The sequence below is a fragment of the Aquarana catesbeiana genome, linkage group LG01, assembly GCF_042186555.1.
Source record: "Aquarana catesbeiana isolate 2022-GZ linkage group LG01, ASM4218655v1, whole genome shotgun sequence".
Taxonomy (NCBI): Eukaryota; Metazoa; Chordata; class Amphibia; order Anura; family Ranidae; genus Aquarana; species Aquarana catesbeiana.
In genome coordinates this window covers 834,591,064-835,744,496 of record NC_133324.1, presented here as the reverse complement: position 1 = coordinate 835,744,496, position 1,153,433 = coordinate 834,591,064, and the positions used below count along the sequence as shown (strand labels likewise).

Sequence of the window (1,153,433 nt, the reverse complement as noted above, 5' to 3'; positions counted from 1 at the left end):
CGCCAAAGAAAGAATCGTTGCAGATTTTTTGTTGCTGCTATACTGATGTTCTATAATGAGACAAAGTCACACATCAAATTCATATTCAAGGTAAAAGGAATGAGCATTGTTGAAGCCAAGTAAAAACAAACGTACCAGTCATTCAGAGAGCATGCAAAAAAACCTGCCACATATGGTGTTGCTAAAGGTAGAAACAAGCACGGCTGCTACAGAAAGGTCAGGGTGGGTGCAAGACCTAAGAAAATGTTAATCCTCAAAAAGAAAAAAAAGAGGAAGCATTTTGAAGAAATGATAGGCGGAAAAAAGCGCTATTGCACCCACAATGGAGACCCAAACAATGCTGCTGTGTAATGATGGTATCAACCAGTGCCCCTAGGGGAAAACGAAGACCCTAAGAGAAAACAAATATATTTCATAAATATAATGCCTGCAGGTATATGACCATATAATAAGCCATATTTTATATGAATACATTTCTATGTCTTTTTCATCAATTGGTTAGTTGCCTCAAAAGTCCCTTGGTATTTCTCCTTGGGGGGTACTCTTGATAATATTGTTCAATTTGGGATGTTGGCAAATGGCAACATATGGGTCTTCTCGGTTGGATTTCTATAAACTAGAAAAAGAGACTAGGCTCTAATCATTGTGAGGTCTAAAGTCATCACTTATGCTGTGTACACATGACCAGACTTTGACAGCAAAGGTCCGACGGAACGAATCCGACGGACAATTCGATCGTGTGTGGGCTTCATTGGGCCTTTGCTGTCGAAAAATCAGACGGACTTTAGAAATAGAACATGTTTCAAATCTTTCCGACAGACTCGAGTCCATTTGAAAAATCCATTCGTCTGTATGCTAGTCCGACAGACGAACAACGACGCAAGGGCAGTTATTGGCTACTGGCTATGAACTTCCTTATTCTAGTCCGGTCGTACGTCATCCTGTTTGAATCAGTCGGACATTGGTGCGATTGTGTGTAGGCGCGTCAAAAGTCCGTCAAAAAGTCTTTCGAAGTTCAGTCCGTTGAAAGTCCGCTCGTGTGTACACGGCATTAAAGTGGATCTGCTCCCTCAAAAGAAAAGTCCCTCCTCTCCACCCCTCTCTCTGCTGCACAAAGATCACTCTTTTTTTTTACCTTTTTTCTATTAAAAGGTCCGATCCTGCCCCCCCCCCCCCCCCCCCATCATTAGCAAATGACATGCACTGTGTCTCCTGTGCCAGCTGGGATTTGCACATCACATATCCCAAGAGCCATTATCTATGATTCACAAAAGGAGGAGGGAGTGGCGGTTCTAGCGTTGCATCATCAGGAGGCCCACCGGCTGACCCCGGAAGAGCCAGCAGCCTCTTGATGATGTCACAAGGAAGATGACGGCGTGGGACTCGATCAGTGGAGGAAGAGAAGAGGTCTGCTGGGTGGGTGAGTATCTGAACTGTTTAAAGACTGCAACCTGGTATGCAGGGGTAAAAAAAAAAAAAAAAAAAAAAAACACACCCACACCCCCACACCCACACACCCACACCCACACACACGAGGGGAAGAGTAAAGATCCGCTTCAAACATGAAGCTATTTTTTTTTTTTTTTTTTAACGGCCATGCGTTCCATAAAAAAAAAACTTAACATGCCAATGTTAATGTACAACTAAAGGCTCCTGTATGGCAATCTAAAATGTACAAAATCCAGGTACTATGTGAAGCACAAGCCTCATAAAGTTGTCAAAAACACTTCCTTTACCTTCCCCTACTGAGACAAATTCTCCTTTATTTGTGTCTCAGATGCCCCTCCCAGATACTGCAGCACACAGTGGGGGCATTTCAGCAACAGAGCAATGCTATCAATCCAAAAAGCAGTGGGCAGAACTAAGCGTGGAAAAGATCTAAATGGCAAACTACAGATGTGTGAATAAGCAGCAACATCTTCTCATCCCACTGTAGTGCAAGAAGGGACTGCCTGCATGAGAGTGGCAACTCTGCTATGAATTTCGGCGCAGTGCAGCATCGTTGCCACACCAAGGAAGCTGCATCAGGTTGCAGGGAAACTACAAGTAAACTAAGTGCAGCACATATTTTTTAATGGGAGACCATAACTCTACCTTAACTATAAGGAGGGTGCCATTTTCTTTAATTGTCACTGTGACATCATACTAGCATGACTAATATATTCTTTGTACTTGACAGGAGCCCATTTTATCCCTCCCATAGGGGCCTACCAAAACCATACTGGGGTCATCTGGGCTGCTGTGACATCACTGGTCCTACCACTGTATATTTATCCTCATAGTATGTTCTCACAAAGTGAATATATCCACTAAAAGAAAATTTGAGTGTATGTGGCAATAGGAATTAATTCACTGTTTTTCTCAATATCATTTTTTTATCCAGATTACACGTAGGAGTAGGATATTTGGTTAATGGGAACTCTGTCAAACAGCATGATGTAGTCGATGCCTATGGACACATAAGTGACTCTTCTCACCAATACAATGCTGTCCCATCTATAACACTGCTCTCCTCTCTTCCTGGTCTCACCGGAGACACTAAGGACTACTGTTGTCAGTCAAACTACTCTGAGGAGGGAGCTAGGGTGTGGCTTATCAGCACTGTGTGTGTGTCTATGGCCACATCCCGGCTCAGCAGCACACATGCATGGGTGCCCCCATAGCACCCAGCTTGCTAAAGAGGCACCTAGAGAAAGGAGGAGTGAAAGCGCCAAATGGGGAGACTGCTAAAGAGGAGGTAAAGGACCACTCTTCACCTGCCCTGGTTCACATTGCAGCGATTTGGCATGCGATTTGACATATCAACTCACATGCCAAATCGGTGCATTTGTAGGGCCTCACTGATTTCCAGAAGTAAATTTCTGTACTACTTATCGTGACTTCGGGGTGCGATTTTAATAGACATCTGTTCAGAACCCGCACTGAAATCGCCCCCGAAGTCGGGACTGATGTGGGGGAATGAAATTTGTGCGAGTTCAGCTGAACTCACATGATTTCATTCCCGCTGTCAGTGTGAACCTAGGCTTAGTATCACTTTAATCTCAGAACTTTTTATATTCAGGGTATAAAGAGTCTACATATTCAAAACTGCATGTCAATCCCTACTTTCTGATGATGCAGTGACAGTGTACAGCAAGGAGACCAAACGGCTGATTTTTTTTTTTACTTCCTAGTTTCTACTTCCTAGGATTATATGTTTCTGGAATTTCCTTAAGCCAACAAAACTGCAGAGACATACAGTGCACTAAAAACCAAAAAAATTCAATGCTTGGAATGAAAAGCAATATGCTGCAAAAATAGATTTTTAATGCGGTCTGTAATACAGTATAACTTTGTATATATACTTTCCAGCTGCCCGTACTTTGATGGCATATTTCATTTAGGTACAATAGGTTCTGTGTGGGAGGTATTGCCATAGATGTGTGCTGTTCCATCAAATTATAAGGCTAAATGGTTCTGGGTGGAAGGTATATGAATTATAGGAGGGTTCAATTTAGGATTGTTGGTGGGTGTGTCATTTGAGGACTGCATGATAGACAAAACTGAGATAAACACTAGAAAAAGAAAGGACTTTGAACATCCCTACATAAATATTGTTTGCAATGTCTTATTTTCCCATGGATGCATTAGTCATAAATATGCTAAAGTTCTAATGTAAAAAAAAGTTTTGTTTTACATTTAAAAATTCTGGTCTATGGCAAGTCACTTTGTCAGTTTCCTCTGCAGCAGTTGTTTTTGTAAGCTTAACAAAGCACAGACAATTTAGTCCTCATGCACACGGACGTTTTTACAGCTGCTTTTTTGAGCTTTTTTTGCAGCTTAAAAAGGCCTGTCTATGTTAGTCTATGGCTTCATGCCCACCTAGGCGTTTTTGAGCTGCAAGTGGCATAGGCGTTTTTAAGCTGTAAAAAAAAACCAGGACCAGTGGGTTCTGAGAGACGTTTTTCAGCTGTAAAAACGCTCTAACGCTGAAAAACGCTCAAAAACGTAATTCACCAACGTTTTTTAGCGTTTTTGATCCATTGAAAAAAAAAAAAAAAAAAAAACGCTCAAGAACGCTAATGCGGAAAAACGCTCAAAAACGCTATTGCAAAAACGCTGAAAAAAGTTAAAAAAAAATCACTGCAAAGATACTGGCATTTTCATAACGTTTTTTTAACAGCCTGTGTGCATGAGGCTTAAAGCCTTTTCAGAATTTAATCAAAGCACATAAAATATCTAAGAACAATGCTACAAAGCGAACTACATTGTGCTATTGATTTTTTTATGCCACATGAAAATTTACATTGAACCATACAGAAAAAAAAAAATTCAAGGACTCATGACCTACCTTGTTGACATTATACATTTTGTGCCCCAAAGGACTAAAAGGTCATGACTCGGGTGAGACTGACACTGAGAAGTGCAGAAGGCTGATTCTTACAGTCATGTGAAAAAATAAGTACACCCCACGGAATTGGTTGACTTTTTTTTTACATTTTTAATCAAGCAAACATCAGATCTTCATTCAAACAGTGTCTACAGATAAAGGCGATATACTTAAATAAAAAAATAAGAAAAAAAATTGCCTTTTCAATTTTTTTTTTTAGGAAAAATATCAATAGATGTAACTGTGTGTTGCAGAAAAAGTAAGAATACCCTTGACCCTAGAAGCAGGTATTGCACTCTTTAGCATAAATTACTGTATAACTGTTCACCAATCTCTGACATCAAGACTGGGAAAATTTAGACCACTTCTCATAAAAATTCCTTCAGTCACAAGAGGTTTGTTGGGTTCCTTACCTAAACTGCCTGTTTCAATTCTATCCATAATATGTCAATGGGATTCAAATCAGGACATTGACTAGGGCAGTCCATAACCCTCCAATCCTTCCTTTTGAACCATTTCTTGATGGATTTGCAAGTATGATTTGGGCCAATATTGCACTGAAATATTAATTTCTAGTTCAACTTCAACTTTCTGACAGATAGCCTTAAATTAGCCTTAAAAAGTAAACTTTGACCTGTTGCAGAACTCATAGTTGACTAAATGACTGCAAGCTACTCTGGTCTTGAAGCAACAAAGTAACCTCAAACCATAAAATTTCCACCACCATGCTTCACAGCTTGTATTAGGCTTTTTTCCTGAAATGGTGTTTTTGGTTTGTACCAAATATATTTAACTGTTAATGTGGCCAGGAAACTATTTTTAATTCATCGGTCCACAGCACATGGTTTCAGAAATCATTGGTCTCCAAACTGCGACCCAGGGGCCGGATACACCCATTTGCTGTATTTTACCTGACCCGTGAGGCATTATTCCCCCCACTGTCAGCAAAAGTGGGGCATAGTTCCTGCCACTGACATCGAAAATGGGGCACTACTCCTCCCACTGGCACTATTCCTCCCATTGATTTCAACGATAGGGCACTATTCCTCTCACTGACACAAATGACGGGGCACTATTTCTTTGGAACATTTTCTTCTCCCACGGACCACAGTCCGGCCCCTTTGGAAGGACAGTAAACTGGCCCTTTGCTTAGAAAGTTTGGAGACCACTGGTCTAAATGTTTAATGGCAAACTCTGGTCTTGCTCTAATGGTCTTCTTGGCCAGCAAATACTTTAACCTGACACACCTCTCTTGTGGGTTAAATTGGTCCAGTCTCTTTCTGGTTGTAGATGCATGCAGTTTGACACTTTTTATTTAAAAAGGGCTGTGTGTTTGTCTCGAGCATTTGCACAGCCATCATGAATAATCTATATAATATGTGTATTATGTTTACTTCTTGCGACTCTCAGCTTTAACTAGTTGACATTTTCCTGAAATACCCCAATCAAGAAAATGCAACATTACAGCCACTATTTAGAGCTGACTATCATAGGAAGAAAACATATCATTCAAATTACAGGACTATTTGAGACAGCTGCACAGCATTTTTTTTATAAGTATGCCCCTAACTGTTGCAAGAACCATCTGCAAAGTCTGCAATTAAAGCGGAACCAAACCCTCCTATTGTTGTCAGCCAAGAAGGCTGCCATTTGTCTTCTGTTTAATCTTCAACTGCCATGGTGATGAACAGGTGATCATTTATGAACCAGTTATTTGATGGTTTGACAGTTTGGCTGTGTCATGAACGCACTGCTCATAGTCCTGCAACTGGTCTGAGGCACACAGGTTCACAGAGGCGAAGTCCGGCTAACAGGCATCCAGCGGTGAACAGACGTGCACGTGCGTGCGCAGATCGCACACAGTGACTTTGCCTTGGCACCCAGTGGCCTTTAAAAGGGCTCCAGCTGCATTAGTTCCTTTCTGTTGATATGCAGCTTTGTCTGACCCTTGGCTTACTTGACCTTGCTCTGTTTACTTGTCTGCCTGATCCTCCGCTACCAACCCAGCCTGAACTCTGACCATTCCTTGACCGATCCGCTGTGTATTACCTTAGCTTATCTGACCTTGCTCCTGCCTGCTGTCTTGCATCTGTGTGCATCTGCATCCGCTGCCCCTCAGCGTACCTGAATCTACTGACCTGCAGCCTCAGCACACCTGCATCTGCTAACCTGCATCCGCAGCACAGCTGCATCCTGTATTCTGCATCTACAGCACCTAAGTTGGTTCCTGTCTCTGTCAGCTGCCATCATCTCCAGCCAAGAGAACTCTGCAGGCACTCATACCTCACTGTGCTCCTACGGTCACTGTCTCAACTCCAGTGACTCTGGAGCCAGGGCTGTACGAGAGGTCTCCCTCTGCATGTCAGGCTCACCTCCAAGGTAAGTGTCAGGCTGACAGCACAACCAATGTGACAGTTACATTCCTGGCATGTAACTGTTTTTTGACACTGTCAAATCGATGGGTTTAGTGCCGCTTTAAATGCTAGAGTTCTTGGAGACTTTTAAAGTATAAAATAGTCAACTCTTGGGCTGAATTTTCTGGGTCGGTCAGTTCTAAACAAATTAAGTGGACATTTGAAATCTGCACCAATTAAAGTGGAACTTTATCCATAACAACTTGATAAAAAATAATGTTGTTTAGCAAGGAACATACATTCCACATTAATAATTATGCTACCAAAATTAGTGCGTGCTGTAAATTGCCTCCAGTGTTGTTACTGTTTATTTTTCCTGGAGGCTACCATTTTGCATCTGGAGCCCAGAACCCCTGAACAGCAGTAAATCATAAACTGGAACCAAACCCATCGATTTAACAGTTTAAAAAAACAGTTACATTTTTTTCAAATGCCGGGATTGCTAACTGTCACATTTGCTTGTGTCCTCAACCAAACTTTCAAACCATCCAATGGCTGGTGTCCTAATTGATCACATCTGTAGCACCATGGCAGTTGCAGCTTAAACAGAATCAGCTTCCATGGCTGTAAAGGATAGGAGGGTTTGATTTCTCTTTAAGGCTGTCAGCAGATCTCGGCAGTGCCTAAAAATGGTGAGCAACTGAGCATGTGCAGAGCAGGGTAAAACTGTGTATTATTGGATTTCATACAGTATAGACACTTATTGTTTATGTTTTACCTAGCTATACCTGCAAAAGGGGCCAGCCTGAAGTGATTTAATAGGAGTTTATTTTTTGCCTAAAGCTCCACTTTAAAAATCTGGCAATTGTAATGGCATTTGTTTCAAATATCATCTTTATTATATTTCCTATTGATAGTGACATTGCATTTTTATATCTTCAGTCAATTTCATATAAACCCCCATCAAGTCTAAATCCCATTTAGCCAAGGATAATCAAGCCCACCTTTCAACTATACCAACACCTATTACTAAAACCACAAACCTGTCATGATATAAGGATTTGGACAATTTGGATGTGCGGCTCTTTTACATAATGCAGCGTACACATAGTCAGACTTTCCGGCAGGAAAAGTCCGACGGAATCTTTTCAGCGGACATTCCATTCGTGTGTGGGCCTCATTGGACTTTTATTTTTGAAAATTCTGACGGACCTAGAAATAGAACATGTTTCAAATCTTTCCGACAGAATCAGTTCGTATCGGGAAAACCGCTCATCCGTATGCTGTTCCGACAGACCAGAAACGACGCATGCTCTGAAGCAAGAACGAGACGGAAGCTATTGGCTACTCGCTATTGAACTTTCTTTTTCTAGTCCCGTCGTACGTCACCGCGTTCTGGACGGTCAGACTTTGGTGTGACCGTGTGTATGCAAGACCGCTTGAGCGGAATTCCGTCAGAAAAACCTTTCATTCGGACAGAAAAAAACGGTCGTGTGTACGTGACATAAGTATCTTGGGCTGTGTTATGTCTAGGTCAGGTTGCACTGGCTATGGTTTTTTGAGGCTCTCCTGTGCCTCTGTATCTGTTCACATTTTTTTAAACTTATTTTACCAATAAACGTACTTAACTTGGCTTAATAGCAAACACTGGGGCTTATTAACCAACACTGGCTGCAGTTGGATTGAACTACATCATGTGTACTGATTATTTTGTGTCCATTACATAGAGAATACCTGAGGAATGTCACAGCCAAAAACAAATGTGCTGCTGCAGAGCAATGAAGCTCATTTCAATCTGACAGGTAGATGGCGACCCTAATATACTGCCTCTCAGATCAGAGTCAAGGGAAGTCTTATGCCAGGAATGGCGCTGGTCCCTGGGAACTAGAGAACCAGCACAAGGCTCCGCCTAGCAAGTACTGCCAAAAAACTAGATGTGGCTATGTAAAGCAGCAATTGAAGGGTTTGGCGGGCTTGGGGGGTCATGTGAAGGGGTTCTTGCAGGCAGGAGGGAGGTGAAAGGGCAGCGAGAGGTCAGGGCAATTAGTACAGCAGAGTGCCTGCTGTAATGACAGCAATTTAGTGACGGGGTAGCAAAATTATAAGTAGGATAAGCAGTTTTCTGCTGCAGGTGTGTGTGTGTGTGTGTGTGTGTGTGTGTGTGTGTGTGTGTGTGTGTGTGTGTGTGTGTGTGTGTGTGTGTGTGTGTGTGTGTGTGTATTTTGAAATCCAATCAAATCTTATTTTGTAAACAGCAGTAACAATCAATTACAGAATGCACTCTGCATTGCCTACTTCTGACCTCTGCACTCTGCATTAAATACTACTGACCCCTGCCCTTTTCAGTACTTAATCGTGATCTTTGCATTGTCCATTTCTAACTACTGACCTCTGCACTCTGCAATATTAACTACTGACCCCTGCACTTTTCATCATTACACCTGATCCCTGAACTCTGCATTACATACTACTGACTCTGCTTTCTGCCTTACTTAGTCCCGATACCTGTACTCTGTGTTAATACTACTGACATCTGCATTACTTACTATGACTCCTGCAAACTGCGTTACATACTACTGTCCTCTACATTACTTACTTCTCACATCCGCACTCTGCGTTACAAACTTCTAGCATCCGTCTGTCCCTTCCCCCTCTTTTTACTTACTCCTGACCCATGCACTCTGCCTTACTTACTACTGACCTCTATACTTTACGTCACCTACTACTGAACTCTGAATTGCTTATTACAGACCCCTTCAAACACACAACTCTTCAAACCTTCCCTACATTTTAATAGGGTCTTGCTAGGTCATCTCCTTAGATTAAAAGATGTTGCACACTGGGGAGCTTTGATTCCTTCCATGTTTTGCAGGTAGATCCCCACCTCTACAGGGTTGCCCTGATCTACCATGTAAAGTACAGTGTGGACAGGAAAAAGATCATTTTCTGTTAAAGGGACAAAATATTTTGGAGCATTTAATTGTCTTCCAGGTAATTGATTGGCTGGATTCTACTTGAAGCTTTTTTTTTTTTCCTATAGTTTTTTTTTAAAAATACAGAATGTATTTCTCCTTAGCCTCCTATTATTTATATATAAGTTAGAGTCAGTTCTGAATTATGAATTCATTGTTGTTGGGGGCAAAAGTGTAACAGCTAATTATGAAGTGCTTTAAGTGAGCAGATGATTTGCTGTTACTTTGCCAAATCATTCTAGTAGCCTCTCTAATGAAGGGAAGGAAAATTTAATGAGTTTGTTTCAGAGTGAAATTAATGTTGTCTTATTAAATCAGGAGAATTAATCTTTCAAGTGCACAGACCCAACATGAAAGAGAATGTGAACCGTGCTTTCTCCTTCACGTTACACTTCTGCTAATTGTTGTGGGTAAAACCACTTCATGATATATAAATATTCTACTTTGTTCTCTCCCTATAGACAGTACAAACAATACCCTGGATATTGGTCTGCATGTGCAGCCTGTGTCACTCCCAATGAGTCTAATGACCCAGCACATTGGGGTGCACACTATACATCTCTCAAAGTTAACCATTAACCATTTAAGCCCAGGACCATTTGGCTGCCCAAAGACCAGAGCACTTTTTGTGATTCGGCACTGGGTCACTTTAACTGCGCGGTCGTGCAACGTGGCTCTCAAACAAAATTGACGTCCTTTTTTCCCCACAAATAGAGCTTTCTTTTGGTGGTATTTACCTCTGTGGTTTATTTTTTGTGCTATAAAACAAAAAAATAGCGACAATTTTGAAATGATGTTTTACTTTTTGCTATAATAAATATCCCCAAAAAGGTTTTTAAAAAACAAATTTCTTCTTCAGTTTAGGCCTATACGTATTCTTCTACATATTTTTGGTAAAGAAAATCACAATAAGAGTTTATTGATTGGTTTGCGCAAAAGTTATAGCGTCTACAAAATAGGGGATCGTTTTTATGGCATTTTTATTAATAATTTTTTTTTTTTTTTTTTTTTTTTTTTACTAGTAATGGCAGCGATCAGAGTTTTTTATCGTGACTGCGACATTATGGCGGACAGATTGGACACTTTTGGGGCAATTTTGGGACCATTCTCATTTATACAGCAATCAGTGCAATTAAAAATGCATTGATTACTGTGTAAATGTGACTGGCAGTGAAGGGGTTAACCACTAGGGGGCAGTGAAGGGGTTAAGTGTGTCCTAGGGAGTGATTCTAAGTGTGGGGGGAGGGGCTATGTGTGACACGACACTGATCACCGCTCCTGATTACAGGGAGCTGTGATCAGTGTCCTGTCACTAGGCAGAACGGGGAAATGCTTGTTTACATCAGCATTTCCCGTTCTTCCTCTCCGTGAGACGATCACAGGTATCCCTACGGACATAGAGTCCACAGGAGCTGTGATCACACTCACAGAGCTCGCGGCGGGCGCCCGCAAACCGCTTCTTAAAGGGCAACGTACAGGTACATTAATTTGCCTGTACGTGCCCTTCTGCCGACGTATATCAGCATGAGTTGGTCAGCAAGAGGTTAAAATATAACTAAAGGCAAAACTTTTTTTTCTTCTTAGTTCTGGATGGAGTGGAGAAGGATTAGAACACCTGTCAGTTTTTATTGCTGTCTGTGCCCCACCTGACCTCCGGAAGATTTACCCCCCTTCCTGAACAGGCCCTCTTTTGTGATACGGCACTGCGTTACTTTAACTGACAATTGCGCGGTTGCGCAACACTGTACCCAAATTAAATGTTTGCCCTTTTTCCCCACAAATAGAGCTTTCTTTTGGTGATATTTGATCACGGTTTTATTTTTTTTTGCACTATAAACAAAAAAAACGACAGACAATTTTGAAAAAAAAAAAAAAATAATAAATTTTACTTTCTGCTATAAAACGTATACCATTAAAAAAAAAAAAAAAAAAAAAAAAAAAAAAACACACCATTTAAAAAACCTAATTTCTTCATCAGTTTAGGCCAATATGTATTCTGCTACATATTTTGGGTTAAAAAAATCCCAATAAGCGTATATTGATTGGTTTGCGCAAAAGTTTATATTGTCTACAAACTATGGGATATATTTATGGAGTTTTTAATTTATGTATTTTTTTTACTAGTCGCAATCCGCGACTTATAGCGGGACTGTGAAATTGCAGCGGACAAAATGGACACTAACTGACACTTTTCTGGGGACCAACACTAATACAGTGATCAGTGCTAAATATATGCACTGTCACTGTACTAGTGATACTGGCTGGGAAGGGGTTAACATCAGGGGCGATCAAAGGGTTAACTGTGTGCCTAGCCAGTGTTTGATTGTAGTGGGGAAGGCGTTTGTACTAGGGCAAGGCAGAAATCCTGCTTTGCAGGGACACAGGATCCATGCCTTCCTTACTCACAGAACGGCGATCTGCCCTGTTTACACAGGCAGATCGGCGTTCTGCCTGTATCCTGAATGATTAGCGGGTGCCGGACTACATCGGGTAGGGATGCCACCTTTTCTTCAAGCCAAACTCAAACTCTTTAGTGGCGCACAGCAATTTTATTTTAAAGGGGGAACACTGTGGACTCTGGTGTAAAGGGGAACTTTGATGTAGAGGAGTTACTAGTCACCAAACCTCCAACTTACATCAGAGTTTCCAGCATTCCCCTTTAAATTAGGGTCCTTAAAGCTACCCTTACATCAGAATCCACAGGGCACCCCTTACCTTAGTGTACTCCCTTGCTTGGAGACAGGAGAGAGAAAGGAGGGAGGGGGGATTCTTCAGTTAAAGACATTGGATGGTGAGCTCACTCACCCGAGGATGGAGGCTCAGGCATCAACACCTTCCACCTTTCATCAGCTCATGTATCTGAGCTGAGTTGCTGAGCTTCAAACTTCCAGGCCACACATTCCTTTCCTGAGGCACTGAACACTGGGGATTGGAGTGTGGGTGGGCAGACAGAGGGGTAGGGGTGGAAAGGGGAGGAGCAGATCAAGCCCTCTCTCCTGTCTGTGTATAGGGGTGTGGCCCCCGTGTGCACTTGGCATTTGTGGTACTTGATTACTTGGGGAGCCACAGTCCATTCTGAATATTGTGTCCGGGTTTCAGATGATCTGAAACCCGGACACATGATTCAAAACCCGAACTGTTCGGGTGAATCCCGGACAGGTGGCAACCCTAACATCGGGCCCGCTATGCCACAGCGGGAGTGAGCCTCCGGCGGCGTGCACTCACACCCAATACCCGGAGATGCAGTATCAATAAATTATATATATATATATATATATATCTCTATATCTCTATCTATCTATCCTGTGGAGTACGGCTGCCCTTTAGCAGTAAAAGTGATATAGGGCTATCGGCAACAGGTTAAGAAGATTCACCCTCTCCATTTGTTCTGTTTATCATTGAAAATGAGAAAAAAGAATCCTAAATTTTCCTCACTTCCTGTTTGGCTATGGGACAGGAACCGAAGGGCAATCTCAGCAATAAGACACAGATGGTGAAAAAAAAAAAAAAAAAATCTGAAAGGGGTTACAAGTTATAACTCTCCCTTGCTCTATCCAAAAAGGGAAAAAAAAAATTTTGGTTACTTTAAACTGTTACTAAACCCAGGACCCTGCATTCACCATATCTGGTCTACCACAGTACACATAACATGGAAATGCAATTATTTTCATAAATATAAACTGCTAAATATCTTTTTCTCATCAGCAGTAAATAGCAGTCTTGTGACTTCTATCAGTGTCTGACCGAGAACTGGTTAAAGCTTGTAGGAAAGATACCCATCCACTATTCTCTCTATATTTCTTGCTGCTTGTGAAGGAAAAACACCAGGTTATCTCTCTTCATGATAAACAGAGGTAAAAAAAAAAAAGATTGACAATGGATTACAAATACTCCCATTACAAATGTTATACACAATAGGTTTAACCCCTTCTGCTTTTCTGGTTAATCAGGCCATCGGCTCTTGAAACTTAAACTGGTTCATATACAATCTTTGTGCAATCTCCTTTAGATTTACTAAAACTATTTAATACGAGAACAAATCTAAATAATATATTCAGTTTATATCAAATCATGCAGGTCCTTATACTACATAGTTGATGGTAAATTTAAAGCAGATTGTACAATCAGATTGTATAGGTCACATTTACACTGACACAATGTAATGTTAGTGTCACTACAAAGGAGATTGAAAAAAAAAAAAAAAAAACAATATTGTGATATAATGGCTCTAACTTCCTTAGGAGGCATGGTTTGGATTCTGGAGAAAAGTTGGGTCAGACATCAGGAAATTTAAAGGAAGTGAACATAATATGTGCAGAATTTGCAAGACGATATATCAGATTCACACACACAGATCAGGTTGTTTAGGTAAGAAATCAGTTACTGTTGAGAAGTAAATCTTTGTAAAGGACAATATTAGAATGTTTTTCCTCCAATAACTGAGTCCTCTATTTTCTCATTTGGTTAACAAAGTAAATTTACACTCAATGATGAGGAGATTCAACTTTTTAAAGGAAACCTATACTGAGAAAATACTAATATATATATATATATATATATATATATATATATATATATATATATATATATATATATATATATATATATATATATATATATATATATATATACTGCCATTAATGAGCCCTCCTTTTTTTAAAAACATGAATGCCCTTGGCTGTTATGCCAATCCAATCGGTGACTGTCCGGCAACAAGTGCGCAGATCAGGAGTTTGGACTTGTTCTAGAAATCTCTCTAGGAGGCTAGCAATGGCATTCTCCATGTTTCTGACAGTACAGGTGTTCTTTAGGAAAAATACATTTTAATAAAACTTGTAAATTAGTGTCTATCCCAACAATGAATGATGCTAGAGACGGAACTTACATTTGGATGATGGAAATAAGTTCTCTGCTCAAAGCTGCTCTCCGAATCCCCCCAACTGCCACTCAAACTGCCCTCACTCATTAAAATTGGCCATAGGTGATGCTTTAAAAGCCTCAACAGATTAGGAGTTAATCATGAATTATGGCACTAGAATTATTACACTTAGGTCCCTTTCACACGGGCTTGTCTGTGTACAGACTCCGCTTTGCTCAGCAGGGGGATCGAGCCGTTGATCCCCGCTGAGCAGACGGATGACAGGTCTGTCTCCGCTTACTGTGTAGGGACGGACGTGTCAGAGCCCTGCTCTCCTCTATGGGGGATCAGATGAAAACGGACTGCTTGTCCGTTTTCATCTGATCCGATCCATCAGACAGATGGAAAATAGGGTTTTTATCCATCTGCATTTAGCGGATCAGAGGGCATCGGATGTCAGCGGACATGTCATCGCTGACATCCGTCGCTCCACAGACATACATGGAGCATCCGTTCATGTCCACCTAAAAAAAAAAAAACCTGACAGGCGGACCTGAGCGGTCCGCTTGTGTGAAAGGGGCCTTGTTCTGACGTTTGTTGTGATATCTCATCAATGTTTACATACAGTGTGTGTGGAAGACCTACACGTGGTTTTATATTTTTATTTAAATAATTTTTTTTTTTTTACTTCATTTACATTTATTTTACTTTTTTTTTTTTTTAACACTTTTTGGATTTATTTTCTTTTATTTAACTGTATTGCTATAACAACACGCCAGCCCCGTGTGATCGCTTTGGACAGTGACAGGTCCTCTTTATGGAATTATCAGAGGCACACTAGACCCCTGATGTTTCCCCTGCATGCTCTCTTTCGACCCTGCACTGTAAACGGTTTTTCATTAAATTGTTTCTTACTGTGTTTTTCTGTCTCCTTGTACCCTCCTTCGTGAACTCTGAAATCTGTTTTTTCCCCCCCCAATCACTTCCATTTGTTTTCAAACAAGCAGGGCTGGATTTACATCTCAGGAGCCTATAGGCAGAAAATTCTGAAGCACAACTGATTTTTTTTTTTTTCTGGATAAAATATTTTTATAGTAATATTTTTATATATGTAAAGGGGAATGCTGCGGACTGTGATGTAAAGGGGAACTCTGATGTTAGGTGGTCTCTAGTCACCAGACTACAGTGCCTAATGAGAAATCTGTCCTTGGGAACATGCAGTGCATGTTAGTCCATAGTCCATCTCAGGAGCAAGCAAAAGAGGGTGGCTACATTCCTACTGTACATACAGTGGAACCATGGAGAGCAAACGTAGGCACCCTCTACCAGAAAGTCAGATCACTGCATTGAAAAATAAGGAATTTGGAGAATTTGAGGAGGGTGAGAACAATACATAATCATTTTTTGACTTAAGAATACATACTTGAATAGTATTATTATAAACCAGAGTTTAGTGTCACTTTAGAAGCCATTTACAGGCTATAAGTAAAAAGTCTGTGAGGTTAAGAGGAATGATTTAGATCTCCGGTTTATTTACTAGCTTCCATAATATTATCTATACAAAAACATTTCCTTTCCCTTCACATTTCACCTTCTCTTTTATTATCCTTCTGAGCCTCAAATATTTGTTTTATTATTCATACAGAAAAATACATTTATGTTGTACCACAATAACAATAAGCTCCTCAGGGCAGAGTGGAACGTTTGTTAGCTGATCTATGAGGGGATCCATGTATCTGAGCTTCTCTAGGCCTAGGCCTAGATGCAAAATCTAGGACACTGCAACATATTTTGATAAGCCTAGGGCTTGCGCTTTACATCTAGGCATTCTTCTAACATTCATTGGCAGTCCATTTATAATGGAGAGCAGACAGGGCCGGATTTGCCACAAGGCCACCGAGGCCAGGCCTCGGGGCGGCAGTGGTGCAGGGGCTGCTCGTTAAAGTTGATTAAGGGCACCGGTGCCCTTGGAAAAGATGGGCGCGAGCCGCCCACTACTGCGCAGTTCTGAAGCGGCCGGGCTCAGGAGAGCTCGTATGCGCTCGGCCGGGCGGCGCATGCGCAGTAGCGTGATTTCGCCGCCCGGCGCCATTTTTGAAAAGATTAAAGATTAAGAAGTAATGTCAGCGGTGCGGCGGCGGGGGGAGAGAGATGACATCTCTCATTGCCAGCACCGCTGTTCCGCCCTCCTTCATCTGGTGGCAGACAGGCAGCGTGGCAAGTGACATCCCCATCTGGTGGCAGCGTGGCAAGTGACATCCCCATCTGGTGGCAGCGTGGCAAGTGACATCCCCATCTGGTGGCAGCGTGGCAAGTGACATCCCCATCTGGTGGCAGCGTGGCAAGTGACATCCCCATCTGGTGGCAGCGTGGCAAGTGACATCCCCATCTGGTGGCAGCGTGGCAAGTGACATCCCCATCTGGTGGCAGCGTGGCAAGTGACATCCCCATCTGGTGGCAGCGTGGCAAGTGACATCCCCATCTGGTGGCAGCGTGGCAAGTGACATCCCCATCTGGTGGCAGTGTGGCAAGTGACATCCCCATCTGGTGGCAGTGTGGCAAGTGACATCTCCATCTGGTGGCAGCCAGGCAGTGTGGCAAGTGACATCCCCATCTGGTGGCAGCCAGGCAGTGTGGCAAGTGACATCTCCATCTGGTGGCAGCCAGGCAAGTGACATCTCCATCTGGTGGCAGCCAGGCAAGTGACATCCCCATCTGGTGGCAGGCAGAGTGGCAAGTGACATCTCCATCTGGTGGCAGGCAGAGTGGCAAGTGACATCCCCATCTGGTGGCAGGCAGAGTGGCAAGTGACATCCCCATCTGGTGGCAGGCAGAGTGGCAAGTGACATCCCCATCTGGTGGCAGGCAGAGTGGCAAGTGACATCCCCATCTGGTGGCAGGCAGAGTGGCAAGTGACATCCCCATCTGGTGGCAGGCAGAGTGGCAAGTGACATCCCCATCTGGTGGCAGGCAGAGTGGCAAGTGACATCCCCATCTGGTGGCAGGCAGAGTGGCAAGTGACATCCCCATCTGGTGGCAGGCAGAGTGGCAAGTGACATCCCCATCTGGTGGCAGGCAGAGTGGCAAGTGACATCCCCATCTGGTGGCAGGCAGAGTGGCAAGTGACATCCCCATCTGGTGGCTGGCAGAGTGGCAAGTGACATCCCCATCTGGTGGCAGGCAGAGTGGCAAGTGACATCCCCATCTGGTGGCAGGCAGAGTGGCAAGTGACATCCCCATCTGGTGGCAGGCAGAGTGGCAAGTGACATCCCCATCTGGTGGCAGGCAGAGTGGCAAGTGACATCCCCATCTGGTGGCAGGCAGAGTGGCAAGTGACATCTCCATCTGGTGGCAGCCAGGCAGAGTGGCAAGTGACATCTCCATCTGGTGGCAGCCAGGCAGAGTGGCAAGTGACATCTCCATCTGGTGGCAGCCAGGCAGAGTGGCAAGTGACATCTCCATCTGGTGGCAGCCAGGCAGTGTGGCAAGTGACATCTCCATCTGGTGGCAGCCAGGCAGTGTGGCAAGTGACATCTCCATCTGGTGGCAGCCAGGCAGTGTGGCAAGTGACATCTCCATCTGGTGGCAGCATGGCAAGTGACATCCCCATCTGGTGGCAGGCTGAGTGGCAAGTGACATCCCCATCTGGTGGCAGGCAGCGTGGCAAGTGACATCCCCATCTGGTGGCAGGCAGCGTGGCAAGTGACATCCCCATCTGGTGGCAGCATGGCAAGTGACATCTCCATCTGGTGGCAGGCATAGTGTCAAGTGACAAGCGATGGTGGCAAGTGACACACTCGGGGCTCCCAATGATTCTGCATTATGGTGAGTTGAACTATTTCATTTTACATTACAATGTAATGATAGAAATAATGTGTTTCAATCATCCTGACACCATACCAACCATGGTGCCGGGGATGATTGAGGCACTAACACCAGCAATTGCCCTGAAAAATTGCCCGCGAAAAATTGTTACCCCGCGCGCTTACCCTGAAGTACAATTAAAGCCAGTTGTTTTCAGTGTTCTCGTGTGTGGAGATATGTTTTTAATTGATCTATTGTAGCAGTCATCGATAAAGGACGAGAATGGTGGTGTGTGTGTGTGTGTGTGTGTGTGTGTGTGTGTGTGTGTGTGTGTGTGTGTGTGTGTGTGTGTGTGTGTGTGTGTGTGTGTGTGTGGCATTGAAGGACCCGGCCTTGGGGCGGCAAAGGGAGTAAATCCGGGCCTGAGAGCAGATACCACTATTTGCACCTTACAGGACACTGCTGTGTTTAGTCCACGCTGGGCCTACATTTTACGAGTCATTAAAAAAAAAAATATACAGATGCAATGTGGATCCCGTGATATCTCATGGGAATGGTCACAGTAAGGCTATACCACAGCTTTATAAATGGAATCCCAGTTGTTCACATTTCATGTGGAATGGGCAGAAGCAGCTCTACACAAAGAATCTAAGGTGAAAACATTCTACGATACCTAATAAACATTTATACATATCCTATCTTCCCCAACTAAACAAAATGAATAACCTGCTTTGGTTTAACAAACTGGTACTGGAGAGGACTAGTTACTAATGTCCCCCCAGTTGTCCTCTCCTAAATATTCATAACTTGGATTCAAATGACATACTATATGTGCTCTGCATTTGCTGCTAAATTATAGTATATAATTGCCTGCCAACCACCCCTCCATATACTGTATGTACAGTATTACACTATGGTTTGCATTATATTATGCTGTGCACTTTGCATAGTATTAGACAGTGTAATGTAGAACATATTTTTAAATGCTTTATTTCACTCTCTAAAATCTTATTTTAAGTATAGGCCTGGAGCTGAAGCGCAGCATAAGTGTAGGGCCTACATGATGGGCTTTTCCCTAAAAGGCTATAGCAAGGTGGGGGTTGTTTAAAAATGGATACAACTAAAAAGGAGGGATTATAATTAGGAGGGATATGATTAACATTACCCCATTGGAGGATATTAGGGTGTGGCTGGGTGGTCCTAAGGGGTTGCTAGGTGGGTGTTGGTCTTCCAGCATCACTTGGACTTTGGGACAGCAACTGACAAGATTCTCCCACCCTCCCTCACTCTTTTTTGTAAGGTAGTTGGCAATGGATGTTATTTATTTCAGTTGTGTTAGTGGCATCTTTGCCAGGATTGCACAGTGTCGTAGCAGCTGACAGAGGTCGTAGGGTTTTTGAAGGCGGGGATGATTAAGTTCTTTGGAGAACGATGGGTTGGGCCCATCTCTGGTATGGATGTACCTGCCCTAAAAGGATGGGTTGGGCCCATCTCTGGTATGGATGTACCTGCCCTAAAAGGGGCGGAAGTAATAGTTGGCTGTATTGGCTTGTGAATTTGCCAAAAATTGTCCCAGAGCTGGCGTACATCACGGCTGGGGGCCGTAAAAGGTAAGGTGGTGCCAGAAACAGAGATTTGATCAGTCAAGGGTGCCTTCAAAAATCCTATGCAGTTTTCATTTCAGTCAGATAGGTTATGATATTTTTGCTGTGTATTACCATTTCTTATTATTATGTTTAAAGTGTTTTGTTATGGTTGTGTTTGTGTAATAAAATAGGCTGCTATGGCCATTTTAAACCCAAAACAAGTTTGTCTGGCTTAATTATTGGGATAAGGTAAGGTAGTAATTGGGTATTTGGATAATGGCATACAGCCAATACCCCAGGCATGACCCACAAGGCAGTGCTAAAAATATCACATGATTGAGAATAATATGCTGAAACAGGGGCATAGCTAGAAACCTCAGGGCCCCATAACAAAAATGTTAATGTGACTCCAACAGAAAAAAACCCAATAATTACTATGGCAAGTGACAAAGGCCTGAAGAGGACACAGCAGTGATATTGAGATAGGTACAGGTCTGTGGTGGTGGTGGTGATGGAGAGGGTCTTATTTAGGCAGGGGGGTAGAAAAAAGGTTGTGCACAATGTTTAATAGTACACGTGTTCTTCAAAGCAACCCTCTCACTAACCTAACATAACGACGCTAAGAATGAAGCAGTGTGTAATAGGGAACATACAGCATGTAATATGAAATGAGGCACTATGGAATTGAGAATATACCTTATGGCCTATGGGAAAAGGCACTGTAGAACAGGGAACATACAGCATGGTATATGAAATGAGGAATTAGAGAACATACAGCATGGTATATGAAATGAGACATTAGAGAACAAGGAACATACAGTATGGCAGGGATATGCAATTAGCGGACCTCCAGCTGTTGCAAAACTACAAGTCCCATCATGCCTCTGCCTCTGGGTGTCATGCTTGTGGCTGTCATTGTCTTGCTATGCCTCATGGGACTTGTAGTTCTGGAACAGCTGGAGGTCCGCTAATTGCATATCCTTGCAGTATGGTATATGAAATGAAACATTAGAGAATGGGGAACATACAGCATGGTATATGAAATGAGGCACTGTGGATTAGGGAACGTACAGCTTGACTTAAGGAATGAGGCACTGCAGGGTAGAGAATGTACAGCATGGTGTATGGAATAAGGTATTGCAAAATAAAGAAAGTAAAGCACGTTGCAGAAGTGTTAATGTACAGCATAGCATTTGGGATATAACGATTTGACAGCGTAGTATGCAGAATGAGCTCACACCATCCACCCACCCCTACCATATACTCTATGGTTACACTGAATAAGCACGCTACCAATACTTTTCAGAATCAGCAATATTGCTTGCAGCTTTATGGATTGCCAGTTACCATCACCACATAGATTACACCAATTGTGAGCCCTCTCACTCCTATAGGCCTACCTAAATATTGTCCCCTTACAGTCCTCAGCTTATAGCCTAGCTATTCCCACTACAAGCTTCATCTCAGATTTTGACTGGTGTGTCAGCATGTTTTCAGGTAGTCACACTGCCACAAACTAAACCATGACTTTGTATATTTTCTTTAAGCTTTCTCTTTATTGGCCGACTTCATTATTGACCTTTGGACATTTTACTGTAAACTGTTATTCAGGAAAATTCATGCCTACCTGAGTTGTCAGTGCTTCTATTGGTTCATGTTGATGGAGGTCTATATGGAGAATGATGAGGTGCCCCCCACGTCTCTACTCTGCGGCCTTTACTGGGCCCTTCTCCCCAGGTCCAGGCCCCATGGAAGCCATATGGGTTGCTATGGCGGTAGCTCCACCAGTGTGCTAAATGTAATTTACATTACATGAACACAAGGAACCATGAGTCCTATAACAGTTGCTGCCGCTAGCAGTTTTGCAATTTGGACTGGTTCTCCCATACCGATTGGGTACCAGTGCACTTTGACTTTTAGCTTTCTCTGTGTGACTACTTTTTGTTTACATCAGGTAGTTTTCTTTCCTTACATGTTCTGTACATTTTACATCTTTATTACAGAGAAAAAAAACTTTATCAAGATATTTGTCATAAAGAACAGAAAAAAAGAGCAAAATAAACAAGTCCATCTAAAGTATTACTAAACCCATAACTGTAAATTCAGTCTGTATATGCAGTAAAGCATGCTTGTTATACTCACTGTGAAACCTAAGAGGTTAATCCTCTGCATTGTGTAAAAAGGCTGTTTGATCTGGTCTTCTCTGATTATCCCTTTCTTCTACTGTCCCTTGATAATTTCCTGATAACACAGAGCCTATGGAGTCTGGCTGCACATACTTAGTTTGGTGTGTATTGCTAGAGAGGTTTTTATTCTTGGGAGAGTGCATGTGATCAGCACAGGACCAATCAGCACCGTCCAGACAGAAAGTCAGGAGTCTTGCAGTCTCATATAACAGTCAGAAAACTCCTCCTACAAGCTTTAAGCAGCGCTTGGCTGAAAACTGATAGAAGTCACAAGACTGCTCTAACTGCTGGAAAACAAAAAAAAACAAAAAAACAAAAAAAAAAAACAAAAAAAAAAAAAAAAAAAGTATTTAGCAGTTTATATTTACTAAAATAAATTGCATTTCCATGTTCTGTGTACTGTGGGAGACCAGATATAGTGAATGCAGGGTCCTGGGTTTAGAAACACTTTAATGAGTTGATGTAACTGTTATGTCCTGTACACACGGTCGGATTTTCCAACGGAAAATGTGCGTTTGGAGCTTGTCGGAAATTCTGACCGTGTGTGGGCTCCATTGGACTTTTTCCCATCGGAATTTCCGACACACAAAGTTTGGGAGCTGGCTCTGAAATTTTCCTACAACAAAATCCGTTCGTGTAAATGCCGATTGTGTGTAGACAATTCTGACGCACAAAGTGCCACGCATGCTCAGAATCATAGGTGTGCGCAGCCTATTGCATTAGGGTGTGCACCACAAAGCTCCAACACATATGCGTTTGACATATTTACTGGCCTCTTCCCCGCTCTCCATCCTGAAACAATGGGGGGAAGGGGGAGCAAGGGAGCACATGGGGGATCCAGGCAATAGAAGGAAGAGGAACAGGGAAAGGAGGGGTGGCATATATTAGTACCGATCCCCTATATTTTCCTCCTGTGGCAACTGAATGTTATCAAAAGGGAGAGGAGGAGAAGCCTACTTTCAGCTGCTGCAGGAGGAAAATACAGATCAGTTCCACAAAATTCCACCCCCGCCACCTCTCCTGTCCAGGTTCTGAGGGTCGGCAAGGAAGAATTGCGGTTTACCTATCAGCTGCCCACCACTAACAGATTGCCAACCCCAGGATTAGGGTGTGCCCAGGCACACCTGGCACACCCCTTGTGCACGCCTATGCTCAGAATCAAGCAGAAGAGTCGCACTGGCTATTGAACTTCATTTTTCTCGGCTCGTTGTACGTGTTGTACGTCACCGTGTTCTTGAAGTTCGGAATTTTTGGCCAACTTTGTGTGACCGCGTGTATGCAAGACAAGTTTGAGCCAACATCCTTCGGGGGGGAAAAAAAAAAAAAAAAAAAAAAAAAAAAAAAAAATATCGGATGGATTTTGTTGTCGGAATGTGCGATCGTGTGTACAGGGCATAAGGCTTCATGCACACTATTTGTTTTGCAGCTTCCTCTAGGGGCGTCAGGTGTTTTTTTTTCCTGCCTCCAAATGCCTCTGTATGTTAGCCTACATGTCAATGCACACAGAGGCCTTTAGCAGTGTTTGGTGGCAGGGGCTTTAAGAGGCAGGAAAAAACCCCCACTGCCAGTGCCTCCAGGAGCGGCACAGTTTTGGCAAAAAAAATGCAAGCAATTGGGGGGGGGGGGGGGGGGGGGTGTAGTGTGGGGTGGCAGGCAGGAACAGGGAGAGGTCTGTAGTCAGGTCTGTCTGCTGCCCCCCAACTGATGGAGCACCAGCTGCCACTGCTATCAGCATTTCTTTGGAGTGTTGGAGGAAACCCACTTAGGCAAAGGGAGAACATGCAAACTATTTTTCTGCCAAAACTCTGCTGCCAGCAGGAAAGGTTTCTAGGAGAGTTTGTAAAATGTCCTGTGTACATGGGGCCTAAACGTTGCTCTTTAGCTCTTGGGCCTCAAGCTCACTGAGTGTTAAAAACTCTGTCTGGTGTTTTTTTTTTGTCCTGCCACTAAACGCCCCACCATGTTAGCCTGTGTGTCCATGACACATAAAGTAGGCGTTTATAGGCAGGAAAACAAATCCCATTGCCAGCGCGTCCAGGTGCAGCAGTGTTTTGGCATAAAAAACACTTGACGTATGTAAATGCATCTAAACCTGTGTTAACGCTAGGTGCATCAAGCGTTTGAGTGTTAATTCATTTCAATGGCCAAAGTTATTATTATTCAGGATTTATATAGCGCAACTAACACCAAAGCACACTCATCAGCCATTTTTTCTGCCAAAACGCTGCTGGCAGGAGGAAAAGCGTTTAGGAGAAATGGTCAAACGCCCTGCGTGCATGGGACCTTATGAAAATTTTACAAAAATGTGTAAATGTAGTGAAATTTCACTTTTCAGAGAATACCCAATCACGTCCAAGGTAAATAAAAAAACCAGCATTTTTGCTTGGACATGTTTGGATGATGGAAGTCATTCACCAAGCTCTGGGGAAATTTCCCTTACAACGTGCAACTTCAATTGCAAAGTGAATAGTCTAGTATGTTTTAGTAAATCAACCCCTCTGATACTGGAATACTGCATATAGATCATTATTTATTTGAAAGACCACCCCCACCCCCATGCAAAAAAATATTAGCTAGAGATTAGAGCAAACAGTTACATTTTGAAGCAGATTCTCAGGATGACTGGAGAACTTTTTTACATTTTTTTTATTTATAACAAGAGTTCATGCTATATACTTTAAATGTGTTTACAAGTCTGAGAATAAAATTGGCTATGTGCCCTCCCCATTCAAAAAATGAAACACTTGTCTCCATGACATTGTTAATTAAACATATTTATCTTTCATAAGATGCACTGAGAACAAGTACAGAGAACATAATAGGGCAATATTTTCCGTTGATGTACTTTTTTTTATCTCACAAGGAAAGGTAAGACAAACAAAATTTACTCAACAAGTTGACGCTGCCTTTCTTAGTGGAATTTAGAAGTCCTTGTTCTTCTTGTAGTATTTTGTTACACCATGGTTGCCCCATGAAAGTTATGGTATGAAAGTGTTGTAATCACAATGATTAGGCAGTTACAAAACAAAAGACTATTCAATAATATCAGGGAAATAAAACAGGATGAGACTTCCTCAAAAAGAAAAGCAAAAGTGATAAAAAGGGCAGACTAGACTGATTAAATTGGTTGCATGACGAGTAATACTGCAGTGGTACGAAGGTTACCTATTGACCAGGAGAAGACACCCAAAAGCAGCAATAGCCTAATTGTTGAGTTTTTCAGTATGCTGTAAATATACAATATATGACAATTATACAGCACAAGGGGCACATCAGATTAATAGTAAGCCAAGTCTCTTGTGCTGATTTTTTTTAAAATCTTAACCACTTAGGCCCCTTTCACACTGGGGAGGTGGGGGCGTCGGCGGTAAAACAGCGCTATTTTTAGCGCTGCTTTACCGTCATTTTTGCGGCGGTATTCGGCCGCTAGCGGTGCGGTTTTAACCAGCCGAAAAAGGGTTAAAACCGCTCGCATAGCGCCGCTATAGCCGCGCTGCCCCATTGATTTCAATGGACAGGAGCAGTGAAGGAGCGGTGAATACACCGTTCCTTCACCGCTCCAAAAGATGCGGTTTGCAGGAGTTTTTTTTTTCTCCTGCCAGCGCACCACTTCAGTGTGAAAGCCCTCAGGCTTTCACACTGAAGAAACAGTAGAGCCAGTTTTAGGTCGGTTTGCAGGCACTATTTTTAGTGCAATAACACCTGCAAACCGCCCCAGTGTGAAAGGGCTCTTAAGGACCAGCCTCATTTTGGATTTTAGGTGTTTACATGTTTGAGGCTGGGTTCACACTGGTCCGACAAACGCTCCGACATTGGGAGCTCATGTCGCATGACGTGTGAAATTCAATGTTTGCCTATGGGAGCTGTCCTAACTGGTCCGACACAAGTCGTTCCGACTTTAGAAATGCTCCCTGTACTACTTTGGTCCGACTTTGATCCTACTTCAGCCTATTGACTATCATTGAACTCGGATCAAAGTCGGATCGTCGTCTCGCATGATCCGACTTCGGCACCCGACTTGTGCTCAGATGATCTAGAGAGGGAACTCCGCGCCAAATTTTAAATAAAAAACCGGCATGGGTTCCCCCTCCAGGAGCATACCAGTCCCTTGGATCTGGTATGGACCTTAAGGGGAACCCCCTACGCCGAAAAAAACGGCGTGAGGGTCCCCCCCCCCAAATCCATACCAGACCCTTATCCGAGCACGCAGCCCGGCCGGACAGGAATGGGGGTGGGGACGAGCGAGCGCCCCCCCTCCTGAACCGTACCAGGCCGCATGCCCTCAACATGGGGGGGTTGGTGCCTTGGGGGAGGGGGGCGTGCTGCGGGCCCCCCCACCCCAAAGCACCTTGTCCCCATGTTGATGAGGACAAGGGCCTCTTCCCGACAACCCTGGCCATTCGTTGTCGGGGTCTGCGGGCGGAGGGCTTATCGGAATCCCGGAGCCCCCTTTAATAAGGTGGCCCCCAGATCCTGGCCCCCCCCAGCCTATGTGAATGAGTATGGGGTACATGGTACCCCTACCCATTCACCTAAGGAAAAGTGTCAATTAAAAAGACCCACAGTACACAGGTTTTAAGATTAATTTATTAGGCAGCTCCGGGATCTTGTTCCGACTCCGGGGGGGGGGTCTTCTTCCGACTTCTCCCGAGCCCCCCTGCTATCTTCTTCCAGCTCTTTTGCCAGCGGGGGGGGCCCGGTCTGCTGCCGCTGTCTTGTCGCTTCTTCTCTTCATCTTCATCTCCGGCTGGAATGCTGTGTGCGAGCTGCGGAGCCATTTATATAGGCGTGACCCCGCCCCTTGTGACGTCATGGTCCCAGCATGCGCAGGGACTCTGGCGTCATAAGGGGGCGTGACCCCAGAGTCCCTGCACATGCTGGGACCGTGATGTCACAAGTGGGCGGGGTCACCGCCTATATAAATGTCTCCGCAGCTCACACACAGCATTCCAGCCGGAGAGAGCGTCATGTCAACATCGGAAGAAGAGATGAAGAGAAGAAGCGGCGACAAGACAGCGGCAGCAGACCGGGCCCCCCACTGGCAAAAGAGCTGGAAGATAGCGGAGGGTCTGGGAGAAGAGGTGGAACACCGGGAGAAGTTGGAAGAAGACCCCCCCCCCCCCCCGAAGTCGGAAGAAGATCCCGGAGCTGCCTAATAATCTTAAAACCTGTGTACTGTGGGTTTCTTTTATTGACACTTTTCCCTAGGTGAATGGGTAGGGGTACCATGTACCCCATACTCATTCACATAGGGTGGGGGGGCCGGGATCTGGGGGCCCCCTTATTAAAGGGGGCTCCCGGATTCCGATAAGCCCTCCGCCCACAGACCCCGACAACCAACGGCCAGGGTTGTCGGGAAGAGGCCCTTGTCCTCAACATGGGGACAAGGTGCTTTGGGGTGGGGGGGCCCGCAGCGCGCCCCCCTCCCCCAAGGCACCAACCCCCCCATGTTGAGGGCATGCGGCCTGGTACGGTTTGGGGGGGGTATAGCACACGCAGCGCACATGCTCGGAGACGCGTAGCACTCCGGTGACGTCATCTCTCCCCCCTGCGTGTCAAGCCGCATTCTGGACTCCCTCGCCGTGTAGCTGGTGTTCAGCTCGTCCCCACCCCCATTCCTGTCCAGCCGGGCTGCGTGCTCAGATAAGGGTCTGGTATGGATTTGGGGGGGACCCCCACGCCGTTTTTTTCGGCGTAGGGGGTTCCCCTTAAGGTCCATACCAGACCCAAGGGCCTGGTATGCTCTTGGAGGGGGAACCCATGCCGTTTTTTTTATTTAAAATTTGGCGCGGAGTTCCCCCTAAAGATTTATACCAAACACAGTGCCGGGCATTGGCGGGGATCCAAGTCGGATCCCCGTTCATTGAAAGTCGGACACATGCCGGCTTCATGTCGCAGGGCAGGGCAAGTCGGATCCAAAGTAGGACGGCTGTCGTGTCGCACCAGTGTGAACCCAGCCTTAAACAGGTTTTTTTGCTAGAAAAAAACATATATAATGTTTGGGGGTTCTAACACCCTAGAGGATAAAATGGCGGTCGTTGCAATACTTTTTTTGCACCGTATTTCGCACTTTTTTTTTTGGAAAAAAATTCACGTTTTTGAATAAAAAAAATAAGACAACAGTAAAGTTAGCCCAATTTTTTTTTTATATTGTGAAATATAATGTTACGCCAAGTAAATTGATACCCAACATGTCACGCTTCAATTGCGTCCGCTCGTGGAATGGCGTCAAACTTTTACCCTCAAAAATCTCCATAGGCGATGTTTAAAAAATTCTACAGGTTGAATGTTTTGCGTTACAGACGAGGTCCAAAGCTATAATTATTGCTCTCGCTCTACCGGTCGCGGCAATACCTCACATGTGTGGTTTGACCACCGTTTTCATATGCAGGCACTACTCACGTATGCGTTCGCATCTGCGCGAGAGCTCGTCGGGATGGGGGGGGGGGGTTTAAAATTTTTTTTTTATTATTTATTTTACATTATTTAAAAAAAAAAAAAAAAAAAAAAAAGTGTCACTTTTATTCCTATTACAAGGAATGTAAACATCCCTTGTAATAGAAAAAAAAAGCATGACAGGACCTCTTAAATAAGAGATTTGGGGTCAAAAAGACCTCAGATCTCATATTTACACTAAAATGCAATAAAAAAAAAAAAAAAAAAAAGTCATTAAAAAAATTACCATGAAAAAAATATGCCTTTAAGAGGCGTGTGCGGAAGTGACGTTTTGATGTCGCTTCCGTCCAGCAGTGTCATGGAGACGAGTGGGCGCCATCTTAGCCTCACTCGTCTCCAGGCACAGAAGGGAGACGGACGCGATCACCTCCGCCTCTACTGACGGCTCCGGTAAGCAGCGGAGGGCACCGGATCGCGGCGGGAGGGCCTCTCCCGCCACAGATAAAAGTGATCTTGCGGCAAATCCGCCGCAGGGACCACTTTTATCAGAAAGCGGACCGCCGCATAAAAACGGGGATACCGGGGTTATGGCAGCTAACCGCTGCCATAACAACAATATCCCCCTTCAAAGTTTGGCCGTACATCGGCGTGCGGCGGTCCGGAAGTGGTTAAATAAACGTAGGTTGTAAAGCAGAACTAAACCATCCTATCCTTTACAGCCAAGGAAGCTGCCATCTTAGCCTCTGTTTGGTCTGCAGTTGCTATGGTGCTGCACATGTGATCAGTTATGACAATAGCCATTCATACCTCCCAATTTGTTGAGATGGGGACGAGGGATACCCATTAGCACGGGGAAACAGTTTATGAAAGATAAATAGTGCATTTTTATACAACTATATAGATCAGACCAAATTGAGGGACAAAGGAGGAGGAAAGAGGGACAGAAGGACTTTGTACCAAATCAGGGACAGTCCCTCAAAATCAGGGATAGTTGGGAGGTATGGGCCCATTTGATGGCTTGACAGTTCAGTTGAGAATCCTTGAATGTAACTATTCAAAGAAACAGTCAAAGTGTTACTAAACCCACAACAGTAAAATCAGTCTGTATATGCCGTAAAGCAAGGTTTCTCAACTTCTGTCCTCAAGTACCCCCAACAGGTCATGTTTTCAGGATTTCGCTCAGATGAAACGGCTGTGGTAATAACTAAGGCAGTGAAACTGATCAAATCACCTGTGCAAAATAATGGTTAGCCTGAAAACATGACCTGTTGGGGGCACTTGAGGACTGGAGTTGAGAAACATTGCCGTAAAACATGCTTGTTATACTAACTGTGGTACCTAGGGGGTTAATCCTCTGTATTGTGTAAAAAAGCCTGTTTGATCCTATCTTCTCTGAACCTCCCCTTCTTCCTCAGTGCCCAATCCATCTCCTGATAGAACATAGCCTTGGGGGCAAGCTGCAAATGCTCAGTTTGGTGTGTATTGCTGGAGATATGGATATATTTTTTTTCTTGGGAGAGTGCATGTGATCAGCACAGGGCCAATCAACGCTGTCTAAACAGAGGGTCAGGAGTCCCGCAGCCTCATAGGACAAACAAGACTGCTATATATCGCTGATGAGAAAAGGTATTTATCAGTTTATATTTACTAAAATAATTGTATTTCCATGTTCTGTGTACTGTGCGATACCAGATATAGTGAATGCAGAGCCCTGGGTTTAGTAACACTTTAAAAAAAACATGTGACAGTCATATCCTGCTCTTAATGCCTCCTGCTCAGAGCTGGTCTTAAAGTGGAACTAAAGGGAGGATACTCACTTTCCCAATGCTTCCTCACCATCTTCTCTTGTGTGCTGGGTTTCGACCATCTTCATTGGCTAGAGCAGGATGACGTCACTCCTGCGCATGCACAAGAGCTAGTTATCCCAGCACACAGGATCAGCCCGGCCACTGTGAGCTGAACTGCACATGTGCAGATCAGTTTACAGTCTGGGGATTGCGGTGAGCAGGCAGTTAGGCGTTTTCCGCTCACAGTATACAGTTACACTTTAATTACCACCAGTTTCCCAATCTGCGAACTGGTGATAATTCTTTAAAAGTCTGTTGCTGCCAAAGCGACAGATTTTTAACCAGTTCCCTGCTCGCTCACAGTTCATTTACTGTGGATGGGCAGCGAGGGCAGGCTGGATGACATGCATGCAGGGGCGGATCCAGAGTCTAGTTTTGGGAGGGGCACTGCCAGAAAATAAGATTTATTGCAGGCAATTTATCGTGGACATGGCTGGTGTTAGCGCTTCAATCATCATGGCACCATGGTTGTTATGGTGTCAGGGTGATTGAAGCGCACTATTTCTATTATTACATTGAATATAAAATAAAATAGTTCAACTCACCCTAATGCAGAATCAGTGGGAGCCCTGATTGTGTCACTTTCCACTGTCACCTGCCACCAGATGCAGGTTGTCACTTGCCACACGCTGTGGATTGTCACTTGCCACGTCACCTGCTACACATTGCGGATTGTCACTTACTGTGTTACTTGCCTGCTACACGGTGCGGATTGTCACTTGCCACGTCACCTGCCATACGTTGCAGATTGTCACTTGCTGTGTCACTTGCCACCAGATGCAGATTATCACTTGCTATATCTCAGCTTGAAGGCAGGCAGCAGAGAGATGATGTATTCTCTCTGCTGCCTATGGCTGCACAGTGAGGGCAGGAGAGCGGTGATGCAGGGTGGGCGGTGAGAGATGATGTCATCTCTCTGCTCCTCCGCTCACCTGCCGACTGGCCGGTTCAGCCGCTCACCAGCCAGCCCACTAACTGATCCGCCAGCTCACCCGCCGGCCCCGCTAACTGATCAACCCGCCTGCCTGTCACTAAAATCTGGGGGGGGGGGGGGGGGGCAATTGCCCATTCCCCCCCTGCGTACATGTACTTCATCCAGCCTGTTCCAGGTTTGGGGCGTGCATGCGTGTGCCCCCTTCTAACTCGAGCTGTCACTGGCTACAGAGGGATTTTGTCAGCAGGTCCCAGCCAATGCAATGCTGTCTAGTGGCCTAGGCCAACAAGGCTCAGGCCTAGGGCGGCACTTTGGGGGGGGGGGGGGGGGGGGGGGGCGCGACAAAAAAGTCACCCCCCCACAAAAAAAAGCACCTGCACCATCCTCCCGGCTCCCGCACACAGGGCCGCCATCAGGGGAGTACAGCTGAAGAGAGCAGTGGCGCTGCTATGGGGGTGCAGGGTGACACCAGGAAGCAGTTTTAGTGGGTGCTGTCGAACCCCCATTGGTAAAGCGGTGACAGGGAGAGGAGAGCTGAGTTCTGTCTGTGTATCTTCCTCCCCCGCTCGCCCCCTCCCCTTTCTCCTGTCAGTCAAAGAGAGAGAGCAGCTCTAATGGGGTTCGCCGCGACGCTGCCCAGCTTCCTGCTAGCTCTGTTTCCCTCCCCATTGCCCACAGCAGAGGGCCAATCAGAAGACACAGGGGGCATCATGGGAAATGAAGATTGGCGGGCGGGCGGCCCTAGTGTGTCCACAGACAGCATGTTACAGCCCCCAGCATGCACTCTGCAGGGGGGGGGGGGGGGGTTGGAGAGCCTGGAACCCAGCAAAAAGCAAAAAAAGAGTTGAGTGCTACAGGAGAAGAGGAAAAATAGAGTACTGTGCTGGGGGAAGCCAGAGAGCCACGCTGTACCCGCACCATCTGAGAGCCACACTGTATCCACACAGAGAGAGAGCCACGCTGTACCCGCACCACCAGAGGAGAGCCACGCTGTACCCGCACCACCAGAGGAGAGCCACGCTGTACCCGCACCACCAGAGGAGAGCCACGCTGTACCCGCACCACCAGAGGAGAGCCACGCTGTACCCGCACCACCAGAGGAGAGCCACGCTGTACCCGCACCACCAGAGGAGAGCCACGCTGTACCCGCACCACCAGAGGAGAGCCACGCTGTACCCGCACCACCAGAGGAGAGCCACGCTGTACCCGCACCACCAGAGGAGAGCCACGCTGTACCCGCACCACCAGAGGAGAGCCACGCTGTACCCGCACCACCAGAGAGCCACGCTGTATCCACACCAGAGAGCCACATTGTACCTGCACCACCAGAGGGAGAGCCACCCTATATATATCTGCACCAGAAAGGGAGCCACACTGTACCTACACCACCAGAGAGGGAGCCACGACCTACCCACACCACCAGAGAGGGAGCCACGACCTACCCACACCACCAGAGAGGGAGCCACAACCTACCCACACCACCAGAGAGGGAGCCACAACCTACCCACACCACCAGAGAGGGAGCCACAACCTACCCACACCACCAGAGAGGGAGCCACAACCTACCCACACCACCAGAGAGGGAGCCACAACCTACCCACACCACCAGAGAGGGAGCCACAACCTACCCACACCACCAGAGAGGGAGCCACAACCTACCCACACCACCAGAGAGGGAGCCACAACCTACCCACACCACCAGAGAGGGAGCCACAACCTACCCACACCACCAGAGAGGGAGCCACAACCTACCCACACCACCAGAGAGGGAGCCACAACCTACCCACACCACCAGAGAGGGAGCCACAACCTACCCACACCACCAGAGAGGGAGCCACAACCTACCCACACCACCAGAGAGGGAGCCACAACCTACCCACACCAGAGAGAGAGCCACCCTGTAATCGCACCAAAGGGGGAGAAAGACTGAGCCACTGTCAGGGTACAAGCATGCTACACTACTGACTAGAGTCGTTCCGGCACTAAGCTCCGGTAACTGGCCAGACAGGGGAGCACTAGCGTGGGCACCCAGGACATCTGCCGTCCGGGGTCCCGCAAGCGGCGATCAGCTTTCCGTAGCAGCTGTCACCTCTCTCCCCATTCACAGCCACACACACACTCCTCAGTTCCTCCTTGGCTCCAATGTTCTAGTGTACACAGCCAGGTGGAGGAGGAGCCACAGAGAAGGCACACAACTTCAGTGCAAGTGCCACGCTGCTGGTCTGAGATCTGTGTATAGTTTACAGTGGAGGGGGACGCAGATAACAGATGCACACATGGAGTGATGGGGGCGGTAAGGGGATATGTGCTGGGTGCTTTGGGAGGTGAGAGGACATATGCTAGTGGGGGGGGGTGTCTGATCCCCCCCACCACTAGCACATGTCCTCTACCCTCCCAAGGTACCCAGGACATATCCCCTTCCCCCCCCCCCAAATTGAAAGATGCCATGTCCCTCTCTGTCCTCCTCCCATGAAGATAGCAAGGCGGGTATTAAAAAGGAAGGGGTGTGGCCTTGATAGGAAGGGGTGGGTCATATATAAATGACGGGGTGCATGAGTTTAGTCAGGCCTAGGGCAGCACAAAACCTAAATACACCACTGATTAGTATAAAGTATAGACATCATTTCCCCCATGAGTTTCCTTACACATGCTGTTGTGTATTGGGTTTTCATACAGACCATAGAGTCTTTGAGACAAGGTAGGTATCTATGTGATCATTTTTGAGGATATGGGGATATAGTTATTTTGATTTAATGACATCACTGTGCATGACGTGCTGATATCATTGGATGTTATAATAGCTTGTGTATCTAATAACTTCACCAAGTTTATGCAGCTGTAATTATGTGCTTGCAACTAAAATCAAAAGAAAATAGTTATCTCATGATGAACAAATGTAATGTCTTGATCTTATCCCCCCATTTCTCCTGTGATTAATCCAGTCTGGTGTCACTTAACATAAAAGTGTAATACTTTGGGCTTTATTTTTAGGCGAAAGTTTTAAGAGAAAAACTATCACTCATTAATCCTGATCTAACTATGCAACACCAATACATACATTTCCTGTAAGTACCACTCTGCTCAGTCACAGATTAGCAGGTAATGCTCATTACAAGGAAACAGCTACATTTATCAACAGGTCATGAGATGATAGGCTGCCAGGACCCAAATCTGAACCTGCTGTCTGGTAGTATCCCTTCTTGCTAAGCCACCTGAGATGCTGGACAGCTCCCTGCCTGATTTCTTAGAAAACTTTGCCTTTGTCTTGTTTCTCTTTAACCTTGAACCCTTTGCTACTCCCATGAACTTCCTATGTAAGCCATGTCTCTGAACTTCCTGTTTGCCAGCTTATTGTGCTCTCTCCAGCTATTATTTCGTTCTTGTCACTCCTGCTTTTGTCCGTATCTTCGTAACTGCTTGTTACTGAAAGCGGGGTTCCAACCAAATTTCGAACAATATCTGTATGTATATGTATGTAAAAAAATATCATATTTTTGCATTGTGTCACTGTCATTCTGATTTGTGTCAGCAAATTTATTTATTTTTAAGGTCTGTTTTATTCAAGCAGTCATTGCTACCGGATTCACTGTTTCACAATTACCTTTCATACATTATGCTTTGTTTGCCTGTAATACTATATGTATATTTATGTTGACCAGCAATTTTGAACTGCATTCTCAATACGTTTTCTGGCATTTAGAGCCCACTAGTGTATTTGCCCCTCTTTTAGTTCACTCTGTCACATTGGTCTTTTTTGTAGCCCCTCCCTTATTTCCCCTCCCCCACTGTCCCTTTATCACAGCGCAACCACCATCTTTCCTCACTTTAGCCCCATTTGTATCAGTACTTAGGTGTTGCAGCAGTGTCCTTTAGCGTAGGCCCTCCCTGACAGCGCAGGAGTTCTCACGTTTACATTGCTTGTTACTGACCTTTGGCTTGTTCCTCGCCTACGCTTCTGCCTGATCCCAACCCACGATGATCACTTGTTACCAACCTTTGGCTTGTTGACTACGCTCCTGCTACATTTGTTACCGGACCCCGGCCTGCTCACCTCCTGGTGGTGCGATTCTGAGGACTGCAACCTGGTACTAACACGCAGCAAAACACATCTCCACCATCAGGAGTTCTGGTGAATATCAGTTAGGGCTTAGGCCCACAACTCAGGTGAACATGTGTCATCCACTAGGGTGATCTGCGTGTATAGCTATCCTGCTGGTTGGTGGGAGCCTCTCTACTGCTATAGCTACTATTTTCTGAGCCTGACCCCTGACAGTGACATAGGCAGTGTTTACTGTAATATTTATTATACAGGGTTTGGCCAAGAAAGAGGCAAAAAGGGTAGCTGCAAGGGTGCAATAGCAGGGTTTCTCAATCAGGGTTCCTCCAAAGGTTGCTAGGGGTTCCTTGAGCAACGAGCAATATCTGTCTCTCAAATATGTTCCCACTGACACCATGGATCTTTTCAGCTATCTTTAGCTTCAACATGTTGACCCAAAACATAGTCCGATGTTATGGAGTACTTTCTTGCTCAATGATGATATAAGATCATAGTGCTGAGGATTATAATAACAAAACGGAAAGCCACTGCTTGCTGACCCAGCTCCTTGATAATAATAAAAACAATGCATAAAACAAAACAAAAAAAAAAAAAAAAAAATGGAATGATAAATGAATCAATAAAGTACAATAAATAAATACAAAATAAAAAAGCAGTTCCCAATTAATCCCTAGGTACAGTATTTAAATACATTGGATGCTGATGATGACGACGACATTTGCACTTACTGCATGTGTGCTAAACACTGCAAGTGTTCATTATCATTTAGAATTTTTCCCAGATCTTTTTATCTGGCACCTCTGTGTTAATTCCTGTCTACACAAACCTGATCTCATCTTTGTTATACTAACGATTGAGGCAACTTTTTGTATTTGTTGCAATATACCATTAAAACTGGAAACAAAATCTCCCCTAAATTACTAAGAGAACTTTGAGTGTTGTTAAAAACATGATGTGATATGAGCCTGAACAAGGTGCCGACGCCCCACATTACATATATAGAATAAAAAAACAGTGTTTGGATATATGGGACTTTCACGGTACCACCATTCACAAGCCTTTTCTTTTTATATAAAATGTCAAAACTTTTATTTTTCCAGAATTAAAACAAATATATCTTTTAACTCTGGAATAATAACAGTTTTGACATTTTATATAAAAAGAAAAAAAAAAAAAAAACCTTGTGGATAGTGGTGCCTTGAAAGTCCCATATATCCAAAACATTGTGGGGGGGATTTACTAAAACTGGAGCACTAAGAATCTGGTGTAGCTGTGCAAGGTAGCCAATAAGCTTCTAACTTCAGCTTGTTCAATTAAGCTTTGAAAAAAAAAAAAACTGGAAGCTGATTGGTTTCTATGCAGAGCTGCACCAGATATTGCACTCTCTAGTTTCAGTTAAAAGGGTCAATTCACCTTTGTACACTTTTTTTTTTTCTAAATCCCAGCTCCCCTATGCACCAATATAGCATTCATGTACCTTTTTTGCAAAAATATCAAAGCTTTCCATTAAATCTACAGTCACTTACTTTTCATGTCCTAATCCACATTTCCATTAGTAATGTCTTCTTCCTGATCAGACTTTAGGTCATAACACAGGAAGGAGTTGACCAGCTGATCTCATTAGTACACACCCTGCATCATCCACCCACCCATTCCCAGGTGCATGTTTTTTAAATGAAATGCAATCAGTGATCGCCCTTCTCACTAAATACACAATCAGATTGCATAGTGTATGGCCATCTTTATACAAGTACATAGGAGGGACTGGACAGAAACACTCTGCATAGTGGGAACTCTTATTCCCACATGTGTTTTTTATTTATTTTTTTTGCGAGGCGGGAGGCGTTTTGGAGCATTTTCACACATAGCGCAGCCCTTCCACCTGAATGGGCCGCCCTACACACAGCATTCGTCCCAAAGAAGCTTCAGAACTTTTTTTAGAGTGGAGCTTGGTGCGTTTTTTACTGCAATTTTTGGTGCATTTTCTGAAATGCAAGGAAACACACAGATGTGAATGGAGCCTCGTTGTTCTTGTGTTATCACACCAATTTCACTTTCAGGCCCCATTCACATCTAGCATAGTGGCAGCACACATTTTATGTCTTGTATTTCTTGTGCCACGCATAGGGCAACTTGTGGATTTCAATTGGCTGCACTACATGTGGTTAATGGGACATGTTGGTGTTTTGTGGGTTGTGTGTTTATTACTGTGAATTATGCAGCATTTGCCCCTCATTTTTTCACATGGCAAAATGTGTGTTTGCTTCTGTGTTTGGTGTGCTGTTAACAATTAATGGTACTGAAAGTGCAACTAGTAATTTTAGGTGCATAAACATGGCCATACACTATGCAAACTGATTGTATATTTAGTGAGAAGGGTGATCACTGATTGATTGCATTCCATTTAAAAAACGTGCATCTGGGAGTGGGTGGGTGGATGGAAAGGAAATATTTCTGATTGCAAATAACATAAAGGTTGTGCTGGGAAATAATATAGTAAAATGCTGTCAAATTACAAATCTATAGAAAATATATGTATGTGAATATGCTCTAAAATGAAAGCACTACCTTTCAATAAAAAGTTGTGTAGAAAGTTGTGTAGAAAAGGATAGAGTACAAAAACAGATATTACAAGGTACGGTATGGAAACATCCTGGAAACTAATATTAAAATGATGGGTAAGGGAAAAGGAGGTAAATCATTCCACATGATATTTTGATCTTTTACGTCCTAGTCATGTCCAAAAAACTGTCACAGTAAACTAGTTATTTAAAATTAGATTACATGGTAAAGCTGCATCTCAGCCCAAGAACACAAATGTATATTTTGCAGGTTACCAGTTATTATATTTGGTGGTTTAATTTGTTTTTGAGACCTTTTTTCTTTTTTTTCAACTAGTAATCCTGCCAGTAATACACTTTGTGTCCTACAGTGACACTGTTCTCTCTACTGGATCTATGGAGGCGCAGCGTTGTCACCCTATGCTGCTCCCTCTTGATTTGGACTTCAGAACATCTCCACATTTCCTTATCTTCATACATGGGGGGGAGGCTGGTTTTGTGTAGTCTGCAGAAGTAAACTGAGCAGGGTGGATAACACTGTCTGAGAGATCAGTGCCACACAGGGACAGTGCACAAGAACTTAATTCTCGCAATTGATTTCTGGCAGGATCATCTGGTATTTTTCTGCACATGCAGTATTCATGAAGAGGAACTTCACTCTGAAAAAAAAAATGAAGTCAGCAGCTACAAATACTGTATCCGCTGACTTTAAATAAACATTCACTTTCCAGTCTGGAAATCCAGTTCTGTCCTCAACTGGACCAGTTCTTCACAGGTCTTCGGGGCCCCGGCACCACCATCTTGGTGTATAGAAGAGATATACTGATTTTTATTTTATTTTACCTTGACATACATTTTAAAAGGTTTGATGTGTCTGCACAATCTGTCCCAGAGCTGCCTCCTTTGTTGTGACTACATCAGCTGGCTTAACTTTGAAATTAAAACTGTAGTAATTGACTTGCTGACTAACTTGAGCTAAATTGGTTTAGACAGATTAACATACTAACAGCGAGAGGTAATCATTCAGTAAAGCTAAATACAATTTTCAGTTCTTAGTTACTAAAAAAAAAAAAATATCAGTTACAAGCAGTCTCTCTGTTATGAACAAGATTCTGTAGGTTTGTTCTTAAGCTGTATCTGTTTGTAAGTTGGAACAGGCACATTTTTTAAGTGTAACTCCAGCCAAAAAAATATTTTTACGTTTTGGATAGCATAGGGAAGGGTTAACTGGCCATGCAGTGATGTGGGATTGCTGACAAGTCTGCTGAACAGTAGGTGGCAGCATGCCGTGAGCAGCAAGAAGGCCACCGGGAGGTTTCTGGGACCAGCATGACATCACGCTGCCTCTGTTCTTAGACCCCTTTCACACTAGGGCACTTTGCAGGCGCTACAGCGCTAAAAATAGCGCATGCAAAGCGCCCTGAAATAGCCTGTCTCTTCAGTGTGAAAGCCCCAGGCCTTTCACACTGGAGTGGTGGAGCGGTGCGCTGGCAGGACACTGAAAAAAGTCCTGCTAGCAGCATCTTTGGAGCGGTGAAGGAGAGGTGTGTATACTGCTCCTCCACCGCTCTTGCCCATTGAAATCAATGTGGCAACGCGGCTATACGGGTGGTTTTAACCCTTTTTCGGCCGCTAGCGGGGGTTAAAAGCACCCCGCTAGCGGCCAAATACCCCCCGCAAATACGACGGTAAAGGGCCGCTAAAAATAGTGGCGCTTTACCGGAAATGCCGCCCCAGTGTGAAAGGGGCCTTAAAGCAGACCTTCACCCAAAAGGGGAAGTTCCACTTGTTTGCACCCCCCCTCCACTGCATGTTTGGGTGAGGGGGAAGTGGGTACCTGACAGGTATCTGCTCCCACTTCCAGGTCAGAACGCCACGGCAATCTGTGTGGATGTTCTGCCCCCTCCTCCTTTCCCCCACAGCCTTCTGAGACCATTCACAAAATGCAACACCGCTCAGGCATGCACAGTAGGAAACCAGCTGTGATTCAATTACGGTTACCCTTACCTAAGATGCCGGCGCCTGCACCCGAAGAATCGGCTATGGGTGTTAACCAGTAGTGTATTTAGGTTTTGTGCTGCCCTAGGCCTGACTAAACTCGTGCACCCCCTAATTTAAATATGACCCACTCCTTCCTGTCAAGGCCACACCCCTTGCTGTTTAAGACCCGCCCAGAAATTTTCGAGTGGGGACACTAGTTCTGAGGGCCTGGGGGGGGACACAATGGATTCCCTTAAATTGCATAGATTTCATCTCACTTCCTGTTTGGCTATGGGGCAGGAAGTGAAGGAAAATATCTGCAATGGGACAGAGATGGTAAAAATTAAACTGACAGGGGCTATAACCCTCCCTTATTCTATCCAAAATGAAAAAAAAAAAGTGTTGCCTATAGTTCTAGTTTAAGCACAAATCTGTGATAATTTTATGGAGAGGACTAAGAAGATTTAACCATGTCAATGAAGCAGCAGAAAACATATAACACAGTGAGGAAGGTTTGTGGTCCAGGATGATAGGACAGTCAAAAATACAAAGCGGCACCCCCCCCCACAGTTGCGGAATGCCGGCTGCCCGCATACTAGTGTGGCCGCTTTATGGGGGTGTTAGACTAATTTGCCTCTCAGCCCAGTCCGCCCCATAAGACTGGCGCTACACTAATGCCCTGTACACACGATAGGATTTTCCGATTGGAAAATGTGTAATAGGACCTTGCTGTCGGAAATTCCGACCGTGTGTAGGCTCCATCACACATTTTCCATAGGAATTCCGACACACAAAGTTTGAGAGCTTGATATAAAATTTTCCGACAACAAAATCCGTTGTCGGAAATTCCGATCGTGTGTACACAAATCCGACACACAAAGTGCCATGCATGCTCAGAATAAATTAAGAAACGAAAGCTATTGGCTACTGCCCCGTTTATAGTCCCGACGTACGTGTTTTACGTCACCACGTTCAGAACGATCGTATTTTCCGACAACTTTGTGTAACCATGTGTATGCAAGACAAGTTTGAGCCAACATCCGTAGGAAAAAATCCATGGATTTTGTTGTCGGAATTCCTGATCAATGTCCGACCGTGTGTACAGGGCATAACAGTGTAACGCAAGCCGGCGGGGACTCTTTCCGTGCTGCCCCCCTGCAAAGTGCTGCCCTAGGCCTGGGCTTTGTCGGCCTAGGCCAGGATACAGCATTGATACTAATACTCTTTTTGTTAAAGGTGATTGGCTGGTATGGATAATATTTGTGTTAATGATGGTCATTTATGAGTCTCAATGTAACAGCTCTATCTCTATAGGATCTTTTTATATGACAGAGTGACAGGACACAATGTTCCATGTATTCAATCCTATTTGTACACGTCTTAGTCTGCTTAAATGTTCCACAGGTTGGTGCTGAAAAGGAGTGGCTTGATGTTATTCCAGCAAGTTTTTGTTCTTTCTTAAGTCTTGACCTTTCCAGAGAATGCGTAGCAACTGGCAATGTAAGGTAGTGTGTAAAACAGACATGCACTAGTAAATACAACAATATTTAACCTATATGCCTCTTCCAAATGTGATTTTAAATAAAAATCACTTCATACATATAAATCCAACTGTCTTCAGGCCAATCACGTGACATTACAGGCCCTTTCTTCTTTGGCAGCAGGGGTATGTGGTCCTTACTCCTGAACAAAATGGTGCTCATGTAATGATGGGCGAGTACTGTTCTGTCCAGTAGTGCTGTGGGCCTCATTTGGTGTGATAATGCACCCGTAAGGGGTGTGGCCACGATAGACTGAAAAAAGGTTGAATGACGCTTGGCAGTAAGTTTGTTGGGGGGGGGGGGGCAGCAATGGAGAGGAGGGGAGTATTGCAGTAAAGGCTTTTTTAAAAAAAAAATCTGCTGGGCATTTTATTTTTCATTTAAAAATGGTGGATTGGACTCTTGGGGAACCCCGTTATGTGATACCTGCCCAACGTAACAAATGGTTGTGTTTTTTGGAAACTACACTGGGGTTGTTACATTACCAATTTAGATGTAAATGGTGCTTAGAGAAATTACTCTTATACCACTTCAGCCCCGGAAGGATTTACCCCCTTAATGACCAGGCCATTTTTTGCGATACAGCACTGCGTCGCTTTACCTGACAATTGTGTGGTCATGTGACCCTCTAGCCAAACAAAATTGATATCCCTTTTTTCCTTCAAATAGAGCTTTCTTTTGGTGGTATTTGATCACCTCTGCGTTTTTGTATTTTTTGCACTATAAACAAAAAAGCCCGACAAGGTTGAAAAAAAAAAAAACCAATATGTTCTACTTTTTGCTATAATAAATATCCAAAAATTAAAAAAAAAGAAAAAAAAATTCTTCATCAGTTTAGGCCAATATGTATTCTTCTACATATTTTTGGTAAAAAAAATCACAATAAGCATATATTGATTGGTTTGTGCAAATGTTTTAGTGTCTACAAATAGGGGGTAGATTTATGGCATTTTTATTATCAATTTCTTTTCTTGCTAGTAATGGCGGTGATCAGCGATTTTTAGTGGGACTGCGACATTTTTACAGTGATCAGAGCTAAAAATATCCACTGATTACTGTATAAATGACACTTGCAGAGAAGGGGTTACCACTAGGGGTGATCAAGGGGTTAAGTGTGTCCTAGGGAGGTGTTTCTAACTGTGGGGGGGGGGTGGACTGACTGACTGACTGATCACTAGGAACAGACGATCTCTCTCTACTCTCCTGACAGAATAGGGATCTGCTTTGTTTACAGTGGCAAATCCCTGTTCTGGCTCTCTGTGGAGCGATTGTGGGTTGCCGGCAGAAATCGCAGGCAACGGGTCACGTGCATTGGCACCTGCAACGCGCCTGCTAAACCTATTGCATGGAGCGCCGTACCGGTACTGCGATTTGCACAATAGAGCCGCCCTGCCGCAGTATATCTGTGGTTCACAAAAAAACAAACATACATACCTAAATGATGCAGCATTGCTGCACCACTGGATCTAAGTCCAAGAACTGTGATCACATTACCGCTGACTGATCAGTTCTTAGTCTTCCCAGAGCTCTCTGTTCTGTCCCTTCAGGGCACTTTTTACAGGGTCACTACCATACACATGGGGTACCTTTACTTGAGCCATGCTCACAACCCAGACAGATGACTGAACATGAACAAACTCTACTAAACTCTCTTGATGTCATATACACCAACATGGTCACTTGTGCATTTAGGAGGGGCACGCAAAGCCATTGCCTTCTCCACCTGTCCAGCGTATCACAGCTACTTCACTCCCACCGGGCACCTAACGTGGGCTTCATTTGTGCACTTCACTTTATTTAACTCTTTTTCTCTTCCGCACCTGTGTACAGGATGGGGGCCACATCAATACAGATCTGCTCCTGTTTCTATGGGAGATAGATAGCGGTCAAAAGAGTGCCAGCAACACCTCCCTCGCTCACCTTCCACATGTACACACTTAACCACTTATTCTTCACTGGCTCAGAAAACACTCTATTGTTTATTTTAAGTTTCTTTTTTATTAGAACAATAACTTGGATGGGGATAGACAGCATGGGATATGCCTAGTGAACTGCAACTGGCACAACCTGAGGACTCCTCAACTTCTCGCTCTTCTTTACACTCTGCTGGCTGAACTTGTGACTGCTATCCACACACTGCTGGCTGCACTTTATTGTCTCATAGGGTTCCTAATATTGATATGGACCTGTACTCCCTCGGGAAGTTATAAGCTACACACCGTCACTTCTCCTTGGGGAAGGTTGGGGGAGGGGTCGTTTACTCATTTAGCTATAGGATCGCCGGTTGCCTCCTGATGATATCCATGGGCTCTTCCTAGTGAGGGAGATGAAGACTCACATCATCGCAGGGCAGCTGGACTTCTTCCTGTCAGGTCACCTGAGTCCAGGTGACAGATGCACCCCGTGGGGGCCTGGAGTGCACAGCTAGGTAGTGGACCCTATGGCTGACTGTTGTAGATGGGTGGTTCAGGAAAGTAGGCACTCTGGAGCACCAACACGGATCACACTGGGAGCTAGAGCATGAGATTTCCCAGGGTGCGGAATCTAAGAGCCAGCGGGTGTTCACCAGGGCCCCTGATGGTGGGGATGGACTTTGCTGCAGTCTGGCTCCAGGTCGCGGCCCCCAGGGTCTCCCAGCTCACGCTCACAGTAGAGTACATGATGGTAGAGAGGAAGCAGCAGACTGTGACAACAAAGGATAGTCAGGTGATAAGCCAAAAGGTCAGGGCAACAAGCAGATAGGGATAGTCAAAAAACACGCCAAAGGTCAGGATATGAAGCAGGCAAGGACAGTCAAGAACAAGCCAAGGTCAGTAAACAGGATCAGACGTAGGACACAGAGCAATGAGCACATGGAAGCCAAAACACATAATATTGATCAGCAGAGCAATGCAAGGTTAATATAGAGTTCCCTGATAGGGGCTGGGGTGGAGCCATGCTTTGAGGAGAGATTACTTAAGCAGCCAGGTGAGAGTGACTGGCCTCTTAATCTGAACACACGGAGAGGTAAGCTGACAGACAAACATTACTGCATAACCATGACACTTCCCACCAACTTCCTTCTGACTCTCTCCAGTGAGCCTCCTTCTGATCCAGCTCAATCCCTAGACAAAGGATCTTCGGAAGGCTGCCCCAGCTAAGCCTAGCTGGGACCTTGATGTCTTCACTTTAGCTTCTCTAGCTCTCCTGCCCCAGTAGCAAAGCCCCTGCACAGGTGTCACCTGCTACAAGACTTGGCCTAGGAGCTCTGCACCCTGCTGCCTAGGCCTCAGGCTACTTATTGGCTCTTCCTCCACCTTCTGGGAACACCTCCCCAGGGATTGGTTGGATTCCCACAAATATTTAGGCTGTCAATTCTGCTCTGCCTCCCACTAAACTTTGAAGCTTCTGGAAGACAGGAGGGAGTAGCAGAACAGCAGCCTGTGAATCACTGTGAATCATTGAGCAGTCCTGAGCAATCAACCCCTGCTCCACAGTTTACAGAGGAGCCAAACTAAATTTTCATAGCAGCCTACTCTAAACTAGGAAAGTGCTACATTTATAACCACTTTAACTGCAGCCAGTTTGTATGGGGCCAGAAACGCTGCTCTGGATGCAAACTGTCTTTGTTCAGAGCCAGTCAGAGGTCCTATTCGTATGTAACGGAGGAGGAGTGGTTACGTGTGACCAGCAGTGGCGCCAGCCATTGATTTGTATAGGGTTCAATTCTGGCCATGCTGCTGCTGATCGTAGCCATTCACAAACATTGTGTGAATTGAGATAGTTTCCACGATAGCCAGAACTGAACACTGTCAATTTCAGTTAACCTTTATTTGCTGGATGCTTGTTTCAGGTCCCCGGAGCAGAATTTATTGAAGTCAGAAGATCATCGTGACTGCCAAGCAACTAGTATTTTTAGATGGAGCTCACCAATGGCAAACTTTATATTTATCTCAGCCCAAGCCACATTTAATCATTGCAGGGGACAGCAGGGAACTCTGGAAAAAAATGAAATCACTGAAAGGGTGTGTGCTCCGCCTGTGTAGCTACGATTGTACCTTTCGGAGTGTAAACAGAGGATGTTTGTCATGTACCAGGAACTAATGACATGTGACGTGTCAGAATATATCTCTTACAGGTTAATGCAGTTTCTTTAGTCTAACTTTTCCTTAGGTTTAAACCTGGAGCGAGAGAGGTGATAAAAGAGACATAGGGGAGACATTATATTTTATATTTTAGGCCTTTTGGGCATACTAGTTGACACATACAAGCAGCAGGTTGACTTAATAAAAAGAGAACACCTCATGCTAGGAATTAAAGTTCATAAAACGCAAAAGGTACAAAAGCTCCCCATTTTTTCCTTATAGTAAAAAAAAAAAACAAAGCAATTGTGTTTGTACCTCTGAGAGCAGTCACTATGCTGGAGAAAAAAATTCTGTCCGTTTAAAACCACCAATGGCTCCTGCTGCTTCTCGAATGCTGTGTGAAGAGGAATAGATGCAGCCTTGCACAGTGCTGATCTCTTCTCCCCCCTCTTACTCTTCACTCAGGGGAAGGGGGGCACAGGTAATTTGAAAAAGTTTTTTACCTTAAAGTGGTTGTAAACCCTGTTACACCACTTTTACCTACAGGTAAGCCTATAACAAGGCTTACCTGTAGGTACCTTGAGTATCTCCTGAACTTGCACAGTTGAGGAGATATTCAGTATATGCGCTGCTGCCGACATTATCGGCGCATGCGCACTGAAGAAACGGGCTGCTGGTGCCGTTTTTTCAGGAGTCGTGCCATGACCGGCGGCTCCCACGCGCATGCATGGGAATGACGTCATCCCAGAAGTAACTCTGGTGGAAAATGTCCGCACTTTACTCGGAGGGCCGACGCCGATCCAGGGCATCATTCTAAGGTAAGTATTTCATAATGAGCTAGTATGCGATGCATACTAGCTCATTATGCCTTTATCTTGCAGGGTTTGTTGTTGTTTTTTTCCCGAGATTTACAACCTCTTTAATGCAAACAATACTTTAAGGTAAAAAACGTTTTTAGGTTTAGTAACACTTTAAATAACATTAAAAAAATCTATACATATGTAAATTACGCACTTGATGGAATAAAGGTAGGAACTGAAAATCCTTTGAAACTGTACAGATGTGACAAATCTTTCATCTCCATCAGACAACTGGGTTCTTTTACAAATATGTTAGTTCATATATGTATCTAAGTATCATAGAGTCTGGTAATGTAGTAACAAAGACAACTTTCTATAAAAATAGATACAGCAGTGCAAAGATTGATATACTGCAGACACAGGCATCATATATTAGATATTTCATAATTTCATATGTAAATTTAGACATTACTGGCTGACCAGATCTTAAAAAAAGTTTAATCTGTCACTATAAGTGAATATATTCAATGAAATACGCACAGCTGATGTTAAATTCTAATTAACATATTGTAAAGCAAGCTCTAAAAGGGTTACTTTGTATTCATATTTTGTTCTGTATTTGGAGGGATTAAACATTTTAGCATGGAAGGTCCCCCATGGTTACAAAAGATTAAATCCAGGTTTGACCTTTATCCTGTTTGCAGGAGAAAGTCCAAATCCGACAAAGTTATGTATTATAAAAAGTTCAGGTGAAATAGTTCACCCAGTTTCAAGTCGGTTAATAAATGTCTGTGGTTCAGAGAGATTTCTGATCCATTACTCAAACAATCACTTATTGTAGAAATGTTAACGCCAACACTTGTTTTCTGTGTACCACGAATAACATGTTTGCACTCGGCACTGCTTAGAAGATTTAGTCTGATCACCAGTTTAATTGCTAAGTAACCTAACTGAAAGATGATAATAATGAGAAAAAGAAGTCAACTTAGACAGTTTATTAAATTATGAATGTCACGACATATAGAGTAGTCTCATAAACATTAAAAAAGCTTACTTGCTTTTGCTTTTTTAGACTGCTGTCTGTTCAGATTTTTCTATTTATTTTTTGTTAAAATGAGAGGCACAATGCAGTAGGTTATCATTTTTATTTGACAGTAATGGCCTTCTGGGAGCCCATATGTTCATTTTCCAGGACCTTTGTTTTGTCCATGCCTGTTAGAAATAGGGTGAGTTATAGGCAGGCCACATAATAAAATGGAAAATGGTTTGGCAATGTCAGAAAACGACTGTTATGGACCATCAGTCTTGTGGGAAGAGTGGAAAGGCCAAGCTTGATTTTTTTTTTGTTTGCCAGTATTCTTGTTTACCAGGTACAGAGCATTGGGTACCCCCATCACACCTGCATGGTAAATAAGATTTTCTGCAACCACAAGATGGTGAAGTTCTGACCATAATCTTCTGTCTATGTCTAATAATAAAGTATTTTCAATTATAGATGAAGGGGGCTGTTCAATAGGGATGGGCGAACGGTTCGGCCCAAGCATAAGTTCAGGCCGAACTTTAGCTCTTCAGACGTTCGACGAACAGCTGAACAAACATGTCGTTCAACCGTTTTTTCGCCCCCCCGAACCGACCACAATGCATTGCGGAGCTGAACAGTGCATTGCAAGCCCTGATTGGCTGAAGCAGTGGAAGCTTCAGCCAATCAGGGTACAGAGCACTGTCAGAGTCATGATTGGACACTGTCATCATGACTTTATCCAATCATGGCTCATTCCTGCCCCACAGTATAAAAGTATTCTTTCAATGGCAGCCATTTTCAATGTGATTTTGGTATGGAGAGAGATAGAACAGGGCTCTGTTCAGTGCTATTAGTTAGTTAGTGTGCTATACTGTGCTATTTTGCTTCAATTGTCAGTGTAGAATATTAGTTTAGTGTCAGTCTAGGGATAGTGTGAGTGTAGTGAGGAGGATCATCATTCAGCTTTGCATAGTGTGCAGCTAGATTAGGGACAGCTCAGATAGTTTCACTGTAGTGTAGTGAGACTGAGTCATTCATACATACATTAGTGTAGAGTAGGGACAGTTCAGATCTGGACTGGATTTCTGTGTACCAGATGTGGTGAGCTGAATCATCTGTGGTTATCTCAACACTGACCCAGTTAATACAATAGAGACTGCTCCTTAACAGCCCATCTACCATCCATTGCACACTCTCAAAGAGCCAGCTTCATGTGCACCACCTTATAGAAAGGCCCCAACGATAGTCAGCTAATACTAATAATTAGGCGCCAGGTACTCTATAGCCCCATCCAGGGGTGCCCCTTTGTCAGGCATGCATACACCTACTCACTATTTATTATTTATTTATTACAGGTATATATAGCACCAACAATTATGCCATGCTTTTGGGGCTGTATGCGTAGTGTACACACAAGGATATTTTTGGGGTTAGTTAATGCCAACATGTTTTAACCCTGTTTGCATCAGTTAAAGTTTGGTTTAACTTTATTGTAGTTAGTCAACTACCAAATTATAGGCTAGTGTTCACCTTAACCAGTACAGCTTCTTTAAACATATTCAGTTGTCTGTTTACTGATTCCTGTATTGTTTAACTGCCTTGCTATAATACATCTATTAAATTTAGCATTCAGTTACTTTTGGCCTATTTTCTGTGTACTGTGATAGAGTGGTAGCAGTAGAGCTCTGCTGTATTTGGGATCGCCAAACTTTTTAGTATTAAGGCCACATCGTATATATTACAAATATTAGCAGGTCGAAAAATATCATATATACATTTTATAAATTAATGAGTTCCTCCTTACATCAGGGTCTCCATCACAGTCTGCCCTTACGTCAGGGTCTCCATCAGAGTCCACCCTTACATCAGTGTCCCCATCAGAGTGCCCTTTACCAATGTAAAGCATCCCATACATTATGCTTTTTTTTTTTCGTTCAACCAGCAGGTTGAAAGACAAAAATGCCTTGATTCCCCCTTCCACACACTCTATGGGTATGGGGGGGGGGATCCCTCCTGCTGTGGTATTTTATTCTGGCAGTGGGGAGCCTTCCCTGTCTTCAGAATACAATGATCAGTGTTGCCAACTATAGCCGACGGCACTGATCATTCGAGAAAAAGCCCAACACAACAGGCTGCTTGCACACAAGTCGATCAATAGATTAACTTATGTACAACCAATCTGCCCATACATGGATCAAAATTCAGCCAGTCCCTGCTAATCCGGCCAAATTTCGATCCATGTATGGCCAGCTTAATGCTTCCATCTTCCTTTGAATTCTGGAGCAAGCGCATCATTGTTTGGATGATGTGACAGTGCAGTGTGAGGGGGCGAGGGATTGTCCTGCACTGGAAACTGCAAGATAATGAGGGGGTTGGGGGAACACAGGAATCATGGCAGCCTCTTCTGTCCTGAATCACAATCTATGGTCAGATTCAAGCGTATCTAAACCCCAAAACAAAAATTTTGTATTTTGCAGCTACCCAATCCTTAGATGTGGTGTGTTCATTTTCTTTGTTAGTTTCTTTTTGCTATATTTGTTATATTGTGATATTCTTTTTGCTAAGCTTGACCTCATATTATACAGTTTTCATAAATCTAAAGGAAAATTGTACAAAAAAATTGTATATAGCATGGTCAGCCTTAGATTACATGTAACTAACAAATTACAGCTGAACCCCAGCTAACACTTTATAAGCAGTTACAGCAACAGATTTTTTTTTCTTTTGGAAATAAAGATTTTACATAAATAAATAAAAGTTGACCATTGTGAGTGCTCCGTCGGTGTTAAATGGTTTGTCTCAACCTTCTGACACTATTGCTGGACAGCTTGGTCTGTTAAAGGAAGATGAAAAAATAACAAGATGATCAACAGGTAAAGAAACTAGGTCAGTAACAAAAAACTGGCCACTGCCCCCACCTATAACTGGCCTTCACAGCAAGGAGCACATGGAGGGCCATATACATGTAAGACAAAAACAATTCCATAGCTCAACTCACCAATCAGTCTGCTGACCAACCAAATTAACCTGTCTAACCGTCTGTTAAAAGCAGTGGTTTCGTTAGCACACATTTGCAAACGCATGTGAAAGCTGCAAGCCCTCGTCACGGCACCCTGCTCTTGCTGGGTGTCCAGTGTGCTCCTGTTCCTTTAAGGGGGATTGGGCTGCCTCCAGGCCCACCTGCCCCACATCTATCCATTCCATGCATGTGCTTCCACTGTGGAGACACTTATAAATTTGTAGTGTTAGGACTGCAAGCAACACAGGGTGCCGTGACAAGGCCTTGCAGCTTTCACATGCATTTGCAAATGTGTGCTAACTAAACCCCTGATTTTAACAGACGGTTAGACAGGTTAATTTGGTTGGTCAGCAGATTGGTTGGTGAGTTGAGCTATGGAAATATTTTTGTCTTACATGTATATGGCCCTCCATGTGCTCTTTGCTGTGAAGGCCAGTTATAGGTGGGGGCAGTGGCCAGTTTTTTGTTACTGTTCGTATATATGGTCCGGGGACACACTGGGCACCTTCGCTGCCATTGTGCTCTTGCTGGGTGTCCAGTGTGCTCCTGTTCCTTTAAGGGGGCCTGGGCTGCCTCCAGACTCACCTGCCCCACATCTATCCATTCCATGCATGTGCTTCCACTGTGGAGACACTTATAAATTTGTATTGTTAGGAATGCAAGCAACACAAGGTGCCTTGATGAGGCCTTGCAGCTTTCACATGCGTTTGCAAATGTGTGCTAACTAAACCCCTGCTTTTAAGATACGGTTAGACAGGTTAATTTGGTTGGTCAGCAGACTGGTTGGTGATTGGAGCTATGAAATTGTTTTTGTCTTACAAAGAAACTAGATCACACTGGGACCCAGAAAAACAAAGACTGCTTTGATAATGCTAGTGAATGACTAAATTATATATTGGTTTTTGATTTTTCCTTTAGTACCATTTTAAGGCTGAGCACTTTCCATCATCCCAAGGCTGACCTAACAAGGATTCAGGGTTGACTTAACCACAGCAGTAGACTTTACCCACAAAATCTCTGCTTTTCATATATGCCCACATCATCAGGTTATGGTCAGACCAAAATGAGGTCCTTACAGTGTAAAACAACCAAGAGAAATTTTAATTGGAATCCCAGTGGAACATAAACCAGCTTCTTACTAAGTCTAAAATCAAATTGCTCTCATCAATACATGAGATACTTATTGACCTATTATTGACAATTAATGCAGTCTTGGCCAATAGCATGGAGGGAACGCTTAGATGGACCCAAGCCCGATACTATTAATTATGAACCAAACCTGATAAATGGCTATCAGCTAAACTCAAATCACACAAAAGGTACACATTTTTAGCCTTTTACCAGAAATTGAGTGACTCGCTCCATAACCCCTGACAATACTCAGTGAAGAAATTTTGACTTAAACCCAACTAGTCCCCACTCTTATCCCTCAAGCTTCCTGGGGAGTTATTCCTTAACTTAGTGACTGAGGTGAAGCTCTGCTGACATCCATCATCCTAATATGAGCAAAAATAGTGTTAGACTGTGTAAAAAATACAGAGGTGCTTTCTCTCCACATCTAGCCAGTTGATTGGACAGTAAAGTGGCAGCAACAGACAAATAGGGTAATACCTCTGCTCATTACTTCTATCCGCATGTAGATTGTCAGCCCATTTGCATGCAGCACACCTTTTGGCTCCCAGACCGATTTCTTCCTCTTTCGGTCTGAGTGCTGCTATACAGGAGATTGCAAAAAGCTGAGATCAAGTCGAATTCAGGTACTTGCACTGGCTGCATATAAAAATATAAATGTAATTTATTTACTTTTTATCAATACAGAGATGTATTCATTTCTGTCTTTCATATGTGCCTCCAGATTAGCTTTGAAAGTCAATTTTTTTTAAGGTATAATGTGTCAGGTTTTATAGCAATCTGTGGAAAGATTTCTCTTCACTTCCTGTCATGGAATCAAAACAGAAAAGGAGAATAAATTCCTCCAGCGTGAAGGAATCCCTGGTTATCATCAGGGTGACCAGAACTAGTGTTTTCCTGGGGATTTTTGTTTTTCTGTCACTCTCAGTGATATTGGTATAAAGGACAAAAAGAGATGCAGGTGTTCTAATCCCTTGTTGGATAGGGATCCCTAATCCCTATCCAAAAAAAAATAATAAAATACAATTATATATTATATTATATTATATATATAATCTTCATTTATATTTTAAATAATGCTGGATACAAATGTAATCAGAATTGGTCACTTTAAGAAAGCTTGGCAGTCATAGGGTTATATTGATGTCACAGGACTAAGACAAAGCATACAACTAAACACAAAACTCTTTTCGTTTATGCAATAACAATTGTAGTATTTTGCCAATAAACGTAGTCTCTTCAGACCTTCTTAAAGGATGTTTCAAACTGTTTTTGGTATACAGTCTTCTGGTATTTTTTGTGTTTTAACGTAGTCCTGCATTGTATTTGGGTTTCTAGATTCTAAATTCACTTTTTTTTTAATGTCCCCTGTGTAGCATAAATGGCAGACCTTATCACCTAATTACAAAACCAAAACTCAAACTTTTGTAATTAAAACTGTATGGATTTGCTAATGCTGAGGATGCTCTTGTCAACAGACCCAATAATTAGAATTGCATTATTTGTTTTAAAGCGATTTTAAACTCAAAAATAAAAATCTAATATACTGTAGTTTATCAATCTTATGCCCTGTACACACGATATGATTTTCCAATGGAAGATGTGTGATAGGATCTTGTTGTCGGAAATTCCGACTGTGTGTAGGCTCCATCACACATTTTCCATAGGAATTTCCGACACACAAAGTTTGAGAGCAGGATATAAAATTTTCCGACAACAAAATCGGTTGTCGGAAATTCCGATCGTGTGTACACAATTCCGATGCACAAAGTGCCACCTATGCTCAGAATCAAGCAGAAGAGCAGCACTGGCTATTGAATTAAAATTTTCTCGGCTCGTCGTACATGTTGTACGTCACCGCGTTCTTGACATTCGTAATTTCCGACCAACTTTGTGTGACCATGTGTATGCAAGACAAGTTTGAGCCAACATCCGTCGGAAAAAATCCCATGGATTTTGTTGTCGGAAAATCCTATCGTGTGTACAGGGCATTAGAGTGATGGCTGCATTTGTTTTCTTTTCTCAGGCTTTTTTCCCCCTATTTCATTAGTCAGTAACACTTTCCTGAGTGCCCTGCCAGCAGTGGCTCCTGTCCTCTTCCCTACTGACCCCTGTCCCCTGCCTTGCGGACCCCTGTACACTGCCCTACTGACCCCTGTCCTCTGCCCTGCTGACCCCTATCCCTGGCTCTGCTGACCCCTGTACACTACCCTGCTGACCCCTGTCCTTGGCTCTGCTGACCCCTGTACACTACCCTGCTGACCCCTGTCCTCTGCACTGCTGACCCCTGTCCTTTGCCCTGCTGATCCCCTTACACTGCCCTGCTGACCCCTGTCTTCTGCCTTGCTTGCCTCTGTTCTTCGCCATGCTGCCCCTGACCTCTGTCCAGCTGACCCATGTCCTCTTCCCTACTCACCCCCTGTACACTGCTGTACTGACTCCTGTACACTCACCTTCTGACCTTCATCCTCTGCCATCCTGACCCCCCCCCCGTCTTACTGACTACCTGCACACTGCCCTGGTGCCCCTTTGCTTCTGCCCAGCTGAACTCTGTACAATGCCCTGCTAACTGCTAACTCTTGTTCTCTGTTTTGCTGAACCCTACCCTCTGCCCTGCTTACCCCGTTTACACTGTCCTGATGACCTCCCATCCTCTGCCCTCTGACATTTTTTTACTACACCTTCACATAAGACAGGTTAGATACAGCCCTGTATGGTCTCCTTGCAGTTTCTGACCACTTTCTTTAACATTACATTCACTTAATTGTATGTGCAGCTCTTTGGTGTTGCCAGGGGCCACACTTGAGGCACACATGTGCACACACGTGGAGCATGGACCATACCCTATTACCCTTGTCAAAGCTTATTTTTTAGTGTAGGTGATACCACTTAATATTAAATAAAAATGTGGAATGGTTGATTTAATCCTTGACAAATTAAATTAACACAATTTTTTTTAGGTAATGTTTGAAGGTCACTATGTAAATGTTTATAACTCTGGAGCAGGGGTAGGCAACCCCCAGCACTGGTGCCGCAAGTGGCATGCCAAGCCTCTTTTGCCGGCACTCAACTCCCTCCCCATCAGCAGAGCGGCGCAGGGAAGTTCCAGTGAGACACTAATGCATTCTAATTTCACAATTCCCCACACTGCACCTGCACTGAGGGGGAGGCACTGTGCCCCCGCACATTGTAAAAGATGGGAAACATTGTTTGGTTCTCTAACTTTGCTGTATATTCGATTGTCAGCTTTTGTGATGGGGAAGAGATTCGGTGCAGTTCTGCTGGGGGGGGGGGGGTCCCTGTTTCCAGGAGGAGGGGGACTGTCGTTGGCCACTGCTAAACCCAATCACAGTCCTGCTAGCCCCGTCCACCACCTGGAGGAAGATGACTCACTTGGTTGCCACTACCAATCTCAGAAAGAAGGGACTTCACTGATTGAGAAAACCACAATCAGGTGACAGTTTGTGGAATTACTGTTGAGCTTCTGGGAACTTTGTTGAAATTATTCCTGAACCTTTGCGTCACTTACTACTGATCTCCTGCACTCTGTGTCCCTTTAAGCCACAGTCAGTATTCAGAGCAATGAAAATCACACCACTTTTTCTCAGCTGTGGGAGCCCAACCTATGCTCCTTCACACAGGCCCACTGCTTTCAGAAAATGCCCCTGACATGAGCTCATCATTGCGCATCCATTCCAGATGCTTGTATGTGACATCCCATACATCACATACATCCCTTACATCACATACATAACATACAAGCACGTGGGCTGGATGCGAGTGGTGGATCAGCAGGATAAGTGTGCCAGGGCAGGTAGATGTGTCTCATCTCTGATTCCTTTCACCACTCTGCATATCATGCATATCATAGATGAGAAGAGGTTAAAGCGGTGGGGCAGATGTGCAGGGAGGTAAAGTGGTGGAAGAGATGAGAAGGGGGTTCAGCAGTGGGACAGAAGAGCAGGGGGGTACAGTGATGGGCCAGATGAGCAGGGAGGTTCAGTATTGGGCCAGATGAGCAGGGGGCTACAGTGGTGGGGCAGGAGAGCAGGGGTAACTGTGGTGAGGCAGGAGAGCAGGGGAAACAGAGGTAGGGCCAAAGAGGAGGGGGGTACAGAGGTAAGACAGATGTGCAGGAGGTACATTGGTGGGGCAGATGAGAAAGCGGGTTACAGTGGTGCGGCAGATGAGCAGATGGGTTCAGTGTTAGGACAGATGAGAAGGTGATTCAGTAGTGAGACAGAAGAGCATGGGGATACAGCAGTGGAGCACATGTGCAGGGAGGTACAGTGGTGGGGCAGATGAGAAAAGGGGTAAATTGATAGGGCAGATGAGCAGGGGGGTTACAGTGGTATGACAGAAGAGCAAGGGGGTACAGTGGTGGGGCAGATGTGCAGGAGGTACAGTGGTGGGAGGGATGAGAAGGGGATTCAGCGGTGGGACAGAAAAGCAGGGGGTACAGTGGTGGGACAGATGAGCAGGGAGGGTTCAGTGTTGGGCCAGATGAGAAGGGGGTTACAGTGGTGGAAAAGATGAGCAGGGAGGGTTCAGTGTTTTGGCAGAGGAGAAAGGAGGTACATTGGTGGGACAGATGAGCAGGGGGTTACAGTGGTGGGACAGAGGAGCAGGGGGTTACAGTGGTGGGACAGATGAGCAGGGGGTTACAGTGGTGGGACAGAGGAGCAGGGGGTATAGAGGTGTGGAAGATGTACAGAGGGGTGCAGATAAGAAAGGAGGTACATCAGTTACAGTGGTGGGGCAGAAGAACAGGGGGAACAGAGGTGGGACAGATGTGCAGGAGGTACAGTCGTGAGTCAGATGAGAAAGGGGGTTACAGTGGTGGGGCAGATGAGCAGATAAGTTCAGTGTTAGGACAGATGAGAAGATTGTTCAGTGGTGGAAGGATGTACATGGAGGTACAGTGTTGGGGCATATGAGAAAGGGGGAACACTGGTGGAGCAGATGAGCAGGGGTTACAGTGGTGGGACAGAAGAGCAGGGGGTACAGTGGTGGAGCCGCAATGTCGCAGTACCGCTAAAAATCGCAGATCACTGCAATTGCTAGTAAAAAAAAAAAAAAAATAATAAAAATGCCATAAAGCTTTCCCATAGTTTGTAGACGCTATAACTTTTGCACATACCAATCAATATACGCTTATTGCAATTTTGTTTACCAAAAATATGCAGAATATATATTGGCCTAAACTGAGGAAGAAATTTGTTTTTTAAAAACATTTTTGGGGATATTTATTACAGCAAAAAGTAAAAAATATAGTTTTCTTTTCAAAATTGTCGCTCTTTTTTTGTTTATAGCGCAAAAAATTAAAAACGCAGAGGAGATCAAATACCACCAAAAGAAAGCTCTATTTGTGGAAAAATTTTTGTTTTTGTACAGCGCGCACGACCATGCAATTGTCAGTTAAAACGTTGCAGCGCCGTATCGCAAAAAATGGTCTGGTCATTAAGCAGCCAAATCTTCTGGTCTGTAAGTGGTTAAAAAAAAGGGTAATAAAAAGCATCTCTTATGGGGCATACACACGGTCGGACTTTTCAGCTACAAAAGTCCAACAGCCTGTCCGACAGACTTTTGACGGACTTTTGGCGGACTTTCTAACAACCGGATTTGCCTACACACGATCACACCAAAGTCCAATGGATTCGTACGTGATGACGTACACCGGACTAAAATAAGGAAGTTAATAGCCAGTAGCCAATCGCTGCCCTAGCGTCGGTTTTTGTCCGTCGGCCTAGCATACAGACGAGCGGATTTCTGGGTCCGGTGGAGCTACGACGTAAAGATTTGAAGCAAGTTCCAAATCTAAAGTCCGTCAGATTTGCGACTGGAAAAGCCTGCTGAAAGTCCAGGGAAGCCCACACACGATCGGATTGTCCGCCGGATTTGGTCCGTCGGCGTCCGTCGGACTTTTGTAGCCGAAAAGTCCAACCGTGTGTACACCCCATTAGAATAGATTTAGCAGCTAAAATACTATTGGATTTATTATTTTTCATTTACATCAAACAGCCTTGTTTACCTTGATTACCTTGTTACAATGGTATCTGAAAGTCAGTAGGATATATTAGGCAGCAAGTAAACATGTTGTCCATGAAGTTTATGTGTCGAAAACAGAAAAAATGGCATCGCAGTTTGTAGTTGTTGGGGCTGCAGAATTGCAGGCCGGTCAGGGTGTCCATGCTGACCCGTATCCACAGCAGGGCAAAAGTGTCTACAATGGGCACGTGAGCATCAGAACTGTACCTCCGAGCAATGGAAGAAGATGGCCTGGTGTGATGAATCATGTTTTCTTTTACATCCTGTGGATGGCCGGGTGTGTGTGCCACATTTACCTGAGGAATAGACGGCACCAGGATGCAGTATAGAAGAAGGCAAGCCGGCTGAGGCAGTGTGATACTTTGGGCAATGTTCTGCTGGGAAGCCTTGGATCCTTCCATTCATGTGGATGTTACTTTGACACGTATCACCTACCTAAACATTGTTGCTGACCAAGCATATCCCTTTACAGAAACAGTGTTCCCTGGTGGCAGTGGTCTCTTTCAGCAAGATAATGTGCCCTGCTGGCTGCCACACTGCAAAAATGGTTTGAGGAACACAACACGTTTGTGGTGTTGATTGGTCTCCAAATTCTGCAGATCTCAATCCATTCAGGCATCTTTGGGATGTGCTGGAAAACCAAGTCTAATCCATGGAGCCTCACTTCACAATTTACAGGACTTAAAGGATCTGCTACTGATGGCTTGGTGACAGATACCACATCACACCTTCAGAGTCCTAGTGGAGTCCATGCCTCTATGGGTCAGGGCTGTTTTGGTGGCAAAATGGGACACCTACTCAATATTAAGTGGGTGGTCATAAAGTTATGGCTGATTTGTGTACTTTTTTTTTTTTTTCTCTCTGAAAAGGTGGAAGCATCATGGAGGCTATAGCAAGGACAATAATTTTTGCATTCAAAACTGTATGCCTATTACATTTCAGAAATATGAAAAGTCTGATTATCCAGTTCTACCCCTGGTAATAGCAGACATGAAGGCAGTCTGAGATCTGGGGATCAGACACAGAGACAGGGGATCCCCAAGAGGTGTGAGAAGCTAATTGGTGACTGACCCCATTGCCAACACCGAAAAACAAAAATATTAATTTGGATGGACTGAACCTAAAATCTGTGTTGGCTATATAAAGCTAAAGAATTATGCAGGCATTTCATGTAGCAGCTGCTAGCATTGGTCTCTGGTATGAGGAAATAAGTACTACTTTTAACAATGCGTAGATAGATTTTCCCTTGGGCATTGACTTGCAATCAATAGACCAATAGTAGAGCTACCAGCAGCTGAAATATAAGTATATTTTAACACTAAATTCACGTGGTTAGTCAAATTGTAACAGCATTTTTGCTGCATTTCATTGTATAAATTTGTCCAAATGGATGACTGAGCAAATCAACCTAACTTAACCACTTCAGCCCCGGAAGAATTTACCTCTTCCTGACCAGAGCATTTTTTGCTATTCGGCACTGCGTCACTTTAACTGACAATTGCGCGGTCATGCTAAGTTGCACCCAAACAAAATTGATGTCCTTTTTTCCCCACAAATAGAGCTTTCTTTTGATGGTATTTGATCATCTCTGCGGTTTTTATTTTTTGCGCTATGAACAAAAAAAGAACGACAATTTTGAAAAAAAAAAACACAATATTTTGTACTTTTTGCTATAATAAATATCCCCATTTTTTTTTTAAAAAAGCTAATTTTTTCTCAGTTTAGGCTGATATGTATTCTTCTACATATCTGTGGTAAAATAAATTGCAATAAGCGTACATTGATTGGTTTGCTCAAAAAGTTATAGCGTCTACAAAATAGGGGATAGATTTATAGCATTTTTATTATTATTATTATTATTATTATTATTTTTACTAGTAATGGCGGCGATCTGCAATTCTTATTGTGACTGCGACATTATGGTGGACACATCGGACAATTTTGACACATTTTTTGGACCATTGGCTTTAATACAGCGATCAATGCTGTAAAAATGCATTGATTACTGTAAAAATATCACTGGCAGTGAAGAGGTTAACACTAGGGGGCGCTCGAGGGGTTAACTGTGTTCCCTGGGAGGTGATTCTAACTGAAGGGGAAGGGGTCTGACTAGAGGAAGTGACAGATCATGGTTCCTAGCTAATAGGAACACACGATCTGTCACTCCTGTCAGAACAGAACAGGGAAGTGTGTGTTTACACACACTCGCCCCTGTTCTGTGTCTCCTGCTCACGATCGTTCGTGGCTGGTGGTCATCGCGCCCGTCGGCCACGAACATCGGCACCCCCGCTGTGCAGCGGGTGGCGTGCGCCTGCTATTCCGACCCTGCGAGCCAACGTATAGCTATGACGTATCGCGCAGGGGAGCCAACCAGTGCAGCGGTTGGTCAGGAAGCGATTAAAATAACATTATATCCTTTATTCTCCAAATATATTTTATAAACATCCACTATTTATTTAATAGCCCTGTAATCTCTGTTCCAGAACCTCTGCTTTCCCCCCTCACTTCCCTTTTTTTGGGAGGAGAAGTGCAGGTTAGCTGAGATCATGTGCACTTTTCTATGCACATAACAAATCCTATAGTCCATAGTCAATAGTCCATCCTGGGAGCAAGCAAGAGAGGGTGGCTATACTCCTACATACAGTGGGACCATGTAGAAGGAACCTAGACACCCTCTAACATTTTATGTTATGATGAATGCAACAGAAACATTCAGAAATGTAGTGATGGCCATAAAAAATCCAAGAAAAGACATCAATAGCACATATATTTGCGTCAAATCCATGCCTCAATCCAATTAATCTAAACTGGAAAAATAGAAGAGAACCAAGTGACAGCTTGCGGTCCCCTAATGAAGTCGATGACGAAACACATAGGAAGAAGTGCTGCACATTCGCAATGTTACAAAGAAGAGAGCTTGTTCTCGCAGCAGCTCAGCTTAGCTACATGAGATCCTGAGCTCTCAGTCTGATCGAACCAGAGCGGTCAGCCATTGGAAATTACCCTGCTCCTCTGTACTCTCACTGAAGAGGTGTTTTTATTCTAAATGGGTTTTAAATAAATAATTTGGTCTCAAGAGATATACAGACAGCATTATGTTCAGTTTTTTCTCTTCTTGAGTTGCAATGCTGTATAATTTTCACCGAGTTGGCTTTAATGAAGGGAAGAATTTGAATCCCCCAGTGCAGGTTATCCTGGCTGATTTAGGGGAACTTACCCATTTAACATTTTAAAAGCTAAAGATCCAACTAAGGAGGTGGGAGCTTGTCCTTTTGACCTCATGGTGGTGAAGTGAACACTTTCTCTTTGCAACAATCATTCTCCATGTGCTTTTGATGGATGGATTCAGTATTTATCACCACCAAAGATTTCTCAATGGATTAGATTATAGTAAAACCCTGGATTGCGAGTAACTTGGTATGCAAGTGTTTTACAAGACGAGGAATTTTTTAAAATAAATTTTAACTTGATAAACGAGCGAGGTCTTGCAATACAAGTAGCATCCCGTCACAACCGAGACTCCAAGTTGTGTGACATGTGAAATCCCATTTTAGTCAATGAGAACTGTCTTAATTAGAAAAGGTTCCTGTACTACTTCAAGGCGACTTGTATCCGACTTGTGCCCATAGACTTTAATGGAAGTTGCCTCCAAGTTGGATCCTTATCTTAATTGATATGATTTGGATCCGACATTACAGGAAGATTACCCAGGCATTCCCTGAAGTTGCCTCTAAGTTGCTTCGAAGATGCCTGGCAAAATCATGCCGACTTTCAGGTTGTGGCAGTGTTAATTGCCTCTCATCTCTTTTATACTCTGTAGCTCCTTTAGTACAGGTTAATTTGTTTTATTTTTACAGTACACTTTATACTGTATTTTGTATCGCTGTAATCGTTTTTATATGAATAAATGGTTGTGGAACGAATCATCTGAGTTTCCATTATTTCTTATGGGGAAATTCCCTTTGATATAGGAGTGCTTTCATTTCCGGAAAGAATTATGCTCGCAATCCAATGCTTTAGGGCCGGTTCACACTGGGACGACTTGTCAGGCGACTTAGCTGCCTGACAATTAGCGTTCCGTTCTGTACAATGGAACCGTTCTAAACGGAGCGACGCAAGTCTCTCCGACTTAGAAAAAGGTTCCTGTACGACTTTGGGGGCGACTTGAGACGACTTGCATTGACTTCTATACAGAAGTTGTTTTGCAAGTCGCCACTCCTGTCAAGTCCAGGTCGCCTGAGGCAGTCGCACTGCAAGTCGTGCTGCCTCAGTGTGAATCGACACTTACTGTATTATTTATTCTAATTTTGTAAACGTTTGCACTGAATTTATGAGTTGGAGTGAGGCATGGATTTGATGTGTTGTAACTTTATATTACTGGGCACATGTAGTAGGTTGATGCAGTTAGTATCAACAGTATAGTGCAGTATAGAATTTTCTTGTGTTTGTGAGAACGTTTTTTAAGAACTTTAAGTTGCAACTTTGTATTTTATCACTGTTGTGGTGAGTGCGAAATTAGTTTTTGTATATTCATATACAGAGCCTTGAAAAAGTATTCATACCCCTTTAAATTTTCCACATTTTGTCATGTTACAACCAAAAAACATAAATGTATTTTATTGGGATATTATGTGATAGACCAACACAAAGTGGCACATAATTGAGTATGAAGTGAAAGGAAAATGATAAATGGTTTTCAATTTTTTTTTTATGAATAAATATGAGTGTTGTGCATTTGTATTCAGCCCCCTTTACTCTGATACCCCTAACTAAAATCTAGTGTAATTAATCGCCTTCAGTCCACCTGTGTGTAATTTAATCTCACTACAAATACAGCTGTTCTGTAAAGCCCTCAGAGGTTTGTTAGAGAACCGTAGTGAACAAACCGCATCATGAAGGCCAAGAAACACACCAGACAGGTCAGGGATAAAGTTGTGGAGAAGTTTAAAGCAGGATTAGGTTATAAAAAAATATCCCAAGCTTTGAACATCTCACAGAGCACTGTTCAATCCATCATCTGAAAATGGAAAGAGTATGGCACAACTGCACACCTACCAAGACATGGCTGTCCACCTAAATTGACAAACCAGGCAAGGAGAGCATTAATCAGAGAACCAGCCAAGAGGGCCATGGTAACTATGGAGGAGCTGCAGAGATCCACAGCTGAGGTGAGAGAATCTGTCCACAGGACAAATATTAGTAGTGCACTCCACAAATCTGGCCTTTATGGAAGAGTGGCAAGAAGAAAGTCATTGTTGAAAGAAAGCCATAAGAAGTCCTGTTTGCAGTTTGTGAGAAGCCATGTGGGAGACACAGCAAACATGTGGAAGAAGGTGCCACATGACATGATGAGACCAAAATGTAACTTTTTGGTCTACAAATAAAACGCTATGTGTGGTGGAAAACTAACACTGCACATCACCCAGAACACACCATCCCTATAGTAAAACATGGTGGTGGCAGCATCATGTTGTGGAGATGTTTTTCTTCAGCAGGGACAGGGAAGCTGTTCAGAGCTGATGGGAAGATGGATGGAGACAAATACAGGGCAATCTAATGGGGTGTACACACGGTCGGACTTTTCAGCTACAAAAGTCTGACAGCCTGTCCGACAGACTTTCGACGGACTTTTAGCGGACTTTTGGCGGACTTTCTAACGACCGGACGTGCCTACACACGATCACACCAAAGTCCGATGGATTCGTACGTGATGACGTACACCGGACTAAAATAAGGAAGTTGATAGCCAGTAGCCAATAGCTGCCCTAGCGTCGGTTTTTGTCCGTTGGACTAGCATACAGACAAACGGATTTCTGGGTCCGGAGGAGTAACGACGTAAAGATTTGAAGCAAGTTCCAAATCTAAAGTCCGTCAGATTTGCGACTGGAAAAGTCCGCTGAAAGTCCGGGGAAGCCCACACACGATCGGATTGTCCGCCGGATTTGGTCCGTCGTCGTCCCTCTGACTTTTGTAGCCGAAAAGTCAGACCGTGTGTACGCCCCATTAGAAGAACACCTGTCTGCAAAAGACTTGAGATTGGGGAGGAGGTTCACCTTCCAGCAGGACAACGACCCTAAACATACAGCCAGAGCTACAATAGAATGGTTTAGATCAAAGCATATTCATGTGTTATAATGGCCCAGTCAAAGTGCAGACCTAAATTCAACTGAGAATCTGTAGCAAGACATGAAAATTGCTGTTCACAGGCGCTTGCCATCCAATCTGACAAAGATGCGAAGAAGAATGGGCAAAAATGTCATTCTCTAGATGTGTAAAGCTGGTAGAGACATCCCCCAAAAAGACTGGCAGCTGTAATTGCAGTGAAAGGCGGTTCTACAAAGTATTGACTCAGGGCGGCTGAATACAAATGCACGCCACAATTTTCAGATATTTATTCGTAAAAAATTTTGAAAACTATTTATCATTTTCCTTCCACTTCACAATTATGTGCCACTTTGTGTTCGTCTATCACATAAAATCCCAATAAAATACATTTACGTTTTTGGTTGTAACATGACAAAATGTGGAAATCTTCAAGGGGTATGAATACTTTTTCAAGGCACTGTATAAATGTCATTGCTCCACCAGTTGTAGAAAATGTTATAATGTATACAAAAGTGATTGGTAGGCTTTGTAGGCTAGATCTGATGTACAGAATCAGTCAGGTGCTGATATGCCCTGTTACTTTATCACTGATGCCTGACCAAAATAAACGTATATTTTTTGTATTCGTTTAGCATGGTGATTTATTGGAAACGCCTCATCATATCGCACAAGCATGCCATCGTTTTCCTGGTTGGTTTTATTAGCAATCAGATTAGCCTCAGCTATTTCATGCAATAACACAGTGGTTTGTTTAAGCTGCTCCATCAGCATAGTTTTTTTATTATTATTTTTAAGGGGCAGTGCAGGGATATTTATTTTTAATTTAATGCAATGGACTTTCATTCTTTCCAAATTGAAAAACAGTGCTGCCATCTTGTGGATGACTGCCAGAGGTAACTGGGAAACAGTTGCTGAGTCATGCTCTGATTTGATAATTTGTTAGTTCCGCAAGTAGAAAACAGGTGTGGTCTGATAAGATATGCCAAAGCAGTACAGTGACACTATTGAGTAAAAATATAAAGTGATCCTATTGGTTATCTAAACATAGCCGCCATCAGCCTAAAGGTGTCAATCAGTTTAGAAGAGACATTGGACATGCAGAGATAATCAGATCACTCTGAGAGATACTAGTTAGCTGCAGCAAGCATTTATGTGTAAGCTTATGCATAGGGAGAAAGGATGGGCTGCCTGATGCTAATGGCATTTCTTATTTTGGTGTGGGTGTGTATGTGTTTGTGTTAATACCATTAAAGATAAGGTGACCAGATTTTCAAAATGAAATCCTGGGATATATTTTTTTTTTTATTGGCAAATGGTAAACTATTTTCCTCAAATTATATATGCAGTATATGTGGTATGTGTTTATGGAATGATTGTATGATATACTGTAAACAATATTTCTCACATTTCATCCATGAGATTAACCACATGCCGACCGGGCCACAGCCGAAAGACGGCTACAGTGCGGTCAGCTTATTCTGGGAGGGCGTCCATGGACCTCCTCCCAGAATCTTGCTCCCGCGCGCCCCCTGGTAGCAGCCGTTTACCACGTGATCTCTCTTTCAAATGACGGAGCGATCACATGTAAACAAACCGGCGTCATGTCTGGTTCCTCTCTCCCCTCCTCGCACCGATCGATACAGAGAGGGGAGAGATCAAGTGCTGCAGCGCTGTGGGCTAGATGTGCAGTGCCCACAGCGCTGATATGTGCCCACTCCAGCACTAATCCATCCATACCAACAATACTCATCCATCCCAGCAATACTCATCCATCCCAGCAATACTCAATACTCTTCCATCCCAGCAATACTCTTCCATCCCAGCAATACTCTTCCATCCCAGCAATACTCATTCATCCAAGCAATACTCATCAATACTCATCCATTCCAGCAATACTCATCAATACTCATCCATCCCAGCAATACTCATCCATCCCAGCAATACTCATCCATCCCAGCAATACTCATCAATACTCATCCATCCACAATCATCCATACTCAACAATACTCATCCATCCATACTCAGCAATACTCATCCATCCATCCATACTCAGCAATACTAATCCATCCATCCATGCTCAGCAATACTAATCCATCTATGCATACTCAGCAATACTAATCCATCCATCCATGCTCAGCAATACTCATCCATCCATCCATGCTCAGCCATCCATACTCATCCATGCTCAGCAATACTCATCCATCCACCCATACTCATCCATCCACCCATACTCATCCATCCTCAGCAATACTCATCCATCCATCCATACTCAGCAATACTCATCCATCCCATCCATACCCAGCCTCAGCAATACCCGACCCAGCCATCCCATCCATACCCAGTCATACTCAGCCATTCCATCCACACTCAGCCATATCCACCCAGCCATACCAACCCAGCCATACCCAGCCATACCCACTCAGCCATACTCAGCCATCCCATCCATACTTAGCCATACCCAGCCATCCACAGTCATGGCTTAACCATGCTTAGCCATCCCCATCCATGGCTCATCCATGCCACTACAGTGCCTCAAAGTGTAATAGGTAGTCAAATTAGATTTGAAATGTATGCCCCTACAACGCCTGATGGTGCTCCCTGCATGTTGGACCTCTGTATGTGGCCAGGCTGTGTAAAAGTCTAACACATGTGGTATCGTTATACTCAGGACGAGTAGGAGAATCTATTTTGGGGTGTAATTTTTGGTATGTACATGCTACCTGTTAGAAATATTGTAAAAATGGACAACTTTGTGTAAAAAAAAAAAAAAAAAAAAATGCGTTTTCATTTTCTTTCCACATTTTCCAAAAACTTGTAGAAAAAAAATGACATGTTCAAAAGACTCGATATGCCTTATAGATTATACGTTGGAGTGTTTTCTTTCCATAATGGGGTCATTTTTGGGGCGTTTTTATTGTCCTGGTGCTCCAGGGCCTTCAAAAGTGCAGGAGGTAGTCAAGAAATTAGATGTGTAATTTATGCTCCTAGAACGCCTGATGGCGCTCCCTACATGTTGGGCCTCTGTATGTGGCCACACTGTGTAAAAGTCTCACACGTGTGGTATCACTGTACTCAGGAGGAATAGTAGAATGTGTTTTGGGGTGTAATTTGTGGTATGCATATGCTGTGTGTGAGAAATAACCTGATAATATGACACTTTTGTGAAAAAAGAAAAAAATCTTGATTTTGCAAAGAATTGTGGGAAAAAATTACAACTTCAAAAAACTCACCATGCCTCTTTCTAAATACATTTGAATGTCTACTTTCCAAAAAGGGGTCATTTGGGGGGTATTTGTACTGTCCTTGCTTATTATGGTCTCAAGAAATGAGATAGGCCGTCAGTACTTCAGGTGTGATCAATTTTCAGTGATTGGCACCATAGCTTGTAAACTCTATAACTTTCACAAAGACCAAATAATATACACCAATTTGGATTATTTTTTTTATTTTTTTTAACACTGTTTATTGTTCATTCAAGTTGGATTACACGTTGCAGTACACATTCTCGATACATAAGAAAGATGGTACAGGCTGAGATAATCACAGTAGTACAGTGTAAGAGGTACAGTATTCAATTATGATCAAACAGCATTGCAACTTTGTATGAGTCAAGTTTAAGGAAAATAAGAAATCCTAAATATATAACCAATAACTCAACAGGGGCATTTAGCCCTATATGAAACTAAATGGAGAAAACATTGTACGGATTCATCAATAGGTATGTGTATTATCTGTGACTAAATATCTTGATACTTTCAATAGAATTTATTAACCAGTTTATGCGAATCTGAACCTGTGGGTTGTTTTTGCCTAGAGCACATATTCGGGGAACGTGGGCCGGTAGAAAATATGACGGTAATAGCGGGAGTGTGTGGACTCAATGTTAGGGGTGAAGAAATGGGAGGTAGTCAATTGGGGTTGTTGTTGTTGTTGTTGTTGTGTGTTTGCACGAGGGTGGTGACTGTCACCTGTCTCTATTGAAGTGATGTCTCAAGAGTCAGCTGATGTTCTGACTACGGGATACTAGCCAACCTTACAAGAAGTTAGACTGGCTATCGGATAGTATGAGTGAGACGGGGACTTGTAGCAAGTGGTTTTATGAATAAGAGTGGAAGAGGAAATGGTTCGGAGAGGGTGGAGGTTTTGTGGTTGCAGGGGTTGTGTGACGACCTATTTTGTGGTATGATGTTGGTTAATCTGATTTTTCGGTGTGTGCAGGAGTATAAAGTGAAGGTTGTGAGAGGTGGATTGTGTCTTCTTCTCTTTGTTATCATCTTCTTGGGGCGTTGCCTACTCTTTGGAGAGAAGATGCGAGTATTCATCTGTTGTCTGGTAGTGTTGCCAACAGGACCAGATTTTCCTGAAATTTGTAGGTGTATCTTTGGATTGGTGTATTAATTCCTCCATTTCCGCTATTTTTGCTATACGTTTAAGCCAATCAGCGGTGGTAGGGGGCTTGGGGGACTTCCAGAGGGTCGGTATGCACATCTTTGCAGCGTTCAGTAAGTGTAGAGCTAGGGAGCGCTGGTAGTGTCGTTTTGGGATAGAGGAGTGGTGTAAGAGCATTTGTGCAGGTGTAAATTCTATCTGGTAGGTGGTGATGTTAGAGGTGATGCGATGCACTTCCTTCCAGAATGTTTGGATAAGTGGGCATGACCACCAAATGTGAAGTAGAGTACCTTCTACATCAGAGCATCTCCAACAGTTGGAAGGTATAGCAGGGGAGATTTTATGTAGGTTCGCCGGGGTTTTATACCATTTGGAGAAGATTTTAAAGCTATTCTCTTGTGCGGACACATTGATCGAACCCTTATGAATATATGAGTAAATATTTTCCCAATCTTCTTCCGATAAGTCAATTGACAGTTCTCTTTCCCAGCTGCGGGTTGCTTTATTAGACTTAGGAGTGTGGTCAGAGAATAAGAGAGAGTATATATCTGAGATCAAGTGTCGCTGTGGTTCTGTTTTGGTACATAATTGTTCAAAAGGTGTGAGTCGTCTGGCGTATGCGGAACGTTTGTGGGGGTGGTTGAGAAAATGTCTAATTTGGAGATATGTCCATCTCGGAAATGGTCGGTCATTCGTTTGTGTAGGTAAATTGGTGAGAGATAGAAAGGTATCTCCAGGGAAGAAGTGGTCAGCGCGTATGTCAGTGTGAGGCCAGACATCTTTAAGGAATGTATCGGTCATGCCGGTTGGGAATTCCGGGTTGTTTCGGAGTGGCGTCAGCGGGCCTGGCGTAGAGGAGATGTGTTGGTTTCTGCATGTCCTCTGAAAGGTTTGGAGAGTGCATCCTATTAAGGGGTGCTGCCTGCAAACCGGGGGGATATTGTTTGGGGAGATCCAGGGTAGCTGTTGTACTGGGATCTGGGAGAATGTGTTTTCAATTGTAACCCAGGCTTTCGTAGAAGAGTGGACACACCAGTCCACTATTCTAGTCAATTGACATGCCCCGTGGTATTTAGCAATATCTGGTAGACCAATGCCACTTTTAAGTTTAGGTAGGGTCAGTCGGTCAAAGCTCAGCCTGGGACGGTCTTTGCCCCATAGGAAGTCACTACATGCTCTACGATACGATGTAAAGAAGGCTTGTGGTAGTTTTATGGGGATGGTTTGTAAAATGTATAATATCCTCGGGAGTACATTCATTTTAAGTATTGCTGCCCTTCCGAACCACGAGAATATGCCTGTCGACCACGCCTTTAGGTCCTTCTGAATTTTTTGAAGGATAGGAAGGTAGTTTTTAGAATATAGGTCGGATAGTTGGGATGGTAAATTGATTCCTAGATAAGTGATGGTGTTTTGGGTCCATTTAAATGGGAAATTGGCTTGACATAGCGTTAGAGTCTCTTTACTTAGTGAAATGTTTAGAGCTTCTGATTTCGTGAAGTTGATTTGTAGGTTTGACAGGGTGTTGAACGTGGCAAAATCTCTAAGTAGGTTAGGTAACGTGATGTGCGGGTCTGTCAGAAATAGGAGAATGTCGTCTGCGAAGGCAGAGAGCTTGTGTGTAGTATTTGATACGGACACTCCTTTGATGTCCGGGTTGGACCGTAAACGTTGGAGTAGAGGTTCTAGGGTAAGGACGAATATTAAGGGTGATAGCGGGCAGCCTTGACGAGTCCCATTGAATATGGAGAAGGCGCCCGACAGGTGGCCATTGACCCTGACTCTTGCGGTGGGAGAAGAGTACAGGGCCATAATGAATTGGAGCATACGGTCACGTATTCCCACCACTTTAAGCACTTCAGTCATATAGTCCCAGGCCACCCTGTCGAACGCCTTCTCCGCATCCAGGGATAGGAAGAATCCCTGTTGCTGGGAGGAGGTCATCCACTTATGAATGTTAATGGCTTTGATCGTGTTGTCTCTTGCCTCTCTACCTGGTATAAAGCCTACTTGATCTAATGAGACGAGATTGGGTAATAGAGGCAAGAGACGATTGGCTAGGATTTTGGCGTAAATTTTGAGGTCTACATTTAGCAGTGAGATCGGGCGGTAGTTAGTCACTAAGGACGCGTCTTTGTTTGGTTTAGGGATCACCGTGATGTGTGCAGTGAGTAGGTCTCGTGGAGGTGGATTGTCGGTGGAGAGGGAGTTAAAGGCGGACAAAAAGTGAGGCTTAAGCGTGCTTATGAAAGTTTTGTAATAACGTCAGTCCATCAGGCCCGGGGCTTTTGCCGGGTTTCAATTGTTTAAGAACCATATCCATTTCTGTGGACGAGATAGGTTGTTCCAGATCGTTGGCCGATTCAGCCGATAGGGGAGCAGGAGAATATTTACTGAGGAAGTCTCTAATTAGTAGTAGTCTACTGGTATTGTCGGTCTGAGGGTCAACCGGATGTAAGTTGTACAGATGGGAATAGTAGCTAATAAACTGGTCGGCTATTTGGTCGTTGGAAACTAGTTTTTGTCCCTTAGCATCTGTAAGTGAGTGGATAGTCATGGAGGCTTTCTTAGCTTGTAGAGCCCTTGCCAAAAGTTTACTGGACTTGTTGCCGTATTCGTAGAAAGTTTTTTGGGAGAGTATATAGTTTCTTTTTATACGTTTGTTAAGTGTCTCTAATAATTCATTCCTAGCTTGAATCAGTTCTGGGAGGGTTTCTACTGCTAGGGAGTTTTTGTGCTTTCGTTCTAATTCTTGAATACGGGTTGTCAGATTTGTAATATAAGCATTTCTTTTTTTTCTGCGTGTGGCTGAGATAGCTATGAGTTCACCACGTATAGTACTTTTGTGTGCCTCCCATCTTATCATAGGAGATATGTCAGGGGATTTGTTTTCTTGAAAATATAGTGCCAGTCGTTCGTCTATTCTAGATGCGATGGATGCATCTGTAAGGAGAGAGGGATCTAGACGCCAGATTGGTGTTGTGGGAGGAGCGTCTGTGAGTTCTAACGTCATGGAGATGGGATGGTGATCCGATAGATACATGGGATCAATGGATGCCGCGGTCAGACATGGTAGGTCTTTTTGTGTGAGGAAAAGATAGTCAAGTCTCGAGTGTCGGTTGTGGGTTGTTGAATAGAAGGTATAATCTTTCACGTCCGGATAAAGTGTGCGCCACGAGTCGTGCAACGATAATTCCTGTATCTTTGATTTAATTGCCCTTAGTGCTTTATATGGCATGGTGGAGATGCCTGTTGAGGTATCCTGTAGGGGATTAAGGGAGACATTAAAATCTCCTCCTAGAATGAGAAGGCCTTCCTGGAACGAGGAGAGTTTTTGCAGTGTGGTTCTGAGGAATGATACTTGTCCGGTATTGGGGGCATATATATTGGCAAGGGTAACTCGTTTGCCATATAGGATGCCTTTTACAAAGATGAACCTTGCTTCCCCCTCTATGTAAGTATCGTTAATTTGAAATTGGCAATGTTTGGCAATGAGGATAGAAACCCCTTTCGTTTTTGCTGTGTGATTAGTTGCATGAAGTGCTGTTGGAAAGCGCTGGTTGGAGAGTTTTGGAATGGAGTTTGTTTTGAAATGTGTCTCTTGGATGAAAACAATATCGGCTTTGTTTCTGTGTAGTGAGTGGAGAACCTGAGAGCGTTTTTCTGGGATATTAAGTCCTCGTGCGTTGAGGGAAATAATTTTAGTTTTAGATTTGTTTGGTTTGTTTGTTGTTCGTGACATGTTATGGTGGCGTTTCCGATCGTAATGTAGCAGAGAAAGGAAAGGGAGCCGTTAGCGATATTTGTTGTGAATAAGAGTAGGGGCTTCGAGGGAAGAGGAGTAGGGTTAAGAGGAGGACGAGTTGGCGTTGTCTTTGGAGAGTATGTTAGCGACTTGATAAGAAAAAAAAAAAAGGGGGGGGGTATGAGGGGAGATGGCTGTGAAAGAGATCTTGTAAGTGTGTTGCTTGAGAGGAATCCGTAGCAATGAAAGAGGGAGGGGTTTCTGTCTATAGGTGGTCGATTTCGGAGATTAGCAAGAACCTGCTTGCTAATCCAAGGATACCTTGAGTCTGTGTCCAGAAATAACCGAAAGAAGTCAGTGGTGGTTACTGAAGGAGGAAGTGTCAGTCAGAAGGACCAATGTGCGAAGATAACCACTGAGTGGGGAGTATCTAGAGACGACGGAGAGTGTAGCGGTAGGATGGGTAATTACTACCCGCCGTACAGAGAGAGAAGCATGGTAGTGTGGGAGGGGGAGGTCAAAGGAGCATATTGAATGCTTTGCGGACTATGTTTAGGGCTAGTGGACAGATGGACGTATTATGAGGGTTAATAATTCAGGAGGTTGTTAGAATGGGAAGGTATGGGCATCTCCAGGATGGGTAGTATGTCTATAGTGAAAAGAAGGAGTATTCTGTGTTCTCTCTTAGTGTATGTGCGTGAGGTGCAGGGGTGAAGAAGAGATCCGTTGGAGAGTTTAAACTAACGCGGGAAGATCTCAATGTGGATGTATAACCTTGAAAAACGGAGTATGCTCATAAGAATGGAGGTACTCATTAAGAAAAACCCAATGACATTAACTCTCTATGAACATTCTCTAGAACAACTTATCTTTAATCCTAGGATTGAGCTGTGGCGTGTCTTCTTAGCCTGCTGTATTCGCTGCTTAGCGTGTTTGGTATAAGGGAAGTACGAACCAGGACATGTCGTCAGATGCTCAGTCGAATCCCCTCTGGATCGTGCAGGATAGTAAAGAGGAGGTTTAGCTAATGTGAGCGTTAGCAGTGGGGGGGGGGAGGTGAAGGAATCCAAAACAAAAAAAAAAAAAAACGTCAGGGAAATGTACTAGGGTGGGTTTGGGACTTCTATGCCACAGCGACTATAGAGACTAGCCATTGATAGTCTAATAACTCAGTGTCTGTGTGTAAGTTATAGGTCTATCCATGTCAAAGAGCACGGAGGGTTGCTCGAGGATGAAACAGTGTAAGGCAAGCATGGGATTGTGGGGTTCCTTCAATTTGATCTCTAGAAATTTTGATGGCTGTTGAGTGCGCTGTATCCATGTAGCATAAATGTGTAGCCAAGGATCTGTATTGTGTGTGTTGCGTCTCCTTTTCTCCCTTATCCCTCCTGATTGATATATCGGTGGGCTCAGGATCCATGGCATTCTTATCAGAATAACCTGCGACCTGGTGGGAGGGAAAGGTCCTGAGCATATATGAAAGTTCGTGGTATGGTACTCGGTAGACATGAAATAGCGTAAAAATACAATGTGTGTGAATAGTAACAACCATGTTCAGGTCTTTGTTAAATACATTACCAGACTGGGGGTTGGAAACTTAGGGTATTCCGTGGTCCTGCGATTATATCGAAGAAGCTTAATTATACATGGAGGACACTAAGTGTTATAAAATACAGGTTTACATTGTGTTTTTACATTTGCATTTGGTTTCAAGAGTCCCATAAGCACATTGTTCAAGTAGTGGTGAGGTGATGATCCATTGCGGCCACTCTGGTAAGCTCCCTACCTACGGGGGTTTGGAAGGGAAATGTTGAGTGAGTTTATGGCAGAGTAAGGAGGGAGATCATATATGGAATGGATCTAGCGTGATGTAATCTGGCATATGGTCCACCACACGATCCTGTATGCATGGTTGGTGGACCTAATTTCTTTAGGATCGACATGTAGGCAGGGCTATCTTTATAGAAAGAGTTGAAGAATTTCAAGTTGCCGTATGGATCATCATCCCAGCCGCATCTAAGTGAGATTGACTAGAAAGTTGTCATATATACTCATAAATTTATCATCAGCGGAGAGATTGCAGAGGTAAGCATTAGGATAGGCATATATTTAAATATGAAAATACTTAGTGATAAAAAAAAAAAAGAGGGGAGGGCAGGAGGGAGAGGGCAGGATGGAGGGGGGGAGGGAGAGGGGGGAGTGCGGGAGTGGGGGGGGAGGGTAGGTAGGAGAGAGGGGGGGGGGCAGGAAGTAGGGGGAGGAGGGCTAGACCGTTATAGGAGGAGAGTGCAAAACCCAGAGAGGCCTTTTTTTTTTTTTTTTTTTTTCTTAGGAGGGTAGAAGGGATTACAAGAAAGCATGAGAGTTGTTTGTTGCAGCCAATGCTAAAAGGTCAGAGGGATAGCGTTTGTAGAGACACTCGGCATGCAGTGGTGGCATACGACCTACATGTGTGTACCTGACGAGATAGCACCGAGTTCGAGTAAGCAAGCAGCATGCAACCCGAGCGGGTGTGAGAATGACCAGCAGATAGAAAAAGCAAGCTGTGTGGAGGAGCAGGCGAAGCACATCCCGGGAAAAAAGAAAAAAAAAAAAGCAGAAAAGAAAAAAAAGAACATGAGAACCATGGTTAACTTAGCTGAGGGTGGTGAGTCGCTGACTTTCTCTTAACGGTCGCGACGAGCTCTCCTGGGTTGAGGTGCTTTCGACGGGCTGGATCTGTGATTCTGACCTGGGGCTGAGTGGCGATCCCTGGGTTCGGATGGTGATCTTTGCCTCCTGAGAAGATGGGCTTGGGTTTCCATGGGCTCGCTGCGCTGTGTGGCTTTGTTGGCGGGGGGTCGATACTCGGCGTACCATTCGGGAACTTCCGTGTAGGGAATATCCAGAGTCTCACAGAAATGATGTAGATCTTCCGGCACTCGGAGCAGTGCAGAGCGCCCATGAGTGGAGGCTGACAAGCCGAAGGGGAACTTCCATCGATATGGGATTCCGTTGGTGTGCAGAACTTCCAGTAGAGGGCGCAGTTCTCTCCTTCGCTGTAACGTTATGGTAGAAAGGTCCTGGAAGAGACTAATTTCTATGCCGTTGTGCGACAGTGGAGTATTATTACGGGCATTCCGCAGGATCTCTTCCTTTAGTTGAAAGTCAATCACAAAACAGATCACGTCTCAGGGAGGGTCAGAATCTCTCCCCCGTGGACGAAGGGCGCGATGTATGCGTTCCATCCCAATTGGTGTGGTGGCGGGTTTCCCCAACAGGGTATTAAACAAGCCTGTCACTTCTGCTTGAAGGTGTTCTGCGTCAACTGATTCCGGTAGTCCTCTTATGCGTAGGTTGTGGCGTCGACCGCGATTGTCCAAGTCCTCCATGTGACGATTAAGATCGCGTAGTTGCAGGGTGTGTGTGTCTAACACTTGGCACGAGCGGCGGAGTACAGATGAATGTGTAGCCGTGACCTTTTCTACCTCATGAACTCTGCCTGCGATCGATTGAATGTCAATCTTTAGGTCTGAGATTGCGGCTGTGAGGGCTGCCGTAAAGGTGTTTTTTATGTCCGTCGCTACAGAGTGGAGATCATGGAGGCTCGGTTGCGGTTGTGGTGAGAGGACTATCCCGGCATTGTCTGAGGGGATCTGCGAGTTGGGGTTAGATGGTAGCCCTGGAGTGTGGGGTAGGCCGCGGGAAGCCGCCATGTTGTTTGCCTGAGTGCGGAACATTTCCGGGATGTTCTGGCTTACCCGTCCCGTTAAATCACGGGGAGATCTGGAGCGGGAAGTAGAGGAGCTTCGGGAAGAGGTTCCCATAGCGTTTGGGGGTGGCAGTGAGTTGGAAACCTCCTTTTTAGTCAGTTGAATCTCTCTGTCAGCGGGAGCTATCGAATTAAGCTGCCATTCTCCGTCGAGTTCAGGCCACGCCCCCCCAATTTGGATTATTTTTACCAAAGATATGTAGCAATATAAAATTTGGCCAAAATGTAATATGAAAAATTACTAATTTGCCAAATTTTATAACAGAAACAAAGAAAATAGTATTTTTTTTACCAAATTTTCGGACTTTTCATTTATAGCGCAAAAAATAAAAATCCCAGCAGTTAAATACCACCAAAGTAGAGCTCTATTTGTGTGGAAAAAAAGGACAAAAATGTCATATGGGTACAGTGTTGCATGACTGAGTAATTGTCATTCAAAGTGTGAGAGCACATAAAGCTGAAAATTGGTCTGGTTAGGAAGGGGGTTTAAGTGCCCAGTGGTCAAGTGGTTAAAAAAATATATAATTCTTAGAATTTTTGGGGATATGGCTACCAAATGTTAAGAAGATAAGATAGAGAAAAAAACTTTTCAATGCATATTTTGTATTTTATTCTTACCAAAGAATTTTGGTTCAACAATAACAATATAAATTAACAATTCAGAACAGTAAAAGATTGCATGGTAACAACACCTTTGAACATAAATAATAAAATATTAATAGCTAACTGTTATAAGACTACAAATGTTAAAGGAACAAAAGCAACATTAAATACTGGTGGAATTTGGCAATATTTTGCGCCTATGGGCAGGCATCCCCTCAGATCATCATCCAGAGCACTGTGTATATTACAGGCCTTCCCTCAGACCACCATCCAGAGCATGGTGTACATTACAGACCTCCTCTCATACCACCATTCAGAGCACTGTGTACATTACAGGCCTCCCCTCATATCACGGTCCAGAGCACTGTGTACATTACAGGCCTTCCCTCATACCACGGTCCAGAGCACTGTGTGCATAACAGGCCTCCCCTCAGACCACCATCTAGAGCACTGTGTACATTACAGGCCTCTCATACCACGGTCCAGAGCACTGTGTACTTTACAGGCTTTCCCTCATACCACGGTCCAGAGCACTGTGTACATTACAGGCCTTCCCTCATACCATGGTCCAGAGCACTGTGTACATTACAGGCCTCCCCTCAGACCACCGTCCAGAGCACTGTGTATATTACAGGCCTTCCCTCAGACCCTCATCCAGAGCACTGTGTACATTACAGACCTCCTCTCATACCACCATCCAGAGCACTATGTACATTACAGGCCTCCCCTCATACCATTCCAGAGCACTGTGTACATTACAGGCCTCCCCTCAGACCACCGTCCAGAGCACTGTGTACATTACAGTCCTCTCATACCACCGTCCAGAGCACTGTGTACATTACAAGCATCCCCTCATACCACTGTCCAAAACACTTTGTACATTACAGGCCTCCCCCCAGACCACTGTCCAGTACACTGTGTACATTACAGGCCTCTCATACCACCGTCCAGAGCACTGTGTACATTACAGACCTCCCCTCATATCACGGTCCAGAGCACTGTGTACATTACAGGCCTTCCCTCATACCACGGTCCAGAGCACTGTGTACATTACAGGCCTTCCCTCATACCATGGTCCAGAGCACTGTGTGCATAACAGGCCTCCCCGCAGACCACCATCAAGATCACTGTGTACATTTCAGCCCTCTCATACCACCGTCCAGAGCACTGTGTACATTACAGGCCTTCCCTCATACCACGGTCCAGAGCACTGTGTGCATTACAGGCCTTCCCTCACTCATACCATGGTCCAGAGCACTGTGCACATTACAGGCCTTCCCTCATACCACGGTCCAGAGCACTGTGTGCATTACAGGCCTTCCCTCACTCATACCATGGTCCAGAGCACTGTGTATATTACAGGCCTCCCCTCAGACCACTGTCCGGAGCACTGTGTACATTTCAGGCCTCTCATACCAACGTCCAGAGCACTGTGTACATTACAGGCCTCCCATCATACCATGGTCCAGAGCACTGTGTATATTACAGGCCTCCTCTCATACCATGGTCCAGAGCACTGCGTGCATTACAGGCCTCCCCTCAGACCACCGTCCAGAGCACTGTGTACATTACAGGCCTCTCATACAACCATCCACAGCACTATATAGCCCCCCGGTCTGTACAATCCCCCCTAGTTCGTACAATCCCCACTAGTCTGCAGTTCTTACAATCCCCCCTCCCCCCAGTCCGCACAACCCCCCCCCCCAGTCTGCGCAATCCCCCCTCCCCCCAGTCTGCACAATTCCCCCTCCCTCCGGTCTGCACAGGGGGAGAACGAAATGAGAAGGAAATAAAGAGCTAAAGCAAAAAGGTCGGGGGAGAGAGAAGGGTTGTTCAGGGAGACAGATTTGGTCCGGGGACAGTGTCCTTAATCCGGGGACTGTCCCTGGAAAACGGGGACCTCTGGTCACCCTAATTAAAGTTGAAAGCAGTCTGCTCACATAACTTGTAATAAAAACATTTTTGCCATTCTGATGCTTCCCTCCAACCACTTTGCATATTATTTTATATATATACTGTGATTCTGTACTTGCCAAATATGCTGCAGAAATCTAACTCCACTTAGTCTGGCTGCAGCCATTTTAACCGTGGGCAGCTGAAGCTGCTGCCTGTTGACTTCCTGGATTTACACAGACACACAGAGGCACACCTCCAGCTCTGCAGTCCTGATGCTCTCATTGGCCCTCTTATGACTCACCCCCCTTCCTTTTACTATCCAAAGTTAAAACAACAATGGCAGAAGATTTAATAGATGGAAAGTTGAAAAAATGACTGAAGGTCAGCTTTAATTAACTTTTTCAGAATCTCCCTATTCAAACCTTCTTGCACACAACCATACTGGGCACAAGTCAAGTGTTTGCACATTAAAAAAATTAAATTTCCGAATAAACTCATACAAGAGTTTACAGGCTTAGAGCAAGTTAAAGTGATACTTAAGTCTCTTTTTTTGGGGGGTTAAAAATAACATACATGTCATACTTCTCTGCTCTGTGCAGTGGTTTATCACAGAGCAGCCCAGATACTCCTCCTCTCAGGTCCCTCGCCGGTGCTCCTGGCCCCTCCCTCCTGCTGGGTGCCCCCACAGCAAGCAGCTTGCTATGAGGGCATCATACTGTAAAACGCTGTTTCTGTTTATCCTTTTGGAAACTAAAGACTATTGCTTTTACCAGCATGTCTGGCTGGTGATCCTGGGCTCCTAGATATCACAACACTAACAGACATCCATTGGAAATTGCGCATTTAATAAAAAGTCTAAGGAGATGTTAAAAGTCATCGTCCTTCCATTACCTGAGGCAGGATACAGGTGATGCAGCTGGTACAGGTGGCACTGTTGCGTACCTTGCAGCTGAGCCTGACGTGCAGAAGGTGGCTTTTCATACAACCCTCGCTCGGGGACCATTGATGTTGCGACAGTGGCCGCAAGAGCATGGTGAGATATGAGTGCCTGTGTAGTCTTCCACTGGAAGTAGTGATGTGTAGCAGGTGCATCACCAGAGTTAGCCGGATAGCTGGAACAGCAGACCCTGGGCTGGTAGACAGCAGGCAGCAGTAGACAGCAGCTGATAGCAGGTGCAGGAAGACTGGTGGACCAAAGTAGAGGAAGCTCCAGGGGAAGCTAGGCAGGTGCAAGCAGGGCAGATGAACAACTGGATGCGTGGTCAGACAAGCCAGGTCAGCAACAGACAGTCAGATAGAGGCTATGACGGCAAGCAGAGAATTGTCAGGATACAGGCAAAGGTTGGTAACACCAGATTAGCCAGATGGGTGGAAGGCAGTGCAAAGTCCACAGACAAGGCAAGGCCAGGGCAGGTAGCATTCAAGCGAAGTCAGGAGAAGCAGGTCATACACCAATGGACTGGTGCAGCTGCTGCACTTATATAGCCCATTTTCTGCCAGTGTCAATGGTGAATGTGCATGTGCATAAGCGTGTGCATCTGTGTGCGCCTGTGCCCAGTAAGTCAGGCACTCGCAAGGCCGCGCCTGCACACTTGCATTCGCCTTGGAACTTCAGCTGCGCTATGGCCAGCACATTCCTGACAGGCACCCTCGTTACTGAGTAGTATGCATTGCCTGAGCAAAAAAGTAAATAACATTTTAGAGGAAGTATTACCTTTCTCAAGCCAATAGCACAGTGTGTAAGTCACAGCTATAAACAGCCATAGTGTATGGTCAGGACACAGATACTTCAGCCAGAGTAAATAGTGGGCAAGTATACAATACTGTGAAAAAATATTGTGTCCCCTTTCTGATTTTTTTTTTTTTTGCATATTTGTCACACTTAAACTGACTGTTGGCATGATGTTCTTTTTATGAAATGCTGTATTAGTTTTATGGCAGATGTTAGGGGAAGCACACCTTACAAAAAGTTTTTTTGTCTCATCAGTCCACAGAATATTTGCCTAAAAGTCTTGGGGATAGTCAAGATGTTTTTTGGTAAATGAGATGAGCCTTTGGGTTCTTTTTGGTCAGCAGTGGCTTTGGCCTTGGAACTCTCCCATGGATGCCATTTTTGGCCAGTCTCTTTATTCTTGTTGAATCATGAACACTGATCTTACCTGAGGCAAGTGAGGCCTGCAGTTCTTTAGATGTTGTTCTGGGTTCTTTTATGACCTCTTGGATGAGTCGTCGTTGTGCTCTTGGAGTCATTTTGGTTGGCCGGCCACTCCTGATAAGATTCACCACAAGTTTTCTCCATTTGTGGATAATGGCTCTCACCGTGGTTCGCTGGCGTCCCAAAGCCTTAGAAATGGCTTTGTAATCCTTTCCAGACTGACACATGTCAATGACTTTGTTTATAATCTGTTCTTGAATTTCTTTAGATCATGGCATGATGTGTGGCTTTTTGAGATCTTTTAGCGTGCTTCACTTTGTCAGACAGCTTCTATTTAAGTTATTTTTTTTGATTCAACAGGTCTGGTAGTAAACAGACCTGGGTGTGGCAAGTGAAATTTATGATGACCCTCAGTGGAGAAGCAGTACTCCACACACTCCAGCAGGGCCGTAGAGCGGCCGAGGATTACGTTTCAGATTTCAGGCGCTGGAGCGCCAACACCAATTGGAACGATGTGGCTCTCCGTTGCCAGTTCTGCATGGGTCTCTCAGAAGCCTTGAGGGATGAGCTCAAAATATTTTACAGCGCACACATACAAGAATGACATTTCCTGCAAGGCTAGTTAAAAACACCTGAACATATTAAAAAAATACGGGGGTTTGGTCACACTATATGGTCATATAGTGCTAAGCCCACTTACTGTGACAAAGTACCCCGAATTAGTGGGTCCTACTCTAGTAATAGAATGGAAGATCCTTTGTCTCAACCATGGGAGCTAAACTCCTCTATGTGGGAGAACTGAAGGGGATACATCCTATACACTGGTGGCCACTAAATTAGAGGTAATGAGGAGGGGGAGGGGTGCTCCAGCCCAAAAAACCTGGTCAGGGTCTTTTCCAATATACAAGTACATATTTGGGGGGCACACCCTACAATGTGTTTAAATTCAAGATGGTGCTGCTATAAGACCTACAAACAGTACAAAATATTTTTACAGCGCACACATACAAGAATGACATTTCCTGCAAGGCTAGTTAAAAACACCTGAACATATTCAAAAAATACGGGGGGTTTGGTCACACTATATGGTCATATAGTGCTAAGCCCACTTACTGCGACAAAGTACCCCGAATTAGTGGGTCCTACTCTAGTAATAGAATGGAAGATCCTTTGTCTCAACAATGGGAGCTAAACTCCTCTATGTGGGAGAACTGAAGGGGATACATCCTATACACTGCTGGCCACTAAATAAGAGGTAATGAGGAGAAACCCCCGTATTTTTTGAATATGTTCAGGTGTTTTTAACTAGCCTTGCAGGAAATGTCATTCTTGTATGTGTGCGCTGTAAAATATTTTGTACTGTTTGTAGGTCTTATAGCAGCACCATCTTGAATTTAAACGCATTGTAGGGTGTGCCCCCCAAATATGTACTTGTATATTGGAATAGACCCTGACCAGGTTTTTTTGGGCTGGAGCACCCCTCCCCCTCCTCATTACCTCTTATTTAGTGGCCACCAGTGTATAGGATGTATCCCCTTCAGTTCTCCCACATAGAGGAGTTAGCTTAGATGTCATTGCCTCACCCTTGTTCCCCATTATACTAGGCATGCCTTGGCTGCAGGCACACAACTCGCACATCAATTGGGTTACACAGGAGATCCAGTTTCATTCACCCTACTGCTATCAACATTGCCTACCGGAATCACTATGTCCCACACCATCCTTGCTATGTATGGACTCTGACCCTGAAGCAGGCACATCTGTTCCCGCTACATATAGGGATTTTCTGGACGTTTTTAGTAAGAAATGGGCAGAGACTCTTCCTCCTCATAGATCTTACAATTGCCCAATTGAGTTATTCCCGGGGGCTGAGGTGCCCTTTGGAAGAATTTTTTCCTTATCTGAACTAGAAATCACAGTTCTGAAAGACTACATTGATAAGAGTTCGAAGAAGGGATTCATTCATCCATCTACCTCTCCAGTTGGAGCAGGCATTTTCTTTGTGGAGAAAAAGGACCATTCTCTTCGACCTTGTGTCGACTACCATGAGCTCAATATGGTCACAGTCAAGAACAAGTACCCCCTACCTCTGGTACCTGAACTTTTCCAAAGGCTTAGGTCAGCAACGGTCTTCACAAAACTAGATCTCCAAGGGGCATACAATCTGGTCCACATACGGGCCGGGGATGAATGGAAAACAGCATCCCGTATGAGATTTGGGCATTTTGAATACCTGGTGATACCCTTTGCAACGCCCCTGCTACATTCCAGCATTCCAGCATTTTCTGAGATTTTTTAGACCTTTTTGTTATCGTCTACTTGGACAATATTCTGATTTTTGTCCCTTCACTAGAGATTCATCATTGACATGTGAAAAAGATGCTGACCCGACTGAGACAACATGGCTTATATGCAAAACCGGAAAAATGTGAGTTTGAGCATCAGAGCATCCAGTTCCTGGGATTAATAATCTCTACAGAGGGCATAAAGATGGATCCCCAAAAAGCCACTGCCATTTTGGATTGGCAGGCTCCCACAGATAAAAAAGGAATACAGCGTTTAGTAGGATTCACAAACTTCTATTGGAAGTTCTTCAAGGGATTCTCAACCATCATTTCTTCCATCACCCAACTGACCAAGCACAGCAACTGGTTTTCCTGGACATCCGAAGCCCAGTCTGCTTTCGAAAACCTTAAAAGAGTTGTTCACTTCTACATCTATTCTAAGGCATCATGGCCCAGCTCTACCATACATGTTGGAGGTTGACGCATCAGAATCAGCAGTAGGGGCTGTGCTCTCGCAACACCAGGGGGCCAAGGCCCTTCTACACCCAGTTGCATTCTTCTCTCGTAAACTTTCATCGGCAGAGAGGAATTACGATGTGTTAGATCGTGAACTTCTTGCAATAAAGGCTGCACTAGAAGAGTGGAGATATCTCCTGGAAGGGGAAGCTCACCCAATACTCATTTTCACTGACCATAAGAACCTTGAATACTTGAGGACAGCAAAACATTTGAGGCCACGTCAAGCCAGGTGGGCATTGTTCTTTTCAAGGTTTTCTTTCCACATAACATACAGGCCCGGGTCAAAAAAATACTAAACACTTCCACCTGTTGCAAGAAGATTTAATCTCTCAAATCAAACAAGCCTCTGTGAGAGTTCTCTCACTTCCTGAGACATCCTTACAAATTAAGGATGGACTATTATGGCACCACGATAACATTTTTGTACCAAAAGAAATACATTTTTTGTCCTGAGCTTGTGCCACAACCATGCATTAGCAGGACACTTTGGGGCCAGTAAAACAACTAAGTTAGTTATACGTACATTTTGGTGGCCCCATCTGGAGAAAGACTGCAGGAAATATGTGGAGGCATGTACCACATGTATCTGAAATAAAAGTAACATGACCAAAGCATGTGGTCTGCTTAAACAGCTACCAATCCCAAACAGGTCATGGAAGATGATTTCAATGGATTTCATTGTCAAACGTCCCAGAAGACTGTATGGCCATTTATGTAGTAGTTGATCAGCTGTCAAAAATGGCACATTTTCTACCCATGAAAGGCACACCATCTGCTCTGGAAACAGGACAGATTTTCATCAAAGTGAGGCTGCATGGGATACCAGCTAACATTGTATCTGACCGGGGGGGGTGAAATTCACCTCAAGATTTTGGAAATCTCTCTCAGAGACCCTAAAAATCAAATTATCCTTTTCTTCAGCCTACCACCACCCCCAAACTAACGGTCAAACAATAAGGACCAACCAGACCCTGGAGCAATATCTACATTGTTTTTCTTCTTTTTATCAGAATGACTGGGTATCATTACTTCCACTAGCTGAAATTGCATACAATTCCAAACAATCCACCACCAAGCAATCTCCATTTCCAACTATGGCTTTCATCCATCATTCCTACCAAATACAATTTCTGAATGCTCCATTCCAGCTGTGGTAGAAACAGTAACCTTCTTGGAATCTAACAACGAAATGTTGCAGGAGGCAATCACCAAGGCGCAGGAATACAATAAAAGAGTTTTTGACAGGAAAAGACGGGAATTAATTGTGGAATCCGGTGATCAGGTATGGCTATCCACAACTAACCTGAAATGATGCTATCCATCAAGCAAACTGGGGCCAAAGTTTGTGGGGCCATTCCTGTTGAAAAGGAAGATCAATGATGTGGCTTATGAATTGGAATTACCAGCCTTCTTTAAAATCCACCTGTTTTTTTATGGGACCCTACTAAAACCTGCCATTTCTGATAATTTACCCGAGTGGAATGCATGCCCACCCGAGCCAATTTTGGTGGATGGGGAAGAGGAGTATGAGGTTGAGGCATTAATAGATTGCAGAAAAAGGAGGACTCAGACCCAGTACCTAATCGAGTGGAAAGGGTATGGTCCTGAAGAAAATTCTTGGGAACCTGAAAACAACATCCACGCCAGAAGACTTATCCAAGCATTCAACCAGGCCCAGCCAGAAAAGATGGCCCAATTGGGCACCCGAGGCTGCCCATTGGGAGGGGGCAATGTCAGGAAGGCTCTGTCAGAGGACAGAATAATAGCCACAGAAGAATCCCTGTTCCCCGAATGCCTGGAAGAAGAGGAGCGTTAGCGCGTGCAAACGCATAGGAGCGAAAATGCGACCATGCGTAGACATGTGTGCATGCGTGAATGTGCGCGGCACATTCTGTGACAGATAAGGGCAGCAAATGGGCTATTTAAGCTGGATCCGCACCCAGGATCAGTGCTGTCTCGTCTACAGCGTTCTGTGAGTATCCTGTTTTCTGTATCTGTTCTTGAAGTATTGATCCGGCTTGTTTCCGATTATTCCTGTTTCCACCTGCATCAACCCTGGCTTGTCCTCTGCATCTGTACTTGATCTGATCGTTTTGTGTATGACCCGGCTTGTCTGATTCTGCTTAAGTTCCAGCCCCTCCAGAGCTACCAAGTTGCTAGCATCTGTCCAGCTACCTTTGGGACCTGCTAATTACCAACCTGTTCTTGCCATTGGAGACCCGCTGCTATCTGGCAAATTACTGGATCAGCAGCCCAACAGCAAGCACATTTAACCGGCAATCGTGCGACTCTGCACTCCTGGCTACCTATAGCCAGGGGCCCTGAGTCAGAGGTGCAAGAGAGGCCTTCCTCTGAATAACCAGGCTCTACCAACTAGGTACGTAAGACTAGGGCTGTATAATGTCATGGTAGGGCAGTATAGTGAAAAATTAGTATAATGTTAGGCTAGGGCAGTATTGTGATAGGCTAGGGCAGTATTGTGATAGGCTAGGGCAGTATAGTGTAAGGTTAGGTTAGTATAATGTTAGGCTAGGGCAGTATATTGACAGGTTAGGACAGTATTGTGACAGGCTAGGGCAGTATATTGTCAGGCTAGGGCAGTATATTGTCAGGCTAGGGCAGTATAGTAACAAGCTAGGGAAGTATAAAGTCAGGCTAGGGCAGTATAATGTCAGGCTAGGACAGTATAGTGACAGGCTAGGGAAATATAATGTCAGGCTAGGCCAGTATAGTGTCAGGTTAGGGAAGTATAATGTCAGGCTAGGGCAGTATAGTGTCAGGCTAGGGCATTATAGTGTCAGGCTAGGGCAGTATAATGTCAGGCTAGGGCAGTATAGTGTCAGGCTAGGGCAGTATAATGTCAAGCTAGGGCAGTATAGTGTCAGGCTAGGACTATAGGACTATATTTTCAGGCTAAGACAGTATAGTGTCAGATTAGAGTAGTATAGTGGCAAGCTAGGGAAGTATAGTGACAGGCTATGGCACCATAATGTCAGGCAAGAGTAGTTTAGTAAAACAGTCTAAAAGATCAAGGAAACCAAGATCTTCTTCTAGTATAGTGCTGCTAAATAATGTATTGTATTGATTATTATTAGAAATGTAATGTATAGATTTATTTATTATTTTTGTGTTAGCATTGAGTCACTTTCCTAATGTGCAGATGGGTTGAGTACTGATTTTTTTAGGACAATATAGTAACAGACTAGGCCAGTATATTGGCAGGCTAGGGCAATATCTAGTGACAGGGCACTCAGCCACTTACAGCATGGCTGGCAATCAAAGGCCCCCAGGCCTGCTATCCCCGTTCCTCCTCCTCCCAATCTTCAGCAGAGGGATCAGCCAGAATGATGCAGCCATCAGTGGGAGGAGTGGAGGAGGCAACCACACCCCCCCATTCCCACCCATAAACTCCGGCAACTTGGGGAGATATTGAAGCTCCCCAAGAGACCACGTAACCTACTAAGAGGCAGGGGAGAGCTATAGGTAGCCTGCCTGCGGGACTGGAATCTCGGGACACAACCCGGGACAAAGCAGTGTCAGAACAGCTGGAGGCAGGACTGTCCCGCCAAATCCGGGACTGTTGGCAAGTATGCATAATAATGGAGATATAGAAACATAACTGGTAATATCGGTGCTGAGAATCTGGTATAACAGTACTGGCATAAAATAAAGATGGGATAACTAATGTATAAAACGCTAAGATGAATAACGATATGAGAGTGATTGATAAATTGTTTAAATGAGCTACTGTATATAGTAAAGAAAAAAGTGGTAAAACAGCAGAAACATAACTCAAAAATCAGTACTGTGATAAGTTTTAGGAATTAGGAAATTATAAAAAAAAAAAAAACCCTGAAAAGTAAATGTCTATATACAAATTCTGTATATAAAAAGAACACATTTTATGCTGGCTGCTGTCCACTAGATGGAGCTACAGTGTATATTATACATGAAAAGTGCATATTAAAACATAGCATGTTAGTGCACAGAGGGCAGCTCTTGAAGGTACAGTTCACCTTTGTATCACCCTTTTACATACTAATGAAGATGAAACTTCAGTTTGTTTCATATATTCTTGCACTTTTGTGCAGCGGGTGTATTGTGTGCATGAACTTTAGCAGAAATATGACACTGTGCAAAGTATGGCATAGGACAAGGTAAATTAAAGTGACCCTATCAATACAACCTGTAATAAAAGAGGATCTATACTTATGTTTTTGGTGGCCTGTCTGTTGAAACACTACCACCATAGCAGTGCTTGCCAACCTCTGCATATATTCCGCAACTTCCAGGTATGTGGGATACCTGCTCTCCACTGCATGCCGTGGTTTCTCCCGCCAGCTCATAAATTACAATTGGAGGTACGAACTGGCAGGATGAACTATTTCATGTGGTGGGGTAAACAGGTAATCAATCCCTTCTGGCCAATCAAATACCTGCAGCAGCAAGAAAGCGCCTAAGAGGCAGTGATTTAACAAATGGGCCACCGGAGAGGGCTATAAAGTCTCTTTTATTACAGTTGTTAGGATCAGTTTAAGGCTAGGTTCGCACTACTGCAATGCAATTTTGACTGATTTCAGTGCAACTTTGCAGTGTAACTTTGTTGCAACTTTGTTGCTTTTGGATGTGGTTTGTATATTCTGTGGGGCCACATCGCACTGTAAATTGCACCAAAGTACTACAGGAACCTTTTCTAAAATCGTGCTGCACTGAGTGGCATTGATGCGAATGGGCACCATTGAAAATAATGTGATTTATTATTATTATAAAAGATTTATGTAGCGCCAACAGTTTGCGCAGGGATTAGTCATACTGTTGTGTGCTTGAAGTTGCATCTGAAATCACACCAGTGTGAACCAGGCCTTAACCATATCCGTAGAATAAAGATAAAATAAACAAAATACATAAAACACTAGGGAGGAAGTATACAACAAATGTGAACTTGCTAGTATTGGGTTGGACCCCCTTTTGCCTTCAGAACTGCCTTCATTCTACCTGGCATAGATTCAACAGGATGTTGGAAACATTCCTCAGAGATTTTGGTCCATTTTGACTTCATAGCATCACGCAGTTGCTGCAGATTAGTCGGCTGCACATCCATGATACGAATCTCACGTTCCACCACATCCCAAAGGTGCTCTATTAGATTGAGATCTGGTGACTGTGGATGTCATTGGAGTACAGGGAACTCATTGTCATCTTCAAGAAACCAGTTTGAGATGATTTGAGCTTTGTGACATGGTGCATTATCCTGCTGGAAGTAGTCATCAGAAGATGGGTACATTGTAGTCATGGAGGGATGGACATGGTCAGCAACAATACTCAGGTAATCCACGGTGTTTAATCGATGCTCAATTGGTACTAAGGGGCCCAAAGTGTGCCAAGAAAATATCCCCCCACACTATTACACTACCACCACCAGCCTGAACCTTTGATACAAGGCAGGATGGATCCATGCTTTCATGTTGTTTACGCTAAATTCTGACCTTACCATCTGAATGCTGCAGCTGAAATTGAGAGTCATCAGACCAGGCAACATTTCCAATTTTTTATTGTCTAATTTTTGTGAACCTGTGCGAATTGTAGCCTCAGTTTCCTGTTCTTAGCTGACAAGAGTGGCATCTGGTGTGGTCTTCGATGCCCACTCCACCGCCAGACCCGAAAAAAAGCTCCGCCTACGATGAAGGCTAACCGCAGAATGCCTACTCTGCCAAGTGACAGTTCTTAAATAGGTAAGGGGCAGGGTCACCTGGTGACATCACCTGGTGGACCCACTCCCTTGTGACAGCGCCGACTGGTGATGGCACCAACCAGTCAGCCTTCATCATGAGCTGGGCTTTTTTTTTTCTTTTTCCGGGTCTGCCGGTGCAGTGGGCATCGTGAGCGGACGATCGAGCTACATATTTTTTCTACATAAAGTCAACCAATAAAAATGAAAAATTCCTTTAAATATAGTGCCTGGGGGTCCCCTTAGTATGCCTATAAAGTGGCACATCTGTACTATGTATAGAACCTGCTGGAGCAAAAATTCAATTTCTAAAAAAAAAAATCATATTTACTATTATAATTGCGGTTGCAATTGTCGTCTCGGCTATTTAAAAAAAAAACGGGCCTTTGGGTCTGGTATGGGTCTTAAGGGGAACCCCACCCCAAAATTTAAAAAAAACAAAGGCTTAGAGTTCCCCCAAAATCCACACCAGACCCTTATCCAAGCACGCAGGTAAAGGAAGAAGGGGAAACAGGGGGACAAGCGACCATCCTCCCCCCCTCCTGAACCATACCAGGCCACATGCCCTCAACATTGGTGGGTGGGTGCCTTGGGGCACGGGGGCTCTGCCCCCCCCCCGCCCCAAAGCACCTTGGGGACAAGGGCCTCTTTCTGACAACCCTGGGTGGTGGTTGTGGGGGTCTGCAGGCAGGGGGCTTATCAGAATCTGGAAGGGGTACAATGTACCCCATACTCATTCACCAAAAAAAGTATCAAAAATAAAGAAAAACAGCAGACGGTTTTTGACAAGTCCTTTATTAAAAAATGTTAAGTGTAGATCCATCGTCAATCATAAAACCGTCGCCACCACTGGACCTAGAAAAAAAAAAAAGCTCTATGATGTCACCAGGTGGACCCGCCCTGCCCCTACCTATTTAAGAACTGTCAAACAGCGGAGCCTGCAGTAGGCAGTTAGCCTTCGTTGACCTCACCCTATAAGGCTACCTGTTATGGTCATTTACATATCTTTTATGATTTAAAATAAAGATTACGTTTTAGATAAGTGGTCTTTGGTGCGTAGGGATGCACACCCTCATTTAGTTCTAGTTAATTTTTTGCCACAGTTATTATCACTATTGGCTTTTGTATATTTGTAGCTGTAGAATGTGCAGTTCCTTTGTGCAGATTTCCCACATATAAGACTTTGCCGTTGGAATTTAAAACTAGAAATTTGTGGTAAATGATTTGGCACTTTCCTGTTGGGGTGGTTTCACTATGTAACGTGAAGATCACACTATGGGTGTGAGTAGAGGCTGTACACTTTGCAAAGTGAATGTTTGCAGTAAGGTAAAAGTATGCTAGCACATGATTATTTGATTAAAGTGAACACAGCTATGCCTTATTTACAAATGTTTAACATTCACTTTGAGAAGACAACAGCCTCTACAACTTTAGTAAATGAATCCCTATGGGTCCAAAGGTACGGGAATACATTTTCCCTAGTTGTAGAAGATCTTTCTTTAAAATAGATTCATCCCAAGCATGTATTTTACAATATATATCAACAAATTATGTAATTCAAGATGAATCCACTAAAGGGCGTGCAATCATCAATGATTTTTGCAGAGCAGGTTTTGTACACTAATGTGTAAATGCAAACTGAAAAAAGTTCAAGTTTTAATCCTAATTGGGATTGTGGGGCTAAGAGAAAGGATAGATTTACATGTGACAGGATTAGAGAAAGCACATGGTAACTTTTTTTTTGTTATATAGTAGCAAAATCTGAATGTCATTGGAACGCTAGCAGCAGATTAAAACAGTATTAAAAAGAGAACATTTATTATACTGCAACTTCCCAGTTCTTATATGTAGCAGCTGCATTAGTTCACTTCTTTAGGCTTTCTTTCTATTTTCACCTGGTGATCCTGACAGTAAGTCTGTTGTTTTTCAACAGAACAAGCTGTCCTGTATATATAGTTAGATGTTTGCGACAAACCATTTAATACTGACAGGGGTGCTTACAATCAGGGCTGAAACGGGGGGGGGGGGGGGCGGTGCCCTGGGAGGAGAGTAGGAGGGGGCGGCAGGTTGTTAGAATGCAGAAGAGTATACTTATCCTATGCTCCATGTTGCCGTTACAGCCTTCAACAAAAGAGAGAGGAAGATGCACCCTTCCTGATTACCGAACTCCTCTCTGAGGCAGCAAGTCACGCCCCTTTTTAGAAAGGGAACACTCCCTTTCCCCGGCTCTCTCCTTGGGTTCCTGTTAGTGTGTCTGGCTGAGTTGGGGCTTTCACAGCACGTGCTCCAGTACAGGTGGGCGGAGCTAGAAGAGAAAATTACACAGGAGCCCCGATCACTGCTTCCTGCCCAGCGCACACAGCCGCTCTCCCTGGGGCAGAAAGAAGATCTCACAGGAGAGATGTCAGATGCTGTCTGTAAACCTGCCCTGCACCTTTCATTGCAGGTTTACTAAGAGAGAAAGTAACTTTCTTGAATAGGTTAGGAATATACTGGGACTTCTGAAGTGCTACATTGATGTATTCCGCAGACACATCTTTTTTAATAGGATATAATGAATACATATATGTAGCAGCTCAAAGTCCCAGTATATTCCTAACCTATTTAAAAATCTGAACATAAACAGCAAGGAAAGTGATTGCATTATAGAGCCAACTTCAGGAAAGTAAAAAAAAAAAAAAGTCCATCCTTTCAGTGTATGTGTTTGGGGGGAGAAATCGCCTCTTTCACTTACCTTATTCCATGTTCCAGCCAACTCCAGTGCTCTCTTCCTCCACACAAAGCCTTGACATCACATACCATACAGGGACATTAACCCTGTATAGTATGATGAGGAGGCCGGAGAGTGACCACAGCCAGTAACTTACCTAGAAGCTAAAGGGAACAAGTCATAGTGCTGGAGGGAGCCTACAGGAGTAAGGTAAAGCTGGGTACACACATGTTAAGATTTCTCCAGGTCAGCTGGGACTGGCTGAATTTCAGTCTGTGTGCAGCCCTCCCTGTTAGACAGAAGCAGATCGTTAGATCAGCTTCGATTGAACAGGACTGCTGGAAAACCTTGTTCAATCAGCAGCTTGCAGCCAATATAGAATACGTTAATCAGTGTATTCTGACAGTGGGGAGTATTATAATACAGTGTCTAATAAGGGGGGATTCCTGTATCCAAATGCCTTGTGTACATGCAAGAATCTGTCAGCTAGCAAGCTGAACAAAAAAAAAAAAAACGTGCACCTGTATCAACTTAAGAGGATGAATTCACCTTTTAGAACATGTTACATGTTACGACAATATTAAGGTTGTGACATGTTCTAGTTGCCCCCCCCTCAGCATTCCCCCTTAGTGTGACAGCAGGCAGAGGTTCTTCTCCCCTCACCTTTGGTCATATTTTAAAAGCACCCTAGCTATGCAGGCAGTGGTGGCTGGTGAAGTTTTAGGATGGGGGGGTGCCAGACCCCGCTCTTCCTTTTTGACCCCTCCCACTTCTCATAAGCCCCAGCACTTAAAGAATCCACCATAGAATCCACCCACTCCATCCCCTCCATTCCACTTGCTTCCACCCATAGTGTCAGGAGTATACAGCCCCAGAATCACAGGACAGAGTATACAGCCCCAGAATCACAGGACAGAGTATACAGCCCCAGAATCACAGGACAGAATATACAGCCCCAGAATCACAGGACAGAGTATAAAGCTCAGCATCACAGGACAGAGTATATAGCTCAGACTCACAGATCACACAGCCTCAAAGATACCCTCATCACAGATCAGGGTATATACAACTCAGCCTCACAGATCAGGGTATATACAGCTCAGCCTCAAAGAATTGTCATGTGTACCAGTTTATCACTGCCTCTGTGTTCACATTAGTAAATATCCACCCAAAAACCTACATAAACCGCTCAGGCCGTACGTTCCATCCACGGATCCGCGACATCACTTCCGGTTTCACACTGGCACAGAGAAACTGGAGGTGACGCCACGGCTCCAACACCAAGGAAATGACTGCAATATGTGAGTGTTGTTAAAGGGATAAATGTGGCGCTAACCAAAGGTGATAAACAATGGTAAGCCTTAGGAGATACCACCACAGGTAAATCCTAAGCAACAAAAAGCGATCTTTAATTAATGTCTCCTCAACATTGTAAAGCCAAAATATTGAGACCAATGCTAAACAATTAATGAGAATCTTAACCTCCAACTAAGCAGCAAACAGGAGTACAAATGGTTAAGAGTAATAAGGGGAAGATAATACCTCCTAGTACCCAAACAGGTGAAGCATATAAACGTGAAAATCAAGCATTATGGGCTAAAAATGCATAGAAAAGAATGGCATGTGAAGGCAGAATAATTTAATAAATAATAAAAAACAGAAACAAAATGATAAAAAAAATATTAACTAAATAAAGTACAACAAGTCATATCTACATAAGACTAAGAGGTGCAAAATATGCAGATACATGTGCAAAAAAATGCAGAGGAGTGAAGTAATGGTGATAGTCCAAATAATTAAGGTAGAATTTGAGGTAGAATATGCAATAAATAATACTGTGCAAAATATAGCAATCAGTGCAATGATGACAAATACAAAGTACTGTCACAAATTGACATAGTGAAAAAGATTATAGAACAATGAAAAAGATTATAAAACGAGTTAAAGATTATAAAACGAGTCTAAAGAATAGTCCAATAAGGTGCTTAATAATCAAATGGTGAACAAATCCAATAAATTGTTGATAGAGATCCCATACACAATGTGATCCGATTGTGGCAATCTCCCTCAATAAAAGAGATTCATCCAAATACGTCAGTGACACCGTGCAGCTACTCTCCAATGTGCATGAACAAATAGTTCCCCCAGCCTCTCACCTTATGTAAAGGCAAAATGAGCCTAAATGACAGGACACACTGGCCGATCCACTCCTGATCCCCCTTACTGACACCACTCCTATGGCTTTTCCGTTCAGGCCGCCAGATCAATATCCCAGGTGCCACAAACTCTCAGTCAGATAACATAAGGTAGTAATGAAGAGGAAAGGTAGGACTGCATAGTGTAGTAATTAGTATAAAACCATGTTTAATAAAAGTATTGCACTTACAATTAGAATGTTCATAAACAGCGTTTCACATGAGCAGTTTCATGATCTTGGCCGTGACCGGAAACACAGCGTCAACCGACTCTCTTACCTGACACGTTGCGTCACTGATCACGTGACTTTCTCAAAGGGTATAGAGTCGGGTGTACGGAGGTGACTTAATAAAGCAGAGCTGTTGCCATGGTGATCCTCATTAGAAGAACTAAGCTTACAATTAATTAAAATCAATATCAATCTGTATAAATAAATAATACTGATTGACAAGATAAATTAGACTTGATTAAAAAATAACTTTAAAAAGTTAAAACCGCCATAATTGCACAGCGACACCTGCTGGACGATTTAAGATAGAACTCTAATCTACAATAACTACATATAATCCTTATTGCATCAGGCAAACCAATAAAAGCAATGGTGTGCCATCTAGTGGATGTCTCAAGAAATAGCAGTCTCAATTCAAAACTCTTAAAATAATATCTTCATAAAACAATTATTAAAAAGCAATTGATAATGGGATCAGATACAGTACTAAAATAGCTAAATAGAAACAAATAAAGCACTAGTGGAGCAATAACTAAAAGAAACGGAGCTAGTTCACAAGACCAATAATTAATAGAAATATATATCAAAGAACTAAAATGAAGGGACCAATTAAATGGGAATTCAAAAATTGGAAATAAAACAATTCAGATCGAATTCCACGTTGTGTCCCAATGGTGCTAATGTACAGAGCTCATATATCCACCGAGATTCAGAATGACTCAATTTAATGACTTTATTGTCACTCCTCCAGTGTGGTTTGTATTTTTCAATCCCCCATACCATTAACGAAGAGGGGTCTCTGTTGTGGAACTGATCATAATGTCTGGACAAGCTATGTTTTGGAAAACCATTCTTTATGTTTTGTGTGGGTTCCCTCAATCTTTTCCAGAGTTCCCTTCTAGTTCTTCCAACATACTGGATTCGGCATGGACATTCCAAGAGCTAGACCACCCCTTCCGTTCTACATGATATGAAGTCTTTTATTTGATACTCCCTATCAGTTACGGTTGATTTGAAACTGAGTTTTTTCTTTTTGCTTTCTTTCGTATGCCTACAAGTATAGCATGTTTTACATGGAAAGAACTCCTTACCTTCAAAGAAAGAAAACTTCCTTTGAGGCGGGGGGTCCAGTATGTTCTTTGCAAAGAGGTCCCTCAAAGTAGGTGCTCAACAATACGTAAATCTGGGCTTTTCTGGTAATATTTCCCCTAAATGACGGTCGGCTTTTAGAATATTCCAATATGTTTTACATATTTTTGCTATTTGCCTAGGCTGCATGTTATAGTCCATAACAAATGGTACACCACTCATAGCTTCTTGGTTTCCAGTCGAATCTTCAATCAATTTCTTCCTATCAATGGCACCGGCTTCCTGTATTTTTTCTTTAATAAAATTCTATTGGTATTCCTTTTGAATAAATCTATCACCAATAAATTCGGCTTGTTTCATAAATACTTCCTGCTTCGTACAATTCCTTCTCAGCCTAATAAGTTGGGCTTTAGGTATGTTCTTCAGCCACAGTGTATAATGACAGCTATCCAATGGGAGGTAGCTGTTCCTATCAACCTGCTTAAAATGTGTTAGTGTTGACAAACAGCTACCTTCCCTTGAAATTTCGAGATCTAGTAAATGAATGCTTTGATCGCTAATTTCCCACGTCAATTTTATATTCTTGTTGTACGTATTCAAGTCAAAACCAAAATCCAACAAGCTTTCTCTATCACCTGCCCAAATGACGATAATATCGTCAATGAATCTCTTATATAGGAGGAGTTGCTGAGGTTTATTGTTGTATAATGCATCCTCCTCCCATTCCGCCATATACAGATTAGCTACGCTGAGCGCAAACTTAGCACCCATTGCTATTCCACAAATCTGTTTATAATAGTTGTTCTCATGCCAGAAATAGTTATGGTCTAAGCTATATTTCAGGCACTCCACAAAAAATTTCCTCTGTACGGCCTTCAATCCACTGAATTCTTTTAAGGCCCACTTAGTAGCTTGTATTTCTTCTCCATGATTAATAATGGTATACAACGACGCCACATCTGCTGTTGCCAAGTATACTGGTTTGTCATCAAGTTTAATAGTATCCAGCAATTGTATCAAATGTTTAGTGTCTCTTAGATAAGACTTGGTTTTCCTTACTAATGGCTGTAAGAACCAGTCTATATACTCCCCTATTCTAGCTCCAACCGAGTTTATCCCATTGACTATAGGTCTTCACGGTGGTTTTTCCTTGTTTTTGTAAATCTTCGGGAGAGTATAAATTACAGGAATACGACATCCCATTGGCTGGAGATATTTCCCTTCTTTTTTATTTAGTAGACCTTTAACCATCCCTTTTTCTATTAAATTGGCAAGGTCATCCTTATAAGCTACTATTGGGTTACTTAATAGTTTCTGATAGACATCTTTACCACTTAATTGTCGATTCAATTCATCTTGGTAATCTTTCTTTGATCGAACCACTTTGGCTCCTCCTTTGTGAGCTTGTCTGACCACAACATTATTCCTCTCTTCGAGTATTTTAATACCATTCTTTATATTGCCTGGATCATGAATCTTCTTCACCTTTAAGTCTTGAAAATCTTTTAAAACCATTCTTCGAAATACTTCAATATGTCCTTCTGTCCCTATAGGGGGATTAAACACCGATTTATTTTTCAGATCACTAAACTTGATCCCATTTTCTTCGGTGCTTATTCTTGTTATGTTCTCTCCTGGTTTATTGAGCATATATTTTTTAATGTGTAGACTCCTGGCAAACTTGTTAATGTCAACCTAGGCATTAAGTTTATTCAAATTTCTTTTAGGTGCAAACTTCAGGCTCTTATCTAGTACTCTAATTTCATCTTTTGTAAGCTCCACTCCGCTAATATTTATTATTCCCTCTCCTATCACCCTCTTCTTCTGTTTCTTTGCTCCTGCTCGGCATCCACGCCTTGATTTGTGCTTCTTCCAGATGGATTTTCTGAACCTCTTCTCTGAGATCTCCTTCCTTTCATTTCCCTGCCTTGGTCTTTTAATGAATCCCGGTTTCTTACTTCCCTCCTCAAATCTTTCTTTGATCTGTGATCTGGGCTCCTCCTGCTTGATCTTGGGGGTCCATTCTCCAATTGATGACGTCTGGGAGAATTCCGGCGTCTCATTTCTAAAAAACGCACCGGACTACTATCCCGTCTTTCATACTGATAGTTTGGTGTTCTCCCTCTTTCATAATGTTCTCTGGGTGTTCTCCCTCCCTCATCGATTCTTCTCAATTGTTCGTAGTAATTGTATGTTGGAATATTGTATCGATTCTCATAGGGTACTTGTTCCCATCTTCCATCATAATCATAAGGCCTGTTATTTCTAATTTCATTTTCATATCTTTGGCTTACATCTTGTCTCACAAGGTTTCTCCATGGTGGTGTCTGCGACTCTCTTCTATAAAGTGGCTGATGAGGAGGCCTTGATGGGTAATAAGCATTATTATTCTGCCAATTATTTTTCCAAAAAGGTTTTCTCCAATTGTTATTACCATTCATTTTTTGTCTCTGATTTGGGGTACTATAGTTGGTGCGATTTCCCTCTGAGGTATTATTAGATTGATTTTTTATTTTTTCTGAGATATCATTCATTTTCACCTCTTTCTCTGGGGAACTATTATTGGATTCTATCGTAGATTCTTCTAGTTTATTTTGCCATTTATAGAACAGATCATCCTCATAGTCTTTCATGTCTCTTTGATATTTTCTTTTCTTCCTTGCTGATGTTTCTTTATCCTTTTGTTCCATATCCCTCTGCAATTGCTTTGATAGGGCCTCGAATTTTGCATTGCTTTCTTTTAATTAGAAGATCAAGTAGTTCAAGACCCTTATCATTAAAGAATTGGATCCACTCATCAGTGGATTCTCTATCCAATAATCCATCATTGATGGGAACATCCCATTTAAATCTTGGTACCAGTCTATCCTTAATATATTTTTCATGCGTAGCTATATCCCACCAAGAAATAATCTTTGGTTAGCGCCACATTTATCCCTTTAACATTATTGCCTTTGGTGTGAGAACACTTTGATGTTGGCAGCTGCCCTGTTTTTTCTTTCTCTGTGGTTTGCGCATTAGTCTCCCCATTTGTTCACAATATGTGAGTGTTGCAGTGCATTGCTTTGTGCCACATGGTCTCCCAAAAGCAGCCAAATGAATCACGTGATTGCATAGACGTCACGCTGCCCATAGTGCACTGTGTCTGGCACCTGTACATAATGCATTTAAAGGACTTCTTTTTAATTAATTTATTTAAAGGAACATATATATATTCTCGGCCACCGTGAAGTCCATGCACAGCAGATGGATGAAGCAGTAGGAGAGCAGCCAAGTGGACAGAGCCAGGCTGCGGCATGCTCCAACGACAGACATTGCCATTTTTCTTCTCCCAGCTCAGGCTGCACGGCAACTCTGCCTCTGCACATGTCACCGCCGGGGACTCCACACTCCTTGGCTGCCACCAGCTCCCCCCACCTCCTCGTCTGCTCCTCTACACCTCTTCCCCACTGCTCATCTGCTCCAACCACCACTGCACACATCAGCCCACCCTTTTTGAAGCCAATTAGAGCCTCGGGCTTCTGAAAAAATAACCCATTGAAATCCATGTGTCCAGCGCCCTAAATGGAGATTAGGGGACGGGCGCATAGATTAGGGGGACAGCGCCCCTGCGCCACTAATAAGCGGGCTGCCACTGGTTTATAAGCTATGCATTAAATCAGGGGTCTCCAAACTTTCTAAACAAGGGCAAGTTTACTGTCCTTCAGTCTTTAGGGGGGCTGGACTGTGGTCATTCGGAGTAAAAAAGGTCTCGATCGCAGTGGGGAAAAAAACAAAGCCCCATCATAGTTATCAGTGGGAGGAATTGTGTTCCATCATTGGTGTCATTGGGACCCATTGTTGGTATCATTGGGAGGAATTGTGTCCCATTATTGCGATTGCTGGACCCTATTGTTAGTGTCATTGGGAAAAAATGTGCCCCATCATTAGTGTCATTTGGAGGAATTGTGTCCAATCATTGGTATCATTGGTCGTGATTTTTGGTGTCATTGGTAGAAATTATGTCCCATCATTGATGTCATTGAGAAGAATTGTGCCCCGTCGTTGGTGTCATTAGGAGGAATTGTGCCCCTTCATTGGTGTCAGTGCAGGGAATTATGCCCTATTGTTGGTATCAGTTATTGAAATAGTGGCCCAAGGGCCAAATAAGAGCAAGCAAAGGGCCACATCTGGTCACAGTTTGGAGACCACTGCATTAAAGTAAAAGCATAGTATAATTCTAGTGAGCATATATTTTTATTATTTTTGCAGTGATTTTCTTTTTTAAATGTTGTCTCTTTCATATTTTTGTTGTATTAAATGTGGACATTTCTAAATTAAGCATTAGAGGGAGCTCATACTCAAGTCTGCTTTACTATCATGAAATGATTCTACCAGATTGTACGGATAGTATCTTAAGCCTTGTACACACAGGTCGAAAATGGGTGACTTTTGGGCTGTGTGTGCAGCTGTCTGTTTTTACGACCAGCTTTTGTAGAGTTTTGGCATGCTGGAAAACAATTGTGTTCTGGTGGGGGGGGGGGCAGTCTCCCTGTCAAAATACAATAGCACAGTGGAAAAGATAGCTCCGCCAACATCGCTTGTGTTAGTATGGCAATCCTCTTTTTTTTGTTCAGGCCACTGGGTTGAACTAAATAAAAAACTTCTAGTGTGTACCCAGCTTTAGTGCCATGTATCCAATTATGTAGGCCAGAGAAGCTGGGCCAAGCTGTTCTGGTAATTCCTTACTCACTTTGCGAGAGCCATATGTTATAGAATATATTAGCATAACCTGGTGACCCAATGCAAATACAGAACCCATACCCTCCTCTGGAGGACCTGTGAAAAGAACTGTATTTGACTGTATGAGTGCAACATGCATTAGAAGATCTTGTACCCACTGTGCTTTAGCAGAAGGAATGTTATCTAGTTCTACTTTAAAATGCAAAACCACATACCCCATGGTTTTGCACTACAAAGTATATAATCAGGCCCCAATGGCATATACAGTATAGTCCAGCTCAATGTATACTGGCCAAAGTCTAGCAGTAATTTGAAGTATAAACACTAATCTTTTCATAAAACAACAGAAATCATACAACTCAGGGAAAGCCTACGTCAGGTGAAGGCCACAGGCCAAATTCATACATAGGTTGCCTGTATATTGTGCTCTGCAAATACTTGTGCATAGTTGTCACTTGCTCCCCCCCATTGTTTTGTATGTTACCTGCCTGTCCCTTATTTTTTTCAACATCATTCCCACCTCTGTGGGGTTTCCATTCTCATCTTTGATCAGTTTCTATGTTCTCAACTCCTGACTTTTGTCACCCAAGTATCTGCTTTGTTTAGTATTATTCCCATGGTAACATTTGGTTTACATCTCTATCATGTTCACAGTCCAGCTTGCTGTGATGTTTGCTCTCTTATCTGCTTACATCCTCTCCTATGAGATTGCTCTGTGATTGTCATTTTTGCACCTCTGCTCCGTTCCATCTCAGAATGCTCCCTTTATTAAACCTCAGTGGGATTCACTTCTTTGTAGTCCTCCTTGTCTAGCTTTACTTTGTATTAGACTGTACTCCGAGACCAAACATTCTCAACCAGGATTCCTCCAGAGATTGCTAGGTGTTCTCTGATCTGTGGCTGATTAACCTTTCATTTGATGGTGCCTGCATAATTCAGGCTTCAAAGCCACTTGGCAGAGCAAGCAGCCAGCAAATATGCCAATAATATTTTTAACTGGTTGTAAGGGTGACATTCCGACCACCAGTAAAGAAGGGCATTTTGTCTACTGACTACCAATGTAAGGGGCATTCTTTCCCCTGCACTCCGACAAGTTAAAGTAGTTGTAAACCTCAGACATGACATATAAACAAAGCATATCCCTTTATAGTGTGTACCTGCCCCAATTAAGAGCACTAAGTGTATTTTTTGTCTGCTGCTTCCTTCCTCTGCTATTAACATGAATTACTTCTGACAAGTTTTCCTGACACCAAGAGAAAAAAGGTGACAGGGAGGGAGTTCCGGCTAATTGACAGCCTCAGCTCTGGGCAGACAGGGTCTCTGCAGTGTGACTTCAGCTCTCCACGCCCTTTTTTGGACAGCTCAAACCAGCTTTATAAATTCTGAACTGATGTAAAGAAGAAAATAACTGAAGATAAACAGGTACAACTTATGTAAGAGGATTTGTTTCTTCTCTGTGTATCACCTGAGGCCAGTAACTTCTCTGGGTACAGTGCCTTGAAAAAGTATTCATACCCCTTGAAATTTTCCACATTTTGGCATTTTACAACCAAAAACATAAATGTATTTTATTGGGATTTTATGTGATAGACCAACACAAAGTGGCACATAATTGTGAAGTGAAAAAAAATGATAAATGGTTTTCAAAATTTTTTTACAAATAAATATCTGAAAAGTATGGCGAGCATTTGTATTCAGCCCCCTTTTCTCTGATACCCCTAAAATCGTGGAACCAATTGCCTTCAGAAGTCACCTAATTAGTTAATAGAGTCCACCTGTGTGTAATCTCAGTATAACTAAAAGTCGTGCACTCCACAAATCTGGCCTTTATGGAAGAGTGGCAAGAAGAAAGCCATTGTTAAAAGACAGCCATAAGAAGACCCATTTGCAGTTTGCAAGAAGCTTTGTGGGGGACACAGGCAATATGTGGAAGAAGGTGCTCTGGTCAGCTGAGACCAAAATGGAACTTTTTGGCATAAAAGCAAAACGCTATGTGGGGGAAAACTAACATTGCACATAATCCTGAACACAACATCTCCACCGTGAATCATGGTGGTGGCAGCATCATGTTGTGGGGATGCTTTTCTTCAGCAGAGACAGGGAAGCTGGTCAGAGTTGATGAGAAGATGGATGGAGCCAAATACAGGGCAATTTTAGAAGCAATTAAAGTCTGCAAAAGACTTGAGACTAGGGCGTAGGTTCACCTTCCAGCAGGACAACGACTCTAAACATACAGCCAGAGCTACAATGAAATGGTTTAGATCAAAGAATATTCATGTGTTATGCCCTGTACACACGGTCGGACTTTCCGACGGAATATGTGCGATTGGAGCTTGTTGTCGGAAATTCCGACCGTGTGTGGGTTCCATCAGACTTTTTCCATCGGAATTTCCGACACACAAAGTTTGAGAGCATGCTATAAAATTTTCCAACAACAAAATCCGATCCTTTAAATTCCGATCGTGTGTAAACAAATCCGACGGACAAAGTGCCACGCATGCTCAGAATAAATTAAAAAACGAAAGCTATTGGCTATTGCCCCGTTTATAGTCCCGACGTACGTGTTTTACGTCACCACGTTCAGAACGATCGGATTTTCCGACAACTTTGTGTGACCGTGTGTATGCAAGACAAGTTTGAGCCAACATCCGTCAGAAAAAATCCATGGATTTTGTTGTCGGAATGTCCGATCAATGTCCGATCGTGTGTACGGGGCATATGAATGGCCCAGTCAAAGTCCAGACCTAAATCCAATTGAGAATCTGTAGCAAGACTTGAAAATAGCTGTTCACAGACACTCTCCATCCAATTTGACAGAGCTTGAGCTATTTTGCAAAGAGGAATGGGCAAAAATGTCACTCTTCAGATGTGCAAAGCTGGTAGAGACATCCCCGAAAAGTCTTGCAGCTGTAATTGCAGCGAAAGATGGTTCTACAAAGTATTGACTCAGGGGGGCTGAATACAAATCCATGCCACACTTTTCAGATATTTATTTGTAAAAAGATTTGAAAACCATTCAAATCCCAATAAAATACATTTACATTTTTGGTTGCAACATGACAAAATGTGGAAAATTTTAAGGAGTATGAATACTTTTTCAAGGCACTGTATATGTTAGGGATGTACCGAAATTTTGTCCAAGAATGTTGTGTTTTCAGAATGTTGGCAAATGTTTGTTTTCAGAATGTTGGCAAAAGAAAAAAAATGCAGATAATTGCACCGATAATCTTGCATGCACAGTAGCGGTGGTCGCACCGCCAGATGCCGCCCATTGCGGAGTGTCATCCCGGTCAAGATCCTGTCTTCCCCACCCTCCGCCTCCTCCCCTCCTCCTCTCATTGCAGAGCCGCGATCTCTGTGTGTCAGGGAGCTGAATTGTCCAGGCCATAGTAACAATGTCCCGCCTCCTGTGATAGACGGTACACTGATCAAATGGCGGGACGTTGAATCAGTGTGTCGAGATCACAAGATGCGGGACATTGTTTCTGCGGCCCGGACAATTCAAATCCAGCTCCATGACACACGAGATCGCCGCTCTGATCCGAACACAGGCAGGCTGCATCCACAGGCACTGATGAGGCTGCATGATGGGCACAGGTAGGCTGCTGCATTTGATGGGCACAGGCACTGGTGAGGCTGCATGATGGGGGCAGGCAGGCTGCTGCATCTGATGGGCACAGGAATTGGTGAGGCTGCATGATGGGCACAGGCAGGCTGCTGCATCTGATGGGAACAGGCACTGGTGAGGCTGCAGGATGGGTACAGGCAGGCTGCTGCATCTGCTGGGCACTGGCACTGGTGAGGCTGCTGCATCTGATGGGCACAGGCACTGGTGAGACTGCATGATGGGCACAGGCAGGCTGCATCTGACTGGTAGGCTGCATCTGACAGGCACTGGTGAGGCTGCATTGATCTCTTGTATCATGTGTGCAGTCTCTGACCGTCTCCTGTATCATGTCTACTAGAGGTGCACCGAATGAAAATTTTGTTAATTCTATTAGCAGTGTGTTTAGGTTTAAGTAAGAGATTGCAGACATGATACAAGTGATGGTAGGAGGCTGGGAACTAGGGATGAGCTTGATGTTTGGGTGGAACGTGAGTTTGACTCGAACATCGGGAGTTCGCTCGTTCACCGAATATCGAACAATATGGGGCGTTCGCAGGAAATTCGAGCGCCAGAGTAATGCCCCATAATGCACTGCGAGGTCGCAGTGCATTGCTTTATGATGATTGGCCAAAGCATGCACCTGACCTGCATGCTTTGGCTAATCCCAGCGCCCTATGCCATAATTGGCCAAAAACAGGGTGCCTTTGGCCAATCATGGCTCAGGGGGACTATGTATAAGGCTGCCTGCATGGCGGCCCTGTGTAGTGTTGTTGGCGTGGACGGAGACATAGCTTGATTTAGATTGAGCAGGCAAGTTATTCAGTTAGTGGTGGTGTATTTAATATATATATATCTATATATATATATATATATATAGATATATATATATATTATATCTATATATACAGTCAGTCTAGTGTGTATATATAGATATATATATATATATATATATATATATATATATATATATATACACAGTGGGGACGGAAAGTATTCAGACTCCCTTAAATTTTTCACTCTTTGTTATATTGCAGCCATTTGCTAAAATCATTTAAGTTAATTTTTTTCCTCATTAATGTACACACAGCACCCCATATTGACAGAAAAACACAGAATTGTTGACATTTTTGCAGATTTATTCAAAAATAAAAACTGAAATATCACATGGTCCTAAGTATTCAGACCCTTTTGCTCAGTATTTAGTAGAAGCACCCTTTTGATCTAATACAGCCATGAGTCTTTTTGGGAAAGATGCAACAAGTTTTTCCACACCTGGATTTGGGAATCCTCTGCCATTGCTCCTTGCAGATGCTCTCCAGTTCTGTCAGGTTGTATGGTAAACGTTGGTGGACAGCCATTTTTAGGTCTCTCCAGAGATGCTCAATTGGGTTTATGTCAGGGCTCTGGCTGGGCCATTCAAGAACAGTCACGGAGTTGTTGTGAAGCCACTCCTTCGTTATTTTAGCTGTGTGCTTAGGGTCATTGTCTTGTTGGAAGGTAAACCTTCGGCCCAGTCCGAGGTCCTGAGCACTCTGGAGAAGGTTTTCATCCAGGATACCCCTGTACTTTACTTGGCTGCATTCATCTTTCCCTCGATTGCAACCAGTCATCCTGTCCCTGCACACCCCCACAGCATGTTGCTGCCACCACCATGCTTCATTGTTGGGACTGTATTGGACAGGTGATGAGCAGTGCCTTTTTTTCTCCACACATACCGCTTAGAATTAAGGCCAAAAAGTTATATCTTGGTCTCATCAGACTAAAGAATCTTATTTCTCACCATCTTGGAGTCATTCAAGTGTTTTTTTAGCAAACTCCATGCTGGCTTTCATGTGTCTTGCACTGAGGAGAGGCTTCCGTCGGGCCACTCTGCCATAAAGCCCTGACTGGTGGAGGGCTGCAGTAATGGTTGACTTTCTACAACTTTCTCCCATCTCCCGACTGCATCTCTGGAGCTCAGCCACAATGATCTTTGGGTTCTTCTTTACCTCTCTCACCAAGGCTCTTCTCCCCCAATAGCTCAGAAGGCCAGCTCTAGGAAGGGTTCTGGTCGTCCCAAACGTCTTCTATTTAAGGATTATGGAGGCCACTGTGCTATTAGGAACCTTAAGTGCAGCAGAATTTTTTTTGTAACCTTGGCCAGATCTGTGCCTTGCCACAATTCTGTCTCTGAGTTCTTCAGGCAGTTCCTTTGACCTCATGATTCTCATTTGCTCTGATATGCACTGTAAGCTGTATGGTCTTATATAGACAGGTGTGTGGCTTTCCTAATCAAGTCCAATCAGTATAATCAAACACAGCTGGACTCAAATGAAGGTGTAGAACCATCTCAAGGATGATCAGAAGAAATGGACAGCATATTGGAGTCAAATATATGAGTGTCACAGCAAAGGGTCTGAATACTTAGGACCATGTGATATTTCAGTTTTTCTTTTTTAATAAATCTGCAAAAATGTCAACAATTCTGTGTTTTTCTGTCAATATGGGGTGCTGTGTGTACATTAATGGGGAAAAAAATGAACTTAAATGATTTTAGCAAATGGCTGCAATATAACAAAGAGTGAAAAATTTAAGGGGGTCTGAATACTTTCCGTCCCCACTGTATATATTTATATATACTCTGCAGCATCCATTCAGTGTAGCCTAGAGATCTACATTCTACAGTGCATCCCGTGGGGTACTATTTCTAATCTCCTTCAGGCAGTGTATTTGAAATATATATACAGTCAGTCTAGTATGTGTATATATATATATATATATATATATATATATATATATATATATATATATATACACTCTGCAGCATCCAGTGTAGCGTATATCTACAGTGCATTCTGTGGTGTACTGTTTCTACTACTTTTCTGGTGGTGTACACAGCACACAAAACAGTGCAACCATAGTGCAGTTTCTCCTACTTTTCTGGTGGTGTACACAGCACACAAAACAGTGCAACCATAGTGTAGTTGCTTCTACTTTTCTGGTGGTGTACACAGCACACAAAACAGTGCAACCGTAGTGCAGTTGCTACTACTTTACTGGTGGTGTACACATTACTTAATACACTGCAGCCATAGTGCAGTTGCTACTACTTTTCTGGTGGTGTACACATTACTTAATACACTGCAGCCATAGTGCACTTGCTCCTACTTTTCTGGTGGTGTACACAGCACATAAAACAGTGCAACCGTAGTGCAGTTGCTCCTACTTTTCTGGTGGTGTGCACAGCACACAAAACAGTACAACCGTAGTGGAGTTGCTACTACTTTTCTGGCGGTGTACACATTACTTAATACACTGCAGCCGTAGTGCAGTTGCTCCAACTTTTCTGGTGGTGTATACAGCACACAAAACAGTGCAACCATAGTGCAGTTGCTCCTACTTTTCTGGTGGTGTACACAGAACACAAAACAGTGCAACCATAGTGCAGTTGCTCCTACTTTTCTGGTGGTGTACACTGCACACATAACAGTGCAACTGTAGTGCAGTTGCTTCTACTTTTCTGGTGATGTACACAGCACACAAAACAGTGCAACTGTAGTGCAGTTGCTCCTACTTTTCTGGTGGTGTACACAGCACACAAAAACAGTGCAACCATAGTGCAGCTGCTCCTACTTTTCTGGTGGTGTACACAGCACACAAAACAGTGCAACCGTAGTGCAGTTGCTCCTACTTTCCTGGTGGTGTATACAGCACACAAAACTGTGCAACCGTAGTGCAGTTGCTACTACTTTTCTGGTGGTGTACACATTACTTAATACACTGCAGCCATAGAGCACTTGCTCCTACTTTTCTGGTGGTGTACATAGCACACAAAACAGTGCAACCGTAGTGCAGTTGCTCCTACTTTTCTGGTGGTGTACACAGCACACAAAACAGTACAACCTGCTACGTACCTCGTAGTAGAGCCTTACTTGTAGGATGAGACCTCTCTTACAGCCCTGGTTCAGGAGCTACTGGAGTAGGGACAGCGGACCCGTGAGCGCAGTGGGGTAGGAGTGCCTGTGGAAGTTGCAGCGGCTGGCATAGCAGCAGGATGATGACCCTCCAGGGATGGCTGGAACTGCAGATGACAGCAGAGGCAGGAACAGGTCAGCGACCTGATGAGCTGGTGAATGCAGGATCAACAGCAAGCTGGAGCTGGGTAAGACAAACCAGGTGAGTACAGGCATACACAGAGCAAGACAGCAGGCAGTAGCGGAGTCAGACAAGCCGGGTCAGAGCAGGTAATCAGGCAGGTAATACAGCAGGCAGATAAAAAACAAAAAATTAACCCTGCGCTTGCTCAACAATTCAGCAGCTCACACAACAAACAGAATATTTTGTTCAAGGTAACAGGTATATAAAAGTGTAGCGCTATTGCGCCAAATAACCATATAGACAAAAAATATATTATTACATGCACAAATGTGATGAAGAAAATATATATATATAAAAAATGCAAAATAAAATCTCTGGTGATCCTCAAGTGTCACTTATGTACAATGATTGTTCATAGTCCAAACTTGAATGAAACGGTCCTGTTCACCACGTGAGTAACCAATATAGAAAACTAATGTGATGGGACCACCACCCAGATAAAATGCAGGCTTACCAAAAGGGTTGGACTCAAAAGAACATATGCTCTCTGAGTCAGACGGGCTTATATTGCCAACCGGCAATGGAGGAAGGACCTTTAAAGTCAATGAAGATGGAACTCCAGAGGCATCGAAGCTTTAAGAGAATCTTCTTCTTATAGGTGGTTAATCACGTCTCAAGAGAATGGCCCATAAAAAATAAAAAGGGGCTACATAGCATAATTCCGTAAGTAAAACACATTTATTGATAAAAAGTAAAACACTTACATTTTATGCAGTAAAAAAGCACTTAGTATAAAATCGTGGCGGCAGTGGAGTCTCATGACGCGTTTCGTCTCACTAGACTTCGTCTGGGGTGCTCATCCACTGCTGCCGTGCTCCCTAATAAAGATACTGTGACCCCGATGATGGGAATCCAGCTCGTACCAAGTTCATCCAAAATGGCAGACCCGCGTGCGTTCCAAGCCTCACTATTACATCCTGTTTTGCGTTCCAGCACCTTAAATGTATTTCTTATATTTCCCTGTATATATTACTTTGCTGAATCATGCATAATATTTGTCCAAAATCACAAATTAAGACACCGCCTAATAAGTAAAGTTTAAAAGCTAAGAGAAAGCTGTCCCTCTCTAATTCCGGCGAGTTCCGGGCTTGCCGTCTTGCAATATGCAAGACGGCGTGCATTCCGTATCAAGACCTCCTGACTAAGCTTATGTCACAACGTCAGGGTCAGACCTGCGCTTCACACGAAGTGGAGCGCATAACAAAGCTTCCAATAGTGGCATGCGTTCCACATCTCTATGTGACGGTCGAACGTGCGTTGTGGCGTCATGACAGGCTATACGTATCGAAGCGTCACTGGGATTGGCAGATGTGACACCCTTACGTAATGCAAAAAATGGACCGCTAGGCAGATATGTCCATCTGCGAACAACAGGGTTGACCAAAATAGTACGTATTATATGAGTGGCCACCCATATCACATCTCGCTACCTTCTGAACCATAAGAAAATAAACAAATTAAACAAGGTGTGATCATTAAAAATGTGATCAAAAAAATAATGTGATCAAAAAATATTCACAATATACATCCCGTCGTTATACAAAAATATTATTATATAAATAAATATAAGTACATCCTAGTGTCTATGTGACTTATAAATAAATTAAATCATATGAATAAGATTTTATATGTGGTGTGTGCCAAAAGACATAAAAAATGTATTCTAGAAAACTCTAGAATTCCCGACAGGGAAATAAATAAGTTAGAAAAGTATAATGAATATAAAAAAAGGAGAAAATGTTTTCTTAGAAAAATTTGTTTAGAAACATTCTTTATATACTTAAATTGTCACTATAAAGGTCCGAGATGGGTTCTCTGTGGGTCTCACTGAATATAGACAAAAGAAATTAAATATCATATATGTATGAAATGGTATATGCACTAAATATATCCCGACCAAAACAGTCTGGATTACAGTTTAGGAATGTAGCTCCCGCAGTTAAAATCTTTAGAGACCTCATCCTTGAGGACCTTGCAAAACAACCTGAGAAACCCCATTCGACATCCACCATTGTCAAAAGAGGGATTACAATCTTTATGCGCACGGAAGAATTTAGTTGTCCGCCCGGCCAACAAGGGGGATGGCATAGTGGTTTTAGATAAAAGCCAATATGAGGAGGAGATGTATCGTATCCTGAGCGAACCAGATACATACATGGAACTCCCCAATAACCCTACCAACACATATAAAAAACAGCTCCAGAAACTTCTATCTAAGGGTTATGATTTAAAAATTTTAAACAAAAAAGAGAAAGCATTTTTGATACCTAACGCACCTAGAATCCTTACCATTTATTATTTACCGAAAATAAATAAAAATCCGGTGTGCCCTCCAGGCAGGCCCATCATGAGTGGCATTAATTCCATCACCTCACGAGTAGGTAAATATATAGATTTTTATTTGCAACCCTTAGTTAAGAAAACACCTTCTTTTTTGAAAGATACCAGCTCTACGATTAGACTCCTCGAAAACGTTGAATTACAGGATGGCAATATCAAGGCCACGGCTGATGTGGCATCATTATATACTTGTATACCACACGAAAGAGGTATAGAGGCGGTTAGATACTTTTTAGACCACGAACAATCTTTGGCATCCTTTCAATGTGAATATCTGATAGAGCTTCTTGAATTAGCAACCAAACATAATTATTTTTGGTTCAATTAGCGTTATTACCTCCAACAACGTGGAGTGGCGATGGGAGCGAAATTCTCTCCAAGCTTTGCAAATCTCTTTATGGCCAAGTGGGAGGAGGATGTCGTCTTGGTACTGTGGGTGAGGTACATAGACGACATCCTCCTCCTATAGAGCGGGACTTCAGAGACATTGAGGCAATTCTTTGAGCACCTCAACTCCAATGACAGAGGTATTTCTCTGACATATGAAGCCAGTGAAACCAAAATCCATTTTCTTGACTTAGAAATCAAAATTGTGGACAAACAGTTCAAATTTAACACATATTTCAAACCAACAGACCGAAATAGTTTCATTCCTATTGATAGCTGCCACCACAGATCCTGGCTTAGTGCAGTTCCATGCAGTCAGTTCCTTAGACTCCGTAGGAACTGTACTGACACAGATATATTTATCACACAAGCAGAAATTTTGAAACAAAGATTTTTGGACAAAGGATATGACAATGCCAGTCTAGACTTTGAACTCCAGAGAGCTACCAACATAGATAGGGAGTCCCTACTTATGACCAAACCAGAAAGAGAACCAAACACCACATTTAAATGGGCTATGTTGACCTCATTCTCAATACAGCATAAGCAAATTAAAAATATCATGAGGAAACATTGGGATGTTCTCAGACATGACAACATTCTAGGGAAGACGTTGCCCGAACAGGCTAAAGTCATCTTTAAAGGAGCACTATCCCTGCAGGGCCGTATAGCACCCAATGTTATTAATTCTCCAGTGCGTCCCTCCTTTCTCCATGACTGGATGGGTTTTTTTCCATGTAGGAAATGTGTAGTTTGCCAACATAACACACTAGAGAGACGTAAAGTGACGGAGTTTGTATCCACAGCCACGGGAAGGAGATACACTATTAAACCATTTTGCACATGTAGTTCGAGATATGTAGTGTATTTAATTACTTGTCCTTGTGGTAAACAATATGTTGGCCGTACAACAAGGACATTCTCTATAAGAGTGGGCTAACACATTGCTCTAATCAAGGGCAGGGATTCGAAACATAGTGTCCCTAGACACTATAAAGAATTGCATAACAGCATTCCAATGGGCCACAGGGTATGAATGTGGAATTGGATATTAATGCCTTTATTAATGATTCCTAAGCTGTAATCCAGACTGTTTTGGTAGGGATATATTTAGTGCATATACCATTTCATACATATCTGATATTTCATTTCTTTTGTCTATATTCAGTGCGACCCAGAGAGAACCCATCTCGGACCTTTATAGTGACAATTTAAGTATATAAAGAATTTTTCTAAACAGATTTTTCTAAGAAAAACTTTTCTCCTTTTTTATATTCATTATACTTTTCTAACTTATTTATTTCCCTTTCGGGAATTCTAGAATTTTCTAGAATACATTTTTTATGTCTTTTGGCACACACCACATATAAAATCTTATTCATATGATTTAATTTATTTATAAGTCACATAGACACTAGGATGTACTTATATTTATTTATATAATAATATTTTTGTATAACGACGGGATGTATATTGTGAATATTTTTTGATCACATTATTTTTTTGATCACATTTTTAATGATCACACCTTGTTTAATTTGTTTATTTTCTTATGGTTCGGAAGGTAACGAGATGTGATATGGGTGACCACCCACATAATACGTATTATTTTGGTCAACCCTGTTGTTCGCAGATGGACATATCTGCCTATCGGTCCATTTTTTGCATTACGTAAGGGTGTCACATCTGCCGATCCCAGTGACGCTTCGATAAGTATAGCCTGTCATGACGCCACGACGCACGTTCGACCGTCACATAGAGACGTGGAACGCACGCCACTATTGGAAGCTTTGTTATGCGCTCCACTTTGTGTGAAGTGCAGGTTCGACCCTGACGTTGTGACGTAAGCTTAGTCAGGAGGTCTCGATACAGAATGCACGCCGTCTTGCATATTGCAAGACGGCAAGCCCAGTACTCGCCGAAATTAGAGAGGGACAGCTTTCTCTTAGCTTTTAATCTTTACTCATTAGGCGGTGTCTTAATTTGTGATTTTGGACAAATATTATGTATGATTCAGCAAACTAATATATACAGGGAAATATAAGAAAAACATTTAAGGTGCTGGAACGCAAAACAAGATGCAATAGTGAGGCTTGGAACGCACGCAGGTCCGCCATTTTGGATGAACCCGGAAGTGCATGATTGAACTTGGTACGAACTGGATTCTGATCATGGGGGTCACAGTACCTTTATTAGGGAGCACGGCAGCAGTGGATGAGCACCCCAGACGAAGTCTAGTGAGACGAAACGCGTCATGAGACTCCACTGCCGCCACGATTTTATACTAAGCGCTTTTTTACTTTTTTTATCAATAAATGTGTTTTACTTACGGAATTATGCTATGTGGCCCCTTTTTATTTTTTATGGGCCGTTCTCTTGAGATGGGTAACCACCTATAAGAAGAAGATTCTCTTAAAGCTTCGATGCCTCTGGAGTTCCATCGTCATTGACTTTAAAGGTCCTTCCTCCATTGCCGGTTGACAATATAAGCCCGTCTGACTCATAGAACATATGTTCTTTTGAGTCCAACCCTTTTGGTAAGCCTGCATTTCATCGGGGTGGTGGTCCCATCACATTAGTTTTCTATATTGGTTACTCACGTGGTGAACAGGACCGTTTCATTCAAGTTTGGACTATGAACAATCATTGTACATAAGTGACCCTTGAGGATCACCAGAGACTTTATTTTGTATTTTTTATATATATTTTTTCTTCATCACATTTGTGCATGTAATAATATATTTTTTGTCTATATGGTTATTTGGCACAATAGCGCTACACCTTTATATACCTAATACAGCAGGCAGAACTAGGGTCAGATAAACAGGCAGAGGTCGGGCAACGGGTAACATGCAGGTGGTATCGGCAGGGTCAGACAAGCGGGGGTCGGGATTGGAGATAGCGGGTAGGTTAGTCAAGTCGGGTTGGTACAGATGATCAGCTGGCAGAACACAGATTACTAGGCACAGAGCTGCAGATTAAACAGCACTGCACAAGTGCAGCTGCTGTTCCTTTGAAGGCCTCTTGGCGCCAAGCAGCGCTAACCTGCACGTGCGCGCACCCGTTGAGCATGTGCATGCACCCGCGGCGCTCGCTGGCGCACCTGAGGTGCACACAGGCGCACCTGGGCAAACAGGCACCATTGTTCAGCCTGAACAAGAATGCATGCGCGCATGGGTGCACGCACATACCCCTGTTCTGTCCTAGCAGGTCCCTGACACAACCGTAGTGCATTTGCTACTACTTTTCTGGTGGTGTACACAGCACACAAAACAGTGCAACTGTAGTGCAGTTGCTCCTACTTTTCTGGTGGAGTACACAGCACACAAAACAGTGCAACTGTAGTGCAGTTGCTCCTACTTTTCTGGTGGTGTACACATTACTTAATACACTGCAGCCATAGTGCACTTACTCCTACTTTTCTGGTGGTGTACACAGCACGCAAAACAGTGCAACCGTAGTGCAGTTGCTCCTACTTTTCTGGTGGTGTACACAGCACGCAAAACTGTGCAACCGTAGTGCAGTTGCTCCTACTTTTCTGGTGGTGTACACAGCACACAAAACAGTGCAACCGTAGTGCAGTTGCTACTACTTTTCTGGTGTACACATTACTTAATATACTGCAGCCGTAGTGCAGTTGCTCCTACTTTTCTGGTGGAGTACACAGCACACAAAACAGGGCAACCTGTTACGTACCTTGTAGTAGAGCCTGACTTGTAGGATGAGACCTCTCTTACAGCCCTGGTTCAGGAGCCACTGGAGTAGGGACAGTGGACTCGTGAGCGCAGTGGGGTAGGAGTGCCCGTGGAAGTTGCAGAGGCTGGCACAGCAGCAGGATGATGACCCTCCAGGGATGGCTGGAACTGCAGATGACAGCAGAGGCAGGAACAGGTCAGCGACCTGATGAGCTGGTGGATGCAGGATCAACAGCAGGCTGGAGCTGGGTGAGACAAGCCGGGTGAGTACAAACATACACAGAGGAAGACAGCAGGCAGTAGCGGAGTCAGACAAGCCGGGTCAGAGCAGGTTATCAGGCAGGTAATAGAGCAGATGTGTGCTGGCGCACCTGAGGCGCACACTGGCGCACCTGGGCAAACAGGTGCCATTGTTCAGCCTGAACAGGAATGCGCATGTGCATGGGTGCACACGCACGTACACCCGTTCTGTCCTGGCAGGTCCCTGAAATTGCCCCCTGCCAAAGGGCAGCCTCCGGATGCCTAACCGGTATCTCTTCCCAGGATGGGCAAGAAAAAAGTCACGGATTAACCTCTTAGCATGAATGTTGCTATCGGGTTCCCAGGAGTTGTCCTCCGGACCATACCCCCTCAATTTAATCAGGAAATGTAATTGCCCTCGCCGTTTCCTGCAATCAAGAATGGCCTCCACCTCGTATTCCTCACTTCCGTCAACTAAAACAGGTTCTGGCTCCTCTATCAGAAAAAGGGATCAGGTACTGCAGGTTTTAACAATGAGACATGAAATACTGGGTGAATATTTAAAGAGTCAGGTAAGGATAATTTGTACGACACCTCATTAATCTTTCTTCTCACTGGAAAAGGTCCCATGAACCTGGTTGCAGAATTCATCCTGCCTTCGCAGAGGGAGCAGAGGATGAAACATCTTCAGGAGGCCATGAAAAAAGGTTTGTGCAATGCGTTTCCAGAGCCTGGGAGGTTACAATTTCCTGGTGCTGGACAACGTGTTACTGAGGCTTCGGTCAGTCAGAAGAAGAGCAGTGGAAAAGGTGGCCGGCTGACTGATGCCTTTAGACAATTTTTTAGTCCTCAGCGCCAAGGTCTGATAGGTTCAAGCAACCATCCCCAACGTCTGCATTACATGGTGCAGGAATATCTTGGGGCAAGAGCAGACTTGGAGACCTTTCCAACAGACCATCCACTGGGTTACTGGGTCTTGAGGATGGACCACTGGCCAGAACTTGCTCAATATGCAATTGAGCTACTGGCCTGTCCTGTACACAGCATTCTTTCTGAACGCACATTCAGTGCTGCTGGAGGGTTTGTAACAGATCATAGAGTACGCCTGTCCACAGACTCCGTTGATAGACTCACATTCATAAAAATGAATCAGTCTTGGATCAGCAGCAGCTATCAAGCACCTGATGCTGATGTAACTGATTGATTTTTGTATTGATGTGGGATCCCATGAAGACTGCCTATGCTGAGTGACTATCCTACTCCTCCTCAATCTTGATGATGCTAGCTGACCAACAATATTTCTGGTTTAGGGCACCACCACTGCCTAAGGCTCAATTTTTCTGCCCCTGTTTGACAGGGGCATGTAATTACAATTTTTGATCAAATATTTCACAGCAGGGCCCGTTCCTGCGCCTAACAAGCGTAACTGTGAGGGGTTACAGTGTTGTGGCACCACCACCACTGCCTAAGGTCCAATTTTTCTGCCCCTGTTTAACAGGAGCATGTAATTACAATTTTTGATCAAATATTTCATAGCAGTTCCCATTCCTGCGCTCAACAAGCGTAACTGTGAGGGGTTACAGTGTTGTGGCACCACCACTACCACCACTGGCTAAGGCCCAATTTTTCTGCCCCTGTTTAACAGGGGCATGTAATTACAATTTTTGATCAAATATTTCACAGCAGGGCCCGTTCCTGCTTCCACCAAGTGTAACTGTGAGGGGATACAGTGTTGTGGCACCACCACCCAAGGCCCAATTTTGTTGCCCCTGTTTAACAGGGGCATGTAATTACAATTTTTGATCAAATATTTCATAGCAAGGCCCGTTCCTGCGCCCAACAAGCGTAACTGTGAGGGGTTACAGTGTTCTGGCACCACCACCAAAGCCTAAGGCCCAATTTTTCTGCCCCTGTTTAACAGGGGCATGTAATTACAATTCTTGATATAATATTTCACAGCAGGGCCCGTTCCTGCGCCCACCAAGAGTAACTGTGAGGGCTTACAGTGTTGTGGCACCACCACCCAAGGCCCAATTTGGCTGCCCCTGTTGAACAGGGGCATGTAATTACAATTTTTGATCAAATATTTCATAGCAGGGCCCGTTCCAGCGCCCAACAAGCGTAACTGTGAGGGGTTACAGTGTTCTGGCACTACCAACACCTAAGGCCCAATTTTCTGTAGAGTATTTAGGGCAGGCCGTATAGTATATATACTTCTGTTCAGAGTATAGAGCGCCTGGGGGCCCCCCACGCCATTTTCTTTTTTAAATTTGGGTGTGGGGTTCCCCTTAATATCCATACCAGACCCAAAGATCCTTGTAATGGGCTGGGGGGGGACCCATGCTGTTTTTCTCAATGATTTTCATGTATATTGCTGGGATCCGACAATACATTACAGCCGCAAGCAGTTTTAAATTACTTTTTTTCCTTTAGAAATGTCATTTTGCTGTGGTATTGTTCTAAACATGGGAAAACTGCACCAATTTAAAGGCATACTATAGACACCCCCCAGGCACGATATTTAAAGGAATAATTCATTTTTATTGTTTCACTTTAAACATCATTAAAATCATTGCTCCCGAAAAAACAGACGTTTTTTAAAACTTTTTTTGCATTGATACATGTCCCCTGGGGCAGGACCCGGTCCCCAAACACTTTTTAGGGCAAAAACTTGCATATAAGCCTTTAAAATTAACACTTTTGATTTTTCATGTTTGTGTCCCATAGACTTTAACAGTGTTCGCATGTTCGAACAAACTTTTTGGCATGTTCGGATGTTCTGGTGCGAACCGAACCGGGTGTGTTTGGCTCATTCCTACTGGGGACACGATACAAGAGATGATTAGAGACTGTGGACATGATACAAGTGATGTTTACAGACCATGGACATGATACAAGAGATGGTTAGAGATTGTGGACATGATACGAGAGATGGTTAGAGACTGGTGACATGATAGAAAAGATGGTTAGAGACTGTGGACATGATACAAGAGATGGTTAGAGACTGCAGACTGCATTTTTCTTGAGCTTTTCTTGCGCTAAAGGTGCCAATAATGGCCAACTATAAATTCATATTAATTGAAATTGATGATATTAATTAAAAAGTCGAACATAATATAGGAGTCGACCGATATATCGGTTGTTTTGTAATTTTTTAATTAACCAGCATCGGCCGATTGTGCTGCAAATTAGGATGATTAATTTATGCACTAGATCCAACTTGCGGGGCTACTCAGCGCGACTTTAGCGCGGTTCTGTAATAGAAGTCAATGCAAGTTGCCTGAAGTCTCCCTGTCAGAGCGACTTAAAGCGGAGTTCCACCCTAAAGTGGAACTTCCGCTCACCGGATTCCTCCCCCCCTCCGGTGCCACAATTGGCACCTTTCAGGGGGGAGGGGGGTGCAGATACCTGTATAATACAGGTATCTGCACCCACTTCCGGGAATACCTAGCCGCAGATAGCCGCAAATGCCCGCCCCCCCTCCCGTTGTGTTCTGGGAAACACACAGTTCCCAGAACACAACGGGGACCAGTGAAGCCGCAACGCTTCACTTCCTGATTCCCTGACCGAGGATGGCAGTGGGGGCAGCCGAGAGACGAGCGATCGATCGGCTTCGGCTGCCGACATCGCTGGACCCTGGGACGGGTAAGTGTCCATTTATTAAAAGTCAGCAGCTGCAGTATTTGTAGCTGCTGGCTTTTAATAATTTTTTTTTTTAAGGTGGAGCTCCGCTTTAAGTCTCTCCTATCTGGGCAGCCTGCAAAGTCTGAGAACAAGAAGCAAAGAGATGCAATGTTTCTACTTATCAAAGGAATGAACTCCTGTGTGTAGAAGATCTGTTTAACCATTTAAAGACTAAATCTTTTCTGACCCGTGTTGCTTAAAAGTAAAAATCCAGTATTTTCTGCTAGAAAATCACTTAGAACCCCCAAACATTATACATTTTTTTTTTAGCAGAGACCCTAGAGAATAAAATGGAGGTTGTTGCACTAGAGGTTGTTGCAATATTTATGTCACACGGTATTTGCGCAGTTTTTTTGGAAAAAATACACTTTAATGGATTAAAAAAAAAAAAAAAAACGAAACAGTAAAGTTAGCCAATTTTTTTTCATCCAAAAGTTTTGATTACCTGTTTTTGTGTATTTTAATATTTAAGATACATAGTTTTTTTTAATCTAAATTATAAATACAAGTGCACTGATTGGAGGCTTGTTGTATTTAATAAATATTTAATTTAAGAAATTATCTGTATCATTTCTTATTACTTAACTGTTAGATTTTCATGAGATGAAGGGAAAATAAAGAAAAAAAAAATCGGCCTAACATATCGGCCCAAAAAATCGACATCATCAGCCATCGGCCGCCGCGATTTCTAAATATCGGCTTTGGCCAGAGAAAAACACATATCGGTCAACCTCTAATATAATACAATTATATATAAAACTATAAATATTAAAAAAAAACTGTCATTTTTGGTTTTGTGCCTAGTGCATCCTTCATTTTCGGTTTTGGCACCAAAATTTCTATTCGATGCACCACTAGTATATGTAAGGATTTTTGTTATTCTTTGAGTAATAAAATGTGAATTTATTATAGTCCAGTGTAATGTTATACATTCTATAAAGTTCTTTGGTGGTTGAGTTTAAATCAAGTTTTTTAACTTAGTCTTTCCAGTTGTATATGCACCGATATACTCCCACCGTTTAGAGCTATTTATCTCCATTATAACCTTTGTAGGTGATTTTTTGGGTTGAATTTTGTGTCAATCTTGGAACGCCTATTTTAGTATTTATTCTCAGGTTGTCTTTTGGTGGACATGGTTCTCCATTCAGGCACTCAGATTGTTCTCATTAAGAGATATTGTTGAGATATATTTTTTAGCAGAAGAAAAAAAAGGGGGGGGGGGGGTCTACTTTCCTTTCTCTTTTTTTTGTTGCCTTCTTTGTCTCCCTCTCAAATGGATCCCCAAGCTTTTGAAGAGAAGTTTAGTAAAAACTCCAAATGCAACAGAATAGGTTGCTTTTCAATTTGAAGGACCTCTATGAGAGAAAGTATCAAGAGTATGATGGACTGTCTAGAATATTTATCCAAAGGGTTTGAAAATCCAGATTTTTCCAAAAATTTGAGAAGTGACCACTGATTTTAAGACAAAATGGGAAAATAACCTACAGCAATGTACACGAAATATGATTGTACTATTAGCGGGTTTTTATGAACAGCAGTTATCTCAGATAAACAAGGAAATTCAGGAAATTCTGGCTTCTCTAACCCCATTTAGGTAGAGACCCACTTGTATCAAGAAAGAAAAGGACATCTACTTTTCAACTGAGAAAATGAATAAAGAAATAGTTAATTCTAAGAACATTACCTATAATGTGGGTAGACAAAGAGGTAACCGTAGAAATCACAACACTAATGATGACAGTACTCTGAATCGGAACCAATGCAGGAAGGCAGATCTGGTCCCCTGAGGAAGAGGAAGGGGAGGGGCCAGAATAGACACAACAAATATAAGGAATCAAACACTTATGAGAGAAAGAGTATAGTTTTGGAGGATATAGATGGTGTTTATACCTCACAATCAGAAGATGGGGGGACGACAGGAAAATAGTGCATCAAAAAACGAAGTGGGACCCCCACAGAAGGAGGTGCAGAAGGAGGCAGCGCAAACGGGGGTCTCCCACAAACCACATCACAATGAACCCGCCATCCCCTCATGTCCACAACACACAAGCATTGCCCACACCCATGTTGAAGAAGTATGGAGTGGATCAATACCTGATCCCCAAGGGGGATGTAGCGCCCTCTACCTTTAGGTAGGTGCTTTATGGCATTTTTTTTGATAGAGTAGGATATCGAGACAGGTAAATTTGTCCAGGCCTGTGTTCTTTGCTAGGCCTGGATGGTAATTCTGGGTTGGAAGTGTCAGAATAGAAGGGGGTGTGGCCGCCTACATTTGGGCTCAGGAAAGCCTTCTCTGCTTGACGGTGGATTTTGCTGGAGAGAGAGAATGGGCTGAGACCTGTGTGGCAGGAAACCCATGTGAGAGGATTGACCAATGGTTAATTTCTTCGGTCAAGGGGAGGTCTCACATAAAAGGGGGGTCACATGCTCTGGGAGGGGTTCGCAGATTCAGTTCAGGATTCAGAGTCCACAAGTTAGGCCTAGCGGCCCGGGAGTTCAGAGATCTTGGAGCCTGGTGCCGGAAGAAGATCCGGGGGGGGGGGCCGAGAGCCTAGGCCAGGGATAAGGAGTCAGCATGTAGTCGACAAAGAACCACTGGACACTCTCATGCGGGGAGGTGCCGGTCAAGATCGACTTTTTGTGAGTAGAACATGGACTGTTGATTGGGAGAGAGAGCAAAGGGAGTGCAAACCCAGAGGAGCTGAGAGAGGAACTTATATTGTAAATTCAATGACCACAATTTCTAATACGTTCAAGTACCTAAAGGGTGTTGGTATGCGGGTCATAAGGAAGGTGGTGTAGGTATTGACATTAAAGAACCAATATCCCAAAGGAAGCATATCGAGTTAAGCGGAGGAGCTATTCAGAGTAGTAAATCCTACAGCAAAATGTCTCTCTTGTAATGTCCCAAACTGTAAGGAACCAACTTCTCCGTAGTCCCCGGCAACGCCACCCCCTGTGTCCATGTTTCCCAGGGCAACAGCAACATCCACAAGCCCCATCCACATTCTTACTGTGTTAGCAGGACAAATTATTGCAGTGAGTGGTGGTCAGCGTTGTACCCACGCCGGACACCTGTAATTGAATGGCACGATGCTGCTGTGATTGCTGAGGGATTTGTTCCACACATTGGCATCTTTTGAAGGAGGATCACTCTGTTGGCAAATTCATTTTGGGATACCCACAGATGGTGTACAGGAGGGCCCGCTCTTTAAACAACCTCCTTGTGCACAGTGATATCTTCTGGAAACCGATGGGTCATTCTACCAATGCAGGTATGACCAAATGCGGATATCTGCCCATATATAATAGAGGGTGACACTTTGGAATTGCCAATGGGTAGAATCCTCAAATGTAGACAGAGAGCCTATTGTGATACCATGGGAGTTATACAGTATCTCACAAAAGTGAGTACACCCCTCACATTTTTGTAAATATTTTATTATATCTTTTCATGTAACAACACTGAAGAAATGACACTTAGCTACAATGAAAAGTGTACAGCTTGTATAACAGTGTACATTTGCTGTCCCCTCAAAATAACTCAACACACAGTCATTAATGTCTAAACCCCTGGCAACAAAAGTGAGTACACCCCTAAGTGAAAATTTCCAAATTGGGTCCAAAATGTCAATATTTTGTGTGGCCAAAATTATTTTCCAGCACTGCCTTAACCCACGTGGCCATGGAGTTCACCAGAGCTTCACAGGTTGCCACTGGAGTCCTCTTCCACTCTTCCATGATGACATCATGGAGCTGGTGGATTTTAGAGACCTTGCGCTCCTCTACCTTTCGTTTGAGGATGCCCCACAGATGCTTAATAGGGTTTAGGTCTGGAGACATGCTTAGCCAGTCCATCACCTTTACCCTCAGCTTCTTTAGCAAGGCAGCGGAGGTGTGTTTGGGGTCATTATCATGTTGGAATACTGCCCTGCGGCCCAGTCTCCGAAGGGAGGGGATCATGCTCTGCTTCAGTATGTCACAGTACATGTTGGCATTCTCGGTTCCCTCAATGAACTGTAGCTCCCCAGTGCCGGCAGCACTCATGCAGCTCCAGGCCATGACACTCCCACCACCATGCTTGACTGTAGGCAAGACACACTTGTCTTTGTACTCCTCACCTGGTTGCCACCACACACGCTTGACACCATATGAACCAAATAAGTTTATCTTGGTCTCATCAGACCACATAACATGGTTCCAGTAATCCATGTCCTTAGTCTGCTTGTCTTCAGCTAACTGTTTGCGGGCTTTCTTGTGCATCATCTTTAGAAGAGGCTTCCTTCTGGGATGACAGCCATGCAAACCAATTTGTGTGGCGTATGGTATGAGCACTGACAGACTGACCTCCCACCCCTTCAACCTCTGCAGCAATACTGGCAACACTCATACGTCTATTTCCCAAAGACAACCTCTGGATATGACACTGAGCACGTGCGCTCAACTTCTTTGGTCGACCATGGCGAGGCCTGTTCTGAGTGGAACCTGTCCTGTTAAACCGCTGTATGGTCTTGGCCACCATGCTGCAGCTCAGTTTCAGGGTCTTGGCAATCTTCTTATAGCATAGGCCATCTTTATGTAGAGCAACAATTCCTTTTTTCAGATCCTCAGAGAGTTCTTTGCCATGAAGTGCCATGTTGAACTTCCAGTGACCAGTATGAAAGAGTGACAGCGATAACACCAAATTTAACACACCTGCTCCCCATTCACACCTGAGACCTTGTAACACTAACGAGTCACGTGACCACGGGGAGGGAAAATGGCTAATTGGGCCCAATTTGGACATTTTCACTTAGGGGTGTACTCACTTTGTTGCCAACGGTTTAAACATTAATGGCTGTGTGTTGAGTTATTTTGAGGGGATAGCAAATTTACAAGTCCGGAGCTTTTATAGAGACTTGGGAGGAATAAAGTGTCCAATCCTGGGTCAAGTCCACCAGATTCTGGTGGTGTGTGCAGAGCTTTTACCAGAGACATTACCAGGCCCGGACTGGCCATAGGGCAGACCGGGCATTTGCCCGGTGGGCTGGGACCTCCAGCTCCATAGCCTGTTGATGATCAGGCCGCACAGCGGGAGGTAAGCGGCGCCCGCGGCCTGGATAGGGTTAACACAGGCCACGGCCGCCGCTCACCCACCGCTATGCGGCCGTGCCTGTGTCATCTCTGGGCTCCGGCGCAACTACGATAGCGGCTGATTGGCTGAGCGGCTGAGCTGTGTGTCTCTCTCACACACAGCTTAGCCAACGCTGACAGTTCTATCTGCTCCGCCCATACCCCTGTGTCTGCCCCGCCCATACCCCCTGTGTCTGCCCCGCCCACACCCCCTGCGTCTGCCCCGCCCACACCCCCTGCGTCTGCCCCGCCCACACCCCCTGCGTCTGCCCCGCCCACACATCTATGGGGTGAAGGAAGAAAAGATTTAAAAGCTGCAGGCAGCCCGCTCCTGAGCCTCATCCTGGGGTGAGTAAGCTCACCCTCTCTCCAGCCTTCCAATGTGTATAGAAAACTAATTTAAGGGGTGTTCTGTGGACTCTGATACAAGAGGGGGACTTTGGTGAGCAGAGACCCCCTTAAATCAGTGTTCCCCTTTACATTAGAGTCCACAGAGCTCCCCCTTACAGTAAGTGGGGGCTCAGTGCGGACTCTGATGTAAGGGGGCTCAGTGTGGAATCTGATGTAATGGGGGTCAGTGCGGACTCTGATGTAAAGGGGCTGAGTGCGGACTCTGATGTAAGGGGGCTCAGTGCGGACTCTGATGTAAGGGGGCTCAGTGCGGACTCTGATGTAAAGGGGCTGAGTGCGGACTCTGATGTAAGGGGGCTCAGTGCGGACTCTGATGTAAGGGGGCTCAGTGTGGACTCTGATGTAAAGGGGCTCAGTGCGGACTCGGATGTAAAGGGGCTCAGTGCGGACTCTGATGTAAAGGGGCTGAGTGCGGACTCTGATGTAATGGGGCTCAGTGCGGAATCTGATGTAATGGGGCTCAGTGCGGACTCTGATGTAAAGGGGCTGAGTGCGGACTCTGATGTAAGGGGGCTCAGTGCGGACTCTGATGTAAGGGGGCTCAGTGCGGACTCTGATGTAAAGGGGCTCAGTGCGGACTCTGATGTAAGGGGGCTCAGTGTGGACTCTGATGTAAGGGGGCTAAGTGTGGAATCTGATGTAAGGGGGCTCAGTGCGGAATCTGATGTAAGGGGGCTCAGTGCGGACTCTGATGTAAGGGGGCTCAGTGCGGACTCTGATGTAAGGGGGCTCAGTGTGGACTCTGATGTAAAGGGGCTCAGTGCGGACTCGGATGTAAAGGGGCTCAGTGCGGACTCTGATGTAAAGGGGCTGAGTGCGGACTCTGATGTAATGGGGCTCAGTGCGGAATCTGATGTAATGGGGCTCAGTGCGGACTCTGATGTAATGGGGCTCAGTGCGGACTCTGATGTAATGGGGCTCAGTGCGGACTCTGATGTAATGGGGCTCAGTGCGGACTCTGATGTAATGGGGCTCAGTGCGGACTCTGATGTGAGGGGGCTCAGTGTGGACTCTGATGTAAGGGGGCTCAGTGCGGACTCTGATGTAAGGGGGCTCAGTGTGGACTCTGATGTAAGGGGGCTCAGTGCGGACTCTGATGTAATGGGGCTCAGTGCGGACTCTGATGTAAGGGGGCTCAGTGTGGACTCTGATGTAAGGGGGCTGAGTGCGGACTCTGATGTAAGGGGGCTCAGTGTAGACTCTGATGTAAGCGGGCTCAGTGTGGACTCTGATGTAAGGGGGCTGAGTGCGGACTCTGATGTAAGGGGGCTGAGTGCGGACTCTGATGTAAAGGGGCTGAGTGCGGACTCTGATGTAAAGGGGCTCAGTGCGGACTCTGATGTAAAGGGGCTGAGTGCGGACTCTGATGTAAGGGGGCTCAGTGTGGAATCTGATGTAAAGGGGCTCAGTGCGGACTCTGATGTAAAGGGGCTCAGTGTGGACTCTGATGTAAAGGGGCTCAGTGCGGACTCTGATGTAAAGGGGCTCAGTGCGGACTCTGATGTAAAGGGGCTCAGTGCGGACTCTGATGTAAAGGGGCTCAGTGCGGACTCTGATGTAAGGGGGCTGAGTGCGGACTCTGATGTAAGGGGGCTCAGTGCGGACTCTGATGTAAGGGGGCTCAGTGCGGACTCTGATGTAAAGGGGCTCAGTGCGGAATCTGATGTAAAGGGGCTCAGTGCGGACTCTGATGTAAGGGGGCTCAGTGCGGACTCTGATGTAAGGGGGCTCAGTGTGGACTCTGATGTAAAGGGGCTCAGTGCGGACTCTGATGTAAGGGGGCTCAGTGCGGACTCTGATGTAAAGGGGCTGAGTGCGGACTCTGATGTAAAGGGGCTGAGTGCGGACTCTGATGTAAAGGGGCTCAGTGCGGACTCTGTAAGGGGGCTCAGTGCAGACTCTGATGTAAAGGGGCTCAGTGCGGAATCTGATGTAAAGGGGCTCAGTGCGGACTCTGATGTAAGGGGGCTCAGTGCGGACTCTGATGTAAGGGGGCTAAGTGTGGAATCTGATGTAAGGGGGCTCAGTGCGGAATCTGATGTAAGGGGGCTCAGTGCGGAATCTGATGTAAGGGGGCTCAGTGCGGAATCTGATGAAAGGGGGCTCAGTGCGGAATCTGATGTAAGGGGGCTCAGTGCGGACTCTGATGTAAGGGGGCTCAGTGCGGACTCTGATGTAAGGGGGCTCAGTGCGGAATCTGATGTAAGGGACCTCTGTGCGGACTCTGATGTAAGGGGGGTAACCATTACAGTGCAGTCCCCTTTATATTTATATCAGTGTTACTGCACATTACAGCGTGGAGGACCGATACACCCCCCCGGTCCATGGAAAAATTGGCTGCTCAGTCTAAAATGCCCGGGCCTATTTTTTGTCCCAGTCCGGGCCTGGACATTACTATGGTTCAGTTCTCCTGGCAGACAGAGGAGGTCTTAGCTCAGGAGTCAGGAGCTCTCCTGGCCTTAATCCTCAAGCCCTTGTCTGTCTGCTCCAGACAATCTTCTTTCCCAAACTCAATGTACACAGCTAGTAGCACACAGCGATACTGGCTCACGCCTGTCTCCTAAAGGTGAAGATCTCTTGTCTCCTGGATAGATATCTCTTGTCTCTTGGGTGGAGCCCTAAGTTATTCTCAGGTCTTAGATTATAATGGCTGTGAACACCTGCCCACACACCCTGCTCGTCTCTGACAAGTTCTGGACACTGTTGGAGACTTGTTCCCACCCAAAGCACTTTGAAGTCTGCAAGCTCCAGAATATGATCTGGAAATGACAAAACCAGAGAAAGATGAAAAATCACCCTTCTCCACTCAAAACTGGCATTCTGAAGCAATTCAAACTGTATTCTTGAGAACCCTGTGTCCCTTTCTCATATGTTTTCACAGTGGCAGGGCCACTGCCAATATAAATATAATATATACACACATTTATATATAACACTTTTCAACTTGTGGCAAATACTCTGAGAAGGAACACATTTTGTTTAACAAGAGGACATAATTCACACTGACTAGAAACACATATCAGTCTGTATTGTCTCACTTGGGTTGGGTTACTTATATTTCCCTAACTATTAAATGTATGATTAAAATATGTTCATGGCAGCTTTGCAATTGTTCTAAAGCACGTTTGTGCAACTGGTTACCTAACAACAGAACAAAGCAAAGGGTAATTGCAAAAATATCTTATTATCACCCTTTAGGATTACATTGACATCATTATCATGAATTAACTAGGGAAAGAATGTTGTAAAAGGTCTGAATCTCCATAGATTGAGTATTAGAGGTATGCACAGTCAACATTAAACTAACAGAAAGTCATTTTCAATTCAAGAGACTCTTCAGATGGACCTCACAAACCCTTAAAGGGCTATACATGATGACCTTGCTTTATTTTTGCAAAAGTCATACATTGTGTTTATAATTAGTAAAACATATGCCAAAACAATATGCTGCATGTTGATTTGCTTAATGGGAATGTATATAGATTGTGGTATTGGGAAGATTAAACTCATGTGGTAGGTGCTTTTCTGATGAGTTGCACCAGTCAAAACTGCATTTAAGGGCATGGCAGTCCACTTTTATTATATAAAGAGAAAGTTCACATAGACATTAGTTACCCACACAGGGGTTCTTCCTCATCAATATGAACAGATGAAAATACAGAGCCACCTAGCTCCCTTGTTGGCAGCATGGCTGCTCTTTATACCTAAAGTAATAATGCAATATTATACAATCTAATATATTATTATTTTATACAGGATTTATATAGCGCAGACAGTTTACGCAGCGCTTTACAACATTAGGGCAGACAGTACAATTACAATACAATTCAATACAGGGGGGAATCAGAGGGCCCTGCTCTTTAGAGCTTACAATCTAGGAGGGAGGGTCAAGTTATACAAAAGGGTAATAGCTGTGGGGGATGAGCTAATGGAGAGAATAGTGCAGTTGTTAGATGGAGGCAGGATAGGCTTCTCTGAAGAGGAAAGTTTTCAGGGATCGCCTAAAAGTGGATACATTTGGAGACAGTCTGACAGATTGCGGTAGCGAATTCCAGAGGATGGGCGAGGCACAGGAGAAGTCCAGGAGGCGGATATGGGAGGAGGTGATGAGGGAGCTAGAGAGCAGGAGGTCTTGAGAGGAACAAAGAGGGCGATTAGGTTGGTATTTTGAGACTAGGCTAGTGATGTAGCTGGGGGCAGAGTTGTGGATGGCTTTGTAACTTAATGTTTGAATTCAAGTAATTCAAGTATTTTGAATTTTATTCGTTGGGAAAGTGGCAGCCAATGGAGGGATTGGCAGAGAGGGGTAGCAGACACTGTGCGGTTTGTAAGGTGGATGCCAATATAACTATATAACTATTGCATACATGTATTAACTTGCCTAATCCCTATAGTTAGCTAGTCTATGAGAGTCTGATAAGCACAATGATATAACAAACACATCTGCTTAGTAAACAATGTTATATTTATTTCCCAAGAAAATAGCAATATACTAAACAGCAGAATTAGGAAAACTAACATAAAGGTATTAAAATAAATTACATAGTTACAAAGCTTACAATCAGAACACAATACAAGAATATACTTATCACATCCTCTAGACTGCACTCATCGCCTGGTCTCAAGATGTTGAAAAACAAAAGCTCTGTTTGAAACATCCCTTTTTGCAATCACACCTCATCCAAACCCCCTCCCATTGCCAGCCCAACTCGATTTTGGACGAATCACAGTGTCCCGGGGGCGTTCCTCCTCAACAGGTTATATTATTGACTGTCCTGGGTAATTGTCCACTAGGGGGCAGTGTCTGTCCATAAATCACCACTGCCCGACCTGGGTCAAACCTTCACAGATATCTGGGTCTTTGATCTTCTGTATCTCAACTCATCAATTATCTCTGCCAGTCAGGCTCTCTTTGAAGCTCGCAGGTACAGCAGTTAATCAGGAATTCTCATAGACAGATCGGAGTCAGTATTGTCATGCACAGTTAGAGACCTAATTGTTTACATTCCAAACTGGGGGGGGGGGCATCCTGTCCTCCAGGTAGTGAGAATACCTTTATCCTTTCAAAAACCATGGACGCCTGGCTGATTTTGGGAATAAAAACAGATATGTACAAAATCCAGAAATATGACATTGGACCATGTTGACTTCCAACATATCTGCTTTGCGCCTAAAGGGCGCATATCACCCTTCTTCCATAAATGTCTTAACGCGTGTTGCTTCCCAACCTGTGTTTCTGAATTAGTATCTATGGAATGCAAGTGGTATAACTGTGCTAACCCAATAAAATAAAATAACAAGCAGCTACACAAGAATGTGACTAAAATTCTAATAGGGTAATGGGAAAAATGCAGCGCTAAAACTATATATGTATATAAAACACATATATGTGAATAAACAAAATTCAGTGATGAATGGGTATTAGCCCAGTGTAATATATATGTGAAAAAACATATAAAAATAATCAAGTCCAAATAATCAAATAAGTGACCAATCCAATGGAAATAAGGAAATCTTCCGACATACAAATCATCTGATAAAAACTCTTGAAGTGGGGAAGGTGTAAACACTCTTACCGGAACAGATGGATTCGAATGCCAATGACACAGAATCAAGTAAGCTTAGAAATCCAGATGGATGGTTCTCCCAGATGGTAATATGGGCCCCAGATCTCCAAAGGTATCTCCGCCAGACTGGAACGGCTGTACCGATGTCCACCAGACTGAGAAAACGATACATCCAATGGGAACATCCAGATCTCTCGTGGAACCAGAAGGTGTGGGAGAAAAAATATATAGAATGCTCCGATGGTGCAGATCAAAAGGGTAGATTTATTGGAACCAACCAATATACAGTAGTATAAAAAGTGATCACATAAAAATGTATAAATATAAAAACAATGTAGGGAACGAAGAGCCTTGCCCAGTATCTATGGAACAGTCCATAACGGTCTTACCGTGTTGCGCTTCCCCATACGTGCCGCTTTGTTACTGGGTGACAGCTTCCATGTCACCATTCTGTGTCTTCTGTATCTTCTCCTTTCCGATATCTTCAGGACGGGGTGCAGTACAGGCAAGGGGTGTCCAATTACTCACCATTCACCAGCACACATTCCAAGCAACATATCAACCAGCTTTCAGATACAGAATCTCGAGGAGGGCCTTTCGCCCTTACTAGCCTAAAATACACCTTTATCACACTATACCATAACATGAATCAAACCATTACCATAATATATACATATATACATAGGATCCATCAAATTACGTATCCCGCTCCCAACCTCCTATAACTCCTCACTGTAGATACGGGCTGGAATTAGGCAGGTTCGTTCACAATGGCCTTTCCTACTGCAATTCTGGCACGACAGTGGTATTTCAGGGTTCTGAACTGGCAGCAAAGCCTCTACCGTGTATGAAGAGACCTGTCAATTAGCCCCTCCACTTACATAGATAAATGCGAGACCTTCCTATATAAATGTCGAGTCCAACAACACATACAAACTTGAACCAATGACGAAACTGCAGCAATAATGAGTAATACCACAACGGGATGTATCAAATAATTCAAAATACTGTTGGCCTTACTTGAATGTCCAAATATTACCTCCCACCAAGACCCTCCCACATCATTATCTAGTTGATGCACTACCTCCTTTATTTCATTCTGATTATGGTAGGTGGCTATAGTAGCATTAGCTCTCTCTTGCTGCAGCATCCTCATAAGGCTCTCATCTCTATCCCAATTTGTTAACAATTCCTATATCTTCCTTCCCATACCAAGGTTCAGGGCTGTCAGATTAACAGAGCAGTTATAGGTGACATCCACAGACAGATTGGCAATATGCGGTACCACATAATTACATTCCTGCGTCTGGATCTCGGAGACACCGCCAAGGGTACACCATGCTCCTCTAGCTATTGTCAGGTTCACAGAACATCCTAGTTCCATGACTAACGTTACATTAGTATCCTTTAGGACAAAGTAACAAACTCTCCTATGTCCCAAATAATACACCGGTGTTCCCTACCCGGCAATGTTCTCCCCATCCATAACACAGAGTGAGGCATCTTCCCAACATTTCTCATTCACCACCGTCTATTGACCTAGCATACACAGGACGTCATGGTCATGCCTCCGACAGAGGGAAATATCAACCTGCCTCCAGCTCCCATCCTCTCTGATCACATGTGGGTAAGTTAGCCTCAGATGCAACAAAGTAGAACCCCCAGTCAGCAAGCCCATTGATACCACCGAATACACAGATTGAGTCTGCACTTCCGTATATGGGATCAATGAGGAAGCATAACATCTCTCATAATCCAAATTAGTACATCCAGGCATTCGACCACCACCTTGGATTAGTGTAAGAGATGTGCTTTGGTAAAATCTTACTGAGCTGTGATACTAACTCATAAGGCCACTGGCCCCCATACAGGGACTGTACAATCAGCTTGATGTTGGTTGATAATTCCGCCTGTCCCTGCGCGCACGCCAGAGCCCATGATATATTTTTGCCCTGTATCACCACACTATCTACCAACCTCTTAAAATGGCGGATAAGATCTTAAGCTACTTTTACCTGGGTATTTATGTGATGTTGTTGAATATTATCAAGAATGTCATTAATCTCCCTCTGAGCAACAAAGCCCCGCTTACTGTCTGAAGCTATGGCTGAGAGTTTGTTCCTCAGGAGATCGATGTCCACTCCATTAACAACACCCATCCCAGCTCCTATTCCCCACAATATAGTGCTGAATACATCCCTCCTGTTTCGGCTTACTCCTCAGAAATAAGCATCCTGCATGAACCTCATTCTGTGTCACATCTCTGGGAGTAAGTCACTGGTACAATAACTGTATTTGATTCAGTGTATACTCCGCACATATAAGGTAATAGGTTTTTATCAACCACTGTGAGATGTTGAAGCGCCATGTGGTGAAGGCATACTGTACCCTGGTAGCAGGCGTTTGTTCCCTTTATTTAACGGAGCATGCTCCTGTGTGTGGTTACTGGCATTACCTGTGCAGGGTTTCAACCTCTCAGGTGAGACATCAATCAGGCGTATCTCCCCCATGTCCAGTTCTGGTGTCCCACATGTCCAGTAACCGCAGGCTTCTCTACAGGACTGCTAAGATTGAGACACCACCCCTACAAGGAAGCTTTTCCCCCCGTTGATGTGTCACCTGGCACACTCTAGTCTGGCCAACCGACACCTTATTATGAATAAGTGCCAGCCTCCTGGGTACCTGCATCATATTAATTCCGTTACGTCAATACATGTCATACATTAAAAACCTTTTCTTCTTTCAATTCCTTCCCTCATAAAAAAACAAAAAACAAACATATTTTTACACTTCATGTTCTGAAGAATTGGATGTGTTATATTCCTTCCCCACAACCTCCAACCCATTGCACATGTATTAATAGCACGTTTGCATTCATCAGGAGAGACTCCGGCAAAAAAGTCTTGTTGATAGGCACAGTCTTTCAGATTCAGCATTAACACTAAATTGTCCATAAGAAAAAAACAAGTATTAAACTGAATATTTTCGTTTGTCCCTTCTCTCCTGATGTTTATCAGAACAAATTTGCGGTGTGGTATGGCACAAACAAACTGCCAACCAGATGAACATCTGTCATCCATGTTCCAGAAACCTCTCCAATCTCGCTCCACCAGGACTCTGGAAGTGAAAAACAAGAGCAGAATCAAATTCTTATCCACAATATCTGCTCACTTACTATGTTTACTTATAGTTTCTTCCTTGGAACCCAGGAACTTAGTATTCCTGGCTTCTGCAACTGTGACAAAACTATCAAAACAACCATGACTTCTAGGATGAACCTACTCTAAAATGGATCCCCATGGTATGATCAAACATTTAAAAACAAAATGAATGTCAATGTTGCTTCTCAAAAATTCTCAATTTAAACACTAAAAAAACAATGCATTTATCTGTATCTTAAGACCTGTGCATTAACTCCCCTTTCAGATGGACAAAGCGTGAGCCTTTTGGAACTCTTTGCACCTGAATGAAAATAAAAACAAAGAAAAAAAACGAACTTCAGCAGCTAGAATGGCTTCCTACCAACTTTTGTCTTAAACAAAATGTATTCAGCTGGAGGACATATCCCATGACCATCTATTCAGCTGCTAATTGAGGGTATATCCAATTACCCCCCTTTCAGGTTGACTAAACATAATAATTTTTCCACCTGAACAAAACAAAAATAAAATAAATGAATAAACAAAAAAATAAAAAAACATTTAAAAAAAATTTTAAAAAATTAAAAAGGAGAAAAAATGTAAAAAAAAAAATAAAAATTATTTAAAAAATAAAAACTAAAAAAAATCAAAAACAAAAATTTAAAAAAATGTAATAAAAAAATTAAAAATAAGAGAATAGGAAAAAAAATAATAATCATAACAAAAAATGTTTTTTTAAAAAAAAAAAAACGATTCAGAGGCCTATCCTTGAAAATACTAAAAATATATCAATGTCCTCTATTATATTTAAAACATGAAGCTCACATCTAAACCTTATTCATAGCAAGGAAACATTGACCAGAAAATTCTTAGCACCCGTGCAGCTCACTAAGTGCTGCCAACATTGTTTCCCCCAGTGCTACATTTGAATAACCATGCGGCTACCTCCATTTTGACTTTACGCAACTGTTCTACATATTGATGATTTTCAGTTTGTAGTCCCCGCATTTGGGTCTTAAAAGGGAAATGGGTTTGATTAATATGGCCTCCACCTGCTTTTTTTACACAAAAAACATTTGAGGGCTGGTCTCTCTGTATAGGCCCTTCTCTGAGCATATGGCGATGGAGACTCATATTGCTGCATGTCATTACTATGACTGGAATGAACAGGCTTTACACTTTCATCGTCTGAGGAGTCATCAGAAGTTTCAACTCCTGAATCAATTTCAAGTGCAGTTATGGCACTTTTATTTAAATCTCCAACATTGATTCCTATCATAGTAACACCACTTGCAGCAACAATGGCATCTGTTTTTTCTGCGTATTGTTTCACTTGTTTGTTGTGCACTGAGCATGTGTGGAGGGTACCTCCACGATTGCACATTCGGCTTTATCTAATTCCTTCCTAAGCAGTATAATAATACGCTCATTCTCCGACTCTCTATGATTCAAAGAGGCAATGCAACTTTCTCTCTGTTTACAAGTTTCCTCTAACATAATAACTTTCTGTTCCAATACACATTTCTCAGTCACTAATTGCTCAATGTGATCACAAGCATTTGCATCTGCCTTTTCAACCACAACTAATATATTCTTAGTTACACTTTGTATCTGTTCCAATAATTGTTTCTCTCAGCATACCATTCTAATTCTTTTTTTTTCCGCAACGTCTTTCATCTTCAACAACATGCATACAACATTGGCCATTCTCTCCTTCTTGCCTTTTTTGAAGACTTTTTATATTTTGCAGTATCATTATGATTATTACATTGTTTCCAGGGGTCATTGAATTGGTGTGTTAAAGCATTTTTTTTCATAGTTTCAAATCTAACACAGCTGTGCTTGTTAATGAAACCTTCAATCAAACCTTCCATTGATATGCTAATTCGCAACTAGCTACACTGAAACCTGTTTAACCTGTTTTTACAACAGTTGGTTACAATGCACACAAACAAAAAAAAACAGATACAAAGCTGTTTAAACCTAACAGTGACTTGTAGTTCCACAAGACACACTCCAAGACACAAGGCAGACACTTAATCAATGCCTTACTATACCACTGATTTTTAGCCCTCTTAGATCGCAGGCCACATTGAACTTCTATTGGAACAGAGAGCTATTTTACACTCACGTGGAGAAAATTAAAAATAAACTAATAATAAAATAAAAATTAAAAAATTTAAAAAAATTAATTAAAAAAATTTTAAAAATAAAAATCTATATTTCTCCCACTTTTTCCTCAAAGATGTGTGGTTTATCCTGTCAATCTGCAGGCTACATCAGATAACCAGGGTTGATCAAACCCTCACTCTCACCAGTACTCTTGACCGGCTACAGGCCTAACAATACAATAAACATTTAACATATATATATATATATATATATATATATATATATTATATATAAGGGCAGCACAGTGGTGTAGTGGGTAGCACTCTCGCCTAGCAGTAAGAAGGGTCACTGGTTCGAATCCCAACCATAACACTACCTGCCTGGAGTTTGCATGTTCTCCCTGTGCCTGCGTGGGTTTCCTCCGGGTACTCCGGTTTCCTCCCACACTCCAAAGACATGCTGGTAGGTTATTTGGATCCTGTCTAAATTGTCCCTAGTATGTATGAATGTGAGTTAGGGACCTTAGATTGTAAGCTCCTTGAGGGTAGGGACTGATGTGAATGTACAATGTATATGTAAAGCGCTGCGTAAATTGACGGCGCTATATAAGTACCTGAAATAAATAAATAAAATAAATATATATATATATCAGCAAAAAATCTCACCAGGTTTTGCGCGTCCGCTCACTTGATGAAATATTTCATAGAACTTACAGGACCATTCAAGCAGGGCTTTCGATTTCGCGACCAGTGCAAAACTTTGTCCACAGCAGAGCAGGCCTTTCGTTCTAGGTGTTGATTCCTTAGCTTATAGGGACTCAAGACAAAAAAATACATTAGGGTTTGTGGATTCTGTGTAAAAATAAATTTCACACGCTTTCTGGGGTGCCAATTGAAGTAATAATGCAATATTATACAATCTAATATATCCTATATAACTATTGCATACATGTATTAACTTGCTTAATCCCTATATTTAGCTAGTCTATGAGAGTCTGATAAGCACAATGATATAACAAACACATCTGCTTAGTAAACAATATTACATTTATTTCCCAAGAAAATAGCAATATACTAAACAGCAGAATTAGGAAAACTAACATAAAGGTATTAAAAGAAATTACAATGTTACAAAGCTTACAATCAGAATACAATACAAGAATATACTTATCACATCCTCTAGACTGGACTCATCGGCTGGTCTCAAGATGTTGAAAGAGAAAGCTGTGTTTGAAACATCCTTTTTACAGTCACGCCTCATCCAAACCCGCTCCCATTGCCAGCCCAACTTGATTTTGGACAAATCAGAGTGTCCCGGGGGCGTTCCTCCTCAACAGGTTATATTATTGACCGTTCTGGGGTATTGTCCACTAGGGGGCAGCGTCTGTCCATGAATCACCACTGTCCGACCTGAGTCAAACCTTCACAGATATCTGGGTTTTTGATCTTTTGTATCTCCACGAATCAATTTTCTCTGCCAGTCAGGCACTGAAGCTCGCAAGTAGAGCAGTTATTCAGGAATTCTCATAGACAGATCGGAGTCAGTATTGTCATGCACAGTTAGAGGCTACATTCCAACAGGGGGGGCATCCTGTCCTCCAGGGAGTGAGAATACCTTTATCCTTTCAAAAACCATGGATGCCTGGCTGATTTTGGGACTAAAAACAGATATTTACAGAATCCAGAAATATGACATTGGACCATGTCGACTTCCAACAATACCAGTCCCTGTGACTGTGTTGCCCAGCTCTGCTGGTCCAGTTGGCTCTTTAAACAGGAACAGAGGGGAAATCTACCAATAGGACACTAGTTCTGCTGACAACCAGGGATTTCCATCACTTTGCAGGGATTACCTCTCACTTCCTGTTGTGGCTGTGGGACAAGAAGTGAGGGGAAATCCTCCCAATGGGACACAGATGGAAATACAATCTGATAGTAGTTATGACCCTCCCTTACTCCAAAATGAAAAAAGTTTTGCCCTCAGTTCTACTTTAAATGTTTATTTGTAAAACAAAGAATGTATACATATTGTAACAAAAATGTATGCAGTGGCAAGAGAAAGTATGGGAATTAACTGGTTTTCTGCAGGAATTTGCCATAAATTGTGATCTGATCCTCATCACTACAGTAGACAACCACAAGGTGTTTATCTGTTTCCTGCCTGCCGTATAGACAAATGACGCTCTCTTGTTCTAGTGCAATGTCATATGACCGCGCCCAGTCTCGCTGCGATCATGCAATAATTCCAGAAGTGGAAAGAACATCATTTCACCATAAACCGGCTATGACTAGGTGTTCCTAGCAAGATTTCTGACAGATGAGTGAAAAGAATTATCAGAAAAGTTGTCCAAGAGCCAAGGACCACTTATGGAAAGCTTCACAAAGATCTGGAATTAGCAGGTACAATTGTTTCAAAGGAAACAATAAGTAATGCACTCAACCGAAATGGCCTGTATGCACGCTCACCATGCAAGACTCCATTGCTGAAGAAAAAGCATGTTGAAGCATTTAAAGTTTGCTGCACAACATTTAGACATATCTGTGAAATACTGGGAGAATATAGTCTGGTCAGATGAGACCAAAATTTAACTCTTTGGATGCCATAATACACACTCTGTTTGAAGGTCAAATGGCACTGCACATCACCCAAAAAACACCATACCAACAGTGAAGTTTGGAGGTGGGAACATCATGGTACGGGGCTGTTTTTTCAGCATACAGTACTGGCAAACTTCATATCGTTGAAGGAAGGATGAATGAAAAATATACCAAGACATTCCTTATAAAAATTTGCTGCCATCTACCAGGAAGATGAAGATGAAACGAGGGTGGACATTTCAGCAAGACAATGATCCCAAACACAAAGCCAAAGAAACTCTCAATTGGTTTCAAAGAAAGAAAATAAAGCTGCTAGAATGGTCCAGCCAATCACCTGACTTGAATCCAATAGAAAATCTATGGAAAGAACTAAAGATCAGAACTGTCAAGATTTGAAGACTCGAGGATTTGTCAAGGATTTTGCACGAAGTGTGATAGACTCACCTGGGACAGAGGCTTTTGGAGGGGACTGCAGGCTAGCCTCTTGTCTACTGACTATGGGCCCTGGCTTTTAAGGGAGCACTGCTCTTTGGGAGGTGTGTGCCTGGGGGACCCTTGGAATAATGTTACTTTGGATTCAAGTCCATGTCTCCCCAAAACACACAGACTCTGGGAATCTAGGCCTGGGATCCATGTTTAGGGCCTAGATGCCACATTACCAACAATGACTGCTTCAGACTGTGAGACTCAAAACAGATATTAATATCATCAGCTCAAAGTAACCTTAATCTGCGGTATCCTGCTATAATCTGTTTAAGGTGGTATGTGTCAAGTGTATTTCTCCCATTGTTAATCGAGTCGCCTATTGTTTCTGTCTGTCTTCTAGTATTGTGTCTCCACCACCTAGGCTGGTTTAAGTGACTAGTTAATTAGCTCAAGTTAATTATATCACTGTCAGCTATTAGTTGCTAGAGATGGATTAGCATATAGTATATGTTGGTTGTTCTTTAGTTATGTTAAAGTGTTTGTAAACCTAAAAAAACCCAAAACAAAACAAAACAAAAAAAAAAAAAACATATCCTGTTCCCTTAAAGCATGTTACACAGCACAGTGCTGTGTAATTTAGCCCCATATAACACCTAAAAAACCTGGCTGATCCTGCCCGGCTCTGCCCGCCCCTCTATACACTGATCACGGTTTATGATGGCTGCTGAGTCCTGACACCATGGTCAGTTTACGTGCCTCAGTCATCTGCAGCCCTGTCCTCCTTCTCTGTCCCCCCCCCCGTGCCTGTCTGCTCGTGTCAGTGCCTGCCCCTTCCCCTTCTGCTGCTCTCATAACTACTATAAAATCCTCTAATCCCCTCTGTAACATAACATTATGTGTCCTTGTGCCTGCGTTATAAAAAATATGGCGATCTGTACCTATATCAGTGCGGCTCCTGGCACTCACGTGATTCCTCGGCTTTCTTTCTCCACTCTTCCCCTCCTCCCCAGCTGACGTCATTGGGAGTTCTCAGCCCCACCCGCTTGAACTGTCAGCCAGGCAGAGGAGAGAGTCGAGGCGTCACGTGAGTGCCGGGAGCCACTGTGATATAGGTACAGATCAGCATTTTTTTTATATAAACACAGGTACAGTGACACATATTATTAGGTTACAGAGGGGATGGGAGGTTTTTATAGTAGTGGCTTAACAACCACTTTAATAACTTTCTGTATACAATTTCCTTTGCATACAATATTGTGATCAGGCTCACCTGATCTGGTGTACTATAAATTATGTCTCAATAGTTTCAATAAACAGTCATTCTTTTTTGACTTTACCTCACATCTTGTCTGTGTATAATGTTTGGGGTAAAAAGGGCTGGTATTAGCTCTCAGGCTGCATGGAACGGTTTGGAGGGCAGGAGGCACTCTTTGGCAGAAGGAATCACCTAATCGATGTGCCAAATGGTTCCGTCACATTTGGTGGCAAGCGGTGGGATGCTTCCTTCAGTCTGGGACATCCAAACCTCCACCGGGATCCTAGGTCTGGATAGCAGAAGAGTAGAGGTGCAGATACCAGCCTCCATGGAAGAGGAATTCGGAAGGAGGTTGCGAGAGATGCGGATACAGCACAGGGGACCAGTGTCAATGCAGGTCCTGCTGGGATGGTATGACTTTGTCCGCTGGGAACTCTGAAAGGAAGGGCTAGCCCGTGAGCAGCACCACAGGAGAAAATTCTCCCCTCCACCCAGAAAAGGTACTGGTTGCAGTACAAAGTGCAAATGCTGTTATTAGGGAAACAACCACACAAGGAGTGGACAGCTGAGTTAAGCAGGCTGGTCCAGGTGGAGAACCTGTTGGACAAGAGCTACAGAGCACTCCACTGGTATGTAGCCCAAGTTTTGCCCGTGTACAGTGGACGACAGCACGATGGAAGCTTTGGATACGGCGGCCTGGGGCTGTTTGTCAAGAGGCTGTCCAAGGACCCTGACTTTGGGAGTGATTTCGAGTGGCGTTTGGAGGAAATCTTGGAGGAAAATACCTCTACACTTGCTTCTGGGTCCTGCGCCCAGCATCTGCCCTGCTGCATTCTTAACGCAGGAGGGCGGATGCTTTTTTAGGGGAGAACCCAGAGAAAGCTTTGCATTTTCTAAATGAGTGCAAAGTGCTCTATGACTGATGTCACCAAACTCCCTCTCTACCTCTCCCAACGAATGCTATGCAAAGCATTTTCCAAATCGTCTATATTCAAAATGCAGCAAGACAGCGATTCGGCACGAGACCCAGATACAAGTGGAGATCACTGGAGTAGCAGTGTCTATTTCAGTGATTTTCAGCTTCCAGGGGCATCAGTAAGGTATGTTATATGCATTGTTACAAGCTGGACGAATGTCGCTATGTACAAATTATCCATACCTAGAATTATCCTTTAAGGGATATTGGTTAGTATTAAAGCTCCAGCCTTACCTTCAGACTTGCACAAAAGATCACGTGATATGCTTGTGATGTCACTGGGTCTAAAATGAGGTATGTAATAAAAACAGAAAGATTTTATTAAAAAATGTCCTTGTCATGTTGATGGTGGGTGGGCTGAACCAGGCAAAACAAAATAAAGTCATATTAAACTTCAATGTTAAAGTTAAGTGTTAGGCTTAGGTTTCAGTGTTATACGTAAAGTTTTGTGTTCATTTATAGTTTTAGATTAAATAGTAGAATTCCGTAAAAGAATTAGAATTTATGGATTTTGGTCCAAACACCGAAATCTACTAATAATATACGTGTTTATATGTTTATACAGTATGTTAATCGGGGCCAGCCTCATTGTGGACTTCCTGTGACTCTTTAGTGCTGTAACGTCTCAACTTCTCGTCCCCTTTATAAAGATCCCAATCAGCCACCAGTTCTTTTTGATTGATATGTAGAAGGGAGGAGAGTGAATGTAAATTCTGCTAAGCTAAGTTACATTACATCCTACTTACTTTTGGGTCCTCTATTGGCAAGCAATGACCTTTGGCCATACAAATCCAAAGTATAATTCATAGCAGCCAATTAGATTGAAGTTTACTTTAGCCAGACTAGGTAAAGATTAATGTCGGAAGAGTTACTTTTGTCTGCTTTAGATGTACTAGGTTGTTTTTTTTTCAATGTTTTAAAGTTAAATGGTGGATAAAAAATTTATCCAAGTTCTTCTATTAGTGCTTTAAGAACAAAAAACAAAAAACAAAACAAAAACCAGCTCAACATGTAACCAATAAACATCCGTAGCACATCTCTTGCACAACAAATTACTGAAATTACCAAACAATTGCAGTTTCACAAAGCTAATAATGACTTCTAGATCATCTTTCACTACAGACAACTAGTGCTAATCCTTCTCCATTATTTCAATATCACATATCAGCTTTAATTAGTCTAATTCTAGAAGTCTTTCTGAATTGCAGCACATTGCACACAAATCTCTTAAGCCCCATACACACGATCAGACTTTCCGACGGGAAATGTTGGATGTCAGTCTGTTGGCGGAAAATCAGACCGTGTGTATGCTTCATCGGACAATTGTTGTCGGACTTTCTGCCAACAAATGTTGGCTAGCATGTCTTCAAATTTTTCGTCAACAAACGTGTGTTGTCGGATTTTCTGATCGTGTGTATTTTTTATTTGTGCAAGTTACCACAACACCATTATCCCCTGGTTTTTAAGATCAAAGATACAACTATGTTGGTGTCCCTTGTCAATTTTACATTGTATTTTTTAAAATGTAACTGCCTACTCCCAAACTGTCATTTGAAGTAAAACACAGCCAAGTATTATTCTCCATAATTTTTTTATTGTGCATTAAAAAAAATAAAAAAAATAAAATTAGACATGCTATCTGCCAATAAAACTTAACCAAAAAGTGCATTCTATGCATCCAAAAATATAGAAAATATACCAAATCAAATCATTATTCAACCAAAAAAATAATGTCAAAGCAATAACTCCAAGGCCAATAATAAATAACATGTTATCTCCTACGATTCCGCAACATGTCTGGTTGACAAACGGCTGTTCAGAAACGAACTGAAAAGCACGAAATGAAAAGCACGAAATGAAAAGCGCTAAATGAAAAACGCAAAAAGAAAAGCGCGAATCACCACTCACCAAACTTCTACTAACTCGAAATTAGCAGAAGGAGCCCAAAGGGTGGCGCTAAAGAGCTGAAAAATCACGTAGTACGTCTAGTACCTCACTAGATTTGTAATTGGCCAACATTTGTGTGACCGTGTGTATGCAAGACAAGTTTGAGCCAACCCCCTTCGGACAAAATTGCACGGTTTTGTTGGCGGAAAGTCCAATCGTGTGTACGAGGCATAACAGAAGGAATCTGATGACTAAAAATAGCCATGCATATAAGAATTTCTTTAGCCTCATGGCACCCATGACATGCACATTCAGGCCTCATGTACACTGCTGCTGGTAAACGGATGTTTAGGAGCAGTTGGGTGTTTTTTTCAGCTGCCCCTGAACACTCCTCTGTTATCTTATCAGTACATGTACACAGGGTCGTTTATAGTCATTTCTAGGCAGTTGAGTTTAGAAGCATTTTTGGAATGCAAAAAAAATGCATTCAGGACGGATGTTTAGAGGCATTTGAAACTCCAAATGCCTGTAACAGCATTTTGTATCAAAACGCTTCTAGATGCAAACGCGACTAAACACGGCATGTAAATGTGGCTAAATGGACATTTTTAAATGTCGGTTTCTAGCTTTCAAGTTAAATTGTTCAGGAGAGGTTAAATAACATCCGGTGTGCATGAAGCCTTAACGTTCATTGAAAGAAAAAAATTTCACAACCCTTAATTTTGTTATTGTATAAATATATATTTTAAAGTATTATAAAAAGACAAACCACGCTTAATAAACTAAATGAACAAAAAGCAGCAGCTCAGCTGTATAAAATTAACATGGTGAACCTAAACACCAAAAATAAATAAAATACATAATGAACATAAACATCAAAAATTAAAGGTTGCAGATCTGTGAATCACTCTTCAAAGTAAGTTATTTCTTTTCAGAGGCCTCTCATGGTGTCAGTGACTCACAAACACAGAAATCCCTCCACCACATGGATTCCACACTTACCAGATTGCAAGCGGTATAGCACTTGTGGCTAATTACCCAGCCCAGGCCTTGATCACTGATCAGATTCAGATGACAGATCACATCCAAGAAATCCTCCTATGAAGGAGAGGGACGAATGGTCTAGGGCTTAAAAGCAAATCCAAAGGAGACTATCTCGTTCAAAGAGGGGACTCAAAGTAGCCCAAAAAGAAAAGAAGATTTGCCATAGTGTAAAAACCAATGGAACATTTATTTAAATAAAGTAATGCACTTACTCATAGGAGAATATATAACAACATAAAAAGAAAGGTAAACGCCCATCCCTCCGGGGTTCTTGGCAATGTGGTGACGTCAGCACGTCCCTCCTCCTGATGCGTTTCGTTACAATATGACTTCGTCCTGTACAGTATGTTACATGTTAGAAATGGATTGGAGCTACTCACCATTAGCAGGTTGATTTAGCATGTGCGGTTGCTGTTCTTATCTGTCAAATGTCGGGATCCTGCCACTGACTGGTAGATTGCTGGGCTGAGTAAGCAGTCACCTTTCTTCCTATACCCTTTTGGCCTATACCCAGATACATGTAAGCCCACTCCTAGTGTATGGCACCTAAGACGCAACGCAACATGTGTGCTCAGTACCCCGTGTGTGTTTGGTTGATAACAAACATGTTATACTTACCTGCTCTGTTGCGGTGGTTTTGCACAGAGCAGCCCAGATCCTCCTCTTCTTGGGTCCCTCTTCTGCTGTCCTGGTCCCTCCCTCCTGTTGAGTGCCCCCATAGCAAGCAGTTTGCTATGGGGGCAACCGAGCCGAGTCATAACTCCCTGTGTCCATTCAGACATGGAGCCCCCATTTGGCCTCGTCCCTCTCTCTCCTGATTGGCTAACTGACTTTGTTTGACAGCAGAGGGAGCCAATGGTGCTGCTGCTGTGTCTCAGCCAATCAGGAGGAGAGTCCTGGATTGCTAAGGCACTCGTGAACATCGCTGGAGAGAGATGGGGCTCAGGTAAATATTAGGGGGTGAGGGGGGTGGTTACTGCACAGAGAAGGTTTTTTATCTCAATGCATAGAATGTATTAAGATAAAAAAAACCTTCTGACTTTACAACCCCTTTAAAGAGGAACTTTCCCCTTATCATAAAAATGACAACAGAGGCACCTTTAAAAATGTTTCATAGTGGCAATCTACAGACAGATACTTGTAGATAATTGCAGGTTTTTTATTCTTTTCATAGCTTTTTTTTTTTCCTCCTTCCCATAATTCTCATGGTGGCCATTTTCACTAAGGGTGAGTAAATCCTTCTGCCTTCGACTTCATGTAACTCTGGATCTGCCTCTTGGAACACATAACTGTAACTTTCCAGGATGCAGCTGTTAGGCAAGTGTTACATCACCAGTGTCTCAAAGAAACCAGGAAGTAGAAAAACAGTAATTGTAAGTTTAGCCCTCTTTTTGGGGGAAGTTGTCAGAAATTACCCCCCTCCCCCCCAAACAGGATAGTGCGATAAACCTGTAGGTAAATATGAGAACCAAAACCTTCACTAAGTTCAAGAGTGTGTTTGATATTAAAGTTGGCAGTGCCACCACCCAGGCAGGGCCTATGTGAACAGAAATTACCCAGTAATCTAAATAAAAAAATTGGAAATAGAGGAACTAGGAACTACTGCAACCAGCATATAACAATAACCTTAAGTATATAGATGCACACCAGTATGGACATAATACAAGCTTTATATAAAAAAGGTATTATTATTAAAGGGCCCAACAAGAGTATTGGTGGATTTGTGCACATTTACCCGAATATATATATAGTTATTAGCAAAGAGACCTCTGGATGAATGTTGCAGAAAAGTTCAGTTGCAGGGGCCCCTGAGGATAATCGTGATGTGGTGTCAATCTTTGTGTCAGAGACCTAAAATAAAGATCATCGATGACGGGGTGGTCGACCATTGTCCAACCGGCCTGGAACGCAGCTTCTCCCTAGCAGAAACTGTTGTATGGCACTGGAACTCAGAGTCAACCTATACTCTGCACCTAGTAGTTTCTAATCTATCATGCAACTGGACCTCTAACTACCAGAAGTGGTCATTGGATGCCTAGCCTGGCTCTAGCCTATGCTGGATATTGAGCCTTGAGCTAAAACTAGCTATATAATCCCAGACCAGAAGGGACATGGTTAACTCAAATAACAGGAGCTGCATATAAACTTTACTGCAATAAACAGGTTCACCTACTAATATACTGGAAAGTGGAGCGCATGCGCGGGCGGCGGGAGTGGATGCATACCTAGACCGCTCCGCACACTCCCGGCACATAGAGCCTTCGTTAGCAGCCCTCCTACCCTGCTCACCCCCACAAACCATCAGGGGCAGCGGGCGCACATCATGGAGACCCGCTCCATGTCCACCCGGTCGGCGGGGAAGACCCTCGGTGACTCCCGCTACCCGCCTCCTGGGTCCTGGAAAAATTCCAAGATGGCGGCCGGCACCAGCGCTATGCGGACGGACAAAAAACAGATGCAGCCACAGGGGAATAAGGGGAAGCCCCCTGGCTCAGGGGCACACAGCATGACTCCATCTGCAGCCATCTGGACTTCAGGTGAGCTGACTGACCCTCCCTGTGCTCGATCCAGCCCTGCCAGACCTCCTTCACAGGCTCCTCTGTCATCTCCAGGCCATGCTTCCCACACCTCCTGTGCCCTTGATAGGGACATTGCCGACATCTTCTTCAGCCAGACCAGTGACCAAGAGGCAGACAGTAACAATATGTAGCCCAGTAGCCAGGATACAGACCCTGGTAGTCCTGAAGGATCCCCGGCTCCTTAACCTGCACCGTTACCATATTCTCCAGACACTATTCTGCTTGCACGTTTTGCAGATATGCTGCAAAAAGAGTTGGGAAAAGCTACCACTAAACTGGCCGCTGATTTAAAACAAGATTTCCAGGAACTGGGATGTCGCCTAGACAGTATTGAATCCTAAGTTGATGACACTGTACATAGAGTGGCATAAAATTCTACCACGATTACTGAACTTCATGATCGCCTGGAAGAAGCTTACAATAAAATTGATGATCTTGAAAATCGCGCAAGGCGCGATACAACTTCCGTATTTGTGGTTTACCGGAAACGGTTAAAGATCTCTCCTCTATCACCCATTCTTTAATGCAATCTGCTATCCCAGATATTGATGAAATCCATCTGGAAATTGACCGTATTCACAGGGCTCTAGTTCCTCCGAAACCTGACCGGCCTCCTAGAGATGAGATCGTGAAACTTCACTTCTTTAGGGTCAAGGAATCAGTCATGCGGTATGCCAGGGAACCTGGAAATTGAAGGCTACAAAATTCAGATCTTCGCATATGTCTCCCAAGCTACCATTCAAAAATGGAGAGCGTTTACACCTTTGCTTTCATCTTTGGTTCAACGTGACATTCGCTACCGATGAAACTATCCCTTCTGTTTACAATTTACCTATAACAATAGATTATATTCTTTTTCCACGTTTGCGGAAGGTGAAAAAATCCTGCTGAAATTGGGATTCATCTCACATGATCCTTTGTCTCGGAAAATCAACCAGGATCCAGCGGTCCTCCGCCTTCACCCCTCTGGTCTTCCCCATCATCACGGAAATCTGCGACTTCACGCCGAGTTACCTGAGAAAACTCTGATTGGCACCGGTTGATTGTGGTTTTTTTTGTTTCGTTTTTTTGGCGGCGGCCTCTCAATGGTCCTTTTGCGGGACATTAGCCGCTGCCTATGTTTTTGTTATTATTCTATATGTCTCTGAACCTGGTGCTTTTGTTCTCTGGGACATTTTGGACTTGTTGATATTGGGACTTGTGGGTTTTTTGTTTTTTTGTTTTTGGGGGGGGGGGGAGTATGTCTGGGAGGGTATTCTATTTGCTACTTTATACTTGTGCCAGGAGGTGGCTATGCTCTCTACTAATCTGTCGGGCTCTTCCCATTGGTTACCTTTGGTGGAGACTCCCACACTTCCAGAACTTTGGTTCTGGACTACGTGGTTACGCTATTTTGTGTTTTCCATTGTTTAATTATTTCTCTATGCTGCACCTATTGGTACTGGGCGTTTCTAAGCCCTTGTATAATTTTATCCTTCTTTCTCTTTCTACTCTTTTCTCTCTTTTTAACCTTTTCTCCTTTTCCTTCCTGAGGGTCAGCCGGAATTTCGCCTGGACTTCCATGATGTCCGTACGTTGGTGGGTGAGTCTACCAGTTTACAGTTGTTTTTGTCCTTGTCCATGTTCAAGTTAATTGATCCCGTTGGAACCATACGACTGCTTTCCCATAATGTCCAGGGGCTGGGTTCTCCGTCTAAACGTATTCAAATGTTTAATTATTATAAATCTATTTGTGCTGATATTGTGGCCCTTCAGGAAACGCATTTTACCTCTACTTTTATTCCCTGGTATATACATAAGAATTATCCTGTTTGTTATTTTGCCAACGCTACAGAGAAAAAAACGAGGGGTGGCGCTCTGTCTGTCAAGACAGCTTTCGTTTACTGAATTCAAAATATTGCGGGACAAAGAGGGGCGTTACTTGTTAGTAAAAGGGCACCTGGGGGAAAATTTGGTAACGATCCTGGTGTATTATGCCCCCAATGCAAACCAGGTGGCCTTTTTCCATTCTTTGCTTTGTTCTTTGGCTCAGGAATTCGAGGGGGATGTCATTTTAGCTGGGGACTCTAACTTGGCACTGGACCACATATTAGATAAGTCCCATCTTTCCCATCTTCAATCCCCTTCTAAACAAAGCCGCAAATTTGCTCAGCTGTTATACCATCATGACCTTATTGATGCTTGGAGAGAGGCTAATCCTACCACTCAAGACTATTCCCATTTTTCCAGAGTCCATAATCGTTATTCACGTATTAATCATGTGTTCCTCCCCTCGGGTCTACTGCCCAAATTGATCTCGGCTAAAATAATTTTGACGCCCTGGTTTGACCACTACCCCGTAGTATTGATGTTCACTATTTTATCTATCAGATTGGCTAAGTCCCACGGGTAATTGAATGAATCTATACTTAGTAATGAATCTTACTGTTTAGACATCCTTACCCACCTGAAAACTTATTTTGACATTATTAAGGCAGAGGATACCACCCGCACCATCAATTGGGCCTCTGTACGGGGCTTTTTGATCCAGTTAGCATCTAAACTTAAAAAAGCTTGTGACGAAGTACTCCGTACCAAGATTAGGGAATATGAAGACTTAGCTACTCAACACAAACATTCCCCACACCCTGATTTGTTGACTAAACTTGAACAGGCACGTACAGAACTTTATATTTGTCTCACCACAAAGGCAGAGAAACATTTACACTGGACTAATCATAAGTTTTTCACTTGGCGGGACCGACCGGGTTCATTGTTGGCGCGTAAACTTAACCCTAAACATTTACACGTAGCTCTTCCAAAAATCAGACTTTCAAACAGCAATCTCTTCCAACATCCCCAAAAGATTCTTCAGGAATTTCAAGATTTTTACACTAAATTATACAACCCATCCCAGGGCCACATTCCTGTTTCCATTAATAGTTTTTTGCATACCTTATCTCTGCCATCTCTCACGGAATCCCATAGAGAACATATGGACCAACCCATTACCTGTGAGGAAATACATACTACTATTAAGATATTGTCATTACATAAATCACCGGGCCCTGATGGCCTCCCTAATATTTACTATAAGAAATTTTCAGAACAGCTAGTGCCTCACATGGCTCTCTACTTTAATTTCTTGCGAGATGAAAATAGGGCATACATCAGTGTCATTCCCAAACCACACAAAGACTCCACAGACATCCTTAATTACCGTCCTATCTCACTGATTAATTGCAACCTCAAAATCCTAACAAAACTTTTAGCGTTACGTCTTGGTACTTTTTTGGCGCAATACATTCACAAAGATCAATCTGACCGAACGCCTAATGTTGGATAAGATTTGTCGCTCCATAGCGTTGATCTCTGCAGTACATTCTAAATGGGATGCCCCTGTATAGAGGGAACTATTACTTCTTTCATTGGACCTTCATAAGGCTTTTGATAGCTTAAATTGGGACTACTTATTGACTATCCTGGAGGCTTTCGGATTTGGCTCTGCCTTTATCTTATTGCTTTAACAACTTTATAGTAACCCGTCGGCCCAGGTTTCCATTCGGGGTTAAAGATTGGCATGGTTTCCTATCCAACGAGGAGACAGGGTTGCCCGCTTTCCCCAATGTTATTCGCCCTAGCAATTGAACCCCTAGCTGTAGCAATTCGATCTCATCCTAATATACGTATCATGTGTTATGTGCAGCGGGAACATAAGTGTTCCCTGTTTGCCGATGACATACTCATGGATGTCACAAATCCTTAATCATCACTACCTAATCTTTTGACCCTGTTCCACCAATTTTCCCAGATTTCAGGGCTCTCTTTAAATACCCAAAAGACGACGGCCCTTAATATTTCTTTACAAAACACCTATAATTTCCAATGGGCACAAAACTCCCTTCCATATTTAGGTATCCAACTGACACCTTCGATTGATACTCTCTATCGGGCTAATTATCCCCCACTTTTCCGTTGTCTCCGGGAGGATCTTCAATGATGGGCAGACTATCCCTTGTCCTGGTTTGGTAGAATCAATTCTATTAAGATGACTTTCCTACCTAGGTTACTCTATTATTTTAGGACTTTACCGATTGCGGTTCCGAGGGGAGATATACAGCGAATGAAAACGGACACCCTCCATTTTATTTGTAATAATAAGAAACCTTGATTGAATAAATTGACACTGTGCATCTCAAAATGGTCTGGTGGCCTTGGCCTTCCTAATCTACAAGCTTATTACCAAGCAGCTCAAATAATCCAGCTTTCTTACACAACGGCCAAAGGATCTACACCCCTTTGGGTTTCTTTTGAGGCCCTCTCGTGCCACCCTTTCGCTATAGGTTCTCTAATGTGGCTCCCTAGCCGTCTTCGCCCTCCTATTTTGTGCCCTACCCTGTCTCATTCACTGGCGGTCTGGGACAGAGTACGACATCGTAAGCCTCTGTCCTCCCCACATACTCCACTAGCTCCTATATTCTTCAATCCTGAATTCTCCCCGGAATGACTCCAATGCTATTCCTATGGTGGCTCAACAAAGGGCTCCTTAGGATAGGAGACTACCTTAATGGGGATCAACAACATCTTAGAGACACATTTCAGATGCCCTCCGGCGAACTATTTCGATATAATCAAATTATTTCCTTTGTACGATCTAAGCTTAACCGGTTGGATGGACCCCCTTGTACTTACAAATTTTGAACTATCTTGCCAAACGAGGGGCCTTATACGGGGAAGGATATCTACAATATACACTATCCTTACTGACCCGGGGCTAAGCTCCCTTACATGTATTAATGGGAACGGGATTTGAATACCACGTTGGAATTATCGGATTGGCAAGATATTGCCTACGCTTTATCCAAAGTATCAATCAATACAACATTAATTGAAGCAAATTATAAAACACTTCTACGTTGGTATTTGGTCCCTACCAGAGTTGCAAAGATGTACCCATCTGCATCGCCCACCTGCTTCAGGCGTTGTGGCCAGATGGATACAATGTTCCATGTTTGGTGGCAGTGCCCTGTGGTCACTAGATTTTGGATTCATATATTTAATCTAGTATATTCTGTGACGGGGGTTAATATACGTAGATCCCCGGAACCAGCACTTTTTCAAAAATTATCTGATGAGGTCCCCAAAAAATCGACAAAACTAATAACATAAATGTTTCTGGCAGCTAGAATTAGTATTGCTTAATACTGGAAACAGTCAATGGTTCCTCTTGATTACGTGAAGAATAAACTTAACTGGATCATGGTTAGCAACAGACTTACCTGTGTCCTTCGCAATTCTACCAAGATGTTCGCTGCAACCTGGGACCCATGGATTCGTTATCTATCTACACCTTAAAGCGCTTCTGGCTGACCCTCTTCTTTCTTTCCTCTCTCTTTTTTTCTTCTTTCCTTTTTTTCTTTCTCTTGATTTATTTCCTTTTCCCCTTTTCTTTTCCTTTTCTTTTTTTTACTTTTCTTAAAATTCATGTTGAAATGGTTATTGTTGCTAACTATAAGATGCTATGACAGAACATATATCTTTATGCTGACATGATACTAGTAGAAATGTATACAGGGGTTCCCTTTTTCCCATCCCCTCCTTACCCTTCCCAATCCCCCCCTTTTCTACCCCCCCCCCCCCCCCCCGTTCCTTACAACATACATTTTTCTCCCTGTGCAAGTCATTCCTAATGCTATAAGTTAAAGTAGCTTGATGGGACAACCTGGTCCCTACTCGGTTAGAAATGTATTTTCTGACTTTACAGTGAATGACTTAATATTTTGTGTTACATGGCTATGTTAATTGGCATTTTGCGTTGAGTTTGCTCTGTTTATTATCTAAAGGTCCTAAGTTCATGATTATTTGAAAAAGTAGCACTACTTGAGGGTGCTCGATTCTCATTTCTGCTTTTGTACAATATTACATTATACAATAATGTTACTTCAATAAACATATTGAAATATAATATGCTGGAAAGTGGCCACAACACACATACAGTAGCAAAGATTTAGCTATCTGGAACTGTACATGTGAGATAATAACAATAGGACAGAGATAAGTCTATCACAAGGATTCATATACACACACTCAATAAGCTATGGGCAGCTGCAGTTAAACTATGAGGATATAGGAATACTTGCCTAATAGTCTTTGTTTCTGATCTGGGTAAAAATATAGCAGCAGTAGTGGCCCTGTGTATATAAGGTCATGTGGCTCAGTTCTCTGTCTCTCTCTCTCCAATTCCTATTTCTGGAGTTTCTGACCCAGACACACAGAGGCAGGAAGTGATGTACATAAATAAACATTAGCAGCAGAGCAACTTACAGACGGTAGAGGGTAGTAAATCTCTATACAAGTAAAAGAAAAACATTAAACTAATGAATGCAAGATGATTTTAAGTGGTTGTAAAGACAGAAGTTTTTAGGTAAGTATTAAGGGGGCTGCTGCACACAGAAGGCTTTTTATCTTAATGCATTCTATGCATTAAGATAAAAAGCCTTCTGTGTGCAGCAGCCCCCCTAATACTTACCTAAGGTCCGTCTCTTTCCAGCGATGTCCATGAGTCTCTCGGCCGTCCGAGATTCTTCCTCCCGGATTGGCTGAAACACAGCAGCGGCGCCATTGGCTTCCACTGCTGTCAAAGTCAGCTAGCCAATCAGGAGAGAGAGGGGGCGGGGCCGGGTTGGGGCTCCATGTCTGAATGGACACACGGAGCTGTGACTCGGCTCGGGTGCCCCATAGCAAGCTGCTTCCTGTGGGGGCACTGAACAGGAGGGAGGGGCCAGGATCACAGAAGAGGGACCCGAGTAGAGGAGGATCCAGGCTGCTCTGTGTAAATCCACTGCAACAGAGCAGGTAAGTATAACATGTTTATTATTTTTATAGAAAAGAAAAACAAAACTTTACAATCACTTTAATGTCATCAAGAAGAACTGTATGCTAAAGTGACTTTGTGGTGAAAGTGGGAATTGTTCACTTTAAGTAAATTTTTTATTTTTTTTTACATGGGGTAGGGAAGGGTTTTAAGCTTTGTTGACTTTGGTCCAAGATTCACCTCTATTCAGTCTTTTTGTTGTGGGGGCCATGGTCATTTGAACAGAAGGTAAATGAAAGTTTGAGATGCCACCAGAACAGGAATAGGGGGAACTCTTATGCAGGGCTGCCCCCGCAGGAGCCACTGATTTGTCCCAGGGTCTTTTCCCAAAAAGTAGCAGCAGCAGTCAGACACACCACAACATCCACTCATCCAGCTCAAATAACAGTCTACGGGTTACATTTTTTAAAAGTGTATTGCTGGATAATTTGGATAAAGCACAGAGAGTGGTGGGACACTCCAGAGCTTTGAATGGCAGTAATGGGGATGCCCTTTCTTCTGCCGATACGTCTCAGAATGGTCCCTTTAACAGCAGCTCAGGGAATGAACAGCACTGGAATGGCATAAGCAACGTTATAGGCAAGTCTCAGTATTAGTACCACAGGAGTTAATTGTAGCAACAGTCACCCAGATCCTGCACATAGGTCTGTCCTCACAAGTCCTGTGAGGACAGACCTGTGACTGCCCGGAGCAGCGATAATGTCACTCCCGCGCATGCGTGCTGGTGCCGCCACTAATGGCATGATCACCATTAGAAACGGCACGCTCAGTGCGCCTGCGACCGATGTCTACGGCGCATGCGCCATAGACATCGGTGCTGCTATTTCTGCAAATATCTCCTAAATCTTTTAGGTTTGAGAGATATTTCTTGCACCTCCAGGTAAGCCTTAATCTAGGTTTACCTGTAGGTTAAAGTGGTTGTAATGGGTTTACCTAGCCTGACTAGCAACCTATCTAGGAGGGTGCTACACTTACATGGGGACACGTGTTCTGGTGACTTTTTAGGAAATGTGTCCTCACTTTGGCAAGATTTCCTGTTATGTCTACAGGACAAGAAGAGAAGGAACATTCCACCAATTGGACACAGATACAAAAAAACCCTGACAGGGATTTTATTATTAATTACTCTGTCCAAACTGACAAAAAGGTTTGGGCTTTTCTTTTGTCTTTGTCCCACTGGGGATTATAAATGTGGCAGATAATAGGAACCCCTCGTGGATTTTTTTCATCTGCAGCTCTCAGGGCACAATACCTAATTTACGAATATGTCTACAATATGAAATGTCTCTATGGTGCTTTAGCAACTTTTGATTCAGGTTTTCAGATTGCAGCTGAAGGATGCCATCAAAGACTTTTTTTAGTTGGCTGTGACCAACACACAGGCAGACAGTAATTATTTCATAAAAAAGGAGGTCTACTTCCACTAATTCATGGTTCTTGGGTGTCCATAAGTATGCATTTACCCATTCTCAATTTATAAGGATAATGTAGTTAATAAATTCTGGCAACCCAGAACAATTCACAGTAGTTCAGATAAACAGACTTTCACATTTACCAAGAGTTATGATCAAGCTGAAAAACATCTGAAGACTGATTTACTAATTTAAATCATGGATTGCCAAGAAAGTATTACCTACAGCCACCAATCAGATTCTCGTTTTCTGACGGCAGTGGGAAATATCAGATTGTCCATCTGATTTGCTGAAAATGTAATCAGTTTGATAACTCCACTCTTTGAGTAGCAATTCAAGACTGACTTTACTAAACAGAGAGTTGAGGTAAATGCAGATGCAGATGTATCCACTTGGCATTCTTGCCTTGTAGAACTAGAGTCCTTGGTTCAAATCCCATGTAAATGTACAATATGTAAAGTGTTGTGCAAATTGCCAGTGCTAAATCAGTACCAACCAAAAGATAATAACTTTCAGAACATCTAGTAATTGCATATCTGTTTTTTGTCATTTTTTTTTTTTTTTTTTTTTTTTTATAATTAACAATTTTTATTAGAAAATCAACGTTTACAATAAGGATAAATCTTAAGGCAATAAGCAGTACATGTCACATCAGTTGGAAGAACCTTGTACAGAAAGGTAGGGGCATCATAGTTACACTGAGAATATTGCAAAAATATAAAATGAAGAATAAGGCGCTATACATATTCATGTAACAAGAAACTGACACAAAGTAAACACTGCATTAAACTTAAATATGCACATTAATGAATGAAAAAAATAAGCAAGCATAAAGTCCATAAGTGAATGAATACCCTGAGATAAAACTTCTAGATCTTCCACCACGAGTGCTCAGTAGGAAGGCCACTTACCAGAACTGTTTGACCCCTTTCTACAGGACGGTCAAAACACGCTTTGGGAGCACCAGATTGGTTCCACTGCTGGAATAAATCCACTCCACTGGCCACTCAGGAAGGAGCTAGAATGTAAAAAATGACTCCACAGGAGACACGGATGAAAGTCTCATAGTGTAGTAATTTTTAATAAAGTAAAAACAGCAGCAATGATAGCAGTTACACTCACATGTAATAGTGCCTGACCTGGCACTAGGTGTAAACAGTGTGTGTGAGTCAGCTGATCCCTGGGGGTGGCGTGCGTTCCACGTCTCGCTCCGAAGGTGCAAAGTCTGGTGTGGGGTATCAAATATGGACCCGGAAATGACAGATCCTCCGCTCCGTGAATGGCTCTTCAGGAAGTGCAGAGAGTGGTGGAAGTCTTGGAAGACACAGACGGTGGGTTGCTACTAATTTTCACCAGCATCAGCCTGATGCCTGTTGGTACTCTATAGGTGTCTTACACTTAAAAGTGGATTCTATAGATGGTTAGCCATTATTGGCTCCCTCTTCACAAGTGTATGGTACTATTGTCTATCTTTGTAAGCTCCTTAGTTTGGCTGATGAGTTCATGATGACCACCCATGTCCTAAGTATTTTACAAGGAGATTGGGCATTATATAACGTCTAAGGCATATAGAGCTATTGATTGGTGGATGTGTCTGCCAGGTCTGCCCATACATACTGCCTTTTACATTCTAAATCACTGCAAGCTCCTGAAAAAGCGTCTAAGGGCGTGCAACATGTCGATTTTCCTCATCACGCCTCTACCACCAACCAGCCTTTTCCTCCAACTATCATCACCCGAATTGAATCAGTATTGATCTTTTGTACTGTAGTAACAATTGGTTATGTTAGGTGGTGCAAGTGTTGTGTAGATCAAACACCATGGGGGTTATTTACGAAAGGCAAATCCACTTTACACTACAAGTGCAAAGTGCACTTGAAATTGCACTGAAAGTGCACTTGGACGTGAAGTCGTAGATCTGAGGGGGACATGCAAGGAAAACAAAAAACAGCATTTTAGCTTGCACATGATTTAATGATAAAATCAGCAGAACTTCCCCTCATTTCAGATCTACCCCGCAGATTTACAGCGACTGCACTTCCAAGTGCGCTTTGCACTTGTAGTTTGCACTTCTAGTGCAAAGTGGATTTGCCTTTAGTAAATAACCCCCTATGTTTGGTTGTAACATGTTATGCCAACAATGTTATTTTTAATCATGTTTAATACATTTTCTGATTTTCTATCTAAAATTACGGTGTGCCTCTAAAGTCCATGTTTTTTTTCTCCTACCAATATTCTTGGTTAGTTAGGACGTTGGCACACTTTACTATTTTGTATCCACAACGCCATCTTGTGGTGATACATTAAACCCTAAATTTCATCAGTTACATTAGCATAGAACAACATCACCCCCTTATTGGTAGCCTTCTACTATCAATTTGTTGCAGTTGATTGCACTATCAATTAACATTACTCCTTTAGGACCCAGTGCCTCCCCTTCTTCCCTCCCTCCTGGGATCACTGTCATCCATAGGGAACACTCCTGCGAGATAATGAGGTAATCAGCCTCTTTGTACCTCAAAAGAGGGTGGAGTTTTGTATCCGTTTCTCTATAAATGTTTCTATTATGTCACTGTAAAATTGCTATGACTAAGGCTCATGTTGAAACGCGTTGAAACTGTTTGCTTTTTAATGCTCATATGTAGCCAATACATTTTTGCATCAAGGACCTTGGAGTTGCCAGCTCTTCTCTTTTATACAGCTTTCTACATATATCATTTACTGGTGAATAACAATGGGTCCATCTAAATAAGCAAAGGAGCAGTTTAGCTCTAATTGAAAGTACAGTATATCACAACTCAATGTGTGCTTTTCATTCACATATATTTTATACAGAACACCTCTGCTAGTAGCCTCTTTAGTACATAACACAGCTGCAGAATGTCTGAGTCTTTTCCAATTGCCATAATAAAGCAACTTTTGCTTGATATGCCTGCATGAGTATGTGAATCTAGGGCACTGCACTGTCCCGGGAGACAAATTCTGCCTCTTTTCATAATCTAAGATGCTAGATATACATATCTTGTTGTATAAGGATGACCTTATTATTACCAAACTCGGAGAAGAGCTTTTTCTGTTCTTTTTTAACCATTTCAGCCCTGGAAAATGTTACCCCCTTCCTGACTACAGCACGTTTTACAATTTGGCACTGCGTCACTTTAGCTGACAATTGCGCGGTCGTGCAATGCTGTACCCAAACAAAATTTGTGTACTTTTTTTCCCACAAATAGAGCTTTCTTTTGGTGGTATTTGATCACCTCTGCGGTTTTTTACTTTTTTGCGCTATAAACAAAACAATTTTGAAAAAAGAAACAATATTTTTTACTTTTTGCTATAATAAATATCCCCAAAAATGTTTATAAACAACAAATTTCTTCATCTGTTTATGTCAATATATATTCTTCTACATATATTTGGTAAAAAAAAAAAAAAAATCACAATAAGAGTATATTGATTGGTTTGCGCAAAAGTTATAGCGTCTACAAACTATGGGAAAGATTTATGGCATTTTTGTTATTTTAAATTTTTTTTACTAGTAATGGCGGTGATCTGCAATTTTTTGCGGTATTGCGGTATTGCAACATTGCAACGGACAGATTGGACACTTTTGACACATTTTTGGGACAAATGACAACTATACAGCGATCAGTGCTATAAATATGCACTGATTACTGTGTAAATGTCACTGGCAGGGAAGGGGTTAACACTAGGGGGCGATCAAGGGGTTAAATGTGTGTTCTAACTGTGTGGAGATAGGACTGACTAGGGGAGGAGATAGATCGTTGTTCCTACTTAGTAGGAACGACGATCTGTCTCCTCTCCCCTGACACCACAGGGATTTGTGTGTTTACACACACAAATCCCTGTGCTGGCTCTCGTGCAGGGGGCGCCTCTCCTGGGCAAAGCTGTACCTGTACGGGATTTCGCCCAGAAGAGCCATTCTGCAGCAGTAAAATTGAGTCGGCCAGGAACCAGTTAAGACAGAGGAAAATGAGATATATTGATATATAAATAAGAGATCCAGGCATTACAGGGTTACATTTGTACAGTTTGGACCAATGTGAATACGCATATACTATACCTGTGGGATCCCCGGGAAGCTGAAATATACTGTAGTAGGCACCACTTCCTCCAGTGACCTCCACTAGTTTCTGGGTTACCTGCCGAGAGACTGCCCTGCTGCATTCTGGTCACAGGAGGGGGGCTGTGCATAGGCGCCATATAGAGAATGCTTTGCATTTTCTCAATCAATGCAAAGCATTCTGTGACTGGAAGAGGTGAAGAGCGTGACATCACCCTGCTTCTACACCTCACCCACTCAAAGAACATTTTGCATTCACTGAGAAAATGCACAGCAATCTCTAAATGGCGCAACCTCTTGAGTTTACAGTACAGCAAGGCAGCCACTCAGCATGGAACATGGACGATAGTGGAAATCACTGGAGTAGCAGTGTATAGTACAGTTATTTCCAGCTTCTAAATGGATCCCACAAGTATGCTATATGCATAGTTACAGTGCTCTAAGCTGGACCAATGTAACTGTAAAAATATCCATACCTGGAAAGGCGTGTGTGTTTTTTTCCTGGATTGGTATTGATAGGAAATAATTCTGACTAAAAGGAACATCATGTTTGGGAATCACATTCCTAACTCTTGGAAGATACTATAAAATATTCGCTGGAAATTAAAAGAGGATTACATAACAAAAAGATACTATAGAGAAGCCTTTCTCAACCTCTTAATTCCCAATGAACCCTTGAAATATGTTTCAGGTCTCTGGGACAATTCATTAGGAGTCAGGGGGAAAAATGTCATTGGGAAGTATACCTCCCTTTAGAATGGTGGTGAGAATGCACCCCTCTGGTGTCATACTGCTGGCTCTGCCAAGTGGAACTGGTCCCGGAACTATCCAGGAACCATCAGATCGGAGATCAATCAGCCACAGCTCAAGGAACCCCTGGCAAACTCTGGAAGAACACCAGGGTTCCTCAGAATCCTAGCTGAGAATGGCTGAAGTAGAGACTGAGTAATTTTAAATAGATAAAAAGAAAAAAGACTGTGAATGAATACCATTTTGTCAAGGTGTATGTCTTTCTATTTCCTTAGATTTTTTTTCTCATCAGCTGTGTTGCAATTACATGCGTTAATGTGCTTTACATTAAAATGCATAATTTTGCATTTTAGCACAATGCACTGCATTGCACATGTACACAACGTTATGGAGTAAACAAGGTACATAGAAAACTATTATTTTCTATGTGCCCTTGCAGTGACCTGCATTATTCAGTGTTCCACTAGTGTAGAAAAACGCAGGTCACTGGACATGGTGTGAATGAGTCCCTAATCCTGCAATCTTTCTGACTCGCTCTGTGAAATCAGGGTTCCTTACTCTTCTCTGGGTGGTGCTTATTCAGATGGGCGCTTACATGGTGTTAGGTGAGTGCTATTATGGTCAGTACTGTGAGCCCAGCTGGTTTGTTGGGGGTGTTCATGATAGCCCCAGCTCACAGGAAGTGGGTTGGATGGCGCTTGGCGTCAGCACAGAAGGGTAGCTATAGCGGATTACAGTTGAGGGTGGTACAGAAGAGAAACTGAGTTTTATAACAAAAACTGCTTATTTTTAAATTAAATTAAAGCAGAGTTCCAGGCTCTAGAAAAAAAAAAGGGGGTATAGGGGGAGCGCCCACGCCCGCCTCGTCACTCAGGAGCCGATGCGCTTTCCCACATACTCCCCGTTCTGTCAGGGGTGAGGAGACAGATCTCATCTGTTGTTCCTAATGCTTAGGATCAACGATTGGTCTCCTCCCCCAGTCAGTTCTACCCCCTCACAGTAAGAACACATGCTGAGGGAACACATTTAACCCCTTGATCCCCCCCAGTGTTAATCCCTTCCCTGCCAGTGACATTTATATAGTAATCAGTGGCTATTTTTAGCTCTGATCGCTGTGTAAATGTCAATGGTCCCAAAAAAGCGTCAAGTGTCCAATCTGTCCGCCGCAATGTCCCAGTCCCGATAAAAATCGTTGATCGCCGACATTACTAATAAAAAAATAAAAATAATTAAAATGCCATAAGTCTATCCCCTATTTTGTAGACGTTATAACTTTTGCGCAAACCAATCAATACACGCTTATTGCAATTTTTTTTTACGACAAATATGTAGAATACATATTGGCCTAAACTGATGAAGAAATTCGTTTTTTTTTTTTTCATTTTGGGATATTTATTATAGCAAAAAGTAAAAAATATTGTGTTTTTTTCAAAATTGTCGCTCTTCTTTTGTTTATAGCGCAAAAAATAAAAACCACAGAGGTGATCAGCTGTGGCAGCTGTGACTCCGTTTTAAATTCCCTTCCATTTTACATAAAGTAGAAATGAACTTGTATGTATGGGTTTTGCCATGGACAGCTTGGCTAGCAGTTAGCATAGTACCACACCCTATGAGATAATGTGCTTAAAGCTGATTCCCTGAGTAACATCCTGTGTCAGGAAGTCATTAGCTATTTCTAGACAGCAGTCTAAATCTTGATAAGAAAATACTGAGTGTAAGTTTGTATAACGCTTATGCTGTGTACACACGAGCAGACTTTCGACAGACTGAACTCCGAAGGACTTTTTGACGGACTTTCGATGGAGTTCCAATGGATTTCCACGCAACAGACTTGCCTTCACACGATCACACCAAAGTCCGATCGTTTCGAACGTGATGACGTACGACTGGACTAAAATAAGGAAGTTCATAGCCAGTAGCCAATAGCTGCCCTAGCATTGGTTTTAGTCCGTGGGACTAGCATACAGATGAACGGATTTTTCGATTGGACTCAAGTCCGTCGGAAAGATTTGAAACATGTTCCAAATCTAAATTCCATCTGATTTTTCGACAGCAAAGGTCCGATGAAGCCCACACACAATTGGATTGTCCGGTGGATTCGTTCCGACGGACCTTTGCTGTCGAAAAGTCCGGTCGTGTGTACACGGCTTAAGACACATATTTTTACTGGTATATAAGCCACTGTTGTACTCAATAAAAATTAGACACCTTGTGAAAACACTCAAAGCTTGTTTCCCGTGTCTCATGTGGTGTCTCACAGATCCGAGGGTGGTATGCCTGCATAAACCAGGGTGGTCGTCCTGGATAAAGCAATCATCCGTGGTAAGTAAACTTTTGTCTTATTTGACAAATTATTTTTCTTGCCTCGGCTTTGATAAAGCTTTAGTCCCTTAAAATTTATATACAAAGGAGACGGACCAAGCCTTAAAGTGTGAACGGTCTTTGGGAGACCTGAGTCCTAGAGAGAGGATTCATTAACATTAGACAAAACAGTACTGTAACTCCTTTTGGGAAGAAGAAAAAGAGTTAATGAGGTAATCACCACCGTGACCCAAACCTTTGTTTGCTTTGTCTTTTTGTCCCATAGAAGTATAAGATAATTTGTTGTGTGGAAGAAGCTGCAAGGTAAGACAGGCTCTCGTTCACTGTAATATGGGTCAAGAGCATGGTAAAGAGGTTCCGCCTCCCCCTAACCCCAGGGAAACTTGTAAGGATTATGTTGCCAGGGTTTGTGGTGCTGATTATGAATTTATAACTCCTTGGGTGTCAAATTTAAAAGGGTGAACTGAAACTATGCATAGTAGTGATCCCTTCCCCCGAGATTGAGAGACCCTCAGTGGGATATGAAATCATCACAGTTTTAGGATTATACCAAATTGTCCAGTGAATCTCAGTGAATTGCATATGAAGATAATAATGTCTCCAAGTGGTGGTCTTACTGTCTATTCAAAAAAAGCTCCCCATTGTGCCCATTTTGAAGTACCAACAGAAGAATTCCCAAAAGATTTGCAAAATGCCTGGTCAGATGGGTCTTTGGATGTGTGTCTCATCTTCTGTACCCCATACAAAGCCACCCTTTAAACCTTGGGCAGAACCCATATACCACAAACAATACCCTTTGTCAAAAGAAAAGGAGGATGGAATTGCTCCCATGATGGAACATTTCCTTAAACAAGGAATTTTAAAGGAAACAATTTCACCTTACAACACTCCTATAAATCCAGTTAAAAAGCCGGATGGCAAGTTTAGGTTTGTTCAAGACTTTAGGGCCATAAATAATCTTGTAGTGCCCATAGCACATATAGTATGATGTGCAATCTCTCCTGACTTCCATACCATCCGATGCAGAGTATTTCACAGTAATTGATTTAGCAAATGCATTTTTTAGTTTCCTGGTGGACGAGGAGACACAACCTATTTTTGCATTTCGTTTTAGAAATCGCCAGATGACCTGGTGCAGAATGCCCCAAGGGTATGTAGACTCCCCTGTAGTCTATTCAGTTGTACTCCAGGCAACCCTGCGGTCCTGGACTACCCGCCATGGTTCAGTCCTATTACAGTATGTTGATGATTTGTTGTTATGCAGTCCGAGCCAGGTTGCCAGCAGAGAGGATGGTAAAGATTTAGTGTACTGGTTAGCAGAAAATGGTCACAAAGTCTCGAAAAAGAAATTGCAATGGTGTCAAGAGACTGGTTTTACCCTCACAAAAGGAGAAAGAAGAGTCAGTCACAAGAGAGCTGCAGCTCTCATTGGTCTGCCCCACCCACTGACAAAGAAAGATGCTATCTTTTCTTGGTATGATTGGTTACTGCCGACAATGGATTCCAGACTGCTCTTTTTATGATAACCTAATGAGGCAAGCCACAGGCTCAGACATGCCAGATTGTGTAAAATGGACAGATGAAATGTGTGATTCATTTGTGTACCTTAAGACAGCAATGGTAAGGGCCCCTGGCCTCGGATTGCCCAATTATGGCATGATGTTTCACTTGTTTGTCAGGGACAATTGTAAAACAATGGCGGGAGTCCTGGCACAGGAACACGGAGGAAAACTCCGCCCTATTGCATTTTTTTCAAGAGTAGTGCCATGCCAATGCCGGTACAGGCCATGCCGGCATGCCTCGGAGCTTTGGCATCCTGTGCTATGGTAGTAGAAAAGGCTACTTCTTTAACTCTAGGACATCCAACCACCTTACATACTACTCATAATGTATCCATTTTGTTGAAAAATATTCATACGCAACATATGTCAGCCCAAAGCTTGAGTGGATACGAGGTTATTCTCCTCTCAAATCCAAATCTCAAAATAAAATATGCTTCACCCACTTCAGGCCCAGCCCCGATCCTAAATGCGTTATTAGGTCTAAAAGGAGAAGAAGATGAGATAGTTCCTAAACATAAATGCATTGAAATAATCCACCAGGACACATATCCACGTGCAGATATGTCTTCCACTGCAATCCCTGGTTCACAAAATGTTTTTGTTGATGGTTCTTGTTCTAGACCCAATGACAACAACGCATATCGTGCAGGATATGCTGTAGTCCAGTTGTCTGGTGAAGTGCTCGAAGCAAACCCAGTCCCATTTCAATCAGCACAGGCTGCAGAACTGATTGCCCTTACAAGAACATGCCAGCTCTTTGAAGGACAAGATGTGAACATTTATACTGATTCTAAACACACATTTGGTGTATGCCACGATTTTGGTATTATCTGGTTAAGAAGATGGTACATAGCAGCAGATGGCAAATCAATTTCACATTCAACATTAGTGTCCAGCCTTTTGGAAGCAATTAAATTGCCTCACTCTATAGCTATCCTCCATTGCAAGGCACATACCACAAACCAAGATTATGTTTCAAAAGGAAATGCCTCAGCTGATAATGCAGCAAAGGAAGCAGCTTCTAAACAAGAAGCTACCATACAAATCAAAAAAAAGAACAAATCAGCGCAAATATGTATATAGAACACAGCAGCTGGACACCAGGGTCAAAAATCAAATCCCTAAGCAACAATAAAAAACAGATGGTGCAGTGCTCAAATCAAAGAAACAATGAAAGTCCATAAAAATTCAATCAATCCAATCATTCAGGTGTGATGTGACTTCATGCTGACTTCTCAGTGACTTTCTGTGAACCCTCCACCAATGTAAAAGATGGCCTCTCACCTTATAGCAGGGACCCTTTGATTATAGAGGGTCAAAAGTGCTTTCCCTTACGGGTCATATGAGGATGGTGCACAGCAGATCCAGATCAGTCAGACAGCAGGACAAAGGCAAGCATATGGCAGCATATGGTGCTCTCCCAGCGTTTACAGTAATATGAAACAGAAAGAGTACAACATAGTGCTCTCCATATAGTACAATTTATTAAGCAAAAAACAAGTATCGCACTTACAAACAAGGCACTTATCCAGTGCCAGATAATGCAGCATGTAATCGTGTATGGGAACAGAGAGATGCGTGATGGCCGCGGGTGACGTCACAACACTTCCTAGTTCCGGACGCGTTGCGTCCCAATGGGCGGGGACTTCTTTAGCGGATACCATACAAATGCCAACACTTGCTCCTGAAATGCCTGTTAGACCAAACCTTGTCAGATCTTCAGACATATGCTACAGACACAGATATTAAACAATGGAATATTGCAGGAGTGCAGAAAAGCCCAGATACTGGACTTGTCTTTCAAGAAGGGAGACCATGTATACAGTGGCGGAACTACCGCCATAGCGACACACACGGCCGCTATGGGGCCCGCAGCTGTTAGGGGCCCGGACCCGGTGAGGACAGGTGGCTCCGCGGATGACAGCGGGTGGCTTTGCAGGTGAGAGCGGGCGGCTTTGCGGGCCTGCGGGTGAGAGCGGGCGGCTCCGAGGGCTGTCAGGCGGTGAGTCAGCTGGGCGGCTTGGCTCGTGTGTGAGCGGGCTGGCCAATCAGGGAGCTGGCAGCCGGGGGTGCATAGAGATGACATCATCTCTCACCGCCCGGCGCCCTCCCTGCATCCCTGCAGTGCAGTTCCCGCCCTCACTGTGCAGGCAGCCTCGAGAAGCAGAGAGATGACCTTATCTCTCTGCTGCCTGACTCTGGGACACAGCATGAAAGTGACACAGCAAGTGACAATCTGTAATGTGTGACAGGTGAAGTGGCAAGTGACAATCCGGGATGTGGCAGCAAGTGACGATCCGTAATGTGTGGCAAGTGACAATCCGGGACGTGGCAAGTGACAATCCGTAATGTGTGGCAGGTGACGTGGCAAGTGACAATCCATAACATGTGGCAGGCTACGTGGCAAGTGACAATCCGTAATGTGTGGCAAGTGACAATCCGGAAAGTGGCAATCCGTAATGTGTGGCAGGTGACGTGGCAAGTGACAATCTAATGTGTGGCAAGTGACAATCTGGGACGTGGCAAGTGACAATCAGTAATGTGTGGCAGGTGACGTGGCAAGTGACAATCCGGGACGTGGCAAGTGGACAATCGGCAACACGTGGCAGGTGACATTCTGCAACGTGTGACAAGTGACAATCTGCATCTGGTGGCAGGCGACGTGGCAAGTGGACAATCCGCAACGTGTGGCTGGTGATGTGGCAGGTGACATTCTGTGACAAGTTGCATCTGGTGGCAGGCGACGGTGGCAAGTGACACGCTCAGGGCTCCCACTGATTCTGCATTATGGTGAGTTGGACTATTTCATTTTATATAACAGAACAGAAATTGGTTAGAAGGCTGGAGGTCAGCAATGTGTGTCCTTTAGGGGCTGCATACAGTATACTGCATACTTTGTTGTTCAAAATTAATATAAGCTGTTGCCTGGGTACTGTGCCACATGGGTGCGGTAATCTGTTGTTCAATGGCATTAGTTCTTTTTTTTGTGGAGGGGGCGGTTTGCAGGGGGTGGGGGAGCGGTTTGCAGGGGGGGGGCCCATACAACATTTTGCTATGGGGCCCTGTGATTTCTAGTTACGCCCCTGCATGTATACCTGTAGCTAGTGCACCTTTATTTATTTCTCAGTATCATGGGCTAGGACACAGAGGCTGGCAGATCACATGTGAATTATTGGACAATGATTTCTTTATCACGGTCTTCCCTCTTTGGTCAAATCAAATGTTGCCAGATGCATCACATGCATCCGAAACAACCAAGAAATCCACACAAGGCAAAACATGAACAACTTACATATCCATCCACACCTTTTACACATTTACAGATTGACTTCACCCATATGCCTAAATTAGGTAAAAGATAGGAATATTTACTTGTGATAGTAGACATGTTCTCAAGATGAACAGAAGCATTTGTAATCACAACAGAAGATGCACAAACAGTTGTAAAAATCCTCTTGCAGGAAATTATCTCTAGATGGGCACTTAAAATTAATTGGAAATTTCATATACCTTACCACCCGCAGAGTTCAGGTATTGTTGAGAGAATGAACAGAACCATTAAAAGATAAAAAAAAGCAAAGCAACAGGAGGCACATATAATAAGTGGCAGAACGTCCTACCAGCAGTTTTGGCTGAAATAAGAATGACCCCTTCTAAGAAAACAGGATACTCTCCATTTGATGCCCTTATGGGTACGCCATTCCACTTATGTTAGAAAGAGGGGACCTAGAAGTAATACAGGGAGATTATATTAGGAAAGTCATTAAACTCTGGACAGAGTTGAAAGAAATGTTGCTCGCACCTCTCCTTTCTCTTCACAGGAACCTACACACCCCCTCCAGGTAGGAGACATAGTGGTGGTCCAACAGCCGACTCGTATTAAGAAGCAAGAGTACCCGTTCGGACCCCCGACCACTGTGATCACAGTCACAAGTACTGCAATCCTTACCGAGGGACAACAGTCCTGGATTCATGCCAGTCATGTGAAGAAAGTTAACCAAACACCTAAGAAGCAAGCCAAGAATAAAGGAGGTGAAATAAATCCTCGAAAAGAGAGTGAAGCAGGTGAAAAAGTCTCTGATCAAGATTATTATTGCACCACAGACTTCTGGGAAGGCATTTTGTTCCTAATCTCTCTGATAGTGTTCCTACCTACATGGATCATAACTAATTGTATTTATCATCCTGAGGACTTGGGAGCCCTTAAAGGCATATGTGGGTCACCCAATAACATTATCGATAATACACATACCAGACACAAAAGAGATACACAATCAGATAATGAAGGAGTTAAAAACCATAGTTTTACAGACAAAATGTTGCCACTGAAATTCAAATATAATTATGCCCAGAAATCATGGTATGAGAAATGTTGGATGTGTAGTAAACTACATCCTAGTACAGCCCGTATTCCCCTTATGGCTGTACCTTTAACTATCACATTTTTTTAAAAAAAAATTATATGTAAACAACAGCCTTACTTTTCCAACAATGGATAGAAGTCATTCCCCTGACTGGTGTTTTAAGTAAGTTATGTTCATGACCTAAGAGGGGATTGTAAGGAAATGTGTGGGAAGCTGTGACTCCATTTTAGATTCCCTTCCATTTTGCATAAAGTAGAAATTAACTTGTATGTGAGTTGGACATTTTGATGATAGGCAACTCCTTTCCTCATATTGATTAGTGGTTCCAAATTAATAATAACTACTGCAGTAGGGAACAGACACAAAAATTACACTTAGCATCTTTCCAAATAACTGTTCTGCTTTATTATGAAGCAATTTAAGGTTTTTATACACATGATTACGTAGGTATCACATTAATATTACAATTGTACGTTTATGTTAACAAGGGGCATTACATAGGCAGGCTAATTCTAATCAGGACTCGAAAGAATATAAACATGTACTGAAAACATTATTAGTGCCATGTGCACAGTGAGGGCAGTGTGCAATACATACAAAATAGAAATACAATTATATACAGAACTTACAAATTTCCATTACATATGTATTTGGTTTGCCATGGACAGCTTGGCTAGCAGTTTGCATAGAACCACACCCTATGAGATACTGTGGTTAAAGCCGATTCCCAAAGTAACATCCTGTGTCAGCAAGTCATCAGTTATTTCTTGTTATCTAGTCAGCAGTCTAACTCTTGATAAGAAAATACTGAGTATAAGTTTGTATAACCCTTAGACACGGATTTTTACTGGTATATAAGCCACTGTTATACTCAATAAAAATGAGGCACCTTGTGAAAACACTCAAAGCTTGTTTCCCATGTCTCATGTGGTGTCTCACGGATCCAAGGGTCTCGGTGGTCTGCCTGCATAAACCAGGGTGGTCGTCAAGGTGCATAATTCCTTTCACATATCACAGTCCATGCTGCACCTCTGAAGCTGTTCTTATAGTTCACTATTTCTTTCTGACAAATTGCCTGCTGAAGTCCGCAATTCATCCATCTCAATACTGGAGGCTGTTGCAACCTTTAGAAGATTTGTTTTCTGTTGTGCAAGACCTAGTTGTATTTTTGCCTGGAACTCGGCTTTAAGCTTGAAATCTTGGAAGTCACCAGACTCCAGTCTTTGAGAAATGAAGAGATCCATGAACTGGACCATGACCAATGAAAAGAGAACAGTAAAGCTGAATGATACCATGCTGAAATCTGATATTATATCAACCTTTTCCCACCACCTGCTTTTACATCCATAATGGAGCACATACTGTGGGTTATGTGTGTTTCATAGGTGCGAATAAGCCCTAGAGACAATAATGGCATTCCCCTTGTTGTGCTTTGTCACACGATGGCCAAAACAAGATAAATTGCAGAGGTGGGAATGCAGACTTTGAGGGAAAAAAATGAAGCGGGGCTTTTAAAGTGATACATATTTAATCACTTACTGGGTATGCAGCTTTTTTATCTTTTATGCCTACTGTATGTTCCAGTTTAGGTTGCTCCAGGTTTCCTGTTTCAGGGTGGCTTCCTTGTCTTACAAAGTGCAAAACAAAACAAATCTCTGCGCTTAGTTATATCCCCTCTCTGTTTAGCTGCTGACACCAAATAAGCTTGTGATACCAAGCAAGAAAGCAATATTGCACACAGTGTAGGGAGACACAACTCTAGTTCCTGCATACAAGGGTGGCACCATAGGCTGCTGCAAGATAAGGAAGCCATATTTATACAAAACAATGCAGTGCTACTCCCTATAATTCCCAACCACAAAATAGTGTTGATAATATATAAAAATACTAAATGAATGTAGCATGCAAATTCATTAAAGTGTAGATCAGTCCCAAAGAATATATCCAAAATGTTAGTGCCAAGAGGTCTTGCAGTAATAAAAGTCTTCTGGCTAAACATCCAGTGTGTCACACCAATTTCCATCATCATGCACCGCTAATGATTGCAAAAATTGGGGAGAAAAGAGAGGGGAAATATTGGGACTTTAAATGAGGCCATGGCCTGGTAAGGTCATGTGCCTCCATCCCTGACAATGATATTGTTAAAATTAGGAGCAAGAGGGCGGGACTTTGAATGAAGCACGTGGTTGAAATCAATACAATGGTGGAAATTGAGATATTTAATATTCCGTAAAAAACAAGATTTCCATATACATACAAATAGGAATACACATTAAACCTGCGTCTCAGTGGCCCGTTGTTAACCTTCCCTGCTTTACCCATACATATTTTGTATTAGCTATCATATTGTTCTCTATCCCCTTGGTGATCTACCTCTGCAGTTATTAGGCATTATATTTTCTGGTTGTGCAGCTGGTGGCGTGTGTTGTGGCCTCCATGCCGCCCGGATTTCATCTTGTCCGGGAGCTACTATGCGCACTGTGGGGCGTTCCTCCCTCCCTCTGCCCCTTGTGACGCTCGGGGGCGGACGCCCAGTCACTGCGCATCGACGTCAGGCACTGCGTGCCGGATGTGCAGCGTCCTTGTGGCGTTGCTTCCCTGGTGGGCATTTTCCATCTCCATGAGGGCTAAACATGGTTGTGAGGGTGCCGGGTCTTGACGTTTCCTCCCATTCATGGTGCTCGTGTGTGTAGCATTGGGGGAGGTCCGGTGGCAGCGTGTATTTATTTATGGTCAGCTGCCCTGGTCGGACCTGGTCACATGAGGCTCCTGCATACACTAGATCTCATGTCCCTCCTGGACCAGGGCTTATTTCTCCCCCTTCTCCAGCACCAGGTAATCTTTCTACAGTTTGCAGTCGCTTTGGTTTGTCGCTCATACACACTCTTATCCTCAGGCGTCTTGGTGGCAACCTTTCGCCATGGCTGTCCACTCACTCCTGTTCATTCACCCCCCACCAGTCCCCCCCCCTTTTTTCCCCTTCCCCTGTATACATTAGTCCCACCACACGACATAGACCTCACAGTCATCACACCCCCTTTCACACCAATTTTGCACTACATTTATTTGGCCTAATCACCTCCTACTTTTACTGTCACATGTTCACCTTAGGTATGCCCTGTGTGCCCGGGTCCACCTGGGTTGCCTCCCATGATGTGTGTTGCCATTGGACCAGCCCTCTCAGCTCCCGACATTGATGCCTTTGGTTGTTACGTGGTCCCTTACATTACGCCTCCAGCTGCATATAAACGTGTAAGTGATCTATTGTGGGGATCTCCATCTCCATCCCCCCCCCCATTGATACAAGATTATTTATCTAGTTGTTCATCCCCCATATGTAGAAACACCACGTGCTTGCTCCTAATGAGCGGCACCAAGCTACGAAACGCATCAAGCTAACAATTAACATGTACCAGTATACTACGGCTCTAACAGTTTCTAATGATTATATATTCATACCATCACATTATGTGACAGGGACCAGTAAGGTCATAGGCCATGCAGATGTTAGCTTGCAACATTCTTGTACCCAGCTGTGACATATGGTGGACTCTGTAACTCTATCATGTTACCTATTTTTAATCATGTTATTTCCAGTTACTGCTGTTTTAGGAATTGATGCCACATTTTATTTGTATGCATATGGAAATTATGTGTGTAATCTTGTTTTTTTACGGAATATTAAATATCTCAATTTCCACCATTGTATTCATTTCAACCACGTGCTTCATTCAAAGTCCCACCCTCTTGCTCCTAATTTTAACAACCGCTAGTGATTGGATGATCGGGCAAACTTAGATCAGCCTATAGGAACGCTGTTTGCTTGTCATCTATGCATTGTATTGCCTGTTCAGAGTGCAGTTTGGTCTAAGTGTACATCTTTTGTGCTGAATAAATTCTTCTTTATGGTTTTTACGCTATGGGATGGTTTCTTGCCTTTTATGTCTGAGAGACATTGTGGCTGTTGTGTTGGGAGCACAGACATCCTATTCGCCGGGGGTAGGCCGGATTAACTCTAACCTTAAGTTCACATCTATGAGGCTGTAATTGATGCCTCTTTCAGGTGCGTTTTTGAGCCTACATTTTTTATGCATTTTTGCATGCAGTTTTCATGCGTTTTGTGTTTTTTTCCTCTTTAGCAAACTGTGATAGCTGGTTGTTAAGGAGCAGGCCAAGAAGCCGTCTGCTGCGTTCTTGATAACCGATGAGTCATCAGCTGCCTGTTTTTTTTTTTTCTCTTTTATTGGTTGAACTAGATGGACTAGATGTGTCTTTTTTCAACCAGACCTTCGGGTCTGGTATGGATTTTGAGGGGAATCCCATGCCAATATTAAAAATAAAAATGGCGTGGGGTCCCTCCCAAAATCCATACATGTGTAGCTCAGCTTACAGTACCATGCCGGTCTCTGAGTGCCGGGATGGCTAGCTCCTGCGCATGTGCAGACATGACATCATCCCACGCCTGGGAATGAAGAGACCCAAAGACCGGCATTTAGAAGAAGATGCAAGGAATCCTTGGACAGGTGAGTATGAATACATTTAGTTCTGATTTCATTAATTCCCGTGAGAACTGAATGTTCAGGGAAGCAGCACTAACAGAGCAGCAGCCAGTTGCATTGCAATGAGAAAACTGTGTTTGTGTGGTAAGAATTGTAACAGATAGTTCACTGTTTATTTAGTGTTTTTCATTACTATACACAGCACCTACTTCTCAGGATAGATGGAGTTAGGGCAGCCATCAGAAATTTTGGGGCCCCTTACACAGCTTTAGGTCTGGGCCCCCCCAGGTCTTGACCACCAACATTCCCCAGGGCCCGCCCACTGGCCATCACACCGAGTCCTTCAGTGCACCCACTTTTTTTTAGGTCTTGATTCACACTGCCCCGACCTGAAAGTAGCGCGAAATACAGTCCGACTTTGGCAGGCGAATTGAATGCGACTTGAAGTGGCTTTGAAGTGACTAGAAGTGACTTTGAAGCAACTTCAGGGAAAGCCTGGGTAATTTTCTTATAATGTCGGATCCAAATCACATCAATAAAGCTGAGGACCCGACTTCCATTAAAGTCTATGGGCACAAGTCAGATAGAAGTCACCTTGAAGTAGTACAGGAAGAAAAAAGGAAAGACCCTCCTTGGTGGGATTTTAAAGGCAGCAACACCACTTATGTAGAATAAAAGGCGTTTATTAATTACATAAAATTAGATCATTTTGCATATGAAATGATCAGTTAAAAAACATGACATAACAAAAAACAAATAAAACATAATATAGCATAAATATGTAACAAGTACACAAATATAACTAAAACGTAGTACTCTCCAAGCTCCAATAGGATTCCGGTACCCAACGCGTTTCTCGTTACAAACCCTTCGTCAGGGTTTTTGGGTAGGAAAATATATGTGATCATATATTTATTTAATAAAGAAAAAATGAAGAAAACAAAAAAAACATCATAGCAATGTGACAAGTATGGTAGCAAAAACATGGAATATAGACACAATTCTGCCATAGGGCACACCTACCAAAAAGTAAGGATTTGGTACAATATATACTGCACTATGCAAGCAGGAATAACAGCAGAACACTGTGGAGGACGGCGCCAAATGGAGGGCTCTTGACACTACCCCCCAGGATCAAAAGGCGGAGTATCTTATGGGAGCCCTCCACGTACTAATTGGTCATATATCGGGATGATATGCAGGTTAACAGTGGGGTGGTTGGATGAACTGCATGAGAATGGAGGAAAGAGCAAAAGGGGGGATTAGGGGAATTGGTAAATCTCCTGTTCTTAGACAACGTGGAAACACATTATAAATAATATAGCTGTCCATGCATCCAATGTGGCATAGCCATATAGTGCAATCAGGATCTGCAGCATTGCCCTTGCACTGTAAGGGGGAATCCTGCAGACTCTGATGTAAAGGGGAATGCCTGAGACCACCTTCTGTAGAGTGAATGCACTAAAGTAAGTCACTAACCTCCTCTCAGGTGCAACTTGCAGGGCTCAGTCAGATGGCACCAGCTTGGCAGCTCTGGTTTTATCCTATAGTCTCCTCTCCACAGTCCAGACACGTCTGACTTCTCCTGTGACCCCCATCCTTGCAGCACTCCCACTCTTGACTCCTCTCCCGACTCCCCCTTAGAGACTGCAGACCTGATACAGGAGATGGTTAGAGGCTGCAGACATGATACAGGAGATGGTTAGAGGCTGCAGACATGATACAAAAGATGGTCAGAGGCTGCAGACATGATACAAAAGATGGTCAGAGGCTGCAGACAGATACAGTAACAGGAGATGGTTAGAGGCTGCGGGCATGGTAGTTTCCTCCTCTGTCCCCCTTCAAATTACCATACCTGTTTCCACATCAGTCAGTGTCCTCCTTTTGTCACTGTGTCCCTTTCACCTCTCCAGTCAGGCACTGTGCACATCAGTGTCCTCCTCTGCCGGGCTGGCTTCACTCCCCAGTAATGTCCTTCTGAGTCCTGTGGTCTGTACCCCCTTTTTCTTATCCTCCTCTACCTCTCTGCACCGTTGCGCTGCTACGGCACCACCGAGAACGAGTGCTTTCCATTTAAAAATGCCGCCAGGCGGCGCCATTATGTTACTGCGCATGCGCTGCCCGGCTGTGCATGTACGATCTTTCCCAAGCCCTGCAGGCTTTTGGAAGGACGCATGTGCAGTTGCATGGTCACCCAAGGTCATCTTTTTTACGGGCGTCGTTGCCCGTAATGGGCATTTATGGGCAGCCCAAAAATAAGATCAAAATTATTTTTGGGCTAAAAAATACACTCTAAAAAAAAAAATGTTCCTCAGTCTAGAGGAGGGATAAAGCCATGCCATGATCTCCAGCACAGACAAAGCATGTAATCATCAGCAGGATGCTCTGTTCCATCACCCATAGAGTTCTACCCAGTGGCATCGGGAGGGGGGCTAAGGGGGTCTGGAGCCCCGAGTGGGCCCCAAAAACCCCCCAGATCTCGCGCATTCACAAATGTATTATTAGCCCCGAGCCTGAGCTGGGACCGATCTGACTCGGAGCACGGCCGAGTGACATAGCAGGTCCCGCCTTCTGGAGTCTACAGTGCCTATGATGGAGGTCCCACTGGTCCAATGCAGGGACCGCAGGAAGTCCATCATAGGCGCTGCAGGCTCCAGAAGGTGGGAATTACAATGCGGCCGCGGCACTATGAGAAGATCCCCACTCGGGCGGGCGGCTCTCCTCTCCTGTAGACTCTGGCTGCCTGCTGTCTCCTGGGATGAACGCGCCGGTGCAGCACACTACGGCTGAGCTGCAGGAGGATTAAACAAAGATAGTTACCACCGCTCCAGGCAAATCAGGCTCAAGTCTCCTGTCTTCCACTATGCAAAAAGGTGAGAGCTCCAGGTTCTGGCAGTTGCTAATGCAATTGTATACATGCAGGAAAAGATCTGGACAGCCGCACACAGGAATGAGCAAATAAAATCTTCTTTATTCAAAACGTGGCATAAAATCAGTACATGACACCGCTGGAGCAATACAGCTTAGCCGCTAACGCGTTTCACGCTCTTGTGGAGCGCTTACTCATAGCTCATGAGCCACAGGAGATGCCGGCGGTCACGGTCACCTGAAGTCTAACATCACGTGTAATGGGTCAGGTCAGTGCATGTCAGTGTGCGTCAGGTAGGTCAGTGTAATGGTCAGGTAGGTCAGTGTGGATCTGAGTCAGTGTAAAGGTCAGTGTATGTCAGGTAGGTCAGTGTGGGTCAGGTAGGTCAGTGTAATGGTCAGTGTGGGTCAGTCAGTGTAATGGTCAGTGTGGGTCAGTCAGTGTTATGGTCAGTGTGGGTCAGTCAGTGTTATGGTCAGTGTGGGTCAGGTAGGTCAGTGTGGGTCAGGTAGGTCAGTGTGGGTCAGGTAGGTCAGTGTAATGGTCAGTGTCGGTCAGTCAGTGTAATGGTCAGTGTGGGTCAGGTAGGTCAGTGTTGGTCAGTGTAATGGTCAGTGTGGGTCAGTCAGTGTAATGGTCAGTGTGGGTCAGGTAGGTCAGTGTGGGTCAGTGTAATGGTCAGTGTGGGTCAGGTAGGTCAGTGTGGGTCAGGTAGGTCAGTGTTGGTCAGGTAGGTCAGCGTGGGTCAGTGTAATGGTCAGTGTGGGTCAGGTAGGTCAGTTTTTAGTGGTCAGCATTGATGGGCACTGGTAAGCCAGGCAGCAACCAGCAGGTGATCTTACCCCCCCCCCCATGTCAGGCTCGGACTTCGGACTGAAGCCCCTGGTCTTTTTCCCACCTAGCAACGCCCCTGGTTCTACGCAGGGCCGTCTTTAGCGCAGGGCAAACGGGGCACTTGCCCTGGGCCCAATCTTTGTTGGGGGGCCCGCGCTAGCCGTGAATTGTCGCCCCGATGACAGCTTTGCAGAGCGCACAGAGGACACGAGAGGATGTATTCCTCCCTAGCCAGCTGAGAGGGGGCGGGGCCGGGTGCTCCACTGACGCTCTGACCCCACCTACGTGCAGCCTGTGTACTCGGAAAAGAGCTTCTGTAGTGAGAGCCAGTGATCGGAGTGCGAGTGTCAGTGGAGCTTCCGGCCCCGCCCCCTCTATACTGGCTGGTGAATACAGAGGTCCGGGGGCGGGGCCGGGAGCTCCAATGACACTCCCACTTCGATCACTGGCTCTCACTACAGGCGCTCTATTCCCAGTACACAGGCTGCACGTGGCTGGGGTCAGAGCGTCAGTGGAGCACCGGCCCCGCCCCTCTCAGCTGACTAGCGTGGAATACATCCTCCCGTGTCCTCTGTGCGCTCTGCAAAGCTGTCATCGGGGCGACAATTCACGGGTGAGGTGGGCCCAGGGCCCACCCAACAAAGCATCAGTGGAGCTCCCAGCTGCTTTAGTGAGAGCAGAGAGTGGAAGCCCCGCCCACACACCTGAATGTATGTAGTGAGTTTGGCTGGCCAGGTATGTCCTTACACCCATAAAATGCCTGACTGTTTAAACCCTGAGCTGTGTTATTTAACTGTAAAGCTGTGCATTGCTGAAAGTTCTCTGACCATCCCCTGTATAATGTCTGCAGTCTCTGATTGTCTCCTGCAGTATGTCCGCAGTCTCTGATTGTCTCCTGCAGTATGTCCGCAGTCTCTGATTGTCTCCTGCAGTATGTCCGCAGTCTCTGATTGTCTCCTGCAGTATGTCTGCAGTCTCTGGTAATCTCCTGCAGTATGTCCGCAGTCTCTGATTGTCTCCTGCAGTATGTCCACAGTCTCTGATTGTCTCCTGTAGTATGTCCGCAGTCTCTGATTGTCTCCTGCAGTATGTCCTCAGTCTCTGATTGTCTCCTGCAGTATGTCCACAGTCTCTGATTGTCTCCTGCAGTATGTCCGCAGTCTCTGAGTGTCTCCTGCAGTATGTCCGCAGTCTCTGATTGTCTCCTGCAGTATGTCCACAGTCTCTGATTGTCTCCTGCAGTATGTCCGCAGTCTCTGATTGTCTCCTGCAGTATGTCCGCAGCCTCTGATTGTCTCCTGCAGTATGTCCGCAGTCTCTAGTAATCTCCTGCAGTATGTCCGCAGTCTCTGATTGTCTCCTGCAGTATGTCCGCAGTCTCTGGTAATCTCCTGCAGTATGTCCGCAGTCTCTGGTAATCTCCTGCAGTATGTCCGCAGTCTCTGGTAATCTCCTGCAGTATGTCCGCAGTCTCTGGTAATCTCCTGCAGTATGTCCGCAGTCTCTGATTGTCTCCTGCAGTATGTCCGCAGTCTCTGATTGTCTCCTGCAGTATGTCCGCAGTCTCTGATTGTCTCCTGCAGTATGTCCGCAGCCTCTGATTGTCTCCTGCAGTATGTCCGCAGTCTCTAGTAATCTCCTGCAGTATGTCCGCAGTCTCTGATTGTCTCCTGCAGTATGTCCGCAGTCTCTGGTAATCTCCTGCAGTATGTCCGCAGTCTCTGGTAATCTCCTGCAGTATGTCCGCAGTCTCTGGTAATCTCCTGCAGTATGTCCGCAGTCTCTGGTAATCTCCTGCAGTATGTCCGCAGTCTCTGATTGTCTCCTGCAGTATGTCCGCAGTCTCTGATTGTCTCCTGCAGTATGTACGCAGTCTCTAATTGTCTCCTGCAGTATGTCTGCAGTCTCTGATTGTCTCCTGCAGTATGTCCGCAGCCTCTGATTGTCTCCTGCAGTATGTCCGCAGTCTCTAGTAATCTCCTGCAGTATGTCCGCAGTCTCTGATTGTCTCCTGCAGTATGTCCGCAGTCTCTGGTAATCTCCTGCAATATGTCCGCAGTCTCTGGTAATCTCCTGCAGTATGTCCGCAGTCTCTGGTAATCTCCTGCAGTATGTCCGCAGTCTCTGATTGTCTCCTGCAGTATGTCCGCAGTCTCTGATTGTCTCCTGCAGTATATCTGCAGTCTCTGATTGTCTCCTGCAGTATGTCTGCAGTCTCTGATTGTCTCCTGCAGTATGTCAGCAGTCTCTAAACCTCTCCTGTAGTATGTGTATTAATGTGCCCCTTTACTTGCTCAATTATTTGGGATTGCTCCACTGCTCAGTGAGAGGTAATGATGTGCATGAACCTCTAGCAACCAATCAGCAAACAGTAGTGATCTGCTTTAATCTCTAGCAACCAATCAGAAAGGGCTAATGATGTGCTGTAACCCCTAGCAACCAATTAGTGAGCGCTAATAATGTACATTAACCTCTAGCAACCAATCGGCAAGCAGAAATTATGTGTTGTAACCTCTAGAAACCAGCCATTGAGCAGTAATGATAGGCTGTAACCTCTGGCAAACAATTGCAATCGCTGCGTGATCTGCTGCAGTAAACTGATTTTGAGTCTACCTGTTATTTTTTGTATGTCTCAGAATGGAGGGGGGGGCCCCAAGAAAATGTTTGCCCTGGGCCCAATCAAAATTAAAGACGGCCCTGGTTCTACCTGACCTTCTAGCTGTGCCCAGTGCATGGCATCCATGGAATCACACTCTACTCTACCATGTGACACATAGGGAAGGCAACCACTGATGGAGCTTTCAGAAAACATCAGAGAGGAAGCTGTGATCTCAGGGAACTCTCTGATACTAGAAACTCAAACTCTCCTTATTACCATGGCAACGCAGGCACCACACCCCTCCCCGCTCTGCTCTGGGAGCTCTTCTGGTCCCTCGTGTTTAGTTCGGAGCGCACAGACCACGCCCCCCGCAATCTCCGCCAGCCACTTATCTTTAAGCCTATGGCAGCACCGCTGGTTGTCATGGCGATTCCTAATTGTTTACCTGAGCAGGCCCCGCCCACGTCCCCGCCTTTAGTCCCTTCCCAGCTCCAGTTAGTTGATGGGACTGCGGTCCGCTGATGATCATCAGTATCTGGCTGGGCAGTCATCACTGTACAGAGGACACCCGGAGCTCCGGACAGCCGCACATTGCAGGTAATAGAAGCACGGGGCTCTGCTATCCGGGGGGAGATCTGATGCTTCTCAGCTGCTGGAGAACCACAGGTGTCAGGATGATGAGCTGCTGAGACTTGTAGTTCCACAACAGGGCAGCTTCAGAATCCTTTTGCATCACCGTCATTTATGAAGGTGCTGATCCACAATCTGGGATGGGGTGATTGTGTAGTACTGGGACCTCCAATACTCACCACTTCTTATTAGATGAATACGGTCCCTTTCACACTGAGGGCGCGAAAACTGCCCATAAAACGCTCAGCGCTTTTGCGGCGTCAGTGGTGTTCTTTTTTTTGAAGGTCACATGATTTAAAAACTGCTTCAAGAATCGCTTTGAAGCGATTTCCAGGTGTTTTTACAGCTTGCACATTCATTTCAATAGAGAGGGGCGCTTTTTTTTAGTGCTCCAAATATGCTGCTTGCAGGAGTTTTTATCATCTTTCCGCCAGCGCACCGCCCCACGTGTGAAAGCATTCATTGATTTTAACAGAAATAAGTTTTCACGAGCTTTGGCAGGTGCTTTTTTTTAGCACCAAAAGCGCCTCAGTGTGAAAGGGCTCTGATGGCAGTCCATAGATGTCACTTCACCGAGAGCAGTCCGGTGAGTTCCCATTCTGCATTTTGTAAATGTGCGCAAAATTGTGCCACTTTCCTGCACGTTCTGGTGTCATACGCAATTGCAAGTTACAAGCATGACCTTCACAGGCAGAGGCATGATGGGACTTGTAGTTTTGTAACAGCTGGTGGGCCGCCAGTTTGAGACCCCTGCCTTGTACTGTAGTAGGCATAGAGAGATTGACCAGAAGGCATGTTTACATACATGACTGTTTATTTGGTCTGAGATCCATCACACTGTGCAGCTATACAACCTTTTATTCCTCCGTCATACATCTCTACATTTCTACCTGTATATTGGTTTATTGAGGGAACTGAATGGTTTAGGTATTTTTAGAGACCAGTAAAGGTGGCTATACACTAGAAGAATTTTATTTAATATGTCTCACTTTAAAGCCGAACTAAACCCTCCGATTCTTTTCAGTCAAGGAAGCCGCCATCTTGGCTTTTGTTTGATCTGCGATTGCCATGGTGCTGCACATGTGATCAGTTATGACACCAGACATTTGATGGTTTGACTGTTTGGTTTGACAGTCCACACCACATGCAGTCCAGTGCATGCAGTTTTTTTTCTGCATCAAAAACACATGTAAAGTAGGTAATATGGTTTTCAATGGCACAGTTCACACCAGTGCTTGCATTTCAAGTGCGTTCCAGTTCCAGAAAAGAAAAGTAGAACATGGTGCATTTTTCCTGCACTGGAATGTACTGCAACTATGTAAAACGCACTGGAATGCACCTAAACGCACCAAAAACACAAGTCCCTATTTAAGGTTAACAAAAAAAATGCATCAAAAATGCACTGGAACGCATCAAAAATGCGCATGCAGAAAAGGATGTGGAACACATCCCGACTGCGTTTCTATGGTCCTGAGAGCACAAACAGATGTGAAAATTAGCATTCTCACCACATGCCAGCAATGTAAGTGCTAGTTCACACCAGATGCAGTTCCATGCGCTTTTTTTTTCTGCACTAAAAATGCATTCACAGTGTTTTCAATGTATTCCAATGGCTCTAGTTCACACCAATACAGTCAGTTTCCGGTCAGTTTCTGCACCAGAAAGTGACTGGAACTGACTGCACTGGTGTGAACTAGAGCCATTTTTCACACCACAAAAATGCACTCCGGATATGTTCCGGATCAGTTTTTGCTTACAATTCACACCACATGCAGTTCCAGTGTGTTTTTGATACCATTTGCTAAGTTCTAGTACAGTTCTGTGCAGAAAAAATGCAGCACGCTTTACTTTTTTTTTTTTACTGCACTAGAAACTGACTGCACAGGTGTGAACTAGAGCCATTGGAATAAATAGAAAACACTGTGCATGAATTTTCAGTGCAGAAAAAAAAAAGCACGGAACTGCATCTGGTGTGAACTAGCACTAACTGTTTTTTCAAACCATTAAATCAATGAGTTTAGTTCTGCTTTATGAAAGTTTATTCGATTTTTGAACTGTTAGTGGGGTCAAAACGACCTTCCTTTTCTACTGCAGTGATGACAAAATTGGAGTAGGATGGACAATGGTATTGCACAGAGTAGCCCTGATCCTCCTCCTCTGGAGTCCCCTGCCAGCACTATCCTTGCCTGTGGGTGCCCCCCCCCCCAGCAAGCTGTGTGTTGAGAGATCACCCAACCAAGCACAGACAGGCAGGGGGCTACAAGGTTAATGCGTTTCACACAAAGTTCGTGCTTTGTCGAAATAGAGTGCCATGGATTTCTGGGAAGGAGCATGTGGTTTTTATCCTCTGTCTCCACACCCTGGAGGTGGCATGCTGCACTGCACAGTGTTATGTTTATCTTATAGCACATATATTGTGGACTTTGTATACTCACTAAGATTGATCACAGACTGTTTTGTTTGTGACCCGCTGAATGCTGGTCAGTCATTACATGTGTGTTCACAGTCACACAGTGAGGTTGATTTACTAAAACTGGAGAGTGCAAAATCTTGTGCAGCTCTGCATAGAGACCAATCAGCGTCTAACTTCAGCTTGTTCAATTAACCTCTTGCTTGCTGGGCACTTAAACCCCCCTCCTGCCCAGACCAATTTTCAGCTTTCACCGCTGTCACACTTTGAATGACAATTGCACAGTCATGCTACACTGTACTTAAATGAAATATTTATCTTTTTTTTTTCACACAAATGGAGCTTTCTTTTGGTGGTATTTAATCACCACTTGGGTTTTTATTTTTTGCTAAACAAACAAAAAAAAGACAGAAATTTTTGAAAAAAAAAAGTTTCATAGTTTGTTATAAAATTTTGCAAACGGGTAATTTTTCTCCTTCTGTAAATATGTATAAGTGGGGTAATGGCGCTCCCTGACGAGTAAATGGGCAGGTGAGTACTATAGGGTACCAATAATAATTGGAATCAATATACAAACTTCACTGCGAGTAGCCCCGCCTGGGTGAGTTGCATAAATAAATAAATAAATGCCAAACAACCGCGGAGGGACAAATCTCCCTCCACGTTCGTGAGTATGCAAATAAAAGATTTGAAAATTAATAATTAGTGATAGTGTTGGTAGAAGTACCTACCCTTTTAAACATAATCCGTGTAAGTGCAATTGTGAATGGTGCTTAATTGAGTATGTCACTCATAAGCATGTGCACACTCCAAACATATATAATACTAAGCCTGTGCCTAAACCAAGTGTTGATATCTCAAACCATAGGTACCAATAAACCATTAAATATCTATAAAATGTATGTTACTTGAGCACCCAAACATACATTAGGCTACTGCCAAATTATAAATCCTCAGACTTGTGCATAAAACAAAGTGCATTAAACATATAAAAACATATGAACCTTAATTGCTATTTTAATCACTTAAAAAGTGAATATGAGCAATCCTGCAAATGTTAACCAGTCCGTAATTGTGAAGGAAATCTTGCGGTGAATAAGTAACTCAGGAAAAAATAAAGATGACTTTAGATTGTGACTTGAGTGTATTCAAACGTCCTTGGTGACTTTGTGCTCCCCCTCAAGGATCCCCACTCACCAGATCCATTCACCCCAAAGGGGTAACTCGCATAGAACGGTAATCCTAACGATCTCCCTGCCGACGTGGTGGATGGATTTCCCAGGAAGGTCCTCAGCATGTATAGGGTAATGGCTCTCAGTCACTCATATAGAAAGAAAGAGGAATAGTGGACTCCCATAGTGTAGTAGCAAAAAATATATTTATTTAATCCAACGTAAAAATCTTTCAGTTAAAAAACTATAGTCCAGATCAACTGGCTATAGTAGTAAGCAGCAAACACTTGTTAAAATAAACTTACTAACATAGGCCTAGGCAACAGCCTAAACAATGCCTAGCATAACCGCTCTCATGAATGTATAAAATTTTTTTAATGTAAAAAATTTTTCGGCCAGGTAGCCCGTAACACAAGGTGGAAGTGAACCGAGCGTTTGCGCTCCACCTGCGTTCCACCGGCCTTCTGAGCGGAAATGACGTAGCGTGCGTGGCGCCGTCGTACGCGTTTCGTCATAGACGTCCTCAGCGACGGTACCCGCACGCCACGCACTACGTCATTTAATAGGGAAGCAGCCATTCCGGGAACACCCCTCGTAAGCAGAGGCTCCTATCCTGGTTAGCCTAAGGAGGAGTTACGTGCCCAATCCACGCCTACTCTCCCCAGAAGTGTACGCAGAGATGGTCAAAACTATAATGTGTTTCCTCCGTATATGGCGCCCGTATAACTATGGCTGATTCCCTACATAAGAGCCACTAATGGGGAATATAATCCATACTAAGGGACATGGTTAAATAATACTTGATAATCCAGGTATTCAATTTTGCCAGTATAGTTAAGGATTTAAGAGTATACACCTTGCGGGAGCATATATACGCCCATATCCAGAAGTAGATTAGTCCACAGATGGAAGTCTAAGGGTATAACGGCTGTAGTATTTCTTACTTAGCTCAGTATTCAATATAATAAATAAATGAACCATAATTATGGAAAAACCTTATGATAAAAAATGTGATAAAAAAAAAAAAATAAAAAATTTTTTTAATAAAAATAATATAATAATAAAAATATATTCAAACACCGGGGATAATAATATTAAATATAATGGGTAATACTAATAACTGTAGACAGTGATTAGTGTATTACAGGAGAACCTAAGACTATAGGAACTATATCCTGAAACTGAGCTACACGTATCAGATGGGGGGGGGCTCCAGGTATGCTGGGTTAATTACACCTCAATCTCACATTAAGGGTCAGATTATATAGATCCTATGGGCCAGTGTGCCATTACTGTATGCATACGAATGCCATCCCTCGTGACCCATCCCTCCACATACAGGGGTATGTACATGGGTGTGCACAGTCCAAAGCATATCTAGACGGATCAAGGGACCCCAACCTATATATCCAGCTGGTTTCATTTTGTGAAACCAGTGTGGTTTTATTGCCACCTCGCCAGTGATCCTTGACGCAATCAATCCCGTAAAAAACTAACCCTGTGGGATCCCGATTGTGAAAAGCTTCAAAATGGCGGGAGAGATGATGTTTAGGGAACCCTTTCCTGATGTTTTTAATATGTTCCCTTATACGCACATACAAGGGCCTCGTGGTTCTGCCCACATACTGCAATTGGCATGGGCACTCAATGACATAAGTCACATGAGTGCTCTGACAGGTGATCAATTTCCTAATGCGGTATTCTTTGTGGTCCATCCTAGATCTGAAGGTATCCCTTTTGCGAGGTTGCTTTTTACTGACCCTACACGGTAAGCATTTTTGGCATTTGTAAAAACCTTTCATCTCTGGGAATATTTGGGTGTGCTTTGGAGGGTTAATGACATTATGTACTAGGTAATCTCTAAGCGTGGGAGCCCTTCTATACACCACCTTAGGTTTGCTAGGTAATATATTAGCTAGGACTCTATCCTCTTTTAGGATTGGCCAGTACTTAATTAGAATATGTTCAAACTCTTTGTATTGGGTATTGAAACCTGTGACAAACAGCAGGTCTGTGTTGTTTTTCCCTTTCTTGGACTTTTTGAACAGGCTTTTTCGATCCATATTTGCTATGTCATTCTTCAACTTGCGTAATGCGTTTAGCTTATATCCTTTTTCCTGGAATCTCTCAATCATGATATCCGCTTGTTGTGAGTAGTCTTCAATAGTGGCACAGTTTCTCCTTAATCTTATAAGCTGGCCTTTTGGGATATTCCCTTTCCATCGAGGATGGTGGCAACTAGTGATAGGGATATACCCGTTTCTATCTGTAGCCTTAAAAAAAGTTTTGGTATGTAGGCTGTCGTCCGTTTTGAAGATTTCAAGGTCAAGATAGTCGATCTTGTGGTAGTCCCATTTTCCAGTGAAGGTTAAACCATACCTATTGGTATTTAAGTTCTCCATGAAGTTTTCAAAGGTCTCTGCCGTTCCTTCCCATAGTATGAACAGGTCATCTATATACCTACGGTACATCTTCAACTGGGGGATCCCCTTCACATAGATGTATTCTTCTTCCCACATATTCATCATGAGGTTCGCTACACTCGGAGCATAACGAGCACCCATAGCCACTCCTTTGGTTTGGACATAATATACTTGATTGTACCAGAAGTAGTTACACGACATAGCTAGCTGTAGGCCTTCGAGTATGAAGTCAATCTGTTCTTGTTTTAGAGGGGTTAGCTCATGAAGTGCTTTTTCTACCCCCACCAGCCCGTCTTGTTGTTCAATGCTCGTATACAAAGAGTTTACATCGATGGTAGCTAGTAGCCAGTCTTTAGTCCCATTTATATGTTGTAATTCTTCCAGCAATTGGGCACTATCTCGTAGGTATGATTTTCCCATTTTTACTAGAGGTTTCAAAAATTTGTCTAAATATTCACCCAGCCTGGAAAACACAGAATTGATGCCACTAATGATAGGTCTCCCGGGTGGCTTGTGTAGTCTCTTGTGAATCTTGGGTGTGTAATAGATAACCGGGGTCTTGGTGGAACTAGAGACCAAATATTCTGCTTCTTTATTATTAAGAATGCCCATGTCCTTCCCTTTTTTAACATACGCTTTCAATTTCTTTTCGTAGATGCGCTTAGGGTTACATAGTTACATAGTTACATAGTTACATAGTAGGTGAGGTTGAAAAAAGACACATGTCCATCAAGTCCAACCTATGTGTGTGATTATGTGTCAGTATTACCTTACATATCCCTGTATGTTGCGGTCATTCAGGTGATTATCTAATAGTTTCTTGAAGCTATCAATGCTCCCCGCTGAGACCACCGCCTGTGGAAGGGAATTCCACATCCTTACCGCTCTTACAGTAAAGAACCCTCTACGTAGTTTAAGGTTAAACCTCTTTTCTTCTAATTGTAATGAGTGGCCCCGGGTTCTTATTAAGTTTCTTATAGGTGTCCTCAGCTCGGAGCAAGTTCTCCATTTCTTCCTCGTAATCTCTCTTATTCAATATCACCAATCCCTCCCCTTTATCTGCGGGTTGTATGACCACTTCCTTTCTTTCTCCCAAGGTTTTTATAATTTTCCAGATGTGTTTAGTCTTGTGATTCCTACGCTTTTCCAATTTCCTTAAATCTTCCTCCACCATTTTTTGTAAGGCTCCCATACATTGGTTCCCTGATGTTGTCGGATTGAAGGTAGAGTTGTTCTTCAATCCGGTATGTACATACACTGGCTCCTTTCTGATTCTAAATTCTTTATTCGTAGCGAAATGTTTCTTAAGATTCAGTTTACGCATACATTTTTTCAAATCAATATACGTTTCAAACTTGTCTAGAGATTTCTCAGGTGCAAACTTAAGTCCTAAGTCCAGAATTTTCATTTCATCCTCTGTGAATATAACATCACTGAGGTTGAAGATACCCTTTCCTAATGTTCTCGTCTTCTTTTTCTTCTTCCCTCCTCTGCTTCCTCTAGTAGTCTTCTTCTTTCTTCGGGTCTTTGTGCGTGTCTCTCTTCTCTCACATGGTTCTTGTCCTGATCTTCCCTGGGGTATCCCCGTTCCATATATGGTCGGTGTACTTCTTCCGGGGTTCTGTGTTGTTCTCCTCGAATTTCTCTTCTGTCAGTATACGCTTCTCTCCTGTAGGCAGGCCGAGTCTTCCATCTCCTCGGTGGCCTGTCTCTGGCCCATCGCTTTGGAAAATCCCTAGGGGGTCTTGGATCGTTCCGGTGGTAACCCTGGGGCGGTTCTTCTTGATTACTTCCATATCGTACTTGCCTGTTATCCCTAAGTGGTGAGAACCTATTTCTGATAGGCACGTTGTATCTGGGCGTCAGGGGGGTTCTATACCCTGGTTGATCCTGATAGTTATCCCTTCTATTCCCATTTCTTGTTGTGTGTCTGTATGGTGTCTCTTGTTGCTGTCTATATGGGATTCCACTATTTGTTCTAATTGTTTGTTGGGGGGTATTATACATCTGTCCCTCCATTTCCATCTCCATAGAGGTATCTATTCCTACATCATCTTCTAATGTGAATTCAGGGTCTGCACAAGCTGTTTGCCATTTATATACATTCATACTCTGATAATCCAGTGTGTCTCTTTTGTATTTCTTCTGCTTTTTAATTTGTATTTGGGTGTCATATTTTTTGATACTCTCCTGAAGTTCTTTCTCTTTATTTTTTTACTCCGTCTGGCTAGCAAATGGTATCAACTGATTTTTAATTTCTGAGATACTAGCTTCAACTCCCTTTAATTTGAATCTTCTCCTTTTGATCATTTTGTGCAACAGTTCATTCTCACAGCCATTAAAGAATGAGTACCACTCCTCCATTAATTCTGGGTCGGTGATACCATCATTGGGGTCTAGTTCCCACCTTAGTCTCCTAGGTGTCATTTTAGCTTTGATGTAAGTTTCCAAACTCGCTATATCCCACCAGACCCTCAATTGTTTTTCCAGTGTGTGTCTCAATTTTTTCATCAGGCTATGCATATCTTGTGTATTGTTAACTATATCTTGACTAAAGACATCTCCTAGGTCGATGTTCCTATTGCCCATATAGCCAAAAATATCCATAGCTGCAGTCTAATGTCTCACCCTGAGGTGTTGACTAAATAATTAGATAAAGTATAGTGACTGCGCTTAGGACAGTTGCAAGGTATGCAGCCCCCCTAAAGAAACTCCCCAAGGTGTTTCGGATATATGTAAATATGTATAAGTGGGGTAATGGCGCTCCCTGACGAGTAAATGGGCAGGTGAGTACTATAGGATACCAATAATAATTGGAATCAATATACAAACTTCACTGCGAGTAGCCCCGCCTGGGTGAGTTGCATAAATAAATAAATAAATGCCAAACAACCGCGGAGGGACAAATCTCCCTCCACGTTCGTGAGTATGCAAATAAAAGATTTGAAAATTAATAATTAGTGATAGTGTTGGTAGAAGTACCTACCCTTTTAAACATAATCCGTGTAAGTGCAATCGTGAATGGTGCTTAATTGAGTATGTCACTCATAAGCATGTGCACACTCTACTTTATCTAATTTTTCTCCTTCGTTGATATTTGCTGATGAGGGCACAGATTAGGCGACACTGATAGGCACAGATAAGGCGACTCTAATGGGCACTGATGAGTGGCACTGATAGATGTCACTGATGGGCACTGATAGGTGGCACTGATAAGCAGCACTGGTGATGAGGCACTGATTGTTGACATTTTATAGGTGACACTGTGGGCACTGGTAGGTGGCACAGGTGGGCACAGAAGCCTCTCCACCATCTGGACTGATGTCCCTCTCACAGCCGCCGGTGATCGGCTTTATTTTTTTCTCCTCACGCTATCAGTGTGGGGAGAAATAATAGCCGATTACCGGCTCTGTTTACATCACATGATCAGCTGTCATTGGCTGACAGCTGATCACGTGGTAAAGGGTCGGGATCGACCCCTTACTTTAATCTGTGATCAGCCGAGTCTCATAGACTCGCTGATCACAGAGCAAGCCGCACATGCGCCCTGCAGGGAGTGCGCAGGCCGCTCAAGCACGGGAGGACGTCTATGGACGCCCTCCTGGCAAATTAGGTCCATGCAGTAGCCGTCTTTTGGCTATAGCGCGGACTGGAGGTGGTTAAACTTTGGCAATAAAACCTGGAAGCGGATTGGTTTCTATGCAGAGCTGCACCAGATTTTGCACTCCCCAGTTTTAGTAAATAACCCCCATAGTCTGTTGTGTGAAGCACAAAAGCATTACTTAAATATGGTTTAAATATAAGTCAGTTATTCTGATTTTTTATGTGTTAAGGCAATCTTCATTGTACACCAGAAAAATATTTCTCTTTATTTACTTTAGTAAGCAACTACGTCCTTTTCTTGACGCAGGACTGAGTAGTTGACAATGTGCATATACAAATTCAGTTGATCTACCTGCATTAGACACAGATAAGACACACAATATCCAATTTGACAGTATATACACAACTTGTGTCTATTGCTACAAGCAGATAGGTGATACTGGTGGCTGACATTGTCTCAAACAACCATAAGACAGTCCCAGAAAAAAGCAAAGGAAGATAGAGGACTGCATAATTTGTGTCCAGTCCTAAATCTTCCTTTTTGTTTTTTTCTGGGACCTTCTTATGGCTGTTTGGGACAGTGTTGGGCACAAGTATCACTTACTTGCTTGTATTTATTTTTTTCTTGTGAATTGAGATATATAAAAATTTGGAAATCATATATAAGCAAACAGGAATATATCACATAACTTTAAGGGTACAGACATATGCAACTCTGATAAAATAGTTTATTGTACAGAATTTTATTGAAAACATAATATGGTCAAACAAGGGGTGCATTTCACAAATATCATGTGATGTGCTTTATCAGGAGACCTCAGGAGACAAGTAATAATTGCTGGCGTTTTTTTTTGGGGGGAGGCAAACAATCCATGCGCCGCTACCCCCCACAGACAGCACAGAAGCCCCTCCCCGGTCGATCAGTCAGTCGGGGCCCCTCACTTACCCCATCTCGAGGGCAGTGCTCCGGGCAGCAGGTGTCGTCTTTTCTTTGGGCTGCGGGCCGCTGCTGTTTCGGTTCCCCTGCATCTCCTCCTGGAAGCCACTCCGATCGGATCTCTTATCGGCCAATCGGGTGACGGTCTCGTGACCCGCTTCCCGATTGGCCGGGAGAAGAATCAGTGTTACAATACAACAATATTCATTCGCTATTGTCACACAACTGGGTAGGCTTCAGGCACAGTGCTCTGATCCCTAGTCCACACTTTTTTGATGCCTATTAGAGCCTCTGGCTCTAATCACGTGCTTAAAAAACAAAAAAATACCCCAGAGTGCAATCCATGCATCCAGAGCCCTGCATGTAGATCAGGGGGCCGGACGCATGGATAGTAGGGGGTGGTGCTCCCCCAATGGACAGGCCGCCACTGAATAATTGTTATATGCCACTACAAAAAACAATTGTATCCAATCTATCTTTCAGTGCTAAACATTACCTGCTATTGGGTGTTGCAGGGGAAAGGGAAAGATAGTCCACTCTTGGGCCAATTTCTTAAACAGATTCCAAATGTGGATGTCATAATTTGAACACTCTTTCACTCATGATATCATCACCAAGTTTCAAGAGCTATATTATGTATTGCAGGACTCGGAAAGCTTTTTCCATTGTCAAGTTTTGCTGATGTAGAAAATTTGAGACTACTAGAAACCTGGTTTTCCCCTAACCTTCCTAGATCAGAACAGGGTGCAGGACAAGTGTATGGTGACTTGCTGGAGAGAATGGAGGCACCTCCTATCCCCCACTGCGTGTGCTTGTAGCCCCAGCTTGCGGTGCCGGGGTAAGTCAAACTTAGAAAGTGAGAAATCCTTGAAGGGACTTTTCAGCGTTTGTAATATTATAGATATTATTGTGAAAGTAGTTTGATGTAATCATAAGCGTGTTAAAAAGTGTATCCAAAATCATCACCTAAAATGACCTTGTAAGAGCAAAGTGACAGGGCATCTTTAAAAGAGAAGTATGGTAACAAAACACAAAGAGGGCGCTTCCTTTGAATGCTCTTAAATAATATAAAATGCAGGAGTTGATAAAACCAGCTGCCTCCTTAAAGTGTACAAACACCAATTTTTCAGAATAGCAAGCACTTAAGCCCCATACACAGTATTAGATTTTCTGCAGATTTTTATCTTCAGATTTACCAAAATCATGTAGAGCCTGCCTGATTGCATACAAATTGAAACTCTTAAGGTTCGATTTCATATTATATGATTTTGGTAAATCTGAAGACAAAAGTCTTCAGAAAATCTAATAGTGTTCTCTCCACACCCCAGGTGAAGTATGCACTTACCAGAAGTAAGTAACTGACAAAGCAGCCTATGGGCTGTATAAAAATCCTCTGTTGGAAAGAACCTGCACTCTGGAATCCATCCAAATTCTTTATTCGATAATCACCAAGTACAAAGAAACTGCTAACATGTTTCGTCGAAGAGCCTTGTTCACAGCATAGTTACCCACATAACTAGCAGCAACATATATACAAAAAAGAGACTAGAACCACTCCCATTCATTAGTCAATGCAATTAGCTATAGATGAGACTCACCATTGTATGGAGACTCTCTGAATGTAAAAAACTTTTTTTGCATAGTTTTAAAATGCATTCATACATTAACACAATAAACATGTGCAGCAATAACTCTCGATGGAGCTGCTGTTTTAAGCGGGCCTGTCCTCTATGCCCTTCACCCTTCTTAAATTGTTCAATCCCCTTGACACAAAGGTAGTGCAGTGTTGTAATTATATGAATATCAACTTTAACCCACAACATACACTTACAGTTATAGTTACCTCTACCTGGGTGCTGGCAGCTCCACCTGCAGGAGAAATGACAACACTGCACACAAACTTTAGTAATAACCAAAAATACTTCTTTCTTTGAGTAAATAATATATTTATATAAAGAATTATTACAATGACTATACTATCACACCAACGTAGTGTGACAGTATAAGGAATAGTTGTGACAATCAGTAACAGACACAAATATCTCTAATTATATACAAATATACCCGGGAGCTCCCCCTGCTCTAGACCTTGAAGTCACTATCCTTTGTAACTAAATGCAGGGCCCTGGAATGAAAGGGTAGTCCTGATGTCTTCAGTCTTCGCTAGCTTTTATAATTGTAATCCGCAAAGGGGTTCCTCCTGGGTGTTGCGCAGTGTAATGTATCACACTAAAACAATTGTAATCCAACAGATTGACTAAGTGTTCTTAAATGAAGAAACAAGCATCTAGCATCCATTCTTGAATACTGAAGTCTATTCAGGTGTAAAGTTCTCCAACTTCACTTGTTCTGTGGGACTATCAGTCCCAACAACACTCTGTAACAGTTCTAACTGTGTATGTAATAGTTAAACAAACTTCTGGGTGTTAACCCTCTCACCACACGAGATCCGGGCAGATGGATGTCTCCATTTCAGCAGTTCTCAGTCCGTATTGAGACACCACCACGCTGTCATACTGTTCCGTTCACAGACGACCAGGAGTTATCTCCCCACGGGTCTCCGGAACGATCACTTCGGCTGCTCCAGTACGCTGTGATGTGATGGCAGGATCCTTGCAGTTACTCCGCTCCTTCGCAAAGTAGGCCGCAACCCTGTAGGACACACACACCCACAGGGTTCTGCTGGCAGGCCACGCGTCCCAGGCACAAGAGACTTAAGATGGCCGCTCCTTACCCTTTTATATCCTCCCACAATGCAGTTCAGTTCTCACCTTGTCCAGGAGCATTGTGGGTGGGTCAGAGTTAAAGTTCCGAAGTAAACAATAAATCACTTTGATGTCATTTCACTTGATCATGAAACGTAAACGTATTGTACTTTCTCAATTGTCCACAAGATGGCACTAACACAACCTATGTACTGTATAATACACATAGAGCTAGAAACAAAGGTTGTCAGCGCTACGCATGAAAAATCAATGATAATAATCATCATACGTGCATTCTGTGATTTAAAAATCTGAATAAAAACCATTGAACTATTTGTAGGTCAAAACTGAGATTTCAGGAAAAGAACTGATTCATAGTGAGAGATATTGAGGAAAAATTAGTGCATATAATTATAGATGAGAAAATGATGCATTCAACCTCTTGGATGCAGTTATTACCGTAAAAATAGATCAACATCATATCTAAATAAATAGTATCCCAGACTGGAAATCCTTGTGATGTAAACTTTCATTCCATCATACATAAAGTGAAAGAATCCAAGGAGTAGATCATTGTGTAGTGTATTTATTAAAAGTGCAGACAAAGTAATAATAAAATCAATACTCACATTCTGTGGGTGTCTGTGAGACATCAACATAATCAGCTCTGCTAGCCAATAGCATCACATCGCTGCTGTTTGGAACGCACGCCGGCTTGGTGGCCGTGATGACCAGCTCATAAATCTTGTATAAACTCGTTGTCTAAAACACTATGGGGTGGATTTACTAAATGCAACTCCACTTTGCATTACAAGTGCACTGCAAGTGCAGTCGCTTTAGATCTGAGGGGTAGATCTGAAATGAGGGGTAGCTCTGCTGATTTTATCATCCAATCATGTGCAAGCTAAAATGCTGTTTTTTATTTTCCTTGCATGTCCCCCTTAGATCTACAGTGAGTGCACTTGTAGTGCAAAGTGGATTTGCCTTTAGTAAATCAACCCCTATGTCCCTGTTGTATAGGATTAATTTCCCAAACCAATAATGTATAGCTGTACCTGGAAGAAACCATTTTAAAATGACAGGGAGATACAACACAAAGTGCTTCCCCATTAACGTTTATGCTGTTAAAGTTGGAATTACTAGCTTTGCATAGAGATTGCATGCCAAAGCTTTTAAAATATCTCCATTTTTAGATGCTTGTCTGACCTCACCCTTAAAGCATACTTTATATTACCCCAAAAATGCAGATTCCCTATATTCGTAAAGTTCATAATAAATGTAGCCTGTACAGGTTTTTTTTTAATATGTTCTTGCTAAATACCTGGTGATCCTGCCAGTTCTTCTGGGGTCCTTTTTCAAACTGACCATGCCAAGCATGGAAGCAGATCTGCGCTGGCATTTCAGGGATCACTGTTAGGAGATGTAGGACACTGTGCACACTCACAGCGTGCTTTTATCTCCCGTAGTCAGTTTTGGGGCCAAGCCCCCCACCTATCCCCACTATCCTACAGGTGCAGCCTGTGAGAGCATGGATCAACCATCTGGAACACACTGGGGGAGGTTTACTAAAACTAAAGCATGCAAAATCTGGTGCAGCTCTTCACAGAAACCAATCAGCTCCAAGGTTTTAGTGGCAAAGCTTAATTGAGCAAGCTGAAGTTAGAAGCTGATTGGCTATCATGCACAGCTGCACCAGATTCTGAGTGCTCCAGTTTTAGTAAATCTCCCCAATGTACAGATGGGGAACATGGGATAGCACAAAGGGAGTCGTTGCAAACAAATAAAGAAACAGATTAAACACATATAAACTAATAATATTTATTTTGGTAAATATAACAATTTTGGCCACGGTGTTCATTCAAGGAGTAACCTTAATACATTTCAAACAACTTTTAACTGAAATTTAAGCCATTCTGTCTATCTACCATATCCGTAACTCAAGATACAGTGTCCATCCAGACTATCCTGGACGACTACTCCCCACTGAAAAACACCATGACGAATACATAACATTAATCTGGGAGGGTGGGCAGGGGCCGTGGTTCTGTCTTCTCCTCAGCGTGGCAACAGACCCCTGAGCTCCTGGCTGGCCCTTATAACGGCTCCTGCTGTGCAGGCAAACGTCGCCCGCCAAAACCGTCCAATCCTGCTCCCGTTGCCGAGCAGATGCGGCCGGTGCTGTATCCAATGACAACCTGCGGATAGAAAGAGGGGGCAGGAGGAGACACCTGGCCCTTTTGAGCTATCCCATGGGGCCCCTCTGAACGCTAGGGACCCATACATATTTCCCCAATTTGTGTTATGCCTCATTATGTCTGCTTGCTTGCTGTACAGGCACACCTCCTATGGAGAAGGAGACAAAGGAGGCTATGGAACCACTTGACCACAGAATAGAGGACTAAAAGAGGTATAACACAATTATTTTGAGTAAAAGTACAAGCAATTTCAGTTAGCAATTTGGGTTTGCTATTTTGTTACTGACTACTGTGTTCACAAATAGTTTAAATAAAATAAGTGACTCATTCATTTTTGTAATCCAGTAATTGTATAGCCAAATGTTCTGAGACTCATGCTGATCTAATTGGGCGTTTCTTAGCAACAGTGTTGCCCCAGCACTAACAGATGACCTCATAGTATTCCCCAATGATTGAGTAATTCTAATAGGACATTAGTAATAGGATATTGCCTGATAGCATTTATGGTATTTGCATTCAACTTGTTACTTCATACAAACAAGTATACACATACGACCAGATCTGGACGATGTGGAATGTCATCACTTCAGCCAAATTTCAAGGTCATAAAGATGACAAAATACCTGGTTGTTTGATGACCACCTATGATGGCATATAGTGAACGCAGCCATCAGTGAACGCAGACGTTCTGATGTTTGTTCACCTCTATGATCCCGGGTGGTTCATCAGGTGTCCCGGTGGGACGGGACAGCCCAATGAAGCCTTGAAAAGGTGGCAGGAGGGGGGACAGCCCCTCCCGCTGCTTGTAAAAGCAATCCAATGGCTAGTTAGCCACCAGGATTGCTTTTACAAGAGAGTTGGTCGTTGGCTCTAAAAAGCATACCGGGATGATGCCTGCGTCTGCAGGCATCTTCCTAGTATAACTACTTGAAGTCCAGTGACATACGGGTATGTTGCTGGTCAGCAAGTGGTTAAGGAGTAGAGTGCATTCACGTTGTAAAATACATTTTAGCTTAGTGCATAAGGTAAAGCTGTGCTGACTTCAATCATTTAATCATGTGCAAACAAAAATCCTGTTTTTTTTAAATTTTCCTTGCATGTGATCAGGTTTTGTCTGCAAAATGAATTTTTACCTAATTCAGTACTATTCAAATTAAAATTCATGTTGCAAAGTGACACATTTGGGGTTATTTACTAAAGACAAATCCACTTTGCAATGCAAGTGCACTTGGAAGTGCAGTCGCTGTAGATCTGAAGGGGACATGCAAAGAAAAAAAAACAGCATTTTAGCTTGCACATGATTGGATGATAAAATCAGCAGAGCTTCCCCTCATTTCAGATCTTCCCCTCAGATCTACAGCGACTGCACTTCCAAGTGCACTTTCAGTGCAAAGTGGATTTGCCTTTAGTAAATCAACCCCATACTCTAATCCTTTAGTAAATCAACCCATTAAACCATAACCCCCTTTAACCACTTCACCTCTCACACCTGTTCACCCCTATGGACCAGAGAAATTTCTGCTATGGGCCTGTTTATTCTGCAGTAACTTTGTAATTACTAAAGATAACAAGGTAATACAAATATTTAAGGCAGTGGTTCTCAACCTGGGGGTCGGGACCCCCTCGGGGGTCGAATGACGATTTGCCAGGGGTCACCGAATCCTGGGCTGTTCCTGAAGCCCACACCACTCTCCCAGCCTTTTCGCGGCCGCAAGCAGGGCTGTCCCTGGAGCTTGTGGCCGCCCACTAAGCCTCTACGCAGCCGCCCATTCAGTTCATGTCATGGCTGGGGGACAGAGACAAGAGGCCAGCTGACTGGTGAGGAATGTGAAGTGGGAGAGTCTGAAGGAGACCCTATCTCCTGATGCCGGCATTGGTGTCACTGCTACGAGACACTAAAAAGTCCAGCAGCACTGCCACTGATCCCTCCCCAGCGCTGACACTCATCCCAACTCCCCACAAGCACCGCCACTCATCCCACCCCACCCCCCCCACCAAGGAGTAAGAGAAGGAAGAAAAATAGAGAATACATGGAAGGGAGAGGAAAAGAGGGGGGGCAAAGAAAAAGGGAGAGAAAGAATAAGAGAAAGAACAAGAAAGACGGCTAGAGAGAGGGATGGGAGAAAAAAAACAAGAAATTAGGATAGAGAGGGATACAAGGGAAAGAAAGGAGAACAAAGAGAAAAAGTGGTACATCCTAAAATGTACCATAAGGGGCTTAATACTGTACGAGTGGAAGGGACTCAGGGAACGCTAAATGTCCATGGGTTAGGGGCGCAAATTACTTGTATTGCCTTGGGTGCTGACACCCCACCCTACGAAAATAATTTTACTGTTGGTTGTCCCCACAACTTGGGACATTTTATCAAGGGGTCACGGCACTAGAAAGGTTGAGAACCACTGATTTAAGGGCTTTCTTTTCATGATATTGTCTTATAACATTTTTTTTTTTGTTTTGCAATCCTTGGACAACAAATCTAAACAAAACACACTTTCTTTCTTCTTCTTTTTTTTTTTTAGCAGTGTTTGTTAAAAAATAAATAGTGTTACTGCTGCACATACAATGTGCACATGTTATTCTGTAATTTGTCCTGTTGACACTAAAATAATGATTCTGGCAGAAAGCATTGCAAAGTTATTTACAAATTAAATAAAGTGGGTTTTTTCTTCAGTTGTGTGCTTTTTTAAATGGGAAATATGTAAATAAATATATGTTAAATATCTAAAAATATTACCAAAGAAAACAAAACCAAAAAAGTTCAAGTATTAATACTAAATAAAATAGAAACAAACCAAAAAAAATCAGCAGCTAAATAATAGTTAAAGAGAGAAGGAGACTAAGGAGTTAATTAAGGCTGCTTAGCGTAAACTAAGGGTTAATAAGGGATTAAACAGAGGAACATTTTATTAAAAAGAAACAAAAAACAACAACTTTTTATTACTTGTCAGGTTGCTTTAAAGCGGAGATTCACCCAAAAGAGGAAGTTCTGCTTTAAGTCCTCCTCCCGCCTCTTCTACCTAATTTGGCACTTACTTTTTGCAGGGGTGGGGGGGGGTGGAGAGGGTACAAAGAGCGGCGTGGCTCACGCATGTGCAGTGGGCAGGCATATTAAAGCCGGATGTCCTCACTTAACTGCTTAAGGACCAGCCACCGTCATACTGCAGCAGGTTGGCTCTCCTGGGCGAATCGCCGTAGGTGTATGTTGGCCGCTTTTAAGAGTGATAGGGGGAACGACGCCAGAGGCGATGCGCGCGGCTGGGATGTCCGCCAGCCACCCGCGATCGCTCCACAGAGAGCCAGAACGCGGATCTTTCAATGGAAATTAACAGATCCCCATTTTGACAGGGGAGGAGGGACAGATCTGCTGTTCCTAGTGATTGGGAATAGCGATCTCTCTCATCCTCCAGTGAGTTCCACCCCCCCCCAGTTAGAAACACCTCCCAGGGAACACTTTTAACCCTTTGATCGCCCCCTAGTGTTAACTCCTTCCCTGCCAGTGACATTTACACAGTAATCAGTGCATAAATGTCAAGGATCCCAAAAATGTGTCAAAAGTGTTCAATCTGTCCGCCGCAATGTCGCCGTCCCGCTAAAAATCGCAGGCCACCACTACTAGTAAAAACAAAATATAATAATAAAAATGCCATAAATCTATCCCTGATTTTGTAGACGCTATAACTTTTGCGCAAACCAATCAATATATGCTTATTGCAATTTTTTTTTTTTTTACCAAAAAATATGTACAAGAATACATATTGGCCTAAACTGATGAAGATTTTTTTATTTTTGGGGGATATTTATTATAGCAAAAAGTAAAAAATATTTTTTTTTTTCAAAATTGTCGCTCCTTTTTTTTGTGTATAATGCAAAAAATAAAACCGCAGAGGTGATCAAATACCACCAAAAGAAAGCTCTATTTGTGTGAAAAAAAGGTCATCAATTTTGTTCGGGTACAACGTCGCACGACTGCGCAATTGTCAGTTAAAGTGACACAGTGCCGTATCGCAAAAAAATGGCCTGGTCATTAAAGGGGCAAATCCTTCCGGTCCTTAAGTGGTTAAGATGCCATCTCCAGGAACCCAAAGGCAAATAAAAAACTAGGCCAGGTGAGGATGATACCGGATCCATGGAATGGACATGTAAAGTCCCATACACACGATAGGACTTTGTACAAACTTTCCCTTAGATTTTTGTACAAAGGGCGTTGGCCAGATGTTTGTCTTGCATACAGACGACAGGACTTTTCCAGTCAACTTTCACCAAATCACATGGTTTTTCAGCTCTTTACCACCACCCTTTGGTCAACTTCTGTATTGTTGTCTGATATTGTGTCAATCTCGCCACTTTTATTGGCGAGATTGACACCTTGCGAGCCAGGTTCACACTGGTATGGGGATCTGACTTGGATCCCCGCCAATGCCAGGCACTGTGTTTGGTATGAATCTTGAGGGGGAACTCCACGCCAAATTTTAAATGAAAAACCGGCATGGGTTCCCCTCCAGGGGCATACCAGGCCCTTAGATCTGGTATGGATTTTAAGGGGAACCCCCTACGCCTAAAAAACAGCGTGGGGGTCCCCCCAAAATCCATACCAGACCCTTATCCGAGCACACAGCCCGGCCGGTCAGGAAAGGGGGTGGGGACGAGCGAGCGCTCCCCCCTCCTGAGCCAGACCAGGCCGCATGCCCTCAACATGGGGGGTGGGTGCTTTGGGGGAGGGGGCGCCTTGCGGCCCCCCCACTCCAAAGCACCTTGTCCCCATGTTGATGAGGACAAGGGCCTCTTCCCGACAACCCCGGCCGTTGGTTGTCGGGGTCTGCGGGCGGGGGGCTTATCGGAATCCGGGAGCCCCCCTTTAATAAGTGGGCCCCCAGATCCCGACCCCCAACCCAATGTGAATGAGTATGGGGTACATGGTACCCATACCCATTCACCTAGGGAAAAAAGTGTCAATAAAAAAAAACACACTACACAGGTTTTAAAAGTAATTTATTAGGCAACTCCAGGGGTCTTCTTCCGACTTCGGGGGTCTCTCAGGCCTCTTCTCCCATTCTCTGGTGTCGTCTCCGCACTCTCTGGTTCTTCTCCGGTGCCTTCTTCCTTCTGCCGGGCTCCTCCGCTATCTTCTGCTCTTTTGCCGCTCTTTTGCTAGCGGAGGAGCCCGGACATGTGGATCGTCTTCTTCCCTCTTCTCTTCCAGAGATGTTGACATGACGCTCTCTCCGGCTGTAATGCTGTCTGTGCTCTCTGCTATGACTTATATAGGCGATGACCCCGCCCCCTATGACATCACAGTCCCGGGGCATGCTGGGACTGTGAGGTCATAAGGGGGCGTGGTCATGTCATCCTATGGATTTTGGGGGGACCCCCACGCCGTTTTTTCAGCGTAGGGGGTTCCCCTTAAAATCCATACCAGACCTAAGGGCCTGGTATGCCCTGAGAGGGGAATTCCCTCTCGCGCCCGCTGCAGTAGGAAAAAGCATTTTTCCTATTGCAGCCAGCGCAAGATGTACAGTACCCTGTCGCCGAGAACCAGCGCGATGGGTTCACGCTGGAAACATTCTCGCGGCTGCGTACTGTAGTTTGTACAAAAGTCCGATGCTTTTGTGTTCACACGATCGGACTTTGCTCCATCAGACTTTTGTTGCCGGAAAGTTTGTCCGTTCGCACAGCCAACAAAAGTCCGATGGAAACAGAAAAAGTTTGTCCAATGGAGCGTACACACGGTCGGATGTTGCTCCAAAACAGCTAATTTGCATGTTTGTTGTCAAAAAGTCCGATTGTGTGTACGGGCCTCAAGTGTCCTATTATTAAAATTCAGCAGCTATGGGATTTTTATCTGCCGACTTTCAACTTTTCATTACAGACTGGAGAACTGCTTTAACTGACATCATCTGCAGATTTACGTGCAACCTTAAGACCCCTTTCACACTGGCACTGCTCCCCACTAGCGGTAAAGTACCGCTAGTTTTAGCGGCGCTTTACCGTCATTTTAGCTGTGCTTTTCAGCCGCTAGCAGGGCGCTTTTGACCCCCACTAGCGGCCGAAGAAAGGGTTAAATGACGTACAACACTACGACGAGCTGAGAAAATGGAGTTCAATGCTTCCGAGCATGCGTCGAATTGTTTCCGAGCATGCGTGATTTTTTGCGAGTCTGAATTGCATACAGATGATCGCATTTTCGGATAGGAACTTTTTCCGACTGAAAAATAGAGTACCTGCTCTCAATCATTTGCTGGCTGGAATTCTGCCAGCAAAAATCCAATGGAGCATACACCTATCTTGGTGGGCACTGTGGTTAGTGAATACACATCAAACAAAAGGAAAAAAAAACACATAAACCTGAACAAACAAAAAAACAACACACAAGGGACACATACATGACACAACCACAACACAGACAGTCCGGACGCCGGCTAAAACTCTCACAGTGAAGCTAAATACAATCACCACAATATAAACTCCATAACTACCCAAGGGATGGGCAGGAGATGTAGGGGTCACACCCCGTGTATTATATTCAAGCAGGGATGTACCCAGTGTCACTGTGAGGGCTCCCCCTGGGATGACATATAGCCATGAATGGCAATGGTAAACTAGGGCTAAAAGAACATGTGTTGTAGGGTAAATGGTGCTGTCGCCCAAGTATGACTGGGTTCAATAGGTTATTCCCAGCCGGGAAATTCGGGAAGGCTCTCACCAAGATCCCTCACAGAGTGTAGCGTACAGCAGCTAGTGGCTGCACTAGCCTCTTAATCCGCTAAATCATCTATTCAGTCACATAAGGCAGTCCAATCCCACAGCTAGAGCATCTGTCAGTTCATCAATTGATTAATGCAATATAGTGAATGTATTTAACAGGGCATAAGAAGCCCTTAATGCTGGCATAGATTGTAACAGCAGGCATAGGTGGGCAGGTATCTGCAGGTAGAATGACAGGTGAAAGGTGAAGGGGGTATAGAGGCAAGATATACATTACCGCCTGACCGGTCAGCATACACAGATCGCCATATTCATGTCTTGATTCACATCACTGCACATTAATGTTATCCTCTATGCTTGCGTGTAGTGGTGCTGCCTTCCCTCATTGCCGTATGGTCATTGAGGGCGCGGAACTTATAAGATTAATCCTCCGTGGCCCCAGTATGGCGGTGGAGCAAAAGTACCGGTAAAGGTGCTCGTCTACTCTATTTTCCCCGACGCTCGTCTCCTTCACCGTGACGGTGACCAATGGGGGAGTGGGCGTGTCGTCCGGCCGGCGTCACATGACCGCTGTGACGTCAACGCGTTTCGCTTGACCAATCAGCGTAGCTTCATCTGGACTAGGCGTGGTTAGGAGCTGTCATTCTTTTATGTGTATCTTCATTACGGTAGCTCCGCCCAAGTTGTCATAAGCATCGTAAGTCCAGGTCATGCCTTTGCCTCCTGATTGGGATGATTCACCTGCACATAAACGTAAACATAAACACTTCAACCCCATCTATACTTTTCATGCCTTTTTTGGGAAGTGTTATTCATATATAGATCTTGGTAGTTCAGAGTTCTTTATTCCATTCTTTGATATCACCTATTCCTAGTTGGTGTAACCAGTGGTGATTAATGTTAGCAAAAGTCACTGTTATGATAATCTATTTAACACCGTTTGTGCTTGTTTATTGACAAGCACACGGGGCTATTCCTGAAGGTATTTCAATTATACCCACTCTCTTGTTTAAAAGGACATACTTATCGAACCACAAGAAAAACAGGACTCACATGAAAGGTACCGACAAAACCATGACATAGACATGCAAAAACCGATACAAATGCACTACAGTATTCCCGTTTAGACCAAATAGGTTGGATCAGATAGATTAAACTGTAATTGTTAGCCTGTAATCATTGTTGATCTTATAATGGGAGAGACAACAGGGTCAATCGGACCTATTTGTAAGGATGAAAGGCCAGTATACTTATTATGATGTATGTATATTCTAATAAGGATTAGACTCCTGGACTATAATAGAAAATGTATGTAATATAATTAATTAATTCAAAATCAGTTGGTTAAAATTAAAAATTAATAATTGAATGCATGTCCAGGGACATTACACACAAAGCCCACTTTGTTAGAAGTTCTTATAGTTATTACATACTGGATAGGTCATCCACAACATTAGGGCCTAAAACCCAAACCTTATTTTTGGACACATGTGTCTTAATCCCCTAGATGAAGTACCGTATTTATCGGCGTATAACACGCACCGGCGTATAACACGCACCCCAATTTAGGAGGGAATTTTAAGGAAAAAAAAACTTTTAGGAGGGAAGTTGAAGGGAAAAAAAACTTACATTTAAACGCCCATCATTGCAGCCTTCTCAGTGCAGCCATGTCAGTGCAGCCTTGTCAGTGCAGCCTTGTCAGTGCAGCCTTGTCAGTGCAGCCTTGTCAGTGCAGCCTTGTCAGTGCAGCCTTCCCCAGTGCAGCCTTCCCCAGTGCAGCCTTGTCAGTGCAGACTTCCCCAGTGCAGCCTTGTCAGTGCAGACTTCCCCAGTGCAGCCTTGTCAGTGCAGCCATGTCAGTGCAGCCTTCCCCAGTGCAGCCTTCCCCAGTGCAGACTTCCCCAGTGCAGCCTTGTCAGTGCAGACTTCCCCAGTGCAGCCTTGTCAGTGCAGACTTCCCCAGTGCAGACTTCCCCAGTGCAGTCTTGTCAGTGCAGACTTCCCCAGTGCAGCTTTCCCCAGTGCAGCTTTCCCCAGTGCAGCTTTCCCCAGTGCAGCCTTCCCCAGTGCAGCCTTCCCCAGTGCAGCCTTCCCCAGTGATCCCAGCCATTCTGGGCTTCAAAATCGCCGATCGCGATTTGAAAATGGCGCCGCCGGCGCCGAAATACACAGAGCCGGTCCTCGGCTCTTTCCGGCGGCTGTCGTTCACTTTCGGCTCCACTCGTAGTCCCGAGCGGAGCTATCCGAACCTAGCCGAGTAGAATGAACGACAGCCGCCGGAAAGAGCCGAGGACTGGCTCTGTGTATTTCGGCGCCGGCGGCGCCATTTTCAAATCGCGGTCGGCGATTTTGAAAATGTGACAGGTCGGGATCACAGGGGATTGGCGTGTAACACGCACCTGCGATTTTCCCCTTGTTTTAAGGGGAAAAAAGTGCGTGTTATACGCCGATAAATACGGTATATCTCTCATAAGATCCTCGACTACCCCACTCAAAGGGGACTGGTGTAACATACATGCTCCCATATTATTAGGGGTCCAGGAAGGCCTGTAAATTTAATTCAGTATTGAGTCCCCGAGGAGCAAGGGACCCCAACCGGTAAATCCACCTCTTCTCCTTCTGTAGGAGGATGTGGTTAAAGTCCCCCCTCCTCGGGGACAATTTAAGTGCATAAATGCCTTTTACCTTTAGACCATCTGGTTTGCCCCCATGATATAAAGCAAAGTGCTTTGCAAGTGGTTTCTCTTGAGTTTTTGTTGGATCTCTTTCTTTTTCACCTTTGATCTCTCATAGATGCTCACCTATCCGAGTCCTGATAGATCTCTTGGTTTTACCAATATAGATCTTCGGACAGGGACAGGTGAGCATATAGATCACTTTGCTAGTCAGGCAATTAATTAGATCCCGTATTTCAAAGGACTGCTGTCCTGATACATCATGGAACACCGCAGTCCTATCCACATAGGGACATACCTGACATCCATTGCATGGATACATGCCTTTGCTTCTAGGGTAGTTTGAAAGCCAGTTTGAATTTGGTTCCTTTACATATTCCGACCGTATCAGCATGTCACCTAAGTTCCTGGCTCTTTTGGCCACTAAAATGGGTGACGATCCTACAATCTCCCTAATTCCTGGACCGTTCTGAAGTATTCCCCAATGTTTGTTGAGGATACTTCGTACGGACTCCCACTGTGCCCCATACGGGGTAATTAATCTTATAGGGCCTGGGTCAATGTTTTTTCTCTCCTTTGGTGTAGTTTTCAAAGTCAACAGACTTTCTCTGCTTCTACACGCCGCTTTGACCCTAGCTTTACGAATTTGCCCATGTGAGTACCCCCGTTCTCGGAACCTCTTATATAGGTCCATATTCTCTTTTTTAAGGTCGTTCCTTCGGGTACAGTTCGTTTTGATTCTTAAAAATTGGCCGACAGGAATACCATTCTTAAGCCAGGGAGGATGGTGACTATCGGCCCTTAACAGAGTATTCGCCGATGTTTCCTTCTGGAAAGTACTGGTGCAAACTTTTCCATTTTCAATGGAGATCAGGAGGTCTAGGAAGGGTATCTGTTTCTCATCAATGATGTAAGTCAGGCAAATATTTCGATCATTCCCGTTTAATACATCAATGAAGGCATACACCTCTTCCTTTGTGCCCCTCCATATGACCAATGCGTCATCAATGTACCTCAGCCATGTATGCACATGTTCTGAGTACATTGGTGATTGGAAGACCTCTTCCTCTTCCCATAATCCTAAATGGAGGCATGCATATGCAGGTGCCCATGCTGCCCCCATGGAGGTGCCCCTGATCTGCTGATAAAAGTGGGAGGAGAACTGAAAGAAATTGTTTTTGAGGGCGAATTCTAAGAGTTTTAATAAGAATTCGTTCTGAGATCGAAATTCCGTATATTTTAATTCGAGGAAAGTTTTTACTGCTTGGAGTCCGCACTGATGTGGGATAGAGGTGTATAAAGACTCAACGTCTATCCCCAAAAGCAAACATCCCTCAATATTCTCCAGTTCAACTAGTTTGGACAGTACGTGACGAGTATCTTGCACGTACGATCTTTTTGTTTGTTTGCTTTTTTTTTTTTTTTTGTTCAGGTTTATGTGTTTTTTCCTTTTTTTTCCTTTTGTTTGATGTGTATTCACTAACCACAGTTCCCACCAAGATAGTGCTCTATTGTAGCACCTGGTGGTGTACATTATGTGCATGAGCTAATGCCCTGCATGTGGATGCATTTTATGCGTGTTGAAGCAGTGTTTTAACTAAACAATAAATACATATATACTTTTTATATACATACCCTGGTGTTGACTTATTGTTGCCCAAAGTAGCCACTTTTTTTTCTGATTCCTGTAGCGATACAGGGGTCGATTCTTCTATTGTATACCTGATGGAGTAGTTGCCAGTCAAACTATCTGAAAACTGAAAAATGGCCTGGTAACAAAGGGGTATTGCAGACTGGTATTCAAGCGGTTAAAGGGGAACCTTCTTAGACATCCTGATTATGTCTATTTTGCATTTCATGTAGACATAAAGACTTTATCATCTCAGGAGTGTTTTGACCTTTTTTACGTTTTTTCTTTTTCCATCTCCTTCTACAGTTTCTAAACAAAGTTATTTTAGTAAGATACAGAAGTGACATGAGCCATATTGCTGACATTAGTTTTAATCACTGTTGCTACCCTCTGCTTAGCTGTGATAGAAAATTACCATATGAGCTCTTCTGTAATGTGTTATCACAGTGTAACAGATTGGAAGAACTCAGGAGTGGAGAATGTGGTGCGGCCAGACAGAAATTCATCAGACATAACAGCTTCAATTGAGGACACAGGTCACAATTCCATCTTATTGATGGCTAAATGCATGCAAAAAATAAACCACTGTAGTGAAAAGATTGATAGACAAAATAATTATGCAAGGGATGACAAACACTTTAATGGAACTGGAAGTTCATAGTTCACTTCTTTTCCCATTCTCAGCCAGCAACAGGAAAACTGAAGAACATTTCTGTTACTTTTTACTTAACCGGTTCAATACCGGGCAATTTCACCCCCTTCCTTCCCAGGCCAATTTTTAGTTTTCAGCGCTGTCGCACTTTAAACGTCAATTGCGCGGTCGTGCGACGTTGTACCCAAAAGAAATTGACGTCCTTTTTTCACCACAAATAGAGCTTTTTTTTTGTGGTATTTGATCGCCTCTGTGGTTTTTATTTTTTGCGCTATAAACAAAAGAAGAGCGACAATTTTGAAAAAAACACAATATTTTTTACTTTTTGCTATAATAAATATCCCAATTTTTTTTTTTAAAAACACATTTTTTCCTCAGTTTTGGCCGATATGTATTCTTCCACATATTTTTGGTAAAAAAAATCGCAATAACCGTATATTGATTGGTTTGCGCAAAAGTTATAGCGTCTACAAAATACAGGATAGATTTATGGCATTTTAAAAAAAAATATTTTTTTTTATTTTTTTTAGCGGCGATCGCGATTTTTTTTGGTGACTGCGACATTATGGCGGACACATCGGACACTTTTGACACATTTTTGGGACCAATCACACTTATACAGCGATCAATGCTATAAAATTGCATTGATTACTGTGTAAATGTGACAGGCAGTGAAGGGGTTAACCACTAGGGGGCGGGGAGGGGTTAAGTATGTTTCCTGGGGAATGATTCTAACTGAAGGGGGAGGGGACGCACTAGGGGAGGAGACCGATCTGTGTTCCTCCGTTCTGGGAACACAGATCGCTCTCCTCAGAGCTGACAGGCTGTGGATCTGTGTGTTTACACACACAGATCCACATGCCGGCCCCGTTAACGGGCAATCGCGGGTGCCCGGCAGACATCGCGGCCGCCGGGCACACGCACTAGGTCCCGAGGAATGCGGCGGGCACGCGCGCGCTCCTGGCGGCGCGCGCGCCCCCTAGACAGCCGGGAATCCCAGGACGTCATATGACGTCCACCCAGGATGGGAGATCCCATCTGTGGACGTCATATGACTATGGGCGGGTAGGGAAGTGGTTAAAGTAGAACTAAAGGCAAAACTTAAAGTGATTGTAAAGGCTCGCTTTAAAAAATAAAAATAAATAACAAACATGTGATACTTACCTCCTGTGTGCAGTTGGTTTTGCACAGAGCAGCCCAGATCCTCCTCTTCTCGAGTCCCTCTTTGCCACTCCTAGTCCCTCCCTCCTTTGAGTGCCCCTCAGCCAGCAGCTTGTTACAGGTTGTCACCCAAGCTGAGTCAGAGCTCCTTGTATCCATTCAGACACGGGGCCCCGACCTGGCCCCGCCCCCTCTCTCCCCTGATTGGCTGGCTGACTGACTTTGCTTGACAGCCGTGGGAGCCAAAAGCGCTGCTGCTCTGTATCAGCCAATCAGGATGAGTGTACTAGAGGGGATCATGGACATTACTGGAGAGAGAAGGAGGTCAGGTAGGTAATTGGGGGGTGCTGGGGTGGCTGCTACACACAGAAGGTTTTTTATCTTACTGCATTGAATGCATTAAGATAAAAAACCTTCTGACTTTACAACTCCTTTATCCACTTAAGGACTGAGCCTCTTTCTGAGATTTGGTGTTTACAAGTTAAAAACAGGGTTTTTTTGCTAGAAAATTACTTAGAACCCTCAAACATTGTATATATTTTTTCTAACACCCTGGAGAATAAAATGGTGGTTGTTGCAATATTTTCTGTCACACCATATTTGTGCAGCGGTCTTACAAGCACACTTTTTTTTTAATTAAAAAATAAGACAACAGTAAAGTTAACCCACTTTTTTTTATATTGTGAAAGATAATGTTACGCTGAGTAAATTGATACCCAACATGTCACGCTTCAAAATTGCGCCTGCTCGTGGAATGGTGACAAACTTTTACCCTTAAAAATCTCCATAGGCGACATTTAAAAAATGCTACAGGTAGCATGTTTTGAGTTACAGAGGAGGTCTAGGGCTAGAATTATTGCTCTCGCTCTAATGATCGCGGCAATACCTCATATGTGTGGTTTGAACACCATTTTCATATGCGGGCGGTACTCATGTATGCTTTCGCTTCTGCACATGAGCTCGGCGGGACGGGGCACGTTTAAAATTATTTTTTTCTTATTTATTTTACATTTTATTTTTACACTGTTCTTTTTTTAAAAAAAAAAAATGTAAAGATCCCTTGTATTAGAAAAAAAGCATGACCGCACCTCTTAAATATGAGATCTGGGGTCAAAAAGACCTCATATCTTATATTTACACTAAAATGCGATTTAAAAAAAAAAATGTAATTTAAAAAAATAAAATAAATAAAAATGTCCCTTTAAGAGCCCCCAGGCCACAATTTCGGCACCAGGGAGTTAAAGGGTCACAGAAGAAGGAAATAGTCTCTATTGCAAACAACATGTGCCTCTTTAATGCTTGTCTCTTATATTCGTAGACCCCTTTCATACTGAGGCAGTTTTCAGGCATTTTAGCGCTAGAAATTGCCTCTGAAAAGCGCCTGAAAACTGCCTCCCATTCATTGCAATGAGTGCTTTCACACTCGGTGCGCTTGCGGGACGTTAGAAAAAGTCCTGCAACGCTATAAATATCGCTCCAAAAACGCCTCTGCCCATTGAATGGGCAGCGCTTCCAAAGCACCATAACCACTTGCCGACCGCCGCATGTACATATACGTTGGCAGAATGGCACGGCTGCGCAAATGGGCGTACCTGTACGTCCCTTTGAATTTGCCGCCAGCGGCGCACTCGCGACCCTGCCGTGAGCTCCGTGAGTAAGATCACGGGTCCCGCGGACTCGATGTCCGCGGGGATACCCGCGATCGTCTCACGGAGCTGAAGAATGGGGAGATGCTATCGTAAACAAGCATTTCCCCGTTCTGCCTAGTGACACTTTCACTGATCATAGCTCCCTGTGATCGGGAGCGGTGATCAGTGAAGTGTCACTCATAGCCACGCCCCCTAACAGTTAGAATCACTCCCTAGGACACTGATCGCTGTAAAAATGACAATGGTCCCAAAAATGTGTCAAAATTGTCCGATGTGTCTGCCATAATGTCGCAGTCACAATAAAAATCGCAGATTGCCACCATTACTAGTAAAAAGAAATATTAATAAAAATGCCATAAAACTAACCCCTATTTTGTAGATACTATAACTTTTCAAATCAATAAACGCTTATTGCAATTTTTTTTACCAAAAATATGTAGAAGAATATGTATCGGCCTAAACTGAGGAAAAAAATGTTTTTTTATATATTTTTTGGGGGATATTTATTATAGTAAAAAATAATGCGTTTTTTTTCAAAATTGTCGCTATATTTTTGTTTATAGCGCAAAAAATAAAATCCGCAGAGGTGATCAAATACCACCAAAAGAAAGCTCTATTTGTGGGGAAAAAAAGGACGTCAATTTTGTTTGGGAGCCACATTGGACAACCGCGCAATTGTCAGTTAAAGAGACGCAGTGCTGAATTGCAAAAAGTGCTCTGGTCTTTGGCAGGCCAAATGGTCCAGGGCTTAAGTGGTTAAAAGCACTTTGTAAGCATCACAAAACAGGACTTTTTTCCTTTTGTTTTTAAAAAACCGCCCTGCTAGCGGACAAAAAGTGCTGCTACAGTGTGAAAGGGGTCTTATTTGCTATGTGTGTGTGGCTGTCCTGTTCAGAGAAACATGCAACTGTTGCGGGGGTTGAGGGGGTAAGATAATGGATGAAAAAGTAAGTAAAAGTAAAAGAACCGTTTCCTAAAGTGGAACTTTAACCAAAATGGGAAGTTCCATTGTCTTTCTTCTTCCCCCTTCTCTGCCACATTTGGATGATATGCTGCGGGACCATTCACAAAACGTGGCAGTGTTGTGGTGCAACACCTGCACCAGATTCAAAATAAAATAAAGACAGGTCGAAGAGAATTCATTTAAGTAATAGGGACAGTTTTTTTGGTGCAATGGTAGAGCTGCAAAAATGGCTAAAATGAGAATCACAATTTTTTTGCTCAGAATAAAGATCACTATTCTCTCACGATTCTCGCGGCGTAACATAATCTTTCACATTATACAAAAAAAAATTGGACTAACTTCATATGGCGGCCTCTCAGAACGACCGCTCTCGCGTGCCCCAAACCCCCCTCCCCCCTGGGCACGCAACACGGGGATCGTGGCTGCACCGTGTTGCTAGGACATGGCGCAACCCCGATCTGTGTAAAGAGCTGTGGCTGCGGCTATTTAACCATGTGATCGGCTGTGTCCAATCACACTGATCATCAGTGCCCTGATTACAATTAGTGCCCACCAGTACCAGCAATGATTGCCCACCACTGCCAGCAATCAGTGCCAACCAGTGCCCACAAGTGCCAGCAATCAGTGCCCACAAGTGCCAGCAATCAGTGCCCACAAGTGCCAGCAATCAGTAGCCATTAGTGATGCCAGTCAGTGCTGGCTATCAGTGCTGCCCATCAATGCTCATCACTGCTGCCCATCAATGCTCATCACTGCTGCCCATCAATGCCCATCAGTGCTGCCCATCAGTGCCGCCTATCCGTGCTGCCTATCTGTGCCCACCAGTGCCGCCTATCTGTGCCCACCAGTGCCGCCTATCAGTGCTCATCAGTGCCACATATTAGTGCCGCCTGTCAGTGTCCATAAGTGTGGCATATTCGTGCCTCTTCATCAGTGCCACCTAATCAGTGCCCATAAGTGCTGCCTCTTTAGTGCAGCCTATCAGTGCCGCCTCATCAGTGCAGCCTATCAGTGCCCCCTCATCAGCACCCATCAGTGGAGGAGAAACATTACTTATTTACAAAATTTACTGACAGAAACTAAGAAAAACTTTTTTTTTTTTTCAAAATTTTTGGTCTTTTTTTTTTTTTTTTAGGAAAAAATAAAAAAACCAGGAGTGATTAAATACCACCAAAAGAAAGCTCTATTTGTGTGAAGAAAATGATAACAATTTCACATTGTTACAGTGTAGCATGACCACGCAATTGTCATTCAAAGTAGGGTTGTCCCGATACCACTTTTTCAGGACCGAGTACAAGTACCGATACTTTTTTTCAAGTACTCGCCGATACCGAATACCGATACTTTTTTTTTATGTCACGTGACAGTGCTTTTTTTTTTTTTTTTGGGGGGGTGGGGGTGGGGGGGTGAACGGTGTATGTGTGTGTGTGTGTGTGTGTGTGTGTTTTGTTTTGTTTTTTTTTTTAAATTTACAATTTTTATTTTTTACAATAATTTTTTTTTATTCTTTATTGCACTATGTGTTTTTTTGTTTTTGTTTTTTTTTTTAATTAGCCCTGTTGGGGGGCTTTGGTGAGATATCAGGGGTCTTAACAGACCTCTGATATCTCCCCTTGAGACAGAGAAAGAGACAGAGGATAGAGATTCCCCAGTCCCTTTCTCTGCAGCCTCAGCTGCACTGAGAATGAATGGAGAGAAGACAGCGGCTCCTCTCCATTCATAAACTGACACATCGTAATCACAAGAGATTACAATGTTTCAGTTATGTGAATGGACAGAGTCAGCTGACTCTGTCTATTCACAAATGAAGGAGGAGGGGGACGGCGGAACGGAGGGGGAGAACGGAGGGGGACAGAGAAGGAGAGGGGAACGGAGGGGGAGAACGGAGGGGGAGAACGGAGGGGGACAGAGAAGGAGGGGGGAACGGAGGGGACAGCGGAGAGGCACAGAGGAGGAAAGAGGAACGGAGGGGGAGAACGGAGGGGGACAGAGAAGGAGGGGGGAACGGAGGGGACAGCGGAGAGGCACAGAGGAGGAAAGAGGAACGGAGGGGGAGAACGGAGGGGGACAGAGAAGGAGGGGGGTACGGAGGGGACAGTGGAGAGGCACAGAGGAGGAAAGAGGAACGGAGGGGGAGAACGGAGGGGGACAGAGAAGGAGGGGGGAACGGAGGGGACAGCGGAGAGGCACAGAGGAGGAAAGAGGAACGGAGGGGGAGAACGGAGGGGGACAGAGAAGGAGGGGGGAACGGAGGGGACAGCGGAGAGGCACAGAGGAGGAAAGAGGAACGGAGGGGGAGAACGGAGGGGGACAGAGAAGGAGGGGGGAACGGAGGGGACAGCGGAGAGGCACAGAGGAGGAAAGAGGAACGGAGGGGGAGAACGGAGGGGGGAACGGAGGGGACAGCGGAGAGGCACAGAGGAGGAAAGAGGAACGGAGGGGGAGAACGGAGGGGAACGGAGGGGACAGCGGAGAGGCACAGAGGAGGAAAGAGGAACGGGGGGGAGAACGGAGGGGGACAGAGAAGGAGGGGGGAACGGAGGGGACAGCGGAGAGGCACAGAGGAGGAAAGAGGAACGGAGGGGGAGAACGGAGGGGGACAGAGAAGGAGGGGGGAACGGAGGGGACAGCGGAGAGGCACAGAGGAGGAAAGAGGAACGGAGGGGACAGCGGAGGGGGACAGAAAAAGAGAGAAGAACGGAGGGGGACAGCGGAGAGGCACAGAGGAAAGGAGGGGGCATGGAGGAGGATGCAGTGACAGTCAGCGGTGACCGATCACCGCTGTGTCACTAAAGCAGCTGAAAGCCGCTGGGGGAGAATCTTGTATCTCCCCCATGCGCCGATCACTGCTGACTTTTAGGTATCGGGGAAGCATCGGGAGCATTTGCCCGAGTACAAGTACTTGGGCAAATGCTCGGTATCGGTGCCGATACCGATACTAGTATCGGTAACGGGACAACCCTAATTCAAAGTGTGACAGCGCTGAAAAATGGCCTGGGCAGGAACGGGTTGTAAGTGCCCTGTATTGAGGTGGTTAAAGTGTATTTTTTTTTTAAAATTGCGTTGGAAAGACCGCTGCGCAAATACAGTGTGACATAAAATATTGCAACAACCACCATTTTATTCTCTAGGGTCTCTGCTAAAAAAATATATATATATAATGTTTGGGGTTCTGAGTAATTTTCTAGCAATAAATATTGATTTTGTTAGCAGCAAGTACCAGGAAAAAGGTTTAGTGTTTAAGTGGTTAAACTTCCCTCACCTACACACAGAAGTCCATTCCTTTGATCTAAGAAGAAAAGTTACTTTGTTTACTTATCCAACCATGTTGTGATAAAACTTGGCAGGCTGCCTGGATTATTTTTTTTTCTGCTGTGAGAACTCTCTGTGCTTGTTAGAAAAAATGGTGACATGCTGTTTTGAAGATCAGGAAGGAAAAATAATTGCGATTTTGATTCTTGACGATTAATCATGCAGCTCTTAATAGCGCCACTTTTACCAAATGGCTCTATTAATGCACTAAATTCAAAAATAATTACCCCTAGTTTGAAGATAACAAAACTGGAGGTAATTGAGACCTACTCTAAATTGGCATACAGAGACAGGCAGAGTGCCTGTCCTTGTCCACAGTGTAGCAGAGCAGCATATTTGCCGTTGCTATTCCTTCGCTGTCACTGGTTGTTAAGGATGCTGTAAGCTTCACAGCGGACAGTCTCCTAACAACCAATGATGCTGCATTGAGCGTGGATTCTTTAGCCAATAGCAGGCTCTCTAATGGCTAAGGATCCACCCACTGCCTGCTGTCAATCACAAGGGGAGCAGACATGACATGATGGGAAACAAGTGTCCATACAGAAACTCCGCTCTCAGGGCCCCTCCGCACTCACTTTGTGCCCCAGAATCATGTCCTGTCTACAACAGGTACATGATTCTTGCACCCACACCAACATTTGTTGTGTGAAGGTAAATTGGGTATCTGGCAACCCAGGAGGCAATACCCTTAGTTTGTAATAATGTACATTTGATTAGTCAGTCTTTTATTGCATTTATTGCACAAGATTAAAAACACTTACAAGATATAAGTGGGAGTCATGCTTATCATAAGTATGTAGTCCTGGCAGTTCTATTGCGTCCCACAGGCTCCTTGCACCATCCGGGTAGCTGGGAAAGGTTCTGGTGTGATGTGCTGAATAGCTGTGCATTCAGGAAAACCAGGAAGTAGTCAGCTCCATGCTGAGCAGCTTGAACCGGAAGCTGAAATGATGTCACCAGCACGGGGCGGGAAGAAGGGGTCAGGACTGTCTCTGTGGAATGAAAGGCTACGTGCTCGGGGCTCACAGCTCCTTCTACTGGCCTGTTGTTCTCTGGAGGAGAGCATCATTAAATACACTTTCCTGGACATGACGTCCGCGGCCGCAGAACTACAAAGGTCAGCGGACCAAATGCAATGGGATGAAAGAATTTCGGAAAAATAGTGGATTATAAATAGTTGGTCTAACAAAGGTTGACAGCTGATGCAAAACTGAGAACATATTGAGCTAAAAAAGGCTCGGAGCTCACAGCTCCTTCTACTGGCCTGTTGTTCTTTGGAGGAGAGCATCATTAACCACTTGCCGACCACCGCACGCCGATGTATGTACTTTGTTTGGCGGCGGATACCGTTGTTATGGCAGCAGCTAGCTGCCATAACCCCGGTATCCCCGTTTTCGTGGGGCGGTCGGCTTTCAGATAAAAGTGGTCTCTGCGGCGGATTCGCCACGAGATCACTTATCGGTGGCGGGAGAGGCCCCCCCCTCCCGCCACGATCCGGTGCCCTCTGCCGCTTACCGGAGCTGTCAGTAGCGGCGGAGGCGATCGCACCTGTCCCCTTGTTGTGCCTGGAGACGAGTGAGGGAAAGATGGCGCCCACTCGTCTCCATGACACTGCAGGACGGAAGCGACGTCAAAACGTCACTTCCGCCCATACGTCTTAAAGGCACATTTATTTCAATGTCATTTTTTTAAATTACTTTTTTTTTTAATTGCATTTTAGTGTAGATATGAGATCTGAGGTCTTTTTGACCCCAGATCTCATATTTAAGAGGTCCTGTCTTTTGTCTTTTACAAGGGATGTTTACATTCCTTGTAATAGGAATAAAAGTTACACAATTTTTTTTTTTAAACAGTGTAAAAATAAATAAAATCATGTAAAATAAATAAGAAAAATAATAATAAAAAAAAAATTTTTTAAAACCCCCCGTCCCGACGAGCTCGCGCACAGAAGCAAACGCATACGTGAGTAGCACCCGCATATGAAAACGGTGGTCAAACCACACATGTGAGGTATCGCCACAATCATTAGAGCGAGAGTAATAATTCTAGCCCTAGACCTCTGTAACGCAAAACATGCAACCTGTAGAATTTTTTAAAAGTCACCTATGGAGATTTTTGAGGGTAAAAGTTTGATGCCATTCCACGAGCAGGCGCAATTTTGAAGCGTGACATGTTGGGTATCAATTTACTCGGCGTAACATTATCTTTCACAATATAAAAAAAATTGGGCTAACTTTACTGTTATCTTTTTTATTCAAAAAAATTTCTTTTTCCAAAAAAAGTGCGCTTTTAAGGCCGCTGCGCAAATATGGTGTGAAAAAAAGTATTGCAATGACCGCCATTTTATTCTCTAGGGTGTTAGAAAAAAAACAATATATAATGTTTGGGGGTTCTAATTAATTTTCTAGCAAAAAAACCTGTTTTAAACATGTAAACACCTAAATTCCAAAACGAGGCTGGTCCTTAAGTGGTTAAATACACTCTCCTGGACATGACGTCCGCGGCCGCAGAACTACAATGGTCAGCGGACCAAATGCAATGGGATGAAGGAATTTCAGAAAAATAGTAGATTATAAATAGTTGGTCTTACAAAGGTTGACAGCTGATGCAAAACATAGTGAGCTAAAAAAGGCCAAAAATTAAACTAAGGGTGCACGATCTGAACATCAATATTAAAAAATCTATTAAAAAAATGAATCATATATATATAAAAGGGGCGGAATATAGTTTCTGCGTAAGGTACGAGCCCAGATGGGGTTCTTCCAATACAATTGGCCAGGGTTTAATAATAATGTTTTTCATTTTTCTGTGGCAATCATGAAATTTTGTTGTGAACCGTATAGGTTGGGGTTCATCTTATGTGGTGGACTTAGGCAAAGGTTTAATTTGTGTACTGTTGGTAGGCATCTTCCACAAGGATAGATGGATATCCTTTATCCAAGAATTTATTAGTAAAGAGTCGGCCTTGGGTTTGGTAGTCCTCATCCTGGGTACAATTGCGGCGAATCCTATGAAACTGACTCCGGGGGGATATTGTTAATCCACCTGGGTTGGTGACAGCTTCAATAATGGATGAATGAATTTCCTGCAGTATGTTTTGTATTATTAGTGGCCTCTTGCCTGAGTCACTGTGGTACAGTTCCAGGTCCAAAAAGGCCAGTCTGTCAGGGTCGACCACATGAGTGAAAGATAGTCCCAGATTGTTATTTTTGCAATGTGATACGAACTGTGTCAGGCTGTCTATGGTGCCATAACAACAAGAAAGAGAGAATGAAGTTCTCCCAAGAGGGCCAAATCTAGGACACTGTGATTGATTCAATAGTTTTATTAAGTAGAGAAAACACACAACAAATTAATGAAAAAAAGAGACTGATAGTGTACCTCACAGGTAGATGAAAAATAAGACAATGTTGTCATATATTAAAAAGGGGGTCGCAGCTGCGCATACCACACACTCACTCAATACGTGGTAAAGAAACAGCAGCAAACACCCTTCTGTTGGCTCAGAGTCACCATCCTAAATCACTTATTGATGGAATACCAACCGGGCAGTTCCTTAGGATCAGGAGGAACTGTTCTGAAGACTATGAAACCATGAATCACACCGAGACAGAAGTACAGTAAAATCACACTTGTTTATTAATAAAAATAAAAAGGTAAATAGAGTAAGCATAGCCAGAGTTCAGTAACCGGATCAGGGAGTCAGCAAAGCCAGAGTTCAGTAACCAGATCGGATAATTAGCCAGGCCAGAAGTCAGGGATCCAAGTAGTGGAACAGCAAGCAGGCAAAGGAGCCAGAAGGGATGTCAGCAAAGCCAGTCTTAAAACAGGAACGCAGGAGATGGTTTCTTGTGATGTGACCAAGGCGAAGGCAGAGATGAAGTGAGCTGGAGATCTTTAAGTAGGCAGGTCAGATGAGCAGGATCAGGAACAGTTGGGTAACTGTGGAGAGAGATGAGAGCTGGCAATTAGCCGACAGCTGAGAGGCCAGCTCAGAGAAGGAAGGGCTGAGCCAGCCCTGACAGTACCCCCTCCTCAACGACCCCTCCCCCTCGGAGGACCACCGGGCTTGAGGGGAAAACATCTATGGAAATCACGGAGGAGGACAGGGGCATGTACGTCCGAGGATGAGACCCAGGAACGTTCCTCCGGACCATACCCCTTCCAATGCACCAGGTACTGTATGCACCCACGGAACCTACAGGAGTCAACAATGGATTGTACCTCATACTCCTCATGGTTCTCAACCTGTATAGGGTGAGGACATGGCACCGAGGTGGTAAATCAGTTGCAGACCAACGGTTTCAATAAGGAGACATGAAACACATTTGAGATGCACATACTAGGAGGAAGGTCCAACGCGTAAGCCACTGGGTTAATCCTGTGAAGGATACGGAAAGGCCCAATAAACTGAGGTGCGAACTTCAGTGAGGGAACACGAAGTTGGAGGTTGCGAGATGACAGCCAGACCCTGTCAACCTGGTAGGAAGGCGCAGGCAGGCGTCCGCGGTCAGCATGGAGTCTCTACCTATCAGCATGACACAAAGCCTCCTGGACTTGTGCCCAAGTGGAACAAAGACCACGGAGATGCTATTCTAACGCAGGAATACTCTGTGGAACAAACGAGTCAGGCAACATGGAAGGTTGGAATCCATAATTCGCCATAAACGGAGACAATCGGGAGGCAGAATTCAAGGCACTGTTGTGAGCAAACTCTGCCCATGTTAATAGGTCTGACCAGTTCTTATGATGGTCAGAAATATAGCAACATAGGAATTGCTCCAAGGACTGATTGATTCGCTCTGCGGCCCCATTAGACTGCGGGTGATACGCAGAGGAAAAAGCAAGCTGAATTCCCAACTGTGCACATAAGATCTCCCAAGCAAAAATGGAAGCCAGTTCCTTAGAAGTAGGCAACTTCTTAAGTGGGATACAATGACACATCTTTGAGAACCGGTCAACCACCATAAGGATAACAGTGTTGGCTTGGGAGTTGAGCAACTCCACAATGAAATCCATAGACAGGTGGGTCCATGGCCTCTCTCCATTAGGTATGGGTTGTAGGAGGCCCACTGGAAGGTGTCGTGGAGTCTTACTCTGAGCACACATGGAACAGGCAGCTACAAAGGCAGTTACATCAGCACGTAGACTAGACCACCAGAATTGTTGGGAAATGGCCCAAACGAGTTGATTCTTCCCAGGTTGGCCAGATGCCTTGGGAGAATGGTAAGTCTGGAGCACGGCAGTACGGAGACACTCTGAGACAAAGCAACAGTGACAAGGTTTCTCAGGAGGAGCATCGACCTGAGCAGCAAGAATTTTGTCACCCAATGGAGAAGTAAGACTGGTGAGAACCATAGCCAGAATACAATCAGGAGGAATCACAGGAACCGGAACCGACTCCAACTTGGAAGTGGAGGAAAATTGTCGTGACAAGGCAGTACCGTAGTACTGGGTAAGAATGAGACAATGTAATTGAAACTTGACAAAAAAAGAGCCCATCGTGCCTTTCTAGGAGAGAGGCGTTTAGCCTCAGACAAGAATGTGAGATTCTTATGGTCAGTAAGAATGAGAACCGGCACAGTGGTACCTTCGAGGAGATGTCTCCATTCTTCCAGGGCTAAAATGATCGCCAACAGCTCTCTGTCACCAAGCTTGTAATTGCACTCCGCAGGTGACAATTTCTTGGAAAAGTAGCCACAAGGATGCATAGCACTCTCAGAGGTAGGGCGTTGAGACAGAAGGGCGCCAACACCAGTCTCAGAAGCATCAACCTCAAGGATAAAAGGTAACGTACACAGGAGCAGAAACAAAGGCAGCCTTGAGACTCTCAAAGACCTTAATGGACTCCGGAGACCAACTCTGTGGGTTACCGTCCTTTCTGGTCATATCAGTCAGGGGCTTGATCAGAGACGAGAAGTTACGAATAAACTTCTGATAATAGTTGGCAAAACCCAGGAAACGCTGCAGAGGATGTAAACCCACGGGTCGAGGCCACTGTAGGACTGCCGAAAGTTATTCTGGGTCCATCGAAAAACCAGCAGTAGAAATTACATAGCCCAGGAATTTAACCTGTTCACGAAGGAACTCGCACTTCTCCAGTTTACAATAGAGATTGTTCTCTCTTAGTTTCTGAAGCACACAACAGACATCTGTGTGGTGGCTCTCCAGGGACTTGGAAAATATGTGGATATCATCGAGATAAACCACCACACATAACTGCAACAAATCTCGGAGGACATTGTTAATAAATTCCTGGAAAACTGCCGGGGCGTTACAAAGGCCAAAAGGCATTACGAGGTACTCATAATGGCCTGTTCTTGTATTAAACGCAGTTTTCCACTCGTCGCCCTCCTTAATCCTCACGAGATTGTAAGCCCCTCTCAAATCAAGCTTTGTGAAAACCGTTGCTCCCTTGAGGCGGTCAAATAACTCAGTAATCAATGGAATCGGGTAGGCATTCCTAATCGTGAAACGATTGAGACCCCTATAATTAATACAAGGTCTCAGTTCACCGTTCTTCTTTACAAAGAAGAAACCGGCACCAGCAGGAGATGAGGATTTGCGGATGAAACCTCGAAAGTGCGTCTGCAACATACTCCTCCATGGCTTTATCCTCCAAGACCGACAAAGGGTAAACCCGGCCATGAGGGGGTATGGCACCAGGTTGAAGGTCAATTGCGCAATCATAAGGCCGGTGTGGAGGCAAACTATCGGTTGTCAAAGACATCGCTAAAATCACGGTACTCCTCTGGCAGGGAGGAGAGTGAAGAGGTGCACAGGACCTTGGCTACCTTCCGGAAGCATGTCTCACTGCATTGTGGTGACCAGGAGAGAACCTCAGAACAGAGCCAATCAAAAGAGGGGTTGTGCCTCTGTAACCAAGGATAACCAATAACCAGCAGAAACTTAGGTGAGGAAATAACTTGGAATTGAATTATCTCATGGTGAAGCACCCTACGGCCATGGACAACGGAACCGTCTCATGAGTCACATGGGCAGGCTGTAGAGGTCTCCCATCAAGAGCCTCAATGGCAAGTGGAGTGTCACGCAGCTGCAGTGGAATCAAGTGCTTTGATACAAAAGAAGCATCAATGAACAGGCCTGCAGCCCCAGAGTTGATTAGAGCCTGTATTACGATAGACGACTTAGCCCAAGAAAGGGTCTCCTCCAACATCAATGCCTGACCTTACAAATGCGCTTCTGGAAGAATGGTCAAACATTCCCATAGACACACTCCTAAACCTTGTGGACAGCCTCCCCAGAAGAGTTGAAGCTGTTATAGCTGCAAAGAGTGGACCAACTCAATATTGAACCCTACGGACTGAGACTGGGATGCCGTTAAAGTTCATGTGCGTGTAAAGGCAGGTGTCCCAATACGTTTGACAATATAGTATATACACAAGCATGTGTGTTTGAGCTTTGGGGTGCACACCCTAATGCAATAGGCTGCGCACGCCTATGCGGTACCTTAGTAGCTACCTGGCCATACCCTACCTGTCAGGAGGAGGTCAGATTAGACAGCAGGAGCAGGGCCGATTCTGGTCGGCTGTGCGCTGCACTGGTTGCTAGAATCGCCTGCCACCCGGCGTCTAGAAACCAGTGACGTCAGAGGCCGTGACTGCCCCAGCATTCAGAACACTCAGCCTCCGCGCCTAGTCAATTAGCTCCAACTCCACCCACCCACCTCTTCCAAATTCCATCTTCTTCAGCGTGGCTCAGAGCCTGGGGGAAGGGAGCACGTCTGAAGAGAGCTGCCTGTGCCTGAGTGCGAGCTGAGCAGCTGTCCACAGTCCACCTGCACAGCACCTGCCTCTGCCTGAGGTGTTGCAGCCTGCCTGTCACGGTGTCCATGTTCTGGAGGCTGGACATTGAACCTCACCCTGTCCATTCTGCCACCAGTGAGTTCCCCATAGCAGTATTGTCTGCAGGAGTCCGAAACAAGTACTGTAAGTACACTGTCACACATCACAAGTTGTATGAGACATGAGAGCCTGAGAGGGACTTGCCTTGCCCAGCCCTGATTAACCACTTTAGCCCCGGAAGATTTGCCCCCTAATGACCAGGCCATTTTTTGCGATACAGCACTGCGTTACTTTAACTGACAATTGTGCAGTCGATCGATGATGTACCCAAACAAAATTGACATCCTTTTTTCACAAAAATAGAGCTTTCTTTTGGTGGTATTTGATCACCTCTGCGTTTTTTATTTTTTGCGCTATAAACAATTTTGAAAAAACCCAATATTTTTTACTTTTTGCTATGATAAATATCCCCCCCCCCCCAAAAAAAAAGTCTTCATCAGTTTAGGCCAATATGTATTCTGCTACAAATTCTGCTACAAAAAAAAAAAAATCACAATAAGCGTATATTGATTGGTTTGCGTAAAAGTTATAGTGTCTACAAAATAGGGAATAGATTTATGGCATTTTTAATCTAATTTTCTGATAAATTTAATTTTAGTTATAATGATATAAAATAATGCTTGTGGGGGCCTTTTGGTGTTTTTTTGGTAATTTTTTTCATTTCATTCTTGGGCCCAGGTAGCACAATGTGTTGGGTCGGCCCTGTTTGTATCCCCCTCCTATGAAATACATTTCAAGATAATTAATAATTATGTGACCATAGTGGTCATATATATTTGCCAATGGACAGCAGTTCCATTTCGAATGATGGCTTTATGTGGTCAGCATTTTCTTCTTCTGTACTGTATAATGTCCTCTTAAAGATTCTAGAGCAGAAGAAAATTATATTTTAATCCTGTTTTCTGACATTCCATTATACCCTTCTCTATCTGATAAAATTAAAAATGTATGCACTATGACATTTATGGGCCTTGAATTCCATCAAAATCCCATTCACAGCTGTGACTGTGGAGCCGAAATGAAGTAGCTGAGTCAGGGCGAGCAGTAAATCTTTGTGACCTGTCTGCAGCTCTAAGTAAAAACTTTGCACCTCAAAAAAGATTTTTCTGCATGAATATTTGGCATCAGACTGATTATAAAGTTTATATAGCTGAATTCCAGACAAATAGAAAAAGCACAGTTTGGTGCAGCTGCATAATCATTTAACCGGTTCAATACCGGGCATTTTCACCCCCTTCCTTCCCAGACCAATTTTTAGTTTTCAGCGCTGTCGCATTTTAAATGACAATTGCACGGTCGTGCGACGTTGTACCCAAAAAAAAATGGCCTCCTTTTTTCCCCACAAATAGAGCTTTCTTTTGGTGGTATTTGATCACCTCTGCGGTTTTTATTTTTTGCACTATAAACAAAAGAAGAGCGACAATTTTGAAAAAAACACAATATTTTTTACTTTTTGCTATAATAAATATCCCAATTTTTTTTTAAAAAACAAATTTTTTCCTCAGTTTCGGCCAATACGTATTCTTCTACATATTTTTGGTAAAAAAAAATCGCAATAAGCGTATATTGATTGGTTTGCGCAAAAGTTATAGCGTCTACAAAATACGGGATAGATTTATGGCATTTTAAAGAATTTTTTATTTATTTATTTTTTTTACTAGTAATAGCGGCGATCTGCGATTTTTTTTTTTCCGTGACTGCGACATTATGGCGGACACATCAGACACTTTTGACACATTTTTGGGACCATTCACATTTATACAGCGATCAATGCTATAAAATTGCATTGATTACTGTGTAAATGTGACAGGCAGGGAAGGGGTTAACCACTAGGGGGACACGAGGGGTTAAATGTGTTTCCTAGGAGAGTGATTCTAACTGTAGGGGGAGGGAACGCACAAGGGGAGGAGACCGATCAGTGTTCCTCTGTACTGGGAACACAGATCGGTCTCCTTTCAACTGACAGGACGTGGATCTGTGTGTTTAAACACACACAGATCCACGGTCCTGCTCGGTTAACGGGCAATCGCGGGTGCCCGGCGGCACACGCACCGGGTCCCGAGGAATGCCGCGCGCGCGCCCCCTAGTCGGCCGGGAAGCCCGGGACGTCATATGACGGCCACCCAGGATGGGAGATCCCATCTGTGGCCGTCATTTGACTATGGGCCGGTATTGAAGTGGTTAAATCTGAACTTTAGGCAGATATAAAGGACACAAATTAATACAGCTCTTAGTAAGCATTAATACATCATTAAATGCATTTTTTAAATACAAGCAGTGTAAGTTAGCTATATTTGACTTGTACAGCAGAGCTCAGACTGGGAAAAGAAGAAACCGCACAAGGTGGCAATTTGTTCATGTGCTGACAAGGAGCATGCTGATAGAAGGAAAAAGCAGAGTGAGGGAAAGATGAGCTCACCACTTTGTTGCTTCTTCTTTCACTGTCCATTTACAGGCTGGGATGGGTCAGTGACAACCTGGGCTCCGAGTTAAAGTGATTGTATAGGTTCTTTTTTTTATTTTAAATAACAAACATGTTATACTTACCTGCTCTGTGCAAGGGTTTTGCATAGAGCACCCCCGATCCTCCTCTTCTGGGGTGCCCTGGCGGTGCTCCTGGCTCCTCCTCTTCATTGGGTGCCCCCACAGAGAGCCGCTGTCCATGGGGGCACCCGTGCGGGTGTGCTCGTGAGTCCCGCTGCTGCGTCCATTGACACAGATAGCAGGACTTGGCCCCGCCCCCCGCTCTTGTGTCACTGGATTCAATCCAATGAGGACAGAGACAGCGTCTGGAGCCGCTGGGCTCGTGCTCCTGCTCGTCACTGGAATTAATGGGTTCAGGTAAGAAAAAGGGGGACCTCTGGGGGGCAGCTGCAGCACAGAAGGTTTTTCACCTTCATGCATAGAATGTATTAAGGTGAAAAACCTTGAGACTTTACAACCCCTTTAAGGTGGACCCAGACATGCGTCTAAATCTCCCTTGTCTCTGAAGACTGATGCACTTCCAGATCGCACTCCAGAGGCTACTAACGGGGTGAGGAAGTGCTGCGACACCTCCTCACCACCTGTTTTAACCCCATTTTTGTCGTCAATTAGGCCACATCTGCATGCATTGCACGTGGTTGCGGGGCATTTGTAGCACTTCCCCATTGACTTGCATGTGTAGCATTTTGCGGGCTTGCTGCCTGCTGATCACTACATGTCGGGTTATTTCAGCCACGATGGTAAAGCGAAGCATCATGTCAGTGACGTGTAAACCTCTCCTCCGCTGCCCATTGCAGCTTAAGGGGGGGAGCCTTTGGTCGGTGGCAAAATTGTGGCTCAACCGCACATTTTGGCCACCCGCCAACCGCAAGTCTAAACAAGGCCTAAGTTGGTTTAAAATGATGCTTTCAATCAGACTGAGAACATCTAGGGATGCAGAATAAGTACTGTGAGATACTGCTCTAGGTTGAAGTTTAATGTTGCAAAAAAACCCCCAAAAAACGCATTGTTTTATCTTTTATTAGGCTATTCATTTTTATTTTGCTTGTTTTGGGGGGCTGGAATTGTGCTTTAAAAATAAATATGTTTTGTTTACAAGTGGCATAGGTACCCTTATCTTAATATCAGCCCTTTGTAATACTTGGCATAGCAGCACTCTGAAAAAGAGAGGGCAACACTAGAAGCCATTAAGACTCTGCTGCTTACAGTAAACATGCTGACAGGAGGAAAAAGCAGACTAAAATAATGTGCCCTAGAGAGCCTACTTTGCTTTGTGTAATTTTACTTGGAACATGTTTTGATGCCTCACAGGCGATATGTGTGCTATATTTTATGCTGAAAATTGTACTACTATTGAAAACCATTTAATAAAAATCATTGAAAAGAAAAAAGCAAACTGAGCTGAGATGAAAACTTAGTAGTGTGTTTCTGCTGTGTTTTTGTACCCATATATACTGTATATAAAGATAGGGAGTAGGAAATAAGAATGCTGATGGCTTAAAATGTATTTTATGTGATTTGGTATTTACTTTGGTATTTTTTTTTTGTATCATATTGTAATGAATAAATGTATTATTTTTGATACTGCATACTTTTTCTCTGTTAGTTAAACTGGATGGACCTGTGCTTTTTTTCAACCAGATTACTTATGTAACAATGTAAGCTATTGACATAAATCATATTTGTCTGGGGCGGATTCACACTGATCTACTGTGCATTGGCCAGAGTGCAAAGTACTTGCGGTTTTCGTGGGGGGTTAGCTGCACATTCCTGTAGACTTCTATTATGCCTCTTAGTTTTGGTGCATTTTCTGAAAGTGCACCAAAACCGCTGGACATAATAGAAGTATATGGGAACGCACAGCTAACCCACATGAAAGCCGCAGGTGCACTGCGCTGCACCCGCACTGCAGCAAAAGCCTTGTGGGGCAGTGTGAAGCCGCCCTAAGACTCCACAAAATTATTTTGTGTTACATAGAAATTAGGCAGGCAGAAATTGGAAATTCTCAGACTATACTGTGGGCAAGACAGCCGCTATTCTGTAGATATGTAATATACTGCAGGTCAGAATGTACATTCAGTATTGACACTGATACTTTGATTAGTCAAGACAGAATATACATACCTTTTCTGCAGCCAATCCAATCCGGTCTCCAGCGGCGGATGCTGTGTGGAAGAGACAGCCGACAAAGGCTGGGAAATGCCAGGGAAGTGACGTCACCCATAGACTTACTATGGGGGTTCCGTTGTCGGCTGCCTCTCCTGCACCCACCTATGCAGAGAAGCCGCCAGTGACAGCTAAGCGTGGGACCTCACCAGATCAGCCGTAGAAAAGGTATGCATAGAGATTTTTGCTGTACAGGATTAGATAGATTAGTTTTTATCCTAGTACATATGGGCCGAATGTTGGGCAGCATCCGCTGGTTCAATAGAAACTGGCAGACATTCAGCTCGTGTGTACTGCAGTCGGTCTGACAGAAGCTGACCATTCAGACGGCTACTGTCGAAGGGGCATGACCAAGAAAGGTCTGCCCATCGACTTCCAATCAGTGCTTTCAGTAATCTGGCAAGGAGGCAGCCCCCCTGTCAAAACAAAATAGCACAGCAGGGGAGATCGCTGTACTAACGTCAAATAGTTAGTGCAGTGGCTCCTCCTGTGCTGTCAGTTTTTTTTTTCGTTCAGCCCTGATGGGTTAAATATAAAAAAAAAAACTACTAGTGTGTACTAGGCTTAAGAATGTGGCTGCCCGTAGATTTAGAGTTAGGTAAACGACAGCCATAGTTTTTTTAAATAGAGAAGGGAAAATTTAAATTTAGGTTAGATCTTTACAGTGGGGAAAATAATTATTTGATCCCCCGCAGATTGTGTACATTTCTCTACTTACAAAAAAATGAAGGAAGGGTCTATACATTTTATCATAGGTCCAATTTAAATGATAGACAGAATATCAACCAAAAATCCCCAAAAATTATATGATACAAATGTTATAAATTGAGTTCAGTGAGTAAAATAAGTATTTGATCCCCAAGCAAAACATGACTTAGTGATTGGTGGAGAAACCCTTGTTGGCAAGCACAGAGGTAACACGTTTCTTGTAGTTGGTAACTAGGTCTGCACACCTCTCAAGGAGAGATTTTGGTCTTTACAGATCTTCTTTAAATCCTTGAAGTTCCTTGGCTGTCACTTGGCAACTCGAAGTTTCAGCTCCCTCCATAAATTTTCTATAGGATTAAGGTCTGGAGACTGGCTAGGCCACTCCACAACCTTAATGTTATTCTTCCTGAGCCACTCCTTTGTTGCCTTGGCGGTATGTTTTGGGTCATTGTCATGCTGGAAGACCCATCCATACCCATCTTCAGTGTTCTGGCTGAGGCAAAAAGTTTCTCATCCAAGATTTTACAATACATGGCCCTGTCCATTGGCCCCTCAATGCGGCAAAGTCGGCCTATACCTTTAGAAGAGAAACAGCCCCAAATCATAATGTTTCCACCTCTGTGCTTGACTGTATGGATTGTGTTCTTGGGGTCATAGTCAGCATTTTTCTTCCTCCAAACACGGCAAGTTGATTTTGGGTTGATATTCTGTCTCTATCATTTAAAATACACCTATGATAAAAATTATAGAACCTTAATTTCTTTGTAAGTGGGCAAACTTAAAAAATCTGTAGGGGATCAAATAATTATTTTCCCCACTGTATATCTGTCTGTGACCTCAATTGTGGAAATTTTTCCTGACTTCATTTCTCTGTTATGCCCATCCACTGGCCATATGGTTATCACAAGGAAAGAAAAGTACAGATATCAATAGAAACACTGTCAGAGGTTCTAACCCTACTGAATGCTACTAAAAATGTGATTTGGTCTGTGCCACCACTTGGGATATTTACCATCACTTCCTGTTCCAGCAATAAAACATGACAGAGGCTCTACCCCCTCCAATTTACCATTAAATAAAAAGTTTTGGTTAAAATAGTGGTTTAAGCCATTGCAAAATAGGATAATAGGAAGATTAAGACCAATCTCAGTTGGGTATAGTAAAATTAAAGCAGTCATTAGAAAAAACAAACTCATTGCGCTTAACCCGGGTGATTAGGCTGTAAGGAAGATTGGTGCTGCAAACTGTGAATGAACAACTGCATACAGGACACTGGCACTCAGCAAGGGACTGCGGCAATAACTTTTATTGCAAACAGAGTAAAATATCCATTGGGTACAACTACTTTAATTCGAACATGTTTCAGCCAAAGAAGGTCTTGTTTATAGTCATATAAAAAAAACAGGTCAATATCCACGCTACTTAATAATGTTATGAGTACTAATATAAGCAGCCAGCACAATTTGTTGATCAGCAAAATAAAAGTCCACATGCAGCGCTAAATGAACAGTAGATCCAAGAAGGGAGAGTTAAAAAAACGGTCACCAGCTTCAATGTGTATGGTAAAGCACACCACTCCATGTGGAAATCCAATCTGCTTACTAGACAGCTGTAAAAAGTAGGCATATAATAGACAGACCAAGACCACAACTCCGTTTTCCAGCTATGAATAGTGGGTATGTAGAATCCAAGCCAGGAATCCAGCTAACATCAGGTACTCTCATACAGCCAAGTTTTCTTGAACTCCCATATGAGATGTTGAAACGTCCAACCAAACGGCCAGCAGTACCCAGTGAAAAGATAAGGCATCCAATAGTGAAGCCCGTATGATAGTATAAAAAATGTATTCATAGTAACTTACATATTAGTACAGGAAAATGCACATCATGATGTCCAAATGGCCGTGGCTCTCAGCATGCTAGCACTAGGCGGGCTGACACTAGCACACTTAGAGCCACGGCATTTGGACATCATGATGTGCGTTTTCCTGTACTAATATGTAAGTTACTATGAATAAAATTTATATATTATCATACGGCTTCACTATTGGCTGCCTTATCTTTTCACTTGGGCACCGCTGGCCGTTTGGTTGGATGTTTCAACATCTCATATGGGAGTTCAAGAAAACTTGGCTGTATGAGAGTATCTGATGTTAGCTGTATTCCTGGCTTGGATTCTACATACCCACTATTTATAGCTGGAGAACAGAGTTGTGGTCTTGGTTTGTTTATAGTATAGCTATGATTAAGGCCTCTTTTGGCTGAAACACGTTAGCAGAGCTGTACCTCATGGATTTTTTCTCTGTTTGCAATATAATTTATTACTGCTGTCCATGGCTGAGTGCCAGCTTCCATTATACATTTATTAACACAATACATTCATGACATTAGAACACCTTCATTCCTACCTATACACAAAATACGCACATATTAATCAATTCCGATACAAAACAGGCACTTTACACTTACAATAGTAAAAACAGGCATACATTAGGTGAACTTCCTTGAAGTTCAAAGATGCATATTGACTGGTCATAGTAAAGCTCAAACATTTATTACCTGGTTTTAATAAAATAGAGATAACTATTGATTGGTCACAATAAAAGAGAAGCACATATCACCGGATCATAATAAAACAAGGATCCACATTCAAGGGTTACAGTAAACTGGGACATACATTCAATGGGCCATAATAAAGCAGAGTCATACATTGACAAATTCTAGACAGGCATTGATTAGTAGTAATACATCAAAGGAATGCTTTGACTGAAGGAGTGACATACATTGACTGGTCTTCAAAATACAGAGACACACATTGACTAATTGTAGTACAACATAGATACTTAAGTTAATCATAATAAAGTAGAGGCATACACTAATTAGCCACATTAATAACACTGAATAATCACAGTAAAACGGAGCTATACATTGATTGGTCTTGGAAAACAGAGGCTTGCTTTTATCAGTATGGTTAAAACAGACACAGATGCATTTATATGAGATTGGGGTGACATTTTCTTATTCAGGCATGATTAAAAATAGGCTTTCGTCCTCATGGTAACATGCCCCCCCACTATGCACACTTTACCTAATAGGATCAAAGATGTACAAAGAATGGAACACTTGATGTTGAGAGTTCATAATACACTGGACAGATTTAATACTGTATTGAGTACAAGGGGCACCAATGTTTCAAAATCAGCGTTGACTCTTATTCAAGACCCTGCTATGACTGCGGGCACGGATTAAAAAAGTAACAAACAAAATCATGAAAAATAGATTACAGGGCCATTAAGTAGTGGATGTGTATGAATTATTTTTTGAGAATAAGAATATTGTTTAGTGTCACTTTAAAGAGGTTATAAACCCTCAAGGTTTTTTTTTTTACTTACCTGAACCCAAACGTTCCATCGAACGGGGACTAGCACAGCAGCTCCAGCCGCTGTCTTGGGTCCTCATTGGATAGATTAGAAAAAATAGACAAAAAACCTTATACAACCCCTTTGAGAAGCGGTCATGTGATCATCTAGTGCCAGGTCCCCCCCCCCCCGTGTACTTACTGGATGGGTACTTTTCAGGATGTCCGTGGAGGATCCAGAAGAGGGCTGACATCAGACTGAGGGGCGTTAAGAGGACCAGCCAGCAAGTATCGTGCTCCAGTTAAGTTCCTAGAAGCTGTTATTAGCATTTTTTCTGCTCCTAGAAGCTAAATAGTGTTATTCTATGTGTCCATACTTTAGGCTTTTAGAGTTTTTTTAGCTTCAGCATCTAGGAGCAGAAAAAAAAGGTTTTTGTAGAGTTTTTTGGAGCGTTTTTCCAGCAGAGAAAAACGCTAAATGCTATTAAAATGCTCCCAACAGCTTTTTAGATTTTTTTAAAAATAAATGCTAATAAATTGCCAATGCGCCTAAAAGCTTCTAAAAGCCACTAAAACGATACTAAAAGCCGGCACAGAAATGCTTTTATGAGCATTTTTCATTTATTATTTTTTGTTAAAAGGTAAACTTATCCTTTAATACCTGGATAGAAGGATAGGTTAGAGCAGTGTTTCTCAACTCCAGTTCTCAAGGCGCCCTAACAGGTCATGTTTTCAGGCTTTCCATTATTTTGCACAGGTGATTTGATCAGTTTCATTGTCTTAGTAATTACCACAGCTGTTTCATCTGAGGGAAATCCTAAAAACATGACCTGTTGGGGCGCCTTGAGGACTGGAGTTGAGAAACACTGGGTTAGAGGATGCTAGGATGTTTTTAAAGAACGCTAGAATGTGGAATGTTTTGATGTTTTAGTAAAATATATTTTTCTCTGTCACTTTCACTTGTTACTCTCCATCTCACAAAAATCTTTACCTGAACTCACACAGGTGCCTTTACAAACCACAAACAATACCATTAATGATGCAAATTTAGAATGAGTCACAATTTTGTGTGTTTTTTATTTTTTCCAAATAATCATAATTTGAGCCCAAAAAAATGTGATATGTGTACCAACATCAGAAATCAATATGTAATGTTCTACACTCTATATAGTGGGGACGGAAAGTATTCAGACCCCCTTAAATTTTTCACTCTTTGTTATATTGCAGCCGTTTGCTAAAATCATTTAAGTTCATTTTTTTTTCCTCATTAATTTATACACAGCACCTTATATTGACAGAAAAACACAGAATTGTTGACATTTTTGCAGATTTATTAAAAAAGAAAAACTGAAATATCACATGGTCCTAAGTATTCAGACCCTTTGCTGTAACACTCATATATTTAACTCAGGTGCTGTCCATTTCTTCTGATCATCCTTGAGATGGTTCTACACCTTCTTTTGAGTCCAGCTGTGTTTGATTATATTGATTGGATTTGATTAGGAAAGCCACACACCTGTCTATATAAGACCTTATAGCTCACAGTGCATGTCAGAACAAATGAGAATCATGAGGTCAAAGGAACTGCCTGAAAAGCTCAGAGACAGAATTGTGGCAAGGCACAGATCTGGTCAAGGTTACAAAAAAATTTCTGGTGCACTTAAGGTTCCTAAGAGCACAGTGGCCTCCATAATCCTTAAATGGAAGACGTTTAGGATGACCAGAACCCTTCCTAGAGCTGGCCGTCCGGCCAAACTGAGCTATCGGGGGAGAAGAGCCTTGGTGAGAGAGGTAAAGAAAAACCCAAAGATCACTGTGGCTGAGCTCCAGAGATGCAGTCGGGAGGTGGGAGAAAGTTGTAGAAAGTCAACCATCAACGCAGCCCTCCACCAGTTGGGGCTTTATGTCAGAGTGGCCCGACGGAAGCCTCTCCTCAGTGCAAGACACATGAGAGCCCGCATGGAGTTTGCTACAAAACACCTGAAGGATTCCAAGATGGTGAGAAATAAGATTCTTTGGTCTGATGAGACCGAGATAGAACTTTCTGGCCTTACTTCTAAGCAGTATGTGTGAAGAAAACCAGGCACTGCTCATCACCTGTCCAATACAGTCCCAACAGTGAAGCATGGTGGTGACAGCATCATGCTGTGGGGGTGTTTTTCAGCTGCAGGGACAGAACGACTCTTTGAAATCGAGGGAAAGATGAATGCCAGCCAGAGCCCTGACTTAAACCCAATTGAGCAACTCTGTAGAGACCTAAAAATGGCTGTCCACCAACGTTTACAATCCAACCTGACAGAACTGGAGAGGATCTGAAAGAAGGAATGGCAGAGGATCCCCAAATCCAAGTGTGAAAAACTTGTTGCATCTTTCCCAAAAAGACTCATGGCTGTATTAGATCAAAAGGGTGCTTCTACTAAATACTGAGTAAAGGGTCTGAATACTTAGGAAAATGTGATCTTTCAGTATTTCTTTTTAAATAAATCTGCAAAAATGTCAACAATTCTGTTTTTCTGTCAATATGGGGTGCTGTGTGTACATTAATGAGGAAAAAAATGAACTTAAATGATTTTAGCAAATGGCTGCAATATAACTAAGAGTGAAAAATTTAAGGCGGTCTAAATACTTTCCGTCCCCACTGTATATATGGCTTGTTTCACACTTGGGTGACCTTTCCAGCAAATTTGGACCTCTGAGTTGCATGACAAGTTGTACCCCATGATTCTCAATGATAACCATTCATATCTGTGCAACTTCAAGTCGCACCAACTTCAAAGTTGTCTCTGTACTACTTTGGTGTGACTTTCATGCGACTTGAGGTATATAGGTCGCTATATTACAAAGGCATTCCCAGAAGTTGGGGCCAAGTTGCAGCGGCAAAGTGGCAGCAAAATAGTGTGACTTTCAGGTTGCAGCAGTGTGAATGAGATTCATAGATAACACCTTTGAATTTGGCCCTATTGTCACTTGTGCATCTACCTTGGTTTGACTTTGATGCGATTTGAGGTCCATACACCACAAGATTATACAGGCATTTCTTCAAGTCATGGCAAAGCTGTGCAATTTTAAGGTCGCACAAGTGCAAATGGGGCCTAATTCAAAGGTGTTATCAATTAATCTCATTAGGTTACTTTCACACTTGGGTGACTTTTCAAGCAGCTTTTGACCACAGAGTCGCATGAAAAGTTGCCCCCCATGATTTCCATTCATATCTATGCAACTTCACCCATGTTCACATAGCTCTGAATCGACATGTCAAATTGCAGGCCAAATCAGCGCCTATTGACGGCAATGGAACTGTCGGAATTGTTGCGACGCCGCACAGATTCCCAAGGTAGTTCCTGTACTACTTTGGGCGACTTCAGGGGGCAATTTCTTACCACCCAACTTTTTTGAGATGGGCATAAGGGACACCTATTAGCAAAAGTATGTAGGCTTAGGATACACCCCCTAAAACACCTTCTTAAAGGAGAATTATTCAAAAAAAAATATTAGTTAACCCCCAAGTGCTTTTTGTACCAATAATATTCCTTTAGATTGGCTTTGGAAATTTACAGACAAAGCAGTTGGAAATTGGATGACAGGTTTAGCGCTAGGAAACCCTTTTTGAAAGATAAGAAGTGCATTTTATATACAACTATACAGATCAAAACAAAATAAGGGACAAATAAGGAGGACAGAGGGACTTTCTTCCAAATCAGGGACAGTTGGGACCTATGCGATTTCACTAGACATCTGTGCAGGAAACTGCACTGATGTCTCTGAAGTCGCTCACAAAGTCGGGCTGAGGCCCCTTTCAAACTTGTGCGACTTTTCCTGCGACTTTGTACATCAGAGTCGCATGACAAGTCATACCCTATGATTTTCAATGAGTACCATTCTTATCTGTGTGACTTCAAGTCACACCGACTTCAAAGTAGTCCCTGTACTACATTGGTACGACTTTGATGCTAGTTGAGGTCCATAAACCTCAAGTTTACACAGGCAATTGCGGCAAAATTGCAGCTGCAAAATCACGGGAAAATTTAGTGACTTTTTTGAATTTTGCAACTCCTGCGTCCATAGACAGAACACCTCTGTACCACTCACCATACCTCTGTATCCACAGAAAACCTCTGTACCCCCCCAGCACACCTCTGCACTCCCGAAAGCTTGCACACCCCCCAGCATGCCTCTGTACACCCAAGCAAACTCCCCCCCCCCCACCATGATGCTGTAGCTCCCAGCATGCCTCTGTACCCCCCAGCATACCTCCATACCCACTAGCGCACCTCTGTACCCTTTTGCATACTTCCATACCCCCAGCACATCTATGTACTACCCTGTATATCTGTGCACCCCATGCCTCCATACCCCCCAGCACATCTTTGTATTTCCCTCTTAAAACACACACATGTGCACACACACTTATATCTTTCAGCATCCTCTGTATCCCTCCACCACCAGCACATCTCTGCAACATATTTAACACCCCATCACCCATAGCTCCCAATTGTCCCTGATTTCAAGATTGTCCCTAATTTGGAACAAAGTCCCTCTGTCTCTCTTTTCTCCTTATTTGTCCCTCATTTGTAAAGGAATAGTAGTGGTAAAAAAAAGCACTTGGGGGTTTAACTAATATTTTTTTTAAAATAATTCTGCTTTAAGGGGCGTGGCAGGGTGTGTCCCATGCCTACATAGTTTTGATAATAGGTGTCCCTCGTTCCCATGATAGGTATGATCACCACCCACCTCTGCAGTCGCCGATCCACTCCAATTCTCATGCTATTCTCAGGTGGCGGCCTAGTACACTGAGGGCAGAGCCTACACAGAACCTCTATAGCTGCCTTAAAGCAGTATTAAACCCAAAAGCAAACATTATTATATTTCAGCTTACCAGTTCTTAGATTTTTTTTCTTTTTTCTATTTCATCTGGCCAGTACATCTGTTGTTTTTCATAACAAGCTCTTTTGCAGATGTATCAAGTTACAGGGATGAGACAAACCATTTAGCACTGACAGCATACAAAGACCAGCTTTAATTTATTTATGTAAAACCTGTTTGCTGTAACTGCTTATAAAATATTAGCTGGAGTTTGGCTTCAATTTGTTAGTGTATTTAAATCTACTAGTTCATCTAACACCCCCTCCCCCAGACTGACAATGCTGCTGTCCAAATGTGCTCCCTGTGCTTATTCATCCAGAGTGGGAGCACTCTAATACAGAAGGTGTGTTACTGGCCAGATCACCAAGTGAAAACAGAGGGGAAAAAAGTCTAAAAAAAAGCAAACTAGTGCAGCCACTACATCAAATGATTGTTAATCTGCAATATATTATATTTTGGGTTGTGGGTTTAATACTACTTTAAGCTTTCAGTCACTCGGCTTGTCTACTAAAGCCAGTGCCTGCCCGTCTCCCTGTTCCACTGCATAGCATGAGCTGCTGGCCTGAGGTGCAGAGGGAGGTTCTGGGCACCACAGCTGCCAATCAATACGTGCAACAACACTGGTGAGCCTCATGCTGTGTTCGCAGGACAAAGCTCAGGATGCAGCTATTGCAGAACAATTACAGCGGAAGTAAACCCATCCATAAAACAGTTTCATTTCCGGCTCATGCCAGAAATGTAACACTCCCATTGGTTGTGCTCTCAACCAAACTGTCAAACCATCCAATGGCTGGTGTCATAACTGATCACATGTGCAGCATCATGGCAATTGTAGAATGAACAGAGACAAAGATGGCAGCTTCCTTGGCTGAAAACGATAGAGGGGTTACCTACACTTTAAGGTAGAAGTGTGACTGTCCCAGCAAATCTGTGACTGTTGGCAATTATTCACATATTATTGTTAAAGTTCCGCTTTAAGGACTTGTCCCCTGCTCCTCTTGAACAATTGACACTTTTGAGGATTTTGACAGGTACCCACTTCCGTTCCAAGAACTCAGAAACAAAAGTTCTCCTCCCTACCCCCTGTGGTCTTTTCTGGGACACTAACAGGTCCTAGAAGACTGCATCCACCACTCACGATGTGCAGCGCAACTCGCGCATGCGCAGCGGGCACCCGGCCCTGAAGCCGCAAGCTGTCACAGCCGGGTGCCCATAGTGAAGATGCCGGTGTTGGGGACTGAAGACAACAGGTAAGACCGACTGGGGTGAGCACACTGCTGGATCGTGGGGCAAGGTGAGTGGCTGTTTTTTGAAAGTCAGCAGCTACAGTTTTTGTAGCTGCTGACTTATTTTTTTCACAAGTGGCTGGAACTCCACTTTAATAATACTTTTTTTTGTATTTGGATATATAGTTGTCAGACTTGAGTTGGTGTGGTGTGACCCTGCTTTGTACTTTCCGTGGTGCTGATCACTTGTAACTGCTGACCTCCCTGTGAAAAGTTGCTAGTTGCTTGGCTGAATTTGGCTTCAATACTTTTAAGTCACAGACTCCAAATATAAAAAATGAGTGTCAGAAAAGAATCAGAACTCCTTATCTTTATGTTGAAATAGTCACACTAATTCAGGAGATCAGAGGCACCCTCATTGCTATTTAGAAATGTATAGAGAAAACTAGAAAGGGTGATTTGTATGGTGCCACAAATATAACAACCATTTGATAAAAAGTATGATACATTTTATTAATCAAGAAAAAAATAAAAAATGTTGACTCTCACATACAAATAAACATTAAAACATTAAATCTAGTCCCTTTTTGCTGCATTTGTTTTTGTTGTCTCTCTTTTTTGAGGTATTTTAGCAAGTTCTCCTAGATTGTAATCTCTAACGAGCAGGGCCCTCTGATTCCTCCTGTATTGAACTGTATTGTACTTGTACTGTCTGCCCTAATGGTGTAAAGCGCTGCGTAAACTGTCGGCGCTATATAAATCCTGTATTATAATAATAATAATAATAATAAAGTTTCTGGGAGGGATTGACCCTCATTGCTGCATTGTTATATCTAATTTGGGATTGATCTCGTCTTCTTTGGTGCCACCCTGCGATCCCCATTGTTGGACTTGATGCTCCACTTTCTGCTCCCCTTTTGTGAACAAACTGGACTTTGATCAATTTATTTATCACATATCTGTACATGATAGGTGAGTTTCACCATTACTGCACATTACTATATGTGAGTTCCACTACTGCCATAGCTTGTATAAGTGTCTAATTTCTCTTTTATTAGAGCTTATCTGTATATTACAAATTATAATAAATTGTTGTTGTTGTTTGATATCTTATACTCTGTTTTTTTTGTATTTCCTTGTAGCCAATATATTGCCTTACAGCTCCTGAAGAAGCAATTAGCGAAACATGTTGATCTTGTTTATATTTCCTTGTAGCCAATACATTGCCTTACAGCTCCTGAAGAAGCAATTAGCAAAACATGTTGAGCAAACAGACATTTATATAGCTTTATTAAGCTCTTTATGCACTGTATTGCTCATTATCATCCCGTGATAGTTTTATAATGTTTATTTGTATGTGAGAGTCAACATTTGTTTACTCTTTTTTATTTTTTCTTGATTAATAAAATGTTTCATACTTTTTATCAAATGGTTCTTATATTTGTGGCACCATAAAAATCCCCCCTTTCCAGTTTTCTCTATACATTCCTTATCTTTATACTTTTTCCAGGTCATTGACTCAGAAAGCATTGAAGCCAAAGCAAAACCACGAAAGCCAGGGAACTAACATGCTTAAAAGTAATGATCAGCAATAGAAGCAAACATGTTTTTAAAATGGAAGGTGTACTTTGAAACTGTGTTTATGAACATTCAATCATTTAAATATTCTTAACAAGTACTAAATGAGGTTTAAAACAATTCCTTACTGACCCTTGTTGCCACAGGCATGTATCTTTAAACCTCTGGGAGAATACTGTTTTTTGGTCATATGCAAATGTTTTCTGTTTTACCCTTTTCATCTACAGTGTTGTTATGGTTCCATGAAAACATATTATTAATTTGGTAAACAAAATGTGTGATCTTTGTGTCATTTACTTTCAAAAATGATCATGCTACTTAAATGTAAATGATGTAATCTTGTGTTTTAGGCTTCGTGTATTTCATCGATCAAAGAAATACAGAGCGTTTGAAGAAATCTGGATCCAAACAGCACAAATCACTCAATGGAGCCACTGTCAAAAGTGACCACTGTAAACTTTACAGGGGGCAGCTCAACCTGGTCGACTGAAAAGGTAAATTATCCTGACCAGGTATTCTTCGATGCTGCCAGAATATTCCAGCATATTTATCGGAAGAAACCTCCAGACAAGATCCTGGTCAGCTATGGCAGTGACTCTGGGATTCCTTTACCAGATTTCAAACATGAAAGATATCAGCGCTGGTCCTATGAGCTAGCTTTTAATGCTCTGAAATGTAAGTAAAGTAATTACATAAACATTCTACATTATTAGAATAAACACACTATGAAAGCTTAAAGTTCATAAACTTTTAGGACCCACCAATATGTAGTGCACTGCAGAGCATTAAAGTGGTTGTAAACCCTGCACTACCACTTTTACCTACAGGTAAGCCTATAATAAGGCTTTCCTGTAGGTACCGTGAATATCTCTTAGCTGTGCCGTGACTGTCTGCTCCCACACATGACGTCATCACGGCTCTGGCCAATCAAACGCGAACCCGGAAATAACTCCAGGAGACATGTCGCTGGTCACGGCGGTGTATGGGGACCGCTGCAACAGCTTCGATCTAAGGTAAGTATTTCACAATGAGCTAGTATGCGATGCATACTAGCTCATTGTGCCTTTGTCTTACTGGTTGTTTTTTTGTTTTTGTTTTTTGGAGAGTTTACAATCACTTTAGGATGTGTTATCCCCTTGTTAAGGCAGCCTATTAAAATGCACCACAACACAGTATAAATCAGACATACCCCATTTTCTCAAATACAGTGTACCACAATGCACCGATACCGGTGGGGGGTGGGGGGATTGGGGGTTGGGGAGTTATTTACTAAAACCACAGGGTGCAAAATCTGGTGCAGCTCTGCATAGAGACCAGTCATCTTCCAGGTCTTATTGTCAAATCTTAATTGAACAAGCTGAAGTTAAAAGCTGATTGGTTACCATGCACAGCTGCACCATATTCTGAGTGCATCAAGTTTTTGTAAATCTCCCCCCTCTCTCCCCCTATGTGTTGTGTTGAGCTGCAAGTGCATTCTATGAATGTGTTAGGGTGCCATTAAAAATTAATAGACGAATAGATGTATTGCCATGCATTGCAGTGTCCATTTTACCATACGTTACTGTAATGCATACAGTGGTGAAAATAATTATTTGATCCCCTGCAGATTTGGTACATTTGCCCACTTACGAAGAAATGAAGGGTCTATCATTTTTTTCATAGGTGTGATTTAAATTATAGAGACAGAATATCAACCAAAAATCCAGAAAAAAACATATGATATAAATGTTATAAATTGCAGTTCAGTGAGTAAAATAAGTACTTCCCCAAGCAAAACATGACTTTGTACTTGGTGGAGAAACCCTTGTTGGCAAGCACAGAGGTAAGACGTTCCTTTTAGTTGGTGACCAGGTTTGCACACATCTCAGGAGGGATTTTGGTCCACTCTTCTTTACAGATCTTCTCTAAATCCATAAGGTTTCTTGACTGTCGCATGGCAACTCAACGTTTCAGCTCCCTCTATAAATTTTCTATAGGATTAAGGTGTGGAGACTACAATGCAGTCTCCATAATCATCCATGCATGTCCCCCCCCTATATTATATGGTGGTTTGGTATTTTGGCCAGGTTTTCTTGCCATACAAACTTTATATATTATCGCATTTCTGGGTTCGAGTCAGTTTGGGCTGGTTGGCTGGGTTGGTGATTAGTGCCCATGTGCTGTCCATCCTCAGGGGTGCTGCAATCTGATCCGGTGTCTATCCACCTCCCCACTCTCCTCCGGCCTGTTGGCTGGAGGTGGGGGATCGGGCTGGTCTGTCCGCTATGCATTGGCGCCACGCAACCGCCCCAAGCGTGTGACACCCTGCTGGGCATCACATTGCCGGCGTGTGTTCATCGACCTTTGACTGACATTGTGAGGAGATGCCCAACCCTCGGAGGGCAGTTTAGGCCTCTGTAGCAAGGACGCTTCCCACTCACCGTCATGTCCGTGTGACATTGGGCAGGATGCAGGCCTTACAGGGAGTATTTAACACGCTCACTTGGCAGGACACTGCCTTGTGCAGCTCACCATGCACACACTTTCATCCTGGCTCCGTATCCCAGCCTTGTTAATTCAAGGTCCTTTCACTGTGGGTTTTCTTCATCCCTATGCCTGCAAAACTCGATTGAACTGTTCAATCTTGGGTTAGTTCTGGTATATGGCATACCACATTACTATACTCTCTATCTCACAGCCTTTTTCTACTTTATGGTCATGGTTCTGGGCCTTAAGTCCATTTTCACATTTCATTGATTTCCACTCCACTTCATTTGGTTATGGGTGCGTCCTATCTTCTTGCTTTATACACTATCATTTATAGTTACACATTATGCATTTTTACCCACAGATATTGGAGCCCATTCTCATTGTCACCTGGACTTTTTCTTTGGGGACTTAGGTGCTCCCTGTTTCCTCCTGCGCCCGATAACTCAGCTCCCGTGTAGGACATTTCTAGTGGTCCTCGCCATCTAGCTGCACATACCAGGCTGACGTAAGTAGCCAGGGATGCTATTTGTCCTCTGCTTCAACCATCCCCCTTTCTCTGGGTCCACTATTTGAATACTGTTAGATATATTATATTTATTTTATGTTTTATTATAGACTTATGCAGCATCTGCCCCTGAAGAGTGGATATTACCTCACGAAATGCATCAGTTGTACTATATTGTAACACTGTATTTCAATGTTGTGGTATGTTGCCCCATTGATGTGCTGATATGGAGGACATTTTTATTTGTTTATTTTTACCATGCAATATGTTATGAAAATATGTTTTACATGTTTCCATCCATGTATGATACTACAATTTCGTCATTCGTGGTTGTAGAGAAATACAACATATTTTTTCTACCTTGACTGCTTGCTGGTTCTGACTTTATGCCTCATTCAAAGTCCCAAACATTTTTTTCCATACAAGGTCTGGAGACTGGCTAGACCACTCCATGACCTTAACCGGTTCAATACAGGGCATTTTCACCCCCTTCCTTCCCAGGCCAATTTTTAGTTTTCAGCACTGTTGCACTTTAAACGACAATTGCGCGGTCGTGCGACGTTGTACCCAAAAAAAATTGACGTCCTTTTTTTCCCCACAAATAGAGCTTTCTTTTGGTGGTATTTGATCACCTCTGCAGTTTTTATTTTTTGCGCTATAAACAAAAGAAGAGCGACAATTTTGAAAAAAACACAATATTTTTTACTTTTTGCTATAATAAATATCCCAATTTTTTTTTAAAAAAACGAATTTTTTCCTCAGTTTCGGCCGATACGTATTCTTCTAAATATTTTTGGTAAAAAAAATCGCAATAAGCGTATATTGATTGGTTTGCGCAAAAGTTATAGCGTCTACAAAATACGGGATAGATTTATGGCATTTTTAAAAAAAAATGATTTATTTTTTTTACTAGTAATAGCGGCGATCGCGATTTTTTTTCGTGACTGCGACATTATGGCGGACACATCGGACACTTTTGACACATTTTTGGGACCATTCACATTTATACAGCGATCAATGCTATAAAATTGCATTGATTACTGTGTAAATGTGACAGGCAGTGAAGGGGTTAACCACTAGGGGGACACAAGGGGTTAAATATGTTTCCTAAGGGAGTGTTTCTAACTGTAGGGGGCAGGGACGTACAAGGGGAGGAGACCGATCAGTGTTCCGCTGTACTAGGAACACAGATCGCTCTCCTCACAACTGACAGGACGTGGATCTGTGTGTTTACACACACAGATTCCCGGTCCGGCCCGGTTAACGGGCAATTACGGGTGCCCGGCGGACATCGCGGCCGCCGGGCACACGCACCGGGTCCCGAGCAACGCGGCGGGCGCGCGCCCCCGGCGGCGCGCGCACGCCCCCTAGATGGCCGGGAATCCCAGGCCTTCATATGATGTCCACCCAGGATGGGAGATCCCATCTGTGGACGTCATATTACTATGGCTGGGTAGGAAAGTGGTTAATGTGCTTCATTCTTGAGCCACTCTTTTGTTGCCTTGGTGGTATGTTTTGGGTCATTGTTATACTGGAAGACCCATCCACAACCCAATTTCAGTGTTCTGGCTGAGGGAAGAAGGTTCTCATCCAAAATTTTACGATACATGGCCCCGTCCATTGGACCCTCAATGCGGCAAAGTTGGCCTGTACCTTTAGCAGAGAAACAGCCCCAAAGCATAATGTTTCCACCTCCGTGCTTGACTGTAGGGATAGTGTTCTTAGGGTCATAGTCAGCATTTTTCTTCCTCCAAACACGGCGAGTCAAGTTAATGCCAAAGACCTCAATTTTGGTCTCATCTGAGCACTTTCTCCCAATACTTCTCTGAATCATTTAGATGTTCATTGGCAAACTTCAGACAGGCCTGTATATGTGCCTTCTTGAGGAGAGGGGCCTTGTTGGCGCTACAGGATTTCAATCCATGGCGGCATATTGTGTTACTAATGGTTTGTTTGGTAACTGTGGTCCCAACTGGCTTGAGATCATTCACAAGCTCCTCCCATGTAGTTCTGGGCTGATCCCTCACTTTTCTTATGATCATCCTTACCCCATGAGGCGAAACCTTACATGGAGCTCCAGACCGAGGGAGATTGATGGTTGTTTTGTATTTCTTCCATTTGCGAATATTCGCTCCAACAGTTGTCTCCTTCTCACCAAGCTTCTTGCTGATGGTCTTGTAGCCCATCCCAGCCTTGTGCAAGTCTACAATCTTGTCCCTGACATTCTTTGACAACTCTTTGGTCTTGCCCGTGATGGTGGGTTTGAATTGAAGAAAGAGATTCCGTGGACAGGTGTCTTTTATACACATAATGAGTTGTTGTTAGGAGCACCTTATTAAATTGACACATGAGCACATACTGTAGCCAGTCTCTGGGAGACAGAATTATTGTTGGTTGGTAGGGGATCAAATACTTATTTTACTTACTGAACTGAAACTCAATTTATAACATTTGTATCGTGTTTTTTTTTCTGGATTTTTGGTTGATATTCTGTCTCTATCATTTAAAATACACCTATGATAACAATTCTAGACCCTTCATTTCTTTGTAAGTGGGCAAACATACAAAATCTGCAGGGGGTCATCGTATATATTTTTTTCCCTCTGTAGATGTGAATAATCCTTTATGGATTGTTTTTGTTCATTTGCGTTTTTAGTGCAGATATTGTGGTAAAGGTTCTCCTCCGCTAATAATTTGTCCCGTTATATAGCAGCTCCAGAATTTGTGTAGTTCATTTATGTCAATTTGCCAAGGTGCATGAAATGTTCAGCACAATTTAATCACAAATGGTAGGATTACATCAGATTTGAGGTTTAGGGTTAGGTTTAACGGTTAGACTGAATTTTAGAATTTTAGTCCCTGCATCTAAAAGTGCTATCTATAGCCTAAAGATCTGTAGGAGTAAAACGCAAGATATGTACAGCAAGTACTGGCTTCAAATCCCATTGTCTAGATGAAGATATTGTCACTCAGCTTTCTCATAAGACACTAGATAATCTAAGGATCCCAAATCTTACCAGAATGTGTATTTTGGTAAGATTTGGAATTTTCAGATTTGCTTGAATCCCACAGCGTTGTATGGTGTCACCTTGGCCTAGGCAAACAGACTAGAAGCTTGGGTCTGTGGTAAGTATCAATTGCTTTTTTCTTCCAAGATTTTTTTTTAGGATTTAGGTAGCAATTATATTAGAGGTTAGTTCATTTTAATGAAAGGTCTGCTTTAAATTAAGGTTAAACTGGAACACCACATACCATTTTTGTATAGGAGGAAAATGTCAGGTTTTTATTGCTGTGTTCGCTTTGGAGAGATTCCTTCTTCTCAAATTAACCCTTTCTCAATTTACCCAGAAATGTATGAAAGAAAGGTTTTGAAAGGACACCTTTAAGGGCTTGTTCTTGAAGGTGCATGTTCTGTAGCTGTCATCTCGGTCTGTCTACTTTGTCTTTGTGCTGGAACAAATATGCAGCCAGTAAAGGACTAGGACATCTGATATGCACATGCTTTTTACATGTAATTGACATAGAAAGTCATGAAGGAAAGATTAGGATGAGGGTTGCCGAGCTTGCACCTTCAAAAGTAAGTCAACAGTGGCAGTGTCCATGGCCCATTTGTATTTTGGCAGGATCCTTAATGTATTGTTATCAAGGATTAGGTTGAGGTAAGGGTTAGATGTAGGGGTCTGTGTAGAGTTCCCAGTTAGGTTTAGTGATTGGGATGAGGATGAGGGTTGCAGAGCTTGCCCCTTCAAAAGTAAGTCAATAGTGGCAGTTCCCATTTTTGTTTTTGGCAGGTTCTTTAATGGATTGTTGTTAAGGATTAGGTTGAGGTAAGGGTTAGATGTAGGGGTCTGCATAGAGTTCCCAGCTAGGTTTAGTGATTGGGTTCAAGTTAAGGGTTAGGTTCATAGTTCATAAGTAGACTGAAGCCTGGTATACACTATCAGTTTTTATTTCATTCAACCCAGCAGGCTGAATGAGAAAAAACCTGAATAGCTCGGGAGGAGCCAATGTACTAACTATCCGATGTTAATACAACAATTTTCCCACTGAGCTATTGTGTTCTGAGAGGGGAACTGCCCCAGTCAGCGCTCTCAGCCATTGGCTGAGAGCACTAATCGGATGCCAATCGGCAGACCTCTTTTTGTAATGACCCTTTGACAGTAGCCGGATGTTCGTCTGGCTTCTGTTGGACTGGCTGCTGTACACACTGCCCGAATGTCGGGCGGTTTCTTTTGAACAGGCTGAAGCTGCCCGATAATCGGCCGTGTGTATGGGGCATTAGTAACCTAGTTCCAGTTTTTGGGTGTTATACATGTGCACCAAAGTAAGCCATGTATAACTGCATGTTGAATGCTGGGCAACTACCAAAAAAATGTATGTTTGTACACTTGTGTGATGTATGTTGGCCCTTTTCATATTGGAATGTTAATAAATGTGTTCACAGTTATTTGAACTTGAAAGGCAAGCAGGCTTTATTTGCTGGTTTCATGTGTTCATTAACACATGGGACTATTCATACTTCTGATAGGTAAACACCCCAAGAAACCACTACAAAGAACTGTATGTTCGAATTGAACTGGCAATATAGATTGGGAAACAAGTATAGTTCTTCAATTTTGCACATATTTACACAGTTAATGAATCAATTTCTGTTTACATAGATCAGGGGTAGGCAACCTTTGAGCACAGTGTGCTGAAAAATGCTTTCAAAGAAATTGAGCGTGCCGATTTTATAACAAAAAAATGTAATCTACACATTCTCAATCACGAAAAGGATTTTTTATAAAGTAAATGCTGTAAACTACTTTAGTAGTGAGAAATTAACATCCTGCACTCTCATGCCTCAGATTAGCCCCAATTCCTGCAACTCCACACCTCAGATGAGCCATTCATTCACCTTCACACCTCAGATCACTGTCCCCCTTGCAAATCTGTTTCACCACTGTACCCCCCTGCTCATCTGCCCCACCACTGTAATACCCTGCACATCTGCCCCACCACTGTACTACCCTGCACATCTGCCTAACCACTGTACTACCCTGCACATCTGCCCCACCACTGTACCCCCTGCTCATCTGCTCCACCACTGTAACCCCCCTGCTCATCTGCCCCACCACTGTAACCCCCCTGCTCATCTGCCCCACCAATGTTCCCCGTTTTTCATCTGCCCCACCACTGTACTACCCTGCTCATCTGCCCCACCAATGTACCCCCTTTCTCATCTGCCCCACCAATGTACCCCCTTTCTCATCTGCCCCACCAATGTACCCCCTTTCTCATCTGCCCCACCATTGTAACCCCCTTTCTCATCTGCCCCACCACTGTAACCCCCTGCACATCTGCCCACCTCTGTACCACCCTGCTCATCTGCTCCACCACTGTACCACCCTGCTTATCTGTCCCACCACTATACCACTCTGCTCATCTGTACCACCCTGCTCATCTGCCCCACCAATGTTGCCCATTTTTCATCTGCCCCGCCACTGTACCTCCTTGCACATCTGCTCCACCGCCGTACCCCGATGCTCTTCTGTCTCACCATTGAACCATCTTCTCATCTGTCCTAACACTGCATTTATCTGCTCATCTGCCCCGCCACTGTAACCCTCTTTCTGATCTGCCCTACCACTGTACCTCCTGCACATCTGTCCCACCACTGTACCCCCATGCTTCTCTGCCCCACCGCTTTAACCCCCTGCTCATCTGTCCTACCAATGTACCTCCTTTCTCCTCTGCCCCAACACTGAACTCCCCCTGCTCATCTTTCCCACCACTGTAACCCCCTTCTCATCTAGCCCAACATTGAACCCCCCGCTCATCTGGCCCACCACTGTAATACCCTGCTCATCTGCCGCATCACTGTACCACCCTGCTTTTCTGTCCCACCGCTGAACCCCCTTCTCATCCCTCCTACACATCTGCTCCACCACTGTACCCCCTTTTCTCATCTGCCCCACCACTGTACCTCCCTGCACATCTGCTCCACCACCGTATCCCCATGCTCTTCTGTCTCACTACTGAATCACCTTCTCATCTGTCCTAACACTGAACCCATCTGCTCATCTGCCCCACCACTGTAACCCCCTTTCTCATCTGCCCCACCACTGTAACCCCCTGCACATCTGCCCACCTCTGTACCACCCTGCTCATCTGCCCCACCACTGTACCACCCTGCTTATCTGTCCCACCACTATACCACTCTGCTCATCTGTACCACCCTGCTCATCTGCCCCACCAATGTTGCCCATTTTTCATCTGCCCCGCCACTGTACCTCCCTGCACATCTGCTCCACCGCCGTACCCCGATGCTCTTCTGCCTCACCACTGAACCATCTTCTCATCTGTCCTAACACTGCACTTATCTGCTCATCTGCCCCGCCACTGTAACCCTCTTTCTGATCTGCCCTACCACTGTACCTCCTGCACATCTGTCCCACCACTGTACCCCTGCTCTTCTGCCCCACCACTGTAACCCAAAGCTCATGTGTTCCACCAATGTACCTCCTTTCTCCTCTGCACCCCCTGCACATCTGCCCCATCTCTGTACCCCCATGCTTCTCTGCCCCACCGCTTTAACCCCCTGCTCATCTGTCCTACCAATGTACATCCTTTCTCCTCTGCCCCAACACTGAACTCCCCCTGCTCATCTTTCCCACCACTGTAACCCCCTTCTCATCTAGCCCAACACTGAACCCCCCGCTCATCTGCCCCACCACTGTAATACCCTGCTCATCTGCCGCATCACTGTACCCCCCTGCTTTTCTGTCCCACCGCTGAACCCCCTTCTCATCCCTCCTACACATCTGCCCCACCACTGTACCCCCTTTTCTCATCTGCCCCACCACTGTACCTCCCTGCACATCTGCTCCACCGCCGTATCCCCATGCTCTTCTGTCTCACTACTGAATCACCTTCTCATCTGTCCTAACACTGAACCCATCTGCTCATCTGCCCCACAACTGTAACCCGCTTTCTCATCTGCCCCACCAATGTACCTTCTGCACATCTGTCTTACCTCTGTACCCCCTTCTCTTCTGCCTCACCTCTGATCCCCCTGCTCTCCTGCCCCACCACTGTTCCCCCTGCTCTCCTGCCCCACCACTGTAAACCCCTGCTCATCTGTCCCACCAGTACAACTCCTTTCACATCTGCCCCACTGCTCTACCCTCCCCTGCTTTTCTGTCCCACCACTGAACCCCCTTCTCATCTGGCCCAACACTAAACCCCCCTGCTGATCTGGCCCAACACTGAACCCCCCTGCTCATCTGGCCCAACACTGAAACCCCTTGCTGATCTGGCCCAACACTGAACCCCGCTGCTGATCTGGCCCAACACTGAACCCCCCTGCTCAACTGGCCCAACACTGAACCCCCCCCTGCTAATCTGGCCCATCACTGAACCTCCCTGCTCATCTGCCCCAACACTGTATCCCCCTGCTCTTCTGTCCCACTGCTGAACCCCCTTCTCATCTCTTCCACCACTGTACCTCCCTGCACATCTGCCCTACTGCTGTACCCTCCTGCTCATCTGTCCCACCTCTGAACCCCTCCTGCTCATTTTCCCCACTGCTGTATCCTCCTGCTCATTTGCTCCACCGCTGTACCCTCTTCTCAACTATGATATGCGTGATAGACAGAGTGGTGAAAGGAAGCAGAGATGAGGTACATCTACCTGTCCTGGCACACTCATCCTGCTGATACACCTCTCGCATCCAGCCCACGTGTTTGTATGTGATGTATGGGATGTATGTGATGTCACACACAAGCATCGGGAATGGATGCGCAATGATGAGCTCAAGTTCCCAGAAGCTCAACAGTATTTCCGCAAACTGTCACCTGATTGGGGTTTTCTCAATCACAGTAAAATCCCTTCTTTCTGAGATTAGTAGTGGCAACCAAGCGAGTCATCTTCCTTTAGATGGTGGGCGCGACTAGCAGGACTGTGATTGGCTTTAGCAGTGGCCAATGACAGTCCTTTTCCTCCTGGAAACAGGGACCGCCCCCCTAGCAGAACTGCACCCAATCTCTTCCCCATCACAAAAACTGACAATTGCAGCTGCAGCAAAGTTAGAGAACCAAACAATGTTTCCCATCTTTTACAATGTGTGGGGCACAGTGCCCCCCCCCCAGTGCAGGTGCGACTTGGGGAATTCTGAAATTGGAATGCATTAGTGTCTCACTGACACTTCCCTGCGCTGCTCTGCTGATGCGGAGGGAGTCGAGTGCTGGCAAAAGAGGCTCTGTGAGCCGCTTGCAGCACCAGTGACGGGGGTTGCCTACCCCTGACTTAGATCAACCTTGTATAACAACCCAAAACATGTTATTTGTGAAATGTAACACTTCCTTGCCTTTGTTCTGAGACAAAAGATGTTCTCAGTTGACGTCAGCTCTTTGCAATTTATGTTCCATACAATGGTTCTTCCATTAGAAGTGTATTTGTATAAAATAAAATTGCTGTATAATAGCTGCATCCAGATTGATTACAAAGAATATTCCTGATACAAAAATTAAATCAGTTTGTCTACCCAACCTGTACATTAATCTTCAAAATATCATAACATTCCAGTGGCACTTTCGCATTGCATATCTTGACCAGCACAGCGATGATCTTTATTAAAAGCAGGGTGGATACAAATCAATGATATTTTTTTTTTAAAAATCAAAGAAATCAGATTTTTTCTATTTAAATCGTATTTTTTTATTTTTATCAAATTTATTTGAATAAATCTAAAGATAGTTTTCTATTTAAGATACATTAATAATTTAGTTTATTTAGCATGAAATGGAGCTTAGTTATGTAGCTTGAGGCTGTATATTCTGCAATATTTACATTTTTGGTAAACTCATTCAATGGATCCAAGCTCTGCAAGCTGAGATAACATACACTGCATTGATGCATTCACACAATTTCACAGTAACTACCAGCAAGAAGCAGTCCTTACTTTAAAGAGCATCTGTCATTTCAGATCCATCATAGCAGCGCTTGTTAGCGGGAATCCATTCGCCTGCTGCTGCCACGTCCCTCACCTTGTTGTGTCACTGCCGTATCACCAGCCGTCCCATTAAAGTGAATGGGACCAGAGGCGGCTCTAGGCTTTGTGAGGCCTTATGCAAAACCTAGACATGAGGCCCCACTCACGCCCACAATGGGAAAAATAATTTAAGCGATAAAAAAAATAACTGTATAAATTACAGTGGAACCTCGGATTGCGAGTAACATGGTTAACGAGCGTTTCGCAATACGAGCACTGTATTTTTAAAAATCGTAACTCGGTTTGCGAGTGTTGTCTCGCAAAACGAGCACGATTCAGGCCAACGCGGTGTGCAGTACCGCTTTTGGCCTGAGGTGGGGGTGCCGGAGCCAAGCAGAACCGAACGTCAAGTTCGGAAATGCATGGAAAGGCCCGAGTACAGCAAGTCTGACCTCTGCAAATCTTGGGTAGGAAGGCTTTCCGAAGTTTGCGGAGCTCCGCTGAAGTGTCCTCGGGCCTTTTCGGCCATTTCCCAGGCTCTCCAGCGCCCCCCGCTTCTGGCCGCATGTAGTATTGCATCTCATTGAAGTCAATGCAGAACGAATTATTTTCGTTTCCATTGACTTCAATGGGGAAACTGGCTTTGATATGCGAGTATCTTGGATTACGAGCATACTCCAGGAATGCATTATGCTCGTAATCCGAGGTTCCACTGTACATATATTAAGAGCTTTAAAGTGCTTGTGTCAGCACTCTCTATCTCGGTGCTGGTGTCAGCACTCTCTATCTCGGTGCTGGTGTCAGTGCTCTCTATCTCGGTGCTGGTGTCAGCGCTCTCTATCTCAGTGCTGGGGTCAGCACTCTCTATCTCGGTGCTGGTGTCAGTGCTCTCTATCTCGGTGCTGCTGCCAGTGCTCTCTATCTCGGTGCTGGTGTCAGCGCTCTCTATCTCAGTGCTAGGGTCAGCGCTCTCTATCTCGGTGCTGGTGTCAGTGCTCTCTATCTCGGTGCTGGTGTCAGTGCTCTCTATCTTGGTGCTGGTGTTAGCGCTCTCTATCTCAGTGCTGGTGTCAGCGCTCTCTATCTCGGTACTGGTGTCAGCGCTCTCTATCTCGGTGCTGGTGTCAGTGCTCTCTATCTCGGTGCTGGTGTCAGTGCTCTCTATCTCGGTGCTGGTGTTAGCGCTCTCTATCTCAGTGCTGGTGTCAGCGCTCTCTATCTCGGTACTGGTGTCAGCGCTCTCTATCTCGGTGCTGGTGTCAGTGCTCTCTATCTCGGTGCTGGTGTCAGCGCTCTCTATCTCAGTGCTGGGGTCAGCACTATCTATCTCGGTGCTGGTGTCAGTGCTCTCTATCTCAATCCCAAATCATTTACACAACACCTTTAAAGTCCCAAGGTTTGTTACCTCTAGTCCCTCATTGTTCTTTTCACTTGCTAAATTGGGATGTGGTGTTTTTTCTTTGGTCTCCTCCTTTCCATCCTTTGTTGAAGGAGATAGCAGCAGATAAGCCAATCAGCAGGCAGCGCAGGATGCGGAGCACCCGGCCCACCATGGCTGAGGATCAGCACTGGACTGGGACCTCCCAACTCCCCCGCAGTGGAGCCCTGCATAGACAGGGGTAAGGGCAGGGTGGAGGGAGGAGTCAGGGGCTGCCAATCACAGGTGGACGCACACTGGGACACTGGCACAGGACTGACTGTCCTTACTGTTAGTGACACATGATCAGGAGGAAGGGAGTGGAGGGGATGGGACAGGGAGTGGATATAAAGACCAGTCTCTGGCTGAACATGGATGGGGGGCTGGCTCTCATGTTAGTGGTCGCTGCAGAAGGGGGTTGTGGCATGGTAGCTGTGCCTCTCCCTGCAGCTGGAGCCCCAGTCCCCCCCCGCACTGATTGACAGCCCCAGAGAGGGGCAGCCCGGACACCTCTCCTCTCCTACCTTCCCTTCCATCGGCTCCATACAGCGCTCATGAGGCCTCCACTGCGGTACCTTCCTCTTCCTCTCCTCGGCACTGCATGCCAGATGCCTCCTCTGGGTGTGTGGGGACCACTCTGCTGAGCACTCCAGTGGTGGGAGGGTGACGGCTGGGGGGGGCGCTATCTGTGTCTCAGGAGCAGCAGGGATTCTGCTCCAGCTGCTGGAATCTCCTCCCCTTCTCCTCCCCCGAACAACACAGCGCTGGCCCCGCCTCCTCCCCAAGACACAGCCACACTCCATCCCCTCTCTCCACTGCCTGCCCGTAGTGGAGCTCACAGGCAATGTTAACCCGCTGCTGGCCGGAGCTTAACGCCACAGCGGCATTGTTGTCAACAGAGGCGGCTCTTCAATTAGGCGGTCACGAGGCCCCTGTGAGTGCGAGGCCTTAGGCGACCGCCTTATTTGCCTAATTAGAGAGCCGCCTCTGAAAAGGAGTCAACAGCAGGTCAGTAAATGAAGCCTTTTTACTAGTGAGTCAAATCATGATTTAAATCAACTTGATTTAAATGGAATCCCCACTGATTGAAAGTCTAATGCCGCTTACACACGAGCGGACTTTCTGGCATACTTGGTCCGACATGGGGTCCCCCCTAAAATCCATACCAGACCCCGATCCGAGCACGCAGCCTGGCCGGTCAGGAAAGGGGGTGGGGACGAGCGAGCGCCCCCCCCCTCCTGAACCGTACCAGGCCGCATGCCCTCAACATGGGGGGTGGGTGCTTTGGGAAGGGGGGGCCCTGCGGGCCCCCCCACCCCAAAGCACCTTGTCCCCATGTTGATGAGGACAAGGGCCTCTTCCCGACAACCCTGGCCGTTGGTTGTCGGGGTCTGCGGACGGGGGGCTTATCAGAATCCGGGAGCCCCCTATAATAAGAGGGCCCCCAGATCCCGGCCCCCCACCCTATGTGAATGAGTATGGGGTACATGGTACCCCTACCCATTTACCTAGGGTAAAAGTGTCAATAATAAAACACACTACACAGGTTTTTAAAATAATTTATTAGACAGCTCCGGGGGGGGGGTCTTCCTCCGGCTTCGGGGGTCTTCTTCCGGCTTCGGGGTCCCTCCAGTTCCTCTTCTCCCGGTATCCAGTTGGTTCTTCTCCGCTCTCTCTGGCCTCTTCTGTTCCAGTTGTGTTCCAGTTCTTCTGCCGGCTCCTCCGCTGTCTTCATGCCGCTCTTTTGCCAGCGGAGGCCCGGACTTCTGGCTTCTTGTCTTCTTGGCTTCTTCCTTCTTCTCTTCTCCAGATGTTGACACGATGGTGTCTCCGGCTGGACTGCTCTCTGAGCGCTCCGCTGTGACTTATATAGGCAGAGACCCCGCCCTCTTGTGCCGTCACAGTCCCTGGGCATGCTGGGACTGTGTGACGTTTTAGGGGGCGTGTTAGTTGTATTAGTTAGTGTTAGTGTATTAGTGTTAGTTGTATTTTATTTGAATGTTTATTGTAGGAGCAGGGGGTAGGAGCTCTAATTGGGCAGAACAAGGATAGCTGAGGTACCATTGCACCTCTGCCCCTGTTTCCATTAGCCTCATATGGTATGCATAGCCATATTCAAGCTCCCTCTCCACCACCTTTGTCTTTAGGAAGTGTGTGAGACACATCTCCTGGAGGAGAAGGGACATGCTGTGTAAATATGAGTGGGTTTATGAGTTCGGGGGTTAGGTTTGGAGGGCATATAAAGTTGGGACCTTTAGCTACAGGAGATAATGTGGTGATGGCCATGTTAGCTGCAATAGGTTTTATAGGTTTTATGAATGTTACGTTTAGAGCAGTGTATAAGCACAGTATATGGAAATGGAGCTCAGAAACCCTGGCTCATGTTTAGTACAGGGCCACTAGTAGGAGAGCAAGGTTTGAATTAGTAGAGTGCAATTCAAGTTCCTTTTAATTATTTTTGCATTTTATGGTTTAAATATTTTCAAGTGTGTCTTTTGGCTGGAAATTTTAGTGTACTGTCATTGGGTACTCGTTGAGCTATATTGCCATCACAGAATTGAATAATACAGATCTACATCTGTATGTCGGGAAGCACCAATGTGAAGGTGTGCTTTGAGAAAATCAGTTGCAGAATAAGCCACTTAGAGCCACCTATTTATAAAGATCATCAAAATGATGATGTTAGGATTTGCTACACTTCACCTTCTTCTGCTCAATTTTCTTCCTTTCAGAAGAGTCTACACAGGGGGAAAGCCAAGAAATTGAAAAATGGATGGATTGGTGAAAAACTTGATAGCCAACAAAGCAATAGGGATACACTGAAAAAATATGTGTCTAAAGCACTGGGCTGACTTTTTACTGGTGTATAACATATGGAGTTAAAGTCGGGTTGCACCTGATTAGAACAGGGTGTGATGTGCTAGAGGAGATGATTATAGGAGGGCTGGTGGAGTTTTGTTTTTTTTTAACTTTTTTATTTAGTTTTGATTTTTAACAATAATATGAACGCAAATCCACAAAGAAACATGGACAATATGTGTAAGCAAATTAGAAATTAAGATATACAAAGACCAAGTGAAATACAGATCAAACTATTACGTTTGGTCTGTAGGAAAATAAAGAGTTGAACAAAAACTTAAGCCTGGTACACACTACAAGTTTTTTTTTGTTCAACCCGGCAGGTTAAATGAAAAAAAATTGACAGCTCCGGTCGGACCCGCTGTACTCACTATGCGAAGTGAGTACAAGCGATCTCCCCCGCTGAGCTGTTGTATTCTGACAAGGGGACGCCCCCCACCAGAACACATTGATCAGTGCTCTCTGCCATTGGCTGAAAGCGCTGATCGGGAGTCAGTGGGCTGCTGGTTTTCCAGCATGCTCAACAGACACAGGGGCCGAATGTCGGCCATTTTTTTTTAACAGGCCGTTGTCTCCCGACATTCAGACCATTTGTACTGGGCTTTTACACACATTGACTTTCATTCTGTTATGCATAAGTAACAATATACTCAAGTATTGTATTGTAATGGTGCAAAGACCTCCTTAAAAAAAAAAGGAAGGGGGGGGGGGGTGGGAGAGGCAAAAAATGGAGAGTATACAAGTTCTAACTGGCCTTGTAGTAAAAGCGTAGTATATCAGGTGGATAAAAAAAGAGAGGGGGTAGGAGATGGAGAGACAGGAGGGGAAAAAAGGGAGGGGAATGAAACATGTAAAAATATAAATAATGTGGTCTGTATGTAGGAGAAAGAGGAAAGGGGAAATAAAAAGAGAAATAAAAAAAGAGAAAAGGATATATCTAAACTAAATATAAAACTCTATCTTCTGGTCAGCTGGTAGAGTATTTAAACTAGGTTTCATAATATTTACATAGTATTACATAGTATTACATAGTAGGTAAGGTTGAAAAAAGACACAAGTCCATCAAATCCAACCTATGTGTGTGATTATATGTCAGTATTACATTGTATATCCCTGTATGTTGTGGTCATTCGGGTGCTTATCTAATAGTTTTTTGAAACTATCGATGCTCCCCGCTGAGACCACCTCCTGTGGAAGGGAATTCCACATCCTTGCCGCACTTAAAGTAAAGAATCCTCTTCGTAGTTTAAGGTTAAAGCTCTTTTCTTCTAATTTTAATGAGTGGCCGCGAGTCTTGTTAAACTCCCTTCCGCGAAAAAAGTTTTATCCCTATTGTGGGGTCACCATTATGGAATTATACATTGAAATCATATCCCCTCTCAAGCGTCTCTTCTCCAGAGAGAATTATTTCAGTGCTCACAACCTTTCTTCATAACTAATATCCTCCAGTCCCTTTATTAGCTTAGTTGCCCTTCTTTGTACTCGCTCCATTTCCAGTACATCCTTCCTAAGGACTGGTGCCCAGAACTGGACAGCATACTCTAGGTGCGGCTGGACCAGAGTCTTGTAGAGCGGGAGAATTATCATTTTATCTTTGGAGTTGATCCCCTTTTTAATGCATGCCAATATTCTGTTTGCTTTGTTAGCAGCAGCTTGGCATTGCATGCCATCATCTGCTAGAACCCCCAGGTCCTTTTCCATCCTAGATTCCCCCAGAGGTTCTCCCCCCAGTGTTTTCGATTGCATTCATATTTTTGCCACCGAAATGCATTATTTTAAATTTTTTTACATTAAACCTCGTTTGCTATGTAGTTGCCCACCCTATTAATTTGTTCAGATCTTTTTGCAAGGATTCCAAATCCTGTTATTACCCTGCTTAGCTTAGTACCATCTGCAAATACAGAAATTGAACTGTTTACCCCATTCTCCAGGTCGTTTATGAACAAAATAAATAGGATTGGTCCCAGCACAGAACCCTGGGAGACCCCACTACCCACCTCAGACCGTTCTGAGTACTCCCCATTTATCACCACCCTCTGAACTCGCCCTTGTAGCCAGTTTTCAATCCATGTACTCACCCTATGGTCCATGCCAACGGACCTTATTTTGTACAGTACACGTTTATGGGGAACTGTGTCAAATGCTTTTGCAAAATCCAGATACACCACGTCTAGTGGAGGACAGGTAAATAAAACTGGGCCAGATATTTCAGATGGGACAGGAACTGCCGAAGAGTGAAATGCAAGTGGGCAGAGGAAGACAAGTGACACAGATCCCTATGTTACAAATAAACATTGAAGAATAATGGCTTGATTCTTCTTATAACTGGTATGCTAGTATTGCAGACCCTTATTTTTGGGTATACTCATTAGGTATACCTAGAGGTGGTTTAGCAGCTTTAGAAACCTCTTGGATACCTACTGGGCCATCTAAAACTCTTTGCCTTACTTCCTTTTACATAAGTGGGAAAGTTATTCAACGGGAAATTTTATGAGGTGATTTGCAGTTCTTGTTGCTAGCGCACCAGCACAAGTATGTTTGATCAGCATTGTGTTCTAATGATAAGACTTTACAAATACTGATAATACGGAAAGTATATCCAAAACAAACCACACCAGATGAAAACAAAAACTACTACTGGAAACAAGTTAAATTAACATTGCCACGCATGATGTGATTTCCTTAAGCAAGGAGACAAATTACAGCATGAGATAATCAGGTAATATTTCAAGAACATACATTGACACAGTGAGCAGACTGTGACTTGCACTGAATAGCAGGCATACCACTCCTGATATCCTGCAGAGCTCTGAACACCAAACAACTGAGCTGCCCTGTGATGCAAATAACAAATAACTCCATAATAACCTACCCCTAGAACTCCCATGTTCACATACCTTACTACTGTTTAGTTAGGCTACCCATCACAGTGATGGACTAATAGTGAAGCACAGGAGGTGGAAGTTGGTGATATTAGAACCAACAATCCAGAAGATACAGATTGCTTGCTGATTCCTAGCCAACGTTTACTTCAAAACAGTGGTGGTCAACCTACTTGATATATACAGCCTCAAGTATGAACTTTGACATTACCAAAGGGCCATACATATAATTACAGACATGAATGCAGACATGTTATAGTGCTTAAAGGAGAATGGGGATATTCTGCAGAAGACAGCCATAGACTATGACAATTGAATAGCAGGCATACCACTCCTGATATCATGCAGAGCCCTGAACACCAAACAACTGAGCTGCCTTGTGATGAAAAAAACAAATACCTCCATAATCACTTTCCCCTAGAACTCCCATGTTCACATACCTCACTACTATTTAGTTAGGCTACCCAACACGGTGATGGACCAATAGTGAAGCACAGGAGATGGAAGCGGGTGATATTAGCACCAGCAACCCAAAAGCCACAGATTGCTTGCTGATTCCTGGCCAACGTTTACTTCAAAACAGTGGTGGTCAACTAAATTGATATATTCGACCTCAAGTATGGTCTTTGACCCTTTGGGTCTGGTATGGATTCTAAGGGGAACCCCACACCACAATTTTTTTAAAAAAGGCGTGAGGTCCCCCCAAAATCCATACCAGACCCATATCCGAGCATGGGGACAAGGGACTCTTCCCCACAACCCAGGACGTTGGTTGTAGGGGTCTACGGGTGGGGGGGTTATCAGAATCTGGAAGCCCCCTTTAACAAGGGGGCCCCCAGATCCCACCTCCCCCTATGTGAATGAGTATGTGGTACATAGCACCCCTATCCATTCACCAAAAAAGTGTAAAAAGTAAAAAGACACAACATGATTTTTTGACAATTCATTTATTTAAAAAAATGTCCCCCGGTGTAGATCCAACATCAATAATGACGTCTGCCGGACACGAAAAAAAAAACCCTTCGGCCTTGTTGAACACTCCCGCCGACTGCCTGCTCATCCATCTGACATTTCTTAAATAGCTAAGGGGCGGAGTCACCCGGTGACATTAGCAGACTACCCTTCCCTCTTGTGACATCGACAGAAGCATGTCCAAGTTGGTGATGTCACAAGAGGGCGGGGTCACCCGCTGATGTCATCGGGCTCCTTACCAACCAGCTATTCACACATAATTTGAATCGATCATTTTTCGACTGATCTGAATTCAAATCATTCCAAAAATTTGGAATTCATTAGAAAATGAATAAACGAAACGAGATTAAATGAAACTAAACAAATTCTGAAACGAATCAACAAAAATAAATTAGTAACACGGATCTTTCCGAAACAAAACTAAACAAATGTTTCCGTTCTGCACAGTTATGTCTAACTGGCTGTAGTAAAACATGCCTGATGCCCAAAACAGCAGCTTTAAAAACGCCCGGTGTGCATGAGGCCTCATTTTCATCAGGTTCCTAAATTTGCTAGTCCATCTAACACTAGCCTCTCCACAGGTTGACAGTACTGCTGTCCAAACGTGGCTCTGTTGCTCTTAAACAGAGGTGAGACACCCTAGGACAGAAAGAGTGTTACTGGCCTGATCACCAGGTGAAAATAAAGGAGAATAAGGCCTCATGTACACGGGACATTTATTCAACTCTTCTAGAAGCAAGCGGTGATTTTGCAGAAAAAATGCCTGCCACTTGTTAAAGTATCCTAAAGCGTTACTAAACCCAGTATAATCAAAATAGTTCCTCTGCCACCCCAGAGTGCCCACAGCTTATAAATCTTTTTACATTAAAATGCTGCCACTATATACCTTTTTTGCTAATCTGTTTACCACAGTCATATGATAAACTGCACAGTTTGTCGAGTGCTGAGAGTTCAGGTAGGAGGAGATTTCCACTGCAGCCTGTATACCTGCCCACATGTGTGATGTCAATATCATGCGGCCTGAATAGTTCAACTGAAACAGGAAATTTTCTCTCCAGCAATAGGAGACTAAACTGAGCATGTGCAGGACGGCTACCCTCACTGTATTATATGGTCTTGCCAAGATAGACAGTGCAGGAGGAAAGGATCTGTCCATATAGTGTCAGAGCCTTTTTACACAATGCAGAGGATTAGCCCCGTAAGTTCCACTGAGTATAACAAGCATGCTATTCTGCATATACAGACAGATTTTACTGTTGTGGATTTAGTAACACTTTAAGCTTTTACAAGCTTTTAGGAGCTTTTACAAGCATCAAGCTCTTGGGCGTTAATGAATTGGCCAAAAAAAATAATTTATTCTGGCAATTGAAATTAATTATTGCTAGCTTTTAGGCCTCATGCACACTGGGCATTTTTACAGCTGCTGTTTTGGGCATTAGGTGTTATGCTATCTGGTGTTTATGAATGTTTTTGAGCCTCAAGCTTTTATGGGAGTTTAGTTTTGCTAAAAAACACAAACGCTAAAAAATGCCTCAAAGCACTACTGCAAAAATGCTGCCAAACAACATATACAGTGACTGATGCCGCGTACACACGACCGGTTTTGCCGCCGGAATAAACTCCGAAGGTTTCTCCGACGGAATTCCACTCAAGCGGTCTTGCATACACACGGTCACACCAAAGTCCGACCGTCCAGAACGAGGTGGCGTACAACACATACAAAGGGACTAGAAAAAGGAAGTTCAATAGCCAGTAGCCAATAGATTCCGTCTCGTACTTGCTTCAGAGCATGCGTCGTTTTTGGTCCGTCGGAACAGCATACAGACGAGCGGTTTTCCTGATAGGAATTGGTTCCGTCGGAAATATTTAGAACATGTTCCATTTCCAGGTCCGTCAGAATTTTTGAAAAAAAAGTCCGATGAGGCATACACACGATCGAAATAGATGATGAAAAGCTTCCGTCTGACTTTTTCTGTCGGACATTCCGCTCATATGTACGCGGCTTAAGGGTTATACAAAACTTACATTCAGGACTTTTTTTTATCAATAGTTAGACTGCTGACTAGATAACAAGAAATAGCTGATGACTTGCTGACATAGGATGCTGCTTCGAGAATGAGCTTAACCACAGTATCTCATAGAGCGTGGTTTTATGCAAACTGCTAGTCAAGCTGACCATGGCAAAACTCACACACACACACAAAAAGTTCACTTCTACTTTATGTAAAATACAGGGGAATCTAAGATGGAGTTACATTCGCTTACAATCCCCTCTTAAGTCGTGAACATGACTTACTTCAAACACCAGTCAGGAGAATGACTTCTACCCATTGTTGGAAAAGTAACGATGTTGCTTACATATAAACTTGATATGTTGGTTAAAACAACGGGAGGAGTTCCATGTAGAAAAAGGGTGGTATTTAAAGGTACAGCTATAAGTGGAATATGGTCTGTACTAGGATGCAGTTTACTACATATCCAACATTTCTCATACCCTGATTTCTGGGCATAATTATATTTGAATTTCAGTAGTAACATTTTGTCTGTAAAACTATCTGTTTTAACTCCTTCATTATCTGATTGTGCATCTCTCTTGTGTCTGGTATGTGTATTATTGATGGTGTTATTGGGTGACCCACATATGCCTTTAAGGGCTCCCAAGTCCTCAGGATGATAAATACAATTAGTTATGATCCATATAGGAACACTATCAGAGAGATTAGGAACAGGAGGCAAAATGCCTTCCCGGAAGTCTGTGGTGCAATAAGCGAGGTTCATCTTGTTCAGAGACTTTTTTCACCTGCTTTACTCTCTTTTCAAGGATTTTTTTTTCACCTCCTTTATCCTTGGCTTGCTTCTTAGGTTTTTGGTTCACCTTCTTCACGCGACTGGCATGAATCCAGGACTGTTGTCCCACAGTAAGGATTGTGGTACATGTGACTGCGATCACAGTGGTCGGGGGTCCAAATGGGTACTCTTGCTTCTTAGTACGATTCAGCTGTTGGACCACCACTACTTCTGCTACCTGGAAAGGGTGTGTAGGTTCCTGTGAAGAGAAAGGAGAGGTGCGAGCAACATTTCTTTCAACTCTGTCCAGAGTTTCAATGAGTATATTCTCCCTGTATTACTTCTAGGTCCCCTCTTTCTAACATAAGTGGTTGTCTGGCCCTTTCTGCCACTTACTATATGTGCCTCCTGTTGCTTTTCTTATTTTATCTTTAATGGTTCTGTTCATTCTCTCAACAATACCTGAACTCTGCGGGTAGTAAGGTATATGAAATTTCCAATCAATTTTAAGTGCTTTCACTAAATCTTGGCACACTTTTGAAATAAAGGCAGGACCATTATCAGAATTTATTTGGAGCGGGCATCCCCATCTAGGTATAATTTCCCGCTTGAGGATTTTTACAACCGCTTGTGCATCTTCTTTTGTGGTTACAAATGCTTCTGTCCATCTTGAGAACATGTCTACTATCACAAGTAAATATTCCTGTCTTTTACCTAACTTAGGCATATGGGTGAAGTCAATCTGTAAATGTGTAAAAGGTGTGGATGGATATGTAAGGTGTTCACGTTTTGCCTTGTGTGGATTTCTTGGATTGTTTCGGATGTATGTGATGTATCTGGCAACATATGATTTGACCAAAGTGGGAAGACCGGGGATAAAGAAATCATTGTCCAATAATTCACATGTGACCTGCCAGCCTCTGTGCCCTACCCCATGATACTGAGAAATAAATAAAGGTGCACTAGCTACAGGTATACATGGTCTCCCCTCTTGACAGACAAGTCCAGTATCCAGGCTTTTCTGCACTCCTGCAATATTCCATTGTTTAATATCTGTGTCTGTAGCACATGTCTGAAGATCTGACAAGGGTTGGTCCTAACAGGGGCATTTCAGGTGCAAGTGATAGCATTTGTATGGTAGCTTCTTGTTTAGAAGCTGCTTCTTTTGCTGCTTTATCAGCTAAGGTATTTCCTTTTGAAACATCATCTTGGATTGTGTTATGTGCCTTGCAGTAGAGGATAGTTATAGAGCGAGGCAATTTAATCACTTCCAAAAGGCTAGACACTAATGTTGAATGTGAAATTGATTTTCCATCTGTTATGTACCCTCTTCTTAAATAGATCATACCAAAATTGTGGCATACACCAAATGCGTATTTAGAATCAGTATAAATGTTCACATCTTGTCCTTCAAAGAGCTGGCATGCTCTTGTAAGGGCAATCAGTTCTGCAGCCTGTGCTGATTGAAATGAGACTGGGTTTGCAACTGGACTACAGCATATCCTGCATGATATATGTTGTCATTAGGTCTAGAAAAAGAACCTTCAACAAAAACATTTTGTGCCCCAAGGATTGCAGTGGAAGACATATCTGCACGTGGAGATGTGTCCTGGTGGATTATTTCAATGCACTCATGCTGAGGAACTACCTCATCCTCTTCTCCTTTTAGACCTAGTAATGCATTTAGGATTGGGGCTGGGCCTGAAGTGGGTGAAACATATTTTATTTGGATTTGGATTTGGGAGGAAAAAAACCTTGTAACCACTCAATCTTTGGGCTGACATATGTTGGGTATGAATATTTTTCAACAAAATTGATACATTATGAGTAGTATGAAGGTGGTTGGATGTCCTAGAGTAAAAGAAGTAACCATTTCTACTACCATAGCACAGGATGCCAAAGCTCTGAGACACGCTGGCATGTCCTGTACCGGCATTGGCACTACTCTTGAAAAAAATGCAATAGGGCAGATTTTTCCTCCATGTTCCTGCCCCAGGACTCCCACCATTGTTTTACAATTGTCCCTGGTAAACAAGTGAAACATCATGCCATATTTGGGCAATCCGAGGCCAGGGGCCATTAGCATTGCTGTCTTAGGGTACACAAATGCATCACACATTTCATCTGTCCATTTTACAATCTGGCATGTCTGAGCCTGTGGCTTGCCTCAGGAGGTTATCATAGAAAGAGCAGTCAGGTATCCATTGGCGGCAGTAACCAATCATACCAAGAAAAGATAGCATATCTTTCTTTGTTAGTGGGCGGGGCAGACCCATGAGAGCCGCAGCTCTCTTGTGACTGACTCTTCATTCTCCTTTTGTGAGGGTAAAACCAAGGTATTCAACAGTCTCTTGACACCATTGCAATTTCTTTTCAGAGACTTTGTGACCACTTTCAGCTAACCAGTACAATAAATCTTTATCATCCTCTCTGCTGGCAACCTGGCTCGGACTGCATAACAACAAATCATCAACATACTGTAATAGGACTGAACATGGCGGTGAGTCCAGGACCGCAGGGTTGCCTGGAGTACAACTAAATAGACTACAGGGGAGTCTACATACCCTTGGGACATTCTGCACAAGGTCATCTGGCGTTTTCTTAAACAAAATGCAAGAATAGGCTGTGTCTCTTCGTCTACCGGGACGCTAAAAAATGCATTTGCTAAATCAATTGCTGTGAAATACTTTGCATCAGATGGTATGGAAGTCAGGAGTGATGGCACATCAGGTACTATATGTCAGGGCTGGGCTCAGTCCTTCCTTCTCTGAGCTAGCCGCTCAGCTGTCAGCAAATTGCCAGATCCCATCTCTCTCCATAGTTACTCAGCTGTTGATGATATCCTACTCGTCAGTCCTGCCTACTTAAGCCGTCCAGTCCAGAGGATCTCTGCCTTCACCTTGGTCATCATCACAGAGAGGATCTCCTGCTTTCCTTTTTAAAGACTTGCTTTGCTGACATCCCTTCTGGCTCCAAATCCTGCTTGCTGTTTCACTACGTTGATCCCTGACTTCTGGCTTGGCTGACTACCCGTTCTGGTTACTGAACTTTGGCTATGTTTTGACTACATTTGTTCTTTTTACTTTTATTAATAAACAAGTGCAATTTAACTGTAATTCTGTCTCGGTCTGATTTCATTGTTTCTCACAGTAGGCCAAGGCCATGAATTCTGAAGATGCAGTCAATCCACTTGTTGGTAATATTTTTTCCAGATTGGATGAACTGGATCACCGCATGGATCAGTTTGCCATGGCATTACCAATGCTCCTGAGTCGCACAACTACCTGCAATCTCCCACTGTGGCCACCCCGGTACAACATATGTTGCAGGCCAACCCTGCTGCTGCTTCAGTCTCTGTGCAGGCACCCGCCTCGAGTATCACCTCTATAAGAGGTGTGCCTGGTTCCGCTCTGCTTCCCCAGCGATTTGGGGGGCGATCCAGTCCAATGCAGAGGGTTTCTCAACCAGGTTGAGATATACTTTGAGATGCTGCCCCAGGCTGTTCCCATGGACAGAAGCAAAGTAGGTTTCATGATATCTTTGCTTTCTGAGAGAGCCTTGGCCTTGACAAACCCTCTATGGGAGATGCAAAAACCTGTTGTCTTATGCTACCCTGAGTTTGTGGCTTCTTTTAAAAGGGTATTTGATGTTCCCGCATGCTCAGCTTCTGCTGCCAAGTGCCTTGTGTCCATCAAACAGAGTATGAGAACTGTTGCCAACTACGCCATTGAATTCCGTACTCTGGCAGCAGAGGTTGCGTGGAACAATGAGGCCCTCGTGGCTGCTTTTTCTCATGGTCTCTCTGATACCATCAAGGATGAGATAGCAGCCCAAGACATACCCACTCTGGAGAAGTTGATCACATTTGCCATCCTCATTGACTCCAGACTCAGAGAAAGACTCTCTTTTAGGGAGCGCTTGCGGAAGCCTCCTGTACGTTTGTCTCCGAGCTTTGCAGTCCCACCCGTGCCTACTTCACCTCCCATGCCTCCTGGTACCGAGTCGGACAGTGAAGGTGAACCCATGCACTTGGGTTTCACCCGTCTCTCTGTGGATGAGAGAACCTTTAGAAGGAGGGAGAGATTGTGCCTTTATTGAGGCCAGACAGGTCACTTTTTGAAGTCTTGTCCTACCCATCCAGGGAACGCCCGGACCTTGAGGTCCTTTCATTGACAGACCTTAGGTGGCGTTTCATCCCCATTTATCAAGAAGGATAAGCCCCTGGTTTTGATCACCTTTTCTTGGGCTGAGTTGTCCGTCGAGATACAGGCTCTAATCAACTCTGGGGATGCAGTCCTGTTCATTGATGCTGCCTTTGTATCAAAGCACTCGATTCCACTGCAGCTGCATGACACTCCACTTGCCACAGAGACTCTTGACGGAAGACCTCTACAGCCTGCCCATGTGATTCATGAGATGGTTCCGTTGTCCATGGCTGTAGGGGCTGTTCACCATGAAATAATCCAATTCCAAGTTATTTCCTCACCTAAGTTTCCGCTGGTTATTGGTTATCCTTGGTTACAGAGGCACAACCCCTCTTTTGATTGGCTCCGTGCTGAGGTTCTCTCCTGGTCTCCACAATGCAGTGAGACATGCTTCCAGAAGGTAGCCAAGGTTCTGTGCACCTCTTCACTCTCCTCCCTGCCAGAGGAGTACCGCGATTTTAGCGATGTCTTTGACAAAGGTCAAGCCGGTAGTTTGCCTCCACATTGGCTGTATGATTGCGCAATTGACCTTTAACCTGGTTCCATACCCCCTCGTGGCCGGGTTTACCCTTTGTCGGTCTTGGAGGATAAGGCCATGGAGGAGTATGTTGCAGACGCACTTTCTCAAGGTTTCATCTGCAAATCCTTGTCTCCTGCTGGTTGTTAAGAAGAAGAGTGGTGAACTGAGACCTTGTATTGAGAATGCCTATCCGATTCCGTTGATTACGGAGTTATTTGACCGCCTCAAGGGAGCAACGGTTTTCACGAAGCTTGATTTGAGAGGGGCATACAATCTCGTGAGGATTAAGGAGGACAACGAGCCAGAACAGGCCATTATGAGTACCTTGTAAGGCCTTTTGCCCTTTGTAACGCCCGGCAGTTTTCCAATGTCCTCCGAGATTTGTTGCAGTTATGTGTGGTGGTTTATCTCAATGATATCCTCATATTTTGCAAGTCCCTGGAGAGCCACCACACAGATGTCTGTCATGTGCTTCAGAAACTAAGAGAGAACAATCTCTATTGTAAACTGGAGAAGTGCGAGTTCCATCGTGAACAGGTTAAATTCCTGGGCTATGTCATTTCCACTGCTGGTTTTTTGATGGACCCAGAGAAACTTTCAGCAGTCCTACAGTGGCCCCGACCCGTGGGTTTACATCCTCTGCAGTGTTTCCTGGGCTTTGCCAACTATTATCGGAAGTTTATTTGTAACTTCTCGTCTCTGGTCAAGCCCCTGACTAATATGACCAGAAAGGATGGTAACCCACAGAGTTGGACTCCGGAGTCCATTAAGGCCTTTGAGAGTCTCAAGGCTGCCTTTGTTTCTGCTCCTGTGTTGGGACCTCCTGATCCTACGTTACCTTTTATCCTTGATGTCACGTACCTGAAGGGAGACTGAAATGACGAGGTCGGCCTCTCTTGTATCTCCAGCCCAGGTCCTGCTGAGAGTGAAACAGAAGGAGCCGAAGAACAGGAGGCACACCAGTGCCTGCAGATGAAGACCCGGAAACCTGTAGCAGGAAGTTGCAGCTGGTCGCAGGACTGTAGTTGGAGAGCAGGAAGTCGCAGCAGGTCGCAAGACTGTAGTGGCAGACACTCGGATAGTAGTGCTGAGCTGAGCAGGGCACCAGAGCAAGGTCACAGGGATAGCCAGGTTCATTAACAGGCGGGCAGCAGGGTACCGGAACATTAGGCAGAGGCAAGTCAGAGGGGAAGCCAGGATTATTAACGGATGGGCATCAGGGTACCAGAACATCAGGCAGAGACGAGTCAGATGGGAAGCCGGAATCACGAACCAGAGATCAGATATAGCAGAGTCCAATAACAGGGTCAACAGGAGCCAAGGGCATCAGACGGAACAAACACAGGTTTCAGGGTATCAGGAGCACAGCTGAACACCAGTCAGCACAGATCAGTGGTTGGGACCCCCTTTGAGTAGGCCGTCTGGTGCAAAATTGGTTCTAGGGGCGCGCTCCTGCACGCTGTGCGCCGCACACACGCATGCGCATAAGCGCGCACTGACATCTGTAGTCGCATGTGAGCACGTGCATGTGAGCGCGCGCATGTGCTCCAGCGCGCACCAGGCAATTTCTACTGGTTTCCTTACACTTGAGGTTGATGCTTCTGAGACTGGTGTTGGCGCCCTTCTGTCTCAACATCCTACCTCTGAAAGCGCTATGCATCCTTGTGGCTACTTTTTCAAGAAATTGTCACCTGCGGAGCGCAATTATGAGATTGGTGACAGAGAGCTGTTGGTGATCATTTTAGCCCTGAAAGAATGGAGACATCGCCTCGAAGGTACCACTGTGCCGGTTCTCATTCTTACTGACGATAAGAATCTCACATTCTTGTATGAGGCTAAACGCCTCTCTCCCAGAAGGGCGCGATGGACTCTTTTCTTGTCAAGTTTCAATTACATTGTCTCATTCTTACCCGGTACTAAGAATGTAAGGGCTGATGCCTTGTCATGACAATTTTCCTCCACTTCCAAGTTGGAGTCTGTTCCGGTTCCTGTGATTCCTCCTGATCATATTCTGGCTACAGTTCGCACCAGTCTCACTTCTCCTTTGGGTGACAAAATTCTTGCTGCTCAGGTCCATGCTCCTCCTGAGAAACCTTGTGAACGCTGCTTTGTCCCAGAAAGTCTCCATACTGCCGTGCTGCAGACTTACCATTCTCCCAAGGCAGCTGGCCACCCTGGGAAGAATCAGTTTGGGCCATTTCCCAACAATTATGGTGGCCTAGTCTACGTGCTGATGTAACTGCCTTAGTAGCTACGTAGCTGCCTGTTCCATGTGTGCTCAGAGTAATGCCCCGTACACACGGTCAGACATTGATCGGACATTCCGACAACAAAATCCTAGGATTTTTTTCCGATGGATGTTGGCTCAAACTTGTTTTGCGTACACACGGTCGCACAAAGTTGTCGGAATTTCCGATCGCCAACAATGCGGTAAAGTCAACCACATCCGACGAGACTAGAAAAGGCCAGTTCAGAACCAAGCGCGGCACCCTTTGGGCTCCTTTTGCTAATCTCGTGTTAGTAAAAGTTTGGTGAGAGACGATTCGCGCTTTTTCAGACTCGTGGCTTTCAGATCGTTTTCTGCGGTTCAGTTTGTGCTTGTGGGTTTGTATCTGGTCTTCAGTGCGTGCAGCGAGTACAATTGACTTGTCATTGTGTTCGTGTTCGTTCGTTACTGTTTTTCAGGTCGCTCTTCACAGGCCTTGCTGTTCTTCAGTGCAATCTGTTACTTTGTTCTGAGCAGCTGACCGTTTTCTAGCCATGTTGCGTATACGTACTCCTCGTCGAGTTCGTGCTGTGCGGGGGCTTGGTGTTGGGGTCCTGACCTTGACACAAGTCCAGTCCATGAACAGGGTGGGGAGGAGTTCATGGACCAAGAATTGGTTGCTTCAGCGTGACCAGTTCTCTCATATGCCTTTGCTCCGTGAGATCCGGGAGAATAATCCTGATGATTTCAGGAACTTTCTCCGGATGACGGACCCCGTATTTCACCGTCTGCTGGCTTTGCTGACCGCTTATATCAGCAGGCAGGATACCTGCATGAGGCAAGCCATCACTGCGGAGCAGAGGCTCGTCGCTACCCTGCGGTACTTGGCGACAGGGAGAAGCCTGCAGGACTTGAAGTTCTCGACAGGCATCTCCCCCCAGGCTCTGGGTATCATTATCCCAGAGACCTGTTCTGCCATCATCCAGGTCCTGCAGAAGGAGTATATGAAGGTAAGTTTTTTATCCTTTAATATCACATTTTATTGTATTGAATGTTTGCTAATATCTTGTATTTCTTTCCTCATTCCCTAATTACCATGATTGTAATATGCTGCGAATGTCCCCTTTGTCCTCATGCATGCTGGATTTTTATGTAATTATTTTTTTGTCCTTCATACATATTTGCCTTCCTTACCTCCCCAGCATGCTGTCCTGCCCTATATTCACCTCATGTAGTCACTTAACAATGTATTTTATCAGCTCCATAGTAGTGTTTTACCCCAAACAACCCCTAAAATGTTTAGAAATGTGATTTGTGCTTTAAATTCAGGCAGAGTGCCAGAGGCTTTTTTTTGTGGTGTCCCCAAATCAGTTGGAACCCTCCCTCCCCCCAACTGCTAAGTCAGCTGATCCCAATTCTCTATCTATCCTCAATCATCTATCTGCCAACCCCATACACACTATACCCATCTCTTTTGTGCTCAGATGTATGGATGAATTCCCCAAAGCATGTAGTGCAAGGGCCTGCCTGTATACTTTCAAATGGTAATGTTTAAAGTTTTTGTATACTATTATTATCTTGATAGGTAATAGCAGAATGTCCAAATGTGCTCAAATGTGTACAGTGTGTATTTATATCTTTGTATTATGACACTTCTTACCAATGGGCTGCTAATAGTGTAACTAAGGAGGGGCTGTTCCAAGTAATACCCATTATTTAGGCATTCATCTCTCAATGAAGTGGAGAGGGTTACCTGTCCAAGATTCCCCCCCCCTATAATGTTAGAAATGGCCCATGAGAGGGGGGGAGGGGGAATATGATAGGTGTACCTTATACTTTGGTGTTGTAAAATTCCCCTTAATAATAAATGTTATCTGGATGTTGGCCAAGAATGTTTGTGTCTAATCTGCTTTCCATGTTTATGTGCAAGAATACTAATTTTTTTTTGTTTTCCTCAACAGTTTCCTTCCACGCCACAGGAATGGCAGACTGTGGCCTCCCACTTTGCCCAGCGGTGGGACTTTCCTAACTGCGGAGGGGCAATTGATGGGAAACACGTCCACATCGTCCCACCACCCAACTCGGGGTCGTACTATTATAATTAAGGGTTCAATAGTATTGTGATGTTGGCGGTGGTGTCGGCTAATTACGACTTCCTGTACGTGGACGTGGGGAAGAATGGCCGGATGTCCGATGGTGGAGTCATCGCCCAGACGGAGTTTTACAGGCGTCTCCAGAATGGCAGCTTGGACTTGCCACCTCCAGAAGACAATGTGGAAGGACTCCCATTCGTCTTCGTTGCGGATGAAGCATTTGCGCTGGGGGACCATCTTATGCGGCCATTCCCGATGAGGACCCTCACCCCAGAACAGAGGGTTTTTGATTACCGGCTGGCCAGAGCCAGAAGAGTGGTGGAGAACACATTTGGAATCATGGCCAGCCGGTTCCGCCTATTTCTGACACCCATCCATATGGCGGAGTATAAACTTAATCATATAATCCTGGCGTGCTGTGTTCTACATAACTTTTTACGACAACATTCTGCCAACTATGCTGGCTCAGTTGGGCCTGAGGCCGGAATTCTACATGAAACAACCCTGACGGCGCTTGAAAGTGGCCGTCCTGGCTTGCCCTCCCTGAGTGCCCGTGATGTCCGGTTAAGATACCTTGAGTTCTTTGTGGGTAGGGGGGCCATCAATATGCCAGACAATTTGTGAAGCCTTTATCAAATAAAAAAAAAAGCTAATCTTTGGTGACATTTACTGCTTGTGTTTGTTTTAGCTGACCCTGACAGCAATGTGGGGAGTCCTGAAAATGGCGTGATTGTGTAACCTTATACAAAGCACTGTTGGGTGTTATTTACTAAAGGCGTAGACACTTTGCACTACAAGTGCACTTGAAAATGCACTGAAACTGCACTTGTAGGGCAAAGAGGATTTGCCCTTAGGAAATAACCCCCATTTTCACAAGCAGCAATTACATCACCACAAAAGTATTGTAGCGTTGAGACAATAATCCACACATTCTTGATAACAATCTTTTTAATACCTGCACAATCACATGTGCATTTAGAAAAGGTTTTTAAAACAAACCAACATGTTTGTTGTATAACAATTTTTGGGGTGGCATTATCAAAAATAGAAATGTCCATTTAAGATAAAACAGGCATGTGTAAAACCAACAAGAACGACACAAATCTTGAACTTACAAAGTTCACATATGGTAAAACTTGAAGGCAATATCAGACCTGAGTATTTAGGAACTGTGTTTGATATTGCCTTCAGATGGGGTGAAGTCACCCCTGGAAAAGCCAAATTTTGAAGATGCACACCAATTTACGAATGTCAACATGTGCTAGCTGCCATCACGGGGGATCAAGGGACGTGTTTTGGGGGAGCAACCCCTTCCTCTCAGCTACTTTATTATTGAGGAAGGGGTTGCACCCACAAAACGTGTCCATTGATCTCCAGTGATGGCAGATAGCACATGTTGGCACACTGTGTGCCTCCTCAAAATTTGGCTTTTCTAAACATCGCTAAAACATTTTTAAGATTGTAGCACAAAAAAAAACAAAGTGATTTGGAGGGGTTTTAAACTCGCCCCAAAACATCAATGATGTTATTATTTTTTTGAATAACATCATTGATTTTTTTCTTGAGGTTTTCCAATTCTAAATTACACCCCATGATCTCCCCGATCAGGATCTGGGCACTTTCTGATGTGAAAGGATCTGGATCCACAACATCACGATCACCTAAAAAGAGAGAAACCAAACAAAAACAGGTATCAAAAATCTGCCAGCATCCATCTCTTACCTGAGTCTGTGGTCGCAGGCACTCACCTGTTGTGGTGCCAATTTCCACCACATCTGCTTCCTCCTCCTACTCAGCTTGGGTTGGGGGTATTTCCCCTTCTTCCAGAGGTGGGGGATCTGTGGTCTCCTCGGATGAGGGGTGTCCTCCGAGTCTTTTCTCCCCTATGTAAAACAAAAATGGTATACTTAGCACACAGATATTTGATGGCCGAAATATAAAGATGAAACATTGCTTGGAAGTGGGGTACAATTGTCTATTTTGGCAGAGTTCCAAGATGTATCATTTTTATTGTCCATTTCCATCATAGTCGGCCTTCTTCAGGATGTCGACCATCTCCAACATCTCCCCAAAGGACATATTTGTGGCCTTAAATCGTCTCCTTCTGGATCGGGACGTTTCCGGATCCGGGCTTTCGTCCTCCTCGTTGCTATAATTAGCACGCACCTGCTCTGACTCTGCCATGTGCTCTTCACCCACTGCGCCGAACGAAAAGGGGCGGAGAATAGACTAGAAAGAACGTCAGGGGCGGACGGAGTTACACTCATGCGCAGTGTGTATAAAGCGCAACACGCGTGCGTAGTACGTACGATCTGTGAGCGGATGAAGGAGTATTGGAGGCGCCGATCGTAATAACGAAGGTAAGAGCCAAACTTGGGCCTATACTGCTTCTAGATTGAGGCCTATATTGTAACAAGATTAGGAGAGTTTTGGCTGACATTAGGGTTTGTCTTGTGTTGTGTCTTGCAGTGAAAATGGATATCTTGAACGATACCGACTTCAGGGCAATCTTCATTGACATGTTCAGGGAGCTGCCTTGTCTGTGGGTGATCAACCACCCACATTATAAGAACCAAACAAAGAGGAAGGCAGCGCTGGATCAATTGCTGGAAATTGTGAAGCAGGTGATCCCCACGGCAGACATCACCTATTTGAAGATCCTAATTGGTGGCCTGAGGAGCACATATCTAAGGGAGCGCAAGAAAGTCCAGGATTCGCAGAGATCCGGAGCAGCAGATGACATCTATGTCCCCAGGATGTGGTACTATGACAGGCTGCATTTTCTAGCAGGTCAGACTGAACCCAGGTCATCACTCTCCAGCCTTCCTTCCACGCTTCCTTCCCCCCCCAGCTGAGGCCTCTGACGCCCAACCTGGGCCTTCCAGGCAGCAACATGTGGAGGAGCCCAGCTTGAGCCAGGTATAGCATTCCTCTAAATAGTTCAGGTTGTCCAGTCAATGATGTTAACTAGATGTTAGTTTGGAGTACTAATTTATGATTGTGATTGATGATGCAAAAACTAAAACCATGTCCCTTTTTCATACACAGGGAAGTCGCAGCCAGGAGGTCGACGGGCCGAGCAGGCTGCCTGATATGCAGGTCCCTCCCCTACACCTGCAAAGAGAAAGTGGCAGGAAGAGGAGTACCCTAGAGGAGGCTGCCATAGGCCTCTTTTGGAAGGCTACAGAGGCCCACACACTGTGGAGGAGGACTTTGCTGGCATAATTGCCTGTAAAATGCAGCGGATGGAGGAGGGCCAACAACTCATGTGTGAGTCATTAATTTTGGAAGCTCTCAATAAGGGGTTGAGGGACCAAATAACATCTGATACCCACATTTGTGACCTCACACATGGTCCTCCTCTTCCTCCTCCAGGTCCTTCTACTTCAACTCCAGGTCCTACTAGTCCTCCTGCCACATCTCCAATAGCAGAGCCACAGCCGGGAATGAAGCATGGAAGGAAGACCAGAAAGTGATGACCCTGGATCCAGTCTGGTCTGGCAAAAGATGCAGCCTCTTGTGGTACCACAGCCTGGGGACACAGATGTCATCTGCTGCTTTCCGGATCTCTGGGACTTCTGGACCAGACTGCACTCCCTTAGATAAGGACTCCTCAGGCCACCAATTTTGATGTTCAAGAATTGATGTCTGCCCTGGGGGTCCAAGGCTTCGGTAATTTCTGCCGTTTATCCAGCATTGCCTCCCTCTTTGTTTGGTTCTGAGCCCTTAATAAAGGATTTTTGGTTTCAATTATACTTGCCTATGTGTGTTTTCCTTAAAAAAGGACAGTTTGTTTGTGAGGATTCAGGTACATTTCAAAAATACTATGTGAAATTAACAAGGGACACCAACACCAAGCAATCTCCTTGAGATTAAATAATACAAGATAATAATGGTGTTGTGGTAACTTGACACACAAAACACACACAAAAATATTCTGGAGTAAAACTAAAAAAATAATAAAACAAAGATCTGCCTTGGAAAAAATACAAACCTAAAATATAAAATAAAACTGCCTTTAAAAAACAAAAAATACATAAAAATATTTTTGTCAGATGTGACAAATCAAAATATATTAAGGGAATCCCGATAAATAATAAAGAAATAAGTTTGTGAGAAGTCTGTGTGAATATGAGCAGCAAAACTACTTCATTCTTCTCACATTATAAAGAAGAAGAGAGTGCGCTGTATTAAACCATTTTTAACATTGCACCGTGATGAAAGTGTTGTATCCATTGCGAACGCTAATTTTACCCGACCGAGCTGTTCCGTCTCGGAATTTCTTCTGAGCATGCGTGGCACTTTGTGCGTCGGAACAGGCCACACATGGTCGGAATTGACGCGATCTGATTTTGTTGTCGGAAAAGTTTATAGCCTGCTCTCAAACTTTGTGTGTTGGAAAATCCGATGGAAAATGTCCGATGGAGCCCACACGCGGTCGGAATTTCCGACAACACGCTCCGATCGGACATTTTCCATCGGAAAATCCGACCATGTGTACGGGGCATAAGACTCCGCAACACCTTCCAGTGGGCCTCCTACAACCCATACCCAATGGAGAGAGGCCCTAGACCCACCTGTCTATGGATTTCATTGTGGAGTTCCCCAACTCCCAGGGCAACACAGTTATCCTTATGGTGGTTGACCGGTTCTCAAAGATGTGTCATTGTATTTCACTTAACCTCCCTGGCGGTATGATTATTTCGGATTTTAGGTGCTGAAAGCGGTACAATTATTTTGCATGGAAATTTGGCGTTTTATATTGTAGGTCTGTAAATCTTAACAATAACACACTTAAATCTGTCCAAACCAGAGTCTAGTAGATATCCCGGGTATGATAAAGTTTGAAACACAAAAACATAAATTATAATATAATAAATAAAAATAAATAATTAAAAAAAAAAAAAAAAATAGTAATAAAATAAATTTCCCCACAATTCACTATCGCTCAATTCTGCAAGTGTTCTAATTTACTATCGCTGTTTTCTAGCTGGTCTAAAGCCACTTTTGACGTAAAGGGACACTTTTTGGTTGCTATGGACAATCTCCAGTTTCCAGGCAGAAAGAACAGTGTATATCATGTAAAACTGCATGCAGGGCATGGGCCAGAGCACTGGGGACAAAAGGGATGTGAAATCATTTCATACAGTACTGTAATCTGTAAGATTACAGTACTGTATGTGTTATGATTTTGACATTTTTTTGAATTTGCCGCCAGGCTCCGCCCCCGTGCGTCGCGCCGCTCGCAGGGAACGGAGCCTGGCACGGAGAGGCTTCGGAGGAGGACGGAGCCCTCGGACACTGCGGGGGACATCGCAGGATCCCGGGGACAAGGTAAGTAACGCCGCCCCAGGATCCTGCAATGCGATCCCGAGTGTGGCTCGGGGTTACCGCTAATGGTACTGAATTTTAACCCCGAGCCACACTCGGGAAAACCGCCAGGGAGGCTACGAAGTTGCACACTTCTAAGGAACTGGCTTCCATTTTTGCTTGGGAGATCTTTCACTTACATGGACTACCCAAGGTGATTGTCTCAGACAGGGGTAGTCAGTTTGTGTCCTGGTTCTGGCGAGCCTTTTGTGCACAGATGGGAATTCAGCTTGCTTTCTCCTCTGCGTATCACCCGCAGTCTAATGGGGCCGCAGAACGAGCCAATCAGTCCTTGGAGCAGTTCCTGCATTACTATATTTCTGACCATCATAACAACTGGTCAGACCTATTACCGTGGGCAGAGTTTGCTCACAACAATGCCTTGAATTCTGCTTCCCGATTGTCCCCATTTATGGCGAATTATGGTTTCCAGCCTTCCATGTTGCCTGACTTGTTTGTTCCGCAGAGTATTCCTACGTTAGAGGAGCATCTCCGTGGTCTTCGTTCCACTTGGGCAAAAGTCCAGGAGGCTTTGCGACATGCTAATGATAGGTACAGACTCCATGCTGACCGCAGACGCCTGCCTGTGCCTTCCTACCAGGTTGGGGACAGGGTCTGGCTGTCATCTCGCAACCTCTGACTTTGTGTTCCCTCACTGAAGTTTGCACCTTGGCTTATTGGGCCTGAGGAACACTCTTGGGTCTCATCCTCGGACATACATGCCCCTGTCCTCCTCCGTGATTTCCATAGACGTTTTCCCCTCAAGCCTGGTGGTCCTCTGAGGGGGAGGGATCATTGAGGAGGAGGTACTGTCAGGGCTGGGCTCAGCCCTTCCTTCTCTGAGCTCTCAGCTGTTTGCTAATTGCCAGCTCCCATGTCTCTCCACAGTTACTCAGCTGTTGATGATATCCTGCTCGTCAGTCCTGCCTACTTAAGCCGTCCAGTCCAGAGGATCTCTGCCTTCACCTTGGTCATCATCACAGAGACGATCTCCTGCGTTCCTGTTTAAGGACTTGCTTTGCTGACATCCCTTCTGGTTCCAAATCCTGCTTACTGTTTCACTACGTTGATCCCTGACTTCTGGCTTGGCTGACTACCAGTTCCAGTTGCTGAACTTTGGCTATGTTTTGACTACGTTTGTTCTTATTACTTTTATTATTAAACAAGTGTGATTTAACTGTACTTCTGTCTCGGTCTGATTTCATGGTTTCTGACACTATAGGTGCTATGGGCACTACAAGATTATTTATGGCCCTAAGGTCTTGAACAAACCTATAACTGTCATCCGGCTTTTTGACTGGATTTTATAGGAGTGTTGTAAGGTGATTTTTTTTTCCTTTATAATTCCTTGTTTAAGGAAATGTTCCACCATGGGAGCAATTTTGGCCTCCTTTTCTTTTGACAAAGGGTATTGTTTGTGGTATGTAGGTTCTGCCCAAGGTTTCAGGGTGGCTTTGTGTCTGGTACAGGAGATGAGACCCACATCCAAAGACCCATCTGACCAGGCATTTTGTAAATCTTTTGGGAACAGCAAGCAAGTCCCTACCCAAGAGATTCATTGGACAATTTGGTATAATCCTAAAACTGTGATGGATTTCATATCCCACTGAGGGTCTCCTGAAAACCATGGGAAAGCCTTCATTGTCACCAAGATATAAACCTTCATTATTATCTCCATTTCGGGATAAGGGATCACTACTATGCATTGTTTCAGTCCACCCTGGTAAATTTGACACCCAAGGATTTATAAATTCATAATCAGTACCACAAACCCTAGCAACATAATCCTTACAAATTTGCCCAGGGTTAGGGGGAGGCGGAGCCTCTTTACCATGTTCTTGACCCATATTACAGTGAACGAGAGGCTGTCTTACCTTAAAGCTTCTTCCACACAACAAATTATCTTATACTTCTATACTTCTAACAGAAAGACAAAGCAAACATAGGTTTGGGTCACGGTGGTGATTACCTCATAACTCTTTTTCGCCTTCCCAAAAGGAGTTACAGTACTGTTTTGTCTAATGTTAATGAATCCTCTCTCTAGGACTCGGGTCTCCCATAGACCTTTAAGGCGTGGTCTGTCTGCTTTCTATATAAATTTTAAAGGACCAAATCTTTATCAGAGCCGAGGCAAGAAAAATAATTTGTCAAATAAGACAAAAGTTTACTTACCACGGATGATTTCTTTACCCAGGACGAGCCCCAATTTGAAAGGAATTATACATCTTGACGACCACCCTGGTTAATGCAGGCAGACCACCGGGACCCTCGGATCTGTGAGAGACCACATGAGACATGGGAAACAAGCTTGAGTGTGTTCATAAGATCTCTGACTTTAATGAGGAAGACAATGGCTTATATACCAGTAAAAATACGTGTCTAAAGGATATATAAAACTTACACTCAGGACTTTCTTATCAAGAGTTAGACTGCTGACTAGATAACAAGAAATAGCTGATGACTTGCTGACACAGGATGCTGCTTCGAGAATTAGCTTAACCACAGTATCTCATAGGGTATGGTTCTATGCAACCTGGTAGTCAAGTTGACCATGGCAAAACTCACACACACAAAAAGTTCACTTCTACTTTATGTAAAATGGAGGGGAATCTAAGATGGAATCACATTCTCTTACATACAGCTTTCTACAACTAACGCTACTGGCATTTTTTTTATAATGTACAGTGTGCATGAGGCCTTAAGCATGTTTAGCAGCTTTTAACAGCGTTTAGCAGCGTCAAGCATTTTTTCTGCCCACACTCTGCTGCTCCTGGATGCACTGGCAATGGATGTTTTTTTCTGCCTCTAAAAGCTCCTGTCACCAAGTGCTGCTAAAAGCCTATGTGTGCACAAACACGTAGGCTAACATGGAGGGGCATTTAGAGGCAGTAAAAAAAAAAACACCTGACACCCCTAGAAGCAGCTGTAATAACGTCCAGTGTGCATGTGGCATATAAATAAAAAAATAAAACGGATGCAGCCACCGCATATAAGTATTGGTAAGCTGCAATATAATACATTTTTGTTTTTGGGTTTTGATACACTTTAACTACTGGAATCCAGTCTAAAGAATACTTTTTCTTCACTTGCTTGAGTAAGCATCAAAACAGACCACTGTCTGCATGGGCCCCAAGGGTTGCACAGTAAGTGCCAGAGGGTCACAGGTTGTGTAGCAGGGCTTTAAATCAAACCTTTTCTGATAAACCAATGAGGGCTGCAGTGCCAGTCCCATTCTCAAAATGCTATTGCTGTTGTCTGGCTATTACACTGACCCGCTTGGTTCAGTAAGGTTTGAGTCAAACTCAACTTGGACAAGTATGCACATTTGTAAAGTCAACATAAAGTTGAGCTGGCCATCGACGATTAGTTGTTCTTGTTCAGCCAGAAGGCTGAACAAAATTAAACAAATTCCTCCATCCACACAAACAAGGTGGATGGAGGAATTGCCCCACTAGGGACTTTCTACTGTCAGAACACTGATCAGCAGCTGCAGCTGATGAATGAAAACAGAGGTGGATCAAACAATGGAGTTCTTTTGAGTGGAAACAGCCACACGCTGATCTAAATTTGGCTGGTCCTCGATGATCTGGACTAATTTTGATCATCCTTATTTGCATTCTTGTTCCAGGTTTGCTTGCACATGATTGGATAATGGAAATCAGCAGAGCTTCACCACATTTACTAAGCTCTGGAGATAATGAGTTTAGCTGTACTGTATAGTGCATAGTCTATTTGCCTTTATCAAATTCATCCCTTACTGTGCTTTTGTAGACGTTTCTGAAGGATAACGGATCATATAGTTATGTCTGCATTACAAAATGCAGTATTCTTGAAATATAGTGAAAGTAGGAAAACTTTCAAAAAATTTTGGGATTTTTGTGGGGGATGATACGTCTATTTCCAGTAGGCATCAAAATTGAGAGTATTTAAAATATTAAATTTTTATTAAATAGTAGTAAAAGGGGGTACACAGAACAAATCAAAGTACATATAAACAACCAGTATAACCATCCGGTATTATGTTCAAATTTCATTCATGCCTGTTTGCCAACATGTTTCGCAACCGTCGTTACAGTTGCGAAACATGTTGGCAAACAGGCATGAATGAAATTTGAACATAATACCGGATGGTTATACTGGTTGTTTATATGTACTTTGATTTGTTCTGTGTACCCCCTTTTACTACTATTTAATAAAAATTTAATATTTTAAATACTCTCAATTTTGATGCCTACTGGAAATAGACGTATCATCCCCCACAAAAATCCCCAAATTTTTTGAAAGTATTCCTACTTTCACTATATTTCAAATTTACCCAGGGATTGGGAGATCCGTCTTAGTGCCTGTGTATGTCCACAGTTATTTACCATTTTTTCCTATTTAAAATGCAGTATTCTGTTTATTAATGTATTTTTTATTTTTTGTTCATATTCTTATATTTTTTTACAGATCAAGATCTGCTTGAGACTATTTTGCTGGTCAGTGGCTTCTACCATTCCCAACCACTTGTGAGTTATTTTATATAAATATAGTTAAAAATAGAGAAACAAAATGCAATGCATCTACAATACAATACATTTCCCCATGATTTTGTTTTTAAAACTGTTGCAGTACAGAAGTACAGAAAAATACTTTTTAATTCTGCCAAAAGTCTATTGAGCTCCTAACTTCCTGTTAGAAGGCTGACAGGGCTATCTCTTCGCTGTTGCATTACATAGTTACTTAGTTACATAGTAAGTCAGTTGGAAAAAAGACACAAGTCCATCTATTTCAACCAACGGAAGAGAAAAATACAATCCCATGTACACAATTCTATACCCACAGTTGATCCAGAGGAAGGCAAAAAACTCCAGCGGAGCATGTTCTCTCCCCAGCTGGATTACTGAATTCTACTTAATCCAGGCCCTCTCTCTGTCCCTCTCTGCATGCATATATTGATTTTTGACCCAGAAAAATAATGCTGCTGCCTTGACTCTCAGGATCTTGTCCATGCACTGTGTGCGGAGAAAGAGCTCTTGCGAGATGTAGTTCTGGGGGGGGGGGGGGGCCTACATCAAAGGAAACTGATACAGGGCACCTTGTAGCTCACAGCAGCTGCCCCTGAATTGTACTTGCTTGATAATGATGTCACAGGAAGTAATACAAGCTACAAGAACAGGGTAAAAGTATAAAATGAATGTTGGGACATACTCTGGAGGGGGAAAGTGAGGGTTGAATGTAAAGAATTATTTTCCTTGCATCTAAATCAAGGGTCTCCAAATGATGGCCCACTACAGGATTTCATCTGGCCGTCAGCTAGGGTCAGTGTCATATGTCCAGTGTGCACAGATTAAGATTAAGGTCAGCAGAGTCTGCCTATGGTCTATACTTCAGCCCCCCCCCCCCCTTTTCCATCCAGCATCTGGACCCTGTAAGGGGGAACCCTCATGTAGTAGGGAGTATGGTGGAGACGCTGGTGTAATGGGGGACTGTGATGTAAAGTGGACTCTGATGGGGACCTTGATGTAAGGGGCACTCTGATGTAAGGGGCTGTGATGGATTTTTTCGAAGCACAAATATTAGTAAAGTATATAATGTGATCCTCATACTGATAAGTTTGGAGACCCCTGATATAAATTTAGAAACTGTGACAAAAAAATCATCATAGCAATATTTCAGTGAGATATTAGCAAGCTTTGTGCTTGTGTTATTGTAATACATAAAGGAATAAATTATCTTATGACTGACATCTACTTCTATTTTATCTGTGTTACTTTAGCCAGACGAAATGACTAGTTTAGTGGTGGTGATGTTATATGATTTCCAAGACCGCAATTTTCAGCCACGCTACATATCAAACAATGATGAAGTGATAGAGGATGTACGAGAAGTAGAAAACTTTTTGTATAGGTGAGTCATTTTTATATCACAGAATGTACACTAGAAGAAATAGAGCTCACATAAACATAACTAGAGAGTCATTGTTATAATTATCTGGAGCATTTTAACCCCTTCATGCCTAAGCCTATTTCTGACATTTGTTGCTTACAAGTTAAAATCAGTATTTTTTGCTAGAAAATTACTTAGAACCCCCAAACATTATATATATATTTTAGCAGAGACCCTAGAGAATAAAATGGTTAACATTGCAATATTTTATGTCACGCGGTATTTGCGCAGCAGTCTTTCAAACGCATTTTTTAGGGAAAAAAGACACATTTATGAATTTAAAAAAAACTAAACAGTAAAGTTAGACCAATTTATTTTGTATATTGTGAAAGATGATGTTACGCAGAGTAAATAGATATCTAACATGTCATGCTTTGAAATTGCATGGAATGGCAACAAACTACGGTACCTAAAAATCTCCATAGGCAACGTTTAAAAAAAATGTAACGGTTACCAGGTTAGAGTTACAGAGGAAGTCTTTTGCTAGAATTATTGCTCTTACTCTGATGATCGTGGCGTTACCTCACATGTGTGATTGAACACAGTTTACATTTGCAGGTGCGACTTACGTTAGCGTTTTCTTTGTTGTGTGAGCATGCAGGGATGCGTTAACATTTTTTTTTTTTTTTACATTGTCCCTTTAAAAAATAAAAATAAAATCTGATCACTTTTATTGCTGTCACAAGGAATGTAAACATCCCTTGTGACAGTAATAGGTGGTGACAGGTACTCTTTTTGGAGGGATCGGGGGTCTAAAAGACCACAAATCCCTCCTTTGCACTTAAAAGTAGACATGTGCATTCGTTTTCGTCCGAATGTATTTTTGTCAGAATTTCAGGTATTTTCGTTATCGTTTTAACAAACGATAACGAAAGTGCAGAATACGAAAACCGAAAGATCCGACGTAAACAAATGCTTTATTTTCGTTTTCGTTGCGACAACAGTTTGATATAGATAGGAGCTTCGACATGACGCTGACAATAACAATCTGTGTCTATCGAACCTGTGGTCGAATGTGCCTAACCTTAACTCTATTAGTCCAAGATTATTCTACATAGAGAGAAAAGATTTGACATAGAGAGAAAAGATTCGACATAGAGAGAAAAGATTGCTGCTGGAATTGGGTGGGGGAAGTAAAAAATAATATAATGATGATGATGAATGTTATTGGCCGATTGTAACCAAAGAGGAGGGGCAGTAAAATAGCTAGAACTAAGTACACACGTACAGCCAACTTACATTCACTTACAATTTGCTAGCAGAGAGAGACACACGCACTGAATCATTTCAGAAGACAGTCAATCTTAGCTGGTCCGTTTGTCAGAGAACCTGAATTATTTAGCAATTAAGCATAAGCACAGCAGCAGAACTATTGTGAAGCAAGCTACAGTTCAACTTAACTTTTTCATAATAATCTGCTGCTATTGTGTTAGTGTTGTGAACTTGATAGTGATACTAGTGTTGCTAGTGTTGTGATAGCCTCAGAGGCTGCCCGTGTTGTGGGGGGGGGGGGATTTATTATTATAGATTCTATATTATAATGCCATATCAATATCTGACACAATGTCGGATGCCGCACCTGCCATTGCACTTGGAGATTGAGAAACAAATGTGAAAGTTGGCTGACTGTTGGGGTAGAGTAGACCATTCAACATGAATGACGAAGATTTGACAAAGCAACAAAAAACATACAAACATTGAATCTTTGGCTTATGGTGTCTGTCGAAAGTTCTTAGAAGATTCGACGGAGCAGCTAAACTGTACGACGCTGCAATCGTACATTTCCGGTCAAATGCAACTGCCCATAGGCATAGAAAAATTCTAATGTTGGTTGACTAGTAAAATAATTAATAAATATAATTATTACTATTCATACAACATTAGAATTCTACTACAGCTAGCTTGTAGGCGGAAAATTCGACCGGAAATGTACACGTACAGTTTAGCTGCTCCGTCGAATCTTCTTTGAACATTTGACAGACACCATAAGCCTTCAATGACAGATTTGACCTTAATTAATTAGAATTTTCAGACTAATGCAATTTTTAACGAAAAAGGAAATAAATAAAAACGAATTTCAGAAGTAACTAAATAAAATTCCGAAACAAAATATTTCAGTGTGCACATGTCTACTTCAGATCGCCAAATTTGGCAATTCTGAATACTGTAATTTTTTAAAAAATCTTCGCCATTGGCAGCCGAGTAAACCGGAAGTGACGTCGCTTCCGGGATTTTACATCGTAGACCCGATCAGACCAAAATCCAGATGGCTCTGGTCTCCCGGTGGGACAAGAGGCCCAGTAAGAGAGGCGGAAGGTGGTGGGAGGAGGGGTTGTCCCCTCCTGCCCCTTTAGGATAATAGCCGCATCGGTTGTTATAACTAAAGAGCCAACCGCCAGCTCTAAAAAACGGTACCGGTCCAGATATAACCCCTTCAATCCATGAACGCAGATTTTCGTACGGTCAGCATAAAGGGGTTAAGAAACATGTGATGTGTATTTATAAAACATAGCAAAGCAATTCACCCAGTAAAAGTACATTCTGTGCAAATTAGGGCAAAAAAATGAATGTTATTAGGCAATTTCCTGCGCTGGTTGAAACTTTATTTTAAATAGAAAACACCACATTTGACCACTAGATAGTGCTAACTATCATAAAAATGTACTATTATACTTAGTGCCATCTAGTGGCCAAAATGCAGTATTTTCCATTTGAAATCAATGAAAAACACTCGACCAGCACAGGAAATAGCCTAATAACATCTGCTTTTTTACCCCATTTGCACAGAACAAACATACTTTCACTGGTTGAATTGCTGTGCAGTTTTTTTAATAAATATACTCCAGGCATGTAAGCTGTATTCTTAATTCAACCTCTGCCATTTTTATCTTTTTTTTTTTAAATCAGAAATAAAGCTTATTGAACTGTAACAAATAAACATAACAAATACAACCAGTATACAGGTTGGTAGTGGTGTTCCAAAGTTCCCATTATCTATACAAGATATGGTACTTCCAGAGAGCTGTAAACACTTTTAAGCTTCATGTACACTAGCTAAACTTGCTCCTAAACTTGAGTGTAGCACCCTGGAGTTTAGGCAGGGTTGCTCCTCACAAATTTACTTGCCAGGAGTAGTTATCCTGGTTGATTGCTAGAGATTTATTGATTTCTCCCTATGTTTGGCCTTGTTGCACTTTTCTCTTCTACCACTTGGTGGCTGGGTACTTGGTGGTACTAGATACGAGAACACAAGATCAGGTTATGGGTATATGGGGTATCTCAGCCAAGGGGCAGGGGTTTTCTTGAATCCCTTGGCCTGCTGGCAGAGCATATATATTCAGGTGAGGTCAGGTGTTCTGTGCCACCTGGACGGCTGTCTGGGTGGACGTGTGTCATATTGCCCGGGCTACTAGGCCGGGGATGGGGCCTATCCCGGGCACATCTGGCTGCTAGGCTGTCTGAGGGCTTATCCAGAAGCAAGAGAGCAGCGCAGAGTTGGAACTGCAGCTTGCAGTCCAACCAAAAGTGACAGTTCTGTTGGCCAGAGAACCTGTTGTGGTCGGAGGTAGGGGGGAAGCTGTCGCCAGTAAGGGACTATCCACCTTATTACCAGGAACCACAGTGAGTAACTGAAGCAAGTCTCGGAGCAGTAATCTCACCAACCGGGGACGTTGAAGAATCAGGAAACTTCAGTGGGAATCAACCTAGGGACCCGGCCAGCGGAGGTGATGCTTGAAGAGCAGCCTTGTGTATCTAGCCAGGGACCAAGTGGGTCAGCAGGGGTAAAGCTTGAGAGGTATCTAGCATGCCAAGCTAGGGACCCTGCAGAGAAGCGGGTGTGACGCTTGAGGTAGATACCACCATGAAGATTGGAGGAGCTCAAGAGATTCAGTGGCAGTGAATCAGTGGGCCTAGAGAGTGACCGGAAGCTCAGTGCATTGAAGAACTACAAGGAGTGATTGTAGTGAAAGTGAAGGAACTGTTAAGCCTTGTGTTTGGAACTGTTAAAGACTGTTGCCATAGGAGACATTCCTACACATGCAAATGTGGCATCTTGCTGGATGCCTTTCCCTGCATGGCTGTCCTCCTATTGAAGTCTCAGAGTCTGCCAATTAATCTTGCAATTACCTAAGTGTGTCCTAGCCCTAACCCTCCCCCCCACCCCCCGCCCCCCCAAAAAAGTTTGTTAAGGGAAATAAACTTACTTTTGCATCCAAGAAGTAACTTTACACTATACACCCACCATGCCTCACAACCTACTACATACAGAAGGATGTCAGCTATCCCTGGCCCTGGAGGTCCTCATCAGATCAGTTATGTGGACAGACTGAGGATGTCTTTGCAAGGGGATCTATGTCCTAAAGTGCGGTCCCTTGCAGTAAGGCCTGGCTGCTTGTTGCGTGAAATGCAGCTGTGCCTCTTGCCCCCGGAGTTGTCCCTGAGGAAGAAGGGAAACTACTGGAGTTTAGGCAAGGTTGCTCCACACAAATTTACTTGCCAGGAGTAGTTATCCTGGTTGATTGCTAGAGATCTATTGATTTCTCTTACTTTTGCCTTGTTGCACTTTTCTCTTCTACCACTAGGTGGCCGGGTACTTGGTGGTACTAGATACGAGAAGGGCAACACAAGGTCAGGTTATGGGTATATATATCTCAGCCAAGGGCCAGGGGTTTTCTTGAAGCCCTTGGTCTGCTGGGAGAGCCTATATATTCAGGTAAGATCAGGTGATCTGTGTTCTGTGCCACCTGGATGGCTGTCTGGGTGGACGTGTGTCATATTGCCCAGGCTGCTAGGCCGGAGATGGGCCTATTCCGGGCACATCTGGCTGTTAGGCTGTCTGAGAGCCTATCCAGAAGCAAGAGAGCAGCGCAGAGTTGGGACTGTGGCTTGCAGTCCAAACAATAGTGACTGTTCTGTCGGCTGGAGAACCTGTCGTGGTCGGAGGTAGAGGGGAAGCTGTCGTCAGTAAGGGACTATCCGCCTTTCTACCAGGGACCACAGTGAGTAACTGAAGCAAGTACCGGAGCAGTATTCTCACCAACCGGGGACAGTGAAGAATCGGGAAACTTCAGTGGGAATCAAGCCAGGGACCCAGCCAGCGGAGGTGACGCTTGCAGAGCAGCCTTGTGTGTCAAGCCAGGGACCGAGCAGGCCAGCGGGGGTAAAGCTTGAGAGGTATCTAGAGTGCCAAGCTAGAGACCCAGCAGAGAAGCGGGGGTGAAGCTTGAGGAAGATACCACTGTGAAGATTGGAGGAGCTCAAAGGATTCATTGGCAGTGAATCATTGGGTCTAGTGAGAGACCGAGAACTCAGTACATTGAAGAACTACAAGGAGTGATTGTAGTGAAAGTGAAGGAACTGTTAAGCCTAGTGTTTGGAACTGTTAAAGACTGTTTCCATAGGAGACAGCATTCCTATACATGCAGATGAGACGTCTTGCTTTAAGAACTATACACCCACCATGCCTCACAACCCACTACATACAGAAGGATGTCAGCTATCCCTGACCCTGGAAGTCCTCATCAGATCAAAGTAGGCCTGGGCCCTTGCTAAATGAGTTTAGGAGCTTTTGGTATTTTTTTGCCATAGCTCATAAACTCAGCTCCATAAAAGCCTATGTGTCAATGTACACTTAACTTTTTAGCAGAGTTTAGGAGCTGCTGCAGTTAGGTGAGCTTCAACCTCTTTCTCCTGAATGCGTAAGAAGCAAACCTTGGCAAAACCGCTAAAAAATTGCAGTGTGATTTTGGCGCGTTTTGCATTTTCCTGCAGGCGTGGTAAACATAGGCAGGGGGTACATGAAGCCCTTAAAGCACAAACACATTGAAGATCCACAATTGCAAAGTACACATACGATGGAGAAGGATGTGGTAACAAAAGATAGACAACAGACCTGGAACTTCCAGCTAATCCCCCCCAGAGCTTTTCAAATTTACCCGGGCATCCCCAATGCTGAAAAATGACTTTTTTCAAGCCTGAGAGTGTCGCCCGTGCTAAGTACCTATTCTTTATGGGTGGGGGCCTTATCAGTCATCCACTGTTGTAGAAGGACTCTATGGGTCAGGAAAACGACTATATTAAAAGCTGCTGCCATTTTTATCTTTATCTTTATCTAACAGACATAAAGTGAAACACAACTCCCATATCCTCTTGTCTACCAAGGATGGTGTCATCTTAGGGCCCTTTCACACTGGGGCGGTTTGCAGGCGCTATTGCGCTAATAATAGCGCCTGCAAACCGACCCGAAAGTGCCGCTGAGGGCTTTCACACTGGAGCGGTGCGCTAGCAGGACGGGGAAAAAAGTCCTGCTAGCAGCATCTTCGGAGCGGTGAAGGAGCGGAGTGTATACCGCTCCTTCCCCGCTCCTGCCCATTGAAATCAATGGGACAGTGCGGCTTTACCGCCGGCAAATCGCCTCTGCAGAGGCGCTTTGCGGTGGTTTTTAACTATATCTCGCTCGCTAGCGGGGGTAAAACCCCCCCCGCTAGCGGCCGAATACTGACGGTAAAGCGCCACTTACAATAGCGGCGCTTTACCGCCGACGCCGCCTCCGCCCCTGTGTGAAAGGGCCCTTAGTCTCTAGATCTGCAGTTGCCATAGTGCTGCACACACTCTTGTTGTCACCCACACTATCCCAAAGATCAGCTTACGCAAAGAACTTCCACAGCGAACAGACTTAGCCATGACTGTACTAAATGGCATGTTTGAAAACTATGGTCCCTGTGTTTGAGCTCAAGTCCAATCAGGCAGGTTGTACGTTTATGAGCTTCCTTAAGATATGTAAGGTTACTATGTTATCTAGGATAGATTTGGCAAATATGAGTGTGGCACCAGCTCGGTACTTCTATCAAGCACTCTTTTCCTATAGCCATCAAAGTAGTGTTGACTTATTGTGTGACAAATGTTTCCAAAGTCATGAGGAATAAGACTGGTATTTACACTGTGATAAAAGTCATCCCTTCATCCGTCACTTGGCAGTTCACCTGCATCACTGTATGCACAAGTATTACTGGATCTGTCATTCCAGTTCTACATACACACACTATTTCTATGGATGTTTTTACATGATTGCCTACATGCACATGAGAAAGGGATGAATAAAAAGAGATTACAGGATAACTTTGCTGTGCTTTTTCTAGGCTTTTTGTTGACGTGTACAAACAAGGCCAAGGATAAATCCAAGGGAAAAACCAAGCTTAACTTACCACCAGTATGCGTTAAAAGCAGGGTTTAGTCTTCACACATTTGCAAATCAATGCTCTGTGGCATACGCATGCATTTGTAAATGTGTTTTTTTCTCCTATCTTTTAGGTTACTCAGCTTGAGTGGTAAGAGGCTGCAATACTTGTGTTAGGACCTGATTCACCTGCTGGGGGGCACTGTGGTTCCCTGGGGCAGAAAGCTGTAGTTCCAGTTTGGGAGTTCCAGTTTGGGATAAACATAAATCTATAGTCAGACAATGAGGTTAATGAAAAAAAAATGGGCAGCCTGGATGGACCACTCAGTCTTTTTCTGCCATCGCTTTTCTATGTTTCTAAATAATATACACTGATTTGGGTTAGTTTCACCAAAGAAATGTAGCAGAATACATTCTGGCCTAAAATTATGAAGAACAATTATTAATTTGCCAAATTTTTTAACAGAAGCGAAGAAGCGTTTTTTTTTTCAAAATTGTTGTTCTTTCTTTTTTGTTTATTTGTCAAAAAAATAAAAAAATCAGTGGTGATTAAATACCACCAAGAGAAAGCTTTATTTGTGTGAACAAAATGATAAAAAAATTTGTTTGGGTACAGTATTGCATGACCGCGCAATTGTCATTCAAAGCGCGACAACACTGAAAGCTGAAAATTGGCCTGGGCAATAAGGTGGTAAAAGTGTCCTGTATTGAAGTGGTTAAATCCCTCTTGCGATACTGTAGTTTACCTCCATGTCAGTGTTTTGGTTTGTCTTGCTTGCTGCCCTATAATGTATGTCAGTTTATCCTGCTCCTGATCTAGTCCTGCACCCTGCCCTTACATCTGCTCCCATTGTTCCTGTACCCAGTCCTGATTCCCCCTTCCTTGCATCTCTGGTATTCCCTGAGACTTGTGCTTCCTATGTTGTATGTATTTTGTACATGTTGTATACAGTTAGTTTGTCGTTGTTTCTGTTACTTTGTTTTTTTATGTTCGCTGTTTGCTGGTCTGTGCATGTGTTTTTCTTTACTATTAATACATTCACTTTACTATATATCATTTGGTCTCAGTTTTCTTGTGCAGCTACACAGATCCGGTCATCTCAGCTGTTGAATCCTGGCAACCTGTAAAGGCACTGTAAACTCCCTGCCTAATCCAGTGGCATAAAATCATTGAAAATGTAATAAAACGCTGAACAAACTGCAGTGTTCCCTGGGTTAAATTAGCAGTTCACTGAATTATTTTATTGGCCGCATGAAATTTTTATTTCAAAGAACTATTCTTCATACTATGTTTCCTATTGTTAGAGCTCCTTAAGGAGGAATGTTATTGCAAGTCTTAGTTTCCTGTTATACTCTTCATTTTCTCATTCCATTACTTTCTGTAATATTTGACCATAAAATAAAACTTCAGTTTTCAAATGCTCATCTGGTGTTTATCTCCCTGGATCCCTCTCTTAATTCAGCTAGAACCTATTCTAGTGGGCGTCCCTTATGAACCATAGTCATATATATTCTTAATGGATGTAATAAACATCTACCCAGTAGAAGATGTGCCATAAACTCGCTGTGAAAGTGAAATCTATAATGTGGACAGCTAAATATAATCAAAGCACAATAATATTCAGATAAAGCTTTTTATTGAATGCATTGGGTGTCACTCACATAACTATTTCAGTCCCAATATGTTTAATAAGCCAAAGGGAAAACGAATCATCTTTCATGAGGACAGTCATTTGCATGCACCACAATAAAAACACAGTGCCCTGTAAGAACTTGCAAAGATTATGTACCTCTAAAGTTGCCCTTCATTCAGATGACTTTAATGTCTTTTCTCAAGCTTTCTGGTTAACTAAGCTAACCAAGTCCAGTCATAGTCTCAGTGAATTATATGCAATCTATGATACTTTCTTAAAGGGTATCTGTGCCTTTATAGCCCACAAAATACTGCAAACAGGTTAATACGTTGGCTGTGTTTTTTTTGTTTAAGAGCCCTTGCACACTGGGGCGGTTTGCAGGCGCTATTGCGCTAATAATAGCGCCTGCAAACCGCCCCGAAAGTGCCGCTGCTTGTATTCCAGTGTGAAAGCCCCGAGGGCTTGCACACTGGAGCGATGCGCTGGCAGGACGGTAAAAAAAGTCCTGCCAGCAGCATCTTCGGAGCGGTGAAGGAGCGGTGTGTATACCGCTCCTTTACCGCTCCTGCCCATTGAAATCAATGGGACGGCGCGGCTATACCGCCGGCAAAGCGCCTCTGCAGAGGCGCTTTGCGGTGGTACTTAACCCTTTCTCGGCCGCTAGCGGGGGGTAAAACCGCCCCGCTAGCGGCCGCATACCGACGGTAAAACGCCGCAAATAATAGCGGCGTTTTACCGCCGACGCCGCCCCCCGCCCCAGTGTGCAAGGGCTCTAATATTTTTGTGTGTTTTTAAATGGTTATGTTAAGTTCATGCTGCAATATTACCATATTATACTTTGTGAGATGATCAGTAGGAAGAATGTCCCTAACATGAGTGGTACATGGGAAATATGCCCCTTACAATGGTGGTCAGTGGGAAAAATGCCCCTTACATTAGTGATCAGTAGGAAGAACGCCACTTCCCAATGTCAGTGGGAAAAAATGCCTAGAGGCATTGGACATGGAACTATCCAGGCACAATCAGATGGGAGATCAATCAGCCACAACTCAAGAAACCCCTAGCAAACACTGGAGGAACCCTAGAGTTCCCCAGAACCCTGACTGAGAAGAGCTGCTATAGAGCATCCTGGTGGCTCTTTAACCTGTATCACTTAGTGTCATTTATCATAGCCATGGACCACAGTGGGGAGGGGATAGGCCGAAGAAAAGGCCACATTACTTACATTTAAGAATGCCTCCATTTCAGGTCTCCCAGCAAACTTTACAATGTATGTGATCATACAAACAGACATCTCTGGATGTCTGCTTTCTCTATCTCCTACCTGTTTAGCACTTTAAAATGACCACAATGTGATCTTCAAGTCTTCATATTGCAATGGAGACTCTAGGAGTCAGAGATATAAAAGAGATAATACTTTGAGTATAAAAATCTCCTCATACCACATTGGTTTTTCTCCCCAGTGTTCCTCTGTGCTATCATCTCTGTTTCCAGAATACACTACATGGTTGTCATACCTACCGCTTCCACTTTTCTGTAGCCTTATACTGCAATGGTAGCCAGCAAAGGTTACTTCCCAAATACACAAAACTCTTGAGAGACCAAATAAAGTATCCACCACCTGTAGTTTCTTTCTCTGTAACTTTATTTTTACTGATAATAACTTGTACTCTTCAAAAGTCAATTTCATCTTGTAAATTAGTCCCTTAGGGTTAGTTTTAGCATAAGGAGCAATTGGCTTGTGCTTAGAAGCATTACATTCTAGGAAAAAGAAAACAATATACCGTAGTTAATGTCTTATGTTACTTCATTTAGCTATAAAACCAAACTGGCTGCTGCCCTTGCAAAATGCCGAATTAAGTATTCAGCTCCGACCATTGAATATATATTACCAGAGACTGTACGGAAACAGGAACAAAGAGCTTCAACGGTACCACTCTATGCTTGGATCAATACAGCCAAAGTCAGGTATGAAGAAGCTTTCCTTTATGCCTGTTTGTGTCTCATTTAATTGACCACAGAGTGATAAGAATAAATAACCCAGTTAGAGTCATGTGATATGTGCAAGATGTGGTACCTTCCAGGTTTTGGCTTAAACACCTTAAAGTCATCTATAACTACATTCTTTGACAATTCAATTGAAAGTTTCATTACATGTTTTTCTCTTTTGTAAACTTTTTTTTTTATTATGCATTCCTTTTAATAGCAAAGATATATGACAGTTTAAGACTACTCGTACTAGTAATGTCATCCTAGCACAACATTCCCCATCCCAACATTGTTAGTTTTAGATAAAATGAAAATGAAAGATTAATCTTATTTTGTGTCCAGAAACAGTCAAAAGTTTTTCCTATACACCTTTCCACAACTTTTTGTCAGAATTGCTCACTTTTGCTGCTTATGTATTGACTACCTAAAGCCCCATACACACATGCCAAATGTCGGGAGACATCGGCTAGTTCAATAAAAATGGCCGACATTTGGCCCGTGTGTATGTCGGTCTGTCTGGCCGGCTTCTGTTGGACGGGGTTGAAGGAAAAAATAACTTTTAGTGTGTACCAGACATAACTTGCCTGCCTTCCTGCAAATGGCTGTGAAATTACGGTAATTGTCCAGGGATTACTTTTGCCTCTTTCCAGATACAGCTTAGCTTGGAGCTATCAAAATCTTCAGCAGTGGATAGACATCTTATAATCAACACAAGATTAGGTCTTCGTTTTAGTGATCAATGGCATAAAAATACAGCACTTGAAGAGATCCTTGAAAATGAAATGTTATTTATAACAAATATTGTGATCTGTTTTCTATTCAGAATTGGTTTTAATGCTGTACTGTATTTCTGTAATTAGCCTCACAGAGGTATTAAACACGTTGAAAAAAGAAGGATTCACTCAGGTGGAATCTCCCTCAGACCTGGATGGATATAAGTATTGCTTGGATGAGCACTGCCAGGATTTGCTTTTGTTTCCAACTTATCTTAAAGAAGAGCTGACCAGTATGGAAATGTTCATTGATTATAAGACTGTATTACAGGTATGCAAACGTTTATTACATATGGAATTGTATAAAGGCAAGAAGCCTAAACTATGATAAGCGTACATATGTATGTGTAGTACCTGTGTTGCAAGCTAATGTGTATACAAGGCTTGTGTATAAAGCATGTGTGTTAAGCTGTAAGTATGTATTAGGCATATGAATGACATACTAGTAAATAGTAAATAGGAATCAGCAGGCTCTAGGCAACACCACAGTGGATAGTCTTCATCTGGTATCTGAATTATACAGTAAATGCCTATTGTGATCAGGAGTGGGAGAGGAATGCCATACTTAAAGGTGAAGATATCCTTTAAGGTACATTTAGTGAATGGTTTTACTGATTCGCTAAAATTGCTGTTAACAGGTGTAACTATTTTTTATCTCCTTCAGTACATTCATTCATAACTAGATGTATTTATACACAAACCTCTTTTTTCCAGTTTTGGATAGAGTAGGAAAGGGTTAAAAGCCCTGCCAGTTTATTTTTTGCTCTCTGAGTTCTGTTGAGGAGATTTCCCTTCACTTCTGGTCCCAGAGATGCAACAGGAAGTGAGTGTAAATCTCTACAAAGTGAGGAGAATTACCTTATTAGACATTTGTCCCCAGAATAAGTGCCCCTATTGTAAAGTTTTGTGTTTCAGCTAGAGAACATGCCAGGAACAAAAGTTCAGAAAGAGTCCATAAATATATTTTATTGACATTATAGGAGACAGCCAACGTTTCGGGGTTAAAACCCCTTACCCTTCATCAAAGCTTTTGAATATTTCTGAATGTCAGGTAGACTCTGAAAATAGCTCCTGGATCAGTTGATCGAAATCAGGAGTACAGGATTTCAATTGGTGTCTTTGTCAGCAATGGGGCAGCATATTACTTTACAGTGGAACTACACTTCATCTGAGCACCACAAACCAAAAATGCTGTTTAATTAATTTTTCATATTTAAAGCAAACTCGCCCATCCATTCATATGGGTCCAGTGTGAGTCCAACAGACAACAAACTGATTTGCAAGGCCAGTGATGTTGGATTGAAATCGGAGTCTTTTACAACATTATTGGAGAGGAGAATGTTGTTCAAGTTACGTTCTATCTTGGACGACTCCTCCCACCCACTTCACAATACGCTGGTTAGTCTGTGGAGTACCATCAGTTACAGATTGTTACACCCACAATGCACCACAGAGCGACACAGGAAATCATTTTTGCCTGTGGCGATCAAGATATATAAATCTTTTCTGTGAGGACTGGAGGCTGGATCATAAACAATCTGGTTGTTTATGATCAGAATTTTGTCTTGTTTTTATAGTATGTTGGTATTGTATTGGTTATTATCTGGGGTGGCGTTAGAGAAAGTGGTGTATTATTTGTATTTGGTAGTTTGCCTGTTATTTTAATCTGTGTTATTTATTCTATGTTGTAAAAATTGTATGGATGTTTTATTTGTAGTGTAGTTTTATTTTTTTTATTTGGTGTTAATGGCTGTTATCGTAATTTTGTTGTGTTTTGCATCTTGTTCAGTCTATTGTGATCTTGTGTTGTCTTTGTTAAGTGTGTCTGTGTCATAACAATTTCCCAATTTCTCTTGGGATTATTAAAGTATTCTGTATTTTGTATGTCTCCATGCTTTATTTTGTTGAGAAATCACTTTGAGAAACACCCCCTAGCATTTATGGCTGTGGCCATCTTGAGTAAGGGCAGATGATTCATGTAGCATTTACTTTGTGGATTCCATCTGCCCTTAGCTCAGGCATGCAGACAGGAGAGGGTGTACTTAGCTGAGAAAACCCTCCTCTCATCCTCCTCTACTGAAGACTCCTGGGATGTATGATATTATTTGCCTAGGCATGGAAACCAGGAAGTAACTGAAGAAATGTAAAAAAGTCGTTTAAAACAAGCAAATATGATATGCTTTCCTATCCATTTATCCCCCACAGTCATTACCTTTTGTTTCCACTTGACCCTCCCTTCTAGATTGTAAGCTCTGATGAGCAGGGCCCTCTGATCCCTCTTGTATTGATTTGTATTGTAAGTGTACTGTCTGCCTTCATGTTGTAAAGCGCTGCGCAAACTGTTGGCGCTATATAAATCCTGTATAATAATAATAATAATTTACTAATGCTAGTAGCATAAGGATTAAAAGTAGTCAGTGTTGATTGAGCGAGTGACGTTCCACTTTAAGAACCTTTGTTCCTGGTGCTTTCTCTATCTAAAGCAATAAGCTTGACACTAATCCTTCCCCCTCAACTCAAATCTTTAAAAATAAAAAGGTTTTGGCCAGACACACACTTTAAAAAATACTTTCCATAGCTAGTTTGTATTTGAGTTAACCAGGACAGCTTAAGGTTTCCAGGTGTTTAGCTCTTCAAGAGAGCCAGAACCCTGGGCGAGGGCCCTTTATGTCTTCCACTGACAGTGACACAGACTTTGTTTGTGGTGTTGACACAAAAAAGGAATCAAGTGCAGAGGTGATTATGTTGAAAATAGTTATACTGGTCTTTGATAAAAAAGGATTACATTTACAAGTGCATGAGTGCAGCTAAACAATTAGTAACCATAAAACGATTGATTAGGCAACCCAAATGGTCATGCGTCATTCCCTACTCAGCGAATGTGGGCTGCCAGACAGTGATATTTGTCTTGGAAGCATTTTTGTCCTCTAGTTTAGGAAACCGCACATAAAAGCTGCAGAGCTCCCAGAAGAGTGTGTGTGATTTATAACTCTATTGTCCACTCTCAGGATTGTGAACACAGAGGCACAATATCAGTGCATCAGTGAGAGGGTTGCTCAGCAACATGTTTATGTCAGGCTGTTTATCACTGGAAACAGAAGCTGCCCAGTTTGGGAGCTTGATCTTTTAATCCCTAGAAGGACAATGCCAACATGAAATATATTGCCTTTCTGTGAGCGTTTTTTACTTTGAGTGCTGCATGGGCAGAGATAGTGTAGGAGTATAATAAGTCACCATGGTAACCATCATAAAGACAGAAGATATGCGTAGACCACGTACTGTATTGTCTGCAGAGACATTAACAGGTTTATGTCTTGGGAGCAAAGTTACAGACCCCCTTTTACTGCCTGCATGTCACTTCTGGCATTTATTCAATGCATTTTATAAATTGGCAAGTTAAACGTATTGTAACTAGCTAACAGATTTAACAGTTTGTTAAAATACCTCTGATAATATCAATGTAACTCCTCAAAAGTCTAAAAGTGACAATTATAAAAGGAAATAACAACCCTGCTCAGTTGTCCAGAAAATATTTCACCAAGTAGTGTGCCATTTTGACTAATACAAAGACTTATTGTGGCCAACTAGTAGCCATTGCTTTTACTCCCAAGACTTAACAGACTCAAAGAAACATCTTGCCATAGTTAGTAGTGAGTATAATTGCTTTTTAAATGCGTTTTTCATTTCCAGAAAGACATACAAACTTAGAAGGTACAGTGTCGCAGGCTTTCTGGCAAGCCTCCATTGTTTATTGAAAGGTGACGGCAGCACAAGTGGTGGAGAACACAGACCCAGGGTCCTGTACTGGAAATTTTTTTCGTTGGGACACCTTCACTTATGAACTTTTTGTTGTCACATTTTGTGTTTTAATATGCACGTATTTTTTCTAACATAATAATCACGTATGGACTTTTTTTCACTGGATGTTTTTTATCTGATCATGATCAATTATATATATATTTTACATTATTGTAAACATATATATTACATACACTTGTAATACTGTTTTATCATCCGACACTGCATTCTTATTTATACAGTGATAGCAGTTTTGATCAAGTATAAGGTACTCGACTTAGTAGTAGACAAGGAAAATGGAACCATAAAAGGAAAGATACTAGCCCAACTGATGAAGCGTTAGGGACCACAAGATGCATAGAGGATGTCAAGCAATTAAGGGAAGATCACAAATTCCAGATCACTCATGTCCATAAATAACATAAGCTTGTCTATATATCGATTACATGCTGAAACATATTCAAAACGTAAAGAGAATGAAGGTATATTTTGGGTCTTGGTGAGACATGTATGGTACTGCTGCCAGAGAGACAAGCCAAGAATGCTGAAGGAAGATAGAAATGAGGAGGAGAAAGAAGAGAGAAAAAGAGGAAGCATAAGGGAGGAGATATGTGTCCAACCATGAGGAGGAGTTGACAGGGATGAAGTTCGCCATTTCTTTAGTGATGTGTTGATTTGGATCCAGGGGTCGCAAATATTGTTATATTTTTGAGGATGTTGTGTATTCTGATTGATAGGAGCTTCATGGTTTGTACCTTTTTAATTTGGCTGAGAAGTAAAATCCCAATAAAACACATTTACGTTTTTGGTTGTACCATGAAAAAATGTGGGAAATTTCAAGGGGTATGAATATTTTTTCAAGGCACTGTACATTATATATATGTTTTCGTTGTATAGCATGCAGATGTAGGTTCTACTCACAAGGCTCCAGTTATTTTGCCGGGTGGCAGTGGGATGTTTATAGCCCAAGTGCGGCTGCCTCTTTTTCATGTATTGATGTTTAGGGAATCGAATGTGATAAGAAGAAAAGTTATAAATATCAGATAGTAATCCCTTTCTAGAAGGTACAACTTGATATATACGTTTGAACTGGGGAGGTTTTGCAAAGGTGGCAATGGTGAAAAGGAGCAAGAAAAGTGAACTGTGGGAGGAAATTTTGGCCATCAACTCTTCCTTGATTTAAAAGATAACTAAACCCAAGAACAAAAATGTATTGCATTGCAGTCCTTAGATGTGGTGACTGCATAGGTTTTTCTTGTCTGGCAAAAAAATGTTCAGCAAGTTCAGAAAATACCTGTTCATCTTTGCCAGATGTGCATTGTTCTTATCACTTCCTGTGTGATAAACTGTTAGCAAAAGAAATGTTTTCTTTCTCCCGTAATCTACTAATCTCCCCATTTCCCATGTAATACAGATGAACGAAGACCGACATATTTAAAACCCAGCCTGGATGTCAAATATGGCTCCCTCTGTAGATACAGGGGGTAGTGAATGTAGCCACCCAAAGACAGGAAGTGTGTTATTTACAGGGCAACCAGGTGAAATAAAGAGAAAAGGAAAAAAAAAAGAAAACAAATGCAGCTAGCGCATCTAATGCTGGCCATACACTATACAGAAAATCGGCCGAAAAATCGTTCATATAGACACTTCGTTCGTTTTTCGGCAAGTTAATGGGCACAAATCGATAATCGTTTGTGACGTTTTTGTGGAAAAAAAACGAACGGCAAGTTTGGAAATTTTCTGCCGAACGTACGATAAATTGCAAGTTTAATGCGTTCTTTGTCCGTGAAAAAACGAATGGTTGCTACTGCGCATGGTTGAAAATAATTTAACCCGGAAGGGAAATATTCGTGTCAAATACGTTCGCGTCCAAACGTCATGACCAATCGTCAACACCAACTATATAAAGGCCCGCACACACGATCGGACTTTTTGACAACAAACATGCAAATTAGCAGTTCTGGAGCAACATCTGACCGTGTGTACGCTCCATCGGACAAATTATTTTTTAATTTGGACTTTTGTTGGCTACGAACGGACAAACTTTCTGTCAACAAAACTCCGATCGTGTGTGCACAAAATACCATCGGACTTTAGTCCAAAGTACAAACACGCATGGTCGGAAGCAAGGACCATCACGAATTTTTAATGGCTTAAGAATAAATCTGCTTTGCTGGTTATACTGACAGAGTACAGACAAACATATTTTAGTTAGGATTTGTGTTCTAGTGATATCAATCCTTTTTTTTGTTTTTTTTTTTAAGGCCATTTTGCTTATTGTGCATTCACAACATAAATAAACTTACAAAATTATTAGACATGTTCTCTGTCCTCACAATTAAAAATTAGAATTTCAAAAGAAAAAGAGCAAACGATACACATCAAAAGAAAAAATATATCTTATTAAATCATACTGAAATCAAAAAATTCAACCTGCTAAATTATTAGCCCCTAAACTCCCCACACCAGTGGCCTTGTTGTGGATCCTTGGGGCTGCTTTTGCCACTGACCACCATGCTGCTCAGGTGGGTGGGCTTGCTGGGGTGGGTAGGTTTGTTGTGGAGGAGTGTTGTTCAAATGACACACATGAGATTTAGTGGTTAGCTCTTGTTTCCTGGCCTTGCTGAAGAGCTGGATGATTAGAGCCTCACATAGCTCCCTTTGATCTGCGTCAAGCTCACGGAGCTTACTAGCATTAAAACTGCCAAACCCTTCAGCACTATCGGGTGCTGTGTTTATCAGAGAGGTAGCCCTAGTTAAGAACTCAGCTGTGGCCTCATCCAGATGTTGGCTCTTCCTGGCCCTTTTTTTGGGAGGACGCAGGGGAGGGATCCTGCACTCAGTTGTTGTCTGGCTGCTGGGCCCAGGCTCTTCTTGGCTCTAAAGTTCCTGTGTGTGTAAAAACAACATCATTTTAATTTTTGGACATCATTCATCAACAATTTTCATGTCATGACTTTTTAATTTGTAATGTGTCCAAATAGGAAAGAAGATCATTCTGACTCCAGCATTTCTCATTCTTGTCCTAATCCTTTTTGGCCACTGCTGTCTATTGATATGGGACTCACTTTTTGAACCCAAAAAAATTACTATGCATTCAGGGTCGTAACTACCACCATATTGACCCATGCGGGCGCTATGGGGCCCGCAGCCGAGTGGGGCCCAGTGAGGATAAGAGCACCGCCGGCACAGTCTACCAGCCAGAGGAAGAGAGAGGAAAGGAAGAGGCGAGCTGTCTGTATCAGCAGAGCTGAATTGCCCGATGTAAGAGCTTTCATTAGGACTTCCAGTGTTCCCGGGGCTCACGTCACATAGCTCCACCTTTTGGGCCAGTGCATTTGATAGAACGCCGATCCAATGCGGGACATGTGACGTCATCAAAGGCATCGGGCCAAGAGGTGGGGCTATGTGATGAGCCCCGGGAAGAGGAGAAATTCAAATGAAAGCTAGTACAGTGGCCAATCCTGCTCTCTGCTGATCTTAGTAGCTTGCCTCTTCCTCAGCATAGGTGGGGCTGTATGGTGCACAGGCAGACCAGGCTGTATTGGGCACAGGTCATGCTGTATGTGGCACAGGTCACGCTGCATTGACAGTAGGGCAGCTGTGGGGGGGTGGGGGGGGGGGCTGTTTGCAGTGTGCCCCATACAACATTTTCTAATTTGCCAACCTATAAAAGTCTATGGTAGAATTCCAAAGTGATCATTTTAAGAGATAATATGCAAGCTAATTGCCATTAGGGATGAGACCAACACCCCCCTGTTAGTTTTGCAACAGAACATTTGAACAGGCCAAAAATTGATTTTAACACGTGAACACCATTAAAGTCTAATGGAGTTGAACATGAATAATTATAAGTGGTAATTTTAAAGGCTTATATTCATGGTATTGCCAAAAAAAGTGTTTGGTGACCTGGGTCCTGCCCCAGGAGACATGTATGAATGGACAGAAAAGTTTACAAAACACCCATTTTTTCATGAACAGTGATTTTAATAATGAATAAAGTCAAACAATAAAAGTGTAATATTCCTTTAAATTTAGTACCATGGGGGGGTGTCTATAGTATGCCTGTAAAGGGGCGCATGTTTCCCCTGTTTAAAACAGTCAGAGAGCAAAATGACATTTCAAATTAAAAAATGTCATTAAAAATTATGAACGGTAGCGACAGAATTTTGAACCAGCTTCTTTTCGCGGGGACTCTCGGATTGCCTTTGTCTCGCACACAAACAGAACGTAATCTTACATCACACGCTCGTTCGATTGATATACACTATCTAGGCGTGAAAACTCCGCTACCCGAACGGCATCACGCATTCGTTCGTACCGCGTGTTAACTTGGCATAGACGGCGCATGCCTGAAATTCTGCCCCTGACGTTCTTTTTCTTGAATATTGCCCGCCCCTTTTCTCTTCGGTGCGTAGTGAGGAGCAAACATGGCGGAGACACATGTGTCAGAATACAGATCCAGGAAGGCCACCAACATGTCATTTGAGGAGATGGTGGAGATGGTTTCAATCTTGAAAAAGCAAGATTACGATGGGAAACATGGCCCATATGCCCATCCCAATTTGGTAAAGGACAAAATCCTGACTGATGTGGTGAAGGCCTTGGAGCAGAAGTTTGGGGTCCATAGAAAGAAGGACCAGCTGAGGAAGCGCTGGTCTGACTTGAAAAACAGGGAGCCAGATCAGTACCTCAAAATAAGGAAGGAACTTCGAAAAAGTAAGTACTTGTGTGTCCCATTTATGATTCTTCACTTGCCTGCTTCTCCATGTGCTTTTCTGGACTGTTATACTGAATGTTCGTAGGTGTTAAATAACGTTCGCGGGTAGGAAATAACGTTCGTAAAGACCAACAGTGATCGTTTGCCAATGAATACGACTTTTTTAAACTGATATAGGCTTATGACTGTTTTGGTCATGATCATTTATGTGATTGAACGAATTTAAAAGACATTGTTGTCTAGATGTCTTTGAAATTTTAATTAATTGATAAATAGATTCAGTGGAATGTAAGGAGAGGACACAGCAGCTGGTTACACATCTGGACTCAGGAGCACTAGTGTGGGACACCATAAAAACTTGGCACAAAAAGGTAAGTATTGAATTTGGGGTCAAAGGTCTTTTTAATCATAACCAATGAGTAAAGGGACAGGGGATTATAGCGGTGCTAAAGTATTCCAGGTGAATAAGAGAAAAGAATGTCAAATTAAAAACTTTTTATTTCACAATATTAAATACATAGAGAGAGCAATAAAATGGTTAACAACCAAGAAGCATAGATATTGCGTGCAACCCAAATGCGGTAGGGTAGGCTGGATGGAGAAGGCCATCAAAGAAAGGGCTCGGTTTCATGTCTTCAACTTGGTTCTCTTCCTAAACAGACAATTGTACACCACTTGAAAGCAATGTTTCATATTCCTATTTCGGGCCATAAATATCTGTGTGCTAAGTATACCTTTTTTTAATTGTTCATAGGGAATCAAAGACGCAGACAACAGGGTCAACAGGACCCCCAACCTCGCCGGGACCACCAACATCTCCGGGAGCCACAACCTCGCCGGGAGCCACAACATGGCCGGGAGCCACAACATCGCCGGGACCCCCAACCTGAACCCAGCACCAGCATCACACATGATGAAAGAGAGGTGGGGGAAGTGGGAGCCTGTACCTCACCAGGTGAGTGTCTGACACCCCAGCTTCAGGTAATCTATGTATGCCTGCATATTTCTAAATACATGTTTTTCTCACTTTTTTAGGTGATGTTCTGGTTGTGGAAGAGCCACCTGACCACTTTACAGCAGACAGCGCCCAAAGGCTCATAGCTCAGATCATGTTATGGAATGGCGAAATAGATGCCATGAGAGCTCGTCTTAACACAATGCAGCAGGAAATGAAGGACATGATAGATGTTTTGGGTAGAATCTAAACACTTTTGACGTCCATAAACATCTATCATGTTCTTCATTTCCTGCTGCATGATTATGTCCAAATTATTGTTTCTGTTTGTTAATTCAAAAAAAAAAAAAAAATTTTTTTTAAATTTTCTAAACTAATCAACAAAATTTTCCAAAAAAAATAATGACCAAAAAAATGAAAAAAAAATAATGATATAAAAATTAAAAAAAAAAAAAAAATTATTATCAAAAAATAATTACACACAAAATATAAAAAAAATATAAAAAAAAAATTCCCAAAAAAATTTACATATTTTGCTAATGTTGAACTTTGTAAGTTCGTGGTTGTCATACAAGTTCAGTTTGATAATATGCCTGTTTGTACAAAGAAAAAAACGCACAGGAATGTGCACATATAAAAACATTTTTGAAAAAAAACAATGTGTGTTTTTTTATTTCAGTGCTCAATACCAGTATATTTGTTAAGTTGCTGTGGTTACATTGACAGTGTACTCTAAAATGTGTGTAGCTGAGACACAGCACAATATAATAGTTAGCTCAAAGTGAGATTGTCACCTCATGTTGCACATCAGGTTGGTTTGCACTAGTGGCAAAAATTAAAAAGATCAAGGCTATTTGCAAAGCTAGTAAACAGACAACAGTATTTCCTTGAAAATCTCATTTTATTTGGAAGTAAAATAATTAATCAGCAAGTAAAAAAGTAGTCCATATATTGTTCACTGACAAGACGGGCATTCTGGGAGCCCAAACCAGCACATGCACTTGCCATAGCTGGCATCACAGCCTATTGAGCTGGTCGGGAAAAAGGCTCATCACTTTTCTCTGAGGCAATGTAGCCTCATCTGCCCCAAAGACAAAATTTAGTACCTCAATATTGTCCAGAGCATTTGGAAAAATTAAGGTCCCTTTTTGTATACGATCCTAAAATTCAGTACGTATCATCACATCTCCGTCAGAGTGGCGTCCATTCATCCCAACATCCAAAAAAGGCTAAATTCAAATTATATGCTCCCTCACCCCCTCTGGTGGCACATTCCTAAACTTTAAGGGGGGGGGAGTTGAATTGGTAGCTGGTTTTGACAAGTAAACCTCTACACTTCCATGAGAGCTAAATGCATGAAAAATTAATTATTATTTTGCCTGACCATCTATCTTTTTTTTTTTTTTTTTGGAAAGAATTTTTATTGCGCACATATCATAATAAAATAATAAAGAGACAGTACAATGGTTTAGGATTACAATTTCCAACCAGACATAAGTAAAAAATTATATGTTCATCACAGTTTTTATCACAAATGAATAAATCCGTCTCTTTCTCTTTTTTTTCCAATATAATTGTGCATTTTCTTTATAACAACAAAGAACCAGCAAAGAGAGGGGAGAACCCCCCCCCCCCCCCCCCCCCGCTCTAATAGAGAAAGAAAAAATAAGAAAAAGGAGAGGAGAACCTCCCGTAACAGTGAAACCAAACTCATTTCCCCCCTGAGATGTCCGCACTCGGTGCTTCCCAAACTAGTCAAGAAAAAAAAACACATGTTCCAAACTCCGCAAGAGAAAAAGGGAACCCACTCCCCCCTCCCCTCACCATTAGGGAATTGAGAATATAAAAACAGCAGCCCTTACTGTCTCCCATTCAATGTCTCTCCTTCATCCAATGTGTTTTTCGAATCCACCCATCTAAACCAAACCTTCCTAAATTTTTTGGGAGCTCCCCTAGCTTCATATGTCATTTTGTACATCAGGATATCCGCATTAACTATTTTTATCCACATTCCCAATGTCAGCTGTTCTTCATAAATCCAGCGTCTAGCAATAAGTTTCCGCACCCCGAAATATAGGATCCTAAGGAATAACTTAGTATATGTATTCATCTCTTCCTGGTCAAAGACCCCCAGGAGACAACGTAAAGGTGAGCAAATGTTGGGTAAGGCGAATTTATCGCAAATAAATTCAGTTACTTGCGACCACAGTGGCCTTACCTTCCTACACTCCCAAACCATATGTATGAAAGTTCCCTCTGTCTCCCTGCACTTATGACAGAGGGCTGTTTCTTTTCTTTGCATGTGGTATAGTCTAACAGGAGTATAATATTGTTGATGGAGGTACCTAAACTGAATCATTTTGTCTGTGGAGGAGATAACAGTCACCACATACGTATCTAGTACCTCCTGCCACTGCTCTTCCGACAACTCCGGGACAACCACTACCCATCGCTGCTTGGCTCTAGCTGTCATTGTCTTTATTCCTGGTCCCACCCCCCCATAATATCTAGAGATTCGCCCCGATGGTTCGGGGTCCATCACAGCCTTCTCCAAATCCGTATTCTGGACCAAAATTGTATCCCCCCCAAACTGCACTCTCGCTGCATGTGTCAACTGCATATATCGATACGCCCATGTTTTGGGTACATTAAACTGGACTCTCAATTGATCAAAGGTGGCCAGCCGATCGTTCTGACAAATCTGATGTAGGTATTTAATACCAAATTTCGCCCAGGTTTTTTGCCCATCTGGTAGTTTCAAAAATTCCCCCAGGGACTCGTTGTACCATAGCGGACTATTCGGGGACATTGCCAATGGCGTATCTTTTCGCCATTGGGAACATATGTGAAATACTTTCCCAGGAAGTGCCAGGACTGATCCTATCTTCCTTCCCGGAATGCCCTTTCTATAGAGTATATTCAGGAGTGTTTCCTGAGAGGTAGCCAATGCCGCCTCAAGCAAGGTAGTGGCATTGGGTTCCTGTGGGAACATTCTCCAGTGCAAGAAAACTAATTGGGAAGCCATAAAATATGAGCGCAAATCTGGAAGTGCCAACCCTCCCATTGTGACCGGAAGTTTTAGTATTGCCAGGGACACTCTAGGCGCTTTGGCCCCCCAGAGTAACCCCACAACAATTGTGTCAATATGTTTAAATATCCGTAACGGCACAAAAACAGGGGAGTTCGAGAGAATGTAAAGAAACTTGGGCAGGAAAATCATTTTAAATAGATTTATCCTGCCCAACAAACTAAGCGGCAGGTTCCTCCATCTCTGTACCCTCTCTCGAAAATTTCCCACAATGGGTGACAGGTTATTTTCCAGATACCTAGAAATGGGAAGCTGGACCTCCACCCCCAAGTACCTGAAAGAGGTGGATAGTGGGATAGGACAATCCGAAGGAACCACCACTTCTTTATCAATAGGGAATAGAGAGGATTTCTTCCAATTTATACGGAAACCAGAGTAATCCCCGAAATCCTGTATCAATTGAAAGGCTGTCGAGAGTGAAGGTCCCGGGTCCTGCAGGTATAGCAGCATGTCATCTGCATACAGAGACACTCTTTCCTCAAATTCCCCAATCCTCAGTCCAGTTAAAGCTGTGGTGGATCTTAATTTGACTGCCAGAGGCTCAATTGCCAGGGCAAATAGGAGGGGCGAAAGGGGACACCCCTGCCTAGTGCCCCGGAATATTGGGAAAGGGTCCGAGATAATGCCATTGATCCTTAGTCTAATCAAGGGATCCGTATATAAGAGCCGTACCCATGAAACAAAAATGGGGCCAAAGCCAAATGACTCCAGGAGGTGAAATAGATAAGGCCACTCCACAGAGTCAAAGGCCTTCTTAGTGTCTAAAGAAGCCACCATTCTGGTCCCAGAGTTGTCGTGAGTTGTCTGGAGGTTTAAGAAGAGTCTTCTAATATTCATATGTGCACAGCGGCCCTGTATAAATCCTGTTTGATCTGCGTTGACTAGCTTCGTGATGACCGTTTGTAATCTACTTGCAAGAACTTTGGCCAGAATTTTTGTGTCAACGTTCATCAACGAAATCGGCCGGTAGGAGTCACATTCTCGGGGATCCTTCCCCCCTTTGGGGATCAGGACCACCAAGGCCTCTCGCATTGACGGAGGTAGTCTACCGTCCGACTTCGCCGCATCAAACACCTTTAGTAACCGAGGGGCTAATCCATATCGAAAGGTATAATACCACTCGGATGGGAGACCGTCCAACCCCGGGGATTTCCTTGGCGGGAAGGAGGCAATTGCCTTCTCCACCTCCTCCACCGTAATGTCAGTTTCCAGTGTGTTTCTGTCTTCCAAGGTTAGCGTAGGGAGATCAATGTCATTTATATAAGTCAGTAACTCCGCTGTCCCCCGAGGAGTACAAGATTTGTATAATTCAGTATAGAATTGGACAAAGATTTTTAAAATTTCAGCCGAATCCACTATGTCCAGCCTACAATTATCATATATTGACTGAATATGTACCGGCACATAATCCGGACGCGCCAAGTATGCCAGAAGCCTGCCATTCTTGTCGCCAAATTCAAATAGACGCCTGCGTTGGGCTAGGCCAAGTTTTGTGGTGCGTTCCGTAAGGAGCGTCTTGTACTCCCTGGTTCGCATGCGTGAAATCAGCAACCTCTCACTAGTGGGGTCCCTAATATATTCTGCCTCTGCAGAAATCACCTCTGTTTCCTTACTCTGTATAGTGGAAGCTAATTGCTTCTTAAACCCATGAACCTCCGCTATAAACACTCCCCTTAATGTGGCCTTAAAAGCCTCCCACTGAAGAGGAGGAGTTCCAAAACTACCATTTTCTACCCAGAACTGTTTAATGGCCTCGGAGCACTTAATTATTATATACTCCTCCTGAAGCCAACTCGCCTCCATCTTCCAGAGGCGCATACCCGGTTTCAGTCCTAAATTAAGTTCCAATAACATCGGAGAGTGGTCAGATATTGCTCTGGGTAGGTAGGAGACCTTATTGACCATACTGATTCCCTCCCCCTCCGACAGGATAGTGTCTATTCTGGAAAGAGTTTTGTGCGTTTCCGAATAGCAGGAGTACTCCCGCACCTCAGGATGATGGAACCGCCAGACATCCTTCAACCCATGAGTAGACATCCACCCTGCAAGGGGGTTTGGTGTATCAGCTTTACCCCCCAATCTATCCAAAGTTGGTACAGCCACAGAATTAAAATCCCCCAAAAGAAATATTCTCCCTTCTGCCACCTCATAAGTAGCTTGCATCATGTCATCTAGATGGATTACTGAGAAAGGAGGAGGAACATAAACATTTACAATTGTTAGCAATGTATTCATCACCTTTAGCACCAGGATAACATATCGCCCCTTAGTGTCAGTGCGAACAGCTTGTATAGTTATGGGGAGAGCTTTAGTTACCAACGTGGACACCCCCCTTGCATATGAGGAGTAGCTGGCATGATAAGCTCCAGCTATATGAGCCCTCTTAAGAGAAAGAAGCCTGGAGCCCTGAAGATGTGTTTCCTGGAATAATATTATATGGGGTTTGTACTTTTTAATGTAGTCAAATACTAGCGATCGTTTGAATTTTGCATTCAGGCCTCTGACATTCCAGGCCAAGATGTTAAGCTTTACCTCCATAGTGTAAGTGAGCTAGAAAAAATAAATAAAGAAATTTGGGGGTCATTCTCCATCTGAAATAGAGAACACAGCGAAGACAGCAGGGCTCCAAACCTCTCCTCCCACAGATAGAAATCACAGTATGCATGACTAAATGCCCCGAGTGCAGACCATCCCAGACAAATGTAAACATCACTTCCCCAGTAAACAGAAAAAAACCTCCCCTCCCCCCTCCCTGCACCCAGCCCCAACTTGCTAGGTACTTTTTTCCCATAACCTGAGTCAAAAAAATAGGCAGCAGAGATGCGACTTAAAACTGTCGCATAAAACCAGTTCCTTCACCGGAGCTCTTGAGCAAAAAAACAGTTCCCTTTGGAAAAAAGAGAAGAAAAAAAAAATAATAAAAAAACACACTTTCCTGCTATCCGGATAGGAAAATCAACTCTGTTCGTGTCCAATATATCTTCCTTTAGAGCAGTTCACAGACTCATCATCAAACCAGAGGCACAAAGCAGCATCAAGTGGTTCAATAGCAAAAGTTCTCCATGGTAGTATCTGTATATCAAGGGCTGCCTGAAGGGAGAGCTGGTAGAATAGTTTTCCAGACAGATGAACTTTAATCAACTACAAGGCTTTCCTAGAAGGCTCAAACGCATCGTATGGAGAATAAAAATAAGAAGACCGAGAAAAAAAAACAGTATTCATCACATCAGTGGTAGGGTAATCCAGAAAGATAGTGAGAGATATCATCCCTAGCCCATCTTGCCTGTCACTCCCTGTTCTTTCCGGTGGGGTGGGGATCATGGTGAACGAGAGGCCGATTTACCCCTGCGATTTCCACGTGTATCTAGCCATTCCGAAGCTTCAACGGGGTTTGTAAAAAAATATGTTTTTCCATTTTCTACTACGCGCAATTTAGCAGGATACAGCATACTGTAGATCAAGTTGAGGTCTCTCAATCTTTTCTTTACAGGTTGAAAAGAGGCCCTTTGCTTCTGTGTAGCCGCAGAGAAGTCAGGATAGACTGATATTCGATAGCCATCAAACGATAGTTCAGGGCCAGTCCTGGCCGCACGTAATATATTCTCACGGTCTCGAAAGTGGAGTACCTTCGCTATCATAGACCTGGGAGGGGCTCCTTTCGGTGGGGCTCGGCCTGGAACACGGTGCGCCCTTTCAATGGCGAATAGCTTCGTAAAAGTGCTAGGTTCCATGTGATCAGTCAGCCAGTGTTCTAGAAATTCTTCAACTCGCCTTCCTTCCACCCCTTCAGGGAACCCCACTAATCTTATGTTGTTCCTTCTCATGCGGTCTTCCATGTCGGCCATCTTTAAAGTGTGCTCAGACAGGGTCTTTTTTGTCACCTGTGCAGCCGTATCCAACGGCCTGACAACATCTTCTAGAGAGGCAATGCGACGATCTGAAACTTGCGCTTTTTCCCTTAGTTTCTGCATGTCATGTTTTAGAAAAGAAAACTCCATCTTGAGGCCTTCAAAATGATCAATCAGTTTAGTTTGGCAGCCCTGTATTGCATCCATAATCTGAGCCAGGGACGGTTCCTCCTCCCTCTCCACTTCCACTGCTGGTCTGCCCCTGACATCCTGCAGCCTGTCTAAGGATCTCCCCCTTCTCAGTGATCCACCTCTGTGGGGTTTAGGACTCACCCTAATCGGTGTGGAAGGCTGCTGTTGTGGGCTCTCCTCAGTCCTCTGTAGCGGCGGCCATTCTTCCTCCTCCTGTGAGCCGGCGCCATTTTGGGATCCCCAGGCATATCGCGCCAGTCTTTCTCCTGCCGTTTTGGGCCAGGGGGGGCCGTATTTAACCATCCCCGAAGGTTCCCGGGGGGTCCCTGCACACATCCCCTTAGAGTCTGCTAAGAATTGGGGTGCCTCTGCTCCAGGATCAGCTCAGGATCAGATATCTGTGAACGGAGCTCAGAGCTTTCCCTCCTCACATGCCGCGCGCTGGCTCCGCCCGACCATCTATCTTTAGAACATTGTCAGGCCAGTGGCCTGGTAAGAAGTGGGCAAATCCGTAAATCAGAAGGCACATTGTTCAAATCTACACACATTTTGACATACATCGGACAAAATAATAACAATGTTCGTTAATTAGGATTATTCGTTATGATAAAGTTATAAACACAGGAAGTCAGCACAGCACAGGGATGGTGTGAGCCCCTCATAATGCTAAATTCATCATAACGAACGTATCATTTTGACCTTTTGAAGGTAATCTTGCAGGCCCTTGCACTACATGCTTTGGAGAATTTAGGCAGCAATCTTACCTAAAAAAATAAGGTATACTATGTATGTGTTTTGCAAAATCAGCAGATAGAGTAGCTGTATCGGTTGACTGTTTTTTGGGTGTTTTTTTAGGGGGGGGGGGGGGATAAGTATTTGCACAACCAAAAAGGGAATCTTGCACTCTGCATGAATTTATAGGACAGGAATAAGATTGGGACACATTTTAGGGGGTGTTTGTGGTAAACCTAAAAATGAAGCAGAAAAAAATACACTTTTAAGTTACTAGGGTAGGTGTGTGTGGGCCAAGGGTAGCATGCTGGGGAGGTTAGTGAAGGAAAATATGCATGTAGGCCACCAAAAAGTTACAGCATGCATGAGGAGAAAGAGGGCATTCATTCACAGCATATTACAAAAATGGGAAGGATGGAATAATAAATTTATAAAATACTTTAGAAAAACACGAAGGTGATATTAAATACAAAAAATTACACGAATATAGTCCTTCTGCAGGACTTGGATAATAGCACTACATGTCTCAGGAATAATCTCTCCCAGAGCCTTGTGAGAGATCCAAGTGGTAAACTTGATATCCTGGGGACCCCTCCCTGTCGCCAAATAACGTAAGGTAGCTATGAGCTTTTGCTCTGCTGGAATAGCAGCCCTCATGCAGGTGTCCTGCTTCATGATATAGGGGGACAGCAAGGACAATAGTTGCTGAAAGCAGGAGTCCGTCATCCGGAGATAATTCAGAGAATCATTTGGATTATTCTCCTGCAGCTCACGCAGCAAGGGCATATGGCTAAATTGGTCACGATTAAGTAGCCAAGTTTTGGCCCAAATAATCCTCATCCTACTACTCTGACTATTCCTGGACCGGGCTAGAGTCACAGCAAGAACTGCAAGCCCATAAACAACACACTCTCTCCTAGGATTGTGTAACATGGCTGGTTGTCATACAATTTTACAAACGGTCGTAAACGCAAAGTAACGCACGAATCTGCACTGACCAAACGTATAATAATTAGAAATTAGCAGAGGGAGCCCGAAGCGTGACGCCGAAGAATTTAACGTCTTCTTTGGAAGTTTCATCCGTACGTTGTAACGTCACTACGTTCGTGTTTGTTGCCTAAACGTCAGACCGTCTGCATGCAATACAAGTTCAGAGAGACAAGGCCCTTTTTCAAAAAAAAAACAACGGGAAAGTTTGTACAAGGTCCCATCGTGTGTATGGTGCTTAACACACACTGAACAGAACGTTGTCTTGCCACTGACCAGACAAAAGGATTACACGGGCCAATACACAGAAGATTTTGAAGAACTGAAGGTAAGCAGACCAGTACAATAGTTATAGGGTATTAATTGTTAGGTGTAGTTTGGCAACTGAACAATGCAGCATTTTTTATAATTACAGGAGCAGTGGTGGACAAATTTACATCACCACATTTCCTGCCACAATTCATTGAAATGTACCGAGACCTTCCATGTCTATGGAAAGTACGCTCCAAAGTCTACTCAGATCGTCAAAAACGTAAAGAAGCGTATACTAAATTAGTGGAACTATGCACTGTTGTGTATGCAAAAGCAGATATATACTATGTGACCAAAAAAATTGCCAATCTGCGTACGATCTTCAAAAAAGAATTAAATAAAATTAATGAATCCAAAAGATCTGGTGCAGGTGCAGATGAAGTATATGTGCCATGCCTGTGGTATTTCGAGAGTCTACGTTTTCTGACTGACCAGGAGGAAGCACGACCCTCTGTGTCAAGTTTAGACAGTATCAGTGAGAATATTTCAGGAGATGAAGAAGATGGAACATTTGACGAAATGGCAGACAGTCAGGTAAAGTCAGAATATTATGTTTTATTATACACATCTGAAACTAAAAATTGAAGAGAATACATACAAAAATCAAAGCACATGTAACTTGGTAATTTTTTTTATTTAAAGAAAAATCTTACATGACATCTGTATTTAGTAATGAAATAATATATAAATGCAGCCACTCAAATTGACATAGCATTTAGACATTGTTTTGCCAATCTACTGCTCCAGGACCCAGAAAATAGTGCATATAACCAATGCGACTCTGGCGAGCGACTTGACTGGAGAGACGTGGTGGGGCACGGCCTAGGTTTAATAAGCCTTCGGTGTCATTACGCCACTCACCAGGCGTGACATCCCCAGACAAAGTAGAAATAATAGAAAACTACTGCGCACAACCACGTTCTCAACAGATCAAGGGTACAAAAATTAGAGAAGCTGCCAACATAAGAGGTGGTCTCACCCACCCTAAGGAGTAACGTAATAAAAAATATAAATATGTGGCGCTAGTCTAAATTAGCCGCTCATCATATCTCACCAAAGAAATCTCAATGTTTCCTTAATGCACAACAAATAATGATATCTTCTCCCATTAGGGGGCAGCTAAAACAGCCAAAATATTAAATACTAATGAACATAACATAATCCTCACATTAAATCATCCTATAAATAATGAGTTCCTCAATCAGACTAAGTAAAGAAATGTGGCCAAAAATATTAAGTGGTACTAATGGGAATTCAACAATGGTTCCTCAAGCTGTGTCATGAATTGTGCTAAATTTTCCTCACCATGATGCGTAAGAATAAAATTACAAAATAAATAAATATAATGCTGAAGAATAAATACCATGCAATAATAAATAACAAAATGTGCAAATCAATATCACATAAGTGTACAGAAAGTGATCAAGTGCATAAAAGTGACAGTAGTGCAGAGCTGTGCATATACAATTTCTTTGGTGAGATATGATGAGCGGCTAATTTAGACTAGCGCCACATATTTATATTTTTTATTACGTTAATCCCCAGACAAAGTATCTTCCCGGTCCAACTGGGATTGGGGCATGTACATGGAGCTAGTACGCCGTAAGAAATTGTGTAACACACAGCAACTATGGACTATTGTGTCAATTTTTGGGGGGCTACATTTATTGCTGTGTGAAATATTCTAAAACGGTTGGCCATAATACCGAATGCGTTTTCAACTACTCGTCTAGCACGAGATAACCTATAATTAAAAATTTTTTGCTCAGGTGTCAGGTTTTTGAGGGCAAAAGGTTTTAAATATGCTCAGATAACGCAAACGCGTCATCGGCAACAAATGAGAAGTTGAGACCTTCAACTGTGTCCTCTTGGGATGGGAGATGTAGAAGTCCATTTTTTAAGTGCTGGAAAAAAGAGGTCTTCTCTATTATTCCCCCATCCGAATTTCTGCCATTTTTCCCTATGTCAACAAAAATAAATTCATACTTGGCATTGACAATTGCCATTAGGACAATACTAAAGTAGCCTTTATAATTGTAGAAGAATGAGCCAGAGTTTGCTGGGGGTATTATCCGAACATGTTTGCCGTCTATGGCACCACCACAGTTTGGAAAATTCCAATAGTCTTCAAATTGTTTGGCAGTTAATTTCCATTCCTCCACAGATGATGGCAGCTGTGCAAAGATAAAAATAAATGTTAAAAAAAATTTTAAGGCTTAATTGTCCAAAAATTATAACAATTGGCTTTATTATACAGGATCTATTTGGCAGTGAAACACAAACTGTCACATCACCACCAGTAAGCATTACCAAAAAGAGAAAGACAAAGCAAGATGCAACAGGCAACTTTCTACTACAAGCATCTGCAGCGTTAAATCAGAAGAAGGATGAATGTGATGACCTGGGTGCATTTGCAGCAAAGAAAATGCGCAGGATGTCAGAAGACCAAAAACAATTACTGGAACCATTACTCATTCAACTTCTTAATAAAGGGTTAAGGGGGGAGCTGACCACAAATACACACTAAGCTGAGCACAAAACCACACACCCACAATCATTGCAAACCACACACCCACAATCATTGCAAACCACACACCCACAATCATTGCAAACCACACACCCACAATCATTGCAAACCACACACCCACAATCATTGCAAGTACCTCAACAAATGCATCAGTGGCACGTACCATTCCCACAGCAGGATCGTCAACAAAGCAACTGGGGACATGATTATCAGTACACATCTTTGTGAATAACATACATTTGGGTTTAAATATGTTATGTTTGTCAGTTTGACATGTTATGAACTAGTTTGAGTTTACTGATATGTTTAGAGCTTCTAAAATCAAAGTTAAACAAAGCAAGCTGTACAGTGTTTGAGAGTTCAAAATAAAAGCAGTGTGTCATTACCTTTAGGTATTCCTCTTGCATGATCTTTATAATGGCTTGGCAGGTCTCTGGTATGATGCGGCCAAGTGACTGGGCAGAGATTCCGGTAGTGAACTTTAAATCTTCATAACTTCGGCCAGTTGCCAGAAAGCGAAGTGTTGCTACCAGTCTCTGCTCTGCTGGGATGCTTGGTCTTAAGACTGTGTCTTTTTTGGTAATAAGGGGTGACACTTTACTCAATAAGAGCTGAAAGGACTCATCAGGCATCCTCAGATAGTTCCGATAGTCATCTGGATTGTTTTCCTTGAGCTCTCGAACCAATCTCATATGAGAGAAGTCATCCCGGTTCTTCAGCCACTCTTTAATCCATAACCTTCGCCTTTTGATTATGGGTTCCTCTGCTTGTTGTATAGCCATCACTCCAAGCATGACTATGCCAATGGTCCTTTCATCCACATCCATATTGTAGGTAGAGGGTTCGTTCCGACGTACGCACGAACGTATGTTGCTCCTCGTCAAACACAGGAAGCCACAGTACAGAGGTCAAACACATTTTGACACTTCCTTTTATAAATTAAAAAAACGAACGAAAAAACGATACATTGCTGTTCATAAACGATTTAACGATCGAAAATCTTTACTTACCTGATGGCGTGATCGTTTGCGGTCATTAACGAACGTTCTTTTTTCGAAAATGGGTTCGGCCGATTTTCTGTATAGTGTATGGCCAGCATAAGGACTAGTAAACTGCAATATATACATTTTTGGTTTTGGGTTTAGATCACCCCTCACCCACACTCTATGATAAGTTATTGTAGCGCTTACCTTCCTTGCTTCCCTCGGCAATTCCATTTTTTATGGGAAGCTATGCAAAGTAAATGCAGAGCAGAAAAAATTTAAATCCAATTTTATTTGCAAGTGTTACAGCTTTACAAGAAAAAAACAAGCAGATAACAAATGAGGATGCAACATAAATAGCAATCTTAAGCACCTCAGTAAAAGAGCAGAAAGATGATGCATCATTTATCAGAAGAACTGCTATCTGGAATTCTATACATATTAATATTTATACAGCTCATCTGCATTAATAAAACTCTAAAAACACCAGATTCTAGTGCCATATATAGGAATCAGCCTTACTTTGTATTCCTTAAAGGGGTTGTAAACCATTGTGTTTTTTCACCTTAATGCATCCTATGAAAAAAAAAAAAAAAAAACACCTGGCAGTGGCCGCCCCCCCAGCCCCCCGTTCTTCTAACCTCAGCCCTGAAAGTTGACCCAGCGGGGACGCACTGTCCCTCTGCCTGGGTTCCCGGATCTTGATTGGATAGATTGATAGCAGCACAACCATTGGCTCCCGCTGCTGTCAATCAAATCCAATGACGCGGGGGGGGGCAGGGCCGAGTCATACATTCGGCGGCTATGAATGCCGAATGATGAACTCGGAAGCGAGCCCACAAGGTAACCCCCCCGGGAGAGCTCTTCTCCTAGGGGGTTATCTAATGTGGGGAGGAGCCGCGAAAGCCGCTGGAGGACCCCAGAAGACGAGGTTCGGGGCCACTCTGTGCAAAAGGAGCTGCACAGTGGAGGTAAGTATGGTATGTTTGTTATTTAAAAAAAACAAAAAACAAAAAAAAACAGCCCTTACAATCACTTTAAAGGCGGACCTTTCAGTAACTTTACAAACCTGCACAAAAAATACCTGTCATGTCACAATATACTGTACAGCGAAATGATAATTTTTTTTGGAAACTGTATTTATTATAATTATTTATTATAATTAAAGGATAAGTTCACCTTTGGTATTTAAAGTGTAACATGTTACTAGTTAGCACCCCCTGCTTACACCCCGATGCCCCACTGGTTCTTCTTTTTGCTTCCACTGTCACAATTTAAAATCAGTATGGCACAGCCGTGTCATTCATTCACAAGGATCTGTGAATAACTACAAGCCTTGTTTGCCATTGTGGCAGATGGACTTGTAGTTTGAATGAACTGTGGGCATGCTTAGCAGCATGCTTGTAGTTCATTTACACTGCGCTCCAGAACTGTATGCCTATACTGAGGTACGGGCAGAGAGCTCTAGGCAGTGTCTGCAGGAGTCTGACATTGCTCTGCAGACACCTAAGAAAGAAAAACATTTGGACTTATGCCCTGTACACACGACCAGTTTTCCCTTCGGAATAAACTCTGAAGGTTTTTCCGAAGGAATTCCGCTCAAGCTGTCTTGCATACACACGGTCACACCAAATTCCGACCATCCAGAACGCGGTGACGTACAACACGTACGTTGGGACTAGAAAATGGAAGTTCAATAGCCAGGAGGCAATAGCTTCCGTCTCGTACTTGCTTCAGAGCATGCGTCGTTTTTGGTATGTCGGAACAGCATGCAGACGAGCGGTTTTCCCGATAGGAATTGGTTCCGTCTGAAAAATTTAGAACATGTTCTCTTTCTAGGTCCGTCAGAATTTTCGACGTAAAAAGTCATATGGGGCATACACACAATCGGAATATACGATGAAAAGCTCTGGACTTTTTCTGTTGGGCATTCCGCTCGTGTGTACACGGCATTGGCTTTTAAACAATTTATAATCAAGAAGAGACAATCCTTGTAGCAGTAAGTGTGGCTGGGACCCAGAAGGCCTGATTTTGTAGGTGTCCTAATCTGATAAAGCATTGGAAAGAGTATTGAGCACTGAAAACAATTTGTTTTTTACCTCTCAACCTGTGTTCTTGGCTCCTTCTATACTCAGGGGCATGACAAATACAGTAATGTAATGATAGGTCCCTTTCCTTGACATACAAACCAATTGCCTAGCATTGCATGCCCCCATCATCTCATAAATTCACAAATGCCTGACACATTTCTTATTGAGAATCGTTATGAAGTTGCAATGCTTCCTTCAACCTGCAGCAGACAGATGACATCTTCTCTGCCTACGCAATGGGCAGAGAAGATGGGCAGAGAAGATCATGGGTGTAATGCCACACTCCTGCAGACTGTCTGTGTAGCTGTCTGCCCATACCAATGATACGGGCAGGCAGTTAGTGAATGACAGGAAGCTCAATAAAATACCTAGAGCGCTCATCAGCTCCCTGGTAGTTCATTGAGAACTATAAGACTTCAGCCGCAAAGGCTGTCGGTACTTGTAGTTCACCGATTCACAGGGATCTGAGAATCAATGACAGGGCTGCATGGGTGGAGCTGCGCATGGCTTCACTCTCTTTTAATTGTGAGAGCGAGTGCAGGAGGAAGATCCCTGGATCACTGTCACAAGGATGGGGGAGCGATCGGGGGGAACAGAGCTAGATGCTGAATATGTTACATGTTACACCCTAAATATGGGTGTAACATGTTCAGAAAGGTGAACTCATCCTTTAATTTAGTATGGGGTACAGGTTGGTTAAAACCCCTGTAAGTTTTCTTTATGTCTGCAATTTGTTAGGAAGTTCCTGTCCTAGAGACCAAAGCAAAGGTAAACCCCCTGTTAGATAGTTAGAACAGGTCCTCATTGGAAGATTTCCATTTCTGCTTTGTTCCAGTGACAACTGGAAAATTGTGGATTTCCCATCACTTTTTTGGGAAAGGTCACCAAGACAAACAAAAAAGGTTAAAGTGTATCTTTTACCCCTTTTTGGCCTGTTAAATATGCCATTAAAATATATGTTGGATTTTTTCTGTTAAAAAAAAAAATATCTGTTGGATAAGTGCCAAAATTATCTGTTCACCTGACCAGAAATCTGTCAAGCTCATAAGTACCTGTGCTTTTTGCAGTGTTATCTCAAGTAATGCTGTCCATACACTATACGAAAAATCGGCTGAAATTTGGTCGTTTAGACAGTTCGTTTGTTTATTCGCCCAGTTACTGGGCACAAAATCGATAATCGTTGGTATGTTTTTGAGCCTGAAAAAACATATGACAAGTTTGGAAATTTTCAGCTGAACGAATGATTGAAAGGTTATGTGCTTCCCATCCAAACTGTCTGCAAACTGTCTGCATTAGGTATATGTAAAAAAAACGAACAAAAAATGCATTCATTTATGTCCACTGAGCGATTTATCGGTCAATACATGATGGCACTATCGTTTGCGCTCACGGCTGTTCGTTTTTCGAAAATGGGTTTTTGTATAGTGTATGGCCAGCATAAGTGTTATCAGACCTCCAAAGTTCACCTCTGAGCACTACAGAATACCTACCATGTTATGGAGAAGGGGAGGTGTTCTATAGATCTAAAGCACTTCATGTTCTAGGGCTGATAATATTGTTCCGCCATAGATAACATAGGGTGAGTGAGCTGTAAACAGGTTCTTCCAAAGGTTCTGTGTGTTAAAAGTTTTTTCTTCTGCTAGACATGTGCCCTGGGTTTGATTCTTCTCAACTATGCTTATGTGTGTAAGTAATTTGTTACAATGTAGATTTATTGCACTGTGTCCTGGGTTGACCTGTTAAGCCGTTGGTTCCTTAAAAGAATGCTGCTGGTCAGGTTTTCCTGGAAGGTCATCCCCCCTACAGGCAGGGCTGCTGATAAGCCAGTACAACTAGCCCTGTTGTACTGGGCCCGGCCACCAGGGGGGGCCCAGGCAATCCTGAACAGAGTGCAGAAAAAAAAATGTATTTCTTCAACTCCCCCCATCCTCCACTTCTCCCACCTCCTCTCTCAGCAGCGGTTCAGTCGCTCTCAATGAGCACTCACTCAGGCTAAACATCTCAGAGGCGGAGCCTGACTGTGAGATCCTCCAGTTTGAGTGGGCAGGAAGGGGTTCTTCTGGTGTGCACACATGAGCTGCATTAACAATATGGTGGCAGTGGATCTGGATTCTCAGGGTACTGCAGGTTAGCCCAGTCACATTAACTGCAATTCAAAGTCTAATGTCTGTTTTTCATGTAGCACAGCTGTCCTGACTGTGAAAAATTGGGTTTTAAACTGCACTGCCCAACTTCTCACAGCAGCTACATGAAAAAGGAGATGCCATCAATTTCAGCAAACCCCACTTTTTATTACTTCTGTCTAAATTTTTAGATCACTGGTTCACACCCTGCTTGGAGCTGAATCACACAGGAACGCACTGTGCGTTCCTGTGCAATTCACATGCGGGTCTGTGCTGTGCAATTTCAAGCTCATTCATTTTGAATGGGCTAAAATTGCAAATCACCAAAAGTAGTGTATGCACTACTTTTTAAAATGCACTGCAACCAGATCACACAGTGATTCAGGGCTGGCAGGTGCAGGGCAAACACACTACGTTTGTGACCTGCATTTCAGGTGTCTTTAACTTTTTATTGACACCTGCTGCAGATCGCAAAAGCAGTGCGTTTTGCATGCAGGTTGAATTGTACAGAAATCCACAGCACATTCCTTCATAATTCAGATGCAGGTATGGTGTGAGTGAACCGGCCCTTAGACATGATATTACTTCTCATTAAAAGTTTAGAGTTTTTTTTTTTTTTTAAAGTGGGCTTAGCTGACATAAATAGCACCTCCTTTTTCATGTAGCACTGTTTGACTGTGAGAAATTGGACAGTGCAGTTTTGAACGCAGAACAGTGTCATCTGCATCCTACACACAGTCATCTTAGACTCTAATTAACCACACCCCTTTAAACCATGCCCAATAATTGAGCGTAATTTAAACCACGTCTGTTTTTCAGCTCCATGTGGTGCGTATTTTTAAATTAGCCACGCTCACAATTTAGCCTTTATGAGTATACCTTACCCTATCTGTATACCCTAGCCTGTCTGTATACCCTAGCCTCTCTGTATAGGGGTGGGCCAGGGGTGGGGGTGAAGGGACCCCGTCAGGTAGGCTGTACGGGGCCCCATGATTTCTATCAGCGACCCTGCCTACAGGTCATACCATATACATAGGGGCTCATTAGTGACCTAGAGAGAAGTTAGGAGAAAGTCTGCCAAATGTAATTAAAGTGCTATTAGTGCATGTGCATATGCGATTACAATAAATACAAAAATGAATCCAGTTGTGCAATATGTGCATACATAAAGTGCTTTCTAGTGCTTTTTACATAGATACGTGCTTCATGAAACCTGTGAAAAACATAAAAAAAACAAAAAACAATAAAGTATTTCAAGTATGTTCCCAGTGTGGGTAGTGAAGATAATTCCTCAAATAAATTCCATACAAAAGTGCTCCATATACATGCAAATAGATCACTGCAAGTCCCCGTGCAAGCTACCACCAGGGTGTGCACTCACCTGCAGATATGGACCCACTAGGTGTATACCTAGGCAGGTCTAAAAGGCTTCTGAGTCATGTAGTATCCGGGGATATGAAGACCACATCGCTGGATCCATTTTTATTTATAGACCCGATGCTGCCTTTGGCAAGAGGCTTGTAGCTAGAAGGTCCCTGGGGCGCTGGCTTAATAGCCGGTATTCACGTCAGCCAACTGTTACTATCAGAAATAAGAATATATTGACTGAACTATACAGTCTCCTGCGCAGGTTTCTCAGGTATGGGATCCCCTGTCAGTGAAATGGATTTATGCCCCAGCTTAATGGAGAGGAGAGGCGGGGGTAGCTTTGTATTCCCTATACATAGGCTCTGTTGGATTGTACCACCTCTTTGGGGAAGCCCAGTTGGGATTCCCAGTGGGGTATGGATCTTATGGACTTATGCTGCCAGTCTTGGATATAGTGCCTTTTGTTGACTATTGCTACAGATTATTGCCAGTTATGGACTCTTGCACTGAAAAAGACCCTGTAATGGACTGTACTACCTAAGCAAGATATGACCACCTCAGAGGGCACTATTCAAGGGCACTTGGATAACTTTGTGAGGAATGTGATGGAGATGCTATCAAGCACTGCTCAAATGTGTCATTTAACTACTTCAGTAAAAGATCTTTGTTGTTCATCTAAATTGCCTGATCTGGAGAAGATACATTACATGGGTCTAATGAGCAGAAAAGCTGTCCTAAAGAGGCTATATTGCTGTTTCTAAAGACTACCATGTTTGTATCAATTGCTAAAGCATCCATCCAGCCAGGAAACTGGTGACATGGCAGAGGTGACTGATGCTCTGGTAGTGAAGGAGTGTTATGCTTGGCCCACTCACTAGTGACAGGCTGCCCACATACTGGGACCGACTTTGTGGAGAGTACCTAGGGATTTAGCCTGGAGTCATGGAGAGAGATGTAGAGGGAGCCAGGGAGGAGAACAAGCATGGAGCTATGGAGAAGTATTTTTCCTGTATCCAATAGCCACATACGGAACATTGTCACTGGGAGTGGGGTGAAGGGATTGCTGAGTTGGTGGAGACCGGTACAAGCACCACAGTACCGGCTCAGAAACCGGGCGAGGAGGGCTCTCTAAAAGAAGTTGTGTCCACAGTGCATTAGTGTCAACGGAATAAGAAGTATGGCCGCGGAATACAAAGTGTTAATTGTGCAAGTGCTCTGCTAGTTTCTAAGTCCTGCGTGTCTTAATGCTGATTTAACATGATCGCTGCTCTTGCCTGTATTACAGGCATTAGCGAGTGCAGTTGCACAGTGTCCCCACTTGGGCACCTCAAGCCCCGCCCACAGAGCATTGTCACCCTAGCACAGGAAATGTACTTGCAGGATTACCAAATGAAAATAAAGGTAAATTAATGCAGCAACTGCATCAGACTAGTAAACTATAATATGTTTTTTTTGTTTTGGGTTTAGATACACTTTAATCTCCCCAGCGGAAGCAAAGACGGTGATAAAAACTGGACTGGAGTTCAAACCATTTTTTGCTGTATCTAACACTAATGCCCCGTACACACGGTCGGATTTTCCGACGGAAAATGTGTGATAGGACCTTGTTGTCGGAGATTCCGACCGTGTGTAGGTTCCATCACACATTTTCCATCGGATTTTCCGACACACAAAGTTTGAGAGCAGGATATAAAATTTTCCGACAACAAAATCCGATGTCGGAAATTCCGATCGTGTGTACACAAATCCGACACACAAACTGCCACGCATGCTCAGAATAAATAAAGAGATGAAAGCTATTGGCCACTGCCCCGTTTATAGTCCCGACGTACGTGTTTTACGCCACCGCGTTCAGAGCGATCGGATTTTCCGACAACTTTGTGTGACCGTGTGTATGCAAGACAAGTTTGAGCCAACATCCGTCAGAAAAAATAGATACACTTTAAACATTATTGAAGATTATGGAAACATACAGTATATGTAAAACAGTTGACAGATTCATAATCTTATTGGATTGTCAATATTATTATATTGTAGACTGAGTACATAGTATTAGTAAACTTTGTTTCCATAAAGGGAAAAGATATAGTCATACATAACAGATGTATCTAATTCTTCACTAGATTGGTTTTATTATTAATAGACCTGTTTTCTCCCTGTTTCCTACCCTGTCAAGGGCCCATACAGTTGAATATTTTCTGCAACACTGTGGACCTTTTTAGGGACCACACACACTTATAGCTTTGGGTATGAGGGTCTCCAGAAAGATAATAGATTTCTCTGGAGAACACAAGTGACAAAGCTCACTGCATCTTTGGGGCCCATTCGCATCATGTCCATTGGGCGGCATTTCTCAACATTTCCATTAGGACCACTTCACTCAAACTCGCTGCATTGATTTAAGCTGAGTAATAATGACACATCAATTGTACCAGAAATTGTCAAAAAAACACTCCAGCGCTAAATCCAGGGGTTTTTGCTTTTGGGGTACTTCAGTGTGCAATGCCTCTTTAGGCTGCAGGCCTCCTCAGACTGGGGAGTCTTCAACAAACTGCAAAAAGCACACAGGAGGGCGCAAACAACTTGCGCATTACCATAGACAAGTTTATTTGGACAAATGGATACTCACAGACAGATTCAAAAAGCATATATCACAATAGCTTCAGCCAGAGGTGATGTGTCCGTCATAGGACCAAACCTGATTGGATGGCTGATGCGTTTCGGGGGACAGACCCCCCTTCCTCAGAGCTAATCCAAAGTAAGCCTCAGTGGCCATTTATGTAGTCAACCTAAGGACCTCCTCTTTCAAAGGGGAGGGGGGGGAGAAGACAGGCAGGGGAGGGGGAAGTTGGATGAGATTAGCTCGGAGGAAGGGGATCTGTCCCCCGAAACGCATCAGCCATCGAAATTAGGTTTGGTCCTATGATGTGTCCGGCTGAAGCAATTGTCATATATGACTTTTGAAACTATCTGTTTGTGAGTATCCATTTGTCTTGCGTATTGAAATAAACTTGTATACGGTAATGCACAAGGTGTTTGTGCCCTCTTGTGAGTGCATGTGATCAGCACAGGGCCAATCAGCACTGTCCAGACAGAGGGTCAAGAGTCCTGCAGCCTCACAGGACAGTCAGAGTAGAATGAAAACTTCTCCTACAAGCTTTAAACAGACACTGATTGAAGTCAACAAGACTGCTATATATTGCTGATGAAAAGGTATTGAGCAGTTTATTATACCTAAAATAATTGCATTTCCATGTTCTGTGTACTGTGGGAGACCAGGTATAGTGAATGCAAGGTCCTGGGTTTAGTAACACTTCAACTTTAGTTCCATTTTAAAGAAAACAAAATAAAGCATTATGACTTCTGCTGGGGAAAGAGAACACATCAACGCTGCAGGTAAAAGAAATGGATGTCAACACACATCAACTCAATTGTGTTTAAAGCTTGTCTACACACTAAACACAATGAATGTTGCGTGATTCCAGTCTAAATGCTACTTATAAAATGAAAGGTATACTCATTCTGATAGAAGGCTCAGGGAGTATTGACACTTGTCTTTTCAAGAGATAACTGCTGCCTACTCAGAAGACACATTTGTACCCTGGGCCATGTAGCACTATGAGTACAAATATTCACTCAGGTGGACATAGTGCTGCAGGAAAATTCCATTATCTACAATCTACAGACCCTAAGAAAGTTATGATGTATCTTCTATAACTATATTTGCCATATTTGTGTTTTCTCTATAGGACAAGTCACACAGTGTTGCCGCACATAGTGTGAAAGCTTTGCACAACATGGACAGTGATATCATTGTAGCCAACCCTTATTCAGACTTTACCATCGCCCACCTCTCTGTGCTGACCAGTCACGGCATATGCAGTATATATGTATGTGGGGTTAAGTCTCAATCCAGAGATGAAGAAATGCAGGAACTCTTCAAGAACATGGAGTGTAAAAGTAGGTCCTTCACACGTACATTTCCTGAAATAAAACTATATTATGTCAGATACATATGCTACATGAACACAGCTTGATGTATATGTGCAGCAAAGTACTATATATCAGTCATAACAGCTTTCCATCACTGACACATATATTGTATTTTTACATTTTGTGCGTAGGAAGTAGGGAATGGATGCATAATTATTTTTAAACACACTCATAGCAAAATGCTAAAAAAAAATGATCTAATATGTATTTGCATGTTTCGGCAGAACCAAGCTTCTGTTAAAGTGACACTAAAAGATACCCTTATTTTTCAAAGATAATTCATACATATCTACTACTTAACGGCCCTGTAATCTATTTTTCATGAACTAGTTTTATACTGTGTTTTGTGCCTCCTTGTAATGTCCTCTGAGAGTTACCAAACCTCAACTTTTGCCCCTCACTTCCATTTATTTGAAACAAGCCATGCACATTAGTTTTGCTAATGAGTGCTGCACACTACACATCCCACAGTTCATAGTTCCTTTAGTCTATCTTGGGAACAAGCAAGAGAGGGTGGATACTCTCCTACATACAGTGGAAACATGCAGAAGGAGCATAGCCACCCTCCAACAACAACAAGTCAGATCACAACACTGAAAAAAAAAATGGAATTTGGAGGAAGCTGAGAGCAATAATTTTTTTGTTAGTTAACAATACATACTTGGATAGAATTGGTTTTATTAAACCTGAATTTAGTTTTACTGTAAAGAAAAGAAATCAGCAACCCTTTCTGTGTTAATAAAACACATACAGTAAAACCTTGGATTGCGAGCATAATTCGTTCCGGAAACATGCTTGTAATCCAAAGCACTTGTATATCAAAGCAAATTTCCCCATAAGAAATAATGGAAACTGATTCATTCCACAACCATTTATTCATAAGTCTTTCAGTATAGTCCATATAAAAAGATTATAGCAATGTGATGGGTGTGTAACCATTAAACATCCATCCACAAATGGAAGCCTCCTCAAGGGGATTAGAAGCAAAATCTAGCAGGAGCTACAATGTAGAAAAGAGACGAGAGGCGCCTCTAAGTGTAGCAATATGGTTACATTTAATGAAGGTAGAATATTTAGCAACTCACATGGTTGATGATTAAAACAGGCACATCTAAGTATGCAGGCAATTGAGGTAAAGCTGTCCACATAGACCATATTCCGCACCACCGGCTCTCATCGCTGTCAGTCTGCAATCGTGACCGAGAAGACTACCCTGCAGTAGAGCGATTTGAAAGCGAGGCTTGAAGCGCTCGTGGAGCACAGTGTGGAAGGGATGACGTTGATGGCGGTGCAGATGGTCTATGTGGACAGCTTTACCCCTGATGCCTGCATACTTAGATGCGTCTGTTTTAATCATCAACCATGTGAGTTGCTAAATGTTGTACCTTCTTTAAATGTAACCATATTGCTACACTTAGGCTCAGTTCAAACTACTGCGACTTGGGAACCGACTTGTCAGACCTCAAGTCGCCCCAAGTTGCTTGACATCAGAAATTGCATTCTAGTTATTGAGAGCCGTCTTAATGTACGCTACTGAAGTCACTCCGGCTTCAGAAAAGGTTCCTGTACTACTTCAAGGTGTCTTTTAGGCGACTTGTACCCATTGATTTCAATTGAAGTCGCCTACAAGTCGGATCTCCATCTATATTGAAGCGACTTTACAGGAAAAGAAATTAGTTTACCCAGGCAAACCCCTCCCTCCCAGAGAGCTGATTATTCTGCGATTGGCCACAGCCAAAGTCGCCTGTCCTGGAGGCAACTTTAAAGCGGGGGTCCACCTATCTATCGTTTTTTTTTTTTTTGAGTTCATTCACAAACTTTTCTTCTCAGCATTACATACTCACATATTGTGTGTAATATGTCCGCCTGTGTCAGATTTCGTCGGAAAGAATAACTTATATTATTCACTGCAGGCGGTTTCCATCTTCATTGTGGGCATTTGAAGCCCACAAGCATTCATTTCCTGGATGTGGTGAATGCTGTGCTCCCAGCATTCACCGATCGTTCCCGCACATGCTCAGTGGCATCCTGGGAAGCCTGAGACTAGCTCCCAGGAGTCTGGGAGAGGCTAGAAACACGCCTACTCCCACGGGAGGAGAACCAGGAAGTGCAAAGAAGAATAGAAAAATAAAAGGTAATTACGGCGATTAAAATTTTTTTAAACGGCATGTCAGCATCTAGGCAAGGAAGAGAATACATACAGATATTGTTCAAAATTTGGGTGGAACCCCGCTTTAAGTCGCGTTGTAAGTTGCTTAAAGTTGCCTCCAAATCGTCTTCCAAAGTTGCGCACGCTGTAAGTCGGGTTGCCCCTGTGTGAACCGAGCCTTAGAGGCGCCTCTCTTCTCTTTTATACTTTTTTTTTTATAAGTTGTGACATGACGCTACTATATCAAGACATCGCTTGTAGATCAAGTCAAAATGTATTTAAAAAATTTTTTTGCCTTGCAAAACGTTCTCAAACCAAGTTACTCTTAAACCAAGGTTTTACTGTAGTAAAGATTTCTGTTTCAGAGGAATGTGCAGTCCTTCACTAGGTGTACAGCTTGTTGTCTCAGCATGACAGTGTGTTCTAGGTGGCAGATGTGTTAGGCCTCTTTCACATGAACGATCCGTTCAGGTCCGCCTGTCAGTCTTTTAGGCGGACCTGAATGGACCCTCCATAGACCTCTATGAAGCATCGGATGTCAGCGGTGACATGTCCGCTGACATCCGACCCGCTCCGATCCGAAAAAGTGTAACGGAGGAAAAACCTACTTTTCCACTCTACGGTCCGTCACCATCCGATCCCCCATAGGGGAGAGCGGCACTCAGCGACGGACCTGTCATCTGCCCGCTCAGCGGGGATCCACGAAGCGATCCCCGCCGAGCAAGCGGATGTTCACGGGGCGGATCATCACGGATCCATCCTGTGTGAAAGGACCCTTATTTGTTCTAAGAGGTGAGTTGGCTCCTTTAAACAGTCAAGGTATTGCTTATTTCGATTTTTAAAGTAAAAACTGAGTAACATTAACATAAGGCAAGGTAAATTTTATTTTTATGCTTGCTCGTGAGCCCTTTGGTTCTCAAGGAACCCTGAGCAGCTGTTTAGTTCACTCAGTGACTCAATCCAGCTATGACTAGTTCTATTTTAACTATTAAGAAATAAGGCAATTTTGTTTTCTGAATTAATTCTAAAACCTTTAATAAATTCAGTTATACATAACATGAAAGAATCTTTGTCAAGATCTGTGTCTTTGCTAGTTACAGGAAAGGTGGGAACCTACTCCACAAAGGTATTAAATAGATGCTTTTTTTGCTTAAACACTTCAGCCCCGGAAGGATTTACCCGCTTCCTGACTAGGCCCTATTTTGCGATACGGCACTGCGTCGCTTTAACTGACAATTGCGCGGTTGTGCGACATTGTACCCAAACAAAATTTGACGTCCTTTTTTTCTATAATAAATATCCCCAAAAAATATATAAATAAACTAATCTATTCCACAGTTTAGGCCATATATGTATTCTGTAATGAATTGGCGGGTCTCGGCAATATAGTTAAAACTCATTGAAAAAAATGGCATGGGTTCCCCCCCAGTCCATTACCAGGCACATTGGTTCTGGTATGAATATTAAGGGGAACTCTAAACCAAAATTTAAAAAAAAATTGCGTGGGGGTCCCCCCAAAATCCATACAAGACCCTTCCGGTCTGGTATGGATATTAAGGGGATCCCTGTGTAACGAACACGGATGTCAGATCCCTGCCCTCCTCGCTAACTCGCGACGAAGGCCCAGCCAACCTCACACCACACTGTCACTTAGGTAACAATGCCACTCTCAGCTGCGCCCTAGCACAAAGATTTTCCAGCTTGCGGAACTACAATCTAGGTGCTAGGTGCCAACAGCCTAAGCCACTGGGCTAATTATGCAATTAACCCTTTAACTGCCACCACCCCCGTTTAGACCAAGCCGGGGGAGACTCATGATTTTAGCAATACCAATTATAATTTTAGAATAAGCGTCTGCAACACACACTGCCACCACAGACAGGTCTACTCAGAGGCCTTACTCTACAACAGTAGTGCTCTTTAAGTGGCAAGTTCATTTATAGCTTGCATTAAGAGCTTTAGAGACAAGGTTAACACTTTTCAACATAAGGGTTTATTATGAAAAGGTCAAAGTTGGTGCAAATAAAACATTTACAGAAAAAAGATGTTTCAAAGAGATAAAGACAATATACAGCCCCAAAGAAATACTTGCAATCAATGTTGGAGGGTTGATCGGAGTTCGATCGATGAGCTGAGTAATCAGTTCTCAAACTTGGCAGATGTTCCTGCTTGAATGATAAAAGGAGAACTCACCATTGTCTTGGCTTCTCCTCTTTTCTGTCAGATCAAAGGGCTGTTGACAGCGACCAGTGACCAATCATCTGGTCATCTTGTTTAGAGGTTTGGTTGCTGGGAGGTGTCTACACTCAAGACCATGTCCCAGGTACACTTTGTGATACATAATCATATCTCTGCATTTATAGTGTTTACAGACTGAAAATATCCAGATTATTGTTCAGTGTGAGATTTCCTTCAAAACATGCCATGTCTCCAATGTCTAGTTTACCTAGGAGGAATAAGGGGTACCAGTGGTTTCCCATATGACCTGACATAGGGGTGTCTGTACTTGAAATGCTACAAAGTATCTGAGGAAACTAAATATGTCCATATTATGGCTGTGCTATTATTACTTTGGAAGTTATGAAACATGCTGAAATTTCATACTTATTCCACTGTTTAAGCTTTATGTGCATTAAGGTATTTACGACCGGTATCTACTGGTTCTCTGAATTGAGAAGATGACAGTTTTACGACAGGCCTGGACATCCTGCCAGGCGACATTAGCTGTTTTTACAGACCTAGCCTGGTTCTGCTTTCTCTGTTGAGTTCCTTTTGAAGTCTAAAACTATGAATTCCTGAACACCAGGGAGGAGGGAGGGCGTTCAGATTTTTTCTGTAATGTTAAACTGTTAGCCAAGCTGTCATGGCTGCCCTAAGGTTCTCAAAGAACATGGCCACTAGCTACAGCTTGTAGTGTCCCAGTACGTGATATCGTTACACCCTGCACCAATTAAAAAAAAAATAGCATAGGGGGTCCCCCTAAAGGGAACCCTGCGCCAAAATGTAGAAAAAAATGGCGTGGGGTCCCCCTCCAAAATCCACACCAGACATGCAACCTGGCAGGCCGCAGGAAAAGAGGGGAGGGGGCGAGAGAGCACCCCCCCTCCTGAACCATACCAGGCCACATGCCCTCAACATGGGGAGGGTGCTTTGGAGTAGTCCCCCAAAGCATCTTGTCTCCATGTTGATGGGGACAAGAGCCTCATACCCACAACCCTTGCCCAGTGGTTGTGGGGGTCTGCAGGCGGGGGGCTTATCAGAATCTGAAAGCCCCCTTTAACAAGGGGACCCCCAGATCCCACCCCCCCCATTTTAATTGGTAACAAGTACACTGTACCCCTACCAATTCACAAAAAGAGTGTAAAAAATAGTAAAACTGACAGGAGACACTTTGGGGCAAGTCTTTGATTAAAAAAAAACAAAAAAAAAAGTCCCGCGATGTAGATCCACCTCACCCTCCCCGAAGGACTGAAAAAAGAAAAAAAAAACAACAGGCTCAACCTCCATAGGAGGCTCCCGCAAAGTGATGCTTCTTCTCGTTGACAGCTGTTATATAGCTGAGGGCGGGGCCACCCGGTGACATAAACGGGTGACCCCACCCCCCTCTGACGCAGAGCAGTTGCGTTTTTTCTTTTTTCAGTCCGTCGGGCAATGTGAGATGGTTCTACATTGCGGGACATTTTTATTTTTTTATTTTTTAATAAAGGACTTGTCCCAAAGTGTCATTTTGCTGTGGTTCTAAACATGGGAAAACCACTTTACAGGCATACTAAAGACATCCTCCAGGCACGATATTTAAAGGAATATTTCATTTTTATTGTTTCACTTTAAGCATTATTAAAATCACTGCTCCCGAAAAAACGGCTGTTTTTAAAACTTTTTTTCGTATTGATACATGTCCCCTGGGGCAGGACCCGGGTCCCCAAACACTTTTTATGACAATAACTTGCATATAAGCCTTTAAAATAAGCACTTTTGATTTTTCATGTTCGTGTCCCATAGACTTTAACGGTGTTTGTGTGTCCGTCCAAATTTTTTTCCTGTTCGCAGGTTCTGATGAGAACCGAACCAGAACCGAACCGGGGAGTGTTCGGCTCATCCTTAACCAGCAGCTACTACATTTGTCTGAGGTAGACTAGTGTAGTAGCTGCTGGTGTGTGCTGTTGTCATTTTGTGTTTTTGAAAATGACTGGAGCTGCTCCCCAGCAGCAAGATGCCAGCTACTATTGTAGCAATCTCCTCTGAACTAGTTGGCAGATGCAAGAGTTTGCATGTTCAGTCTTTTTTATTTGTAGAAGTAGAGCAGAGGAGGTACAGGAATGTATGGAGGGATGCAGATATTGTCTGCAGCATTCTATAGAGGCTGGGGCTGTGCATGCTGTGTGTGCTCTGTGTCTGTATCAGGGTCTTCTCCTCTGTTCATTCACTCAGAACTGTTTCATCTATGTTTAGCGTTGTTAGACAGCGGTGGAAGGGGCTAGCTATATGAGAATGCGGCTTAGGAACCACAGCACTGATTTCCATGGGGACAACTGATATGTGCACTGGGGATTTAACAACCTTCTTAACCTCTGATGAGACTTCTTTAAAGCTCCACTCAAGGTAGATTTGAAAACACTAGTGCATGTAGTTAAGCACAATAAAAAATTACATTTATTTTGAAATACAACATGTATAAGATCCTAAATCTGACTTGTATTTGCCTCTTGGAATCCACTGGACAGCAGAGGTGAGACTAGGAAAGTGAGGAGCAGCAATAGGGGCCAGTCAAGTGTGCTGCAATTTATCTATTTTCACAACTGTCTCCAGTCACAGGCTGGGGACAGAACAGTTCCCTAGCCATATTAACCAACTTTGGTTAAGAAAAGTCACAGCACCAACCTAGCTCTCCTATCAGGCAGGGCTGTGTAAACCTCAGGACTGGATGGATAGAAATACAGATCCTTTGGAGATAAAACGAGCCACTATATGTATTTAGTTGTACAGTATGTATCTGTTTGCTTGGAGTTTATCCTTAAGGGGAATTACTTTTTCCATATAGCGTCATCATATATTATGTTATTTTTATTTCACTTTCCTACACAGAGTACACCATACCAATGACTTGTACTAACTCCAGTATTTTACTTTGTAGATGTTAAAATGCTTAAAGAGAGTTTCACTGACATTGACCCTGGTGATCCAAGATTGCAAAAGGCCAGTCTTATTCTTCTGCTACCTCAGTGCTCTGGATCAGGAGTCAGCAACCCTGTGGAGTTCATTCTAGATGAGCATGGAGGTAATTATCACAATAGTATTGTTTGTGACTACTGAGACTAGAACTAGGAACCTTCTGGAGGTTTCTTTGGTAACTTTGATGGCTAATACAAGTGTGGAGAAGAAGAAAAAATGTTGCAAATATTTGGATGTGGAAAGTGATCAATGCTTGGGTTTTCAGCATAACGTCTGTAGGATAAAGGCTTGAAATAAACACATTGCTGTTGTGATTCAAGACCTTGAACGTGACTTTGTCCCCTTGCAAATGGAAGAACTTCATTTTGCCCTGGCACAGCTAAGTTTCCAGGGACTAATAGTCTCTGAGCCAGAGAAAGAGTACGTCAGGGGTTTTTATTCCAACCTACTCATGGTCCCAAAACCAAATGGCAAGGTATGTCCTATTCTCAACTTAAAGGAGCTCAGTCGGTACCTTCAGGTACAGAAGTTTTGCATTGGGTCACTTTGGACAGTAATTGCTTACTCGAAAATTGGAGATTTTCTAGCATTGGTGGATATAAAGGATGCTTATTTGCATGTCCCCTCACCAGTGTTACTTATCTTTTGCAGTATAGGGGCAACATTACCAGTTTGTGGCTCTGCCTTTTGATAGTTCAGCACCTTGAGTATTCACCAAGGTTTTAGCCTCTATTGGAATGTAGGATACCTGGATGTTTTGTTATTAAAAGAACAGTTAATGCAGAAATTGGCCACAAATATTGAGAAGATTTCAATGGATCAGCAAGGGAGTCTCGACTTTTGATCAACATAGTAGAACTCAGAGTCATTTGTCTATCCTTACAATGCTGTAATTTGCAGCTTTGGGGTTATCCTGTCAGCATCTAGTTGGGCAATAAAACTTCTGTCTTATGTGCAAGTCATTATGGAGGTACAAGAATTTATGCAGTGTACAACAAGGCATTCTACATTTTGTCTTGGTTGGAATGTTATGTTCCATTTCTCTTAGTGGTACACATTCTAGGGGTTGAGGATTGGAAGGTGGACTTATAAAGTCGCCAGCAGCTAGATCCAAGGGAATGGTCTTTACACACAGAAGTGTTTCAGCAGGTACAGTATTTTACAAGTGAGTGACTCTGGATGTGGATATGCTTACTTCTAGGTTAAAAAATAAACTGGACACACTGGTAACTGCGTGAATTCAGTTTAGTCAGATATATGTCCTTTTTCCCATCAGAGTACTGAGCAGGGTAAAGGTAGAGAACATTCCAGTAATTCTGACTGCTTCAAATTGACCAAGGAGGATATGGTACTCAGACATACCCAGGTTAGCGGTGGATTCTCCATGGGCTCTTTCATTACCTCTGGATTTACTTTCACAGGATCCAGTATTCCATCCTGCTTTACAATAGCTGGCTTTGGTTGCCCAGCTGATGAGACTATGGTGTTAAATGACAGGGTACTTTAAGACTGTCATACTGATTATTCTAGCAGCTAGAAAGCTGTCTTCTCACAGGATTTACCATGTGAAAAGGAAATTTTAGGGTTTCTTAATTCAGGGTTGGATCATTATTTGACTCTGAGTGCTATTAGAGGCCAGATTTTGGTTTTAGCTACACTTTTCCAAAAGCTGTTGTCTTTGCATTTGCTGGTAAAGACATTTGTACATAGCTCCTTCTGTAACCTTCTGTAACCTTTTGCACCACAGGACCTGAACCTAGTGCTGTCAATTCACATTAATCAAGACATCTTTTTGTTCCATCCCTGAACAGCCAAAAAAAAATGGCTTTACATTGTTTAGATATAGTTTGAGCTATAAGGGCATATCTCTGAGCAACAGCATCTTTTACTTCCTGCCGCCTGCCCACAGTAGATTTACTGTGGATGTCCAGCACAGGCAGGAAGAACAATGTACTATACCGATGTTCAAGTATTGGCTGATGCACATTTTACACATAGGGTCCTTCAGGTAGCCATTTCCCACCCACCATACTATTGCTTGGGAATGTCCTAATGATATTGATCAGAAAGCCCTATATCCTAGAATGAACAATAAAGAAAACAAGATTTTTTACTTACCTGCAAAATCCTTTTCTGGAAATGCATTACAGGACACAGGGATTCTGTCCCTTTGTGTCTGTTCTCCTATTGATTACCTCCAAACTGGGAGCTTGCTGGATTGTGGAGGGTTATATACATGACATAAGGCCAGACCGCTTCTTACTTTGAGTGTCAGTGTCCATTCACCTGAAGGTGGCAGTAATATAACCAAACAGAAATTATTTTAAAGCCATGTGTCCTGTGATAAACTTCAAAAAAGGGTTTTACAGTTAAGTCAAAAGTCTTTTTTTCTGCATCAAAGCAAAAACCAATTGTCATAAGCCCCAGAAGGAAGCTGTCTTAAACTGTTTTCGGGGTTCAATGCTAGTTACTGGTTAGCAAAGCTGCAGCTGTTTAGCTCCACTGCTAATGACTTCCCCATAAGTAAATCTGGGCATACAGTATACTGTTAGATTTTTTTTTTCATTTAGCCAACGAGGTGGATGGAGGAATCCCCTCCCAGGTGTGATGTTAAATTCTGACTGCTGCTGTCAGAATACACCAATCAGCATCTGCTGATCAAGGAATATTTTCGAACATATCCCTCCAACATTAAAGGTGCAGCTAAAGATGCTTTTATGTGCATTTGTGTTTAATGTTCCTATAAAATAAGCAAATGGATGTATTCTCTTGTACAGACACCTCTCTGCTTCAGGATCTCTCTCAAGGGTCTGTTTCAGCTGAAAGACTGAATGATCTGGCCAAACAGCAGCTGTCTGAGATGAACCATGCTATGAAATGTAGGTGATCAGTATTCTAACACTGTTTTGTTTGATGAGTGTCGATATTGTCCAAGATTACAACAAGCATATTGCCTGTCTTTTCATGTACTGGGCATTTTGAACTTAACACAATGGCACCGTACCCTGGTATCTTTAGGCTCCAGGATGCTGTATGCAGCCAACAGTTGCTGGATCTGTCCTGGTTATGTTGCATCCTGTCTTTCCTGCTCTCATCAGCTCCCTGTTGAGGTTGCTTGAAAATGAAAATTCCAGTCAAATCCTAACTACTCTTAAAAATACTCCATTACTCCTCCTAGCACCTACTCTGACTAACCTGCAAGAGATACTATATATATACACTCCCTTTTTCTGGCCCCTCCAGTCTAGTCACTTAATCAGCTTCCTTCTGTCAGCCAGCACCAGCTGCAGGGGAGAGAAGGGAGCACAAACTAGTAAGCCTATGGGTGATGTCACCACTCAGGCAATAACAGCCATTGTCGAGCGCTCTCTCATCTCCCATATAGCCACCGCCTTTTGACACTCGGGAGATCCTCTGATAGGACTGGAGCAGCCTGACACGGCTTAGTCAAAATAGGTTTTAGGTGGGGGAAGGGGACATTTTTAAGAGCAGTTAGGGTTTGACTGGAATTCTGCTTTAACTGACATTATCTTATTTATTACAGTAAAAGGTCTTCTGCTTATTTATTGTGTCTTCTCCTTCCAGTTAATAAAGTTCATACTATTGTATACTGTACACGCTCAGCATATCAAGAGGAGAATGAAAATGTCATCAGCCAGGCCCTTCAGTTCAAGATGGATGGAACCAAAGTGCAGCCATACAGGTAAAACATTGTTAGCACCTGCATGTGTTATTTTGATTATTTCACCAAAACTCACTTTTAAATCAAGGATAAACGTTTCTGCTAGTTATTATATTCCATACTGGGCAAGGAAATTTAGGGTAGGACCCAACAAGCACAAGTCAGCCAGGGCTGAGACTGTTCGCCAGGGGGAGGGTACACAGGGCACTATGGGTGGGTTCCTAAATTCAACTACTGTAAATTTGCCTAAAATTTACCTGTTGGAGTAACAACGAATTCATTAGGTATAAGTACCTTCCAAGAATAGATGACTTTGGCTTCATATTTTACTAAAGACCACAAGGCACTGAGCTCTTTGGGCAATTTGTGATTCTAAAACACTTATGAGATGATTAATAATCTTTTCACAATACGGTTCTGCTATTGTACTATTTTCATGATGTTTTTTTGCAGGCTGAGCCCACCTGTTATTTCAGTTTGCCCTCCAGCAGAAATAGAAACTGCGTGTGATAAATTCTTCAAAATGGAACCATCGGATAATTGCAATGGCTGTTTTCTTGCTGTCATGACAAGAGAGGTGAGAGAACTATAAATAATATTTTATAAAAACATAATAAAACTTGGTGTGTTTGTGTGTGTGTGTGTATATATATATATATATATATATATATATATATATATATATATATATCTCTCACAAAAGTGAGTACACCCCTCACATTTAAAAGTAGTGAGTGTACAGCTTGTATAACAGTGTAAATTTGCTGTCCCTTCAAAATAACGCAACACACAGCCATTAATGTCTAAACCATCGTCAACAAAAGTGAAAAAAAGTTGGGCCCAAAATGTCAATATTTTGTGTGGCCACCATTTTTTTCCAGCACTACCTTAACCCTCTTGGGCGTGGAGTTCACCAGAGCTTCACAGGATGCCACTGGAGTCCTCTTCCACTCCTCCATGACGACATCACAGAGCTGGTGGATGTTGGAGACCTTGCGCTCCTCCACCTTCCATTTGAGGATGCCCCACAGATGCTCAATAGGGTTTAGGTCTGGAGACATGCTTGGCCAGTCCATCACCTTTACCCTCAGCTTCTTTAGCAAGGCAGTGGTCCTCTTGGAGGTATGTTTGGGGTCGTTATGTTGGAATACTGCCCTGCGGCCCGGTCCGAAGGGAGGGGATCATGCTCTGCTTCAGTATGTCACATTACATGTTGGCATTCATGGTTCCCTCAATGAACTGTAGCTCTCCAGTGCCAGCAGCACTCATGCAGTCCCAGACCATGACACTCACACCACCATGCTTGACTGTAGGCAAGACACACTTGTCCTTGTACTCCTCACCTGGTTGCCGCCATACACGCTTAACACCATCTGAACCAAATAGTCTATCTTGGTCTCATCAGACCACAGGACATGGTTAAAGTAATCCATGTCCTTAGTCTGCTTGTCTTCAGCAAACTGTTTTTGGGCTTTCTTGTGCATCATCTTTAATAGAGGCTTCCTTCTGGTCAGCTCAGTTTCAGGGTCTTGGCAATCTTCTTATAGCCTAGGCCAGGGGTGTCCAAACTACGGCCCTCCAGCTGTTGCGGAACTACACTTCCCATGAGGCATTGTAAAACTCTGACATTCACAGACATGACTAGGCATGATGGGAGTTGTAGTTCCTTAACAACTGGAGGGCCATAGTTTGGACACCACTGGCCTAGGCCATCTTTATGTAGAGCAAAATTATTTTTTTCAGATTCTCGGAGAGTTCTTTGCCATGAGGTGCCATGTTGAACTTCCAGTGACCAGTATGAGAGAGTGAGAGTGATTAACACCAAATTTAACACACCTGCACCCCATTCACACCTGAGACCATGTAACACTAACGAGTCACATGACACCGGGGAGGGAAAATGGCTAATTGGGCCCAATTTGAACATTTTCACTTAGGGGTGTGCTCACTTTTGTGAGATACTGTATGTGTATAGTGGATAATCACTTTTATCGGCGGTGGGAGAGGCCCCCCCACCTCCCGCCACGCTCTGGTTCCCTCTGCTGCTTACCGGAGCCGTCGGCATCGGCGGAGGCGATCGGATCTTCACCCTTGCTGGGCATGGAGACAAATGAGGGGAAGATGGCCCCCACCCGTCTCCATAACATTGCAGGATGGAAGCAAAGTCAAAACTTCACTTCCACCCATAGCTCTTAAAGGGCCATTTAAAAAAAAAATTTAAATGACAATTTTTTTATTTATTGCATTTTAGTGTAAATATGAGATCTAAGGACCCCAGATCTCATATTTAAGAGGTCCTGACATGCTTTTTTTCTATTACAAGGGATGTTTACATTCCTTGTACTAGGAATAAGAGTGACAGAATTTTTTTTTTTTTTTTTAAAGACAGTGTAAAAATAAAAGGTAAAATAAATAAGAAAAACATTTTTTTTTTAAACGCGCCCAAGCTCGCGTGCAGAAGCGAACGCATACGTGAGTGGTGCCAGCATATAAAAACAGTGTTCAAACCACACATATGAGGTATCTCCGTGATCAGTAGAGCGAGAGCAATAATTCTAGCCCTCGACCTCCTCTGCAACTTAAAACATGCAACCTGTAGATCTTTTTAAACTTCGCCTATGGAGATTTTTAAGAGTAAAAGTTTGTCGCCATTCCACGAGCAGGCGCAATTTTGAAGCGTGACATGTTGGGTATCAATTTACTTGGCATAACATTATCTTTCACAATATAAAAAAAAATTGGGCTAACTTTACTGTTGTCCTTTTTTTTAATTAAAAAAAAGTGTACTTTTTCCAAAAAAAGTGCGCTTGTAAGACCATTGCACAAATACGGTGCGACAGAAAGTATTGCAACAACCGCCATTTTATTCTCTAGGGTGTTAGAAAAAAAATGTATGTTTGGGGTTCTAAGTAATTTTCTAGCAAAAAAAATGTTTTTAACTTGTAAACAACACATCTCAAAAAGAGGCTCGGTCCTTAAGTGGTTACTGTAATAAAGTCACTGGTTCCAAAAAAAAGTATAAAAAATGTCAGGTGTCGGATCTATCCGCCGCAATGCCTCAGTCCTGCTAAAAAATCCCTGATCGCCTCCATTACTAGTAAAAAAAATAATAATAATAAAAATGCCATAAATCTATCCCCTATTTTGTAGAAGCGATAACTTTTGCGCAAACCAATCAATATACACTTATTGGGGCTTTTTTTTACCAAAAATATGTAGCAAAATACATATCAGCCTAAACTGATGAATACACATTTTTTTGTTTTTTAAAATTGTTTTGAGAAAGTAAAAAAAAAAAATTTTTTTTTGTTTTTTATTGTATTTTTGTAGCCCTTATTTATTGTAAGAGAAGACTACAAGAAGTGAAATTGTGTTTTTGTTTCATCCCTAACAAGAACCTTCTATATAGTACTAACATGCCTGCAGTCATTAGGAGGCTAGTAATAAATACCAAGGAAGTCCTGAGAGGGGGAAAGATTCTGTGGTCCTCTGGTGTCTATTATTTATATTTATAAGCTGACACACAAATTGAAATATTCTATATGGAAGAGGAAGCTGTTTCTTTTTTTTTTTTTTGCTTGGATGTTTTATTCTAGCCGAACCCAATACAGGACATGCATAATTTAAGATGTTGACAGGATTATTTTAATATGTTTTGTAGAAAATAGTTTCTAAGCTGTTGGCATATTTCCCGAAAGGTCTATCTGACAGGTTCAGTTGGTTCATTTTGCTGAAAATTGTTTATAATTTTAGCAAATAATATATTATATATGGCGCACATCCAAAAGGGACTTTTAGTCGTTAATAAAGAAAAATCATAAGGGATCTCTAAAAATGATATGCATTGCATTTTTTGTGTCAATTAAAACTTACAGTATCAATACTTAGGAAGCATTCACATTTTTTAGGCTTTTGCGGTGCCTTAAAAGAGAAGTAAAGGATTTTTTTTTTTATTGTTAATACTTACCTAGGTGGATGCAGCATGGGTCCAATGCTGTATCTGTCCCCTAGCGCCTCCACATTGAGAACCGAGTGATCGACCACCGCCGATCGCTCGGTTTTCAGAGCTCCATGAGCAGAGAGCTGCAGACTGTCAGTCACAGTCAGTCTGGGGCTCGCTGAGAGGCTGAGCCCAGGTGTCAGTCCGGGCACCTGGCAGATCCAGACTCCGTGGTCAGGATGACGCGGTACCGGGACTGACATCCGTGACGTCAGCAGAGAGCGGACTTCAGTCCACTCTCTGCTGAAATTGGGTCACATGAGTGCAAAACGAGCTGCACTCCTGTGATCCATAGAAGCACAACCAAACGAGTTTTGGCTATACTTCTCCTTTAATGCTCATGCATTATTGCACAAGCATTATGGTAGTGCATTTAATATTAATGTCCTGCACATGGCCCAAAAATCAACCAATTTGTTTTTCTTTTAACGCAGCACCCCTCAATGTATGCTAGGTGTGTTGTGCAGATGCATTTCCCTCTACTGTAACAGTAGCGACAAGAATGTCACCACAAAATACTAGTTAATGTAGTTGATGAATTACTGTGCAGGTTTTGCCACTTGTTACCTCAATGAAATGGTTAGAATGGGTGCTAACAAACATGAATAATCTTGGGGCTTTCTCTGATTACCCAGTGCTGTGGGATGTAAAATGTTAATAACATATTGATTTTAAAGGTTAATTTGCAATACTTTTTGGGAGATCCTAGAGAACCAGTCAGAGCTGGGCTTTTGCAAAAATTCTCAATCATTTCAGTTATTAAAAATGTACAGAATTTCTGATGGATGATTTGCATTTGCCTTCATTTGCATTGTCTGTCTGATTCTTATACTGAAAGGGAGAGACTGTGCTACACAGTATGCACTGTGTGAGGCCAAAACATTGACAAGGCAGCAATCGTCCTTGCATTAGTTTTATCATGACCAGTTCTCTTAAACAATATCTGACATCAGGGCTTTTTTTCTCAGAGAATAGGTGCAGGAACTCCCCCCGTCTGAGTCACCCCTTGTCTCTGCCCCCTACCCACCTCTGACCACGTCCCTTGATTCCAACCCCTACCCCTACCCACCTACCAGTACTGCCCCTTTTAGAGAATACAAAACCAAGTATCATTTTGTGGTGCTAAATCATTTGTATGGAACATGTTAATGATAAAAAGAAAAGCAGTAAAATAGATCCCCTGCAGCCAGGAATAGAATCCCAGCAATAGATCCCCACACAACAATAGGCTCCCCCAGCAACAGTGGACTTCACCCCAACAACAATAGATTCCCTGCAGCAACAGTGAACTATCCACAACAAAATATCACACCAAGTAACAAAATATCCACCCAAGCACTATTAGACCCCCCAGCAGCAACAACAGATCTCCCAGCAGCCAGCATCAATAGATCCTTTAGCAGCCAGTAAAAATAGACCTCTCCCTCAACAGTAGCTCCCTTCCAACAACATAAGACCCCCCATCAACAATAGATTCCCCATCAGCAGCAATAGACCCTCACACAAAATCAGATCCCCACCTGTGACAATAGATCCTCCAGCAGCCAACATCAATAGACCCTCCAGCACACCCCACACCCCATTCTATTACATACATTCAGTGCTTCAGGTGCCGGAACTGCGTTCCCCCGCTTTCCCGCTGAAAAAAAGCCCTGTGTCATACATTTGGAGTTAGGGACTGAGATACATTTGTTTATATTGTTTTATATTTGAGTTGTGTGGTGATCTTAAAAGCATTGTGAAAAAAGACCGTTCAACGTATATTCAACACTTTCACCATGTTCTTATCTCCATTCTATTTAAGAAGCAGACTATTTTTTTTCTGATAACCAAGGTGACTTTCTTTACAATGTCTGCTTCCATTCTAGATGTATCCTTCTAAGTCTGTCTCCCCTCAAGATGTTTTGGCTCAGGCTGCTGCTAAGGGACTGCTTAGTGGCATTCGGGTTGCAAAATCTCCAAGAAAAAATGACAAAAAGAAGAAATCAAAAACACAAAATTATAAAACCACCCCAGCCACTTCAAATGCTCAGTCAAAGATCAATGAGTTCATAAACCGTGAAAATAATTTGATGAGCCCAAGAACACCAAAAGAACAACATAACCAAACTTCTTACAAAAACAAAAACCATACTAACACTTTACAGTTTACAAAGGCAGCAAAGCAGAGTCTCATTCCCACTGTGTCCATACCAATGAAGAATCCAGGTAACTTCTCTTTCTTGTCCAAAGATCGACAGACAAGTGCCATCAGATCAAAGCCAGAAGATAAGATGATCCCATTGAAGCCGGTCCAGATTATGCTGCCTCCAGTGACCTCTCCGTTCCAATACAGTTCTCCACCTGAGGTCAAGAACCGCAGTCCAGTCCATTATCATCACCAGCGCTGGCATTCAGGCATCAGGAGCAGTCCCCAAAATCCCTTTATTTCAACTGTACCTTTTATCGGTAAGACCAAGGAAAGCACACCATGGACCGCAGTCCAACATCCCAAGCCCTGGCATTGAACAACTGTTGTTTTGCTACTTTTTTTTTTTAATGCTTTTATTTAATACTATGACAAACATTTACGACTAATTTTTTTTGTATCTTAAATTAGTGTTTTTTTTTATGTCTTGTAGTTAGTATTCAGTTTGTATCAACTAATATTTGCATATCATTTTGTCCTTCTTTAAATAGACCAATCCATTTATCTTAAAATTGGGTTCTACCATGCTACAATGTAGTAGTACACCATAGGCGTGCACACAGAGGGTGCCTGGGCACACCCTAATCATGCTGTGCTGCGCAGATTTCTCCTGCTGCTTCACTGCAGAGAAAGAGACTGGGGAACCTTTGTCCTCAGTCACTTTCTCTTTCTCAAAAGTGAGACATCTTTCACCAAGCCCCCCCCCCCCTCGAGGCTCCTAAAAAAATGTTTAAAAAAATGATAATAAATTATTGCACAAAATAATACAAATTGTAAATAAGTTGTAATAAAAAAAAAATAATAAAAATAAACTACTGACACCGTCCAATGCTGTACTGACACCAACCTCTGCCCTACTGACATCGTCCATTACGCTACTGCCCTATATATACACACACACACATATGTGTTTTAGCTTTGAGGTGCACACTATAATGCAATAGGCTGTGCACACCTATGTAGTACACACTATCTATACTATAAATAAATTACCTAATTATTGTGCAGTAATTTTCAGGGATAAACTGTTAATGTACACTTTATTGTTACCTAAAATCCTTTGTAGGGGAATAGTCTTTTTGATGTGTTTTTTTTTAAATATTTAGGAGAACAACTAGTGTTTTCTATCAATATTATTATAATGTTACTAGCCATGTCTTTGATGACATAATCAAATATCATCAGCTCTTTTGCTACTATGAATCTTGCAGAAATACTTGTTAATACCTTGTGTGGCATTAGAGCCAGCATGACTGCCGATGGTAGGTTTCGTCATAGGCATCTTTCCTTGAAAGATACAAATCCATATATATATATATATATATATATATATATATATATATATATATATATATACATATATACATACATACAGTTTCTCACAAAAGTGATCCCCCCCCCCCACATTTTTGTAAATATTTTATTATATCTTTTCATAGGACAACATCTAGATCTTTTCAGTCGTGGATTTCTTAAAAAAGAGCATGTACAGTGCATCCGGAAAGTATTCACAGTGCTTCACATTTTCCACATTTTATTATGTTACAGCCTTATTCCAAAATGGATTAAATTCATTATTTTACTCAAAATTCCCCAAACAATACCCCATAATGACACCGGCTGTAATTGGTGCCAAAGGTGCTTTAACAAAGTATTGAGCAAAAGCTGTGAATACTTATGTACATTGGGATTTTTTAGTTTTTTATTTTTAATAAATTTGCAAAGATTTCAAACAAACTTCTTTCACGTTGTCATTATGGGGTATTGTTTGTAGAATTTTCAGAAAAATTATTAATTTAATTCATTTTGGAATAAGGCTGTAACATAACAAAATGTGAAAAAAGTGAAGCGTTGTGAATACTTTCCAGGTGCACTGTAAGCATCGATTTTAAAATATTTTTTAAAGTTATGCTATGTGAATAGGAACATAACAAATATAAGGCCGCTCGTTTTAGCTGTGCTTTACCATCCTTTTATCAGCGCTTTTCGGCTGCTAGCGGGGCGCTTTTAACCCCCGCTAGTGGCCGGAGAAAGGGTTAAAACTGCCCATGTTGTGACGCTTCCGAAGCACTTTTCATGCGCTTCCGAAGCACTTTTCATGCGCTTCCGAAGCGCGGCCCATTCGTTCCAATGGGAAGGGGCGGTGTGGGAGTGCTGTATATATGATGTGTAATGGACACAACTTTAAATACTCTGCAAGGTCCTAGCAACAGAATTTGTGGCTTACATTCGTCTCCTCTTGTAAAGTTATAATTATACTGTCACTGATTTGTCATAAAATGTAAAATACATATCTGATGTCAGTACAATTACTAATAAAAGTTCTCAAAATATATTTTAAACTGGACACCTTTCAATGTTTCTAACAAAGGAAAAGTAAATTAGAAGTAATTTTTCCCATTTTGGATTGTTAATTAAAGAGCTTGCTATATTAATACATAAGTAGAGTAGAGTAGAAAAGCATTTCTTTCACAATAAGATGTAAACTGTACCTTGCACACTTTCATGATGATAAGCCCACACAGTAAATTACTGTCCCTAATACTTGGCTTCCAATTTGATGACGACCCCCCCCGCTTATGATAAGTTCCAACTCATGCTGTTTGGAAGTTTAAGCAATCTGAGGGAGTTTGATCACTGTGGAGCCAAAAAGTTGATGATGCTGTATAAGACATGCTGGAAGGCAGGGGCGTTGCTAGGTCTGCAAAAGATCTGGGGCTAGAGCCCATAGCAGCAGACACCAACCTGAGGGTGTTGGCACATTGGTGGTAAGCAATTTTTTGCGGGCAAAGGAAGGCTGGTGTTGGCGTTTCAATCATCATGGCACCATCGTTGATATGGTGTCAGGGTGATTGAAGCGCATTGTTTCTATTGTTACATTGTAATATACAATGAAGTGGTTCAACTCACCATAATGCAGAATCAGTGGGAGCCCTGGGCTTGTCACTTGCCACTATCGCCTGTCGCCAGATGCAGCTTTTTAACTTGCCACCGTCACCTTCCACTAGATGTGGATTGTCACTTGCCACGTCACCTGCCACCATTTGCAGATTGTCACTTGCCACGTCACCTGCCACCATTTGCAGATTGGCACTTGCCACCATTTGCAGATTGTCACTTGCCATGCCAGCCAGTGCCACCAAATGTGCATTGTCGCTGCATTGGTGGCAGGCTGGCAACACTGGTCCAGTGAGGGCAGGAGAGCAGAGATGCGGGGCGGGCAGTGAGAGATGTTTGGATCACTTTTTTAGGTTATTTATCACAAATTTGCAAACTCACCCATAGAAGGGTGACAGCAGTTAGGATCACTTTATAGGGTATTTATCACAACTCTGCCTACTCTAAGGACCATCTTCCTCATAAGAGCTTATATAGGGAGGTTTGACCAAGCAGTAATTACTTATTGTACACATATCCCCTGTTTGCTGACCCCTGGGAAGAGCGACCCAAATGTGGAGAGGATTTTAAAATCACCCAATAGGGAGTGTATTCTAACTAATAATCACAGTAGCACACGTTATACTATAGTAGGACATAAATACATCTCTACCCACATTATTATCTAATTGGAGGGCAGTGCCATCTACCCCAAAACCAAACATACTTTACACAATCTATATCCCTCTTACCAGGGATCTCCAGGGGTAGGTAGCAGCCCAGGAATATTTCCTAAGCACGGATTTAACAATCATATATATGCAAGTTCTTTGCCATAAAAAGTGTATGGGGGACATGTATCAATTGGATAAAATGTTTTTAAAATGGCCATTTTTTCAGGAGCAGTGATTTTAATAATGCTTAAAGTGAAACAATAAAAATAAAAAATTCCTTTAAATATCGTGCCTGGGGGGTGTCTATAGTATGCCTGTAAAGTAGCGCATTTTTGCCGTGCTTATTACTGTACCGCAGTAAAATGAGATTTTTAAAGGAAAAAATGTCATTTAAAATTACTTGTGGCTGTAATGAATTGCCAGTTCCCAGCAATATAGAGTAAAAATCAAAGAAAAAACAGCATGGGTTCCCCCAACCAGTCCATACCAGGTCCTTGGTGTCTGGTATGGATATTAAGTGGAACTCCATGCCAAAATTTTTTAAAAAATGGGGTGGTGTTCCCCCCCAAAATCCATACCAGACCCTTATCCGAGCACACAACCTGGCAGGTCAGGAAAGGGAAGGGACGAGCGAGTGCCCCCCCCCTTCTGAACCATATCAAGCCACATGCCCTCAACATGGGGAGGGTGCTTTGAAGTCCCCCCAAAGCACCTTGTCCCCATGTTGATGGGGACAAGGGCCTCATCCCCACAACCTTGCCCGGTGGTTGTGGGGGTCTGCAGGCGTGGGGCCTATCGGAATATGGAAGCCCCCTTTAACAAGGGGGCCCCCAGATCCCGGCCCTCCCCCTATGTGAATGGGTATCAGGTACATTGTACCCCTACCCATTCACCAAAAAAAGCAGTGAAATGTGACAAAAGACAATAGCCCGTTTTTGACAATGCCTTTATTAAAAATGTCTTCTTTCCCCCGGTTCTTCCTCCATCTCCCTCCGTTCTTCCTTCGGTTTTCTCCTTCTTCCTCCAGCTTCTTCTTCCCCCGCTTCTTCCTTCATCTTCCTCCGCTTCTTCCTCCAGCTTCTTCTTCCCCCGCTTCTTCCTCCATCTTCCGCCGCTTCTTCCTCTGGTCTTCTCCATCTTCCTCCAGCTTCTTCTTCCCCCGCTTCGTCCTCCAGTCTTTCTCCTCCACTGCTCCCGCCACCAACTTGCTGAATATGAAAACAACGAACCTCCTCCGACGCTGTGGCCAGCCGATCTGTCCGCTTCCATAGCGCACATATCATATGTAACTATGGGCCGTGGCCGCCGGATGATGTCAGCAGGAGAGCCCACCCCCTTGTGACATCACTGATCCATCATGCCCCATGCGGTGAAATCACAAGGGGCGGGGTCTTGAAGTGACACATGCACCCCATCGCAGCATCGGAGGAGATTTGTTTTTTGAATGTTCAGCGGGAGTGGCGGAGGAGAAAGACCGGAGGACGAAGCAGAGGAAGAAGAAGCCGGAGGAAGAAGGAGAAGACCAGAGGAAGAAGCAGAGGAAGATGGAGGAAGAAGCGGGGGGGAGAAGTCTTCTGTCGCCATCTCTCCCGCCACCGCCTACTTCTCCCGCTGCTGTGAAAAGTTGGTCAAGTGTGAAAGGAACCTAGTGAGATTCATTGATAACCCCTTTGAATTAGGCCCCATTTGCACTTGTGCGACCAATACCTGTGTAATCTTGCGGTATATGGACCTCAAGTCGCTTCAAAGTCAAACCAAAGTAGTGCAGGGATGAATCTGACCTACTTGCAGGATGCACAAGTGAGAATAGCGCCTAATTTAAAGGTATTATCCATGAATCTCCTTTACACTGCTACGACCTGAAAGTCACACTATTTTGCTGTCTCTTTGCTGCTGCAACTTGGCTCCAACTTCTGGGAATGCCTGTGTAATATTGTGCCATAGGTACCTCAAGTCACATAAAAGTCACACCAAAGTAGTACAGGGACTACTTTGAAGTTGTTCCAACTTGAAGTAGCACAGATATGAATGATTATCATTGAGAATCATGGGGTACAACTTGTCATGCAACTCGGAGGTCCAAATTTGCTGGAAAAGTCGCCCAACTGTGAAACAAGTCATATATATTTTAATAGAAATGAGCTTTCATTTATATTTGCATAGTCCTTACTGATTTACATCAGCAGAACAAATGCAGGAAGCGATGTGTCCACATGGGCCAGAAGCAGCTGTGTGGTGATGCCAAACAAATCAATGAACCAAATCTTAGTATCACATCTGCCCCCACATTAAGTAAGCACAAGTACATATCCTACACTTACCCGGCAAATGAGCAGCACCTCCTCTTTGCTACAGTATATATGGTGCTACATTTAGCAAATGAGTTAGCAATTGGGTTTTAAGGGCCCTGCTCATAGGAGCTTACAATCTAAAATTTGTCTAAACCTTAGAGTGGACACAGCTTTACTTTCAGTGTACAATGGGTAACATTTCATACAACTACTCACCCACCAGCCCACATTTTTATCTGCAAGAATTTAGAAACATACTTAACAGTCATTATTCTTACAAAGCATTCCAACATAATATTAAAAAGGCACATATTCAAAATATAACACCCACCACCAGCCTACAATCCACACACATACATAGGTAACCATGTTCTGCTTGAAGCTGCATTTCTGTGTACATGATTAAGTAATGAGATCAAAGAGTAGAAGATTCAGCAGATTCTCCCAAACCATGTTTGCATGGTCAGACAGGAACAATACACACACGACATTGACAGCATGGCCACATAAACCCACTTTTGATGGAAAAAAAATAATTTCAGCAAACAACCAGACCTAGTTGGGCATTTATCAATATGCACAATATCATTGCTTCTCCCCCTGGCCTTCTCAGACCAAACAACCCCCCCCCCCCCCCACTGCAGCCCTTTATATAAGATAGGTTGCATTGTTAGCACACTGACACAAGCCCAATAGAAGTACAGTATCTTTCATTCTGTCTCTTCATGTATGTCTAAAGTGATTGCACCTGATGGGCAGGAACACATAATACTATTTGCAACTGTGTTAGCCCTTGGCTATGTGCATCAAATCTCCAGCTACAGGCCAAAGATCGAAGTACATTTGCATGCACATAAACAAAGCAACGGTTTTCTAAGCATATGTACCCATGCAGTGTAAACCCTACCATTTTAAATGTCCAAGTCCATGGGCATGATTAGTGCTAACAAACATTAACATCAGTCCCTGGCTGCAATGAGCTTCCAATCTAATGTCCAAAACTAACTTTCTTACATTAGAGACTATTTCGACAGGAGACAAATAAAATACCAGCATGTCTTTGGATTGTGGTGAGAAACCCACACAGGGAGAACATATAAACTTCAACACAAGCATTAGGATGTTGGGGAATTGAACCAGCAACCCCAGTGCTGCTAGATGGAATTTCTACCAATTTAGCCAGCAGGCAGTCTTGCACATGTTGTCTGCATCTCTGTTGTGTGAACCAGCCCTAAGTCCATAGCCATACACAGTGTCACAAGCAATATACAATGGAGAAGAGACGCTTGAGAGGGAATATGATTTCAATTTACAAATACTGTACTGGTGACCCCACAATAGGGAGAAAACTTTTTCGCAGAAGAGAGTTTAATAAGACTCGTAGCCACTCATTACAATTAGAAGAAAAGAGGTTTAACCTTAAACTACGTAGAGGGTTCTTTACTGTAAGAGCGGCAAGGATGTGGAATTCCCTTCCACAGGCGGTGGTCTCAGCGGGGAGCATTGATAGCTTCAAGAAACTATTAGATAATCACCTGAATGACCGCAACATACAGGGATATACAATGTAATACTGACACATAATCACACACATAGGTTGGACTTGATGGACTTGTGTCTTTTTTCAACCTCACCTACTATGTACTATGTATGACTATGTATATTGTCTGAAGTATTGGGACGCCTGCCTTTATATGCACATGAAGTATAATGGCATTCCAGTCTTAGTCCGTAGCGTTCAAAATTCATTTGGCCCACCCTTTGCAGCTATAACAGCTTCAACTCTTCTGTGAAGGCTGTCCACAAGGTTTAGGAGTATATCTATGGGAATGTTTGACCATTCTTCCATAAGTGCATTTGGAAGGTCAGGCACTGATGTTGGACAAGAAGGCCTGGCTTACAGTCTCCGCTCTAATTCATTCCCAAGGTGTTCTGTTGTGTTGAGGTCAGGACTCTGTGCAGGTCAGTCAAGTTCCACTACCCCAAACTCACTCATCCATGTCTTTATGGACCTTGCTTTGTGCACTGGTCCAAATCATTTGGTGGAGGGGGGATTATAATGTGGGGTTGTTTTTTAGGGGTTGAGCTTGGCCTCTTAGTTCCAGTGAAGGGAATTCTTAAGGCATCAGCATACCAAGACATTTTGGACAATTTCATGCTCCCAACTTTGTGGGAACAGTTTGGGGATGGCCTCTTCCTGTTCCAACATGACTGCACACCAGTGCACAAAGCAAGGTCCATAAAGACATGGATGAGCAAGTTTGGGGTGGAGGAACTTGACTGGCCTGCACAGAGTCCTGACATCAACCCAATAGAACACCTTTTGGCTGAATTAGAGCAGAGACTGCAAGCCAGGCCTTCTCATCCACCATCAGTGCCTGACCTCACAAATGCACTTCTGAAAGAATGGTCAAACATTCTCATAGACACACTAAACCTTGTGGACAGCCCTCCTAACCTTCCCAGAAGCTGTTTTAACTGCAAAGGGTGGGCCAAATCAATTTTTAACCCTACGGACTAAGACTGGGCTGCCATTAAAGTTCATGTCTGTGTGTAAAGGCAGGTGTCCCAATACTTTTGGCTAGATAGTGTATCTGGCAAGATTTACAATAGTGGTGGAACCCGCCTAAACATAAATACTACATTTAGACATAGCTTTAGGACCTGAGAGATGAGACAACTTCTCTACATGAAGCGGCATGTTTGGCATTTGAATCCAGACACTCAGGGATGCTAAGCAGACCTCTAAGCCACGTGTCACATGTAAGAACTTCCTACACATAAATACTGCATCTCTTTGGACATACATGTGATGGAATTACATTATTCAAGAGTTATTCTACTTGATTTATTCTGTGATATTTGGTGGTTCTTTGTGGGTGAGTGTAGAATAGTGATATTACCGTCAAATTTTTGGGAATTACATTTTGATTTCTGATGTTGGTACACATATCACATTTTTTTAGCTCAAATTATGATTATTTGTAAATAATAAAAAGCACAAAAATTGTGACTCATTTTAAATTTGCATCAGCAAAGGTATTGTTTCTGCTTTGTAAAGACACCTGTGTGAGTTTGAGTAAAGATTGTTGTGAGATGGAGAGTAACAAGTGTAAGTGACAGAGAAAAAAATATTTTACCAAAACATCAAAACAATCCACATTCTAGCATTCTTAAAGCGGGGGTCCACCTATCTATCGTTTTTTTTTTTTTTTTTGAGTTCATTCACAAACTTTTCTTCTCAGCATTACATACTCACATATTGTGTGTAATATGTCCGCCTGTGGCAGATTTCGTCGGAAAGAATAACTTATATCATTCACTGCAGGCGGTTTCCATCTTCATTGTGGGCATTTGAAGCCCACAAGCATTTATTTCCTGGATGTGATGAATGCTGTGCTCCCAGCATTCACCGCTCGTTCCCGCACATGCTCAGTGGCATCCTGGGAAGCCTGAGACTAGCTCCCAGGAGTCTGGGAGAGGCTAGAAACACGCCTACTCCCACGGGAGGAGAACCAGGAAGTGCAAAGAAGAATAGAAAAATAAAAGGTAATTACGGCGATTTAAATTTTTTTAAACAGCATGTCAGCATCTAGGCAAGGAAGAGAATACATACAGATATTGTTCAAAATTTGGGTGGAACCCCGCTTTAAAAACAAAATAGCTGAAGTAGAAGCAACAATGTTGCAAAGGAAAATTTATTTCAGAGAATGAGAGCTATTTGCAGGTCTGAGCATGCTCAGTTGTGCTGGCATCTATTTGTGCAGAGATGGGGAAATTATCTCTTCTCAGACTTATAAATACTTGATTTGTTGTAGCCGTATTAGTGCAATTGTGACAGAGAAAATTGAGTACTGTATCACAGACTTATAAAGATATTTGAGTGTAGAAATTACTTTTTCACACAGTTTAAAAGCAGATTATCTTTAAACAATATACCGCATATTTCAGTACCATTCAGGCAATTATATCATGCTCTGAACATTATTTCCATGTGCACTACTTCAGGTTTTAGCAGAGTAAGGTTTTGGGCGCTATTTGTTTTCAGGGAACAATAATGAATGTGATTTTGGGAGTGTTTTTTTTACCAGCGCTATAGTGAATACCATTTTAGCGCTAATGCGTGATTAGCGCTAATTTGCGGTAATTAGCTCTAATTAGCGATGAAAGCGCTATTGTAAATGACCCCCTATATAACTTTAGGTTACATTTTTGGTTATGGAGGAGAATAGAGATATAAACAAAACTACAGAAGAAGAAAAATGCACAAAGGTAAAATGCTACTAAACCCAGCACCCTGCATTCACTATATCTGGTCTCCCACAGTACACAGAACATGGAAATACAATTATTTTAGTAAATATAAATGGCTAAATACCTTTTCTCATCAGCAGTATATAGCAGTCTTGTGACTTCTGTAAGTGTCTGGTTAAAGCATGTAGGAGGAGTTTTCATTCTACTCTGACTGTCCTATGAGGCTGTAGGACCCTTGACCCTCTGTCTGGACAGTGCTGATTGGCCCTGTGTAGATCACATGCACCCTCCCAAGAAAAAAAAAACTCTCTAGCAATACACATCAAACTAAGCATGTGCAGAGTTCCCCAAAGGCTCTGTTCTATCAGCAGATCGATTGAGGACAGTAAAAGGAGGGGAGGATCAGAAAAGATAGGATCAAGCAACATTTTTATACAATGCAAAGGATTAACCCCTTAGGTTCCACAGAGAATATAACAAGCATACTTTACTGCATATACAGACTGATTTTACTGTTGTGGGTTTAGTAACACTTTAAAGTATAGGTTCACTTTTAAAAATAATAATACAAAAATGCAAGTTTTTGCAGGTATAAAAAAAATGCGCATTTACTATTTTTTTGCTATTGACCCTAAAGAGTATTGCACCCGCAATCTGCATGCAATATCAGGCTCCTGTAGAGACTGCTGAGCGCTGTCTTGCCATACCTCCGGTATGAACAGACAGTTCCTCAGATGTAGGAACTGCCAGTGAACTACCAGGGAGCCCTGGAAGTTCATTGAAACTACAAGCCGTCTCTCCACACCTACTGTCTCAATGGGAGGGGGGGAGGGGGGCAGGTGCTGTACAGTAACATGTTACATGTTACACCCTAAATACGGATGTAACATGTAAAAAAGGCAAGCTTATCCTTTAAAGATGAACCTTAAACAGCTATACACAAAGTTCAAATAAATATATGGGAATAGTTTTACCTGAATATAGTTTTACCTGTGGCCCACAGGCCATGGCCATATCCCAGCAGGACCTACAGGCCAGCAGCCAGCAGGACCCGCAGCCATTTGATTCAGATTTTTTTTTTCTTGTTTTCCGCTTCTAAAACCTAGGTGCATCTTATGGTCAGGTGCATCTATTGGAGTGAAAAATACAGTATTCTTTAAAATGTTTTTACTGTGTTAGCAAGTACCTCTCAATATATTTTCTGTTCTATCTCCAATTTATTAGAAGCCATATAATCTAAACATTTATTTCTGTTTCGTGCTTTACTTTCCTACAATTACTTTACAGTGATGAGAGGTTCGTTTTACGTTATTTATTTTTGCTGAAATGTGAGAATAAGGCGGGAAGGAACATAATTAGTTGATATTCTATGTGAGCAATTTCTTGCCTGTTTAATTTATTGGCCTCATTAGAACCTTTCCTCAAGGCAGACAGGCAATCAGCATCTTATTACTGCAGCTAATAGCCCACATCTTAGCTGTCTCTGGTTATTCTGTGCACAATAGTAAAGCTGGGGCAATAATCATTACATGCAATGTTCCAAGTATTTCAGCATGAACAGTGTAAACATGGCATATCTCAGTTACTTATATCCAAAAAGTGATGCTTACAAAGTCAGCTGTCAAGTCACAAACTTCTCAAATTTGCCATCTAAAGTATGGTTTATTTGATGGCAGTGATTAACACTACAGCATAGTATAGAAATACTAGAAATACTACCATCCAGTTGCTGGTATTTTAATGGGCTCTTCTGCTTTCATAATGGTGATCCATGCTGTAGCTGCACTCAAAAACCCACTGACCCACTGACCGTAACAGATAGACTTTAGCACCTTTAATGCTCTTTTTGAAATTTTATTGGCTCGATTACCTTGGGAAGAGAAGCAAAGGGGTACAGGATACCCCAAAAAGGCAGCAAAGATCCCTTTGCAGATCAAATCTTTCCAATAATTCTTTAGGCCTAGATGGGCAACTATATTCCAGTTTCTTAGGCCTCTGCCACAGGCCAGCTCAGATTCTGTAAGCCCAGATGGGCAAAAAAAATTCCAATATCTTGAACCTTTTCCATAAGCAATCCAGGTTTAGATTCTGTAAGCCCAGATGCGAAGCTAACTTCCTGCTTTTTAAAATTTAAAATGTCTCAGCCTAGTTGGGTAGCTAATAGAACAAAACTCTTCGCTACTTTGGCTTTCCTAGCCTGACCTATTCTTCTTCAGGTTTGTAAAGTTATAGTTAAGCAATTGAATGTTAAAAAAAAATACAAACAATACAAACATTCCCTAACCATAAACCCAACCCCTAAAATTATAATCTATGTTTAACACTTAGGCCTTGTTTAGACATGTGGTTAGGGGGCAGCACAAATGTGCGATCGAGCCATGTTTCTGCCACCCACCAACTGCTCCCCCTTAAGCTGCAATAGGCAGCGGAGGGGGATGTTTACATGGTGCACCCACCGAACGCTACACATGCACGTCAATAGGGAAGCACCACAAAAGCCCCACAATCGTGTGCTATTCACGCGGTTGCAGCACGATTGTCAGCACAATTGAGGTTAAAGCAGGTGGCGAGGAGGCGTTGCATCATTTCCTCACAGTCTGTGGTGTGCGATCCAGAAGTGGATCGGGCTTCAGAGGCAAGGAAGATTTAGACACACAAAATGATTTAGACACACAAAAACTCTAAATCTACCCTAAACCACCCAACCTAGCCCTTAAAGGGGATACATAGCAGGTGTGTACTTATTAATATTATTATCATTTAAAATACTATTTTATAAATATTTTCATTTTTTTCAATAATTAGGTAAATATATATTTGGTATACTAAAGCAGAACAAAGCACTTTAATCCATCAGGCAACACCATCCCAATTTCTATTTAGATCTGTAGTTGCAGTAGTGCTACACATGTAAGGAAACCAGCTATTTGAGGGCTTGAAAGCACGGTGGCAACTGTTAGCCTCCATTCACACCTGATCATGGGCGGAATCACCGATTTTAAATTGCTGCAAAACACTGGACGCATTTGTGATTTTTTCTTAATGGCACTCCAATTGCGCCGCGATCAAGTGTGAATGGAGCCTTACAGCTATCAAAGGCATACCTTGAACGTAACTATTTTGAAAACCAGGTAAATCGGGTTTACTTTTTAAAAACATTTAGTGTTGTGTCCAGTCAGCAGTTGGAGTTTGAATCAACTTTTGACTTCATTAGCATGATTCTTTTTAAGCTGTGCAGAATAAACTGCAAAGTTTTTGGAACTCCGATGTCTCATATCCCCAGGGAATGCTCTTTGCCTAATGCAGTTATTTATTGTTTGTACTTATATAGCACTGTCAATTCACGCAGCGCTTTACATATACATTGTACATTTGCATCAGTCCCTACCCTCAAGGAGCTTACATCCTAAGGTCCCTGAGACACATTCATACATATACTGTACTAAGGCCAATTTTTTGGATAGGATCCAATTAACCTACCAGCATGTCTTTGGAGTGTGGGAGGAAACCCACACAGGCAGAGCATGCAAACTCCAGGCAGATGGTGTCATGGTCAGGATTTGAACCAGCCACCCTTTTTGCTGCTAGGTGAAAGTGCTAACCACTACACCACTGCGCTGCCAACTTCCAATTAAATTTACTATGAAATAAAGAGGCACCAGTAAAACAAAATAAAAAAATATTGAGTAGCTGAGGTAAATTGAGCTAACTTCACTAATTATGTACCTGTAGGCCAAGTATGGCTTCTCTGAAAGCAGTGTGCCCAGCACTGTGCTCAGCTGCTTCTGTGACGGGATAAGAGAGTGCATTGCTTGTGTGTCAGTAGCCTTTCACAACCCCCCCCCCCACATTCCCACAACACCTGCCCCAAACTTAAGCCCCATAAACCCTAACAAATAAAATGTATCTAAAGCCAAAGCTTTTTTATCTATTTTGGAGTAGAGAATTGTTGACAATCCTATTTTGTATCTTGTAGACACGGCAGAATGTGAGGAAATCTTTCCAAAGTGAGATAAATTTTCTCCTAGACAGTATTGTAAAGCAGTTGACCTGATTGGGCCCCACAGTTACCATAGTTATGTCTCTATCCCTGTATAGCATTAAAAAGCAAAAGAGAGGGGTAGTGGGACTTTAAATGAGGCATGGGTATGTCTTTGAAATAGTCTAGGATACCTTATATTAAATTAACTGTCACCACCCCATACGGGGAGCTGTATAGCCATAGAGAATTGCTAGTCAAGGAAATGCATAGACATCAGTTCATGAGTATTAATATAATAATAATATAATGCATCATAATATACAATACATAAATCATGCACATTGAGGCATAATAAAAATAGTAGTCATGTTGATAGAAATGCTGTTTATAAAATATAGACATAATTGATACAGGCAATCACAGTTATAAAATGGATATACAAAAAAGGTGAACAAGGTATTCCGGATAGCAATATTTATATGTATAAATGGTATACGATAGAATTCATAGATGAAACAAACTTGAAATGGCAACCCTGAGTGTAGACTCTAGGCGTTTCATGGCGTTTAAAGCCAATCATCAGGAGTGGGATGTATCAAGAGATGACTAGAAAAATAAATAAACAAATAAATAAATAGATCATAGGAGTCTCGATTTGAATCATGCTTTCAAAGGGCAAAGCAGGTATTTTAGAATATATAAATGCACATTACCTTTTGGCAACAGCCCAGTACATAACCCAACAGTCCAATTATGGAATAGTGAAGGTGGCCCTGAGAGAACTGTCTCCCCCGGGGTTGAGGCCAAGGACACACAAGGCTAACCCCCAAACCGAAGATCTCCATGGAGGGCGGAGAATAGGAGAGGGGGTGGAGAGGAACAGCAGCCAAGGAGAGAGCCAGACAGCCAAAACACACTTCCAAAGTAGGAGGCATACATGTATGGGCCACAGATGAAGTTCTGCAGAAAATGAAAGGAAAAGAAATAAGAATAATGGGGAGAAGATGTATAACAAAGGGGTGGGAATGAGTGTGTCAGAAAAAGAAATGTGAACAAATGTTGTAAATGAAGGGAAGTAGAGTGTAAAACCAAACTGGCACTAGAGTGTATGTCTGACACCTGCCCTAAAAATAACTGGGTGGTGAGAACCAACAAACAAAAATATATATAAATAATGTATACTAGCATATTGCCAATGTATTGGTATTTAAATGAGAGGCATAGAAAGAAATAAATAAAGCACACCTGTATAAAGAGAAATCAAGCATGATGTGAATAGGTGTGTGATAGTGATGAAGGGGAGAGAAACAGCCTAATTACCTGAGGTGTGGATGAAGACCCATATACCCTCTCCTCCTGAGAAAATGTGTGGAATGAACTGCCGGCTCATCCCGACCTTTGTATCCTCAGCCTGAGGGCGTGTCCCAGCCAACGTCATGCTATCACGTTTGGCCAAAGAAATGGACGGGGCAGACAACCAACTGAGGCACACAGATCTCAGCGGCGGTTCATCCCCGCCCATCAAGCCTAGGTGGGATGGAGGGAGCATAATCACGCAGGTCGGCGTCGAGAGGACACCGCACCTACGGCATGCTGGGCATGACGCCGATGCGCCAAGATCCAACCCCGCCCCCATCGCTGAAGAGATGGGTGGGGGAGAAGGAGCTGGGCGCATCGCAACCCCGGGGGAAGAGAGATCAATCAAAACGGACCACCCACCCTGTGGGTGGGGCGTGCCAAACAGGCAATGGAAAACAAACAAAGGAAAGAGATAAAGAATGGACTGTATCTCTGAACTAACAGAGGGTGGAGACTAAAATGAAATAACCAGTGATCCAAAGAACGAGTAAAGTTACATAATGAACCAAATGAAGGGGAAATAAGAAAGCGGATGCCAGCGTAAAAATTAGCTCTTGGGACTAAAAACCCAGATTCAGTAGTTGCGTTAGTGAGGTGGGGCATGACAATTCAAAGAGGGAAACGGGTGTCTTCCACCCAAATAAACATATTGTAAAGCAGTTGACCTGATTGGGCCCCACAGTTACCATAACCATGTCTCCATCCCTGTATAAGCATTAAAAAGCAAAAGAGAGGGGTAGTGGGACTTTAAATGAGGCATGGGTATGTCTTTGAAATAGTCTAGGATACCTTATATTAAATTAACTGTCACCACCCCATACGGGGAGCTGTATAGCCATAGAGAATTGCTAGTCAAGGAAATGCATAGACATCAGTTCATGAGTATTAATATAATAATAATATAATGCATCATAATATACAATACATAAATCATGCACATTGAGGCATAATAAAAATAGTAGTCATGTTGATAGAAATGCTGTTTATAAAATATAGACATAATTGATACAGGCAATCACAGTTATAAAATGGATATACAAAAAAGGTGAACAAGGTATTCCGGATAGCAATATTAATATGTATAAATGGTATACGATAGAATTCATAGATGAAACAAACTTGAAATGGCAACCCTGAGTGTAGACTCTACGCGTTTCATGGCGTTTAAAGCCAATCATCAGGAGTGGGATGCATCAAGAGATGACTAGAAAAATAAATAAACAAATAAATAAATAGATCATAGGAGTCTCGATTTGAATCATGCTTTCAAAGGGTAAAGCAGGTATTTTAGAATATATAAATGCACATTACCTTTTGGCAACAGCCCAGTACATAACCCAACAGTCCAATTATGGAATAGTGAAGGTGGCCCTGAGAGAGCTGTCTCCCCCGGGGTTGAGGCCAAGGACACACAAGGCTGTTGCCAAAAGGTAACTATTCAAAGACATACCCATGCCTCATTTAAAGTCCCACTACCCCTCTCTTTTGCTTTTCTCCTAGACAGTGTTCTATTGGATTTCTCCTCTGTTCATGTTCTGGTGGAAATATACAATTTTAGATTTTCCCTCATAGTTTGCATTGGAGAAAACATACATTTTGATCTGGATCAGTGATCATTTCCAGTCATTCTAGACCACCAGTGATCAATGAGGTTGCTTTTGTATCTCAAACATGTATAGGCATCTCTGAAAGGTAAAAGGGGGGATTTGGGGACTTTAGATGAAGCACATATGTGGTGTACCACCATCCCTGGGTCAAGTAAATAAAGAAGTAAAATTGGAACTTTAAAGGAGGCTATTGACATTGTGGAGGTAAATTGGTAAAATAACATGTTTATTAACATAGAAAGATGTATAAAATAAATATCAATGATGCAAGACAAATAAAAAGTATTATTCATATATATACACACATATATATATATGTGTATGTAGCATGGACATCAAGGATGCATAGATATATATCAACTTGGCACCACATGGTGATCTAGAAAAATTGATGGGTAAATTCTATAAATTTATATATATACATGTCATCCAGGCAGCACTTCGCAATGAAAATAAAGATGACATACAAGAAGTAAGAACATGATTAATTTGTAGATGATAAGCTGAATTGATTTCGAATGTCCGACGCGTTTCATGTGTGAACATCGGGGGGGTGTGCTCAAGAATATCTATAAAGAATAAGGTATAATTAATCTAGTATATTACTGGTCATAGCAGGAAAAAGCAAAATTGCCAATCCTGGATACTTACATAAAGTCAAATACGATGGAATGTGGTGATGTGGGGCCAGGTCCAGGAGGGTTGTCTATCCCGGGAGCTGAGGTAATCTGGAGCCATGTGTCAGCACAGCGCACACATAGAACCCCCCAGAGCACAGACTGCCAATTCGTGGTGGATCAAGATGATGAACAAGTGGTGACTGCCAAGGAGTCTATGATGAATGAATGCAATATCAGTGAGTTACATAGTGTTAAGAAGATACAATAAGGATAATAAATGCCCAACTTAGGTAGTGAGGATAGTCAGAATCTGTGCACGTAGGATAATGATATACCCATGACCAGATTAGCATGGATAATAGTGTAAAGAGAAATATGCAGAGACATCAAGGACAGTCCCAAAGAGCCGTTGAAGGAAAAAGTGGCTAACTGACAAAGCAGTATATATAGAGTGACATTGTAAATACCTTACATGTGTAAAAAAGAAGCAAAATGCTGTTGTAGGATGTGGCGTCTTCAAATGTGTGACAAAGAAAGCTTTGTCCATGAAGGCGCCATATATACGCCCCGCACGCACGTACGCCGACTGCTACCAACGTCATGCTGGCACGGTACATATGGGAGGGGCTCCGTCACAGGCGGTAAACACTGCCCATGACAGACGCCCACATTACCCAGCTATGTCAGCTTAGATGGAGATACTCGTGCTCCACGTCATGACGCCAGGGTGACGTCACACGTGAGACATGGTGCGTTGCATCAATGCACTGTGGGTACCAAAGAAAAAACGCTCCTGTGCACAAGTGGATAACCAGACGAATGGTATAAAAACACAGGCCATGCTGCCATCAAGGATCGGGAATCCTAGTAGTCAATTATAAATAAGAAAGAAAGGGGGCACCAGCCATGTGCATTATCCTTTGGATGTAAATTTATTAAAAACGATAAAAAGAAACTACCCACAAACAGCTCTCCAGAGGTCACAGAGGAACTCACAGGGATCACTGCCAGCTGATGCGTTTCGAAGGGAACATCCCTTCATCCTAGACTGAATGCTGCTAATCAAAAACTATTTATACTGCAAGATCTTCTATGTCTGTTTGTGAGTAGTTTCTTTTTATCTTTTTATCTTGTTTATTTATTTACATCCAAAGGATAGTGCACATGGCTGGTGCGCCCTTTATTTCTTTTTTATCACTTTTTTATCGCCCAACCACCCACACCACCCCACCCAAACCAGGGCGGAAGGGAGGGTGAAGGGAGGGGGAAAAAGGGGACACCCAGAGTGCATCGCAGCTTCGGGCATAAGACGTCAGAACGGCCCTAGATCTAGAGCAACCACAACTCACCCCCAGTCTAGTAATATGATGCAAAGGTGCTGCATGATCTCATAGACAGAGCATAACTATGTCCCAAGCATACAAGCCCCGAATATGGTACATTACCACCCAGGGCTTGGAAATCTCACACGTGGGTGTCAAGGAAACACTGCCAGTCCAGTCAAACAGCCTCCATCCCTACTGAATATAAAGAGGGGGAATTTTGGGACTTTAGATGAAGCACATATGTGGTGTACCTCCATTCCTGGTTCAAGTAAATAAAAAAGAAAAATTGGGACTTTAACCTCTTCGCGCCCATGCTATAGCCGAAAGACAGCTGCAGCGCGGACGCTAACAGTTGGGAGGCCATCCCTGGACACCCTCCTGTTTACTTCCGCAATGCGCGCTCCCGCGGGCGTGCATTGGGGAAGTTCTGTGCTGGCCGTGTCCCTTGGACACAGATCGCTGAAAACAGCCAATCATAGCGGCCGTTTTCATCGCGATCGGCAGTGCCAATGAGAGTTGATCTCATATGTAAACATATGAGATCATCTCTCATTGCCGGCTCTCCCTCCTCACACATAGACAGCGTGTGAGGAATGAGAGCGAACCGCTGCAGCAGTAAGTGTAAAAAAAAAAAAGAAAAAAGAAGTGTCCCCACTGCCATCTGTCCCTGCCATCTGTCCCCACTGTCATGTCCCTGCCATCTGTCCCTACTGTCATGTCCCTGCCATCTGTCCCCACTGCCATCTGTCCCCAGTGCCACGTATAAGTGCCATCTGTCATCAGTGCCATCTGTCATCAGTGCCACATATTAGTGCCATCTGTCATCAGTGCCACCTGTCAGTGTCACGTGCCATCTGTCATCAGTGTCACGTGTCATCAGTGCCATGTATCAGTGCCATCTGTCATCAGTGTCATGTGTCATCAGTGCCACGTATTAGTGCCATCTGTCATCAGTGCCACGTATTAGTGCCATCTGTCATCAGTGCCATCTGTCATCAGTGCCACATATTAGTGCCATCTGTCATCAGTGTCACGTGTCATCAGTGCCACATATTAGTGCCATCTGTCAGTGCCATGTATTAGTGCCATCTGTCATCAGTGCCACGTATTAGTGCCATCTGTCATCAGTGCCACATCAGTGTCATCAGTGCCAAGTATCAGTGCCATCTGTCATCAGTGCCACATCAGTGTCATCAGTGCCACATATCAGTGCCATCTGTCATCAGTGCCACCTCAGTGTCACGTGTCATTGTCCTGGTGCTCTAGGGCCTTCAAAAGTGTAATAGGTAGTCAACAAGTTAGATGTGTAATTTATGCTCCTAGAACACCTGATGGTGCTCCCTGCATGTTGGGCCTCTCTATGTGGCGAGGCTGGGAAAAAGTCCCACACATGTGGTATCGTAATACTCAGGAGGAGTAGCAGAATGTATTTTGGGGCATTATTTGTGGTATATACATGCCACGTGAGAGAAATAACCTATTACAATGACAATTTTGTGGGGAAAAAAAAAATTCTTCATTTTGCAAAGAATTGCGGGAAAAAATGACAACATCAGAAAGCTCACCATGCATCTTACTAAATACCTTGGAATGTCTACTTTCAAAAAAGGGGTCATTTGGGGGGTATTTGTACTTTCCTGGCTTGTTAGGGTCGCAAGAAATGAGATAGGCCACCAGTACATCAGGTGTAATCAATTTTTTATGATTTGCACCATAGTTTGTAGACTCTCTAACTTTCACAAAGACCAAGTAATATCCACTAATTTGGGTTATTTTTACCAAAGATATGTAGCAGTATAAATTGTGGCCAAAATTTATGAAAAAAAATTAATAATTTACAAAATTTTATGCGTTTTTTTTTCTAAATTTTTGGTCTTTTTTCATTTATAGCTCAAAAAATAAAAAATCCAGAGGTGATCAAATACCACCAAAAGAAAGCTCTATTTGTATGAAAAAAAGGACAAAAAATTCATTTGGGCACAGTATTACATGACTGAGTAATTGTCATTCAAAGTGTCTGGGCAGGAGGGGGGGTTGTGTCCAGTTGTCAAGTGGTTAAATGAGGCTACTGACATTGTGGAGGTAAATTGGTAAAAGGACATGTTTGTTAACATAGAAAGATGTATAAAAGATGTATAAAATACGTATCAATGATGCAAGACAAATAAAAAGTATTATTCATATATATACACACACACATACATATGCGCATGTAGCATGGACATCAAGGATACATAGATACATAGATATATATCAACTTGGCACCACATGGTGATCTAGAAAAATTGATGGGTACGTTCTATAAATTCATGTATATACACATGTCATCTTGGCATCTCTGAAAGGCTGCAATTGGTCCCTTCTCTGTTAAATGACAAGAAAAACAGATGATTCAGTATTGTACCTGCCTTTCAAAATATCAATTTTCTTCTACTATCAAGGAAACAAAATTGCCATAAACTATAAGCACCTAAGTCAGTGAACTGAACGGGGTTTAAATATCTACCATCCTATCTAAATGTGTTCTGACCATTGAAAAACACTTTCATCCAGATAATATTTAGAGTTAAATTAGACAAAACCCATTATTTATTAATACACATAGAAGACAAGGCTTGAGCTAATGAAAAACACAAAACATTTTCAAAATATACTATTTAAAATGGGGTTATTGCTATTTGCAAAAAGAATGACCATAGATAACTACACAACAATCAAACACATATAAAACAAATATCTCAGAACCAACAGATGTCAAATATCATGTAACATTGGATTTTTGACTTACCAGTAAAATCCATTCCTTGGAGAACAATATAGGACATGGGTTTCTTTAAATTAGTATGACTAGATTATGCACAGCTACCTTCAGGTGACTGGACACTGGCAAAAGTTGCTGGGATATCCCCTATATAACCACCCCCTTCCCCACCCCACTCCTAGCTATTCTCAAGGAAGATCATAAACACATAGAAGAGGGACCTGTGTCCCATACTATACACAAGGTAACAGATTTTACTGACATTTCAAAAAACTTCAACAGACCCACATAACAAATGGGTCAAGAACAGTTTGACAGAACTCAGAGAGCAGCTTGTCACACCTTTCATCTGGCATTGGAGCAGGCATGAACATCCACCTGGTAAAACCTAGCAAATTTATAAACAGAAGATCAGGTGGAAACTAGAGATGGGCCGAACACCCCCCTGTTTGGTTTGCGCCAGAACTCTCAAACATTGCAGAAGTTCAGACCCGAACGATGAACCCCATTGAAGTCTATGGGGCCCGACCTTGAAAAATCAACTATTTTTTTTTTTAGATAAAGTCTGGTGTCTTTTTCACAGACTTTGGATAGAAGTAACAGGTGCGGAAAAATTGGGCTTTAGGTGTTGGTGGTGCCTCCACCCCGTAACCTTCTAGAGTTACTCTTGAGAAAAGCAAGAATTGGCCATGCTGTAAAAAGTAGAAATTTGATGCACCTGTCAAACAGGTGCGGAAAAATTAGTCCTTGTGTGTTAATTGTGCCTGCGAAACCAATACCAAAAAATTATTTCAAGATAAAATCAACACCCACAAAGCTAGGCAGCCTAGACAGTTTTGTAGAGATTTGAGATACCAATAACACTTAATCAGCAACATCTGCATCAGGGGCTTGATAGCTGCTGCTAATCCAGGACTGATTCATTTTGACAAATGTCAGCCAGACAACAGAGTCTGTGGAAAGACATGCTCTTTTATCTGTCACAAAACCCCTGGCAGCACTTAATGCCCTTCTGGATGCAGGGCAGTCCAGCAGCTCAATTGCATACTGGCCAAGTTCTGGCCAGTGGTCTATTCTCATGACCCAGAAACCCACTGGATCGTCTACTGGAAAGCTCTCCCTATTTGTTTTTGCCCCTAGATAATCTTCTGCCATATGATGCAGACACTGCTGATGGGATGTGGTAGCACTGGGCGCAGAGGACAACATTTTTTTTAAATGCATCACTGAGGAGGCCCCCTTCTCCACCGCTCCTCCTTTGACCAACAGAAGCCTCAAAACTAGCTTTTCCATGAGACTGTAACCTATCAGAGTCTGGAAAGGTGTTACATAAACTCCCTCTGCGAGTGCAGGATGAGTTCCAAGACTTTGCCCTTGTAATGGAGGTCAAGGAGGGTTGCCAACCAATAATGATCCTTCTCCTTGATGCCACAAATTCTCAGGTTCTTTCGCAGACTTTGAAGAATAGGGGAGCCCATGCATGGTAAGTTTGCAGAGTCCTCTGGGTCACTGAGGTCTACAGTATCTGGAACTGCCTCCTCCCAGCCACTTACTACTCGCAAGGTTTCTGGGGACTAAAAACCATCTCTTAAAGGCTAAGTTCAGCTGAGGGTAGATGAGGTAGGGTGTGTTATAAAGAGATCAGCTGGTCAACCTAAAGTCTGACCAGGAAGTAAGCCAGAAGTAATCAAGCAGGGTGTTTAAATAGCTATGAAGAGAGCGAGGTAAGCCGAGGTAGAATTAATGGAAAGCTGTTTTATTTTTGCAAAATAAGTATATTAATGCTATATTGGTACAAAGGGGAGCTGGAATTTAGAACAAAGGTGAACTTAGCCTTTAAGGTTTGATGTATGTCTTCCTCTGCTTCAATGCCTCCAAAACTGCTAGAATCCTCCCCCTCCTTCTCCTCCCTCTCCTCTTGTGTGTTCTGTGGCGTCGCAAGAATGGTGTCTCCGTAAAGCGTGCCTTGAGAAGAAAGGAATTCCTCCTCTTCCTCTCGCTGCTCTGCCTCGAGGGCCCTGTCCATAATGCCAAGAAGAGCATGCTCCAGCAGGTACACAAGAGGAATAGTGTCACTGATGCATGCATTGTCATGGCTCACCATCCTTGTCGCCCCCTCAAATGGGGACAGTACAGTGCGTGCATCTTTTGCCAGCAGCCATTGGCATGGGGAAAAAAGCAGAGCTCCCCTGAGCCTGTCATTGTGCCATACTCATACAGGTACTCATTGACGGTCCTCTGCTGCATGTGCAGCTGCTGCAGCATTGCCAAAGTTGAGTTCCACCTGGTGGGCACGTCACAAATCAGGCAGTTTATGGGCAGGTGGAATTCCCGCTGAATTTCAGCCAACTGAACACTGGCTGTGTATGACCGCCTGAAATGGCTACAGACTCTTCTGGCCTGCACTAGAAGATCTTGCAAACCTGGGTACCTGTTTAAGAAATGCTGCACCACCAAATTGAGGACATGTGCCATGCATGGCGCATGTGTCAACTTTCCCTATCAAAGAGCAGACAGAAGGTTAGTGCCATTATTGCACACAACCATTCCAGGCTCAAGTTTCCATGGTGTGAGCCACCTCGGGCCTGCCCCTGCAGAGCTAAAAGAATCTATGCTCTGGAGTGGCTCTTGTCCCCTAGAAAGACCAGCTAAGCACTGCATGGCATCTTTTAGCCCCGTTGAATGGCCCCTTGAATGCTTAGGGGGTACTGGTGGTTCATAGGACAATCCAGCAGAGGAGGGCATTGAGGAGGAGGGGGTAGAGCTGACAGATCTTGCATCATCACCACTAGCTGTATAGAGACATGGCAGCAAAACAAGTTCCAGCACTGAACCCTGTCTTGCATCCTTTCTAGTTGCAAGCAGAGTTACCCAGTGTGTTGTGAATTAAATATATCATCCCTGACCATGCTTGCTAGACCACATGTCAGCGGTAATGTGGACCTTGCGTCTGACTGCCTTGCCCAACAATGCCAAAACATTGCCTTCCATGTACTGGTATAGAGCTGGAATGGCCTTATGTGCAAAGAAATAGCGACTCGGAACCTGCCATTGTGGTGCAAATTCACAGAAGGGGCAGAATCCACCAGACGGAAAGACAGGAGTTGTAAAGCCAGTAATTTGGACAAGCTGGAGTTTAGATGCTGGGCATGTGGGTGGCAGGGAGTGTATTTTTTTCACTTTAGCAGCTGGGGCAGATAAATTTGCCTGCTATACTCTGCAGTTGGTGGTGTGCTGCTGGCAGACGTGCTGCAAGGGCATGTGACACCCTTTGCTACACCATCATCCCTGTCAGTGGAGGCTGCTAAGAGGTCATGAGATATAGCGGGTATAGACATGAAAGGTGAGGTGTTAGGAGAAGAATTGTCCCTTGTGTGTGGCTTTCAGGTGCTCCTGCCAATGGGCTGAGTGGTGGGAGGTAGGGATGAGCCGAACACCCCCCGGTTCGGTTCGCACCAGAACCTGCGAATGGACCAAAAGTTTGTACAAACTTTAGAACCCCATTAAAGTCTATGGGACTCTAACGTTCAAAATCAAAAGTGCTAATTTTAAAGGCTAATATGCAAGTTATTTTCCTAAAAAGGGTTTGGGGATCTGGGTCTTGCCCCAGGGGACATGTATCAATGCAAAAAAAAGTTTTAAAAATTGCTGTTTTTTCGGGAGCAGTGATTTTAATGATGCTTAAAGTGAAAAAAAAGTGAAATATCCCTTTAAATATCGTACCTGGGGGGGTGTCTATAGTATGCCTGTAAAGTGGCACGTGTTTCCCATGCTTAGAACAGTCCCTGCACAAAATGACATTTTTAAAGGAATAAAAGTCATTTAAAACTGCTTGCGGCTTTAATTTAATGTCAGGTCCCGGCAATATGGATGAAAATCAGTGAGACAAACGGCATGGGTACCCCCCAGTCCATTACCAGGCCCTTTGGGTCTTGTATGGATATTAAGGGGAACCCCGCACCCAAATTAAAAAAAGGAAAGGCGTGGGGCCCCCAGGCCCTATATACTCTGAACAGCAGAATACAGGTGGTGCAAACAAGACAGGGACTGTAGGTTTGTTGTTGAGTAGAATCTGTTTGTAATTTTGAACGGGTACATTTTTAAAGTGTAGCTCCAGCCAAAAATCTATTTTTAAGCTTTTTGGAAAACTTAGGGAAGGGTTATCACCCCTGTAACATTTGTTTTGCTGTCTGTGCACCTCTTCAGAAGATTTCACCTCACTTTCTGTCCCAATGACAAATGTTTTTTGAAAATTTTGTGTTTTTAGTGAAACAATGATTGTTGATAAAGCATCAGCGAAGAGGAGACACGTTTTTCCCATATTAACTCTTACAGGAGAGAATTTCCCTTCCTAGGGGTAGATTTTATCTCACTTCCTGTTGTCTCCTTCCATCTGCAAGTACGAGTCGTTTGTAAGTTGGATGTTTGAAAGTAGGGGCCTGCCCTATATACTCTGCATAAATTGGTGCCTTAGTTGTTGGTGTTGCCACAACACTGTAAGCCCTCACAGTTACTCTTGGTGGGTTCAGGAACGGGCCCTGCTGTGAAATATTAGATCAAGAATTGTAATTACATGCCATTGTTGAACAGTGGTAGAAAAATTGGGCCTTTGGCACTGGTGCCACAACACTGCAACCCCTCACAGTCCTCACAGTTACTCTTGGTGGGCGCTGGAACAGGCCCTGCTGTGAAATATTATATCAAGAATTGTAAATACATGCACCTGTTGAACAGGGGCAGAAAAATTGGGCTTTTGGTGGTGGTGGTGTTGCCACAGCACTGTAAGCCCTCACAGTTACTCTTGGTGGGCGCAGGAATGGGCCCTGCTGTGAAATATTAGATCAAGAATTGTAATTACATGTCCCCGTTGAACTGGAGCAGAAAAATTGGGCCTTAGGCACTGGTGCCACAACACTGCAACCCCTCACAGATGCTATAGTTGGAGCCCAGGAATGAGCTCTGCTGCAAAGTATTGCATCAAAAATTTTAATTATACACCCCTGTTAAACAGGGGTTGAAAATTTGGGCCGTGGGCACTGGTGCTGGTGCCACAACACTGCAACCCCTCACAGATACTCTAGTTGGAGCGCAGGAATGAGCCCTGCTGCAAAGTATTGCATCAAAAATTGTAATTACACGCCCCTGTTAAACAGGGGCTGAAAAATTGGGCCTTGGGCACTGGTGCTGGTGCCACAACACTGCAACCCCTCACAGATACTATAGTTGGAACGCAGGAATGAGCCCTGCTGCAAAGTATTGCATAAAAAATTGTAATTATATGCCCCTGTTAAACAGAGGCAGAAAAATTGGGCCTTGGCCACTGGTGGCGGTGCCCAGAACCAAAATGTCCTTACAAGCTATCAGCATGAAAATTGAGGAGGAAGAGGATTGTGACTCAGCATAACAGGATAAAAATTATTGCGGCGCTGAAAAGTTCAAAAATGAAATTGAAGAGTGGGAGGAATCCAATCACCAAATATATTGTGCAGATGTAGAAAGAGTCACTCGTCACCACGTGGTAATGTAGTCTGCTTACCAGAAGGTGTTAAGGATTAGGCATAGATGATAAATTCTCAATAGCATCCAGCAAATCCAGCCCACTGGAACCCCTCATCAGACCACAACATCCGTGGGATTTCCTTCACATATAAACATCTCCCAATGGTCACTTCAGAATTAGGCATTCAGGCATGTAGTCATCATATATCCGAGAAAAGAAAATGAAGGACCCATAGTGAAGCCCGTAATGATAGATAAAAAAACTTTTATTGTAGTAACTTACAGTTGAAGCTTAAAACAGCATGCATCAATGATAGGAACAAACGGCTGCAGCAATCAGCGTATGGATGTCAGCCTGCCTGACATGTTTCATCGTAACAGATGTCTTCAGAGGCATGGCTACAGCTACAACCGCACGCTATATATATGGTATGGTTAGTGGGTGGATCAGAGGGGATATAATCAAACTCATCACTAACAGCTGGGTAGGATGTGTGTCTTGTGCAGAGCGCCCTGGTGCTAACAGGATAAACCTGGTTAGCAACTGATGACGCGACAGCGCACGGCCAATCAGAAAAAAGAGAGGATAGGAACAAAAAGAGGATGGCAACAGATGACTCAGTGCCACCTCATTGGTTAACCTATCTCTCAGTGAACAGAAAAATTTAAAAATGCCAGATAAGCATGAACAGGCAACGAGGAAGAGCGCCGGCTGTGCGGTCCGGCTCAGGGACATGAAAAAGGCTAAAAATTTATTTTTGATTGATCAGACAAAAACCTGATATCATATAACTCAATATACACAATAAAAAAAAAATGGAAAAGAATTAACACCCGCACAGATAAGCTATGAGATTAACGCCTGTCATGCAGTATAGATCAAAGGCATAGAATAAAACGCTAGACTTTGTATAACAAATCTGTGCCTGCATGGCACATAAAATAAGGAAAATTTGTCAATTTAAATCTAACTCCACCACAAAGGTCATCAGTTGCTAACCAGGTTTACCCTGTTAGCACCAGGGCGCTCTGCACAAGACACACATCATACCCAGCTGTTAGTGATGAGTTTGATTATATCCCCTCTGATCCACCCACTAACCATACCATATATATAGCGTGCGGTTGTAGCTGTAGACATGCCTCTGAAGACATCTGTTACGATGAAACATGTCAGGCAGGCTGACATCCGTACGCTGATTGCTGCAGCCGTTTGTTCCTATCATTGATGCATGCTGTTTTAAGCTTCAACTGTAAGTTACTACAATAAAAGTTTTTTTATCTATCATTACGGGCTTCACTATGGGTCCTTCATTTTCTTTTCTCGGATATATGATGACTACATGCCTGAATGCCTAATTCTGAAGTGACCATTGGGAGATGTTTATATGTGAAGGAAATCCCACGGATGTTGTGGTCTGATGAGGGGTTCCAGTGGGCTGGATGCTATTGAGAATTTATCATCTATGCCTAATCCTTAACACCTTCTGGTAAACAGACTACATTACCACGTGGTGACGAGTGACTCTTTCTACATCTGCACAATATATTTGGTGATTGGATTCCTCCCACTCTTCAATTTCATTTTTGAACTTTTCAGCGCCGCAATAATTTTTATGCATGTGACTTTTTGTTTGTTATCAACGAACTTTGCTTTTTTCAGTTCAGCGTGAATTTTTACTTGTTTTACAGCATAACAGGATAGCCACTCAGCATCAGCATAGGCAGTCTTGAAGGGATCTCACATTAAAAAAAAAATCAATCGGTTACATCAGCATCAGGTGCTTGGTAGCTGGTGATCCAAGACTGATTCATTTTTATGAAGGTCAGCCGATCGACCGATTTGGTAGACAGGCGCACCCTGTGATCGGTTACAAAGCCTCCAGCAGCACTGAATGTGCGTTCCGAAAGAACGCTGGATGCAGGACAGGCCAGTAGCTCAATTGCATACTGTGCAAGCTCTGGCCAGTGATCCATCCTCAAGACCCAGTAACCCAGAGGATTTTTGGTGGGAAAGGTGTCCAAGTCTGAGGTAATCCTGCACCATTGAATCAGACTCTGGCGATGGTTGCTGGAACCGATTAGACCTTGGGGCTGCGGACTTAAAAATTGTCTGAATGCATCAACGCATTGTCCAAGAGGACCAGGAAATTTTAACCTCCCAGGCTCTGGAAACGCGTTGCACAAATCTTTCTGCAAGGCCTCCCGAAGATGTTTCATCCTCTGCTCCCTCTGCGATGGCAAGATAAGGTCCGCAACCTTACCCTTGTAAGGTGGATCAAGGAGGGTTGCCAGCCAGTAATGATCCCTCCCCTTGATACCACGAATACGAGGATCCTTCCGCAGGCTTTGCAGGATCAGGGAGGCCATGCAGTGTAGGTTTGCTGAGGCATTCGGTCCAGAGTCCTCTGGGTCACTAAGGACGACATGATCCGCAGCCACCTCCTTCCAGCCACGTACAAGTCCATGGGTTTCTTTGGACTGTAAATGATCCCTTGAAGACTGCTGCTGATGCTGAGTGCCAGGCTCCACCTCCATGCTGACACAATCCTCCTCCTCCTCCTCATCCTCTTCCTGTGTGATCAGCGGGCACACAGGAACACTGTCTGGATAAAGGGGGCATTGAGAGGTAAGGAAGTCCTCCTCCCTCTGTTCTGCCTCAAGTGCCCTGTCCATTATTTCACGCAGTGTGTGCTCCAACAGGTGGACAAGAGGGACAGTGTCACTGATGCATGCACTGTCACTGCTCACCATCCTCGTGGCCTCCTCAAAAGGTGACAGAACAGTGCATGCATCCCTGATCATAGCCCACTGGCGTGGGGAAAAAAAACAAGGTCCCCTGGCCCTGTCCTGGTGCCATAGTCACATAGGTATTCATTGATGGCCCTCTGCTGCGTGTGCAGCCACTGCAGCATGGCCAACGTTGAGTTCCACCAGGTGGGCATGTCACAGATTAGGCGGTTCTTGTGCAGGTTAAATTCCTTTTGGAGGTCAGCCAGCCGAGCACTGGCATTATATGACCTGCGGAAATGCACACAGACTTTCCTGGCCTGCCTCAGGACATCCTGTAAGCCCGGGTACCTGCCCAAGAACCACTGCACCACCAAGGACGTGAGCCAAACAGGGCACATGGGTCAGTTGTCCCTGTCGGAGGGCGGAGAGGAAGTTGGTGCCATTGTCACAAACCACCATACCTGCCTTAAGCTGGCGTGGCGTCAACCACCTCTGAACCTGCCCCTGCAGAGCTGACAGAATCTCTGCCCCAGTGTGGCTCCTGTCCCCCAAGCGCACCAGCTCAAGCACCGCTTGGCATCTTTTTGCCTGCGTGCTTGCGTAGCCCCTTGAACGCCTACGGAGCACCGCTGGTTCCGAGGACAAATCAGCACAGGAAGAGGCCATGGAGGAAGAAGAAGAGGAGGGGGTGGAGGAGAGAGGTGTGGCAGAATCACCACTAGTAGAATTTTGGAGACGTGGTGGTGGAACAACCTCCAACACTACTGCACCCTGTCCTGCATCTTCCCCAGCTGCCAGAAGAGTCACCCAGTGCGCGGTGAAAGATAGGTAACGTCCCTGTCCATGCCTGCTGGACCATGAGTCAGCGGTAATATGCACCTTACCGCTGACTGCCCTGTCCAGCAAGGCCAAGACATTGCCTTCCACATGCCGGTAGAGAGCCGGAATCGCTTTCCGTGATCAAATCGCTTGGGAACCTGCCACTGAGGAACCGCACGTTCCACAAACTCACGGAAGGGAGCAGAGTGTGCCAACTGAAAAGGCAGCAGTTGAAGTGCTAGCAATTTAGCCAAGCAAGCATTCAACCGCTGGGCATGTGGATGGCTGGGAGCGAACTTCTTTCGGCGGTGCAGCAGCTGGGGCAGGGAAATTTGCCTGGTACAATCTGACGTCGGTGTACTGATAGCAGGTTGCCCGCAAGTACTTGGCTGTGACACACCTAATTCTACACCTTCATTCCTCTCAGTGCAGGTTTCAGGACTGAAGGTATAGTGGGGTTGGAGATCCCAGCTGATGAGGAGCAAGGAGAGATCCGCTTTGTTCTTTGGTGTGGGTCTTTTAGGTACGCTTGCCAAGGAACTGCATGGCAAGCGGTGTCCAAGCGGGTGATGTTTTGGCCACGCGAGATACGCTTGAGACATATGTTGTAAATAGCAGCGGTGCGATCTGATGCACTCATCTCAAAAAAGGCCCACACCAAAGCACTATTGGAATAACGTGCAGAGACAGCAGCGCCCTGCACATGCGGAGCTCTGCGGTGTGATGCAGTCGATGTGCTGCCCTTAAGCTGGCCCCTGGAGGGCATCCTACCTCGTTGGAGATGTGCCTCCTCCTCTCTCCTATCAGGCACCCATGTGGAGTCAGTGACCTCATCATCCCCTCCCTCCTCATCACTGGAGCACAGCTGGCAGTATGCTGCAGCTGGGGGAACATGACTGCCAGATTGCTGTCCTTCTTGGGCACCCCCTCTCTCTGGGCTCACGTTACTGCCTTCCTCTAGCTGGGTACCATCATCGGAGCCTTCAAAATGCTGGGCATCCTCCTGGAGCGTGTACCCAACACTGTGGTGAAACAGTTCGGGGGACTCCTCAGGAGGACATGGTGGGGCTAGACAAGGAGTGACTGATGCAATTGAGCCGAGGGAAGAGGCCGCGTTGGCAGCTGCTTTGCCAGACAAAGTACCCTGAGTCTGGGTGAGAGAGGATGAGGAGGATGAGGACGGCTTGGTCATCCACTCTACCAAGTCTTCCGCATGTTTCGGCTCAACACGGCCACGTACTGATGAGGATGCACCGTCTCCACAACCAGCACTGTTGCCTCTAGACACAGAGCCTGCTTGCCCTCTTTTATTGGCTTGTGACTGTCTGCCTCTCCTTGTTGGCCTTCCAGACATACTAATGGCCTGCAGTGAGATGTAGCTGCACAAAGCTGGGATGTATATATATACTGATACTGCAGCTAGCAGAATCAACTGCCTGCCTGTAGTATTATTAGTATGAGAACACCAGCAATTGTCTTCAGGTAGCTTTAGGTGCACACTGTGCAGGGGACACAGTACACTAACTGTAAATACTGTAGCTGCCTGCCTGTGGTATTAAAAGGATCAGAACAACAGCAATTGTCTTCAGGTAGCTTTAGGTGCACACTGTGCAGAGGATGCAGTACACTAACTGTAAATACTGCAGCTGCCTGCCTGTGGTACTAATAGGATCAGAAGAACACCACCAATTTTCTTCAGGTAGCTTTAGGTGCACACTGTGCAGAGGACACAGTACACTAACTGTAAATACTGTAGCTGTCTGCCTGTGGTGTTAATAGGATCAATCAGTACAACAGCAATTGTCTTCAGGTAGCTTTAGGTGCACACTGTGCAGAGGACGCAGTACACTTATTCCCCGTACACACGGTCGGATTTTCCGACGGAAAATGTGTGATAGGACCTTGTTGTCGGAAATTCCGACCGTGTGTAGGCTCCATCACACATTTTCCGACACACAAAGTTTGAGAGCAGGATATAACATTTTCTGACAACAAAATCCGTTGTGGGAAATTCCAATCGTGTGTACACAAATCCGACGGACAAAGTGCCACGCATGCTCAGAATAAATAAAGAGATGAAAGCTATCGGCCACTGCCCCGTTTATAGTCCCAACGTACGCGTTTTACGTCACCGCATTCAGAACGATCGGATTTTCCGACAACTTTGTTTGACCGTGTGTATGCAAGACAAGTTTGAGCCAACATCTGTCGGCAAAAATCCTAGGATTTTGTTGTCGGAATGTCCGAACAAAATCCGACCATGTGTACGGGGCATAACTCTATAATACTGCAGCTGCCTGCCTGTGGTATTAATAGGATCAGAACAACAGCAATTGTCTTCAGGTAGCTTTAGGTGCACACTGTGCAGAGGCCGCAGTACACTAACTGTAAATACTGCAGCTGCCTGCCTGTGGTACTAATAGGATCAGAAGAACACCACCAATTTTCTTCAGGTAGCTTTAGGTGCACGCTGTGCAGAGGACGCACTACACTAACTGTAAATACTGCAGCTGCCTGCCTGTGGTACTAATAGGATCAGAAGAACACCACCAATTTTCTTCAGGTAGCTTTAGGTGCACACTGTGCAGAGGATGCACTACACTAACTGTAATTACTGTAGCTAATAGGACTAATAGGATCAGAAGAACACCAGCAATTTTCTTTAGGTAGCTGTAAATACTGTAGAAAACACCTGCCTGCCTGTCAGTAACAATAACAGGAACGGATCTACCTAAACTGAATACAGTGTGTGTATATATATATATATATATATATATATATATATACACAACACCTAGGATCCATATATATATACACAATACAGTGTAAGTGCAGCTAACTGACTCGCCTGCCTACTCTATCTAATTTAAATCAAATGACACTGTTTCTCTGTCTATCTCTCCGTCGCTGCTGCAACACACTACACAAGGCCGCCACGCAGGTGGCCTTATATAGTGTGGGGCGTGTACTAAACCCCCTGAGCCATAATTGCCCAAAGCCACCCTGGCTTTGGCCAATTATGGCTCTCTGTACAGACGGCGCTGTGATTGGCCAAGCATGTGGGTCATAGTGCATGCTTGGCCAATTATCAGCCAGCAATGCACTGCGATGCGGCAGTGAATTATGGGCCACTCAAATTTGGCACGACCGGCCCATAACGTTTGAAATTCGACGAACGTTAGATATTCGACGAACGGTCGAACATGCGATGTTCGAGTCAAACATGGGTTCGACTCAAACTCGAAGCTCATCCCTAGTGGGAGGTTAAATGCCTTGTCAAGCACATTGTACCCAAATGGCTGCTGTTTTTTCCACACTTGATCTGCTTGCGGCAGAGATTGCAAATTGCAACAGTGCGATCGACTGCACATGTGCTAAAAAAGGCCCACACAGCTGAGCTGTGGGAAGTGGGCTGGGAGATAAATGCTCCACAATCTGATGGAACAGGATGGCTGCTCTCTACTGTTCCATGATAGCTGCCTCTGGAGGACATCCTGCTCCATTTAAGTTGTTTCTCCCCCTCACTTTTCTCCTCTGCTCTACTCGGCACCCAAGTCGTGTCAGTGACCTCATCATCATCATCCCCTCCATCCTCATCATCAATAGAGCCAACTTGGCAATACACTGTGGCTGGGGGAACATGACTGCTAATTTGCTGTTTATAGGTGTTCTCCCCTCTCCATAAACTCATATTACTCCCTTCCTCAACATCAGAATCAAGTAATGTCTGTGCATCCTCAATAAGCAAGTGGCTGACGCTGTGTTCAAATAATTCAGCTGACTCCATGCATGATGCTGGGGCTATGGCAGGAGTAGCCGTGGACAAGGAGTATGAATAAGTCGCTCTGGCAGCTGCATTCTAGATCTGCACACTAATCTCAGCTTGGGTGATTGAGGATGGTTTAGTAAGCCAGTCCACCACCTTCTCTGAATGCTGTGGCTGGATAGCACGGGCAACATCACTAAACAGAGAAAAACATGCCCTGCCTGAAAACGGACCATGTTCACCTTTGCCTGTGGACACAGATGCTGCTGGCCCCCTCATAGGAACGTCTGCCTCTCCTTTTTAGCCTCCCAGCAATGATGGGGGGGCTTATTACCCAAATTTAATAGATACTGGGAAATGTGTAATGTCTGTGCATCCTCAAGAAGCAAGTGGCTGAGGCTATGTTCAAATAATTCAGCTGACTCTTCCATGCATGATGCTGGGCTATTGCAGGGGTAGCTGTGGACAAGGAGGCAGAATAAGCCACTCTGGCAGCTGCGTTGGACTGCACACTAGTCTCAGCTTGGGTGATAGAGGATATGGGAATGAACCTTTTATAGTGTGGGGTGGGACTGATCCATGACTGGGCAAAGTCATCATGACTTTGTCCAATAAAGGCTCTGACTGTGCTCTGTGCCCTGATTAGGCAAAGCCTTTCACCTGACCAGTGGTCAGGTGGATTGCTTGATCCAGTTAGGGCCCTAGAAAGCCACTTTCGTACAATCCCATTGTTAAATAAGGACATATGCTGCACAGTATGTGTTTTATAAAAAAGATGCCGATTTATACCTTCTTTCAGAGCGTCTCCCGGCGCTCATGTGACTCCTCGGCTCTCTCCTCTCCTGGGCTGGCATCCCCAGGGGGCAAGGCCTAGAACTCTCGCTGTCATCAGCTGGGAAGAGGGAGGAGAGAAGGAGAAAGCCGAGGAGTTACGTGAGCGCCAGGAGACAGTAGAAATCTGCATCTTTCTTATAAAACACATACTGTGCAGCACATGTCCTTATTTAACAGAGGGTATGGCATGATAGTATGATAGTTTTATAGCAGCAGGAGTGGCACTGTCATGGGCTGACAGGCAAGGAGGGGGGATAGGACGGGGGAGAGGAGAGAGAGGTTGACAGAGACACGTAAACTGACCACAGTGTCAGGGCTCAGCAGCCATGATAAACCGTGGTCAAGTTACAGGGGGGAGGGCAGAACTAAGAAAGATCAGCCAGGTATTTCCGGTGATGCAAGGGGCCAAATTACACAGCACAAGCCCATACTTCCCAACCATGCCATCCCTCAGGGCTGAGTCCTGGAATGCCCGCGGACATGTACGTGTTGTCTTGGTTCCTGCACGCCGTGAGCTACACTTGCATGGCAGCTGCTTTCTCTCCCCTCTGACACACAGTGCAGAGTGCACTGAACCCGTCCCTCCTCCTCCTGCTGTGATGTTTTCTTGTACACAGAGGAGGGGGGAGAAGGCACACCACTCTGCCTGAGTGGCATCTTCTGTCAGGATAGAAGATCGGACAAGTTACAATGCAGGTAACCCTTGCACTGCTGGCAGATCATAACTGCAAGGGATCATTTTCAACTTCAACTGGACTTTAACAGCATTTTATGTTTCGGGAGAGTGCTGAGGGGTTCACTTTCAGGTTATGTTCTTCAAGTTTGCCAGGTGGTAGACTTGTTGCTGTGTGAAGACTGGCCCTTGCATGTCCCCGATCTCCAGCAATAAATTGCATTTTATTTCTCATAGCCAGCAGTGTTGCCAGAGCTGGAGAAGAGAGCTGGCTCTTGGGGTTTTGGAAAAAGAATGTGCACTTCCCTCCAAATGTACAATGCAGTACTTAGTGCCTGGGGCCACATGTAGCCCATTGCCACTTTTGTGTGGCCCATTGGTCCCCTGCAGACACTTATCAGTAATATGTCATGTACTATGTCTCCAGTCTATGATTGACTGCTGAAGCATGCCCCCAGTCTCCAGCAACCCATGTAGCATGTCCATAGTCTCTGACAGTCTCTTATATCATGTCTGCAGTCTCTGACAGTCTCTTGTATCATGTCTGAAGTCTCTGGCCAGTCTCTGGTGCTCAAAATTTTTTGTGGGGGCACAAACGAACTGAAAAATTCTGCAAAATACTGAAACAAAAACATCAAATGCAACCACTGTGCCCATCATATGCAGCCACTGTTCCCATCATATGCAGCCAACTGTGCCCATCATATGCAGCCACTGTGCCCATCATATGCAGCCACTGTGCCCATCATATGCAGCCTCTGTGCCCAGCAAATGCTGCCAACTGTGCCCATAATATGCAGCCAACTGTGCCCATCATATGCAGCCAACTGTGCCCATCATATGCAGCAAACTGTGCCCATCATATGCAGCCAACTGTGCCCATAATATTCAGATAACTGTGCCCATCATATGCAGTCACTATGCCCAGCAAATGCAGCCAACTGTGCCGCATCAATTGCAGCCTCTGTGCCAATAATATGCAGCCACTGTACCCTCCCCACCCACTCGCCCACCCGCTGTCTGCCCGGAACTTACCCCATTGTGGTGGCGGGTCAGGCAGTGGGACAGGCGGCGAGCTGTGGGACTGGTAGCGCGGCGATGGCTCCTGTGTCCTCCTGTTCTGCTAGGCAGTCAATGGGATCGCCTCTGCCTTCAGCCAATCAGGTGACCGGTATTACATCCGTGCCTCCTGATTGGCTGAGAGGTGGTTCTGTGTTAGCAAACCAAATATTCATTTGCTTTGCTAATACACCTGGGTGGACTGCGAGCGCAATGGATTGTGCTCGCAGTTCACCTTTTTTTAAGTCTATTAGAGCCTATGTCCCTAATCAGTTGCCTCAAAAACACCCCCCTGCCGCTGTAATCCAGGTGCCTGGTGTCCGAAACGGGGCCAGACGCCTGAATAAGGGGTGGCTACAGCAGACATGGATAGATTCATGCAATGCATGAATCTATCCATACTACACAGAGGGGGTGGCTGGAGAGAGGGGGCGGCGCCCGTGCGCCCTTAATGGACACACCGCCACTGGTCTGCAGTCTCTGACCATCTCTTGTATTATGTCTGTGTGGTGTATTCAGGGTGATGTGCAGTGTTGGTTTTCCTCCACACATATTTTGTTTTTAGGCCAAAAAAGTAAAATTTTGGTCTCATCTGACCAGAGTACCTTCTTCCACATGTTTGCTGTGTCCCCCATATGGCTTCTCACAAACTGCAAACTGGACTTCTTATGGCTTTCTTTCAACAATGGCTTTCTTCTTGTCACTCTTCCATAAAGGCCAGATTTGTGGAGTGCACAACTAATAGTTGTCCTGTGGACAGATTCTCCCATCTGTGCTGTGGATTTCTGCACCTCCTACAGAGTTACCATGAGCTTCTTGGCTGTTTCTCTGATTAATGCTCTCCTTGCCCAGCCTGTCAGTTTAGGTGGACAACCATGTCTTGGTAGGATTGCAGTCGTGCCATACTCTTTCCATTTTTGGATGATGGATTGAACAGTGCTCTGTGAGATGTTCAAAGCTTGGGATATTTTTTATAACCTAACCCTGCTTTAAACTTCTCTACAACTTTATCCCTGACCTGACTGGTGTGTTCCTTGGCCTTCATGATGCTGTTTGTTCACTAACAAACCTCTGAGGGCTTCACAGAACAGCTGTATTTATACTGAGATAAGATTACACACAGGTGGAGTAAAGGGGGCTGAATACAAATGCACACCACACTTTCAGATATTTATTTGTAAAAAAAATTGAAAAGCATTTATCATTTTCCTTCCACTTCACAATGATGTGCCATTTTGTGTTGGTCTATCATATAAAATCCCAATACAATATGTTTACGTTTTTTGGTTGTAACATGACATAATGTGGAAAATGTCAAGGGGTATGAATACTTTTTCAAGGCACTGTATGTCTGCAGTCTCTGACAGTCTCTTGTATTATGTCTGCAATCTCTGACAATCTCTTGTATCATTTCTGCAGTCTTTGACCATCTCCTGTATCATGTCTGCAATCTCTGACAGCCTCTTGTATCATGTCTGCAGTCTCTGACCATCTCTTGTATTATGTCTGCAGTCTCTGACAGTCTCCTGTATCATGTCTGCAGTCTGTGACCATCTCTTGTATTACGCCTGCAGTCTCTTGTATTATGCCTGCAGTCCCTGACAGTCTCTTGTATTATGGCTGCAGTCTCTGATAGTCTCTTGTATCATGTCTGCAGTTTCTGACTATCACCTGTATCATGTCTGTAGTCTCTGACAGTCTCTTGTATCATGTCTACAGTCTCTGACCATCTCTTGCCTTCATGTCTCCAGTCTCAGACAGTCTCTTGTATAATGTTTGCAGTCTCTGACTATCTCTTATATTATTTCCGCAGTCTCTGACAGTCTCTTATATAATGTCTGCAGTCTCTGACAGTCTCTTGTATTATGTCCACAGTCTCTAACCATCACTTGTATCATGTCTGAAGTCTCTGACAGTCTCTTGTATCATGTCTGCAGTCTCTGACCATCTCCTGTATCATGTCTGCAGTCTCTGACCATCTCTTGTATCATGTCTGCAGTCTCTGACCAGCTCCTGTATCATGTCTGCAGTATCTGACAGTCTCTTGTATCATGTCTGCAGTCTCTGACTATCTCCTGTATCAAGTCTGCAGTCTCTGACAGTCTCTTGTATTATGTCTGCAGTCTCTGACAGTCTCTTGTATCATGTCTGCAGTCTCTGACCAGCTCCTGTATCATGTCTGCAGTATCTGACAGTCTCTTGTATCATGTCTGCAGTCTCTGACCATCTCCTGTATCAAGTCTGCAGTCTCTGACAGTCTCTTGTATTATGTCTGCAGTCTCTGACAGTCTTTTGTATCATGTCTGCAGTCTCTGACCATCTCTGGTATTATGTCTGCAGTCTCTAGCATCTCTTGTATCATGTCTGCAGTCTCTTGTATCATGTCTGCAATCTCTGACCATCGCCTGTATTATGTCTGCAGTCTCTGACAGTCTCTTGTATTATGTCTGCAGTCTCTAACCATCTTTTGTATTATGTCTGCAGTCTCTGACAGTCTCCTGTATCATGTTTGCAGTCTCTGACCATCTCCTGTATCATGTCTGCAGTCTCTGACCAATTCATGTATGATGTCTGTGGCCTCTTGTATCATCTCTGCAGTCTCTGACCGCCTCCTATATCATGTCTGCAGTCTCTGACCATCTCTTGTGTCATGTCTGCAGTCTCTGACCATTTCCTGTATCATGTCTGCAGTCTCTGACCATCTCTTGTATCATGTCTACAGTCTCTTGTATAATGTTTGCAGTCTCTGACAGTCTCTTGTATAGTGTCTGCAGTCTCTGACAGTCTCTTGTATAATGTCTGCAGTCTCTGACAGTCTCTTGTATAATGTCTGCAGTCTCTGATAGTCTCTTGTATAATGTCTGCAGTCTCTGACCATCCACTGTATTATGTCCATACCTCTGCTATGCAGTCCCTGACTATTTTAATGAAACTCTTTAAGTTAGGCTCAGACAAAGCAATCAAAGCATATTTTATAGGTACAAATAAGCACAGGTTTTTTTTAACCACATCCCTTAAGCCCCTTCCACTGCTAGGCACTTGACTACGCCCACAATTTACCACGACATAGCATGCTGCAGGTCTTTTCACTTCTCCAGTGTCCCTCATTCTGAACTTCAAAAGTTGGGAGGTATGTAAGCACTAAACTGTATAACATGCTTTAAGGGAACAGGATCTATTTTTTTTTTTTTTTTTAGGGTAACAAACACTTTAAACCTTGTGCTGGCTGCTTCTTTATGAGCTTATTAATCTGAGCACAAATCATTTATATGTACAGTATGTGGTTAATAAATTATAAATAAATAAATTCAATTCTATTTCCACATATATATTTGTACTGATAAATACATTTATATATATATATATATATATATATATATATATATACATATATACATATATATATACAGTATATATAGTAGCATCTATTTATGGGTTTTAACCATCACTTAGAGAATAACAATGGCAAATTTAATAGTTCGAAAAGAATTAAAACTGTATATAATGTGTGCATGTATAATGGCACTTTCTCCTTTATTATTTCTTATTTCATGGATCATTTTCTTCTTTTCTAAACACACACACTGGCCGAAGCAGGTTCTGCCAGAGATATCAATAATTGATTCCAGTTCCTCCCTGGCCTTTCCTCTGCACACAAACTCTGCTGGCTATTGCAAGCAATTTGTTTCCTGTATTAACCTCTATTACCTCTGGCCAGGTAAAACATCGCAGTTTCGATTAGAAATCTTTCGCCAAATGCAGTAGAAAGACACCAACCTCCTACACAAAACGTGTGACCTGTACAGCATTTCAATAATACCCCTGCCTGATTAAAACACTAATTCATGGCTTCCCTCGATCTAAATGTTATACTTTTCAATTACAGCTGACACCGCAGCCATGCAGGGAAATCGTTTTCATAAGAAGAATTGAGGCTGATGTTACAAACACAGCTGCCTAGAATTTAAATACAAATTGATCCTCTCTAGATTAGAAGTAGATTGGAAATGTAATGTGTCCAGTTCTTACATTTATGGTTACATTAACATGGCAATAGACACCACTCCAAAAGGACATTTAAAAAAAAATAAGTCTTCTAATGATCTGAAATATTTTTTTATGGGGAATTCTACACATTTTATTTACAATATATAATAATATGGTATGATGTATATACAGTATATTGTCAAAAGCAATGGGATGCCTGCCTTTACGCGCACATGAACTTTAATGGCATTCCTTCCAGTCTTAATCTGTAGGGTTCAATATTGAGTTGGCCCACCCCTTGCAGCTATAACAGCTTCAACTCTTCTGGGAAGGCTGTCCAAAAGGTTTAGGAGTGTGTCTATGGGAATGTTTGACCATTCTTCCAGAAATGCATTTGTGAGGTCAGGCACTGATGTTGAATGAGAAGGCCTGGCTCGCAGTGTCCACTCTAATTCATCCCAAATGTGTTCAATCAGGTTGAGGTCAGGCCTCTGTGCAGGCCAGTCACATTCCTCCACCCCAAAATTGCTCATCCATGTCTTTATGGACCTTGCAGTGTGCACTGGTGCGCAGTCATGTTGGAACAAGAAGGGACCATCCCCAAACTGTTCCCACAAAGTTGGGAGCATGAAATTGTCCAAAATGTCTTGGTATGCTGACACCTTAAGAGTTCCCTTCACTAGAACTAAGGGGCCAAGCCCAACCCCTGAAAAACAACCCCCCACCATAATCCCCCTCCACCAAATGATTTGGACCAGTGCACAAAGCAAGGTCCATAAAGACATGGATGAGTGAGTTTGAGGTGGAGGAACTTGAATGGCCTGCACAGCGTCCTGATCTCAACCCGATAGAACACCTTTGGGATGAATTTGAGCAGAGACTATGAGCCAGGCCTTCTCGTCCAACATCAGTGCCTGACCTCACAAATGTGCTTCTGGAAGAATGGTCAAACATTTCCATAGACACACTCCTAAACCTTGTGGACAGCCTTCCCAGAAGAGTTGAAGCTGTTATAGCTGCAAAGGGTGGGCCAACTCAATATTGAACCCTGGGTGGTGTTGGTTGTGAGGGTCTGCGAGTAGGCGGCTTAACATAATCTGGAAGATCCCCAGATCCCACCCCCCATGTGAATGAGTAGGGGTATTATTAAAAAAAAACAAAAAACAATGTCCTCCGATGTAGATCCATCGTCAATAACGACGCCCGGCGCACCGCTGGATCCAAAAAAGAAAAAATGCTCTGCCCGCAATGAAGGCTAACCACCGAATGCCTTCTCTGCCGTTTGACAGTTCTTAAATAGGTAGGGGGCAGGGCCACCTGGTGGCGTCACCTGGTGGCACCACCCCCCTTGTGACATCACAATTTTTTGCATTGATACCTGTCCCCCAGGGCAGTACCCAGGTCCCCATATCCTTTTTATGGCAAATAACTTGCACATAAGCCTTCAAAATAGGCACTTTTGAATTTTTAAGTTTGGGTCTCATAGACTTTAATAGGGTTTGCGGTTCGGGTCCAAACTTTTGCGATGTTTGAGAGTTCTGCTGCAAACCAAACCAAGTGTGTTAAGCCCAACTCTAAAAATGAAGGTTTTGGAGTGGCTTAGTCAAAGTCCTGACTGAGATGCTGTGGCATGACCTTAAGTGCTTGCAGACCACCTCATGTAGGAGTACAGTGGCAAATGGGCTCTCCTGCGCCGGATCACGTACTAGGTACTTGATCCGCGCGCTCTACGACTCGACAGTGCCATGATTCGATACAGCACCGATCAGTCTTTAGGTCAAGGTCAATGATTTTTCGCCTGGACCTGCTGATCGGTTCCACCGAATAACAGATCAGCCTGTGTGTGTGTTTACAAAACAGAGGCACAGGAAATTAGGAAATCTTCTCTTCTGGGGCCCTTTTTGGTTTTCTACTGTGAGTAAAACAGCACACAAACACAGTAAAATGGATAGATAGGCACATTTAACCCCCTGATTGCCCCCCGGTTAACCCTTTCACTGCCCTGTCACTAGTGTCATTACCCTTTCACTGCCCTGTCACTAGGTGTCATTAGTATAGTGTACCATAGGAGTGTGCACAGGGTGTGCCAGGTGTGCCTGGGCACACTCTAATCACCCTGGGTGGTGCAGATTCCCCCTGTTTAAACCCCTGATATTTCACCAAAGCCCCCTAATGGGGCTCCTAAAAGAATTGGAAAAAAAAACAAATAAAAAAATTGTAAAAAAAAAAATGAAAATAAAAACTACTGACATCATCCACTGCCCTACTGACACCAATTCCTGCCCTACTGACACTATCAGAATAAATACACATGCTCACACACATATGTGTTTGAGCATTGAGGTGCACACCCTAATGCGATAGACTGTACACTCCTATGCAGTGTATAGATTTTTTACTGATCACTGTGTCACAGGCGACGTCAGATATCGTTAGCGTCAATCAGCATTCCTCCCAGATAGGGTCAGATTGCCCGCCACATATTCACCATCACATTTAACCCTTTGATTGCCAGCAACACTATCATAGACACATTAACCTCCATTACCAGTATTTACTAGTATAGTGCCTGAACGGATCAGTATCTTTGATCAGATCAGAACTTTACTAGTGTTCACAATAGTATAGTGCCCCCAAAAACGCAGCATTAGCAGGATCAGCTCTGACACCTGCTAGCACTTGCATTTACCCCCCCCCCCCCAACAAGTGTCAGTAGATCCCTGTCACTTCTATACACAGTACATAAAACCGCAGTGTTAGCAGAGTCAGGCCTGATCTCTGCTAGCACTAGCAGGTAAATTTTATTTGCAGTGGTTCAAGCACTCCCTGACAGCCAGGTGTTCTTTTTTCTGTGAGTCACACAAGGTACCTACAAATTTAGTGACCAAAATGTCCAAAGAAAGATACAGAATCAGGCTCAGAATACGAATCTGTAGTGAGCAGTGGCAGCCTAACAGCTACCTCAGACAATGAAGAGGTTCCTGCTATGGTCAGGCGTACCCGACCCCGTGCCCAGGTTGCTGAGGTGCTAGATTTGCACGATTATTCTCATATGCATCAGAGTGCCTGTACTAGTGCCAAACCACCTTTTGGTGAACTGGCAGGCACCAGCGGCCTAGTACATCCTGGCACTTTACGCACCAACACTGCAGTATCTCATGGTTAAGGGTGAGTCCCAGAAGTGCAGTTCAAGCTGTTCCCGCAGCCACCAAAAATTTGAACACAGGCCCGTAGAGCCCATAGTGTCCTTCTGGATGTGCTTCAAGCCCTAATTGGCAGCCCACAGATTCTGCAGCACCGTTACTGCCCCCATTTACTGCCCAACCCAGAATTGAAGTGGAAACAACAAACTTAACTACTCCCCTTGATTTTTTTTTTTTTTTAACTGTTTTTCATGGAAGATGTGTATCAACTGATTGTAGACCAAAGCAATTTTATTGCTGAACAGTACAACACCGCCAACCCATATTCAAACCTTGCCAGAATATTCGCATGGAAACCTATCACGGTTTCCAAGTTTAAAATCTTACAAAAAAAATGAATTGTGGTCAAATTGGTCCACAGACCTGATTCCTCATATGCCCATGTTCTCTGCTGCCATGGCCAGGCATAGATATGAGAATTGAATGCGATTTATGCATTTCAAGTAAAATACACGCTGTCATCTTCGAGGTTACCCTGAATATGATCAGCTCCACAAAATTCGGCCCCCTCGTAAGTCACCTTAACCAGAAATTTGCAGATGTGTATACTCCCAATAAAACATCTGAGTAGATGAGTTGCTCATTAATTTTCCTGGCTGCTTTGCATTCAAACAGTCTCTCCCCAGCAAAAGTGCCAAATCTGGGGTCAAAATGTATAAAGATAGTCATGTAGAACCCCCCTGATGCCTAGACTACATGGGGAGCAGTGGCAAGATTGCATGGAACCCTTGTTCCATAAGGGGTACCACTTGTACGTGGACAATTATTATACAAGTATGCCACTTTTTAGACACTTAATTGATCTTGGCTCATGTGGCACCGTGTGACCTAATGGCCGGGGTTTCCCGCAACGGCTTGTAAAAACCTGACTTAAAAAGGGGGAGACAGCCTGCTTGAGAAATAAGGAATTACTTACAGTGAAGTGGAAGAACAAGACCCACAAACAAAGAACGACTGAAGACAGCTGCAGTTAGAGACTGGCAAAACATCAGAAAGGAGGAAACCCAGTCTTTGGTAATGTCCATAGGTTCCAAACTTCAGGCAGTCATTGCCAGTAAAGGATTCTCAACAAAATATTAAAAATTAACATTTTATTTATGATTATATTCATTTATCCAATTACACTTTAGCCCCTGAATATGGGGGGACTGTGTTTAAAAATGGTTGCAGTTCCTAAAATGTGTACTTGATATTTATGTTCAACCCCTTGAATTAAAGCTGAAAGTCTGCACTTCAAATTCATTTGGATTGTTTCGTTTTAATTTTTTTCTGGTGGCATACAGAGCCAAAAGTATGAAAATTGTGCCTGTGTCCAAATATATATGGACCTAACTTTATAATTGGGCGTTCAAAGTAGTTTTCTAGCAAAAAATACAGATTTTTTAATATAAACAAAAAGTGTCAGAAAAGGCTTGGTCTTGGTTAGAAGAGTGGGTGATGTGCAACATAAGCTTCTAATGTTGGGCATAAAATGCCAGGACAGTTCATATACCCCCCAAAGGGCGTTATTTTCTCATTACACTTCCTGACTACTTATCACTGTTTCAGACGGCCTGAAATGCCAGGCTAGTACAAAACACTCCCGTCTGTTTGACCACCTGTGATTCAGTGGTCAATTTTGCCTGGTAAGCAGCTCATGTTATCTGTGTGGGGTGTGGAGCATGACCTTTCTGGCTACAGATTTGATCTAACATCTAGCACCGAGGAAAACTGTGTTGTAGATAGCTTGGACTTGGTTTAAATGGACTTTGTTTTTAACCATTTTTTTACATATATTATATTCAACTAGTTATGCTTCAATTTTATGAACAGTTGTGAGATCATCTCTTACCAAACCTTTCTACCTATTGTATGATCAGGTGTAATTTTATTAGCGCTGCACTTTATCTACTACTACAAGTGTAACAAATATGCAAAAAAATTTTAGAAAGGTGGCAAATACTTTTCACAGCACTGTATAGCAGTGGTGCACAAGTGGTGGCCAGGTGGTTGTGTGTGGCTCTCAGATGCTACCATGGTAAAAAAGGAAAAGTGAAAAATAATGGTATTTTTTCCTGTTGCGCAGATTTCTTCTAAGCTGCAGTCACACTGTTATGTACAGGGGATCTAATGTCAAAACTTTCCTTTTTATAACATCAGCTTTGTAACAAGTAATACAAATTATCGTTTTTTCTAAATTAAATATGAGCTTAGTTGAAAAATCTCTTTTCATGTTGTGAGTACTCCTTATTTTCTGGCTATCTCTTTCTGCATCTTCCTGGATTCCCTGCATGTTTTGGGATGCCTTCCCAGCTGCTTCATGTGGTTTACCATTGATTTCTAAGGTCTACATATCCCATGTCACATTGCTGCCTGCAAGCAGTGATGATGTCACATGGGCATTTTCTGTGCTCACTGTGCCACCTGAAACTCCTCCTCTTCAGCATCCCTGTAGTATAGTTGTAGTTCAGAAGGCTGGCTCTGTGAAATGGGTGGCACAGCAGTGCACATGCCCAGGGGACAATGAATATAAGTCTCTGCATTTAAAAGAGAAGTATGGGACTCATGGAAAAAAAAATTATACTCACCTAGGTGGATGCAGATTTGGTTCGATGCTGCATCTGTCCCCTGCCGGCTCCAGACCAAGAACTGATCGATCAAACACAGCTGATCACTCAGCTCTTGGTCTTCAGGCTGCACAGAGCTGGTGATTGTCAGTATTCGGCTCTCTATACATGTGCCTTCATGAGGAGGGGAACTCGCCGTGTTTGGAGGAAGAAAAATGCTGACTATGACCCTAAGAACACCTACAGTCAAGCATGGAGGTGGAAACACGATACTTTGGGGCTGTTTCTCTGCTAAAGGTACAGATCGAGTTTGCTGCATTGAGGGGCCAATGTATAGGGCCATGTATTGTAAAATCTTGGATGAGAACCTTCTTCCCTCAGCCAGAAAACTGAAGATGGGTCGTGGATGGGTCTTCCAGCACGACAATGACCCAAAACATACCGCCAAGGCAAAAAAGGAGTGGCACAAGAAGAAGCACATTAGGTCATAGGGTGGCTTAGTCAGACACCAGACCTTAATCCTACAGAAAATTTATGGGGGGAGCTGAAACTTCGAGTTGCCAAGCAACAGCCAAGAAACCTTAAGGATTTCGAGAAAATCTGTAAAGAGTGAACCAAAATCCGTCCTGAGATGTGTGCACCCCTGGTCAAAAAAAACTTCTTACCTCTGTGCTCGCCAACAAGGGTTTCTCCACCAAGTACTAAGTCAAGTTTAGCTTGGGGATCAAATACTTATTTTACTCACTGAACTGCAACTTAATTTATAGCATTTGTTTTATGTGTTTTTTCAATTTTTTCAAATTTTATTTTTTTCAATTTTTGATTGATATTCTGTCTCTATCATTTAAAATACACCTATGATAAAACTTATAGACCCTTCATTTCTTTGTAAGTGGCTAAACTTACAAAATCTGCAGCGGATCAAATAATTATTTTCCCTACTGTATGAGTTTTAATTTTAACCGTAGCTCTAACCGCTTTAACAGAATACTTCCATACTATGACAGACTTACTAAATAGTCTGCTCTTCTCCATCATTAACAGATCTGCGACACTCCTTTTCACTCTGTTGCATTTTCTGCCATATATTGGTCTTCTTCCAGACTGAAGTCTTTTATCTTTTGTCATTGAGTGGCCACTGACTATAAAACTCCTGTGCACACAGGAGTTACAGCTTTGAGTCACCTGGCTATTCCTTCCTGCTATTACTTTTTCCAAAATTTTAATTGCAAGTGCACATGTTTAGTACCGCCTAAGCAATTTTTTTTATTTTTTATATATATAGATAAATATACTGAGAATAGAATATAAACTATAGTCAGTGAAGTTTAGAGTTAGGGTTAAGGTCCTTCTACTCCCTTCCATGGATGGTTTTGGAATTTAGGTTGATAAATGGTGTGGTTTTGTTGCCCTGGTAATATGCTTTGGAAGATCTATACAATCTAGATCGTTATGTTTTCCCTATTTTTTTCATTTGACATTTATATATGATGCTACGTGAAAATAATTGTTATTCTATATTATCATGGAATGTTCAGGGATTAAATTCAAAGTTTAAAAGAGTATTAATATTCCAGTATATTTAAAAAAAGTACAATCCACAGTTGATTTTACTTCAGGAGACATTTAGTAGGAGGAAAAGTAATGACGCTAAAAAAAAACATGGATTTATAAGGCATATCATGCCACATATTCCTCCTACGCGAGAGGGGTATCAGTTTTAATGAATAAATCCTTCCCAGGTTTAATTGAGAAGGTACTGTATATACAGACGTACAGGGTAAATAAGTTATTATAGTACATGCATTAGGGCAACAAAAGTACGTCATAGCAGCAATTTATATTCCACCTCCCCTTTCCCTCGAAATATTAAATATAATATTAGAGAAAATTGTTCAACATTATCCAGCAAAATTGCTGTTTATTGGTGATTTCAATTCTATTCTATCTCCAAACCTAGATAGACCAAGACCTCCCAAGCAGTATTTAGCAGAGTTATATAATTGGGCACAGGTGACAGGAGTAATTAAAATCTGAGATGGAAAAATCCAGGAAAAAGAGTATATTCTTGTTATTCTACTTCCTATAAAACATCATCTCGAATAGACCTAGCTTTTGCAGATCCGGCATTGTTAGCGGATATTGTGGAAGCTACATATTTGCTAAGTGGTCTTTAAGGTCACTACCCTTCACTCTTATCAATACGTACCCTTGTTCTGAATTATGGAGATTGGTCCCTCAGTGGGTACTGTATCCAGAAATAGCAGAGAAAAAATTGCATTAATATTAGCGTGTTACTGGGAAAATGATGCTGATTCATCCTCTTCAGATATGGTATGGGATGCGTTTAAAGCATTTGTGTGAGGGCAATATTTTTCTGCTATCTTCAGCTATATTTCAAGCAGAAGGTCACCATACAGGTATTACAAAGGCAATTAGAACTACATAAGGAAAAGTATAGTCTGGATCCCAATACGACGAACTTTGATTAAAATGATGGCGGCCCAAAGGGACCTGCATCTACATATGGTAGAAATAACTGGGCTAGAATTGTATAAAAATAGACAGAACATTTTTGAACAAGGAGATAAAAGTGGAAGGTTTTTGGCAATGTTGGCACAACAAGAACATTCAGCTAGACTCATATCTGAAATTAGGACCCCAGAGGGAGTAACAGTATCTAATCCAGAAGACATTCTAGAGGCTTTTGGGAGGTACTACAGCTCCCTGTATGCGTCTTCGCTCCTCTCTAACCTCTACCCGAGGGAGATGTCTGATCTTTTAGATTGGATAGCCCTTGGGTGGCTCTTGGATAGGGAGAGGGAGGCTTTGGTTAGACCTATTAAAATGGAGGAGATCCAAAAGATTATTCATACCTTTCTGAAGGGAAAGGCACCAGGCCCTCATGAAATCCCTCTCGAATTTTATATAAAGTATGGGGACTTTTTAGCCCCAAAACTAGTGGAAGTATTCACCAATGGACTTCTGAAAGGGGCTTCATACAGACCATTAGCATTATTAAATAACGTTTTTAAAATATTTACTAAAATACTGACATTGAGAATACAACCATTGTTAACAACTATCATTGACTTGGACCAGACAGGATTCATGCCCCATAAAACAACAGACTTTAATCTACGTAGACTGCATACTAATATACATGCGCAGCATATAATAATGAGGGGACAAGAATGGTGGCTTCCCTGGATATAGAAAAAGCCTTTGATACCATGGAATGGCCTTGTCTATGGTAAATACTCAGAAGAATGGGATTTCCATTAGTGTTTATTAATTGGATTCAAACATTATACTACAATCCTATGTCAGCAGTCAAGCTGGGGGGAAGATTGTCAACATTTTCCAGCTATATAGAGGAACGTGGCAGGGCTGTCCCCTCTCTCTGGCCCTTTTTGCTATAGCAATCGAACCAGTGGCAGAGGCTCTTCGGACTTCCCCAGATATTCGAGGATTACAAATAGGGGGGGCTGGAGGAGAGGGTAGCCCTATATGTGGATGATATGTTACTCTTATTGGGTAACGCTGGGCCATCGTTGCAGGGGATTTATTAAATACATGCTCGGCATATACAGGGCTTAAGGTAAACTGGGGTAAATCCCTATTGTTTGTCATCGATCAAGGTGCAGTAGATATGGCCCTTTCATATTCGCCACTGTAATGGGTAACGGTATTTAAAGTGATTGTAAGGGTTTGTTTTTAAAAAAAAAAAAAAAAAAACATATCATACTTACCTCCACTGTGCAGCTCGTTTTGCACAGAGTGGCCCCGAACCTGCTCTTCTGGGGTCCCCCGGCGGCTCTCGCGGCTCCTCCCCGCATCAGATAACCCCCTCAGGGAAGCGCTTCCCCGAGGGGATTACCTTGCGTGTGCACTCCCGAGTCCAGCATTCAGCATCCATAGCCTCCGAATGTATTTAGCCCCCCGTCATTGTATTTGATTGATAACAGAGGGAGCCAATGGCTGCGCTGCCATCAATCTATCCAATCAAGAGCCGAGAACCCCGGGCAGAGAGACAGTGTGTCCCTGGCGGGTCAAGTTCCAGGGCTCAGTTAAGTAAAATGGGGGCTGGGGGGCCGGTCACTGCCAGGTGTTTTTTCACCTTAATGCATAGGATGCATTAAGGTGAAAAAACACGAAGGTTTACAACCCCTTTAAATATCTTGGGATAGAGATTACACGACAGGTCAGTGATTTTTTTTACGTTCAATCTAAACCCAGCAGTGCAAGAAGCAAAGAAAAAGCTAACAATATGGGAGACACTACCCCTATCGCTGTCAGGGCGCATACATTTAATAAAGATGAAGATTCTTCCAAAATTTTTGTATTTATTCAGAAATTCACCACCATGGCTACTGAAATAGTTTTTTACACAATTAAATAGCACTTTCTCCTCATTTTTATGGAGAAATAAACTACCCAGGGCCGGATTTCCCACAAGGCTACCGAGGCCAGGCCTCGGAGCGGCAGTGGTAAAGGGGCGGCGCCGCTCCTGCAACGACTTCTTGGCCGCCCCCCACACTAACATAGCAGCATGCAGTGCACCCGGGCGCCAGAGAGGTGGGGGCACTGAAGCGCTAGAGTGCTCCTCTCCCTCCTCCTTCTCTGTCCTCCGCAGGTCACCGCCACCGCTGCTGTTTTTTTTTTGAGGCTCAAGCCTGTCCCTCCTCCTGTCAGAGAAGGAGAGCAGCCACCGGAGATCGGAGCAGCTGGTCTCTGGAGGCGTGTTCTCCACCATCTCTCACTCCCGCCCAAGCCTGTCTCCATCTGTTCTGTTGTACACTTATGGAGGGGGGGTTGTCCTGGGGGGTCTGTACTAATGGAGGAGGGGGTTGTCCTGGGGGGGGTTTGTCCTGGGGTCTGTACTAATGGAGGGGGGGTTTGTACTATTGAAGGGGGGTTTTGTCCTGGGGGTTTGTACTAATGGAGGAGGGGATTGTCCTGGGGGGGTTGTCCTGGGGGTCTGTACTAATGGAGGAGGGGTTTGTCCTGAGGGGGTCTGTACTAATGGAGGGGGGGTTTGTCCTGGGGGTTTGTACTAATGAAGGGAGGGGTGGTTTGTCCTTGGGGGGTCTGTACTAATGGAGGGGGGGTTGACCTGGGGGGGTCTGTACTAATGAAGGGAGGGGGGTTTGTCCTGGGGGGTCTGTACTAATGAAGGGAGGGGGGTTTGTCCTGGGGGGGTCTGTACTAATGAAGGGAGGGGGGTTTGTCCTGGGGGGGTCTGTACTAATGAAGGGAGGGGGGTTTGTCCTGGGGGGTCTGTACTAATGAAGGGAGGGGGGTTTGTCCTGGGGGGGTCTGTACTAATGAAGGGAGGGGGGTTTGTCCTGGTGGGGGTCTGTACTAATGGAGGGGGGTTTGTCCTGGGGGGGTCTGTACTAATGGAGGGGGGTGGATTGTCCTGGGGGGGTCTACACCCAGGATAATACACCCAGGACTCCAGAGGGAGAGGGCAGTGCTGAGGGAACACCATTAGAGAGAGAACCCCGCTGCCCTGCACCACCAGAGGGAAAGCCACACAGCCTGGCGCCATCCCTGGCGGAGAAAGGAATGGAGTCATTGCAGGAATACAGATCTGGGTGCTACCCAGCGGAGTCGCCACGGGCAATTCAGAGCGAGCAGACTCCTGATCAGAGGAACCGTGGCTGTATTGCTGGGTCAGGTGAGAGGGCCGATCGGCCATTATCTACTAATGTCCATAGGAACTGCAGTCTCTGACCGTCTCCTGTATCATGTCTGCAAGCTCTGGCCATCTCCTGTACTATGATTGCAGTCTCTGACCATCTCTTGTATCATGTCTGCAGTCTATGACCGTATTATGTCTGGAGGCTCTTTCTGGTGGCGTGTGTGTGTGTGTGTGTGGGGGGGGGCGGCATTGAAGGGCTCAGCCTTGGGGTGGCAAAGGGAGTAAATCCGGGCCTGAAACTACCTAGAATTAAATTGACTACACTTATGTGACCGTTGGCGCAAGGGGGAATGGCCTTTCCAGACTTTCATAAGTATTATCTGGCAGCACAGCTGGTAACGGCAGGGGAATGGTTAAATCCAGACAGATTAATCCTGCTATAATGTTGGACGCAGCAGTGTTACATTCCACAGAAGCATTACAGGCATTGTTGTTTCGAGGCTTGAAATCTCCATATGATTTGACGCCCTCAATGGTAACAACTATAAAGGCATAGAGAGCAAGTTTATAGTTGTTACCAGTCAAATAGTCAACTGAAGGAGTGCACACAGCAGGCTGACAAGGCTGCTGCTATTTGTGAGGCAATGGCTTAGTATTGTCAGCCTGGAACAGGAAGTGCTGGTACTGTCTGGATCTCTAGGTAAGAAATTTTGCAACAGGTTTACAAAAACAAAAAGCTCCAAAAAACTGTACAGTGAGGCATAATGACCATCATACTATAAAATACATAGGGTTTACAAACAAATTAAGCTTAGTTATGCTTTATGGTATTATATTCTTATACCTGATACAGTACCAATTAGATCTAAAACAATTTATGTTTTAAATTGCTGTAACAGAAAATGACTGCTCTTTAAACTTGTACCCCTTTTCTTTCCTAGATGGTTTTAATTAACACTGCAACTCTTGGGACAGGTCTCAGGTTGAAGACTAATCTTACATAGTTACATAGTTAGTCTGGTTGAAAAAAAGATCACCTAGTTCAACCAACAAAAGGGGGAAAAAATCTTAAAACTGAACTGCCCAAATCTCTTTTGATATCAGCTTTCTGTAATGCTCAGCAACAATCAGACTGGGAGAATAAGGGTTAGGACTGTTGGGCATTAGACTCTACTAATTCTGCACAGCTCTTTGCTCAGACAGGATAAGAGGGAACAAGAAGAAGAAGATAAGAGGATAAGAAGAACCCTAGTTCTTAGTCACAGCCTGGGAGAGGTCCTAGACCAAGCTGTATGGCTGAACTTAGGTGTAGCCTGTAGAGGTCTCAGGAAGTGCAGTGCTGAAATGTGCTATCAGGTTTGGCATTGCACAAAATCCCATGAAAATTCACTCCTGCCATGGGCTGAAGTGCGATCTTGCATGATTTTCAAGCTCCCAAATCTGCCAGGAGGCATTGTGATATCAACCACAAATTCTGGAAACATTGGAACGTGGGGCTAAGCTAAGTACTTTATTTTTTTGTTGGCATACAGTTTGTTTACTTATGGGTTTTTAGACCCCCTTGTAGTAGGGGGTGAGGGGGCATCAGGAGGCTGGCAATAAAGTGGACAATCCATCTGACAAGAAAAATCCACTTTAAGTACAGAAAATATGTTGTTGAAAATGTGTCCTCCTTCTAGAAAGGAAACAAGGACTTCAGCAGAAGATGTGAGATTAGTTCTTATTAATAAACGTTGATCTCAATATTCATTGAGCTCAAAATATCTAAATTTTGGCTTGGCCTCCTCCTGTGTTGGACCCAGGCAAAGTAGTCTAAACTGCAATGCTAGCTTTCAGAATGCTTGTACTTATAGCACACATACAGTATTTCCAGGTTGGGTCTGATTTTATACTCTAGTTATGAAACACTATATAAGCAATCAAGCATGAAACTGTAAGAAATAAGAGAATGAGAAGCACTAGCACAAAATGCAATGTCAGCTATTCATTTATAAATCAAATAAATATTTGTGACATGTGAATAAAAAAAAAACACAAGACATACAGGGCATAGTGAACATGGCTGTTTATAGAGCCAGTGCATACAAAGAATGCATAGATAAATGGACTCTTACTAACACATTGGCATTTAGTCATACATACACACCACATACATACTTTTTGGCCGTAAAAAAAAGTGACTTTTAATTACAATTTGTTTTACAAAATAATCTTTTAAGTTAAAATATGCAAAGCTATTTTTAAAACAAAATATCTGCAAAGGATTGGCATTTCCCCATAGATCACTGCATCTTCAACCATGTTTGATGTGTGTGGTAACATGAATGTGGGGCGCAGTAGAGATTGTTAGATGTGCACACCACCTGATAGTGGAATATGGCAGAATTATCTAGGTGTGCACACCATTGTCATGTACAAGTCTATACAATAAAGACAGTTTTCCAGAAGATATGAAATGCTATGGTCATTACTGTCATCATCACTAATCTAGATGTGTCTTTAGCAGGTGTAAGCAGAACTTACTTTTTATTTCTTTGCAGTTATACTGTAGCATTTCACAGTAATACTGCAGCTGTCAACGTACATGAGTTACAGGAAACAAGAAATGAAGGGTCAGTTCACCTAAAAATTTTTTTTTTTGGACAGATACTAGTGGGCTGAGTCCTGGTCAGGCTTATTTCTCCGAAGGTGAAGCTTATGTGCCTATGTCCACCCATCTACGGCTGCTATTGAGAGGGAGGGCTCACTTTTACATTACAGCTAATGTAACGATGGGTGAATCAGCCTGTCAGTGTCCATCCATTGATGAGACATCAGATGTGGTTGGACTGACCCTATAAAGGGTCATTTCTAAGTGTCCCTCACATTGCTAATATGTATAGAGATGCAGAATATGCTGGTACTGAAGAAAAGATGAACATATTAAAATTTGCAGAAATATAATGACAGTGCTGGACCCTGGAATATCCACAGAATCGGCAACACACCCACACAGAATTTGTGAGAGTTGATTATGAATACTTTGAGCTAATTTCCTTTTCTAATGAAGAAGCACACAGGACAAGAAAACATAGGCCCTAGATCCCTATATCTTGGAACTGCAAGTATAAAGATGCCCACGGAAAAGTGAAAATATCAGGTCATTTAATACACTTAACAATTACAAGCCTATAGAAATTCCAATTCGACATTTGGAAATTGCTGAGCTGAAAAGGAGCCATGTGTGATCAGGTCAGTGCACACATTGCAACCGAATTCCAATGTAAGTGACCCTGACATTGTATTCAGCCTCCATACAGTTGCATGATCTTTTATAGGACCTAGAAAATAACTGTAGCAATAAGCTGAAATTCAGAGGTTGAAGAGGACAACATGGTGTTGGTGGATGGATGGTGCATTCTATTTATTAAAATTAGGGAGATGCATGAATGTTTAGTTTGGTTATATTACAAATAAATTGGATTTTATTTGGTACTGGAAGGGAAGTTTCCCCGCCTTGATTTTCATTTTGTGCATGTGCAGTGTTTGTATGGATCCAGCTTTGAGCCTATTCATCTTTGTGACCTGGAGTGTTATACATTACTTGGGACCTGGCTCTGAACTTTGAGTATTCTGTATGTCAACATGATTAATGGGAACTGGTTTCTGAGCTGTCCCAGGAGACTGTACAGGACAGGTAACTTCTCTTCTAGGACAAAAGCAGATACATACATCTGACATAGGTTCTCATGCTCCCCATTCTATAAAAAACTAAAATCAATAAATAAAAACAATGGCTGGAGTTTCACTTTAAAAAAGTCAAAGTACACCCCCCCTTTATTATTTTAAACACATATTTTAAAGTGGGATCTTGTCGCTGGCAATGCAGCACTTGCTAGTACTTTAGAAAAGATGAACATATTAAAATTTGCAGAATTATAATAACAGTGCTGGACCTAAGAACATCCACAGAATCTGCCACACACCCAAGCAGATTTTGTGAGTGTTGATTATGAATACTTTGAGCTTATTTTCTTTTCTAATGAGGCAGCACGCAGGACAAGAAACCGTAGGCCCTCTGCTAAGATCGCTATATCTTGGAACTACAGGTATAAAGATGCCCATGGAAGAGTGAAAATATCAGGTCAATTAATACACTTAAGAAATTCAAGCCTCTAGAAATTCCAATTGGACATTTAGAAATTGCTGAGGGCAAAAGGAGCCATGTGGGGTCAAGTCAGTGCACACATTGCAAGCGTAATTCCAATGTAGGTGATTCTGAGATTATATTCTTTTATTGCAACTATAAAATAACTGCAGCTGAAATCCAGAGGTTGAAGAGGACAATGTGGTGGTGGTGGATGGATGGTGCTTTTCTATTTATTAAAATAAGGGAGATGTATGAATGTTTAGTTTGTTTATAATATTACAAATAAACTGGATTTTATTTGGTTCTGGAAGTTTCCCCGCCTTGATTTTCATATTGTGCATGTGCAGTGTTTGTATGGGTCCAGCTTTGAGCCTATTCATCTTTGTGACCTGGAGTGTTATACAGTACTTGGGACCTGGCTCTGAACTTTAAGTATTCTGTATGTGAACATGATTAATGGGAACTGGTTTCTGAGCTGTCCCAGGAGACTGTACAGGACAGGTAACCATATGTCTTTGAGGCAGTCTGTAGATAAGACAAGAACTGTAGCTGCAAAATAGACAATTTTAATGAAACTCCAGCCAAATGGTTTTATTTTTGGTTTTAGATAGAGTAGGGAAGAATTAGAATGTCTGTCGCCTTTTTTTTATTTCTGCCTGCATCCCCAGATGACTTCAAACTTCCTGTTTTGTGTGCGCATTACAAGATGTAAAGACAAATCTTTTCTTCTAGGACATAAGCAGATCCAAAACATCTGACTTAGGTTCTCATCCTTCCCATTCTATATAAAACTAAAATGAATAAATAAAAACAATGCCTGGAGTTTCACTTTAAAAAAGTCAAGGTACATTTTTTTTCCACTTTATTATTTTGAACACAAAGCATGATCTTGTCTTTTATTAGTAAAACTGTATTCTTTGTTTCCTTACCGCATTCTTTTCAAGGACGCTTTAATGGTGACCATCAATGTCTATGTGTACACATAAATTTGGAGTCAACACCAGTGTGAATGGAGACCATTATGCCTGTGCAGTTGTCAGATGAATAACATGTTGCTGCCTTTAGAGGTAACAGAAGAGACATCTGGAATGAAGCATGGCCCTGCCAGATACCAGGTCAGGCTACACATAGCAAGTATGCCTATTAGTCATTTATAAACCGTTAAAGGAGAACTGGCAATTCTCTAGACTCTGAACAAGGAGAAAACAAGGGGAGAAGTCTATTAATTATTCTCCTGCATAAAATTAATGACTAATTCAATTACTAAATGCAGCCGCAACTAATTTTGCTGATGAGCTTCAACAATTAAAGTTGTTAAGATAATGAACTGAGTTTTTTGTTTACAAATCATATATTGGTCACTAAACTGAGAGTATACATCATCATTTAGCAGGAAATTAAGAAATTTGCAATACACAGAGTGAATCCAAAATAAATTCATTATCGGGGCAAGATTCAGGGTAATAAAAAGGTGGCACAAAATACACCCATAGCCTATTTGTACTATAATTAAAATTAGCTCATTAAAACGAACTTGCAAAATAGTGGATTCTTTATCCCTGAATACAATCTAGTTATTTTAATACAGACTAAGAAAGCGTTGTGTGTAATATGACAATATATATTTGAATATAGCAACAGGACATCAGCGAGACTGCATCTTTTTTATCATTTAAATAGGAGATATATTGCCATAATATAATTACTCTGCCTTGGTCTCTTCACTACCCCTACTCCAAGTCAAGCCCTGTGTTATTTTTACCCCTGATAAATGCTAGTGGTAGATTTACCAGTACCTGCAGGTTGAACAATGTTCCTGTATGTGTTCAGCTGATTCTTGTAGCAGATGTCAGAAAACCTTTTGTGAGGTTTTTGAAAATAATGCTAATCGTTGCTTCTTACAGTTAGGCAAGGACTAAGCCAATAAGGTCTTCTCTAGGTGGCAATTTGAAGCACCCAGTAGAATAAAGTGCAGCAATTTCCAAACTTGCAGGTAATTCTGTGCAAGTAGACACTGGGGGGTTGATTTACTAAAGGCATATAGACTGTGCACTTTGCAAAGTGCAATTGCACTCTGCAAGATCAGTTGCTCCAGAGCTTAGTAAATGAGCAGAAGCTCTGCTGACTTTCATCATCCAATTATGTGCAAGCAAAAATGCATTTTTTTTTAAATCTACCTTGCATGTGATTGGGTATTTTTTGCAAAGTGAAGCTTTAGCCCATTTCGTAGCTCTGGAGCAACTGCACTTGCAGAGTGCAGCTGCACTTTGCAAAGTGCACAGTCTATTTGCCTTTAGTAAATCAATCCCGGATTGTTCCTTTTTTTTTTTTTTTAAGAGAGAAAGATAATTATTGTTACAGTGTGTGTGTACACTTTGTTAAACAGAAATGGTCATGATGGTCAGACGGCAAGTTCAATGGCAAGCAGATGCCTTACCAGCTAATTTTGCTACGATGGTGTCTAAGCTTTACTGCTGACACATCTGAATGCATGGACCATTTCTCAAGGTACCCAGAATATAAATACATTTCACCCATTTCTGCTGATTAAATAGAATAGGGCAACAATTTTGCTATTTATGCTAACTTTAATCTGCAGCAGACATCTCCAGTGAGAACGTTTATTGACTGAGCTATTTTTTCTTTTTGTTAATACTAATAAAAAATCTTTTCCTAAATGTGTTTGCTGAGCAGGCAGATATACCTGATCATATGATATAAGTATGCATATTGTGCTTTCCAACTAAAGGAATAGGAAAGCCCCATGCTTCTCCAAACCTTTAGTGGCGAGGGAGCAAAGAAAAGGTGAGTACATGTTGCTGCCAATGAGTGCATTAAAGAGAGACTGATGCTTTGCCATACATGAACATGTGTACTTTAAAATGCATACATGACACACTTGTTTATCTACCACTCCAATTTATGAATATGGCAGACATACTCCTCTGTGTATTTACTGATCTGGATCATTAATTCTGGACAGTTTTCAAAACTTATATGGTTACTAGTGGTTATTTACGTATCTTGTACTTTTACAGTTATGAGTATACGTGTGCTGTTCTTGCAAGCGGTGTTAACATCAAATTTCGATTTAGTTTTAGTCATAGTCTTTTGACTAAGATGCCATTTTAGTTTTAGTTGTATTTTAGTCATCTGAATTCTTTTAGTTTTAGTCTACTAAAATCTCCAGTACATTTTAGTCGAATAAAATCTAATAGGTTTAGTTAAATTGTAATGCATTATTTAAAGTGTTACTAAACCCAGGACCCTGCATTCACTATATCTGGTCTCCCACAGTACACAGAACATAGAACATGGAAATGCAACCATTTTAGTAATACCTTTTCTCCTCAGCAGTATATAACAGTCTTGTGACTTCTATCAGTGTCTGGTTAAAGCTTGTAGGAGGAGTTTGAATTCTCCCCTGATTGTCCTATGAGACTGCGGGACCCCTGACCCTCTGTCTGGACAGTGCTGATTGGCCCTGTGCTCATCACATGCACTCTCCCAAGAATAAAAAAAAACCTCTCTGGCAATACACACCAAACTGAGCATGTGCAGAGTGCCCCCCAAGGCTCTGTACTATCAGGGGATTGATTGGGGACTGTGGAAGAAGGGGAGGATCAGAGAAGACAGGATCAAACAGTCTTTTTACACAGTGCAGCGGATTACACCGTTAGGTTCTACAGTGAGTATAACAAGCTTACTTTACTGCATGTACACACTGATTTTACTGTTGTGGGTTTAGTAACACTTTAAGCATTTATCTAGAACTTCCAAACCATTATACTGTATACTTCTGGAGTAAAAATCTAATAACATGTTATTATTTATAGTATTAAGGTTTGAACATTACTACAGACACAGATTTAGCCGTTGTGATATACAACCAGGGTTAATTTTTATGTCAAATTCTCGAATTTGAAATTTTTTTAGTTTTAATCTAATTTTAATCTAATTTTAGTCTACTAAAATAGTGTAATTGTTTGTTGATGAAATGAACACTGCTTGAAAGGATCCTATATGTGTACCTGCACCTCTAGCATAGTCCACCATAGTCAGCCAACTGTTTAGGCACAAGAGACATATTTTCTTCATCTCTAAGCTAACCCAAGGACCTCCAGACATATATTTTTTTTGCCATATAATGTCATGTATGTGATCTAAACATAAATATATTCCCCAGAACATATTAATAACCATACAATCCTGGATGTACATGTGTATAGTGATATGTGAAGATCCCTTGTCCTGTACTTAGAATGCATTACTTTCTAATAAATGAACTAAAACTGAAAGCATCATTACAAAAACATAACACAGATCAAAAAGTGCACACAATAAGGCTATAGGTGAGAAGGCTACTGTCTTCAGGTCATAAATTAACATTAAACCATTGAATGGATGTAGCTAACTATTCGGCAGCTGATTCAGCTTGGCAAGTATAGACAAAGACTATAGCAGCTCATTGCCACTCAAGAGCTAGAATGGACAAGCTGTGGTGACCGTGGTTCTTATTAATCAATGTGAAGAATGTAGAGTATCTGCTTGCTTCTGTAATTTACACAAGATGAAATAAAGTGTTCTTACATGACCTCATATGCAAGGATGATGTTAGAAATGGATTAATGAGCATATTTCTGCAATATTGAAAAATCAGAAATAGAATCTCTGTAACAGAGACACGCTGGAGATGAGGCGCAGTGTAAGACACTAACAAGCTGACTTGGGATTGTTCATTTCTTGTACTTAATTATGCTGCCGCCACAGGGAAGCCCATCCACTAGGCTCCTTTAATCTGTTTTACATGATGTCTCTGTGCAGTTAATGATGAAGTACTGCTAGTGCAGGTAATAGGGGAATCCAAGATCCTTTTCTGAAGACACTTGAGTCACCACTATGATCAGAAAACAGCATCTCATGAGAACAGCTATGGCAGCGAGCAGTTATTTCTCTCAATGATGAAGATGAGTCAGTGAGCTATGGGATGCTTAGTAATCCTTAACAACAATGGACTCCATGGCATTTGTTAAGAGTGCAGATAATGTCATCTTTTCATGAAATGTTCATCTTATTTACAATCAGAGACGGACAATCCAATGCAAGTAATAGGAACCACTGACAGGAGAGAGAAAAATAAAAGTTATGAGTAGATATATTTATATTCATGCTTCTTTTGTAGTACGCCATGGTGTCAGAACGAGAACATGCTTGTCAAACATCGGATAAGGGAGATTCTCTGAAGAGAAAGCAGCAGTTTACTGAAAGGCTGGGCTGCAGGATACTCCATTAGAGAGCTACTTTAACTTCAGCAGACACATAAGATTCAAGTGTTCATTGATCCAGTTGCATCCTGCAGCTATGGCATATCAGCCACAGGGCGTTTCTGTTTCAAAGTGTCAATCAGGGACTGAACACCCCGTTTTACACTAGTTGTGACTCTTCGTGTCACTGAGTCTGCAGGAGGTGGTGGAGGCTGAGCCTTCAGGGATGGAGGCCTGGCAACCAGGCACTTTTGATACCGCAACTACAAGGGAACAAAGCACATGTTAGTGGAAGTATGAACCTTAAAGCCCAACTTTATCAAAAGTATATTTTTTTTAGTTTTATATAGATGTATTCTGTCCATGTTCTAATTCAAGTTCTTTCTGACTCTCATTAATTAGACAGAAAGAGATGGCAAATCTCACCTGTTTGGGCAGTACAAAAAATGATTCTAATCCCCCTCCTTCCTCATACAGAAAGTATAGATGAAAAAAGTTTCAGATGCATTCATCATTGTTACACAGCATCTTAAAACAAAACTTCCATTCTAACAATGCCAGTAAAGATATAACGAGTTTTATGTACTGTATATATACAGTCAGGTCCATAAATATTGGGACATCGACACAATTCTAATCTTTTTGGCTCTATACACCACCACAATGGATTTGAAATGAAACGAAAAAGATGTGCTTTAACTGCAGACTTTCAGCTTTAATTTGAGGGTATTTACATGCAAATCAGGTGAACGGCGTAGGATTTCCAACAGTTTGTATATGTGCCTCCCACTTTTTAAGGGACTAAAAGTATTGGGACGATTGGCTGCTCAGCTGTTCCATGGCCAGGTGTGTGTTATTCCCTCATTATCCCATTTGCAGATAAAAGGTCCAGAGTTAATTTCAAGTGTGCTATTTGCATTTGGAATCTGTTGCTGTCAACTCTCAATATGAGATCCAAAGAGCTGTCACTATCAGTGAAGCAAGCCATCATTAGGGTGAAAAAACAAAACAAACCCATCAGAGAGATAGCAAAAACATTAGGTGTGGCCAAATCAACTGTTTGGAACATCCTTAAAAAGAAAGAATGCACCGTTGAGCTCAGCAACACCAAAAGACCTGAAGACCATGGAAAACAACTGTGGTGGATGACCGAAGAATTCTATTCCTAGTGAAGAAACACCCTTCACAACAGTTGGCCAGATCAAGAACACTCTCCAGGAGGTAGGTGTATGTGTGTCAAAGTCAACAATCAAGAGAAGACCTCACCAAATTGAATACAGAGGGTTCACCAAAAGATGTAAACCATTGGTGGGCCTCAAAAACAAGAAGGCCAGGTTAGAGTTTGCCAAACAACATCTAAAAAAGCCTTCACAGTTCTGGAACAACATCCTATGGACAGATGAGACCAAGATCAACTTGTACCAGAGTGATGGGAAGAGAAGAGTATGGAGAAGGAAAGGAACTGATCATGATCCAAAGCATACCACCTCATCAGTGAAGCATTGTGGTGGTAGTGTCATGGCGTGGGCATGTATGGCTGCCAATGGAACTGGTTCTCTTGTATTTATTGATGATGTGACTGCTGATAAAAGCAGCAGGATGAATTCTGAAGTGTTTTGGGCAATATTATCTGCTCATATTCAGTAAAATGCTTCAGAACTCATTGGACGGCGCTTCACAGTGCAGCTGGACAATGACCCGAAGCATACTGCGAAAGCAACCAAAGAGTTTTTTAAGAGAAAGAAGTGGAATGTTATGCAATGGCCAAGTCAATCACCTGACCTGAATCCGATTGAGCATGCATTTCACTTGCTGAAGACAAAACTGAAGGGAAAATGCCCCAAGAACAAGCAGGAACTGAAGACAGTTGCAGTAGAGGCCTGGCAGAGCATCACCAGGGATGAAACCCAGCGTCTGGTGATGTCTATGTGTTCCAGACTTCAGGCTGTAATTGACTGCAAAGGATTTGTAACCAAGTATTAAAAAGTGAAAGTTTCATGGATGATTGTTTATCTGTTCCATTACTTTTGGTCCCTTAAAAAGTGGGAGGCACATATACAAACTTGAAATTCCTACACCGTTCACCTGATTTGGATGTAATTACCCTCAAATTAAAGCTGACAGTCTGCAGTTAAAGCACATCTTGTTTGTTTAATTTCAAATCCATTGTGGTGGTGTATAGAGCCAAAAAGATTAGAATTGTGTCGATGTCCCAATATTTATGGACCTGACTGTATATACATACAGCACCTTGAAAAAGTATTCATACCCCTTGAAATTTTCCACATTTTGTCATGTTTCAACCAAAAATGCAAAAGTATTTTATTGGGATTTTATGTGACAGACAAACACAAAGTAAAGCCGCGTACACACGAGCGGAATGTCCGACAGAAAAAGTCAGACGGGAGCTTTTTATCGTCTATTCCAATTGTGTGTATGCCTCATCGGACTTTTTTTTTTTAAATTCTGACGGACCTAGAAATGGAACATGTTCTAAATATTTCCGACGGAACCAATTCCTATCGGGAAAACCGATCGTCTGTATGCTGTTCTGACGGACCAAAAACGATGCATGCTCTGAAGCAAGAACGAGACTGAAGCTATTGGCTACTGACTGTTGAACTTCATTTTTCTAGTCCCGTCGTACATGCTGTACGTCACCTCGTTCTGGACGGTCGGACTTTGGTTTGACCGTGTGTAGGCAAGACTGCTTGAATGGAATTCCATCGGAGTTCCGTTGGAGAAACCTTCAGAGACGGCAAAACCGGTCGTGTGTAAAGGACATTACACATAATTGGGAAGTGGAAGGAAAATGATGAATGGTTTTAAAACTATTTTACAAATAAATATGTGAAATGTGTGGCGTGCATTTGTATTCAGCTCCCCTGAGTCAATACTTTGTAGAACCACATTTCACTGCAATTACAGCTGCAAGTCTTTTTGAGCATGTCTCTACCAGCTTTGCGCATCTAGAGTGTAACATTTTTGACCATATTTCTTTGCTAAATAGCTCAAGCTCTGTTAGAATGGATGGAGAGCCTCTGTGAACAGCAATTTTTAAGTCTTGCCACTGATTCTCAATTGCCACTGATTCTCAATTAGATGTAGGTCTGGATTTGACTGGGCCATTCTAACACATGAACATGCTTTGATCTAAAGTAAACCATTCCATTGTAGCTCTGGCTGTATGTTTAGGGTCGATGTCCTGCTGGTAGGAGAACCTCCGTCCCAGTCTCAAGTCTTTTGCAGACTGTAACAGGTTTTCTTCTAAGATTGCCCTGTATTTGGCTCCATCCATCTTCCCATCAACTCTGACCAGCTTCCCTGTCCCTACTAAGAAAAGGCATCCCCACAACATGATGCAGCCATCACCATGTCTCATAGTGGGGATGGTGAGTTCAGGGTGATGTGCAGTGTTAGTTTTCTGCCACACATCGCGTTTTGCTTTTAGGCCAAAACGTTTTGGTTTCTTCTGACCAGAGCACCTTCTTCCACATGTTTGCTGTGCCCCCCACATGGCTTCTTGCAAATGGCAAATAGGACTTCTTATGGCTTTCTTTCAACAATGGCTTTCTTCTTGCCACTCTTCCATAAAGGCCATATTAGTGGAGTGCATGACTAATAGTTGTCCTGTGGACAGACTCTCCCACCTGAGCTGTGGCTCTCTGCAGCTCCTCTAGAGTTACCATGGCTGAGATTAAATTAGGTGACTTCTGAAGGCAATTGGTTCCACTAGATTTTAGTTAGGGGTATCAGAGTAAAGGGGGCTGAATACAAATGCACGCCACAATTTACAGGTATTTATTTGTAAAACAAAATTGAAAACCATTTATCATTTTTCTTCCACATCACAATTATGTGCCACTTTGTGTTGGTCTATCACATAAAATCCCAATAAAATACATTTACGTTTTTGGTTGTAACATGACAAAATGTGGAAAATTTCAAGGGGTGTGAATACTCTTTCAATGCACTGTATATACTGTATATATTGTACCAACAAATTAAACTGTCACCATTTTCTCTGGAGCTCAATATAATCTATGAACTACGGTACAGATACATACAGCAAGAGGCTTGTGAGCCTGTAGTTTATTATGTTACATTAAACTTTGGAAAGATTGAATTACAGGAACAACTACTCACCATGCAGGCTGCTTGCACAGCTTCGGAAACGTTTCCTGCATTAGGCTCACACCAGAAGACATGAGTCTCAAAGTGCTGATTTCCAGTGTCCATAATAAAAGCAAATGTGTGAACATCTTTGCCAACGCCCATGAAGGACAGGAAGCGAACCCTGCATTCCACCAAGACCTCTTCATCCTGCCAGACAGATCAGATTAGAAATACTTAGTGGCAAATTCACATATTATAGGTAGATCTATTCTGGTGTAAAACCAGAATCATCTGTGAGTATTTGTAATTTTCCAACAGCCTTTAGCCCAGGTTCACACTAACAGCAGGATTTAAATTGTGCGAGTTCAGCTGAATTAGCACGATTTAATACCCGTATGTCAGTCAGACATGGGTTATAATCTCTACAGAGAGATTTGTACAAAGGCACATGAAAAAACAGTGACCAGACCGTATAACCCCTTTCACTCCCAGCATGCCTCATTTTTGTAGAAAACAGCTACCTGAAGGACTTTACACCAAAAAAATGGCACAAGTTAAGACCTGAACATTAACCTGGTAAAACTTAGAGAACCTGTGAACAGAAGACCAGGTGGCAGCTTTGAAAATCTGGGAAACAGACCTAATAGAGGAAAGGTCGGAAACCAATCCTTAAGACCATAAGCTTGGATGATAGTTATGTCTGAGCCACCTAGAAATGGTGGAACAAGGAGCTGCTTCCCCTTTAAAGGGGGCCATCAGGAATGTGAAAGATTGAAAGTCCTTTTAACTGAAGCAGTGTCTGTGAGATAGACATTCACAGCACTCTCTACATTCAAATAATGAAGATTAGATCTCCTTCTGATCCACTGGACCAAGACAGTGGAATGGAAGAACAATGTTTTGGTTAAGGTAAATAGCTGACATCACCTTAAGAAGGCTTTAGGCCACAACGCTACAAAATCATTTCAAGTATATTAGTAAAAATATTGTTAAAGAACAAATAGGCCCCATAACGGATGAACACGGGAACTTGATCATAAATGACAGGGAAAAGGCAGATTTGTTAAATATTTTTTTTCTCTTCAGCTTTTATGGATGAAAAAGACAGGTTTGATAGTTTCAACAGTAATATTAATGATGTTTCACAGAAGGTACCCATATGGTTGACTGAAAATGAGGTGCAAAAGAGACTAGAGAAACAATAAGGAAAATAAATCATCAGGTCCAGATGAATTCAAGAGCGCATATTCAGTGTTTGCTGATTATACCAAATTATACTGGGCAATAACTTCATCATAGGATGTAGCATCATTACGAGAAGACCTTAAAGGAATTGTAAAGTCAGAAGTTTTTTTTTATCTTAATGCATTCTATGCCAGGATCACAGAAGAGGGACCCATAAAGTGGAGGATCCGGGCTGCTCTGTGCAAATCCACTGCAACAGAGCAGGTAAGTATAACATGTTTGCTATTTTTATAGGAATAAAAAAGAGACTTTGCAAACACTTTAACCACTTGACCACTGGGCACTTAATCCCCCTTCCTAACCAGACCAATTTTCAGCTTTCGGTGCTCTCACATTTTGAATGAAAATTACTCAGTCATACAACACTGTACCTATATGAAATTTTTGTCCTTTTTTTCACACAAATAGAGCTTTCTTTTGGTGGTATTTAATCACCATTGGGTTTTTTATTTTTTGCGCTATAAAAGAAAAAAAGACTGAAAATTTGGTAAAAAAATGTATTTTTCTTTGTTATAAAATTTAACAAATTAGTAATTTTTCTTCATAAATTTTGGCCAATATACTGCTACATATCTTTAGTAAAAATAAGTACAAACTGGTGTATATTATTTGGTCTTTGTGAAAGTTTTAGAGTCCACAAGCTATGGTGCCAATATCTGAAAATTGATCACACCTGAAGTACTGACAACCTATCTAATTTCTTGAGACCCCAACATGCCAGAAAAGTATGAATACCCCCCAAATGACCCATTTTTGGAAATAAGACATTCCAAGGTATTTACAAAGATGCATGGTGAGTTTTTTGAAGTTGTCATTTCTTCACACAATTCTTTGCAAAATCAAGATTTTTTTTCTTCACAAAATTGTCATTCTTCACAGCATATGCATACCACAAATTACACCTCAAAACACATTCTGCTATTACTCTCGAGGCGATACCACATGTGTGAGACTTTTACACAGCGTGGACACATACAGAAGCCCAACATGGGAGCACCATCAGGCATTCTAGGAGCACCCAGGCCAATTCTGACATTTCTCTCCTACATGTAAAAATCATCATTTATTTGCTAGAAAATTACATAGAACCCCAAAACATTATATATGTTTTTTTAGCAAAGACCCTAGAGAATACAATGGCGGTCGTTGCAACTTTTTATCTCACACGGTATTTGCGCAGCAATTTTTCGAACGCTTTTTTTTTGGAAAAAAAAGTTTTGTGCTTAAAAAAAAAAACAAAACAGTAAAGTTAGCCCAATGTTTTTGCATAATGTGAAAGATGAAGCTACGCCAAGTAAATAGATACCTAACATGTCACCCTTCAAAATTGCACACGCTGGTGGAATGGCGCCAAACTTCACTACTTAAAAATCCCCTTAGGCAACGCTTTAACATTTTTTACTGGTTTGAGGTATCGATACCGATCACAGCGATACCTCACATGTGTGGTTTGAACACCGTTTTCATATGTGGGCGGGACTTACGTATGCATTCGCTTCTGCATGCGAGCACACGGGGACAGGGGCGCTTTAATTTTTATTTATTTTTTATTGTTTATTTTACTTTATTTATTTTAGTTTGACACTTTTTTCCAAAAAAAAATTTTTTTGATCACTTTTATTCCTATTACAAGGGATGTAAACATCCCTTGTAATAGGAATATGGCATGACAGGTCCTCTTTACAGTGAGATATGGGGTCAATAAGACCCCACATCTCACCTCTAGGCTGGGAAGCCTGAAATAAAAAAACGATCCTGGCTTCGATCGTAGCGGTGAGTCGGTAGAAGCACCGGAGGGCGGTAGGAGTGGGGGTACGTCCCCTCTCGCCTCCCGTAAGAACGATCAAACAGTGGAACAGCCACTATGATCATTCTTATGATGTATGGAATGGCCGGCCGAAAAAGTTGATATCTGAAGGATGCCTGTAGCTGCAGCCATCATTCAGGTATCCCCGCACAAATTCAAGGACATCATATGATGGCCAGCGGGCAGGAAGTGGTTAAAATGCATTTTTTTAACACAAAGTTGTCCATTTATACAATATTTCTAACACATAGCATGTACATACCAAAAATGACACCCCAAAATAGATTCTCCTACTCCTCCTGAGTACGGCGATGCCACATGTGTGAGACTTCCACAGCCTGGCCACATACAGAGGCCGAGTACAGCTGAGTATGGCTGACCATGGCCGAGTATTGCCGAGTATGGCCAAGTATGGCCGAGCATGACTGAGCATGGCCGAGTATAGCTGAGCATGGCTGAGCATGGCTGGGTATGGCTGAGTATGGCAAGGTATGGCTGGGTATGGCAGAGTATGGCTGGGTATCACCGAGTATTGCAGAGTATGGCTGGGTATTGCAGAGTATTTTTGGGTATTGCAGAGTATGGCTGGGTATGGCCGGGTATGGCAGAGTATAGCTGGGTATCACCGATTATTGCAGAGTATGGCTGGATATTGCACAGTATGGCTGGGTATTGCAGAGTATGGCAGGGCATTGCAGGGTATTTCAGGGTATTGCGGGGTATTGAAGGGTATTGCAGAGTATTGCAGGGTATTGCAGAGCATTGCAGAGTATTGCAGAGCATTGCAGGGTATTGCGGGGTATTGCGGTGTATTGCAGAGTATTGCAGGGTATTGCAGGATATTGCAAAATATTGCGGGGTATTGCAGAGTATTGCAGGGTATTGCAGAGTATTGCGGGGTATTGCAGAGTATTGCAGGGTATTGCAGAGTATTGCAGAGTATTGCAGGGTATTGCAGGGTATTGCAGGGTATTGCAGAGTATTGCAGAGTATTGCAGAGCATTGCAGAGTATTGCAGGGTATTGCAGAGTATTGCAGAGCATTGCAGAGTATTGCAGGGTAGTGCAGAGTATTGCAGAGCATGGAGGGATGGCTGAGCATGGATGGATGGATGTGACTGCAATTGTCACAGAGCAGCACTGTGGGCACTACAGATCCAGCCCACAGCGCTGCTGCCATCCGATCCCTCCCCCTCTCCTCTCAAACTGTACCGATCGGTAAACAGAGAGCAGAGAGGAACCGGCGTCATGACATGACGCCAGTTTGTTTACAAGTGATCGCTCCGTCATTAGCGGCCGTTTACCGTGATGCGCCGGGTCCAGATGTTCTCGGGTGCGCGCCCCAGGGGGCGCACGAGAGCAGGATTCTGGGAGGACGTCACTGTATGCCCTCCCAGAGTTATCCAACCGCCCTGCAGCCGTCATTTGGCTATGGGCCGGTTGGTAACTGGTTAATACAATAGGGGGTTGGGCAGCTACATGGCTGAGGTTCAATATTGAGAAATGTAAAGTTATGCACTTAGGTGCCAAAAATATACATGCACAATACACATTAGGAGATGATCCACTGGGACAATCAGTTATGGAAAAGGATTGGCGGTGCTTGTAGGTCACAGACTTAGTAATAACAGCAATGTCAAGCTGCAGCTAACAAAACAAGCAAAATATTGTCATGCATTAAAAGGCATGCATTCCAGAGAAAAATCAACAATTCTACCCCTTTACAAAGCACTGTTTCGGCCTCACCTTTATATATGCAGTTTAGCTTGGGTCACCAGCCCTCAGAAAAGATGTTGTTGAATTAGAAAGAATTCAGCGTAGAGCAACACAATTAATAAGGGGAATTGAGGACCTCAGCTATGAGCAAAAGAGGCTCTTAAAGTGGATGTAAACCCAAATTTTTTTTTTTAATGTCATAATGTAGAGTATAAGATTTCCTATCATTTGAGCCCAGTCTTGCCACAAAGAGTTAATCCAGCTCTGAGCAATCCTCTTTTATTGTTCAGTGAGATAAAACTTGACAAACAAAGACAAACTTTGTCAAATCCCCTCCCTGGCTGTGAGTGACAGGTGATTTACATATCTCGTGCACTAGCCTAAGACATGTATTATTTGTTAATTCCCACCTCCACTCCTTTCTTCAGCAGCTCTGCAAGGATTGGCTGTTCCACACCTCAGTATGATTTGGCATGCTGAAGTCATGTGGTTACTTTCCTGTCTTTTCACTGGATGTTAGAGATCATAGCAGAAGTTCAGTGTAAGAAATACACAGGAGAAAATGCATATTGAAAAGGGGAGTGTAGAGGTGGGCGGGGAGTCTACTGACATCACGACTCCACCCACCAAGCTCCAGACAACAGACCCACCCACAGTATCTGCAGTTTTTCGGCTCTCATAACAGACAGAGGGGAGACATTTGACAGGTAAAGATACATGCAGGAGGCATGTATATCCTTATAGTTAACCCCTATGGCAGTAGTTTAGAAAGGATGACATTGGATTTACACCCACTTTAAGAGAGGACATGATTAAAATTTACAAATATATCAAAGATGAGTTCAATAACTATGATGAACTGTTTACTCTCCGGTCTCTGAAGAGAACACTAGTAGAAGCTGCCAATGGCGTCCCTAGGGGGGGCCAGAGGGGGCCTTGACCCCCCCAACATTATGCTGTGCCCCACCATGTGCCCCCCCAATAAAATAAAAAAATAAATAAAACATTTTTTTTTTACAAAAAATCAATGTCTAAGAGGGAGAGAGTCTCCAGTCAGCTCCTGTGGGCGATTCCTCCCCCCTCCCTCTGCTCGCTGCATCCTCATTGGCAGGGAGAAGAACGAGTTGCAGGAAGGACTCCACCAGGACTCTCAGTTACTGAAAAAACAGACTAATTTCTCCCGTCCTTAGGACAGGAGAACCAGCCTGTAAATTCCAAGAGATGCCAGACCAGCGCTGTCAATAGCAGGGGCAGGACAGCAAGAGGAGGCTAGGGAACCCCACAGTGGCAGAACACCAGGGCCCGGTGGCAAGACAACCTTTGCAACCCTCCTCCTCAAAAAACTCCACTCATTTGGTCTCCGTGACTGTACTCTTCGCTGGTTCTCATCCTACCTATCCCACCGCTCCTTCAGTGTCACTTAAAACTCTACTTCCTCCTCTCCTCTTCCTTTTTTCGTTGGGGTCCCCCAAGGTTCTGTTCTTGGACCTCTCCTTTTCTCAATCTACACCACCTCCTTGGGTCAGTTGATTGCCTCCCACGGCTTTAAATATCATCTCTACGCTAATGACACCGAAATCTATCTCTCCACCCCCCAGCTCTCTCCATCTGTCTCCTCACGCATTACCAACTTACTAGCAGACATATCAGCCTGGATGTCACATCACTTTCTCAAACTCAACCTATCCAAAACCGAGCTCATGATATTTCCTCCCTCAGGTGCCACTTCCCCTGATTTCCCTGTCAAGATCAACGGCTCAACTATCAACCCATCTCCCCACGCCAAGGTCCTAGGTGTAATCCTGGACTCTGAACTAACCTTTCGAAGCCACATTCTATCACTATCCAAAACTTGCCGCCTCAATCTTCGCAACATCTCCAAGATACGCCCCTTCCTAACCAATGACACCACAAAGCTTCTAATCCACTCCCTGGTCATCTCCCGCCTCGACTACTGGAACTCCCTCCTCATTGGTTTACCTCTAAATAGGCTATCCCCACTTCAGTCCGTCATGAACGCTGCTGCCAGGCTCATCCACCACACAAACTGCTCAGCGTCTGCCACACCCCTCTGCCCATACCTCCATTGGCTGCCACTCAGTCACCAAATTAAATTCAAGATACTAACTATAACTTACAAAGCCATCCACAACCTGGCCCCCAGCTACATCTCTAACCTAGTCACAAAATACCAACCTAATCGTTCTCTTCGCTCCTCCCAAGACCTCCTGCTCTCAAACTCCCTTGTCACCTCATCCCATGCTCGTCTTCAGGACTTCTCCAGAGCCTCCTCCATCCTCTGGAATGCTCTACCCCAATCCGTCCGATTTTCTCCTACTTTATCCACTTTCAGACGATCCCTGAAAACTCATCTCTTCAGAGAAGCCTATCTGGCCCCCACCTAACAACTCTACATTTATCTTCTCAATCAGCACATCACCCATAGTTATTACCTCTTGTATCTCTTGACCTTCCCTCTTAGATTGTAAGCTCTAAGGAGCAGGGCCCTCTGATTCCTACTGTATCAAATTGTATTGTATTTGTACTGTCTACCCTCAAGTTGTAAAGCGCTACGTAAACTGTTGGCGCTATATAAATACTGTATAATAATAATAATAACCCTGATAGTTCTCCCACTGCTTTGGACCCTTATATTTTCTTGGTATGCTGGTGACATATATCTCTTGTTTTCTGCCACCCTGGGGGGGGCCCCAATACAGTAGGAAGGGAGCTCACTGCAGAACATGTGAAAGGGCCCGTTGTGAGATCGTAGTAAAGGGCCCCAGTATATATATATATATATATGCGCATTTTATAGTTGCCCCCCTACTTTTGTCCCTGTCCCCCCATGTGCCCCCCCTAAATATGAAAGCTGGAGACGCCACTGGAAGCTGCAGGCCAATCTTCCAGTTTTAAACTGTCGTGTCAATAAGAGCTGAAATGGTTTCTCTAAACCTGGAAGTAATGGCAGCTGCCTGCAACTCCTCAGAGCCACTATCATCTCTTAAGCAGTTATGAGACTCAGAATCAGTCAAAGACTTTGCAGCAGAAGTCTCAGAGACTCCTATGGCTGCAGGCAAATTAGGAAGTGATTCTGCAAACCTACATAACTGTGAAATCCTCTCGGGATAGAACGAAGTTGAGGGCCTTGCCAGAGGAAACTAAGGAAGACTCACAGGACTGGGCAAGATTCCAGGCTGTCAAAGTCAAGCCCTCGAACAGGCAGCACCGAAGCTGATAATGGACTGTGAGCTGCAAAGATCTGTTACAGTGGGACTGCATCCTGTGTGTCTGGGACCCAACATGTTGTGCTGCAAAGCAGGGATTAAGAAGCCCAGGGTACAAAGCACGGCCTTGAATACCCAAAAACTGACTGCTGGATGCAGGAGAGGTTTGGGCGTCGGGAGTTGACCAGGTCACTGTAGGAAGGCATCAAACACCAACCAAGGAGGATCTCCATATCATTTGGGATAAGTAGCAGAGGCGGGAATGTGTTGAATAGCAGGCAGAAGAGTGCAGAGCATGTGCACACAACACTCCACCTAAGGGATTGCCTAAGGGCTCATATCCTTAGCATTAAACCTTTCTGTGGCAACCAACACAAAGTACAGTGGTAATAATGGTGCTCAACTGTCTTTTTTGCAAGGTAACTCCCGATATTCAGTCTACATAGCCTATTCTACCAAACACTTAGCATTTTTTAAGTAGAAAAAGGTCCTTCTTCCTCGGACATTAAAGTTGAGGCATATTAGGGGTGGGAGGGGTTATACAGGGTTGGTCACTCTTTTGTTTACCAGTGTCCAAATCCTCCAGTAGACAGCATTATAACCCAGTTGTCTCTGAATCATGTGTCACTCAGTGAACAAGAAAGAAAGTGATTGCATACGATTATACCAAGTACAAAGGAAAATTCAAAAATAAAAAGATGCGTAAAAGGCCATGGCCCTGATAAAGCATACACTTATATTCCATTTTCATCACACAGGTTAATTCACTTTTGTTTTATTTCCAGCTTTAAAAGTGGATACATTTTTTTTTTTTTTTGAAAATTGACAATTTTTTATTAAGTTTTTCATGATAGAACACATACAGAAAATTAAAGTACAAGGTGGTACACATTACATTGCCGTAATCATATCCAGAGGAAAGCCCTGTTCTGATAACAGTCGTAGCATGGAGTTAGAGTCAGTGTACATATCTTTTCTGAATGTTAGATAAGAAGGGAGAAAAATTATAATAGATGGACTGACTCTAGATTTAAGCCACTGGTTGTACACCTTGTACATCTTAGCAGAAAAAGGAGAAGAAAAAGGATAAGAGGGGGGAGAAGAAAAGAAGAAAAATTGGTAGAAAAAAGTGTAGGAATAGAGGTTATTGAGAAAAATTGAGAGAAGGGGGGGTTAATGGAAAGTCCAGGGTGGGGTAAGTGGAGTTGGGTAGGAGAGGTGGGGAAAGAGGATGAGGGCAGTGGGGTCGCACCCCATCCCAGGTGCCCAGAACCTCCCCATCAAAGGGAGAAACCAAGCTCCCCGAGGCCATCGCATTAGGTTATGGGGTTTTCAAAAAGGACCCACAGTTCCCATACTTGGTTATGTTTTTCAAGCTTGTCATTTAGGGAGGCTGTGAGATATTCCATCCTTTTGACCTCCCTGATCCTAGAGTGCAGTTCCGACATCGAAGGTGGTTCCCTCTGTTTCCATTTTAATGCCACCAGACAACGTGCAGCAGTTAATATGTGTGATAGAAGTTTTTTGGATCTTTTAGAGAGGGAGATTGGCGGGAGACCAAGTATAAAAACCTTCGGGTCGAAAGGCACCCCCGGGCCAAGGACGGCCTCCAGGAGGGAGTGCACCAGTTCCCAGTATGGTACAATCAGGGGACATGTCCAATAAATGTGGTGTAGGGTTCCCCTATCCTTATGGCATCGCCAGCAGCGAGAGTCTGTCATTGGATATATGGAGTGGAGCAAGTCAGGGGTCCGATACCAATGAAACAAAATCTTGTATTGGTTCTCTTTATATAGCGTACACATAGAGCTTTTGGTGGCTTGAGACCAAATGAGTTGCCATATGTGGAGAGGTACGTCTGCACCCAAGGCTCGCTCCCATTTACCCATGTATGCGTGTCGAGGACCCTCTGGTGAGGAATCCCGCGTCAGGAGCTGATAGGTTTGGGAGATCATGCCTTTAGGGGATGAACTCTCCAAGCACAGCTTTTCAAAATCGGTTAGCGGGGAGAAATGGAGGTCAGGGACTAAAGATTGTGCATAGTGTCGTATTTGTAAGTAGCTAAAGAAGGCCTGTTTGGGAATGTCAAATTCTTTTAAAAGTGGATACATTTTTAAGAGTTTAAAAAAAAATAGAAAAATATTAATTAAAGATGCAGCAGGTTACAATCATAGTATTTAAAAACTATTGGATGTCAAGATTGCAGGTATATTGTAAATGTATTAGTTCATGCACACATTGCTTGCATTACTTTGCCAGTACTACAAGTTATGGATGCTGAGAGCCTTAAAACTTTTTAGAACCAGGATGTTGGATTGTGCTGAAGAAATGCATCAATAGACGCATCTAGCTAAAATTCTCGCAGCAAGCTTTGTCCCTTGTTGAGAGTAATGCCAATCAAGCATACTCCCTGTATTTATCATTGGGGTACTAAACTGCAATTTGCTTTATATGATTAATACAACAGTAGTTACAGACTGGGAAATAATGCTGGGGCATTACAACGAGAGTAAAGTAGGACTTTAGCCAAATCTTTTTTATCCTAGTTTTGGATAAACTGGAAAAAGATGACAACATTTTTGGGGTTTTTATTGTTCTCTGTCTATTTCATAAAAATCTACCCTCACTATCTGTCAGGGTGTCCACTGCTGCCAGAACAAAAATTGAGGGCAAATCTAAAATTTTAGGGATATCTTCAAAAGAGACAACGATCGACTGTAAACTTTCCCCTCACTTCCTGTCACCTCTGTGGTCATAAAGACATAAAAGCTGAAAAGAAAAACTACAGTAAAAGCAGTACTCAGTATTGGTACATGGAAACATTTTACAAATAATGTATAGTATAGAATGAATTGTGTTTTATGCCGCTCATTAGTGAGTAAGGCCATGTACACCAAGAGCAGAAATAGAACATTTATCAGAAATGAGTATGCATCAGATATAGACTTAGATCAAGTGTACTTATTAACAAATACGTATTACTTTACAGCAACTTATATGGCTCTTATTGGTATAGATAGGATAACATTATATATCCCAAGATAATCATATATGGTTCATATGACAAAACAGTAAACTATTATCACTAAACAGTAAACTATTATCAAGGTTTAGGAAGACTGTTTTGTATTCACGGTAATGATAGTATATAGATTAATTTTGCTCCAACAATGCTAAATTTTAGGGTAAATGTGTAAATGAGATTCCTGGTCAGATTTGCATTTGCAGAAAACGCAAAATATAAGCAGAAAAAAAACATTAGCTTTACAATGTCATTGTCCTTGAACATATGCTTAACCTCCCTGGCGGTATGATTATTTCAGATTTTTGCGTCTCAAAGCGGTACAATTGTTTTGCATAGAAATGTGGCGTTTTATATTGTAGGCCTGTAATTCTTAGCAATAACACACTTAAATCTGTCCACCAAGAGTCTAGTAGATATCCCGGGTATGATGAAGTTTGAAACACAAAATCATAAATTATAATATAATAAATACATTATTTATTAATAATTAAAAAATAATAATATAATATTAACCCCTTGCCGCCGAGTGTACGCAGATGTACGTACTCGGCTTTCCGGGGTTATACCGGGATGATGCCCGCAGCTGCAGGCATCATCCGGTACCGTTGTTTAGAGCCAGCGATTGGCTATCCAGATATGACAACCGATGCGGCTAAAAGCCGCTCGACTGTTATACCGGAGCAGCGGGAGGGGACGTCCCCCCCCCCTCCCGCCGCTCTTACCGAGCCTCCCGTGCCTTCGGGAGGCCCGGTGACCAATCGGGTGCCTCCGGCGGCTGGGGGCAGGCTGGAATGAAGCTGTGGGCGGCTTCGTTCCAGCCTTCTCATTGTAAACGCGGAAGCGACGTCATGGCGTCACTTCCCGTTTAGTTGGCTGCCAATGGCGCCGGTTTTAAAAAGATACACAGTATTCAGAATCGCCGTTTTCGGCGATCAGAATACTGTGAAGTGCAAAGGAGGGATCGGGGGTCTTTTAGACCCCTGATCCTTCCATAAAGAGTACCTGTCACCATCTATTACTGTCAAAAGGGATGTTTACATTCCTTGTGACAGCAATAAAAGTGATCAAAAAAAATAAATAAAATAAATAAGAAAAAAAAAAAAATTTTTAAAGCGCCCCCGTCCCCGTGAGCTCGCGCAGCAAAGAAAACGCATATGGAAGTCGTGCCCGCATATGTAAACGGTGTTCAAATCACACATGTGAAGTATCGCCGTGATCATCAGAGCGAGAGCAATAATTCTAGCACTAGACCTCCTCTGTAACTCTAACCCGGTAACTGTAAAAAAAATTTAAAGTGTTGCCTATGGAAATTCTTAGGTACTGTAGTTTGTCGCCATTCCAAGAGTGCGTGCAATTATAAAGCGTGACATATTTGGTATCTATTTACTCGGCGTAACATCATCTTTCACATTATACAAAAAATTTGGGGTAACTTTACTGTTTGGATTTTTTTAAATTCATGAAAGTGTCCCTTTTCCCAAAAATTTGCATTTAAAACACTGCTGCACAAATACCGTGTGATATAAAATATTGAAACAATCGCCATTTTATTCTCTAGATTCTCTACTAAAAAAAAATATATATATAATGTTTGGGGGTTCTAAGTAATTTTCTAGCAAAACATACGGCTTTTAACTTGTAAACACCAAATTTCAAAAATAGGCTTAGTCATGAAAGGGATAATAACATAAATTTCCCCACGATTCACTATCGCTCAATTCTGCAAGTGTTCTAATTTACTATCACGGTTTTCTAGCTGGTCTAAAACCACTTTTGACCTAAAGGGACACTTTTTGGTTGCCATGGACAATCTCCAGTTTCCAGGCAGAAAGAACAGTATATATAATATAAAACTGCATGGAGGGCATTAGACAAAGCACTGGGGACAAAAAGGATGTGAAATGATTTCATACAGTAATGTAATCTGTAAGATTACAGTGTACTGTATGTTTTATGACTTTTCACTTTTTTGAATTTGCCGCCAGGCTCCGCCCCCGTGCGTTGCGACGCTCGCAGGGAACGGAGCCCGGCACACAGGACACTGGGGCGGAGGACAGAGCCTGCAGCGGGGGGGACATCGCAGGATCCTGGGGACAAGGTAAGTACACTGCACCAGGATCCTGAGATGTAATCCCGAGTGTGGCTCGGGGTTACCGCTAATGGTGCTGAAATTTAACCCCGAGCCACAGTCGGGAAAAACTCCAGGGAGGCTACGATGTTTTCTTGTGAAATCCTATGTTAAGCCTGGTTTCAACATTCATACATAAAACTGGGAATACTGAACTCAAAATGAATAACAATGTATAGATATCAGTAAGTGAAATGAATGTTTTTTAAATTAAATTATCTGCCATGTCAATGGATAGAGACAATAAAAAAAAAGACATTGGCTCCCTTTCTTACAGTATTTGATTTATTTTATTACCTTGTAGTCTGCACGTGTAATTTGAGAGTATCTACAGGTATTAAGTAGGGTCTAAAGTGAGCATAAACCTTGAGAGTTATATAAACTAATGGGCATTTTAATATTTCTCCATTCTTTACAAAACTTTTGCTGGAGTTCAACTTCAACCAAGTTCATCACAGCAGCCTTAACCAAGAACTTGTTAAAAACAGAAACATGGTGCTGCCTCTGCTGCCTGAACAACACTTCTAGGCTAGTCATATTCCCTGACGTCCCTACTTGTACTTTCTGAAAGCGATCCGGCGGCGTCATGAGAAAGCCAACCACCGGCAGAAAAAGAAATACCGGGGTTATGTTGCTTCAGCCATAACCCCGGTAAAACACTTTCAATGTATATATATATATATATATATATATATATATATATTGCAGTCAGCAAGTGGTTATACAAAATACTACTGTAGAAGGAATAATTAAAATCTATATATGGAATACAAACATATAAGAAGTACAAACATTTCTAAATTTTTAAAGAGTCACATTCAATTTTCTTTTGGTAAATGTAAACAATGCAATGTTACTGTAATAAATATGAACTTCCAAGAATACAACATTTTCTTTTAGGAAGGTTTAATTTTGGAAATCACAAATATAGACTTTAAAATGTAAAACTTTGAACCAATGCCAGCTTCAGACGTATGGTTTTCCATTGTCATCTTACAATGTGTATCATTTCTAGTAAGAGGATAGAATATGTGGGAACCACAAGCATTAATGGAAATGCTTTATTTATTTCTGTGCATTCATCATTGAAAGTATATCAAAAGAGAGACTCTGCTGGAGTTTTATGAATGAGGATTTCACTGTAGTAGTATTTAATTTTACAGATGTGTGCTTTTCAGTCAAAGACCAAATGATCTGTAAACTGTCTTACTGAAGTCAACGAGCTATGAAATGAGAGAATGCTCCTATGTATGAACACAGAAGACAAACAATTGGATTTGTACAAAATAAAATCACTGTGCCACAAATGATAAATGAGAACTTGGAACAAATTCGGCCTCATTCACACAGGCCTCCTCAGAAGAAGTTGATTTGGGAAAATATAGAGGGTTTTTTTGTGTGTTTATATGCAAAATGCACATACATTTATATGCTTTCAGGCGCATTCAGGGTATCTAATCTGCCCCAGACGCACAGATTTCTTTTTTTTATAAACACAATTAAACTGAATGCATCTGAACATAGGTAAACGCACACCAGGGAAATAACTAAACTTCCTGGCTCAGGGAACTGTCAGAAGTGGTGTGCTCCACATTAAAGAGGTTGTAAAGGTTCCATTTAAAAAAAAAAAAAAAAAAACCAAACATGTCATACTTACCTCCGGTGTGCAGTTGGTTTTGCACAGAGTGGCCCCGATCCTCCTCTTCTGGGGTCCCTCCGTGGCGCTCCTGGCTCCTCCTCTTCTCGAGTGTCCTGTCGGAGATGCACTCTCCAACGGGAAACACACGTGTGGGCACGCTCCCGTGTCCTGCTGCTGCGTCTGTTTACGCAGCAGCAGGACTCGGCCCCCCCCCCCCCGGCGCCCACTTCATTGGATTTGATTGACAGCAGCGGGAGCCAATGGCTGCGCTGCTATCAGTCTATCCAGTCAGGACATGACACACCAGCCACAGCTGGTGTGCTCATCCCCGGGAAGAGAAAGACAGGACTCAGGTAAGTAAAACGGGGGGTCTGGGGGGCTGCAGCATGACAAACGGTTTTTCACCTTAATGCATAGAAGGGTGAATGGTGAAAAACGCCGAGAATTTACAACCCCTTTAACTAAGCAGATAAGCCTTTTTTTAGGTCTATCTGCGCCATCTGCACCAGTTTCTATTTCAGAGTGAAAAAGAAACTAGCGTAGGTCTTCACCTAATTAGCAGAAGGAATTCTGCAGTTTTTCTATATAGAAAATTGCCATAGATTTCTGCCAGGTGTGACTTTGTTGTACGGGATGTGAGCTGTCAGTAGAAAAAAAAATTCCTTGCTGACCCCCCAGGAGGCAATCAGATATTGCCTGGATCAACTACCCTGGTGTTATCTACTGAGCTGGCCAGAACTAATTCTTGAGGGAGTCTATTCAAAACAGGTGGTGAGGATGCAACATATTGCCTTCCAGCCACCTGTCACCTTCCCTCTGAAAAGTAATCCACCACAAATCACTTCTCAAAGGGACAGCAAGGGCAGCCACATGTGTAAAAGAGCCCCAATACTAATAGTGTTATGCTTTTCAAAATGTAGTGGTTAAAATATTACATACAATTGTTCCTGCACCATTATAAAGCTGCCCATATTATTGCATACAGCCTACGCCAGAGCCTGAATTCCTTTGGATTGAGAAAGGGTTAACTCCAGGCATACGATGCACTTAATTACTAACAAAAGCTATTAAATCAAACATCTGTTCTCTAAATGAAGTACATTCACAATGCAAAAAAATGAGTGGATTATTGTGCTTCAGTGATTGCAGCACCATTTATTATTTTGTGCACACGTCGAAATGTCATTGTGCATGCACAGCGTCCCAGTGAAATGTGACCTTGAAGCCACCTAGCAGTAATAGAAGGAATGCTGTAGGGTTTCTTTTAGTCTTTCCAGAAATCCACTGGCTATAGACAACCATAAAACTTCCACAGGCTACCGTTATCCCCAATTAACTTGGAAATGATGTATTAAATACATTTAAAGCTGAACTTCAGACTCCATGACCAGGTTGGTGTCCTCAGTTTACTGGGCAAACAGCTAATGCTCCTTGCACTGCATCACTACTGATTCAAGTACTTATACCACCTGTATTTAAAAAAAAATGTACTAATAAATACAGCACTGCAATACTTTTTATATCTGCTTAAATTTCAGCTTATTCAGCTTCACCTCAGTGCCCCCAGCTTTTAACTGGACAATGAATAAGCAGGTTAAGGAGGTCAACTAGCTAATTCCTGTGTTTAACTGAACATGTGCAGCAGATCTCTGATTGGCTCAAATGCTGCCGCCTCTACACCTTTAAGAGTTTAAGGCTAAACAGCAGACGGGGGTGTACACATGCCACACCCATAATACTTTGCATCACGCCATGGTAAAAGTTATCCCACCTCTCACATTCAGTGGGCACTTGCCAAACACAACCTATTCAACTTAACTGGACCACTCTGTGGTGCAGGTTTTTAGGGGTTAAAACAGATTAGCAAAAGAGGGCTTCTTACATTTATGGTCAATGGGGAAGGGGACCCCTCCCCTGGGGGACAGCTGAACAATGTCCATTACCAGTGGTGGCTGGTGGTTTTTTGTTTGGGGGGGCGGCAAAAAACCACCCCCCCACGGCACCTCAAACCCCCCACTCCCCCCCAGCTGTCTGCTGGTCCACCGGCACTTACCCAATCGGCAGCGGGGATCAGGGACAAGCTGCGGCGGGCATCTGTCAGCATCTCCTGTGTCCTCTTTTCTTCTGAGAACACGGCAGCTTCCGCCGTGCGTCTCCTCCCCTCCTCGTGGGCATCCAATAGTATAGCCTGACCTTTCAGCCAATCGGGAAACGGGTAACAGACCCACACTTCCTGATTGGCAGAGATGCGATTCAGTGTTAGAAATGGGCCGAACGCCTGAATAGGGGGTGGCCGTGGATAGATTCATGCTTTAACCATAACCATATAGGGGGTGGCTTGGACAGAGGGGGCGGCACCCGTGCGCCCTTAATGGATGGGCCGCCCCTGTCCATTACTTTATTGATCGGTAAAAAAGTTCCTCCTCTACTATGATGGTTAGAGGAAAAGTGGTCCCTGTATTGAAAATATATGACGAGGATCTCTCTTATGCCCTGTACACACGGTCGGACATTGATCACACATTCCGACAACAAAATCCATGGATTTTTTCCGACGGATCTTGACTAAAACTTGTCTTGCATACACACGGTCACACAAAGTTGTCGGAAAATCCGATCGTAAAACACGTACGTCGGGACTATAAACAGGGCAGTAGCCAATAGCTTTCATCTCTTAATTTATTCTGAGCATGTGTGGCACTTTGTGCGTCGGATTTGTGTACACACGATCGGAATTTCCGACAACGGATTTTGTTGTCGGAAAATTTTATAGCAAGCTCTCAAACTTTGTGTGTCGAAAAATTCCTATGGAAAATGTGTGATGGAGCCTACACATGGTCGGAATTTCCGACAACAAGGTCCTATCACACAGTTTCCATCGGAAAATCCTATCGTGTGTACAGGGCATAACATTGGTGACTAGCAGAGAAGGGTGCCCTATATTTATGTTTGGAGGACAAGTATCCTCATATTGATGGACAGTTGTAGGAAAAATGTATTTTACATTAGTGGTTTCATTAGAGGTTAGTCAAGGAACCTCTAGCAACCACAAAATTAACCCTAGGATTCCACAGAACACTGGGAAAGGCTGGTGGAGGAAGTATGCATGATGATATCAAGATTAAGCATGCTTTTTTTTTACCGGCCTGTTCAGCTTTAATATCTAAACCTGAGGGTCGATATAAGGTATTTGTAAGGTGAACAATTACTAAACAAAACCTGTACACAGGTAGGTTTTGGCACACAGGTTTCCGCACTGATAATCTGACCAATGTTGAGAGGTGCCAAAACTTTGACCATATGACATTTTGTTGTAATTGTATCATCCCTATAACAATGCCAAGACTAATTTACTTTTTTTTTTTTTTTTTTTTTTAGAGGTGGAAGACCGTGCTGGACTGACTTGCTTGAAGATCTGTGAGTAAGTGATGGTGGGGGCGTGTTGGGGAAGTTCGCTCCTGGTGAATCCATCCATCCATGGTGGGCCCCTTTTGCCGACCAGTCGCCGCAGTCATACTGCGGCAACATGGCTCGGCTGCGCGAATCGCCATTATGTTACGTCGGTAACATATATGGCCACTAGGGGGCGTGCGCCCCTTGCTCGCCCACGGAGCCGATGTGAGTGCCCGGCTCCCTATAGTACAATAGGTACAAATATCTAAGTATATCACATCAATCATACTATAGCAAGTGTACAGTATTTGCTACACTCAAAACTACAGTATATCTAAAGGAATATATACATGTACATGGGCAAATTAAGTACCACTCAGTCATATAATAACTGATGTTGTGAATACATACTGTATATTAAATTAGTATCCAAAGAAATAGCAAGAGGAACCAGAGTCAGACCCTGGTTTGAAGAGAGCAGAGAAGAACCCAACGTTTAAGTGGTACACATTTTCAATTCTTATTAGCAAGTTGATAAACTATATAGAGAAAACTATAATCTCTCATTGTTGGTTGAAAACTAGTGCTGGTAATAGTTGTCTGCAAACCTTTACTGCTAATTATACTTGTTTTTTCCAATTGTTTTTAGCGTATTTTGGAAATGACACCTCTAAGTGCCCATTCACACCTGAGCGTTTTGTAGCTTGAAGCCTGAAGCTACAAAATGCTGGAGGGGAAAAAAATCAATTATTCTCTATGGAGATGGTTCACATCTCCACTCCAAAACGCCTGAACCCTACGCCTGAAGCTCAAACAAGTTTTGAACCCTTTTTTGTCACGCGAATCGGGCAGATTTGGGCATTTTTCTGCTTTTTACATTGGGGACCTTTTGCCCTGCACAAAATTGCGGCAAATCGCAGTAAAAACCGCTGCAAAATCGCTGTAAAAAACGCCTTAAAAATCGCACGATTTTCTGCCTGAAAATGCCAAGCTCAGGTGTGAATGGGGCCTAAGAATACCCATAGACACTACACATGCTTCCTGATTTTGTGTCTGGCAACAGTGTCATGTGGTTAGCACGTAGCAGGGTGGCTAGTGCTAAGGTGTATTAGTAATTAGGCAATTAAAGAAAACTATCCTTATTGTTGCCACTGATAAGTTGGTGCCAGCTGGGTCTGTACTCAGAGGCTGGAGAATCTTAAGGACGATTAGGGCTTACCATGAAAATGTGGCCCTAGCTTAAGCCTGGTACACACTACAGTCTTTTTTCGTGCAACTCGCTGGGTTGCACAAAAAAGCTGTCAGCTCTGGTCGGAGACACTGTACTAACCATACAAGGTTAGTACAGCCACCTCCCCTGCTGAGCTGTTGTGTTCTGACAGGGGGACGACCCCCACCAGAACACTCCAATTAGCGATCTCTGCTGATCGGGAGTCGGTTGGCTGCTGGTTTTCCAGCCGAATGGCCGGCTTCTGTCGGACAAACCGACATACACATGGGCAGAATGTCAGCCGGTATTTTTTCTACTGCAAATGTCTCCCGACATTCTGCCGTGTGTATGGGGCTTTAGCGAGATTTCTGCCCGGAAGATGTAAGCAGTGAAGACTGTAGCTCCATTGCAAAACAAGCTAGATTGGAGGTGTCATTTAGGTTAAAGGGATAATGAGGCTGGACTAGTGCATTTGTGTTTTAATGTGCACAGGAGTAACTTTTTTTTCAAAGCTTGTGCACCTTAAAGCCTTTCCTAATTCAAATTAGCTGAGAAGGTTGCTAAAAACGAAACTAGATTTAGGAGTGAATAATAAATGCCTATATGGTTTGGAAACATTATTTACTAACCTGATGAGACCCTCAGTTGATGCTTTTGCGCTTTATATAGCCACATTCTCTCAATGTAAATAGAACATATCTAATGCAGGAGCAAACATTCACACCAAATAAAAGACAGATAAATAGAGAAGGCAAACCAGTGAATATATGTTTTGATCACTAATGCTTTATCCATCCTATGAACATTATCATTACGGAATTGTCCATTGCTACTCTATCTTAGCATATTTTTAGGTGTTATGTAATGTGTTATGTAACAACAAGCCAAACAAGTGCATTGTGTTGCTGAGTTAGAGTGGCCCGGGTATGTGGTTAGTACTCAAATCTTGAGGTACTGGGTTGCAGAAAATTTGCTATCCATATTTCTTTTAGAAAGTTCAGTGTATGATACTTTCAGTGTAAATTTCTTTACATGTATCTGTACATAATGGAAGTCACAAATGAGTGCATTGCATTTGATTTGTGACTTAAATTATGCACAAAAAAGGAACTTTAGTCATCAAGAGAAAAGTGTGCTGGTAACAAGCCCTACACTTAAACAGTGTGCCATCCATCATTACACATACTGTAAGTCGGATGCCATTAAGGTGTGCAGTGGAAATATCTCAATGACTTGTTGGAAAGATGCAGAAATATAGGGAAGTTTCCCAATGGTTTTAACGACAATAACACTTGACACAAGCACTAAAGCTGGGCATACATGGGTGAGTTTTTTGCGATTAGCACATTGTGTTATTGAATTCTGACAGCATGGACTTTTTGGTTGCAGCCCTGACTGAATAAAACATTTCCAACAAGCCTGTTCATGAAAAGTCGATCATTATATCAATTTCTCAGGAACGGCCAGACAGATCAAAATTCATCTGGTCCTTGCTTAAGCCTTCCTCACTTTTCTGACAACCGGGAAAAAAACACAAAAGGTTTCCATCTTGTCCATAACAATGAAAAATATTGTAGATTGTACCATATACAGTGCCTAGCAAAAGTATTCACCCCCTTGGCTTTTTACATATTTTGTTACATTACAGCCTTTAGTTCAATGTTTTTTTAATCTGAATTATATGTGATGGATCAGAACACAATAGTCTAAGTTGGTGAAGTAAAATTAGAAAAATATATACATAAAACTATTTTTCAGTATTCACCCTCTTTGTTGTGAATCCCATAAAAAGCTCTGGTGCAATTACCTTCAGAAGTCACATAATTAATGAAATGATGTCCACCTGTGTGCAATCTAAGTGTCACATGATCTGTCATTACACATACACACCTTTTTGAAAGGCCCCAGAGGCTGCAACACCTAAGCAAGAGGCACCACTAACCAAACACTGCCATGAAGGCCAAGGAACTCTCCAAACAAGTAAGGGACATTGTTGTTGCGAATACAAGTCAGGGTTAGGTTATACAAAAATGTCCAAATCTTTGATGATCCCTAGGAGCACCATCAAATCTATCATAACCAAATGGAAAGAACATGGCAAAACAGCAAACCTGCCAAAAGACGGTCGCACACAAAAACTCACAGACCGGGCAAGGAGGGCATTAATCAGAGAGGCAGCACAGAGACCTAAGGTAACCCTGGAGGAGCTGCAGATTTCCACAGCAGAGACTGGCGTACTGTACATAGGACGACAATACGCCGTACGCTCCACAGAGTTGGGCTTTATGGCAGAGTGGCCATAAGAAAGCCATTACTTTCAGCAAAAAACAAAATGGCACGTTTTGAGTTTGCGAAAAGACATGTGGTGGACTCCCAAAATGTATGGAGGAAGGTGCTCTGGTCTGATGAGACTAAAATTAAACTTTTTGGCCATCAAAGAAAACGCTATGTCTGGCACAAACCCAATACATCACATCACCCAAAGTACACCATCCCCACAGTGAAACATGGTGGTGGCAGCATCATGCTGTGGGGATGTTTTTCAGCAGTCGGGACTGGGAAACTGGTCAGAGTTGAGGGAAAGTTGGATGGTGCAAAATACAGGGATATTCTTGATCAAAACCTGCACCATTCTGTGTGTGATTTGAGGCTCAGACGGGGGTTCACCTTCAAGCAGGACAATGACCCCAAACACACTGCTAAAGCAATACTTAAGTGGAAACATGTAAATGTGTTGGAATGGCCTAGTCAAAGCCCAGACCTCAATCCAATAGAAAGTCTGTGGTCAGACTTAAAGATTGCTGTTCACAAGTGCAAATCATCCAACTTGAAGGAGCTGGAGCAGTTTTGCAAGGAGGACTGGGCAAAAATCCCAGTGGTAAGATGTGGCAAGCTCATAGAGACTTATCCAAAGTGACTTTGTGCTGTGATAGCCACAAAAGGTGGCTCTACAAAGTATTGACTTTAGGGGGGATGAATAGTTATGCACATTGACCTTTTCTGTTATTTTGTCCTATTTGTTGTTTGCTTCACAATAAAAAAAATTATAAAAAAGTTGAGTAAATTAAATGATGCAAATCCTCAAACAATCCATGTTAATTCCAGGTTGTTAGGTAATAAAACACGAAAAATGCCAAGGGGTGAATACTTTTGCAAGGCACTGTAGCAGTACCAAATAACATCTAAAGAACTCAGCCTTTAGTGAAATGTGACTTGTGGCTATGGGTTACTGCACATTTCATTACATCTTAGAATTGATAATAGAGCTGATAATACACTCCACACAACATATATGTAGAGTATATCCCTTGGTTACTCACCTGTTCTTTAATAACTGTTACAGTAGCATCAGCTACATTCATAATAACTGGAACCCATTCTTCTTTGTCTGATTGTTCGATAAGCCCTTCAATGACGTCATTAACAATATCCATCCCTTAAAAAAAGAAAAGCAAAGGGCACTCATTTTTATAACCAGGCAACAACATTTATTGTTTAACTATAATAAGAGAAGTTTAGATCGCAAGGTGCCTACTATTCCTTTATTAGTCAGAAAAGTTTCTTCTGCATCCTGATCTGGTTTCGTTTTACATTGTTACTGGTTCTTCACTCTGTATATAAAAACGGTGCACTGTTCCTTTAAATTATAAGAAATAAGATAAGTGCAAACACCAATATGACCACAAAATATGAATAGTGAACAAAAATAAAAATAAATTAAAAAACAAATGGCATATAAGTATACAGCAATCAGCAATATGCTTAAAATAAATCAAAATCAAAGTCCATAAAACCAATTGATGCTACATAGTTACATGTGATATATATATATATAGATATATAGATATATATATCTATATATCTATATATATATATATATATACATATATACAGTATATACAGTCCCTGACAAAAGTCTTGTCGCTTCTCTATTTTGTAGAAACTCCTGCTATTAACCTGACTTTTAATTAATCAATTGGTGTTATAAATAGCTCATATGAAAAGCTAAAGCCCTCCCAAATGATGTTTAATGCACTGAAATAAATTAGTTTCACTGAAAAAAGATTTATCACTTAATCAAGACAGACAGGTCAAATTTTGGCAAGACAAAAGTTTTGTTGCCTATACAGAAATTGAACAATTTTACTGAAAATCCAAAAATATGTCAGCAAATTAAGTAGTGGTGCCGTGAGATCCAAATTTAATATCTTGTATGACTTCCATGAGCTTGAAGGACAGCATCCATGCGGTTTGGCAAGGATTCATACAATTTATTGATGAAGTCATCAGGAATAGCAAAGAAAACAGTCTTGCATGCCTCCCAGAGTTCATCAATATTCTTTGGTTTCGTCTTCCATGCTTCATCTTTCATCCTACGCCACATATGCTCAATGATGTTCATGTCTGGTGACTGGGCTGGCCAATCCTGGAGCATCTTGATCTTCTTTGCCTTAAGGAACTTTGATGTGGAGATGGAAGTATGCTATGAAGCACCATCCTGCTGCAAAATTTGGCCTTTTTTATGGTTGGGAATATAAGAGGTAGCCAAGCTATTTCTTGGTATTTTAGACTATTGATGTTGCCTTCCACCCTGTAGATCCCTCGCACACCCCCATACTGGATGTAACCCCAGACCATGATTTTGCTTCCACCAAACTTTTTTGGGTAAATCTCAGCTCCATGCGGGTTCCAGTAGGTCTCCTGCAATATTTGCGGTGACTGTGGTGTAATTCAACAGAAGATTCATCTGAAAAATCCACCTTCTGCCACTTTTCCAGAGTCTGTCCTTTTAGCAGGCTGTGGCCCTTGGCAAATGCCACACGGTTCTTCAATTGTCTTTTGTTTAGTGCTGGCTTATGGGCACTGATTCGACCATGGAGGCCATTTCGAGACAGAATCCGACAAACTGTTCTGGTTGACACAGGGACTTCAGGTGACCAGGTCTCGTGGAGCTCTGCTGCAGTGGAAAATGAGCTGGCCTTGGATTTTCGAGCCAACAAACGGTCCTCTTGAGCAGTTGTCTTGCAGGGTCGGCCTGACCTGGCCTTGTCCAAAACGTCTCCAGTCTCTTCAAATCTTTTTTTTATCCTCTGAACTTGACACCGAGACACATTGAAGATGTCTGCCACATCAGCAGTGGATCTGGTCTTCAGCCTCTTGATAATCAACACTTTAGTCTCCGGGTGAATCTTAGGCATGTTTGCAGAGGTCTAGTTGCAGTTGAGAAGGTCTAGTGTACTGGTGTTCTTTTTATACACACCTGAGACCTAATTGATCCATTATTAGTCACAGGTGAAGCTCATATAACAAGGCGACAACACTTATGTCTTGGCAAAAATGTAATTGGGCTTTACCAAGCTGTGAATATTAGAATACTTTTTGTCAGTTTCGTTTTGCACTGAAACATTATTACAAAAGCTGTTGGGATTAAAATGACCCATTTCTTGTAACAAAATCTTGATTAGAAATATATTTTAGCGGCACTTCAGGTCAATTTGTACACAAGCGACAAGACTTTTGTCAGGGACTGTATATATATATATATATTAAACAAAGTCCAAAATTTGTCAAGTGAATAAATTGCTCAGTGCTCCTAAAAAACATCCACTTTACAACTGTGCTTCAGTGCTCCAAACGTGATCCTTTTGAAAAAAAGACAGCCTCTTACCAGATAACATAGATCACAGTTACAGAGATCAGACAAGCCTTTGTGCAATCTCCAAAAAGAAAGCCCCAATGATGGATCCTCCAATCTCAAAAGAACACCATTTTTGGGGAAACGCGTCGGTTGGAGCATACATGTGACTTTATCATGGCCAGAGCTCGGGTGACACCATGGCCCTCTGGTTTGCTCATACCGCTTTTCATATTCAGCCTCACTGTAAGTGTAATTTTAAACTTTTTAATAAAATCACCATTCTGCTGTACACTATGAGGTCTCTCCCTGTTTTCATTTACACATATGTGAGGTGTTTGACTTCATTCCCCAGCAGCGCGAGCATTACAACTACTTCCAATCATTGGGTCTTCCTTTGTGAAGATTGCACATGGGCTTGTCTGCTCTCTGAACCAAGATCCGTGTTATCTGGTAAGAGTCTGTCTTTTTTTAAAGGAGCATGTTTGGAGCACTAAAGTGAACGTTTTTTAGTAGCACTGAGCACTTTATTCATTTGGCACATTTTGGACTTTGCTTCATACATATATATATATATATATATATATATATATATATATCACATCAATTAGTTTTATGGACTTTGATTTTGTTTTATTTTAAGCATATTGTTGATTGCTATATACTTATATGCTGTTTAATATATGAATTCATTTTAATGTTTGTTCACTATTCATATTTTAGAGTCATATTGGTGTTTGCATTTATCTTATTTCATATAATTTAAAGAAACAGTGAATCATTTTTATACATGTTTTCAACAGTCTAGTATTCAGATCATTGGGTTGCAGCAGTTTACCACATCTATATTGGCCCAGCGTATAAACCTTTTCTTTTTCTTTTGGTTATTTACTCTCTCTAACTTTTCCTGGAGTTCAAACACTGCCCACTTCCATTTCTTAACCTCTTTGGCTTCTCTTGAGACAGAGCAATAGTATGTCAGGCCAGTAACAACATGAAACTAAAAGACACAGGGGTTGATTTAACAAGGGCAAATAGACTGTGCACTTTGCAAAGTGCAGTTGTGCTCTGCAAGTGTAGTTGCTCCAGAGCTTAGTAAATGAGGTAAAGGTTCACTTTGCAAAGAATACCCAATGGCATGCAATGAAAAAAAAAAAAACATCATTTTTGCCTGCACATGATTGGATGATGGAAGTCAGCAGAGCTTCTCATTTCCTAAACTCTGGAGCAACTGCACTTTCCAAAGTGCACAGTCTTTTTGTCTTTAGTAAATAACCCCCAGAGTGTTATAAAGAAGCCTTTCTAACTATTAGAGATTATAGCAGACATCTCATGTCCCATAGTAGCTGCTCTTTGGTTGGAAGTTCACAATCAAGACAGGATACATTTAATCAGGTAACAAAAAAGAGAGAAAGGTTTCCCCACAGGCGGGGTTTTTAGGCAGCACAGTAACAGGTGTAGTCAGTATTGTATGAAAAAATACAACTTTATTAAAAAATATACCATAAGTTAAAAACAATGAGCTCCAGTGAGGAGTGCTTAAAAGCTAAGTAGCTGGACATACAATGGCAGACATATATTCATAACAAATCCTATCATGAACATAAGACCTGACGCGTTTCAACCCTTAATAGTTGGGGTCTTCTTCAGAGGTTCGGTCTGCTAGAAAGAACATATAAATAGCATTGGTATATACATACATCGCTTACATTGTATAACAGTAACCACATTCATCATGCAATGCACCAATACAGTATAGTTACCAAGTAGTGTATGTCCAACAGAAGAAAGAAAACTTCCCACATGGAGGTCCCTTAGAAAGATATGCTGTGTTTCCCTCACAGTCCGAGGGAGAATTCCGGATGCCTCCACCACCACCTCAACCCAGACCGGGGTAGCGAGAGGCGAAAGTGACTTGCGAGAGGCCACACACTGGGGCACCGCCCGCCAGAGCAAACAGCCGGCCGACGAGCACAAAACCTAGGATGAGAGCTTTATGAGACAGGCCAAATGCATTTGGCCTGTCTCATAAAGCTCTCATCCTAGGTTTTGTGCTCGTCGGCCGGCTGTTTGCTCTGGCGGGCGGTGCCCCAGTGTGTGGCCTCTCGCAAGTCACTTTCGCCTCTCGCTACCCCGGTCTGGGTTGAGGTGGTGGTGGAGGCATCCGGAATTCTCCCTCGGACTGTGAGGGAAACACAGCATATCTTTCTAAGGGACCTCCATGTGGGAAGTTTTCTTTCTTCTGTTGGACATACACTACTTGGTAACTATACTGTATTGGTGCATTGCATGATGAATGTGGTTACTGTTATACAATGTAAGCGATGTATGTATATACCAATGCTATTTATATGTTCTTTCTAGCAGACCGAACCTCTGAAGAAGACCCCAACTATTAAGGGTTGAAACGCGTCAGGTCTTATGTTCATGATAGGATTTGTTATGAATATATGTCTGCCATTGTATGTCCAGCTACTTAGCTTTTAAGCACTCCTCACTGGAGCTCATTGTTTTTAACTTATGGTATATTTTTTAATAAAGTTGTATTTTTTCATACAATACTGACTACACCTGTTACTGTGCTGCCTAAAAACCCCGCCTGTGGGGAAACCTTTCTCTCTTTTTTGTTTTAATATCTAAGGGGTGAGCAGCAATTCCCTTCTCCCTCTCTAGTGTCTTTTCCTTTTCTTCGACATTTAATCAGGTAAAACAGAAGCAATCAAATACAACAAATAAAACAAATTAGAAAAAAAAGGAAAATCAAATCTCTCTCACTTGCCTTATATTTGCAGTTCATCAGTACTAGCTTTCCATTCAATTAAAAGGTAAATTTGTTTGCCCGGGTAGGATGTTAGGCTTACAAAGGCACTAATCTTTTGACCTTTTTCATTTTTTCACTGTCCCATGACCGGGGAAGAGAAGTCAATGCTACCAAGACAACAGTCATTTTAGTACTAGCGGAGGAGGAGGAAGAAGAAGCAGCAAAGTATTGCTGGTAAGGTTAGTATAGGGGGATGTAGGGAGGTGGCATGAATTTTAGATTTGATCACTTTGTATAAAGTTCTAAACAATTCAATTAGCTTATACACTTGTTATTTACCTGTTGGTCTACCGCATGGCAGCATGCCAACATACTGCACATGAAACTTCTGCACAAGTTCTGTCTTTGGTGTTGGGAATTCTACTGCAGATGAAGAATGACAGAGTTAAAAAGGTGATACTATTAATACAAATCAGACACATGGCTATGCACCTGGAAACATAATATAGCATTCTGTAGACAGGCAAAGCATATTTCTAATAAAAATTCCCACAATAGATACCCAAAGCCACATCTATACCATAAAAGCCCTCAAATCACTTTTAAAGTAGAACTAAAGGCCAAACTTTTTTTTCTTCCAGGGTGAGGGAAAGTTATAACCCCCGGTAGTTTTGTTTATGCCATTTGTGCCCTATAGCCAAATTAAAGTGTAAGTCCACCCTAAAACTAAAATCCCTACATCTACAGACATCCACATTATAAGACTAACCTATTTAGGCCACTAAACAAGAAATCAGTATACATACCTTTCCTGAAGCCGATCTGGTCTCCAGTGGCAGAAGCTCTGCAGAGGACACAGCCGACATCGGCTGTGAAATGAATGGGGAGTGACGTCCCCCATAGATTTACTATGGGGCTTCCATTGTCGGACGTGTCCTCTGCACCCGCCTCTACAGAGAAGCCACGGCTGAGAGGTCAGCTTGGGATCGGGTCGTATCGGCTGCAGAAAAGGTATGTATACTGAATTCTTCTTTAGAGGGTTAGATAGGTTAGTGTTAGATCATGGATATCTGTAGATGCAGGGATTTTAGTTTTAGGATGGACTTCTACTTTAAGAAGTGAGAGGAGATCCCTTCAAAGTGTGGGAATCTCTGATGGTCGCCAGATTTAAAGCTGCCTTTGCTATCTGCTGTATCTAAGATATTGATGTCCCATCATAACCCGCTTTCTACTCCTCAAACGAATACTGTATTATTTGGCAATCTGGTAAAACTGTTCAGAAAAATTCACCTATAGGCAGAAGACAGAGCTGGGCAAATACTATGAGCCACGTATACATGTACATTAAAAAGTTATTTGGAGCCTAACTTTCCTATTTTAGCCTGGCTGGTTTTAAAAACCTCTAAATAATAGTAACAATCGTGCTATTCTTTTTTTTTTTCTAAATCTTTTTTATTAAAGTTTTTTGTTTCAATGGTTTATATTACAAGAATAATCAACATACAGACGTTCACGTTCAAATAGTCGTCATAAAATAATCACAAGGATGCAAAATCCAATAAAATCAGTGTTCCTGACTCAGTAAACATCACTAAAATATAGCAATCAATGATATAGCGTAGTTGGGGAGATTTTACTGTCTCCTATTGGCATCCTACCAAAATTATGCCACACGGCATTACAGAGCTGGTAACAGGAAAGTTTAAAGAAAAAAGGAAAAAGAAGGAAAGAAGGGGGGATGGGGGAAGAATCAGGAAAGAGTAGAGTTGGGTGCGTCTCTTCACTCCGGGTCTCCCCCCACAAACCTGTCACGCTCTCAAGGAGCCTGGAGATAAGCGATCCAGGGGTTCCACACCTTTTCAAACCTAGTTTGCCTATCCTGACGGATACTAGTCAGTTTTTCATTGATCATGATCCATGAGATCTTGTGTTTCACCAGGGCAATATTGATTACAGGCGATTTCCATACACGTGCAATGGTTATTTTGGCCGCTAGAAGGATGAAAGATATGAGAGTGCGCCGATGTCTGGGGATCTCCTCAGATCACTGAACAACCCCAATTTAGCCCTTCTAGGTATATTTTGTCTGGTCACAGAGTAGTCTAGGTTAAACACTCGAATCCAGAACCGTCGGACCTTTGGACAGGATCACCAGACATGGTACATATTTCCCTCCTGTCCGCATCCCCGAAAGCACAGAGAAGAGGTACCAGGGTATATTTTTGCTAGCTTTGTAGGAACAATGTACCAGCGCGATAACACTTTAAAATTCGCCTCCGCCAATGAGGTGTTGAGTATTCCTTTGTGCACCATGGTTGACCATTACAATCATGCTATTCTTCTACATAGACAATGATTGTCATTTTATATGTTAAAGCCCGATATTGCCATACATAGGGACAAAGGATGAAAGTACAAGAACTTCACAGAACTTAGAATTTAAAGCATAAAAATAAAAGGTAGAATACATTTAAAGTACACATATGTTTTCCATACCTAGGTATAGAAATTGCAAATAATAAAAACAAAATGATGACTAGATAGACACCCCCTTTAGTATAGATTCTTAGACGTACAAATATTGTTACTGAGTAATATCATTAATAGTCTTATGGCATGACTGACAGCTGATGACATAATCAAACATGTAATACAGGGTACATCCATTAATACTCCATATACAAAGCATGCTGGGTTTTATAATAGGAAATCCCAGCCTTGCCTGTAGGATTCGAGGCTCCTTTTAAGTAACTGCCTAAGCTGGCTACACACTATACAACTTTTATACAATCTTCTTGTACAACTTTCCTTTAGATTTACCAAAACCATATAATATGAGGTCAAATCTAAACACTTTCAAATTGTATGCAATCAGGCAGTCCCTTGCACTACATAGTTGTAGGTAAATCTAAGGCTCTGTTCACACCTGAGCGTATTGTTTTCAGGCAGAAAGTCATGCGATTTTTGCAGTCATTTTACCGTGATTTTTGCAGCAAGTTTGTACAGGTCAAAAGGTCACCAACGTAAAAGAATGAAAAACGCCTGTAATCTGCCAAAATTAATTTCAACGGCCCCTTGATTTGTCTTGTTGGGCGATTTTAGAGCTGAGGCTTAGAGCAGAAAAATGCCCAAAAACGCCTAGGTGTGAACAGAGCTTTAAGGAAATTAACAACAAAAGTTATGCTGCATGGTCCTGTCTGCTAGAAGAGCCGGGGGAGATGTGCATGACTCTACAGTCCCTGTTATCTCATCTGCCAAGTATTCAGGTCTTTTTCATAGCACAACTGGTCATTGGCTGCAAGAAAGCTACTGTTATCACATGCCGCTCAGCACCTGCTGAAAATACCAGGTAAATATGAAGTACTCATGTGTATGGTGGAGTTGCCCAATTGTCCATACTCTATGGACCCAAGTTTACGATATGATGAAAACACTATTCAATGTTGATATTCTGGCGCTCCCTAGCCACTTCAGAAGATTTTACCCCTTCATGACAAGAGCATTTTTTGCTATTAGTCACTGAGCTACTTTAACTGGAAATTGCGCAGTCATACAACACTGTGAATTACATTTTTTTATCTTTCTTTCAAATAAATAGACCTTTTTTTGGTGGTATTTGATCACCACTAGGTTTTTTTTTATAATTTTGCAATATAAACTTGATAATTTTTGTTTTAGTTTCCGCTATAAAAAAATAACCAATAAAAAATGTAAAATCTAATTTCTTCATGAATTTAGGCCAAAATCTATTCTGCTACATGTCTTTGGTAAAAAAAAAAAAAAAAAAAATCCCAATAAGCATATATTATTTGGTTTGCTTAAAAGTTATAGCGTCTGGCATAGATACTCTTTGTTTAGTGGCAGTATAGAATAAGATGCACTGGATCTTCCCTAATGAGAAACTGACCACTAAAATTACTGGCACCATGTGTAAATTGCACAAAATGTGGGACTTGTGGATCTCACACTATTGACATCTGATTTCAATTGGCGCATACTGGACCTTTGAGGCATGTGATATATCGCTTGATAGCGAGATGGCTTTTCCATTGATTCTGAGGTGCTTCTTTAACCCCCCCCTCCTCTTTCCTACTTTCTATACCCCCTGCTTTCTTCTACATTTCGTTTATTCTCTATAGTTTTATGTTAGGAGAATATAAGATCATCTGGCATATGCTAAGCCATCTGGTCAGTCTACTGAAAATATCTTGCATTGTTTAACTGACTGAAGTCTTTATATACTGGATTGTGCTAATGAATATATGTTTGTTGTATTGTTTTATGTGACTGTATTTGCCGCCATGAAAAAAATAATAAAAATGATTGAACTTAAAAAAAATTTTGGGCAATAACTACAGTATCTAGTTGGAATGTGTGACACATTTCCTACATTTGCAGGACACTCTATACTTTTAAAGTGAATCTAAACCCTAAACCAAAAATTGTATATACAGCTTACTAGTCCTTAATGTGGTGGCTACATTTGTTTTCTTTTTCAAGCTTCTTTTGTTTTATTTTCACCTGGTGATCCTGCAAATAACACACTTATCCCCGTTTGGCTATGTCACTCTTCCACTGTATCTATTGAGAGAGCCATGATTGTCACCCTAGACTGCTCTCCTGATATGTATTACAAAAACGTTCATATGTCTTCATCTCCATTACACAGGGGGCAGGACAATTTGTTGTTTACAGAAGATAGCTGTGAAGGAAGATATTCTTCTGTGCAGATTACAGGAAGTGACAAGGACATTGCATTTCTGGCAAAATGAACAGGTATTCTGTATTTGCTGAAAATGTTCTTAGCTTGGAAAAAAGAAAACAAATGCAGCCACCACATAAGGACTGTAAGCTGCAATATATTGCAATTTTGCTCTTGGGTTTAGTTATCCTTTAACTATTTTAGCAAATTATTTTAAACAACTCCTGCATTATTAGAAGACAATCATAAAGTGCTGCAACAAAATAGTGTAGTAACATTGTCTACCTTGCAGTGGCACATCCAGGCTAGCATGTGGTCTTTCCTGCGAGGAACTGCAAGCCGTAGCTTTGGCATTTTTTCTTTCTGCCATAATCTGTAAGACACCAGGGATTTCCACTGTTAATGGATTTATTTTATAGAGTCATTTCATTATTCTCCACTTTTATCAGCTTTACTACTTCTTCAGTACTGCTTGGGATGATTTCTCTACCATCGGCAGAAGGAACAGCACGATGTAAGTTCAGAACAGAAAAAAACAACATGCATTACCTGAAATGTGTCTTTATATTAATCTGTCATGAGCAAGGGGGAAGTTGAAGTCAGACTTTGTAGTAAGAGTCTCAGATCTTTAAGCTGATGAACAACAGGATGAGGTACTAGAGCATAGAAAAGTTGAACGCACATTCTAAAAAAAAACTGGGGTTGACTTACTAAAACTGAAGAGTGTAAAATGTGGTGTAGCTCTGCATAGCTTCCAGCTTTTTTTTTTAAAGTCTAATTTACCAAGCTGAGGTTAGAAGCTGATTGACTACCATGCACAGCTGCACCAGATTTTGCACTCTCCAATTTTAGTAAATCAACCCCACTGTTACCACCCCTATGTGTACATTCATACAGCATAACAGGAGTGGGTGAATTGTAAGATTTTTTTTTTTCTGGAAGTAAACCTGTGAATCAAATCTGTATTTAGGCAAAGTCGCACTATAAGCAGATATCAGTATGACGTTTTTGCCCAATCTCCCCTTCTTGTACACATACAGCCATGGCCAAACATTTTGAGAATGACACAAATATTAATTTTCACAAAGTATGCTGCCTCGGTCTTTTTGATGGAAATTTGCATATACTCCAGACTTTTTATGAAGAGTGATCAGATGAAGTCCCTCTTTGCCATGAAAATGAACTTAATCCTATAAAAAGATTTCCACTACATTTGCGAAGAAAGCTTCAGGGTGTCCAAGAAAGTCCAGCAAACGCCAGGACCGTCCCCTACAGTTGACACCACCAGTGCAGAGCTTGCTCAGGAATGGCAGCAGACAGGTGAGAGTGCATCTGCATGCATAGTGAGGCGATAACGTATGGAGGATGGCCTGGTGTCAAGAAGGGCAGCAAAGAAGCCACTTCTCTCCAGGAAAAACATCAGGGACAGATTGATATTCTACAGTACAAAAGGTACAGGGATTGGCTGCTGAGGACTAGGGGCATCCTTAGAAAACCCTGTCCGGAGTAGAAAAAGTGAGCGCTACCATCAGTCCTGTGTTATGCCAACAGTAAAGCATCCTGAGACCATTCATGTGTGGGGTTACTTCTCAGCCAAGGAAGTGGGCTCACTCACAATTTTGCCTAAGAACACAGCCATGAATAAAGAATGGCACAAAAACATCCTCCGAGAGCAACTTCTCTCAAGCATCCAAGAACAGTTTAGTGATGAACAATGCCTTATCCAGCATGATGGAGCACCTTGCCATAAGGCAAAAGTGATAGCTAAGTGGCTTGGGGAACAAAACATCGACATTTTGGGTCCATGGCCAGGAAATTCCCCAGACCTTAATGCCATTGAGAACTTGTGGTCAATCCTCAAAAGGCCGGTGAACAAAAAACCCACAAATTCTGACAAACTCCAATTGATTAGGCAAGAATGGGCTGCCATCAGTCAGGATGTGGCCCAGAAGTTGATTGACAGCATGGCAGGGAGAATTGCAGAGGTCTTGAAAAAGAAGGGTCAACACTACAAATATTGACTCTTTGCATAAACCTAATGTAATTGGTCAATAAAAGCCCTTACACTTATGAAATGCTTGTAATTATACTTCAGTATGCCAAAGTAACATCTGACAAAAAGATCTAAAAACCACTGAAGCAGCAGACTTTGTGAAAAATAATATTTGTGCAATTCTCAAAACGTTTGGCCACCACTGTACTCTCAAGTAATTAAGCCATTTCATTTATTGGTGAACCCCCCTCCTGCATCTTACCTTAGAACAAATTTCGTGAAGACTGGTTGCAATGGCTTTTGCTGGTGTGTCACAACGGAACACGTGGCATTTTAAAATCCTTGTATCCTTGTCTCTGGCAACATATGCGAAATCCCTGTGAGACAAAGAACATTACAAGAACTGAGTTCCATACATATTTAAATAAATGCAGGCATGTTACATCTTTTTTTCACAGTAAGGTATTTCAGAATATTTTCAGAATATTTTGCATCAAGGCTGCAGCGAAAATGACAGTCATTCCTCGGCTCCTCCTGAGATGTTTGTTGCTTTGTGGCTGGGTAACAAAAAACTGATAAAGATTTGAAGACTGACTTGCTGAGTCGCTGGTAGCTTTAATACATACAAAGAATGGGAATAAGTCATTCTAAAGTGTAATTGTATATTTTCCACCAAGGAGACAAATAAAATATGCTGCAGTGCATTGTAAATGGGCAAAACCTAGGTGTAATAAATCTCCACATGTAGCTTAATTGGAAATCTGGGTTGTTCATTGAAATTCAGGGAACGCATCATTGTACTGAAACTCTGTTCACTTCAAGAAACATTATACTACAAAAGCAACATAAAACTGGCAACCATATGTACAGAATAACAAGAGGCTTCTGCTAGACTAAGCAAATAAAAGGGAATCAAATTTGTCCTGTAAAACATGCAGGTACTGTACATCACAGAAGATGTTAGACCATCCTATGATATTGTATGTAATATTTCAGATTATACCAAAAAATCAAATAATGCATTAATCTATCACAGAACTGATCCTATTCATCATATTATAGAGAAACTCATGAAGATGTTTATGGCAGCATAGGGTAACAATTAAACCCTTGCTAAATTTTCTTGGTTGTCAGCAGCCAGGTAGTGAAACTTGCTCTATTGTAAGCACCGTTGTCACAGTCCACTTTCTCAACCAAGCTACCATTATCACCAGGCCAACAGAGTTATACATATATTATTTGGGAGCATCCACTATAAAGTAAGACACAGACATTCTGTACCAAGTGTTTACTTCAAAGTAATATACTGGCAGCGCTCAGGCATGTAGAAACGTTTTGTGTATGTGTTGTTGTGGTGAATTGGAGGGGGGTGATATCCCACAAACAGTACTGAAAACTGGCTGGGAACTGAACCCTGCTTTACTTCATCCAAAATAAAAAAACGTTTCATAGTTGATAAAACTTTAGTGCTTTTACATTGTAAAAGCACTAAAGGAGCACAAGAGAACCAAGTAATCTGAAATATTAAATGCAGGCATCACAAACAATCTGAGAAAGAATTTGAGAAATGCACAAAATGCAAAGATGCCAAATACAAGTCAAATTGTTGATTAATACATTTAATTTCAACAGCATTAGAAATCAGTCATGCTGTCTACTTGATGGCTCAAGAGAGGATGGCTCCACAATAAGAGCAATAATAGAGGTGTCCTCAATTCATATAGAAATACTGTAACTGCCTCAGGAGACAAGCTAGAGAAAATTTAAAGGAGGATTTCTGCTTTACTGCTGTAGGGATATATGGTGCATAGCTCCCAAATGTCCCTGATTTCGAGGAACTGTTCCTGATTTGGAACAAAGTCCCTCTGTTCCTATTTCCTCCTCATTTGGCCCTTATTTTTATCTGGTCTATATAGTTGTATATAAAATGCATTATTTATCTTTCAATAAGTGTTTTAACAGTGCGAAATCTTTCATCCAATTTCCAAATTGCTGCATTTGTAAATTTCAAAAGCCAGTAAAAAGGAATAGTAGTGGTTAACCGGTTCCCGATCGCCTCACGCAGATTAACTGCGGCACAATGGCTCTCCTGGGCGAAATCCCATACTTATACGGGTTTCCCTTTAAGAGCTGCTGCATGGCGGAGAGCCAGCACGGGGATTTGTGTGTGTAAATGAATAAAAATGCCATAAAAATGCCATAAATCTTTCCCATAGTTTGTAGACGCTATAACTTTTGCGCAAACCAATCAATATACGCTTATTGTGATTTTTTTACCAAAAATATGTAGAAGAATATATATTGGCCTTAACTGATGAAGAAATTTGTTTTTTAAAAACATTTTCGGGGATATTTATTATAGCAAAAAGTAAAAAAATTTTTTTTTTTTCAAAATTGTTACTCTGATCAAATACCACCGAAGGAAAGCTCTATTTGTCGGGAAAAAAAGGACGCAAAATTTGTTTGGGTACAACGTTGCATGACTGCGCAATTGTCGGTTAAAGTGACACAGTGCTATATTGTAAAAAGTGCTCTGGTCAGGAAGGGGGTAAAATCTTCCAGGGCTGAAGTGGTTAAAAAAAAGAACGTGGGTTTAACAAATATTTTTTCTTTATAGAATTCTCCTTTTGCTAATAGGTGTCCCTCTTTTCCACTTCAAAAAGTTGTGAGGTATTATGGTGTGATATGAATGGCTATATTTGTCAAATTTTCCCTCTAAGCAAAAAGTAATTATTGGGCAGAGAGATCGTTAGCAAACACAGACTTTCAATGTCAGACTTATGCAATCACTGTACAGGATATTTACTTGTTTCACGCTATCCACAGACATGAGAAAGGTTGGATAATCCAAGTGCCTTGGCCTTGATTTGTCTTCACAGCTCCGGGTTAGCCCACAGATATGTGACAGCTTTTAGATACAGGCGACAATTAACGTTTGTCCGCGAGTGGCCATATTTTCTGTGCTAGCACCCTTTCTGTCACACATTTATCCATATATCACACAAGACACAGGCTGCCTTTAAAATGTCCTTTAAACAGAAGCCCAGTTAAGTTGACTTATTTCTTTATAATGAAATTGGTGCCTTTCCTTGCAAATGAAGTCTAATTATAATATCTAGTGACAAGTGAATTGCTAACGGCAATAATCATGTTAGTTTCTTAAATTAATGGGCTGTACAAGATTTCTAGTTAACAGAACTCCATTATCCTGCTTTGCTATACTTGAGAGATTTATTACAGGAAAATCTGAAATTTAAGAGAAATACTATCCTCATATCAAGTGATTTAACACAGGACTGAAGCAGTCTGGACAATGATTTAGCGCCACACTTATGATTTTTAATAAAATGTTGAAATTATATGACAGAGGTTACCACCACTGAATATAGCTGTTAAATGGAGTAGTAAGTTAAGCTGGCATTGCAAAGGCCTTTTTTTTTAGTATAGACCAGCATATGAAAGTACAACCAACCAGATTTCTGAACTTTATTGTAGACAAAGATTGTTTTAAAGAATTACATAAAAAGTTCTAAGAAATACATATGGGGGCCTTTTCCGAAACTTCTACAGCTCTTATCATTAATAAAAAATTCAGGAGGAATCAGCTATGCACACTGGGGTACATTCATATAAATACTGGGGGGGGGACAGGGAAGTTTTGAACTTTTTTAAGAATTATAAAATTAAAACAATAATTTTACTAGCTGAAAACTAGTTTAAATATCAGCCACAATGAGCACCACAATTCAGCACCTATAATATGTTTACCCTATCATATACTGCAATACTGAAGAAAACGTAATCACGTTTCCCTTTATAAGATTAACTACCCAAAATATTCACTTAAATTACTATTTTCCCATGAATCTTGACTTTGCTGTGACCTTTTAAATGTGAATTTCAGGAAAACATCTAAATCTATATGAAATGATTGACGTGCCAAAGGATTTGAGATACCAGTGTTGTGATTGAGACTACTAAAGGGAACAGCCGCTCACTGCACGCTCTTTGCACAGTACACTGCAAAGGACACTATAAGGGACGACTATTCTGAAAAATGTATTGTGATAAATTTTATGTGGTGAATACAAGTAATAATAGCATTGCGGCATATGATTTTTTTTTTTATCCCATCTGCCTTTATTTATATTTTTCTTCACATGCACTAGAAGAACAAGCTACCCAGTAGAAGTTATGCCCCGTACACACGATCGGACTTTCCACCAACAAGGTGTACGACAAGATGAAAAAAAGGAAGTTCAATAGCCAGTGCGGCTCCTTCTGCTTGATTCTGAGCATGCATGAACTTTTGTGCGACGGACTTGTCTACACACGATCGGACTTTCCAACAACAAAGTTTTGTTGGCGGAAAGTTTGAGAACCTGCTAAGAAACATTTGTTGGCAGAAAGTCCGACAGCAAATGTTCGATGGAGCACACACACGGTCGGACTTTCCGACAACAAGTTCACATCCAACATTTCCCTTTGGAAAATCCGATCTTGTGTACGCGGCATTACAGTTACAGGGGTGGTAACAAACTAGAACACTTCCAGAGGGGCTCAGAATGGTCACCTTTTATTACCATGGTTTAATTTTTTTGTTTTACAAAGAAAATGTTGCTTAAACTGTTCATGCAGTGCACCCCTGGCAGTCTAGGGTGCATTCACACCTGCAAATACACCTGCACTCCAACTATATGCAAGAACCCCAGGAGGGGTTCCTGCGATCAGCTGCGGGAGGCAGTCTGCATTCAGAGCCAATCAATCACATGTGCTGCGATTAGCTGTGTGAGCCAACAGCTTCCTTTGCTTTCAATGGGGCTGCCTCCCGTAACTTATTGGGGGAACCCCCACTGGGGTTCTTACATCTGATAAGAGTGAGGGTGCATTCACAGGTGTGAATGCATCTTTAAAGTCTATCTCAACCACATCACCATCACACTTGCTGGAAAGTTTGGTTTGCATTTAAATCTTGAGAAATAAATAACAAAAGGAATGTGAAGTAAAAAGTATAATAACTTTACTAAGTACTATTATTACATATAGATATAAAAACACATGCAGTTATCACAAATACAATATTTTTCTCTATAGTGCTGCATCAATCAGCACAGCCTGATCTTGGACTAGATTTGCACCTTACCATCATTTCCTCTCCAATATGAAATTGCTTTGATTATGATCCATTTGGTGACCTGCTATGTAGGCACATCTGCCATTCTGCACCCACTATGCTGCACCCACTTTGCTCTGCAGTCAGCACATGATCATTCTGCATTCTATAACCCGCAGGCAGCAGTCTGAACCCCTCTCTCATAAAACCTAGCTGACAGGTGGCTACAAAGTGCTTTTCAATCCTGGCTGCCACACTTTGCTGCACCTCCCATTCTACCTGCTGCAGGCCTAGAGACTATAAAATGCTCAGAACGATTCTTGAGGCCAGAAAGACCACTGTTTCCTTCTGTTACTCAATGACCAGGAGGGTTTAGTGTTCCTCCAAGCCACATTGCCAGTGAGACTCAGCAAAAGTATATGTCACTGACTGCTGTTGTTAAAGTGGACCTTCAGTCATTTTTTCAACTTCCCATCTATTAAATCTTTTGCCCTTGTTGTTTTAACTTTGGATAGTAAAAGATTTTTTTTCTGCCAGTAAATACTTTTGACAGCCCACTTCCTATGTGTTCTCTGGTCATTAGCCTAGGCTTATGACATCATGCACAGCTCTATCTCTCACTCTTTTTATAGTTTGCCAGGAAGAGAGGGGGGATTAGTCATAAGAGGGCCAATGAAAGCTGCAGGGCTGCAGAGCTGGAGGTGTGCTTCTGTTTAAATCCAGGAAGTGAACAGGCAGCAGCTTCAGCTGCCCACAGTTAAAATGGCTGCAGTCAGACTTAGTGGAGGGAGATTTCTGCAGCATATTTGGAAAGTGCAGAATCACAGTATATATAAAATAATATGCAAAATGGTTGGAGGGAAGCTTCAGAATGGCAAAGCTGTTTTTATTACAAATTATGTGAGCAGACGGCAGTTCCTCTTTAATGATGGGGGAAGATGGTGGAGACTGAAGCCAGGACAGAGCCACACTAAAATCATACTAATAACCTTGTGCAGGTCTTCAATAGTGTCCCTGACATCCTTTGACCGCTCTTTGGTCTTGCCCATGATGGTGAAATTTGAATGGAAGAAACAGATTCTGTGGACGGGTGTTTTTTATACACATAACAAGTTGCCGTTAGGAGCACCTTCTTAAATTAACAGGACTAATCTGTGTACCACATGAGCACATACTGTAGCCAGTCTGTGGGAGCCAAAATTATTGTTGGTTGGTAGGGGATCAAACACTTATTATACTCACTGAACTGCAACTCAATTTATAACATTTGCATTGTGTGTTTTTTCTGGATTTTTGGTTGATATTTTGTCTCTATAATTTAAAATACACCTATGATAAAAATTATAGACCCTTCATTTCTTTGTAAGTGGGCAAACCTACAAAATCTGCAGGGGATCAAATAATTATCTTCCCGTCTGTAAGTGTTCCTGCAAATCACATTGCCAGTGAGACTCACAAAAGTATATGTCACTGACTGCTGTTGTTAATGAAGGGGGAATATGATGGAGACTGAAGCCAGGACAGAGCCACACTAAAAATAACTTGACTAATAACTAGCTGTGTAAACTACTAACACTTAAAGGCCTTCCAGAAAAAAGCCTATGCAATAAAGGGACCCCATTAACAATTAGAAAAAAATGTGCAGCTTTGTAAATTGTTTATTCATTTTATTATCTACCTGTGAGCCATTTGGATCTCCCAGGTAGCCTGCTTGAGAAACTCCCAGTTAGCAAACCTGACGTCCTACCTTGTTAGAAGGATATGAAAACCGTTTCTTTGCAATGTTGGGAGAGAGTGTCCCAATGGTTTTCAGATCCTAGCAACAAAGTGGGACATGGGGATTGCTAACTGTGAGGCTTTTGGCCAGGCTTCCAAATGAACAACAGGTATAACAAATAGGCTATTTTCTTGAAAAGATGAAATTAGCTATAATTGTGCCAATATTTCTTTTTACTTGCCAGGCTGGTAAAATACCAAACCAGATGACAACCCTATCCAACACTCACATTAGTCTGCTGGCTGTACATCCAAAAAAGTGCAAAGAAAAAATGGATGACGTTTACATCAGTTTGTCACCTGTTTTTCATCCGTTTTTACATTTGTTTTTTACATCCTGCAGCTAGAGGAGTTCCAGCCACCTTTGGAAAAATAAAAGTCAGCAGCTACAAAAACTGTAGCTGCTGACTTTTAAAAAACAGCCACTCACCTGTCCCAAGATCCAGACCCCAGTCGGTCTCACCTGCTGTCTTCGGTCCCCGGCACTGGCATCTTCACTATGGGCACCTGGCCGTGACAGCTTGCAGCTTTACAGCCGGGTTCCTACTGCGCATGCACAAGTCGCGCTGCACATCGCGATTGGTGGTGCAGTCTTCTGGGACCTGTCAGTGTCCCAGAGGACTGCAGGGAGAGGGAGGGAGGGAGGAGAACAGCGCTCGAAACAGAAGTGGGAAGCAGGTAACTGTCAAAATCGAGTACCTGCTCCTCAAAAGTGCCAATTGTGCAAGAAGAGCAGGGAATGAGTCCTTAAAGCAGAACTTCCCCTTTTGGGTGGAGCTCCGCTTTAACCTCCCTGGCAGTAATCCCGAGTGTGGGCTCAGGGGTTAAATTTCAGTACCATTAGCGGTAACCTCGAGCCACACTCGGGATTGCATCTCAGGATCCTGGTCCAGGTTACTTACCTTGTCCTCAGGATCCTGCGATGTCCCCCCGCTGTGTCTGCGGGCTTTGTCCTCTGCCCAATGCCTCTGTGCGCTGGGCTCCGTTCCCTGCGAGCGCTGCGACGCATGGAGGCGGAGCCCAGCGGCAAATTCTAAAAGTACACAAAAATTAACACATACAGTACACTGTAATCTTACATTTTACATAACTGTATCAAATCTTTTCACATCCCTTTTGTCCCTAATGCTTTGGTCCAGTGCCCTGCATGCAGTTTTATATTATAAATACTATTCTTTCTGCCTGGAAACTTGAGATTGTCCACGGCAACCAAAAAGTGTCCCTTTACGTCAAAAGTGGTTTTAGCCCAGCTAGAAAACAGCGATAGTAAATTAGAACACTTGCAGAAATGAGTGATAGTGAATCTTGGGGAAATTCATTTTATTATTATATTTTATAATTATTTATAGTTATTTATTATATTATAATTTATGATTTTGTGTTTCAAACTTTATCATACCCGGGATGTTTACTAGACTCTTGTTCAGACAGATTTAAGTTGTGTTATTACTAAGAATTACAGGCCCACAATATAAAACGCCAATTTTCTATGCAAAACAATGTACCGCTTTGAGATTCAAAAATCTGACATAATCATGCCCCCAGAGTGGTTAACCACTTGAGTCCCAGAGACATTTCTTCATGCAAAAACGGACCGTTTGTCCTTTTTACACCTGTTTTTCATCCGATCCGTTTGTTTTTTTAACGGAAGAAAAACAGGTCTTTGATCCATTCTTTGATGCTGACAGAAGTGGATGTAAACAGAATGATCATCCATTTACATCTGTTTTTCCATAGAGATGCATTGATGTCCGTTTTTCATCCATCAACTGATGGATGAAAAACAGACAAGCGTTCCGCATGTGTGAAAGGGGCCTGAAGGTAGGGCTGGAGCTCAGCTTTAAAATTAAACCTTTATATAGCACAAATGACACAAAGACTGTCTAGCAGTGGCCATAGGATTCCCACTCCTATTTTACCGCTACCTCCCCAATCTGCTGTTGTAGCCTTCCAAAAGTCCTATGTAAATGGCAACTTTGTATATGTGTGCCTCATACTCAGGGGTTCAGGCCATATTACTTCACTTGTTTGTTAATAAACATAGGGGTCTAATTTGAGCATTTTGTGTACTAGTGATACTCTGCAGGTTATATTTTGATCCAAGTTTGAGGGGCAAGCAGTTTATGGTGCTGTGCCACCACTTTGTCTTATATGTGAAAAGTGTAGGTCACCTTTAATTCAGTCTTTGGTTTCATACTCCTGAGAAATATAAAATGCAACACAAGCAAGACCCTCTGCATCACTCACAAATGTACACAAGGAAAAGCCCCGCAATACCTCTGCGATAAAATAAAGCACTATACCCCAGGTCGCCCCCTTTGGTCAACTAACCAGAACCTCCTCCACATCCCCAAGACCCGTTATAAATCAAAAGGTGAACAAAGGTTCGCAGTCCAAGGACCATGGCTACGGAACGCTCTAGCCCCGGACATCCGCTCGGAAGAAAACCATCTGGACTTCAGGAAGAAGCTCAAGACCCATCTCTTCTGAAGACCAAGATGGACACTGGCGGCAAAAGCGCCTTGAGGTGATTTAGTTTGCATATGTAGCACTATACAAGATACTCATTCATTCATTCATACTAAAATAGGTATACAACTATGTAAAATCTTCTCAACAACATCAGACAGAACTGATGGATTGCATGGGGTTGGGGATGAGTGCCTTAATAGCCTATGTTTTCAAATCTTCCTCAAGGGAGGAATAATCAAGAGTCACTCAGCTGGTCTGAAAAGACAGAGAAAAATTACCAACAGGGCATTTGTAAAGGTTCAATTCTTCATAAACCTTTATAATTACAGATTCATATATGTATCTGAAAAAATGTGAATACCTGGCAATTTTTACTGTACAGATTTAGCAATTATAGAAACAATTAGTGATAGGTTGGCAGCTGTACTTTTAATTGTTAAATAATAATGACAAATCACCAATCCAAACTAAATATACACAGACTGAAATATTAAATGCAGGCAGAAAGAGACCCATTTTTCTTACATACAGCCAGTCTCCCTACTTTCAAAGAACACACTTCCTTGGAATTTGTATAGCATTCTAAAACATTTTAAGCTGCTCATGCCATCCAAGCCATTCCTTGCAATGTTCCACATTCTCAGAGTACATCTCAATCACATACTGGGACAATGTAGTGTATACAACATGACATATGACATCTTGGGGGACAGCGTTAGCCCAAGAGATAAGGTAAGAACCGTTTAAAGTGGTTAAGCCACTATGTTTAATTCATACTATCCTCTCTGTTTAATAATGCTGTGTGCCCCTGTGTCTGTGCCTTATAAAAATAAGCCGTTCTATGCTGAACCAGGAATTACCTGTGTCACCAACATGGCTATGCGGTGTGGCAGATCTATGTAAATTACAATATTAGCTGAAAAGAACTTTAAATACTTTGGAGGATAAATCAGCAATTATATGTAAAGTGTTTATTTTGCTGTTTGTCTGGAATTTTACATATCAGCACTTACAATACAAAACAATAATTACTTAATTAGGTTGAAAGTTAACCATTATTAGATAATTATGGTAGGTGCCATTGTTAACTCTTGTGTATTTTAGAAATGGCTAATTTTCCTACTTGTCATTCTCATTATACAAGTTTTCTACTTAGCAAGTACTGATCAGGACTTTACTGGCCGCATATTTGCTTGTACGGACAGCCCGTGTGCACAGCTGTCTGTTCTACAGAAGCCGGTCTCATGACCAGCTTCTCTTGAACGGGCATGCTGGAAAACCAGCATCTGACCAGCACTGTCAGTCATTGGCTGATCAGTGTGTTCTCTCTGGGGGGAATGAGCTTATCTCTTTGTCACTCTGCTATCTCTTCCAATCAGCATGCTTCTTGACAATACATGAACTGATGGGCTCCTTGCTTAGCTTTTTTCTCTCGTACTATAACCCCACTGTACTGGGACTGCAAGAGGATTATAACAAAATTCTGGCTTGGGCTGTGTACAAGATAAGACCCAAGTACTCCAGATGGTGTGAGGGCTGGAGGGCAGACTTTGGAAATTTGTTTAACCAGCCAAAGGTTTGAAAGCAATTGTTTTTTGCACATTAGCAAACAAGGTTGTGGCTGCTAACAGAGCAGCTCCAACTGTGCCTTTTTTGTTGGTATTTGCACAGTGTTGTTGATGATTTGGAGCCTATGCTCTGCAACATGCTGTGCAACATGTTTATGCTGTGCTGCCAGGCTCCTGGGAATGATTCTGGGGGTGCCTGTTTTTCCTGTTGTGAGGGGTCTGTGTTCACCAGAACTTGTGTCCCCATTAGAAGATTTCCCCCCTATTCCCGCTCTGGTTACCACTCATATTTTCTTTTACTTTTCCTTTGGGTGAGAACAGTCACCGGGAAAAATAGTGAGAGGGTGAATCTCCCTAATGGGAACACAGAAAGCAGGAAACATCTGACAGGTGAGCTAATCCCCCTCTGCTCTATCTAAAGCCAAAAAAATGTTGCCTTCAATTATAGTTTAAACTTCTCATACAAAGTTCAAGTCTGGCTCTGTCTCCTCCCCACTATTCTTTTATTCTGAGAGGAAGCCTCGCTGACCAACAGGGTGGCAGTAGGAGCCAGGGCCAAATGTATCTTTTACAAGCAAAGAGAAGATTTGCATATATCTTCAGCTGGTTATATCTCTGAATCTAGTGAACATTCCTAACAGGCCACAAACCGGTACCGGGTTTGGGGACCTCTGCTGTAGAATGTTACTTGAGTGACAGTTCTGAGTCTACTGAGGCTGCTGACATCATTTCCAAGATAGTGGTACCCAGCAGCATTCTCAGGCCTTTTGGATGTCTACACAAGGGAGGCTTTACAAGTAAATAACATGCATGAAATATGTTATTGTACATATAATTTAATGGGAAGAATGTTGTTATAATTAAAGGTCTGACAACAGGGTCTCTTTTAAGGGATGGAGATTGCTCACTTAACCTTGATAATTCAAGTGAAGAATGTGATGAAAAATGTATGTTCAGTAAAATCATGTGAAAACAATTATAAGGGGTCTTCAAAAAAGTTTCCGCATTTTTGTATTTTCTTTGGAAACGGTGAGGGCAGGAGGAGTAGTAATTGGTCATGTCTGAGAGTGTCATGTGACTAGTCTGTCTGGCAAGCCGGCTGGCCTTGCAGGTTGGTATAAGAGTTGTCACGCTGTGATGAAGATGGCTGCCAAACTTTTAAATTGCACCAAAGAGGAACAACGTTCTGTCATACGTTTTTTTTTGTGGGCAGAAGGTGTGCCTGGGACCACAAATTTATCTCCACATGTGTGCTCAGTATGGGGATAAAGTTCTCTCTTGTAGAGCCGTTTATGAGTGGGAGGATATGGAACACCCAGCTTATAGTCTAGATTTAGCACCATCTGATGTCTACCTTTTCTGACCGCTCAAAACTGCTTTAAGGGGAAGATTTTCACGTGATGATGATGTGAAAGCAGCGGTGCATCAGTGGCGACACGCTCAACCAAAAACATCTTTTGCTGATGGCATTAAAAAATTGGTACGACACTTGGAAAAATGCATCGCAAGGGAAGGTCACTATGTAGAAAAGTAAAGTCATTTGTTTTTGAAATTACTTATAAATAGAGTTAAAGAAAAAGTGTAGAAACTTTTTGAAGACCCCTCGTATATAAAGCTGAAGCAATATGCAAATATATTTTCCAGTAAAAGCCTAGCTTGGCCATCCCACTGGTCATGGAGAATACCTATCACATTAAAGGGATCAATGTGGAGGATCAGCAAGCTTGATTATAACATCGACGGATCTGCCAACCATTTTTACATTCAAGCAAGTTATCATGTGCTTATTCATTATTTCATCATATGCTCAGTATTAGTTCCCCAGGTTTGTGACAAGTTCACTTTAACACTATTATTTTAAGTGATTTTCCACTTAACATCTAAAAGAGGACACTGTTGCATTTGCTCTTTGCTTGACTCCTCTAGATCAGGGGTAGGCAACCTTTTGAGCACAGTGTGCCAAAAAATGTTTTCAAAGAAACTGAGCTTGCCGATTTTATAACAAAAAAGTGTCAACTTCACACTTACATAGGTAGGTTGAAAAAAGACACAAGTCCATCCAGTTCAACCACAAAAAAATAAATAAATAAATAAAATAAAAAAATATCGTACAATCCAATATACCCAATTGCACACCCACAATTGATCCAGAGGAAGGCAAAAACCCCCAGCAGAGCATGCTTTCCGTATTTGGAGATGAAGTCTCTTTTCTTCTAGACATAAGGAGTGCCCTCGTGTCCTCTGTGACCGTAAAGAGAATAACTCAACACCAAGTTCACTATATGGACCCCTTATATGTTTGAACATGTTGATCATATCCCCCCTTAATCTCCTCTTCTCAAGAGTGAATAAATTCAGTTCCTCTAATCTTTCCTCATAGCTGAGCTCCTCCATGCCTCTTATCAGTTTGGTTGCCCTTCTCTGCAATTTCTCCAGTTCCCCGATATCCTTTTTGAGAACTGGTGCCCAAAACTGAACGGCATATTCCAGATGAGGTCTTACTAATGATTTGAACAGGGGCAAAATTATATCTCTCTCTCTGGAATCCATACCTCTCTTAATACAAGAAAGGACTTTGCTCGCTTTGGAAACCGCAGCTTAGCATTGCATGCTATTATTGAGCTTATGATCTACCAAAACCCCCAGATCCTTCTCCACTATGGATTCCCCCAATTGTACTCCCCCTTGCATGTATGGTGCATGCATATTCTTAGCCCCCAAGTGCATAACTTTACATTTCTCAACATTAAACCTCATCTGCCACATAGTCGCCCAATTAGACAGTGCATTGAGGTCGGCTTGTAAATTGGAGACATCCTGTAAGGACGTTATTCCACTGCATAGCTTGGTGTCATCTGCAAAGACAGAAATGTTACTTTTGATCCCAGACCCTATATCATTTATAAGGATATTAAAAAGTAAGGGTCCCAGCACTAAACCTTGGGGTACACCACTGATAACCTTAGACCATTCAGAGTAAGAATCATTAACCACTACTCTCTGAATTCTGTCTTTTAGCCAGTTTTCTATCCATTTACAAACGGATATTTCCAAGCCTGTAGACTTTACCTTACACATGAGCCGTGTGTGCGGAACTGTATTGAACGCTTTTGCAAAATCCAAATATACCACGTCCACAGCAACCCCTCTGTCAAAGGTTTTACTTACCCCTTCATAAAAAGAAATCAGGTTTGTCTGACAACTTCTGTCTTTCATGAACCCATGCTGTCTGTTGTTTAAAATGTTTTTTGCCAGCAAGAACTCATCTATGTGGTCTTTTATTAAATGCTCCAGTATCTTCCCAACTCGAAGTTCTCAATCACTCTCAATCACGAGAAGCATTTTTTATGAAGTAAATGCTGTAAACTACTTTACTAGTGAGAAGTTAACATCCTGCACTCTCACGCCTTAGATCAGCCCCAATTCCTGCAACTCCACACCTCAGATGAGCCCCAATTCATGCACCTTCACACCTCTGATCACTGTCCCCTCTGCAAATCTGCCCCACCACTGTAACCCCACTGCTTATCGGCCCCACCACTGTAACCCCCTGTACATCTACCCCACCACTGTACCACCCTGCTCATCTACCCCACCAATGTACCCCCTTTCTTATCTGCCCCACCACTGTAACCCCCTGCACATCTGCCCCACGACCCCCTGCACATCTGCCCCACCACTGTACTACCCTGCACAGCTAACTCTGAAGAAGGGGGTGTGCCTCCGAAATGTGTTAGCTGTACCCCGTGTTCTGTGCATGTCCATGCACTGTGTTTATGGCCCTTTGTCAGTTGCATTTTGTGAGTACCCACTTTTATACAAAAATTTCTTATTATTAAATTATCTCTGGTAATGCACTAGGTGTGCGTGCATTCCATTTCTGTTTTTCTTGCACCTTGCACATCTGCCCCCACCTCTGTACCCCCCTGCTCATCTGTCCCACCACTGTAACCCTCTGGACATCTGCCCAACCACTGTACCACCCCGCTCTTCTGTCCCACCACTGTAACCCCCTGCTCATCTGCCCCACCAATGTTCCCCCTTTCTCACCTGCCCAGCCACTGTACCTCCATGCACATCTGCTCCACCACTGAACCATCTTCTCATCTGTCCTAACACTGAACTTATCTGCTCATCTGCCCCATCACTGTAACCCCCTCTCTCATCTGCCTCATGACTTTACCTCCTGCACATCTGTCCCACCTCTGTTGCCCCTGCTCTTCTGCCCCACCACTGTAACCCCCTTCTCATGTGTTCCACCGATGTACCTCCTTTCTCCTCAGCACCCCTCTGCACATCTGCCCCACCTCTCTACCCCCTGCTCTTCTGCCCCACCGCTGTATCCCCCTACTCATCTGTCCCAATGTACCTCCTTTCTCCTCTGCCCCAACACTGAACCCCCCCTGCTCATCTTTCCCACCACTGTAACCCCCTGCTCATCTGCCCCATCACTGTACCCCCCTGCTTTTCTGTTCCACCGCTGAACCCTCTTCTCATCCCTCCCACCACTGTACCTCCTGCACATCTGCCCCATCACTGTACCCCCTTGCTCTTCTGTCCCACCACTGTAACCCCCCTGCTTATCTGCCCCATAAATGTGCCCCTTTTCTCATCTGCCCCACCACTGTACCTCCCAGCACATCTGCTCCACCGCCGTATCCCCATGCTCTTCTGTCTCACTACGGAATCACCTTCTCATCTGTCCTAACAATGAACCCATCTGCTCATCTGCCGGGCCACTGTAACCCGCATTCTCATCTGCCCCACCAATGTACCTCCTGCACATCTGTTTTACCTCTGTACCCCCCTGCTCTTCTGCCCCACCTCTGTTCCACCTGCTCTCCTGCCCCACCACTGTTCCCCCTGCTCTCCTGCCCACCACTGTTCCCCCTGCTCTCCTGCCCCACCACTGTTCCCCCTGCTCTCCTGCCCCACCATTGTAACCCCCTGCTCATCTGCCCCACCAATACACCTCCTTTCATATCTACCCCACTGCTCTACCCCCCTGCTTTTCTGCCCCAACATTGAACCTCCCTGCTCATCTGGCCCATCACTGTACCCCCCTGCTCTTCTGTCCCACTACTGAACCCCCTTCTCATTTCTTCCACCACTGTACCTACCTGTACACCTGCTCCACCGCTGTACCCTTCTGCTCTTCTGTTCCACCTCTGAACCCCTACTGCTCATTTTCCCCACCGCTGTACCCTCCTGCTCATCTGCTCCACCATTGTAACCTCTTCTTAACTATGATATGCAGTGGTGAAAAGAAGCAGTGATGAGACACATCTACCTGTCATGGAAGACTCATCCTGCTGCTCCACCTCTCGCATCCAGCCCGCGTGCTTGTATGTGATGTCTGTGATGTATGCATAGCTGCCAACTGTTCCTGATTTCGAGGGACTGTCCCTGATTTGGAGCAATGTCCCTCTGTCCCTCTTTCCCCCTCATTTGTCCCTCATTATTGTCTGATCTATATAGTTGTATATAAAATGCACTTTTTTTCTTCTAAAAAGTGTTTCCCAGCGCTAAACATTTCATCCAAATTCTAAATTGCTGCATTTTTTACATTTTATAAACAAATATAAAGGCATAGGAGTGGTAAAAAAAAAGTCCTTGTGGGTTTAATGAACCTTTTTTTTTGGTTAATTCTCCTTTAAGGGTGTGTGTCAGGGGGCGTGTCCTATGCCTATATACGTTTAAAAGTAGGTGTCCCTCATTCCCATCTCAAAATGTTGAGAGGTACGTGTATGGAATGTATGTGATGTCACATACCAGCATATGGAATGGATGCGCAATGATGAGCTCAGGTCAGGGGCATTTTCTGAAAGCATTGGGCCTCTGTGCAGGATCATAAGTTGGGTCCCCGCAGCTGAGGAAAAGTGGTTGGGTGTGATTTTCATAGCGCTGAATACTGGCTGTAGCTTAAAGGGACGCAGAGTGCAGGAGATCAGTAGTAAGTGACGCAAAGGTTCATGAATAATTTCAACAAAGTTCCCAGAAGCTCAACAGTAATTCCACAAACTGTCACCTGATTGTGGTTTTCTCAATCACAGTAAAATCCCTTCTTTCTGAAATTAGTAGTGGCAACCAAGCGAGTCATCTTCCTCCAGTTGGTGCACGGAGCTAGCAGGACTGTGATTGGCTTTAGCAGTGGCCAATGACAGTCCTCCTCCTCCTGGAAACAGGGACCCCCCGCCAAGCAGAACTGCACCCAATCTCTTTCCCATCACAAAAGCTGACAATCGCAGCTACAGCAAAGTTACAGAACCAAACAATGTTTCCCATCTTTTACAATGTGTGAGGGCGCAGTGCCTCCTCCTCAATGCAGGTGCGGTGAATTCTGAAATTGGAATGCATTAGTGTCTTACTGACACTTCCCTGCGCTGCTCTGCTGATGGGGAGGGAGTCAATGCCGGCAAAAGAGGCTTTGTGTGCCGCGGGTTGCCTACCCCTGCTCTAGCTTATACAGATTTCCATATTTATTATGGAAACACAAGAGAATGAAGGAAATCGCAACAACCTAAAATGAAAGCAACGCAAAAATTCAAATGAAGCAAATTGTTCAAAAATGAACAACAATGATCTCTTTATTGTATAGCAACGCATACTTCATATGCAAATTAATGCTAACACAAGCTAACTACCAAGGAGAAAAGCAGATAATATGAACTATTTCCTTTCACCACTCCGTTGTCAGCATAAAGAAAACCATTTGTTTGTCTTCATAAATACCTTTCTCTTAAGCCCCTTTCACATGTGATGGATATATAAAATACTGCGCTAACAGAAACAAATATAAGGAAAATAGCTGCAACAATCCAGTGTTATACGACACCAATCAGATAAATAGAAAAATAATAAAGTTGCGCTAACGGGAGTGGGTGAAAACTACAAACATTGAATGCCACAAATACTGATGACAAAAGTGCCTCAATATCATGTACAAAGATTGTGCACCTTTAAATCAAAAAACGTGCAAACATAAATATTACCTCACTATTATATAAAGAATTTATGTACCTTAAAATCAAAAACGTGCAAAATAAATACATTAAAAAATATCCATACAATAAATCAGCATAGAAGTGAAATAGTGAGGTTGAGTCCATAAAGTGAAAAAAGTTCCTCAGTGATGAGTAATGCAAAAATTCTTAAAGTGCCAAGTGGGTCGATGGAACCTCCACCTCAGACAAACACTGTCACTTACCAGAGAGCGATGGTCCCTTGTTACAGGGGACCACGCTAAGCAGATGGCTATACCCCAGCCAAGGATCTCACAGGCAGGCACCAAAAATCTCAGCGTCCATGGGGATCCATACCATCAGTCACAGCAAGATGACGTATTCCCAAGAAATAAAATACATAAGGTGCTCCACATAGCGTAAATCCTTTTATGGTTTGTTGAATTTTATAAAAGACAAATGCACACTTACGATAAAAAGATGTAAAAACAGCAAACAGATTCATACAAGCCGGCCGGCTTCGGATCAGCCAGTGTCTTCTGGGACTAATGGAACAGCGGTGATGTCAGGACGTGGCTCCTACGTCGTTTCATCACTAGCGGACGTGGTCACGGGATCACATGTACATTTCACATGTGCAGTACGATCTGGTCTGCCAGTCAGTTTTTCAGGAGAACCTTACCAGAAGTTCCATGTAAGTCTATGGGCAAGTGGATGTAAACAGTACCTTTTCATCTGACTACCCATAGATCCAACATGGGCCCAGAAAGCTCCAGTTTGTAAATGCATAAAAAAGTGAATGGGCACAGTTGTCACAAAAGTGACATCCATTCTGTTCTGCTCTGAAATACAAAAAAACTAAATGTAGCAAGCACCAGGACTGCTTACTAAGGGTGTAAGATACACCAAGCAAAGAAGAAAACATCTAATATTTATTCTGGACTTCTGTAATGTTAAACCACTGGTCCAGTTGGCTTCTTCCATTTTAATGAATGTAAACAACATATCCCAGCACACACCTTTAGCCATGTACCTTGAACAATTAACACGAGTTCCATACCATGGTGACTGGATTTTGTAAACCAGAACACAGTGCTTATGATCTAAGGTCTATAAATATATTTAACATTACAGAACAAATCCAGTTGAAAATTTGTAACTTTTGGGCAGAGTCTACGTGACACGTGACGACATCACTCAGAGCACCGCGGAATGGTTTGTTGAATGTTTTCGATATGCATATAGGCTATTTAATTATATGAGTACAATATTTCATTTTAATAACTTTTTCATTTGAACTATTTTAATAACTTGAAATCCTTTACAATGAGGCTGTGTTTACACTTTACAGTATATGAGTGAAGCAATCATTTGAAATCTTTTACTGCTTGAAAATTGAATTTGAGAGTGCCATAGACATCATGCTGGGCATCCATTACAGAAAGCTCCAATGATGGTTGTTTGAAAGCACTGTTTGACCGCTCGACCTTTGGGGGTCAACTTCTTCTAGTAAATAGCCTTTAATACTCACCATTGGTGCCCTTTGGATGATTATTTCTGGAGGATCACCTTGGAGACTTTTTTTTTGCTTGGAGTTGGTCTCTTTAATTATTCTGTATAAATTTTATTGGGACTTTTGATGGACCTATTTATATAATTTTCACTCATATAGGATAATATATTCCCTAATTTAGCTGATTATCTAGTCAAAGACTAGCGTGCCGCTCTCATCCGAATAGAACAAATTAATCCAAATTATTATGTATTCTTCTGTTATGTTATTAAGTTAAAATCATTCCCCATTCCCAACTGACTTTGTTTGTTGGGCAGCTCACATACAAATTAAATGAATGGTCTCAACTCCAATACCAAAAGAATCTTATTAGAATATTCATGTAATACTCACTACAATAAAAATGTTATGTTATTTCAGATGCTTCAAACATTGATCACTTGCCAACCAGCTCACGCCGATATACGTTGGCAAAGTGGCATGGGTGCGCAAAACAACATACCCGTACGTTGCTGCATCATCTGCGGATAGCAAGTGCACCATGGGAGTGTGCCCGCAGGTCCCGCGGACTCGATGTCCGCCGGTGGCCCATGATCGTGGCAGAACGGGGAGATGCCTATGTAAAAAAGGCATTTCCCTGTTCTGCCTAGCAACATGACAGGGATCTACTGCTCCCAGTGATCAGGAGCAGTGATCTCTGTCATGTTCTAGTGAGCCCACCCCCCCAACAGTTAGAACATGCTGAGGGAACACAGTAAACCCCTTGATCACCTCCTAGTGTTTAACCCCTTCCCTGCCAGTGACATTTACACAGTAATTGGTGCATTTTTATAGCACTGATCGCTGTATAAATGGCAGTGGTCCCAAAATAGTGTCAAAAGTGTCCGATCTGTCCACCGTAATGTCACAGTCACGATAAAAGTCGCAGATCGCCACCATTACTAATAAAAAGAAAATATTAATAAAAATGCCATAAATCTATCCCCTATTTTGTAGATGCAATAACTTTTGTGCAAACCAATCGATATACGCTTATTGCGATTTTTTTTTTACCAAAAATATGTAGAAGAATACATATTGGCCTAAACTGTGGAAGAAATTTGTTTTTTTATATATTTTTTGGGGATATTTATTATAGCCAAAAGTAAAACATATTGCTTTTTTTCAAAATTGCCACATTTGTTTTGTTTATAGCGCAAAAAATAAAAACCGCAGAGGTGATCAAATACCACCAAAAGAAATCTATAGGGGGGCGGGACCGGAAGTTGCCCTGCATGGACGCCTGAATCTCCAGCTCTCCACCAGCCCACAGCGTTAAGGCCTAAAAGGGGGACTTTCAGCTAAAATTTATGGGAGGCAGCAGGAGAACCAGATCCTCCAAACCCAGGGGATCATCCCAACCACCGTCCGGCTCCACAACAACCCTCCACGGGTATTTTAAACCCTCCTCTATGTCCGAGGACGAGCGGGACAAGATGGCGCCGATGGCCCCTGCCTCCTCCACGAGGCAGTCACCGCAGCGGAGCTCGGCATCCCCTCCACTACTCCAGAGCACAGCGGAACTGGATCGGGAGACAGAGGACCGGAGGAGCAGGGGATCGGCAGCGGTGAGTCCACCCCCTCCTCTCCCAGCACAAGGGAAGCATCCCGGCCCGCCTCAGGACGCCTTACTAGGCCTCACTGCCAACCCCTACACGCAGTGCTCACAGGCCTTCCCGCAGCTGCTGCGCACCATGTCTGACCCATCCCTATCCCTGGGGGGAACGGCGTCCCCCACACCTTCACTGCAACTCAGCGATTTTCCCCCGCTGCCAGGGCAAGAGAGCATGGGGGACATTGGACTGATATCAGGGATGAACTATGACAGAGACACCCTCCAACCAATGTTCGGCCCCCCCCCTGCCTCCCCTCAGCCGCAGCGACAAATCTGCCACAATGCCTCCAGGCCCACAGAGCAAAGATCAAGCCAGACAAAATCATACGCCCAGGTAACAAGCTCGCCGACCTTGATCCCTATGGAGGTTATGGAAGGAGGCCCCCCTCTCATTCACAGAGGCCCTTATGGGGGGACATGAAAGTTCCTCAACCACAATCTTGGGACTCTAGGAGATCAGCACCCTCCCCATTTGCAAGGGAACCATCCCCACCACATAGCTCACAATGCCACATGGAGCACACCCAATGCCTCCAGCACCCCACCTCGTGGCAGGACTGCCTCCAGGCTATTCCCACTAAGGAGGACTTCAGGCTCCTTATTGAAGAGGTCAAGTCAGCATGCCGAGCAGAAATTCAAGTGATACATGCTAACCTTAAACACCTATCTGAAAGGGTGGAGATGGCGGAGGAGGAAATTCAGGAAACCAAGCTGGCGGTACATCGCACCCAAATACAGGGGGCCGACCACCATATAATGCTCCGGAACATGCAGCGTCATATTGAAGACTTGGATAACCGAGGATGTCGAAACAACATCCGTGTCAGGGGTCTGCCTGAGTCAGAGGGTCCCGAAGATCTTCATGAAATTCTGCAACTCCTGTTTAACAACCTTCTGGGGGACCCCCCAAACAAACCCATTGAAATGGATCGTGCCCACCGTGCCCTCCGTCCCAAGGGACCCGTCTCCAGACCCCGAGACGTCATATGCAGGATCCATTCCTTTCCTCTGAAAGAGGACATTATGCGCAAAGCCCGCACCACAAAAAAGGTACTTTTTGAAAACACGCAAGTCCAGCTATTTCCAGACCTCTCCTGGATAACTTTACAGAAACGCAGACTGCTCCAACCCCTACTTATTCTGCTCCAAGAAAACGACATCACCTACCGCTGGGGATTCCCCTTCAGCCTCACTGCCCGTCGGCAGGGAAAATCAGCAGTGCTACGCTTTCCAGAAGACTTGGAAAATTTTTGTGACACCATGGAGATCCCCCTACCTCGCCTACCTGAATGGGACTTAGTGGATTTGCCCACGCCACCTCCCGTGGTGTGGCAGAAGATCCCACCAGCTAAGCGCCCCAGAGACTGGGACTCCCCCAGCGGAACTACCAAAGCAAAGCCTAAAAAAGGATGACTTTCTTTCTCCCTTCTCCTGCCCCTCCCAACGCAGTTATAAGTTACTCCCCCTAGGCCTCCCCCGCCTATCACTTCATTAGCAACATAGGGCACCCCCTTTTGTTGGAGATGTGTCAGTAGTGGCTCTTCCGGTCACTGATCGCCCCCCTAGAGGTCAACCCTACTAGAGTTCCCTATTGTTACTCAGTTTTGAGGACTTGAACACAGTTGATTTTGTTTCGAGTTGTTCGCTATGCCCCCCCGGACTGGGCCCCTGTTGGGGGCCCCGATCGGGGGGACCTACTGGAACCTATCAGAATCTGGGCGGTATATACTGCCCGGGACAACAACAAAATGTTTATTTCTAAATGATGTGCTACTAACCATTTTTCTCTTTTTCTTTTCTCCTCTCTACTTATTCTACTTCTTCCCTCTCCCCCCCATCCCTCCCCTTCTCATGGCTCGCCGCAGGTCTGGGGCGCTCACCCGGCTACATCTCACGCTTGAACCTCATCGCTCCTTGGATTTCCTGGAGGGTCCACGGCTGGATAAGCTAAGTAATCTGATGCACGCACACACCGATGACCATGGCTAAGATCTTATCGTTCAATGTCCACGGCTTGAACTCAAACAAAAAAAGGCATCTCGCATTGAGGGAGCTTAGGCAGACTGGGGCAGATGTAGCTATGCTGCAGGAGACACACTTCAATAGAGGGGGCGCTTTCACCTTTGCATTCAAACAGTACCCCCAGGTTTATCAGGCCTTTAGTCCTCGTAAGCGTGCGGGTGTAGCCATCCTATTTAAAAGAGGCTCTCCATTTAAATGCTCCGAATCCTTCGTCGACCCGGGAGGACACTATATAATTTTGAGAGGTCAGTGGCAAACACAGGCGGTAACTTTCTGCAATATCTACGCACCCAACACCCATCAAATACATTTCCTGTCCAGGGTCCTCGCACGCCTGTTTAGACAGCCCAATGATTATTTGATCATTGGCGGAGATTTCAACTTAGTGCACTCGGTAGGTCTAGACCGCCATGTGATTAATCCCACAACCCATCAGACTCGGGCCGCCCATGATTCCAAGTTGTTTCGTCAACTAACCAGGCGCCATGCTTTATTCGATACATGGAGGGCTCTACACCCAGGAGATAGGCAATACACATTTTATTCTGCCCCCCACCACATGCATTCCCGCTTAGACTATATCTTCGTTAATAATAATACACTACGCGCCACCAAAACCGCCCGGATCCTCCCCATTTCTTGGTCCGACCACGCTCCAGTTCTTATATCACTAGAAATAGGCATCTCTACTCGCAAACCCAGTAATTGGCAGCTAAACAACTTCCTCCTACAACATATCCCGTCCAGATCGGAACTAGAGACAACTTTGCAGAACTACTTCTTAGAAAACAACACCCCTGAAGTCTCCCTACCCACTCTATGGGAGGCTCACAAGGCAGTCCTCAGGGGACGGTGTATAGCGATCTCTTCGGCTATGAAGAAAAATGCGATGGCATCTAAAATTCAAGCCAAGAGAGACCTTAAGACTCTAGAACTCCGACTGCAGGTATCACCATCCCTAACCCTTCTCAAAAAAGTGGTCTGCCTCAGAAACACCCTCCGAGACTTGGCGTTAGGACAAGTAGAGAAGGCACTTACTCGATTAAGACAAACATATTACGATAAAGGGAATAAGGCCCATACTATCCTGGCGCGTAAACTCTCGGAGCGCTCCCACATGTCCACACCCCACCAAATTAAGGATAAAAAGGGGGCTCTCCTGTCACACCCCCAAGACATAGCTCGGACCTTCGGAGAATTTTACACAACCCTATATAATAATCCTGAAATTCCCCGAGACCCGCCCCCTCCTGACATAAAAGACCGTATGAGACAATACCTGGAGGAAAGTGGACTCCCCAAAATACAGAAGATGGACCTAATGTCACTTAATGCTCCAATTACAGAGGAAGAGCTAACGGCCACTATCAAAACCCTGCCCTCTCATAAATCCCCTGGCCCAGACGACCTTCCTTATGAGTATTATAAGGCATTCCTCCCGATTCTACTGCCCTATATGTGTAGGATGTTTAACGCCTTCTTTCAGAAAACCTCCATCCCCACTGATATGCAGAGGTCGTTCCTCACGTTGATTCCCAAACCTGACAAGGATCCTTCTGTGTGTGCCAGCTACAGGCCAATCGCACTCCTAAACTCTGATTTAAAAATCTTTACTAAACTCCTCTCAATGCGACTGAACCTGATACTTCCCTCGCTAATACACAAGGATCAGGTGGGATTCGTCCCCCTACGTCAGGCGGGGGATAACACGAGACAAATTATTGACCTGATAGACGTGGCGAACAGGAATAAGCTGCAGGCGTTAGTTCTTGGTTTAGACGCGGAAAAAGCTTTCGACCGCCTTGGCTGGTCCTTCCTCTTCGCCACGTTGAACTGCATGGGATTTCAGGGCCCATTTCTCCAAGCTATCAGACATCTGTACACTAACCCCTCATCTCAAGTAAAAACTCCCTTTGCCCTATCACAGGCTTTTCCAATCGCGAATGGAACCCGCCAGGGGTGCCCACTCTCACCGTTACTTTTTGCGCTGTGTGTCGAGCCTCTGGCGGCGTCCATTCGAAAAAACCCGAATATTCACGGCATCCCGTTGAAAGATAGGGAATTTAAATTAGCCTTGTTTGCTGATGATATTATTCTCACCCTAACCCAGCCCAGAATATCACTCCCTAACTTGCACGCCAAACTTGACTTATATAGATCCCTCTCGGGGTACAAGATAAATGCAGCTAAATCAGAAGCCCTACCCATCAATATTCCAACACAGGAGACCCAACACCTACAACACTGTTTCCCCTACCATTGGAAGACATCATCACTGAAATATCTGGGAGTACAGATAACCCCCTCTTATTCCACCCTATACCGAGCCAACTATCCTCCTCTCTTTAAAACCATAAGGGACCTTCTACTAAAATGAAAGGCTCATCATATCTCCCTGCTAGGGAGAATAGCTTCTCTTAAGATGGTTATCCTGCCTAAGCTGCTGTATTTATTCCAAACTCTCCCTATCCCAATACCTCTAGCAGAGCTGAAAAAACTCCAAGCGGATTTAACACGATTTGTTTGGAATTACAAAAGACACAGAATCTCACAATCAGTCATGACAGCGGCGCGATCAGACGGCGGATTATCATTCCCTGACCTAACGAAATACTACCAAGCCACCCATTTGCGAACCCTGGCCTCTTGGTTCACCCAACGCTCATATAATAAGTGGACAGAAATAGAAAAACTATGGATGGCCCCAGTCCATCCAAACAGCATGCTGTGGAATGCGGAGGTGAAGGTGGGGTCCACTCAACTTTTGGGCCCCATGCTCCACATTAGTACACTTTGGCGTAAATTATCAAGGCTTTATAAGCTATGCTCAGAAAGCTCACTCCTCACATCGTTCCTCTACAACCCCAAGCTGCCTGCAGGCCTTACTCACCAGATGTCTTATCTGTGGGCGATGAGGAATCTGTTCCACTTCGGTCATTTGGTGCACCCATGCACGCACAGATTGCTGTCCTTCACGGAACTCCAGAAAAAATTTGATTTACCGAGGCAGGTGTTCTATGGATACTTGCAAATTAGGCACTACGCTCAATCAATCGCCCCGAATCTACAGTTCTCGGCCCCATCACCCTTTGAGGGACTGATGTTGGAAGGCTCGACCAGACGAGGGCTAATATCCGATATTTATCGGATACTGAACTCTTATAACTTTACAGACCGTGGCAAACATCCGTACATGACACGCTGGGAGAGGTTCCTGGGGGAGGAGATCCCGGAATCTACCTGGAAGACGATTTGGACCCAGGCGGCTAAAAGCTCATTATGCACACTGTACAAAGAGAATGCCTACAAAGTTCTTTTCTTCTGGTATATGACGCCTGATGTCCTCCACACCATTTTCCCATCTAGCTCGGATAGATGTTGGCGGTGCATGAAGGACAGGGGGACCTTATATCACATCTACTGGTCATGTCCCAAAATAGCTCCTTTCTGGACGGAAACGCAATTATTGTTGAATCGCCTACTGGGCGTCCAGGTCCCCAAAGTCCCGAAATTGTTTCTTCTTGGTGTGTCCGGGTTACGTATATCCCGACACTCCAGGAAACTGCTAGGTCATGTCCTCACAGCAGCGAGATGCCTGGTAGCCCTCTATTGGAAGAAACAGATTCCACCCTCCCAAACAGACCTCTATACCAGAATAAAGGACATAGAGCTAATGGAGAAAATGACAGCCAGGATACAAAACAGAATGGAAGCTCATGACATGGTCTGGGAGGAATGGCACAGGCGGGAGGACCCGCCCTAGGCCTGCGGCCAGACCCCCCCCCCCCATCTCCCCTTCCCCCTCTCATCCCTCTTTTCTTCTTTCTTCCTTTATCTTCTTTCTTTCTGTAAAATGCTAAAACATATTCAGTTCAATGATGTTACTAGCTGGTTGACAGCCTTAGATGATATGGAATGTGTTATACCACTACTGTGTCTGGATGACTATCATCAGAAGCTCAATGTTTATAGGATGGACTGTCTACCGGCTGCACTTAATTATAAGCGACACTACTGTTCTATGTATATATATGTCTTTATGCTTAATAAAAATTGTTATTTGAAAAAAAAAAAAAAAAAGAAATCTATATTTGTGGGAGAAAAGGACGTCAATTTTGTTTGAGTACAACGTCGCACGATCGCGCAATTGTCAGGCAAAGCAACTCAGTGCTGTGCCAAAAAAGGGCTTGGTCAGGAAGGGGGTAAATCCTTCCGGAGCTGAAGTGATTAATCGAAGCTCCAGCCCCCTCACTAAAAAATATATGTATAGTTTATACTATAAAAAGAAAAAAATGCCATGCGCTGCTAAAGTGTTTGGGTTTGACTTGAAGAAAAGGTGGCAACCCTAACCTCAATGTAACTACTGTACAAATACAATGTAACAATAATGTAGTTAGATCCTATTTCTCAAAATAGCTTCTGAATACTGTTCGGAAGCTTCATTTTAGATAGGAGCGGCTGAGACCACTCCTATGATACACAGAACAAGTCTTTTTGACTGCCAGGATTAGAGGACGATAGCAGCTGGGAAAAAGGAGCAGGGGAAGGGGCGTAAGTGTAGGAGACACACCTAAGAAATTTTGTAAAACAATTTTTAAAGCATATCTTCTACGTCCAGGTTTTGGAAGTGGTAATGTACATTTATTTCTACTTTACCTTTTGGAATTTCATATGTAAATCTGTGACCTAAAATCCAAATGCAACCTATTTAACTTTAGGTTGCAATACTGCAAAATATTTCAAAGTTTGAGAAGTGGGCCAGGAGATACTTGGAATGGAGATCTCATGGGTTTCGTCCTAAAGATACTGTATGTGAACAAGCTGAGCAATCAAACTGTTCAAAATTTAACCAAATCTGACTCTTTTCTACTTCATGCTAAAATTACTAGCTGTGTTAAGTGTATTATAGGCAAAAGTCTTGATAGTCTCTAATTCTGTTGCAAAAAAGATCAAATTAACTATAACGTTTTTTGTAGTCATTTCTATTTGCATTGAGAACAGACATGCTCAAAATCCTATACAAATTTTCCTTCTTAAACAGTTATCACCATAACATTTGTCTCAATTAGGCAATTTCGCTTAAACACTCTTGCTTTGTTGACAGCTTTAAAATATTTGATTTCCCATCACTTTCTATTCATTAGGACCAGGACCAGTGAGGGTGAATCTTCTCTGTGTGGACGTAGACAGCAATAGCAACTATACAGAAGGTCCAACCCTTCCACACACTATCCAAACCTTAAAATAAGTTTTGCCTTCACATACACTTTAATCCCCAGTCTATTTAGCTAATAAGACACTAAACACCTCCTACAGAACATGTTGTTATTGAGACTTTGTTCCATTGCACTGGGACCTTCAACTAGCATTTATACCCAATGGTATTCTTGGGATAGGAATGCCTATTTCATATAACAGGCTGAAAGTAATTTGTCCTTAGGGTATGAGCACAGTGCTGTAAAAAAACAGGAGAATGGCTATTACCTAAGCAGGCAATAAGGATTCTGGGAAATGTAGACTACTGATGAAGTTTGGAGCAATCTGTTTCTATGGTGCGATTAGAAGAAACCTGAATTTCATAGAGTAGTTATAGAAAATCATGTATAACTGCAGATGAGGAAAGGTCACTGAGGCTCACAGAGAGTGGGGATGTAAAGTGGTTGTGGTCTCTCTGCTCCCATCCAATTCCCAATGAATAAATGTTCTGATATGACAGGAAGGGCTATATCTTTGGCAGCCATTGCCATCTACTCAGTCCTTTATCAATATTGATTTTGAGTAAATAAGAGAGGAGATGGGACAATTGTTGTTAGGGATCTATCACTGCAAGGAATGAAGGGCAACGACTGTCAGATCCAATAATGTAACTGATGGGGAGTAAACCAAAGCTACCAAGCCTGCCAAGGTGACCCCCCTGTTATTTTTTTTCCACATAATTCATACTAAAATGAAATTATCTGTGAAAAATAAGACCAATTTATCTGATCTGCACAAAAATATCATTTATCTGTGAATAGTCATATAATACAGTCTGTGCAAGCTATGAATATGTTCAGAATTTTAAAATGACAAGCAGGCACAACCATCACTCTGCTGTAGCTGCTCCCAGTGGAGCCTGTCATTTGTATCTCTGAGATAACTCCACTAAGGCACCTGTTTTCTATCATTATAAAAGCAATACAATTCTCACTTATAGTATCAAGAACAAGAGTGTCACATCTATTTCAGTTAAACAAATCTGTCATCGTTTTTGAAGATATATCTTTGTAATGTGATTGATTTGACAGATGTTATATGGGCAATATTTGTTATTGTTAAAAATACATCTGCCCTAATTTCATTCAACGCTCGCCAACTGTCATTCATAGCTGAACTTAGATTTCTGCACTGCTTGCTCTATTTGCATTTTTCACTATGCATCAGTGAAACACACTAACTACAGGAATCTTCCAGGGGCTTAGAAATCATGCCTGTTCAAATTTGGCGTATGCACTAAGTAACGACTTGCCGTCATTACACAGCCCAACGAAAAAAATCTTTTTTCTTGTTGCCTTTCTTATATGACCTGTTTCTGGCGTTATTTGGGGTGCTGATTCAGAAAATTGCATTGGCTAGACTGCAACAGCTCTAGTTTCTTGATATGGTCAAATTTATTAAATTTTTGAATCAGTTTTTGAAAAGATCTTGCTGATCAACTTGTTCTTCTGTTACCTTGTTTGTGTTTTTGCATACAAGTTAGCAGTGTAAGTCATTAACTGTATTATAGGTATAATTATAAAGGAGGTGTGTGTATATTGCCACTCGTATAATTTCATTTTTGCAGATCGAGCATCATAGAGGTTATGGCTACTTCATGACGGCGGTGCCTAAAAATAATAAATAATAATAATAAAAATGACATAAATCTATCCCCTATTTTGTAGACGCTATAACTTTTGCGCAAACCAATCAATATATGCTTATTGTGATTTTTTTTTACCAAAAATATGTAGAAGAGTATATACCGGCCTAAACAGAGGAATTTTTTTTTTTTAATTTGGGATATTTATTATAGCAAAAACTACAAAATATTGGGTTTTTTGCAAAATTGCTGCTATTTTTTGTTTTCAGCGCAAAAAATAAAACCCACAGAGGTGATCAAATACCACCAAAAGAAAGCTCTATTTGTGGGGTAAAAAGGACATAAATTTTGTTTCGGTACAATGTTGCATGACCGCGCAATTGTCAGTTAAAGCGACGCAGTGCCATATCGCAAAAAATGGCCTGGTCAGGAAAGGAACAAATGCTTCTTGGGCTGAAGTGGTTAATAACTTTTAACCCAGGAGTATTCAGGAGGGGAGGAGGAGGGGTTTTCTCATCTAAGCACATTCTCCTGCATCCATGCTTGAACTAAAGGCAGATGGATTCCAGGAAGTAAATGCTAAATGAATCATTTGACCTTATTCAAGATGGCCACTGCCAGAAATGCAACTGGGTGATTTTTCAAAGTGATTTCTAAACAAAATAAAGCAAAGAGACATGTTACATAGTAGGTGAGGTTGAACAAAGACACAAGTCCATCAAGTCCAACCTATGTGTGTGATTATATGTCAGTTTTACATTGTATATCCCTGTATGTTGCAGTCGTTCAGGTGCTTATCTAATAGTTTTTTGAAACTTCAATGAATTCAACATCATTGCTGCTCTTACAGTAAAGAACCCTCTACGTAGTTTAAGGTTAAACCTCTTTTCTTCTAATTTTAATGAGTGGCCACTTGTCTTGTTAAACTCCCTTCTGTGAAAAAGTTTTATCCCTATTGTGGGGTCACCAGTATGGTATTTGTAAATTAAAATCATACCCCCTCTCAAGCGTCTCTTCTCCAGAGAGAATAAGTTCAGTGTTCGCAACCTTTCCTCATAACTAATATCCTCCAGACCCTTTATTAGCTTTGTTGTCCCTCTCTGTACTCGCTCCATTTCCAGTACATCCTTCCTGAGTACTGGTGCCCAGAACTGGACAGCATACTACAGGTGCGACCAGACCAGAGTCTTGTAGAGCGGGAGAATTATCATTTTATCTCTGCAGTTGATCCTCTTTTTAATGCATGCCAATATTCTGTTTGCTTTGTTAGCAGCAGCTTGGCATTGCATGCCATTGCTGAGCCTATCATCTACTAAGACCCCCAGGTCCTTTTCCATCCTAGATTCCTCCAGAGATTCTCCCCCCAGTGTATAGATTGCATTCATGTTTTTGCCACCCAAATGCATTATTTGCCATGTAGTTGCCTACCCCATTAATTTGTTTAGATCTTTTTGCAAGGTCTCCACATCCTGCGGAGAAGTTATTGCCCTGCTCAGCTTAGTATCGTCCGCAAATACAGAAATAAACGTAGATGAATGGGGGGAGTTTGCTTTGAATATTAAAAATTAGTAAATAGTGTTTTTGGATTGTGGTGCTCAGATGCAGTGAAAATCCGCTTTAACCATGCTCTAAAACACATTTTTCTTTGCACATGGTGGATTTAATATAAACGTGTTTGACATGTTTTTTCAATATGTACTTGCTGGTACCAAATTTTAAATGTATATTTGTAGCCCCTAGAGAACACAACTACAGTTTGTTAGACAATCAGCAGCCTTCCTGGACAACTGTTTTGAGCATGACTTGCAGGACAAGCTGTTTGAAGAGTCAATAATCGTATTTACTATTTAGAGCTAAAAACAGTTTCCAAAGAACTAATTCTGTGTAGCCAGTTCTTTTATTTACATACATTTTCCACCCCGCACAGCAGATGGGTGACAAACATAGTTCCCAATTAAACAGTTCAACTTCCGGTTCAGCTATTCTGCTTCCTATGTTACCTCTCCGCCTTTCTCATTGGACAATAAATCAGCATCATCACCTTTGTCTGGTAGAGAAAAAGAAGAAGAGGAAGGTGGGACTTTAAATGAAGCAAGCAGTCATATGAAGAGTCAAAAAAGTGGGCGTTTATATGTGTCAGAATAAAAATAGTAATGCAAGGTAATGATTAATATCGCAATAATTCATCTACTGTAAATACATACATAAAAAAACATAATGACACATTACAATATAGAAAAATTATGGGTACACCTCTTGACTTCCCATCAATTGTAGGAATGAATACCATAATTTACAAAAAAAATTAATGTATGATTACAAAAGATACATGATTCTGATAAAAGATGATGAGTACTCACAAAATCACTGTATATAGAGAGTGCGACACTAAGAACTGGAAGCCCCCCTGAAAGGGCATCATGTCCAGGAGCTGTGGCTGCATGCATCGTATGCATAGCCCATGCAAGGTGACATCCAAGGATGCAGATATCCCTGTAAGGGCAATTTCCTGCATGTGACCGTAGGTGTTTCCCATAAATGTCTTGAGGGACTTCTATAAAAAATGTGAATGTGTATATTAGCATGTATAACAAGGTCCTTTACTCAATTTGAGAGCAGGATATGTGAAAATATAAGTGAAGCTCAAACAAGAAGGACTGGGGAGTAGGGAAATGTAGTAACAATTGGCAAAAATTAGATTAGGGATGGAGGCACGCAGTTCATACATTATAGTTAGATTTAACAAGTATTATTTATCATCTAGTTTTATAGTCTCCTCATACACTGTGCTGTTAATGCCACATTGTCTGGATCCATGAGCCGTTTTAACTCCCTTCATTCCCGGGAGCTGTGATGCACACCGCAGGCTCTCCCCCCTCCCCCCCCCTGGGGCGGGCGAATATCTCCGCGCTGTGCATCAATGTCACGTCCAACACACTCATTGAGTAACGCCACGCCAACAGTGTTTTACAACCGCAGCACGTGTGAGGGGGTTTTCACGCCAAATGCCAGGCAACTTGGTCGCTCGGATTTGGGCGCCTCCCCTCCCTTTGCATGCTTAGCGTGGCATTTGGGGGTGTGTAGCGTGTACGCCCTTATAGGTTCCACCTGGGGTGGCTGATTCGTCCTGTTGGCATTTCCAGACAATCCTCACCACTTTCAATCACGGTTCCGCAGGTTCCAGCACCAGGTATCTCCTCATTCAACCTTAGCCCCATTTTGCACATTGACACTGGTTCCATTTGGGTTCCCATTCTGATGTTTGTTTTTGCCATTTTTTTTGCCAATTATTACTACATTTCCTTACTCCCCAGTCCTTCTTGTTTAGGCTTCACTTATATTTTCATGTATCCTGCTCTCAATTTGAGTAAAGGACCTTGTTATACATGCTAGAGGATCAACTGCAGAGATAAAATGATAATTCTCACACTCTACAAGACTCTAGTCCAGCCGCACAGGGAGTATGCTGTCCAGTTCTGGGCACCAGTACTCAGGAAGGACTTACAGGGATATCTGCATCCCCAGATGTTGCCTTGCATGGGCAGTGCATGCGATGCATGCAGCCACAGCTCCCGGACATGATGCCCTTCCAGTTCTTAGTGCCGCACTCTCTATACAGGATTTTAGTACTCTATATCTAATGGTATATTTTCCCCTTTTGGATTTCTCTTCCAAAAGATAGTTATTTAAGAATTTTTACATTGTATTACAGATGTACACGTTTGCTCCTGAAGAGTTGATAAAATTCCATGAAACGTGTTGAGCTTTTGTACTTAACATGTTTATATCGAGCATGTGTTTATCATCATCTTTTATCAGAATCATGTATCTTTTGTAATCATATATGATTTTTTTGTAAATTATGGTATTTATTCCTACAATTGATGGGAAGTCAAGAGGTGTTGTACCCATAATCTTTCTACATTCACATGTGTCATTATGTTTTTATATGTATGTATATAGATGAATTATTGCAATATTAATCATTACCATGCATTACTATTTTTATTCTGACACATATAAACACCCACTTTTTTGACTCTTCATATGACTGCTTGCTTCATTTAAAGTCCCACCTTCCTCTTCTTCTTTTTCTCTACTAGACAAAGGTGATGATGCTGATTTATTGCCAATGAGAAAGCTAAAGGCGGAGAGGTAACATAGGAAGCAGAATAGCTGAACCGGAAGTTGAACTGTTCAATTAGGAACTATGTTTGTCACCCATCTGCTGTGCAGGGTGGAAAATGCATGTAAATCAAAGAACTGGCTACACAGAATTAGTTCTTTGGCTCTAAATAGTAAATACGATTATTGACTCTTCAAACAGCTTGTCCTGCAAGTCATGCTCAAAACAGTTTTCCAGGAAGGCTGCTGATTGTCTAACATACTCTAGTTGTGTCCTCTAGGGGCTACAAATATAAATTTAAAATATGGTACCAGCAAGTACATGTTGAAAAAAACATGTCAAACACGTTTATATCAAATCCACCATGTGCAAAGAAAAAAGCAAACTTCCCCATTCATCCATCTCTTTGCTTTATTTTGTTGAGAAATCACTTTGAAAGATCACCCAATTGCATTTCTGGCAGTGGCCATCTTGAGTAAAGTCAAATGATTCATGTAGTATTTACTTCCTGGAATCCATCTGCCTTTAGTGCTCTACTCATGGGTTAAAAGTTATTAAATTAAAACAAGTAAATATGATATACTTTCTTATCTATTTACTAATGCTAGCAGCATGAGGATTAAAAAAAAACAATGTTGATTGGGAGAGTGAACATCTTTACATGTTACATCACTGGCTGCTTTCGCCAATAAGTAAGATGAGCACACACTGATGCGCTGCATTTTTTTTTGCCATAGTGCAGATGCAGCACAGTGTACCCTGCGGGTTTCGTGCGGGTTAGCTGCGCTTTTTCCTAAACTTCTATTATGTCCCACAGTGTTGTTGTGCTTTCTGAAATTGCACCTAAAGTCCTGCATGCAAGACTTTTGGTGCACTTTTAGAAAACGCACCAAAACCACGGAACACAATAGAAGTGTACAGAAAAGCACAGCTAACCCACAAGAAAACTGTGGGTACACAGCCAAAAGCACTGCGGATCACTGTAAAGCCGTCCTTATAGTAAAAAATCATCGGCTGTGGCCAATATATTATTATATGGCAAAAAACTGCACTGAGTTGGGAGATTAAAGTGGAAGTCCACCCTAACACTAAAATCTCTAAATCTACAGGCATCCACGATCTAAGACTAACCTATCTTGCCCTGTAAAGAAGAAATTGCTATACATATCGGACCGATCTCCATCAGCGGAAGCTCTGCAGAGGAGACAGCCAACAACAGCTGGGAAATGAATGGAAAATTAGTTACTATGGGGCTCCAGTTGTTAGCTGCCGCCTCTGCACCCGCCATTAACAGAGAAGCCGCCGCTGACAGCTCAGCCTGGGACCGGAGCGGCTTCAGAAAAGCTACGTATAGCGATTTCTACTTTACAGGGCTAGATAGGTTGAGTCTTAGATCGTGGATACCAGTAGATATTGAGATTTTAGTGTTAGGGTAGACTTCTGCTTTAAACACTGACTTTTACTGTACAGTACATTTTTTATTACATTGTAAACGCATAAATACATTAATCTGAACACAGAGATTAGCCGTGGGAAAATGTTACATGATCAGTCAACTTTAGGCTCATGCACTTGCGCACAAAGAAAACATCACTTTCAAAAACTTACAGTGTGTCTTTTTTTTCTTGAACACATCTCTTTTATAGCCAATGTGCACAAGCACATAGCAAAGTTTTTTTTTTCCTTGCGCGTGATTGGGTACTCTTTGCAAAGTGAAGCTTTTCCTCATTCACTAAGCTCTGGAGCAACTGCATTGGCAGAGTGCACAGTCTATTTTCTTTAGTAAATCAACCCTTATACATCTTGGTGGATGCTAGGAACCTGATAAGCTGTAACTTGTTTGCCAGCGTCTTAATAAACCAGGTAACCAGGTAACCTTGCAAACCTCTCAGGATTGATCATTCAAATAAATCCATTACCTGTCTCTAGCATTTCAATATACATGTAAGCCAATGGTGAAATGGAGAACCATCATTCTGACATTGCTAACATAACACATGTCAGCGCTAAAACAGGATACTCTATATTTTTAGATTCTACAGTCTAGTAGTAGTTCCATTTCCAATAGCAGAAACACATCTTTGACAATATTTTGTCACATATCATAGAAATATCAAATATGTCACAGATAATAATTGATCGCCTAGTAAGTGACAGTAGAATTAAACACATGAAGACACAGACACCACTAGACAGGTACAGGCATAAAGCATGCAGAAAGAAGCAAATGAATTACAGTACCTCTCCCTGTGTCCACGACAGCATGAAAGAACAGATAGGGCAAGTTAGGAAAACGGTTGATAAAATCGCAGAGAAGCAAAGCACAAAGCATCACAGGCACACGGTGTACGCTCCACACTGAAAGCTTCAGGGCTTCAGTGAAGAATGCATTGCTTTCCTAGGCTGGTATAGCAACAAAGCAGCTGAAGCATGACTGTATACAGATCTAAGGATGCAGCATAATATATTGGTAGAAAAGCCTGATTCCTAAAGAACACTGTGCTGCTGCAGAGGTTGTTATAGAGAGGAGTAAAGAGAGAGTCCAATGCAAGCAGCTGGATAAGAAGATGCAGCATATGCATGTGAGCAGTGCAACCTTATCAGGATCTCCATGGAACAGATGAATGGGGGGGAGGTAAGGCGAGGTAATAAATCACTCTGGGTTCAGTAGCATCAAGGCGGCCACACTTCCTCAGTCTAACATGAAACTTATTTCCATGTGTCTCTAGACAAATGATGATCTACAGCCCTGCACACGTTTATTGTTTCGGGATGGAATATTGATTGTCAGTCTCTTTCAATGTACTGAATATATGTTTAAGGAATGTTCTAAACAGATGATCTCTGTATATGACTGAAGGCATCCATTCTCTTCTTTTATCACGTTAGGCTCTAGGAATCCAACATAAGGCATGGGTATACCAAAATCAACATTTGAAGCTGAACTCTGGGATAAGCAAATATTGTCTAAATATAGGAGGCATAAGCATTCTTACTTAAATCTTGGTGTGCTTTGTACATTTCTTTCAGTGTGCAGTAATCCGGTATTAAAATTTGCCTCTGTGTATGAGCTTCCTGTAATAAAGACCAGTCCCTGCTGCTCTCTCCTTGTGCAGGATGACTGGTCTTGTCCCCGTCCCCTCCTGTAGTTTTCTGCAGGCACCCGGTAGTGGGTGTGTGCTCAGTCCATCCCACTGCTCTGCTCTCTGCACAGGATATGTACAGCACAGGGATGATATCACTGCAATTTTACGGGGTAATATCTGGGTATGCAACAACATTTGGTCCACACAAAGTGGTTTTATATATTTTATTGGCTATTAAAGAATATATTTAAATGAAGATTTTATTGCCTAAAGTTTGGGTTAATTGATATAATAAAGTGCCTATTCTAACATCATTTACCAACATTCTAACACTAGGATATCAACACAATCTGAAACCCATCATACTAAGGAATTAGTCCCGTACTATGTATGCACTACTCACTCTAGTTAGAACACTAATCAGTTAATAATTAATAATCATATTGATATAATAATAAATAATATTAGTATATTAATAATGAATAATCAATTAAGTGGGTAGATATTTCCAAGGTGGCCATAGATTTTAATGGCACAAAGTTAATTTATGGTATGGTTGTCCATCAGTGTCAGACAGTCTATTTCTATTCCTCACAGTCTGTTTTGCAGTATCTATAAATATCAGGTTTTCAGTGTATTTATCAACTTTTGTAAGTTATAGGAAACAACTCCCATTCCATCATCTTTATATATGACATATACAAAATATATTCAGAAACTCTATAAATTCATGAATCCTAATACCCTTAGGCTGGGTTTACACTTATGCGAATAGGATGCCGGTTTTCCCCACATCCAATTCGCGTGACTCTCAATGGAGCCGGTTCACACAGCTCCGGGGCAACCACAGTTTGCACTGGAAAAGGGTCCTGTGCATCTCTGGATCCGTTTCAGGTCTGAATACAGGCATCAATTTGGATCGGATTCGCACCTGAAATGGAGAACAGTGACGCACCATACCCCCTGCTCCTAGCCGCAGTCGCAGCTAGTGTGAACCGGGCCTTAATCCCAATACAGTAGATGTACATTATTCCACTTATCAACATTTCGTTCTGTGGCTTACATAGGACCTAGGTACCATGTGCATGTCCGGCTACACATTTGAAAGCTAACAGGTTGCCGGAAAATATTTCCTCACTACTCTCAGCACTGTGCTGGTGAACAAAGAAAGCCCTTCTGTTAAAGAGGAACTTCAGCCTAACCTAGGGTTGCCACCTGTCCAGGATTCACCCAGACAGTCCAGGTTTTGAATCTTGTGTCTGGGTTTCAGGCGGACTGAGATCCGGACACATTATTCAGACCAGCTGTGGCTCCCCAAGCAACCAATATAGTCACACACAAATCTGTTGCCATCCGGGAGCTGCGGGCGGCTGTCTGGGGGCAGATTCGGCATCACTGGGGGGCAGGGCGATGATGTCAGCCAGAGCAATTTGGCTACCCCCACTCTTCACTGCTGCACGCTATGCGCACCACATTTCTACTCTCCTTGGGGCACCCAAAGGTGTCCCAGGCCGCTAAAGTGTTTAGGTTTGGGTTAAAGAAAAGGTGGGAACCCTAACCCCCCCCCCAAGATTATCCTCAATTCACATACTCAGTGGATCCAGCATTGACCTGCTATGATCCGCTGTTGCCACTCGTCTTGTCCCACACCGCCATCTTTGTTGCTGATATCATCAAGTGCTGGGTGCATCTTCAGGGTTTAGAAAGCTCAACCCCCTGATGAAGCATGTCAGGTGTGCCTTCTTCAGACTCTGTGAATGCAATATGAGGCTTCAGCGCAGAGGAGATGCCATTATTGCCTAGCCGAGGCTGTGTGGCTGGTAAACAAGCAAAGAAAAAAATATGCCATTTTAGATGGGGGGGGTGCAATGATGTTAAATACATCCAGGGGGTGAAGGTTCGCTTTAAGTTAGTTTGTATGAACTGGTGTCAGACTGCTAAATTGTAACTGTATGAAAAGAAGGGGCACTCAGTACAGATAATATAGCAGGCTGGACAGCTCTCTCCTTCAAGTCACTGAGATTTCAAGCTTCACAGCATAACAGATTAACCTTTAAATGGTAACTGCATCTATTCTAATGGATGTCTAGCTATACTACTGAAGAATATTTACTATAATATCTATAACATTACATACTGTAGTGTTGTATCATGTTAAGTGCTACCAAAGCACTGCTTGAAGATAACAGTGCAGGTAACTTGTCCCGAGAGAGAATGGAAAGACTTCTGAGGGAACCATTGCAATAAAATATCACAATAGATGATTGGGAAAATGTAAGGGACAGAGGCATCTTTCCCCTGATAATGTTCAAATGAGGTGACTGTCATCTTGTGTTTATAGATATCTCAAATCAGGTCACATACCCTGTGATCTGACTGTACAATCCCCTTTATGGTGGCCACACAATATTCAATTTTTTATCAATCAAAAAGATTGAATCCACAAACAATCAATAGCAGATCAATTATTCCTATCGGAAAAGATTGACCAGAAAAAAAAATTGTCTTTTATCAAAACCTGTGGCGGATGGTGGTCCAAATTTTAGGGGGGGGGGGGGGGGCGGCGCAAAACAGTCCTGACCCCCTGACTCGCACTCCCAACAACGCCCCCCCCCCCAGGCAGGCTTTTGCACTACATATTAGTTAGCAGATCTATAGGAGATTGCACAGACTGTATTGTGTATGCTCTGCTGAAAAAGGGGATTGGACAAAGTATGGTCAGCTTTAGGACAAGAAATATAGGAAATACCATTTCATATAGGAAAGAGGAGGGATAGCCAGGATATACACAACCAGCAGGAAGGGGTGTGCAGGGATGGATGGACAGGTAGGTGAGTAGGTGGGTGGATGGATTTATGAATGGATGGATGGATGGGTGGATAGGTGGGTGGGTGGATGGATGAATGGACGGATAGGTGAGTGGGTGGATAGGTGGGTGGATGGATGGATAGGTGGCTGGATAGGTGGGTGGATGGATGGATAGGTGGGTGAATGGATGGATAGTTGGGTGGATGGATGGATGGATAGGTGGGTGGTTGGGTGGATGGATGGGTGGATGGATAGGTGGATGGATGGGTGGGTGGATGGGTGGATGGAAGGAGATATTTAATGATCAGGAGATGGTAGATCTGCCTGTCAGTGTTCTGATCCAGCACAGATCAGTGTACAATGAAGGAAGATTGTCTTCCCCTCCTGCTGTCATCTCCTGTCCTCCCAGCACAATGTCACCATGCCATCCAGTATGATCAGATGCCCCCTGCCAGGGAGAAGCTCTGAACTCTGCTCTCAGACTGGGAGTAAATGCAGCTGGGTGAGAGGAGAGAAGAGGACAGCCCGAACAACTAGCATCACATTTAACACTAGCAGCCTCCTCCAGATATACTGTCCTGGGAATGCGCTAAAAGCTTCTCAACCCTTCACTGCCTCTGCACTCCCCTCTTCTCCTCCCCAGATCCACTACACAGGCAGCTGCTGCAATCACACTGCAGGTCTGAGAGCACAACACAAGTGTGCTCTGCTTAATCTTACCTCCTAGCAGCTTCTTCAGTGATTTGCCACGATCACCGGCTGACTCCTCTGTTCATGTCTCGTGTTCCATTGGACCAGCCAGAATGAGTCACAAACGGAAGTGATTGGCGGGTCCAATAAAAGCACCGCCCTACATCCTATGGACCCGCCAATCACTAACCACCACAGGACACATAATGCCAGAGTGGGAGTGCAGAGAGAGCAGAGCTTTGCGCTCCATGGGTAGTCTAAACGCCAGCCGATAGATTTGCTTGCCCGCTTCCCATAGCACCTCTGTGTCCGGTGCCCCCCCGCACACACTTAAAGGAACTTAAAAAAAAAAAAATTAGATGAGTAAAAAAGATGAGTAGCTTTGGGGGGGGGGGGGGGGGGCAGCGCCCCGCGCCCCTTATAAATGGGCCATTACTGATCAAAACACATATGGCCACCATTAGACTTACCAACAACTAGAATCACAACTAGAATCCAAGGACCTACCATGATGGATATACAGGAAATTGGAATAGCCTTCATATTGCAAATTCTACACACAGAATCCACAATAATATTGTAATTTGTGTACCTGGGTCTTTTATGTGCCCCCTTTCCTATATGGAGGATTAAAAGAATCTGGGTTGTCTGCTATTGGCAACCCAGACTAGCCTTTCCTAAAACAGAAGGCCTTAAAGCTGAACTGGGCAGCACAGTGGCTAGTTGGTTAGCACTTTCACCTAGTAGCACTGGGGTTGTTGGTTCAAATCCCAACCATGGTGCTACCTGCCTGGAGTTTGCATGTTCTCCCTTTGCCTGCGTGGGTTTCCTCCCACAATCCAAAGACATGGTGGTATGTTAATTGACTGCTCTCTAAATTGACCCTAGTATGTGTATGTAGGAATGTGAGTTAGGGACCTTAGATTGTAAGCTCCTTGAGGGTAGGGACTGTTAAAAGCACCGTATTAATTGGCGGTGTTATAGAAGTACCTGAAATAAACTCTGGGCACAAAAACTTTCATTCAAATATACAACCACAAATAATATAAACTCACTTTGTGTGCATCAAATGCCCTTGCAGGCCCAGATGTTACCATATAAAAGTAGCTGTAGCATCACAGCCTGTGCAGAGCTGTGGGAGGGACCCAGGAGGCCCAATCACCATAGGGTGCCTGCAGAAGTCTACAAGAGGAGGCGGATACAAGACCAGTCACCCTGCACAAGGAGAGAGAGCAGAAATGGCTGGTCTATATTACAGGAAGCTCCTGCACAGAGGCAAAATCTCACACTGGATTACTACACAGATCTGGAAGATATATCACACCAAGCTTAAAGTAAGAATACAAAGTACTCTTATTTCGTGGGGGAAAAAAATAGCACAGGGGCACAGAGGAACAAACAATGATTTCTTCAGACTAACAAAAGGCAGGAATCTGCAACAAAGTTTGTTAAAATCCTTATAATGTACATAGATCACCCAGAGGGGAATGTTTTTTTCTCCATAAAAGTGGAGTTACGCTTTAAGCCCACCGATTTATGTAAACCAGCAAGAATGAAATAACAAAGTGTTACATTCATTTCTTTTATACCAGGTGTACAGGATTATATATCTACAAAAAAGTGTGGTTGTGGGTGAATGAAATAAAAGTCACATATTGGGCTACATCACTGACATCAGTCCACACAAGCATGATAGGGTCAGTCCACCCGAAAACAATTTCATTTCAGAATAAAAATTGACATGATGAATCACCCAGCAGTTTTTTATTCTGCCGGGATTCTGTTAGCTGATTCATTTATTCAAGATCTCAATGAAAATTCCAACTAATCCAGTTGGATTTTTTTATATATTTTACATTATTTACTATGCAGCAAGGGGAGTTCAGAGAGTGGCTGACATTATGCCTAAATAGTTCCTCTCCAGACTCTGCTTGACATATAGAGCAGAGTTCTCTGAACTCATCTGCACAATCCTTCGGGCCTAATGGGTGGCATGCCCATGATGCATACAGGAGCTGCTTAGCAGATGATAATGCAAGTGGACAAGGCATATCTGTAGACATTGTTTCGCAGAACCCATATAGGCAGCTGGAGTACATTGTGATTCAATACACACATCAGCAGCTTCCTAGAACCCTAGTTTTCCTTTACATGGAAACTGGAGCAGAGGGGGGTTACTGTGAGCACCTCTGTACAAACCTTTAATAATAAAGTAAAAAATATAGATTGTTTCCACCCCATATTTTCACCCGCTGACAGTTGGAATCTGACAGGTTGCTGTGATGAAAGACAGAGACAGGTCTTAGTAACACACTCTTCAGAATGTAACCCAGAAGTGTCATGCTATGTGTACAAGAAGCAAAGACACAGACAGACCACAGACATATCAGAACAGTCTACTGCCAGAAGGTGTTGCAAGCTACTTTATTAACACAGAGCCCTTCATCTTCTCAACTGTTTTTAATATTCTTATGTATGAAACAAAGGAGACGTCTAACTGATGACTTAATATTCAATCCATTCGCCAAAAGAAAATTAGGGATTAAAAAACAAAATGTTAGGAGTCTCCAGTAATGCTGTTAATTGGAGGAAAATTGGAAGTGAAATGCCAGTATATAGATTTTCAGCCAATATTACTTTCCTCTTTTGCTTTGTTGGCATGTAATTCCAATAAGGCTCAATGAAGCAAACATGATTTTATGACAGCACTGAGAATGCACAGACAATGTGAAAATCATTTCATATGTAGAGCTGATTACCGGATCGGAGCTGCACTGCCTAGGGAAAAGCTGGATTTTCATTACCAATTTTATTACATTCATAACATAGTACTGTGTGTGCCATTATAGGACACATGACCGTATACATGGCTGTTATCCTAAGTAACACAAAGGAAGCCAAAGAACAGAAGTTGGGGAAAGAGATCCAGATGTGCATAGCAATGGGCCCTTCAAACATGCTGCATGAAGTGATACATGACAAGCTTTTCACCCAAAGCAACATTGCTGTTCTTTGACACACAGGGGCTGTTTCTGATGAACAGTATTACAAGATGCACCAGAAATGTTGCCTCATAAATAATTTTTTCATACATATCAAAACCCTCCAGCAAAACTAAAGCCATTACTTATATCACATGGAAGGATAGTTTGCTGAGATATGTGGTTTTACTGCACAGTAGTTGAAGAGTAATTCTTGTTGGGGATCTTCTCAATAGAAATGGCTTGATTTCCATTAGATATTCTACACAGCCTATTTTAATCTTTTAGTAGCATAATAATTGCATAGTGCTGCATGTTACTCAAATCTAGGTTTTTTATACAAGCCATATAGGGAAGGGCATACATGCGGCGACTAGATACCCCTAAAACTTGAGAGCGAGATTTGGCTTAGGAGCCACATGGGTTAAAATGGTTGTAAAGGCAAAGGTTTTTTCACCTTAATGCATTCTCTGCATTAAGGAAAAACTGTATAATACCAGTGCCCCTCAGCCCCCTCTTCAAAGTGTCACTAAACCCACACCATTAAAAAAAATGTCAGTACATACTACATTACATGCTGTTCATACTCACTCAGTAACTATGAGATTCATTTTCTGTACTCTGCAAAAAACCTGGCTGATCCTTCTGTTCACTGTCCCCCCTCCTTGTCTGTGTCCCTGCAGCCTGAGATTGTGTATAACAGCTGTTGCCACTTCTACTGAGCATGCTTCAGTTTCAGCCCACTCCCTCCCTCCTCCTTCATGCCCACTAAACAGCTCTACACGATGGGGACAGGATTTTACATGTTGATTGATGGAGGCATCACCTCCCTGTAATTCTAAGCACATACAAACAATAGAAACAGGCTTGAGCGGTGTGAAACAGGCTGTGATTGCACAAAAATAATAAAGATTTGAGTTTAAATGCATATCTATTTGACAATTTAAAACATTTGATATTAATTATGTATTTTTCTTTGTAATTCTGAAGGCTGTTTTTATTTTTTCAACACGTGACCGGACTAGTAGCTCCTCCTGCTGATGTTTCCCTGCAGACAGGATGAAAGGAGCTGGGTTACATGACAGATGTATATTGATTATAGAAAACTTTTTAAAATGTTTTTGATTAAAGGATATAACAAAAATCAAAGGAATATAAAAATGATTTATTGGAGGAGCCAAGAGTGCCAACCGGGGATCCCAGAAGAGGAGATAAGTATAACATGTTTAGTATTTAACAAAAAAACAGCATTTCAACATTTACAAGCCCACTTCCAAAAAAAAAAGTTAGGACGCAGAGTAAATTCTACATAAAAACAGAATGCAATTATTTGAAAATCTTATAAACTCATATTTTATTCACTATAGAATAGAGAAGACATCAATTTTTTAATTGTACCATTTAGGAAAAAATAAGGTGATTTTGAAATTGATGGCAGTTGGGACAGGGCAATAAAAAGCTGGCAAAGTTGGGACAGGGTCATGTTTATCAAGGCATAGCACCCCTTTTCCTTTAAGACCCCTTTCACACTGAGGTAATTATCAGGCGTTTTAGCGCTAGAAATAGCGCCTGTAAAGTGCTGAAAAATGCCTCCCATGCCGCCTGCGTGTGAAAGCCCGGGTGCTTTCACATTGGGGCGGTGTGCTTGCAGGATGTTAGAAAAAGTGCTGCAAGCGCTTCGGAAGTGCTGCAACATGGGTGTTTTTAACCCCTTCTTTTGGGTTAAAAGCGCCCCGCTAGCGGGCGAAAAACGTTGCTTAAACAGTGGAAAAGTATCTCTAAAACGAGCAGCGATTTACCGCTAACGCTCGGGCGGCCCCAGTGTGAAAGGGGTCTTAACAACACTCTGTAAATGTCTGGGAACTGAGGAAACCAGTTGGTGGAGTTTTGGGAGAGGAATGTTGTTCCATTCCAGCCTCAGCATATGCTGCTCTATAGCTGGATATATATTTCAGCATTAATGGAGCCTTTCCAGATGTGCAAGCTGCCCCTTCCATACGCACTATTGCACGTTCATACCACCAGAGATGCAGGCTTTTGAACTGAGCGCCAATAACAAGCTCAAAGGTCCCTCTCCTCTTTAATATGGAGGATAATTGCTAAAAAGAATGTCAAATTTCGATTCTTCTGACCACAAAACAGCTTTCCACTTTGCAACAGACCATTTTAAACGAGCTTTGACCCAGAGAAGATGGTGGCATTTCTGTATCATGTTCAGATTTGGCTTTTTCTTTGCATGACAGACCTTTAACTTGCATTTTTGGATGGCATGGCAAACTGTGTTCACAGACAGTTATATTTGGAAGTATTAACAGAATCATGCCTGTTTTTAATGCAGTGCTGTCTAAGAATTGTCCAGATTCGCTGATTTTTTTTAGATGCAGCTTTTCAGATTGTCGAACCTCTGCCCATCTTTACTTCTGAGACACTCTGAATCTCTAAGATGCCCTTTTTGCCCAATAATGTTAGTGACCTGTTGCCAATCAACCTAATTATTTGCAAAATGTTCTTCCAGCTCTATGTTGTTAGTACCACTTATCCTGACAGCTTTTTGTTGCCCTGACCCAACGTTTTGAGATGTGTTGCTGCCATCAATTTCAAAATTACCTTATTTTTTCTTAAAATTGTACATTTGCTCAGTTTAAACATTTGATATGTTTTCTAGTTTCTATTGTGAATAAAATATGGGTTTATGGGATTTGCAAATCATTGCATTCTGTTTTTATGTAGATTTTACACAGTGTCCTAACTTTATTTTGGAATTGGGATTGTACAACCACTTTAAGTGCCAACTCTGTTCCTGCTAGCAGAGAGGCACCCTGTTTGAGGTTATATTATGAATGTAGGTAGCTTTCTGAGAATTAGTTGCAGGAGAGTAATAATATTTTTTCCCTGTGGGTGCGGCAGTATGGACCAGCATGTAAGCAGGGAGACCATGTTGTTAGCTTCCCCCCTGGAGGGAAGCTGAAGGTAGCTGGATGACATTCCCCTTCATAGAGACACTGAATTCTGTAACACCCCTCCTTAAGGCAGTTGTGCCATCACCTCTAGTGGAGGCTGACTTACTCTTTCCATTATTAACTTATTCAATTATTGAAAAGACACTTCCTTCCACTCTTGAGTGCTCCTTCCTCCTGGAAATGGACCTATGCATTGGGGTGACAGTGGGGTATATTGCCAGCTAAGCCTAGGATGAATGTGAGATTAATCCCAGGAGTGATGGTAAGGCCAGGCTGGGTTACCCTGCAGGTCTTCCTTAAAGCAGAACTACATTGTATCTGAGCAACACAAACCAAAAGTGCACTTTGATTCATTTTTAAGATTCAAAGCAAACCCCTCCATCCATCCATGTCTACATGCTTTATTTTGCTGATAAATCACTTAGAAAAACACCCCCTAGCTTTTCTGTCTGTGCCCATCTTGAGTAAGGGCACATGAATCATATAGCATTTACTTCCTGGAATCCATTTGCCCTTAGCTCAGGCATGCAGTCAGGAGGGTGTGCTTAGCTGAGAAAAACCCTCAGCCTCTCCTGAAGACTCCTGGGATGTATGACATCATTTGCTTAGGCATTGAAATCAGGAAGTAACTGAAGAAATTAAAAAAAAAAAAAGTTTAAAACAAGTAAATATGATACACTTTCCTATCTATTTACTAATGCTAGCAGCATAAGGATTCAAAAGAGTCAATTTTGATTGAGAGAGTAAAGTTCCACTTTAAGTGGAAGTGCTGGGATCCTGAGGGCCCCATGCTGAAAATACTAAAGCAGGATGACTGAGGCCATCCATGAGCCCAACAGGAATGGATTAAGGAGCAGTAGCCCTTCCCAACAACCAGACTCAATGGGGTTTATTTGCTAAAACTAGAGAGAAACCAATCAGCCTTCAGGTTTTATGGTCAACGCTTAATTGAACAAGCTGAAGTTAGAAGCTGATTGGCTAGCATGCACAGCTGCACCAGATTTTGTACTCTTCTGTTTTAGTAAATCAACTCCAGTGAATCGTATGCTTTGTCTTTGTGCAGTGCTAAAATGAGTTAACATTATAATCTTTGTTCAGTTCTACTCTCCCTTCCCCTATTAGCAACCTGTGCTCAAGTAAACAGGTGCATACCACTTAAAAAGAATATGTCAGGATGGAAAGGGGGGAGATGGCATTATTGTTATATACAGTACATTGAATATTGCAAGTAGGTTCAGGCTCTATTTATCCAGGCCAACTCACGCTAGGCCAAATAATCAGCACTCAGATAATATCATCTCCACTCCATGGTGTCCTGCGCTCTCCAGCTCTAAAGTTGGGAGGTTTGATAAAATGTCAGAATGCTTTAATGTTCAATACATGCATTAACTGCAGTAAATTTTGGTACTGTATTTAGAACAAGGCAAATTTAACTCAACAGCCTTAACAGACCTGCAGACCTTGACCAGTTCTTCCAGACTGCTAGCCCAACCTTTATTCAAAAGGCATCCAACTTTTTATCCTACTAAAACCAGAGCATAAACTTTGCCTTTGCAGGTTTTACAACACTGTTTAATAATACCTATAAAGCTTTGTTTCTCTATAGGTTTTCTTGCCCAATGCAGACTTTGCTCATTTATGGTGTTTAATCACGGATTGACGGATAGCACAATTAACCTGTGTAAAACACCTTGTTACAATGTTGTGATGAGAATTAGCACTGTAATGTTTACTTTCCACTATGTTAATTAAATAAATCAGGTGGCCTGTTCATTTCATCAGGGTGACCAACACTAAAAGTTATAGACATAAAACAAATACATGGTTAAATGCAAATGTCAATTGAATACAAAACAATCCAGTGTCCCGCAGCATTACATTTATATTGAAGTACTTAATCACTTTTATGTTTTATCTACTTGGGAATTTTTTTTATAGCTGCGAAGATATTGTGGAACTGATGGATTGCAACTATTAGATACATTACTTGGGTGCTGTGCTTTCGTTCAGTTATATTCTGTGGTTATAACTTAATAATTGTTAGGAAGTCATTAGTATGAGGTCTTGTTCCCACAGAATGAGTTAATAAAATCAATACACAAGAGCTTCCAGTTAAAACACAAAAACTGTATCCTGAAAGTAATGACTTCCTATCTCCCAAGGAATAAGCCTACTGTTATGGTCCAATTTGATACTAAGAAGGTATTTATCATTTTTATTATTTTGTATATATAAAATGCTGTGAGACTGTGCTGATAGTGGAGATGCTTCCAACTGCAAGTGACAAACTGGGGTGAAAGAATGGAGACAAACAACAAACTTCAATATGCAAATACAGCTTTAGAAACATAGAAGATTGATGGCAGAAATAGACTAATAATTAATTGTTTTTGTCTGATTACAGGTCTATGTTTATTCTAAGCATGTTTAAATTCACTTATTGTCGACTGACTTACTTTACCTTTACTGGAAGTGTGCTCCTAGCAACAATTACTTAATCAGTAAAATAATAAATTCTAAGGTTGGTCTTTCCTCCTGGGCATGTCTCCTACGTCTTGATCTTGGCTTCAAATTGAAAATACTGCCCTCGCCTTATTCACAGTCAGTGTTCATGGGGGAATCCCACCCATGGAGCTATTGTATTCTGACAGTGGGAGGTTTCCCAACCATCAGAATACAATGATCACTCAAGGCAGCTACAGCCACCGGCAGCGATCGCACATGACACTGTCACATGTGCTGTTTGTCACAATCAGTAATCAATATCCTAGTATTCTGGAAGACCTGTATACTGACAAAAATATACATGTAGCCATTGCAGACCTCTCTTGAAAATACTTGGCTGTCATTCTAATCTAGTATGTATGACTTAGACACCAACTAAAAATATGCAGCTGTTTTCTTTACTTTAGCAGGAGATGAGTCACCTGTGCACTGAGGGGCTTGGAATTGACATACAAACCTAAAGTAGAAGTTCACCCTAACACTAAAATCTGTAAATCTACAGACATCCACAATCTAAGACTAACATATCTAGCCCTGTAAAGAAGAAATCACAATGCATACCTTTTTTGAAGCCGCTCTGGTCCGGTCCCACGCTGAGCTGTCATCGGCGGAGGCAGGTGCAGAAGAGGCAGCTGTCAATGGAAGCCCCATAGTAACGCTATGGGTGACGTCACTTCCCATTCATTTCCCAGCCGTTGTTGGCTGTCTCCTCTGCAGAGCTTCCACCGTTTGAGACCGGACTGAAGTGGCTTCAAAAAAGGTATATATAGCGATTTCTTCTATACAGGGCTAGATAGGTTAGTCTTAGATCATGGATACCTGTAGATTTAGAGATTTTGGTGTTAGGGTGAACTTCTACTTTATACCAATGAGGTGAAATGCAGAACAGGTATCAGAAAGACATTTATTATTGCACATATCCTAACCATCCGTGTTTGTTTTTGTATAAATCTTAATTCTTATTCTAGTACTATTCTATTTTAGTATGTACATTAGATAGTATCTATTTTGGCACCGTTATATACAGGTAGTTACTAGTAACTACCTATACAGGTAGTTACTAGTGACATAGCAGTAAGTCATGTGAGCATAAGATTGCTACAAAGAGCATCTAGAACACAGACATTGAGAACCTGTTATCCTTCATTGCTTGGTGATCTACAAGTCTGGGTATGGTCTGGCATTTGCTGACTGGATGGGCATGCTGAGACCTGTCATTCTTGAACAGCTGGACTGAAGCAAGATGTCCATAGGTGATCTTCATTAAGCAAATAGCGAATTTTACAATTTGCAGTTCTATGAGCAACTGACACAAATAATAATTTGATCTGTGCAGGTTTAAGTCCTAAGGAAACTGAAATCTTCTTTATCTGATGTGGAGAACTGTTTGATTAATTCTGTGAAATATTTGGCTCTTCACGTCAGGTTTCCAAAGTAATGCTTTCATTCTGCACAAAGCCTTGGCTTCATTTTAAAGCAAGCGCTTAGCAACAACATCCTTCTCTAAGAAATTAGGAATTTCCCATGACAAAGGGCCTGAAGAACGTGGTGTACAAGCTATTACATGTGGTATGAACTACCCTAAATTAGGAGAAATAAGGAATGGGTTGTACACATCAGACTAAGATCTCACATTTCTTATTATAATGTTCCATAATCATCTAAGTTTAAGGCCTTGTTCACACCATAGTGCAGAGACGTCAGTTTTTCTGCACGCGTTTTGCAAGGGCACAAAAGATCTCTATCTCTATGTGCCCTGTTCACACCACAACATGCAGATTTTTTCTGCACAGGAAAGTTGCAATGTGTATGCAGTTTTCTGAACAGGAAAAAACTGAACAGGGCAAATAACTGAAACGAAAATGATAACCTGATGTCAACGTACATGAAAACTGATGTCAACTGATAGGAAACTGATGTCTCTGCAAGTGAAATCTGTGCGGTTTTGGCTTCAGTTCCCATCAGCCCTAAAGCTCATTGTAGAGGCAAATTTTTAGCAGCAATGCAGCTCATTCAAGGAAGACTTGTGGAGGAAGCAGCATAACCAGCTCCTAAATCTTAAACTTTTCAGCGTGCTGGGTGATTTATCATGACTACTTGTCAATGGTTTCACTTTGCAGGAAACAAATATTCCATTGACTGTGTACAGTCCAACTGTAGTAGTGCATTGTGTTTGGCATAACAGTAGTATCATTGCATGGCATTCTTTTATTACCTTAGCATAAGCTTACGTACAAATACATTTTGTATCAATACCTTTTAATCAGAATAATTGACCTTAATTGATTTGAACTTGATTCAGATGGTCTTTACTTTTTCTTGTTGTAATTCTATTTGTAATTACTGTGAAAATTATGATTGTTTTCAATAAATCTTTATTCAATCAATTTCTTTCAGCATGCTACAACACCCGGAAAAAAAAGGTTGGTGAAATACCATACAAGCTACAACCCAATGATGAGGCCACTAATCAAAAAGTTACCAATCTGTTCAACCGATATCTTCTTGATTAATAAATAATATCCATGTATGGTATAGTTTTACCTTAAGGACAATAAGATTTTTAAATAATTATCCACATCATGATTGGATTGAAACTAGTGTGAGCACCTTTGGATTACAAGCACAGTAAACTTCCTGTCATAGCCAGATGATATAATGTCTAAGATTATAAAGCTTCTTTACATAATACTCTCAGACTTAAATGTATAATCTGTACAAAGCACAACAATTTGAATCTGAGCATAGAAAATCAGGTATAACAAGCAGATTCAAACACTTTAGTCCATACATTAGGCCACACAGGCTAATTTAATAGACAAGACAGGCAGCACTGCTGTACAGTGTTTCATAGCATCAGATTTTACCTTTTGTCACTTTAGTGCAGTGACACCAGTTCAAGATAAGCAGTTGCCATGGGTTGATGCACTCTGGATAGAGCTGTTTGCATCATTAAATAAAAGCCACAGGGCTATATGTAGCACTACTGCACTCATTGTGCGAGTTCCACTACCAGCCTTTAATGATTATGTCCCAAAGTGCCATTGTTCCAGTTAACATCACGCCGACATCGCCAAGGTTACACACAATAAATTTATCAAAGACTTACTGCCCTGTCAAAACCCCAACAAATTAGTCTTTCTGCAATTTCCATGACTGGCGAGACTTGGTACTCCTGGACACATGCAGCGGAGATAATGAAGAACGAATGCTCTTTGTGAGGCAGAAAATGAAGGTATTAGTCATGTAATAACAAACCTGTGATTAGAAACAGCAGCAGGTCATGAAGAAGACAGGGAGAGAGCGGAGAAATCAGAAGGTACACATGCTGCATTTCCAGTCCTTCGTCAAGAATTGTGAGAAGCAACTGCTGCGAGTCCCGCCCCCCCACACCAAAAATACTCCCAGCCCTCCTTCCATCGTGCTTCTCTGAAGGTTAATGCATTTCTAACACAAATTCACTTGTACGGGTTGTATTGTACACAGAGCATGGGGAGAAGCTGACAGGATCCAGAAGACGTTTGAACAAGAGATGTTAATGACTGCTAATTGTTGTCACCTATATCGACTGGTCCCATGTAATTAGCAAACAGCCCCTGGAGACAATAGCAAACCATGCACGTGAATGTCTTACTTAGAATATAAAATAGTCATTGCAAGCTAATGATGAATTGTTCCAATAGCAATAAGCAGTTTATATGTTAACAAGCATCCATGTTGAGGAATAAGCACACAAAATATTTAAAAACATCTAAGCTCAGTCACTAAAATGTCATAAAGGCTTCATTATTTTAAGGTAATTTCAAAAACTGGATTTTTTTTACTTACCATTAAACCAATTTCTTGGAGGTCACTGAGGGACAGGTTGGTTATACTGCTACAGGAGGTTTTGGACACTGGCCAACAAAAGTGACTAGCCTATCACAACCCCACACCCCACTCCCAGAATGCCTTAGTTTTGTAAAAAAGCAATACTGAGAGCAGAATCATAGACACAAATGGGTGGGACCTGTCTTTCTTAATGAAGTCCAAGATAAGGATATTACGGTACGTACAAAAGTCCAATTTTCTTTCTTATTGAATGAGGGACACAGGATTAAGAGACCACTGAGACATTTAAAAGCAGTCCAAATGAGCGGTAGGCAACAGCGACAAACATGGACCCACAAAAGAACAACAAAACTTGGAGCTGCCTTCAGCTCAAACAGCTTCCTGAAGGACCGTATAGGGACCATTAACGATGACCAAGAGTCACTCTTTCCAACAAAAGCAGCGGCGATGAGACAGATATGAATAGTACATACTACACCCAGACAATGAAGATGATCTGCTTCTGATGCACTGGAACCAGGCAGAGATGGAAAAAAATGCCATGGTTGGGGTGAAATATGGAAACCACCTTATAAATCACATATACTCTAGACCTCAATACCATCTCATCCTTAGGTAAGACCAAAAAATGATTCTTTACAGGATAAAGTCACCAACCAGGGCTGGTGCAAGGATTTTTGACACCCTAGGGGAACTTCATTTTTCTGCCCACCCTTGGCTCCACCCCTGACTCCACCCTCTTTGCCCTGCCCATGTATACCCCACCTTTTTAACGCCCATCAAATGCAGCGCACAAGTGCCCATCAAATGCAGCCTTTACCAGCGCCCATTAATGCAGCCTCACAAGAACCCATCAATGCAGCCTCACAAGCGCCCATCAATGCAGCACACCAATGCCCATCAATGCAGCCTACCAGCGCCCATCAAATGCAGCTTCACCAGTGCCCATCAAATGCAGCCTCACCAGCGCCCATCAAATGCAGCCTCACCAGCTGCCATCAAATGCAGCCTACCAGTGCCCATCAATAAATGTTTGCTTGCTTCCGTTCATTCGGGAGTCGGGACACAGACACAGTTCTCCACCACCGCTGCGCCTCTGATACTATGTGCGAATGGAGTGGCGTCTGCCTGCTGATGCTGAGACTTAGTTGCTTTCTGCAGAGAGAAGAGAGTAGGAACACCAATGGCCAGGCCCCCATAGGCAGCAGGGCGCCCTAGGCATCTGCCTAGTTTGCCTAGTGGTAGCACCGGCCCTGCAACCAACTTAGACACATACCCCGCAGAGTTGATGGTGACATGGAAAATATCCTTGTGAGTGAGGTTTAAAAGGATGTTTTTGAAGTGATGAGAGAAACAAACTCAGATTCCAAAGAGTAACAAGTGAATGCACGGAGGGAACTACATGAGGATACCCTGAACAAAGGTCTTAATCAAAAAATGGAGACTAGTGGTTTCTGGAACTAGTGCCCAGATCTGCAAACTGTTGCCTGATTACTGAAAGGTGAGGATTTGTCCCAAGGAGAAATCCCTGGGGTAAAAGTTTCTTTTCTCGCACTAAGAGATATATAATTTCCATGTGTGATGGTAAACCTTGAGGGAAATAAACTTTCTGTCTTTTATTACATTGGGAAACACCAGTTTAGGGGATACCCCTGTCCCTTAAGCCTTGGGCTTTAAAAGCCATACCATTAATGGCAGCAACCACGTTTAGGATAATAATGGGTCCTTTAGACAGGAGGTCCATATGATCTGGAAGAGCCCACAGAGTATCTGTCAGGAATCTGTTCAGGTCACAGTACTATATATGTCTAGGTCAATCTGGAGTCATCAGCAACAACTGAATGCCCTCCATCCCAATTCTACAGAGCAGAAGAAAAAAGGGGTTTCTGGGAAGAAAAGATTTATATTAGGCTGTACTGATGCCATGGATCCACCACATCTGCTCTTCCAGGGGATCTCTGTACCTGAAGTCAAACTTGTCTGGTTTGTTGTTGAACTAGGACACCAGGAGGATCACATCTAGCACCCCCCACCTGTGACACAGAAACTGGAACACCTCCGGGTGCAAAGATCACTTTCCCATATCCAGGCGCTGTCGGTTAAGAAAGTCTGCCTGTCAATTGTTCATGCTTGGAATATAAACAGAGCACAAGGTCAGCACATTAAGTTCCACCCAAACAAAATCCTCTCTACTTTTGTTCAGCTCACTGAGTTGAATGAAAAAAAAAAAAAAAAAGCGTATAGTGTGTAGCAGGTTTTAGACAACAAAACATATGCTAACTGCTCTCTCAACATGAGGTTGTCCAGTTATCCCACAATGGGTATACTCTGTTAGCATAGCAAGGCTAGTTACATAGTTACATAGATTGTAAGGTTGAATAAAGACAGAAGTCCATCCAGTTCAACCTGAGTGAACACCCACAATTGTCCCCATCCCCGCACATTGCGTCCCATCCACTATATTATTATTATTTTTTTATATATATATATATATATATATATATTTAAGGTACCCATGTAGCGCCATCAATCTATGCAGCGCTCCACACACACCCACACCAGTCCCCACCCCCAAGGGGTCTGCAAATCTGCAATCCAAGGTCCCCAACTCACACCCATACACCAGGGCCAATTTTTGGACAGAAGCCAATAAACCTAACCGCACGTCTTTGGAGTGTGGAAGGAAACACACGCAGGCACAAGGAGAACATGCAAACTCCAGGCAGGTAGTGTCATGGTTGGGATTTGAACCAGCGACCCTATTGCTGCGAGGTGAGAGTGCTAACCACTACACCACTGTGCTGCCCAAAGGTAAAGTAAAGTAGTAAAGGGACCAGAACCTTGGTGAACACTCAAGTTGCAGATGATAGGCAAAGCCACAACCTGAAAGTGCTGGAGACTCACAGCTAAGCAAAGAAAGAGTTGATAGGCTGGACAATTTGAGACATATAAGAGAGGCTACAAAAGACTTCAAGAATTTTTAGACCCAAAGAAGGACATTTAGTGCCTTTAGATTAAAAATAGGGTGGATGCCCCCTTTTGTTCAAAGAATAACCCCTAGATCCAGAAGACCTGCAAGATTATCTGCTAATCAGAGCAGAACTCTAGGTTGCATCCCAGGAAACCACCTCCTGTACCCAGGCACCTGAGATGCTGTCTGTCCAGTTGTCAGCTAATTGAGTATTTGGTTTGGATATGGCTATTGAGGTAGAGGCCTGGTTGTAACAAAAGGGATTCTTCTTGAACTCTGAGGGGAGCTTTTCTTAAAAAAAGACTCCTTAAGTTGGCATAATGCCTACTACAAGATCCAAGAAAGGTAGCAGCACTAGTAGAAGCTGCAGGCTCCTCAAGGGCCACTATCATCTGTTAAGGGTTTATGAGACTAAGCATCAGACAGATCCTCTGTGGTAAAAAAAAACATTCTGCATGGGAAGGTGTGGAGGTATGTTTATGGCCTCTGTGGTCAGTGTCAGCAATCAAAGTTGCAATTTGGCTCATAAAATCCTGCACAACTGCAGTGAATTCTTCCCAGGATAGAACTTGAGGAGGGGACCATGCCTGGTGGAGCAAAGGAAGACTCAAAGGACTCAAGCAGAGGGCAACATTCTAGACTGTCATGCCAGGTCCTTGAGTAGGTGCACTGCAGGCAGCACTGGAGCTGTTAGTGAGCTGGAGGGTCCCATTACAGGGAAACTGCTCCCTGTGTGTCTGAAATTTGACATGTTGAGTTGACAATGAATCTTAAGATACAAGGCTAGGCCTTGAATACTCATAAACTGGCTGCTGGTGGCGGGAGAAGATCACATGGACAGAGGTGAAGATCCAAATGTCACTTGTGATAAAGAACAGCATATATTGTATGAAACAGAAACATGTCAAAATACTCACTTTAAATGCACCTCATGTACTGCATTTTCAAGGTGAGCTTAGTTCAGCAAATTTTCACAATTTATTTTCACATCATATAGCAATAGAACTACAAAAGTGATTTTCAAAGGGTCATGCTAAAAAAAAATTCAGTGATTAGTTACTAAGCCAGTCACTAAACAGATGAAACAATAGGCTCCTTATGATGTAAACCAGTGGTCTCCAAACTGTGGCCCTTTTCTTGTCTTTTTTCAGCTCTTGGGGCACTATTTCTCTCACTGACAATAATGATATGGCACCACCAACAGTGGGGTATAATTCCACAGCAACGATGGGACACTATTCATCCCACTGACATAATTAATGGGGCACTATTTTTCCCACTGACATAAACGATGGGACACTGTTCCTTCCAGTGACATCAACAGTGGCCATTATTCCCTCCACTAACACCACTGATGGGGCACTATTCCCTCTAACAAAAATAACTACTGACCACAGGTGCTATGCAATTTTTTTTACTCCCACTGACCACCAAGCCTGAGGCATTGGGGTTAATTTACTAAAGACAAATAGACTGTGCACTTTGAAAAGTGCAGTTGCTCCAGAGCTTAGTAAATGAGGTAAAGCTTCACTTTGCAAAGAATACCCAATCATGTTCAAGGAAAATAAAAAAAAACAGCATTTTTGCTTGCACATGATTTGATGATAGAAGTCAGCAAAGCTTCTGTTCATTTACTAAGTTCTGGAGCAACTGCTCTTGCAGAGTGCAACTGCGCTTTGCAAAGTGCACAGTCTATTTGCCTTTAGTAAATAAACCCCATGGCTTCCTTCCAGTGATGCTGGGGCATGTTCTACCCCCACTGGCCAAGGTCCAGCCCACCTACAGTTTAAAGGACAATAAACTGGTCCTTTGTTTTGAAAGTTTGGAGACCCCTGGTGTATACTAAACAAATAGCTAATAGTAGCAATCAATCACTCCCTAATAAGAATAAAGAGAAGTTACTGCGCTAAACCTTAAAGAAAAAGTGAGCTGCTACAAGCAATGTGACAAACATAAAAATACAATAATAAGCAAATTGTAGTGCTATAAAACACAATATCAAAAATAACTCAAAATACCAAAGTGAAATGGTGTGAAAAAATTTCTATGGAAAATGTGTATAGATACACCTCAAGGAAGGGTGTCATCAAAAATGTCAATAAATGGAAAACATAAAATCCCGTGGAAAATGGTGAGGTGCAGTGAATCAGGAACACAGCTCCATCCGTAATCTAAACATCCAAGATGGGATCATCAAACACTGAACAAGATGTGGGTGCGCTTACCAGAACTGGTGGACTCTAGTGCCATCAGCATAGAGTCTATCGAGCAGTGTGCCACAATGGGCCAGTGTGTAGAAGGCCTCAAGGGTGGTAGATGTCTTCCGGAACAACCCCAAATCTGGACCATACAGCAGAATCTTGAAGATGGATGCCAGGATGGGTTCAAGATGTATACGTCCACTCGTATCCAGGAGGTATGTGGGAAAAAACAACATGCTTTCAGCTCAGGAGTCAGGGAATGTCCGAGTTTATCCAGCAGAATCTGATCCGGCAGACCCTCACCTCTCTGTGTAATCTCATCCAGAACCGACAATAAATTAGGATGAGGATGATCTTTTTTCAGCGCAAAGAGACATTCCCAGAGTCCAATCACAGCTTTTCTTCCCCGATTCCGAATATCTTGTAACAAGGTGTGAGAGAAGGAAGACGGGTCTTTTTCCATTGGCTGTTACTTCTTTCCTTCTGTGTTCACCTTTAGAGACCCTATAGAGTCCACCAGTTCTGGTAAGCGCACCCACATCTTGTTCAGTGTTTGATGATCCCATCTTGGATGTTTAGATTATGGATGGAGCTGTGTTCCTGATTCACTGCACCTCACCATTTTCCACAGGATTTTGTGTTTTCCGTTTATTGAAATTTTTGATGACACCCTTCCTTGAGGTGTATCTACACACATTTTCCATAGACACACCATTTCACTTTGGTGTTTTGAGTTATTTTTGATATTGTGTTTTATAGCGCTACAATTTGCTTATTACTCCCTAATAAGAATCTTTTGCAATTGTGTGAGATTATTCTATAATACATGCTACTTGTGTATACTACACAGTAAAGTGCAATGTGTTTCGTCTGCTTAGTGACTGATTGCTACACTTAGCTAATAGTAATAGCAAATTTAGCAGCAAAATGTGTCACTAGCACTCTTTTCAGTTTTAATTAAAAGAAAGCAACATTTTGAAGCCACATAGATTTCCTTCATTAACCCCTTCATGCCGACATAACACATATATGCAGCCTCATCGGACTGGGCTTTTTACGATAGAGCCGCATATATGTGTATCTGTCTTTGTGCTGGAAGCACACCGCTCGCTCCCAGCACCCAGCACAGAAACCAGGGTCTCACCAAGAATCCTGGGTCCCGTACTAAAGATTGGTACCCGTAACTCCTGGTTCTGGGTCACCTGATGGCTGTGGTAGCCTCTGATTGGCTACCACAGTGATCAGTTTCTGTGAAGCCCGCCCCTGTGTATCTCTCTCTGTGAATGGCGAGGAAAGATGCATTGGGGTTGATTTACTAAAGGCAAATAGACCGTGCACTTTTGCAAAGTGCAGTTGCACTCTGCCAATTGCTCCAGAGCTTAGTAAATGAGAAAAATCTTCACTTTGCAAAGAATAGCCAATCACATGCAAGGAAAATAAAAAAATATATTTATAATCTAAACCCAAGGGTCGACAGGTTTCAGCACTGATAATCTGAAGGAGGTGTCAAAACTTTGATTATATGACATTTTTTTGTAATTGTATTATCGTCTGTAACATTACCAAGACTAATTTCATTGTCATTGTGGTAATAAATACAATATGGGGTTTATTTACTAATGGCAAATAGACTGTGTATTTTGCAAGTGCAGTTGCTCCAGAGCTTGGTAAATGTGGTGAAGCTTCACTTTGCAAAGAATAACCAATCACATGCAAGGAAAATTAAAAAAAAAAAAAATAGCTTTGGAGCAATTGCACTTACAAAGTGCACAGTGTATTTCCCTTTAGTAAATCAAACCAATTGCATCTTTCTCTCTCATTGCAGATAGAAACAAAAGTGTGTGTAAAAAAAAAAAAATAAATAAATAATAACAAAAAAGAAAAAAAAATACTAGGTTTGATCTAGATCTAGGTCAGTGCCAGGGTTAGTGTGTGGGTCAAGTAAGGGTCAAAGGTCAAGGTCAGTATATTTTGGGCAGAATTTTTTTTTTCAAATTAGTATCAGTGTCAGTTTGTGTCAGTTGTGGTAGGACAAAAAAAAGCAAAATGTTTCTGGGCTGTACTATGGGTACAAACAACAATTAACTTACACATACAGGTGATACTCAAAAAATTAGAATGTCAGGCAAAAGTTCATTTATTTCAGTAATGCAACTTAAAAGGTGAAACTAATATATGAGAGACTCATTACATGCAAAGCAAGATAGTTCAAACCGTGATTTGTCATAATTGTGATGATTATGGCTTACAGCTCATGAAAACCCCAAATCCACAATCTCAGAAAATTAGAATATTGGGAAAAGGTGCAATATTCTAGGCTCAAAGTGTTCCACCCAATCAGCTAATTAAGCCATAACACCTGCAAAAGGTTCCTGAGCCTTTAAATGGTTTCTCAGTCTGGTTCAGTAGGAATCACAATCATGGGAAAGACTGCTGACCTGACAGTTGTGCAGAAAACCATCATTGACACCCTCCATAAGGAGGGAAAGCCTCAAAAGGTAATTGCAAAAGAAGTTGGATGTTCCCAAAGTGCAGTATCAAAGTACATTAATAGAAAGTGATGTGGAAGGGAAAGCAGCAGGGATGACTGCAGCCTGGAGAGGATTTTCAGGAAAAGGCCATTCAAAAGTGTTGGGGACTTTCACAAGGAGTGGACTGAGGCTGGAGTCAGTGCATCAAGAGCCACCACACATAGACGGATCCTGGACATGGGCTTCAAATGTCATACTCCTCTTGTCAAGCCACTCCTGAACAACAAACAACGTCAGAAGCGTCTTACCTGGGCTAAGTGGTCCAAAGTCCTCTTTTCTGATGAGAGCAAATTTTACGTCTCATTTGGAAACCAAGGACCCAGAGTATGGAGGAAGAATGGAGAGGCACACACTGCAAGATGCTTGAAGTCCAGTGTGAAGTTTCCACAGTCTGTGTTGATTTGGGGAGCCATGTCATCTGCTGGTGTTGGTCCACTGTGCTTCATTAAGTCCAGGGTCAACGCAGCCGTCTATCAGGAGATTTTGGAGCACTTAATGCTTTCTTCCGCAGACGAGCTCTATGGGGATGCTGACTTCATTTTCCAGCAGGACTTGGCACCTGCCCACACTGCCAAAAGCACCAAAACCTGGTTCAATGACCGTGGGATTGATTGGCCAGCAAACTCGCCTGACCTGAACCCCATAGAAAATCTATGGGGCATTGCCAAGAGAAAGATGAGAGACATGAGACCAAACAATGCAGAAGAGCTGAAGGCCGCTATTGAAGCATCCTGGTCTTCCATAACACCTCAGCAGTGCCACAAGCTGATAGCTTCCATGCCACGCCACATTGAGGCAATAATTGCTGCAAAAGGGGCCCAAACCAAGTACATATGCACGCTTGTACTTTTCAGAGGTCCGATATTGTTCTATGTACAATCCATGTTTTAATGATTCCATGTAATATTCTAATTTTCTGAGGTTGTGGATTCTGAGTTTTCATGAGCTGTAAGCCATAATCATCACAATTATGACAAATCACAGCTTGAACTATCTTGCTTTGCATGTAATGAGTCAATCTCATATATTAGTTTCACCTTTTAAGTTACATTAGTGAAATAAATATACTTTTGCACAATATTCTAATTTTTCGAGTATCACCTGTATGTGGTATACTTGCGATTGTCAGGAGCAGGAGAATTTATTTTGGGTTTTTCTTTGGTGGTAGGTTATGGTAGTAACAAAAAAAATATACAGCTAAATTTAAAAAAATGATTTTCTTTTTCCTATTTTGGTCCAGTTTTTCTTTGATAATAATAATTAAAAAAAAATCAGGAGATATTCGTTACCATTTACCACTAAATGAAAGCTTAATTTGTCCTGAAAAAACAAGGTATAATCCACCTGGATGCACAAAGTAGTTGTGATGATATGTACGGGTTTTACTAACATATGTCAAAGTTGCAAAATTGTGCTTAGGCATTAGGATTTGTTTTACCCTTAGGCATGAAGGGATTAAGGCACAAGTGACATAAGTGAGGGGAGTTCTTGACAGACAGAAGACACATTCTATATAACTACCTTTGTCCATCAGTCCAAACCAATTTGTTGCATTTCTGGAGGACAAGTGCTGAAAGTAATTGTGACACAACCATGAGTACACCAGGAAAAACAAATGAGTATATGCAGAGAAAGCAAGGATCTGACTAATTGCTATGGACAACATGGGCATAATCACCTCATGCCCTTCATTTGATAAGACAAATATTATTGGGGAAAATACATATAACAATCAGTAATTATATATTTTTATCCTAACTACTAACATGCTAAAGAAAATTTCCAATTGGATTGTTATGGCTTAGGACAGTGGTCAACTGACCTAATGTGGACCTCGAGTGCAGCCCCTAATATCACCAATAGGTTGCACAAAATACTTTTTCCGGTAATGTTAAAGAAATCTGATAAACACTGCAGAAATGCAACAGAAGATGGTCAGGGATTATGGGAATGCAACAAAAAATAAACAAAAGTATGATAGTGTGAAAAAAATTAACCAAACCAGCCAGTTTATTTAATACTGACTTGAGTAAGCACCAAAACACAGAATACTGTCTGCAAAGGTAATGAGGTAATAAATGCAAAAGGATTGTAGGTTGGACACCAAGGGCTTAGGGTTACCAAAGACCGACAAAAGTCTAATTGAGTCCTTTTTTTTTCATTTAATGTAATTAAAAACAATATTGCCTTTTTAATCTTCAGTGCTGTAATTTTCTGTAAAGTTCAATGCAATATGGTAACCTGGAGGTGTTACGTACACAGAAATGTTGCTTGCATTATTGGCTCGCTAATTTTCCCAAAAATCTGCTCTAAGATATAAGTCAGATTTTAGGCATGTTCTGCAACAAAAAAATCAATTTTTGTGAGGTGCTTTCAAAGGGTTAATGACTTCAAAAGGAATGCAGACCCTGCCACTCTCCTCATTACAAATACTGCAAATGCATCAGCTGAAAAATAATGAAAAAGTCACTCCCACACAGAACCAGTACCTAAAAGACATAGAAGAACAAACAGCTTTTTCTTCAAAGTTTGTTTAAATCCCTGTGATATATATTAATCTCTCAACAAAAGTGGAGTTACTCTTTAAACTCAGTTCCAAGCAACAAGTGAAACCAGATTGTGATTAACTAATACTTTTCTGCAAGCAGTGCAGCTGTGGTAAATCAAAAACCATAATTAATTCACCTATAATTCTGTTCTGTTCAATTTACTTTAAACAAGAATCATAAGCCTGTGCTCTGTGACTTTCTCTCGAACCAATCACAATCAAACCTCTGAGGCAGGCTTACTCCTGTACAATGTTGGAGGCTGCTATTCTCGGTTCTCTGGAAGGCGCTGGTTCTGCATGGCCCCAAATTTCCCTATCCCCTTACTCCTTCTATGTTAACTACTTTAAATGCCTGGAATACGGGTCTCCATTGAGAAACTCAGGTTTCATCTTCAATCTCCCCTCATACTCCACTTTGGAACAACCTGACCCTGCATCATTTCTATGCATTACCAGATCCCCAGGCCTGAGCCAAATACCGGATTAAATCCCTCTACCAAATTTTGGCAAATGGAGAGTTGAAGCCCTTTACTGGCTTCCGCTCCTATTCTAATGTACCCTCCCATTATATCTTTAGACCCCTGCAGGTTGCTCACGCCTTAAACACCCAGTTTCCTACTGGTCCTCCACAATTAGCCTGCTCGGACCTTGAAGCTCTACTGCTGATGGATTTGCTTACTAAACCAGATTCTATGTTATATACACATCTCCTCATGGTTGCTCTTCCAGATCTGTTCTCCCTTCAACAAAAATGGCTGTCGGATATACCAGACTTAGATGACGAGAATTGGTCTGATATGTGGGAAACCCCTGGTTTCCATCGGAGACCAACTGATACAATTTAAGATTACACACAGAGCCTATTACACCCCCATAAACTTCATAAAGTCATTACATCTCTCTCTCCAGCCTGCTGGAGGTGTGATCATAAAGTGGGGGATTACTTTCATATTTTTTAGGACATGCCTGGTTATTGCAACTTACTGGAAGTCAGTGATTGACAATATTGGCTCTGTAGCTCAAGTCCCACTTACCCCTTCTCCTTGCATTTGCTTGTTGGGACTGATAGATGCCTACTACAGCTGGGAAAACTTTAATTGGACTGCTCCTGTTCTATGCTAGGAAAGCAAGATAAATTTCCAGAAAAAGAAAACATATATATGCATATAATAGATATTGATTCCATACTTGTAATAATTAATTTTATTGTGAGTACCATTGTAAATGATGCATGCTTTTTATGTCTGTCTTTCTGGTTAATGCCAGATTAATTATTACAAGTATGGAATCAATACCTATTATATGCATATATATGTTTTCTTTTTCTGTTAGAAACACAACAGCACGCTTTATTTGAATCCATGAAGAAGGAAATATAGTGTCATGAAAGGAAGTTTATCTTTTTATCCTCTTCGAAACATGTTGGGTCCTCATGCAGCCATTTCTGGTCTCTGTTTCCCAGTTTTCAGAAGTGGTTTTCGCTGCAGCGTGTAATACTGTGCAATACTCCTGTTCTTCATTTGCTATTCAATGCTTTTAGTAATGGTATTTGTCATTTTTTACTATTTTTGCATATTGAATAAAATGTATATATTTTTTATCTGTTTTTCTATTTACCATACTTTGATCCTGTGTTGGTTTTCTGCCCATAGTATCCCTTTTGGGGCATTTCTCTTTCTACACAAGAGGCTTTGGGATGTGGCAGACACCCTCAGGATTAGCTTCCTAACTAGCTCCCCTTTCTCTATATTGTTCTAAACAGATAGGATTAACTTATTGCATGTTTCTTGATGCTTAAAGCCCAACTCCAAAACGTTTGGATTTGGATACTGCATGAAAGGGTTAGAGCCAGCTTTTACTGTGCCCTTATTGGGGGAAATTTGCCCTCATTTCCTGTCTTAACAGGATGTAAAAGGGAAACAGGGACACAACTGTATTGACTTAGGCTTTAATTTTCAGTTTAGACTAGAGGTAGCTTTAAGGAATTGGTTGGAGGAGTCATACAGCTTCAAAGAACCTATATAACACTTTACTGTTGTGTGCTCCAAAGCCCTTTGGTTAGTATCCTCTTAGGATCCATAAAACAATGCAGTTAATGAGAGCCGATAGAATTACTAGTAACTTTATTGCCCTGCATAATATGCTGAATCCCCATATATTTAAATATCATTAGCGTGAACTCATAAACTGAGAGCAGGAGCTGGAATAGTTTCAGATTAGCATGGTATGTTGAAAAAACTATTATGTTCGCCATACTAAGACAGATACAATAGTTCATGTAATACAATGATCGCCATGGCAAAAAATGAAAGCTCTAAAATATATCTATATTTGTGAATTATACAAAAACATAACAAGATTTCGAGGTATACTAGAAAAAAACAACCCAATGTTTGTTAACAGCATTCATAAAAAAAAAAAAAACAATTTGTCTGCTGCACTGGGCAATATCAAAACAAGTGCATCTAAACCCATAAGCAAAAACGTAATATATTTCAGCTTACTAGTCCTTAGATGGGGTGTCAATTAGTTTTCTTTTCGCAGGGTCTCTGCCTTTATTTTCATCTTGAAAACCAGTGCAGTCACCGCATCTATGTACAGGTAAGTTTTTATTCATTTAACCACTTCAGCCCCTGAAGAATTGGCTGCTCAATGACCAGGCCATTTTTTTGCGATACGGCACTGCGTCCTTTAACTGACGACAAAATTGACGTACTTTTTTTCCCACAAATAGAGCTTTCTTTTGGTGGTATTTGATCATCTCTGTGGTTTTTATTTTTTGCGCTATAAATAAAAAAAGAGCGACAATTTTGAAAAAAACACAATATTTCGTACTTTTTGCTGTAATAAATAGCCCCTAATTTTTCCTCAGTTTAGGCCGATATGTATTCTTCTACATATTTTTGGTAATAAAAATCGCAAAAAGCGTATATTGATTGGTTTGCACAAAAGTTTTAGCGTCTACAAAATAGGGGATAGATTTATGTCACTTTTATTATTTTTTTTTTTTTACTAGTAATGGCAGCGATCTGCGATTTTTATTGAGAGTGCGACACTATGGCAGACATATCGGACACATTTTTGGATCGACTGACAATTATACAGAAATCAGTGCTATAAAAATGCACTGATTACTGTATAAATGTCACTGGCAGGGAAGGGGTTAACACTAGGGGGCGATCAAGGGGTTAATTGTGTTCCCTATGTGTGTGTTCTAACTGTGGGGGATGGGACTGACTATAGGAGATGAGAGATCGTGGTTTCCAGCTCATAGGAACTCATGATCTCTCTCTCTCCTCACAGAACTGGGATGTGTGTGTTTACACACACACACACATCCCTATTCTGCCTCTCGTGTCCGCGATCGCTCGTGGCCGGCGGTCATCGCGACCGCAGGTCACGAGCATCGGCACCCCCGCTGTGCAGCGCGCGCCTGCTATCCCGCTTAAAGGGACCGACGTATAGCTATGACGGTTCGCGGGATCGAGCCAACCTGCCGCAGTATAATGACGGTGGCTGGTCGGCAAGTGGTTACATGTCTATTCGTGGGTTTAATTTCTGCTTAGAGTATAAAAGTGGTGTTAATTGTGAATTGCATTTCACTACCAAGGAGACATGGCGATGTGTATGATGTTTTGTGTGGTACTTGATATTTGCCACTGTTATGTAACCCCCCCACTGTGGTAGTCAAGTACTGTCACAATGGAACTACTCTACCCAGTTTGCAAGGATAGTCTTTGGCTACCAAAGCCAATATTTATTTGTGCTAATGCGGGCAATAGTATAAATGTACCAAACGCTTGACTGTCATAAAACCCCCTTTCTGCTAAACTCAACATCTTTTATATATGCATTTCAGCAACCCAGGCACAATGTATACATGGGGAAAGTGTAGGAAATGGCATTCCTACAGGCTGATATGTGTTTCTCCAATACTCTTTCTGTCTCAAAGGCAGGCATGTACTGGCCATTGGGACTACAGGGAGTTTCCCGGTGGGCCGATGGCTCAGTGGGCCGATTTCAGTGACAGTGGACCGCTGCCTCCCTCCGGTCCTCTGTCCCCCCCCCCCCGCAGTGCTCACCTCCTCTCCCTGGCTAGTTATGCAGCGCGCCTGAATACAGATATAATGCTCAGGAGTCAACACTGAGAAGCTCATCATACGATCTGGAAGGAGGGCGGCCTCACTTTCCTGCCTAATCTTGTCCCATTGGGGGGGGGGGGGCGCCAAACTGATTCTTTGCCCCAGGTGAAATAATGTCTAGCTTCCCCACTGGTACTGCCTATAAGAGAAATAATGTAGAACGGCTAATGGCTAGTGGGGGGGAGGGGGCTTGGGTGGCAAGCCGTCATGGGAGAGACCTGTCAAAGTGGGCCAGTCTGGATGAAGTCCAGGGCCAAATTTTTGTCCCAGTCCAGCCCTGCTCAAAGGAGACCTGTTTTTATTTCACATGTACTGTACATAGGACAGGTTTGAAGATGAAAGGAGAATGTGACTAACTACTATGGACAATGCACACAATTCTTCTTTCAGACACTTTACAGGCAAGGCCTGTTATAAATACAATTAAAAACTTACCATACACTGCTAAAAATTCACACATAGTAGAAAAATTGATATTTATGTTTATTAATCTTGAAGACATAGATTCAACTTCCTTCATGGCAAACAATCCCAGAGTCCCCTTTTGTTGCATCAAAAGCCAACTTCCAATGGACCTTCAAATTGTAGCCCCAACACAACTGATTTTTACCCTATATGCTAATTTTCAACCAGCACTATAAACTTTCTATTCTTCAGAACTTTTTTTTTTTTTTTGCTAGTCAAGAAAATGGACATTTAGTGGTTGAATTATTTTCAAACTACAAAAAGGCCTCAAGGGTGACCAATTGAATGTCTAATGTATCATTGCCATAATGCAGGTAAATTAAGGGAATGTTCAATACTGATGAATTGTGTTTATTGCAGGTCACCTTGAAGTAATTATTTGACTGGTATTTAAGAGTCAGTTCAAATGCAGAATTTACCAGGCCATTGTCTTTTGCGTCCATATTGACATTTCTTTAGCAATCAATAGTTTCAATTCTATAAGGGGAACTATCATTTCACATACTTTTTTAGCATTCAGTGCAATAACCAAGGTACAGCCTCAGCCTTCTAACCCTCATTATTGACAGTTCTAGACAGAAAAGGTTTTTTTTTTTTTTTTTTTTAGCATACCATTATTAGAATACCAGCACACTGCTAAATGATTTCATTGCATAATCTGCAAACCCTAAGACCTGTCATGTCTCGTGATCTTCTCATCTGTCAGTAAGTGACCCTTGTTTTTGTCCTTGGGCTTATCCAATGCTCTATTTTATTGAATTTGCTTGCTTAAGGTTACTAAGCAAGCAAACATAAATTTTGGGAGCAAGGACCCCAACGCCAATCTCTCCAAGGTAAAGTGCAAGCGGACTATCACAGTAAAAGTAAAGAGGGATAAACAGCAAAAATACAGAACATGTATATAAAACAAAATTTATTCATACAACAATAAAGGGAATATAAAAATACAAACTATATAAAGATGTGCACAGATAACATGGAATATCGACTAGATTCGCGGGAAACCCACTTCATCAGGAAATATATCTGTGGATAAAATACTATACAATCAAATATATATATTTTCAAAGGAAAACGGTATGGAAGGTAATGCCAGAATATGAGGGGGGGGAGTAGATAAAAATTTGTAAACAGATGTAAGGGGCTGCTTACCCATGTTGAGGCGCAAACAGAGTTCAGGCCAGACCCGGCAGAGTCTCCCGCGGCGACTGGGGGAGACACATATAAGACCGCAAAGGGGCAAATGTCTAAATGGGTAATGAAGGGGCACATATGAATACAGCATATACGTTATATGTCTATGATCCAAACAGTGAGGATGAGTGAGTAGAAGCACCAGGAGATGGAAAGGACCAGGAAGGGTTAAGAAGGGATCCAGTACCAAGAGACCACACTGGCAAGGGAAAAAAAGGGGGGATGCAATCAAAGAAAGGGAAAAAGTGAGGAAAAGGGTGATGATAATTGAAACAAAAGAAAAGTCATCCAGTGACTTATAACTGGATTGTGACGGTAAGGGTAGATTGAGAAATACCCATACTGAATGAATGAGAAAACAGGAAATACATGAATAAAAAAATGAGGCAAGTAGATATGTGTCTTATATGTGCCTCCCCCAGTCGCCGCGGGAGACTCTGTCGGGTCTGGCCTGAACTTTGTTTGCACCTCAACATGGGTTAGCAGCCCCTTACATTTGTTTACAAATTTTTCTCTAACCCCCCCCCCCCCCTCATATCCTGGCATTACCTTCCATATCTTTTTCCTTTGAAAATATATATATTTGATTGTATTGTATTTTATCCACAGATACATTTCCTGATGAAGCGGGTTACCCGCGAAACTAGTCGATATTCCATGTTATCTGTGCACATCTTTATATAGTTTGTATTTTTATATTCCCTTTATTGTTGTATAAATAAATTTTGTTTTATATACATGTTCTGTATTTTTGCTGTTTATCCCTCTTTACTTGTACCGTGATAGTCCGCTTGCACTTTACCTTGGAGAGCTTGGAGTTGGGGTCCTTGCTCCCAAAATTTCTGTTCCAAATTAAACTCGGATGATGGTACACTTTTATACAACTTATCCCGATATGTGAGGCCAGCAAATCCCTTCTAAGCAAGCAAACAGAAATAAATGGTTTCCTGAAAGAAGTTGAACCAAGTAAATATACAAACACACAACCATGTCATTTTTATCTGATCTCAATGTAGATGTCATTCTGGACTGGATCTAATATGATGCAATAGCAGATTTAACCACGGAAGAAAGTGTATAACAGTGGGGTTTTCTCAGCATAGTAAAAATTGGTCCAATATGCCTGAACACTATTTGAATCCAGAAAAAATGTTTGCAACAGAATAAAACCGTTCTACATGCTTATGCGTTTTGGCCAATCCTGACCTTATAGTTGAATACAAATAAGTCCCCTTCCTTTTAAGAATCCTCTCTTCCTTAAAGAACATACCAGTTTAATCAAAACTAAAGGTGTTCAATGTTTTACAACCAGCCGCAACGGTGGTAGAATAGCTTTCTGTGGGGAAACAGTGGTCTCTTTGTAAAGGTCCAATGTGCCCCTGCCAGGTCAGACCTACAACTTTGCAATCAATAAAGCACACATTTGCTGCTGATTGGAGAGCTCTGGCTCTGAATAAGCAATGGAGGTGTTGGACCTGGATCATGGTTTCCCCACACAAGGATACTTCTCTACAGCATGCTGGCAGGCTTTTCTACTCTGGCTGTGTATTCGTTCTAAAGAAAACAACTGGAAAACTTTGCACACCTTTTGTTTTGATGGATCTGAACATCCAATTGAGCCCAAAATAATAATAAGCTGACAATCTAAAAACCGTTTTAAAATATTCACAAATGTACCACTTTGGAGGCCTTTGGATTTGGTTCTACTTTTATCTCATTACTAAAAATACTTTATAGTAATCCATCAGCCCAGGTTTCTATTCGGGGTTATAAATCGTTATAATTTCCTATCCAACGTGGAACAAGACAGGGTTATCCACTTTTCCCATTGCTATTTACATTAGCAATTGAACCCTTAGCTCTAGTAATCCAATCTCACCCTAGCATACATGGTAGATGTTGTGGACAACAAGAGCATAAATGTTCCTTGTTTGCCAACATCCCCAAATTACCCTACTTAATCTGCTGACTTTGTTACACCAATTTTCCAAGCTCTCGGGGCTTTCTCTGAATACCCAAAAAATGACGGCCTTTAATATTTCTTTACCCCCCTCGACGGTACTGACCTTACATATTTAGGCATCCAGCTGACCCCCTCAATCGACGCTCTTTACCAAGCTAATTATCCTCCACTCTTTTGTCGACTTCGGGAAGATCTTTGACGATGGGCAGACTATCCCTAATTTTGGTTTGGCAGAATCAACTCTATTAAAATGACATTTCTACCCAGGATACTTTATCATTTTAGGACCTTACCAGTTGCGGTCGCAAGGGGAAATCTACAGCATTTACAATTGGAAGTCCTTCCCTCTATTTGGGGTAGTAAAAAAACCCAGAATGAATAAACTAACATTGTATGTCTCGAAACCGTGTGGTGGACTTGTAGGTGGACCGCTTACACTTACAAATATATATCTTGTCAAACGACGGGACTCCTACGGGGACGGGTATCTACGGTATACGCTACTCTCACTGTCCCGACTGCAAAGCTGCCTTACATGATTCAATGGGAATGGGACTTGAATACCACTTTTGATCTAATGTATATGACTGGCAAGATATTGCCTATGCTTTATCCAAGGAATCTATTAATACAACAGCAAAGGGTAGATTTACTAAAACTGGTGTACTCAGAATATGGTGCAGCTCCGTATGGGAGCCAATCAGCTTCTAACCTCAGCTTGTTCAATTAAGCTTTGGCAATAAAACCTGGAAGCTGAGTGGTTTTTATGCAGAAGTGAGCCTGAGTTTGCAGCTTTAGTAAATAAACCCCCAATTGAAGCAAACTACAAAACATTCCTACATTGGTATCTGGTCCCGATCTACATCCCCCACTTGCTTTAGACATTGTGGGTACAATTTATCATGTTTGGTGGCAGTGTCCTGTAGTCACCAGACTTTGGATTTAAATTTTTAATCTGGTGTATTCAGTGATGGGAGTTAATATCTGTAGATCTCCAGAACCAGAGCTTTTTCCAAAGATTCCTGATGAAGTCCCCAAAAAAATCAGCAAAACAAATTACATATATGTTTTTGGTAGCAAGATTAACTACTGCTAAATATTGGAAGCAGACGATGGTTCCCCTTGACTACGTGAAGAACAAAAACGTAACTGGATCATGGTAATGATAGACTTACCTGTATCCTTCGCATTTCTATTAAGAAATTTTCTCAAGCTATACCTTTGCCATGTGACATCTCACTGGTACACTGTGCCAGCCATCAGCCCTCAAAAACACAAGCCCCTCCTAAAGTGGGCAGGATATATTTGCAGACACAACAGGAACCAGCAAAATATCCAACGTGTGCAATCTTTATCCCATTACATGCTCCTGAATCTGTTGCAAATGGTCTTTCCTCTATACACTATCCAAATATCACACGACTGCATCTATATAGTACTGGTGATCAAACATGGGTATATTGAGTGATAGTTTTATTACTACCAATTATGCATCAGGTTAAAGAATTATCTACGTTTTCAGTACTATATATCAGTGTAGTATCTCTCGTTAATTAGAAAGCAATGGAGGCTTAAAGAATAAAATAATGATGACTGGTTACCTATATTGTGACTATAAAAAACAAACTTTGATGCAAATAAATGGTCATTTCTGATTAGTCACTTATATAAAGCATTGTTATACTGATAAATAAATCTTTTGTAAGGTCATATGTAGCATGAGTATGTTGATGAAGTTCATTCTTCAGTCCAGACATGAGTCCTTTGAAATGAACAAGTTATTTTGCCACATTAATACAAAGTTGTGCTGTCTTTCAGTTTATTGTCTGTTTGATAAAAAAATGTTCTCAACGGAGCTGGTTATTTGTGTTCTCCAATACTACATTGCAATTTTCTGGCTTATAGGTATGATTAATGAAGACGATTTTCTGCAAATTGACCAGTTAATATGATTCTATTTCTAAAACCCACATTGTGCACATAATCAGAATAACAAAGTGAGCCTAATATCAAACAATGAGCACTAATGTAACTCTGTGCTGGGAGTATATTCTGCAACCTCACTAAGGACATCATCTGACACTAGAAAGCTATTACACCATATATGACAGTGCTGTCACTGTATCATCAAACATTTGTACAAGAATAAGACTGGAATATTTCCAGGTAAAAGGTAGGCAATGCCAAAAAATACACGGCTACTGCTCACAGATGTGAGAGGATTGTCTCCTCATGTGGTTGATTTGGACCAGATTCATGTGCAAGTATGCCCTTCTCACCTGCCTTGATCTGCCTGCCTTGCATAAATAAGCACAGAGACGCAGTGATGATGTCAATAGGTCAATTTCATTAGCATGTTGACAAGGAAGGAGGAACCAGGGAAGACAAAATATAAGGAAATTAAGCCTAAGCTTTATATACACATACAGTCTCACTGGACGATTGAAACATGTACTTTATGAGCATGGATCGGAAAGAAAACTTCCCCCATAGCTGATTAGTATTTCACTGGATTCAATCCATTGAATTGTAATATGTGGCACCATTATAATCTACTCATGATGAGAACATTAAAAGAATGCAAGAACATTCTGGGCATAGAAAAAAGCCAATAAAGTACATGGAGAAATACAGTGGGGGTGGAAAGTTTTCAGACCTCCTTAAAATTTTCACTCTTTGTTATATTGCAGCCATTTGCTAAAATCATTTAAGTTCATTTTTTTCCTCATTAATGTACACACAGCACCCCATTTTGACAGAAAAACACAGAATTGTTGACATTTTTGCAGATTTATTAAAAAAGAAAAACTGAAATATCACATGGTCCTAAGTATTCAGACCCTTTGCTGTGACACTCATATATTTAACTTAGGTGCTGTCCATTTCTTCTGATCATCCTTGAGATGGTTCTACACCTTCATTTGAGTCCAGCTGTGTTTGATTATACTGATTGGACTTGATTAGGAAAGCCACACACCTGTCTATATAAGACCTTACAGCTCACAGTGCATGTCAAAGCAAATGAGAATCATGAGGTCAAAGGAACTGCCTCAAGAGCTCAGAGACAGAATTGTGGCAAGGCACAGATCTGGCCAAGGTTACAAAAACATTTCTGCTGCACTTAAGGTTCCTAAGAGCACAGTGGCCTCCATAATCCTTAAATGGAAGACGTTTGGGACGACCAGAACCCTTCCTAGAGCTGGCCGTCTGGCCAAACTGAGCTATCGGGGGAGAAGAGCCTTGGTGAGAGAGGTAAAGAAGAACCCAAAGATCACTGTGACTGAGCTCCAGAGATGCAGTCGGGAGATGGGAGAAAGTTGTAGAAAGTCAACCATCACTGCAGCCCTCCACCAGTCGGGGCTTTATGACAGAGTGGCCCGACGGAAGCCTCTCATGAAAGCCCGCATGGAGTTTGCTAAAAAACACCTGAAGGACTCCAAGATGGTAAGAAATAAGATTCTCTGGTCTGAAGAGACCAAGATAGAACTTTTTGGCCTTAATTCTAAGCGGTATGTGTAGAGAAAACTAGGCACTGCTCATCACCTGTCCAATACAGTCCCAACAGTGAAGCATGGTGGTGGCAGCATCATGCTGTGGGGGTGTTTTTCAGCTGTAGGGACTGGACGACTGGTTGCAATCGAGGGAAAGATTAATGCGGCCAAGTACAGGGATATCCTGGACGAAAACCTTCTCCAGAGTGCTCAGGACCTCAGACTGGGCCAAAGATTTACCTTCGAACAAAACAATGACCCTAAGCACGCAGCTAAAATAACGAAGGAGTGGCTTCACAACAACTCCGTGACTGTTCTTGAATGGCCCAGCCAGAGCCCTGACTTGAACCCAATTGAGCATCTCTGGAGAGACCTAAAAATGGCTGTCCACCAACGTTTACCATGTAACCTGACAGAACTGGAGAGGATCTGCAAGGAGGAATGGCAGAGGATCCCCAAATCCAGGTGTGAAAAACTTGTTGCATCTTTCCCAAAAAGACTCATGGCTGTATTAGATCAAAAGGGTGCTTCTACTAAATACTGAGAAAAGGGTCTGAATACTTAGGACCATGTGATATTTCAGTTTTTCTTTTTTAATAAATCTGCAAAAATGTCAACAATTCTGTGTTTTTCTGTCAATATGGGGTGCTGTGTGTACATTAATGAGGAAAAAAAATGAACTGAAATTATTTTAGCAAATGGCTGCAATATAACAAAGAGTGAAAAATTGAAGGGGGTCTGAATACCCCCACTGTATATTGTATTAAGTAAAGTACTGATTAATGTAAATATCTAAATATAAGACAGCTACCACTTCATAGTCATGCATGCTTTCTCATTGCAGTAACCTGAATGCAATGCATGTTGAAAGCTGAATGTGTTTTAAATATGGTTACACGAACAATCCATAACTAAAATGCATGGGATCTGAAGCAAAATTATAATGCAAGTAAAAAATGGCCTCCAGCAATAGTTTATTATTAAAATAGTTCTCTTACTCATACCTTCCAAATTTCTGAAATGATGAAGAGGGTCATCTATTAGCATACATTATGTAGGCAAAGGACACGTCCCTGCCACTGCCCCAGTTACATGGACCACAAAGAGCTAATATACAGAAAATAATGGGCTAAACCACACAAGTCCTTTTTTGAGCTCTATTTTACCTTAATTTTGGCCTTTCAAAATAACAAATGCTGTAAAATAGAAGTTGGATAAGAAAATTTAGTGGCATCATAAACATTTTTGTAGTAAAATAGTTAGATGTACACATCGAACCAAAAAGAGGGACAACTGAGGCTTCATGAGAAACAGAGCTATTTGGTCTCATAAGACGGACAGTCCTTCAAATGAGGGATAGTTGGCACCTATGACACATTTTGCATCTCATAACTTCCCGGAGTAACTACAGCCTGGTAATTAAGGGGAACCACCACAGCATGTTCACAGTTAGACTCCTTTCACACTGAGGCAATTTTCAGGCGTTTTAGCGCTAGAAATAGCGCCTGTAAAGCGCCTAAAAAAACACCTCCCATGAATTTCAGTGTGACTTTTCACACTGGGGCGGTGCGCTTGTGGGACGCTAGGAAAAGTCCTGCAAGTAGCATCTTTGGGGCGGTTTGCGAGCCCTGTATACAGTGCTCTCAAAACGCCCTGCCCATTTAAAAGAATGGGCAGCGCTTCCAAAGCGCCTGAAAAGCGATTCGGAAGCCCCACAACACTGGCACTTTTAACCCCTTTTTCGGCCGCTAGCGGTAAAGCAGAGGTAAAGCGCTGCTAATACGAGCTGCGCTTTATCGCTAATGCTCGGGCGGCCCCAGTGTGAAAGGGGTCTTACATTTTTTTTCACACTGCCTGCCCATTTCTGGACATTTATCAATTAACAGAAAAATAACAGATGGAGCAAATGCATGCAAAGGCTGTTGAGAGGAATCACTAGGCCATCTGACTTTTCCATAATATGATGCCGAATTCTTTTTCTCTGAAGGCTCTTGATTGGTGGACTGCAGAATCCAGATGTATCACTTCACTCAAAAGGAAAAAGCATTAAATCGACATCTTGACTTTTTTTTTTTTAAATCAACAATAGCTTAACGTAATTGGGACTAAGAAAGCTTGTAGAAAAGGGTAGACGTCTGCACAACAGGGCATCATTATTCACATGTGCCTAGGGCAGGATGGGCTCTAAATATAAAACATTGTAAAAGAATGGCAAAAAATAGTTATATGCAAATACTAAATATATATAGTTACAGCAAGCATATGAGGAAATGTGCTTAGTGTACAGTGGATTAGTGTAGCCATTATAGAGAACATCTTAGTGCATGACTACAGAAACTGTTTAGAGGAGAGCTCTTCTTCCCACTTTTGAATTAAAGCTTATATGGATTCAGAAACATGTGCAATCTGAAAAGTAAGCAATTAACACACTACTTAGCATTAGACAGGCTAGGAAAATCCTTAATGCCCACACAATGCTAATTAAATTTTGTACAGTGCCATATTATAAACTGCTAACAAGTTATTTTTAAAGAGGAAAATGAGGTACTGTTGGTGCAGCAATACACTATAAAACATTTACCGCCTCCACTTACAGTCTTACAAATAGGATAATAAGAGCCATGTCATACTAATAAGAACTAAAACATCTCACTACTTATTTTCTCTGATGATATGTAATTGGTTACAGAGTTGAAGTTGTGGATGGCTATAACTCTCCTCTATGCTGCTATAAGTTACCATGCAACATGGAATACTAGCAGCTGTACTGGATAACAGAAGTAGTCACTAAAGCTGGCAATTTGTATATACAGTGCCTTGAAAAAGTATTCATGCCCCTTGAAATTTTCCACATTTTGTCATGTTACAACCAAAAACCTACATCTCACACAGTAAGTGGCGGCCAACTTACTACACCTCAGTAGCCTCCTCATCTCTCCTGTGCTCAATCCAGGGCCAATCTAAACACCAGGGTGCCCTGATATAGCAGACTGTGACCTCAGAAAGGGACTAAACTAATATTTACCCCCACTCGTGGGGTGGATTATAACAATAACCCTGAGGCCACGTGGAGCGGCCATCTTGCTTCACCCTGCTGCAGTGTAGGCACTTGTTCCTTAAACAGCTCCTGGATCACTGTGTATCTACACTGTCACAAGAACTGCCCAGAGGACCCAGCTGCCACCTGTAACCCTTCTCCCAGAATAAATACTCCTTGGCTGACAGTTTGCTACCTCGCCATAGTTCTGCAACACATCTCCATCTCATACTGTGGTGTAAAAACCAGCAGTCCTGGCTCCAGAGTCGCAGGTGGCGACCGTCCTATCCCCCATAGTAGATATCATGTTTACTGGCTGACGATGGACGGCTGAAGAAATGGGCTACTGAGCTCTGTGCTCTCCCGACATTATCAGGCTGTGTTGCAAATTACCTACACCCGGAATCTCTATGTCATCCTCAAGCTCTCACTCCTCTGACTCCGCTGAGCTGCAGCAAGGTACAATCCAGCGCTACCTACTACGTACATCATCGCTCGACTCCCGCACGGGAAAAGACAAGCTGGCGGCCAGTCGCACCCCAGGCAAGCCTAAACCTCCTTCTCTGGCTCACATGGACTCCTCAAAATACAAGGACGCTACGGGTGAGCCCTCGGCCCCTTCAATGGCCGCTATGCCCCTTGACACCCCCTCCGAAGATGGCCCTGCGGAGCTATTTCCTCCGGCCTCGGGCGGATCAGCCGGCTCTGCGACTACAGCCCTTCTTTCTGCCTTTAGGGCGGACTTTGAATCCTGGGCGTCCAAGATGGAAGCCTCCCTCCATGTAGAACTACAAGCCCTTCAGCATCGGGTTTCAACGACAGAGAATGCTGTATCCGTTCTGGCTACTACCCAAGATGACCATGCGGCTCGTATTGTGGCCCTCGAATCTGCAACCACCTCACATTTATCCCGCTTGCGGCAACACCAACTCCGCATAGAGGACAGCGAAAACAGGAGCCGCAGGAACAACATTAGGATACAGGGAGTGCCGGAAGCAACCTCAGGTACTGATCTAAAACCCACTGTCGTTTCTATCCTCAACCAGGTCCTGGGCAGGGAAGTTACATCCCCTATTGAACTGGACAGAGTACATAGAGTGGGAGGCATGGGGGGAGACCGCAGCGACCGCCCCCGCGATGTCCTATGCCGGGTCCATTACTATACCCTCAAGGAAGAGATTATGCGTAAGGCCTGGCGCTTAGGTCCTGTAGAATTCGATGGATCTACAGTACACCTCTATCCGGACCTCTCCCGCAACACCTTATACATGAGACGGGCGGTCCGCCCACTTTTGGATTTGATACGTCAAGCAGGGGCTTCCTACACCTGGGGCCATCCATTCAGTATCAAGGTAACCCGAGACGACAACTGTAAGTTTGTTCTGTCAGACCCTGAACAACTTCCTGCCTTCTTCACCTTCCTCGCACAAGACCCTATCAGCATCCCGAACTGGCTAGACCCTCCAGAGGATCGTCAACGACTACAGGGCCCTCTCCCACAACGTCGCAGACGCTCAAGATCTAGATCTGCTTCTTTTGGTCCTAGAGCAAGACGTCCAACATCCCCGGAAGACTGATTTGGCTCCCCACGTGAGTCAACACTGTTACTTGTTCTACCTGTTCAATGTTTTACAATGGATCTACACCTTTCACTCCACAGTTTCATTAAGGGACTGGTCCAGGTTTGCAATGATACCGTGTTTTCTCTGTACCCTCCTATGAACTCATACTAACTATACCACTCCATTTACAGGGATAGTATAGAAGTCTACTAAGCTCAGGAGGTGGGGGGGTGCTAGGTTGCCCTTAATGGGACAGTTACAGTTACATTTAAAAAAGGGTGTAGATTAGACGGTGGTAATGTTACTGCTTTTTATGGCTGCGTGGGAGCTCCACTCGACACCAGACGTCCCTAGCTTTAAATGTACACTTATCCACACATGGACCATACTACGACCAAATTGAATGTTAGGAGCATCGTTTCCTTAAGAGACCTTGCTCTGTTATACAATTCTCCAGAACCCTATGATTCTTTTATTTGGGATGTGGCCTGGCCCGAGTGGAGCCCACCACTAAGTCTCTGGGGTGATACCTGTAACCAATGTGCCTTTCTAGCCCTTTGGGCCTGGGGACCCGCTGACTGACTGGGAGTCTTCCAGAAGATACCTTATTACCTGTTATGGGCTTCTTGGTCTCCTCTCAGTCCAGGGCCTAACTTATCCTACACCATAGAACTAGTTGAATTCCTCAATGTTACATCATTTAAATGTTTATTATACATACTATTGCTTGCTGACTGATTATGGGTGTTTAAGTGTTTTTTTTTTTTTTTTTTTGAACACTGATTAGATATATGACATGTTCTTCTATAACCTAAAATATCAAGTATTCAATATACTATGATTGACGGGTGTCATACATATACGTTATATATGCCTGCTATGTTGTCGGGATCACAACTCAGACCTCTCTAATCCGACCTCCCCCCCCAAATAGGTTTGGCACGATTTGTGCCTAGCACGTGATATTTCACGGAGTGTTTTGCTGTTGCGAACACATTAGATTTTGTTTTGAGACACCTTTCCCAGGTGTCCTCTAACTAGCCATTCTCCATTCCTCTTCCCCTTTTGCAACTACCTTCTCTTTTCCGTATCTTCCCCAACCGCCTCCCCCTCTTGTTCTAGACTTTCAAATTCTTTCCTATTTCTTCGCTCCACCATGGCCTATACAGTGTTGTCTCACCCTCGACTTAAATTATGTTCATACAATGTAAATGGACTCAATGTTGCCTCTAAACGGGGACAAATACTATACCAAATGCATAAATGCCAAGTTAATGTACTCCTCTTGCAAGAGACGCACTTTCAATCAGCCTCCACCCCTTGCTCTAACAGATATTTTAACAGATGGATCCATAGTACTAATCCATCTCAGAAAACTAAGGGAGTATCTGTAGCTTTCCACAAAAGCCTCCCCGTTGAATTGCTCGATCACCTCTCCGACCCTCAGGGAAGGTATGTCTTTGTGAAATTTTTGCTGTGGGGAGTCAAATTTACGGTAGCTAATATATACTTGCCAAATGTTAACCAAGTTCCATCAGCTTTGCAGTATCTGAGGATCCTATCTGAATTCATGGAGGGCAAACTCATCCTCGGTGGAGATTTTAATACTCCCCTGGAGCCAGCCTTAGATTCCTCCACTTCAAGGTCACGTATTTCATTCCCCAAATTGAGGGCCCTGAAACGAGTACTATACGACTTACGCCTTGTAGACGTTTGGAGGGTATTATACCCCAAGACTCGTAACTACACACATTTTTCTCAGGTACACCAGACCTATAGTCGCATAGACTATCTATTGAGTGACCACAGTTGCCTAGACTTGTCTCCCGAGTGTGAAATAGATTCTATGATCTGGTCAGACCACTCCCCTATATACTTGACATTCTCGCTCCCCTCCTCACCTATCAAGGAGTGGACATGGCGCTTGAATGACTCACTGCTAGCTAACTCGGACTGTATTACACATATCTCGGAAACAATCTCTAACTTTTTTGGGGACCACGCACAAGATACCACGTCGTTCCCCATCCAATGGGAGGCACTGAAAGCAGTATTACGTGGAACCTTCATTCAATTAGGATCTCGTCTGAAAAGGGAACGCTCAGCCGCTATAGTGGATGCAATCCAGAAGCTCCGAAACCTGGAAACTGACCATAAGCGTTCCCCAACAACCGAAACGCTCACTGAGGTTTCCAAAGCCCGATTACACCTCAGAGGACTATATGAGACATCTGCACGTACATTTGCGGACAAACTTGCTTTCCATCAGTATAAATTCCAAGACAAGTGTGGCAGGTCACTGGCCCGCTCCCTACATCCAAAAAAATCCTCTACCTTCATCCCCCATATCCAAGGACCACATGGAGAATTAATCTCCTCACCTTCTAAGATTGCGCAGACATTCAGGGATTTTTATCAATCCCTATACAACATACCTGTGGCCCAATCGTCAGGCTCCCCCTCTACTACAGAGGAGCACAAGTCCTCTTATATCAGGGAAACCGCGCTCCCCACTTTGGATGAGGACACCATTACCGAACTTGAAACACCTATAACAGCAGATGAAGTTGCGAAAGCCATTGCAAGTACACCAACTGGCAAGAGCCCAGGGCCGGACGGCTTTACCCCAAAGTTTTATAAATTATTTGCTCCCCTCCTTATTCCCTTCCTCACTAAAGTATTCAATTCTGTATCAGAGGGCTCAGTGTTTCCCCCACAAACACTTGAGGCTCATATTTCCCTTATTCCAAAACCAGAGAAGGACCCGACTTTATGTACAAATTATAGGCCAATATCTTTGATCGGGGTGGATTTAAAGATTTTCGCTAAAGTATTAGCCAACAGGTTACAACCATTGTTGCCCAGTTTGATCCACTTGGATCAAGTAGGATTTGTGAGTGGCCGAGAAGCAAGGGATAACACCCTGAAAACCCTTCTTTTATCCAACTATGCCCGAACCCACGATATTCCCTTATGTCTCTTAACAGTTGATGCAGAGAAGGCATTCGACCGAGTAGATTGGCAATTCCTTCGGTTATCTCTACAACAAATAGGACTGGGAGCCCACATGATCTCAAGGATAATGTCCCTATACTCCTCTCCATCCGCTAGGATAAGACTGAACGGTACTTTGTCGTCGGCATTCTCTATTTCTAACGGGACACGACAGGGATGCCCCCTATCTCCCCTCCTGTATGTTCTCACCATGGAACATTTAGCCATTGCTCTGCGAAACAATCCCTCTGTGCACGGAATAACAGTCGGACCCACTCAAACTAAACTTGCTCTGTTTGCAGATGACCTTCTTCTATTTGTGACACGTCCACACTTGTCCTTAACCTCAGTGATGCAGGAGTTCCAGAGATTCGGGGAAGTCAGTAACTTTAAGGTAAACTATAACAAATCGGAAATTCTCAATATTTCTCTGCCAAAGTCGGACCTATGCAGGCTTTCTACTGCCTTTTCCTTTAAAACAGGATCCACCTCCATCAGATACCTCGGTATTCAGATACCGGAGGATGTATCCCAACTCTTTTCCAAGAGTTTTACCCCCTTACTCCTCAGAACTCAGGCCGATTTGTCTAACTACACACTTAAACGGCTCTCCTGGCTTGGTAGGGTGAACACCCTGAAAATGGATGTCCTTCCCCGATTTTTGTACCTATTTCAGACAATCCCTATATACATACCTAACTCCTATTTTCGGAAATTGCACCAGCTGTTCTCTAAATTTATTTGGAATTCAGCTCGTCCTAGAATTAGATACAAAACGTTATCTCTTCCGAAAGCGAGAGGGGGAGCTGGGGCCCCGGACGCTTCATTGTATCATAAGGCAGCAATACTTACTCGCATATTGGACTGGTTCCATAACCATACGACTAAGCTCTGGGTTCACTTGGAAAACCATATGAACTCCATTGATCTCTCAGCTCTTCCATGGACCACACCCGCAATTCGTAGGGGTTCACTCCCCCTCTGTGACCTCACCCGCCAAACGATCCAAATTTGGGATCGCCTAAACTCTGGAGGTAACATATCCAATCCTTCGGGACCTATGACCCCCCTATTTGGGACCCCAGCCTTCCCACCGGCTATGCACGTGACAAGCTTTGGACCTTGGCGGAAAGAAGACCATAGGAGGCTTTCTCAGGTTCTCCGTACAGACCCCACTCTAATGCCAGATACTCCCCCCGAATCGCTCTCTAGATACCCTATGCAATGGCTTCAGAAACAACAATTGACTTCCTATATCCAAACCTTCCATTCAATACAAGATATTCTAGCTGAACCCACAGGATTCGAGGATATGCTCCTCCAAAACGATCCTCCAACACACATGGTATCACAGCTTTATTCCCTTTTGTTGAATGCTCTTCACCCTGATCTCCCACCCTACACAAAGGCTTGGGAAAAAGATCTCCAACACTCCATCTCCCCCATTGACTGGCAAAAATGCTTTATTCTAACACACAAGCTCTCCCTAGCCACTAAAACTCAAGAAAAGGGGTTTAAACTGGTGACGAGGTGGTATAGATGCCCTTCGACAGTACATCGCTTCAACTTGACAAATCCAGATACTTGTTGGCGATGTTTAAACTCCAGGGGCACCATGCTCCACATTTGGTGGGAATGCCCACCCATACAAAAATTCTGGCAACAGATCTTCCTACTATACTGCAGGCTGATGGCGACGGCTCTCTCTCCTTCACCCGAGATAGCTCTCTTGTCCATACTTCCGGGCACACTCAAATCCATTAAAAAAGATGTATTACGCCATTTCCTAGCTGCTGCTAGAATGGTGATCCCAAGATATTGGAAGTCAAGAACTGTACCTTCCCTGGGGGAGTGGGCTATTGAGGTGGACCGCATCAGGGACCTTGAACGCCTGTTGGCTGAGGAATCTAATAAAGACAACCAGTTCTCTCTTACATGGACTTCGTGGTCCATGTTCCGATACTCATCGGACTTCATCCCCTGGGCAGAGGGCAACCTGGACGGTACCGCCCCATGACCATGCTGGAGCGACTCCAGTTCCTAACCTTTCTGTTTCTCTACTTTCCCCCAAACCCTTCTCCTTTGCATAGCAATGTATTCCTTAAAATTTAGACACAGAATACGGCCCGCACAAGCTAATCCTATACAACGTAACAGATTCCTGGAATAAGTTGATTGTAAACACACACGAAGTTTACCTGTAATCCCCTCCAGTATATAGTGAGGGCTCTCCGATTATCCTTGTTATATTTCATTATGCTAATTAAACAATGTTTTTTCCTTGTGATCTGCACACATAACGTACTACAATATGTATCCTGCGACTACATTGGATCTATTGTTATCAACACTACTACTACTAATGATGTCTATGTGAAGTACTTTTTCTTGTATGTTCTTTCTTTTTCAATAAAATCAGATTGAATTAAAACAGTTCCCTACATTTTTTACAAATAAATATGTGAAAAGTGTGGCATGCATTTGTATTCAGCCCCTATTACTCTGATACCCCTACCTAAAATCTAGTGGAACCAATTGCAATCAGAAGTCACCTAATACGTAAATAGAGTCCACCCGTGTGTGTAATTTAATCTCAGTATAAATACAGCTGTTCTGTGAAGCCCTCAAAGGTTTGTTAGAGAACCTTAGTGAACAAACTGCATCATGAAGGCCAAGGAACACACCAGACAGGTCAGGGATAAGGTTGTGGAGAAGTTTAAAGCAGGGTTAGGTTATCTTACGTAGCACTGTTCAATCCATCATCTGAGAATGGCACAACTGCAAACCTACCAAGACATGGCCATCCAATTAAACTGACAGGCCTGGCAAGGAGAGCATTAATTAGAGAAGCAGCCAAGAGGCCCATGGTAACTCTGGAGGAACTGCAGAGATCCACAGCTCAGGTGGGAGAATCTGTCCACAGAACAACTATTAGTCGTGCACTCCATATCTGGCCTTTATGGAAAAGTGTCAAGAAGAAAGCCATTGTTGAAAGAAAGCCTTAAGAAGTGCCGTTTGCAGTTTGTGAGAAACCATGTGGGGGACACAGCAAACATGTGGAAGAAGGTGTTCTGGTCAGATGAGACAGAAACTGAACTTTTTGGCCTAAAAGCAAAATGCTACATGTGGAGGAAAACTAACACTGCACATCACCCTGAACACACCATCCCCGCCCCGAAAATTGGTGGAGACAATGTCATGTTGTGGGGGTGATTTTCTTCAGCAGGGACAGGGAAGCTGGTCAGAGTTGATGGGAAGATAGATGGAGCCAAATACAGGCCAATCTTAGAAGAAAACCTGTTAGAGCCTGCAAAAGACTTAAAACTGGGTGGAGGTTCACCTTCCAGCAGGACAACAACCCTAAACATACAGCCAGAGCTACAATGGAATGGTTTAGACCAAACCATATTCATGTGTTAGAATGGCCCAGTCAAAGTCCAGACCTAAATCCAATTGAGAATCTGTGGCAAGACTTGAAAATTCCTGTTCACAGATGCTCTCCATCCAATTTGATATAGCTTGAGCTGTTTTGAAAAGAAGAATGGGGAAAAATGTCACTCCCCAGATGTGCAAAGCTGGTAGAAACATCCCCAAAAAGACTTGCAGCTGTAATTGCAGCGAAAGGTGGTTCTATAAAGTATTGACTCAGGGGGTCTGAATACAAATGCACGCCACAATTTTCACTTATTTATTTGTAAATAATTTTGAAAACCATTTATCATTTTCCTTCCACTTCACAATTATATGCCACTTTGTGTCTGTCTTTCACATAAAATCCCAATAAAATACATTTACGTTTTTAGTTGTAACATGACAAAATGTGGAGAATTTAAAATACTGTAACACACTGATGGTTTCAATGGTAGATTTTTGGAAACACCTCAGTGAATTACTACACAAATAGTATTAAAGTATAACTAAAGACAAAACTTTTTTTTAATTTTGGATAGAGTGGAGAAGGATTAGAATGCTTGTCAGTTTTTATTGCTGTCAATGCCCCCCATTAAGGAGATTCACCCTCTCTATTTGTCTTGTTTACCATTATCCTTGAAAGTAAAATAAAATCCCAAACTCAATCCAAAATTTAAAAAAAAAAAAAAAAATGGCAGTGCAGCTCTCGTTCTAAGACGACGTCATGTGAGCGGCCGGTCTTGAGCGCCCGCCCGGGCCGCGCCGTGTTGCTAGGACACGGCGCAACCTCGATCTCTGTAAAGACCCATGTCCGCGGCTCTTTAACCATGTGATCGGCTGTGTCCAATCACAGCTGGTCACATGTAAACACGGAGATGCTAGTGATCGGCGCTCCTCGCCTCGCACTGACAGAGTGTGTGGTGAGGAGAGCCAATTAGTGGCATCTCCTCGCAGGGGCAACAAAACATGTAATCAGGGCACTGATCATCAGTGCCCTGATTACATTATAGTGCCAACAGTGTCACTAATCAGTGCCCACCATTGCCAGCAATCAGTGCCCACCAGTGTCAGCAATCAATGCCCACCACTGCCCAAAAGTGCCACCAATCAGTGATGACAGTCAGTGCTGGCTATGAGTGCTGCCCATCAATGCCCATCACTGCTGTCCATCAATGCCCGTCAGTGTCGCCCATCAGTGCCACCCATCAATGCCCATCAGTACCACCTATCCGTGCCCACCAGTGCCACCTATCAGTGCCCATCAGTGCCGCCTATCAGTACTCATCAGTGCCACATATCAATGCCCATAAGTGCGGCATATTGGTGCCTCCTCATCAGTGCCACCTAATCCGTGCCCATAAGTGCCGCCTCAGCAGTGCCCATAAGTGCCATCTCATCAATGCCCATCAGTTCAGCCTATCAGTGCCCATCAGTGCCGCCTCATTAGCACACATCAGTGAAGGAGAAAAATTACTTAGTTACAAAATTTACTGCCAGAAACTAAGTAAAAAAAAAAAATTCCCAACATTTTTGGTTATTTTTTTTTCTGTAAAAAATAAAAAACCCAGCAGTGATTAAATACCACCAAAAGAAAGCTCTATTTGTGTGAAGAAAATGATAAAAATTCCATTTGGGTACAGTGTAGAATGACTGTGCAATTGTCATTCAAAGTGCGACAGCGCTGAAAGCTGAAAAATAGCCTGAGCAGGAAGGGGGTGTAAGTGCCCTGTAGGCAAGTGGTTAAACTATATGATGTAACCCAACATAGCCAATGCTCAGTTAGCACCAACTGATTAGTGATACCTATTAGGAGGCCCATTCATAAACTTCTGTTTTGTTCCATCCTTTTTTGATCTTGCCTTTTGTCTGGTGCTTTATCTAGTTAGTTAGTGACCACAGCCTGACCCCAAACATAATTACATTATTCTTTCTGATAAGACACATGTGCCTGTTTGTAACCCAGGCCTGCCTCTAACTCCATCTTCTGTCTGCTGATTCTGCCGTATACCTTCTGTTGCTGACCCTAAACTGCCTACTGATTATTATTAATATACAGGATTTCTATAGCGCCAACAGTTTACGCAGCGCTTTACGATATAAAAAAGAGACAATACAGTTATAATACAATAAAATACAAGAGAATTAAGAGGGCCCTGCTCAGAAGAGCTTACAATCTAATAGGGTGGGGCAGGTGGTACAAAAGGTTGTAACTGTGGGCAATGAGCTGATGGAAGTGATTATGCTAATCATCTTCACCTGGTATATTGGGCACTTCTGCCAATCTGCTGCGAAGGTACTCCCTGTCCCATCTCAAAGACCATCACTGTTATATAAGTATGAGAGCCTACTTTGCTAATCCATTCTTACATATATGGTTGCTTCCTTCAAATTTACAATATAACCAGAGAACGTCTGAAACTCTATATCATATTAAGTTGGCTAAGAAATGTAGTCAATATGGAGCCACACAGTTCTCACTGCTATCAGCTGTGAGCAAACGTGATCTGGTTCGAAATGCACAGCTGGTGTTATTTTTAAAGGCTCGATTCTATAATAAAATGGATGATTTTTACAGAAAAAATAATGACAGACGGCTTCTGCCTGCTCAGTCTCTGGAGCTCTGCACAGTTTCCTGCGGAACACAGACTGCCACTGCAAGCTCACCATGGTGCCGTGTTTCCACTCGGAGCACAGTTGGAAAATGTCTATCTGCTTTGACATGAACAATGAGAAGCAAATGTGTTGGGTCTATGCATATACAACATAATTAGCACAAAATATAACCCAGTAATAAAAAACTTAGAACTCAGAACTTTATTTTAGCTTCTAAATGTACAACCCACACAGTTTTCTGAACAACGTGTACTACAAGCAATGCCTTCACAGGAACAGAGGTATCTATCTGCATTACGAACTGCACCCACAGACTTGAAAAGATGATCACTCATTAACTTAAAACACCAGTCTACTATGTGGGGAATTACAAGACACTATATAATCATAAATATGTGCTCACAGCTTATAAATATAAGGGTGAGTTAGGACATTTTTACAATGCAACGCATTTTTAGAAATAGGATCTCTTGAAAACCATTAATTTTCAGATGCCCATGCATATTGCCTTTGCAGAAAAATGCAGTAAAATCCAGTACAATGCTCCTGGTGGAGACAAGCCTTTAGAAATGTTTCTGCAATATATGATTGGAATATAGTAAAAAAAAATCTGAACTCAGCTGTTATTTATTTCCTGTATTTTTATAGTGCTTTCATATCACGCAATACTTTATAGAGTATATAAAAAATATGCCATTAGTTCCTGTCCCCAGACACACACACAAACTCTAAAGCATTTTCTACAAAAAGAAGCTAGCTAACGTTCCAATATTTTTGAACTGTATGAGGAAAACCAGGACCCAGAGCTGCAAAGTAAAGCTAACCACTTAAGCCAGCCATACATGGATCGAAATGTGGCTGGTTCAGCAGGGACTGGCCAAGTTTCGATCCATGTAAGGGCAGGCTGGTTGTAAACAAGTCAATCCATCAATCGACTTGTGTACAACCAGCCTGTTGGAAATGTTTCTCTTTGATCAGTGTATTCTGATGGTGGGGAAGTGCGTTTTGGTGCAAGGTCCATTTTAATGTGTTCAAGGAGATAAGACGAGATTAAAAAGTATAAAATCCACCATTCAAAATATATATGAATTGTTAAAGTAAGACTCCAACCAAAACCTTTCTTCCTCGTTTGGATAGAAGTGGAAAAAGGTTAGATCTTCCAAATACTTGTATTTCTATCTCTGACCCTATTAGGGACATTTCCTCTTACTTCCGGTCCCTGTAAAAGTCTACTTCATATCTGGAACATATGAATTTTATGAAAATCACTTCATTTCAAAGGCACACCACAGCTGCATGATACAAAGACCATTTGTTTAATGGAAGATCTCAAGAAAAAACTTGGGATGTGCCATCAGATTTGGGCTGCAAATGATGTTTACTAATGCAAAGAGGGTAAAGGATGGGTTTGGAGTGTAAGCACAGAGATCTGGATCATTGCCTTGGCAACAAACATCTATTGTGACCTAACCAGGAAGTCTGCCAAATGTTCCTCAGGTCATCACTGAATCCCAATTTATGTAATAGAAAAGAAAGTCTTACTGAACATGTGTCAGCTTACTCACAAGGAGAATCAGGCATGGATTTGGGATAAGTGAAAAGCACAAAATGTGCCTTGATTGCAATTGTCTAGCTAAATGGAACAATTTTACTTAGCTAAAGAACCTGTAATCTGTAGTATATTGGAATCTTCTTGAAGCAGCATATGGTCATGATTGCTGAAGCCATGCATAATTAACATTGCTATTCATTTTCAGTGTTTCATTATTGTTAGGTGAAGCAGAAACACTAGAATCAGAGGGTCATGGTGGCCACTGGGGAGGTGTAGAGGATACAAACCGGGAATCCAGGTAAACTGCTGACCTATATCTCAGAAGGTCCCATTTCTCCAGCAGTGTCTGGAAATAATGAGTTTTATTTTTACAGTGTTTCCTATGACCTTGGACAGAGATCCATTTATATCACTGTTTTTTCTTACTTTGGTTAACCATCACAGATATATTCATTGTGTATCATTGTAATACTGTCTCCTACTACTATTGCTTTTACTATGGTTTATTGTTATAATTATTTAGTATAGTGCCAATAAATTGAGTGTTTAAGCTGAACTCAAGGCATATATGAAATACACAAGAACCATGTGCAAATACACTGCAACAGAGCAGGTAAGTATATAATGTTTGTTATTTTTAGAGAAAAAAAATTAGACTTTACAATGACTTTAAATGGCTTTACAAAGCACCAGCATCTGACCTAACAAGCATTCTCTCCTTAATCAGAAAGGAAAATAGGGCATCGGCAATCATATTTAATATGGCAGCAAGAAGGGGGAGTAATTGGAGTTCCCATGGCCTCATAGCACCATTTTGATGGACAACACCTGGATAAAAATGAAAATATGGAGCAGGTAGACTGTGCTCCTATAAGCTTAATTTTCAGTTTTCAGTTTACCTTTTAAACTTTTGCCTGGATAACCTAAACACATCTCTAAATATAGGTATAAATTATATAAAAATAAGAAAATAATTTACACTTTAAATTAAAATCAGATGTTTATCCATGTATTTCAAGTAATTTTAGGAATACATTTAAAAAAAGAAAAATGCCATTACTACAGAAGCAGCTCAGGCCAAGAGACAGAAAAGACATACACAAGGGATTGTGACTGAATGGAACGGGTTAAACTAACTCCCAGCAATGAAAACACTGTCTGACCTACTTTTATTCTGAGCTACAATCTCCCCACATAGGGTTGAGACTAGACACTTCAACCTAAGAAAGTCAATTAAAATATAAATAAGTAATATGGCTCAAACATATATTTTAAATATTCATTTGGCGGATACATATTTAGTTGCCATTGGGCATTTTGTGCACTTTAATTTATTTATTTTAGAACTTAATATTAAAAAGTGCTATAATCTAAAAAAAATAGAATAAATCATTTTATGTTACCTGTAGCGCCTTGTCAGAATGTCTTCTTTATGGATATTTTACAGTGTTTGTAGGGGAGGTTTCTAAACATGTAAACTGCTGACAGTTCTGAAGCTTTAACAAATTAGTTTGCTCATGCTATCAGACACTACTCCTACTTTCACAGCAACATTTCCATAGGAATTATTCAATCTATATCTTTCATTAGATGATTTTAAATTAAGTTTTAAGAATCCCAATTTTTTTCTTTATCCTCCCTTCCAAAAAAAAAAATCACATCTGCAAAATGTCAGTAGCTGTGTGACCTCCTGCGTATATGCACATATTAGCAGACTGTAGAATAGAAAACACTGATATCAGAACCCATGCATAGGGATTGTGAAAGCATGAGCCCCTTACCTGTATAACATATTAAGAGCACATTCAGACCTTTTTGTCCCGATGCATTGTGTTAACACACGTCCATTCAAACCAGTGCAGTGCGTTACGTTAACGCTCAGATTACCATAATGCGTGTTAACATGTTGTGGTGACATTAATTTGTCAGTGTATAGTATATAGGTCACTCAGTGGGGATTTCCTTTTCTCAGCAAAAGTGGGGTAAAACTTTCTTTTCAATATTTTTTATTTTATCAATGTTGTGGATATGTAACTGAGTTGAAAGTAGGAAACAACTGCTGTACATCTGGATATATAAAATAGATAAGCACAACATGATGGTAATAATAGTATCCTGGCTGTTGGTCTGTTTTATATATTTGGGTGGTATAGGCGATCTTGTCATACATGTGGGATTGCTGGTGTTATTAGTGAACTTCTGCAGAGAAGATGTGTGAGCAACAGCAGAGGTAAGTTTGTTTTGGACAGCCAAAGGCTCCATAGTATGTGTTGGAACTTGATGTGGGTCAAAGAGTAATATGAGTAGCAGGGGAAGGTAGGGGGTAGGGAAAGAGGATTGGAGGAAGAGGGGTGATAGCCGAAGATTGTGGCACAGTGTGTTCTGTTATATCAGTTGGATTTTAAAGGCCAAGTAAACGTTGATTGTAGTCTTATGGAATAGAATTTTCCACCCATGGTAACCATTTTTTTTAAAGTTGACAAGGGTGTTGCTCGGTAATTTTATAATTTAGGAGAGGCCAGAATACCCTAGCCCTAACTTTTTGAGGATTTAGGGTAGATGAATGCTACAAATGGTGTGGAGGTACCCTGGCACCATAGCATTTAGCCTGTGCCTGATCAACAGGTTAGTCTGTCTATTCATATTCTGGATTCAGGACTGTCTGACTTCTGTCTGTTCATGCCCTAAATTACTCCCAGAATTATTTGGACTGCAATTGCAGCTAGCTTGTCCATGCTTATCCTGTTTATCGGCCTGTTATCTCTGTTATTATCAGCCATGGTTCTTTCAATCTGTCTGGAACTTGGAGTCTGATAGGATCAGTTTGTACTGATCTGTACTGAACTGAATAAGAAAGACACAAGCAAACCACTCAGAAATACACTCACGTGCGCCCAGTTGTATAAAAGCATATAAGTATGCAGATTGCAGTCAGCCGCTGTGGATGAGACTTTTTCAAAAGACCGCTGCAGTTCAACTCCGAGTGTCAAACTGCAGTGAACGTCCTAGGCTCCTCCCACGCGTTGCGTCACCGTCACGTGACTTTCTCAAGGCTAGCCAGTTCACTGCGCAATGATGCATTTCCCTGCTTGTTTTTCATAAAATCGCCGGTGTTGAGAAACCAGATGACCAACATGAATGTGGCTGAAGCAGGATGTTAAAATAAGTCAGGAACAACGATCTAACACTCTAATTAATGAATTCAGCTTATTAAGGAATGATCTGCTGGGACTATTTCATTTTGATTCCGGATTAATATATCTTCACTGAAAACTCTCTCCCTATAATTGTACATATTGGCAATATACACCAGAGTGGTTTTCATAATTTTGTTCACAAAATATTTTTAGCATTGTGTTTTTTTTCAGTGTGATTTTCACAAAATAATTTGTTCACATTTTAATTTAGTTTATGGTGTTTTTTTTGTGTGGATTACAGCGCCAGGTTTTTTGCTACACCTCACACTTGCTAGTTTTGGTTATATATTCACATATGTGCCTTATTCCTCAGAGTGGCATAGTTTATGTGTTTTTTATTTTGTTTTATGGGTTTTTTCACAGGAGTATTTAGCACTGGAGCGGATTAGTGTGTATGCATTAGCACCAGGACCATTCACTAATGATTTTATTACAGGCTCTGCACATGATTACTGCACATTTTGCACATTAATTTATGCGGACTGATCATATACTAGAGCGCATCAATTTTAAATGTTTTTTCTATGCTTGATGGGATTCTGATTACCTTTCATTGATAGCAGCTTTAATTTTATTGATGAGTCAACCTTTATTGGGATTTTACTTTATAGTATTTTTTCCACTTATTTATTTATTTATATCCATCTCAGCGCTTGGTTTTTTTACTTACCTTCTGGCTCCAGACCTTGCTTGCTGTTCTACTATGCTGTTCTCTGGCTCCCTGACATTTTGGCTTATCTGACTATCTGTTCCGATTCCTGAACTCTGGCTATGTTTTGACTACGTTTACTCTGTTTACCTTTTTTTTTTTATTATTAAACAAGTGTGATTTAACTGTACTTCTGTCTCAGTCTGATTTATGGTTTCTGACACAATTCCAGCGTTCCTGAGAAAAGGTGGGTGTAAACAGCTCAAAATTTTTAAGCAGGGATCCCAATTCAAGCGTTCCTTGATAGAACCCCTTATGACCTCTCTAGGTGATGAGAGTGAACAGCTTTGGCTGTCGAAGGTACTTGTTATTAAGAATGGAGATTTTCCAACTTGTTGCAAAATCTCTGTGATTGGGACAGGAGCTTTCACTTTTTGGTGGGAAGAAGTAATAAAGGCACAAACTGCCAGCCATGCACAGCATCAGTTGAGTAATATGAGAAGTCCCAGGGCTCATTTGAGGACAGGCAGATATCTCCACGCTAGAAATTCTTAGGGGGATCTCTGTCTATCTTTGGGCAGCCTAAGTTTTTAGAAAACATAGTTCTGTCCAAAAAAACATGCTAGCTACTTCTTGGTCTACTTGATTCTGGTTCACTTTCTTCTGAAGCTCAGCATACTAGCTCATTAAAAGTCAAAATTTTGTAATATAACCAAGGACGGGTTTTGTGAATGGCTTTACATTTTCACCAACACTATTCTATGCAAACTTGACTTTCTTCTACTAGAGGCGATAGAGTAATTTGCTAAATGATTTGCTTGGGAGGAAAAATGGTAAATAAAAGAAAGACACTAACAGTAACAGCAACATAACAAAGAGGTATGTAAGCACAGGCTACAAAACCACAGGCTGCTTAATTTCAGCTTTTATGTAGCCTATAAAAAGGAAATTAGCTGTGGAGGTCATGCGAAGATCATATAATATCTATTGGAATCATCTCTGACTAGCCAAAGAAGCCTCATCTGTAGGTAAGCCAGGAGACACGTGACAAAATTAAACTTTCATCAGCAGTTCCCTGTGTGTCATCAATTTTTCATTATGGCATGCCTTAGAAAATCATTTTATCTGATGCTCCTAAGGAAGCTTTTATCTTCAAAATCCTGACCAATTGCACAGGGACAAGCTAAACTGCCACTAAAAGGGTTCTAATTCGCATTACCCTTATCAGCGTAAATTAATTATATCACCTGCAAATTACATGCTTACAAAAGCTAAGATGCATATCTGTGTTTCACTTAATTACAGATTGCAAAGTTAGAAAACTCTGTGATACTGTTTATTATTTCCTCAAAGTGTCAAGTCTTTGGGGAGAGACCAACTGGCTGATAAAAGTAAAAGCCTTGGCACCAATCTAAATCCGTAGCTCTGTGTTCAAACCCTGGTATCTACATTTAAAGTCTTAACTAATAAACATAAAAAAGAAGCTAATAAGTACCATAACATTATTTTCTAAAACCAGATAACATGATCTGGCTGTGCTGCTTCCTAATTCAAAAGATGCATGCTAAGAGAAAGGATCCAATGCAGAGCCTACTGTGGGTAACATGATGCAAACCTTTGAATCTGGGAGGAGATTTGATCTGAAAAGTACTCATTAATTAGAGAGCTACTATGCTGTAATTCATCTGTTGTGGGTGGGGGGAGAGGTGGAGATACGCACACTCAAGGATAAACTGGAATCAGAATCAGAAGTGGTAAAATCACCAGGTGCAGAGCTTTCTCTACCAAGTGTGACAGATATACAAAGCCTGCAAGTGATTCAAATTGCCAGCATCTCCCAAAGGCAATATCCTTCCAGTGTTTATGACATGTTCTAGTTTAACTAAATACAGATTTTATTTTCTTTGTTCATCTGATTTGTAGCTTTTTTGCAGTGAAGAGAGGACTTTCCATATATACTGTATGTAAGTTCCTAGGCCACGTGCACACTGGGCATTTAACCCCACTACATGGGGCTTTGATGTTTAACTGAGGGCGGATGGCACAGGTTACCCATCCCACCTACTGCTGGCAGCCTATCAAACACTATGAGAGACTGTTAGCTGCTGCGGCTGAACGGGGCTGAACAGTGCACTCAGTGGTACTTATGGTTAGGTCGGTAGGAAGTTAACGCTTTTCAGCCACCACTCACAAGTTCACCTAAATTTTGATGAACCAGCTGAAATCAACCAGCTGGTTATCTAGAGTTTATGTGAACTTACTGTATGTGTGGTGGACTCCTGTTATGATTAAGCGCAGATTGCGTGAAATGTGTTACCTGCTGTTCCCTGTCTTCTTGGAGCTGTGATGTTGCTTTGATATGTTATATTCTGAAGAAAGTTTGTAAAGTTTTTGACTTCACCAGAGTGGTGTCAACCTTCTTGCTTTCTCTGGACTATTTGTGAAGCAGCTGGCACCCGAGTGCATAGTGGAGAGATTGACATGTACTGGACCGGCCTGGAGCGGTATACAACCAATTTTTCTCTATTAGGTCAGTAGGTGTCCAGGGACGAATGCCTGGAAAACAGACTGCTTGTGTTCTGGACAATCATCCCTGTGTGCATACTGCCTTAGACATTTGTACCACACTCATTTTCTCCTTCTTTAACTGCATTTAGTTGTGTTTTGGTGCATTTAGAGTGTCTAATTAGATCCTGGAAGTTTGACAATGTGAGTGTGAATGAGGCCTAGGTACAAAGCTTGAGCTGGCTTTAAATATTTGTGAAAAAAAAATGTATTGTATGAAACGTTTTTCAAAAAGAATGAAAATAGTACTGCTCGAATGCCCCCCAAACATGATCAGCATGTAAATAGACTGGTGCAAGACATACAGAATCGGCTTGTCAGGCTCTAGTGGACATCAACGAAATGGTGGCTGTCCTCACACAGACACTGACTTTCTGTTGCATAAAATGTGAATAAGATGGGTAAAAGAGGCCTCCACAATAAGCCCTGAAAATACCAAAATGTATCTGAGGAGTTCTCTACAAGTGGAGAACAGGAGCTGAAGCCATCTTTTACCCATCTCTTTCATATTTATGTATCATTTTGTTGAGGTTTTTCAAAAATACTTATACATCCTAATAATTATATCTGTATTTGTAAAATTCCAGCTTCTGAAAATACATCATACCCAGTTTTAATGCAGTTTATTGCATGGTAACTAGTTAGCTAGATATTCAGAACAAGAAGTTCTGTTCATCAGCTCCTGACAAGCACATAGCCATTCTGACATTGTCTTCTATGACATACTTCATCTTGCAAAATCCATTGTCATCATTGTGCCATATTCCATTTGTTCCATCCCAATATGTTCCGTACAGTCACATCCCTGTATCATTTTTATTCTTAGTCTTGCACTGACAAACATCTCAGTGCACAGAAAATACATCACACACAATGAAGTATGAATGCAATGGATGTGAAATCTAAAGCTTCCCTGCAAACATTTATCTGAGAGAATGCAGAAGCTGGAGTTGCTTTAATTCAGTGTCACACATCTTGACAGACTGCAACAATTACATTGTTTTCTACAAAGTTGTTTTCAAGGTCCAGGAGTGTGAACTCATGATTTTTAATGTGTTAACTACATGGTATTTTAATGGTTCTTCCTTGAATATATTGCCTTGAAAGAAATAAGTAAACCATTTTCTACACTGTGTGGAGAGGAGAACATAACCAAAAGACAGAGGAGTCAAAAGGTGCCCATTCAGGGTAAAAAATTAGTGCAGTTTAATATTAAAATCCAGGGCTGCAATAAAATCAATGCAACCTTCAAATAAGTCAATTGGACCCTGCACTTCCAATAACCATAACTTTTGCATATGGTATCAAGATTGTACAATGCTCTTTAAGCACATTCTGTACAATGGCTCTTTATCTATAACATCTTACTTGGCATCCTACATAGGGATTCAGCTCTGGTCAGGGTCAGCGCTAGTATGGCCAAGGGTTGCTATGAACCATTCTTGCACTGACCCCTCCCCATAGTCTCCATCCACACACCTGCTTTTCCTAGATAACAGGGGTGCTAGAGCTGGTGTATATACCACTCTCAGTAGTGTAGTGATGGATTTGGTTTTTCTGATATACTGTATCTGTATGTCACTTTGTGTGTACTATATTTTAGCATTAAACTGCAATTGTATCTTAACCACGAAAAAACTACACAAGTCACCTAAAATATCTTCTTTCTGTCCACAATTTTTCCTCTTCCATGTGCCTTCTGTTCTTCCCCCTTGCTCCCCTTCTCTAGTTTTCTATGTGTCACATAAACCTCCATGACCCTTCCAGGGTACTCTAGTTGTTATACCCCCTCACCTGGGTTTTTCTAATGGTAAAGGCACCTGGCGTCCCCCAGAGTAGAGGGTTACAAGGGTTGGCGATGTCATCTAACGTCACAGTGCATTTATCTCACTATATTGTTTAATTGGTGGTGGCATTTACGGGGAGTTCCGCCCCCACTACTTATTTTCTAAAAAATCTGTATGACTGCTGTTTTTTCAGTTTATGGAAAATGTATCTCAGTGGTGTCTATAGTCTCTGCAATGTACATCTCATTTTATGTCTGATGTTGATATTAAGCACTGAATAAAAAAAGAATTAAAAAAATGACACCCGTCAACCAATTTTCATTAAACCAAACCAGAAGTCCTCCAACAATTACAATAAAAATTCAAGTCCACCTACAATATACGTCTCTATTCAAATGAACAATGTGAGCTGAATCAACCCTTGTCATAGTAATGTCTTCAACAGAAAGATGCCCCTTCTGAGTTTTCATTGTAACCATTGTTTCCATTGTAACCACTGCAAAACATGAGAGTGAGTAGCGCTTTACCAGTTGCAATCATTGCAATCTAGAACTAGGTAAAAATGCAGTGAAGTTCACTTGTAGTAAATGTAACAGGTATGGAGAGTTTGTGCACCAAAATCTTGAAAAATACAAGAAGTCAATGGCGACCGTTTTGGTTTTCAGTTAACTGAACCTTCAAAATAAACAAAGCATGGCTATTTCAGCCAATGCATTATTTCAACCTTATCAAGCTAGGGCAATTCATTAAAGGAAATGATGAAGCCAGGTGCTATTATACAACATGAAAGGAAAGCACTCAGAAACATAATGAAAGAACAGGGACAGCAAGTGGTAAATCAAAGATTTGCATTGCTTCTGACAGAGATGATGTAAGGTATTCCACAGACAGCACCATAGCTACTATCAAAGGAACTTTATTCACAATGACAGCATGAGAGTAGATAAAAGCAGTGGCCTTTGGGGACCAACACGGTAAGTCCTAAAAAAATGAATGATAGGCACAGCAGTTTCTTTACTTGTAAATGATTTCTAGTTAATGTGCATTGCAAAACAGGCTCACTCCCTGAAAGATCATACAGAATACAGGTGAAGATAGAACAAATAACCGCAACCAGCGTTTGTCAGTTAATGGCAACAAGCTTTATTGTTCAAAGACAAGCTTCAGATCCTCCCTTTCCATAAAGCAGTTTGCAGTTTTTACAGCTACTTTTCTGTTTCAGTAAAACATATAGTGCTAAATGGCTTTCCCAGTTTGAAAAAGCATATCTGAATACTAATTATGTAATAATGCTCTCCATTAGGGGTTTTAAATCTTGGGTTACCACGCAACCTGTACAGGGCTCTTTGCCCTCAGCAGCTAAATGGAGCATCAGGGAAGCGAAACAAAAGGTAACCAGAAAAAACCCATGCTTTGCTGTGTATGGGCAAAACACAGGTTCCCTTTGAGGGTGCCATAATGGCTGCTGGATACCAGTTGTAAAGGGAGCTATTACTGGGTGGAACTAATAAAGGTTGCCAAGTACCCAAGATGTATTTATGATGTTATCCTGATTTATAGATACAACCTTAGTTCTTGTAGCCTCTTGGATAATGGACAGCCCTGACACTCATATGAAGAAAGCTTTATTATATTTTTCTGTAGCCGGACAACCCTGTGCATTTTTTACCCTCTGGAGCCCAGCAGTGGGTGATGCCCTAATGGCTCACCTATATCCTTTACCATGGGGTTTTAAGGGTTCTGCTCTTCACGTAGCCCTCACTGGCTCTTTCGCCTATAAAAGCCCCACAATGCAACCTGGCTTATCTGACCCTGCACCAGCAGCTAGGGACTCACATCCTCCAGGGAAAGTTCCCTTTGGTCGGTCGGGTATTACCATAATGTCCAGGCAGGTGCATATTCTTTATGATGCTTTACTGAATGATTCAACAATCAGAGTTCTGTTATTTTGGTCACTCTGCATATGGAAGCACAGTGAAACATAACGCAAACGCGGTTACAAGGCAGTCCATAAAGTAACGGAATTTACTGAGCGAGACCTGTGTCCAGTCATCCTCAAGCATGGGGCATGCCATAATCTTGGCATAGATGCTTAAACCCTAATGCAGGGGTGCCCAACCAGTGGCCCACGGAGCCCTCTGATGTGGCCCGTGACCTCCTGCTTTGGAATGGCTGGTTGGTGAGCCCAGATCGCAGGTCGCCAATCCACTATTCCAGAGCATCAGTGTTATGAATGAAGCTGTCGGTAGAGGAAGCAAGTGGCCGCGGAGCAGAGCCGCATAAGCCGATGCTTCCTGTTTAGTGCCGGGTGTACTGCGCTGCACCCTCAGAGTGGGTAAACCGCAGCGCATCAGTGTGAAAGCAGCCTTAGGCCCCTTTCACACCACCTGTCTGACCCAATCAGACCCTCAATTCACCTCTATGGAGTGGCAGATATAAGCTGACTTGAAGGCATATAGAGTAGAGCGGGCTGTGTCCATGTCTGGCTCCGCTCATTGTGACCCGTGGCCAGTTACCAAGTCGCTTAAGTGGCCCTTGCTCTTCAAAAGGTTGTGTACTCCTCCTGCTCTAATGTATACACGTACAACACATCAACCAAGCATTGAAAATGTCTTACTTGCAAGTCCACTCACCTTCCATTATCTCGGCCCACTCCCCATACTCGGATGCTTACAATTGGCTGTGAATGTAGAAGTGAGCGGTCCATGGGGTCTACTAGATTTAGCATGTCATTCTCCAAAATAAGATACATATCTTTTCCCTGCAATGAGACATAAAGGTAAAGAGAGAGCAAGAGGTAGCTGTTATTATACTTTGGCAGAACAAGTAGCCATGTACTATCTACTTATAATAGAGTAATATACAGTGGGGACGGAAAGTATTCAGACCCCCTTACATTTTTCACTCTTTGTTATATTGCAGCCATTTGCTAAAATCATTTAAGTTCATTTTTTTTGCTCATTAATGTACACACAGCACCCTGTATTGACAGAAAAACACAGAATTGTTGATATTTTTGCAGGTTTATTAAAAAAGAACTGAAATATCACATGGTCCTAAGTATTCAGACCCTTTGCTTAGTATTTAGTAGAAGCACCCTTTTGATCTAATACAGCCATGAGTCTTTTTGGGAAAGATGCAACAAGTTTTTCACACCTGGATTTGGGGATCCTCTGCCATTCCTCCTTGCAGATCCTCTCCAGTTCTGTCAGGTTGGATGGTAAATGTTGGTGGACAGCCATTTTTAGGTCTCTCCAGAGATGCTCAATTGGGTTTAAGTCAGGGCTCTGGCTGGGCAATTTAAGAACAGTCACAGAGTTGTTGTGAAGCCACTCCTTCGTTATTTTAGCTGTGTGCTTAGGGTCATTGTCTTGTTGGAAGGTAAACCTTTGGCCCAGTCTGAGGTCCTGAGCACTCTGGAGAAGGTTTTCATCCAGGATATCCCTGTACTTGGCCGCATTCATATTTCCCTCGATTGCAACCAGTGGTCCTGTCCCTGCAGCTGAAAAACACCCCCACAGCATGATGCTGCCACCACCATGCTTCACTGTTGGGACTGTATTGGATAGGTGATGAGCAGTGCCTGGTTTTCTCCACACATATCGCTTAGAATTAAAGCCAAAAAGTTCTATCTTGGTCTCATCAGACCAGAGAATCTTATTTCTCACCATCTTGGAGTCCTTCAGGTGTTTTTTAGCAAACTCCATACGGGCTTTCATGTGTCTTGCACTGAGGAGAGGCTTCCGTCGGGCCACTCTGCCATAAAGCCATGACTGGTGGAGGGCTGCAGTGATGGTTGACTTTCTACAACTTTCTCCCATCTCCCGACTGCATCTCTGGAGCTCAGCCACAGTGATCTTTTTGGTTCTTCTTTACCTCTCTCCCCCAATAGCTCAGTTTGGCCAGACAGCCAGCTCTAGGCAGGGTTCTGGTCGTCCCAAACGTCTTCCATTTAAGGATTATGGAGGCCGCTGTGCTCTTAGGAACCTCAAGTGCAGCAGAAATTTTTTTGTAACCTTGGCCATATCTGTGCCTTGCCACAATTCTATTTCTGAGCTCTTGAGGCAGTTCCTTTGACCTCATGATTCTCATTTGCTCTGACATGCACTGTGAGCTGTAAGGTCTTATATAGACAGGTGTGTGGCTTTCCTAATCAAGTCCAATCAGTATAATCAAACACAGCTGGACTCAAATGAAGGTGTAGAACCATCTCAAGGATGATCAGAAGAAATGGACAGTACCTGAATTAAATATATGAGTGTCACAGCAAAGGGTCTGAATACTTAGGACCATGTGATATTTCAGTTTTTCTTTTTTAATAAATCTGCAAAAATGTCAACAATTCTGTGTTTTTCTGTCAATATGGGGTGCTGTGTGTACATTAATGAGGAAAAAAATGAAAAATTATTTTAGCAAATGGCTGCAATATAACAAAGAGTAAGGGGGTCTGAATACTTTCCGTCCCCACTGTATATGTTACATAGTAGCCATCACTGACTGAGTGGTCAGCTGTGGGGGATTTCCAGATATCTAGCACTTTCATTTCCAATAATAAGTGAAAACTAATATTGCACTGACTATTGCAAGATTTGCAAGATTTTAGATGGCTAGGATTACACTACAAAATCAGTGAAATTCTACAGATACATGCAGCAAAACCTATAGCAATCAATAACTGCACATAAATATAAACATGCCGAGAATACACATAATGAAAAAAATATCACAATTTTTGAATAAAGTATTCACCTACATCTTCCTTTAGTCTTATAATGCAGCATCATCTGTATACATTGGATCTAGGTTAGTAATGATTCTATTTCTAATCAACAAGGAGCACAAAGGTGGACGGACATTTAAGAATGTAGTAATTTCCACAGTACTATATTTTAGGTACATTTTGTAAGATTTTGATTTGTGGCATTGCACTTATTGATTTGATATAACTGTGATGTGTTAATGTGGAAAGCTCAAAGTGTGAGTAAACTACCTGGACAAAAATGAGATAGGGGAGCAGCGCAGAAGTGTGTACAATTTATCTAATGCTAAGTCTAGGTTTATGGGGGTATTTGCCTATACACTGTCAGAGAGAACAGTTAACGTGGATGTAAACCTGATTCATGAAATTTGACCTAAGTACATATATCTGTAGTGTTTTCTTATCTCTCTCCAAAGCACTGAGCCCCGTGTCTTTCTGCTGTTTCGTTGCTCTGTTATCAGAATGATAACTTCTGACAAGTTCTCTGTCAACCGAGATAAAACCAGCCTGAAATTTGTGTCAAGGGAGGTTGCTATAAATTGATTAGCAGTGAGCTTGCTTTGTCACAGCACAGCTCTGCAAGTCTCTGCCTATGTGGAGTAGGGGTGTGTGCCTTTGCTCCAATCAGCTGTCTTGGCTGTATGCCAAGAATCCACTCCTGGTGCTGAACAGGAAGAGAAAATCTCTAACACGATGTGCACTTTCTAAAGAATATATAAAGCTGAAGACAGCAGATATATATGTAAAATTTATGTAGGGAGATTTGTTTCATCTCTGTGTATCATCTGAGGCTGTTCACTTCACTGAGTATATGTGAGGGCTTACATCCACTTCAAGGCACATACACACTATAAGAAAATCAGGCAAACATTTTTGTCCGAGGAACTTTCGTATGATTTTCTGATAGTGTGTACCCAACTTTCGACAGCTGATTCCGACCTCCTGAATGAAAATTTCCAAAGCTCCAAAATATTTCTCATATGGGAACAGAATGAACAATTTTCGCTTAATGTGTTCAGTTTTCGTATGATTTTTGTATGAGAGAAATGAAAGACTGCGCATGATCAGAAACAATAAACAACAAAAGAAAAGCCCTTGTCATACGAGAATTTTCGTACATTATTTCCTTCCTCGGTTCTGACTTGCTGTAAAACAACGAGGAAAATGGGACAATCGTTCACCTCATTTTCTTATAGTGTGTACCCCCACATTAGTAAACCTCCTAATATATGATCATTTAACAGAACTGTGCTCATAGTTACAAAAAAACACTTTTATTGGAACAAGACCAGGCAAATCATTCAGCATCCGCTAAGTGGTTCAGCAGTTGTGCACTGCAGAAAGCCATCACATGTCAAAAATGAAATTAGGACAAATTACAATGTCTTGCATTGCCAGCTGTGGATAACAAGACTTACAGAATTTCACCATTTTCATATTCTGTTTATATGGAAAACTGGAGTGGTTAATCTGAGCAAAATTCACATTTCATGTAACTCACTAGGTAAATTTTAGCATTACAAAATCATTTTTAACCAAAATAAAAAAACTAGCAATGTGAGACCACCAGTATATTAAGATTGCAGAATACAAGCTCCATCATATGACCTAAAGGCAGAGTGTTGATGGCTTCTCCCGTGTACATTTAGGCTACTTTCACACTGTAGCCGATCCACGTTATTGGTAAAGCGCCGCTAGTTTTAGCGGCACTTTACCGTCATCTTAGCGGTTTTGGGCCACTAGCGAGGCACTTTTAACCCCCGCTAGCAGCTGAAGAACTGGTTAAAAGCGCCTGTGTTGCGGCGCTGCCGAAAGCACTTTGGAGGCGCTTTGGTAGCGCTGACTATTTATTTCAAAGGGCAGGGTGTTTTGGGAGCGGAGGGGGAAGAAAACACTGGATGGAGAAGACCGGAAGAAGAAGACACGTTGGAGCTACGGCAGGGGACATTCTTCATTTTTAATAAAGGACTTGTCAAAAAAAATTCATCAACATGGGGAGAATGTGCTGTGGGGCGCGGGCAGCACGTCAATCATTCCCCGCAGTGACAGAACGGGGATCTGCCATAGTAAACAAGGCAGATCTCCATTCTGTCAGGGAATGACACAGTAATGGCAGCCACGCTCATTTGTCAAGTTGACTGGCAGGACCATAGGCATCATTATAAAGTGTATAAAAGTGAAGGGGGAGGGGCTAATATAAATGATACCACAGCACTTAGAGATGGTATTATCAATAACATGGAAGGTTCATTCCTTCGTAAGGATTTTTACCATATACCGTATTTTTACCACCTTCCCAAGATACATTAGAATTTACAAACCCCTCCAGGCAGACCAATTGTGGCTGCGATGTTCAATGATAATACGGGCTTTAGTCTATATATTGATCAGTATCTTCAGCCCATAGTACACCAATTACAGTCATACATTAGGGATGGTACACATCTGTTAGAACTATTGACCCCATACAGGTGGGATTCCACCTATATGTGCCTCTCCACCTATATGTGCCTCTCACTTGATGTCAATTCCCTTTCTACTTCTATTCCCCATAATTTAGGTCTAAACGGCCTTGGAACATTTTTGGCAACAAGATCATTTTTTACACCTCAAAACTGACCTTCCTGAACATCCTAGGGTTACATACCGTAGAGCCCCGAATTTGAAAGATAAAATCGCCCCAAGTAAATCCATCATAGCCTCACCCACCATATCGGTACTAATATCACTGGTAGGTATGTATCAGTGAAGTAGAACGCTCCTTGCTACCTGCTTGATTGATTGCAATTTTAAACTGATTAGGGCGTGGCTTATGCGACGTAGGAAGTGACGTGTGCGCTCCACCACAGCCAGCTACACAATCAGGAAGTGGATGACGGTTCCCGGGCAGCGGTACTGGCTTGTTGTGGTGAAGTAGAATGCTCCTTGCTACCTGCTTGATTGATTGCAATTTTAAACTGATTATTGATGTACGTATATTTATTGAAGGGGGGGTTTATGTATGCGTTGTGAGGGATTTACAGTCAATTAAACAGGATTACGCTATGTGCGCCTCTCTTCTTGTTTTTTGACCTATTGTGAGCCCTGTACATCTGAGATCCCCCTGGAGTGGTGTTAACAGCAGCTGGTGGCGTGAATTGTTTTTCCTTTTGGATGCTTTATTACTATCTAGCTCTGGTGAGTTTAACCCCCTGTGGGGAGTGTGTTTGCACAGGGTGGAATCTGGAGTGATCGGTGGAAGGTGCACGTTGAGACTTTTTTTTTTCATGATCACCTGATGAACGCTTTATGAACTGCACTCTGAACTCTTCATCACTTTTCTCAAAAAGAACTTTTTTGCATGTGTAGTTAGCCACATGTTTATCTTAGTTTGCTCAACATAGCGCTGTTTAGTGTGATATTTTAGTCTGTTTTTAGATTACTTTTAAACACTGTTCATTACAGGTATGTATCAGTGTCGTAAAACCTTATGTAAAACCTGTAAACTTATATAGCATGGCAAAAAATACTTCTGTTCTTCAGAGTTTGTAGTATATGGGCTTACCTGCCCTTGTGGTCTGATTTATGTTGGCCATACTATCCGAGCTTTGAGGCAGAGATTCTGTGAACATAGGAGACTCATCAAAGTAGGTGAGGATCAGCATAGTGTCCCATGACACTTTGCTGAGGTCCATCATAAATCTATCAATTAACTCCAAGTGTGGGTCATCGAGCAGATTCCCAGGTCTCTCCCTGTAGCCGAACGCTTTATAAAGTTGTGTGCCAGAGAAACGTTCTGGATTTATAACCTTGATGTTCTTTCACCAGGAGGTATAAATGAAGGAATTAAAATTGCTACTATTCTCTAACCTGTCTTTGTATAGTAGATATGCTGTATACTATATATGCAGTAAACCTCCTTTTAACATTAAAATTTACAATTTTTCTTTAGGTCTTGTTCCTTGGGGGTGGCGGGCCATTGTAAGTATTGGTGATAGTATAGCCTAGGACCCCTTCCCCATATATATTAGCTGCCCTTCTAGAGGATTAGAGTTCCTTTTTTTATCTAGTCCAGCACTGGTTGCCGAGATGGTAGTCCCTGGAGTAGTGTTGTGGCTGACTTGATATCCACGTATTTATTATATGTATGTATGTGTGTATATGTGTGTACTTTATGTGTGCATACATGTATGTGTATATGTATATATACAGTATCTCACAAAAGTGAGCACACCCCTCACATTTTTGTAAATATTGTATTATATCTTTTCATGTGACAACACTGAAGAAATGACACTTTGCTACAATGTAAAGTAGTGAGTGTACAGCTTGTATAACAGTGTAAATTTGCTGTCCCCTCAATATAACTTAACACACAGCCATTAATGTCTAAACCGCTGGCAACAAAAGTGAGTACATCTCTAAGTGGAAATGTCCAAATTGGGTCCAATTAGCCATTTTACCTCCCCGGTGTCATGTGACTTGTTAGTGTTACAAGGTCTCCGGTGTGAATGGGGAGCAGGTGTGTTAAATTTGGTGTTAACTCTCTCACTTTTTCATACTGGTCACTGGAAGTTCAACATGGCACCTCGTGGCAAAGAACTCACCGAGGATCTGAAAAAAAGAATTGTTCCTCTACATAAAGATGGCCTAGGCTATAAGAAGATTGCCAAGACTCTGAAACTGAGCTGCAGCATGGTGGCCATACAGTGGTTTAACAGGACAGGTTCCACTCAGAACAGGCCTTGCTAACCAAAGAAGTTGAGTGCACATGCTCAGCGTCATATCCAGAGGTTGTCTTTGGGAAATAGACGTATAAGTGCTGCCAGCATTGCTTTAGAGGGTGAAGGAGTGGGGGGTCAGCCTGTCAGTGCTCAGACCATACGCTTCACACTGCATCAAATTGGTCTGCACATGCGAGAGAACTGTCATTGCGCTCCGAGCGCACTCGCTCATGCATGCGCGCATAAAGAACTCAGCAGATCGCAGATACGCCAATGCGCGTGCGCAAAGCAATGTGCAAGAAAGTGGGATTCATCATCACTTTGTTACTAAATGAACCTCTTTCCTGGGCTCATCATCTTCGGGAACAACATGACCCGGCTTTGACAATTACCGACTCCTTCTTCTCTGCCATGTCCCAGCTGTATGCTGACCCCTTCCTCCAGCAGACTGCAGAATCCACACTCAGCAGACTCCAGCAAGGCCTAAGGTCTGTCGAGGACTATGTGTCAGACTTTCATGTTCTGAGTATGGATACTCAGTAGAATAGGGCTGCTCTTCACCATTAATTTTGTCTCGGACTTTCTGATACATTAAAGACGAACTTGCCCGTGTGGGGGTACCCACATCTCTGGGAGATCTGATCAATCTTGTCATTCAGAACGACTGACGGCTACGAGAAAGGCGATCTGAGAGGACTAATACCAAGCTATTTGTACTCCCTAATACTATTTCTTCCATTTCTGCAGCTTATGCCAGAACACCGAAGGTGCCCATTAAGAATAAGGGGTACCAGGAATACCCCCGTGGGAGTTTCCCAAAACCACCTCTGTCTTCTTCTGAATAGACTTTGCTTTTACTGCGGAAAGGCTGGCCATTTCATACAGATTTGCCCTGTGAAACCTTTCAAACCCGCTTCTCTGCTGCCCCACATGATTCATCTCCCTGGGAGGGACCAGTTACATCTCCCTCTTCTGCTCCGGCTCCAGCTATCAGGAAAGACTATTTTTGTATCCACAATTATAGACTCCGGAGCCTGCAGTTGTTTTGTGGATTCAGCATTTGTTACTCTTCATCAACTATCCAATGCACCAAGAGGCAGGGATTTGGCGTTCATCTGGTGGACAGCTCTGGTCTCAAGTCTGGGCCAGTAACTCAAGAAACTGTACCCATTCTTTGCCAAACTTCCTCATGTGATAACCTCGCCCATGTTTCTCATTATCCTGGGGCTACCTTGGCTAAAGGCCCATAACCCCCATATTGACTGGTTTACTGGAGATGTCTCCTTTTCATTCAATTACTGTCAGGTACATTGTTTCCCGGAAAGGACTATTAACCCTGCCTCTCTCCTCAGTATCCACCCTGACCCTGAAACTGCAAAGTTGGTGCCCATCGCCTACCATGAATTCTTGGATATTTTCAACAAAAAAAGCGCAGATACCTTGCCTCCACATAGGATCTACGACTGTCCAATTGAAATTTTACCAGGGGGGCCGAGATTCCTTTCTGATCGAATTTACCCGCTCTCGAAACCTGAATTAGAGGCCCTGCGCAAGTATATAGGTGAAAGCCTGGAGAAAGGTGTTTATTCGTCCTTCTTCCTCACCAGCAGGGGCCGGTATCTTCTTTGTAGTGAAAAAAGATCACTCTCTAAAACCTTGTATTGACTACCGGGATCTTAACAAGATAACTATCAAAAAACGGTACCCGCTTCCGCTGATCCCTGAATGGTTTCAAAGATTGCGGGGAGCACGAATATTTTCCAAACTTGATCTGAGGGGTGCTTACAATTTAGTCCGGATCAAAGAGGGAGACGAATGGAAGACAGCTTTCAGGACACGCTTCGGGCACTTTGAATATTTAGTTATGCCATTCGGCCTCTGCAATGCCCCTGCCACCTTCCAGCACCTGGTAAATGATGTTTTTCAGGACTTCCTTGATCTATTTATTATAGTCTACCTTGATGATATCCTTATATTCTCTAAATTGGTAGAATTATATCGCACCCATGTGAAGAAGGTCTTGAGTAGACTTCGTGAACACCACCTCTATGCCAAGGCTGAGAAGTGTGACTTTGAAAAACAGACTATACAGTTTCTTGGACTTGTTATCTCTGCTGACGGCATTTCCATGGATCCCCCAAAAGGTCGTTGCAGTCCTGGAATGGCCAGCTCCTACAGACAGAAAAGCTGTACAAATGTTCGTGGGTTTTGCTAACTTTTATAGGAAATTTATTAAAAACTTTTCTGGCATTATTTCCCCTATTACACAACTAACCAAACAGCATTTTCCCTTCCGATGGGGTCCTGAAGCACAAGCAGCCTTTGAACAATTAAAGACTTTGTTCACCTCGGCTCCCATTCTGAAGCATTCCGACCCATCCTTGGCTTAAGTTTTGGAGGTAGACACCTCTAAGAATGCTGTAGGGGCTATTTTATCTCAGCGACAGGGAACTAAATCTTTACTCCCTCCCATAGCCTTCTTCTTCAAGAAACTGAATCCTTCTGAGAGGAACTATGATGTTGGAGATAGGGAATTGTTGTCCATTAAAGCTGCACTTGAAGAATGGCGTTACTTGTTGGAGGGAGCCTCTCACCCTACCCTCATCTTCACCGACCACAAGAACCTGGAATATTTGAGAACAGCCAAGAGACTAAGACCCCGGCAGGCAAGATGGGCATTGTTTTTCTCTCACTTCATATTCCATATTAACCTTCCGTCCTGGTTCTAAGAATGGCAAACCAGATGCGCTGTCGCGCATGTCCCATGATCCAGTCCGATCCTCGGAGCCAGACACTATCCTGCCGGCCAAGAATTTCCTCCTTCAATCAGACCTGATGTCCCAAATAAGGGCAGATGTGACGGAGCACCCCCCTTCTCAAGATTTACCTCTCCAGTTAAAGGACGGGCTCTATTATCACAAGGAACACATCTTTGTCCCAAAACAGTTCAGAGTCTCTGTTCTTAAACGGTGCTATGATCACCCCTTGGTGGGCCATTACTGTATCCATAAGAGTATAGACTTAATTTCCCATTCCTTCTGGTGGCCTGACCTGGTACAGGACTGTAACAAATATATAAAATCCTGTGTGACATGCCTACGCTGTGAAACCAATCGAGCCAAGACTTGGGGTCTACTGGAATGTTTTCCTGTGCCAAAGAAACCTGGGAGCATGATATCTATGGATTATATTGTGGAGCTTCCCCGTCTGAGAACTTCTCCTCTATATTTGTTGTTGTTGATCGTCTGAACAAAATGGCACATTTTGTACCCCTGCAAGGCACCCCTTCTGCCACTGAGACTGCCTCCACATTTATCAAAGAAATTGTAAGACTGCATGGTATCCCTGATAACATTGTCTCTGACCGAGGGGTGCAATTCACCTCCAGATTTTGGAGGGCTCTGTGTGAAGCTTTAAACATTGAATGCAGTCTGTCCACTGCTTACCATCCTCAGACTAATGAACAGACGGAGAAGACTAACCGGACCTTGGAACAATACTTGTGTTGCTTCACCTCTTTCTCCTAGGATGACTGGTCACCCTTTCTCCCACTGGCGGAGTTTGCTTATAATAACTCGATTCACTCTGCTACCAAGCAATCACCCTTTTTTGCCAATTATGGATATCACCCTTCCTTCCTGCCTGAGTTGCCTATAGAGTCTTCCGTATCTGTTGTACAAGACAGACTGAACTTTTTCAACTCTAACAACAAACGACTCCAGGATACCATCTCTAAAGCCCAGGCAAGCAACAAAAAATGTTTTGACAAGAAGAGGGATAACTTAAATCTGGAACCGGGAGACAAGGTCTGGTTATCTACTGCAAATTTAAAACTTAGATGTTCCTCCAAGAAGCTTGGTCCGAAATACTTGGGGCCCTTTTCAGTTAAAAGAAGAATCAACCCTGTGGCCTTTGAATTGATACTACCTAAGAATCTGAACATTAATTCGGTATTCCACATCTCCCTACTAAAGTCAACCGTGCCTAATGCTTTTCCCAACCGGGATCCGGAAAGCCCTTCTTCACTGCTTGTCCAAGGCAACGAGGAATATGAAGTTGAAGCTGTGCTGGATTGTAAAACCAAGAGGGGCCAAACACAATTCTTAATCAAATGGAAAGGTTATGGCCCAGAGGAGAATTATTGGGAACCAGCTGCTAATGTGCATGCCCCACAAAAGGTACGAGCCTTTTTCCAGCGTCATCCAGAAAAGAAGCCCCTGAGGGGCATCCGGAGGCTGCCCATAAGGAGGAAGCAATGTAAGAGAACTGTCATTGCGCTCCGGGCGCACTTGCGCATGCGCATAAAGAACTCAGCAGATCGCATATGCACCAATGCGCGTGCGCAAAGCAATGTGCGCGTCCACAGGAGCACGTCCACGCATTCCACGCCAGACGGCCTATTTAAGGGGTGCACTGACTTCAGATGCTGACTGATCTACAGCTGTTCCTGTACCTGTATCCTGTTGTTACCTGCCAGTTACCTGTTGCTGAACCTTGGCTTTCCCTGACCTTGCTTCTGGACTCTCCTATACTTCTGATTATCGGTTCCTGATCCTGGCTTCCTATTTGACCCTGCTCCTACCTGATGCCTTTGTACCTCCCTGCCCGCCAGCTACCGAACCCGGCTATCCTTGTGACTACGCTCCTGTCTCCTGTTTGGCTCTACTCTGCTACCCGAGTATCTGCAACTTTGTTCCAGTGACCTGCTGCGATTTTCTGCCTTCCAAGAGTCGTCTGCTTCAGGCTTCCAGGACTACACCGGCAGGCACTCATGTTCCTCCAGTCCCTTGGTTCCTTCTGTCTCCACTCTCAGCGGGACCAGGGCCGGAGATACAAGAGAGGATGACCTCGTCATTTCAGACTCCGACCAGGTACGTGACAGCATGGCTGTGATCCCAGAGGGAAGCCTCTTCTAAAGATGATGCACAAGAAAGCCCGCAAACAGTTTGAAAACAAGCAGACTAAGGACATGGATTACTGGAACCATGTTCTGTGGTCTTAAGAGACCAGGATAAACTTATTTGGTTCAGATGGTGTCAAGCGTGTGTGGCGGCAACCAGGTGAGGAGTACAAAGACAAGTGTGTCTTGCCTACAGTCAAGCATGGTGGTGGGAGTGTCATGGTCTGGGGCTCCATGAGTGCTACTGGCACCGGGGAGCTACAGTTCATTGAGGGAACCATGAATGCCAACATGTACTGTGACATACTGAAGCAGAGCATGATCCCCTCACTTCGGAGACTGGGCCGCAGGGCAGTATTCCAACATGATAATGACCCCAAACACACCTCCAAGATGATCACTGCCTTGCTAAAGAAGCTGAGGGTAAAGGAGATGGACTGGCCAAGTATGTCTCTATACCTAAACCCTATTGACCATCTGTGGGGTATCCTCAAATGGATGGTGGAGGAGCGCAAGGTCTCTAACATACACCAGCTCCGTGATGTCATCATGGAGGAGTGGAAGAGGACTCCAGTGGCAACCTATGGAGCTCTGGTGAACTCCATGCCCAAGAGGGTTAAGGCAATGCTGGAATATAATGGTGGCCACACAAAATTTTGACACTTTGGGCCCAATTTGGACATTTTCACTTAGGGGTGTACTCACTTTCATTGCCAGTGTTTTAGACATTAATGGCTGTGTGTTGAGTTATTTTGAGGGGACAGCAAATTTACACTGTTATACAAGCTGTACACTCACTACTTCACATTGTAGCAAAGTGTAATTTCTTCAGTGTTGTTACATGAAAAGATAAATGTGAGGGGTGTGATCAATTGATTATTTTTTGTTTTTTAAATAAGTTAATCTTAATTGATTTGTTTTTTAATTCATTAATTCATTTTTTATGTGTATGATTCATTGTTTACATCATATATTTTGGCCCATCTTGTTTGACTCATATGTTTGTGAGCTTATTATGTGCTTTTTAATATTGTTGTTTTTAATATTGTTGTTACTGATCCATTTTCCTTCTGATAATCTAGTATTGTGACTCGTTTACATTAGCCCCTCCCCCTTCCTTTGTATACACTTTATAATAATGCCTATGATCCTGCCAGTCAGCTTGACAAAGGAGCGTGGCTGCTGTTCCATCCGCAGCGTGCAAGCTCATGAAACACGTTACATTAGCAGTGACACCATCCTTCCTCGCCTTCTGACCACCTGCGCTCTGAGCCTTGCTTTGAGATTTCCTCCACCGCGGCTGGCTTCCCATACAGCAATGTTATGCCTTGTACACACAATCGCACGTTCCAACAACAAAATCCATGGATTTTTTTCTGATGGATGTTGGCTCAAACTTGTCTTGCATACACAAGGTCACACAAAGTTGGTCGGAAATTCCGATCGCCAAGAACACAGTGATGTACAACACGTACGACGAGCCGAGAAAATTAAGTTCAATAGCCAGGGCTGCTTTTCTGCTTGATTTCGAGCATGCGTAGAACTTTGTGCGTCGGAATTGTGTACACACGATCGGAATTCCTGACAACGGATTTTGTTGTTGGAAAATTTGAGAACCAGATCTCAAATGTGCGACGGAAATTCCGATGGAAAATGTCCGATGGAGCCTACACATGGTCAGAATTTCTGACAAAAGGCTCTCATCGAAAATTTTCTGTCGGAAAATCTGACAGTGTGTATGAGGTATTACAGTGAGCACAGCGCCCTCCCATGATGGAGTAATAGGACTGGATCATCTGCCGATGCCCCCCTCCCCTGCTGGGACCTTTCTTGATGTGCTTATATATTACTTCTCAAACGTGAGTTGCCATTTATTGAAGTGCAATTAAAGTTGTCACAAATCTACACCCAGAGGTGCCTCTCTCCTTGTCTTTTTCAGTGTTGCGGAACCTGGTTTCTGTTCCTATACGATGGCAGCCCAGAGTGTTGGGACTTTATTCTACTCCCCATTCATTTATGGACTTTTAGACCTTCTTTTTAGACTGTTGTATATGTTATATATAATTATAATTTCTAGTTATCATTGTGGGATACATTGATCCCGTTTTTGCTCTTTTACTTGTTTATTTAAATCTCCTAGCCACACTGTAGTAACTTTCTTCCTGAGTGACCTAGATGTGTGGTTAGACTGCATGTTAGCTGTGTCTCTTTGAAGTGAAATCTCAAGAGAGATATATAGAGATGCCAGCCTGCAGCACCTAATAAATATTTCATGGCAACATTGCAGTGAAGGTTAGTACATATCAACAGCATCTACAACAAGGTGATACATTAGAGCAGTGTTTCTCAACTCCAGTCCTCAAGGCGCCCCAACAGGTCATGTTTTCAGGCTCTCCATTATTTTGCACAGGTGATTTGATCAGTTTAACTGCCTTAGTAATTACCACAGCCGTTTCATCTGAGGGAAATCCTGAAAACATGACCTGTTGGGGCGCCTTGAGGACTGGATTTGAGAAACACTGCATTAGAGATACTATTGAATATGTAAATTAAAATATAATGGCACTGTGACCCATGCTCTTGATTCTCAATGTTTTTTACACCTGAACGGTATGTTTCTGTGATACCATTGTCCTGAAAGCTTAGAGTATTGAATAGTTTTCAGGCAGAGAACAAAATTTAAAAAATGTAAGGACCTCTATGACTTATCCAAAAAAAACCACCTACCATTCCTATAATATAATTCGCATACAGTAGTCTGTACATATATAATACCTGACATTGAGTTTTTGCTGCACTGTAAGGGTTAGAATAAGAACAGTAGCTATAGCAAGGGGAAAACACTTTTCTTATTATTTTTTCAGCACCAAAAGCCCCACACTGAGACTAACTGCACCAGGTTCATGGATCATGCCACTTGATATATTGCAGGCAAAAGAAGACCTGAAAACACAAGCAGTTGGCAGTACATGAGGGCTGAAGTTGATAACCACTATTTTAAAACATGATCTTAACCTGTTCCTCTATCCAAACTCTAGGACTAGAACATTTTACACTGGTACGATTTGTCATGCAATTTGACAGTTCCAGATCGCATGACAAGTTGCACCCTTTTTGACGATTTCATTGCATAGACTTCTGTTAAAACAAAGTTGCAAGCTGCAATGAAATTGTAGGTGCAAATCACACTGATCTGCGGCTTTGAAATTACACTGAAGCCGCCCCAATGTGTACCAGAGCAAACAGGCATATTAATAAAGTAATAAGTGACTTTCACCAAACATTCACTGGTAGTCAATCCATCAGTCATTTAACACACATGGACCAGGATGATTCACTTGCAGTCAGAAAAATACCATTAGACTACAAATATTAGATTCCTTGATTTATGTACAACCCTAATATGGGCTAGGCTTATATAAGAGCATTTATGATGTTCCGAGGGGTGTAATTTAATGTACAGTAAGTAATAGTCAGATTAAATTTTATTTCACTAAAATTTGTGAAAGAAGACTTCTCGTTAATTGCTATGAGTTACTGCAAATGGTGTACTACTATCTGAGAAAAGTTCTTATTAGTTGCTATGAGTTGCTGCAAGTGGTGCACTGCTATTTGAAAACAAAGAAGAACCTGATAAAAAGTTAGAATCTGAAAAGAAAGAAAAATAATTGGTTGCAATCAACATGACAACATGATAAAAAAAACTGTTATCCATGAATGATTTTCTTATTTTAGAATTAGAATTTTAGGATAAAGAAAATGTTATGTACATACCTCGCCCCAAATGCCGACTGTGTCTCTGATATCGTTCTTGCTGTAGGACAGCTGTCGGATACAATTGTTCACTGCAACACTGCTTTTCCCTGGAGCTAGGTCCTCTTCTGCCATTTCTACCCAGCCCAAAGAGCGCACAGCAAAGCACTGCAGAAAATACACACAATATACATGATAGGCACTAAAAAGGCTCACAAAAAATAACATGATATCTGAATACAACAGTGATGATAGAATTGATTCATGGATTGGTCAATCTGGCAATTTACACATTTTCAATTCACCTAAGAATATGGATAAAGATTCCCTACACGCATTAAGACTATAAGTAGGTAAATTCCTCATTACATCACAAGGAGAAGTGGAAACTTTTAGCCTGATTAATTTGTTTTAGCCATTAGAGGATCCACACTTATAAAATACAAAAGTACATGTCTGTGTAATTTAAGGTATAAAAAAATCTTTAAGTAGTTGGCTTCCATCTGAAATCTAATGTTTTAACCACAATTCTACCATGTATATAATTATAATACTGGGCCTATCTACCCTCAGAGGGACTCAAATGCATCTTACTGAAGTTGAAAATCTGTTTTCTAGTATATATATATATATATATATATATATATATATATATATATATATATATATACATTTTCTCATTTTTTTTCACTTTCTTCTTCTCAATATCCAAATAGCTAAGGTATTAAAGCAGACCTACAGTATACTAAACTAAGAAGTCTCATCTATTTCTATAAATCAGTTCTGTTAAATGAGGAAAATATTATGTAAGAGGTGAAAAGTTTACCTGAGCTGCAGAAGCAAGTATGCTTCAAGCTCCATCTGGTGGTAGGTCACACTCGAGCACTGATTAGTACAGAACAGCTAAATATTTCTTCTCTTGATTTACTATAGATATGGACAATATAGGTGTACAGGACGATTTAAAATAAAGGGATCACAGATTCCCACTGTAACCTACTGGAAACAGTTTGCACAGTTCACACTTTAGTGGTCTTCTACCATATGACCTAAACTTTTGTTCATTGTTCACCAAGCGTTCAAAAATATTTAGGACCTCTGGCCCTTAGCTCAGGCCTCACCATGATGGGAATTTTTTTTTACTGTGTCAGGTGTAGGTGTGAATTAAGGAGGTTCAGGTTTAGAGCCACCTTGGGTTTGAGGCGGACCTCCCAGTTTCGTTGTTTGCTGAAACTTCGAATTTATGGTTGAAAATTGGTTCCGAACCCATTATGCACTGCATAACCCTTACCCCTGGTCATATGGGTCACTGAAAGCCAATAATCTGAAAGGACAAGTTAGCCATATTGTCAGTGTTTGTTGGAGATGGTTAGGGAGAACTGAGAAATCTGTGTAGGGAAAGATACTCTGCTGTACAGGCAGTCCCCGGGTTACAAACAAGATAGGGTCTGTATTTTTGTTCTTAAGTTGAATTTGTATGTAATTTGGAACAGGTATATTGTCTGTCTGTGCCCCTGTTCAGAAGATTTCACCTCACTTTCTGTCCCGGTGACAATTGGATTTTGAACATTTTGGGTTGTTGTGGAAACAAGGATTGGAATAAAGCTTTAGGGGAGACACCATTTACCCATGATAACACTTAGAGGAGTGACTTTCCCTTCCTAGGGGTAGATTTCCTCTCACTTCCTGTTGTCTCCTTCTGTTGGATGTTTTTAACTCGGGAACTGCCTGTACAGCGCTATACATTACTATACTGTAGATTGTGGCATGTTGAGCTACATGCGCTTGTGTTCACAGTTCCATTGACCTAACTGTACATCTTAGGGCCTTTTCACACGGGCTGTCTGATCAGGTCCACCTGTCAGTTTGTCAGGCGGACCTGATCGGACCCTCCATTCACCCCTATGGAGCAGTGGATGTCAGCAGTGACATGTCCGCTGACATCCACCGCTATCTGATCCGATCCTGTCCACAAAATACAGACAGAAGGTGGTCCTATTTTCCATTCGTCTGGCGGGTCGGATAGGATTGGATGAAAACAGACAGGCGGTCCGTTTTCACCCGATCTCCCATAGAGAAAATCGGGACTGGGTCCGTCTCCGCTCTGCACAGTGGGTGGAGACGGGTCTGTCATCCACCTGCTCACCGGGGATCAGCAGAGTCTGTCCAACGGACACACCTACTTTCTTGTCATTCGGCCACCCCTTTGCAGGTTTTTTTTACATTTAACATTTATTTGTTTTATTTTCTGTTAGGGTGAAGAAAAAATTGTGGGCTTTTGTTTTGGGTGGATAGTACTGGGGTCTTCAGCTGGCTTGCCAAAGTGATGTCTGGGCTATTGCTGTACCTTTAATGTGAAGGTGGCTGTTTCTAGATGATACTCCTGGTTTTTGTTTCAGAAATGTACTAGTAGACTGTGACATAGCATTACACTATAAGCTCGCACATGGGCAGGAACAAATAGGAATATTTATTTATTACAGGTACTTACTGTATATAGCGCCATCAATTTACGAAGTGCTTTACATAAATATTGTACATTCACTTCAGTCCCTGCCCTCAAGGAGCATAAAAATCTAAGGTCCCCAACTTATATTCATACATGCATATACTAGGGCCAATTTAGACAGAAGCCAATTGACCTATCACCATGTCTTTGGAGTGTGGGAGGAAATTCATGCAGGCACAGGGTAACATGCAGACTCCAGGCAGGTAGTGCCATGGTTCGGAATTGAAGTGATGACTCTAGTGCTATAGCCATTGTATACTTCCCTATGCCACTTGTATTTTACAACATAATAGGTCAGCACAGTGGTGTAGTGAGTAGCACTCTCGCCTAGCAGTAAGAAGGGTCGCTGGTTCAAATCCCAACACGACACTACCTGCCTGGAGTTTGCACATTCTCCCTGTGCCTGCGTGGGTTTCCTCCGGGTACTCCGATTTCCTCCCACACTCCAAAGACATGCTGGTAGGTTAATTGGCTTCTGTCCAAAATTGGCCCTAGTATATGAATGCTAGAGACCTTGGATTGTGGGCTCCTTGAGGGTAGGGATCGATGTGAGTGTGTGATATATGTGTGGAGCGCTGCGTAAAAATTGACACAGCGCTATATGGGTACCTTAAATAAAAATAGGGATAGTTGTAGACACGCACCCACACTTGCTCAGGTTGAACTTGATGGACTGGTGTCTTTATTCAACCTTGCTAACTATGTAACTATGTATGTAAGGTCAGTGCTACATAATTTTGACTTATAGTTTTATTGTAACTTGACTTAAATAGCTAGTCAGGTTGAGAAAAGACACAAGTCCATCTAGTTCAGCCAACAGAAAAAATGAAAAACCTCCATAAATACAAACCTATACCCACAGTTGATCCAGAGGAAGGCAGACAAAAACCATGATCCAATTTGCTCCAGCGGGGGAAAAAACTTCTTTCTGATCCCACGGGAGGCAATCGGATATTCCTTAGATCAACTACCCCTGGTGTTAAGGCATGTCTTGCACATGTAAGAGTATTATAATGAGAAATGCATAGGGATAAGGCAAAATACTTTTGAAAAATGCTACTTCTTTTGTTACGAAACTTTAGATACTTTTCATGGTGATTTTGCTGAATTATGCATTCCTGCATTATTTAGCTGTGAGTGAACTATGAAAAATTTAACTGCCCAGCAAAACAACGGCACAATGTCCCAACTGAATGCAGACAGAGAGCCTGCCTGTACTGCCCCAATTACCTCTTCACTGCACTGGAAAAATGACAAAACTAATAATACAGTACCATACCGGATAATGAAATATTCATTTATTTATGTATTTCAAGACAAATACTGCCAAAATATATGTAATATTTCTTTCCCTGAATACAGAGGCACTGAAATTACAGCCATGGGATTGCCGTACTCACACTTATGTTTATGGGCTGGAGGTCTGGAGGTCAGATCAGGCATGATCTGAGATTCCCCTAGTTTGTTTTTCACCACCATGTACACAATTATTACTTTTCTTCAACCTAGGTGAACTTATCCAGAAAAAGGAATTTATGTGTAATTGTTGACTTAACTTGGGATAACTTACAATTTAGCTTGTTAAAAAAAAAACAGTGAGGAAGATAAAAAAAAGAAAACAAAGAGTTGTGCATTGTGACCCCTTAGGTTTTTTATTATCTCCTGGAAGAAAACATGGAATATAATTGTTCTCTATGAAAAATGTAAATCCTATCTTGTTCCCATTTCATTTTTTCAGGTGTGTGTATATGAAATGTTTGCTTCTGTGTGGCTCTTTGTACTGCCTCACTGAATAAGCCCACAAGAGTACGTATAATTTGGATCTATTGTATAAATTGGAAATATCAAAATGTTTGCATTATATTATTATCCGTGTTGCTTTCTCTGTCTAAGGGCCATGTGCAAGTCTCACAGTGTTGGCCTCCTTCCTTTGGGGAAGCAATGGCAGTGCACAGCCAGAGAAAACTGACAAAGGCCCATTGCACATGGGTGTCAAAATTTACTGTTTACTCAAGAACTTGTGATGCCCGTGTGCAAGGGGCCAAAAACTGTGTAAAGACCTGGGTAATGTTTAGTATAGACGAGTAAAGGTGTGAAAGTTTATAGAAGAGTAAAATTATTTTTCTTTGCCACTATTGTAATATACTCATTTATACATGTTTAAACACGCTTAAGGATGAGTAAACACGTACATATGAGTACATTTCTGTTTCTATAAATCACTGCACTCCAATAAAAATGTTTTTGTTTTACTGCTTAGTACTTGCTGATCTTTACTCTGCTGTGTGACATGGCCCATAGACAACAATGCATCTCATTTCAGATAGCGTTGCCACCTGTCTGGGATTCACCAGGACAGTCCGGGTTTTGAATCGTGTGTCTGGGTTTTAGACCATCTAAAACAAGGAAACAATATTCGGAATGGATTGTGGCTCCCCAAGTAACCAAGTACCACAACCGCCAAGTACATAGATGTGCACACTGGCCCCAACCCCCTACACAGACAGGAGAGAAAAGAATGCTTGATCTGCTCCTCCTCCTTCTGCCCTTTCCCCTTTGTCTGCTCACCCACACGTCAATCCCAAGTGTTTTGTGTCTCAGGAAAGGAATGTGTGGGCTGGAAATTTGAAGCTTAGCACTCGGCAGAAACATAGTGGATGAAAGGTGTCGATGCCTGAGCCTCCATCCTCGGGTGAGGGAGCTCACCATCCAATGTCTGTGACTGAAAAATCCTCCCTCCCTTCTCTCTCCTGCCTCCAAGCGAGTGAGTACACTAAGATAAAGGGGACGCAGATGTAAGGGATGCCCTGTGGACTCTGATGTAAGGGGGGCTTTGGGAACCCTAATTTAAGAGGGAATGCTGGGAACTCTGATGTAAGTGGGAGGTTTGGTGAGCAGAAACCTCCTTACATCAGAGTTCTCCTTTACACCAGAGTCCACAGCGTTCCTCCTTAAAAAAAAAAGAATTGCCGTGCACAGCTAAAGTGCAGATCAAACTCAGTTTTTTACTCCCATATGCAAAAGGCCAAAGGGTGGATGGGCCCAGAGGAAAGAAAAAGAAGTAGGCATTTGGAGAGGATTCAAAAGCTGAATGGGTGGAGTTGAATGGGGGTACAGAGAAAGACATAGTAGAAAGCTAGGCCTGGCTGTTCACCTCCTTTCTTGCAACCTGGAGCTTCGCAGAAGGAAAAATGACCATAGAAACCTACATCTGCTTCACAAAGACATACTCCAGCACTGAAATATATCTAGCACTTCCACATAAAGATTATTGTAGGTACAAATTGTACATTAATACACAGATGTGTATGGTATTACAGTCAAAGATGCAAGCAGCATCCTCATTGTGTCCTGTATCCTAAAAACTGTCACCTAGGCTAGGATTACTGTTGCTTGTTAAAGTGGAGTTCCACCCACTTTTACAACTCTTCAGCATCCCTCACTAAACTGTGCAATGTAAACGAATTGGATATTTAAAAAAAAAATTTCTCAGCACCTACTGTATATCTGCTGTATTCATTTTTCACTTCCTCCTCCCTGGCCGTGGCCCATCGCATCATTTCCTGTTTGCAATGCCTTCTGGGAAGGGGCGGCAACTTCCTCTGACACTGCCGTTGCTATGGAAACCTGACCTGAAACCTATTATACTGCTTGCGCTGCACTGAGCATGTGCGAGATCTGCAAGGATGAGATCCAGGAAGAAATACAGTCTGGCTTCAGATGCCCACACTTAAGACGGCCACGGCCTGCTGTAAGTTTATAAAATAACAAACTACTGCTATAAACTAACAAAACAGACCTTAGTTTACAGACTAACTTTACTAGAATACATTAAGTTTGTGTATTATAGGGGTATTTTTATTTAAAAACTATAATTTCGGCCGGAACACCACTTTAGGCAGAATTTGGGGAGACAGAAAAGAGCGCCCTTCTTCCTTCCTTGTATAGTATAAAATTAAAGCAGTATTAAACACAAAAAAGAAAACATTCATTATATTGCACCCTACCAATTCTTACATGTGGTAGCTGCATTAGCTTTATTTTTTAGGCTTTCTTTCTTCTACTGAAGCATAATGTATCAGTTACAGAGATGAAACAAACCATTAACAATTTTTACAATAATTAGCTTTTATTTATTTATGTAAAACTTTTATACCAAAAGGAAAAAAGGCATTTGCTGTAACTGCTTATAAAGTTCTAGCTGGAGTTAGGCTTCAATTTGTTAGTTTATTTAAATCTGCTAGCAGATCACACACTCTCCTAATCACAAGACTGACAATGCTGCTGTCCATGGGTGCCCCCTGTGCTCATTCATCCAGAGTGGGGGTACTCCTAATACAGGAAGTGTGTTAGTGGCCAGATCACCAGGTAAAAACAAAGGGAAAAAACCTAAGAAAAGAAAACGGATGCACCACACCTAAGGATTGATAAGATACAATATAATACATTTTTGGTTTTGTGTTTAATAGCGCTTTAATATGAATAAGAGAAAAAAAACTTTTTGGCAAGTGGTCATGGATAGTGTGATAGATCCTGATCCATTTGTTGTGGCCAATTCTTCAGAGATCCTTTCAAATACCGTATTTATCGGCGTATAACACGCACTTTTTTCCCCTTAAAATCAGGGGAAAGTCGCAGGTGCGTGTTATACGCCGATCCCCTGCGATCCCGAGCTGTCAAAATATCAAAATCGTCGACCGCGATTTGAAAATGGCGCCGCCGGCGCCGAAATACACAGAGCCGGTCCTCGGCTCTTTCCGGCGGCTCTCGTTTACTTTCAGTTTCACTCGTAGTCCCGAGCGGAGCTATCCGAACCTACTCGGATAGCTCCGCTCGGGACTACGAGTGGAGCCGAAAGTGAACAAGACCCGCCGGAAAGAGCCGAGGACCGGCTCTGTGTATTTCGGCGCCGGCGGCGCCATTTTCAAATCGCGGTCGGCGATTTTGAAGCCCAGCAAGCAGGGACAGGGGATCGAAGGCTGCACTGGGGCAAGGCTGCACTGGGGAAGGCTGCACTGGGGCAAGGCTGCACTGGGGAAGGCTGCACTGACAAGGCTGCACTGGGGAAGGCTGCACTGGGGAAGGCTGCACTGAGAAGGCTGCACTGACATGGCTGCACTGACATGGCTGCACTGACATGGCTGCACTGAGAAGGCTGCACTGAGAAGGCTGCACTGGGGAAGGCTGCACTGGGGAAGGCTGCACTGACAAGGCTGCACTGACAAGGCTGCACTGACAAGGCTGCACTGACATGGCTGCACTGGGGAAGGCTGCACTGGGGAAGGCTGCAATGATGGGCATTTAAATGTAAGTTTTTTTCCCTTCAACTTCCCTCCTAAAAGTTTTTTTTTCCTTAAAATTCCCTCCTAAATTGGGGTGCGTGTTATACGCCGGTGCGTGTTATACGCCGATAAATACGGTACATTTTATTGTATGGATGGTAAAAGACTATAATTCTTTTCTGCAGAAATATTGGAAATACACCCCCCCCCCCCCTCCAACTAATGCAGCATACAGTCTCAAAGAGCAGCGAATACTTATGCAACATATATTTATGGTACAATATGCTTAAAAATTATAAATTTGTAGGACTGTCCCTGGAGATCAAAGAAAGCTGCCAAATTATTACCAGTGACACACTTAAAGTCACTGCGAACACCCATGCGATCTGATTCTGGTGCGGACAAAAAGGGTCCTGCACCAGTTTGGTGTAAATGCGGTGCAATTTGAGCCATACAAATCCATGGCTCAAATCTCACCCTAGAGACACCGCATGTAATTCACACAGGAATGTGCTGCGATTTTTGTGCAAATTACATGTAGTGTCCCGCACCGCATACGTGTGAACCTGGGCTTATTCAATCAGAGGAAGCTTTGATTTAAAGCTGGAGTTCAGCTTTAAATCTGCTAATACATTTAACACTAAGACTACTCATACACCTTAACACCCTCCCTCCCCCCAGACTGACAGTTCTGCTGTGCCTCCTGTTCTCATTCATCCAGAGTTCAGGCATTCCAATACAAAAAGTGTGCTACTTGCAAGATCACCAGGTGAAAACTGAGGGTAAAAAGCAAAAAAAAAAAATGAGAAAACTAATGCAGGCACCACATCTAATGACTGGTAAACTGTAATATAATACATTTTTGGTTTTGGGTTTAATAATGTTTTAAAGCATTAAAAATGAAAAAAAAGCTATAAAGTTTAGCAAACTGTTATGAAATGTGATAATAAAAAGTTATATTAGGTGTATCATAGCTCCCAACTGTCCCTGATTTCGAGGGACTGTCGATGATTTGGAACAAAGTCCCTCCCTTTTTCCTCCTCATTTGTCCCTCATTTTGGTCTGATCTTTCTATCTTTCTAATGTTAAATAAAATGCACTATTTATCTTTCAAAAGTGTTAAAGTGCTAAAACTTTCATCCAGTTTCTAAATTTCTGCATTATGGGGAGTGTTATTCCTGCGCTACCAATCAGTGCTACTAGTATGGTTTGAAATAGGGAGAAGCAGCTTGCACCGAATGGGGTTCAGCCTTAAACCCTGATAAGTGGCAATGACAAAAGATGGGGGTTGGTGCCGCGCTAATCCTGAGGTCAAATCAAGTCGCTGAGTATGCTGGATGTGTATTCCAGCCTGTACTGCAGTAAGGGGTGTTGATACAATCCTAAACAGTAAGTGTAGTGCTAAATAAATAAGCAGATGAAAAGTGCCAAAATAAGTGCTCCAAATGAAAGAAAACTATATAGTAAAAATATATAAAACCCTGGAGCCCACCCCAAGGGATTATGTGTTACAATGCGTAGTATACAATGATAGATCAATAAAGTGAAAGTATAAAATCCGGTGGTCGAGCAATAACACAATAAATATTCTTCAAAAAACACACGGTATTTGCCTCTAACACATTTAAAACAATATAAAGTGCTGTGCATATATATCCAAAAATTGATGCAGTATATTAAACCGTGATTAGTAACTGAAATATGTGACTGGTAACATCAATGCCAAAACAAACAGGATAATACAAATTTTTTTCTCATACAGTGTTATAATGAATAGCCATAGTGATCTTAAGCAAAAGTGCATCATGCAGTAAAGTGTCCGGCAACCAGCAGGGGGTGCTCAAAATTCAGGTAATACAGTTCAGATGAAAGTGCCTCAGTGCAGCAAAAACCAACTTCAATGTTTCCTTGGTGGTGTCACATTAACATTGCATGCAGATGAAATAAATTGACATAACTTCAGAGGAATGGTGACTGTGCAGTATTAAAGCTAGATTGTATCCATGCAGGAATCCTCAAACAGTGGGTAGTGGCCTCTTACCTCACTATACTGAGGTTACAGCATAGAACAGCAGACGCTATTGGTGTCTCCTATGCAGGGGGGTCTTAGGTGCTGTGCTGTCAATTAGTCAGACCTCAAGCCCATAGGGAACATCATGTTGGAATGAAGAGATAAAATCCCATATAGTGTAGTATTTAGTAGTAAAAGTTAGACTTTATTTAGTATTACAACGTCATACAGGGTACTCACACAGTGAACAGTACAATGTATCCGGATGAGCGGCGAACTCGTACACTGCTACCAGTGGGCGGTGCCTGTCCCTACGCGTGGCGTCACGGGTCACGTGGCTTCATCAGGGGATCCCCTGATGAAGCCACGTGACCCGTGACGCCACGCGTAGGGAAGGCACCGCCCACTGGTAGCAGTGTACGAGTCCGCCGGTCGTCCGGATACATGGTACCGTCCACTGTTTACTGTGTGAGTACCCTGTATGACGTTGTAATACTAAATAAAGTCTAACTTTTACTACTAAATACTACACTATATGGGATTTTATCTCTTCATTCCAACATGATGTTCCCTATGGGCTTGAGGTCTGACTAATTGACAGCACAGCACTTAGGACCCCCCTGCATAGGAGACACCAATAGCGTCTGCTGTTCTATGCTGTAACCTCAGTATAGTGAGGTAAGAGGCCACTACCCACTGTTTGAGGATTCCTGCATGGATACAATCTAGCTTTAATACTGCACAGTCACCATTCCTCTGAAGTTATGTCAATTTATTTCATCTGCATGCAATGTTAATGTGACACCACCAAGGAAACATTGAAGTTGGTTTTTGCTGCACTGAGGCACTTTCATCTGAACTGTATTACCTGAATTTTGAGCACCCCCTGCTGGTTGCCGGACACTTTACTGCATGATGCACTTTTGCTTAAGATCACTATGGCTATTCATTATAACACTGTATGAGAAAAAAATTTTATTATCCTGTTTGTTTTGGCATTGATGTTCCCAGTCACATATTTCAGTTACTAATCACGGTTTAATATACTGCATCAATTTTTGTAAATATATGCACAGCACTTTATATTGTTTTAAATGTGTTAGAGGCAAATACCGTGTGTTTTTTGAAGAATATTTATTGTGTTATTGCTCGACCACCGGATTTTATACTTTCACTTTATTGATCTATCATTGTATACTACGCATTGTAACACATAATCCCTTGGGGTGGGCTCCAGGGTTTTATATATTTTTACTATATAGTTTTCTTTCATTTGGAGCACTTATTTTGGCACTTTTCATCTGCTTATTTATTTAGCACTACACTTACTGTTTAGGATTGTATCAACACCCCTTACTGCAGTACAGGCTGGAATACACATCCAGCATACTCAGCGACTTGATTTGACCTCAGGATTAGCGCGGCACCAACCCCCATCTTTTGTAAATTTCTGCATTGCTAAATTTTGAAAGCCAGTATAAAGGAATCGTAGTGGTAAAAAAAAAAAAAAAAGCATTTGTGGGTTTAACTAATCATTTTGTTTGTATAATTCACCTTTAAGAAGGCGTGGTGGGGTGTGCGTCCCATGCTCACATATTTTTGCTAATAGTTGTCACTCTAACACAAAAAATTGGGAGGTATGGGTGTATATGTACATCTGCCAAAATGAAATGCAGCCACTTTTAGTATGTAAAGATTTGCACAGAAAGGCATTAGGCATTTGGCACTTTTGGTGTTTAAATGACCTAAGTTTAATGTTGACATTAAAGGACCAATATGCATGTATCTGAGTAGTGTTCCAGGGATAACATACAGCATTTATGAGTGCATTACCAAGCTACTTGGGAATGAAGCTGAAGGGCCATTATGGGAACAATGCAATGGGAAAATATTTAATGTAGCGCTGCCCTCTTGTGATCATTTTACAGATCAGCAACCTAGTTATATAGTTTTTATGTAAAAACTCCATTCACTGCATTCACTGGAGAAACAGTCCTGGATTTGTAAGTAGATTTCATATTTACATGCACAACTGAACTACCTGTATTTTTTTCACCATATATTTTACATTTTAAATGTCAGCATTCCATTGTGTTGGTGTTTGCACGTGTGCCATTGTGCTGGATTGCAGCTGCCAATGTTCCATTTTTGTGGTGTATTTTGGCACACACGTTCCTAAATTAATTGTTGGCATATATAAAGTATGTACCTGACCCACAGTAGCCACCCCTTGCCAGATGGGCAGTGTCTGCTGGAGTTTTTACATGAGCACTGCCTGTGCTTCTGTATCTGCCAATCATATGTACATTAATTGTCTCTCTGACTCTGAACTAAACAGGCCCAGAAATAATTTGCAAATTCTGAGAACTTGCCGCAAGATCATAATTACACCTATTCTGCAAACACTATTGAACATACAATATATGACAGTACAACATTGCAAAGATATCACCTTGGTGCTCCAAGTGGTAAATTATAAGCATGGCATTGCTATAGTGCAGGAATATGCAATTAGCGGACCTCCAGCTGTTGCAGAACTACAAGTCCCATGAGGCATAGCAAGACTCTGACAGCCACAAGCATGACACCCAGAGGCAGAGGCATGATGGGAATTGTAGTTATGCAACAGCTGGAGGTCCGCTAATTGCATATCCCTGCTATAGTGCCTCTAGTGGCATTGGGGTTGATTTACTAAAGGCAAATCCACTTTGCACTACAAGTGCACTTGGAAGTGCAGTCACTGTAGAGCTGAGGGGGACATGGAAAACAAAAAAACAGCATTTTTCTTGCACATGATTGGATGATAGAAATCAGCAGAGCTTCCCCTTGTTTCAAACCATCCCCTCAGATCTAGAGCTACTGCACCTGCAGTGCACAGTATATTTGCCTTTAGTAAATCAACCCCAATGTATCATTATTCTGGCTCCCCTTGTATAATTGTTCTGGAGACCCCTGTGCCAGAGTATCATTGTTCTGGAGTCCCTTGTACCAGTGAATCATTGTTCTGGTGTCCCTTGTACCAGTTTATCATTGCTCTGGATCATCTTGTACCAGTGAATCATTGTTCTGAAGCCCCTTGTACCAGTGTATTATTGTCCTGCAACCTCCTGTGCCAGAGTATTATTATTTGGTTGCCCCTAGTGCCAGTGTATCATTACTGTGGAGCCCCTTGTGCCAGAGTTTAGCTGTTCTGGAGCCCCTTGTGCCAGTGTATAATTGCTTTAGATTCCCTTGTACCAGTGTGTCATTGTTCTGGAGTCCCCTGTGTCAGAGTATCATTGTTCTGGAGCCTCCTGTGCCAGTGTATTATTGTTCTGGAGCCCCTTGTACCAGTGTGTCATAGTTCTGGAGCCCCTTATACCAGTGTGTCATAGTTATGGAGACCCATATACCAGTGTATCATTGTTCTAGAGACCCCTGTCCCAGAGTATCATTGTTCTGGAGCCTCTTGTACTAGAGTTTTTTTGTTCTGGAGCCCCTTGTACCAGTGTATCATTGCTCTGGATCCCCTTTTGCCAGTGTATAATTGTTCTGGAGCCCCCTGTGCCAGAGTATTATTGTTCTGGAGCCTCCTGTGCCAGAGTATTATTATTCTACTGCCCCTAGTCCCAGTGTATAATTGTTCTGGAGCCTCCTGTACCAGTGTATCATTGTTCTGGAGCCCCTTGTACCAGTGTGTCATAGTTCTGGGGCCCCTTATACCAGTTTATCATTGTTCTGGAGACCCCTGTCTCATTGCTCTGGATCCCCTTTTGCCAGTGTATAATTGTTCTGGAGCCCCTTGTACCAGTGTATAATTGTTCTGGAGCTCCTTATGCCAGTGTATCATTGTTCTGGTGTCCTTTGTACCAGTATTGTCAAAAATCTGGTGCCCTTTGTATGTCATTGTTCTGGCAAATCCTGTGCCTTCATTAATTGAAAGTAACTAGTGTAACTTGGGCATATTTCATGAATTCAGCAGCTCTCAATTTTCAAACACTCTTTAAACAACCTTAGTCACTCTATAAAGGGGAACTAAAGCTTCCCATCCTTCTGCAGCTGATTCATCTTACGGGTAAGAGCTGACATAAGCACACTGGCAACTATGACAGTTATCACCAGAGGCATGTTTTCAATGTAACATACACTATGCATGTCCTAGTAGGCAGAATGGGAAAGAAAACAGCACTGGTATGTTTGATTAAGGATTTAATAACATTGAGTGAACATTTCTAACTTAAGCTTTCTTTTAGAAAACCATTAAATTGGTGGGTTTAATTCCACTTTAACTCATAGTATTGCAGTATCACTAGAGGGTAATAATAATTACAGAAATAAATAAGTTCTTTATTCTGCCCTGGCTACACTACAATGAAACACATCAGTTTATTTAACTGATTATTTAAGCCTGGAACATGGCGGGGACTGCATTATTTATCTGCAGTTTTCTTCGTGGCTGTGAGTGGATTTTAATACTGTGTATGGCACGCTGCCAATTCTTGCTGCAAGCAACCGATATTTAAGCACTGCAGTCCCCGTCACTGCCATAGACGCTCGCCCTGGTCAGGATGTCATGTCCCTCACTCTGGATACAGATCATTATACTACAGCATTTAATATTGTTTACCCGTCATTAATCGAAAACAAAAAACTAACCATCTTTAAGTTTACAGCTTCGGTAACTGGCATGAAGATGGGTTTCATATGATCCCTATAATGCTAAGGTTATTTTATAGACTAGCAATTTTAATAAACTGGAAAATTACAAGACATCCTTGCACAAAGTCAACACCACTGTGGGGATCTGCAATTATAGAAAGAGTGACACAGTTTGTTCCAGATGTTTCCCCAAGCTTGTAATGTCTAAGCATTGTACAACTAGACTAGAAGGTCTTCACACATCATTACATTATTTATTTTAGAAACCAGCCGAGACATAATGCTGTGGATAAAACACAGAGTGAAAGCTAAAGCTAAACTCAAGGCAGAGATAAATGACCATCATTTAACCACTTCAGCCCTGGAAGGTTTACCCCCCTTCATGGCCAGGCCATTTTTTTCGAAGCGGCACTGCGTTATTTTAACTGACAATTGTGCAGTCGTGTGTCGCTGTACCCAAATAAAATGTATGTCCTTTTTTTTACCCCAAAAATAGAGCTTTCTTTTGGTGGTATTTGTTTTTTATTTTTTGTGCTATGAACAAAAAAAGACTGACAATTTTGGAAAAAAAAAACAATATTTCTTACTTTCTGCTATAAAACATATCCAGTAAAAAAAAATGTAAAACATCTAATTTCTTCATCAGGGGCAGAATAATATGTATTCTGCCCCATATTTTTGGTAAAAAAAAAAATCACAATAAGCGTATATTGATTGGTTTGCGCAAAAGTTATAGCGTCTACAAATTAGGGGATAGATTTATGGCATTTTACTAGTAATGGCGGTGATCTGCGATTTTTAGTACTGCGACATTGCGGCGGACAGATCGGACACCTAAATTACATTTTTGACACTTTTTTGGGAACCAGTGACATTATTGTAGTGATCAGTGCTAAAAATATGCACTGACACTGTACTAATGGCACTGGCAGGGAAGGGGTTAACATCAGGGGCGATCAAGGGGGTTATAGCGTCTACAATATATAGGATATATTTATGGAATTTTATAAAAAAAAAAATTACTAGTAATGGTTGGTATCAGCGACTTATAGCGGGACTGCGACATTGCATCAAACAAATTGGACACTAAGTGACACTTTTTGGGGACCAGTGACACTAAAACAGTGATCAGTGCTAAAAAAATGTACTAATGACACTGTCAGGGAAAAGGGTTAACATCAGGGGCGATCAAAGGCTTAAATGTGTTCCTAGGGAGTGCTTTCTAACTGTGTGTGGGATGCTTCAACTGTGCAAAGGCAGAGATCCGTGTTTCTGAGACAGAAACACAAGACAACGATTTGCCTTGTTTACATAGGCAGATCGCCATTCTGCCTCATGGCGTCACGAGCGATCGCCGGATGCCGGCGGACATCGAGTCTGCCGGACCCACTGATTGGCTCCTGCTGTGTCCAATCACAGCGGGAGCGGGTCATCGGCAGCGCGTGCCCCAGACCCAGAAAAGCAGAATCATGTAAAGGTACGTGATTCTGCCTGTAGGAGCCGCCTCCCTACAGTACATGTATGTGGGGCAGTCGGCAAGTGGTTAATCTAGGTACACCCTTAATGAATATATTTTTATATGCAGTATACTAAAATGTATTGGTATATACAGTTAGTATAAGTTTGTAAATAAACTTTTGCATTAAAGTAGAAGTTCACCCTAACACTAAAATCTCTAAATCTACAGGCATTTAGGATCTAAGACTAACCTATCTAGCCCTGTAAAGAAGAAATCAGTATACATACCTTTTTTGAAGCCACTCCAGTCCCACACTGAGCTGACAGTCACGGCTTCTCTGTATAGGCGGGTGCAGAAGAGGCAGCCGACAACAGAAGCCCTATAGTATTTCTATGGGTGATGTCACCTCCCAGGCATTTCCCATTGTTGGCTGTCTCCTCTGCAGAGCTTCCACCACTGGAGACCGAAGCGGCTTCTTCTTTACAGGGCTAGATAGGTTAGTCTTAGATTGTGGATGCCCGTAGATTTGGAGATTTCAGTGTTAGGTTAGACTTCCACATTAATCTCCTTTAATCCAATACATACCATAATTCTGACTGAAAGGGAGAGCAGTATGTGTACGAGGGTTTACAACATCGCACAGAGCTGTCAAACTTTGGGAGTTCAGTGACAGGTAGAAAGAGCAGAGTGCTGACTACTTCATCAGTGTACTGCTGTGTCTTATTTGTTGAATCAGTAGACTGAGGGGTGGTCAGCATTTAAGTTGCATTGCTTTACTTTAAGCCCTGGTTCCCACTTATGCAAATTCTATGCAGATCAGATGTGATCCAAAAAGCATAGGTTCGCATATCATTAAAAAGCAATATTTCCAATGAAGGCTGTTCACATACATGAGGTGCGAATTTGATGCGGTTCAAAAAAGGGTCCTGTGCAAGTTTAGTGTGGGGTGGTGCGCATTTCAGCTCCATAGACTTCTATAGGACCGAATTGAAACCTCAGTCCAGTGTTCACATCACCGTGATTTTTTTTTTTGCCTAGTTTTTATAGAAAATAAAATCGCAGATGTGACCACTCCCCCCTCACAAATTTGCACAAAATTTGCATTGAAATCGCACATGGCAAGCAGAAATCACAATGGAAATTCACACTGTGTATCGCTTTAAATTCGCAGCACATAAGTTTGAACCAGGGCTAAAGTAAAAAATGTAAATGATTCATCTCGCTATTGCTGTCTGGTAGGGGCAACTTGATCACAATATGGGCTGAACAGAATTAGAAATCTTTTGAGACACAAGCAAGTTCTTATTTGCAATTAAATTATAGTGGTTGTAAAGTCTAAACATTTTTTACCTTAATGCATTCCTTTCATTAAGGTAAAAAATGTTTAGGCACTGATTTTACCCCTCGCCCCCCTAATACTTACCTGAGCCCTCATTTGATCCAGTGCTGTGCATGTCTACAGCTCTTCTCTCCCCTCACTTCCGGGTCTCGCTGGCTTTGCTGGGGCACCGGGAGCCATTGGCTCCCAGTGCTGTCGATCAAAGCCAGTAATGAGAGAGTGGGGGGCAAGGCTGAGTCCCGCTGTCTGTGTCAATGGAGGCAGCAGCAGGGCTCAGGAGCCAGCACGCACGAGTGCCCCACTGGGAAGCAGCTTTCCTTGGGGGCACTGGACAGAGAGGACAAGCCAGCAGCGCCTGCTGGACCAGAGAATAGGAGGTTTAAGGCCACTCTGTGCAATGGAAGTAAAGACATGTTTTGCTATTTAAAAAAAAAAACATCCTTTACGACCAAAAGCACTTGGGGGGTGATGCAGCCATCTTGGGCACACTCAGGTCAGCCATTTACTCTGCCACAATGTCTTTAAATTGTGGTAGAAAACCAGAATACAGGGGGGGGGGGGAACCACACAAGCAGAGGGAGATCATGCAAATCCCAGGCATATAGCGTTCTAGTCAGGATTCAAACAAGAGACCCTACTACTGCAAGGTAGAAGCGCTAACCACTAAACCACCTCTTTAAAGCAGATCTAAACTCCTCAATACCTATTTCTCCTTCAACAGTCTGAAGTCCCTCCCCAGTGCCAGCATCTTCTATCTGGTTTCCTCTGGGTGCTGGGCTGCGGCCATCTACATTAGCTGGTGCAGGATGGTGTCACTCTGTGCCAGAATGTAAACTGAGCTGTGCTTGTGTACATTCCAAAGACTGTGAGCATGCAGGTAGGTTTCTTTCACTGCAGAAGAGACAGTGCATGTCCCTTCTCCAATAAATAGTCTGTCTGCTCACAGTTTTTCAAAGTGGGACTATTGTTAAAGCAGGGTGTACATGCATCTTTTTTTTTTTTTTTCGTTCAACCAGTGGGTTGAATGAAAAAAAAACTGTCAGATCCTCTCATCCACACAAGTGGATGCAGGAATCTCACCTTGCATATTCTGACAGCAGGGGCTCCCCTCATCAGAATACACAGATCAGTGCTGCACAGCACCGATCAAACGATAGTTTCTAGCAGGACCATTCAACAGAAGCCGGTCATTATATGGGCTTCTGTTGAACGGACAGGGATTGAAATTTAACAAGATGTAGACAAATTTCAGTATGAGTATACCCGGCTTAGAGATCAGACTCTGACCCTCCTGCCTCAGTCGTTTCTCAATAATGGATGGATATAAACTTGTTAACTCAAACTGGGAGACCTAGGTTTGTGAGTTTATATATGAGTGCTGAAGTAATGCAAGTGTGAGCAAGTGTATTTACTAAGGGTGTCACTAACCCTGCACTAACTGCAACAGGAGCAAAAACTGGGAAATCCAACTTGTGCAAGAGATACCAGCATTTTCAGATCATTATTGGTGAACATACCTTTAATCCTATGCAACACGTCGCTACAAAATAGAGGTTCTTAATATGCAGATCATTTGTTTTTATGACCAGTGCCTCCTGTTAAATTACTGATAAGGTATAGATAAATGTTTCTTTGCATTGCAAAAATAGAGCTATTAAATATCAGGTTAATCTACCATTCCCTCCTAAAATAAGCAGCATCAGTAGTGTCTACCAGGGCCACTCATCTTAAATCCCCAAAGTCCATTTATGAAAACAGGACTATTTTCTTGACCTGACCTATAGTGTTTATCCACTTGCTTACAGGGCACTTAAACCCCCCTAATGCCCAGACCAATTTTCAGATTCCAGCACTGACGCACTTTGAATGACAATTGCGTAGTCATGCTACACTGTACCCAAATGAATTTTTTAAAATTTTTTTCCCACAAATAGAGATTTCTTTTGGTGGTATTTAATCACAGCTGGGATTTTTATTTTTTGCTAAACAAACAAAAAAAGATAGAACGTTTTGAAAAAAAAGTTTTATAGTTTGTTATAAAATTTTGCAAACAGGTAATTTTTCTCCTTCATTGATATTCGCTGATGAGGCGGCACTGATAGGCTGCACTGGTGGGCACTGATAGGCTACACTGATAGGCACAGTTAAGACAGCACTGATGGAGACAGATGAGGCGGTACTGATGGGCACAGATAAGGCAGCACTGATGGCCCCTGATGGGTGGCACTGATGGGCACTGATAGTTACCACTGATGGATGGCACTGATGGGCACTGATAGGTGGAACTGATAGGTGGCACTGATGGGCGGCACTGATGGGCACTGGTAGGCACTGATAGGTGGCACTGAGGTGCAACACTGTTGATGAGGCACTGATTGTGGGCACTGACAGGTGGCACTGTGGGTACTCATGGGTGGCACTGAGGGCACTGATGGGTGGCGCTGGTAGGCACTGGTAGGTGACACTGATGGGCACTGATAGGTGGCACTGATGTGCATCACTGTTGATGAGGCACTGATTGTGGGCACTGATAGGTGGCACTGTGGGCACTGATAGGTGGCACTGTGGGCACAGATGGGTGGCACAGGTGGGCACTGAGGAGCTGGCAGCAGCTCTCCGTGATCAGGGCTGATGTCCCTCTTACGGCTGCCGGTGATCGGCTTTTTTTTTCTCCTCACGCTATCAGCGTGAGGAGAAAAAAAAGCTGATTACCGGCTCTGTTTACATCACGTGATCGGCTGTCATTGGCTGACAGCTGATCACGTGGTAAGGGGTCGGGATCGACCCCTTACTCCGATCTGTGATCCAGCGGGTCTCATAGACTCGCTGATCACAGAGCACGCCGCGCTCCCCTGCAGGAGGCGCACAGGCCGCTTGGGCACGGGAGGACGTCAATAGACACCCTCCTGGCAAAGCAGGTCCGCGCTGTAGCCGTCATTCGGCTATAGCGCGGATCTTATGGAAGTTATTGCAGATGAGAATGACTGACAATGGCTAATATGTGCTTGCTCATCTGGAAGCTCTCCGATACCTCTGAGTACGGACAACCAACCTAATTTGCGTATGAGAATAGTACCATTGGCTGACAAAGATTCATTGATATGTGCAGCAGATGCAATTTATGTACACATTTATGTCTTCTGTCAGTGTGTAAGGTTGTATAGTCACTCCTATTCCAAGCACAATAAAATTGTGTTGGCTGGCTGGGTATGAAAAACAACAGGCAACAGGCACTGCCTCTGGAATCAAATAGACTTCTTGACAATTAAAATATATGTTAACCCAACATTTCATATTCCTGATATGTGCCCGCTGTACCATGTACTTGTGTTATTGTTACTTCCAGTCCCCCAGCTTTCCTATTTCAAACTGACTTTGCTAGGCTTGAGAGAACATCCATCCCAGTGTGGTCAGTTTTCTGGTTGTGCTGGGAGAACAGCCTGCCTGTCCTCCAATGATAAAACCAGTTCTGACATGCCCCCTGCACAGTCATTCACTGGGAATATTAGCGTACTGCAGTTTCCCCACTCCCACCTCTCCAAGCCCCTTAGGCAACTGAGAATAGAGAGTATGTGATCACTTATAAAAAAAAAGGTATTTATAACAAATTATATATATCTATATACAAATGTTTTGCTTTTCATTTCTATTTTAAATGGAATGGGTTGTCATAAGCTAAGTATATAACCAAGTTCAAGAAAACAAATAATATATTGCAGCTTACAAATCCCAGATATAGTGGCTGCATTAGTTTTCTTTTTTCAGATTAGAACAATTTTTCAGCTACAGGAGATGGCTGTCGATCTGTCCAGAAATGCAGTGTTCATCCAGATCTTAAAATTCTCATCCAAAAGGAGGTTTTGAACCAGATCAGACATAAATCTATTTGACTGTAGTTTCCAAGAGTTCAATTTAATTCCTTATTCAATTCTTCTAAGCCCTGATGAAGGGGGCAACTTTGTTGCCCCTGAAGCACACAGGTTACAGTTGTGCTCATAAGTTTACATACCCTGGCAGAATTTATGATTTCTTGGCCATTTTTCAGAGAATATGAATGATAACACAAAAACTTTTCTTTCACTCATGGTTAGTGTTTGGCTGAAGCCATTTATTATAAATCAACTGTGTTTACACTTTAATGCAGATAAGGGCAGTGAGGGATCAGAAAAAGGCACCACATCCCATTGCGTAAATGGAGACAACTGGTAAAGGGGCGGGACTTTTAAGGTGCCAAAATAGCATGCATCACAATATGTAAAAATATAAATTTATTCGGATATCAGTTTCTTTAAAGTAACAATCACTGTTAAAAAAAAACGTATATCTCATACATCAATGCAGCCACTTCTTACGCTACATGTTTTGCTCACAAGAGCTTCCTCAGGAGATTTTGAAAGTACTGCATGAGGTTAATACAGATGCTTTAAATCACAAAGTTATTTGAATTAACTGAAAAGTTCCGGTTCCTTCTAGAGCCTAGGTCATAGGGGGAAAGAATACAACCACAGGGAGAGGACAATATTCTGATTTCAAATGAATTTTCAAAAAATAGAACAAATGAGTTCCTTGGTCCAAAGAAAAGAGACTGTTATTTGCTGCTGGAATAATTAATGAAGGAAACAACGTATGATGTTTGCTGGGACTTGCAAAACGCCCAAACATGAGCTTGCAGCACTCCTGCTGTAAGATTTGTTTTCCTAAGAGCCCTTGCACACTGGGGCGGTTTGCAGGCGCTATTGCGCTAATAATAGTGCCTGCAAACCGCCCCCAAAGTGCCGCTACTTTCATTCCAGTGTGCAAGCCCCGAGGGCTTGCACACTGGAGCGATGCGCTGGCAGGACGGTAAAAAAAGTCCTGCTAGCAGCATCTTCGGAGCGGTGAAGGAGCGGTGTGTATACCGCTCCTTTACCGCTCCTGCCCATTGAAATCAATGGGACGGCGCGGCTATACCGCCGGCAAAGCGCCTCTGCAGAGGCGCTTTGCGGTGATATTTAACCCTTTCTCGGCCGCTAGCGGGGGGTAAAACCGCCCCGCTAGTGGCCGCATACCGACGGTAAGACGCCGACGCCGCCCCCCGCCCCAGTGTGCAAGGGCTCTAAAAGATCAGCCAGTGCAGTCATAAACTGGAAATCCAGAATTGCTTGCTTGTGAAGGTCAGGGGGAAGAAAGCGAGAGGAGAGATGCAAACTCTCCCTCTCATAAAGCCTCGCAAACTCTCCCTCTCTTTTTAAATCATAATGGCAACGGAAACTACCCAAATGACCCTGATCAAAGGTTTACATAACCCAGTTCTTAATAACGTGTATTGTCTCTTTTAACATCAATGACAGCTTGAAGTCTTTTGTGGTATATGTGTATGGGGCTCTTTATCTTCTCAGATGGTAAAGCTGTCCTTTCCTCTTGGCAAAAAGCCTCCAGTTCCTGTAAATTCTTGGGCTGTCTTGCATGAACTGCACATTTGAGATCTCCCCAGAGTGGATCAATGATATTGAGGTCAGGAGACTGAGATGGTCACTCCAGAACCCTCACATTAGTCTGCTGTAACCAGTGACAGGTCGACTTGACTTTGTGTTTTGGATCATTGTCATGATGGAATGTCCAAGTACGTCCCATGCGCAGCTTCCTGGCTGATGAATGCAAATGTTCCTCCAGTATTTTTTGATAACATACTGCATTCATCTTGCCAACAATTTTGACCAAATTTCCTGTGCCTTTGTAGCTCACACATCCCCAAAACATCAGCGATCCACCTCAGTACCTTTCATCATAGGCCTTGTTGACTCCTCTCCAAATGTAGCATTTATGGTTGTGGCCAAAAAGCTTAATTTTGATCTCATCACTTCAAATTACTTTGTGCCAGAAGGTTTGAGGCTTGACTCTGTGCTGTTTGGCGTATCGTAAGCGGGATACTGCTACTATTACTACGCATTTGCGTAGTAATGGCTTTCTTCTGGCGACTCGACCATGCAGCCCATCTTTCTTCAAGTGCCTCCTTATTGTGCATCTTGAAACAGCCACACCACATGTTTTCAAAGAGTCCTGTATTTCACCTGAAGTTATTTGTGGGTTCTTTTTTTGCATCCTGAACAATTTTCCTTGCAGTTTTGGCTGAAGTTTTAGTTGGTCTACCTGACCTTGGTTTGGTTTCAACAGAACCCCTCATTTTTTTTACAGTTCAATTACCTTTTCCCACAGATCCTTTGACAATTCTTTTGCTTTCCCCATGACTCAGAATCCAGAAACGCCAGTGCAGCACTGGATGGAAGATGCAAGGGTCTGTCAGGAGTCCAGAAACGCCGTGACCTTTTTACCCACACACTAATTACAAGCAAGATCACAGGTGAGGATGGTTACCTTTAATAGCCATTCACACTTCTTTGTTTCAACTTATGTGCATGTTATCAGCCCAAAATCACCAGGGTATGTAAACTTTTGATCAGGGTCATTTGGGTAGTTTCTGTAGCCATTATGATTTAAAAAGAGTAAACACAGTTGATTGATAATAAATGGCTTCAGCCAAACACTAACCATGAGTGAAAGAAATGTTTTTGTGTTATCATGCATATTCTCTGAAAAATGGCCAAGAAATCATAAATTCTGCCAGGGTATGTAAACTTATGAGCACAACTGTATTTTAATGTGACAATACTATGAAAAATTAAAGCCGCGTTAGACCTTTTCTCTTTGTGGTTTGGCCTCATTTTACACTTTGAGTTTAATAAGGGATAAGTCACTGCAAAGAGCCAATGCCTTGATTCAAAGCAATTTTAAAAAAGATCTTTGCTCCTTTCTAATTGTAGACTTATATGTTGTACATTGATTGGTGTTACTGGGGCTATTTTTTAACAGAATGTGGTTATTTTTATATCAATAATTAAAAATGATTTAACATTGTTAAAACTGATATTGAATCATCCTATGTACGGATTTCAATGCATGAAGCTCTTTGGCAGTAACGTTAATGTTTCTTATATCCTTACTTCACATTACATTGATTAGAATTAGTGTATGTAATGTAATAGAATGGAATGCAACTAAGGATGAGTCAGTTTAATTACATGCTACAGGGCGTTCGTAAATGACTAGAGATAATATGTTCCAAATTGGAAGTTTTTACCATTTTTATTTTCTTTGTCATTCTTTCATCTAATAAATACAACATTACATTTGTGGGGTTCCTGGCATGGCAGATAAGGAATGACAGTACATCTAATACCAAACAAAAATGTCATTAGTCTTCTAAAGGTAAAATTATTTTTAAAACTCATATTCTATTCATTTACTTATGTATAATTCGAGTTCTTATTCATATCTATCTATTCATACCTACATTTTAACCTGTTTCCACCCAATATACCACTACCATATATGTAGTGGTATATTGGGTGGGCCTTAATACCTAGCTGCCACACATATGCATTTACAGGGAATCACTATTTTTTGCTGACAATGTGGCTCACTGTGCTCTCCCAGCAGGGTAGCCGAGCGGTCATTGTTTATGATTGGGCTGATCATGTAATCACTGTGACAGCCAATCACAGAAGTCACATTATTGGGAAGCCTGCCTTCTCCTTCTGGCATTAAGGCTTTTTTAAAGGACTGCTGGTTGGAGACAGCAAGGGGTTAAGGGCCTGTGTCAACCAGCTTTTGTTTTCAACAAAACTGCTTCTTTCCCCATCCAAGTCAATAAGCATGTAAAAGTTCAAAAGGAGGTAGGGTTGTCACCTGTCCAGGACTTACCCAGAAAGTCTGGGTTTTGAATCTTGTGTCCAAGTTTCAGTCAGCCTGAAAGCCAGTCACATTATTCAGACTGGGCTGTGGCTCCCCAAGTAACCGAAATAGTCACACACAAATCTGTTGCGTCCGGGAGCTGCAGGTGGCTGTATGGGGGCAGGTTTGGCATCACTGAAGGGTGGGGCGATGATGTCAGCAAGAACATTTGGGCCACACCCTCTGTTCACCGCATTATGACTCTCCTTGGGGCACCCAAATATATGCCAGGTCTTTTATAATTATATAGTGTTTACTGCAAAAAAAAATAAAAAATTGCCCTGTGCCGTTTAAAGCGGAGTTCCGCCTGGGTAAAAAAAATTAAGTCAGCAGCTACAAATACAAATAATGCAGCTGCTGCCTTTTTTATATATGAACACTTATCTGTCCAGTGAGCCCGTAATGTCAGCACCCAAAGCTCCGGGTGCAGGCGTCGGCATCCTTACTAAGGGAAACAGGAAGTGAGGCCTCACTGCTGCACAGCCTGTCTCCTACTGCGCATGCGCAAGTCGTGCTGCACTTCCTGAATGGTCTCTGCTGTCTTTTGGGGCCTGTGTGTCTCCCAGAAGGCAGCGGGGGGGGGGGGGGAGCAGGAGGGGCCAGACATTGCATAGTATGCTGCACAAGATTGCAGCGATCTTTCCCCGGAAGTGGGAGCAGATATTTGGATTTGACAGGTATCCGCTCCCCCTCCCCCCTGAAAGGTGCCAAATGTGGCCCCCGAGGGGGGGAGAAATCCGATCTGCGGAAGTTCCACTTCTGGGTGGAACTCCGCTTTAAGTGTTCAGGTATGGCTTGCAGAAAAGGTGGCAACCATAAAAGGAGGCCAACTGCAGATCACTTGCACCTACAACAAATTCTGAATAATCTAAGCAGCATCTCAGACCCATGTCAAAAGCAAACTCATCTGCACAGGCCAAAGCCCATTGACACAGGCCATTATAAACATCAATTCTTCGTGCAACCTTTTCTTGCAGAGAGAAGTTTGCAGGCAATCTGTCTTCAAGAAAAAGAACTTTCGTTACGTGTCACATTTTCCCCAAGTCTGTCACTTTCTGGGTTAATTATTTTATTGTCATTCAAAATTCTTTCTGTATTCAGCTATGTTATTAATTGTTCAAGCACCATGAAATGTGAGTGTTTCTAATGCACAATACATGGCAGGACCATGATCCCAGTTCAATGTTTAAAAGACCATAAAATCATGGTGAAAGATTATATTTGAAAATTTGCTCTATGTGGGTGTATATACATTATAAGTAGCTATGGTGTATATAAAGTGCTCCGATTCTTTATGATGTACTAGTGATTATAACTTTGTTTTGACTACACTTTGATTGTGATTAACATGTAACAGGATAAAAGTGACCTGTTATGACAACAATATGGGGGGTGCCATTGCTGACCCCTTCTGAAAATTCCATTTGCCTGGTGTCAATGTTTTCTGAGTCATAGAGAGAATAAGCATGTAGCATGTGAAGTCAGAACTGCTGATCTGCACACCTACTCCAGGTTAATGAATTAGCAAGTAGTGAAGCCATTGGGTCAGCATGACATTTAGGCAGTCAGCATTTTTTAGAAAGAAATCAGAACGGAACTCATGATATTTATCTCAAGTTTTCCTTTGGCAGAATTGCCCAGGGATAAGGATGAGATCAGTTATAGCTTTTGGCCACAAGGTGGCAGGAACAAGCTGTGCTGCCTATAGATTTGATGCACAGCAGCTACATAGTCCAGCAGCTAATAATGGATGTGTCTGAAATCAGGCCCCTTTATTTCACAGTCCATGTCAGGTCCACCTGCACATTTTGCTGACCTGAAGGAATATAAAACCACCAATAAAATTATACGTGTCTTACATCTTAAATGGTGAATCAATATCACTTAAGTGAAGTAATATTCCTTACGCTCGCTTTCCTTCACCCTCTTCTCCACCCCAATATCTGTCCTCTCTATTACTGTACCCACCAACTTCTGCTAATTCTACATTCACATGCTGATAAAACCTCCAGAATGCTGGGGCATGTCCCTTCATATAAATCGCACTCCCACATTACCGCCCTCACACTTCTGCTTCTCCTAACATTTTCGTGACATATCTTCAAACTTTGGGCCTCCATCATTTAACTGTGCCCAACGCTCCCATCACCCTACACCCTTTGGCAGCAGCCACAATCCACAGAGCTTAGTTTCCATTCTTCTTCTTCCCAAAACCAGCCTCCCCTTCTCCTGCGCCCTGTGGAATGCCCCCTCTGTCTTTAACAAACTCACCTCCCTCCATGACCTCTTTATCATAAATTCCTTTAACCTATTTGCCATTACCGAAACCTGGCTTTATGAACCTGACACTGCTTCTCCTGCTTTCCTTTCCCATGGTGGCCTTCTCTGGACTCACTCCCCCAGACCCAGTGGACGGAAGAGAGGGGGAGTGGGAATCCTTCAAGCCCCACGCAGCACCTATCAGGTACTTCACCCACCTCCCTCCCTGACACTCTCCTTTTTTGAGGTACATTGTATTTGTCTATTTTCTCCAGTTTCTCTAAGAATTGCTGCCTTCTACCGATCCCCTGGACCGGTATCAACCTTCCTTGATGTCTTCTCTGCCTGGCTACTCTACTTTCTCTCTTCTGAAATCCCCACAATCATTCTCGGTGACTTCAACATCCCTGTTAGTGCTAATACTACTGCTACTTCTAAACTTCTCAGTCTAACCTCCTCTTTTGACCTGAAACAATGGATACAGGCTTCTACTCACTCTGATGTCAACTTCCTTGACTTTGAATTCTCCTATCTATGCACTCCGTGCAACCTCTCCAACAACCCTCTCCCACTCTGATCACCAGTGTATTCGTTTTGGTCTCTCCCTGTTTTCCACATCCTCTCCCCCCAACTGCCTAACAGTTAGCCGTAGAAACCTTTGCCACCTCAACCCTTCTCTTCTCTACTCTGCTACTGACCACCTCTATGACAAAATCTCATCCCTGTCCTGCCCCAACATAGCAACTTCTACTTACAACAGCTCACTGTCACCCTCCCTAGACAAGCTTGCCCCCCTCACTAAACACACTATCAGGCCCTGACCCCTTCAACCTCAGCAAACAGATGACACCAGCAGTCTCAGAGCGCCTGTGGCATAAGACTATGTCCCAGAAAGTCGCAGAAAGACTTCAAGCTTTTTTCCAACGCCCCCTAACCACATGCCCCCTGGATCCTGCTCCCTCGCAAATGCTACGGTCTCTCTCTGGCTCCATTCTACACTGTCACTCACATCTCCAATCTCTCCCTCTCTTCTGGCATCTTCCCCAAACTCTCTAAAACAAGCACTAGTCATCCCCAGCCTTAAAAAGCCCACCAATCTTAACAACCTACGCCCCCATCGCCTTACTCCCCTTCTCCTCCAAACTCCTTGAGAGTCTTGTCTACAACCAAGCGAGTGATTATCTGACTGAAAACCACCTTCTTGATCCCTTTCAGTCTGGATTTTGCCCTCAACACTCCACAGAAACTGCTCTCCTTAAATTCACAAATGATCTACTAACAGCTAAAACCAATGAACACTATTCTGTACTACTCCTCCTGGACCTCTCTGCTGCCTTTGACACAGTGGACCACCCCCTCCTCCTAAAAAAACTACACTCCTTTAGCCTCCGTGACTGTGCTCTTCGCTGGTTCTAATCCTACCTATCCCACCACACCATCAATGTAATTTAATTTACAATTCTACTTCCTCCTCTCCTCTTCCTTTCTCCATTGGGGTTCCCCAAGGTTCTGTTCTTGGACCTCTCCTATTCTCAATCAGCCAGGGTGTCACACCACTTTCTCAAACTCGATCCATCCAAAACTGAGCTCATAATATTTCCTCCCCCACGTGCTCCTTCCCCTAATTTCTCTGTCAAAATCAATGGCTTAACTATTAACCCATACCCTTATACCAAGGTCTTGGGTGTAATCCTGTCCTTTCAGACCCACATCCAATCACTGTCCAAAGCTTGCTCCCTCAACTTCCACAATATCTCCCAGATGTCACTTCCTAACCAATGATACCAGAAAGCTTCTAATTCACTCCCTGGTTATCTCTTGCCTTGGCTACTGCAACTACTTCCTCATTGGCTTACCCTTACATAGGCTATCCCCTTCAGTCCATCATGAACGCTGCTTTCAGGCTCATCCACCTTACAAACCACTCAGTGTCTGCTACCCCTCTCTGTCAATCCCTCCACTGGCTTCCGCCCGCCCAATTAATTAAAATTTAAGATAGTAACAACAACTTACAAAGCCATCCATAACTCTGCCCCCAGCTACTAACCCCATTGAATCCCATACTAAAGCCCCCATCACTAACCTAGTCTCAAAATACCAACCAAAGTGTTCTCTTCATTCCTCCTAAAACCTACTTGCTCTCTAGCTTCCTTGTCACCTCATTCCATGCTCGCCTCCAGGACTTTTCCAGAGCCTTCTCTTTCAGATCCCTGAAAACTCATCTCCTCAGAGAAGCCTATCCGGCCCCACCTAACAACTGTACATTTCTTTTCTCCATTAGCTCATCATCCACAGGCATTACCTTTTTGTTTCTCTTGACCCGCCCCCTGAGATTGTAAGCTCTAATGAGCAGGGTTTTCTGATTCCTACTCAATTAAACTGTATTGTAATGGTACTGTCTGCCCTTATGTTGTAAAGTGCTGTGTAAACTGTCGGTGCTATATAAACCCTGTATAATAATAATAATAATAATAATATTTTCATGTAAATGTAGAAATACCAAATAGGTTACCAATCTCGTCTAACTGCAGTGGTAAATGACTGCTTCACATCAGAGGTTATTATTGTTATTAGTATATAGTTTTAAGTTTAAATAAAGGCAAACCCCTATTTGTAGTTTTGGACAGAGTGGAGAAGGATTAGAACACCTGTCAGGTTTCTATTGCTGTCTTTGTCCCCGTTAAAGCGGTAGTAAACTCACTTTTTATCTTGTACCTTACCTATAGGTAAGCCTATAATATGGCTTACCTTTAAGTACAGTAAATATCTCCTAAACACGCACCGTTTTAGGGATATTTACATATGTAGCCGCCGGGACATCAGCGGCACATGCGCACTGCACTCTCAATGGACGGCATGCCACCCATTTTCGAGAGCGGTGCTGCGGCTGTGATATTAGTTCTGGTGACCCTGGAGACAACCAGGCATTGCCTCACTTTGGAGGGATTTCCTCTCACTTCCTGTTTCAGATATGGGACAGGAAGTTAAGGAAAATCTCTCCAATGGCATACAGATGGCAAAAAAAGAACTTCCTGGGGTTGTAAATCTTCTATTTATCTATCCAAAATGAAAAACAAAGTCTTGCATTTAGTTCTACTCCAAGGATGACATAAATTATAAAGACTTTGGCCCCACGTGTGAAGTTGTGCCATAGAAACCATTCAAAATCTATTTTAATATTCAAATCTTTGCTAATAAAAATGTCAGCTGAACTCAGACTAGCTGCTGTGGGTAACAGCCCTTCTTTCACATTTTTTTCTATGTGGGCCCCAGTGTATGGTCCTCTTTTGGCCTTATTTACAAGTCCTACCATTTTTCATTCATCCAGGTAGGAGCATTAGTAATAGTTTAACACTATTTTAGTTATCTCTCTTTAAATTGAGAAGAAGTTGCTAAAACATACAACATACACTCCTTAAAGCAAGTTTGGGAAAAACTTAGAGTATATAACCTTAGAACTTTTTGCATAACAATGTATAAAAAAAACTCCCAGCTCTTCCCTACAGCTAGTCTACTCAACTTGCAAACAATTGCCTTTCACTAAGGGCTAATTCACAAGTGCAGTGCCCTATAAAGAGCGATCCATGTTGGATTGATATTTAGTAGCACTATGACAGGCAGTGAGAGGGCTTTATTTTGCCTTGTCACCACCTGATTTAACCCTGTGAATGCTGCACTACTGTGCTGCAATCGCATGTATTGCATATATTTCTGAGGCAGTTATGGCATGGCACCATAGACTTAGTCATGCTGTTTAAGCCACGGAATGTGTACAGCCCTGAGCAGCTCCAAGCCTAGGTTAAGGCGGACGGCTGGGGGAGGTAAAACCGCATTTTGGTTTAACCTCCCCTGAGCTGCTGCATGTGTGAATGAAGCCTTTGGCATTCAGATGTATGCTGCTAACACAGGTGGCTATGTACCAAGCAATTATTATTATTGTACAAAGAAAAGAGAGAAAAAAAAGGGAGAAAAAAGGTCAGGACTTTAAATGAGGCACACGGGGGCATATACACAAAATCAGGTAAAAAACGGGTTTTATTATGTTCAAAATGGTCACATATTTACATAGTTTTTGCTTGCACATAGCTACTATTATTACTCTATATTTCATCAAAGTATACATTCCAACAAGGACTTGTATTTACATTGCATGAACAGTTAAATAGCTGAAATCACAAGTAGGAAATATATGTCACTTATTTTTCACAGGCTCTCCCCTCCTCCTGGGGATCACCGCCCCATTCACCTTTTGGTTTTCATCTCATCACTATCCAACAGTATTTCCCTCTGTGACCCATCCGGGGTGGCGCTTGGGCTGATGGCGTGCCGCCCGGCAGGGCCCCCTCAGCTCCGGGACGTGGTATCATTGGCTGGCCTGATTTGCGGGGTCCCGCTGCCTGTGCGCAACTACATGTGTGTAAGTCTGATGTGTTAAGTGTACTATGTGGGGGACATACTCTACATTTGCCCCACCATTTTTTCCAAAAGTTTTTTTTGTTTTTTTTTTTTCCCTTTTAAATACGATTGTTTTCCATATCCCTAGGTTACCCTTGGTTTTTCTCCTGACGAGTGGCTTTAAGGTCCCGAAACGCGTAGAGCTTACATCTACCCATAGGCGTACCCCACTATTAACCATGTATGAACGTTCCATTTTCATTTACTGCTCCCTTTTGTAACCCTTTTTTTATTTTGACATTTTAATGTGTCATATATTTCCTACTTGTGATTTCAGCTATTTAACTGTTCATGCAATGTAAATACAAGTCCTTGTTGGAATGTATATTTTGATGAAATATAGAGTAATAATAGTAGCTATGTGCAAGCAAAAACTATGTAAATATGTGACCGTTTTGAACATAATAAAACCCGTTTTTTACCTGATTTTGTGTATATGCCCCCGTGTGCCTCATTTAAAGTCCCGCCCTTTTTTCTCTCTTTTCTTTGTACATATTGAACCGGGATGGAGGAGGGGATTTGAACGCCCCCTATAAAACCTCATTTAAAGTCCCAAAATTTCTGTTCTGTTTTTAATTAATCAAGTAATGAGGGATGGAGGCACACGGTGGCACTAACAACAATCATTACGTCTTTTCCAATTTTTCCAATTTTATTTTATTTTTCTTCCCCTCCACCTGTTTATTCATTTAGTTTGTCCTTCGCAAATTTGCCCCTATACTAAATATTTAATGCCTTTTCTTCCCACTGTTCTTGGTACAACTATGCACACTGTGTGTGTGCGCATGGTTGTCCGGGCCGTCGTCTGTCCTGGCTTGCCTTCGTTTCATGTCCCGGAGCTGCGACGCACACTGGGGGTTTCCCCGCCCCCCGATGTGACGCGGGGGGAGGAGTTTCCTCCACTGCGCGTCGACGTCATGCCGCCTGTGCCGGCGGCTTGGCGTCCTCGTGGTGCACTTAATGCCGGCCGGATAGCTCTCCAGCGCTGGAGGGGCTTGTCTTGGCACTTCTGGTGGAGTGGCTTGGTTCATCTGGCCGTCTTCACCATTGCGCCTCTCTTGCCCCTAATTTTCGCTGGTGCATGACGTTGGGGGCTTTTTTGTGACGGCGTGCCCCTCCTGAGCCTCCCCCTGGATTTGGGTTTTTCCATTTTGGTTTCTTTCTGGTCATTTCTTCTTGGCTCTCATATGCATCATGGCTATCAACCTCTACATACTTCACAGCAGGTATATTTTCCTTTTATCACCCCTAGTATCTCTTTTCTCTTCCTCCCTCTTTTTCCCCCATCTTTCCTTCAGTCTCTTCTTTTTCAGTTAATTTCTCACTTTCCTTTTGCTTCCGCCCTTCTCTTATGCTTCACTTTATTCTCACTTACTCCACAATTTGTCATTTGCTTTACACACATGTCACCTATTTTTCTTTTCCACTTACTATACACCTTTGTCATTAGTACCATATATATGTCACTTATTTTTCACAGGCTCTGCCCTCCTCCTGGGGATCACCGCCCCATTCACCTTTTGGTTTTCATCTCATCACTATCCAACAGTATTTCCCTCTGTGACCCATCCGGGCTGGCGCTTGGGCTGATGGTGTGCCGCCCAGCAGGGCCCCCTCAGCTCCGGGACGTGGTATCATTGGCTGGCCTGATTTGCGGGGCCCCGCTGCCTGTGCGCAACTACAAGTGTGTAAGTCTGATGGGTTAAGTGTACTATGTGGGGGACATACTCTCCATTTTTTCCAAAAGTTTTTTTTTTTTTTCTCCCTTTTAAATACGATTGTTTTCCATATCCCTAGGTTACCCTTGGTTTTGCTCCTGACGAGTGGCTTTAAGGTCCGCGTAGAGCTTACATCTACCCATAGGCGTACCCCACTATAAACCATGTATGAACGTTCCATTTTCATTTACTGCTCCCTTTTGTAACCCTTTTTTTATTTTGACATTTTAATGTGTCATATATTTCCTACTTGTGATTTCAGCTATTTAACTGTTCATGCAATGTAAATACAAGTCCTTGTTGGAATGTATACTTTGATGAAATATAGAGTAATAATAGTAGCTATGTGCAAGCAAAAACTATGTAAATATGTGACCATTTTGAACATAATAAAACCCGTTTTTTACCTGATTTTGTGTATATGCCCCGTGTGCCTCATTTAAAGTCCCGCCCTTTTTTCTCTCTTTTCTTTGTACATATTGAACCAGGATGGAGGAGGGGATTTGAACGCCCCCTATAAAACCTCATTTAAAGTCCCAAAATTTCTGTTCTGTTTTTAATTAATCAATTATTATTATTGTTTTCATTTACATCTATTTTTCCTGCTAAATAATCAGCTGCTCTATAAAACAATCAGGGTAGTAGACAGTGGCAGCCCCCTGTCCATAGGGGGCGCATGGGCGCCGCCCCCCCCCTCAAGCTGTCACAAAAAATAAAAATAAATAATTTTTTTTTTAAAAAGGGTCCTTTAAAAAAAAATAGAAAAAACTTCCTTTAAGTGCACTTTGTTTGGGCGCCAGACACAGTGCACTATGGGAAGCGCCACGTCTATGCAATCACGAGATTGCAGACAAGATGCTTCATTTGCGGGGTTTTGAATGGGGGTTTTGAATGGGTTTGTGGCGCAGTCCATCGCGCCGGACAACGTCCGCCCGTCCGTATCGCTGCTTTGTATCACTACGGCGGGCTACAAAATGATGGCCGCCGCCATGAGGACTAATCCCCTTGTGTTCAGCCTCCCCTCTCCACTGAACACACGGAGAATGCCAGGAACTGAATAGCTGCCGCTGAAGGGGACAGATGCAGCATGAAGGAGGGGCTCCGCTGCCGGGGACACGTGTGAGGAGGAGGACTCTGCTGATGGGGACACCGAGATGTGAGCAGGACGCTGCTGATGGGGACACACGTGTGGAGGACTCTGCTGATGGGGACACGGGGACACTGATGTAAGGAGGGGCTCCGCTGATGGGGACACAGATGTAAGGAGGACTCTGCTGATGGGGACACTGATGTAAGGAGGGGCTCCACTGATGGGGACACAGATGTGAAGAGGACTCTGCTGATGGGGACACAGATGTAAGGAGGGGCTCTGCTGATGGGGTCACATATGTAAGGAGGACTCCGCTGATTGGGACACAGATGTAAGGAGGGGCTCTGCTGATGGGGACACAGATGTAAGGAGGGGCTCCGCTGATGGGGACACAGATGTAAGAAGGGGCTCCGCTGATGGGGACACAGATGTAAGGAGGGGCTCCGCTGATGGGGCACAGATGTAAGGAGAGGCTCCGCTGATGGGGACACAGATGTAAGGAGGGGCTTCGCTGATAGGCACACTATGTGAAGCGCCACGTCTATGCAATCACGAGATTGCAGATGAGATGCTTCATTTGTGGGGTTTTTACACGGAGAAAGCCAGGAATTGAATAGCTGCCACTGAAGAGGACAGACGCGGCATGAAGGAGGGGCTCCGCTGTCGGGGACACTGAGATGTGAGGAGGACTCTGCTGATAGAAACACTGAGATGTGAGGAGGACTCTGCTGATGGGGACACTGAGATGTGAGGAGAACTCTGCTGATGGGGACACTGAGATGTGAGGAGGACTCTGCTGATGGGGACACTGATGTAAGGAGGACTCTGCTGATGGGGACACTGAAGTAAGAAGGAGCTACGTTGATGGGGACACAGATGTAAGGAGGAGCTCTGTTGATGGTGACACAGATGTAAGGAGGCCTCTGCTGATGGGGACACAGATGTAAGGAGGACTCTGCTGATGGGGACACTGATGTAAGGAGGGGCTCCGCTGATGGGGTAACAGATGTAAGGAGGACTCCGCTGATGGGGACACAGATGTAAGGAGGGGCTTCGCTGATGGGGACACTATGTGAAGCGCCACGTCTATGCAATCACGAGATTGCATATGAGACGCTTCATTTGTGGGGTTTTGAATGGGCTTGTGGCACAGTCCATCGCGCCGGACAACTTCCGCCCGCCCGTAGTATCACTACGGCTGGCTGCTTTGTATCACTACGGCGGGCCACAAAAAGATGGCCGCCGTGAGGAACAATCCCCTTGTGTTCAGTGGAGAGGGGAGGCCCCTCCCCTCTCCACTGAACACACGGAGAAAGCCAGGAATTGAATAGGGGTTCCGCTGCCGGGGAGGAGGACTCTGCTGATGGGGACACTGAGATGTGAGGAGGACTCTGCTGATGGGGACACACATGTGAGGAGGACTCCACTGATGGGGACACAGATGTGAGGAGGGACTCCGCTGCTAGAGGCACCTGATGCAAGGAGGGGCTCCGCTGACTGGGACACAGATGTAAGGAGGACTCCACTGATGGGGACACAGATGTAAGGAGGGGCGCTGCTGATGGGGACTAAGATGTAAGGGAGGGGTTCCGATGATGGGGACACAGATGTAAGGAGGACTCCGCTGATGGGGACATAGATGTAAGGAGGACTCCGCTGATGGGGACAAAGATGTGAGGAGGACTCTGCTGATGGGGACACAGATGTGAGGAGGGACTCTGCTGGGGGCACCTGATGTGAGGAGGGACTCTGCTGGGGCACCTGATGTGAGGAGGGACTCTGCTGGGGGCACCTGATGTAAGAAGTAACTCTGCTGGGGGCACCTGATGTAAGGGCAGACTCCGCTGGGGCCACCTGATGTAAGGACGGACTTCACTGGGGGCACCTGATATAAGGACGAACTCCACTGGGGGCACCTGATGTAAGGACGGACTCCGCTGAGGGCACCTGATGTAAGAACGGACTCCTCTGGGGGCACTTGATGTAAGGACGGACTCTGCTGGGGCCACCTGATGTAAGGACAGACTCCGCTGGGGGCACCTGATGGCATCGGTTGGCAGGTGACGTGGCAGGTGACACGCTCAGGGTTCCCACTGATTCTGCATTATGGTGAGTTGAATGATTTAATTTTATATTACAATGTAATAATAGAAATAATGCGTTTCAATCATCCTGACACATAACAACCATGGTGCCGGGATGATTGAAGCGCTAACACCAGGTGTTTGGAGTATCTTTATCTGCTGATTGTTAAACTTTCTGGAATACACATATATCTATTGTTGTGTAGGATCTGGGCCTGCTGTCCCTCCATCTCTCTCTCCCTCTCTCTCCCTTGTTTATCTGAGACTCTAACCACACTACCTTCGAGCCACGCCCCTTAAGCCACGCCCACACAATTTTTTTTCGGTATGGCAATTTTTTTCGGTATGCCATGCCTACATCACACCCCTAATTATAATAAGGGTGTGGCTTATGAGAAATGGGAGGGGTCAAAAAGGAAGGGCGGGGTCTGGCACCCCCCATCCTAAAACTTCACCAGTTGCCACTGGTAGTAGACTATCATCCCATAGGCCAGGGTCAGAATGTATGGATCTATTCAGGTTAATAAGGTAAAATTAGCACATCTCATGATCTACCTTGGCTTCGGGGTCGCTGTTGATGCTAGAGGAATCCTCTTCATCAGAATGAGGGACATTTCTGTGGATAAGAATGTATGTTTATACAGTATATTCAGAACTTAATCGTAATAATAAGACAGTAATAATCTCTAATAGTATGCAGTCATTTAGCCCCGGATGCTGTTGCCAATATCACACGCACAGACACACACACTGACAAAACTGACCTAGTGCCCCTACTTACAGTATGTGCCATATAATGATCGGAAATTATGTTATTACAATAATTTTGATTTCTCCTATTTGAGCTTGGGATAGCTGCTTGCAGCAATGTATAGAAATAACCTGAAGTTCCTCAACAAGGGTAGGAAAGGTAGTCCCATAGCCTTGGGTGGCCCAGCTCAGACCTTGATTCAAGAATGCCTGTCCCTTTTTTCATTATTGCACAGAAAAAGGCCTGACTTTACCTGAATTCACATTTAAAGTGAACCTTTGCCCATACTATGCACACTAAAGTATTTGCAAATTCTAAACATGCAGTAAAATTTACTTTACAGCAAGCCCTTATTCACCTCTTCAGATATCGGCATTTTGGAGAAATTCATCTTCAAATTTACAACAGAGGCAATGAAATCATTTTCTTCTTATTCTATTGTTTTCTATTGCACTAGAACCTTGGCAGCCTGTCAGCCCTCTAATGTAGATGTACAGCTGGTGTTTTTTAGGCCCTTTTCACACTGTGGTTTCCCACTGACTTTCTATAATATCCCACTTTTTTGGCACGTTTTCTAAAAAGCACACCAAACATGCAGCAAGCAGGATTTTTGGTGCGTTTTCTGAAAGTGCAAAATAAACACGGGGCATAATAGAAAAGCTATGGGAAACCACAGGTAACCTGCGCGAAAACCATGTGTACACTGTGCTGCAGCTGCGCTGCGGCCAAACTGACAGTTTGACTATTGACTATTTTTAATCCTTATGCTGCTAGCATTAGTAAATAGATAGGAAAGTATATTCTATGCTTATTTTAAACCTTTTTTCCCATTTCTTCAATTACTTTCTGCTTTCCATGCCTAGGCAGATGATGTCATACATTCCAGGAGTCTTCAGAAGTGGAGGAGGGGTTTTCTCAGCTAAGCACACCCTCCTGCCTGCATGCCTGAACTAAGAGCAGATGGATTCCAGGAACTAATTGCTATATGAATCATCTGCCCTTACTCAAGATGACAACGGCCAGAAATGCTAGGGGGTGCTTTTCAAAGTTATTTCTCAGCAAAATAAAGCATGGAGACATTAATGGATGAGGGAGCTTGCATTGAATATTAAAAATGAATTAAACAGCATTTTCGGTTTGTGGTTATTCAGATGCAGTGTAGTTCCATTTTAAGCTATTAGAAATAAACCAAAACAAGACTAGGCTCGTTAGGCTCTTATCTTATCTCTGTACTGTATGTATAATAACAACTCCCTTATCCTTCACATTAACTCCCTCATCTTTATCCTTCTACTGTATGTTACATGTCCTTTATCCCTTCATCGTCTCCTCCCTTTGTGTGACCTGTGCATTAAAGATGCATTGTATCTACTTACTTCACATTTTACCCACACCATTACCAGCATGATTATTTTAAAAAAAAATTGTGGGCATCTACTTTCCAAAAAAGGGGTCATTACACGGGTAGTCGTACTGTACTAATATTTTGTTTTGATATGCTTTCAAACAGAAAGTTTTAAAACTTTTTTTTTATACTGTATAATAAAACAGAGAAAGCAGCAGTTATTAAATACCACCAAAAGACAGCTGTATCTGTCTCAGAAAATTATATAAAATGAATTTGGATACAGTGTTGCATGACCCAGTAATTGTCCATTATAGCCCAACTCTTGGCAAAAAAAAGTTTTCCCATGCAGTGGGGCTGTGCCCGCAATGTATGGGTCAACTGCTCGTTTTGGTTTTGTCTAGTGCAGAGGTCTCCAAACATTCGAAACAAAGGGCCAGTTTACTGTCCCTCAGACTTTGGGGGGGGGCAGACTAGGTCAGCGGGAATAGAAAATTTTCTGGTAAACATAAACAGTGCCCCACCTTTGGTATTAGGGGGAGGAATAAGCCCCCATTGTTGCTGTCAGTGGGAGAAATGGTACCCCATTGTTGATGTCAATGGCAGGAATTATGTTCCATTTCTGGTCTCAGAGGGCAGAATAGTGTCTCATATTAGTGAGATGAATAGTGCCCCGAGGGCAAGCAAAGGGCCGCAGTTTGGAGAGCCCTGGTCTAGAGGTAAGGAGAAAGATTATACTCTCCCGATCCTTCACCCACCAGAAAATGCTGCTCCCACATGGTCCAGTGGTGGACTATTCCTGGTCTATGGATCCTTCTCTGGGCTTGATGACATCAGGAACAGTCCACAACTCAAGACCGCTGGAGTGCGGGGGTGGCTGGGCCAGTGCTAGGAGGATCAAAGGTTTAGGTAAGTAAATCTCCTTTCTCCTCTCCCCTAGACAAAAACGAGCTGCTGACCCATGCAGTGCAGGAACAGCCCCACTGCATAGGAAAAACTTTTTTTGACCGGAGATGGGCTTTAAACTATCACAGCACTGAAGACTGAAAAACTGCTCAGTGATGGAATATTATAGATTAGTGCTGAAGTGGTAAAGAGTTTAAAATGTAGTAGATTATTCCCAGTAAGGTAGCATTCATCCATATTATCCCACCACTCCAAGTCATCCTTAACTTGTATTACTAATTGTGCTGATTCCAGTAAGCTAAAAACAAACCCTGCATAGTGAAAGCCTAATACTTCAGAATGATACATATTCTGTTCCTAGGAATACTAATGATGCTACAAACTGAATGTGTTGTGCATGTATTCAGTGCATAATGATTAAAATGATAAGAGGTGCTGTGACTAGGCAGGGGGTGGATATGCATATATGGATAATGGCTTTTTGTTGCAGGAAAATAAGTGGAATGGAATGAAATATAGACAACTTTAAGTACAAATCTCTACTTAATCCACATGCCTGTGCATCATTTTGCCCAGATAACTGAATGAGCATCATTAAAAATAATACAATATGTTGAAATGATTCTGTTCATCTGTCCTACAATTATAGGAGCTGTCTATATATCAATAATATTATTTACTTTCATACCTTTTTCTTTCAGAGGTTGTCAGTTATCAGATCTTGACAATTAACACTAACCTACCTTAAGCTGGCTATATGTTGCCCAAATAATTTGTTCATTGTTATCAGTGAAAGGGAAAGGGATGAAAAGTGAGCATGGGTAAGTACATTTGAGGAAAGTTCTTGGTGCAGCTTCCAGAGAGGTTTAGAAATCTCTATGACTTATTAAACCAGCACTAAAACAAAAAATAATATATTGCAGCTAACCAATCCTTAAAGCCTGCCTTCAGAAAAAAAAAAACACTCTTGCAGAACCCCCCCCCCCCATACACACAAACACTGCAAGGGTTAAATGTTCATTTAGTCTAGGGGTAGAGGATTACAGTGAAATTTCAGCTTAACCATAACTACTAAAACTGATCCCTACCCCCTCCTGATACCTATGCTTACTAATCTCTGTATGAAAGATACTTACCTATTTTCAGCTTGCTGTTGTCAGGTCACGTGATAACCCCAGTATCAGCCAGTGGCAGCTGCAGGGGAGAGGAGAGAGCGCTCCAATAAAAGCTAAAAAATTCTGGAGCGGTGACGTCACCCATAAGCTTCAATGGTCCATCCATTGTTGGCACTCCCTCCTTTCATTTGAAGCCACGCTGGCTGACACAGGGGAGCCGGATCACACAAGTGGACTGGAGTGGCCAAAAAATAGAGTATATATATCTTTCTAACAGAAGTTATTTAGCATAGGTGTTAGTAGGGGGGGGGGCAGTTTAGTTAGGTTTAAGCTAGAATTAAGCTAAAGCAGGGTCCCTCTAGAAACTGGTCCCCTGTTCTGGTTGCACTCCAGCCTCCACAACGTACAATACAGAGTTAATGTCCCTTTTATTGTACATTGTGATGCAGAGGCTCTGTCCACATACCAGAGCTTTGGGTGGAGGAGGAGAGCGCTGAAGTTGGCTGGAGCTAGGAGACAGGTAAGTGATTCTTCTGCTATACCCTAGACATAAAGACCAATTAAGGGTTCACTGCAAGTGTGTTTTTTTATCATGTTTATGGAGTTGGGCTTTTAATGTGGCTGCATTATTTTTCAACTTTTTTTCTTTTCTGGTGATCGGTCCAGTAACACAGAGGGATGGACCAGACTTAACAGTCTTTAGAGGGATGGACTGGGCTTAACAGCCTTCAGAGGGATGGCCCAGAGTTAACACCTTTCAGAGGAATGGATCAGACTTAGCAGCCTTCATAGGGATGGATCAGACTTAGCAGCCTTCATATGGATGGATCAGACTTAGCAGCCTTCATAGGGATGTATCAGACTTGGCAGCCTTCATAGAAATGGATCAGACTTGACAGCTTTCATAGGGATGGATCAGACTTGACAGCCTTCATAGGGATGGATCAGACTTGGCAGCCTTCATAGGGATGGATCAGACTTAGCAGCCTTCATATGGATGGATCAGACTTAGCAGCCTTCATAGGGATGTATCACACTTGACAGCCTTCATAGGGATGGATCAGACTTGGCAGCCTCCATAGGGATGGGTCAGACTTGGCAGCCTTCATAGGGATGGATCAGACTTAGCAGCCTTCATAGGGGTGTATCAGACTTGGCAGCCTTCATAGGGATGGATCACACTTGACTGCCTTCATAGGGATGGATCAGACTTGACAGCCTGCATAGGGATGGATCAGACTTGGCAGCCTTCATAGGGATGGATCACACTTGACTGCCTTCATAGGGATGGATCAGACTTGGCAGCCTTCATAGGGATGGATCAGACTTGACAGCCTTCATAGGGATGGATCAGACTTGACTGCCTTCATAGGGATGGATCAGACTTGACAGCCTTCATAGGGATGGATCAGACTTGGCAGCCTTCATAGGGATGGATCAGGCTTTTTTTCAGAAGGATGGAGGGAACCCACATCAGACTCTTCTTACGTAATAGTGGTTATGTGAGTTGCTATGATGTGGTAGTTAGGCTCCTTGCTGAATTCCAATTGACTCTACAGGTTACTTGCAAACCTCTGATGTATTAAAGAGCACTCCAACAAAAACAAATATTTGGCTTTAAATGGGATGAAAAGACAAGACCTGATCCTCCATTGTGTTTACTTTTGTCAGGATGCTGTCAGAAAGGTCTTCCTTTCCACCAACAAGACTTTGACAGTAAAACTCCATACAATACTCTGTTTCCCTATAGAATATATGGAGAATTAATTTCTGCTGAGCTCAGCTTGTCAGGATCACGCCACAAGCGGGGAGAGATGTTCCTGTCAGGGTGCAGCATGCAGCAAAAATCCAGCATGGGATCAAAAAACATTTGCAATGGAAATCATATAAAACAAGCCAACAAACATTGGCAGTCTTTTTAAAGTAAACCAAAAAGGGACAAAGCATTTTATTGCAATACTGATGAGAAACCATCACCCAACTAAATCATCTACTAAATATTGTATACGATTTATACTGTAACATTTCATGTCCTTGCCTTAGTTTTAAAGAGGCGTAGCGTAATGTAGCTCCTTCAAACTCCTTTAGACTTGGATCTGGGTTCACTGTGGCTGCGTGCAAATCCTACAGATAAACAGATCTCATATTAGAACACAGCAGCAATCAGTCACACAGTATGACTGTGAAGAAAATAGGGAGGTAAAGACAGTGATCCATATCTACTAGCAAAGGCTACTATGCAGTGAGACATCATGTGCAGAATGAAGGCATGAAGTGTTTCATCAAATCCATATTTGCTTCACATAAGATAAGGATTAACCGGTGCATGTTTTTTCTCTCTGTGGCTAATTCATCATGCACTGATAAATCCATCACCGTCCGATAAACTAGCCCCTGTGGAGTAACGCAGCGTAAAATTATGCTTATCTCATGTGACGTAAATCTGTCCATCTGAAGAGTGGACTTTACACTGTGCCCATGAATACATATAATAATGTACTTTAAATACGAAACAGCATGGTTTCCCTTCAAGCAAAAGAGGCATAGAATATTTTGGTTAAAAGAAAAGAGCATGCGCATTATGTTGCTGTGCATAGGTGTTGATTGGAGCAAGCGTTGCACAGAAATGGAGACGATAACTTCTAAAACAAAGAAAAGTGAAGGTGTTGTCCATGTGGCAGCCAATCAAATGTCATCCGACGGTTTTTGTCCGCATGCTAGACAATAAAATAAATATCTGATTGGCTATTGCCTACAACACCTTCATTTTTCTTGCTTCAGTCAGCTACTTCAGTCAGCTTTAGAAGATCAGAATGTGGACTTGTGAGTGTGAGAGTCCAGAACTTGCGTTGTTCTTCAGATTCATGAATGGTAATTGTGAGAGTAACATCCACTACCATGCAAACAAAAAAAAAAAAGAAAGGTTACACATTAAAATGTCTCTAACCAAATACTTGCCTTCCAAATGTCAACATTTATCTTTCCCCCATTCAGAATAGCAAAATCACTCCATGGCTGTTTCTAGCCATATAAATATTCACAAGGAAGCAGCACATTGATGAAAAAAAAAAATAAGAAAAAAGGAAGAAAAGAAAAAAAAAAAAAACAAGACAGCTTTGTTAGCACATTTGTACAGGGTGGTTTCAGGATAAATGGCTTCTTAATGGGCAGTTATCATGACACTTTTACTGACATATTTGGTTAGCATTCTCTTAACAAAGCACCGTCCCAACAATAATAACTTCCATTTCATGCTCTGCAAACTTCTCTTTGCTCCCAGCGCTGCAATTTTATTGCGTGTCTGCTGATGTATCAGAAGTAGAACTCAAAGCATCACACTGCACCGATGGCTGGATGGAACATTTGTTTGGCAACTGTGGCATCCTCCAGAGAAACTGATCTGGACCATAGTAACTAGTGGTTTATGTAAGCTTGAAGGAGCCAGGTTAAAATTATCCACTGAATAGTGACCACATCCAATCAGAGGTAGTCACTGTCTGGGTATTCAGGCAGCTGCAGAGACTGTGTCTAAACAAAATAGTCAAAAATGTAGATTCCTCCATCCACACTGTTAATGTGGATCACAGAAACAATTTATTTCTCTCATTTGGCAAATGGGGCTGAAAGTGATCTAAGCATGTATGGCTAGCCCTCAATTTTGAAATGGACTTTTGTTTAACCAAACAGTGGGAGCCACCCATGGGCTCAAATTGTGGCAAGTTTAAAATGTATTAGCAGAAATAGTTGTGAAAGTCTAGACACAAGAAAAAAACTACCCCTGTAATAGGGGTCCCCCCACACTGCAAGGATTACATGCTTTTTGCTCAGGGGTAGAGGAATAAAGTGTAATATCTACCTTATTCCTCACTCCAGCAGGGTCCCTCCAACCAATCCTCTGCAGTCACACTCTAAGGCTTTCCAAGCCATGGTTGCACTTCTGCCTCCTCAATGTACAGAGCAGGGTTAATAGCCCTGCACTGTACAAATGCGGAGGGACCTCTCACAGACCGGAGTACTAGAGGGAGACAAGAAAAATGCCAAAGTCTGCTGGAGAATGGGTAAGGTAAGTAATTATGCTTTCTAGATGTAACCCTTTAACCTTTAAAGTGCTGAGGGCCCCATTGCAAGTTTTTATTTTTTTCCAGCCAAGAGTTTGTCCTGAAAGTGGACGTCCATGCAAAATCTAAAGATCTAACACTAAACTCTCTATCCCTGTAAAGAAAAGATGAGTATACATACCTTTTTGGAAGCCGATCTGACCTGCTCCGACCCGATCTCCACTGCCGGAAGCTCTGCAGAGGACACAGAGGACAACGGCTGTGAAATGAATGGGAAGTGACATCACCCATAGAGTTACTATGGGGCTTCCGTTGTCCTCCGTCTCCTCTGCACCTGCCCACATAGAGAAGCCACAGCTGACAGCTCAGTGTGGGATTCGGTCAGAGCGGGTCAGATAGGCTTCCAAAAAGGTATGTGTACTCGTTTTTTTTTTTTAGAAAGGTTAGTGTTAGATCCCTGGTGTCTATAGATGCAGGGATTTTAGATTTTGCATGGACTTCCACTTTAAATTCACAGTGATCTGTATTCTTTATGCACTAGGGCCTCACAGCAGAAGTGACATTAGTAGACAAGCATCTCCACCCAGTAACTCGCTCACTGCTCATGAGACTGCCAATCACTTCAAAAACAAGATTGATGCAATTCGTGGGGACACCTCTTTCACTCCCCTCATCAGTTCATCCCTCATAGTCCCTACCTTTTGTTTCACCAGCTCCTCCCTCTTAGATTGTAAGCTCGCAGGAGTAGGGCTCCTCTAACCCTCTTGTTTTGAATTGTACTGTTGATGTATTGTCTCTCTTTACATTGTAAAGCACTGCTCAAACTGTTGGCCCTATATAAATCCTATATAATAATAATAATAATCTAAATCCAATAACAAAAATGTAATATATTGCAAAATACCAGTTCTTAACTGTGGTGGCTGAATTTTTTTTCTTTTTTTTTTTTAGCCTTTTAATTTTAACCTGGTGATCCTTCTGGCAGCACACTTCCTATCCTACGGTGCTCCCTCACTGTACTGTACCTATGGAGGAGCAGTTTTGTTAGCAGCTCACTCCTGATTTGGAGTATAGGCCATCTCACCCGCTCCTCATTTTCATAACATATGGAGAGGTGTTCTCTAGTTCACAGAGAGAACTGGGATGGGCTAGTAACTGAATAACAGAAATTTCAGTTCAGCACAGGCAGTTAGGGGCTCACTGGAATTCTAGCAGGATCAACAGGGCTTACATAAACCTTAATGACGGATGCTTTTTACTTCCAGACATGAATCAGCTTTCTTCGACAAAAGGACCTGCTACACAAAAACACAAATAGGGGGAATTCAATAAAACTGCTGTGCCACTTTCCTGGCCTTAATCCTGCTTGTAAATATATTGTGCCAAATTCATGAAGCATTTGAGGCACTTTTGGTTCTGACAGTGACTCGTGCAACAAATTCAGATAGTTCTAAAATGCGCCGTTTTTACATTGTGTTGCATTGAAAGCGCTATATGTCAAAAAGGAGCTAATTAATACCAACACTCTTTTGGATTACAGAGAGAAAAATGTGTAATCTCGTGTATTTAAAAAGTGGCGCAGCATGAGCCAAATTCCGGTACAAGTTCTAGACAGGTATATGAATTTGGCCCATTCTTCCCCACATTTAGAATACATGAGAGACAATTTTAGAAAATCTGCCTGCGCCAGTCATTATGATTCTCAGGGTCATAGTTCATTAAACCTTTAAATGCAGTGCACTGGTGTATCTAAAAAAACCTCTAGCTTCCATCACAAAGCACTGACTAGTATACAAAGTTGTTCTGACAACTACATTTTCTACTACAGTTTGGAAAAATGTACAAATATTATAAAAAAGGCTTAGTAAACTAAAGAGGGCATTTTTGTAAAACTTTGCCTATGCAGACATGACACCCTTTTTCCTGAGTTCTTGTGAGGCTAGAACACACACGTGTGAAAATGAAGTATGACCACATCTGAACTGGGGGAATAAAAATGTCAAGTCAATGTCATGTTACTATATTGTGTATTGTGTATATTGAGTTTATTTATAATTTGAAGGACTCTGAGTAGGAAAGATGATAATTTTCCACAAACAAAATAGTAATCATCTGTACTTAGAACAGTGATTTTTAATCCCCCTCAACAAACTTTATTAGTCATTTTGGTCATACAGTAGTACTTTAGCGATACCTCATATTTTATGGATATTATGCACTGTAATGGGAGCCAAACAAAATGTAAGAAGAACTCTGGCACACCATAATGGCCTTGCGTAGATGGACTTTGAGCTTGTGTTGATGGGCTTTTGCTTACTCCAAATAGGTTATGCATTCCCATACAAATCTATGAGAATGCAAAGCCCACTTGAAGCAGGTCAGAAGGAGGTCAACAACTGATCAAATTAACCTGTCAATTAATTTTGAATGAGCTCAGAAACATATAACACTAATGTCAAATTAATATCCTTAACACAAGCCCAAAGCCTGTCAACATAGACCCTTAAACTGCTTTAGCTATTCCAAAGAATTGTAAATGGGAAGAGAAGCCTGTCAACACTGGCCCTACAGGAAACCTAGGTGGCCTTCAAATACACTTGCTGCCCAATGCTAGTAAGTGGTCATCATCCATTCTATAAACAGGAGCTGAATATCATGGAATCTAATGCAATAGTGGCATTAAAGGCATAATTAAAGGATATCACTGTGCCAGGGCACAAAAGACAGTAGGTATGCTCCAGGATGCCCAGTAGTGTCAGTAACTTCCACAGGAATTCAGAAGTCATAAAAGGATCAGATCTAAATGTTGGAATTTTACACAAGGACTGTGATACTCTAACTCTCCAAAAAAGAGATCAATGAAGACAGTATGTCCTTTATCATATTAATCAGTGTACAATACAGCCATCCCACCAAGCACTGGAGGTTCCTCCTCAGCGCTGATCACTCGAAAAACTGTGATGTAGCCTGTTAATCTCCATGAAATATTCTCACCTTATTTAAATATTTATTCACCACCATTCCCCCCTTTTCAGTTTAGCTCATGCATGACAGCGCATAACTTCAACCCACATTCATTTTAAATATTCAATCTGATGCCTCACAGAAAATCAAATATTTATGAATCCAAAATTTGCATGTCTATTTCATACGCATATAATGTATCAGTGGCTGCCTTTAAATATTCACACTTAGGAGGGTATAATGTTTATTTCATGTCCAGTCACTTTCCTAGCTCTTTGCAGACAACTTTGACTGTCTGAAGCAAAAGCTTGTACTGGGATGAAAAAGAAGATAGATAAACATAGAAAGTCTTATCTAGAGACAGTCCAAGTAAATATTTTATAAAACTTGTTTGTACACTGAAGATATCAAGCATCCCTGTAGGGTCCCCGTCAAATGCCATCAGGCCATAAAAGTGTGAAATTAAAGCAGAATTACTTTTCATTAAAAAAAAACATAACAAGAATACAGGAAATTTACAAGAAACCACAGGGTTCTTTGGGTGAAAATAGTTTCAGACAGTGGATTTACTATGTAAGTAGGAAAACCCTGGGAGATGGAAATCATTGTTAGAAGAGAACGAAAGTATCTTTTTTTAATGTGAACACTCTGAAATTGCAAGTTAAAAATAGTGCATGCGTGCATACTTGCAAATCCGTGTCAATTTTTTCTTTATGCATATTTTATAATATCCTTGTGCCACTTGCAGCTTCTGTTCCATTACCTCTTATCTGTACGTAATAAAGGTAGTGTTGCTATCTGAGGGAAGCGATTAAATAATTCCCTCACAGGAAGTTCCATATATCAACAGCAAAATCACTCCATTGCTGTTCCTAAGCATAACATTTTTCACAAGGAAGCAGCACATTGATGAAAAAAGAAAAATAAGGAAAAAGGAAGAGGAGAAAAAAACGAAGACAGCTTTGTTAGCACATTTGTACATGGTGATTTTAGGATAAATGGCTTCTTAACAGGCAGTTATCATGACACTTTTACACTGAAATATTTGGTAAGCATTCTTCTAACAAAGCACCATCCAAACAGTAATAACTGACATTTCATGCTCTTCAAACTTCTTTTTGCTCCCAGGCATGGCCATCTGTAACACAGGGCAAAAGGGGCAGCTGCCCCAGGCCCAGTTATTGTTGTGGGGCCCAAAGCAGCTGCCCCTTGAGCTTGCGCTTCCTGAAAAAAGTTGATAAGTGGATTTGGGGAAGCCCAATAAAATTTTTATCCAGGGTCCAATCAATATTAAAGATGGCCCTGCTCCAAGAGCTGCATTTTTTTTGCATGTCTGCTGATGTTTAGAAGTATAACTCAAAGCCTTACACCGCACTGATGGCTTGCTCTGGCTGGGACATTTGTTCGGCATTTGTGGTAACCTCCAGATGAGCTGATCTGGACCATAGTACACTATGTTAATATACATAGTAACCAGTGATTAAGTGAGCTGAAGGAGGCTGGTGAAAATTGTTATCCAACCAGACGCAGTCAATGTTTGGGTGCTGTAGCTGCCGGAATACAGCAACCGGCAATGTAGATTCCTCCAACCTTACTGTTTAGTGTGCATGAGGGAATTGACTGATTTCTCTCATTCAGCTTATTCCAAAAGTTCTCTGTATGAACTATATTTGTGTAATAGGATGGTTAGATCTTTAATCTAATCCTTTTTTCTCACCTTCCTTTATTTCTTTAAATTAACAAATAAACATTAACATAAACATAAATATTAACAAATAAATTATTAAAATTAAAATAACAAACATGTTATACTCACCTGCTCTGTGCTCCCCTCCGGCACTTTTGGCTCTTTCATTTCTGTGTCTGCACCCATAGCAAGCACTTGGGGGCAAATGTGTGGACTTGCTCCCAGCCAGGCTCTGTGCGTCTATAGACATCCACAACGTGTTCACTTAATGCTCCCAGTAGATAGAAAACCAGAGTTCATAGAGAATCCTAAGTTTGATAATGGCATCTGGGAAACCTACGGTACTACGAAAGCCACAAGGGCTCTGCTTACAAATCAATGGTATGGCCTTACCGCAGGATATGTCAAGCATCCCATAAGGCTGCATGACCAGTCCCACTGCTACCTCCATGCCTCTTGCATGCGCAATAGGAAGTCGGCTGTGAGACATGAGGAAATATTTGCCGATACCCAAATCTGGCAGCTCCGGGGATCCACAGCACTGAGAAGAATCGGTTGCAGGGAAGACAGCAATGGCTTCTATGGGCTGGTAAGTTTCTGCTTCCTAAAAGTCAGCAGCTACAGCATTTGTACACACAGGGTTCTTTCTGTATTGTTAAGCAGAGAGAACTCCAGGGGACACTGCAAATTCTATTTTATGCTATATGAATGGGCTGCGGTGTGGAATAACACTGCAATGTCCAACAGGGAGCCCCCATGGTTTTGCAACTATGCATGTATGCTCAGTTTTTTTATCTTGCAATTCCAGAGTGTTTGCCTTTAGTAAAAATAAAAAATAGCTGTACAAGATATAAAAAGAGTATGTTTATTTAGGTTAAAATAACACATTGTGAAAACAGATATCATGAGCAAACAGTGAAAAGCAAATCAATGCAATTAAAATATATACAAACACATCACAATCTAAAAACATTTGTTGAGTATGAGCAAGTGATTGTGTAGTGGATTGGAAAGAGAAATAGACAAGATTTATACATGGCAGAACAATGTATATATTACACCAGATGAAGTCTCAGGACTGGACGGCAGGATATACTATGGGTCCAGTGATAACCGGATTAACAGCGGATCAGAAAATCTACACGGGGTACGAGTGCCACCAGCACAGGCACACTTTAGTTTCCATTTCTTATACTGTAAAATTGCTTTGTCTGGTAGGCTGATATTTGCCATAAGACAAATATAGAAATAAACTACTAGTTGGCATTTTAAAGTGTCTCACGCCATTCCTCTTGCCATTCTATCTAACAGTAGCTGTACTATGAGGCTGTTGTAAGTTCAGTATTGTCAATTATCTTTTTGTTTCATGTCACAGCTCTTTAAAACGGAAAAAGGTCTTACAATTAACTATTCTTAACAACATTACCCCCTTACTTTTACCTCCCCTGTACACTTTTGTAAAAAAAAGATCTAGTAAGAACTTACCTATTTTTAATCTGATCTGGTCACGTGATCCTGCAGCACAAGGGAGCCAGAGCTGCAAAATCACATAACCATAACAGATTATAAATTAAGAAGTACACAGGAAATGCAGCAGTGGTGGTCTGTCCATTAGGGGCACACAGGCACCGCCCGACCATCCATGTGTTCAGCCCCCCATTCTACATGCAGGCCACCGAATGCATGGATTCCAGTTGGGGGGGTGAGTTTTTTTTTTAACACGTGATTAGGCTTCAAAAAAGGGTGGGCTTTGGGCGCAGAGTACTGTGCTCCGAGCTTACCCAGTTGTGTGACAATAGCGAATGAAGATTCTCTATTGCCACACTGATCCTCCTCCCGGACAATTTAGGAAGCGGATCCTGAGACCCGTCACCCAATTGGCTGAAAGGATAGGCGATCCTATTGGACGCCTAGGAGGAGGAGGGAGAAGACACATGGCAGAAACCGCCTTGATACAGAGGAGACGTGGTAGAAGATGGGGTAAGTGCAGGGCTGGATGACCGTGAGACCCCCCGGGGGAGTGACCAACCAAACAACAGCGGGGGGGGGGGGTTTGCCACCAGCTGACCAGGGGAGTGATTGTTTGCCACCCCCCCCCCCAAAAAAAAACACCAGCCACCGCTGATGTGTGAAGGATAGGTAGGAGGAGGGGGAGGGAATGTTTTTAATAGTTAGTGTTAGGCCTTTACCACCTTAACAATCTCTAGACAACAGATGTAAAAAATTGCTCCAGGCCATAGAAACGGAAGGATGATGTAATTGTATAAAGAAAAATTGTTCAAAAATTGAGTTTACCTTTAAAAGTCTGATTTTTCGCAGATGCTATCTAGGGACTGCAAGAGAGCTGTGACAGGGAGCAATAAAGAGCTTTTAGCAGCCTCTATGTATGCATAATGGGAGATGAGATGGCCAGAGAAATGGTTTACTTTATAGGTAATTTGAAATCAATTCCCTGTATGCCTGGGAGCCCTTTTCCCGATAAAGAATTCTGTAACTACAGATTCACTTGCATGGCCACCTGCTGGGGAAATGTGGCATTGTTAAGTGATCATTAGATACAATGGCTCTCTGTTGGATCAACTGAATTTCACTGGCTGAACTAAAGTGGGCAAAGTGGGTTTGCATGTTTCCATTTGCTTCTTTGGTTTCCCAAAATCCTGTTTTTAACATATTAGCAATTAATTGATGTATTTTTTTATTAAATAACCTTAATGGGTGAAAGGAAGAAAATAATTAGTACAATACTGGCACTGTTGTTGCAGAAGACTTATGTATCATACATAAAGTAGTAATCACAGACAGTCTGATGTTTTTCATTCCTGGTCTTTGCTGGCCTGTGGCTTTAAAATTAAAGCAACCTCAGTATGATATCCCACACGGTTAGTAATAACAAGAATACATTTGTGCATAAACACTGAAACCACTATACAGCATATTTAAAATTCAGTATCAGTAATTGCTTTAAGAGGGTTGACAAATAAGTTTGTCTTTAGTATATTTTTAGCTGTCTAGGGTCAGACCCTTTTAGGGCCTTTTTACCCCACTATGCGTTACATAATGCATGAATTAAAGTGCAATGTTGAAGTCCCATTTTTTTTTGTATGACACCCCAATGCACCTAATAAGATGCAATGCAGCACACTTGCGGATGTGAGCAGTCCGTGCATTATAATGCGTTGCATAACAAAAAATGTTGCAAGTTTGGTTTAATTGCAATACATAGCTTTGCTAACTTAATGTAGCACATGTTAAATGTGCAATTCGCAAATAAACCCAGATACCGCAAATACAAGCATATATTACAGCTAAACATAGCTGTAAACAGGCCAGCAGATTGAAAGCCTTGCAAAGAGTAGTAAGGTTGCTTACAGTGCAACCAATCAACTTTTCCTTACAAAGTAATTTCTGATTAATTTGTATTGGTTACTGAACATTGCGCATCAGTGCTTTTTTTTTTTGGTGCCATGCTGAATAGGCATGCTTATCTATTTCATAGAATTACATGACAAGAATACCTCTATGGAGACTATGGAGAGGATAATAGTAAAGAACATATACTCAGAATGAGTATGACATAGTCTGTCCAAGCATTCATCAAAAACGTTAAAAAGTAATACTAAGGGATTAGGGGTGTGGAATTTAATCGCCGCATCGATGCATCGCGATTCGGGGGTCCCCGATGCGGCATCGATGCAAGCCCCCCGAAGAATCGATGTCGGGTGTGACGTCATCCCGACTTGCCCCGCCCCTCCCGGAAGTGTACTCCGAGCGTTTTTTCTCAAAATGGCTTTTGCTATTAAATGCAATAGTAATCCATTCAGTGGTAATCGCTGTATGTGTTCTTTTTTTAAATATATGTAGCTTCAAACCTCGTTTTTAGTTGTGTATATAACTGTGTATCCCGGCGCTCATGTGACTGCTCGGTCCGGCCCGCCCCTCTCCTCTCTGTCTCTCCTGACGTCAGCCTCGCCCGCCTCTCTTCTGATCTGATAGCTACAGTTGGTGGGCAGGGCTGAGAACTCCCACTGACGTCAGGAGAGTCAGAGAGACCTGAGACTGAGAGGAGAGCGATGCGGGCTGGACTGAGCAGTCACATGACCGGCTTATACAGTTTTACACACAGACTAAAAAAAACAAGGTATGAGGATGCATATATTTAAAAAAAAAAACACACACAACGATCACCAGTTAATGGATTACAATTGTATTTATTAACAAAAGCAATTTTGACAAAAACAGTTATATATATTTACACAGACTGAAAAATAAGATATGAAGCTGCATAAATTTTAAAATGCAGATACAGTGGTGGGCACTTAATGGATTTTAACTGCATTTTTCTTACCACACAGGTATTTTAACAGCTGTATGTAGAGTACAAGTGTGTTTGTATTCTACTTACACTGTATCATACATGTGCTCTGTGACATTATTTCTCTGCCCCCCCCCCCAGTTTGCACATTCCACTGTGTTAACTCCTAGTGTGCTGGAAGGTGCAAACAGGGGAGCCCAGAGAAATGTCACAGACACAGTACAGGAACTTCACAGGGCTGTTTGTCAGTTGTGGATTGTAATCCCTCCTGACCTTCCAGCAGCCGTGTGTGTGAATTCCTGTACCTTGTAGTGCACCGGATTAGTGCACTACGTAAAGTGGAGTTCCACACGTTTTTTAGTTTATTAAAAGTCAGCAGCCACAAAAAGTGTAGCTGCTGACTTTTAATAATCAGACATTCACCTGTCCCACGGTCCATTGATGCGGCCACATGGAGCCTCGCTCCTCTCCCTCTCCTCGGCGCCGTCATCTACTGTGGGCAGTGACACCCGCCCGTGACAGCTTATGGCTTCACAGCTGGGCGCAGACTGCACGAGCTGCACTGCGATCTGCCATTGGCCAGCCAATCTTCTGGGACCCAGAAGATCGCTGGCAGGGAGGGGCCGCCTAGTAAATTTTTTGTTTATTAAAAGTCAGCAGCTACAAAAAAAGTGTATCTTCTGACTTTTAATAAAAAGACACTCACCTGTCCCGCAATCCAGCGACGTGGCCACCCAAACCCTCCATTCTCTCCCCTGCCTGTCCACGGCGCTGGCAATACTACTGTGGGCATCCGGCTGTGACAGCTTGCAGCTTCACAGCCGGGTGCGCATGTCTCACTGCGCTGTCCTGCTCAGCCGGGCAATCTTCTGGGAACTGTGATGTGTCCCAGGAGATTGCAGGGAAGAAGGGCCGCCTAGGCAGCCCAAGCGGAAGCTCGTCGGTAATCGTGATGCATCGTGATGCATCGCGGAATCGAATCGAATCGAATCGTTGACCAGATAATCGTAATCGAATCGAATCGTGAGACCAGTGAAGATGCGCACCCCTATAAGGGATACTGACATGCCATCAAAAACCACTTTCATTCCTATTTACTATTATGAGTAGGAGACAAACAAAAAAGAGAGAACATCTTTCTTTTTATCCTTTTACAGCAGTAATGACCAACAGCAATAGCTTAAGCATACATTAAAAATTGTTCTTACAATAAATAAGTGCTTTACCTCATTCTCTGGAGTGGGAGATGATGTGACAGAGCTAAGGGACCCTTTCCGTGAGCCAGGAAGATCTGTTGGTGCAGATACAGGACGCTCCCACTGGGTGGCTCCAGTTGGAATGTGCCAGTAGTAAATTCCAGCAATATCATTGATTTTCTTCCAGCCCGGTGGTAGATCAGGATCTGTTTGTAATGTATGGTCGCTCCATATATCAGCTGTAAATAAGGGCAAAACAATACATTTATATAGCTGATAATAAAATGTAATGAAAGGTACATTATGGATGTCTGAGCGAGACACTCACAAATAGAAGTTGGACAAATATCAAATCAAAAATTCCTATATCTAGTCCCAGACATAGTGGCAGGTCCAGAAAAAAAATGGAACAAGTCAGCAGATTCCCCACACCCCCTAAAGTATACTGCAATGGAGAGCGTTACCATTGAATGATTTTAGCAGGTGTATAGTGGGATTGCTGGAACAACTTTAGTTTATTACTCTATACCCTGAGAAAATCACTGAGCCTTTGTATGCGTCTTCAAATTCTGATTAGTCTTGGTCAGTAATGTGGAGCAACGGTGAAGACCACTGAAGTTGGGCCTGCTGATATCTGTTCCTTGAGGCAGTAGTAAGGCTTGAATAGTTAATAGAGACTAACTTGGTGGTGTCTTCCTAAAAGTTGAGGAATAATCACCTAAACGACCCTTAGCTGTACTGCACTGCAGCTTCATTGCTCCATTGGATATTGGGACTTTCTAGGTATCAAACTTGTATTGAGAGTCTCAGCATTCATCAGTGACTCTAGTAATAGACTAACAACTCTAGGTAATAGAAGTTGGAAAAATCCATTCTCCTTCTGACACCCACAACTACTATTATGGAGTTATCACAGAAAGGACATCCCCCCTAGCAAGACCAAGTGTTCCACACTTCATAATAATGTGCCCGTTTTGTAAAAAAAGCTATCAACTTCTGCATAGCCAAGAGACAGTCATGATTACAATAGACCACTTGAAATGGAATAGAACTGCAGTCACCTGTTTGTCTGCAGTGAAAACTTGGAAAACCGATCGTTGAGCAAAACCTTTCATATACAAGTACTGTAAATACAAACACTCTTATTTTTTTGTTGTCAGATAAAATGTCAGAAACTCTTTATTCTTAGCAGCTGAAAACCCAGTCTCCAAAAATAACTTTTCATCCATATCTCCTTTCATGTAAATGCAAATAAAATAGGTTCATTCTGAGGACGATCCTGTCTATTTTGAAGCTAAAGAGAAGTGATCATTATGTCATTGGTTCTAATTGGTGGTTCTGTTTAGGATGCGTGGGAGAAGATGTTTGAAGTAGAATTTCATAAAGATGTCCACTGCAGTATCAAAGATTTCCCCTTGAGCTGTCATCTTGCGGACGGCATTATGATGTATGTCAGCAGTGTACAGCATTCAGCCCTGCGCACAACGTGGATCATACTCACAACCTGACAGTATAATAAGCTTGTGCTGCAATTAAAATACATTTTAGATGCCACAATAAGGTCGGAAGAATTAATCACAGTTTTGTTCTGATGCATTTCATCCATTTTCACTGCAGAAAATGAAGCAGAATTAAATTCTAAAACATAGCTATTGTAATATAAATTATCTTCCAATCTAGGCTGCGGAGTGAGCCATCCAGACATGTTCAATTTAAGCCTGATGAACACCAGCAATATGAAAGCTGAACAACCTTGTCTTTAAGGACTGATGAATGATTCATTAGGAAATTCCTTTTTAACATTCACAGTTAGTGCATGGTCTACCTATTAAATTCCAAATCAGCACATCTTATAATCAATGTCTTTTCAACATCCAAGGGACATTTCTATATATACTTTGAAGTCTTGTACTGCATGCTGAGAAAAAGATCAAGAGTACAAGGTGCAGACTGTGAGCCCAAACATCTTCTGTCAGAGGTGTTTCAAGTACTCAAGTCCTACCAACAAAGACTCCCCAAGCAACAGTTAATGAACACTGAAGATCTACTTTAGATAGTTCTAATGAGCAGTGTTAGAACCATCTAAAAAATTTCCAGTGATACCTTGCTGCTAAGGAGGAGCACATAAGTTATATCTCCAATAGGTCCACTTTAGCAAAACTTATCTAGTTTTGGGGTCCTGGAAATTATTTGGCCTTGTTAGAGTAAGCTTTGTCAGTTCCAATGTGCCAGATTTTAGCCATATAGGAGATTGGGATTTCTAACCCAATTTGTAATATTCTGAAAGGCTTGGGTTTGTCAATTACTTCCAAAGCTTTCACATATACATTGGAACACGTGCACAGCCTTTAAAAGGTTGTAAATCCAATCCAGGACACAGTGAAGCTTCCCCATGAGCTCCCTGCACTTTCTCATGTGACACCTGATCACATGACCAATAAAGGGGGTAAATGGTTAAATATTATTGTGACCTCTTTATTTGTAAAATCTTTATTTATTTATAGTGTTCAGTATGCAAATACAACAATTGCTTACATGTAAAACCGTATACAGAGCTCAAGTGAAGAAATCTCAGTGATATAGACACATCTAAACATGAAAGTACGCCTAAGGGTACAATGCTACACTACAATTGTCCATTTAGAATGTACAGTTTAACAAAAGATGAATTAGGTATAGTCTAATATAGTGCAGTTCCGCATAACATAATTATGGGGTGCAGGTGCTGTCACTACTAACCACCAGTGCCAAATGTCAATTGCAAAGTAAGATGTTGTAACAGAGAAGACTATGGGGTTGATTTGCTAAAACTGGAGAGTGCAAAATCTGGTGCAGCTGTGCATGGTGGGCAATCAGCTTCTAACTTCAGCTTGTTCAATTAAGCTTTAACAAAAGAACCTGGAAGCTGTTTGGTTTCTATGCAGAGCTGCACCAGATTTTGCACTCTCTAGTTTTAATAAATCAACCCCTGTGCTTTTTTTTACATTTCAGAAGAATATAAAGAGTATAGAACTATAGAATACAAGTAAGATTAAGAGGGGAAGATAGGGGAAATGGGGCAGGAAAATTAAAAAAAACTTCCCGCCTGAGGCACAGGAGGGACAGGGGATCACTGTTGTTAAGTGGAGTCCAGGAGCGCCTTGGCTTCATCAGAAAATATGAAGATGTTCCAATTAAGCCACATTGCAGAATAAGCGTCATGTTTGCTTTGAGATGAGAGAATCAAGTCTTCCATTGTGTTCAGTTCCTCCACTTTAAAATACATAGTGATATGGGTCTTTTCATTGGAGTGGAATGCATGATTTGGCATCATTAAAGTGGAGTTCCACCCAAAAGTGGAACTTCCACTTTAAGCACTCCTCGCCCCCTGACATGCCACATTTGGCATGTCATTTTTTTTGGGGGGGGGGGGGAGTGTGTACCCTTTTTTTCGTGGAACTTCCTGTCCCACTTCCTGCTTCCTATCTTTGGCCACCTAGGCGACTCCTCCTCTCGCCCTAGGCAGCCCCTCCCTGCCAGCAATCTTCTGGGACACAACTCAGGTCCCAGAAGATCGGCTGGCCAATAGGAGAGCGCAGCGCGACTCGCGCATGTGCAGTGAAGCCGTAAGCCGTAAGCCACGGCCAGGTGCCCACAGTTACCATGACGGCGCCGAGGAGAGGAGGGGGAGAGGAGCTAGCCTCCGGGTGGCCACATCGCTGGACCGTGGGGCAGGTAAGTGTCGGTTTTTTAAAAGTCAGCAGCTATGCTTTTTGTAGCTGCTGACTTTTAATAAACTAAAAAAACGGGTGGAACTCCGCTTTAAGGAGATAACTGAGTATTGATTTTTTATATCTTTTGGCCAGAATATCTAAAACATGGGGATTGAAGAAGGAAGGATCATCAGGAAGAATGTAATCAATAAATTTTTGTGAGATTCTTCGTACCTCCCAGAAATGTGACAGTTTTGGGAAGGACCAAAATATATGTAGTATGGTACCCTGTTCCCCCTGGAGTCTCCAACAGTGACCTACCCTCCTTATAAATATATACAGCGAGAGGGGCAGCAGCCCCATGCAGTGGACCATGATTGGTGTCTCAATGAGTGATGGTCAGTGGGGATGAGTATAGGGATATGGGGCAAGGAGGGGTCTACTCTAACCAGAAACAACAGGGGACAAAATTTAAAAAGGTAAAAACACCCTAGAATACAATGGAAAAGACAACCATGAACTGTTGAGTTTTTCATTGGGTTAGTAATACATCAAAAGAAATCACTAGTATCTACAGCCCAAAGTAAGCCCCTTAAATTAAACATGTCATACCTGGGAATACAAACTGAGCATATGAAGAAAAAATACGGTAAATAAGCAACTGTTGCCATCTGCAGAACAAAACTGAATGCCAAACAAAGTCCAGAGATGCAGACAGATGAAGTTTTGATCAAATTTTAAGCCCATCTGTCCTGTGCCCCCCCCCCCCCCCCCCCCAACCTCTCTATTGGTTAAACAGGCCTGGCTTTACAAAAGGATGGCCTAAGGGGAAGGAGGGCAGGGTCTCAGGCCAACTTTCAACCATCATAAATTCACCTAGAACGCACCAATTGTGACAAAGTTACTTTAAGCCTACTTCTTACCTGTCTGGTGTGTTGCAGTGCATTGTGTTAAGGCATTCATTTTGAATGCGCTGCCACAATGCATATACTGTGCACCAGTATTAATTTTGACATCAAATTTCGATTTAGTTTTAGGTATAGACTTTAAACTAAAATGCCATTTTAGTTTTGGTCATATTTTAGTCTTTTGATTTAAATTCCATTTTAGTTTTAGTTGAATTCTAGTCGACTAAAATCTCCAATACATTTTAGTAGTCCAAAATCGAATGAGTTCAGTTAAATGTTAATGCATTATTTAAGCATTTCTTTAGAATTGCCAAACTCATTATATTCTCCTGGAGTAAATATCTAATAACAGGTTATTATTTATGATATTAAGGTTTGAACATGCACTATGGACACAGATTTACCATTGTGATATTTAACATCTTTATAAATAAAACCAAGTTCTATAAACAAAAAAATATATTGCTTTTATACAAGCAGAAGTACAACCTGAAAATATTTAAAAAAAAAAAAACTGTAAACTCTATTGGCTGTAATGCCATTGCGCATATTACCTGAATATATCACCAAAAAAATATTAAGAAAAAAAAAATAAGAAAAGCCTTTTCTTATTTTTTTTTCTTTTAGCAGCTTAGTAGATGTCCCCTACATATTCTTATGTGGTAGTGCAGTGTTAATTTTGACGTCAAATTTCAATTCAGTTTTTCTCATTGTCTTTTGACTAAAACGCCATTTTAGTCATATTTTAGTCATCTCAATAGTTTTAGTTTTAGTCGTATTTAGTCGACTGAAATAGTATTAATTTAGTAGATGAAAATATTTTAGTCGACAAAATTAACAATGCTGTGCACATGCACTCTTTTTTTAATGAATGCACCTCACCACAATACACAAATGGCTAACATCTCTGCATTGTGTCGCCCTAAAAGACATGCATTAACGTGCAGTGTAAAAGTGCAATTCAAAATGAATGACCTTTAAAAAGACCTGGATTCTTTCCTAAATGTACAGTACATGATATAACTGGATACTAATATTTATAGGCAAAGTTGATCCTGGGAAAATCCGATTGCCTCTCGGGGAATCCGGTAGGAATTTTGTCCCCTGCTGGAGCAAATTGGATCATGCTTTGCTGTTTTTTTTTCTTCCTCTTGATTGTGTATACAGGATTGTAAAAAAAAAAATGTCTCCTTTTATTGGTTAAACTAGATGGATTTGGATTTTTTTTTCAACCAGACTAACTATAAAAATTAATATGGGTTGTTTGCATTGCATTATTGCAATGCATAAGTGTAAACCCAGCTTTAAAAAACAGCTGTATTGAGAGAAATATGTAGCCAGCTATTGCTGACTGACTTTTAAAAAGGACAACTGGCTGGCATGTTGATTTAATGGTTTAAATGTATAATAAGAGTACCTTCAGAACTGATCTGAATGCTTGTTCTAGGTCTGAGATGCAGATAGTACTGCAAACATCATATAACAATCAAGAAGTTATCATTTAGAATTAGAGAGGTCAGAGAGGACATATTCTCTCTGCACGGGTCACTTTTAACATTTGAGGAACAATATATCAATGGGTTGCTGGATGTCAGAAAGCCATCGGCACCACATCTCTTAGTTAAAGCGGAGTTCCAGTCATATTTTTTTTTTTACATTATTCTGCTGCATTAAATCTAAATAACAACCCTTGGAAATTTTTTTTTTTTTACTCACCTTTTCAGGTCTGTTGCTAGGGGGTCCCTCGTAATCTGCCTCTTCCTCTCCAAGGCGCCTGACGTCATTTCCCTTGGAAAAAGTGCTCCTGGGAGATGGCTGTCATCATTTCCCAGGAGTAACTGGGCAGCGCCGAGGGCTTCATTGCCATCACAAGGGGGACGGACACTTCCGACGACACTGCCTGTTGTGATGGTAACGTCTGAAGTGTACGGCGCTGCGCCGTACATACGGCGCATGTGCGAGAACAGGCAGTGCATGCTGGTCGCTCAGCTGCACCAGAGCCCGGAAGATAGTGCTTGTGGGCTTCACATGCCAACAAGCACTATGTAAACTGCCTGTAAAGAGGAATATAAATTATATTCCTCTACGAAATCGGCCATCGTGGGCCGATTCAGCAAAGAAACATGAGTGCTCTAAAAATCCTTTTTAAATAAAGATATGGATCCTAAAAAAAAAAAAAAAATAACAGTGGGAACTCCGCTTTAACAGAATTTGAGGAAAAAGGGAAATATGGGACTTTAAAGGTGCCAAGACACAACAAGAATATAAAATATATCAAAATTTTATTGAAAACATTAGTTTAAAATTCTGCACATTATCATCATATAGTGTCTATACGATTATGGAAAAATGCAGTAACTCCAGCTCTACATGTTTCGCCATGCGATGGCTTCTTCAGGATAATTTTAGCGAGTACTGCATATGCAATCACTATGAATTAAAAATAGCAATATTTAGACAAACAAATAATTGATGTCAAACAAATTAACAATATAAATAATACATTGGAAATTCATAGAGAAATTACATATCTCACATATGCTAGATATGTCATTTATCTGTGGATTTGTAATGTATTATTTATATTGTTGCTAATTTACATAAACTGCAGGAAGTGTCTATGTTGTCTATTATAATTACCAGGATTCCATATTTTTCAGCTGCTGACTAGCAGATGACAGTTCACATATAAATTACTGGTATGTGCGAGATATCATTACGACATATGTTTACATGTGAACACAGTAAATGGCCACAGGGTCTTCTACTCGGCTACTCTGACTGGAGGGCAACTTTGTCACGATTGGTTTACTTAGCAATTAGGTTCAACAATGTAGTCCCTCCAACACTATCTTCCTAAAAAAAAAAAGATGTGTGTTATGAGAGTGAAGAAAAAGTTATTGGCTTTTGTTACAAAAATACATTTTGATTTCTGCGCAGGTATTTTTCTATTACAAGTTTGTATATAATCTGTTTGTTGTTGACTACACAGGTTTTTCCTTGAATTTTTAAAATGTTGATATGTGTCATTAATATGCAATCATATGTACACACAACAACTGGAAGTACAGTATACTGTATGTACAGCCAAAGCTTTTTTTTCTTTTTTGATGGCATAGTGCAGGGGTCGGCAACCTACGGCCCACGGGCCGCACCCGGCCCACCACCACTAAATGTCCGGCCCGTCAGTGCCCATGATTAATTCACAGGCACCCAGCCCGTGGACATTATCGCTTCTCTCCTCTTCATTGGACAGCGGCCGGTATCACAGGGCTGGATGGGGGTGGGAACTGCTGGAGTTAACTTTTTACATTAAACAGCAGGTAATTGGTTGCCAGGTGATCCTAGCAACCAATCGCCAGCCTGGTAATGTGAAAAGTTAACTTCAGCAGTTCCCGCCCCCATTCAGCCCTGTGATGCCGATCTCTGCTCTGCCATACACCTATGTAAGGTAGGAGAGTTCTACCTACACAGTGTGTGTGTGGGGTAGGGTGCAGGGGGGCAGAGGATACTATGGGGGTACAGAGGACACTAAAGTGGGGGGTGCAGGGGACAGAGGACACTGCTTTTGGGGACACAGGAAACTTGCTATAGGTGGAGGGGGGCAGAGGACACTATGGGAGTTATTTGAAGGGGACAGAGGACACTGCTATGGGGGTACAGAGGACACTGCAATAAGGGGGACCCTCCTAGGGACCCCATCACCCCTGGGGACAGGGAGCCAACGCATTACAGCCCATGCTCTGAAACGCATTGCTTTACGGCAGTACAGCCCATACTATGAACTCTGCACTCCAGCCCTCCATGTGACTGCCTGGCTGCGTTGCAAGCCTCGTTCTGGATCGCGACCGAATCCTGGAAGTGTGCTGCAGACAGACTAGCCGACAGCATAGAGGAATAAGGCTTTTTTCCATCTAGACTGAAGAGATCATCCATGGCTCTTACTGGAATCCCCTGCGCTGGACAATCATGTTGTTACATGTGAGTGTTTTTAATGCTAACTTGCCATTAAATATTACAGTCTTACTAAGAGGCGCCTGTTGCTGTCTTTTTTCCTTCTCACTGGGGACAGGGATTCAATCACCCCTGGGGACAGGGACTCCATCACCCCTGGGGACAGGGATTCCATCACCCCTGGGAAAAGGGACTCCATCACCCCTGGGGACAGGGGCCCCCCCATCTCCCCTGGGGACCAGGACCCCATCTCCCCTAAGGGACAGGAACCCCATATCCAGACCATGCTGACTGGCAGGGCTGGTGTCAGTCACCCTTGGGTGCCAGGGTGAGGGAGGGGGCAGTAAAATCCGAATTCCCAGACGCATGCTCCCTCAGGGTGAACTGGCTTTGTATAAGTGAAGCACCTTAAAGTGAGGTAAACCTGTACTGTTATTATTATGTTTGGATTATTATTATCTTCATTTATTAGCAGCTGAATGCGGCCCACCATGCATTCACATACATTGAATTCGGCTCTTAAATGGAAAAAGGTTGCTGACCCCTGGCATGGTGCAAAGGTCTCCAAACTACAACCTGCAATACATTTCTGGCCTGCTACAAGGTTTTTCCTGGACTCTAGCACCACAACAACCAATGAGGCTGAACGTTCAGGACACAGTGGGGTTGATTTACTAAAATGTGAGAGTGCAAAATATGGTGCAGCTGTGCATGGTAGCCAATCAGCTTCTAACTTTAGCTTATTCAATTAAGCTTTGACAAAAAAAAAACGGAAGCTGATTCTATGCAGAGCTGCACCAAATTTTGCACTCTCCAGTTTTAGTAAATAAACTCCGTGGTGTCATACATTGCTATGGTGCTGGCAGGCAGGCTGACTGCACCAGCTAAATGCATATCATTGATCCAGCAAGGCGCCTATCATGCTGTGTTTTGCTGCTGAATTGGTAAAGATTGTAAAGTAGGACAGGGGCACTAATATGAAAGGGGAGGCTCTGTGATGTGAAAGGGGGACTCTAATGTGCAAGGCGGGAGGCAGATCTGAAGGGGAAATTCTGATCTGAAAATTAGGCTTCTGATGTGAAAAGGGGATTCTGATGTGATGGGGGGCTCTGATGTATAAAGAGGTTCTGATGTGAAGGGGGAACTTTGCTGTGAAGGGGGACTTCTAATGTGATGAGGGGCTTCCGATGTGAAGTTATGTGTCCTTGACAGCCTGGCCACTCATGTGGTTATACTAGGCACCAAGTGACCTAGAAGTCCAGTAGACATTGTTTTCTATAGAGAAAATGTTTATTATGGTGTTAGCAGAGGGTGAAGGATTTACTGCACAGCAAAGAAAGGACAGTGGGGACTTGCACTTTCTATTTCAAGATTTTTTTCTGGAAAGTTGTTTAAAGTAGTTTGGAAGACATAAATACTGCGCTGTAAACTGGCTATATAGCACAAATGCAATTTTAGAAAGTCAACAGTTTTTGAGGGTGTCAGGTCCTTTACTGAATATCAGCTTCTCTCCCCCCACAAGGAAATAAGGTAATCTGCTCCCCTCTTAGAATGAAGTCTGTTTCATCAGAGTATCAAAAGTAAGGGCCCTCTATCTCACCCAATCAAATACAATACCTGGTGTGAAAAATGACTATGGGAATCTAAAAATGGAGTCTAATGGGTTGCCATGGACCAATAACAACGATGCTTATTTCACATTAATAAATGAGGCCCACCATTTTGATTACTAAGCGACAGAAAAACATGTATGACATCAGCACCCACTGCAAACAGTACTTTACATATAATATAAAAAGACTGTGCTGTGGGGATATGGGGAGACACAAAAGCATTCCAGGCATGCCAAGCAATTGACCTGAGCACAAAGGCTTTAGCAATGACCTCTAGAAATGGTGACACTGTTGGTAATGAACCTATTCACAGCTGATACTGCATCGCTCCAGGGTTCTCAGGCAGGGGGGGCATCTGCAGATGCTTTCAAATGAAACATCCAATTCTTTCAAAATCAATCTACTAGTGCTGGAGGTGTTATGGTAAAAGGTATTAGACCAGGTATTGAGCTGAGAATAATCTAATGAAAATAAGACGAAGCAAAAAGGAAAATGAAAAATGTCCCAAATTTCAATTAGTGATAAATCTGTCTAGTAGACAGTGAGTAATAGGATGTTTTTTAATATATTTAATGTTTTGCTTGCCCAGTATGAAAACTCCCTGGAGGAATAGTTCCTCTTTACACTTATTGGATTGTCTGTATTGAGTGCAGCGGGAGGCTTGTATATTAACAATTTCAAAAATGACTTTGCAAAATCCCCACTTAAAAGTTTCGTTTTATATAGAGCGTATACAGCATTTTGCTAAAATAAGTTACGGTTAATAGTACATTTGAATTTTGAGCTAGGAAATATTATGATGAATAGGATTTTCCAACTATGCAGCAGGCCCAACAGCACCAAATTTACACAGAAATTTATATTTTTACCTGTGCAAATTTACACAGAAATTGATATGTTTCCCTTTCTTATGGAAATCTGCATATGCATTCAGAAGGTGGACTTTGTTCCAAGTAACATGTTGAATGGACACAATGGGGGTTATTTACTATAGCGCCGCGGCGATAATTGCCGCAAATTAGTGCTAATCACGGTAATTAGCACTAATTAGCACTAAACCGGTATTCACTATAGCGCTGGTGAACAAATACTCCCAAAATCGAATTTACTATAGTTCCCTGAAACCAAATAGCGAAACCAAACCTTTACTCTGCTAAAACCTGGAGAATTGCACATAGAAATATTGTTTAGAGCATGATATAATTGCCCAAATAGTACTGAAATATGCGGTATATTATTTAAAGATAATCTGCTTTTAAACTGTGTGAAAAAGTGATTTCTACACTGAAATATCTTTAAAAGTCTGAGAAGAGATAAATTCCCCGTTTTTGTACAACTAGGTGCCAACACAACTGAGCATGCTCATTCCTGCAAATATCTCTCATTTTAGCTCCAGTGTCTTTTTTACCAGGCGCTATAGTAAATACGAAAATGAGCGCTGAGTAAAAGAGCATTTTTTTTGGAAGTGAAAGTCTGCGCTATTATAGTCCAATGCAAGTTTTAGCCATTGATTCTAATGGTACAATTGTAACTTCCCCAAATAAATCCTTTTAATGTTGAAATGAAATGTATTTTTCTCTGAAATAAATGTTCCTTTGCAGCATTGTTGCTGCTACTTAAAATATTTTGTTTTTAAGAATGCTAGAATGCGGAATGTTTTGATAAAATATATTTTTCTCTCTCACTTTCACTTGTTATGCCGCGTACACACGGTCGGACTTTTCAGCTACAAAAGTCCGACAGCCTGTCCGACATACTTCCGGCGTACCTTCGGCGGACTTGCGGCAGACTTTCTAACGAACGGACTTGCCTACACACGACCACACAAAAGTACGACAGCCTAGTACGCGGTGACGTACACCAAGTCCGACGAGACTATAAAACGGAAGTTCAATAGCCCGTACGACACCCTTTGGGCTCCTTCTGCTAATCTCGTGTTTATCTCGTGTTAGTAGAAGTTTGGTGAGAGACGATTTGCGCTTGTGAGACTCGTATTTTTCAGTTCGTTTTAACTGTTGTTCAGTCTGTGCTTGTGAGGTTTGTATCTGCTTTTCAGTGCGTTTGGTCAGTTGGCATTGAGAAATCTTTGTTTTATTGTCCGCTCGTTCCTGATTTTCAGGTCGCTCTTCACAGGCCTTGCTGTTCTTCAGTGCGTTCTGTTTAGTGCGTTCTGACCAGCCGACCGTTTTGAAACCATGTTACCTGTACGTACTCGTCGTCGAGCTCGTGCATTGTATGTGTTTGGTGCTGTAGTTTATTCTTCAGACCAAGACCAGTCCATGAACAGGGCGAGGAGGAGTTCATGGACCAAGAATTGGTTGCTCCAGCGTGACCAGTTCTGTCACATGCCATTGCTCCGTGAGATCCGTGAGAATAATCCTGAGGATTTCAGGAACTTTCTCCGGATGACGGACCCCGTTTTTGACCGTTTGTTGGCTTTGCTGACCCCCTATATCAGCAGGCAGGATACCTGCATGAGGCAAGCCATCACTCCGGAGCAGAGGCTAGTTGCCACGTTGCGGTACTTGGCGACAGGGAGAAGCCTGCAGGACCTCAAGTTCTCGACAGGCATCTCCCCCCAGGCTCTGGGTATCATTATCCCAGAGACCTGTTCTGCCATCATCCAGGTCCTGCAGAAGGACTATATTAAGGTAAGATATTTTTCTTTTATTAGCATCACATGTTCTTTTATGTAATCTTTGATAATGTAATGTATTTCTTGCTTCAAACACTACTTACCATCATTGCAATATAGTGTGAATGTCCCCTTTTTATCCTCACACATGCTGGATTTTTTTCCTGTTATTTTTTGTCATGCATGTATATTTTCCTTCAATAACCTCCCCAGCATGCAATGATGGGAACATATCCACCTAGTCTACTCATTTTGAATGTATTTTGTTTGAGTGTATTTAGTGTGCTTATAATTAGCAATTAGCTTGATTTCCCAACCCCCCCCCCCCCCCCCCACCCTCGTAAAAATTTGCTTGAATGTTCTGTGGTGTTGATTTGTCTAAAGCAAATATATGTTGCACTTTGCAAAATGCATGTGCACTCTACAAGTGCATTTGTTCCAGTGCTTTAGTAAATGAGCAGAAGCTCTGCTGATTTCCATCATCAAATCATATGCAAGCCACAAAGTGTTTTCATTAATTGCCCTTGCATGTGATTGTGTACTCCTTGCAACATGAATGCCTTTTTACCTTACCTCATTTACTGTAAGCTGGTTAGCAACTGCACCTGCAGAGTGCGACAACTGCAGTCTTGTAGCCTTTTTAGTCCCTAAATTCCTGCGTGTCCTAAAAGTAATCTTTTTTAGGGATTTCACAACCCCCTAAAATGTAATCAATGTTCCATCAGAGGGGGTGAGCAATCTGATAAGTGTGCCTTTCCATATTAGTTATTCCAGAAGAATTAAATTATTTAATGTTATACTGATGCTGGGGAATAATGTTTTTAATTGTATAATTTTCTTGCAATGTTAGCTTCCAAATGAATGATTTTGGTTTTCTTGTTTGATTCCCCAGTTTCCTTCAACGCCACAGGAATGGCAGACTGTGGCATCCCATTTTGACAGCCGTTGGGACTTTCCCAATTGTGGAGGGGCTATAGATGGGAAACATGTCCACATCGTGCCACCACCCCATTCGGGGTCATACTATTTTAATTATAAGGGGTTCCACAGTATTGTTTTAATGGCGGTGGTGTCGGCACACTATGAATTTTTATATGTGGACGTGGGGAAGAATGGCCGGATGTCGGATGGAGGAGTATTTGCCCAGACGGAGTTCTGCCAGCGTCTCCAGAGTGGTGGCCTGGGATTGCCACCTGATGCGGATAACGTGGAAGGACTCCCCTTTGTCTTCATTGCCGATGAAGCCTTCGCTCTGAGCAAGCACCTCATGAGGCCATTCCCCCAAAGAACCCTCACCCCGGAGAGGAGGGTTTTTAATTTCCGGCTGGCCAGAGCTAGAAGAGTGGTTGAGAATGCGTTTGGAATTCTGGCCAGCTGGTTCCGCCTGTTTCAAACATCCATTAATTTGGCGGAATACAAACTTAATTTTATCATTTTATCGTGCTGCATTCTGCACAACTTTTTACACAAACATTCTCTAAATTATATAGGAACAGTTGGGCCTGAGGCCGGACTTATAGATGACAACCTTACGGGCCTGGATACTGTCCGTACTGGCTTGGCCCCCCAAAGTGCCCGTCAAGTTAGACAGCAATATGTTAATTATTTTATGGGTAGGGGGGCCATTGCAATGGGCCAGGATATTTAATTTTTTTAAATAAAAAAAAATATTGATGAAATCTGGAATTATATTTATTGCTTGCCTTTCTTTTGGGCTTTCTCCTAGGTTATGGTCGAGCAGTTGTAGTGCCAACTGTATTTTCCTTTTAAATGTCTAAATAAGCTCCATTGCCACTGTAAACAACTTTTTTACAATTATAACCAAACTGATACTGAGCATTGAAATAACAAACCACACATTTATTTAATTCCTATAAGGAGATGTTTTTATTAATCGTTGTTATGCATTCAGTTATGCATTTAGTAGAAAATGTTCATAGACAAAAATATAATGATATCTTAATAATTTGCAAAAATATAATTATATTTAAATATTTCTACATAATCCACAAAAAAATTTTTTTGCCTTTTTGATTTTCGCAAACAGGCTTTTTTTTTTTTTTTTAAATCCTTTTTTGTTTATTTTTTTGGTTTTTTAAAATCCTTTTTTTTTTTATTTATTTTTTTTTGTTTTTTTAAATCAAGTTTTATTGTTTTTTTTGGTTTTTATAAAATCAAGTTTTTTTTTTTTTGTGGATTTTTTATGTATTTTCTAGAAACAGCCCTCCTTTTTTAAATTATGTTAAACAGCCATATATGTTCAGCCAAAAAAAAAAAGAGAAGGCCCAGAATGGGGTCAGCAAAACAGGAAAAGAAGGACATGATCGATGTTTTGGGGTTTCAAAAAGGGCATTTAGATTCTACCCAAAACATCAATCATGTCCTTCATTTCCTGCTGCATACGATCCAGCCGATTACGCATTTCATCGATCTCCTTATTCCAGGCCATTATTTGACCAATTAGCCGTTGGGCACTGTCTGAGGTGAAATAGTCACTTCTTGTACCTAAAGTGGAATGAAACCAAAAAATGTGTTTAGAAATATGCACACATACATAGTTTACCTTACCATAATAAAGCTGTTGTCTCAGACACTGACCTGGTGGGGTGCCCATGTAGCATAATTCCTCCACATCCTCGGGGGTGGCACTGTTGCTTGAATCAAGCACAACCAGATCCCCTAAAATAGAGTAGAAAAATTACATTAAAGAAAAGACAGCCATGCATAGATTACCGTAAGCTGGTGTGTCAGACACTCACCTGGTGGGGTGCCCATGTCGCCCACCTCTCCTTCCTCCACATCCTCAGTGGGGCTTGGGCTGATTTCCCAATCATGTTGTTTGGCTTGGGGTGGACTGTCTTCTTGTTGGCTGAGTGAATTTTCCCCTATGTGAAACAAAAAATTAGTAATCTACTTAGCACACAGATATTTTAGTACATAGTAATTTTCAAACATTTGGAGTGAAGTGGTTTGTGTAGAGTTCCTATTTTACCTCAATATTTAAAATTATAAAGACATATCGGATAGATAGATATCTAGATATCAATATCTCGAAATATAGTTAATAATCTTTTGATCTCTCTCTCTCTCTCTCTCTCTATATATATATCTGGAACAAAATCTAAATATATAACTAAATGTAAAGAAAAAAAAAAGATAACTTAAAATATTCCAAAAGAACGTTTTACATTTCTATATCTATCTATCTATCTACCTATCTCTATCTCTCTCTCTCTCTCTCTCTCTCTCTATATATATATATATATATATATCTATATATCTATCTATATATACACACATATATATAGATAGATATATCTATAGATATGTAACGAGGTTTATTAAAAGATCGTTTGAAACGATGAGCAAAAAAATCGTATAGGAAGGAAAAGCACATGGAGCAGTATACAAGGTAATAAACACAAGAGAAAAACACGACAAGTACTTACTTTTTTTAAGCACTTTACGGATCCGTCTGTATTGATCCGGCTCCCTGAGCTTGAGGTCAGACCATCTTTTGCGAAGTTGATCCTTGGAGCGCTGGACCCCAAAAGAAGCCTGTAAAGTGTCCACCACCTTTGCCATTATTTTGGCCTTGCGCAAATTTGGCCGTGCGTACGGCCCATACTTCCCATCATAGTCCTTTTTTTGAAGAATGGCCACCATCTCCACCATCTCTTCAAAACTCATATTGGAGGCCTTAAATCTAGGCCTCACAGATCTGGTTGACGTTCCAGCCTCCGGGCTTTTTTCGCTACCTGAGGTAGTCAACATGTCAGGTGTCTCCGCCATTATTTACCCCACTACGCGCCGTAACTAAAAATGGGCGGAGAACATGAGTTAAAATCGAACGTCAGGGGCGGGCGACGCAGGCAGAGTTTCACACATGCGTAGTGTATAAAGAGGGGCCTTGCGCACGTGTCGTACGTACGTTCTGTGCGTCGAATTAGGGGGCGGAGAACATGAGTTAATTTCGAACGTCAGGGGCGGGCGACGCAGGCGGAGTTTCACACATGCGTAGTGTATAAAGAGGGGCCTTGCGCACGTGTCGTACGTACGTTCTGTGCGTCGAATTAGGGGGCGGAGAACATGAGTTAATTTTGAACGTCAGGGGCGGGCGATGCAGGCGGAGTTTCACACATGCGTAGTGTATAAAGAGGGGCCTTGCGCACGTGTCGTACGTACGTTCTGTGCGTAGGTGATAGTGGACCAGGACGTTACAAAATGAAGGTAATTTTAAATAATGTTTTTTTTTGGTTTTAGGTCATGACTTTGTAGCAAGCGGCCTATATGGCTTGATAGATTGATGAGGCCTACATAGGGAGAAGATGATGAGGGGTTAGCAGAAACCTAATAATAAGTGTTTTTTGTCTTGTGACTTTATCTTTTCCAGATATAATGAATCCCCTATTTAAGGATCCAGAGTTCCTTACAGCTTTCATATCTAAATATCGAGAGATGAGGAATTTGTGGGAGGTGAAACACCCTCAGTATTATGCAAAGCATGTGAGGAAGTCAACGCTGGAGAGACTTCTGTCCTTTGTCCAGGCGACCATCCCGGAAGCAACAATGGAGACATTGCTCAAGAAAATTGGGGTCTTGAGGAATATGTATAAGAGGGAGCATAAGAAGATCCAGGAATCAATGAGATCAGGAGCATCAGCAGATGATGTTTATGTACCCAGGCTGTGGTACTACAATCAACTCCGTTTTCTTGATGACCAGAATGAAGCTAGGGCATTACTTTCAACCCTTCCCTCCACCCTTCCCTCCACCCTTCCCTCCACCCCAGCAGAGGCTGATGAGGAGCAAGCTGGGTCTTCCTTCCTGGATGAACCGGATATGACCATCTGGAGTCAGGTAAATTATATTAACAAATATTTACTGTACTAATATTAATGATGTTAACTGGATGTTATAATTGTCTAAAATAATTTTGGCCTCAAAATTGTGTATACATATCAATTGACAGGAGTGGCTAAATATGTTTGGCACCTGCTATAAAAAATTAGGGTGTCTGATTAGACTCTTTTATTAAAGAGATGTATTCACATTGAATTTGCTAGTCATGAGAAGCAAATTGTGTGTCATTGATGAACCCCAAATAAATAAATAAAACTATGTCCTTTTTTTATACACAGGATGAGTCCATCCAGGAGGAATGTGTGGAAAGTGGCAGGCAGGAGGAGACCGGGCCCATGGACAGCCTGGAGGAGGGCGGATTCTCCATCATCCTGGAGGAGGCTGGGCCCAGTGTCAGGCAGGAGGTGGCTGGTCCCAGTGAGGTGGCTGGTCCCAGTGAGGTGGCTGGTCCCAGTGAGGTGGCTGGGCCAAGTGAGGTGGCTGGTCCCAGTGAGGTGGCTGGGCCCAGTAGGAGCATGACCCAATCACAAGTGCTTCCCCTCCACCTTCCCAAAAAAAGGGCCAGGAAGGGGACGGTCACACAGGAGGCATCCCTGCGCCTCATGCAAGAGGCCACCCGTTTTTTGAGAAGCCCCCCCGAAGCAGAAGAGTCCTATGGCTGCTACTTAGCCAGCAGGCTTCTTCAAATGGATTGGGAGCAGCGTCTCATTTGCGAGCGCCTATTTGGGGAAACTATCCAGAAGGGGCTGCAGGGCACGCTAACCCGAAACACACAACTACATGAGGCAGCCCCCCCTCCTCCTCCTCCTCCTCCTCCTCCTGCCACAACTGAAACACCACAGCCACAGCCTCCAAAGAAGGCTACAGGGAAGGCTGCAGGGAAGGCTGCAGGGCAGCGTGGAGGAAAGGCTGCAGGGAAGAGAAGAAAGTGATGACCTGGGTTCAGTCTGGTCTGACAGAAGACGCAGGCTGTTGTAGGACCACAGTCTGGGGACATCTAGATCATCTGCTGGTGCTGTTGATCTCTGGGATTCTTGGACCAGATTGTGCTCCCTCTTATATGGACTCCTCAAGATCCCAATTTTCTTGTACACCGACTTTTTCCAGCGTTGACTTCCTCTTTATTTTATTTTGACCATGAACAAATGGATCTTTTTTGAGTTTAGCAAAAGACTTTATGTGTTTTCTTTTAAATCATTGATTTTACACACAATGTTAAATTAACAAGGGACAACAATCTCATTGAGTTTGAAAAAACACACCAAAAATACATTACTAATGTTAATAATGTTCAAGTGGTAAGTCTTGAAAATAAAAAAATCTACATAACCAAAAACGGTGCTTTGGGTTAACTTTATCTAAAAACTAAAAAATAAGCACTAGAAAAACAAAACTAGAATAATGGGTTCTTTGTGGTAACTTTACAAACCTAAAAAAAAAAAATAAATAAAAGGTAAAAAGTATTATTAGTATGGAAACATTGTTTTTAAAAAGCATACTATATCATTCATGAGATCAAAAAGAGAAAAAGAATCCAGAAATCAGTTTGGGAGAACTCTGAATATGAACAGCAAAACACCTTCGTTCTTTAGAGCATTCGTAAAGAAGAAATAAAATGCGCTGCATTCAACGATCACAGATTTTGCAGCGTGATGAATGTGCTACCTACAATACGAACACTAGTTTTACTAGACCGAGTGCTTCCGTTTAGTTTTTGCTTATGAGCATGCGTCGTTTTTTTGTCCGTAGGACTAGCATACAGACGAGCGGACTTCGGGGTCCGTCGTAGTTACGACGTAAAGATTTGAAGCATGTTTCAAATCTAAAGTCCGTCGGATTTGAGGCTAAAAAAGTACGTTGAAAGTCCGGAGAAGCCCACACACGATCGGATTACCAGCCAGCTTTAGTCCGTCAGCGTCCGTTGGACTTTTGTAGCTGAAAAGTCCGACCGTGTGTACGCGGCATTACTCTTCATCTCACAACAATCTTTACCGAAACTCACAGAGGTGTCTTTACAATCCACAAACAATACCATTGCTGATGCAAATTTAAAATGAATCAAATTTTTTGTGCTTTTTATTATTTCCAAATAATCATAATTTAAATCCCAAAAAATGTGATATGTGTACCAACATCAGAAATCAAAATGTAATTCCCAAAAAATTGAGGGTAACATCACTATTCTACACTCACCCACAAAAAAACACCAAATATCACAAAATAAATCAAGAAGAATAACTCTTGTGTAATGTAATTCCATCACATGTATGTCCAAAGAAATGCAGTATTTATGTGTTTTTATGTGTAGGAAGTTCTCACATGTGTCAGCTCTGTGGCTTGGAGGTTAGATCTTCTGCTTGGCATCCCTGAGCATCTGGGTTTAAATCCCAAACATCATGCTTTATGTAGAGAAGTTTTCTCATCTCCCAGGTCCTAAAACTATATGTAGTATTTATGTGTAGGAGAGTTCCACCACCATTGTAATTCTTGCCAGATACACTATTCAATCAAAAGTATTGGGGCACCTGCCTTCACACACACATGAACTTTAATGGCAGCCCAGTCTTAGTCCGTAGGGTTAAAAATTGATTTGGCCCACCCTTTGCAGCTAGAACAGCTTCTGGGAAAGCTAGGAAAGCTCTCCATAAGGTTTAGTTTGTCTATGAGAATGTTTGATCATTTTTCCAGAAGTGCATTTGTGAGGCCAGGCACTGATGTTGGATGAGAAGGCCTGGCTCGCAGTCTCTGCTCTAATTGGGCCTAAAGGTGTTCTATCAGGTTGAGGTCAGGACTCTGTGCAGCCAGTCAAGTTCCTCCACCCCAAACTTGCTCATCCATGTCTTTATGGACCTTGCTTTGTGCAGTCATGTTGGAACAGGAAGGGGCCATCCCCAAACTGTTCCCACAAAGTTGGGAGCATGAAATTGTCCAAAAAGTCTTGGTATGCTGATGCCTTAAGAGTTTCCTTCACTGGAACTAAGAGGCCAAGCCCAACTCCTGAAAAACAACCCCACATCATAATCCTCCCTCCACCAAATGATTTGGACCAGTGCACAAAGCAAGGTCCATAAAGAAATGGATGAGAGAGTTTGGGGTGGAGGAGCTTGACTGGCCTGGACAGAGTCCTGACCTCAACACAACAGAACACCTTGGGGATGAATTAGAGCAGAGACTGTAAGCCAGGCCTTCTCGTCCAACATCAGTGCCTGACCTCACAAATGCACTTGAAAGCATGGTCAAACGTTCCCATAGACACACTCCTAAACCTTGTGGACAGCTTTCCCAGAAGAGTTGAAGCTGTTATAGCTGCAAAGGGAGGGCCAACTCAATGTTGAACCCTACAGACTAATACTGGGATGCCATTACAGTTCATGTGCGTATAAAGGCAGGCGTCCCAATACTTAGGCCAATATGTATATTGCTTGTGACACTGAGCATGGCTATGGACTTAGGGCTGGTTCAAACCACAGAGATGCAGAGAACTTGTGTGAGGCTGCCTGCTGGCTAAATGGGTAGCAATTCCGTCTAGCAGCACTGGGGTTGTTGGTTCAATTCCCCAACATGCTAATGCTTGTGTCAAAGTTTATATGTTCTTCCTGTGTGGAATTCTCACTAATATCCAAAAACATGCTGGCATTTTATTTGTCTCCTGTTGAAATGGTCTCTAATGTAAGAAAGTTAGTTTTGGACTTGGAAGCTCATTGCAGCCAGGGACTGATGTTAATGTTTGTTAGCACTAATCATGCCCAGGGACTTGAACATTTCAAATTTTAGGGTTTACACTGCATGGGTACATATGCTTAGAAAACTGTTACTTTGTTTATGTGCATGCAAATGGACTTCGATCTTTGGCCTGTAGTTGGAGATTTGATGCACATAGCCAAGGGCTAACACAGTTGCAAACAGTATTATGTGTTCCTGCTCATCAGGTGCAATCACTTTAGACATACATGAAGAGACAGATTGAAAGATACTGGTGTGTACTTCTATTGGGTGTGTGTCAGTGTGCTAACAATACAACCTACCTTATATAAAGGGCTGCAGTAGGGGGGGTTTGTTTTGCCTGAAAAGCAGACAGGTTTTTTGCTGTGATTTGTGGGGGCGAAGAAATGATATTGTGACTATTGATAAACGCCCAACTAGGGGCTGTTTGTTTGCTGAAATTCTTGTGCATTTTTTCAATCAAAAGTAGGTTTATGTGGCCATGCTTTCAATGTTGTGTGTATTGTTCCTGTCTGACCATGCAAACATGGTTTGGGAGCATGTGCTGACCTTCAACTCTTTGATCTCATTGCTTAATCATATACACAGAAACAGTGGCGGAACTACCGCCATAGCGACCCACGCGGGCGCTATGGGGCCCCGCAGCCGAGTAGAGCCCCGTGAGTCGGCGTACAAGTGAGCAGGCAAGCCGCCAAGCTGCCCGTCTGTTCGGCGCTTGTACAGTCACACTGACTGTGCGAGCAGACACAGCTGGGCGGCTTTGCGGGTGAGTGAGGAAACGTACTGGACGCTGCCATCTGGGGGGCTCGGTGGGTGGACTGGCCTATCAGCGGGTGGCGGAGCAGAGAGATGACATCATCTCTGACTGCCCGGGGCCCGCCCTGCATCCTGGCATTTCCGCCCTCACTCACTGTGCAGGCAGCAGAGAGATAATGTAATCTCTCTTCCCTTCCTGACTCAGGCTGGGAAACAGGAAGTGTCAACCCCCATTCCCCACCTTAGCAGGAAAGTGACAATCTTCAACTTGTGGCAAGTGAAGTGACAATCTGCAACTTGTGGCAAGTGGACAATCCGCAACTTGTGGCAGGTGACGTGGCAAGTGGACAATCTGCAATGTGTGGCAGGTGATGTGGCAAGTGGGCAATTTGCAACGTGTGGCAGGTGACGTGGCAAGTGACAATGCGCAACTTGTGGCAAGTGGACAATCCGCAATGTGTGGCAGGTGACGTGACAAGTGGACAATCCGCAATGTGTGGCAGGTGACGTGGCAAGTGACAATCCGCAACTTGTGGCAAGTGACGTGGCAAGTGGACAATCCGCAATGTGTGGCAGGTGACGTGGCAAGTGGACAATCCGCAATGTGTGGCAGGTGACGTGGCAAGTGGACAATCCGCAATGTGTGGCAGCTGACGTGGCAAGTGAAAATTCGCAACTTGTGGCAGGTGACAATCCACAACTTGTGGCAGGTGACGTGGCAAGTGGACAACTTGCAATGTGTGGCAGGTGACATGGCAAGTGGATAATCCACAATGTGTGGCAGGTGATGTGGCAAGTGGACAATCAGCATTGTGTGGCAGGTGACGTGGCAAGTGGGCAATTTGTAGCATGTGGCAGGTGACGTGGCAAGTGACAATTCGCAACTTGTGGCAGATGACAATCCGCAACTTGTGGCAGGTGACATGGCAAGTGGACAATTTGCAACTTGTGGCAGGTGGCAATCTGCAATTTGTGGCAGGTGACGTGGCAAGTGGACAATTTGCAATGTGTGGCAGGTGATGTGGCAAGTGGACAATCCGCAATGTGTGGCAGGTGACGTGGCAAGTGGACAATCCACAACTTGTAGCAAGTGACAATCCGCAACTTGTGGCAGGTGACGTTGGTAAGTGACACACTCAGGGCTCCCACTGATTCTGCATTATGGTGAGTTGAACTATTTCATTTTATATAACAATGTAATAATATAAATAATGTATTTCAATCATCCTGACACCATACCAACCATGGTGCCGTGATGATTGAAGCGCCAACATTCATTGTTCATTTTTTTTGGTGGGGGGGCCCATACAACATTTTGCTATGGGCCCTGTGATTTCTAGTTACGCCCCTGCACAGAAATGCAGCTTCCAGCAGAACATACTCACCAATGTATGTATATGTGTGGATTTGTGGCGTGGTTGCAGGTGTTATATTGTGAACATGTGGCTTTTTTAATATTATGTTGGAATGCTTTGTAAGAATACTGACTGTTAAGTATGTTTCTATAATCTTACAGATAAAAATGTGATGTATTGCCTGTCATACACTAAAAGTAAAGCTGTGTTCACTCTAAGGTTTAGACAAATTTTATATTGTAATCTAAATCTGTGATCTTTTACATCTTAGGCTGCTTTCACACAGGAGGTGCTTTACAGGTGCTAAAAATAGCGCCTGTAAAGACCCTCTCCTCTCACTCCAGTAAGAAATGGCCCTGACCCTAGGTTCACACCTATGCATTTTTTAGTGCGTTTTGCAGTTTTCAGAAACACTCTACAGTCCATTTAACATGGTTTCCTATGGTACTAGTTCACATTTATGCGTTTTGCGGCCAGTGCATTTTAGGAAATGGTCGGGGACTTTTTTCACGCGATTTGCAGGTAATAGATTTCAATGGAACAGCACCAAAAATGCAACTGTTGTGTTTGTGATGTGATTTTTGATGCGTTTTGCGGTTATTTTTTTTACACTGTATATAGCTGGTTACTAACCGGGGAGCCAGGAAGCAAGCTACCGCGTCCTTAACAACCAATGAATCTTCAGCTGTCAGCGGCTTCCCTAGATGGAGAAGATGCAGGAAGAAGCGGGGGGCAGAAGCCGGAAGAAGACCGGAGGAAGAAGTGTGGAAAGAAGAAGAGCTATTTTACAATAAAGGAATTGTCAAAAACCGGCTATTGTCTTTTGTCACATTTTACTGCTTTTTTTGGCGAATTTGTAGGGGTACAATGTACCCGATACCCATTCACATAGGGGGGGCCAGGATCTGGGGGTCCCCTTATGAACCAGTTGCCGACCACCACACGCCGATGTACGCCGGCACAATGGCGCGGGCAGGCATAAGGGCTTACCTGTACGTCCCTGCCTGCCCGCGGGCGGGGGTTCCGATCGGACCCCCCCCGGTGCCTGCGGCGGTCGGATTCTCGTCAGGAGGTGAGGGGGAGGACTCATTCATGGCCACCCCCTCGTGATCGCTCCTGGCGAATGAAATGCTTCCTCTTGCATTGGTGTCAGTTTGTGACAGTTATAATTGGTAGGGCAGTTAGTGGTAGGCCCCTTTAGGTCTAGGGTACCCCCCTAATAAACTTTTAACCCCCTGTTGACCCCCCGTCGCCAGTGTCACTAAGCGATCGTTTTTCTGATCGCTGTATTAGTGTCACAGGTGAAGCTAGTTAGGGAGATAAGTATATAGGTTCGCCGTCAGCTTTTTATAGCGTCAGGGTCCCCATATACTACCTAATAAAGGTTTTAACCCCCTGACTGCCCCCTAGTTAACCCCTTCACCAGTGATCACCGTATAAGTGTTACGGGTGACGCTGGTTAGTTAGCTTGTTTATTATAGCTTTTAGGGTCTGCGTCGCCCCAGGCAGCGTCAGGTTAGTGCCAGTACCGCTAACACCCACGCACGCAGCATACACCTCCCTTAGTGGTATAGTATCTGAACGGATCAATATCTGATCCGATCAGATCTATACTAGCGTCCCCAGCAGTTTAGGGTCCCCAAAAACGCAGTGTTAGTGGGATCAGCCCAGATACCTGCTAGCACCTGCCTTTTGCCCCTCGGCCCAGCCCTGCCCAGCCCACCCAAGTGCAGTATTGATCGATCACTGTCACTTACAAAACACTAAACACATAACTGCAGCGTTCGCAGAGTCAGGCCTGATCCCTGGGATCGCTAACAGTTTTTTGGTAGCGTTTTGATACAGTCGCCAACAGTCAGGAGCTTTTTTGCCTGTGAGTCTCACTAGTGTACCACTAAATTTAGAGCCCAAAATGGCAAATCGAAGGTACACTAGTGAAGAGGCCTACACGTTTCTGAGCATGACAGATAGTGAAGAGGAAGTCACTCATCTGTCAGATTCAGGCTCAAAATACGAACCTGTGGACAGCAGCCGCTCCATGACAGATAGCTCTGACGACGGAGTTGTGGTCTCTGCCAAGGTCAGGCGTACCAGACCCCGAACTTCTTCTTCTGCTGTTGAGGTGCAAGAACCGCAGGGCTCTCGTATGGAGCAGAGCAGTACTAGCGCCGCTATTCCTTCTGGTGAACTGGCAAGCACCAGCAGCCTAGTACACCCTGGTCGTACGTCCAGCACTGCAGTAACACTTGGTGAAGTGGCGAGTCCCATAAGTGCAGTTCAAGCTGGCGAGTAGTGTCCCGCTGCCACCAAGAAGATGAACACAGGCCCGTCGTGCCCATCCTGCTGCATTCGCCAATCCTATTTGGGAACCCACCACTTCTGCAGCACCCGTACTTCCCCCATTCACTGGCGAACCCGGCATTCATGTGGAAACAGTTAATTTTACGCCACTTTATTTTTATTCGCTGTTTTTCACCGAAGATCTCTATAGATCTATTGTGGACCAAAGCAATTTGTACGCTGGTCAACACATCGCCACTATTCCCCAGTCCTCCCTTGTCAGAGATTGGAAACCAATTACGGTTTCCGAATGTAAGATCTTTCTGGGCTTTTCCCTCCTCATGGCAAAAAGAGTGAGTTGCGGTCATATTGGTCCACTGACCCAATTCACCATAGGCCCATGTTCTCTGCTTCCATGGCCAGGGCACGATACGAGCAGATTTTGCGGTTCATGCACTTCAACAACAATGAACTCTGTCGTCCTCGTGGAGACCCTGGATACGATCGGCTCTACAAAATTCGGCCCCTCGTAAACCACTTCAACGTTTTGCAGACTTGTTTACTCCCCATCAAGTTGTCTGCGTTGATGAGTCCCTGATTAAGTTTTCTGGCCGCTTGTCATTCAAACAGTACTTTCCCAGCAAGCGTGCCAGATACGGGGTCAAGATGTATAAGCTCTGTGACAGGGCCACAGGCTATACATGTAGTTTTATGGTTTATGAGGGAAAAGATAGTCACGTAAAGCCGACAAACTGCCCTGACTACATAGGAAGCCCTGGGCAAGATTGTGTGGGACTTGGTGTCACCCTTATTCGGAAAGGGGTACTACTTATATGTGGACAATTATTACACGAGCGTGCCACTTTTTAGTCACCTTTTTGATCATCAGATTGGAGCATGTGGCACCGTGCGACCTAATCGCCGGGGCTTTCCCCAGCGGCTTGTAGATTCCCGTCTTAGGCTGAGGGAGAGAGCCTGCTTGCAGTGTAATAATTTGCTCGCTATGAAGTGGGGGATAATAAGAATGTTTTCGTTCTTACCTCCCTTCATGCAGGCACGACGGTCCAAATTACTATGGCGACTGGTGTTGTGGAGAAACCCCTCTGTGTCCACGAATATAACCTCAATATGGGAGGGGTGGACCTCAACGACCAGTTGATGGCGCCGTACCTAGTTGCCCGTAAGATGCTGGTATAAAAAAGTGTCTGTATACTTATTTCAATTGGCTTTGCTGAATGCTCATGTGCTATACAGAGCTTCAGGACGGACTGGATCCTTCCTTAAATTCCAGGAAGAGATCGTCAGAGCCCTTCTGTTTCCAGACGGTGCTCCACCTCACCTTCCCAATCCAAATGCAGTAAACCGGCTGCATGAGAGGCATTTTCCTTATGTCCTCTCGAGTACCCCTACCCAACGAGCCCCCCAAAGAAAATGTCGTGTCTGCAGAAAGCGCGAATGTAGGCGTGACACCCGCTATTATTGTCCCTCCTGTCCTGACAATCCTGGTCTTTGCATTAGTGAATGTTTTGAACGCTACCATACACTAGTTGAGTATTAGCGTAGGGTACAGCACTGCACAGACTAGGACACACTTTCACAGGGTCTCCCAAGATGCCAACGCCTTTTGAGAGACCCGAACCTGGTACCAGTTACAAAAGTTAGTTACCAAAAAAAGTGTAAAAAAATTTAAAAAATTAAAAAAAAAAAAAAAAACACCAAAAAAATATAAAATAAAAAAAACAAAAATAGTTGTCGTTTTATTGTTCTCTCTCTCTCTATTCTCTCTCTATTGTTCTGCTCTTTTTTACTGTATTCTATTCTGCAATGTTTTATTGTTATTATGTTTTATCATGTTTGCTTTTCAGATATGCAATATTTTTATACTTTACTGTTTACTGTGTTTTATTGTTAACCACCACCACAGTTACATACTTCAGTATATATGCCGAAGCACGGGGGCAGCAGGGGCGAAGGAGCGATTTACTCCTAACTTTTGCGGGAGGATGCCCCCATGCTTCGGCATATATATATTTTAGGCACAGGTTGCGTTAAAAAATGTTTTATTATTTACTATTTTTTTTTGTATTTGCTTTGCAGGTATGGTAAGTCTTACTGTTATACTGTAATGTTACTTTGTTTTATTGTTAACCATCATTTGCTTAGCAGGTACGCCATTCAGTTGCAGCGTGGATTTATTTATCTTGACAGCAACAGCGTTTGCTCCCACGATACATAAAGCTGTGACTCCAACGCTGTCGGAGGTGATTTCACCACCACAGTTAAAAAAAAGAGCATATATGCCAAAGCATGGGGGCAGCAAGGGCGGAGGAGCGATTTGCTCCTAACTTTTCGAGCGGATGCCCCCATGCTTCGGCATATATAAATGGTGCATGTATGCCCACCATTAGAAGTGGGTGGATGAAGGGAGGTATTCTAATCGTGAGCATACCCACCGCCAATCTCTTTTTTTCGTTCCGCCCAAAGGCTGCATGAAAAAAAAGATTACAATATATGCCCAACAAGGACCAGCAACGTACTGGTATGTTGCTGAACTTTGAGTGGTTATACCAGAATGATGCCTGCAGGTTTAGGTATCATCTTGGTATCATTCTTTTCAGCCAGCGGTCAGCTTTCATGTAAAAGCAATCCTAGCGGCTAATTAGCCCTGGCAAAGGGATTCCTGAACAGTATTAACAACTATGAATAGCGACCAATCCCTGGCAAAGGGATTCCTGAAAAGTATTAACAACTATGAACAGCGACCAGTACCTTACAAAGTTATACCAGAATGATGCCTGCAGGTTTAGGTATCATCTTGGTATCATTCTTTTCAGCCAGCGGTCGGCTTTCATGTAAAAGCAATCCTAGCAGCTAATTAGCCTCCAGACTGCTTTTACAAGCAGTGGGAGGGAATGCCCCCCTCCCTCCCACCGTCTTCCATGGTTTTCTCTGGAAACAGTTTAAAAATAAGATAAAAAAGATTTTGCAGACCTCACTTTTTGTCACAAAGTTTTGAAAATTTAAAAAAGAAAAAAAAATACATTTTTCTTTTCTTTCTTAATTTTCAAAAACAAAAGAGAGCTGCAAAATACTCACCATGCCTCTCAGCAAATAGCTTGGGGTGTCTACTTTCCAAAATGGGGTAATTTGGGGGGGGGGGGGGGGTTGTGCCATCTTAGCATTTTATGGCCTTCAAAACTGTGATAGTGTGGTAGTGAGGAGTGAAATCAAAAATGTATGCCCTTAGAAATCCTGAAGGCGGTGCTTGGATTTCAGGGGCCCCGTACGCGGCTAGGCTCCCAAGAAGTCCCACACATGTGGTATCCCCGTACTCAGGAGAAGCAGCAGAATGTATTTTGGGGTGCAATTCCACATATGCCCATGGCATGTTTGAGCAATATATCATTTAGTGACAACTTTGTGCAAAAAAAAAAAAAGTTTGCAATTTTCCCGCAACTTGTGGCAAAATATAAAATATTCCATGGACTCAACATGCCTCTCAGCAAATAGCTTGGGGTGTCTACTTTCCAAAATGGGGTCATGGGGGGGGGGGGGGGTTGTGCCATCTTAGCATTCTATGGCCTTCAAGTGAGGAGTGAAATCAAAAATTTACGCCCTTAGAAATCCTGAAGGCGGTGATCCACATATAACCATGGCATGTGTGAGCAATATATCATTTAGTGACAACTTTTTGTAAAATATTTTTTTTTTTGTCATTATTCAATCACTTGGGACAAAAAATAAAATATTCAATGGGTTCAACATGCCTCTCAGCAATTTCCTTGGGGTGTCTACTTTCCAAAATAGGGTCATTTGGGGGGGAGGGGGTTGTACTGCCCTGCCATTTTAGCACCTCAAGAAATGAGGCAGTCAAAAACTAAAAGCTGTGTAAATTCCAGAAAATGTACCCTAGTTTGTAGACGCTATAACTTTTGAGCAAAGCAATAAATATACGCTTATTGACTTTTTTTATCAAAGACATGTGGCTGAATACATTTTGGCCTAAATGTATGACTAAAATTGAGTTTTTTGGATTTTTTTATAACAAAAAGTTGAAAATATAATTTTTTTTCAAATTTTTCGTTTTTTTTTCCGTTTATAGCGCAAAAAATAAAAACCGCAGAGGTGATCAAATACCATCAAAAGAAAGCTCTATTTGTGGGAAGAAAAGGATGCAAATTTCGTTTGGGTGTAACATTGCATGACCGCGCAATTAGCAGTTAAAGCGACGCAGTGCCAAATTGTAAAAAGTGCTCTGGTCAGGAAGGGGGTAAAACCTTCCGGGGCTGAAGTGGTTAAAAGGGGGGCTTCCAGATTCCAATAAGCCCCCTGCCCGCAGACCCCCACAACCACCGGGCAAGGGTTGTGGGGATGAGGCCCTTTTCCCCATCAAAATGGGGACAAGGTGTTTTGGGGGAGACCCCAAAGCACCCTCCCCATGTTGAGGGCATGTGGCCTGGTACGGTTCAGGAGGAGGGGGGCCGCTCTCTCGTCCCCCCCCTCTTTTCCTGCAGCCTGCCAGATTGCGTGCTCGTATAAAGGTCTGGTATGGATTTTGGGAGGGACCCTTACGCCAATTTTTTTTTTTTCATTTTGGCGCAGGGTTCTCCTTACTATCCATATCAGACCTGAAGGGTGTGGTATGGATTTTGGGGGGGACCCCTGCGCCATTTTTTTTTTTAAATTTGGCGTGGAGTTCCCCTTAATAACCATACCAGATTCGAAGGGCCTGGTATGGACTGGTGGGGAGAATCTACGCTGTTTTTTTCTTTGATTTTAATTCTATATTGTCACGAACCAGCAATACATTACAACCGCGAGCAATTTCAAATGAAATATTTTCCTTTAGAAATGTCATTTTGCTGCGGTACAGTAAAACACGGGAAAGATGCGCTACTTTACAGGCATACTATAGACACCCCCCAGGCACAATATTTAAAGGAATTTTTCATTTTTATTGTTTCACTTTAACCGCTTCAGCTCCGGAAGATTTTACCCACTTCCTGACCAGAGCACGATTCGCCACTGCGTCGCTTTAACTGACAATTGCGCGATCGTGCGACGTGGCTCTCAAACAAAATTGACGTCCTTTTTTTCCCATAAATAGAGCTTTCTTTTGGTGGTATTTGATCACCTCTGCGATTTTTATTTTTTGTGCTATAAACAAAATAAGAACGATAATTTTGAAAAAAAAACGCATTATTTTTTACATTTTGCTATAATAAATATCCCCCAAAAATATATTTTTTCCTGTTTACATCAGCATCTCCCCGTTCGTCCTCTACGTGAGGCGACTGCGGGTATCCCCGCGGCGATCGAGTCCGCGGGACCCGCGACCCGACTCACGGAGCTCCCGGGCGGCGCGCACGCAATGTCACAGCGGGGAATTCAAATGGACGTACCTGTAAGTCCATTTGCCCAGCCGTGCCATTCTGCCGACGTACATCGGCGTGCACCGGTCGGGAAGTGGTTAAGCATTATTAAAATCAGTACTCCCGAAAAAACAGCCGCTTTAAAAACATTTTTTCCAATTGATATATGTCTCATTGGGCAGGATCCGGGTCCCTATATACATTTTATGGCAAAGAACTTGCATATAAGCCTTCAGTGAGAACTTTGGATTTTGCAGGTTCAAGCCCCATTGACTTCCACTGTTCCCGCATATGTGATCTGACAGGCATTTTTGCCCGCAATAGCGCTGCTTTCTATTTGCATTAGCGTTCAGTTTCTGAGAGTTGAAGTCTTACTTGGCCTTATTTGGGTGCTATTTTCTGGGACTGCGGGATCATTTTTCAGCGCTATAGTAAATGACCCCCAATATCTACAGATGCAGTGTCCAGTGTTGCTAACCTACCAATTTACTGACACGACACCCAAAATGTAATGGAACAGCCATGTTTTTACTGGCATTTACAAAAGTGACAAAATTACAGTTTTAAGTGAAAATTTTCAGTATCTAGGCTACAAACAAGTATAATAGGTAATTAGCAATGGGATTTAAGGTAGATTTTAAAGTGATTGTAAAGTTTCATTTTTTTTTATTTTTTATTTTTATAAAAATAACAAACATGTTATACTTACCTGCTGTGTTGCAGTGGAATTGCACAGAGCAGCCAGGATCCTCCTCTTTTGGTCCAAGAAGAGGAGGATCCTGACTGCTCTGTGCAGAAGGCTCTTCTGTGCTCCCTCCTGTTGAGTGCCCCCACAATAAGCAGCTTGCTATGGGGGCAGGCAAGCCAAGTTGCTGCTCTGTGTGTCCTATTCGGTTCGGCCATGTCCCCTCTCTCCCCTGATTGCCTAACTGACTTTGACTGACAACAGCGGGAGCCAATGGCGCAGCTGCTGTGTCTCAGCCAATCAGGAGGGAGAGTGCCGGACGGCCGAGACACTCATGGACATCGCTGGACAGAGATTGGGCTCCGGTAAGTATTAAGAGGGCCGAGGGGGTGCTGCTGTACACAGAAGGCTTTTTATTTTAATACATAGAATGCATTAAGATAAAAAACCTTCTGACTTTACAACCCCTTTAAGGGCAGAAACATATTTCTTATTTTATTTTCAAAATAGTAAATAACTCAGGGACAGGACTCAGGAAGGCAAGAAACTAGGATGGGCAGGCACACACACAAATAAAATTGACTCTCACAACGGTACTGACCGCAGTGTGCAGCAGCACAGATGATGATGACACCTCACCGACACGACATGTCCCCTCCTGAGTCACAGTCTCTCTCCATGCCAGGGACCTTCAGTCCACTCCAGTCCAAACAGCACTGACAGTCCTGCTCCCGGGTTGCCTTGTTCCTGTTCTGCAGATCCGCACACATGGCTCGGCTCCCTTGCACCATGACATCACAAGACATACATTCAGACACTGCCTCTTCCAGATTCGCCTCCCACCGATGACGCCTGAACACACTGTAGCAGGCACTCTGATAGTTTCGGCTTGCTACGGACCGGAACTGTGCATGGCGAGCATCACAGTCATATTTTTTACTGGCAACCTTTTCCCGTCACTGTCATTTACTGGCAGGAGAAAAGTGCCTGTTTTTTACTGGCTGTCAGTAAAAATACAGACGGTTGGCAACACTGGCAGTGTCTATCTCAATATATATTTATAATACCATACTGGACACTGCCTTTTAGAAAAAACTTCAGGAAATTGTCCTATCTTTTGAAACTGAGAGGCTCCTTTTTATTGTAAAGTTGTTGAATCAAGATATATTGATGTTTTTTTAACTGTTATTTTGTAATTATTGCATGCCATAAAATGCCCCATTCAATTTATACCAATTATGTTGTCTGGTTTAATACTCATCATTCTGCATCTTGTTCTTACAAGCATCAACTATAGTCTCTCTAACTCAAATCACTGCTATAAGTTCCCTTTATCTTTTTTGGAAATGTAAAATATTTAATAGATGAACTTCTGGTAATGTTAAAAGCTGTTTAGAAATATAATTTCGGTAGCTGATAAAAATCACACGGCTTAATACTGATGGCAGCCCATATGTATATATACTATATACATACAGTTGTGCTCATAAGTTTACATACCCTGGCGGAGTTTATGATTTCTTGGCCATTTTTCAGAGAATATGAATAACGCAAAAACATTTCTTTCACTGATGGTTAGTGTCTGGCTGAAGCCATTTATTATCAATCAATCAATGTTTACTCTTTTTAAATCATAATGGCAACAGAAACTACCCATATGACCCTGATCAAAAGTTTACATACCCTGGTGATTTTTGCCTGATAACATGCACACAAGTTAACAGTGGTGTAGTGGGTAGCACTTTCGCCTAGCAGCAAGAAGGGTCACTGGTTCGAATCCAAACCATGACACTACCTGCCTGGAGTTTGCATGTTCTCTCTGTGCCTGCGTGGGTTTCCTCCGGGTACTCCGGTTTCCTCCCACACTCCAAAGACATGCTGGTAGGTTAATTGGATCCTGTCTAAATTGTCCCTAGTATGTATGAATGTGAGTTAGGGACCTTAGATTGTAAGCTCCTTGAGGGTAGGGACTGATGTGAATGTACAATGTATATGTAAAGCGCTGCGTAAATTGACGGCGCTATATAAGTACCTTAAATAAATAAATAAATAAAAATAAACATAAAGGGGTTTGAATGGCTATTAAAGGTAACCATCCTCACCTGTGAACTGTTTGCTTGTAATTGGTGTGTGTGTATAAAAGGTCAGTGAGTTTCTGGACTCCTGACAGATCCTGACAGATGCAACTTTCATCCAGTGCTGCACTGACGATTCTGGATTCTGAGTAATGAGGGAAGCAAAAGAATTGTCAAAGGATCTGCGGGAAAAGGTACTGTAGTTGAACTGTATAAAACAGGAAAGGGATATAAAAAGATATCCAAGGAATTGAGAATGCCAATCAGCAGTGTTCAAACTCTAATCAAGAAGTGGAAAATGAGGGGTTCTGTTGAAACCAAACCACAGTCAGGTAGACCAACTAAAATTTCAGCCACAACTGCCAGGAAAATAGTCGGGGATGCAAAGAAAAACACACAAATACAGGACTCTCTGAAAACATGTGGTGTGGCTATTTCAAGATGCACAATAAGGAGGCACTTGAACAAAGATGGGCTGCATGATGGAGTCACCAGAAGAAAGCCATTACTACACAAATGCCACAAAGTATCCCACTAACAATATGCCAAACAGCACAGAGACAAGCCTTAAACCTTCTGGCAAAAAGTCATTTGGAGTGATGAGACCAAAACTGAGCTTTTTGGCCACAATCATAAACGTTACATTTGGCGAGGATACAACAAGGCCTATGATGAAAGGTACGGAGGTGGATCACTGATGTTTTGGGGATGTGTGAGCTACAAAGGCACAAAACAATTGGTCAAAATTGTTGGCAAGATGAATGCACTATGTTATCAAAATATACTGGAGGAACATTTGCATTCATCAGGAAGCTGTGCATGGGACGTACTTGGACATTCCAACATGACAATAATCCAAAACACAAGGCCAAGTCGACCTGTCATTGGCTACAGCAGAATAAAGTGAAGGTTCTGTAGTGGCCATCTCAGTCTCCTGAGCTCAATATCAGTCATTGATCTCAAACGTGCAGTTCATGCAAGACAGCCCAAGAATTTACAGAAACTGGAGGCTTTTTGCCAAGAGGAATGGGCAGCTTTACCATCTGAGAAGATAAAGAGCCTCATCCACAAATACCACAAACGACTTCAAGCTGTCACTGATGGTAAAGGGGGCAATACATGGTATTAAGAACTGTGGTATGTAAACTTTTGATCAGGGTCATTTGGGTAGTTTCTGTTGTCAATATGATTTAAAAAGAGTAAACACAGTTGATTGATAATAAATGGCTTCTAACCATTAGTGAATAGTTTTTGTGTTATCATTCATATTCTCTTAAAAATGGCCAAGAAATCATAAATTCTGCCAGGGTATGTAAACTTATGAGCACAACTGTATATATTAGAAGAAAATAATTGATCAAGGATATTTTTTCTCCTGCCCAAATGTGGACATATTTAGCTATGTTATAAAGCTTAGATCTTCTCAATACCTGAATTCCTTTTCAAAAAGAAGAAATATAAGAAGCATGACAAAAGCTTTATGCACTGAATATTTTTTCTTTTTAACGAGAGTCACAGAAGTGTCACAGAAGTGTCTGTACTGAATGATAAAAATAACACTGCAACATCTGCAAATGTCTGCATACATTTTACTCGTATTCTCTAGTCTAAGACATGGTCTCAGAGATTCTGGCTGAAAAGATTCAATGTCTGGGAACTTTCCTGCAATCTACATACTGTATATCCAAAGAGAAATCTTCCAACCCATCCAAATGTTTTCTTTATGCAGTACAATCCTGCACCATGTCCCTTTGAACATAAAATTAACCCTAAACTGAATGTATAATGTGTAACTACACACAAGCTGGGCATTGTGCTGTTCTCTGTTATTTGAACCATTTTATTATCAATGTCTGCTATCAACCACCAATGAAAACAAGGTGAGGGCTTTACTATTACTGCTATGATCACAAATAAAAGAGGGATTTTTTTGCTCCTAGAGGCACCATGTTGGGCATTACTTTACTCCCACTTTTTTTTCAGTTTCCCTCCAGGCCCTATTTTGCCTAAAACATTGTAAATTAGGGAAGGTGCTACACTACACATGCCACATTTTTCTTTTTGGTCCCTGAAGGCATCCCTCCTGAAAACATTTCTGAGCTTCTGCACATCAGGCAGAATAATATTCCTGAATATTTGTTCACACTCTCTGCATGCCTACAGCTGCTGCCGTCTTTCTTTCAACGGTGGATGTGTATCTGTTAGGCTCCATGCACAGGCGATTTGAATCGTGGGCGGAATCGCTGCTATTCTGCCTGAGATTCCAAATCGCGGCAAAATGTATGACACGTTTGCAATGCCATTACTTCTTGGCAAAATCGTGGTGCAATATTGCCACAATAAATCAAGCTGCAACTGCGGCAAAATTGCAACGCGCAAAGCTTGTCCCTCAAAAAGGAAAAGGGGCTTCTTTTGGGCGACAGCGTCGTGCAATGCGATCTGCCATGATTGCAGCGCGATTTATCGCACGCCAATCATGGCAAAATAACACCGCGATTGGGGTACCATTAGGAATTAATATCATCGCAAACGTGCCCCGCGTTTTGGCACAATTTGGAATCGCCTAGGTGTGAATGGAGCCTAAACCTGAGGTGTTGCTGCCTCTGACTGCTAGTTTGCGAGAGCTAGTAATATCACTACTATGCAAATCACTGTTCTCCATGCTGGAGGCTCTGACATGGGGAAGCAAAGCTCAGCCTCTCCTAAGATTGTTGCCTCTACACAGATAAACAGTGCAGAACAAGGCATTAAAAGTGAATAGAGGGGAAAAGATCTACTGCAGACACAGACCACAGACCCTCTGCCTAAATTTTTTTGGGCATAACTTCTAGAATTCAGTTCATTTAAGTGTATTTGTGTATATGATTTGAATATTATACTAAATAAGGGTGGCCATAAATATATCTGATCTTGTCTCTGATACAACTGCCTAATGTTTCCCTCGGGCAACATCAGGCCATTTAGAAAAGGTTTTTTACATTTGCTTGAAAATCCAAGTTGGTCTGTAACAGGATGATGTGATGTATTCAGACAAGGTGGGGCAGGGCTCAATATCCCAGGAGATACAAGTGTCAAAAATGACATTACTAGATTTATTCTCATGTAGGTATGGTGATCGGAGTGCTTTTAGGAGTTATTTAGGTTGTTAAAATGTTACTAAACCCTCAACAGTAAAATCAGTCGGTATATCCAGTAAAGTATGCTCTCTGTGGAACCTAAGAGTTTAAACCTCTGCATTATGTGAAAAGGCTGTTTGATCCTGCCTTCTCTGACCCTCCCCTACTTCCACTGACCCCAAACCATCTCCTGATAAGAAAGAGCCTTGGAGGCACTCTGCACATGCTCAGTTTGGTGTGTATTGCTAGAGGGGTCATGCAGCCTCATAGGCAGTCAGAGGAGAATGAAAACTCCTCCTACAAGCTTTAATCAGTCCTCAGCCGGACACTGATAGAAGTCACAAGAATGTGATATACTGCCGATGAGAAAATGTATTTAGCAGTTTATATTTACTAAAATAATTGCATTCCCATGTTTAGTGTAATGTGGGAGACCATATAGTGAATGCAGGGTCCCTAGTTTAGTACAACTTTAATTTTTTTTTTACTTAGAAGCCAGGGTATGCCCAATTGTTTTGTCACTTTCAAGTTTAAGCTTCAATAAAAAGTTGCAAAAAAAAAATTGCTGCAAATTCTTCATGCAATTAGGCTACTCCTTTCCTGTTCTCAATCAAATGTATATGCAATGACTGCACCACACCAACGCCATCAACTAAGTTTCAAAACCCCACATGATGGGTGCCAGTCCTTTCAAGCACAGCATATACTTGGCCACCTGTTGATTATCAAGCTGATATCGACAAATTCATGGCCACCTTAAGAGGCAATGATAGATTAAAGTGTTGATAAACTCACAACAGTAAAATCAGTCTGTATATGCAGTAAAGCATGCTTCTTATACTCACTGTGGAACCTAAGGGGTTCATCCTTTGCATTGTGTATAAAGGCTGTTTGATCCTGTCTTCTCTGATCCTCCCTTCTTCCACTGTCTCAAAAAATAACCTGATATTTACAGAGCCAGGGGATGGGTTGCACATGCTTAGTTTGGTGTGTATTGCTAGAGAGTAGAGAGGTTTTTTTTTCTTGGGAGGGTGCATGTGATCAGCACAGAACCAATCAGCACTGTCCAGACATGTCCAGACAGAGGATAAAGGGAGAATGAAAACTCCTCCTACAAGCTTTACTAGGAACTGATAGAAGTCACAAGGCTGCTATATACTTATGATGAGAAACATTATTTATCAGTTTATATTTACTAAAATTATTGCATTTCCATGTTCTGTGTACTGTGGGAGAACAGACATATTGAACATAGGGTCCCTGGCTTAGTAACTCTTTAAAGTGGACCTTCAGTCATTTTTTCAACTTTTCATCTATTAAATCCTCTGCCCTTGTTGTTTTAACTTTGGATAGTAAAACATTTTTTTCTGCCAGTAAATACCTTATACAGCCCACTTCCTGTTTCTTGTCTGGTAAAAAGCCTAGGCTTATCACATCCTAAACTGCTCTCTCTCTAACTCTTGTGAGACTGTGTGTGTGTGTGTGTGTGTGTGTGGGGGGGGGGGGGTCATAAGAGCGCCAATGAAAGCTGCAGAGCTGGAGGTGTGCCTCTGTGTGTCTGTGTAAATCCAGGAAGTGAACAGGGAGCAGCTTCAGCTGCCCACAGTTAAAATGGTTGCAGCCAGACTTACTGTAGGGAGATATCTGCAGCATATTTGGCAAGTACAGAATCACAGTATATATAAAATAATATGCAAAGTGGTTGGAGGGAAGCTTCAGAATGGCAAAGATGTTTTATTAAAAATTATGTGAGCAGACTGCAGTTCCTCTTTACTGTACCAGATTTTATTAGTTGGGTTGGCTACTAACTCCAAAGATGAGCCCAGCCAGTGCGCTGACATCTGCTTTCACGTACTGCACTACAAGGCCCTTGTCACTGGTGTCACTGTGGAAGCAGTAACGTTACAGACTGAGCGTATTTAATTCTGACTCTCAGGTCACAAGACACTGATGGCATCACTATGACTGAACATTGGGTCAGCCCACAAAATGTCTGCCCCCACAGTAAAGATAAGAAGGTTCATTTATTTACATTATTGACCATAAAATAAGCAATGTACAATTGAATCTGCAGAGGATTCTCTATTTCTAAAAATGAACAACAGTGACAGTTTGTGCAGCATCCACGTGTATATATACTCCAAGAGTAAAAATAAGATCACTGCAGATTATACACTATAATAAAAGTACATTTTGTTATGTATCTTTTAATGCACATTATCTGATTTTTTTTGTTGCATAGTTTTCTATTTTTTAGGGCTAGGCTTTTTTTTTTTGCATTCTTTGGATGAAAGAAAAAAAAAGCTAAGCAATGTAATAACTACTGAATATCACAAAGGTAACAGAGAAGGAAAACAGCATCACCTACCCTCATAATTAACAATCACGATGGTCAGCATACATTCTCTCCCCAGCATCCTGGCAGAAGTGGAGGACTAGAGACCACCTCCTCAACACGGACAAAACAATACACTAACATCTATTTTTGGTATCACTGCTCATCACAGAGCGAGAAATAAACAGCAGGAGAGCTGGAAATTTGGAATGCTCCATCTTCGTAGCATGAGCGGCTGTCATGGTAACACAAAGAGCATCTCTCCTGCAGTAACTGAGAACCAGTCACGTGGCGAGCTACGAAAATTCAGTGACACGGCCTGCACTACAGCAGATGTTCACACATTACTAGCCATCCACAAATCTAGACATGCCCACTTTTTGAAAACATGGAACTAGAAAGCATTTAGGAGGCAATCATTTATCATGCAATCAGATATTCACATGAGTTTTTTGTTGAGCGATATCAATGACATAGGGCTGGAATCTTTGATTGGCCATTTTCCACTCAGGTGTTGCTTCTGGTAATCCAAGGCCATGGCATGGACTCACAAGATGATTTGGTGCCCAACATGCTCAATATAATGAAAGTAAGAAGAGGCACCCACCTATGAACACTGCATTCAAATTCACTTCATGCAATATTAAACAGTTTAAAGGTAACCTGTCAAGATAGCAATATTAAGGCTGACCTCCTTCTGAAAATGCTAGTTGCCTGGCTAGTATGTACAAGCTTCAACAGCTTGAGTAATATACAGTACGTAGAACAAGTAGACAGATCAGGACATAGTAGTCCTTATCTGTACATTTGTTCTGCATCAGTGATTCAAAATATTGAAGCAAGAGGGACATTAGTTATAATTACACAGGTCACACATAAATCTTGTCCACAATTTCAACAATTCATTCATAACAGCTATGTTTCCTATGCTGTGATTGGCCCACAGCAATCACATGGTACCTGGGCAAAAAAAAAATAAAACAATCCCAGATCACCCCTCAGAGCGACACTAAACTACTCTGATGAAAGAATGTAAAAAAAAAAAAAAACAATGTTAAAAAAATGTAATAACAAATTATTATTATTATTTTTATTTTTTTTAACATACTGTCACAAGTCAGTGTCCTTGATCACCGCACACCAGTGAATAAAGGGACTAGAGGACCTTAGTTATGAGGAAAAATTACGAGCACTGAACGTGTTCTCTCTGGAGATGGGACGCGTGAGAGAGGATATGATTCCAATGTACAAATACCATACTGGTGACTCCACAATAGGGATAAAACATTTCCGCGAAAGGGAAATTTAAAAGACAAGTGTCCCTTCACTAAAATTAGAAGAGAAGCGTTTTAACCTTAAACTGCATAGAGGGTTCTTTACTGTAAGAGCGGTAAGAATATGGAATTCTCTTTCCAAAAGCAGTGGTTTTAGCGGGGAGCATCAATAATTTCAAAAAACTATTAGATAGGCATCTAAACTACCTTAACATACAGGGATATACAATGTAATACTGACATAAAAGCACACACACAGGTTGGACTTTGATGGACTTGTGTCTTTTTTCAACATCACCAACTATGTAAGAATGTGACACCCCCAAATTGGTTTGCAGATCTCAGTGCAAACTATGAAATGGTACAGGAATTGGATCACATGGGTGTGATTAAAAAAAGGGTCCTGCACCATTTTGGTGGGAACGCAATGCGATTTCAGCCATACAGTTTGCATCGCACAGACATCGCATGTGATATGCACAGCAATGCGGTGCAAATCACATGCGATGTCTGTGATCGCACCAGTATGAACCCAGCATTAAAGTTCCAGCAACTTCAAAGTAGTTCATGCGCTACTTTGGTCTGATTTTAATGAAACTTGAGGGCCATAGACTTAACCCTCAGAAGTTGCATGAAAGTTGTACATGAATGTTATACAATGGAACTTGTGTGCAACAGTTGTCCATTATCACCAGTCATAGCCAAAATCCAAGTCGCACCCATCCCAAGTTGCACTCCAAAGTCTGCGCAGCTAAGTCCTACAAGTGTGAATGGAGACTTAGGCATCATTCTCACGAGGCGGATCTGCTGCCTTGGAGTCCGCCTCTGTCCACCAGCTCAGCGGGAGATCTCTCCGTTGATCTCCACTGAGCCGGCGGATGACAGGTCCCTCTCTGCTCACTGAGCGGAGAGGGGCTTGTCAAGCGCTGCTAGTTACTATGGAGAGATCGGACGAAAACGGACAGCATGTCCGTGTTCATCAGATCTCACTCGATCCGATCTGCCAGGGACGGATGCGAACGTAGGGGCATCCGTCTGATTTTAGCGGATTGGACCGGGTCGGATGTCAGTTGACATGTGACTCTGCGTATTCTTGAGTAAAAAAAAAAAAATACAAAAATCTGCATTCCCAGTCAGTATTTTGCGCTGGTACACGCAAATGCGCACAAATATGCACATATGAGCATGAATATTAACCACTTTCCGCCCATGCTATAGCCGAATGATGGCTACAGCACCGTCTTCCAGTGCTGGGAGGGCGTCAATAGATGTCCTCCCGTGATCGCGCTGCTCGCGTTCCAGACGCACACTGTGATCACAGAGTCCATCGCGCTTGGCTGATCACAGAGTATGGTAAAATGCCAATCACAGCGGGCCCTTTACCACATGAACAGCTGACAGCTGATCAAGAAGTAAACAGGAGCCGGTTACCTTTTTTTTCTCCTCACGGTCAGCGTGAAGTGAAAAGAATGTATAAATATGTGGTGCTACCTCATCAAACCTACAACAGCAAATAATATGTATTAAAATGAACCCATATTATTTGCTGTTGTAGGTTTGATGAGGTAGCGCCACATATTTAAACATTCCAGTTTGATCTTGAGCTTCGCGAGTACACTCTTTCATGTTGGCAGCTTCCCGTGTCTGTTAGAGGGTTAGGTTGTGCGCACTAGACTCTCTGTCTGTTTGCAAGTGAAAAGAATAAAGCCGGTAACTGGCTTCTGTTGCAGGGACAACGATCCCTATCTGTGCTACACATCAGTGGCCACAAGTGCTGCTAATCAGTGCCCACAAATGCCATCTATCAGTGTCAATCAGTGCCCACGAGTGTCACCTTTCAGTGCCAATCAATGCCCACTAGTGCCACCTTTCAGTGCCATCAGTAGTGCCCATCAGTGCCATCAATCACTGCTGCCAATCAGTGCCTCATCATCAGTGTCACCCACCAGTGCCGCCTACCAGTGCCCATCAGTGCCGCCTATCAGTCCCAATCAGTGCCACCTATCAGTGCTCATCAGTGCTGCCTATCAGTGCCCATGAGTGCTCATCAGTGCCGCCTATCAGTGCCACCTCTCAGTGCCCATCAGTGCCACCTATCAGTGCCTCCTCATCAGTGCTCATCAGTGCAGCCTCATCAGTGCCGCCTCATCATTGCCACCTCATCAGTGCCACCTCATCAGTGCCTATCAGTGCCCATCAGTGCAGCCTCATCAGCGCACATCAGTGATAGGGAAAAATTACCGTTTGAAAAATGTTATAACAAACTATGAAAAAACATTTTTTTTTCAAAATGTTTGGTCTTATTTTGGTTTCTTAAGCAAAATATCAAAAACCCAGTGGTACTTAAATACCATCAAAAGAAAGCTCTACTTGTGTTTAAAAAAATGTTACAAATGTTGTTTAGGTACAGTGTTGCATGACCACGCTATCGTCATTTAAATTGCAACAGCACTGAAAGCTGAAAATTGGCCTGGTCAGGAAGGTGATGTAAGTGCCCAGTGGGCAAGTGGTTAATGGATTTTTTTCTAGGACTGTATAAAATTTACGGACAACACAAAGTTACACACAACACAAACACCTGAAATTACGCCCAGAAATGTTGATGCTCAAACATTACTACCATGTGCAAGAGGCCACTCTTTGACCACTTGTTTGTGCAAAATTCCTTGAGATACAAGATGTTTGTGGGTTTCTTTGCATGAACTGCCTGTCCCAAAATCCTCTTACATAATTTCAACTGAAATCAAATTAGGACTTTAACTAGGGCAGTCAATAACCCTCTTTTTCGTTTTTTGAACCATTCCTTGGTGGATTTGCCAATGTGCTTCAGATTTTTACTGTGTTGAAACAATAATTTCCGAATTAACTGTAATTTTTGGACAATAGACTCACATTCTCATCAACAGCAATTTATTATGATGCAGAATGTATACTTGACTTGAGGACTGTGAGCTGCCCAGTCCTTGAAGCAGCAAAGTAACCCCCAACCATAACAGTTCCACCACCATGCTTCACAGTTATTGTGAGGTGTTTTTTTTCTAAAAAGAATGTCCTCAGTTTGTAGTAAACAAGTCTACTGCTACCATGGCTAAACATCTATAAATTTGATTGATCAGTCTTCAGCACATTTTTTCAGAACGCCTGGTCTTTATCTATATCTGGTATTTATCTATATGCTCAATGGCAAACTGTAATACTGTTCTAATGTTTGTTTTTGGACAGAAAAGTCATTTTCTTAACACACTTCTTATGCAGGCTAAATGGGTGCGATCTCTTTCTAATTGTAGCTGTAGGCAGTTTGAACTCAACTGCTGAATTGAATTTTAATTGGATTGAATTTGAATTGAATTTGCTGGGCCAGTCCTGGACAAATTAGAAGTAGTTTAAAATGTACACCACTTGTAAATTATTTTTCTAACAGTGGGATGATTGCTTTTCAATCATTTGGTAATGTGTTCCCTTTCCAGGTTCCTAGGCATCCACAACTTTCTTTCTGAGGGCCTTAGAGCGCTCTATTGATCATGGCACATGTCAATAGCAAAAATAACATCAGAGCCTAGAAGCCTGAGGTTTTCAATAAAACAGTTCCACTTACAATCCATAAGGAGGTTCTAAGCAGCCTAACTGACGCCTAATCTGGAACACCGTATTCTAATTCCATGGATCTGAAGTGCTGGCAAATGTAGAGGTGTACTTAATTTTTCCGTCTAACAAATGTGCATTTTTGTTACTCTGTATTCATGAAAATTATTACATGTCAGTTTTATGTATAATTTGATTAAGTATATTACCTTTATCTGTAGGCATTTTTTGATTCTAATGTTTGCGTCTTCAAGTATATTTGAAAAACTTCCACTTTTTCACATGACTGAAATTGGAGCAATGCCCAGATGTTAGTATGTCCATAAATAATGTCCATAAATAATAATTGAAGTTAATTGGGCAAACAAGATCCACCATAGACAGTAAATATCACAAGCGTAGTGTACATTATTACATGTGTCTGTTGTTTACACTTGACTGTCCATACTTATATACAACACAATTAGCCATTGCAGTCCACTGACCTTGGTTGTTTTATATGAGTATAAATGTATATTACTTACTGAATTATGTGTTTGTTACATGAGGGAAAGAGGTTAGAGTTTGCTGTTTTTGTGAAGTGTTTGATACCTGTGATGACTTCAGACGCATATGTCTGGCAGCGTCCTTTTCTTGTTGGTTATAATAAATCAAAGTAGAGGAATTCGACATTTTGCATGTTTGCCATAAGCAAATTTGTGATTTTCTTGATATGATTATCGCTACTTTACTACTATCACTACTACTTGATCTTTGCTAATTGGGAATGGATAACTGTTTTAAAGAATGTGCCAGTCACTGGAAACAATAAAAATCTTTGGATAAAAAGAAAAAACAATGGCCTGATAGTCCCATTATTTATAAAGAGCTCCCACCAAATCCCACAAAAAGTTTTGGGCCCACATTCATGACGAACCTACATATAAAGTATTTATAGCTGTTTACACACTTTTTTATTTTTTTACACAAAACAGTTTCTGCACATAAGCAACTACTTGACCGACATTACTTGAGGACATAATATTCTGGCAGTCTACATATGGGCAGGTGCAATGACCTAGGACATACATAACCTCTGCCTCCTGAACCCACAGGCTCCCGCTGCCAATCACTGGAGTTCACATTTGCAACATCTGCAATTATTTGTAACCCCTATCACAGACTAACCTTGACCACACCATTTTCACCTCCAGAGGGTTCTGTGGAAATACTTAGTCACAGAAGCAGATGGAACAGCTCAGAGGTCTCAGTGGTGGCTTGCTACTGTATATAAACACATAAACACATCATCTCACTCTTAGATGCACACTCAGAAGCTCTCAATGCAGCAGCAAGCACTTGACCAACAGGACTCTTTGTGACCCTAAAGCCTGGCACACTCGATGAGAGTATCAAAAGAATGATCGTCCATTCTTTTTTTCTGCATGCTAATCTCATATAAAAAATGAAGTGGTTACTAAAGTTACACAAATTCTCGTACGACAGAATAAAAATTTGGAAGTGATGTAATGTATTGTATTGTATTTGTATTGTAATTTTGGACGAAAATTAAATTATATAATCGTACGATCTGGTATCGTACAAGAAAATGTTCATGTTTGTCCCTTTGGATATCAGATGAACTGTCATGATCAGCCCTCAAAAGCTGTGTACCAACGATCGGATTATCGTACGATCACTTTGAAAGCATTTTTTTTCGTACGATTTTCTGATGTGTGTACGGGCCATAAAACTATTCAAGTCCACCAACAGTTCCTTGTACTGGGTAAACTCAGGCTTTAAGCCATACAGTCTGAGCCTGCTGCTATATGGACATTTCTCCCACCATTTCAATTCCAGGACCTTCATTTTTGTTAGGGAAAGATTGAATAGGTGGAGACTCCTGTCCTCCATGCTCTCTGAAGCTAAAACCTCTGAGCCTTTCCCCTGCATTTCAAGGACCTTTCTTTTCGCTGGAGACAGACTGAATAGGCAGCCTCCTGCTCTCCATGATGGCAGAAGGCTAAAACCACTGAACCCTACTGTGTCAATTACACCTAGAGGTGCATTCCTATATGCTTTGGAGTCCTGCCCTGCACAGCATATTTAATGGGAATGCTGCACTCCACCCCTTGAGAAGTGTACACTCTACAGATACACCATTCCTACCATAAACTGTCCCAAAAAAAAAAAAAAATACTGAAAATTGCCAGCTTGTCCAGTTGTCTTTTATTTTTCTGTTCTGATGTTTTCTTTTCATACACAGTCAGAATATGCTAGTGTGCATAGAAGTGGAGTGGCCTTTTTGTTTTATGACGAAGCATGTAGCCACCAAAACTTACTCTCTACAAAAGCAGAAATAAGCAGAGACAGTTAAGTGAACTATAATACAACATAAAGCATCTGTCTACCAACCCTTCCTCTCAGATAATTAAATACATTATTTGCATATTGGCCCCAACTACAACTACAGAATGTTGACTACAATGGGAAGGCTAAAAAACTAAAAATACACTATGTAAACTTACAGAATTGTAATCTACTGTAAACCCATAATTGGTTACCGTTATTGTTATTATATTCATATTCATCCCAGCATACTAAAAATTTCCACCTGTCTAACCTGTCAAATTCCATAAATTTACCTTAAAAGAGAAGAATGGCCAAAGCTTTTTTGGTCATACTACAGTTCTGGTTCACACTAGTTCTCTTACTTTTGCACCCCTGTGAACCAGAGTCATCCCATAGTGAGCTATTGCCCGCTGTTAGCTGATGTCCTCGATCAGCTCTCTGGTAAGCTCGCAGAACCACTGGCTTCATCCTGGGCTTACTGGTGGGACTGTAGAGCTCGGAAAGGCATCCGTTAGCAGCCCTCCCGCAAGCTGTAAAAGCAATTCAGCAAGCACCAGCTCAAAAAAACAATACCAACATGATGCCTGTAGCTGCAGGCATCTTCCTGATATACCACTTGAAACTGCTGACGTATATGTAAGTTAGACCAGTGTTTCTCAACTCCAGTCCTCAAGGCGCCCCAACAGGTCATGTTTTCAGGCTCTCCATTATTTTGCACAGGTGATTTGATCAGTTTCACTGCTTTGGTAATTACCCCAGCCGTTTCATCTGAGGGAAATCCTGAAAACATGACCTGTTGGGGCGCCTTGAGGACTGGAGTTGAGAAACACTGAGTTAGACGGTCTTCAAGTAGAATTCGAAAAAGTCCCAAAAATGAAATTTGGAAAAAGTCCAAATGTGAAAAGTCCCAAAAAATAAGTGTTCTGTGCAATATGTAAAAACGTTACGTCAGTGATTTCAAGGAAGTGCACGACTCTTACCAGAAGCTTAGGACCTTCTGCTCAGAAAGATAAAAAGCGTATGGGAAAATTGCTATGTACCATCCATCTCAAGAGCATCCAACATGTCTCTGGTCCAGACCAACACTTAATAAAAGTGGTGTTCCACCATTACAAAGGTAAAGATGGCCTTGGGAAAGGAATAGACACAGCTGATAGTGTTAACCTGTACAGCATGGTTTATTAGAACAAAATAACATACTCACAGTAAAACAGCTAAAAATGGCATATAGAACCTTAATCACGCCACCGCCCAGCCTTTGTGAGGTTGTCAACCCAGCAAATTCCTCCCTATGCATTTTGTCATCAACGGACGGCATCGGGGACAGGTGTGTGGCGGATGACCAAAAGAAGAGCAAGGGGTGGAGCCACTCTCAGTGACAGTTAACAATATTACCAAATCACAAACATATTCAAGAGACTCTAACACATACCTAAAATGCAAGGAATTGCCAATAGAGCCAAATAGATTTAAAACAAAGGTTTGTAAAAAAACATATTAAAAATGATCCAGTGGAATTTGAGATAGCACTATCAAGTGACCAGAGGATAGATTGCACTCATTCCATTGAAGGAAAAAGATGCCAACTGCAGTGGGGAGGGGAGAGTTGCTAAACTGCTCTTACTATAATACATTTCAAAAATTGCACAATCATAAATAACTTTAAAAATGTGTAAAATATAAATTAGACCCCAAGAAGTAAAAGGTATAACATTTAAATAAAAAGAAGATCAAAAAATTGAAAAAAATTGAGCAGGTATAGAAAATTAGTTATTATTAAAGTGGTTGTAAAGGCAGAAGTTTTTTTTTATCTTAATGCATTATATGCATTAAGATAAAAAGCCTTCTGTGTGCAGCAGCCCCCCCCCCCAGCACCCCCTAATACTTACCTGAGCCCCATCTCTGTCCAGCGATGTCCACAAAGGTCTTGGCCATCCGGGACTCTCCAGCCTGATTGGCTGAGACACAGCAGCGGTGTCATTGGCTCCTGTGGCTGTCAATCAAATTCAGTTGGCCAATCAGGGGAGAAAGGGGCGGGGCCAAATGGCAAATCTGTGTCTGAACTGTGTCACAAGCTCCTGGCTGTGGGGGACTCGACAGGAGGGAGGGGCCAGGAGCAGCAAAGAGGCAACCGAGAGGAGGAGGATCCAGGCAAAACCAACTGTATAAAGCAGGTAAGTATAACATGTTTATTTTTTATTTTTTTTAAACAAGACTTTACAATCACTTTAATATAACAGTTAAGATCCCAATCTACATTAAGTCCATGGGAGGGGTATGTTTTTAGATTGAAAATCCATCACGTTTCCATACTGGGAAATCAGACATGGCTCCCCCTTCAGTTTGAAACAAACCTGTCAATTCCTATTACTTCAACACTTAATGCCTGTGGGGTCCTTATTATGACAAGATGTGAAATATCTTGAGATGCTATGCCACCTAAAACCCTTAGAAATGTTATTAATATGCCCACCCACTAACATTCAGAGACCGCGTGGTCCTCCCTATATACCGCAGGCCACATGGGCACTGCAGGAGACATACAACATTTCTTGTGGCACATGTAATGAACTCAGCAATGTTATAGGATAGTCCTGTCGATTGTGGGGTGAAGGATTTAGCCCAAGTAGTATTCGAGCCCCCACATTTACAAACTTGACACCTCCTACAGGGTAAAAAAACAACCAGTCCTACAAACAGTTTGAGATGACTAAGTTGTTCTATCAAATTAGGAGCAAGTTTATCTTTTAAACATTGCACCCTACAGAACATAAGAATGGGTCTATTAGGCAGGAGAGTCCAATACTTTATCATTTTTGAGTATAATCTAATGTGTATTGAGAATCTTATTCAGACTTTAGTGCTTATCATTATTATTATATTGCACTGCTAAGTTATTTAAAGGGGAAGTGCAACACTATTTTTTGCATGATAAATAAATAAAAGCTAAAGAATGTGCCGTTGACGGTTTTTGTCTAGTGAATAGGGCATGAGATAAAGTATCAAGGGTTGTCTACTTATAGACCCTGCTATGTAAATATGGCTCTGCTTGCTAGTGTATGTTACTGCCTTATTTCCAGGGAACCTGGAAATTCTCTGATCAAATCTATGCCATTGTTATATTGAACTTCACCCTTCTTGTAGTAATAAAAACATATCTATGTTAATGTTACTGACTCTCAAAGAGTAAACTGTGTTCTGGCAGTCTAGAGAAAAATTCATAAAACCCATGTTTCAATTTGAGATATGGTACAGAATATAACCAGGCTTGGAGCTCCCAATCATTGTCCTCATAGATAATCTCCCTCCCAGGGAATTCACCCTCCCTCTCCCAACTCAATTTATGCTGCTATGTATAAGAAATAAGTAGTTTACAGGAAGCACATGCCATGTCCTCAACTCAATTACAATGATTAGAATCAGAGGACAGTATGACATCCACAAACCCATGAATTGAGGTGAACTCTTACTGCACGGCTCATAAATTAGATCGTACGGATAAGGCAGAGCATTGGCAGAGGCGCCAGAAGATTCTCAAGAAAAAGCAATTCTTTGTTAACTTCATATGACTTTGTAATCCCTTGGGGATTTAACAGAAGTGAAGTATTATATTTAAATGTGAACTGTGAAATCTGAAAAATGTTACACTATTTGTGCCTAAGAATTTAGTGTCAAAATGACCACTTTTTATGCAATCTCATGTGAAAAATATTAGATTATTGGTTCTTTTCAGTTTCTTAAATGACTGGCACTGTTAGATTTCAGAGCAGGTCGGTATATCTTGGTGCAGAAGTTTTAGGTATCAGACAGGCAAGTATGGTGCTGTGTAAAGTTTCCCTTTAATGTGGTGGTAAAAAGAAAACAAAGAACAGGAACAGAACCCATCATGCATAATCCATATCACATTTCTGGTACAACCACAAAGCTTTGCCCCGGTCAGTGATATTCTACAGTGACAGGGGGATAGTCCTGTCCGATGTAGGTAATCCTGTCTGATGTAGGATTATTCTTCAATAAATTTCTCTGTGCATCCCCTCATTATGTCCCTTCTTATCTCTGGACTCTTTCCAGCTTCATAATGACCTTGGCTGTAAACAAATGTGCTGTTTAATGAGGTATAGATAATGATCCAGATTCCAATGATTTCTTTACTATCTGTGACTCCTCCAAGGGCGCACACCGTTTAGTAACATTCACGGTGATCAATGATGTAGAGTAGAACTTATCAATGGTCACACTTTCATAAATACCACCTTGTTTGATGTAGTCAGTTACATTTAAAGAAATAACATTTTTGCATAAAACTTAGAACTCCCCTACCTTACAAACATTCTGCCCCATAGTACAATTTCTTTGTGGCTGCAGTTGAGTGGACTCTTCACCAAAAGTGTTGAGTGCTGAGACATCTGCTCATGCTCTGCAGCTTTGCTTAAATGTCCAGACCTGCCTACAGTCTTCTCTCTAATCTGACTCTTGGTAAAATTGGACAAGCAATGGACAGTTTGTTCTGTTTCCTCCACGGAACAGGGAAGGAGAGTTCCTGCTCCATCAAAGATTTACAACATGTTTGAAGATTATTATGTGCAATAACATATACTTTAGATGGCCAAAAGTGCTCTTCACAATCAAAGGATTATTAAAGATCAAAATACGTATTTATGATACAGAATAACAATTTTTTTTATATGTATGTATGTATATGTATGTATTTTTTTATGTATGTTGAAGAAAATACAGTTTGCACCCCTGATATTTATGTTTGAGAATTCATCATGCTGCTTGTTATAATTTTTAAGAATTCTTGCTCTACATAATGAAGACCTAGGCTGTAAGAAGATTGTCAAAACCCTGAAACTCAGCTGCAGCACGGTGGCCAAGACCATACAGCGGTTTAACAGTACAGGTTCCACTCAGAACAGGCCTCGCCATGGTCGACCAAAGAAGCTGAGTGCACATACTCAGCGTCATATTCAGAGGTTGTCTTTGGGAAATAGACATATGAGTGCTGCCAGCATTGCTGCAGAGGTTGAAGGGGTGGGGGGGTCAGCCTGTCAGTGCTCAAACCATATGCTGCACACTGCATCAAGTTGGTCTGCAGGGCTGTCCCAGAAGGAAGCCTCTTCTAAAGATGATGCACAAGAAAGCCTGCAAACAGTTTGCTAAAGACAAGCAGATTAAGGACAGGATTACTGGAACCATGTTCTTTGGTTTGATGAGACCAAGATAAACTTATTTGGTTCAGATGGTGTCAAGCGTGTGTGGTGGCAACCAGGTGAGGAGTATAAAGACAAGTGTGTCTTGCCTACAGTCAAGCCTGGTGGTGGGAACGTCATGGTCTGGGGTTGCATGAGTGCTATCAGCACTGAGGAGCTACAGTTCATTGAGGGAACCATGAATGCCAACATGTACTGTGACATACTGAAGCAGAGCAAGATCCCGTCTCTTCGAAGACTGGGCCCAAGGGCAGTATTCCCACATGATAACGACTCCAAACACACATCCAAGATGACCACTGCCTTGCTAAAGAAGCTGAGAGTAAAGGTGATGGAATGGCCAAGCATGTCTCCAGACCTGTGGGGCATCCTCAAACAGAAGGTGGAGGAGTGCACGGTCTCTAATATCCACCAGCTCCGTGATGTTGTCATGGAGGAGTGGAAGAGAACTCCAGTGGCAACCTGTAAAGCTCTGGTGAACTCCATGCCCAGGAGGGTTAAGGTAGGCCTGGAAAATAATGGTGGCCACACAAAATATTGACACTTTGGGCCCAATTTGGACATTTTCACTTAGGGGTTTACTCACTTTTGTTGCCAGCGGTTTAGACATTAATGGTAAATTTACACTGATATACAAGCTGTACACTCACTACATTGTAGCAAAGTGTCATTTCTTCGGTGTTGTCACATAAAAAGATATAATAAAATATTTACAAAAATGTGAGGTGTGTGCTCACTTTTGTGAGATACTGTACATACCTCATTTACTAAGCTCAAGGAGCATTCATTTTGCTAAGTGGACAACCTCTACTCCTTTAAAAACCAACCCAGTGTTGCATCACCACCATGAATGGCCCTGATGGGGGAATTGATGTAAACCACCAGGATTGCATAGTCTGATTGGTACCTACATTTTTACATCATTGTTATGCAAAGCTATCCCCAGTAGGGATGAGCCGAACACCCCCCCCGATTCGGTTCGCAGCAGAACACGCGAACAGGCAAAAAATTTGTGCGAACACCGTTAAAGTCTATGGGACTCAAACGTGAAAAATCGAAAGTGTTAATTTTAAAGGCTAATATGCAAGCTTTGTCATAAAAAGTGTTTGGGGGCCGGTCCCTGCCTTAGGGGACATGTATCAATGCAAAAATGTTTTAAAAACGGACGTTTTTTCGGGAGCAGTGATTTTTATAATGCTTAAAGTGAAACAATAAAAGTGAAATATTCCTTTAAATATCGTGCCTGTGGGTGACTATGGTATGCCTGTAAAGTGGCGCATTTTTCTCATGTGTAGAACAGTCCCTGCACAAAATGACATTTCTAAAGGAATAAAAGTCATTTAATACTGCTTGCGGCTGTAATGTAATGTTTGCCCCCCCCCCCACCAGCCCATTAACAGGCCCCTTGGGTCTGGTATGGATATTAAGGGGAACCCTGTACCCAAATTTAAAAAAAAAAGGCGTGGGGCCCCCAGGCCCTATATACTCTGAACAGCAGCAGTATACAGGCGGTCCCTGGGTTACAAACAAGATAGGGACTGTAGGTTTATTCTTAAGTTGAATCTGTTTGTAATTTGGAACAGGTACATTTTTAAGCTTTTTGGATAACATCGGGGAGGGTTATCATCACCCCTGTAACATTTGTTTTGCTGTCTGTGCCCCTGTTCAGAAGATTTCACCTCACTTTCTTTCCCAATGACAATTGGATTTAGAAAATTTTGGGTTATTAGGGAAACAAGGATTGGTGACAAAGCATCAGTGGAGACACCTTTTTCCCATAATAACTCATACAGGAGAGAATTTCCCTTCCTAGTCTCACTTCCTGTTGTCTCCCTCCGTTTCTAAGTAGGAGTCATTTGTAAGTCGGATGTTTGAAAATAGGGGACCACCTGTATATACTATACGGCCTGCCCTATACACTCTGCGGAAAATTGGGCCTTAGGTGTTGGTGGTACCAGAATACTTTAAGCCTTCACAGTTACTCTTGGTGGGCGCTGGAATGGGCCCTGCTGTGAAATATTATATCAAGAATTGTGATTACGTGCCCCTGTTGAACAGGGGCATAAAAATTGGGTCTTAGGCGGTGATGGTGGTGGTGGCACAACACTGTAAAGCCTCACAGATACTTTTGTTGAGCGCAGGAACAGGCTCTGCTGTGAAATATTAGATCAAAAATTGTAATTACGCCTGTTAAACAGGGGCATAAAAATTGGGCCTTAGGCGGTGGTGGTGGCACAACACTGTAAGGTAGAGGTAAGGAAGTCCTCCTCTTCCTCCCGCTGTTCTGCCTCAAATGCCCTGTCCATTATTCCATGAATCGTGTGCTCTAACAGGAAGACAAGGGGGACAGTATCACTGATGCATGCACTGTCACTGCTCACCATCCTTGTGGCCTCCTCAAATGGTGACAGGACAGTGCATGCATCCTTGATTAGTAGCCACTGGCGTGGCAAAAAAAAGCCAAGTTCCCCTGACCCTGTCCTGGTGCCATACTCACACAGGTACTCATTGAATGCCCTCTGCTGCGTGTGCAGCCGCTGCAGCATTGCCAACATTGAGTTCCACCTGGTGGGCATGTCACAAATGAGGCGGTTCTTGGGCAGGTTGCATTCTCTTTGAATGTCAGCCAGCTGAGCACTGGCATTATATGACCGGCGGAAATGACCACAGACTTTCCTGGCCTGCCTCAGGAGATCCTGTAAGCCAGGGTATCTGCTCAAGAACCACTGCACCACCAAATTCAGGACGTGAGCCAAACAGGGAACATGGGTCAATAGTCCCTGTCAGAGGGCGAAGAGGAGGTTGGTGCCATTGTCACATACAACCATTCCTGGCTGAAGCTGGTGTGGCGTCAACCACCTCTGAGCCTGCCCCTGCAGAGGTGACAGAATCTCTGCCCCAGTGTGGCTCCTGTCCCCTAAGCAGACCAACTCAAGCACCGCATGGCATCTTTTTGCCTGAGTGCTTGCGTAGCCCCTTGAACGCCTACGGAGCACTGCTGGTTCAGAGGAGAAATCTGCAGAGGAAGAGGCCATAGAGGAAGAAGAAGAGGAGGGGGTGGAGGAGAGAGCTGTGGCAGAATCACCACTAGCATTTTGGAGGCATCGTGGCGGAACAAGCTTCAACAATACTGAACCCTGTCCTGCATCCTTCCCAGCTGCCAGCAGAGTTACCCAGTGCGCCGTGAAAGAAAGGTAACGTCCCTGTCCATGCCTGCTGGAGTCAGCAGTAATACGCACCTTACTGCTGACCGCCCTGTCCAACGAGGCCAAGACATTGCCTTTCACATGCTGGTAGAGAGCAGGAATGGCCTTCCATGAAAAGAAATGGCGTTTGGGAACCTGCCAATGAGGTACCGCACATTCCACAAATTCACGAAAGGGGGCAGAGTCTACCAGCTGAAAAGGCAGCAGTTGCAGTGCTAGAAATTTGGCCAAGCTAGCATTCAGATACTGAGCATGTGGATGGCTGGGACCAAATTTTTTTTAACGGTTTAGCAACTGGGGTAGGGAAATTTGCCTGCTAAAATCCGATGTTGGTGTACCGCTAGCAGATTGGCTGCAAGTACTTGGAACACCTATTTCTATACCTTCATTCCTCTCAGTGAAGGTTTCTGAGAGGACTGGAGGTATAGTGGGGTTGGAGATCCCAGCTGATGAGCAAGAAGAGGTCCGCCTTGTTCTTTAATGTGGGTCTTTTAAGTTCTCTTGCCAACGGACTGCATGGGAGGTCGTCATATGTCAAGGAGAGGTCCGCCTTGTTCTTTGATGTGGGTCTTTCAAGTGCTGTTGCCAACGGACTGCATGGGAGATCGTCATATGTCAAGGAGAGGTCCACCTTGTTCTTTCTTTGATGTGGGTCTTTTAAGTGCTGTTGCCAATGGACTGCATGGGAGATCCTCATATGTCTGGTCAAGCATGTGGTGCCCAAGCGGCTGCTGTTTTGGCCACGCTTGATATGCTTCAGACATATGTTGCAAACAGCAACGGTGCGATCTGCTGCACACGTGTCAAAAAAGGCCCACACCAAAGAACTTTTCAAAATATGTGGAGAGTCAGCAGTGCCCTGCACCTGCTTAGCTCTGTGGTGTGATGCAATAGGGTGGCTGCATTTAAGCTGCCCCCTGGAGGGCATCCTGCCTCGTTGGAGATGTGCCTCCTCCTCCCTTCTATCAGGCACCCAAGTAGAGTCCGTGACCTCATCATCCCCTCCCTCCTCGTCACTGGAGCAAACTTGGCAGTATTCTGTAGCTCGGGGAACATGACTGGCAGTTTCTTGACCTTCTTGGGCACCCCATCTCTCTAGGCTCACGTTACTCCCTTCCTCAACATGGGTACCATCATTGGAGCCTTCAAATCGCTGCGCATCCTCCTTCAGCATGTACCCGACACTGTGTTCAAATACTAATTTGTAGTCCTGTGAGCCTCCAGGTAATTGACCAAATCTGGTCTCCAAAATAGTGTATCTTTGCAAATGATCAGCTGCTAACGTTATGCATGTCTCATAACCATGCAAGATAGTTAAACCAAATTGCACACACGCTGTGCTTATCAAAATAAAAATGTGAGAAATTTCCACTAAAATATTAATAAAGCGATATTGTGCTTAACATACAAAATATACAAAATCTATTAATACTATACATTAATGTGCAATAAACTTCAATGAATGAATAAATAGGTAAAAGTGCTTGAATCAGCCTGTGTATTGCAAATATTCCACAAAGCTTGTGCAATTTTGAAACATTAATGGATAATTCAAAACAAACATCCATGCAATTTAGTGTTGCATCCATGCATTTCAGTGCTGCATCTATGCAATATGGTGTTAGTGCAATGTTCAAACAATAAAAAGTTAAAAAAATACGAAAAATGCATCCATGCGTTTTGGTGCTACATCCATGTGATTCTATGCAATTCAGTGCTGTGTTGCTGTGCAATGATCAAATTACCAGTCCGATTTAGTGTTGCATCCGTGCATTTCAGTGCTGCATCTATGCAGTGAAACATTCAAACAATAAAAAGTTAAAAAATACAAAAAAACGCATCCATGCGATTTGGTGTTGCATCCATGTGATTCTATGCAATTCAGTGTTGTGTTGCTGTGCAATGATCAAATTAACAGTCCACAGATCTTCCACAATCCATTCAGGTGTTATTGTGCACACAAACTAAAGTGCTGTGTGCTCATACAAGTGCTCCCCCCAGGTGATAGCCCCTCACCTTAGGGCGTGCGACCTTGCAATTAAGCTTGGTCAGAATGTGCCTTAGAACCTCTATGGGTTCGATGTTATATGCAGGGTCCTGAATAGATTTGCACTGGTGCCTCTGTTCCTCACAGCAGTCCCGTTTGTACCTCAATATATCAACACAAAAAGGACTTCATGGTGCAGTATGTACTAAATTTATTAAAATCATAAACAAATCCCGCAATGGGTACTCACAGTAACAAAGCGCTTAAGGGCGCCACACTAAAACAGCAGAAACGAACGGGCAACAGCGGCCGGTATGGGTGGGGTGCTAATTTCCCAACAGCTTGTATGTATAACGTTCCGTCCTGTCCCCTACCCCTACGCGCGTTCGATACAAGGGGTATTTCGTATCTTCATCAGGGAGTGACAAATCACCCCCTGATGAATATACGAAATACCCCTTGTATCGAACACGCGTAGGGGAAGGGGACGGAGACAGGACGGAACGTTATACATACAACCTGTTGGGAAAGATTAGCATCTCCACCAAATCTATACAAATTTCGTATACTAAATTTTACGATTTAATTCAGTCGGCCTTCGAGAAAGGAGTGATCACCAGAGATCAATACAAATTTATTCGGATAAAACAACCACCTATGGCTACGTTTTATAGTTTACCTAAAATCCATAAAAGCCAAACAAAACCTCTCGGATGACCAATTGTCTCCGGGAATGGAGGAATATCCGAAAAGTAAGGTCATTGACTCTTTTCTACAACCATTTGTCTTGTGTATGCCCTCCTTTTTGAAGGACATAATACACCTACTCCAATTGATCAAGGGAATAACTCTCCCAGCGAACTCACTTTTGGTGGCCATCGATGTTGAGGCCCTGTACAGCTCGATCCCCATAACAAGGGGATCGCAGCTGTACGGGCACTCCTTCAGAGAAGTCAGAAATATGATGAAGCACTGAATGAATTCATCATTGATGGGCTTAACTATATTTTACATCATAATTTTTTTGTCTTCAATAACTCCCACTACCTCCAGCTGCAGGGCGTGGCTATGGGCAATTGCAATTTAGTCTTGCATCCATGCATTTCAGTGCTGCATCTATGCAATATGGTGTTAGTGCAATGTTCAAACAATAAAAAGTTAAAAAAATACGAAAAAACGCATCCATGCGTTTTGGTGCTACATCCATGTGATTCTATGCAATTCAGTGCTGTGTTGCTGTGCAATGATCAAATTACCAGTCCGATTTAGTGTTGCATTCGTGCATTTCAGTGCTGCATCTATGCAGTGCAACATTCAAACAATAAAAAGTTAAAAAAATACAAAAAAACGCATCCATGCGATTTGGTGTTGCATCCATGTGATTCTATGCAATTCAGTGTTGTGTTGCTGTGCAATGATCAAATTAACAGTCCACAGATCTTCCACAATCCATTCAGGTGTTATTGTGCACACAAACTAAAGTGCTGTGTGCTCATACAAGTGCTCCCCCCAGGTGATAGCCCCTCACCTTAGGGCGTGCGACCTTGCAATTAAGCTTGGTCAGAATGTGCCTTAGAACCTCTATGGGTTCGATGTTATATGCAGGGTCCTGAATAGATTTGCACTGGTGCCTCTGTTCCTCACAGCAGTCCCGTTTGTACCTCAATATATCAACACAAAAAGGACTTCATGGTGCAGTATGTACTAAATTTATTAAAATCATAAACAAATCCCGCAATGGGTACTCACAGTAACAAAGCGCTTAAGGGCGCCACACTAAAACAGCAGAAACGAACGGGCAACAGCGGCCGGTATGGGTGGGGTGCTAATTTCCCAACAGCTTGTATGTATAACGTTCCGTCTTGTCCCCTACCCCTACGCGCGTTCGATACAAGGGGTATTTCGTATCTTCATCAGGGAGTGACAAATCACCCCCTGATGAAGATACGAAATACCCCTTGTATCGAACACGCGTAGGGGAAGGGGACGGAGACAGGACGGAACGTTATACATACAACCTGTTGGGAAAGATTAGCATCTCCACCAAATCTATACAAATTTCGTATACTAAATTTTACGATTTAATTCAGTCGGCCTTCGAGAAAGGAGTGATCACCAGAGATCAATACAAATTTATTCGGATAAAACAACCACCTATGGCTACGTTTTATAGTTTACCTAAAATCCATAAAAGCCAAACAAAACCTCCCGGACGACCAATTGTCTCCGGGAATGGAGGAATATCCGAAAAGTAAGGTCATTGACTCTTTTCTACAACCATTTGTCTTGTGTATGCCCTCCTTTTTGAAGGACATAATACACCTACTCCAATTGATCAAGGGAATAACTCTCCCAGCGAACTCACTTTTGGTGGCCATCGATGTTGAGGCCCTGTACAGCTCGATCCCCATAACAAGGGGATTGCAGCTGTACGGGCACTCCTTCAGAGAAGTCAGAAATATGATGAAGCACTGAATGAATTCATCATTGATGGGCTTAACTATATTTTACATCACAATTTTTTTGTCTTCAATAACTCCCACTACCTCCAGCTGCAGGGCGTGGCTATGGGCACTTGCTGTGCCCCGACCTACGCTAACCTGTTCCTGGGGGAGTGGAAGAGAGCCTCTGAGGTGACGGGGACCTCTCCATGTATACGAGCCACATTTTCATGTGGCTACGATACATTGATGACGTCCTCCTCATCTGGGAGGGCTCTGAGGAAATGCTGCTGAAGTTTTTTGTTTGCATTAATCAGAACAAATACAATCTAAAGTTCACTATGACTTATGACTATGACCAAATGACTTCTTTGGATGTACAATTGAGGCGCACCCCCGAGGGCCAAATTTCCAGTACCCTGTTTCATAAAAGCACCGCAGGAAACACAATCCTCCATGCGGATAGCTTTCACCCCACAGTTTAAAAAAAAATCCATTCCATATGGACAGTACCTGCAACTGCGCAGGAACTGTTCTGATGATGTTCTCTTTAAACAAGAAGCACAGAACCTACAAAACAGACTGTTAGCACGCGGCTACAGCCGCTCCTGTTTACGTAAGGCCTTTAATAAAGCGGCTGCGAAATCCAGATGTGACTTGCTATCTCAAAAGAAGGCGGGGAATGATCCAGGTATGGATCCTACCAGGATATCCTACGCTTTTCCAAACAACATAACGTGATCAGAAATATTATTCGAAAACATTGGCCTATACTTACCGGCAATCCAAAAGTCAGTGGGTTTATTTCAGCTAACCCCTCGATTACTTTCAGACGGGCTACCTCGCTGAAGGACAAATTGGTTCAAAGTGAGTTCAAGGATGCACAAAAAAAGACAGAAACACTGCTCCATTCTTGGATCTTTTCCCTGTGGACATTGTTCTTTTTGCCAATACATAAGACATGAAAAAACTTTCTGCCTTCCGAATGGGACGACCTTTAAGCACACACACTTTACTGTCAGACACGAGGAGTTGTGTACCTCATGTCATGTGAATGGGGAGCATACTACGTCGGTAAGACGAAACAAGAATTCCACCGCCGTATATCCAAACACGTCTATCACATGCAAATTGGCAACCACTACCTACCACTTGGGCGACATGTGGTGGAAGTGCATAACTAAAAGATGCCTAAAGTGTCCTTCACCGCTCTCGATCGGATTAATATACCAGAACGAGGCGGTTAAGGGAACAAAACTCTGCTGCAACACGAACAGAGGTGGATATTTAAACTAAATTCCACCTCGTTCCCAGGATTAAATGAGGCTATTTCATTCGCCCCATTCCTAAAGGGCTTTGTTTCTGGGAAAACCCAGAAATATCATCCTCCTCCACATTGGTTTAAAAATTGATTAAAAATTAATCAAAATTAAAAAGATCTTCTGACCAATTTCTCCTTCCCTCCCCTCTGCTTTATTTTATTTTTATTTTATTTTTCTATTTTTAGTCTGATTCTGACCTCGCAGATCTACCAATATATGTGATTGAGTTTCCTGTGTTTACTGATGTCTCATGCATACATATCACATGTGATGCCTAGTAGCACCACTGTTGAAGTATAAACGTTTACTATGTACATTTAAGAAATTATGAAGACCTGGGGGATAACACCTATGTGTGTTAGACATTATTCTTGTCTCCCTCTTCTTCATATACCTGCTTTATTTATATATTTAAGTTTTGTAATAAATGACTGTTTTGTTTTGTGCTCCTTTTGTCTTTTCTTCCTTTCCCATCGGGAACCCGGCGCCTTGGTCGCTGCCACTTCCGTGTCGGGGGTTGTCCTTTGGTGGCTTCCCGGCAAGGGGGGGTGGAGCCGGCAACCACAAGGTGGCTCCTCCCCCCTTCTTCCCCATCAGGCACCCGGGCTGGTACCGGGTGCCACATTGGGGATCCTTCCTCCTTGCCGGCGGCGTTCCGGAACACTCTCGGACATTCCCTGTTCACTGCGCACGGAATTGCGACGAGAGTGACGTCATTTCGGAGCCGTTCGGCTTTTCCCGAACGCCGGGGAGGCCACACTAGGCTGCTCGGATGGCGCCCATGCCGCCTGCGATGGTTGATGGGTTGTCAGTGCTCACCTGTGGTGGATCATGATGAGGCACACACGCCCCCAATAAGTGGTATATATATGGGTGGTAGCAACCATATACTCCTAGTTTCTTTCTGTCTGGTGGATTAGAAGCACACGCAGCTCCTGCACTGTAAGTATATTTCTTAGCAATGTGTCTTTGCACCATGGTTTATGGTGAAATCAATTACTTTTATTTTTACTTATCTACTCATAGTGATATTTCTTTTATACGTATTTCATTCCAGACTGGTCGACTCGGATTGGATATTGATCCACTGAGCCCGACACAGTCTATTTATATGGGGCAATATGGTGCAGTCACATGTGCTACCTAATACCCTCTAAGGTAATGTTTGGATTCACGTTTTTTTCTTTCACTCCCTGGATCCAATTTGTGTACTCTCTCACTTATGTCACCATCTTTCTCACACAGCATAAACCCATTGCACAGTTTTTCTTCACTCTCACACCATTCATCCTATGCTCATCACCTTTTCACTTTCCTTTAATTTCCCTTTTTTTTTTTTTTTTTTCATCTTCTTTCCCTTTTTCCTTCACATTCATCTTATCACTAATTTGACACATGGTATAAATTGAGCTGGCCTGTATTACCATCTTTACTTTCTATGTAACCACTGCACCTAAATGGTTCTCCCCCCCTTTTCTACCTATTCATATATTTGGCATACATATATATCTTCTGAATGCTTTGAGGCTTTCTCTACTTATATAAATATGATACATTTGGAGACTTTTGTCTCCTAGTGTTCAATTGTCCACCCATTAATCTTATTAATTTGTTTTATATATAATGGGCGTTCCACTTAGATTGTCTTTGAATTTCATCACAGGTGTGGCCTGCCTTTCGGCCGGCCCTCTGACCTAGCAGGTGGTGCTTGGTAGTGTGACGTCTCGTTAGTTGCATCGCTGGATTACTGCCCCGGTTTTGGCTGCTGTGGCGGTGGAGGTGCCTTGAGACTCCCCTTTGGGGAAGAGGAAAAAGTAATTTTTAAAAAGGATCTCCATGTGGGAGGCTTCTTTCTTTTTTTGCTGGGCATACATTGTTGGGTAACTATATTACATCTATGTATTGTATATTAATTTTATTATACATAAGACTTCTATATGTGTACCAATCTTATATATATTTTCCAGCAGACTGACCCTCTGAAGAAGACCCTTAGTGTATGGGTTGAAACGCGTCAGACTTAATGTTCATATTATCAACATTTTTTGTTGTTATGGATTTATGTCTGCAAATGTATGTTTAGAAGTTTTATCTCAGAGCATTCGATTTTGGTGTTGGGATTTATTCACTTACGGACTTTATGTTTGCTTATTTTCTCATTAATGTGCACATTTGCAGTGTTTTCGTTGTGACAGTTTTTTTATATGAACATGTATAGCGTCTTATTCTTTATTTCGCACAGTTCCAGTGATTTGTTCACTTTAAAAGGGGCAGCTGTTTGTTTTTTATATGTTCTCATCCCTACCAGGCGCCATTTTTTTGGTACACATTTTTTGAACTTATGTTCGACCCGAACAAAAAGCTCATCCCTAATCCCCAGCAAATGCTGAGGTGTATACTGCTTTTAAATGTATTTTTTAATACAGTTTTATACCTTTTCTGACAGAAATTCAGTATAGTACCACTATGGACCTGCCAAGAAAATTCCAATTGTATTACACATCTGCTGAAGGAAAAGCTAAAACAAATTAAGCTACCGACAGGTATCCTAGGGAGGTTCTGAAAACAAATTAACAGCAAATCAGTAAAGTGAAATATTTAAAATTAACAATATATTTCATGGTTGGAAGTTGTTGTGTCTTACAACTAGCAATAACATCTTTTCCTTCCTCTATTAAACGGGGCCTGTTAAAGTACAAAGTCATTTAGAAATTCTCCATATTAATGGAGACTTCATATTACTCAGAGCATGAGAGTTGATTTCATAATATGCAGTCTGGCTCCCTAGGGAAGGAAAGGATATGATTAGCTCTCGGCAGGACAGCCTACAAATTGAAAAAATACAATATTTAATTACAATAGACTAAGAGAACAAAATTATAGCAATCAGCTCTATAAGATCTGATTACTTTTCTTAGCTTGGATCAGCTCAGATGCACAACAAAAGATGAGAACTACCCTACTTGAAAGGCAAACAAAACAATTAACACAAACAATAGTGATTGATAATAGTCAGAAATCATTTGATGATTATGTTGCTAAAATGTTTGGCAAAGTTAAAATCTCCAAGCAATCACAGAAAGTTCCAGATATAATACTGTATATTTGTCTATGTTTGGGGATGAAAATGCAAAAGATATCAAAACATAAAAAAAACTAAATTTTAAGTCCAACCCAAGTCTGTCTAACCAAAGATGTTTAGAAGCTGTAAAAATGGTTGCCTAACCTATCAGATTTCAAATTAAATGAGAAAAATCAGTGAAAATGTGACTGGATGTCTCTGTACCTTGCACATTTAATCTGTGTTATTAAATAAGTTTGTTTGCTACAAAAACTGAAAAAAAAAACAATATCAATAAATTACTGTGGACTCTTATCTTTTGGTCTGACTCTCCTTCCGTATATGCATGCCTTTTACTGCTACAAAAATTGACTGCTTGGTATCTATGTAAACACCTAAGTTGTCACAATACTAATTTATATAGACCACGCGCGTAGTGCAAGGCATTGACCATTTTAACAGACTTGCTAAAAGCCCATTTTGGCCAATAAAAAGTACACAGCCAAGCACAACTATTTTGAAGGCAAGGCTAGTGCCAGTAGATTAGACATTACAGGCACCTAAAGATGCAATTCTAGTGACATAGAATAAAGAGAGTGTGAAACTTCTGGAATGGTACTGGTTGTTGGGGAGGTTATTCAGTTGTTGGGTATATTAAAAAGAAACTTAAGGAAAACAATTATGATTAGCACAGTATCTCCAAAAGGTAAACCGCAAGAAATACTTGTTTTACTTTTGGATTTCCAGGAATGAGACTCCCTGTCACCAATAGAGAAAACCGAAGAACATATAAGAGTCATACTTCTTTTTTGGTTAAAGGAGCAGTGTTTCTCTCTTGTTACCTTCAGCTAGGTCTAGGAGCAGCTGCAGAAAGGATGTAGGACTACAACTGCAATGCAGGAGGATCCCATGTTTGAAACTCGCAGTTATAAGCAAACTAGGTACCCCTGCTTGGACTTTGTAAGCAGGCTGCAAAAACAAAAGAGAAGATATGTTTTCCAGAAAGTACAATTATTCCATGAAGCAGAGTATCATTTTTTTTTTTATAGACAGCACTAGGGTTTCTTGGTTCAAATCCCAACCAGGGAGTTTGCATGTTCTCTCTGTGCTTGTGTGAATTTCCTCCAGGTACTCTGATTCTCTCCCATACTCCAAAAAGGACATGCTGGTAGGTTAATTGGTTCCTATCTAAACTGGCCCTGGTATGTATGCATGCATATGAGATAGGGCCCTTGTAAGTTCCTGGAGAGCAGTAACTGATGAGAATGACCAATATGTAAGGCACTACTGAAACTGTCGGCGCTAAACAAACACCTGTATTTTATAAATACATGTAATAAATTAATATTAAGGAACTATAATAGGAAATTTGAGTGGACTTACATGAACAAAAAAGACCATAACTATGTCATCACCTATATCACAAATTCAGAAAATAAATGGTTAAAGATAATGGTAGAAGAGATGCAAATCAAGTCTTTCGGGGCCTAAGGTTCATCTTATACTTACTGCACATATTGCCTAAAAATACAGAGTGATTTATTTCAAATAGCATTTAGCTATTTCAGTCATGTTGGCCATCATCTGATGACTGGCTGGAAACCATGGCTTATACATAGTAGGGCTTGGGGAAAATATAACCAGACCAATTATAACAAGTTGGCATTTAAGCAGACCAGTACAATGCAACTTCCACCTAAAATGTCTGGACCCCTTCCCCCTGTAAACATCATTAGCTCCTAAGTATTTGCAAAAGGTATTTGTAAATAAAAAAAGTTTGATTTTATACTTATCTGACCCTCCTCTTCTGAAATGCTTTGGTTTTGTTTTTTGTTGTTCTCTTGGAATTTTTATCTCACCTTGTTGGTCATTTATGTCGCCATGTGTCTTGGCGGTAGAGCGTTCCCCACCTGTCACATCCCACTCCTAGAATGTGCTTCACTCATCGAGTGCTTGCCATGCTCAATTCTACCTCTCTCTCTTTTCTTCCTTTTCTGCTCTTTTCTGTCTCCTCTCCCCCTCCTCCTTTCCGTCCCCCCGAGTCCTGCAGGTCAGGCTCCATCGGGCTGCCTTCCCATTCCCCACACACTCTGGACCCTATTCCTTATCAGTATAGCTTTCTCTCTCTCCCTGATAATGGCTGACACATCACTGAAGATTTACTTACAAAATATACATGGGTTCCACTCCCCTGTCAAAAGGGCGAAGGTTTTCCACCACCTCAAAACTAGCTGTGTTGAGGTAGTCTGGCTATAGGAGACTAGGTTCTCTTCCTCCTCTTCTCCTCGATTTCTTTCTCCTCACTACCCCACTTTTTATTTGGCTTCTGCTCCCGAAAAACACCAGGGGTTGCTAATCGCCTTCCGTCGCAACTTAGTTTTATCATGCTGGAAACGGGCGAGAGAGCAGAAGATCCGGGACCTCTCAACCCAACTAGCCGAGGCGGAGGTGGCCTGGAAACCCAAGCCTTCCACTAGAAGCTTCAGGACCACCTTGCCACCAAATTGGACCTTCTGGCTACCGATCAGGCCGAAAAGGCCCTGCGATGGTCCAAACATACGTTTTATTCCTGTGCTAACAAACTAGGCATGATGCTGGCAAGGAAATTTAATTCAGTAGGTCGCCCCAAGGTAAGAAAACAAGCTTTGGGGACTCAATCCTCCAATGTATCTGAACTCTTTGTTCTTCTCCCTCTGCTAAGGTCACTTATGCTGGCCAACTCTCGGCCCCCTTCCAGATCTACCGAGGGACCAGATAGGGCTGCCCCCATCACCATCCCTCATTATTTTGGCTCTTGAACCTCTGGCCATTGCACTTAGAGTTGACCCCAATATCTCTGGTATCTTGCATGCCGGTGTCCATCATAAAGTCAGCCTTTTTGCAGACGATGCCCTCTTGACTTTGATCAATCCTGTCCACCCTCTCTAATCTTCAATCCTTACTCTTCCATTTCTCAGCTTTCTCTGGACTTCAGGTTAACCTTCACAAGACCACTGCCCTGAACATTGCCTTGCTACCCTCTTTGGTTGCCCAGCTGCGAGCTTCTTTCCGTATCATTGGAACTCCTCCTTCCTGGATTACCTCAGCATTAAGTTGACTCCCCATTACTCATCTCTTTTAGCCACCAATTACTATCCCCTTCTACGATCCTTTAAATCCCTCATGCAATCCTGGAGGTTCCCCTCTTTGTCCCGGATAGGCCGTATCCATACGGTCAGGATGACCATCCTCCCCAAAGTTCTTTATTATTTTCGCACTCTCCCAGTTCATGTCCCTTCCTTTTATCTACATGTATTGCAGAACAAGGTTCTATCCTCTATCCTTCATCCTCTTCAGTGTCCCCGAGTGTTTTGTTCCACCCTCTACAGACACAGACTGTGAGGAGGCCTAGGGGTACCTAATTTAGCCAAGTACTATCAAGCTGCCCAGATCTCCCAATTAAATCTGCTCCATGCTACCTCTGATATTCTGTTGTAGGTGTTTCCTGAACTTCCCAATAAAGCATTAAACTCTGGGACTCGGTTCACTACTCGGGTAACCTCATGTCCCCCTTTCTACCTCTCCTCCCCCTCTTTAATAACCCCCTGAGGTGTACTCGTCGGAATTCTATCGCTATGCTCAACTAAGCCACTGGGTCTCTTTGTTGAGACGCAATTCTGTTTATCCTTTCCAGAAAAACATTTTTTGAACTCCTTTGCCTGCATTTCCCTGGGGCCCAGGGGCTATGTCTAAAAACCTACTCTTCTCTAAACGCTATGGACTTGCCCAGGGCCGTGTCTTATAAGTTGCAGTGAGAACAGGACTTGGAGACCTCTATCAAACCGGAGGACTGGAACAAGGCTTGGTCCCTTATGGCTAAATGCTTCTTCAACACGGCTACTTTAGAAGCTGCATACCATGTCCTCCTGTGGCGGTCGTATAATGACCGGTGCTTTAAAGGATGTGGTCAGCGGGGCGATGTAATACACTTGGTGGTCCTGTCCTCGCCTCATACGGTTTTGGTCCAGGGTGTTTGGCCTCCTGCATTCCTTTTTTCATATACCCATTCACAGAGATGCTAAATTTGCTTTGTTGCACTGCCCAATCCAGAGCTTGGTTTCTTACCAAAAGAAACTGTCAACTTATTTGTTTATTGCAGCCAAATGGGTTATAGCCAGAGCTTGGAAGAGGCCCTTTGTTCCATTTGCTGAGGTGAAGAGCACTCTAACTGATCTCATGATCAATGAGAAAATGTTGAGTATTTTAAATGACTCCCATTCTAAATTTCTTAAAGTATGGTCTCCTTTGTGGACCTATGCTCTTCCCACTTTACACCTGAGCAGTCTGAGCCTCTCCTGAGAACTGTCTTGTCGCTCTCCCCTCCTGCAGGTCTCTCTCTCTCCCCATCCCCCCTTCTCCTTCTCCCCTTCTTTTCTCTCTATTCTGGTGTGCCTTTGCAATCAAGACTATTCCTATGGTCGCTGTTGATCTCTTTTGCTCTTGGGTAACCCTAGATCCTAGGATTTGAGGCCCACCTCAGTTTGGTTAGTGGCCACCGTCACTATTTTTTCAATCTTTTACATTTTGTATCTTTCTGCCGAATGTTCACCCCAGTCTGTGACGGGGATTTTCAAAGGACCAATATACGTATTTCCCTCCACTCCAATCTAGTACACCTGCATCTTGGGCTCTAATTAGTTGGAACCTATGGGTTGCCCCATAAGGTCACCCAATTGATAGTTAATTCCTATCTATGTTATAAGATCATTATGTTCATTAAACTACGCCCCTGCATGGGTGAACGTTTGTCAAGATGTTATATTTTTTCAATAAAAATTATTGTACCAGAAAAAGAAAAAAGATTCACAGATTGATAAGATTATTTATATCAAGCTGATATTTAGTATAGTATAAAATATCACATTGTGCAGTATTACTGTTGCATTTGACCACTTTACAAAAAGACCCTGGTGATCAGCGGTGGTTTCTAATGTGTCCCCTCTCATCTTTGCAGGTCCCTATGCAGCAGCACAGGCAGTAAGGCTACCCTAGCTTTTATGAACATCCGGAGAGAGGAAACTTTGGTAGCAATATACGTTGTCATTCACCCCTGTCTGTACTAAGAAATACACAAAAGAATTTAAGAAAAAATTGTTGATAAAAGAGAAAACAGATTGTATTATGCCAAAGTAATAAAATTGTGTTTGTTATGATAAACTCAAATCAATAGCTGAAGTCCGGCCAAGAACACGAGTCTCCAAACTGCTTAAGAGCAGCTCTTTTTCTGTGCACTCTAGCAGATTAAAATGAAATTCATGTATAGTACGGCAGGCGAAAAAACACCTCAACTCTTCACATTGTACATCTACTTATTCAATGCACTGCAGTCTTATCAGTAATTAATATAATTTTGTCTGCATACAACCAGGTCAGCTATAATGTGCAAAAAAGTCAGTGTATTAGTATTCTAAAGAGAATAGTGTAAGTGCTAGTGTAAATGGACATTGTCGTTTTGCTTGTAACTTGTCATTCTGTAGTATTTTTTAAGATTCTGCATTTTAATGGATCTGATGGAACAGTGTATACTAGCATTTCATTGCTTTTGTTATACAACCCAATGCTTTGCTTTAATTCCTTAATGTACATCAATGCGGTCTTCTAAAAACACATCCCAAATTAACTGATCTCATAAGAAAGAATGCATGATGTTTTGACGTGTAAAATATGTGTACACCCTAGGAAATGTACTGTGATATGCACCAAATTTAAAGTATATGTAAACCCTTACCTTGTAAAACAACCCAATCAGTTTAAAAAAAAAATGAAAGGCAAAACATTTGTGTATATATAAAAAACATTATACAAATACCTTTTTTTTTTTTTTTTTTATTGATCACATAACCTCTGTTCGCAGCTGCATAAGGAGCTTGGAGAGCCAGGGGTGGAGAAATAGCAGCACACTGATCTTCCCAGAGATTAGCTGTGCAGGGGTGCATGTCAGCATATGTCTTGGCCATTGGAGGACAGGCAGGCTGTGCTCCCAGCACAGCCAGAAAATTGACCACGCTGGAAAGGATGTGCTTTTATGCCTATTGTGGTCAGTTTGCATAAAAGGGCTGGGGGACCGCCAGGATCAACCAGGTGTTTCACACAAAGGAAGCAATACAAATAGAACAGGATATTTTTGAACACAAGTACACGATACAACAGACATATCAGGAACATGGAATGTTGGGGTAACATATTGTTTAAGTGGGGCAATGATGATGGGACAAGAAATCAAATGTTCTTTACTCCAAAATGAGCATAAACACAATACACATTTTTTTTGGTGCCAAACAAGATCTTCTAAGGACCTAACAAAGAAGAAGAGGCTTTGAAAACCTTGGTGGCCTGATTTATTCCTAATTTTTGTGCAGGGAATAGTTAGAATCCCAATTAGGTTTTCATAGCTGTCTGTTCCCCCACTGGGGAGATATACCAAAATAATTTGTTCTGGTGACCATTGTCACTAGTAAAGTTGGAAAATTCTACAATTTTGAGCTTATTAAAAGTATAGGTCACTTAAACAGGAACAGAGGTTAAATTGTTCAATACGGAAATGTGTTCCTGTGACAATAGTCTAAGAGAGCATTTCCTGTAGTTCGGAGAGGTCACCTTTTATCTACTTCCTGTTGTTCCATGAGACAGAAAGTTAAATAAATGTCCCCCACTGGAAATACCGGTAGACAGCAAAAAAATTTTCAGGGGTTTGAACTCTTTCCCACTCTATCTAAAACAAAAACAAACAAAAAAATACAAAAAATGTCTTTAGCTTCTCTTTTTTTTTAAGGCTTTGTAAGTTTTTGTTGAAGTATGGCAAATACATGGAGATAAATTCATGAATTAACAAGTGCACATATTTTTACATTCTACTACCCTGGTTATGTTTCTCAATGTTATTTTTCCCCATATTATTTTTTTTATCACTTAATCTTGTTTTGGTCACCTTTGATATACTAACATATTTGGTTATTTTTCTTTTGTGACTGTCCTTATTCTTTTAACTTTCTATTAATAGCATCCCCTCTTGTCAATCAAACTTCCATTTCCTACAGAAATTGCATAAAATAAATTATTCAATGACAGCAACTGATTGCTTGTGTTTACTTTTCTAACAAACGCATAGTTATTTTGGTATTCCCATCACCCACCTATGGTGTTTTAATATATTAAGCAGTATAAGTCAGTGTACCTACCTTAACAACCAGCCATGTTAGCACTGATGGTCTGAGATAAGGACTGGGACAGCAGACACAAACCTCAGCTCTTCTATGAAAGTTAATGAGCTGAGGGTTCTAAATCATTAAATAGCCTTCTTCTGTAAGTAAATGGAAATGTTTACTCTATCCTGGACCATTTCTTTGTCAGGCTTTTAGGAGTCAGGGGGCTGTTAATTTAGATATTATCAAGTTCCTCACAGCCATACAAGTAAAAAGAAATGGCAATTAACTAACAGAGCTTTAATTTAATTCTATTTACATAATTATTTAGACCAGTTAGTTCTTTATTTTTTTCCATTTAATTACAGGGGTCCACCTTAAAATGGTTTCCATTTATGTGATTTATGTGCCCTGTGCTGTTACCTGGGCCTATGTTTTTATGGTAAAATCATAAAGCAAGAAAATAGAGATGCCTAATACAAAAGACGCTACATTAGAGTTATTATCAAGCCATATTTCCACTAGGCAGCATTACTGTACATTAACTTTGGTACCGATCAATACTCAGCCTGCCAGCCAGCAATCTCATACTGCATAAAATCACAAATACTGCTACTTTACAGCCTTCAGAACCCTAACCGCAATACAGTACTGTTCAATCCACAATAGACATAATACAAAGACAGTTGAAGAAGCAACAAGTAAAGCAGGGAGGAGCAGCTTACTTACTAGTGTCCTTTCTCTTGTGTATTCCCAGTTGTCCTGCTATCAGCATCCTTTGTTAGCTAAAGGGCAGGTAGCACCAATGAGCTTCATTCTTCCCATCCATGGGATATATCCCAAAGCTAGCACTCAACAGAAGATGGATGTGTAATCAGGTCCACCGGTATCCTAATTAGACCTGGGAGCGTTAGTGATTTTGGAAAGGAGGAGTTGAAGAATGCTAATGAAGGAGAGCTCTTTACCTTCCCCAATAATAATAAGTCTACGAGGACACCACATGTTGCTGTCCTGGAGAAAGACCGCCTACGCCAGCCAACTCCAGCTACGGGAGCAATAAAGAAATTATAGCCCTGTGTGCAAACACATCACAGCTTAATTGATTTCTCGGAGACAGTGATGTATTTTCTGACTAGTTCTGCTCAGGACGCAAGCTTGGGAAAGAATAAATTCAATGCTGCAACTAAGCCATCATCAATTGCCTTAAAATGCCTGTGCTGTACATTAACATCTCTGCTTCCAGATGGACACTGAATTTAACAGCACCACGTTTTACTTAATGAATGGAAAATGCCACAACAAACCCAGCCTATAAATATTTATACATTAGGAAATAAAAGTTGAAATGTACCTCCACTTGGCAAGCCACAGGCTTAACTCACTCTGCTGATGATTCTTTATGTAAATGTATAATGAAAGTTATTAGATGTGAAACACATTTCATGGGTCAGCAATAGAAATAAAATATCACATTGTTCTCACAGCTTCTAACCTTCTTCTTGCTGAAGGTGCATTGCAGCACTGGGCTCAATTGATTTAGTGGATGTGTTCTATTAGTGTGAGTGCTCTTCTCATCACACAGTCCCTCCCTTCAGTCCAATCTATCATTAATAGCAACGCCAAGAGCGAGCCTGGCACAGTGACCAGGGAAGGAACTACTAGACTGCAAACCAGACACTAAATGCATAAAACCTGATTCAACTAGAAATGCTCAATACAAATTTCTACTATATAAAGCAAATGTGCTACATGTGGAGCAAGATAGACAAGATTATTTTAATGTTATAATACAGGATCTATTCAACACTGTACAACAATTTACAAAATAGAGGGAGACAATACACATTAAGATCACAGTGTTTTGGAACAGACAAAAAAACTTTTGCTTTCTGAGTTTATGTAGTAATTTCTGAGCACAATGGGAAAATCATTTGTTTCAAAACCATCTAGTTAAAGTGGAACTCCAAGCAAATATAAAGGACACAAATGAATAAAGAAGTATCGCAACACAGTGAAAAAACTCTGTTGAATGAACATGAGTTGATTGTTCCCGTTCAGGGCTTTTTTTCAGCAGGAACGCGGGGGAACGCAGTTCCTGCACCCTTCAAAACTGAATGTATGTAATGGCAAGAGTTGCTGGGATATGCTAAAGGGTCTATTGATGCTGGCTGCTGGGGAATCTATTATTGCTGGGGAGGATCTATTTTTGTGGAGGAATGGGTTCTATTGTTGTTGGGGAGTACTTCTGTTGCTTGTGGGGATCTGTTGTTGCTGGGGTGGGTCTTATGTAGCTGGGGGGTCAGTCCTTGCTGGGAGGGATGTTGAGGGAGGGGGTCTTTGTTGCTGGCTGCTGGAGGGCAGGAGGGATCCTGGCTACTGGGGAATCCATTGTTGCTGGGGGTCTATTGTTGCTGGTGGGAGATCTATTTTTGCTAGGGGTGGTTCTTATGTTGCAGTAGGGTCAATCGTTGCCTGGAGGGATATACTATTAAAGGAGGAGTCTAACGTTGCTGGCTGCTGGAGGGTCTAATAAAGTTGGCTGGTGGGAGTCCATTGTTGCTGGGGTGGATCTATTATCGCTGGAGTCAAGAAATGGTGCTCGGAGTTGGGTAGGGGCGGAGTCAAGGGTGATTCTGAAGGGAGGAGTTCCTGCACCTATTCTCTAAGAAAAAAATTACTAGTCCTGTTTCAATCCATACTGTGGTTGCTGAGCAGTGTGGTTGCTGTGCAGTGTGGTCAAATAGCTTGCCCCTTCTCTCCCCACTGCAGTCCAACCACAGGGAGACAAATACTTTAAGTGGTTGTAAACCCTTTTAGTCCTCATTCACACTAGCAATAGGAATAAACACAGCCTACACTGTATAATATGGGCATCAGACAGAGCTGTTTACACTTAATCCCTTCCTGACACTGCCTCCCAACCCTTTAGGAAATTCTAGATGGCAGGAGGCAGAGGCGGGCATTTAGGTCAAGAGACCACTGTGATTGACTGATGCAGTTGGCAGAGGAATGAGAGAGGAGACAAAAAATCACACTAATGCCCCGTACACACGGTCGGATTTTCCGATGGAAAATGTCCGATCGGAACGTGTTGTCGGAAATTCCGACCGTGTGTGGGCTCCATCGGACATTTTCCATCGGATTTTCTGACACACAAAGTTGGAGAGCAGGAGATAAAATTTTCCGACAACAAAATCCGTTGTCGGAAATTCCGATCGTGTGTACACAAATCCAAGGGACAAAGTGCCACGCATGCTCAGAATAAATAAAGAGCTATTGGCCACTGCCCCGTTTATAGTCCCGACGTACATGTTTTACGTCACCGCGTTTAGAACGATCGGATTTTCCGCCAACTTTGTGTGACCATGTGTATGCAAGACAAGTTTGAGCCAACATCCATCGGAAAAAATCCTAGGATTTTGTTGTCGGAATGTCCGAACAAAGTCCGACCGTGTGTACGCCCTATTAGTGCTTTGGATAGACACACTATAGAAGGATATGTTTTGTTCATTGTTCATTTCAATGGTTTACAATACTTTAATTAGGTGTTATTGACAGTGCTGGTCTCTGGCAGCAGAAAAACAATAGAGATGAGCACCGTCATTCATAAAAGCAGAAGGGGAGGTCAGCTGGTATCACAACACAAGCACTCACAATAGAGGGGCTGGGTGATCTCTAAGCCAGCTGTATAAACCTTTATCTGGCTGTGTGATTGATCAGTAGGCAGATCGATCATACAACCCCATCAATGCTGATAGATCGACTGCTATTGATATATGTAGCCCCCCTGTTCCTAAAAATGGGGCTATAGTGTAAATTTAGTTTTTGGCTGAGCTGTAAACAGCTCAGATTTGATTGTATAGTTGGTTCTGTTCTAAAATTGGCTGAGTTATACATTTCCCACTGTTGCCAGTAGGTGTCACTGGCACCACAAGACAATGTGAGAATTGAGCTGTAATGAATATTCTTTTTCCGGAAACAGCCCAGTAGGAAGTTCCTGGCCACTGTGTATTCTGGGAAGGGGTATTTATTGGACAGATGCCATGTGTTGCCTCGGGGCCCTTCTGGCCTGAGGATGTGCTACTGCAAGTTTTGCAGTAGGCCCAGAAGCCTGTCTGGGGCCTACTAATCCTGAGGTGGTCCTTAGGCTGTCTTTCCTGTGTGGAAGAAGCTGAGCCAAGCTGAGGAGATCCAGGGGAGGACCCTTGCTGGAGAGAGCCAGGATGAGGCTGGTCTCTCAGGAGGGCCTGGTAACTCGATTGGAGGACGCACCTATATCTAAACTACCCTTACAGTACTGCCGGGTCGGCTTAAAGGTTCTGGTACTGTCAAGCTGTTCTACAATCTAATCACGGTAACTAGCTCCTGGCTGCTAAGTCTGTGAGAGAGACTTATCCAATAGTTCTGCTGGCTGCTAAGTCTGTGAGAGAGGCTTACGCAGGTATTCAAGATCTGCTAAAAGAAAGCTGTTTTGTCCTCTGGATTCAAGGAGTCTGTAAGTGGTCTGGTAAAAAATGTATCTGAAACCTCCCTTAAACCTCTCTCCTACTACCTTTCTCAAGTTCTCATTAAAGCATAGAAAAATACCTAAAGTGACTGGTGCCTCAATTCTGTTCAACTTCTCATTATAGCCATGGACTCAGCCTTGGGGTGAATGTAAGCTCGCTCCCTGTATCTGGAGGTACCTTTCTGCTCCCAGTAGAATCAGGGGGGTGCCACATATATAATAATGAGGCATTGTGGATAAAGGCTCTCTGTGATCCAGCTGGCCGCTACTAGTAAACATGAGGAACTTCCAAGCCAGTCCTCAAACTTCTATAGTGGTGGCTGGGATTGCAGCAGGATGTGTGAAGATAAGGTAATAAAGCATGAGGTGAGCACCTGGGGCAACAATCATGGCTTATCTGAGCAAGCATCTCTATAATAATCTAGCCACCTGCTACTAACCTAGTTGCTGTGAGAGCTATAGTCTATGAAATCAGATGGAAATGCCTTTCTCCCCGTTCCTCAGCAGCACCCCAACTTCCCTGGCAGTGAAAACAGAGGGTGGCAGCAACCTGCTCTCCAGGCTTGTGTTTCCCTGTGTATCCACTCCCTCCAGCTGGCAACAGGTGCAGCAAGATGAACAGGCCCTGTCAGGGTAGATGGAATAGCATAGTCCCAAGTGAGCAATCTGAGCCTCCATTTTATTATGTTATTTTGCATTGAGAATCTAAGAAAGGGGAGCTAAACTCCCTTTAAACTGTTTATTTTAAACATAGCATAAGATTTTGTGGGAAACTTAATGTTTTGTCATTCCCAAATTCTGTATGGATGTAATTAAAATGTTTTTTTCCATATCACTTCGATACCTCATCATTGACTGGTGAAGGAGGGTGGTCTCCAGAGCTGGTATTTCCCATTAGTGTGGACTGCCCTCTATCCCTCTCCGCCCTCCAATGAGAGAGTCTTCAGCCACATTCAAACACTTTCAGCGACCTTAAACCACTTTTAATTGCAAAAAACAGCCCAAAAAATAAATGCAAACTACCCACAACAGTTTCCATAGGTACTATGGTGTTGATTTCCTAAAGGCAAAGTGCAGTTGCACCAATCACCAATCCATCATCCAATCATGTAAAAGCAAAGTGCTTTTTTTTAATTTCCTTGGACATTGTTGGGTGTGCTTTGCAAAGTGAACAGTGTATTTGCCTTTTGTATATCAACCTTCACGAAATTATCTAAAACACATACAGTATCTCATAAAAGTGAGTACACCCCTCACATTTTTGTAAATATTTAATTATATCTTTTCATGTGACAACACTGAAGAAATGATACTTTGCTACAATGTAAAGTAGTGAGTGTACAGCTTGTGTAGCAGTGTACATTTGCTGTCCCCTCAAAATAACTCAACACACAGCCATTAATGTCTAAACAAAAGTGAGTACACCCCTAAGTGAAAATGTCTAAATTGGGCCAATTAGCTATTTTCCCTCCCGGTGTCATGTGACTCGTTATTGTTACAAGGTCTCAGGTGTGAATAGGGAGCAGGTGTGTTAAATTTGGTGTTATTGCTCTCACTCTCTCATACTGGTCACTGGAAGTTCAACATGGCACCTCCTGTCAATGAACTCTCTAAGGATCTGAAAAAAAGAATTGTTGCTCTACATAAAGATGGCCTAGGCTATAAGCTGTACACTCACTACTTTACATTGTAGCAAAGTATCATTTCCTCAGTGTTGTCACATGAAAAGATATAATAAAATGTTTACAAAAAATTGAGGGGTGTACTCATTTTTGTGAGATACTATATGTCAAACACAAGGCCCGCAGGCCAAATCCAGCCCTCCAGGCCTTGTCATGCGGTCCTGGCACCCAGTTTTTACAGCCAGAACATGACAAAACTCCATCCCACCACCTCCAGCTCTTACCAGAGCCAGTCAAGGTAGGAGAGAGTGAGATGTGAGAAAGCTTCGGGGAGGGGGGTTGGGGTTGCACTCCGTGTATAGTGCACTCCAAAACCCTACACTCTGTACACAGCACTAACCCTGAACTCTGTGACACACTCCTGAACCCTGCACTCTGTGAATACCACATTCCTAAACTCTGCATTCTGTACGTAGTGCACTCCTGAACCCTGCAATCTTTACATAGTGCACTCCAAATACAATCGGCCCTTTGAGGGCAACCATACTGCTGGTGCGGCCCACGATGAAATTCAGTTTGACACCACTGATCTAAAACATTGGCGATGCGTAAGCGGCTAACACTATAAAATATCTCCGATTATTCATATGTTTCATTTTTCTTCCATGGATGTCAAGAGAACTCGCGTCTGCTACTAGGCTTTATCCCTAGTTCCCTTTTTCTGTTCTATCCTCTCTCCTTTGCTTTTACGTTCTCCTCTGCCTAATTTTCTTCCTTACTCTTTTCTTTATTTTCTATACATACCTATTTTCTCCATGAATATGTCCAGACTCTTTTATCTTGAATTATCAGCCACTGTACTGAATGTATATATATACAGTGGGGACGGAAAATATTCAGACCCCTGTCCATTTCTTCTGATCATCCTTGAGATGGTTCTACACCTTCATTTGAGTCCAGCTGTGTTTGATTATACTGATTGGACTTGATTAGGAAAGCCACACACCTGTCTATATAAGATCTTACAGCTCACAGTGCATGTTAGAGCAAATGAGAATCATGAGGTCAAAGGAACTGCCTGAAGAGCTCAGAGACAGAATTGTGGCAAAGCACAGATCTGGCCAAGGTTACAAAAAAATTCCTGCTGCACTTAAGGTTCCTAAGAGCACAGTGGCCTCCATAATCCTTAAATGGAAGATGTTTGGGATGACCAGAACCCTTCCTAGAGCTGGCCATCCGGCCAAGCTGAACAATTGGGGGAGAAGAGCCTTGGTGAGAGAGGTAAAGAAGAACCCAAAGATCACTGTGACTGAACTCCAGAGATGCAGTCGGGAGATGGGAGAAAGTTGTAGAAAGTCAACCATCACTGCAGCCCTCCACCAGTCGGGGCTTTATGACAGAGTGGCCCGACGGAAGGCTCTCCTCAGTGCAAGACACATGAAAGCCGGCATGGAGTTTGCTAAAAAAACATCTGAAGGACTCCAAGATGGGGAGAAATAGGATTCTCTGGTCTGATGAGACCAATAACTTTTTGGCCTTAATTCTAAGCGGCATGTGTGGAGAAAACCAGGCACTGCTCATCACCTGTCCAATACAGTCCCAACATTGAAGCATGGTGGCGGCAGCATCATGCTGTGGGGGTGTTTTTCAGCTGCAGGGACAGGACGACTGGTTGCAATCGAGGGAAAGATGAATGCGGCCAAATACAGGGATATCCTGGATGAAAACCTTCTCCAGAGTGCTCAGAACCTCAGACTGGGCCGAAGGTTTACCTTCCAACAAGACAATGACCCTAAGCACACAGCTAAAATAACAAAGGAGTAGCTTCACAACAACTCCCTCACTGTTCTTGAATGGCCCAGCCAGAGCTCTGATTAAACCCAATTGAGCGTCTCTGGAGAGACCTAAAAATGGCTGTCCACCAATGTTTACCATCCAACCTGACAGAACTGGAGAGGATCTGCAAGGAGGAATGGCAGAGGATCCCCAAATCCAGGTGTGAAAAACTTGTTGCATCTTTCCTAAAAAGGCTCTTGGCTGTATTAGATCAAAGGGTGCTTCTACTGAATACTGAGCAAAGGGTCTGAATACTTAGGACCATGTGATATTTCAGTTTTTCTTTTTTAATAAATCTGCAAAAATGTCAACAATTCTGTGTTTTTCTGTCAATATGGGGTGCTGTGTGTACATTAATGAGGAAAAAAAATGAACTGAAATGAAGGGGGTCTGAATACTTTCCGTCCCCACTGTATATTGAAGAACCCCCCCCCCCGAGGACATTGATTCTATGGGAGAGAAGCAATTTCCTTGCTGTACTCATCTAACAGAGTTTGTTTTTGTCCTACTATTCATAATATTTGTGCCTTCAATGACCATCTTTCTCCTCTAGGGGGATTAACCCCCTACGAGTGTTGTTTTGGTACATTGTACTTATTAATCTGAGACTGTTTTCTACTTCAAGCACTTGGATTGTTTATGTAACTCATCAAAATTTGTTAATAAAATATATATTCAACCATAAAACTTTGGCGATAGGTTACCTTGTACCACTCCATTGCCTTTGAAAGCTACTTAAAAGAATTGACTGACATTTGCCCCTGGTTGTGGGAACACCTTTACCAGCTCACTATAGGGGAGTAGATTTATGTTGGATCATATTGGATGAATCCCCTGAAGTACCGCCTTGTTCTTATATCCCCGGTACACTGTATGTGTCAGTATGACATTGTAGAGTGGGAGGGCAGTGACTGTTTCGGAGGGATAAGATACTGGACAGACAGCCAATAACATTCTGCTCAACATACAGCTGTTAACATGGCTCTTCTGCCCTCATATGGAAAGTACATAAACTTGCTAAGATGTTTTTCAGAAATTAGAGCAATTCTTCATTTTAACAAAACTGCTTTCTAGATTCAAAGTTATAAATGGAATACAGTAAAATATGGCTATAAAACCATTAAAAACTGAAATAAAGCTAAATTATTTAAAGCAGATGCACAGCCTTTCAGGGATATCAGCACAGGCACTACATTACACAGTAGATATCGTCTCAGAGGACATGATTAGTTTAGGATGAAGGGTCAAGTGCTAAAAGCAACCTATATGAGTAGAGATAAATAGGCTTCCACTTTTCTTCTAAAAATTGTAGCTGCCTGGTTGTCTCTGGCTTCAATATTTTAAATGACTGACTTGTTGTTCTTGGTCAATAACTTAAAAATGAGGAGGATCAGCATGACAGACAGAAACTAGCATGTGTATAAGGAGAACAATGGCACCCTACCTACTTTTTTTCTCAGCGCAGGTTAACTTAAAATAATCAGCCAAGCCTAGCTGGTAAATAAGCAGCAGGGAAATAGGCATAACATGGAAGTTCCATGTTATGCCTATTTTCCTGCTGCCTATTTACCTGCTAAGCTTGACTGATTTTGTTTTTTTAGCGCTGCTTTATAGATTTATCACAATTCTTGCATCTAGTGTCACAGATTGCTTAAAGCGGAGTTCCACCAAAAAAAATGGAACTACCGCTTTACCCGGGTCCTTCCCCCCCTCCAGTGTCACTTTTGGCACCTTTCAGGGGGAGGGGGAAGCAGATACCTGCCTAATACAGGTATTAGCTCCCACTTCTGGAGATAGATCGCCGCAGAATCTGTGGCGATCTACACCATGTCCGGCCCCTCCTCTGTCCCTGTCTTCTGGGAGACACACAGGTCCCAGAAGACAGCAGCACGACTTGCACATGCGCAGTAGGGAACCAGGCTGTGAAGCCGCAAGACTTCACTTCCTGATTCCCTTAATGAAGATACCGGTGCCTCCACCCGGGCGCCGAGGGACGGGTCGGCTTTGGGTGAGGACATCCAAAGTGATCTGGAGAGGTTAGTGTCCTTATTTTAGCTGCTGCCTTTAAAAAAAAAAAAATTTCGGCAGAACTCCGCTTTAAGCGGCTGCTTATTTGTAATTTATATGTTTAAGCGCAGAATGATAGTACCAGTAGCACAACTATATTACTGGGTCCCAAAACAAAATTTAAAAGGGCACCCATTGTACCATACCCTAACTACCATGACAGGTAACAAAAGCCTGAAGGGAATGAGGTGGAGAAAGAAGTTTAATGTACTGCAAAGTCTACAAAGTGCAGTGTCCATGAATGTGTAATGTACAACCAAGGGCACAAAGTACAGGGGTCAGGAGACTCTAACATACAGCCTAGAGCACAGAGTGCAGGGGTCAGAAGACTTAACATACAGCCTAGGGCACAGAGTCTCTAACTCACAGCCTAGGGCACAGAGTGCAGGGGTTAGAAGACTCAAACATACAGCCTAGTGTGCAGAATGCAGAGGTCATTCAAAAGACTCTAGCAATACAGCCTAGAGGACAGAGAGTAAAGGTCAGAAGCCTCTAACACACAGCCTAGGGCCCAGGGTGCAGGGGTCACGAGTGTATATCATACAGCCCAGCAAAAAGAGAGCAGCATCACCTACAAGGGACTTGTACGGCCCCCTATACATTTTATTTGTAGAAACGAAATCCAGATTAATCACGGCACATCTCCACCCTCATGGACCACGAGAGCCTGAACTACCCCTTTAAAGTCAACACAGGCACAGATAGCAGCTACTTAGTCTTTTCTCTAATGTTGATGACAAGCAGTGGTAGCATAGTATAACTACATGCTTTGAATCAATCTTGCACTTTACCATCCAACCGCTTTGTTTTCCTTTGTTGTTGCTAATGCAGTGGGAGGCCTGAGGGGTGTTCTGAGAAGGGGCGGTGTAACAGAGTTTCTCCAAGGACCTGTATTTGAACCTGGGACCTGTGCTGTGTCTGGCAATTACTTTTCTCTATTAAGCTATCTGAGATGCTGGACAGCACCCTCTCTGATCCATTGGACAACCCTGCCTTTTTCCTTAAATTCCGCTGAAACCTTAAACTCTTTGCTCCTCCCATGAACTTCCTGATTTAAGCCACGTCTCTACACATCCCGTTTGCCAGTATCTCGCGCTTGTCTTCACTGCAACCACTCGTCATCGACCCTTGATATATTACTCGACTATGCGTTTGCCTCATCCCAACCTGCAACTACTCATTACTGACCTTTGGTTTGTTTACCGACTATGCTTCTGTTTGATCCTTACAGGCTTATCTGTTACTGGACCCCAGCTTTCTTGCTTCTTGGTGGGGCCATCCTGAGGACCGCAACCTGGTACTAACAAAATATATCTCGACCATCAGGAGCTCTGGTGAACACCGGTAAGAACTTAGAATGTGCACCTCAGGTGAGCCCGCGTCAGGAGGTGATCAAGCTGGGGTCCAGTAGCAGATAAGCAGGTAAGGATCAAACAGAACCGTAGTCAGAAAGCAGACCAGATCAGAGAGGGTACTGTCCAGCATCCCAAGGTAGCTCAGCAAAAAGAGTCATTGCCAGACACAGCAGAGGTCCCAGGTTCAAGTCCAGGCCCTGACTGTTTCATAGTATACTGTAGAGCACAGCCTACCAGATGCAGTGACAGCTCAGCAGATCACTGCTGTCATTTGTAGACAAAGAGCTACAAGAAAGGAAGACTTCCAACTTAACTCCATTTCCAGGCTCTGAATGAAAACATCATCTAAAAAAAGCACAGCTGGACAGAGAGAGCAAGTAGTAGAAGCATTCCTCTTCTAACTGTTTGCTTACACCTGACAACAATGACAGCAGTGATCAACTAGTTCAAACCCATCGCTCCTAATTCCTGGGGCCTCGACGGGACCCCCACAGCAGCTACACAGTTCCACTACTGGATAGTACTATAGCTAAAGGCACAGTTTAGAACAGGGATTTTTAAATGTTTACAATTCAAGATCCCTAATGGATTGCCCATTATGTCCCCCTTACCCCTTCTACAAACTGGCCAAACCATCATCATCACCAGTATGAAATCAAAAGATGTAACTAACTGATTTTATATATATGATTCTTTACATACAGAATCTCACAAAAGTGAGTACACCTCTCACATTTTTGTAAATATTTTTTATATCTTTTCATGTGACAACACTGAAGAATGACACTTTGCTACAATGTAAAGTAGTGAGTGTACATTTCGTATAACAGTGTAAGTTTGCTGTCCCCTCAAAATAACTCAACACACAGCCATTAATATCTAAACCGCTGGCAACAAAAGTGAGTACACCTCTAAGTGAAAACGTCCAAATTGGGCCCAATAGCCATTTTCCCTCCCCAATGTCATGTGACTCGTTAGTGTTACAAGGTCTCAGGTGTGAATGGGGAGCAGGTGTGTTAAATTTGGTGTTTTCGCTCTCACTCGCTCATACTGGTCACTGAAAGTTCAACATGGCACCTCATGGCAAAGAACTCTCTGAGGATCTGAAAAAATAATTCTTGCTCTACATAAAGATGGCCTAGGCTATAGGAAGATTGCCAATACCCTGAAACTGAGCTGCAGCACGGTGGCTAAACAAAAGGGAATACGAGCGCACAAGCTCATGGTGCAATAACATCTTTTATTGGATATAAAAGAATAAAATTGATACACTCACAAGTGAAGGTGAATAAATAGCATCAAACAGTTCCTCCAATAGAGAGCCTTAGTAAGGGACACATCCATGCTTCAGAGTAGATGAGAAGACCGCTGGATGGGCTGGCTCCACAGACACAGGCTCATCAAGCAACTGCTGACAGGCCGCGAGTGAGCAGCTCACTGACTGAGGAGACGGTCGATCAGGAGAGCGCTGTGGGGTGCCTACAACACTTGTCCCAGGGAGAGCTCTGATGAAGCCAACTGATAGAGGATGCTGTAGTTGTCAGGATAACATGTTTCAGAGGGCGTGGCCTCCTTCCTTAGATCCTCCCCCTGTTTTTCAGAGAGCCCTTTTGTAGCTGAAATGAATTGGCCTGGGTTTTTTAACCCTATAATCAAAATTTATCAAACTTCAACTAAAAAACATATGGAGGATAGTATGACAACTAGAATACATTTAAGAACAGCATACATACAATAGTACGGTGGCTAAGACCATACAGCGGTTTAACCACTTGAGCCCCGGACCATTATGCTGCCTAAGGACCAGAGGTCTTTTTCCAATTTGGCACTGCGTCGCTTTAACTGCTAATTGCGCGGTCATGCAATGCTGTACCCAAACGAAATTTGCGTCCTTTTCTTCCCACAAATAGAGCTTTCTTTTGATGGTATTTGATCACCTCTGCGGTTTTTATTTTTTGCGCTATAAACGGAAAAAGACCGAAAATTTTGAAAAAAAATGATATTTTCTACTTTTTGTTATAAAAAAAATCCAATAAACTAAATTTTAGTCATACATTTAGGCCAAAATGTATTCGGCCACATGTCTTTGGTAAAAAAAATGTCAATAAGCGTATATTTATTGGTTTGCGCAAAAGTTATAGCGTCTACAAACTAGGGTACATTTTCTGGCATTTACACAGCTTTTAGTTTATGACTGCCTATGTCATTTCTTGAGGTGCTAAAATGGCAGGGCAGTACAAAACCCCCCCAAATGACCCCATTTTGGAAAGTAGACACCCCAAGGAAATTGCTGAGAGGCATGTTGAACCCATTGAATATTTATTTTTTTTGTCCCAAGTGATTGAAAAATGACAAAAAAAAAAAAAAAAAAAAATATTTACAAAAAGTCGTCACTAAATGATATATTGCTCACACAGGCCATGGGCCTATGTGGAATTGCACCCCAAAATACATTTAGCTGCTTCTCCTGAGTATGGGGATACCACATGTGTGGGACTTTTTGGGAGCCTAGCCGCGTACGGGGCCCCGAAAACCAATCACCGCCTTCAGGATTTCTAAGGGTGTAAATTTTTGCTTTCACTCTTCACTGCCTATCACAGTTTCGGAGGCCATGGAATGCCCAGGTGGCACAAAACCCCCCAAAATGACCCCATTTTGGAAAGTAGACACCCCAAGCTATTTGCTGAGAGGCATATTGAGTCCATGGAATATTTTATATTTTGACACAAGTTGCGGGAAAGTGACACTTTTTTTTTTTTTTTTTTTTTTTTTCATAAAGTTGTCACTAAATGATATATTGCTCACACAGGCCATGGGCATATGTGGAATTGCACCCCAAAATACATTTAGCTGCTTCTCCTGAGTATGGGGATACCACATGTGTGGGACTTTTTGGGAGCCTAGCCGCGTACTGGACCCCGAAAACCAATCACTGCCTTCAGGATTTCTAAGGGTGAAAATTTTTGATTTCACTCTTTACTGCCTATCACAGTTTCGGAGGCCATGGAATGCCCAGGTGGCACAAAACCCCCCCAAATGACCCCATTTTGGAAAGTAGACACCCCAAGCTATTTGCTGAAAGGCATGGTGAGTATTTTGCAGCTCTCATTTGTTTTTGAAAATGAAGAAAGACAAGAAAAAACATTTTTTTTTTTTCTTTTTTCAATTTTCAAAACTTTGTGACAAAAAGTGAGGTCTGCAAAATACTCACTATACCTCTCAGCAAATAGCTTGGGGTGTCTACTTTCCAAAATGGGGTCATTTGGGGGGGTTTTGTGCCACCTGGGCATTCCATGGCCTCCGAAACTGTGATAGGCAGTGAAGAGTGAAATCAAAAATTCACGCCCTTAGAAAGCCTGAAGGCGGTGCTTGGTTTTCGGGGTCCCGTACGCGGCTAGGCTCCCAAAAAGTCTCACACATGTGGTATCCCCGTACTCAGGAGAAGCAGCAGAATGTATTTTGGGGTGTAATTTCACATATTTCCATGGCATGTTTGAGCAATATATCATTTAGTGACAACTTTGTGCAAAAAAAAAAAAAAAAAAAAAAAAATTTGTCTCTTTCCCGCAACTTGTGTCGCAATATAAAATATTCCATGGACTCGACATGCCTCTCAGCAAATAGCTTGGGGTGTCTACTTTCCAAAATGGGGTCATTTGGGGGGGTTTTGAACTGTCCTGGCATTTTATGCACAACATTTAGAAGCTTATGTCACACATCACCCACTCTTCTAACCACTTGAAGACAAAGCCCTTTCTGACACTTATTGTTTACATGAAAAAGTTTTTTTTTTTTGCAAAAAAATTACTTTGAACCCCCAAACATTATATATTTTTTTAAAGCAAATGCCCTACAGATTAAAATGGTGGGTGTTTCATTTTTTTTTTTCACACAGTAATTGCGCAGCGATTTTTCAAACGCATTTTTTGGGGAAAAAACACACTTTTTTTAATTTTAATGCACTAAAACACGCTATATTGCCCAAATGTTTGATGAAATAAAAAAGATGATCTTAGGCCGAGTACATGGATACCAAACATGACATGCTTTAAAATTGCGCACAAACGTGCAGTGGCAACAAAATAAATACATGTTTAAAAGCCTTCAAAAGCCTTTACAGGTTACCACTTTAGATTTACAGAGGAGGTCTACTGGAAAAATTACTGCACTCGATCTGGCCTTCGCGGTGATACCTCACATGCATGGTGCAATTGCTGTTTATGTTTGACGACAGACCGCCGCTTGCGTTCGCCTTAGCGCGAGAGCAGGGGGCGACAGGGGTGTTTTTTTTTTTTTTTTTTTTTTTCTTTATTATTTTTTTGCTTTTTTAATCTTACTTTTAAACTGTTCCTTTCATATTTTTTTTTTTAATCATTTTTATTGTTATCTCGGGGAATGTAAATATCCCCTATGATAGCAATAGGTAGTGACAGGTACTCTTTTTTGAAAAAATTGTGGTCTATTAGACCCTAGATCTCTCCTCTGCCCTCAAAGCATCTGACCACACCAAGATCGGTGTGATAAAATGCTTCCCCAATTTCCCAATGGCGCTATTTACATCCGGCGAAATCTAAGTCATGAAATACTCGTAGCTTCCGGTTTCTTAGGCCATAGAGATGTTTGGAGCCACTCTGGTCTCTGATCAGCTCTATGGTCAGCTGGCTGAATCACCGGCTGCATTCTCAGGTTCCCTGTTGAGACAGGAGAGCCAGAGAAAAACACGGAAGACGGTGGGGGGGGGGGGGGCATTCCCTCCCACGGCTTGTAAAAGCAGTCTAGAGGCTAATTAGCCGCTAGGATTGCTTTTACATGAAAGCCGACCGCTGGCTGAAAAGAATGATACCAAGATGATACCTAAACCTGCAGGCATCATTCTGGTATAACCACTCAAAGTCGTGAATGGCGTACCTGAAGACAAAAAAATGGTTAACAATGGTTAACAATAAAGCACAGTAAAGTGTAAATAATTACACACCTGAAAAACAAACATGATAAAACATAATAACAATAACAATAACAATAAAACATTGCAGAATAGAATACAGTAAAAAAGAGCAGAACAATAGAGAGAGAGAATAGAGAGAGAGAGAACAATAAAACAACAACTATTTTTTTTTATTTCATATTTTTTTTTTTTTTTACACTTTTTTTGTAACTAACTTTTATAACGGTAACCGGTTCCAGGTTCGGGTCTCTCAAAATGCGATGGCATCTTGGGAGACCCTGTGAAAGTGTGCCTAGTCTGTGCAATGCTGTACCCTATGCTAATACTCAACTAGTGAATGGTAGCGTTCAAAACATTCACCAATGCAAAGACCAGGATTGTCAGGACAGGAGGGACAATAATAGCGGGTGTCACGCCTATATCCGCGCTTGCTGCAGACACGACATCTTTTTTGGGGGGGTTCGTTGGGTAGGGGTACTCGGGAGGACATAAAAATGCCTCTCATGCAGCCGACTGCATTTGGTTGGGGATGTGAATGGGGGAAGTACGGGCGCTGCAGAAGCGGTGGGTTCCCAATTAGGATTGGCGAATGCAGCAGGAAGGGCACTATGGGCACGACGGGCCTGTGTTTGTCTTTTTGGTGGCAGCGGGACACTACTTGTGCTTGCCACCTCACCAGCTTCAACTGCACTTATGGGACTCGCCACGTCACCAAGTGTTACTGCAGTGCTGGTTTGACTACGACCGGGGTGTACTAGGCCGCTGGCGCTTGCCAGTTCACCAAAACGCTACCAAAAAACGTTAGCGATCGCAGGGATCAGGCCTGACTCTGCGAACGCTGCAGTTATGCGTTTAGTGTTTTGTAAGTGTCAGTGATCGATCGATACTGCACTTGGGTGGGCTGGGCCGGGCCGGGCGGAGGGGCAAAACGCAGGTGCTAGCAGGTATCTGGGCTGATCCCGCTAACACTGCGTTTTTGGGAACCCTAAACTGCTGGTGACGCTAGTATAGATCTGATCGGATCAGATATTGATGCGATCAGATACTATACCACTAAGGGAGGTGTACGGTGCGTGCGTGGGTGTTAGCGGTACTGGCGCTAATCTGACGCTGCCTGGGGCTGGTGCTTGCCAGTTCACCAAAACGCTACAAAAAAAACTGTTAGCGATCGCAGGGATCAGGCCTGACTCTGCGAACGCTGCAGTTATGCGTTTAGTGTTTTGTAAGTGTCAGTGATCGATCGATACTGCACTTGGGTGGGCTGGGCCGGGCGGAGGGGCAAAACGCAGGTGCTAGCAGGTATCTGGGCTGATTCCGCTAACACTGCGTTTTTGGGAACCCTAAACTGCTGGGGACGCTAGTATAGATCTGATCGGATCAGATATTGATCCGTTCAGATACTATACCACTAAGGGAGGCGTATGCTGCGTGCGTGGGTGTTAGCGGTACTGGCGCTAACCTGACGCCTGGGGCTGGTGCTTGCCAGTTCACCAAAATGCTACCAAAAAAACTGTTAGCGATCGCAGGGATCAGGCCTGACTCTGCGAACGCTGCAGTTATGCGTTTAGTGTTTTGTAAGTGACAGTGATCGATCGAAACTGCACTTAGGTGGGCTGGGCGGAGGGGCAAAACGCAGGTGCTAGCAGGTATCTGGGCTGATCCCGCTAACACTGCGTTTTTGGGAACCCTAAACTGCTGGGGACGCTAGTATAGATCTGATCGGATCAGATATTGATCCGTTCAGATACTATACCACTAAGGGAGGCGTATGCTGCGTGCGTGGGTGTTAGCGGTACTGGCGCTAATCTGACGCTGCCTGGGGCGACGCATATCACCGCCGGGCGATCGGGGGGCTAAACCTTTATTTGGTAATAAACGGCGGGTGCCCTGACACTATAAAAAATAAACGAACTAACCAGCGTCATCCGTAACGGTTATACGGTGATCAGTGGTGAAAGGGTTAACTAGGGGGCAATCAAGGGGTTAAAACATTTATTAGGTAGTATATGGGGGTCCCTGTCACTATAAAACGCTGACGGCGAACCTAAATATTTACCTCACTAACTAGCGTCACCAGCGACACTAATACAGCGATCAGAAAAATGATCGCTTAGTGACACTGGTGACAGGGGGTGATCAAGGGGTTAAAACTTTATTAGGGGGGGTTAGGGGGGTACCCTAGACCTAAAGGGGGGTAATACTAACTGTCCCAACACTGTAACTGTCACAAACTGACACTATGCAGTAATCAGAAAAAAAAAAAAAAAAAAAAAAAAAAAAAACTGCTGGTGTCAGTTTGTGACAGGGGGGGGGGGGGGTGATTGGGGGGGGATCGGGGGGCGATCGGGGGGGGGATCGGGGTGTTTTGTGTGCCTGGCATGTTCTACTGTGTGTGTGTGTGTTGGTGCACTCACATAGATGTCTTCTCTCCTCGGGCCGGAACGGAAAATACCGACCCGAGGGGAGATGACATCACTTCCTTTGCTGCTGTTTAGCATACAGCAGCAAAGGAGTGTTTTCATTGGCCGGCGGCGATCGCGAGGGGGGGGCCACGAACGGATGGTCTCCCCCTCATCACCGATCGCCGCTGGACAAAAGACGACCGCCTCGGGCACCGGGGGGGGGTCCGATCGGACCCCCCACCCGCGGAAGGCAAATCACGTACCCTGTACGTGATTTTGCCTGTCCGTGCCACTTTGCCGACGTACATCGGCGTGAGGCGGTCGTCAAGTGGTTAACAGGACAGGTTCCACTCAGAACAGGCCTTGCCATGGTTGACCAAAGAAGTTGAGTGCACGTGCTCAGCGTCATATCCAGAGGTTGTCTTTGTGAAATAGAAATGATTGTAGCCAGCATTGCTGTAGAGGGTGAAGGGGTGGGGGGTCAGCCTGTTAGTGCTCAGACCATATGCCGCACACTGCATCAAACTGGTCTGCATGGCCTCTTCTAAAGATGGAAGCCTCTTCTAAAGATGATGCACAAGAAAGCCCACAAACAGTTTGCTGAAGACAAGCAAACTAAGAACATGGATTACTGGAACCATGTCCTGTGGACGGATGAGACCAAGATAAACGTATTTTTGTTCAGATGGTGTCAAGTGTGTGTGGCAGCAACCAGGTGAGAAGTACAAAGACAAGTGTGTCTTGCCTACAGTCAAGCATGGTGGTGGGAGTGTCATGGTCTGGGGCTCCATGAGTGCTTCCGGCACTGGGGAGCTACAGTTCATTGAGGGAACAATGAATGCCAACATGTACTGTGACATATTGAAGCAGAGCATGATCCCCTCCTTTCTGAAACTGGGGGGCAGGGCAGTATTTCAACATAAGGACCCCAAAAACACCTCCAAGATGACCACTGCCTTGCTAAAGAAGCTGAGGGTAAAGGCGATGGACTGACCAAGCATGTCTACAGACCTAAACCCTATTGAGCATCTGTGGGGCATCCTCAAATGGAAGGTGGAGGAGCACAAGGTGTCTAACATCCACCAGCTTCGTGATGTCCTCATGGAGGAGTGGAAGAGGACTTCAGTGGCAACCCGTGAAGCTCTGGTGAACTCCATGCCCAAGAGGGTTAAGGCAGTGCTGAAAAATAATGGTGGCCACACAAAATATTGACACTTCGGCCCAATTTGGACATTTTCAATTAGGGGTGTATTCACTTTTGTTGCCTGTGGTTTAGACATTAATGGCTGTGTGTTGAGTTATTTTGAGGGGACAGCAAATTTACACTATTATACAAGCTGTACACTCACTACTTTACATTGTAGCAAAGTGTAATTTCTTCAGTGTTGTCACATGAAAAGAGATCATGAAATATTTACAAAAATGTGAGGGGTGTACTCACTTTTGTGAGATACTGTATGTATTGCTAGGAACAGAACAGCTGAATGAAAATCATAAAGTTTTTATTAATATTTTTATAAAACAACAAACCAACAATATACAAGCTAGTAAATATCAGCTAGTGAGATTTTTGTTATTTTTGTGCAATCACAATATGTAGTTGAGGTACAGTTACTGGCCATGTTATCACTCCAATGACATCTGACATATCAATAAAATTTTCCACTTTGATTTCAGGTTCAATAATGCAGAGAATTGTGTTTCATTTTTCTCATTCAGGAACTTAGTACTATCATTTGGTTCTCATACCCTAAGTCAGTTAGGATGCCATCAGTTACAGGAGATATCTTGGATTAATAAATAAACAAACATACATACTTACCTCAATGCTGCTGCATCAGAGTGAAGCTGCCGCTGTCCCGTGTTCACTCTAATGCCCCGTACACACGGTCGGACTTTGTTCGGACATTCCGACAACAAAATCCTAGGATTTTTTCCGACAGATGTTGGCTCAAACTTGTCTTGCATACACACGGTCACACCAAGTTGTCGGAAAATCCGATCGTTCTATACGCGGTGACGTAAAACACGTACGTCGGGACTATAAACGGGGCAGTGGCCAAAAGCTTTCATCTCTTTATTTATTCTGAGCATGCGTGGCACTTTGTCCGTCGGATTTGTGTACACACGATCGGAATTTCCGACAACGGATTTTGTTGTTGGAAAATTTTATCTCCTGCTCTCCAACTTTGTGTCGGAAAATCCGATGGAAAATGTCCGATGGAGCCTACACACGGTCGGAATTTCCGACAACACGCTCCGATCGGACATTTTCCATCGGAAAATCCGACCGTGTGTACGGGGCATAAGACCGAGAACCGAGCAATCACATGACCGCTGATCACTCAGTTCTCAGTCTTCTTCACTGTCTGTCACTGCTCTCTGCTGTGCCCCTCTAGCACTCACTGGAGCATCAGGCTAAAGAAGGGCAGGACTGTGAGAAGCAGGGGCGGGGGCAAGTAGCTTGCTATGGGGACATGATCCTGAGCCACGCTATGTGTGTCCACAGACACGTGCAGCGAGGTTTGGGATTGAGCCTGCACAAGTGTTCCCACAACAAGCTACTTGTTATGGGGGCACATGACAAAGAGGAGGAGGAGCCAGGAGCACCGATGGGGGAACCCAGAAGAGGAATATCAGGGCTGCTCTCTACAAAATCATTGCACAGAACAGGTGCTGTAAGTATGACATTTTTTTTTTTTAATGTTTACTTCACTTTAAGCATCTAAAATAATTAATCTTTGCTTTTCTGTGTTTTTATCCACAATTTTGTACATTAGTGACAGGGTCTCTTTAACAAACGCCATCAGTTATGTCTCTATAGACTTTGGTCTTAGTAGTCTAAGCACACCATTCATCAATAGCTTCTGACCTGGGGGATCGGAGACACATCTCTAACAACTGGAATGCAACTGTGAAATGGAATAAATATCATTAATTTGAACGTGGATTCAAAGAGAAAAGCACAATTTTACAGGGACACTTTGGCCCTAAATTAGTGTTGTCTATTTCTGTATTATAATGAATGTTGGACGAGGGAATTGCACCAACTTTAGACAACATGGTATTTTGGAAATCCATACATGGCTGTGGTACGGCCAAGAGCTGTACATACCCTATGTAAAATAATACCGTCTTCTGGCACTAGACAGGTGTAGACACGCTTTTAGGTTTTGTTGCTGTTATCACTTTGGTGCCTGAGGTTAAACAGTTACTTTAAAATTGTGAAAATGTAAAAATTCCTTACATACCAAGTTCTTCAAGTTTTGATAAGAGCTTAACACTGATTTATACTGGCTCCTTGCTGCTAATATGCTTCCAGGAACCCATCCTGTCTGTGGCAGCTCATAAATTGTGCCTTTTATATGTACAGTAGGTGCAATGCATTCCTACTTCATCTGAAAACCATATTTAACTCTTTGTGACCAAAGAGCTTCTTTTAAAATGTACTTATCCTATACAGTAAAAAGGCAGTTCTTTTACCCAGAATGTAATGCATCATCATGCCCTATTGTTGATGAAGTGAAGAAGGCTGTTTGGACGACTTGGGGAAAAAAACGGTGGATTTTACTTTTGAACAATATATAAACCCAACATTTCAAATTCCTGATATGTGCCTGCTGTACCATGTACGTGTAAGAAAAAGTATACCTTATGTTCCTGCCAGTCCCTCTGCTTTCTTATTAAAACTAACCACACTAGGCATGAGAGCACAGCGTGTTCAGTTTTGTGGTGGTGTTGAGAACTCAACCTGCTTTACTCCAGTGATTAGACTTGTCCTGATCACCTCACACAGCTATTCACTAGGAAGATCCGTTGACTGCTGCTTTTCCTCCCCCCCGCTCTCCTTATGCAGCTGTCTTAAACCGGTGCGACCAGAAATGTGTGGACTGCAAACAACCACGGTGACACACAATAATAACTCTCTAAACCAAACGTTAATACAGGATCAAGATATAATCATAAACGTAATAAAGCCAGGGTCATACACAAGAGATCAATCAGATAGAACAGGCAGAGGACAACAGGAGGAGTGGATAAGTCTGCAAGACAGGGATCCAGGGATGGATGCAGGGTTAGGAACATAGGACACAAGGTAAAGGTACAGGATTCGGGAATACAGGTCACAAGGTACAGGTACAGGATTTAGGAATGCAGGTCAGAGCTCAAGGAAAATACCAAGGCAAATGTGTGAGCATCTGCCGGGTATATATACACACCTCCTGTAATCAGTCTCAGGTGACGCCTGATTGCAGGAGATGATGTTGGCTCCAGACTGCAGGGAGACACCCACTGGTGGACACCAGTACTGTGGCCTAAAGATCTGACAGCGCCACCAGCAGGTGAAACCTTTCCTGACAGTACCCCCCCTCGAAGGAGCGACCTCCGGATGCTCCAGCTAGTCTCAGCTGTAAAAAGTCCATGGCATCAAGCCGGGCATCGGCACATTGAGCTGCGCAGCGGGCAGAGGCACATCATGCTGGGCAGTGGGCAGAGGCACATCACGCTGGGCAGCAGGCAGAGGCACATCACGCTGGGCAGCAGGCAGAGGCACATCACGCTGGGCAGCAGGCAGAGGCACATCACGCTGGGCAGCGGCACATCAAGCTGGACAGCGGGTAGAGGCACATCAAGCTGGACATCGGGCATTGGATCATCTGACTGGAGAGCAGGTGCTGGAACATCAGGCCAAACAGCGGGCACTGAAACATCAGGCCAGACGTGAGGAACTGGATCAGGCTGGACATCGGGCATCGGATCGGACAGCAGGCATTGGAACATCAGGCCGGGAAGCAGGCACTGGAACAGCAGGCCGGACATCGGGCATCAGATCATCAGACTGGACATCAGGCACTGGAACATCAGGCTGGGCAGCAGGCACTGGAACATCAGGCCGGGCATCAGGAACTGGATCATCAAGCATGGGATCATCAGACTGGAGAGCAGGCACTGGAACATCAGGCCGAGCAGCGGGCACTGGAACATCAGGCCGGGCGTCAGGAACTGGATCATCGAGCTGGGCAACAGGCATCAAGTCATCAGACTGGACAGCAGACACTGGAGCATCAGGCCGTGCAGCAGGCACTGGAGTGACAGGCCGAACAGCGGGAAATGGAACAAAAGGCTGGGCAGCGGCAGCAGCGAGCTTGGCATCAGGAACCGATTCAACAAGCACCGTATCAGCAGGCTGGGTAACGGGCACCAGCCCAGCAGGGTGGGTAACGGGCACCGATTCAACAGGCTGGGCGACGGGCACCGACCCCGCAGGCTTGGTGACAGGCACCGGCCCATCAGGTTGGGAAATGGGCACGGCACATCAGGCTGGGAAACGGGCACCGGCACATCAGGCTGGGAAACGGGCACCGGCACATCAGGCTGGGAAACGGGCACCGGCACATCAGGCTGGGAAACGGCACCGGAACTTCAGGCTGGGAAACGGGCACCGGAACTTCAGGCTGGGAAACGGGCACTGGAACTTCAGGCTGGACCATTGTGGACACCAGAACTTCAGGCTGGACCATCGCGGGCTCCGGAACTTCAGGCTGGACCGTCGTGGGCACTGGAACTTTAGGCTGGACCTTCGTGGGCACTGGAATATCAGGCTGGACCGTGGGCACTGGAACATCAGGCTGAACAGCAATACTGGAGCATCAAGCCAGACAGGCTGGAGCAGATCGGCTGACGTGAAGGCAGGCTGGGACAGATTGGCTAGTATGGAAGCAGGCTGGAACAGATCGGCTGGTGTGGAAGCAGGCTGGAGCAGATTGGCTGGCGTGAAGGCAGGCTGGGGCAGATCGGCTGGTATGGAAGCAGGCTGGAACAGATCGGCTGGTGTGGAAGCAGGCTGGAGCAGATTGGCTGGCGTGGAAGCAGGCTGGAGCAGATCAGCTGGTATGGAGGCAGGCTGGAGCAGATCGGCTGACGTGAAGGCAGGCTGGGACAGATCGGCTGACGTGAAGGCAGGCTGGAACAGATCGGGTGGTGTGGAAGCAGGCTGGAGCAGATGGGCTGCTGTGGAGGATTGGATAATGGCAGGAATATACGGGTTGGAAAAAAACTTTCATTTCTTTTTGGGTTTAGCCACTGAAGCCTTGTAGGTGACTGCAGGGCTGTAAATAGGGGGTGCAGAGAAGAGTTTGAGCATGGTAAGAAAGAGGAAGTGGTTACTAAGGGGGATATTTGTGGAATTGCATCAGGCAGTAGAGAGGAGCCAGGATAGGTGCAGCAAGTGTAAACAGGATACTGATATTTAGTTGGTAGCAGGGTATATTGGGCTGTGACTGTGGTTGCCGTGGTGATGGAGAAAGAGACCACTGAGCAGGCAGGTCTCTGGCAGCAGGAATGGGCTGTTGAAATCTGACTGAGGCTGAGTGTAATAGATCTGACTATGCCTGTTGAACAAAATTTGGCTTACATACTGCCTGTCTAACCAGGGACTGCACTGCGTTAATACACTCTGATAACACCTGCTGAGAACATGAGGAATAATGCTCAAAGAAAAAAACTGGGTCATCCTCCAATAACCACACCAGAGACTCAACCTGATCAAAACTGAAGGGGGGAGAAAAATCATTACTGCCTCTTGGAGTAGTGGACAAGGCTAGCTCTGCACACACCTGAATCAGAGGCTGAACATCCCCAAACAGCATATGGCCCTGATCAACTAGGGAATGAGCCAGTCGGATACACTCCAGTAGCTGGTCACTGGCCCACTCTTTCAATATCTGGCGGAAATATTCCCCATTCTCTGTCACCAGCAGAGAATAATAAGTAACTTCCTCTGGATGCATGCTAGCCAAAACAGAACCGCAGTGGCTTCCCTAAGCAGCTACTTCTGGTAGGAATTGGCCTTGGTATTATGTCATAAACCGGCACGACCAGAAATGTGTGGACTGCAATAGGGAAGACCAAAACGCATATAATAATAGTAAGATTTATTAAAAGGATAAGTCATAAACAATAAAGCAAACCAGCAAACAACCACGGTTACACACAATAATAACGCGGGGTTCAGGAACACAGGACACAAGGTACAGGTACAGGATTCAGGAATACAGATCACAAGGTACAGGATTCAGGATTCAGGACTCACGGAAAATACCAAGGGAAATGTGTGAGCATCTGCCGGGTATATATACACACCTCCTGTAGTCTCGGTCTTAGGTCTCAGGTGATGCCTGATTGCAGGAGACACCTGCTGGTGGACACCAGTACTGCGGCCCAAAGATCTGACAGCGCCACCAGCAGGTGAAACGTTTCCTGACAGAAGCTGAGAACAGAGAGTATGTGATCACTTATATAAAAGGGAACAAAAAGGTATTTATAATGCTTGAGATGTATATATATATATATATATATATATATATATATATATATATATATATATATATACATATCTCTCTCTCTCTATATATATAAATTGTTTTGCCTTTCATTTTTATTTTAGAAATGGGTTGTTTTACAAGGCGAGGCTATCTACTAATACAAAAGTAAGGTGCAAACAGTAACCTTAATCAATTGATCAATAATCCTTTGTATTGAATTTTCAACTGTTATTAGTTGCTAAATGTTGTTGCACTGTGTATATAATTGCTGCCCAAAGGACCATGTGAACTCAATGAAGCTTAGTAACTGATGCTAATAATAAGAAAACTCCAGGCAAAAGTTTTTATTTTTACAATTTTGGATAGGGTAGGGAAGATTGAGAACCTCTATTAGGCCTCATGCACACTGGACGTTAAAATAATGTTATAAAAACGTCAGTAGCTTTGCAGTGCGATTTTCAACTTTTTTCAATGTTTTTGCAATAGCAGTTTTTAGCATATATTAGCATTTTTAGAGTTTTTCCGCATTAGCATTTTAGTGGGGTTTTTTTTTTAAGAAAATTTTTTTTTTTGCAATGGATCAAAAATGTTAAAAAACGCTGGTGAGCGACGTTTTTGAGCGTTTATCAGCGTTAGAGCATTTTTACAGCTGAAAAACGTCTCTCAGAACCCACTAGTTTTGGGGGGTTTTTTTACTGCTCAAAAACGACACTGCCCAAAACTGCTAATAACAGCCTATGTGTGCATGGACACATAGGATAACATGATGGAGAGTTTAATGACTGTAGAAAAAAACATCTACAGCCAAAAACAGCCGCTGTAAAAACGTAAAAAAAGTCCAGTGTGCATGAGGCCTTAAAGTTGTTCTGAAGCCTCAAGGATTTTTTACATTAAGGCATTCAATGCATTAAGGTGTAAAACCTTCTGTGTCACAGACTCCCCCCTCACCCCCTTATACTTACATGAGCCCAATCAAGATCCAGAGCTGTGCTCGAGAGTTGCTGCTCTCCTGGCTTTGTCCCCCCTCCCTTGGCAGATCGATAGCAGCGGCTCCCACTCCTGTCAATCAACTCCAGTAACGAGGAGGGGGCTGAGACCCGCTGTCTGTGTCAATGGACGCAGCAGTGAGATTCAGAAGCGAGTCTGCATGACTTCCCCCATGGTAATCGGCTTCCTATTGGGGGCACCAGCAAGAGAGAAGGAGCCAGCAGCGCCAGTGGGGCAACCAGAGAAGAGGTGGAACAGGGCCGTATGGACATGTGTGTTAAGCAATATGGACCTGTGTTTTTTTTTAAAGAAACTCCTTTACAGCCACTTTAAGCTATATGGACAGCTCTGCCCAGGATATACTTTGTTCCACTGCCATGGCAATGGCATACAAGTGAACTTGTAGTCCTTAGCGCACAAACCAAAAAGCTGTCCAAATGCAATAGCCTATAGCAAACAATCAGTATGATAATTTTCACTGAATGCTTTTTCCCTGATCTCATTTGTTAACAGCACACATGCACAAAATACAACCATGGGTATTGCTTAAAGCGCAACTTCATTCTCTCAAGCGACACTGTCTATTTTCAAATGCTGCAAGCATTAGTAAATAAATAGTAAAGTACATCATATTTACTAGTTTTAAATGTGTTTTTTTTTTTTTTTTTTTTTACATTTCTTCAGTCACTTCCTGGTTTCCAAGCCTAGGCCAAAATGATGTGATACATCCCAGGAATATTCAGGAAAGGAGAAGTGGTTTTCGTAGCTAAGCACACCATCCTGCCTGCATGCATGGACAAAGGGCAGATATATTTCAGGAAGTAAATGCTACATGAATCATCTTCCCTTCCTCAAGATGGCCACGAGTGTTTTTCAAAGTGATATCTCAGAAAAATAAAGCATTGAGACATGGATGGATGGGTGAGTTTGCTTTGAATTTTAAAACGAATTAAAGAGCATTCTTGGTTTGTAGTGCTCAGGTGCAGTGTAGTTCCGCTTTAAGAAATATGTCTGCTTTTACTGTGTAAAGGTGGCAAGTACACTTATGCCCTGTACACACGGTCGGACATTGATCGGACATTCCGACAACAAAATCCTAGGATTTTTTCCGACGGATGTTGGCTCAAACTTGTCTTGCATACACACGGTCACACAAAGTTGTCGGAAAATCCAATCATTCTGAACACGGTGACGTAAAACACGTACGTCGGGACTATAAACGGGGCAGTAGCCAATAGCTTTCATCTCTTTATTTTTTCTGAGCATGTGTGGCACTTTGTGCGTCAGATTTTTGTACACACGATCGGAAATTCCGACAACGGATTTTGTTGTCGGAAAATTTTATATCCTGCTCTCAAACTTTGTGTGTCGGAAAATCCGATGGAAAAAGTCCGATGGAGCCCACACACGGTCGGAATTTCCGACAACACGCTCCGATCGCACATTTTCCGTCCGAAAATCCGACCGTGTGTACGGGACATAATACTGCAATGTCCTGTAGAGTTCTATATCATCAGCAGAAAAAAGCAGAACAGGGCTTAATGACTCAGTCCACCCAACATGTACAGGTGGAGCCTGATGTGACAAGTCACTTGTTCAGAAATATCTTGGGGACTTCAATGGCAAAAAAAAAAAAATTCATCTAATTACCAACCTACCTAACCTTCTCAAACAGCTTGGAGGCTCACTCTGCATTTCCCATAGTATAGACTACATCAACAATCAGTTGGGAGATGCAAGATTACAGAAACCTTTTATGTAAGAAAACATGGTAGACACTAACAAAACATAAATATAAAATGCCTTACATAAATTTAAGATGGTAAAGCTTTTCCTCCAATAGTCACATAGTTACTACTCTTTATCTTCATGGCAAGTGAAGATAGTTATAAAATGTATGTCAAGTTATAAAAAATCCAACGAATGCAGAGTAAACGTTTTATGTACCTAAACAGCCATCAGCTGTGAATTTCAAGGCATTATGAAATTGTCATTAGAAGCTGTATGTCAATGTAGAGGGTCTTTCATGATGACAAGCTGATGATAAGCCATGATGGATTATTCTTAGCAAACAAGATGATAGACAGCAGTTGCTGATTGCTCTCATCTACAGAGGTTACATAGGTGCCTGGTGAACACAGTACAGCTTGGGAATGAGGAGTCTTTTGCACTATTTGTGCAAAAAAGGTCCACCTTTTTAGGGATTTAGATTTTGTTTCAGGGGGCTAAAGCTGGCTGTACATGGATCAAAATTCGGCTAGTTCAGTAGGGATCAGCCAAATTTCGATCCATTTGTGGCCATTGTTGGTATTTTTTCCCTCGATCTGCACCACAGGCAATAGGCTGCAGCGCTGATCTGTGCATTCTGACGATGGGGGTCTCCCTACTGTCAGAATACAATGGCACAGTGGGGAGGATACCCCCTTCCACATACAATGTGTGGATATGGGAATTGGGTCAGTTTTTTTTTTTTGTTCAACCTGTTAGTTGAATGAAAAAACTGACCCATGTAAGGCCAGCTTCAGTGTTAGGATAAACTGAAAATTAAAGTGGTTGTAAACCGCATTCATGGAATTTGACCTAAGCACATATATCTTTAGTGTTTACCTATCTTTCTCCAAGGCTTTAAGTGCTGTGTCTTTCTGCTGCTCCATTCCTCTGTTATCAGCAGAGTCACTTCTGACAAGTTCTCTAACACATGAGATAACAGCAGCTGAAAATCTGTGTTGGGGAGGGAACTTAGAGATAGATAAGCAGAGAACTTGTATATTCAGACTGCAGCTCTGCAAATTCCTTCATTCCTCTGTCTATGCCTATTTGTTTTATCTCTGTGTATCATCTGAGGCTGTTCACTTCACTTGGTAAAGGAGAGAGTTTACAAACACTTTAAGGTCCAGTGGTTAGTTTTCATAGTGGTTAGTTAACCACTTGAGCTCCGGAGGATTTACCCACCGTCATGACCAGGCCATTTTTTCGATACAGAACTGCGTTACCTTAAGAGACAATTGCGCAGTTGTGCGATGCTGTACCCAAATAAAATTTATGTCATTTTTTCCCCACAAATAGAACTTTCTTTTGGTGGTATTTGATCACCCTTAGGATTTTTCTTTTCTTGCGCTATAAACAAAAAGAGACCGACAATTGTGAAAAAAAAACCAATATTTTTTACTTTCTGCTATAATACACATCCAAAAAAAATTTTTAAGGCGAATATGGATTCTGCTATATATTTTTGGTAAAAAAATCTCAATAAGCGAATATTCGTTGATTTGCGCAAAATTTATAGCATCTACAAACAATGGGATATTTTATTTATTTATATTTAATTTTTTTTACTAGTAATGGTGGCAATCAGCGACTTATAGCGGGATTATGATATTGCGGCGGACAGTCGGGATACTAACTGACACTTTTTGGGGACCAGAAGCAAGGGGACCAGTGACACCAATACAGGGATTAGTGCTAAAAAATATGCACTATCACTATACAAAAAAAATTTTTAAGGCGAATATGGATTCTGCTATATATTTTTGGTAAAAAAATCTCAATAAGCGAATATTCGTTGATTTGCGCAAAATTTATAGCATCTACAAACAATGGGATATTTTTATTTATTTATATTTAATTTTTTTTACTAGTAATGGTGGCAATCAGCGACTTATAGCGGGATTATGATATTGCGGTGGACAGTCGGGATACTAACTGACACTTTTTGGGGACCAGAAGCAAGGGGACCAGTGACACCAATACAGGGATTAGTGCTAAAAAATATGCACTATCACTATACTAATGACACTGACTTGGAAGGGGTTAACAGAAGGGGTGATAAGAGGGTTAAATGTGTGCCTGACCAGTGCTTTACTACTGTGGGGGAGGTGCTTGTACTAGTGGAAGGCATGGATCCATGTGCCTGCTTAGCAGAGACACAGGATCCATGCCTTCTATACTGACTGAACGGCGATCTGCCTTGTCTACATAGGCAGACCGCTGTTCTGCCTGTGTACCTAAGCATCAACGGATCAGCTCCTGCTGTGTCCAAACACAGTGGGAGCGGGCCGGAGGCAGCTTGCACACCCGCCCCAGACATGGGTATGTGATCCTGTGCAGGAAAGCTGCCTTGCCGCCATATATATACAGTATACAGTTGTCAGGTGGTTAAAGTGGAACTTTACGCTCTCAATCAACATTGATTATTTTTAATCCTTATGCTGCTAGCATTAGTAAATAGATAGGAAGGTACTTGTTTTGACCTTTTTATTTATTTTTTTACATTTCTTCAGTTACTTTCTGGTTTCTTGCCTAGGTAAATTATGGTATACATCCCAGGAGTCTTTACGAAGGGAGGAGGCGTTTTCTCAGCTAAGCACACCCTCCTGCCTGCATGACTGAGCTAAGGGCAGATGGATTCCACAAAGTAAATTTTACATTAATCATCTGCCCTTACTCAAGATGGCCGTGGCCAAAGATGCTAGGGGAGTGTTTTCCAGAGTAATGTCTCAGCAAACTACAGCATGGAGACATGGATGTCTGGGGGAGTTTTCTTTGAATATTCAAAATTTATGAAATAGCGTTTTAGGTTTGTGGTGTTCAGATACAGTTTAAACACTAAAGAGTTCCTCTCATGTCTCTAAATTATTCAAAATGCCAGTTCACTGCATAAGAAGATGAATAAAAAGTATACTGATGTCTCTGGTGTCCGTCATTCCTACTTCCTAATTCCAGCAATGCAGCCTTCACCATCCTCTTCCTTCAATCCCCTACATTACAGCTGAGTCCTGTAGTGATGTAGGGATCAGAGGAAGGAACCAACATCTCTATAAAGTATATCTAAAGCCCAAAACATTTTTTATTTTATTTTGGATGGGGCAAGGAAAGGTTACAAATATTGTCAGGTGTCTTTTTTTCCATCTGTGTGTACTCTGATTTATGTATGTTTTGTGTAATATGGAAAAATTGGAAAACAAAATGAAACATGGTCAGGTTTTTTTTTTTTTTTTTTCATCTGTGTACCATTGTGGAGTTATCCTTTCATTTGTTGTCTTTGTAGACAACTGAAAACAAGCTGAAATCTCACCAATGTGAAGGATATCTCTTCTTAGACAGTTATCACACTAACAGATAATTGTAGCAGCTCCCTATCTGATTATTGTAGCTATCTTTTGTTATTTTTTGAAAAATATCTTGTGCAAATCTCTAAAAGTGAAAATTCACTATATGCAATACAACAAAGTGTATATGATTAGTCTCTATGCACTAGTATAGCTACTACCATTCACGCTATATGTGAATAAATATGATAAATATTTCTCCACATGTGCAAGTGGAATAAAAAACAAATGATTATAGTGATTCACGAATAATGAAAAACAAAATTTATACATAAAATATCCACCGAATACAAGTAAATTCATATGCAAAATGACAATAATCTTGTGAATCAATAACAGTAAATTGGAAATTAAAAAAGTATTATATATTGTGTCTGTGCAATACACATCTTCCCAGACTCCTATGAAGTGCATTTTTTCTTTTACCAAATGCAGTATAACCTGCACCATCCCTTGTGTACATACTGTCATCTTTTTGAATGGACCTTTGAATCAAAAGGTCACTAACAACATGTTCAATTTAAAGCCGGGATAGAGCAGACACCAAATTAAGATGCAGCCCACTCTTACCACAGAATTACTAGCAGGATGTAAGACTCAAAAGAAAAAAAAACAATTCACAGTGCTCTCCGTAAAATTATAAACACTTTATTAAAACATAAAATTACACTCACATGTATTAAAATCACCTGTGCTCAATTAACTGACTGTGGGGAGCACTTATAAAGCAAAAAGCCATCACTGCTCACATAGCCAGGCCACTCAATCTCCTCCAGACAGCAACAGTGTGTGGTTTGTGTGGAGTGTGTCCACATGGGAAGGTGGAGGCAACACGGGATCTGGCATATGTAAATTTACACTTCACAAGAGTTTAAGAAAATGTGTTTTGTACGGACTCTTTTAACGCTCCACTTTACTGCTATTAACTGAAATTATTATTGTCATATTGCATATGCATTTATTTGTATTTGGTGGATATTTTATCTGTGGATATTTTTTCATTCTTTATGATTCACTATAATAATTTGTAATTTTTCATGTTTGCACATGCAGAGTGTTATTTTTTTATATTTAACCACATACTGGGGTTTATTTACTAAAGGTAAATCCACTGTGCACTTGGAAGCGCAGTCGCTGTAGATCTGAGGGGGACCTGCAAGGAAAATAAATAACAGCAATTTTGCTTCTACATGGTTGGATGATAAAATCAGCAGAGCTTCCTCTCATTTCAGATCTACCCCTCAGATCTACAGTGACTGCAGTGCACAGTGGATTTGCCTTTAGTAAGTGGTAGTGTCAATGGTAGTATCTATACTAGTACATAGAGACTAATCATACATACTTTGTTGAATTGCACAGTTGCACAATGCATTTTACTTAAGTTGCTTGCTTATGTTTTTGGCTACGTTTATCTATATAGCTACAAACCACTGATGTGTCATGCTCAAATAACCTGTACCAAAAAAAAACAAGCAACACTGAAGTTGCCTATTCTGCAGCTTACTGTAAACATTGCAGAGAGTCTATTGCTAAGCTGCAGAGTTACATATTTTTGGAACTGCTGCAACACAGACCCCTCATAGTCCACAGTTCAGGTTTCCTAGCAAAAAAATGCTACATTAAGGTGACATATGTTAACATAACGTTTATGCCCCTGATGATGTCACATATGACGAAACGCATTGGACGAGCTACGCACGTGATATCGCCACACCTATTTGGACCAGTAATTTTTGCGAGGCATTGTTTGGAACCTCGATCATGCATCATATTGTTTTTATTTATGTGAGTACTATTCATACTTTGGAGTGGAATAAAATCTATGCGGATTCTTCCATTTTGAATTTATGTGGAATGTCATGCTTTTATGGTCGCCATTGATGTTACCATTGATTGGATTCACGAGATATACTACTGAACTCCTGCCAAAAAATATGAACCGGATCTCTGCTTGGTGTGATTGTCATATTTATGCTGATTTTACTCTGTAGAGGAGTCCTCATGTTCTGGTAAGTGTCCATTACTTGTGGTTAATTGTTTTATATATCTTTTCACTGACAAAGGAGCCCAAGAATATCCAACAAAATCTATCACAGATGTTGATCCAATGCATAGTATACTGAAAATCTTTGAAGCACATTTGTCAAAGAAATACCCAGCTTGATTATAATCTGGTTTATGTGTAAAAAAATATATATATTAAACAAAAATACAAGGTGTATAGATGCAGCAACACCGATCCCTAAAGAACCATTAGCATGGGAAGACAGCACAATGTCACAACAGTTACAAGGCATTAATTGCAATAACGGGAGCTTTCTCAGAAATAAAAGATAAAGGAAAGAAAAAAATGGCTAGGATGGAAGATGCGGTCAAACAAGTGATGCATTAACACATACTGCTTTTATATAATCATTTCCTTCTGAATGAAGCAGAAATGACTAGAGCAGTCCACTTTTTAGTTAAGTAAATGTCTCCACCTACCTAATGTGACAGCTTTAACTGGTAAGTACATGCTTGTCTAACATTAGAATAAAAATGTGCAAGTGGAAATTTTGTACATTGTTTATTGAAAAATTCTCTGCATTTGCACTGCCTGTGTAAGGCTTCTTTTGCTAAAACTTTAATAAACTTAAGTAAAAGAATAAAAATGTGCTAAAATCCACTTAGATAAATATACCACACTGCCTTTCAAAAATTAAGAAAAAAAAAGTGTTTCAGTGTAGACATATTGAGAGAGATTTACTAAAACTGGAGCGCACAGAATCTATTTCAGCTGTGCATATTAACCAATCAGCTTCTAACTTTAGCTTGTTCAAGTAAGCTTTGACAATAAAACCTAGAAGCTGATTGGTTAGTGTGCACAGGTGCACTATATTCTGTGTGCTTCAGTTTTAGTAAATCTCCCCCATTGCCTCAATGTTCTACAGAGCTTACTATGTTAACATAAACAAATTTCAGGCTTACCTGTCTCATCGGGGGTTACTGGTGAACCGCTGTCTTGGGACAATGTAGTCCAGCTGGAATCCTCATCACTAGGAGCCAGGTTCTGTATACGATGCAGGGCACAGTCTGTCTTTGCTCCAGTCTTTGGGTGATCCTTTTTAGTCTCTGGGCTAGATGATACTGTTGGCACCAGGCTGTCCTCAGGACTTGGAGTCTTGTTCTCTTTTGGCAGCAGCACATCTTCATTGCTAATAATGGCAGGACCTTGACTAGTGATCCATGTGGAATTGTCCTCTTCTTTTACTGCATGGCCATTAGTTAGACTCTGCTCAAGTTCTCTGGATGTCCCCAGATCAGAATAGTAGTTAAGAAAGCTCTTGGTCCTTCTGGGAAGCAATGGGAGGATTTCGGAGCTTTCAGGGTCATGAAGATCTTCATCTTTACCTTCATGCTTTTCTGAAATCCTGTTTACACCATCCTCTAAACTTACATTCTTATTGGGATCATGTACTTGTTCAGCAGCCTTTCTTAGCTGGTTTTCCCCATTCTTCACCAGTTTGATATTTGAAGAGCCATTAGACAAAAGGGGCTGGGCTGCAGGGTCAGACAGACCCATGGCTGCCTGAATATTAGTCAGTGCATATTTTTTTCGGCATTTTGGAGGAGTGTCACTCTTTGTTTCGGTGTGTTTTACATCGGAATTCAGTAGTTCATTGTGAGAAGAGCGCAAGTTCAAGGTGTTCGGAGGGCTAACTGGGCTGTTTCTGTTCACTATGTCCGATGCACTGTGACTTGCCATAAATACCGGAAGTGTTTCCACACTTGAGTCAACTACAAAAAACATTAAAGGATATTTGTCAGATATACTTTCAAAGCTGCATATAGACAAGAGTCTTAATGGGAGTAATCTACAGATATGCGTTTCATTCAGTTACATGAAAAACAAAAAGCAATGGTGTTCAGTAATAAATGGCAAATAAAAAACACAAATGCAGTAGTGTAAATAACCTGAATATTGAAATCTGAGTTCAGACTGGTACTGCACACCAACGGCATCCCTTGTTTATTAAAGTGATTGATGGAAAATGTTCTTGTTGCCCAAAGTACAAGTCAGCTTTCTCCTTCAATTCTTCAACAGTAATGACTAGTACACACGATGAGACAACTGGGCAAAAAATACCGCTTTTGAAGCGATGGTACGATAATCTGATTGTTAGTACACAGCTTTCGAGAGCCGATCATGACAGTTCATGCTAAATTATCCAAAGGGACAAATACGAAAAATGTTCTCATATGACACCAGAACTAACGATTTTCATTTAATCAGTACAGTATTCATCCAAAAAAAATTAGAAGACCAAGACCACACATGCTCAGAAATGAAAGAATACATTGCAATACAATACAACACATTACATCACTTCTGAAATTGTATTCTGTTGCATGAAAATTTTCATATCTTTAGTAACCTATTGCTTTTCAATATGAGACTAGCATGCAAAAAAATAAATAGACAATCATTCGCCTGATATTCTCATCTTGTGTACGAGGCTTAAAGCAGTAGTAAACCCCGCATTTTTACCTACAGGTAAGCCTTATTATATGAATAAAATGAATATCTCTTAAACGTGCACCGTTTAGGAGATATTTACCCTGGATGCAACCAGTTACGTCACCGGCGCATGCGCTCTGAAGGTCCGACATACCGTGCCGGACCTCTAGAGCTTTGTGCCAGGAACCGAGGGTTTGCATGCGGGAGTGACATCATCGCAGCTCCGGCCAATCACGTAGCCGGAGAGAGCGAACCCAGAAGAAAGACTGGGGGAAGATGTCAGCCCTCTCAGCAGTGACAACACAACACTGGAGGGCTTTGTTCCAAGGTGAGTATTTCATATTGTGCTAGTATGCAATGGCATTGCCATGGGGGTGTTTTTTTTTTTTTTTACAACAGCCATGGTTTACTACTGCTTTAGCAACTTCACCCCCGGAAGATTTTACCCCCTTCCTGACCAGAGCACTTTTTGCGATTCAGCACTGCCTCGCTTTAACTGACAATTGCGCGGTCATGCGACGTTGTAACCAAACAAAATTGACGTCCTTTTTTCCCACAAATAGAGCTTTCTTTTGGTGGTATTTGATCCCCTCTGCGGTTTTTATTCTGCGCTATAAACAAATTAAGAGCGTAAATTTTGAAAAAAACACAATATTTTGCTATAATAAATATCCCCAAAAAATATATAAAAAAAACTATTTGTTTCCTCAGTTTCGGCCCATATGTATTCTTCTACATATTTTTGGTAAAAAAAAAAAAAAAATCGCAATAAGCGTATATTGATTGGTTTGCGCAAAAGTTATAGCGTCTACAAAATAGGGGATAGTTTCATGGCATTTTTATTATTAATTTTTTTTTATTAATAATGGCGGTGATCTGCGATTTTTATCTGACTGCGACATTATGGCGGACACATTGGACACTTTTGACACTATTTTGGGACCATTGTCATTTATACTGCGATCAGTGCTATGAAAATGCACTGATTACTGTGTAAATGACACTGGCAGGGAAGGGGTTAACCACTAGGGGGCGATGAAGGGGTTAAGTATGTCCTAGGAAGTGATTCTAGCTGTGGGGGGAGGGGCTACTTAGGTCACGACAGCGATCAATGCTCCCGATCACAGGGAGCAGTGTATCTCTGTCAAGACACAAGGCTGAATGGAGAAATGCCTTGTTTATATAGGCACTTCCCCATTCTACCTCTCCACACCGCAATTGCAGGCCGCCAGAGAACATCGAGTTCCCGGGACCCACGGGCACACTTCCGTGGCGGGCGCGCGGGTGCCCGAAAGGCAGTAAATTTGAAGGGACGTACCTGTACGCCCATTTGCCTGCCTGTGCCGACGTACATCTGTGTGCGGCGGTCGGCAAGCGGTCAAGAAAGAAGGTATGGCATATTATCTTTTACGGCACAGCCTATAAGCGATGCTTTACATAGGGCCTTATTGCCCTCTAAGGACAAATATGAGATAATCAAGTTACTGGACTGCTTAAAAAGAACTACATTAAGTTTCCCATGTCTCCCATATGTACCTCCTGTAACCAAAGTGGTTTTCATGTGCCATTAACAATAAACATCTTGGATCTAAGAATTCTGAGTTTAGTTCAGCATAGGAAAACTTTATAATCTATAAACACAAGTACTGTATTTCTTGTTTAATAAGAGCATTGTGAACTGGTCACAATATGTAGAAAATTAATAATCATTTTTACATTTTATACATTTATACCTGCTATTATTTTAAAGTAGCTGAATGAGCAACAAAATGCAGAAACTTACTGCAACCAATCAGATGAAGGTTTACAGTTATGATACAGTTTGAAATATGATTACTATTAGCTTACAGCTATCCAAACACTAGTGCAAGTATTCTGATTGGTATTTGTGGCAGATTTCACTGATATGGGGAAAGAAACCATTATATATTCATTACAAAAAAATTAAAATATATTTTTTCACACTGCTAGCATAAATACCTGAATCTGTCTTCAGTCCTGCCTCTTGTAATCCTATGCATAGTAGCACCCTGACAAGAGTGGGAGGGCAGCAATCTCAGCTAATCAGGGATCTATGGCTTTGCACAGTGCTATCATTCTAATACTGTGTACATACTTACAAGAGGGGAGAGCACAGAGTTGACACCATGAATAATGGAAAACCTGCTCTATGTCCTGTGATGTTAGTACCCTAACAAAAATTCCTAAACATCCCATATATATATATATATGAAGATTATCTAATAAGGTATAATAGTTGGCCACTTACTGTATGTTACAGGGGGTTGAGATAACCATCTCATAAATCCCTGCATTGTTAAAATCAGGATTCCAGTTGGGTTTTGCCAAATGACGCAGGATCCCGCTTTCCCAAAAAGGAACTATAAAGTTGTCATCTGGAGCCAATCGCTGAGGTTTATATCCAGTTCTGATCACAAATAAATTAGCTCCCAGCCTAATTATTTTCTGCTTTTCCTTCACTGTGCAATCACAGAACAGGGCAAGCTCTTGTCCAGGTTCTATTGCTTAAAGAGTAGTCCTCCTAAAACCAATATTCCAACTTTTGACCTTTCTTATATCTCACAGGCACCCTATTGACAAGATTTCTGTATTTTAATTTCTGAGTTCTTACTGTTGGACTTTTATTACTTTATTATCATTATCTCTCACTATCATTATGGAGAATAAGTGAAAACAAAAAGAGTCAGAAATTATGGTGAGAAGATCCCTCTTCTGAAACTTTAAGGACCCAGGAGCAGATTTGTTCCACCAAAGGGTATAAAAAAAGATATCACTTTTGGGTGGATTGGCCCTTTACCTAAGTAGTTCTCATGGACCTGACTATGTTGTCTGGTGTGCTTTCCTTGATCACAAGACTGGCTTAAAAGAACTACAAATCCTTTGGCAGTTAAAAACTCACATATACGTATTGTAAGGCTATTCTATAAGGGTGTTTGCCTGGAGTTTAGCGTTAATGATTTAAAAAAAAATATGTACAACGTATCACACTTTTCAATTAAAAACCACACATGAATTCCTACATTAAGGCTCCTTTCACATAAATGGACCGATCAGGTCTACCAGTCAGTTTTTCAGGTGGATCCGATCGGACCATCCATTGCTTTCTGTGGAGTGGCGGATGTCAACAGGCATGTGTCCATTGACACCCGCCAACATACGATCCGATCCTGTCAGCTAAAAACAGACGGATGAGGATCCGTTCGTTATCCGTCTATCGGATCGCATGCTAGCCGGATGGAAACAGACAGGCGGTCTGTTTCCATCTGACAGCCCATATAGGACAGTAGTAGACTCTGTCCGTGTCCACTCTGTATCAGCGGTGCAGACACAGACCTGTCATCCACCTGCTCAGCGAGTATCAGCAAAGAGATCCCCTGCTGAGCAGACGGACTCCACCAGTGTGAAAGGGTCCTAAGGGCCAATTCACAGTAGATGTGTTTGGATGCATTTCAATGCATTCCCATGGTGTTGCATTACACTGTAGGACTGTTTCACACAGGCTTAAGCTTGTATAAGAGCAGCATGAACAGGAAGCTTTGACAAAGCATTTGCAGAGCTTTCAGCTCCAATTTGTAAATCTTGAACAAAGACCCTAATAGGTGTGCTGATTGCCACTTTAAATAGGCTGCTAGAAGGCTTTCAACAAGCTTCTAGAAGTGCTGAAGCCTGCTAGCAGCTTGTTTAGAGTGGGAATCAACACCCCCACTAGGATCTGTCTTCAAAATTTACAAACTGCTGGAGCTGAATGGTGCTTTAAAAGCTTCAACAAAACAAATACATTTTAAAAGCTTGCTGCTCACACTTCTCTTATACAAGCTGAAGCCCACGTGAAACAGGCAAAAAGGTTCTTTAGGCTACAATTTTACTCAGCACACATAAATGTAATGCACCGTAACTTTAGGAAAAATTAGAAAATGAAAAAAAATTGCAGTGCATGAAAAAAACGCAACATGACACAATGAATTTGAAAAATGCATGCAAAAATGCTTTTTATATTAACACCAGAAAAATGTGGGTATTGTGGTGTAAATGGGCCCATTGCAGTCTCAAAGTGCTGCTGTGGTGTGTGCATGAAAAGAAAATGGATTGCAGTTTTGTTTTTTTAGCGTGATGCAATCCACCACACTGCGCCACGATGCAGCCATGTCACTTTGTGAGATTTCAATATATAGTTCACATAAAAAAAAGTAAACAGTGCACTGCACCAGGTTCAATATAGCTGAAATCACACTGTACACCAGTGGCTGCGCTCTAATGCATCTGCTGGTGTTAACAAGTGCTAAGGGAGTACAGGAAATACATGTACAGACATTTTGAGCTACTTTAAACAGAAAATGCATTGGAGGGTACCTCAGTACCTCACAAACTCATAACATAATATACACAATATAATAAAGCTGGAAAACACATCTATAGGTTATCACACTTGGCGTTTGCTTTATGTTAACTGTGTTCATAAAGAAAATATCAGGCACCTCTACCAACATATCTACATTATTTGGTATAATTTGAGGAACTGACAAGGTGCTTTTAAATTTCATTCATCCTTGCAGTGCCAAATTGAAACCACAGGTTGAAAGTCCAAACTGTTTTCCAGAAGCCATGCTTTTGATAAAGGCATGATTGGATAAATGTGAAAAATGTCACTTCAATGTGAGACTGTTTTATTCTGATGAATGTATACAAATAACCAAGCTCCCAGGGCCATCAACAGAAAGAGGACCACTACAAAAAGTTTAACCGCTTCAGCCCTGGAAGATTTTACCCTCTTTCTGACCAGAGCACTTTTTGGGATTCGGCGCTGCGTCGATTTAACTGACAATTGCGCGGCCGTGCGACATTGCACCCAAACAAAATTGACGTCCTTTTTTCCCCACAAATAGAGCTTTCTTTTGATGGTATTGGATCACCTCTGCGGTTTTTATTTTTTGAGCTATAAACAAATTTTGAAAAAAACACATTATTTTTTACTTTTTGCTATAAAAAATATCCCCCAAAAATACATAACAAAAAAAAAAATTTTTCCTCAGTTTAGTCTGATATGTATTCTTCTACATATTTTTGGTAAAAAAAAAATCCCAATAAGCGTATATTGATTAGTTTGCGCAAAAGTTATAGCGTCTACAAAATAGGGGATAGTTTTATGGCATTTTTATTTTTAATTTTTTTAAATTAGTAATGGCGGTGATCTGCGATTTTTATAGGGACTGAGACATTATGGCGGACACATCGGACACTTTTGACACTATTTTGGGACCATTGTCATTTATACAGCGATCAGTGCTATAAAAATGCACTGATTACTGTGTAAATGACACTGGCAGTGAAGGGGTTAACCACTAGGGGGCGATGAAGGGGTTAAGTGTGTCCTAGGGAGTGATTCTAACTGAGCGGTGATCTCTCTCATGACACAAGCCAGAACGGGGAAAGGCACTTCCCCATTCTGAGGCTCCGTGACATCGAGTCCGCCGGTCCCGCGGGCGCGGTCACGCTGTACGCAGCGGGCGCACACGCCTGCTATCCCCGGCTCTTAAAGGGGACGTACAGGTACGCCCATTTGCCCACCACTGCCACGTATATCGACCTGCAGCTGTCGGCAAGCGGTTAAAGAAATAAATGTAAGGCTCCATGCACACTGGGCTTAAAAAATGTCTGTTCTCTTTGGAGTAAAAAAACACTCATTTTTTGTACAAAGTTTAGACGAGTTTAGGAGAGTTTTAAATTTTTTCTGCCAGTGAGCTCCAATCAGAAACGCAAATGAGAAGGTTTTTTCCTGCCTCTAAACGTTGATCTCAAAATATGCCTGTAAACGTTCTAATGTACATGGACACATAGGATAACATTGAACTATTTCTACAGGCAGAACACAAAACTCCTGTAGAAGCCATGTTTTTTACAGCAGTGTGCATGGAGCCTAAAAGGTGCAGCAAGAAATGTGCTATGATACAAAATCTACTCTGCAAAGAAACCAGGGGAACGGTGCATGAAGAAGCCAACAAATTGAAGCAGATCTAAAATTCAGCTTTGGACTACTTGCATCAAAGTTTCCATAATAGGAATTTAAAATTGAATGATATCATAGGAATATTTTTTTTTTTTTTTTGCATTAAGCCAGAATTTGGAGACATTCTTTCCAATTACTTGGTCGGAGGAAAAGAAAGTTACATCTGATTAAACTATTGCAAGAATGTAGAAACGCAAATGGATACTAAGGAAGGAAAAAATGTAACTGATCTAAACTGGTTATTCAGGAAAGCGCTACTGCTTTTCACTAAATCATGGAGAAAGGCTGATATACCCCATCACCGGGCTACAAAAGCTTCAACAAAGCCATGTATTTTCAACTGTATTTTTTTTTTTTTTTGGAGGTACTGCTGGAACTGCCAAGGATGCTCATACAATAAAGAATGTTGTTGGGGGTGCAACCTGTTAATTTTGACCTCAAATTTTGATTTAGTTTTAGTCATAGTGTTTTGACTAAAATGCAATTTTAGTTTTAGTCATTTGAACTGTTTTAGTTTTAGTCATATTTTAGTCATCTAAAGTAGTGTTAATTTAGTCGACGAAAATATTTTTTTTTGACGAAATTAACACTGGGTGCAACTTGAGAGTGGATTACACTTTAACAGTTTCCCCAATAATAAAGCTCTTTTATGAATACAGATGCAATACTTTAACTCTACTCAGGACTGCAAGGGAGACATTGGCCAAACACTGAATTTTCAGGTTTTGGTAAATATTCAAAGGTCAATTTACTTAAAGTGTATGTAAACCCAAACAACAAACTTCTCTTTTTTACTTCCTTTTGGTTGGTAAATATAAATTTGATGGTGTTTATTATATCTATTCAGTAAGTGCAAAAAAATACCTATTGATCCTACCAGAAATCCAGTGCTGTATGTCAGGTCCTGTGCACTATCCATTGGTATTTTAAACAACGTAATTAAGAAGCATGTTAGGACATATGGTACATCTTCTCCCCATGTTGTTGTATCCTAAAGCCTGGTACACATTATTAGTTTTTTCTAAACTGCCAGCTCCGGGCAGAGCCAATGTACTAAAGATCCGACGTTAGTACAGCGATCTCCACCGCTGAGCTGTTGTGTTCTGACAGGGATACGGCCCCCTCTGCCAGAACACTCTGATCAGCACTCTCAGCCATTGGCTGAGAACGTTGATCAGAAGCCAATCAGCTGCTGGTTTTCCAGCATGTTCATTCTACAGAAGCCAGCCAAACGGCCGGCTTATGTCAGACAGGGTGCCATACACACAGGCCGAATGTCGGGCGGTTTTTTGTGAACCGGTCAATGTCGGCCAGCAAACGGCCTATGTGTATGGGCCTTAACCCAACTCCAGTCTTAGTGTGAAAACAATGCTCCACCATATATACAGTTCAGTTAGTGACTGTTGTCACCCTAGGTCCAAAAGTGTCTAACTGGCCAGGTCACCAGGTGAAAATTAAGGCAATTTTTGCATTCATTTAGACCATGCTGAGATGATACCAATACACCTCAGCATGGATAAAACTGCACCTGACTCTTTCCAGGAATGCAACACATGTCGCATGCCTTAGTGCACAACAGAGATGTGAACACAACAGTTTCTTTCTCAGTGACCCCGAGTGAGAACGCTGTGACTGTCTTCCCAGATCTGAATACCCGCAACAGCCTTTATCTGGGTGATCCCACTCATGCCAGCATTTTATTTATTTTGTATTACTGGAAAAAAAAAAAAACAGATCCTGTTTCCTTAAAGCATGAATAACAGCACAGTGCTTGTGCTGTGTAATTTGGCCCCTTCTATCACCTAAAAAAACTGGCGGATCCTGCCTGGCTATACCCTCCCCCTGCATACTGACCACGGTTTATCATGGCTGCTGAGCCCTGACACCGTGGTCAGTTTACGAGCCTCCTTCATTACTGTATATAAAAAAATGTGTCGATCTGTACCTATATCAGAGTGGTTCCCAACTCTCACGTGACTCCTCGGCTCTCTCTCTCCTCTTTCCCCTCCTCCCGGCAGACATCATCAGGAGTGCTTGGGCTGCCCGCTGGAGCAGTCAGCTGGGCAGAGGAGAGAGCCGAGGAGTCACGTGAGCACCGGGAGCTGCTCTGATATAGGTACAGATCGGCATATTTTTTATATAACACAGGGACACATATTGTTATGTTACAGAGGGAATAGAAGGTTTTTATAGTAGTGGCCTAACAACCACGTTGAAACTGCTCAGACGTCAGATCTGATGTTTCCAACTTAAAAAAATTCAGTTGTTCATTCAGGCCACAATTGTTTTCCTATAATGTAAGAAATCCTAAACACTGAAACAGAGAAATTAGCAGGAAGTATGAAACAGGGAACAGATGGCATGGAGCTTAATAAATATGGTATTTGCAGAGAGTGATACTTCTGCATAAGTTTAAAAACAAAACTTTTGTTAAAAATTCCTGATTGGATGTCTTATTTATGCTGGTATTATTTAAATAATGAACAAATGATGGAATAAATGAAACAATAAAATGAACATACAAAAACAAATTCAGGGTGAGGAACACCAAACAGAACACTATGAAGGGTCTCTAACCTTGAAGGACTTCAGACATGGGTCACAAGGGCGTCAGCAATGGTGCAGGATAAAGGGTAAGGTTAGCAATCTGAAAAGAGGGATGATTGGAGAAAATTAAAACCAAGGAAGCTACTAGTATGATAAAAAGAATGAATGTGACAGAATTTAAACATTAACCAGGGTATGAACCAAATAAACACAAAAACATGGTAGAATATATATATTAAATCAATTACTGTATGCAATCAAAATAAAAATAAAACTGTATGGCTCCTGTTCCCTGAAAGGAACTGGTCCATGTTTGGAACCAAATCCATCTATCCCTCTTTCCTCCTCTGCTGTCCCTTATTTTTCTCTGATGTATAGACATCTATAAAATATGTGACTTAGTGGTTAGCAATTTTGCCCTGTGGCACTAGAGTCATCAATGAAACCCAACCACAGAACTCCCTGCATGGAGTTTACATGCTCTATCTATGCTAGTGTGGGTTTCCTCCCACACCTATGCTGGCAAGTCAATTAGCTAAATTGGTATTTAGTATGTATATGTATTTACAGTATGTGATGTATGGACTTTATATTGCAAGCTCCTTGAGGAAAGAGACTGCTGTGAGTGCACAATATTTATGTAAAGCACTGTGTATACTGAGTATATTGTCCTTTCACTCAATCTCTGAACCCTTGCATTTGTTATTTTGAAGAGCGAGTACAATGGAAAAAATAGTACTTAGTTTTATAAATCATTTTTAAGCCAATTGCATGCTTACATTAAAAATAAAAGATGAAAAAAATCATTCTTTCTTCTTTATCTGCATAACTGGGGGCATGTCAGAGATGTGACCATTGCCTACATACTTTGTGCTAGATTGTGTCCCTCTTTCCCATTTAAGAAAGTTGGGAGGTATAACAATGCATTGAAATGTGTTTAATAATGTGTGCAATCTATAGCATGCATAACAATCAGTTTTTCTGCAATCTCTGCTTGGTGGTATAAGGGTGAAAATGATATGTGAAAAAGCATTAAAAGGAGGATTGCTTATCTCATGTGTATTAATTAGAAGTCAAGCTATTCCCAGGGGTTAATTATCTCAGTTTTTGCTGCTTTACCCAGAAATGGAACAATTAACGCTTAACTCACATCTGCAGTAATGCTGTGCTGACATTGTCACAGACATTACATGCTCTGACAAAGTATCACAATCTTGGTTTTCAGCACATTGCTCCAGGTCATGTTTTTTTCTTGCAACAATACAGTGCCTTGCAAAAGTATTCACCCCCCCCCCCCCCCCTTGGCTTTTTACCTTTTTTGTTACATTACAGCCTTTAGTTCAATGTTTTTTTAATCTGAATTATATGTGATGGATCAGAATACAATCGACTAAGTTGGTGAAGTAAAATTAGAAAAATATATACATAAAACTATTTTTCAGAAATAAAAAACTGATAACTGGCACGTGCGTATGTATTCACCCCCTTTGTTATGAAGCCCATTAAAAGCTCTGGTGCAACCAATTTCCTTCAGAAGTCACATAATTAGTGAAATGATGTCCACCTGTGTGCAATCTAGGTGTCACATGATCTGTCATTACATATACACACCTTTCTGAAAGGCCCCAGAGGCTGCAACACCTAACCAAGAGACACCACTAACCAAACACTGCCATGAAGACCAAGGAACTCTCCAAACAAATAAGAGATAATGTTGTTGGGAAGTACAAGTCAGGGTTAGGATATAAAAAAAATATCCAAATCTTTGATGATCCCTAGGAGCACCATCAAATCTATCATAACCAAATGGAAAGAACATGGCACAACAGCAAACCTGCCAAGAGATGGCCGAACACCAAAACTCACAGACCGGGCAAGGAGGGCATTAATCAGAGAGGCAGCACAGAGACAAAAAGTAACCCTGGAGGAGCTGCAGAGTTCCACAGCAGAGACTGGAGTATCTGTATATAGGACGACAATAAGCTGTACGCTCCATAGAGTTGGGCTTTATGGCACAGTGGCCAGAAGAAAGCCATTGCTTTCAGCAAAAAACAAAATGGCACGTTTTGAGTGTGCAAAAAGGCATGTGGGAGACTCCCGAAATGTATGGAGGAAGGTCCTCTGGTCTGATGGGACTAAAATTTAACTTTTTGGCCATCAAAGAAAACGCTATGTCTGGCGCAAACCCAACACATCACATCACCCAAAGAACACCATCCCCACAGTGAAACATGGTGGTGGCAGCATTATGCTGTGGGGATGTTTTTCAGCAGCCGGGACTGGGGAACTGGTCAGTGTTGAGGGAAAGATGGATGGTGCTAAATACAGGGATATTCTTGAGCAAAACCTGTACCACTCTGTGTGTGATTTGAGGCTAGGACGGATGTTCCTAGCAGACTGGTTGGTAAGTTGAGCTATGGAATGTTCTGTTTTTGTCTTTCATGTGATAGCCCTTCCATGTGCTCCTTGCTGTGAAGGCCAGTTATAGGTGGGGGGCAGGGGCCATTTGTTTGTTTCTGATGTATATTGGTCCAGAGACACACTGTACACCTTTGCTGCCATTGTGCTCTTGCTGGGTGTCCAGTGTGCTCCTGTTCCTTTAAGGGGGATTGGGCTGCCTCCAGGCCCACCTGCTCTCATCTATCCATTTAATGCATGTGCTTCCATTGTGGAGACACTTATAAATTCAGTAGTGTTAGGACTGCAAGCATACACAGGGTGCCGTGAAGAGGCCTTGCAGCTTATGCATGCGTTCGCAAATGCGTGCTAACTAAACCCCTGTTTTTAACGCAGACTGTTGGATAGGTTAATTTTGTTGGTTGGCAGACTGGTTGGTAAGTTGAGCTATGGAATGTTCTGTTTTTGTCTTTCATGGTAGCCTTCCATGTGCTCCTTGCTGTGAAGGCCAGTTATAGGTGGGGGCAGGGGCCATTTGTTTGTTTAGGACGGATGTTCACCTTCCAGCAGGACAATGACTCCAAACACACTGCTAAAGCAACACTTGAGTGGTTTAAGGGGAAACATGTAAATGTGTTGGAATGGCCTAGTCAAAGCCCAGACCTCAATCCAATAGAAAATCTGTGGTCAGACTTAAAGATTGCTGTTCACAAGTACAAACCATCCAACTTGAAGGAGCTGGAGCAGTTTTTCAAGGAGGAATGGGCAAAAATCCCAGTGGTAAGATGTGACAAGCTCATAGAGACTTATCCAAAGCGACTTGGAGCTGTGATAGCCGCAAAAGGTGGCTCTACAAAGCATTGACTTTAGGGGGGGTGAATAGTTATGCACATGGACTTTTTCAGTTATTTTGTCCTGTTTGTTGTTTGCTTCAACAAATCAAATCTTCAAAGTTGTGGGCATGTTATATGAATTAAATGATGCAAATCCTCAAACAATCCATGTTAATTCCAGGTTGTGAGGCAACAAAACACGAAAAATGCAAAGGGGGTGAATACTTTTACAAGGCACTGTATGTATAAACTGGACCTGGCAAGTCTGACTAAATGGGATTTATTTATATTTAGGCCTCATGCACACTAGGCGTTTGTTCAGCTCTCCTGAATGCCTTTCCTCTTGGCAGCGTTTTGGCAGAAAAAAATGCTTGATGCGCGTAAACATGGCTAAACACATTTAGGGGCATCAAGCACTTGGGCAATGAGTGATTTCATTGGCCAAAAGAATAATTTATTATTAGTCCTTTGCCCTTTTTGCTTGCCTGCCTGCCATTTTTTGGGCACAGCTACCAATGTTCAGTTTTTGGTATATACACACGCCTTATACTGTACCTGAAAGCTACCAATATCCCCAAATAATACTGTGTCATGATATCAGCACTCAAAACTACTAAAATGGGGCCAATATACAACATTATAGCTGTTTATACTATGCAGCCATAATGTTGCACAGTGAAAGTATTAACAAAAATGCCTGCTTGAAGATTTAACTACAGATGTACACAAGGCATGGAATATTAACCATTCATACTCATAGCAAGAATTTTGTTTAAAATATATTCATTTATCTGTTTACACTAATTTGTGTGCTCTCTAAGCTGGTTTTATGCCTACTGTATGTGCTTCGTGCCTTCTTCAACCAGGATGTGGTGGAACCCCAGGGTTCCTCCAGAGGCTACTAGGGGTTCCTTGAGCAATGAACAATGTTTGTCTCTCAAAAAAGTAACCAGTGACACCATGATCTTTTAGCTATCTGCAAGGCCTCGTTCGCACAGGCATACTATAGCACAGTAGGGCTGTGTTTGCGAATGTGCGTGCATGGCCCAGAACGCAGACAATGTGCATGAATGGAACTGCCTGCATGGGGATGCATGGAACATCTGTGCATCCCCATGCAGGCAGTCACATTCATGCACAATGTCTCAGTTCAGGGCATGGATGTCAAAATGAGAGCAGCAGCTTTGTCTGTGCATCCATTGCATCCCAGCTGACATGAACAGGACTCACGGGGAAGTATGGAACACCTGTGCATCCCTGTGAAGGCAAACGCGGCACTAGCACAAATGTAGCACACCTGTGTGAACAAGGCCTAAGGGGGGATTCTTCCCACTGACCACCAATGGAAGAAGCTTTCTTCCCTTCCCACCAAGCTAATGTACTGTGAGCTGTAGATGGTTTTTGGCAGGGCTTCCTTGGGACCTGAAAGTTATTTCAAGGATTCCACCACGTTAACAGGGTTGAAAAAGGCTGGTATAAACATTTCAAATATGGCACAAGTGCATGTTATAATAGTCTGCAGATGAGGATGGCAAGCTGAAGAAGACACGTGCTCTCAGCTAATCAAAACCAAGAACTGGCTACTATTGCATTAAGTGAAAACCTGTCATGACACAAATACTTAGATGTCTGGTTGCCTCTGGCCTCAATACTTTCTAAGTCACTGACCTGGAACAAACATGCAGTCAGTGAGTAAAGTCAGAATTCTGATCTGAATCATCTCATTTTAAAGATTCAGAAAGCAAGTAGATCAGTATGACAGCCAGATAACTGTCATTTTTAGAAGAAAACATTGCAATGGTCATGGAACTTCTAATGAGACAGGTCACTTAATAAAGTACAAATTTATTAAAAGTAGTAGTATTATACCCTGGTATATACTATATACTATTTTTGTTTTTTAGATCAGTGCAGTCTATATAGTTGTTTATCACCCCATACAATCCATGGCAATTGCACCCTGATGCCCTGTTCTGTCTCTTGGCAGCTCCCCATTGGTGGTTCTTCCCGCCACAGCCCCAGAATAGACGTTTTTCCTGGCACCCCATTCCCCTCCTAAGGGAACCCTCCTAAGGGTCCCCTCCTAAGTGTCCATCTTTTGAGCTGATATGTAAGTAATAAGGTCATTTGAAATACTTCTTTTCCCTCCCCCCTATCTTGCTGTGGGGAGTAATTTAACATACCCCCTGCATATATGGATTGTCTCTTTAATACATACCTACATGTATAGATATCCTGTTGCATCAAACTCCTGATGAGTGGACATTTTTAGATCCACAAAAGAGTGTCCCAAGGATGCCAAGATATTTTATCTGCTATATTATAGGTCAATTGTGCCTTAATATCATTACAATATGAATTTGGTTTATCACTAAATGATTTTTTTCCTATGTCAGCTCTATTTTCAACGTGTATCTGTACTATATTTGGAATTAATTTAAAGTACTTATTTAAATCATGGAATGTGTAATTATTACTACTTTTAATAAATTTGTACTTTATTATATGACCTGCCTCGTTCAAAGTCCCATGACCATTGCAACGTTTTTGTATTTATATTTAGGGATGGTGGCATGTCTCTTTGTGTGCTTCAGATGATATCTTTTCTATTTTTAGAAGAAAGATCAGCAATTTTTCCCTATGTTTCTCTCATTACACATGTCTTACTCCAATGTTCAGCCTCTGTAGTCTGAGGGGTGATGCTACGCTTTTACACAGATTAGGGTAAAGTAGTAACATTTTAAACATTTCACTAAGGGCCCTTTGACATGAGCTTTCTGACCAGGTCCACCTGTTCATTTTTGAGGTGGCCCTGATCAGAAGCTCTATTTACGTCTAGATGCAGGCTGATGTAATTGAACTTCTGTCCATTTACACTCGCCTACCTCCGAGTACATTTAGGACTTGAAAAGAAAAACAAAAAAATTAAAAGGACTGTGTCTTTTTACATTTTTTCAGACTTAAACCTGAGGTAGCCTTATGAACAAGTTCCCCATCGGAGGAATTCACTCTATTATTATTATTTTTCTTCTTCTTCTTTAGAAATAGTGACAATGGTTATCAGGACAAAAAGAATGAATGAATCATTCTCCATGCAATGGACAACAATAAGGACCTTATGGGATGCTAATCTTTCAATCTATCCAATGCTAAAAAAAGTTTTGGCTTTAGATACATTTTATGGTTTTCTATGTCACTAATCTCAGTGGCCAAGTGGTTAGCACTTCTGGCTGGCAGGACTAGAGTTGTTGGTTTGAACCACAGCACCGCTTGCATGTTCTGCCTGTGTGTGTTTCCCCCTACAAGCCAAACACATTCTGGTAGGTAAATTGGTCCAAGTATGTGTATGTATGAATGTCAGTGGGGGGCCTTAGATTGCTCCTTGAGGGCAATGACCGATGTGTACAATATACTGCACATGTAAAGCACTGTGTAAATCAAGAAGGTGAATTAGTGGCCGCCTGGGATTTTTTAATTGTCACCAAGAATACAAACAACTGAAATAGAATTAACTATATTTATATTGAGTAATTCTATGTGTAAGCTACCACACATACATATATATATAAATATTCATACATTGTAAATCCCTCTTTTTATTATTATGTTTTGTATTTTTGATTTGGTTTATTCACATGTGTGCATGTTACAGATCATACAACTGTTGAGTTGAAATGCGTTGTTTTTTTTTGTAAACTATATATAGTGATTTTGAATATATGTACATTTTGTTTTATTGCCTTTTAATATGCTGGAGATTATTGTCTTTTTTAAGAAATTGTATTAATAAATATTGTGAATTTTATTTCAGTGCGTATTCTTGGTGCCAATTAAAAATTCCAGGCCACTAATTGACCTTCTTAATACGACTACTGTATATAGGGATGTGACACCTTGAAACTACTTTGGGTCTAATTAAGACTATCAATAAAGCACGGTTAATGATCTAAATATTTATAATAAATACATCTAAAGATATGAGAAGCCCATGCAGGTAAAATATTCCCAAATACACTGCAGGCTCCTATGTCTTAAGCTTCAAGTTTTGCAACTGTCTTTCTGATGGAACAATAACCTAGAACAAGCATACAGCCAGCTACAATACAGTATGTCAGACAAGTATGAACTCCCACCATACATGCCTGTTCCATATCAATGGCTTACGAAGGTAGTGGGAGAAGGATGATAGCCAATAAAAACAAGCCCGCAGTGCCCAGTCCAATATTCGGCACTCCTTTTCAGTATTAGTGAAATACACAGTACTTGCAATAAGTAAAAAAAAAATGACATGCTATGTAACTAGAGTGCCAATTGTGACTAGAAGGTCAATTGTGTCTAGGGCGCAAAGAGCTACTTTCCGCCGGAAATCAGCCTTTCCTTATCCTCTCGCCATTGCTCAGCATAACAGGATATCCAAAGTTCCCATACTTAAAGAAAAGTTATAATTGGTTTTAGGTCAATTTGTTTTTACATCTATTTAAACAAGATAACGTATAGCAAACCTGCAGTCAGCTAAACCTTCTTACTGAAGAACCACTGATCTGAAATTGAATGTTTTTCACAGTGACTGTACATCAGATTAACATCAGATTAACAATACTATTGAGCACCCACTTTAGCTGATATCAGGTTCACTTTTACTAAGAAATCAATTTTATTTTTCAGGAAACAATGTCTAGACTACACCCTGCACACAAAGGAAATACATACAAAGCTGACACAGCTACTAAAAACGAATGTTTAAAATGGTTCTAAAGGCTTAACGTTTTTTACCTTAGTGCATGAAAGTACAAAACCCTTCCAGTATCAGCTCCCCTCAGCCTCCCCTTAAATACTTACCTGACTCCTCTCTCAATCCAGCGCTGTGCCCAAGCATCACTGCTCTCTTTCTCACTCCTCACAGGCACGCAGGAAGAAGTGGAAGCCACTGGCTCCTTCTGCTGTAAATCAAATCTTGTGAGGAGAGAGCAGAAGGGTGGGGCTGAGGTGCGCTGTGTGTATCTATGCACACACACAGTTCTGAAGCGAGCCCACATGTTGGCGGGGGACCCCAGAAGAGAAGGTTCAGGACTATTCTGTGCAATACCATGCTTATTATTTTAATTGTTTTTAAAAATTGCCTTTAATAATGCTTTAAAGCTGAACTCCAAACACATTCATTTCCATTTAAATACTGTATATTTCTCAATATCCACAAAGGACATAGATCCACTTTGCACCAAAATGCCTTTGCAAACCAAGATATCACCTTGTAAAAGTAGCAGTGACATTTTCACTGTAGCGTGCATATCCTGTATAGAGAGCAGAGCTGTGGGAGGGATCCATCAGGATCCACCCACTACGTGCTGCCTGCAGAAAACAACAGGAGGGGGAAGATACAAGACCAGTCACCCTAAACAAGGAGAGACAACAGCAGGGACCAGTCTTTATTAGAGGAAGGTCCAGCACAGAGGGGAAGTTATATAGTTGATTACTGCACAAGTCTGCAAGAAATATACAAGCACATCGAGGTTCAAGACTACACATGGCTCCTATATGTGGACAATATTTGCCTATTCTGGAGTTCAACTTTAATGGCTTCCTATCCACGCCATTGTAAAATGACGGGAAGGTGGGAACCCTATTCTTCCGGGAGAATGTCATATGATGTCCTCCCAAGAACAGGTCACGCTCCGACATTATCTGTCACCTGATGTGTCTATTCAGACACAGTGGATGACTGATTAGTGTATTGCCTCGCTGCCAGTACCATGTGATCGCTGTGACCAATCACAGCAGATCACATGATAGTTGTAAACAATGAATGGCTTCCTTTCATGCCATTCATTGTATACAATTGTGTTGCTAGCTGTGATTGGTCACAGTGATCACATGGTACAGATAGGGCCAATCACAACCCATTTGTACAATGTGATTTGCTGCAGCCAATCACAGCTAATCACAACAATGCACTGTGTCTACACACTATTATCCAGTAAAAATATTTGCTTATAGTAGTGAAATGTACTGCTATAAACAATCATAGCATGTAAAAAAATACAGTGGTAATGTTCTGACTCAACTACAAGGCAATAAACGTTATCTTCAGCTTTACATAGAGCTTACATGACCTGGTGATCTATTTATCCCTTGCATCAATTCAGACAGCTTAACTCAATGGATAACTCACTGTATGGAAAGACAGACGATGAATCCTCTCGAATGTTCCGTTTAATGATGGGTATCCATAGGTAGAAAAACGTTGCAGTTGTAAGCCACATGTAAAGATGTTACAGCAATGAGGTATACTGTGCACAATGAATCAGAGAGAGGAAGGGGAGGAGAATATACAGAACTACGGTGAGAGAAAGAGCTCAGATAGACAGAGGGAACAGATCTTAAAGACACAGAGCTGGAGTAAGGATCACTGGAGCATCAGGATCTGGAGATACCGGCACTAAAGGTCTTGCGTTCACTATAGCACACACTTCAGCGAGAAAGGTAGACAAAGTATCATGGGTGAGTGGTAAAGACTTGTGAGTCTGCAACATGGAGTCGAGAATTCTTTGTGCTACTCTTTGTGTGGAGGATTAAACAATCAAGTGCATCCATTATTGGCCAGGAAATTGTCCAATTGTAGCTCTTTACATGCTCCAATGAAGTTGGTACCACAGTCAGATCTCAGCTGCTTAACTGGTCCTCTGATAGAAAAGAATCTTCGTAGAGCACAGATGAAGGAAGGAGAATCCATAGACTCGATTACTTCTATGTGTATTGCTCGGATGCTGAGGCAGGTAAACAATACAGCCCACCTTTTACTATTGGCAGCTCCATCACGAGTTCTCCGAGTGATGACGGACCATGGGCCGAAAACATCTACTCCAACATAGGTGAAGGGTGGATCTGTACTTAGGCGATCAGCTGGAAGACTTGCCATTTGTTGCTGTTGATGTTTTCCTCTTAACTTGTGGCACTTGACGCACCTGAAGAGCAAGGAGGAGACACATCATACCAATGATCCACAAGCCAGCTGACCTGATGGCACCTTCTGTAAACTGACGGCCTTGATGATGTACCAGTTCATGGTGATGATGAACCAGAAGGGTAGTAACATGATGTTGACCTGGTATGATTATTGGATTCTTTTCTTTGCTGCATAAGTCGGATTTAGTTATACGGCCACCAACTCTCAGCAGCTGATTGGCGTCAACTACAGGATTTAGATTGAAGAGAGAACTGTTTTTAGACAATCCAGTTCCATTTCTGATTCTCTCGAATTCCTCCTGATACACCTCTTGTTGCACACAACGGATTATTACCTCTTCTGCATGCGAAATATCTGCTGCTGTAAAGTGTCCAGAACAGCTGTGCCAACCACGACACTCTGCCGCAGGGTTCTTCCTAAAGCTGCGAGCAATATGAATTAGGCGAGCGATGGCTCTTACAGCAGATGACCAGGTGGAAAAATGCTCAAAGCGGTGTGACCGCAGCTTCTGTTTTGTATTTACAGAAGTGTGGAGTGAGATGTTCACAGTTCTTATTTCCCTATTATCTTCATGACTTACTATCCCATAGGTGTTGACAGTAGGGGGTGAGTAGGAGTCCTCACACAAAAACCTTGGAGGTGACAGCCATAAGCTGTCCTGAAGAACATCAGATGACACGGCTCTGGTCCCAGTCAGCTGGATTGAGTTCAGTGGGAACGTAATGCCATTGACTTGGTAGGGAGAATCTCTTAATACGTTCAACCCTGTTGCTGACATACACAATAAAACGGTTTTGTTTGGTTGTATATGTAACCAAGTACTACCTTACTGTCTGTATAGAAGGTGAAAGAATCAATTCTAGTGTCCATTTCACTTCGTATGACTTCGGCAATTTCAAGTCTTGGTATGGTATGTGCCGGTTTGGGAGTGAGTTTTGCCTTGCCTAGGACAAAACTACAGTGTGATTCCCCATTCATTTCAGAGGTCTTCAAATAGGCTACTGTAGCAATAGCTTCAACTGATGCATCTGAGAAAATATGAATTTCCCTCCGGTAAACAGTTGAAATAGAACCTGGAACATAGCAACGGGAAATCTGAAGTTTTCCTAGTGACTTCAAAGAATGTCTCCACCTTTCCCACTTGTGTTGATTCTCACTAGGTAAGGGAGTATCCCAGTCTATGTTCTTAGTAGATAACTGTCTTAGCAGAATCTTACCTTGAATGGTAACTGGAGCAAGGAAACCGAGTGGGTCATAGATGCTATTCACCACCGACAGGACTCCTCTCTTAGTGAAGGGTTTGTCACAAGTTGACACTTGGAAGGTGAATGTGTCTTGTTCGATGTTCCACAACAAACCCAGACTTCGCTGTACAGGAGGCACATCTGTACCCAAATCAAGGTTTTTTAGACTGGTGGCATAGTCCTCAGAGTGAAAGGCATTCATAAGTTCCTGGCTGTTGGATATAATCTTGTGCAGTCTAAGGTTTGCTGTAGCCACCATCTCCTTTGTTCTGGTGAGGAGATCAATCGCTTCTTTAGCGGTTGGAAAAGACTGGAGTGCATCATCAACACAGAAGATTCTTTTAACAAACTGACGAGCATCAGATCCATATTCTTCTTCTACAGTCTGAGCTGTTCTCCTTAGCCCATAAGTTGCCACTGCAGGAGAAAGACTGTTACCAAAGACATGTACCTTCATTCGAAAGTCTATAACTTCCTTGTGGATGTCATTGTCTTTGTGCCATAGAAACCTGAGGTAGTTTCTGTTGTCTTCTCTGACAATGAAGCAGTGAAACATCTGTTGAATGTCTGCCATAACTGCTACAGGCTCTTGTCTGAAGCGAATCAAGACTCCTATTAGACTGTTGTTCAAGTTAGGCCCTGTAAGGAGCATGTTGTTGAGAGAAACACCTTCATGCTGAGCACTGGAATCAAAGACAACTCTGATTTGGTCTGGTTTACGTGGGTGATACACGCCAAAGGATGGAAGGTACCAGCATTCTTCTCCCTCCTTTAGTGGGGGTGCAGGCTCTGCATGATCTCTGTCAAATATATTTTGCATAAAGTCCACAAAGTGTCTTTGCATCTCTGGTTTCCTGCTTAAGTTTCGTTTTAAGGAGGAGAATCTACTGATGGCCTGTTGCAAGTTGTTGGGCAGTCTCTCTCTTGGGAGACGAAAAGGTAGGGGTGCTACCCAGTTATTGGAGTCATCTTGAAAGAACTCATTGTCCATTACCTTGATGAATTCTTTGTCTTCCGTTGAAGGAGCCAGTATGTCATCTTCACTGGTTGTATTAAACACTGTAGAGCCAAAGTCGTCATCGTGGCAGGAGAAAGGGCTTGTGTTACCTGAGATACCATGTTGCCATCCATGGCTGGCTATCTTCTCTTTCACCCAGTAGTGATGTGGGCATGGCTCAAAGTAAGTGTTTCGGCCATTTGGCAGAACATTTGTCTTGAATGACAAAATGTTGGTAGGTCTCTCATTTTGCCTATACAGACGTTGCCTATGATGACCCACCCTAGATCCATGCGCTGTGCAAATGGGGCATCTGGGGGTCCACTGACTTGTCTGTGTACCTTGTGAACTCTTAGAATGTCTCTTCCTAACAGAAGAAGGATCTGAGCATCTTTGTCAAGCGGCGGTATCTCATTTGCTATTACCTTCAGGTGAGGGTGATGGAAAGCAGCAGCTGGAGTAGGGATTTCTTCCCTGTTAGCAGGTATCTGATTGCACTCGACAAGTGTAGGTAGGGGTAATTGCAAGTTACCTTTGAGAGAAGATACCATGAGTCCATGAGCCCTTCTTCCAGAAGCCTCTGTAGTTCCACTACAGGTACCGAAGGTGTAAGGATGAGCTTCGCCTTTTATTTCAAATAGATTAAACAGTTCTGATTTTGCAAGCGATCTATTGCTCTGATCGTCTAAGATAGCATAGGCTTTTAGAGTCTTTTCTAGTTGGTCCTTGTGGTATATGTTCACCAAGCATATTTTAGCACAGGACTTATCACAGTAGTCTTCTCCACAAACTTCAGTGCAGGATGAAGAAATTATGGTAGAATTAGGCACTTGGTCTGTATTCTCCCCACCATGCGTTAACCTGGGAGGAGCGTTAGCAGGTTGTGCAGAGCTGGGCTCAAGCGGATGTAGGGCTTGCACATGCTCTTCGGAGCCACACTCTATGCACTTGATGGATACATTACAGTCCCTTGCAAAATGTTTGGTAGAAGCACAGCACCTGAACCATACCCTAAATGTCTTTAAAAGCTCCTTACGCTCTTTCAGAGGCTTTTTTCTGAAGCCAATACATTTTTTGAGGGGGTGTGGCTTCTTGTGAATGGGACACTCTCTGTTAGGGTTTTCAATCTTCCTACTCTGTCTGTCCGTGGCCACCACTGTGGTAGGAGTGGGAAGGATGTCAGTCTTTTTCACGGATACTGGGCCTCTACGGCTTCTATAGTTGCCCTGAAGACTGGTACTCTTAGGAAATGGTGAGAAGAGACTGTACTCACTGTAGGAAAAACTTGGATCATTCTTGGTCTCTGCGATTTTCCTGATGAAGTTGCAGAAGAAAGAGAATGGAGGGAAGGAAACCTTGTTCTCTTTTTTGTATGATGATCCTAGTGCAGACCATTTCTCTTGTACACCATACCGGAGCTTGGAGACGATTGGGTTTACCCCTCTTGCAGTGTCAAGGAAACTGAGTCCAGGTAGTTTTGGGTCTGCCTTGGCTAGCTGAAGCTCAAGGAGAAGGTCACTCAGTCTCAGGAACTCCTTGTTGTCCTTACCAGATATCTTTGGAAAGGTTTCCAGATGCATGAACAAGGTATTTTCTATAGCTTCTGGACTGCCATAACTTTGCTCTAGTGGCTCCCATGCAGCTATGAGACCTGCTGTAGGATTGTCCATGAAAACTGATCTTAATGGCTTAACACGTGCAGCAGATAGAGGACCAAGCCATCTAATCAGCAGATCTAATTCTTGAGCCGCTGTAATGCCAAGATCGCTGATTGCAGTTCTGAAAGCACATTTCCAACTTCTGTAGTTCTCAGGTTGGTCATCAAAACTTGTAAGACCAGTCTTTGTGAGCTCTCTGCGAAGTATGTACCTCACAAACTCAGCTGTCTCAGTTGTCTCTGCCTTTATGTGAGATGCTGTTGGCTGAATGGTGCTGATTGCACTATCTTTGACATTATTGTTAAAGGACACAGGTAAATATGGTGCAGCAGATGCGTTCAGGTGAGTTGCTTGCTTGAAGTCGGTTGTTCCAATGGTACGTTGATTCAATGCTGTACCGATGACAGGAAATTGATGACTTGCTTGCAGCTTGCTCTGATGCTCTGCGACATAAGAAGGAAGGTTGGGTAGGCAGGCAGGAAATGCATTGGAGTGATTTTGCATGCAGGAAGTTGCTGGAACCTCTTTAACTTGGAGCTGTGAAGGAGTTTCTAAGTTGCCAGGAGTATTGGAGACAATGGAGTGTATATTGCAGTGGCTTAGGACATAGTCTTTAGTGAGTTTGAGGGGATCTTCCACCACTCTGTACCTTGCTGGTTTCCGCTTCAGCGCGGGCACTAATAAGTCGCTCACTGAGTGTTGAGTATCTTGAACTATGACTTCTAGAAGACCTTTTAGAATGTCTGGTGGAAACAGATCTGTGAGATACAGTGTCCTGTAGCAGCTTTAACTTTGCTTCTGCTTTTAATTTGGTTTGCTGGATAAAACTGTCTCTTTCCAGATTAAGAGCCTTGAAATTCTTTCATTCCTCGAGTGAAAGTTCTGTGTTCATATTTTGTAAGACATTAATGAACTTGTCACTGGTAAGCTGATAGAGCTCATAAGAGATAGAGAGTTGTTTAATGGCGCCCTCTAGTGTCAGTAATTCACCTTCAACAGACACTGTATTTGATTCAGAAGCAATCTTTTCCCAAAATAGTTTCAAGCTATTAAACAATTCAGTTCTTAAGGCTTCATAATTCTCCATCACTTTCCAGGTGGGTTAGACTGAGCGTTTGGGTAAGTCAGTTGGCTCAGTGTCTTGTGTTGGAGTGGCTGTGTATTCACATTGAGAGCTGTGGTGACTCATGACACAGGCAGACAATGATCTGTATGCTGTAATAGGACACCCTGCAGCCTGGTCTTAGGTTATGAAGATTCCATGTGCTGCTGTCTCATTCTTTCTTGCAATAAGGGCAGTAAATCTTGTCTGTAACAGTACTGTATGCAGAAATCTTGTAATTTGGCTGTGGAACTCCGTTTTTTTACTGTTCTGACTCAACAACAAGGCAATAACTTTATCTTCAGCTTCACATAGAGCTTACATGACCTGGTGATCTATTTATCCCTTGCATCAATTCAGACAGCTTAACTCAATGGATAACTCACTGTATGGAAAGACAGACGATGAATCCTCTCAAATGTTCCGTTTAATGATGGGTATCCATAGGTAGAAAAACGTTGCAGTTGTAAGCCACATGTAAAGATGTTACAGCAACGAGGTATACTTTGCACAATGAATCAGAGAGAGGAAGGGGAGGAGAATATACAGAACTACGGTTAGAGAAAGAGTTCAGATAGACAGAGGGAAGAGATCTTAAAGACACAGAGCATTATAAATCACATAGTGTAACACAACAGGTAACATTGTATTGCTTTGGTCACATAAACAAATGTAAAAAAGAAGAAAAAAAAATAAAATATATTTTAAAAAACAATTATTAACTTTTTTTTTTTTTTTTTACATACTGTCACCAGTCAGTGTCCCTGGTCACTGCCACACCAGTTATATGATAACGCTGTACTGCACTGGTTAAAAAATGTTTTTTCTTAATTTCCAAAAAAATTCTGACAAAATATTACAACTTCAAAAAATGTGCCATGCCTCTTACTAAATACTTCAGACTGTCTACTTTCCAAAAAGGTCATTTGGGGGGTCCTGGAGTTTTCGGGTCTCAAGAAATGAGATAGGCCGTCAGTACATCAGGTTTGATCGATTTTGCATCTTTCCATGTTACAACAGTGAAATAATGACACTTTGCTACAATGTAAAGTAGTGAGTGTACAGCTTGTATAACAGTGTAAATTTGCTGTCCCCTAGAAATAACTAAACACACAGCCACTAATGTTTAAACCGTTGGCAACAAAAGTGAGTACACCCTGAAGTGAAAATGTCCAAATTGGGCCCAATTAGCCATTTTCCCTCCCCAGTGTCATGTGACTCATTAGTGTTACAAGGTCTCAGGTGTGAATGGGGAGCAGGTGTGTTAAATTTGGTGTTATCGCTCTCACTCTCTCATACTGGTCACTGGAAGTTCAACATGGCACCTCATGGCAAAGAACTCTCTGAGGATCTGAAAAAAAGAATTGTTGCGCTACATAAAGATGGCCTAGGCTATAAGAAGATTGCTAAGACTCTGAAACTGAGCTGCAGCACCGTGGCAAGACCACACAGTGATTTAACAGGACAGGTTCCACTCAGAACAGGCCTCGCCGTGGTCGACTAAAGAAAGAGTGCACGTGCTAAGCGTCATATCCAGAGGTTGTCTTTGGGAAATAGACGTATTAATGCTGCCAGCATTGCTGCAGAGGTTGGAGGGGTGGGGGTCAACCTGTCAGTGCTCAGACCATATGCCGCATACTGCATCAAATTGGTCTGCATGGCTGTCGTCCCAGAAGGAAGCTACTTCTAAAGATGATGCACACAAACAGTTTGCTGAAGACAAGCAGACTAAGGACATGGATTACTGGAACCATGTCCTGTGGTCTGATGAGACCAAGATAAACTTTTTTGGATGCCCAAGCGGGTTAAGGCAGTGCTGGAAAATAATGGTGGCCGCACAAAATATTGACACTTTGAGCAAAATTTGGACATTTTCACTTAGGGGTGTACTAACTTTTGTTGCCCCTGGTTTAGACATTAATGGCTGTGTGATGAGTTATTTTGAGGGGACAGCAAATTTACACTGTTATACAAGCTGTACAATCACTACTTTACATTGTAGCAAAGTATAATTTCTTCAGTGTTGTCACATGAAAAGATAGAATAAAATATTTACAAAAATTTGAGGGATGTACTCACTTTTGTGTGATTCAGTAATACCTTGGATTACGAGCATAATTCATTCCAGAACCATGCTTGTAATTCAAAGCACTTGTATATCAAAGCGAGTTTCCCCATAAGAAATAATGGAAACTCAGATGATTTGTTCCACAACCACTGCTGGTGTATGCAGTATTTTATGTGGCCAGAGGTGCGGGGGTGCTGGTGTATGCAGTACTGTATGTTGCCAGAGGTGTAGGGGCACTGGTGGCTCCCAGCACTTCCTAGAGATCCTCGGAGATGCTCAGAGACACTCGGAGACACTCTGGAATGGCTGACACTTACGGGTGCTCCGACACACATTACACCCGCCCCATCCAGCTGGAAGTGTCCGAGCGTCTCTGTGTGTTCCACGAAGCGATGGGAGCCACCAGTGCTCCAGGACCTCTGGCCACATGCAGTACTGCATATGCCAGGGGCTTTACTACATGGATTGTACTGCTCCTATATCAAATCAGCGCTCGTATATCAAGTCAACATTTAAAAAAAAATGTTGCTTGTCTTTAAAAACGCTTGTATACCGGATTACTGGCAAAGCGAAGTATTACTGTATTGTATATACCATAGTTTGTGGACTCTATAACTTTCCTATAGACTGAATAATATATACTGATTTGGGTTATTTTCATCAAAGAAAAGTAACGGAATACATTTTGGCCTACTTTTTTGACGAAAGGTTATTTATTTGAAAAATGTATAACAGAAACGAGGAAAAACACTTTTATTTAAAAATCTTTGGCCTTTCTTCATTTATTCAGCAAAGAAATAAAAAAAAAAAACCCAGTGGTGATTAAATACCACCAAGAGAAAGCTCTATTTGTGTGAAAAAACAGATAAAAATGTCACATTGGTACAATGTTGTATGACCGCACAATTGTCATTCAGAGTGCATCAGTGCAGAAAGCTGAAAATTGGCCTGGGCAGGAAGGGGTAAAAGTGCCCAGTATTGAAGCGGTTAAACAGCAATTTCGGGCAACAATTGAAAATCGTCAGTAAACTGCTATAGCTATCCAGGTATTATTGCAATCATGCCAAAGTCAAGCCATCTGGGTTTTAAAATCCTATTCACACTCAAATAATGCATGACCCACAATACGCTTTATTGTACGCTGTGTTACTGCAGCCCATTCGTTTTGAATTTGGTATACCATTCAAAATGAATGGCAATGCATATACTGTACAACTCGTGTTGCAGTGTGCTGTAATAAATCGCACATTGAGCCCTATAATGAGGAGCTGAGTGCACACTCCTCTTCCTGCTCAGCATGACATAGCTTATGTTATATTTCTGGGTCTGTGATTTAGGATATCACTTCATTTGTACATTCAGAGCCCAACCAGACACAGCATGCAGTCTACAGAGGGAGACAGTGAGAATATCTGGGCCATGCATGGCTCGGTAGTTGGTCTTTCCAGATTACCTGGTCTTGTGTACTACAGAAAAACATAAGACCATACTCCAATCAATGAACAATTACTGAGATAAGAAAATCTTGGGATGTGATAATGAAAACACTTTCCAAGAATGTTTTAACAGAATGTCTCCAATCCCTTTATCTGTTCAGTACAGAAGGCCCTTCTCGCTGCCAATGGTGCACCCAGCATATTTGGCACCCAGGGCTGATCATTTTTCAACAACCCCCTTCCCCACACACATAAAAAAAAAAAAAAAAAAACATAAAAGGAATAAAGCAGCATGCAGAGCACCATGCTGAACTGTGGGTGGAACCAAATTGTGGGTGTGGGAGAGGCTTAAAGGGCCATGATAAATAAAACCTGAGCCTACTTATTCTATATACAGCACACATATGCCACAGTACTTGTACCTACACTCTCAAGAGTGCATAAGGCAAAGCATGCAGGTAAAATGCACAGTCCGCTGTAGAGAATACAACCAAAAATGACCCCCTCCTGAAAGTACAAATCCCCCCCCCCCCCAAGCCTATATGCCCCACAGTGCACAGTTCAATCAACAGCTCCAATCTCCCCCCCGGTACAGATCTTCCCCGACAGTCCAGAAACCTCCCTCCCAGCCCACCACCTCAGTACTGACCGGCCTCACCCATTAAAACAGACCCCTTCAGTACAGACCCTCACAGTACATCCCTGCTCCCAGCCTAACCCTTCAATACAGACACCCCTCCCATCCTAACCCCTCAGTACAGAACCCCCGTCATACCCCACCGAACAGAACCCCCCCTCAACCTTGAGTACAGCTTCCACCAATCACAGTCCCCCCTCCCCAGCCTAATACTTTAGTACAGAACCCAGTATTAACCCCCTTCTAACATAACCCTTCAGCACAAACCCCCTTTCCCCCTAGCCTAATGCCTAACCGCTCAGTAAGGACCCCTCAGTACAGAAACACCTCTATCATACCCCATAGAACAGACCACCCCCCCAACCCAGAGTACAGCCCCCCAGTCACATTTCCCTCCCCTCTCCACACTTCAGTACAGAACCCCCTCACAGCCTAACCCCTCAGTACAGCCTCCACAGTATTAATCCCCTTTCAACATAACACCTCAGCACAGACCCCCCCAAGCCTAACTCCTCAGTACGGACCCCTCAGTACAGAAACCCCCCTATCATACCCCATAGAACAGACCCCCCAACCACGAGTACAGCTCCCCCTAATCACAGTCCCGCCTCCCCAGCCTAAGCCCTCAGTAAGGACTTCTCAGTACAGAAACTCCCCTATCATACCCCATAGAACAGACCCCCCCCCCCAATCACAGTTCCCCCTCCCCAGCCTAACCCCTCCATACAGAACCCCCTCACAGCCTAACCCTTCAGTACAGCCTCCCCAGTACTGACCATGACTGACAGTACTGACCTCCCTCCCAGCCTAACCCCTCAGCACAGACCCAGCCTAACCTCTCAGTAAAGACCCCTCACTACAGATCCCCTTTCAGATCATTGGTTTATTCCTCTGCTCCCTACTACCAGGTTATAACAAACATGTCACTCTTCTGTAGTTGGATTCCAGATGTGTTTTTTTCTGCATAGGGACTGACACCATCACTTGCCATTTGATGTCCTTTTGTTTGCACACAACTGAAAATTTGGAGGGGATATTTTGACAATGAATCCATGAGACAGAAAAAGTAATGGGTAAAGCTGGCTTATGCTAAACAGTCAACCCTTATTAGTGCTCTCCCCCTATAAATGTGTTACCGCAGAAGTAAATGTTCTACAAACATCTTTGTGTTGGGACGTAAAAAAAAAGGCAACATGCCCTCCTAACATGCATCTAGTGAGACTTCATACACTTCCAATTACACAATTACATAGTTAGCCTTTTGTACTTATCCCTTCAAAAAGGAGAATATTTCTAAGAATTTCTTCAGCAGACTTTAGAGTGTACGTTGACCATGTTTTTGCCGATTTGTTTTTGCAATCTGTTTTTACTTTTCAATCTCCTACTAAATGTTAAAGTATTGCAGTTAATTAAGCCCTGTGTTTCTTAGAGCTGAGTTATTGATGGAACAGAACACAGAACAACCCCATCATTGTTAATTATTTTTAGACATTCCTTTCAGCTCGGCCCACATCAATGCAGCATTTTAACTTCATTTCACGTCATTTTCTTTATTAAGCCTTGAAGTTCTTCTTTTATGAAAAGGTCACAATTTCATATTAGCTTCCTGAGGTCTTTGCACAGAGATTACATTATATTATCATGTTGCCATTTTTTGCACTCTAACTGAAACAGCACCGTGTCCATCCTCACATCTATTCACATGTGGCAGACATCTGTATTCTGATCCACAATGTCTTTGTAAGACAAATACTTCTGCAAACTCACCAGTGACAATATCGAGCATAATATGATTAGTGGGAAAAGGGGTACATCATTTCTGTTTTTTTAACCCAAAACCAGTATGACTTTAATATGCTGACTATTAAAGTGTTGCTAAACCCACAACAGTAAAATCAGTGTGTATATGCAGTAAAGCATGCTTGTTATACTTACTGTGGAACCTAAGGGGTTAATCCTCTGCATTGTGTAAAAAGGCTGTTTGATCCTAAACCATCTCTGGCTAGTACAGAGGCTAGGGGACAAGCTGCACATGCTCAGTTTGTATTACTAGAGAGTTTTTTTTTTCTTGGAAGAGTGCATGTGATCAGCACAGGGCCAATCAGCACTTTCCAGACAGAGGGTCAGGGGTCCTACATCCTCACAGGACAATCATGGGACAATGAAAACTCCTTCTACAAGCTTTAACCAGACACTGATAGAAGTCACAAGACTGCTATATACTGCTGATGCGAAAAGGAATTTAGCCGTTTATATATTTACTCAAACTATTGCATTTCCATGTTCTATGTACTGTGGGAGACCAGATATAGTGAATGAAGGGTCCTGGGTTTAGTAACACTTTAAATGCAGATCTGATTTGTACATGTACTAATACTAATAAAATAAAATTGTAAAATAATATTTTACTATACACAAGTACACACAAGAAAATTACAATGCATTTCAATAGCTTGTGTCATTTTCCCAGAGACTTTTAGACTTATCTATAGCTATGCAGTACAAGCATGTTACTGCATTAATAATATTTTCCAACTTCCAGAAATAAAATCTTTAATACAGTTTTTCACTACTACTCTGAAAAGTTTGTTTTGATCTCATACTGCCAGATTTTGTTTCTCACACTAGTAAGGTCTCATGCACATAGGACGTTTTTACAGCATCTTTTAGAGGCGTCTGGCGTTTTTTTTTTAAATCTCCTTCATGTTGGCCTATGTGTCCATGCACACATAAACTTTCAGAGGAGTTTAGAGGTATAAGCATTTAGAGTGAATAAAAAAAAAAAAAACGACTGGCTGTGCGTTCAGGAACAGAGGCTGTTTGGCTGCAAGAACGCAAAATGCGGCTAAACACGGCTTAATGCTGTAACAAGCTTTTAGTCGTGTTTAGTCGCATTTGACGGTTTTACATTTTAACAAGTGTTTTTACTGAAAAAAACGCTTAGAACCGCTTACGCCAAACACTCATAAACAGCGTTTTGGCAGCTGCGTTTTTACTGACAGTAGCGCTGGCGTTTCCTAAACGTCCTGTGTGCATGAGCCATAAAAAAAAAAAAAAAAACTGAGAGAGAGAGAGAGAGAGAGAGAAAGAAAAACACACCCATAGATAAGCTATGCCATTCCTTAGCATATATTTTTTATTAAAATATCAGTTTCCCCATATTATTTTCTGAAACAAGACAGAAAACTAAATTCTGTTGCTTTTGTTATAACAGGAAAAAGCAATTAGATCATTTGTGGGGGTTTTTTGTGATTGATCATTTGTAGTTCTCTGCTTTGTTTTTTTTAGAAAGCGGGTTAGTGCAGTACCCAGAGCAAACACAAACATGCATCTGGCCTTTCTAAATATAAGCATGACCGAACACAGAAGAAGAATTTCCTGACAGCCAATAGATCATACAAAACTGCTATGAACAAATATATAATTAAAAAAACATGCTAAGACAAAACATTATAGCTGATCTTAACCAAAATGGCCAAATTAACACATTTAGTTAAACATTTTAAATTTGTGTACCAAAGCTTTTGTCTAATATGCAAATAATAATAACATTTAATAGTAATTATTAATTAAAAGAGAATTTTGGGAATCGCAAAAACAAAGAAATCACACACACTGTGGCTGCAGCACCGATCCCAGCTGCAGTTGTCCCTCGCTGCCAAGAAGACCGAGAACTGAGCGATCAAACACCGCTGATCGCTCAGCTCTCAGTCGTCAGCCTGCAGGGAGCTGCTGAGTGTCAGTCACCAGTTCTCTGCTCTGCCCCTCCCCGGGGGCTGTGGAGGGGCGGAAGTGGCTGGCTCAGGTTCTCAGCAGCTCGCTGAAAGGCTGAGCCAGATGTTGGTCCAGGCTTTTGGGCGGATCCTGACTGTATGGCGGACTGGCTCTGTGACATCAGCCGACAGTGGGCTTTAGTAGGTCACAGGCATGCAGAACTAATTGCACTCCTGTGATCCACAGGAGAAGAATGGGCAAAGCTTTTTTTTCTAAAATAATAGGGATATATTGATATATTAGAAATTTTTATTATATATAAGGGGTTAAATTATTTTTTTTCTCAATCATTTCAATGATTACTCATATTACCTCTTTGTGCCAACATAACACAAATATATGGCCCCACTGAACTGAGCTTTTTTTCTGTGGGGCTGCATATTTACGTATCACCCTTTGTGCTGGTAGCATGCAGCACGGCACACCGTCTTGTCTCACCGAGAGCCCCGGCCCCGTTCTAACGATCGAGACCTGGAACCTCCAATTCTGGGTCATCTGATCGCTGTGATAGCCTCTGATTGGCTATCACAGTGATCAGTCACAGTGAAGCCCATCCCCATGTTTTCTATCTCCGTTCATGGAGGAGAAAGATACAGTGTATCTTTCTCTGTCCTTGCAGAGAGAGGGAAAAAAAGTGTGTGTAAGAAAAATAAATAAATAAATAAATAAATAAATAAATAATTAAATAAAAATGTGAAAAAAACCAAGATCAAGGTTTGATCAAGGTCAGTGCCAGGATAGTGTTATGCCGCGTACACACGATCGGGATTTTGTTCAGAAAAAGATATGATGGCTTTTCCGACGGGATTCCGCTCAAGCCTTCCTTGTATACACACGGTCACAGAAAAGTTTTCTGAACTTTCGACCGTCAAGAACGTGGTGACGTACAACACTATGACGAGCAGAGAAAATGAAGTTCACTGCTTCTGAGCATGCGTCGAATTGTTTCCGAGCATGCGTAGGAATTTTGCGCGTCGGAATTGCTACAGACGATCGCATTTTCAGATAGGAACTTTTTCCGACCGAAAAATTGAGAACATGCTCGCAATCTTTTTCTAGCTGGAATTCGGCCAGCAAAAGTCCGATGGAGCATACACACGGTCGCATTATCGGGTTGTTCTTTGGTCATAGGTTATGGTAGTAGCAAGAAATACACAGCTAAATAAAAAAAAAAAAAAAGACAATTTTGGGCCAGTTTTCCTTTGATAATAAAAATAATCAGGAGATATCCATTACCATGTACCCCCAAATGAAAGCCCAATTTCTTCTGTAAAAAACAAGGTATATTCTACCTGGATGCACAAAGTATTTGTGATGATATGTAAGATTACTAACACATGTCAAAGTTACTAAAATTGAAATAGCTGTAAAAAGGAAAGGCATGGGAATACAGTAGAAAGGGGAAAAAACTGCGCTAAGAATAAAAAAACACAAAAAAAAACAATAATATAATTGGATGGACCAGTCCCAAAAGCAGCAATTACATGTGAGATATAGCACAAACCCAATAGAGAGGAGAATAATTGCGCTAATTACAGTCCATATATGCAATTGCAGGGCATGACAGTTCCAATACTTGTATGTGGCTGAAAAACTTCAAAGAAAGACACCAGGAATACAGTGCCTTGCAAAAGTATTCACCCCCCCCCCCCCCCCTGGAATTTTTCGTATGCCTCACAACCTGGAATTAACACAAAATGAGGATTTGCATCATTTAATTTACAGAACATGCCCACAACTTTGAAGATGTTTTTTTTTAATTGTGAAGCAAGCCACAAATAGGACAAAATAACAGAAAATGTACATAATTATTCACCCCCCTAAAGTCAATACTTTGTAGAGCCACCTTTTGCGGCTATCACAGCTCCAAGTCGCTTTGGATAAGTCTCTATGAGCTTGCCACATCTTACCACTGGGATTTTTGCCCATTCCTCCTTGCAAAACTGCTCCAGCTCCTTCAAGTTGGATGGTTTGCGCTTGTGAACAGCAATCTTTAAGTCTGACCACAGATTTTCTATTGCATTGAGGTCTGAGCTTTGACTAGGCCATTCCAACACATTTACATGTTTCCCCTTAAACCATTCAAGTGTTGCTTTAGCAGTGTGTTTGGGGTCATTGTCCTGCTGGAAGGTGAACCTCCGTCCTAGCTTCAAATCACACACAGGATGGTACAGGTTTTGCTCAAGAATATCCTTGTATTTAGCACCATCCATCTTTCCCTCAACTCTGACCAGTTTCCCAGTCCCGAATGCTGAAAAACATCCGCACAACATGATGCTGCCACCACCATGTTTCACTGTGGGGATGGTGTTCTTTGGGTGATGTGATGTGTTGGGTTTGCGCCAGACATAGCGTTTTCTTTTATGGCCAAAAAGTTCAATTTTAGCCTCATCAGACTGGAGCACCTTCCTCCATACATTTTGGGAGTCTCCCACATGCCTTTTCGCAAACTCAAAACGTGCCATTTTGTTTTTTGCTGAAAGTAATGGCTTTCTTCTGGTCACTCTGCCATAAATCACAACTCTATGGAGCGTGCGGCTTATTCTCGTCCTATGTACAGATACACCAGTCTCTGCTGTGGAAATCTGCAGCTCCTCCAGGGTTACCTTAGGTCTCTGTGCTGCCTCTCTGATTAATGCCCTCCTTGCCCGGTCCGTGAGTTTTGGTGTGCGGCCGTCTCTTGGCAGGTTTGCTGTTGTGCCATGTTCTCTCCATTTGGTTATGATAGATTTGATGGTGCTCCTAGGGATCATCAAAGATTTGGATATTTTTTTTATAACCTAACCCTGACTTGTACTTCCCAACAACATTATCTCTTATTTGTTTGGAGAGTTCCTTGGTCTTCATGGCTGTGTTTGGATAGTGGTGTATCTTGCTTAGGTGTTGCAGCCTCTGGGGCCTTTCAAAAAGGTGTGTATATGTAATGACAGAACATGTGACACTTAGATTGCACACAGGTGGACATCATTTCACTAATTATGTGACTTCTGAAGGTAATTGGTAGCACCAGAGCTTTTTATGGGCTTCATAACAAAGGGGGTGAATACATACATACATGCACATGCCAATTATCAGTTTTTTATTTCTGAAAAATAGTTTTATGTATATATTTTTCTAATTTTACTTCACCAACTTAGACTATTGTGTTTTGATCCATCACATATAATTCAGATTAAAATAACATAGAACTAAGGGCTGTAATGTAACAAAATAGGTAAAAAGCCAAGGGGGGGTGGGGGGGTGAATACTTTTGCAAGGCACTGTATATACAGGCAGAACACCAGACTAACAAGTGCAGTTGTAGCAGATATTCGCTGGCTATCAGAATAACACACATAACTGCAATAGGCATCAGGAAATAGAATACACTGAATCTAATAAACAGAGTGGCTGCAACTGCAGAACATTCTCAAGGGACTGAATGTAAAACGAGAGGAAATGACAAGGATAGTTACTGGAAAGTGGCACACGGCAGACTAGACACACATCAGATGTAAACTGAACAATGCAAGCACGCAAGAAAATGGCTAGAAAATTACTTAGAACCTCCAAACATTATATATATTTTTTTTCAAACACCCTAGAGAATAAAATGGTGGTTGTTGTAATACTTTGTCAAACCGTATTTGCGCAGCGGTCTCACAAGTGCAAATTTTTTTGGAAAAAGTACACTAATTAGTACACTTTTAAATAAAAAAATAAGACAACAGAAGTTAGCCCATTTTTTTTATATTGTGAAAGATAATGTTATGCCGATTAAATTGATACCCAACATGTCACGTTTCAAAATTGCGCCCACTTGTGGAATGGCGACAAACTTTGACCCTTAAAAATCTCCATAGGCAACATTTAAAAATGTCTACAGGTTACCAGTTTTGAGTTACAGAGGAGGTTTAGTGCTAGAATTATTGCTCTCGCTCTAACGATTTTGGTGATACCTCACATGTGTGGTTTTGAACACCGTTTTCATATGCAGGCATGACTTACGTATGCATTCGCTTATGCGGTGGGACGAGACTCTTTAAATTTTTTTTTTCTTATTAATTTTACTTTTTATTTTTATTTTTACACTGTCTTTTTAAAAAATTATTTTTGAGTCACATTTATTCCTACTGTAACCATCCCTTGTAATAGAAAAAAAGCATGACAGGACCTCATTAATGTGAGATTTGGGGTAAAAAAGACCTCAGATCTCACATTTAAACTAAAATGCAATAAACAATAAATAAATAAATGTAATTTTTTTTTTTTTACAAAGAAAAAACATTTCTTTGCCTATCTTTCCCTTTAAGACCATTGGGCGGAAGTGACGTTTGAAGCAACATCATTGGTGAGTAAAGGTAGTTTAGCCATGAAGTCAGACTGCAAAAAAGTAAAACCATATCTGAAAACGGCACATACGAAGCTTCACTAGATAATAAAGGTATAACAGGCATCTTGTAATGTCTAGTAATCTTCATCTTGTAATATATCATCCTGTAGGCAGGACTTTTAAAGCTTAAAATGGAGTGATTCAAATGTATTGAGCTATTTTGTTTTGCTGGTGTTGACTATTCTACGTATCTGTAAAAGCATAGCAATATGTCTTACAGGTTGACGTATCAATATATCAATCACTGTTTTTCTTTCTAAAATCATAGTATGATAGTAAGGCTGTTTCTTTTGCCTAAAAAAGGTGGCTTGAAGTAAATGAAGAATGATCTGTGGTACAGAGACAGCTATGCACAATATAAACTAAACTGATATAAATTAAATACCTGGACAAGGTTATTAAGCTATTTTCACAAAAACTCTCTTTGTCAGCCAAAAAAAAAAAGGCAAAACTATAATATGTCTGAATAGCAGTAATACATACATGAACTGCTTGGTCGATATGCTCCACCTGGATATCGCCTGCCCATTGTGCCTATTCAGAACATTACAGCTTGATGAAAACAGCTGGAGGCTGGCCTTCTCCAATAGGTTCCCACCTGTAAATGAAAACCATAAATTACTAATATTGTAACATCAATATTAGTAAAGTAAAACTAATACAAACACCAGTTTCACAAATTAGTTACATTGGTATAAATAGATTCAGGAGCAGACATCTTGTATCTTCAAGATGGCTCATCAGTACAGTAATGAATAGAGAATATGAACTATCAAGTTTGCAGTCTGTGTCCAAATGGCCAAACTTCTCAGTTGAGAACCTTGCCCCTAGAAAGGTAATGAGATGCTTAAGGGGCATAATTGTGAGTCTCTAAAAGGGTTGTATTGTCAGAAGAACTACAGGAGAAAGTTACAGACGACACATGGGCTACTCCTTGGAGGTGTAAAACAGAACCGGTTTGGGCAGCTGTATCTAGGAAATGTGCAGTTGTAGGCCAGAAGAAAGCTTCTAGTAGAGATTGTAACTTGCCAATCTGCACCCAGCCAAGAGAGTGCACATCCCAACATGAATATTTTTTAAGATTTTAAATTGGGGGGCAGTGTCATTTTTTTCCATGGGGATGTCATGTACTCATTCTCCACCACCTTGTGAATCTAGCTCCAATAAGGAGCTGCCCCAGAAGCTTGATAAGTCGGTTGTTTGGGAGCTATTCACCACATTATGTAACACAGCTGGGTGTACAAAGGGGGTTATCAATCATTGCAAATAACTACCTAAGCTGTAGCTGCTTATAACGTAGCATTACTCTGTACTTTTAAAAGTAACCAGGATTTTATACCTGGAAATCTACTTATTACCTGCGTTTACAAAACCATATTATATAGATCTGAGCATCTGGATAGTATTTGTAGTCATATTATACATATAGTAGTTGGAAATTCTTCTCAACTCCTAGCATTGAAGATTTTCCATGGGACATTTTAAAAGCAGTAGATCAGCCTTCTATTTCACAGAATAACCCTTTGCAGCTTCTAGATCCAGATTGTGTTATGCTGTGAGAACTGATGGAGAACTAATCATAGAAATTCTAAGGAAAGACACTCATGTGCCCCTTCTGTTGTGAACAGAATATGAACTATAATTATTTGTATTGCTCATACATAATTTAATTGGAAATGCATTTCCACTAGTTCAACCTCTAGTAAACCACCCAAATAAAGACATGCAACACAAGGGGCTTGGAACCAGCAGCAATGCACATTCCTCATAATTTAAATCACACAAACACAAGTATATAAATTATTAAATTGCAATATTTTATTAGATTAAAGTAGAATTATATGCACAACTTTTTTTTTTTTTTAATTTTGGATAGAGTAAAGGAGGGTTATAACCCCTGGGGAGATTTATCTTCACTTCCTGTCCCATAGCCAAAACAAGAAGTGAGAAGAAATCCCTGTAAATTAAGGGAATTCCTTGGGGCCACCCAGGTCATCAGAACTAGTGTCCTCATTGGAAGATTTTCCCTCTATTTCTTTTCTTGGGATAACCCAAAATTTGGGATCTTCTTTTACTTTCACTTTCTGGTTCAATCATTTTTATTCATTTAAAACAAGTAACAAGTGAAAGCACCAAATCCGCCCATGCAGGGGCTAAAACTGACAGCATAAGTACAGTAAGCCTTTTGTGCGGGAAATAAGGAGGGAAAACAATTAAAATCAGTACTCAAACATAATGAATATTTTAAGGACGTTCACTCTCCCGAACCATGTCAAAGGGTAATGCCTCCATCCCTGCAAGTCCCTCAATATGTCCGTTAGACTAGAACCATAATTGAGGTCATATAAAAGCTTAGGGTCAGAGGTGATATTTATCCCTAGATAGGGTATGGAAGCAGAACACCAAATAAAGGGGAAGGAGTGTTGCAGTAAGGTTGCCATGGAACGTGGATAGGTAAGAGGTCAGACTTTCCAAAATGTATTTTAAAGTTAGATAGAAGGCCAAATTTGTGAGCTTCAGACATCAGAACAGGTAAGGATGGGGGGGGGGGTAGAGAGGTAAAAATAGAAGTTTGAATAAGCAGAGAATTTGTGCTCGATAGAGACCATGCGAACCTCTGAGATATCCGCATTTCCCCTGACGGTGCGAAGGAAGGGTTCTAAAACCAGGGCAAACAGTAATGGAGAAAGAGGGCACCCCTGCAAACATAATGATTATGAACACCATGAAGGGAAGGTCCAGGAAAGCTCCACGTAGCTAATAATGATAAACCTGGACGTGCTAAGTAGCAGACAACAGTGTGATAGGCAATAGACCCAAAATTGACCAAAAGAGCAGGGCCAAAAGAAGAGGCAGGCCCAAGAGGGGAAAGGAGAGACAGGGGCTCAAGATAATCAGGGGGATCAATCATAGACATCTCATACTATTTGGAGGGAGAGTAGGAAAGGCATACGCTAACCAAGGTTCCCAAATCTTTAAAAACTTGGTGTTGGAGTCTTTAACCACTTGCCGACTGCTGCGCGCCGATATACGTCGGCACAATGGCAGCAGTGGGCAAATGGGCATACCTGTATGTCCCCTTTAATTGGCTGGGCTAGCGCCCACCGCGTACAGTGCCCGCAGGACCTGCAGACTCGAAGTCTGCTGGTGTCCCGCGATCGTGTCACGGAGCCACAGAACGTGGAGATGGCAAGGCATTTCCCCGTTCTACCTAGTGACATGACAGGAATCTACTGCTCCCTGTCATCGGGAGCAGTGATCACTGTCATGTCAGTGGTAGCCCATCCCCGCCCACAGTTAGAATCACTCCCTAGGACACACTTAACCCCTTGATCGCCCCCTAGTGTTTAACCCCTTCTCTGCCAGTGTCATTTACACAGTAATCAGTGCATTTTTATAGCACTGATCGTTGTATAAATTACAATGGTCTCAAAATAGTGTCAAAAGTGTCCGATAGGTCCGCCATAATGTCGCAGTCACGATAAAAATCGCAGATCGCCACCATTACTAATAAAAAAAAGAATAATAAAAATGCCATAAAACTATCCCCTATTTTGTAAACGCTATAACTTTTGCGCAAACCAACCAATATACACTTATTGCGATTTTTTTACCAAAAATATGTAGAAGAATATATATCGGCCTAAACTGAGGAAAAAATGTGGTTTTTTTATATATTTTTTGGGGATATTTATTATAGCAAAAAGTAAAAAATATTGCTTTTTTTCCAAAATTGGCGCTCTTTTTGTGTTTATAGCGCCAAAAAATAAAAACCGCAGAGGTGATCAAATACCACCAAAAGAAAGCTCTATTAGTGGGAAAAAAGGACATCAATTTTGTTTAGATGTAACGTCGCACGACCGCGCAATTGTCAGTTAAAGCAACGCAGTGCCGAATCGCAAAAAGTGGTCAGGAAGTGGTCAGGAAGGGGGTAAAATATTCCTAAGATAAGACCTAAGGCTCGATTCACACCTATGCATGTTGCTTTTGAGCGTTTTTGGAGGTTTTTTTTTCATGCTTGGCACGTTTTTGAGCAGCGTTTTTGTAGCGTTTTTGCGGCGTTTTTGCCGCGTTTTTGCCGCGATTTGCGTTTTGCGTTTTTTTTTTTTTTTCATTTTTTTTTACAGTCTTAAAAAAAAATTACAAAAAAAAAAAAAGAAAGAAAAAAAAACTGCAAAAACGCACCAAAAACGCTGCAAAAACGCTGCAAAAACGGTGCACTTGCGTTTTTGATGCTTGTCCATTGAAATGCATTACATGCAAAACGCTGCTTTTTGCATGAAAAAAAGTCCCCGACCCTTTCCAAAAACGCAGAGATACAAAAAAGCATTGATGTGAACATGTTCCATAGGAACCCATGTTAAAAAATTCCCATGCATTTCTGCAAAATGCATCAAAAAACGCGCTAGTGTGAATGGAGCCTAAGATGTGTCCTTCTGTGGATGAATTTCTCTGCTAGGGTATGCAGGTTTGTCACTAGCTGCTAATGACAAATTTGCACACCTTGGCAGTGAAATGATGATTAGCACACAGGAGGAGTTGAATAGTGATTATTTTAGAGTGGTGAAATTCTGAATTTCCTAAATTGAAAAGCATCTGACGGAAGAGTTATCTGTATATTGGGAATATGTTTACACTGCAAATTTCTCTAAAAAGCATAGTTGTGATCCAACAGCAGAATCTACAGAGCTCAGTGCACCAACTGTGCTGCTGATCGCATCTGCGGCTGTAAAAGCATACACAACGTGTGTTCATGCTCTGGTTATGCTTGTCTGGACTTAATCTTTCTCCTTCATCTTGTGGCCTTTGGACCATATGGGAAACCTGAATGTCCCTGCTACCAGACCTTGGAGCTTATTGCTCCACCCTTGACAGGTGTGACATATTATTCTGCACATGCTTTTTTTCAACATGCGACTTGAACTGGAGCATATAAAATTTTTTCCATGCTGCAGCAAATTTCCATTTTACCTTCTGTGTGAGGCTCGGAATGGTTTACTTCACAAGAATATTCAGCAAGACGCTAACCTCTAAAGATGTCAAATGGCTGCTCACAGCCCTGTAAGATGTGATAGTGATTCAGCCAGTCAAGCTGTGAAATGCGCTTCTCCTTTTCCAATAACTATGAAAATGCTGACCACTTGCATTTCTGTTAAGCCCATCTCAGCTGCGAGTTTTCCTGCTGTTGATATAAAAATCATGGCTGTTTCAGAGCTGCCAAGATAGCACACTGCATTTACAATGTTATCTGGTATTTGCCTGAAGGAACGCTAGCTGACATCAAGACAACATCAAGAGTGACAGATGCCAGCTCAAGCTCAGTATCTGAAAACCACCAGACAATAAAAAATTGAATAAGTCTGATTGTGTGTAGGCTTTCTGCTTAACCAGAACTCCATGCTTATTTTGAACACAAATTGCATTAAAAAGCTGAAAAATAAACAGATATTTACATAGACAAGACAGTTTAATGAGCACAAGTACTTTTATCCAGCTGACAAGTTCATGCCGTCAGTGGCCGCTGCTTAAGTTTAGGATTTTTTTTATTTAATCTGCATCTATCATCCTTGATTAAGCCTGGTTTCACACTTGTGCGGTGCGAATTGAAGCTCAGGTTTCACTGGGGAGATAACAATCTCCTGTTCAACGGATTCATTGCGTTTTTGCTCAGGATTAGAGAGCAGGGAGAGGGGGAGGGAGGGGGGGGGGAGAGGGGGAGGTGTAGTGAGGAGAAAGAGAAAATCCTTGTTCAGAACGCAATGCATCTGCGAATCAGATGCGTTCCCATAGGAGATAATAGGCTTGTAGTTCGCACCGCAATGCCCAAAAAACGCACACGTTTTTTGTGCAATGCGCAGTGCGAATGCAACGCACATATGTGAACCAGATGCATTCATATGAATGTATTTTAAAATGTCCTGCGAATTAGATGCGGTGTAAGCCGCATCTAATTCGCATAGGTGTGAACCCGGGCTTAAAAAAAAAAAACACAAGCACAACATGAAGCTGAGATCCCCATTTAATGGACCATTCCTTACAACTTGCAGGGGTTGGATTATAAAATTTGAAACAATGAAGATATAGGCTTGTTGCCCATATCAATACATCAGGTTTTAGATTTTATTCTGTCATCTGCAATAGAAAATGTAATCTGATTGTTTGCTGTGGGGAGCACCATCCCTTCTCTGTGCACTAGCTCTCATACATCAGCTCCAGTGACTAAGTTAAAGCTGAACTCCAGGAAGACTAAAGCCCCATACACACTATTAGATTTTCTGCAGATTTTTGTCTTCAGATTTACCAAAATCATATAATATGAGGTCAAACCTTAGGAGCCTCAATTTGTATGCAATCAGGCAGGCCCTTGATTTTGGTAAGTTTGAAGACAAAAATCTGCAGAAAATCTAATAGTGTGTATGGGGCCTAAGGCCGCCCATAGACAGAGCAAAATTTCCTGCAACCATCAACAGAGGAGTCAGTGTTGATGGGGAAACCCTCCCGCGGAGCCATTGCATGATGTAGCCACCCCCCCGGAGAACACACTGATTATTGATACCCCCTATAACAGCCCCTAGCAATAATCACATGTAAAATCTGACAGGTTGGTCATACCCAAGTTGATCGATCGATTTGGGTACATTCAGCTTGCCCATACATGATCTGAAACTTAGCTGGTTCAGCAGGAGATTCGAACCGTCTAAGGGCGACTTCACACTGCCCCACTTGCGCTTTTTCTAGTTTTTTTCAGAATTCCAGAATCTATCTTCCTAACTTAGCTCCCATGTAAATGGTCAGGCTGCATCACTTTTTTGTGCCTTCTCACATGTCTTCAGGCCTGTACTGGCCATCGGGACTACCGGGAGTTTCCCGGTGGGCCGATGGCTCAGTGGGCCTGTTTCAGTGACAGACAGCCTGTCAAAATAATGGATGTGCGGCCCGTGCAGCCATTATTTTGAGCACTGCTGTACTGCCGGCCCTACCATGGGACCGAGGCGGCAATTTAGGGGTGGACTTGGCCGGGATGGTAGGAGTTGGCTGCGTGCTTTAGTGTTACACTGCCGGCCCGCCCACCACCTGTAGCACAGAGCACTTCCTTTTGCCGCTGCTACTGTAAGGTCACGCACGCTGGTGGGCGGGGAAATCCTCCGACGGCCGCTGCCGCTCCATCCCTGATCATCCCTGATGTCAGCGTGTGGGCAGTGGGTGACAGCCGGCTCGGTGCAGCTGCCCTAGAGGAGAGGATTCGCACACTGCTCCTCAGCCAGCTTGTGACAAACGCTGCTTCTCCCGCCCCTCTCTCCCTGCCTATGCGTTGCATCTATGAAGAGCAAGAGGGAGCAGGAAGATTAAACAAACAGCCGACAGCCACATTAAAGCCCCTCCCCCACCATGCAAGTGAGTTAGGTGAGCACTGACCAGACCCGGACCCGTCTCTCCCTCCTCTCTCTCTGCCTCTCTGCCCCTTCTCTCTCTCTCTCTTCCCCTCTCCCCCCCTCTCTCTCTCTCTTCCCCTCTCTGCCCCCTTCTCTCTCTCTCTCTCTGCCCCCTTCTCTCTCTCGCTCTCTCTCTCTCCCCCTATCTGCCCCCTTCTCTCTCTCTGCTTCTCTTCCCCCTTCTCTCTCTGCTTCTCTGCCCCATTCTCTCTCTCTGCCCCCTTCTCTCTCTCTCTGCCCGCTTCTCTCTCTCTTCCCCTCTCTGCCCCCTTCTCTCTCTCTCTCTCTTCCCCTTCTCTCTCTCTCTCTTTTCCCCTCTCTGCCCCCCCTCTCTCTCTCTCCCTCTCTGCCCCCCCTCTCTCTCTCTGCCTCTCTGCTCTCTTCTCTCTCTGCTTCTCTGCCCTCTTCTCTCTCTCTTTCTCTTTCTGCCCCTCTCTGCCCCTTCTCTCTCTCTGCTTCTCTGCCCCTCCTCTCTCTCTCTCTACCTCTCTGCCCCCTTCTCTCTCTCTGCCTCTCTGCCCCCTTCTCTCTCTCTCTGCCCCTTCTTTATCTCTGCCCCCTCTCTCTCTCTCTCTCTCTCTCTCTGCCCTCTTCTCTCTCTGCCCCCTCTCTCTCTGCCCCCTCTCTCTCTGCCCCCTCTCTCTCTGCCCCCTTCTCTCTCTGCCCCCCTCTCTCTCTGCTCCATTCTCTCTTCCTACCTCACTCTTTGCCCACTTCTCTCTCTGCCCCCTTCTCTCTGCCCCCTTCTTTCTCTGCCCCCTTCTTTCTCTGCCCCCTTCTCTCTCTGCCCCCTTCTCTCTCTGCCCCCTTCTCTCTCTCTGCCCCCTTCTCTCTCTCTGCCCCTCTCTCTCCACCCCTGTCTCTCTCTCTCTTTACGCCCTCCCTTTCTCTCTTTCTCCCCCCCTCTCTTTCTCTCTTCCGCCCCCCCCTCTCTCTCTCTCTATCTCTCTCTCTCTCCCTGCCCTTTCTCTGGCAGCAGGTGACGGTGACAAGTGACACACTGCATTTGGTGGCAGGTGACGGTGGCATGTGACACATTGCATCTGGTGGCAGGCGGCGGGGGGCATGTGACATGCTGCATCTGGTGGCAAGTGACACGCTGCATCTGCTGGCAAGCGACGGTGGCAAGTGACACGCTGCATCTGTTGGCAGGCAATGGTGAGACGCTGCATGTGGTGGCAGGCAATGGTGAGACGCTGCATCTGGTGGCAGGCGGCGGTGGCAAATGACATTCTGCATCTAGTCGCAGGCAATGGTGACACACTGCATCTGGTGGCAGAATCAGGGTTCCCACTGATTCTGCATTCTGGTGAGTTGAACTATTTCATTATATATTACAATGTAGTAATAGAAATAATGTGATTTGATCATCCTGACACCATACTAAGCATGGTATCGGGATGTTTTCAGTGCTAGCACCAGCCATTCACTCGACAAATCACCCCCACCGCTGAATTCCCTGTCAACCCTGAGACTACATCCCCCCTGGTCCTTGGAAAAATTGTCCCTGAATGGCAGTCTGGAAATGTGGTCACCCTACCAGGGGGCAAGGTGGCAATTCCCCCCCCCCCCCCGGCTGCTCTGATGCCCCATACGAAGGCCGCACCACTTCCCTTTAGATCCATCCCAAACTCAATAAGTATCCATATTGCGCATTTGCGTATAGTTTTATATACTGTTTTGGTGCATGTTTGCAAAAATAAAGTGGGCCGGTCTGGGTGAAGTCCAGGGCCAAATTTTTGTCCCAGTCCAGCCCTGCATGTCTTTATTTTCATCTTGTTACAGCTTTCAAACTTCATGTGTTTTTGTATTAGCCTATAGAGCACAGTATCATCTGTGACATCACTTGTTTCACTGTGAACATATCAGCTTAAAAACGTGCAGAAATAAGCATACTTAGCATTTTTGCACACATCAATGCCATTCTATACGACGCAAAATGCCCCAAAATGCTGCAATCTGTCCGATCTGAGCTACAAAAGAAGCTCCAAAAATTTTTGAGCTGCAGACATTTGCGCATTCAGGTGTGAACAAGCACTATAGAGAAAAAAACATTTTTATGTTCAAGCTTCGAGCTACAAAACACTCAGGTGTGAATGTGGCCCATGAAGGAAATGATGCATGCTTCTTTATGCTCAGTGCACATGTTGTCGGGACTCTGCGTAACCTGTGACCAATCAGCAATGTATAGCAGTAATATATATTCATGTATTCTCATTAACAACTATTATCTAGCTTTGTAGCTAGGTTTGCTTGCATAATTTTCTATTTTATTAACATCACAGGTCTATTTTCAGTTCATGGTCACTTTTTACAACAGCATTTTATGCTGCAGACTGACTGCAGTGTTTGCTTCACATTTTTGAACATGTCATTCTTATAAATTGATAATTGTAATACTCTTCCCTTATTTATAGGGCTCCATGTGGAGTGTCACATATGGACACACATCCTAGTGTTCACATTCATTTCACTTCACTGAAGCTTCCCATTTACACATCTGTCCTACTTGCATTCATCATCAATGAAGCAGAGTCTATAACATTGACTTTAAACGTTGAAAGTGTTTTTAAAGGCGATTTTTTTAAATTAAAATAATAATCATGTTATACTCACCTGCTCTGTGCAATTACAAGGAATACATTAAAGTAAGCGTTAGAAAAATGTCAATGCAAGTACAATAAGTGTCAACATAGATTTCCCTCTATTTGTAGGTTCAAGGTAAAGTATGTACGTTATTTAGTGTGCTAAGCCCAGTGTAACAAACCATTACCAATTTTTAATTTTTTTTTTTTATATAAAATGCTGTCTTCATCTTTTGGCATCGTTTTTTTTGCTGACCTACTCCAGCTCTTTCAGCCACTTCCTGGCTACATGGAGGGTACATTTGACAGGGCAACAACACAGAGCAACTGGGAGACATTTGTTACCTCATAATAGAAAGAGCCTGAACAAGAACCTTCAAGGCAGGATCTGCTTATACTTGTAGTGTTGCTCTAAGCAAAAAAGATGTACATTGTCCCACCGGTGCTCAGGAATGGGGTGCCGCCATGAATTATCCCCATCCAGTAGTGTGTAGTATAATTAGAAAAATTTCAGCTTTCCCAGTCCAGTCTGTGTTGTTAACACGTGTGAGATGGCATTCGCTTTACACCACTCCACAAGCCTTGCCCTCTGACATGTATCACCCCTCCCACAAGGGCTTAGTTATAGTCATGGCAGGATCAACATTTGCAGGCTGCAGATTTAAGCCACACATACCGAAAATTGACCAGTTCAAGGGGAACCAGCCGTCTTTCAGTATGTGTGTATTGCTGTCTGTTCAACAGAAAGCAGTCATATGGCCGGCTTCTGTTGAACAGTCTTGCTGGAAAACCAGCATTTGATCAGGGCTTGCAGTCAATGGATGTAAACGCTGATCAGTGTATTCTGGCGGGGGGTACCCCCCTGTCTTAATACAAAACCCGCTAGTTGAAAAGAAATAAACCTACCCGTGTATGCTCAGCTTTAGATCTGCTTGGCTGGTACTAAAACTACCTGCCCATAATGAACACAAAAAAATGCAGGGCTGGGAGAGGTCTCAGTTAGGGTAATTGATAACAATAAACCTAATCTTGCCATATTTGCTCCTCACATTTTTAACTTTTGAGAGATCCGAGAAGAGATTCCCTAAATCCATATGTAAAGTAAAAACCCTTTAAATGAATGACCCAGCAGCTGAAGCTGAAATGCAGCCTGGGTTTAATGTGATGTAATGGTGCACTGAGGGAAGATATATGGCTAAGCTGCATTAATAAATTCAGCTGTTACATTATTGAAAGTAATCTGTTAAACGGAGAAACCAATTCGTTTTCCATGGTTTACTTCTTAACACCTACATCTCCTAAGAAAAATAAAATAGTTCTTTTCAAACCAGCAATAAAAGCATTACAATTTACTTACAAACTACATACAGTGGAAAAACCAAGTGCACTGTTGGTAATTTATGTCTTATTTTTATGCCTCCATTATACAAAACTTGGCTTTTATTCAATGCCCTATATAATTGTAAATGAGCATTGGAGACATTCTGCTGAACTATGCACTGCAGATGTCATTCGTATGCAGCGCATAAAAACAAATTTAACATAAGATGCTGAACATCCCACTCCAGGGAAATCTAAATAAGTAGTTGAAAATTATGGATTGAGCTGATTTCATGTTCCATATAGGAGATAAAGACAACATATTGCGGCAGAAATTACACTGTGGCTTTACATCACCTGCTGAAACCAAGATCCTGGGGTGCAGGTTTATTGAACAGTTTTGGAGTTTGGTTACATAGCATTGTAAAGTTCTAACTGTAGCTGGGATATTGAGCAACACAAGGGACATCATTTGTTTCTTACTTCCTAATTATGTTATTGTTCACACTGATATATTATTTCTGTCTGGTGGACAGTAGTAGAGGCATAGGTATGGGGTGTTCTTATAAATGCATTTCCATCCTGGAGTCCACGTGTTTGCAGTTAATGCTACAGCATAAGCACATTTTGGACCAGGGTTTCTAAACTAGGGTTCCTCCAGAGGTAGCAAGGGGTTCCTTGAGCAATGAGAAATGTCTCCTTCCCAGATAAGTTGCCACAGACACTACTGATCCTTTTACCTATCTGTAAGGTGGGAATTCTTCCCAATAGCCACAAGTTTAAGAATCATTCTAAAGCCTGATAAATGCTAGCAGTTTTTTTTCGTTCAACCCAACAGGCTTAACAGAAAAAAAAAATTAGCGCTCGGGAGGAGACCCTGTACTAACAATTTGAAGTTAGTAAAGAGATCTCCCCCACTCCCCCACCCCCCTATTTAACTTATATGCAGAGTACACCATGCAAAATGCCAGGATCGATGAATCACAAGCCGGAATTAAGATCGCAGAGAAAAATATCAACAGTCTGAGATATGCAGATACCACACTAATGGCAGAAAGTGAAGAAGAACTAGAGTCTCTTAATGAAGGTGAAGGAAGAGAGTGCAAAAGCTGGCCTGAAATTGAACATTAAGAAAACTAATATCATGGCAACTAGTCCCATCACTCCTTGGCAAATAGGAGAAGAAATGGAAACAGTGACAGATTTTATCTTCCTAGGCTCCAAGATCATGGCAGACGGTGACTGTAGCCATGAAATTAAGAGATGCTTTCTTCTTGGGAGGAAAGCAATGACAAACCTAGACAACATTATAAAAAGCAGAGACATCACTCTACCAACAAAGTGCCCTATAGTCAAAGCCATGGTATTCCCAGTAGTAACCTATGGCTGTGAAAGTTGGACCATAAGGAAGGCTGAACGCCGAAGAATTGATGCTTTTGAACTATGCTGTTGGAGAAGACTCTTGAAAGTCCTTTGGATGGCAAGAAGATCAAACCAGTCAATCCTCAAGGAAATCAACCTGGAACATTCACTGGAAGGACAGATCCTGAAGCTGAAACCCAAATACTTTGGCCACCTAATGCGAAGAGAGGACTCATTACAAAAGACCCTGAAGCTGGGAAACATTGAAGGAAAAAGAAGAAGAGGATGACAGAAAAGAAAGGTGGAAAGGTAGCAAGGGGTTCCTCGAAACATCGAAACAATGAACATGAAGTTAAGCAAGCTCCGGGAGGCAGTGGAGGACAGAAAGGCCTGGCATGCGGTGGTCCATGAAGTCACGAAGAGTTGGACATGACTAAACAACAATTTACAATGTAGCTAGTTCTGTATAGTCATTCTATAAATACTCTTCTGGTTCTTTTGTTGGGATCACTAAGCTCTAAAGTTGGCTATACACTAGTAGATGTCAAGTATATGTTCGTTTTCAACCATGGTGACAAGAAAATCTGAAGAAGCAGCATGGAAAATATTTCTTGAATTAATTAATTTCCTCAGTGTTTGTGGTTTTCATTCGGTGAAGCCCATTTATTCCAAAATTTAATGTTAAAAACATACAACAATTTCAACTACTTTTGACTGGCATTCGTCAAGCTGTACAAAATTTTGTACAAATTTTCATCCAAAAATCTACTAGTGTATAGCCAGCTTAAAACTGATCTCTATCTTTTCGTGAAGTTTCAGTAGTTTGTCTGGACTAGGGTGGTTCAAATGAACTGTAACCTTCACTACTAGACGTGCTCACTGTGTGCGCTGTATAAACTGTGTGTAGCCTCAGCTACATACAGTACACAGCACAGTGTTAAGGCAGTGGGATGTCACGTTCCTTTCTTTCACCTAGAACACATTCGAGTTGGGCTGAGCTACGCTCAGTCTTTCACAAGGAGCTTTGTCCTATGAATGAATATAAAACTTCCTCAGATTGTCTGTCAAAGATCGTGATGTCGTCCGCCTTCCTCTTCACCTCAGCGAATTAGAGGAAACTTTGTATTCATTCAGGGAATACAAAGCTGCCTATCAATGGCTGAGCAGTGCTCAGCCCAATTCAGTTTTGTTTCAGGGAAGTTCCCATCCCACTGCCAGAACACACAGCTGTGTAACATACGTGGCTGAGGCTATATACAGTTCATACAGCGTATACAGCAAACACAACTAGTGGCGAAGGGGATAGTTCATTTGGATTAGCTTGGTTCAAACTATTTAAACTGCACGAGAAGAAGATGTAAATCACAGAGTTGATTTTGTCTGTTCTTTTGGTAGTTGAGATGTGAAAGCAGAAATAGAAACCACCCATAGGACCTTTGTTTTTTTTTACTAGTGTTAACACTGTGTCAGGACCTGACCTCCTGTTGTCAATTTTAGAACAGGAAATTGGAACAAAGCAGGATATCCTTCAGACAACTTCCTACTTCTTTTGCAGCTTCAAGACATCCAAGTGTCAGCACTTGGCACTATATTCATATTCAGTAGTTTAGATCATCAGCATCTTATTTTTGCATGCAGGCACAGCTCAATAACATTTTAGAAAAGGATTCTGCTGAGACAGTTTTCTCAGCCGAAACACTGTTTGTGCAATCAATTTTACCTGCACACAGGTTTGCCTTATATATTGGCAGCCCCAAGTACCACAAAAAATTATATATCTTGTGTTATTAGCTCAAAGCCCAGCAAAAGGAATAGGAATCATCATATACCATACACTTTGGGGTCACCTTACGAGCATGTTCCTTTCGCGTGTAGGTATTTGGAATCACGAGAAAGAACAAGCATGGAGACCCCACTTTTCTCAATTACAGAATAGTAATACAGCCTGGTCATCTCCCCACCCTCAAGGACTGGACTGGACAATGAAAAAACATAACCTTCCCAAAAGAGTTACATTCAAGGAATGCCATGAATGATAACTGTCACCAGGGCTGTTAGAAAGCAGGAGGCCCCGTACAGCCTACCTGACAGCTCCCCATCCAAAAATATCAAAACAATATTTCACTAAAAATACAATAACATCATTATTAGTATTATAAATATTGTATTGAGTAAACACAGTTTACTGTGGTTCAGTTATGAATGAGCACAGTGGGACTCACTCATGTGTTCATTCACTAAATGAAGGGGCCAGTAAATTACATATTTATTGGCCCCTTCTCCTGCTCTCCATCCTGAACATCCCTGTGTTTACCACCAGCAGCCAGCGGTAGAGGAAAGACAGCAGCGTGGTGGGGGTGGGGCAGGCACACAGGGGGGCACCCAGCAGAAAAAATCAGACAGGGGTAGGACAGGGTGGGGGAGTCAGTGCAGCAGGGGGGCACAATTACAGCACAATGCCTTGTGTTTGTGTCTTTCCCTGCAGCAGCTGATGGCCGGTGGGAGGGAGAAGGGGAGGGCTTTCAGCTATTGCAGGGAGAGACCTGGACACAGGGCATCATTCTGCAATTGCACCCCCGATTCCCTCCCTGTCCTGTCTGGGACCCTGTGGCCCTTTACAGGAGGACCGGTGGTACCCCCTTTTTGGCAGCCCTGACTGTCACAGTTGCTTATGTTTTCAACTGAACTGTAAAGCCATAAAATGGCTGATGTCATAACCGACCACATGTGCAAGAGTACTATGGCAACTGCAGATTAAACAGAGGCTAAGATGGCAGCTTCCCTAGGTTGAAAAGGATAGAAGAGTTTAGTTCTACTTTAAAGCGGTATTAAATCTAAAAACAAATATGTATTATATTGCAGCCACAATTCGCACATGAGCTTTTTTTGAGTGTATTCAGGTGTTTTTGCTCCCACAGACTCCCATAGAATGTTTGTGTCTGTAAACACTCAAAACAAACGTTTGAATGTATTTTTGCACCTGGAAACTCTTCTCCACTTCCAGAGCTGCTCTCCTCCCACTGCCCAGCCCAGGAAACAAACACCTAAAGCTTGATACACATGCAAAATACACTTGCACAAAGCTGGTGAAACATCTGTAAGAGCCCTTGCACACTGGGGCGGTTTGCAGGCGCTATTGCGCTAATAATAGCACCTGCAAATCGCCCCGAAAGTGCCGCTGCTGTGTATCCAGTGTGCAAGCCCCGAGGGCTTGCACACTGGAGCGATGCGCTGGCAGGACGGTAAAAAAAGTCCTGCCAGTAGCATCTTCGGAGCGGTGAAGGAGCGGTGTGTATACTGCTCCCTTACCGCTCCTGCCCATTGAAATCAATGGGACGGCGCGGCTATACCGCTGGCAAAGCGCCTCTGCATAGGCGCTTTGCGGTGGTATTTAACCCTTTCTCGGCCGCTAGCGGGGGGTAAAACCGCCCCGCTAGCGGCCGCATACCAACGGTAAAACGCCGCTAATAATAGCGGCGTTTTACCGCCGACGCCGCCCCCCGCCCCAGTGTGCAAGGGCTCTAAAATGTCCAAAAAAGTCCTTCAAAATCACTAGGAATATGCTCTGCTCAGGTGTGAAAGTGGGCTTAGATGTGGTGACTACATTTATTTTCTTTTTTTAAAGGTTTTTTCCTTATTTTCAATTGCTGATTTGGTCATAATTTATTTTTCCACTTCCTTTAAAGTAGAACTAAAGGCAAAACTTTTTTCATTTTGGATAGAGATAGGGAGGTTATATCTATTATCAGGTTTTTTTTTACCATTTGTGTCCCATTCGGAAGATTTCCCTTGACTTCCTGTCCCATACCCAAAACAGGAAGTGAGAGAAAATTCATCCAAAGAGAGGATCCCTGGAAGTTGCACAGCAACTAGTCCCCCAACAGGAAGTGAGAGAAAATGTCCCCTTTATTCCTGTTCTTGAGACAACCCAAAAAATCTGGATTTTCTTTTCTTTCATCAATTTTGATGATAAGGGTAAACATTACAATAGAAAGGATGAATCTCTTTAACGGGGGAACAAACAGCAATAAAAATCTGACAGGTGTTCTAATCTCTCTCCGTGCTATCCAAAAAATAAAGTGCTTGTGGATCAATGTTCTGATAGGGCTGTTCACTAGTAAGCTGTTCCTAAGAATCAGTCCCCCAGCAGATACTTTCTTCAGTTTTATTAAATACAGGTGATACTCGAAAAATTAGAATATTGTGCAAAAGTTAATTTATTTCACTAATGCAACTTAAAAGGTGAAACTAATATATGAGATAGACTGATTACATACAAAGCAAGATAGTTCAAGCCATGATTTGTCATAATTGTGATGATTATGGCTTACAGCTCATGAAAACCCCAAATCCACAATCTCAGAAAATTTAAATATTACATGCAATCAATAAAACAAGGATTGTACATAGAACAATATCGGACCTCTGAAAAGTATAAGCATGCATATGTACTCAGTACTTGGTTTGGGCCCCTTTTGCAGCAATTACTGCCTCAATGCGGCGTGGCATGGAAGCTATCAGCCTGTGGCACTGCTGAGGTGCTATGGAAGTCCAGGATGCTTCAATAGCGGCCTTCGACTCTTCTGCATTGTTCGGTCTCATGTCTCTCATCTTTCTCTTAGCAATGCCCCATAGCTTCTCTACGGGGTTAAGCTCAGGCGAGTTTGCTGGCCAATCAAGCACAGTAATCCCACGGTCATTGAACCAGGTTTTGGTGCTTTTGGCAGTGTGGGCAGGTGCCAAGTCCTGCTGGAAAATGAAGTCAGCATCCCCATAGAGTTCGTCTGCGGAAGGAAGCATGAAGTGCTCCAAAATCTCCTGGTAGACGGCTGCGTCGACCCTGGACTTAATGAAGCACAGTGGACTAACACCAGCAGATGGCCTGGCTCCCCAAATCAAGACAGACTGTGGAAACTTCACACTGGACTTCAAGCATCTTCCAGAGTGTGCCTCTCCATTCTTCCTCCATACTCTGGGTCCTTGGTTTCCAAATGAGATGCAAAATTTGCTCTTAACAGAAAAGAGGACTTTGGACCACTGAGCAACAGACCAGGTCTGTTTTTCTTTAGCCCAGGTAAGACGCTTCTGATGTTGTTTGTTGTTCAGGAGTGGCTTGACAAGAGGAATAGGACATTTGAAGCCCATGTCCAGGATCCATCTGTGTGTGGTGACTCTTGATGCACTGACTCCAGCCTCAGTCCACTCCTTGTGAAAGTCCCCAACACTTTTGAATGGCCTTTTCCTGACAACCCTCTCCAGGCTGCTGTCATCCCTGCTGCTTGTGCACCTTTTTATTGCACACTTTTCCCTTCCACATAATTTTCTATTAATGTGCTTTGATACAGCACTCTGGGAACATCCAACTTCTTTTGCAATTACCTTTTGAGGCTTTCCCTTCTTATGGAGGGAGTTTCGATGTGGGTTTTCTGCACAACTGTCAGGTCAGCAGTCTTTTCCATGATTGTGATTCCTACTGAACCAGACTGGGAGACCATTTAAAGGCTCAGGAACCCTTTGCAGGTGTTATGGCTCAATTAGCTGATTGGGTGGGAAACTTTGAGCCTAGAATATTGCACCTTTTCACAATATTCTAATTTTCTGAGATTGTGGATTTGGGGTTTTCATGAACTGTAAGCCATAATCATCACAATTATGACAAATCATGGCTTGAACTATCTTGCTTTGCATGTAATGAGTCTATCTCATATATTAGTTTCACCTTTTAAGTTGCATTAGTGAAATAAATTAACTTTTGCACAATATTCTAATTTTTCGAGTATCACCTGTATATGTGAGATTAAATGAGCAGGACTGTCAATATAGGTAAGCCTTGTGTAAAACTCTGCTATAATTTCTACAACACATGACTTTTAAAAAAGAATATAAATGCCAACTGAGAAAATAAGGAGATACGCTGCAAACATAAATTGTTTGATATTTACTCTATTAATATTTAGTGTAAGGGTGACCATACTTAGGCAGATTCTCCTTAAGAATTAGGTGTTTGGTAACACATTGCTATCTATGTCACTGGTGGGACACCAGGATCAGTCATGCTTCTGAGGTAACATATGACAGCATGCGCACTACTTAATACTCTTTCCTTTTTTTTTTTAATGGATTGGTATGAAAAGACTGTCAATCTACTTGCATGGGGCAAATTGAGTGTGATAATGAGCTGCTCTGAAACCATACACAAACTTTATTACCTCAATGGGAGGTCATAATAGACTTGAATAGAGGGAATTTTTGCAATAATCAGGTCAGTTGTAGCCAACCCCAGTTGGGGTGAGTGAGAGAGTGAATTTATCTAGGAAGCTATTTTATAAAACTGAATTGTCAGGACTGAAACTGATTACATTTGGTCACTCCTCTGACTCCTTAAGATTGATTTCCACAATCAATAGGCTTGCTTCTTTCAGCAAAGCTAAAACTGAAACAGCTAGCTATGTGAAAAGGTTGCAAGTGCTCCACCTACTGGTTCAAAAGGAGACTAATAATATTATGTTCAATATATCAAATTACCTGACAAAAATTAAATAGATAAGGAAAAATAAGGAAAACATGTACAAAGCTGCTCTATATTCGCTTTTATAAGTACTGTTCACCTAAAATACTCTATCATCATTTGCCTCATGTATCCTTAAAGTTCAACGATAGGCAAAACCTTTTTGCGTTTTGGATAAAGTGGAGAGGGATTAGAACACCTGTCAGTTTTTTTTATTGCTGTCTGTTCCCCTGTTAGGCAGGTTTGCCATCTCTATTAGTTCTGCTTACCATTCTCAACAAAAATGGTTGTCCCCAGAACAGAATTAGTGGGAATATCTTTCAATGTAGACACTAGCTCTGGTGACCTTTGTGACAGCCATAGACTTCTTCACTTTAAAGAAATTTTCTCTCACTTCCTGTTTTGGCTATGGGACAAGAAGTGAAGGGAAATCTCCCCATAGGAACACAGACGAGAAAAATAAATCTTACAGGGGCTATAACCCTCCCTTCTACTTTAATTAAATCTTTCATACTTTATAAAAGATAGAGCTAATTGTAATTACAGAGATAAAAAACAAGGATTGTCTACCGACTCTTCATTCTCACTTTAAAGAACTAAAGGTAGAAAGACTTAGGAACTTCTGGCCGAGCCCCTGACAACCTCCCTCTTTTCTTAACCTTACCCCTTCTGATCTCCTCCTTCCTCCTAATGCATTCCAGTTTCCGCTATACCCTACACTCAGGCTGGCATTACCTTTACCTCTATCCCTTCCGCCTTCCCCCCTTGTCCCCTCCAAACCCATCGAACTTTAATTACAGAGATAAGAAAACAATAATTGCCCACCACTCTTCACTCTCACTTTGAAGAACTAAAAGTTCAAAGACTTAGGAACTTCTGGCCGAGCCCCTAAAAACCTCCCTCTTTCCTTACTCTTACCCCTTCTGATCTCCTCCTTCCTCCTAATGCATTCCAGTTTCCGCGATCCCCTACACTCGGGCTGGCATTACCTTTACCTCTATCCCTTCTGCTTTCCCCCCTTTTCCCCTCCAAACCCATCTAATTTTAACTACAGAGATAAGAAAACAAGACTTGCCCACCACTTTTCACTCACACTTTGAAAAACTAAACGTTCAAAGACTTAGAAACTTCTGGCCGAGCCAGTGACAACCTCCCTCTTTCCTTACTCTTACTCCTTCTGATCTCCTCCTTCCTCCTAATGCATTTCAGCTTCCGCTAACCCCTACAGTCAGACTGGCATTACCTCTACCTCTCCCCTTCCACCTTGCCCCCTTGTCCCCTCCAAACCCATCTAATTTTAATTACAAAGATAAGAAAACAAGAATTGCCCACCACTTTTCACACTCACTTTGAAAAACGAAAAGTTCAAAGACTTAGGAACTTCTGGCCGAGCTCCAGACAACCTCCCTCTTTCCTTACCCTTACCTCATCAGATCTCCTCCTTCCTCCTAATGCATTCCAGTTTCTGCTATCCCCTACACTCAGGCTGGCATTACCTCTACCTCTCCCCCTCCATCTTCCCCCCTTTTCCCCTCCAAACCCATCTAAATACCACTAAAGTTAACTACAATATCCCTTACTATCGGCAACTACACCCAGAAATGTCCATCTGCACACTTCTTAGGTCACTTGTGCACAATATTTGAGTGCTTCATCCTGGTTGGTAAAATCCTTGAAAAGCCATTACATTATATGTGAAAAGAAAACAAGAATTGCCCGTCACAGCCCATTGAATTTTATCTTTCTTTTGCTGGTTAGAAATCCAAAATCTGCATGGCTGCTATGGGCAATGTTCAAATTTAACGCTCATATGCATTTTAATATCAACAGTGGATCCTATTTATCAAAGTATCTAAAAGAATAACTGTCTGTATTGCTCCAGAGCAACCAATCAGATTTAACCTATTATTCTTTACTTATTATGCAGTACAGGTTCACATATGGCAGTTGTGGTGCAACAAGAACAATTCTTGTCTCAGACAGTTTGATAAATGAGGCCCTGCTTAGTTTTCCCATAATCATTATATTCATTTTACTTGGGCTACTCTGGGCTTTTTTGCCAAAACAGATACACTATCTGAAAAGATCATCAGATGCATAAACAGTATAATAAAATAGATATCCAGATTATTGTTTCAGGTGGCAGAGACTCACATAATGGTAATGAATATTATTATAGCCAAGGGAGGCAGCCACGCATTGCTGTAAAATGTGACATTTTATGGGAAATGAGACTACAGAACGTCTTTGGTGTCTAGGGCTGAAACAACTAATCGATTAATCGGCAACTAATCGATTATGAAATTAATCGATTACTATTTTCATAATCGATTAATCGGCCAGTAACATAATGGGGTAAAAGAAAAAAAAAAACCCTAAAATGAGCCCCTTATAGTACAACAAGAGCAAATAATTGTTACTGTAAATATTACTTTCACAGTTCTACACAAAAAAAAAAAAAAAATCCCCTTACAGTAGTGATTATCTGCTTTTTTTGGTACTTTTAGTTTTTTTCACCCCATTATGTTACTAAACGTCTTAGACCTGGTTCACATCTATGTGTTTTTTGGTGCTTTTTGCAGAACGCACTACAGTTAATTCACATGGTTTCCTATGGGACATGTTCACGCCAAACTGTGCTTTTTTGGTTCAATATACTTCAATAGAAAAGCTGCAGAAAAGCATGTCGTTTTTGCAGCAATTTGTGTTTTTTTAATCTGCCCAACAACAAATTGGCCAAAAAAATACAAAAACGCAAATCACAGCAAAATCACGTGCACAAAAATCAAAATGCACAGCAAAAAGCACTGCAGAATCTGCACAGGTGTGTACTGAGCCTTATGCTGGCCACACGGATCAATTTTCAGACGAGAATATTCAGACGAAAAATCTTTGTACATTCACTGAATGAAAGAACGAACATTCTTAAAATTACATTTTTTTTGAAGGAAGACATTGTTTTTGTTTTTAATAAAAACATTTGATCACTAAGTGATGATATTTACCAGATTCACCCTTTAATAGTATATACAGTATATCTCCTCTAATAGTATATACAGTATATCTCCTCTGTCTGTTATGCTCAGAGTGGATTTGATATTTTGCTCCCTAACCATATAGTTGGTTATTTATATTTACCACTGCATAGAGATATTTAAGAATAAAATTACCTTTTTTTTTAAAAACTTACACATTAAATTATACACCACACTTTTTTTTAAGGTTATTAACCGAATAATCGATTAATCGAAACAATAATCGTCCAACTAATCGATTATGAAAATAATCGTTAGTTGCAGCCCTATTGGTGTCATCACTGTAATTTAACCTGCCAGAATGACAGAAAATGAAATGTAATATCCTTCATGTTTTTCTCTGAAGCAGTTAACATATTATAAACTATCGACACATAGCTATGTATTCCTTTATGATATGACAGCCCTGGGACATATCAAATGAAAACTATTCATATTCACTTTATTAGTATAACGATTTACAGTTTTTGTTTTTTTTTTGGAGATTTCAGCTTTGGGAGGTTGTTTACTCTGATCGAGAAGTTTTTATAACTCTGTCAATTCATAAATATTCCAGAAACATGCTGAAGGGTGCTAAGGAGTCACTTTTCAGGGTAGTTCGGCTATTTCTTGGAAGCTGTTTCTTTTGAAATCAGACCATGGGCTCATAAAACAAAGGGTGACATTTATTGTTTCATATTTACCAGCACCGCAGGCTCTCATTACTATTTATACATGCATATGCATACTAGCAATGCAGATGTATGGTGGAGCAGAGCTACAGTAAAGGAGGAGTATGTTGTGGATAAAAGTAGAGGTAAAACTCTCAAACCATATATTAAATATGTTAAAGTTGAAGATAACCTTCTCAACAATACAAAAGATCTAATACTTCCCATATGATCATGGATTGTATTCAGACACATACAGTGGGGTTGATTTGCTAAAACTGGAGACTGCTAAATCTAGTGCAGCGGTGCATGGTAGCCAATCAGCTTCTAACTTAAGATTGTTCAATTAAGCTTTGACAAAAAAAAAACATGGATGCTGATTGGTTTCCATTCAGAGCTGCACCAGATTTTGCACTCTCCACTTTTAGTAAATTAACCCCAGTATGTTATCTGAATGTTTTTTTTTTTTTATCAAATTCCTTCTGTGTGTGCAGCTTTTCTTTGATTTTGGTGTTATTTTGAAGAGCTTTTATTACCTAAAGTACTAATAATCTACTGAGACTGCACTGTGCATGACAGATGGCTAAAATCAAGATAGTGATGTTCCAGGAGAGATTTCCCCTATACATTCTTGAGATGTGATGGGAGTGCAAAAAACAGAAAAGAGAGAAAAACTGGAGAGGACTAAAGAAATGCAGTAGTATGAAAAGGAAGGAAATAACATATAAACACATATTTGTTTATCAGTTGGATCCACATGTTTCTTTTCTGTTTGCTTTTTGCAAATTAGGCTAAAATTGTTTCTGGTCTATAATTTAAATAAAGGCCCATCCACATATCGTGTAAGGGGAATGAGCATTCTCACCCACTATTTTTGTTGCACGATTTTAACTTTGTGTGTAGTGCATCAGGGCAGGAAGTAATATATGTGAAAAACAGTGCTGCGCTACTCCTTTCCAATAATGCTTATACATATAAACTTGTGATTAATAACACAATACAATATTCCAATATGATAATAAAAAGCATAAATTATAAAAAAAAATCTCTCTGTTTCCTTAAAAATCACTCCACTTTATACTGCGCATTTATTTTATGCATTTATATCATTATTAATATACTGCTGCTCCTGGACCGCTGGCAGTGGGTTTTTTTCCTGCCTCTAAAAGCTCCTACCACTAAATGCTGCTAAAAGCCTCTGTGTGTTTAGAGGGGCATTTAGAGGCAGGAAAAAAACAAAAAACGCCAGATGCCCCTAGAAGCAGCTGTAAAAATGTCCAGTGTGCAGGAGGCCTAAAGACGAGATTATTTTTTCATTTTTATATGATATATTCTTTTTATTATCATATTGGAATATTGTATTGTGTTATCAATAACGGGTATATATATGTATAAACATTAGTGGAAGGAAGTGGCACAACATGGTTTTTCACAGATAGAGATGTACAACCCCAATTCCAAAAAAGTTGGGATCACTGTGTAAAATCTACATAAAAACCTTATTTTTTTCTTAAAACAGTACATTTTCTCAGTTTAAACATTTTATATGTTTTCTATTTTTTTATTGCGAATAAAATATGGGTTTATGAGATTTGCAAATCATTGCATTCAGTTTTTATGTAGATTTTATGCAGCATCCCAACTTTTTTGGAATTGGGGTTGTACATTGGTGTTAGAATGACACTGAGTTGTTGCAGCAACTCTGTGGTTACTCTATATATATAGGGCATTTATAGTTTAGGGTGTAGCTGCACAAGAGTAAAAAGGGATTGCCCAAAAGAAGTTCCTGTTTTTGGGCAACAAGCTTAGCAAAATTTTTACACAGGCATTTTGCTGCAATTCTGACATGTGATTAGTAGTAATCAGAGGTTTTAGCAAATTAAATTTAAAAAATGAGTTTATTACTACTACTCGTTTAAAACCCTGAGGCTCGGTTCACACCTAAACCAGCCGCGGATCACACAGCAACGCTGTCCATCCCTGTTCTCCGTTTCAGGGATGAATCAGGGCAGAATCTTTGCCTGAATTCCGCCCTGAAACGGAGGCAAAGACGCACCGTTTCTGTGCAGTGCACTCCGAAGCCACCCCGGAGACGTGTGAACCGGGTCCATAAAGACCCGGTCATATTCTCCTGCTATGTGAATTGGATGCAGAGAGATCTGCATCCAATTCGCATAGGTGTGAACCCAGCCTTAGAGTGCGAAACCATTTCCAGTTCAAGTTGTACATTTACATTTATGTGCAACCAGGTCTGTTTCTACACATGAGTACAGGGACCACCATCTAATTTTATGTTTTACATGCATTATGTTTTCATTGACTTGCTGTATGAATATCTGTATTCTCCACTCATATCCTCTTTGATATTTGCAGCTAATTATTCTACAGACCCAGCAGATGTCTCTGACAGCTGCACTGGAGAGGCAGAAAAGTGAACGGAATCCATTTTAAATATGCTTATTATTTTACTGACTAAATTAGTTGTCATGCTATTAAACTAAATAATGATTAACAAGTGTACACAAGATTAATAGACACATCTACAGCAGTTAAAGGAATCTTTTTCTGAGAAAAACACAGAGGCTGTCACTGTTGACTTCACATTGTGAGATATGATCGTTGTCTGGCTGTCATGCTGACCCTTTGGCTTCAATATATCAAGTCATTAAACCATAATAAGTATGTAGATGAAAAGCTCTGGCTTTATTTATGTTAACTTTCCTGATCTGCATGTCTATTCTTGGTCAGTGACTTAAAATTTATTGAAGGTAATGGGGTCAGTGTAACCACCAGGCAACTAGCATGGCGTCCTCTTATCTGTCTTAATAAATTTTCACCTTAATATACAGAAAAGTAAAATCACTAGTTTAGGCTTTACAAATGACTTTTAAAGGAAATGTACGGTATTTAATAAAAGTGTGAAGGCTGGCATTAATGTTAAAGCTGGCCATAGGTGGTTAGAATCTCAGCCAGTTCAGAAGGACCTGCATTATTATTATTATTATACAAGTTTTTATAGCACCAACAGTTTGCGCAGCGCTTTACAATATGAGGGCAGACATTACAGTTACAGTTTCTCCTGGCAGGGACGGCTGCCCGCCACTGACAATAACCGCATAAAAAATCCAACAGGCTGGTTGTATCCAACTTGATCGATCAATCAACTTGGGTACAATCAGCCTGCCCATACATGATTCGTACCGTCTATGGCTGGCTTAACACTTAACCCACAACAATCTGCAGAAGCCTAAGCTGATAGACTGGAGACCAAAGATCCTGAGTCCAACATCATATTGCAAATGTGCTGTGCCAGCTGCTTTGCCAAGCCCACATATTCCTGTAAAATTGTTCTTCTTCTGCTAAACTCTTGTGTACCAAATTTAGAGCTGTGTCCTCCAATAAACAAAAGAAAAATACCCCATTTTCCAGGTAATCCCCTGTTACCATTCACATGCTCTGGATAACATTTGTGTTAAAGGGGATTTTAAGAGATACTGTAAATGTCTTTTAGTTTTGTAAGTACTACATGTAAGCAATAAGAAGGAATCCCCTCTAACAAGTCATAGGTTTTGACATGATATAGAACTGCAATGAGAGATATCAACCACGGCACCAACTTCAAGTTAAACCTAATAATGCAACACAACTTTAAAGCAGACCTTCACTCTCTCAAACAACATTGACTATTCTTAATCCTTAGGCTTCTTGCATTGGTAAATATAATTTTTCTATTTATTATATTTACTTGTTTTACCCTTTTTCTTGCATTTTTTTCAGTTACTTCCTGGTTTCCATGCCTAGGCAAATCATGTCATACATCCCAGGAATCTTTAGGAGGGAAGGAGTGGTTTTCCCAGCTAAGCACACCCTCCTGCCTGCATGCCTGAGCTAAGAGCAGATGAATTCCTGAAAGTAAATGCTACAGGAATCATCTGCCCCTACTTCAAGCGGAGTTTCAGTTATTTGTGTGTTTATTAAAAGTCAGCAGCTACAAAAAGTGTAGCTGCTGACTTTTAATAAACACACACTCACCTGTCCCATGATCCAGCAATGCGGCCACCCGAACCCTCGGTTCCCTCCCTCTCCTCTCACAGCTTCACAGCCGTGTGCGCACTGCACATGCGCGAGTCATACTGCGCCTTCTTAATGGCTGGGCAATCTTTTGGGACCTGTGACGTGTCCCAGAAGATTGCAGGGAGGGAGGGGGAGAGGAGAACTTCTGTTCGAATCCCCTAGCTGGCCTGCGCGGAAGTGGGAGCTGGGTACCTGTCAAAACTAGGTACCCACCCACCCCCCCCCCCCCAAAAAAAATGTAAGGGGGTGGGGAGCCCTCAAATCAGAACTTCTACTCTTGGGTGGAACTCTGCTTTAAGATGGCCACGATAGGAAATGATAGTGGTTTTTTCAAATTGATTTCTCAACAAAATAAAGCATGGAGACATGGTTGGATGGTAAAGTTTGCTTTGAATATTAAAAATGAATTAAATAGCGTTTTTGGTTTGTGGTTCTCAGATGTAGAGCAGTTCTGCTTTAACAAAGATTGAATATATATTATATTACACCAAGCACTGGAAACAGTTCTGGGATGTGGGTTGCTGGGGGCTGCAAAATGTGAGGACACCTTGTTAGCACACCAAAAGGCTCTCATCATATAAGGGGTTTTCCCTACCTCCCAACTTTTTGAGATGGGAACAAGAAACATCTATTGGCAAAAGTACGTAGGCATAGGACACACCCCTTCCACGCCGCCTTAAAGGAGAAACATACAAAAAAACAACTTTTCCTTTATATTGGCTTTTGAAATTTACAAATGCAGCAATTTAGAAATTGGATAAAAGGTTTAGCACTGGGAAACACTTTTTGAAAGATAAAAAGTGTATTTTATATACAACTATATAGATCAGACCAGAATGAAGGACAAATAAGGAGTAAAGAGGGACAGAGGGACTTTGTTCCAAATTAGGGACAGTCCCTCAAATTCAGGGACAGTTGGAAGTGATGGTTTTTTATGTGCTCTAAAATTTCCTTTAGGAAATCCTGGAGTGGTATACTGCAGCTGCGGTTATTGTGAAATCAGGCAGCATTCATTATAGAATACATTGGTGATAATCCCCTGGAGTAATTACAGTAAATGAGGAAAATCTCTGATCTGCTGACAAGACTCAGTCAAGTAAAAGTGTGCTGGTCTACCTGGGAGATGACTGAGCATTGCAGAGTCTGTACACAGTCTGCTCATAATCCGTTCTAATGAAGCACACAGTCACTATCTACTTCACATAGCTCATCCAGAAATATTTCTCATAAACAAGACCCATGGGTTACAGAAAGCCAACTAAGTCAGCTTTGCGGCTTGTCTCACAACTGCACACCCATTAGTACATTCGGGCCTGCCATAATGTGGCCCATAAGGGAAGCAGAGATAAGGTAGGAGAAAATATTTAATAACAATTCTAAGAAGCGCAACAGACACTTGCATGTCATTTGATGAGTATAGCTGCAATACGTTCCTTCCATTTAGATCTGACATGTCACCTACGCGCAAAAGCAGATTAAATGAGCTCACCCAGTATTTATGGAAATCCACTACTGTACTGAAGATTTAATAGAATTAAGAAGGTAATCAAATACACTTAGTATAACATTTTTTTCCATCTTCATTATCTACTGGGGTATATTTAGCTTCTATCCTGCTCTTACAACACAGACAATTTACCCAAAAATTGTAAACCCAACATTTTATATTCCCGATATGTGCCTGCTGTACCATGTACTTGTATGAACAAGTATCCTGTTCTCTTTGTATTGCTTCCTTTGTGTGAAATACCAGGTGATCCTGCCAGTCCTGCTAGTAACATTTTTTTTCATCTTCATTATCCACTGGGGTAGATTTAGCTTCTATCCTGCTCTTACAACACAGACAATTTACTCTCATACACGTTCAAGCATGTTCCACATCAACCAAGTTATGCATAGTTGCCTGTAGGCAGTCTTATTATAATTAGGGGGTGGGGCATTAATTTCTAGGCGTGGCATAGTGGGGAAAGAAAAATGCAGCGTGCGAAGTGCGCCACGGCGACACATGGGTGTGGTTTAAGAAAAATATTGAGAGTGGCTTAAAGGGGCGTGGCTCAAAGGGGTGTGGTTAGCATCTGAGATGAACTAGGGATGGAGGGAGAGAGAGACAAAGAAAGATAGGGAGGGAAGGAGAGAGAAGGAAGGAAAGAAAGGAATGGAATGGAAGGACAGCAGGCCCAGATCCTACACCACAATAGAAATATGTGTATTCCAGAAAGTTTAACAATCAGCAGGAAAAAGATACTCAAAACACCTGGTGTTAGCGCTTCAATCATCCTGACACCATGGTTGTTATGGTGTCAGGATTATTGAAGTGCATTATTTCTATTATTACATTGTAATATAAAATGAAATCATTCAACTCACCCTAATGCAGAATCAGTGGGTGCCCTGAGCGTGTCACCTGCCACCAGATGCCATCAGGTGCCCCCAGCAGAGTCCCTCCTTACATCAGGTGCCCCCCACAGAGTCCGTCCTTACATAAGGTGCCCCCAGCAGAGTCTGTCCTTACATCAGGTGCCCCCAGCAGAGTCCTTCCTTACATCAGGTGCCCCCCAGTGGAGCCCCTCCTTACATCAGTGTCTCCAGCAGCAGAGCCCCTCCTTACATCAGTGTCCCCAGCAGCGGAGCCCCTCCTTACATGAGTGTCCCAAGCAGTGGAGCCCCTCTTTACATCAGTGTCCCCAGCAACGGAACCCCTCAAATTTGGTGTCCCCAACAACGGCGCCCCTCCTTACATCTTGTGTGTCCAGCAGCGGAGGCCCTCCTTACATCTGGTGTCCCCATCAACGGAGCCCCTCCTTACATCTTGTGTCCCCAGCAGTGAAGCCCCTCCTTACATCAGTGTCCCCATCGGCGGAGCTCCTCCTTACATCCGTGTCCCCAGCAGCGAAGCCCCTCCTTACATCACTGTCCACATGAGCAGAGCTCCTCCTTACATCAGTGTCCCCATCAGCGGAGCTCCTCCTTACATCAGTGTCCCCATCAGCAGAGCTCCTCCTTACATCACTGTTCCCAGCAGCGAAGCCCCTGCTTACATCAGTGTCCCCATCAGAGGAGCCCCTTCTTACATCAGTGTCCCCATCAGAGGAGCCCCTTCTTACATCAGTGTCTTCAGAAGTGAAGCCCCTCCTTACATCAGTGTCCCCATCAGAGGAGCCCCTTTTTACATCAGTGTTCTCATCAGCGGAGCCCCTCCTTGCATGAGTGACTGTCTGTCCCATCTCATCAGACACGGGGTGGAGGGTTGGAGGCAGCTTCTGTTCCCGGCTTAGTTTTTCTGTTTGTTCAGTGGAGAGGGGCCTCCGATCCGCGCAACCAATCAGCTTCAGTGTACAAATAAATTGTCTACTTGTACACTGAAGAGAGAAGCTGATTGGCTTCCCTTCCCCTCTCCACTTAACACACAGGGAAATAGTCCTCACGGTGGCCATCTTTTTGTAGCCCGCTCGGGACAAGGGTCTGATCGGGACGAGGGTCCCAGAATCGAGATTGTTGCGGGAAAATCAGGACCATTGGCAAGTATGAGTTATGGGTATATAATTGTGATTCACAATTATATACCCATAACTTGGTTGATGTGGAACATGCTTGAACGTGTATGAGGGTAAATTGTCTGTGTTGTAAGAGCAGGATAGAAGCTAAATATACCCCAGTGGATAATGAAGATGGGAAAAAAATGTTACTAGCAGGACTGGCAGGATCACCAGGTATTTCACACAAAGGAAGCAATACAAAGAGAACAAGATACTTTTTCATACAAGTACATGGTACAGCAGGCACATATCGGGAATATAAAATGTTGGGTTTACATACTCTCTAATATTATTATTATTATTATTGTACAGGATTTATATAGCGCCAACATCGGGAAACACAGTCCAATTCAATACAAGAGGGATCAGAGGGCCCTGCTCGTTAGAGCTTACAATCTAGATAATAATCTAGAATAATATTCACAATTTGTGAATATTAAAGAGTATGTAAACCCAGCATTTTATATTTCTGATATGTGCCTGCTGTACCATGTACGAAACATGTATTAAAAAGTATTGTATTGCTTCCTTTGTGTTAAATACCTGGTGATCCTGCAAGTCCTGCTAGTCCCCCTGCTTCCCACATAAGTCATGACAGCACAGCGTGGTCAGTTCTCTATCTGCACTGGGAACTCAGCCTGCTCTCCTCCAATGATCAGACTTGTCCTGACATGCACTCCCCCCCCACCTCACAGCCATTCACTGGGAAGACCAGTGTGCTGCTGTTTCTTCTCCCCTAGCTCTCTAAGATCATTATGAAGCTGAGAACAGAGATTGAGTCTTCACTTATAAGAAAGAAAAAAGGGTAAATAAGGCATTTATAATATATACTGTGTATATAAATCTATATATACAGTATCTATATATACACACACAAGTGTTTTGCCCTTCATTTCTATTTTAAACTAAATGGGTTGTTTTATACCACAAGGGTTTACTTATCCTTTAAATTCAGAACTAATTATTTAAAGCAGGGTGTAGTTTGCCATACATAAAGATTTCCTTCAATTTACCGTTCTGTAACTTGTAGAAAATTGGGCTAAACATTTGAGCTACATGTAGTCTTGTGATTCCTCCTTATGCTCATTCCACTGATCCATTTACCCACAACTGTCCAGACAAAAAAAAGCTCCATACTCTCCATCACCACTAATCTGGCAGTGAACATCTCATTTAAACAGCTAGCTTGGCACACTTTGATGGTTGTGAACTACACTGTTCATGAAGCAACCTAAAAGGCTGTTATCCTAATTAATGTTTCACTAATTACTAAGTTGGAATAAGGTGATCTATGTACATTGCATGGATTTTATCAAACTTTGTAGCAGTTTCCTACATTTATTTATTCTGAAGAAATAACTGTTTGTTTGCCTGTGTCCTTGCGCAAACTGAGTCTAATGGGAGTGATTTTATAATTATCAATCAGATACTGTACCTGCAGGGTTCTAATGGGGAAAGTGTCAGGGTCTGCATTCCTTTAGACATAATTTTTCCTTTGGGAATATCTCAAAGATTACATTTTTGTTGCAGGGGATGCCAAAAATCTGACTTGTATCTTTGTTCAGACTTCTGGGAAAATCAGTGAGCCAATCACATAAGCAAGAAGGCTGCATTCACACCTAAACGTTGCATTTTTATTAGAGAGTTTTTTGAGCATTTTTAAAAAGTGTATTGCAAGCATTTTACAGCTTCAGGCATTTTTGTTTAGCCAATAGAAAGCACTAGGGGAAAGAGAGGGAGAGGATATTACGGGTGTAGAGCTGCTGTTTGAGCAGAAAACGTGTGACAAAATGCTAGTAAAACGCTCAAATCAGGAATTTCTATTGAAGTCTATGGGGCAAAACCATTTGTAATCTGCCAAAAAGAAGCTCATGTACTTTTTTGCATGACAGGCGTTTTGCTTCAGGTGACAGAACACTCCTAGGTGAACATGGGCCATTGCAATGAATGGGATTTGGCTTATTGAGCATTTTAGAGCTACAAGCTTCAAGCAGAAAATCGCTAAGGTGTGAACGGGGCTGAAATTTAATTTCTAGGGCACGTTCTGTACACCGTCCGTGTACAGAATGCCTCCAAGAAGTCGTATTGCATTTTTACAGAAAATTACAAAGCTGCAGACTGATAGGGAAAGGTCATTTTTAATAACATTCAATTACAATATGACTCGAGTCGTAATTGTATATGCTATATATATATATATATATATATATATATATATATATATATATATATATATATATATGTATAGATAGATAGATAGATAGATAGATAGATAGATAGATAGATAGATAGATAGATAGATAGATAGATAGATAGATAGATAGATAGATAGATACCGTAGATACATACATATATAGCATATACAATATATATATAGATATATCTATATATATATAGATATATACATATAGATATATATATATACACAGTGGGGACGGATAATATTCAGACCCCCTTAAATTTTTCACTCTTTGTTATATTGCAGCCATTTGCTAAAATCATTTAGGTTCATTTTTTTCCCTCATTAATGTACACACAGCACCCCATATTGACAGAAAAACACAGAATTGTTGACATTTTTGCAGATTTATTAAAAAAGAAAAACTGGTCACATGGTCTTAAGTATTCAGACCCTTTGCTCAGTATTTAGTTCAAGAACCCTTTTGATCTAATACAGCCATGAGTCTTTTTGGGAAAGATGCAACAAGTTTTTCACACCTGGATTTGGGGATCCTCTGCCATTCCTCCTTGCAGATCCTCTCCAGCTCTGTCAGGTTGGATGGTAAACGTTGGTGGACAGCCATTTTTAGGTCTCTCCAGAGATGTTCAATTGTGTTTAAGTCAGGGCTCTGGCTGGGCCATTCAAGAACAGTCACAGAGTTGTTGTAAAGCCACTCCTTCGTTATTTTAGCTGTGTGCTTAGGGTCATTGTCTTGTTGGAAGGTAAATCTTCGGCCCAGTCTGAGGTCCTGAGCACTCTGGAGAAGGTTTTCATCCAGGATATCCTGTACTTGGCTGCATTCATCTTTCCCTCGATTGCAACCAGTCATCCTGTCCCTGCAGCTGAAAAACACCCCCACAGCATGATGCTGCCACCACCATGCTTCACTGTTGGGACTGTATTGGACAGGTGATGAGCAGTGCCAGGTTTTCTCCACACATACCGCTTAGAATTAAGGCCAAAAAGTTCTATCTTGGTCTCATCAGACCAGAGAATCTTATTTCTCACCATCTTGGAGTCCTTCAGGTGTTTTTTTAGCAAACTTCATGCAGGCTTTCATGTGTCTTGCACTGAGGAGAGGCTTCCGTCGGGCCACTCTGCCATAAAGCCCCGACTGGTGGAGGGCTGCAGCGATGGATGACTTTCTACAACTTTCTCCCATCTCCCGACTGCATCTCTGGAGCTCAGCCACAGTGATTTTTGGGTTCTTCTTTACCTCTCTCACCAAGGCTCTTATCCCCTGATAGCTAAGTTTGGCCGGACAGCCAGCTCTAGGAAGGGTTCTGGTCGTCCCAAACATCTTCCATTAAGCCCGGGTTCACACCTATGCGAATTAGATGTGCGTTTCCGCACATCTAATTCGCATAGCAGGAGAATGTGACTGGCTCCCTATGGAGCCGGTTCACATATCTCCGGGGCGGCTGCGGTGTGCACTGCACAAAAACGCTGTGCGTCTTTGGCTGCGTTTCAGGGCCGAATTCAGGCATAGAATCGGCCCTGATTCGTCCCTGAAATGGTGAACAGGGACGCACAGCGCTCCTGTGCGGTCCGCAGCGAATTATGGTGTGAACCCGGGCTTAAGGATTATGGAGGCCACTGTGCTCTTAGGAACCTTAAGTGCAGCAGAAATTTTTTTGTAACCTGATTCTCATTTGCTCTGACATGCACTGTGAGCTGTAAGGTCTTATATAGACAGGTTTGTGGCTTTCTTAATCAAGTCCAATCAGTATAATCAAACACAGTTGGACTCAAATGAAGGTATAGAACCATCTCAAGGATGATCAGAAGAAATGGACAGCACCTGAGTTAAATATATGAGTGTCACAGCAAAGGGTCTGAATACTTAGGACCATGTGATATTTCAGTTTTTCTTTTTAAATAAATCTGCAAAAATGTCAACAATTCTGTGTTTTTCTGTCAATATGGGGTGCTGTGTGTACATTAATGAAGAAAAAAAATGAACCTAAATGATTTTAGCAAATGGCTGCAATATAACAAAGAGTGAAAAATTTAAGGGGATCTGAATACTTTCCGTCCCCACTGTATTTATCGGCCCCTTCTCCTGCTCTCCATCCTGAACATCCCTGTGTTTACCACCAGCAGCCAGCGGTAGAGGGAAGACAGCAGCGCGGTGGGGGTGGGGCAGGCACACAGGGGGGCACACAGCAGAAAAAATCAGATGGGGGTAGGACAGGGTGGGGGGGGGGGGGTCAGTGCAGCAGGGGTGCACAATTACAGAACAATGCCTTGTGTTTGTGTCTTTCCCTGCAGCAGCTGATTGCTGGTGGGAGGGAGAAGGGAAGGGCTTTCAGCTACTGCAGGGAGAGACATGGACACAGGGCATCCTTCTGTAATTGTGCCCCCGATTCCCTCCCTGTCCTGTCTGGGACCCTGTGGCCCTTTACAGGAGGACCGGTAGTACCCCCTTTTTGGCAGCCCCGACTGTCACAGTTGCCTATGTTTTCAACTGAACTGTGAAGCCATCAAATGGCTGATGTCATAACTGACCACATGTACAAGAGTACTATGGCAACTGCAGATTAAACAGAGGCTAAGATGGCAGCTTCCCTAGGTTGAAAAGGATAGAAGAGTTTAGTTCTACTTTAAAGCGGTATATATATATATTTTTTACTATTTTTTTCCATGAAAGTGGAGTTAGACTTTAAGGTTTCTAATTTGTGATATTGTCCACGTGCAGATGAGTGGCAGAGCCATGAGGACCTCATACATGTGTGTGTTTGTCTATTCTATGTTATTACTGTAGTGGCTTTTTTGTTTAAAGAGGAAGTAAACCCATCCATAAAACAGTTACCTTTCCGGCACGTGCCAGAAATGTAACACTCCCATTGGTTGTGCTCTCAACCAAACTGTCAAACCATCCAATGGCTGGTGTCATAACTGATCACATGTGCAGCATCATGGTAGTTGTAGATTAAACAGAGGCCAAGATGGCAGCTTCCTTGGCTGAAAAGGATAGGAGGGTTAACTACCACTTTAAAACAGTTCTTTTTCAGAAATTATACTGGAATACATTATGTGGCTACTGGGGATACATTAGGTGCAAACTCCTGTAACACCACCATGAAATGACCTTTACTCTACACTAACAACTACTGTTAGAAGCATATGCGACAGAGTTGAAGAGGCTAGAGCCTTGGAGCGGATATTTCTCAAGAAAGGTATGTGTGAAAATAATTATTCAGTGCCTGCAGCTTTTATACCAGACGTAGCACTGGGTGACCCTTATGTCTGTATTCAGAAAGCATTCATTTCATATTTTATGGTAACATTTGTATGAAAGTAATTTTCTGAAGAAACCTGGAAACAATTGGCTTATTTTAATCAGCATGCATTTAAAACACAGTGGTCTCTTTAATTGTAGGTATACTGTTTACGCCTGTTCACATTTTGAGCAACATTAGCGTGTTGCGGTTTTTTTAGTGCATTTTTGGAGCTGCACCATTCATTTAAATGGGTGTCCCTCCACTCCAAAAACATGCTAAAGAATCTCATGTACCAAATTATAGAATTGAGCCAAGCTTGCTTCGTGAAGCGCGTATTTTTTGCACAGCAAAAGGCATGGCCGCTACCCATGGTTGGGGTGCCATTAATAAATAATAATAATTAAGAAATAATGGCATCATAAGCACATTGCTCGTTTTGCAGAAAAACGTGCAGAAATGCTCATGCCTGCATGGATTTCCTCCAGGTACTCCAGTTTCCTACCAGACTCCAAAGACATGCTGGTAGGTTAATTGACTCCTGTCTAATTTGGCCCTAGTATGTGTATGTATGAATGTGAGTTAGGAACCTTAGATTGACTTTAATGTGCTTTTTCTTGAGCCACTCCTTTGTTGCCTTGGCGGTATGTTTTGGATCTTTGTCATGCTGGAAGACCCATCCATGACCCATCTTCAGTGTTCTGGCTGAGGGAAGAAGGTTCTCATCCAAGATTTTACAATACATGTCCCTGTCCATTGGCCCCTCAATGTGGCAAAGTCGGTCTGTACCTTTAGCTGAGAAACAGCCCCACCTCCGTGCTTGACTGTAGGGATAGTGTTCTTAGGGTCATAGTCAGCATCTTTCTTCCTCCCAACAGGGCGAGTCCCACTCCTCAAGAAGGCACATGTACAGTCATGCCAATGAACATAGAAATGATTCAGAGAAGGATTGGGAGAAAGTGCTGTGGTCAGATGAGACCAAAATTGAGCTCTTTGGCATTAACTCGACTCGCCGTGTTTGGAGGAAGAAAAATGCTGACTACGACCCTAAGAACACCATCCCTACATCCCTACAAAAATTTCTGCAGCATTGAAGGTCTCAATGAGTGGCCCCCATCATCCATAAATAGAAGACGTTTGGAACCACCAGGACTCTTCCTAGAGCGGGCTGCCTGGCCAAACTGAGCAATTGGGGGAGAAGGGCCTTAGTCAGGGCGGTGACCAAGAACCCAGAGCTCCAGCATTTCTCTGTGGAGAGAAACCATCTCTGCAGCACTCCACCAATCAGGCCTGTATGGTAGAGTGGCCAGATGGAAGTCTCTCCTCAGTAAAAGGTAAATGACAGCCCGCCTGGAGTTTGCCAAAAGGCACTTGAAGGACTCTCAGACCATGAGAAATAAAATTCTCTGGTCGGATGAAACAAAGATTGAACTCTTTGGCCTGAATGGCAAGTATCATGTCTGGAGGAAACCAGGCACCGCTCATCACCTGGCCAATCACATCCCTACAGTGAAGCATTGTGACAGCATCATGCTGTGTGGATGCTTTTCAGCGGCAGGAACTAAGAGACTAGTCAGGATCGAGGGAAAGATGAATGCCACAATGTGCAGAGACATCCTTTATGAAAACCTGCTCTAGAGCACTCTGGACCTCAGACTGGGCCAAAGGTTCATCTTTCAACAGGACAAGGACCCTAAGCACACAGCCAACATAACAAAGGTGTGGCTATGGCACAACTCTGTTAATGTCCTTGAGTGGCCCAGCCAGAACCCAGACTTGAACCCGATTAAACTTCTCTGGAGAGATCTGAAAATGGCTGTGCACCAACGCTCACCATCCAACTTGATGGAGCTTGAGAGGTCCTGCAAAGAAGAATGGGAGAAACTGCCCAAAAATAGGTGTGCCAAGCTTGTAGCATCATACTCAGAAAGACTTGAGGCTGTAATTGATGCCAAAGGTGCTTCAACAAAGTATTGAGCAAAGGCTGTAAATACTTATGTACATGGCATTTTTTTTTTTTTAGAAATTTACAACAATTTCAAACAAACTTCTTTCATGTTGTCATTATGGGGTATTGTTTGTAGAATTTTAAAGAAAATAATGAATTTAATCCATTTTGGAATAAGGCTGTAACAGAACAAAATGTGGAAAAAGTGAAGCGCTGTGAATACCTTCCAGATGCACTGTACACACACACAAATGTTTTGCCTTTAATTTCTATTTTAAATGGAATGGGCTGTTTTACAAGGTAAGGGTGCACATATACTTTAAGAATAAGCTAGTGGAATCATCACACAGTGGCTGTCTTTTTTATATATACAGTATATGCTCTGAAATTACAAGCCGCACTACGTTGGAGCTCTGCCCATTGTGAAATGTTAAATATCTTGTATGCAAGTTAGCTGGAGAGCCTCCTAGATTTACAGTTTGTTTGGTGTTTTCATTAACTTGCTTGTTATAGAATTACATGTGGTGAGTGTGGCTCATTTCCTTCTGCATAGTGTTTGCTTACAGCAACAGAAATATGCTACTAACAGCCGAATGTATACAGTCCTAATGTAACAGGATTAATAAATTGAGTTTTGCCAATGGTCAGTAATTTCCAGCAGCAGTCATGTGTTCAAGATATGTGCCTTGAATTGTCTGATCTGAAAAATGTCAATTTTATTAGAATTTAAGGTGCCAAAGTTGTAATTATCAGGCAAACTGGATCATTTTAGGCCTAATCTGCCAATAGCTGAGCTGCAAATGCTCTAGCCACAGCTTTCACAGGCCAACAGAGCTGCTGTATGATTGTATAGTTGACAGTTGATGTGAATGGTTGATGGATGCTTTGGCATATATGTGAAGTTCATTTGTGAATATGCCTCAAGTTATACTATACCTTTTAATAGAAAAAACATTTTCTAGTGAACAGAAAGGCTTTCAGTAAATTGCTTTGAAACACTGCATGCACTGATAGAAAGATAAGTGAGAAACTATACACGGAAACCTCCTTAGGCCAGAAAAGGCTGAAGCTGTTCCCTGATAAAACAAGGTGAGATTCGCTGGTGTGAGGTGCTAAGCTGCAAGATTACAGCCTATTTATGTTAAGATTCTAGCAAATCCCTCTAGTTTCAAAGTTTAGTACAGGATATTTGGAATGTCCAATATATTACCCAACAGAATAGTCAGCTAGCAGCAATAAACGAATTCAGGCTTTCTGTATCAAGCTGGGTTTTTGCTGTCCATAGAAACTAGATGGTGATAGAACACGTGGGCAGAATCTGACCGCTGGAAGACTTTCATGGGGATTCTGCAACAAACATGTACACTCAAATTGAATTAATTGATTTTGGTGCAAGTATTTTCCTGATGAAAATGCTTTATATATATACAGTTGTACAAGAAAAACAGAAATGGAAGGCGCACACCTAGTGCATTACCAGAGATAATTTAATAATAAGAAATTTTTGTATAAACGTGGGTACTCACAAAATGCAACTAACAAAAGGCCATAAACACAGTGCATGGGCATGCACAGAACATGGGATACAGCTAACGCGTTTTGGGGGTGCACCCCCATCCTAGGCTCTAAGGAAGGGGGTGTGCCCCCGAAATGCGTTAGCTTTACCCTGTGCTCTGTGCATGTCCATGCACTGTGTTTATGGCCTTTTGTCAGTTGCATTTTGTGAGTACTCACTTTTATACAAAAATGTATTATCATTAAATTATCTCTGGTAATACACTAGGTGTGCGCACCTTCCATTTCTGTTTTTCTTGCAGTTCCTTTCGGATTACCACATCTGAGGAAGGCAGCATCCACCTAGTTTTGGGATACCATATATACCTTTCACACCACCATTTTATCTGACATTTGTTACTCCACAGCTTGGAAGACCTATTAGAGCTGGAAGTGGCTGTGTTTTTTATATATACAGTATATGCCCTTCATATATCAAAATCAATTTATTTTCATTACATTTTTGGCTTGATAATATTATCTCTGCTAATATTACCATGATAGCATTTATGACAGTGATAATATCTATGTCACTTAAGGATTACGGCTAGCATCGGAAGTTATGTGCAGGATAAAGGTTTATTTTAGAGGCTCAACAGCATGGGTTAATAAGGGTTTGTTGAACCAAAAAAAAAAAAAAATCAGATCCTGGTCCCTTAAAGCAGATTAAACAGCACAGTGCTTGTGCTGTGTAATCTGCCCCCTCTAAACCGTAGAAGAAAATCTCCCTGAACCTACCACTTCCTATCCCCTATCTGTACTGACCACGAAAATCAGGGCTGCTGAGCCCTGACCATTGTGGTCAGAGTGCGTCCATCCGTATCTTCTTGCCTGTCAGCTCCCTCTCTGTGTCTCTGTCTCCGCCCCCCCGCCACTATTATTAAAAATAAAAAACCTACAATGGTCACTGCCAGCCCCTCTATTAGAGCCTGGCATACCACACTATGTATGTCATTTCTAAAAACGAGCATTGTAAATACCTATTTAGAGCTGTCTTTACAGCTCCGAGACAGGACTTCTGCGGGAGGCCACGTGATCTCCCCGGCTGATGTCAGAGGGAGATCTCGGCCCCTCCCACAGAAGCCATGTATCGGAGCTGTAAAAAATAAACAAAATCAAAAAAATGAAAAACTCCATGTGTATGTGTTAATAAATAGCAGTCTTTGATTTTCCACTTTTAATTTCTTCCGTGATATAAAGAACACCATGTCCTGCACACCCCGCCACCACAAGCAGCTGTTTTTTTAACCATATGCAACAGGTCATACACGGATGTCCCCTTAAAGTGGTTGTAATCCTCAGACATTAAATATGAACAAAGCATATCCCTCTATAGTGTGTACTTGTCTCAATTAAAATCATTAAGTGTTATTTCTCTGTGGTTTGTTCCTCTGCTATCAGCATGATAGCAAATTCATTTTTCCTGACACCAAGAGTAGAATGGTGACAGGGGAGGGAGCCCCAGCTGATTGTCAGCCTCAGCTCTGTTCCTGTGAGCTGTGTGAAAGGGGGGGGGGGTGTCTCTTCCCTCCAATCAGCTCTCAGAGCTCTCCTCACTGAGCTCTGCAGTGTGTAACGTCAGCTCTCTGTCCCTTTTTTGTGAACTCTCAGACAAGCTTATAAACTCTGCACTTTGAAGGGATGTATAAGGGAGATGACTGCAGATAGATAGATGTAACCTATGTAGGAGGTTTTGGTTCATCTCTGTGTATCATTTGGGGATAGTCCCTTTACTGGGCATATGTGAGGGTTTACCTCAGTTGTACCAAAGTGGTAAAAAAAACTCTATTTGATCCAATCCAGTTAAATACACACTGCCAAGGAATCCAGAAATAATGCCCAGAAATTACAACATAAAAACAACTATAGTGGTTTCCATAAAATACCAATAAGTTATTAAACAAAAGGATGGAAATGCACTCACACTAAAATGCACACATCGACTGGTGCACTACAGGCTAATAGCACAAACTCTCCTTCAGGCCTACACAGGGGGCATCATATATGAAGGCTGCAGTTTGTGGAATATTTGCTGTACATTATATGTAATCTCTACACTGCCCTCCTTAGGTCCTGGATTAGCTCACACTTTTCCTTGGCATTCTCCTCCACCCCACACTCCAGAAAAGATATCTTGCATCACCAGCTCCGCCCCTTACATGGTACAGCACTGGGCGTGGCTTTATCAGAGGGATTCCCTCTGATCAGCCTTTCTCAACCGGGATGGTGCAGAACCCTGGAGTACTATCTGGGTTTGTCCGGGGTGCCATCTGCACTCATTAACTGATGCTGTACATACTGCATACTGTTGGCAATATACACTTACCCTGCAAGAAACTTCCCTGCTGCACCAGGGCCCGCCCATCTGCTCACTTGCTCCCATGTGATATCAGGATGTGGGGAGCAAATCAGTGAGCACATGGTTCCAGAGCTGCTGGACTCTGATTGACTGCCAGCAGAAAGGCAGGCATGCTATTAGGAATAGAAGGAGGATCAGTGTCAATATTAGTGGGCCCGGTAGATTTGATTTAAATGAAGTTGATTTAAATCACAATTTAAATCACTAGTAAAAAGGCTTGATTTAAATCAACTCCATTTAAATCATAATTTTTAAAGAGCAACTGTCATCTCTGTCCTGCAGTGGCTCCTCCTCTGACCCGCTGTTGACTCACCGACAGTCCCATTCACTTTAATGGGACAGCTGGTGATGCGACAGTGACACAACAAGGAGAGGGATGTGGTGGCAGCAGGTGATTGGATGCCCGCTAACAGGCGCTGCCATGATGGATCTAAAATGACAGGTGCTCTTTAAATGTAAGCACTCATTCTTGCTGGTAGTTAGCATCTTTAATAATTGTAAACAAAATGAAGGTTTCCTATTTAGAATAATAAGCTGTCAGGTTAGTAAAACAGTGATATCAAAGCCGATTCAATCATATAGTTTGTAGTGTACATAGACTTGCAATACAATGGGATAAATTAATATTCCTGAACTTTGTTTTATCTCATGGTTACTGTGAAATTGTGTGAATGCATGAATGCAGAGCATGTTATCTCAGCTTGCAGAGCTTGGATTCACTGAATGAGTTTACCAAAATGTAAATATTGCAGAATATACTGCCTCATGCTACATAACTAAGCTCCATTTCATGCTGAATAAAATAAATGATAAATGTATCTTAAATAGAAAACTATCTTTAGATAGATTTTTACCCTAAAAGCATTTTATTAAAATTAATTTGATAATAATCAAAAAAGTCTGATTTAAATAAAAAAAATTAAATAAAAAAAGATTTTTATGATTTATTTAAAAAAATCATTGATTTTTAACCACCCTGTTAGTGGGGCTAGTGAAAGAGGTGATGGGGATGATGAATGGCTTCCCAGGCATCATATCAGTCATATAAATAAGTTTGTTTTAGTAACTGACCACATATAAAGAAATGAAAGTCAGCATACGCAGGCCAATAAGTAAAATAAGTTAGATTAACGTGGGCTTTAAAATAACTGCATTACTAGTTTGCAGTTAAGTTAATTCTGTCTGCTCAGTACAAGTCCTAGTGGGATTAGGATCTAGGGAACCAGATCTCCTGTGATCTGCCATGTCACTAAAAATAAAACCTTTTCCTTCAGAAATAAATTTGATTGCATTTAGCTGATCACACGTAGGAGAAAACACAGGACACTTCCAGTACCATCCCATCTGTCATCTTACCACTGGCATTGGTGTAGGTCAGGGATTTCCAAACTACGGCCCTCCAGCTGTTCCGGAACTTCCCATGAGGCTTTGTAAAACTCTGACATTCACAGACATGACTAGGTATGATGGGAATTGTAGTTCCTGAACAACTGGAGGGCCATAATTTGGAGACCCCTGGTGTAAGTGGTACCTATTTTGTAATGGTGCACTTTTCCTGGAGGTTTTACTTGGAGAGATGAGGCTTAGTATGAGAGCCCTCTTCCTAACTGCACCTTCACACCCTCTTTGTGAACACATGTAGCCTATAGTTTGAAAGCAGCATGGCACAGATAAGGGCACTGTTTCATTTTAAAGTGCATACAGTTATTTTCTTTGCTCTCCAAACTCATCCTATCTGCAAAAAGACTTTCCTGAGGAAAGTAGCCATAACTGCCAGATATTTTCAGTACTTATTATAGAATATAATTATGCTCATTTTAATTGGCTTTATACAAAGATAAGATGTTAGTCATAATGGGAGGGCATGCTGGGGACTTTAAGAATGCTCAGAGGGGTGTCAGAATCAAGCTCAGAACACTGAAATCAGCCTGGCTGCAGACATACAAAGAGATAAAAGTACCTCTGGCTTACTGTATAAAAGGTTACAGACGGAAATCTGTTTATGTGCAGGTAAGCAAAGCACACAGAGTATAACATACAAATAATATACACTCACTGGCCACTTTGTTAGGTACACCTTGCTTGTACCAGGTTGGACCCCCTTCTGCCTTTAGAATTGCATTAATTCTTCATGGCATAGATTCAACAAGGCATTGGAAACAAAAGTGCTCTATTGGATTGAGATCTGGTGACTGTGGAGGCCATTGGAGTACAGTGACCTCATTGTCATCTTCAAGAAACCAGTGGTGAGATGATTTGAGCTTTGTGACATGGTGCATTATCCTGCTGGAAGTAGTCATCAGAAGATGGGTTCACTGTAGTCATAAAGGGATGGAGATGGTAAGCAACAATACTCAGGTAGGCCGTGGAATTTAAACGATGCTCAATTGGTACTAAGGAGCACAAAGTTTGTCAAGAAAATATCCCCCACACCATTACACTACCACCATCAGCCTGACCCATTGATACAAGGCAGGATGGATCCATGCTTTCATGTTATTCATGCCAAATTCTGACTCTACCCATCTCAATGTCGCAGCTGAAATCGAGACTTATCAGACCAGACACCATTTTTCCAATCTTCTTTTGTCCAATTTTGGTGAGCCTGTGGGAATTGTAGCCTCAGTTTCCTGATCTTTGCTGACAGGTGTGGCACCCGGTGTGGTCTTCTGCACTGTAGCCCATTTGCTTCAAGGTTCAATGTGTTGTGCATTCAGAGATGGTATTCTACATACCTTGGTTGTAAAGAGTGGTTATTTCAGTTACTGTTTCCTTTTTTTTATCATCTCAAACCAGTCTGTCCATTCTCCTCTGATCTCTGACATTAACAAGACACAACTGCCACTCACTGGATATTTTCTATTTTTTGGACCATTCTCTGTAAATCCTAAAGATGGTTGTGTGTGAAAATCCCAGTAGTTTTTGAAATACTCAGACTGGCCCATCTGGCACCAACAACCATGCCACATTCAAAGTCACTTAAATCCCATTTCTTTCCCATTCTGATGCTCGACTTGAACTTCAGCAAGTCATCTTCACAACGTCTAGATGCCTAAATGCATTGAGTTGCTGCCATGTGGTTGGCTGATTAGCAATTTGTGTTACCAAGTAAATTGAACAGATGTACATAATGAAGTGGCCGGTAAATGTATTATTCCAACACAAATATTTTTTTCATCATCTACAGCTAAATTCTTTGTGAAGCAGAACTGCATTCAACACTATACCCAATGTTTTATAGCCAGCGCTATTTTCATAACTTGGCAAAAAATCATTGTTATGGGCTTTTTCATTAATGTAATCTATAACAGCAATATGTTTTGTTCCTATTGATATGTAAAAGTGCAGGAGCTGTGGCATGGTGTGCTGTAAGTCAAGAGATCATTTATGTAGTGCTTAAAGAGGAATATTCTATGCTTCAGTCTGTAGAAGCCATACTGAACATGACAAATGCAAAACAGAGATCCATAACTTGCACAAGTAAACAAGAAATAGATTGGCCATCTGTGCACAAAACAAACGCTGTTGAACATTAAGCAATGCGAATGCAGTCATTCTGCCTCTACACCCACTTTTTGTAGACTTAAGAGAAACAATTCTCGGTTTTTCTCTTCCAGCAAAGATAAATTGTGTTTGTAAATGTCTTCAAGCAATGTTCAGATTTGATCAAAATCTAAGGCTTATACAACAATATGATTGGGGATCTGCATATCTTCTAAACCCCTATTTATCACAGAGGCAAGCTAAAACTGCTGTTTGCTTCATCCATTCTCATCGTCAACAAACTGTGAACTGTCGAATGGGTTATGGAAAGTAACTGCCAAGACAACAATGTGATTATTGCGGCAAGATACTACATTACAGATGGAATAAGAGTGGATAGCTAGAACAGGAACATGTTGGCCGTTAGGGTATATAAGGACATATTTGTTAAGCAGCAGTATTCCTCAAGGCAGCATTTCCCGTGCGTGGTAAACAAACAATTATGAGCGAACCTTAGGTCTTCCTGTCAATGTGACACCTTCTGGCTCAATGTTGCTTTCATTTATATTTTAGGGAGCACAAATTGTCCCTTCCCTGTGGAGGAAACTTTATTGTAATGAAGTCCAGCTTGGCAACTAGAAGTTACATTATTAATTATACATATTATGGATAAATGGCAGGGTATAACTACAGGTTATGGAACTTAAATGATTGATCAACATGGCATAAGTAGAGGGTGCAAGCATCAGCCATGATACTATGTTTGAGCAGAAAAAAATAATTGCTCACTAACCATGACAGGGTATAAAAAGAAAATTAGAACAATCTTCAAATATTAACAGTTTGAGCCTTAGATTAAAAACAACAAGCGCTTTCCATTTGTGGTCCTTTTACTAAGAAGATAAAAGGACAAGGAGAGTGCAAAATATAAAAATGAAATGACGGTGTAAATTAAATGAGGATTCCATTAATACTGAAGGTAAGGCTAATCCCAGGGGTTACAAGGAAAGGGAGAGGAGAGCCATCTACCCCAAATTTTGTTACATTTGGCTGGACAACCTCCTTCCTTAGCTAAGGTATCGTTAATATGAGTCAACCAAGACAGGGAGAGCCTGTAGCCAGGTCTTGGCTTTATTGTGGCCTATACTACAAGTGAATTGTGGTCAAGTAGGCTCTACGCAATATATACAACTGAGCCAGCTCATTGGAGATCTATAGCTCCAATTTATGAGTCAATCAGCCTTTTCCCATTCATCTTCACCCAAGGACTCTACATCAGTCTTCCGGGTTCTCTTTAGATATTTTGCACTTCTGCATCAAACAATTCCTAGTAAATGCTACAAATCAGTTTAGTTGAAGGCAGGTTAGCTAGAGCGTTCAAGACTAGGCAATCATGTAAATCCTCTAGCGGTTCAGGTAATTGGGTACGGGCAGCGTGCCAAAGATTTATAGAAGCTAGATATAAAGGAAAAACATATGATTGGGGAGTTGGAACTTTTTTAGTGATTAGTGATTTATTTGATGTTACTATGTCCACAGATACAGCCTAGACGAGTAATTCCCAATCTATACATTACAGTCAAAATTCAGATAAGGGGAGTGTCGGTATGAAGAGATTAAACAAATGTTTAAAGCCTGCAAAAATAGCCTATTTGTTGTAGGTTTAGGGGTTGTGCCACAGTACCCCCTGGAAATTAATTATAAAGGGTCCAGGAAGTGCTTTGCATCTGGTAATGCAGAGAGGTGTGACAATCTCCAGTATTGTATATGTGAAAGCTGTGAGGTTATGTAACACAAATTAAAATCTGTTAACTTTAGGTCATGGTCATTTTTGAAATATAGACCAGCCTAATTTTGTTCTGCCATTGTACCACAAAAAAGGTTGAAGAAAAGACTCAAAAAATGTAAAGTACCTAAAGTAATATTAAAACCTCAATTTCAAACACATTCAGCAGTGGATTTAATCGCTTCCTGAGTATACAGCTTCTTTATCTTTCTTTCCTTGCCTATGTTCCAGTTTAAGCTGATGCCTTGACCACTGTCCCAGGTTTCCTGTTTTAGGGTGGTTTCTTTTTCTTACTGTGTCCTATGGAGCCACCCTTGCAAGCAGGGACTAGAGCTGTGTCTCCCTGTTCTGTGTACATCAATAGAAACATCAATAGAAACACACAGCCCTATAGCCTAGGACAGCAAGGCATACACCTGCTCCTTCCACTTTCTCTAAACAAACTATCTCAGGACTGCACTGTATTGTGCTTAAAATTCAAGCATAAAACTGAGTTTAAAGTGACACTAAAGGATATTGTTATTCTCCAAAAATAATCCATACTTATTAGCCTTTGATCAATTTTTCATGAAATAATTTCTGATTTTTTGTTGTATGTAAACATACATGTTTAATGAAAACATAACTAAATTCAATTTTGGAACCTCCATGGAGTTTAGCTTTAAAGTCTAAGCGCAGCCAAAATAAAAAACAGAAACATCAGCACAAGGGACATAACTTACAGTCAGCAGGATGTGTTCCTTGTGCTGATGTCACTTGTTTTAGTTATAATCCTCCCCCGTCGCTGTAATTTTCCAGTCACAAGCTCTGTCACAGGGTATCATCAAGAAAGCTTGACTATCCCGCTCTTTCCGCCCAGCTCCACCAGTCATAGAAGTCGTACTATAGCTTCTATCAATGAAAAGCAATCTATGAATTAATGTTCTTCATTCATAGATCCAGTTTTGTTCTTAAAAACTGTAGTATGGCATAGTATGAATGGTGGAGGTGGGTGGAAAGGGCAGGCATAAACGGGCTCTCCTAATGAAAGCCTGTGACAGCCCCTTAGTTGTATCACACCACAAAATCATGGGGTGGGGGGGTGGAGGGGACAAGGACGGAGGAGGATTTCAACTAAAGGAAGAGGCATCAGCATGAAGGACACATCCTGCTGACTGTAAGTTTTGTCCCTAGTGATGATTTTCTTTTTTTATTTTGGCTGCACTTTGGCTGTATTTAAACCCAAAACTTTTTTTTTCAGCTTTGGATTGATTGTCAAAGGTGCTATCAAGTTTTTATTGCTATTTGCAGGGCCGGTGCTACCACTAGGCAGCCGCCTAGGGCGCACTGCTGCCTAGGGCCACTGGTGTTACTTCTCTCTGCAGCAAGCAACTAAGTCTCAGCATCAGTAGGCAGCCGCCGCTCCGTTCGCACATAGTGTCAGAGGCGCAGCGGCGGAGGACTGTGTCTGTGCCTCGAATCCTGAATGAATGGAAGCAAGCAAGCATTTATTGATGGGCACTGGTAGGCTGCATTGATGGGCACTGGTAGGCCGCATTGATGGATGCTGGTAGGCTGCATTGATGGGCCCTGGTATGCTGCATTTGATGGGCGCTGGTAGGCTGCATTGATGGGCACTGGTAAGGCTGCATTGATGGGCACTGGTGAGGCTGCATTGATGGGCGCTGGTAGGCTGCATTGATGGGCACTGGTAGGCTGCATTGATGGACGCTGGTAGGCTGCATTGATGGGCGCTGGTGGGGCTGCATTTGATGGGCGCTGGTGGGGCTGCATTTGATGGGCGCTGGTGGGGCTGCATTTGATGGGCGCTGGGGAGGCTGCATTGATGGGCACTGATAGGCTGCATTGATGGGCACTGGTGAGGCTGCAATGATGGGCACTGGTGAGGCTGCAATGATGGGCACTGGTGAGGCTGCATTGATGGGCACTGGTAAGGCTGCATTGATGAGCGCTGGTGAGGCTGCATTTAATGGGCGCTGGTGGGCTGCATTTGAGGTGCGCTTCAGGTGGGGCATACATGGGTAGGGCAAATGGGGTAGAGTCAGGGGTGGAGCCAGGGGGAGGCATCAAAATGAGGTTTAGCCTAGGGTGTCAGGTCTATATAGAGCTCAATGCCAACTCCTAGTCCTGAATGTAAAGTAGACAACAGTTCTACAGTGGGGTTGATTTACTAAAGGCAAATAGACTGTGTTCTGCAAGTGCAGTTGCTCCAGAGCTTAGTAAATGAGGTAAGGCTTCACTTTGCAAAGAGTACCCAATCATGTGCAAGAAAAAAAAACAGAATTTTTGCTTGCACATGATTGGATGATGGAAGTTAGCAGAGCTTCTGCTCATTTACTAAGCTCTGGAGTGACTGCACTTTGCAAAGTGCACAGTCTTTTTGCCCTTAGTAAATCCACCTCAGTGTCTCCCAGGGTTGGATGGTCAGCCCTCAGTGAAAGCAGCCTTGATTTTTCCACATCGGCTGTGTGTTGGTGTTGTTACCAACCTGTTCTGTGTCATGTCTATGACCCCCTTCTGGGATAGTCATATGAACATGTTCAATTCCTGTGCTGAGAGTACTCTCAAATTCTGTTGTAGTGCGACCCATAGTGATAAAAGTGGGGCCATAAAACTGATTGCTGTGCACTTACTAAACAAAATCAATTTTGTAACAATCATAATGGCAGCTGCTGATTCCAATAGGAAGTGTTGACAGCATTCACAAAGGTATTAGTGTTAATCAATGGCAGTCCGCCCATTAGAGGCGTAGCCCCCCAATCCATGCATCTGGCCCCTAATCTTCATGCAGTAGACGCATGTGTGGGTTTTTTTTTTTTTAAGCACGTGATTAGAGCTTTCACCCCCCCCCCCCAAAAAAAAAAATATTGAGCACCAGCCCCCACTGTTGTTAATCTATATTATTATTTGTACTACTATTATTTAAAGTAGTATTTATTCAATTTGTTTCCTATAAAAATGTTTGTTAGCCAATTAACAATCATGAAGGGTGTTAATGAGCTAAAGAAAGTGTGGATCCCTAAATGTATACCATGCTGGAGATACTCTTTTGAGCTGCTATAGGCGTATCTAAATGGCGCAACTGTGGGGAAAGACCCAGAACACTGTGAAAGGTTTATTTCTCCCAGGTGGCAAGTGAATATTTTGAAATCCCTCAGGATGAGTTTTATTCTATTGCCAAAAAAAGGATAATCTGTTTTCAGCTTGCTGCCACTGCAATGCATAAATGAACGGTCAATTAAACAACATCTGTGAATAAGTATGAAAATGTTTGAGGATTTTAAATTTTCCAGTTTGCTTATTCCATTTTATTACAGCATTTTATTACTGAAGGTTGTTACACTTGCACTATGTACAGCTATAAAGAACGAACTGTCAGATTCCTGCTGTGTATGATGCAATCTTACCTTCTGCCCGTTAAAAATCTTTACTGCATTTGCTTGAGGTTTAGCTCATTTCTGCTACATGACTTGAATCCTGCAAAGGCAAAGACAAGAAAGAATCAAGAGACCAGTAGAACAAGGAGCTGCACAACAAAAGCACCTGTCAGTCATATTCTGCCAATACCTTTTAACAGTGCTGGCTGGAAGCAGTAGAGAGCATGTATTGTGGGAGAGTTCTCGCAGTGATATAAGTGACTTTGTTAGCAATCATTCAAAAGGTCATTACACAGAGAAATCTGCAGAACACAACTCGGTGAGGTTTAGATACAGGAGCTATGGAGATACGTAGGTGGTTTTCAATTGCTGCTTGCATTCCAATATATATATATATATATATATATATATATATATATATATATATATATATATATATATATATATATATATATATATATATATATATATATACACAGTGGGGAGAACAAGTATTTGATACACCGCCCATTTTGCAGGTTTTCCTACTTAGAAAGCATGTAGAGGTCTGTAATTTTTATCATAGGTACTCTTCAACTGTGAGAGACAAAATTTAAAACAAAAATCCAGAAAATCACATTGTGTGATTTTTAAAAAATTAATTTGAAATTTATTGCATGACATAAGTATTTGATACATCAGAAAAGCAGAACTTAATATTTGGTACAGAAACCTTTGTTTGCAATTACAGAGATCATACGTTTACTGTAGTTCTTGACCAGGTTTACACACACTGCAGCAGGGATTTTGGCCCACTCCTCCATACAGACCTTCTTCAGATCCTTCAGGTTTCGGGGCTGTCGCTGGGCAAAACGGACTTTCAGCTCCTTCCAAAGATTTTCTATTGGGTTCAGGTCTGGAGACTGGCTGGGCCACTCCAGGACCTTGAGATGCTTCTTACGGAGCCACTCCTTAGATGCCCTGGCTGTGTGTTTCGGGTCGTTGTCATGCTGGAAGACCCAGCCACGACCCACCTTCAATGCTCTTACAGAGGGAAGGAGGTTGTTGTCCAAGATCTCGTGATACATGGCCCCATCCATCCTCCCCTAAATACGGTGTAGTCGCCCTGTCCCCTTTGCAGAAAAGCAGCCCCAAAGAATGATGTTTCCACCTCCATGCTTCACAGTTGGGCTGGTGTTCTTGGGGTTGTACTCATCCTCCTTCTTCCTCCAAACACGGCGGGTGGAGTTTAGACCAAAAAGCTCTATTTTTGTCTCATCAGACCACATGACCTTCTCCTGTTCCTCCTCTGGACCATCCAGATGATCATTGGCAAACTTCAGACGGGCCTGGACATGCGCTGGCTTGAGCAGGGGGACCCTGCATGCGCTGCAGGATTTTAATCCATGACAGCATAGTGTGTTACTAATGGTTTTCTTTGAGACTGTGGTCCCAGCTCTCTTCAGGTCATTGACCAGGTCCTGCCGTGTAACGTTCTGGGCTGATCCCTCACTTTCTTCATAATCATTGATGCCCCACGAGGTGAGATCTTGCATGGAGCCCCATCCTAAGGGAGATTGACCTTCATCTTGAACTTCTTCCATTTTCTAATAATTGCGCCAAAAGTTGTTGCCTTCTCACCAAGCTGCTTGCCTGTTGTCCTGTAGCCCATCTTAGCCTTGTGCAGGTCTACAATTTTATCCCTGATGTCCTTACACATCTCTCTGGCCATTGTGGAGAGGTTGGAGTCTGTTTGATTGAGTGTGTGGACAGGTGTCTTTTATACAGGTAACGAGTTCAAACAGGTGCAGTTAATGCAGGTAATGAGTGGAGAACAGGAGGGCTTCTTAAAGAAAAAATAACAGGTCTGTGCGAGACGGAATTCTTACTGCTTGGTAGATGATCAAATACTTATGTCATGCAATAAAATGCAAATACATTTTTTAAAAATCATACAATGTGATTTTCTGGATTTTTGTTTTTGATTCCGTCTCTCACAGTTGAAGAGTACCTATGATAAAAATTACAGACCTCTACATGCTTTGTGAGTAGGAAAACCTGCAATATCAGCAGTGTATCAAATACTTGTTCTCCCCACTTTATATATAAATATATATATTTTTTTCATGTTATGTGATGCCTCCTAGTACTATGAATCCATTACATCAGACAGGCAGGTTGCTATTTCCATGGTAAAAGGAACTGAGCATGCATCTTCCATGCTGATATCAGTCCCTATGTTTTATTATCTTGACAGGGTCATATGAAATGACTCCCCCAAAAAGGGTCACCCTTCCCAATCCATCACTGCTGATGCTAAAGGCCCAGACACAGGATCAGACTTTTTGACAACAAACATGCAAATTAGCTGTTTTAAGGCAACATCCGACCGTGTGTACGCTCCATCGGACAAATGTTGGCTGTGCGAACAGACAAACTTGGCGACAACAAAAGTCCTACGTCGGCTAGTCCGATCGTGTGTACACAAAACCATCGGACTTTAGTCCTAAGTACAAACAAGCATGCTTAGAACCAATGCAAAAGATCAGACAATACAGAAGTTGACCAAAGGGTGGTGCTAGAGAATTGAACTTCCTCTTTTGAAGTGTCGTCAGTACGTTGAAACGTCACTACATTCGTGTTTGTTGCCTAAAAAGTCCTGCCATGTGTATGCAATACAAATTCACAGCCAATGCCCTTTGGACAGAAATCCACGGAACAGTTTGTTTAAAGTCCGATCGTGTGTACGAAGCTTAACAAGCACCAGGTCCTTTGGATGTTGGTGTGGGGTGAATATGTTCAACCCAACATCTCCCCTATGTAGTACACGCTTAAAAAAATAATTAAAAGACCAAGTCTGGACCTGCCAGCTGCCTTGATTGATGGCAGTCTCAGCGAACCGCTGAGACGGCCACTCTCCCCGCCCCCCCACAGCTCATCGCTCCAAAAAGCGTGGAAAAGCAGACCAGGAGGGATGCTGACTGACAGTCAACATCTCTCCGCTTAGGGAGGAGCGAGAACCGAGCCATCAGCGATGTTCGGTGGCACGGTTCTCGGTGCAGAGACGCCGGGGGGACAGCTGCAGCATCGGTCTGATGCTCCATCCTCCGAGGTAGGTATGATTAGAAAAAAAAAAAACATACTTCTATTTTAAAGCACAGGTTTAGTATTATCTGACAGTGTGCCTAACAAGACATTTCTAACAATTTATTATAGGAGGGTATGGGCATAAAAGGAATGGAAAATTAGCTTATACACCAAAAAAAATCCGTTGCATTAAAATGATGAATCATGTGAAAAATGTATTGCGTGTACCTTAACTGCCTCACATATTTATTTATAGAAAATCAAGTCCTTGCTGTTTAATGTTTGCTCTAACACATATAAGAAAAGAAAAGGAATTTCAATGACAGTGTGGTTTCCACACGCCTTATAACTGTACATCATCATTACATTCAAGCAGTTTATTCATTTGGTTTCTTTGAAAGACTGTTCTATTAATTTTCTGTACGCGGAAGGCAGTCGTGTTACACATCAGTATGGTGGCAATGATTGCATTAGCTTTGGGTCATATGTCTTCAAAAATGTTCAGTACTTTCCAGTGTAATTGATGAATCATGTATGCAACCAAGGATGCCACGCTAAATACCTCTTCACATAGTCTAATCAATCATGGCAGTCAGTCAAAGGTCCACCATAAAATCAGTAATCTAATTTTCAACAAACACAGCAATTTGTGAATAATGATCGCTGTTTAAGATAGAAATTACTTGTGACACAAGAGAAAAACGTTGACTTTAATTTATCTTCTCACCTCCATCACAAAAACGTTGACTTTAATTTATCTTCTCACCTCCATCACAAGAACAAAACACTCAGGGCAATGAAAGATGGACAGGGGCTGCTATGGAGAATGGGGCTCATGTTTCAAAAACACTAGTCAGGAAACCAATTCTAGCTGTAAACCGATTCCAACTGTACATTTCCAGTATACGTTCAAAAAAATGAAAGAATCTGGATAAATCTGGATCTGCAAACATAGAAAGCTCAATCTACTAAGATCTACTAAGACAGATTGGTATTTTACTTCCATTACTTATTTTCTCTCATGATAAATTTCTTCAGCTCACGGACAAACAGAATCTCACAAAAGTGAGTACACCCCTCACATTTTTGTAAATATTTTATTATATCTTTTCATGTGACAACATTGAAGAAATTGCACTTTGCTACAATGTAAAGTAGTGAGTGTACAGCTTGTATAACAGTGTAAATTTGCTGTCCCCTCAAAATAACTCAACACACAGCCATTAATGTCTAAACCGCTGGCAACTAAAGTGACTACAACCCTACGTAAAAATGTCCAATTTGGGCCCAAAGTGTCAATATTTTGTGTGGGCACCATTATTTCCCAGCACTGCCTTAAAGCTCTTGGGCATGGAGTTCCCCAGAGCTTCACAGGTTGCCACTGGAGTCCTCTTCCACTCTTCCATGATGACATCATGGAGCTAGTGGATGTTAGAGACCTTGCGCTCCTCCACCTTCCGTTTGAGGATGCCCAACAGATGCTCAATAGGATTTAGGTCTGGAGACATGCTTGGCCAGTCCATCACCTTTACCCTCAGCTTCATTAGCAAGGCGGTGGTCGTCTTGGTGGTGTGTTTGGGGTCGTTATCATGTTGGAATACTGCCCTGCGACCCAGCATCTGTAGGGAGGGGATTGTGCTCTGCTTCAGTATGTCACAGTACATGTTTGCATTCATGGTTCCCTCAATGAACTGTAGCTCCCCAGTGGCGGCAGCACTCATGCAGCCCCAGACCATGACACTCCCACCACCATGCTTGACTGTAGGCAAGACACACTTGTCTTTGCACTCATCACCTGGTTGCCGCCACACTCAATACCATCTGAACCAAATAAGTTTATCTTGGTCTCACCAGACCACAGGACATGGTTCCAGTAATCCATGTCCTTAGTCTGCTCGTCTTCAGCAAACTGTTTGTGGGCTTTCTTGTGCATCATCTTTAGAAGAGGCTTCCTTCTGGGACAGCCATGCAGACCAATTTGATCTAGTGTGCAGCGTATGGTCTGGGCACTGACAGGCTAACCCCCCCCCCCCCCGTTCAACCTCTGCAGCAATGCTTGCAGCACTCATACGTCTATTTCCCAAAGACAACCTATGGATATGACGCTGAGCATGTGCACTATACTTCTTTGGTCGACCATGGCGAGGCCTGTTCTGAGTGGAACCCGTCCTGTTAAACTGATGTATGGTCTTGGCCACTGTGCTGGAGCTCAGTTTAAGGGTCTTGGCAATCTTCTTATAGCCTAGGCCATCTTTATGTAGAGTAAAAATTCTTTTTTTCAGATACTCAGAGAGTTCTATGCCATGAGGTGCCATGTTGAACTTCCAGTGTCCAGTATGAGAGAGTGAGAGCGATAACATCAAATTTAACACACCTGCTTCCCATTCACACCTGAGACCTTGTAACACTAACGAGTCACATGACCCCAGGGAGAGAAAATGGCTAATTTGGCCCAATTTGGACATTTTCACTTAGGGGTGTACTCACTTTTGTTGCCAGCGGTTTAGACATTAATGGCTGTGTGTTGAGTTATTTTGAGTGGACAGCAAATTTACACTGTTATACAAGCTGTACACTCACTACTTTACATTGTAGCAAAGTGTCATTTCTTCAGTGCTGTGACATGAAAAGATATAATAAAATATTTACAAAAATGTGAGGGGTGTACTCACTTTTGTGAGATACTGTATGTCCTCGTCTGTTTTGTAGAGTTGATGCACTCTAATCGGTTACTGTGAATTCACTGGATGACACCGTAGGGCTGCTATTCCAAATGGAGATGCAGCACATTGCTGTTTTTATTATCTTCCATAACATTAACATTTTAACATTTATTTTTGTTTAGATTTTGCTCAAGCATTGTTCATTGTCAACAATAATAACCTCTATGCTTTCCAGGTGCTTTACACAGGGAAAAACCCCTTCTTTTTCCTATAGACTATGGTTATGGTGACAACACCTTACATGGTGAGTGGCAAGGGAGCATTTTGCAAAATTAAAGTGTACATTGTCTTATCCGTTATGCTTGCTTTTGTTCTTGGTTGTTGTATACCATAAATAAGCATGTTGCCCCATTTAAAGCTATAAAAAACAATGCAATAGATTTTGTTCTTCGTTTATTGGTAGTCATGTGACTGCTCGGTCTTCCTTTTCTACCCTCAGCTCCAGGGACTGGGGCTAACATCACAGGTTCTAGGAGCTTGTTCACGTCATGGAGACTTCTGACATGTGTTTAGGTTGTAGGCAGGAATAAAGGTATACCTGGGAACTTGCCATCTTTTCGCACAGTTCTCAGGCTTTCTCGTGCATAATGGGGATGGCTGCAATGTTGACTGCAATGTCCAGCAGAGCAGAGACCAATATTACTGCTGAAGGGAGGATTCTGCTTTATCTTCACTCTAATAGCAAGGTGGAAGAGAACAGGGAGAGAAAGTGCTTGCTGAAAAGACACCTCCTTCTCAGAGTAGGTGCCTGCTTGGGAGTTAGGATGGACTGCCCTACTTCCTCTGTCACCTTGTCATGTGACATATCACATGACCATAAATGGGGAGGAGAAGCTGCCTTCATTCCTTAATTAACCACACAATATTTCTGGCAAATTCAATGCCAAATCCTGTTTATGAAAATGAATTAATGCTTGTGTGCTATTAGCAAATCACTAACATCTCGAGTGCACATCTTGCAGATAAGTAAAAAAAAACTACCAGTGGTCCAAACAACCGAAAAAAAAGGGGAGGGGAGGGGAAAAGGATATCTGCTGTATTCTATACAAGTGTAGTGTGAACACTGAGAATGTAGCTGTAAAACAAAGAGGAGTAATATTTTTGACTGGACTTCCTGAATTCTTAGGTCCAGGGACAGCAACACTCTTCATGTCTCTTTAACTTATTCCCTAGGAAAGAAGGGAAGGAAATGCTAAACCAGATAGGGCTTACAATTCTCAGTTCTACATGAAGCAGCAAATTTTATAGATCCCATAATGCAGAGATCATTTGATGCAATGCATGGAAACAGTCATTTAAAAATTATTCCTTAGTATAGAAGCATTCTCCATTGGCTGAAGCCCAAGCACCATAGCAGACATAAGCAGGTAAACAAGCTTTGCTGAATTAGTGACAATCTCTCTTATTAACCTTTTTGTATTTATAAAAAGATGCAGATTGCATAAGATAGATGGAATTTATTCATTCAGTAAAACAACAGCCCAAACATGATGATTCCATTATAGGAATAGGCATCTAGTTTTATATCTAAAGTCTCTGCTTACCTACCTCAGAGGGCCCACTGACCCTGTAGTATTCCTACTTCCCTGAGAGATATCAAAGAACCATTTTAATGTCTAACAGGCCATCAAAGTTGGCAAGACATATACCCAAGTATGGCCCCCTTAACCTCAATGGCGGTATGATCATGTCTGATTTTTGAAGCTCAAAGCGGTAAATTGTTTTGCATGGATATTTGGCATTTTATATTGTAGGCCTGTAATTCTTAGGAATAACTCACTTAAATCTGTCCAAACAAGAGTCTAGTAGACATCCTGGATATGATAAAGTTTGAAACACTAAATCATAAATTATAATATAATAATCAACTATAAATAATTATAACAAATAATAATATAATAATAATCCATTTTATTCAATAATGTATTTAAATCAAAAACACAGAAATTTGCTCAGTTGCAGAATTGTCGCTGTTGTCACTTTCAGTGTCCGATGACGAATTTCCCCACGATTCTACTACGATTTTACTATCATTGTTTTCTAGCTGGTCTAAAACCGCTTTTGACGTTGAGGGACACTTTTTGGATGCCATGGACGTTCTCAAGTTTCCAGGCAGAAACAACAGTATATATAATATAAAATTGCATGCAGAGCACTGGACAAAGCACTAGGGACAAAAGGAAGGTGAAATGTTTTGATACAGTAATGTAATCTTACAGATTACAGTGAATTGTGTGTGTTCTGTATTTTTCACTTTTTTTAATTTGCCGTTGCGACGCTCGCAGGGAACGGAGCCCGGCACAGTGATGAAGCGGGCGGAGGACGCAGCCTGCGGATACAGCGGGAGGACATCAGAGGATCCTGGGGACAAGGTAAGTAACCTGCACCAGGATACTGCCATGAATCCCGAGTGTGGCTTGGGTGGCTTTTGGTAATGAAAATTCACCCCGAGCCATACTTGGGAATACCGCTAGGAAGGTTAAAGAGTTTGTATAGGTAAAACTGAGTGACAGAGAGGGATAATGAGATAAAGGCCTAAGGGCCGGATTGAAACACATTGGGGGCATGGCCTGGCTGGGCTGAGGCTACCATCCATCTCACTTCATGTACATGGGTCTGCTTCATGATGTGCGGCTTATGGATCTTTTCCTTTGACATTGCTGCAGCTTTGAGCTAGGGCGAGCTCCCTGTCCCTACCTGCACTCAGAGCGGTCAAGTTGGACTTTACCCCTCTACCTGAGCAGCACCTAAATTTTGTCTTTTTGGGTCACAGCCAATGGCTCTGCTGCTTCTGTGAGCAAAAACAGGGGAGAGATACTGCAGATGGGCACATTACTGGATCGAGATAAGGGGGGTGAGGAGAGGATAAAAACACTGAAACATTTTTATCTTAATGCAGGGAATGCATTAAAGTAAAAAATTCCCAGGCTTTAGAACCATTTTAACTGTTTCCCGCTCGCCATATAGGAAAGGAGGACAGGCAGGAGCACTCTTATTCTGGGAGGACGTCATATGATATCCTCCCATTCTCAGTATGCAGCACGGCGATCAGTGGTGTGCCTGGGACACGGGGCATCACCGATCACAGTAAAGAGCCTATGAGGCTCTTTACTATGTGATCAGCTGTGTCCAATCACAGCTGATCACAGTCTAAACAGAAAATGCCTGGCTTTCCTCTCCTCACGCTGATAGAGTGTGAGGAGAGGAGAGCCAATAAGCATTCCTCAGCAGGGTTATCTGCAGCGATAATCAGGGCACTGATCATCAATGTCCTCATTATCAGTGCAACCCAAACAGTGCCCACCAGTGCTTCCAATCAGTGCCCACCAGTGCTGTCTTTTAGTGCCCATCAGTGCCTCCTCATCAGTGCCAACTATCAGTGCCGTCTACCAGTGCCCATCAGTGCCATCTATCAGTGCCTATCAGTGCTGCCTATCAGTGCCTATCATTGCCGCCTACCCGTGCTGCCTATCAGTGTTCATAAGTGCTGCCTATCAGTACCCATCAGCGCTGCATATCAGGGCCCATCAGTGCTGCATATTAGTGCCTCCACATCAGTGCCCATCAGTGTCACCTCAACAGTGCCCATCAGTGCTGCCTCATCAGTTTCCATCAGTGCAGCCTCATTAGTGCCCATCAATGCAACCTATTAGTGCCCGTCAGAGCAGCCTCATCAGCGCACATCAGTGCAGCCTCAACATTTTCCGTTTGTTAAGCAAAAAATAAAAAACCCAGTGGTGATTAAATACCACCAAAATAAAGCTCTGTCACAAAAAAATTATGTCTTTTATTGTTTGGGTACAGCGTTGCATGACCGCGCAATTGTCATTCAAAGTGCGACAGCACTGAAAGCTAAAAATTGGCCTGGGAAGGAAGAGGGTGAAAGTGCCCAGTAGACAAATGGTTAAGGTTCACCGCATCATGAAACACATCTAGTGCTAGTGGTCAATTTCCATCCAGGGAGCCCTAACCAGTCTGATACCTAAAAATAGGAACCTATTCCACACTGCCGTAAATATTTACTTTAGTATTTAAATTTTGATGAAAATCATTGGCATTTTGCTCTGGAAAAAATGAGTGCTTGACAATATGTTTTACTGCAAATGATTGTAACCTCTGTATCAAATGCTAAAGTGGTCATCAAATTCTGGACCATTCTATTCTTTTTTCAAATGTCTATTGCACCTAGAGCTGCTGCACACCTCCCTAGTGTCCTGAAATAAAGACTAATGGCTGCATTGATTTTTTTCAAACCTACTGTTCCACTTAAAAGACAGAGAAGACTGTACAAGTTTCGTGCAGATAAATAAATCTTAAGTAGCTGGAAGATTTCCTAGTTTTTATCTTCAGTTAATAGGTAGTTGTAGCTCTAATCTATCTGCCTCTACAGTATATTCGCTTCCTTTTTTATGCTAAATAGAACTTTATATTCAGTTTAGGCCCATTTGCATGGTTATCGTGCTTGCTTTTGGGAAGCACAATGGAAAGTTGTAATGAACTATATAAAAATGGATCACGAAGAATGAAGAACTTCACAAAACACATAAAATATACAGGAAAACAGGAAGCTAGAGATAGTTTATGCATGCATAATGTATAAGCAATAAACCCAAAATAACATTTAGTATAGTTTGCCTGCTCCATTTGTAGACAGCATGAATTGTGCCCAACGATTTAGGACCAAAAAACTTACTGTAGCCATTACACAAGTCATCTGATATTCCCTTATTGTGTGATACCAAAATTTCACTGTAAGGCCTTGACATGCACAGTTCTGGTTATTTTGTTCAGCTATGACTTTTGATGTACCATCCCAATACGATTTCACTAATCCTCTTGGCTACATAAGCTCCTTAGAGTGCAAACTCTTTAAGTGCCATATAGCTCAGTTTGTCCTATATCTCATTAGTACAGAGTGAATCCTCACATTCACAGGGATTTAGGGTTATATTTATTTAGGAATACTAAGCTGTAAGGCCTTTACAGCCTATTAAGTTAATAAATGAAGGCTTTTATTCTTACAAGTACTCGGCAGCATGCTGGCTTTCTCATTATACAGTAAATGAGTCTTCCCTTGCCACACACTTCTAGAAAACAAAATTTAAAATCCACATGCAAATGGCAATCTTGTTGTTCTCTAAGCCACTAGTGTATATGGTGGAATAGCCTAATAAGTTAATTTTGGTATGGATTGTTTTTCTCCAATTCACTCGTTCATTCACAAGGAGCTGCATTCCAATGGACAATGAGGAAATCTGCTAGGCAGAGCTTATAAGTGGAATATTAGATTGTAAGCTCTTGCGAGCAGGACCCTCTTAACCCTCTTGTATTTACTGTATTGTAACTGTACTGTACCTTTATATTGTACAGCGCTACACAAATAATTGCAGGCTGGGACAAATGTGTGCTGCAACATGAATATCCTGTCCTGCTGTTGTATTCAACTGTAGTGAATTCATGGTCACCTATAGATAATTCCTCCTCTGCAAAGACACACACACACGTATTCAAGTACATATCCTGTATATGTAACGTGGAAGAATGCAGAATGCTAGTGCAGAGGCAGAATCTGCATTTCCTTTTAGTGTTCTTTCATGCTGACACCTGCAGTCCCCAGAATTCAATGCAGCCTGCCAAAGGCCTTATTTATCAATGCTCTTTTATTATTAATATTATTATTATACAGGATTTATATAGCACCAACAGTTTGCGCAGCGCTTTACAACACAAGGGCAGACATTATAGTTACAAAACTATTAAAAACAGGAGGGATCAGAGAGCCCTGCTCGTTAGAGCTTACAATCTAGCAGGCTGGATTGATTCCTTTCCTTGTGAATTTTTTCAAATGTATTTTTTAGCACATTCTAATCAATTATGGATTTGCATTGCTAGCAAAATGACCTTATAACGAGTTTCAATGCATCAAGCGGGCAATGCATATCCAGGCATCACACAGATGTGAACTAGCACCCTTTAAAGTGGTTGTAAACCCTTTACAACCACTTTTTGCTACAGGTAAGCCTATAATTAGGCTTACCCAGTGGCGGAATTACCGGGGTCGCAACAGTCGCACTTGCGACGGGACCCGGCATTCCGCCACTGTCGGGGGGCCCAGCGGGGTTGCTATTCACGGCTCTGAGTGGAGATCATGTCTGTCCTCTCCGGCAGGGGATGAGAGAGGACACACAGGCACAGCTGATCTTACGGCTCTCCCTTCTCCCCCCTCCCTCTCCTGTGTGCTCCACGAGCAGTCAAGTGTGAAGCTAAAGAGCTCACATTTCCCGCGGAGCACAGAGGAGAGGGAGGGGGAGCCGTAAGATCAGCTGTGCCTGTGTGTCCTCCCTCATCCCTTGCCAGAGAGCAGGGCCGTCTTTAACACAGGGCAAACAGGGCATCTGCCCCGGGCCTCGTCTTTGCTGCCCTGTTTGCCCCAAACTGTCCGCAAATTGGGGCCCTGATGATGGCACCGCAGCCTGTGTACTCGGGAGGGAGCGGCTGTAGTAGGAGCTGAGAGCCCCACCCCCCTGTATTCCCCAGCCAGCAGAGAGGGGCGGGGCCAGGAGCTCCACTGAAGCTCTGACCCCGCCCCATGCAGTCTGTGTACTCAGGAAGGAGCGGCTGTAGAAGGAGAGAAGGAGATTTGAGTGGGAGTCCCGCCCCAGACCTCTAAAAGTGTATGAAGAGCCCAGCTGGCCAGGTATGTCCTTCCCCCATAGACTGCCTGAATGCTATCCTAAACCCTGAGCTGTTGTACAACTGCAAAGCTGTGCATTTCTGAAAGTTCTCTGACCGTCTCTTGTAGTATGTCCACTGCCTCCTGTAGTATGTCCGCCGTCTCTGACCATCTCCTGTAGTATGTCCGCCGTCTCTGACCATCTCCTGTAGTATGTCTGCAGTCTCTGACCATCTCCTGTAGTATGTCCGCCGTCTCTGACCATCTCCTGTAGTATGTCCGCCGTCTCTGACCATCTCCTGTAGTATGTCCGCCGTCTCCTGTATTATGTCTGTAGTCTCCTGTAGTAAGTCCGCCGTCTCCTGTAGTATGTCCGCCGTCTCCTGTAGTATGTCCGCCGTCTCCTGTAGTATGTCCGCCGTCTCCTGTAGTATGTCCGCCGTCTCCTGTAGTGAGTCCGCCGTCTCCTGTAGTGAGTCCGCCGTCTCCTTTAGTATGTCCGCCGTCTCCTGTAGGGTGTCCGCCGTCTCCTGTAGTATGTCCGCCGTCTCCTGTAGGGTGTCCGCCATCTCCTGTAGGGTGTCCGCCGTCTCCTGTAGTATGTCCGCCGTCTCCTGTAGTATGTCCGCCGTCACCTGTAGTATGTCTGCCGTCTCATGTAGTATGTCTGCCGTCTTCTGTAATAAGTCCGCCGTCTCCTGTAGTAAGTCGGCCATCTCCTGTAGTATGTCCGCCGTCTCCTGTAGTATGTCCGCCGTCTCCTGTAGTAAGTCTGCCGTCTCCTGTAGTAAGTCCGTCGTCTCCTGTCTGCTGTAGCATGTCTGCAGTCTCTGACCATCTCCTGTAGTATGTCTGCAGTCTCTGACCATCTCCTGTAGTATGTCTGCAGTCTCTGACCATCTCCTGTAGTATGTCTGCAGTCTCTGACCATCTGCTGTAGTATGTCTGCAGTCTCTGATCTCTCCTGTAGTATGTCCGCTGTCTCCTGTAGGGTGTCCGCCGTCTCCTGTAGGGTGTCCGCCGTCTCCTGTAGGGTGTCCGCCGTCTCCTGTAGGGTGTCCGCCGTCTCCTGTAGGGTGTCCGCCGTCTCCTGTAGGGTGTCCGCCGTCTCCTGTAGGGTGTCCGCCGTCTCCTGTAGGGTGTCCGCCGTCTCCTGTAGGGTGTCCGCCGTCTCCTGTAGGGTGTCCGCCGTCTCCTGTAGGGTGTCCGCCGTCTCCTGTAGGGTGTCCGCCGTCTCCTGTAGGGTGTCCGCCGTCTCCTGTAGGGTGTCCGCCGTCTCCTGTAGGGTGTCCGCCGTCTCCTGTAGGGTGTCCGCCGTCTCCTGTAGGGTGTCCGCCGTCTCCTGTAGGGTGTCCGCCGTCTCCTGTAGTATGTCCGCCGTCTCCTGTAGTATGTCCGCCGTCTCCTGTAATAAGTCCGCCGTCTCCTGTAGTATGTCCGCCGTCTCCTGTAATAAGTCCGCCGTCTCCTGTAGTAAGTCCGCCGTCTCCTGTAGTATGTCCGCCGTCTCCTGTAGTATGTCCGCCGTCTCCTGTAGTAAGTCCGCCGTCTCCTGTAGTATGTCCGCCGTCTCCTGTAGTATGTCCGCCGTCTCCTGTAGTAAGTCTGCAGTCTCTGACCATCTGCTGTAGTATGTCTGCAGTCTCTGACCATCTCCTGTAGTATGTCTGCAGTCTCTGACCATCTGCTGTAGTATGTCTGCAGTCTCTGATGTCTCCTGTAGTATGTCTGCAGTCTCTGATGTCTCCTGCAGTATGTGTATTAATGTGCTGCTTTTCTTGCTCAATTATTTGGGATGGCTCAGTGAGTTGTAATGATGTGCAATAACCTGTAGCAACCAATCAGTGAAGAATAGTAATTTGCTGTAATCTCTAGCAACCAGTTAGCAGTAATGATGTGCTGTGACCTTCTTTCAACCAATCAACAAGCATAAATTATGTGTTGTAACCTCTAGCAACCAGTCAGTGAGCGGTAATGATAGGCTGTGACCTCTGGCAACCAATTGCAATCACTGGGTGATCTGCTGCAGTAAACTGATTTTGAGTCTACCTGCTATTTTGTTTGTATGCTTCAGAATGGGGGGCCCAAGAAAATGTTTGCCCGGTCCAATCAATATTAAAGACGGCCCTGCCAGAGAGGACGGACGGGTAAATAGAACGTTAATGCCAGTGTCTCTGTGCTACTGTTCCATGACATCTCCGCTGAGAGCCGTGCTGTCCTGAGAAGGCAGACGGCACTGATGGAAATTAATAGCATTCACTGAAGAGCACTGATAGAAGGCACTGATGGGCACTGATAAAAGGCACTGATGAGCACTGATAGGAGGCACTGATGGGCACGGATAGAAGGCACTGATGAGCACGGATAGAAGGCACTGATGGGCACTAATAGAAGGCACTGATGAGCACTGATAGAAGGCACTGATGAGCACTGATAGAAGGCACTGATAGAAGGCACTGATGGGCACTGATAGAAGGCACTGATGAGCACTGATAGAAGGCACTGATGGGCACTGATAGAAGGCACTGATGGGCACTGATAGAAGGCACTGATAGAAGGCACTGATGAGCACTGATAGCAGGCACTGATAGAAAGAACTGATGAGCACTGATAGAAGGCACTGATGGGCACTAATAGAAGGCACTGATGAGCACTGATAGAAGGCACTGATAGAAGGCACTGATTTGCACTGATAGAAGGCACTGATGGGCACTGATAGAAGGCATTGATAGAAGGCACTGCTGGAAGGCACTGATGGGCACTGATAGAAGGCACTGATGAGCACTGATAGAAGGCACTGATGGGCACTGATAGAAGGCACTGATGGGCACTGATAGAAGGCACTAATGGGCACTGATAGGAGGAATTTATGGGCACTGATGGGAGGCACTGATGGGTACTGATAGAAGGCACTAATGGGCACTGATAGAAGGCACTAATGGGCACTGATAGGAGGCACTGATAAAAGGCACTGATGGGTACTGATAGAAGGCACTGATAGGAGGCACTAATGGTCAGTGATAGAAGGCACTGATGGACACTGATTGAAGGCACTGATGGGCACTGATAGGAGGCACTAATGGGCACTGATAGGAGGCATTTATTGGCACTGATAGGAGGCACCAATGTGCACTGATAGGCTGCACTGATAGCTGGCATTGATGGCACTGATAGGTGGTACTGATGGGCACTGAGAAACACTGATAGGCAGAACTCAGGCAGTATTGATTGGCTTTGATGGGCAGAATTGAAGAGTACTGATAGGTGGCACTGATGGACGCTGTTGAGCGGCATTGATGAGCACTGATAGGCAGCATTGATGGGCACTGATAGATGGCACTGATGATTGAGGGACTGATTATCAGTGTAAACAGTTTACTGACATTCTTGACAGTTAACGGCAGTCCTTTTCTAACACAGACACAGTGTGGGAGGAAAGGGCTGCGGATAACCGGCAAGTCTGTTTACATGTGATCAGCTGATCACATGGTAAAAGGCCGCTGTGATTGCGCTGGATGCACGTCCCAGGAGTCATGCGGGAAGCACAGTATTGGGAGGATGTCCATGGACACCCCCCCAAAATTGGAAGCCCGGGGCTCGGATGGAAGGGGGGCCCATTGTGGTTTCTTGCACCGGGGCCCTGAAGGTTCTAGTTACGCCTCTGGGCTTACCTGTAGCTACACTGGATATCTCCTAAACCTGCATGGTTTAGGAGATATCCCCTGTATTTGCATGTCCCGATGTCATCGACACATGCACACTGAAGCAATGGCAGTACGTACCGTTGCTTCAGTTAGACTGTGCCATTACTATATATATATATATATATATATATATATTTGACAATCTAAAAAGCTACTTGCTTTTTATATTGTCAACTATATATATATAGTGATGCTTTTCCAATTTTCGATTAAGAGCACTAAGTGTCATTTCTGTCTGCTGCCTTATTCCTCTGCTAGCAACACGAATCACTTCTGACAAGTTTTCCTGACACCAAGAGAAAAAAAGGTGACAGGGGAGCGATTGCCAACAGATTGACAGTCTCAGCTTTGTTCATGGGAGCTGTGTGAACAGGGGTGTATCTCTTCCCTCCAATCAGGTCTCAGAGTTCTCCTCACTGAGCTCTGCAGAGTGTAATTTCAGCTCTCCACACCCTTTTTTCTGAACTCTCAGACAAGCTATATAAAATCTGAACTTTGAAGGGCTTTAGATAAGAGAATGCTGCAGATAAACAGGTACAACTCATGTAGGAAATTGTGTTTCAACCCTGTGTATCACCTGAGGCTAGTCGCTTCACTTGGTATATGTAAGGGTTTACAGCCACTGTAAGTAAAGCATACAGTTCTTAAGAAAGACACTTCCTTAAATGCTTATTATAAACCAAGCCTAACTGAGCCTAACTGCAATGGTAATTCAATATGCTACAAATAGTTTTTTCTTTGGCTAAACTCTTTTGGACCAAAATTCCTCTATCTTATTTTAACCCAAAACTGTCCCTGTTTTGGTTAAAAATATAAACTGAACAAATAAAATATGCCAAACAAAAACAATTACGTTACACTTAAAACAACATTGTGCTCATTTCAAAACTCTAAACCTTAGACAAACGTAAAAAAAGCAGCAAGCAAAGGATGTCTGCCTGTGTCTGTCTTGCATAGTTCTCTAAGAGCCCTGAAGCCCAAGGAACACTTATGCCCTGTACACACGACCGGTTTTCCCGCCGGAATAAACTCTGAAGGTTTTTCCGCCGGAGTTCCAACGGAATTCTGCTCAAGCTGTCTTGCATACATACGATCACACCAAATTCCAACCGTCCAGAATGCGGTGACGTACAACACGTACGATGGGACTAGAATACTGAAGTTCAATAGCCAGTAGCCAATAGCTTCCGTCTCGTACTTGCTTCAGAACATGCGTCGTTTTTGGTACGTCGAAACAGCATTCAGACGAACGGTTTTCCCGATAGGAATTGGTCCCGTCGGAAAAGTTTAGAACATGTTCTCTTTCTAGGTCCGTCAGAATTTTCGACGTAAAAAGTCAGATGGGGCATACATACGATCGGAATATACAATGAAAAGCTCCCGTCTGACTTTTTCTGTCGGACATTCTGCTCGTGTGTACAGGACATAACATGCAAATATAGTTACTTCAGACTGCTATTATTCCTATCCCTTCAATGCTTCACTGTTGGTCTATCAGTAGGATCATTGAAGGACAACGTAATGTGCATGGTGAGGTATGGGAACTTAAGTCACAATTTGCATATTAGAGCTCCTTGGACTTCAAGGCTCCTGAGGAAGTATACCACAAAAGTATTGGGATGCCTGCCTTTACACGCACATGAACTTTAATGGCATCCCAGTCTTAGTCCGTAGGGTTCAATATTGAGTTGGCCCACCCTTTGCAGCTATAACAGCTTCAATTCTTCTGGGAAGGCTGTCTGCAAGTTTTAGGAGTGTGTCTATGGGAATGTTTGACCATTCTTCCAGAAGTGCATTTGTGAGGTCAGCCACTGATGTTGGAGGAGAAGGCCTAGCTCACAATCTCCGCTCTAATTTAATCCAAAGGTGTTCTATCAGGTTGAGGTCAGGGCTCTGTGCAGGCGAGTCAAGTTCCTCCACCCCAAACTCACTCATCCATATCTTTATGGACCTTGCTTTGTGCACTGGTGTGCAGTCATGTTGGAACAGGAAGGGGCCACCCCCAAACGGTTCCCGCAAAGTTGGGAGCATGAAATTGTCCAAAATGTCTTGGTATGCTGACACCTTAAGAGTTCCCTTCACTAGAACTAAGGGGCCAAGCCCAACCCCTGAGAAACAACCCCACACTATAATCCCCCCTCCACCAAATGATTTGGAACAGTGTACAAAGCAAGGTCCATAAAGACGTGAATGAGCAAGTTTGAGGTGAAGGAACTTGATTGGGCTGCACAGAGTCCTGACCTCAACCTGATAGAACACCTTTGGGATGAATTAGAGCGGAGACTACGAGCCCGGCCACCATCAGTGCCTGACCTCACAAATGCGCTTCTGGAAGAATGGTCAATTCCCATAGACACACTCCTAAATCTTGTGGACAGCCTTCCCAGAAGAGTTGAAGCTGTTATAGCTGCAAAGGGTGGGCCAACTCAATATTGAAAACTGCACACTAAGACTGGGATGACATTAAAGTTCATGTGCGTGTAAAGGCAGGCATCCCAATACTTTTGACAATATAGTGTATGTGCATAAGCTTTACATGCCTGTCTAAGGTCTAGGAGCTTTAGTCCACCTTTATGCTTATGTAAGTTGAAGCGCATTTCCAGAAGTGCTTCAACTCTTGGATTTTCATGTTGTTTTATTGAGCATGTTCACATCTGAGAGATGTGATGTTGCTCAACACAGGAGCTTCTTTGGGGCATGATCGTGCCATTTTGGCCCTTCAATGGTAGCGCTTGAAAAACACATGTAGGGCAATTTCGTGCCTAACAACCATCTCCTCCTTCTTCCACTGGCTACAACAGAAACACCCAAAGCGTTTGTTACCCCAACATTTCATATTCCTAATATGTGCCTGCTGTACCCTGTACTTGTATGAAAGTATCCTGTTCCCTTCGTATTGCTTCCTTTGTGTGAAATCCCTGGTGTTCCTGTCAGTCCCTCTGCTTTCCTATTAAAAACTGACCACACTAATCAGGAGAACATACCATGGTCAGTTCTCTTGCTATGCTGGGAACAAAGCATGCTCTCCTCCAATGATCAGACTTGTCCTGACAAACCTCCCCCCTGCACAGCCTGTCACTGGGAAGCTCAGTGTGCTGCTGCTTCTCCACCCTCAGCTCTTATGCAGCTGACAGAGGGAACGTGATCACTTTAAAAAAAAGGGAAAAAAAGGTATTTATCTTTTTTTTTTTTTTTTTTTTTATATCTATACAAAAATGTTTTGCCTTTCATTTCTATTTAAACTGACTGGGTTGTTTTACAAGGTGATCGTTTACAATCACTTTAAGCCTAACAATGTGTAAATAAACACACAGAAAAAGAAAAGCTTACATATACCTTACAGCAAAAAGCCTGTAAATACTTGCATTGTTTAATTTTAAAAACTAATAGGAAAGAGTAAGGATGTTGCATATTAAAATCAGTCTGCTTGGTTTATTCTCCATAAAGCTGGCCATACATTATATAATTTTCTTATTCAATTTCCTTTAGATTTATCTTCAACTATGTAGTGCCAGGGCCTGCATAACCTCCCTGGCGGTATTCCCGAGTCTGGCTCGGGGTGGAATTTCAGAACCAAAAGCGGTAACCCCAAGCCAGACTCGGGATCGCATCGCAGGATCCAGGAAGAGCTTACTTACCTTGTCCCCAGTATCCTGAGATGTCTCCCCACAGTGTGAGCGGCTCATCCTCTGCTCGATTCATCACGACGGACGGAACTGCGCCAAATTCAAACAGTGAAACACACACTATACATACAGTACACTGTAATCTTACAGATTACATTACTGTATGAAATTATTTCATATCCCTTTTGTCCCTAGTGGTTTGTCCAGTGTCCTGCATGCAATTTTATATTATAAAAACTGTTCTTTCTGCCTGGAAACTGGAGATTGTCCATAGCAACCAAAACCGTCCCTTTACATCAAAAGTAGTTTTAGACCAGCTAGAAAACACTGATAATAAATTAGAATCACTTGCAGAATTGAGCTATGGTGATTTGTGGGGAGATCCGTCATCAAACACTGAAAAGCAATGACAGCAACAATTCTGCAACTGAGCAAATATCAGTGTTTTTGATTTGATTACATTATTGAATAATTTTTATTATTATTATATTTTTATTTGGTATAATTATTTATAGTTATTTATTATATTATAATTTATGATTTCGTGTTTCAAACTTTATCATACCCGGGATGTCTACTAGACTCTTGTTTAGACAGATTTAAGTGAGTTATTCCTAAGAATTACAGGCCTACAATATAAAACACCAAATTTCCATGCAAAATAATTGAACCGCTTTCAGCATCAAAAATTGGACATAATCATACCGCCAGGGAGGTTAACTGAATACATATTGAAAGTGTTTAGGTTTGACCTCATATTATATGGTTTTGGTTAATCTAGAGGAAAACTGTACAAGAAAAGTGTATAATGTATGGCCAACCTAACACAAGTAACTATCAATTATTAATTTAGCATCTATGGACAGCACAACAGGTATATTGAACCAATGGCCAGTGTGCTTATGATGCGTGCTTCTGTAGAATCTCTCCCGCTATCTCACGTGAGACCATGCATTCTTCAATTTCATGTCTGGATCATCATTTCTATTCCCTTGGTGTAAAATGATCTTTCTCTACACTAATTCTACATGAATTGTACCGTCGCTCCCCATGATATAGTGGAAGGAAGCAATAAAGATGCATAATTGTGTTTGATGTTGGGTAATAGGTTTGCTTATAATTAAATAGCTTTTTATTCAAAAATGATATCCTGCTTTTTAAGAAGACCTGAGTTTTTTATTTAAAAGGTTCACAGTAAGTACTGCGTTATACATAAATATACTGTTCTAAAAACCAAACCAGTTACAGTAGAACAAGAGAAAAATCAGCTTTCAGTTCTCTATTATACGGAGTCATTTTTGCCAGCCAATGGGTCATTTTTACTGCATACCTTGTTACCTAGCAACAAGCTACACACCCAGCTGCACAAAGAATGAGAGCTATGCGGGGAATTTGGCTTGTAGGCACTCAGAAATGAGCATCACCTCCAGCCACCGACTCTGAAACCTGGCGTGGAAGAGATCAGACATAACCATATAATGCTGCAGAGGAAAGGAAAAAAAAACAAAACATATCATCCTACAGCAAAATAATTCCGAGTCATTATGAGTCTATTATGAAGAGACATTTCTGACCTAGGAGAATGCAATAGTAATTGAGCTAAAAGCTGTCTGTTCTGAGATCTCCTATGGCATTGCCTTAATCAACTGGTATGACACAACACTGAGCAAATGCAGACCAATGTGTACTGAAGGTATAGAGCTGATGTCCATTTGTTGGCCACTAAGATATTTATATCCATGTAAACAATGTATATGTCATTAATAATGAATTCAAGCCTTGGGAATGGCTGTTTTTAATAATATCTTATGACATTCAGCCTTTTCTAGCTAGTTTGAAGCCATTTAAGCACAGTGATACTGTCTACATTAGAGGAGACCCCATTGCATTGTCAGTCTGTCAGCTCCCAGGATGTAGCTCGTTCAGTTAAATGATGGTGTATCTCTGGAGTGTGTCAGCTGTGGGTTTCCTTGCAGCCATATTGTTCCTTGTTTCTATAATCAAATTAATCATCATCACTTGACTATAACCTGCACTGACATACTACAGTCTTCTTTTAGACTGCACCTTGACGTTGGAGTATAATCCCTAACGTCAATCCCTCTCTTTAGGTAGGTCTATTTTTCCATCTTGATTTGTTTACGTGCCAGCAATAGCTCCGTAGTTCTGTAATAAGAACTGTTAAGTGATCAGAGGTTTCCAGTCCCAATTGATGCTGTGCAACAACAAATACATTTCCAGTCCCCATTGCCACTCTGAGAGAGTAACAACATTTCCAGCTTTTATAGCTCCTCAGTAAAGAGTACATGTTTCAAGTGAAAAACCTTACAAGGAATAAACCAAGCTTCTTGTAAATAGTTCTCCACTTACAAATTTTGTTATTGTTCAAATGAGGCAAGGGAGCCTCCCCATAAGTCATCATCTGGCACATGTATAAACTGTCATCCTTCCTTCCATGGGTAAAAGAACAAGTTGATATACTTTGGGGTTGGTTTCCTAAAGACAAATAGAATTTTCACTTTGCAAGGGAGGTTTCCCTTGGGGTGAAAAAATAACTTTGTCAAGAATACCCAATCATGTGCAAAGAATATGAAAAAAAAAGGTATTTTTGCTTGCACACGATTGGATGATGCTTCACCTCATTCACTAAGCTAAGGAAAAATTCCTTTGTCAACAGTTTATTAGCCTTTAGAAAATAAAACCTTTTGTCTGGTGTGATCCATAGCATATGCTGACTGAAGTCAACACAGTGGTGCATTTTGAAGTCTGGCTGAGGATCAAGGACTGCTCTACCTGAAGACCAGCCAGTGAGGTAGCAGGACTTTAAATGACAACTTTCAATGCCTATAGCAAGTCAATTGGAGGTATTCAATTGGTAAATCAAATTGGGCAGCTGGAACATTCTCTGACATCTAGGGGTTGTTCATCTTTGGCTGGCCACTAGTCAAAATGGCATTGGGTCAATAATCAGAATAAACAATTGTCTTTTATGAAGCGAGGAACCGCTGCCGCTAAGGTAAAAGGAGCTCTTCTGGGAGCCACACTAGGATTTGTAGGAAGGTTCCCCTGCTTCACTACAATGCTAAAATAAAATTGTGGATGGAGAACTGTGATCAACAAAAGTCCAAGCCCTACCAAAGTTCAATAACATGAATACTAGAGGTCTATATTAAATATAAGCTACTGTATTTTTCAGGATCAGTGACAGTGCAGTTTCCAAACTGGAATTCTGACTCTGCCCCACCACTGAAGTGCTTTACTTCTTATGTACTCTAAATGTAAAGCAGTATTGCCAACCATCAGTATTTTTACTGGCAGCCAGTAAAAAAACCAAGCTTTTCTCTCCTGCCAGTAAATGCCAGTGACGGGAAAAGGTTGCCAGTAAAAAATATGGCTGTGACAATCGGCTCAGAACTGCACATGCGCAGTTCCAGTCCAGAGCTGGCCGAGACCATCCGAGTGCCTGCTATAGTGTGTTCAGGCAGCGCAGGCGGGGGGCGAGTATGGTGGAGGCAGTACCTGAGTGTGTTGTGTGATGTCATGGTGCAAGGGACCTGAGCAGAGCAGCTGGAGCCTCGTGTGCAAGTCTGTGGGACGAGAGTAAGGAAAGCTAGGAGTGGGACTGTCAGTGCTCTTTAGACTGGAGTGGACTGAAGATACCACATGGCATGGAGAGAGTCTGTGACTCAGGAGGGGACATGTTGTGCAGTGTCTGAGGTGCCATCATCATCTGTGGTGCTGCACACTGCTGTCACTGTCAGAGTTAATGTCATTTGTGTGTACCTGCCCATTCTATTTTCTTGCCCTCCTGAGTCCTTTGTCTGAGCTAGTTACTTACTATATTGAAAATAAAATAACAAATATGTCAAAATTGGGGTTGTGACCTGTCCACTTGTAATTGTATAGATGCACCAACAAGCCTCCATCCCATAAATTACAGAGAAAATGGAGATAGAAAGCGGGACTTTGTGTGAGGCTTGTTGGTGAATAGGTTTAAGAGGGGATATCTAAGGTGGATCCTGTGTCGAATGATGATACCCACAACATATATTACAGGAAAAATGATATATATTTTAATACAAAAGAAAAATTATAAAACAGAATACATAATAAAAAAAGTACATTTGGGCTACGATGAGGCATGTTAACATACGTCAGTTTACAGACATGATTGGAATAATAGTTGCACATATACAAGTCATAATAAGATGGTATAGTACATGATACAGTGAATAAAAGTATGCATCAATAGATGTTAACTCTACGCGTTTCTTGGCTTGAAACCAATCGTCAGGAGTCTGATGCAGTGTAGCTGCATTGAAAAAATGACTATGTGTCAGTAAAAGTGTGGGAAAAATGGACACATGAAACTGCAAATTTGTTTTGATATACTCACAACAAAACAAACAAAACAAATTTGCAGTTTCATGTGTCCATTTTTCCCACACTTTTACTGACACATAGTCATTTTTTCAATGCAGCTACACTGCATCAGACTCCTGACGATTGGTTTCAAGCCAAGAAACGCGTAGAGTTAACATCTATTGATGCATACTTTTATTCACTGTATCATGTACTATACCATCTTATTATGACTTGTATATGTGCAACTATTATTCCAATCATGTCTGTAAACTGACGTATGTTAACATGCCTCATCGTAGCCCAAATGTACTTTTTTTATTATGTATTCTGTTTTATAATTTTTCTTTTGTATTAAAATATATATCATTTTTCCTGTAATATATGTTGTGGGTATCATCATTCGACACAGGATCCACCTTAGATATCCCCTCTTAAACCTATTCACCAACAAGCCTCACACAAAGTCCCGCTTTCTATCTCCATTTTCAAAATAACAAATATGTTTTTTGCCTTAATATCTACAGTGCCTTGCAAAAGTATTCACCCCCTTGGCTTTTTACCTATTTTGTTACATTACAGCCTTTAGTTCAATGTTTTTTTAATCTGAATTATATGTGATGGATCAGAACACAATAGTCTAAGTTGGTGAAGTAAAATTAGAAAAATATATACATAAAACAATTTTTCAGAAATAAAAAACTGATAATTGGCATGTGCATATGTATTCATCCCCTTTGTTATGAAGCCCAAAAAGCTCTGGTGCAACCAATTACCTTCAAAAGTCACATAATTAGTGAAATGATGTCTACCTGTTGCAAGCTAAGTGTCACATGATCTGTCATTACATATACACACCTTTTTGAAAGGCCCCAGAGGCTGCAACACCTAAGCAAGAGACACCACTAACCAAACACTGCCATGAAGACCAAGGAACTCTCCAAACAAGTAAGGGACAATGTTGTTGAGAAGTACAAGTCAGGGTAAAAATATCCAAATCTTTGATGATCCGTAGGAGCACTATCAAATCTATCATAACCAAATGGAAAGAACATGGCACAACAGCAAACCTGCCAAGAGACGGCCGCACATCAAAACTCACGGACCGGGCAAAGAGGGCATTAATCAGAGAGGCAGCACAGAGACCTAAGGTAAACCTGGAGGAGCTGCAGAGTTCCACAGTAGAGACTGGAGTATCTGTACATAGGACGACAATAAGCCGTAAGCTCCATAGAGTTGGGCTTTATGGCAGAGTGGCCAGAAGAAAGCTATTACTTTCAGCAAAAAACAAAATGGCAAATTTTGAGCTTGCGAAAAGGCATGTGGGAGACTCCGAAAATGTATGGAGAAAGGTGCTCTAGTCTGATGAGACTAAAATTTAACTTTTTTGCCATCAAAGAAAATGCTATTTTTGGCGCAAACCCAACACATCACATCACCCAAAGAACACCATCCCCACAGTGAAACACGGTGGTGGCAGCATCATGCTGTGGGAAACTGGTCAGAGTTGAGGTAAAGATGGATAGTGCTAAATACAGGGATATTCTTGCGCAAATCCTGTACCACTCTGTGTGTGATTTGAGGCTAGGACGGAGGTTCACCTTCCAGCAGGACAATGACCCCAAACACACTGCTAAAGCAACACTTGAGTGGTTTAAGGGGAAACATGTAAATGTGTTGGAATGGCCTAGTCAAAGCCCAGACCTTAATCCAATAGAAAATCTGTCGTCAGACTTAAAGATTGCTATTCACAAGCTCAAACCATCCAACTTGTAGAAGCTGGAGCAGGTTTGCAAGGAGGAATGCGCAAAAATCCCAGTGGTAAGATGTGGCAAGCTCATAGAGACTTATTCAAAGCGACTTGGAGCTGTGATAGCCGCAAAAGGTGGCTCTACAAAGTATTGACTTTAGGGGGGTGAATAGTTCTGCACATTGACTTTTTCTGTTACTTTGTCCTATTTGTTGTTTGCTTCACAATAAAAAAAAAACATCTTCAAAGTTGTGGGCATGTTCTGTAAATTAAATGCTGCAAATCCTCAAACAATCCATGTTAATTCCAGGTCGCGAGGCAACAAAACACGAAAAATACCAAGGGGGTGAATACTTTTGCAAGGCACTGTATCTTAAATCACATTGCTAATTGCATATTGTACTTCTTTGTAGCCTGAATACTGACACTTGCATTTAAAACTATAATTTTGTAACTTTTGGAAATGCCAGTATAAACTTGGCTGTGCCAGTAAATTTTGGGTGTCGTGCCAGTAAATTTCAATCTGGTAGGTTGGCAACACTGATGCAATGTCCAACATACAACAAGATCTGTTGTAGTTGATAACAAAGATCTCTTTGATAAACTATTAAAGTATATGGAGAGCTAAATTCAACATTAGAGTTATCATCAGAACAAGAGGTGCACGGAAATCTCCAATGGGAAAAAACAGAAGAATTCCCCCCACTTTTCCCATAATTTTCTATCTCAGTGATAATGGTCGCCAGGACAAAAGAAGAGGTTTAACCTCCCCAGTGGAAACAACAATAAAAGTTCTGTATGGAGGTGCAATCAAAGGCAAGTTCTATTGCTTCCTGACTATACATATATCTAGAACAGCAGTTCTCAACCTGGGTTTCGCGACCCCCTGGGGGGTCGATTGCTGATTTGCCAGGGGGTCGCGAATGCTGGCCGAGACAGACCCGAAGTTACTGTGTTACGCCGAAGTCTGTCCGTCTCGGCCAGCGAGATGTCACTTCCGGGAGAGGAGAGACCGCACGGAAGTGACGTTCCGTCAGCGCCATCTTGGTACTCTCGTCCGCAGTGAGGCTACACTTAGAAGTCGGCAAACGGACATCTTTTTACACCCGCCGAAGTCCGCTTGCTGAGGACGAGTCTACCAAGATGGCTGAGACAAAACATCTTTTCCGGTTAACACAGACGGCTTGCTGATTCTGACGGAACGCCAGTAATTTGGTAAGTCAGAGATAGCATTTTTGTACATCAATTGCCGCCACTGTGCCATCAAACGCCGCCACTGTGCCATCAAACGCCGCCACTGTGCCCATCAATTGCCGCCACTGTGCCCATCAAACGCAGCCACTGTACCCATCAATTGCCACCACTGTGCTATCAAACGCAGCCACTGTGCCATTAAATGCAGCCACTGTGCCATCAAACGCAGCCACTGTGCCATCAAACGCAGCCACTGTGCCATCAAATGCCGCCACTGTGCCATCAAAAGCAGCCACTGTGCCATCAAGCGCCGCCACTGTGCCCATCAATTGTTGCCACTGTGCCATCAAATGCAGCCACTGTGCCCATCAATTGCTGCCACTGTGCCCATCAAACGCAGCCACTGTGCCATATCAAATGCTCCCACTGTACCATCACATGCTGCCCCCGTGCCATATCAATGCTCCCACTGTACTCCGCCTCCCGCCCACCATCTGCCCGGCACTTTCCCTGTCTCTCGGTGGGGCATTTTATTCATTTGTAACTTATATGTTAAATAAATATTTTGCAATGTATATTACAGATTGTTTTTGTGATTAATCACTACGTTTTAAGATGTTAAATTTGTAGGAATGAAAATACATCCCGCATATCAGATATTTATATTTTGATTCATAACAGTCGCAAAATTACAGCAATGAAATGACCAATGAAAATAATTTTACTGTTAGGGGTCCCCACAACTTGGGAAATTTTATCAAGGGGTCATGGCACTAGAGAGGTTGAGAACCACTGATCTAGAAGGTGATGGACAATTTCATCAATTATGAAATATGCTGACCTATTACAAGGACCATTCCAAAAATAAAGGCATTGTAACTTAAATACTTCTTTCTACGTCCTTACCATCGCTTGCTGTTCATTGCAATGATTTTCATATGACCAACAAAAGCAGCATTGATCTTGCTAAATCAACAGGCAGAAAAAAAAATAAAGCAAAAGAATATTTATTCAGAGCCCAGAAGGGAGCTGTATATACTGTACATGCTATGTGCTACATTAGAGAACAGATATTTAATTCCCGACAGTAAGGTTTATTTATACAATATATATAACATTAGAGGCAGTAGCTGTAGTAAAGATGATGTTACACATTTCATCTTCCAGTATGCTTGCACCAATTGGTTTCTTAGGCCTTTATATTACACCCATGAGCTTCTGTCTACATAGAGGGACATTGGACACATCTAGATTTACATGCCGCCATAATAAAAAAGAAAAGCAAAATACCCAAAGTGATGATCACCATAAAATTTGTAAACGGCAATTTTTCCCTAATACAATCACATCTCACATTGCACAGCACAGATTTACTGCCTTTGATTACACCTCCGTACAGAACTTGTAATGCCTCAGTTTGCTATATTTCATTTTGACACGGAAATAAATGCAAACCAGTTTCATACTCACATTCTCAGTTTTGTTAGTCTTGCATGAGAAAAAATATGATTTGATGGTTTATAAGCACTTACGCCTACAGCTGATTTTGCTGTCTTGTAAAAATATGTCAACAAAACATTATCAGCGCTAAAAAAAAAAAAAAAAAGAGGAGAAAAACATTATCAAATGAACTACAAATCTTGCATTTGACTTTTGGCTGTTCCTATTTGTTTGAATGAACATCCACTGAAACTGGGCATACTCAAAAGGTGGAGATACATTTTAAAGAGAACCTTTTAATTCCCTAAGGCTGTAAACAAAGCGATACCTTCATAATCTGTTCAATCAGTTGTCACCAGATAAACTCTAATTTTCACAAATAACCACCCCTCATGGCTACTGATGTACTGTATGAATACTGCTGTGCAGGGATCAGTGACACATTACTCTCACAAGAAATCCAGAGGCAACTTGGACATGTGGGCTGAATGACAGCCTGGCTCAACCTTCCCTATGCTTTGCAAGAGGATAGACGATGGCGCCCCATGGAACAATAACTGGTTATCAGCAGTTAGTCAGTATCAGAATTTTTGTACACTGGTTTTGCACTAGTGACTTTAAAGGCAGAACTGTTTGACAAAGACATACTCTTTTACGATAAAAATGATTGTATCATCTTTATGCTTGTACAGTACTTTGAAAACCTTTAATACAATTCTTTGAAAAAAATAAATAAATGTATATTTCTATGATGATATCACTTGCACATGCCCAGCTCGCAACACATTCATTGCATCACCGAGGTCTAAAGTGCCCCCTGCCAGGATGATCTCATCATCCAGCATAGAGGTTTACGCTCAGATTTCTTTATTTACTTGATAAATGGCTTTACCTTGTTAAAATGGTTTGGTCCAAACATGGGTGGGATTTTGCTTCGAGGGCCGAAATGAGAAAGGGAAAGTAAACGCTGAGACACAGAAAAGATGGCATCAGTTTCAGCAAGAGACGGGGTAGAGTGGCCAACAGCAGAAAAATGAGCATGGGCACACAAAGAAGCGGTTTGAGTCTCTACAAAGTAGTAGCTAAGCTGTGGAAATGGGATTATGAGTTTTTGTGCCAGCAAACTCCACATTATGCTTTCGTTTAGAAATCAAAATGCATTGTGAAGGGTAGGGGGGCATAGGATCTTTACAAGTGGATCTTTCGATGAAACTACTGGGGAGTTATTGGCATTACTTCTAAATGAGAAACCATTTAAAGTTTTATTTTTAATAATTTTTCATATATTATATTTTGGCACAGATGGTTTTCACTTTTAAATGTGATACTGATAATGTCATAATACAATGATTAGGGTTTTGGTTTAGAGTTAAGGGGTTTCATTGCATTTAAAGCACACGTGTAGGGGTAGGTTAAACGGCACCTGTCACTTTACTCATTAAAGGGAAAGTGACAGAGGGGTTGATTTACTAAAGCTGGAGAGTGCAAAATCTGGTGCAGCTGTGCATGATAGCCAATCAGCTTCTAGTTCTAACTTGTTCAATTAAGATTTGACAAAAAAAACTTGGAAGCTGATTGGTTTCTATGCAAAGCTTCACCAGATTTTGCACTCTCCAGTTTTAGTAAATTGACCACAGAGTCACTATAAACTCCATCCCTGATCCATTTATCCTCATCCTTGGAGCACACCACTGCAACTTGTTATCCTTTTTAAGCTTAATGTCAAACGGTTTCAGATATTACACAAGACTAATGATGTCACCTTCTCCAACATGTCACAATGTTTGCATCTGGAGATTGGACACTAGGCCCGAGCAGTGTATCATGGGAGGAGGTCATACACTTTCCCATACCCAGAAGCAACAGATATCCTGTGGTGTCTATGGCAAAGGAAGCAGTATCATGGGAGCATTGGAAAGGGGAGTACAAGTGAGTACAGAGATTGGTTAAGAGTTAGGTTTGGGGATGAGTTTAAGAGTGAGATTTAGTCTTGAGAATGTGATAAATGGGTTGGGTTTGGGTAAAAAGCCACTATTGTGATAAATGATATATTGTAATAATTACTGGTAAAATATCTAGAGCCCATTAACATCTTTGCATTGAGGTAATGTGGTAATAAGCATCCTGCAACGTGCGAATAATGGTAAAGTGCTATTCAATTTGAATTGTCACCCTAATGCACTATTACAGTAGCAGACAATGCAGCCATACTGCAATGCTAAATGCTGCACAAGAAAAAAAGATCAATTTTCTTGTGTACTAAACTGCGCTGCCAGTCCATTTAAAACAAATGCCTTTAAGCACAATAACTGTGTGAATGGATCCCTAATGATAGTGGGACACACCTATAACAGTCACCCTTTTGTCACAGGGCTTATATTTCTTAACCATAAAAAACATTAGCACCAACAGCTCAAGCACATTTGGCAGTATGGCCATAATGGAACATCAGTAGGACAAGCCTCCTACCCTACCATATGATGCCCAGTGGCTTGACGACCTCCAACCACTCTAGCAATGGGGGCTGTCCCCTGAGCCTTCCACATCTAATATTGGACATATGTAGCACCCTCTAGGTTGCTAGATAGTGAGTAGGATTTTTTGTACAGGATAGGCAAATTGTCAGGCTTGGCTGACAGCCAAGCCTGTGTGTTTTTCTTCTGGGTCAGGGTTGAGAGACTCAGGCACAGCTGGTGACTCACAGGCAGCATCACCAAGACCAAATATATTCTAGCATCTTCTGGAAAGGAAGGAGGAGAGGAAAGGTAGAGCTGCCTGGGGTATTCTGAGGAGCCCTGAACAATCCCCAACTTGGATTGGCAGGGGGCAGCCCTCCTTATATACCCGTGGTCAGCCCAGATGGGGAGGAGTTGTCCGGGTGGAAGCTGGAGATGGAGTGCTAGGCTGTCATGGCCTTGAGGGAGCTCCACAGTCTGGGGGGGGTGACCTTGGGTGGGCCGGGGGAGGGTGCAGACAGGACCCTTCTCACGACACATGGAGGTGTTCTGGACAGGTGGCACGGGACCAAGGAGAGGACAGCAGGAGAGCACTGCCAGGCAAAGTCTCCAGGGAAGGAACAATGGGTCGCAGCCAAGAGGGCTGGTGAGTGACACACAGTCAGGAAGGACTGGGGAGGCATGCCTGAGAGGACAGGGAGATCGCAGTCTGGGATGGGTGCAGAGCCAGTGGAGTGGACTGTGGTGGCACAGGCATTGGAGAGAGGCAGCTGCAGCCAAGAGGGCTGGCAGGGCCTAAAGAGGTGGTACTGGGAGCAGTAGCCATGTAGACAGCTAGCACTAGGACTACCACTATTTTTCTGCTACACCAGAGGGGCCCATGGTCCCTGCCTGCAAAGGGCATTTGCTAAGGCCTGGCAAAGCCAGTGTCAGACCTAAAATATAGTACTAGTTGGTCCTGGAAGTCTGCAAGCAAGTGCTGCGCTGGAGCTGAAGTGTAAAGGAGTATATACAGGAAGTGTATATAGTTGTGTCCTGTATACTTTCTTCAATCAAGTGGGCATCCCATACTCCCTTACCCCATCCAGGTTGAATACCCCTCAACAAAACAAAAACAAAGTTCAAGGACTGGTTTTCTGCCTGAGGGTGAATGAGAACTGTGTCCCAGACTGGGCAGGGTGACAGACGGACCACAATACTCAGCAGCCCTTACAAGGGTACTGCTACATATACATAAATAATAGTGCGCTTCTGGTTACTATGCAAGAAATTAAATAAAACCGCAGCTTCTACCTGTACAATGTGCTTGTAGATCAAATGCTAATCATGAGCACTAAGGCTGAATGAAGTGGCAATAAGTTGTCACTTAGACCCCTTTCACACTGGGTCGTTTTGCAGGCGCTATTGCGGTAAAAATAGCGCCTGCAAACTGACCTGAAACAGCCGCTGCTGTCTCTCCAATATGAAATCCCAGGGGCTTTCACACTGGAGCGGTGCGCTACCAGGACGCTGAAAAAAAGTCCTGCTAGCAACATCTTTGGAGCGGTGAAGGAGCAGTGTATACACCGCTCCTTCACCGCTCTTGCCTATTTAAATCAATGGGGCAGCACGGCTACACCGCCGGCATAGCGCTTTGCAGGCAGTTTTAACCCTTTTTCGGCTGCTAGTGGGGGTAAAACTGCCGCTAAAACTACAGTAAAGCGCCGCTAAAAATAGCGGTGTTTTACCACCGACGCACCCACCGCCCCAGTCTGAAACGGGCTTTATGAAAACCACCTGGCTGGGCAGAGTATAGTGAGATGTAATGCAAAGCTCGAAGAATACTTTGCAAGCTAGAGGTGCTCCACTGAGCTACGTGAGTTTAACCTCTTCACGCCCATGCTACTGCCAAAAGACGGCTACATCACGGACCTAAATTGCCAGGAGGGCATCCATGTACGTCCTCCCGTGCATGAGATGCCTGCAGGGCGCTCCATGAGACTTGGCTGATTACAGATCGGAGTAAGGGCTGGTCCCGGCCCCTTACCACATGCCATTTACGAGATTCTTAAAAGTTCTATCTGCACGCCTCTGATAGGTTCTGTTTGCCCTTATCTTCTGGATCGTTAGTATATTGTGGTCATGTGCACCACTCTCTCCAAACTACAATTCCCTGTGTTCAATATGGCAGCCGTTTGTACTGCGCATGTGTCCCCACTACGTCTTTCTGTTCCTGCTGTTCATTGTATCATTTTCTGCGCTGCAGCCTGAAAGTGGTGCTTTGTGGGCAACAACATTTTCAATGGGCATTTTCTCTTCTCTTCTACATGTCGGAATGGTATGTGTTGATATGTATATACTGTAGCCGAGAGCGAGCGAGCAGAGGAGAGTGGTTATGTGCCAACAACTAGTGAAAATTTGTATAGCGCCTTAGCCACCATAACAAGGGAAGCTGGGGCAGGGGAAAATTCAAATGTATTTTTCTGGATGTGTTTTGCAACCCTGCCATTACAATGGACATAGGTAGATGTCCAATAACGAAGGTATTGCATGTGTTGAATTTGGGGTTTATTGACATTTTGGGGTTGATATACTAAAGGCAAACAGACTGTGCATGTTGCAAGTGCAGTTGCACTCTGCAAGTGCAGTTGCTCCAAAGTTTAGTAAATTAGCAAAAATACTGGTGACTTCCATCATCCAAGCAAGTGGAAGCAACAATGCAGGTTTTTTTTTTTTTCTTGCATGTGATAGGGCAGGTGTAGGCAACCTTGGCTCTACAGCTGTTTTGAAACTACAAGTCCCATGAGACATTGCAAGACCTTGACAATCACAGGCATGACTCCTAGAGACAGAGAGGTGGGATTTGTAGTTTCACCACAGCTGGAGGGCCGAGGTTGTCTACCCCTGTGATAGGGTATTCTTTACAATGTAAATCTTTACCTCATTTACTAAGCTCTGGGGCAACTGCATTTGCAAAGCTCACAGTCTAAGTCTATTTACCTTTAGTAAATCAACCCCTTTGAGTGTGCCTAGGGTAGCATGAAGCCTTAATACAACCCTTACTGGTAGTGTTATAGTAAATGTACAGAAAATAAAGGCATGTGAAATAAAGGAATTAATATAACAAACACTACCACTACATGCAGTATATTCACATAGTTATTAGAATACCGAATATCTCACAAGTTAATGGTTAACTTGAAGCTTAGGAAGTGGTTGAAGTACCTCCACTAAACATTGTGCATTTGTACTTGTCCCAGCAGCCTATGAAAAAAATGCTAATATGCTAAATCCTGCTTCTAGCAATATGGTCTGTGGATGTGTTTGCATCTATACTTGCTGTAAGCAAGCCGTGTCTCGACACCAACCAAGGGTGTCGTTTGTAGACAGCAAACCTACTCAGCACTGAGCTAAACCAGCACGTCCTCTCCAAGAAGCAGGATGTACTCAGAGGCAGAAGGCTGTAGGCAGTATTGCTAAAAAAAGAGACTTCCGTTACTAAAGTTAACTCTTTACATTTTTATCCAGAAGTTTCCAGGACACGCATTTTTGACTATGATAAATTCATTTTTTAGTGTAATAGATTAGTTGGCACCTAAACTACCATGATCATTTTAATAACTGTAAAGACCAAATACTTCTGACCATTTCACTGCTGTGCGGAATTATGTTTTGATCCCACAATGCAACTTTAATTAAATGGAAAAGAGACACTGGAAAATCACTTTTCACAAGGAAGCTGTTGGTGGAGCCCTTGAATTTCCACTTGTCTTTATTCTTATCCCTCATTATGAAAAGAGCCCTTATGCATCCCGTCTTTTCCACACACAATCACGAGTATGGAGAGGTCACTACTACTGACAAGATCAGCACATTCATCTCCTGAAATAACGGTGTGAATATACTGCTGATGTGATTGACTACAGATTGCCCTTTCTCTATCCACTTGAAAATTTAAGACATCCGGGACAAACGAGAGATGAGTACTGGCACTTGTCATACAAGAGCAAAGAAAACAGCAATAAGATTAACATGACAAAGTAATTGCTGGTTTCCTCACCTTCCTCTCATTTCACACCTGACAATAGCTAAGAAGCTGTTGGGTGATCACAACTAATATCCACCTATAACTTATTAAAATGTTAGGCCCCTTTCACGCATGCGGAATGTTCATTTCATCAGTTCAGTCACGTTTTTTTCAATGAAAAAAACAGATGAGGTTTACACCAGTTTTTCATCAGTATCTCATCAGTTCTTTTTACATCCACTACAATGCAAAAACGGACCGTTTGTTTACATCTGTTTATCGTCCAATCTGTTTTTAAGGGAAGAAAAAAAGGGCATTGATCTGTTCCAAAAAACCGATGTTGACTCAATTTACAGCCATCAATGAAAAATGGACAAACGGTCCGCATGTGTGAAAGGAGCCTTAGGTAGACTCTCCCCAATAGACAACAAAGGGAAATCTGATACAAACTGTTTTATTAAGTCTTCTAAGGTTATTTTTATGGATTGCTTATACCCTATTCCCAATAAGGTTTGACTGAATAACCTGCATTGTAAAACAAAAAGCTAATGCACACCAAAATCACATCAGTACATAAAGGGTTAATTACATAAAGGTGCTGAAACCATAGATTTGGGTTTCATCAGGAAATACCCATGAATAATACTCTCTAAATAAGTAATAGGCATAACTCCAAACAGCTAACTTTTTGAATTTCATATATTTATAAAAGGAAGTACCGTATCATATAAAGACATAACAATAAATCAAATTATATGCACAAGATCCCCCCACAGTTCCTCTATCTAGACCAGTCTTTCTCAAACTTTTCAACACAGAGGAACCCTTAAAATAGCTTTCAGGTTTTAGGGAACCCCTGCTAAAAATGACAATATCTACATCTCATGATACATTGGTGTGATGGTCAGTGGGAAGAGGAAGAGTGCTTCTTACGCTTATGGTCACTGGGAAGAATTATCCCCTTACAAATAGCTAAAAAGATCAACTGTGTCAGTGGGAACTTATCTCAAAGGTAGAAATTGCTCATTGCTCAAGGAACCCCTAGCAACCTCTGGAGGAACCCTAGTTAAGAAACCATGATCTAGTCAAAGGCAAACTGACAGCTACAAGCAACATATACATTTTGCATTCGAACAGGGAGGAGACCCAGGCTTTGGCTTCAGTTTAAATCTATGGATGCCTATAAAGTCCTTAACTCTGGCAACAGTAGAATCCCTACAATTTGTCACCATCCCTTATCATCTGAGGATGGTGGTCCATGTGTGTTTTTTAACTGGTTGGTATAGGTCATGTTTTGGGTTGACAGGTCGATCAGTATAAAGACAATAAAGGTGCTAAATTATGTGGACAGGATGTGCCTGAATGTATCCTGCTGTGGTGGGCTCACCAAGAGACACGTCGTATTAGGGCTTAATGTTGAAGAGATTTAGACAGTGGCTCTTCTTTCAATTAGTCAGATAATGTACCACTATAGCCTGTCTTTACTATGCACTGCTTTGGAAGAGAATTATGCAGGGCTGAACGAAAAAAAAAACTGACAGCTCCCCAAAGGAGCCGCTGTACTAACAATCCAATGTTAGAACAGCGATCTCCCCTGCTGTGCTATTGACTTCTGACAGGGGGGGCAGCCCCCCACCAGAACACTCCGGTCAGCGCTTTCAGCCAATCAGCAGACCTTTTTTGATTATGCACCATCGACAGAAGCCGTCTTCTGTCTGACCAGGTGCAGTACACATGGGCCAAATGCCACCCGACATTTGGCCCATGTGTACTAGGCTTAAGTGTCTCTTTAACTATAACCTGCTAACAGAGCTGATGTTTGTAATTCTACTAAAAAAAGCCAGTTGAAGGAAAACTGTACAAAGTTTTGGGCCTCATGCACATTGTGCACATTTCATGCACTCTAGGGCAGGGAAGAACGCACTGAAAGCTCTCCAAAGACACCTATAAACCAAGAAATTGACAAACACTTTACATTACAAAGCTTGCAAAGCTACTCATGACCCATGACATCTATCATTGGCCACCCAGAATGTATCCAAGTAGAGAGAGATAAAATCTTCTGTGCAAGGATAGATCAAAGACTCATGAGGGTATGAAATTCCAAACTTCCAACAGCTGGAAAGATATTTCTAAATTTTTACGCTGACTCTAATATTCCTGTGCTGGGCATGTGGAAACATCAACAACTACTGCACTTCCTACATTCCCTACCCAAAATCCCACCATTTTCAAAGACCATTGACAACCTTTGAGGAAGTCTGCCAAGGTCATGAGGTGATCGGGGTACTCTCTCCCTTTCATTCCAACTGCTAATGAACATATGCACTCAAGCAGACCAAGTATATCATTATAAATGGGAAAGGGACTTGCAGACCATACTCACAAAAGATCAGACAGGAAGAATTACGTTCTTTGCTTATAAAGCCTCCATTTGTAGCAAATATCAAGAGATTACCTACAAGATCATGACTTGATGGTACAGGACACCGTCTGTCCTTGTCAATCTTTTTCCACAACAGCATGACCTATGCCGACTCTGGGACTGCCCGGTGCTACGTCCCTTTTGGCACCAAGGTACCTAAATAATAGCACAACTTACGGAGATTTCCCTTTACAATAGCCCAGTGGCAGTCCTTTTATTTATTTATTTTTTAATTCTTTATTTGAATTGTCACATTACAAAATCTTCATCCATGACATTGCTAACAGTTACACCAGTTATACCAGTATTGCACTGAAAGCTCCTACAAGCAGCAGTCCTTTTATATCTGACAGTGATATCCAGGAAACAATAGAAGAAGTCCCTGTTGATCCACCTCTTAAATGCAGTTTGAGCATGCATCCCATCCCCAGTAATTGGAAACAAACACATCCACTGACACATAGTCAAAGGTTTGCCAGGGTGAATGATATACAGGCTAGTTTTATTGAGAAAAATGTTGGTGCTAACCTTAATACCTGCAATAACCTTAATACCTGCAAAAATTTCTGCGCCCTTCCCTTGACCTTGCTAACTTAACATCCCTCACTTTATCTCCCCTCTTACCCCCCTCCCCTTCTCTTTTTTTCTTACACCCCCCATCTTGATTTTCTTCCAATTTTGTTCCATTCCTTGGCCGACCCCCTCTATCCCCACCCCTCTCCCTACCTCCCAAGAACCGTTATTTCTATAACTCCCTGCCCTAGTGCTCGTCAACATAGTGCAAGTATCTCATGTGGAATAATATCCCACTCCCCACATAAAGCTAGGTTCACATTTAAGCGGGTGCGGTAATGCATGTAAATTGCACACCCTCCCACACCAAAAACATGCTGCTGCTTAGCATATGTGTAGGGGTGCCATTAATCCTAATGGCAACATTTTGCTATGGGGCCCCGATGATCTCTAGTTACATCCCTTTGGCATAAATCTTTAGTACAATGCTACAGAATTGTACTGTTGTAGTTAGCAACATTACTAGAATTATAATTAATGAAATGCTATGAAACTGAGAATGTCTATGTGATAGTGTCAGTGGAGCGTATCTGCCTTAACAAGCAGGCAGTGATGTGAAGGCTTCCATGTTTACTGTAGCTAGCTCCCGAATAGACTGGCACTACAATAATAAGTAAAAAATTTCCACAAAGGATGAAGCTGACCCAACTGATCTGATTTAACCCTTTAATGGAAAATGATTCATACATGAAATATGGATAAAAACAGATGTCTTAATTCGCTGTGAGAAAGTCTGGAAAAACCAAGGAATGTGCAAAGCTGCCACTGCTATATGGAGAACCGCAGAAAAATGAAAACCCCCTTCCAAGATTTTCTCAGCATGAGGTATTATTGCAGTACTTAAATTACTCACCGAGTCTGAATGCAAAGTCTGATTCACCACAAAACCTCCAGCTGAAAGATATAGGCCTCTGACAATAAAACATGAGACGTTTTGCTGTGTACAGCTTGGCACAGATCAACACAAACAGTCTGCAGTTCAGAGCTTAAATTAGCCTTTGTTTTAACCACACTCACTTCTTCCCGATGCTGAGTGACATTATTAATGTCATGCCGTCAATCACTTCAATCTGTCGATTAAACATCAGATTCCTCTTTATTGGGCTGTGTGCTTATTTTGCTCTAGTGTGACAAGCGTCGTGTCACCTCAGACAAGGAGATTTATTTAACAGTTAAGATAATGGAGGAATGGCATGTCAAGGTAGGATATCAAATGCAGTCTTTTCAAATCCTGCCAACTGGACCAGATCACCGTCTACTAACACTTTACAGGAGGCTGCTTAATCTTCCCGGCTCTTTTCCATTTTGACAAGCTACTTGTATGTGTCAAAGACTTTTAGCAGCTATACATACTGATCTTGGATCACGTACATTCTATTATAATTCTGTATCTGAAAGTAGAAAAACAGCGCCGGGGGAACCATGCTATGTATTGCTTGTATTTACATAGCTACATAACATTCCATTTCAGATCTAAAAAAACAAAAACTGTGATGATTTCCATACATTTTATGGTTTCCTTAATCCAGGCAGCATTTATATAGACATTTGAATGCTTGCATCAGTACGTGGCAAACTCTATGGGGGTTATTTACTAAAGGCAAATTCACTTTGCACTGCAAGCGCACTTGAAAGTGTACTAAAAGTGCACTTGGAAGTAAAGTCGCTGTAGATCTGAGGGGGACATGCAAGGAAAATAAATAACAGCATTTTAGCTTGCACATGATTGGATGATAAAATCAGCAGAGCTTCCACTCAATTTAGATCTACCCCTTATATTTAGAGTGACTGCACTTCCAAGTGCACTTGTAGTGCAAAGTGGATTTGCCTTTCATAAATAACCCCCTTTGTCATGCTATAGATTAGATGTATACTCACATGCAGTTTCATATGATGTAAAGCAAATATTTAATGCTTTTAATTTGTAAGCTGTGCTGTCAATCGGCATTATATTTTATTTATTTATCTTATTTCAGTTACTTATATAGCGCCGTCAATTTACGAAGCGCTTTACATATACATTGTACATTATATAGTAGGGGCTGGCAGGGTACCGGACTGCATGTCAGCTTTTTTTTCCCAGGGAAGGAAGTTGGGAAATTTAAAAGAAAAGCATAGGAATCAGGGTTTTTGTAGAATAATAATTACCTAGCTGAATGCAACATCGGTCCAATGCTGGACCACCTGGCTCTAACACTGAGAGCCGAGTGATCAAACACCACTGATTGCTCAGTTCTCAGAGCTCCCTGGTGGCTATCAGTCATCAGCTCTCTGCTCTGCCCCCCGCCCCCGTGCGCTCACTGGAGCTCTGGGCTGTGCATAACACGGGAGCGGCTGGCTCAGGCTCTCAGTGGCTCAGTCCAACGATGTCGGCACAGCAGCTGATTTTTCCATCAGCTTTCGGGTGCTGCCGCTGCCATAGCCCGTAAGGGAACCCAGTAGTAAAACATTACGGCTTCACGCTGGGACCTTACTGAGAATGTGCGAGGCACACGCTGCACTCTCCTACTGGCCCGGTGGCAGGGAAAGGAGGAGGAAGCCGAGCAGTGACGTCAATGGCCGCGGCCGAGACTCTCAGAAGTGGCGACAGGATACCTGTCATAGACAGGCATCCACTCCCCCCCCCCCCCCTGAAAGGTGCCAAATGTGGCACCGGAGGGGGGAAGGAGACAAATGAGCGGAAGTTCCACTTTTGGGTGGAACTCCGCTTTAACAGCTCCTTCTTTCAAAACAATATACTGTTTTCTTAGGCTAGAGTTATATTATCAACTTAAAGCTGTTCTTCACCTTGCTTCTCACCCTTTCCCGTATTACATTTTAATCCCTTTTCAACTTTCATTTCAAAGGGGTTGTAAACCCTCGTTTTTTTTAAATAAAAATAATAAAACATGGTATACTTACCTGCTTACACTGGTTTTGCAGAGCAGCCCCAATCCTCTTTTTCTGTGGTGCCCCGTCGGTGCTCCTGGCCCTTCCTCTTCACCCGTGCGGGCTCATTTCCGAGTCCCGCTGCTGTGTCCATTGACACAGAGAGGGGGTCTCGGCCCCGCCCAGCGCTCCTGTGTCACTGCATTTAATTGACAGAAGCGAGAGCCAATGACTGATTTCTCCATCCCATTGAATGTGTTGAACAAAAAAGAAATGACTCGTGTATGGCCAGCACTAGTTTTCACACCGCAGATAAACAATTATGAGGCTGGTGCCTGGGCACCTTCACATATTAGGAAGTACATTGCTATTGCTCAGGAGGAATTCCAGACAAAAGGCACATTTTTTAGGGTACTGCTTAGAAACAATTAAGATGTCTATACAATATGTTCTATACAACACAGCACATCTTCAATTTTTGAGTTCAGCTTCACTTTAAAGAGGAAATCACACTGGCAATTTTGTAGCAGCGATCCTTAGGAGCTACAAAATTCCTCTCTTCTGAGATTCTGTTGCTAGGAAAAAATTGCAATCATTGAAAGACTATGAAATTATAGCAATTTGTGAGCTCAGTCACTGAGAGTGCCTTGCAACATTTGTGGCTAGTGTCAGAATTTCCAGCTGAATTAGCTACCCAGGTTATCCAAGGCAGCTGCTTGGGATCACGACACACCAGCAGTTTGCAGCTGCCTAGATAAGCGTACCAGTTAGCTACAGCAGCCACTCCATAGCTAGCTCCAAATTGCCAGAGAAAACAAGCTGAGGGATTTGTAGCTGCTAGTCTGACTTAGCTCTAAGGGACAGTTCACATCTGTGCAATGTGTTTTAAGTGTGGTGCGTTTTAGCCTGTGTTTTAGGCGCAATACCATTAAATGGTCTATAAAGTTTTTATGGAAGTGCATCAAAGTTGCAGCAATTTTCCAATGCAACACACCTAAAATGCATGTAAACCACACATAACCTGAGTGTTCTTGGTCATTTTTTAGGCAATTTTTTACAAGCGTTTGTACAGTCATTTTTGCGGGTGTCTGAGATTTGAGCTTTTCTTTTTTTTTTTTTTTTTTCAATTAATTTTAGCCAATGGGAAGCTAGTTACTAGGGGAAAAAAATGTGTATGTTTTTGCACATTTTTTCAGGCGCTCCCCTTGAAATCTATTAGGGCCAAAAACGCTTGAAGTTGGTAGCTCAAAGGAAGCTTATGTACCTTTTCCAGCTACAAGCTTAACCACTTAAGGACCAGCCTCGTTTTGGATTTTAGGTGTTTACATGTTAAAAACAGGTTTTTTTGCTAGAAAATTACTTAGAACCCCCAAACATTATATATTGTTTTTTTTCTAACACCCCGAGAGTAAAATGGCGGTCATTGAAATACTTTTTTTTTTGCACCGTATTTGCGCAGCGGTCTTATAAGAGCACTTTTTTTGGAAAAAAATCACTTTTTTGAATAAAAAAAATAAGACAACAGTAAAGTTAGCCCAATTTTTTTTATATTGTGAAATATAATGTTACGCCAAGTAAATTCATACCCAACATGTCACTCTTCAAAATTGCGCCGCTGGTGGAATGGCGTCAAACTTTTACCCTTAAAAATCTCCATAGGCGACGTTTAAAAAATTCTACAGGTTGCATGTTTTGTGCTACAGAGGAGGTCTAGGGCTAGAATTATTGCTCTCGCTCTACCGGTCGCGGCGATACCTCACATGTGTGGTTTGACCACCGTTTTCATATGCGGGCGCTACTCACGTATGCGTTTGCTTCTGCGCACAAGCTCGTCAGGACAGGGCGCTTTAAAAATTTTTTTTTTTTATTTTCTCATTCATTTTACTTTATTATATTTATTTTTTGCACTGTTTTTAAAAAAAAAAACATTTGGATCACTTTTATTCCTATTACAAGGAATGTAAACATCCCTTGTAATAGAAAAAAGCATGACAGGTCCTCTTAAATATAAGATCTGGGGTCAAAAAGTCCTCAGATCTCATATTTGGACTAAAATGCAAAAAAAAAAAAAAAAAAAAGACAAAAAAAAAATGCCTTTAAGACATATGGGCGGAGCTGACGTCATGACGTCGCTTTCGCCCTCCTATGGTATGGAGACGGGTGGAGGCCATCTTAGGCTCACTGGTCTCCTTACCTCAGCAGTGACAGGTCCCGATCTCCTCCGCCGCTACCGACGGCTCTGGTAAGCGGCGGAGGGAGCAGGAGAGCGGCGGGAGGGGGGTGGCACCTCTCCCGCCGCCGATAACGGTGATCTCGTGGCGAACCCGCCGCAGAGACCACCATTATCGTACACAGAACCGGCTCCTGTAAAGATGGATACCTCAGTTGTGGCAGCAGCTGCTGCCGTTACCGAGATATCTATCTTCAAAGTGCCGACGTATATGTACAGGAGCCAGTTGGTAAGTGGTTAAGCCCAGGTTCACACTAAATGCGGATTTGAAATCGTGCAAGTTCAGCTGAACTCGCACAATTTCAAACAGGAATTTCAGTCTGACTTCGGGGGAGATTTGAGACATCTGTGTGATGCACAGATGTCTATTAAAATTGCCCCCGAAATTGCCAAAAGTAGTGCAGGATTTACTTTTGGGTATCGTTGCGGCACCCTAGAGTCGGCATTGCACCAATTTGGTCATTGCTGGCAATAGGCTCTGATTTGGCATGCGATTTGACATGTCAAATTGCATGTCAAAACGGCCCGGTGTAAACGAGGGCTTAAGCAACAATACGCTCAGGTGTGAAGAGGCACAACTGAAAATCGAAGGATGTTCAATGTTGAGTGTTACAAAACACTCAGACGTGAACGGGGACAAAGCCTCGTACACACGGTACGATTGTTGGCCAACCAAGCCTCTGATTGTTGTCAAGAGGGCATGTGCCAGGATCTTGTCTTGCATACTAACGGTACACAATTGTCGTGCCACAAACACGAATGTAGTGACGTACTACAAGGAATTTCAGCTCTTGAGCGCCACCCTTTGGGCCCCTTCTGCTAATTTTGTGTTTGTTGAGCATTGATTCCGAGCATGCGTGTTTGTACTTTCGACTTTTGTGTGACGGATTTGTGTACTGACCATACGAAAATCTGACGTCAAACCGTTGTCTGCTGAAAATTTACTAGCCTGTCATCCAACATTTGCTAGCCGAAAGTTGGACAATTGTCAAAAGGAGCGTACTAACGGTAAGATTTTAGGACAACAGTCTGTCAACAGACAATCCCCTGCCAACAATCGTACCGTGTGTATGAGGCTTTAGAGCTGAACTCCAGGCAGATGTAAAAAGGTACAAATTAATGCAGCTTCATACTAATTAACCAGTTCCCCTCTAGAGCTATTTTTTCATTTCTCACACATGTTAAAATCTGCATTTTTGGGCTATAAAACTACTTAACCCCCCCCCCCAGAACATTATATATTTTCTGAATGTAAAGGTAGTTGCAATTTTTTTAAGGCACACAATGGCGCAATTATTTAACATTATTTTCCTTTAAGAAAAAACACTAAAATGACTTTTATTGTACAAAAACACAATTTAATTCCATTCTGTATAAAATAAAAGATTAAGTAGTGTCGAGTAAATAAATTACAAATATGCTGAACCTCAAAAATGTGTGCACCCACAGAAAAGTTATAGTATCAAAAATGATCAATAGGTGGCACTTGCCTTTATAACTCATCAGTTTAGAGTAAAATATGCCAATTGCACAAATGCATTTGCAGGTGTGCACAGGGGGACAGGGTTGGTTTTAAATTGTATTGTTAATTCTAAAATAATTTTTTTTTTTTTTTACGTTTAACTTCATTACATAGAGAAAGTCTAAGTCGATGTCCCCCGACACCCCCTGATCCTCCAGCAGAGAGGCAGAACGATGGTCTGTCTATGTAAACAAGGCAGATTTGCAAAGAAGGGACATGGATCCATGTCTTCCCCCAGTAAAAGCACCTCCCACACAGTACATATAAACACTGGTCAGGCAAATAGTTAACCCTTTGATCACCCCTGATGTTAACCCCTCCCCTGCCCGTGTCGTTAGTACAGTGATAGTGCATTTCTTTTAGCACAGCATTTTTATATTCAGAACTGTTAGGCTTAATGTACACGGGACGTTTTAAAACCTCCACTGAACAATTTAACTTGACAGATAGTAAACGACGTTTAAAAATGTCTGTTTAGAAACAAAACAATGTTTTTGTTTTTTCCAAAAAAAAAGCTTCTAAACTCAACTGCCTATAAATGACTATAAGACCCTGTGTACATGTACTGATAAGATAACATAGAGGAGAGTTCAGGGGCAGCTGAAAAAAACATCCAACTGCTCCTAAACATCCGTTTACAAGCAGCAGCAGTGTACATGAAGCCGTAATGTTCTTCCCAGGGTTCAAATATCCATCAGAAACTAGTGATACATGGAAATGATATGTCTGTGGCTTACCCTCTACTACCTTTCTAAACCAGAGTACCTACCAAAGTATGTCAAGGAAATGAAGGGTGCAGATCTCATTGACCCCTGGCTGAATGTTCACCTTTCTTTTAATTACTTGCAGCCCATCTCCCCTCTCACTAAGGTTAAATCTGTCTGTATGGCAGGGTTCTAAAAAGAAAATTTTGTGCTGAGCTTATCCAATTCTATAAAAGTAAAAGGGCTAAAAATACATTTCAGAAGAAAAACATTCCTCTTAAGTTTTATCTGGCACACTTATGTCAACTATGAGGCCACTGTGGGCAGAGGAATAGCAGAGCTGCAATGGAAAAAACAATTCTTCAACACTTAGAAGATTGGCATGAGTTCCTCTGGTTTATAAAGCACATCACAAGCTCTGTGTCGAAGATTAAAGTCTAACATAAACTGTACCTTTAGGGAAACAAAAAATACTAAATTAACAGCGGTACCGGTTAGCTAACGGCAAAAGCTGTCAGCACACACCTAAAGTGGATATGCAAATGTTTACTTTCTTATAGCTGGTATATATATAACCATAGACACATCACTCCTGGCAATCCCAGGACTGGTATTTTTTTAAGAGTCTTATGATCGGTGCAGCAAATATATATATATATATATATATATACACACAGTATATATATATGCATACAATTGCTTGATTCCACCATCAACACAGTCAGTTTTGATGGAGGAATGCTTTCTGCAGCATTATCATATTCTGCTGGCAAATCACATGTAGAAAAATCTGACAGGCTGGTTGTACCCATGTCGATCGACTTGGGTACAACCAGTCTGTCGGATAATTAATTGTACCCTATTAAACCAATTGTACTCAATTAACCCAATGGTTAATTGGGTAAAATTAATCTGTCCATAGATGGATTGAATCTCGGCTGGTCCCTGCTCAACTGGCCAAATTGCGATCCATGTATGGCTGGCTTAAAGCGTAGTTCCACTCAAAAGTGGAACTTCCGCTTATCCGTCTCCTCCCCCCCTCTGGTGCCACATTTGGCATCTTTCAGGGGGGGGGGGGGACAGGTACCTGTTTTTGATGCATGCACAGTAGAGATCCGGCTTTGAAGCTGAAAGGCCACACTGCCGGGTTGCCTTACCTGGAATGGCAGCAGCTGCACCCGACATCCGATCCGAAGATCGGCTGCGGTGCCGATATTGAGGGCTCCCTGGACAGGTAAGTGTCCATATATAAAAAGTCAGGAGCTGCAGTATTTGTAGCTGCTGACTTTAAATTTTTCGTGGGGGGGGGGGGGGGGCGCTGGACCTCCTCTTTAAGGCAGACCAAATTAAATACAGAGAGGCTTGATTAATCATGTAACTATATATATAGTATGCACCATGACAGTGTGGTTGCCATTCAGCCCCTGAAAAAACCTACAAACCAAAATTGTCCCAAACAGACGAGGGACCAAGAAAAAGTGGGGCTCATAAGAAAGCAACATTAAATGTGGAAGTCATATCAAAAAGTATTTATTGTGGTACAAAAATATGATACATGTAGATAAAAGAATATGGACTGATGACTGTACTGCCCTGGATAAGAAGCTCGGTCGATCACATGGGGTCGACCAATACAAACACAGATGGAAGAGACACTACAACATGTAACAAAAGAAGAGGGATGGGGGCCGTGGAGAAGGGCACTTAATGGAGCACTGTTGAGTCACAGAGGGCTGCCATTAATGAGAGATATAATGTCCACGGACAGTGCTAAAAGTCCTGCTATAGGATCCAACAGTGTATGTTGCAAGGTATTGAAGTGAGCACGATGAAATTATGCCTATATCCTGGTGGACATTAATGCAGACCGGTGACAGAATGTCTTGCCTCTTGTTGTTGAACAGACACATATAGTAAAGGTAAACCGATACGTTACCACTTCCGGGTCCTGTGTGGGAATAAACAGATACTACCGAAGTGTAGTATCACCAATACTGTGGTTCGTTTCCACTTGTTGCTGAAGATAACACACAATGTGGCTTGCCTGGACACGGTGCTCCAAAAGGTACTGCAACAATGATAGTAAACCCGTCCATATAGGTGCACCTATATCCTCCTAAGAAGCGGCCTCAACCTTCGGTTGATTCACCCTCCCTCGGTGTGGGAGCCGGCTAGCCCCAGCAGGGGATGACAGCGGGACGTGACGTCCGGACAGGATGATGTCAACGCGTTTCACATTACCACAATCTGTAGCTTCATCTCTGTGACTCAACAGTGCTCCATTAAGTGCCCTTCTCCACGGCCCCCATCCCTCTTCTTTCCTACTTTCCTTTTTCCCCATCCGTGGTCCCCCTTCCCCCTGCCATTCCAGGCTCGAGCCACCCCCAGGGGGATTGATGTCAGTTTGCAACCTTACTCAGCATCGCTGAACACTCCTCATTGTAGTAGGTTGAGCAGACATCAATTGCCCTGACGTCCGGACATCTGTTTGTTTGTCTTTTGTTACATGTTGTAGTGTCCCTTCCATCTGTGTTTGTATTGGTAGACCCCATGTGATCGACCGAGCTTCTTATCCAGGGCAGTACAGTCATCAGTCCATATTTTTTTATCTACATGTATCATATTTTTGTACCACAATAAATACTTTTTGATATGACTTTCACATTTCGTGTTGCCTTCTTATGAGCCTCCTCTTTAAGGCAGCCCATAGCGGGTTGAATGAAAAAAAAAAATTACTCGATTCCCTCTTCCACACATTCAAGGTGGATGGGGGAATCACTTCTGCTTTGCCTTTGTATTTTGACAGCAGGGAGACTTACCCATCATCAGAATACACTGATCAGTGATGCCAGCTATAGCCAGCAATGCTGATCGAGAAGAAATTTTCCAACAGGGCGGTTGTACAGAAGTTGATCAGTGTGCACTCCCTTTTGGTTCAGGGGCTGTCTGTGGTTCAGGGCTCCTTCCCATGGGGACAGATGGCTGTACGAACAGCGCGGGTGAACAGGCACTAGAAGAGTGTCTACTTGGACCTCAAGGTTGTGACTAAGCTGTCGTCTGAGAGAAGTTTAGGCAGGAGCCAGTGTCCAGCAAGATGGGCTGTTTGTTAGTCACAAGGTTGAAAGAAATAATGTGAGGAACCTGTGTGGAGAAAGGCTTAGGAACTACAGAGTCTGTATAGCCAGAAGGCTTGAAAATATTTATTGTTCAGTGACACTGATAGCCCCTTTGAGGGTAACCTTTTGTGTGTTTTTGAACGTTGCTTTTGACTAAAACTGGGCAGAAAGCCCTGAAACACACTTCACAGGTCAGACTGAAGTTCATGGAAGGAGCAACACTTGAATGAACGCCCCACACTGTCTATATGCAGTTGGGGAGATGTATGCCTACCTTCTGTCCCCAAGACGCATAAAGTAGGAAGAAAGCCCAAAACATGAAAGGAATACCAGGTGTCCTCTTCAGAAGCATTCCTCTTTCTGTTTCAGTGACATTTCTAACATTTTGTATTTCCTATAACCTTCTATCTTGGTAACGATGGTCACTAAGTTAAATAGAGAAGGTAAATCTCCCCAGCAGGAACACAGACAGTAAAAACAAAGTTTACAGGGGTTTTAATCCTTCCCAACGCAATCCAAAATAAAAGATAAGCCTTGATATACATATAATTTAAAGCCTTCACTAGCCATGTAGTATTTTCCAGATTAGATTCCCACTAACTCTAATGTTTATGAAGCTGAGAGAAGCAATGATAGCACCACACCACGAGTCACAGAGGCCAAAAAAGATTTTAATGTATTATCATTAGTGAGCATCCAGCATGTTTTGGGGGATCAAATACCCCCTCTTCATCAGAGTTTATATCTATGTTGTGACTGGATCCAAAGTAGTACTTGTCTCTGTACAGAGAGCAATAATTGCACTGCAATTGAGTGGGTGGGATGTATTTGGCAGCAAGTGAACAGAACATGTTGTCCCTGAAGTTGTGTTGATAGCAGAACAAATGGGCAAGTGCAAGGATTTGAGCGATTTTGACAAAGGCCAAGTTGTCATGGGTAGATAATTTGGTCAGAGCATTTCCAGAACTGCCGCTATTCTAGGATGTTCCCTGTCTGCAGTGGTCAGAACCTACAAAAAAAGAGTGGTCCAAGGAAGGAACACTGGCGAAGGGGTGACACTGTCATGGCCGGCCAAGGCTTGTTGATGCACATGGGGAGCGAAAGCTGAACCGCGTAGTCTGATCCAATAAAAATTGCTGAAAAAGTTAATGATGGTTGCAAAAAAAGGTGTCAGAAAACACAGTGCATTGCAGTTTGTTGCAAACAAAGCTGCGCTGCCGCAAACTGGTCAGGGTGCCCATGCTGACCTGTGTCCACAATCAAAAGCGATTAAAGGGGTTTTAAACCCTCATGTTTTTTCACCTCAAAGCATGCTATGCATTAAGGTGAAAAAACTTCTACCCCTGAGCAGCCCCCCGTTTTACTCACCTGAGCCGTTCCTTCCCACGCCGGAGACGCGCACACCCTCTCTGGCCGGAGTCTGGGCTCTTGATAGGATACATTGACAGCAGCACAGTCATTGGCTCCCACTGCTGTCAATCAAATCCAATGATGCAGGCGGCGGCTATGCATCATTCGGGATGCAAAAGCTGGACTCGGGAGGAGCCAATGCGGGGAGGAGCTACTAGTGCTGCCAGGGGACCCCAGAGGGGAGGATCAGGGCCAACCTGTGAAAAACGAACTGCACAGTGGAGGTAAGTATAACATATTTGTTTTTTTTTTGGTTTAGCATCAGAACTGGACCACAGGGCAATTGAAGAAGGTGGTGTGGTCTGGTCTGATGAATTCCAAGAGTGGTTTAAGGAAATCAACAATGAGTTAGAGGTGTTGATTTGGCCTCCAAATTTTCCAGATCTCAATCCAATCAAGCATTTGTGGGATGTGCTTAAAAAACAAGTCTGATCCTCGCAACTTGCAGGGCCTAAAGGATCTGCTACTGACAGCTTGGTGCCAGATACCACAGCACAGGTCTAGTGGAGTCCATGCCTCAACTGGTTATGCATACCTCTCAACTTTCTGAGATGGGAATGAGGGACACCTATTAGCAAAATTATGCAGGCATAGGACACCCCCCTGTCACGCCCCCTTAAAAGAGAATTGTAAGAAAAAAAAAACAATTATTGGGTAAACCCACAGGGGCTTTTTTTTACCACTACTATCCCATTTGAAATTTACAAATGCAGCAATTTAGAAATTGTATGAAAGGTTTAGCACTGGGAAACCCTTTTTGATAGATAGGTACTGCTTTTTATATACAACTATATAGATCTGATCAAAATGAGGAGGAAACAGGGACTTTGTTCCAAATCAGGGACAGTCCCTCGAAATCAGGGACAGTTGGGAGCTATGGTAATGGTCGGTGGTCATAATGTTATCGCTGATCGGTGTACATACACACTATAGTGCATCTCACACAATTGTCTAGCACAGTCATATTTGAAAATCAATCTTTCTGTTCCTAGAAAACCTGTCAGTAAAAACAAGCCCAGTGAGCAGAAATCCAGAAGTTATACTGTAGAGGAGGCATGATCTGGGAGTCACACCAGTCATGTCAATCTCCATCATAGCAGAAATCGTCCAGACGGTATAGAGAGAAGAACACACAAGTGACACTAAAGCTTGTCGAGACTGATCAGGCAGAGAACAGGAAGCCGCCAGGCAGGCCAGCCTCAACACATCAGCAGATAGATGGAATGCACCAGCAAGGTTGGATAAACGCTCAGCACCTTCTGGGGTGATTTGCTGTTTCAGAAAAGGCAGCAGAGTATTTAGTTGCTTGAACAGGCAGCGTAAGGTTAAACAGAGCAGAAGCCAAAGTAAATATCTGTACAAGATGAATACTTTCTTCTTCTACAGTTCTGTAATTTATTCATATAATCTCTGAAAATGAATGAGGAAAACAATGCTGCAACAATGAACCTTGCTATGGCAGCGATGTAAAAATAGTAATTAACAAATATTCATATAATAAATTATATAAAAATAATAAAGTTAAGGAATTACATTAACACTATCTAAAATGTCCACGTAAACATTTTATTACAATGGTATCAAAAATAACCACCCTTCTCTGTAAGCAGATTTTTTTCTTTAAATGTTCATAGTTCCCTGTGTTTTTAATTGCAAGGAATTTGTGTACAAATTTGAATTTCACTCCAGGAATAGTTACTTCTATTCAGTATATTTCCATGTTTTGCCCCAGATTTAGTTACCCCACATTTTTAAATCCCAGGGTCTTACAGTTAGTTCACAACACAATTTCAGAATTACGAATGCATTTCTGCAAGCGTGGATTTGATGTGATTTGTTGTGTTGTTGTTGTTGTGATGTGGTGAATAGAGAAAAAATGCAACATTTTCTACTTTTGTTGACTGCACTGAAATGCAATGCACTGGTGTAAACTAGGGCTATTGGAATCCATGTTAAACACTGTCCATGAGTTATTGATACAGAAAAAACACACTGGGCTGCATCTGGTGTGAACCAGCCCGTAAACAGATTCAAATCGAATTGTTTACTTTTTCACATTGTATATTCACATTGAGGAATGCATCTCTACCATACTTACTATCACCTTTGTTTTTCCTGTCTACATTTAGGTATTCCCATGTGACTGATATCCCCTATACTTAATAACCAGACCCCAGAAAGTCGAAACTCAGCTGGATCAGCACGGACCAGCTGAATTTTTACCCATGTGTGGCCGTTATTGTTTGATAGAAGTTGTTAGATCAGCAGCTGCATTCACCTCCACTTATGTGGATGGAGAAATCTGTTCATTTTTTTTTTCATTCAGCCCACCGGCTGAATGAAAAAAAGCAACCTGTCTATGGGCAACATAACAGTCATGGTAATTATGGGTACCTACAGTCAATTGTTCTTAGTGGGTAAACATTATCAGCTACACTGGAATATTTCGATAATAGACTAGTGTTCCCCTAAAGCCTGGTATACACTAACAGTTTCCAGCAATCGCCCCCGCTGAGCTGTTGTGTTCCGGCAGGGGGAAAGGGGGACCCCCCCCCACCAGAACACTCTGATCAGCGCTCTCAGACTGAGAGTGCTAATTGGGAGCCGGTCGGCTGCTGGTTTTCTAGCATGCTCCTCCGATAGAAGCCAGCCATACGGCCGGCTTCTGTTGGACCAACTGACAAGGGCCGAATGCCAGCAAGTTTTTATTGAACCGGTCGATATCTCCTGACATTCGGCCTGTGTGTACGGGGTTTAAGACCAGAAGGCAGTATAGATGTGTACATATCCTAACATATCCTATAGATGTCCAAGCCGTGTGCTCTGCAAGGGTCTGTTGAGCACATAGACATCCATGTTAATAGGAAATTAACAGGAATGTACATATCTGTTGCAACATGTCAAGACAGTCATTATTATATGTTTAGCTTTGTGGCTACATTAGACATTAGGCTGCTTTCATTTGACAACTACGTGAATAAAATGAATGTTCAATACAAATGTTAAAATGTGATAATTTGTCGTAGTATTGAATGACATCATACCTAAGCATATAACTAATAAAATTGTGTATATTGCATTGTAAATGTAGTTGTGCAAGGTTTTTTTTATACTGTGGTGAATAAATATTTCAAAATTTCCTGTTTATCCTGACACAGCTTTTTCTCTCTTTTTTAATAGGCTAACAAGACAAGGAATTGGTCGCACACTGGAACTCCAAATTATCTCGATGTCATCTTTATTGTCAAAAAAGGGTCAGACAGATACAGGCAATGGTAAGTAAACGTTGAACGTCTACCATTGCCTGAATCTGTCTGACCCTTTTTTGATAATAAAGATGACATCGAGATAATTTGGAGTTCCAGTGTGTGACCAATTCCTTGTCTTGTTCATCTTCCACGGTGGTGAGCCGAGGTCTGCACCTGTGTTCCATCCTGCACCTGACTTTGCCTGGAGCGGTATGCTTCTCTCTGTTCTTTGCTTTTTTAATAGGCTGACCACCATCTCCCATTTCAGCGGGACAAAGGTCTCCATTAGCTCGTATCCAATCAGACCATTTCTCAGCCAAGACTGGGACTTCCTTTAAAGGTACCTGCCCCTATCACTGGGCAGTTTGGACTGTTACAGAAAATAACAGTTCTATTGGCAGGATCAATGGATAATAAAACTATGTTACACGGGGACTTAGAAAAACAAAGATAGGTGTGGTAATGCTAGTAACAGTCTACATCCTATATGCCATTTTTGATTCTGTCTATAGTTACACTTTAAACAATAACATCCGTGGATCCATTACATTACGGTTCCCTAATGAGCTTGGGACTGACCCTCTCAATATCCCCCCTTTTATCTCCTTCCTCTTTCTTTTTTCCTTATTTCTGCCTTCCTTCTTTCCCTCCACCTTCTTCTACATGTAATTTAAACCCAATGCTAATTGGGTTGTTTTACAACTCCATTAAGTTTTGACATTGATAAGCTCAGGAAATGGTACCTAGTCCCCTACTATGTCTTATCCACTATCCCCTCTCGACTCCTCCCTTTCCTTAACCTGCCTCTTCGTACCATACTCAGGTTTTTGTATGTTACTGCACATGGTTATGATTTTAAATACTGATTAGAACTAAATGTTGCTAGGTTAACTACATGTTTAATACCGTTTCATATTACCTACTGGGTCTTCTTTGCCCAGCGGGTTAATCTAAGAACATCCCATGAATATTGTTTGTTCATTCACACTACTGGACCATGAAATACCTTGTTTAATTATACCTTAGGTATTTGGAAATTTGTCATAGCAAAAATCCAAATGTAGATCTATGATTACCTGCTATTCTTGTTATCTCAAAAAATGTTTTCAATAAAAACGTTGAAAAATAAAATAAACAACAATGACATTAAAAGAATGTTTGAAGAAGAAGAAAATGTGTTCACATTGCGTGACATATAGAAAAATAATTATGAAACCAAGGTTCATAAAGCATGACACAATTATATGGCAGGAGCCTGAGCACAGTGCCAGGATGTGGGAAAGCCTTATCAAACAATAATTCATTGTGTGTGTACTATGAACTCAGATGATATAAATACAACTCACACAATTAAGTTCAACTGCTTTGCTCCAACATAGCTGAGATCTGTTCTTCTCTTCCAATCTGACACCACACAATAACCAAATTGTCCTTGACCTATTACATTGCTATTTCCTCACTGGGCACTTGCTATGCACTCTATGCACTAGGCAGCTTTTAATGTCATCCATCACTTCTTATCTTCATAAAACCATCCCAGTCCCTGAACAATTCCATAATTCAAAATGACAGATCTCTTGAGTGTTCGCTGCGGCCCTATTAGACAATTCAATAGTGCACCCACCAAAGCACTGTATAGGAGTCAGGATCTGTTGGTGGATCTACCCCCCTCAGTACCGAACACTCTAGGACAATTCAATATATGTGGCTCTGATTAGGACTGGAAACAAGGCAGTTACAGTATGCCACATGGATCCATTTTACAGATGTGTTCCTTAACTCACAAGGAAAAGTTGCACTGTATCTGTCATCATGCATAATTTTGTAATATCATTGTTATATCCCTAAAGTACAAGTTCACTTACAAGTTGACTTGTAAGTGAAAAAACACACCCCAGCCCCCTAACCTAATCTAAGCCGGAACCCTCAGTGGAGAAAAATTTAGATCTGAAGGTGTGAACATTGGTGGAGGCTGCCACTCTCCTTGCAAAGTAAATAGGCATCAGGAGCAGGGGGCAGGTTTCCAGGTAGGTTAGGGAGGGTGGGTTTTTTTCAATAAGGGAATTAGTCCTTTAAATACTACTTAGACCTATCTTTCTCAACCAGGGTTCCACGCAACCCTAGGGTGGCTCCAGGGGGGTTCCAAGTGCAATCAGCAATTTTTGTCTCCCAGATAAGTTACCACTGAAATCAATGTTCCTTTAATCTATCTGTAATGATGGCATTCTTCCCACTAACCACCAGCGTAATGAAGACCTTCTTCATCAACCATCAATTTAAAGGGGTCCTTCTACACTGGCCAAATGTAATGGAGCACTTCCCTAACAATCAATATAAAGGGCACTACATTACAATTTGCATGGTCTGAGTTTCTTTTCTGACAATTATTATCATCAATGAAAAGCGCACCAACCTTCTCTCCTCTCCTGATATGCTAGAGTCAGGTGCTGGCTTGGAGTCCGTCACTCCTCCAAATGTAGCTCAGTATAATCTAATGGAAAAGCTATACACTGATAATGTCTTCACAGGCAAAACTTGCCTCCTCTCCACCCCTCCTATTCATGTTTTTCAAGAGAATACTTTGGGCCCGCTCCCCAACACGCGCTGTTCCTCCCGGGATTTGCATATATGTTGCACATATCCAAGGAGTCATAGTCCTTTATTAAGAAAGAAGAAGGGAGCAGGCCAAGTGCCGCATTATCGTGAGACCCGGTGGCTTAGCCTGGAAGAGTTGGCAGGCCTCTCGATGATGTCACTTAAGAAGATGGTGGCGTGGGACCGAGCGGGGGATGAATTAGAAGAGGATTCTGCAGGACAGCGCTGGATTTACTGGGCGGGTAAATATCTTATGTGTGCAACCTGCAACAAAGTTTACATTGCGCAAAAAATAAATTATATATATTGTGTACAGGCTGGAGATCCTCTTTCAGCCCTCAGGACCACCCCTCTAACATGTTTCATCCAATTGGGTGAAACATGTTTTGTCCTGGGGGCAAGACTATATGCTGAAGCTTTTTCAGTTGATTAAAGTTTTGCCTGTGAAGACATCCTGGTGTGCGGCTTTTCCTTTGGAATATACAGAATTATTATTATTTTTTTCATTTCACTTTTACTATTTTAAAGTGGTAATAAACTCCCATTTGACACTTGTACCTACAGGTAAGCTTATAAGAAAGCTTTTTAAAGGTTTTATCATGCTTTACTACTTACTACTACTTACTTCAATTAAATTACTACTTTCAACAAAACAACTACATATACATTTATTTCACTTCTAATTGGATACCGGGCGCTCCTTTTACCTACCCTCACAAGTTTTCACTACCCTCAAAAGAGCTCACCGCCACATTTCTGCCAAGTTGGGCCAGATACAATAGGACCGAACTTCTCCAACACACCCCCACCAAACTTTTATTCGCAGACCCTCAACCGAGCCAAGTCAGTCCAGCGTAGTCTCCCCCCCCCTGTGAGAGCTACCTGCAGGTACAAGGAATATCTCCTAAATGTGTACAGTTTAGGAGATATTCAGTGACTCTGCAGCGAGAGCATGTGCTCTGAAGGAACGGCATTCTTGTGCCGTTTCTTCAGAGCTCTGTGTCTCAGCCGAGACAGCGCTGCACGGGAGTGACTTAATCACAGCTCAGCCATTCATGCATGGGAGTGATGTCATTGCGGCTCAGCCATTCAGGCAGCCAGGGCCGGTGGACCCAGAAGGAAGACCGGGTGAAGATGGAAGCCCTGTCAGCAGTGACAGCACACCACTGGAGGGCTTTGTTTCAATGTAAGTCTTTTATAATGTGCTAGTATGAGATGCATACTAGCACATTATGACTTTGCCTTGCAGGGAGAAGATTATTTTTTTATATATATATTTAGGCATGTAAATACCTTTTTAGAACTATCTTCAGGCCAGTCACATTACTCGCGGCCACTGCACAGCTTCGATACATGGCTAATGCAAGAGGGGCCGAGATCTCCCTCTGACGTCAGCCGGGGAGGTCACATGGCTGCTCAGCCCCTCCTGCAGTAGACCTGGAGACCATCCGTGAGTCCCGTGACCAGCCTGAAGATCACTCTTAAAAGGCATTTACATGCCTTGTTTTTATAAAATAGTTATACAGTGTGCTATGCCTATCTATAATAGAGGGGCTTCCAGTGACCATTTATAATTTTAAAATTTCTACTAATTTCTACTAATAGCAGTGGGGGCGAGGACAGAGACAGAGACACAGAACACGGAGCTGACAGGCAGGGAGGAGGGGGAGAGAGGAGAGCAGAGAGGAGCGCTTCGGATGACGAAGGGACGTATGCTGACCACGATGGGCAGGGCTCAGCAGCCATGATTATCGTGGTCAGCGCACAGAGGGGGACAAAGGAAGTGGCAGGATCAGCCTGTTTGTTACAGTTTAGAGAGGGGCAGATTACACAGCACAAGCACTGTGCTGTTTAATGTGCTTTAAAGGAACAGGATCTCTATTTATTTTTTGGGGTTAACAAACACTTTAAGTTTACTACTGCTCTAAAGAACTTTGTCATATTTAGCAGTCCTTGGTATCAAATACCCCATCATCAAATCAAAGAACCCCACATTCCTTTTTTCTTTTACGTATTATTATATCAACAACGTGCTGTTCATGGAAATGACCTATGAGCTGTAGGTATAATAATTATGTGTAGGGGTTCCCTAAGACCTGAAAATTATTTTGAGGGTTCCTCCATGTTAATTAAAAAAGGTTGACTTAGACTACATGAACTACAGGTTGTCTTAGACTACATGAACACATGATGCATGCATTTTACTGCAAGTTAAAGCATGTATATTTTATACACATTTTAGACTCAATTTTATACATGCTGTGATCAATTTAATGCAGCATATCTGAATGAGAAGATACAAGCTCACATATCAAACATCAGCAGGCACACAGCAGGTTGGTGTGAATTTAAACGTAATAACATCTTGCTTTTTGTGGAAAAATGTGGCAACATGGATGAAAACACTACTAACATGAATACGTTCAACACCAGTCATACAGAGGGCGCATGTGGCATTAATATTAATATTATTATTATAATAGAGAATTTATATAGCGCCAACAGTCTGTGCAGCACTTACAATACAATTTAACACAAGAGGATTCAGAGGGCCCTGTCAGTACTGTCAACTAAACTTATTTTTGTCTGACTCATTATACTTTTTGTGTTTTCAACTTTGTTGTTTTAAGTAAAGCCAACTCAATTTTTTTTCAGTTTATAGACCATACTGTTTTAAGTTAGGAATATATACCTTAACTTGTCTTGAACTATAGTTTTAAGTAAAGCCTACTCAAACCTACCTTAGTTTTAAGTAAAGCTAACTTAAACTTTTCCAGTTTATAGACCATAGGTTCAAGTAAAGCCAACTCAATTTTTCCAGTTTCTAGAAAAGTTTAAGTTAGGAACACGTACATTAACTTATTTATTTCAAGTATTTATATAGCACCATCAATTTACATGCTGTACATTGTATACATTCACATCAGTCCCTGCCCTTAAGGAGCTTTCAATCTAAGATCCCTAACTCACATTCATACATACACATACTATAGCCAATTTACTCAGGAGCCAATTATCCTACTAGCATGTCTTTGGAGTATGGGAGGAAACCTATGCAAGCACAGGGTAGAACATGCAAACTGCAGGCAGGTGGTGTCGAGATTGGATTCGAACCAGCGACCCTTTTGCTGCTAGGCAAAAGTGCTAACCACTGTTCTGCCCTATTACTTAGTTACTTCGTTTTAAGTGATATTAACTTGTAACTTACTCAGTTTCTTTTAAGTTGCTAAAATGTATTTTCCAAATGTATTTGATATATGTTTGAAAGTTTTTATACAAAAAAATAATACAATAATAAGTTTTTTAAGAAAGGAATAGTCTCATGAAACAGGCTTTCAAAACAAATTAACATTTATTATTTATAAGTGTTACAAATGTAATATTATTAAAGTGGCATCAAATGTAAATGTAAACATTAAAAAAAAAAAAGAAAAAGAAAAATGCCTCTTTCTCAGCTAACAAATCAAACCGAAACACCCACGTATATATACAGGTATATTTTAGGTTTTCAGGGTAGCTCAGGCTAAAAGCATAAATGAGTTCTATAACCATTCTTTCTAATACAAAATGAGAGTGCTATATGGAAAAAATACACTATACCAATATGCTTGTTTTTCCTGCCAATGCAGCATACATATGGTATATTTGTTTTTGAAATGTAATAACATAGTGCAAAGTGGGCGGGGCTTTAGGTTACATAATCTAACGTTGAATGTCCAATATCTCAAAAACCGAAGTTTGTTTTTGTGGTACAAATCAGCACAAACGCAGCAAAAACCAATTGTTTAATTGGTGGTGCAAAGTGTGAGAGGTTTCATTAACTATAATGCGTAATATCTCTTAAACCAGGCATGTCCAAAGTCCTGCCCATGGGCCAATCGCGGCCCGCGATCCGGTTTTGAACGGCCCGCTTGGTTATTTGGACATATATATCTTTTGTGGCCCCCGACGATCTCCCAGCGCCGGGGTCATAAAAGATGTATATGCCTTGGAGGGGACAGAGAGGAGGCGGGACAAGTACCGTACACACAGGAGAATTTCCTGTTTACGGGTGGCCTCTGTAATAGGGAGTCCTATCTCCTGCACTGCCATTGTACGACTGTTCTGTCCATCAAGGGAGGCAGGACTTTCTATTAAAGAGGCCGCCGTGTAACAGGAGATTCTCCTGTAGGTAATCTTTGGCACTCGTGAGTGCTTTCCTGGCAACGGTTCTGCATTCCTGGCAAAGGTGAGTGTATTCCTGGCAATGGTGGGTGCATTCCTGGCAATGGTGGATGCATTCCTGGCAATGGTGGGTTCTGCATTCCTGGCAATGGTGGGTTCTGCATTCCTGGCAATGGTGGGTGCCACATTCCTAGCAATGGTGGGTGCTGCATTCCTAGCAATGGCGAGGCTACATTTATGGCAATGGTGGGCCTGCAGATGGGCACTTGTGAGGCTGCAGATGGGCACTGACCCTTATTTTGCTTCACAGTTCTTTATTTAAATTTTTTCTTTTTTCCTGAAACTGCCCTCTTAAAGTGAAGGTGCGTGTTATATGCCAATAAATACGGTATATCCAAATTATACGCCCAAGCTCATCTCTTTACTCACACACAGCCACAAAGGCAGGAGAATTCTTGTTGGCCAGTGTATTAGTGCTCGAACGAAAACACTTATGCCAGTACACACGATCGGACATTGATCGGACATTCCGACAACAAAATCCTAGGATTTTTCCGACGGATGTTGGCTCAAACTTGTCTTGCATACACACGGTCACACAAAGTTGTTGGAAAATCCGATCATTCTGAACGCGGTGTTGTAAAACATGTACATCGGGACTATAAACAGGGCAGTAGCCAATAGCTTTCATCTCTTTATTTATTCTGAGCATGCGTGGCACTTTGTGCATCGGATTTGTGTACACACGGTCGGAATTTCTGACAACAAGGTCCTATCACACATTTTCCGTCGGAAAATCCGACCGTGTGTACAGGGCATTAAACTGAATTTTAATGGTTCAAAGAATGTCAGGCAAAATTATCGGCCCTCACGCATGTTCCCTTCATCAAATCTGTCCCTCTTTGAAAAAAGTTTGGACACCCCTGTCTTAAACCAAACCAGCATATACGTTCTGTTTTTTCAGCACAAATCAGCACAGATGCAGTGCAAACGAATGCTATCTCTGTTTTTAAATTTTAATAACATTGGGTGCAAAGTGGGCGGGACTTGATGTTACATAATCTGAATTTGAATTCCAATATCCGAACCGGCTGAAATTCATTTTTGTGGCACAAAATAGTTTGTAAGCTTAACAGCTGGCGGTACCTCACCCTGTATCTTGGCTTTGTTGTGACTTGGAAAAATTCTTGTCACTGGTGGCGCTCTTTTGTCCTAATGGGCCTCAAATGTATGGGAACTGCCTTGTGCAGGCTTTCACAGTTCCAAAAGAAGCCAAATTCTTTAAAATATACAGCATCAAAACTCGTGCGGTTGCACGTTTGGCAAACATCTGCTTCCCGCAATTTCAGTCAAATGAAAAGATCATTTTTTTAAAGCGGAGTTCCACCCTGAAATTTTTTTTTTCATATTCAGACTCCTCTAAACCTATAAAAAAAACATTTGAAGGAAATTTTTTTTTATACTTTCCAGAATCGCCCTGTTGCTATGTAGTCCTCCTAATCTTCCACCTTCTGGTCCGCAAGGCTCCTTGTCACTTCCTCCCTCGCCTGTGCTCCTGTCTCGTCTGTGGGCAGTACTGTGATCAAAAATCGCTTTATTTCCTGACAGGAAATGACGCGATTTAAGGCGGATCACAGCGCCGAGATGTGTTTATCTATGTTGCCATAACAATGGGGCGGTACCTTCCTCCTACCTTCCTTGTTATGGCAACTTTAGAAACAATCGGTGATACGGCCACCGGTGAATTACGCATGTGCACAATCAAGAGGTGCATGCTGGTTACCCAGCATGCACCTCTCCTAAGCTTATCCAGGAAGAGTTATCGATTGGGCTTCACATGCCCACAATCATGATGGCAACGGCCACAACAGGAGAGAAAAAAATTGTGAGTATAACATTTTTATTTTAGCAACATCCATTATTAAAATGATATAATTGTTTTTTAATTTAATAATTAATTATGCTCGAATCAATTAAAAAAAAAATGTGTCCGGAACTCCGGTTTAAAGCGGCGTTCCACCCAAAAATGGAACTTCCGCTTTTACGGTTCCTCCCCCCCTCCGGTGTCACATTTGGCACCTTTCAGGGGGGAGCAGATACCTGTCTAATACATGTATTTTGCTCCCACTTCAAGGCATAGATACCCGAGCCACCCGCGGGTATCTACGCCACTCCCCCAACCCCCCCCCCCGCTGTATTCTGGGAGACACACGGGTCCCAGAAAACAGGAGGGAACAGTGGGATAGAGCAGCGCGAGTCACGCATGCGCAGTAGGGAACCAGGAAGTGTAGCCGTAAGTGTCCATATTTTAAAAGTCAGCAGCTGCAGTATTTGTAGCTGCTGACTTTAAAAAAAAAACAAAAAAAACGGCGGAATTCCGCTTTAAGTAAATATAATTCAATTAGAATATGAAAATGCACATACATTAAAAGTTTTGTCTAGATTACTCAATATATATATAAAATTATATTTGTAAATGTAAAAAGGTGTGTTTTAAGAACTAATGAAAATTAAGTAAGGTACTTAAAATATCAAAGTAAATTAATTGACATTTATTTTTATGTTCAAAATTATAACATTTTAATGTTAAAATTACAAGCCAACTGAATCATTCAGCTGAACTCGCACGGCGTCATTCCCACAGCTCAGAAACTGTCCCTTTTGTGTTTACAACGTTCTTACAAACGCATTGAATTTGCATGCATACATTTGCTATAATACAATAGCATATATACTTTCAGCATTATTTGATGGCTAACACGGTACAACCCTCTATTACCACAAGCATACCTGGGCTAAAGCTCGGTTCACATTGGTGCGATGCGAGAACCCTGCGAATCTACTGCGGGTTCCCGCACTGCCCCCGACTCACAGGCAGTCCACACTGCCATATGAGAACTGCTGAGAGTCTCAATAGAAAGTTAATGACACCCCCAAATCAGTTCGCATATCACAGTGCGAATTGTCAATTCGGACAGGAATCGGATCGCATGGGTGTGAACACCCATGCGATCCGATTCTGGTGCGGACCAAAAAAAGGGTCCTGTGCGAATTTGGTCCGAATGCGATGTGAATTCAGCCAGTCTGTATGGCTGAGTACATCGCATGTGATTTGCACTGCAGTGCGGTTCGAATCACATCCGATGTCGGACAGCGCACAAGTGTGAACCGAGCCTAAAACCTAGAATCTATGTTACCTAGTTACTATGCACAGCTGCACCAGATTCTGTGTGCACTCATTTTAGTAAATCTCCCCTTTTAAGGTTTTGTTTACTGTATATAACAGAAAAACTGACAGTTGAGGACCATGGAAGTCATTGTGGAACTAACAGTACCGTGTTTGATGGTCCACAACACACCGTCACTGTGATGCTGAATAAGAAGTTCACTAGCTCCTCATCATAGTACTATCTTTGAACCGCCTGGTTTTCACTTTACCTTATACAGCTGTCAGAAATGTGCACTGCTTAGTAACCAATCGTTGTGATTTTCTATGACAGACAATTGTGATACAGTGCAGTAAAACACATACCATGCTGCTCAGACAATGACACTATGTAGACAAAAAGTAAACTTGATGAAGAGGACCACACAGGAGAGCCAGGATTATTTACATTAAACCCGGCTCCCTGCGGTGTACCATCTCAGATGGCCATTGCCTTTCTTCAATGGAGCTCTCTAATGTACATAATGCCTTCTTGTTGTACACATTGTACACAGCTGTCAATTCTTACACTTGGGGAGTGAAAGCAGTATGTGGTGTTTATTCTAGTGCTGTGATATTATCTTTTTCTAGCAGAATACATCTAAAAATGTGACACCATGATGTCACTATTATAAATAGCACAAGTAAAGTACAAGTCTCTCTCATTTGATGGGGATATTTCATATTTACTAACTAGCTTTCTAACGCTGCAGAAGCTGTCCCTTTTGTGTTTACAACGTTCTTACAAGCGCATTAAATTAGCTTGCATACATTTGCTAGAATACAATAGCATATATACAGTACTTTCAGCATTATTTCATGTCTAACATGATACAACCCTCTATTACCACAAGCATACAAAAGACTGGCTACCATCTATCTTATAGACACATTACCAAAAGTATTGGGACGCCTGCCTTTACACGCACATGAACTTTAATGGCATCCCAGTCTTAGTCTGTAGGGTTTAGTACTGAGTTGGCCCACGCACTTGCAGTTATCAGTCTATGGGAATGTTTGACCATTCTTCCAGAAGCGCATTTGTAAGGTCAGACACTGATATGGACGAGAAGGCCTGGCTCGCAGTCTCCACTCTAATTAATCCTGTCGGGTTGAGGCCAGTCAAGTTCCTCCACCCCAAACTCACTCATCCATGTCTTTGCTTTGTGCACTGGTCCAAAACATTTGGTGGAGGGGGGATTATGGTGTTGGGTTGTTTTTCAGGGCTTGACCTTGGCCCCTTAGTTCCAGTGAAGGGAACCCCTAAGGCGTCAGCATACCAAGACATTTTGGACAATTTCATGCTCCCAACTTTGTGGGAACAGTTTGAAGATGGTCCCTTCCTCTTCCAACATGACTGCGCTCCAGTGCACAAAGCAAGGTCCATAAAGACATGGATGAGCGAGTCTGGGGTGGAGGAACTTGACTGGCCTGCTGACAAGGTTAAAAAAAATCTAGCTCTACAAAATAAACAGGTAACCAGTGGGGTTCATGTACTTAATTTGGTTTATTGTGTACCAGTGAAAAGAGCAATACTGCAAACAGTTAAAGTGGTTGTAAAGGCACAAGGTTTTTTACCTTCATTCTACTGTATGCATGAAGGTAAAAAACCTTGTGTGTTCAGCAGCCCCCCCTAATACCCTCTCGATCTAGCGATGTCCATAAGATAATTGGCTCTCCAGGGACTCGCACTCCTGATTGGCTTTTGGCAGAAGTGGGAGCCATTGGCTCCCGCTTCTGTCAATCACAGCCAGTGAGCCAATCAGGAGACGGAGGGGGTGGGGCCAAGCCACAGCTCTGTGTGTGAATGGACACACAGAGCAATTGCTCGGGTACCGCATAGCAAGATGCTTGCTGTGGGGCCACTCGGCAAGAGGGAGGAGTCAGGAGTGGCGATGGGGGGGGCAGAGAAGAGGAGGATCCAGGCTGCTCTGTGCAAAACCACTGCACAGAGCATGTAAGTATAACATGTTTATTATTTTTAGAAAAAAAGGGAAGCTTCAGTATTACTTTAAGCTGAATATACATGGCTCAAATTTTAATTGATTCCTGCTGAATTAGCCGTATTCAAGCTGTGGGTTGTCCTTGCGGCACCACCTGGCACAATAAGATTCAATATGAAAATTGAAAAAGTCAGGTGGAAAATTCTCAGCCAAGCAGTGACTGCATCCCATCAGATACAGTATGTGCTATGAATCCGCTGGCATAAACAGGGTGATACGGGGGGGTTGCTAAAATGTACCATCTACCACTAACTATCTGAAATGTATATAACGTTTTGGCAAAATATCTGAGACTGTGAGTGGGCCTTCCTTTAGTGCGTGATTGGACTGACCCCCAAGATTGAAGGGACTACCAATTCTCTGGTACAATTACATTTCTGCTTGCTGGTGGCGTTCCCTCTATAAGGATCAGGCATTCTTTCCTTCTTTTCATCCCTGGGTGCCCTTTTCTGGAATGGATACAATGTTGTTGTAGCAAACTGTATTAAATCTGTGATTTTATGAGATCGGGTTGTGCTATATGTATACTGTTGAAATGTGCTCAAACATTCGAAACGCATTGGGTGGTAAATGGATGGTCGATGGTGAAATAAAAAAATCCCATATGAAAATATTGGATATGGTGCTATATATGTTTTAATATATATAAAACAAACTTTTTGATTTTTAAAATATGTTCTTCGTGCCATTAACTATATTCCCTATAAAGTCGTTCCCTACAAATTTCTTGGAGTTCTCACTTTAATAGCCACTGAGAAGCTGTTGGACTACGTGATGATACAAGGGTATGACTTAGCTCTGGGGCATACGTTAGGGATGTTAAACCTTGCATAACAGTTTAAAAAAGAATCAGAAGGTTGCATTAAAATTATATTTTGGATTGTAAGCTCTAACGAGCAGGGCCCTCGATTCCTACTATATTAAATTGTACTGTAACTGTACTGTCTGTCCTCATGTTGTAAAGCACTGCACTAACGGTTGGCTCTGTATAAATCCTGTTTAATAATAATAATAATATGACACATCCAAACCTTGTCAGTAGATACCCAACAATCTATAATGCAAAGTTTTCAATATACTCAATGTATCAATTCCGACTCTTAAAATATAACTAAAGGCAAAACTTTTTTTTAGTTTTGGATAGTTGCTGTCTGTGCCCCTGTTAGGGGAAGTCTTCCAATAAGGACTTTAGTTCTGCTGACTTGGAAATCCCCAAGAGATTCCCTTAATTTGCAGGGAGTACCTCTCACTTCCTATTTGGTTATGGGACAGGAAGTGAAGGTAAATCTCCCCAATGGGACAAAGATGGCAAAATAAACCTTACAGGGGTTATAACTCTCCCTTATTCTATCCAAAATGAAAAAAAAAAGTACTTTAAAAAATGACCCTTAAATTGATGATCCACCCCCCATTTAAATGGAATTATACTTCACTAATCTACTGATTAAGCCCTCCTCCTCCTACTTGTTAGAGTTAGACTGACTGCCTTCCATTAAACTACTTATTATTCACCCCGAGACCCAGCACTGTTGGTTTGTTCTCAAACTATGCTAACAAACTGTTCATTGTCTTTATTACATTGTCTTTTTGGCCATATATTACAGTCACCTTTATTGTTGACCACTTTATATACAAATATAAAAACAAAAAAAAAAAACAGTATAACACGTGCTAGTAATAAACAAATACAAAACTGTTGAAACAAAGATACTTTTACCATCAAACACTGATGGCACTCAGCAAATGCATGCGTGGATTCTCTAACACTAGAATTCTGTGCACAAGACTTCTGGATTTAATCATCCTAATAATATCCTGCTGGAATCAAATAATTATCCAAGATGGAAAGAAACACTCATTCACTTTGCCACGTTGTAGAAAAATCTAGGTCGTACATTTTACAGAAAATATATCCAGCTATTAACTTTAGCACTGACTGTGGAATAGGGAGCCTGCGAACAAAGACCAGTAAAAGACCTGCATCCAGTTTCATTGCATGTCACCTTATTTCACCATTACGTTTTTCTCCAAGTTGTAAAAGTTTGATATTGTAGGTTGTAAAGTTGAAGCAAAGCGAATTGAAAAAACTGTAAAAAGCAGATGAACTGATGAAAAACAGCAAAAAACGAATAAAACGGCTATATCAGAAAAAACAATTATGCCAAATTGAGGAAAGGTCGTTCCAGCTACCCTCCATTGAAAACAATAGATTATGTCTGATTTAGATGTCCAACATATAAAATATTTGGCAAAAACAAATTGAAGAATATATTTGCAGTTACCTGTGAAGTTATCTACAAAATAAAATGTGTCATTGTGCAGGGCAGCTTTATAAATAGGAAAAAGTGTTGTAAAGTGATTTTTCACTTTGACTAAATAAACCCCCATAATAAAGTTGAACTCCAAAAATAATTTCAGGATCACAGGTACATGTCCACATTAATGTCCTACCTCAATGTTGTAGATGCAAGTATCTTTCATTCTTTATTTCATTTATTTATTGCAGGTATGTATATAGCGCCATCAATTTAAGCAGTGCTATATATTGTACATTCACATCAGTTCCTGCACTCAAAGAGCTTACAATATATGGTCCCTAACACACATTCATACACACACTTACCAGGGCCAACTTAGACATGAGCCAATTAACCTACCAGTATGTCTTTGAAGTGTGGGAGGAAACCGGAGTTTTTTTTTCTCTCATTCTTCCTAATTAAAACCTATGAAATAAATATACAGTATATACATATATACACACACACACATACATACATACATACATATATATATATATATATATATATATATATATATATATATATATATATATATATATATATATATATCCAAGTCTGCAAATCAAAAGTGCTATCTGTCCTAAACAAAAAATATTAGAAGGGATTTCAAAAGTAAAAAATAGGAGGAAAACGTAAAACTTTCACATTGCCAAAATGAGAGGGGGAAAGCTCTGGGGCTAAATTGGTTATTAACTAAAAATGGTGTTTTTTAAATATGTGCCTGGACTTCTACTTTACTAAAAACAGATCAACAAGATGAACATCAACAAGAACTTGTCCAGTGACTGGTGATGGCAAATTATAGATTTTTGCTTTGTTTGTTTATTTCCACTAGACACTTTGACCGATAAGCATATGGAGAAACCATTGTGTTCTAAAGACCTGCAAACTGCATCTCAGCTCTTATCTTTTAAAGGTTTTAAGCCCCGTACACATGATCAGAATATCCCACGAAAAATACCGCTTTCGAATCGATCGTACGATAATCTGATCGTTAGTACACAGCTTTCATCTGAAATTTTCCAAAGGGACAAACACGAAAATTTACCAGATCATACGATGTTTGTTTAACCACTAGCCGACCAGCTCGCGGCAGGTCGGCTCTCCTGCGCAAATCGACGGACCTGTACGCCGGTCCGTGCAAGGAGTATAGTGGGCGCACGCACCGCCGGCAGAGTGTCCTCCACGGGTGTCGCGGACTCGATGTCCACCGGCGACCCGCGATCGCGGTGAGGAGAGGCAGACCGGGGAACTGCCTAAACAAGGCGATTCCCCGTTCTGCCTAATAACATGACAGAGATCTACTGTTCCCACAGTGATCTCTGTCATGTTCCTGGCAGCTCATCCCCCCTACAGTTAGAACACACCAAGGCAACACACTTAACCCCTTCCCTGCCAGTGTCATTTTTACATTGATCAGTGCATTTTTATAGCACTGATCAATGTAATAATGTCACTGGTCCCCAAAAAGTGTAATTTGGGGTCAGATTTGTCCGCCACAATCCCGATAAAAATCGCAAATCGCCGCCATTACCACTAAAAACAATCAAAAATAAATAAAAGTCCCTAAATCTATCCCGTAGTTTGTAGACCCGATAACTTTTGCGCAAACAAATCAATATACGTCTATTGCAATTTTTTTTACCAAACATTTGTAGACGTTTATATATTGGCCTAAACCAGGCATGTCCAAAGTCTGGCCCGTGGGCCAATTGCGGCCCCCCTTCCAGTCTAATGTTGCCCCCCTGGTAATTTGGCTATATATATATATATATATATATATATATATATATATATATATATATATATATATATATATATATATATATAGGCGCTGCCTTGTAGGTGACAGGGAGGGGTGGGATTAGCACCGTCATATTACATGCAGGAGAATCTCCCGTTTATCCGGCGGTGTCTGTAATAGGAAGTCCCATCCCCTGAGCTGCCATTGGACGACTGTTCTGTCTATCATAGGAGGCGGGACTTTGTATTAAAGAGTCTGACGCGTAAACAGGAGATTCTCCTGCATGTAATCTGTTGGTGCTCGTCCCGCGCTCCCCCCCCCCCCCCCGCTCAGAGGGAGGCTGCAGATGGGCATCGATCAGGCTGCACCATGGCAATGGTGAGGCTGCATTCAGAGGCTGCATTCCAGGCAATGGTGAGGCTGCATTGATTGCAATGGTAAGGCTGCATTGATTGCAATGGTAAGGCTGCATTCATGGCAATGGTAAGGCTGCATTCATGGCAATGGTAAGGCTGCATTCAGGCAATGGTGAGGCTGCATTCATGGCAATGGTGAGGCTGCTATCATGGCAATGGTGAGGCTGCTATCATGGCAATGGTGAAGCTGCATTCATGGCAATGGTAAGACTGCATTCATGGCAATGGTTAGGTTGCATTCATGGCAATGGTAAGGCTGCATTGATTGCAATGGTGAGGCTGCATTGATGGACACTGACCCTTATTTTGCTACAGAGTTCTTTATTTAAAATTGAAGTTTTTTCCTGAAGCTTCCCTCTTAAAGTGAAGGTGCGTGTTATACACCTGTGTGTGTTATACGCTGATAAATACGGTATATCCAAATAACACGCCGGAGCTCATCCTTAGTTCTGAGCGGCGCTCGGGGTTTCATTAGGGCCACAAAAGATATATATATCCAAATAACACGCCTAAGCTCATCTCTTCACCACACACAGCCACAAAGGCAAGAGAATTCTTGTTGGGCAGTGTATTAGTGCTCGGACGAACACACTTAGACCGCATTTTAATGGTACAAAGAATGTCAGGCAAAATGGTCCACCCTCACACATGTTCACGTCATCAAATCTGGCCCTCTTTGAAAAAAGTTTGGACACCCCTGGCCTAAACTGATAATCATTTTATTTAATTTTTTGGATAGGTATTATAGCAGAAAGTAAAAAAAATTGCTTTTTTTTCAAACTTGCCGGTCTTTTTTTGTTTATATCGCAAAAAATAAAAACCACAGAGGTGATCAAATACCACCAAAAAAAAGCTTTATTTGTGGTTAAGAAAGGACAACAATTTTGTTTGGGTACAACGTCGCACGACCGCGCAATTGTTAGTTAAAGTGACGCAGTGCTGTATCGCAAAAAATGGCCTGGTCATTCCGGGGCTGAGTGGTTAATCAGTACAATTTTATTCTAAAAAAACATACAAATAAATTACAGCACTTCAAATTTTTATTCTGTCATACGAGAATTTTCGGACTTTCGTAAAAAAAAAAAAAAAATATATATATATATATATATATATATATATAGACGATCATTCATCTGATAATCTCATCGTATGTACTAGGCTTAACAGAGATGACCACCACTAAAATGGTATAATTTTCTTCAAATTTAAGTATTATGCTACCAGATACAAAAAGTCCAAATCATAAAATTGGGGTTGATTTATTAAAACTGGAGAGTGCAAAATCTGGTGCTGCTCTGCATAGAAACCAATCAGCTGCACCAGATTTTGAACTATCCAGTTTTAGTAAATTAACTCCAAAATCTCACAGATTACCCACACTGTTTCCACTAATGATGCAATGTGGTGTGATCCAGAATTGTCTCATTTTAGAACTGCTTCTAGTAGTCCCCGTTGGGCTAATGCGGGCTTGAAGTACATACATCAGCTTTAGAGGTTCATTTAGGTTCCTTTGTTACATTACAGCAGGAACTGGCCATGCCTAACACCTGCCATTGTTGGTATCTTCAACTAAGGCATGTGGCCAATGTCCAGTTTGGATAAAGTGATGTACTATTTCAACCCTCTAAATTGAAAAAAGAACAACTTCAACCCAATTACTTGAAGTTCATTTCTAGACTCCATATACTGTATGTTCTACTACAAGGAAATTCTTTTGGATCTCAACAATTTTAAGACCAGTGGATAAAGGATATTCCAGATATGACTGAGCAGGAGTAGGATGAACTTTCTGACTCCTGCTTTGACACTGTAATTTCTGCAAAAGATAAATGTATTAAACTATAATACTTTCATTGGGTTTATTTTATTCCCATTACACTGTTTACAATGGGTAAACAGGATACCTATCTTTAACACAAATGTTCTGTTGTGGATGGTGAGTTTTTTATTTTTTTGTTTTTTTGCATAAATGCAGTCCAAAGTGTTTCTAGGGGTGTTTGGTGACACAGACCTTGGGACTCATAAGAAGAACTTGCTAACAGGAAAACAATAGTCCTAAATTGGACATCTACTAGTGCTCTAGACATTCATGCCTGGAAACAACTGGTGAATATAATTTTGCCTCTCTGTAGACTCACCAATGAAGCCAGAGGGTGCCCTGCTGCATTTTGATAAAATTCGGGATGAGTGAATTTTTTTCTTGACTCTGCCATATATTCACATCATTCACTCACAGCAATCTCTGAATGAATAGACTAGAAGTCCCATCTGCCAGTGTGGCAGATGAACCTGTAAGTCTCAATGGACTATGAGAGTGCTGATCAGCGCCCTTGTAGTCCATTGACACTTCCTGCAGTAAGACATGTCTCCAGTAGCCTGACATTGCACCCATGGTCAGTAGAATGTTCTGCAGGCTCTTGAGAATAAAATAATAAATGCACATTTTTTACTTTCAAAAACGTGTGCATTTATGTTTTTTTACACAAAGTTGAACTTATCCTTTAAGCCAGAGATATTCAGACAACTAGTATTCTGGGAAAGAGATCTGCAATGACAAAACCATGAGAGGATTACTCTAAGGGAGCGCTTTACTTCTACTGAAGTCCACACTTTGTAAAATGGTAGGATACTAGAAAATCTACAGAACTGGGTGCCATTGCTGACTTGTTCTTGAAGGTAGAGACTCCAGGGCTGTCATCCTTAAGGCGGCCATACATGGATCAAACTTCGACCGATTCAGCAAAGACAAGCCAAATTTCAATCCATGCATGGGCAGGCTGGCTGACTTCTGTACCAACAGCCTGCTGGGTTTTTCCCAAACAATCGTTGCCACTGGCTGTAGCTGGCAACACTGATCAATGTGTTCTGACAGTGAGGAAGGCTCCCTGCTGTCAGAATACAATAGCACAACACAAGTGATTCCCCCATCCACATTGAGTGTGTGGATGGGGGAATGATTAATGTACAGTATGGCCTGCCTTACCAGTGGAACAAGGGTAAGTCACTTACCCATCGTTAGTCAGGATGAAAAAAGACACATGTTCAACCAATAAAAAAACCCCAAAAACACACATACAATCACATATACACAATCCTATACCCACGGTTGATCCAGAACAAGCATTTGCACATCATACATACTGCTGCCTGATATATTGATATTTGTTCTAGATCAGAAACTAGTAGTAATGGATAAAGCGGGATAGCAGGTCTGCAATGGTGGACCACATTTTTTTGATTTCTGAGTGCTGCTCTGCAGATTGAAGTAGTGTACTTCATAGGGTTATATGGGAATTTCCTAACATCCTACATACAGTATTGCAGAGTGGCACTCAGAGACCAGAAGCATGCTAGAGCACAGAAATAGAAAAACCAACATGTACAGTAGATCTCTGGATTGCAGCCGCGTAGGTTAAGTGTAATTGACAGCTATTACACTTACCACCCCCACACTCCGAGATCAGATCCTCCTGGAGATAGATATATTCATTTCTGCACCTAACAATACTTTTACAAGGCAATGTAAAGTACTAGTGATTTCAGATTCTCAGATTCTTAACTGCTGTGTGTTGTGTCCACCTAAGCAGCTGTATCCATTACCAAAATGCAAAGAAGAAAGGGTGAATGTTACTATATATAATAAAGTTACTTGTTTACAAATAATAACTCTTAAATATTAACACGATTTGGATAAATAGGGGGTTGATGATATGGATTTGTGACAAGTTCAAAAAGGCACCAACATCCCTGAATAATGGACAAATGCAGAGAGGTTTTTGGGGGGCATTTTTTAGGGTGCCAATAAACATTAAAACACAAAGAGGTTATAGAAAAGATAACATTTTATTAACACAAAAAATATAAACAGTTAAAAAGTTCTTTGTTACTCAACAAACATAGAACTCGTGAACAACTTTTCATAAGATGTTGTCTTATCACATATGAGGTAACGATTTGGTAGTTATCCTGACATAGGCTTCCTCAGGGGATATATGTTAACTTAAAGCAAGATGTAAATCACTGAGTCAACCTCCCACTGCCTTCAAGACAACAGCAAGGGACCACGTGAAGAAAACAAGGGGGCGCATAGATTGGCCACAATGGACCCTAAGCACAAGTTGTTGACCACTTCTCTACCCGCCATTGTCATATGCCGCAGATGGGATCTCCCATCCTTGGCGGGCGTCATATGACGTCCTCGGAGCCGATGCGCGTGCCCGCCGGCAGCGATGTCCGCCGGGCACTTGCGATTGCTTGTTACAGAGTAGGACCGTGGATCTGTGTGTGTAAACACACAGATCCACATCCTGTCAGGGGAGAGGAGACCGATCGTGTGTTCATACTAAGTATGAACACTGATCGGTCTAATCCCCTAGTCAGTCCCCTCCCCCAACAGTTAGAATTACTCCCTAGGTAACACATTTAACCCCTTGATCGCCCCCTAGTGTTAACTCCTTCCCTGCCAGTGACATTTATACAGTAATCAGTACATATTTATAGCACTGATTGCTGTATAACTGTCAGTGGTCCCAAAATAGTGTCAAAATTGTCCGATATGTCCGCCGCAATGTCACAGTCACAATAAAAATCACAGATCGCCACCATTACTAGTAAAAAAAAAATAAAATGCCATAAATCTATCCCCTATTTTGTAGGGGCTATAACTTTTGCTCAAACCAATATATGCTTATTGCGATTTTTTGTTACCAAAAATATGTAGAAGAATACATATCGGCCTAAACTGAGGAAAAAATTTGTTTTTTTTTTTTTTTTAATTTGGGATATTTATTATAGCAAAAAGTAAAAAATATTGTGTTTTATTGACAGCCATTTAGCTATATTAAACCCCACCACACTGCAAGATTACAGCTGCGGGTGTGTGTGTTTGGGGGGGTGGGGGTCTTAAGAAAGATGAAGAAACAACAGGAATCAAGGGACACATCATATTAACTGTAAATGATATGTCCCTTGTGCTGATTTTACGGTTTATGTTTTTAGCTGAATTTACGCTTTAAAGAAGAAGTACAGCCAAAGCTCAATTGACTGTACTTCCCTTGTGGATCACAGAAGTGCAGTTTGTTTGGCACTCCTGTTACCCATTATCAGCCGACAGTGGGCTGAAGCCTGCGGTCGGCTGATGTCACAGTGTCGGTAAAGGCTGGGAAAAGATTGCGACCATATGGTCGGGATCCACCCAAATGCGTGGACCGACACCTGGCTCAGCCTCTCAGCAAGCCACCCCCTCCACAGCCCAGTGCTCCAGTGAGCGTGTGGGGGTGGGGGGTTAGAGCAGACAGCGGTGACTGACAGTTACCAGCTCTCTGCTCATGGAGCTCTGAGAACTGACCGATCGGCGGTGTTTGATCGCTCAGTTCTCAGTCTCAGAAGCGGCGGGAGACAAATACAGCATTGCATCGATGCTGCCTCCACCTGAGTAAGTATGATTTCTAAAAAAAAAAAAAAAAAGACAAACTTCTCTTTTAAGAAGATCCGTTTCAGCATCCTGTTTTTTGGAATGATAAAGCGAATAAAGCGATTATGAAGGTTTTTGTCCCTGTGTCCCCGCTGAGACAGGAAAGCCAGCCAGAGCAGACACAAGTGTCATCAGTAAATGTGTGTAGCAGTGAAGCAGTCTATGTGAGCTCCACTTTCTGTAGGCCTCTCTATCACATACTGCATGTGCAGCAGCAGCTGGAGCGTAGTGTGAGCTCCCAGGCGGGGGACACCCACCACGTTTGCTGCTACATGATAACCTGTTACATTTCCTTATCACTGATTGCACCTTTTCTCTTTAAACCTTGGAAACATGAAAACTGCAGTGTGATTCAGGAAAATGCGACATACACAGGACCATGCCATATATTCAACAAGCAATCATTTCATAGATATTTGATGTCATTGTTTAAGCATTAATAACAAAACATAGATTCTGGTAAAATTGCAACATTTAATCAATGCCAAGCCTTATTCTACATTCAATCCCCACCCTCCATCACAATCAGGATTTGTTTTGAGCTATTATGACATCACCTATCTATAGATGTCACCTATCAAGGACATTCTAGACATATGTTTCATTGCGCTTATAAATTTCTTTTTATCAACTGAACTCTGATAATACAAAGCTTTTAACACAAAGCTTAATCTTCCTTTTCACATCTCTACATGAAAGGTGTTCAGATGAGATGCGCTTTTGGATGTTTAAAGCACACAGGCTCCTCTTAAGAAATTGTGTATTGCTTTCATGCTCCCAGCCCTGGGGCCATACATTCCTGCTAGTGTAGATTCAGCTACTTGTAATGATGGCTTCAGCAGCCAGACAGGGAAATGTAAGAGAAGCTGGCTGAATAGTATGGTACTGCGAACGGATCAGTGACTGCCACTGATCTCTACAATGCTCGCACATATGTGTGCCGCTAAGCAAGCAACGCATACCAGTATCACTGCAGGTGCCTGATACACAGTTCCTAAAACGGCCTGAATGCAGAGAATGACACTCAGAACAGATCAGGGGCTGTCACAAATTTCTAACATTCTCATACATAGTATCACTGCATGTGTCCATTATAATAAATACATAGAAGGACACTCATCGTCACATAAATAGAATGATAATCATCATCACATACATACAATGATACTCATCATCACTGATCATCGCATACATAAAATGACACTCATCATCACAGTCATAGAATAACACTCATCATCACATACATACAATGACACTCATCATCACATACATACAATGATACTCATCATCACATACATACAATGATACTCATCATCACATACATACAATGATACTCATCATCACATACATACAATGATACTCATCATCACATACATACAATGATACTCATCATCACATACATAAAATGATACTCATCATCACATACATAAGAAGGACACTCATCATCACATACATAAGAAGGACACTCATCATCACATACATAAAATGACACTCATCATCACATACATAAAATGACACTCATCATCACATACATAAGAAGGACACTCATCATCACATACATAAGAAGGACACTCATCATCACATACATAAGAAGGACACTCATCATCACATACATAAGAAGGACACTCATCATCACATACATAAGAAGGACACTCATCATCACATACATAAGAAGGACACTCATCATCACATACATACATACAATGCCACTCATCATCACAGACATAGAATGACACTTATCATCACATACATAGAATGATAATCATTGTCACATACATAGAATGACACTCATCATCACATATAGAACGACCCTCATCATCACATACATAGAACGACACTCATCATCACATATATAGAACGACACTCATCATCACATATATAGAACGACCCTCATCATCACATACATAGAACGACCCTCATCATCACATACATAGAACGACCCTCATCATCACATACATAGAACGACACATCATCACATCTCATCTAATATATAAAATAACACTAAAGAGCATCTTTAACACAAAGTGCAAGAAAAAAACTTGATGCCATCCCTAGCATAAAATATATGACCAATTCTTTTCCAAGACATAGGTGGGACCATGCAGAGGAGTTGATGTAAACCAACGAGAAAAGAAATGAAAAGAGCACAGTATGACTTTCAGCCAAGCAGCACAACATTGGTAATACAGTAGTGTGCCTCCTCAGACCTTCACTGCTAGCAGCTGCATTCCATAGCCTAGGTCCTTCTCTCTGGAAAGTCAAACCAGACTCTCCCAGCCCAGCACCCAGGAATCAGAGTTTCTGGTCTCCAGCATGACCAATTCATGGCAATCCCAGCTCACTTACTTGTGTGTCTGTGCTGCTGTCAGTGCTCCATCCAGGGCTGGCTGGCTGCTAGCCTGTTCACATTCTCCCCCACACAAGAAACACCAGCCTCAGCAGCCGGAAGCTAATTCCAGCTCACAGCTCTCAACTCAGGAAATAATTCCCAGCCCCTCCTTCCCTCTTCCCTACTTCTTCTTTGGAAAGAATGGAAAGGGACCCTGTCTGGAAAAGACTGCTAGTGCCACCTGCTGCACAACAGAGGCATAGCCTTCAGGGCAGGTATAAAATAGAGTAATGGGTTAAATTAGGGTGCTAAAATCATAGCAATATAAAAAGGCTTTGGCTTTTTTTCAGTTCCTCTCTTCAATTTTTCACATAATAGTTCACGTTACACGAATAAATGAATGAATGGTTATTTATTTATTTTTATTTATTAAAAACATATTTTTCCTTATACAAAGATACGTAGGATACATCACAAACAACAGCAACGAAAAAAAAAAAAGGAAAAAATGACAAATTTCAAAAACACCTGACAAACATAATCACACCATAAAAAAAAAAAAAAAAAAAAAAAAAAAGAGCTGCAATGTACAGTATTCAAAGAAAAAAAAAAGGGGGGAAAAATCACCAATCCAAACCTACTCTGGGAATTATACTCCTGTACGGCAGAATGAGCCTTATATATGTTTGGGCATACAGTAAATATTCCTCACTCAAAAATAACATATTAAGGTGGTGGTAATCTCTAGGAAAAAAAAAACAGTTTCCCTCGCATACTAGCACATTATGAAACAATTACCTTAAGGCCTGATTCACACCTATGCAGGTTTCAGTTTGCATATTGCAGGTGCATTTTGCATGTTTTCAATACACGCTTTTAATGCATTAAAGTCTATGGAACCAAAAACCAGAAAAGAGTCCCTGGACCTTTCCATAAAATACACAGATGAAAACTACATCCATAAGAAACCATGTTAAATGGACCGTAGTGTGTTTCTGCAAAACTGAAAATGCACTAAAACATGCATAGGTGTGAACCAGACCTAAAAAGAAGCCCTCTAGCGGCATGCTGTCACCACTGCAAAAGCTTCCATCTTCACCTGGTCTTCTTTCCGAGTTTGCGAACTCCGGCCGTCTGACTGGTCGAGCCACGATGATGTCACCAGCTGTTGCTCACTAGAATATCTCCTAAATGGTTCACATTTAGGAGATATTCATTTTACTAACAGGTAAGCTTTATTATAAGCTTACATGTAGGTAAAAATAAAAGCAGAGCGATTACTACTACTTTAAGTAGATATACTGTATGAATATATTACAATAGTAACCTATCTCAGATACCTTCATGTAGGGTCACCTGAGGCACTTTTAGCCATGCAGACCATATTCTTTCAAATTTATTAGAGCATCCTCTTTTTTGACACATCGATTTTTCCCCGAAGAGAGAGAAAGTAACCTCCTTAAACCAATCATCCACCGCTGGAGGGGCAGGTGAGAGCCACTTCCTAGCCACTAACTTCCTTGCCAAAAACAGGAGCTAATTAATAGCCAGCATTGAAGAGACATTTAACTCCAAAAAACTCAGCTGCCCAAAAACACAACTGAGCGGGACAGAGGGAATTTAAATATTGTAGATAACGTTTATCATAGTCACTATTTCTTTATAATAATATCTGAATAGTTTGGGACACTGCCACAACATGTGGATCCAATCACCTGGGTCATGACGACATCTAGGACAAAGAAGAGAATCTCTAACTCCAATTTTATGTAACCACTACATGTTCTTTGGAATATATTTAACAGTGCCAACATAAATGGTTATTTATGCTCTGTATAATGCTACACAATATGCAAACATTATATAAATTAAGACGATAAATAAAAACATAAGAAAATGTGATTACTATTCAAAATCTATACAAATAAATGATAAATACAAATAAAGGATGTCCATCTTAACCCCATGGTGCTGATGTAACACAAATATGCGGCCCCCCTACATTGTGATTTTTGCTGTGGGACAGCATATTTGCATATCTCCCTTTGTCCAGTCACAGAGAAACCCACCCCATGTTTTCTGTCTCTGTAAATGGACAAGAAAGATGCATTGGGGTTTATTTACTAAAGGCAAATCCACTTTGCACTACAAGTGCACTTGTAAGTGCAGTAGCTGTAGATCTAAGGGGGACATGCATGAAAATAAAAAAACAGCATTTTTGCTTGTACATGATTGGATGAAAAAAATCGGCAGAGCTTCCCCTCATTTCACATCTTCCCCTCAGATCTAAAGCGACTGCACTTCCAAGTGCACTTGTAGTGCAAAGTGGATTTGCCTTTAGTAAATCAACCCCATTGCATCTTTCTCTGTCCTTGCAGAGAGTAAAAAAAGTACGTGTAGGAAAAAAAATAATAAAATTAAAAAAAGACAAAAACACCTAGAGGTTTGATCCAGGTCAATGCCTGGGTTAGTGTTTGGTTCGAGGTCATGGTCAAGGTCAAAGATCAATGTCAGAGTCAAAGGTCAGGGTCAATATTTTTGGACAGGATTTTTTTTTTATTAGTATCAGTGTTAATGTGTAAGTAGGGAAAAAAAGCAAGTGCATTATTGTTTCTGGGCAAAATGTGCACTATTGTTTCTGGGCTGTACTACGGGTACATACAACAACTAACATACACATATGTGGTATGGCTGTGATCATCAGGAGCAGGAGAATTTGTTTTGAGTTGTTTTTTGGTGGTAGGTTATGGTATTAGCAAGAAATATACAACTAAATTAAAAAATATATTTTTTTTAATATTGTGGGCCAGTTTTCCTTTAGCAATAAAAAAAAATCAGGGAGATATTTATTACCATTTACCACCAAATGAAAGACCAGTTTGTCCTGAAAAAAACAAGGTATAATCCACCTGGATGCACAAAGTAGTAGTGATGATATGTACGGTTTTACTAGCACATGTCAAAGTTGCAAAATTGGACCTAGGCGTTAAGATTTGTTTTACCCTTAGGCGTGAAGGGGTTAAAATCTTGATGAAACATGCACGATATGTGAAAAGAATGTGAGCCGCACTCCACTTAGCTCTTCTTGCAGCATTGATTAATAATCAATAAACTGACTGCATACAGCGATATCTCCACCCAAAAATCAGCCTTTCTTGACACGTTTTACCACTCCTCACAAGGATAGGAGAGATTGTGAGCAAGCCAGGAGTGGCGAAACGCATCAAGGCTGACATTCTTTTATGTTCTTAATGGAGAAGGGAAACGGACTGCTGTGGCTGGCCGCCAGGTTGTCCATCTACCAGGGAGGACAATTTTGAGTTGAGCTATGGATCTGTGTGTGCTTATGCACCACAGGTGAGCATTAGTGTTCGGCGAACACCCAAAATGTCGGGCCTTTCGACCGGCCCACAGAGTTGAGTGGTATCTTGATATAGCGCGGTCTTACCCCACAGGGTCCTGATGCGCTTGACTAGGGCCAATTAACTTACCAGCATGTCTTTAGAGTGTGGGAGGAAACCAGAGTACCCAGAGGAAACCCACACAGGCACAGGGAGAACATGCAAACTCCAGGCACATGATGTCGTGGTCGGGATTCAAACCAGTGACCCTTTTACTGCTAGGTGAAAGTGCTAACCACTACACCACTATGCTGCACACTACACAGTGCATTGGAAGCCCTGATTAGCTGAAGCAATGAAGAATTTGCCCAATCAGGGCACAGAACACTCTTCAGAGCTATAACTGGAGAAAGTAATGATGACTGTGCCCAATCATGACTCATTGCTCATAGACCCACCCCCCTCTATAAAATAATCCTTCCCAGAGCAGCCATTTGCAGTGTGATATTGGAGTGGAGATTGATAGAACAGGGCTCTGTTCATTGCTACTAGCAAGTTAGGGTACCACATGCTTGACAAGGCATTTAACCTCCCAGCACTCAGCCTGTTGCCAAGAGCACCTGAAAGCCATACAAAAGGGATGCAATTCTGCTCCCCCTCACTCCTCCTTACCTTTCAGATCTACCCCCCACTATATCTTATGACCTCTCTGCAGCTTCCACTGACAGGGATGATGCTATAGTGAAGGGTGTCACAGGTCCTTGCAGCACGTCTGCCAGCAGCACACCACCAGCTGTAGACTATAGCAGGCAAATTTCTCTACTCCAGCAAAAAAAAAAAAAAAAAAAAAAAAAAGTCACTGCAACCCACATGCCCAGCATCAAGCTTGTCAAAGCTGCTGGCTTTACATTTTGCAGAATGTGCTGTACCACAATGGAAGGTTCCCAGTCGCTATTTCTTTGCACATAAGGCCATTCCAGCTCTGTACCATGAGGTGGAAGGCAATGTTGTGGCATCGTTGGGCAAGGCAGTCAGCTGCAAGGCCCACATTACTGCTGACACGTGGTCCAAAAATCATGGTCAGGGACACTATATTACTTCACAGTACACTGGGTAACTATGCTTGCAACTCAAAAGGATGCAGGACAGGGCTCAGCGCTGCAGCTTGTTTTCCTGCCACATCTCCATACAGCTGGTGGTGATGATGCAAGATGCAACCACCAGTACCCCTAAGTGTTCAAGGGGCTATTCAATCAGTCAGGCTAAAAGATGCCATGCAGTGCTTCAGCTGGTCTGTCTAGGGGACAGGAGCCACACCAGAGCAGAGATGCTTTCAGCTCTGCAGGGGCAGGCCCAGAGGTAGTTCATGCCACGCCAGCTGGAGCCAGGAATGGTCCGCCCTTAGACAGGGAAAATTGACACATGTGCCATGCCTGGTACATGTTCTCAATTTGGTGGTGCAGCATTTCTTAAAATAGGTACCCAGGGTTGGAATATCTGCTAAAGCAGACCAGAAGAGTCTGCAGCCATTTCAGGTGGTCATACAGGTGGAACTCAACTTTGCCAATGCTGCAGCGGTTGCACATGCAGCAGAGGGCTGTCAACGAGTACCTGTATAGTATGGCATAATGACAGGCTCAGGCCGGCTTGGCTTTTTTCCCCCATGCCAATGGCTGCTGATGAAGGATGCATGCACTGTACTGTCACAATTTAAGGAGGCGACAAGGATGGTGAGCTGTGACAATGCATGCATCAGTGACACATTCCCTGTTGTGTTTCTGCTAGAGCAGACTCTGGGTGGCATTATGGACAGGGCATCCAAGGACTCTGCTTTTATGCCTCTGCAAACTTGCGGTACATGGGGTCCCTCATTCTTAAAAGCCTGCGAAAGGACCCGAGAATTTGTGGCATCAAGGAGAAGGATCACTATTGGCTGGCAACCCTCCTTGACCACCGTTACAAGGGGAGAGTCTCAGAACTCATTCTGTCCTCACAGAAGGAGCAGAGGAAAAAATACCTTAAAAACCCTTTCCAGACTCTGCTAGGTTACAGTCTCATGGAAAGGCTAGTTATGAGGCTTCTGTTGCGGTGGAGAAGGGGGCCATCTCAGTGATGAATTTCAAACATTTCTTAGTCCTCTGCACCCAGGACTGTCTGCTTCCACATCCCATCGGCAGCGTCTGCATAATATGGTGGGAGATTATCTAGAGGTGAAAACAGACATGGAGAGCTTTCCAGATGACGATCCACTGGGTTACTGGGTCATGAGAATAGACCACTGGCCAGAACTTGCTCAGTATGCAATTGAGCTGCTGGGCTTCCCTGTATCCAGTGTGCTTTCCAAATGGACATTCAGTGCTGCCAGAGGTTTTGTAACAGATAAAAAGAGCACGTCTGTCCACAGACTCCATTGACCAACTGACATTGATCAAAATTAATCATTCCTGGATTAGCAGCAGCTATCAAGCCCCTGATGCTGATGTTGCCAATTAAGTGTTTTTGGGATGTGGAATCTGTGTAAGACTGTCTAGGATGCCTAACTTTGTGGGTGTTAATTTTATCTGGAAGAATTTTTTTAGTATAGGCATCATGGGCACAATTAGCACCCAAGGACCAATTTTTCCACACCTGTTTGACAGGTGCATATCATTTCAATTTTTGACAGCAAGGCCAGCTCTTGCTTTCATCAAGAGTATCTCTATAGGGTTACGGTGTGAAGGCACCACCGACGCCCAAGCCCGATTTTTTTGCACCTGTTTGACTGGGCATATCATTAAAATTTTTGACAGCAAGGCCATTCTTCCTTTCATCAAGACCCAAAGCCCAATTTTTCCGCACCTGTTATTTTAATCCAAAGTCTGTGAAACAGACACCAGAAATTATAAAAAAAAAATCTCTAATCTTGCTCCGAGTGCACTAAATTGTGGCCTCATCAACAGACTAAGCCGTTTATAAAATAAAGAAAGCTTGCAGGGAAAATGTCATTTTATTGGCTTTATAAATGTTTGCTGCAGCAGGTTCTATACATGGTACAGATGCACAACTTTACAGGCAGACTGAGGGGACCCCCCCCCAGGCACTATATTTAAAGGAATTTTTCATTTTTATTATTTCACTTTAAGCATCAGTAAATCCCTGCTCATTTAAAAATTATGTTTTTTGCTAACTTTTTTTCATTGATACACGTCCCCCTAATAACTTGCATCTAAGCCCTCAAAAAGGGCACTTTTGATTTTTCCAGTTTGGGTCCCTCAGACTTCAATGGGGTTCGTTATTTGGCTCCAAACTTTCACCATACGTCTGTTTTTTGCAGATTTTATCGGATTAGATGCCCGGCAAATGTCAGTGGACCCAGTGAAATCAATGAGTAGACTGATCAGGTCTACCTGAAAAATGGACTGGCAGATCCGACCGGTCTCCTGGTGTGAAAGGGACCTTAAGGGATTATATCAAATATTGGTTTACTTGCCAAAAAGTGATATGCATTGGAGAAAAATACAAGTGTATATACTGTAAATATAATTGTAGAGTCAATAGTATTTTTATCTACAGAAGTAATACTGCTTAACTACTTGCCGACCATCTCACGTACCTTTACTGTGGCTGGTCAGCTCTCCTGCGCAAACTGACGTACCTGTGTGTCAGTCCGTGCAAGGAAGATAGCGGGCTGCGGGAGCGTGCCTGCGGGTCCCACAAACAAGGCGAGTCCCCGTTCTGCCTAAAGACATGTCAGAGATCTTCTGTTCCCAGTGATCGGGAACAGTAATCTCTGTTATGTTCCAGTGAGCCCATCCCCCCTACAATTAGAACACACCCAGGGAACACACTTAACCCCTTGATCGCCTCCTAGTGTTAACCCCTTCCCTGCCAGTGTAATTTCTACATTGATCAGTGTATTTTTATTGCACTGATCAATGCAATAATGTCACTGGTCCCCAAAAAGTGTAATTTGGGGTCAGATTTGTCCGCCCCAATGTCGCAGTCCCGCCATTACCAGGAAAAACAATAAAAAAGATAAAAGTCCCTAAATCTATCCCAAAGTTTGTAGATGCAATAACTTTTGGGCAAACCAATCAATATACGACTATTGCGATTTTTTTTTCCAAAAATATGTAGAAGAATATATATCAGCCTAAACTGATGAATAAATTAGTTTTTTATATATTTTTTGGGATATGTATTATAGCAGAATATTTTTTTTTTAATTGTCTGTATTTTTTTGTTTATAGCGTAAAAAATAAAAACCACAAAGGTGATTTTGTTTGGGTACCACATCGACACGATCGCATGACCGCGCAATTGTCAGTTAAAGCAACGCAGTGCTGTATCGCAAAAAATGGCCTGGTCATTATGGGAGCAAATCCTTCCGGAACTAAGTGGTTAAAGTGGTGTTCCGGCCAAAATTATACTTTTTAAATAAAAATACCCCTATAATACACAAGCTTAATGTATTCTAGTAAAGTTAGTCTGTAAACTAAGGTCTATTTTGTTAGTTTATAGCAGTAGTTTGTTATTTTATAAACTTACAGCAGGCCATGGCCATCTTAAGTGTGGGAATCTGAAGCCAGACTGTTATTCTTCCTGGATCTCATGCTTGTAGATCTCGCACATGCTCAGTGCAGCACAAGCAGTGTAATAGGTTTCAGATCAGGTTTCCATAGGAACGGCAGTTTCAGAGGAAGTTGCCGCCCCTTCCCAGAAGGCATTGCAAACAGGAAATGATGCAATGGGCCGCTGCCAGGGAGGAGGAAGTGAAAAATGAATACAGCAGATATACAGTAGGTGCTGAGAAAAAAAATTTAAAAATATCGAATTTGTTTACAGTGCACAGTTTAGTGAGGGATGCTGAAGAGTTGTAAAAGTGGGTGGAACTCCACTTTAAAGCAGAACTCCAGGCAATCAAATTATTTTTTTTTCTGTGTAAGGCTTCTTCTGTATGAGGCTGATACTAAGACAAATAAGGGACTTACACTGCTTCCATTTAAAAAAATAAAAATAAATAATGCATTAAAGGGGTTGTAAAGGAGGAAGGTTTTTTTATCTTAATGCATTCTATGCATTAAGATAAAAAAGCTTCAGTGTGCAGCAGCCCCCCTAATACTTACCTGAGCTCCCTCTCTATCTAGTGATGTCCACGAGTGCCTCATCCATCCGGGACTCTCCCTCCTCAATGGCTGTGACACAGCAGCGGCGCCATTGGCTCCCACTACTGTCAATCAAACACAGGTAGCCAATGAGCAGAGAGAGGGGGTGGGTCCAAACCGCGGCTCCGTGTCTGAATGGACACATAGAGCTGCGGTTCGCGTGCCCCCATAGCAAGCTGCTTGCTATGGGGGCACTCAACAGGAGGGAGGGGCCAGGAGAGCCGAAGAGGGATCCTGCCCAGACCAATTTTTAGCTTTCAGCACTCTCACACTTTGAATGCCAATTACTCAGTCATGCAACACTGTACCCAAACAAAATTGTTATAATTTTTTTCATACAAATAGAGCTTTTTTTGGTGGTATTTAATCACCACTGGGTTTTTTTTTTTGCGACATAAGTGAAAAAAGAGCAAAAATAAAATAAAAAAACACTTTTTTTTCGTTTCTATGATAAAATTTTGCAAATAAGTCATTTTTGTTCATAAATTTGGGCCAAAATTTATACTGCTACATCTCTTTGGTAAAAAAAACCCACATTAGTGGATATTATTTAGTCTCTGTGAAAGTCTACAAGCTATGGTGCAAATCATTGAAAATTGATCACACTGACTCATTTCTTGAGACCCTGAAATGTCAGGAAAGTACAAATACCCCCCAAATGACCCCTTTTTGAATAGTAGACAGTCAAAGGTATTTAGTGAGAGGCATGGTGAGTTTTTTGAAGTTGTATTTTTTTCCCACAATTCTTGGGAAAAAATGTTTTGTTTTTTTTTCACAAAATTGTCATAAGTTATTTCTCACATACAGCATATGTATACTTCCAATTACACCCCAAAATACATTCTGCTACTCCTCCCGAGTATGGCGATACCACATGTGTGTGACTTTTACACAGCCTGGTCACACAGAGAGGTGCAGGGAGCACCATCAGGGGTTCTAGGAGCATAAATTACACCTCTAGTTTGCTAACGACCTATTACATTCGTGAAGGCCCTGGAGCACCAGGACAGAGGAATTACCCACAAAATGACCCCATTTTGGAAAGCAAACACCCAAACAGCTATTCTATGAGCCATAATGAGTCTTTTGAACGGTTAATTTTTTTCCACAAGTCTTCAGAAAACATGGAAAGAAAATTAAAACCTATTTTTTTTTTACACAAGGTGGTCAGATATTTCTAACTCAAAGCATGTATATAGCAAAAATTACACCCCAAAACACATTCTGCTACTCCTCCTGAGTAGGATGATACCACATGTGTGAGACTTTTACACAGCCTGGCCACATACAGAGGCCCAACATGCAGGGAGCACCTTCAGGCGTTCTTGGAGCATAAATTACACCTCTAATTTCCTAACGACCTATTACACTTTTGAAGGCCCTGGAGCACCAGGACAATGGAATTACCCACAAAATGACCCCATTTTGGAAAACAAACACCCCAACGTATATTCTATGAGGCATAATGAGTCTTTTGAACTGTTAATTTTTTTACACAAGTCTTCAGAAAACATGGAAAGAAAATGAAAATCTTTTTTTTTTTTTTACACAAAGTTGTCAATTTATAAGACATAGCATGTATATAGCAAAAATTACACCCCAAAACACATTCTGCTACTCCTCCTGAGTATGGCGATACCACATGTGTGAGACTTTTACACAGCCAGTCCACATACAGAGGCCCAACATTGAAGTAGTACCTTCAGGCGTGCTAGGAGCATAAATTACACATCTCATTTCATTCCTACCTATCACATTTTTGAAGGTCTTTGAGCACCAGGACAGTGGAATTACCGACAAAATTACCCCATTTTGGAAAGCAAACACCCCAACGTATATTCTATGAGGCATGGGCTGCAGATAGGTACTCGGGTACTCTGATTGGCTGGAGACAGGTACTCGGTTACTCTGATGGGCTGGTGACAGGTAGTCGGTTACTCTGATGGGCTGGAGATAGATACTCGGGTACTCTGATGGACTGGTGACAGGTACTCGGGTACTCTGATGGCTTGGTGACAGGTACTCGAGTACTCTGATGGGCTACAGATAGGTACTCGGGTACTCTGATGGGCTGGTGACAGGTACTTAGATGGGCTGTGACAGGTACTCAGATGAACTGTAACAGATACTCAGATGGGCTGTGACAGGTGCTCAGGTACTCGTGTACTCAGGTGAACTGTGACAGGTACTCAGGTACTCAGATGAACTGTGACAGGTACTCAGGTACTTGGGTACTCAGATGGACTGTGACAGATACTTAGGTACTTGGGTACTCAGATGAACTGTGACAGGTACTCAGATGAACTGTGACAGGTACTCAGATGGGCTGTGAAAGGTATTAGGGTACTCAGATGAACTGTGACAGGTACTCAGGTACTCAGATGAACTGTGACAGGTACTCAGGTACTCAGATGGGCTGTGACAGGTACTCGGGTACTCAGATGAACTGTGACAGGTACTCAGATATACTGTGACAGATACTCAGGTACTCAGATGGGCTGTGACAGGTACTCAGATGGGCTGTGACAGATACTTAGGTACTTGGGTACTCAGATGAACTGTGACAGGTACTCGGGTACTCAGATGAACTGTGACAGATACTCAGATGAATTGTGACGGGTACTCAGGTACTTGGGTAATCAGATGAACTGTGACAGGTACTCAGGTACTCAGATGGGCTGTGACAGGTACTCGGGTACTCAGATGAACTGTGACAGGTACTCAGATATACTGTGACAGGTACTCAGGTACTCGGGTACTCAGATGGGCTGTGACAGGTACTCGGGTACTCAGATGAACTGTGACAGGTACTCAGATATACTGTGACAGGTACTCAGGCACTCAGATGGGCTGTGACAGGTACTCAGATGGGCTGTGACAGGTACTCAGATGGGCTGTGACAGGTACTCGGGTACTCAGATGGGCTGTGACAGGTACTCGGGTACTCAGATGAGCTGTGACAGGTACTCGGGTACTCAGATGAGCTGTGACAGGTACTCGGGTACTCAGATGGGCTATGACAGGTACTTTGATGGGTGATGACAGGTACTTTGATGGACTGTGACAGGTACTTTGATGGCTGGTGACAGGTCCTCTTTATTAGGGGGTGGCAATCAGTGTGGTTGGTGTACACTGTGAGCGGTAACAAGATGTCACCGCAATCTCCTTCTCACACATGATTGGTGTGTGAGGAGGAGAACCCGGTAACATCTCGTTACCGTGGTTTGTTGACATTCTGTGACTGGCTGGTCACGTGGTAAAGAGCCAATTTAATTTCATACTGGGTTGGGCTGTGTCAGGGTGACAAGCCTCGTTCCTGATCGCTGCTCTGTGCACGTCCTAGGGGCGTGCACGTGGGCAGTACATGTGACCGGCTGTGATTGGACACAGCTGGTCACGTGGTAAAGAGCCATCTTTTATTGGCTCTTTACACGGATCTGGGATGGACTGTGTCCGAGGGACACACCTCATCCCCGATCGCCGTGCTGCGGGCCCCCGGCTGCCCACAGTAGCGGCGAGAAGCCGAGGACGTCATATGATGCCCGCCCAGGGTGGGAGATCCCATCTGCGGACGTCATATGACTATAGCCCGGTAATGAAGTGGTTAACTTTGGAATTCAGCCCCCATACATTCCATGAAAGAGAGGAAACAGTGGAGATATGTAAAACTAATTAAGACTGGTGTAAAAAATAATGGGCACAAGGCCCGTGGACTATCTTTAGGCCCCTTTATGGCTGCAAACCCAGAGGGAGGAGACGAGTAACAGACCAAACACACACAATCACACCAAAAGCACACTGAAAAAGAACAAAAAACACAATAAGGACATATGTAGTAAAAAACACAGAATTTTTACCCCTGCCCTGCACCAAAAACAAGGAGTGGGCTTTATCCCTAAACAGCCAACAAATGTAGGGAACATGGCCTATGCAGCCAAAGTTATAGAAACAAATAATCAATCAAATAGTGATCAGAGGTGTGAAACCAGTGGCAGCTGAGTCTTACAAGAAGAGGTCAAACTCCTCTTGACTGGGTAAAACTTTAGTCACTTAACCCAGCATAATGCTTCCAAGAAAACAAATATGAAGTGAAGATCATGCTTCTTCCAAAGAGAATAACCAGTTCAGGTCTCTGGATGGCGTGTAGATGATTGACCAGGCTGTCACAGAGATTCAAACCAGGAGAGAGCATTTACAGGGGTTTGAAAGAAATGCACCTGGCCTTGATGAACACATCTCAGGGTAGCAGGAAACAGCATGAATTATTGAATGGCTCTCTCCCTTAACTATTGCTTGACATGCTGGTACTTGGCCCTAAGAGCAGTAGAGTAATCAGGAAAAAGTGACACCATTGCTCAGGTAGACCCACTGTAAGGTAAACCAGATTCCCAACAAAAGAAAACCAGTGGGAGCTTATGCTAATATTTCTGCGTGTGCACATTGTTCACGTGCTAATACTTGTAGGCAAAGATGTACTATTCCTATTCAATGTGCTCGCATTCGTGCGCGCCCTCGCACACACACATGTGCATGTTCACATACGAATTAGCGTGCATACTTGGCGCCCAGCTGCCTATTTAAACTGGCCTGTCACCATGAGCAGTTGCTAAATGATCTTCAGCTTGTACCTGCATTCCTGTGACCTGATCCATTGAACCTGCTTACCTGTGTATGACCCAGCTTTCTCCTGGACTCTGCCTTTGCTCCTGCATTACTTTGTTCACCTGATCTCTTTAACCTCGGCCTGTTTACTGGACTTATCTTTGCCTGCTGATCCTGTACTGCGCTGCCCGGCTGTTACCTACAGTGGCCTGCTTCCTGGACTTTCTTTGTTTGCTGACTCAGTGCCTTGTTACCCGGCTGCCACTGATCGCTGTTTGCATATCGGCTCTGCTACCATTTCCTGTCTCCACCTTCAGGAGTGTTGGGCAGCAGGTGCAAGAGAGGCCTCCACAACATTGCAGTGGTCACCAGGTACATGATAGTACCATTCAGCCATGGCTGAGACTGGAGGAGGTGTCTCTTCTGGAAGCACTATGCCAGCAGACCACAACTCTGATTCAAGTAATGACTGGACTCCAGGAGGGTTATCTCCAGCTGGAAGGTTGCATCCGCAACCTGACCACCACATCTTCAGCTGCTGTAGCTTCAGCCACTGGTGAATCAGCTTCAACTCCAGCTTCAGTTCCAGCACTCACCGTAGTGGTCCCTCCACCAGAGCCTCGAGTACCTGCTCCAGAATGCTTCTCATGTGACCGCCCTAAGGTCCAGGCATTCCATAATGCTTGCCAGCTCTATTTTTCGTTACAACCGAGGATTTTCTCTGCTGAATCCACAAAGGTGGGCTTTGTTATCTCATTGCTGCTGGAAGAGCCACAGTCTTGGGCTCACCATCTCCTCAAACAGTCCCATCCCAAAGTCGGTTACTTCCTTCCTCGGGGCTATGGTTGAAATCTGTGATGACCCTCAACGAACATCTATAGCAGAGATTGCCTTGCATGCACTCCAACAAGGACGTCGGCCTGTGGAAGGCTATGTGGTCGAATTCCGCAAATGGAGTTCCGACACAGCCTGGAATGACGCAGCTGGGCGTTACCAGTTCCGTTTGGGACTTTCAGAGACTCTTAAGGATGAACTTGCCAGATTAGATCCACCAACTTCACTCTCAGATCTAATCCAGCTCGCTATACAACTTGATCGTAGAATCCGAGAAAGGAAAGCAGAAAGATCCGCAAACTCACGACCCACCCAGCTGCTCCTGAGCCACCAGCTCTAGTTCCGAGGCTTCTCTCTTCCACAGTGGAACTCATGCAATTGGGACTAATCCGCTCACCTCTCTCTCCTGAAAAAAAGCTTCATCACCGGCGGGACAACCTTTGTTTTTACTGCGGTGTCGCTGGTCACTATTTGCAAAACTGCCCTGCAAGACCTCGTGAGTCTGTTCCTGCTCCTGTTACTTCCAGCAACTTTTTAAAGAGCAACTCAACTCATCTCACATTACCTCTCTCTCTCTCTACAGCTACCTGGGAGATGTATTCAGAACCAGGCAATAATCAATTCCAGAGCATGTAGCTGTTTTATGGACTGTACCTTTGCTAAGCAGCATCAAATACCATTACAAACTAAGGCACAACATCTGAAAATCCATCTGGCTGACGGTTCAAACCCGAGATCAGGCCCAATCATTCATGAAACTTGCCCGTTGTTAGCTGTAACACCTTTGGCCCATAAGGAGTACCTGAACTTGGACATTATTCATTCATCTTTATTCCCTGTCATTCTGGGTATTCCGTGGTTACAGGCACACAATCCTCATTTCCAACCACCTACTGCCTGCAGCACTGTCTACCACAAGCTCCCACAAACTCGGGTCCCTTAATGGAATTAGAACCAGAGACTGCAGCTTCTCATCATGTTCCATCTGTATATCATGACTGCTTACACAACTTTGACAAGAAAAAGGCTGAGATTTTACCACCCCATGGGCCATACGATTGTCCAATTGAGTTGTTACCAGGAGCCGAGATTCCATTTAGGTGTATATTCCCCTTGTCAGAACTTATGGCCTTGAGGCAATACATTGATGAGAATTTAGACAGGGGGTTTATTCGCCCATCCACTTCTCCTGTAGGGGCAGGTATATTCTTTGTGGAAAAGAAAGATCACACCCTGAGGCCCTGTGTTGACTATAGAGAACTGAACAAAATAACAGTCAAAAACAGGTAGCCTCTGCCCTTTGTTCCGGAACTCTTTCAACGGTTCAGAACAACAAAAGTTTTTACAAAACTTGACCTGCGAGCAGCATATAATCTTGTATGGATTCAGGAAGGGGATGAATGGAAAAGAGCCTTCCTCTCCCGCTTCGGGCATTTTGAATACTTAGTAATGCCTTTCGGACTGTACAACGCCCCAGCTACTTTTCAACATTTTGTCAACATTATGTTTAGAACCTTAAGAAGAGACAATCCAGTTCTTGGGACTGATCATCCTGACCTCAGGCATTTCAATGGACCCATAGAAAATTTGTGTCATTCTTGACTGGTCTACTCCAGCAAATTGCAAGGGGGTCCAGAGATTCATTGGTTTTGCAAATTTTTACCGTAAATTTATCAGGAACTTTTTAGCCATTATCATTCCCATTACCCATCTCACCAAACAGAATACTCGGTTCCAGTGGACACCAGCAGTACATTTGGCCTTCGACAAGTTAAAAGCTCTATTCCCATCTGCACCGATTCTACAACACCCTGATCCTGCTCTGCCTTTTGTCCTTGAAGTGGATGCTTCAGAAAATGCAGTTGGTGCCATCCTGTCACAATGCCAGGGTGCCAAGTCAATGCTACATTCAATAGCCTTCTTCACAAGAAAACGTAGTCCCCCGGAAAAGAATTACGATGTTGGGGATCGTGAATTACTTGCCACCAAGTCTGCCTTAGAAGAATGGCATTACCTGCTGGAGGAAGCTAATCATCCGATCCTGATTTTCACAGATCATAAGAATCTGGAGTACCTTCGTACAGCCAGACATTTAAGACCCCACCAGGCTAGATGGGCTTTGTTCTTTTCACGTTTATCATTTCATATTACCTATAGACCAGGTTCAAAGAATGGGAAACCCAATGCTCTGTCAAGCATGTTCCCAGAGGAAGCAGAGTCTACCCAGCCTGATACCATTCTGTCTCCACAGAGTTTCCTGTTACTCCAAGGAGATTTAGTGTCACAGCTCGACCAAGCCTCAAGAGAAGAGGGTCCACCACGTGTTGCAGGAACAGGACGGCTTGTTCCTTCATTAACAAAGGGTGTTCGCTCCCTCAAGTTTGCGTCAGCTAATCCTGAATCTGTGCCACGACCATCCCCTGGCTGGGCATTTTGGAATACGCAAGACCCTGGAACTCTTGCAGCAATCCTTTTGGTGGCCTAGCTTAAGATCTGACTGTCAGGGCTATGTAAGAGACTGTGAAATATGTATCTGAAACAAGGGTGACAAGACGAAATCCTGGGGTCTACTAAGGCCTTTGCCCATTCCTAGCAAGCCAGGGGAAATGATTAACATGGATTTCACTGTTAAACTCCCACTGTCTAAAAACTTCACGACCATTTTTGTAATAATTGATAGGTTATCCAAAATGGCACACTTTGTACCGATGATTGGAACACCATCCACAGTAGAAACTGCACAAGCATTTGTCAAGGAAAGAGTAAGACTGCATGGGGTCCCACAAAGTATAATCTCTGATTGAGGGGTTCAGTTTAGATCCAGATTCTGGAAAGAACTTTGCAAGTCACTTAAAATGGAGACTTGTTTATCATCGGCATACCATCTCCAAACGAACGGCCAGACTGAACGCACAAACCAGACCCTAGAACAATAGCTTCGATGCTTCTCTTCCTTTACACAAGATAACTGGGCTTCACTCCTTCCTCTAGCGGGGTTCGCTTACAATAACGCTGTTCATTCTGCTACAGGTCAAACCCTATTTTTTGCACATTTTGTTTTAATCCATCTTTGCTACCTGATATAATCTCAGATGCACCTGTACAGGCAGCTCAGGAGAGACTGGAGCTTCTGCAAGCCAACAAAATTCTACTGGAAGCTATCGCTAAGGCCCAACAGGACAGTAAGAGATTCTTTGATAAGAAAAGAAGGGATGACCTGAATCTCAAACCCAGGGAAAAGGTTTGGCTATCAACCATCAATTTGAAACTGGCTTGTCCTTCCAAGAAACTTAGTCCCAAGTACATTGGCCCATTTCCTGTAAAAAGAATTCATCCGACAGCTTATGGACTTTCGCCACCAGAAATGTAAAAAATCCATCCAGTTTTTCATGTGTCTCTACTAAAACCTGCTGTTACAGATCCGTTTCCTGGCCGTAACCCGGGTCCTCTAACACCAACCATAATTGATGATTGATGATGAGGAAGAATATGAAATTGAGGCCAGTGTGGACTGCAGAAAGAGGAGATGTCTCACTCATTATCTAATTAAGTGGAAGGGTTATGGTTCAGAAGAAAACTCTTGGGAACCAGAAGGCAATGTTCATGCCCCAAGACTGGTAAGAAAGTTTTTCCAAACTCACCCCGAGAAGATGACCCAGATGGGCATCCGGAGACTGCCCATTGGGGGGGTGGGGCATTGTAAGGTAAACCAGATTTCCAAAAAAAGAAAACCAGTGCAAGCTTTAGCTAATATGTGTGCGCATACGCATTGTTCACGTGCTAATACTTCTAGGCAAAGATGTACTATTCCTGTTCAACGTGCTCAAATTTGTGCACACACACGCATGCGCACGTGCAAATACGAATTAGCGTGCATACTTGGAGCCCAGCTGCCTATTTAAACTGGCCTGTCACCATGAGCAGTTGCTGAATGGTCTTCAACTTGTACCTGCATTCCTGTGACCTGATTCATTGAAGCTGCTTACCTGTGTATGGCCCGGCTTTCTCCTGGACTCTGCCTTTGCTCCTGCATTAACCTTCACCTGATCTCTTTGACCTCAGCCTGTTTACTGGACTTATCTTTTTTTTTTTTTCAAAAGAATTTTATTAAAGTTTTCATATTAACAGAGGTAATAAGAAAGATTACAAAGCGCATAAAGCAAGATCCAGAGACAAGATAAGATACAAAATACAATCGTAACGCTATTAACTGGCATCTGTGTGCTTTTCTTAACTGATGGTAATAACCATTCCCTTGTATCTAGGAGTATCTACGTCCATGTAGGGGTACATCGTTTTATATGGGCGGAATCATGGTATATTCTAAGTGTCTGCGTCATCAAGGGTTGTGGTGGTTGTGGTGGTTGTGTGAGTGTATGGGGCACCGATGGGGCGCCGGGTGAGAGGTATGGGCAAACCGAAATAGGCAACCTCGAGACCCAATCACCCCTAAAAGGGATCTAACTGAGTGGGTGGGGGCCATAGGCACCGGTGTAGTTTTTAGTCATATTCGGTTTCCACCGTATAGGTGAGCTATTGAAGCCCCACTATGGGAGTCTGGTATGAATATCAGGTCACTTGTATGGTGATGGAAGATTTGGTTAGGTGGGGGGGGGGGGACAGGGAGGACGGGAGTGACGGAGGTCCTATGTGTCTCGGTAAGTCTCTGGTTTTTCTTCCCTAGTTTGGTGGAGATGTGTTAGTTTGGAGATTGTTCGCATCCGTGGAGTCCCTATAGTGTATCCAGCAAGCCCAAGTTTTCCTGTAGCGTGTCAGATTTTCTTTAGCTTGGTGGATAAGGTTTCCATTTCAGATGTTTTCTCAACAAGGTAGAACTATTTAGAGATTGTAGGGGGGTTAGTGCTTCTCCAGTCCGGGGTGTAGTATGTGATTTCAGCAATCAAACGGTGGATTTCCTTTCAGAATGGTTGTATTAGCGGGCATTCCCACTATATGTGAAGTAACGAGCCCAAGGCTGCGTTGCCTCTCTAGCATAGCGGGGAGTCACTGGGATGAAATTTATGAATCTTGTCGGGTGTCCTGTACCATCTCAAAGTAAGAAAAGTTGCGCTACATTAAATATTTCTTATGTAAGAAATAGTGTGAACCAATACCATACAGAAAACCAGGACACACCCGAATCAAAAGTGCATCCTGAGCATCCTAAACTCCTTCAGGTGATGTATACATAAATGAATTGTGAAATAAACAAAATAGCGACAGCTGAAAAAAATCATGTGCACATCAATCAATAAATGAAAAAACAATGCCCATAAGAACATTAGTGTCCATATACAAATAAAATAAAATGAGCAGCGTTTTCTTTAGATGTAATAGAAAAAATATGTGAGTTATAATCCACAGCGGGTATCAAGGTCCAGATATTCAGCCTTAAAATGTCCACAAATGAAAGACAGCTCGATGTAAACTCTGTATGTGATAACCCTTACCGAAACCGGTGGACCCCCTAAAGAGCGGGGTCATACGAGCAGACAGATATAGCCCTCTGCGGGGACACTTGAATCCTCTGGTATCTCGAGTCCTTTGGTTGCCTTGAGCGGTCCATGAGGATTTTGCCAGATAGCAGTAAATGCTTAGCAGCTGGATGTCCCCAATCTGAAAGGAGAAGCACACTCGGGCTCCCAGCCACGAGTGAGCAGACAGAAAGGGACTCCAGTCGTGTAGTAAGTTATAATTCAAAATTTTAATGTTAACTAGATAAGCAAAAGCTCATAAGACAACATGTACAGAGGTAATGTACAGGGATATTGCACAGAAAAATTGTATAAAGGTGCATGAATAGATAAAAAGCCGGCTAGCTAAAACAAACAATAAAAAGCACCCGTGTACCGGGTCACATATGGCATGATTGCGTCAGGTTTATTGTTGCTGCTTTTTTGCTGATTTTGCTTTTGTCTTAGCGCGGTATTTACACTTTATTGTCCTGTACCATCTGGAGTATATATTTATAGTTATATCTATTTTCTTGAGTAGAAATGTTGATGGATCCTTTGTGTATATGCGCTCCCACTCGTCTTTGGGAATATCGACGGCTAGTTTAATCTCCCATTGTCAGTTTATTTTGTCATACTTTGGATTGCTTCCTGTGAATAGGAGCGCATATACAACTGAGATCAAATGCCTTTGAGGTTCCGAGCTATTACAGAGGGTTTTGAAGGAGTTATAGTCCCTATGCCATTGGGCGTTAGGTTTGATGTTTTGAAAAAAGTGTCTGATCTGTAGAAATTTAAAAAAAGAGTATGTTGTGCTCTGGGAATTTGGAAGACATGGCCGGGTATAAGAGGAGCTCACCATTTTGAAAAAATTGTTGCGCTCTAATTGGGGGTCCGCGGGGAGGGTCAGATAGGTTATGTGAGGAGAGGTCTGGAGGGAAGTCGGGGTTCTGGTCTAACGAAGTCATGGGCCCAGGCGAAGGAGTCAAATGAAGGTTTTTGCACGCTGATCTAAAGTTCAGCATTGTGGAGCCTATTAAAGGATGTGTGGTGTATGCTTTAGAGGTGGATTTGTGGTCAATCCAGGGAAGGTGAGAGACTGGTACCTTAGCAAAGGAGTTTTCAATTTGGATCCAATCCTTGCTATTTTTATGCACGTGCCAATCGATAATTCTGGTGAGTTGGCATGCCCAGTGGTATTTGTGAATATCCGGGAGTTCTAACCCTCCTTTCAGATTGGGGAATACCATTCTATCCCAGCTCAGTCTGGGGGTGTTGGAGGACCATATGAGGTTTCTGCACATTCTTTTGTATGATGCGAAGAAAGAAGGAGGAAGTTTGATGGGGGGTGGCCTGAAGAAGATAGAGGATTCTGGGAACATTCATCTTTAGAATGGCAGTTCTGCCAAACCAAGAAAAGGGGCCTGTATGCCATTTGTGCAGATCTCCCTGGATGTTATGGAGAACGGGTATGAAGTTCCCTGCGTAAAGTTTGGTTAATTTGGTGGGGATTTGGGTGCCCAGGTATGGCACACATCGCGTGTGGTTCCCAACCGTAGGGGAAATTATTTTGGCAATGTGATACTGTCGTTGTCAGGAGGGTAACGTTTAGGGTTTTGGATTTAGTGAAGTTGATTTGTAGATTGGAAATTTTTTTGAAAAAGTGAAGTCTTTAAGTAGATTGGGGATGGTGGTTTTGGGGTCTGAAAGGAATAGTAAGATATCGTCCGCGTAAGCCACAATTTTATATTGTTTGTGGTGGATGTTAATACCTCTGATGTCCGGGTTGTCTTTCAGTCTACAAAGAAAGGGTTCCAACTGGATCTTTGCATGCTGATTCTGTACTGCGCTGCCTGGCTGTTACCTACCTTGGCCTGCTTCCTGGACTTGCTTTGTCTGCTGACTCGGTGCCTTGTTACCCGGCTGCCGCTGATCGCTGTCTGAATATCGGCTCTGCTACCATCTCCTGCTCTGGTGCCGAGCTGCTTCAGTATCCTGTCCCTAGGACTACAATTCCCAGCTCCTTCCACCTAAGTGCAGACTTCACCAGCCAGCTATTCCAGCACTGGTGCCACTCCGTTCCCCTTAAACTCTGTCTCCACCTTCAGGAGTGTTGAGCAGAAGGTGCAAGGGAGGCCTCCACAACATTCCAGTCATCACTAGGTATGTGATACCCACCAATCTAAGGCTGTTCCTACGTAGGCGATTTTCTAAGTCAACCACTTTGTCTTCCAGGGATTTATTCTTGATGCTGTAAGTGTTAACTCAGGGGAGGAGAGGGTTAATAGTGTCCCCCAAATCACTGATGCGCCGTTCAGTAGCAGAGACATGCTCCCGGATTTTGAGCATGTCTTGGCACATTATAATTATGTCAAGCTTAAGTTCCTCCACTTTCCCCATGAGATCACAGTGATTTACCTTGATTACCTTGAGGACATACAGCAGCGTAGGTTCCAGCTCCAGATCATCCTCCATCCCATCTTCTTTTGGAGAGGTCTGAGAAAGCAGCACCAGTGGAGCCGATACACCTGAAATGGGTGGCAGGGAGGGCTCCGGCGCCTCTCCAAGCAGTTCTGGGGTGGATGCTGGGGAAAAGCGGGGTGCAGTGAATCGGCATCCATCTTGGCAGGAATGTGTGGTAATATTCATCTTGGCCAGGGGCTGTTTTCTTCACCTTCCCATCCACCAAACCACACGCCAAGAGTGCCAAGCCCTTCTCAAAGGAGCCAGGAAAAATTTCAGCCGAGTTGAGAGTTCAGGTGAGCAGGATTGCACAGGATTATGCAGAGAGCCTGGAGCTGCCGAGAAGTACATCCGTTCACATTCTGCGCTAGGACATGCCCCTTAATTTTCTGACTATGGTTCCACTTTAACTAGTGACAACGACAAGAGTCACTATTTGTATAAGAACACAGATTCTGATTTCTATACCTTCACTAGAGGTACTTTAATCAAAAGGCAATAAAATACTCATTATGCTCCTATTATTGTTAATATCCACAACTTTGCCACAAAACTGTTTGACGACCCATTTAGCTAAGAAACAGCTAAGCAGCTAAGCATCACGTTTTACACTAAACCTCACCAGCTTTTCAAACCATGCTTTTAAAAATTTACTCTGTTGTTTTTAGTGTTGAAATCTGGAATTACTATGATTAAACTGGAATTTTGTGCCAGTGATTTGCACAAAATAATCTGTAATTGAAAGAGAAAAAGAAATCTACATTGTTGTGTAATGTTTAACAAACAAAGGTGTTTTATTGTTGTCATATAGGTTGAATAAAAAAGCATATCCATAGGTACAGTACATATCATCACATGGAATACATTTGTGTACATACAGGTCTAGAAAATACAGTGAGCAAGTACAACATGCATCAAAAGCTCGCATACAGGGTAGCATGTGGACTAGGTTAAGGCAATCCGCACAGGTGACTAGTAGTACACCTTTTTACAGTTACCTATCTTAAAATGTGATGTCCATACCAGTATGCTAGTCAGAGGTCCATGGAGCCCAAACTTTTTCATATTTACACTTACAGCCTCTGTTTAACCACTTGCCGCCCGCCATATAGCAATCACGGCTGATCACGATGTAAATAGGAAGAGCCGGTGATCGGCTTTTCCTCACTCGCGTCTGACAGACGCGAGTAGAGGAGAGCCGATCAGCTACTCTCCTGACGGGGGGGTCTGTACTGATTGTTTATCAGCAGTGCCACCAGGGATGCCTACCAGTGCCTCATATCAGTGCCGCGTATTAGTGCCCATCAGTGCCACGTATCAGTGCCCATCAGTGCCGCCTATCAGTGCCGCCTCTCAGTGCCACCCTATCAGTACCCATCAGTGCCGCCTTTCAGTGCCCATCAGTGTCGCCTATCAGTGCCAATGCCCATCAGTGCCACCCAGTGCCACCCATGAGTGCCCATCAGTGCCGCCTATCAATGCCCATCAGTGCTGCATATCAGTGCCACCCATCAGTGCCGCATATCAGTGCCCATTGTCAGTGCCCGCTCATTGGTGCCACCTCATCAGTGCCGCCGTATCAGTGCCCGTCAGTGCCGCCGTATCAGTGTCCATCAGTGAAAGAGAAAACTTACTTATTTACAAATTTTTTAACAGAAACAAAAGCAAAACTTTTACTTTTTTCAAAATTTTCGGTCTTTTTTTATTTGTTTAGCAAAAAATAAAAAGTCGCAGAGGTGATCAAATACCACCAAAAGAAAGCTCTATTTGTGGGAACAAAATGATACAAATTTAGTTTGGGTACAGTGTAGCATGACCACGCAATTGTCATTCAAACTGCGACAGCGCTGAAAGCTGAAAACTGATCTAGGCAGGACGGTGTATAAGTGCCCTGTATTGAAGTGGTTAAATATGTAATCCTACACATGGGTAATGCAGCTTTGATCAGTGCCTTCCAGGAGGAGATGGAGGGGGGGTCTGGTAGGATCCATTTGAGAAGGTTTCTTTTTTTGCATAAAAAAATAGGTATGCAATTAGTAGTTTTAAATGGTCTTTTGTTCGTCATCGTGAACTCCCAGTAATGCCAACTCAGGTGACATTGGGAGTGCCAGTTGCAGTCTGGAGTTAACTTTCCCAAAGACCTTCCTCCAGTAAGTGGAAATGACAGGACAGTCCCAGAACATGTGGAAGAAGGTTCCTATATGGGCTTTACATCTGAGACACACGGGGTCTTTGTCTGGGTACATCCTGTGAAGTCTTTGGGGTGTATAATATATCCTATGCAAAAATTTTACCTGTATTAACTTATCTCTAGAGGAGATAACTAATTTGGGGGCATATTCCAGGCAGTCCTCCCATCCCTCCCTATCTAGTAAGGGTATATCACTGTGCCATGTCTCCCATAAATGTTCTATCTTGGGGGGCTCATTGCCCAATAACGCACCATACAGAGTAGAAAGAGGCTTTGTTAGATCTCCTGGAGCCAATAGTTCCTCTATAGGATCAGCTTTGAGTGTGATCGGCCGGGGGAATTGGGCTCTAGTGGCATGTTTAAGCTGTAGGTATCTGAATGCCATCCAGGTTGGTAGATTATATTTAACCTTCAGATCCGCAAACTTCAGTAAGGTACCCTGGGGCATGATGTGGTCCAGTGTTGTAATGCCAAACCTGGCCCACAACTGTGGATCCGGAATGGAACGAAGTTGTGATAGGGTGGGGTTGCCCCACAAAGGCTGTGCCGGAGACCACTGATCCTGCCGCAAAAAGTGCCGCCGAGCAGTGGTCCACACCCGCCACGTCACCCTGGTTGGTCCCGGTGTCGTCTCATATGCCCTGGGACCCCTGTATGGGAAGCTGCGGATCACAGCGAGGGAGCCCAAGCAGTTTGCCTCTAGGCACACCGCCGCATTAGATCTAGCCCCCTGGTAACACCATTGGACTGTCACTAGCACCGCTGCCCAGTAGTAAACTTGAAAATTAGGTAGGGCTAATCCGGCCAGATGGGCAGGTAGCCAGAGCGTGGATCTGGCCAACCGCGGTATCGCCCCGTTCCATATAAAGGAATCTATGCATTTATTTGAAGAAGCTGACTGGGATCCATATCGGGCAGTTTCTGAATAAATAATTAAATTTGGGTAGTATGATCATTTTTAGTAGGTTAATGCGGCCTATCAAATTTAGTGGCAAATTTGACCATGTTGAACACTTGGATCTAAGTGTCGACAAAACAGGCATCAGATTTTTCCCCAAGAAGTCTGAGTGATGTTTCGTCACCTGGACCCCCAAATATCAAAATTCCTCAACCCACCGGACAGGAGTGGAGGCCGCCCCATGGATGGCTCCCTCATCTAGGGGTAATGACTTGGCCCAGTTAATCCTTATACCCGAGTACCCTCCAAACATGTCAAAAATACGTAGGGCAGCTAAGAGCGAGGGCCCCGCGTCGTTAAGGTATAGTAATGCGTCATCCGCATACAAGGACAGCCGCTCTTCCAGCTTACCCAGCCGCAAGCCCAGCACATCAGGAGCACTCCTGACCAAAATGGCCAGGGGCTCCAGGGCCAAGGCAAAGAGGCCGGGGGAGAGCAGGCAACCCTGTCTAGTGCCACGGAAAAGGGCGAATGGCTCTGACAGCCAGTTGTTTGTGTGAACCCGTGCCCTCGGCGCCCGATATAGGAGCTGGATATCATGTATAAATTTAGGGCCGAAGCCAAATCGACGCAAGACCTCCCACAGATAGGTCCATTCAACAGAGTCGAATGCCTTTTCAGCGTCTAATGAGGCAATTACCCTGGTGCCTTGATTATCATGTGTTATGGATGTGTTAAGAAAGAGCCTTCTAATATTGATGTCAGTCCCCTTCCCAGGCATGAACCCTGTCTGATCAATATCCACCAGATCCTCTATCACCTGAGAGAGCCTATTAGCAAGGATTTTTGCAAAGATCTTTGCATCCACATTTAAAAGGGAGATAGGCCTATATGACGAGCAGTCTAGAGGATCCTTACCCGGCTTAGGGACAAGAACTATGACAGCCTCATTTATTGAGTCTGGTAAGGCCTCAAGAGAATCAATGTTGGAGAATAATGTCTGTAATTTGGAAGCTAGGAGTTCTGCGAAGTTAGAATAGAACTCAGAGGGCAACCCGTCCGCCCCCCGGAGCCTTCCCACTCTTCAGCCCTCCCATGGCCATCTGGACCTCTTCCAGCGTAACATTCTCCTCCAACCTCTTCCTGTCCCCCTCAGACAGGGCAGGAAAGGACACAGAGTCTAAAAATGTCAGTAGGTCAGATTCTGTATAGTCAGCCCTAGATGTATATAGTTCTTCACATTGTTGTGTAATGTTTTTGCATATAAAAGACTGAATAGTACAAGTATCCACCTTTCTTGCTATGGGCACTAATGCAATCAACAGTATTCAGAAGCCAAAACACAAAGAGAGCAGTGCCATCTAAGTGTAGCAGTAGTGAACTTTTTAATCCATAAAAGACAAATGGGAACTCACAAGATCAATGAGATGTCAGTGCATGTTAGGTAAATAATGAGGTTCATCCACTCGTGGGGAAGACGATCTGCCTGCTGGTGAAGAAGAAGCTGATGGATCCAGCTCTGCTGGTTGCCAGCGCTTCCAGACACTCATACCGGCTCAGAGACAGCGGTGTATGTCACTTCCGGTTAGAGAGAGAGTGGGGAGGAGTGCGCGTTCAAAGCATGCGTGCTCCTTCATCGGGTAATGATAGTGACCATATTGGAAGAGGTATTAATAGTCTATTGTGGCCAGGACATATCAGAGCGGTGCCATGGCAACCGCTCGCAGATGACCATTAATTTATATCATAGGCATATTGAAGGATATCTGGGAGGGGAATTGGACCATCATTCTGGCCCTTGATTCTCTGTTCGTTCCGTGTTTACTCTGCACGCTACTTCCTTTTTCTTTAGAATTCAGAAGCCACACCTATGTGGAATTGAAATGTTGGGTCCTGGAAGGCGGGTAGAGTATATCTCCTCATCATTTGACTATAAGAGACACATTTGAGCTTTTAGGGGTTCTAACCCATGCAAGGTGAGGAGTTCAAGGGTGGTCCGGTTGGAGAGGACTGATTTGCAATTCTCACAAAATTGTAAAGTCCTTGTTTGCGACCCAGAATTTGGAGGTTCAGAGAGACTTTTGGGGAAGTTGATCAAACGATCAAGCTCTGTCAAGTGAGGATGGCCACACGCTGATTGAAACTCTGTTGGTCCCTGCATTTACAGGTTTTTTTTTCCCCCTAAAGACATTTTTCATGGTGTTTGTGTTTTAATTCACTCTTTTGCGACTACTGTACTCTGTGGGAGTCAACCAAAATCTGGGTGCTTACTTATTTTAAAGGGGCTTCTAGATTCTTCCACAAAATCCTTGTATCTCTTTTTTGGGGACAGGATACATGAAGAGGTTTGTCTGCATACAGGTCTGGTTGGAAATTTAGGGGACCCCATTGCTTTTTTCCCCCCTTTTTTTAAAGAGACAGCATACTTAAAAAAAAATAGGAATAGAATGAAAAAAACATGACATGGGGTTTCTCTTAAAGTGATATTAAAGTCTTGTTTTTTTTTTTGTTCAAAAATAACACGTTATACATACCTGCTTTGTGCAGTGGTTTTGCACAGAGCAGCCCTGATCCTCCTCTTCTCGGATCCCCTGCCAGCGCTCCTGGCCCCTCCTTCCTGCCGAGTGGCCACACAGCGAGTAGCTTGCTACAGGGCAACCCGAGCTGAGCTTCTGCTCTGTATGTCCATTCAGACACAGAGCCTCTCTTTCCACATTGCGTCACTGACTTTGATTGACAGCAGCGAGAGCCAATGAGTCAATGAGAAGGGAGAGTCCCGGACAGTCGAGGCTCTTGTGTAACATCGGTGGCTCTAGATGGGGCTCAGGTAAGTATTAGGTGGGCTGAGAGGGGCTGCTGTATACAGAAGGTTTTTTATCTTTTTTTCAACTCCAATAAAGTTTTATTAAAGAAAAACAAAACAAATTAACACAGAACAGTACACGTTCCTGAGTATGTACACCACAAATACATAGAAAAAGTACAATGGTTCAAAGTACTTTAACACATACCGCATTTCCCACTCAAAAAGGTCACGGTCTCCACAACATTAATTAACACCATATTAAGTATACAAAGTCAGACCTGGTGCCACAGCATTATTAACAAACAATTATAGCTCAAAGTAATAGACAGTTCAGAATCAATTCTACAGGAGAGAAAGTCCCGATGTATCAAACCACAATTTGTCAAAATTTGTCAAATTTGCTCAAGTATCCTTTGTGCTGGAAAATATATTTCTCTGGTTTCAGCGTATCACCCATTTGGGCAATCCACTCCCTTAGCGAGTGTGGTTCAGCATCTTTCCAATGCCTAAGGATTAACTTATGGGCCTGGAATAGAGCTATACCTATGGCTTGTTTGGGTATGTCTTCGATAGGAATGTCATCTAAAATCCCCAAAATGCAGGGTTTAGGGTCCTTCGGAATGGTTACCTGAAATACTCTATAGAATTAAGCACTCCAGTCCAAGTTTTTTTTTCTTAATGCATAGAATGAACCACCCTTTTTCTATTCTAACCAGAACCATCCAGGAAGCCATCCCTATGTCCTGTACTATACCAGGCCACATGCCTTTCAGCAATGGGTGGTTAATTTGTAAAGGGAGGACAGCAACTCCTCCTCCCCTTTTAAAGCACTTTGTCCCAATGTTGAGGGACAAGGGCCTCTTCCCCACACCATAGAGAAACATCAGTAGGCCTCTGTGGTGGTGGGATGATTGACAATGGATTTACAGAGCATGAGTGAGGATGGTTGTATATTAGGGACAATGTATACCGATTTTATTGGAATTTTTATTAGCCACTTCCAGCCCTTAGAACGTACCTGTACATCCTTGGTAGCAAGTGGTTATACCAGGATCATGGTTGCAGCTGCAGCTGTGATCCTGACATCAATTTTTACAGCTAACAGCCAGCTTTCAGGTAAAACTGATCAAGCTGCTTCAGAGCCACCCGATCACTTTTACAGGGCTCAGAAGGGGCCCCTACCACCCCCACCTCTGCCATTACCAGGCTCTCTCATTCCACTGCTGCCCATAGGGGCCTCCCTCTCCTCTGTGTCAAATGAAGCCAGGAGCAACAAGGATTTTGTCACTACTGGGTTCAGTTCTTTGTTTACTGTTGCCAGCCAGGGAGGCAGCTGATCAAACTAATCCCACTTTGATCAGCTGCCTTGAAGGACAGAAGACTTACAGATCTCTCAATAAAGAGTACCTGTCACTACCCAAGCTATCACAAGGGATGTTGTTCAATGATTTTTGTTGAATTATTATTTTTTTTTAAAACGCAATTTAAATAAAATAAAACATTTTTTAAAGCACCCCTGTCCCCCCGTGCTCACGAGCAAATGCAAATGTGCACATAGGTCCTACACACACATATGTAATCAGAGATTGCACCACACATGTGAGGTATCACCACAATTGTCAGAGTGAAAGAAATAATTCTAGCACCAGAGCTCACGTTTAACTCTAAACTGGTAACCTGTAAAGGATTTTTAATATGTCATTTATGGAGATTTTGAGGTACTGTAGTTTGTCGCCATTTCAAAGGCGTAGATGGAAAATGTAATATTTTGACATGCTTGGTATCTATTTACTCGGCACATCATCTTTTATGTTTTACCAAAAATTGGGTATTATATTGGGTTTGTGTGCACTAACATTCAATAAAGTGTATTTTTTCCTGAAAACTTGTTTTTGAAATTTTGATAAACGGCTGCACAAATATCGTGTGACAGTAAAATTTGCCACAGCCTCCATTTTATTCTCCATCACCTCCGCTTTTCAGAAAATAATGGGCTTTTTTGTTACTCGCCGTAAAATCCCTTTCTCTGAGTTCATTAACAAACACAGCTGCTTCTTCTTTATCCATGACCAGACAGGTTTTTATAGCCCCACCTGCTGTACAATATAGAAGCCGAAAGGATCCCGGTCACCCTGGTGGCTCTTCACTGGCCTTGTCGTCTGTGGTACGGTGACAAAGTGCAGTTGCTGGCAGAGGCTCTCTGGCGGCTGCCTAATCAAGGGGCAATTCTGTCCCAGGGGCCGGTATTCCACCCTGTGTTACCATTGTTGGCTTGAAGGCGTGCCTGTTGTAAGCCAGATTTGTATGGACAGGTGGTTGTCTGCTTCAGTGATCCCAACTCCGTTAAAGGCTCGTAAGTTTACCTTCCGAAAGATTTCTCATCGCACCTGGATGGCCTATATTGTGTGGTGCAAAGACCTGGGGTTCCATCCTCGCTCTCTCGGTAGCTCAGGTGTTGGCCTTTTTGCCACGTGGCGTGGATCAGAAGCTTGCTTTCTGTACGTTCAAGTCTCAGGTCTCTGTTCTGGCTGCTTTCTTTCAGGGTGCCTTGGCTATGCATTCTTTGGTCCGGAGTTTCAAGGGGTTTCTCATGTGGTGTCCCCTGTGCGATCCCAACTGCTGCGCGAACCTTGAGTTTAGTGTTGTCGGTTCTTCAGAAGCCTCCCTTTGAAAGAATCTGGGATATTCCCTTGCTTCCACTCTTGCAGAAAGTTGCCTTCCTAATCGCTATCTCTTCAGCGTGGCGAGTGTTGGCCTTGTCCTGTATGCTGCCTTAGTTGGTTTTGCACAGGGACGAGGCGGTGTTTCGACCCTCCCTTTCTTTTTTTCGGAAGTCTTTGTCGGATTTTCACTTGAATGAGAACATTATTCTTCCTACCCTATGTCCTTGGCCGTTGCATCTAAGGAGGCGGCCTTGCACTCCTTGGACGGGGTTTGCGTGATTCACATATACTTTTCTGTGATGGCTGCTTTTCGAAGGTTTGATTCTCTCTTTGTGCTCATAGATGGTCCGAAGAAAGGCACGGCAGTCTTTTCTGTCACTGTTTCTTGTTGAATTCGGCAGACAATTGTGCAGGCTTATGCCTTTAATGGGGCGGGAATCTCCCTTCCCTCTTGCAGCACAATCCACCAGGGCGGTTAACGCCCCCCTGGGTGTTCCGACATCAGATGTCTGTTCGCATCAGGTGTCGACCTGGTCGTCTGTGCACACGTTTACTAAATTCTATAAAGTTGATGTGTTGGCATCCTCGGATGCTAGTTTTGGCAAAGTTTTGCAGACGGCTGTTTAGAACTCTCAGGCATCCCTTGGTATAACCACTTGAAGTCCAGCAAAGTACGGGTACGTCGTTGGTCCACAAGTGGATAAATTAGACACATTAAGGGGATTATTTGTGATGGCTGAGCAAATTGATTTGCAGAGCAAATTCTTTTTAATAAGGAGAGCACTTAAAGAGGTATTAAACCCAAAAATAAAAATGTAATATATTGCTTAACAATCATTAGTGGTGGCTGCATTCATTATTTTCTTATTTTAGGGCTTTTTTTCCCCTCTGTTTTCACCTGGTGATCTGGCCAGTAACACACATCCTGTATTAAAGAGACACCACTCTTGATAAATGCCCACAGGGGCACCTTTGGACAGCAGCATTGTTAATCTAGGAGGAGGCTGGATCTAGGGGGATGCTGGTGAGGGCTGCACCCCCCCCAGCAGATTTCAGTGGCGCACCCCCAGGCTGCTCTGGACATTCTAGGGTTGAACGCTAGTACTCCTGACTGTCATGCTGCAGGATTCCCGCATTGCACACAAATCTTGGGGAAGCACAATGGTCAGGAGGACTTTGGATTTGGCCCACACTCTACACGGCGCAGCACTGTTGAACCCTCCCCCCTCCTCCTCATAGCACTGATCCCCTGTGGCTCCCCTGCAGCTGCCGGCTTCTCCTCTTCCGCCCTCCTGTCCGCTTTGGGAGCCTCAGGGGGACTTAACGCTTCAAATATATACCCCCAGCTGCTCCAACCCCCCCCCCCCAATCCCCTGGGACCCCCTCCTGACAGCTACAGCTGCTGCCAGGGGTGGGAGATTGCTGTCAGGATGGGGAGCGGGAGAGGTGATGGATGGGGGTCCTGGTAAACATATTATGTTTACCAGCCCTTTCCTACGTGAACACAATGAATGATCGGTACTGATCGTGCCTGTGTTCATTCATCACTGAAGTATTGATCGTGCCTGTGTTCATTCATCACTGAAGCAAGCAAACACAGTTTGTGAATAAATAGTAGTGCAGAGGCATCCATTCATCTACAGTGCAGCTGGGACTGTAGAGAAAGGGACTGAGGATTCTGTCCTCAGTCCCCCTCTTTGTCTCATAAAAGAGACAACAGGGGTCTGTTTATGCCCCTAATGTCTCACCAAAGCCCCCCCCCCCCAAAAAAGTATTTATTATAAAAACACGGGGCATACTACAACGTACACCCCTGCAAGGCTGTGTTTGCCTGCACAGGGATGCTGCACGTTTCAGAAACTAAACATTTTTATATTGCAGCTTACCAATCATTAGATGTGGTGGATCCATTTGTTTTCTTATTTTTAGGCTTTTTCCCTCTGTTTTCACCTGGCCAGTAACACATCTTCTGTATTAAAGTGCCTCCACTCTGGATGAATGAGGGGCACTTTTGGCAGCAGCATTGTCAGTCTGGGGATCGGAGTGTTAGATGTACTAGCATAATATCAATACAGCTAACACTTTATAAGCAGTTACAGCAAACAGTTTTTTCTTTTGGGATAAACGTTTTAAATTAAAAAAAGCTGATCATTGTATGCACCCTTGTCAGTGTTAAATGGTTTATATATCATCCCTGTAAAACTGCTACATTTAGACACAAACATCATGGCTAAGGATGGAGCCCGCACAAGTGCCCCCATAGCAAGAAGCTTGGGGCACTTAGCAGGGGGGAACAGTGACAGCCCGACCACCTACTGACAGGAGTTTTTTTCTCCCCTCTCCCTCCTCTTCCATCCATGGTTCCTGTGACGGGAGAGTGTGTGTCTCAAACGCGGAAGTGTCGGAGTCATCTCCTGCTGCGGGTTGAGCTGTCATCTTACGTCCCTGCAGAGGGCCCCTTGGACCCACTGGTGGCTGGATGTCCCTTCACGTCCCTCTATCCCTTCCTACATTCATATGGGATGCGATTTATGAACTGTGTACATTGCAATTCCTTGCTACTTATGCGATTTTTCTGAAGTTGCATATAATCTTACACTTATTTTGCACTTGGGTGGACTGTATTTGATCAATATTTTTTTTGGCACTTTATTTACCGTTATGTGTTGAATGGTATGAAATATTAATATAGGAATCAACTTTCATTTGGTATTTTGCTGTGAAAACATAGCGATAGTCTTATTTAGAGTCCGTAAGAAGGACATATTATGTAATGCAAGCGCACATCTTTCTTTTTTATTTAACTTAGCAGGGGGGGAGGAGTCAGGAGTGTTGGCAGAGGACCCCAGAGAAGAATTATGGCTGCTCTAAGTAAGTAAGTATGACATGTTTGTTGTAAAAGAAAATGTACCTTCACAATCACTTTAACACCACTGTCCCTGTAGGAGAGGCCATAAGTGGTTGTAAACCCTTACATATACAGTTGTGCTAATAAGTTTACATACCCTGGCAGAATTTATGATTTCTTGGCCATTTTTCATAGAATATGAATGATAACACAAAAACATTTCTTTCACTCATGGTTAGTGTTTGGCTGAAGCCATTTAATATCAATCAACTGTGTTTACTCTTTTTAAATCATAATGGCAACATAAACTACCCAAATGACCCTGATCAATAGTTTACATACCCTGGTGATTTTGCCCTGATAGCATACACACAAGTTGACACAAAGGGGTTTGAATAGCTATTAAAGGTAACCATCCTCACCTGTGATCTGTTTGCTTGTAATTAGTATGTATGTATAAAAGGTCAATGAGTTTCTGGACTCCTGACAGACCCTTGCATCTTTCATCCAGTGCTGCATTGACGTTTCTGGATTCTGGTTCATGGGGAAAGCAAAAGAATTGTCAAAGGTAGTTGAATTGTATAAAACAGGAAAGGATATAAAAAAATATCCATGGAATTGGGAATGCCAATCAGCAGTGTTCAAACTGTAATCAAGAAGTGGAAAATAAGGGGTTTTGTTCAAACCAAACCACGGTCAGGTAGACCAACTAAAATTTTTGGCACAACTACCAGGAAAATTGTTTGGGATGCAAAGAAAAACCCACAAATAACTTCAGGTAAAATACAGGACTCTCTGAAAACATGTGGTGTGGCTGTTTCAAGATACACAATAAGGAGGCACTTGAAGAAAGATGGGCTGCTTGGTCGGGTCGCCAGAAGAAAGCTATTACTATGCAAATGCCACAAAGTATCCCATTTACAATACACCAAACAGCACAGAGACAAGCCTCAAACCTTTTGGCAAAAAGTCATTTGGAGTGATGAGACCAAAATGTAGCTTTCTGGCCACAACCATAAACACTACATTTGGAGAGGAGTCAACAATGCCTATGATGAAAGGTACACCATTCCTACTGTGAAACATGGAGATGGCTTGCTGATGTTTTGGGGATGTGTGAGCTACAAAGACACAGGAAATTTGGTCAAAATTGATGGCAAGATGAATGCAGTGTGTTATCAAAAAATACCGAAGGAACATTTGCATTCATCAGCCAGGAAGCTGCGCATGGGACGTACTTGGACATTCCAACATGACAATGATCCAAAACACAAGGCCAAGGCGACCTGTCATTGGCTACAGCAGAATAAAGTGAAGGTTCTGTAGTGGCCATCTCAGTCTCCTGACTTTAATATCATTGAGCCACTCAACGATGAGATCTCAAACGTGCAGTTCATGCAAGACAGCCCAAGAATTTACATGAACTGGAGGCGTTTTGCCAAGAGGAATGGGCAGCTTTACCATCTGAGAAGATAAAGAGTCTCATCCACAAATACCACAAAAGACTTTAAGCTGTCGTTGATGTTAAAGGGGGCATTACATGGTATTAAGAACTGGGTTATGTAAACTTTTGATCAGGGTCATTTGGGTAGTTTCTGTTGTGATTATAATTTAAATAGAGTAAACACAGTTGATTGATAATAAATGGCTTCAGCCAAACACTAACCATGAGTGAAAGAAAAGTTTTTGTGTTATCATTCATATTCTCTAAAAAATGGCCAAGTAATCATAAATTCTGCCAGGGTATGTAAACTTATGAGCACAACTGTATCCAGTGAAGTGACTGGCCTCAGTTGATACAGAGAAATGGAACAAGTCCACCTACGTAAGTTGTACCTGTTTATCTACAGCCCTTTCTTCTCTACATTCAAAGTACTGAATTTATAAGCTTGTCTGAGAGTTCAGAAACAAAGGGGTCAGAGAGTTGAAGTTACAGTGAGGAGAGCTCTGAGAGCTGCTGGGAGGGGAAGGAAGGGAGGGGAAGGAAGGGAAGGGACACCGCCCCTGTACACAGCTCACAGGAACAGAGCTGAGGCTGTCAATCAGCTGGAGGTCTCTCCCCGTCACCTTTTTTCTATTGGTGTCAGGAAATCTTGTCAGTAGTGATTGATGCTGATAGCAGAGGAAGGAAGCAGCAGACAGAAATTACACTTAGTGCTCTTAATTAAGACAACTACACACTACAGAGGGATATGCTTTGTTCATAGTTCATGTCTGGGGTTTATAACCACGTTAATATAAGTACTGCCTTGCTCCCTCCAATATATACTAAACCTTTGTCAGAGATATTGTAAATTAATGTAAACTAATGTAAGCCACTGTATAGCTGATCTTTAAAAAAAAATAACTGCCTCTGTATACAATATATAACAATTTTGTTGGAGGGTTGTTAACAGACCCTGCCTACTGTCTTTACTATTATATATCTTAACCCTGATGAAGTCACGTGACCCGTGATGATACACGTCGGGATTGGCTAACAGGCACACCAGAAGTGACGCGGGTGACGAGCTCGGCGCTCATGGATGTTATACTGTGTCTCATTTTGCTTAATGTGAGTGTTACCCTGTGTTGATTTTAATAATACATTTTTATACGACATACTACACTATTTGGGCATTCCCCTTCTTCCCTTTGCATCCCTTTTGGGGCGAGTTTGGAAGTTCAGTACAGAGGAGCCACCATCCACCACCTAATACTGATTCTTGGATTAATGGGAGGTGGACCCCCAAAGATATAGATATGCAAGGACCTACAGAGGATATCTGAACTATTGATTGTCTTCCCATGCTGTTACCTTACAACAGTATGGTGAGAGGCCATTTCACATGGAATGAAGAGACACCGGGCACTTACTGCATAGTTTGCACGGTTAAGATTGGAGCACCGCCTTTCACTCCTTATCTCAGGGTCATTCTAGAGACTTTACAATAGTTTCACTACATGCATTGACATGTTGATGTTTATTTTTTGAGCACTGATTGATTTATTACTGTTCGTTTTGTTGCAAAAGATTTATATTAGCATTGAATAATTTTTTTTCAGTTTCACCTTGGAAGGTCTTTTGTATTTGATGTTCTGTTTCTACTGCCATCTTGTGCACAGTTTTAGTATTACATTTTCCTCAAACGCTTTACTTGTGTTACACAAGTTCAACTTTAGTTCTACAACAGCGCAGCACCATTCACCTACACATATCTTAACCAGTTCCCCCTTTCAGATATTTTTTTTCATTTTTTGCATGTATGTAAAAATCTGCATTTTTGGCTATAAAATGTCTAACCCCCCTCCCCCCTAACAGAGAATAATACATTTTCTGAAAAGCAGAGGTCTTGTAAAACTAAACAAAACAAAAACTCTTGCGCATAAATGTGTGGCCCGACAGTTCAAAGTTTTCGATTGATGGTAGCTTTCAGCCTTGCTGCCCTCAAGGATAGGGAAATCCTAACATGCAGACAAAAAACAGAAAAGAGAGGGCGCACCGGCCTTGTGCATTATCTTTAAAAAAGTTTATTAAAAGAAGGAAACGTAAAAATACTACTCACAAGGGTAGATAAAAATCGGGCATAATGGTCTATTGATGGTGATAATGGATACATCGATAGCAGTCTCCAGACCTACGGACAAGACATGCAGCTGCTGGCTAACGCGTTTCGAAGGTAGCACCTTCTTCTTCAGAGCTAAAACTAAAAGATGGCCTTTACAATTTTTTATGTCGCACAATATTTGGGCAACTGTTTATCAAATGCATATTTTCAGGACGAAATACAAAAAAAAAAATTTTTTTATGTAAATGCACACAATATAATGCACAATTTGTTAGTCAAATATAAAAAATGGGGTAGTGTTGAGTAAATAGATACCAAACATGTTAAGTCTTAAAATTGTGAGTGCCTGTGATATCGCCAAAAATATGGTACTCAAAATTCTCCATTAGTGGAGCTTTAAAAGCCTTTATAGCTCATCAATTTAAAATTAACCGTGAATAAGGCCTCATGCACACTGCAGCTAATTGTCCAGCTGGGTATGTGCACCCCTCTAATTGTCCTGCTGGGTATGTGCATCCCTATAATTGTGCAGGTGGGTATGTTGACACCTCTAATTGTCCTGCTGGGTATGTGCACCCCTCTAATTGTCCAGCTGGGTATGTGCACCCCTCTAATTGTCCTGCTGGGTATGTGCATCCCTATAATTGTGCAGGTGGGTATGCTGACACCTCTAATTGTCCATCTGGGTATGTTGACCCTCTAAATGTCCAGCTGGGTATGCGCACCCATCTAATTGTCCAGCTGGGTATGTTGACCCCTCTAATTGTCCAGCTGGGTATGTGCACACCTCTAATTGTCTAGCTGGATATATGGACCCCTCTAATTGTCCAGCTGGGTATGTTGACCCCTCTAATTGTCCTGCTGGGTATGTGCATCCCTATAATTGTGCAGGTGGGTATGTTAACACCTCTAATTGTCCATCTGGGTATGGTGACCCCTCTAATTGTCCAGCTGGGTATGCGCACCCCTCTAATTGTCCAGCTGGGTATGTTGACCCCTCTAATTGTCCAGCTGGATATATGGACCCCTCTAATTGTCCAGCTGGGTATGTTGACCCCTCTAATTGTCCAGCTGGGTATGTTGACCCCTCTAATTGTCCTGCTGGGTATGTGCATCCCTCTAATTGTACAGCTGGGTATGTGCATCCTTCTAATTGTACAGCTGGGTATGTGCACCCCTCTAATTGTACGGCTGGGTATGTTGACCCCTCTAATTGTCCTGCTGGGTATGTGCACCCCTCTAATTGTCCAGCTGGGTATGTTGACCCCTCCAATTGTCCTGGTAGCCATTGTCCCTGAAAAAGAAAGTAAGGGCAAATGCTAAATTTTACAGTTGTAGTGAGAGCAGAGAGTGTGGGGAAATCTTGCTATGAGGACATATGCTCTGATAACAACTGTCTAAGATGGACATTTCCTTCACTTTAAGGAGATTTCCTCTCACTTCTTGTTGCATCTTCAAGACAGGAAGTGCAGGAAAATCTCGTTAGCGTGATACAGACAGCAAATATAACTTGATAAGAGTTTTAACCATTTCCTATTCTACCTAAAACAAAAGAAAACGTTTTGGCTAGACATTCTTTTAACCCTTTTGCTGCCAGGCCTGTACATCGTACTGACCTGACAGCAGGAGGGGTGGGGGGGTGGAGGGTTTACACACATTCCTGGTGGCTGCCACCGGGATTGTGTGAAAATCTGACAAGCAGACTCCTGCCTTTCATATGGAAGCATTTGGGCGGCTGCACTGCCACACGATTGCTTCCACACACCCCTAGTAATGGCACCCTCTGCCCCCGCCATGTATCCTGCACTCATCTTGCCCATCAGCAGGCCTGGGACCAACATAGCGGGTGCCGCCGGGTAGAGGGGAGGGAGCAGAGCGGACACACGTCCACTCTGTTCCCCTCCCTGTTGATCACCTGGAGAGTGATGTGTTTGATGTTACTTCAAGGTCCGCCTGTCAGTCTCCCTGGCTAGCATGGCTGGGAAAGAATGTAATGCAATGTGATGTGCATTGCTTTACACTTAGTGGAGCACAGGGGAGACATGCAGGGTCTTTTAGACCCTGCATGTCTCATTAATCACTTACAGACCGGAAGATTTGGCTGCTTAATGACCAGGCCATTTTTTGGGAAACTGCGCTGCACCGCTTTAACTGGCAATTGCATGGTCGTGCGACGCTGTACCCAAACAAAATTGACATCCTTTTTTTCCCACAAATAGAGCTTTCTTTTGGTGGTAATTGATCACCTCTGCGGTTTTTATTTTTTGCGCTATAAATTATTTTTTGCGCTATTGAAAAAAAAAACAATATTTTTGACTTTTTGCTATAATAAATATCCCCAAAAATATTTTTCAAAAACAAATTTCTTCTTCAGTTTAGGCCAATATATATTCTTCTACATATTTTTCGTAAAAAAAAAAAAAAATTGCAATAAGTGTATACTGATTGGTTTGCGCAAAAGTTCTAGCGTCCACAAACTATGGGAAAGATTTATGCCATTTTTATGGTATTTTTATTATTATTTATTAGTAATGGCGGTGATCTACGATTCTTTGCGGTACTGCGACATTGCGGCGGACAGATCGGACACTTTTGACACATTTTTGGGACCATTTACATTTATACAGCAAACAGTGCTATAAAAATACACTGTTTACTGAGTAAATGTCGATGGCAGGGAAGGGGTTAACACTAGGGGGCGATCAAGGGATTGAATGTGTGTTCCCTAGGTGTGTTATAACTGTCAGGGAATAGGACTGACTAGAGGAAGAGACATATCGTTTTTCCAACTTAGTAGGAACAAACAATATGTCTCTTCTCTCCTGACAGCGCGCCTGCTATCACCCTTAATGGTACAGACGTACCCATACGGCGATTCACGTGACTGAACCACTTTGCCGCCGTATATTGGTGTGAGCCGATCGACAAGTGGGTAAAATAACCTGTCACCAGAAAAAAAAAAAAAAACGTCACATAGGGGACTTTTTGTAAAATTTATAAAATTGTAAACTGTTAAAAATGAAAGTTGCACACAAGCACATAAATCCCCTCCAAAAAGAAATATTTTTGAGCCACCTCCCCCACAACATATACTCGCGTACGAATGTGAACGCACGCGTCAGGGGCACCTACGCATGAAAATGACAATTTATATACACATGTTACATATTGCCGTCGTGAGAGAAATATTTCTAACACCAGACCTCTACACACTACACTGATGACCTATAGGTGCTTTTAAAGTGTCGCCTATGAAAATTATAGGGTACTGAAGTTTTTCACCATTTCACAGGCGCATGCAAATTTAAGTTTTAAAATATTGGGTATCGATTTACTCTAGTACAACCTCATCTTTTTCGTCTTTTGTATTTTACCCAAAAATTTGGTAATTTATTGCATTTGTGTGCCCTAATATTAACTGTAGTGTATTTTTTACTGAAATTATGCATTTCCTAGACCTATGCGGTAATATAGTGTGACATAGAAAATTGGAAAGAACACTATTTTATTCTCTAGGGTGCCTGCTTTCAGAAAATATATAATGTTTTGGGGGTTTTATGTAATCTTAAGGCCTAAAATTATTTTTTAGGCATGTTTGCAAAAAATGGCTCTCACAGCAAAAGGTTTAAAGCTGAACTCTAGGGAAAACAAAAGTCCTCCCTTGCAGTGGGACATCCCCCACACTGCAGGGGTAAGGCCCGGTTCACACTGATGCGAGTTCATAACGAATGCGATGCGTCAAAAACATTTTAAATTTGCATGTCATCCCTAAAGTCATTGTTTTCAATGATGGTCGTTCACATACATGCGTTGCGATTCCTCTACAAATGCGATGCGATAAAAAAAAGGGTCTTGTGCGAGTTTACTGCGTTGCGAATTTAGTCTCCATAGACATCAATGTAAATCGTTCTTGAATCGCACTGATGGTTCACATATGTGCGAATTCGTCACCTCCAGCTCCTCCTTCACACTCTCCACACACTCCACAAAAACCAGGAAGAGAAAAGGAAGTTTGGATTCCATTGGCCAGACAGAAATCGCAGTCACCTCCCAAAATGACAACTCATTCCAGTAGAATCGCAGTAAATTCGCAACAAACACGTAATGAATTCGCAAAGAAGATTCACAACGCAATTGGGTCAAAATCGCGCTAAATTCACAATGCATCAGTGTGAACTGGGCCTAAAAACTTGATTAGAGGAATGGAAAAGTCACTTTAAGTTACCCAATCCTCCACTCCTGCAGGCTCCCTCGGTGCTGCTAGACTGCTTTCTGTAGCCTCTCCTAACCTATTCTCTGGCAGTCACAGGTGCTCTGAAGTCCTCAAGTATAATATAATACAATGCTTGCACTGGATGTGAGGACATTGAGAGACAGTCCACCATTGGCGTGTAGGGGAGCAGGGATCAGGTAAGTAGATAAGTAAAAGTGCTTTTTCTGGTCTTCAAAAAATAAATGAGCATTTTTTTCCTGGGGAACCCCACTGCAAAGAAGAATTTTTGTTTTTACTGGCTTTAAAGCGTTTGTAAACCGCTGGTTGTTTTTTTTTTTTTTTTTTTTTTTTTTAAGACCTGCAAGGTAAAGGCATAATGTGCGAGTATGCATTGGAAGTAATCGCTGGAGGCAGCGTCCATCTTCTCCTGGTCTTCCTTCTGTGACAGGGCGGAGCCGCAATTACGTCACTCCCGCGCATGCGCGGGGGAGCCGTCACTCACTCAACGCGTATCTGAAGGAACGGGATGGGTGATGTAAATATCTCTTAAACAGGGCACGTTTAGGAGATATTTACAGTACCTATAGGTAAGCCTTATTATAGGCAGGGTTACCTATAGGTACAAATAATTAGACATGTGCATTCGTTTTCGTCTGAATGCATTTTTATCTGAATTTCAGGTATTTTCGTTATCGGAAAGTGCAGAATACGAAAACCGAAACATGCGACATAAACAAATGCTTTATTTTCGTTTTCGTTGTGACAACAGTTCAATATAGATAGGAGATTCGACATGACGCTGACAATAACAATCTGTGTCTATCGAACCTGTGGTCGAATGCGCCTAACCTTAACTCTATTAGTTCAAGATTATTCTACATAGAGAGAAAAGATTCGACATAGAGATAAAAGATTCGACATAGAGAAAAGATAGCTGCTGGAATTGGGTGGGGGAAGTAAAATAAAAATAATGATGATGATGAATGTTATTGGCCAATTGTAACCAAAGAGGAGGGGCAGTAAAATAGCTAGAACTAAGTACACACGTACAGCCAACTTACATTCACTTACAATTTGCTAGCAGAGAGAAACACACGCACTGAATCATTTCAGAAGACAGTCAATCTTAGCTGGTCCATTTGTCAGAGAACCTGAATTATTTAGCAATTAAGCATAAGCACAGCAGCAGTGAAGCAAGCTACAGTTCAACTTAACTTTTTCATAATAATCTGCTGCTATTGTGTTAGTGTTGTGAACTTGATAGTGATACTAGTGTTGCTAGTGTTGTGATAGCCTCAGAGGCTCCGCGTGTTGTGGGGGGGATTTCTTATTATAGATTCTATATTATAATGCCATATCAATATCTGACACAACGTCGGATGCAGCACCCACCATTGCACTTGGAGATTGAGAAACGAATGTGAAAGTTGTCTGACTGTTGGGGTAGAGTGGACCATTCAACATGAATGACGAAGATTTGACAAAGCAACAAAAAACATACAAACATTGAATCTTTGGCTTATGGTGTCTGTCGAAAGTTCTAAGAAGATTCGACGGAGCAGCTAAACTGTACTGCAACTGCAATCGTACATTTCCGGTCAAATGCATCCGCCCATAGGCTATAGAAAAATTTGAATAATGGTTGACTAGTAAAATAATTAATAAATATAAATATTACTAGTCATACATTAGAATTCTACTACAGCTAGCTTGTAGTCGGAAAATTTGACCGGAAATGTACACGTACAGTTTCGCTGCTCCGTCAAATCTTCTTTCAACATTCGACCGACACCATAAGCCTTCAATGACAGATTCGACCTTAATTAATTTGGATTTTCGGACGAATGTAATTTTTAACGAAAAATGAAATGAATAAAAACGAATTTCGGGAGTAACTAAATAAATATATTTTTCGGACGAAAACGAAATTCCGAAACGAAATATTTCAGTGTGCACATGTCTACAAATTATGCACAGGAGTTTAATTCCTCTTTAATATATCAAAGAAAAAGTTGCAATTAATGGAATCAGAAAACACTCACCAATCCGAGACACACAATAAGCTCCACATTGGTTATTAGAGAAAAGTCTGTTCTTTTGAAGTACACCTGTGATAACAGTAAATATATTAAAGCAAAACCACCAATGCCTAAATAGTAGGGACAGGCTCCACAACTACAATGATGGCACCAAATTACACCCCAACAATTTAGAGTTCTCCCATCCATCAATATAATGTGCACCCTGTAGGACAGTATACCCCGAGCTTGGCGTCACAAGGTGCAATTTGTGTGTATATTTCGTACATACAGGTGCATCTCATAAAATTAGAATATCATCAACAAGTAAATTTATTTCAGTAATTCAATTCAAAACGTGAAACTCATATATTTTATATAGATGCTTTACAAAAAGCATGGATTTGGTCCGATTAATGGTGAAACACCCAATATGGTTGGCACCACATCCCACCAAAGGAAAAATGAATCGAGGTAGAGGAGTACAAGGGATTTTAATGGTGCAAATACATCCAATGGAAAAATTATTAAGAAAAAAATTTTGTATAATTTTTAATGAATTCAAGGTTAAAATATTACAAATATTCACAATATTGTACAGGTATGGTGGTCACAATAAGCAGGTTCACTGGAAGCAATAATATTGCACATTAACCTGACATGTTTCGCTGAAATGCTTCTTCAGGGGATGTGCGAATAAAAAACACGAGTATCAGGAAAAGCTATACATACATGGAAACAAAAAAACAATATATAAACAAAAACATAACAAATATATATATGCAAATATATTATGAGAGCACAGTATAAATCAGACACTGCAAATTTGTTGCTTACCCCGCAGCAACTTCCACCCAGCATCGACCACCGCCTAAACCCACAACTCACATCAGCCCCCACGTCAAAAGTGCAGTCACAGAGGACAGAAGGATAAGACTGAAACAAAAATATACAGTGCAAAAATGGAGAATATGGATTTCTAAAGAAAAATCTGGCTGTGTACATCTTTACAGCCAGGAGCAGGAAAAGGTTTATTTATAGGTACTTACTTAAAATGATATAGTAACAAAGCATGGGATGAAGTGTGACTTGAGACAGCCTGCTTGATAGAAATCGCAGGAAGTCTTTCTTAGGGCCCTTTCACACTGGGACGGTTTGCAGGCGCTATTGCGCTAATAATAGTGCCTGCAAACCGACCCGAAAGTGCCGAGGGCTTTCACACTGGAGCGGTGAGCTAGCAGGACGGGAAAAAAAGTCCTGCTAGCAGCATCTTCGGAGCGGTGAAGGAGCGGAGTGTATACCGCTCCTGCCCATTAAAATCAATGGGACAGCGCGGCTATACTGCCGGCAAAGCGCCTCTGCAGAGGCGCTTTGCGGTGGTTTTTAACCCTTTCTCGGCCGCTAGCGGGGCGGTTTTACCATAGCTTACAATAGCCGCCCCCCGCCCCCGCCCCAGTGTGAAAGGGCCCTAAAGAATGAAAAAGAAGAGGAAGGAACACGATGGCGATTTGTAAAAAATAAAAATAAAAATAAAATTAAAATAATCAATGAAGAGCAGTTAAAAATTAAAGAGCGGATATAAAGGAAATTGGAAAGAGTGATCAAATGCAATTAGATATTCAAATCTGTGAATACAAAGGACTATGTCTCTATAGGTCTAAGAAAGTTTTACAAGAAAGGGAAATAATAAAGAATATCAAAGGTAAATAACGTGGTTGGGGCTTCATGTTGAAGGAATAGTATAGAGGGAAAAAATTGAGAGTTAAGGAAATAAACACTTGGTCAGCAGTGTGAAAAGATGCTTACCAGTGGCGGTACACTGTTTGGTAGAGTCTGACCCTCCGGCTCTGGCAACCAATCTGCCAGAAAAGCCGGCTTTATCTGTCCTCCATCGAGTCAGCGTCTGATGTCACCGATGCGATGCGGACGTGGGGACGCCTAGTGCACATGTGCAGGGGGCCGAAGAGCCCCAAAGACTACACTACCCAAAAGGCCCTGCACGAACGCATGGTGCAAGGACCGGAGCAAAGTCCACCCCCACCATCCGCAGACCAATGGGGGGAGAGCAGCAAGATGTTAAAGTAACGCAGGTGGAAATGCGAGAAGGGGAAATGCCGGAACATAACCAGGGGACACGCACTCCCTGTTACGCGCGGCGTAAGACGGGCATACAGTGATAAAATCACTATATGCCCTAGGCATCCGTATGCCTGCTGAAGACAAGGAGGTGGGAAGGTGGGGAAAAGGCAGGGGTGAACTGGAGAAAGGAGGCACAAAAAACGGAGCTATAAGACCTGCACGGCATAGTAGACCACCCACAGCCGTAGCCTGTCTAAGAGTCTGAACAATATTGTACTCTCAAGCCAAAAAATACAATAATAACATAGGTCCAAATAAGATTGAAAATATCATTAAGTACAATGAACAAATATAAAAGAGATAAACATACAGGTTACACCTAGAATGAGTACATTAAAAAAAAGTGAAATAAAGAAAATGAAAATAAACTCAAATGGTAAGGAGCAAAAAAACAAAGTCTTATCCTTCTGTCCTCTGTGACTGCACACTTGACGATTTCCCGTGGGGGCTGATGTGAGTTGCGGGTTCAGGCGGTTGTCGATGCTGGGTGGAAGTTGCTGCAGGGTAAGCAACAAGTTTGCAGTGTCTGATTTATACTGTGCTCTCCTTATAATATATTTGCATATATATATTTGTTATGTTTTTAATTATATATTGTTTTTTTTTTTCATGTATGTAAAGCTTTTCCTGATACTCGTGTTTTTTAGTCGCACATCCCCTGAAGAAGCATTTCAGCGAAACACGTCGGGTTAATGTGCAATATTATTGCTTCCAGTGAACCTGCTTATTGTGACCACCATACCTGTAAAATATTGTGAATATTTGTTTATGTGCTTTTTAACCTTGAATCTATTAAAAATTGTACAAAAATGTTTTCTTAATAATTTTTCCATTGGATGTATTTGCACCGTTAAAATCCCTTGTACTCCTCTACCTCGATGCATTACACATAGAGTGATATATTCTAAGCATCTCTTTCTTTTAATTTTGATGATTATGGCTTACAGCTAGGGAAAACCCAAAATTCAGTATCTCAGAAAATTTGAATATTAGATAAGACCAATAATAAAAAGGATTTTTAATACAAAAATGTTGGCTTGCTTAAAAGTATGTCCATGTACAGTATAGTATGCACTCAATACTTGGTCGGGGCTCCTTTTGCATGGATTACTGCATCAATGCGGCGTGGCATGGAGATGATCAGCCTGTGGCTTTGCTGAGGTGTTATGGAAGCCCAGGTTGCTTTGATAGTGGCTTTCAGCTCGTCTGCATTGTTAGGTCTGGTGTCTCTCAACTTCCTCTTGACAATACCCAACAGATTCTCTATGGGGTTTAGGTCAGACGAGTTTGCTGGCCAAACAAGCACAGTGATGCCATGATCATTAAACCAGGTATTGGTACTTTTGGCAGTGTGGGCAGGTGCCAAGTCCTGCTGGAAAATGAAATCAGCATCTCCATAAAGCAGGTCAGCAGAGGGAAGCATGGGTAGAGGTCTGCACTGACTTTGGACTTGATAAAACACAGCGGACCAACACCAGCAGATTTCCAGATTTCTGTGATAATTTGGAAAGCCATGTCATCTGCTGGTTCCAGCTGGAACAGGGGCCTTAGTCAAGATAGAGGGAATTATGAACAGTTCCAAATACCAGTTAATATTGGCACAAAACCTTCAGGCTTCTGCTAGAAAGCTGAACATAAAGAGGAACTTTATCTTTCAGCATGACAAGGACCCAAAGCATACATCCAATTCAACAAAGGAATGGCTTCACCAGAAGAAGATTAAAGTTTTGGAATGGCCCAGGCAGAGCCCAGACCCGAATCCAATTTAAAATCTGTGGGGTGATCTGAAGAAGGCTATGCACAGGAGATTCCCTTGCAATCTGACAGATTTGGAGTGTTTTTGCAAAGAAGAGTGGGCAAATATTGCCAAGTCAAGATGTGCCATGCTGATAGACTCATACCCAGAAAGACTTTATATATCCATTGTATATATATATAGATATAGATATATCTATACCCTGGCATCCATACCCTGGCAGAATTTATGATTTCTTGGCCATTTTTCATAGAATATGAATGATAACACAAAAACATTTATTTCACTCATGGTTAGTGTTTGGCTGAAGCCATTTACTATCAATCAACTGTGTTTACTCTTTTTAAATCATAATCACAACAGAAACTTCCCAAATGACCCTAATCAAAAGTTTACATACCCTGGTGATTTTGGCCTAATAGCATACACACAAGTTGACACAAAGGGGTTTGAATGGCTATTAAAGGTAACCATCCTCACCTGTGATCTGTTTGCTTGTAATTAGTGTGTGTGTATAAAAGGTCAGTGAGTTTGTGGACTCCTGACAGACCCTTGCATCTTTCATCCAGTGCTGCATTGACATTTCTGCATTCTGAGTCATGGGGAAAGCAAAAGTATTGTCAAAGGATCTGTGGGAAAAGGTACGGTAGTTGAACTGTATAAAACAGGAAAGGGATATAAAAAGATATCCAAGGAACTGAGAATGTCAATTAGCAGTGTTAAAGCGCTAATCAAGAAGTGGAAAATGAGGGGTTCTGTTGAAACCAAACCACGGTCAGGTAGACCAACTAAAATTTCATCCACAACTGCCAGGAAAATTGTTCGGATGCAAAGAAAACCCACAAATAACTTAAGGTGAAATACAGAACTCTCTGAAAACATGTGGTGTGGCTGTTTCAAGATGCACAATAAGGAGTCACTGGAAGAAAGATGGGCTGCATGGTTGAGTCGCCAGAAGAAAGCCATTACTATGCAAATGCCACAAAGTATCCAACTTACAATACACCAAACAGCACAGATACAACCTTCAAACCTTCTGGCACAAAGTCATTTCGAGTGATGAGACCAAAATTTAGCTTCTTGGCCACAACCATAAATGCTTCATTTGGAGAGTCAACGAGACCTATAATAAAAAGGTACACCATTATAGAGGTCGACCGATATATCGGCCGATATTTGGCTGTTTTTACTTAATCGGCATCGGCCGATTGTGCTGATAAAAAAAGCCGATTCAGCGACTTGCAAATGACTTCTGTAATAGAAGTCAATTGCAAGTTGTCTGAAGTTTGTCTTCTCTCCTCCTCTGGGCAGCCTGCCAAGTCTGATAAGAAGATACATTGTATCTCTTTCAGGTTCTTTTATCAATAGACTGAACTCTGTGGAGAAGTTCTCAGTTTAACCATTTAAAGACTAAATCTTTTCTGACACTTGTTGCTTACAAGTAAAAATCCTGTATTTTCTGATAGAAAATCACTTAGAACCCCCAAACATTATATATATTTTTTTAGCAGAGACCCTAGGGAATAAAATAGCGGTTGTTGCAATATTTTATGTCACACGGTATTTGCGCAGCGGTCTTTCAAACGCAATTTTTTTTTAAAAAATACACTAATGAAATAAAAAAAAAAAAAAAGCAGTAAAGTTAGCCCATTTTTTTTTCGTCCAAAAGTTTTGATTACCTGTTTTTGTGTATTTAATATTTAAGATATAGTTATTTTTTTTTAATCTAAATTCTACATACAAGTGAACTGATTGGAGGTTTGTTTTGTTTAATAAATGTTTAAATATAAAAAATTTTCTGTATCACTTATTACTTAAGGCTGCTTTCACACTGGAGCGGGCATGCGTTGACGGTAAAACGCTGTTAATTTTAGCGGCGCTTTACCATAATTTTAGTGGCGCTATTCGGCTGCTAGCGGGGCGCTTATAACCCAGCTAGCGGCCGAAGAAGGGGTTAAATGCGCCCCTGAAGCGCTGCTGCCGAAACGCTTTGCAGGCACTTCGGCAGCGGTGCGCATTCATTTCAATGGGCAGGAGTGGTGGAGGAGCGGTATACACCGCTCCAAAGATGCTGCTTGCAGGACTTTTTTTTAACATCCTGCCAGCGCATCGCCTCAGTGTGAAAGCATCCGAGCTTTCACACAGACTGCAGGGGAGCCGTTTTACAGGCGCTATTTTTAGCCCAAAAGCGCCTGAAAAATGCCCCAGTGTGAAAGGGGTCTAACTGTTAGATTTTATGAGATGAAGGGAAAAAAAAAAAAAATCGGCCTAATATATCGGCCCCAAAAAATCGGCATCATATATCGGCCATCGGCCACCGCGATTTCTAAATATCGGCTTTGGCATCGGCCAGAGAAAAACCCATATCGGTCGACCTCTACACCATTACTACTGTAAAACGCGGAGGTGGATCGCTGATGTTTTGGGGATGTGTGAGCTACAAAGGCACAGGAAATTTGGTCAAAATTGATGGCAAGATGAATGCAGTATGTTATCAAAAAATACTGGAGGAACATTTGCATTCATCAGCCAGGAAGCTGCGCATGGGACGTACTTGGACATTCCAACATGACAATGATCCAAATCGACCTGTCATTGGCTACAGCAGAATAAAATGAAGGTTCTGGAGTGGCCATCTCAGTCTCCTGATCTCAATATCATTGAGCCACTCGGGAGATCTCAAACATGCAGATCATGGAAGACAGCCCAAGAATTTACAAGAACTGGAGGCTTTTTGCCAAGAGGAATGGGCAGCTTTACCATCTGAGAAGATAAAGAGCCTTATCCACAAATACCACAAAATATTTCAAGCTGTCATTGATGTTAAAGGGGGGGTCCACCCACACCGCCAAAAAAAAAAAATATTAAAAGCCAGCAGCTACAAATACTGCAGCTGCTGACTTTTAATACATGGCCACTTACCTGTTCCAGGATCCAGCGATGTCGGCAGGGGACGCCGAGAACCCGCTCGGTTCTCGGCAGCTGCCGCCGCCATCCTAGGTGAGGGAATCAGGAAGTGAAGCGTTGCGGCTTCACTTCCCGGTTGCCTACTGCGCATGCGCGAGTCGCGCTGCGCGTCCCAAGTGGTCCCCGCTCTCTCCTGGGAGCTGTGTGTTCTCAGCAGACAGCGCGGTGGGGACGGGAAGTGGCGTAGACTCCCATGGGAGTCTATGCCGGAAGTGGGTGCAAATACCTGTCTTAGACAGGTATCTGCACCCCCCTCCCCCCTGAAAGGTGCCAAATGTGACACCAGAGGGGGGGAGGGTTCCGAAAAGCGGAAGTTCCATTTTTGTGTGGAACTCCGCTTTAAAGGGGGCAATACACGGTATTAAGAACTTGGGTATGTAAATTTGTGATCAGGGTCATTTGGGTAGTTTCTGTTGTGATTATGATTTAAAAAGAGTAAACACAGTTGATTGATAATAAATGGCTTCAGCCAAACACTAACCATGAGTGAAGGAAATGTTTTTGTGTTATTGTTTTCTCTGAAAAATGGCCAAGTAATCATAAATTCTAGGCACAATTGTTTGTGTGTGTGTGTATATATATACGAGGTGTGTCTATTAAATAACAAAACTGATTAAATAACTCACATTTATTTACATGTATTACAAATTTAATGCTTGTCCCCTTCAATATATTCCCTATTTGCACTAATACATTGCTGCAGTCTTGTTTTCCACTGGCCAAATGCATGCAGAACATCAATTTCTGGCAGCTGTTTCAACACATCTGCCGTTATCTTCTTTACAGCATCAACTAACTCAAAACGTGTCCCTTTAAGCACTGATTTAACTTTTGGGAATTCATTCTCAAGTCCCTCGCTGAATCTTTTTGCCACTGAAACACAACGCACGAGACAGGCCGTCATTCCCATAAGCTGTAGTAAGCATTTGAAAACATTCTGTTGGTGTTTTGTGCAATTTTACTAAAAATTTCAAATTGACGCGTTGTTAAACTTTTAAACTACAGAAAAGACAACCAAATTAAATGGCGACTCACAATCAACTGAACGTCATAGAGTGTAGCTGCTTTTCATGCAGGTTCAAACATGTTCAAGGTCACCACGCATGCAGTTATAACCAATTCGGACTGCTTTGTTTACTCGTTATTTAACCACTTGTTTTCTGGGCACTTAAACCCCCCTCCTGCCCAGACCAATTTTCAGCTTTCAGCGCTGACGCACTTTGAATGACAATTGCGCGGTCATACAACACTGTACCCAAATGAAATTTTTATCATTTTTTTCCCACAAATAGAGCTTTCTTTTGGTGGCACAGTCACAGTCCCATCATGCCCGGGACTGTGACCTCATAAGGGGTGGGGTCACTGGGTGACATCACCCGGTGACCACGCCCCATGCCTATATAAGTAATTGCGCACCTAGCACACGACATTACAGCGGGAGAGAGCGTTGTGTCAACATCGGAAGAAGAGAAGAGGGAACAAGACGACAGAGAAGACCGGGCCACCGCTAGCAAAAGAGCGGCAAAAGAGCAGAAGATAGCGGAGGAGCCGGGCAGAAGAACCGGAGATCGGGAGAAGAATCGGAGAGCGGGAGAAGAGGCCGGAGAGCGGGAGAAGAACCGGACACCTGGAGAAGAGGCCGGAGAGAGCGGAGAAGAGACCCGCCCAAAGTCGCAAGAAGACCCATGGAGCTGCCTAATAAATTACTTTAAAACCCTGTCTAGTGTGTTTTTTTATTGACACTTTTTTCCCCGGGTGAATGAGCAGGGGTACGATGTACCCCATACTTATTTACATAGGGTGCGGGGCCGGGATCTGGGGGCCCCCTTATTAAAGGGGGCTCCCGGATTCCGATAAGCCCTCCGCCCGCAGACAACCAATGGCCAGGGTTGTCGGGAAGAGGCCCTTGTCCTCATCAACATGGGGACAAGGTGCTTTGGGGTGGGGGGCCGCAGGGTGCCCCCCTGCCTCAAAGCGCCCACCCCCCATGTTGAGGACATGGTATGGCCTGGTACGGTTTGGGAGGGGGGGGCGCTCGCTCATCCCCACCCCCTTTCCTGACCGGACAGGCTGCGTGCTCGGATAAGGGTCTGGTATGGATTTTGGGGGGGACCCCCATGCTGTTTTTTCGGCGTAGGGGGTTCCCCTTAAAATCCATACTAGACCTAAGGGCCTGGTATTACCTAGGAGGAGAATTCCCCCTTGTGCTGGCTGCAATAGGAAAATCTGTTTTTCCTAATGCAGCCAGCGCGAGATGTACAGTACCCTGTCGTCGAGAACCAGCGTGATGGGATCGCGCTGGAAACATTCTCGCGGGCGGGTACTGTAGTTTACAAAAGTCCGATGGTTTTGTGTACACACGATCGGACTTTGCTCCATGGGACTTTTGTTGCCGGAAAGTTTGTCCGTTCGCACAGCCAACAAAAGTCCGATGAAAACGGAAAAAGTTTGTCCGATGGAGCGTACACACGGTCGGATGTTGCCTTAAAACAGCTAATTTGCATGTTTGTTGTCAAAAAGTCTGATCGTGTGTATGGGCCTTAACACTTTTTCAGCAGTTAGAGTAATAGTTTTTTTCTTTTTTGGGATAAAAGTATTACCTTAAAGTGGAACTTTACCCATAACAACTTGATTAAAAATAATGTTCTTTAAGCAAGGAACATACATTCCACAATAATCATTATGCTACCAAAATTAGTGTGTGCTGTAAATTGCCTCCAACATTGCTCGTTTTTCTTCTTGCTGGAAGCTGCCATTTTGCTGAGGTCCAGAGCCCTTGAGCAGCAGAAAATCATAAAGCACGGCTTAGATCATTAATTTAACAGTTTCAAAAAACAGTTACATTGCTGGAATGCCAGGATTGCTAACTGTCACATTTGTTGTGTCCTCAACCAAATTGTCAAACCATCAAATGGCTGATGACTGATCACATGTGCAGCGCAATGGCAGTTGCAGATCAATCAGAATAAGCTTCCTTGCCTGTAAAGGATAGGAGGGTTTAACCAGTTGCTGACCGTATATGACCGTATGATGCCGTATATGTTATTCGATGGCAGGTTGGCACAGCTGCGCAAACCGCTGTAGGTGTACGTCGGCTGCTTTAAGAGCTGTGGGAGGTGCGTGCCCGCGGCGCAACGGAGTTGATGTGCGTGGCTGGCAGCCACGATGTCCACCGGCCACCCGCGATCGCTCCACAGAGAGCCAGAATGAGGATCTGTCAATGTAAACAGACAGATCCATGTTCTGACAGGGGAGCAGAGAGATCTGCTGTCCCTTGTGATCAGGAACAGAGATCTCTCTCCTCCTCCAGTCAGTCCCCTACCCCCACAGTTAGAAACACCTCCCAGGGAACACATATAACCCCTTGATCTCCCCCCAGTGTTAACCCCTTCCCTGCCAGTGACATTTACACAGTAATCAGTACATTTTTATAGCACTGATTGCTGTATAAATGTCAATAGTCCCAATAAAGTGTCAAAAGTGTACAATCTGGCTGCCACAATATCGCAGTCCCGATAAAAATCACTGATCACCGCCATTACTAGTAAAAAAAAAAAAAATATAAAAATGGCATAAATACATCTCCTATTTTGTAGACACTATAATTTTGCGCAAACCAATCAATATATGCTTATTGCGATTTTTTTTTTACCAAAACTATGTAGAAGAGTACACATTGGCCTAAACTGAGGAAGAAATTTGTTTTACTTTTTTTAAACATGGGGATATTTATTATAGCAAAAATTGGCGCTCTTTTTTGTTAATAGCGCAAAAAATAAAAAAACGCAGAGATGATTAAATACCACCAAAAGAAAGCTCTATTTGTGGAGAAAAAAGGACATAAATTTTGTTTGTGTACAACATCGCATGACCGCGCAATTGTCATAAAGCAATGCTGTGCCATATCGCAAAAAACAGCCTGGTCATGAAGTGGGTAAATCCTTCTGGGGCTGAAGTGGTTAATTCAGCTTTAAAGCTGCCAGCAGATCGGCCTCTACAAAATCGGCAGTTCCTAAAGATGGAGAGCAACTGAGCATGTGCAGAGCAGGGCGACACAGTGGAGGAGATTTACTAAATCTGGAGTAATCCCGCCCCTTTACCACATGATCAGCTGTCAGCCAATGACAGCTGATCATAAGATGTAAACAGAGCCAGTAATTGGCTATTTTTATCAGCGTGAGGAGAAAAAAAAAAAGCCGATCACCGGCGGCTGTGAGAGTGACATTAGTTCCGATGGTGGAGAGGCTCTGCAGTGTCATCTGTGCCCACCTACCAGTGCACAACAGTGCCGCCTACCATACCCACAGTGCCACCCATCAGTGCCACCTATCAGTGCCCACAGTGCCACCTATAAATGTCACCAATCAGTTCCTCATCATCAGTGCTGCCTCTCAATGCCACCCATCAGTGCCACCCACCAATGCCCATCAGTGCCACCTATCAGTGCACCCATCAGTGACACTCATCAGTGCCACCTATCAGGGTCCATCAGTGCTACCACATCAGTGCTGTCTTATCAGTGCCTATCAGTGTTGCCTTATCTGTGCCTATCAGTGCCCATCAGTGCAGCATCATCAGCGCATATCAATGAAGGAGAAAAATTACCTGTTTGCGCTGAAAGCTAAAAATTGGTCTTGGCAGGAGGGGGGTTTAAGTGCTCAGTAAGCAATTGGTAAATTGAACAAGCTGAAGTTAGAAGCTGATCGGCTATCATGCACAGTAGCACCAGATTCTGAGTGCTCCGGGTTTCGTAAATCTCCCTAAGACCCCTTTAACACTGAGGTGGTTTTCAGGTGTTTTAACGCTAGAAATAGCACCTGAAAACACCTCCAATTCATTTCAGTATAACTTTTTACACTGGGGCGGTGCACTTGTGGAATTTTAGGAAAAGTCCTACAATTAGCATCTTTGGGAGCCCTGTGCACTCCAAAAACGCCCTGCCCATTGAAATGAATGGGCAACGCTCCCAAAGTGCTTTGGAAACGCAGCAACACCTGTGTTTTTAACTCTTCCATTGGGAAAGCAGCCTAAGGGCCCTTTCACATGGGTGGTCCGCCCGGCGGACTCTGCTTTGCTTAGCGGGGGGGATCGCTCCGGTGATCCCCGCTGAGCAGACGGATGACAGGTCCATGTTCACTCACTGTGCAGAGACAGACCTGTCAGATCTCCGCTCTTCTCTATGGGGGATCGGATATAAACAGACCGCCTGTCCATTTTACATCCGATCTGATAGACTGATAGAAAATAGGGTCACCATCCATCTGGATTTCACGGACCGGATCGAATCGGATAGAGTATCAGCAAGACATGTCACCGCTGACATCCGCCACTCCATAGGAGTGAATGAAGGCTTCAATCAGGCGGACCTGATCGCAAAGCCTGGGGTATCACTGGATTATAAACAACATAGGCTCTTATTTAATGTTTTATATAGCTATACCTGTAACAGGGGCCAGCCTGAAGTGATCTAGCAGGACTTCATTTTGTGACTAAAGTTCCAGTTTAATAAAAAAGCTGATCATTGTAAGCACCCATCAATGTTAATCGTTTGTCTCAACCCTCTGTCACTTTTTCTGCACAGCATGGTCTATTAAAGCTTCCTATCCCGTCCACATCTATAGCGCTTTGGGATCGCTGTGATTCTGCCCCCAATTCCAAATCGCACCACAATGCTGTCTAAACGCAGCACACGTGTTTGTGCGCCATTCATTTTTAATGGCACGTAAAGCGTGGTGTGGTTTTCCTGCGATTGTCACACAATTGCTAGTTTTTGGGCGACAAGCTTCATTCAGCGCAGATTGACACACAATGAACATGAATGGCGTGTTTGAGGTACAGAAATGGCCTCCACCTATAGCAGGGGCATTATTCACCTTCAATGAAATCCGGGCAGCGTGTTCTCATCTAGAGATCTCTCCTATCTCCATGGGCCAGTGATCTCACCCTTCCCATGATTTCAGGACTGGGATATTGTGATGAATGTGGACAGTTCCTCTAAGCCTCTCCATTGATCTGGGTGTGATTTGTGCTCCGTCATGCTGCAGCCATGTGAATGTATGACAATGGTAGATAGATGAGAGCAGACTACACCCCCCAATCATCACCCTGACACCCCACTCCACCCGGATAACGTGTTGCGCACTTGGAATGACACAGCCCGACCAGAACGTCACCGGCACCTGACACCACCGCCGAGGGGCGCCCCATTCCTCACACCTTCATAGGGGGGTTTCAGGTCCAATCGTCTGTAGACGGTACCATCCAATCAGCACTCCCCCCCTTCCTCCCCGCCTGAGTTGGTACCTGACCTGCCATATAAAAGCAGCGAGGCGTATCCCCGCTCTCACGCAGATCGCTTTATCGGAACGACGAGAAGAAAAGAGAGTGAGAAAGCATGGCGCTACCACCTACCGAGATCAACCCTGAGGTAAGTGATTATCTTCCCTGTACGCCCCATCCTCCATTCATCTATCTCAGTCTAGTCACCCGCCTTGTCTTCTCTCCACAGATGCTGAACAAAGTGAGTGTGCCCGGGGGCGGCGGCGGCTACCGCATCCTCCATGTGTCCGGAGCAGCATCCCTCTACATGGAGGAGGCTTCATAACGGAGACAGCCGAGAGATGGGCCAGGGCGTGGTCCCTCTGTTCTCCAATGGCGTTCTCAACACATGCCCTCCACCCTTACCTCTCCAAACGTGTCCTTCCATGGAGCACTCCACCCTTCTCCACACATGCCCTCCACCCTTACCTCTCCAGACATGTCCTCCCATGGAGTCCTCCACCCTTCTCCAGACATGTGTCCTCCCATGGAGTCCTCCACCCTTCTCCACACATGCCCTCCACCCTTACCTCTCCAGACATGTGTCCTCCCATGGAGTCCTCCACCCTTCTCCACACATGCCCTCCACCCTTACCTCTCCAGACATGTGTCCTCCCATGGAGTCCTCCACCCTTCTCCACACATGCCCTCCACCCTTACCTCTCCAGACATGTGTCCTCCCATGGAGTCCTCCACCCTTCTCCACACATGCCCTCCACCCTTACCTCTCCAGACATGTGTCCTCCCATGGAGTCCTCCACCCTTCTCCACACATGCCCTCCACCCTTACCTCTCCAGACATGTGTCCTCCCATGGAGTCCTCCACCCTTCTCCCCACATGCCCTCCACCCTTGCCTCTCCAGACATGTGTCCTCCCATGGAGCCCTCCACCCTTCTCCCCACATGCCCTCCACCCTTGCCTCTCCAGACATGTGTCCTTCCGTGGTGTTCTCCACCCTTGCCTCTCCAGACATGTGTCCTTCCATGGAGTTCTCCACACATGCCCTCCACCCTTACCTCTTCAGACATGTGTCCTCCACACATGTCCTTCACCCTTACCTCTTCAGACAGGTCTCCTCCAATGGAGCCCTCCAGACATGTGCCCTCCCTACTCCACCCTTGCTTCTATGGACGTGTCAGTCATTAATCATCTTTTACCCTTCTAATTGTTCACCTCCTCTAGCGTTCATCTTGCCTCTCTAAAAGTGTCAGCCATTGTTAATCAACTTCCACTCTAACTTCTCATATTCTACTCCTGTATGGTCAACCATCCTTCATACAATTTTTTTTTTTTTTTTTTTTGTCACTTTCCACCCTTATTTCTCATGTTCTCCTCTTCTAGAAGCACTAGCCATTGTCTGTGCCACCCTTCTATTCTCAACTGTTACGTGCCACTCTTCTCTAGAAGTGTTGTCTTTTGTTCCTCATGTCCCACTTTTATTCACCCTAACATTTCATGTTCTACCCTGCTCTAGTATGGTCTGCCATTGTTCCATCATATTCCACCCTTGTCTGCCATTGACCATATGCCACCCTTCTGTTCTCAATTGTTCATTATATGCCCCACACTAGAAGTTTTGGCCTTTATCGTATACTACTCCTCTATTCTCCACCATTGCTCCTTATGATTTTCCTTTAAGGAAGTGTCAGCCATTCATCTTTCACCCTGTCCACGTGCCATCAGTCTATTCCCGACCTGCTTATTATGTGCTACCCTTTTCTCTAGGAGTGTTGACCATTGTTCATTATATGCCACCCTTCTATTCTCCTCCACGTTTCGTTATATTCCATCTTCTCTAGAAGTATCAGTAGTTCAACCTTCACCCTTATGATCTATCCTGATCTTATCATGGTCAGCAATTCCATCATCTTCCACTCTTGTTTTTCATGTTCTAAGTCTCAGCCGTTGGCCATGTGCCACCCTATACAACATATGGCAAGTCTAATTTTTCATGTAGGCAGTGTGGCAAGTATGGAAAGCAAATGGCAAAATTCTGGCTACAAAAGCCTATACTTGTCCCTGTTATGTTTGACTAAAAGGGACTGATAGCATTGTGAATTTGTCAGACTTCTAAAGTGTAGAATTTTTTTTTTAAAGCAGTATAAATGTAGCTGCCTGACTCCACATTAAAGTGGATTATTTCCACTTTCCAGCCAAATTGAGGACACCAATCTTAGATGTACCCATTTACATGGCTTTAAAAAAGCTGCTTAAATTTTTACAAAACTATCTTGGGTTTGGTTTTTTTTTTTTTTTTTTTTTTTGGGCTGGGCAGTTTACCATTAACCCTGATCTGTCCTGGCAGATAAGCTAACTGTAAAGTGTCTATCCTAACAGCAGACTTGGCTTTCTGAAGGCTGGGGTGATGTCCTGTTGCATTCTTAAATTGTCGCTCAGTCTGTCCCCAGGTAGCACATTGCATGTGCTGCTGAACAATACATGGGGCCTATAGAGTCCCACTATATCTTGCTCTCTAGAAAGCCCTAGGAAGGTAAGAATATTTAACCACTTGCTTACTGGGCACTTAAACCCCCTTCCTATCCAGACCAATTTTCAGCACTGAAGCACTTTGAATGACAATTGCGCGGTCATACAACACTGTACCCAAATTAAATTTTTATCCTTTCTTTTGGTGGTATTTGATCACCTCTGCGGTATTTATTTCTTGTTAAAAAAAGTAACACTGAATTTTATATAATTTATTTTTGCATATTTTGTTATAAAAAATTTAAACCGGGTAATTTTTCTCCATTTATGTATGCTGATGGGTGGCAGTGATGGGCACTGATCAGTTACACTGATGGGCAGCACTGCTAGGTGGCACTACTGGTAGGCATTGATAGGTGGCACAGATGAGGCAGATGTGCCTCTTCCACTTTAGGACCAATGTCTCTTGCAGCTGAGCTGGTGATCGGCTTTTTTTTTCTCATGCTGTCAGTGTGAGGAGAAAAAAATTACCAATCTTTTGTTTACATCATGTGATCAGCTGTCATTGGCTGACAGCTGATCACATGGTAAGGGGCCGGGACCAGCCCCTTACTTGGATTGGTTATACCCAAGTCTCAGTGACTTGATCACAGCACGCACCTTGAAGGGCACGTGCACAGGGGAGGCTGTCATATGACAGCCTCCCGGAAATTCAGGTCCATACTGTGGCTGTCATTCGGCTATAGTGCAGATGTCAAGTGGCTAATTTTAGGTATGGTGGGTGACTGAACACAACATAGTGGGGTTCTCAAACTTGATTACAAAAGTGGAAGTTGTTTTGGTGGATGCAAACAGACCATAGCCTGTGCTGCTCCTCCCATGGATGTGTCAAAGCTAAGGTTACACTGCAGTGGCCCTTCACTTTCAAACCACTACATTTTGTTTGACTGCTTTATGATGAGGTAGAATTTAAAAGCTCCAATTGTTCTGGTCTGTAAGCACAATTGAACCCATTTGATTTTTTTAAACTTTGCAAAGTGCGGCTGGTTATCACTACCTGTTTTTTCTCTTTGCAGCTCTTGGCGAAGTTTGGTGTTTCCAGCTGTAAATATGTGGACATACTGGGTTTTGAACCAGATTACCTAAAAACATTTTCCAAACCGGTTCGTGCTGTAGTGCTCACCTTCCCACTTACAACAAAGGTAAGGTTTTGGCTCTGCAGTACCAAGTTCAGTCAAAAATTACTTGTTCTGGTTTACACATTAGGTCCTAGATCGTTAACCACTTGCCGACTGCAGTAAGTCTGTAGTTTTCTTAGCAGCTAAAGCCTGTAGCTGCTGACTTTCACACCATGGTGCAGAGAACCCAGTTTTTCTGCATGCATTTTGAAAGGGCTCAAAGCACAATGGTTCCATGTGCCATTCATGCCAACATGCAGATTTTTGTTTTCTGTGCAGGAATCTGCAAAGTGTGTGCAGTTTTCTATATGGGAAAACTGACATTAAATGTTGGTTTGAACAGGGCACGTAAGTGATGCTCATGAGAACTGATGTCAATGTACATAAACTCAGATGCACGTGAAATCTGCAGTTTTCATGCATGTGTGGTTTGTACAAGCCCTTAAAATTGGATTCTCTCAGTGCTATCTTCTGTAGCCGATATTACTGTTGCAGGTTGTCATGCCACTATCTTGGATATGGGAACTGGCTGTGGCTTCCTGAGGAACTACAGCCACCTTCCCACTGTTCATGATCACACAGCACTTTGTCAATGGCCCTGCAGTCTCCTGGGACAGAGATGACCTAACATATGGGGAACTGTACCCTTCTACAGATAACTGCAAACAGGCAGGTAAGTGTTTTTTATTGCGGAAGAGGCATTGTAGATCTCTTCTGCAATAAAGAGCCTACCTACTCATTCTTTAGAACTTAAAGAATTGTGTGCAGCCATGACATGGCACCAATCCTTGGTACCCCAAATTTTCCATAGGTGACACCTTAAAAGCTCCTATAGCCATCGGCTTAGCTGTGAATGGGCCTAAAATTGCTCACTATGGTAATGTGTAGCACAGTACAATCAATGTTGTACATGGTTGCCCCAGTGTGCATTTATCTGGGGGTATTCAGATTTTGTCACAAACCATAGTCCTGTGTGTGGTGCCATTTGGTTCTCTTCAATGAGACCAAGGTTTGTTCCACCCCTGATGTCTCTCCTACCCTACAGAGCTACTACATGTTTGTTTTTTTCCTTTACTTTAAATCTGTTGCTGCAGGTAATTGACAGACCTAAACGTGTTGGACCCCTGTAGAGCCTGGAAAGCTGCTTAAAAAGTGGTGTATAGATGCAGCATTATCAGATGACCCCCATAGTGATGTCACTTAAAGCAAACCTGTGCTTTGACTTCAACATGGTACCACCATAATTTCTCATTCCCCCTGCTCCTCTGGCAGCCAGGAGCAAGAGAAGCATGGACTAAACAGAAACCAATAAGATCATTGGCTAAAGACACATTTAGAATTGTTATAAACTGAACCATAAAATGTGAATGCCATGGGATAATTATGTTGGATAAATTGTGTTGAATTACATTTTAATTTCATTATGCTTATCTACATCTTGACAAAACATCTGCGTTTCTAATGAGTTTATTCATACTTTCAGCTTGAAGAGTTCCGAAACAAAAAAACAGAGGAACAGAAGGGCAAAAACCTGAACGCTGAAGTGTTTTACTTGAAGCAGACACTTGAAAACTCTAGTGGACTTGTTGCTTTGATTCACACTGTAGCTAACAACAAGGATTTTGTGAGTTTTGGTGAGTTTGCAGGAAGTTTCGCTTGTGGTGGTTTGTCCAGCTTTTGCCAGACACCAAATGGTTTTTTTATTTTTTATTTTTTTGTTGTCTCCTGACATGCAGCCTGTGCACAAGCCATTAATGTGGGCTCACTGTGCTCACAGGTCTTGCTTCAGGTCAGCTTCTCACTTCACCGTCCAGACCTGTTCCAGATCCCACCCTACAGCTACAAAAATGCTTTGGCTGCTTAAGCCATGTTGCAAGTGGCAGATGAGAACAGAATCTGATGGCGATCCAGATGTAAGGGTGGACTGATTTAAGGGGCAAAGGCTGAAGACCCTGATGTAAAGGCAGGCTCTGAAGGGTTTAAATTGAATTTTTGTTCAAGATTTAATGGGTTAAGCCACGCAATGCTTCTTACAATCCTCTCTGCTACATTAACCACTTCAGCCCTGGAAGATTTTACCCCCTACCTGACCAGAGCACTTTTTGTGATTTGGCATTGCTTTAACTGACAATTGCACGGTCGTGCACTGTTGCACCCAAACAATTGATTTTTTTTCCCCACAAATAGAGCTTTCTTTTGGTGGTATTTGACACCTCTGCGGTTTTTATTTTTTCTGCTATAAACAAAAAGCAATTTTGAAAAAACACTATTTTTGCTATAATAAATATCCCCCCAAAAGTTTCCCTCAGTTTAGGCTGCTATGTATGCTACATATTTTTGGTTAAAAAAATCACAAGCGTATATTTGCACAAGTTATAGCATGTACAAAATGGGGGATAGATTTATAGCCTTTTTATTTTTTTTACTAGTAATGGTGGCGATCTGTATTTTGACAGCGACATTATGGAGGACACAGACAATTTTGACACATTTTTGGGACCATTGGCATTAATACAGCGATCAGTGCAATTAAAAGTCACTGGCACTGAAGGGGTTAACACTAGGGGGCAGTGAAGTGTTCTAACCAAAGAGGGGAGGGGACTATGAATGGAAGATAACAGATTGCTGTTCATACTCTGTATGAACAGACTATATCTCTCCTCCCCTCAGACCCAGAAACTGTGTTTACCACAGTTCCAGGTTCTCTGTCTCAGCAGCGATCGTGGGAGCCTGGTGACTGAGACCGCCAGGCACTCGCATCAGCTCGGGGTGGGGGGTAGTGGCCACAGGGCAAAGCGGCGTTGCATAACGCCATTTCAACCAGCTGTTCTGCTGCAGTAAAACTGCAGCAGATGGTCGGTAAGTGGTTAATGTTGCCATGGGGGGGCGGGCTTTAATACTGTTTAGCTCCTTTCATAGCGCCAATCGGTGCTCATGTGACTGCCCGCCTTTCTGCTCGCTCGATCTGACAGCTGCAGCAGGTGGGGCTGAGGAAAACCTGCTGACCTCAGCCGATAGAAGCAGCTGGTCACGTGAGCGGTGCTATGAAATTGGGTACACAGGAGAATTTTTTTTTTTTTTTTTAAAAGGCATACACTGGGGACATTTAATATAGCAGAGGGTATGGTAGGAATGTCATTGCATAAGGCAGTGTCATCTTAAGAGTGGCAGTATGTGACTTTAATCGCCACAATGTGATAACTTACAAGATGGTGGGTATGCTTGTCTGATGGGTAAGTGACACCTGTGACGTTGGCTCGCTCTACACCCACTCAGGAATCTTTGACCAGTTCCAGGAAGTGCCTACCCACACTGACGAGGACTCCATCCAGTCTCCCTGACTAATGCCAGCCGCCCACTTTGATGCCTTACCTATCAGACAAGCATACCTATTATTATCTTGTAAGTTGTTAGCACATTGTGGTGATTAAAGTTATATGCTGGCGCTGCCTTTCTTCTTTTCTTCCCTGCAGAGTCACTTCTAGCTCCTCTACATCGGCTGCCACTAAGTCTGCATACTGGACTTCCTCCAATGTGACTTTTTGTTTTAACCTATCTACCCAGTTTTTTTAATTGGGCTGACAGCCTCCAGTGCGCTGGGTCTCCTCCCTCTTGTCATTGCATTATGATGATGGCGGGGGGGGGGGGGGGGGGGGGGGAGTGAACAGAAGAGCTGTAGATGACAGGCGTGTTAACTGACTGCAGTGTCAGGGCTCAGCGGCCATGATAAACCGTGGTCAGTTTGCAGGGGGGCAGGATCTGCTAGGTATTTCAGGTAATACAAGGCCAAATTACACAGCACACTACTGCTTAAACCACTTGCTGCCTGCCCACCATCATATGACTGCAGGACAGTGCAGCTGTTATCCTGGGCCACTGTCATGACAGCGGCCCTTCCAGGTAACCCAGGGGGCATGCCCACCGTGTCCCGGTGCGCATGCCCGGCGGCCGCAATGTCAACCAGGCACCCAAGATTGCCATACAGATTCACGTCATGTCAGATGGGATGAGACTGATGGTGTGTTCATTGTACAGAGGAACAGTGATCGGTCACCTCAGTTAGAATCGCTCCCTAGCAACATGATTAACCCTACAGCGCCCCCTCCTGGTTAACCCCTTCATTGCCAGTCACATTTATACAGTAATCAATGCATTTTTATAGCACAGATCGCTATGTGAATGGTCCCAAAAATGTGTCAAGTGTCCATGTCTGCCGCAATATTGCAGTCATGGTAAAAATTGTAGATCACCGCCATTACTAGTAAAAAATAATAAATGCTAAATCCCCTTATTTTGTAGACGCTATAACTTTTGCACAAACCAATAAATATACGCTTATTGCAATATTTTTTACCAAAAATATGTAGAATACGTATCGGCCTAAACTGAGGAAGAAATTTGGATATTATAGCAAAATTTTTTTTTTTTTTTTTTTTTTTTTTCAAACTTGTCACTCCTTGTTTATAGTGCAAGAAATAAACTACAGAGGTGATCAAATACCACCAAAAGAAGGCTCTATTAGTGGGGAAAAAATGATAAAAAATCATGTGTACAGTGTTGTATGACTGCGCAATTGTTCAAAGTGTGAAAATGCCCTGTAGGCAAGTGGTTAAACAGGGACGGATGGGCATGCTATATACTGGTCTTGTACCTAACATCCAGCATTAAGGCAATTGAGTCTTCCTCTTAAGGTCTGCCTTCACATGCTAGCTGCCCATCTGATGCTAACCCAATTTAAATTAAACTAGAATACAGATGAGGCCTTCTGGTCTGAAATGGTAGCCCTGTATGTTATCACTTAAAAAGATAGCCAATTCTTCCTATCCTAAAGATGACCATGTGTGGCACTTTTGAGATTGAGCATAGGCTTCTGTATTGGCAGCTTAACAGGTCTGAACCAGTCCTGGGACTTGCAAAGCTACATGAATGACACCCATTGCAGTTACAGGGGGTCCCCTACTTACAAACATCCGACTTACAAACGACTCCTACTTACAAACGGAGGGACACAACAGGAAGTGAGAGGAAATCTACCCCTAGGAAGGGAAATTCACTCCTGTAAGAGTTAATATTGGAAAAAGGTGTCTCCACTGATGCTTTATCACCTATCCTTATTTCCCTAATAACCCCAAATTTTCAAAATCCAATTGTCATTGGGACAGAAAGTGAGGTGAAATCTTCTGAACAGGGGCACAGACAGCAAAACAAATGTTACAGGGGTGATAACCCTTCCCTATGCTATCTACAAAACTTAAAAATAGATTTTTTGGCTCGAGCTACACTTAAAAAATTTACCTGTTCCGACTTACAAACAGATTCAACTTAAGAACAAACCTAAAGTCCCTATCTTGTTCGTAACCCGGGGACCCCCTGTAATTTGGATGTCCTCTCTGCACCAAGTCTTGGCTAGAGCTGCTGCACACTGATCACTCCATCAGTAAACTTGCACGAAGCACACCTGATGGCTCTGCGGCCCTCAATCTGTGTGCTGCTGTATTCAGGATGGTAAGAGGCTAGTGGTCCTATTCTGATGCAATTAAAGATGGCTGCATTTATATAAATTTTTTTTTTTTTTTTTTCCTCCCTGGAGTTCAGATCTAAAGATCACATTTAACAGATGCTATTGGGCTGAATTTTTATGTTGTATATGCCACTGATTCAACTGACTGAGCATCTAAAACTTCTCATTGTAGCTGACGATTCTTCACTGAAGAGCTATATTGATAAGTCTGCTGCCGCCTCACCTGAGGAAAGGGGAAAGCTGTTGGAGAAAAATGAGGTAAGTTTGCAGTATTTGTAATGGCCGCTAGCATGTCTTTCCCTCTGCTCAGTGCGTCTATTAGTGGGTGAATTAAACATCTATTAATGCAGTCATTTTGTATTCCAGGTCTTGTTGTCAGATTTCAAGTCTGTTGCAGCTGAGGGCTTTGTCAGGGTAAGTGTTTTGGTAAAACTGAATATGGACCTAGTCTTGCTTGTATAGAACTTGTGTATGCTGTTGGCTTTGTAGCTCTTAAAGTAGCAAATGGTAGTTTGGAAAAACAAACCTGTCATACTACTTTGCAGGGAGCAGCCCCAAACCTCCCCTTTGGTCCCCCTGCTTGGTGCTACCATAGCAAGCTGCTTGCTATTGGATCACGTGTGCTCACTCCTGAGGCCAGCTCTGTGACCAGAAGACTGAGGGTGGCTTAGCCCCACCTCTCCCTCACTGGCTGTGATTGCCAATAGTGGGAGACAGTGGCTCCTGCTGCTGTCTGAGCCAATGAGGGGGCAGAGCTGCTGTTCTCATGCACATCGCTGGATCAAATGCAGGCTCAGGTAAGTATAAGGAGACTGCTGCACACAGGTTTTTTTACTTGCATATAATGCATGAAGGTAAACACTCATGGTTTTTGCATGAAGAAAAACTAGTGCTGCAGGCCCCCCATTTTACTTTAAGCTGTCATCTTCTGTCCAGGAACGAGCACACCAGCTTTAGCTGGTGTCTCGTGTCCTGATTAGATAGATTGATAGCACAGCCATTGGCTCTTGCTGCTGTCAATCGAATCCAATGCTGGGGGTCAGCGCCGAGTCATGCATTCTGTGAATGGCCACAGATGCAGGACTTGGAGTGCGCCCACACGGGTGTTCACCTTTTTAAGAGAGCGCTTAATTGTGGACACTTGATGCGGGGTAGGAGCCACCAGCACCGTTGATGGACCCCAGAATTGGAGGACTGGGGCCACTCTGTGCAAAACTAACTGCACAGTGGAGGTAAGATGACATATTTGTTTAATAAAAGGGTTTACAACCCCTTTAAAACTACTTTTAAACCTGATTCATCCAGATGAAAGTATTGCCACTTAAGCGCTCACTACACTTCAGCACATTTTACATCCAATGGTGTACACAATGACCAAGTGGGGAAACTTCAGAAACTGCAAAAAAAAACACTGGGTGCAAACTCCTAGTGCATTAGGCAACAGGGTTTTTTTTATTACTTATAAAAGTCAAACATAAGCATGAGGAAGTAGAAGTGTATCAAAACCACTTTATGGTGATATACTAGCAGTGGTTTGAAGACTGATGCTTTTCTGGGGACAGGCCCCTTCCTCAGAGCTAACCCAACCAAAAACCGTTCACAATTTTTGTTCGCCTTGTCATGCTATCGAATACATAAATTGTGACTTGTGTTTGCTTGGGTTAACTGAGGAAGGAGGTGTGCCCCCTGAAACACATCAGCTTTCAAACCACAGCTAGTATGGCATCACACTAAAGCTGGAGTTTTGATATGATTGTTTATGGATTTTAAATTTAATAAAATTTGACATGTTTCTTAATACTTTAAATCTAAATTCTGTGTGTAGTTTTTGTATTGCAGTTTTAGTTGCATATGCAAATTCACTTCCCATTACAAAAAAGCTGCTCCTATTAAGAACACTGTACATAAGTATTCCAAGCACAGTCCTAATGCACTTCATTCTATCCAGAGCTTATTCAGTCACGCTAAGAATAAGCTCTGGATGGAGTGAAATGAGTTTGCTCTGCAGGACAAGTGAGTCTACTTGTGGTAGGAATAAGTAAATGTACATGAGCTTAATGGAGATTGGATTCACTTTTATTTTATAGTGGACTTTTTATGGCAGTGCCCAGCGACTGCTAGAAGCTCCACTTGGAGTAAAAGGGGTTTTAAGCCTGCAGCGGGACAGGACACTTTTTTGCTGTATAATTCAATACCTGTGGAAGCTAGAAACTACAGTGATTGCTGTTCCAGGTCACTTGCCAAGCAGCAGAAATGGGAAAACAAATCACAAATGGGACTTGTGCAAAAGTCACTATACTTCTATAACTGCATGTTTATGGTCATTGCTCATCAAATACATGTCTCTTCTGCAGTACAGTAAAACAATTGATGGCTCTAAAACTTTGCAAAGAATGGGTATTTACAATACAGCTTTGGGGCTTATGTGGAATCTGATCACTTGGTTCACAAACTAGCATGATTCCTTGATGAATGTCATGTAACATTTACACTGGCAGAATTGCATGTTTACCTCTATTCAAAGGAGTGAATAGTATTCACTAACTAAAATCTTACTGTTTCTACAGCCAGATGGAGGTGACCAGTGCCATGTGTTAGTGCTTGTTCCTGCAAATAAGCACCTAAAGGAGATTGGTAAGTATAGTTTCAATTTGCATCTCTTAAAGTAGAACATCTGAAAAGGGAAAGTTCTGCTTTCTCCTCCCCTAACACTTTTTGGAGGCATTTCTGGGAGCAGTTACCTGCTCAGTGATCTGAACTGAGGTTCACTCATTCCTTGGCCACCTTACAGGTCCCAGGAGGCTGCAGGTCAACCTATGTTGTGGATCGGTGAATTGAAATGTAGATATTCAAGCTTCTGGGTTAAACAAGTCACCAGTTTGTGGCAAGGACCAAGGATCTTTTTGTACTTGCATCAAATGCTTAACTTCCTTAGACCCAGTGCAAATGCTGCCCTGACTGCAGACAGACTTTTAGTGGAAGATCCCTGTTCTGGGGTCCCCATTCCATCCGGCTACATGGTCTCCAGCTTAACAGTGACTGAAGCACAAATTTTGAGACCAATGTGTCAGGTCTGGTCTCTTGTAAGGTGCCACTTCTAATTTTTCACTTGAGACTCTGCTTTATTCCTAAAGTGTGGTGTTAGCCTTCCACCACTGTCGGCCTATCCTTTTTATTGTGCTCTGCTCCAAGCACCCAAAGAAGGTTGCTCTTCACTGTCTGGATGTGGTCAGCCACCAGTCTACCTCAAAACTACAGCTTCTATGAAAGACTGACTCCATTTTGTTCTGCCCTCAAACATCCTGCCTAAAGCCACAATCACTAGGTGGATGAGGCCTCAATCCTAAGGGCTTACACCCTAAAGGACAAAGCACTGCCTGCATATACTTGCTCACACTACCAGATCAGGAGTTTCCTGGGCATTCAAACATCAAGCTTCTGTTGCACTTAGCTTTGTAAAGCAGCAACCTAGTCTAGAGTTAACTTATTTCTTCTTCCCAGCCCCTCGATCTACAGGCAGCTTTCCAATCTTCTGCAGATGCAAGTTCTGTTGCTTCCCATCCCAGTGTCTATGAATATAAAGCTTTTGTCATGTACTTCACAGTTTAAGATTTGTTACAGGCAAGTAATTTCCTGAATACAGGACACAGGCCACTTTGCTGGTTTTTATTCTGCATTGCTTCACAGGGTTGGGTAAGGTTATAGGGGGCAATAACTAAAAAAGCTTAGCACCCTAAACCCCAACACAAGCATTGTAACAAGTACAAGTAAACTGTAACCACAGCCAGGTGCATGGGTAGCTTCGGGCAGCCTTAAGTGGCCACTAGGGTAGTGGAACAGGTGAATAGCAAGGAATTGCTAAGCAGGCCCTCAGTGTGAAAAGGTATGTATATATGTGATGGACTCAAACTGTATGCAGAGTCTTGGGCTAATGTCAAGAGACTCCAAGTTTATTTAAGTTATCAAATCTTACTTGGTGCCAAGCAGTAATCCCAGGCAGTGATGGAAAATTAGCCTAGCTGAGAGCAGATGTAGTTTACTGATCTCCTCTCAAACCAACAAGGACAAGAAGTTGGCTGCCAGCCACAATGGGGAAGCTCCAAGGGACTCTAACCAGGAAGTGACGTCTCCAGAACTGGAAGTCCTCAGCCACTGACCTCAAACAACTTGTTCTAACTTTCTATCACAGCCTGGGATTACTGCTCAGCACCATGTAAGATTTATTTGTTAACTTTAATAAACTTGGCAACTTTCTTGGATGTTTTATGTGAAACTTTCTTTGACCCAGGACTGTGTGTGTATATCTATCGTTTTTAACACTGGGGCACCTGTTTTAGTGTTTCTTGCAAAGGTTATAGGGGATGTCCCAGGGGCAAATTCCCCTAGCTTTGCCAGTGTCCAATCACTTGCATGACTCGGCATATTGGGCTACTTTCACATTGAGGCACTACAGTGCTAAAAAATGGTGCCTGTAAAGAGCCTCTCCTCTCACTCCAGTGTGAAAGCCAGAGTTTTCACGTTGGAGTGGTGCGCTTGCAGGATGGTAAAAGTCCTGCAAGCAGCACCTTTGCAGTGCTCTAGGAGTGGTGTATACACACTGCTCCTTAAGTGCCCCTTTTTTCAGCCGCTAGCAGGGGTTAAAACTGCCCCACTAGTGGCTGAATAGCGACGCTAAATAGCACTGCTTTACCGCCAACGCCCACCCCAGTGTGAAGTAGCCTTAAGTCTGAGTCCTGTAATCCCAAGAAGTAGATTTTACAGGTATGTTTGTCTTTTTTGTGTTGGTACAGTGCTGCATAGGATGGTTTTGATAAGTTGCTATTCAGTGAGTTTAAGTTGGGGGGGAAATGTAGACTCTTCAAACCAAGGTGTAGCAAAAACTGACCAGAATGTAATTCTAAGATCCTTGTCTTCTAGATGGGCACCTTGAAAGGCCTATTGACCATGGACCACTATCTGAACCTTTCCTGGAGGTACTGTATTAAATATTGGCATTGATGCATGTAAAGCAAATGCCAGTTTCATAATTTTCTATGGCAATATGGTTTAGGTCTCAACATATCTAATGTCTTGACAACTGGTCAATTTCTCAAGGCTACTAATCTACAGAACAGTTTGTCATGAGTCTCACGTACATGGCTTGCTTGAGTTCACTTGGTCAGCATGCCTATGTTCTGACTCTTCTCCAGCACTGCCTTTCAAATATGCCCATTTAAAACAATTGGACCAAGCCTGCACTTGCATGTGGTTCCAGTCATGTTCCATTCAAAATTGCAATTCAGCCAAATAAGGCATTTGGTATCTCTATAAAAGCTGCTGTTTACTACTCTGAAAAGCAACCTACCACTGGAACCTAGCCAACATTTTTTTATAAGAAATTCACTAAAATGACTGACTGCATCTGGCATAAGTTAGGCATATTGATTTTTTGAAGTTTAGTGGTTCAGAAACTCCACTTGTGACAATTAAATTGCTCTGCACAGACCCTTGGTATGCTGACTTGTTGCATCTGGTTATTTTTTGGGAAAACTCTCCAGTGGCTGAGACTGATAGTTGATTGTATTGCTGTAGTTTTCCTGTATGTAGATACAAATGCCAGAGCAATTATTGGTGGTAAAGAAAAGTCAAACTCCTATGCTTAAGAGATTGCTGTGCAGTTGATTCAGGGTTTTCAAAAATCAAGCCACCACATTGGCTGTGCTACCACTCACCAGATCGGGGGGGGGTACAAGAGAATTCTAAAAGGGAACAGAGCACACAAGCCTTGCGCATTACCTTTGCAACACTTTAATAAATGTAAAAATGCATACTCACAAACTAGTTACATATTCAAGCATAGAGTATATAGTCCATAAGATGCATCATTCAGCAAGATCAGCTGGCAAGCAACAGTAGTGGTATGTATAGTCCAAAAGCAGGTGATGCATTTCAAGGTTATCCCCTTCAGAGCTAGATTTGGTATGCAGAGGTCAATGGTCTTTATAGAGAAATCTGGGATCAAGGGAATGGCCCATGTAATTGAAAACCCTCCTTGTGGGAGGGCTAATACTATAGATTAGGAATGATGCATGTCTGCATTTAAATAAAGGCAAAGATCACAAGCTACAAAATGCATATTCTTACATGTGTACAAATTCATGTATTGGAGAAAAAATTGAATTAGAATCAAGTGTACTGACACTTACTACTCTATTATCCACAGGACCAAGCACTGTGCTTCAATTTGGAATTGATCAATACACATATATACTCACTCTCCTTGGATGGCAGGAGAATCAAGCCTGCGTGTGGTCCACTGCATGAGGTAGTGATGGCAAGATGTCCACATGCCAGAGCACCCCTGGATGATGTTTGTAGTGGCCAGATGTAGGGAAGATTGCTCAGTTATGTGACCCCCCCCCCCATCCAAAGAGTATGTGTACCAATTACAATTTAAAAGCATAGTGCTTGGTGCTGTGAAGTGTCAGCACATTAGATTTTGATTCCATTTTTACTCTAATACATGAATTTCATATTAAGAGACTGTTTCTATATAATTTTTTTCAAGTTTTTATTCAAACAGCAAGTAAATAAGCACTTGACACTAATATACAAACTTCACTAACGGCAGTAGAACCAGTGTAACAGACAGGGGGGTCATTGACTCAATATGCAAGCTGCTAGATATCAAATAGGGTTTGCTATCAGCCCCGTTTCTATATACGCACAGTGTTCAGTGTACACACAAGAATGTTTTGTAGCTGGTGATCTTTGCCTTAATTGGGAATGATGCATGTCTGCATTCTAATATATTGGCCCTCCCACAAGAGGGCCTTCAATCACATGGGCCATTCCCTTGATCCCAGATTTCTCTATAAAGACCATTGACCTTTACCAAATCTAGCTCTGAAGAGGGACACCCTTGAAGCTCTTCAGCTGCTTTTTGGGCTATACATCCCACTACTGTTGCTTGCCAGCTGATCTTGCTAGATGCATCTTATGGACTATATACTCTATGCTTGAATATGTAGCTCGTTTAAGTATACACATTCCCTTTTTTTTTTTTTTTTTTTTTTTTTTTTTTTTTTTTTTGTGTTGTAAAGGTAATGCACAAGGCTTGTGTGCCCTCTGTTCCTTTCCCTTTTACAATTATTGGTGTGGGCACATAGCATGCTTTCCATTTGGCTTTTAAAAGGTTGGCTCACCCAGACTGAATTACTAGCAGACAACACTCCAGCATCTCTGAACTTGCATCCTGTATTGTCGCCTTCTGAAAAGCACTTTTCATAAGAAATGCAATTTCCTGTTAAAATTATGGTTATTCCTATGCTACATGTTGACATTGTGGTGCTGCATTGTTACACTGGACATGATACAGTAGTCTGGTGTCATAGGACAGGGAGGGTGTACAAATCTTTGTTCCCCAGGTTGTTACAGAAACTGCAAAGTAAGACTTTTTTAGAATGTAAACTGCAGTGTGGTGCTGCAGCACATGGCATGTGAACGAAAGCAGCAGCCACAGCTCCATATGTACAGAAATGGAGGCTGAGCATGGAAAATATATCTACATGCAGGTAAAGTACAACATACAATAGAGGTAACTTTATGCAACTCCCTAGACTGCATGACTCAATTAGTTGGATAATGAACAAACATGTTGCATACAAGTTTCTCCACATGGTGTAGCTATTGCACCTCCATACTTATTGGCAGTAGTGGTTAACCTGATCCCTGCATACTGACCCTGCTGGTAGGAAAGTTGCATTCTGGTCATTCAGTAAAGTTTAAGTGGCATAGCTTTAGGGTCTCAAACTGGCGGCCCTCCAGCTGTTGCGGAACTACAAGTCCCATCATGCCTCTGCCTATGGGAGTCATGCTTGTAACTGTCTGCCTTGCAATGCCTCATGGGATTTGTAGTTCTGCAACAGCTGGAGGGCCGCCAGTTTGAGACCCCTGCTTTAGAGCAAGTACCTAATTATAGAAGCAACCATATTAACACTTCATTTATTTTATTTTTTTTTTCTTTCAGAATGCAGTTAATGTTTGCAAGCAGTACACTGAGCAGGCAAAAGATGAAGTGCGTTTTTCAGCTGTGGCTCTTGTCAAGGATGCATAATCTTCTCAATGTCAAGCTTCTCATGGTTCTGTTAATAATGCACCTTTGTTTACCTGACACTTAAGCTTTTCAGCTAATGTTTTACTTGCTTGCCATTCCAACAAATCTTAAGTGCTTTTTCAACTGTTCACCTACCTACAAAAAAATGTGCCTGTCTTGATTACTTGTTTTGCACTTCTGTTAAGTAGTTCTGAATAAAATATTTTGAAGTTTGACTATTCTTAAATCCTTGACTCCAGCATACAGCAGCCAATAATTCTTAATCACAGCAAACATGGCATCTTCATGACTAATGCTGCCACCTTCAAGTGACTAACATCAGCCCAAAAGGTTTCCCTTTTTTAGACAACTCCTCCCTGCTCAGCTAAGCTTGTTTTGGTGAGAAGAATCAGAAGTCTTTGGCCCTTCACACAGGTGCCTCCGTGCAACAGATTCCACCTGCTCAGCTGGGGATTGCTTAGCTGATCCCTGCTGAGCAGGCAGATGACCAGTACGGTCAGCTGTGCAGACAGGGACACCATCCTCCCCTCCTATGGGGAAATCAGATGGAAATTGACTGCCTGTCCATTTTCATTCGATCTGCCAGATGGATGGAAAATAAAACCACCATCTGTCTGGATTTTGCAGATCAGATGGCAGTGGACGTGTCCACTGACATCCACCACTCCATAGGGCAAGACCGCAAGGTCTGATCAGGTCTACCTGAAACTGACTGACTAAAGCTGTTGAGGATCATGAGACTTGGTCTGTGGTATTCCCTAACACAAAGGGCAACAGTGGGCGTCCTGATGGCCAAAATGTGAACAGTCTGGAGTTCAGTCACTGGATTTGGGCCAGCTGCCCAAGACTCCAACTTTCTGTGCATCTCAAGTGATGCATGCAATTGGGCTCACCCAGGAAAAGTTTCTCAACTTAAAGCAATTTGCACAGTAGTACCCCATGGAAGATTTCTACAAAATGGATTGCTAGCTGGTAACCTGGCCAATTTCTGCTTGAGACCCAGATGATCTTGGTTTTTAAAGACCCCAAAGACAAGAGGTTGGAGGCTTAAAAAAAAAAAAAATCTTCTCTGGTGGAGTTGCTCTGTGAGAGGCATTGGTTCTAATGGGAGTTGACAACTTCTCAAACTTTAAGCAAAGCATATGGTTGGAAGTTTCTGGAGGATTTCCTGAAGCCTTGAGTTTGTGGATGACTTGGTTGACTCTTCATAGAGCAGCTTTCCAGGTTGGGAATGGTCTATTCATATGAGGATCATATGGCTTAAGTACTGGTCATCAGAACTTCTCTGCAAAAAAGAGGTGTGTGTTTTTTTTGTTTTTTTTTTTTGTGCTTGTTGGGCCATTCTTGGATTCCTTAATGTGACTGTAGGTTAAAGTATGCACTTGACCCTGAGGGCAAATCAAGGGGTCAAACGAGTGCTGCCTTTCTTTTTCATACATCATGGGACAGTCGGACTAATTACCTGCTGGGTTATACTTAATCATTGGGTGAATGGACACTGGTAGACCAAAGGTCTTCAGACAGGAAGTGATCCCCTATATAACCCCTCCAATGCAGGCAGTACTTTAGTTTTTTTTTTTACCAGTGTCTGCAAGGTGGATGGCATGGTTTGTTTTGGCTCTGAGCTCTAGGTCCCACAAACTGTTCCAAAAATTAATCAAGGGATTGACCGATCGGATCCATTTGATGCAGGCTTTTATGCTTAGATAAGTGGTATCTGAGCCTCGCAAAGAAGACTCAAGATCCAGCGATGTTTTGCCTGTAATGTGGCCTCCGGGTGCTGCACCCTGCGGAGTGGAAATCCTGGACACTACAGTGCTTAAGCATTTCCTGCAGGGTGCTGTAAGGTCCAAAGGAGTGGACCCTAAACATGAAAGGGTACCCAGTCCTTGAAGGTCCAAGTGACAGGAACCCACCGTAAAGATTGTTCCTAAGTGGCCCTGGATGGGTAAGTGAAACCCCTTTTATTTTATTATTGTGGGGTGTCCCAGTGATTGTTACAATCAGTCAAGCTAGAAAAATAGCTGTGCTAAAACAGTGAAAATTAGTGATAAACCAATTTGAGCAAAATTGAATGTGAGCACAAATGTGGTTCTATTGTGTGAGCAGAAATAATATTTTCAAATGACAACCCAGTCAAAAATGTAAAAGTGGAAAAATATATGTTGTGACAACAAAGTGATAAAAAGTGAAAATATGGCTTGAATGAGAAATTCCACATCAAAGTCCAGGGCAATCGGCTATAACAAAAAGGTGCAGTCTTCCATCACCATGAGAAATGCACGCTTACCAGAAGGCGAGCAAAGGGAAGCTTGTGGCTATACATCCAGCCAGGGCCTTGTCTTGGGGGATCTGAGAGGACACCAATCCAGGACCGGCAGACCGCTCAAATATATAGGAGACCCTCAGGTAGCGTGTCCCAAAGAAATTTAAAAAAAGGGAGTTATTTGAAAGTGTGGCTTTCTGTTCCACCTCGTCCAAAACCTTTCAGTCCAAACAATGCTGCATAGTAAGGTTGATTGCAGTAGGGCTTGCCATCATGCTCAGCATGACCACCAGGACTCAGAGTCTTTACACATTTCTCACATTTTAGGCATGGCCTATGCCAGTCTTTATTAAGAGAAAATAACTTTCAGCAGAGGGATTCTCAAGAAGTAAAGCAGACTCCGGTCTCTGCTCCAGGAATCAAGAAGACAGCTGGATATACATCCTTATCTATGTTGATGACATAACCTTAACCTATGCAATAGCCTCCTCAGAAATCCACATACAAACAAGTAGGTGAGCTGCTCAGTCAAGCTAGCTAAAGGCTGGACACCTGTGTGCGGTGACCTTACGTGGGAGTTATGGGCTAGCTGTGGGTGTTTACAAAGTGTGCTTTTTTTTTTTTTTTTTTTTTGGGTATGGCTGGTTTTTTACCTGTATGATGGTGCACTACGGTGCGCCATTTTGCCTTGGTTCACAAGAGCGCCGCTGGGCTCAGCAATTTGTTTGGCCATGATGCACGCGGATTCGCCACACATGCGCTGTAGCCTTTATCTGGGCGTATGATTTGACGGGACTGCGCACATACGAACGCATGGAATGTTCCGGCGCACACCCAGCTTATTTAACCTGTGTTTGCCAAGCATGTGGTGCTTCCAGAAGGCAGCTGTGGGACACAGAGCAGGCTCTGCACAGACACTTGCAGTGGTTCATTTCTTATCCGGGTCACGTGAGTCGACAGGTGTTGCTTGGCAGGTTAAAGGTGCTTAGCAGGATTGTTGCATAGGGGCTTGGTGAGCCCTATTAAAGGGTCTCCCTTTTGAGGTGTTTTAACTACACCCAAGTACTCTGTTTGCGGCATTGAATGTCTTCCGAAAAGAGGAGTGGGACTAACCCCACAGGGAAGGGCACACCTATGTCATCAGTAGTTCCTGATGAACGTAGTCGTATCCCTAGTGTTGTATCCCCTGAAAGACCAGAGGCTCCTGGGCAATCTGTGCTGCTGCTGCATCTATCTGGTATTGTGCCTACAGTCAATGCTGCTTCACCCTTTATCACTAAGGCTGAACTGTCCTCAGCCCTAGCTGGGTTGGAGCACAGGATTGCCGGCATGATTGCCTCCATCCCGCAGGGTGGCAGGAAGCATGACAGATCCCCCTCCCCAGAGTCTCCTCGTCTGGAGCAGGAATGGGTTGAGGATAGGGAAGAGCTTAAAGCTAAGGATTCGGTGGAGTGCCCGGCAGATGAGTCTGCTTCCGAGCAATCTGGACAAGAAGATATCCACTCGATGTCAGCCTCTCAGTCACAGAGGTTTTTGATCTTGACTCTGACCGAAATGGTTCATTCTGCCTTTAAGTTGCCTCTTGCAGAGGTGACTGAGCCCCCCCTGGTCCTCCCTTGGGATCTCTGAGACCATTTCAGGTCGCACAGACTTTCCCGCTACACCCCCTGTTGGGACAGGCAGTGCAAGCTGATTGGGAACATCCTGACAGGACTTTTTTGCCTCCTAGAAGGTTTTTTCCCTCTTTATATCCCATGGATGAAAAGTTTGATAAAAAAATGGAGCATGCCAGCCGTAGATGCAGCAGTCTCTTCCTTAACCACTTGGCATCCGCGCTATGGCCGAATGACGGCCACAGCGCGGACCTGAATTCCCGGGAGGCCATCATATGACAGCCTCCCCTATGCACGCGCTGTGATCACCAAGTCACTGAGACTCGGGTGATCACTGATCCAAGGAAGGGGCCGGTCCCAGCCCTTTACCACGTGATCAGGTGTCAGCCAATGACAGCTGATCACATGATGTAAACAAAAGATCGGTAATCGTTGTTTTTTTTTTTTCTACTCATGTTGACAGCGTGAGTAGAAAAAAAAAGCCGATCACCAGCTCAGATGTGAGGGACATGGGTCCCGAAGTGGAAGAGGCACATCTGCCTCATCAGTGCCACCTATCAGTGCCCACACGTGCCAGCTATCAATGCCCACATGTGCCAGCCATCACTGCCACCCATCAGTGCCCATCACTGCCACCCATCAGTGCCCATCACTGCCGCCTCATCAGCGTACATCAATGAAAGAGAAAAAATACCTGTTTTAAATTTTTTTTATAAAAAAATAAAATTTTTTTTTTTTTTAAATTCAGTATTTTACCTTTTTTAACAAAGTAAAAACTGCAGAGGTGATCAAATACCACCAAAAGAAAGCTCTATTTGTGGTGAAACAAATGATAAAAATTTCATATGGGTACAGTGTTGTATGACTGCGCAATTGTCATTCAAAGTGCGTCAGCGCTGAAAGCTGAAAATTGGTCTGGATAGGAGGGGGGTTTAAGTGCCCAGTAAGCAAGTGGTTAAACAAGAACGTAACTTGTCCTGTAGATAACACACAGAGCTTGAAAGACAATGTTGACAAGAAATTGGAGTTATTGTTAAAGCCTTCCTTTTCTTTGGCCAGTTCAGCCATTCAGCCAGCTGTTGCAGCAGTTGGTATTTGCCAGTCCATAAAGTCAAATGGCCGGATAGGCCTAACCAGGAGGATGATCTGCCTGAAAGTAAGACCGATATTCCTCGAGTGCTGTGTTTTGCTGTTGATGCTTTTAAAGGATTACAGAAGGTTTCTCGTCTGGCTCTCTTGTCTGTAAATATGCGCAGATGTTTATGGCTTAAAGCGGAGGATTGCTGAAAAAAAAAAAAAAATATTAAAAGCCAGCAGCTACAAATACTGCAGCTGCTGAGTTTTAATATATGGACACTTACCTGTCCAGGGAGCCCGCGGTGTCGGCAGCCGAAGCGATCCGTCCTTTGGCTCTCGGCTGCTGCCGCCGCCATCCTCGGTAAGGTTATTGGAAGTGAAGCCATGCGGCTTCACTTCCTGGTTCCCTACTGCGCATGCGCGAGTCGCGCTGCGCGTCCTCTCAGGTCCCTGCTGTATTCTGTGTCTCACAGAATACAGCGGGGGAGGACGGGGTAGGTGGCGGAAGTGGCGTAGGTCACCGCAATCACCGTGGTGATCTATGCCAGGAAGTGGGAGCAAATACCTGTATTAGACAGGTATCTGCTCCCTCCTCCCCGCTTAAAGGTGTCAAATGTGACACCGGAGGGGGGGAGGAATCCAAAAAGTGGAAGTTCCATTTTTGGGTGGAACTCCACTTTAAGAACTGGTCAGCCGAGCTTCCTTGTAAAAAGTTATTGGCAGGTTTCCTGTTTCACGGGGAATGTTTATTCGGCGGTTCCACCACCAATAGTGCGCTAGGGCCAGGGGCAAGCCACAAGGCCAGAAAAAGCCCTGTGTCCAAAATTCTTCTAAACCCAGCACCAAGCCCTCTTTTGAGGGGATGCCCTCACTCCATCGGGTGGGGGGGGGGGGGGCTGCTGCACTTTGCGGACATTTGGAAAACAACAATTCAGGATGAGTGGGTCACCTCAATTATATCTCGCGGTTACAAGCTGGAGTTACGGGAGGTGCCCCCTCAGGTTTCTAAGATCCAGTGTTCCCTCGGATCTCCAAAAAGAAATGTATTGCTTCAGGCACTACATCTCGTGCATCAAGGAGTGATTTGTAGAGGTTGCAGTATTTGAAAGGGGCACAGGGTTTTACTTAAACCTGTTTACGGTTCAGAAACCAAACGGGGCCACAAGGCCCATTTTGGACCAAAGGTCCCTGAACAAGTATCTATTGATACAATCCTTTAGGATGAAGTCTGTCAACTCAGTAGTAACCTCACTCCAGAGGGGAGACTTTTTAGCCTCCTTCGATATAAAGGACGCATACTTACACGTAGCTATTTTTCAGCCTCATCAGAGGTTCCAACGTTTTGCAGTAGAGGAACGTCATTTTTAGTTTGTAGCTCTACCCTTTGGGCTTGCTATAGCTCCCCGGGTGTTCAGAAAGGTCCTAGCACCAGTACTGGGTCTTTTAAGAGCCCAAGGGATCCTGGTGCATCTGGAAGACCTGCTCAGAGATCACTCAGTACAGGCTCTAGAACAGAGCATAATATACACAAGCTTAGGCTGGATCATAAATACCGAAAAGTCAGCCTTGAGGCCAGCTCAAAGTTTAAAATATTTAGGTATGATTCTAAACATGGTCCAAGCAAGAGTATTCTTGCCACCCGTAAGAATCTGTGCCCTGAAGGATGAGGTGTGTCAGATAAGGGGCATCAGACAACCCTCCATTTGGCTCTGTATGAGTCTTCTAGGGAGGATGGTATCCTCCTTCGAGGCAGTGCGCTATGCCCAGTTCCATTCCAGGCCTTTACAACAAGACATCTTGTTGGCTTGGAACAGAGGAAGAAAAGCCCTGGATTATCCAATGTGCTTATCTCCTCAGGCATGCTTAAGCCTAAACTGGTGGTTGCAGGATCAGAACCTGCGAAAGGGAAGATCCTCTCTCCTGGCAACTTGGAGAGTACTGACTACAGATGCCAGTCTCTCAGGCTGGGGAGCGACCCTAGACGGGCTCACAGTCCAAAAGAAATAGTCAGGGACAGAGCAGACCCTGCCCATCAACGTCCTAGAATTGCAGGCAGTACGTCTGGCTCTACTGTCCTGGACGGTGGAGCTTCAGGACTACCCCATCAAGGTTCAGTCCGACAATTCCACGGCAGTGGCCTATATAAACCACCAAGGTGGTATCAGGAGTCGTTCAGCTCTGAAGGATGTGAACTACATACTAGCCTGGGCAGAGGGACATGTGCCGATTCTATCGGCAGTCCATGTCCCGGGAGTAGAGAACTGGAAGACAAATTATCTCAGCTGCCAGCAAATCTGCCCGGGGGAATGGTCCCTACATCCAGAGGTGTTCCAGGAAATTTGCAATGTTGAGGATGGCCAGAGGTCGACCTACTGACATCCAGGTTCAACAACACGCTACAGCAGTTTATTTCTTGAACAAGAGATCCTCTGGCAATTGGAGCACATGCTCTGATAGTTCCATGGAGCCAGTACTCCCTGGTTTATGCTTTCCCTCCAATCCCTCTCCTTCCATATTTTGTTGCACAGGATTCGGAGAGAGGGGATTCCAGTCATTCTGGTGGCACCAGCCTGGCCCAGAAGGCCCTGGTTCCTGGAGATTGTGAGACTGACAATAGACGGGCTATGGACGCTTCCATGTCTCCCCAATCTACTGTCTCAAGGTCCTATATTCCACCCCAATTTTCAAGTCTCTAAATTTGACGGAATGGCTATTAAAGCCAGGGTGTTAAAGGACCGTGGCATCTCGGGACCAGTGGTGTCTACTCTAGTGAATGCTAGAAAAGCTATCACTAGGAAGATTTATCATAAGGTCTGGAAGACTTATATTGCTTGGTGTGAAGCCAGAAAATGGCATCCTCAGAAATATGTGATTGGGAGAATTCTCTTTTCTACAGTCAGCTGTGGAAATCAAATTGGCTTTGAGTACAATCAGAGGTCAAGTTTCGGCCCTATCGGTATTCTTCCAAAGGCCCTTAGCCTCCCATTCACTGATCCAAACCTTTATGCAGGGGGCAACTCGCTTGCTTCCTCCCATTAGGTCACCTATGTGTTCTTGGGACTTGATCTTGGTGTGCTGTCTGTGTTACAGAAACAACCATTTGAACCAATTAAGGAAATTCTATTAGACTTGCTGTCACGCAAGCTAGCCTTCCTGATGGCTATCACCTCGGCTAGAAGGGTGTCGGAGTTGGCCCTTTCATGCAGGGAACCGTACTTGATCCTTCACCATGACAGAGTCGTGTTACGACCTGTTCCATCCTTTTTGCCAAAAGTGGTGTCGGCCTTTCATTTAAATCGGGACATTATTTTGCCTTCCTTTTTTCTCTCAGCCTCGTTCGGCGTGACTCGGTTAAATTGATGATAGGCAACCCCTATCCTCATATTGATTAGTGGTTCCAAATTAATAACTACTGCAGTAGGGAACAGACACAAAAGATACGCTCAGCATCTTTCCAAATTACTGTTCTGCTTTATTATGACGCAATTGAAGGTTTTTATGCACATGATTACGTAGGTATCACATTAATATTACAATTGTAGGTTTATCGTAACAAGGGGCGTTACATAGGCAGGCTAATTCTAATCAGGACTCAAAAGAATGTAAACATGTACTGAAAACATTATTAGTGCCGTGTGCACAGTGAGGGCAATGTGCAATACATACAAAATACAATACAATTATATACAGAACTTACAAATTTCCATTAGTCTCCCCTCTTTTGATCAATATTTTGATCACTAACCATACCTGCTATCACCTTTAACCTGGAACCTCCACACGCTTAGGTGGAGGTAGTCCTGGTCAAAGAGGCAAAAACTCCACTGTGGAGAAAATAATAGCTGAGCAACTTTTTCATTACAAAATGACTTTTCATTGTGAAAAACAAATGATTGATAAGACATATTTACAGAGTACTGGCTGTACACTCCTGTGGCCAGAATGGCCTTCTAGCTGAATTGTGGACATGCTGACTTATCAGCATATGTAAACACAGACAATTCTACATATAATGGAAGACATACAAAAGACAAATATGACTTTAACATGGCTAAACTATTTTTCAAATATATATATCCCTTACAATTAAAGTAATTGAATCAAAAAGTACCCTAGACTGTGATTACAAGAGGGAAACAAATCAAACACAGAGATTTCTTTAATTTAGTCATTTTTGCAGTGTCTGGTGTGGATCCAGGTGACTTTTCCTTCAAGTTTTGCAAAAACTGTACATGAAATAGATGCTGTATTGAGTCTCCAAACATTTCCTTATATATAAATGTCTCTTAACAATCCAAAAGTCACCTGGCTTTAGTTTTAGATCCTTCCAAACTTTTAGGATCTGGAATTAGGGAGAAAACACATAAATGAGTTTGTAAAAAACCTTAAAAGATCAGCAACATTCTCTGTGAGATCCGAATGGAGGACTTCAGCTGCTGAGACAAAATATAAGCAAGTGAGTAACACACTCCCAAACAAAATCTCATAGGGAGAGAGTCCAATATCCCCCTTAGAGGCCTGATAAAATTTAAGAAAACATTCAGGCAAAAGTTTTCTAGTTTCTTACTTTACTTTGTCCGCTATATTGTAGACAGTAGGGGGTGTAAAAATAAAACCTCAAAACTTCTAGTAAGGACTCTCCTATAAAAATTATTTCCTCTGTTACTCTCTGTACTTTCTGCACTATGTACTTACAAACTACTTCTGATAACACTTTTTACTGTGGCCTTTGCAGTAGCATTTGCCACTGGACATCCAAAAAACATGTCCATACAGACAAAATGCATACTTGCAAGATCCTAACTTGGACATCTGGATATATCTTTTTTGTAATCTCTGGAAGGGATGTTCAGCTTTTGGTAACACCTTTGGTAACAGGTAAAACAAGAAGTGGTATGTTATAAAAACAACTGTGGTGAACCCTGGCTCTATCCCATGCTCATTTACTAAGGCAGCCATAACTGCTTGTGACTGATGACACAGTCCATGTGTCAAGCTGGAGGGAAAAAAATGGCTGGCAGACATAAATGATCACCTTTTCCAAAGTCCTGTTTCATAAGAAGTTGCCCCCTGTGGACCACTTGTTCTTCTCGTTCTGGGGTCCTTAAAGTTGAATTATTAATCCCAGCTATACTGGGCCAGAACTAGGGTGGAATCTGTGAGTTGCACAGACCCATCAAGTGTCCGGGGCTGTAAATGCAGCATCCTTAGTCACCTGGTCTGCTTCCATGTGTGAAAGTTAATATGGCTACCTCAGCAAGAACCTGGAAGGCTGAAAACAGCCGATCAAATTAACTTGGCATGCTTGGTTGGTTTACCTGCCGAAGTAAAAACAAACTTCTGGCCCTTCAAATGGAACCAAAAGCTCTCTATATCTCAACTATCTATATAAATATACACTCTTTTTATAGCTCACAGGCTTTGCTAAAACATGGAGCTCTGCTTCTTGAGCTGGGGAAAAAGGATCCAATGACTTTGAATATAGAGTATCCTTCTGGGTGATAAACTGCATACTCAAATCTACAAAAAAATGTAATATCTGGGTCTTCAGGGAGTGTGTCCTGCACTGGACTCACAGCAGCTGATTCCTACACCATCAATTTAACACATGTGTCTTCCTTTGTCTCCGGCCTCCTCCAATAGAGGCAATAAGGTGGCTGGATTCAAATGTACGCATTTTTCATTGTTAGATTTGTACATAAACAAACTCATATTTTAAACCTTTCATTAGACAAACATTTAGTTAGCTGTAAATTTGCTGCACAGAATGTCGGACCATTGACCAAAACAATATCTAACTTTGTCTAATAGCACCTTTGCATAAGAGCTACAGCTCTGATATATCGGGGTGAACCCTTCATTACTGGGTCCAGCTTGCATAAATATATTACAATGTCTTGTTTTCTATCACACTATTTGTGTAAGAACTCCAGTTTCATGTTTCAAAAGACAACTTTTTCCTGGCAATATTATAATAAATGATAACAATACCCTGCGGTCATGCAGAGATGTCCATAAATCCAAAACTATTCTTCTGCTTATACCACTGTACTTACAAGAAAAAGGGGCACATCATTTCACAATCCACACATTCTGCTTTGGATTTCAAAAATAAAAATAAATAAAAACAAAAGGAGCAATCTGTATGATGGACCAGAAAGCATCAAAAACTATAAAACAACTGGCTGCACGTGGCATCTATCCTAACAGGGTGTGTGGACTTGATGTGATGGGTCTGTTATATTTAAATTTTATTTATTATTACTCTTACATCATGGACCGCACATCAAGTTTTCATCAAAAACCTTACAATATCATTTTTGTAGAAAAACTTCTTATGTATCCCATCCATCTTGGCTTTGTTAAATATTATGGCAGCTTTATTCAAAATAACAACCTCATCTTAATCTTTTTTTCTCTCAATAAGGGCTTATTGTATAAATGTAAAATTACAAAATTGTTATCTTAATCTAAACTAATCCCATTTTTACAAATTTCCCCAATAACCTGGATTTCATTTCCAACCAAAGGTTGTCTAAACCAGTTTCATTATATCTATATAATTGTTAAACTCATATTAGAAATTAATACTCATTATTACTTAATTTTACTTAATTTCCCTTTTTTAAATGCACTGTTTCCACTATCAAAGGATATTCAATTTGTGTAATACACGGTTAAATGTAACCTTCATTTTACCATGTTTGGAAAACAGATTCAAAATAATTGTGATCACATTGTTTACCATTAGATTCGTTAACCCGGCACATTTTGTTATAAATGTTTTGTCTAAAAAACAGAAATTGGCAATGGTGTCCTTCCAGCTTATCACTAACCTCTCATCCCAGCCACATTTCTTTCATGAGAGCACAAAGGAGGGGGTCACATCTGCGTACATGACACACACAAGCAATAAAACTAAAGGTCCCAGCATTCGCACACACACCAATATCTCTCTAAAATCGCTTACATTTTTCCCATTTGTACACAACATGTGCATATCATTCTCTCACTTTCTTTTAACTCTTTAATATTTCCCTGCCTAAATTCTGCTTTCCTTATTTTGTTTAAATAACTTTTATATCTAGCTTCTATGATTCTATGATCAGATGGGGAGCCACAGTGCTCATTCCATCTTCCCTCTCTGACAACATATAAAGTATTCTGTTTTACCTCTCATTTCTCTGTTTCTGACTTTTACTAGGTGTAGTGCCTGATCCCAAATTCATCCCACAATTTAACATGAAAATGTCCCTTTCTGTCTAGTTCTAATGTCACCCTTGATCCATCCTGCTCACATAGATAGCTGTTTCTCTAGCTGTTTACTCTGCATGATTCTTAGTCCCTGTGGACTTTGGTAACCCAGTTACCCAATGTGGATCACTGTCAACTTTAACCATTAATCTAGGGGCTCAGTATAGGCGGAACCACACCTTCGGTTCATATATAGCGCTCCTCTCTTGCGCTGGGCATTTTTGAGGGTCTCTTACCCTTCATTCCCTTACTTAATTCAATGCCCATAATGACTGGCCAGTCTTCTCTCTCTTCTCTACGTGTGCCTATACCCTCTTGCCTCTAAACTACTTTATCTAGCAGATGTACTACATATACCTGTGAACAGCACTATTCTTCCCTTTCTTATCTATAACACTCCAATGGACAATAGACAGGGACAACATAACATATAACCACCAATCAATACAGTTCGATTAAGGGGAGTAAAATAGGTACCCTTTGTCCCGAAAATGCCTTACCGATCAAGGAAGTCTGATAACTCAAATGTAAGCAAAAGGCTTACCTCAGCCGGCTGATTATCAGAAATTCCCGGATCGTCTCAAGCTCCTCGTTTCGGATACTCAGGGTCACCTGGAATCCCCTCCTAAGGCAAAGCTCGCCATGCTGACTCGGTTAAATTGATGATAGGCAACCCCTATCCTCATATTGATTAGTGGTTCCAAATTAATAACTACTGCAGTAGGGAACAGACACAAAAGATACGCTCAGCATCTTTCCAAATTACTGTTCTGCTTTATTATGACGCAATTGAAGGTTTTTATGCACATGATTACGTAGGTATCACATTAATATTACAATTGTAGGTTTATCGTAACAAGGGGCGTTACATAGGCAGGCTAATTCTAATCAGGACTCAAAAGAATGTAAACATGTACTGAAAACATTATTAGTGCCGTGTGCACAGTGAGGGCAATGTGCAATACATACAAAATACAATACAATTATATACAGAACTTACAAATTTCCATTACAGGCGGAAGAGAGACGACTGCATTCTTTGGACGTTGTCTGGGCAGTCAAGGTTTATTTGTCTAGATCTGCGGAGATCTGAGGATCAGACTTTTTTTTTTTTTTTGGGGGGGGGGGGGGTTGTTTTACCAAAAGGACCCAAGAAGGGGCAGGCAGCTTCCATTGCCAATTGGGTCCGTCAATTGGTCATTCAGGCCTATGGTCTGAAACCTAAAGCTCCGCCCTTTAGGGTGAGAGCTCATTCTATAAACGGAAAAGTCAGTGCTACTGCCCATACACCATATAGATAGCAGAGCTCCCAGGTGATCGATCCACAGTTGCTGGCTGAGTAGAGTAATGTAGAAAAAATGATCCGCACTCCGGTTGTTGCTCTTAAAATTTCTTCATTTTATAGAATAGCCACAGTGAACAAACGCAGATTAAGAAAGTTGACGCGTTTCAGCCTATAAGACCTTAGTCATAACCACAAGAGCTCAATTCTACCAGGGGTGTAGGGACCTCCTGGACCATCAGGCATCTATGGCTCAGATTTGTAAGGCTGCTACCTGGTCTTCAGTGCATATGTTCACAAAATTTTATCAAGTTGATGTTCGAGCAGCCGAGGATTCGGCTTTCGCCCGCAGTGTACTACGGGCTGCCGTATAAGTTCTGATGGCTATTGTTTGGCAGGGTGTCTCCATCCCCTCAAGGCTATTGCTCTAGGAGGTCCCAGCAGGTAATGAATATTAGCCTGAGTCTGTGTCCCATGATGTATGAAAAAGAAAATAGGATTTTTACATACTTACTTACTTGTAAAATCCTTTTCTTTGAGTACATCATGGGACACAGAGATCCCTCCCCTCTTTTTTGAGGATTTAGTGCTTGCTACAAAACTAAAGTACTTCCTGTATGGGAGGGTTTATATATAGGATCACTTCCTGAAGACCTTTGTTCTACCATTGTCCATTCACCTAATGAAGTGCAACCCAGCAAGTAATGAATATTAGCGCGCATCGCATGTTCGTTGGGAACCCGGTGCTAAATCATTCTGACTCTGTGTCCCATGATGTACTCAAAGAAAAGGATTTTACAGGTAAGTATGACTTAAAAAGAAGCCAATTCTTTTTTTAAGAAGCAGGCCTTGGCCTCTAAGCAGATGCCTTCCCAGTGCCATACAACTTTACACTCCAGTCCTCTGGGTCTGAAGAAAAGTTTACTTCCCAGTAATGGGGCACTCCCATTTGGGTGAGGAAATCAGCCTTTATTGCTGTCCAGACTTGAAGTTGCAGACAACTGAGTCTGCAGTGTGGTGGTCTGAGGTTACAAGCTGGTGTGTTCCTGGCTTTTCCTGACACATCGTTTGTGCTCAGTCTCTGGACCCACACAAGTGGTTTTTGTAACTCTGTAAGGGCTATGGTCTCAAAGGAGGGGCACATCAGCAGTTTGTGGTGGTGCTGTCTGGTCATTCCACAGCTCCAAGTGTTTTTTTAGAAGATTTTTAGTTCTGGACTTGTTAAAAATCCTAGTATTCCCATTGTATGAGGTAAATGGATGACCTGCTTTTTGGGAAGCAGTTGGCTCAGACCTTGAACATCAGATGGTGCAGGTTCAGTTGGGTACTGAGTAGGGATGGCCTTTATGTTCGGGTCGATCATTGGCTGTTCGCCCATTTGCCGAATAGCGAACAAATTGGGGTGTTCACGGCAAATTAGAAAGCCGCGAAACACCCTTTAAAAGTCTATGGGAAAAATCAAAAGTGCTAATTTTAAAGGTTAATATGCAAGTTATTGTCTTAAAAAGTGTTTGGGAACCAGGGTCCTAAATATTCCTTTAAACTTCGTACCTGGGGGGTGTCTATAGTATGCCTGTAAAATGGCACATTTTACAGGCATACTATAGACACCGTGTTTAGAACAGTCTGACAGCAAAATTACATTTCTAAAGGAAAAAAAAGTAATTTAAAACTACTCGCGGCTATAATGAATAGTGGTCCAGCAATACACATAAAAGTTCATTGATAAAAATGGCATGGGATTCCTCCATAGGGGAACCCCGAACCAAAATTTAAAAGAAAAAAAATGCGTGGGGTTCCCCCTAAATTCCATACCAGGCCGCAGGAAAAGAGGGGGGAACGAGAGAGTGCCCCCTGAACCGTACCATGCCACATGCCCTCAACATTGAGAGGGTGCTTTGGGGGTAGCCCCCCAAAGCACCTTGTCCCCATGTTGATGGGGAGAAGGGCCTCATCCCCATAACCCTTGCCCGGTGGTTGTGGGGATCTGTGGGCGGGGGCTTATCGGAATCTGGAAGCCCCCTTTATCAAGGAGACCCCCAGATCCCGGCCCCCTGTTTAAAATGGTAACGGGTACATTGTAGTGTGAAAATGGTAAAAAAAAAAAAAAAAACACACACCGTGGGAGAAGTCCGTCCCTATGGCTTTTCCGTAGCGTCAGAGGGGGGAGGACCGGGTGGCCCCACCCCCTCTGACACTACGGGGGAAGCCATAGGGATGTCCCCGTGCATCAGAGGGGGGCAGGGTCACCTGCGAGGATGCGTCATATGGCGTGTGCCTCCCATGGAGGCAGATCTTCTTTCTTTTTTTTTTTTTTCAGTCCGTCGGCGGAGGTGAATAGACTACGTGGGACAGTTTTATTTATTTATTTTTTAATAAAGGACTTCTCCCATGGTGTGTGTTGTTTTTTTTTTTGTTTTTTTTTTTTTTTACCATTTTCACACTTTTTTTGTGAAATGGTACGGGTACAATGTACCCATTACCATTTTAAACAGGGGGGGGTGGGATCTGCTGGTCCCCTTGTTAACGGGGGCTTCCAGATTCCGATAAGCCATCTGCCCGCAGACCCCCACAACCACCGGGCAAGGGTTGTGGGGATGAGGCCCTTCTCCCCATCAACATGGGGACAAGGTGCTTTGGGGGGGCTACCCCAAAGCACCCTCCCAATGTTGAGGACATTAGGCCTGGTACGGTTCAGGAGGGGGGGGCGCTCTCTCATCCCCCCTCTTTTCCTGCGGCCTGCCAGGTTGCGTGCTCAGATAAGGGTCTGGTATGGATATTTGGGGGGACCCCACGCTATTTTAAAAAAAAAATGTTGGTGCAATGTTCCCCTTAATATCCACACCAAACCTGAAGGGCCTGGTATGGAATTTAGGGGGATCCCCACACTTTTTTTTTTTAATTTTGGTTCGGGGTTCCCCTGTGGGGGAATCCCATGCCGTTTTTGTCAATGAACTTTTATGTGTATTGCCAGACCGACAATTCATTATAGCCGCGAGTAGTTTTAAATGACTTTTTTTCCTTTAGAAATGTCATTTTGCTGTCAGACTGTTCTAAACATGGGAAACATGCGCCACTTTACAGGCATACTATAGACACCCCCCAGGTACGAAATTTAAAGGAATATTACACTTTTATTGTTTCACTTTAAGCATTATTAAAATCACTGCTCCCAAAAAAACGGCCGTTTTTAAAACTTTTTTTGCATTGATACATGTCCCCTGGGGCAGGACCCAGGTCTCCAAACACTTTTTAAGACAATACCATGCATATATGCCTTTAAAATTAGCACTTTTGATTTTTCATGTTCATGTCCCATAGACTTTAACGGTGTTCGCATGTTCGAGCAAATTTTTTGCCTGTTCGCATGTTCTGGTGCGAACCGAACGGGGGGTGTTCGGCCCATCCCTACTACTGAGCATTCAAAAGTTGGCCTTGGTTCCAACAAAAAATTCCTGGAGTATTTTGGCTTGGTTCTAAACGGTGAATCCAGAGGCAGGTCAGGGATTGCCTAAAAGGGGAGTCAGACATTGGTGTAGGGCATTCCAAAGAATGGGAGAGGCTCAGAAGTCCTGGAGGCGAGCGTGGGAGATGACAAGAACTAGAAAGCAGGTCATCTTGGGAGGAACAAAACAATTTGGTATTTCAAAACTAGGTTAGCGATGTAGCTGGGGGCCGAGTTGTGTATGGCTTTGTAAGTTATTAGTATATTTAATTTGTTGCGTGAGTATGGAGGGAGGGATTGGCAGAGAGGGGTAGCAGATGCTGAGCGGTTTGTAAGGTTAAGCCTGGCAGCAGCATTCATGATAGACTGGGGGGGGGGTGATGTATGTAAGGGTAAATCGATGAGGGGAACGTTGCAGTAGTCAAGGTGAGAGATCCAGGGTGTGAATTAGGAGCTTTGTGGCGTCATTGGTTAGGAAGGGGTGTATTTTGGGGATGTTGAGGTGACGAGTTTTGGAAAGTGATTGGATGTGTGGCCGAAAGTAGAGTTCAGAGTCCTAACCTAACACCCTGGCATGCAGGGATGGGTTGATGGTTGTGCAATTAATTTTGACAGAGATCAGGGGAAATGGCACGTTAATAGGGAAACTGTATATTCCTTTTTAACCACTTAAGGACAAGCCTCTTTTTGAGATTTGTTGTTTATAAGTTATCAGTTTTTCTTGCTAGAAAATGACTGAGAACCCCCAAACATTACTTTTTTTTTCTAACACCCTAGAGAATAAAAGGGCGGTCGTTGCAATACTTTCTGTCACACCGTATTTGCGCAGTGGTCTTACAAGCACTTTTTTTTGGAAAAAATACACTTTTTTTGAATTAAGACCACTATTATCGGAAACTGGACCGCTGGCCAAAGAAGAGGATACCAGGGTTATGGCAGCTAGCTGCTGCCATAACAACGATATTCCTGTTCAAAGTTAGGACGTATATCAGCGTGCGGCAGTCCGGAAGTGGTTAAGGTTGGCTCCTATTGGAATGAGAACTGCCTATATGGACAAGCCATCCCCCTCTCCTTCAAGAATTTGCCATTTTCCTTTAGAAGGTCATTTTGCTCTGAAAGTGGGCTTGACCACTTCCTATATACCCTAGATAAAACTTCTAGGGTTAGTTTAACCCAGAACGGCCATGACGCAGGTGTCTGGTCCTGATTACCCGTGTTATGTTGCTTAAACCGCAAACATGTCGGGAAACTGCATCTTTAGTTAAGTATTTTTGTTATACTTTCTAATATTATCTGTCATTACTTTTAATAAATGTTATACTTTTAAGTATTTGTGTGATCTCTCTTTGCACATATCGAACACAAACCCGTGACAAATGTACCCGGTACTGGGATATACATATACAGTCAGGTCCTTAAATATTGGGACATCGAAACAATTCTAATCTTTTTGGCTCTATACAGCACCACAATGGATCTGAAATGAAACAAACAAGATGTGCTTTAACTGCAGACTTTCAGCTTTAATTTGAGGGTATTTACATCCAAATCAGGTGAACGGTGTAGGACAACAGTTTGTATATGTGCCTCCCACTTTTAAAGGGACCAAAAGTAATGGGACAGATTAACAATCATCCATCAAACTTTCACTTTTTAATACTTGGTTACAAATCCTTTGTAGTCAAATACAGCCTGAAGTCTGGAACGCATAGACATCACCAGACGCTGGGTTTCATCCCTGGAGATGCTCTACCAGGCCTCTACTGCAACTGTCTTCAGTTCCTGCTTGTTCTTGGGGCATTTTCCCTTCAGTTTTGTCTTCAGCAAGTGAAATGCATGCTCAATCGGATTCAGGTTAGGTGATTGACTTGGCCATTGCATAACATTCCACTTTCCCTTAAAAAACTCTTTGGTTGCTTTCGCAGTATGCTTCGGGTCATTGTTCATCTGCACTGTGAAGCGCCGTTAAATGAGTTCTGAAGCATTTTGCTGAATATGAGCAGATAATATTGCCCAAAACACTTCAGAATTCATCCTGCTGCTTTGTCAGCAGTCACATCATCAATAAATACAAGAGAACTAGTTCCATTGGCAGCCATACATGCCCACGCTATGACACTACCACCACCATGTTTCACTGATGAGGTGGTATGCTTTGGATAACGAGCAGTTCCTTTCCTTCTCCATACTCTTCTCTTCCCATCACTCTGGTACAAGTTGATCTTGGTCTCATCTGTCCATAGGATGTTATTCAAGAACTGTGAAGGCTTTTTTAGATGTTGTTTGGCAAACTCTAATCTGGCCTTCCTGTTTTTGAGGCTCACCAATGGTTTACATCTTGTGGTGAACTCTCTGTATTCACTCTGGTGAAGTCTTCTCTTGATTGTAGACTTTGACACACATACAGTACACCTACCTCCTGGAGAGTGTTCTTGATCTGACCAACTGTTGTGAAGGGTGTTTTCTTCGCCAGGGAAAGAATTCTTCGGTCATCCACCACAGTTGTTTTCCATGGTCTTCCGGGTCTTTTGGTGTTGCTGAGCTCACCGGCGCGTTTTTTCTTTTTAAGGATGTTCCAAACAGTTGATTTGGCCACACCTAATGTTTTTGCTATCTCTCTGATGGGTTTGTTTTGTTTTTTCAGCCTAATGATGGCTTGCTTCACTGATAGTGACAGCTCTTTGGATCTCATATTGAGAGTTGACAGCAACAGATTCCAAATGCAAATAGCACACTTGAAATTAACTCTGGACCTTTTATCTGCTCCTTATAAATGGGATAATAAGGGAAAAACACACCTGGCCATGGAACAGCTGAGCAGCCAATTGTCCCATTACTTTTGGTCCCTTAAAAAGTGGGAGGCACATATACAAACTGTTGTAATTCCTACACGGTTCACCTGATTTGGATGTAAATATCCTCAAATCAAAGCTGAAAGTCTTCAGTTAAAGCACATCTTGTTTGTTTCATTTCAAATCCATTGTGGTGGTGTATAGAGCCAAAAAGATTAGAATTGTGCTGATGTCCCAATATTTATGGACCTGACTGTACCAACAGTGATATAAGATGTCTCCATAGAACCAATCATAGGATGTAGGGCCGTAATGGTGCGTGTACTCTGGCGGCATCCACTGGAGGAGAAGGGGAAGAGCCCAGGACTATCCTATCAGTGTAGAAAATGATGATGACGGGGGTGGCCAGAAGCCGGGAAATGACCCCCACCAGTGGCATACCTGGATATTTATAACCATGGGGACATCCCAACACTGTGGGAACCCCTTAAAATTTCGAAGCACCGATGACAACTAACAAAACTGAAAGTGGGCAAGACAGTACCCACAGGAGAGAGAAAGAGCTCCAGATGCTGCAAGAAAATGACATGCAGCGCTGGCCAGTAGCGCACAGTCATCTCACAGCGCTCAGGAGCTAGAGACCATCAAGACGAACTACATGGTGTACCCAATATGCAAATGAATACACTGGCCTGATCTGGAGGAAATGGGTTATCATATCTTGCTTGGTGCTAAATGGAGACTAAAGCCAACTACCTATTTAAGGTGTGTCCATGTGAATGTATAGACACACAATGTAACAATACCTTATGTAAAGAGTATATATGCATATAACACACATTCGTGAAGATAAAACTGTTTTATGAAATGATTAAAAATATAATGGGGTCCTCCTCTTCTTGGTGGAGAAATGTAGGTGTGCTGTTGTCTACAGCCTTGCTCATTAACTTCTTTACGAAAGGTAGAATACAGCATACAATCAGGGCTAAAAGAACCAGGATTATTAATATCGCTACCCCTATCTGGGCGAGCACCTTCTGCCACCCACTCATCCAGCTAAAATATTGATCCCAGGGGTCTGTAATACCTGAGTTCTTCAACGCCAGTGACAGATCTTCTAATTTCTTTATAGCTAGAGTAACCTTACCATTTGGGCCAGTATTATCAGGAATGTAGGTGCAACAGGTTCACGTTTTTTCCTATCATTTTACAGACACCTGCTTTCTCAGCTAACACCATGTCTAAAGCCATCCGGCTCTGGAATGTCATGTAGGAAGTGGGGGCTAACTGGTCAGCAATTCCCTGGATGGCATCTTTAGTGTAATTCACGAATCTTTGTTGGTTATAGTATATGTAGTTGATCCAATCTACATTCTTGTTGACAGTTATTATGGGGATCAAAGACTCAGAACCAGCTTTTACCTGGTCCCTGGCTTTGAATTCATCAGGGACCCCCTTGGAACCCCTATGGCATCTATGTACACATGAGGGTCAAAGCTTCCAGAGAGAGCTGCTCGCTTCCTCCCCTGACTAGGTGCTGGGTCAGTGCATGTATCAGGAGTATCTTCTGTTAGGATATGGAAGGGCATAATGACCTTTGCAAGGACAAATTCACCGGTCCAGATTCCCTCTAATCTGGTCCTGATTTTCAAATTCCCATAGATCCAATACACATCACCAAGGGACTAGACCTGGTTTTATACCTGTCTTCCTCAAAGTCATTCTGCTTATCAGGGGCTTTCTATTTTCATCTTCTTTGTCTAATGCACTCTGTGGTTGCCCAGTCTGGCCCTGTGTTCCAACCCACTGCCCCCCCAGGAACCACAACTCTGTCCCCAGAAACTGTGTGTGATAAATACATATATGTCTTTACCATCAGGGATGTCACTGTACCAATGGCATTGCCATGAAGGGTCAAAGTGACAAGGTACTATTTCACAATAATCAAAGGTAAAGGTGGTCACATGTGTACCTGAAGAGTCATACCAAAACGTAATTGTTATAATTTTTTGTGATGGCCACCTCCTGGGCCCCTCCCCTCCTAGACCAAACAGAAAAAAAGGATATGCAGCACCTGAATACAAGCTTTCTTGCAGTGGGAAGTGTGTATTCAAGTGTTTTTCCCGGCCAACGTGACTGAGGTGGCTGTGGTCAGCAAAACTTGGAATGGACCATCATATCTTGGCTCAAGGATCTCCAGGCAGTAGTTGGGGTGTTCCTGTATCTAATTCAGGATCTGGAATGGAAGAAAACACCTGGGCATGCATTCGGGTTAATTCTCGAGATAATGTGGTTACATAATTAGTCAACACATCAGATTGCAACTGTAACTGTTGTGGAAAGTAGCAGCCAAGTCTGGGGGCTGAACCAAACAAAATTTCATAAGGGGATATGGCATGTTTCCCCCGGAGGCTGTGTCTGACACTGAACAGGGCCATGGGCAAACTGTCTGGCCAACTCATGTTAGTCTCTTGGGCCATCTTTAGCATCCTGTTTTTTACTGTCCCATTCATCCTTTCTACCTTCCCGCTACTTTGAGGGTGATATGGTCAACTGAACTCCCAGTGCTGCCAAAATCTCTTTTGTAAGGGTTGCTGTGAAGGCTGGGCCCTGATCTCTCAATATCAGCTCTGGGACCCCAAATCTACATACTATCTCACTCAGTAGTTTTTTAGCTGTGGTCCTGGCAGTCATGACCACTTCCACTAGGGCGTATTCGAATCTGCCGCTTCTTGGCATTTGAGAGTGATCAATTTGTATCCTCTGGAGAGGGGTATAGGGCTTTTGCCAGGTGCTTCTTCTGTGCCTTTTCTGTGCGTCCTGGGTTACAGTTGGTGCAGATAATGCATGATCTGCAGAAGTTGTCGGTCAGTGGAGTAACTCCTGGTGCTACATAGTACCTGTTGATAAGAGAGTTCATAAAAGTCTTTGTCAAGTGGGCAGCCGCATGTGCCCATTGCACCATGGCTGGGTACATACTCCTGGGTAGACAAGGCTTCTTGTTGCACTCGAATAGTCCATCTCTGAGAGTTGCTCCTCTCTCCGTTTCCAGCTTTCCTTCTCATCCGGACTTGCTGCTTCCTGTAGTTGTTTCAGATAAACTCTGTCCACTGGGACAGTCTGTAGGGCAAGCACGGGGTGGTCTTCCTCTACCACCCTGCTGTCCACTTCCCGTGGACCACTGGCTGCCTGTTTGGCAGCTGAATCGCCTAGATGATTGCCTCGAGTTTCCTTTGAGTTCAGTTTGTCGTGTGCTTTTACTTTCAGAATAGTCCCTTGGGTTCGGAGAAGCAAGGCATCCATCAAGTTTTTGATAGCAGAACTGTGTTTCACAGGTGTTCCTGCAGCCGTCAGGAATCCTCTGTCCTTCTAGATAACACCAAAATCATGGGCAACGCTGAAAGCATATCTTGAGTCCATATGAATGTTAGCTCTTTTTCCCTCTACCCATTTACGTGCTGTAGTAAGTGCTTGCAGCTCTGCCACCTGTGCAGACATCACCGGTGGTAAGGCTTCAGCTTGTAGAACTGTGTTTTCAGTGGTGACCTGGATTCTGCAGGGGTATTTCACTCACGGTGGGGAGATGCGTGGTTTCCAGCCGCATTCGTTCGAAGCAATCATGGGGTGACAAGTCAAGACTCTACTCCTCCTCCTTTCCCCCCTCGAGAAGTGGAAGAAGGGTGGTAGGGTTCAGCGTTTGACAATATAAAAGAGTAATGCTGTCCAGTAGAAGGAGGGAACACAGGAGTTTCAAGTGTCTGGCAGTAGACAGGTGTTTCAGCTGGATCTTGGTTGAGTATGTCATGGGGAGCAAGCAGAATGAGGCAGTGTCCGAGGACCAAGTCCAAAGTTTTGTCGAGCAAGGCAAGGGGTGTCCGCTGAGGCCGAGGTCCCGGTGGGTATTGCTGTGATGCCGGGATGATCTCCGGGTGGCCGGTGGAGTGCTGTGGCCACAGGAGGGAGGACCAAGATGGCCGCCGGCTAGGCCCGAGCCGCGGGCTGTCCGGCTGTTCCGATTCCGGCGTGACTACCGGCCCGTCAGAGGATAGCGATGGGGTCGGATCGACCTGAAGGAGGAGATACTAGGGCCTGCTGGTCGGCCGGCCGATCAGGCTATGGGAGGTGAAGCGGCAGGTCGGCCCTGGCCCGGCGCTAGGCCGAAGCCGCGGAGTTTCCTGATGGTGCTAGGCCGACCACGGAGTGTCCTGCGGGAAGGGCCTATACGGCTGCCGGCTGGACCTTGGCTTCCAGATGGTGGTGGACGTCCGGTGTGTAGGTGGGGGTCCCGGTAAGTTCCGCTGGGGAGTCCGGGATAGTCCTTGGATGGCTGGAGCCGGATGGCTGGAGCTGCTGGATGGCTGGAGCTGCTGACTCAGACGTCTGCTCTCTCCTGTTCTTACAGGGTCTCTAGGTCTGTGATCTCAAAACACACATGTAAGAAATAGTTAAGCCACCGGGGTACCTTAGCAGTTGATCCAGGGTCCTAAAGCCGATCGCCCCTCGGGGGGTCAGGAAGGAATTTTTCCTCTGCTGTAGCAATTGGCCAGCTCAGCCAGGGTTTTTTTCGCCTTCCTCTGGATCAACGGGAGGGTGGTAGGCAGCCTCCATCACCTCCATCATCCTCCTTCAGCAACTTTCTTGCTTCACCATGTGCAATTTCAAGTACACAGCGGACGCCCTCCACAGGCTAAGAAACAATGGTTCAACTCTACCAACCGCCACTCAAAAAAGACTAAAAAGAGAAAAATTACTAAGGACCAACTTACAAGCAACCATCAAATACAGGGAGACACCAATCCAACTACAACAACTAGCATGCACCCTGATTAATACTAGATCTGCAGTCAAGCACAGACTAGAAATCCACAACTTCATCATCGATAACAACATAGATTGCCTCTTCATTACGGAAAGTTGGCTAACATCCGACTGCAACACCATCCTAACTGAATTGGTGCCAGAGAACTACAGCATCCTAACCGAGCATAGAATAGGAAAAAAAGGAGGAGGCCTAGCAGTGATCTTCAAATCGCACCTTGCCTTCACCAAACCAACTTCACAGAACTCAGTGCATTTCATGGAGATACTCCCCCTGCAACTTCAAACAACACCCCAAAACACCATTCACATATTGCTATGCTACAGACCACTAGGACCAAAGACGAATCTCCTTACACCACTTACTGAATTAATTTCAATGCACACCCTGAAAACCAAAAACCTTCTGGTACTTGGAGACTTCAACCTTTGGGCAAACTCCACCCAAGACCCTATTGCGACCGCCTGCATCAACCAACTGGAAGAGCTAGGTCTTCAACAGCTGATAAATACTCCCACGCACGGTTCAGGACATACTCTAGACCTCATCTTCAAACAGAATATAGACATCAACATATTCGACAACACACCACTACCATGGACAGACCACCACGCCATCAAATTTAAAATCACCACCAACTCCATCCTCCAAAAACAGAAACATTCAACAACACACTGGAACAGATCCCAGAAGAAACTGCATTCTGAACTCTTCAAAACCACATTATCAAACAAAATACAATCGCTAAACTTAAACCTCTCAACGGAACAAACACTCAACTCCCTAAACAAGGCATTACTACAAACAGCAGACTCAGTAGCACCAAAACGCAGAACACTCATCCGCAAAAAAAACTCGAGATGGTTCAACGGCACTCTCACCCTACTCAAGCAAGAACGTAGAAGAGCTGAAAGAGCATGGAGAAGAAATCCTACCAAGGAAAACCATACAAACTACAAAATACTCACTGTGAAATTCCACAAAGCGATTTTCACAGCCAAAAAAGAACATTTCTCGAACACCATCTCAACTGCCTTAAACCGGCCGCTGGAACTTTTCAAAATAGTCGCCCAATCAATGAACCCAACCTGCTTAGAGCCCCCAGCAAACAATACTCAAGAATTCTGCAATGAGTTATCTAATTTCTTCATCGACAAAATCGACAGCATTTGGAAATCAATTCAACAGGAAAAAGCAACCAACCTTATCTAACCAAAGCAAAAAGAGGACATTGACGCGAACAGCACACAACTGCCAGATTTCTTCTTGACCCCAATCACCACTGACACGACCAAAAACATTATGAGAAGCCTTCGAGACAGCACATCACCAAATGACATCATTCCCACGAAACTCCTGATAGAATGCTCCGACATCCTGGCTCCCACTATAACACACCTCATAAATCAAAGAAGGGATTGTGCCAACCACCTCAAGCAAGCCATCGTCAAACCCCTGCTAAAGAAACCCACTCTCGACCCTAAAGACCCTAACCACCGCAGACCGATAACAAGCCTCAACACCGTCTCCAAGATTATGGAGAAAGCGGTAGTACAACAGCTACAACACCATCTGGACACGCATCAACTTCTGGACACTCTACAACCAGGTTTCCGCCCAGGCCATGGCACGGAAACTGCACTTCTAAAAATATGGGACAATGCACTCGAAGCAGCAGATGACAGAGAATCATGTCTCCTGGTACTGTTAGACCTCAGTGCAGCATTTGACACAGTGGACCACAATACTCTACTTGTCCGGCTCACAGAAGTAGCAGGAGCCACAGATTCTAGTCTAAAATGGTTCGCATCCTGCTTAAAGAATCGCTCGCAGACAGTGAAACTAGGAGCATTCACCTCGGAAACCCGGGCAATCTCCTGTGGAGTCCCTCAGTTTTCACCCTTGTCACCAGTGCTATTCAACATCTACATCCGCCCTCTCCTCAAAATCATCAAAAAATCAGACCTCTGCTTCCACTCATACGCAGACGATACCCAAATCTACTTCCGGACAAAAAGACCACCATCAGCAACTAGAGAAATGCCTCACTTTAATAGATGACTGGATGACCATTAGTTCCCTCAAACTCAGTGAGTCAAAAACAGAACTTCTCTACCTACACGCTAACCAAAATCCCAAAACCAAGACTCCATGGACACCTCCCGCCATCTTTGGACAAACCATCTCTCCGAGCACCAAAGCCAAAAGTCTAGGAGTTATCTTTGACTCAGAAATGACAATGGATGCACAAATAGGATCAGTGGTTAGCGGATCACACCATCTCCTCCGCCTGTTACGCAAACTCATCCCCTTCATCCCAGAAGATGAAAAAGCAGCAGTAGTTGGAACAATCATCAATTCCCGTCTCGACTACGCAAACTGGCTTTACATAGGACTACCCCAATATCAGCTTGCGTGCCTACAGGCCATTCAAAACGCAGCGGCAAGACTGCTAACAGGAAAAAAACCCTGGGAGTCCATCTCCCCATCCCTGAGGAGCCTACATTGGCTAACAGTAAAGAATCGGATCACATTCAAGACCCTCTGCCTCACTCAAAAATGCATACAAGGTAACGCCCCTCAATACCTCCGAGAGAAAATAAAACATTACACACCGAATCGCAATCTGCAATCATCTAGCCAAAACCTCCTCCTCGTTCCCAAATATCGCTACAAAGCAAGGGGAGAACGAAGATTCGCAGTCCAGGGACCTCGGCTATGGAACTCTCTTCCGACTCACATCCGCATGGAAGAAAACCATCTGGCCTTCAGGAAAAAAACTCAAGACTTACCTCTTCTAATGAAGCTGACAACACAAGCGCATCAGCGCCTTGAGGCGATTCAGTTCGCATTTGCAGCGCTTTACAAATCATTCATTCAAGGCTTGTGCAGCAAAGCCAGCTTGCAGACATGATAGGCCTCCTCTTGTTAACGCATCCAGCCGACAGGAATAATATCCTATGGGGCATAGGCGGATGCCGTGTGATTGGGTGAGTACACCTGCAGCATGTCCCAGACGTTCGGATAAAAAGAGCTTGAACGTTTTGTCGTAGTCTGGGAGCCCTAGCGCCGGGGATGGCGCACTTGAGAGCCTCAAAGTTGGATATTACTTCAGGAGACATCTGGAAGGGGTCTGATTGCAGAGCATCAGTAGGGAGGCTTCTGGAATCCATGCTCCGCACTAGGAAATTAGTCCAAGGAAGGCATGAAGGGATTTCTGGCCTTGTGGCAGTGGGATGTCAGAGATTGCTTTCACCCTGTCTTCAGTGAGGTGTCTTGTCCCATGGGACAAATAGTGTCCAAGGAAAATGACAGCTGTTGAGCACCACTGCAATTTGGGCTTTGAGGCTTTGCAACCCTGGTTGGCAAGATAGCACAACAGGCTTTCTAAGATGACTTCAACAGGGGGTAAGTCAGCTGCACAGAGGAGAAGGTCATCAACATTTTGTAGGAGAATCACTTCCGAGTGTTCCTCTTGTCATGTGTCAAGGATGATAGCCATAGCTTTTGCAAACTGGCTTGGAGAGTTCTGTGCTCCTTGTGGCATAACTGTTTAGGTATGTTGCCGTTTCTTTCCGTGGATGAATGCAAAAAGGTACCAGCAGGAGGGGTGAGGGTGGACACTGAAGAAAGGTAGCTGGTTCTCTTTTAGGGGTTTTCTTCTTCCTAGAGAACAGTGGTGTGTTGCATGGAGATGTACAGGGTATTAGGGCTCCATTTGACACATGGGCTTTGACATGTTTCGAAATAGCTGCAGATTGGGCTAACTTTAGGGGATATTGTGGTTTCCGGGGCAATGATGCGCCCTCTTTGAGCTTGACTGAAACTGGTGGCACCTTTAAGTTACTGTTGTCTTCCAGTCCTGTGGACCATAGACACGCAGGAATTCTGTCAAGTACTTCCAACGGTATTGAACTTGGAGTTATTGCTTCATGAAGTGTCATCAGGAGAGGCAGAGAACACAAAGCAGAAGAGTCTTCTAAGGATAGGGGAGTATGTAATTTCATCCCCCCTTCAGGCGTGCAAATGATTGAGGCCTGTAGTCTGGACAGCACATCAGCTCCTAGCAGATTCAAGGGACATGTAGAGGACACCACAAATCTGGCAAGCAAATCAGGAAATGTCCCCACTTGGAGTGGCTCAGTAAGTGGACTGGAGCGGGGCACCCCATCCACTCCCACGCAGGAAACATGTGTGTGTGTGTGTGTGTGTGTGCCTTTTCATAGTGAGAGAAGCTCAGATCATCAAAGGCCTGTATGAGTCTAGCATGATAGACTCCCCTTTATCTTGGGCAATATCTTGGATTGTGGTGGTCTGATCCAACAATTTCTCCTTTGCCCAGTCGTGGAGTTGTGCACAGAACTCCACGCCTAAGGTGTAGGAAGTGGCACTTGTCAGGCAGACGTGTCAGGCATTGGCTGTTTCTCTGGGTCAGGCAGACTTGTCACTAAGGCCGCTGCTTGTGATGGGGTGAAAGCGACATACATCACTGGTGCCCTTTCTGGTAACCAAGACTGTTTTTAGGGCGGGGGCTGGGAAGGGGCACTGTTCCTTATGGTTGCCAGCATATGTGTAGCACTAACTCATGGTGGAGCTGCTGGTTTAAAGCAGGCTGTTGCCGTCACCTTTGTTACCTCAATTTCACCAGAACCGGGTCTAGGGTCCTGTTGAGTTTAATCCCAGACAGTGTAGACACCAGACACTTGAGTATCTTTTCCAATGCTTTAATAAAGAGTAACTGAAGGAAGTAGCAGGAAAGAGGTAGAAGAAGAGTTGTAGGGAAGTTCAAATACCCTTTCTTAATGTAGTATTATGAATTGGAATCTTGTAGATGAATGTACTCTCCTTTTAGAGTTGAATCTTTGCCCGCCCGCATAGGTTTCTCTCACTAACCTAGCAACCGGCACGCAGCACAAACAAAAGTCTCTGCCACAGACTTGAATGGAATAGAAACCCGTACGATCCTCTGCCACAGGATGTAATGGTTTACGATGGACAGCAAACACAGCACTAGAACCTTTAAGCCGACCCGGCAGTACTATGCGGTAGGTTAACTTTAGGATGCGTCCTCCAACTTAGTCACCAGGCCCCTCTCCAGACCAGCATTCTGCATGATTCTTCCATGAAGGGTCCTCCCCTGGGATCTTCTCAGTTGTCCATCTTCTTCCCGTAGGACAGACAGCACAGGACCATTCCCTCACCGTAGTGGTAGGCCCCAGACAGGCTTCTGGGCCCACCCACACACTACAGCAACCTGGTCCTCCCGGTCGGAGGACCACACAGTAGTACTCCTAACACATACCTGTCGGCCAGGAGGGCCAGCAGGTGGAACGAAACAACCCTAAAACATGGGGTCTGTCCCATAAATACCCTCTCCCAGAATGCAACTCGGAGGACCACCTCCACCGAGTTATCTCCGGGACAGAAGAGCACCCATACGCTTCAGGGCGTTGCTTTCCAACACTGACCAATGGCTACAACGACACCCACAGGCACAGTGTGAAACTACATGCAACACAGCCAAACTGGAACAGAGGCTAAATCTGACTATGTATAAAACAGATAACCCACTAAATTTACCTATAAGTAGATGAAAATCTACCAGCGCTACATACTCCCCCCACTACAATAGACGTTGTCCTCAACGTCTGTCAAAATAACTCCCAAGCCTGAGAGTAGGTATTTGAACTTAGAACTTGGATAAGGAAGATATATATTACAAAATATTACAGTTTCAACATTTATACAACAACAAAAATGCAAAAGGGTTCCCCTAAGTGGACTTTTAAGGCACTCAAAATAGTAAAACGATATACAAAAATATCTATAAAAAGTTGCATAAATTTTATTGAAAAACTTTAAAAACAAATGTAACAAAGCATTGATTGTTCATACATCACATGTATAATGTTGTAAAGAAGTAAATAATTAATTCTCTTTACACCCAACGCGTTTCGATATATGTGTCAAATTCTTCTTCAGGGATGTAGAGATTTAAGAGAACCTTATCTAAAATGAAGTTAAATGTACAGAAAATCAATTACAGGGAAATCCAAGGCACAAAGTTCAAAAACAATTATTAGATTTAGATTTTAACACTTACATATAGTTGGTTAGTAAAGATGTTTAAACAATGGTTAGTTGGTTACCATAGGATCTTGCAATTGGAATGGCATCAAGTTTTCGGACTGATAATGGATCGATCATAAGCTTGGAGAATATATGTGCAGATAATTTGTGCAGGAAAAAGTTCTGGTAAGGGGTGGGGGAGGGAGAGATCCCTCATGCAATCCACCAAAGGCGGTCAGGCCAAGGGAATATACTGAGGCAAATGAGGAATCCCTGGGAGTAAAGGGGAAATATGGAAATAACAGTAGTAAATAATGAAAATAAGGATAAAAAATTAATTCAAAATAGTATATCTGTTTGTATTGTTAATTTGTATCTAAAAGTTGTACTTGGTGTGGTGAAAGGAACAGTGAGAGATAGCAAATATCATCTACAAAAAAAGACAAAACGATTTTCTTTTGAAGAATAATATATAGTCTAACAGACTATACTAGAGAAATAATAATGTAATAGTGTGAATATACAATCATGATAATGTCAGAAAATAAACGGAGTGAACAGATAGCTGTAAATAAAGGATTTGATGTCTATCATTAAAATGGACAAGGATACCGGTTTAATTTAAGACATATATACTGGGCAAAAAGTGTGTAAAAAGATTGGAAGTTGAAAAGGAAATGAATGCAAATGCTAAGGGGAAATTTCTTAGTATAAGTGTAAGCATATATTAAAGGTTGTAAATGAACTTAAAAATTGTATAACAAACAAGTACCTGTATCAGTGGGGAGCTCAAAAAACACCAACCGCAAAGTCCAAATCCAGTGAAGTAATACCTGGTTTGGGAGCGGTGGAGCTAGGGTTTTTAAGAAGTGTTTAATCCCAGTCAGGTGGAGCTGTAATAGCTCACAGCTGATATCTGGGATGGTTGTCAGGGAGACCTGTATAGCTGCCCCCTGGACTGAGCGTGCGCGGCGCCGACCCCACCGCGCATGTGCGAATGCCGGCATGTCGGAGCGGCGTCCTGCACACCCCGTCCACCGGCACGGAAAGCCACTCCGGCAGACTGCGCATGTCCACCAGAGTGGCAAGATGGAGGATGTGGGCGGAGATGGAGTACGTCCATCATCCTCCAAGAGAAGCCGCCCAGCACGGAGGCTGGGCGGCTTTCCATGCCGGGCAATTCCCCTGGCCGACCGCCATCAGGGGAGAAACAAGAGGAGGGAAAACCGAAGGGGGGGAGGGAAAGGAAGGAGGAGAGAAAGGAGGGGAAAGGGGGGAAAAAAAGAGAAAAGGAGGACGGGAAAGGGACGAGAGACAAAAAGACGGGAAATAAGCATAAATCACTGTGAAATGAAAATAAAGAAAATTGTAAAGCGTCCTTATGAGCCAGTCCAATTGCATGTCCTGTACAGAAGAGAGGTACAAACAATCCATCAGAACTTCACATTTATAATGCATGGCTGAGTGATACAGATTTTACGTAGACATTACAGTCTTTGATGTCACATGAACATGATGATATTCACAAAAACCTATTATAGTCTAGGTCAAACAAACAATTTTTTATATATACATTTTTTTCTTCACCGCAAATTTAAAATTAGTTAACAATGACTTGGAAAAAATAAAATTAAATACTAAAGGGTCTCCTAATCTCAATGAAAGGGAATTTGATGCACTTAATTCATTAGCGAATAATAAACAAATTACCATCAAACCCTCAGATAAGGGCAGTAACGTTGTTATTCTAAATAATGAAGACTACTTAAATATGTGTAAGAAAATTCTCAACAACCCTGACTGGTATTGTAGAATCCCAGACGGCATTGTTGAGAAATATAACAAAGCAGGAGGCGGAGCCTAGCGGAGCAGACATGCATTGTTAGAGCTCCACACCGCTGAGGAGAGAAGAGAAGGACAAAGCGGAGCCTGCAGGCTCAAAAGGTATCCATTTGAACCTTTTTGCCCCAGGGAACAAACTGTGAAAGTTTGGGCAGGAAATATGGTACTGGGAGGAAACCGTGGCAGAAATAAAAATCACCTCACAAAGAGCTCACAGGCACTCACTGCAGCTGAAGCAGCTCCAGTCACCTCACAAGATACAGCATCAGGGCGCTCTCACAGACAGAAAATGTCACAGCAAGACTCTCCATTTGAGTCAGATACAGAACAAATCCTCTCACAAACTTCTCCACAAGCCTCCTCAGTATCCCCAGTAATATTATTACAATTTGAAAAGATGCTTCATAAGGCTTTAAAACAAACCTCAGACCAAATAACAAAAAGCCTAACCAAAGAAATAAGAGAGCTGGGAAACCGCACCGCAGCCTTAGAAATAAAAATGGATGAAATTGAAATTACAACCCAAGAAAATATAACAGAATTGGAACAATTAAAAAAACAGAATTTAATACTTCAAACTAAGCTCGAAGATTACGAAAATAGAGCCAGACGTTCAAACTTGCGCATAAGGGGAATACCTGAAACTGTGACAGACCTGCAATCTACTATTACTGCTCTATTACAAGAACTAAAGCCAGATATCCCTATTGAACGTTTAGAACTGGACAGAGTACACAGAGCCCTCACAGCCAAAAAGAAAGATGGACCCCCATGTGATATAATCACAAAATTTCATTATTACAGAACGAAAGAACAAATACTAATTGCTGCAAGAGAAAAAAAGGAACTTAATTTTCAAGGACACAATTATCAAATTTTTGCTGACCTATCCCAACTTACTCTTACTAAAAGACGATCCATGAAACCCCAACTAATGGAACTGCAACGCCACAACATTATGTATCAATGGGGCTTCCCCTTTTCAGTCAGATTTAACTACCAAGGTACAATTTACAGAAGCAGATCAGCAGATGAACTACAACAAACCCTTTTAAAATTAAATCTGACAGAACCCACAAGCAGCAACACTCCCACACGCAGGAGAATGGCGTCATCTTCACCTTCAGGCAGCACCCAGAAAATTTCAGAACAAAATGGGAATCATCATTCTCACAAAAGAGGCCGTTATGCCACATCATCCATGGACCAAGAAGATTCAATGGACTGACATCCTAATTCCTGATATCTCTTCATTTATTATACTAAGAGATGGTTCTCTATAAAAAACCTATATTTATAACTGAATGTAACTGCATTCTGATAGTCACACACTGTGTGGGATCATGTTACATTCCAGTTATATTTCTTATTACTTCTGATTCATATAGCCTTAGAATATATAAGTGAAATAAGGAAATTCTTGTTCAGTTATATATTATCAGGTAATAACAATAGATTTATTACTTTTTAGGACAAATATGTTCAATAATCCAGAAGTAATGGAAGCTTTTTCTTTCTTTTCTTAAAACAAATATATTATTACCTAACTAGTTCATAGAATTATGTTTTTGTTTATTCTAATCTGAAGCAATACAACCTCAATTTTATGAGTTAACATATCTAAACAGTTACATATGAATAAAATATGTAATTGTTTACTCTAAAAGGGTTAAAATCCCAAAATAATTCAAACTATCTTCATCAATACCAAAGTTATTAACAGTACCTTTCTAACTGAATTATTTAGCCTAGGGCAAGACTAACCATATACAACCACCCTGGAATAAATAATTTCAACAAAAACTATATTCTGCACTCCAATTAATGAAACATCATTTTGATGTCTTTTGACATAGCACTTCTCTCCTGTAAGCGGAAGATCCGTGTACCCCCATTAGCCCTCCTCATTCTCCCAACCATATTATGTGGGAGTGTGACGAAGGCACTTATTCCCCTGAGAGAGATATTTATTCTCTTTCTCGGGTAAATTGTGATTACTTGCAAAAAATAATTTATACAATGTATCATCTAATCTCATATGTTTTTTGTTTACTCTTTACTCCAGAATTCACTGGTTTCTTTTCTATCTATTCATCTCTTCAGTCCACACAGGTTGATCTGCGCAGTCAGCTCTGCATAACAAAAAGTAAGTCAAAACTATTTGATCTATTGCCATGGCACCACTGAATATACTTTCCCTGAATGTTCAGGGAATAAATGTCCCTCAAAAAAGGACCAAAGCCTTCCGTACTTTCCATAACAAGAAGGCTCATATAGTATGCCTCCAAGAAACACACTTCACCAAAGATTCTACTCCAAAATATATTTCTCCTTTTTATCAACAAATTTACACGGCTTCTGCCTGTACCAAGCAAAGGGGAACTCTAATTGCATTTCACCGATCCACACCATTCACCTTATCATCAGAAATTAAAGACCCAGAAGGTAGATACCTGATACTCATGGGTTATATAATGGATACAGCAATCACAGTGATTTCCTACTACGCTCCTAACAAACAACCTACACCATTCCTCTCACATATATTACAAGTGATTAATACACACAAAATAGGAACAGTGATAATGTGTGGGGATTCGAACCAGGTCCTCCTCCCATTTCTAGATAAATCACCTTTTACACCATCCAAAATAACCTCTAGATTACCTTTTTCTCAACTTCTTTCCAAATACAATCTGGTAGATTCATGGAGAGAAAGTAACCCAATGAAAAAGAAATTCACTTATTTCTCGCACCCTCATCAAACCTTCACCAGAATAGATCATATTTTTCTAACAATAGGAATGATACCAGAAATTATTGCATCAGATATAATTCCGATTCCGTGGTCTGACCATAATGCAGTATACACTACTATAGCCTCAGCCATACCAAAAGCGCATGACCCAACGTGGTACTTACCGGACATAATGCTCAAACACCCACTACATCAGATGGCCATTGAACAAGCTTTAAAGGAATACATATTAATTAATAATACAACAGACATCTCCCCAATAACACTGTGGGAAGCTCATAAGCCTGTCTTGCGTGGTACAATACAAAGACAAATGGCACTATTTAAACGGGAACGCAAAAATCTAGCAAAAAAACTAGAACTCAATTTTAATGCAGCCTACATATCATTTCAAGATAATCCATCTCAGAGTACAAAATCTCATCTGGAAAAATCTAGATTGGAATACGATCTATTTCTCACTGAGTCAGTTGATAAATCCCTCAAACGCTCCAAACACAATTTCTACATGAATACAAACAAACCAGGTACATATTTGGCTCGGGCATTAAATTCAACTAACAAATCTTTCAAACCAATACGTTTGAAATTATCAAAAAATGTTTACACTTGTAATCCAGTTAAAATAGTCCATAAATTTCACTCACATCTCGCAACTTTATACAAGACAAACAATGAATTTAATCCTACAGAAGCTGAATCCTTCTTCTCAAAAATAACCTTACCTGAGTTATCTCAGAATCAAAAAAGCAGTTTGGATGAGCCTATAACTATAGATGAAGTTGCTAACGCCATAAAAGACCTAAAACTTAACAAAAGACCAGGCCCAGATGGCTACTCGGCTTTATACTATAAAACATTCTCAGAAATACTCTCTCCCATTCTCACTGAAACTTTTAACAAACTTCTAGATGGACATTCTTTTCGGCAAGAAACTCTAATGGCAATTGTTTGTATGATCCCAAAACCCCCTTCTGATGATACTTCCTGTGTGAATTATCGGCCTATCTCTCTGTTAAACCTCGATATTAAATTATTAGCAAAAATAATAGCAAAACGCCTCAATAGCATTATAGGAAAATTAATACATAGAGATCAAGTAGGCTTCATGCCAAATAGACAGGCAGGCGATAATATACGCAGGGCAGTGTTATTGGCACATATTGCTAAAAAACGGAAAATCCCTTTATGTTTTCTATCTCTCGATATTAAGAGGGCATTTGACACAGTATCCTGGCAATATATGCAATATTCATTACAAAAATGGGGTTTTGGACCCCACTTTTTAACATGGATCAAAGCATTATATAATAAACCCAAAGCCTATATAAAATATGCTGGATACAAATCTGAAGCCTTTAATATCGAAAGAGGTACCCGACAGGGTTGCCCATTATCTCCCTTATTATTTGCCCTTATACTCGAACCCATGGCCCAATACATCAGAACAAACCAAACTATAACTGGCATTGAAGTAGGAGGTATTACACACAAATTATGTATATTTGCAGACGATATATTACTTTTTCTATCATCACCACAGGTCTCTGGTCCTAACTTAATACCAGCTCTTGATGGATTTGCAGCCCTATACGGCCTTATGATTAATCCTAAGAAATGCCTAGTGCTTAATATTTCACTCACAAACATGGAATTGATCCCGGCTAGGGCTGCCCTCCCATTCACATGGGCAGAAAAATCAATCCCATATCTTGGAATTCATTTAACAGCATCTCATTCTGACTTATTCTCAACCAATTATCCTCCTGTATTAAGACAGATCACAAATCTAATAAAACAATGGTCGCAACTTCCTTTATCCTGGATAGGGAAGATTAATGCAATCAAAATGACTATTCTACCCAAATTGCTTTATCTATTCAGGGTCCTCCCTATTCCAATTCCTTCCTATTTTTTGAGAATAGTACAAAAAAGAGCAACTTCGTTTATATGGGGCTCTTCTAAACCACGTATACCTATACACACACTACATCTTCCCAAAAATAAAGGAGGCCTGGGATACCCTAATTTTACTAACTACTACAGAGCAGCACATTTGGCCAGTCTGTCCAAATACCATGCAAAACAGGAAATCCCATTATGGGTATTTATAGAGGCTTCAGAAAATGACCCTCTATTAATATCAAATTTATTATGGCTTGATCCTAAAGACCGCTTTAAAATTCATAATCCCATAACCAAACACTTCTTATCTCTCTGGGATAAACTAAAAACCAAATATCAGTTACAATCTCCACACAATCCTCTCCTTTCTTTTATCAGAAATCCGGCCTTTTATCCGGCATGGATCTACCCAAATTCTTTTAAAGCTTGGACAACATCAGGCATTCAGACACTAAATGACTTCATAGCATCTAAATCATTCCTTTCATTCCCATCGCTTAGAGAAAAATATGATCTACCAAACTCTGAGATATTTAGATATCTCCAAATCAAAAATTTCTATACACCATTCCTAAAGGGGGATACACCATTATCCCAATTATCCATTTTTGAATCAATCTGTACAAAAGATCCATTTGCTAAAGGTACAATTTCATCACTTTATAATCAATTATATGGAGTAGCAAATCTTAATAGACCCTCTTACGTTCAGAGGTGGGAGGAGGACCTGGGACGAACTTTAGAAGACACGGACTGGTCTAACATATGGCTCACATCTAAGTCATCTTCACCCAACATCTTAGCACTGGAGACAAATTATAAAGTCCTAACTCGCTGGTACCTTGTACCCGCTAGAGTGGCAAAATATTCACCTAATACCTCAGCTCTTTGTTTTCGAGGATGCCCAGAAATAGGCACATATTTACACATATGGTGGACGTGCCCAGTAATCCAAACCTTCTGGAAGGAAGTCTTCGTGATTGCATCTAAAATATTTAAAAAAATAATACAACCAGATCCATATTTAACTTTACTTAATTTAAAACCGGAATGGTTAACACTCTCTCAATTCAAACTTATGATCCAACTAATAACGGCTGCAAAACAAACAGTGGCCAAGGCATGGAAATCTCCTACATTGGTACTAGCAGAAACAATTCACAGAATGAATAATACAATGTCCCATGCTAAGATGGTAGCCATCGATCAAAATCAAATTCCAAAATTTGAAAAACTTTGGCATCCTTGGATAAAACAACAGTTCCTGTCAAACTTCAATGACTCTGTCCTGTTGCCATGGTAACAGATTAAATGACTTACAGAGACACCCATTCTAAGGCTTCAAAGAGAACTAAAAAGAATAATAAACTGACGAGCGGGACAACCTTGTGGACCATACCTCTACCTTTCAACCCTTTTTCTTCTATCTCTTTCCTTTTCTCCACCTTACGATTAAAGCTCATTATCAGAATTTATTTGACCTATATACACTCTACTTGTAAACAATATGTATAGTAGGTATAAATCATTTAAATACCTACAAAAGTAACTAAGGAAATGATATATATCTTTAATTTAGGTTTACGTGAACCCAATGTTTAATATTTGAAATTTCATGATATTTACCTATATAAACCCTACTGTAAAACAGTGAGCTTACTTTATAGATCCTTGTAAACTTACTTTATGTATCTTTATAACATTGTATACTCAATAAACTTCTTTTTGACAAGGAGAAATATAACAAAAATTTCTACACTTTGATTGATTCGGCTTTTCTCAATAACACTATCACCAAACAAACATGGAATTTTGTTAGAAATAACTTCACAAAGGTCCCCACCTTCTAAGCATTACCAAAAATTCACAAAAATCCTCTTAGCCCACCAGGTAGACCGATCATTTCGGGAATCAATTCCATTAGTGACAATGCTAGCAAATTGGTAGACGAATACCTCAGACCTTATGTATCTGCGTTGCCTTCTCATGTAAGAGATACTGTCCATTTATACAAATTTTAGAAGAACTAAACATTTCTGACCAAATCCTATTCATCACAATAGACGTAGAAACACTTTATAGCTCCATCCCACATGACAAAGGCCTGGCAGCTATAAAACATATTCTCCAACAAAATCTGGCCAATGATCCAAAATTTATTTTTGCATTGCTTGAATACGTTCTTAAACATAATGTCTTCACTTTCAATGGTTCCCACTACCTCCAGGTGCAGGGAGTTGCGATGGGGACATGTTGTGCCCCATCATACGCTAACCTGTACCTGGGGGAGTGGGAACAAATGTTTTTGACTGATGAAGAATTATCAATTTATTGATATTCTAATTTTCTGGGATGGCCCCCCCAGATGTTGGATGAATGTCTCTTACAAATGAACAAAAAATAACTTCAATCTCAATTTGACTATGTCCTATGATAGACAGGCTATCACATTCCTTGACTTAGAAATATACCGAAATGAACAGGGGAAACTTTCTACTAAACTGTACAGGAAAGAGACAGCAGGAAATACAATACTTCACGCCACCAGTCACCATCCACAATCCTTAATCAACTCCATTCCATATTCTCAAAATTTGAGAATTAAACGAAACTGTACTAATGAGGAACACTTCATAAGAGAAGCAGCTAAATTACCTACTAGATCACTCACCAGGGGCTATTCACATGCCTGTCTTAAAAGATCTTACAAACAAGTGTTAATGAAACCAAGAAACACCTTGTTCCATAACACTAAACGTATGGACAGTAACCCACTAAGAATTATCACTACGTTTAGCCAACAACAACATCAAATCAGAACTATTGTGGAAAAATATTGGCACATGTTGACCCTAGATCCTACTATAGGTCATTTTGTTCCCGAAAAAAACCGTCATTTACTTTCAAAAGAGCTCCCTCTGTTGGTGATAAAGTTGTTAGCAGCTAATTTAAAAGTGAACACAACAGGACACACTGCAAAGTGAGAGGCACCTACATGTGTGGTGCCTGTCACTATTGCAAGTATATGTTAACCCTAAAAAACCCAATTTTACCAAATGGCAAGGTGTTTCATCCTAAGCACTTTACCAATTGCAAAACCTTTGGAGTCATCTATATGCTCCAGTGTAGTTACAGCTGCTTCTACATTGGAAAAACTAAGCTGGAATTCTGGAGGAGGGCCTACAGACATATTACCAGCATGCAAACTTGTGATCCAGACCTCCCCCTTGGACGCCATGTTACCATCGTGCATGGTGGAAATTTTCCCAAGATTAAATTCTTAATCCTTGACAGGATACACCCCAATCCAAGGGGGAGGGACTGGAATAAGACCCTCCTCCAGATGGAAGTTAAATGGATCTACTCCCTTAAAGCTACCTTGCCCCCAGGCTTGAATGACACCAAATCCTTTAAAACATACCTTGAGGGGTTCTCATCTGGGGGAATGGAGAGATAATCTCTCCCATCTCCCTCCCTCCCCCTTTTTTATGATATATGGTACATTAGACACTTCTTGTCACCAACAGAGGATGAACTCTATCTTTATAATTTGTGGTGAAGAAAAAAATGTATATATAAAAAAATTGTTTGTTTGACCTAGACTATAATAGGTTTTTGTGAATACCATCATGTTCATGTGACATCAAAGACTGTAATGTCTATGTAAAATCTGTATCACTCAGCCATGCATTATAAATGTGAAGTTCTGATGGATTGTTTGTACCTCTCTTCTGTACAGGACATGCAATTGGACTGGCTCATAAGGACGCTTTACAATTTTCTTTATTTTCATTTCACAGTGATTTATGCTTATTTCCCGTCTTTTTGTCTCTCGTCCCCTTCCCGTCCTCCTTTTCTCTTTTTTTCCCCCCTTTCCCCTCCTTTCTCTCCTCCTTCCTTTCCCTCCCCCCTTCGGTTTTCCCTCCTCTTGTTTCTCCCCTGATGGCGGTCGGCCAGGGGAATTGCCCGGCACGGAAAGCCGCCCAGCCTCCGTGCTGGGCGGCTTCTCTTGGAGGAAGTTGGACGTACTCCATCTCCGCCCACAGCCTCCATCTTGCCACTCTGGCGGACATGCGCAGTCCGCCGGAGTGGCTTTCCGTGCCGGTGGACGGGGTGTGCGGGACCCTGCTCCGACATGCCGGCGTTCACGCACGCACGGTGGGGGCGGCGCCGCACATGCACGGTGGGGCCGGCGCCGCACGCGCTCAGTCCAGGGGGCAGCTATACAGGTCTCCCTGACAACCGTCCCAGATATCAGCTGTGAGCTATTACAGCTCCACCTGACTGGGATTAAACACTTCTTAAAAACCCTAGCTACACCACTCCCAAACCAGGTATTACTTCACTGGATTTGGACTGTGCGGTTGGTGTTTTTTGAGCTCCCCACTGATACAGGTACTTGTTTGTTATACAATATTTAAGTTCATTTACAACCTTTAATATATGCTTACACTTATACTAAGAAATATCCCCTTAGCATTTGCATTCATTTCCTTTTCAACTTCCAATCTTTTTACACACTTTTTGCCCAGTATATATGTCTTAAATTAAACCGGTATCCTTGTCCATTTTAATGATAGATATGAAATCCTTTATTTACAGCTATCTGTTCACTCTGTTTATTTTCTGACATTATCATGATTTTATATTCACACTATTACATTATTATTTCTCTATATGAATTATACCATCATTGTTATGCTGGCCCTTAGGTGGCAGGGCATCATCCTCATATAAAATATGAAATTAACCATTATATATACATACCTTTTTATCCTACCTCATATAGAGATATAGACAAACTATTTCAACCTCTCTATTAAATTAATTCAAACATAACCTGTTAGACTATATATTATTCTTCAAAAGAAAATCGTTTTGTCTTTTTTTGTAGATGATATTTGCTATCTCTCACTGTTCCTTTCACCACACCAAGTACAAATTTTAGATGCAAATTAACAATGCAAACAGTTATACTGTTTTGAATTAATTTTTTATCCTTATTTGCATTATTTACTACTGTTATTTCCATATTTCCCCTTTACTCCCAGGGATTCCTCTTTTGCCTCGGTATATTCCCTTGGCCTGACTGCCTTCGGTGGATTGCATGAGGGATCTCTCCCTCCCCCACCCCTTACCAGAACTTTTTCCCGCACAAATTATCTGCACATATGTTCTCCAAGCTTATGATCGATCCATTATCAGTCCGAAAACTTGATACCATTCCAATTGCAAGATCCTATGGTAACCAACTAACCATTGTTTAAACATCTTTACTAACCAACTATATGTAAGTGTTAAAATAGAAAATCTAAATCTAATAATTGTTTTTGAACTTTGTGCCTTGGATTTCCCTGTAATTGATTTTCTGTACATTTAACTTCATTTTAGATAAGGTTCTCTTAAATCTCTACACCCCTGAAGAAGAATTTGACACATATATCGAAACGCGTTGGGTGTAAAGAGAATTCATTATTTACTTCTTTACAACATTATACATGTGATGTATGAACAATAAATGCTTTGTTACATTTGTTTTTAAAGTTTTTCAATAAAATTTATGCAACTTTTTATAGATATTTTTGTATATCGTTTTACTATTTTGAGTGCCTTAAAAGTCCACTTAGGGGAACCCTTTTGCATTTTTGGATATAATTATCGGATCTGGCACTCCCCCTCCACTACATGGTCTGCCTGTCTACCCTTTTTGTGTCTTTATACAACAACATGTCACATCCGCAAAAGAAATCACATTAGACTGTCACAAACCCCACTATCTATCTAGCTGAAAAGCCTAACAGCTTGATAGGAGATCCAATTGTTCCTGAAAAAAAGTTAAACACACTCTAGATATGTACAGTATCATCACTAAACAGTTTAGGAGCAAAACCTCATTCCAGAAGAAGAATGACACTCTCTTCCCACATAGTGGGATAAAGAAAGTCAAGCTAGCGAAGAATCTTTAACCACTTAAGGACCGCCTCACGCCGATGTACGTCGGCAAGGTGGCACGGGCAGGCAGAATCACGTACATATACGTGATCTGCCTCCCGCGGGCGGGGGGTCCGATCGGACCCCCCCCCCAGTGCCTGAGGCGGTCCATTTTTGACCAGCAGCGATCGGAGATGAGTGGGAGACCATCCGTTCGTGCCCCCCCCTCGCGATCGCCACCGGCCAATCAAATCATTCCTCTGCTGCTGTATGCTAAACAGCAGCAAAAGAAATTATGTCATCTCTCCTCGGCTCGGTATTTTCCGTTCCGGCGCCGAGGAGAGAAGACTGCAATGTGAGTGTAACACTACACACACACACAGTAGAACATGCCAGGCACACAAAACACCCCCTTTACCCCCCGATCCCCCCCCTATCACCCCCTAATTCCCCCCCGTCACACTGACACCAAGCAGTTTTTTTTTTTCTGATTACTGCATGGTGTCAGTTTGTGACAGTTAGTGTGTTAGGGCAGTTAGGGTTAGCCCCCTTTAGGTCTAGGGTACCCCCCTAACCCCCAAATAAAGTTTTAACCCCTTGATCACCCCCTGTCGCCAGTGTCGCTAAGCGATCATTTTTCTGATCGCTGTATTAGTGTCACTGGTGACGATAGGGAGGTAAATATTTAGGTTCGCCGTCAGCGTTTTATAGCGACAGGGACCCCCATATACTACCTAATAAATGTTTTAACCCCTTGATTGCCCCCTAGTTAACCCTTTCACCACTGATCACCGTATAACTGTTACGGGTGACGCTGGTTAGTTCGTTTATTTTTTATAGTGTCAGGGCAGCCGCCGTTTATTACCGAATAAAGGTTTAGCCCCCTGATCGCCCGGCGGTGATATGCGTCGCCCCAGGCAGTGTCAGATTAGCGCCAGTACCGCTAACACCCACGCACGCAGCATACGCCTCCCTTAGTGGTATAGTATCTGTACGGATCAATATCTGATCCAATCAGATCTATATTAGTGTCCCCAGCAGTTTAGGGTTCCCAAAAACACAGTGTTAGCGGGATCAGCCCAGATACCTGCTAGCACCTACGTTTTGCCCCACCGCCCGGCCCAACCCAGCCCACCCAAGTGCAGTATCGATCGATCACTGTCACTTACAAAACACTAAACGCATAACTGCAGCGTTCGCAGAGTCAGGCCTGATCCCTGCGATCGTTAACAGTTTTTTTTTGTAGCATTTTGGTGAACTGGCAAGCACCAGCCCCAGGCAGCGTCAGGTTAGCGCCAGTACCGCTAACACCCACGCACGCACCGTACACCTCCCTTAGTGGTATAGTATCTGATCGGATCAATATCTGATCCGATCAGATCTATACTAGCGTCCCCAGCAGTTTAGGGTTCCCAAAAACGCAGTGTTAGTGGGATCAGCCCAGATACCTGCTAGCACCTGCGTTTTGCCCCTCCGCCCAGCCCACCTAAGTGCAGTATCGATCGATCACTGTCACTTACAAAACACTAAACACATAACTGCAGCGTTCGCAGAGTCAGGCCTGATCCCTGCGATCGCTAACAGTTTTTTTGGTAGCGTCTTGGTGAACTGGCAAGCACCAGCCCCAGGCAGCATCAGGTTAGCGCCAGTACCGCTAACACCCACGCACGCAGCATACGCCTCCCTTAGTGGTATAGTATCTGAACGGATCAATATCTGATCCGATCAGATCTATACTAGCGTCCCCAGCAGTTTAGGGTTCCCAAAAATGCAGTGTTAGCGGGATCAGCCCAGATACCTGCTAGCACCTGCGTTTTGCCCCTCCGCCCAGCCCACCTAAGTGCAGTATCGATCGATCACTGTCACTTACAAAGCACTAAACGCATAACTGCAGCGTTCGCAGAGTCATTCCTGATCCCTGCAATCGCTAACAGTTTTTTTGGTAGCGTTTTGGTGAACTGGCAAGCACCAGCGGCCTAGTACACCCCGGTCGTAGTCAAACCAGCACTGCAGTAACACTTGGTGACGTGGCAAGTCTCATAAGTGCAGATCAAGCTGGCGAGGTGGCAAGCTCAAGTAGTGTCCCGCTGCCACCAAGAAGAAGACAAACACAGGCCCGTCGTGTCCTTAGTGCCCTTCCTGCTGCATTCGCCAATCCTAATTGGGAACCCACCACTTCTGCAGCGCCCGTACTTCCCCCATTCACATCACCAACCAAATGCAGTCGGCTGCATGAGAGGCATTTTCTTTATGTCCTCCCGAGTACCCCTACCCAGCGAACCCCCCCAAAAAAGATGTTGTGTCTGCAGCAAGCGCGGATATAGGCGTGGCACCCGCTATTATTGTCCCTCCTGTCCTGACAATCCTGGTCTTTGCATTGGTGAATGTTTTGAACGCTACCATTCACTAGTTGAGTATTAGCGTAGGGTACAGCATTGCACAGACTAGGCACACTTTCACAGGGTCTCCCAAGATGCCATCGCATTTTGAGAGACCCGAACCTGGAACCGGTTACAGTTATAAAAGTTAGTTACAAAAAAAAGTGTAAAAAAAAAAAAAAAATAGTTGTCGTTTTATTGTTCTCTCTCTCTCTATTCTCTCTCTATTGTTCTGCTCTTTTTACTGTATTCTATTCTGCAATGTTTTATTGTTTTTATGTTTTATCATGTTTGCTTTTCAGGTATGCAATTTTTTATACTTTACCGTTTACTGTGTTTTATTGTTAACCATTTTTTTGTCTTCAGGTACACCATTCACGACTTTGAGTGGTTATACCAGAATGATGCCTGCAGGTTTAGGTATCATCTTGGTATCATTCTTTTCAGCCAGCGGTCGGCTTTCATGTAAAAACAATCCTAGTGGCTAATTAGCCTCTAGACTGCTTTTACAAGCAGTGGGAGGGAATGCCCCCCACCGTCTTCCGTGTTTTTCTCTGGCTCTCCTGTCTCAACAGGGAACCTGAGAATGCAGCCGGTGATTCAGCCAGCTGACCATAGAGCTGATCAGAGACCAGAGTGGCTCCAAACATCTCTATGGCCTAAGAAACCGGAAGCTACGAGCATTTCATGACTTAGATTTCGCCGGATGTAAACAGCGCCATTGGGAAATTGGGAAAGCATTTTATCACACCGATCTTGGTGTGGTCAGATGCTTTGAGGGCAGAGGAGAGATCTAGAGTCTAATAGACCCCAATTTTTTCAAAAAAGATTACCTGTCACTACCTATTGCTATCATAGGGGATATTTACATTCCCTGAGATAACAATAAAAATGATTAAAAAAAAAAAATGAAAGGAACAGTTTAAAAATAAGATAAAAAAAGCAAAAAAAAATAAAGAGAAAAAAAAAAAAAAAAGCACCCCTGTCCCCCCCTGCTCTCGCGCAAAGGCGAATGCAAGCGTCGGTCTGGCGTCAAATGTAAACAGCAATTGCACCATGCATGTGAGGTGTCACCGCGAATGTCAGATCGAGGGCAGTAATTTTAGCAGTAGACCTCCTCTGTAAATCTAAAGTGGTAACCTGTAAAGGCTTTTAAAATGGTATTTAGTTTGTCGCCACTGCACATTTGTGCGCAATTTTAAAGCATGTCATGTTTGGTATCCATGTACTTCCCCCATTCACATCACCAACCAAATGCAGTCGGCTGCATGAGAGGCATTTTCTTTATGTCCTCCCGAGTACCCCTACCCAGCGAACCCCCCCAAAAAAGATGTTGTGTCTGCAGCAAGCGCGGATATAGGCGTGGCACCTGCTATTATTGTCCCTCCTGTCCTGACAATCCTGGTCTTTGCATTGGTGAATGTTTTGAACGCTACCATTCACTAGTTGAGTATTAGCGTAGGGTACAGCATTGCACAGACTAGGCACACTTTCACAGGGTCTCCCAAGATGCCATCGCATTTTGAGAGACCCGAACCTGGAACCGGTTACAGTTATAAAAGTTAGTTACAAAAAAAAGTGTAAAAAAAAAAAAAAAAATAGTTGTCGTTTTATTGTTCTCTCTCTCTCTATTCTCTCTCTATTGTTCTGCTCTTTTTACTGTATTCTATTCTGCAATGTTTTATTGTTTTTATGTTTATCATGTTTGCTTTTCAGCTATGCAATTTTTTATACTTTACCGTTTACTGTGTTTTATTGTTAACCATTTTTTTGTCTTCAGGTACACCATTCACGACTTTGAGTGGTTATACCAGAATGATGCCTGCAGGTTTAGGTATCATCTTGGTATCATTCTTTTCAGCCAGCGGTCGGCTTTCATGTAAAAACAATCCTAGTGGCTAATTAGCCTCTAGACTGCTTTTACAAGCAGTGGGAGGGAATGCCCCCCCCCCCGCACCGTCTTCCGTGTTTTTCTCTGGCTCTCCTGTCTCAACAGGGAACCTGAGAATGCAGCCGGTGATTCAGCCAGCTGACCATAGAGCTGATCAGAGACCAGAGTGGCTCCAAACATCTCTATGGCCTAAGAAACCGGAAGCTACGAGCATTTCATGACTTAGATTTCGCCGGATGTAAACAGCGCCATTGGGAAATTGGGAAAGCATTTTATCACACCGATCTTGGTGTGGTCAGATGCTTTGAGGGCAGAGGAGAGATCTAGAGTCTAATAGACCCCAATTTTTTCAAAAAAAGAGTACCTGTCACTACCTATTGCTATCATAGGGGATATTTACATTCCCTGAGATAACAATAAAAATGATTAAAAAAAAAAATGAAAGGAACAGTTTAAAAATAAGATAAAAAAGCAAAAAAAAATAAAGAAAAAAAAAAAAAAAAAAGCACCCCTGTCCCCCCCTGCTCTCGCGCAAAGGCGAATGCAAGCGTCGGTCTGGCGTCAAATGTAAACAGCAATTGCATCATGCATGTGAGGTGTCACCGCGAATGTCAGATCGAGGGCAGTAATTTTAGCAGTAGACCTCCTCTGTAAATCTAAAGTGGTAACCTGTAAAGGCTTTAAAACGGTATTTAGTTTGTCGCCACTGCACGTTTGTACGCAATTTTAAAGCATGTCATGTTTGGTATCCATGTACTCGGCCTAAGATCATCTTTTTTATTTCATCAAACATTTGGGCAATATAGTGTGTTTTAGTGCATTAAAATTTTAAAAAGTGTGTTTTTTCCCCAAAAAATGCGTTTGAAAAATCACTGCGCAAATACTGTGTTAAAAATAAAATGAAACACCCACCATTTTAATCTGTAGGGCATTTGCTTTAAAAAAAATATATAATGTTTGGGGGTTCAAAGTAATTTTCTTCCAAAAAAAACACATTTTTTCATGTAAACAAAAAGTGTCAGAAAGGGCTTTGTCTTCAAGTGGTTAGAAGAAGAAGAAAAGGACGCAAATTTCGTTTGGGTACAGCATTGCATGACCACGTAATTAGCAGTTAAAGCGACGCAGTGCCAAATTGGAAAAAGTCCTCTGGTCCTTAGGCAGCATAACGGTCCGGGGCTGAAGTGGTTAAATTTGAAAATGCTGAGATGAATATTGTTTCTTGACCCCGGAGATCTCTAGACACTGACACTTTCTAACTACACACCCCAAAGTTCCTTTTCATAATCACCAATAAAACCGAGGATCTGGCAATGTCAGTTTCTTTCCTAGTTTATCCATGGTAGTGATAAAGTACACAACATCATCTTTTCCGGGTCTGCAAATGACCACTTTGTCAGCATAGATGTGCCGACCATAGTTCCAATGTAGGAAACATCCATTGAAGCGTTCATCCATGGCAACAGAATACCCAGCTCTCCGGAAAGGTTTTGGCACAGACAAATAGTCCCAAACAGCTTCACGGTACTACTGTTCCCGGTTGGCCTCAATTTCCTGCATAATGTCCTGAGTAACATAGGGAAATTCCAGACCATATTCTGTAGCAACTCGCTTGGTGAGCACTCTCTGTAAACGGGCAAGTTTAGGCAAAGGTCTATTTTTCCCCAAACCAGGAGGCACACAAGAATTTGGTGATTTACTCACTATAGATCCGACGGGTGTCGAAAGCAAACTAGCAACTTTAGACAAAGTCTCCTTGGTAGTACTGTGCGGTTCCACACAAGGTGATGTCTTCCCAGAATTCAGGGCTGTCCACTCTGAGAAGGTTAAAACAGAAGCAACATCTTCACCCTGGGCCCACAACAGTTCCTGTGACATTGTTTCAAACACATCATCATCACCGGAGAGATCTGACATAGAATCTATCTCCGAGTCTCTCAACTCTTTTGCTGGCAAATATTTACAAAGAGTCCCAGATATGTTCCCCTTTGAACTCTCACCCGGTCCTGATGTGGACTTCTCCGGATCCATGTATTTCTCTGACTCCGGATCGGCTAGTCTCTGGGGTAGGCCTCGACCACGGGAAGCCTTGACATATCCCACCTTCCTTGGAATAGGTGCAACGGGGATAGGTGTAGTAGACGTGGACATAAAGGTGATGTCCGCTGAGGAAGCGGTAACATCAAAATCTTCTTCGGAAGCACTCACGGTAGCAGACAAGATCATGGCCTGTTGCTCTCCAGCAGCAATGGCAGTAGTTTCCACTGTGGCAATTCCTGTAGCCCAATCCACACGATAAGCACGGGGCGACATGGTAGGTTGCTCCACCGTGAACAAATATTCTCCGCACTGCAAACATTGGACAAATGGACAGAGATGTATGACCAGTCCTTCACACTTGTGGCAAAGCATACCCAGCCCTTCGATATCTCCAACAGTGTATAGCACAAACCTCCCCTGCGGCTTCCAACGAATGAGGGTATCTGTCAGCAGGGTTCCGGTCAGCATAGCACCCGCAGCGGTACTTTTAGGGAACATCTTAGACCCCACAGTCGACGGTACCAATGGAAAAGAAGACATGGCTGTACTCCGATCCTCTCAGCACGATCACAAGGCCTCCCTTCTCCTGTGGCGCCAACACACACACACGCGCGTCCCACTCGGTAACAAGTAGGTTAAGCTCCTCCCACTTGTTCTTCTGATCACGTAGCTCCTGGGCTTTTACTTCTCACCCACAGCCTACGCAGTCAGAAAGAAAGTCCTGCAGTTTAACCCCTTCTTTTCCTGGAAAAAAGTGACAAAGTCCAGAAACCTCTTTTAACATAAACTCCCGGTGAAATACTTCTCAGGGTTGCGGGAGGTTGACGGCTAACAATCCCGGACGACGCCCCCACATGTAGCACTAACTCACGGTGGAGCTGCTGGTTTAAAGCGGGCTGTTGTTGTCACCTTTGTTACCTCAATTTCACCAGAACCGGGTCTAGGGTCCCGTTGAGTTTAATCCCAGACAGTGTAGACACCAGACACTTGAGTATCTTTTCCAATGCTTTAATAAAGAGTAACTGAAGGAAGTAGCAGGAAAGAGGTAGAAGAAGAGTTGCAGGGAAGTTCATATACCTTTTCTTAATGTAGTATTATGAATTGGAATCTTGTAGATGAATGTACTCTCCTTTTAGAGTTGAATCTTTGCCCGCCCGCATAGGTTTCTCTCACTAACCTAACAACCGGCACGCAGCACGAACAAAAGTCTCTGCCACAGACTTGAATAGAATAGAAGCCCGTACGATCCTCTGCCATAGGATGTAATAGTTTACAATGGACAGCAAACACAGCACTAGAACCTTAAAGCCGACCCGGCAGTACCATGCGGTAGGTTAACTTTAGGATGCGTCCTCCAACTGAGTCACCAGGCCCCTCTCCAGACCAGTACTCTGCATGATCCTTCCATGACGGGTCCTCCCCTGGGATCTTCTCAGTTGTCCAGCTTCTTCCCGTAGGACAGACAGCACAGGACCATTCCCTCGCCGCTGTGGTAGGCCCCAGACAGGCTTCTGGTCCCACCCACACGCTGCAGCAACGTTGTCCTCCCGGACGGAGGACCACGTGGTAGTACTCCTAACACATACCTATTGGCCAGGAGGGCCAGCAGGTGGAACGAAACAACCCTAAAACACGGCGTCTGTCCCATAAATACCCTCTCCCAGAATGCAACTCGGAGGACCACCTCCACCGAGTTATCTCCGGGACAGAAGAGCACCCATACGCTTCAGCGCGTTGCCTTTCCTACACCGACCCATGGCGACAACGACACCCACAGGCACAGTGTGAAACTACATGCAACACAGCCAAACTGGAACAGAGGCTAAACCCACTAAATTTACCTATAAGCGGTAGATGAAAATCTACCAGCGCTACATGTGTTTAAGATCCTCTCGGAACTTTGAGTCCGGAGCCGGATTGGGGGTTAAATCAGCGGGTGGCCTTATTGCCCTTTTGTTGGTCTTCCCACTCGGACGCTTCTTCATCATTAACATATCCGGCCTGTGAATGTGGTGCTTCCGTATTGGGGAAGACAGGTGTGTGGTAGGAACCATCCTGGTGTAGAACAGGGAGAACTGGGTATAGGCTGTGTTTGAGCCTACTGGGTGTACCAAGATGGCCACCAGCAGGAAGTGCACTGGGCAGGGCAGAAAGTGAAGGCCTGGGTGCACTAAGATGGCTGCCGGGCGGAGTTGTCACAGTGGGTTGTGCTTGGGCTGGGGTTGTGTGAAGGGAGTGGTTGTACAACTTTGTTAACTATTTCAACATCTTCTCTCCTCTTCACAATATCACATTCTTCACAATATCACATGTTAGCATTCCTTTCTCTCTCTCTCTCTCTCTCTCTCTCTCTCTCTCTCTCTCTCTGTTTCTGAGCAGCAGTTTCAGCTGACAACTTCAGAGGAGAATACGGACAACTAATGTGTTAATATTCCTCTTCCACTGCTTTCTTATCAACAAATTCTTAGGTTGGGGGCTCATAACGCTGCGTTCCTGGCTGTTTCTGTCTGCTCTATCTCTTTGAGGCTCTGCCCAAACCCCCCTTTCACCGGGTAATGTACGTTTAACCTCAGAACAAGCACGTCAAGGGTGGTGGGGAGCAGCGGCTTGTGGCCCAACTGATCCTTTGGGTAGCCACCTTCTCTCACCTTCACCAATCCCCAACCCCTCTCGTGTATGGCAAACAGTAAACCACAAATACACTCAGGACAGGACATTACAACATTACACCTGTCATCCTTTGCACCGCGAACTCCAGCAGCTGAGATAACCCTCAGAGGTCCTACACTGTCAACCTCGAGTAACCCGTCCATAGACGTTTGCAGGGGCCAACAGCTCACCTGCAACTCTTCTTTCAGACTGCGAAGCTCCAGCAGCTGAGATAATCCTCAGGGGCAAACAGCTCACCTGAAAAACCTGTCTATAAACTTTTGCTGTAGGGTTCCACCCCCCCCAGAGGCAGACAGCTCATCTGGGGGGGTCAGGACACACACACCTGCAGCTGCACTTTCAGTCTGCTGAGTTGCAGTTCTTCAGGATAACAGACACTGAACAGATAATACAGTCAGCAGATACCCATTGGCAGGTTCGTTAAAACAGCCCCAGGCAAGGAATAAGTTACCTGCCTCTAAAACAGCCTCATAGAGCCAATGAGATCGAGCAGACAACCCAGAGACAAGTCGTACAGTGGTAAGAATAAATATGCTTACCGTACTGTTAGGGCTGCGCAGACCCCCTTTGTTCTCTCTCTGTCAGCCGCTCGATCCTTCTTGCGGTCTCCCTTCGACTGTAGCCTGGAGCTCCCGGGTTTCGGCACCAGCTGATAAGGTTAAGAACTTCAATCGAGCTCAAGGTTATCTGCTGCTGTTTCTAATTAAAAAGTGTGTATGCGCATGCACTTTAGAAGTAAACACACTCTGAGACACATTCAGCTTGGTTACTTCTTATACTTCTAATTTATTTCAGGGGGGTGTTAATGCTTTATACACAAAGATACGTCATTGCTATGTTAGTCTAATAGGTACATCTCATTGGTTAAAATACAAAAGAAATGGTGAGAGAGTTGGTGACGAGGCTTGACTGTTGCTGGTTCTGTTTTCACTTCCGCATTCTCTAATATGTGGGAAGCAGGAGGTATCCGCCATTTTGAAAATCAAGAAACAGAACTAATCTGTATACTTATATAATGAGTAAGGAGTTGCATAGAAACATGTATACACATAAGAAAATAGACATTTTCAGATTATTATTATGTACATTACATTCCTTCACACAGTAATCAGTGGCTATTTGTAGCTCTGATAGCTGTATAAATATCAATGGTCCTAAAAAAGTGTTCCATCTGTCCGCCGCAATGTCGCAGTCCCGCTAAAATCGCACATCACCGCCATTAGTAGTAAAAAACTAATAATAAAAATGCTATAAATCTATCCCCTATTTTGTAGACGCTATAACTTTTGTGCAAATCAATCAATATACGCTTATTGTGATTTTTTTATCTTATTTTTTTTTTTTTTTTACCAAAAATATGTAGAAGAATATAAAAAAATTGGGGCTATTTATTATAGCAAAAAGTAAAAAATATTGTTTTTTTTTTTTTTTTTTTTTTCAAAATTGTCGGGGTTTTTTTGTTTATAGCGTAAAAAATAAAAAACGCAGAGGTGATCAAATACCACCAAAAGAAAGCCCTATTTGTGGGAAAAAAGGACATACATTTTGTTTGGGTACAACATCGCACATCCGCGCAATTGTCAGTTAAAGCGACGCAGTGCTGTATCGCAAAAAATAGCCTGGTCATTAAGGGGGCAAATCCTTTCGGTCCTGGTTAACCACTTCCCGCCCAAGGTATGTCATATGATGTCCTGGCCTTTGAGTGGGAATATCTGAATGATGCCTGCAGCTACAGGCATCATCCAGTTATCATCTTTTTTCAGCCGGCGATTCTGTGCATCGTAAGAACATGCAGTTCAGCCGCTTGATTGTTCTTGCAGGCGGCGGGAGGGGACGTCCTCCCACCGCCCTCCGGTGCTTCTCTTGGCTCGCCCCTGCGATCGGCTGGAGAGCAAATCGGTCGCCGCCGGAAGTTTACCATACCATACCATCTTTCCAGCCTGAAGGAGAGATGTGGGGACTTATTGACCCCACATCTCTCCATAAAGAGGACCTTTCACGCACTATTCCTATTACAGTGTACATTCCTTGTAATAGGAATAAAAGTGATCAAAAAAAATGTTTAAAGAGAAAGTGTAAAAAAAAAAAAAAAAAAAAGAAATATTTAAAGCACCCCTGTCCCGGCACAGCGAACGCATACGTAAGTCGCGCCCACATATGTAAACGGCGTTCAAATCACACATGTCAGGTATCGCTGTGTGCGTTAGAGCAAAAGCAACAATTCTAGCCCAAGACCTCCCCTGTAACTCTAAATGTAACCTGTAAAAAAAATTTAAGGCGTCGCCTATGGAGATTTACCGAAGTTTCCTGCCATTCCACGAGTGTGCGCAATTTTAAAGCGTGACATGTTAGGTATCTATTTACTCGGCGTAACATCATCTTTCACATTATACAAAAAAATTGGGCTACCCTTACTGTTTTTTTTTTTTGTTTTTCTTAATTCATGAAACCCAAAAAACACATTTGAAAAATTGTTGCACAAATATCATGTGACATAAAAAGTTGCAGCGACTGCCATTTTATTCCCTAGGGTCTCTGCTAAAAAAAAAATATAATTTTTGGGGGGTTCTAAGTAATTTTTTAGAAAAAAATTGAGGATTTTTACATGTAGGAGCGAAGTGCCAGAATTGGCCCGGATGGTAAGTGGTTAAAAATGGCTACACATTATACACTTTTCTTGTACAATTTTCCTTTAGGTTGAACTTTGTGTCACTTACTACAGAGTTCAGGGGATAGTAGTAAGTTGTTAGAAACCATGAACCAGACTGAGACAGAAGTACAGTAAAATCACACTTGTTTATTAATAAACATAAAAAGGTAAATAGAGTTAGCGTAGTCAAAGCATAGCCAGAGTCCAGTAACTGGATCGGGTAGTCAGCCAAGCCAGAGTTCAGTACCAGATCGGGTAATCAGCCAAGTCAGAGTTCAGTAACCAGATCGGGTGATCAGCCAGGCCAGAAGTCAGGGATCCAAGTAGAGGAACAGCAAGCAGGATGAGGAGCCAGAAGGGATGTCAGCAAAGCCAGGCTTTAAACAGGAACGCAGGAGATGGTTTCTTGTGATGTGACTAAGGCGAAGGCAGGAATGAAGTGAGCTGGAGATCTTTAAGTAGGCGGGACTGACAAGCAGATCCACAACAGCTAGTTAACTGTGGAGAGAGATGAGAGCTGGCAATTAGCCGACAGCTGAGAGGCCAGCTCAGAGAAGGAAGGGCTGAGCCAGCCCTGACATAAGTGACCCCACACATTACAGTTAAAACAGCCCTCCCCTGCACAGCTTACCTTTTTTCTTCTCCGTGGGTGTAACATGTCCGATATCCTCCAACTGGTTCAGCTGAACTTAGTTTTGGAGGTGTTGGAGCATTTTTCCTGGTTGCTGAAGAACAAACAAATAAACCTGTATGGACAACAAGATAGTCATGTTGTATGTGGCCAAACAAGCCTGGACACGGAGACTTCCTCTCCTTGGATCTGGTAGCAGAGGTTTTTCAATGTACAGAATCTCTGTACTAGCACTGTTAATTTGCGATCTCCCTGGTCTAGAGAATCACGTGGTTACCTAAGCCACCATTTAATGGACCAAAACGAGTGGGTTACTTCAGCAATAGACCTCATGACTCCAGGTTTATGTCTGGACAAGCCCTTTCCAAAGAAACTCAAAAGGGGCTCATTCTTGAAGTGTTGCAGAAAGTACACTTCAAGAAGATGGACACAGTAGCAATAATTCTGTAGTGGCCCAAAGGACCCTGGTTTCCTCTGCTTATGAGCTCAATGATAGCCCCTCATTTGCCATTACTAACAACGAGGAGTCTTTTATTAGACTGCAGTTGACTGCATGGAAGGTAATAGGGTGGCTGTCACTATTAGGCCTTTGCTCAGAAGTTGTTAAAAGGTTGCTAAAGTCCAGGAAAATTTAAACAAACCATATGTATTTTAGAACTCTGGTTTCGTAACCGAGTGTGTATTCTGTTGAGGGCACATTTTGTCAAACTTTACATAACGTGATTCTATGTCCATCCCCAATACTTATCAAAGGCCTCTACACCATGCCCTAAAAACTGGAAGTCTATTTTACCAACCTTTCTCAAGGCGTCTTCCAGGACAGCCCATGAGACCTAGGGCTCCTCCTACCAGGACAGGACACACTTCAATATAAAAGGCAGTCATCCAGGCTTCCCCTACAGCACAGGTGTCAAAGACAAGGCCCGTGGGCCAAATCCGGCCCCCAGGCCATGTCATGTGGCCCTCACACTTCTCCTGCAGCTGCAGGAGAGATCCAGCCCTCCTCTGGTCCTCCTTCAGACCCCTACTTTCTGCTTTCAAGCAATGCATCCAGCCTCCTCCCAGCAGCAGCATAAGGAAAGGGAGTGCACTGTGATGTTAGGGAGAGTAGGATACTCAACTTCTGATAGCAGGATGGCTCTTGACATTTAATGTAAGAGGAGGGGATTAGGGTTGCCACATCATCCCTTTAATCCAGAACACACATTAAAGTGGAGTTCCACCCAAAAAATGGAACTTCCACTTTTTGGATTCCTCCCCCCCTCCGGTGTCACATTTGGCACCTTTCAGGGGGGAGGAGGGAGCAGATACCTGTCTAATACAGGTATTTGTTCCCACTTCCTGGCATAGATCACGCGGCACTTGCGGTGACCTATGCCACTTCCGGCGCCTACCCCGTCCTCCCCCCAGGTCCCAGAATACAGCAGGGACTTGAGAGGACGCGCAGCGCGACTCGCGCATGCGCAGTAGGGAACCAGGAAGTAAAGCCGCACGGCTTCACTTCCTTATCCCCTTACTGAGGATGGCGGCAGCAGCAGCCGAGAGCCGAAGGACAGATCGGCTTCGGCTGCCGACATTGCGGGCTCCCTGGACAGGTAAGTGTCCATATATTAAAAGTCAGCAGCTGCAGTATTTGTAGCTGCTGGCTTTTAATATTTTTTTTTCAGCGGCCCTACAGTATTAGTGTTTCCTCAGGAGGGTGAACATGTCCTGGAACCTGAGGTCCCTAAGTCTCATGGGCTTTCCTATGGGTACTAACAGGGTCAGCAGTGCAACCCTTATCCTGCCCTGAAACGATGCTTCATCCTGGGGGTTGAAGTGGCTGTTTTTTTCCCCTTGTCCTTACTGCCAGGAGAGGGCCAGGACCGCTGAGATGTCGGGGGAGCAGGATGGTGAAGCCCCGAATTCGGTGACTGGATTCCCACAGCCCAGGTTAGCCGCTCCCACCGGCAGCATGGCAGGCCGCATTGCAGGAAGCAAACTAGGCTATCCTGGGCTGATGAGAGGAAGGGGCGGAGTTCCTGCATTCTACGCTGGCCCACAGGAAATGTCGCAGTGTCATTTAAGGTTGCAGTGACGTCATCAGCAGGTGCCAGAGACGTTGGTTCCAGTCTCCTTTAAAGGCGCGAACAGGGGCTGATTGGGCAACTGGTGTTTTTTGTGGAGTGGCACCCAGCAGAGGCTGTGGAACACTCAGAGTGGGATGGATCCCTCTGCAGCAACTGCACAGGCAGTGGAAGCAGGCTCTAGCACCAGCACCTCACAGGTAAGCCTGAGGATCTTTCCCTTCTTGCAGATCCTGTGGGGATGTGTTTTCCTGTATTCACCTTAGGCTTACTGGGGCTTGGTGAAGGGGGCATCCTTTCTTTCCCCTGCATTAGGGTGTGTTGTGGAGATTTGGATGGTCTAATGGCGGCCTGGCGGTATTTTTGTTTTGCAGGCCAAGACTTAGGACAAGGCCCAGGCACAAACACCCAAAAGAAAATGTGCAGTCTGCATGGGAAAATTGAGCTCCTCATGGAGCAAATCAGTCTGCCGTACATGCATAGATAACCTGGTCAAAGATGACCCAGCTGTATCTTGCCAGAAGATGCGTCTGTAAGAGATGAGCTAACTTCAAAGTTTAGCTCTTTCACATCCCTAATTGACAGAATGCAGGTCCCCTCTTAGGGTCCATCTTCAGATAGGACTTCGGCCCTTTCTGGAGCTCCGCCGCAGAGCGTGGTTAGTGATGATCCAGAGGAGGAGATTTTATCTCCCCATTCTTCTAAAGAGGAGTCAGGGTCAGACATAGAGCCTAAGTATAGGGAATCCATCAGGGGCTCTAGGTACAAATTGTCACTAGAGGATGTCAATGATTTATTGAAAGCTATCTATGCGACACTTGAAATTGAAGAGGAGAAGGTGCAATTATCTAAGCACAAACTTATGTATGTGGGAATGCATAAGAAAAAGGTCAGGGTTTTTCCTGTGCACAGCTCCCTTCTATATTCAGTAAAGTTGGAATGGGAAAATCCAGAGAGGAAACCTTTCTTTTCCAGTAATCCGAAAAGGAGGTTTCCTTTTGAGGAAGACACAGTACAGTCTTGGAACAAATGCCCCAAGTTGGACACGCCCCGTCAAACAATTCCAAGAATACGGACCTGGCATTTGACAACATGGGCACACTTAGAGATCCCATGGATGAAAGAGGTGATATTCTGTTACGCAGGAATTGGGACTCATCAATTGTCAATCTGAAACCAGCCTTAGCATCCACATGTGTAGCAAGAAACCTTGAACTGTGGTTAATGCAGATACAAACGCACCTTTTTGCAGGAACCTCAAGGGAACAGATCCTTAAATCCTTCCCACTCCTCTTTTGGACTGTGGGTTTTCTAGCCGATTCCTCCGCTGAAGCAGTTACAATGGCGGCTAGGACCTCTGCTTTGATAAATTCGGCCAGAAGAAGTCTTTGGCTCAAAACATGGTCGGGGGACTCCACCTCTAAGCTGCGCCTGTGTGGGCTAATCCTATCAGTCGACCACTTGTTTGGCCCTGGGTTACAGGAAGCACTAGAGCGCACAGCTGACATGATAAAGGCCTTTCCAGAAAATAAAAAGAAACTGTCAGAATTTTTTTTCGAGGCCAAAGCAGACAGCAAGAGCCACGAGAAAAGAAAGTAGGCCCAAGAAGCATTGGACAGGCCACAAGGGCAAAGGTGAAGGGGGGTCTTGTTTAACCCTCCTAAACAACCCACCAAGCCACAATGACCCTTGTCGACCAGTGGGCGGAAGACTGAGGGCATTCCTCCCACAGTGGGCAGCAGTCACCTCAAGCTCATTCATCTTGGTGATGGGCACAGGCTGGAATTCTCTTCCCAGCCACCAGAGAGATTGATTACCAATCCTTCCTGCGATCGTGTAAAAGCAATGGCTCTGTGCCTGCAGATTGGAGACTTGGTGGGTCCAAAAGTCCTGATCCCAGTCCCTCAGTCAGATCAGGGCAAAGGCTTTTATTCACACATCTTTGTGATAAAGAAGCGATAAAATACAAACATTTTCGCATGGAGTCAGTGTTTTTCAGTCAAGAATCTGCTCTACCTAAGGTGCTTTATGGCAACCCTGGATTTAAGGGATGGCTATTTGCACATTCCGATTCATCCAGCATACCAAAAGTTTTTGAGACTAGGGGTGAAAATAGGGTCAGAAAAATCCCTAATTTTCAGTTCCAGGCACTACCCTCTGGGCTGTCATCAGCTCCACGCACTTTACAATAGTTCTGGGCAAAGCGTTGACTCCACTAAGACTAAGATCGATTACAATCATACCATACTTAGACGACATACTGGTAGTGGCAGAGTTGCACCAAAAGCTAGAAAAGGATCTCCAGATGATTCAGGGGTTTCTTCGGTCTCTGGGCTGGTTAATCAACATGGAGAAGTCTTCTGTGATTCCGGTCCACAGAGTAACATATCTTGGGTATGAAATTTGCTCGATAGAACAAAAGATTTTCCTTCCTCAGGAAAAATTGTTGAAAGTGACTCAGATGATTGCATCCTTGCAAATCAACCGGTGGGTTTCACTCAGCGAAATCTCAAGAGCAGTAGGTCTAATGACCTCTTGTTTCACCAACAACCACTGCAGTTGTTCCTCCTAAAGAAATGGGACGGATCCAAAAGTTCTTGGGATATGGAAGTTCAGATACCATCCAGGGTAAAAAGTACCCTGTGGTGGTGGAGATCGCCACTTCACCTGACCAAAGGTTTGGAATGGTGCATTTCAGTATCTCAAAAAATCAGGACAGATGCGAGTTCCTATAGATGGAGAGCCCATATGAACAATGCAGTAGCACAGGGAAGATGGTCCCCTGCGGAAGCAAGGGCGACTTCAAATCAAAGGGAGCTGCTGGCAGTACAGAGGGCCTTAGAAGCCTTTCAGCCGGAAATCAGTGGTCACCATCTATAGATTCGATCCGACAACATTTCTATTGTAGCATACCTTAAAAAGCAGGGGAGTACGAGAAGTTGGACTCTTCAGCTCATAGCCCAAAAAATCTTGTCATGAGCCAAGGTGAATCTAGCTTCTATTGCACCTAAAAGGTAAACAAAACTGTCTGGCAGATTACCTTAGCCACTACCAGGTGTATCGTGACAATTGGTCCCTCCACCCGCAGATCTTTGTGGAAATTACCAACAAATAGGGTTCACCGAGGTGGATCTCTTTGCGACCCCCAACAAATTGCAAGACAGAGCAATTCTTTTCCCTGAATCCAGCAGATTGGTCCCTGGGAATAGATGTGCTAGCAAATCCCTGGCCATTCAGCCTCTGCTATGCCTTTCCCCCAATCAAAATTTTTTCAGGAGGGTGCTGACAAGGGTCTATCCCTTAGTACTTTGAAAGTTCAGGCTGCGGCTATTAGCCTTTTCCTATAGTACTCTCTCTTGGAAAATGCTGTCATAGTGAGATTTTTTAAATTTATCGCTAGGTCCAAACCTGTGGTTCTCAGGGCATATCCTACCTGAGACCTGTCTCTAGTTCTTCAAACCCTAGTGGGTTTTCCCTGTGAGCCCCTGAAGGATGTATCAGAGAAATTACTCACACTAAAGACAATTTTTCTAGTCGCAATTATGTCAGCTCGCAGGGTCAGTTAATTACAGGCCCTTTCGGTCACAGAACCTTTCCTCACAATTTTTGATGATAGGGTTGTGTTAAAGACAGATCCGGGATTTTTGCCTAAGGTAACCAGTACCTTCCATAGATCCCAGGATTTTGTGCTGCCAACGTTTTGCAGTACTTCTAGGTGAGAAAGAGAAAAGCTTCAGTTGCCTAGACGGCAGAAGAGTTCTTTTGTGCTACCTAGAGGTCGCTAAAGTCTTTAGAAGATCAGACGCTTTGTTCTTTTTTCTGGAACTCATAAGGGTAAGGGAGCCTCCAAGGCCACCATAGCTAGGTGGATAAAGCAGGCAATCGCTGAATCATAACAGGGCTTTGAAATTTTCCCCGCCATTTGTCAACACGCATTCAACAAGAGCCTTGTCTGCGTCTTAGGCCAAAAGGGCTGGAGCCTCACCAGAACAAGTATGTAAAGCGCCCACCTGGTCCAGTTTTTCGACCTTTGTGAAACATTATAGCCTGGAACTCCTATCTTCTCAGGAGCAGGCGCTTGGTCGAAAGGTCCTCCAAGCAGTGGTCCCTCCGTAGACTGGTAAGTTCTGTCTCATTGTCTCATAGGCTGTCCTGGAAGACGCCTTGAGAAAAGCTGAGTTAGACTTGCCTGTAACTCCTTTTCTGAGAGTCTTCCAGGACAGCCGGATTTCCACCCGCTTATGTCTTGCATTATGTGTTATGCATATTTTTTGCAGGGATGTCCTACGGTTCTCGAGAATACTTAAGGGAAGCCTGGAGGACCGCCTTTTATTTTGATCTTGTTTCCTGTCCTGGTTGGAGGAGCCCTAGGTCTCATGGGTTGCCCTGGAAGACTCTCAGAAAAGGAGTTACCGGTAAGTCTAACTCAGCTTTTTCTCCACAGCCCTTTAGGCTTGCCATACATGGGTTGAATTCTGAAAGCATTTTATTTTGAAAATCCTAACTAAGAATTTTCATTCGAATTTCACACTATTAGTGGGCCTCAGCAACAGCGAATTTTCATGTGGCCATCGAATTTGAGTGATCAGGCATATTGGAAATGTTTTGAAAAATTAATGAATTTCTAATCAATGATGGGATAATTGTGTGAGAAATATAATTGAAAAAGAAATGCACATGATCTGTGACCTGGAAAGAAAAGAAAATTCACGGCCACAAATTTGCTTTTCTGTAGCAACATGAGGTGAAATTGAAGGCTTCATTGGTTGAATTTCGAAATCAATGGTGGCACCGTCGGATTACAAAACACACAAGATTTCAGATTTTCTAATAAAATTAGTTTGGATAGTGATCCATGTATGGCCTGCATTAGACCTTCTTTTGTTGATTACAACTTTTTTTTTATAAACAAAATGTCTTTCTTTTTTTTTTTTTAAAGTACAACATATCAGTTCATTATTATACAACTTTGTATTCCATCTTATCATAAATAAAAGCTATATAATTACAATACATTCCATTCCACAATCTAACATATATAGCCCCTCATCCAAAAAAAAAAAAAAAGGGAAAAGGGGTTGTCTCCCTCCAATTCGATCAGTTACACCCTGCCCTTCCTGGGGATTACCCTTCATTCTAGCCCAACCCCCTATATAACAGTGCATGTATCCAATCCTAATCATTCCCCCGTGATCTCCATTACCTTCTTCCAAAAAAATAAAAAAAGGCAAACTTTTTGTATGAGGCCATTATTGGCCATACTATCACCAAAAAAACACTTATAAAGGCCCTTGCTGGCACTATCACACTATGACACACTACACCCACAACAACAACAAAAGTGTAAGGGGCTTCTAGCAACTTTCTCGCCAAACATTTTGTGAGAGAGAAAAAAAACAATTAATAATGTATATAGACTTGTGTATGAGGCCATTATTGACCATACTATCACCAAAAAACCCTTTGTAGAGGCCCTTATTGGCCACACTATCCCCCCCCCCCAAAAAAAAGGTGTAAAAGATACAAAAAATTGTGTATAAAGCTATTATTGGCCATACTATCACCCAAAACACTTGAAGGAGGCTCTTATTAGCCCCCACCTCCTAGGTTACTGTGTCTTCATTTCTATTTCTCATTCCCACCTATTTACCCTTACCCTCCCACCTAGGGTTGCCACCTGTCCGGGATTCACCCGGACAGTCCAGTTTTTACATGCTCTGCCCGGGTTTCTGATTGCCTGTCACCCGGACACCAGCCACCAGGGCACCCTCAAAAATTATTATAACACCCCCATAAAAGCTTAATCAGAATTTAGGATCCATAACATGTATTAGAATGTCACATATCTTTACATATATATAACTGTCTTGATGGAAACAGCCCTAATTACAAGGGACTTGTTTCTCTCTGTGGAGGGTTACAGAACCTCCTGGCCGCATTTCCCGATGCTCTGCTTCTAGTCCCGGCTACTGGAGCCCTGTCCGGACTGTTCACTGTTCACAGACTGATCTAGTGGAGAGAGCTGTGAGTGTGTGGGGGGCGGGCAGAGGGAGGAGCTGCACGGAGTGGGAGGAGGGGACAGCAGGACAGAGAGGGGAGGAGAGAAGCTGGCTGCCCATTACCAGACTACATATGTGAGTATTCATCCCACAGTATGTTGTGTGTATCTGAGTGCATGTATGTATCTCAGTGTGTGTGTGTACATGTATATGTATATAATTGAACATATGTACAATATATATCTGAGTGTGTGTATATATCTCAGTGTGTATATATGTGTGTTTGCATGTTTCTTAGTATATATGTCTTAGTGTTTCTTTACAGTATGTGTGTATGCATGTATCTGAGTATATATATATTTATATATACATATATACACACACACACACACACACATGTGCTGTATGTAATTGAGCATATGTATATATCTCAGTATCTGTATGCCTTTGAGTGTGTATGCATGTTATTAACTGAACATATTTCAATATCTGAGTATGTCATTTACTAATACATACAATATATATAGAATAGTGTTTTAATTGCTTTTAGATTTATGTATATATAGGAAGGATTATTAAAGGTTAAGTTAAACTTTTGGAAAAAAAAATTAAAATGCCCATTTTTTTTTGCAGGTAAAAAATATGCAAATTTTTTTTCTAAGAAATCTGTGAATAAATGGCCCAGCCTTGTGTACGCACACTGTCATGGGGGGGGGGGGGGTATTGGGAGGAGAGGGAGGGGGTGGATGCTGAACATGTTATGCCCTAAATACGGGTGTAACATGTAACTTGCTCAGAAGGGTAAACTTAGCCATTCATTTTAGTGGCCAAGGGGTAGTAAAACCAGTGTTAGGGGAAGAGGGCTGTGCTGGGAGAATGGAATTTGGTGGGGGAAGGATTTGTGCTAGGAGGAGGAATTTGGGCTTAGAGGAAGGATTGAATTTGGAGGATTTGTGCTGGGGAGGTGACATTTGTAGGGGATGGGATTGTGATAGGAGGGGGATTTTTGGGGGGAGGGGGGGTTGTACTAGGAGGTAGAATGTGGGGGAGCTACAGCTGCTGATTAGCATTTTCTTGACAGGGTCTAGTGCTGCTGTCGGAATCCAATAGGGAGATTCCTCCATCTACATTACTTCATTTGCTTGGATCGAGTTAATTTTTTTTTTCGTTCAGCCAACTGGCTGAATGAAAAGTAACTGTGTATGGCCAGCTTAACAGACTCCTGCACTTTTCACACTATTGTACATTACATACTTCTGACCAAAGTGATAATTTTCTCCACAATTGCTGGTTGCTAATCAGTCCCTGACTATTTTAATGACGGTCTTCTTTAAGGTAGGCTCAAAGCGTTAGCTGTCTGTTTATATTCAGTGCACGTAAAATCATATGTAATGATAGCGTTTCATTTTTTTAAAATGATGGTGCTGATGGGTATGCATATCTGTGAGATAAGGCAAAGCAAACAAAGCCTATTTTATGAGTTCACGAAGGTTTGATTTATTAAACCATACTCCTTTAAACCCATTCACTGTTCTCTGTAATTGGTCCAGCACCCGGTGTTCACCGTCATGCGCTGTGCATGCCACATTACTGCTTAAGTTTGGGTGCCCAAAGGTGCCCCAGATCTTGTATAGTTCTAGCAACACTCCTGTATTATACCCAGGCCATCCACAATGACCACCAACCCCATAAGGTACACAATACTCCACTCCTGGGCTGATTTAACCTAACATTTAAACAGACAGTTTGTAAAGTATTCATTTAAATTTTTTAGAAGCATTGTCCATCTCACTACCCCCCTGTCCACTCCCACTCCAATGTCTTTAACAATCCTATTGTCTAAAGTGTATACTTAAAAAAAAATGTTGTGCGCCAGTGTTCGGGTTTGGCTTGAAGAAAAGGTGGCAACCCTACTCCCACCCCACTCCTGTCCCCAACCCTTCGTCCTACCCTCAATATAATGACAAAGGGCCTTCATCACTTATTTCCACCTCCATATACGTGCTCAAGTGTCCGTGCTCCCACACCCCCATACACCTGACAAAAAGGGACAGGGGGAGAAGAAACAGGGTAAGGGAGAGAGGGAGGAGAGAAAAAGGGAGAGAGAAAAAAGAAAAAAAAAGAGAATTCCTAAACAATAATTAGGGTCAATATTCAAAATTTCACTTCTAAATAAACCTCCTAGGTATTAAAAATTTCACTTCTAAATAAACCTCCTAGGTTTTGCAAAGGCCCTGGGAACTGCACCGTTCTTTATTGCCACCTACTTCCTGGTACTTCCTTCCGAACCTATCTCTGGGGTATATTGTACCCAGCCTGCCCATATCTTTTCAAATTTCCCTTGTCGGCCCTTCACTACGTGGATCCATCTTTCGGCCTCCATTATTAAGTTAACCTCCTTCTTCCAGTCCAATAGAGTGGGGCAGCAGGTCTGTTTCCAAAAATCTTGGTATCAATAATTTAGCTGCATTCAGTAAATGTGGGGTAATGCTTTTCCTGTAAGATTTAATAGACCCAGGCGTCCTGTGAAATAAAAAGTGTAAAGGCGTAAATTTCATGGGTCTGAGAGTCAATTTCTCAATCCATGGGGTGATTGCCTCCCTGAATGGCTCAATCACTGGGCACGTCCACCACAAATGGAGGAATGTACCTTTCTGCCCACAGCCTCTCCAGCACCGGGTGTCTACTACTGGATACATCTGTGATAATTTAACTGGGGTCCTATACCATCTTGTCATAAATTTGTATGCCATTTCCTGAACTTGTGAGCTTATAGATGTAGAATAGGTTGATTTAATCATTCTATTAATTTGTGTAGTTGTCAATACCTGATCTAACTCCCTTTCCCATTCTTTAACAAAGTAAGGAACTGTTACATCTTGCCCACTAAGGACCAATCTATACATTTGTGACAGCAGATGTCTAGCATCTGACAAATGTACACACTGCTTTTCAAATATAGTAAGTGAATTTAAGGATCTTAATAGAGGTTTTATTTTATTAAAAAAGCCAGCCATTTGATGGTATTTCCATTCCACTATAGGTATGTTCCCTAAGCTTGACACCAGTCCCGGTAAAGTTGACAGAACTCCACATGGGGCGAACTTGCCACACGTGGTATCTCCGTCCTGACCCCATGCCCCCAGGTATCCCGTCTCCTCTCCCGGAGGGAACCAAAGTTGATTACAACTTACCTGCAGCAGGCAAGGTATTTTCAATGACAGAGAATCAATTCCTTCTACTGAGAGGTCCGAAAAATGTTTTGGCAATCATCTCATGATTCTTGAAGGCATAATCCTTAAACTGGATTTTCAACTATGACTGAAATGAAGGCTCATTCTACCAGGAGAGTGACTTCATCCTTGGCCGTGTATTCCCGTGTTTTAATGGAGGATATTGGTAAAGCTGCTTGCTTAGTGTCATCAGCTGCCTTTAATTGTTACTTGGTTGATGTGGCTGCTTCTTCAGCAGGTCCGTTTGGGGCCACAGTTACCTCTTTAGTTCAGGTTCTCCATTAAATACTCTTGAGCATTCAGTTCTGTGTTTGGTTGTCTTGACATCCCTTCCTCTAGTGTTAGCTGGCTATGTCCCATTGCAAGCTGACATGAAGAGGTCAGGAATACGGAAAACTGGTTTCTAATACCATGATTTTCTTTTCCTGGCCTAACTTTGTTGGCATACATTCCCATTTAGGTTCCTGTTGTAAGTTTTGATAATAAAACACTGGTAGGGATATCGTGCCCTTCTTTATAGACTAACTACGGGTGGTCCTATGGGGGTCAGAAGATGGAGAAGGACCCATAGTATGTTGCTTTGAAGTTAGGCCATTAAAGGAAAAGTAAAGTGTTAGAACATTTTCCATAATATCATATGATACTTTTATCATTTGTAGTGATCACTAAAGTCATATATTATTGTTCAAATGACAGTTGTAGTTATATGATTATCTAATACCTGTTATCACCATAAATCTGAATTGTGCTTTCCAGGGAAAACTCAGTCTTTTTGTACTGTCATACCAAGATATTCCTATTGCTTACTTTAGCACCAGGACTTTTTTTTTTCAAGTGAAAAGCACTCTATGCTGCTGACCTTTTCCATAATACTCTGACAGGCTTCCATTCAAACTCTATAAGGAGCACTGATTGGAGACACAATTTACATTTATTTAATTTTTCAGGGTAATTGTAATTTGTCATTTGAGCTGTATTTCCTAATAAATATTCCCTACAGAGAAAATTATTCTGAGCCATGATCTCTTGGCATGACACATGGCTATAGACGATACAATACAAATGATTTGTTTACATGGGGCTGTTTCTTTGAAAATATGTTTAGATTTTTTGTATATATTTGTTAAAACCCAAAATGCCTTTCTATGTTTCATACACTTAATAGAACCTTTTCTTTGGAGGCAGGGGGAGACTATGCCTAACCCTAGCGAGTCCTGTTATTCCTGTAAGTGACCACAGGAGGTCACACTCACCAAGTTTATACTTTGCTCAGGCTTTGTACTTTTTTTTTCTGGTTTATTTGTGTGTTTTGCCTTTTTCTCAGAAGTAGTATCTTATGTTACTAACATAAAAGCAAGCTATACAATGGTTTGTTTTACTGAAAGCTATGGTAGATGTATAGAAATTCCATGTAACCATGGCTATCCATTTTGAGTTATCATAGGACTGTAATCATACAAAAGAGATATTTAGCTTTGAATGAGTTTTAGAAAGTGAAATTACATAGAGTGATGCTTAAGAAGAAACACGTCAACATTTTCCATTTATAGTTATCACCAAACTTACAACATTAGCTACTAAGAATAGAGGTGTTGCTATTTTATTTTCTAAGGATGTGTCCTTTCATCTTGTTATACACTCATAGAATCCCACATTTTAAGCGGACCTTCACTTTAAGACAGGCCATAGATAGTGTGACCACAGGTTACAGGAAAGAAAATCGCTTGATTCCCTCCCGCAAAGCTTATTGTGTTCTGCGGTGGGGGGACGCAGGCAGCCATCCCTGCCAGGAGAACACAGTGATTATTTTTAGTGGCTATAGCCACTGGCAATAATTACATGCTGAAATCTGACATGCTGGTTGTACCCAAGTCAATGGATTGACTTGGGTACATTCAGCCTGTCAATAGATGGAATGAATCTCGGCCAGTCATCTTTTTGCATTATTAGTAATGCAGTACTCAACCCCCCCCCCCCCCATGTTTGTTTTTTTTTTTCATTTTATCTATAGTCCTTTTCAAAACACATAATAACTCGCACAGCAATATCAGCATTGTCCCACTGCGATCCACACAGTGGGTCCCATGAGGGCAGGGCTAAAAATAAAAACAGAAAAAAAAAATTCTGCGACTCCTATTTGGAGTTAAGTTCCACTTTACAGGAGTATTATGGTTACAGACTACACTTTCACTTTATGACATCAGCATTGTACCAATAGAAACAATAGTGATTTTTGACATCAATTGATTTGAATGAGCTGCTTTGCCCACACAAACACATTATCAATGAAACGGCTAGACATGACCTAGCCTTAGGCTGCTTTCACACTATTCCATTGAAAAAAATGCATGAAAAACACATATGTGTTTCAGGTGCGTTTTCTGGTTGTCTGACTCCCAGCATGCACCTGTGAAACATGGACATGTGAATCAAAAAACACACCAAAACACAACTTCAGTGCGTTTTTAATGCATTTTTTACATGTTTTCTAATCACTTCAATAGGGAGCTGCATTTTTGGTGCCGTTTTGAAAAGTGCACCAAAAATGCAGCATGCAGGACTTTTAAAACCACAACTGAAATGCAACTTACCGGTGTGAGGAATTGCATAGGATTTAAAGGGATGCATTTTTAATGCATTTTCCTTCCACTTTTTTTTTTTTCAGAAAAACTGATCAGTGTGAAAAGGAAAGCGGTTTTTCAGTCTAGAACAAAAAAAAAATAGAAGTCAGGAGCTACAAATCCTGTGGCTGCTTACTTTTAATTAAAGAACACTCACCTGTCCAGCTCCGTCCTCACCCAGGCTAGTTTCGCACTAGCCTCTGGGTTCCCACTGCCGGCATCTTTAGTGTGAGAAGCCAACTGTGACAGCTTGTGGCTTCACAGCCATATTCATACTGCGAATGTGCGAGCCATGCTGCGCTTTGTGAATGGTCCCACAGCTTTCTGGGATCCGTCATGTCCCAGAAGGCTGCAGGTGAACAGAAACAAGCGGAAGTGGGAGTAGTACCTGTCAAAACTAGGTACCCACTCCCCTCCCAAAAATTGTGCCAAATTAGATGGGGGGCACTTAAAGTGGAATTTCCCCTTTTGGGTGAAGATCCACTTTCAGCGGTGGCCAAATTGCAACATCCCTCAGAAACTATCATGCCTTGGCGAGCCAAAGAGGAATACCAATCTTTACAGCTGGCCCTGGTGATGAAAAATATATTCAGTAAAACCAAAATATTCGGTTACTTAATTAATCCCTATACATACTTTCATTTTAGTGGGTGAAGCAGTCATTGAAAAACTTTTCTTAGTTCTAACATTATAGTGATTCCTACAAAGAACAATGGGACCATGTCACACTAACGATTCTGATGCTGTTGACAACTCACCACCAACATGGTTGCTAAGAGACCCGTAACCTTATATGATGTAACTTCCTTTCTGGCTAAAGCAGTGACAGCTTGCCTTTTTCTGTCCCCTCACTAATAAGCAAGGCTCTGCAGTATAATGCCGAGCAAGAGAGCAATGTCCTTTGAAGAAGGTGTCCGTCTTCTGTAGGTGACTTTGCTGTTGCTGAGGTGTCACCAGTGGTAGAACTGCCAACATGACATGGCCCTTAGCCTTGGTTCATGTCACGGAACGCCCCACACTCCGCTTGAGTGCTTCTGTCATACACCGCTTCCTAAGTTCTGGAACACGAGTCCAATGGATCTGGCTATAGAAACCCCAAGAACTAGACAACACCAGTCTTGGAGTACATCAGAACTGCCTTTATTTTGAGATCTCACAGACCTTTTTATATCAGGGATGACTCAAAGCTAACCTAATTAACATGACCTAATTTACTACAAAATGTACCCAGACCAGATGACAGTCTTGTGGGCACCGGGCTTCACACATTAATACAATTAACAATACAAACAACAATCTCCCCCCTCCTCAGCCTAGACCATTCGTCTATTAGCCAGGGCTGGTGGCTAATGTGATCAGCTCTCTCAATTAACATAAACACATGTTGATAACACCAGCATCTCCTCACAGGATGTGTCCCAGCAGAATGAATCAGTCTTATCAGCACGGGGCTGCTGGAGGAATCCCCCCTCCCTCTTCAGGGACACAAATATACAGTAAGGAGTCCCCATACAATATATACATGACTGAGTCCGATTAATACAGTTCAGACTGGATTTCTCATTCACCTCAAATGCTAGGGCCCATAATCGGTGGGCAACAGGCTTGCACACAGTCCTCTCCAACAGCCTCCGCTCTGGCCATGCCCGTGACATTTCTCCCCTTTCGGCAGGAGACTAACACAGGAGGAGACCCCAGACGGGTTGACTCCGAAGTTAGTAAACAGCTCCAGTCCTCTACTGCCTGTACCCACACAGTACCCCAAACAAATTATCCCAAACAGTGCATTACTCACCCAGCCATCCTCTGCCTCTCTCAGAGAACATATCTGCCGCTGGAGAGAAGACAGGGTGACTGGGCTCACTCTGTCATGCTGTTGGGGATCTGGGCCCACTGCCCAGCATCCCTGGGGTATACAGGTGGAGACTGAAGTTCCATCCACCTTCACAGGAAATCCATCCTCTGTTAGTTGAGGGCAGAGTCCAGCAGTCCTCGGCCCTGTTGCCAGCCCTTCTGCTGGAAACCCCACACCATCTGTTCCGGCTAACTGTTGGAGAGGGAGGCCGACTGCCCCGCCTCCCTGGAACTCTGTAGTTGTTGCCGGTGCTGGGCAGAGGTTGGTAGCACTCTGCCCTGTTGCCAGCACTTCTGCTGGGGACTCCGCATCCTCTGCTCCGGCTAACTGTTGGGGCAGGCAGCTGGCTTCCTCCACTCCCAAACTGTGTAGCTGCCATTGGGGAGGTGAGCCGGCTGCTTCCTTTTCCATTCCCTCATCTGGCTGCTGGGACGACATGTCGATGGTACTGTCTCCCAGGTACACGGATCTTTGCTGGGGAGGAAAGCCCACTTCCTCCACCCTGGCCAACTGTTGGGGAGGGACAACACACACCTCCTCTCCCTTCTCCCCCTGTATCTGCTGCTGGGAAGTGATTGCCATCTTCTCACCCTGAGCCTCCACAATTGCTGCAGGTGTGGGGCAGAGATCTTGGACCCTCTGTCCGGTTGCCAGCACTTCTGCTGGGGGTTTGCTAGGTAGTTCCTCCTCTACAGAAATGTCTATTAAATCCCCAGTCTCTGGAAGTGGTAAAAGTGTGGGACAGAGGTCTTGGACCCTCTGTTCAGTTACCAGATCTTCAGCTGGAGAAGTTTGTTTTAACTCCATAGATGCTGCTGGCAGAAAATCACATGTCCCTGTCAGTGTTGTGGGAGAAAGGCCGACTACCTCTTCTCTCAGGAAGGCCGAAGCCACTGTTGGTGCTGGGCAGAACACAGTGAACTTTGGCCCTGATAGCAGCTCTTCTGCTGGAGGCTCATCAGGTTGTTCTTCCTCAGCAGAAAAGTCTATCAAATCCCATGTCTCTGCAACTGATGTCGGGGAATAGGGGTTCACCATCTCCTGTCCATGGAACCCAGAAGATGTTATCATTTCTGGACAGAGGTTAGCAGAGCTCTGCCCTGTTGTCAGCACTTCAGGTTTGGGGACGGCAATCTCCGGATTTTCCACTGCCGATTCTCTGGCATGCTGCTGAACTTGTTCTAGCAGTTTCCTGTATGCCCTTTCCAGATGCTGCTCCTTCCTTAGCAAATGGTCCAGATCAGGTTTGAGCTCTGAGACCCCTGCAAGACCGAGCATAGACTCTCTATAGTCTCTCATGTCCTCAAGGTCAGGTTCCCCTTCATCGCCAAACATAAAAAGATCTGTAAGGTTCTCCCACAGCAATCCAGGGCCGCCAAAGTCATATCCCTCCGGAGAGCATTCTGTTGTCTCCCCTAAATATCCCTCCTCTGCGTGCCATTGCAGAGCCCGATATCGATTGTCCAGCTCTATCTCCTGCTGGACCAACCTGTCCAACTCAGTCACCCATTGCTCCTGGGGCTGCTCTCCCAGGAATGCCATCCGCAATGCCCGTTGGTCACTGGCCCGTTGCTCTTGGGTTGGAAAGCACTTGCCCTGTTTTATACCAGCGAGACGGAGGGCTGCAATCCAGAGCTCCACCCGAATCAGCTGCCTGAGCTCCAGGTATTCATCCTCAGACACAGTCCTGGTGTACGTTGAAAGGATGATCCGCAGCAGCCCCGGGAATTCTGATGCCAGGTCCATATCTCCGCTGGGGTGACTGAAGTCTGCTATGCTGATCTTGGATCCAGTTGGAGGTTTGGATGTCCCAGACTTCAGGAAGCTTTCCCGCTGCTTGCCACCAATGTCACGGAACGCCCCACACTCCGCTTGAGTGCTTCTGTCATACACCGCTTCCTAAGTTCTGGAACACGAGTCCAATGGATCTGGCTATAGAAACCCCAAGAACTAGACAACACCAGTCTTGGAGTACATCAGAACTGCCTTTATTTTGAGATCTCACAGACCTTTTTATATCAGGGATGACTCAAAGCTAACCTAATTAACATGACCTAATTTACTACAAAATGTACCCAGACCAGATGACAGTCTTGTGGGCACCGGGCTTCACACATTAATACAATTAACAATACAAACAACAATCTCCCCCCTCCTCAGCCTAGACCATTCGTCTATTAGCCAGGGCTGGTGGCTAATGTGATCAGCTCTCTCAATTAACATAAACACATGTTGATAACACCAGCATCTCCTCACAGGATGTGTCCCAGCAGAATGAATCAGTCTTATCAGCACGGGGCTGCTGGAGGAATCCCCCCTCCCTCTTCAGGGACACAAATATACAGTAAGGAGTCCCCATACAATATATACATGACTGAGTCCGATTAATACAGTTCAGACTGGATTTCTCATTCACCTCAAATGCTAGGGCCCATAATCGGTGGGCAACAGGCTTGCACACAGTCCTCTCCAACAGCCTCCGCTCTGGCCATGCCCGTGACAGTTCATATCTATGTATGCTCGGATGCATGCTTGTGCTTTACACGTATTTCGTGCAGGAAAGCCCATTCATTAGGATGGGCTGACCTACCCACGATAAATGCAGGGAAAGAAGTCCCTGACCCTTTTGTAAGATTGTGCTACAACATGTGGTTTGAGGAGGTGCGGATGCGTAGGGGTGCCATCAAGGCAATCTACTAAAGAGCAGCATGTTTCTGTGCATGTTGGGAAAGTGCACATCCCTAACACACATAGTTGTGAACCAAACCGTACTGAAGAAGAGAACTAAAGTCCAATCTCTCCTTAGCATTTTAGGAAGGCTGCATATTTATCTTACTATAGGTTTAATTTAAACAGACTCAGGCACATCCAAGCATATCCAACTTTTATTCTGCCATCCATATTGTCAGCTAGCTTTATTGCTCACTGTGGCTAAGGCTACACTGGTGATTCAATCTCTTTGCTGCTGAGAGTTTTTACTACTGGTTACTACTACGTTCTGCACATCAGGCACAGTCAACTAGCAAAGAGATTCAATCACCAGTGTAGCCCCAGCCAATGGATTCTGCCGAACAGAACCTTAGCATGGACAAATGCAGGCCATGGTTTTCCTTGATTCCAAGCACTGCCCTCTGTAGTTCTCAGGAAAGTAGCAAACGAAGAATTGTAAGACCAGAGGCTGCAGAATTGTGACATTTTAAAAGGCTTGCTAAATCTGACTACAACATATTATATACAAATCATTTTAAAAGTAAATTTGCAGGTCTATAAGACAGAAGCACAGTTTCACTGTCTTCCAAATATCATTAGAAGTTCATTGATTTTGCCCGTAGCCTGGAGTGGCTCTTTAAAGTAGATTTTTCACTGCATGACAGGTGCATTTAAAAATATCATGTAAAGTCTTACAGCCCAGGGAGTTGTACCTTTGGCAACCTACAATACACAGAGAGTACAGAAAAGTAATGCAAACCATTCTAATGTATTTATAGTAAAGTGGCTTCTGCGGGGCCCCAAGGACATAGTCATGTGATATTTTAGGGCCTGGTTGCTAACCAGTTGGAAATGTCTGTATTTCCAACAGTGAGCAGCTCTTAATATAACCATAACAGGTGTCTTCTGTACATGTCATTGCACACGGTGCTTGAACTGCGTCAGACAGGTGGCAGTTCAGTGTTCCAGCTGTCAAACCACTTACTGCTCTCTGAACTAGAGAGAGGTCATAGAAGCCACATTTTCACCATCACAATACTAGATCTATGGCATTCCTAACTCTTTCTTCTCTTACAGAAATGTACTGATCACTCATTTTCATTATACACAGACAGTACATGGACAGCTATGCCCTGACTTGTATACATTTTTTTTTTATTGTGAGAATGTGATTAACAAGAACAATGGCCCCAACATTTAGCAACAAGTCAAATCATAAAAGTCAATAAACAGTATGTTAGTATAAGTTGAGAGAGACCTAACAGTGCTGGGTTTAGTGGTGTACATGAAGAAACATTTGAGTGGATGGCGGTCAGACTAGTAAGTAGCAAGCAAAGGGTAGAGGGGGAGGCTTCCGTTTTTAAGATTAATAATTGCAATTCAAAGTAAGAGGGCCGTGGAATGTCAATTGGAAGATCATTGGCTACTAGTCTGAGTAGATACCATTGAGTATATGAAAGGATTACATTATAGATTGTTGAGTTTCTACAGGCAAGGTTTCAATAATTTCCCTTTGGAATCAATAAAGTTCTGAATCTGAATGAAAGGTTCCCAAATGTTGAAGAAATTCTGAACCCATAATTCCTTATGCAAGGAGGCCTCCACCCATTCCATGCAAAAAATGTAGGATAATTTAGCTATGGATAAAAAGATAGTAGGGGGTTCTAGGTAGATCCACTTATGTAAAATTGTTTTCCATGCCACAAGGGATATGATAGTAAGGAGTTGCTTGCAGCCCTTTGAGATTTTAATGCCCGGGAAAAGCTTGTATACTTTGTAAATGGAGCCCTTGGGAAAAGATACCCATTGTTGTAGTTAATTAGGACAATAGGTATTATCATGTTGGTCAGTGAGTCAAAAGCCTGATCTTTCTACCTAATGCTCATTTACAAAGTTTGAATATTTCTCACGTGGGCTGTATGTCAGCAACAGAATCACAGCGGAGAAGCGTCCCTTCCCATGCTGACCTGAAATGCAGCCAATTATCACTCGCTAGTAAGGCTGATGTCAGATGAATGGTTCCACTACTAGAAATTGTTCACCAAGGCCAGCAGTAAGATCCCTAAGAGTCTGCCTGTCTGTCCCCATGGAATCGCTCCCTCTCTAACTGAGGCAGCAAGATGACGCTTCAAACAAGCGTTCAAGATTCAGCAGCATTCAGGTCAGCAACATCTTGCTGTTCCAGCTACTGAGGAGCCACCAAAAGGTAAGTGCTCTGTTAGGATTCCTCACCAGTGATGGCATTGCTATTGTGACAGGCCTTATGGTTACATTCACAACTTTTTCTGCAGTGCAGGATTTATGTTTTAGGCTATATTTATGTAAAAAGTCTGAAAATACAAAAGGTTTCACAATATTTAAAGCACCAATGTACAAGTGTTACCACCAATAACTATCAAAGATGTGCTTTGCTGGAAACTGTACTAATCAGGGGTTTGTTCCACATTAAAAAAAACACACATATATACAGTATATATAAATATCCTAAAGAGTGCCGTCAGCTGGAGGATCAAATGCATATATTAGCCAGCACACCATGGATCGTTGAATAACATCCAAATCTTTATTAACCACTTCAATACAGGGCATTTTCACCCCTTCCTGTCCAGGCCAATTTTCAGCTTTCAGCTCTGTAACATCTTGAATGACAATTGCGCGGTCATGCAACACTGTACCCATATGAAATTTTAATCATTTTTCCCCCACAAATAGAGTTTTCTTTTTGGTGGTATTTGATCACCTCTGCGGTTTTTATTTTTCGCGCTATAAACAAAAATAGAGCGTCAATTTTGAAAAAAAACAATATTTTTTACTTTTCGCTATAATAAATATCCCAATTTAAATAAAATAAATTTCTTCCTCAGTTTAGGTGGTATTTATTATTTTTTATGTATTTCAGTTACATATATAGCACTGTCAATTTATGTAGCGCTTTACATATACATTGTACATTCACATCAGTCCCTACCCTCAAGGAGCTTACAATCTAAGGTCCCTAACTCGCATTCATACATACTAGGGACAATTTAGACAGGATCCAATTAACCTACCAGCATGTCTTTGGAGTGTGGGAGGAAACCGGAGGAAACCCACGCAGGCACAGGGAGAACATGCAAACTCCAGGCAGGTAGTGTCACGGTTGGGATTTGAACCAGTGACCCTTCTTACTGCTAGGTGAAAGTGCTATCCACTACACCACTGTGCCGCCCTTATATATATTGTTCTACATATTTTTGGTTAAAAAAAATCGCAATAAACCTATATTGATTAGTTTTCGGCATGTTCAGGCCTTTCGCGTTCAAGGAGTATATCTGCAAGCCGTCCATCCTCAACCAGGGTCATAGGGGAAGAAGATCTAGTAGGAAAAAACAGAAGAGGGAGAGGTGGGGGAAGAGACAGAGAAGGAGGAAGGGAAGTCCCCTGGGGTGGGGGGGGGGGGGGGGGAATAAGAAAAAAGTCAAAGGTAGGGTATGAGAGTTAGGGTGAATAAGTGTAGAAGAAAGATCCAAGAGAATACGAGAGTAGATTAGTAGTAGTATAGAAGGCCCGCCTCCCTCTGATGCTACGCGAAAGCCATAGGAATGTCCCTGTGCATCAGAGGGGGCGGGGTCACCTGGCGACATCATCGCGTGGCCCCGCCCTCAGTTATAAAAGAGCTGTCACCAAAGAGCGGTCGGTCATTATGGCGGGTGCCTCCCATGGAGGCAGATTGTAGGTGACGTGCGGCTTTTTTTTTTTTTCTTTTTTCGGTCCGTCGCAGTGCGAGAAGAAGAAGAAGACTCCATGGGACAGTTTTATTTTTTTATTTTTTTAATAAAGGACTTGTCCCAAGGCGTGTATTGTCTTTTTTTTACCATTTTCACACATTTTTTGTGAAATGGTAGGGGTAGCATTTCACACAGGGGGGGCCGGGATCTGGGGGTCCCCTTGTTAAAGGGGGCTTACAGATTCCGATAAGCCCCCCCGCCCGCAGACCCCCACAACCACTGGGAAAGGGTTGTGGAGATGAAGCCCCTCTCCCCATCAACATTGGGACAAGGTGCTTTGGGGGGGCTACCCCAAAGCACCCTCCCAATGTTGAGGGCATGTGGCCTGGTACGGTTCAGGAGGGGGGGCTCTCTCGTCCCCCCCTCTTTTCCTGCGGCCTGCCAGGTTGTGTGCTCGGATAAGGGTCTGGTATGGATTTTTGGGGGGACCCCACGCCATTTTTTTTTATTTTGGCGTGGGGTTCCCCTTAAAATCCATACCAGAATTGAAGGGTCTGGTATGGATTTTGAGGGGGGACCCCCACGCCATTTTTTTTTTTAAATTTTGGCACGGGGTTCCCCTGTGGGAGAATCCCATGCCATTTTTATCAATTAACTTTTATGTGTATTGCCGGGAGTTGGGATCGACAATTCATTATAGCCAAGAGTACTTTTAAATTACTTTTTTTCCTTTAGAAATGTAATTTTGCTCTCGGACTCTTGTAAACACGGGAAACATGCGCCACTTTACAGGCATACTATAGACACCCCCCAGGTACGAAATTTAAAGGAATATTACACTTTATTGTTTCACTGCTCCCGAAAAAACGGCAGTTTTTGAAACTTTTTTTTTGCATTGATACATGTCCCCTGGGGAAGGACCCAGGTCCCCAAACATTTTTTAAGACAATACCATGCATATAAGCCTTTAAAATTAGCACTTTTGATCTTTCATGTTTGTGTCCCATAGACTTTAACGGTGTTCACATGTTCGAACAAATTTTTTGCCTATTCGCATGTGTGAACCGAACCAGGGGGGGTTGCGGCCCATCCCTAATAGCCATTAATGTCTAAACCGCTGGCAACAAAAGGGAGGTGTGTTTAGGGTCGTTATCATGTTGGAATACTGCCCTGCGACCCAGTCTCCCAAGGGAGGGGATCATGCTCTGCTTCAGTATGTCACAGTACATGTTGGCATTCATAGTTCCCTCTATGAACTGTAGCTCCCTAGTGCCAGCAGCACTCATACAGCCCCAGACCATGACACTCCCACCACTATGGTTGACCGTAGGCAAGACACACTTTTGTGCACACTTTCTTTGAACTCCTCACCTGCTTGCCGCCACACACGCTTGACACCATCTGAACCAAATAAGTTTATCTTGGTCTCATCAGACCACAGGACACTGTTTGTGGGCTTTCTTGTTTATCATCTTTAGAAGAGGCTTCCTTCTGGGATGACAGCCATGCAGACCAATTAGATGCAGTGTGCAGCGTATGTTCTAAACACTGACAGGCTGACCCCCTACCCCTTCAACCTCTGCAGCAATGCTGGCAGCACTCATACGTCTATTTCCCAAAGACAACCACTGGATATGACGCTGAGCACGAGCACTCAACTTCTTTGGGCGACCATGGTGAGGCCTGTGGAACCTTTCCTGTTAAACTGCTGTATGGTCTTGGCCACTGTGCTGCAGCTCAGTTTCAGGGTCTTGGTAATCTTCTTATAGCCTAGGCCATCTTTATGTAGAGCAACAATTCTTTTTTTTTCAGATCCTCAGAGAGTTCTTTGCCATGAGTTGCCAGGTTGAACTTCCAATGACCAGTATGAGAGAGTGAGAGCGATAACATCAAATTTAACACACCTGCTCCCCATTCACACCTGAGACCTTGTAACACTAACGATTCACATGACATCGGGGAGGGAAAATGGCTAGGCAAGGCAGTGCTGGAAAATAATGGTGGCCATACACCAATATTAACACTTTGGGCCCAATTTGGACATTTTCACTTAGGGGTGTACTCACTTTTAATGGCTGTGTGTTGAGTTATTTTGAGGGGACAGCAAATTTACACTGTTATACAAGCTGTACACTCACTACTTTACATTGTAGCAAAGTGTCATTTCTTCAGTGTTGTCACATGAAAAGATATAATAAAATATTTACAAAAATGTGAGGGATGTACTTACTTTTGTGAGATACTTTATGTGAGAAATAAGAGGGGGGGAACCCCAGTGGGGGCTCCACATCAGAGCTGGTGTAACTGTCGAGCAGTGAGCCACCCTCCGGTTGGGTCAGCAGTATGGGCAGAGGTGGTCAGGGGGTGAAGCAGAACATGACGGTTGTCTTAGGACTCACGTGACCGCTCCAGGGAAGGCACCCGGGATCTTCTCCTGTTTCTCTGCGGTGGGCCCCAGGTGTGTTTGAAGAGGCCCAATCTGATGGTAGGACGTGGGAGGAATTGGAGCCAGTCCGGGACCTGTATGGGGTCCGATTCGAGGAAGGAGAACAGAGTCGGCAGTTCCGCAGGTGTATGCAGAGTAAAGGAAGCCGCGACCCTCTGGAACGTAACTGCCAGCGGGTAACCCCAGCGGTAAGTACAGCCTCGTTGCTTCACCAGTTCCAGGACTGGGCATAGGAGGGCCCTTTGTCGGAGTGTCGCCCGAGAGAGCTCTGGCAGGATTTTATTCCAGGGTCCGTCATGGTCTACATCTCCGTGTTCCCATGCACCGTGCAGGATGTCCTCTTTCTGCGTGTAGCAGTGGAGTCTGCATACCACGTCCCGCTGTCTGTCCGGATCCGTCGACCTTGGGCCCAGAGCTCTGTGGACTCTGTCGAGCTTCAGCTGCACGGGAAGGGCCACCAAGATCCTGCGGAAGATTGCAGCGACCTTCTCCCCCAATTTCTTGGCACCCGCGGCCTCCGGGATGCCACAGAGCCGCAGGTTGTTGCGGTGGCTCCCGTCCTCCATGTCCTCTATGTGGAGTTGCAATGCAATGGCCGTGTTGCGGTGGGTGTCTTTGGATTGCTCCAGGGCTGATACTCCATGTGCCAGAGTGGAGAAAGACTCTTCTCCTGCAGTCACTCTGTCTGAGAGCATGTTCACGTTGTCTCTCACTTCCTGGATGTCTCGGCGGTGAGTTTTCTCCAGCCGGAGGATCAGGGCCTCAATGTCCGTCCTGGTGGGGAGGGCTTGTAGTAGTGACTGAATGTCCTGGTCAAGTTGACTTGCACCTTGCAGATGTAGTAAGGTAGCTATCTCGAGCTGAAAGGCTGCCGGTGTCTCTGAGAAACAGTCCAAGGTTGTAGAGGTGCTGGGAGATGGAGACCGTGAGTCTGGGGCCTGCGGCTCTTGAGTCTGGGGCATGGAGCCGCCACTCTAGCGCCCGTTGAGAATCTCTGAATCTGTGAAAAATAATCCTGTATATCGCCTTTAGACATGCTGGAACGGGTCAGGTTGATGGAATCAGGTTGATTTAGCTGGGAAAGGCAGGGTGAGGCCAGGAGCTCTCAAAACGTACGACTTTACCTGGCCATGTCCAGGCCACGCCCCTCTGCAATCACATTTTATCCCTAATGAATTTAGAGGCAAGGGAGGAAAACAAAATGGGATAGCCCATACCTGTGGGAGAAAAGAAAATGGACCCCAACAACCAAACACCATCCTAGGTGTGCAGAGAGACACATGCATCATGGACTCCAGCAACCAAACACCAGTTCAGGTACAGCACATGAGGTTCTGATGTCTCTAGTTGGAGAACTCCTCAGCCCCAAAAGACCACCAGAAGTGGCTCCCCACCTTGTTGGTGCATTTATCAACCTAAGATATGGGACTTTGCCTAGGAAAGGCTGAACCCAGATGGACACCTATACAGTCGGCAGGTAGGAACTTATCGCCACATCATTGTCTTGCAGGTGTATATCTTGAGGACAAAAAGGAGTGGATATAGGGGCAGAGATATACCATATGTATGCTACCATGTTGGGGTCAGGAAACATATGTCTCACACTTCTTTGCACTGCAATTTTCTTAGCAGTGCAAAAGAAATATCCAACACAGCGGAAATCCTCCAAATCTTCACTTTATTTGAAACAGCATTAAAGAGCAATGAGCTGATGCGTTTCTGCCTCATGGGACCTTAGCCATACTTCTTATGAGCAGGCCCTGTGAAGCAGAAACACATTTGTGGTTTTGTCTTTAAGGCTGTTTCAAATAAAGTGACAATTTTGGAGGATTTACACTGTGCTGGATATTGCTTTTGTTATCTTCACTTTACAGCCCTACCTGGATCTGCACAGCCTGCCCTTCATGTCTTTTTGGCTGTGCCCACTGCCTACCTCACATGCATGTCAAATCCATTTGTTGGAATAAACAGTGAGCCTGGCACCTTGTGTTGCCTTGTGCCAGAACATGCTGTTTAAAGTGTATCTGAATCCAAAAGCCAAATTGTAAAATATTACAGCTTACCAATCCTTACATGTGGTGACTGCATTCATTTTCTGTTGTAGGCCTCTTTCTCTTTACTTTCACCTGGTGATCTGGTCAGTGTATATTTTATTTTATTTTTATTTATTTCAGGTACTTATATAGCGCCATCAATTTACGCAGCGCTTTACATATATATATTATACATTCACATCAGTCCCTATACCCTCAAGGAGCTTACAATCTAAGGTCCCTAACTCACATTCATACATACTAGGGCTGATTTAGACAGGATCCAATTAACCTACCAGCATGTCTTTGGAGTGTGGGAGGAAACCGGAGTACCCGGAGGAAACCCACGCAGACACAGGGAGAACATGCAAACTCCAGGCAGGTAGTGTCGTGGTTGGGATTCAAACCAGCGACCCTTCTTACTGCTATGCGAGAGTGCTACCCACTGCGCCACTGTGCCGCCCAGCATATGATATTTTTCAACTTTAATGCTGGGCTCACACCTCAGCACAGAGCGGCTCACAGCAGGGGTCTGGTGCATTCCCATTCACCATTTCAGGTCCAATTTCAGCCTGAATTTTTGGCTGAATTTGAACCTGAAATATACCAGACGATGCACAGGACTCCTGTGCAATTTGCACCGGAGCCTCCCTGGAGATGTGTGAATCGGCTTCATAGAGAGCCAGTCACAATCTCCTGACATGCGAAACCTTCATCCAATTCTCAATAGTATGAACCCAGCCTTAACTGACTAAACTGTCCAGAGAAAGTGTCAGTTAGAGGGTTGAAACAAACCATTTAACACTGACAGTGCTTACAATGATCAGCTTTTATTAATTTATGTAAAACCTTCATACCAAAAGAGAAAAAAGCTGTTTCTTGTAATTGCTTAAAAAGCGTTAGCTGGAGTTCAGCTTCAATTTGTTAGTAAAGTACATCCAAGGCCGCTTTCACACCATTTTCTGAAAGTGCACCAAATGCTCTAGTGGTCCCTGACATTCAGCTCTGGTGGTCCCTGACATTTGGCACTTGTGTTCCCTGACATTCAGCACTTGTGGTCCCTGACATTCGGCTCTTGTGGTCCCTGACATTCAGCACTTGTGGTCCCTGACAATCAGCACTTGTGGTCCCTAACATTTGGCTCTGGTGGACACTGACACGTTGCACTGCTTTGCATTTATAAGGCTGTAACCTATCATACTGTGTGTTATGTATGGCTTGCTAGCTGCAGAATGAGGGGTGTGATTTATGTTGAAGTGGGCGAGTTCACATTTACATGTACAAGCCTAGTGTACCTCCCACATTCACTCCAATCCCAAGGATTCATGGGAAATGTAGTCTGATTACAGTTAGAGAAAAAGAAGAGGATATGATGCAATCGCTGTTCTAAGAGATCCTCCCTGCCAGAAAAGATGATGCATTTTTTTAATCACAAAACTGACTTCCCGAAAATTCAATCAGTCATATCTCTTAAATGGTAAGAAATTTCACAAATGTACTAATTTAGTGTTTTGTGTGTGTGTGTGTGTGTGTATGTGTGTGGGGGGTGTATTAATGGGGGATTTTTTGAAAATCCTGGAATTCTGCTTTAAGATAGATAATAAGCCAAAAAACATATTTCTTATTTTATTTTCAATATAGTAGCTCCAGGACAGGACTCAGGAGGGCAAGAAATTAGAAAGGCCGGCGCACACACACATGAAATTGACTCTCACAGTGACATTGACAGCAGTGTGCAGGAGTACATAATGATGACACCTCACTGACATGACACGTCACCTCCTGAGTCACAGTGACAGTCTCTCTCCCTTCAGTCCACTCCAGTCTAAACAGCACTGACAGTCCCACTCCCGGCTTGGCTTCCTCCCATCCCGCAGACCCATACACGAGGCTCTGGCTGCTCCGCTTGGCTCCCTTACACCATGACATTACATGACATGCTCAGGCACTGTCTCCGCTGGCACCGCCCAAACACACTAGCAGGCCGAGTTTCGAGCCGAGTGTCACAGACATATTTTTTACTGGCAACCTTTTCTTGTCACTGCCATTTACTAACAAGAGAGAAAAGCCCATTTTTTTACTTGCTGTCAGTAAAAATACTGACAGTTGGCAAAATTGCATGATATGAACAGAGCATAAATTGTCTGCAGTACTGCTCCCGTTGTAGAGTTTATCTAAGGTGATCTGAAGTTACAATTCAGGTTCTATTTCGAAGACACCCAGCTACTTGGAGCTGCACCCAGGATACTTGTGATGTATGTACGTATATTCATGTAATGTTGAGTTGTTTTGGCAATTAACATCAATTGAGCAGAGGTGGACACAGCTGGCTTCTTTATGTTGCCAATACTTGTTGGAAAGTTGCTGTAATATAAATGAAGTATATGGAAACATAGAAGGATTGATACCTATTTATATGTCAGCTTCCCTCGCACCACACATTATCTTTCCGGTATAGTTCAGTGGGGAGATGAACAACAATGTTTTTCCTTGGGATTTGGTGTGTTTCAATATTGCTGGAGTTTTATATAATATACCATTAAATGGACATAGGAAATTAAACATACAGACAAGCCAGATGCTTTGATTTGTCTATTGTGCACAACTGTATAAAAGACATACTGCATAGGAGATTTTTAATGATGAACTGGGGGTAAACAAATAAATGTACAGTAAAAATAATATAACTATTTGACTTGCCTAAGGACTTCTGTTTCTGTCATGCCAGTCCAATAATCCAGGCATGCCTGTCAAAGAGCATAGAAAGATCATGGACCTCCATATAGATTTAATTGCAGCTAAGCAATGCAGCGTGGACTTAGACCTGCTTCTTCTGTTTGGTTGGACAGTAAAAAAGCAGTAGCACACTGAGGAGGTCATCCCTGCATGTTTAGTGTTAGTTTAACAGCACTGTTTAAAATAGTATTAAACCCTCAGCATTTTTCAAGTTTAGCGCATTAAAGCATAGTTCCAGCCTCAAACATTTTCTTTTTAAAAGTCAGCAGCTACAAGTACTGTAGCTGCTGACTTTTAATAAGGACACTTACCTGTCCAGGGAGCCCGCGATGTCAGCCCCCCGTGGCCGATTCATCCACCAGCTCAGGTGCAGTTGCCGCCACCATTGCAACTAAGGGAAACCGGCAGAGCCTTCAGGCTTAACAGACGGTTTCCCACTGTGAATGCGCGAGTCGTGCTGCGTTTTCTGAATGGCCACCTTGTCTTCTGGGACACACACAGGTCCCAGGAGGCAGTGGGGAAGGAGGGCTCGCCGCAGAAGAGGAAATTAAGTGCTTCGTCGCGGCCCAGCTTGGACAGAAGTACACCTTTGTACTTCTTAAAAGGTAAGAACAAAAATTTAAAAAATAATATATATCCAAAAACGAGGGGTGGAGGGGTGGTCTTCAGTTTAAGACCTTCTTGTAAAGTTGGGTGGAACTCCGCTTTAAGCACAATAAAATAAACATTCCCCAGTAAACTATTTGGTAACATTTACCATTTAACATTACGCACAGTTCCCCCTGCTCAGAAGCACATACAGTGCCTCATACTTCTACTACTCTCAGTGCTTCATACCTCTCTATTACACACAGTGCCTCATACCACTCTGTTACACATGGGTCGGTGTTGGAAAGGCAACACGCTGAAGTGTATGAGTGCTCCTCTGTCCCGGGGATAACTCAGTGGACGTGGTCCTCCGAGTTGCATTCTGGGAGAGGGTATTTATGGGACAGACGCCATGTTCTGGGGTTCGTTTCGTTCCACCTGCTGGCCCTCCTGGCCGACAGGTATGTGCCAGGAGTACTACCTCGTGGTCCTGCGTCCGGGAGGCTCACGTAGCTGCGGCGTGTGGGTGGGCCCAGAAGCCTGTCTGGGGCCTACCACAGCGGCAGAGGAATGGTCCTGGGCTGTCTGTCCTATAGGGAAGAAGCTGGACAACTGAGAAGATCCCAGGGGAGTACCCGTCATGGAAGGATCATGCAGAGTGCTGGTCTGGAGAGGGACCTGCTTACTCATTTGGAGGACGTATCCTAAAGTAACCCTGCCACATAGCACTGCCGCGTCTTCTTAAAGGTTCTAGTGCTGTGTTTGCTGTTCATATTATACCATTACATCCTGTGGCAGAGGATCGTACGGGTATTGTTCCGATCAAGTCTGTGGCAAAGACTTTTGTTCGTGCTACGTACTGGCTGCTAGGTTAGTGAGAGGAACCTATCCAGGGGGCAAAGATTCAACTCTAAAGAGATAGGATATTCATCAACAAGATCTAAATTGCTAATGCTACACCAAGAAAATGTATTTGAACTTCCCTGCAACTCTCCTTCTACCTCTTTCCTGCTACTTCCTTCAATTCATGTTTATTAAAGCATTGGAAAAGATACTCAAGTGTCCAATGCCTACATTGTATGGTGATAAACTCAACAGGACCCTAGACCCGGTTCCGGTGAAATAGAGGTAGCGAAGGTGACGGTAACTGCCCGCAATAAACCAGCAGCTCCACCGAGAGTTAGTGCTACATGTGGGGGCGTCGTCCGGGATTGTTAGCCGTCAACCTCCCGCAGCCCTGAGGAGTGTTTCACCGGGAGTTTATGTTGGAACAAATTTCTGGACTTTGTCAATTCTTGGAGAGAGAGGAAGGGGTTAAAGTGCAGGACTTTATTTCTGACTGCGTAGGCTGTGGGTGAGCAGTAAAAGCCCGGGAGCTACGTGATCAGAAGAACAAGTGGGAGGAGCTTAACCTACTTGTTGCCGCGTGGGACGCGTGTGTGTGTTTGGCGCCAGAGGAGAAGAGAGGCCTTGTGATCATGCTGAAAAGATCAGAGTGTGGCCATGTCTTCCTTTTCGTTGATACTGCCAACTATGGGACCTAGGATGTTCCCTACGAGTACCGCTGCGGGTGCTATGCTGACCGCCGGAACCTTGCTGACAGATACCGACATTCGTCTGAAACCGCAGGGGAGGTTTGTTCTCTACACAGTTGGAGACATTGAAGGGCTGGGCATGCTTTGCCATAAGTGTGAAGGACTGGCCATACATCTCCGTCCATTTGATCGTTGTTTGCGGTGCGGAGAATATTTGTTCATAGTGGAGCAGCCTACTTTGTCACCTTGTGCTTATCGGATGGGCTGGGCTACAGGTATTGCTACAGTGGAAGCTGCTACTGTTGCTGTTGGAGAACAACAGTCTGTGATTTCACCTGTTGCCACCGACAGTGTTCCTGAGGGAGATACCGCTGCCGCTACTTCATCAGCGGACATCACTTTCATTTCCACGTCCACTACGCCTATCCCCATTGCACCTGTCCAGAGGAAGGTGGGATATGTAAAGGCTTCCCGCGGCCGTGGTCGAGGCCTACCCCAGAGACTACCCGAACCGGAGCCGGAGAAATGCATGGATCCGGGGAAGTCCACATCAGGAACGGGTGAGAGATCAAAGGGGGACATATCTGGGACTCTGTGTAAATATTTGCCGGCAGAAGAATTGAGAGACTCGGAGATAGATTCCATGTCAGATCTCTCCGGTGATGATGATTTGTTTGAGACAATGTCACAGGAACTATTGTGGGCCCAGGGCGAAGATGTTGCTTCTGCCTTAACTTTCTCAGAGTGGACAGCTATGGACTCTGGGAAGACATCACCCTGTGTGGAGCCGCACAGTACTACTAAGGAGACATTATCCAAAGTTGCTAATTTACTTTCGACACCCGTCGGGTCTATGGTGAGTAAATCACGAACTCTTGTGTGCTTCCTGGGCTGGGGAAAAATAGACCTTTGCCTAAACTTGCACGTTTACAGAGAGTGCTTTCCAACGTGTTGCCACAGAATATGGGCTGGAGTTTCCTTATGTTTCTCAGGAGATCATGCAGGAAATTGAGGCCAATCGGGAACTGTGGTACAGTGAAGCTGTTTGGGACTATTTGTCTGTGCCAAAGCCTTTCCGGAAGACTGGATGTTCTGTTGCCATGGACGAACATTTCAGTGGATGTTTCCTACACTGGAACTACGGTCGGCACATCTATGCTGACAAGCTGGTCATTTGCAGACCCGGAAAAGATGACATTGTGTACTTTATCACCACAGTGGATAAACTGGGAAAGAAACTGACATTGCCAGATCCTCGGTTTTATTGGTGATTATAAACAAAGAACTCTGGGGTGTATAGTTAGAGAGTGTCAGTGTTTAGAGATCTTCACGGTCAAGAGATAATGTTCTTCTCAGTGTTTCTAAAATCCAAAGACTCTTTGATAGCTGGATTTTCTCCATTTAAAATAGGGATGGACTTCTCAAGTTACTTTCGTTCGTTTTATTAAAAGGAAAAAATATATGGAAAGATTCCTTTTTGGAATGAGACTTTGCTCCTAAGCTGTTTAGTAAGGATACTGTATATATTTAGTGTGTGTCTAACTTAGTTTTTTCCAGGAACAATTGGCTCTCCTATCAAGTTGTCAGGCTTTTCAGCTAGATAGACAGTGGGGTTGTGACAGTCGTAATGTGATTTTGTTTGTGGATGTGAACATGTTGTTTTATAAATGTTGAAACTGTATTATTTCTATACTGTCTTTTCTTTTTCCTTGCCCTTGTCCAAGTTTTAAGTTCAAATACCTGCTCTCAGACTTGGGAGTTATTTTTGGCAGACGTCTATTGTAGTGGGGGGAGTATGTAGCGCTGATAGATTTTCAATCTACCGCTTATAGGTAAATTTAGTGGGTTATCTGTTCATATGTAGTCAGATTTGCCTCTGTTCCAGCTTGGCTGAGTTGCATGTAGTTTCGCACTGTGCCTCTGGGTGTCGTTGTCACCATGGGTCGGTGTTGGAAAGGCAACACACTGAAGTGTATGAGTGCTCCTCTATCCTGGGGATAAATCGGTGGAGGTGGTCCTCTAAATTGCATTCTGGGAGAGGGTATTTATGGGACAGACGCCATGTTCTGGGGTTCGTTTCGTTCCACCTGCTGGCCCTCCTGGCCGACAGGTATGTGCTAGGAGTACTAGCTGCAGCGTGTGGGTGGGCCCAGAAGCCTGTCTGGGGCCTACCACAGCGGCAGAGGAATGGTCCTGGGCTGTCTGTCCTATAGGGAAGAAGCTGGACAACTGAGAAGATCCCAGGGGAGGACCCGTCATGGAAGGATCATGCGGAATGCTGGTCTGGAGAGGGGCCTGGTGACTCAGTTGGAGGACATATCCTAAAATAACCCTACCGCATAGCACTGCCGGGTTGGCTTAAAGGTTCTAGTGCTGTGTTTGCTGTTCATCTTAACCATTACATCCTGTGGCAGAGGATCGTATGGGTATTGTTCCGCTCAAGTCTGTGGCAGAGACTTTTGTTCCTGCTACCTACTGGCTGCCAGGTTAGTGAGAGGAACCTATCCAGGTGAGCAAAGATTCAACTCTAAAGAGATAGGATATTCATCCACCAGATCTAAATTGCTAATGCTACACCAAGAAAAGGTATTTGAACTTCCCTGCAACTCTCCTTCTACCTCTTTCCTGCTACTTCCTTCAATTCATGTTTATTAAAGCACTGGAAAAGATACTCAAGTGTCCGATGCCTACATCGTATGGTGAGAAACTCAACGGGACACTAGACCCGGTTCCGGTGAAATAGAGGTAGCGAAGGTGACGGTAAAAGCCCGCAATAAACCAGAAGCTCCACCGAGAGTTAGTGCTACACAAGCTTTATAAAAGAAAAATAATAATAGTAAATAAATCCAATGTACAAACAGGTATTATCAGCAAAGGGGCCAACAAGAGTCTTGGTGGAATTGTGCACCTATACCTGGGTATAGTATATAGTTATTAATAAAGATACCTTCAGATGAAAATTGCAGCAAAGTTCAATTGTAGGGGCCCCTGAGGATGATCGCGATGCGGTGTCCATCTTTTTGTCAGAGACCTGAAGACAACATAAGCAGTAATGGGGAGTTCCTCAATTCCTTGTGCAACCAGCCTAGAATGCAGATTCTCACCAGACGAACTCATGTTGTGGTACTGGAACTCACTCAGAGTCAGTCTATCTGCTCTGCATCTTAGTCCCCAGTAGTTTCTAATTTGTCATGCAACAGAACCTGTAACTACCAGAAGTGGCCGTCGGATGCTTAACCTGGCACTAGCCTATGCAGGTTATTGAACTCCAAGCTAAAACTAGCGATACAATCTCAGACCAGAAGGGACAGAGTTAACGAAAACAAAAATAATTTATTAACAATCATTTATTAGTGTCTGTTCTAGGTTCTTCTGGTGCAGTTTCAGCTACTTTCCTCTGCATCCCACTAAACTCTGGGATATAGTGGGCGGAATAGCTTTGACCCGGGGCGGCATTTGCATGCATCTTTAGCTAATGCCTGGTCAGGAAAGTGAGTGATCAGCAGGGGGCTCAAATGGGTATAAATAGGCTGGGCCTGAAACAGCTTCCTCTTGTAAATCGGGGAGTAAGACCCAGCCGAGTAGCTGAGGCATTCCTGGAAGACTACCTGCAGCTTCGAAGAATTCTTTTTTGGGGTTCCATCTACTGTTTGGACTGGGGGACCTCTAGCCTAGCTCCCTGAAAGCAAGCAGAAAGCTTATATTAGGATCCAGGACAAAGGCAACAAGTACAGAAGCTGACTGGCACAGCAGGTGGCAATAAAGTTTGCACAGTGAGTACCTGCCTTGTGGATTCCAGAGACTTTTCTTCGCACTGTTTTAGCAGTACATCCTGGATTATACATCTATTGGGGTGTTCCTGTTTGGAATCTAGTTACCCTGGTTCTTACCCTGAAGGAGCTAATCAGGGTTAAAGTCCTCCATTACAGTTTTGTCAGAAGTTTTTGGAGTATCCCAAGGCTCATCCTCACCCTACCCCAGTTCTTCCAGCAAATAAACTGCAAAAAAAAATGTACAGCCTGTTTTCTCACTCCAGTGACTGTTTCCGGGTCTGTGCTACAGGTACATCAGACTTTTTTCTCCAGTGGTTTCCAACCACCCTATAGCTAAAGATGGCTACAACGCGGTCATCCAGTTCTGGGAGGGCATGTATTGATTGTAGCAATATGCCCAATACATGCTCGGCCATTTTAATATACAAGATGGCTTAAATCTGCAACTATCAAATAATGTTTGGAAAGATGCTGGCATAAGCACTGTACTATATATATATATATATATATATATATATATATATATATATATATATATATATATATATATATATATATATATATATATATATATATATATATATATATATATATATATATATATATATATATATATATCTTTTTGGGTTTGTTTGTCTGGGACAGGATGCATGACTTATGATTCAAAACCAGATGGCCTGTTGACCCGTGTTAACTCATGATGACGTATCTTAGAGGGTCACTGACTTGTATAAACCATATATCGCTGACTTGTTTAATTATATTCATGATATTACTATATCCCTTTACTAATCACTCCCCCCTCCCCTATTGTGATTGGTAAAGCTGAACCATATATAAGCTGTGTACACGCCCAATAAAGTAGGCATTTACTTTGAACTTACTCTGTATCTTGTGTTCATTTGAAAGTGCCTCCCGGTACCGGGGGTCTTCGGTAGTCAGCAGTATTAACCATTGGCTAGTCTGTCATGTACCTGGAGTACCTTTAAAACCCCTTTAAATGGAGGCACTTGCTGAGATAAGGTGATCACCTGTGGTAAGGTACCTTTTTGTCTCTTCTTGACGAATTGTTTTCTTGCCTCAGTTCTGATAAAACCTTAGTCTCTTAAATTTAATTAAGAAGGGAGACGGACCATGCCTTATAAGTGGCTATTGGTAAGCCCGGTTTTTGGTAAGCCTGTTAAGAAGTTTAATAAGTAGTACTACACTCCTTTTGGGAAGGAGGGAAAAGTGTTAATAAGGCAATTACTACCGGGGCCCGTAAAGTCTGTCTTGCTCTATGTTGCTTTTCTTGTCTGTCGCATTGCATAAAGTATAAGATTAGAGTATAGGACAGTCTGTTGTGTGAAACACAGCTGTAAGTTAAGGCAGTCCTACTTTCACTGTGATAATGGGTCAGAAATAGGGACAAAGTCAATTAGAAATTTCCCTTGCTTATATCCAAATATCGTGGGATATACTCCCAGAACCCCGCCCCCCTGCGCACCCTCTCACAGTAGACTTGCAGAATGTTTGCAAAGAAAGTTGATCTGAAGTCATGCAATGCAGACATGTGAAGCCTGGTAAGTCTAGCAATAGCTTAGCAAGTAATTTTCAAACTTGCAGCTCAATTGCTTGCTATCTGGGAACAAATGCTGGGTTTTCGGCATTTCTTTTTCTCAGTGCTGTCACTGTGTGAGGAAAGAAAGCCGATAACCAGCTATCCTGTGACAGGGGACATTTACACTGATAATCAGGGCACTGATCATCACTGCCCTGATTATCAGTGCAGCTCCATCAGTGTCAATCAGTGTTCATCAGTGCTGCCTATCAGTGCGCATCAGTGCAGCCTAATCTGTGCCTATCAATGCAGCCTAATCAATGCCTATCAGTGCAGCTTCATCAGTGTCCATCAGTGCAGCCTATCAGTGCCAATCAGTGCACCTATCAGCCTCCTTTTGGTGCAGCTTCATCAGTGCACATCAGTGAAAAAGAAAAATTACTTATTTGCAAAATTTTATAACATAAACAAAGTAAAAGTTTTTTTTTGGTTTGTTTAGCAAAAAATAAAAAACCCAGTGGTGATTAAATACCACCAAAAGAAAGCTCTATCTGATAAAAATCTAATTTGGGTACAGTGATGCATGACCGTGCAATTGTCATTCAAAGTGCGACAGCGTTGAAAGCTGAAAATTGGCCTGGTCAGGAAGGGGGTGAAAGTGCCCAGTAGGCAAGTGGTTGAAAAATGTTGTGTATAGCATGATCTCTGGAGTGAGCCACTTGGGCATCAGATTTTTATGATTTAGTAATTCCTATACACAAGTTTTTATTAGACTCATAAGCAAAAATTGAAGTGAAACTCCCATTCGAAATTGTTTTCCTAAAGTTTTGGACAGAGCGTGGAATCGCTATAACTTCTGTCAGGTTTTTAATTGCTCTCTGTGTTCCAGTTTTTACCATTTTCCAGTGTACACAAAACTAAAATAATAAAATTTGCCTGCAATTTTACTCTAATACAAGTTATACTGGTAGTAAAGATGAATAGACTGGGACGAGAGCCAATGTAACTGAGGGCCGTGGATAATTAAGGTTAAGACCATACATTGACTCTGAAGTTTTTGTTAATAGACTTAAGCCCTGTTGTAGCCTCCTCATTTTCAACAAGTGATTTACATTCTGCTAAGCTTTTATTCTTAGAAACCAATCCACCAGTTTATGGCTTTTTTTTATCTGTCTATACAGTCTTTTGACTATCCTAGTGTTAGAAACACTTAATAAATATAAGAAAAACCATCATGCAGTTGAAATGTATAGTCCTCCTAAATCCAAATATTTATTTAAACATGAAATAATGTATCACTGGCAGCGAATCAATCTCTGTATTTATTTTCCTGCTCACAGCTCCAACAGATGTGGACAAGTTGTTAGCAGGGTTAGTTGTATTTAATGAGGACCTCTTGCATACTGGCCTGGCGCGGGCTTGCCTTTAGAAATAAAAAGATATATGACATTTCCAGAAGCAGATTTCCGCTAGACTATAATGTACAGTATAGTTTATAGCGATGTACGGTCATGCATGGTATCAGCTGTAGACATAAGCTGAAAACTGAAATGTACATTGGTAACCCACTGAACTATCATGTGCAGTAACCTTGAAAAAAAAATGGGAGTAATCTCTGTAGGTCCAACCTGATAATCTTTCATTTGTAGACTATCGCATACATATTACATGCAGCTTCTTGTGAACCCCATAACTTGAGTTGAGAAAAGTGAACGTGTGTGGTCAAACAAATTTATAGTGTAGATCAGCAGGGTTTGAACTGACTGGGGTTGCTTATCCTGTCTTAGTTTTTATTCTGAGTGGAAACCTCAGTTTTCAGCCAATTTTACTTATGCTGGGCATAGACAGCTCAAATTTCTGCCGTTTAGCCCACAAGAAACAAAGAGAAAATTACTTGTTTCCCTTATTCATCGAAAAAGGGCGAAATAGTCTATATATAGGGTACCTAGGGTGGATAAAAATTGATTATTTTTTTTTTCAAAAAGATCTGAATTCTATAAATTTAAATCTGATTTTTTTAAATTTAAATTACATTTTTTTTATTTTATTTTTTTTATAAAATTTATTTTAATAAAATGCTTTTGCAGTAAAAATCTATCTAAAGATAGTTTTCTGTTTGAGCTACAATAATAATTTCGTTTATTCAGCATCACATGGAGCTTAGTTATGTAGCATGAGGCTGTATATTCTGCAATTTTTACATTTTTGGTAAACTCATCCAATGAATCCAAGCTCTGCAAGCTGAGACAACATGCACTGGCAATGTTATTGTTTTAAATAAATAAAATAATTTGAGTAGTTCTCCAACTATGTGTGATTAACCTATTAACCTAAAATCGGTTCTGATATCGCTGTTTTACTAACCTGACAGCTTATTATTCTAAATAGGAAACCTTCATTTTGTTTGCAAATGTTAAACATTCTAACTACCAGCAAGAATGAGTCCTTACATTTAAAGGGCACCTGTCATTTCAGATCCATCATGACAGCGCCTGTTAGCGGGCATCCACTCACCTGCTGCCACCACATCCCCCATCAACTGCGGGTCAGAGGAGGAGCTGCTGCAGGACAGAGATGACAGTTGCTCTTTAAAAATTATGATTTATATCGAGTTGATTTAAATCAAGCCTTTTTACTACTGATTTAAATAATGCAAATTATGATTTATATCGAGTTGATTTAAATCAAGCCTTTTTACTACTGATTTAAATAAAGAAATTGTGATTTAAATCAACTTGATTTAAATCAAATCCACCCTGAGGGTACCTAATCCATAAATATCATAACCAAGAGAGAAACAAAAACTAGCGTACTTTACTGGTACCAGAATGGGACGGTCAGACATTATTGTAAAAATGTAAATATTTTTTACAGAATATCATTAAAAAGCATCATAAAAATATGAAAAGAGTAGAGTGGTGGCTGGTGGTTTTTTGTTTGGGGGGGGGGGCGCAAACAACCCCCCCACGCTGTTTGTCAGTCCACCGGCACTTACCCGATCGGCGGGGATCATCGAGCACATTGGGGATCATTGGCAGGGGGACAGGCTGCAGCAGGCATCTTGCAGCCTCTTCCGTGTCCTCTCCCCTTCTGAGATCACGGCAGTTTCCGCCATGCATCTCCTCCCCTCCTCCTAGGCGTCCAATAGGATCGCCTAACCTTTCAGCCAATGGGTAATGGGAAATGGGTAACAGCCCCGCACTTCCTGATTGGCGTAGAGGCGATTCAGTGTTAGAAAAGCAAATATTCATTTGCTTTTCTAACACATCTGGGTGAACTCCAAGCGCAATGCTCTGCGCTCCGAGTCCACCCTATTTTGAAGCCTATTAGAGCCTACGCAGCTGTAATTCAGGCGCCCGGCGTCCGAAAAGGGGCCGGACGCCTAAATAGGGGGTGGCACCGGCGGCCATAGATAGATTCATGCAATGCATGAATCTATCCATTAACCGTTGAGGGGGGTGACGAGGATAGAGGGGGCGGCGCCCGTGCACCCTTAATGCATGGGCCGTCCCTGAAAGAGTACTCTAACTGGATGATGCACACCATTCAATCAAACTCCAATAGTAGATCTTTGCTATATGCCCCAAGAGGTCCATGCGTTTCCCATCTAACCGCTTCCTAAGGACCTCATTGTCTTGATAGAAAAGTTATTGGCATGTTACAAGGATTGTAACATGTTTGATGCAAAGCAAGTGCCCACGGAACTGTGACTAAAATAGCACACAACAATGACCATGATTGCGGGTCACATGGGGAGTCACTATGCGTGGCAAAGGGAGATAAGATCTCATATTGAATATCCTATCCTCCAGTGAGACAGGACAACCTGTAATGTCATATGTATTAGGAGTTATAGACCATTTGACATGTATGTGATAGTAATATTGAGATTTAGCATAGCATCAATAGGCCATTACCTGAATACATATGTTGTTACACTAAAGCAACAAAAGAAATATCCAATTCTCCAAAACATGCATGTCCTCATTATGCACTGACATCAACATGATAGTCCATCACAGGAATATCCCACCACGTCCTTTATCCATCGTTGATGGAGTATTCTCCATTGCATTAAAATTGCCTTGGCACCCCGGGGCTGCTGGAGCTGCCAAACAGTGACTGCATCAGCTAAAATGCAGTCACTGTTTGGCTGAAATTTTCCACCTGGCCCAGTCAATTTTTAAAGATGACTTTGGTTGAGATGGTGGTGCTTGCATCATCTTTCATACGTTCCCTCATCTGTGAACAATTATTAACGAAAATAAAAAAGAGACAATAATGTATACATATCCACATGGCCTTGATGTGGATGTAGCCCTGTGTCCTTTTTGGTTTTTCTCCCCAAGATTTTGTGTTGCTGGGTGTGCCAGACTGCCTGCCAATATTAGGGGGTTTTATTGTAAGATTCAGGGCGTAGCACTAAAATGATATACATGTACATGGTGGCTTACTGAAATGAATTGAGGAGATAGAATTAATATATTAATTATGCCACTAATATACTGTTATACATTACACAATCTTCATCCGCATTCTCCTGAAGTGAATCAATGTTAATGAAACCTTAAAAATGTTTATAATATCAAAGTGTGACTTTTGAGGCACAGCATTTGTTCTGCTTAAAAAACATTGCTTTTATTAATTCAAATTTAAAATATATTATCATCACATTAAAATCTTTTGATATTAAAGTACATAACCATAAACAGCCAATATATTGTATCTTGTCCAAATGTGATGGTGTTAAAGTTAAAGAGGTGGTAAAGCTATTCTTCTTCTTGCTATAATCTGCAATATTGGATTACATTATGTGCCCCTATGTATGTTATTAAAAAGAAATCCCGCTGTATACCTTATTTCAGAGCGCTCATGTGACTGCACGCCGCTGTCTTCCCTGATCCAACATCTACAGCAGGAAGGGCTAATAATCCCCTGCTGAGAGGAGAAGAGGGGTGGGCGGTCACATGAGCACTGAGCGGCGCTCTGCAAATAAGGTATGCATCAGCATTTTTTTTTTTTATAAAGAACATACATTGGGGCTAATAATGTAATCTAATACTGTGGATTACAGCAAGAAAAGAGTCATTTTAGCAGCAGGAGGGGATGGGCGGGCACTGACACAGGTGACAGGCAGGGTGGGAGGGGGAGTGAGGACAGAGGGGAGACAGCGGATGACGGAGGCACGTAAACTGACCATGGGGCTCAGCAGCCATGATAAACGTGGTCAGTTTACAAAGGGGGGAGGAGCACCAGGCAGGATCAGCCAGGTATTTTAGGTGATAGAAAGGGCCAAATTACACAGCATATACAGCCGTTACAACCGCTTTAAGGCTCAACACGTGTCCTGGACTTAGTCCACTTCCTCAGGAGCCATTAATACATAGTTTGTACAGCATACAATCTAGGTAATAATCATTATTACTACTACAAAACAATTCATATTTACATCACCACCCAACTGCATCAAAAAGATCACCCAGTGTGTACCCAGATTCACAGAAGGGGGAGTAAGACCTACCAGCCAGATTAGGGGGGAACCCTTCCATGGCAGCACAACCTACTGATCCATATCTACAGTACCCTCCCTTGGGGTTTAAGCATGGTTAGAAATAATGTGCAAGATGCCTTGCATAGGGCCTCAAAGGCCTCCTCTGTCCGTACACAAGTATATTACCTTGTTAGAGTGGCCACTTAGTATATAATAGTTTGTCACTATAAAATATGTTGGAGACTGATGGCAGAAGTTGTTATCCATTGCTTGTATTGTAATGTACATAAGCCTTTTTATGCTTTTGTATACATTATATTTTACACCTTATTTACAAAAAATACATATGTTTTAATATAACAGATTGAATTATACATTCCTTTAGTGTTCCAGAATAGTTCCATATTCTGTGTTGGATGCTAAATATTGAAGGTAGGTAGCAGGAATGTTGGTAGCCTCCCCATTATGTGGGTATCTACCATGAAACGGGTGTAACAATTAGGTATGTATGGGTGTAATGTGATTGGGACTCCTGCACATTTATGGAATGATGAGAAATATTTCAAGTGTGAATGACAGTCTGTCTCCACTGAACTGATGATGAACAGTGACAATGTGTTAATGAGACTCAGTTTTTCAAGGTATGCTTCAGGTATGAAGTGGAGGCACTTAGAAGGTGAGAACATACTTAGAGTAGCTTCAAGAGGTCTGCAGATACACCCGAATACACATTTTGACAGGCAATGCTCCCGCACTTCCAAGTAGTCCCACCCCTCACATTTCTATTGGCCTATCACTTTGTTGAGCTTCCTTGCTGCCCTATATTTGTAGAGAAAGGAAGGTATGTACAAGTTTGACACTATGAGTAGGGGACAGGGGAAAATGTATTCCAGGCTGATGTGGTCAGGCAATTGACAAGAGCTGCTTAACAGCTGTCCACTCAATAAGACTGCATTTTCTTTTCTTAACATACTTTTTGTCTTTTGCTCAAACCTCTGGAAAGCTCATAAAAATTGAAAATAAAACCTGAGCATAGAGAGCCAGTCAACGCCAACATTTACACTGAACTTCCTCCTATGGCGTCCCCCTAAGTGTAGACCCCCCATTCTATCTCCTACTCTTTCCCACTACTTTTCCATGTGGGATTCTTTGCAAAAACTACCCTCCTTGGTCTCTGAAATTCAACCAATAGCCCACATTTTCAACAATCCCCAATTTAAACCGGGCATGGATATCAAAATCTTTAAATGGTGGTTAGACAAGGGTCTGTACTGCATTGGGAAATTCTTCTCCTGCACAGGTCCACTACCTCCCAAGCATTACGAAAACAAACTAGAGCTCCCCGCCTCAGAAAGATCAGAAAGATTTAGGTTCCACCAAATTTCACATTACCTTCAATCCCTTTGGAAAAACAAACCAAACCCCCCTCGATGTTTATGGAATATGAGAATTGGTGTGGCCAGACCATGGAGCAGAGGGGAGGTATATCTATAATCTATGCGTCACTTGCGAGGAATACTACCAAACTATCATATATGTTGGCATGGGAAAAAGATCTACAGGAAACATGGGATTTGGAGGATTGGCATAAGTCATTCTCCAGATCACTTAAAGGTATTTTCAATACCTCTCTCATAGAAGCCAACATTAAAATCTTCACAAGATGGTACCTGGTCCCCACTAGATTAGCTTCAATATTTCCCTCTTCATCCCCATTGTGTCTCAGGGGCTGCCAGAACCTTGGCACAATGCTACATGTTTGGTGGGAGTGCCCAAAAATCAGAGGGTTCTGGAATAAAATATTCCACCTCATCTGCAAGGTCATGGGTTGCTCGATCCCACAGACCCCATCCATAGCTCTGCTTAATGGTTCCACCCTGAGTATTCCCAAACTCACCCAAAAATTGATATTTTTTTATCCTAACAGGGGTTAAAATCTTCATTGCCAAGGCCTGGAAACAACCCAAGGTTTCAATAACATCCACTAAAAGGAAAATCTCTTGGATAATGAGAAATGTTCAGAAAAGACAGTAAGCACTATCCTAGACACATCCAAAAAATTTTAAGCGATTTGGGAACCATGGGCCCAATATATAGACATCTCTCTGCTGTCTGGAAACAACGGATCCTGAATAACGGAGAGAGCATCTTAGAGGCTGGCGATCCTGCCCTTTCTCCTCTCTACTCTACCTTCTCTTTTCCCTTTTCTTCTAGTCTTCTCTTCAATCCATACTATCTGTTAATGGGTCACATTAATCTGATCTAAGGTCTATCCTGAATAACCAGGCTCAGAGTCTTTCCTAATGCCGATATTTCTACCTAGACTGGTCCCTTAGAGGACCCATAGAACTTTTACATCTGGTGTCTCGGTGGTTACCACAAGATGCAAGTTACACAATGAAATGGGTCGATGGAGCCTCCGACTTGCCCCAGACACAGCTTTCTCCCATAGAAGGTTTCTGGGGCGAAGGGGACTCCCTCCACCCTTCTAATGTGTTTGAAGTACTTGCCTTTATATAGATGTTAATAGAACCACATGATGGCATTAATCTCTGCCACACAAACCTGGATAACTCAAACCTTTGTCAACAATGATTTGTACTCTTAATTTTATTTTTCTGTTCTGTTAATTTATTGAAAATCAATAAAAGCTTAGAAACGAAGAATTGAAAATTACTTTTTTTTTAAATACTAAAATGCTCCTGGTTGTTCCACCCACAAACAATTGCTGCCTCCATGATAGCACATGTACCTCCTGAAGCCACATTCACAGTTATTTATTTCCTTAAAGTAGAGCCTAACTGCATAACTGTAATTTGATGCATATACTATATTTAATAAACAGTTGACATTGTCCCACTTACTATAACACTGTTTTCACCCCTTGTTGTACATCAGCATTGCTGCATCTTCTGCAGCTTATTTATTTTCTGTCCACATGTAGGCACAGCAATAGTTGCACATTTTTTTCTCAGAGGGATTTTAGATAGTGACAGCAGTAGACTCGCATTTGTACAGCCACTTTTTGTCTCCATTGCGAAATTGTATGACAGCGTGTAATCGAAGAAGATAAGGACAGAGTTTTGCCAACCTATAAGAAGAAGCCCCTGAACAGCGACTTTTTATGGCAGGTTTGCCAGGTATTATTTAAATGAAAGCTAATAATTTAGAAATGACTTTTGAAATAACAATGTATTAAAGCATATATGATGTTTTAATAAAAAGAGTTTTACTTCTAGTTTAAGCACCCAAAAGACCTTAAAGAGGTTGTAAAGGCAGAAGGTTTTTTTTATCTTAATGCATCTATGCATTAAGATTAAAAGCCTTCTGTATCCAGCAACCCACCTCAGCCCCCTAACACTTACCTGAGGTCCCTTTCTGTCCAGCGATGTCCACGAGTGTCTCAGCCCTCCCAGATTCTCCTTCCTGATTGGCTGAGACACAGCAGCTGCGCCATTGGCTCCCACTGCTGTCAATTTAAAGTCAGCTAGCCAATCAGGGGAGAGAGGGGGCGGGCCGGGTTGGTGGCTCGGTGTCTGAATGGACACAAGGAGCTGTGGCTCGGCCCAGGTGCCCCCATAGCAAGCCTCTTGCTGTGGGGGCACTCAACAGGAGGGAGGGGCCAGGAGCACAGAAGAGGAGGATCGGGCTGCTCTGTGCAAAACCACTGCACAGAGCAGGTAAGTATAACATGTTAGTTATTTTAAACTAAAAAAAAAAACAAGACTTTACAATCACTTTAAAGTGATTGTAAATCAACCCATTCAGTTTAAAATAGAAAAAATTTGTGTATAGATATAAAAATCATTATAAATATAATTTCCCCCCTTTTTTTTATAAGTGATGACATACCCTTTGTTCTCAGCTGCATAAGAGCTAGGGGGAGGAGAAGCAACAGCACCCTGATCTTCTCAGTAAAAGGGTGTGCGGGGGGGGCAAGTCTGATCATTGCAGGATAGCAGGCTGAGTTTCCAGCACAGCTAGTGAATTGACTACGGTGTGTTCTTCTGCTTAGTGTTGTCAGTTTTTAACAGGAAAGCAGAGGGACTGTCAGGAACATTAGGGATTTCACACAAAGGAAGCAATACAAAGAAAAGAACATACCTTTTCATACAAGTACACTGTGCAGCAGGCACATATCAGGAATGTAAAATGTTTAGGTTTACACTCTTTAAAAAACAGGTATAGCATTAGGGCCCCTTTCACACTGGGGCGGTGGGGGCGTCGGCGGTAAAACAGCGCTATTTTTAGCGCTGTTTTACCGTCGTTTTTGCGGCTGTATTCGGCCGCTAGCGGTGCGGTTTTAACCCCCCCTGGCGGCCAAAAAAGGGTTAAACCCGCACGTACAGCGCGGCTATAGCCGCGGTATTACCGCGGTATAGCCGCGATGTCCCATTGATTTCAATGGGCAGGAGCGGTTTAGGAGCAGTGAATACATCGCTCCTTCACCGCTCCAAAGATGCAGCTGACAGGACTTTTTTTACCGTCCTGCCAGCGCACCACTTCAGTGTGAAAGCCCTCGGGCTTTCACACTGAACAAACAGTGGAGGCTGTTTAGGGGCGGTTTGCAGGTGGTATTTTTAGCGCAATAACGCCTGCAAACCGCCCCAGTGTGAAAGGGGCCTAATAGTAAATCAGCCAGGTCTCAGTCTGAGTACTATGTCCTTCCCTGCCCCTTCTCTCAGATTGTGATGCAGCCAATAGGGAGGCAAGGAAAGCTGAAAATAGGCTACACTGGCCCCAGGAAGAGATCTAATTACATATTAATGTAATGCAGTGCCCAGTTTTTAAGGTAACCTAGGTACTTTACAAAAGATGTAAATATGCATGGGGGCAGCGGTTGTGTGTGACTAGAAGGGTACAGGTGTAATTTAGTGTGGAACTAAATTAGACTGGAGGGAACGTGGGTAGTGCTTATCGTGATGTGCTCTCCTCTTCTCTGATTATTTTTCAGTTTTTGATTATGTTGAGAGGGATTAGACCCCTGTCAGTTTTTTATTTGCTGTCTGTACCCCACGTTAAGGAGATTCACCCTCTGTATTTGTCATGTTTACCATTATCATTGAAAGTGAAAGTAAAAGAAAATCCCAAATTTTGGCTTGTCCCCAGAAAAGCAACAGGGGGAACATTTTTCAATGGGGACACTAGTTCTGATGGCCTGGGGGTCCCCCAAGAATTTCCCTTGATTTGCAGGGATTTCCTCCTATTTCCTGTTTGGCTATTGGACAGGAAGTGAAGGGGAATCTTTGTAATGGAACACAGACAACAAAAAAAAATCTGACAGGGGTTATAACCCTCCCTTACTCTGTCCAAAATTATTATTATTATTTTTGCCTATGGTTCTACTTTAAGCATTGTCCTGAATGTTGACTGCTCAGGTAAAAAAAAGGAAATAAATAATGTATTGTTTTTGTAGAAGAGACACGCAAAGTCTTTCCTTCTAAAAAACTCTACAAACTAAAAATGTTTTAATGAATGGGATTGTGAAAGTTTCTGTATAATGGTCAGAGCCCAGTGGATTATGGTTACACTTTTCTCTAAGTCCCCAGTATGCTAGTAATTAAATACAACAGTTTGTGCCAGACACTCCCCAGATATCGATTGTCCCAGCTGCATTATTAAATTTCTTTTGCAAAGTGTCCGTATCTCTCTCTTTATTTTTTTCATCCTGACAAGTAAACTTTTAGAAAAGATGGAACAAGCCCTAAATTTCATCCTGGGCAGTTTGTCTTCGACTGATTGTCCCAAATCTCTACTAAGAGCCAGCCAACTGTTTTTATATAAAGTGGTATGTTGCTCTGAAAATATAACTTTTTTCTAAAAAAAAAAGGTTACAGGAAGTTTTCTATACCGGCATCCAACCAATTCATAACTAAGTTTTATTTTAAATGACAAATTCTTATTAAAGCGGTGTTCCGCCCATTTTTTTTTTTTAAACTCTGTAGCTGCTGACTCTTAATAAGGACACTTACCTGTCCAGCGAGCCCGCGATGTCGGCCCCCCCTAGGCCGATTCGTCCATCGGATCGGCTGCCGGTGCCGCCATCCTAACTAAAGGAAACAGGCAGTGGAGCCTTGCGGCTTCACTGCCCGTTTCCTACAGCGCTTTGTGAATGTACCCGTTGTTTCCTGGGACACACACATGTCCCAGAAGACAACGGGCCCATCACAGAGGAGGAGGAATTAAAGAAACAGCACCGCGGAATAGGAAGATGCAGATTAGGAAGACTACGTAGCAACAGGGGTTTCTGGTGAGTAAAAATGTTAATGTAATGTTTTTTTCTAGGGTGGCCCTCCACTTTAAATAAAAACTCTACTTTTATATAATGCATCAACATAGGCGTGAGCACAGGGTGTGCCAGGACACACCCTAATCCTGGGGGGGGGGGGGTCGGCAACCAGTTGATCATGGTCTACCCATTGATCTCTAGCAGGTAACGGGTAGACCGCAATCCTTTCTTGCCGACTCCGGAACCTGGAAAACAGGAGGAGAAGTGGGGGTGGCATCTACCGGAACCAATCTGTATTTTCCTCTTGCAGCAGTTGAAAGTAGGCTTTTCCTCTTCTCCTTTCTTAAGGCATTGTTACCACAGGAGGAAAATTCAGGGAATCAGTAGCAGTATGTATGCCAACCCCAAAAGTGAGACATCAGTGGTCTGTTTAGGTGTCTGATATTTCACCAAAGCCCCCAACTGGGCACCTTATATAATTGTAAAAAAAATAATATTGTAAAAAAAAAAACAAAAAAAAAAAATTGAAAAAAAAAAATATAATAAAAAGAAAAAACTAGTGACACCATCCACTGCCCTACTGGCACCATCCACTGCCCTACTGACACCATTCACTGCCCTACTGACTGACGCCACCCAATGTCCTACTGACACCAATCTCTGCCCTAATGACACCATCCACTGCCCTACTGACTGATGTCATCCACTGCTCTACTGACACCAATCTCTGCCCTACTGACACCATCCACTGCCCTACTGACACCAGCCACTGCCCTACTGACACCATGCCCTACTGACTGACACCATCCACTGTCCTACTGACACCAATCTCTGCCCTAATAACACCATCCACTGCCCTACTGACTGACGCCACCCAATGTCCTACTGACACCAATCTCTGCCCTAATGACACCAACCTCTGCTCTACTGACACCGCCCACTGCTCTACTGACAGTGTACATATATATAATACGATTTTAAAATGTTTGTGTACATTTATTTATGCAGTAAAAGTGTGTATATATATATATATATATATATATATATATATATATATATATATATATATATATATATAAACACACACACAATCGCATGTGTGTATGTTTTGGGGTGAACACCCTAATTTAATACTGTGCACACCTATGTGTATCAAATACATTTTATAAATATAGAACTTTTGTTTAATATTAATGGCTGTGATTTCATCTGCTTTATAAGAATGCCAATGGAAAGCTTTGTAAAATTCCCAAACAAGTGATCATATACAATGATGTGAATATTCATACCATGAACAGAAGGTATTTATAGACAATATATATTTCCAGCTGCTGGCTCTGAAATATTTGGATCTGCACTTCCCCACCAGACTTTATTGCACCCTCTGAATCCAGATGGATAGCTCCTTATTCTTTAATAGTAATACTCTCCTTTACTACTAAGGCTTTGATATATTACTATACCTTTCAGAAGTCCCTAGAAGAAGTGATGTCAGACTTTAATTCAGCATTTTCACTTGCCAAATACTAGTTTCAGATGGTCTCATACATAAATTACTTTTCCAAAAAGTTAACATTCGCCTGTTTACATTGTACGTGAACACTGAGTATTGTCATTGTTTACGAAAACATATCTTTATATCGTTATCCATCTCTGGCCTTCGGCCTTCAGACCTATTAGTCTTATTAGTAATTTCCCTCATAATGCACATCATTAACCAATTGCCGACCAGCCGCCGTCATTTGACTGTGGCAGGTTGGCACAGCTGCGTGAATCACCATAGGTGTACGTCGGCCACTTTAAGAGCAATAGCAGGGCCACCGGCCACCCGCGATCGCTCCACAGAGAGCCAGAACGGGGATCTGTCAATGTAAAACAACAGATCACCATTCTGACAGGGAAGTAGAGAGAGATCTGCTGTTCCTAGTGATCAGGAACAGCGATCTCTTTCTACTCCCAGTCAGTCCCCTCCCCCCACAGTTAGAAACACCTCCCTAGGGAACACTTAACCCCTTGATCGACCCCTAGTGTTAACCCCTTCCCTGCCAGTGTCATTTATACCATAATCAGTGGCTACTTTTAGCACTGATCGCTGTATACGTCACTGGTCCCAAAAAAAATGTCCGATCTGTCCGTGGCAATATCACAGTCCTGCTAAAAATCGCTGATCAATGCCATTACTAGTAAAAAAAAAATAATAATAATAAAAATACCATAAATATATCCCCTATTTTGTAGACGCTATAACTTTTGCGCAAACCAATTAATATACGCTTATTACGATTTTTTCTTAACCAAATATTATGTAGAATACATGCTGGCCTAAACTGATGAACACATTTTTTTTTGGATATTTATTATAGCAAAAAGAAAAAAAATTGTTTTTTTTCAAAATTTTTTTCGTTTATAGCGCACAAAATAAAAACTGCAGAGGTGATCAAATACCACCAAAAGAAAGCTCTATTTGTGGGAAAAAAAGGACATACATTTCCTTTGTGTACAATGTTGCATGACCGCTCAATTGTCAGTTAAAGTGACGCAGTGCCGTATCGCAAAAAATGGCCTGGTCATTGAAGGGGTAAATCCTTCCAGGGCTGAAGTGGTTAAACAACTGTTATAATACATTTTTTGTCCATTTTTAATTCCCTGCCTAAGAGTAGTCACTGCAGGATGTCTGCTACTACATATGCCAACCAAAATCCCCTCTTTTTTGTACCTTATAAATACTTACCCCATGGTGCTACAGCACACACAATATTTATTTTTTTTGTTGCAATGTGGGGTTATTATCCTCTTGCACAATTCCCAAGCTGAAGGACAAGTGTACCCTGTTTGACAGGGTAATTGTCATATACATTTCAGACATAGGTGGTTTCAATACTACTATCAGCATAGCTTTGAGGGCTCGTGGACACAGTTGTACATATAGGGGTTGTACAGCAACCAAAGCCTCCCTTGGCTGTACAGCCCTCTAACTGCCATGTGTATAAACCATTAAATTGGAAGCAAAGTGCACTTTTTACCTTGTATATACAGGTAAGCCTATAATAAGGCTTACCTGTAGGCAGGGGCGTTGCTAGGTCTACAAAAGATCTGGGGCTAGAGCCCATAGCAGCGTAGTAAAGAAAGTCATACGTTTGGGTGGGCATACACATGTATATACAGTAATATACATGTGGGTGTATATATATCCCCAGAGAGCCCCCCCGCTTACATCAGGGTCCCCAGAGAGCCCCCCCTTACATCACCTTACATCAGGGTCCCCAGAGAGCCTCCTCCTTACATCAGAGTCCTCAGAGAGCCTCCCCCTTCCATCAGGGTACCCAGAGGGCCCCCCCCACTTGCATCAGGGTTCCCAGAGAGGCCCCCTTACATTAGGGTCCCCAGAGAGCCTCCCCCTTAAATCTGGGTCCCTAGAGAGCCTAGGCCTTAAAATCAGGGTCCCCAGAGAGCCTCTCCCTTACATCAGGGTCCCCAGAGAGCCCCCCACTTACATAAGGGTCCCCAGAGAGCCTCCCCTCCCCTTGGGGACCTCTGCAGAGACTCGGGGCTATTGGCCTCAGATTCGGGGCTATAGCCCCAAAAGCCACTCCCTAGCAATGCCCCTGCCTGTAGGTATAGTGAATATCTCCTGAACTTGCACTGTTTAGAAGATATTCACACGGGATGTAGCCAGTGACGTCTCTGGTGCATGTGCTCTGAAGGAACAGCATATCGTACCATACGTTCAGAGCTCCGTGCCGGGACCACAACATCATACAGCTGGAGCCTGTGAACCAAGGTGGAAGACCAGGTGAAGATAGAAGCACCGGGGAGTCGTGACTGCGCTGCACTGGAGGGCTCTGTGTGCAGGTAAGTCTGTCATAATGTGCTAGTATGCAGTGCTAGTATGCAGTACATACTAGCACATTACAGCATAACCCCACAGGGGGCCCAATGTTTTATTTTTTTGGGGGCGGTTTACTTCCGCTTTAAGATCATGTAACTACATTGGCTCCACCATTGTGTCAAAGTAGGGATATCGTCAAGGGTCTTTAAAAATATACTGGGGCCCCGAATTCCTGGACTTAGGTCTTTGGCCTAGGTCTAAATCATCAAGGACTGTGGAAAATGTTGCATTTCATTTGGAAATCAAGGTCCCAGAGTCTGGAGAAGAGTGGAGAGGCACTGGATCCAAGTTGCATGAGGTCCAGTGTGAAGTTTTCACAGTCAGTGAGGATTTGGGGAGCCAGGTCATCTGTTGGTGTTGGCCCACTGTGTTTTATCAAGTCCAAAGTCAGTGAAGTCCTCTACCAGGAAATTCTAGACCACTTCATGCTTCCCACCTGCCCCTACTGCCAAAAGTACCAATACCCGGTTTAAAGATCATGGTATCACTGTGGTAGATTTGCCAGCAAACTCGCCTGACCTAATCCCCATAGTGAATCTGTGGGGTATTGTCAAGAGGAAGATGACACCAGACCCAACAATGCAGATGAGCTGAAGGCAGCTATCAAAGCAACCTGGGCTTCCATAACACCCCAGCAGTGCCACAGGCTGATCGCATCCATGCCGTGCCGCATTGATGCAGTCATTCATGCAAAAGGAGCCCCAACCAAGTATTGAGTGCATACTATCCTGTAAATGGACATACTTTTCAGTAAGCCAATATTTCTGTATTAAAAATCCTTTTTTTTTTTTTTTTTTTTTTTTTTTTTTTATTGGTCTTATGTAATAGTCAAATTTTCTGAGATACTGAGGTACTGAATTTGGGTTTTCACTAGCTATAAGCCATAATCATCAAAATTAAAAGAAATAAAATGCATGAAATATATTACTCTGAGTGTAATGAATCTATATAATATACGAGTTTCACTTTTTTAATGGAATTACTGAAATAAATGAACTTTTTGATGATATTCAAATTTTATGAGATGGACCTGTATATATACACTGTATATATTGTGGGAAGATTAGCTTGTGGGGAATCACCTTTTCTGAAGGATAGTCAACAAACGGGCACTTTCTTTAAAAGCTGGTGGAAAGCCAGGTTTATTTACAGGAGGTTTACAAAATAAAAATAAACAAAACAGTAAAGTAAATCCTTGCCGTCCGGCGCTAACTAAACAAACAGTCTCCTCTCTAGACAGTGCGGGACTGGTCCCCGTCACCCACAAAACACGCGGTAAAGCAAACCTTTTTTAGTCCAATAGCCAGAGCTCCTCTCACTCAGGTTCCTTCCTGAGTCTCAAAACCAGAGCCCTGTTGAGCTCTCTTCCTGGTTATTTAAAGTCCACCTGAGTGTGGGCATAAGTGGACAAGAACATCAGGACCGGAACCCAGCCTGCCACAGAGGCTGGAAAAACCCACGCCGGATTCCGGTTCAATCCCTTACAACAGAACGAACGCGAGGTGAAATTTAGCGATTATCCACTATATCACCTCGCATACTATCACATATCCTCCCCCTCTGCTCAAGCCCCTGCGGCTGAGCAATTGACCCAAGCATACAGTGCATGCGGGAGAGGGCATCTGCATGGTTTTGGAGCTTGCCCGGCCTATGCTCTACTGTAAACTTAAAGGGCTGTAGAGCTAGGAACCATCTTGTCACGCGGGCATTTTTCTCCCTGTTGTCACACATCCACTTTAGGGGAACATGGACCAGCTTAAATGACCTCCCCAACAAGTAATACATCAGGGACTCCACGGCCCATTTAATAGCGAGACACTCCTTCTCGACAATAGCATAGTTTTTTTCATGCTTATTCAGTTTTCGGCTCAGGTATACAACCGGTGGCTCCTCACCATCTCTGTTCTGGGATAGTACAGCACCTAGGCCCACCTCAGAGGAGTCTGTCTGTACCACAAACCCCTTTGTGAAGTCCAGGGTCACCAGCACCGGTAGTACACAAAGGGCCTGTTTTAACTTCTGAAACGCCTCCTCAGCTTCAGGATTCCATTTTACCATGACCGACCCTCTACCCTTCGTTAGGTCGGTCAGAGGGACGTCAAAAGGTGGCAAAGTCAGGTATAAACTGTCGGCAATACCCTTGTTTCTTGTTTACTGGATGAAGTCACTTTTGAATTGCCTCAATCTTATTGGTCTGAGGCTTGACAAGTCCCCGGCCAATAACGTACCCAAGGTACTTGGCTTCCTCCAGGCCTATGGCACACTTTTTTGGGTTGGCCGTGAGACCCGTTTCCCTAAGGGAATCTACCACTGCTTGTACCCGGGGCAGGTGTGATTCCCAATCTGGGCTGTGGATGACCACATCGTCCAAATAAGCAGCTGCATACGGGCAATGTGGTCTCAAAGTTTTGTCCATCATTCGCTGGAATGATGCAGGGGCCCCGTGCAGACCAAAAGACATCTGCTGGTACTGAAACGAGCCCTCAGGAGTGGAAAAGGCAGTCTTCTCCTTGGCCGATTCAGTTAGCGGTATCTGCCAATAGCCTTTCGTTAGGTCTAGGGTTGTTATGTAGCGAGCCTGTCCCAACCTGTCCACGAGTTTGTCGATCCGAGGCATGGGGCACTATGGGGCTCGACCACTCACTGTGGGACTCTTCAATCATATCCAGCTCTAACTAATGTTTTATTTCTTTTGCGACTGCCTCTCGCCTGGCCTCTGGGATTCTATATGGGTTTACATTTACCCGAACCCCTGGTTCTGTCACTATGTCATGCTGGATCAGCTTGGTCAGTCCGGGTAAGGTGGAGAAAAAGTCTCTGTTTTTGTGCAAAAATGCCCTAACATCACTTTGTTGTGCCACAGACAGAGAATCCGTGATGGGGACGTCAGGTGTCACCGGTACCCGGTCCGTTGGAGATGGGGAAGCGGCCAGTAAAGTCTCCCTGTCCTTCCAGGGCTTTAAGAGATTCACATGATAAATTTGGTGTGGTTTCCTTTTCCCTGGCTAGTAGACTTTGTAGTTTACCTCCCTCACCTTTTCGACAACCTCAAGGACCCTGCCACTTGGCTAGGAACTTACTTTCCACCGTGGGAACCAGTACCAACACTCTGTGCCCGGGGCTGAAAGTATGGACCTTGGCACCCCGATCATAGACCCTCCTCTGGGCCTCCTGGGCTCGCTCCATATGTTCTCGCACCAGGGGCAGGACAGCTGCGATTCAATCCTGCATCAAGGAGACATGCTCTATGATGCTTCTATGGGATGGCCTCTCCTTCCCAAGTTTTTTTGGCGACATCTAGCAACCCCCGGGGATGTCTACCATACAAAAGCTCAAAGGGGGAATAGCCTGTGGATGCCTGCGGAACCTCACGTATGGCAAACATGAGATATGGTAGCAAAAAATCCCAGTTTCTCTCATCTTTGTCGAACACCTTTTTCAGCATACTTTTCAAAATCTTATTAAATCTTTCGACCAGACCATCCGTTTGGGGGTGGTAGACAGGAGGTACGGAGATGGGAGATTTTGTATAATCTACACAGTTCCTTGGTAACCCTGGACATAAATGGGGTACCCTGATTGGTTAAGATCCCTTTTGGAATCCCCACTCGACGAAACACCTGGACCAACTCCTCGGCGATAGCCTTGGCAGGGTATGGCCTTGGGATAGAGGGTCGCATAATCCAGGATCACCAGAATATGCTGGTGACCCTGGGCAGATTTCACAACCGGCCCCACGAGGTCCATGCCAATCCTCTCAAAGGGGACCTCGATTATTGGTAGAGGGACAAGGGGGCTGCGAAAATGGGGTGACGGTGCCGACATTTGGCACTCGGGGCACGATTCGCAGTACTCCTTGACATCTGCATACACCCCAGGCCAGAAAAATCTTTGGCCGATTCTCTCCCTGGTTTTTTCAATACCGAGATGTCCCCCCATTACATGACCATGGGTCAGGTCTAGCACCACCCTGCGGAAGGGTTTGGGAATCAGTAGCTGGTCTATCTCGTCCTCTCCACGTTTTACCACTTGTTACAATAAATTGTTTTGAATGGCCATGTAGGGGAAAGACACTCCGCAGTTAGGATCTACAGGTTCCCCATCCAACATCTTAACGTTTTCCCTGGCTCTCATGAGGGTGGCATCTCGCAGTTGCTAGGTACAGAAGTCCTCTCTCCTGACCTCTAAGTTGGGTACCACATTCTGGCTACTCTCATTGTCAGGGTCAGAGGTGTTCTCCTGTTCGTTACCCTCGGGCTGGGAGCTAGATTCCAGGTCCTCCAACTCCCCAGCCATGACAGGGAAAGGAAGAGGATTTCTGGCTTCCTCGATCCCACCAACAGCATCCCCTTCCCTTTGGCAAAAAGGGTCTGGTGAGAGTTCCCGTGCTTCCCCAGCAGGCGGAGCTCTATCTACCAGGCTCCCTTTGCTCTCCCATATATTCCAAAAATGTGGAGAATTTCTCACCACTAAAGCTTCATGAAGCAGTGAAGGTACCACCCCCACTGAATGTGTTACACGGCCCCAGGGGGTATCAACGTCAACCACCGCTGTCTGGTAGTCCAGAGTGTCCCCATGGATGCATATTACCCCAATAGTACTGGGGTGTAGTTTTGTGGGGTTCACACAATCATTCCTGACTAGGGTCACCACACTACCAGAGTCTAGCAAGGCTGTGAGTGGCTTTCCATCCACTGAAATAACACACATCTGTTTTTCAAGGTGACTCTGACATGATGCAGTACATGCGACCTGTGCAAACAGAGAAATGCGTATAAAAGCATAATCACATTGCATAGGTTCATCGTCTATAAGACAGTTTGCAGCAAGAGTCAGGTGTCATCACTTCCGGCCGCGGCCGAGACCGGAAGTACTGGGATCTGTGCTGTTCATTTTATGCTGTACATGTAAGTTACTATTTTGTTTTGAATAAACCTGTTTTGAATACTACACAATGGGGATACTCCTTTCTATTGCATGCCTCCACCCAACTTGCCGAACTTGAGGCCTTCCATTGGAGATTTGCCAGACCTGTCAGGATTGGAGGAGACAGATCGATTGATGGTGTTTCATCCACTTCCTGATTGCAGGCTCGACTTGACCCTAGGGGTCTTTGCTAGAGGTGAGAGGCTGGGGGAAACGTGTGGCGCACCACGGAGTACGGTTATTAAGAGGAATCTGTCACCTATCATCGTTTGCACTTGCACTTTTTTCATCTATTTTTTGCACAAACTGTTTTATGAAGACTCACTTTGTTCACGTTGGAACTGTATTACATTAATTGGATTGACTTGTGGCTATTTTTATAGCGTTTCTGCACTTTTTTGCACTTTATGAGATTTTTGTTATTGAATGTGACTTTATCTCATGCGATTTTTCTAAATTTGTGATTTTTTTCATCTTGATGCACTTTTAGACAATTTTTGGATTTATTCACCTTCATTTGAATTGTCTATTCATTTATTTGATGTCATATCTCATGAATTTCACTGTTATATATCCGATGTCACTTTTTATGAATTTAATGGATGTTTAGTTACTTTATTTATGTGATTTTGCTCTGTACGCACATGCACTTTACTTGAAGAATTGGATTATGTTTATTTTATCACATTTATGCACTTTGAGTTAGCGCCACATATCTCCATTTACCTTAATATGCCCTAATGCATGGCAACAAAAACACCGTATATGGCCTACCCCCAGTCCTCTTAACGGTCCCAAAGACCTTCCTGGCTTCTTTGGCCAGTCTCCAGGTCTAGGACCCACAGTCTCATCAGCTGTAACAACAGTCTTATCCACCTTCCCTATGCTCTTGAACCCAGAACAGTCTTACCAGAACTGCCGGGCGATCTTGCACTCCTAGAGACACCGAAGTGGGGCGTAGATGGGTTCACCAAGTCCTCCATGGCAGTGTACCTTTCCACTAGGTCTACCAATTGGGTTGCAGTTTTGGGGTTCCCTTGTCTGACCCACTTTCTCAGGGCAACAGGGAGTGCACGTAGATACCGGTCCATTACCACAAGCTCTGCGATCTGAGGGCTTGTCAAGGTCTCTGGCTGCAACCACTTCCTGGTGAGGTGGACCAGGTCAAACATTTGTGAACGGGGTGGCTTGTTGCTGGAGTAGGACCACTGATGCACGCGCTGGGCCCAGACTGCCATGGTGACACCCAAGCGTGCGAGTATCTCTGTCTTTAGAGTCTCATAGTCCTGGGCCTTATCTGGTTCTAGATCAAAATAGGCCTTTTGGGGTTCTCCTGTTAGAAATGGGGCCAACAGACCCGCCCACTGCTCTTTTGACCATCCCTCGTGGACAGCAACTCTCTCAAAAGTCGCAAGGTATGCCTCGACATTATCAGCGGGTGTCATTTTCTGTAGGTGATAGGAGGCACGTATCATCTTTGGTTCCACTGGCACAGGAGGTGGGGACCCCTTTTTCAGTTCCACTAGAGCCTCTGCGAACTGCCGGTTCATCTCCTGCTGGGCCTCTGTTGTGCTGCAGCAGCCGCCTGTTGTGCTGCAGCCGTCTCTGTGATTTGCCGGTTCATCTCCTGCTCGGCCGCCTGTTGTGCTGCAGCAACCTATGCGACTTGGCAGTTCACCTCCTGCTGGGCGACACGTTGTGCTGCAGCGGCCTCTGCGACTTGGCGGTTGGTTTCCCACTGAGCTGCATTGGCCTGTAGCAGGGCCTTTATCATTTCCTCCATCTTCAGAAATTGGCCGCTGATTAGCTCGTGGGGATCACCTTTTCTGAAGGATAGTCAGAAAACGGGCACTTTCTTTAAAATCTGGCGGATGCCAGGTTTATTTACAGGAGGTTTGCAAAATAAAAATAAACAAAACAGTAAAGTAAATCCTTGCCGTCCGGCGCTATCTAAACAAACAGTCTCCTCTCTAGACAGTGCGGGGCTGGTCCCCGTCACCCACAAAACATGCGGTAAAGCAAACCTTTTTTAGTCCAATAGCCAGAGCTCCTCTCACTCAGGTTCCTTTCTGAGTCTCAAAACCAGAGCCCTGTTGAGCTCTCTTTCTGGTTATTTAAAGTCCACCTGAGTGTGGGCTTAAGTAGACCAGAACATCCGGACCGGTACCCAGCCTGCCACAGAGGCTGGAAAAACCCGGGCCGGATTCCGGTTCATTCCCTTACAACAGAACGAATGCGAGGTGAAATGTAGCGATTATCCACTATATCACCTCGCATACCGTCACATTATATATATATATATATATATATATATATATATATATATATATATATATATATATATAAAAAATTATGCCTTTCATTTCTGTTTTAAACTGAATGGGTTGTTTTACAAGGTGGGGTTCACATATACCTTGTTACAGCTTTTATGAGATTTAAGTGATTGGATTTACAAAAACTTTAACTATGAGGCTGGACTCATACTTTTGAGCTGTGGTTGCATTGTGGTAACTATTCATTTTGAGTGGCACCTTGATACACTTATGCCGCGTACACACGAGCGGACTTTCTGGCATACTTGGTCAGGCACACTTTCCGACGGACTTTGTCCGCCAGGTGCGCCGGACTTTAAAACGGACGGACTTGCCCACACACGACCGGACTTTCCGGCGGGCTAAGTCCGCCCGTCTTTCCGACGGACTTACGGCGGACTTTCAGAATGAACGGACTTGCCCACACATGGAAAAGTCCGTTCATTTTGAACGTGACTCGGATACGACGGGACTAGAAAAGGAAGTCAATCTTGCCGCTTTTATCGGTGAGATTGACACCTTGCGAGCCCCGTCGCGGGGCATACCAGGCCCTTAGGTCTGGTAGGTCTGATATGGATTATAAATAATAATTTATGGATTATAAAATAATTTATTAAACAGCTCCGGGGGTCTTCCTCCGGCTTCGGGGGTCTTCTTCCGGCTTAGGGGGTCTTCTTCCGGCTTCGGGGGTCCCTCCGGTTCCTCTTCTCCCGGCGTCCGGTTGGTTCTTCTGCGCTCTCTCCGGCCTCTTCTCCCGGTGTTCCAGTTCTTTGGCCGGCTCCTCCGCTGTCTTCAGGCCGCTCTTTTGCCAGCAGAGGTCCGGACTTCTGGGCTTCCAGAGGGACCCCCGAAGCCGCAAGAAGACCCCCGAAGCCGGAAGAAGACCCCCGAAGCCGGAGGAAGACCCCCCCCCGGAGCTGTTTAATAAATTATTTTAAAAACCTGTGTAGTGTGTTTTATTATTGACACTTTTTCCCTAGGTGAATGGGTAGGGGTACCATGTACCCCATACTCATTCACATAGGGTGGGGGGCCGGGATCTGGGGGCCCTCTTATTATAGGGGGCTCCCAGATTCCGATAAGCCCCCCGCCCGCAGACCCCAACAACCAACGGCCAGGGTTGTCAGGAAGAGGCCCTTGTCCTCATCAACATGGGGACAAGGTGCTTTGGGGTGGGGGGGCCCCGCAGTGCCCCCCCTCCCCCAAAGCACCCACCCCCCCATGTTGAGGGCATGCAGCCTGGTATGGTTTAGGAGGGGGGGCGCTCACTCGTCCCCACCCCCCTTCCTGACTGGCCGGGCTGCATGCTCGGATCGGGGTCTGGTATGGATTTTAGGGAGGACCCCACGCCGTTTTTTCGGCGTAGGGGCTTCCCTTTATAATCCATACCAGACCTAAGGGCCTGGTATGCCCCGTGCTCGCCACAATTGGAAAATTTGTTTTTCCTATTGCAGCGAGCGACCAGCACACAGACGAGGGGACTTTCCGCCAGAAACTGAGTCCGACGGAAAGATTTAAAACATGTAGCGGAACACTTTGTTGCCAAAAATGATCTTCCTTGAAAGGGCACATTAGGTGTGTTAACAGCAGAAAAGCATGAGAGAGCAAAAAAAATGTGTTATGACGAATGTATTTGTGATAAATTGTAGTCATCGTTAAACTTTGTACACCAATAACTTCAAGAGTAATTTTCACATCATCAGTACAGTTAATAGAAGAATCCAAAATTCTGCACACGAAACCTTACCATGTCAATTTCTTAAAACTGCAAATACAGCATTGATAAAAAGAAAAGTTAGTGTTCAAATACAAATCTATTTTCCTTACAAAAAGTACTCAGATATTCTTGGGTTCTTGCTGTAACTATGTATAATACCAATAAAGTTTTTTCCACGAGTTAATTTTCTTTAGTATTTATGCAAATATACACTGCACCACAGCATGAAATGCAGACTTAAAATCACATCATAAATACACATTCCCTCAAACTGCCTGATCAGCTATTTCTGAAAAGCAGCCTATGAAAACCAAGGAAACCTTGGTTTGTGGACAGCCTTCCCAGAAGAGTTGTTATAACTGCAAAGGGTGGACCAACCCAATATTGAACCTTATGGACTAAGACTAGGATGCCATTAAAGTTCATTTATGTGTAAAGGCAGGTGTCCCAATACTTTTGGCAATATAGTGTATATCACAGTATATGGAACATCTAGAAAAAAATATTATTCCTAAGTAGTACCTTGAAATTGCACCTTTTGTTTTGAATTATATCTGAAAAACAACAATGTATCTCTAGCTATGAGTGTATCATGCCCTCGATGACGTCAGTTGTGACAAAACATGTAGGGCGTAGCCTATGTACGTGCCGTCGCCACCCTTACTTTGTTGTGTACACCAACTGATCAGTCCTTATGGATGGTTTACATTGCATACATGCCTGCTTTTATCTTCTGAGATGTGAGTACCTTTTATACCGTGTGTGCAATAAACTAGTGTTTACGTTACTACACTATGTGGATGTTCTCCTTCATTTTCATATATGAGACACATCACTTGCCCTATGTCCATTTGCCTTCTATTCGGATCACTGAATAGCACCTGGTCCTTGAAAGATCTGTGATGGCTAATTGCTGATATTCCATTTATCTGAGCATATTTGACTCCGTGACAGAGTCCTCTAACTATGGTAAGGCCCCTTTCACGCGGGGCGGATCCGTTTAGCGTAGTCCACCAGGTCAGCAGGAGATCGCTCCGTTGATCTCAGCTGAGGCAGCAGATGACAGGTCCGTCACTGCTCACTGAACAGGGAGGGACCTGTCGGAGCCCCGCTAATTCCTATGGGAAGATCGGACGAAATTGGACAACATGTCCGTTTTCATCAGATCTTATTCCATCCCATCCGCCAAGACGGATGGTAGATGTATCTCCGCTGACATCCGTCTGCCTATAGGAGTCGATGGATCCGCCTGAAAAACAGACAGGTGGATCCGAGTGGGCTTGTCGCGTGAAAGGGGCCTAAGATTTGATTTCACACTGGGTTGTGAAGCACGCTGGTGATTGTTGGATCATGCACATCATCTTCTATTTTTTGCACTACTAAATGAACTTTATTCCATCATTGTTTGGATTTCACTTGCACATTGTGGTATGGTTTGTTCACTTTGTTCACTGTTCATTTCATTGACTTTATTAGCACTGCAATATTTAATATTTTTTGTTTTATTCTATTGCACAGTGTTATCTGACTGTTTTTTGCTAGCTGCTTGTTCATCACGCTTTGAGATTTTTTGTTTGATTTGTCAGTGCGTTTTCTCCCCATTTTTGCACCATGAGTGTATCCAGACACTCCTTTGTCTACAGCCTGAAAGTTTTATATCTGTAGTGTGAGGTTAAAGGTGCTGAGTATTCTGAGATTAGGGGTGAGAAATAGGGCTCATGCACACAGTACGTTTTTACAGCTGCTGTATGGGGGCATTTGACGTTTTTTTTAACTTCCTCTAAAAGCCCCTCCATGTTAGCCCATGTGTCATTTTTTTTCATAGCTGAGTCTTAGAGCAGAAAAAGGGAGCGGGGGTAAGCGATTTTTCGCTGGCAATTTATCGGGGCAATAGCTGGTGTTCTGGTGTCGGCGCTTCAATCATCATGGCCCCATGATTGGTATGGTGTCAGAATGATTGAAGCACATTATTTCTTATATTACATTGTAATATAAATGAAATAGTTAAATTCACCATAATGCAGAATCAGTGGCAGCCCCGAGTGTGTCACTTGACTTGCCACGTCGCCTGCTACCAGATGCAGCTTGTCACTTTCCACATCACCTGCCAACAGATGAGGAATGTCACTTGCCACCCTTCCTGCTACCAGATGAGGAATGCCACTTGCTACGCTGCCTGCCACCAGGTGAGTAATGCTACTTGCAATGCTGCCTGCCACCAGATGAGGAATGCCACTTGCCACGCTGCCTGCCACCAGATGAGGAATGGCACTTGCCACGCTGCCTGCCACCAGATGAAGAATGCCACTTGCCACGCTGCCAGCCACCAGATGAGGAATGCCACGTCACCTGCCAGTGCCACCAGATGTGGATTGTCACTGCATTGCTGGCACTGGTTCATTTAGCACAGAGGCAGGCCTCTGTGCAGTGGTCTTTCTGGAGTCAGGGCAGGAGAGCCGTGATGCAGGGCGGGCGGTGAGAGATGATGTCATCTCTCTGCTCCCCGCCGCACCTCCGACATTCCGCACGCTGTGAGGGTGGAAGAGCAGTGATGCTAGGCAGGCGGAGAGAGATGATGCCGCTTCTCTCATCCGCCCGCTTCTCTGGTCCACCGGGCTCTCTCACCTGCCCGCTTGCCTTGCAATTTCATACCGCCCGCTGCGGCTCGGATGTAGAGACGCTACGGCCCAGTAGTGGGCATTAGATGACTTTATAGTGGGCCCAGTAAATCTTTAAGTGTGTGCAGCTGCTTGTATTCATTTATTTTTATATAAATGTAAATGTTGATCCATTCTAACATCCATCCTGACAGGAAGGAACAAAACCAACCAGGTTGACTCTCACACATAGTCTACACATACAGTATCTCACAAAAGTGAGTACACCCCTCACATTTTTGTAAATATTTTATTATATCTTTTCAAGTGACAACACTGAAGAAATTACACTTTTCTACAATGTAAAGTAGTGAGTGAACAGCTTGGATAACAGTGTACATTTGCTGTCCCCTCAAAATAACTCAACACACAGCCATTAATGTCTAAACCGCTGGCAACAAAAGTGAGTACACCCCTAAGTGAAAATGTCCAAATTGGGCCCAATTAGCCATTTTCCCTCCCCGGTGTCATGTGACTCGTTAGTGTTACAAGGTCTCAGGTGTGAATAGGGAGCAGGTGTGTTAAATTTGGTGTTATCGCTCTCACTCTGTCATACTGGTCACTGGAAGTTCAACATGGCACTTCATGGCAAAGAACTCTGAGGATCTGAAAAAAAGAATTGTTGCTCCACATAAAAATCGCCTAGGCTATAGTAAGGTTGCCAAGACACTGAAACTGAGCTGCAGCATGGTGGTCAAGACCATACAGTGGTTTAACAGGACAGATTCCACTCAGAACAGGCTTCGCCATGGTCGACCAAAACAGTTGAGTGGACGTGCTCAACGTCATATCCAGAAGTTTTCTTTGGGAAATAGACATATGAGTGCTGCTAGCCATGCTGAAGAGGTTGAAGGAGTGGGGGGGTCAGCCTGTCAGTGCTCATACCATATGCTGCACACTGCATCAAATTGGTCTGCATGGCTGTTGTCACAGAAGGAAGCCTCTTCTAAAGATGATGCACAAGAAAGCCCACAAACAGTTTGCTGAAGACAAGCAGATTAAGGACATGGTTTACTGGAACCATGTCCTGTGGTCTGATGAGACCAAGATAAATGTATTTGGCTCAGATGGTGTCAAGCGTGTGTGGCGGCAACCAGGTGAGGAGTACAAAGACAAGTGTGCCTTGCCAACAGTCAAGCATGGTGGTAGGAGTGTCAGGGTCTGGGGCTGCATAAGTGATGCCTGCACTGGGGAGCTACAGTTCATTGAGGGAACCATGAATGCCAACATGTACTGTGACATACTGAAGCAGAGCATGATCCCTTCGGAGACTGGGCCGCAGGGCAGTATTCCAACATGATAACGACCCCAAACACACCTCCAAGACGACCACTGCCTTGCTAAAGAAGCTGAGGGTAAAGGTGATGTACTGGCCAAGCATGTCTCCAGACCAAAACCCTATTGAGCACCTGTTGGGCATCCTCCAATGGAATGTGGAGGAGCACAAGGTCTCTAACATCCACCAGCTCCATGATGTCGTTATGGAGGAGCGGAAGAGGACTTCAGTGGAAATCAGTGAAGCTCTGGTGAACTCCATGCCCAAGAGGGTTAAGGCAGTGCTGGAAAATAATGCTGGCTAGGGATGAGCTTCGAGTTTGAGTCGAACTCATGTTCGACTCGAACATCGGCTGTTCGCCAGTTCACCGAACAGCGAAAAATTTGAGGTGTTCGCGGCAAATTCAAAAGCCGCGGAACACCCTTTAAAAGTCTATGGGAGAAATCATAAGTGCTAATTTTAAAGGCTTATATGCAAGTTATTGTCATAAAAAGTGTTTGGGGACCTGGGTCCTGCCCCAGGGGACATGGATCAATGCAAAAAAAGTTTTAAAAACGGCCGTTTTTTTTAGGAGCAGTGATTTTAATAATGCTTAAAGTAAAACAATAAAAGTGTAATATTCCTTTAAATTTCATACCTGGGGGGTGTCTGAAGTATGCCTGTAAAGGGGCTCATGTTTCCCGTGTTTAGAACAGTCTGACAGCAAAATGACATTTCAAAGGAAAAAAAGTCATTTAAAACTACACGCAGCTATTAATGAATTGTCGGTCCGACAATACACATAAATGTTCATTGATAAAAACAGCATGGGAATTCCCCACAGGGGAACCCCGAACCAAAATTTAAAAAAAAATGACATGGGAGGTCCCCCTAAATTCCATACCAGGCCCTTCAGGTCTCGTATGGATATTAAGGGGAACCCCGGCCAAAATTTTTTTTAAAAATGGGGTGGGGTCCCCCCAAAAATCCATACCAGACCCTTATCCGAGCATGCAACCTGGCAGGCCGCAGGAAAAGAGGGGGGACGAGAGAGCGGCCCCCCTCCTGAACCGTACCAGGCCACATGCCCTCAACATTGGGAGGGTGCTTTGCGGTAGCCCCCCAAAACACCATGGGGACAAGGGCCTCATCCCCACAACCCTTGCCCGGTGGTTGTGGGGGTCTGCGGGCGGGGGGCTTATCGGAATCTGGAAGCCCCCTTTAACAAGGGGACCCCCAGATCCCGGCCCTCCCCCCTGTATGAAATGGTAAGGGGGTACCCCTACCATTTCACAAAAAATGTGTCAAAAATGTTAAAAATGACAAGAGACAGTTTTTGACAATTCCTTTATTTAAATGCTTCTTCTTTCTTCTATCTTTTATCTTCTTTCTTCTTTCTTCTTTCTTCTATCTTCTATCTTCCTTCGGTTTCTTCCTCCATCTTCTTCTTCTTCTGGCTCTTCTGGTTCTTCCTCCGGTGTTCTCGTCCGGCATCTTCCTCCACGGCACCGGCATCTTCTTTCCTTCTTCTCGGGCCGCTCCGCATCCACCATGATGGGAGGCTCCCGCTGTGTGATGCTTCTCCTCTGACTTCCCTGTCCGCCCCCTCTGACGCCACAGGGAAGTCCCCGTCAAGTCCCCGTGCGTCAGAGGTGGGCGGGGTCACCGGGTGGCCCCGTCCTCCGTTATTTAAGTTTTAAATGACTTTTTTTCCTTTGAAATGTCATTTTGCTGTCAGACTGTTCTAAACACGGGAAACATGCGCCCCTTTACAGGCATACTATAGACACCCCCCAGGTACGAAATTTAAAGGAATATTACACTTTTATTGTTTCACTTTAAGCATTATTAAAATCACTGCTCCTGAAAAAGCAGAAGTTTTTAAAACTTTTTTTTGTATTGATTCATGTCCCCTGGGGTAGGACCCGGGTCCCCAAACACTTTTTATGACAATAACTTGCATATAAGCCTTTAAAATTAGCACTTTTGATTATTCATGTTCCCATAGACTTTAACGGTGTTTGCGTGTTCGAACAAATTTTTTGCCTGTTCGCAAGTTCTGGTGCGAACTGAACAGGGGGGTGTTCGGCTCATCCCTAATGGTGGCCACACAAAATATTGACACTTTGGGCCCAATTTGGACATTTTTACTTAGGGGTGTACTCAATTTTGTTGCCAGCGGTTTAGACATTAATGGCTGTGTGTTGAGTAATTTTGAGGGGACAGCAAATTTACACTGTTATACAAGCTGTACACTCACTACTTTACATTGTAGCAAAGTGTAATTTCTTCAGTGTTGTCACATGTAAAGATATAATAAAATATTTACAAAAATGTGAGGGGTGTACTCACTTTTGTGAGATACTGTATGTGTAAGCTATGTGTGAGAGTCAACCTGGTTGGTTTTGTCCCTTCCTGTCAGGATGGATGTTAGACTGGATCAATATTTACAGTAATTCAGTGGTTTAATACAATGGGTTCAAAACCAGTGGTAGGCACACTTGTGCCTACTGTATACATATGATAAGGGGGACAAGCCCAATTGGTAGTTGCAACTGTAAACCATGCACAAGACAGGGACACCCAGGAACAGCCCAAGCAGATTTGTCCTGGACTTGTATTCAGCAAGATAGTAGACAAATACAGTTCAACCCAAAAAGCTATATACAGCAAGCCCAAATCATATAAAACATCTTATCTGAGCCACTGACTAAACATATTCTTCAAAACAAATAGGCAGCACATGTACCTTTTTAGCAGTTTGTGAGCAGTTAGCCTTATTGCCTACCAGCAGGCTCTCACAGCAGAGAGAGAAAGAGTGAGAAAGAGAGAGCCCTTAAGCCTCGTACACACAGTACGATTGTTGGCAGGGGATTGTCTGTTGACAGACTATTGTCCTAAAATAAAAAACGTTAGTACGCTCCTTTTGACAATTGTTGTCCAATTTTCGGCCAACAAATTTTGGATGACAGGCTAGTAAATTTTCAGCAGACAACGGCTTGACGTCAGATTTTCGTATGGTCAGTACACAAATCCGTCACACAAAAGTTGAAAGTGCAAACATGCATGCTCGGAATCAATGCTCACCAAACACGAAATTAGCAGAAGGGGCCCAAAGGATGGCGCTCAAGAGCTGAAATTCCTCGTACTACGTCACTATGTTCGTGATTGTGGCACGACAATTGTGTAACGTTAGTATGCAAGACAAGATCCTGGCACATGCCCTTTTGACAAAAATCAGACGCTCGGTTGGCCAACAATCGTACCGTGTGTACGAGGCTTTAGCCTTAGGCTGGCCATACATGTTTAATACCCTTGTACAATTTTCCTTTAGATTTACCAAAAACCATATATTATGAGGTCAAAACTAAACAACTTTCAATTGTATACAATGAAGCAGGCCCTTGTTCTACATAGTTTAAGGCAGTGGTCTCCAACCTTTTTGGCACCAAGGAACGGCATTGTGGAATAAAAGCGTGCCAAGGCCCGGGTGGGGTCTATGCGGCTTTTCGCGGGCAATTTGTCAGGGAAATGGCTGGTGTTAGCGCTTCAATTATCAAAGCACCATGGCTGATTTGGTGTCAGGATGATTGAAGCTCATTATTTCTATCATTACATTGTAATATAAAATGAAATAGTTCAACTCACCATAATCCAGAATCTGCCATCAGATGCAGAGTGTTACTTGCCACCTTGCCTTGCCAGATTTGGCTTTACACTTTCCACGTCGCCTGCCTCCAAATGCTGTTTGTCACTTGCCACATCACCTGTTCACCAGATGTGGATTGCCACCTGCCACCAGATGTGGTTTGTCACTTGCCACGTCACCTGCCACCAGATGTGGATTGCCACCTGCCACGAGATGTGGTTTGTCACTTGCCACGTCACCTGCCACCAGATGCGGATTGCCACCTGCCAGCAGATGCGGATTGACGCTTGCCACGTCGCCTGCCATCAGATGTGGATTGCCACCTGCCACCAGATGTGGTTTGCCACCTGCCATCAGATGTCGTTTGTCACTTGCCATGTCACCTTCCACCTGATGTGGATTGTTGCTTGCCACATCGCTTGCCACCAGATTTGGTTTGCCACCTGCCACCAGATTTGGTTTACCACCTGGCAGCAGATTTGGTTTTCCACCTGCCACCAAATGTGGTTTGCCGTGGTGGCAGCACATGCCAGTGAGAGAGAACAGCGGTCATGCGGGGCCGGCGGTGAGAGATGAGCTCATCTGTCTCCTGCCCTGCCTCACCTCCAGCAGTGTAGCGGCTCCGCTGTGTGGGTGGAAGAGCGGTGATCCGGGCGGGCGGTGAGAGATGATCTCATCTCTCTGCTCCCCCGCCTTACTGCAGTGTAGCGGCCCCGCTGTGTGGGCGGAAGAGCGATGTTCCAGGCAGGCGGTGAAAGATGTCATCTCTCTGCTTGCCCGCCGTTGCACGTCAGACAGTGCAGCCTTCGCGGCCCGGCTGCAAACAAGCCACGGCCCAGCCGTGGGCCGCGGCCCAGGGGTTGGGGAACACTGGTCTAAGGCATATCTAAAGCAAATTGTACAAGTTTAATTGAACATGTATGGCCAGCCTATGTCAGTCAAAAGGCCTGTGCACAGCTGAGATGAATTAATGAGGTCTGGCTAACAGGTAAACCTAGAGTTGACACTTTATCACACCCAGTGCTCCACAAAGTCTCTGGGCTCCAGATCCTTACAAATTGGCCTTATACAGTGACAATCTGCGTCTGGTGGCTGTGGTGGTAAGCTAAAGTGACAAGCTTCATCTGGTGGCTGTGGTTACAGGCTACAGTAACAAGCTGCATCTGGTGGCAGGCTACAGTGGCAACTCCAGCACACCAGGGCAAAAATGTTGAATTAAGCGTATTGTGTCTTCAGGTAAGACAAATCTTCTACTTGGGCGAAGGTAACCTAATTTCAAACTTTTTTGTGCATCCAGAAAGATGACCAAATATGGCAGATAATGGGGAGCTAAGGCTGGTGCTGACTTCCCACTATGAGGGACAATAGAAACAGTCATTGAAGAACCCTATATATGCTCCTGTGCATCATTCAGTCAATTGCATCCTCCATCTTTCCAGATCAATAGCTGAGAAAATAACTTACAGGTGGGAAAGTTATTATCAGCACCTACATTCAATTTTTGGTAGAGAAATAATAAAGCCCTGTACACATTACTATTTTTTTTTATTGTTCAACCCATCGGGTTGAACAGAAAAAAAAATGGACAGCTCTGGTTGGAGCCACTGTAGCTATGTAATGTTAGTACAGCAATCTCCCCTGCTGAGCTATTGTGCTCTGACAGGGGGATGCCCTAACCCCAAACCCCCCCCTACTAGAACACTCTGGTCAGTGCTCTCACCCATTGGCTAATAGCACTGATCGGGAGTCGGTCGGGAGATCTTTTTTTTGTCATGAGCCTGCAACAGAAGCTCCTGCTGCCGTACACATGGGCCGAATATCAGCCAGTTTCTGTTGAACGTCATTCGGCCCGTGTATACAAGGCTTAAGTCTGCATGCATGTGGGCATTTTTACAGTGTGAGCACTTCTGAAATGACAGAAATTAATAGATTCAAGTCTGCAGTCTCTCCTGGTGTTTTATATACAGCAGTCCTGACAGTCTCACATTCCAGGCAGGGAGGGAGGGTACTGAAATAATTATACAAGTAATCATTAGATTCCAGACAAAAAGCTATTTTCAGCAGGCAACGCTACAATACAGAAAAAGCATTGAAAGTTTTAATAAATGGTGTCAGCTGCATTGTATGGGAATAACTGATAAACCCATACACAGAAAGAAAACCATGTCTCTGGTAGCAGTTTGCATTATAACTGTTCTAAATTAGTTTTTTCTTTTCTTTGAATATAGCTGCTATTTAAAGCTGAGGCACGGTTTTGAATGGAATGGTGACAGGACATTGTTTATATACATGTTTAAATGCGTTTTTTTTCCCCTGCAATTCTTTATTTGGTGTAAAATCCATGAGGACATTAATCAGCATTTTATGACAATTTAAGGCATGATTAATGGTCTTTAAGACCACATAGGTACACAAGTGTGAAGGCACACTACAAAATATCCTGCAGCCAGATGGCAGCACGTGGTCAGGTTGGCCTTCAGTGTGATTTTCCATTAGTACAGGGAAACAGAGACACTTTGTCATATGATGAAGCAGGAAACAGACTATGCTGGATGACAGATAAGAAGGTGCTGGACCACTCTAAAACAATGGGAAGTCAGACATAGGGGTTAGCTGCACTGCTCTACAATTCCGACTCAGACAGGATAAGTGCTATTTTCCCATGCTGCTGAGAGAGAAAGAATGCACATCCAGTACATATGCTTATTTCATTGTTTTAGAACACCCAAAACACTTCTAAACAGAAAGTTAGAAAAGTACTACAAACTACATGGATACAAAAGTTGCATTTGTCCAAAAAGCCATTCTACTTTGAGAGCTGAGAGGGCTATAAACATGCATTGGTATACAATATTTTAAGGCACAGTAATAATGTTTAAAGAACTTTATAGAAATTGGTATAATAATGCTAATTTTGCTACATTAGTTAGCCCAGGATTCATAAAAAGCCACACTCTAGTCTGTTAACCAATATAGTACTCAGTCTGAGCCTGCGCAAAAGGGTGCACTATCACCCTCAACTCAACATTTACAGGCACTGATAACTTTCCAGATTTTGTTTGCTTTCTGTCTATTTCTAAATGCATGTGGCTGCAATCAGTAAGAAAACTGTAGTGCAAAGGGAGGTGAGTGTAAATGTTCTGCTGTGCAGTTAAAGTGGTTCTAAAGGCATAACATTTTTTACCTTAAAGTGGTTCTAAAGGCTGAAATGTTTTTGTGCATGAAGGATAAAAACCTTCTGTGTGCACCAGCCCCCCGTAATACTTACCTGAGCTCCCTCTTGATCCAGCAATGTGCACAAGAGCATCGGCTCTCTGGGGACTCTCCCTCCCCATTGGCTGAGACAGCAGCGGGAGCTATTGGCCCGCGTCCTATCTCAATCCAGCATTGTGCTCGTCTATAGCAGCTCTGGTCTCTGTCTCTCTCCTCACAGGACAGAGAAGCGGCAGTGGGAGCTAGGGGATGATCACACCTCGGCTTGGGAGTGATCCCACAGGTGTGTCACCATAGAAAGTAGCTTCCTATGATGGCACACAGAGAAAAGAAAGAGCCTGGATTGCCAGCAGGGGACCCCAGAAGAAGAGGTTCTATTGCACAGAGCAGGTAAGTATAATGCCGTGTACACACGATCGGAATTTCGGGCCGCAAAAGGCCGATGAGAGTTTCTCGTTAGAAAATGCGACCGTGTGTGTGCTCCATCGGTCTTTTGCTGGCCGAATTCCAGCCAGCAAAAGATTGAGAGCATGCTCTTAATTTTTCGGTCGGGAAAAGTTCCTACCCGAAAATGCGATCGTCTGTGGCAATTCCGACGCGCAAAATGCCTACGCATGCTCGGAAACAATTCGACGCATGCTCGGAAGCATTAAACTTCATTTTCTCGGCTTGTCGTAGTGTTGTACGTCACCGCATTCTTGAAGGTCGTAATTTCAGCGAGTGTGACCGTGTGTATGCAAGGCAAACTTGAGCAGAATCCCGTCGAAAAATCCATCATATCTTTTTCTGACGAGAAAACCGACCGTGTGTAGGCGGCATTACTTGTTTATTATTTTTAAACAAAAAAAAAAAAACATATCTTTTACAAGTGCTTTAAGCTAGCTAAAGACATTAGATGATCGCTGTCTGGCCAATTACAGGAGAATCAGAAAATTCTCTTGTCTATGGTTAGCAGCAGACATCTCAAGCTGAGAGGTCTTGGGGTAAAAAACAATTGGTCAGCTTAGAAAGGCCTGTACGCTGAACCATGTGTAATGCTAGGGTGGAGCATTAAACAGATACCACTAAATGTTAATCTTCAGCTCATCAGTGAATACATTGTCTGTATTCTAAGCCCACTACTTGTCCAACAAGTTCCAAGAACATTCATCTTAAGTGTGGTTCTTTGCTCAGGATGTACATAAATGGGAGCCAGTCACTTTAACAGATTTTGAAAAGAAAAGAAAAAGTTTCCCCAGGGTGGGGTTTTTAGGCAGCACAATGACAAATAGGAGTCAAATTATGTATCAAAAAATATATCAAATGTATTGAATAGTATACCATGAAAGCTAAAACAATGAGCTCCAGTGGGGGGGTACTTAAAATAAAATTATATTATATAAGCTGAACATACATTGGCAGACACATATTCATAACAACGCTTGGTAACATGAATATTTAAACCTGACGCGTTTCAACCCCTATACTTAGGGTCTTCTTCAGAGGAAGAGGGGAGGACAGTCTTTTTAGGGGATCTCCATGTGGGAGGCTTTTTCTTTTTCTGCTGGACACACATTATTGGGTAATTATACTGCATTTATGCACCACATGGTGAATGTAATTATTGTTATATCAATGGAACCCATATATGTATATCAACTCTATCCATGTATATTTTCCAGCAGGGTATTTTAAGTACCCCCCACTGGAGCTCATTGTTTTAGCTTTCATGGTATACTATTCAATAAATTTGATATATTTTTTGATACATAATTTGACTCCTATTTGTCATTGTGCTGCCTAAAAACCCCACCCTGGGTAAACTTTTTCTTTTGTTTTCAGTCTCTAAGGGGTGAGCAGCAATCCTTTTCCTTCTCTCCAGTGTCCCCTCTTTTTTGCTTTAACAGATTTTAAAATAGAAAACTAGCTTATTGCAAAGGGCAATATGGGAAAGAGGGTGACATGTGGATCAGGATATCCTCAAAATACTGTACATTCGATTTTAAACCTCAAGCTAGGCCTTAATCCCCACTAGATCTTTCTCACCTTATACTCTTAATTCATAGACTGTGCAGGCTGGACCCTTACAGAGCTCTGGCTCCTTGATAACTGAGGCTGTAGTGGTGTCTTAATCTATATATTCCAGGGCAATACAACATAGGATGTTTACTGTGTACACTTCACTCACATTTTTATATGTGGGGGGCAGTCACAACTTAGGCTCTAAACTTTTGCTAACACTATTAGGGGTTTCTCCCAGTGGAGGAGAACCTGTACCTCCCCCCCACCACCCCAAGTCCAAGACCTAAGAAGAGAGACAGACTTCCAGGATGACATCTTCACAGGGCAAAAGCCAAAAAAGGGAAGAGGCAGAATAGAAAGTGTACCAGATATTTAACAGTTCTCCAAGTATGCATTAGCAGGTTTCACAGGCCAACTGATTGGCTAGGCTATCAAACACCCATAACACAGAATAATAACTCTCTAGCATTCACTACTGGAGCAAAGTTCAAACAACACGTGGCAGATAAAACGCACTCTGTGATTGAAAAACACTCCCAGTGTAAAATGCCTAACTGACCACAGTCCACTGGTGCCTACAGAAATCACAATCATACAAAAATGAATTTAGCAGAAATACTAAATCTGTGCACAAGTGTGCATGCTTAGAAGTGAAATGGTGACCAGGCAGAGGCGGCTCTCTAATTAGGCAAATAAGGCGGCCGCCTAAGGCCTCGCAATCCCAGGGGCCTCGCGGCCGCCTAATATGCCTAACGCGTGTGTGGGAGATGCAAGGAATGTCCCCCCGTCCGTGTCTCCGTCTTGCGTCCAGGGCCGCAACTCGTTTTCCCCACCCAGGGACAGACTGTCACTCACCACTGCCCGAGGTCGGAGGGTCAGTGGGTGGAACCATGTACTCCTCTCCCCCAGCTCCTCCCTCCTGCCGTGCACCGCGGATCTCTGACTCCGGCTATGTGCAGAGCTTGGATAATGCCTGCAGTAGCTGAGCAGCTCCCCCGACTCCCCGATCTCCTTTGCAGGGTGGATGATCTGAAATGGAGGAGGACCTGTCAGAGCTGAAGCCCAGCGATCATCCAGGAGCCAGTCTGCAACTAACAGCCTTAAAAGTACAGTCCTTCCCGTGCCCGACACTGACACATCCCGACCCGTGACGTCACCTCCTGACTGAGGGCTTCCCAAGAATTACCGCTGCCTTCTGCCCTGCCCCCTGTGACCTCACACACACTGCCCTGAGTGATGATATGCATGCAATCCGGCATATGATGTCACCTACTGACCCCATGCTATCATCATTATCCTCCTCATCCCCCTGTTCCTGGCATCCTACCTCCTGTAATACTTCCCACTGTCAGCTTCCTACCAACTTACCCCTGTCATCATCTCCATCCTCATCCTAATCCCCCTGTTCCTGGCATCCCACCACCCTACCATCATCTCTGCTGTACCCCACTGCCAGCTGACTACCACCTCACCTCCTCTCATCATCATCCCCTGTCATTATCATCACCATGTACCCCACCTCTAGCATCCACCACCCTACCCCTGTTGTACCCCACTGTCAGCTGCCTACCACCCCACCTCATCATCATCCCCCCTGTACCCCACTTTCAGCTGCTTACCACCCCACATCATCATCATCCCCCCCGTACCCCACTGTCAGCTGCCTACCAACCCACGTCATCATCATCCCCCCTGTACCCCACTGTCAGCTGCCTACCACCCCACATCATCATCATCCCCCCTGTACCCCACTGTCAGCTGCCTACCACCCCACATCATCATCATCTCCCCCCTGTACCCCACTGTCAGCTGCCTACCACCCCACGTCATCATCATCACCCCCCCTCCCCTGTACCCCACTGCCGACATCCCACTCATCAACATTCCCATCATCTCTCTGTATCCCACCTCTGGCAGCCTACCACCCCACCCCCTGTCATCATTCTCATCTTAATCCCTCCTGGTACTCCACTGCCAGCTTCCTACCACTCTACCCCCTACCGTCAATCTCATCTTAATCCCTCCTGGTACTCCACTGCCAGCTTCCTACCACCCCACCCCCTGCCGTCATCATCCCCCCGTCCCCCCCGTACCCCAACCCTGACATCCTACCACCCTGCCTCCTGTCATCCCTATGTAACCCACCTCTAGCATCCACCACCCTACCCCTGTTATCGTCCTTATCTTTATCCCCCACGTACCCCACCTCTAGCATCCACCACCCTACCCCCGTTATCATCATCATTCTCTTCATCCCCTGTACCCCACTGTCAGCTGCCTACCACCCCACCTCATCATCATCCCCCCTGTACCCCACTGCTGACATCCTACCAGCGCGCCTATTGTTATCAACATACCCATCATCCCTGTACCCCACCTCTGGCATACTACCACCCTACCTCCTGTCATTATCATCCTCATCCCTCCTGTACCCCACCTCTGGCATCCTATCACCCTACCCCCTATCATTATAGGGGAGATGTTATCTCAGCCTCTCCCCAATACTGCCACCATCACCCCAAACTGCATCCTGTCATCCAACCAACTGTACCCCAACAGTTGCATGAAACACCTTAATACTGCCCTGCCACCCAGTGAGCAAACAGTGAGTGATAATGATAAGTAGTAACCCATAGCAACCAATCAGTGAGCAGTAATAATGTGCAGTAACCTATATCAACCCTTCAGTTTAGAGGTAATAATGTGCAGTAACCTCTAGCAACCAATGAGTAAGCGGTAATGACATGCAGTAACCTCTAGCAACCAATGAGTAAGCTGTAATGATGTGCAGTAACCTCTAGCAACCCATCAGTGAGCGGTAGTAAAGGTGCAGTAACCTCTAGCAATCCATCAGTGAGCTGTAATAATGTGCAGTAGCTTCTAGCAACCAATTAGTAAGCAGTAATGATGTGTAGTGACCTCTAGAAACCAATCAGTGAGCCTGGAGCAATCAGTGAGTGTGAACTAGATCTTTATGTTTATATTATTAAAGTTTTTTTTAGATAAGTTTATGTTCATTTGTTTTTTGGGATGTTGGGATGGGAAGCGAAATTGCTAGGGGTGGGGGCCAGGAAAATGTTTGAATTATTTTTCCCATAATGGGCGTGAGTATGGCCTCATGTCTAAGATTTGCCTAAGGCCTCACAAAGCCTAGAGCCGCCTCTGTGACCAGGCAATCAGAGAACATTCAAAACAGAAAAGCATGTCGCACTATTTACTAATGTCTTTTACACCTTGTAAGTATTTATTGCAAATTAAACTTCCTCTCCACCTTGTTAGTAGTTTTGATACTATGAGGCAGGGTAGCAGCATAACCACTTTTTCCATAAAACCAAAGTGAACTTTACTTTTGCCCCCCTACTCATATTAATTTATTATACAGTTCCTGGCAACTGTGACTGCTTTGGAGACACAGTGCCAACTTTAAGACCTCATAACAGAGAAATTAATTGAAATGAACAGTTTTTTATAAGATGTAAAGTGGTATAATTATATGTTTAGAAAAACAGACTTATAATTAAGGTTAGATTAAGTGAACCACAAAACTGAAGCTCCAGCAGCACGTACCTGCCAATCGTTTTAGGGAAAGGTCAAAATATTTAGCAGCTAGGTTATAATTTCTTTAACAGAGGAATGTGGAAACCCCTCTTGAATTACAGTGTTCCACTGTCCAGAAATCTTATCCCTGGACTGGCTGCTAAAGTGTCCGAGGAAAAATGTTATATTAATACAGTTGGTAAGAAAATGTAAATGCTTGTATACAATTATGCAGATTTATAAAAAAAAAAAAATGTTTCTGCAGATGTGCAATATATAAAAGTAATTGAATCCTACTGAAAGAAAACTACGTAAACATCGCCACTGACATCATTTCAAGTGAACCTGCAAATACTGTTAAGTTATTAATGTTTATTATTGGCCTGATAGCAAGATAAATCGAGGGGCTAGCACATACACTTTTTTATATTATTGACAACAGGATTTTCAGGTGAGCCAGTCAGTGGCTTTGTCTCTAAACAGAACTTAACCTACTGGTGGGTAACATTTGTGCCAAAGCTGTATATGGGCTGGGAGCTAGAGAGAGCCTAGAGCTGATGTCAGTTAGCTTTTATAGCAGCTTAGGTACTAGGACAATAGGAGTGGTGTTACAGTACCTCCAGGATCTGTGTATGTACATCCAGGGGCATGGCCCTTCCTGTCCAATTGCAGTGTATTTTGCACATGCACGCAGCTGATCGTGGCCTTGACCGGTTGTGCGCATAAGCATGTTGGTGTGTGTACATTAGCATGCCCTGGCATTGGTGTGCTGCACTGATGCTGGGCATGCTCACAGGCCAAGAAGGTATTTATGCTGTGCCTGTTAGTAACCTATATTGCCTGCTCATGTTTCCTTCCCCAGTTGCCCACTCTGCTTGTTCCTGTTACTCTCTTGCCTGTCGCTTGCCTTGACCTATGCCTGTATACCAACTACTCTCTTGCCTGTTGCCTACTTTCGACCTCAGCCCAGACATTCTGTTATTTGCACCCTGTCACCACAGCATAGCCATCCTGTTCCTGTGACCCTTTGGTGTGGCAATCCTGAGGGCTACAACTTGGTGTCAGCTTGCAACAAAGCAGCCTGGGGTAGGGGCAGTGGCCACTTGCTTGTATCTTTATTATATTAGTCAGGCAACAGACTGACACCTTGGCTGCCATGTGCTGGGTGTTAAGCGCACTCCTGCCCTCTGCCTATGCATTAAAATGCATGTGCTTCCACTGTGGAAACTCACAGAAAATAGAGTTAGGACTATAGAAAATGGGGTGCCTTGACGGGGCCTGTAGCTTACGCATGTACAGTATCTCAAAATAACTCAACACACAGCCAATAATGTCTAAACTGCTGGCAACAAAAATGAGTACACCCCTAAGTGAAAATGTCCAAATTGAGCCCAAAATATCAATATTTTGTTGGCCACCATTATTTTCCAGCACTGCCTTAATCCTCTTTGGCATGGAGTTCACCAGAGCTTCACAGATTGCCACTGGAGTCCTCTTCCACTCCTCCATGACAACATCATGAAGCTGGTGGAATTTTAGAGACCTTGTGCTCCTCCACCTTCCATTTGAGGATACCCCACAGATGCTCAATAGGGTTTAGGTTTGGAGACAGGCTTGGTCAGTCCATCATCTTTACCCTCAGTTTCTTTAGCAAGGCAGTGGTTGTCTTGGAGGTGTGTTTGGGGTCGTTATCATGTTGGAATACTGCCCTGCAGCTCAGTCTCTGAAGGGAGTGGGTCATGCCCTGTTTCAGTATGTCACAGTACATGTTGGCATTCATGGTTCCCTCAATGAACTGTAGTTTTCCAGTGCTGGCAGCACTCATACAGCCCCAGACCATGACACTCCCACCACCATGCTTGACTGTAGCCAAGACACACTTGTCTTTATACTCCTCATCTGGTTTCCACCACACACGCTTGACACCATCTGAACCAAATAAGTTTATCTTGGTCTCATCAGACCACAGGACATGGTTCCAGTAATCCATGTTCTTAGTCTGCTTGTCTTCAGCAAACTGTTTGCGGGCTTTCTTGTGCATCATCTTTAGAAGAGGCTTCCTTCTGGGACAACAGCCATGCAGACCAATTTGATGCAGTGTGCGGCGTATGGTCTGAGCACTGACAGGCTGACTCCCCCACCCCTTCAACCTCTGCAGCAACGCTGGCAGCACTCATATGTCTATTTCCTAAAGACAAACTCTGGATATGACACTGAGCACGCGCATTCAACTTCTTTGGTGGACAACGGCGAGGTAGGTTCTAAGTGGAACTTGTCCTGTTAACCGCTGTATTGTCTTGGCCACCATGCTGCAGCTCAGTTTCAGGGTCTTGGCAATCTTCATATAGCCTAGGCCATCTTTATGTAGAGCAACAATTATTTTTTTCAGATCTTCAGAGAGTTCTTTGCCATGAGGGCCATGTTAAACTTCCAGTGACCAGTATGAGAGAGTGAGAGCGATAACACCAAATTTAACACATCTGCTTCCCATTCACACCTAGGACCTTGTATCACTAACGAGTCGCATGATTCCGGGGAGGGAAAATGGCTAATTGGGCCCGATTTCGACAGTTTCACTTAGGGGTGTACTCACTTTTGTTGCCAGCGGTTTAGACATTAATGGCTGTGTGTTGAGTTATTTTGAGGGGACATCAAAATTACACTGTTATACAAGCTGTACACTCACTACTTTACATTGTAGCAAAGTGTTATTTCTTCAGTATTGTCACATGAAAAGAAATAATAAAATATTTACAAAAATGTGAGGGGTGTACGCACTTTTGTGAGATACTGTATTTATAAATGTGTGCAGACTAAACCCATGTTTTTAACACATATTGCTAGACAGGTCAATTTCGTTGGTCACAGGCTGTTTGGTAAGTTGAGCTTGGAAATTTCTTTGGTTTTATTGGCCCGTGGGCCACTAGAGTCACTGACTAATCACTCCTTGGCGAAGACCACATTTTTACCTCCGCACCTTAGGTGAGCCCATTGCCTGGCAGGAGTGTGGGTGTCGTCCTTAAAGTGGTGTTCCACCCCCTCAAAAAAAAAAAAATGCATAAATGTGCCTAAAAAAAAAAAAATTTGGAAAAAAATTTTTTTTTACTCACCTCTAAATGCCTGTTGCTAGGGGTTCCCTCGTAGTTGGCGCAGGAAGGGCTCAGCTCTGCCCCCTCCCTCTTGTCAATCATATGGGACACGTGACAGGTCCCATATGATTGCGTGTCCAATCACGGCGAGCGGTGCCGCTCGCGCATGCGCAGTGGGTGTCTGGCTGTGAAGCCACAGCTGAGCGCCCACAGTTGCAATGCCAGCGCCGCGGAACAGAGGGGGAGACGAGCGAGGCTTCCGATCCCCTGCATCGCTGGACCCTGGGACAGGTAAGTGTCCAATTATTAAAAGTCAGCAGCTGCAGTATTTGTAGCTGCTGACTTTTAATTTTTTTTTTTTTTAGTGGGAACTCCTCTTTAACAAATTGATAGGATAAACTAGATTAAAGTTATTGTGCCTGTAAACATATGAGAACATTGGCGAGTCCAGCTGGTTAAAGTTAGGGCAGCAATCTAAAACTGTAGGTCCTCCCCAACCACTGTGCTAATTCCAGGAAGTTGATCAGTCATGGCTCTTTCCTTTAGCTAGGCTAGTGCCATAAACATACATATGAGAGCATACATTGATCTTTTTTATGAACTCAGCAGTTAGCTAAAGGTTAGTGTATATTGTCAGAAAAGAAGAACAGATTCCCCAATTGGGGTTTTTAGGCAGCAAAAAAGAGGATAGAAGGCCAATATATAAAAAAAAAAAATGTATCTTTATTGTACAAAAGTAGCTTCAACACACTGGTTAAAAAGAATGAGCTCCAATATGGGTGTATATCAATGCATGACACTCAACATATACACTGTATACATATGTTTATAACAGTACAGCATATGCATAGACGTATAACAAAATTGTGGAACTGACGCGTTTCGACCTATATATTCCAGGTCTTCTTCAAAGGTCAATCTGCTAAAATTATACCACAAAAATGCATGTGTCAAAAAATTAAATATGTATATTTGGTAACAGGTACATCACACATCAATACAGCATATTTATCCAATGATGAGTGTCCTAAACCAAGGAGCTTTTTGTTAGAGAGATCCCTTTAAAATCGTGTATATTGTCAGAAACCTCTGTCTGGTTAGTTGTTGTCCACATTGTGTCTGGGACATATTTGGACTTCTAATGGTAGGCTATGCGTGAGTCCTTGCTAGCACACCTTTCTTAGGGCTCTTTCACACTTGCGTTAAATTTTAAAGCAGCCTAAAAGCGCATTAACGCACCTATAGCGTTAATGAGCACTTAGGATGTTTTGTGCAGGCGGTCATGTTGCGTCACAAATGCCCCGTGTGTTGTTTTTTTTTCTACAAAGTTAAAATGGAAAATTATCACTTTTGGCGCTTTACAACCACACTGTAAACACACTGTAAACATCATATGTGCGTTTACAGTGCATATTAGAGAAGCGAAGTCCGCATAACGAGAGAAACATATTATTATATCTCTGTGTGGCTACGCTATCCCTTTTGAATACATATCTGCTTTAATAAGAGGGCATTGATATCTGCCATGTTAATATACTTGTACCGTATATTGACAACACTAGTAGCAATGTCCCCGCAGATCCTCTCAAGCCTGTAGAATGATCTTACTAGATACTGTTTACTCTGTGCAGTATTGAGTGGGCTCCATGCTGACTAAGATGGTGGATGTGGCTGGGCAGAGAGCAATGTACATGCCTCAAGTGGATGAGACATGTGCACTTCTCCCTCCCACTCCTGTGGATGCTCTCCCCTTTAGTGCCATTTCCTGTGTAGTGTAATTTCCTGTGATGTCATTTTGTATAGAGCAAGCGATTGGCTGTTGGGGCCAGGACTTCCTGTCTGTCATTGCTTTGGTTGTCTTTGAATAAAATAGCCAGCGCGATGCTCGGTGGGGCAGTCATGCTGAGATGAGGACGTAAGCTGTGGTCATGTCTGTTTTACTTGGGGCTATGTGGGAAATAGAGTTGTAAATGGAGTTTAGGCAGGGTTTCTCCTCACAAATTTACTTGACAGCAATAATTATCCTGGCTGATCGTTAGAGATCTATTGATTTCTTCCTAAGTTTGGCCTTGTTGCACTTTTCCCTTCTACCACTAGGTGGGCGGATACTGGGTGGTACTAGATATAAGAAGGACACCGTAAGGTCAGGTTATGGGTTCATGGGGTATCTCAGCCAATGGGAAGGGGTTTTCTTGAATCCCTTGGCCTGCTGGGAGGGCCTGTATATTTGGGTGGAGTCAGGTGATCTATGTTCTGTGCCACCTGGACGGCTGTCTGGGTAGATGTGTGTTGTACTGCCTGGGCTGCTAGGCTGGAGATTAGGCCTATCCCGGGCACATCTGGCTGCTAGGCTGTCTGAGGGCCTATCCAGAAGCAAGAGAGCAGCGCAGGGTTGGGACTGCGGCTTGCAGTCCAACCAAAAGTGACGGTTCTGCCGGCCGGAGAACCTGTCGTGGTCGGAGGTAGAGGGGAAGCTGTCGCCAGAACAGGATCCGCCTAATTACCAGGGACCACAGTGAGTAACTGAAGCAAGTACTGGAGCAGCATTCTCACCAACTGGGGACGGTGAAGAATCGGGAAACTTCCGTGAGTATCAAGCCAGGGACCCGGCCAGAGGAGGTGACGCTTGCAGAGCAGCCTTGTGTGTCAAGCCAGGGATGAGCAGGCCAGCGGGGGTGAAGCTTGAGAGGTATCTTGAGTGCCAAGCTAGGGACCCAGCAGAGAAGCAGGGGTTACGCTTGAGGAAGATACCACCGTGAAGATTGGAGGAGCTCAAGGGATTCAGTGACAGTGAATCAGAGGGTCTAGTGAGAGACCGGGAGCTCAGTGGGCTGAAGAACTACAAAGAGTGATTGTAGTGGAATAGAAAGGAACTGTTCAGCTTTGTGTTAGGAACTGTTAAAGGCTGTTGCCACAGGAGACAGCATTCCTGCACATGCAAATGTGGCGCCTTGCTGGATGCCTTTCTCTGCATGGCTGTCCTCCTAATGAAGTCTCAGAGTCGGCCAATTAATCTTGCAACTACCTAAGGGTGTCCTGGCCCTAACCCTCTCTCCCCCAAAAAGTTTGTTAAGAGAAATAAACTTTCTTTTGCATTCAAGAAGTGTCTGGCACCCAATAACTGGCACCCACCATGCCTCACAACCCACTACATACAGAATGATGTCAGCTATCCCTGGCCCTGGAGATCCTCATTAGATCAAAGGAGGCCTGGGACCTTTCTACATGTATATACAATATCTCACAAAAGTGAGTACACCCCCTCACATTTTTGTAAATATTTTATTATATCTTTTCATGTGACAACACTGAAGAAATTATACTTTGCTACAATGTAAAGAAGTGAGTGTACAGCTTGTATAACAGTGTAAATTTGCTGTCCCCTCAAAATAACTTAACACACAGCCATTAATATCTAAACTGCTGGCAACAAAAGTGAGTACACCCCTAAGTGAAAATGTCCAAATTGGGCCCAATTAGCCATTTTCCCTCCCCGGTGTCATGTGACTCATTAATGTTACAAGGTCTCAGGTGTGAATGGGGAGCAGGTGTGTTAAATTTGTTATTATTGCTCTCACTCTCTCATACTGGTCACTGGAAGTTCAACATGGCACCTCATGGCAAAGAACTCTCTGAGGATCTGAAAAAAAAGAATTGTTGCTCTATATAAAGATGGCCTAGGCTATAAGAAGATTTCCAAGACCCTGAAACTGAGCTGCATCACGGTGGCCAAGACCATACAGCGGTTTAACAGGACAGGTTCCACTCAGAACAGGCCGTCATGGTGACCGAAGTTGAGTGGACGTGCTCAGTGTCATATCCAGAGTTTGTCTTTAGGAAATAGACGTATGAGTGCTGCCAGCATTGCTGCAGAGGTTGAAGGGGTGGGGAGTCAGCCTGCTCAGACCATACGCCGCACACTGCATCAAATTGGTCTGCATGGCTGTCCTCCCAGAAGGAAGCCTCTTCTAAAGATGATGCACAAGAAAGCCCACAGTTTTCTGAAGACAACCAGACTAGGGACATGGATTACTGGAACCATGTCCTGTGGTCTGATGAGACCAAGATAAACTTAATTGGGTCAGATGGCGTCAAGCGTGTGTGGCGGCATTCAGGTGAGGAGTACAAAGACAAGTGTGTCTTGCCTACAGTCAAGCATGGTGGTGGGAGTGTTATGGTCGGGGGCTGCATGAGCGCTGGAGGCACTTGGGAGCTACAGTTCATTGAGGGAACCATGAATGCCAACATGTACTGTGACATACTGAAGCAGAGCATGATCCCCTACCTTCAGAGACTGGGCCGCAGCACGGTATTCCAACATGATAACGACCCCAAAGACACCTCCAAGACGACCACTGCCTTGCTAAATAGGCTAAGGGTAAAGGTGATGGACTGGCCGAGCATGTCTCCAGACCTAAACCCTATTGAGCATCTGTGAGGCATCTTCAAACGGAAGGTGGAGGAGGGCAAGGTCTCTAACATCCACCAGCTCTGTGATGTCATCATGGAGGAGTGGAAGAGGACTCCAGTGGCAACCTATGAAGCTCTGGTAAACTCCATGCCCAAGAGGGTTAAGGCAGTGCTTGAAAATAATGTTGGCTACACAAAATATTGACACTTTGGGCCCAATTTGGACATTTTCACTTAGGGGTGTACTCACTTTTGTTGCCAGCGGTGTAGACATTAAAGGCTGTGTGTTGAGTTATTTTGAGGGGACAGCAAATTTACACTGTTATACAAGCTGTACACTCATGACTTTACATTGTAGCAAAGTGTCTTTTCTTCACTGTTGTCACATGAAAAGATATAATACAATATTTACAAAAATGTGAGGGGTGAATTCACTTTTGTGAGACACTGTATATAGTATTATATATATATATATATATATATATATATTTATATATATATATATATATATATATAGTTCCGTTCACACAGGTGGCCAGGGAGCCTCGACAGCCAACCTAAAAAAGAACATGCATGCTATGGCAGAAATTATAGCCTCTGTAGCATTTGGCCAAATGTAACCTATTCAGTTGAATGGGGCCAGGGCACAACCTCCCTGCAACTGTGTGTAATGCACACTGTTGCAATGTGGGCTTTTCAGGGTTAGAAGAGGCCGTGAGGAAGTGACATATCGCCTCCAAGCTGCCTGTCAATCACTCTCTGAAAAGTGATCGGAGGGGGACGGCAGGGGCTGCCGTCCGTGTGAACAAGCTCAAACTATAAAAAAAAGACATTTCGCTTTGAAGAACTGGCTACTTTAAATGCTTGTATAACATTCTTGTCATTTAAATCTCATATATACATATAAGCATTAAAGAATAGGGGCTGGGTTCAGTAGAAAATAAACCAGAGGTCAGTATATGAGATTACAAAGACTCTCTCTAACTTCAAAAACACAAGCGTCTGCTTTTAATATTTTTATATAGTTAAAAGTGTTTATATTCCACTTTGCTTTGTGCAGCCATAAAAGTAAGTGCATAATATCTTTATAAGAAATGTGATTAATAACCTTAATCACACTAACATTTCCTGTAGGCTTTAGCCTTCTAAACTACAGAAAAAATGTGGACATAAAAAATACTCAGACATGTGGTATCTCAGGGGATTAGAACTTGGCTACGAAGCTAAATCCTCTCCATGAGGATTGCATCAACGTAAACCTTTCACATTTCACATACTGCACACACTGTTAAATATTGTTGACCTTACATTTCAAGTCACAAGTCATTTTAATGTAGATTATCAGCAGGGTATCTAGTTTAACGAAAACATTGCTTAGAGTACAAAATAGGGTTTGAAGCAGCAGTTAGTAGGTACTATCCATTATTGTGGTCAGCCTTGTGGTTACTTTGAAATATAGAGACCAATTATCCTCCAGATTTGTGTCTTGTGGTATTCTTAATGATGTTGTTCTATAATATACAGGACATGGTGAAACAACGCTCGGCTGTCAGGGCATTTCCTGCTGAAGATGGTAAATCTGCAAACAAGGGTGTCACATATCCCTACCCAGATACAAGATTAAAGTGGGTCACACATTTTTTTTGTGCTGACATCACAGTGGTAACATTTATCTGTGCCAAGTAGTTTCAATCATCATGGCCAACTGAGCACAAACTCATCTTGATCAATGATGGAAAGACTCCATTTCTGTTCAGAGAAAAAAGTCACTTCAAGGTCTGCTGTATGCATTAGAAGGAATTCAGAAAAGCTTATTGCATATCTTTAACTTCTTTACTTCTGTGGATTTTTAGATAAGCCATTACAGTACACATGCTGGAATGTTGTTGAAAAAGTGAGAGATTATGCCTTTTCTATAATCCTACAACCAGGCCCAGTGTTTCAATTAGGAACAATCTAGCCCTGGCAAACCTTTATATGTGTAGTCTTCAAGCAAAAGAAACTCCCCGTAACTACAGTTAACCTAGGTCAGGGGCTCTGAGGAAGAAGGTGTATCCTTCCAAACACGTCAGCCAGCAGTGTAAATGTTTTCGTCAAAGATTTCGTCAGCGGTGGCCGGATGCATGGGAGTGCGAGCTGCGAGATGTGAGATGTGAGAGGAGGACATGTGTGTCTCTCCTCTGTCCTCTCCCCCTAGTGCATTGGAGCGGACCAAACATCACTGGCGCGGCTGGAGTGGCTGTAATCTGCGCTGTACGGTGTGTAGAGCGCTGATTGACTGGTGGGCTTTTTCTGGCAGTGCGATGGATGAGAGAGGAGCTGAGGAATATCTCCAAGCGGCTCTGCAAAACCGAAACCAAAACTAAGGAACAACACTCACACAGGCGCTGGGAAAGGCAGAAGGCAGACTGTGAGTGCATGCTTGGAGGACACCAGCGGTGAGACGCTGGGAGGCTGGGAATAAAGGTGGCAAATAGGTGTGAATAACCGGGGGCTCAAACTAGCCAGTGAGTGACATAATTACAACATAAGCAGGCATCCGCTAAAAACTATTGAGCATCTGTGGGGCATCCTAAAATGGAAGGTGGAGGAGCACAAGGTCTCTAACATCCACCAGCTCCGTGATGTCATCATGAAGGAGTGGAAGAGGACTCCAGTGGTAACCTGTGAAGCTCTGGTGAACTCCATGCCCAAGAGGGTTAAGGCAGTGCTGGAAAATAATGGTGGCCATACAAAATATTAACACTTTGGTCCCAATTTGGACATTTTCACTTAGGGGTGTACTCACTTTTGTTGCCAGCGGTTTAAACATTAATGGCCGTGTGTTAAGTTATTTTGAGGGGACAGCAAATTTACACTCTTATACAAGATGTACACTCACTACTTTACATTGTAGCAAACTGTCATTTCTTCAGTTTTGTCACATGAAAAGATATAATAAAATATTTACTAAACTGTGAGGGGTGTACATTTGTGAGATACTATATGTAGAAGGATGTGGTCAGTGGTCACTGGGAGGGGCTGGGGCACTGTCAATTTTGGCACGGCACAGCACAAGCACCTAAAGGCCTAAGGCTGGCCCTGGGAAGGGCCATACATGTAGTATATTATAGAGAGACAGCTTGGAACTGACTGTGTGGGGTGAGAGAGAAAGTAAAATCAGAATAACTTTAATTGTTCCCCCTAATTCAACCCCACAGATATGGAAAACCTCAAATGATGAGCCAAGTCAAGCCAGTGCACCACCACAGCAAACTATTTGCACTTCTCTTTTAGGTGCTTCAAAATACAAACTTGACTCTAAAGCCTCATACACACGATCAGACTTTCCGACAACAAAACCGAGGAATTTTGTTCGAAGGGTGTTGGCTCCAACTTGTCTTGCAAACACACGGTCACACAAATGTTCGCCAGCAATTAGGAACGTAGTGACGTACAAGACATTCGACGAGACCATAAAAATGGAAATTCAATAGTCGTGTGCCACCCCTTTGGGCTCCTTCTGCTAATCTCGTGTTTATCTTGTGTTAGTAGAAGTTTGGTGATTGACGATTCGCGCTTTTCAGCCTCGTGCTTTTCAGTTCATTTCTGCTATTCAGGTTGTGCTTGTCGGTTTGTATCTGTTTTTCAGTGCGTGCTTGTCAGGTGGTTTCTGTTTTTCAGTGCGTTTTATTTATAGTTCACGTCTGATTTTCAGTGCGTGCTTGTCCGGTCGTTTCTGATTTTCAAGTTGTGCTTGTCCAGTCCTTTCTGATTTTCAGTGCGTTCTGGCAGTTCGTTCTGAGCAGCCGTTCCTTTACTAGCCATGTTGCGTTCTTGTTGGAGAGATTGTGCTGTTGTTGGGCTTGGAGTTATTACTTTGACCCAAGTCCAGTACATGAACAGGGGGAGGAGGAGTCCTTGGGCCAAGAATTGGTTGCTTAATCGTGACCAATTCTGTCATATGCCTTTGCTGCGGGAGCTCCAGGAGAATAATCCTGATGATTTCAGGAATTATTTCCGGATGATGGACCCTGTCTTTCACCATCTATTGGCTTTGCTGTCCCCTTATATTACGAAGCAAGACACCTGATTGCGGCAAGCTATCTCTCCTGGGCAAAGGCTCGTCACCACCTTGCGGTACTTGGCGACGGGGAGAAGTCTCCAGGACCTGAAGTTCATGACTGGGATCTCCCCCACAGGCTCTGGGAATAATTATTCCAGAGACCTGTTCTGCCATAATTCAAGTCCTGCAGAAGGACTATATTTGGGTAAGTTTTATCCTTTAACATCACATTCTATGTATTTAATGTTTGCTAATGTATTGTATTAATTTCTTCATTCCATAATTACCATGATTGTAATATGCTGTGAATGTCCTCTTTGTCCTCATGCATGCTGTAATCTTTTAATGCTCCTTTTTTGTCCTTGATGCATATTTGCCTTCACTAACCTCCCCAGCATGCTATCCTGGGCCCATACACACCTAGCCTAGTAACTTAACAATGTATTTTGTCAGCTCCATTGTAGTGCTTACTCTTAACACCCCCTAAAATATATCGAAATGTTATTGTTGTCCTTAATTTCAGGCAGAGTGCAAGATGCTTTTTTTGGGGGGGGGGGGGCCCAAACTCATTTGGAACCCTCCCTCCCCCCCAACCGCTAAGTCAACCGATACCAATACTCTATCTGCTGACTTTGCCATACACACTATAACCATACACACTATACCTACCTCTTTTGTGGTCAAATTTATGGATGAATTTACTAAAGCATGTAGTGCAAGTGCCTGCCTGAATACTTTCAAATGGTACTGTTTCAAGTTTTTTTCTCCTATTATCTTGATAAGTAATTGCAGAATGTAAAAATATGCTTCAATTTGGACAGTTTGTATTCATATTTTTGGATTATGACACTTCTTACCTGTCCAGTGGGCTGCCAATAGTGTAAGTAAGGAGGGGCTGGCCAAAGTAACACACATTATTTATGCATTTTGCTCTCAATGAAGTGGAGAGGGCTACCTGTCCAAAACATCTACCCACCCCCCACTATAAATTTTTTTCCAATGGGCCACCAGAGGGGGTGAGGAATCTGATAAGTTGACTTTATATTTTTGTCTTTAAATACTCATTTCAATAAATGTTATACTTATGTTGGCCAAGAATGTTTGTGTCTAATCTGCTTGCAATGTTATGTGCAAAAGTACTAATTATTTTTTTCTTGTTTGACTCCACAGTTTCCTTCCAACCCATAGGAATGGCAGACTGTGGCTTCCCAGTTTCTCCACCAGTGGGACTTTCCCAATTGTAGTGGTGCTATCGATGGGAAGCATCCCACCACTCAACTCAGGGTCGTACTACTATAATTATAAGTAGTTTAGTAGTATAGTGATGTTGGCAGTAGTGACGGACAATTATGAATTAATCTACCTGGATGTTGGGAAGATTGGCTGTAACTCTGACGGCGGAGTGATCGCCCAGACGGAGTTTTACCGGCGTCTACAAAATGGCACCTTGGGGTTGCCACCTCCGGAGGAGAATGTTGAGGGCCTCAATTTCGTGTTTGTCATGGATGAGGCCCTTGCTCTGGGGGAACATCTGATGAGGCCGTTCCCCATGAGGAACATGACCCCAGAGCAGAGGGTTTTTAATTACCGGCTGGCACGTGCCAGAAGAGTGGTGGAGAATGCCTTTCGCATAATGGCCAGCCTGTTCAGGCTCTTCCTTACGTCCATCAACCTGGCCAATATAAACTTAACCACATTGTGTTGAGCTGCTGCATTCTGCACAACTACCTTTGAAAGAATGCAGCCAGATATCTGGCCTCAGTTGCGACTGAGGCCGTCTTTTCATCAGAACCTGCAGCAATGACGGCGCTCGAAAGTGGCCGTCCTGGCTTGCCCCCCCAAAGCGCCCACGAAGTCAAGCAAAAATATATAGATTACTTCCTGGGTATGGGGGGCAATTGCTTTACAACAAAATCTTACGGATGTGCCGTAAAATTTTTGGGAAAAACTAAACTCATATTTCATTTGAATTACTGTTTGTGTTTCTTATCTGTCTCCTAGGTTCTCAAATGGCCTTTTAATTTTGGCTATTTTCTTCAATAGTGCAAATGTAACTTATTTGATACATGAGGTGACAATCTCTTCTTCAGCTAACTATGATGTTGTCCTGTGTTTCTGCTACACATAATGTTTTTGTTGTTAATGTATGTAATGCATTAATGATAAAAATATTCATCCTTTTCAACTCCATGAATTCATTGCTTGGAGTCCATAAAATGGCCTGATTTTGGCCCATTTTACAGCACAGTGGGGGTTATTTACTAAAGGCAAATCCACTTTGCACTACAAGTGCACTGACAGTGCACTTGTAGTGCAAAGTGGATTTGCCTTTAGTAAATAACCCCCATTGTCACTGTAACTACACCAACTTAACAAAAAAAACTGGTATTGAGTATTGAAATAAGAAGCCACACATTGTTGGGTATAAAACATTTTACTCCAAGCTAGCACATTGTTGACACACTGGGGCTTATTTCAGAAAGGACAATCCATTTTGCCCTACAAGTGCACTTGCATTGCACTTGTAGTGCAAAGTGGTTTTGCCTTTTTGAAATAAGCCCCAGGGTGTCAACATGTGCTAGCTCCCATCATGAGGGATCAATGGACGTGTTTCAGGGGTGCAACCCCTTCCTCTCACCTACTTTAGTTTAGAGGAAGGGGTTGCACCCACAAAATACGTACATTGATATCCCATGATGGGAGATAGCACATGTTGACACACCGTGTGCATCTTCAGAATTTGGCTTTGCAATTCATTTAAAACTGTAAAAACACGTACAACATAACGACAACTTTAAAATGTATTTTTTGTTTAGATTTTGCCTAAAATATCTATGATGTTGCTCAGACTTTTTTGAACATTATGGATGTTTTGTTTCATCTTTTCCAAATCACGATTACAAACCATGATCTCACTGATCAGGATTTGTGCACTTGCACTGCTGATATGAGTTTCTTCTTCCACAACATCCACATCACCTAAAAATAAAAAACACACCAAGTATTATAAATATGCAGGCATCCATCTATTACCTGAAGCTGTGGTCTCAGACACTGACCTGCTGTCTATACAATTTCTACCACTTCACCCAGAACTTCCTGAACATCTGCATCCACATCTGCAGAGTGTGTGGTGAGTTGCCTTTCTTCATTCAGTGTGGGGTTACTGTGTCCTCAGATGTCCTTATTCTTTTCTCCCCTATGTGAATACAAAAAAGGTATACTTAGAAGACAGATATGTTAGGCTAGAAATAGTAATATGAAACATTGCTTGGAAGTGTCTTCCAATTGTCTGTTTTGGCAGAGTTCCAAGATGAATACATGATTTTTTTCCCTTTCAAAAGCTGGAATACTTACCTGTTTTGTGCAAGTTTCACACATGGAGAGACCCCTAGTATCCACTGGAGCACCTGCGTGGGACACCATAACAAGGGTGTTATGGCGTCCCACACTAGTGCTCCTGCGTCCAGATGTGTCCAGATGTGTAAACAGCTGCTGAGTGTCCTCTCCTGACACTGAATAAAGTTGTCATTTCATTATAGTTTCAAACACATCTAGACAAGAATGTAATAAACTTAAGTTTATATTATTTTTTATGTAATATACTTACTTTTTTGCAGCACTTTCCTGATCTTTCTATACAGATCTTGCTCCCTCAATTTCAGGTCTGACCAGCGTTTCCTCAATTGATTCTTGGATTGTCGTACCCCAAAATTCCTGTGCGGACAACTTTAGCCATGATCTTGGCCTTTCTAACATTAGGGTTTCTGTACGGCCTATGATTCCCATCATAGTCTGTCCTCTTTAAGATCTCCACCATCTCTTCAAAGGATATATTTGAGGCCTTATATCTCCTCCTGGACCTGGAACTGCCTTGCTCCGGGCTTTCCTCGTTTCTGATAACAGCACACACCTGCTGTGATCCCGCCATGTTCTCTCCCACTGTCCAGAAGGCAGAGGCGGGGAATACACTAGAAAGAAGGACAAGGTGGAGTTTCACGCATGTGCAGTGTATATAAAGCATAACACGCGAGCAATGTAACGGACGTGTGAGTGGAGGGCGGAGAATCGTTATCGAAGATCGTTCAAACTAAGGTACAATTGTAAATTGGGGCATCAGTGGTTAGTGGCCTATACTGCTTATAGATTGAGGCCTATATTGGGACAAGATTATGACAGTTTAAGCTGACATTAGGGTTTGTCTTGCAGATAAAATGGTTGATAAATTTACAGCCCCAGATTTCCTGCCTGACTTTATCGAAAAATACTGGGAGCTGCCATGTCTCTGGCAAGTAAAATGCAAGGACTATACAAACAAGATAAAGAGGAAGGCAGAGATGGAGAAACTGTTGGAATTAGTGAAACCTGTGTATCCGATGGCAGACATCAACTATTTGAAGCTCAAAATTGGTAGCCTGAGGAGCACATATAATAGGGAGCGCAAGAAAACACAAGGGCTTACAACCCCTTTAAAAAGGCAGAGGAGTATGCCGCAAGAAAATCCACATTGCCACAAACACAACATGAGGATTTGTCTGAAGAAGATGATGTGTAACTATTGCAGGAAGTGGAAGAAGCAGCCAGTCTTTTGGTTTCTTTCTAAATGCCGCAGAAGACCCAGGCAGAGGATCCCCACAAACAGCATAGAGCAGCAGATCAGAAAATATTAGAATAAGCACCAAGTTGCCATCAGTGAGGACATCGCTCAGTGAGGACATCGCTCCAGATTTTTTGCTGTCAAAGAATGACACTTTTTATCACCAGCTAAAACCTTTTGCATTAGACCTGCTGGCTATGTCAGCTTCTCAAACCTTTGCAGAGAGAGTATTCAGTGTTACAGGTGACCTCTCTAGAGGCCAGCGGAATTGAGCAAGGGTCGTGTTGGCACAAAGTGCTTTCCTTAAAATCAATCAAAACAAATAGAAGTGTTTTTTTCTCCAGGTATTTCTATTTCTAACATAAGAAGCATACCTAATACTTGTGGGTTGTGCTTATTGCGATAGGAAGAATCTATGCTTCGACAGTTTTAGTTGTCAATTAATTTCATAGGAAAAATGCACAGGCTGAGGTTCAGGCTACAAATGCCATTAGTATCTGGAACAATAACAACCGCCACTTTTTATCAACTAGTACTCTCTCTCTTAGCATTGACAAATTTGACAATATAGGTAAATATTACATTAATGAAAAAGAAAAATAGATCAGTAACGGACGGTCAAAAAGGGCAGCCTTACGCCGGGGTCCTGCCCCAGTAGTCTTTTTAGTGTGATATTTACATCTATTATTGTCATTGCGAATCCTGAGAGAGAGAGGAGAGAGGAGCTGATAAAAAGTGGTGATTGTTATAACCCACACACTGGTGATAATCACTCCTGTCACCTGAAGGGTGATCCCCCAAATAGGCCACTCTTCTCAGATGAATGGTGAGTGATTTCCCAATATATGAGGTAAATGACCTATATAAAAAAATGTATTAATGATGCTCTATTAATTGTGCTGGTTACAACCATGTGTACAACTTCCAATATCAAAGTAAATGTGCAAAATATAATATCACATCAAATCAACAAAAGCAATCAAATTTCATCCTAGATAATTCATCCCAAACAATATATAGTAAAGGTTCGAAATAATAAAAAATATATATATGATAAAAAATTAAGTAACAGTCTAGTGGAAAAAATTTAAAAAAGTAAAAAAACAATCATAAAGTTCAGTCTTTAGCCACAGATGTGCAGTAAATCAAGTGACTTCTGTGCTCCCCTTCAGTTCCCCACTCACCAGATCCTTGCACCCCTACAGGGTAGTAGTATAGTGGCTGTGCCCAGAGCAGTCACCTCCTTCTTGGCTCAGCAAACGCTGGGGTATCCGGATCCTTCTGCCCCTCTGGGGGTGAATCGCTTCCAATAGATAAGGTTACAGTAATCACCTCTTCCGTATCGAACCGTAGGATATGGATATCCTCATAGATGAACGAGATGGGCACTCATAGTGTGAATCCGAATTATTTGTTTATTAATATAGGTAAGAATAAAAACAAAGCTTGACACAGTCAAGTATATTAGCATGTCCTGGTTGCAAACCATGAGTCCTGGACTGGCGTGCATTCCACAGACTGTAACTCTGCAACCGGAAGTGATGTGAGTTCATACCAAGCTCCGTCTTTCGCGTTTCGTCATATGACGTCATCTGAGGCTAATTTTAGCAATACCAATTAGGATTTTACAATAATAGTCTGTAACACACACTGCCACCACAGACAGGTCTGCTCAGAGGCCTTACTCTAAAACAGTAGCGCACTTCAAGAGGCAGGTTTGTTTATATCTTGCATTAAGAGCTTTAGAGACAAGGTTAACACTTTTCAAAATAATGTAAATAATAAAATATTTACAGAAAAATATGTTTTAAAGAGATAAAGACAATATACAGCCACAAAGAAGTAAGGTAGGATTGAGGCGGAAGAATACTTGCAATTAATGCTATTCTAGATGTTGTTATCAACAATCTGGAACAAGCATTGACCCAACATGCCCAACAACCACTGTTCTCTAAATATCAGACCCTCTTGGAGGAGAATTTATCAGCCTTCAATAAAAACATTTTACATAATAAAGAAACCCAATTTTAGAGAGACAAACATGCCTTTTCGGAGGGAAGGGCATACAGATGGAAGAACTATGGGTCTCCATCAAATAACCATCCGCGTCGGGAACCTAGAGATAATATTCAAACTTCAAAATCCCGTACAGCTTCTGTCCCTGTAACGGATCAACAAAACTCTTCCCAACGCGGTCAAGCACACAACAACAACAAAAAAGAGATCGGAGTTTCAGGAATTCTCCTGAACATGACCCCAAGAAACAGGCAATGGACACTGTTTCTGTACAATCGGCCTCCCATGATGTTCAATCTGATCATGTGGTGATAAAAGAACACCTTTTGGATGCAGGTCAGTCAGTTGCTTCTGAACCTAACACCAGCACCTCATCGTCACAGGAACCCCATAAACATTCCAATTCCCCTTTAGGCCCAACCAAAGCAGCCCCACAAAAAGCTTTAAACGTAGCTCGGGGACCCGGGTCCCCACAAACCAACAAAACAGGCAAGGGTTTGGATCCCTTTGTGGTGCGGATCCAACAAACCACCTAAGTGTAATTAATCTATCTTCTATGAATCTGTCACCAACCGAGATACAACTTCTTTCCCAGGGAAAGATACCTTTGAAACAATCACCGACTTACAATTGTTTGAAGGTAAGCTACTACTAAAATACTTGCATGCTAAGGATGACTCTGAGGATGACACTGTGGAAGGGTCTCCCCTCAGCATGAAGGAATGTAAGGCCCTACGCGATCTAACTCTTCTTTACCAAGAAAACAATACGGTGGATTTGGTAGATCAAATCAATCTGGGCGCCTTACTGCAGGAGGCTGACAGATCGACTTTAAATCCCCTATTGATGTTTAAAAAGGCCTCGACGATCTTCCCCTCCTCGAGCATTAATCCCAATGTAGCAATATTCTTAAAGCAGACTATTCGAGACATATGCAAACTATCACAAACCAAGTCTAAGCCTACCAATCTCTCATATGATGAAAACCAAGCCCTTTATCGCCTCACAAAAAATCCCAAAATAGTAATAAAACCCTCGGACAAAGGGGGCAACGTGGTCGTCATGAATAATGACGACTACGTTTCCGTGTGTCTGGAGATCTTAAAGAACAAGGAGTGGTACAAACCAATCTCGGTCCTTAGCATCAACCAATATAATTCCAGCTTTTATAATATGGTCGACCGTGCATTCCACGCAGGAGCAATCACTAAAAACACCTATGAATTTATTAGTATTCCACACCCCAGGGTAGCCACTTTCTACAGTCTACCCAAGATTCATAAAAACTCTGCTAAACTTACAGGGCGCCCCATTTTCTCTGGCAATGGGGCCATGTCCGAAAATTTAAGTCGGGTCATTGATGCTCACCTGCAACCCCTCGTTCTATCTTTGTCTTCCTTTGTTAGGGATACAATACAATTTCTACAGCTCATCAATGATCTTAGGATACCAGAGAATGCTAGTCTGGTGACCATCGATGTTGAGGCACTGTACAGCAGCATTCCCCATTCTTTGGGTTTGGCCCCTGTACAGAGGGCTTTGCAACAACAATCCCAGTACGATCCGGCATTGATCGGGTTTATTCTGAAGGGTTTGCATTATATACTACATCACAACCATTTTTGTTTTGACAACTCCCACTACCTCCAGGTACAGGGTGTGGCTATGGGGACCTGTTGTGCCCCCTCATACGCCAACCTGTACCTGGGGGGGTGGGAGAAGTCCCTCCTAGAGGACGAGGACCTTGTCGTATACACCAGCCATATAACAAAATGGCTGAGGTATATTGACGACATCTTCGTCATCTGGGAGGGACCTGAGGCCAAACTGATCGAATTTCTGAATCGGATCAATGTCAATGATCGTAATTTGAAATTCACGATGACCCATGATCTCCACAGTATCACCTTCCTAGACGTCTCCGTTTCTGTGAACACTGAAAGAAAGTTATCTAGCACCTTGTTCCGTAAGACAACCGCCGGGAATACGATCCTCCATTCAGACAGTTTCCACCCGACACCACTGAAGACTTCAATCCCCTACGGACAATATTTGCGCCTTCGTCGCAATTGTTCGAATGACAATCTTTTTAAAAAAGAAGCCGAGGGGCTTCAAAATAGACTGTTAGCAAGGGGATACAGCCGATCTTGCCTTAAAAAGGCGTACAATCAAGCCATAGGTCAATCTAGATCCCAGTTGCTGTTTAGATCCAAGTCCCCCAAAAGCCCTGAATGTAATCTCACCCGTATCATCATGCGCTACTCGCGACAATACAGAGCCATTAATAAGATCATAAAGCGTCATTGGAGCATCCTCACAGATGATCCCAAATTGCGCGAGTTTGTTCATAAACAACCCACTATAACCTACAGAAGAGCCACATCATTACAAGACAAGCTTGTCCAGAGTTAATATACTAATGAGAATGGGAGATTGTAACATCGCTCTGTAGTGAGCTCTTTCCCATGTGGAAACTGCTCTTATTGCTCACTTATCAAAAAAAAAAAAAAACCTTTGTTCTTCCTAATGGAAATATATTTACACCCACACAATTTGTTAATTGCCACACACGTGGAGTAGCAGTGGCGGAATTATAGGGGTCGCTGAGGTTGCCATGGCGACCGGGCCCCTTGCTGCAGGGGGCCTTTGAGGGCCCCCTGTATGCAGTACTTTGTTAGGAGGAGCGCAGACAAGCTCCCCGATTCCAAGCCGAACTGTATTCGCCACTGTGCAGGGAGCTGGTGACATTACAAAGAAAGTGAAAGCACAGTGCTGTGCTCTTTGTCTCCCCCTACAGTGCAGTACCCGGCAGGAAGAGCTAAGGTAAAGGTCTGCCGTTTTTTATCTACTGTATGTGTGTTTAATTATATGTGCATGTATGTATGTGTGTGTGCATGTGTGTGTATGTATGTGTGTGTGTGTATGTGCATGTGTGTGTGCATCTATGTGTGTGAATGTGTGTGCATCTATGTATATGTGTGTGTATGTATGTGTATGTGTTTATATCAGTGACAGTGGCGGTGCATCCATATGGGCGCCGCCCCCTCTTTCCAGGCACCCATCACAAATAGATAGATTCATGCATAGCGTGAATCTATCTATGGCCGCCACTGCCCCCCCTATTCAGGCGCCTGGCCCCTTTTTGGACGCCGGGCGCCTGAATGACACCGGCGGGGGTGTTTTTAAAGCACTAATAGGCTTCAAAATAGGTGAACTGCGAGTGCCATGCTTGGCGCTCACAGTCCACCCACGTGTGTTCGAAAAGCGAATAAATATTCGCTTTCCTAACACTGAACCGCCTCTCCACCAATCAGGTGCTCGGGTCTGTTACCCGTCACCTGATTGGCTGAAACGACAGGCGCCGCTATTGGATGCCTATCAGGAGGAGAGGATGGGAGGAGACGCATGGAGGACCCCGCTCGTCGCCGTCACCCGCTGCCCCACCGAGACAGGGTAAGTGCCGGGCAGACTGCGAGCGGGCAGGGGGGTCATAGTGGCAGCATTTGATGGCACAGTGGCTGCGTTTCAGGGCACAGTGGCTGCGTTTCATAGGCACAGTGGTGGCAATTGATAGGCACAGTGACTGCTTTTGATAGGCACAGTGACTGCGTTTGATGGGCACAGTGGCTGCGTTTGATAGGCACAGTGACTGAGTTTGATGGGCACAGTGGCTGCGTTTGATGGGCACAGTGGCTGCGTTTCATAGGCACAGTGGTGGCAATTGATGGGCACAGTGGTGGCAATTGATGGGCACAGTGGCTGCGTTTGATAGGCACAGTGACTGCGTTTGATGGGCACAGTGACTGCGTTTGATGGGCACAGTGGCTGCGTTTCATAGGCACAGTGGTGGCAATTGATAGCCACAGTGACTGCGTTTGATAGGCACAGTGACTGCGTTTAACGGGGCACAGTGGCTGCGTTTGATAGGCACAGTGACTGAGTTTGATGGGCACAGTGGCTGCGTTTCATAGGCACAGTGGTGACAATTGATGGGCACAGTGGTGGCAATTGATGGGCACAGTGACTGCGTTTGATGGGCACAGTGACTGCGTTTGATGGGCACAGTGGCTGCGTTTGATGGGCACAGTGACTGAGTTTGATGGGCACAGTGGCTGCGTTTCATAGGCACAGTGGTGGCAATTGATGGGCACAGTGGTGGCAATTGATGGGCACAGTGGCTGCGTTTGATGGGCACAGTGGCTGCGTTTGATAGGCACAGTGACTGAGTTTGATGGGCACAGTGGCTGCGTTTCATGGGCACAGTGGCTGCGTTTCATGGGCACAGTGGTGGCAATTGATAGGCACAGTGACTGCATTTGAGGGCACAGTGGTGGCAATTGATGGGCACAGTGGCTGCGTTTGATGGGCACAGTGACTGCGTTTGAGGGCACAGGGGTGGCAATTAATGGGCACAGTGGCTGCGTTTGATGGGCAAAGTGGCTGCGTTTGAGGGCACAGTGGTGGTAATTGATGGGCACAGTGGCAGCGTTTGATAGGCACAGTGACTGTGTTTGAGGGCACAGTGGTGGCAATTGATAGGCACAGTGACTGCGTTTGATGGGCACAGTGACTGTGTTTGATGGGCACAGTGGCTGCGTTTGATGGGCACAGTGGCTGCGTTTGATGGGCACAGTGGCTGCGTTTGATGGGCACAGTGGCTGCGTTCGATAGGCACAGTGACTGAGTTTGATGGGCACAGTGGCTGCATATGATGGGCACAGTGGTGGCAATTTATGTGCACAGTGGCTGCGTTTGATGAGCACAGTGAGGCTGCAATTGATGCGTTTTTTTTAAAGAATTTTTCAGTTTGCTTGCACCCCCCAAAAATGTTGAGCACCATCTGCCACTGGTTTACATGTGTGTGCATATGTGCATTTATATATATATATATATATATATATATATATATATATAATGTGCGTGTGTACTTATGTGTGTGTGTGTGTATGTATGTGTGTTTACATGTGTATATATGCACATTTTATGTATGCGCTTTTAATCCTGACCCCCTATATGTGTCCCATTAGAACCGATTTTTTTTTTTTTGCTTGTCCATAGTACCAGCAAAAAAAATGCTGTTCCTCTGAAAAGTGATCCATGCTCAGATCGCTTTTCAGAGGCATTTGACAGCCGGTAAAGAGGCAATATGTTGCCTCCTGGCCGCCTGTTTTAACCCCTTAAATGCATCATCACTATGCTGCAACTGCATGCAATGCACACAGTTGCAGGGTGGTTGCAGTGCAGCCACTTCAAGGGTGCTCTGACTGGAAAAAGATTGAGAAACACCGACATAGAGGAACCCATCTCTCCATTTTCCTCCTGCAGCCGCTGAATGCCTGTGGGAGGGAGAGGAGGAGAAGCGGGGGGGGGGAGAAATCGATTCCTTTACATGCAGCCACCCACTTGCGACTGGACCCTGGTGTTCCGCCATCGGGCTCGGAGAAAAGAGCCCTGTCCGGGGGTCAGGGGGGCCCTCCATGGTTTCTTGCATCGGGGGCCCTGAAGATTCTAGTTACGCCTCTGTGGAGTAGTATATCTCATGGAATGCGAATGTGGCGCCTACTATGTGGGGAAAACCAGGCAGGAATTTGGGAAGCGTATCTCCCAACATGTATACAGTATGCAGGTGGGGAATCCATACCTCCCCATTGGGAGGCATGTAATCTCAATACACAATTATAGGGCCCCAAGAGTTATGTTTGTGGCCCTTTGTAGGATGCACATTCCTACTAGAGGTGGCGATTGGAATAAGGCTCTGCTACAAAAAGAGCAGAGATGGATATTCCAACTACAGGCCACCTCTCCACCAGGCCTGAACGAATCTATCTCGTTCGCCCCCTTTCCTCCAGGGGTTTTCCTCTGGTAAGACACAATGAACAAATTGGGGGGAATTCCCCACTCCAAACCTCCTGTTTGTCCAGGATCACAGTGTTACCACACATATTCTCTTCCCCCCCTTTCCTTTTCCCTTTTTTTTTCCCCTCCCCCCCCCCCCCTTTTTTTTCCCCCACCCCCCCTCTCTTCCTCCCCTTATTTCCCCCTCTAGTCCTGGTAGCAATCCCCCTAATAAAGGTAACTATATTTCCCATTTCATGGTTTAGCCCTGCTTAGGCTACCCCACGACTAGTAAATTGATTATGTTGAAAGCACAATACATAATAAGCAGTTATTTGTCTTTTTCTAATTTTTCCATTCTCAGTATGATATAGCCTTGAAAAATAGCTCACAGTTTTTCTGATTTTATTTTATCTCTCTTTATTATGTACAATTGTCTATTAAGTATTGTTTATTTTGTACTTTGCATTTTGTATGTATTATGTTATTGTATTCATACAAGTATTTTGCACGTGACGGTGACACTGTACAGTACAGTGTATATCATTATGGTCAACAAAGGACTTTTTATATTCCACACAATATTCCCAGCCAGAGTTTAAGGATGTTAGGTGCGGTTTACAATACTATTTGTTCATTTCTCACGATCCTGCCTTTTCCCCCTGTGTTTATGTATGTGTCTCCCCCTGGCTGGTTATGCTCTTCTGGTGGGGGGCGGGGCTGTGCCACACATGCCTTCCTGGCAGGACAAGAGGGGAGACGCTTGGACCCTGCGTCTCCTAAATGCGTCCACTAGGTGTCAGCACCTTGCATTGGACGCCTCTTGCCTGCCAGTGGCATCCCGGATCCCTTCCAGACTCCATGCGCATGCGCACGCGACTTCGGGCGCGTGACGTCATGGCGTCTGCGCGGTTGCAGCGGAAGCGACGGGGGTCCCGGGGGTTTGTTCCCTTCCGGAACGCCGGGGGGGTCATGCGATAAGCGCACCTGTGCGCTTCTCCTCCCCGTTGGAGGGGGAGGGAGGAGGGGATTAGACGTGCACCCGCACCTGAAGGGGTTTGTAGTCAATCAGTACCTCCTTTTAAAAGGACCTAGCTACATGGGAGGCTCACTGATCCTCTCCTTACCTTGTGAAATGCCTGTATGCAACCACCGGTCTCATTGAATGGTAAGTGCTCTTAAAATGTTTGGAATTGCTTTCCTTCATGTGTGGTTTACACCACTGCCCTAGAGTACTTCCCTGCAATACCCCCTTTCTCTATTTAAACATGTCTGATGCTGATATTATACTTTTCAGAACCTGGGCTAATTAATCTAAGCTCTTCCAGTCTTCAGTATTAGGTAATAATCACTGCCATCACCTCATGCACTCCTTTATCTTGGTGTTCACACAGCATGCACTTTTTGGTTTTGTATACTCCTGTGTGGGTTGATATATGGTTTTAGGGCTTCATTTTTACTTTGTGCCTTTCCACTCTTCTCCTTACTTTAGGCTCTTTAACCTCTCACACCTTCACCTCTGCACTACTTTCACACTTCCTTCTCTTCTCCAGCTTTTGGCTGGTCTCCTTCACTTTATACACTTTCCGCTCATTGGTGTATGGTTAGTATCATTATTTCGAATACCACCACCGCTGTATGGTCTTGTAGGGGCAGCAGGGGTCCTGATCTTTGTTTGTCTCACTATGTCACCCATCCACTCATGTCACACATTTCTGCACTCCTTGTCTTCCACTGATCTTTCCCTGTCTGCTCCTTTCACTCCTTCCTCGCTTTCACTCTCTTCACATTTCTTCCCCCCCCCCTTTTCCCTCACCTTCCCCTCACCTCCATTCCTCATGTTTTTTCCGTTCCTTCCCTTGCACTTTTGTCCCCTGCATGCCCCTACACTTACATCTAACACCAGCAAACTGTTCTGAACTAGGGGAATTTGTATTCCTCTATGAGAATTAATTATTTCTTGCTTTCAATCTGATTGCAGTATCACCGTGACTCCATCTTGGGTGCAGTGAGTGCCGGACACTGCCCGTTCCTCCCTTTTTTCCCTCCCCTGTGGGGGGTAATAAATGCATGATTCCTCGCAAGGCATGTCTGGCCCACCGCTCGCTCTATGAGGAGTTGACCCAGTACTGGGGAGGCATAGACTCAGGAGGGACCATATCTTTTTCATCATGAACACCTAACATTATCGGGAATTTTGTGACTGGTAATTATGCAAGTTTTGTAGGTGTACTGTGTTATATATATGAGTCTGCTATTGTTGAGTTTTATATTTTGTTTGATACATGCTTATATTTCCACAGTTGACAATTATCCTCTGAAGAAGACCCAGTTAGGGTCGAAATGCGTCAAGATTTTAATACTTAATATTTTCCTGTTGTCCTAATACATTGTATGGCACATTGTTCCCGATTACGGGCACTGTCCGCTGCGTTTTTTATACTTTTTACTCTATATTGTACCCCAGTTCATGTCCTGACTCCATAGGTCAGAATCCATTTGTTACATACTACCTTTTGTACCAATAAAATTATTTTTTGATTATTCATCTTGTATTTACTGGCTGCTTTAAAGCCCCGGTAGGGGGTTCTTCGTACAATTTTTACTTGCAATTAATGTCCGAAGGTTGATCAGAGTTCGATCGGTGAGCTGGGTAATCGTTTCTCAAACTTGGCAGAAGTTCCTGCTTGGATGGTAAAAGGAGAACTGGCCACTGTCTTGGCATCTCCTCTTTTCTGTGGGATCAAAGGGGTGTTGACAGCTACCAATGACCAATCGTCTGGTCATCCTGTTTAGGGGTTGGTTGCTGCTACATTCATGACCATGTCCCAGGTACACTTTGTAAAACATATTCATATCTCTGCATCTCTACTGCATCTCTACTGTTTACAGACTGCTAATATCCATATTATTGTCCAGCGTGACATGTGCTTCAAAACAAATATAAACATGGCAGGTTTACAATGTCTAGTTTACCTAGGAGGAATAAGGGGTACCAGTGGTTTCCCATATGATCTGACATAGGGGTGTCTGGACTTGAAACGTTACAAATTATCTGAGGAAACTAAATATGTCCACATTATGGTTGTGCTATTATTAATTTGGAAGTTATGAAACATGCTGAAGTTTCAGTACTATACTAAACTGTTTGAGCATTAGGTGGATTGAGGTATTTACGACAGGTATCTGTTGGTTCTCTGAATTGAGAGGGTGACATTTTTACGATAGGCCTGGACATCCTGCCAGGCCAACATTAGATGTTTTCACAGGCCTAAGCCTGGTTTTTCTTTTCTGTGTTGAGATAACAGCTCTTTTGAAGTGTTCAGAGTTAAGCCTATGAATTCCTGGAAATAAGGGAGGTGGTTAAGATTTCTACTGATTTCTACTGCAATGTGTAACTGTTAGCCAAGACTGTCATGGCTGCCGTAAGGTTCCCAAACAACATGGCCGCTAGCTACAGCTTTTTGTCTGTCCAGTGATATCATTACATAAGGTACATAAGATCGCACAAGAACGTGGTTGACCATAGCCGAAAACATTACTCATATAAGACATAACTATCGTGTCAATGTTACAACAGGAAATCTTATATAAACAGGCGAAGAAATAGAACATCAGAACCAATCGACATGACATACAAAAAAAAAGAAGAAAAAAATGGGCAAGCCAAGGCTTCAACTGCGGCCACATAGCCAGTGAATCTGCATTGTAGGACTGATAAGGCTTGCCTGATGTCAATGTTCAATTTTGCCTAGGTAAAATGGTTAATCTAGACTTGTTATAAAATGTGCACATAAAGGACTGAGGAAGGATAGTGGACGAACTAGTTTCTGGTGATAACCCAAGCACAAGTAGAACAGTAGCACATTTTTACCTCAAACAAGGTAATGGATCAGAGAAATCCTCTGTAAAAGGAGTAACCAGTTTAAAAGGAGAGGAAGGGCTGGGCAATCAAGAGTGAAGAGGAAAGAGGAAATGAGGTAAAATAGTAGGAGAAAAAGGTGTAGGGAGGAAGAACAGAAAATAAGGGGAGTCAACCATCAGAGAACAGGCACTGCTGACTATCCACAGACTAAGAAGCAACTAACAGGAGGTTTGACCAGCAGCCGGAACAGATTGGGCCACGGTCTGCAGATAACCATCTGTACAGGTGAAATATCTCCAGGGCCTCCAACGCTCCCTGAAAGCTTCTTCAGTATTGTTCAGGGTGGCCGTTAGTTCCTCCATGTTTCTGATATCATTGACTGTGTCTGCCTCCAGAGTGAAGGAATGCAAGCTCTAGCTGTATTCACGAGGTGTATAGTGAATGATTTTTTGTATTTCCGGAAGGGTTTCCCTGTCAGTTGCAAGAGGCACGCTGCTGGATTCCCACTTAGGTCCACCAATGGCAGATGTTTAATGGTATCCGTCACATCCGCCCAATACGACCCCAGAAGGGGACACTGCCAGAATTTATGGGCCATTGTACCTACCACTTGATTGCAACGCCAGCACATTTCAGATTCCGAGACGCTGCTATCCTTTTGTGGAGCAAGCAAGGTAAGCTTTACCATCTCGAGAGAATTTTATATCCCACTTCTTGATACTGGTTGGCTAAGGAAGATTTGTGGGCCAAGATAAAAATCTCCACACAAAAGAGAACTGGCATGAGAGTGTTTCAGTCCCGATATGTATAAATACAAAGAAGAAGGATGCCCAAGGGACTTTGTGAGACACAAACTACAAGGTATAAAACATATACACAATTTTTATTGAACATTTAAACGTTTAAATGTTAATATGTTCAATAAAAATTGTGCATATTTTATACCTTGTGGTTTGTGTCCCACAAAGTCCCTTGGGCATCCTTCTTCTTTGTAAAGATATTAAATCTCGTCTGTTTGAGCGGGTGTAAACTTAGTCCTACAGGTCCAGTTCCCATTGATGTAAGAATGACGAGAGTGTGTCATCAGAGAGCACTGCCATATATCCATGGAGTAAAGCGAGTGTGTGTCTGGTCGGCTCCCCGTTCCTACGGAGCGACTCGGTAAGAGACTGAGGTGAATAATGGGATCTCTGAAAGGTCTGCAAGTAGTGTCTAAGTTGGGTTGTACTCCAACAGTTCAAGGGAAGTTCCCGAGAGCCTGATTAGGTCAGTCTGGGAAGTAAACCCTCCCTTTGGCCAAAAATGTAAACTTCCTCTGTTGGCACAATCTCCGCAGGTGTCTGTTCGTGAAACCAGGAGTAAAGTCAGGGTTACTGAGGAACAGTGTCATGAGCAAGGGCATTGGGGAAAGATTTGTTGTACGGAAAACCAATCTCGCTATCTGTAGAGAGGCACCAATCAACGGGTGGTTCTGCATGATGTACATGCTTTTGACTGTGGACACGGGTCAGCATGAACATGTTTTCCTTGAAGTTGATGAGTTGAAAGCATAAAAAATGGACATCACTGTTTGATGTTGTTGGGGCTGTGTAGCCGCAGAAAAAAAAAAACATTTATGAGTTTAATATAAATAGCTAAAAAGCGCTTGCCTCACCACACCTATAAATAAATTAATCTCTGTGTGATATTCTGTGTCTGTGTCTGGACAAATATCTTTTATGTGAAACTTTCTGTGCTAATGCAGTCCATAAATGAATAAATAATTAGGGTAAAAATTGGTAAGTTAATCCTGTGATTATGTGACTGATAAAACCAATGATACTACTACACAAATTAATAGTAAAATAATAAATAAATTAATAAATAGTGACTAATGGATACAATAATAAAGTGACACGTGATGATTAGGGATGAGCCGAACACCCCCCAGTTCGGTTCACACCAGAACCTGCGAACGGACCGAAAATTTGCACGAACGTTAGAACCCCATTGATGTCTATGGGACTCGAACGTTCGAAATCAAAAGTGCTCATTTTAAAGGCTAATTTGCATGGTATTGTCCTAAAAAGGGTTTGGGGACCCGGGTCCTGCCCCAGGGGACATGTATCAATGCAAAAAAAACTTTTAAAAACGGCCGTTTTTTCGGGAGCAGTGATTTTTAATGATGCTTAAAGTAAAAAAAAAAAAAAAAAAAAAGTGAAATATTCCTTTAAATATCGTACCTGGGGGGTGTCTATAGTATGCCTGTAAAGTGGCGCGTGTTTCCTGTGTTTAGAACAGTCCCTGCACAAAATGTCATTTTTAAAGGAAAAAATCTCATTTAAAACTGCTCGCGGGTTTAATGTAATGTCGGGTCCTGGCAATATGGATGAAAATCAGTGAGACAAACGGCATGGGTACCCCCCAGTCCATTACCAGGCCCTTTGGGTCTTGTATGGATATTAAGGGGAACCCCGTACCCAAATTAAAATAAGGAAAGGTGTGGGGCCACCAGGCCCTATATACTCTGAACAGCAGTATACAGGCGGTGCAAACAAGACAGGGACTGTAGGTTTGTTGTTGAATCTGTTTGTAATTTTGAACGGGTACATTTTTAACGTGTTTAGCTCCAGCCAAAAAATCTTTTTTAAGCTTTTTGGAAAACATAGGGAAGGGTTATCACCCCTGTGACATTTGTTTTGCTGTCTGTCCTCCTCTTAAGAAGATTTCACTTCACTTTTTGTCCCAATGACAAACGTTTTTTGAAAATTTGGGTTTTTTTGTGGAACAAGGATTGGAAAGCATCAGTGGAAAGGAGAAATGTTTTTCCCATATTAACTCTTACAGGAGAGAATTTCCCTTCCTAGGGGTAGATTTCATCTCACTTCCTGTTGTCTCCTTCCGTTTGCAAGTAGGAGTCCTTTGTAAGTTAGATGTTTGAAAGTAGGGGCCTGCCCTATATACTCAGCAGAAATTTGGGCCTTAGGTGTTGTTGTGGCCACAACACTGTAAGCCCTCACAGGGCCCTGCTGTGAAATATTAGATCAAGAATTGTAATTACATGCCCCTGTTGAACAGGGGCAGAAAAATTGGGCCTTTGGTGGTGGTGGTGGTGGTGCCACAACACTGTAAGTCCTCACTCGCTCTTGGTGGGTGCAGAAATGGGCCCTGCTGTGAAATATTAGATCAAGAATTGTAATTACATGCCCCTGTTGAACAAGGGCAGAAAAATTGGGCCTTTGGTGGTGGTGGTGGTGGTGCCACAACACTGTAAGTCCTCACTCGCTCTTGGTGGGTGCAGAAATGGGCCCTGCTGTGAAATATTAGATCAAGAATTGTAATTACATGCCCCTGTTGAACAAGGGCAGAAGAATTGGGCCTTTGGTGGTGGTGGTGGTGGTGCCACAACACTGTAAGTCCTCACTCGCTCTTGGTGGGTGCAGAAATGGGCCCTGCTGTGAAATATTAGATCAAGAATTGTAATTACATGCCCCTGTTGAACAAGGGCAGAAAAATTGGGCCTTTGGTGGTGGTGGTGGTGGTGCTGGTACCACAACACTGTAAGTCCTCACTCGCTCTTGGTGGGTGCAGAAATGGGCCCTGCTGTGAAATATTAGATCAAGAATTGTAATTACATGCCCCTGTTGAACAAGGGCAGAAAAATTGGGCCTTTGGTGGTGGTGGTGGTGGTGCTGGTGCCACAAGACTGTAAGTCCTCACTCGCTCTTGGTGGGTGCAGAAATGGGCCCTGCTGTGAAATATTAGATCAAGAATTGTAATTACATGCCCCTGTTGAACAGGGGCTGAAAAATTAGGCCTTAGGCACTGGTGCTGGTGCCACAACACTGCAACCCCTCACAGACACTCTAGTTGGAACGCAGGAACGAGCCCTGCTGCAAAGCATTGCATCAGAAATTGTAATTACATGCCCCTGTTAAACAAGGGCTAAAAAATTGGGCCTTAGGCACTGGTGCCACAACACTGCAACCCCTCACAGATACTCTAGCTGGAACGCAGAAACGAGCCCTACTGCAAAGTATTGCATCAAAAATTGTAATTACACGCCCCTGTTAAACAGGGGCTGAAAAATTGGGCCTTAGGCACTGGTGGTGGCGCCCAGAACCAAAAATGTTCTTACAAGCTATCAGCGTGATCATTGAGGAGGAAGAGGATAATTACTCAGGGATAGTCACTCAGCATCAGCATAGGCAGTCTTTGAAGGGATCTGAGATTTCAAAAAAAATTATTCGGTTACATCAGCATCAGGTGCTTGGTAGCTGGTGGTGATCCAAGACTGATTCATTTTTATGAAGGTCAGTCGATCGACCGAGTCGGTGGACAGACGCACCCTGTGATCGGTAACAAAGCCTCCAGCAGCACTGAATGTGCGTTCCGAAAGAACGCTGGATGCAGGACAGGCCAGTAACTCAATTGCATACTGTGCAAGCTCTGGCCAGTGATCCATCCTCAAGACCCAGTAACCCAGAGGATTTTCGGTGGGAAAGGTGTCCAAGTCAGATCTTGCCCCTAGGTATTCCTGCACCATGTAAAACAGACGCTGGCGATGGTTGCTGGAACCGATCATACCTTGGGGCTGCGGACCAAAAAATTGTCTGAACGCATCGGTCAGACGGCCACCTTCTCCACCGCTCCTTCTTTGACTGACTGAAGCCTCAGCAACACGTCCAGAAACAGGAGTTTGTAACCTCCCAGTCTCTGGGAACGTGTTGCACAGACCTTTCTGCAAGGCCTCCCGAAGATGTTTTATCCTCTGCTCCCTCTGCGATGGCAAGATAAGGTCCGCAACCTTACCCTTGTAACGTGGATCAAGGAGGGTTGCCAGCCAGTATTGGTCCTTCTCCTTGATACCACGAATACGAGGATCCTTACGCAGGCTTTGCAGGATCAGGGAGGCCATGCAGCGTAGGTTTGCTGAGGCATTCGGTCCGGAGTCCTCTGGGTCACTAAGGGCGACATGGTCCGCAGCCACCTCCTCCCAGCCACGTACAAGTCCATGTGTTTCTTGGGACTGATCCCTTAAAGACTGCTGCTGATGCTGAGTGCCAAGCTCCACCTCCACACTGGCACAATCTTCATCCTCCTCCTCCTCCTCCTCGTTCTCTTCCTGTGTGATTGGCGGGCACGCAGGAACACTGTCTGGATAAAGGGGGCCTTGAGAGCTAAGGAAGTCCTCCTCTTCCTGCCTCTGTTCTGCCTCAAGTGCCCTGTCCATTATTCCACGCAGCATGTGCTCCAACAGGTGGACAAGGGGGACAGTGTCACTGATGCATGCACTGTCACTGCTCACCATCCTCGTGGCCTCCTCAAATGGTGACAGGACAGTGCATGCATCCCTGATCATGGCCCACTGGCGTGGGGAAAAAAAACCAAGCTCCCCTGACCCTGTCCTGGTGCCATAGTCGCACAGGTACTCATTGATGGCCCTCTGCTGCGTGTGCAGCCGCTGCAGCATGGCCAACGTTGAGTTCCACCTGGTGGGCATGTCACAGATTAGGCGGTTCTTGGGCAGGTTAAACTCCTTTTGGAGGTCCGCCAGCCGAGCACTGGCATTATATGACCGGCGGAAATGCACACAGACTTTCCTGGCCTGCCTCAGGACATCCTGTAAGCCCGGGTACCTGCCCAAGAACCGCTGCACCACAAAGTTAAGGACGTGAGCCAAACAGGGCACATGGGTCATTTGTCCCTGTCGGGGAAGAGAGGAGGTTGGTGCCATTGTCGCAAACCACCATTCCTGCCTTAAGTTGGCGTGGCGTCAACCACCTCTGAACCTGCCCCTGCGGAGCTGACAGAACCTCTGCCCCAGTGTGGCTCCTGTCCCCCAAGCACACCAGCTCAAGCACCGCATGGCATCTTTTGGCCTGTGTACTTGCGTAGCCCCTTGATCGGCTATGGAGCACCGCTGGTTCCGAGGACAAAGCACAGGAAGAGGCCATGGAGGAAGAAGAAGAGGAGGGGGTGGAGGAGAGAGGTATGTCACAATCATTAGCATTTTGGAGGTGTGGTGGCGGAACAACCTCCAACACTACTGCACCTTGTCCTGCATCCTTCCCAGCTGCCAGCAGAGTCACCCAATGCGTTGTGAAACTTAGGTAACGTCCCTGGCCTGCTGGACCATGAGTCAGCGGTAATATGCACCTTACCGCTGACCGCCCTGTCCAGCGAGGCAAGGACATTGCCTTCCACATGCCAGTAGAGAGCCGGAATCGCTTTCCGTGAGAAAAAGTGGCGTTTGGGTACCTGCCACTGAGGAACCACACATTCCACAAACTCACGGAAGGGGGCAGAGTCTATCAACTGAAAAGGCAGCAGTTGAAGTGCTAGCAATTTTGCCAAGCTAGCATTCAACCGCTGGGCATGTGGATGGCTGGGAGCAAACTTCTTTCAGCGGTGCAGCAGCTGGGGCAGGGAAATTTGCCTGGTACAATCTGATGTCAGTGTACCAAAAGCAGATTGCCCACAAGTACTTGGCTGTGACACACCTAATTCTACACCTTCATTCCTCTCAGTGCAGGTCTCAGAGAGGACTGAAGGTATAGTGGGGTTGGAGATCTCAGCTGATGAGGAGCAAGGAGAGGTCCTCTTTGTTCTTTGGTGTGGGTCTTTTAGATACGCTTGCCAACGAACTGCATGGCAGGTCAACATATGTCTGGTCAAGCATGTGGTACCCAAGCGGGAGATGTTTTGGCCACGCGAGATACGCTTGAGACATATGTTGCAAATAGCAGTGGTGCGATCTGATGCACTCGTCTCAAAAAAGGCCCACACCAAAGAACTTTTTGAATAACGCGCAGAGACTGCAGCGCCCTGCACATGTGGAGCTTTGGGGTGTGATGCAGTCAATGTGCTGCCCTTAGGCTGGCCCCTGGAGGGCATCCTGCCTCGTTGGTGATGTGCCGCCTCCTCCTCCTCCTCCTCTCTTCTATCAGGCACCCACGTTGAGTCAGTGACCTCATCATCCCCTCCCTCCTCATCACTGGAGCAAACCTGGCAGTATGCTGCAGCAGGGGGAGAATGACTGCCAGATTGCTGTCCTTCTTGGGCACCCCCTCTGTCCGTGCTCATGTCACTGCCTTCATCGAGCTCAGTATCATCATCAGAGCCTTCCAAATGCTGGGCATCCTCCTGGAGCATGTACCCAACACTGTGGTCAAACAGTTCGAGGGACTCCTCAGGAGGACATGGTGGGGCTAGGGAAGGAGTCACTGATGACATTGAGCCGAGGGAAGAGGCCGCTGCTTTGCCAGACAAAGTACCCTGGGCATGGGTGAGAGAGGATGAGGACAGCTTTGTCATCCACTCGACCAAGTCTTCCGCATGTTGCGGCTCAACACGGCCAGCTGCTGAAAAAAAGGCCAAGCGTGTCCCACGGCCACGTGCTGATGAGGATGCACCGTCTCCACGACCAGCACTAGACACAGAGCCTGCTTGCCCTCTCTTATTGACTGTCTGCCTCTCCTTCTTGGCCTTTCAGACATACTAATGGCCTGTAGCTGCACTAAGCTGGGATATATATATATATATATATATATATATATATATATATATGTACTGATACTGCAGCTAGCAAAATCAACTGCCTGCCTGTAGTATGAGAACACCACCAACCTTCTACAGGTAGCTTTAGCCGAACACTGTGCAGAGCTCGCAAAAAAATAACTTGTAGCTTTTTTAGCTGCCTGCGGTAGTGATAGGATCAGGAAAACACCACCAACCTTCTACAGGTAGCTTTAGCTGAACACTGTGCAGAGCTCGCAAAAAAATAACTTGTAGGTTTAGCTGAACACTGTGAGGAGGACGCACCACACTAACTTGTAGTTTTAGATGAACACTGTGAGCAGGACGCACCGCACTAACTTGTAGTTTTAGCTGAACACTGTGAGCAGGACGCACCCCACTAACTTGTAGTTTTAGCTGAACACTGTGAGCAGGACGCACCGCACTAACTTGTAGTTTTAGCTGAACACTGTGAGCAGGACGCACCACACTAACTTGTAGTTTTAGCTGAACACTGTGAGCAGGACGCACCCCACTAACTTGTAGTTTTAGCTGAACACTGTGAGCAGAACGCACTGCACTAACTTGTAGCTTTAGATGAACACTGTGCAGAGGTCTCACTAAACTAACTTGTAGTTTTAGCTGAACACTGTGAGCAGGATGCACCGCACTAATTTGTAGTTTTAGCTGAACACTGTGAGCAGGACGCACCGCACTAACTTGTAGTTTTAGCTAAACACTGTGAGCAGGACGCACCCCACTAACTTGTAGTTTTAGCTGAACACTGTGAGCAGGACGCACCGCACTAACTTGTAGTTTTAGCTGAACACTGTGAGCAGGACGCACCGCACTAACTGGTAGTTTTAGCTGAACACTGTGAGCAGGACGCACCCCACTAACTTGTAGTTTTAGCTGAACACTGTGAGGAGGACGCACTGCACTAACTTGTAGCTTTAGATGAACACTGTGCAGAGGTCTCACTACACTAACTTGTAGTTTTAGCTGAACACTGTGAGCAGGACGCACTGCACTAACTTGTAGCTTTAGATGAACACTGTGCAGAGCTCTCACTACACTAACTTGTAGTTTTAGCTGAACACTGTGAGCAGGACGCACCGCACTAACTTGTAGTTTTAGCTGAACACTGTGAGCAGGACGCACCGCACTAACTTGTAGTTTTAGCTGAACACTGTGAGCAGGACGCACCCCACTAACTTGTAGTTTTAGCTGAACACTGTGAGCAGGACGCACTGCACTAACTTGTAGTTTTAGCTGAACACTGTGAGCAGGACGCAATGCACTAACTTGTAGTTTTAGCTGAACACTGTGAGCAGGACGCACCCCACTAACTTGTAGTTTTAGCTGAACACTGTGAGCAGGACGCACCGCACTAACTTGTAGTTTTAGCTGAACACTGTAAGCAGGACGCACTGCACTAACTGTAAATAGTCTAGCTGCCTGACTGTGGTACTAATAGGATCAAAAGAACACCAGCAAATTTCTTCAGGTATCTGTAAATACTGTAACAAGACAAGCCTGCCTGTCAGTAAGAAGATAACAGGAACGGATCTAGCTAAACTGAATACAGTGTATATATATATATATGCAACACCTGGGATGCATATATATACACAATACACTGTAAGTGCAGCTAACTCACTGATTGTCCTGCCTAATCTAGCTAACTCAAATGAAATGACACTGTCTCTCTGTCTATCTATCTCTCTTTCAACGCCGGAACACACACTACACAGGGCCGCCGTGCAGGCAGCCTTATATAGTGTGGGGCGTGTTCTAAACCTCCTGAGCCATAATTGGCCAAAGCCACCATGGGTTCGACTCGAACAGGAAGCTCATCCCTAGTGATGATACATGTGCAGACAATGTATATTTAAAGTGCTCTTGAGCTTCGTGTTCCAACAGTGACTTTATTCCACCTCTTGTGAGGCTGTATGGTTCCGCACTCACCAGATTAGTTGGTGCAAATTTTTTGTATACCCTTTAAAAACTCAATAAACAGAAGTTTACAAAAAAAAAAAGATCAGCAATGAGTACAGAGCTGTTTGGGTGATTTACAAGCATACGTGTGTAAAAGTATGTATGGTATATGTTTGTATACTGCAACAGTGGCAACTAGAAGAGGATGAAGAAGAATTTTATGCATATATACGCATACACACATTTACGTGCTTTTACATGTTGTGACAACTTGGGGGTTGTTTAGCCTAAATCTACCTTATGGTCAGAAGAAGTCAGCTGTGCTTTTAGGTCTCTTAGGGGGACCTATCCTATCACGATATCCACTGGGTATTCACGCTGTAGTGGTTTGCCTCCTATTGCAGTGCTCCTGGACCCAGGTGTGCAGGCATGTAATGAGTTGTAATATGCCTATGTTCAATAAACATCTTGTCACGTACCTGGTGGTGAGCCTGACGCTGGAGCATGGTGGAGTAAGAGTGCCTAGGGAAAGTCCTGAAGTTTATGTAGGTAGTTGCTAGGAACACACAGGTGGGTAGCTGGACTAGACTGGAAGCAGACAGAAGCGTGGCTGGATCACTGGCAGGTCTCGGCAGCAGAGAGACAGATCAGATGTCGCAGCTGGCAGGAACGTAGGCAGGTCATAGACAGATTTGGCAACGGCTAGGTAGATCAGGTACAACAGCAGGCGGGAGAGAAGTCGGGTCACAGGCAGGCTCAGCAGCAGGTAGGCAGATCAGGTCCAAATGGCAGGCAGGAGAGAAGACAGGTCACAGGCAGGTTTGGCAGCAGGTAGGCAGATCAGGTATAAACAGCAGGCAGGATAGACGTCAGGTCACAGGCAGGTTTGGCAGCAGGTAGGCAGATCAGGTATAAACAGCAGGCAGGAGAGAAGTCGGGAAGCAGGCCGGAACGGTAATCAGGAGTCAACACAGGTAACAGGAATTCAGGTACACACTGTAGACCAAGCAGCAACCAGCCAGTACTGAGTCTGTGTTTAAATAGACCGTCTGGCGCTAGTGCTGATGACAGGCATGCGCGCGCGCACGAGAACGTGAGGTTGCACTCACGCATGCGCATTTACCGATGCGCCCGTGGCTGTTCTATGAATACCTTGTTGGTGCCTGCGCACAGGTGTGCACCTGAGAGTATCAGCTGTACTCTGTGGACGACTTCCCTGACATTGCCCCCCCCTTACGGGCAGCCTCCGGGTGCCCAGTTGGTTCCTCTTCAGAGGATGACTGCAGAAGAAAGCATGTATTAAGTCCATAGCATGTCCATTCTTCTCAGGTTCCCAGGAGTTTTCCTCCAGCCCATAACCTCTCCACTTGATTAGATATTGCAATTGACCCCTTCTCCTCCTGCAGTCTACAATTGCTTCACCCTCGAACTCCGCGTCCCCATTGATTATCACTGGTTCAGGTGGTCTAGACTCCCGATTGGGGAAGGGATCGGGCAATGCGGGCTTTAACAAAGATACGTGAAATACCGGATGTATGCTGAAGGATTCTGGTAGAGATAATTCGTAGGAAACATCAATAATCCTTCTCCTCACAGGAAACGCCCCAAGAAATTTAGGAGCTAACTTCTTTGACGGACAGGCCAGTCTCAGATTGGTTGTAGACAACCAAACCCGGTCCCCTGGTTGCAGGATGAGTTCCCCTCTCCTCTTTCTATCGAAAGCTCTCTTATTATCCTCTTTTGTCTTAGTTACAGTATCTTGCAACAGCTTGTTCTTGCGATTGAAGAAGTCCACAATGCTTTGGACGGCTGGTAATGAAGACTCAGGGACAAGGTCGGGCAAAAAGGTGGGATGGAAGCCATAATTTGAAAAGAATGTAGATTGCTTGGTAGCTGCATGACAGGAGTTGTTATAAGCAAACTCGGCTAGAGATAAGAGTGATACCCAGTCATCCTGCACAAACAAGGTGAAACAACGGATGTGCTGTTCCAACGTCTGATTAGTCCGTTCGGTCTGACCATTAGATTGCGGATGATATGCGAATGACATGGAAAGTTTAATTCTTAAGGCTTCACACAGTGCCCTGACCTTGAGGTAAATTGGACTCCTCGGTCAGAGACAATGTCAATGGGTACTCCGTGGAGTCTAACGATTTTCTTAATAAATACTCGAGCAGTCTCAACAGCAGAGGGTCTACCCTTCAAAGGCAAGAAATGGGCCATCTTAGTCAGCCGGTCCACTAAGACGAAGATGGCTGTACAGTCTTCAGAGGGTGGCAGTTCAACTATAAAATCCACGGAGATCATGGTCCACGGCCTGTCGGGCACAGGTAAGGGTCTGAGCAATCCCCACGCCTTGTTTCGGGTGCTTTTACTCCGGATACAGGTAATGCAGGTGTCTATGTATTTCTTGCAGTCTCTTTCCAAATTAGGCCACCAAAATGTACATTGTACTAAGTCTATTGTTTTGCGAATACCGAAGTGACCCGCAAGGGGATGATCATGGCAGAATCCCAGAACTGGTAACCGGACTGCTTCTGGGACGAAGACTTGGTTCCCCTTCCAAGGAAGTCCCTCTCTTGCCTGTAATGTCTCCCTGATAGGATCAGGGGAAACTGCGGATGCCTGCTTCAGCTGAGACATGAGGTCGGACTGCAGTAACAGAAAATTTCCTGCTGACAGGATGGTGTCAGGTACTAGTAAGTTTTTTGGATCCTCGAACATGCGTGACAGCGCATCAGGCGTGACGTTTTTTGATCTGGGTCTATAGGTAATATGGAACAAGAACCTCGAAAAGAAAAGTGCCCATCGGGCCTGGTGGGGTTTTAGTCTTTTGGCAGTCCTTAAATATTCGAGGTTCTTGTGATCTGTATAAATCAATATTGGATGAGCGGCTCCTTCTAACAAATACCTCCACTCTTCCACAGTGGCCTTTATGGCAAGAAGCTCCCGATCTCCAACGTCATAGTTTCTTTCCGCCAGAGCAAGTTTCCTAGAGAAGAAAGCTACTGGATGGATTAAATCCTTGGGACCTTGGCGCTGGGACAGAACTCCCCCGACTGCACTTTCGGAAGTGTCTACCTCCAGGATATAAGGTAGTGCCGGATCTGGATGACTTAGTACAGGGGCAGTTGTAAACAGTCCTTTAAGAATCTCGAAGGCAGCCTGGGCTTCAGGAGACCAGCGGAAACCAGCACCCTATTTGGTGAGTTGGGTAATTGGTGCTATGATGGCTAAAAAGTTCCTGATAAATCTGCGATAAAAAATAGCAAACCCAATGAACCGCTGGATCCCCTTCTTATCCGTGGGCGCTGGCCAGGTCAGAATTGCAGACACTTTTTGAGGTTCCATTTCAATTCCTCCGGTAGAAATGATCAAGCCCAAGAACTAGATATTCTGCCGCTCAAACTCACATTTCTCGGGTTTGGCATAGAGTCCATGTAAGCGGAGACGGCACAGAACATTCTTGACATGCTCCCGATGATCAGCAAGGGAAGTGGAGAACACAAGAATGTAAGTAAACAATAACGAAAATGTCCAGATAGTCTTTGAAAACGTCATTGATAAAGTATTGGAATGTAGCTGGAGCGTTACACAGGCCGAAGGGCATGACGAGATACTCGTAGTGGCCAAAACGGGTACGGAACACGGTTTTCCACTCGTCCCCCTGCTGTATGCGGATGAGGTTGTAAGCTCCCCTCAGGTCAAGTTTAGTAAAAATAGTAGCAGAACAAAGTCTTTGAAGAAGCTCAGGGACTAAGTGAAGAGGGTAACGGTTCTTCACCGTAATCTTGTTCAGGTCCCGGTAATCTACACATGGCCGTAGTGAATGCTCCTTCTTCTCCACAAAGAATATTCCCACCAAGGCAGGTGAGGTAGAAGGGCGAATAAAACCTTTCTGGAGGCATTTATTTATTTATTTATTTATTTATTTCAGGTACTTATATAGCGCCGTCAATTTACGCAGCGCTTTACATATATATATTATACATTCACATCAGTCCCTATACCCTCAAGGAGCTTACAATCTAAGGTCCCTAACTCACATTCATACCTATACTAGGGCTGATTTAGACAGGATCCAATTAACCTACCAGCATTTTATCAATGTATTCCTTTAGAGCTGCTAATTCTTTCTCAGACAGTAGGAAGATCCGACCAAACCGAATAGCAGCCCCAGAAAGGAGCTCGATGGGGCAGTCGTAGGCCCTGTGTGGAGGTAGGGTGTCTGCTCCCTGCTTGCTGAATACATCAAGGAACTCGTGATAGGCCTCAGGCACCTTTTGGCATAGCTCAGCATCAACATCCATACACAACAGAGTGGTGGGTGCAACAGTGGGGTTGGACAGACAGTGCTTCTGGCAGTAAGATGATTGGTACTTGATACTGCCTGATTTCCAATCAACCACCGGATTATGGGCCTGTAGCCATGGTAGACCCAGAATGACAGGGTACAGAGGTGAAGAGATGGCGTCTAGATGCAAAAGTTCTTTATGGCCAGTAGGGGTAGTAGTCAGTAGTGGAGGGGTTTCCTGGGTCACCAATCTGGACTTTATACAAGAGCCGTCAGCCAAGAATACGTTAAATCCCTACTCCTTGGATTGAAGAGGGATACCTTGTTGGGCAGCAAATGCCAGGTCAATGAAGCAACCGCACGCCCCAGAATTGCAGCAGCTGACACGCTTCTCCTGGGAGCTGGAAGGTAACAGGAAGTGCCAATTGAGCAGAGGTTGCTGGCGGGACCGCCTGACTTGCTGGAGGAACAGAGGGGAATCCACGCCTCTTAGCAGGACAAGTCCGTACATAGTGACCCACCCCACTGCAATAGAGGCAGAAGTTGCCTTGAAGACGTCATGTGCATTCCTTAGGGGACAGTGACGGGCGAATTAGGCCTAGTCGTGTGGGTGTTACAGTCTCGAGTGCAGGAGAGGCCAACTTGACAGATGTTGCCCGAACAGGAACTGGAAGTTTAGGCATCATCCATACAGGTTGGGATGGAACTGCTGACTTCTCCCGCCTGCGCTCTCGCAGACGACGGTCAACCTGAATTGATAATGTAATTAAGTCCTCCAGGGAGCTTGGAGCACCCACACGAGCTAACTCGTCTTTCAAGTCTTCCGATAACCCCTGGCAGAATTGATGTCGCAGAGCTGCGTTATTCCAGCCGGTATCTGCACTCAAGCACCTGAAGTCCATTATATAGTCCTTGACCGCTCTGCAGCCTTGTTGGAGTGCATGGAGAGAGGACTCGGCAGTAGTGGTTAGTAGAGGGTCCTCGTATAACTTGGACATTGCCTGGAAGAAAGAGGACGTGGTATTTAGTTGTATGTCCTTCTTTTCTAACAGACGATGAGCCCAGGTTTGGGGCTCACCTTGAAGCAGGGATATAATGAACCCCACCTTTGTAGTCTCTGTAGAAAAAGTCCATGGCTGGAGTGAAAAATAGAGCTGACAGGCATTGCGGAATGCTCTGAACTTAGTCCGGTCTCCAGAAAATCTGTCAGGGCTAGGCACTCGTGGTTCCGGGGATGTCATTACGGCAGCGGGAATGACAGAAGAGAGCTGGACTTGCACATGCTCCACAAGACGCATGTATTTCTCCTGCAGGGACTTGACCGCTTGAGTAAGGCCTGTGAGACACTGGCAGACTTCATGTAGGGGAGAGGTTCCTCCTGCGTGCTCAGTCTTGGCTGCTTGGTACTGTCACGTACCTGGTGGCGAGCCTGACGTGTAGAGGAAGGCCTCCCGTACAACTCCGGCTCTAGGGCTGCTGGTAGTGGGACAGCTGGCGCTGGAGCACGGTGGAGTAAGAGTGCCTAGGGAAAGCCCTGAAGTCTGTGTAGGTAGTTGCCGGGAACACACAGGTGGGCAGCTGGACTAAACTGGAAGCAGACAGGAGCATGGCTGGATCACTGGCAGGTCTCGGTAGCAGAGAGACAGATCAGATGGCAGGAACGTAGTTAGGTCATAGGCAGATTTGGCAATGGATAGGCAGATGAGGTACAACAGTAGGCAGGAGAGAAGTCGGGTCACAGGCAGGCTCGGCAGCAGGTAGGCAGATCAGGTACAAACGGCAGGCAGGAGAGAAGTCAGTCACAGGCAAGTTTGGCAGCAGGTAGGCATATCAGGTATAAACAGCAGGCAGGTAGACGTCAGGTCACAGGCAGGTTTGGCAGCAGATAGGCAGATCAGAAATAAACAGCAGGCAGGAGAGAAGTCGGGTAGCAGGCCGGAACGGTAATCAGGAGTCAACACAGGTAACAGGAATTCAGGTACACACTGTAGACCAAGCAGCAACCAGCTAGTACTGAGTCTGTGTTTAAATAGACGCCAGTCCTGATGACAGGTGTGCGCGCGGGCATTTACTGATGCGCCCGTGGCTGTTCTGTGAATACCCTGTTGGCGCCTGCGCACAGGTGTGCGCCTGAGAGCATCAGCTGTACTCTGCGGATGACTTCCCTGACACATCTTAAGGATCTTACACCATGAGGAGTTCTCTCTTTACTCATTACATGCCTGCACACCTTGGTCCAGGAGTGCTGCAATAGGAGGCAAATCACTACAGCGCGAATACCCAGCAGATATCGTGGTGGGATAGGTCCCCCCTAAGAGACCTAAAAGCACATCTGACCCCAATTTTTTATTTGTGAGTTTAACCAATAATATTTTGTGTTAATTCTTCATGGTCCATGTAACTGAGAGCGTGTCATGGGCACATGGGACCACAGGCCACACCCGCCCACCACCTTATTCCCCAGAAACAACCATATAGAGGAATAACTCACAAACACAGTATTTTGGCAGAAAATGGCCGTGGCACTTTATTGGTTTACAATTTTCATAACAAAATATATCAATCCAATGTTTGGATGAAATAAAACATCATAGCAGGCTTTGCCCAGTTGTCAGAACTCAAGCAGAGCTTAATCTTTATTAACCACTTCAGCCCCGGAAGGATTTACCCCCTTCCTGACCAGAGCACTTTTTACAATTTGGCACTGCGTCGCTTTAACTGACAATTGCGCGGTCATGCTGTACCCAAATGAAATTTGCGTCCTTTTCTTCCCACAAATAGAGCTTTCTTTTGATGGTATTTGATCACCTCTGCGGTATTTATTTTTTGCGCTATAAACGGAAAAAGACCGAAAATTTGGAAAAAAAATGATATTTTCTACTTTTTGTTATAAAAAAAATCCAATGAACTCAATTTTAGTCATACATTTAGGCCAAAATGTATTCGGCCACATGTCTTTGGTAAAAAAAAATGTCAATAAGTGTATATTTATTGGTTTGCGCAAAAGTTATAGCGTCTACAAGCTAGGGTACATTTTCTGGAATTTACACAGCTTTTAGTTTACGACTGCCTATGTCATTTCTTGAGGTGCTAAAATGGCAGGGCAGTGCCCCCAAATTACCCCATTTTGGAAAGTAGACACCCCAAGGAAATTGCTGAGAGGCATGTTGAGCCCATTGAATATTAATTTTTTTTGTCCCAAGTGATTGAATAATGACAAAAAAAAAAAAAAATTACAAAAAGTTGTCACTAAATGATATATTGCTCACACAGGCCATGGGCATATGTGGAATTGCACCCCAAAATACATTCAGCTGCTTCTCCCGAGTATGGGGATACCACATGTGTGGGACTCTTTGGGAGCCTAGCCGCGTATGGGGCCCCGAAAGCCAATCACTGCCTTCAGGATTTCTAAGGGTGTAAATTTTTGATTTCACTCTTCACTGCTTATCACAGTTTTGAGGGCCATGGAATGCCCAGGTGGCACAAACCCCCCCCCAAATGACCCAATTTTGGAAAGTAGACACCCCAAGCTATTTGCTGAGAGGCATGGTGAGTATTTTGCAGCTCTCATTTGTTTTTGAAAATGAAGAAAGACAAGAAAAAACTTTTTTTTTTCTTTTTTCAATTTTCAAAACTTTGCGACAAAAAGTGAGGTCTGCAAAATACTCACTATACCTCTCAGCAAATAGCTTGGGGTGTCTACTTTCCAAAATAGGGTAATTTGGGGGGGGGGGGGGTGTTTGTGCCATCTGGGCATTCCATGGCCTCCGAAACTGTGATAGGCAGTGAAGAGTGAAATCAAAAATTTACGCCCTTAGAAAGCCTGAAGGCGGTGCTTGGTTTTCGGGGTCCCGTACGCGGCTAGGCTCCCAAAAAGTCTCACACATGTGGTATCCCCGTACTCAGGAGAAGCAAAAGAATGTATTTTGGGGTGTAATTTCACATATTCCCATGGCATGTTTGAGCAATATATCATTTAGTGACAACTTTGTGCAAAAAAAAAAAAATTGTCTCTTTCCCGCAACTTGTGTCACAATATAAAATATTCCATGGACTTGACATGCCTCTCAGCAAATAGCTTGGGGTGTCTACGTTCCAAAATGGGGTAATTTGGGGGGTTTTGAACTGTCCTGGCATTTTATGCACAACATTTAGAAGCTTATGTCACACATCACCCACTCTTCTAACCACTTGAAGACAAAGCCCTTTCTGACACTTTTTGTTTACATGAAAAAATAATTTTTTTTTTAAAGAAAATTACTTTGAACCCCCAAACATGATATATTTTTTTAAAGCAAATGCCCTACAGATTAAAATGGTGGGTGTTTCATTTTTTTTTTTCACACAGTATTTGCGCAGCGATTTTTCAAACGCATTTTTTGGGGAAAAAACACACTTTTTTACATTTTAATGCACCAAAACACACTATATTGCCCAAATGTTTGATGTAATAAAAAAGATGATCTTAGGCCGAGTACATGGATACCAAACATGACATGCTTTAAAGTTGCGCACAAACGTGCAGTGGCAACAAAATAAATACATTTTTAAAAGCCTTTAAAAGCCTTTACAGGTTACCACTTTAGATTTACAGAGGATGTCTACTTCTAAAATGACTGCCCTCGATCTGACCTTCGTGGTGATACCTCACATGCATGGTGCAATTGCTGTTTACATTTGACGCCAGACCGACGCTTGCGTTCGCCTTAGCGCGAGAGCAGGGGGGGACAGGGGTGATTTTTTTTTTTTTTTTTTCCCTTTATTATTTTTTTGCTTTTTTATCTTATTTTTAAACTGTTCCTTTCATTTTTATTTTTTTTATCATTTTTATTGTTATCTCAGGGAATGTAAATATCCCCTGTGATAGCAATAGGCAGTGAGAGGTACTCTTTTTTGAAAAAATTGGGGTCTATTAGACTCTAGATCCCTCCTCTGCCCTCAAAGCATCTGACCACACCAAGATCGGTGTGATAAAATGCTTTCCCAATTTCCCAATGGCGCTGTTTACATCCGGCAAAATCTAAGTCATGAAATGCTCGTAGCTTCCGGTTTCTTAGGCCATAGAGATGTTTGGAGCCACTCTGGTCTCTGATCAGCTCTATGGTCAGCTGGCTGAATCACCGGCTGCATTCTCAGGTTCCCTGTTGAGACAGGAGAGCCACAGAAAAACACTGGAGACGGTGGGGGGGGGGGCATTCCCTCCCACTGCTTGTAAAAGCAGTCTAGAGGCTAATTAGCCGCTAGGATTGCTTTTACATGAAAGCTGACCGCTGGCTGAAAAGACTGATACCAAGATGATGCCTAAACCTGCAGGCATCATTCTGGTATAACCACTCAAAGTCGTGAATGGCGTACCTGAAGACAAAAAAATGGTTAACAATAAAACACAGTAAACGGTAAAGTATAAAAAATTGCATACCTGAAAAGCAAACATGATAAAACATAATAACAATAAAACATTGCAGAATAGAATACAGTAAAAAAGAGCAGAACAATAGAGAGAGAATATAGAGAGAGAGAACAATAAAACGACAACTATTTTTTTATTATATATATTATTTTTTTATTTTTTTTTACACTTTTTTTTGTAACTAACTTTTATAACTGTAACCGGTTCCAGGTTCGGGTCTCTCAAAATGCGATGGCATCTTGGGAGACTCTGTGAAAGTGTGCCTAGTCTGTGCAATGCTGTACCCTACGCTAATACTCAACTAGTGTATGGTAGCGTTCAAAACATTCACCAATGTAAAGATCAGGATTGTCAGGACAGGAGGGACAATAATAGCGGGTGTCACGCCTATATCCGCGCTTGCTGCAGACACAACATCTTTTTTGAGGGGGTTCGTTGGGTAGGGGTACTCGGGAGGACATAAAGAAAATGCCTCTCATGCAGCCGACTGCATTTGGTTGGGGATGTGAATGGGGAAAGTACGGGCGCTGCAGAAGTGGTGGGTTCCCAATTAGGATTGGCGAATGCAGCAGGAAGGGCACTATGGGCACGACTTTCCTGTGTTTGTCTTCTTCTTGGTGGCAGCAGGACACTACTTGTGCTTGCCACCTCACCAGCTTGAACTGCACTTATGGGACTCGCCACGTCACCAAGTGTTACTGCAGTGCTGGTTTGACTACAACCGTGGTGTACTAGGCCGCTGGTGCTTGCCAGTTCACCAAAACGCTACCAAAAAAACTGTTAGTGATCGCAGGGATCAGGCCTGACTCTGCGAATGCTGCAGTTATGTGTTTAGTGTTTTGTAAGTGACAGTGATTGATCGATACTGCACTTGGGTGGCCTGGGCCGGGCAGAGGGGCAGAACGCAGGTGCTAGCAGGTATCTGGACTGATCCCGCTAACACTGCGTTTTTGGGAACCCTAAACTGCTGGGGACGCTAGTATAGATCTGATCGGATCAGATATTGATCCGTTCAGATACTATACCACTAAGGGAGGTGTACGGTGCGTGCGTGCGTGTTAGTGGTACTGGCACTAACCTGACGCTGCCTGGGGCTGGTGCTTGCCAGTTCACCAAAACGCTACCAAAAAAACTGTTAGCGATCGCAGGGATCAGGCCTGACTCTGCGAATGCTGCAGTAATGCGTTTAGTGTTTTGTGAGTGACAGTGATCGATCGATACTGCACTTTTCCGGGCGGAGGGGCAAAACGCAGGTGCTAGCAGGTATCTGGGCTGATCCCTCTAACACTGTGTTTTTGGGAACCCTAAACTGCTGGGGACGCTAGTATAGATCTGATCGGATCAGATATTGATCCGTTCAGATACTATACCACTAAGGGAGGCGTATGCTGCATGCGTGGGTGTTAGCGATACTGGCGCTAATCTGACGCTGCCTGGGCAACGCATATCACCACCGGGCAATCAGGGGGCTAAACCTTTATTAGGTAATAAACGGCGGGTGCCCTGACACTATAAAAAATAAATGAACTAACCAGCGTCACCCGTAACGGTTATACGGTGATCAGTGGTGAAAGGGTTAACTAGGGGGCAATCAAGGGGTTAAAACATTTATCAGAAAAATGATCGCTTAGCGACACTGGCGACGGGGGGTGATCAAGGGGTTAAAACTTTATTAGGGGGGTTAGGGGGGTATCCTAAACCTAAAGGGGGCTACCACTAACTGCCCTACCACACTGTCACAAACTCACACCAATGCAGTAATCAGAAAAAAAAAAAAAAAAAACTGCTTGGTGTCAGTGTGACGGGGGGGGGGGAGGGGTGATCGGGGGGGATCGGGGGGTAAAGGGGGGTGTATTGTGTGCCTGGCATGTTCTACTGTGATGTGTGTGTGTTTGTGCACTCACATTGCAGTCTTCTCTCCTCGGCACCGGAACGGAAAATACAGAGCCGAGGAGAGATTACATCATTTCCTCTGCCTCTGTGTACTATACAGAGGCAGGGGAATGATCTGATTGGCTGGGAGCGATTGGGAGGGGGGGCCACGAATGGATGGCCTCCCCCTCACCTCCGATCGCCGGGGGACAATCGGACCCCCCACCCACGGGAGGCAGATCACGTACAGGTACGTGATTCTGCCTGCCCGTGCCATTCTGCCGATGTACATCGTGAGGCGGTCGGCAAGTGGTTAAACAAAGAAATAAGGCCCCCCCTCGGATTCCAGGGTGACCCAACCACACAAAATCCTTGCGACGGGGAGGGAGGGAGCGCTTTCCACCGTAGTAATGGCCGCTGCAATAGGAAGAAGTGACCCTCTGCAGCCCTTATATCACATATCAAGGGAACTCCAGAATCTTCCAGAAATTCTCAATGGACCCACCTAGATACTTAATTTAAATAAAGGGACAGTACTCCCAACCATTATTTACATTAATAAATATACAAATGACATAATTATTGAAACAAACAGGGCTGGATGGCCACCGTCCCAAGAAACTGGGCTCAAATGATCCCCCTTTGTACATTCTTTTACTATGTGTGTGCTAAAAGGTATCCCTCTTTTCCATCTCATAAAGTTGGGAGGTATACTTGCTGGGACTGTCTCACATGCACAAAGTCATGGTGGTCTACAGTGACTCAGTCACAAATGGCGATTAAAGGCTTAGTTCACCTCTCCCAAAAAATTGGCTATGCAGGTAAGGGATATCTGCAGATAATACCAACTGTGCAGATCTAACCAAAGTTGGATGATGACCTTATTATAGATGTAGGCCATTTACTTACCTCTGAATCCTGACTGAAAAACTTGCACGGATAGCATCATTTCATTATGTCTTGATGCGAGAACATTGCTAAGACGCTCCCAGCCATTACTACTCACCCTCACTATCACTATCACAGCTCTGTCCCTGCATGTGCGGTCCACTATCTACTCCATCTCAGCATCACTAAACTCAGAACTACTATTTAGAGAGAGAGAGAGAGAGAGAGAGAGAGAGAGCACGTGAGGGGATTTGAATTGCTGGAGTGTCTTAGCTACTTCCTAGCAACAATTCGGGACAGGATGATGCCATTTCTGGTAGTCTTTCAGTCAAGCTTCATGAACGTAGAAGGGATTTACAGACCTGAATGTGGTGCAAATTCACTGATCCTTAGGCTACAGGAACACTGGACATTTACCCCTGTGTGTGAAATCCTGGCCTTTTATTGTTCAAATCCTGCATTCTGGGCACATATCCCTAAATGCATATGATGCTAAATATGAGTACTACTTGGTACATTTGCAGCCGCAGCATAATATAGCCTATTGTAGACTTTGACAGGCTGCAGGCAGCAGGGCTGGACTTTGCACCTGTACCTACCAGCGCAGAAAAACACCGGGATTGGATGCACAGAGGCTTCTGTAAAGACCTTGCATGTGTACGTTGTGACAGTATGGAACAGGTTTTGTAGAAAACTGGCCCATTGATGGTCCAGGTGTGTGCTGGGTTCTTAGGGTAACCCGAACTAGGGCACAGGGTTTAACCCTCCCCATGAGTCTTTGTGTGTCTTTGTGTGTGCGCAAGGGAGCAGAGAGGTGTGCATGTTTGGGACAGGACAGACACAGGCCTGAGCCAAGAGACAGAGCATCAGGGAGCTGCAGGAAAGAGGCAGAGAGCTGACAGAGGTACAGCCGTTGTGCATGAACAGACGTGTTCGATGGTCAGGAGGACCAAGGCACACGGCATTAACAACGGTGTTGTCAAAGAGAGCCAGTAAGCTGAATATGTTAATTTTGGATTCATGGTGGAAATCCCTGCGAGGGAAGCTGATTGCTGTGAACTTTCCTTTCTGTTTTAAATTAAAGCGGGCCTACAATCGCTGAAAAGTCATATCTCGCATGGACTGAACTCACTGGTGAGTGCTACATTTAGGCTAAACAACCCCCAAGTGTAAAAGCACGTAAATGTGTGTATGCATATACATGCATAAAATTCTGCTTCATTCTCTTCTAATTGCCAGTGTTGCAGTATACAAACATATACCGTACATACTTATACACACGTATGCTTGTAAATCACCCAAACAGCTCTGTACTCATTGCTGATTTTCTTTTTTTTTGTAAACTTCTGTTTATTGAGTTTTTAAAGGGTATACAAAAATGTTCAGCCTACAAGCTGCCATAGAACAAGCATACAAAATTCAAAAAGAACAGTAAAAAAAAACAAAAAAAAAAAACACGTCAGGACACGGAATATATAGTCCATTACAGAACTTATGAAGAAACATCAGCGGAATATACCACAAATATACAGCTTAGCGCTTGAGCTCATATAGTAATTAGTCAGAAACAGTATCTGTAGAAGACAACCAACCACTCCACACTTTATCAAACTTGGTATATGCACCTCTACTTGCATAAGTGGCCTTATACAAAGGGAAAGTTTTGTTCACCAATGATTTCCATGCTGTCCCAGAGGGTTCTGATGATTTTTTCCAGGACAGTATAATCAACTTTCTGGCGTAAAACAACAATAGCATAAGGAGGGTACGTATAGCTACAGTAAGGGGCAGTGAGTCAAACAGGCTCTGGCAGAGACTAATCTGGTAAAGGGGACTTCCCAAACGTCCTCCCACTACTCCCAATCTAGGCCAGGAGCCACACCCTCCCACGTTGCCTTACAGAGGAAAAATATCTTTGTATAGAGTGGACAATGGCTTGACCAGGTCCCCATCCCATGACAATTCCATGTCACTAGCTTCTAGAAAAATATGCCCAGAGCCAGACTGAGCTTGAAAACAGTGTCGTAATTGTAAATACCTAAAAAAATGGTAATTAGGCAGTTGGTATAGTGCCTTTAACTCATGAAAGATTTTCAAAGAGCCCTGAGATGTAACCTGTTGCAGTGTTTTAATGCCATATTTCGTCCATACTATTTGGTCAGAGTGCACATAAAAATGGGACAGGTTTGGGTTTTTCCACATGTGGAGAGAACTTAGGGGGTCCCTTGGGTGCAGAGGCATGGACCACACCCCAAGCCTTCAGTTCAGAGCGCATGGAGCTAGTTAGACTATGTGGAGACTTAGGACCCCTGTATAAATAGGTGCTGTAAAGCCTCGTAGGAACCCAAACATGTTGCTTCTAGGGACACTGCAGCATCATTGTTCTGTCTCTGGGGCAGCTAGCTAAACCTTCTTATCCCAATAACTTCAGATACCATATTTCTTTGACCTTTATTTCTTTGATCTCAGTTTATTAGAACAAGCCAGATGAAACTACAAAATAACAGAAATAGACTTCAATAAGTACAATATCACATACAATACAGCATACGTTGCATAAACAACAATATACAGTACAAGATGAGATAATAAAAACTTACTTTTTAAGTTCTCTAAGGGGTGATGACGATAGAATGAGAAAGACATGACTTGCTTCCTACAATGTGTTGAAAAGAATGGTGGCTGGTTCACTTCCTGTTAAGATTCTACCCAGAATTCCCTGCTTGCTGACAACTTCCTTAATTACATATACATTAAACAAATAAACAGAACTACAGCAATACTAAAAAGGAACGCTAGATGGAGCCTGCACACCACATATGACTGTCTTAAGTAAATTACACATGTTGCATGTAAATTTAACAACACAGGTACAAATAAGGTACAAATAATCAGCAAGACATCTGGTGGACAGAACACTCCTCGCCTGACATCAAGTGATGTCACTAACAGAGTCCTCCGTAGAAAGCAACAGAATAAGTTTGGTCACTGGTCTCAAGAATACTTTAGCCTCATTCTGTTGAAAGATCTTGACTTCAACCTTACAGACACGATTATCCTTGCTTGGCAGTACTTTGGTGATCAAACCTAAAGGCCACATATTCCTTAGTGTCTGGCAATCTTTCATGAGCACAACATCACCAGGTTTAAGATTAGGCTTTTCATTGTACCACTTTCTCCTTACTTGTAGAGTAGATATATATTGTTCCCTTCACCAGTTCCAGAAGGTATTGGCAAGGGTTTGTCTCCATTGATGTTTGTAAAGGTCCTTCTCACAAAACTCTCCAGCTGGAGCACTGGCAAGACAAGTCTTTTGCGAGAGTATCATGGCAGGTGTGAGGACCACTGGCTTTTCAGAGTCATTTGAAATGGAAGTCAAAGGTCTGGCGTTAATGATAGCTGTAACCTCTGCCATAAATGTCACTAAACATTCGTGAGTAAGCCTTGCAGTTCCTACTTGTAGGAAGATAGAGTCAAGAATTCTGCGGCTATGCCTATTATCCTCTCCCAAACACCTCCCATGTGGGAAGAGTGAGGTGGGTTAAAGATCCACATGCAGTCTTGTTCACTCAAGTATCTTTCTACTCTAAGAACATCCAAGTTAGAATTAATTTGAAGTTCTTTTACTGCTCCTACAAAGTTAGACCCTCTGTCAGAGTGAATGAGTTTCACTGGGCCTCTGATTGTAATTAGTTCAGCTAGCTCTGTGGCTAATACTGCAGCACAAAGTTCCAGCCTGGGTATGGTGTGTTCGGGAAGTGGTGCAAGTTTTGCTTTCCCCATTACAAACCCTATGTGGCATTGTCCTTTAGTGTCTATGGTTTTCAGGTAAGCTTCAGCAGCAATTGCTTTAACAGAAGCATCTGAAAACACACAAAGTCTTTGCATCTGAACGTCTGCAGATGGCAGAGGAACATATGGGCGTGGAATATTAAGGTTGGATAGAGCTGTTAGTGACTCCTTCCACTCTAGCCATAGGTTCTTCTTGTCAGTGGGGAGAGGGTGGTCCCAATCTAGCGACTCACAGGTTAAGTCTCTCAGTAGTGCTTTACCCTGGATGGTGACAGGTGCTGCAAAGCCTAAGGGATCATACAAGCTGTTTATGGTAAACAGGATTCCTCTACGGGTAAAGGGTTTTTCTTCTGTGTTTACTTGGCCAAAGCAAACCAAGGCTGTGTTGCATGGGAAGTGAGTCTGTGCCTAGATCTAAGTCCTTTAACTCGTTAGAATGATCTTGGAAGGGAAAGGCTTCTAAAACTTCTCTACTGTTGGAAGCAATCTTGTGGAGCCTTAAGTTGGAACATGTAAGCATTGCCTGAGTTCTTTTGAGGAGACTGATTGCGGTTTCATTTGTGGGTAGTGATTTCAAACAATCGTCTACATAGAAATCCTTGTGCACAAACTGTCTGACATCTGACCCATACTCTAACTCTCCCACTCTAGCAGAGTGTCTGAGGCCATATATAGCAACTGCAGGGGAAGGACTGTTGCCAAATATGTGCACCCTCATGCTATATTCTGTGAAGTCTCCAGAGGGGTTGTTGTCCCTGAACCAGAGAAACTTCAGAAAGTTTTGGTGTTCTTCTTTAACAAGAAAGCAATAGAACATTGTTGTATGTCTGCATGAATGCGACTGAATCCTTGCGAAAGCGAAGAAGTACTCCTAATAGTCTGTTGTTAAGGTCAGGGCCAGAGAGAAGGACATCGTTTAGAGATACACCATCATGCTTGGCGCTAGAATCCAACACCACTCTAATCTGCCTTGGCTTCTTAGGGTGATAGACCCCAAATATGGGTAAGTACCAGCATTCCTCTGAGTTTTTGAGGTTTGGGGCTATCTCAGTATGACCATTCTGGAATATTTTCTCCATGAAGGAAAGGAAATGTTCTTTTATCTCTGGTTTCCTTTGAAGATTGTGTCTTAGGGAAGTGAGACGATTATATGCTAGTTCTCTATTGTTAGGCAAATGTCGTCTTTGTGGTCTAAAGGGAAGAGGTGCAACTCAGCTATAAGTCCCGTCTTTCTCCATACTCCTTTCCATAACTTCTAAGAAGAGCCTATCCTCAATGGATACTGCTACCTGGTTATCTTCCTTTGTTCTCTGGAACACTGTGCTTCCTAAGTCGCTTTGGTCATTGTCAAAGGTATTGCTGTCACAGAGGGGACGTAGGAAGGGAAGAGATACAGGGTTGTTGTGTGGTAGCTCCTTTATGAGGATGTGATTTTGACAGGGTTGGAAAAGAGAAGGACGACCATTCTCAAGGGTACTAGTGAGCAGGTTATTAACAGATGCCGGTTTGTGTGCACCTCCCAGGCAAACATCACCTATAATGACCCACCCGAGATCCAGTTTTTGGGCATATGGGGCATTTTTAGGACCGTTGATCAGTTTTCTTACTTTGTGGACTTGCAAGATATCTCTCCCTAGGAGTAAGATTATCTGAGCATGATTATCTAGTTCTGGTATGAGATGTGCTATGTGATTCAAGTGAGTCTGGTGAGCTGCTGCGTCTGGTGTGGGAATCTCTGATCTGTTGTCTGGCATCTGGTTGCACTCTATTATGGTCAGTAAGGGTAGGCATGTCTTACCATCCATAGATTCAATTTGTAGGCCGTCAGCTCTTCTCCCCGCCGTTTCCACTGTACCTGCACAAGTCCTAAGGGAGTAAGGACTGCTGGGGACTTTAAGGTTTAGAATGTCAAAAAACAGAGATCTAGCTAGTGACTTATTACTCTGATCATCCAAGATGACGCAGAGCTTGACTGCTTTGTCCCTGCGTCCTTTTGGATAAACTCTCACAAGACAGATTTTAGAGCAGGATCTGCCTCCTGTACTTCCTTTGCAGACTTCAGTGCACTGTGAAGTGATTGCTATGGCATCTGTACTAAAGTCTTTGGTGTCCCCGCCTTGCTCCTTGTCCCTATGAACAGGTGGGAAAGTTCTTGGAGTAGGCCTTGGGTGTAGAGCTGTGTTGTGCTCTATGCTGTCACATTCTGTACATTTGACACTGACCTTACAATCGTTGGCAAAGTGTGTGGATGAAGAGCAGCACTTGTAACAGATGTTGTTCTCTTTGAGGAAAGCTTTGTGATCCTGGATGGTCTTTGTCCTGAAGGCTCTGCATTTCAGAAGAGGATGTGGCATCTTATGTAGAGGGAAGAACTTAGTAGGGTCGCTGTCTTGATCCTCTGGCTGAGACTCTGCAAATCTGTGGAAGAAATGTTAGTTTTGTGCACTGCTACTGGAGCTCTGAGTTGTTTAGGGCCAGAAGAAGTGGTATAAGACACTGGAAAAATGAAGCTGGGGTCATCTTTCATTCCTGCTTGTCTGTCTACAAAGTCCACAAACTCACTAAAGGGTGGAAAAGGCATATTGTGTTTTCGTTTGTAGTTACAGCCATGAGTAATCCATCTTTCGTGTAACTCATAAGGAAGTTTTTGTGCTAAGGAGTTAATACCTCTAGCAGAGTCAAGATAAGAAAGGCCAGGTAAGTCTCCTTCTGCTTTAGCAACTTGTAACTCCATACACAGGTCACTGAATTCTCTGAGTCTTTGGTAACCTCTGCTAGGTATTTTTGGGAAGTCTTCTATCCTTTTAAACAGTGTACTCTCTATAGCCTCTGGTGAGCCATAACATCTATCCATTCTGTTCCAGATGTTTGTAAGGCCTATCTCAGGGTGGTTTATATTAATGTCTCTGATTCTTTTGGCGTGTTCAGCAGAATCATTGCCAAGCCACTTTATGAGGAGTTCTATCTGTTCCCTGCAGGATAGATCTAGACCTTGAATGACACTCTGGAAAGCAGATCGCCAGGCTCTGTAGTGTTGAGGGCGATCACTAAATTTGACAAGTCCTTGGGTAACTAACTCTCTTTTGGCCAGGAACTTGGCAAAGTCTACAGTAGCCTGATTGGCATTGGGGTAGGCTGCTGGTGTATTGTGGTGTGGTGTAAAGGCATACCTGGCAAAAGTCTCTTTTTTAGGCGCGCTGGGTTCAAACTTGCATAAGGTTGGCAGTTCGTACCTGTTTGTTGCATACCTTCTTGGAGTGAAGACAGGTGTTTGATGCTTGTATGAAGGCTGGGTACCTTGTGGAGTAGAAGGTTTGGTTGGAACTGGAAAGTCTGGAACTCTGTCAGATTTTCTTGCTTGTAGCGCTGGGGTCCCAGGTTGTCTTGTTGCTGCTTTATTTGATGTGACTCACTGACGTCATATTTAATTTCTTGTTGTGGGATGCTGCTTGGGTCCCAGTGCTGGTAGACATAATCTGACGTGCGTTGCGAAGAATCTTGTTGGTCCTCCTCTAGACCCGGTATGCTGCTGCCTACTCTTAGCTCATTGTAGATGGCTGCTTCTAAAGCTTCTGCTATGGCGGCGGCAGCGTCTCTTTCTACTGCCAGCTTTTCCATGTTAGCTTCTAAGATATCTTGCTGCAATTTCAGAGATGCTTCCTGTTGGGCTAGCTCTTCTTCCAGGCGTATTCTTTTCTTCTCTCTCTCTTGTTCCATGCGTACTCTTTCCTTCTCTCTCTCTTGCTCCAAGCGTACTCTTTCCTTCTCTCTCTCTTGCTCTAAGCGTACTCTTTCCTTTTCTCTCTCTCTCTTGTTCCTGTCTCATCTTTTCTGCATCAAGGCGGGCCTTTTCTTTTTTCATCTGCAACTCTTGGTCTGCAAATGCGGCCCTGGCTTTTGCTGCTTCAGCTTTTGAACGGGTGATAGCTGCTGCATTTGCGACAGATGACTTAGATGAGCTTGCTCGTGAACGTGTTTTGTAAGAAGATGTCCCACTGTGAGACATGGCTGCGGGGAAGAAGCTGTCTTGCTGTATAGAGACCGTTCTAGTGTCAACAACTAGCATGCGCCCTGATCAACACCAGATCTGCAGTCAAGCACAGGCTGGAAATCCACGACTTTATCATCGAAAACAACATTGACTGCCTCTTCATTACAGAAAGCTGGCTAACACCTGACTGCAACACCATCCTAACTGAATTGGTGCCCGAGAACTACAGTATCCTAACTGAGCATAGAATAGGAAAAAAAGGAGGAGGCCTAGCAGTGATTTTCAAATCGCACCTTGGGTTTACCAAACCAACTTTACAGAACTCAGTGCTTTTCATGGAAACACTCTCACTGCATCTTCAAACAACACCTCAAGACACCATTCACATACTACTATGCTACAGACCACCAGGACCAAAGACCAATTTCCTTACTCCACTCACTGAATTCTTCTCAATACACACCCTGAAAACCAAAAACCTTCTGGTACTTGGGGATTTTAACCTCTGGGCAAACTCTGCCCAAGACTTTATCGCAACCGCTTGCGTCAACCAAATGGAAGAACTAGGCCTTCAACAGCTGATAAATGATCCCACGCATGGTTCAGGACACACTCTAGACCTCATCTTCAAACAGAATATGGACATCAACATACTTGACAACACTCCACTACCGTGGACGGACCACCACGCTATCAAATTTAAAATCACCACCAACACCACCCTCCAAAAACAGAAACGCGCAACAACAACAAACTGGAATAGATCTCAGAAGAAACTACACTCCGAACTCTTCAAAACCACATTATCAAACAAAATACTTTTGCTAAACTCAAACCTCTCAATGGAACAAACACTCAACTCCCTAAACAAGATATTACTACAAACAGCAGACTCAGTGGCGCCAAAACGCAGAACACCCATCCGCAAAAAAAACTTGAGATGGTTTAATGGCACTCTCACCCTACTCAAGCAAGAACGTAGAAGAGCTGAAAGAGCATGGAGAAGAAATCCTACCAAGGAAAACCATACTAACTACAAAACACTCACTGTGAAATACCACAAGGCAATCTTCAAAGCCAAAAAAGAACATTTCTCGGACACCATCGCAACTGCCCTAAACCGTCCGCGGGAACTTTTCAAAATAGTCACTCAGTCAATGAACCCGACCTGCTTAGAGCCCCCAGCAAACGGTACTCAACAATTCTGCAATGAGTTATCAGACTTCTTCATCGACAAAATCGACAACATTCGGAAATCAATTCATCAGAAAAGAACAACCAACCTCACTCAACCAAAGCAAAAAGAGGATATCAGCACGAACATCACACAACCACCGAATTTCTCTTTGTCCCCACTCACCACTGACACGACTATAAACATCATCAGAAGCCTTCGAGACAGCACATCACCAAACGACATAATTCCCACAAAACTCCTGAAAGAATGTTCCGACATCTTGGCCCCTACCCTAACACACCTCATAATTTAATCATTCAAAGAAGGGACTGTGCCAACCTCCCTCAAGCAAGGCATCGTCAAACCCCTGCTAAAGAAACCCAATCTCGACCCTAAGGACCCTAACTGCCGCAGACCGATAATAAGCCTCAATACCATCTCCAAGATTATGGAGGAAGCAGTAGTACAGCAGCTACACCACCTGGACACACACCAACTCCTGGACCCTCTGCAATCAGGCTTCCGCCCGGGCCATGGCACAGAAACAGCACTCCTCAAAATATGGGACGACGCCCTTGAAGCAGCAGATGACAGAGAATCATGTCTCCTGGTACTGTTAGACCTCAGCGCAGCATTCGATACAGTGGACCACAATACTTTACTTGTCCGCCTCTCAGAAGCTGCAGGAGCTACAGTTCCTGCTCTAAAATGGTTTGCATCCTTCTTAGAGAATCGCTCTCAGATAGTGAAACTAGGAACATTCACCTCGGAAACCCGGGCAGTCTCCTGCAGAGTCCCTCAAGCTCAACGGTTCAAAAACAGAACTTCTTCTCTTACACGCTAACAAAATTCCAAAATTAAGACTCTGTGGACACCTCCCACCATCCTCGGACAGACCATCGCTCCAAGCACCAAAGCCAAGAGTCTCGGAGTCATCTTTGACTCAGGAATGACAATGGATGCACAAACAGGATCAGTAGTTAGCGGATCCCATCATCTCCTCCGCCTGCTACGTAGACTCATCCCCTTCATCCCAGAAGAGGACAAAGCGGCAGTTGTGGGAACAATCATCAATTCCCGACTCGAGTACGCAAATTCGCTCTACGTAGGACTACCCCAATATCAGCCTGCGCTCTTGCAACTCATCCAAAACACGGCGGCAAAACTGTTAACAGGAAAAAAACCCTGGGAATCTATTTCCCCATCCCTAAAGTGCCTACACTGGCTAACCGTAAAGAATCGGATCACATTCAAGACCCTCTGCCTCACCCACAAATGCATACAAGGAAACGCTCCGCTATATCTCCGGGAGAAAATAAAACACTACACACCTAATTGCAGTCTTCGATCAGCTAACCAAAACCTCCTCATCATTCCCAAATACCGCTACAAAGCAAAGGGAGAGCGAAGATTCGCAGTCCAAGGACCTCGACTATGGAACGCTCTTCCGACCCACATCCGCATGGAAGAAAACCATCAGGCCTTCAGGAAAACTAAAGACCTTCCTTTTCTAAAAAGCTGACAACAGAGAACGCATCTAGCGCCTTGAGGCGATTCAGTTCGCATTTGCAGCGCTCTACAAATCTTTCATTCATTCATAGTGTCGATGCTGCTTGACAGAGCATGCCTCTGTGTAGCGTGGCTGCTTGCTTCGCCTGCCGCAGGCCTGTTTCTTTAAGGCCTCTGACTGTATGGATACTGCGTAGCCCCGGGCTGTACAGACTTCTGAAGTCGGCTTATCTTCCCTTCAGAGCCCAGCTTAAAAATTTCACTGTTCTGTCTCTGGGACAGCTAGCTAAACCTTCTTATCCCAATAACTTCAGATACCATATTTCTTTGATCTCAGTTTATTAGAACAAGCCAGATGAAACTACAAAATAACAGAAATAGACTTCAATAAGTACAATATCACATACAATACAGCATACATTGCATAAACAATGATATACAGTACAAGATGAGATAATAAAAACTTACTTTTTAAGTTCTCCAAGGGGTGATGACGATAGATTGAGAAAAACATGACTTGCTTCCTGCAATGTGTTGAAAAGAATGGTGGCTGGTTCACTTCCTGATAAGATTCTCCCCAGAATTCCCTGCTTGCTGACAACTTCCTTAATTACACATACATTAAACAAATAAACAGAACTGCAACAATACCAAAAAGGAACGCTTGATGGGTCCTGCACACCACATATGATTGTCTTAAGTAAATTACACATTTTGCATGTAAATTTAACAACACAGGTACAAATAGCCAGTATAAAACATCTGGTGGACAGAACAATCATCAAGGGGGTGTTCAACCATCGATAAGCAAACACCAGCTGTCCGGCTAGAAAATACTTAAAGAAATTAGGAGCCGCTAGACCCCCCTCTCACCACGGCTGCTGTAAAATAGCCATTTTGAGGCAAGGTGTCCCTCCATGCCAAAAGAAACCTAAGAGGAGACTATCAATGGACTAAAAAACAGCTTTGGGAATCCACACTGGGGAATTTCTAAGGAAAAGAGGTAAAATCTTCATCTTAATAAGTGTAGCAGTACCCCCGTGAGGGCTGCTGATAGACTCTACCCCACTGGCTACCCCGGCTCTGCGGATCCTCTCTTACCTCTGACACCTTGGGTTGCATTCTGCAATGTGACGTTAGCAATGAGAAACTCATACAATATCACTGAACCACGCAGAAAAGTTTACTAAAATAAGTAATGGAACACAATGAAGAGCATGAATAAACACAAATTATAATTGACAATTGTTATCACTTAATGCACATATACAGAACTTACAACCTTATAATCGCTTTATTGAGTATATGTGAACGGGTGCACAGAGGGATAAGTACTCAATATCTTCAAAGCATATATTAAATACCTTCCCACTGAGGCCTCAACACACAGACCAAAATGCAGTATATATTCTTTACATTCAAGAACACAGTGTAAAGTCTAGCATATACTCAATGGCTCCCCTATACTATATTTCAGAGTTCGACTTATAAGTAGAGCAGCAATGCTTGGTAAAAGAGGAAAATGATAAAAGTTCTTTCAGCTCCGGATATCTTCAGCTAGCCTGATATTTAAACTGCAGTATTTGTAATCCACAATGACAAAGGAAAAGAAATGACTGTAGAACAAAGGATATGTTGATGACTGCTTAACTGAAGAAATATCACCACTTGTAGATTCCTCCTTATGTGTGAGTGTAATACAGTACTGACCTTACAGCACAGGGGAGAAAGACTAGGCCCCAAAGTCCAGCTGTATGATGCCTGTGAAGAAGTAGATTCGCTTCCGTGGAACTACAAGTCTCACCAGCAGTCTGTAGAAAGAACTCACTCAGCAATACTGTACTCTCTACTGGAATAACCAGGTGCCCTCTCACCACCGTGGACTCCAATGGCTGTTAGGCTCTATCCGGAACCCCCTCCTGGTGTCTCTGTCTGGTGAAGATGGTGCCGCCGTGCTGCAACTCCCGATGGGCTGAAGTGCAGGGGCTTCCAGTTGCTCTGAAGCGCAGGCAAGTCCGCTTGCTAGGATAGCAAGGCTGTACTCCCAGATCCCTCAGAGGCGGGCGATCCGGCTCTCCGCTGTATAGGCCGCAGTCTCTGACTCCTGGTCACACACAGACCTCCTGCTGGCAGGTGTTTAATGTTGATGACTCAGGATCGACATCTTCGTTCCTCCCAAGACCTCCTGCTCTCTAGCTCTGTCATAAACCAGATGTGACCAGAACTGTGTAACTGCGACAGAGTGAACCAGACATAAACAGGTGAAAGTAAATAAATTTATTAAAGTAAATGCATATAAATGTGAACACACCACCAATACAGAGTGAACAAACTGAAAAACCAAACAGTGATAATAAATGGAGTACCAGAATCGTAGTCAAGCCAAGCCAGGGTCATAAACAGGAGATCAGCAGATGGGGGGCCAGGAGTAAACAGACAGGGAACAAGATGGAAGGAATCAGGCTGCGGGGCAAGGATCCAGGGATACAGGAACAGAAACAAACAGGTTCAGGGTTCAGGATACAGGAATCAGGGTTCAGGTCCAAGATCAGGATAAACAGGCTGCAGGTCAGGGCACAAGGACAATACCAAGGCAAGGTGTGTGTGCACTTGCTGGGTATTTATACTATAGCTGCTATCAAAGTCAGGTGATGCCTAATTGCAGAAGGTAATGCCTGCTCCACACTGCCAGGATCCATCCGCTGGTGGACGCCAGTACTGCAGCCCAAAGATGACATAATACCAGCAGGAAAAAGCTCTGACAGTTCCAAACTGCCAGGAGACACCTGCTGGTGGACCTCAGTACTGCATGCTAAATGATAGATATTACCAGCAGAGGGAACCTTTCCTGACAAGCTCCCTCATTACCTCCTCCCATATCCGCCTCCAGGACTTCTCCCGAGCCTCGCCCATCCTCTGGAATTCGCTACCCCAATCTGTCAGAAGGTCTCCAAATGTATCCACTTTTAGGCTATCCCTGAAAACCTTCCTCTTCAGAGAGGCCTATCCTGCCTCAAACTGCACTATTTTCTCCATTAGCTCATCCCTCACAGCTATTACCCTTTTGTATAACTTGACCCTCCCTCCTAGATTTAAGCACTAACGAGCAGGGCTCTGATCCCCCCCTGTATTGAACTGTATTGTACTTGTACTGTCTGCCCTAATGTTGTAAAGCGCTGCGTAAACTGTTGGCGCTATATAAATCCTGTATAATAATAATAATAATGACTCCGAACTGGACATTCCAGCCTTCCGAGGAGAAAAAAGGAGAAAGTTTCAGCTGAGCTTCCCAAACTAGGAACGACAAATCATAACCAACGGGACAACATAACCACACTCTGCAGATTATGGTATCTTTCCAGAAGCTAGTGGGCCATCCAGAACTCAGGCGACAGTTTCCAGCCAGTCTGCAGCTTCGATTGGGGGAATCAAAGAATTTTGTGAAGCCATTATGCAGGACCCTGAGGCGGCTAGGGTAGAGCATACTGTAGGAAAGTCCTTTCTCCCTGAGTCTCCTACGCACATCTGTAAAGGAACGTCTCTTCTTCTGTAAATCAGGGGAAAAGTCAGGGTACAGGTGGACCACTGTATTTTCGTAGCGCAACCCCTATTGCGGGCTTCCGCCAGGATCGCATCTCTGTCCTTGAAAATGAGGAAGCGTACAAGGAAAGATCTGGGTGGTGCCCCTGCAGGTCTGGGTCCTGTAGGGACTCTATGAGCCCGTTGGACCACATATACTGGTGAGACATGTTGCAGGTTCAGCAGTTGCTTGAAGAATGAATCTGTGAACACTGCCACGTTTGAACCCTCTGCTCCTTCTGGGAGGCCCACCACCCGGACATTGTTGCAACGGAGGCGGTTTTCCGCATCCTCCGAGCAGGCCATCAGGATCTTGACTTTATTTTGAAGATCTGCTAAAATCTGGGAAGTGGAGGCTGTAGTGTCCTCCACTTCAGAGATGCGGGATTCTGCAGCAGATAGGCGACCCTTGAACTTATCGAGGTCCTGCCTTATCAGTCCACATTCCAGTGCTAGAGAGTCAATCTTGTTTACCATGGTGGATTTACTTGCCTCTATGGCTGCTAGTATTGCATCAGCCGCCTGTTCTTCAAGTGGCTTAGGATTCACTACAGGAGAAGAAGCATCCATCGCCGGATCCATCGCTGCAGCCATCCACAGGCAAGATGGCCACCACACGTGTGAGCGTCGCTGAGTTCCACGGCCCTGATGTGAATGATA

General features: G+C 42.9%; 3 protein-coding genes across 13 annotated transcripts; 2 read left to right on the top strand and 1 right to left on the bottom strand.

Annotated features, from left to right (window-relative positions):
• The first annotated feature begins 177,461 nt into the window (after nt 1–177,461).
• NSUN7 (NOP2/Sun RNA methyltransferase family member 7) lies at nt 177,462–342,058 on the top strand. Its single transcript, XM_073608536.1, has 12 exons — nt 177,462–177,588; nt 236,410–236,734; nt 277,765–277,823; nt 279,074–279,204; nt 289,870–290,022; nt 290,904–291,087; nt 322,289–322,499; nt 329,816–329,959; nt 332,631–332,732; nt 333,439–333,556; nt 333,989–334,112; nt 339,404–342,058. Exons 2-12 carry the CDS (start codon nt 236,485–236,487, stop codon nt 340,040–340,042), a joined length of 2,115 nt encoding a protein of 704 aa, XP_073464637.1. The 5' UTR covers nt 177,462–177,588; nt 236,410–236,484; the 3' UTR covers nt 340,043–342,058.
• A 52,231-nt stretch (nt 342,059–394,289) lies between these two features.
• Nucleotides 394,290–882,683, bottom strand: APBB2 (amyloid beta precursor protein binding family B member 2). Of its 11 annotated transcripts, XM_073608526.1 has the most exons (17): nt 882,533–882,683; nt 805,221–805,290; nt 755,222–755,336; nt 727,287–727,356; nt 717,154–717,963; nt 611,103–611,311; nt 599,814–599,876; nt 598,894–598,979; nt 593,294–593,354; nt 556,146–556,292; nt 540,643–540,770; nt 440,491–440,605; nt 438,521–438,608; nt 433,873–433,956; nt 428,458–428,573; nt 405,779–405,955; nt 394,290–401,895 (listed from the first exon to the last, which is right to left on the bottom strand). In XM_073608526.1, the coding sequence occupies exons 4-17, from the start codon at nt 727,303–727,305 to the stop codon at nt 401,728–401,730; spliced, it is 2,271 nt and encodes a 756-aa protein (XP_073464627.1). In that variant the 5' UTR covers nt 727,306–727,356; nt 755,222–755,336; nt 805,221–805,290; nt 882,533–882,683; the 3' UTR covers nt 394,290–401,727. The 11 variants fall into 11 exon arrangements, with proteins under 11 accessions (XP_073464627.1, XP_073464632.1, XP_073464633.1 ...); XM_073608531.1 differs by lacking the exon at nt 599,814–599,876; XM_073608532.1 differs by lacking the exon at nt 599,814–599,876 and having other exon boundaries at nt 433,873–433,953.
• A 57,883-nt stretch (nt 882,684–940,566) lies between these two features.
• On the top strand, nt 940,567–956,154 carry UCHL1 (ubiquitin C-terminal hydrolase L1). The gene is made up of 8 exons (XM_073614703.1): nt 940,567–940,687; nt 942,145–942,347; nt 943,807–943,957; nt 948,017–948,102; nt 948,211–948,258; nt 950,412–950,478; nt 952,762–952,817; nt 955,853–956,154. Exons 1-8 carry the CDS (start codon nt 940,567–940,569, stop codon nt 955,937–955,939), a joined length of 819 nt encoding a protein of 272 aa, XP_073470804.1. The 3' UTR covers nt 955,940–956,154.
• The last annotated feature ends 197,279 nt before the right edge of the window (nt 956,155–1,153,433 follow it).

Excerpts from the sequence above, each read along its gene's own strand:
- APBB2 (XM_073608524.1), bottom strand. The coding sequence starts at position 755,267 with ATGGGCAGGCGATATCCAGGTGGAGCATATCGACCAAGCAGTTCAT. Across the intron at positions 611,312-717,153 it reads AGTAACCCCCGATGAGACAG|CTGATATATGGAGCGACCAT; the intron begins GTAAGCCTGAAA and ends CCTTATTTACAG. Across the intron at positions 433,957-438,520 it reads CCTGGATGTGCCACTGCAAG|TAGAATTCCCAACACCAAAG; the intron begins GTAGACAATGTT and ends CTTCATCTGCAG.
- UCHL1 (XM_073614703.1), top strand. The coding sequence starts at position 940,567 with ATGGTCAGCAATTCCATCATCTTCCACTCTTGTTTTTCATGTTCTAAG. Across the intron at positions 943,958-948,016 it reads CAAGGATTTTGTGAGTTTTG|CTGACGATTCTTCACTGAAG; the intron begins GTGAGTTTGCAG and ends TTCTCATTGTAG. Across the intron at positions 952,818-955,852 it reads TATCTGAACCTTTCCTGGAG|AATGCAGTTAATGTTTGCAA; the intron begins GTACTGTATTAA and ends TTTTTCTTTCAG.
- NSUN7 (XM_073608536.1), top strand. The coding sequence starts at position 236,485 with ATGGAGCCACTGTCAAAAGTGACCACTGTAAACTTTACAGGGGGCAGC. Across the intron at positions 332,733-333,438 it reads GATGAACCATGCTATGAAAT|TTAATAAAGTTCATACTATT; the intron begins GTAGGTGATCAG and ends TTCTCCTTCCAG. Across the intron at positions 333,557-333,988 it reads ACCAAAGTGCAGCCATACAG|GCTGAGCCCACCTGTTATTT; the intron begins GTAAAACATTGT and ends GTTTTTTTGCAG.